General features: G+C 38.6%; 9 protein-coding genes, 2 long non-coding RNA genes and 1 pseudogene across 26 annotated transcripts; 6 read left to right on the top strand and 6 right to left on the bottom strand.

Moving 5' to 3' along the window:
• Positions 1–21,062: 21,062 nt before the first annotated feature.
• Positions 21,063–37,137, bottom strand: LOC137226382 (uncharacterized). 2 transcript variants are annotated; one of them, XR_010944331.1, is made up of 4 exons: positions 36,846–37,137; positions 33,812–33,962; positions 27,856–28,048; positions 21,063–21,319 (listed from the first exon to the last, which is right to left on the bottom strand). It is a non-coding gene; the product is annotated as an uncharacterized lncRNA (long non-coding RNA). The 2 variants fall into 2 exon arrangements; XR_010944332.1 differs by lacking the exon at positions 21,063–21,319 and adding an exon at positions 27,525–27,714.
• Positions 37,138–42,303: 5,166 nt separating this feature from the next.
• SF3B1 (splicing factor 3b subunit 1) lies at positions 42,304–106,171 on the bottom strand. Of its 5 annotated transcripts, XM_067741105.1 has the most exons (25): positions 80,021–80,176; positions 68,511–68,677; positions 67,073–67,177; positions 66,587–66,701; positions 64,670–64,749; positions 63,528–63,698; positions 59,372–59,609; positions 58,029–58,241; positions 57,652–57,773; positions 55,777–55,974; positions 55,583–55,684; positions 53,887–54,066; positions 53,112–53,198; positions 52,482–52,752; positions 52,046–52,191; positions 51,793–51,939; positions 51,526–51,651; positions 50,846–51,067; positions 50,372–50,554; positions 50,173–50,284; positions 48,574–48,694; positions 48,122–48,253; positions 46,654–46,926; positions 45,014–45,230; positions 42,304–44,730 (listed from the first exon to the last, which is right to left on the bottom strand). In XM_067741105.1, exons 1-25 carry the CDS (start codon positions 80,046–80,048, stop codon positions 44,572–44,574), a joined length of 3,915 nt encoding a protein of 1,304 aa, XP_067597206.1. In that variant the 5' UTR covers positions 80,049–80,176; the 3' UTR covers positions 42,304–44,571. The 5 variants fall into 5 exon arrangements, with proteins under 5 accessions (XP_067597206.1, XP_067597207.1, XP_067597208.1 ...); XM_067741106.1 differs by lacking the exons at positions 66,587–66,701; positions 67,073–67,177; positions 68,511–68,677; positions 80,021–80,176 and adding an exon at positions 65,056–66,539; XM_067741107.1 differs by lacking the exons at positions 42,304–44,730; positions 45,014–45,230; positions 46,654–46,926; positions 48,122–48,253 and adding an exon at positions 49,091–49,160 and having other exon boundaries at positions 48,568–48,694; positions 80,021–80,177.
• COQ10B (coenzyme Q10B) lies at positions 105,985–123,302 on the top strand. Of its 4 annotated transcripts, none has more exons than XM_067741131.1 (5): positions 105,985–106,081; positions 111,487–111,636; positions 115,890–116,082; positions 120,683–120,784; positions 122,205–123,302. In XM_067741131.1, the coding sequence occupies exons 2-5, from the start codon at positions 111,512–111,514 to the stop codon at positions 122,370–122,372; spliced, it is 588 nt and encodes a 195-aa protein (XP_067597232.1). In that variant the 5' UTR covers positions 105,985–106,081; positions 111,487–111,511; the 3' UTR covers positions 122,373–123,302. The 4 variants fall into 4 exon arrangements, with proteins under 4 accessions (XP_067597232.1, XP_067597230.1, XP_067597229.1 ...); XM_067741129.1 differs by having other exon boundaries at positions 106,010–106,086; XM_067741128.1 differs by lacking the exon at positions 105,985–106,081 and adding an exon at positions 106,272–106,532.
• A 7,820-nt stretch (positions 123,303–131,122) lies between these two features.
• On the bottom strand, positions 131,123–141,897 carry HSPD1 (heat shock protein family D (Hsp60) member 1). 2 transcript variants are annotated; one of them, XM_067741120.1, is made up of 12 exons: positions 141,757–141,897; positions 140,269–140,444; positions 138,975–139,227; positions 138,265–138,347; positions 137,357–137,452; positions 136,860–136,953; positions 135,595–135,763; positions 133,962–134,061; positions 133,146–133,391; positions 132,583–132,757; positions 132,159–132,337; positions 131,123–131,748 (listed from the first exon to the last, which is right to left on the bottom strand). In XM_067741120.1, the coding sequence occupies exons 2-12, from the start codon at positions 140,440–140,442 to the stop codon at positions 131,596–131,598; spliced, it is 1,722 nt and encodes a 573-aa protein (XP_067597221.1). In that variant the 5' UTR covers positions 140,443–140,444; positions 141,757–141,897; the 3' UTR covers positions 131,123–131,595. The 2 variants fall into 2 exon arrangements, with proteins under 2 accessions (XP_067597221.1, XP_067597220.1); XM_067741119.1 differs by lacking the exon at positions 141,757–141,897 and adding an exon at positions 141,375–141,517.
• Positions 141,898–141,911: 14 nt separating this feature from the next.
• HSPE1 (heat shock protein family E (Hsp10) member 1) lies at positions 141,912–181,642 on the top strand. 4 transcript variants are annotated; one of them, XM_067741126.1, is made up of 9 exons: positions 141,912–142,045; positions 142,640–142,804; positions 159,169–159,231; positions 168,733–168,833; positions 172,341–172,383; positions 172,572–172,658; positions 177,902–177,981; positions 179,337–179,448; positions 179,580–181,642. In XM_067741126.1, exons 1-9 carry the CDS (start codon positions 142,043–142,045, stop codon positions 179,709–179,711), a joined length of 786 nt encoding a protein of 261 aa, XP_067597227.1. In that variant the 5' UTR covers positions 141,912–142,042; the 3' UTR covers positions 179,712–181,642. The 4 variants fall into 4 exon arrangements, with proteins under 4 accessions (XP_067597227.1, XP_067597226.1, XP_067597224.1 ...); XM_067741123.1 differs by lacking the exons at positions 141,912–142,045; positions 142,640–142,804 and adding an exon at positions 155,545–155,701; XM_067741124.1 differs by lacking the exons at positions 141,912–142,045; positions 142,640–142,804; positions 159,169–159,231 and adding an exon at positions 155,568–155,701.
• An 11,658-nt stretch (positions 181,643–193,300) lies between these two features.
• RFTN2 (raftlin family member 2) lies at positions 193,301–254,370 on the bottom strand. The gene is made up of 9 exons (XM_067741122.1): positions 253,683–254,370; positions 240,750–240,933; positions 239,065–239,179; positions 235,079–235,358; positions 231,896–232,099; positions 223,091–223,212; positions 221,425–221,528; positions 207,614–207,692; positions 193,301–194,772 (listed from the first exon to the last, which is right to left on the bottom strand). Exons 1-9 carry the CDS (start codon positions 253,819–253,821, stop codon positions 194,500–194,502), a joined length of 1,500 nt encoding a protein of 499 aa, XP_067597223.1. The 5' UTR covers positions 253,822–254,370; the 3' UTR covers positions 193,301–194,499.
• LOC137226380 (small ribosomal subunit protein eS1-like) lies at positions 195,413–196,402 on the top strand. The gene has a single exon (XM_067741127.1). It carries the CDS (start codon positions 195,554–195,556, stop codon positions 196,346–196,348), a length of 795 nt encoding a protein of 264 aa, XP_067597228.1. The 5' UTR covers positions 195,413–195,553; the 3' UTR covers positions 196,349–196,402.
• A 9,930-nt stretch (positions 254,371–264,300) lies between the features above and the next one.
• On the top strand, positions 264,301–266,595 carry MARS2 (methionyl-tRNA synthetase 2, mitochondrial). Of its 2 annotated transcripts, XM_067741103.1 has the most exons (2): positions 264,301–266,108; positions 266,195–266,595. In XM_067741103.1, the coding sequence occupies exons 1-2, from the start codon at positions 264,348–264,350 to the stop codon at positions 266,216–266,218; spliced, it is 1,785 nt and encodes a 594-aa protein (XP_067597204.1). In that variant the 5' UTR covers positions 264,301–264,347; the 3' UTR covers positions 266,219–266,595. The 2 variants fall into 2 exon arrangements, with proteins under 2 accessions (XP_067597204.1, XP_067597205.1); XM_067741104.1 differs by having other exon boundaries at positions 264,301–266,595.
• Positions 266,596–280,748: 14,153 nt separating this feature from the next.
• LOC137225805 (uncharacterized) lies at positions 280,749–286,193 on the top strand. Its single transcript, XR_010944032.1, has 3 exons — positions 280,749–280,878; positions 285,906–285,970; positions 286,123–286,193. It is a non-coding gene; the product is annotated as an uncharacterized lncRNA (long non-coding RNA).
• Positions 286,194–291,075: 4,882 nt separating this feature from the next.
• BOLL (boule homolog, RNA binding protein) lies at positions 291,076–345,999 on the bottom strand. The gene is made up of 11 exons (XM_067739867.1): positions 345,863–345,999; positions 342,032–342,175; positions 339,402–339,493; positions 337,284–337,338; positions 335,961–336,036; positions 332,311–332,438; positions 325,971–326,042; positions 321,439–321,486; positions 320,515–320,643; positions 315,125–315,223; positions 291,076–291,388 (listed from the first exon to the last, which is right to left on the bottom strand). Exons 1-11 carry the CDS (start codon positions 345,881–345,883, stop codon positions 291,365–291,367), a joined length of 888 nt encoding a protein of 295 aa, XP_067595968.1. The 5' UTR covers positions 345,884–345,999; the 3' UTR covers positions 291,076–291,364.
• A 667-nt stretch (positions 346,000–346,666) lies between these two features.
• Positions 346,667–732,375, top strand: PLCL1 (phospholipase C like 1 (inactive)). Of its 3 annotated transcripts, none has more exons than XM_067741099.1 (8): positions 346,667–346,846; positions 370,009–370,098; positions 377,820–379,124; positions 659,626–662,100; positions 665,173–665,376; positions 685,277–685,352; positions 687,419–687,528; positions 730,671–732,375. In XM_067741099.1, exons 3-8 carry the CDS (start codon positions 377,943–377,945, stop codon positions 730,851–730,853), a joined length of 4,230 nt encoding a protein of 1,409 aa, XP_067597200.1. In that variant the 5' UTR covers positions 346,667–346,846; positions 370,009–370,098; positions 377,820–377,942; the 3' UTR covers positions 730,854–732,375. The 3 variants fall into 3 exon arrangements, with proteins under 3 accessions (XP_067597200.1, XP_067597201.1, XP_067597203.1); XM_067741100.1 differs by lacking the exon at positions 346,667–346,846 and adding an exon at positions 347,068–347,087; XM_067741102.1 differs by lacking the exons at positions 346,667–346,846; positions 370,009–370,098; positions 377,820–379,124 and adding an exon at positions 523,443–523,558.
• On the bottom strand, positions 500,988–501,753 carry LOC137226372 (RNA-binding protein 3 pseudogene; annotated as a pseudogene).
• Positions 732,376–831,505: the final 99,130 nt, after the last annotated feature.

Genomic DNA, 831,505 nt, shown 5'->3' with positions numbered 1-831,505 from the left:
CACAACTATGGTTCCACTGAGGTTGAGGTTGAGATGGTACCTCGGCACTTTGGGCTCCTCATACTATAGAAAAAAATCAGGTGAAGAAGGGGGTGCTGTCCTGGCTGGGGTGATTGGTTCCAATTGCCAAGAGGAAATTGGCTTTGCTGCTTCACAGTGGGGACAGGGAAGACTACGGGGACAAAAGGAGTGCATTCTTGGGCTTCCCTGGTGGCGCAGTGGTTGAGAGTCCGCCTGCCAATGCAGGGGACACAGGTTCGTGCCCCGGTCCGGGAGGATCCCACATGCCGCGGAGCGGCTGGGCCCGTGAGCCATGGCCGCTGAGCCTGCACATCAGGAGCCTGTGCTCCGCAGCGGGAGAGGCCACAACAGTGAGAGGCCCGCGTACCGCAAAAAAAAAAAAGGGTGCATTCTTGATTTTCCGTGATACCTCTTAGCACTTCCGTGTCCTATACTAAAAGTTAATGGAAAGCTACTATAATTTTTTTTAAAAGAGTTTAAAAGTAGATTCACACCCTTCAGGAATGAAGGTGTGAGTCTTGCACACTTTTAGTTCTGGTAACTAAACTTTTCCCTTTGTTCCCCAGCCCAATTGACGCCGCTGCTTCCCTCTTTGCTTTTTCAGTCCTCCAACACCTGTTTCAGCAATTCTCCATATTAAATTATTTCTGTGGTTTGTTTTCCCGACTAGATCCTGTCTGCTACAACAACAGAGGTGCATCCCTGAAATAAAAAAAATCACTGAATATTAAAACCATATAAAACAAAACAAAAATATTATGTTTACATGTAAAGTGGGTTAAGCTCTAGGCTAAGATAATTAAAAACAGATTTTTTTCACCTACATGAATATTCAGTGGGACATTTGAAATTCGACATTGCATGACACCTAGTATCTCTGATCCCCACCAAATAAATGCTTGGAACTTCCCTACTCTTTGTGACAACCAAATACACTCCCTCAAATTTCAAAAATATTCCCTAAGAGGCAACCCTCAGATCTACTGTACTGCAGTGATCACTACCTATGATTTTAATAAATCCACCCAACTTACTATGTCACATTTCACCGTGGTTGTTTTCTTTACTTGATTTATGCTTTTTTTTTTTTTTTGGCCACACCACGTGGCATGTGAGAGCTTAGTTCCCCAACCAGGGATCGAACCGTGCTCCATGCCATGGAAGCATAGTAGTCTTAACCATGGGACCGCCAGGGAAGTCCCCTGACTTATGCATCTTAAACTTGTGTAAATATAAATACACACATAAATATATGCTTGCCTATATGCCCATGTATGTCTATATGAATATATATGCCTGTGAATATACAAAACATATGAATGTATAATATATATCACTGTAGTGGACGCTGTGGTGTGCCACCCAGTTCCTACCTTCAAGACCAAAGCCCTCGCTCCCCCAACTCCGGAGAATGTTGCCTGCTGACAGCCTGCATTTGTCTTCCCCACAAGAACTGGCCTCAGCCCAGTGTAATCGTCTCACCCGAGATTACACCACCTCCCTGGAGGTATTGCTATCCAGTGAATGGAAGGGAACAGAGGCCCAGCCCCCTAACCTCAATGTGGGACACTTTAGCCCCAGAGCTCCCCCGGGATCATCTGAGGCCTATGCTGCAACTTCATAGCAGATCAGCTTCTCCCTCATTCCCCACAGGTGGTGACCCTAAAAACCAATAAATCCCAGCATGCCAATCTCCACCTCAGAGACTGTTCCTGAGAAACCCAACCCAATGTAATCATCTATTTTGACTTGACGCTGGTGGTTTAGAGAGTTGATCTCCTGTTTGTAAAAAAATCAGAGCCACCCTCCCAGCCTAGGTGAAAGCCACAAGCAGAGCTGTGTAAATGCCGAACGAGGATAAATTTTGAATGAGGTTACCTCACTATGTCAGTGTGGAGACTTTTCAGTTTTGAAGCTGGTGTGGTCTTTGATGGAACAGTTAAGCTACAGGAGGTTCCAGGGTATCAGGGCTACAGGTGATCCCCACAGAGCACAACCCGGGGCCTAGCAGTCGAGGCTAAGGAGACTAGAACGTTTTGTCAGTGTATTTTTATACATTTTCATTTATAAGCGCTATTTATTTCTGCACACACCATGCTTCCTGGATTCTGAACAGCCATGGGGTTTATGTTTGTACCAATGGTTTAATAGCACTTTTTCAGGGAGGAGATAAAATATTTCCACCCCATTAAATGATCCATATTAACGAGTCAACACATGTGAAGCACTTAGTACCTTGTACAGAGTCAGTGCAAGATGAATGCTAGCCATGATATCTATTGTTGTAAAATGTGAAAAGATGACAGCTTAGAATTGAAGAAATATAGTAGTTTTTTAAAATAAATATTGTAAAATTATTTTCGGTGTTAATTTATTGGAAGTTATGTTCTTTAGACCAGGGAATGCCTTCCGCAGCTCTTGTTCTTTACTGTCCTTGACCTTCTAGCACACGTGTAATCAGTAGCATTCAGTGTCGTACTTCATTGTTTTATTTGCTATTATTCATCTATTGTATTTAATTGTTTTGTGAGCATCCATTTTCTAATGACTTTTTATATTTTATTTTGTACTTGTTTTGTTTCCCTCATTATGTTAGAAACTTCTAGTGGGCACTGACCATGGCTTATACTTCTTTGGTATCCCCTATAGTGCTGGCTACTAAGTACAAATTCGATAAATAATGGCACACTATCTGATTTTAAAAGCATGAAAGTGGAGGGAATGATAGCTGCAAATGTAGTAATTCTACTCAATATGTACTAAGATTTTTTTCTTTAAATACTTACTCAAAATCCTACTTTCCTACCCAAAGTGTAAAAGTCAGCAACACAAAACACTTTTCAGATGTAGAACAAAGTAGAAAGAGCTAAGTTATTACAGTGATTTAGAAACAAAGTATTTAAAGTTTTCCTGTGAGGGGTTGCTACAATGAATATTGCGTTTGCTCTGGGTTAAGGCTTCCATTGTTTACTGTGGTTTCTAAAATTCCATTTATTTTCAACTTTTTTAGACAGCTGTGTTGGAAAAGCAAATCAAAAACAAGAGAAGATGAGAAAGACTCACCTTAAAATACAAAGGGATGGGCAATAAAGGAGAGAAGAGAAGCTGCAAAGAAATGTCAAAGAGGTGAAGTCGGTGGAGGTATCTCCATTAAAAGAGAAACCCCTCCCTGGTGGCGCAGTGGTTGAGAGTCCGCCTGCCAATGCAGGGGACTCGGGTGCATGCCCCGGTCCGGTCCGGGAAGATTCCCACATGCCGTGCGGAGCGGCTGGGCCCGTGAGCCATGGCCGCTGAGCCTGCGCATCCGGAGCCTGTGCTCCACAGCGGGAGAGGCCACAACAGTGAGAGGCCCGCGTACCGCAAAAAAAAAAAGAGAAACTCCTGATGGGGCATTTTAACATGCAGTGGTGGTCCTTCAGCTTCACTGGGACGCCGTAGAATCCGAGGCACCATTCTCAACCTTCCTCCAGAAAAATGATTATGCAAATTCACAAAATTTGTTAACTGCCACTCTTTCTTCTCCTTCACAGCCAAACTTCTCACAAGGGATGTCTCTTTGTTCTCATCTCCCCTTCCTCACCTCCACATCCCTCTCCAACTCCCCTGAGCCACTCCCCTGAAAACATAGCAGCTCTGACCAGCTCCACTCGGGCACATGCTGACAAACACTTTGTCTTTGGCCCAGAATGCATTTCTGTGTCTCAGGGCAACCGTATTTCTCCTGATTTCCATACCATCCAACTCCTCTCTCGGATGTGGCAAAATCACCTCATACTCGGCATATCCAAAAAGAATTAATAATGTTCCCCTAAACCCATTCCTCCTCCTGTGTCTCCATCTCAGTAAATGACACTACCATGGACCTAGTTTGGTCTAAAAACAAAAGCTTAGGCTCTTCCAGGTCTGATCAATTCTGGTTTTGTCATATCTTTTAAATCTATCACTTATTCTGATCCCAATCTCCAGGACTTCTCTTCAGGACAGTCTCCATGTATACCCACCTTATTGGAGCAGCCTCCTAGCTGGTTTCCCTGGATCTATTCTCCATCCCACAGGCAGTACAATCTTTCTAAACTGCAAGCCTAATCAAGTCACTCTCCTTCAATGGCTTTCCATTACCTTCAGGCTATTGGCAAACACCTTAGCATGCTTGGTTTTCAAAGTCCTGCACTCTCCCCACCCACCCTTCTTCTTGCAGGGAAGCCAGGTTGCTCAATTCTGGAGCCGCCATTTCCATCCTGGTCTATGTGAATGCTGACTGCTGGAGTAGTGCAGTGCACAACCTGTGAGATTAAACATGGCAGCCTCGCCTCTTTCTCACACTTCGTATACTGTGCTAAAAGCAGCTTCCCTGACACATCGTATTTCCCCTCACTCTGAGCCTTTGCATATCGCTGTTTCCCATTTATAATTTCGTCCAACTCCATGTCGTCTTCATCTGGTTAATTGTACTCGTCCTTTAGATCTCAATTTAGATATCCCTTACCAAGAAAGCTCTCCCTTACTCACACTGTCTCCCAGTTTTGGAATAGGAATTTCCCTAAGGCTTATGTTTAGTGCCCTCTGCTTAAATCCTATTTTTGTACTTATCCCTTGATCCTATAATTGTCTGTTTACTTTCTTGACTCCTCTTTTAGAGCAGGGACTGTGTTTTACTCACTTTTGTGTCTCTAGTTCATTGTACAGAGTCTGGCACATGGTAGATACAAAGTAAATACTTTTGAATGAATGCAACTTTGGGTAAATCGTTTAACCTAACTAAACCTTAGTTTATGGCTGGTCAAATAAGGCTAAGAATGTCTGTCCTCAATATTTTACAGAACAATATGACAAAATGTATGTGAAAAATGCTTTGAAAGTGGAAAGAAATAAAGAGATGGGAGAGAGAACAATTGTCATGGCATTACCATAAAGAGAAAGTGACAAGGAAAGGGATGATTCTAAGGAAAGGCATGAGACATACCGTTCCACTCCATCATGTGTAAGACTTTAATGCCTGTGCTGCTGAAGTGAGCACAGATTCTGTGCCTTGTCTTAAATTAGAATGAGCAGCCATAGTGCTTCAAAGAGACAACAAGTGGGAAATGAGGAATGTAGTAAAGAAGCCATCGTATCAGTTCATTAACTGGTCATACGATCTGTGAGATACAAATAATTATTTCTTTCTTGAAGACCAAGCTGTTCATAATGGTGTACCCAGGGTTCAGGAAATCACAGGATAAACTCAGTTCTTCTTCCTGGAACATCACTTTTACTTGGTGATTCAGGAAGTTAAATCATTTACTTGGTAAGTAACCTGAAGCAGTATTTTCATATTTATATAAATAAATGGGTATGTTATAGCTTGGACTGTAGCACTTGCATACATTTTTTAAATAAACCTAAGACTTCAAACATTTTGTACTTCCAGTGGACAACAGTCCCACACTGTCTCCCTTCACTCCCCCTACCAAATCTCCACACTCCCAAACCCTAGGAGTAAGTCTTTACCCAGCTATGCTCTTGGGATGCTTAGGAAAAGTTTAATAAGTACTGCTTTTAGAACTTTGGTAGGCTTCCATACTGCTGAAATGAAACAGAGACAGAAGAATCTTCAGCAACTACGGTCAGTTCATTTACCACAAGTTTATAGTTGAGCATTGATTTGTGTGTCTGTTCTTTGCTCCTTGCTTGCCCATTGCACTGGTCAGCAATTTTGTAAATATTGGTCACGAGTCCCCAGAAGAATCGAAAAAATTTTTAATGCAGCGGAATCCATACTAACTTAACACTAACAAGGAAAGAATTCGAACTCCATATCCCCTTGACATTTGGCCAGTAGAATCATAATTTTTGCATATAAAGGTCAACATATTATATCTAAAGGAAGGGGAAAAGGGAACTAACATTTTCTGAGCCTCTACTATATACCAGGCACAGTGCCAGGTGCTGTACATTCCCTCACCATCATCCCTCATCACCCCAGACACACTTAATCCTGCCTCCCTTTGTATGATTCCTGTACTTTATCTAACCTCTTACTACTTGGTCTAACACTTTAAATATTGATGATTTGTTTGTATCTCACTCTACTGTGAACTCCTTGTGGGCAGGTCCATTTCAAATTCATCTTTTTATCTCAAGCACATTCAGTGCCTGGTCCCATAATATTCACTCAGTCAAATTTTTATTAACTGAACTAAAATTATATCTTCTGATGTATAAGATGTTGTTAAGAAGATAATTCTTTCATACTCCAAAAATTCTTCTCTAAGTCACCTTGAACAGATTCATCAGCCACTAAAGAAATATAGAGCATAGCAGTTATATCAGTTTTTTGCCATTTTCAGGTCCTGGAACATTTCCAAGTCTCCTTCCTGTCCCCCAACAGTAACAACAACAACAAATATATATATATATATATATACACATATATATATATGATTAGCATATAAAATAATAAACCATACACACTTTTTAATTATCTTTGCAAAGCACTCTTTTCAATAATATGTTAAGTAATCTGTGAAATATATCTTAAAAAAAAATCACTAAGTGTAAATGTCCCCTATTTCAGTGGCTTTAACAAATGACAACAAACAGGACCAAATGGTGCAGCCACTATGGAAAACAGTATGAAATATTAAAAACAGAACTGCCATATGATCCAGCAATTCCACTTCTGGGTATTTTTCCAAAGAAAACAAAAATACTCATTGGAAAAGATACATGCACCCCCATGTTCATTGCGGCATTATTTACAATAGCCAAAATATGGAGGCAACCTAAGTGTCCACCAACAGATGAATGGATAAAGAAGTTGTGAGATATATATACATATATATATGTATGTATACACACACACACACACACACACACACACACACACACATATATAAGGAAATACTACTCAGCCATTAAAAAAATGAAATCTTGGACTTCCCTGGCGATCCAGTGGTTCAGAATCCACGCTTGCACTGCAGGGGGCACAAGTTCAATCTCTGGTCGGGGAACTAAGATCTGGCATGCCACGCGGTGGGGCCAAAAATTACAAAAAACAAGAAGGAAATCCTGCCATTTGTGACAACATGGATGGAGCTAGAGGGTATTACGTTAAGTGAAATAAGTCAGACAGAGGAAGACAAATATCATGCTATCTCACTTAAATGTGGAATATAAAAACAAACAAACCAACCAAACAAAATGAATACAGACTCATAGTTACAGAGAACAAACAGGTAGTTGCCAGAGGGGAGAGGGTGTGGGTGTGGGTGAAATAGATGAAGGGGATTAAGAGGTACAAACCTCCCGTTACAAAATAAATAAGCTATGGGGCTGTAATATATGGCATAATAAATATCATCAATAATACTGTAATAACTTGCTATAGGGACGGATGGTTACTAGACCTATCATGGTGATCATTTTATAATGATCAATTGTAGTACACCTGACACTAACATAATATTGTATGTCAACTATATTTCAATTTTAAAAAAAAGAACAGTACTAAAGTCACACCGCTCATAGACGATTAAATATGCATTCTGAATTTCCAAGTCTGAAGCCTCAGGATTGTTTTTCTTGCCTCCCTAAATCCAATGTAATCAAAACAGAGAAATTTCTTCTTCTCATCAGTGCACTTCAGAGTACATATGAAGTAGGCACTGTATAAACAAACATGCGCGCGCGCGCGCGCGCACACACACACACACACACACACACACACACACACAAGCATAAAAGAGGAAAAATAATTAGAAACCAGGGGACTCATCAATGCTCTGATTTAGAACCTGCTCAAGTTTATGAATTCAAATGTTTTGAACCTAATCCGACTTCTCTCAAGTTCAAATTTACTTGACATTTGATATATTGTGACTTTCTGTTTTTGTAAAAGAACAGTTTCAAAAATGGTTCAGTAAGCTCTTTGGGGACTTCCCTGGTGGCGCAGTGGTTAAGAATCTGCCTGTCAATGCAGGGCACATGGGTTTGACCCCTGGTTGAGGAAGATTCCCACATGCCGTGGAGCAACTAAGCCCGTGCACCACAAGTACTGAGCCTGCGCGCCTAGAGCCCGTGCTCCACAACAGGAGAAGCCACCGCAATGAGAAGCCCACGTACTGCAACGAAAAGTAGCTCCCGCTCTCCACAACTAGAGGAAGCCCGCGCACAGCAACGAAGACCCAGCACAGCCATAAATTAATTAATTAATTAATTAATTTAAAAAAATAAGCTCTTTGGACAGTGTCTAACTCCTGCAATGCAGGATTTGGAACAGTTAGCAGTAACTGAATAAGAAACATGCAATACATTTCTTAAAATGTGCACATTTTCAAAAACTCAGGGGGAAAAGTGCTTGACCTCGTCTATCTGTGGTTTCACTGAATATTTGAGAATTAGTTAATGACATTCAGAGACACAAAGATACAGCTGGATTTTCCCATCCAGTGTGCAGAACGCATAGCCGTCAGACAGCGATGGTAGAACCCATAGGAAAGTACCCTCAATTTTTGTAGAAACAGAGAAGAATTAAGATTTAGTGTCTGGCAGTTTGTCAGTTGGATGCATCATTAACAAGGAAATCAAGAACACAGCAAAAGAATCTAAAAATGTGCTTGCATGTTTTACATTTACTATTTCTCTGCAGTGTAATTGCCAGTGCATGGGCCATGGTGAAAAACAAGCTAGCAAATATCAAATCCACCAAATAGTTCACTGACAAGTCTTTGGGAGCCTTAATGAAGGTCTACAATAGCTCTTCTTGTCATACAAAAGCTTTTATCCAAGTAAACAGGCACTTAGAATAGTGCAGGTAGGATTATGGAGCCCCACTTCCTCAGCCCAACAGCCTCAGGTTACCTTAACTTTTAAGCCCAAATGTATTCCTGGCTAAGTGCCCCCTACTTCCAGTCCAGACCCTAAGTGACTCTGGGAAGTCACAAGGATGTTTCACATGCATTCAGGAATGAATCAACACAAATGAGGTGCTTCTACTCTCTCTCAGGGCTTTGCTGGTTATCCACTGAGTCTGCTGAGCTTTGGCAATCTGCTGCCAGCCCCATTGTTTTGCAATGTTCTGCTGAAGCTCACAGGGAAAATATCCTGCCCATAGCACAGACTTCAGTGCTCCCAAACCTGTAAAACCTTCAATGTGCCAAGTGCCTTTGGTTCCTCTTCAGGATGCACCATGCCAACACCATGCTGTGTTCCATGCAGAAATGCAGATACCATACTTCTCTCCAAAAAGTTCACAACTATTGCCTGGGGCTGGGGGGATGGAAGCCAAGTAGTATGCTATCCTCCCACTCCCATCTCTGGCTCTAGGAAACCACCTGTGGTGGAATGTGAATTTATCAATTTACTTAATCTATCTCAGTTTAGATACAGCCAGAAGCATCCATTATAGTTACTACCAAGAGCTTCCTTTTAATTTGATAATTTTGTGTGGTTGTACAGAATTGAGATCTCATTGTTGATGGATAGAAGGAAAAGGAAATTTAAAAACAGGAAGAAAAATACAAATATATTTTATTTGTTCTAAGGATTCCTCATACTATTTATAACACACAATGGTCAAAGAATCAAAAGAAAAGCATGTGATCAATAGGTAATCAATAGATACAAAAAAGCATTTGATAAACTCAGCACCCAATGGTGATCACAAAACAACTCTTAAAGCTAAAAATAAAAAATTAGAAGAGAACTTCCTTATGTGATATTTGATATTTACCAAAAATTAAAAGCAATCCTGTTAATTAATGCAAAGAATTTTCTTTAAAATTAGAAACCAAGCTAGGAGGCCAGTTATCACAGCTTTTATTCAACATTTTTCAAAAGAGTCAAGCTAAAGGAAAAAAAAATATCATTAATCATAGATAATGTGATAGTTTACATAAACAAGGTAAGAGAATTAACCCAAAAATCCTTAGAACTAATAGGAGAGTTCACCTACATGGCTGGACATAAGGTACATATACAAAAATCCATAGTGTTCCTATACATTAGGGGTCAGCAAATTTTTCTATAAAGAGCCAAGTAGTAAATATTTTAGACTTTGAAGGCATGTGGTCTCAATCTTAACTAATCAAATCTGCCATTATAGTGCAAAAGTAGCCACAGACTATATGTAAACAAATGGGCACGGCTGTGTTCTTTACAAAAGAACACTGCAGGCTGGATTTGGTCCACAGGCCATATAGTGTGTAACTCCTGTTACACACCATTGATGAAAAATTAGAAAACATTATTTAAAAGGAAAAGATACTGTTTACTATAGCAACCCAAACTTGAAGGCACTTACGAATAACTCTAACAAAATTTGTACAAAACCTATTTGGAGAAAACTGTAAAACGTTATTGAAAGACAATAAGGATCTCAATAAAGAAAGAGGTACACTATCTTAATGGATGAGAAAAGTCAATGTTTCAGACCTTTCAATAGTCCCAAATTAATCTATTAATTCAATGTAACTCCAACCAAAATACCAACAGGGTTTTTCATGAAACTTGCCAACCTGATTCCAAAATTTATGTGCAAGAATAAAAAGCTAAGAATAATTGAGACAATTATGAAGAACAAGGAAGGGAGACACACCTTAACAGATGTCAAGATTTACTGTAAAATAATAGTAACTAAGGCAATATAGTATTGATAAAGAGACAGATAAATTGATTCACAAAGTAAATAGGGACCCCAGAAATAGACCCATTCATTTATGGAACATGTAATTTGACAGAGGTGGCACTGCAGATCAGTGGGATAAAGATTGGTTATTCAATAAATGGCACTGGAATAATTGGTTATTGTATAGTAAAAAACTGAAGTTATATCCTTTCCTCACACCATACACAAGAAATCAGTTCCAGGTTGATTAAATATCCAAGTAGAAAATCAAAGCTTTAAAACAAATTAGAGAGCAATACAGAAGAATATCTTTAAGACTGTGAGAAAAGGAGAGATTTCTAAAAAAGGCATAAAAAGCCCAAAACACAAAGGTAAAAAATTAAAATACTTAATTACATTAACATAGAAGATTTGCGACAGGGGATTCAAGACGGCGGAAGAGTAAGACGCGGAGATCACCTTCCTCTCCCCAAATACATCAGAAATACATCAAAATGTGGGACAACTCCTACAGAGCACCTACTGAACGCTGGCAGAATACCTCAGACCTCCCAAAAGGCAAGAAACTCCCCACGTACCTGAGTAGGACAAAAGAAAAAAGAAAAAACAGAGAAAAAAGAATAAGGATGAGACGTGCACCACTGGGAGGGAGCTGTGAAGGAGGAAAGGTTCCCACACACCACGAAGCCCCTTCGCAGGCGGAGGCTGCGGGTGGCGGAGGGGGAAAGCTTCGGAGCCGCGGAGGAGAGCACAGCAACAGGGGTGCGGAGGGCAAAGCAGAGAGATTCCCGTACAGAGGATCGGTGCCAATCAGCACTCACCAGCATGAGAGTCTTGTCTGCTCACCCGCCGGGGCGGGCGGGGCTGGGAGCTGAGGCTCGGGCTTCGGTCTGAACGCAGGGAGAGGACTGGGGTCGGCTGCGGGAATACAGCCTGAAGGGGGTTAGTGCACCACGGCTAGGGAGGGAGTCCGGAAAATAGTCTGGACCTGCCGAAGAGGCAAGAGATTTTTTCTTGCTTCTTTGCTTCCTGGTGCGCGAGGAGAGGGGATTAAGAGCGTCGCTTAAAGGAGCTCCAGAGACGGGCGCGAGCCGCGGCTATCAGCGCGGACCCCAGAGACGGGCATGAGATGCTAAGGCTGCTGCTGCCGCCACCAAGAAGCCTGTGTGCAAGCAGAGGTCACTATCCACACCCCCCTTCTGGGGAGCCTGTGCAGCCCTCCACTGCCAGGTTCCCATGATCCAGGGACAACTTCCCAGGGAGAACACACGGTGCGCCTCAGGCTGGTGCAACGTCATGCCGGCCTCTGCTGCCGCAGGCTCGCTGCACACTCCGTAACCCTCCCTCCCCCCGGCCCGAATGAGCCAGAGCCCCCGAATCAGCTGCTCCTTTAACCCTGTCTTGTCTGAGCGAAGGACAGACGTCCTCAGGCGACCTACACACAGAGGCAGGGCCAAATCCAAAGCTGAACCCTGGGAGCTATGCGAACAAAGAGAAAGGGAAATCTCTCCCAGCAGCCTCAGGAGCAGCGGATTAAATCTCCACAATCAACGTGATGTACCCTGCATTTGTGGAATACCTGAAGAGACAGCGAATCTTCCCAAATTGAGGAAGTGGACTTTGGGAGAAACGATATATTTTTTTTTTCCCCTTTTTCTCTTTTTGTGTGTATGTGTATGCTTCTGTGTGTAATTTTGTCTGTATATCTTTGCTTTTACCATTTGTCCTAGGGTTCTGTCAGTCCATATTTTTTGTTTTGTTTTGTTTTTTCTTTTTTTTTAAGCATAGTTGTAGCACTTGTTATCACTGGTGGATTTGTTTTTTGGTTTGGTTGCTCTCTTCTTTCTTTCTTTCTTTTTTATTAATTTTTAAACTATTTTAGTAATTATTTTTTATTTTAATAACTTTATTTTATTTTACGTTTTTCTTTCTTTCTTTCTTTCTTTTTTTCTCCCTTTTATTCTGAGCCGTGTGGCTGACAGGGTCTTGGTGCTCCAGCCGGGTGTCAGGCCTGTACCCCTGAGGTGGGAGAGCCAAATTCAGGACATTGGTCCACCAGAGACCTCCCAGCTCCATGTAATATCAAACAGCGAAAATCTCCCAGAGATCTCCATCTCAATGCCAAGACCCAGCTCCACTCAACGACCAGCAAGTTGCATACAGTGCTGGACACCCTATGCCAAACAACTAGCAAGACAGGGACACAGCCCCATCCATTAGCAGAGAGGCTGCCTAAAATCATAATAAGGTCACAGACACCCCAAAACACACCACCAGATGTGGACCTGCCCACCAGAAAGGCAAGATCCAGCCTCATCCACCAGAACACAGGCACTAGTCCCCTCCACCAGGAAGCCTACACAACCCACTGAACCAACCTTAGCCACTTGGGGCAGACACCAAAAACAACGGGAAATACGAACCTGCAGCCTGTGAAAAGGAGACCCCAAACACAGTAAGTTAAGCAAAATGAGAAGACAGAGAAACACACAGCAGATGAAGGAGCAAGGTGAAAACCCACCAGACCTAACAAATGAAGAGGACATAGGCAGTCTACCTGAAAAAGAATTCAGAATAATGATAGTAAAGATGATCCAAAATCTTGGAAATAGAATGGAGAAAATACAAGAAATGTTTAGCAAGGACCTAGAAAAACTAAAGAGCAAACAAACAATGATGAACAACACAATAAATGAAATTAAAAATTTTCTAAGGGATCAATAGCAGGATAACTGAGGCAGAAGAATGGTTAAGTGACCTGGAAGATAAAATAGTGGAAATAACTACTGCAGAGCAGAATAAAGAAAAAAGAATGAAAAGGTCCCAGACACCTCTGGGACAACATTAAACGTACCAACATTCGAATTATAGGGGTCCCAGAAGAAGAAGAGAAAGAGAAAGGAACTGAGAAAATATTTGAAGAGATTATACTTGAAAACTTCCCTAATATGGGAAAGGAAATAGTTAATCAAGTCTAGGAAGCACAGAGAGTCCCATACAGGATAAATCCAAGGAGAAACAACACGCCAAGACATATATGAATCAAACTATCAAAATTAAATACAAAGAAAAAATATTAAAAGCAGCAAGGGAAAAACAACAAATAACACACAAGGGAATCCCCATAAGGTTAACAGCTGATCTTTCAGCAGAAACTCTGCAAGCCAGAAGGGAGTGGCAGGACATACTTAGAGTGATGAAAGGCAAAAACCTACAAACAAGATTACTCTACCCAGCAACGATCTCATTCAGATTTGACGAAGAAATTAAAACCTTTACAGACAAGCAAAAGCTAAGAGAACTCAGCACCACCAAACCAGCTTTACAACAAATGCTAAAGGAACTTCTCTAGGCAGGAAACACAAGAGAAGGAAAAAACCTACAATAACAAACCCAAAACAATTAAGAAAATGGTAATAGGAACATAGATATCAATAATTACCTTAAATGGAAATGGATTAAATGCTCCAACCAAAAGACACAGACTGGCTGAATGGATACAAAAACAAGACCCATATATATGCTGTCTACAAGAAACCCACTTCAGACCTAGGGACACATACAGACTGAAAGTGAGGGGATGGAAGAAGATATTGCATGCAAATGAAAATCAAAAGAAAGCTGGAGTAGCAATTCTCATATCACACAAAATAGACTTTAAAACAAAGACTATTACAAGAGACAAAGAAGGACACTACATAATGATCAAGGGATCAATCCAAGAAGAAGATATAACAATTGTAAATATTTATGCACCCAACATAGGAGCACCTCAATACATAAAGCAAATACTAACAGCCATAAAAGGGGAAATCGACAGTAACACAATCATAGGAGGGGACTTTAACACCCCACTTTCACCAATGGACAGATCAGCCAAAACGAAAATAAATAAGGACACAAGCTTTAAATGATACATTAAACAAGATGGACTTAATTGATATTTATAGGACATTCCATCCAAAACAACAGAATACACTTTCTTCTGAAGTGCTCATGGAACATTCTCCAGGATAGATCATATCTTGGGTCACAAAACAAGCCTTGGTGAATTTAAGAAAATTGAAATCGTATCAAGTATCTTTTCTGACCACAACGCTATGAGACTAGATATCAATTACAGGAAAAAATCTGTAAAAAATACAAACACATGGAGGTTAAACAATACACTATTTAATAACCAAGAGATCACGGAGGAAATCAAAAAATACCCAGAAACAAATGACAATGAAAACACAGCAATCTGAAACCTATGGGATACAGCAAAAGCAGTTCTAAGAGGAAAGTTTATAGCAATACAATCCTACCTTAAGAAACAAGAAACAGGACTTCCCTGGTGGTGCCGTGGTTAAGAATCCACCTGCCAATGCAGGGGACATGGGTTCAAGCCCTGGTCCGGGAAGATCCCACATGCCGCAGAGCAACTAAGCCCCTGCACCACACCTACTAAAGCCTGTGTGCCTAGAACCCATGCTGCGCAAGAGAAGCCACCTCACTGAGAAGCCCATGCACAGCAACAAAGAGTAGCCTCCTCTCACAACAACTACAGAAAGCCCACCCGCAGCAACAAAGACCCAACGCAACCATAAGTAAATAAACAAACAAGTAAATAAATAAACAAATAAATAAAACCTTCCTCCTTTAAAGAGAAAAAGAAAAGAAATAAGAAACATCTCAAATAAGCAACCTAATCTTACACCTAAAACAATTAGACAAAGAAGAACAAAAAACGCCCAAAGTTAGCAGAAGGAAAGAAATCATAAAGATCAGATCAGAAATAAATGAAAAAGCAATGAAGGAAACAACAGCAAAGATCAATAAAACTGGGGCTTCCCTGGTGGTGCAGTGGTTGAGAGTCCGCCTGCCGATGCAGGGGACATGGGTTCGTGCCCCGGTCCGGGAAGATCCCACATGCCGCAGAGCGGCTGGGCCCGTGAGCCATGGCCGCTGAGCCTGCGCGTCCGGAGCTTATGCTACGGAACGGGAGAGGCCACAACAGTGAGAGGCCCAAGTACAGCAAAAAAAAAAAAAAAAAAAAAAGATCAATAAAACTAAAAGCTGGTTCTTTGAGAAGATAAACAAAATTGATAAACCATTAGCCAGACTCATCAAGAAAAACAGGGAGAAGACCCAAATCAACAGAATTACAAATGAAAAAGGAGAAGTAACAACTGACACTGCAGAAATACAAAGGATCATGAGAGATTACTACAAGCAACTCTATGCCAATAAAATGGACAACCTGGAAGAAATGGACAAATTCTTAGAAATGTACAACCTTCTGAGACTGAAGCAGGAAGAAATAGAAAATATGAACAGACCAATCACAAGTAATGAAATTGAAACTGTGATTAAAAATCTTCCAATAAACAAAAGCCCAGGACCAGATGCCTTCACAGGCAAATTCTATCAAACATTTAGAGAAGAGCTAACACCTATCCTTCTCAAACTCTTCCAAAATATAGCAGAGGGAGGAACACTCCCAAATTCATTCTACAAGGCCACCATCACCCTGATACAAAAACCAGACAAAGATGTCACAAAGAAAGAAAACTACAGGCCAACATCACTGATGAATATAGATGCAAAAATCCTCAACAAAATACTAGCAAACAGAATCCAACAGCACATTAAAAGGATCATACACCATGATCAAGTGGGGTTTATCCCAGGAATGTAAGGATTCTTCAATATACACAAATCAATCAATGTGATACACCATATTAACAAATTGAAGGAGAAAAACCATATGATCATTTCAATAGATGCAGAGAAAGCTTTTGACAAAATTCAACACCCATTTATGATAAAAACCCTCCAGAAGGTAGGCATAGAGGGAACTTACCTCAACATAATAAAGGCCATATATGACAAACCCACAGCCAACATCGTCCTCAATGGTGAAAAACTGAAACCATTTCCACTAAGATCAGGAACAAGACAAGGTTGCCCACTCTCACCACTATTATTCCACATAGTTTTGGAAGTTTTAGCCACAGCAATCAGAGAAGAAAAAGAAATAAAAGGAATCCAAGTCAGAAAAGAAGAAGTAAAGCTGTCACTGTTTGCAGATGACATGATACTATACATAGAGAATCCTAAAGATGCTACCAGAAAACTACAAGAGCTAATCAATGAATTTGGTAAAGTAGCAGGATACAAAATTAATGCACAGAAATGTCTTGCATTCCTATACACTAACGATGAAATCTTCCCAGACCAGGGATCAAACCCATGTCCCCTGCACTGGCAGGCAGATTCTTTTCTTTTTTTTTTTTTTTTGCGGTACGTGGGCCTCTCACTGTTGTGGCCTCTCCTGCTGCAGAGCACAGGCTCCGGACGCGCAGGCTTAGCGGCCATGGCTTATGGGCCTAGCTGCTCCGTGGCATGTGGGATCTTCCCGGACCGGGGCACGAACCCGTGTCCCCTGCATCGGCAGGCGGACTCTCAACCACTGCGCCACCAGGGAAGCCCCCGGAAACTTTTAATGTATAAAAAAAGAGTAGCTAGAGATGGCACGTGACAAACAAAGCTGTAATTTCTAGAGCTGCTGTCTCTGCCCTATCCTCACTAGAGATTTCCTCTCTTCAGGGGTGATGTGCAGAGACTTAATAATCACCATGCTGCCCAAACAGAAGGCCCCCTGAAGCCCCCTCCTGGGCCAGGTGTGGCCCCTCTAGTTGCTGCATGTTTGGGGGGACGGGGCAGGGGTCTCGTAGGAGGGAAGTGGAAGAGCACTGGGGGCAGGGAGGGGCTGATAATAGCAGCTATTTACCAATTAGTATGGAAATATTTTAACATTTAGAAAATCATTGTGGCCACATTGGTGTTTACCAGTTGAATATCAGACCTGCTATGACCCTTTCTTCTACATCTGTCCTTCCCTGTACAATGTGGAAAGACTGTACGATGTGGAAAACATGAGCCAGGCTGTAGTCTGCCATAGGCCTGAATCCCTGCTGGATCACCTTAAGCAAGCCATTAACTTCTCACACTCTCAACGTTTTCATTTATATAAGGCAGAAAACACTTGGTCCTATAGTTTTCTTAGAATTAAATGCAATAAGATGGATAGATGCTTACACATGGGGACCAGCACATCGCAAATTCTTCACAAACGAAAGCTGCCAGTATAGTAATCTGTTTCTTGTGCACAGAAAAAAAAAAAAAAAAAAGACACAATCATCCCTTAGTATCTGTAGGGAATTGGTTCCAGGACCCCCCACAGATAGCAAAATCCTCAAATGCTCAAGTCTCTTATAAAAATGGCATAGTATTTGCATATAACCTATGCACACCTCCCATATACTTTAAATCAGATTACTTATAACTGATTACTAATACAATGTAAATGCTACGAAATAGTTGTTATACTGTATTGTTTAAGGAATATGACAAGAAAATGTCTGTACCTGTTCAATACAGACACAACCATAGTAGGCCTAACCTCACAGTATAAGTCAGCAACAACATTAACATAGTCTATCCCCAACTGCTTGAACCCATGGATGCCGACCGCTGGATACGGAGGGCAATTGTAACTTACCCAGTCATTAGTGGATGACTCACGTTAGCCAGGCCATGTTGAAGATGTGGGTTTTAAGGTTTGACTGCTGATAACCATTAAAATACAACCACAATGAGAACATCTGGTTTCAATAGAAATTCTAGTCCCTGTGTTCTTTGAATCCGTTTAGGGTTTCTTTTTTCCCCCTCCAAAACAACTGAAAGCTTTGTACTAAATTTACCATTTCTGAGTTGAAAACGTTCTTTATTAAAAAACAAATAGGCTCTAGGACTATGGGAGACAGTTATATATTTTGGCAAGTTGCGTTTCCATTAAGTGCATATTACATAGTCACCGTGGTAAAGCAGTTGAGACATTTCTCACTGACCTTTCTGCCCCAATTATCTAATGCTCAGCAAAGCTTTTATGGAAAATATCATCACAATTTATAGCTAATGGGTAAGCCGAACACTGTCTGTGTCTTTAAAATATGCCTCTTCATCCTATATTAATGCTTATTCAGTACTAGTTTTCACTATTATACATACTATTACAGTGAACATGCTTGTAGTTACATCTTTGTGCCTCTATCTAATTATTTCCTTAGAAATTCTTAGAAATAGAATGTCTAGGAAATATGGTATACAGATTTTTTTAACTGAACATATATTGCCTTCCAGAAAGTTTTTATTAATTTATAATTTAAGCAATAGTGTATGAAAGTATCTTTCTTCATAGTCTCATCAACATTTAAATCTTGGGAATTCCCTGGTGGTCCAGTGGTTAGGACTTAACACTTTCCCTGCCAGGGGCCGGGGTTCGATCCCCAGTTGGGGAACTAAGATTCCACAAGCCATGTGACTCAGCCAAAAGATAAATAAATAAATAAATCTTTACCAGTAGCTGAAAATGTCACTTTGTTTTATTTTGCATTTCTTCAGTTCCTCATTAGTTAAGCATCTTTATATTCGCTTATTAACCACATGGTTTACTCACTCTCTTTGAGTCCTTTGCTCATTTTTCTACAGACTTCTGACATTTTTATTATTATAAACTTTAAAAAATATATATAATAAATATAAATAAATGTTACTTATATAAATATAAATACAAATGAAGAACTCATATAATTATGTAGAGTGGGTACTTTAAGATTTTAGCTATTATAATCTTGCCTGGTAAAAAGAAGTTAGAGTCATTCTTCTGTTTTAGTTTCAAATATATTGTTTGGAGTATATTTGAGATAATTTCGTACTGGTTAACAAGACCTAGCCACAATATTTAGATTACTACTTTAGTAATCAAGATAAGCCAATGAGCTATTAGTAATTAATCTTTGCTCCTCTGAGCTGGCCTAAGAGTAAATAAATAGGCCCTGCCCTTCTGGTAACAAACTTGGGGAGGGGAAAAGGGAAATCACCTGTGAAGGGCAGACCTTGCTGGTATTTCTCTGCTCTTGGTTGATGACGCCATAAAAATCAGCAACTATTATTCCCTAGCATGAGATCCTTCAGCACTTGGCAGCAGGAGGCCCAGAGGCACGGTCCACACCTGGCTTTGTGCTGAGGGAGGACTGGTGGGTAAGGCTGGGAGGAGAGAAGATAACAGAAGGCAGGATCCTCTTCAGGGAGTGAGGAGGGCTAAAGATGAGTATCCTACAGGCCAGGCCAGCTTCCTCCAACTGTGCAGTGGGGGGCAGTCAGCCTGTGGGATGGCCGTCCTCACCAGAACCTCAAAGCTTTGGGAGGGCTGGTGGGGCTTCAGTGGTCCTGGTGGGGCCTCTGTTGATTAAGTCACCTCAGGAGTAAATCTGCGTATATGCTAAGATCACGGGTCCTTCTCTGGTTTCTATGCAGTGATGAAATGTATAATTTTGGTACTGTTTTTTATCACTTATTTTTATTTATTTATTTATTTTTGCGGTGTGCGGGCCTCTCACTGCTGTGGCCTCTCCCGTTGCAGAGCACAGGCTCCGGACGCGCAGGCCCAGCGGCCATGGCTCACGGGCCCAGCCGCTCTGCGGCATGTGGGATCCTCCCGGACCGGGGCACGAACCCGTGTCTCCTGCATCGGCAGGCGGACTCTCAACCAGTGCGCCACCAGGGAAGCCCTATCACTTATTATTTTTATTCACCAGTTTATACATGAATCTCCATTTCTTTCCAATTGGGTCATAAACTCCTTGAAGGCAGAATTTCTTTGTAGACTTCTTAATATTTAGCAAAGTTTTAAGTATGCAATAAATACTCAAATCCTTATCTCTACATAGCACACAACCTACTAATAGATAACAGAATTTTTCAACATTAAATAATGCTATATGAAATAAATATTTTATTACTGAACTATTATTTATTTTCCAGATCTGTAAAATGGGAAAGAAGAAGAGAGAACACATAGGAAGGCAAATGGAAAACATGGTATTCTTTCTAGGTCACAGAGTTTTATAATTAGAGGGCGTCACAGACATCATTAATCTAATACATTTATTTTACAGAAGAGGAAAATGAGACTCAGAAGGAAGGAGTAATCTTTTTGTTTGTTTTTCCTTTTAAAAAAATAAGATCATAGATAGCAGCTTTTTTTTTCCCACTTATAAAACATGAACGATTCCCCACGTCATTAGATATTGTCCTATGGCATCTTTTTTTTTTTTTTTTTTTGCGGTACGCGGGCCTCCCACCGCTGCGGCCCCTCCCGTTGCAGAGCAACAGGCTCCAGACGCGCAGGCTCAGCGGCCATGGCTCACGGGCCCAGCCGCTCCGCGGCATGTGGGATCCTCCCGGACCGGGGCACGAACCCACGTCCCCTGCGCTGGCAGGCAGCCTCTCAACCACTGCGCCACCAGGGAAGCCCCTATGGCATCATTTTTAAGAATAAGTATTTTAGTGTAAGACTATGCCACATTTACTTAACCAATCCTGGGAAGGCATTTTAACCTTAATAGAAATATTACCAATTCTCAGTAGTAAAAACAAAAACAAGAAAATGAATAATTTGTTACCTTGGTATGAAGATTTAAAGCTAGGTCCACTGGAATTTTGCTTTGACAGCAGATGGTCAGTATGCAGGAGATGATTATCTGTATATAAAAGGAAACCAGGGGGCTCCCCAGGCTCCCCTTTTTTGCCTTCTCACTTCTCAGTCATTCCACAGTCTCATTCACTCCTATGGCTTGATTTACCCTAAAACAAAAAACAGAAAAAAAAAAAACAAACTAATTCACTGTTATTGGTATTATGTAAGTCCCTTCTTCACCTGGCCAGGCCCACCTCTCACCCTCACCAGTCACCCCACCGTGTCCTGCACTACAGCCCCTCCCCACTTATTCTCCAGGTCACTTTGCATGTGTTGCTCGCTTTGCTAACATGCTTGTCCTCCAAACCTCTTATGCCTGTCTTTCAAAACACAGCTCAGCTATTATTTCACCTGAAGGCCTTCCATGGCATTACACCAGTTGCCACCTGGAGTGGGGCTAACCCCACCCAACTCTCTTCTGCAGTACGTGCAGCCTCTGCTCTCTCTCCAGGACTTATGACGTGGAATTATAATGCTGTTTTCTTGTCATTCTCACCCATTTAATTGTAAATCCTTGAGGGTAAGGGGATCTTCAGCATCTTGAACATGCCTGGTGTGCAGTAAAGTGCTCAGTGAATATCTGGTGAATGAACTAGAAACTGCTCTTTTAAAATTTCTCACATCATTTTATTTTTTGTCTCCCTACTGCACTGATCGCAAACCTCCCTACCTGTTTTCAACATCACAGGGAGTCCACCCAATAATCCTATCCCCCTCCACTCCTGGCGTGCACCTCTCTCAAGTGGACAATCTGCACGACATCTCTGATCCCCACCCTCCTCATTCCCACCTCTACACTCCTCTCCAGCCTGCTTTGTTCTCACAGCCAACAGTCAAGGACAAATACAAGAAGTTCCTCCTACTTAAAGTTGTCCATGATGACTTTTTTCAAGGTGTTTGTTTAGTTATTATAGACTTTTTTTCTAACAGCCTGATTTCAAATACTTACTTAGTAATCTTTGATTTGTGTTCTGATATTTTGTTCGTAAACCATGCTCACTATATTCACCTGGTCACCTCTTACTCTTAATGAGTTTTCCTGACAATTAGCACGTTATTATTGTCTAATTTCACTTGATGTTGTAAATATATAAGAGATAAATAAATATAATTTCTGGTTCTCTTATTGCTTCATGGGGTTATCAGATCTTCCCATATAACCATGTCTTTCCCAGGAGAATGTATTTTCCCTCTATATTCTGTTATTGCTCCATAAAACTCCCAGAATAGTGTCATATACATAATCAACAATAAACTATTACTTTATTAGTTGACTTTAGGTAGTTAAAACATTTTTCCTAGTGTTATAGAAAACACTTCTTATATATTAGAAAATAATATCATAAAATATTATAAAGAAAAAATTCATCCTGCCCCACTAACAGGATTTATACTAATTCTAAATCAGTAAAGGCTTTGGGACTTCCCTGATGGTGCAGTGGTTAAGAATCCACCTGCCAATGCAGGGGACACGGGTTCAAGCCCTGGTCCGAGAAGATCCCACATGCTGTGCAGCAACAAAGCCCGTGCGCCACAACTACTGAGCCTGTGCTCTAGAGCTCACGAGCCACAACTATTGAGCCCGCATGCCTAGAGCCCGTGGTCTGAAACAAGAGAAGCCACAGCTATGAGAAGTCTGCGCACCGCTACGAAGAGTAGCCCTCGCTCGACACAACTAGAGAAAGTCCGTGCACAGCAACAAAGACCCAATGCAGCCATAAATAAATAAATTTATAAAATCAATCAATCAATCAAGGCCAAAATAATGGGGTTTTACTTTATTTCACAGAATCAGAGAGTCTTACAGTGGAAAAGAAACTTCAATACTGCTTATTCCAACACACCCATTCAATAGTCAGATCCCCTCCTGCAGCTCCACAATGAAGCTTTGCAGCAAAGCATACAGTGACAGGGAGAGCCCCACTTTCTGAAGGCAGCTCTGTTAGAAAGGGCTTCCTGATGCTGACACACAAATCTATTTCCCTGCAACTTCCTCCCACTTGTCCTACTCTTACCCTTCTGGAACCAAACAGAACACGTCTAATTCTTCCACATGGCAACTATTCTAGTATTTGGAGATAATTGTGATGGCCTCTCTCATCCTTCCCTGCCTCATATCCTCTAGACTAAATCTCCGAACTTCTCATACCTTGCCATCTGTGTGGTGTGTGTGTGTGTGTGTTTCCTGACTATGATCCACTTTGTCCACATTCCTCAAAGGGTGGGCCCACAGTGCTCTTGATTAGGGGTTGCAAATTCAGACACTCCCAGGGACCAGACCCTACTAAACGTAAATGTGAGGCTATGGCCCAGTGTAAAGACATAAGGAGTGATAGGAGTTGGACTTAACCCCTGACATAAGGCTTTCATATTTAAAACTTGAAACCCATGTGCTGGCCAAATAATATTGGAGCATGTAAGCCATATTTGCCCTTCTGAGCCACCTGTTAGCTGACCAAAGTAAAGCTGACTGTCACCTCCCTTCTACGAAAGAGGCAGCTGGCATTATATTAAACTAGCTATTATATGTGTTTGTGCATATATATATATATACATATGTATATATAATATTATATGTTATAGGAATTATGTTTTTATTTGTTTTGTATAGTTTATAATATTTTCTATATAGTAACTTTATACTATAATTATAATTTGTACATTATGCATTATATAATTTATATATTGTATAAATGTTGAATTTTACCTAAGCCCTGTAACCATGGAAAGCAACCTCCCCTCTTGTGGGAGGGACAAGATAGTAGTATGGGATTAAGAGATACAAACTGATATGTATAAAATAGATAAGAAATAAGGATATGTTGTATGGCACAGGGAATTATAGCACTATTTTGTAATAACTTTAAATGGAGTATAATCTGTAAAAATACTGAATCATTTCATTGTACCGCACACCTGAAACTAATATAATGCTGTAAATCAACTATACTCCAATAAACAATTTTTTGATATATATATATTTTTATGAAAAAGAAAAAAACCTCCCCTCTTTGTGTTCTGAAGAACAGTTTACTGCAAAGAACCACCTTTCCCCAATACGATGTTAATAAGACTCACATATGCCCTCCCTTGTTTACAAGGCCAAACACAGACCCCCAAAATTCCTTTTCTTTGCCTCATAAATGATTAGCTGAACTGCTCTTCCCAAATAAGTTTTGGTTAGGCTTCTCTTTTTCCTCCAGGGCCCCAAACTTTAGCCCTCCTCAACCTGAGCCAGCATACAGCCCCTGCTAAGAAGAGACTGGCCTCAGAACATCCTCTGAACTGCTATCTGATCATGCTACCTCTCTTCTCACTCGTCTACACCTGTTTCTTTGCTTACTTTTCTCTATAAAAGAAAAATCTTTTTGCCTGATTTTTGAGAAGCTTGCAGATCTCATGGTCAAAGCTTTCTCCCTATTGTAATATAGTAATCTCTTTCCCCTCCTGACAATAATCCTTTTCAAATAAAGTGTCTCCTTCCTAAGTCTGGATTTGTTTTTTTATTTGACAATATACATATACCATGTTAAATATTAATAACACAGTAATATGATTATATTTGGTTGTCTAAGCTTGCATTCATTTTAGTGATAACCACAGCACACTACTGAGTCACAGTGATTAAAATTCTAAATCTTTTCCCAATATATTACTGTTAAATCTGAGTTCACCTCTTACAAGTCTTCTTATCAGTTGATTTATTTTCTTTGGTGGGATATCTCATTACTTCTGGCTGGTCAAGACATTTTAGGATCCTAATTCTATAACATCACTGAGGTAAGTAGTTCCCTTTCATTTACTAAATTTGCCAAAGAGCCTTCAGTAGCTTCATTTGTGTCATCAGTAAAACATGTTCATGATATAGAGCCAAAAACTTAGTCCTCAGGAACCTTTCTCCTGGTCCCTTTTATTAATAGTTTATTTAGAGTTAACTCTAATAGGGAAATAAATAGGTAACACATTAAATATGAAAAATCATTGGTACTTCCTTAAAGGAGAGGCACAAAGTAAGTATTTGCTGAGTGAATGGTTCAGGAAGAACCACATTTCAATGTAATATCCTTTGATTTAATTGAGCATTTTTATTAAGTTTTGTATTTGCGCATTAAATAAAATACCAGTGTAGACATGGAAAAAAACCATAACTGCATAACTAGCTCTGACCCACTCATTAGTCTTCTGACTATGTGATAGTAGAACCAGTTTTTTAAAACTTCTATTCATTCATCCGACAAATATTTATTAATATTTATTGCATACCTACTGGTACCAGATACCATTTTAGGCACTGAGGATAAAGAAGTAAACCAAACTGAGTTCCTACCCTTGTTGAGCTCACATTCTAGTAGGGAACACATAATAAATAAGTCAGTCAACCAATAAATATGTAATATAATGTCAGCTTATAATAAGGGCCTTGTAGAAAAATAAAGCAGGTTCGCAGATAGAGAATGATGGAGGGAGGTGATACTTAAGACAGGGTGGTCAAGAGAAAGCTCTCTGAGGTGACATGTGAGCAGAGACCTGAATAGTAGGAGCAAAAATCCACACAAATACCCAAGAAGAGAGAATCCCAGGTCAAAAGAAAGGCAAGGGCAGGGGCCTGAGATGAAACATGGTTGGCTTACTGGGGGGACAAAAAAGAAGGACATTGCAGCCACCCAGAGTGAGAAGGGATAGAAAATATGAGAGACAGGCAGGGCCCAGGTCACACAGAGCCCAGAAAGATATCGTAAGAACTTTGGATTTCGTCAAAGATGATGGGAAGCCACTGGAGGACTGAGACCAGGAGTGTGACATGGCCTACTTTTCCTTTTGCAGGATCACTTCGGCTGTTATGTAGAGAATACACTGAATGTACTGTGAGGCACCAGAGAAGACATGATTTTTTTTTTTTCTTGGTGCCTTTCTTGTATCTCTTTTACAACCCATGTAAGGACATTTTTAGAGTTTTAAAATATTTTAGCACCAGTGAAATGGATGGGATTAGTCAAGCATCCAATCAAAGATGCATGAGCTTTAGAATAGTTGCTTCAAAAGTTATTGTAAATTTCACCCATCCATGAAATACGAAATGCTTAGGTTGAAAATTACTTCCAACTGTTCATGAAGATATATGTACTACTAATGTAGTTCTGCGCATGTCAGAACTCTGGAGGCAAAGCTGGGGTTTGGCTCAACAATGTTTCTTTTAAGAAAGTAGATGCCAAAGGCCACTTCAAAGAAAATTATACGGAAACTATAAGACCATCAAGACAGAGGTAAAGAAGCAAGAGGAAATAATGTAGTAAAACTCTTTGCATTTTAAATATCTTTGTTCGCTATTAACAGTAAAAATTACACTTACAAATGTATTACGTTAGAACTCCAATTTATGATCCTCGCTGCTCGTGATTACTCAAAATCCTCCACCATCCTCCACCTTCTACCTTGCTGACTGAACCCTGATTTGGTTCAGAGAAGCAATGTACCCAGGAGTCTCAGGTGGATCAAAATTGGCCTAAACTAATCATTATAATCTTTTCTTCCTCTTCTACCTTCCTATGCAAGTGGAGGGGCCATATGACCCACTTCCGGCCAATGAGGCATAGGCAGAAATCTGCTTGGGAGCATGGTGTGAGAAAGATTTGGCTTTCTGGATAAAAAAGTTTGGACATAGCTGGGCTCCCCTTTCCCTACTTCTTCCTGCCTTGTATTTAGCCATGCTGACTACTATTTGATGTATTGCAACGATGAGGGAAGGCCAAGAGATTTATCAGGACAGTGGCCACCATCTTTAGCCACCAAAACACCACCAGATGCCTACTTCCAGACTTCCTGTTGAGTAAGAAATTGAAACTCGGAGTTCCCTGGTGGCCTAGTGGTTAGGATTCCGGGCTTTCACTGCTGTGGTCCAGGTTCAATCCCTGGTCATGGAGAACATCCTGCAAACCACACAGCCAAAAAAAAAGAAAAGAAAAGAAAAGAAATTGAAACTCATGTGTTTAAGTCTCTGTAAACTGGGTTTTCTGTTACTTGTGGGCAAATGAATTTTTAACTGAGACACTTTAAGTCACCAATATTCTAGGGAAATAAAATGCCCATTATTATGATGTAATCTAAAATGAACAAAGTATACCAGTCCAAGTTCAGTAATAATTGGGAAATATCGATGATACTATAAATCCCTTCAGGATATCATCAAGGAGCATCTATCCTGATCTTTCAGGTTTCTCTTAGATTTGTTTTGGTTTAATTTTTTTAAGTGTCTTTTGAGAAAGATAGCTAACTATAGGGAGAATCTGAATAGGGAGGGGGTGAGTACCTGGTGTAAAGGGATGGACAAACCCAGAAATGAACTTTCATCTGCTTTGACTAGGTCGCCAAGTTCAAGTCCCAGGACTTTGACAGCAACTAGTCACATACCAGCCCCTCTAGATGCTTGGAATTCCGAGTCTGATTCTAGATTTGTGAAGAAAGAACCTCCAGGACACAGATCTCCACTTTGATTAGCTCGGAACTAGGATGAAGAAGCACAGAAATCTTCTGAATAAAAAACATATGTTACATATAGTCTACTACTGTCACTTGTGCCAAGTGAATAAATACTCAAGAAGGATTCTAGTGGACATGTGGTTTATTAGCATTTGATTCCTTTTACCTGGTTGATGTGGAAAGTGAAGAGGTGTGCCCTGGTTCAAGACTGTCTTTTCCTCTTTTTTTCTTTTCTTTCTTTTTTTTTTTTTTTTTTGGTGGCATCTGTAAAGCATTTCACTTTCTAACTGTGGATCACACAGTGCCTTCATGGCTCATATTACTGCCTTCAACTTTGAGTCCCTCTTTCCACCTCCACTCTTAAAAGAAATAAAAGAAAATGAAAAAGGAAGTCAGTTGGAATTTATTTTCCTCTCTCTGTAGCAGATGTTAAACTCAAACTTTTAAAACGAAGGAATATTAAAAGAGGCCTCTTTTTATCCCAGAGCAACTGCCCCCACATCCTAAGTCCCAGCCTCAGGAGGAAGCCTCGCCAATGTGATTTTTTATCCAGGGTGCAGACAGAGGCCTGGAGCGTGGGCTAGCTCAGCCCCTTTCCTATCGTGGGCCTTGGGTGAGATTTTGAATCTCTCTGGGTCTCAGTTTACTCATCTGAGGGGGGTTGGATGAAAGAATCTCTGAAATTATTCCAACTCCTAAGAGTAATGAATTTTCTCAAAAATTTGAATGTAAAACCACTGACCAGGGCTTCGCTGGTGGCACAGTGGTTAAGAATCACCTGTCAATGCAGGGGACACAGGTTCGGGCCCTGATCTGGGAAGATCCCACATGCTGCAGAACAAAAAGGCCCCTGCGCCACAACTCCTGAGCCTGCGTGCCGCAGCTACTGAGCCCAAGTGCCACAACTACTGAAGCCCACATGCCTAGAGCCCGTGCTCCACAACAAGAGAAGCCACCGCAATGAGAAGCCCGTGCACCGCAACAAAGAGTAGCCCCCGTTCACCACAACTAGAGAAAGCCCACGCAGCAATGAAGACCCAATGCAGCCAAAAATAAAGTGAATTAAATAAATTAAATAAAAAAACAACACTGACCATCCCTATGAGAAAAGTCACTTTCCCTCTTTTTTCCAGTTCCTTTTCTCAATAACCAGGAATCATCTCATTAATTTGATTTTACGAGGGGTTTGTTGCTAATCTCAGTCACGTGGGGTGAAAGCTCTCTATTAAAGTAGATGTTTGAGAAGCTGCCCCTTTAATTCAGAGATGTAGTTTTCATCTGTTTAGAGAGCTTCACATGACAAATATCAGTACTTCTCCTCTGCTTCAGTATTTTTGATGTGAGAGCTATTTTTTGTTCATGCCTGATCATAGCACCTGTATGCTATTAAAATTTTCTCTCTTCCCAGAACCTCTCTTTCTCTCCCCCACCCCCATATACATGCACACATGTGTTATGATCCTTCTAGCTAATTCAGTTTTCCAAACTGAGGTCAAAAATCTTTTGACTTCCGTCCTGCCTAGTAGCTCCATCCGATTCACTAGTATCCATTCTGTTTTCTTTATTCACAGTCTGATAAACATCATTCCCTTGCATCCCTCAGACTATAGATCTTTACAGATGGAAGTTCTTGAGTGTGCCTTTCTAGACAACCTAGCCAGATGCTTCCTATAACAGTGGGGGGGGGGGAAATGATGGGTTAAAAAGAACTTGCTTTGCTCTTTCTCCTTAAAGACTAGAATTGTAAGCGTGAGCTCTTTTGCATACAGTCATGGCCCCCATAGTAGAGGATGGTAAGAAAAAGCAAGATTCATGTTCACACAGTTCCTCTTCTTTTCAACTCAAGGAAATGCCCGAGGCCAATTCACTTAAGACTTATTTAAATTTTATAGCTCGTTTTTACAGCATCCTGAGCCTCTGATTCTGCCCAATTTTGTCATATTTCAACAAATGAAAGGTGATTTTGCTGTTAAGCTGCCTCAAGAACAGAAACCTTTGCTCAAGAGAAATACAAGAAGCCAAGGAACTTAGGCTGGGTTCATACTTCTCATTGTTATCACCCAAGAACATCTAGCATGCTCTTTCTCTTCTTCCCTGTGGGGAAGCTTGAAGCTTCAAGGCCCAACTCAGAGCCACATGGTTTTCATTTCCTGGCCCCCTCCCTCGGGCTCTGCAACATCCGCAGCACACACAAAGGCCCCATCCTCTGTTTGCAGACTCAGGACATCGTCACTTGTACATTTTTCACAGAAGCAAATGAAGCATAAAAAGTCCATACTCTGCATACATATCAGCCCACATAATAAATGGCTGCCTGCCGGCCCCATTCGTTCCCTCGATTTGTACGAACGCTTACGTTTGTTCAGAACTTCACAGCTTACAAAGCACTTTCACATTCATTAATCTCATAGAGTCCTCACCGTAAGCCTGAGAGAAGTGTACACCTTTCTCTTCATGTTACAGATGGCAAATGACTGTGTGAAGAGGTGAGGTGACTGGCCAAGGTCACACAAGTCAGGAGCAGAGCCAGGACTCAAACCCAGCCTCTGACCCTGAGTCCAGAGATCATTTTTCTCCCCAACAGCTATAACCTATGCAATGTTCTCTCTTGTTAGATTGGAGACATACATGAATGAGGGCCTGACTGGGCAATGCTGGGTTCCAGAAAAGGCTGTCTGGAAAATGCAGTATGAAGAGGTGCTAAGAACCCGGGCTGTGGAGCCAAACAGCCTAGGTGTGAGCTCTGCCTTCTAATAATTCCAGGGGGCTTGTTCACATGGTACTTCATGTGAATGGAGTTCCTAGAGGTCTTCAGTGCAGCTATCCTGGGAATTACTTGGCCTCCCTGTGACTCTGTAGTCCCAGCTGACAAATGGGCATAATAATACTTCCAAGGCTGTTGTGGCAATGGAATAAAATAAGGCTTGGCCTGGCCCAACAGAAGACACCCCAAGATCCCCTGTTCCCCTGGAAGAATATTCCCCTGATCAGCATCTCCTTGGGTATGTCTCCACCCATATCCCTTTCTGTGTAAATGTTTGCCTCCAGTAAAAGCCTTCCCCTTGGGCTTCCCTGGTGGCACAATGGTTAAGAATCCGCCCGCCAGTGCAGGGGACATGGGTTCGAGCCCTGGTCCGGGAAGATCCCACATGCTGCGGAGCAACTAAACCCGTACACCACAACTACTGAGCCTGTGCCCTAGAGCCCTTATGCCACAACTACTGAAGCCCGTGTGCCTAGAGCCCATGCTCCACAACAAGAGAAGCCATCGCAATGAGAAGCCCGTGCACTGCAATGAAGACTAGCCCCCACTCACCGCAACTAGAGAAAGCCCGTGCTCAGCAACAAAAGACCCAAAGCAGCCTAAATAAATAAATAATGTAATAATAATAATAAAAAAAAAGCCTTCCCCTTATATCCTCCACACTGTCTACTGTTTCCATGGCTGGGCCACCCCATGATCCCCATCATAGCAGTCTACCATGTACTGAAGACAGCACTGAGCCAGACACTGTGCTAAACCTGAATACACATGCCCTCCCTTAATCCCATGTTTCAGGATCTCCCCTGTCCCATCACTAAACTAGGCCCCACTGATGAATGAGCATGATGAGCTGTTCCAGGGGAGTCTGGATGAGATGATTCTCATCCAGGTTCTGCCAGTAATAATCTAGGTGACCAACAGGGCCAGGATTTCCCCTCTCTGAGTCTCATCTAACTCTTCTAGTAGGAGAGGTTTCCTAATACCTGTCCTGTCCCTTAAGAGAATGGCTGTCTTCTACAAACAGTATGAACCATGAAAGCCAATGTAAGAGCCTCTGAGTTATTATGAAAAGAAATGGCCAGGCAGGCTTCCCTGGTGGCACAGTGGTTGAGAGTCCGCCTGCCGATGCAGGAGACATGGGTTCGTGCCCCGGTCCGGGAAGATCCCACATGCCGCGGAGCGGCTGGGCCCGTGAGCCATGGCCGCTGAGCCTGCGCGTCCGGAGCCTGTGCTCCACAGCGGGAGAGGCCACAACAGTGAGAGGCCCGCATACCGCAAAAAAAAAAAAAAAAAAAAAAAAAGGCCAGGCTCTTATTACTTGCCAAGAGCCCAGCTTTCAAATCTGCCTCCAAGAAGTACAAACAGAACTTAGCAGACAGGGATGGGGAAGAGGTCTAACTACCATCATAATAAAAAATTGGGAAGCTCCAATTAACAAAGGTACTACAGCAATGTTGGAAAGAGGGACATGAGGGAATTAGAGCTGAACTACCCAGGATTTCTAGACTAAAAGGGAGAAGGACAGCAGAGAACCTTAGGGTACACAGCCAATTTCTTTTGTATTCCTAGTTTCAAGCTGACCATGTGGACTGAGCATCAACTTTCTGACAACCAGACCCAGCCCACCTGCATGTTTCTTACCTGTGCACACCCATCTGGCAACCACATGGAATCTCGCTCCTTTTATTTCCCCCACTCTGCTTTTCATGATTTTAAATAACAGAACATTAACAGAGTCCCTGAATTTAGACCTAGGGTGATCACCTTTCTGAATGCCAATTCCTCACCTTGTGTATTTATGGGACAACTAGATGTGAGATACAACTCAGAAACTCCCCTGGAGAACTAACATGTGATCAGGCCAGAGATGCTTGTTCAGTTCCACACGTTTGCTGGGCACCTGCCTGGCCCTGTACTGGGCACTAGACATAAAAAGGCCCTGTACCGGGCACTAGACATAAAAAGTACGTGAGGCATGAGACTGGCCCCCATGCCATGATGGGTGGGGGAGGGATGATTTAGGCTCCGGCTATTTGCTTTAGTTATTACTTCAATTGCTTTCATTGTTTGTTTTCTTCTTTACTTTATGTCTTTTTTTCCCAAGGCAGGGAAAGGGAAGGTAACCCCAGCATCTGGTAATAATTTGCAAATCTTGACACTCTCCCTAAGACCAACTGGAAATATCTCATGCTCTAGCATCATTTTACAAGTCACTAGCAAAAAAATAAGCACCTATCTTTTTAAAGATTTTTGTAATTATGAAATAATAGAAAATAAATATATTGACCTTTGCCCCCAGATCCTGACACAGAATCCTAAATCTCTTGAATTTCCTGGGTGAAAGAAGGCAAAGCTTGGAGGGCTCCTGGATGGGTGATGGTCACCAGAAAAGTCAGCCATGGTTAGAAGCTTGGAAATTTCAGCCGCATCCCTTATCCTCTAGGAATGGGAGAGAGACTAGAAATGCAGTTAATGGTTGATCATGCCCGTGTGATGGAACCTCCATAAAAATCCCAAATGTAAGTGGGGTTCGGGAAGCTTCCAGGCTGGTGACACATGGTGTTAGGAGAGTGGTGCACTCAGAGGGAGCATGGTAGCTCTGCACCTCTTCCACCTGGATGTTCATCTAGATCCTCTATCATACCCTTTTATAACAAACCAGTAAATGTAATTGTTTCCCTGAATTCTGTGAGCCATTCTACCAAATTATCAAATCCAAGGAGGGGGTCATGGGAACAAAAATCTATAGCCAGTCGGTCAGAAATACAGGTGACAACATGAGACTTGAGATTGGCACCTGAAGTTGGGAGCATGGCATCAGTCTTGTGGGGACTGAGCTCTTAACCTGTGAGATTTGATGCTATCTCCAGGTAGACAATGTCAGCATTGAATTTATAGGACACCCAGTTGGTGTCATAGAGAATTGCTTGAGGGCAGGGAAAAAAACCCACACACATTTGGTGACCAAAAGTATCAGAAGTGAAGTGCTCTGTGTGAGTGGTAAAAGGGAAACACATATGAGGAAGAGAGTTTTTCCTACTCAGTAATAAAACGAGGGAGATGATTATTTGCATTAAAAATAAATTATTTTTTCTTTTAAAAAAAAAACCCTGTACGGCTTCCCTGGTGGCGCAGTGGTTGGGAGTCCGCCTGCCGATGCAGGGGACGCGGGTTCGTGCCCCGGTCTGGGAGGATCCCACATGCCGCGGAGCGGCTGGGCCCGTGGGCCATGGCCACTGGGCCTGCGCATCCGGTTGCCGCAGCGGTGAGAGGCCCGCGTACAGCAAAAGAAAAAAAAAAACCTGTAAATTATTTATATTGCCTTCAAGGAATATTATTAATAAAAGCCAGTCTTTACCTTGAAGTCTTTATTCCACAGTGAGGTTTGTCCACTATCATGGGCTAGTTCCTGCTGAAAGTTGTTAAAACGTCTGGCTCCAAAATTTTGTAAGCTACCAGTTGAAGGGCCAGCCTTTGTTTTCATGGTCTCTGCTGCCCCCTGTCAGAAACTAGGGATGTTACAGGAAATAGAATTTTTTGAACAAAGGTTTTCTCAATCACATGATAAAATAGGATATGCCCATGCCTTGTGAATTAAGACCAAAGAATTATTTGCTTTAAAATGCACCTGCTTGCTTTGCTGTCTAGAAGTTCTTTCACAACAGTAATAATAATCACAGCAGTAATAATCTGTCTGAAATAGTTTGGGGTGGTTGTCACTAATGGAGTCCCTCAGCCTGTGGGCACTGAGTAGCAGACAGGTGCTGGGCCCAGTCCACAGGCTCACGCCTTTCACAGACCACTGGGGAAGACACACGAGTGAACGGACAACTTCAACACGGAGTGAGGAGAGGTGTGTGGGTACCAAGTGCTGAAGAAGCACACCGAGGCAGCACCTTAGCCAGTGGGTTCCAAACAAAGTAAAACGACCCATTCTCAAAGAAAGAGCAGGAGCCAGCCAAGAGAAGAAGAAAGCAAAGGGCTTTTCCAGATAGTGGCAACTGTGTCTGCCAGGGCAGGGAAGCCTAGAAGAGGGTGGCAAGTTCAGGCCACAGCGAGAAAGGAACTGAATTATGTGATGAGCTTACTCCCAGCAGCCCAGCTGTCACTCCTCTGCCTGATGACTGCTGGCTGCGAAGCCACTTTATCTCATTGCCTCAGAGCATGGCTGGGTCAGAGCTCAAGACAAAGGAGAGCAAGAGGGATTCCCAAGGAGGTCAGTTGAGCAGGATATCCAACCAGCATCTGCCTTGTGTTCTGCATGCATTTGATTTACATCCACAAGAGGTGAAATATTCTGTTAGCTAGCTAAGGACACTGTCTCAAGACTTGAGTCGGGAAAGGAAGCCATTCAATTGTCAATAAAGACTTGCACATGATCAGAGATACTGTTCGCAAGACAACCGAAAGCAAAACCAAGGGAAAAAAAAAAAAAACAGTGATCATCTATGGGATTTGAAAACAACCTATGGGAGACACTTAAAATTTAATGCTCATTTCCGCTATTTCCTTTCAGTGCTGGGCATATTGCTTCACCTTGTGAAAGCAGTTTTGTCTTTGTCAGAATACACACGTACCAAGGCATTAATCATTTACAGTTTTCCATTATTTATCTCATTTCCATTTAGTGCACCATCTTTCAGTGAGTCATATGTTTTCCCTTTGAGAAGTCTTTTGGCAAAATTTTTCCATTATTCTTTCCTTTTCCTTTAGTTTACTCTCTATCAAATATTAAATATACATTTATTTCTATACTCTTTAATGATGTTTTCCATTCTCCTGGTCTCCTAATGACTTATTTGACTTTATTGGTCCTAAAGGATTTTGGTGAAAAAAATGATACCCTTCCCCCCAAAAAATGTATTTCTCATTAGTCTAGAAGAACAGGGTCAAAAACTAATTTCAATAGTTAAAATCATTAAAAATAACACTGAATGGGAATGTAAAATGTAAAACAGCATGGACGTTTCTAAAAATAGAAATACCATATGACCCCACAATTCCACTCCTGGGTATATATCGGAAAAATAACAAAAACACTAATTCAAAAAGATAAATGCACCACAATGTTCATAGCAGCATTATTTACAATAGCCAAGACATAGAAGCAACCTAGGTGTCCAACAACAAATGAATGGATAAAGATGTGAGATGTACACACACACGCACACGCACACATAAACACACAGTGGAATACTATTCAGCTATAAAAAATAACAAAATTTTGCCATTAGCAGCAACATGGATGGACTTAGAGGGCATTATGCTAAGTGAAGTAAGTCAAACAGAGAAAGACAAATACTGTTTGACATCACTTATATGTGGAATCTAAAAAATACAACAAACTAGTGAATATAACAAAAAAGAAGCAGACTCACAGATATAGAGAACCAACTAGTGGTTACCAGTGGTGGGGGGAGAGAAGCAATATAGGGGTGGGGGAGTGGGAGGTACAAACTATTGGGTGTTAGATAGGCTCAAGGATGTACTGCACAACACGGGGAATACAGCAAATAATTGTATTTAAAATTTTTAAATTAAAAAGAAAACAAACACTGAATACATGCACCAGTGGAGAGAGCACCGGCTTGGGGTCAGACCAGTCATGGTTCAAATGATAGCACTACCACTAAACCTCTCTGACCTTTAATTTTCTCCTCTGAACAACTGGCATAATAAATACCTACTTCATAAGGCTGTTGTGAGAAACAACTGAAGAAACTGATGCTAAAGCACTTTGGAAATTATGAAATATTAATCAAATGTAAGGCTTGTATAATTGTTTATTCAATAAATGCAGGTTTCATAATTTTTCCTTTGAACACCAAGGTTCTAATCATGACAACATTCTTTATTTGCCCATGTCTCACTGTTTTAGGACCTTGCCAAGATCAGGAATGATTTCCTTCTCTCTTCTAGGCCCCAGCTAATTAATTCTTGTTAAAACTAGCACGACAAAAATTTCAGCACATAAGAAAACAGCATTGCATTCAAAAAGAATTTTCCTTCATTTTTTTTTAATCCAAAGTAATATTAAGTAGTAATTACTATCCATCCCTTTTCAGGCCACTTTTTTGTTTTGCAGAAGTCCAAATTGTTTGGGACTCTTTAAGACAGATAACTCTGGTAGGCCATGGCAAACATCCATGGACTAGACTCAGTAACTGCAATAAAGGGATTAAGTAGCTTGATCCCCTTTAATAATATTTCTTGGGCAGAGATGATTGATACCATTAACAGCTAATTACAAACTTATTTTTCTTATTAGAGCAAGAAGAGGCTATTTTTTTCCTCTAAGAAAAATACTAAAAAGTAGGATCCATGTATAATTTCAAGGTGGAGACAGAGAAATATTAAAATTTGCAGAGCATTAACTGCTTCTGTTTCCTTACCCTGTTATGACATGTGTACATGATCTTGTGGGGTGGCTGGCTAGAGCACCTCAGTGCCCCGCTCCAGGAATAACAGTGACAGCTCATCAATCCCAACTCTCCTGTGGAAAATGTCCAGGAAGCCGCTCAACATGCAAGTCAAATTAGCCACAGTCTTTCGGAAGGTTCACTATTAATCCTTTCTGCCTGAAAGATACAGAATATTCTATTTTGTGGTATAAAAAATCATTTTTCTAACACCCTCCAGACCCCTAAAGATTGGACATCTAGAGAAAGTAGCAAGCAAGTAAGCAACTGAAAAACATGAAACCAGCTTGTATCAATTCCTTCCACAACTGGCCAATTTCTTCTGCAGTGGTTGGCTAGCGATGAGACAGCGACCTGCAGGGCCACAGTGTCACAGTAAAGGAGGTGGGAGAAAGGTGTTGGGTGGGGTCTTTGATTTAATCAGTCTAAGTGTCTTCTTTGAACTAACTCTGCCCTGAGAATGTTTCTTGGACAAACTCTTTACATACATCTATGCTATAGATCCAGGAAGTGAACCAGGAATATTGATCTTCCTGCAGCAGAGTTCAAATTTATGCCATTTCCCTACTTGAAAACCTTCAGTAAATATTTGGTGAATAAATGAATGTTGAATAGTCAGTGGTTACCCACTGCCTATAAAGTTTAAAGAACGGCCTTGGAAGTTCTCCCTAAACTGAAATAAAATTCACCTCATTCATTCATCTGTTCAATAAATATGTATTGGGTACCTGGTAAGGAAGGAACTATACTTGGTGCTGCAGACATTATCAGATACTGGCCCAAACCTCTTGGGGCTACATCTGATCTTCCACTATTTCGTATCACTAGAGCCGTCCACTGGCCCACACTTTCTTCAACACAACCCAAACTTCCACTACTTTGTTAAACCTTTTCATCCTTCCTTCCAACACCATATGTGCAATTTTAACTTCTCAAATTTAAGGTCAAGCACTCCTCTCTCTCCCACATGAAGGAAGCTCTGTCCTCTGAACACACTGAGAACTTGATGGGCAGCTTTGTTTTGGCATTATCTTCTCTATTACCATTATGTCAATATTTTCTTCACCATCTTTAAGGGAAGGACCTTTTCAACTATGTTTAAAGCAGCTGGCCTTGTAATAGTTGGCACTTAGTAAATGTTTGTCAAATGAATGAATGAATGAGTGAACTCGTGACTTAAGTTAGATACTTCTTTTACACCGCTGAGAATACATTTCTCAAATCCCCTTAAATCCATGCTTTCATAAACTTAAAAACCAAATAGGTCATTTGTTCAAGGTTATTTAATGCAATGAATATATAAAAATGCCCATCAGAAAATGAAAATGTATTGCATTGCATATCTCATCAGTTAAGTATCTGAGGCAGAAGCATGTCACCGTCTCCAAAGAATTAAAATTTGAGAAGTGGAGTGTGATTCTAACCACTGAGTGACACCAGTTCCTTCTAAAATGATTTGAAGATTTGAACAGTAAACCTATGCTTTCAGGTCTTCAACTGCACTCAGGCCAATACCCTAATCCTCTCGCTTTTTCTGCTGCACCTGAGACCAATCCAACCAAATACCTTCGCCATCCACCTGGGCTGTTGAGCAATGCTAGAGAACATTCTGCAATTCCGTGGGGCTATCAGTTAAATCCTAAAGGTCTCCATTCTCCCTCAAGTGTTCTCCAAAGTCTTCTCCTCAAGATACCTACCAATCTCCATCCCCTCCAATTTGAGCAATGACAAAAGAGGTCTCCTCCCTCATGATAATAAAAATAATAAATTATATCAACAGCTGTTACATTTATTAAGCACTATGCTTAGGCATTTTACCTTAAAGGCATTATCTCAGTTAATTTTCACAAGGTCCACCACTTATTGAACAGGTACTATTATCATCCCCTTTCTACAAATTAGGAAACTGAATTTGGGAAACTGAAGCATAGAGAGGTCAAATAACTTGCCCAAAGTCATAGAGCCACTAAGTATCATATCCAGGTTATAAATCCAAGTCCCAGTATAAACTCCAGAGCCAACTGTAAATCTGTACTATGTTGATTCCCTGTTCTACTTTTCCCATAGAATATGGTAAAGGTAGCAAGAGGATTCTCAACAGGCTGTCTGGCTCTTGTGCCAGTCCAGCTCATATGGGCCTCTAGAGTGAGCCTCCATCTCTTCAGGTCAAGATTCTCCTACAATGTCAACCAGTAAGTAGGAGAAGCAATATGGATATACACCTATTACATTGACCTAACCGGCTTGTCGTAGTCAGTTTATGTCGTTCTAGCAGAATATCATAGACTGGGTGGCTTAAACAACCAACATTTGTTCCTCACAGTTCTAGAGACTAGGAAGTTCAAGATCAAGGTGTGAGCAAGTTTCAGTGTCTGGTGAGGGCATGCCTGCTTCCTAGTTTACAGATAACCATTTTCTCATTGCATCCTGACAAGACAGAGAGAGGGTCAGCTCTCATATCCCTTATTTTTTATTTTTTAAATTTATTTTATTGAAGTAGTTTATTTACAATGTTAATTTCTACCGTACAGCAAAGTGATTCAGATATATATATACCCATACACACATATTCTTTTCCATTACGGTTTATCACAGGATATTGAATATAGTTCCCTGTGCTACACAGTAGGACCTTGTTGTTTACCCATTTTGTATATAATAGTTTGCATCTGCTAAACCCAAACTCCCAATCCATCCCTCCCCACCTCCTCCCGCTTGGCAACAAGTCTGTTGTCTGTGTCTGTAAGTCTGTCTCTGTTTCGTAGATAAGTTCATTTGTGTCATCATATCCCTTCTTATAAGAACACTAATCCCATTAATGAGGGCTCCACCCTCATGACCTATTTACCTCCCAAAGGCCCATCTTCTAATACCATCACATTAGGGATCAGGGTTTTAACACATGAATTTGGGGGGACACATTCAGTCCATAGCACAGCCTTATTAGAAAAAGCAATTCTCTACCATAAAAAACAAACATTTCTCCTCCTTTCATTCCCTCCCTTTTGATTTCACCCACGTTTCAGCAAGGTACCATCGTGGGGTTGTTCTGATCACCTCTTGGCTATCTGTGTCTATAGGCCAACTTGCTTTCATACCTATAATAGGAACTTTCGCCCTTATTTCCATATCATTACCACATCAGGAATGGAGTGGTACCCTAGACTATGGCTTCTCAAACTTTAATGTACATGTAAATCACCTCAGGATCTTACTAAAATGCAGATCCTTTCAGGAGGTCTGGGGTAGAGTCTGTATTTCTAAAAACTCCAAGGGACACTGATACTTCTGATCTCCAGACTACACTTTCAGTAGCAATGACCTAGACATCTGGCATCTGAAGTCTTCCCTTGGTGACCATATTGGAGCTAACTGATTTTCTTCCCAAGTGTGTAGATTATGCTTCGGTGATCAAAAACTATACAGAGCACCCAGTTGCATATTACACAGTGTACACATTATATACTACAGACACCAGTTGTTAAACTTCACCAGGTTTTAAAATTTGGGGGCTTTGAATTTTTTGTAAGTCTGATTTTCCTTACTATGTCTACTTGTTTCTAAAATAGCAGTAAAACTACTTCTAGGGCTTCCCTGGTGGCGCAGTGGTTGAGAGTCCGCCTGCCGATGCAGGGGACGCGGGTTCGTGCCCCGGTCCAGGAAGATCCCACATGCCGCGGAGCAGCTGGGCCCGTGAGCCATGGCCGCCGAGCCTGCGCGTCCGGAGCCTGTGCTCCGCAACAGGAGGGGCCCCAACAGTGAGAGGCCCGCGGACCGCAAAACAAAACAAAACAAAACAAAAACTACTTCTATATTTCGATGCTCTGATACGCCATGGACAAACTTTTCATGCCTACATCCCACCACATCGCTGTCTTCCTTATGGACTCAGGGAAAGATGTTTCTCTTCCTGTCCAAGAAAATTCCTCCATCTGTGCCCTGACTTCCAACTCATCAGAAACTCATTCAGTTACCTGTTTTCTTTTGCTAACCAGCCTCCTTTTTATCTGGTCCCAAATTTCTCTGCAGTAATACTGACAGAAAATTGTTTCATGAAATTACATTATTTAAAAAAGGAGAGCAAATGCAGCAAAATTTTAACTACTCAATTTATGTGGATATACAGGTGTTCATTGTACTATTCTTTCAACTTTTCTCAATATTTGTAAATTTTTAAGCTTGGCGGGGAGTTAGATACAGGAACAATTAACAATTTCTCCTATTTGTTTTTTCCTAGCACAAAGATACTCCACGATAACACAAATTCCCTCCAAAGCCTGTTGCCCGTTAAAAATTTCCTTCCACAAAAAACAAAAAAATTTACTTCCAAAAAAATTTAACAAGTCTATTGTCTAACCTGACATGCAAGCATGTCCTTTTATAATCTTTTTGTATTATAAAATGATAAAACTGTTAAGAATAAATTTTTAAAACTTAGCTTTTCTAGCACGAACACTAGAAACGTCATTGACCTACTCTCTCGCATTTACTAAATCTTCATGACCGCATCGCAAATCTAAATTCACCATGAGTCACCTTACATTCCACAGCTTCCTATCCACATTTTCTTAACAAGAAGAACCAAGGGTCTCCTGCCTGCCCTCCTCCTCCAGCCATACCACACACCCCACCTCTCACAGGTGATAACCAGGGCGCTGAACAACTGCATTCAAAGTAGAGCACCGAGAAGCTGACGCTCCTGCCCCAGTGCTGTGCACCTGGCTCCAACTCGGCCACAAGATGCGCTGAGGACCAGAAAGCAGTCCACGTTTTACATGTTTTCAGCTTCTTGGTCCCAGGTCTGATGCGGAGATTTGCCCAAGGTAGGTGTTTAAGTATTTGTGAAATACTAAATCTAGTTCCTTCCTAGGTAACTGCTGCCGAAAATGAAACACTTTTTACATCATGCTTTGTTGTTTACCAGACATATTTGAGTCCTGCTTAAACAAGTTTCAAAATGGTTTTCAAGCTAGAGAGATTTTGTCCTCCAGAGTACATGAGACAATATCTGGAGGCATTTTGGGTCATCACTACTGGGGTGGGAGTGCTATTAGCATCTACTGGGTAGTCAGGTATGCTACTCAACATCCTACAATGCCCAGGACAGTGACCCACGATGAAGATGTGTCTGGCCCAAAATGTCAATAATGCCAAGGTTGAAAACCCCTGTGACAGCTGTAGTTCCTGCTTTATGTAACCTTGTGGGATTTAAGAAGCATTGAACACCAAAGAACCCAACAACTGAGCCTACATGACTGCAATTGTCTTCTTCAGTTTCTTTTAAAGAAAAAGTTCTTCGGTTTTTCCATACTAAGTTCCCATATTTGGAAAACCACCCAAAGAGCTCAATATTATTAAAATGGCACAACCACAACAGAGTGTAGTACAGGAACAATACAAAGTCAACTAAGATTAAAAACTGCTCTAAGACTTTAGATATAAGAAGTTTTATTCATCTGGTGGTACTTGATGCTCACAGGGCACCATACAACAAATTTAAAAAATACAATAAGAAAAAAATTGAACAGCCAAAGAGATCATTTCCATTAGAGGGCCCACAGAAAAACCAGCAAAAGCCCACAGAAAGACCCACCTACTGTCCCCTTAAGAACATTAATTTCTTCCTGCTTAAGTCTGGCTTTAAGAAACACCAAAGGAAAGTGCGAAAGAAAAAGTCTTTGAAAGATAGTTAAAACTTCACATAGCGTCTTTCACATGAGTACCTCACAAAATGCTTTCCTTATTCAAGTAAGTATGTAAAATAATCCAAACATTTGTGAGCCTCGATTTGGTCCCAACTTTCAAGATCGTAGGCCTCAGTATTTGCCTCACCTCTCTGTCCTCAAATTTGTATCAGTAAAAAGTCACTTACAGGTAAAGCCTCCTTTGCTCCACACTGCCACTACAAAGCACAGATGTTTTACATAAAGAGCAAGGGCCCAAGCAAATTCAAGTTATACAAGTACCTGAAGCGAAAATGTAACTAAATTTCCCCAAGACTGGTTTAAAACCAAATTTTCCCTTTGAAATCCATTGTATTCAATTTTCATGATTAGTAATTACTGAAGGTCATCTGACATCGAATACAGAGAAAAGCAAGATTTAAGGTTGTATGGGGGCTATTATTACAAAAACTTCTAAAAAGATAATTTTGGAAATTTAGTACACATTACCATGTTGTCACAAAGTTATGTCACACAAGAAACGAGTTACAAATTCTGCCTGGAGGGTCAGCTAATGCTCAATATCAATTCTGTACAAGTGAGCCAATTATAAGCTGTTTCTCAAGTAAGCCTCCACAACAGGGAGCCCTAAGTATTAACAGTTCAATCAATAAACCTCCTAGTCTCAGTATATTGGTTTTACTTACTGTGGCAGAGTCATCCTATGCTTAGGCTGCTGCAGAAGCTCATTTCCCATTAGACTGCACAGAAGTATTCAATACTATTACATAAGGAGACAAAATAAAACAGCTATGGGAAGTGAAGGACTAAGAAATTTTTGGCCAGAAAATTAGGGAAAACTGAAGATATACTTTATTATATACAAAAAATTACTGCCTTAATGCTTGGTTCCTCTAGATTTAAATGGCATTTCAGTTTATGCTTGACACCTACAGATCAATTCATTATCTGATTACTAAATGCAAAACTAAGCAAACCTAGACATTTCAGCTGCTACCATTGTATAATATCAGTACATAACTAATCTGTAACTAGATGTCTCCCCTTTTCCATTATACTGCATTTCTTAAGGGCAAGGGGCATGTCAAAAGCACCTTTGCATCCCTACAACTAAGCACACTGGCTGGTATACAGTAGGTGCTTAACAGGTATTTACTAAATATATTGTTGAATAGTGGCTTATGACATGGGAAAAGAGCCCAAAGATTGTCTTATTCTAACTAGCATTACTTAGGTAGTAGCCTCACTCCCAATAGGTACAAGGCAGTTTTAAAGTAAAGACACTTTCCCCACGTTCTACACAGAATCATCAAGAGTTGGATATGACTTGAATCACTTCCCTTAAGCATGTTCATAAAGCATTTTGAGAAATCAAGAGATGAAAGGCGCTATGTAAGTGCAAAATAATATTATTCAAGACAGTTCAGCAAAGATGCTATAGTTTCTATGGTGATGGAAGGGTTGTACTAGTTTGAGGTGAACACCCCCAAAGCTACTCTTCTCAATGTCATTATCAACAGAACAATGGAATTTTGACAAAGATGCCATCACTTTATATCACTTGTATTCTGCTACTTTCTATAAACCAGGTGACAGAAAATGATATAAAGCCACTTATTCTACACAAACCAGTACTTTATCAAAGTTCCGTATTTTACAAGTCATGTTCAAAAAACACACACAAGTTAGCATTTTGTACACAAATGTTTATTTCTCAATTAAACATTCCCTTTAAACACAAGGAATGAATTCTAAATCTTCATAAAGATGAATTAAAAATGAAAGCCCTCCAGAATAGTGTGTGCAATCACTGTGTTCTTGGTCACTACTGGCGTTTACTGTTTAACATCAAAAACAAAGACAGGTTATTTAAAAATCATGCTACTGGATTTCTAGCTCTTCCTCTATGACCAGTTCTATGCTGATCTGCAATGTTTTAAAAGTTTACATCACCAAATCGAAGCAAGTTTAAGGTGTGAAACAGCTGTGCATTAAACACAAAATAAACAATAAAGTTACAAGATATAGTCAAGTTCATAACGAATATAGGTGTTCTTATCATCATTGTAGATTCTTGGATAATGTGCTATGAGAGCATCCTGTGAACCAATGTAGATGGAGTTGTAAATTTTCCAATACACATCTCTGACTTTCCGGGCTGGGTGAAACAAACCCTAGAATAATTAAAAGGCTACATTACTTCAAGAAATACACAACCTTAACACAACTAACAAACCATAAAGATATGGTTGCAAGCATTTCCCTTTGAGAGAGAAAACAAGATGGCAATTGCACAAAACTGCAGAGGGCAAAGACAAAATCTAATCCTCCCTCCCTCCCCTCACAACTGTTCTCCCGTATGGCAAAAACACACCCTACCGATAATTAGGAACAGTGACTTAATTCAACTATAATTACTTTTTTCAATGAGTACTCTTTTAAAAATCTTTGACCTACCTGTAAACAATACTGCAGCATTCTACATGGTCCAATAGCAACTCTCAGACCCTCCAGGGCCCCCATAACTGCCTGAATTACATGGGGAGATGTCTCAAACACATTGGGCCATACATAGTTCAACAAGTGATTCAGTGAATCTTCACAACCAAATCCATAAACCCCAAGTGACATGTGTTGCACCACTGCACTAGCCGTCTGTCTGTGTACAAGGTCCCTGTAACAGAGGGGGAGAAAGCTCTTTGTTAAGATACAGTCTTAGTTTCACAGAAGATACATGCCTGCCCGTTAGAAACTAAATCACAAATTCAGTGCATGGAATGGATGCAGAGTCATCCCCACACCTTATGTATCTGATACAGAATGCTTTTAGAGTGACTAATGATTCTACTTGAGAACTTTGCTTTAACAACTCAAACCTCACTCTGGCTCAAAAATAAACCATATTTTTCTTTGAAAGTAATATAAGCAAGAAAGCCGAGCACAGTGTACATTTTATATGCTACTAAAAATGAGAGAGAACACATGACTCTTACATACGAATGATTAACAGTAATATCTCATTTTAAACTCTGTAAACTTAAAACCTTTGAAAGTAATTCAATACAACAGATAACTAAATTGAGACTAAATCTCTTCCCTTGTCAATTTTTTTTAAAGGTTCATTCAAGAACTCAATTTAGGGAAAGGAAGAGAAGGACCAATAATTTTTTCAAACCCAGAAATAAGAACTCTTATCACCTCCCATGTTTTAAATGAACTTATGTTTATGACAAGTCATTGAGTTATTTATTCCACAATTATTCAACTGACTACAAGCATCAGATAACGGGTCTATGAAGGGCATAAAAACAAGTTCACACTCTTTACCCTCAAAGGCAGGAAGAGTACCTTAAAGGTATAAGAGAAAAAAACATCTGAACTTAGTTACTAGCATCCTTATTTCTCTTATTTATTGTAATAATCTATTAGGCACAGACTGAAGTGAAGCTGTATTCCCCCTTAGTAAATTTCCCAACTAAAGTAATGTTTCTTGGTATCAGGACTCTATCAATCACTTCAAGCAGTACTTTATCAGTGGTCACCACCTGAATAACTGGGGGCCTGCAGTGGGAATAGTGTGGCTCTGGCAGGCTATGTTCAGTAGTTCAAAAGCCTTATAGAAACCTCTGCTTCATCTGCCGTAACAAAAAGCTAAAAAGATCGGGTCTCTTTGCCATACCAATAAGCTCATGCTCAACATTTCCTCTAATTATATTTGACTTTAATTCTTAAAACAAAAGTTGATCAGGAATTCCCTGGTGCTCCAGGGGTTAGGACTCAGCACTTTCACTGCCGGGGCCCAGGTTCAATCCCTGGTCAGGGAACTAAGATCCTGTGAGCTATGTGTGTGGCCAAAAGGCGGGGGGCTATTAAAACAGGGAGGGGGCACTTGGAAAAAAAATTGGGGGAACAACTATAGCATCTATCTTATTTAGAGATAATAGTCCTAATTTATTTATAGTTTCATAAAAATCCAGACTAATAGTCCCTTCTTTAACTACATCACAACAAATAGGTCATATAATAATTACTTCTATAAGTTCTAAAATAAAAGAAGAATTATAACTATTTTCTTGCATTTAGTTCAAGTCACTTACCTATCCATTAAAGCATCTTCAAGGAGTGGTGTTACAGCATAAATGTAGTCCTTTCCCATCTCACCAATATATTCAAACAAGAAGGAAAGTGATTTTAACACTCCATTTTGAACATTCAGTTCAGGAACTCTGTATTCATTCATTAAGGCAGGTAGTACTGTGAAGGGTGAACATGTTTCAGCGACAATAGCTATTGCTACAGTGGTACAAACTCTGTTCTGCCTTTCCTGAACTTTGAGGTTGTTTAAAAGTGTAGCCAATACATCATGAGGGCTGGAAAAAAATAAATGTGTCAGCAAACTGTTAGTTTACAAGTCAAAATTTTTTTTGGAGGGAAGAAAAATAATCAAAGGAATGGAACTTCATGCTAAGTAATTACTGGGAACTTAGTAATTTTATGCTAAAATGCAATACTTTCAAGTCACTGGCATTACGGTTTCTACTTAAGAACTTCATTTAAATTAAAGTGTTCATTTTAATGAAAAAATTCAAATGGCTTTATTTTCAAATATAATTTACAGTCTTTAGTATATTTCCTAAAACAAAAAGAAATTTCATTAAATGTTTAGACTGAATAATTCTTTGAGTGGTCAGAACATGGCCACTAGAGCAGGCAACCTTACAGTAGTATATGAACTGTGGTCTCCAATGCCACAACACACAAAATCTGTTTTCCAAAATCCTCCCTCCCACACACCTTTACCACATTTATTCTCCTTCTTTAAGCATTTATTTTACCACAAATTTAAAGGGACACAGGAACTAAAAAGTTAACAACAGCTATTCATTGCCAACTTCTTAACTACATCACAGATGAAAAAATATTATTGCTACCAAAAGGCATGTGGGGAGACTCTAATTAAATAATCCAACTTTTGTTACATTTTATTGCTTGAAAATATTTAGTTATTAAGCCACATATACATAAGTATCTCATTTTCTACAATGACTGTTTCTTCTAGTTTGGTTCTGGTGGAGCAGAAGCAAATAACCATAGGTTATCTAATAAAATAGCTATCATTCAGTTGTCTGTGGATTAATTTTAGAAAAATATTTTTAAAACACATAAAGCATTAACATGAAAACTGAATTATGTTAATTGTTTTACTAAGAACTGGCCTTAATATTTTAAGCAATATCCTAAAAGGACCAACAAAATTTGAAATTATTCTGAAATGGTACTGTTTCCCTCTTCTGAAAATAGTGAAGTGTGACTAAATGAAATTTTAAACTGTTCCATCTATTTTAATTCAATTTAACATTTAAGAAAACATTTCAAAAACTGAAGGTCAGTGGTTGAAGTCTATTCTAAAAAACATAAATAAAGTCTATTCTAACTGCATTACTCATACCTTGCCTTAAAAGAGAGTCTACAGAAATGGAAACACCTTTTAACACTACAATGGGTCTATTACAAAGTAAAAAAAAAAAAAAAAAAAAAAAATACACAGAAGTAAGTAATACTCACCCAATGGCCTTTGCAATATAACCAAATGTGTTGACTGTGGCTCTACGAATAGCTTTTTTGTGAGCTTTTAAGAGCTCTAAAAGCTCAAAGCAAATCCTCATCCATTCTCTTGCAGACACATATTCAGCTCCCCTAGTTTAAAAAAAAAAAAGTTAAATTTTTTGTAACAATAAGTTTTAAAAGGTAAATCTGCAAATTCAGTTCTCAAAACATGATTACCAATTCATTTTAAGCATTAAATAAAATTATTATTACTGCTCAGAAAGGATGGTTTAGTTTTAAAAATATACTGCCACTCCCTTATTACCATTCAAATTTGAAAATATTACTGAAATATTAGCCTGACCATATATACTTACATTAGAAACAATAAGCAAATTTGCAAAGTGAATAAAAGTGGCTAAATGTGAAACACAATACTGCTTATTAAAATGTTTAGGTAATCTGCTTACCTATCAGCAATACGTCCAACAAGATCAATACAATTCTCTTGTACTTTTTCATGCCTATTCTTTAAGATGGGGGTGAGTCTAGGCAGCAGATCTTTAATTGGTGGAGTCATCTTATGCATACCTATTTAACAGAAGTCAAACACACTATCAATTAACACGTGAACTGCAACCTTTGTTCATTTTACCTTTTATTTAACAATGTAATATACGTGACTAGGCATAAATACAAACTTACAGCTGCCTATGGAAAGAAAAAGCCCCAGCTTCAGATCAAACGCAGAATTTTTAACTTTTTATTAACAACTTCTGATTATGCATAAAAATGAAAGAAATTAGTGAAGTGATTTAAAGAATGATGGATACTCAACAACAAAAAAAAGTTTTATTTGGTTCTGAAATGTATTTGTACACTGACATTTAAATATGGGGACAGCTTATGTTCCGGCCATACACAACAATATAAGCCAGAGGTAGACATGTAAATTAAAGCAAAATTTTCCAGAAAGGGCCCCCTTACCCTTTAACTGCAAAACAAACAGATCTCCAGTCTCCCTGCAATGCAGGGCATACTTGGATGGTATTTACACCTATGAAGAGAGAAAAAAGGAGGCAGCTGGCAGGGGCTCTTGCTCTAACTAGAACTGCTTGCTCTGATTCTCTCTCCATTGCTTTTCCCATGTTTCTCTGACCAACAATATGGTTTACAATTCCCTGCAAACCAGAGCCCCACAAGTGGCCAAGTAACTGATTTTTGGCAAGTATCTCCAAGTAGAGAGAGAGGAAAGGGCTGAACTGGGGATTATATGTAAATGCGATGGTTTAAAGACCTCCTATACTGTATAAAAACCCCTTACTAAAATGAGAAAAATAGTGGCTATCACAGCCAGCTATTTCGACCTCTTGATAGGTTATTTCTGTCCCTCTAAACTCCGTAGAAGTTACTTTTGCAATAGTTACATTCACTTATAATGAAGGATAAAACAGGAGACCATTTGTTTGTTCCATCATAATGCCCTTAAAGAGGAAAAGCTTTGTTCTCCACACCCAAGAGCGTTTGTAATACACCTCTGTTTTAACTTTGGATAAAGAACTGAAAGGACAGTTTAAAAGAATTGGATTTAAATAAAAATGAGGTCACTTGATCAATTCACTTTTCTCTCTGGTTATTGTTCCTTGAACTTAATAGCAAGCAGGAAGACCTACCATAACCATTTACTAATTCAAGGTTGAATAAATATATAAAACTTTAGAGTTCTCTCCACCCACCACCTCCTCTCCCATATATTTCAGGTGACACACAATTTTTTTAGGGCCCTCTATCCCATGACTTCGAAGTTTTTTGAGTTGTGACTACTTCCTCCTCTCTTGCAGGTCCTAAACTTGCCCTCTTTCTCTCTTTTAAAGTAAAATATAAATAGACTTTGGGAGATAAGATTCTTGTGACATCCCAACTTAACTGTAATTTTCAGTGGTTAAAAAAAAAGTATCAGACATTCATTAGTCAACTCCTAAATAGGATTCTCTATTTTACTTTCAAAATACCAAAGGAACTTTAAAATACAAAACAAAAAATTCTTACATGACCAACAAATTCCATACCTATTACATTTACAATGGCCTTCAGTGCTCCAAGAATGCTGCCCAATACTTCAGGGTACTCTTCGCCCAAATACTCATACAAAACAACACCCAAGTGCCCCATCAATTTTTCCTGTAATAAAAAAATGATGATGATGAAATGTTACTGTTTACATTACTCCTTTTGGTGAAGAAATAAGAATCTGATATAAAAGTTTACCTCTTGACAAGTCTTCATGACAACAGCCGTTCGAGAGATCAAGTCAGCTGCCTGTTGCCTAACTTTTGCTGATTTGTTATTTAAACGCCACAAAACTGTACCGCAGATCTGAGGCAAGTACGGTTTGACTCGTTTGCCAAGAGCATTGACCACTGTGCCAAAGCCGTTCAACATTACTGAGTCCTTAAAAAAAAAAAAAAAAAAAAAAGCCAAGTTAAATCTAAAACCTACATTCAATGTGAACAAGAATTCAGTTTGTGACTAAACAGTTGAAATATAATTATATTCCGTTTCCAAAAATCTAACCTAAAAATTTGAGGTAGAAGAGTATTTCTTTGTAGCCAACTGCATGAGAACATGAACATTTAAAAATTATTTCAAATTTAATTACTCTTTGGTGATAATATTTACTTGAAAATATGTTTTACAAATATGAAAGTCAGTGGCAACTTGCCTAATAATTAGTATCATTACCTCTGTAGTCTGTTCTTGAAAAGCATAAAGAATACCATCAATCAGTTGTTCTTCAAGTTTATGATCAATGTCTGCTGCTCCCAAGTTGCCCATAATTTTCTCAATTGTCTCCATCACCATTTTTCTGTACTGTTCAGCTTCATCTTTCAGATCATCCACAATCCTGGATATAATTTCTGCTGCACCTACTTTGTTTGCCAACTCCACAGTAGTATCAACTAACTAAAAAGAGGAGGAAAAATCATTTAATTTACTGCTTTTCCAAGGAAATAAAGAGACATCATGAAAATGGAATATTCTAAAGATACTATTTAGCTAGTAAGCATGCTGAGGACAGATGGCTCCTACTATTAAAACTTTAAGAAAAAGGTGGCCAAAAACATTTAAATATGAGTCTAAGTCAAGGAGATTTAAGGTTACGATTGTATTCATGCTTCACCTAGCCAGATTAAGCAGTTCATTTACTAGACAAAAATGTCAATTTATAGTTGGCTATCTATCCTAGAATACAAAAGCAAAATGGAAGTTAACTGGCTGACTAAAATCCATCTCCTTTCACAATCAAACACAAACAACCTGTGAGTTTCTCAAGGCAAAAAATAACTTATGTAATATGCATTCAAACTGACTAAAGGATCAGTTGAAAGAATTTCTGAAACTATTTTATGATAAAAGCTTACCTGCCGGTAATTTCTTCTATCCAAAGCCATTCTGTGTTGCCAGAAGTGTTTAAAAAAAGGAGGAAGGATCTCTGTTTTAATGTAGTTTGCTTCTACACCATCTGTTCCACAACATTGCTTTACCACCTAAAATGTTAAAAAATAATAATAGTAATCACAGTCCTTGTTTAATACACAAGTTTTTTTAAAATGATATAAAATTCTCTTTGAACCATGAAACACATTTAGATTAACAAATCTGGAACAGCAACAATTTGGAACAATTACCTTCAGCACAATTTTCTTCATTTCTTCATCAGGAGATTGGAATTCTCGAATAAGAATTAACATCACTTCTCTAGTATAGTAGTTGGCATATTCTGCATCCATGAGAGGAATAAGATACCCAATAGCCTTTAAGAAAGCGGCCAGGCCCTATTTTAAAATAAAAAATATATATACTTAGTAAATTAGCTTTAAGTCACTTGAACTTCAATGAGTAGAAATAAAAAGAAAAATGAAATCAAACTGGTAAATCTACCTTTCCTCTGTGTTGGCGGATACCCTTCCATAGAGGCTTTAACACAGAATCAAAAGATTCAATACCATAAGGAGTTGCTGCTTCAGCCAAGGCAGCAATGGCCAAAGCACTAATGGTCCGAACTTTCTGCTGCTCATCCACAAGACCTATAAAAAACCAAACACAGGTTTTAACTAAGCAACATTACCTAACTTCCATAGCATCATGCAGATTCTAGAAACATATCTAGCCATTTAGTCAAATTGCAGAATCTGTTCCCATTAGACAAAATTAGGCAAAAGCCAGTATGAACCACAGCCTATTAGCAGCTAATATTACAAATCCAATCATAAACTATATGGTGTTTGTGTAGTTTACCTTCCATTTCTCTCTCCAAGAATCAGTAGCCTAAATTTCAGGAAACTGTCTTACAAGAGACAGTTATACTACAACTTACCATGTTCAATGATTTCAACTAAACTTCTGAGATGTGGCAAGATGGCACAGCCCATGAGAATAGCTATTTGCTGTACAATTTTTATACCAGTGTGTCTTGCTTGCCAGGACTTCTTGCTTTTGCACACAGCTTTTAAGAAAGGCAATAATGAAGGAATGCCCAGGGCAGAGGCTACAACAGCAAAAGCTCTAGCTGTTGTGTTACGGACATACTCATCCATGTTATCTATATCAGGTCTCATGGTAGAGATCATAGTAGCCAGACCAGCAGCCTGAAAGTTTAAGAAAAAAGCAACAGTCATGAGTTGATAACATTAACCCTCAATCATTCCATTCTAAAATAAAATAATCCGGGCTTCCCTGGTGGCGCAGTGGTTGGGAGTCCGCCTGCCGATGCAGGGGACACAGGTTCGTGCCCCAGTCCAGGAGGATCCCACATGCCGCGGAGCGGCTGGGCCCGTGGGCCATGGCCGCTGGGCCTGAGCATCCGGAGCCTGTGCTCCGCAGCGGGAGAGGCCGCAGCAGTGAGAGGCCCGCGTACCGCAAAAAAAAAAAATAAATTAAAAAAAATAATAAAATCAAATAATCATATCAACATATATAAAACTTTCTTCTCCAGAAACATAAATACCTTTGCCAAATTAGAAATAATCTCTCGGCCTTCCACTCTAGCATAGTAATCCTCATCAATCAACAATGGTTCAATGACCACCAGGATCTGAAAAAGAGAAGGAGCTACATTTTCACAGCAATTACTGATGCAATGCTCAAGTAACAGTACATGTAAGGGAATTTATAATTACCAGGACTTTGTTAATCAAGGGACAAATTAAGAATTTTAATCACACAAGTTGAAACCCCACATAAAGATGAGTATTTGGGAGCACTGTTAACTACACAGACTATAAAATACACACAGTACACACACACACACGCCCATCTGCATTTTACAATACTAAACCATAATTACCATCAGCAAAAAGATGCTTCTTAGTAGTAAATGGCATGGTATAGAAACATACGTTTTCTCATTCTAGTATCAATAAAAGCAAATTTTAAAATATGAATAATATGAACCCACTATATAAGATGGCAAAAAGTTACATCTATTTACCATGTATTTGTGTATGTATGCTTGTGCAAAGAAAAAGGTCTGGGAGGGCATGTAAATTTAACATTGGTTAACTGAATATCTTTAAAGGGGTTGAAATTTCCCTTTTTATTGTGAATGTGTAACATCAGCTGTTACTTTTTTAGAATTTTTAAATTTCACAAATACACCTAATAATAAGCTGGTCAAAAAAATCCACTAACTCCTTTTACTTAAAAAATATCAAACCAAAAAAATAAATAAATAAAATAAATAAATAAAATCAAACCATTAGAAACACAAATTGAGAACAAACCTTGTGCACATATGGTCGAACTAAGTCATCAAGTTTGTATAATATTCTATCAATAACTTTTACAAGTAAATGACGCTCTTGATCCTCAAGTGTAGGCGACATCAGCAGAGGAAGAATTTGATTAAACAAAGGACCAGCTCCAAATTCACGAGCTTTATCAGTAATCTGACGCAATGCAGCCTGGAAGAGAAAAGAGTAATAGGCATATTTCTTTATTATAAGCATGAGCCAATTAATTACTCCACGGTTTTCTGTAACTGAATATTTTAGTGTAAACTTCAGACACCTTACATAGAATAGCATGAGTTCATTCCCATCAAAATTACTCTGAAGTCTGAACTCTTGGGCTAAAGGCTCAATGTTTTCAGTTAATTCAAAAAGGGTAACTGAAAGCTGGAGAGCGTGTGGAGAAAAGAGAAGCCTCCTACACTGTTGGTGGGAATGTAAGTTGGTGCAGCCACTGTGGAAAACAGTATGGAGGTTCCTCAGAAAAGTAAAAATAGAGTTACCACATGATCTAGCAATCCCACTCCTGGGCATATATCTGGACAAAAATATAATTCAAAAAGATACATGCACCCCTCCCCATGTTCATGGCAGAACTATTTACAAGAGCCAAGATATGGAAAACACCTAAATGACCATCGACAGATGAATGGATAAAGAAAATGTGGTGCATATATACAACAGAATACTACTCATCCATAAACAAGAATAAAATACAGTAAGTCCCCTACATACAAACCTTCAAGTTGTGAACTTTCAAAGATGCAAACATGCCTCTGTATGCCAGGTATTGTACTGTACTACTGTACTTTTCAAGGTACTGTACTGTAAGATTAAAACTGCTTTATTTTTTGTTTTTTATGTATTATTTGTGTGAAAAGTATTATAAACCTATCACAGTACAGTACTACATAACTAGCCAATTGTGTTAGTTGGGTTACCTAGGCTAACTTTGTTGGACTTAAGAACAAACTGGACTTATGAATGCACCCTCAGAACGGAACTCATTAGTATGTAGGGGACTTACTGTAATGCCATTTGCAGCAACATGGATGCAACTAGAGATTATCATACTAAGTGAAGTAAGTCAGAAAGAGAAAGACAAATACCATATGATATCACTTGCATGTGGAATCTAAAATATGACACAAATGAACCTATATATGAAACAGAAACAGAATCAGGGACATAGAGAATAGACTAGTGGTTGCCAATGGGGAGAGGGGTGGGAGAGGGTTGAACTGGGAGTCTGGGATTAGCAGATATAAACTGGTATATATAGAGTGGATAAACAACAAGGTCCTACTGTATAGCACAGGGAACTATATTCAATATCCTGTGATAAACCATAACGGAAAAGAATATGAAAAATAATGTATATATATGTATAACTGAGTCACTTTGCTGTACAGCAGTAATTAACACAACATTGTAAGTAAACTATACTTCAATAAAAAATAAATTTTAAAAAAGGGTAATTTAATAGAAAGAGTCACAGAGTATAATATAAAACTCCTTAACTTCTCCTAAAGGATCAACCATCTTCAAGCCACATATGATACTAATACAATACCCCACATAATTCCACTAATTGTATTAGAATCTTCAGCATATTTTAAAGGCTCTGATGATAAAATGGAGAATCTCTAAAATTATAATGAACATGATGATTTAATAAACTGGTACTTACTTTTCTCATTGGAGGTGTTCCATTCTTAATTTTTAAAAGCAACTTCATTATTTTTCTCTCTTTTTGCTCTTCCGGACTAAGTGTTGATTCATCAACATCAACCTAACAGTAAAAAGTAAAAAGTTTAAAGGTTAGTGGAGATACTGTAACTTCTAAATAAAAAGTAATATTTTATTTCTGGTATTATCACTTACCAAAAGTTTATCAAAGTACTGAATATCATCAGGTTTTAAAAATGGAAGATTTCCAGATGGTTGGTCATTAACACTTTTCATAGTTCTATCTTCAGTTTGCATGTGGAAACCTGTCATACCACCCAAAGGTGTTGGAGTTGCTGTCAGCTTTCGAGCTGGAGTTCGAATAGGAACATATCCAGCTGGAGGGGGAAGTACCTAATACAGTTAAAAGACAGTTTAGGATTTTCTTAACTTTACATAGTAAATAATAACAAAAATGAACAATATTTGCAGTTAAGATGCTTTTTGCTTAGAGGCAAGAATTAACAATCCCATTTTTCTATCTTATTTATAAGTTTAAAATACACAAGTATTACTATTTCTCATCAAATTTAAATTAAGTGTATTAGAAGTAGGGGGAAATGAGGATACACAAAGGGGGCTTACAAATTCTGATCACTTTCAAACATTAGTCTATGTAAACATGTTGGTGAACCAATGTCATATAAATTGAAATAAGCTCAAAGTGCACATAATGTATAAAATATTATATTTTAGTAATAAATTAAAAATTCATGTAAATCTCTACAAAAACAAATCTTAATATTTAAGTCGTTCTACAAAAATGAGTGACTGCATAAAAACTACAACCAAAATATTCACCAAAGCCCTGTAAATACACAACATTTGACTAAACCCAAAAAATTCACTCAAGAGTCACAAAGGAGGGCTTCCCTGGTGGCGCAGTGGTTGGGAATCCGCCTGCCACTGCAGGGGACATGGGTTCGAGCCCTGGTCTGGGAAGATCCCACATGTCGCGGAGCAGCTGGGCCCCTGCGCCACGGCTGCTGAGCCTGTGCTCTAGGGCTCGCGAACCACAGCTGCTGAGCCCACGTGCTGCAGCTGCTGAAGCCTGTGTACCTGGGGCCCATGCTCCGCAACAGGAGAAGCCACCGCAGTGAGAGGCCCACGCGCTGCAACGAAGAGTGGCCCCTGCTCCCCGCAACTAGAGAAAGCCCACGCGCAGCAATGAAGACCCAATGCAGCCAAAAATAAATAAATTTTAAAAAGATGTAATGACTATCCTCTTAGAAAAAAAAAGAAAAAACTTGTATTAGAAAAAAAAAGATTCACAAAGGAGGATTTTCCCCCTCCTATTGATAAACCAATCAATGAATGCAATTGTAACAGACACTTAGCCAGTCAATAGTAGGCTGGAGAGTGACTATACCCGCAGCATTACACGGAGGGTACAAGAAGTTATAAAGCAGTAAGTTCATGCATACTTCAAACAAATACTCTAATACAAACCTAATGAGGGGGTAGGGGGAAATACATACATAAAAACTGTTAAAAAAGCAATAGGCATTGGCAGAAAAGGCTCTGTAAAGGCCATCAAATGACTTAGGTTCCAGCCCTGGTTATAACATCAGCTATATGACCACTTTTAGACCAGCAAAAGGTCCTTGAGTAACAGGTACCTAGACGATTTTAAAATGAACTTCAAGTTGCTATGGTAAAGAGAGAACATAACATTCTTCGTGTCCACTGGCAACCCATGAACTAAATACACAAGATTTTGTGAGACACCAAGTAAAATAACCATGATCTAATGTTGGAAATGAAATATACCTGGAAACAGCTAAAGAATGAAACGGCAGTAGTAAATTTGAGCAAGGCCAATGCAAACTTGACCAGTTAGTATTTTCAAAGAATATTTAAAATAAAATCCAGGGAATTCCCTGGCAGTCTAGTGGTTAGGACTCGGAACTTTCACTGCCGGGGCCCAGGTTCGATCCCTGGTTGGTGAACTCAGATCCTGCAAGCCACGCAGCGTGGCCAAAAAAAAATCTCTATCCTAAAAACCACCACACTCATATTCACTGTTTTTACCTTATATCCTTCTGGGAACATAGCATCTAATTCTTCATCAGACAATGGGCGATTTCTCTCATCAATTTCTCTCTCCCACCGCCAAGCCTGAAGCTGTTCAGGAGTCATACTCATTATGTGACCTACCAAAAAAGCAAATTTCTGTAACAATCTATGTAGTGCAAGACTTTTATCATTACACAGATCCTTGGGATATAAGATAGTTAACATCCATTCTAACATTTAATTGTTTATATTATAAACTCAAACCAAGACTTCTTTTTACATCCTGTTATTCTTGCTAAAAATAGGCATTAATGGCACACAGAAAAACCACAAAGAAAAAATTCAAAATACTAACAAGGGGAAAAAATTATTTCCAATGATAAAGTTTCTACCTGGAGTAGGGGTAGCCATGTTCATGGCTGGCGTGCCAATTGGTGTCTTTCCAGGGGTCAGAACAGGAGTGCTTCCACCCATCTGACTAGCTGGTGTTTCATCCCAACGTGACTTTCTTTTACTGGCTCCAGGAGTTGGTGTTTCACCAATGGAATCTCCACCTCGATCTGTTCGAGGAGTCTCAGCCCATCCACTTCCATGTCCAGGAGTATCTTTAAAGAAAAGGAGTGAATAAGCCTAAAATTTTAACCACTGTCAAAAAATGACTATTTTCAGACAACTAATATATTTAAACTGATCAATTTCAGAAACAGGATATTCCTAAAATGGAGACACATTTAAGTTTTAATGTTTCATTTCATATTTATTCTCCTTGACTGTATCTTTTCCACGGATTACAAAAACAATAAATGATAACCATCGAGGAACAGGAAAACAGAGCAAAGGATTTTTTCAACTACCCACAACATACAACCCATAGACAGCCACTTTATGTATCTTGGGCCACTTTTCATTTCTCCATGGAGTGAGATTACTCTGCATGTACAATTCTATACTGCCTCTCTCATCCATTGTATTTTTTTCCGGGTTTTTTTGGGCTGCGCCATGCGGCCTGTGGGATCTTAGTTTTAGTTCCCCGACCAGGGATGGAACCCGGGCCCCTTCAGTGAAAGCACCGAGTCCTAACCACTGGACCACCAGGGAATTCCCTACATTTCATGTTAAGCACTCTGCCCAATCATTAAAAATTCTTTATAAAATTTTAATATAGCAGATGTAATGTTAAATCTTAACTTCCCAACGCTAATATCATAAACAGTTAATGAAATACAGCTTTAGAGAGTTTACACAAAAAACAAGGTATTTAGGCAAATTTACACAGACAGAAAGTAAATGAGAGGTAACCAAAGGCTGGGAGAAGTAAGAATGGAGAGTTATTGCTTAATGGGTACAGTTTTTGTTTGGGATGATGACAAAGTTCTAGAAATGAATAAAGGTAATGGTTGCACAACACTGTGAATATACTTAATGCCACTGAATTGTACACTTATAATGGTTAAAATGATAAATTTTATGTTATATGTATTATACTACAATAAAAAAGAGGTTATGGCATACAAACTTTACTTTCTTCTAATGTTCTTCCTAAAATAAATCTTAAACCTCTTCAAGAAGGGAAAAGAATTAGGTATATCATCTGCTCAGTTCTTTACCTGTCCCAAAAGCATCTGTTTATTTATCTGTCTTCCTAGGACCAGAGAGAACAGATTTTGGCCATAAACATACCACTCATCAAATCAACATTTTACCCAAGCACACACCCAAACTCCACTAGAAGTACCTCTTTCTGTTTTGGGGGTCTCATCCCATCTGTTTTTACGAGCACTGGAAGTTGCACCTCCATGGCCTGGTGTCGCGTGGCCTGGTGTATCGCCCCGTCCAGGGGTAGCAGCGCCCGCAGGTGTGTGACTAGGTGTAGGATCCCATATTTTTGAGCCTGGGGTTGCTCCAGGAGTCTCACTTCCTTTTGCACGACCTGGTGTCTCATCCCATCTTAAGGAAGGGGTATGTCCAGGGGTCTTAATAGAGCAAAAAAAAATTTATTTCATACACCCACATAAAAATTAGAAAACCTGCTAAGCAAACAAAAAAAATTAAATGTTTTAGTTCATGATTAAGAGAATAGATTATCCTTCTGCTTAAAAGATACCTACTTTCTAGCAAATATGTTTATGACAAAAAATAACTTAAAGATTTAATTTGGAGCAATGAAAAAAGCCCTAATTTAAAAAACAATGTATTTTGGTTACGCCACTAATGGCTCCGTAACTTTGGGAAAACATTAAGGTTTCTCTGTCAAGATCTCAAGAATTTCACCTTTAATTATATCAGCACATCTCAAAACTGGGTCTTAGAGACAGAGACTCATGAGTTCCCACTAAGAATATTTTTGTTTTTGTTCAATTTTGTGTGTGTTTAATTAATTTAAGCATGTTTTGGATTACCTGGGTAATTATAACTAGATACTGCGACATTATTTCAAATCCCTGAGAAGAGGTTATATTTAGAATCACATCTATAATACTATTGCTCTGATGCTGGCAAGATTAGAAGTTGACTTAAATGATTGAAGGTTCCATGGTAGTTGAATAGAGACAAGTAGTGAGCAATGTAGGACATCAGACAGTACGAAAGCAAAAGAACCTGCAGAGTGCAGACAATATCATATCAAAAACAGCAGGTGAATTAGTGAAGCAAAACAAAATCTGTATTTAAATAATTCTGTAAGTTTTGTAGTATACTTTTACATATTTCTTTTAAAGTTGGATGTTCTATCCAACCCAAGAGTTCTATTTAGCTTTATGTTTGCAAATAAGACTCAGTATTTCTTCCTTTCAAAAGATTCTGTATAGGGCTTCCTTGGTGGCGCAGTGGTTGAGAGTCTGCCTGCCGATGCAGGGGACACGGGTTCATGCCCCGGTCCGGGAAGATCCCACGTGCCGCAGAGCGGCTGGGCCCATGAGCCATGGCCGCTGAGCCTGCACGTCCAGAGCCTGTGCTCCGCGACGGGAGAGGCCACAACAGTGAGAGGCCCGCGTACCGCAAAAGAAAAAAAAAAAAAAGATTCTATATATTACTCAGGGTTGAGAAATTCTCAATTAGATGAGTAAAGAACATAAATTGTTCAAAAGTCTCATTTTCAGCAACTGCTCTTCCTGCTCAATCAGGTAGGAAAAGATGTTTCCTAGTATCCGCTGTAATTCCCACAATCATAATTAAGATGGAGTTGTGTTAAATGAGAAGTGTGAAAGAAAACATGGTCTGACTCTCTACAGCTTTTATGAGATAGACATCAACTCTTGGGTCTCCTTTTCAGTTAAACAGATACCAAAAGGACAAGTTTCTCTTTCTCTGTTTTTAAAATTTGCACTGAATGTCAGTTTTTAAAATTTGCAGTGAATATCAACCACAGAATTTAAGTTAGTAATAACATATTATACAGAACCAAATCCTCTCATATATCAGCAAGCAAATGGAGACTCCTCAAGATCTAAAACTAAACTGTTTGGAAATTATGTGCTAGGTTTAGTGTACCTCAATTCTGGGTTTGGGAAAACAATGCCATGGCCTGACACATTTTTCCTTATTTGTAAATAAATCTGCAGTAGCCTATGCTAGAGTCAACAGTGACTTAGACTAGGGTGGTGGGGTCATGAAAAGTGGGTAGATCCTGAATATATTTAAAGGTCGGGCCAACAAAATGCATTTGTGGATAGGATGCCAGGGAAGAGAATAAGAGGAGTATAGGATGACCCTGAAATGATTTCTAAGGGTTTGGTTTGAGCCAATAGACATGGGAGCAGGCTGGAGGGAGTGAGTACAGAAAATCAATTTTATTATAAATACTGATTCTGAAAAGCCTATCAAATACATATCAAAATAAATGTGTCAGGTCTGAAGAACAGAGAAGTATGGATGGATTTGTAAATTTGGGAGCTGTCTTATAAATACAGTATGTAAAGATAGGAATGAGAACCTAGGGAGTTAGTTTAGATGCAAAAGAGACCTGAGGACTTAGCATTAGAGTACCCCAAATTTTAGGAAGCTGAGGAAGATCCAGCAAACAAGACTAAAAAGCAGCAGTCACTGAGGTGAGTATTACAAGAATCAAGAAAGACTGAAGCTCAGAGGCTAGGAAAGAAAAGGGTACCAAGGGACTTCCCTGGTGGTCCAGTGGTTAAGACTGTGCTTCCAAAGCAGGGGGCGTGGGTTCAATCCCTGGTTGGGGAACTAAGATCCCACATGCCATGAGGCGCGGCCAATAAATAAATAAGTAAATAAATAATTTTTTTTTTTTTGGTTTAAGAGGGTATCAAAGAATGTCGAATGCTACTGATATGCTGCGTAATATGAGGGTTGAGACTTATCTTTGGATTTAGCAATGAGGAGGTTAAGTCATCTTGACAAAAGAGGATTTGGTGGAGCAGTGCAGGCAAAAGCACCAGAGCACAAGTATAGATACACAACTCATTCAAAGCATTTTGTGGTAAAAAGAGCAAGAAATGGGATGGTAGCTGGAAGGGGAAGTTATGGTCAAGAGAAGATTTCTTGTGGTATTTTGTTTTTTGTTTTTAAAGATGAAGATCAGTAAAATGTGCTTGCTCATGATAATAACCAAGAGTACAGAGAAAAAAACTGATGTTACATGAGAGTCCTTGAGTAATAAGAGATGGGAAATGGCACATAAGCAGATGGGTTAGCTTTAGATGGTCAACCTGTACCAATAGTTCACATTATAAGAGAAGGAAAAGCAAAGACGAGAACATATACAGGCATACCAGTAGATTTCACAGTGGGAATATGTATACTTTTTTCTTTTTAATTGTTCTTATTTGGGGTGAGAGGGAAAGAGAGAGCAAAGTCATAAACTAAAAAAGAAGCAGCTGGGCTTCCCTGGTGGCGTAGTGGTTGAGAGTCCGCCTGCCGATGCAGAGGACACGGGTTTGTGCCCTGGTCCAGGAGGATCCCACATGCCGCGGAGCGGCTGTGCCCGTGAGCCATGGCCGCTGAGCCTGCACGTCCGGAGCCTGTGCTCCACAACAGGAGAGGCCACAACTGTGAGAGGCCCGCGAACCACCCCCCCCCCCAAAAAAGCAGCAGCTAAGGAGGTACTACAGGTTTCACAGAGAAAAGCATAAAAAAGTCATCTGAAGGGGAGGAGGACAGAGTTACTGCTTAATGATCACAGAGTTTCCTTGAAGTGATGAAAAAGTTTTGAAAATAAATCATGGTGGTACTTGACACACACTGTCATCAATACCACCAAATTGTACACTTAAAAATGGTTAAAAATGGTAAATTTTATATACATTTTACCACCAAAAAAAAAGTTTCTAGGAAAATCAACTGATGAAGGAAACGCAGTAGCATTATGTATCTGACACCTGTAGTCAGAGACTTAAATAATCCATCTAAAAAATGAGGAAGACCACTGTTATACTCAACCTCCACATAACGTGACATACTTACATATCTATAATTAATATTCCAAAAGGAACATTCCTTTACCCCATGTTATGAACTAAACTATGTCTCCACCAAAAGTCATGTCGAAGCCCTTATCCTCACTGTAACTATACTTGGAGATTGGACCTTTAGTGAGGTAATGAGGCTAAATGAGGTCACAAGGTTGGACATGAATCTGATAGGACTGGTGTCCTTATAGGAAAAGAGACACCAGAGCTCCCTCGCTCTTTCCACATGTGCAAAGGCCTCTTGAGGACACAGCAAGAAGGCAGATGTGTGCAAGCCGGAGAGAGAGCTCTCACCAGACACTAACCCGGTTGGCACCTTGATCCAGAACTGTGAGAAAATGTCTTCTGTTTAAGCTACCCAGTCTGTGGTTATCTTGTTGTGTCAACAAAAGCAGACTAATATATTCCATGAGAAAAATAAATTTAAAATAGTAATAATAAAAAATAAAAAAAAGAAATTACCTCTGCTTGATCCCAACTTGATAGCTTTTTTGGAGTGGCACCAGGAGTCTGATCAGCTGTTTGATCCCAACGCCGTTTTCGTTTTGAGGGAGGCTGGGATGCTGCTGCTCCATTGACGACTTTTAGTTCTCCAGCTTTAGCTTTTTCTGCTAGCTGTTGCCTAATTTCTCTCTGAAAAATATTTGAATAAACAGTGAGCATCTTTAAAACATTTTCAATATATTCTTATATCATTAGCAGAGTCATTTCTATATAATGCCATTTTATTTTTCACTCATTCTCCTTTCTATGCTACTCGTGGACCCATTCCTTATTTTCCCTCTTTCCTGTATTTTCAAGTTTTATATACTGTCTTTCCGCACAGTATATAAAATGAGCAAATACAGAATTTATTACGTAGAGCGCACTGCTTTATATACACTTAATGAAGTAAAATCTTCAGTCAATGGTAGTGAACCAAAATGCTTCCAATGAAAAACAGTTTTACATAAAACTCATATAAATAGTAATTAAGACTATGTAGTAAGTTAGAAAAGCAATAAAAGTGAAATTTTCAAAATTTTGTTATAACTATGAAATATTATATATAATATAGTCACAAAAAATACACATTTATTTAGCCTATGATCTTAAAGTAGGGTTCCATTACCGCATTTAATTCATCCAACAAACAAATCTATTATATATTTATAATAAAGTTATGAAAATTAACTATTAGAACAAAACACCGCAATCTCTGCAGGCCAGCAGGAATTCGTTAGAATTCTCCACCCATATTCAAACTAAATTTTATGGAAGAATTAGAGGCTTTTCAAAAAATGATTTTACTCTTTGACTTTTCCCTTACACACTGACTTCAGGCACACACCATCAATCCACCCCCAGATATATGCACTGTAAGATATATATGCATATACATGTGGCCAAGGGGCCAGGCCCTAGAAAAGGATAGTATAGAAATATGAAAAGCTTAATTTGGGAGGTGTTAGAATTTTGAATAAGGTTCTTTCTCAACTTAATTTTTATTAATAATGTTAAAATATTACTTGTGCAGCAAATAAAAAGGAAACATGAAAGTCTCTTAATCTCAACTTTCTTTACATTCTTTCAACACCATTAAAATAAAAAGCAGGTTCACAGACCTCTTCTTTAGTTAAATGTTGTTCTCGCATTACATCCATGTAAGTCCTAGCATTCATTTTAGGATCAGGGGTCTTCCCTCCTGCAGAAAAGAACAGCAACAGGACAAGAGTACAATAAATAAAAGATAATTAGGTTCAACTGATTTATCTTCCCTGCTCTAATATTACATTATTCCATAATCATTTAATTTATTTTTTGATGGAAAACTTTAATAATTACACATCTTACTTTTTATTGAGTTTGCTGATCAATTTAACCTGTTTGAACACAAACATATCTACAGCAGTTTAAAACAAATATTTAATGCATATAAAAACAAAATGACAGCACAGTTTAGAGTCTTCAGAAGTGATGGGTTCCTGGGTTGCTAATCCGGAATACGTACACTTTCGTGCCTTTGTCTCCATCAGCAGTTCTGACTTCAAGCAGCAGAATAGAAGCCTAGAAAATTATCTCTTTACCATTAGTAACACTTTGGAAAGATATTTATATTCAAAACATTACCTGTTGCAAGCTGTTAAAATCCTGACTACAAGTAACTATGACTAGATAAGTTCTTCATACAATGTTCTAAAACAGTTATAGTTTAGAAAATCTGATTTTTAAAAATATACCTCTAATCTTATTCTGATGTCATGTTACTAAAAAGGGCTTCATGATTTTTACTTTTTGTTGACCCAGAAACATATTTTTATTTTCTCAGAAAGTATAAATAACAACTGGAAACATATTACTTGAAATATATTACTTCTACCAGTTATTATGATGCATACAGAAAAAAAGTGGTGTACAAAGAGATGTGTTAGTCTCTTGGTTAAAGTTTCAGTATTTGCTTTTCAAACTTCAAAATATCTTAAAGAAGCCCAAACAATATATAACAAGATTCACAGAGGCACACTACGTTTTAGAAATGTGATAATTAGCTATACAAGTAGTATAGCATCACAATTTAGGAAAAACTAATAAAGGTCTAAGACATTTCCTATGCTGAAGATCATGCCCAATTGGTAGTGTCATTCTTTCTGACACTATCTCTGATAAGACTTCCTTTGGAATACTTTTTCACCATAATCTAGAGAGGATGTGTTGAACTGCACCCTTAAGAATGCAGACAGGACTGGCATATAGCAGTACTGCTGTAGGAAAGAAATTAAGGACAGTTAGTATGGGCCTGTGAATTCTGACATACATGTTTAAATCAATTACAATTATGCAAGTAAAAAAAAGAATATCCCTACTAATTCATGCAGGCTGAAAGTCTAATTTGTAAACCTGCAGCAGAATCTAATTTTAAGAAACAGGCACCTAACTTTGATCTTGAAACTCACTCACCTGAGGAAAGCTTCCATCAGGCTCACTATGCCCCTTGTGCTGACCTGCACACTAAAATTAGCAAAACAGACTCCAACTATTAAAAATATCAAAGTCTTTGTATACATACTTTTGTTTTAACTTTAAGTATGCTTAGAGCAAAGTAGGTGCATTTACTAAACTATATTTAGAGCAATATGAGGGGAGCTCTAATGTGGAAACAGTTTCTCAAAAGTAACAATCCTAAAAATCTAAGACTTGGAATGAAAACTTTCAATAATTTGAAAGTATTTTGAGCAGAAAAACACATTTGTTCAAAGTAAAGAAAGCGTACCCAAAACAAAAGTAAAAGAAAAACCTTTAACCCTTTGCGTTTCTATGGCATTGGCTCATTAGTTTCTTGTCCTTCTACCTGGAAAGAAAACTGGCATTATAAAGATGAAGAATATGGCATCTGTGACTTCAACCAAATCTATACAAATCTATAAGGGGGATTTTTAAAAAGAAAAGCAAATTCATAAGCATGCCAAAAAAAATCAAAGGGCTAAAGACAACTTAACACAAATAAATTTCTGAATACTTATAGAAAAGTGGGAAAGAATTACCATCTGCAAAAGGATCAAGACGCTCCGGGGAAATTATCATGGTCCGCCTGTGCTTTTTGTATTCATCTTCCCGATCTGCAATCTTCGGAGGTCGGTGCTCAGCAAATGGATCATACTGAAAAGAGGTATGTCTCACTTAACACTCACTTATTAAATAACCAAAGAGAATGTCACACACAAAAATCAGAACATTATAAAACATGTAAAAATGTTTAATAAATACCTAATATTATGTATCATTTTTCAGATAAATGCTAATGTGAAAAAATAAGGCATATGGAAATGAGACAATTTCCATAGTTCAATCCTTCATGAAATGATCACCTTTTTGAAATAAACTACTATTTCTAATTCTCCCAAATCAACTCTCCTCAGACACTGTAATAACTTGATTCCTAAAATATGTGACTTTCCATTGGAATTAAGACGTTCAGTTTTCTTTAGCTGAATAAACTTTGGTTTTGACTTAAAAAAAAAAAAAATCACCTGTTCTGTTGACTGTGGTATATCATTAAGCAATGCCACAGGGGCATGATATCCTGGCTTCTTCTGACCAAGCAAACTTGTAGATGATGAGTAGTCATCGTCATCCTGCAACGAATGCCCCCAGAAAGCCACAAACAAAAACGTCAGAACTTAAAAACTAGAAAGAACACACAAAGATTCAATATGAAATCAAAAGACAATGTGATGAAACTTGTTAACACTCAGGGTTTTTTTTCAACTCAAAAAGTTAATAAAGAAATTTAGTTCTCTATATTCTTTTAAAAATACTAAACAAGGAATCCTTTCTGTAAATAAAGTAGGTATGGACTAGAAAAACCTGAGCATTTCATCTTCTCACAGAGCGCATGATGAAATTTGTTTTCAAATTTGGAAAATACAAACAGCTTATTTAGAACTCTCCAGTTTCCTTGTCTTTTTAACTTTTTTAAAAAACATGATTTAACCACAGAAACAAGTAAAATGTAATTAATTGTAAATGTATTTATTTCCCTAATAGTACGTTTAAACAGAACAATGTTATATTATTATTTTACTAAGGTAAGAAGTGCAACAATGGATAGATCTCAAGATCTTAACAGCTCATTAATTTTATTCAAAAATGAAATGACAACTTCCCGCTCAGCGTCTGGAACACAGAGCCATCACTGCCTCTTACCATTAAGGTACGATAATGCAAATATAAGACTGATCAGCTTCTAGAAAGTTTGCCTTTGGAACTTTAAAATTTTTCTTAAAAAAAAAGTTCTAACCATAAAATTAAATATGGCTTGAATTTCATAAAAATAACAAGTTTCATAATCTATGTACATAGATTACTGAACCACACGAAAATGATCAGCTATTTCACCAAATTTGGATGTTTGAAAATGGTGTGACAAAGTATAAGCTATGTGGACTATATGAAAACACTTTAAGAGATGTATTTCAAAATGAGAGGCAGTCCCCCTTCAGAGTAACTAAATTAGGCATGAAAAGCCCATTAATATGAGTAACAAGAGTCCACTCATGTTAAGATGCCAAGGGGGGAAAAAACAGCACCAAGTTTTTTGGAAACAAGTCAGAAATCAAAAGTCACAAGCACAGACGGCTGTTTAAAATGAAGTCACTTCTCACTGGGCTACTCTAGATAGAGCTCAGTAGGTAACAATAAGGATTTACTTTACAATGGTTAATGATTTCCAGGTGCTTTGCTGGATAAACAAACTAGTTTTAACATAAAGATTCAGAACTGAGCACTTCCAGAAGTTTCTTAGAAGAGAAGGACGCTTTCAACAGTTTTATCCTCCCAAAGGAAGATCTCCCAATCTCCAAGATGTCTCCCCAGATTAAACCAGATGACTCAAAACAGAAGATTCCTTTATATTTCTTGCTCTCCTTCAAAATAATGCTTGGACTGTTTATATACTTTGTAACTTACATCTTCAAGTTCAGTTGCAGCAATAGATGTCACGTATCCAGCAAACCTGCTGTCACTTCCACCATAAATTTCCTGGTCATAATAACCTGTAGAATCAAGGCCCACTCCTTGAGCTTCATCAAGAGCTGCCTTCTTTCCTTGAATTTCTCGAATCTGTGCTTCAATATCTATAACAAAATTAATAAAATCTTCTTAATCTCATTTTCCAAAGAGCACTGAACACAATGCATTTTTCTACTGAGTATTATCAAAAACTCTTCTAAATACAGAAACTTCAAAATAATCATTCCATAAGGGTTTAGAGTAACTATACAAAGTATTGATTTTTAATAAATTTAATACACCTCCACCCAACAGACAATACTTATGCACACAGAGGAGGTGCTTACTACTTCACCAACTACAAGTTACTCTCACCTTAAGAATGGGTTACCAAAGTTCATTATACTACTGCTGAATTCTAAGCTTTTCCTGCTTGAAAAAATAATACTGTTAATGTTGATTAAGGGACCAAGTACAACACTCAAGATTATTTAAACTCAACACTACCAGAAAGGTAAAAACAGTACTGTGGAGAGTGGTTCGCAAACCTAAATGGGCAACAAATCATCTACACGTTCTGATTTTGTTAGAATGCAGCAGGCCTATATCATATCAGACCCAAGTTTCTGCATTCCTAACAAGCTCCTAGGTGATGTCCTAAACATTTTCAACAGCAAAACAATAAAGGACAAAATCTAAATTCTTAAACACGTAATACAGAGCCCTACACAGTTTGGCTGCAACCACCATCACATTAGATTTATGATTAAGAGTCTGAGCTTTAGACTTAAAATGTATGTCTTCAAAAGCTCTTTCTCTGCTAATTAATACGTTATTTAACCTATGTATCTCAGTTTCCTACAACATAAAGTTTTCTTTTAAGGACTGAAGGACATAATGAACATGAAACACTTAAGCATTCAATGAATGAATTAACTCTTGCCATGTCTCACTCCCCAAACACCATGTCTAGCCATAGGTCTGACATTCAGAAGATGCACATGGTTGACTTCCCTGGTGGCGCAGTGGTTAAGAATCTGCCTGCAATGCAGGGGACACGGGTTCAACCCCTGGTCTGGGAAGATCCCACATGCCGTGGAGCAACTAAGCCCATGAGCCACGACTGCTGAGCCTGAGCTCTGGAGCCCGGGAGCCACAACTACTGAGCCCATGTGCTGCAACTACTGAAGCCCACACGCCTAGAGCCCATGTGCTGCAACGAGAAGCCACCCCAACGAGAAGCCTGCGCACTGCAACAAAGAATAAGCCCCGCTCGACGCAACTAGAGAAAGCCCATGCACAGCAATGAAGACCCAAAGCAGCCAAAAAAAAAAAGATGCAAATGTGGTGAATGAAGTATCAACTCTTTTCAACTGCTTTTTTAATTTTTCAAGACTGAAAAAAATTAAAGCAGTACAATGAACACCCACACTCTTCACTTACATTCATCAACTGTTTATGTATATAAGACATAAAACAAATACGTGTGTGTACATGCAAATTTTCTAAACCATTTAAAACCCCTAATATTTCAGCATGTATTTCCAGATCTAGAACATTCTCCTACATAAGCACAACAGTATTAACATGCTCAAGAAATTAAACCTAGATATGACATCATCTAAAATACAATCCAGTTTCATATCTCCCCAATGGTCCTACTAACATCCTTCATAGATGGTCCCTTCTTTGATCCATGGTCCTATCAAGAACCACACATTGCATTTAGTTGTCATGTCTCTTCAGTCTCCTTTGAATACTGACTAGTCTTCCAACCTTTTTTTAAGTCTTTCCAGACAACAGATAACTTTAAATTACAAACTAACGTTTCATTTTAATAATATGAATAACATATACATGTGTAAAGAGAAAGAGTTTCTACTGCCAGTGATCTGTGGCCTAACAAATAGATGTTTCAATTTGTGCTAGCTTGTGCTAGCTCATTACCTTCAACTGAATTAAGTCATTTAAAAAGCTTTTAAAAGCTCATTTACTAGTTTGCAAGGACCAAAAGGAAAAAATTCAAGTGGCACAAATGGCCAACCCCCTCCCCCAGCTAAGGGAGAAAACCTTCTCTAGTTCCTCAAGATGGGGTGTGGTTTAAAGTAGAAAATGTAATAACATTATCTAGTCTGAGGCACAGCTTGTGGGAGCAAGTCTCAGAAATTCAATATAATGCAATAGGGTTAACACTGAAATTAGCAGTCCCAGTTTGTAAACACATCTCAAAATTTTTATACTGTGTCACAGCACCGCCAGCACCACGCATTTTTCCTGCATTTCTCCCCAAAACTGTTACAGCAGCACAGGCAGCCAGGGGCCTCCACCACGATTAATCACAAACAGAAATATCCTCACTTGAGCTGGCTGATTCATTTTACTATTCTCTCTACTGTTGCTTCTGTTTTAAGTATTTATACATATACATACATACATATATATATATATATATATATATATATATATATATATATATATATATGTAAGTTCTAACCCATATTTGCTCCCTTCCCTCACCCCCTAGAACACTTTTTCCCCTGGTATAATACAAGGAAACCTCTCAGGGATTAGCAGATTGGCTAAAGGGTGAGTGGAGATCTACCCTTCTTTTTTTCCTTTTTTGAGCATTTCCATTTCAGCAATGTTTGAAGCTTTTTTTTTTTTTTCCAACCACTAGGTACATGTATCACTTTTAAGTAAATAGGTTCTTTTAAAGAACCACAAATGCTACCGCCATCAGGATCCAGGCAAGAAACATAAACGGGTCAATCAGGCCAGCCAAATAGTATGCCATCTCCCCTCTACAGCATCAGCGTGGTCTACTGACCACTTACATCGAAATCACCTGGGGCACCTGTTACAAGGACAGACTCCTAAGCCTCAGACACACTAAATCAGAACCTCCAATGTATGAGCCCAGGCTTCCACATTATTAATAAACGCCCCAGGAAACTCATACCTAGCCCGTCATCCCTCCATTTCCAGCCCCAGCCCACTCTCACCAGAATCACCAATTTTATACTTTCTTCTAGGTCACATACAACTAAAAAACCAGGAAGGGGAACTGTTTCACAAAAATTGCATCACACCACACCTATCATTGTGCAGTGTGCTGCCCCACCAACACATCAGTTTTATTTTCCTTCTAAAGAACTTTTCCATTATAAGTTTTCAATAGCTATTATCCTTTTTTGGATAATATATTTATTCAGAACTACTTTCATCTACTGAATTTTACCTACTGATTTTATGTCCTTACTGATTAGGAACAGTTTTCTTACAAAGGTACACAAATATTGAATTAGCATTTGTATAAAGCCTGTATGAACTGTGACTGGATACTTATTGAATCAAATGGGGCTAGGCAGCTGTTCATGGTTAAATTCTGAGGGCGAGGTTCATTACTAAATTTCAACAGGTTATGTATATAGTTCAACCAGTTACTATTTCTGTATCTTTGTCTGTATGGATTAAAGTCCAAAAAGCTAGTGGATTTTGTTTTGCATTGTAAACTGCAGCACATTTACAAAAATCGTGTTATCCACAAAATTACAATAGATTCCACAAAACTCAGCAGTTATACAAGTGACAGAATTAAAAACTAGAAAACCCTGTAATTATTTCTTAATAAAACTTGTGCCAAAATACCAAACATAATACAATCAAATATTTATGAACAAACAAATGTATCAATATGTTCATAAATAAGGTAACTTTGTTTTGTTTCCAAAATAAATAAAATTTGTGGAATACAGCAAAATATTAAGAATTGGTAAAGCTGGGCAATGTGTTACACTGTGTTCATAACACTTTTTCCTACACTTCCCTGTATTATATTTCATAATAAAAATGTAACTTTCAATCTGTAGAAGTCATTAAAAGTAATTTTTCTGGGCTTCCTTGGTGGCGCAGTGGTTGATAGTCCGCCTGCCGATGCAGGGGACATGGGTTCGTGCCCCGGTCCGGGAGGGTCCCACATGCCGTGGAGAGGCTGGACCCATGAGCCATGGCCGCTGAGCCTGTGCGTCCGGAGCACAGCGGCGGGAGGGGCCCCAGCAGTGAGAGGCCCGCGTGCCGCAAAAAAAAAAAAGTAAATTTTCTAACTTTTCTCCCAGCAAGGGTTTATAAAAAACTGGGAAAGAGAAAAAAGTTGTCTTTAACTCCTTACTTTCAAAGCTAACACTAAATTACAGCTACTGATATGCAGGTATTCCTGTACTTTCTTAAAATACGAACTAAAAATAATCAAATAGATAATTTCTGATAGCAAACGATGAACGCATAAGACTTGATACCAAGTATGAAAAAAAAATGAGGTGGAATATATTCAAAAGAATAACCAGAGGTCTAAGATATTAAATAAAAAACTTGGACTTCCCTGGTGGCACAGTGGTTAAGAATCCCCCTGCCAGTGCAAGGGACACGGGTTCGAGCCCTGGTCCGGGAAGATCCCACATGCCACGGAGCAACTAAGCCCGTGCGCCACAACTACTGAGCCTGCGCTCTAAAGCCTACAAGCCACAACTACTGAGCCCAAGTGCCACAACTACTGAAGCTCGAGTGCCTAGAGCCCGTGCTCCACAACAAAGAGAAGCCACCACAACGAAGAGCAGCCCCCACTCGCTGCAACTAGAGAAAGCCCGCACAAAGCAAGAAGATCCAACACAAAGGAAAAAAAAAATTTTTTAATAAAAGACTTGAGGAGGCAAACAAAGAAGGAAATGTTTATGCTAATCTGTCCCCACCTAATCCCTTTCCAATTTAGCATCTCTGTAATTCAAGACATTCAGATGTGAAAATAAAAAAAATGAACACTGTCTGCTAGACACCATAGACTAGGACCGCCTAGTGGCCACACATATGATTGCCAAGAGCTGGCACTCTAATCCACCCAAACCCATAAATATTCCAGCCTTCATGCTGTGCACATCAAGTTTGCGCTTTTTTATTACCAAGTAGCATTCCATTGTACTACAGCGTGTTTACCCATTCTCTATGGGGCATTCAAGTTGTTTGAGTTTGTAGAGGCTGCTGTAAACATCAGTGTACAGGTCTTTGTGTGAACACAGGTTTTAATACCACTTGGGTAAATACCTATGAGCAGGATGGCCGGGTCTTATAACAAGTATTTGTTTCATTTTATCACAAACTCTTGGTTTACTTAAGCAAGTTTAAGGACAGAGGAGAACTGAATTATTCTGTACAACAGAAGAATTTTGAGAAATAAAATGGAGAAAAGGAATTAAGAGAACAAGTAAAATGAAGAAAAGCTGGGGTAAGTAAAATTATAAAATTCCACAGTTTTATGGTGTTAAAGAAAGGGTAACAGAAGGTAGAAACATCTAATATGGATTTCTAAGTTATCTGATTATCTGAATGAAAGCCTCACTTCTGTTCTCCACCCAACCCTACCCCCATCTTCAGTAAAGTCTACTGAGGGGGAAGGAGGCTTCTATAGTAGGACTCTTGGTTACTAATGCTGAACACTTAAAAAGAAAGCAGGGATTCCTTATCTTGACAGCAGATTTGGAATCCTAAAATTAAAATTATGCATAGTCCTTCAAACACCCAGAGTTGGAAGTGGTTAAAAAAAAAAAGCCTTAGACAAGAAATCAAAGTACTAGTTAAGTATTAGACTTTTATTTACCAAAGAGCCTGAAAGAGCCTCACTAAAGGAGGATCCTTGAGGGTAAACAGTCAAGGGGTTTTGACCGGGGTCAAAACGGGGTTTTTCTTAAGTTGGTATTCGTATTTTAAGGCATGTCTATCACTGGGAGTCCAAAAAAAAAAAAAAAATGACACACACACAAAAAACTATTTCAGGTAGTAGTTAAGTTTATTAGAAAATTTTGAGATTATATTCATTGCCATTAAAATTATAATGGGACGGGCACCTGAGTTTGCAAGTCCTTTGTTAGAGCTCCTTGCCATGGCTAGTCCAACCTAAACCTGAAGTATGATTTCAGAACTGTGCTCACTTCAAAACCCAATAATATTCTTGGAGCTTCCCTTGCTTGTGGGCCTACTGACACCTTGACTGCAGCAGTAGTGGTGGGAGAGTCTAAGAGAAAGTTGTGAGTGTTTTTATTGCCATCTTCTCTTTTCCCTCGAGACTGTGGGAAACTCTACAGGACAAAGATACTGCAACAAATTAATGGCAAGAAAAAGAGATGGAGGAACAAAGATTTTAAGATTAATCACAATGTATGAACTTTATTTGGAACTTTATTCCCAACACTGATGGATATTTTATTATATTAATTTTAGGTGCAATAATGGTATTTTTTTTTTCTTATTTGGCCACGCCACACAGCTTGTGGGATCTCAGTTCCCCGACCAGGGACTGAACCCCGGCCACGGCAGTGAAAGCACAGAATTTTAACCACTAGACCACCAGGGAACTCCCAACAATGGTATTTTTTAAAGTTGTTACATTTTAGAGATACACACTGAAAAATGTATGGATAAAAAATGATACATCTTGGATTTGCTTCAAAATAATGGGAAAGGTGGAAAAGACAAGTGAAGAGATTAAACAAAAGTGGCCTTGCCTTTACAACTGTTCAAGCAAGATGATTAGATGATGGGCACAACGTGGGGGTTTATTTTACTCTTCTATTTTTGTATATGTTTTCAATTTTCAATAAAAAGTTAAAATTTTTTAAAAGCATAGTTTTAAGTTTCTCCCTTTTTCCTCATTCTTGGTTCTCCTTTCTTCTAACCCTTTGAAACCACACCCTCTGACCCCATGCAACAGAAAATAAAAGCTCTCTCTTCTCTGAAATGGAGTCCTCTGCTACACATAAACAGAGTTTTTTTTAGTTCTTTTACGTAATAACTTTAATCTTAAAAGTTCCAATTCTTTTTCTTTGTCCTTTTCTTTCTTTTCCAGCCTTACTGATCTTGCAAATGATGGTAACGTAAAATCTTCTAAATGTTAATATATATATTTTAAAAACTAAATTTGCTCCAATGAGCTACAAAAAATAAATGTTATTATTCAATTGAAACCCCTCTTTTTGGGGAGGAATTCTGATCCTAGGAATATTTTCAACTATCAGAGAACAAATCCTTCCCTAGGAGATAAAAATTAATTAAGTGTGAATTAATGAATAAATTTGTGAACTGGCCCATTTGAAATCTCAATTCACTCAATAAATAAATTTCCACTTTTCATTTACTTAAAAATTACTGTATTACTTTTATAATCCAAAAAATGTGATAACTTAAAATTTAAAATTATAGACATTTTTCTGACATAAATACATCAAATGTTTTATCTGGGAACTGAGTTTGACATCAAAAGACAGTACTGCTGGAACTAGGGGTCTTTTAAAAGATGGGCAACATCTAACCTACTGTTTGTATTTTAAACTAAGACCTAAATATCAAACTCTGAGATAAACCACCACTGGTCACATCTGATACACCTGTTTAACTGCTCCCCACCAATTCCATTCTACTGGTTTCCCTTTCTGTGCCTTTTCTTTCTTCTATGTCTCACACATTTGCTAAGTCCAGCTTGCAGCACTTCCTCCTCCTTTATTCCTCCTCATGAGGAATAAAGATAATCTTTATTCCTCATTTTTAATCTGTATTATTTGCAACGTTCTAATTACTGTTCATTATGTGTTACACAGACACAGCCTTTGGATGTTAATCACTCACTGACACCTTTCAGTCTGGCCCATAAGTGACATCTAATCTCCACCAATCAGAAGCAGGTGGTGAGCAAGGATTTCTCAAATATGAGACTTCCAAAAGACATCCAGAAAAATAGAAAGTATATTCTGTATACCAACTCTCAATCTTTTCCTTCAACAAAACCCCACTAGGACAACTAATTATAACGGTAAATTATTTTACTAAACACTACAGATAACAGTTCCTAAATGATTAATTCCTAACTAATATCAATGAAATTAATTCTTAAATAATTCTACAGGAAAAATTTTTTTCAAAATCTTTAAGCAATTTCTTTTCCTTTTTATTTTGACTAGCAACATTCATCCTGAATATCTACAAAACCAAAACAGTAACTATTCTGGACACAGGAAAATAGAAATCTCAGAAGATTCAGAGTAACAAAATGATTATTCCAAGCCATTCTGCAAGCAAGAGACTAAGGGAGAAAACTTTTTCAGCCTTGTGATGCCCCCCAAAATCCATTCAAGGGATAGTGGCAAAACAAGCCAATATATGGGATTTCTGGATAATCCATCTATTTTCCTTTCCAAACAGAAAAGTGTGTATTCTCTCATGGGCCAAAATCACCAACAGCTGAAGAACTGCTGAATGGCAAGATTATGCACATTAATAACTATATACACTTGACACAATTTAACATGCAGAAAGGGATTATATTCAACTTGAATAAGTCCAGCTCTTTTTATATTTCAACACTGGAAAGCATAAGCCACACTGACCCAGGATAAAAAAATAATTGGGTTGGTTAAAGAGGATGTTAAGGCTTGATCTTAACAGAAATATTTGAAAGGAACATGACAACAAGAAAAAAAAGTTACCAGTTTGGTTCAATGATGGGAAGGTACAACAATAACCTACTTCAGTTTAAAGACAATATTACTTACTTCACAAGACTCAATTACAAAGTACTGATGCAGCCATTAATTTAACAATAAATTATAAGGTACAAGAGCAATGTCTTTACCAGCAACATTATTTAGAACAAAAAGATTATATAATCTTTATTTAAAAAGGCAACATGATAGACAACTCTAAGACAAAAATTAAACAAGTATTACACATTGTAAAAAGTTTCTCCAGGGAGTTCTCCGGCAGTCCAGTGGTTAGGACTCGGCACTTTTACTGATGTGGCCCATGTTCAACCCCTGGTGCAGTAACTAAGATCCCGCAAGTTGAGCAGCACAGCCCAAAAAAAAAAAAAAAAAAAAAAAAAAAAGTTGCTCCACTGAGGTTCACATTCAAAACCTCCTCTCAACTGCTTCAATAGCCTAAAAAGTTGCCCTTACTCCCTTTAGGTCATCCTTCACTCTGCAACCAATGACTTTCCTAAATCACAGAAGTAATCTGTTACCTGGGAGAATGAGGAGGGCACTTTATCCTGTAGATATCCGAAGGCCAAAGCGAAACCTAGCTCAGCGTCCAAAGCCTTCCCTAATCTGATGCTAACCTAACATTTCCTCCTCTGAGCTCAGAAGGTTCCCAAAATATAAGTCCTACTTCCCACCTATCTTAGCCAAACAGATGTATTCAAACCTACCCAATCGTTCAAGTTTGTGTCCCCTTTCTGTGACACCCTTAATACTTACGGTATAAATTAATCTCTCAATAAGTGCTGATAAAATATTCAGCACTCATCACGCACAAGGTACTGTCGATACCAAAGTACACTTTCTGTACACAACTTCAAAGTGGAAGAGAAAACCTTAACACAATAGAATATTCTAAGTAATAACGATTTATAGAGTGCTGCAGTAGCAGCACAAAAAACAAACACCAAGAAACTAATTCTGCTCCAGGTTATCAGAGATGGCTTAACAAGTGAAAACAGAGATGGACCTTGAAGGACTAGCGTTCTCCAGGAAAATGTCATGAGGAAGGAGCAAGAAACTACGTAACATTCATCACTAACATTCATCCCACTGTATTATACTCCTAAGTGATGGACAATATCTTGTATACAGACGGTATTCAGATGTGAAACTGAATGCTCCAATACTTTCTTTATGGCCTCAGCTAATTCATATTGATAGGAAGCATAATCCCAAATAAGAGCAATTTTGGTAAATGAATTGCAATCTTCTGTAGACCAAAACTTTCAACTGGGTTTCTAAAACGCAGGAAAACTAATCATAACTTTGATTTTCCTATCCAAAAGTATCTTATGATAAAGATACCAATAAACAAGTAATCAAAGCCACAAAATGCCCCAAATAAATAATCTACTCCTGAATAAACAAGAATAGCCAACATCCTTACTTTTTCTAATTATTTTGCAAAAAGTATGTTTGAGATAGTCTAAAGACAGAAATGCCTAAAAAACACTTCAGGGTTAAAACAGTGTTTAAATCCCAAATACCTAACAAGAATAATAAAAATATTAAAGTTATTGCCACTTCATTAGCCTGTTTCTAAAGTTGCAGAAAGCTAGACTTCAGTTCCCATAGGTGATACAATTATTAATAGCCCCAACCAACATTTCCAGATGCATCTACTTTTTCCCTCCTTGCATTCTCTTTTCCTGCTACAGCCAACCACTCAAACACATCTTTCACGACTCACTGCCTAGGTACAAGATGGTCTCTCAGACTCAAATGTCCTCCCCTAATTTAAAACCGATTGATCCTTTTAGACCAGGGACACCTCACCTCCTCTATGAAACAGCCCTAAGTATAAATTAATTACTCCGTTCGTTACCCAGGTTCCCAGAACATGTTGCTTATACTTTTTTTAAGCATTCATTTGCCTCATACAAAAATGAAGATGTATACGTATCTGTTTCCCCACTAGGCTGTAAAACTTGATGGCCTTAGTCTTCATTACCTCTCACAGACTAACCCCGAGCCAGGAACCTAGAAACGATGTGTGAAATAGTGACTCTTGGAAGCTCGTGTTTGATGAAAATTTCAGATTCCAAGTCAGAAATCAAGGAATGCAGCTCCAACTTCCCATGCCTCATCTTTTCTCAACAGTGACCCTACTTCCTGTCATTTCTGGATACTCCCTGACGGGGGACTCCAGCCTATTCCCAACATTTTCCTAATGCATACTCTGTATTCCACAAAACGACCAACTACTTCAAATGCTTTGGCCATTAACGTGCCTTTCTCTCTTCCACCAATAATATGGTAGGAAGAAAAAGACCTTTGCTTTCTTTGGAGGAAGAAAACGACCCATATTATACTAAAAGTGATCCAGGGAGGGAAAAACTACCAGATTTTGTTCCCAAATCATTTCGAACAACAACAAAAAAAAACCGAGGTAAGTATCTTGGACGCCTGAAGTCATGCAGATTAACCAAGGTTAAGAGTAATGGGCCTCAGTCTGACTAAACTCGACTGAAGGCTGCCCGGAAAGCGGCTGCCGTATTTCAGCGCTTTTCTGGCTCTCCCATGCACAAACTATGCCAACGGCAGTTCCGAGAGGCGAGGAAGACTTTGTTCCCACGCGCTCTTCCCCGCTCCCTTGCCCAAGAATCTTCCTCAGAGAGCCGTTTAACGAGGCCCCCGGGTCAGAGAAAAAAAGCAACGCTGAAGCAGCAGCTCCCGAACACTGAACAAAGCGCCTGTCGGGGGTGTACGAGTAGGACGCCATTACGCGGGGCAGTGGCCTGCGCCGCTGGCGCCGAGCAGACGACGCGGGCCCTGAAGAGCGGGCTCGGGCCCCCAGAAAAGGAACCACAGGAAGAGGCAAAAACCTAGGAAGCCAAAGTCTTAGCAGGTTGGGCAGCGGAGAACCTACGTAACAAGGAAAAGACCGCTTACCTTCGTGGGTTTTCGCGATCTTCGCCATTTTGTCCACTCGAACACACAGACGGAACTGGCGCTCCCAAGAACTTCCGCTCGTCGCCGCTGCCACGGAGAAAAACAGCTGGGGGCCGCTCTCCACGCAAGCGCCAAGCGGGAGCGCGCTCCGTCGATGACACGTGACAGAACAGCCACCTAGATAGAACAGAGAGGTGCATTGTGGGTGGAGGGAGGAGCCAGGGTGGGGTCCGGAGGCGGTTTTCCCGGTAAACCAGAAAAGGGTTAGGTGAGCCTTGGTTCCTTAATGTGAATAACTCTGCCCTGGAGTAAAGTGGATTACACCAGGGTATACCAGGGCAGTTAAAAACAGTCACTGAAAGAAACATTACGGTTTCAGGGCTGGGAGAAGCCTCAGGCCTTCAATCCCCTTCCTCCAAATTCACCGGACCGGCGTTCTGGAGCCAAACAAAAGCTTTCTTTAGCATGTCTCAGATGTTGCAGTGCTTAGTTGCAGAAACAGTTACAACAGTCTCATCCCTCGCGCTGTAATTCAAGGTCATTTTTCTTTTTTTCTAAATACCATTTGGATAGGAGTTTCGTCTACAATATACGTTCCCAAACACTACTGAAATTCACATAAAGTTGGTAAATTGTTGCTAATTCCATAAATCCCATAAAGTGGATAAACTGTGGCTAATCCCATTTAAGAAATGAGAGAAAAAACTAGGGCGGGGGGCATATATAAATTGTGCAATATCACACAGTTATTAAGTTACACAGCAGGAACTCTGCCAGTCTTTTAAAGCCTTTTTAAACTTTCTGAGTTCTTAGAAAAGCCCTGATCGTCAGCATTAACACTAATGAAATGCCTCTCTTAATCCTAAACGTCATTCCTAAATCAGGAATTTTTAAAAGATAAAAATACAGCGGTGGGGTGGATAGGGAAAGTGGGAGGGGGACACAAGAGGGAGGAGATACGGGGATATATGTATATGTATAGCTGATTCACTTTCTTATGAAGCAGAAACTAACACCATTGTAAAGCAATTATACTTCAATAAAGATGTGAAAAATAAATAAATAAAATATATGCTAAAAAAAATACAGTGGTCTTTTTTCTTCTAAGCATCAGCTATATGAGCAGAGCATAAGCTTGTATTGTCACACTGGCCTTGGACTCTGAAGAACAAAAGAACTTAAGAGGGAAGTTGGTACTGGAAGCAGCCTTGTAAAGCAGGTAAGGGTCAAGTTATAGCTATCACAAAGAAAACAGTTTACCTTGCTGTGTGACTGACTCAATACAAATATGTAGTAGAAACTTCAGTAACAAAAAAGTGAGATTTTTTTATTAGCATCAATGAAAAAATCAATTTGATGGGTTAAAGTTTTCATTTGTTTGATTTAATTGTTTTAATTTAGGTTAAACAGTAGCCGGAGGAAGAAGGGGATGAGATAAGAGAGGAACATGTAGATTATGCCTATTGTTGGTAAGTTCTAGTTCTTGGATTGTCAGAGGGTCCACAAACATTCCTTAAATGGTTTATAACCTACACATAGATTACGTATATTCTTTTATAGATACAAAATAGCATATTTTAAAATAATAAAAGAAAATGAATAAGAAATAATGAATTAGAAAAGGGTGTTATATGTCCATCAATAACCAACAAGCTAAAAGAATTCATCCATGTTGGCAAAAAGATTGCAGGTATGTTGCATTTCTTGATTCATGATTTTTTATCTTAAATTCGTTTATACAAGACAATCACAGTCATGTAAAAATATATGAAAAGGAAATTCACCAAAATGTTAATAGTGGATATTTGTGAATGATGGAATTTTGAGTGTTTTTTTCTTTATAATTTTTAGTATTTTCCAGATACTCCGCTATGAGCATGTATTATCTTTATAAACAGAAAAAAATAAATGAAATGAAAAGCATTTGTAACACTATGGTTTGTCACATGTCCTTTGTCTTTCCAAGATAAAAGCTGTGCCTGCTGGCCACTTTGTATTATGTGCATATTTCTCTAGGTTCCTTGGTATTAAGTTACTTTTGTAGGGCAAGGACATATATTGGGTAGTGAGGTATGAGAGACTTTGCCAAAGATCAAGTGAGACTCCCTTCTCTTAATCTTCTAAAAGATGAATTGTCTTTAATAAAAGAATGACTTGGATTTTTACACAGTAAGAAACAAGAGTTTTTTTAATAAGTACCCTTTACTTTCCATTTCCAAAATTAATAAATAATAATCAGATATTATTTAAAATGGATTTCCTACCCTTTTCTGGTAAGGTTTCTTAATTTCAAAAGTCAGAAGGGGTTATCTCCCCTCCCTTTTATAACCTAAACCATTGAGAATGATGACACCCAATTAAAAGGAAAGTCCTTTCCTTTTCTTATCAAGGACACTTGGAGGCTTGCTTTTCCTAATCTCAAAAAACTATTGGACTTCCCTGGTGGCACAGTGGTTAAGGATACACCTGCCGGGCTTCCCTGGTGGCGCAGTAGTTGAGAGTCCGCCTGCCAATGCAGGGGACATGGGTTCGTGCCCCGGTCTAGGAAGATCCCACATGCCGCGAAGTGGCTGGGCCCGTGAGCCATGGCCACTGAGCCTGCGTGTCCGGAGCCTATGCTCCACAACGGAAGAGGCCACAACAGTGAGAGACCCGCGAACCCCCCAAAAAAAAGAATCCACTTGCCAATGCAGGGGACAGGGGTTCAATCCCTGGCCTGGGAAGATCCCACATGCCACGGAGCAACTAAGCCCGTGCACCACAACTACTAAGCCTGGGCTCTAGAGCCCACGAGCCACAACTACTGGAGCCTGCACGTCTACAGCCCCTGCTCCTCAACAAAGAGGAGCCTGCGCACTGCATCGAAGAGTAGCCCCCGCTTGCCACACTAGAGAAAGCCCGCGCACAGCAACAAAGACCCAACACAGCCAAAAATAAATAAATTTATTTTTAAAAAATATTGCAAAGTAGCAAGTATACATAATTTTTCTGGACAAAAACCAAGATATAATAATTTTTCAGAATGTTAAGTGCTAGCTGTAACTGCACAAATTACCTTTGGAGATAAAGCTACAAAGGCCTGGAAGCTCCATGCTATTGGAAAACCAGTGACAATTTATCAAGCCCATCTTTTCAGAGATAAAGGGACTGTCACAGGATAAATGGACCACAATCTTAATGTGTAATGTTGAGCTTTCCAGAAATCTATATCAGAGGGACATCAGACTCTGCCTACCCTAGGCCAAAACTCTACTTCCATCTGCCTTTCAGTTATGTCTAAACTTCCAAAACTATAGTTTTATTTCTGAATATGCCAAGTTCTGAATATACCAGTCAATGTGCCTGTCATGCCTGACTTTCCCTTCTAGCTTCAACTGACCTGACCAAACTCTCTATTTAGGGGAACAGCACTGGGTTGTTCTGGAAGAGATAGGCACCTGGCCAGCTACCTAGAACCTGGCCTGGAATACAGTGTGTACACCCTGTCCATAAACAAAGGAAATTATTGGCTAAGCCAAGATTCCTTCTCCTGGAAATTTTAACATGAAGTATGAAATGAACTTGCTAGTTGCTATTGAAACAGAAAGAATCAGAGGAAATTGTCACTTCCTCTGAAGAATCATGAACTCCTATTTCTTGAGTCCCCACCACTTCCTTGAATCCAGAATCACCTCCAGCTCCAAGCTTCCAAAGGCTCATTCTTTAAATAATACTGCTTTTCTTGAACTAGCTTGGGTGATTTCTCTTCCTTTCAGCTATACCAGGCCTAACTAGAACAGAAGAGCATATATTAATATATGTGTGCCGACCTCCTAGAGAAATGGAAATAAAAACAAAAATAAACAAATGGGACCTAATGAAACTTCAAAGCTTTTGCACAGCAAAGGAAACCATAAACAAGACCAAAAGACAACCCTCAGAATGGGAGAAAATATTTGCAAATGAAGCAACTGACAAAGGATTAATCTCCAAAATTTATAAGCAGCTCATGCAGCTTAATAACAAAAAAACAAACAAACAAATCCAAAAATGGGCAGAAGACCTAAATAGACATTTCTCCAAAGAAGATATACAGACTGCCAACAAACACATGAAAGAATGCTCAACATGGGCTTCCCTGGTGGTGCAGTGGTTGAGAGTCCACCTGCCAATGCAGGCGACACGGGTTCGTGCCCCAGTCCGGGAAGATCCCACATGCCGCGGAGCGGCTGCGCCTGTGGGCCGTGGCCACTGAGCCTGCGCGTCCTGAGCCTGTTGCTCCGCAACGGGAGAGGCCGCAACAGGGAGAGGCCTGCGTACCACAAAAAAAAAAAAGAATGCTCAACATCACTAATCATTAGAGAAATGCAAATCAAAACTACAATGAGATATCATCTCACACCAGTCAGAATGGCCATCATCAAAAAATCTAGAAACAATAAATGCTGGAGAGGGTGTGGAGAAAAGGGAACCCTCTTGCACTGTTGGTGGGAATGTAAATTGATACAGCCACTGTGGAGAACAGTATGGAGGTTCCTTAAAAGACTACAAATAGAACTACCATATGACCCAGCAATCCCACTAATGGGCATATACCCTGAGAAACCCATAATTCAAAAAGAGTCATGTACCAAAATGTTCATTGCAGCTCTATTTACAATAGCCCAGAGATGGAAACAACCTAAGTGTCCATCATCGGATGAATGGGTAAAGAAGATGTGGCACATATATACAGTGGAATATTACTCAGCCATAAAAAGAAACGAAATTGAGCTATTTGTAATGAGGTGGATGGACCTAGAGTCTGTCATACAGAGTGAAGTAAGTCAAAAAGAGAGAGACAAATACCGTATGCTAACACATATATATGGAATTTAAGAAAAAAAAATGTCATGAAGGACCTAGGGGTAAGACAGGAATAAAGACACAGACCTACTAGAGAATGGACTTGAGGATATGGGGAGGGGGAAGGGTAAGCTGTGATAAAGCGAGAGAGAGGCATGGACATATATACACTACCAAATGTAAGGTAGATAGCTAGTGGGAAGCAGCTACATAGCACAGGGAGATCAGCTCGGTTTTTGTGACCGCCTTGAGAGGTGGGATAGGGAGGGTGGGAGGGAGGGAGACGCAAGAGGGAAGAGATATGGGAACATATGTATATGTATAACTGATTCATTTTGTTGTAAAGCAGAAACTAACACACCATTGTAAAGCAATTATACTCCAATAAAAATGTTTAAAAAAATAAAAGCAAAAAAGCCCCCCAAAAATATGTGTGAATTCATTAACTAGCTTCTGTTTCTAGCTAAAAGTCAGCTGAGAGCTGTCTTTGATTCATAGTAGTGAAATACCTAGATTCAGAGCATAAGTCAAGTAGGTGTTCCAGATAGCTAAGAGGATTGTGTCTCAGAAGCATCAGATACCTAGAATGCTGTGATGGTCTTCTAATGTGTCAACTTGACTAAGCTACAGTCCCGTTATTCATACAGATACTAACATTGGTGTTGCTATGAAGGCCTTGTGGATATGCTTTAAGTCCATAATAACTGACTTTAAGTAAAGGAGATTGTCCTAGATAATCTGGGTGGGTCTAATTCAATTGGTTGAAAGGTCTTGAGAGCAGAACTAAGGCTTCCCTGAATAAGAAAATTCCATCCGTGGATGGCAACTTCAGCCTATGCCAGAGAGTTCCAGCCTGCTCTTACTGATGGCCTGCCCTATAGATTTTGGACCTGCTTATTAGCCAGTGCCCACAATCGTGTAAACCAATTCCTTGCAATAAATGTCTTAATATGTATCTCCTACTGGTCTGTTTATCCAGTTGAACCCTCATTAAAACAAATGCTAAAGGTAAATTTCACCATTCATTTATTCAAAAAATATTTGAAGACCTATCAATAAATATTCAGCAAGAACCCATCATATATCAGACATTACTTTAGATGCTGGGAATACAATGTTGAACAAGATACTGTCCTCACTGGGACTTCCCTGGCGCTCCAGTGGTTAAGACTCCACACTTCCAGTGCTTCCACTGTAGAGGGCGCGGGTTCCATCCCTGGTGGGGGACTAGGATCCCACACGCCACACACCACAGCTAAATAAATAAATAAATAAAAAGATACTCTCCTCACGGAGATCAGATTCTTTGAGGGAGAGGGATTAAAAATCTATGTGTGATTATATAATTTCAGATACTATCAAGTGCTATGAAGAAAAATAAGGCAAAGTAAGGGGGGAGTGGGCAGGGTGGCAGGATAGACAGAAAAGGCAAGATGTCTGTGAGGATGACATCAGGGCAGATACCTAAATGAAGTATGGGAATGAGTATGCCAGATGTAGCAAGTGCCAATGTTCCAAGGTGAGAGTGAACTTGGGGTGTTCCAAGAACAGCAAGAAGGCTGGTGTGTCTAGAGTGGAGTAAGGGGGAGAAGAGTAGCATAAGAAGAGGCCAGGTACCTGTGGTACCTGGCAATACAACATTGCTGAATGGTTAAATTAATATTGAATGAAGGAATCTGCCAAACTTTCCTGTTCTGTACTGTCTCTGCTAGCTTACAAAGAGACCTGCCACATAATTTTTGCTACGGGATTCTCAAAGATAGATGTACCAAACAAGAGCAGGAAACACTGTCACTAATGACTCAGCTTAGGATGGCTGTTTTCACTAGCTGAACTAAGAAACTGGCTGAGGTGGGAGGTCAGGACCAGAGAAACAGGATTTGTGAAAGAGGGTAAGGGATGTTGGACAGACTAGGGTCCTTAGGTCAATGACAGGTGATCTGCTGTAGGCAGGCACCAGAGTCAACCTAGATATGTTGGCAGTAATAACAACAATAGTAGTACAAAGCTGGCAGTTTTTGATGTCACCCCAAACCCAAAGAGACCTACTAGGCAGAGTATTCTTTCCTAGTGATGGGAGGTACAAGATGCAATAGCTTGTCCTTTACTTTGGAAGGGATGTCCAGGGATGCCCCAGGCCACTACGCCCCTAACACAGTGGTTCTCAACTGGGAGTGATTTTGTCTTCCAGGGATACTTGTCAATGTCTTCAGATATTTTTGGTTGTCACAACCTAATCCTCTTTTCCTAGAAGGTCCTCCTTCCTATTCCCACCCCCATCTCCTGTACTCTCTTTCACCTGGCTTACTCCTCATCCCATAAAACTGACCCAGTGTCGCCCCACCCAGGAAATCTCACCGGAGGAGTGAGATATAGATAGCATGCTTTGATACTGCCCTCCTCCTTAAATACCACAAACATCTCTAACTACTCTAGCCATTTTGTATTATAATTGTTTCTATGTGTCTTTCTCCCTGAACTGGTTTGTAACACCTAAAGCAAGGTAAAGTGAGCAATTACTGGCATCTAGAGCATAGAATACTGCTCAATATCATAAGTTCCACAGGAAAGCTCCCCACAACAGAAGTTTCTGGCCCAGAATGTCAATAGTGCCACCCTGGGAAATCCTGCCCTAAAAATATCACTAACGAAGCAGACCTTAATTTTCATTGGGTTTATCTCCTACCCTCTGGAATATGTATGTCTTTCCAAGGCCTCCAATGTACCTACCATTTCCTGGTCATTTAGTCTGATTAACATGATTAACACAATGCCATCCATATGATGGACTGATATGACGTTCTGCTGTCCAGGTCCTTTAAGACTATATTATGATAGGGACTTCCCTGGTGGTCCAGTGGTTAAGACTCTGTGCTCCCAATGCAGGGGGCCTAGTTTCGATCCCTGGTCAGGGAACTAGATCCAGCATGCCACAGCTAAAAGATCCCACATGCCGCAACTAAAGATCCCACATGCAGCGACTAAATATCCTGCATGCTGCAACTAAAATCCCACATGCTGCAACTAAAGATCCCGCAATCAACAACTAAATATCTCGCATGTGGCAATGAAGATCCCACGTGCTGCAACTAAGACCCAGCACAGCCAAATAAATAAATTAATATTTTTTAAAAAAGAAAAACTTTAAAAAAGGACTATATTATAATAGAGTTATTATGATAGACCATATTATGGGAGAGTTAAACCAGGAGTAAAACCTAAAATGTATACTCCTGTGCAGTTCAAGAAAATGAATACTGTTATAAATCCTTATTGTTAGGGATGGAAAACAACTCTTTCATCAAATCAGTACCTGCTTACCATGTACTTGAAGTCACATTAATCTGCTCTAGCTACCACCTCTAGCACAGCAACTGCAACTGGGGCTACTACTTGGCTGAAATTGTGATAGTTTACTGTCATCCTCCAGGGTCTGTGCAGCCTTTGTAAGGGTCAGACTTCAGTTTAGACATGATGAGGACCACAGCCCTTGCATTCTTCAGGTCTTTAAGGCACTAATCTCTGCCATACTTCCTAGAGTATGATAATGTTTTCTATCTACCATCATGGCAGAGTGTGAGGGAAGCTGTTCATTAGCCTTCCCTACTATGTTCTTATTCCAGGAACCAATATGACAGTTTAGCCAACTTCTAACTATATTCATTCCAATTAAACATTTGGGAACTTGGGAAATGACACTTGGCACTATGAACCAGACCTGGGCCCAGACTCCATTTATAACCCTAGATTCCCACTCTAACAGGGACTATTACGACTCTTTGGGTATCAATGTCAACTTGTACAGGGTCCACAGCACTCAAAACATTTGGTGATTCCACTTTTCCCAATGAACAGTTACCAGAGCAAATGATAGGTGCCTTTGGAGAAGTACGAGGGGATTCATTAACACATCCTTACCATAGTGTTACATGGTCCTGCTTCCTGGGGACCTAGCTTCTCTTTCAATCAAATGGTCTCAAATCAGAGTTCTACATCTGAAAACTAGCTCAGGCATGGAAACTATTAAAGGATCAGTTTTTGAAAAATTTTTACTGGAATAGCTGCCTTCAGCCTCCTGAACATCCAACCTTGATTTCTCTTGGTTGTATAGATTGAGCAACATCGTTGTAGGCTGCCCATCAATCTTGCCTCTAAGGACACCCTGTTGCATTAACAATCTCTGTATCTTTCCCCAGGTCAGGACCCCCGACGCAGCCATTTCGACCTTGTGCTAATTATAATTGTACCCACCTTGCTTCTGAGGGTGAAGCATCACCACTTGGCCTCTATTTTGGGATCCCATCATCCCCACTCCTTTCATGGAGCCAAGCTATGTAACTTTTTCTGCTACTATCACCTGGGGCCTGTAAAGGACAGTTACCATAAGTAACAGTGCTGTGCTGAGCCATGTTGCAGTCTGAGGCAGAAGGAAAAATCAGTAATATTGATCCTGTCTTTAAAATTTTGACATTTGTTCATCATGCACTTTTCTGCATTAGTATTATTGTTTAAATACCATATTAAAATATTATTTATCTTGGTTACTGAGATTTTTGGCACCCCCTTAAATTCTGAACCTGAGGCCTCAGTCCTGTTCAGTGATGCTGGTGCCTGCCCCTTTCACATTTCTTATTGCTTTAGGGAAAAGAGTATCCTCTGAGCCTTCCCGTGGAGCACAGTCACCTTCTAAGTTTTCCAGCCTTAGTGTAGAATACCTACTCTAGCATACCCACCTCTCTGAGCCTTTTGATCCCTTCTTCCACAATCTTCCACAGTAGTTCTGCCATTTCTACACCACTTAATGTGAGTCATCCCAGTAGAGTGTTAGCACTGCCACCCCTGGTCCTTGTCAGCGTATTCCATATAATGGGATAGTACTCCCATATTGATAAATCCTCCCTATTCATTACCTTCTGCTACCCAGCCCTACCCCTTGATCTGAGACCCTCAAAAGTTAGTTCCTTATGTCATCCTCCAGCTCCTGCTGGTACATATTAGCTAGGTCCTTTGACTCCTTTGAGGTGTCCCTCTCCTCCCTTAGCAGGCCCAGCATTTCCTTGGCTAGGTGATGTGTGACTTAACCGCAGTTATTGGTCTGTTGTCCAGGAAGGAAAATTCTTGAGTGGAGCACCTGTCTTCTAGTAAGTCAAAGGTTTCTGTATCTTCTTCAAGCAAAGAGGGAGCACTAGCTTTTTCACAGAGAGGATTAGGCCACATCTGTAGGCCCAGAGGATTCAGGGGAACCTAGGATTTCAAGTTGCCTGGGTGCACTGACCCAGATGCCCTGATCCTATTTCTCTTGATTGAAATCCTTCCCAATCAGTGCCCTCACTTTGTATAAAAGGAATGCTGAGGCTGAAAATTTTGTCCACATTTGGAGCTCTGCTTTTTTTAAAATTATTATTAGTTTGCAGAAATGGCTGAGTTTTTCTCTTTTTCTTTTAATATTTATTTGGTTGCGCTGGGTCTTACTTGCTGCATGCAGCCTCCTTAGTTGTGGCATGTGAACTCTTAGTTGCAGCATACATGTGGGATCTAGTTCCCTGACCAGGGATTAAACCCGGGCCCCCTGCACTGGGAGCGTGGAGTCTTATCCACTACGCCACCAAGGAAGTTCCTGGAGTTCTGCAACTCTTTTTTTTTTTTTAAATAAATTTATTTATTTTTAAAATTTATTAATTACTTTTGGCTGTGTTGGGTCTTCATTGCTGCATGCAGGCTTTCTCTAGTTGTGGCGAGCGGGAGCTACTCTTCATTGTGGTGCTCGGGCTTCTCATTGCAGTGGCTTCTCTTGTTGAGGAGCACAGGCTCTAGGCACGTGGGCTTCAGTAGTTCCGACACGTGGGCTGCAGTAGTTGTGTCTTGCGGGCTCTAGAGTGCAGGCTCAGTAGTTGTGGCACATGGGCTCAGTTGCTCTGCAGCATGTGGGAATCTTCCCAGACCATGGCTTGAACCCATGTCCCCTGCATTGGTAGGTGGATTCTTAACCACTGCGTCACCAGGGAAGCCCTGCCACTCTTAAGTCCTGGACCTGACCATCAGCCTTTTTTGCTCTCTGGCTGGAGACAGAGACAATGAGACTCTCCTTATATACTACCAATGATGCCCTCCAGCTTTAACACTTAACAATTTCTTAGTGATTAATCACTCTCAGCCTTTCAGTGTCTGTCTCCCAATATCTCAATAGGAGCTATTAGCGCTCCACCTACCACCAGTAAGAGGGTCCTCATTGCCAGCCAGACTGCAGGTGATCCAGATCTAAAAAATCCCATTTTAGAGTCTTCTTTCTTGGATCACAGGTTGGGATCCCTATGAAGCAGACTCTGAGATGGAGATTTGCATCCAGAGGGAATCAGAATCGGGCAGAAGCAGCAGCTGAACTGCCACTCAGTTGCAACAAAGACCTCAATTCTATGGGGAACTCTGTAGATGTTTTGGCCCTTTAGAGTTGTCCCAAATTGGGGCAAGGGAGTTGAGGCTTTATACTCCCATATCAACATGATTTTGGATGTGAGCTTCCCCGGGCAGAGGGCATGACCTTGGGAGAGGCAGCTTTCTTTTAACTACGAGCAATACCCAGAGAGGGATGCATCAGAGGGCTGTCACCCAAAGAACTTCCAACAGCTCTAGTTATGAGAGGAGAGAGAAAGGAATCTGGGCAGCCTATAGCATCCACTACAAGTAAACAAACGTGTCTTCCATGAGATGACAATGATGCAGCCAGATAGAGGATGACACTATCCCCTAAGGATATGAACCTCAAAGAAGATTGGGCTTTCACAAAAAGTGGATAAATAATGGTCTGAAAGCAGTAGTGAGGAGTGATGGACACAAGGGTCCTGCTCTCTTGACCTTGAGGTACACAGGTAGTACACAGGTGGTAGATGGGTTGGCAAATGCCCCTTCCCAAAGTTCTCAAAAACCATTTTCTTTCTTGGAATGGTGATTAATTGAAAATAATTTTTAAAATCATTTTTCTTTCTTCATGGCAATTTATCAAGTTATGCCTCTCCAGGAGTCTCTACATGTGGAAATTGGAGGGGTGAGAACATGCACATGCTCTCAGTTCTGAAACCTTCTTTCTCTCCCACTAATGCAGTGATTCTCAAACTCTAAGAGCACTCAAGTCCCTGAGGAGTTTCTTTTTTAAAAAAATATTTATTTATTTATTTTGGCTGCACTGGGTCTTAGTTGCAGCACACACCATCTCTGTTGGGGCATGCGAGATCTTTAGTTGCAGCACATGGACTTCTTAGTTGCGGCATGTGGACTCTTAGTTAAGGCATGCGGACTTCTTAGTTGGGGCGTGCATGCAGGATCTAGTTCCCTAGTCAAGGATGAAACGCGGCCCCCTTGCATTGGGAGCTTGGAGTCTTACCCACTGGACCACCAGGGAAGTCCCCCTGAGGAGCTTCTTAAAAGTGTAGGTTATAAACCAAAATTCCAGAGAGTGCTTCAGTGAATTTGAGGTGAAGCCCAAGAGTTGATCATCTTTACAGGTGGCCTACTACCATGCATTGAGAAACACTGCATATCAAAGCCTCTTTTCTCATCTATATCTGAATTCTGGGTGAAGGCAGACAGATCTCCCATGTTCCATGGTCAGAAAGAGAAATAAATGTACCCAGTGTTCAGCAGCCACCCACCCCCACCCACTTTTAGATAAAATGTGCCTTTGGGTGAGAAAGAATAAGCAGCATCGATATGAGAGAAAAAGCACAGAAGAGCTTTACAGGGAGCCAAACTTCAGCCAAGGCAATTGTTCTCAACGCCACAGGATGCAACACCTCCTTTATTCTCCTGAAATAAAAATCATAGAGAATATAACCTGATCATTCTGAAATATCAATACCCTAACTGAAATATAAATAAAAGAAAAATGCTTATGATAAAAAGATATATTGAGGAGTAGGAGATTTTATGAATCACAGGTTAAAGTTTCCAGAGGCATAAAGGAAAGGTTTAAGAGTGAAAATCAGGAAAGAGGAAGCACTCAACTGTATAATAATGAGGCTAAAGGAGAGAATGACTATTAGAGGGACTCTTAACTTAGACATTGAGCAAGGATAACAAGCAGAGGTATCTTGCTATTAGGTTGTCAACATAAATGGTCCTGGGAATCCTCAGGTGGGTGGAGCTAAAGCAGGGTTAAACGGACTCTCATGCCACAGTCTTCTATGGCAAGGGACAGCAAACTCTGGCCCATCAGCCATATTTGGCTGCCATCTTTATTTTTATATTTGGTGGTAAAATATGTATAACATAAAAATACCATTTTAATCATTTTTAAGTATACCATTCAGTGCATTAAGTACATTCAATGCATTTCTACATTAAGTACAAACTATTGTACAACTATCACAACTATATATATCCAAACTTTTTTATCACCCCAAGCAGAAACTCTGTAACTATTAAGCAACAATTTCCTATTCCCCCTTCCCCTGAGTCCCTGGCAATGTCTAATCTGTCTATACAAACTTGCCTTTTCAAGATATTTCATGTAAAGTGGAACCATACAATATTTGTCCTTTTGTGTCTGGCTTATTTCACTTAGCATATTTTCAAGGTTCATCCATGTTGCAGCATGTCAGAACTTTTTTTTTAATAGATGGTTATTGGAGTATAATTGCTTCACAATACTGTGTTAGTTTCTGTTGCACAACAAAGTGAATCATCCATACGCATACACCTGTCCCCATACCCTCTCTCTCTTAAGCCTCCCTCCCATCCTCCCTATCCCAGCCCTCTAGGTCATCGCAAAGCACCAAGACGATCTCCCTGTGCTATGTTGCTGCTTCCCACCATCCAACTATTTTACATTTGGTAGTGTGTATATGTTGATGCTACTATCACTTCGCCCCAGCTTCCCCCTCCCACCTCATGTCCTCAAGTCCATTCTCTATGTCTACCTCTTTATTCCTGCCCTGCAACTAGGTTCATCAGTACCTTTTTTTTTTTTTTTTAGATTCCATATATATGCGTTAGCATACGGTATTTGTTTTCCTCCTTCTGACTTACTTCACTCTGTATGACAGACTCTGCCTCACTACAAATAACTCAATTTTGTTTCTTTTTATGGCTGAGTAATATTCCATTGTATATATGTGCCACATCTTCTTTATCCATTCATCTATGGATGGAAATTTAAGTTGGTTCCATGTCTGGCTATTGTAAATAGTGCTGCAATGAACATTGTGGTACATGACTCTTTTTGAATTATGGTTTTCTCAGGGTATATGCCCAGTAGTGGGATTGCTGGGTCATATGGTAGTTCTATTTTTTAGTTTTTTAAGGAACCTCCATACTGTTTTCCATAGTGGTTGTATCAATTTACATTCCCACCAACAGTGCAGGAGGGTTCCCTTTCACCACACCCTTTCCAGTGTTTATCATTTCTAGATTTTTTGATAATGGCCATTCTAACCAGTGTGAGGTGATACCTCACTGTAGTTTTGATTTGCATTTCTCTAATAATTAGTGATGTTGAGCATCTTTTCATGTGCCTCTTGGCCATCTGTATGTCTTCCTTGGTGAAATGTCTATTTAGGTCTTCCATCCATTCTTTAACTGGATTGTTTGTTTTTTTTGATATTGAGCTGTTTGTATATTTTGGAGATTAATCCTTTGTCTGTTGTTTCATTTAAAAATATTTTCTCTCTCTGAGGGTTGTCTTTTTGTCTTGTTTATGGTTTCCTTTGCTGTGCAAAAGCTTTTAATTTTAATTAAGTCCCATTTGTTTATTTTTGTTTTTATTTACATTACTCTAGGAGGTGGGTCAAAAAAGATTTTGCTGTGGTTTATGTCAAAGAGTGTTTTTCCTGTGTTTTCCTCTAAGAGTTTTATAGTGTCTGGTCTTACATTTAAGTCTTTAATCCATTTGGAGTTTATTTTTGTGTATGGTGTTAGGTAGTGTTCCAATTTCATTCTTTTACACATAGGTGTCCAGTTTTCCCCGTACCACTTATTGAAGAGGCTGTCTTTTCTCCATTGTATGTTCTTGCCTCCTTTGTCATAAATTAGGTGCCCATATGTGCGTGGGTTTATCTCTTGGCATTCTATCCTGTACCATCGATCTATATTTCTGTTTTCGTGCCAGTACCATACTATCTTGATTACTGTAGCTTTGTGGTATAGTGTGAAGTTGGGGAGCCTGATTCCTCCAACTCCATTTTTCTTTCTCAAGATTGCTTTGGCTATTCGGGATCTTTTGTGTTTCCATATGAATTGTAAAATTTTTTGTTCTAATTCTGTGAAGAATGCCATTTGTAGTTTGATAGGGATTGCATTGAACCTGTAGATTGCTTTGGGTAGTATAGTCATTTTCACAACATTGATTCTTCCAATCCAAGAACATGGAGAACTTCATTCTTTTTAAGGCTGAGAAATGTTTCATTTTATATATATATAAATGTCACATTTTGTTTATCCATTCTTCTCATTCTTCTATTGATCGACATGGGTTATTTCCACCTTTCGGCTATCATAAATAATGCTGCAGTGAACACTGTTGTACAAATACCTGCTGAGTCTTTGTTTTCAATTCTTTTGGGTGTATATATACCTGGGAATTGAATTGCTGAGTCATAATTCTATGTTTAGTTTTTTGAGGAACTACCAAACTGTTTTCCAAAGCAGCTACACCATTTTACATTCCCACTAGCAATGCATGAAGAATCCAATTTCTCCACATCCTCACCAACACTTTCTTTTCATAGCTATTCTAATAGGTGTGAAGTGGTATTTCATTGCAGTTTTTATTTTTTTTATTTTTTATTTTTTTGCGGTACGCGGGCCTCTCACTGTTGTGGCCTCTCCCGTTGCGGAGCACAGGCTCCGGATGCGCAGGCTCAGCGGCCATGGTTCACTGGCCCAGCCGCTCCGCGGCATGTGGGATCTTCCCGGACCGGGGCACGAACCCTTGTCCCCTGCATTGGCAGGTGGACTCGCAACCACTACGCCACCAGGGAAGCCCCTCATTGTAGTTTTAATTTGCATTTGCCTATTGGCTAAGGATGTTTAGCATCTTTTCATATGTTTATTGGCCATTTGTGTATCTCCTTTGGAGAAATGTCTATTCAAGTCTTTCGCCCATTTATTAATTGAGTTGGGTTTGGGTTTTTTTTGTGTGTGTGGTTATTGTTAACCACAGATACATACATACATATATATATATATATATATAAAATCTGCCTCCAGTTCCTAGCACAGAGCTTCTAAAACCCCTGAGCCCTTGTAAAACCCTGAGTGATAAAAGCACTAGGAGCATCTCCTGTTCAAATATTTGGTCTTTGAGTGTCCTTGAAACAGAACTACTAAAACCTTTAGTGAATTCCTAAGGGAGAAGAGGGCTAGGAGCATCTTTTATTCTATTGAGGCAACTCTGAGTGGGCTCCTGGATGGCTACTAGATTGGGGGTTGTCACCAGAAAGACCAAGTCATAATTAGAAGCTTGGAATTTCCAGTCATCCACTCCTCACTTCTCCAAAGAGGGGGGGCTGGAAATGGAGTAAATAATTGATCATGTCTATGTGATGAAGCCTCCATAAAATTCCAATTGTATGGGGTTCAGAGAGCTTCCAGGTTGGCAAACACATGCATGCCGGGAAGGTGACACACACCAACTCCATGAGGACAGAATCTCCTGCACTCGGGACCCTCCAGGACCTCACCCTATGTATCTCTTCATCTGGCTGTTCATCTGTATCCTTTATCACACCTTTAATAAACTAGTTAACATAAGTGTTTTCCTGAGTTCTGTGAGCCTCTCAAAAAAATTAATCAAACCTGGACTTCCCTGGTGGTCCAGTGGTTAAGACTCCATGCTTCCAATGCAGGGGGCAACGGTTTGCTCCCTGGTCGGGGAAGTTCCACATGCCATGGGATGTGGCCGAAAATAAATAAAATAATTTTTAAAAATTAATTGAACCTGAGTAGAGGGTTATGGGAACCTCTGATTTGTAGCCAAACCAGACAGAAGTTGTGGGTAACCTGGGAACCTACTACTTGTGATTGGCATATGAAGTAGGGCGGGTGCAGTCTTGTGGGACTAAGCCCTTAGCCTGTGAGATCTGACACTATCTCCGGGTAGACAGTGTTAGAATTGAGTTAAACTGTAAGACACCCAGCTGGTGTCAAAGAGAATTACTTGGTGTGGGACAAACCTCCACACATTTGGTGACAAAAAGTGAATTGTTTTGTATGAGTAGCAAAGGAGACACACAGGAGAAATACATAGGTGGGAAACTGAGGTTTTCTAATTCACTACGTGTTGACTTTCACCCTGTTGACAGTGTCTTTTGATTCTCCACGTTTTAATTTTGATGAAGTCCAACTTATCTTTTTTTTTTCTTCTGTTGCTTGAGCATTTGGTGTCATATCCAAGAAATCATTGCCAAATCCAATGTCATGAATAATTTAGTTATGATTCCAAAAAACAATGTATAAATTATTCAAATAGTACCCCCAAAAAATATATAAAATGAAAAGTAAAAGGCTTACTTCACATGTCTCATTCCCCAATGGTTAAGTGTATTTTATGTATTCATTAATTAATGTTATACATATACAAACACATTCAGTATATATATTATTTAATTTTTACACCAGATTCTTAAAAGGAAGACTGTTTAAGAAGGGGGATGTTGGCAGAAATTACATACTATAAAATCACAAATTATTCCAAAAAGGAAGGAGTTCAAACACAAAGATGCTAGTATGAATAAATAAGAAGCATCTTGATAAAATCAGACTTTAAAAAAGGTCAAAAGATGATAGGAGGCCTACATAAGAAAAATAAATCAGTAGCTTCTGGGTCAGTGAATACATGGAGATTGGGGAGAGTGGCACACTCAGAGATGGAAGCTTAGGGCTTCCCTGGTGGCACAGTGGTTAGGAATCCGCCTGCCAATGCAGGGGACATGGGTTCAAGCCCTGGTCCAGGAAGATCCCACATGCCGTGGAGCAACTAAGCCCGTGCGCCACAACTACTGTGCCTGCGCTCTAGAGGCCGCGAGCCACAACTACTGAGCCCATGTACCACAGTTACTGAAGCCCGTGCGCCTAGAGCCCGTGCTCTGCAACAAGAGAAGCCACCACAATGAGAAGCCTGCGCACCGCCAATGAAGAGTAGCCCCTGCTTGCCGCAACTAGATAAAGCCCGTGCGCAGCAACAAAGACCCAATGCAGGCATAAATAAATATATATATATATATAAAAAAAAAACGAGATGGACGCTTCAAGTCCCTTCCCACATAACCTTGCCCTAAGCATTTCTTCCATCTGACTCCATATTCCTGAGTAATATTCTTCTATAATCAACTGGTAATCTAAGGATATACTGAGTAAAGATGCAGGGGAATGTGGAATATGCCTTGAAGACCTGTAGCAGAGAGATACTATAGCACGACTGCCTTGTCTATGCATATATCATAAAGGCTGCATCAGTGAATGGTTTGAAGTACAGTTGATCCTTGAACAACATGAGTTTGAACTGCAAGGGTCTGCTTACAGGGGTTTTTTTCTTTCTTTTTTTTAAAATAAACATTTATTTATTTATGGCTGCTTTGGGTCTTCGCTGCTGCGTGCGGGCTTTCTCTAGTTGCGGTGAGCAGGGGCTACTCTTCATTGGCGGTGCGCAGGCTTCTCATTGTGGTGGCTTCTCTTGTTGCAGAGCACGGGCTCTAGGCGCGCGGGCTTCAGTAACTGTGGTACATGGGCTCAGTAGTTGTGGCTCGCAGGCTCTAGAGCGCAGGCTCAGTAGTCATGGCACATGGGCTTAGTTGCTCCGCGGCATGTGGGATCTTCCCGGACCAGGGCTCGAACCTGTGTCCCCTGCATTGGCAGGCAGATTCTTAACCACTGCGCCACCAGGGAAGCCCTGGGTTTATTTCAATAGTAAATACTACAGTGCTACACAATCCACATCCACAGTTGCTCGAACCTGAGGATGCAGAAGCATGGATATAGAGGAGCCAAGTGTAGGGAGGGCCGACTGTAAGTTATACTCGGAGTTTAGACTATGAGGGTCAGCACTCCTAACCCCCGAGGTGTTCAAGGGTCAAGAGTCAATAGATCTTGGCCTGAGCACCCTTCAGATTAAGCATCAGATTCCTGTCTTATAGGTTTTCTTGTCTTTTGAAGGTGCTTGAAAAACAGAGAGGATGTGAAGATCTGTCTCTGGTAAAACAAAAACAAAAATGAAGACATACTCAGCCAGAAATCTGAGTCCTCTGAGACTCAAGAACATGGAGACAAACAATCATACAGGAAAAAATATATTGCTGAAAAGAGTACAATTACCACAGAACTCAGTGTAACAAACTTGCATATAAAGGACACACAGGGATTTTGAAAATGCTGCATATCTCTTAATAGTCATCTATATAGGTAATACTGATAAACATTTTGCATTCAGATGCCAGAGTTAACTGATTTAAAAGTTGATTTACTATTAAATTCTCAGAGCTGTGCAACTAGTTGTGTTTTTTTAGTTTGGGATCTCTATTTTTCCCAACATGATGTTTCTGCATTCATCTATTCTTAAATTGAAGACTACATAATTTACTTCTTATAAATAAGTCTTAAATGTGAACCAAGAAATGTAATCAAGCAGTAAAACATTCTCTGAATGTATACCATGATCTCAATTCTTCTTTTTTCCCCCCAAGAGTGGAAAATAAACTTCTACATAAGAAAGCTAAAAGATATTAATAGTTTTAAAGTTTTAACAATATCAGGATGCAGTCCAAAGAGTAAATCAAGTGCATAATTACATTTTAATTAATCAAATCTAGGATTGTCTACTGAATTGCAATTTATTAAATCTATTGTGTCCTCTTAAATAAAACTTCTAAACAGTTAATCAACAATGAATCATCGTGTAGCTATGTAACTTTTCTTTTAAGCTATGCACTTTAAAAAAAATACCAATTACCAATTTTAAGTGCTGCTACCTACAGCAACTTTAACAGGTATTTTCATTTGTACTTTTCAAGTAATTATTTTACTGTGCTTTGCATCTCCAGGCAGTTTTCCCATACTTGGGTAAAATGTTTAGCAGGTTATAAACTTAGTAACTTATAAAGATGATAAAATAAAATTTTCTTGAGTGGAAAAAAAAGAAACTAAAAAGTGTCAGAAACCTATAACAGGGCTTCCCTCGTGGTGCAGTGGTTGAGAGTCTGCCTGCCGATGCAGGGGACACCGGTTCGTGCCCGGGTCCGGGAAGATCCCACATGACGCGGAGTGGCTAGGCCCGTGAGCCATGGCCGCTGAGCCTGCGCGTCCGGAGCTTGTGCTCCACAACGGGAGAGGCCACAACAGTGAGAGGCCCGTGTACCACAAAAAAAACAAAAAGAAAAACACCTATAACAATAGTGTAAGAAAGGCTAAAACTCTCAGTGAGCTGAGGCTTATGATGAAATACTAAGATAAATAAAAAAGCTCTTGTTTGGAGCAAGAATAATAAAACCAATTCTGAGGTGGATGGTTCAATCTAACAGAAGACAAAGTGAACTCCCCAATTCATTTGTTTCTTTGTTTTCTATTAAGAAAAATAATCCCAAAACTAAAAGGAAAAAAATATGAGTAAAACAGAAATGGGCTTCATTTAAATGAGGCAAGGTAACAGTAAGAGAGTACCTGACAGCTTTAAGTGAGGGCAGGTGTCCTGGCCTCAACCAACCACATCCCACATCCCAAAAGAACTTCCTGACGTACCAAAAGCACTTTTAAGAGCAATCTCAACAAAATGTATTATTTGTGATGGAGGACACAAGATATGAAAGATCTGAAACCCACATTAAGCAAACTGACTAAAGAAATAATGTTTCACACCAAAAAGAGGAGACAGGAGAATAGACATTATGTCTCAGATTTTTAAAATGGTAATCCTAATATAAAATATTTATTCTATTGGCTTCACGTATTATAGAAACGCCATAGAAACCCCAGTATTTCAGTTGCTTTGTAGTCCAGTGCACATAGACACAATTATAATTCTAACTGTAATTAATTACAATTCTATTAGAAACAATTCTAATACAAAATGGTTAGAGTAGTTAGATACGTTTGTGGTATTTTAGGAGGATAGTACAGAAGTATCAAACCATGCTATCTATAGATGTATCTAATCCCTAAGGTGAGGCTTCCTAGGTGGGCTGACACTGGGTCAGTCTCACAGGATGAAAAGGAGTAAGCCAGATGAAAGGGAATAGAGGAGATGGGGTGGGAATAGGAAGGAGGACCTTTAGGAAAAGAGGGCAGTGTAGGCAAAAAAACACCACCGTGTCTGTAGAGGATCTAGAAGCAGTTCTATGTGGCTAGATGCTACAGTATGTGGCAGGGAGCAGCAAAAGGGGAATTCTAGGGTCAGATCAGAAGGTTGGTCATATAACCAGGAAGAAACTGCTTTCTTGATAAACTCTGAATGCCCTGAACTAAAACTTTCTGGATCTGGAAAGCTGAGAAGAGCCCCTAAACTAGGCTGTCACCCTTTGTGGCCCCCCCGGTTGTCAATTATCCTCTCTTCTCTTGCTCAAATTTCTAGTTTTGACTCAGTCTAATTCACCTGTTTTAAAAAACAGTTCTATGGGAATTCCTTGGCGGTCCAGTGGTTAGGACTCCACACTTCCACTGCAGGAGGCATAGGTTTGACCCTGGTCATGGAACTAAGATCCTGCAACCTGCATGGAGCGACCAAAACAAACAGATCTAAAATTTTAGTATTACAAGGTTGTTGCTACATCTTTCACAACGTCATGCAGGATAAAACAGCTCTCTGACTCAAGTCAAAGACAGGGTTTACTTGCTGGCTATGCTGCTTTCTAGTGTGTGCAAGTTACTTAACATCCCTAAACCTGTTTCCTAAGGTCTTAGTCAATGTGCTGAAGGACTGAATCAAAAAGGCCTCATTGCACCAACACAGATACACCAATATCAACTAGTGCTTCCTCCTCAGAGATCTGAGTCCTAGTTCGTGGGGTTTGGGAGTAGCGGGTGTGTCTCCTTTATGCTTCTTAGGCACTGGCACCAGCCAAGCAGTGCCCTCCCCCTTAGAGATTGGGGTTCCTTCATTTTGGTACCCCTCCACCAAGTTTCTAAGTTCTAATAACACCAACTTCTTCCTTGTTCCCCCAGCCCTAGAGCAGCAAAGAGTCAGGCCTGCCTGCTATCCTTTGAAAGACCTGCCTACAAGGCTGGCCCTTCGCTGGCATTTGGGAACTTGGATTTCAGGTGAGTTTCCAACATTCCCAGAAATGATAAGGCTGTCTCACTGTGCCTAAACTGTGCAAGCAATATGGCTTATGCCAAACAACAGCTTTCCTTGGAGAGTCTGAAATTTAGCACCCAGGTAGGGGGTGCCTATGTGATCAGCCCCCAGTAAAAACCCTGGTACTGCACTGAGTCTTTTTTTTTTAATCTAAGATGGTCTTTTTTTTTTTTTTTTTTTGGCTGCACTCGGTCTTCGTTGCTTGTGTGCAGGCTTTCTCTAGATGCAGTGAACAGGGGCTACTCTTCGTGGCGGTGTGCTGGCTTATTGTGGTGGCTTCTCTTGCTGCACAGCATGGGCTCTAGGCGCACAGGCTTCAGTAGTTGTGGCACACTGGCTCTAGAGCATAGGCACAGTAGTCGTGGCACATGGACTTAGCTGCTCCATGGCATGTGGGATCTTCTGGACCAGGGATCGAACCCGTGTCCCCTGCATTAGCAGGCAGATTCTTAACCACTGTGCCACCAGGGACGTCCCTGCACAGAATCTCTTGATTCTCAGCTTCTCTGGCTGGCAACATTTCACACATGTTGTCAGAACTTGTGTCAGAAGACTTAAGCATGTCACCTTAGTTCTCCAATCACTATTTAACAATGTATTTATATTAAATTTTGTTTAAAATAACTGGTATAATTTCCCTGATTGGTCCCTAACTGACACAGCCAATCAGTAAGGACAAACTGTCTAGTTAATCCCCTTTGATAGCTGATTTTTATTAGAAACTAACCTCTGTAATTACAATAATCTCTCGTAATTCAGTTCCTGATTCAGTCAAGGAAGGTGTTCTTTCAACCAAACACTTCACAAAGGTAATCCCTGTAAGAGATCATTGAGCATGCTGGGAAGATTATTCTATTGATCAAAAAGGTGCCAGTAATGAGATTATGTTAACTTTGAAAGCTTGCTTTATTTCAGGAGAGAAATATAAGTGATGTTTAAAGGTCTTATTCTGTGGTTAAAATTCATCCTATATTTGTTTTGACCAGAGGCTTGATTAAAAACCGTATTAACACAAAGTCATAGCCATCTCTATTTACCTGAAGACTTTCTGGTTCTGTTCAGTTTGTATTCAGGGTTCTGAAGTGAGCAAAAGGTCAAAGTATATTTCTACGTGGAAGTCAATCAGGAAAATTTCATTTGTAATGATCACATGAAAGGCAGAAATTAAATATACACATTAAATATATGTGTATATATACACATAAGATAGAAGAAATATATATATAGATTTCAAACATCCACAAAAATTAGATACAATACTATTATAAACTCCCAATTATCCATATCCAGTTCAGTAATTATCAACAAATGATCAATTTTGTTTCATACACTCTATTCCTCTACCCCCACTGGATCATTTTAAAGTAAATCACAAACATATTTCACCTGTAATCTTCAGTACAAATCTTTACTGAAGTAAAGATTTCAGTTGAATTTCCCAGTCTTGTATATGTCTTTTAATATTTGGTTTGTTCAAAACAAAATCTAAACAATGCCTCCTAAATCTTATAAATCTACAACAATCCCCCCCACCCCCAATCCTCCTTCTCTACTTGACATTTATTTGTTGAAGAAATTGGCTCATTTGTCCTACAGAATTTCCCATATTCTGTATTTGGCAGATTATATCCCCTCGGTGTCATTTAACATGCTCTTCTATCTCCTGTTTAAACTGGCATACCTAAAAGCTTGACTAGATTCAGATTCAATTATTTTGGCAAGAATGTTTAATAGGTGGCATTGTATCAAATATATTTTTGGAGCGTAACTGGTCTGGACTGTAAGGTACTGCTTCCCACAGGTCTCCGCTGAATTTTAATTTACTACCAATCTTTTCCTATTGTATAAACAGATTTTTAGCCCACAATTTATGGAAGCACTGTCATCTACTAAAACTGAACCAGAATTTCTTATCACTTTTAAGCTTCTGACATATTACTCTTTGCTGAGAAGTCCAGTAAGTACCATACATTGTCATCTACTGCAAAGATGCCTTTATCTGCCTTAAAAAAATTTCTTTTAGTGGGGGGGAACTGTTCAATTGGGTGACCCAATTCAGTAGATATTTTCTTATGTCTTGGAAGAGTTCAATAAGAAAATGTTTGGTAAATTTAATAAAAGAAGGCCTTCTATTAAGTTCACAAGTACATCATGTATTGTATTGAATAATATGTTTAACAGGCTTTCTAGTTAACAATACCAATAGTTTGAAATAGAACTTCGTAGGATGTGGAAGTGTAATGCCTATATTTTGTAGGCAACTTGTAACCACTGTGATGTTGAGTGGGGGAGTAATATAGTAAAGATGTGTTTTAAAGGAAGATATTACTGGTAATATTTAAGCTTTAAGGCAAGAAAAGCAGGGATTGTGTATTTGAAGGTAATCTGATATAGAATTGTCTGGATGCAGCTACAGAACGACCTCAATCAACAAGTACATCCTGTGTTGTATTGAAAAGTGCTTTACAGGGTTTCCCTGGTGGTGTAGTCGTTAAGAATCCACCTGCCAATGCAGGGGACACGGGTTCGAGCCCTGGTCCGGGAGGATCCCACATGCCATGAAGCAACTTAGCCCGTGCGCCACAACTACTGAAGCCCGCCCGCCTAGAGCCCGTGCTCCGCAACAAGCCCGTGCACCACAACGGAGAGTAGCCCCTGCTCTCTGCAACTAGAGAAAGCCCGCGCGCAGCAACGAAGACCCAAGGCAGCCAAAAATAAATAAATAAATACATAAATGTATTTAAAAAAAAAAGTGCTTGACGTTCTTTGTAGTTGGTGATTTCAACTCACTCCACAAAGCATCTCGTAAGGGATGACTGCAATGAACAAAGCAAGAGTAGAAAATAATAATCATACATACACACAGAAGCTGGAATATTTATGTAAATGTAAATCAGATCAAGTCACCTCAATGACTTCCCTTCACACATAGAGTAAAATCCAAAGTTGGTACCACGGCCTCCCAAGTACTATGAAAAAGCCCTCACTACCTCTGATCTCATTTCCTACCACTCTCTTCACTCACTGTGATCCAAAGCCCTTGCTCCTCATAAAACAAGGCAAGAATGTTTCTGTCTGGGGCCTTTGCACTTGCTGTTCCCTCCACCTGAAGATACTTTCCCCTCAAACAGTCATATCGTTCACCTCTTCACTTCATTTAGGCCTCTGTTCATTATCACTTCCTCAGAGGCCCATCTGACCACCTTATATAAAACAGCACCCCACCTTACCCCTCTCCATCTCCTTTCCCTGCTTTACTTTTTTCTACAGCATACGATTATCTGACATTGTATTATATTAATTGATTTAATATATTGATTTCCCCCACTCTAGAATATAAGCTCTATGATAGTAAAGACTTTTGGTCACTTATCCAGCACCTAAAACAGCGAACAGTGAGTGCTCCATAAATATCTGTTGACTACATTTAAGCAGCAGAATGCAGAAAGTAGTATTGCTATTCTCACTTTACGGTTTACAGAAAACTATGACATATAAAGATTAAATAAGTACCTGGGAACAAACAAAGGGGAAAAAAATGTCAAGACTTGATGAATGATTCCTGAAATGGGTAAATCGAAGCAAAGTCTGGTTTGTATGGAGGAAGGAAAACCCAAACCATACACGGACACCAATTAAAATGTTGGCCACACAGGAAGAAGGCAAATAGAACCGAGTCTCTTCCCTAAGGCCGTGACCATATGGTGCCCTCACAACAACCTCACAGGGTAAGCACGTCAGGTACAGTCATTAACAGCAAGACTGACGGCCAGACTTCGCAGCCGGCAAGGATGGCGGGTCCCGCCCAGCACTCACCGGTTTGGACAGTTACATAATCAACAGCCAGAACCTCGGGCTTCCTCCCGCCCCTGGGCTGGCATCACGTGGCAGGCCTCGCGACCGGAAGCAGCACCCAAGAGAACCGCGGCAGTTGGCGAATCCGGGGAAGAGTTCCAGCGCGGGAGGTGAGGTGAGAGGTCACGGTGGTTCTTACGTAAGGGGCCAGAGCGCGCGGCGGGAAGTGGAGACCCGCCGGCGGAGAGGGGTGCGTCTAGGCGGCCCTGCGCTCCCTTTGATTGGCCGGCAGGATGACGAACGCATTTACAGTCGGCCCTGCGGTAGAGGGAGCGTGCGTCAGCTTTGCACAATCGGGGAAGGAGAAGGGGCGTGTCTGACCGCTCAGGGGGCCCGCCGATTGGCTGGATGGCGGCGGCGCCGCCGGGTGGCCCGGGCCGCCGGAGGAGGGCGGTGCCGTGGGCCTGGTCCCGGCTTACTGGCGACCGGTTTTAGTCAGATGATGATGGCAGCTCGGACCGGTCAGAGGACCTTGAAAAAGGTGGTCTCGCGATGCCGTCCGAAGTCGGCGGCAGCGGCCGGAGCCCCGGTTCCTGTGCAAGGGCCTGCGCGGAACGTCAGGTAATGAACAACTGGGGCTCAGCGGCGAGGGTAGTTTTCAGCCCAGGCCTGCTGAGCAAGGGGACTGGGGGTATTTAGGGTGGGGCAGACGGACCGGATGCGTTTCCTCGTCTCTGGAGAGAAAGGGTCTCCTGCCTTCTCAGGGCCGCGCGTTTCCCTCCACCCCCTTGGCCGGAGGCTCGCCGGCCTGTCACGGGGGTGATTCGCTGCCCTCGCGAGAGGCGGTGAATCATCCGCTAAGCGACTTTGAAGCAGCTGATAAAGCAACTCGGCGGGGTTGCCTTTGGGCTCTTCCGGCCTCCTCCCCATGGCCTACGGCTGCTGCTCTCGGAAAGTGACAACTTTGCGGCGCAGGAGTTGCGGGTTGATGGGCGTGTGGGAGTTTGTGGCCTGGCAGTAAGGCCCCCTTTGTTCCCCCAGCGTATCCGATGGCCAGACGTGCTTTCCCAGTTTCTGGTAGCGGTCTTTGCCCCCGCCCTTTGGTGCTTGCTAAACTAAACCGAAGCCGGGGACTTGGATTTTTTTCCATGCCATTGTAACTTAGAAGTCCTGTAACCTTGAACCAGAGTCTGCCTTCGATTTTCCTGGTTGGTTCTTTTTCGGTAGGTGATGGAGGTGGAGATACGAAAGATTCTATACTTCTACCACTTAGTCTCCTTTTATTAATGCCATTTTAATAAACTATGCTCGAAAATTAAAGTTAACGTTTAAAATTAATTTAGTTGTAAACTACGGGGTAGAGGGAGAAAGCACAAATCTGGTTGAGCTCCAGGACATTTAGATTCAGTGAAGAATTTTTTAAAATACCAACAACCCAACCAACTCCAAATCCTTTTAGACATTTATTGGTTGAAAAAGTTTTAAGCAGAACATACTGTATCATGCTTTAGATCTGCTTTGTATTATTCTTATAAAATGCTGGCTTGCAAATAAACAAAACTAAAAATTGCTGTAGTGATCAAATTAAGGCTTAAATTCCAGGATAAAATATTTACTGTTTATGATAATGAAGAGGGAGAGAGTTTACGAGTTCATTGCAAGGCTGAAGCATTAACATAGATTCTGGCCTTTATTATAGTAGAGTATTTGGGATGTAGTATTGGAAGATTAGTGACCAAAAAACTGTCCTTCATCTGGTCCAGTTTTCATTTCATGGTTTAACCATATATACGATTGTATGGTTCTCGTATTGCAGTTGAAGACATATTGTTCTTGATAATATGTGAAAATAGATGGGCAGTCCAGGGCATTGTAACCATAGTATGCAGACCGATCAGAAGACGCCTGTTAACTTGCTTTAAACACAGGCATTTCCCTTATGATTATAATCAGATTGTGTGTTTCTTTTTCGGGGGATAGGGGGACCGTATTACATGAACCTGGTACAAAATTCAAAACCATATACAGTGAAAAGTAAGTTTCCAAAACACCCAGTTCACCTCTTCAGAAGCAAGGGTCTTATTATTTTTTTTTAATAAAGGTTTATCTCAGATGCTGCTTTTTCTGGTCTGATTTATCAGAAAATTGTTCATAATTATGCATAGTATCTGCCACGTAATTGGCTTCCAATAATAGATAAGAAGGTATCTATATGAAAAGTGAGCGAAATAGATAAAACTGTTAAAACAGTTAAAGACATCTAAAGAATGTCTTAGAAGGGAAATGGGTGATTAGGCATTTTGAACACCAAGCTTGGTTTTTATAATCTGTGTGGCTACCAGAGATTCTAAATTATATTTTGTGTCCTTTTTTTTTAAGGGGGAAGCTAAATTAACTGCCTAATTATTATTATTAATTTTTAAATTTTATTTATTTTGGGCTGTGTTGGGTCTTCATTGCTGCGCACGGGCTTTCTCTAGTTGTGGCGAGCGGGGGCTACTCATCGTTGTGGTGTGTGGGCTTCTCCTTGTGGTGGCTTCTCTTGTTGTGGAGCACGGGCTCTAGGTGTGCGGACTTCAGTAGTTGTGGCACGTGGGCTCAGTAGTTGTGGCAGTCGGGCTGTAGAGCGCAGGCTCAGTAGTTGTGGCGCACAGGCTTAGTTGCTGCACCGCATGTGGGATCTTCCTGGACCAGGGCTCGAACCAGTGTCCTTTGCACTGGCAGGGGGATTCTTTTTTTTTTTTTTTTTTTTTTGCGGTACGCGGGCCTCTCACTGTTGTGGCCTCTCCCGTTGCGGAGCACAGGCTCAGTGGCCATGGCTTATGGGCCTCGCCGTTCCGCAGCATGTGGGATCTTCCCGAACCAGGGCACGAACCCGTGTCCCCTGCATCGGCAGGCGGACTCTCAAGACACTGCGCCACCAGGGAAGCCCGGCAGGGGGATTCTTAACTACTGCGCCACCAGGGAAGTCCCTGCCTAACTATTTAATTTCCACTGTTCTGCTTCATTCAGCAGAATAACTGTCAGTCACTTTTATTGGCATAATTCCACTTTAAAGCAAACACTATAGCTTTACTCAAAAAAATTACAGTAGGCTTTTAAAAATATTATCACTGCCTTTAAAATTCACATAACATCATATTTTTAAAGATCTTTAGGAACACATGACACCCTTATTCTCTCTAGGAGATGAATCTATCTTAAAAGAGACTTAAGTTCATTCATACAGTTCATATGCTTGAGTCTTTTCCATAGTCATGAAGCATTTAGCTTAACTATTTTCATTGACCTTTCTTTCATTACCTTTGGAATGAGTCTACCCAATTTTTATAAACAGCTTTAATTGTTCAAAAGTTTTTTCTTGTATTTTTGGAGCCATAGTCTCAAGTATCACCTCTTATCTTCTGGCTGAATATTGCCAATTTCTTCAATCATTCTTTAACTTGATTTTCTCTTCCCGCCAAACTGTAGGGTCTCAGTGTCCTTAAAGAAATTTTATTTACATGTAAATCATATCTTATATAAATCAAATTTCATATATGATAACATGAGATTTCACCAGGCCACTCCATTACACTTTTAAAAAATAACTTGAAGATGCAATTTAATGAAATATTGCTCTCTTACTTGGAACACTTCAAGAACATCTCATTGAGAATAAATTCCAAATTGCTTTATCCTCACCAATAATCCCCAGTATGATCCAGCTCCAACCTGTCTCTCTAACATTATTTCATGGTGCTCTCCCCCTGGCTTGCTATACTGCTGTTACACTGTTAGTCTGTTTTAGTGTCTGGATGCTGCCACACTCTTCCCCTAGTACCTGAAATGCTCTGTATCTACCTCTCCTCCCACGTACATACACACATGTATGTGTGAGAGAGATTTTATATATATGTGCACACGCATTTATTATGTACATACATATCTATTAGCATGGCTAATGACTCCATATCCATTATTTCTCAGCTGAAATACAACCTGAGAGGACTTCCTGGACCACCCTGTCTAAAGAAGGTCTTAATTACATCTCCCCACACCCATTTCTATTTTAGTGATTTTTTTTGAATCCCCAACTAGAATGTAATCTTCATGTTTGTTTTATTCACCATTATATCCCTAGTGCCTAGCTCAGAATAGGCGCTCAATAAGTATGTGAACTAATAATGCACGAATAGTAGTGTAAAACAGTTATGCAATAATCTTATTAGAATAAAGGCTGAAAACATTTAGGTGAACAGGAGCATATCAGGCATCTGTATTACAAAGCACCCAAACAGTTAACATTCTAGTTACCTTGACATATGTTTTCACATATATACATGGAAATGGAGATTGGAAGGTAAAAGATAACTGAGCAGCAGGTCTGACAGGGCCGCCAGATATCCAGTGGGAGAGCAAGACCTAATTTCAAATCTCATAGAGTAGATCAGTGGATCCCAGTGGATCCAACTGGGAAAACAAGCTGAGTAGATGAGTTGAAAATTGGATGATGAATATCCTAGAAAGCCTAGGGTAAGAATACGTTGTAAAACATGACTGCAGACTAAAAGCCAACTTCTGGGAGAGATACCTTTTCTGTTAGAAGCTTCTAACCATAACTGTAAGCTGGTATTTTTAGTTTCTTTTTTTAAAATAAAATTTATTTATTTTATTTATTTTTGACTGCGTTGGGTCGTAGTTGCAGCGCGTGGGCTTCCTCTAGTTGCAGCAAGAGGGGGCTACTCTTCGTTGAGGTGTGCAGACTTCTCATGGCGGTGGCTTCTCTTGTTGCGGAGCACAGGCTCTAGGCGCATGGGCTTCAGTAGTTGTGGCATGTGGGCTCAGTAGTTGTAGCTCATGGGCTCTAGAGTGCAGGCTCAGTAGTTGTGGTGCACGGACTTAGTTGCTCCACAGCATGTGGGATCTTCCCGGACCAGGGCTTAAACCCATGTCCCCTGCATTGGCAGGCAGATTCTTTTTTTATTAACATCTTTATTGGAGTATAATTGCTTTACAATGGTGTGTTAGTTTCTGCTGTATAACAGTGAATCAGCTATATGTATACATATGTCCCCATATCCCCTCCCTCTTGCATCTCCCTCCCTCCCACACTCCCTATCCCACCCTTCTAGCTGGTCACAAAGCACTGAGCTGATCTCCCTGTGCTATGCGGCTGCTTCTCACTAGCTATCTATTTTACATTTGGTACTGTATATATATGTCCGTGCCACTCTCTCACTTCGACCCAGCTTACCCTCCCCCTTCCTCCTGTCCTCAAGTCCATTCTCTACTGCATCTTTATTCCTGTCCTGCCCCTAGGTTCTTTAGAACCTTTTTTTTTTTTTAGATTCCATATATATGGCAGGCAGATTCTTAACCACTGCGCCACCAGGGAAGTCCCTTTTTAGTTTCTTTATGGTGCTTTAGAAGCTTGTGTGTGTGTGTGTGTGTGTGTGTGTGTGTGTGTGTGTATTTTTTCAGGACTATTCTAAGGTTGCACAGTCTTCTAAAGTATGATTGTTATTTTACAATCTCTATAGTTTGTGTTTTCTCTTAATTGTCAGTGTTAATCAGGTAATTTTTGTCTTTTTAGGTATTTAGCTTCCTGTGGTATACTGATGAGCAGAACTCTTCCACTACATACCTCAGTTTTGCCTAAGGAGATATATGCAAGAACTTTCTTCAGAATTGCTGCACCATTAATAAACAAAAGAAAAGAATATTCAGAGAGGAGAATTATAGGGTTTGTATAAAATAATAGTTGTACTAAAAGAGCGTGTTCACAAGTTTCTATAGAACATCATGCCTCTTTTTTTCTGGATTCTCTTCTTACAGACTAAGCTCTAATTTTCTAGCCCTTGCCGTTTTATAAATATTTGTTGAATGTAGTCATGTGGTAACTCTATAGGATAGATTTAAATCTTGACATTTAAAGGAAATAATTAAACTGTTTATGACCTGCATTTTTTGTACACTGTTCTTTTTTATAGTGGCAACATTACTGATATGTTGAGCCAGATATGTCTGTATAGCTCCCTCACATACACACATACCTAGGTAAGTACATATAAACATGCTAAGAGGCCCCTACCATCTAGAGCAGAGGTTGGCAAGCTTTTCTGTAAAGGGCCAGTTAGTAAATAGGTTTGTGGACCATACTGTCTCTGTTGCAACTACTCAACTCTGTCACTGTACCCCAAAAATAGCGATAGACAATATGTAATAAATGGGCCTGGCTGTGTTCTAATAAAATTTTATTTACAGAGCCACGCAGCAGGCCAGGTTTGGCCCCTCATCTAGGGGTATATACAGCAGAGAATAGAGAGTCTGCAGATCTGCTAAACCAGAAATCAAGCAGTCCTTCATATGGGAATTTCTACAAGGGGGTCTTAATTCCCAACAGGCCATTAAATATTACATGAATTCTTCTAAAAGTACTTTTCATTCATTTTATTTAGTTGCTTTTTCCCTTCTAATTTTTCTGCAGTAAAGAACTTTGGGCATACTCATAACTTTTGTCACATAATTGACCGTTATTACTGGATAGTCACTGTATTAGTTAAGGTAATGCTAGCAACCATACAGGTAAAACCCAAAAGTTTATTTCTTTCTCATGTAAAGTTGAAGTGGGTATTCCCAATCCATGGGCAGCAATCCTCGAGTAGTGATTCAGGAAGCCAGGCTCCATCCAACTTGTGACTTTTGTAATTCCTTAGTCTTCAGAGTCTCTTAAAAAGATACACGTGGTTCTTAATCATATTGGTCTGGAAGTGACACCCAGTGCTTACGCTCAGATATTATTCTCAAGAACTAGTCATGTTACAGCTATGTAATTGTAGCCTCCAGGTGGCCAGCAATTATGCCACGTAAAGCAAGTGTAAATACTTGGATAGGTAGACATCTTTGCATCAGCTGGTATCTGTTGAAAAGAGACATGGCAACAAAAGGATGAGAAATCAAATAGTGAACTGGTCTGCTTTCCTTTTGAATCAGAAATATAACATCTTCCTTTTACTGTGTACTTGCCATTTGACAGGCACTACTGGGGGCTCTATATTTATTGTTTCATTTAATTCTCACAATAGCCATGTGAACTAGGTATTATTCCCATTTTAGAGATGAGGAAACTGAAGCTCAGAGAGATTATGTTGTGTCATGACTCCTAAGCTTATTTTTCCCACCATATTTACTTATTCTTTCTTGCTTCCTTATTCTTTCTCATGTTAAAATTCTTTTTATTACAAATTGGTCTTATCTAATGATCTTCATCTTCCCCCATATTTGACATAAACACATAATAGCTACCATTTATTAAGTGCCTAGTAAGCATTGTGCATTATGCTAAAACTATTTCACTTAACCCTTAAAAGAACCCTGTAGGGACTTCCCTGGTGGTCCAGTGGTAAATAATCCACCTTCCAATGTAGGGGACGTGGGTTCGATCCCTGGTCAGGGAACTAAGATCCCACATGTGGCAGGGCAATTAAGCCCGCCACCACAACTACTGAGCTCGCGCACCTCAACCACAAACTACAGAGCCCACACACTCTGGAGCCCGTGCCACAACTAGAGAAGAGAAAACCCATATGCCACAAGTAGAGAGAAACCCGCACGCCACAAGGGAGCACCGCAGTGAAAGATCCTGCATGCTGCAATGAAGATTGGACAGCGAAATAAATAAATATTAAAAAAAAAAAACCACCTGTACAGGTATTTTTCAATTATGGATGAAGAAAATGAAGTTGAGAGGTTAAGCAGCCTAGCCAGGGTCACATGACTTACTATGTTTTAGAGTTGATATTTGAACACAGTACTTTCTGACTACAAAGTCCATCCCCTTGACTGCTATGCTATACTGCTTTCTTAGTCAGTGCAGACTACTTTTATGACAATTAGCTTCCAGACTACCAGGTTTCATACTTCATGGGACTTATTTTGGCATTTATTTCCAAATGTCTGAGAACATGGGGAGGGTAGGTTTATTTCCCCCCCTCTGCTGTGGGCCTCATTTCATGATCATAAAGATTAAATATGTATAAACACTCATTCTGTCATATTCCAAAAACACCCTTTTAAACTTTAGAATGTGGTTGTTTACTATATCATTTTGAGGTGAATTATGTTTTAACAGTGTGAGTCTTTATAACCAAGAATTATATGTGTCTGGTTCTCATTCAGTTGTCTTTTACTTGTATCCACAATGTTTTTGTTGTTTGGTTTTTCATTTAAACCCTGATGGTTTTTTGTTGTATTTCTATGTATTTTGCATTTCTATGCTACTGTTTTCTACTTGTTAGTATAGGAACGATATTATTTTTTATATATTTCTCAACAGGCTACATAACTAAATTCTGAATTGATTAGCTTCTGATTTGATAGTCATATCACCTGCCAATTTATAATTTTGCCTAATTCTTTTCCACACATGTGCCTCATATTTCATGCTCTGATTTAATTATTTTGACATACTTTCAGAAAAATGTCAGATAACAATGATGATATACAGCACCTTTGTTTTATTTCTAACTCTAATAGGAATGCTTCTGGTATTTAACTATCTATGGAGGGAATCATATAATGTTTTTGTTTTGACTAATTAATATGGTTATAATAATATAATTCTTAGTATTAAACCATCCAAACATCCTTAAATGAGTTGCATTTGATTGTTGTATTTTTTAAAAAATATATTGCTCTATTATATCTGCTGATATGTAGAAGTTTTGCCACAGGTGATGTGGGTTTATAGATTTTGTTTTTTATGTGCTTTGTGAGGCTTGGGTTCGCAGATGTTATGCTGGCTCATAAAAAGAATGAGAGGTTTCCTTTTTTTGTGGTATAGAATAGATGTTTTTCTTAATTACAAAATCATCACATACTTGTATAAAAACTTAACAATTTAGAAATATGTATACTAAAAGACTTAGTCTATTTTTACTACTACTTCTTTTTCCTGAATTAACAACTGGTAATTGTTTAATCTGTATCCTTGTAGGACTTTTTCAATGTGTTTTCATTACAGACAGTCTATTAACATAATTATTTTCACGAAAAAAATCCCGAATGTTTAAAATTGAGGAAATATAGTATACACTTAAAATATTTCTCAAATAGATAATAGAATCATATATATCCCATCTGCTTTAGTGTGCCTTTTTTCACATAGCAATATATTGTAAACCTCTTTGCTCTAAAGTATACGGTTGACCCTTGAAAAGTGGGGTGTTTAGGGGGTGCAGACCCCCACACAGTAAAAAAAATCTGCATACTGCTATTTCTGTCTCCAAACGAGGAATTGTTAAATGACTCACCCAAAGGCAGGAAGCTGATGAAACAGTTTGGATAAAATCAAGACTCAAAAAATAAAATAAAATAAAATAAAATCAAGACTCAAACCCTAGTTGTTTTGATTCCACATATTGTGATCTCTAATTGAACACAAACTTTCCCTCACATTTAATTTAAAGATCGGTAAAATGAAAATACAGGTACTAATATTACTGAAAAAACTTCGTGTATAAGTGGACCCACACAGTTCAAACCTGTGTTGCTCAAGGGTCAACTGTACATCTGATCTTAATCCCTTTAGATAACTGATAGAGTTCCACAGTATGAGTGTACCATAATTCATCAACCATTTATTATTAAGCAATTATTAATGTTTATCAACCAAATATTTAGGTTGCTTCTAGTTTTTTTCTCTCAAAGTCTCAGTTTTTAAATGCTGGTTACTAATTAAAATTTTAAAAACCATATCTGCAAGCCAGATTCAACCTGTGGTCTGCCACATTGTAAGCTCTGCTATAGACATATGTTTAGCTCCCTTTTATCCTTTTATTTTCTGTGTTTTAAAGACATTCATCCCAGAGTGTGGTTCTATATGTGTGCCAAATGATTTATTGCCTCATACATAGTAAACCTTATTCATATTCAATTTAAAGTGTACATATACCATATAAATAGATGCAGTTAACACCTCTCCTTTTTTTTTTTAAGATATTCTATGCAGGAAATGTATGATGTAGTATCAGGAATGGAGGATTACAAGCATTTTGTTCCTTGGTGCAAAAAATCAGATGTAATATCAAGGAGATCTGGATACTGCAAAACACGATTAGAAATTGGGTTTCCACCTGTATTGGAGCGCTATACATCAGTGGTAACCTTGGTGAAACCACATTTGGTAAAGGTAATGGTTTTGTTTTTTGTTGTTTTTAAATATTCCTCAAATATTATGTTAAATGGGTTAAAGTATAATAGCATTAAGAAGACTTCCCTAAACTAATAGGAGGAGGGAAAAAACAAACTATTTATTATATCTCTTAAATCATGTTATTTTACACAATATTAGCATTATTCTTTCCAAATAGAAATTTAACTAGAACATGGAAATTAGAAGCTTTTTCTTTTGTCCTTCTGTTGAGGACTATTGACCCACAGGAAGGATTTGGCCGCACAAGTGAGAAATGTTTTAATACTTGCACTACTTTTTCTTAAGTTAAGGAAGGGAAAGTGGTGAGAGGATGCAGAAAGGTAGAAAAGATATAAATGTGGAGAACATAAACATTATTGAAGTCATCCTGCCCTGTACCAGGTACTGAAATGCCAAGTGTTGTTGCATGCATGTATTAAGCATCTTACTCTTCTCAGAGGAGGGTACACATTTAGAAAGGGTACCCAGACTTCAACACACAAAAAGGCAGAATTCCATAGAGTAATGCCCATTTCTTTTGAATTTCTAGATGTGATGACCAAAGACTTTCAAAGCTGAATTGTGTTTTGTGCTCACAGGATTTAGTGGTGGTATCATTTCTTGGTAATTGGCCAGAGCTAAATTCCTTCGTCACCTCTTTGTCAGGCATTGAGGAGGAGCAACTCTCATACCAGAAAGAGTATACTGTCCAGTGAAGCTAAGACCTTGGAGTCCACCCTAGTCACAATCTCAAAACTTCAACTCCACTTAAAAGACTGTGCCCCACTGTGGGACTCTGTTGTTATTACGACTGTTTTCACCTGTTTGCCTCATAGTTTTGGAGTTTTCACCTATACTACACTTAAAATAGCTAACATATTGAGCTCTTTATAGTGCTTTACTTGAATTACTCTTCACAACAGCCCTTTGAGATGCAAATTTTATTCTCCATCTTATAGTTGAGTACACTAAGGCCTAGAAGAGTTAGATAAGGTTACACAGCCAAGACTCTAGTCTGTCTGACAGCAGCAAATATCTCTGTAATCTTAAAATTGAGTCCCCTGACCTCAGTCTCTTACCATGCAGACTCTCATAACTTAGATCTTAACATATCCTGCATCTAACTAAAAGAACTCTAAAGTCTCATTTTCTCCTCCTGGCTTTCTTCCCTTTCCTGGCTTCCATGAATGAACCATATAGTGCTTACTCCACAGCCCTGTGCCTTTGCATATTGTTCCCTCTTTTACCTATAATGAAAATTCCTTGCCTGTTAATCTTTCAAATTCCAACCTGCTTTCTCCCTTTCCTTTCATATAGATGACTAGTTCTACCTCGGTGATTCCTCTGGGCTTTGCACGTGCTTTATTTATTTCTCTTATCACTCTGTAGTGTAATTTCTTTCTTCATTTGTATTTCTGCTTGACAAAATCAAGGTACTTGAGAGAATGGAAGATCCTCTTTTTCATCTCTGTATCCTCAGCACCAGTACTACAATGACAGGAGTCATGAGGCCTCTTTGTTTATGAATTTCTCACTACTGTGTTCTTGGGTTATTGTAGATCCACAGATGTTCATAATAATTTCAGTAACTTTTAACACTGCCAAGGAGGGAGGAAACTATTTTTTTAAATTATAATAATATGTATTAGATAGTCATTGCTATCTCAATTTTATGAGGCTTAGGGAAATTAAGAGCCCTACACAAATTCATACTGTGTGTGTCTGATTCCAAAACTATTTTTCCATTAAAATAAGCTGTCTCACTTAGTGTGCTAGTTTATTGTTTAAAGACATATTTGAGAATAACACACAACTCTCTATGTTCAGCTTTCAATTTTCCCTGGGTTCAGGTTCTGGATTTTAATACCTGATACACATATGTGACATATAATAAAAATTATTATAACTGAGGAAGCAGCAGAAGCCATGTGACATTTTCTGTGAATTGTTAGCTGCCCCAAATGTGCCTGTGACTTAACATGTCAGTGATTCTAGTCTACCTGAATCTGTAATGGCCAGAAACCTTCCTATTGTGTTCAGTATCTCTGTTAGGAATGAGATCTTTGGCAGTATTGTCCCTATCAAAACGTACCAATAGTCTGGGAGGATCCCACATGCCGCGGAGCAACTAGGCCCGTGAGCCACAACTGCTGAGCCTGCGCATCTGGAGCCTGTGCTCCGCAACAAGAGAGGCCGCGACAGTGAGAGGCCCGTGCACCGCGATGAAGAGTGGCCCCCGCTTGCCACAACTAGAGAAAGCCCTCACACAGAAACGAAGACCCAACACAGCAAAAATAAATAAATTAACTAATAAACTCCTACCCCCAACATCAAAAAAAACCAGTAAAAATCCATGGGTCCTTGAGCTGGATTATTGATATGAGTATAGCACTGCCACATTTTGTGAAAAAGTGGTCAGAGGAAGGTGCTATATTATAGTGATTATTCCCAACAGCTGTTTCTCCTTCACTATTAAATTTCCTATAAGCTTCTTATGTGGTTGTAAAGAAAGGTGGAATGCATTATCTTAAAGTTGGGTAATTAAAAGTTTAAAAAAATTAAAAATAAAAGTAAACAGGGGCTTCCCTGTTGGTCCAGTGGTTAAGACTCCAGACTTCCACCGCAGGGGGCATGGGTTTGATCCCTGGTTGGGGAACAAGATCTCACAAGCTGTGAGGCATGGCCAAAAACAAAAAAAGTAAATAAACAAAGTTGGATAACTGAAACAATACGGTTTTATTATAGACTTTTGATGGTTTTAAAAATTGGATGGCCATTATTGAACTATATATAAAGCCAAACTCTTTGAAGAAAATTTTTACTTCTCCCCAGTGACTTAGCATATCAGCTATTAAAGTAGTTAGTATTTTAATGACTTATTTTATCGTGTCTAAATAAGTTTTAAAACATTCACTGGTTTCCATATTAAAAATTAAAATAATATGTTCTTTTTATAAATGTGTAACTAGAGCATATTTTTTTAAATGCATTTTAGTATGGATGCAGTTTATAATGATTCTACCGTGTTACCATCTGATAATTAATTCAAAAGGGTTTAGATGAAGAGGAAGTGAGGAATAAACTGCAAATGGATTTTTAGCTCTTTAGCCCCCAGTTTGAACCATCTTTAGAGAGATCCAGATATAGTCAGAAATAATCCTATATTCTGTGTTTAGGTAGGCTATAGCTATGGGAGAAAAAATGACTGTTTACTTTGGGGGAAACAGTTTACCTACGCAGGTCCTTATTTTGCAATATATTTTGTAGTGTGTAGCCTCAGGAGAGGGACAGTCTAAATTCTTGAGGGGGATAACTTATACAAAAGAAAGGGGGTAGAGGGGCTTGATCATTTATCGGCCCCAGGATTTGCCAGAATTGCTGAAAACTTAAGGCTTAATTGAGGAGGGGAGTGTAGACTGAAACAAGAATTTAAAAAAATAGCCTGCTTCTGAGGGAAGGTGATAGATATTCTTGAGGTCAATTGTCTACTAGTATAATAAGGCCCAGATGGCATCTTAGGATAGTAAATAAAGAAACTGAACTTCTTTAAAGTTTTTTTGTTTGTTTGCGGTATGCGGGCCTCTCGCTGTTGTGGCCTCTCCCGTTGCGGAGCACAGGCTCTGGACGCGCAGGCTCAGCGGCCATGGCTCACGGGCCCAACCGCTCCGCGGCGTGTGGGATCTTCCCAGACCGGGGCACGAACCCGTGTCCCCTGCATCGGCAGGCGGACTCTCAACCACTGCGCCACCAGGGAAGCCCTGAAACTGAACTTCATTCAAGGTCATAACATGTCCTAACAATGGACTAGTAACTATGGTTCTGGCCACCATTTTTCACACTGCAGGAGGCAACTCTTTAATGGGTCTCAACCAACATTTTTAAATGATATAGAATGGGAAATGTCAGGATGCACTGCACATAGTATTACTGTGTATTATGTTTCAATGTGTACACACACACATGTAAAATAAACATGAGCACAGAAGAGAGGTCAGAAAGCAGTGGGTCAGGGACAAGGGTCAGGGCCACACTTTCAGGAAAACTGGAACCATAGAGGCCTCTAGAAATAAAGAATAATGAGTTAGGGAAAGACTGAATGTGATTGATAGAAAATCTTTGAGTTGCAAAGAAGAATTATAGAATTGTTCTAGGGATCTGTGCCAAATGCCTTACAAATGTTAAATTTAGCCATCCCGTACTGATGGTATAAGACAGGCATTATACTCATTTTACAGATTAAGGAAATACAGTACAGGGAATTAACTTGTTCAGGATCACTTATAAGTGGCAGAGCTGGAAATAAACTTCCAGGTAGTCACTCCCTGTTTTGTTGTGGGAGGAGAACTCTAAGTAGCCCAGTGGGTGACAGCAGTGGAAGAGAACAAGTGGCAATCTTGGGGATCCCAGGAGAAAGGAAAATGGCTTATATTGGCCAGAGATCACTTCCTAGTACCAAGCTAACAATGAGATGTTTTTGTCACCTGTGGTCTGACCTATAAAAATATTTACTTCTCAAAGAAATCATCTTCAGTTGTAGATTCTGGACACAATCCAAATGGTATTTAACTGTGGTTTTATTTTTTTCATTTTGTTCTAGGCATCCTGTACTGATGGGAAGCTCTTCAATCATTTGGAGACTGTATGGCGTTTTAGCCCAGGTCTTCCTGGCTACCCAAGAACTTGTACTTTGGATTTTTCAGTAAGTCTCTCATAAAGCCCTCTATTTGTTCCAAACATCAGGTGAGGTTGGTAAAGAAGGAGTAATCCATTTTTATTAGAACCCAGATGTCATAATTAATAACCTACGTGCATAGCAATTACTGAAAGACATTTTTTTAAAAATCTCAAATTTCTGAGTATTGAATACCTTTTTCTGCACTTTTTTTTTTTTTTTGCACTAATTTTATAAGAAAAAATGCTAGGGGAATTCCCTAGCAGTCCAGTAGTTAGAACTCTGTGCTTCCACTGCAGGGAACATAGGCTCAATCCCTGGTTGGGGAACTGAGATCCTTCATGCTGTGCGACGCGGCCAAAAAGAAGAAAAGAATGCTAATGACCCTTCCTCTTTTTCTATTTTATTCCTTGAAACCTTGAATAGTCATCCCTTCTCTATTTTCTAATTTTTACAAGTCCATAGATTATAAGACACACGCAACTAAGGGTTCACGTGCCACAACTAACGAGCCTGCAAGCCTCAGCTAACACCCAGTGCAACCAACCAACCAAATAAATAAATATTTTAAGAAGAAATGGTTATAATTTTGAGTAAATTACTGTATGCTATTCTCAGCTCTTAAGTTGCTTTCATTGCAAAATTAGTGGGCATATATGCGACAGTTGGGGAAATTTGAATGAAACCTCTCTAGATTAGATAATAGCATTATTATCTAGTAATATTAACTCCCTCTGTTAATTTCTTGGTTTTAATTGTACTGTGATTATATAAGACATTGAAATAGGGGAATCTGGGTGATGGGTGTATGAGAAATCTTAGTACTGTTTTTGCAACTTTTTTATAAATCAAATTATTTTAAAATTAAAACATTCAGAAGTTAATGGATATTTAAGGTCCTTAAGATATTATTTCTTAAACTGGGTTGCCTTGAATTCTGTCTTGAGGGGATATAAAGTTAGTTCTAAATCATTGTCTACTTTAAGATTGAACCACCTTCACCATCTATTTTGTGGGTTAATCTCATCTTTCTGCTACTACTTCTCATGGGAATACCATATCAGAAGGATCATTTCCCTTATTTACTTTTGGGAGGTAAGGTAGCTCGAAAAGGGGCGTATTAATAAAAAGGCAAAGTGATAAACATGGTATTTAGCAAAGCTTTTTTCCAGGTTTCTTTAACTTAGTAAAAGCAGACTCTTTGCCCCAAAATGAGATTCATTGGCCTTGTTTACTTAAGCTTATTGTTTAGCCGCTGTTGTGCTTGCTGCAGTAAACAAATCTCCCTCTTCTGAGGGATGTTAAAATCTCATCTAGATAGACCCATAGAGCTCTGCCTTAGGTCCTGGGCCAAGTAACACATTCCACAGTGTGAACACCATTACCCTAAGTGGAGATTGAGTAAAAGAAAGATCTTTCTAAAATAATTATTAACATTTTCCTACAGATTTCTTTTGAATTTCGCTCACTTCTACACTCTCAGCTTGCCACATTGTTTTTCGATGAAGTTGTAAAGCAGATGGTAGCTGCCTTTGAAAGAAGAGCATGTAAGCTGTATGGTCCAGAAACAAATATACCTCGGGAATTAATGCTTCATGAAGTTCATCACACGTAAAGAGAAAAAGGAAATGGTCACCTACTTGTAACTAGTTTATTCACTTTTAGGAAGTACTTTCATCATTTGCTTTCAGAAGTCAGAAAGCAGTTGTCAAACCAGCTTTGATTATAAACCCGTACCATTGAAAATTTGCACTTGGAATATGGAACCACGTGTACATAGAATTCAATCAAGTGTAATTCAGAGTAATATGTATATTAGCATATTTACAATAATGGGATGTCATCACTATTGCTAGAATACTGACATCACTCTTCTAAACAGAAATTGAAACTGTAAATTTAAACCTTTTAGTTATCACCTCACCTGAAAGAGGTTGGTTGAGATACTCATGCAGTGTGTATTATATTAACCATATCACTTTTAAGTTATTAAATTCAGACTATTTATAACTTATTGTCTTAGGGTCTGCCTCATGGCTTAGAATATTTGAGTAATCATCAGATGTTTAAAGTAAAAACTTTGACTTAAAAATACTGTTAATGAAGGTTCCGTGGCACTTTTCTTATTTTTAAATTGTTCTTGTGGGTAGTAGTAGATAATTCGCTGTTATACTGAGGTTAGCTTCCAGATAGTGATTTTTCTTTTTTTTTTTTTTGGTGAGTGGTCCAGAGTTTTAAGCTACTTTTCTCATAGTTTGCAGCCCTCTCTCCGGTACTTCAACTGCTCTTTCAAAAATGCTGTTTGCGTGTCAAATTTTGTCTACAGCAGTGGGCAGTACATGAGGATAATAAGTTGGTGTCCAATTTTGTCTACAACAGTGGGCAGTAGATGAAGATAAGTTGGTTGAGATGTCTCCAGCACCATGCATCCTTATTTTCTATTTATTGTGTGTACTCACTTTCAGTAATGCATTTCAAACTGATATTTTTGTAAACAAATCAATGTAAGGATTGAAGTGGTAACTTAATAAAGTTAATTTGTTTATTTTTTGTACAGTTATTTTGGTTATTGAAATGTCTTAAAATACTTTCACAGAAAAAAAATCTGGGCAAAATTCAGTCTTCCTTTAATCAATATTGATTCCCTTCCCTTCCTTCATTCCATACCCAACAACCCTCTGGCATTAATTACCCTTCCCTTGTTTCCTCAGATCAGCAAGGGAACTTACTAGTTCGTTCCCTACACGAATGCGTGTTTGCATCAATTTGTTCAGTAAATCTGTTGTGAGTAGCTGCTCTCTGCCACATGGTGGGTATACAGTGGTGAAGGATTCTTACAGTCTACTCACATGGAGCTTGATTATGCCTTCACACAGGTAAAGTATTTTTCCACGTATAAATGAGGTATCTTCCCAGATCATAAGTAGTTTGTATATAATTATGTACCTTTGGGGACTTCCCTGGCGGTCCAGTGGTTGAGACTCCGCGCTTCCACTGCAAGGGGGCGTGGGTTTGGTCCCCGGTCAGGGAATTAAGATCCCGCGTGCCGAGCGGCACAGCCAAAAAAAGAAAAAAATAAATTATGCACCTTTCAAAAAACAAAGTTTTTTTTTAAGTGGCAAAGATAAGACCCCAGATATTTTCTCTTTTTCCCTGTACAGTATTACTACACTTTTAATGGAAATAAGAACTTGTACTTTACCACTATTCTTAAAGTGCCATAAAGTAGACTTAGGTTTAGAATCTAACTTAGTGGTTGGGTGTAACTGGACTGGTATTATGATAGTATGTACATGGTATTTTGGTTAGGGAACCCAGGAATGCCCAAATATTGCCTTGACCTAGCCATCCCTTTGACCCATGAGGTTCCCCAAGTATTGTCAGAACACAAGTCTTGGTAAGTGGTGGAGACAAACCCATGCATTCTGGCTCAAATATGTATGCTTTTGTGTTTGCTCTGAAGTCTGTGACCTGTGGACTTAAAATTTGGCATCTGTGCTTTCCATATCTTAAGAGGGAAAACACCACCACCTTTATAAACCTCTTGAATTGGCATCTGGTCAGTGAAATCTGAGGGGAAGACTGATGGGATAGGACTTGATAGATAAGATTTTTATCTCTGTGGAAAGAAACTTGGAAGAGAAACTTCTCTTCCTTGGTTTTTGCCTGGTTGCGTGAGGATGTGAAGTTTGCAGCTACATCTGCCATCTTTTCACAAAAAGGGAAGAGGCGATGATTCCAGAAAAGCCAATTCAGAACCCTAACATCAAGGGTTGAATGAACCAACCTTGTAGTGGGCACTTCTGGTTACATGAGAGAACAGACCTTGAGTGTCTAAGTCACTTAGAGTTAGGTATTCAGTTACTTGCAGCCACCCTTTCATCCTGCTCCAATCTGAACTGGTTGCTCTCCACGCTGTTGCTGTTGTGCAAGTGTAATTCCCTAATCATCCTAGGATTTCCCTTCACCTCTCTCTTCTTGGGGTTCCTATTTCCTGGATCTTTGGCTTCCTTTTTATTTTTTAACTCTCAAAATGCTGAGGAAATCCTCTAGTGGCTTCCTAAGAAAGGGCGAATGGGAGCTAAATTTTTAGAATCCCTGAGTATCTGAAGATGTCATTGTTTTATATTCACACTTGATTGAGTATAGAACGCCACATTAAAAATAATCCCTCCCATCCCCCATAATTTGAAAATCTGACTTCATTGTATTCTGGCACCTGGTACTGCTCTTGAGAAGTCTGATGCCATTCTTATAACCAGTACTTCGTTTTAGCATCCTTTTTTTGGTCTCTAGAAGCTTTTAAAATCTACTCTTTAACTTGGGTAGTCTGGAAATGCATGCTGATCGGTCGTGTTGCCCTGTGTTTTATTAATTGTGCAGGGCAACTTACAGATCCTTTCAGTCACAGGCTCATTTCTTTGAGTCCTGGGGAATTTCCTTCAATTATTTGTTTGATAATTTCCTCCTATCCATATTCTCTGGTTCTTTCATTCAGGAATTCCTGAGTATTTAGACATTTTATTTCTTGTATTAAATCCGTATCTTCTTTCCTCCTATTTTCCATCTGTTTTTCTTCTGCCTTTTAGATTTCTTCAATTCTGTCTTTCAGACCTTTCAGTTAATTTTATATTTGCCATAGTTTTAATTTCCAAGATTTTTTTGGTTTGTTTTCTAATTGTTCCTTTATTTCATAGCTTTCTTCTTTTAAGGAAACAAGATCTCATCTTTCTTAAGATACTAAGTTTCCCTTAGGCTCCTTCTGGGTTTTGCTATTCTCACATTGAAGGCTTCCTCGACTGTCTAATGGTTCTTGTTTGTCCGTTAATATTTGAAGGCAAGTTACTATACGGTTTACTGGAATTAAGAGGGGGCATACTGACTGGTGAGTTTCACTGTGAGGTGACCGGGTGAGCCAGCCTTTTCACTGGCAGACTCCCCAAATGGCAGAATCTAGAGGTCTTTTTTCACGGTTTTCCTACATAAGGATTCTATCTCTTGCCCTAGAGAAATATGGGGCTGGGAATAGGAAGAGGGACAGATGGAGTAGAAATAATGCCTGGCTGTTGGCATTCTGAAAGTTTAGTAAGGGACTGAGGGTCTCACAGTTTGGAATGTAGGCTTTCCCTTAATCTTTTAGGTCCCTCTCTTACCCCAGCTCTCTGCTCTTTCTGGTGTCCCAGGCTGAGGTTCATTCCTATTCAATTTCCACAGAGAATTAACTGTAGGCAATAGTTACCTGGTGGTGTGGGAAACGGGAGGAGACCTAGGAGTCCAATATCTCAGTAATCCTTCAGCTAATTTCACCCTCATTTCCACTCCCACACTTGGCCTTACCTGATTCCCTAGACTCCAGTATCCAATGAGTCCAAATGCTAAATCTCTGGGGAAGTTCTGTGGTACTAAGTACCTTGTTTCTTGTATTCCTTCTTCAGGTTCTTAGGTTATAATTATATCAACTCTAAGTCACATCACTTATCCATCAACTTTCTAACTTCCTATAGATCCACTGATATCCCTCATCTACTCCTTCCCCTCAGTTGCCCTGGAATTCCTTACATGTTGGTAAGGACCATTCTTTGAGTTTGTTGTTCTTTTAAATGTCAGAGGGGCTTTGCAGCAAGGGGTAAAATACTTTCATTTGTACCTTGTTTAATGTCTAATTTATTAATCTATGAATTTATTAATGAAATTTCTTTTAAAATTAAATAGCATTTCTCTAGATATTCACATACTGCTTATATAACTGATCAATCTGAGTGTATGAAATTAAAATAAATTTCCCTGAACATTTAAATATTATAGATTCAAAGACTTCTAATTAATTAAAATTGCATTTAATTAAAATTGCAAATTCAATATATCAGATTCTCTTGAATGTCTTAAACGTGTTGAGACAGAAAACCCCACAGTTATAATGATATAATAATAATATTTACACATAAATGATATGAGTGTTACTATTTCAGCTTCTTATATTTATTATTTCTATTTCTCCTGAGGTTGCCTGTTTGAGAGTTTTTTATATCCTTCTGGACATTCAGTATATTAGTTAGACTCAAGAAGACACCATCTTAGACCAGCTGAGGTTGCAGGATGTTGGTAACCGACTGTTAGGTTCTTGGTGGGGATGTGTAACCTGGAAGCACAGGCCAATGTGATTCTGAGCCTTGAACCTTAGGGTGAGTCCCTTCTTTTTTTGTTTTTTGGCTGTGCCACGTGGCTTGTGGGATCTTAGTTCCCCAACCAGGGATGGAACCCTGGCCCTCGGCAGTGAAAGCGAGGTGTCCTAACCACTGGACCACCAGGGAATTCTGTTTGTTTTTTTTTAATTGAAGTATAGTTGATTTACAATGCTGTGTTAATTACTGCTGTACAGCAAAGTGGTTCAGTTATATATATATATATATATATATATATATATATATACACACACACACACACACACATACACATTCTTTTTTTAATGTTCTTTTACATTATGGTTTAATCATAAGATATTGAATATAGTTCTGTGTGCTATACAATAGGACCTTGTTGTTTATCCTTTTTGTATCAAAACTTGTTACATCATGAGGTTCTTACATCCTTTGTGTTTCAGAGATTTTAATGCTTAGAAACTTGGTATCTTTCCTGGAAATGAAGTACTCTTCAAGTTTTGTGTGGTTGTCAGTACCTAACTTGTGTTGTGATATTTTGACCCGATTTGTCAGTATAAATAGAAAATGTCTCACGAATGTATCAACATTCATGAGGTTCTTGAGTTCAGCTCCAATGTTTCATTCTTTGGGAGGTTAACTTCAAATTTTAAATTCTGGGGAATCTGGAAAATTTATTATCTTAAAACCCATTTTTGGATGTTCTTTCATTTGATTATTCATGACCAGTGCTAGTTGGTTACTGGACTCCCCTTCTACTGATTATGATATGAGACTACCAATACTGCTCGTTCTTCCTACCCTTGGTTCAGTTCCTACTTTCTTTCTTTGGTTCTCTCACTATTATTTTACTCCTTCCTGTCTTCACTTGTATAGAAACACAAATATAATCTATACTTTATAACCAGGTACATACTTATATATTCTGGCTTCGTAACATCAGTAGGGCATTAAACATACAATATTCACTAGTTTATATTGGAAGTATCTTTTTCTAGTCTTCACATTCACTTCCTTCTTTTGAATATCATCATGAACTCTTGGCTTTGTTCTAATTCACTATCATTATCTGTTATTACTGACACTCAAAATGTCCTAACTTGGCCAGTGGAAACCCTTTGGGTTAGTTTAAAAACAAACAAAAAAACTGCCCTGGATATTTTTGAAAGTATTCTTGCTGTCAGGCAGCGACAGGGTGTTCCAGATTCATCCTGATTTTTTTTTCTGTCCCAAGGCATGGACTCCACTGCTATTCAAAGAATCCTATTCCCGTTTGGTGGAAACCAGTATTAGAGACAAAAATCAGGTGCTACGGATGTGCCCAGGAATTGGTGATGGGCACCAATGCTGTCAATGATATCGTTAGGCCATTTTTTGGTGACAAAGATAGAGACCTTTTTTCTTTGGCTGCGTGTTGTGGCTTGCAGGATCTTAGTTCCCCGACCAGGAATTGAACCAGGCCCCTGCAGTGAAAGCGCTGAGTCCTAACCACTGGACCACCAGGGAATTCCTCAAAGATAGAGATCTTTGAAGGCTACTAAATTCACAATGATTATCTTCAATTTGGTAGTTAACTATACTCCATTTTTCTTAAAATTTTTGGTTTCATCAACCACTTACTCCAATATAGACAGTCCCTTATATTTAACCCAGTTCGAGAATCATCAGTTCAGAGATGCTCTTGTTTGCAAGGACCAGGGAGATACCTCTAGTCATGTGCCCCAAGACATGTTTTAGGTTTGAGATTCTCTAACACTTAAGCCTACCTGGAACTGCCCAGATTGCAGTAGAAAAAATCTATTTTCTCAACTCTTTTCCTGAAATAGCAGGATCTGACTTCATAGTGGCATTCCTTTTTCCTTGATTACTCCTTTATCCATTTTTAAAGCAGATCCGGCTGTCTTTATAAAAGTTCACCTCCATGGTCAGGGCTAAATATTGGGTGTGTTTGTGTCCCCTCCATGCCCCTTTTCTCTCTCAGGCTCATAGATTTGTAACACACTCCTGCAAAATTTTTGCCTTGAAAAGCCTGTGCTGTTCAAATAAATCCTGCTCGCTTTCACAGCAAGGCAATTGGGGCCTGGACATTATATTGTTATTTTGTGTGGTTTCCCAAGGGATTTCCATGAGTGCAGGTATCCTGAGATCTACCATTCCTGCTTCCTCACCTAGTCACTAGCATCTTTAGTCTTGACCAAATGGTATTTGAAGGAACCATCTTGATCCTTGATACTCTTGGTATAAATACCTTATACCAAGGTATTTCTAGGTACAGGATTTTAGTCTTGACCAAATGGTACCTGAAGGAACCATCTTGATCCTTGATACTCTTGCTCCTCTCTGTCATCTCTCCAAAACTGCCATCACCTTGTGCAGTTATTCTAGTCAAAGGGAAAAGGGAATTGCCCCATTTATCTGTATTGATTTCTCTGGCTGCAGCTTTCGGGTTTTTTAAAATTGCCTAGATCCTGGCTTAGGGGTTCATTCCAGGCTTGTTCTTTGGTTTAAGCTCTTCAATTAAACCCTGGTTCAAATCTGGGGTCTACCACTTAATAGCTCTGAGACTTTGTGTAAATTACTTAACCATTCAGAGCCTCGGTTTACTAACTGTAGCATAGGCTTGATAAGTAATTCCTAATCCAAGTTTGTTCTAAGGGTTAAAATAATCCAAGGACTGGGCTCCCCTGGTGGCGCAGTGGTTTAGAGTCCGCCTGCCGATGCAGGGGACACGGGTTCGTGCCCCGGTACGGGAAGATCCCACATGCCACGGAGCGGCTGGGCCCGTGAGCCATGGCCGCTGAGCCTGCGCGTCCGGAGCCTGTGCTCCACAACAGGAGAGGCCACAACAGTGAGAGGCCCGCGTACCGCAAAAAAAAAAAAAAAAAAAATCCAAGGACTTAGCCCAGGGCCTAGCACATAACACCTAGTAAATTTTCCTCTCCTGTTGATCTCTTTAGGCTCTAGTCATTCTCTCTGATCAAACAGCAACCAGGAAAAAAAAAAAGCACCTAGAAATCTTTCAAGTCCCAGTGTTTCTCATTTCTTACACCTATTCTTCTACTCATTTCGTTTGGCCTTTAAAATACAAACTATATAAAACCATTCCCCATGGTTTCTCTTTTCCTCCAACCCTTGATACTACTAGCTAGGTTGCCTTTTGCCACTTGAATAACCGTAAGTACAGTCTAGACAAGTTTTGTTTAAAATGCCTTTTATTCATTCAGTCAGTCCCCTCTAATCTCTTGTCATTTTTTCTAACCCAACCAAGTTAACAAAGCGAAGGTATTTCTAGGTACAGGATTTCAAGTGATTTTGACTTTTGATCTGTGATGGACTTTATTTTTCCTTCTATTCCTGTCCAAACTATTCATACTAGATAAGGAAAGTAGAAACATTTGCCTCAGTGCCTACCTTATACCAGACCTCTTAGCAGCAACCCCAGGGCCAAACTGAGCAACAGACTGGAGTTCCTTACCACCGAGCAGATCGATTCTATAGCTCCAAGATAAGACTACATTCTTGACACAGGTTAAAGTAAAAAAACTTTATGTTCTTGTTGCATAAGATCTTGTGCTTTAAATTAGAAAGCAACGTTCTTTCTATCTTGCAAATCAGTATCTGTCCCCAACACACACACACACACACACACGGATGCACACACAGCTGTTTTAAAAGGCATACTTCTATACTGTTTTATCTAATAAAGACCAAGTGCATTGAGACTGAAACCCATTTCAAGTTCTTATAAAGGTGATCACACTGGGCTGTGCATTATCAAGTTGTGGATGCCCTTCCCTGCTATTCATTATGCTTGAATGGCACACCTCTCCTTTCCACTGAAGTACACTCATACTGTAAACCCTGCCCTCCTCACTTGTGGGTACCTAGCAGGGAACCCACTGCTTATCTGTGATGCTGAGACTCCGGAACAGTAACCATAACCCTTAAAAGAAACAAGCTCCCCTTTTCTTTATGGCCAAACCTCAACACATACAACATTCAGAGTTGTCACCTTTCAAAATTTCCCCCATTACCAATGTAATAATATAATCCAGTCTGCAGCAAAGATAAACAGAGAAACATAAGGAAACTAACTATAGGGAGAATAACATTTTAACACTTGGGTCAAACCTTACCTTACCCCTCCCTCTTCAATTGGCTTTCTTTCATTCCTCATATCCTCTAGATCACAGAAAGGCTAACACAATTAACTTTAAACAATTTTTATTACACAAAGGTTGTCACATGATTGGATATTGCTCTACTCTGTACACAATTATTCTTACTCTCCACAGAAAGGCTGCTTCTTAACTTCTCATCTGTTGATGGCAATCACTAAAATCCTGATTTTAACAGAATAGTAGTAAAAATGCCTCAGTGATTTAAGTTGAAAGCAGTACATTGGTGCATGGCTCTTATACTCATTTACCAGGAATGTACAAATGTCTTTATTCAAAAATACAAAATAAATTATCTGTAGGCATGGACAATGACAGCAGTAAACCATTCTATGTTGTCAACTGAAACCAGTAACTGATGGTTATAGTGATTTTCTTAAACATCAGCCAGCCTTTTCTTCAGTCATCTCCTGTAACTGACCTCTCAAAGTTATTGGTGAGGAACGCTGCCTTGAGCTTCCTCTCACAGCTCATTAATGATGGTAAAGCCCTATTCTAGGAATTAGAACATGCCACCTCCCATCCCACCACCCATCCCACCCATTCCGCCCATTCCAGGATCCTTCTCTTCTTTAGGAATTTCTGTGACTACAACTTCTGCTGTAGTTAACAGAGAGGCCACTCCAGCAGCATCCAGTAATGCAGTTCTTACAACCTAGGAAAAAAGTTTTGATAAAATATTACTTTTCCTTAGTAAAAAATTAACAAGACTTGGGACTTCCCTGGTGGTCCAGTGGTTAAGAATCTGCCTTGCAAAAAAAAAAAAAGAATCTGCCTTGCAATGCAGGGGACGCAGGTTCGATCCCTGGTCAGGGAACTAAGATCCCACATGCCACAGGGCAACTAAGCCCATGCGCCGCAACTACTGAGCCTGCATGCTCTGGAGCCCATGTGCCACAAGAGAGAAGCCTGTGCTCAACAAAGAGCCTGCGCACTGCACCGCAAGATCCCGTGTGCCAAAACTAAGACCCGACGCAACCAAATAAATTAATTAAAAAGAAATAAATTAACAAGACTTAATGAAGAGTTCTTGAAAGTATTTTTAGACACTGGTGAACTATTTACCTTAGTTGGATCAATGATTCCTTTTTCCACCATATTCACAAAATCTCCAAGCATAGCATCATAACCAATTTCTGAAGAACTTTGCAAAATTTTCTCAACTATCAACGATCCTTCGACACCTGCATTCTTAGCAATGGTCATTGCAGGAATTTTGAGTGCTTTTTTAATAATTTCTATACCTATAAAGAAAATAAATTTTTAGCAAATTTAGTTCTTTCCTTTGTAATTATTATAGCACAATTCTACTTGTGAGAGTACAGATTCCCCCTGAAAGATCTCTGACATCAGTGCTATTCTACTTTTGTTATTCTGGAAATTGCTTTATGACTTCTTATTCCATCTAGTGGCAGCAACAATATAATTCTAACAACAGAAAGACTAAAATCAGGCTACAAGTAAACTCATTACTAAGGTAACTTTTTACCAATTTTTTGATCTTCATTAGCTGGAGTTATTGAATCCAAGGCTGGAAGGCACCGAAGCAGGGCACAGCCCCCTCCCAAAACAATGCCTTCTTCAACAGCAGCTCGTGTAGCATTAAGGGCATCTGTAACTCTGTCTTTCTTTTCATTCACTTCAACATCACTTGTCCCACCAACCTAAAGATTAAAAAAGAATTCCAGTTAGCATGTCTTCTCCCATTCAAGAAGCTGACTGCCAAAAGAGTCATTAAAAAGCACCTAGTTTACTTAAAAAGCAATTTTAAAAAGGTTGCCTATTTGTTACAAGTAACTACGTGATTAAACAGCTAATAGTGTCTCACAAGTCAGACTCTAGACTAATTATTAACAAAACATCTGTTCCCACACAACTCACCCACTACAAGTTCAATTCTGGCTTTAAGGAAGGAATGTTTCAGTAAAGCAATTTTATATAATAAATATCTCCACAAGGAAGTTGATTCCCTAAGTATTTTGGTTACATACCACAGAAACAGTCATCTTGGGCTTAGAACCCAAGAAGCTTATTTATAACAATGCATCTTACCTTTAGCACAGCAACACCATCTGAGAGTTTTGCCAGACGTTCATTCAATTTTTCCTTTTCATATTCACTAGTTGTAATATCTAACTGCTCGATGATTTCTTGAATACGCTTTTCAATTTGAGCCTTGTCACCTTTTCCTTTCAAGAGCATGGCATCGTCTTTGGTCACAATGACCTCTCCAACTTTTCCTAAGTCATGAGGCTGAACATCTTCAAGATTTAGAGTTAGTCCTTCTTCTCCAAATACCTACAAAAACATTTTATAGAATGAACAAATTACAGATTACAGGTTTTTTCATTACACCAAGTTCATTGGTAATATATCCTACAGGTATTTTGATAAAAGAAACATCTTGCAATACTGTGTTTCTTTGAAATGTGAGATTTCGAGACCAAAGCTAGACTAAACAGTCTGAATATAGTCTTTCATGACATTTCCAACTTCTCACTTAATTCTCAATTATTAACTTTGAGAAAACTGTGAACTCAGAAAACTCACCTAAGGCCATACTTTTGGTGCAACCAAAACTAGACCCTAGGCCTAACTCTTAGATCCCATCCATGTCTTTTCTACTACATTCTTGAAAACAGGTTAGTCAGTAAGCCCATTCTTGGGCCAGACTCTTGGCGAGTTAAAAAGGGACCTTATCACTATTTAACCCAATCTCTGCCTCCTAAACATCTAATAAAAACACAGATTAAGTAAACATTTCAGATGGTAGTATCTGACTATGAAAATGTGAATTCTGCCTATAAATTTCAGACCAGGATGTATAAATAACATTCAGTAAACCAACATCACATTTATTTTACTTACTGCACCACCAGTAGCAATAGCCATGTCTTTAAGCTGGTTCTTTCTATTGTCACCAAAACCTGGAGCTTTGACTGCTACAACCTGAAGACCAACTTTCAGCCTGTTAAGAAGTTATTAATAAGATTTAAATTTTATAAAAATGTCTGTCTACTTCAAGTTCTGACAACTAAGGTTACTTAGGAAACTACACTTTAAAAAGATTTTTATTTTTTGCTCCCTAGCAACTTTTGGTCAAGTTGAGACAGGAAAGGGCAATTTTCCATTTATCCATATTTGCCAGTATCTGCTTACCTTCTTAATAAACTGTTAACCTTACATGCTGACCTTTCCAGTTGAAAACATGTAAATAGTGATAACTATTTTATAGTTTGTGAAAATTAGAATTACTATATATTAAATTTGGAGATCATCTAATCAGCATTTACCCTTAACCCATGGGTTCCATTTAGTATTAGATTAAGTTGCTATTAAAGTCAAGATTGAGCAGTTTCTTCTTTTTTATTGAAGTATAGTTGATTTACAATACTATATATTTCACACAGTGACTCAGAATTTTTAAAGTTACATACTCCATTTATAGTTATATAATACTGGCTATATTCCGAGCAAGCAGTATTTTTAATTCAGTTCGTTTATAAATGTAAATATTGCTGGGAGTATCATTAAGCTTACCTACATTTTAATCAGGTAATGAATACTCAGAATATACATTTTAAAAATGCCCATTTGAGACCAGACTGAAATGGAAGGAATGTACAAACTAAGAACTGGTCAATTTTATTAAGGAGCCAAATAAAAATCAGAGGGTTACTTAACCTCTGATGATATGTGAAGTAAACTGGAGATACAACTTTACAGCTACCAGTAAAATGGCTCAATGAAAACTCTTCAGGCCTACTGTTTTTCTATTTCAGCTTCAAATCCCACAATCTCTAGGGCTTTTTCATAATCCCAAAAGCATATCCAGTCTACAAACATTCCAGAATAAGTAAACTCACTTAGGTCAAAGTACTCAATTCTCTAATATATACCTATTTCATTTGTGCATTTCCATTACAATGAAAATTGGAGACTCATTTCTAATGTACCTCAGTTCTAAGATTAGGAATAATATGTATTTTCACAATGCCCTGAAATTCTGTTTATAGCGTTAACACTATCTATCTTAAAGTAAAAAGTAATACATTAAACTATAGATTAAAAAAATTAAAAGAATAGACCTCAACTTACTTTAGGTTGAGTACCAATTTCTCTATTTCAGACTACTCATTAACAAAATTTTCCTTTTAACAGATAGTAGTTGTTTACCTCTTCCCATGAAAAATTGTAATTGTGAAAATATTTTTTTCCAGAAGTCTTTTTGTAAAAAAAAAGAATAAAACTCAAGTCATTTATCTTCAAAACAACTGTAAACACTTAGGCTATCTTACGAGAAAGTTGCACAAAACATTAAGGACTCTGGGACCCCATTCAAAAAAGACAGAATCATAACTGGACTAAGGGTTCATGATTCACACTAATATTATACAAACACAAGTAGTTCAATGTGAAGGTACATAATGGAGATTTCAAACATCAATACAAGTAACTGCCTTCCACACAGAAACGTAAACCAAATACCACTGCCTATTACCTATTCAAAACGAGTGTACTTAGAGCCTCTCCATCCACGTCTTCAGCAATTATGACCAAGGGCTTACGGTGAGCATTGGCAATTTCAAGAGCAGGAACAATGGACTGGACACTAGAAATTTTCTTTTCACTTAACAGAACATAGGCATCTTGGAATTCACATTTCTGACCTGCAAAAGCAAAGAACATTTCTAACCAACTTTAGAACATTATCCTGAAAATGACTGCGATTTAGAAAAACCTCTAAACCAAAGCTCCAGTACACTTTAAAAGTGATTGATGAGTTCATGTTTTTCCTTTCATTTCTCATATACATGAACTTTCTTTTATTTATTTATTCACTGTTATTCATCACTGATTGGGTGCCAGTGCCAGGCACTGTTCTAGACTCTTGAGGTAGATCAGTGGGAAAAAAAGTGAAAATAAAACTCTGCCCTTTAGAAGTTTTCATTCAAGTAGGAGAAGAGAGTAATAAATAAATATATAACTATTATAAATAATACATAAGTGAATTTGCCATTACTGCCCCAGTCCCCTGGTGAGCTCTCAGTCTGCTTCTAAAGGTGTCGGATCACAACCTTTTCCATTGTGTCTGATGATGCTTTCTTCCAATTTGCATTTTTCTCCTCATCCCTGTTCAGATGCAATGGATGTGTGGTGGTCTAGTTTAGGGGCACCAGCTCCTTTCTGCTTAATGGTAAGTTGTTCCAAGTAGATAACTTATTCCAGAATCATCTTGTCATAATTATTCTACATCAAACTTCTATTTCTCTGCTCACCCTCAAAACCTGTCTAACTTCTTGCTCACGCCAGTCCACACTGGTGCAGCCGTGCAGCATTTTCCAGTGTGTTCCATATTACTCTAAGTCCAAGAGAAAAACCATGAGAAAAGTGTTCTGTAATCAAGTAAGTTTAAGAAAATCCACATTCTACATCACCTATTTGGAAACTCACATTATATATGATCATTTTTAAGCCTCTAGAAGTCTCACAGTAAGAAATTGTTTGACTCTGTTCACTCAGCATGTCCAACACTTACTTTACCATAAAATAGAAACTTGCTCACATTCTACAGAACTAGTGTTTCAGAGCTCGACTTTGGGAAAATGCTGAGTGGTCGACAGCATCATAAGCAAGAAATCCATAGAAATGTGAGGAACATATGAATTTACTTTTGAGGTCTGACACTGACTAATGCCCTCAGGTTGTCACATAGCAAACTATGTTAAAAAAAAAAAAAAAACTTAGTTACTGATTTGCTCTTACCTTTTGATGTATTAATAAAGTATGGAGAGATATACCCTCTATCAAACTTCATGCCTTCAATAATTTCTAATTCATCATTCAGTGTTTTTCCATCCTATGAAAAGTCAAAGAATTCGTTATGTGAATTTCATTAAAGAAACAAAAACTGTATAGACCAATTAACAGTCCCCACTTCTCATAAGGAATCCAGATAGGAATATGCAAATGTCCCAGGGCATCCAACTCCACTTCTGCAAGAATACATGTATGCATGTGAACTAATTTTTACAGCTAGAAGGCAGTATCATCTAAGTTAGGACTGATTTACTCCCGAAGGCAAAGGTTAATATTTCACACAGAATACAGAAGGCACTCTATTCTATACAGGTGCCAATATTACACATGAAAGAATTATATGGAATATACTTTTGGAAACACATATAGATCAAATTTTTATATTTATAAAACTCAAGATTATCAGACACCTCATTCCTATGTGTCATTAAAAACGCACTTGCCTTTACTGTGATAACGCCCTTTCTTCCAACCTTTTTCATCGCATCAGAAATGATGCTGCCGATTTCTTTGTCTCCATTTGCAGAAATCGTAGCAACCTGAAACAATCAAATTGAAAGGTAAAGCTACTGTCCGCAATCAACTCCCCTCCCTTTTCTCAGTAACTTCCAAATTGATAGATCCTTGGTGGGAAGCTAGAGGGAGGGTGATGGTGGCAGTGAGAAAGAGGGAGGGGATTTTATGGCATAATAATTGTAATGAAGTATTGATCCTGTTTTCATTTTTTTAAAAAATCCAGTATTTGGCCACATTATTTTTGAAAGATATGAAATAAACACACAATTATTCTTTTAAACAAAAACAGAAAAGAGGAAATTTCTGGTGGTCCTGTGGTTAGGACTTGGAGCTTTCACTGCAGGGACCCGGGTTCAATCCTTGGTCCGGGACTAAGGTCCCACAAGCCACGTGGTGTGGCCAAAAAAACAAAAAACGAAAGAAAAAGAGAAAAGAAGGAAGCTGACCCTGTTACTTTCTTCCCCTTGGCAAACGTGGCAATATTAGAACATGACAAAATTATGCACCTTTGATAAATGGCCAAAGAACATTTTCTACACATACAAATGAGTTTTTACTCAGTCATGTAGAACTAAAATGAGAACTCATTAAGAGCCAAATTATGGGGACTTCCCTGGTGGTCCACTGGTTAAGACTCTGCACTTCCACTAAATGGGACACGGCTTCCATCCCTGGTCGGGGAAATTTCCAAATGCATTAGCAGTAAGAAAAATGCTTCCAATGTTGGTGACTGGGTAATGTTGCTATTCTGATACTGTCGTGTAATTATGGGATAAAATCACGTTACTAAAAAAAAATTCTAACTTTATCATAAAATGTTATAAAAAATCCATACCTGGGCGATCTCTTCCGGGGTTGTCACAGGTTTAGACTGCTTCTTAAGTTCAGCAATTACAGCATCAACAGCTAACATCACACCTGGTTCAAGAATAAATATTATTCTTGAATTATATGCTTATTCTCTCGTGGCTCCACATCAAGTAAAAATTCTGATTCATGTTAAGTGTTTCAATGCCTTAACGCTTATGCACTGCTTCTGTACCAGTACTTTTCCTAATCACATGGGAGTTGGATGGCATGCACTGAAACAGAAACTTTAAAAACTGTTTTAAAAAACCCCATCTGACATCCTGGGTGACTTGGTTCCTCGTTTAGCCCTACTTTCCAAATAACTAAAGTAAAACATCAAAACTGTATCATCTCTCTCTGCTCTAATCCCCATTAAACTTATTACTTTCAAGGTGAATGGTACATGCTGTAACTTCCAATAAACTTGGTTTGTGGGAGAAGCGGACCAGGGGACAAAGACACAGGGATGGATGACTGTGGACAACAGGCAACGTCTTAGTCAGATTTTCCTCTTTGCCACCCAGCACAGTGCCCACCACATAGGAATTCGATCACTACGCAAGTGATTTTTTTTTTTTTTTAAGATTTTAAAAGATTTTTTTTTAGGAGAGAGGAGAAACAAGAAAGAGTCAACTTTCTAATACAATTTAACAGACAGTTCAAAACACTGTGGTGACAATGAAGAGATATTCCTACCTCTCCTGATTTCCACGGGATTAGCACCTTTGCTAATCTTCTCGAAGCCTTCCTTAGCAATGGAGCGTGCCAGTACAGTCGCAGTAGTGGTGCCATCCCCAGCCTCTTCGTTTGTGTTATTGGCAACATCTTGAACAAGTTTCGCGCCAATATTTTTATATTTATCTTTTAAGTCAATGGACTTTGCAACAGTTACACCATCTTTTGTCACTTTGGGACTTCCCCAACTCTGTTCAATAATCACCGTCCTTCCCTATTGCAGAGAAAACAGAGTCACACACTGTAAGTACTATTTAGCCTACAATACAGCAGTTTTCACAATAGGCAATTACTTCAAAGCCTTAATGCAACATCTGACAATTTTTATCAGATCTACAGCATGAATCTAAAGGGCAAGTTCATCAATGTTCTTAGTTCAGACAAAATGACCTTTGTTGCTAAGTGCATAACCTTGGATGATAACAATTTTAGAGACTTAAAAGATGTTTTCTTATACAATGATACAAGATGAACCAATACCACTTTGGTAGATTATAATGAAATTCCAGAGCAGACTTCACAAAATTCATACTTAAGTTTTGTCCAGTACCTGCTGTAATAATACTATGAAAACTTACTTTTAAACTTGTTTTAAAATTTAGTTTCTAAAATACTAACAAGTACAATACACACTTTCAGAGTTGTTCAACATTAAATCTTAAACATGGTGCAAATAGTATTGGCAGCTTTTGAATTTGAACCAAAGCTTCTTGTGAGGCATTCATATGCTATATTTTATATAGTTTGTATCACTCTGATATTTGTACTGGCTTCAACCTGAAATGAAGCATCACTTCACCGTGCACAACCCTCAAAAAGGTCTCCTCAAATTACTTATTACCCCTCACTCATCAATCTCTTGCTAAGTGAGACTTAAAATTTTAAATGTGCTTTGGAACCAAGGGACAGTAGAAAAACATTAGGTTAAACTAGCACCTACCAGCACATACTTAAGGTATTGTGGACGTTGTATTTTTCCCTCTATGCCTGGTACTAACTACTGGGAAAGGATCCAAAATTTAACTCAAACAGGCAAACGAGATTAATTCCACCTCGAGTTTACCAATCCGTCTTGAGCTAGGAGTTACCACTGGATTACACCACACATTGTACAAAATAAAATTCCTTCTGCTTTGGCAGAAGCAGTTTATGAATACCAAAGCACTGTTCAAAAGCTTGCCGTGACTCTCGCCATCAACAAAATGTTACTCCTTTAACAATACTCTAAATTACAACAAAGTAAGAATACTGATACCTTTGGCCCCATAGTAACGGCTACAGCATCAGCTAAAAGGTCTACACCTTGAAGCATTAAGGCTCGGGCATCTGCACCAAATTTTACATCTTTGGCATAAGCCCGAGTGAGATGAGGAGCCAGTACCCTGGACACTGGCCTAATCTGGCGAAGGACTGCGGGCAATCGAAGCATTTCTGAGGGAGAAACAAGCAGATCATCAGTACAATACTAGCGCTACCCCTGGTGTGTTACAACACAAACATAACACCCGTGCATCAGAACAAGAAATGTTAGAAGCGAGCTGGGCTGACCTCTGCCAGCCACTACAGCTGGGCCTCGAAACTCGCCACCGTCCCAAAACACCAGCTGCTAGCGCAAGCCTTAAGTGGCCGCCCCACGCCTGACCTATAGCACTAGCAAAAAGCACACCCTTCTTCCCCACGGCCACCTACCCATGACGCTAAAAACGAGTTAATCTTTCAGCGCTAAAATGGCCTTGGGGGCAAATCAGCTCCAAATGTCCCCTGAAAAACCAAGCCTACAGGAAAGGGACAATTTACAAACCCAAGTGACCAGGAGAATGAAAATATTCCTAACGGTGCAAAAATCCGCTTACTAAAATGTCTTCATGTATCCACTCGAGGCAACTGCATCAGTGCAGCAGGCAAGGCCGCGAAGCTGGGGGCGGCGGCTCTGCCCACTCCGGGCGGCCCCACGCGACTTTCCATCAGGATGCCCCAGCAAGGTCAAGGGTAGATGCGCCGTACCCGATCTGTTCGCGGGGCCAAAAGCCGTTTCCACGCGCTGCGACCACCCCGCCCCCACCCCGCGGCACCCTACACCCGACCAAAGTGGCTTCCATCGGAGGGACCATGTGAATACACTTCCCCGACTCCACACCCCACCCCGGGCAAGCCCTCCCAGCTGCGCCCTGCCCAGGCGAGCGATCCACGCCGCACGTGATGGGCCCCTGCATGCACCCATGGGGCCTGGCTCAGCGAGCCCAGGCCTGCGGCGCCTTGGGGAAGCTCTGGCTCTCGCCGGCCACCCCGCTCAGAGCAGCGGGGGAAGGCCGGCTCCGGGGTCCGAGGCGCATGGATGAGACGGCGCGTGCGGCCGCGTACCTGGGGCAGCGGCACGGCTACTGGGCGACGAGACAGGCCGTCGGTGGCGAGTGAGGGACAGAGCGCAGGTCGCACACAGCAATGAGCCCGTGTCCCCTCCCTCCGCCGCTCCCCCCGCCCCTCCGCAGCGCGCGCGCGCGCAGGCGGCTCCCACCCCCGTCCAGTCCGCCCGGGCCCTGCAATCTGCACGCGCCGCGCGCCAGGCCCGCCCCTCCCCACCGCGCCGTGCCAGGCCAGCTGGCTTAGCCCTCTCCGGCCGGTTTAGGCTAGTTCCCGGGCGGCGCGCCGTTCCAGAACTTTCCGGGAAGCGCCGGGCTCTGTGTGAGTCAAGGGTCAAATCACGTCATTTCCGGGAGGGGAGGTGAAGGGTAAGTACTCTCACCTCGGCTCGCGGCCTAGAAAAGCCTAGAAAAGCCTAGAAAGAGCTCCTCTTTCCTTCCGCCTACCGGTCCGCGCGTCAGTGGCCTGCGCAGAGCCCGGGAAACGAATCGTGGCGCGCACAGGTGCGGCCGCCCCTTTTCTGGGGGAGGGGCCGGGGGCGAGGACGAGCGCGCCTGCGCGCTAGGAGGTCTTTTTTTCGAGTTCACGTGGCAGGGGGGGTCGGACTGCGGATTTCTCCTTTCGGCGGCGGCCAGAGAGCGAGAGTACGAAGTGTTGCAACCCGAGTCATGGTGAGTCCCGCGTGGGCTGGAGGCCGGCGGGCCCGGGTTGGCCTGGGGCGCACGGGGAGTCCGGACGATTCCCTTTGGGCCTGGAGGGAGGGGTAGGGGCCACTCAGAGACCCGCGCCCGCCCGAACCCTGGAGAGGCGAGGGCCCCCCCCGACCCTTTCCACTTCGGAGGGCTCTTTGCACGCGCGTGTGAGGCAGCGTGTGTGTCAGGGGATGGGAATCCGGACGCACGCGCAGTGGCCGACCCACGTCTCTTGCGGGACATTAGTGGGTGTGTAATCGCTTTGAAAAAAGCACGGCTCCAGGCCGAGGGACTTCAATGTTTGCTGACGATTTACAGAAAAATCCGACGAAGGAGAATACTTGACCTTGGGAGATACTAAGGTTGTCCTGGAAGCTCGTCTGGCTGCTGACCAAAGGAGCAACAGTGATCCCTAACACACATAGGAAATGGGATTAAACTCGGAATTTAGAGCTGAACGTTCAGAGGTGTTTCCTTTGAATGAAAAAATCTGAGTTTTGTCGTTAACTTTGAAAGCCATTTGTGGCCTGTTCAGAATACATTGTTTCAAATCTAACATTTTTCTCTCTACAGGCAGGACAGGCATTTAGAAAGTTTCTTCCCCTCTTTGACCGAGTATTAGTTGAAAGAAGTGCAGCCGAAACTGTAACCAAGGGAGGCATTATGCTTCCAGAAAAATCACAAGGAAAAGTATTGCAAGCAACGGTAGTAGCTGTTGGATCAGGCTCTAAAGGAAAGGTAAATGGGGACTGAAATGGAACTAATTTTTTATGTGAAGGGGGGGGGGGAAACACTGGTTATTGTTAAAAGTAGCCTTTTAGGTAGCTTGCTATTTTAAAGATCAGTCCCTAGTGGGTTTCGCACCTAATCTTTCAGCAAAAATGATTTTGAAAAAAAAATCTCTTCTTTTATATGATGGGGAGTTCCACAGTATTAAAATCAGACGGCATAAATTTGAACTCTTGGTCTAACCTCTAACACTGAAATTGCCATAATCCTTTTAATCACTTTCGGCCTTGGTTAGCATATAAAAGGAGCTGGCTGGGCTATTGTAGTCATTCTCCAATTAAGGGTTAGACCTCAGACCTCTGAAAGTGTCAACTAGAATACTCAATAAATGCCCTTGGGGGTCAAATATGTTAATTGCATTGTTCCATTCGCCTCTAAGAAAGGTCTAGCAAGGAGCTATCCTGTAGTTAGGAATAGGAAGGCTTTGGGCACTCTGCCTCAATCCCTCTCCCCAAATCTGCTTTGGAGGAACAGAAGTTGAATCTCAAAAGAAGTGTATGTTCCAAAGTCAGAAAGAAGACTCAAGTTTTTGTGTGTTGAAAGAAGTTAAACATGACCATTGTACATGTAGTTTTAAAAACTGGTTTACTTCGTATACTTGAGAGGTTATGTTAATATTTAACGATCAAAAAGCTTACAGTTAGTTTTTCCAGTATAACTCTTTGAACCTTTACACTGAAATCAGGTTTTAGTTTAAGCTACTGCATGTGCATTATTTCAAAGTGTAACTCTACAGTGATATGTTTGAGTGAAGAACTATGGTTGTATAAATTATATCATTTGGCCACAGAGTCCTTTTTTAACATTTGATTTGAATGAGCACAGTTGATTAATAAAAGTGTAAATATTTGGTCAACTAGATGTCTTTACTAATAAACATCTTTATTTTCTTAAGGGTGGAGAGATTCAACCAGTTAGTGTGAAAGTTGGAGATAAAGTTCTTCTCCCAGAATATGGAGGCACCAAAGTAGTTCTAGATGACAAGGTGTGTAAACTTCATATTATTAAGGAGAGGCTAAGTATTTGCTGTTAGTTTTCCTAACTAACCGTTTCTCTGTTTGCAGGATTATTTCTTATTTAGAGATGGTGACATTCTTGGAAAATACGTCGACTAAAATAAGTCACTATTGAAATGGCATCACGTGAAGCTGCCACTGAAGTTCTGAAATCTTTCATCATGTAAATAATTCCCGTGTTTCTTTTATAATAAAGTAATGATATCCAAACTAATGATATTCAGTGTCTCTGAAATTTAGTTTCTCTGTATTGATTTAAACATTCCCAAATAAAAGTATATAAATGAATGGTTTATCTTTATTTAGTGATTTAAAGATGGTTTTTAGTTTATGGGGCTTTTTTTTTTTTTTTTTTTTTAGAAATAACCTGCAGAGAATTCAGGGAAACAGGTTTTCAGTTTTCAAGCTGGCTTTTTACATATATAGTTGATGCTGATAGAAAGCCATAGATTTACACTTACTTAACATTTTAAGAAGGTAAAGACAAATAGCAACATTCTGACCTCATTTATATCAAACATTTCAGTGTAGTTTGTTTATGAAATCTAGTCTCATGTCTTATTTCTTAAGTTATATTTTGAAAAACTTAACACTTCCAGTTTTTAAAACAACACTACTACATAATTTACTTAGCAAAAATTCGAAGGTAGGGTATAATAGCTCACACTGGCTGGGTGCCTTCTATATGCCAGGCATAGCTAACTTTTTTTTTTTTTCCTTCGGCATGCGGGCCTCTCATCGCTGCGGCCTCTACCGTCACGGAGCACAGGCTACGGACGCGCAGGCTCCGCGGCCATGGCCTCCTTTTTTTGTTTGTTTTAATTATTTTGTCTTTGGCTGCATTGGTTCTTCATTGCTGCGTGCGGGCTTTTCTCTAGTTGAGGTGAGCGGGCTACTCCTTGTGGTGGCTTCTCTTGTGGAGCACGGGCTCTAGGCACACGGGCTTACTTGCTCTGCCGCATGTGGGATCTTCCCGGACCAGGGCTCAAACTCATGTCCCCTGCACTGGCAGGCAGATTCTTAACCACTGCACCACAGGGGAAGTCCCCATAGCTAACTCTTAAGCATTTTCCAGGTACTGGCCTCCATTGTAGGTACTTTCGTATAGCGGATGGTTTAATCTTTTAACAGCATATGAGCCAGGTACTGTTTGTGTCTTGCAGATAAGTAAGGTGGGGCACAGAGGGGTTAAGTAATAACCAGGGACACTGTAGGAAGTGGCAAAGCCAGTATTTGGACATAGGTAGTCCACATTCAGATGCTGTCTAAAACTTCATCCTTTATGGCCTCTGCTACTTTGTCAGCCAATCCTAAGTACTTAATACACGTTTCAGTCCTGGTGATAATGACTATGGAAAAGGGGAGGGGTTATCTAAAAGTGTCTGGCAATTGGTAAGTATCTAGTATACAATTTATTGAGTTTAACAAATGGGAAACTGACAGAACTGGATAAATAGCTTGATTTAGCTATAGCAGCCAGGGAGAATTAAGATTTGAACCCAAACAATCCTACAACGAAGTTGATTACCAACCCCTAAACATGTCTGCCTCTCAGCTACCAGCTCTTTCTGCCTTGCAGTCAAATTTGTTGCCTAGTTTTGGTTGCTTATAAACTAGTCTATGATCATGTCTTTTAAAAGTTGTGTTGCATGTTTTTCTTGTGTAATCAAAGTCTAGATGAAGTTTTAAGTGACATGGAATAATGGTCTCAACTTTTGATCACGTCCCCATCAGTAAAATATTACGTATGTGTATTTACATTAATGTATGCGTTAGTGCCATTTGGTATATAAGGCTTTTGTCATATTTGGGTAAAAAGATTAGAAACTCTTGGTCTTTCCTGGTGGCACAGTGGTTAAGAATCCGCCTACTTTCCTTAAAAACTAAAAATACAGTTACCATATGACCCAGCAATCCCACTACTGGGCATATACCCAGAGAAAACCATAATTCAAAAAAGACACATGCACCCCAATGTTCATTGCAGCACTATTTACAATAGCCAGGTCATGGAAGCAACCGAAATGCCCATCGACAGACAAATGGATAAAGAAGATGTGGTATGTATATACAATAGAATATTAGCCATAAAAAGGAACAAAATTGGGTCATTTGTTGAGACGTGGTGGACCTAGAGACTGTCATACAGAGTGAAATAATTCAAAACCAAATACCGTGTATTAACGCATATATGTGGAATCTAGAAAAATGGTACAGATGAACCGGTCTGCAAGGCAGAAATAGAGACGCAGATGTAGAGAACAAATGTATGGACACCAAGGGGGGAAAGTGGGGGTGGGCAATGGGATGAATTGGGAGATTGGGATTGACATATGTACACTAATATGTATAAAATAGATAACCTGTGTAAAAAATAAATTTTTAAAAAAATAAATTTTAAAAATTATTTTTTAAAAAAATAAATTTTAAAAAAGTTAAAAAAAAAAAGAATCCACCTGCCAGTGTAGGGGACACAGGTTCGAGCCCTGGTCTAGGAAGATCCCACATGCCACGGAGCAACTAAGCCTGTGCACCACAACTACTGAGCCTGCGTGCCATAATTACCGAAGCCCGCGCGCCTAGAGTCCATGCTCCACAATGAGAAGCCACTGCAATGAGAAGCCCACGCACCACAACGAAGAGTAGCCCCCGCTCACCACAACCAGAGAAGAGCCCATGTGAAGCAATGAAGACTCAACGCAGCCATAAATAAACAAATAAAAAGAATCTATTTTTACAGAACCCAAGTGGCTCATCAATTTCCTGCTGTGCCGCAGGCACAGCTAATAGGCTTTGGAGGTCATAACCTTGTAAGCACATATTTCCCTCTGATTTACCAATGAGAAAACTGACGGAGGGGAAGAGGAAACTTGTTCAAGGCCATGTAGCTGGTAAATTGCAATTAGGAATCCAGTCAAAGGCTATGGTTTCCCCATTATTACTGATTTTTTTCCCCAAGACCCAAGCAAATAAGTTTTGAGATCTAAGATGAGTTTCCAAACCTTGGTTCATCCTTCGAGTTACCTGCTATACTTAAATTTTCAGGGCTCCTTCCATAACCTACTAAACCAGAAGGACGGGAAAATTCTTTTTGTACCACGGAAATTGTCCTCGTCTAGCAGAACTGCTAAAGAAATAACTTTAGATTGTGAGATTATATTGGGAATTAATAGGGAAAAGGATTTTGGCATGAGAAATTTGGGCCAAAAATATGGGTATTGGGGACGTGGACCCATGTGTTTTAGAAAAGCATGTTGGGACTTCCCTGGTGGCTCAGTGGTTAAGAATCCACCTGCCAATGCAGGGAACACGGGTTAGATCCCTGGTCCGGGAAGATCCCACATGCCGTGGAGAAACTAAGCCCGTGCGCCACAACTACTGAGCCTGCGCTCTAGAGGCTGCGTGCCACAACTACTGAGCCCATGTGCCACAACTACCAAAGCCCGCATGCCTACAGCCCATGCTCCGCAACAAGAGAAGCCACCGCAATGAGAATCCCACACACTGCAACGAAGAGCAACCCTCACTCGCCACAACCAGAGAAAGCCTGGGCGCAGCAATGAAGACCCAACGCAGCCAAAAACAAATTAAAAAAAAAAAAGCATGCTGTCATTTACCTTTTGTTCAACAGGAAAATATCAATTGTAAGGAGAACGGTAAAGTAGGTAAAATTCTGACTGGAGTTTTCATAACATTACCATTTTTTACCTCTTGCCAGGCACTGTTCTAGGCACTTAACATATAATCTTGCTTACCTGTATAATCATAGCAACTCTGTGAGGCAGATGTTCTTTGCCTCATAGGTGAAGGATGCAGAGAGAGGTAGAGTAACTTGCTCAAGGTGAAATATATTTTAAGTCATAGGCTGGAATTGAACTCAGGTTTGTCTGACTTCAAAGTCTGCCTTCCACAATTCTATACAAAAACAAATGAAAAATTGAGAATAAAATTAAAGTTACCAGGGAGGTATTCTGTTGTGAAAGTATTACCATTATCAAGATTATGATTTTTTTCCTCTATTGCTCCAGAAACTGTATGCTTTACAAAAAGTTCTTATTTTTAAAAATCGGGATTACAAAGTTTTTTTTCATTTTTATTGTGGTAAGAACACTTAGCATGAGATATACCTTCTTAACAGATTTTTAAGTGTACATCATAATATTGTTAACTATAGGCACAATGTTGTACAGTCGATCTCTAGAACTTTTGCATCTTACTTAACTGAAACTTTATGCCTGTTGATTAGCAACTCCCCATTTTCCCCGCCCCCTAGTCCCTGGCAACCACCATTCTACTCTCTGCTTATATGAGTTTGACTATTTTAGATACTTCATGTAAGTGGAATGCAGTATTTTGTCCTTCTATGATTGGCTTATTTGACTTAGCTTAATGTCCTCAAGGTTCATTCCATGTTGTCAAATGTTGCAGAATTGCCTTCTTCTTTAAGGCTGAATAGTATTCCAATATATGTGTATACTACATTTTCTCTATTCATTCATCCAGCAGATGAACATTTAGGCTTCCACATCTTGGCTGTTGTAAATAGTGCTACAGTTAACATGGAAGTGCTAATATCTCTTTGAGATTCTGATTTCAGTTCTTTTAGATAAATACTCAGAAGTGGGATTCCTGAATAGAAGTAGGGTAGTTCTATTTTTAACTTTTTGAGGATCCTCTACACCGTTTCCCATAGTGGCCACACCATTCCGCTTTCCCACCAACATGGATCATAAGGTTTTATATAACAGAGGTGTGAACTTGTCACATTTGTTTCCTAATTTGATGTGCAGTTTTGTTTCTAGCTAGTCAAATCTCATTCTTCTAGTACATTTTTCTTTTGGAAATGTAAGTAATTAATTGATCCATAATTTTAGTGTATAGTATATGTGTCTGACTTTTTTTTTAACCAATGATTATCTTGTCTCAACTTTATTGCATTATCCATTCTTCCCCACCACCACTCCCCTGCCCCCAAATTTGAAATGTGACCTTTATCATACATTAAACTTTTAAATAATATTCCTGGATTTGATAGTCTGTTTCATTGATCTCTCTTTTCCATCACAGTGTTTTCAATATAAATATAAACTGTTATATTTAAGTTTGATATCTGATACAGCAATTTACTCTCAACAATACTTACCTAGCTGTGAGCATTTTTAAGCTTCTCAGCAAGGACTGCCAGATTGTTCTCCAGCATGATACTAAGACATGCCTCATCCAGAAAGCTAATTGCTGTTTTCTCTGCACCCACACAGAAATGGAGTTTTGAGCTTTTTATTTATTTATGTGAAGACTATTTAAATGTTTTCTTTACCCTTAAGCAATCTGTATGAGAGAGCTCATTAAAACCTAGGCTCTGGATCCCGTGTTACTTACATACTAGTTAAGTGACATTTGACAAATCATCTAACCCCTCTTAGTTTAAGAATTAACTGTAAAAGGAGGGCACAAGATGTCCCTTAACATTTTGAGTCAAGCCTGTTATTTTTTGTTTTGTTTTGTTTTTGTTTTTGTTTTGTTTTTTGCGGTACGCGGGCCTGTCACTGTTGTGGCCTCTCCCGTTGCGGAGCACAGGCTCCGGACGCGCAGGCTCAGCGGCCATGGCCCACGGGCCCAGCCACTCCGCGGCACGTGGGATCTTCCCGGACCGGGGCACGAACCCGTGTCCCCTGCATCAGCAGGCGGACTCTCAACCACTGCGCCACCAGGGAAGCCCAAGCCTGTTATTTTTTTTTCCTTAATTTTTTTTAAACTAGATAATATGCATGTAAGAGTCCTTCCCATCCCTGTGCCCTAGCCACAAAGTTCCATTCCTGGAAGCACTAGTGTTACAGTTTATATTCTTCCTGTCAGGGGTGTTTTATGTATACATATGTATATGTGTGTGTATAAACATATGTATCTTGTGCATATGAAATATATATATACATATACATTCATTTTCCTTTTGAAAAATAAAATATTCCATACACACCATTTGGCACCTTGTTTTTTTCTGTATTAACAATTTGTCTTTGGTCTATAAAGTACATAAAAGTTTCATTTTCTTTATAGCTATATGATATTTCATTATTTGGATGGACCAAAATTTATTTAAGCATTTCCTATTGATGGACATTTAAATTCTAAACTTATGCTATTAGAAACAGTTCCGCAAAAAATAAAATTTCTGCATAAATTTCATATCTGTAAGATAAATTGCTAGGCATGTAATTGCTATGTCAAAGGGTATGTGGACTTTAATCATATATATGTACACACACACACACACACCCCTTCAAGTTGCCCTTCACAGAAGTTCTATCAATTAATAGTCCTACCAGCAATGTATGAGACTGCTGATTTCTCCCCACTCTCAATAATACAGGATGTTATAAAGTTTATGTTTTGCCAAACTGATAATTTTAATTTATCATTATGAATGATGGTGAGGATCTCATGTGTTTAAGAGCCATCTCTATTTCCTTTACTGTTAACTGACAGTCCCTATTGACGGTTAATATCTTCTGCTCATTTTTCTACTGGGTGACTGGCCTTTTATGATTTGATATCTTTATCTATCAGGGGAATTGTTTCTTTGTGACAAATTTTTTTTCCTCCAGTTTATCAATTTGGCTTTGATTTTGTTTATGCTTTGAATTTGCAGGAAGTCATTTTGGTATAGTTGAATAAATGTTTTCCATTATAGCTTCTGGTTATTATTTCAAACTCTGAAAAGTCTTCTCCGATATAAGTCTCTTGCATTGGTTTCTTTAGGTATTTTTATAGTTTTTTGTTTTATAGTTTATGGGTGTTTTTTTTTTCAATCTTGGCTTCTATGGAGATTTTCCTGTTATAAGAGATAAGGAATGGATCCAAACCCTCTTTCTTCTTACAGATTAAGCCTAGTTCTTTAAGACATGTTAAAATTTAGCCAAACTCTTACAAAATGCTCTTTCAGTCTCATTTAGCCTGCAGACTTGACTTGGAAAAAACATCAATGGGTACTCACTTATCTGGCTTGTCATTTCAAAAGGTCAGTTTATTATAGTATTTTTAAGTAATTCATTGTTTTTTGAACATGTGTCAGGCACTGTCTTAGGCACTGGAGATACAGGGATGAATAAAATGGGGGAGGCAGAAGTAAACAACTAAAGTAATAGCATAATTTTAGACAGAGATTGCTGTCATCTAGAAAATAAAGGTAGGGACTTCCCTGGTGGTCCAGTGGCTAAGACTCCGTGCTACCAATGCAGGGGTCCAGGTTCGATCCCTGGTCAGGGGACTAGATCCCACATGCCACAACTAAGAGTTCGCATGCTGCAACTAAAGATCCTGCACACAGCAACTAAGACCCAGTGCAGCCAAATAAATGCATAAGTAAGTATTAAGAAAAAAAAAGAAAAGAAAGGTAGAAAATGCCATTAACTTCATGAAAGACATGAGTTCCCCTGTTAAAAAGAGGAAATGATAACAGTCTGTTGTGACTTGTCTCTTCTGATCACATCTTCCTGAAAATTCAGGAACTACTGTATTAGATATCTATTGCTGCATAACAAATCACCCCAAACTTAGTGGCTTAAAACAACAATGAACATCTCACACAGTATCTGTATGTCAGAAATTTGGAAGCAGCTTATTTGGGTGGTCCTAGTTTGGGTCTTTCATGAGGCTGCCATCATCCAAAGGTTTGACTGGAGCTGGAAGTTATACTTCCAAGATGGTCACTTATACTGGCAAGTCGATGCTTGCTTTTGGTGGGAGCTTCAGTTCCACACCATGCAGATCCCTCATAGGCTACTTGAGGGTCCTCACACATGACAGCTTTCTCACCCAGGGCAGGTGAGCTAAGAGAGCAAGGCACAATGTCTTTTATCACCTAACATCAGGAGCCACACAACATCATTTTCACAGAATCTATTGGTTAAACAGGTCAGCCCTATTCAGCGTGAGAGAGAACCACACAAAGGTGTAAATACCAAGAGATAATAATCACTGGGGGCCATCTTGGCATCTGGCTACCACAATCACTAATTGGTCAAATATTCTAGAGAGAAAAATGAAGTGCAGTGGGAGTTCAGTCTCTCACTCATTTGTAGTCAAAGTTGTCTAAGCTTGAACTTTATAAATTAAAAAAATTTTGTCTATAACGATTTTTATAAAGAGAAATTAATTTTCAAATAATACATTGAAAATGTATAAAGCTACATATACAACTAATTTGTTCAGCTATGAACATACATCTCCATACTTCACTGCTGCTTCACCTTTACTTGGTCCACAATGAAATCTCCTGCAACTCCACAGATAAATGTTACTTTATAGCACATTATAACTACTTCATGCATCATTCACTGCATCAGCTTTGCTCTTAGGCTGGCTTCCTTCAAGCCAAGACGGTTGATGCAGCCTCAGACTTAACAAGGTTCACTGGCAGAAAAAAGGGACCATCTCTTTTATTATCTCGTCAAGATTAAGAAAACCCTTCCCTAAAATGCTTCATCAGATATCTTTTCATATCTCTTCAGGCTAAAATGGAGTCACATGCTCACCCTTTAACTAAACATTGGCTTAGTCCAATGAGGATTTATCCCGCAGCTAGAGATGGGTTTACCTTTCTCTGCTCAAATTCGGAGAGATGGATACTGAGCAAGATCAAAGTCTGTTTGCAAAGAACATGAGTGAACGGGTACGGATAGCAAGTAGGCAACCATCAGGGGCTGCTTACCACTTAAGACATATTGCTTTGTAGTATAGTAATTTACATATCCTCCTTTCCCATTCATTTTTAAGCTTTTTGAGGATAGATTATACATCTTATTCATGTTTCTTAGCACTTGCTCAGTGCCTTACACACAATGGGCACTCACTATTTTACTTGGATTTTAAAATTCCCCAAAGAGAATTTCGTATTGGATAGATGGTTTTGAAATTACTTATGATTCTTTGGATTTACAAAATATTTTCTTCTAAAACTTTAAGAGACTTCCAGGAGTATTTACTTTTATACTTTCATACTCTATGAGGCAGAAGGAAAGAACTGCTGTGCACTAGTTTCATTACCAAAAAAAAAGAAAAAACCCAACCCTTTTATTTGATATTTTTCAAAGTCTTACAGTCAACAAGCAAGAGAATTTAGATTTCTTGAATCTCAGTCTAAAGTTATTTTCATTTGTCCATATTGCCTTTAAAAAGACTACTCCTTCTTTAACCAAAATATTCAAGTAACCCATTATTACATGTAACTGTTATGGTACTGATCATGCTTTTTTTTCTTCTTCTTCTTCCCCCATCCCCTAAATTAATCATGGTTATAAAACTTTTTGCTTGGAGGTCATAATCTGCAGACTGATAGAGGAATTAAAATGTGAAGGTTATGAGCTAGAAACATTTCAGCCTTAAAGAAAAAGGTTCTTCCTGTGAACAAGGCCAGAATTGACATCACAATGTAACTTGATTAGACTTTTCAAAGAGATGAATACGTATTTTGTTCCTTAATTTAACATCTACTTATTCACTTTTTCTTTTGTTCTTTTCAGATGGGCTGAAACAGTATTACTTAAGTATTATTAAATCTGGACTTAAGAGAACATTAAGATGAGCCCCTTCAACTATAGGTAACTGATATTTACAGCTCGGGGACTACCACACAATCTGGGAAATGTTAACTGAATCCTTGGAGTAAATGAGGCGAGGTTGTCCAGACCTAAGACTCTGCTCTCTACAGACCCACCCTTATCTCTCTTAGGGAGGCAGTATTTAGGTGCCGCTTGCCTTAGATCCTCACTATATTTAGTAAGAGAATTGGTGATTTGCACGGCTGTCTCCATTGCTAGACTCTAGGCAACTTATGGTTAAGGATGCCGCCTTTTCATACTTTTACCTCAGTGCCAAACACGTACTGGGGCTTAATAAATACTCGTTGAATGAATAAATTTTTTGCTGTCTATGAGGTAGTGATGGAATTGTCCTTGCTCTTGAAAAGTTACCAGTCTTGGGGCTTCCCTGGTGGCGCAGTGGTTAAGAATCCTCCTGAGCTTCCCTGGTGGCGCAGTGGTTGAGAGTCCGCCTGCCGATGCAGGGGGGCACTGGTTCGTGCCCCGGTCCGCGAGGATCTCACGTGCCGCGGTGCGGCTGGGCCCGTGAGCCATGGCCACTGAGCCTGCGCGTCCGGAGCCTGTGCTCCGCAGTGGGAGAGGCCGCAGCAGGGAGAGGCCCGCGTACCCCAAAACAAACAAACAAAAAAAGAATCCTCCTGCCAATGCTGGGGACACGGGTTCAAGCCCTGGTCCGGGAAGATCCCACATGCCGCGGAGCAACTAAGCCCGTGCACCACAACTACTGAGCCTGCGCTCTAGAGCCTGCGAGCCACAAATACTGAGCCCGGGTGCCACAACTACTTAAGCCCGCGCACCCAGAGCCTGTGCTCCGCAACAAGAAAAGCCACTGCAATGAGAAGCCAGCGCACCACAACAAAGAGTAGCCTCTGCTCGCTGCAACTAGAGAAAGCCCGCGCACAGCAATGAAGACCAAACGCAGGCCAAAAAAAAAAAAAAAAGTTACCAGTCTCTACATCTTCCCGATAGAAAGAATCTTACTCCAAGGCAAACAGACTTCCCGTTGTTAAATGCTTTTGAACAAAATTCCAAGTCATGAGTTATTCAGCTTTGCACTCACTCATTTTAACCAACCTGTCCTCCACTCCTCCCTTCCATCTTTGGAGCCTCTGCTACATCTCTCAGCATTCTCAATACACCTTTATGTGTACTTGATGGGATACCTGATGTTTTCCTCTCTTGGAAATCACCCTACTGTATATACACTGTTTACTCTTTTAACGATCTTCGCATCTGGTAACCTATAGCCTCCCTCATCCCAAATCAAAGATTTAAGGTTTCCAAGCAGGAACAAAAAAAAAGTTTGCCAATGCTACTGTGATTTCATGACTTAAGAGAACACTTAAAACTTGCAACAAAGAAAATCTGAAATCCTGTAAGATGCACAACTCCCACTGTCTATCAAGGGGCATTCATTTTCTCCTCCTGCTTCTGACTTGCAAAATTTACAAGCTAATTTTGTTTGCTTGACACACAATACCAGATGTCCACTCTATCTCAGATAATTGGCATCTGGGTCTCTTATCAACACAAACAAACTTGATACTGAAAAGCCCTTGGTTTTGAAGTTAGTGGATAGCGGAAGTATCATTTCACACTCTTAAGCCCGAGTCTGATTTGAAATTGGGTCGATTTCATGCCGGGTCTGTGGAATTCTCCCAGACTGCTGGCCTGTTTCCCACTTTGCACGCCTAGGCAGATTTCGGGACAAAATTACGCTTCTCTAGGTATTTGCTCGCACAAGAGTTTACTGAAACGGTCGCCATCGTGCAAACTCTGTCTTTCCAACGTTAACCAACGTTAAAGTTAAGCCCAAGAAGATGCACCAACGCGTTACGCCGAACTTGCGCATTCCCGCAGCGGCTCTCTGCTTTGGCCTGCGAACTCCCTCGCAGCCACTCCCGGCCTCCGCGGCGTGGTCTTTGCCTCCCGCCACATTGCCGCCATTGAGTCGTCGGATATTCCTTCTCCAGTGCCCCTCCCTCCGCCCGCCGGTCCTTTCCCGGCCTCCTCGGGTTCCTCCCAACCTGCCCCGCGCAGGCTGCGGCTGTGCCGTCAGCCGTCGCCCCTCCCCCTCTCCCGGACCTAGAGCGCCGCTCCGCCCCGCCCCCCGCGCAGGCAGCCGTCCCCTACATCCGGGTACCGACTCCAGCCGCCCAGACTCTGGCACTATGGTCATGGCGGAGGGGACGGCAGTGCTGAGGCGGAACAGGCCGGGCACCAAGGCCCAGGTACTATCTCTGCACCTCTGGTGGAGGGGAGAGGGGACTTTTGGTGCCGAGCTGCGCCGCACCTGGAAGGTGGATGCTTCTGCGAGGAGGTTGGGCCGCGGCGACAGGCGGGCGGGCAGGGGCACTGGTGCCCGGCCTGCTCTTCCGGAGCCTCAGCCCCTCGGTTTGGCTGAGGCGGCGGCGGCCCGCGAGGCCTGCGGAGCTCCGATTGGACGGTGGGCGTGAGGGGCGCGTGGGGGCCGCCGAGGCCCGGGACTGGGAGCCTGTCAGCAGTGACTGCTTGTCCTCGCTTCTCCCCTGATCCCCAGTGACCAGCTTCGGGGAGGGGCGCGGCCGGCCGGGTGGAGACCCCCGGGGTTCCGTGAGGGTCGGGGCTGCCAGGGTGGGAGGGGTAAACAACAGCCTACCTCGTCCTGGTTTCCATTTCCTACCTGGCCTGTGACGTGCCCGACTTCTGCCATCCAGCTTGTCTAGCCGGATCCGGGAGTCGATAATTTACTTTATCCTCCTCCTCCTGCTGTTTGCCATTGACCACTTCTTTCCGTAGCTGTTCTCTGGTCCAGCAAGTTTTCATCATCAGGCTGGGACTTGTTAGATGCCATTCCTTGTGAATTTCCTTGTTACTATATGTGAAGCATAGGGAATGAACTTATTATAATTTTATCACCTTTTAGTAGGGTAGTACTTGGGGTGAATTGGTGCTTATTTCAGTATTGATTCTTGCGATTTGCCAAAGACGGGATGCTTCACATTCTTAAAAAAATCAAGTAGACCTCATCTGATTAATCTGCCAGGTAAAATGCCTTGCGATTGAGTACAGACTCCAAAATCGGAAGAGATGTGTTAAAAATGTAATTTTAAAGAAAAAGAGACGGAGGGGGAGGAAACCAGAAACAACCGTAGAGCTATGACAGTATGCTAGAGAATACATTTTAATATCTTGCACAGAATTTTGGAAGGGGAGTTCTTTCAAAGGGAACTTTTAGATCCAGACAGCTTCCTAGATGCATGTTACGGAAAAGGAAACTGAAGCCCAGAGATTAGACTGCATTTGCTCAAGGTTGCCCAGTCTCCAGATTCGATTCTTAGTTCATTAGTGACCTTTTCTTTTTAACAAGTTGCTTCTAGTACTGAATTTTAGAGTTTAGTTGGGAAGCCTTTTTTTATAAAGTCACATGTGTCAGTTCTACTGGCAATTTTGTGGTCATACTACATGGAATTTATATATTATTTATGCTTTTACTGTTTCTAAACTTTCTTTCTTTATAAATGATCTTTTCTCAGATACCTTTAATTCTTTTTCTGTGGCAGCATTATTTCTGATTCTTTTAAGTGATCAACTTTTATGTTTTTAAATTCAGAAATGGACTTTTGTACTCACATTCTGAGAATCATCCATTTTTACTTATTCAGAAGTTCTTAATTTTGAAAGGTTAGAGAATCATAGATTTTAACTCAATATTGTAACACACCTGTTTGCTGTGTTGTTATGAGTAAGTCACCTATAAGAAAACTCCTTTGCTTTTTTCCAGATGGTCATAGATCAAAGTTGTTAAATAAAATGTATTAGAAAAGGTTAAGATTTTTTAAAAAAAGGACTATTTAAGCAGCATTCTGTCATATCCCGTGTCTATCACACTGATTTCCTTCAGTGAAAGGGGTCTATTCTAAAATGATTTATTTAGAACTATAATAGAGTAGGTAGAGTATCTTCCTCCTTTTTTTTTTTAATTGGTTAGATTGGGTTATAAGCACAAAGTTGGTTTTCAGTAAACGTTTAACTGAATTAGATGAGAATGTTCATTAGGCTGGATTTTTGTCTCCTGTTTTTTGGGGTTTTTTTAGAATATTTATTTATTTATTTGGTTGTGCCAGGTGTTAGTTGTGGCAGGCAAGCTCCTTAGTTGCGGCTCGCTGGCTCCTTAGTTGTGGCATGTGAATTCTTAGTTACGGCATGCATGTGGGATCTAGTTCCCTGACCAGGGATTGAACCCAGGCCCCCTGCACTGGAAGCGTGGAGTCTTAACCAGTGTGCCACCAGGGAAGTCCCTTGGCTCCTCTTTTAAGTGTTTAAAGTATATCACAGTTATGATGAGGCAAAGCATTTAATTTCCAATTAACTTTTTTACATCTTTTCTGTGTACCACTATATGTGTTTTCTAATATTTTAAAAACAAAATATTCTACAAACTATCTTTTCTTTTTTTTTAAACGAAAGAATAGGCAAAACGTATTGATAGAAACAGTTTTCACTACAAATCAGAAAGGAAGAATTTAAAAACTACTTTCTGGTGATACGTAGATGATGTCTAGGAAAAGACATCCTAGAACAATTTCCAGAAAGTTGTTTTTATTTCTTGACATTTTAAAATAAAGTTCATTTTCATTCAGATAAGGCAACTATTTAAAAAAAGATATGAAATGCTTAAGACACTTAAAAAGGTGTACCATACCCATCACCTACTCTAAGAACTAGGACATTACTAATATAGTTAAATCCCTCTGTATTGTGATATTCTGTCTTCTGCCCACTCCCAGCCAGTAATGGTGATTATCATTCCTTTTTTTTCCTTTATACTTTTATTATATATGCATTATATTCATAAGTATGTTTTGCACTTTCTTAAACTTTTATTTATGTGGTATCATGCACTGTATTCTGCAGCTTGCTCCAATTTTTGCTCATGGCCTTTGGAGACTTAATCCATGTTGATCGATACAGGGTTATGGATTGTTGGTTTACTACTACCTTTTCTCAGACATTTATTGAGTACCTACAATGCGTTGGACAATGCGCACCTACAAGGGATATATTTCAGCAGTCAAATGGAAAGGTTCTTAACCACTTAGGGGAATGTCTATGAACTGAACTATCTATAGAGAAATTCAGAACCAGTGCAAAGTGATCCACAGAAATATTCCCCTTAAGAGAAGGTTGTTCTGTTTAGATGACTGCTTTTTGATGGAGCTCATATTTTGATTTAGAAATTTAAAACACCATTTGGAATTGGAATTATAATTTATAATATCTGTCTTAAATAATATTTATGGAGTAGTAACTACTACTAACTCTAGCTATTCTCTTTGGGTAAAAACTGATTCAGTTTTTTACTGCCTGGAGATTGTTTTTTTTCAGTATAACATTTAGAAAAATATTTAACTGTCAAACAAAAAAGTGATAGGCTTATCAATTAAGTAATACATGAGAGGTTTATGGGAGCCATATTTGAGGGATTTGTGACTGAAAAAAGTATAACTTATAGTTCAATTAAATAAAATCTTGGTGTTCATTTAAAACATTGAATAAAATTCCTTTAACTTATTCACTAATAATCACATTGTTTACCGTATGAGGGCTTTTCTTTGGTATAACTTCGGATCTTTATTAAGAATTGAAATTAATCATAATAGTATTGCATCTTCTTTGTAACTTTGTACGTGCTTTAATCATGAAATTTTTTTTATAGGATTTCTATAATTGGCCTGATGAATCCTTTGATGAAATGGACAGTACACTAGCTGTTCAGCAGGTAATAACAATAGCTACTTTTGCAACTCTAATAACCTAAGCATTTTATTTCTTTTGGCATAGTTAAATATTCCTGTAACTTTTAGCACAAACCAGAATCCATGGAATTAATGGGATACCTGTTTGAAACTTTTATCAAACCTCATTTTAAGATGGCATATTAGGGCTTCCCTGGTGGCACAGTGGTTAAGAATCTGCCTGCCAATGCAGGGGACAAGGGTTCAAGTCCTGGTCTGGGAAGATCCCACATGCCGCAGAGCAACTAAGCCTGTGCGCCACAACTGCTGAGCCTGCACTGTACAGCCCGCAAGCCACAACTACTGAAGTCCACATGCCTAGAGCCAGTGCCCCACAACACAAGAAGCCACTGCAATGAGAAGCCTGCGCACTGCATCAAAGAGTAGCCCCCACTCACTGCAACTAGAGGAAGCCCGTGCACAGCAATGAAGACCCAACACAGCCATAAATAAATAAATAAATAAATTTATTTTAAAAAAGAATGTATTGTTCAATCAGCAAATATTTAATGGGCTAGCAAAGAGATAGGCCTTGTGGAGGATACAGAAATATAAACCTGGAGCTCTATGCCTGGAAATTGGCAAAAATTAAGAGGAAAAATGTGCACATATTTTTCCCTTTAAAAGTAGAGTTTTGTCCTGATACTTCGTTGAATTTGTTTATTAGTCCTAACGATTTTTTTGTGTAATCTTTTGGGTTTTCTACATATGAGATTTTTTCATGTGCAAACAACTAAATTTACTTCTCTTCTAGTCTGGATGCCTTTTATTTCTTTTTCTTGCCTAATTGCTCTGGCTGGAATTTGCAGTAGTATTTTGAATAGACATGGCAACAGCAGGCATCCTTATCTTGTGCCTGATCTTAACAGAAAGCTTTCAGTCTTCCATGTTGAGTATGATGTTTGCTGTAGGTTTTTCATATTTGGCCTTTATTATGTTGAGTTAATTTCTTCTTATTTCTGGTTTGTCGAGTGTTTTTATCATAAAAAGGTGTTGAATTTTGTCAAATGCTTTTTCTGTACCAATTGAGATAATTGTGTATTTTTTTTCCCTTCATTCTGTTAACATGGTATATTATATTGATCAATTTTTATATGTTGAACCATCCTTGCATTCTAGGAATAAATCCCATTTGGTCATGGTGTATAATTTTAATTTGCTGCCGAATTTGGTTTGCTAGGATTTTTGCATCAGTGTTCATAAGGGATATTGGTTTCTAGTTTTCTTAGAGTACCTTTGTCTGGCTTTCGTATTAGGAATGCTGCTGTAGTGGAGTTAGGAAGTATTCCCTTCTCTTCAATTTTTTGGAAGAGTTTGAGAAGGATTGATGTTAATTCTTTAAATATTTAGTAAAATTCACCAGTGAAGCCGTCAGGTCCAGGGCTTTTCTTTGGTTGCACAACATTGTGAATGCAAGTAAGCCACAGAACCGTACACTTAAAAATGGTTAAAATGACTAACCTTTCCACGTTGAATGGTTTTGGTACCCTTGTCAAAAATCATTGGACTGTATATGTGAGGGTTTATTTCTAGTTCCTCTATTCAGTTCCATTGGTTTATATGTGTATCCTTATGTCAGTACCACACTGTTTTGTTGTTGTTTTTTGGCCACACAGCGTGGGGGAATCTTAGTTCCCCAAACCAGGAATTGAACCCGTGCCCCCTGCAGTGGAAGCTCAGAGTCCTAACCACTGAACCACCAACGAATTCCCAGTACCACACTATTTCGACTACTATAGCTTTGTAGTAAGTCTTGAAATTGGTAGGTCTGTATCCTCCAACTTATGTTTTCTTCTTTTTTCTTTTAAATTTATTTATTTTTGGCTGCGTTGGGTCTTTGTTGTTGCGCTTGGGCTTTCTCTAGATGCGGTGAGCGGGGGCTACTCTTCCTTGCAGTGCACAGTCTTCTCATTGCAGTGGCTTCTCTTCTTGCAGAGCACGGGCTCTAGGTGCGCAGGCTTCGGTAGTTGTGGCTCCTGGTTCTAGAGTGCAGGCTCAGTAGATGTGGCGCATGCGCTTAGTTGCTCCACGGCATTTGGGATCTTCCCGGACCAGGGATTGAACCCTTGTCCCCTGCATTGGCAGGCCGATTCTCAACCACTGCGCCACCCAGGGAAGCCCCCAACTTGTGTTTTCTTTTCAAGATTATTTTGGCTATTTGGTGCCCGTTGCAATTACATATAAATGTGAGAATCAGCTTTTCCATTTCTACAAAAAAGACTGTTGGAATTTTGATAGAGATTGCACAGAATCTGTAGATTGCTTTAGGTTATGCAAGTTTTGAAGTTTTCAGTATGCAAGTATTTAATCTCCTGATTTAAACTTATTCCTAGGTATTTTATTCTTTCAGATACTGTTGTAGATGGAGTTTCTTTCTTTTTTTTTCTAATTTTTATTATCATTTTTTATTGAAGTAGAGTTGATTTGCAATGTTTCAGGTGTACAGCAAGGTGATTTAGTTATATTTAGATGTAGATATATCAATATATAGGAGTTCCTTTCTTTTTTTTTTTTGGATTAATTTTTTTAAATTCTTTTTTTGTTTTAAACCCCACATTTGTTTATTTATTTATTTTTCTGGCTGTGTTGGGTCTTCGTTTCTGTGCGAGGGCTTTCTCTAGTTGTGGCAAGCGGGGGCCACTCTTCATCGCGGTGCGTGGGCCTCTCACTATTGCGGCCTCTCTTGTTGCGGAGCACAGGCTCCAGACGCGCAGGCTCAGTAGTTGCGGCTCACGGGCACAGTTGCTCCGTGGCATGTGGGATCTTCCCAGACCAGGGCTCGAACCCGTGTCCCCTGCATTGGCAGGCAGATTCTCAACCACTTCGCCACCAGGGAAGCCCAGGAGTTCCTTTCTTAATTTTCTTTTTGAATTGTTCATTGAAGGTGTATAGAAACACAACTGATTTTTGTATTTTGATCTTGTATCCTACTACTTCACTGAATTCATTTCTTTGCTTTATGAGCTTTCCTGTGGATTCTTTGGGATTTCTCTATATAGGATCATGTCATCTGTGCCTTTTATTCATTTATTTACTGTCTAATTGTTCTCGCTGGAATTTAAGTACAGTATTGAATAGCAGTGGTGAAAACAGGCATCCTTGTCTCATTTATGATTTTTTTTTGGCGGGGGGCCATGCTGTGTGGCTTGCAGGATCTTAGTTGCCTGACCAAGGATTGAACCCAGGCCGTTGGCAGTGAAAGCACAGAGTCCTAACCATTGGGCCATCAGGGAATTCCCATATTTCTGATTTTTTTTTTTTTTTTTTTTTTGTGGTACGCGGACCTCTCACTGCTGTGGCCTCTCCCGTTGCGGAGCACAAGCTCCAGACGCGCAGGCTCAGCGGCCATGGCTCACGGGCCCAGCCACTCCACGGCATGTGGGATCTTCCCGGACCGGAGCACGAACCTGTGTCCCCTGCATTGGCAGGCAGACTCTTGACCACTGCGCCACCAGGAAAGCCCCCTTATTTCTGATTTCAGAGGGAAACCTTTCAGTCTTTCACCATTGAGTATGAGTAACATCATACCTGTGGGTTTTTCAAAATGCCCTTCATCATATTGAGGAAGTTCTCTCATATACCTAGTTTTCTGTTTTTGTCATGAAGGGTGTTGGATTTTGTCAGATGACTTCTGCATTAATTGATACGCTTGTGTTTTTTCCTCTGTATATTAATGAAGTGTATTACATTGGTTAATTTTTTTTTTTAAATGTTGAACTACCTTTCATTCCTTGCAGCTTTCTTTTGATTCGTGTTTGTATGGTATATATTTTTTTCCATCCTTTTACTTTTTTTTTTTTTTTCTGATGCAGTTCCTTTATTATCAGGAAACAGTGTCATTATCAAATTTTTCCTTTTACTTTTAACCTACTTATATCATTATATTTGAAGTAAGTTTCTCATAAACAGTATAGTTGGGTCATATTTCTTTGTTCTTTCTGACAGTCCTTGTCTTTTAACTGGTATATTTAGGCCATTTAATGTGAATATGGTTGTTGATAGATATGTTTAGATTTAGAATTACCATTTTATTACTTGTTTTTAGTTTCCTCTTTTTTTTCTATTTCCTTTTTCTGCCTTTTTAAGGGTTATTTGAGCATTTTTAGTATTCTATTTTAATTTATTCTAATTTTTTTAATTTATTCTAATTTTGATTGTATCTCATATAATTTTTTTGATGATTGCTCTAGAGATTACTAAGTTCATGCTTAACTCTTCAGTCTATTTAGAGTCAATATTTTACTGCTTCAATTGAAATGTAGATACTGTCATCATTTGGACCATTTTACTCTCCTCCTTTATGCTTTAGTTATCTATATTACATCTACATACATTGAAGACCCCACCAGACAATATTATATTTTTTGCTTTCATCTGCCAAACATATTTTAAAGATCAAGAGAAGAATGGTCTAATATATATTTATACCCAGATATTAATATAATTGCTGTTGCTCCTGATAGTCTAAGTTTCTTTCTGGTATTATTTTTTTTTTTTTCCTCCTAACTAAAGAACTTCCTTTAGCAGTTCTTTTAGAGCCGTCTGCTGGCTAGGAATTCTCCTTAGCTTTAATTTTTTTTTTAATTTAATTTTATTTATTTTTTTGTACAGCAGATTCTTATTAGTTATCTATTTTATACATATTAGTGTTATATGTCAATCCCAATCTCCCAATTCATCCCACCACAATGAACCCCCCTGCCACTTTCCCCCCTTGGTGTCCATACGTTTGTTCTCTACATCTGTGTCTCTGATTCTGCCCTGCATACTGGTTCATCTGTACCATTTTTCTAGGTTCCACATATATGCGTTAATATACGACATTTGTTTTTCTCTTTCTGATTTACTTCACTCTGTATGACAGTCTCTAGATCCATCCACATCTCTACAAATGACCGAATTTCATTCCTTTTTATGGCTGAGTAATATTCCATTGTATATATGTACCATATCTTCTTTATCCATTTGTCTGTCGATGGGCATTTAGGTTCCTTCCATGACCTGGCTATTGTAAATAGTGCTGCAATGAACATTGGGGTGCATGTGTCTTTGAATTATGGTTTTCTCTGGGTATATCCCAGTAGTGGGATTGCTGGATCATATGATAATTCTGTTTTTAGTTTTTTAAGGACCCTCCATACTGTTCTCCATAGTGGCTGTATCAATTTACATTCCCACCAGCAGTGCAAGAGGGTTCTCTTTTCTCCACACCCTCTGCAGCATTTGTTGTTTGTAGATTTTCTGATGGTGCCCATTCTAACTGGTGTGAGGTGATACCTCATTGTAGCTTTGATTTGTATTTCTCTAATGATTAGTGATGTTGAGCAGCTTTTCATGTGCTTCTTGGCCATCTGCATGTCTTGTTTGGAGAAATGTCTATTTAGGTCTTCTGCCCATTTTTTGATTGGGTTGTTTGTTTTTTTAATGTTGAGCTGCATGAGCTGTTTATATATTTTGGAGATTAATCCTTTGTCCATTGATTCATTTGCAAATATTTTTCCCCCTTCTGAGGGTTGTTTTTTTGTCTTGTTTGTAGTATACTTTGCTTTGCAAAAGCTTTTAAGTTTCATTAGGTCTCATTTTTTTTTTTTTTTGTCTCATTTGTTGTTGTTTTTATTTCCATTACTCTAGGAGGTGGATCAAAAAAGATCTTGCTGTGATATATGTCAGTGTGCTTCCTATGTTTTCCTCTAAGAGTTTTATAGTGTCCGGTCTTAACATTTAGGTTTCTAATCCATTTTGATTTTATTTTTGTGTATGGTGTTAGGGAGTGTTCTAATTTCATTCTTTTACATGTAGCCATCCAGTTTTCCCAGCACCACTTATTGAAGAGGCTGTCTTTTCTCTATTGTATATCCTTGCCTCCTTTGTCATAGATTAGTTGACCATAGGTGCGTGGGTCTGTCTCTGGGCTTTCAATCCTGTTCCATTGATCTATATTTCTGTTTTTGTGCCAGTATCATATTGTCTTGATTACTGTAGCTTTGTAGTATAGTCTGAAGTCACGGAGACTGATACATCCAGCTCGGTTTTTTTCTCTCAAGACCACTTTGGCTATTCGGGGTCTTTTGTGTCTCTATACAAATTTTAAGATTTTATGTTCTAGCTGTGTAAAAAATCCATTGGTAATTTGATAGGGATTGCATTGAATCTGTAGATTGCTTTGGGTAGTATAGTCATTTTCACAATATTGATTCTTCCAGTCCAAGAACATGGTATATCTCTTTGTCTGTTTGTGTCATCTTTGATTTCTTTTGTCAGTGTCTTACAGTTTTCTAAGTACAGGTCTTTTACCTCCTTATGTAGGTTTTATTCCTACATATTGTATTCTTTTTGTTGCAATGGTGAATGGGATTGTTGCCTTAATTTCTCTTTCTGATATTTCATTGTTAGTATATAGGAATGTAAGAGATCTCTGTGTATTAATTTTGTATCCTGCAACTTTACCAAATTCATTGATTAGCTCTAGTAGTTTTCTGGTGGCATCTTTAGGATTCTCTATGTATAGTATCATGTGATCAGCAAACAGTGACAGTTTTACTTCTTCTTTTCCAGCTTGTATTCCTTTTATTTCTTTTAATTCTCTGATTGCCATGGCTTGGACTTCAAAAACTGTGTTGAATAATAGTGGCAAGAGTGGACATCCTTGTCTTGTTCCCAATCGTAGAGGAAATGCTTTCAGTTTTTCACCATTGAGAATGACATTTGCTGTGGGTTTGTCATATGTGGCCTTTATTATGTTGAGGTATGTTCCCTCTATGCCCACTTTCTGGAGAGTTTTTATCATAAATGGGTGTTGAATTTTGTCAAAAGCTTTTTCTGCATCTATTGAGATGATCATATGGTTTTTATTTCATGGTGTATCATACTAATTGATTTGCGTATACTGAAGAATCCTTGCATCCCTGGGATAAATCCCACTCGTGGTGTATGATCCTTTTTAAGTGTTGTTGGATTCTGTTTGCTAGTATTTAGTTGAGGATTTTTGCATCTATATTCATCAGTGATATTGGTCTGTAATTTTCTTTTTTTGTAGTGTCTTTGTCTGGTTTTGGTATCAGGGTGATGATGGCCTCATAGAATGAGTTTGAAAGTTTTTCTTCCTCTGCAATTTTTTGGAAGAGTTTGAGAAGGATGGGTGTTAGCTCTTCTCTAAATGTTTGATAGAGTTCACTGTGAAGCCATCTGGTCCTGGACTTTTGTTTGTTGGAAGATTTTTAAGCACAGTTTCAATTTCATTACTTGTGATTGGTCTGTTTATATTTTCTGTTTCTTCCTGGTTCAGTCTTAGAAGGTTATACCTTTCTAAAAATTTGTCCATTCCTTCCAGGTTGTCCATTTAATTGGCATAGAGTTGCTTGTAGTAGTCTCTTAGGATGCTTTGTATTTCTGTGGTGTCTGTTGTAACTTGTCCTTTTTCATTTCTAATTTTATTGATTTGAGTCCTCTCCCTCTTATTCTTGATGAGTCTTACTAAAGGTTTATCAATTTTGTTTATCATCTCAAGGAACCAGTTTTTAGTTTTATTGATCTTTGCTATTGTTTTCTTTGTTTCTATTTCATTTATTTCTACTCTGATCTTTGTGATTTCTTTCCTTCTACTAACTTCGGGTTTTGTTTGTTCTTCTTTCTCTAGTTCCTTTAGGTGTAAGGTTAGATTGTTTGTTTGAGATGTTTCTTGTTTCTTGAGGTAGGCATGTATTGCTATAAACTTCCCTCTTAGAACTGCTTTTACTGCATCCCATAGGTTTTGGATCGTCGTGTTTTCGTTGTAATTTGTCTCTAGGTATTTTCTGATTTCCTCTTTGATTTGTTCAGTGATCTCTTGGTTATTTAGTAACGTATTGTTTAGCCTCCATGTATTGAGTTTTTTAAGTTTTTTTCCCTGTAATTGATTTCTAATCTCATAGCGTTGTGGTTGGAAAAGATGCTTGATATGATTTGAATTTTCTTAAATTTACCGAGGCTTGATTTGTGACCCAAGATGTGATCTGTCCTGGAGAATGTTCTGTGTGCACTTGACAAGAAAATGTAATCTGCTGTTTTTGGATGGAATGTCCTATAAATATCAGTTAAATCTGGTGTATTGTATCACTTAAAGCTTGTGTTTCCATATTAATTTCCTGTTTGCATGATCTGTCCATTGGTGTAAGTGAGGTGTTAAAGTTCCCAACTATTATAGTGTTACTGTCGATTTCCTCTTTTATAGCTGTTAGCAGTTGCATTATGTATTGAGGTGCTCCTATGTTGGGTGCATATATGTTTATAACTGTTATATCTTCTTCTGAAGTTGATCCCTTGATCATTATGTAGTGTCGTTCCTTGTCTCTTGTAACATTCTTTATTTTAAAGTCTATTTTATCTGATATGAGTATTGCTATTCCAGCTTTGTTTGATTTCTATTTGCATGGAATATCTTTTTCCATCCCTTCACTTTCAGTCTGTATGTGTCCCTAGGTCTGAAGTGAGTCTCTTGTAGACAGCATATATATGGGTCTTTTTTTTGTATCCATTCAGTGAGCCTATGTCTTTTGGTTAGATCATTTAATCCATTCACGTTTAAGGTAATTATCGATATGTATGTTCCTGTACCATTTTCTTAATTGTTATGGGTTTGTTTTTGTAGGTCCTTTTCTTCTCTTGCATTTCCCACTTAGAGAAGTTCCTTTAGCATTTGTTGTAGAGCTGGTTTGTTGGTGCTGAATTCTCTTAACTTTTGCTTGTCTGTAAAGCTTTTCATTTCTCCATCGAATCTGAATGAGATCCTTGCTGGGTAGAGTAATCTTGGTTGTAGTTGCTTCCCTTTCATCACTTTAAATATATCACTTAAATGTATGTAAGCTTCCTAATGGCGGGTACTGGTGGTGGGTAGAGTTGGTTGTTGCTCTGGTGGGCAGAGCTCAGTAAACCTTCGTAGTTTTCTTTCCTCTGAAAATATCTTTATCTTCATTCCTGAAGGGTATTTTTGCTAGATACAGAGGTTGACATTTCTTTTCTTTCAGCACTTTATACGTGTTCTGCCATTTCCTCCTGTCATCTGTGTTTTCTGGTGAGAAAGCTGCACTCATTTGAATCCTTTTTCTATAGGTCATTTGTCTCTTTTTTCGCTGGATTCTTTACACACACACACACACACACACACACACACACACACTCACCCCCACTGGCTTCTTTATCTTTAGTTTTTGTCAGTTTGATTACCTCTGAGCATGGATTTTTTGGATTTTCTTGTTCGGTGTTTACTCTGCTTTTTCTTATTGTGGTAAAAAATATATTACATAAAATTTATCATTTTTGCCACTTTTAAGTGTACGATTCTGTGGCATTAAGTACATTCACATTGTTGTGCAACCATTACCACCTCCATCTCCAGAACTTTTTCATCTTCCCCAGCTGAAACTCTGTACCCATTAAACAATAATAACTCTCATAAGATTTACCATGTAGTATATTTTAATTAACTGTAAGAACTTCTTTGTTTGTAGTATATTCAACAGAACATAAGAGCAGATTGTTCCAATATTGACAAAATTCTTGAACCACCTGAAGGCCAAGATGAAGGTGTATGGAAGTATGAACATTTAAGGTAGGTCTTTATTATATATCAAAATAGTAATAGTACTCCTAGTAGTAAAAAATAACCTTTAATATTAATGATGATTATGAATCATAAATTAGTTAACTACAGACCAAAAAGCAAAGTTCTAAAGCTTTTATGTTTTTACGTTATAAAGTTTTCAACATTGTTATTTACTCATTGTTTTCTATATTTATGGATTTGGGCCTTATTATCTTTTTACGTGGTTTTCCTTAATTACATCATTTAATCACAGATGCATTATTTCCATGTACTTAACTCATTTCTACTACCTACTATTTATCTACTTTATTTCTCTCTAGAGGTCCTAGTCTAGACTTGGTAGCTGACGAGTTACCTGGTAACTACTGTGAACTTCCAGTCTTTTGTTTGGTAAATGGAGATTAATTATAATCCTGAAGTAAGAAGTTTTAGAGCTTTTCATAATATCCTTTGAATGAGAAAATTGATTTCTAATGAATCATGAGTTAACTTTAGAAGCACTTGTATTCTGAAGCTACTAGGTTATTTCTTGAAGTTATAAACTTTCCATTGTAAATTGGAGCTAGGATGAGTTGATACATTAAAAATAGAGGATGTTGTATGAGATATGTGTTGATCAGAGTTTGTTACTGTGAGTTGATTTTTAGATAATAAGGTGGAGTAGAGATATGACTTTTCCTGAATAAATTAGACCATTTCCTGTGATGAGTGCCTCAGTTTGTAGACAAGGTACTTTTTCTGTTGTTTTGTTTTGATGCTATAGGCTTGTCTAGATATTGTTAAGACACTGTCTTGTCATAACCGTTCAGCAGTTTCAGGATGCTGAGACTTCTTTGTAATCTGCCATTTTCTTGGGCAAGTCACTTGACTACTTGATCGAGTTTTTTTTTTTTTTTTAATACATCTCGATGCATGATAATTGAAAGCATGAGTATGTAGATGTTATGCCATTCTTATAAATATAGAGAGCACTTTAGTATAATATATCCTCTTTCTTTTTTTAATCAGCTTTGAAAATAACTACTTCCTTACCTATGGGATTAGTGATGAAAATAAGCAAGTGTGTTTTTTTCACTGTAAGCATAATTCCTAAAAAGTGAGGGTTCGTTTTATTTATTTATGTATTTATTTATTTATTTTTTGCATTACGCGGGCCTCTCGCTGTTGTGGCCTCTCCCGTTGCGGAGCACAGGCTCCGGACGTGCAGACTCAGCAGCCATGGTTCACGGGCCTAGCCACTCCGCGGCATGTGGGATCTTCCCGTACCGGGGCACGAACCCGTGTCACCTGCATCAGCAGGTGGACTCTCAACCACTGCGCCACCAGGGAAGCCCAATTTTAATTTACAAGGTTTTTATTTCAGATCTAAGAAAGACATTTTCCTCCCTATTTAACTTAGACTATGAAATATGCATTATACAAAACTTGTAAAATATTTCTTATTCATATTCCATTTGTCCTGGTGCTATTGTTATTACCTTTGGGGTTTTTTGATATTAACCACTTTTTTGTTTTGTATAATTTATGTATTATATATGACATATATATTCTTTTGTCTCTTTATTATAGTGTATACATCTTTATAGTTGACCAAGAAGAGTTTTAAAAGCAGTTTGATTTTTTTTTTGCATGTGCTTAATGTTACTGATTTGAGGCTTAATACTTGCTGTTACTGATTAATGCAGTTGATTATATTATGATGTTAATGGGAATTGAATCATGACCTCAGTCAAATCTCCCACTACTCCCTACTGAATATTTGTAATTAGGAAAAGCTGCCCCTTCCTCTGAGTGGCTGTAATCCCATGCTAGTATGCATGGCTTAGTGACTAGAGTGTAGACTAGATTTCAGCTCTGGCTTGTCTTCTCAGCTGCATAACTATGTGTGCTAGTCCTATACTGAATTAACTTGAAGCTGTTAGGTTTGCACTATTTGCCTCCGATTGTACCTATAGAACTGCCAAGTCAGTTAGCTTAATTTTCCTGTTGGCCATAAGTAGGTTGGACTAGATGAGAAACGTGTTTATCACCACCTGTCTTTATTACCACTTAGTAGAAAACAACTCAGAAACACATAACATGTGACTTACAGATATGGGGCAGTAGAGGACTATGTGGTGATTCAGAAATAGTGTTATTTGTATAATCTAAGAACAGCATTATTAGGCATCTGGAAAGGAAGTACAGTTATAGACAACTGAAAATTTGACCCTTGTTTTTTAATTTGCCTTCTTCTATTTTAATGTATGTTATAAATAAATAAATAAATAAAGATAGTTTTCCTTTCACATATGTGCAGTGTTTTGGGTTTTTTGTTTTTCTTTTGGAACTCTCTTTTATCTTCTAATTATAGGTTTTAGCATTGCATATTTGCGGAACCAAAGTGTATTCATTTGTTTGATGGGGAAACATAGCGATTAATTTGATAGATTTTTAGAGGGAACACATTCAGTACTTTGACAACATAAAGTATCTTTATGACATAAAGGATTAATTGTCTTTTCATATCAAATAGCAAGTCTGTCTAAAAATGATCTAAATGTCATGTAATTTGCTCTGTTTTTCATTTATTCAAAAATATTTCTTGAGCACTTAACTATTGTAGGAACAATCCAAGCATTATTCTAGGCTTTATAATTCTCAGTTTGACAATTTTAGAGGGAAAGTAAGTCATGAAAAAATGCCCAAGATCTATTAAGTGATGAAAAAGCAAGTTATGAAATTGTGTATGATATGATTCCAATATATTTTAATCTATCTAGAGAAAATCAGATTTGCATGTAAACAATAACTATCTTTTGGGAAGAGGTCATGGAAGTATGGAGGACTTTCCTGTTTTATATTTTGTATTTGGTCCTGTTTGGAGTTTTTAGAAGGAGCATGTTGTTTGTAATCAGAATAAAACCTGTATAATGTATAGGAATATAAAATGTCTAGTCTTTCTTCTGATTATCTGTATACAGATATGTACACACACATGAATTTTTACATAACTGGAATCTTACTGTGAATATAAGTATATATCCTTTGTATGTTTATGTAATACCAACATTTCACTACTCTCCAATTGCTAATCATTTATAATGTTTCAAAGAAATTTTTTATGTATATAGTTTCAGTGAACATCTTTATACATATGTCTGCATTGCAGTTCTGATTATTTCATTAGAATAGATTCTTAGGAGAATGACTTAGTTAAAAATATATATACTTTGTAAGGGTCTTGGTAAATATTTTCAAAGTATTTCTCAGAAAAATTGTACCAATTTCCAGTGTGTAACAGTAATCAACTCACTGAACTCTGATATTGAACATTATTGTTAGGGTTGTTAGTTTTGGGTTTTGTTTACTAATGTGTATGTCTTTGTAAGGAATGTGCCATGTAAGTTCAGGTGGTGTTGATAATGATGATGATGGAGGAAGAATGGTACTGATGGGATTCTGTTTTTACAATTAATATTCTAAAAATAATATGGAGGATAAGACTTTTCATTTATATATTTACATTTTTAGGCAATTCTGTCTTGAGCTAAATGGACTTGCTGTCAAACTTCAGGTAATGTTTTAAGTTAAAGCTATAATTGAAAGTTCTGATTTTTTTTCCTGTTTTTGTAAATTAATGTGCTTAAAAAGACTTACCCAAATTTTTAATTTATTCTAGAATTTTACATGAAATGTAGCAACTCAGATGATAAACTTTTTCATTATTATTTTACATATTAATAAATGTAACTATTTTAACAGAGTGAATGCCATCCAGATACATGCACTCAGATGACAGCAACTGAACAATGGATTTTTCTTTGTGCAGCTCATAAAACACCAAAAGAGGTGAGAATTTATGAAATAGAATGACTAATAAAATCATCATAACCTAAATCTCTTTAAGATGGTGGTAGACAAATTTTTTGAGTTTTTAGGTCACTGTTTATTTTGCCCTTAGAGTTCTTTGCTGCAAGGTCATTGGTACAGTGCTACTTTAGGGTTTCTTGTGATTAGTATCTTTTTAAAAATTTTTAATTGAAATTATCATTGACCTACACTGTGTTAGTTTCAGGTGTATGACATAGTGATTCGATATTTCTGTACATTACAAAATAATCACCGTGATAAGTTTAGTTACCATCTGTCACCATACAAAATTATTACAATAGTATTGAGAGTATTCTTCATGTTGTACATTTCATCCGTGTGACTCATTCATTTTGTAACTGGAAATTTATACCTCTTAATCTTCCTTACCTATTTCACTCCTCCTACCTTCCCCCTGGCAACCACCTTTGTTCTCTATGTCTATGACTCTGCTTCTGTTTTGTTGTTTGTTCATTTGTCTTGTTTTTTAGATTCCACGTATAAGTGAAATCATATGGTATTTGTCTTTCTCTGTCTGACTTATTTCACTTAGCTTAATAGCCTCTAGGTCCATCCATGTTGTCACAAATGGCAAAATTTCATTCTTTTTTATGCTAGTGTGTATACATACCACATATTCCTTATCTTTTCATCTAATCAGTGGACTCTTAAGTTGCTTCCATATCTTGGCTACTGTAAATAATGCTGCAGTGAACATGGGAGTGCATATATCTGTTCGAATTAGTGTTTTTGTTTTCTTTGGAAAAGTACCCAGGAGTGAATTGCTGGCTCATATGGCAGTTCCATTTTTAATGTTTTGAGGAACTGCCATCCTGTTTTCCATAGTGGTATCAATTTACATTCCCTCCAACAGTGCGTGAGGGTTCCCATTTCTCCTCATCAGTACTTATTTGTTGTCTTCTTTTTTTTAAGTCTTTTTTTTTAACTTTTTATTTTATACTGGAGTATAGCCAATTGTGTCTTTTTGATAATAGTCATTTTTTAAAAAAATTATTTATTTATTTTTGGCTGCATTGGGTCTTCGTTGCTGTGCGCGGGCTTTCTCTAGTTGCGGCAAGTGGGGCTACTCTTTGTTGCATTGTGTGGGCTTCTCATTGTGGTGGCTTCTCTTGTTGCAGAGCACGGGCTGTAGGCACACAGGCTTCAGTAGTTGTGGCACATGGGCTCAGTAGTTGTGGCTCACAGGCTCCAGAGTGCAGGCTCAGTAGTTGTGGTGCATGGGCTTAGTTGCTCCACGGCATGCGGGATCTTCCCAGACCAGGGCTGGAACCCATGTCCCCTGCGTTGGCAGGTGGATTCTTAACCACTGCTCCACCAGGGAAGCCTGATAATAGTCTTTTTTTTTAATATTTATTTACTTATTTATTTTTTGGCTGCATCGGGTCTTAGTTGCAGCAAGTAGGATCATTCGTTGTGGCGCATGGGCTCTTTGTTGCTGTGTGTGGGCTTCTCTCTAGTTGTGGTGCACAGGCCCCAGAGTGTGTAGGCTCAGTAGTTGCGGCATGTGGGCTCTCTAGTTGTGGCACGCGGGCTCCAGAGCGCACAAGCTCTGTAGTTGTGGTGTGTGGGCTTCAGAGCACATGGGCTCTGTAGTTGTGGTGGCGGGCTTAGTTGCCCCACGGTATGTGGGATCTTAGCTCCCCAACCAGGGATTGAACCAGCATCCCCTGCATTGCAAGATGGATTCTCAACCACTGGACCACCAGGGAAGTCCCCAATAATAGTCTTTTTGGCAAGTGTGAGTTGATATCTCATTGTGGTTTGATTTGCATTTCCCTGATGATTAGTGATGTTGAGCATCTTTTCCTGTGTCTGTTGGCTATCTGTATGTCTTCTTTGGGAAAATGTCTATTCAGATCTTCTGCCCATTTTTTAATCTGGTTGTCAAAGAGTGTATTGCCTATGTTTTCTTCTAGGAGTTTTATGGTTTCCCACCTCACATTTAAGTCTTAAATACAGTTTGAGTTTAGTTTTGTATATGGTGTGAGAAAGTCATCCAGTTTGACTCTTTTGCATGTAGCTGTCCAGTTTTCCCAGCACCATTTATTGAAGAGGCTCTCTTTTCCCCATTATGTATTGCCTCTTTTGTAATAGATAATTGACCATGTAAGTGTGGGCTCTCTATTCTGTTCCATTGATCTATATGTCTGTTTTTGTGCCTGTACCATAGTGTTTTGATTACTGTAGATTTGTAATATAGATTCAAATCAGGGCACCTGATATCTCCAGCTTTGTTGTTCTTTCTTAAGATCATTTTAGCTATTTGGGGTCTTTTGTGTTTCCATACAAATTTTAACGTTATTTGTTTTAGTTCTGTGAAAAATGCCAAAAGTATTTTGATAAGGATTACATTGAATATGTAGATTGCCTTTGGTAGTACAGTCATTTTAACAGTAATAATTCTTACAATCCATGAACACAGTGTATCTTTCCATTTGTTTGTGTAGTATCATTTTTCATAATTGGACAATTGAATGGGCTAGAACTTATGATTCACTGGCTATGACAGAATAACACCTGTCATATGGTGTGTAATGGATGAGATGCACTAGTTCAGATTTTTGGTTTAGTCTTAATGTCTTTTGATAGGAATAACTGTTGGTGATTACTAGTTGATTCTTAGTCTGTCAAGTAGAAATGTTACTTTTGAACTTTATAGGTCAATATTTTTTCTCTACATTTCATTAATATTTCTTACTACGTATTTGAAACCTACCATAATGATTTTCCTCTCCATAATTGGTCTTACCTTGAAAAACTTATTCATGTTATTTTCTCCTTATTTAGTTTTTGTCAAGGCGAGAGTATAGGAAGTAGCAATTTTTAGAGAACATTTTTTGTTTTAAATAATTCCTTCATGTTATCTAACACCTAGTACACATTCAGTTTTCCTTAGTTGTCTCAAAAATGTCATTTACAACTGGTTTGTTTAAACTATGCATTGCATTTCCTTTGATCTGCATTCCCTTTTAATCTGTAGTAATTAGTTTTTGCTTGACATTGACTCATTGAAAATAGTTAAGTTAGGCCTGTGCTGTAGGATTATAGACCTTTAAGTGATCATTATATTGACAGACCTCTAAGGCTTAAAGACACGTAATTCTCTAGTTGGAAAATCAATATTTTATGTTCTTTTGTTTGAAAAGGCAAATTCTCCAAAATAAGAAGTATCTGATACCTAAGCTAGTAGTACTTATTTTTTAAGACTGACTTCACTCATGGTGTTACTTTTTTTGAGTTAATAAATTGAAGCAGTGTTAAGGTTGTGTATCATTCTACGTCTGGGAAAATCATAGCAGTTTCATTGATAATTCACTGAAATTGGCTACATAGTATAGTAAATGATGTGATAATTCCAATTAGGAAACTGAATCCAAAAAGCTAGTTTCATTTTGGCAAATAGTAAAGATGCATTATTCTCACTTTATTTATTTTTTAATATATTTATTTATTTAATTTATTTTTGGCTGTGTTGGGTCTTCGTTGCTGTGCGCGGGCTTTCTCTAGTTGCAGCGAGCAGGGGCTCCTCTTCATCGCGGTGCACAGGCTTCTCATTGTGGTGGCTTCTCTTGTTGTGGATCGTGGGCTCTAGGCGCGCAGGCTTCAATAGTTGTGGCACTTGGGCTTAGTTGCTCCGTGGCATGTGGGATCTTCCCAGACCTGGGCTCGAACCCATGTCTCCTGCATTGGCAGGCAGATTCTTAACCACTGCGCCACCAGGGAAGTCCCTAGAAATTTTTAAATTAAATATGTAGCTTGCATTATATTTCCATGCTGACTTAAAGGTTGTAAAAGTGTCCCACGGTACACCCAAATGACCAATATGAATGAGAAACACAGTGACTTGGGATATTTGTTTTTGACCAAGTCACCTGTAATCATATATATGGAGAAAGATACTTTTTTCAGTAAATACTGCTCATGTTCCTATTTTAGGCAGTGAGTCTACTAGCTGTAAATTCCTGTGGATGTATAGTTAGAAAAATACTTTTTTTTTTGGTTTAGATAATCTTTATCTATTTGCCATGTACTATACTAAGCCATATTTAGTAGTTACTGCATTTTTAAACACCAGTTTCATTCTCAACAGTTGAAAAATATTCTAATTACTAGGTAGAACTAGAGTCATTTTTATTTCTTTCTCTAGTTTTTTTTTTTCCTTCTTCGTTCCCTGGTTCATTCTCAGTCTTCCTTTCTTTTGATGCTTCTCCCTCTCTGCCTTCAGAAGAACTGAAAGAGGAGAATTACTTTATAGTTTTATTTTTCCTTTAATAGGTTTGCTGATTTGCCATGAGACAAATAGGTTTCATTGTTTCTGATAAATGAAATAGTACTAAGACAGGTTTATTAAAATATAAAGGAACTTCAGATTTTGTATTAAATTGCAAAGGAAGAAAATTTTTGAGAGAGCGGCTAGATTGGTAACGGTACCAGCAACATAATAAGGCATGCTTTTTAAGATGTAAGGAGGCAGTGATCTCTGGAGGTATTTGTGAAGTGAAAGAGGCTGCTGGGCCACTTGGTAAAGTATAAATCAGTGGACTAGGAATCGGTGTATCTGGGTTACGGTTTTTAAGTCCTTCTTCCTAACTGTATCATCTTGCATAAGTCATTGACCAATAGTCAAGGGTAGTCCCCGTTGCTGTGCATCATTCTTCAGGGGTTCTCCCTGTCATGCTTCAGAGTTGGGATATTTGCATGCTTGCTTACTTGAATCTCTTTCGTTACAGAGTCAGCCTCCTCTTAGACAGCATGCCTAAAATGCAGACTTTCCTAAGTTGGACTGCTTGTTTTTTGAAGTATTCCTTACCTTTGCCTATAGACTTTTAAGATCTGGCAAGAAACCTGTGCATATTCTGCAAACTGATCAGCCTCAGTTTCCTCATAGCCAGAGAGTTAGATTAGATAATCAGGTGTTCTTCCCAGCTCTAAGCATTGTTTTCTTCTAGGTACAATATTGAGAGTGAGAAATTGGGGGACTGATTCACTTATTTTCTAGAAGCCAGGTATTATAGTTGAAGGGGATAATAAAGCCTTATTTATTGACATAACATTGAGTTTTACAGTCATTCTGATATTGTAAGGAACTTTTTCTTAGACTATGCTCAGGGTTTTCGGAATAAGATGTGTAAGTAATAAATATACCTAATTTTAGAGGTAGAGCTCTTTGTTGATGCATTTTTATATCCTTTCTTTTATAGTGTCCTGCTATAGACTATACTAGACACACACTTGATGGTGCTGCATGTCTTCTGAATAGCAATAAATATTTTCCCAGCAGGTAAACAAAACTTTTAAACATGGTGCTAAACTTTTTGGATTTAATTTTAAAGATTGCTGTTTTTAAAACTAAAACTAGTTTGCTTGTTAATACATTGTATTCTTTAAACTGTTTTTTTTAACCTATTATATATTTGGCTTGTTCAGAATTATTCAAGTTTTGAAATTAAGATTGTGGTTAAACTAAAGGCATCAGGACTCAGCTCCTGAATCTCACAGGCCAGTTCAGTTCCTGCTTCTGTGCATCATTTTCCAGGGCTCTCCCTTCATGCTTTAGAGTTGGGATTTTTACACACTTGCTTACTTGAATCTCTGTGGTAGAGAGAGGCATCCTCTTAGCATGCCTAAAGAGCAGATTTTCCTAAGTTGGACTGCTTATATATTTTTTTCTATGTATTTCTAGAGTATTTTTTAATTGTATAGTTGATTTACAATGTTGTGTTAATTACTGCTGTACAGCAAAGTGACTCACTTATACATATATATACATTCTTTTTCATATTCTTTTCCATTATGGTTTATCACAGGATATTGAATATAGTTCCCTGTGCTATAGAGTAGGACCTTGTTGTTTATCCATTCCATATATATACCAGTTTGCATCTGCTAATCCCAAACTCCCAATCCATCCCTCTCCTAATCTCCTCCCCCTTGGCAACCACCAGTCTCTTCTCTGTTGGGACTGCTTATTTTTGAAGGAGTCCTTATCCTTGCCTTCAGATTTTTAAGATCTGAGAGGAAGTGTGTGCATACTGTAATATATTATTGGTGAGGTTTGTGACTGGCCTTTTATTCTATTAAGATATTTATTACCAGGTGGATAGATTTGGAGACTTTTCCCCAATATCACTAACTTCAAAGGGCTCATATAAAACAGGTAAAAAATAACAGTTTTTGCCTTGGTATCCTATGTACATTTTTTTAAAAATCAGTAATATGTAGGCAGTTTTTATTTCTCACACACACACGAAAAAGAATTGAATTCTGTAGAATAAAACAATAATTCTTTCAGTAGTTTTAATTAGCTCTAGTGGACAGAGTGTTAATGTCATAAACCTATATTTTAGTAAGTTTTGTTTTGTCAGGATTTGTTTTAATTGCATTAAACTTTAACAAAGTTTCAGAACTATAATACTGAATTTCTTGGGCAGTGTGGTTAGGTAGAAAGAGCACTGCCCCAGGAGTGAAGAACAGGGGTTTTAGTCCTGCCTTTGCCACTTACTAGTGCTGTGACCTGGACTGGTCACTTACTTTCTCTGGTGTCAGTTTCTGCACTTGTGAATTGAGAAGATTGGACTATACTGTTCCTAAGATCTGTCCAGCTCTATAAATCTATGATTTCTTATCTATTTCTAGGGTTAGCATAAAGGAATCATCTGTAGCAAAACTAGGATCAGTATGCCGTAGGATTTACAGAATATTTTCACATGCTTATTTTCATCACCGGCAGATATTTGATGAATATGAAGTAAGTATATTTCACTAATTGTCCTGATACATTCTTATCAGAATGACAATAATAAATGTTGATATTATGTCTCATTTATTTGGTTTTGAGTAGTAAATTGAAATGACATATTTTTTTTCCCCTCCTTACAGAATGAAACATTTTTGTGTCATCGGTTTACTAAATTTGTGATGAAATATAATTTGATGTCCAAGGATAACCTGATTGTACCAATTTTAGAAGAAGAAGTTCAGAATTCAGTTTCTGGGGAAAGTGAAGCATGAAGGGAATCATATAGAAAAAAATGTACTGATCACATAATTAACATTAATTATGTACTGTATATATATCATTTTAGACACATCATTCACGTATCCATATTATAGCTTCTTTGTTTAGTATAGGTTTTTGTATGCTGAGTGTTGCCTTTTAAAATGGGAAATACTTTTTAAGTTATTCATGAGCTGTATATTCACTGGTGTGGCACTCATCGTTTTTAAATAAGATTAGTATTATCTGTTTATAATGCCCGTTAATAAAAGAATTTACAGTTTGGTAAAATTGCTGCTAAACAATCATTGGATCACAATCCTCATCAAATAAACACATCTATGAAAAAGATGAGTGAGCTTGAGGTTTCACACAAGCCATTTACTAAAGAGATAGTAATGTTTTCCTTTGGTTTTATACCTGAGTTTTGATATTCTAGAAAATTCTGTACCACATAGTTCAGTCTTAACTGTTAAGTTTTCCAAAGTGAGATAAAAGTGTTTTTAAATTCTGTTTATACTTTTTGATATATATATATGATTATGTGTATGTCCAAATATAAATGCAAATGAAGCATTAGTAATACTTAAATAATCTTACTATGCTACATAAAGTATATTCTAGACCAGCATACTTGGAAAGGATTTATCTTTCTGTTCAGTGGACTGTTACATACAAGATGATAACGATAAAAGCGTGTAATTGATGTTCCCACTGGAAACCTGCCCTGTCCTTCCCTTCTCTTCATTTCCCTTAACTCTCTCCCCAAAGTACATTAGCTGAGAAGCTTTTCACCAGACTGTGATTTAGTGGTGGCTTATACCTATTTATATTTGTATTAATTGCCTACAGATTATACCTCATATTAGCAGTTACACTACAGGAAAAAATGTACTGGCATAGGCTCATGCTTATCTTTGCTTTGTGAAATTGTTCTAACTACTTGGAGAACAGTCTTTAAAATAGTTTGACTCTTACTATTAGTAATATTAATCTTTTCTTCTAACCATCTAGGCAACACTTAAACAGAGTTGAAAAATATTGTAGTATTTATTTTACACCCCTTCCCCACAAAGTTTATGTTTGAATTATATGCACATGTAAGATTTTTTGCAATAATTCACAGGTTCCAAAGGTATTGCTGAATGCTCATACGTTTTTTGGACTTTGTTATAATTCAGCGTCTTAAGAAGGATTCAACTGTAGATTTTACAGTCTTACCTACTGAATGCAATTTTTTACAAAAGCACTGGAGGTCTTAATCGCTAAACTGGTTGTAACAAGGCACTAAGGGTAAAAAAAAAATTGTACATGTAGTGAAGAATATATTTAAATCCATCTTTTGAACAGAATTAACAAATGAACTTCTTTTTCATTTGAGTGGGTTATTTTCAAATGAAGATTAAAATGTAGTCATCTTGATTTTTTTTTCAAATTGGAGGAAATAATTTATACCATATTATGAGACAAGTATGTACAGCAAAAATGTGGAAAACAGTACCTGAGAGTTTGTATATATATTTATGCCTTCCAATCCTGCCAGTATATTTGGCTTTGAACAATGCTATCCCAGCAGCCAGTCATTATCCCAACCCATAACTAACTTTTAAGAAGTTTTATGTTCACAGTGAAAGGAATATTGACTTTGAAATGATGCATTTATATTAATGTTACTATGAACCAGTGGGAATAGTAATTTTCACACAAACTTGCTAAATATTGGGAGACTAAACTACTAAGTTAATAAATTATATATAGTATAATGTAGCTGTTCTCTCTAGACAAAGTCTCACAATGGATTTCTGTTGCTTGACTATTTTCTTAGTGAACATTTGAACTAAGGCAGTGGCTTGGATTGGTGATCTGGCTAAATACTTTGAAACATATTTTGAATAATATAACTCGGTGTTACTAGGGGAATAAAATATGATTTTTTTCTTACTCATTCCATCTTCCCTGTACTGTGTGTTTGGAATTGATCATAAAAAAAAATCCCCCAAAGAAAACATCAGTTTGTAGTCTTGCTTTTGTATTCATATTGATATCTCATTCATACTCTTGCACTGTAAAGTTGACTCACTTCTTTAGGTAAGACCTAAATGAAAGTTAGTTTTTCCTTAATAGTGATTACAGAATTTTGAAAATATACATGTATGTACTTAGGTGGTATTAAAAAAACTGATTAGCCTGGCAAACCTCTGATTTATGAAGTAAGTGTTCTAAGAAGGGGGGAATAGAAAACTCACAGTTCTGTTCAATAAGGAAGTTAGGCTCCACTTTTTGTTTGGATTACCCAGTATAGATCCAAAAGTTAAAATTTTCTTTTTATAAAATTATTTTGACTCATATAGTTGACTCATTCTTTTTGCCCTATCATATCTGGGAAAGTAGCTGATTTTTAATAATTTATGTTCCCATGGGTATTACAGTTCTTTTGTGTGTGTACATTTTCTTTTCTCTGACTTGAGGTGTTAAATTTGTATTTCTAGAAACAAGTTTCTCAGTTATATATATATATTTGTGGGTTTTTTTGTTTTTTGTTTTTGGCTGTTCCACCCAGCCTGTGAGATCTTAGTTCCCCAACTTGGGACTGAACCCGGGCCCTTGGCAGTGAAAGCGCAGAGTCCCAGCCACTGGACTGTCAGGGAGTTCCCTAAATTTTTAACGAGTTCCCTAAAATTTTAACTTAGTATCAGCATAAAATTTAAAGTCTATGATTAATTGCATTGTTAGCAAGAACTGTATTACGGTCTCAAACACATTTACTGACTGATGTCAAATTCATTGTAATAGAACTAATTAACTTTTCCCTGGGTACTCTGCCCTAGTTTTTCCTACAGGCTTCCTATAATTTTATTGCACAGTTAAATGCTACATTTTGTATACTTCATTTTTTAGCTACTTCTTGAATGTACTAAAGGTTTCTTGGTATAGTTCTTCCATGCTAGGCATGAAAGATTTTCATTTTTTGAATGCAGCTAATTGTTCACTAAGCAGAACTATGGATGTATCGGTACAACGTGTTTAGCAATTTATTTGAGGTTGTCAAAACATCCAAATTTTTTTTCTGAAAAAATATGCATTATTAGTGTAGGGTACACTATAAAACCAGGTAACTACTAAGTGAATTCACTAGCGGGTTAGATTACTCATCTAAAAGGTTTAATTAGGAGCCTCACTCCTAACATTTGGGGATGCATGGATATTTTCTCTGGGCTAAGAATCTAATTACAATACTTCATTTATTTGATTTTTTTCTGCTATTTACATTTCTTTTTATAGTACGCAACGCTTTATATCAAGTATGAGAACCTATTGTAATTAAGCAAAGAGATTACTGAGTTTTCATAATAACCCAAATTTCCAAAAGAGAAATACAACTGACATCCTGAACTTGTATCTATGAAGATAGTATGTCAAATGTTATGTCAGATAGAGTCCATGATTAATTACAGCATCACCATTCAAAAATTAGTAAAATATTTATTCATTTTTAAATGAAATCAGCATTTTATCCTGATCTGGACTTCTGCTATAAACCTTGGTAAAAGTAGTTTATAATTCCATAAATAGTGTATTTGCCACTTTATTTTGAGTGGACCTCATGAAAGCCATCTGTATCTTATATAACAATTGTAAATCTTCACTTAAAAATTGTAGTTTGGGGCTTCCCTGGTGGTGCAGTGGTTGAGAGTCCGCCTGCCGATGCAGGGGACGCGGTTCGTGCCCCGGTCCGGGAGGATCCCACATGCCGCGGAGCGGCTGGGCCCGTGAGCCATGGCCGCTGAGCCTGCACGTCCGGAGCCTGTGCTCGGCAACGGGAGAGGCCACAACAGTGACAGGCCCGCGCACCGCAAAAAAAACAAAACAAAAAAAATTGTAGTTTGTCACAGATAATAGGATTTTCTCTGCCTTTTTTTGTAACAATGTCAAAGAAACATTCTCATTTAATATGGTACTTTATGTAAAAGAATTTTCTACATCTTTGTAAGCATTTGCTGATCGTAATATTTTTGGTTTTATTAGTGTCTAGAAGAAAATGTTAGTTTCTGTAAAAATAACAACAAAAATGCTTTATACCTTGTTCTAAAAGGGGGTAAATGAAGTAGGAATGATAGGATTTTGTGCTCCTAGTTCCCCTACCTCCCTCAGAGATAGATTGAGGGGAGTCCAAGGAACAAGGCAACCCCAGAGAAGAGGAAACATTGGGTATGGTCGTTATTGCACTAGCAATGAGATAGCCCCTTCATCCAATTCCAGAAATTCAAAAGAATCTTTTTTGAGGGTAAATCCTTATTTAACTCCCCTAAAAAATGTCATCATGGGGCTTCCCTGGTGGCGCAGTGGTTGAGAGTACACCTGCCGATGCAGGGGACACGGGTTCGTGCCCCGGTCCGGGAAGATCCCACATGCCACGGAGCGGCTGGGCCCGTGAGCCATGGTCGCTGAGCCTGCGCATCCGGAGCCTGTGCTCCGCAACGGGAGAGGCCACAACAGTGAGGCCCGCGTACCACAAAAAAAAAAAAAAAAAAAAAGTCATCATGTTTTAAAACCTGGTGTATATTTATAGAGAGAAATTGTTCTTGCCTTGATTTCGATTAGTATTTAAATCACTTAAAAAATATTTGGTGCTTTTATATTTTTAATATTTTACAGGGACTTCCCTGCTGGTCCAGCGGTTAAGACTGCACTCCCAATGCAGGGGGCCCGGGTTCGATCCCTGGTCAGGAAACTAGATACCACATGCTGCAATTAAGACCCAGTGCAGACAAATAAATAAATATTTTTTTAAAAAAGAAAAAACACTTTACCAAAAAAATGCAGACCTTGGATTCTGATTATTGAGAACCATATTAGTGATGATATTAGTTTTCAGTGTCTGCTCTAGTAAATTACCACAGACTTAGCGACTTCAAGCAATGCAGCTTTATTCTCTTACAGTTCTTGAGGTCAGAAGCTCAAAATAAGTTTTACTGGGCTAAAATTAAGTTCCCCTCTCTTTCTGGAGGCTCCAGGGGAAATGTGCTCCTTGCCTCTTTTAGTTGCTGGAGGCTGCTGGTATTATTTGACTTGTGGCCCCATCATTCCAGTCTCTACTTCCATAATCTTATTGCCTTCTCTTCTGTAGTGATAGCTCTCTCCACCTCTCTAATTAGGGATGCTTGTGATTGCATCATTATGCCCACCTGGATAATCCAGGCTAATTTCCCCATCTCAAGATCATTTATCAGGGGCTTCCCTGGTGGACCAATGATTAAGACTCCACACTCCCAAAGCAGGGGGGCCGGGTTCTATCCCTGGACAGGGAACTAGATTCCACATGCTGCAACTAAGACCTAGTGCAGCCAAATAAATAAATATTAAAAAAAATAATAAAATCATTAATCATATTTGCAAAGTCCCTTTTGCCATATAAAGTAGCATATTTGTCTTAGGGGGCCTTTATTCAGCCTACCACAGCAGTCTTCTTGAATTCATATTGTTAATGTCAAAAAGTTCTGCATGCTATGGACTTAACTTTTACTCTGATGGTGGTTCTTTTTATTTCCTGCATGTTATCTACTTCTTTATGCCTCCCAGTCACACATGCTTGATTTAAGTCTCTGATTGAAAAAGTTGAACTTGGAATCATTTTTTGTAGCTTACCATTAACTACATCCTTGTATTGATCCATTGATAGCTAAATTTTTGGCATGATCTTTTAGTTGACTCATAGAACTGATCATTCTGTGGTTCAGAAACCTTGCTTACCAGTTTGTGAAAGGCAGAGTAGGAGAGATGGAAGATGAAACATTTTAAGGAGTATGATTTTGGGTGCAAATTAGAAAATAAACTTTAGGTAACAGCTTTCTAGAAGAGCTGTTAGAGCACTGCTTTCTAGAAGCTAGACATGAGACTACTGGAGAAGAAGGAAAATGTGATGTTTGTGACCTTAACAGGAGAGGAATAAGCTTTAAAAAAGTACATCTTTAACTATAGATTTTCAATTTCTTCCTAACTAAATTTGGAATATCTTACAATTTTTAGTTCTTCAATTCTACATTTTAGTGTTAACTTTGTGAAAACTGTCTCTAAAAAGTTAAAAACATTTCACTGGATAACATATAAATTGTGTTTTATAATAATGGCTTATATTAATGTCATATGTAGTTAGAGAAGCTGTTAAGTCTTGGCAACAACATCTGTGAAAACATCCGTTTTGCTTATTCACATTAATAAGTTTTTTTCTAAGCTATATTCACAACCTGTCTATTTAGTAATTAATGAAGGTTTTTGTTTAGTGCTGTATTTATGTGTAGTTATTTTGATTATCTGAACATAGTTAAATGTATTAATACAAAAGGATTTAAAATAACTTCGTGATGATTTGTGGACATTAGGAGGAGAGGGGTTTTTCAAACATTGCTTGGGGCAGGGGAAATGTTATGGTGCATGGCAAAATGAGCTTAGTTGTTGGTGAGAGGATTATGGCTGGAATGAGTGGGGTTTGCTATTTCTGAATAAGATGCCAACTTTTAGGGCAAGGGTAGAGACTAAGTCCTTGTTATTTTAATTAAATGCCAGTTCCCAGATATAGAGCAATCACTATGGGAAGAATCCATCAGTACAGAGTAGAAAGCTCAGATTTAGCAGGATAATACCAATTAAAATGTGACCATATTGATTGGTGTCACATTTCTGGGGTGTTAGGAGAGGCCACAGTCTGTGAAGTGAGGTCTTAAGTGTCAGAAGGAGAGGCCTCTCAAATGTGTCTTTCTGGCTCTCAAAGCCCTCCAAACCCAAGATATCATTTCCTCTGTACTCTTCAGACTCCACTCATGTGTGAGATTCAAGGGTTCATATACTCACTGAGAATTAAAAATCATTACTCGTGTAGAATCAGAATGGAGTGCGAAAAGGGGCCAAGATGTGACCTAGAAAGGCAGTGATGATGGTGAAAGGGAGGCCAGGTGGAGAGCGACAGATAGGATAGATTTCTCCTGATGCAGATGTTCTCTCGACCTACAGAAGAAGAATTTTTCATCTTTGAGTTCCCTATTTCCTACTCTCTCCCAATGCCTGTGACACCCTAGATCTATTGATAAGAGCCCATCTGTACCCCCAATCTCACTCAGGTCCTGGCACACCATGTGCTGCTCTGCAAGGTTTGAGGTTTGAGATGCTTTGCTCCGAGCTTCCCAAGACCTTAAAACCAGACAATTTTCAGACCTTTGTGGGCAGTAGAGTCCACCCCCACATAAGACCAAATATATTAAAATGTATCCCCATTTCACATTAAATATTATTTGTATATTAAAAAATATAAATTTGAACAGCTTTTTGTAATTGATTTTAAGAATTTGTCTCGCCATTGGTCACTTAGTTTACAATTGGCTGTGTTTCTCATCCATCATCACATATGCCTTGGAAGTGAGAAAAGTTAATCTACAAGTTACGTTCAAAGTTAACATTTTTATGAATATGAAAGGAAATAACGTTTTTATATATATTACGTTTATTACAGCTATTTAAATATTTCAGTTTGGCAGTTTTCATATTTTGGAGCCAGTGTATTTTTTATTTTATTTTTTTGTTTGTTTGTCTGTTTGTTTTTTGCGGTACGCGGGCCTCTCACTGTTGTGGCCGCTCCTGTTGCGGAGCACAGGTTCCGGACGCGCAGGCTCAGCGGCCATGGCTCACGGGCCCAGCCGCTCCGCGGCATGTGGGATCTTCCTGGACCGGGGCACAAACCCGTGTCCCCTGCATTGGCAGGCGGACTCTCAACCACTGCGCCACCAAGGAAGCCCCAATGTATTTTTTAACACGTCTCAAATATTTTGGAGCACCCCTGAGAAGTTCATAGGTCCTCAAGTTTAAAATGATCTGCTTATGGGACTTCCCTGGTGGTCCAGTCGGTAGGACTGCACTCCCGATGTGGGGGACCCGGTTCGATCCCTGGTCAGGGAACTAGGTCCTACATGCATGCCGCAACTAAGAAGTCCACATGCCGCAGTGAAGATTCCGCGTGCCAAAACTAAGACCCGGAGCAGCCTAGATAAATAAGTATTTTTTAAAAATTCACTAAAATGATCTGTTTATAATTTTATAACACAAACACAATCTATTACTAGAATATTATTATTTATCAAATATCATTTGCTCAGGGAAGCCTTCCCTGACCTTGAATATATTAGGTTCATCTGTTATATGCCCTCCTAGCAAACTTTGCTTCCTATGAGTATTTACATCAACTATAATTACATAATTATTTCTATTACTGTTCATGCACTATCTTTCTCCTCCGTTAGCCTATTGATTCCATAAGTGCAAGACTGACCAAGAGTTAAGAAATATTTGTTAAAGGAACGAATGGGTGAGAGAGTGAACCTGCATCTTCTCACAGGGAATCTGTTTCAGGAGGAGGGTTTCATCACTGACAAGAGACTGAACGCTGAAAACTAAAAAGCATTCTTAAAATATATCCTCCCTCCTCTGCCTTTTGTTTGGGATATCTGCCTTTAACATGATCTGTACCTGTAGAGGTAGCAGCATGGTCTTCCGCAGACATAATGGCTGCTTAGCGTCCGGTCTTGGGTCTCTGGCTCTTCTGGAGACCCTGTGAACTACCTAATATACTTGGCAAAGTAGTGGTGAATCTTTTGATTTACCACATAGAAATATATTTAAATCTTTAGCTGTTATATTCATATTTAAAAGATGTCCTGTATTTGTTCTGCAGTTTCCCCAAACATAGGATTGTTCACCTCACTAAAAAGAACTTTGCAAACTTAAAACTGGACCTTTTGAAAAAAAATAATGTTTTCAGTTTCTTGAGCACCTAACCAGGTGTCAGGAACTGTGGTACATTTCCCACATAATTGCACTAAATCCTCATACGATTAAATTTGTTTGTTTCTATCCCCACTTTACACATAAGTAAACTGAGCTTCAAAGTAGCTGTTCAGTGTCCACAGGAACAAGTAGCAGGGCCAGGGTCTGCACTCAGTCCTGGCTCCAAAGCTCAGCCTTCTCTGTTTTGATCTGCTATTTCATATGTTTCTGAATATTGCCTGCTACCTATGCTTGGGAGACTTCTTTAATTCTTATGTTGAGTAGGATTGTGTTAGGCAGCATGTGTTGGCATGGAGTGGCTTAACCAAATAAGGTTTTGCTTTTCTTTGTAGCAAGGCCAGAGGTCAGCAGTCCTGGGCTTGTGCAGTGGCTCCAGGGTCCTTCACTGGTGTCCCAGGCTCTTCCTGACTTTCCATCCCACCATCCTTGGGGCATGGCCACCTTCCTCATGGCTATTTCTTGGTTATAAGAAGGCTGCTCTCCTCCGGGCTGCACACACTGGCCCACACTGGGTATTAGCAATCTTTTGAAAACTGCTAACCCAATTTAAAACAAAAAAAGGCATTTTCTTTTTTTGTTGTTTTGCAATTTTTTATTAGTGAGTTTAAACCAGGGCATGTTTATTGGTTGTTTATGTTTCTTTTTAAAATAAACTACTTGGGAATTCCCTGGCGGTCCATTGGTTAGGACTCTGCGCTCTCACTGCTGAGGGCCTGGGTTCAATCCCTGGTTGGGGAACTAAGATCCTGTAAGCCGTGCGGGGTGGCCAAAAAAAAAAAAAAAAGACTTTTAAATAAACTACTTATTTGTGTCATTTGCAGTTTTTTCTACTAGGTTGTACATCTGTTTTTTATTAACATCCTTTGTATACTTAGAATATTAGCCCTTTGTTATTTGATCATTTCTTGATTACAATTTTTTGTTTACTTTTTGATGATGTTAATGGAGTGTTTTTCTGTGTGCAGGTTTTAAATGTGCAGTCTTAGTATTTACACAGTCTTTTCCTTTATGGCTTCTGGGTTTTGAATTATGCTCTAAATATTTGCTCATATATTATTACAGTATTTTTATAGTTTTGTTTTTTATATTTAATTTTTAATTCATCTGTAAGATATTTTGGAATAAGGTATGAATCCCATTCATTTTAACTCAAGTCTGTGGCAGTAGCTCTTTACATGAAGAGGTGGGAAAAAAGGGAGAAACATACATAAAATGTCAGTCTGCAGCTATACCATAAAGCTGGAAGTTTTAAAAAATGGAATCTTAACTAATACTTTTGGAGGGGGTTAGACAAGGAGAAAAATCTTGAGTCACATGGTTTCCCAAAAGAACAAATTCAGAAGAATGACATGTGGCTAAGGAACTAGTGTTTACAGGAAAAAATATTGAAATGTTAAAACCCACTTTTTGTGTGTGCTGTATAAACATTCAACTATGCCTATAGTCTGAGAAAGAATAAAGGAAATGTAAGTAAAATATCCAAATTTGGTGTGTCTCAGTTTTCTATTAATTTACTGAAATTAGAAGACATGCTATATTCTCTTGTGTTAAATAAAAAGTCATTTTACTAACCACATCTACTACAATGATGTGAGTGGTTCTACTTTTGAAACTTTAACATGTTGAAAACGACTGTCCCTGAGGATTAGTATCCCCATTAAGACACAAAGGAGTTGAAATGTGTGTATTTAACAGTTTTTCTGCATAACCAACCAAAGAAATTCTTACATTAGAAAGCCTGGACTTCAGATTTCCCAGGTGTCCGTGTGGGTGGTTCTTGACTAGCCCGCCCAGAGTCAGGTCTCCTGGCAGCTCAGGCACAGCAGTGATTAACTGGGAGGAGAGAGTGAACACTTGATTGAAACATGGAGGGTCAATTCAAACTTTTTTCCATGTAGGCAAATCTTCTAATTCCCCCAGCTGTTTTATTTAGTGATTACATTTTTGATGAGAAGATAAGAATAACTTGATTTCCATTTCTTATTGGTTTGCTTCACTGGCCTTTTATGCCTTAGTGTACACTTTGGAACTTCATTTTCAGCAATTGAGATACTGTTTTGCAGGGAAATGACTCAACAGGTAAAGGAAGTTAAAGAAAAAAAATGTTACCATTTTACCAGAACTGATTTTCCTTTGAAGCTGCTGTCTAGGTATACAACGACGACGGATGGGGGTGAAGTCCAAACTTCTTACATGACCTCCACTAACTCTGTGCGGTGAGGGTGGGGAGCCTCTGACTGGCCCGCGGGGATGAAATCCCCAGTTCCCTACTGTCTTTCTCTGACACCACCCTGGCCGCGGTGTTGGGCCCCTTTGGTATAGCCTTGTGAGGGTGGAAATCTAGGCTTTCCACTCGGTCTGTGCTGGTGTAGGTCCAGGTGAGGTCACAGGTTTTTCTGTGGTGGTGTTTGGCTGGAGTAGAACAGTTATTGTCTAAATATGTGCCATCTTTCTAGGCTTTTCTTAGGGTTTTCTTGGTCTGCAACATTGGCATTTCCTGATTGCTGGTTTCTTCAGCTTCCAAGTCTGAGATACATGAGGCAAAAATAAAACGAAGAAACTCACCACTGGTCATCTTATGTTTATGTATAATCATTTGTCAGAACTGGCTCTATAAACTTTGGGCTATTGCACAAGTAAAACTCACTCTCAAGGTATGATAAATTGCTATAATTAATATTATTTAAATGGTTCTGATGGCTTGCATTTAGCTGGTTTTCCTACATACCCACCAGTGTATTTTGAATTAAAATGCTTAGTTATAGACTCTCCCCATTGCTAGCACCACTCCATTTCAGTGCTCACTTGAAATTTAGTCTTTCCATACAGGCGGCTGCTGGGGCCCTGAGGAGTCGAGAGAAGGAAATCCTTTTTAGTCTTAATGCTGAAAGAGCCACAGTCCTTCTAGCCTAGAGGGAATGGTAGCGAGGAGTTAAGGTAGTGAGGAAAGGCTGGGAAAAGAGACAGTTCCTTAGCTGTTCCAGAATGAAAGAAATGAAAATGCAACTGGTGTATTTATAGTCAAATATACAAACACCTGCTCCTGATAAAACAAATGATTTGAAGATGATAGTTGTGATTCGGACTTACCACAGCCCTGCCTCCTGCTTCTATAGGTGTCTGAAGGCTCCTGGAAGCCCTCAAGTCTCTTAAAAAGAGTGATGTTTCTGTTGTCTTTAAGTGACATTGATAGAGCTGCTCCCCAGCTCAGTGGCAATTTCTCTGGTAATTAGGTGCTAAATGCTGTCCATGGAGATAACAGGTGACATTCAACCCAAATGGGATGGAACTAACAGGTGGTTATGGAAACCTAAGACAAGTGCCATAGATGCTGTACCAAGGGGAATGGCAGAACCTCACACCCACATCTATGATTTGCATATTTTTTCATCATCATAATTTATAGGTATTAAAAATTCACATGCCAGAGCCCCTAAGGAATTACACAGCGTTATGAAAAGAACTGAATGTACAACTGGTAGATAATGATAAGGTTACTCACATTTAACTTCTTAGGCATATAGAGTCCAAGTTTTGTTACTTTTTGTTTTTTAAAAGAGACTCAGTTACTTATATATAATTAAAATGCTCTAGAACCATTTGGTCATTATTTATTCACTATCATACAAATTTGCCACATAACTTAAGGGTAACTGTTGGAGTAACTGTTTATAAAATAGGTTTTAAGGGTATGACCACTAAGTTTATCCTAATAAAAAGACTTTTTTAATAAGAAGAAATAACAGATTAGAAACAAATTGTGAAAAGAAAGTATTCTTATACAAATTTTTAAAAAATTAAAAGAGATTTCTGAGTTTTCCTTTAGTCGATATAAATTTCTTTCTCTGTTTTTTTTTGGGGGGGGGAGGGTACGCGGGCCTCTCACTGCTGTGGCTTCTCCCATTGCGGAGCACAGTCTCCGGATGCGCAGGCCCAGCGGCTCACGGGCCCAGCGGCTCACGGGCCCAGCCGCTCTGCGGCATGTGGGATCCTCCCAGACCGGGGCACGAACCCACGTCCCCTGAATCGGCAGGCGGACTCTCAACCACTGCGCCACCAGGGAAGCCCCTTCTTTCTCTGTTTTTAATACTTCAAATCCCTTCTTTACACTAACAGAATATACCAGAATCTCTGCCTGTTGTAGACCCTGGCATTAGGAAAAACTGTATGATCTTTCTGAGTTCATTACCTGTGTTTCATAACTCATGGCATTTTGTGGGCTCCAGAAGTAGTATTTATTTCTACCAAAAATTCACCAACTCATGAATATGGAACTCAGGTTCATCTAAAAGTCAAAACCAAAAGCACTTCTGCAAATACTGTTGATAGCTATTTCCATAGAATAATACTGAGCAGAATATTCTTCAGTTCCTTTATACCTATAAAGGTAATGCTTCTGCATGGTAGAAGTAGAATAATTCCATGTCAATCTTACCAACAATTCATGGAGATCAACATAGTTTAGTTACACCATACATTTTTTTTTGAAGTATGGTTGATTTACATGTCAACCATATGGTTGATTTACATTTACATAACAGATTTACATAAAAACTTTATTTATTTTTTTGGCCACACTGTGCGGCATGCAGGTTCTTAGTTCTCCAGCCGGGGATTGAACCTGTGCCCCCTGCATCGGGAGTGCAGAGTCTTAACCACTGGACCACCAGGGAAGTCCCTAGTTACACTATATATTTGATAACATGTAATACATATCTGTCATATGTGTAAAACATTATGAGCATTTGTGTTCAATAAAACAATAGCCCAATTACAAATGACATTTTATTATTCAAATGACTTTATAATGTCAACACCAATGCTAATAAAAATATTTAATAGGCTGAACTCATTAATGGCACAGTTGTAATTCATTTGAAGTAAACCACATTTCAAAGTAAGCCTTTCGTAGATAAATGAAAATCCTCTATTTTGTAAAATTTTAATCTTTACCTGTTAAAGGCTGGGCAAGGCAAAGGCATCCCTACTAGCAGAGCAAGAAAAGCAGAGATGGAACAGATAAGTCACTGTACACGTTGCATGTGCTATGAGCACCTTTTTACTCCTGCAGGACTGAAAATTCTGGGTTTCCACATTCTTCATGCTTTAGCAATCAAAATAAAAGCGTAATTCATATCTAGGCTGATAAAAGACTTGTTTCCATTTAAAGTTGATGTTTCCCTTTTCAGACTATTTACAATTTAAAAGAAAGAAAATTAATTCTGTCTATTACGGTTTTTAAATATTGAGATTGTGGGTTCTTCTCATATTGAATTTTAAGGGATGGTGCTTTGCTGTGTTTCTAGGCTATCAGACACAAGAAAGTTTAAGCTCAATGAATTAGTACGAGGTTGGTAACATGGTGACCCTTTAAAACCAAAGACATACAAAAAGGATTTTTTTTCAAAGAATATTTTAACAAATAAGGGTTTGCTTTGTACATACCTGCCATAGTTAAAGACAAAATTTAGATTAATTGTTATATTCAGGAAATAGGTACTTTATTAATTAGCCCTGTGTGTGTGTGTGTGTGTGTGTGTGTGTGTGTGAGAGAGAGAGAGAGAGAGAGAGAGAGAGAGGAAGAATTTTCAGCTTAAGTAAGGCTCTAACCTGAGAATTTTCTAATTAAGTGAAAATACTGGTTGAGATATTTAGTTGTCTTACCAGGAATTGTAAGAAAAGTATACCTTACACATTCATGAGACACTGAAGTATATTGGTTAATAACCTCATAAGACATCTGCTTAAACAGATGTTTTAGTTGAGAAAACTGTAAACATGATTCTAAATTTACAAATATGTTGGTTATTCTTCCTTGCCTGGAAGGTTGAGCCAAAGTTTATGTAGATTAGAGGAAAGCCTGAGTCTGGAAAAATTCAAAGTATTCCATAAATGCAGATAAAGCAATACAATAAAGTAACTTGGCAATTATTTTAATAATTATTTACAAGGCCTCTGTTCCTTCTTTGCTCACATACAAGTGACCTGAGTTACTCCATCTTCCTGGTCAAACTGTCCATCATCTATTTCCCGCAGGACACTGTCACTGTTGCTGAACCCGGAGAAGCTGCTGTGCTGGGCCGGCCTCTTCTCCTTCATCCAGCATTCTCGAGAAGGAGCGAGGAGGCGCGCCTCGGGCGGGCTCCAGCCCTCTGCAGGGTGTGACAGGGCCGTGTCCAATCCGACGCTCCTACTAGTGACTTTGCTCCTGTCTTCACCTTTCACGTGTCGGCCGCCTTTCCTCTGAAACACAAGAGATTGGCAACCAGGAGTTAAAAGAATGGGCGCCGCCTTGTCCCGCTGGTCTAGTTCCCTGCCCGCTTCTCTTCAAGGGCCAGCTCGGGCCGCCCTTCACGTTCCCTCCTCCCCGCCCTCCAAGCGAAGGTGCGCTCCCCTCTCTGTTCACACCACTTGGTGGCTTCCTGGCCCATCGTTCTCCTCATCGGCGGGCGGGCTGTGTGCCCCTGTCTGGGTCCTCAATGACACCTCTGAGGAGAGGGACCTGCTGAGATCTTACTTGGGGGAGCAAAGCAGGTAGAGAGAGATGCTAAAACCTCCATTTTCCTTCTAGGTGTTTGTCGGGATCTGAGCAGCAGAAAAAGTGCCCCAGAGGCTACCTCTCCCCCATTTCTATAGGAATAGACTGCACAGGTGATTCAAACTGAGATCATATTGGAATAAGGGGCACCTTTCTAGGTGGAGCAGACGCCTCTCCTTGTCCTGCTACAAGCCGCTTCTGCCTGACACAATGGGATTGCTCAGCAGCGGGACCAGCTCCTTCTGCAGACTGTCAGAGAAGCTGCGGCTATTTTCACTATGAAATATTGCTGAGGCCTGACCTCATCCTTGCTGCGGTTCGCAGTAGAAAGACGTGGTCTCTGCCAAGGTAACTTAAGTCAAACTAAGATATCTAAGTCAACAGACGGAGAGCTCAGGGAGAGAACTGTGGGTCCTCAGACTCCTGATGAGACTACAGGGGCTTCTTTAATACCGATAACATCCTTTTGGCTCTCGGAGCAGCGCCATGGCGGTCGGAAAGAACAAGCACCTTACGAAAGGCGGTAAAAAGGGAGCCAAGAAGGAAGTGGTTGACCCATTTTCTAAGAAAGATTGGTATGATGTGAAAGCACCAGCTATGTTCAATATAAGAAATATTGGGAAAACACTAGTCACGAGAACTCAAGGAACCAAAATCGCATCTGATGGCCTCAAGGGTCGTGTGTTTGAAGTGAGCCTTGCTGATCTGCAGAATGATGAAGTTGCATTTAGAAAATTCAAGCTTATTACTGAGGATGTTCAGGGCAAAAACTGCCTGACTAATTTCCATGGCGTGGATCTTACCCGTGACAAAATGTGCTTCATGGTCAAAAAATGGCAGACCATGATTGAAGCTCACGTTGATGTCAAGACTACCGATGGTTATTTGCTTCATCTCTTCTGTGTGGGTTTTACTAAAAAACGCAACACTCAGATTCGGAAGACCTCTTATGCCCAGCACCAGCAGGTCCGCCAGATCCGCAAGAAGATGATGGAAATCATGACCCGAGAGGTGCAGACAAATGACTTGAAAGAGGTGGTCAATAAACTGATTCCAGACAGCATTGGAAAAGACATAGAAAAGGCCTGCCAATCTATTTATCCACTCCATGATGTCTTTGTTAGAAAAGCAAAAATGCTGAAGAAGCCCAGGTTTGAATTGGGAAAACTCATGGAGCTACATGGTGAAGGTAGTAGTTCTGGAAAAGCTACTGGGGACGAGACAGGTGCTAAAGTTGAACGAGTTGATGGACATGAGCCACCAGTCCAGGAATCTGTTTAAAAATCAGACTTTTAATGGTGACAAATAAAGACCTCATTTGTGCTAAAAAAAAAATACTGATAACATGACAGATATTAGATCATGATCATATACTCAGGCACAAAAGCTGAGTAAGGATAAATAAGATAAAGATAAAATTTAAAAAACATTAAAAAAGCCCAGTAATTTCCCAGATTACAAAGCGTTTATTTGCTTAAAGCTCATTTATATGTTAGTTGGGAACTAGGATTACATTTTCTCAAATGTGAGAACTAAATTTACTCAAAAAAAAACTCAGAAAAATATATAGAAGTCAGATGCCTAGGCTAGTCTTACGAAAGTTTGTTAATCCATAGGTTTCTTGAACTATAGTGTATAAAATAGAAATGCATGGACTTCCCTGGCGGTCCAGTGGTTAAGACTCCATGCTTCCACTGCAGTGGGCGCGGCTCTGATCTCTGGTCGGGGAGCTAAGATCCCGCATGCCGTGCGGTGGGGCAAAAAATTAAAAAAAAATAAAAGTAAAAGGATTTCATACTGGCTTTCATGGCAAATATACCATGCAAACAGCGGTATTAAACTGAATCTTGCAGGCTACTGTGGAATGTAACCACGGTTGATGGCACTGTTTGTATAGGAAGATGCAGGCCTCAGTGTGTTGCATTGAAAGGAGTGTGTTGGCAGCTCATCTTTTTCTTGGCTGAGTTACTGGAGTCCTTGGACAAGTTGAAAGGAACAAGTCTGCAGTGGGTCCTGCCTCAATAAAGGCCCACTCTTACAGCCCAAGTCAGACATAGCTTGATGGTAGGGACATTTTCATTTGCATTCATCAAGTGCAAGTCTCAGATCTCAAATCTTTTCCCTTTTTATTCCCATTCACCAAATGTACTGAATTTAATACAAGCAGTGGAACCTGACAGACTTACTCTCAGGGTAGAGGATTTGAGAATGTCTCGTTCTCCCTGGCATTGGGACGCTGGTCAGTGAGGATATAGCCTTTTGGCTGCAGGCGGGGCTGACCGGTACTGCTCCTTTCTCAAGCCTAGCTACTGGCTCCTTTCCCACAGGCACAAAGGATGCATTCACTCCTGAATGACCTCTCCTGTTGACTGAATGAAATGGGAAGGAGGGGGAGCCTGGGAGCACTTGGCAGCCTGGATCTTTCCTTTTTCACCAGCCCCAGGGACAAAGGTGAATTTTGCAATAAATTCCTTCTTGTACATCAGCCAATAGAGGCCAGCTCTCACATACTCAATGAGAATTTTCTTAATAAAAATTGGGTATTAAATAAGACAGTGACAGTAATTCACTTTTAAATAAGTATTAATAAGTAAACAGCCACCAAAATTTAAATATTAGAAGATGACAAAATACCTAACTCTATAAAAGATTTGAGAACAAACTCTTTTTTTTTTTACCAAGTGACTTTTAATAAATACATGTTCAGCAGTGATGTCACCTCCCTCACTCTACATGAAATAATAGCTTTTCCAACAAACCAAATTGCAATGTTCTTATAACTTAGAGTGTAGGAGACTGAAACATGACCAAGTCCTTGGAGATCATCTACTTTAATCCCTCATTGTACAGAGGTAAGACCCAGAAGGAAGATGGTATTTGTCCAAGGTCAGGGAGTAGCTGGCTCTGAACTGGAGCCGGAGTGTCTTACCTTATTTTTTTCACATTATCTGCTCTGCAAAAATATGAGTAGATTTGTGGTCAAAGATTTGTATGTTTCTCAAATAAAAGTTTCCAATTACAAAAATAGTACACGCTCAGTGTAGAAAACCAGGCAAAAATAAAGAAAAAAGCAAAACCCACCCACAAACCCATCTCACAGAGATACCACTGTTTAAATTTGGCATGTTTTACTATGTATTTGCATATGCACACATGGATGTGTACAGCTAGCTCACTTTTGCACTTAACACTCACTATATTTTGAGTATTTCACTATGTCAATAAAGAGATTTTTCATGCAACATTGCCAGACTTATTCATATAGGGTCTCACTTTCTTCTGATATTTTCACTGTAGAATGAGAGCAGATTCTACCAAGAGTTGCATGCAGATCTAATGCTACCCTTTGATAAAATCAATCAACTTCTTAGAATCATCCTCATTTACTAAAAATGAATGACCCATTTCAAATACACGAGACTCAGTGACAAACCAGTCTCAGGTAGGCTCTCCTACCAATGTATCTTTCATTTTCCACTGTTGACATCTTAAAAACAAAAGTAAAAGAACAAAGTCAGAATTATACCAGCAATCGTAAGACTTTGCATTGTCTTGGACAGTGTTATGATGGATAGAGTGGAAGAGTAGCTAAAAAATATGGTTTATAAAGTAATAAAAACATGGAGTGGACATTCAAGATTTCTCTTCCTTGTGTGTCTCAGGGTTGAAAGAGGAATAGGAAGCCACTGTAAGACTGTGACTCCAGTACCAGTTAGAAGAGTCCGAGCTTTTGAATCATGCAGAGAAACCCCAACCCTTCTTGCTCACAGAATATGTTCCTGAGTCATCCAAGCTTGGGGCTGTCAAAATCATTCAAACCTGGGAAGGGAAAAAGGTGTCGTGGACAACCATCTTTCCAGCTAGCTTTCCTATCCACCTTCCTCTCTACTGCAGTGTGGGCATGTGACCCAATCAGATCCAATCAGAGTCCTTCCCTGGGATTGCTATATTGACTCTAGGATAAAGAAGTTCTTTCTAAAAATTGAAGTATAATTGATTTACAATATTATATTAGTTTCAGGTGTACAACAGTGATTCAATATTTTTATAGATTATACTCTATTTAAAGTCATTATAAAATATTGGCTATATTCCCTGTGCTGTACAATATATCCTTGTAGCTTATTTATTTTATACATACATACATACATACATATTTTATATATACATTTTATACATAGTAGTTTGTACGTCTTAACCCCCTACCCCTATCCTGCCCCTCCCCCTCCTTTCCTCTCCCCTCTGGTAACCACTGGTTTGTTCTTTATATCTGTGAGTGTGCTTCTTTTTGTTATATTCATTTGTTTGTTTTATTTTTTAGATTCCACATATAAGTGATAACATACAGTATTTGTCTTTCTCTGTCTGAGTTATTTCAAGAAGTTCTTTCTTTTTGATGAGGTGGCCATACTCACCTCATAAGAAGCCCTCTGCACATACATACGTAGAAGCTGAAACAAACAGAACATCCTGGGGCTGTTGAATCTCTGGAATCAGTCCCTGAGGCACTGTTTTTGGTAGCTCTCTTTTTGATATTATGAGCTATGCCAGAATCCTTCCCACCTAGAAGCCAATAAATTCTCTTATGGACAGAGGCTAATCTGAGCAGGGTTTCTGTCCCTTACACCCCAAGGGACACCAATAAGTCATGTGGAAACAAGTGTGGGTGGCCCAGAAGAGGGCTGCTCTCCAGCCTGAACACTGCCCTGTGGCTGCGGTTGAGCCCTCGTCCCTTCTGCCCACACCAGTAAGAAGCCCATTTGCTTTGAGTGAAAAGCATTCCCTAGATGAAGGACTTCATTAATGATAAAAGCAAAATGCTTTCATTTTTATCTATACATGATGTTCTTTGAGGTACCTGACATCTTCTATTTATACTGCCACCAAATTAGATTTCACATAGACTTCAACTGAGGATACTAACAGCTAGTGAATGAAATATGACCCTATGACTTTCCAATAATTTCAAATGACTGGAAAAGTAAGAACAAAGTTTGATTAAATAATTATCTTACCATGCAGTAAGGAAAGAAGTTAATGTATATGTTAAACATTTCTTAGTATTCATGTGATTTTATTTTTTTATTATTATTATTTTAATTTATGAATTTATTTATCTTTGGCTGCGTTGGGTCTTTGTTGCTGCACACAGGCCTTCTCTAACTGTGTCTTGGGGGAGCTACTCTTTGTTGCGGTGAGCGGGCCCCTCACTGCAGTGACTTCTCCTGTTTCAGAGCACAGGTTCTAGGCACACAAGCTTCAGTAGCTGTGGCACATGGGCTCAGTAGTTGTCGCTCGCCGGCTCTAGAGCACAGGCTCAGCAGTTGTGGCGTACGGGCTTAGTTGCTCTGCGGCATGTGGGATCTTCCCGGACCAGGGCTCGAACCCAGGTCCCCTGCATTGGCAGGCAGCCTCTTAACCACTGTGCCACCAGGGAAGTCCCCATGTGATTTTATTTATAGTTACCGTCAAAAGATCTAATTCAGAACATTTATGTGACTGCAGCTCCTTCACTTCTGGGTTTGTATTAGAGAAATGATTCAATAGATGTGCCCAAGAAGTCTTTACCACTTGAAATCATTCGTTTTGAGATACATTTTAAAGATAAGAAAATAATTTGAATGCAAAACTTCTCTAAAGGAGAAAAACAAATGTAAATTGGAACCATTTAAATTTAACTCCTGTCTCCCAGGGTCTATTCTCTCTATCTTTCTTTTAATAACAGAACTCTGCACCCACCTCACCACCAATGCCTTGCAATTTTTAGCTGGGCATGTAGTATTTCACTATGGTACCAGCACATGGTTGCCCCAATTACATTTCCCAGCCTCCCTTGCAGATGCTTGTGGTGACATAAAGTTCAGGCCAATGGGATGTGAGAAGAAATATGTCTGTGACTTGGGGGTCAGTGCCTTAGAAGCATGCCTGGAATTTCCTACTTCTTGCTGGCTGGACACAGCAATGAGTGAAGAAGCAGTCCTGGGTCCAGAGGCAGAAGCCAAATGTTGAGGGTGGCAGAGCTGACCAGTCATGAGGCAGAGCTTTGCCCACCCTGGATTGCCTGCCCATCTTTAGATAATTATGAGAGAGACCCTTCTGTTGTATTTAAATCATTCTAATTGGTCTTTTTGGCATAGCATCTTAGTAACTAATTAGTTACCACTTAGTAACTAACAGAAAAAAATTGTTGGCAACTAATGCTTTTTAGCTTAATTTTTCCCAACTTTCCAATTATGAAAAATTTCAAATATACAGAAAGTTTAAAGGATACTACAATGAACCTACTACCTAGTTCAAAGCTTGTTAATATTTTGCCATATTTGCTTTATATATATATAAATATGAACATATATATATGTTCATGTGTGTTTTTTTGAACGTCAAAAAGCATCAATGCACTACATTCCTACATATTAGCTGAAGGTAATTTTTAGCTGGAGAAAATGGAGGGTCATTAAGAGATTCTGGATTTTTTCTTCAGTTTCTCCATAGAGTTAGTGTTTAATCATCTAGTATTGAAAGAAAAACATTCCTATGAAAACAAAAGCAACATTCCATGTGACCAGGTGCTGTGCCCAGCCCCCTACGTGTTTTCTAACTGAATCCTCCTCCCAACCCTGTGGTAGGTACTAACATTGTCCATTTTACAGATGAGGACACGGAGGCTTGCACAGCCTGGCAGAAGCTGTTTGTACACACACACACACATACACACACAGACACACACACATACATACACACACACACACGCACACACACACCCCCCCCCACACACACACACCCATCCCCTGGAATCCCTTTCATGGTTTGTTGTCTACCCCTAAGAACACCACTGGATGGAAACCCTACTCTGAGTCAGTGGAAACTAAATACTTTTAAATGACCTGTTGTTTCTTATAAATAATTATCAAAGGGAAATCTGAAGAATTTAACTGAAATAAAGATTTTTAGGTAATAGAAAAATCTGATGAGTTTTTTACTTGAGTCTTCAAAGAAACAGAAAAGTTAAGAAAGAAGATCTTGGAAGAAAAATTGAGAACATTTAGTAGATGGAGGTAAAATCCTGGTCAGAGTCTCTTACCCTGCTTAGCGTAGCAATCACTTCCTTCAGTCTATCAAGAGGCCTCCCCCCAAAATAAAGAAAAAAAATTTTTAATAGATAAAAGGAAGAGCAAGATAAAAAGAACCTTGCTTTCGGGGCTTCCGTGGTGGCGCAGTGGTTGAGAGTCCGCCTGCCGATGTAGGAGATGCGGGTTCGTGCCCCGGTCTGGGAAGATCCCACATGCCGCGGAGCAGCTGGGCCCGTGAGCCATGGCCGCTGAGCCTGCGCGTCCGGAGCCTGTGCTCCGCAACAGGAGAGACCACAACAGTGACAGCCCCCCCCCCCAAAAAAAGAAAAAAAGAACCTTGCTTTATTTATACTACAGAGCCTCATGTAGAGGAAATGGAGGTTAACAATCTCATTATACTTCATAAAAATTCCATTATCCAAGGAGAGTTTTTACTGAAGGACAAAGGTATAAAAAATATAGCCTATGTGATTTATAAAGCATGCAATCTTTCATAACATTTTTATTTTATTTTTAAATTAAAACAATAAAATTATAAAGCATACAATCTTTTAAATTTTAAATTTAAAAATATGTAAAAGTGTAAAGTTCTATGAACTTTAATACATGTGTATAAATTTGTGTACAAATCATAATCAGGACACAGAACAGTCCTATTATCCCGCTCAAAACCCCCCATGCTATCCCTTTATCACACCGTTCCCCAAACCCCAAATCCCTGGCAAGCCATGATCTGTTACCCACAGTACAGTTCTGTCTTTTTGAGGATGTCATATAAATAGAATAGCACAGGGACTTCCCTAGTGGTGCAGTGGTTGAGAGTCTGCCTGCCAATACAGGGGACATGGATTCGATCCCTGGTTTTGGAAGACCCCACATGCCTCGGAGCAACTAAGCCCATGCGCCACAATTACTGAGCCTGTTCTCCAGAGCCCGCGAGCCACAACTACTGAGCCCACACACCGCAACTACTGAAGTCCATGCGCTCTAGGGCCCAAGTGCTGCAACTACTGAACCCGCGTGCTGCAACTACTGAAGCCCAAGCTCCTAGAGCCCATGCTCTGCAACAAGAGAAACCACTGCAATGAGAAGCCCACGCACCACAATGAAGAGTAGCCCCTGCTCGCCACACCTAGAGAAAGCCCGCATGCAGCAACAAAGACCCAATGCAGCCAAAAATAAATAACTAAATAAATTAAAAAAAAAAAAAAGAATAGTACAGTCTATAACCTTTGAGACTGGCTTTTTTTTTTGGCTGCGCCATGCAGCTTGCAGGATTTTAGCTCCCCAACCAGGGATTGAACCCAGGCCCCGTCAGTGAAAGTGCCAAGACCTAACCACTGGACCACCAGGGAACTCCCTGAGACTGGCTTCTTTTAATCAGCATGCTTTGTGAGATTAATCCACGCCATTGTGCACATGAGGAGTGCATTTGTTTTTATTTCTGAGTAGTATTTCATTGTATGGAAGTACCACAGCCGTTTATCCATACACCTGCTGAACACATTTGGATTTTTTCCAGTTTTTGGAGATTATGAATAGAACATATAAACATTTATGTGTAGCTTTTTGTGTGAACGAAAATTTTTATTTCTCTAGGGTCAATGCCCAAGAGTGGGATTGGTGGTTGTATGTAAGTGTATGTTTAACCCCATGAGAAGCTGCCAAACTCTTTTCCAGAGCGGGTGCACCATTTTGCATCCCCACCAGCAGCGTTTGATAGTTCTGATTGCTCCTCATCCTTGCTAGTTCTTAGTGTTGTCAATATTTTTTAATCTTAGTCATTCTAGTAGATGTATGGTAGTGCCTCATCATGGTTTTCATTCGCATTTCCCTTAATGACTAATGATTTAAATGTTTTTTTATGTGCTTATTTCTCATCTACATATCCTCATTGGTTAGATGTCCAAGACTTTTAACTATTTTTTACCTGCGTTGTTTATTTATTTTTTAACTTTTGAGAGTTCTTGATACCTTTTGGATACAAGTCCTTTGTCATATACGTGATTTGCAAAATTTTTTTTTCCTCTCAGTCTGTGGCTTTTCTATTATTTTCTTAGTGTTATTCACAGAGCAAAAGTTTTAAATTTTGATAAGGTCTAATTTATCAATTTTTTTTAAATGAATTATGCTTTTGGTGTCATGTCTAAGAACTCTTCGCTTAGCTCCAGTTCAGAAGATTTTCTCCTATTATTTTTTTTCTAAAATTTTTCTATCCTAAAACAAACTATCTTTCAATAGCTTAAAGAAAATTGAGGCAGTAATTAGGAGTATAAATATTTTGAATTGATATTTTCCGTATTTAAAAAAATTCTCAAGCTATCTAGAATATTGTATAAAAACATATTTGTGGACTATAAACAAATTCCAAACGTAAGGGTCTTTATAACTTCAGAAGAAAAAATTCCAACAATATGCTTTCTTCATCATGTGATTCTCAATTCCCTCTCCTATACAGAGGCATGAAATGGCTTTGCTTAACATAAAAGTACTGTTCTATGTTGAGTGCAACTGACTACAAAAAGTCTTATATATCTTGACATTAATCTCAGTAAAAGAGAGAACTCTTTTTTTCAAGGGTTAAACCCTAGATCAGTTTCTACCAGCCCGTGAAATTTATCATTTTACTGAAAACTCATTAACGATCCTAGGGCAATGTTTGTAATTGTCTCAAATTTCCACCAACTGGTTTTTAGAACGAAACACCTTTGGGCTTCCCTGGTGGCACAGTGGTTAGGCATCTGTCTGCCAATGCAGGGGACACGGGTTCGATCCCTGGCCCAGGAAGATCCCACCTTCCGCGGAGCAACTAAGCCCGTGCGCCACAACTACTGAGCCTGCGCTCTAGAGCCCATGAGCCACAACTACTGAAACCTGCATGCCTAGAGCCTGTACTCCGCAACAAGAGAAGCCCCCACTCGCCACAAAGAGAGAAAAGCCTGCGTGCCCAACGCAACCAAAAATAAAATAAAATGATTTATGTTTTTAAAAAAGAACTAGGGACTTCCCTGGTGGCGCAGTGGATAAGACTCCACGCTCCCAATGCAGGGGGCCCGGGTTCGATCCCTGGTCAGGGAACTGGATCCCGCATGCATGCCGCAACTAAGAGTTCAACTAAGGAGCAACTAAGCAGCCCACCTGCCGCATAAGAGCCGGTTCAGCCAAATAAATAAATAAATAAATCTTTAAATAAATAAATAAATAATAAAAAAATAAAAAAGAACTAAACACCTTTGAAATAATTCTTTGAAAACCTTTATAAATGAAGCAATCCCCTTATCAGCCCCTCCCAAACAACAACTGATTTCAAGGTACAAGCAAAGAATAGTGCCATTACAGACCTACAACTACATAAAAATTTTTTTCAAGACACGTTATAAATGTATAACTTTCACAAAATATATATGAGATAGCTAAATTAACTCTATGGCAATACTGATAGTCTACTACCTTCTCGAGATAAAATAACAAATTATTTCCACTAGGGAAAATTAAAAGAATTTACAAATTGGTTTTCTATTATAGCTATTACATACTTCAGCTCCAGACTGAACCACCTACATGTTCTGCCTTGAAATAATCTCAATATCCTGAGATTTCCTGCTAGGAAAATTAAAGATTTATCAAAGGAAGAAATAGTAAATCCGTTTAGAAGTAGAATTCTAAGCTATAAAATATATTACTCCTGGGCTTCTCATTGATGAAAACTGACCATTTATGTACTTCCTTACTATTATATAAATGAGCCAGAAATTTTATATTACAATGGATATAAATATAAAGATTACCCAAAGAAAAGCTACCACTAGACTACTGAATGGTATTTAAAGTTAAACAAAAAAAGCTCAAATATTTTCAGGGAATCAGAGAACTGATATCTAACCCTAAGAAGGGAGACCATGAAGCAGCTGAATTTGGGTCTTACATCTTCACAAACACCAATTCCAGGGCCCTCAGTTAGTCAAAATCCCATGAGGCTGTGAATTCTGTTGATCTTTCTCAAAAATGATGGCTGTTTGCAGAATATTTAAAAAAAAAAAAAAAAAAGAGAAAAGAAAAGGCTGTAGCATGGTGAGAAGTTGCTTTGGGGAAGGAGAAAGAAGAATGAAAACCTTTTCTGGCCATTCTTTACATAGATCCACCTTGCTTCTTCTTAACCGAATATTTCTTAATGAACTCGTGATCTTGAGCTACTCTCACCGGGGTTGGGAGGCCCTGCTCACCTGTGGGCTCTAATTCAGTCTTTCTAAAATCTGTGTACTTGATCACTCTGCTCTCCTCCCATGGGAGGAATATCCTATCCACCTTTCCACCTCTCTACCTGCTTACCTATGGAACCAGCTAGAGTCTTTCCAAAATTAATGTGAGACAACGTAGCATGGCTGCATTACATACACTGTCAGTCTAGCTTTGCTAGTTTAGAAAACTTTAAAGTTTTCTAAAACAATATTTTCTTGATATACAGAAAAAGAATCACTTCAAATAATTTTCTGGTCTATTTGCAAACTTCCTGTTTCGAAGGTTATGCTTTAATTAATTAATGCACAGATTGCTTCATTCAATGATACTATTCTAGGTGTGAATCTGGTAGGGGTCTATTAAGGATAAGGTGACTTGAGGCTCAGTATAGCCCTTCAGCAAAGGGCTGAAAAATTATGACCTTGAGGAGACAATACAAAAGTGCTGTCAGAAGTCAAGATAGACAAGATCACACAGATATCACGCACATTCACTTATAAGGCTTATAACTGTGGAGAGGAAAAAACTTTTCCTCTATCATCTTATGTTCAGTCTCTCAGACCAGCAAATTAAACTAAAAAAAAAGATTAATAGGAGAAAAGGTTTGTTTTGGATGCACATGGGGGCTGCACAGAGAAGTGAAAACCCAAACAGGCAGTTAGACCGGGAGATTATATATCATTTTACAAGGGGTGATAAATTGTGGTGAAGTGACTAGACAAAGGAAAAGGGGTTTGGGCTTCTAGGGACAGTAGATTGTGGGAAGGCAAGTATTTGGGGAAACTAAGGGAAAAGAAGGCTTTAGTAAGGTGATTGTGGGGACTACAGTCTGTGTTGTTTCCAGTGATAAGAGTCATTTCTGGTACAGGAGAGGGGGGCAACTTTACAAATGGAAATTTCTGTCACCTTTTAAAAGGGAAATTTATGCTCTGCTTTTGTCAGAAAGGGAGAGGGTAGAGAGGTCCTCCTGTGTCTGCTGTTTTTTAATTGCCTTTAGCTCAAAATAGTAACCCTTATGCCCAAGTGGCATATTTTAGAGTAATATTCTGATCCCCTTCAGAACTGTCTCACATGCCTGTTTGCTGGCACATTTCCCTTGTTGTATGCTGGTTCAGAAGACTGTTTCCTTATCAACTCCACACTTCCTCATCTGTTCACCATTTAGAATTACAAAGAGAGTTTAAGGTTTAAATGCTTCAGTGTAACATTTAGTTCATAAAGCATCAATTTTACTCACTTCCGGTGTTTGAGTGGCTGAATTCCACATAACTGGTCTCTGAAGGAACACAACCTGCTTTGTAGCCAAATTCCCTTCACTGCAAATTAAAACAATAGCATTAGTATTTGTAAATTAGTAATTCTCTCTATATTTCACACTTGGCTAGAATGTTCCCCATGTGTCCTTTGTAGAATAATCTTCTGATCCAACAATAACTAGGAAATATGATTCTATATAAGTTGCAGCAGATAAAACAGGGGAAAAAAATCCCTAAAAACTAAATATGGTCGTTACAAAAGAAATTTTTTTTTTTTTTTTCCCAGCACGCGGGCCTCTCACTGTTGTGGCCTCTCCCGTTGCGGAGCACAGGCTCCGGACGCGCAGGCTCAGCGCCCCCTGCATCGGCAGGCGGACTCCCAACAACTGCGCCACCAGGGAAGCCCCACAAAAGAAAATTTTAACGTTTAAAACTTGTCATCTCACTGTGCTAACATACTTAGTTTCATCTCTTTGTGTCACCTCCTACTCTTTTATCAACATGTGTATTTCTGCATGTCTATAACTTCTGCGTATTTGCATTCTGTATTCTATGCTTATCCTTTTTCTTGTTTGTACAGTAGGATGATATTCTTAATAGCTGCATGATATCCCAAAGAATTAAGATACCAAAATGTACTAAGCCTTTCCTTTATTATTGTAAAATTAGGCTGTTTCCAGTTTTCTGCTAATTATAAATAATGCTGTTATAAAAATATGTACAGTCTTCCTTATTCTTTATGACTTATTTCCTTGAGATAAATTCTCAGGAGTGGGATTATTAGGCCAAAAGGGTATGATTTAAGCTCCCTGGTATGCACTGTCAAATTTGTCTCATAAAAAGAAGAGACCAGTGTGGGCTGCCACGTGTGAGAAATTTTATATACACTTTCCATTGAGGGACTTCAGCCACAGCTATTTTCATTTTCAGATGCTTCTTTGTAGTCAGCTACTCAATATTCTCCTTATTTAACTACCATCATGGCAAATTACCCCTTGCCAAAGACTACTTGGGGTTTGGATTTCTCTGAAATGCTTTTCACAGAGTCTCCATGGATTTATGGGGAGGAGTGTCTGTAGTTAATGTTGCTCAGTTACGACTTTTATTATGCAAAAAACCCAAACAAAACCTCACTATTAGCTGCATTTTATGCTGAGCTCCTTTTCTGGAAAACAAATGCAACATTGAAACTCTGGCCTTAGTGGTCAACCCCACACCATTTGAAAACCCCAAACTTACTGATACTATTGAATTTTGAGAAACCGCAAATCTTCCCACAAAGTGGTAATGAGAGACTGCTACTTTTTTATCTTTATTTTAAAAAGACTGCGTCTAGTCTAATCTTATTTTAGTTTGACTCAATCTCTGATTAGAAGAAAAGACTTGTTATGAAATATATCCTAACTTTTGGGAACAACTTGAATCATCAGGAGACATCAGTTATGACACAGGTAGGGACTAGCGGTGTATAGAACAGGCTGGTTTATTTGGGAGGCTGGAAGGATACTCGAAAGGCCAGTGGCTTTGGAACCAGATGAGCCCTGGGTTCAAGTCACAACTCTACTGTAAAACAAAGAATGTTGCCCACCACCCAGTTCTACAAGAATCAAGTCATTAGCCACTGCAGCCACTAACCTACAATTCACCGTGAAAGGAATTCCGGTGAAGGCACTCGGTGCTCTGGAAAAACAAGCCCTTACATAGCTAGAAATATTTCAGGAGAAATTTTTTTATGAACCTGGATTCTTACATCTTCCCATACTTAGAAAAGATCTAACGTCATTAACTGAGATACCTGTTCCTCATGACTAACCTTCTACCTGATGTGTGTCTGATTGCACGTGACCCTTCTCCAAAACAACAAATATATACTGACCTGCCCGCCTCACCTCTTGGGAGCAGTTCCTCAGAGCTCTTTGAGAGACTGTATCCTGGGCTAGAGTCCTTAGTAAGTCCCCAAATAAAACTGAAACTCACAGCTCTCATTTCATGTTGGGGTTTTTTTTGCCAGTTGACACTACAATAGCCGACGATACCACCTCATACCTGGTGACTTCGGCAAAGTTTCAAAATTCTCTTACATTTCCTATCAGGGCCTTTGTGATGGTTAAATAAGTCAGTGTGTATGAAGAGCCTCTACCGTGCCTGTCACTGGAAGGAGCACAGCAAATGGGATTTCCCTCCAGTTCCTCCATTCGTTTAATGAAATGTGGGGTGGGTTAAGTGGGAGGAAAATATCTCAGAATTAAGAATATCTTCCAGAGAAAATAGTCAAGGGAAAGGGGACACAAGAATAGAGAAGACAAAAGGCTTCCTAGGTCTTTTTACCTCTGCGAAGCTCATTGACACTCAGTATGAATCTTTTAAGATTTAGCTCTTCCTTCTCCTCCTCACAAAACGTATTACTCAGGCACATCAGCCTATAACAACTCTAGCTTACAGAATTTTATGTTAATTAAAAAAATTAAAATGTCCCATGTTATGCCCAAATTTAAAAACAATTCACTCCTTGCCTCCCCCCATTGCTTCAGTGAAGGGAGAGATTTCTTAAACAATACACCAAAAAGGGTAAAAATTGATATATTTGCATATTTTAAAATTATAAACTTCTGCTAATCGAAAGACATCACAAAGAGTAAAAAGACAAGCCACAGAATCAGAGAGATCATTGCAACACACGTAGCAAATAAATTAAGCCTCATCCAACATCTATTTAAAAACTCCTATAAGTACAATTTTAAATGTGGGCAAAAGATTTAAACAGGTACTTGACAAAAGAAAAATCTCAGTGGTCAATAGACATATGAAAATGCGCTCAATTTTAGTAGCAATTTGGTAAATACAAACTAAAACCACCCTGAGATCATACTATCTATACAGTTACCAGAATGACAAAATTTAAAAGTATGACCAATTTTTTGTTGGAGCAATGGGAACTTTCACATCCTGCTGGCGGGAGAGTAAGCTGCAATATTCAACTTGGAAAGAGTCTGGCATTTATATCTAATAAAGCTAAAGAAGTGCCCTGTGAGCCAGCAATTCCACTTCCTGGTCTACACCCTGGAGAAACTCATACCTACACACAACATGGATAAATCTTACAATGCTTTTCTTTTTAATTGAATTTTTAAAATTTTATTATTTTATTTATTGAAGTATAGTTGATTATATGACAATATTATGTTAGTTTCAGGTGTACAACATAGCAATTCAATATTTTTATAGGTTGTACTCCATTTAAAGTTACTACAAAACAGTGGCTGTATTTCCCTGTGCTGCACAATATATCCTTGTTGCTTATTTATTTTATACATAGTTGTTTGTAATCTTACAATGTTAAGTGAAAGAGGCAACATGTGGAAGAATATATATAATTCCATTTTTAAAAATTCAAAACAGGCAAAACTAAATCGTACTGTTTAGGGATTCAAAGGTGAGTGGTAAGACTATTAGGCAAGATAAGGAAGTGATTATCTTAAACGTTGGGGTAATATTGCCTCTGCATGAAGGGAGTGGGTGTGATAGGGAAACACATGGGGTACTTCTAGGGTGCCAGCAATGTTCTCTGTCTTGCCCGGTGGTAATTACACAAGTGTTTGTAGAATTATAATTATGCACATTTGTGTTTTATGCACTTTCTATATGCATTTTATTAACAGAATTGTTTTAAGAGTATATGTAATGCTGATATGTAGGAGAATGGTTGTGGATTTATACATGATAAAAATTCTCCCTCCCCTTTTACATTTATTGTTTTGGTAAAATCTGTATTGAATTCTACTTTTTTTTAAATTGAGGTATAGTTGATGTACAATATTATGTAAGTTTCAGGTGTACAACATAGTGATTCACAATTTTTAAAGGCTATACTCCATTTATAGTTATTATAAAATAACTTGGCTATATTCCTTGTGCTGTACAATATGTCTTTGCAACTTATTTATTTTATACATCGTAGTTGTACCTCTTAATCCCCTACCTCTATCTTGCCCCTCCCCCTCCCCTTCCCCCTCGCCGTCCCCTCTTCCTACTGGTATCCACTAGTTCTCTGTATCTGTGTGAGTCTGTTTCTTTTTTGTGAGACCTATGAGTTTTAAATTAGGAGAGGTCTTTAAGAATTCATTCACCTGTACCTACTTTTCCTTGAATATATCCTGCACTTTGCTGACTCTGCTATGTGCTTATGGTTGCCAGAAAGAGGAGATACTTTGTGGTATTCATACTTCCACTTTACATCTTCTGTGCTCATAGCAGACATCATTAACTGATCACGTTCTTTTCTGCTGATCCTGGTTTTAGAATCCTTGTTTTTATGGTGTTTAGGCAGCCACTACCCACAGGCTAGTGCTGCTGGTCTATTTATTGTCTGACACCTATTTATTGTTCCTGGTTAGCCCTATCTGCCACCAGAAATATTCTCTCTAAAACTACTTTTGGAAGCTCTATTCTTTCTTAACGGTGCCTGCACCTCAGACTTCTCAGCCTCCACAGACCTCCTCTCCTCTTTCACTAATGTCCTCTACCATATTCACCTGCCTTACACTCAACTTTTTTCATTATTGCTTCCCCAAGGAAACTTTTTATACATTTTCTCCCGAATTCCTTCCCCTTGCCCCATTAAATTTTAATAACAAAGATATGCCACGTATCTGTCTATGTACTGTGACCTTTTGGAGAGGCACAAACCTTTGTAATATCTAAGATTTTTTCACCTCCCCCATAACCAGTTTTCACCCTCTTGTGGTAATGTCACCTCTATTGAGAATATATGCTCTAGACCACTGTTCCACATTCGTTATTTGTGACTGTATTGTCTCTCCAAGTAGATTATGAGTTCCTGGAAGCCAGGGTCTGCCCCTGGAGCAGGTAAAATATTGCCTTATACATACCAGGCACTCAATAAATATTTGAGTTGAACTGAAAGAACTTTGTTTAAAATAAAATGCAAGAATGTGAATCGGTTTGAATACGAACTGATCTGGTTTCAAATGAGTGGCTTATTTGCAAGTGCTTAGTCACTTGTGAAATAAAAATCTTGTAAACAGATTCCTTTATGGCTTCAAAATCCATTAGACTAGAGAAAACAAAATTGTTAGGTTAATTTGTATTTTCTGATTAGTTTTGCATCATCTTATACATTAATTAATTGCCATGGTTTAAAACTGAGTTCCCTTACTGAGTTTATGATTAATTTCTCTACACAAAACTTCATTCGTTTTCTTGTCCCAACCCTGTTCCCCTCAGGATTGAGGCATATCAAGGAAAGGGGCAGGGGGGCTTCCCTGGTGGCACAGTGGTTAAGAATCCTCCTGCCAATGCAGGGGACACAGCTTCGAGCCCTGGTCCGGGAAGATCCCACATGCCACAGAGCAACTAAGCCTGTGCGCCACAACTACTGAGCCTGTGCTCTAGAGCCCGTGAGCCACAACTACTGAAGCCCACGTGCCGCAACTACTGAAGCCCACGCACCTAGAGCCCGTGCTCTGCAACAAGAGAAGCCACCGCAATGAGAAGCCCGTGCACCACAACAAAGAGTAGCCCCCGCTTGCCCCAACTAGGGAAAGTCCATGCCCAGCAATGAAGACCCAACACAGCCAAAAAACAAACAAACAAACAAATAAATAAATAAAATCTGTAAAAAAAAAAGAAAAGGGGGGGTGAAACCAAGCAGGACCCCGTGGGGCCTTTTAGGTACAAAAGCCCCTCTGTGTCCCCTGTTTCTTGTTTGTAGAACAAAAGGCTTTAGTTTTCTAGGTCTTTCCTGAGTTCTAGAGATCAGACACAAGCAGTTAAAGATTAGGACAAGAGGCACAGGACTCTTAGTTCTTCCAGAAGGGATATCTGATGCATATCTTTAAGTTGTTCTGTAGAAATTAAGACCCCCCCCACCCAGGTGGAGGATGGTGGCCACATGCTGACCACAAGCAGGGAGACCCCAAACTGGTTGGAACCAGAAGGTTGAGATTCCCAAAACATCGCCCTGTTACCTCACCACCAACCAATCAGAATGTCCATGAGCTGATCATGCACCCTACAACCCTCTCTCCTAACACTGTCTTTAAAAACCCTTGCCTGTGGGCATCCCTGGTGGCGCAGTTGTTGAGAGTCTGCCTGCCGATGCAGAGGACGCGGGTTCGTGCCCCGGTCCGGGAAGATCCCACATGCCGCAGAGCGGCTGGGCCCGTGAGCCATGGCCACTGAGCCTGCGCGTCCAGAGCCTGTTCTCCGCAACGGGAGAGGCCACAACAGTGAGAGGCCCGGGTACCGCAAAAACAAAACAAAACAAAACCCTTGCCTGAAAGCCATCGGGGAGTTCGGGTCTTTGGAGCATGTTCTCCTTGCTTAGCACCCTGCAAATAAACTCTTACTTTGCTGCAAACATCTGCTGTTAGCTTGGCTTTCTGCACCATGGGCACATGAGCCCTTGGCTCGGTAACACAACTCAGAAATAAATGAGTAAAATCCTGCTTTTAAAATATGAAGTAGGGCTTCCCTGGTGGTGCAGTGGTTAGGAGTCTGCCTGCCACTGCAGGGGACATGGGTTCGAGCCCTGGTCCGGGAAGATCCCACATGCTGCGGAGCAACTAAGCCAGTGTGCCACCAACTACTGAGCCTGTGCTCTGGAGCCCGTGAGCCACAACTACTGAAGCTGATGCACCTAGAGCCCGTGCTCCGCAACAAGAGAGGCCGTGATAGTGAGAAGCCCGCGCACCGCAACGAAGAGTAGCCCCCGCTCGCTGCAACTAGAGAAAGCCCACAAGTAGCAACGAAGACCCAATGCAGCCAAAAATTAAAAATAAATAAATTTATTTTAAAAATATGAAATAAACTTTACTTTTTAAAAGTAGAATTATAAAATTAAATTTTAGCTTGCACCTTTGTAAGCTAGTCCTTAGTCACGAAGTTCCTTTGCCTTATGACCTTCATTTGTTTCTCAGGTATCAGTGCACATGTTAAAGACAAAAAAAGGCACTTCCACAATTTAGCTCCTCCCAACCCCTCCTCCTGACAAAATGTTAGAAATTTAAGTTCAGATAAAGAAGTGTGGTAACTAGAAGTATATGTAATAGACAAATTGACTATTTCTTAAAAAACGTGGGCCTTATAAAAATGCTGCTCACTGCAAGATTGCTACAAGCTTAACTCACAATGGAATTACATAATACTGTGTCCACAGAAGTTAAATCAGAAAGGGAAGAGACTGTCATGAAAATGGACCAAACGTGAAACCCTCGACTCTCCCTCTACTGTATATAAATAAACAATTCCTGCCTTGGCTGCCACTTGGGACTTAGAGGAACTTATTGTGCACTTAAGTGTCTCAAATAACTGCAAAGACTTCTAGTGCTTCTGAGCTGTGGTGACCACAGAGCTGTGGAGCCTTTTCCCTCAGGGGCTGCAGAAAATGGAAGAGGGGGCGGGCGCCTGACACCACAGTGAGCAGAGGATTTTCTCTTTTTGTTGTTCACATCTTGTCCTTTATGACTAGAATTTTTTTTTTTTTTTTTTTTTTTTTTGGCTGTGTTGGGTCTTCATTTCTGTGCGAGGGCTTTCTCTAGTTGCGGCGAGCAGGGGCCACTCTTCATCGCGGTGCGCGGGCCTCTCACTATCACGGCCTCTCTTGTTGCGGAGCACAGGCTCCAGACGCACAGGCTCAGTAGTTGTGCCTCACGGGCCCCGTTGCTCTGCGGCATGTGGGATCCTCCCAGACCAGGGCTCGAACCCGTGTCCCCTGCATTGGCAGGCAGATTCTCAACCACCGCGCCATCAGGGAAGCCCTATGACTAGACTGTTTAATATTCTCTGTACAGTATAACTTGATTTATTGTACCAAAAGCCCTCGCCTTTAAATTCTGTCTTCTGAGAGATAAATGAGGGTGTACACTTTTCTTCTATCTTGTGTTCTAAAATGCTTTCTCTTTCAATGTTAGGTTATAATTCCATATTTCTGCACGTGCATCAGAATCACCTTGTATTCTTGTTAAAATGCACATTCCCCATTCCCTGCCCACCCCAGATTACTACTGGGGAGAGGGGAGCTGATCTGAGGTGACCAAACAGAGGGAACTTTGGCTTCTCCTTCCATTTTCTTCTGGAGATTATTTTAAGGTCAGCAATATTAGCTGCTTGTTCAGCTAATTTGATCCTCTACCAGATTTGCCCTGAAGAATTTAATGTAAATTTTCACCTTGATTTTTTTTGAAAAGGATTGGGCCTATGTGTATAGTTAATTATATAGTGATAAGGATTAAAAAGGGATTCTGGCAAGTTTTCAGGGCTGATAACAATAACCCTTGAATAAGGTAGTGGTATCAGATTACCACATCTTGATGTTTCCATGGTAACACAGCTTTAAACCTCAGTGGTATGATCTTGCCTAAGGTAATGGAGACAACAACCTTAACCTAAAGGACACTCTGGGAAAACAACTTTCTGCAATCTGATAACAGGATGTATTTGTTTGTTTTTATTGAAGTCTAGTTGCTTTATAATACTGTGTTAGTTTCAGGTGTACAGACAGCGATTTAGTGTTTTTGTGGATTACATTCCATTATAGGTTATTACAAAATAATGAGTATGTGAGCAGATAGGGTGGTTGGGGGGGGTCCCCAGAAAAAGAGAACCAGGCACAACTTTCTTGACATAAGAGAGGCCATTTTGTGATCTAAGCCTGGCCGCAATGCTTGCCCTTGAACAGGTCTCAGCAAATAATGACCTTAAGGGAAAAAAGGAATGCAGGAACAAATGAAAAGCAGTCATGAAACAAGAATTCAGCAACAAAACAGTCCTAGGTCCTCCTCAAGGGATGTCCATAACAATCTTATACAGATCTTTGAGTTCTGCAGGAACTAAGGCCCCACCCAGGTGGAGTATGTTAACTACAGGCTATGACCTCAGCCTGGTCAGAACCTAAGGAATGATGACATTGACCTTTTCTGACTCTTGTGACATCAATCAACTAAAGCTTAGACTCTGGTTAACCTTCCCCCCAATTCTATGCAGAATTCTCCTCTGCTCCAGCCCCTTCATGAACACACATGTATCCTTAGCTTGAAACTCCCTTAGTTTTGCTGTTCGGGGGAACAGTGCTTTGGGAAAGATCCCCCATGTTCTCCTTACTTGCTGCAAGTAATAAATCCTTCCTTCTCCTGATCTTGGCTTGGTTGTATATTTTGGCTTGACACCTACCAGGAGGCGAACCCAGTTTTCGGGTAACAGGTATAATTCCCTGTGCTGTACAGTATATCCCTGTTGCTTATCTATTTTAAATGTAACAGTTTGTATCTGTTAATCCCATAAGCCTAATTTGTTCCTCCCTCTTTCCCTCTTCCCTTTGATAACCACAAGTTTGTTTTCTATATCTAACAGGATATATTTGCGTAAGGAAAGAAATGAGAGGAAAATACATTACGTAGAGACCATTCAAGTTTTGGTTTAGGTGATAGAAGAGTAGAAAAAATTGAAATGACTTAAGACATTATTGTTTTATATGAGTCAAAAATATTTAAGGAAGAAAGTTTTCACTGGCAGTAGTTCTAAGTTATGTTTTAAGACATGTGGGCCCAAAAAGAAAGATGATAACATTACTTTCTCTGGGTATGAGCATAACGTGTAAGCATGTATCTTTATAGCGTCATTATTTATTTCTGTCCCTTTTATTGGCTTGTAATACTCAGTGATGATTTTGTATACAGTGAACTACAGTATTGACATTTTCTGAAATATCCTGATTTAGGACAGGCCAAGCCATCATGCTTTTACAATTGGCTTCAACTTCTTAGGGATTCTGGTTCTGCGAAAGGATTAAATCCTGTCTAATAGCTCTAATTTATTAGCCTAGTATGCACAGGCCCTGCATTATCTTGCTTAATCATCAAGATAATCCAGTGAAGTTGATATTGTATCATTTTCCAGATGAGGAAATTGAGACTCAAAGAGGTCCCCAAAATCATATGGCTGGTAAATGGTGAAGGTGTAATTCAAATGAGATCTGCTTAGCTCAAAGCCTGGACCATTCTTCTAGTTTCAGAAACTAAAAACTTTCAGGCAATATCCCCCACCTGGACCAAGATGAACTGCACGTAATTTTTTTTTTTTTTTTTTTTGTGGTACGTGGGCCTCTCACTCTTGTGGCCTCTCCCATTGCGGAGCACAGGCTCCGGACGCGCAGGCTCAGCGGCCATGGCTCACGGGCCCAGCCGCTCCGCGGCATGTGGGATCTTCCCGGACCGGGGCATGAACCCGTGTCCCCTGCATCAGCAGGTGGACTCTCAACCACTGGGCCACCAGGGAAGCCCACACGTAATATTTTTATTTACATTTAAAGATGACCTGGCTCATGAAAGAATGCTGGTTGTGGTCCATGAACTCACAGAAATGATAAACCATCTTTGAGGAAGGAATCAGTCCATCTGAAGAGTGTATTAAAGGGAAAAATAAGACAAATAAAGACATGGAGCTGCAGCAAGGGAACAAAATGGATGAAGATGAAAAAGAGAAGAAAACCATGTCTCAAACCCCAAATTCCGCAGGACAGGACTATGGTGCAAAAAAGGTTTATCAGAAGTTGCCCTCGGTGTTCCTTTTTACCTGATATCATCTGCACGAAAAAGTTGTGGTGGAAAGTATTGTGGTACCTGCCCTATAGCCCTGCATCCTTGAGGGGTCCCCTGGCAGGACTCTTGCAGTTTACCAGAAAAATGTTCCATAGTTCACAGTATCAGGGTCAGTTCTTCTGGATGCTGGCTCTTAAGAATTCACAACCTTCTAGATTAGAAAAGAGTCTGGAAAAATATGTATCAGCCTTTTATCATTGGTTATTTTATAGTTATTATATATAGTGGTATTAAATGTTGAGAAATGTTTACTTCCCATGTTAAAAAAAAAAAAAAGATGACCTGGCTGAAGGTGATTCCTATCCTGTGTGCACTGGAGCAGCTAAGACCAGCATGTGACTGTCATAGGGTCAGCATATTTGGACAAGAATAAAAAGGCCCTGCCTTGTGTGGAGGCTTGTGCCAGACACTGGTGGGTGGGGCTGGGTGACGAGGCTGCTAGCTGCAGGGCCTTGGAGGGTCCTGGTAGCCCCTTTGCTAATTTTTTTTTTCTTTTTTGGCTGTGCCCCGCACGGCTTTTGGGACCCAAGTTCCCTGACCAAGGATTGAACCTGGGCCACCACAGTGAAAGCGCTGAGTCCTAACCACTGGATGGCCAGGGAATTCCTGCCCCTTTGCTATTTTAATTGCACGTAAGATGAACCTTCACAAGGAGGGCCTGAAAGGTCCAGTCTGCCTCCACGGTGTCTTGGTGGATACCAGGGGTACTGAAGAAGCTGGGAATGGTGGTGAGGCAGTGGTGCTACCTCTGCTCCAAGGATAACATACAGCCACTCCTCACTCCAGTGAGCCGCCTAATCACTTGGTCCAGCCTGTGACCTTACGCAGTTTGACACGCAGGACAAGGTGGTCAAGCCAAGCATGGCTCCAGGCTCCACCACCCTTCCCCATCACAGTATACTTGAGACCTCTTCCTTCCCACCTTTGGTCTCAGTCTTGTTCTCATTCCCAAACCAAGCAGGAGATGCTCAAGGAGTGCCAGCCCGTGTTCTATGGCTCAGCATCCAGCCTATTAGTCTTGCCATCTAATCTAGTGCCTAGTGAGTCATTCTCGTCACTTTAGGAAATATTTAGACTCATGGGAACAGAAGCCCTGAGTGAATAGGAGGGAGGAATGAAAAATATATTTTTCATTGGGGAAAAAGGAACATGAAAGGTTCAGAACTCAGAGCACTTTTAGAAACGGTTAACTATAATGGGCCAATGAAACCCTAAATGTACACCTAGGAGAACCACCGAAAAGAGGTGAGGAGGCCAAATACACAAGTTATTCGGAGGGAGGGTAGGGAGTGGGATAGACCAGTGGCTTGGCAGATGGAAGATGAGGGGTGGCAGCGAAGTGGGATTTCTTTCTCTCTCTCCTGCAAAGATCCTCAAATGTTGATGAGCTTCTGAAGCTTGTGAAAATGGAGATTCATGGACCCTACCCTCAAAGCTTCTGACTGTCCCATTGGGATGAGCCTCTGGCATGGGTGTGTTCCTAGGTACTTCAGAGCATTCATATAGCTTGGTCTGAAGACCAGATCTTGAGAATTACTGCTGTACTGTGATCTGACAGGTATGTCACAGATTTTTAAAAGTTGGGTAATAATTCAGAGAGTTGTCACTCACAGTTTGAGAACAGTTACCAATAAATCTCTGAGAAGAAAAGCACATTAATTGCTTTGCTTACTTCTAACCCCTCCTTTTAAAGCTTGAGTGTCTTTACTCTGTATCCATTCTTATCCCTCTCTCCACCTGAAGAAGGTGTGGCTTTATTATAGAGCCATGTCCATCAAATGTTTTTAAAGTCTGTGGGGAGGTAGGGTTACTGGCCAGGGGTAAAGTTGCTAAACTAAAGGGTGGATGAGACTGAGGAAAGGGGAGCTGCTTCCCTTAGCTATACGTGACAATCAATGTTAAACCGTGGTCGACTCTGCTTAAAGGGAAGGCCCTTTATTGTCCTCTACTGTACTGTCCTCTACTATACTGTCCTCTGCAGGTAGTACCAGCCAGGCAGGGCAGCCTTGGCAGTCAGTCATTTTCTGGATGTTGCAGAGGGAACATTGCAGGGATGTTGCAGAGGGATGTTGCAGAGGGCAGAGGGAACATTTCTGAGCCCAAGGCACAGCAAAGCACTTTATACAGAGGGCTTAATTTGTCTCTCTCTCTTTCCAGACAAACAGACAAAAAATAACAACTCAGTCTTTTCCTTTCTCAGGAAAAGGAGAAAAGAAAAAGCCGATATTTGTGAAGTGTTGGCATTTTGGCTCTAATGTAGGTATTTATTTTAGTGGAAATAGCTGACAAGTCCATGCTTCAGGGGAAAGCTAACCCCCCACACTGGAGGGGAGGAATGGAAGCGGAAGCACTGACGCCCCTCCATGCCACGCTCTGGGCCTTGCTGCCTCCCTAACCCCAGCTGCGTGCTGGCCTGAAGACAGTTTCACACAGGCAGGGCAGAAGAGCAGGACAAAGGGTCCTACAGAGGGGGCTGCATTTTCTGTTTGCAGATTCATATCGGCCCAATCTTCACGCTAGGGAAGAATCGGAATCTCAAGTTGGAAAAAAGAAGGTATAGTAGTACAGTCTTTGAGGGGAGAGGCAGCCTTCTGAGTGCTGGAAGCAGCACTGAGTTGGGAGTTGGTCTACCTTGCCCCTGCTCTGGCTCTGTCCTCATGAACTCATATGCCCTTGGGAAGGAGATGCAATTAATAGCTTGTACATACACAGTCAGCCCTCTGTATCTGCAGTTCAGATTCAGCCAACTGCTGATGGAAAATATTTGAGAAAACAGTTCCAGAAAGTTCCAAAAAGCAAAACTTGAATTTTCCAGCAACTATGTACATAGCATTTACATTGTGTAGGTACTATAAGTAATCTAGAGATGATTGAATGTATACGGGAGGATGTGTGCAGGTTCTATGCAAATACTATGCCACTTTATATAAGGGACTTGAGCATCCCGGATTTTGGTATCCATGGGGGTCCTGGAACAGATCCCTCATGAATACTGAGGGATGTATAGAACTCGAGGGCGTTAGATTTGCTGATCTCCAAGGCACATGAAATCAGATTAGAAGTTCAGTGAAACGCTTTTTGTAGGCATTAAATGAGCATCGTTAGGTTGAATTATCTAACAGATGAACTCTATTTGACAAGGAGATGAGAGTGTGTCAGGATACTTTCGGCATTACCTGTCATGTCTCAGTATAGGTGTGGGCAACACGCTTGTCAGGAGCCATCCAAACTCAGCCAGAGTGTGCAGGAGAGGGCCGTAATCCGTTTTGATTTCACAGCCCTGTGTGAATAAGCACAGAGTTCATAGTCTAGTGACAAAGATAACCAGCTACACAAGTGATGACAATGAGGGTGAGAGGTGTTAGGATAAGGGGAGTTCACGCTCCATTAAGTGCAATTTCACCGGCTGCAGTCTTCCTGGGCTTCTTTTCTGCTCCCTCTGCCTTCCAACCATTCAACCAAGTTAGAAACACTGGGGATCGGAGCGGAGAGAGGTTTCCATGTGGTTCTCTAAGGTTGGGGCCTACCTTCCCTCGGTCTTGCTTGGGCATCAAACTTTAATATAGGGGGGGCTCTGGGAATCTGCATTTTAAAAAGCTCCCTGGGTGATTTGGATCCAAGTAGAGTCCATACACTTTCAGAAACACTGGTGTAGGGGCTGGGAGTGAGGACAGGAATAGAGAGTGAGCATTGGGGAGTGAAAGGTGAGAAGAGCAGAGAATCTTCACTGCTTTTTACTCACTTGGAATTGATTCTTATTTGGAGCTTTATCTCTTACCCCAAATCCTTTTTTCCCCTCAACGGGATTTCCAGTTTCTTTTTCTCTTTTTTTTTTAAATTAATTTATTTTATTTTTGGCTCTGTTGGGTCTTCGCTGCTGCGCGCGGGCTTTCTCTGGTTGTGGTGAGCGGGGGCTACTCTTTGTTGCGGTGCGCGGTCTTCTCATTGTGGTGGCTTCTCTTGTTGCGGAGCATGGGCTCTAGGCACGCAGGCTTCAGTAATTGCGGCTTGCGGGCTCTAGAGCTCAGGCTCAGTAGTTGTGGTGCACAGGCTTAGTTGCTCCGTGGCATGTGGGATCTTCCCGGACAAGGGTTTGAACCTGCATCCTCTGCATTGGTAGGCGGATTCTTAACCACTGCACCACCAGGGAACCCCGGATTTCCAATTTCTTTGAAAATGACCTATGTCTCTCTAACCTTTGCAAGGCCAGAAAGGGCAAAAGTGTCCTTGAGAGAGGCTGTCAGTGAGGGCCTCGTGCACACAGCACAATATACCTGAATTCAGTCTGTACACCTCAACGGCAGTCCATTCGGTGACATCTGAATTCAGAGTGCACAACAACAGCAGCAATGTCATCTCTGATTAGGAAGGACAATGCTGTGTGTACATATTTGGCCTGGTGAGAGAAAGAACACCTTTGGATATTTTTGCCTTTGAAAGTCAATTCACATGGTTAAAAAAGTCAGTCATATTGGTTGCTTGGGTATAAAATTGACTGATTTGTTTTTTTTTTTTTTTTCAGTTTCAGCTAGTTGTCACGGCATTGTGTAAAGAGAATCTCAGTGCCAGGGGAATTTGTTTAGGACTAGAATGCTAAATCTTTGGGAATCTACTGTTATTTATGTATAGATAATTATTTTGCTATCTTTTAACAAAGTTGAACATTGAGTAAAACAAACCACCTTTAAACAAATTTGAAAGTTTGTGATGCATTCTGATGAAATTTTGAACATTGAATAAAAATGTGTTTGAAGAATACTGTATGTGTTAGGCAATGAAAACCTTTAACATGTAAAACTAAATGCAATAGTAAAGCCAAATTGTCAGAAAACTTCAGTTTACCTCAATAACTGTCCATTGTTCTACTACGATGGCATCATTTCCTTTCCTGCTGAATCCTGGAACTCCAGAGCCTTCTTCTTCATAGATAAAGAATCCTTCCAAAGATTTCGGCAAATGGTCCCCTGTGAGGAAAAACATACAATTAAGAAGAGTTGTAAATGCTCAGAGTCTCTTGGGATCATCTAAAACCTTAAATAACCCTTGTAGGAAGCTGAAGGAAAAACATATCACCTAATAAACACTTGTTTTAGGGGACTTCCCTGGCGGTCCAATGGCTGGGACTTTGCCTTCCAATGCAGGCAGGGGGTGCGGGTTCAATCCCTGGTCTGGGAGCTGGGATCCCACATGCCTCGCAGCCAAAAAACCGAAACATGAAAAAAACCAGAAGCAATATCGTAACAAATTCAATAAAGACTTTGAAAATTGTCCATATCAAAAAAAAAAAATCTTAAAAAACCCCCCACTTGTTTTAGGTGAATCTATGACGTCTCCCTTGAAGGTAATTTTTTTTCAAAGATCAAGACAGTTTGTTTTTTTAATATTTATTTACTTATTTTATTTTTAGCTGCGTCGGGTCTTAGATGCGGGCTGTCTAGTTGTGGCCTGAGTGCTCAGTAGTTGTGGCAGGTGGGCTTAGTTGCCCCGTGGCATGTGGGATCTTAGCTCTCTGACCAGGGATCAAACCTGCGTCCCCCTGCATTGGAAGGCAGATTCTTAACCACTGGACCACCAAGGAAGTCCCTCAAAGGTCAAGATAGTTTTATACTTAACTGAATTAAAATTAAACTGTAAATATGAAGACTACAATAACAAAAACAAGATAAAATAATATCATACAGTGAGAAGCAAGTGGATTTCCTAAGCTTAAAAAGCATCTGGAAATGACCTTCACCTTGAAATCAAATTTTGGTTTCTGTTCTATATGCTGTATGTGTGTTAATTATACTATTAAGAGAAACAACATCAAAAATCTTAATCCTTGGAATTACAGGTGTGATATTAAAACCAAGGTGACGTAAGATTACTTAAAAAAATATAAACACAGAACAATTCTTTGCTTCAATGATGCTTAAAAAAAAAAAAAAAAAAGAATGGTAACAGGAAGATCCTAAACAGAAGTCATTGTCAAAAGAATTCCTGCTGGGAAGGAAGTTTTAAGGGAGGGCCTCTCTGACATTTTTTTGAATAGCTGACAAAAACCAGCTGGCCAAAACTAAACTGATTTTATGGAAGTTCTTTTGTCTCCTATTTTGCAATAGGAGACAATTTCCCATGGTCATGTGCTGGTTAAGCATTCTAGTTTCATACAGCGTAAGGTCACATCAAAGTTTCCCTTGTTGACAATTATCTAAATAATAACCTACAAAGTTTTCAAAAGATCTATTAAGCTTAAAGATAAAAAAGACAAAAGTAATTTAAATGTAATTTTTAGTTTTCATTTTTATTAATGGGCTATAGGCTTTAAGAGAAAATCACTCTTATTAGTATTTTTACATCAGTTACAGTTAGGGCAGAATATCATGAAGAATTTACATTATTCAGAGCGGTCCCCAACAATCCAGTAAAGTTTAATTGACTTGTTGGAATTGTTTTTCTAATTACAGTATATGTTCCACTTCCTTTAATGTACTTGTCTACTGTCATACCAAAGTGACCGGTGGAACTAAATCTGTTTTAGATTGTAAGTTTAGAGCATCACAAGACCATCTTTAAAATTGTATATTTGGGGCTTCCTTGGTGGTGCAGTGGTTAAGAATCTGCCTGCCAGTGCAGGTTTGATCCCTGGTCCAGGAAGATCCCACATGCTGTGGAGAGCAACTTAGCCCAAGAGCCACAACTACTGAGCCTGCCTGCCACAACTACTGAAGCCCGTGCGCTTTAGGGTCCACGTGCCGCAACTACTGAGCCCACGTGCTGCAACTATTGAAGCCCACAAGCCTAGAGCCCGTGCTCCGCAACAGACAAGCCACTGCAATGAGAAGCCCACGCATCGCAAGGAAGAGTAGCCCCCACTCTTCTGCAACTAAAAGAAAGCCTGTGGGCAGCAATGATGACCCAACGCGGCCAAAAATAAATAAATAAATAAATTTATTTAAAAAAATGTATATTTGCCTCAAGTCCTTTTTTAGAATGGGGGTATAAACTTTAAAAATAATTATATACTGTGATAATTATGTAGTTAATTGTAATCTGCTTCTTATTCACTTTAGGATTATATAATTGGAGAACTATGGGTTTTGTGGCTTTGTGTTTTTCTTGCTCTTGGTATTGAGAGTCCCTAGTACTTCTAAACTTCTTTTGGTTTAAAAGAATAAAAGTATGGTAGACTCATACACTGCAATACTACCAAGAATAAAAAAGAAAGACTCACCGGTATGCAACAACATGGATGAATTTCAGAGATATTATGTTGAGCAAAAGAAGTGAGATGAGAAAGAATACATACTGTATATTTCAACTTACATGAAGTTCAAAAACAGGCAAAATTAATCTATGGTGCTGGAATTCAGAATAATGCTTGTCTCTGTGTGGGAGGGTATTGATTGGGAAGGGCCATGAGGAGGCCTTCTGGGATTTTGGAAATGTGTATCTTTTTTTTTTTTTCTCATTTTTTTCAATTTTTTTGAGATATAATTGACATATAAGGAAATGTTCTTATCTTGAACATTTGTGTTCTATTCTGCGGTACACATAAGATTAATGCACATTACTATATGTATCTTATACTTCAGTTAAAAACAAAAGACCTGCCTTCTCACTTTAGAGCTCCCCAGGTTCCCTGGCTAGCTTTCTTAGGGACCATGCCAGTCCTTAGAGCCACAGAAGAATGATACTTCCACAGGAGAGAGTATTTCTCTCTTGAGAAATTCTCCCTAACAGAAGTGGCAGCTAAGGAGGGTGACAGGCAAGGCCTCATGGGGGCTGGGGGGGGGGGTGACAATTTGGGTGTTTGATGTGTTAAATCTTCCAGGTATTGGGGTGAGGTGATAATTCTGAACAATTACTTAATAACTGTCCAGAACTAAGTCATCTCTTTTTTTTTTTTAAGATTTATTTATTTATATTTGGCTGCGTTGGGTCTCTGTTACTGCGCTGGCTTTCTCTAGTTGCGGCGAGTGGGGGCTTCTCATTGTGGTGGCTTCTCTTGTTGCGGAGAACGGGCTCTAGGCGCACGGGCTTCAGTAGTTGTGGCACTTGGGCTCAGTAGTTGTGGCTCACGGGTTCTAGAGCGCAGGCTTAGTAGTTGTGGCGCATGGGCTTAGTTGCTCCGCGGCATGTGGTATCTTCTCGGACCAGGGCTCAAACCCGTGTCCCCTGCACTGGCAGGTGGATTCTTAACCACTGTGCCACCAGGGAAGTCCCGTGAACTGAGTCATCTCTTAACGTCACTTATCTCAGAGCTTCCCACCTTGTGTGCCTTGGCCCATTGGTGTACTTAGAAGGTGTACAGGTGTGCTAAGGCACAGGGCACCCCCTCCTGCCCAGAGCAGCCTTTCCGCTTGTACCCATGTGCCCTGCAATTTTACCATTTGCTATGTATGCATAATGTGAAAAAGTAACAAAGCATTGGTCTGACCCACTGCTTCTCAAATTTTTTTTTTTTTTTTTTTGGCCAAATACCATCAATAGCAAAGGAAAGTACCCTTGTATCACTGAAGGATGGTCTCCAGGTACAGTTTGAAGTGACTTGGGGCAAAGCATAAGCTTTCTTTAAAGTCTAATGTTATATCTTAAAAACCCATGCAAATTTTGCATTCTATTCAAATATGTTCATATGACGTGAAAAAGCAATATTTCCTCTTCTGCTTTCTCCTACCCCCAATCTTAAAGGAATATTGACACTCTAGGAAGAGGTTTATCCTGTGAAGTTGTGTACTCCCTGGCACATAGCTGCATACCCCTAGGGTACTTTGACCCTGGTTTGCGAAGCACAAGTTTAAAGAATTTCCAAGGAATGGTTTACTTGTCTGGAAATGTGATCTTACACATTCATTTCAGCTAGATGTGACATTGACATTTCTGTAAATGTGAGGAAATGTAACATCCCATTTTAGTATTTGGGGCCAAGTGTCATTTTTGGCATTAAACTGCCCAGAGGGTGGGCCTGGGACCACGTCTGAGAAGTGGAGGGCAGGCACATATGGGAACTCTCATTCTGTATCTCTTTTATGAGCATTCTGTCTCCAGAATGCATCTCAGCCTGTTTACTGCTGCCCATCCACCATCATCTCTCTGGATCACTGCAACAGCCTCTTAGCAGCCTCCCCACTTCCATGCTTGCCCTCCATGATCCGTTTCCAAAAGTGAGGCCAAGTAAGTTATTTTTTAAATGTAGGTCAGGTCATAACTCCCTCCTTAAATCTTCAACAAATGACTTGGAATAAAAATCCTGACAGGATGGCAAGTTGGTTAAGAGCACACACTCCACCTACCTCCTACCCCTTCTAGCTGCTTGAACATGAGCCCATTATTTAAAATCTCTGTGCCTCAGTTTCTTCATCTGTAGAAGGGGAACAATCATACCTACCTCATAGGGTTGCTGCGGGGATTAAATGAGTGAATAACTGTGAAGTGCTTAGAACAATGCTGGCATAGAGTAAGTACAAATATGTGTTAGTGCCTGTTGCATCATTTATATTGTTAAGATCTAGGTGGCGTGGCTACTGCTCACCTCTCCTACATTGTCGGGAGCCATTCTCTCTTGTACACCCTGCACCAGCGACACAGACCCTTTCCCAGTTCCTCTCTCGCATCCTAGGTTTTTTTACATTTGGGGGCGTTTCCTCTGGTTCCTGAACACCAGCCCTCTCTAGGCTTCCAGTCTCAGTGTGATTGTTACCCTGTCAGAAGGGACCTCGTGACCACCCATCTAAGCTGGTTCTTCCCAGTTACTCTCATTACAATATCCTGCTGGGTAACGTCACACACTATTCTCAATTTTGAAATTAGGTATATATGTTTTGATGCCCATTACAGCCTGACGCCATGTGCCTTTTTTTTTTTTGGCCTTGCCCTGCGCTGCCTGCAGGATCTTAGTTCCCCAACCAGGGACCAAACCCATACTCTCTGCAGAGGAAGCGTGGAGTCTTAACCACTGGGCTGCCAGGGAAGTCCCGTGGCTAGCTTTTTGAGAGGAGGGAAGATGTCCATTTTGCTCATCAGTGTAAACCCCTCATGCCTGGCCTAGGACCTGGCATATACATATATGTGAAATGAACACATACATGTTCCAGTTCTAACTGCTCATTCTGATACATCTCCCCCGCCAACTCCACACAAGCATTTTTATAGGAGTGAAGAGATTGAAATGAATATCAATTGAAGTCTGAGAAGAATTCACAAAAAATGAAAAGGTAGCCTTCAGATGTGGGTATACTAAAGGTGGGAAGAGGCTGTGCTCTGAGGGTGATGGGGGCATTGGTAGGCCAGTGAAGTGTGAGAACCTCAAGTGTTGTGTGTGTATGTGTGTGTGTGTGTGTGTTTTGTATCACCTGGCAAAGTTGCTTATCTCATCCCTGTCAGCTGCCCCCCTGGATCTCTATATGTCTGGTAGAATAAAGTGTTTTGTCTCTGTTGGCTCAATTGGGTAAGCCTCTTGTAGCCTCCCTTGGGTTCATTTGGAGCTTTTTGTAAGTGTGCAGAGAATTCAGCTGCAGACCAGTTTGGTGAAGGCTGGGCAGTGCTGGAGAAGGTCAGGAACAGGAGGCCACTGCAGTGAGAACCCTCAGGCCATATGAACAGCAAAAGGGTCCCTGGGTGCCTCTGCCTATGGGACTTTTCAAAGCAGAAAAGTCTTTGAAAGTGGGTGGGAAAGGGCACTGAAGAGGAATTTCACAAACCTTACAACTTTTCCACCATGACTTTCCTGAAGGAGAAAACTTTTAAAAGTTTTTTTCCCCCTCTGTCTCCAGAGAATTTTATAAAGTGAGATTTATAGAATGAGATGTGTGGAGTAATATATTTAAATTTCTGAGCAACGTTTGGTTTTTTACTTCTATTCCTCATGGTGGGCTGACTTCTGACAATATTTTGGAAGAGGATGGAAGCAAGACAAAACAAAATATGCATTGTCCCCTATGTGCTTTAGATGTCAGGCATCAGATATCCCGGAACAAAGCGACCAATTCAGCCCTGCTTCCTCTGACTTGCTTCTCACAGTGACACAGGCATTGGTCACAATTTCCCCTCCACAGCTTCCCTGTGTACTCCCAGGAAAGTCCTGAGTGACACACCCAATTGCCAGACTTTACAGACCGTGGCTCGTGGCTTGTTAGGGCTTGGCAAGGCCTGCAGAACGTCTAATGAGACATTCCAGAGCTGCTGAGAGGGAAAGACTTTCCCCCGGGCTCTCTAAATAGCTTCTGAGGCTTTAAGAACAAAAGCCCTACAGAGCCTCTGGCTGGCAACTGCTGTGGCTAATTTTATTTTCATCATCAGGCAAGGCCCAAGGCAGGGGTGCCTGAAAGACACTGTCAAAGGAGGATTTTTTTGTCTTTCCTTCAGCAGTTAGTCACAATCCAAAATTTGGAATGGATGTTTTTTTTTCTGCGGTGCCTTGAAACTTGTGAGATCCTAATTCCCTTACCAGGGATCGAACCTGGGCCCACGGCAGTGAAAGTGCGGAGTCTTAAGCACTGGACCGCCAGGAAATCACCGCCCCCCCTCTTTGTTTTGAACAGCTCTAACTTAGAGTATTTGGAGTGAAGAGAAAGAGATGGGGCGGGAGGGAATATATGAAGCATAAACTGATCTTTAAAGAGATGATTCATACTAAAAGTAGTGTAGGGACTTCCCTGGTGGCTCAGTGGTTAAGAATCCGCCTGCCAATACAGGGGACACAGGTTCGAACCCTGGTCTGGGAAGATCCCACATGCCTTGGAGCAAATAAGCCCGTGTGCCACAACTACTGTGTGTTGCAACTATTGAAGCCCGCATGCCTAGGGCCTATGCTCCTCAACAAGAGAAGCTGCTGCAATAATAAGTCTGAGCACTGCAACAAAGAGTAGCCCCCGCTCTCTGCAAGTAGAGAAAGCCTGCGTGCAGCAATGAAGACCCAACATAGCCAAAAATAAATTAATTAAAAAAAATGGAAAACCTGCAGAAAAAAAACAAAAAAAGTAGTGTAAGTGCATCTAGCAAGTGGCAGGAGAAAAGATCAACCCCAGAAAATGAACTCTGACAGTGGGCAAGGCACGTGGGAGTTACTTTGTACGTACTATATCTTATTAAGTTCTCACAACAGTTAGTAGGAGTGTTTTTATCCCCCTTTTAGGAAACTGAGACTCAATGAGCTCAACTAACTTCCCCAGGTCACACAGCTCTAAGTAGAGGACACAGGATTTAAACCCTGGTCTGTCTGATGCTGAAGTCCATGCGCTTCATATCAGGTCCGGCTATTTCCATAAAAGATCAACTTGGAAGAAGTTTCCAGTAACCAAAAATACTAATAAATATTTACTGAGCACTTGCTAAGTGCCAAGCACTATGCAAGGTGATGTTTTTTGGGGTGCTCCATGGGGTGCTCCAATGAGCTAGATCCTTACTCTTGGTTGCTACTTAAAGGGACCTATTGGAACACGACTCGATAATTTTAAATAATCATTCAAAGTCTTTAGTTGTATTAGATAAGGTATCACTAGGCTGATTTAATAATAATAGGGTTTATTGAGATCTCATTTTATTTTCTTTTTCATTCCTTCCTCTAACCTCGAGTCATGGTCCCTAACTATCCTGATTTTCATAACCTCCATCCTTCCTAATGCATTTTTCCAGTCTCCTTACTATCTTTGTTCTTTTTTTTTTAGCACTAATCTCTTTTATTTTTTAAAAATAAATTTATTTATTTATTTATTTTTGGCTGCGTTGGGTCTTCCTTGCTGTGCGCAGGCTTTCTCTAGTTGCGGAGAGCAGGGGCTATTGTTCATTGAGGTGTGCGGGCTTCTCATTTCGGTGGCTTCTCTTGTTGCGGAGCACAGGCTCTAGGTACGTGGGCTTCAGTAGTTGTGGCATGCAGGCTCAGTAGTTGTGGCACACAGGCTTAGTTGCTCTGCAGCTTGTGGGATCTTCCCGGACCAGGGCTCGAACCTGTGTCCCCTGCATTGGCAGGTGGATTCTTAACCACTGCGCCACCAGGGAAGCCCCAGCACTAATCTCTTTTAAAAAACACTTTCTTTAGAAATAATTTTTGGAAAGATTTGTTTGTTTTTATGATAGACATGAATGATTACATATCCCATTGTAACTAAAAGAAGAAGGTTAGATAAAGATGAAAGATAAGGGGAAGGCATAAATAAATATAGATCAATATAATTTTCTGAACCAAAGTTTATTTTTCTATACGAATTTTAGAAGAAGTCAGGTTTAGACTGGAGGACATGGTAGGTAGTCTCCAAAATTGGGCTAGTGTAATAAATTTGGATAGTAATTGTCAAATGTCATTGTAACCTCCTGATTGGGCTGCTGTAGTACATCTTACTTGGAAAATCCTACTAACTAATCACACAGGGGTTTGTCCATTTCTGATAGTCACAACCCAACAGCAAATATCACATTATAATAGTACCACATAGGATGGTTAAGCTTCTAAATTAAAGCTACAGAGTTGTGTAATAATTAGAATCTATTTTCTTAGGAATAATATCTGTCCTTTTAACTTGCTGTATAAGAAATAAGTAAATAAAATAAAATTCAAAAAAATAATATCTGTCCTTTTAGCCATTGAACTTGAGAGGCAAAAACATTTCCACCAACTCTGACACAAGGTCAAATTCTTTAGATATCAACATATCATAATATAAAACTTACCTTTAGATGTTTCCCAGCATACAAAAGAATCGATTAAAGACAAGCCTTGTTTATAATAAAATGTAGTTAACTCCAGCCAATCGGCATCAAGTGTACTAACGACAGAGCCTTTTCTCGTTACTTTCATCGACAAGATGCCTTCCTGATAGGTCCAGCAGGTTGATTCATCCTCAAAATCATTGAAGACTGTATACAACTTGTTATCTGAGGATAGGTGTTCAGAAGGAAGAAAAAAGGGGAAAACTATAATTTTATTGAAAAGATTCCTAAAATAGTTTCTTTTTTTTTTTTTTTTTTTTTTTTGCGGTACGCGGGCCTCTCACTGTTGTGGCCTCTCCTGTTGCGGAGCACAGGCTCCGAATGTGCAGGCCCAGCGGCCATGGCTCACGGGCCCAGCCGCTCCGCGGCATGTGGGATCTTCCCGGACCGGGGCACAAACCCGTGTCCCCTGCATTGGCAGGCGGACTCTCAACCGCTGCGTCACCAGGGAAGCCCTAAATTTTTTTTTTTTTTAATTAATCATGAGCTATTTCAAGCACACAAACAAGCATACAGAATAATAAAATTATCCACCATTCAGCTTTATCAAATGTTAACATTGGGCCAGGTTTGCTTCAGATTTTTTTCAAGGAAATGAGACATGGATGTACTTGAGGCTCAAGATGTATCTCCCCTAATCCTATTCTCCAGAAATAGCTACTGTAATGAATTTGGTGTTTATTATTCTCATGCAAGTTCTTTTATTCTTTTAATACACATTTCTTTACACATAAATGATGTTTTGCAGTTTAAAAACAATGTTTTGCAGTTTAAAAAGTTTTTAAAAAATGGTATTATACTGTATGTATCAATCTATAAGTTGATTTTCCTGTTCAACATTATGCTTTTGAAGTGTAATTAATACATATAGATCTTATTCATTTAGTTTAACTGCTATATAGCATTCCCGTTTACTTTTCTCCTGTTGATGGACATATACATTATTTCTGAATTTTTGTTATTACAAACATTATTCATTCCTTGGACACATATGTGAGAGTGACTCTAGAATGCATACTTAGACATGGAACTGCTGGATCCTATACTTTACAAGTTAGCAAATTCTTAACTTGGGGGTCTATGGACCCACATTTATGGTTGTGTTTTAGGAAGTCTAACACTACTTGTGTCACAGAGTATTAGGGGTATGTGTGTTATGTGTGTTTTTCTGGGTGAGTCTCCATGGATTTCACCAGACTCTCCAAGAGGTCTTTTGTTGGTCTCCCCCCAGCCCCCATTGCTATTGCTCTCACTCCTATGTCCCAGCACCAAAAGTTAAGAACCAACCACTGCCATAGAAAAGTTATGAAAAAATACAGGGTTTTAAAATAAATAGAAAGCAGAATCTAAAGACTGATAATTAAATTAAGTAGCATACTGGATTTGAAACTTAAAAAACTTGGAACAGACACCTGATCTAATCAAAGTTAGGATGGGAACCAGCAGGAGTTTATAGGTAGCTGTGGGTGGAATATAGTGGGTAGCTCTCTGGCCACAACTCCAACAACTCTTACATTCCTAAATTTACATTCCTAAATTTTGCACTCTGCAGGAAAATCAGCGTGGTTGTTAGCTAGGGAACTGGTAGAAAAATGGGAGGGTGTTGGTTGTGGTGAGGTGGTGAGATGATGAGTTGGGAAATGCTCTGGGTCCTTTCTTATTTTTTTTGCGGTCCGCGGGCCTCTCACTGTTGTGGCCTCTCCCGTTGCAGAGCACAGGCTCCGGACGCGCAGGCTCAGCAGCCATGGCTCACGGGCCCAGCCGCTCCGTGGCATGTGGGATCTTTCCAGACTGGGGCACGAACCCGTGTCCCCTGCATCGGCAGGCGGACTCTCAACCACCGCGCCACCAGGGAAGCCCTGGGTCCTTTCTTAAGGAGGCTGTGTTGACCGTGGTCCAGTGGGTCTCTGCCATGCACGAATATTGAGCAATCTCACCATAACCCAGAAAGCCGATGCCACCAGTGTGTGTGGCCTTAGCACCAACACTGATCAAAGGATCAGTTAATAGCAGCTAACTTAATAGTCTATTCTGTGCCAGGCACTGGGCTAAGCACTTTGTAGACATCTCATGTCTACTCACAACAACACCCTTTCTATTAAAGACACTGAGGCAGTCTGGCTGCAGACTCTTAACTCTAAGGTGTACATAATCTTTGATTTTCTTTATTAGTGCTTTTTAAAGCGTGTCTGTAAATGTATCAGAAAACTTAGAACAGTCCGAAATACATTAAAAAATACTCTCAACTTCTTGAAAGCCTTGCTAGCTGCAAAGAAGAATAAAACTATTGTTTAAAGTTATTTAAGAATGCAGGCACAGGCTTCCCTGGTGGCACATTGGTTAAGAATCTACCTGTCAATATGGGGGACGTGGGGTTCGAGCCCTGGTCCGGGAGGATCCCATGTGCCGCAGAGCAACTAGGCCCGTGAGCCACAACTACTGAGCCTGTGCTCTAGAGCCCACAAGCCACAACTGCTGAAGCCTGCATGGCTAGAGCCCGTGCTCTGCAACGGGAGAAGCTACTTCCATGAGAGGCCCGCGTGCCGCAGCGAGGAGTGGCCCCTTCTCGCCGCAATTGGAGAAGGCTCCCGTGCAGCAACAAAGACCCAGTGCAGCCAAAATAAATTAAAAAAAAGAAGAATGCAGGCACTATTGTTATATTAGTTGTTTCATCATGATGTGCATTTTAATATTCTAACTGGTGATCAAATAAAGCCAATTAACTTCAAAGGTGAAAAGTGCCCATGAAATGGGAAAGGCCAAAACTAAAATTCTCACACACTGTTTACAGGGAGAAACATAAATCAGAACAGCTTTCTTTACAGAATCACTTTTTTGGTATACATGCACAGCCTCCATTTTACAGAGGAGTTGGCGTATGACTAAATGGGAACCAATTTTCAACACAAAGTTTCGTTATGTGGATGGTGTCGTATGACCATGCTAGGGATAACTGTTCGGAAAACTGCCCTACCTTATTCCAGGTGCAATAATTAAAAAAAATCAAGAAAAGTTTATACTAGTTTTTTCATCTTTATAATCATTAGAGATTTAATTTGCCTCATATTTGTTTAAAAACCCTTAAAAACATATTTGTGCTTAATTTAAACTAATATTTCTATTTCTACTCATCTTGTCTGTTACCTTCTCCCTTTCTTGATTTAGAGAAACTGGGGCTGCCATCTCGTTCCATTTGACACTGTCCACTTTCATGATGTAGTTCTTCCTCAATTCCACTTTCAGATGATTGCCCACTTAATGTTCCTTCATTCCAAATTTTACAGTTTTCCTCTGAACTGTGTCTCACATGTAGTGCTGATTCTGTATCTCCATCCTGGTTGGTTCCATTGCAGAATTTAAGTGGTGGACAGTGCTGTGATATGAATCCAACAAATTTCATTCCTCTTTTAGCACCTCCATTAATCTGAAGTTTAAAAAGACACGGTAGAACAAAATGTAAACTTCATTTGCATTGATTGCTTTATCAATTAACCTTCAGGCTTATTAAGGAAATCCATTAGAAAAGGAGTAAATGGACCAGTAAAGACCCATTCATAAACAAATTAATGACCTCTAATATAGCAAGAATCCTAAAATCCTGTCACACTATGTTGGTGGTTTCTTCAAACAGAACTGATACATTTTAGAAACTGTGAAAACAAGAATTATATTTTCGGGACTTCTCTGGTGGTCCAGTAGTGAAGACTCTGCACTCCCAATGCAGGTTTGATCCCTGGTTGGGGAACTAAGATCCCACATACTGCAGCTAAGCCCGCGCGTGCCGCAACTAGAGAAGCCTGCGCCGCAATGAAGAGCCCGCGTGCCGCAACCAAGACCCAGCACAGCCAAAATAAATAAATAAACAAACAAATAAGTAAATTAATTAATTAATTTTAAAATTATATTTTCTCCAAGAGGTTACTATTTGGGAAGAACTGATAATTCCATAGCATGATATTTGCAGCCCTGTTAACAATGGTTTCTCTAGTTGAAGCAAAATTCAAAACTATCCCAAGAAATCCTCAAAAATAACATTACTGACTGCTTCCTATTCCCCAGGGAGGGGGGCAGAGTTCTTGAGGCGCTAGGCTACTGTGTTCCCTCTTTGCCGGCAAAGAAATAAAGCCACTCTTTCTTCCTCCTCCATTTAAAAAAAAAACAAAACCAAATACATCTTAATAATAAAGAAGAGACATTAATTTAAAAGCAGAAAACATACAGCCTTGTTTGCTTGTGTGTAAAGAAAACTGTTAAAAGACTAATTCTTGACAAATGCATACATATAATGCATAAGCCCAATTCGTACTACCACTCTTAAGAAGTTTCTGATTTGCTTATATCTTGGTACTATTATCTCCTTTCTGGGCCAAATACACATGATTAGATTCAGTCCTATCAGTTAAAGAATAGTGTTCGGAAGCACATGAAATAATGCCAGTGAAATAATTTGAGACCCTAAGAGTGATTATTTTCATGCTCAACACTTTTCTCTTTCTCTGCTTTTTCATCATTTCTTTGTTCTTTTTGTGTCCACGTCTTTCTCCTGTGTTAAGCTGACCATTCTTTTGAGGGCAGGCACTATCTTACTCACTTTTGTGTTGCAATGTTTTGTACCTACAGGTGCTCTATAAGTACTCGTTAAATAAGTTAAAATGAAGAAATAGCAACATCTTTTATACGGCCACTGTTTTAAACATTTTAAATGTTTTAAATTCACCTGGGAGGCGAAGAAAGAGTTATGATGGAGGTTGCAAGTGCAAACGTCTATAGTCAGCAATAAAATGGAATGAAAAAGGCCAGGAAGAAGCAGGGTGAAACCAGACAGCAATGGAGGCTGCTGTAACTTAGCTGAGACGGACAGAGGGTGTGGGTGTATGGAGCTTGGACAAACACTGCTGGCACAATATCATTTACTCCTATAAATTAACACATTAAGACTGTGACACGGCAAGAAGCCTTAAAAATAACCATAAATTGTCCTTTATATCAGGTTTCCCGGGAGAGGAGAAGGAGGTGGTGAGGAGGAAGGTAAAAACCGGTAAATTTAATGTCAGTGCTTTCTCTAGGTCTTATTTGTTGATTTGGGGGGAAAATTGCAGAAGACTTTCTCTATTACTAAAAAGTTTTATCTGGAAAAGGTGGTATGATACAGAGTATTACTGTCTTTTCTGTTTTTTAAGTTGCAAGATTGATGTTTTTCATGTGATTTTTATTTAAAAATCCTGGGGAAAACATTTGTAAATCTAAATTTAAAAAAAGAGCAAACATTGACATAATGTTAAAATGACTTAAAATCTAGCTGTTTAACAATCAACTCTTTATATCAGGCAGCCGTTCAAAAATAATATTTGGCACTCATCTATTGCTCTTGCTCATACACGGGGCAATGTTCAAATATTTCACGTGCTATTTTTCCTGAAGCTTTTCTTTTCATAAAATAACCCCATTACTCTAATTGCTGAAATAACAGTACTTTCCTGTTTAAATAGATCTTTGTGTCCAGGAAGTCAAATACAAAACGAATGCTCTCATGATGATCTATTAAGACTAAATTAGCAGTTAGATTTTTGTTTATGGAGTGAATTCATTCCCAGAAAAAAAAAATTTTTTTTCCCAGAATAGTAGTAGTAAATAGTATGTGTACCTTGTTTATAAAAATCTAGTTTCAAAGGCTGTTCCTGAAAAACCTTATTAAATGGTGACTTTATATCTAAATGGGAGGTATCATTGGCAGCTCTAACTGGCTAAACACAAACCACAGATAATCTTACACACACGGTCATTTAAAGCTTGGGAAAAATAGAAACAGCGAACAAATTTCACAGTTTCTTATTTGACAGGAAATGCCTTAGGTTTTTGGCAGTATTCATTTAAATAAAAGCTAAACCTTACACATATGACAATGCAACTAAAATTTAAAAAAAAACCCAAACTTTCACCATCAAATCCTGTCGTTTAGAATACTTATGAATGTACAATTCTTTTTTTTTTTGGTTTTAATCAATATACATATAGTGTTCAATTTTTCATTTAAGGTTCAATTAAGTTATATTGAATAGACTTTTTTCTCTCAACAGTTAAGATAGTTGTCATGTTCAATGCCCATAAAATAGTCTATCATATTGATAGACCATTGCTTCCTTCTCAGTTTTCCACTTGTTGAGAATTTGGCCCCTATTCACTGTTGATTAAAATATCTTTGTATAAACATGATTTTTCCCTTTTCAATTAATTTCTTGGAATGGATTCCTAAAGAGGAAATCACTGGGTCACAAAATAAAACAAGATTTATGACTTTTATTACCAAACTGGTATTCAGAAACACTGTACTAATTTATTACAATGCCAATTGCATTGTATATGAATGTATATGAATGTTTTCTTAAAGGTCTTTCCAACATTGAATTTAATATTTTCAATTTAATTTCTCAGTTAATACTGGTAAATTGTTACTTCTCAGTTTTTATTTACATTAAAAATTATTAGTTAGGTTGAACCCTTTGCCAAATGTCTCTTTATTATTTGTGTTTCCTTTCTGTCCATGGATTCTGTCTGTCCATTCAAGACTGAATATACTTTCATGCGTTTGTATTCATTTCATATATATTCAGAAAATGAAGCTTCTATAAGACACATTTGCTGCAGATTTCCCCCCGATTCTTTTTTTCCTAGTATATAACTTATATTTATATATTCAAACTCAAATTACTCAATCTATTCATAATTAAATATGTCCACTCTTTCATTTTCTTTCAGATTTTTTGCACTTGAAAAAATTACCTCTTTAACTCTTGTGAAATGTGTGGAGTCTACTTTCTATAGAACAATTGCCCATTTTCCCAGCAGCACTTACGCGGTAATGGTTGTTCCCCCATTTTATTTCATCAGGTTTGTTATGAAACTTCTTATATATGTATAAATCTATTTCTGGCATTTCCATTCTGTTTCACTGGCCTGTATTTCTGTTTTTAACTCTACAATTTGGTACCTGTGCTTCAATTTGTTTTAAATTCTGGTAGACTAAGTCACCTATCATTTTCCTGTTCTTTTTAAAGTAGGAAAGGAAATTGATGAAGAAGAATTATGAAATATTTCTCAATATCCCATGAAAAAATGTATACTTTTAGTACCTTTTCTATCAGTTCTTTTGCTACGTCATTTGTTTGTGTCTCAAAAGTTAGAGGACATTCCTCAATCACAAGCCTTGGGCGTCTTTGTCCACTGGGTGCTGTCGAATGCTTCGTGCTGTAACAGAGAATATGTTTATGGTTGGAAGCCAATTGCTGATTTTCAGTTAATATGCTCATGTGCAAATGAGCGAGTAACTCACAAGTAAGTTCAAGGCAATCCTTTTTCTTTGTTATTTCGACTCTAATGGCTGTCTTCTTACGTAAAAATATTGGAAAAACACAATAACTTCTATTAATTTAGATTTCCTTAATTAAAACCTCTATTAATTTAATTTCTAATTTAACATGAAAGAAAAGCTCCACATCTGTTGTTTTGATAAGTTATGAGAAATGATTTTAGATCACTGTTATACCTCAATAATACCTCATTATTGTACAAAAGCACAAGTAACAATCCTATTTAAGTGCAGATAAATATTGTCCTGTCTTTTTCCTTTTTCTTCTTTTCTGATCTTCACCCCTTGATTATTCTTAGCCCTAGCAGGGCACTGCTAAATCTATTTGAAGTAATGCAAAAAGAGAAAAATAATTTATCCTTGGTTTGTAAGATTTGTAATTAGGACATAAGTGTTGCTATGGTGTGGTAAATGGCATATTTACTTAGTAATGCTTGCACTAGTAAATATCTGATGAGGTGCCCTGTCGTGGTGAAAGCTGCTTGTGTACATGCCCTCTCAGACATGTGTAAGTGGGCAGTTAGTTACTCAGTAGCAGACAGTGTCCCTAAAAAGCACATCTGGGATTTTTTAAAGCCTCTTCTTTTTTTCCCAATTTTCCTGTTTTCTCTTATTTTATTTTCCCCTCTCAGCTTAGCCCTTTCATAGTTAAAGTCGCTATAAAGAGAAAACACAGTTTTTACCCTGGTCTTTGAGATGATTTTGATACAGTTGGAGAGTTGTGTAAAAAAAATTTAATGTATTAATCAAAGACATTGGTCTGGTTATTTCATTCTTCACTGGAAGGAGTAACAGTATTTTGAATATTATGAAACATACAAGCTTGGTTGGCAAAAACGTTTGTAGTATTGTTTGGAAAAACAGCTATTAAAAAAGTTAAAAAAGAACCTAAAATGGATGGCTTTCTGGCTTTCCCATCCTATTTTTTGGAAAAAGCTGATAAGAGATCTATCCAGTTTGTGAGAAGTTGGCATGTAGGCCTTTTTGCTGTAAAAGTTTTGGAAGTTAGAGATAGTTTCTGTTGCCACTATTAATAAAGCAATACAGGACAGTTCAAAAAAAACGCTCAGTGAAAGTGGACTTGTTCAGTCAGCTCTTTTAGCCCAGTGATAGGATATAGCTAATTGATACCCCCTCACCCGCTGAAGTTGCTATATCAGCTTTCAGGTGCTTCTTGAGTCTATTTTCCTTTCCCATTTTTCATTGACATCCTTACCTAGGACCTGTTTGTCTGCAAGGGGCTAAATCTATGAGAAGTTTTAAGGAAGGAGATTTAAGTTTCCTTCTCCCAATCGAGGTTCAACTGCTGGAAAATGTGCCTTAAGCCAAAACCCCGAATTATCCTTTATTCTCCATCACTTCGTTCAAACTTGCTTTGCTTTTAGCCAAAGAAAACTGTCTCTCTCAACAGCTTCTTAGTATGACAGTTTTCTGGAGCGTCAGGCTTACCTTAATTTCAAGCGCGATAGCACCACCCTGTATAGGTAACTTGCAGGCAGGTGTTTTTGCTGCCCAACAGGTTGTATAACAGGATGAATAGCCCCAACAATATATCCTTTAAGATAGTAGTCTTCCACTTTTGTTACTATATCCAGAATTGAATTTATCTTGATTACTTCTGGGTTTGGCGAAGCTGAAATATCAAATGCAAAGAGAGATTTGCACATTCATAAAGTTGAATTACATATTATTTCTATCTACGTATGATAATACTAATGAATAGGAAATGTATCCATATGATTTAATCTCAAATAAAGTTATACTAACAGGTATTATATATTTTCTAATTTAATTTCAGAAAAAGCAAAAGTAATCTTAGCAGCTGTCAGATATTTAGTATTACCAATATGTCTTAAAGTAGAAATACAATGCCCTATATATATTTTTCAAATAAGGCACTTTTATTTTATTTATTTAAAGACACATTTTAATTTTTTTATTATTTAAAAAAAATTTATTTATTTTTGGCTCTGTTGGGTCTTCGTTGCTGCACGATGGGCTTTCTCTAGTTGTGGTGAGCAGGGCTACTTTTCGTTGTAGTGCACAGGCTTCTCATTGTGGTGGCTTCTCTTGCTGCGGAGCACGGGCTCTAGGTGTGTGGGCTTCAGTAGTTGCAGCATGTGGGCTCAGTAGTTGCGGCATGCAGGCTCTAGGGCACGCGGGCTCAGTAGTTGTGGCTCGCAGGCTTAGTTGCTCCGCAGCATGTGGGATCTTCCTGGACCAGGGATTGAACCCATGTCCCCTGCATTGGCAGGTAGATTCTTAACCACTGCGCCACCAAGGAAGTCCCTGTCAAGTGCTTTCTTATTTCTAATTACATTTCAAAAAAATCGTGTTTTAAGTTTCTCTGGGAAACTAAAAATATGGTTTCTTATGGCACTTATATAAATACTTGAGTAAAGAAATTGAAAAAGTAAAGGCAACCAGAAGTTCTTCTTAATAAGTAAGAATTCTAAATACACAGGAAATTTAAACGCAACATTTATATGCAGTTGAAACATTCCTTTGAAGCAGGGCAAATCTGTAGAAACTGTAGAATAGTACAATCTGTATAGTTTTTAGTAAAAGGAAAAGGGTGTGTTATATGGGAAAATGAATGTTCTAGCAGTATTAATTTTAAAAACAACTTCATTTTCTGTGACAATATTTCTCATTTTCTGGAAAACAACCAAGACTTAATAACTAGAAATGGAGCTGCAGTTTGGCTCTCTCTTGAATAACAAAACATATGAAATGAACTCCAGGTAGGGGCAGTGCTGGCTGTTGGCCTTCTGTCAGTGTGGTCAGTGCTGTCCAGAAAATAGCTGCTGTTAATTGCCCAAACACAGGAAGTAGGTTAAGAAGCAGACAAGGAAGAAGGGTCAGAGGAAATCCCTACCTCCTCTTACATTAATATCCCCGTGATGGAACAGAAATCCACCACTTGGATTCACGTGGGTTCATGCCAACTTCTCAAATGAAAATAAAGCACTCAAAGAAAAGTTATATAAACCAGCATGAATCCATTTACTCAAATTTTCATCCTCTTTTGGATTTAAACTAATCTACAATATATTTTCATCATTATGAATAGGAATAAAAACAAAGAGACTGATCCTGGTTTTGGAAGAAACAGCTGGATTTCATTGCAAAATGACCCAGTTCTGCATGGTTGTGTGGCAATCACTCCGTGATTCATTTGGTCTTACTTTTTTAGTATTTTAACTATCAACCCTGATTTCCAAACAAAGGAACTAAAAAACTATAAACTAGAATAAACTGTTAAGACTAAGGAATGAAACATAGCCTAAACTTATTTTTAGAACTATACACTAATCCTACAAAAATTTAAAGAAAATTTCCGTCTTTTAATGGATCTCATTGCTTATTGTAGAAAATGGAAATGCTTAGCATGATACGAAAGAATCTTCATAGTCTGGCCTCTGTCTACTTATTCAGCGTTCACTCTTGTCATCCTTTTCCTTGTACATCTTGCTTTGGCAGGACTGAACTACGGGAGCTCCTGAGCCTGGCACACTCTTTCATGTTGCCAGAACTTCGTTTCCTTTCCTGCTCCCCAGGTTGGGTTAATCATTCCTTCCTCTGTGCTGTGCATTCTACTAGTTCCCTTATCAATCTGTATTATAGATACTTGTTTATGTGTTTGTCTCTGCTGTTAGACTGAGAATTCCTTAAAGGCATAAAACCAGAATCACTTACCCTAAGTAGAAAATTACATACAAATAAATACAACAAAAAGAAAATACGTATCAAATTCTAGCTGGTTACTGTTATCTGCCAAGGACTGAGCCACAGCCCCGCTCTCTCTTTGTTGAAAGGGAGAATTAGCCATTAGAGAGGTGTTAAAGACGTAGTAACTCCAAACCGATTGGAAGGCTTAAAAAGAACTGAAAAGGGCACAGCTTTCCGACTATGAGATTCAATGTTATTAATTCTGTGTTTGTGTGTACAACTTAAAAGCATCTCAGGTCTAGTGCTAAGTCTTTTGGTAGAGGCTTGGAACCCCTATTGGGATAGAAGTAGCAAGGACACAGTGATGGCAGCAAGGGGGACAGATGACATCAGAGGGAATAAAATGAATTATAAAACTAGATAAAAGAACTGTAAAAACTTTACAGCCTGAGGTCTCTTAAAGGACTTTCTACACTTCATTGGCCCGATTGATAATGATAATGAAATCATTCCCTCCTTTCTATTGTTTCAGAATAAGGTTCTCAAAGGCAGAATTTTGTAACACGTTAAATAGAATCACAAGAAGATAGCTATAACAGAAGGACACTGGTGTTTAATGAGGTTCCTGTTCAGGTAGAGAATGTATTTCTAAGGAACACCTTGCTCTCTGGCGATGTCAGAGAAATTTTGTGTCAGTGGAACAAATCCAGCTTTTCTAGTCTAATCTACATCCTCTTGCACTTTCAATAAAGTAAGGTTATTGTCTTGAGTTCAATGCAAAAGAAATGTTAATGCCTGAAACACAAAGACACACACACACAGAAGTTTTGAGAAGAATTACAAACTGAGAAATCCAGTAAAGTTACAAAGGGAGAAAAAAAATTGTACATCAGTACTAATAAGCATATCTTACACATAAGTTTTTGTAAAGATCATGTCATTTTGGGCCCAGTGCTTTACATTAATTATTCAACTGTCTCAAATGTGCATGTTCTTCTATTTGGAGGTCTGTGTCTTTTGATAAATAGCACTCGGCATAGACATGATAATTATGATAAGTGCTTGAAAAACACTTGTTAAAGGACCAACTGAATGAAAAATTGGTTGTAACATTAACATATTCAGTGAACAGAGCTCCAGGTTGCTCATGGAGCAGTAGTTTAGAAAATAGACTCTAGGGGGACTTCCCTGGTGGTCCAGTGGTTGGGACTCCTCGCTTTCACTGCTGAGGGCCGGGGTTCAATCCCGGTGGGGGAACTAAGATCCCACAAGCCAAAAAAAAAAAAGACCTTCGGACCAGACTGCCTGGATGCAAATCTCAGCTCTGCCACTTACTAGCCTGGCAAGGTACTTTGCACCCTTGTGCCTCAGTTTCCTCATCTTCAAGGTAAGAATAATAATAGAGTCTACTCTATAGGGTTGTTAGCATTAAATAAGTTTATATGTGTTCCTAGAAAGTATCTGGCATGTAGCATGTGCTATACAACTATTGAATGCTTTGTTAAATAAAGTCCTCCCCTGTGGAACGAGAGGCAGCACACTACTCTAAGAGCATTAGGATCTGGAAGCAAATCACCTGGGCTCAACTCATGCCATTTACTAGATCTGGAAAAAGTTAATTTGCCTGTCTGAGACAGGGACAAACAATGGTATTAACTTCATAGAGTTGCTTTCATAGTAATTGTAAAACATGATCCCAGGGCCTGGTACAAAGTAAACACTCAAATATCAGTGATGTGCCTGTCTGTTGGTGGCCCAGCTTAGAAAGATAGTTTCGAATGAAGTTGCCCTACGAGATGTCATTGTTGGTTTAAAAAAATCTCCAGGAAGATCATTGTAGAGATCTGGATTTATTCCAAAAGCCCAGCCTGGCTCACCATCTGTAGAATTCTGTATCAGAGGCCCCTAACTCATGCTCTAGATCTCAGGTCCCTAACTCACCCTATAGATTAGGTGTCCCGCCTGCCAACTCACTCCAAATAACAGTCCCTACCTCACGCTGATCTGCTCCATTGAGTCCCAGACCCAAATGTCCAAAGGTATCAGCCTGATAAAACAAGGAAAGGGGCTGTGCTGAAGGAGGGACCTGGGGAAGACTTAATACCTTATCCAAGAGTGCGGCAGCCCTGGCCCAGTGCTGCCATGTGGTCATGTCGGCCCAGTGTTGCTGGATCTTCTATTTTTTTTAAGAAAACCCCCAAATCCAGATTCTTATGTAATATCTCCCAACTTTAAAAAGTGACAGTTAATTCAAATATCTTAACACTATACACACCAAGCGAGACCTGTCTAAAAGCTGAATATGGCCCATGTCTTGTTGGTTTGCAGCTTCTCCTCTGGGTTGCCCCAGGGATTCTGCAGACCAGAGCCTGCCTAGGTCCAGGCCAGGCCACCCGGACCATCTTAGACAGTGTTCAGCATATCCTAGGACACAGAAAGTGATCCAAATCTTCCTCATTAGTGGGGACAGGAGGATGATGGTGATAGGAGGGCTGGGGTTCATTCTGTTAACAAATTGCCCTTCTTATCCTACATTGTGATTTATTTTAAACATGCCAGTGTCATTCAAGAAAGGTAAACCTAGGAGCAAGGAAAGGTGAAATAAATCTGGGAATTTTGTTGAGAACTTCTCTTCAGGTAATCCCCTCGATTCTTAATAATGTTTTAAACTGTGCTGAAAAGAGACTGGCAGCCTGACTCAGCTTAGAGATGTGAGGAAGGGGCAAGCTGTGCACACAGAGTGAGGCATTTTCATCAGTGCTCACCAGAGTGAATAATTATGTCTCCAAGATAGGCTTGGTGTTTGAAGCCAAGCCTTTGATTTGATGTCCTTACACTGGGGCAGTAATATCAGAGACTCTATTACTTTTTAAACACAGGAAATTAGGGGGGAGGTGTGGTTGTTTTGGCTAGAACTGAACAGCACAGGCAGTTAGCAGCAGCTGCAAGCCATCTTGCTCTTCTTAGCTCCTCAACCGCTGCGAGTTCCTTGGGAGAAGGAACAAATGGTGTTGTTGACAGCATTAATGGGTGGGGTTGGTTGCCGTTCAATCAATGCTACACGATTTGTAAAAGCTTTATTACACCTTACAAGGCTATTGTGAAGAACTGGTGAAGGAAAGTATTTTGTAGTTGCTTTGAAATCTATATACATGCAGCGTGGACTTTTCTGATTAAAACTGAAACATGCTGAACGTTAAGCAAGTCTATCATTCATCCTCATAGTTTCCAAAATAAAATATCAGTAGAGTTTTTTATGGTCCTTTGCTTAAAAGCTTCATAGACAAAGATCAAATTTTAAAAATAGAAAAAAGTCACATTCTAGTAAAAAGCTAAGAACTTGTTCAATGTCAAAAGGTTTGCTCTGATGATGTAACTCTATGAAACCAGTCCAAGACATATATATGTTCTTTCCACCAATTTACTTCTGAAGATTGGTATGTATTTTTGAAATATTTATGAAACATTGTTTCCTCAGATAAAAGCACGATGTACAAACACTGGCAAGCAATTTTACCATATTTTCAAAAGGGAACAGACTGTCAAACCCCATATTATATCTAGCAATTATAGTAAAAAATAATAAGTAACATGTACCAAGTACATATTTTGTGCCAGGCACTATGCAAAGTGCTTTACATGCCTAATCTTAATTAGCCCTTACAAAAACTCCACAAGGCAGATATTATCATTATTCTCAGATGACGAAACTCAGGAAGAGAGAGATTTGATAACTTGCCCAAATTATTAGTGAGCGGTAAGGCTGTAATTGAACCAGACAGAATGACTCCAGAGCCAGTACATCCGAGCACCGACAGGAAAGTAAAGCTTCATTGATTTGCATCACTGCTAATTCAGAATTTGTGAAGATTCAGACATGAGCTGAGCTAAAGCTTTTGACTACTATAAATTGTTAATCAATCTAATGTACAGATATTAAAAGGAGTATCCGGTTTACTCTACTTATCAAAATGTTTTAAGTTACTTAGAAAGATAAACTACTATATAAATAACATCCAAATTACATAAAATTTTATGTTTTCAATAAAGGTGCCATCTTTGTAGTCACTCATTAATATATTTAATTGAAGTAATACAACTGTGGTTTTGAAATGCACTCAAACTCCAAGGGACGACAGAGCTCATAATTACAGGTAGATATGCAAAAGATTGCATTATGACCATGAAAACTCCTGCAGCCTTGTGTTTCACCGCTGTCTCCTGCATGTGCTGCACTCTGCCTGTTCGGTTTTACTTGTAGTTCCCAGACAAACCATGAGATTTTCTCTCGTTTCTGAGTCTGTACAGCTTGTCTTTCAGCCTTGTTTGCCTTACCCCCACTTCCTTACTCAGCCTTTTTTTTTAAACTTTAAAAACATCTTGTGTGGGGGTAGAAATGTAACGTACAAACGGGGTGCACAAAACATACTTAAAACTGCCAGCATTTGGTAACCACCATCCATTCGAAAATCAGAAAATGGCGGGCACGCCATAAGCCTCACTTCCTGCCCGTTTCAATCACAACCCCCCTCTCCTGCTCTGTGCTACCTTGACTTTTTTTTTTAACCTTGACTTTTGTGGTCCTCACTCCTTGCTCTTTTTAGTTTACTATGCAAGAATGCAAGCAAACACTACAGTTCAGTTTTGCCAATTTTGTGAGCTTTATATAAATGGAATCATACAGTATTTTGCGTCTATTTTCTTTCACTGAACATTAAGGTCGTGAGATTAATCTTGGGCAGCTTGTGTAGTGGTAGTTTGTTCGTTTTCACTGCAGTGTAGCAGAGGACAGCAAAGTACTGCCTACGGCCTGTTTTGTTGCATGTGGTATGTTGGCACTTCACTGGCCGAGCTGAGTAGCTGTGACAGAGACCACACGGCTCCCAAAGCCTAAAATATTTACTATCTGGCCCTTTTCAGAATACGTTGGCTCACTTCTGTGGTGCAGTGTTGCACTGTATGAGTTTACCACAATTTATTTTTCCAGTCTCTTGTTCGTGGATTTCTGAGTTGTTCACACTTTTGGGGTTATTACAAATAGCACTTCTATCAACATTCTTGTATGTGCTGCAGGGTGCATGCGTGTGCACGCTTCCACTGGGTATATGTATCTTCGCTAACTAGGTAATGACAAAGCATTTTTTGTTTTTCCAAAATGGTTGTACCAATTTACCAACACCTGGTATTAGCTTGACGTTTTAGCCATTTTGGATGATTTGTAGTGGTTTCTCACTGTGGTTTTAACATGAATTTTTCCTGATTACTAATGAGGTTGAGCACGGTTTCATATGTCTATTGACCATTTAGATTTCCTGTTTCATCAGCCACCTGTCCAAGCTCCTTGTCCATTTTTCTATTGGGTTGTCTTTTCCTTTTTTGATATTCAGTTGTATTTTGTATATTCTGGACATAAATCTTTGTCTAAGTCTCACTCATTCTTTAGATCAGATGAGGTGGCACTTCTTTTAAGGAGTCTTTCTGGATCCTACCAATTGGGTGGAGGTGCTCTTCTTTCTGCTTCTGTAACTCTCAGACTTCTAGCAAAGTTTGTATCACAGCATAGAGTGTAAGCACTGTAAACAGATGATTAGTCATCAGGGCTCCTCAGCAGCAAGCTCACTAGGATGCAGGTTCACAGAAGTCAAGGACTAGGCTTTATTCCTCACTTGGAGCTCAGTAGGTGCTCAGTAAGTGTTAGTTCAAAAAATAAATAGACGAATTGGGAGACTGGGATTGACATATATACACTATTGACACTATGTATACGACAGATAACTAATGAGAACCTACTGTATAGCACAGGGAACTCTACTCAATGCTCTGTGCTGACCTAAATGGGAAGGAAATCCAAAAAAAGAGGGGCTATATGTATATGTGTAGCTGATTCACTTTGCTGTACAGTAGAAACTAACACAACATTGTAAAGCAACTATACTCCAATAAAAATTTTAAAAAAGAATAAATAAATGTCCACCCAGATGTAAGAAAAACCCCCAATATAACGTAGATTGCCAGTAGAAATGTATTTTCTCCCAACATCAATATTTATTTAAGTGGGTCAACTGTTTGCTATTTTCAGAGATTCCCTATCCCCCAGGTCAGAATGGGATCTTTCTTTCCCCCAACAGTCCGAAATTGTGAAGCTTTATTATTTGCCACAACTACTGAGCCTGTGCTCTAGAGCCCAAGAGCCACAACTACTGAGTCCATGTGCCACAACTACTGAAGCCTGCTCGCCTAGAGCCCATGCTCTAGAGAAGCCACTGCAATGAGAAGCCCACACACTGCAACTGAAGAGTAGCCTCCGCTTGCCACAACTAGAGAAAGCCCTCATGCAGCAACGAAGACCCAACACAGCCAAAAATAAATAAAATAAATAAATAAATAAAAAATAAAGGAAAGTCCTTATGTGGTTTTTTTTACCTGACAGAGATTATGTTGATGCTTCAGTAAATTTAGTCATCTTTATTATAAATTTCTTTTTACATAGCACTTTACATTTGAAAATCTTTTGACTGCTTGAGGAAATACTCAAGAACTTATTAGATTCAGACAGACATAGAAAATTTAGCTGGACTGACCTTCTTTCCTTCCTTCCCTGGTTTCTGATACTTTATTCATCTCTTGTTGATTTTTAAATGCATTCTCTTCAGTGCTGCATCTTCATTATTCTTGAAAGTTCTCTAGTATTTACGATTACTGACCATTTCTTGCTTTTTGAAACCCTCCTTTTCCTTGTGTTCTCTGGTGCTATACAGTCGCAATTGTCCTCATTCTATTTCATTTTTGTTGAGTTGTCCTAAATATGGCTAAATATGCCTGATGATTCAGCCCAAGACACTTATGCTCTGCCCATATTCTCCTCTTTAAGACTTTATCTACTTCAATTCCTCCTGGAAGTCATCATCTCTGCCGTGCACCTGTAACTCTCTCTGCCAGGATGTTCCACTGCCACCTCACATGCAACGTGCCTGGAATGGAATTGCTGTTTCACCAACTGACTCCCTGTGGGACGCCCCTCCTACTGTAAGAGGCATCATTATTTCCACAGTTACTCAGGCTCAGAACAGGGAAGTCATCTTGGATTCCTCATTCTTTCTGTCCCTTCATATCCAGCCAGCCACAGGCTAAGTCCCTCTTGGTAATGTCTCTTACAGGGACGCCCCCTCACTTCTCCTTTCAATAGCCCTTGAAAGTACCTCAAACTCTTAATCTTTTTCTGATTATATAAACCCTATTTTTTTCTTCAGGTTCAGTTAAAGTCCTAATTTGAATTCCAACTTATCCTATTCAAAATTGATTTTTCCTTTTCCTGATACCTCTTGTATCTCGTATTGCAATTTTTCATTCATTACTTCAACACAACTTATTGGCCACTGGTCATGTGCCAAACACTGTGCAAAACACAGCAGTGCAAAGGTGGATGTGGCATAGTTCCTGACCTTGAGGAGTTCATGAGCTTGTCCAGTTTGACCAATTAGAATATAAAATATTGGAGGGCAGAAACTATGTCTTATTCCTTTTTGTGTTTTCACTACTTATCAGCATCTTCTACAGAATCCATACATCAATGTATTTACTACTGTTACAGTGATGGTAAAAGACAATGAGAGTTTCTTGTTCTCATAATAAGAAAGCAAGCTAGGGGCCAGGAAAATTTTACTCAATGTGTTTTACATGATTCTATTAGAAAGTCAAATAAGGAAGTTACCATCTGTCCTTCTATTGGGTTTTTAATACTGTAGAAATTCCTTTTTAACCATAAAGCTATACATGCTCTAAAAATCCTTAAGGCCATGGTTATTCAGATTGTTTTCTGGGATTGCACAAGAAGGTAAACCAACCCTTCTGGATTATTTGCAGAGTTAATTTAACTTTTCGCCAAGAAACTCGATGATGTACTCATATATATACTGACACACTCTCATACATACACATGTATAGATTACTATACAATAATCCAGAAAATTTATCACAAAAATTGTGCTGAAATCTCGCTAGTGTGGTTAGTAGATCTGGCATAAAGCCAGGAGGGATAGTTAACTTTTATTAAGTGCTTACTAAGTGCCAGGTACCTTTTCAAGGAGATTATTTTGTATAATCTCCTTTAATCTTTAAAATAACTCTATTATGCAAGCACCATCAGAACCCCCATTTTATAGATGAGGAAACTGAGATACAGCAAAATTTATAAACTTGCCAAGTTAATGAGTGAAAGAGCCTAGATTCAGAACCCAGGAACTTGACTCCAGAGCCTTATGCAATTAATGATTAGGCTATTATTTCTCCCATAGAGATATATAAGTAATGGCTCAAAGTACCCCTACCAAAAAAAAAAAAGTGTGGGAAAGGCACAAACACACACACACACACACGCACACATGCACACATGCACACAGAGCATGGAACTAAATGGAAAATCAATAAATTGTTCAAGATAACTATAGCCACCATAACACAGGGCACTGGAAATTTCAAAGGGTCTCCTCTTGCCCCACTGGGACTTGTCCCATGTCCTCTGTTTGGAAAAACAGAGGAAAACAAGGTAAGAGACAGGCTCTTCGTGAGCACACACAGCTGTCACTAGACCAATTTGTTTCCTGGAAGGTTGCTCACTGCACGTGGTCTCTGAGAGGCAGGAGATGCCACTATTTAGTAGTCCTCACAGCAACCACAGGTCAGAATGGCCAGGACTATATGAAGAAGGCTGGCATATTTTAACCCCCATGTGACTCACTTCTCTACACACTGGAGGAATAGGTGGGCGTCAGAGACAACAGAAGAGAGGAAGGTGGTTTGTGGAGCTGGGCTGATACAGAGTCTTGGCTTCTGAGGCAGAGGCAAAGGCAAAGGCAAAGGCAAAGGCAAAGACAAAAACAAAACAGAACAAAAAACATGTGGAAGAATTGTAGAGAAAAGGGACACCAGGAGACTGGGCCCCTGGACCAAATAGGAACCAGGTGCAACTTTAAAATATGTGCCTGCTTACTGAGTTAACATTTGCAAACTATGCCCATACTTACACTTTATAGTGTAATACTCTATTACCTCCTCCACACATCTAGAGTGGAAGGTAGAAATTTTACTCCTTTCACAGAGAGAAGGGCTTCTGATAATAATAAAACCAAAATGACTTCTGAAGAAAGTTGTAGATCCTTCTGATTCAATGATGGCTGCATTTATACAAATTTGTTTGAGATTGCTAACATGGTTGGGTGGAAATAAATCAAAAAAAAAATTCAAGTTACTTTAAAACCTATGGGGGTTGTGCAGCAAATCTTAAAGCACAGATCAAAATGGCTCTGGCCTAAACTTTATGAATAGACAAGGTTTTGAGGTTAAGGAAAATATGTGTTTGCATCCTGTGGATTTACAAAAACTTGTCCTAAAAGATAATTGACAAGGACAATCAATGGAGAAAACATAGGACCACATCACAAATATTTTCTCAAATGATGTTTTTTGAAAAAGTATAGAAAAAATTCATTTGAGTGTTACTTCTCTGATTGTCACCATTATCTTAATCTACTTTTTTTTTTAAATCTACTTTTAACTTTCATAATTAAAAAGAAAATTAAGAATATTGACATTTTCCCCTTTGGTAGCCTTAGCCTTAGGTAAAAATGGAAATGTAAATATGTTAAAAGTATATGTACAGACTTTGTGTATGTCTCTGGAAGGGAGTTTGCTTGCTGGCTAGCTCAGTTTTTGACAAAGAAAAATGGGCTGCTCTTGCTTCTTGCACAAAGATGCACTGTTCACAGAGCAAACCAAAAAAAATGGAGAATTTGTGTTTAAGTTGAAAAGAAATTAATATCCAACATAATCTACTTAGTATAAATTATCTATTAACTGATAAAACGTGTGGCTTATTAGAATTAAAAGCTTAACTTTGTAATAAGAACTTAAAATACTGACATCTGGAAATTCTAACAGCAAGCAGGACACTCAATTTCATTTTTAATACCCTGTAATTAAAGATATAGTTCTGCTTTTTAAAAACTCAGTTTTATCAATGCGATTGTACAGTAAAGTTTCCAAAAGAAGTGAGGTAAAGTATTTGTGAAGTTGAGCAGCCTCTGTTCCTTACACAGGGCTGCCATCTGGGCTTGTTTATTTGTGTTTCCAACTTTCTGGAACAGGGAGTTTCTCTGTTAGGGACAGGGCAAGCAAAGGAAGTATCTTACAGAAGACTATCTTTTTTTCTGTATTTTCAAACTTCAAATTTAGTTTGGTCAAAAATATCAAATGACTACCACAATCACAACATTAACACAGTTGGAAACCTCAGAATTGTCTTAGCAAATACTCTTCCACATGATGCAAGTAATATTTCCTACATGCTACCTTCTTGTGCCTTTCAGATCTTTTTCAAAACACAAACTGTCATTAAGGCTAGACCTATTTGGCTGGAAAGCGAACATTTTTCATGTGTCCTTCTACAAATAAGCATTTGATTTAAAAATGAAAGGACTATTTCCAAGCAGTTTTTCTAATTTTATAAAGTACATATGAACCAAATTTACAAAAACCAAACAGAACAAAAATCTTTCAGAGTGTAATTAAGAAACAAAGCATTATTGTTAGATTGATTGTACAATCTGATTATGAGGAACAGTTTAAAAATCCACAAACCAACACTTAAAAAAACTAGAAGTCCCTTATCTCTGAAATCTTTCATTTAACAAATAAAATAGAAGCAAAAAGTACCTTGTAAAGTAAAATCCAGCAATACATATTCGTAAGCAAATTCTGTCTTTGTTTCCACTTGCGGTCTCTTCAGGGTAGAAAATATTTTTCCAGGGCTGCTATCATCAGGGTCTTCTAGCTTTCTAAGTCCGCACCCCATGGCAAAATCTGTAAGGAATTAAATTGCAGGATAGGGGAGGGAGACCAGCAAATTCTGTTGTTTAAGCTGCAAAAAGAAAGTTACAGACTTAACTGCTTTGAATTTTTCAGCTAAACCATAGATACTCAAAAAGAAAACATTTGAGTCCAAAGAAAGGAGCTGAAGACTTTTTCTATCCATTTTTCTGTAAAGTCGTTGAACCCATGATGATTAAGCTACAGCTCCGGGAGGCTGGGCTTGATCTTAGGAGAAACATGCAAGCTGCTACAACTTAGCGGAGAATTTCCATGCCACGTCAATTTACAGCCAGCCCCCTACCAGAGTTCTGTCGCTCAGGGCACCAACAGTGCTTTGTCTATCCCAGTTAGCTGGATGATAAAGGAGGTGTCCAAAAACGGAAATAAAAAGGCAAAAGTGCAAATCAGATGGAATTATCTACAAGTAGAGGCTATATTCAGACATAGTGGTGTGCAATTCTTTTTCTGTTTTCTCTTTTCCCTTTTTCCTGTGCCCACTGCCCCCCCTTCCTCCCTGCTATTACCAAGAAAGCAAAAGGAGAGAGAGAGACAGAGAGAGAGAGAGAAAATGGAAAAAAAAAAAAAAAAAAAGATTCTCAATATGGTTGGAAACAAAAATCATTTCCAGAAAGGAAGTCAGGAAACTGTTTCTGGAGTCTAAAAGGAGAAAAGTTAAAGTTAAAAAAACAACAACCCACTTTTAGTCTTTAGATAGCATTTTTGAGGATTTCTTTCCAAATGAAGGGTTTTTTTTGGCTGGAAAAATCATGTACTAGTTAAACTGCCGCATATAAAATGTTTATATTTAAATATCATAATAAAAAGACTATTTAATTGCAAAGAAGAGACAGTAATGTGGATAATTAGTTTCCCTAACATTTATAAAGTTTAAAAAACTCTACCATTAGAAGGCTTATGATAATAACTAGTAACATTTCCACAGGTCCCAGAGTATCATTAATTAAAAACAACAACAATAACAACAACAAAACTGACAACTTGATTCACTCAGTCTTATAAATTGCTATTTACCTGAAGTCAAGAACAATTTCTAATGGAACAATTGTAATGAGTGTTTATTGTATTTTACTATTTACGCGTCATGTGGTGTGGTGTACCCATCAAAACTGTGAGCCCTGAAATCATACCGCCTGGGTTCAAATACTGCTTCTAATGCCTACTAGAGACGTGATCTTGGGCAACTTACTGGACCTCTTCAGGTTTCAATTTCCGCCCCTATAAAATGGAGTTAATAATAATACTTACCTCATAGGCTTGTTATGAAGGTTGAATGAGATAATCTTATCTCATATCTTAACATTATGCCTGGCCAATAGCATAAATTTGTTAATGTGCTTACATTATAAAAGTGTTGAGAATAGTAGTAGAAGGGAAGTGATTCTGCCACCATTCCCATTATTTACAAAATAAATCTCACATTTCAGATTTTATAGAACACAAGCCTGGAAAGATTTTTCAATTACATTGAAGAGTGCACATGAAAACTCTCAAAAGGGTATGGATTATTTAGTTTGTATATCACTATGACCTCTTGTCTCTTCCTTCCACCTCCTTGTCTTGAAACAATTTACTTTTCAGAAGTGTTTTTTAACAGAGGAAAATTCCATAGTCCTTCATTCTCAAGGGTGAGCATGGTTGGTGGTAGCAATTTCTGGGTAAATTTGGCTAAAAAGACAGCAGACTCTGACCTAGTGTGACTCATTTGACTATTCCCAGTGCTTCCATGCCTGTCATTTTTCATGTTCTCTTTTGCTGTGAGCTCCTGGATGGCAGAAATAGAATATTTGAAGTTCACTAGTCCCTATTGCAGAGCCTGGAGTATTATTTATGAAATATTCATTATATTTATTAAGCGCCTGCTATATTCCAGGCACTAAATTAGATGCTGTTTGGGTACACAAGTTGACTAAACATGGCCTCTGCCCTAAAGAAACTTAAGGCTTAATGGGGAAGAAGACAGACTTATAAACAGGTAATTTCAATTTGATTTGGTAGCTGCTAAGATAGAAGTATGCATAGGTTGCTATAGAAACCCTAGAAGGGGTCTCTAACTCAGCTTGGAGGATGATATCTGAGCTGTCTTGAAGGATGAATATGCATAAGATAGATAAAGAAATGTGGGAAGCATGTGCCAGGAAAAGGGAAAGGCATGAGCAATGTTATGGAATCATGAAACAGTATGGTATGAACTTGAAGGAACATGAAGCAGTTGAGAATTACTAGAACATAAAGAAGTAACATAATTACTAGAACACATCTAGTAACATAATTACTAGAACACGTCTCTAGTAGTCTTCTTTGAAAGAAGACTAAGCTATGAGGGAGGTAAGAGCCAGTTGTAATGGGTTTTATATGCTGCATAAAAGGAATTTTGACTTTATTTTGTAGGCAGCAAATGAGAATCAAATAATCCAATGGAAAAGTCAAACGAGGAGCTTGAAATAGGCAAGTGACATAAGTTTGTGTTTTTGATGGGTTACTATGGCTGCTTTGAGGAAGATAGTCTTAATAGGAGCAAGAATGGGGGGAGACTAGTCATTCAGGAGAGTATTGCAGTAGTCCAGTTGAGTTGATGACTGAACAAATGAATGAATAGGATGCATTATTATGTCCTTAAAGAATTTCTTTTATCTCTAGTGAAAGGAACTGCACTTCCTTTTGTTCACAACTAAGCCATCACTTAATCATTTTTCTCTCCAAAAATCCAACAAAATAAAATTTTATTTGACCCTTAATGATGTCTCAAAACACATTTCCATGTCCATATGGCACACATTCCCTCTATTTTAACAATTATATGGGATTTCATTGTATTAATATTATGTTTAATAAGCAGCATTTTGGCTATTTTCAAAGTTTCATGGTAAAGAATTTTATAAAGATTACTTTTTTCTCCACATTGGATTATTTCCTAAACACTTAGATTTTACTTCATAAATGGTCAAAGGAAAGAGTTTACATACAAGGAAATCAGTTAGAAAGTAATAAGCAGAGAAAATGTATTCTAATGGGTAAATAATTCATTTACATTACTTACATAAATATGTGGTTGGCCATAAACTGTTTAAGATATTAACCTTATTATTATTATTATTTTTTTTGTCCACACTCTGCAGCAGGTGGGATCTTAGTTCCTTGACCAGGGATTGAACATGTGCTCCCTACACTGGAAGCATGGAGTCTTAATACTGGACCTTCAGGAAAGTCCCAGATTTTTTTTTCCTTTAAAACTGTATTTTGGGCAGTAAGATTTTGTTGGTTATCACATGTATTTGCTCCATGCCTCTTTAATGCTTGTACATTTTTAGACAAATACTTTTAGTCAAAAAATTTTCTGCATCTCCAGAAATATGTACATTTCTTCAATAACATATTTCTCCATTTGAAACAAATGTCTGTTTTCTGTTTTTTTATTTTGTTTTTTAAATAAATAAGCTTGATATTTTAGAATAATATTAGGTTCACAGCAAAATTGAGCAGAAAATACAGAAAGTTCCCACATACCCCCTTATCCCTACTCATGCACAACCTTCCACTAATATCCAGCACCATTGTGGTGCATTTGTTACAATCAATGAACCTTCACTGACACATCATTATTACCCAGAGTCCATAGTTTACATTAGGCTTCATTCCTGGTGTTGTACCATCTATGGGTTTTGACAAACATATATTGACATACACCCACCATTATAGAATCATATAGAATAGTTTTCACTGTCTTAAAAAATCTGTGCTCCACCTATTCATCACACCCTTACTTCTTGCTTAACTCTGATGTATCTGGCAATTGTAGTACACACGGTAAGATGTGGACCTAAGTCTGTTCTCCGCACCCCCGCACACTGATATCCAGCTGTCACAACTACATTTGTTTTCATAGAAAATCTTTTATTAATCGTGTGTCCCCAGGCTTGTCGTATATTGAGTACTTACAGTAATTAGGATAAATTTTTGGAATAAATGTTTTCTAACATTGGTCATTATTTCAGTATTGATTTACATTTGCTGCCAATCGTAGATTTCAGGGACAGCTTTCAGTTCTGTATTGTAAAGGGGGTTTCCCCAAGTGCAGACTCTTATGTGGCTGGATATGATGGAGATATAGTACCAGTTCTTATCTGTGTTCTAGTATGAGCTCACTTAGTCCTTGAATGAATGAATGAACCTTATGAAAACATTCTCCATAACTGGTAGCATATTATTCTCATAGTAACTACTCAAGTTTGGAACACTTGAGTTTACCAAAGTCTTAAAGCTTTTAAGAAATAATATGGGGCTTCCCTGGTGGCGCAGTGGTTGAGAATCTGCCTGCTAATGCAGGAGACACGGGCTCGAGCCCTGGTCTGGGAGGATCCCACATGCCGCAGAGCAACTGGGCCCGTGAGCCACAACTGCTGAGCCTGCGCGTCTGGAGCCTGTGCTCCGCAACAAGAGAGGCCGCGATAGTGGGAGGCCTGCACACCGCGATGAAGAGTGGCCCCTACTTGCCACAACTAGAGAAAGCCCTCGCGCAGAAACGAAGACCCAACACAGTAAAAGTAAGTAAATAAATAAATAAACTCCTACCTCCAATATCTTCTAAAAAAAAAAAAAAGAGAGAGATAATATGTATCATTCAACCCATTCCCTACAGAAAAAAGTTTTTGCATAATAGTAATTTTTGAATCCAATCTGTTTTATGTGGCTCTGATCCAAAAAAATAAATTAAACAGTGTTATGGAGTGCCTACTATATAATAAGGCACTGCATGGACACAAAGATGAAAAAGCCAGTTTATGCTCTCCAGAATTAACAAGCTAGCAAACCAACATTGAGTTTTAACTATTTAAAGTACTATTAGTTTCATAATGTAGTCAAACTTCCTAAGTAATGACTTATTGAAAGCACTACTTATTGAAAGGGCCATTCTTTCTTTAACAATTAGAAATCCTACACTCATCACATATGTAATAGTTATATAGACTAAGAATTATATTTTGACTTTTCATTTTGTTCTATAGTTGGGCTTCTCAGCATTACATATTAAATTTTTTTATGGCTTTATAATCTTTCAATGTCCAGCAGTTGACAATATTATTATTCTTTAAAACATGTTGACTATTTATTCTTCTAGATCAGAAGTTTTGAAACTATGTATGACAGAGCCTTCTGATTCCAAAGAGGTGCCACCTTTGGTGAAGAGAACAGGCTTTGATCACGTGGGGAGGCCAAGCAGGCAGGGCTCTGGGTCCCCCTGCCACTCTTTCTTCAAACAGAATATCTTAAGATTTTTATCAGTTTCATATACCAGTAACAGACAATTAAGGAAATCATAATTTTCAGAAAAGGACACCATTTGCATTATTGATAAACTATGCTGTTTCTAGGAATAAATCTACCAAAATATAAGCCAGACTTGCACTTAGAAAATTATAAAACTATAACAGCATTAAAGGAGTCTTAAGCGTATGGAGCGATATGCATAGTCATTTTTAGGAACACTTAATACTCTAAGTACAGGGCTTCCCTGGTGGCGCAGTGGTTGAGAATCTGCCTGCCAATGCAGGGGACACGGGTTCGTGCCCTGGTCTGGGAGGATCCCACATGCCGCAGAGCAACTGGGCCCGTGAGGCACAACTGCTGAGCCTGTGCGTCTGGAGCCTGTGCTCCGCAACAAGAGAGGCCGCGATAGTGAGAGGCCCGCGCACCGCGATGAAGAGTGGCCCCCGCTTGCCACAACTAGAGAAAGTCCTCGCACAGAAATGAAGACGCAACACAGCAAAAATAAATAAATAAATAAATTAATAAACTCCTACCCCCAACAACAACAACAACAAAAAAATACTGTAAGTATATCTCCCTCTCAGCTCTTAACACCTGTCACTGAGCTATAGCTTTAATACAATGGTGACCTTAACCCCAGAGGCTTTTTTTTTTTGCATGGAATTCGTCAAGTTGATTTTAATATTTATGTGGAAGATAAAAGGGCCAAGAAGGTCCAAGATACTTCTGAAGAAGAATGAGGAGAGGTTAGTTCTCTATATATTAAGACTTATTATAAAGCCATAGTAATTAAAGCTATTTTTAGCAAGGCATAGACAAATTAACCAATCCAACAGCATAAAGAGCCTAGAAACGGGAACATACGTATGTGGAAATTTAACATATGATGGAGGTGGCATGGCAGATGGTGGGGAAATGGTGCTGGGACAATCAGCTATCTATATGGAGGAGAAATTGGATCCCCATCTCATATCATATATAAAAATTTTAATTCTACAGAAACAACTTGAACATCAAAAGCAAAACTGTTATACTTTTATATGAAAATATGAATATTTGACATCAGAGTACTAAGAGTATTTTTAAGGCAAAAAGATAATCATAAAATAGTCCTAAATGATTAATTGTAAGGTGACAACCAGAAGATATATGTTGATAAATTCTATATTAAAATTAAGAACTTCTATTCATTAAGCCTCTTTAATGTGAAAAGACAAGATACAAAATGGTAGATGATATTTGTCAACCATTGAAGGAACAATATCAAGAATATGTAAAGAACTCCTGCAAATAAATAAAAAGACAAGCCAATAGAAAAATAGACACAAAATATAAATAGGCACTTCACCGGCAAAGAAACATATGTAGTTAATAAATATATGAAGAGATGCTCAACTTTACTTCTATTTACGGAAATGCAAATCAAGACCAAAGTGAGATAACATTTTATTGCAGTAAAATTCAAGTAAAAAATTTACCATTTTAACTATTTTAAAGTGTACAGTGAGTTAAGTACAGTTAACCCTTGAACAACATGGGGGTTAGGGACACAGACCCCCCATATGATGGAAAATTCGAGTATAACTTTATAGTCAGCCCTCTGTATCCCCTCTGTATCAGTCGTTCTGCATCTGTGAATTCAGCCAACAGTGGATTGTGTAGTATGTATGTATTTATTTATTTTTTTAAAGATAATTTTTTAAAAATTAATTAATTAATTAATCTTTGGCTACATTGGGCCTTCATTGCTGCGCACGGGCTTTCTCTAGTTGCAGCGAGCGGGGTATACTCTTTGTTGCGGTGCACATGCTTCTCATTGCGGTGGCTTCTCTTGTTGTGGAGCACCAGCTCTAGGTGTGCGGGCTCAGCAGTTGTGGCACTCAGGCTCAGTAGTTGTGGCTCGTGGGTTCTAGAGTGCAGGCTCAGTAGTTGTGGTGCACAGACTTAGCCACACCATGGCATGTGGGATCTTCCTGGACCAGGGCTCGAACCTGTGTCCCCTGTATCGGCAGGCGGATTCTTAACCACTGCGCCACCAGGGAAGTCCCCAGTAGTATGTATTTATTGAAAAAAATCAGCATACAAGTGGATAAACCCATGCTGTTCAAGAGTCAACCATACATTCACAGTGTTGTACAATGATCATCATTATCTAGCTCTAGAACTTTTTTATTACCCCCAAAAGAAAACTCATATCCTTTAAACATTCACTCTCTATTCCAACCTTCCTCCAGCACCTGACAACCACTAATATTCTTTGTGTTTCTGTGCATTTGTCTATTCTGAATATTTCATATAAATGGAATCTAAAACATATGGTCTTTTGTGTCTGGTTATTTTCAAAGATTTATCTAGGGACTTCCCTGGTGGCGCAGTGGTTAAGAATCCACCTGCCAATGCAGGGGACATGGGTTCGAGCTCTGGTCCGGGAAGATCCCACATGCCGCAGAACAACTAAGCCCATGCTCCACAACTACTGAGCCTCCGCTCCAGTGCCCGTGAGCCACAACTACTGAGCCGACGTTCCACAACTACTGAAGCCCACGCGCCTAGAGCCTGTGCTCTGCAACGAGAAGCCACCGCAATGAGAAGCCTGCACGCCACATTGAAGAGTAGCCCTCACTCACCGCAACTACAGAAGGCCCACGCGCAGCAACGCAGCCAAAAATAAAATAAATAAATTAAAAAAATAAAAATTTATCTATGTGGTGGCATTTATCAGTACTTCATTCAGTACTTTGTATGGCTGAATAATATTCCACTGCGTGGTTATATTCAATACCACATTTGTTTATCTAGTCATCAGATGATAGATGTTTGGGTTGTTTCTGTCTTTTGGTTATTGAGACTAGTGTTTCTATGAATATTAGTGAGATAACTCATTTTATACTTAGTTGAGCTGACAAAAAATTAAGAAGTAGATGATATCAAGAATTAGGGAGACCTCTTTAAGGGTATGTCGCTGATGGGAATGTAAATTTGTTTAATCATGTTGGAAAACAGCATTATCTTGTGAAACTGAACTTTCACATCCTCTATGATCAAGCAATAGCACTCCTAGGTATACACCCATGAGAAACTTTAGCATATAAGTACCAGGAGATATATGTAGATAAGAAAGTTAATAGCAGTACGATTTCTAAGAGCAAAAAACTTGAACCACTCAAGTGTGCATTACCAGCCATTTCTTTTAAGAAGCTCTGCTATAAAGGAAAGGAAAGAAATGCAGCAGTAGTGGAGATTGAGAATTTTTTTCTTTTTAAGATGGGAGAAAAAATAGCATGTTTGTACACGGAAGAATTGATTCCATGGACAAGGGTGAAAAAAAGAATTGGGGGAGAAAAAAAATAATTTCTGGAGAAACTGATTTCTCAGATACTTAAACTGGGTTTGTCTCGTAGTTCTGGAGGGTACCGTACATACCCTCCAGTTTTAAGTTTTATCTATCCTTCTCTTGCCCTTCTTAAACTGCTGGATCAAATAGCACATTAACTAAGTAGTCAAAGGATATTTGTTGTATCTATTGTAACTCCTAAAGAGCATTTGATTGGTCTACTTTCTATATCACCAGGGAAATCAGATCCAACTTACCATATGCCTCAATTCATAAATTATTATGCAGCAGTCAAAATGAATTAACTAGTTACAGGCAAAAACATGAATACACTATACGTGGTATGGTATCTTTTTTTGTTTTTTGGCTGTACCGCGTGGCTTCTGCGATCTTAGTTCCCGGACCAGGGATTGAACCCTAGCTACTGCAGCCACTGCCAAGTTCTGACCACTGGACCAACAGGGAATTCCCATGATATCCTTTTTTAGAATGTTTCATACAAGCAAAATTAAACAATATGTTGCTTAGACATACTTTATATGTAATAACATAAATGCAAAAGTACAAAATTCAGGACAATGATGACCTCTGGGAGGAAGACAGGAAGACAAGGAGAAACGGAGCACATAGATCTAAATCACTGGTAATCTCCTAGTTCAGTGGTTCTCAAACTTTGGTGTGCATCAGAATCACCTAGAAAACTCATTAAAACCTAGACTGCTGGGTACCACCCCCAGAGTTTTTGATTCAGGAGGGGAGTGTGGGGCCTAAGAATATGCATTGCTAACAAGGTTTCAGGTGCTGCTAATGCTGTTCTTTTGGGACCACATTTAGAGAACCACTTCTAGTTCTTAGGTTGGCTTGTGGGGTCACAGGCGTTCCATTCCATTTTATTATTAAATTTTATTATTAAATTAATCAAATAAAATTATTTTATTACTAAATTATTATTATTTTAATTATTAAGTTAAATGGGGGAAAAAAAAAGATAGACCAAAGATGAGAGTATGTCAAGAAGCAAGGGTTAATATTAATCCAATTCTGGGCTCCCAAGTCATCCTTTTCGAAAAGAGCTAGGGTTCCCTTACTAAAGCAAACTTGAAAAACACTGCTCTAGAAGAACTTCAAGACATTTAAAAAGAATATTACTAACAACAACATTGAGAAATAAATTTGAAGACTGCTTTTTCCTTAGGTGCAGAGTGACAACGTACTGCATTCCAGCTTTCTGGATCTCAGTAATCTTTGCAAAGACTGGGAACATCACAAGCCTACCTCTTTTGTTGATTCAACAAAAACTGCGTTTAGAGAAAGGATTTCTCTTACTTTTTCAGTTCTTATCCTTCACTCAAGTGCTTTAGGTCATTGGTTTTCTTCCTTCCCATCTCCCCCCTCCCTTCTGGATTTATTGTGCCCATTAGGCTCTGAGAGGAAACGTATATGATATTTCAGATCCCTACGTTTACCAGAGCCTACGTAGAGGGCACACTCCTGCAATGTGCCAGCCACTGGCTGGTGTTTCAGAAATGCCTGAATACAAAATTCTTGCCCACAAGCAACTCAGTCTGGAGAAAAAACCCAGATTCATAAATATAAAATTATAAAGCAGGACACGCAGTATGATATACAAAGATAAAGATTTATCTGCTTCATAACCTCTCCTTCAGCCAGTTCCTCTAAGCTATCATTCTCGCTCGCTCCCACATTTCACAACCGCTGTAACCGAGGCCCACGGAGGGGGGAGCGCGGGCGGAGCGGCGGAGGGCCGGCGCTCGGGGCCGGACTTCATTGGCTCTCTGGACGGAAGCGGCGGTGCGGCTCGGCTGCGCATGCGCCCCTCACACGTGCTTCCAGAACTGCCCCCCGGCCGCTTCATCTCCGCAGGCATCATGCTGCGGATTTCTGCCTTTCGGCTGCTAGGACGCACGGGGGCGAGTAGGCTCTCGCTCCTGGAGGACTTTAGCTTACGCCACTACAGTTCTGACCCTCTCGGTGTCCGGGACGATACCCGAGACGCGCGCGCCTATTTCACCACACCCATCTTCTACGTAAACGCGGCGCCGCACATCGGGCACCTGTACTCGGCGCTACTGGCTGACGCCCTGTGCCGACACCACCGCCTCCGAGTTCCCAGCGCCGCCGCCACGCGATTCTCCACTGGTACCGATGAGCACGGCCTCAAGATTCAGCAGGCAGCAGCCGCTGCGGGCCTGGCTCCGTCCGAGCTGTGCGACAGAGTCTCTGCCCAGTTCCAGCAGCTTTTCCGGGAGGCTGACATCTCCTCCACCGACTTCATCCGCACCACTGAGGCCCGGCATCGGATGGCTGTGCAGCATTTCTGGGGGGTGCTGAAGACTCGGGGTCTTCTCTACAAGGGGCTCTATGAAGGTTGGTATTGCGCCTCGGACGAGTGCTTCCTGCCTGAAGCCAAGGTCACCAGGCAGCCCGGCCCGTCGGGGGATTTGTGTCCTGTATCTCTGGAGAGCGGGCATCCCGTCTCCTGGACCAAGGAAGAAAACTACATTTTCAGGCTTTCCCAGTTCCGGGAGCCGCTCCAGCGGTGGCTGCGGGGCGACCCTCAGGCCATCACCCCGGAGCCATTCCATCACGCAGTCCTTCAGTGGCTGGAAGAGGAGCTGCCTGACCTATCCGTCTCTCGAAGGAGTAGCCACTTGCACTGGGGCATTCCGGTGCCGGGGGACGATTCGCAGACCATCTACGTATGGCTGGATGCCTTGGTCAACTACCTTACTGTAATTGGCTACCCAAACGCTGAGTTCAAATCTTGGTGGCCCACCACCTCTCATATCATAGGCAAGGACATTCTCAAATTCCATGCTATCTATTGGCCTGCTCTCCTCTTAGGGGCCGGCATGAGCCCACCACACCGCATCTATGTTCACTCCCACTGGACGGTCTGTGGTCAAAAGATGTCTAAGAGCTTGGGCAACGTGGTGGATCCCAGGACATGCCTTGACCGCTATACTGTGGATGGCTTCCGCTACTTTCTCCTTCGTCAGGGCGTCCCCAACTGGGACTGTGATTACTATGGTGAAAAGGTGGTTAAGTTGTTGGATTCCGAGCTGGCATTTGCTTTGGGAGGTCTCTTGAACCGATGCACTGCCAACAGAATAAATCCTTCTGGGACCTATCCGGCTTTTTGCACTACCTGTTTTCCCAGTGAGCCAGGGTTGGTGGGGCCATCAGGTCGTGCTCAGGCAGAGGACTATGCTCTGGTGAGCGCAGTGGCCACTTTGCCCAAGCAGGTGGCAGACCACTATGATAACTTTCAGATCTATAAGGCCCTGGAGGCAGTATCCAGCTGTGTCCGGCAAACTAATGGCTTTGTCCAAAGGCATGCACCATGGAAGTTGAACTGGGAGAGCCCAGTGGATGCTCCCTGGCTGGGTACTGTGCTTCATGTGGCCTTGGAATGTTTGCGAGTCTTTGGAACTTTGCTCCAGCCTGTCACCCCAAGCCTAGCTGACAAGCTGCTGTCTAGGTTGGGGGTCTCTGCCACAGAGAGGGGCCTTGGAGAGCTCCATTTCTTGCCTCGATTCTATGGACATCCATGCCCTTTTGAAGGGAGGAGGCTGGGACCTGAAACTGGGGTCTTGTTTCCAAGACTGGACCAGTCCAGGGCCTGGCTGGTAAAAACCCATAAGACCTAGAAACTCAGTTCTTATTAGCTGTGGTAAAAAAGCAAACATCTTATTTTCTTATTTTTCATTTTCAGGAAAGTTATACTAATGCTTTCTGAAGTGTTGCATCAAATGAGCACATAAGTAATGTCCCTGTGAAAAGAGGTTTGTAGCCTTTCAGGAGCCTACTCCCTACTCTTCAGTTCTCTGTGTCCATTAACCACTGTCCTTTGCACCCCAGTGTCTCTAAGATGTCTCCAGGGGAAAGGTGGGTAAGAGACAACTTTGCTGATACTACTCCTTCTCATTGTGCCTCTGTCCAAACCACAGTTATTTGCCCAGACTACCTCTCATGGCTTGTTTGTCACTGGCCTGGCCTCTGCTGGGCAAATTAGTGCGTGTGGGGGTTGGAGGCCCCCTCCCTCAGTTTTTACTTTGTTATATACGTTGGGTCTCCTGTTAAAAAGAGGTTGTTTCATTAAACCTTTAAAAACCAGTGTTCTAGACTAGATGATTTTTGCCTATGTTTATATTCTCAATTCTTAACAACTCCCTGTTAAGACTCCCTGCTTTGCTAGTTAATAATCCAGTAGTTGTGCTTTGTAACATTACACTTTAACCAGTAGGTGGCTCTAGTCTCACACATTTAATTACTTAACATTGAGGTTTCAGAATATTTAGAATAGGTTTTCTGCTTCCTAATTTTGCAAAATTTAAATTTAAAGAAAAAATTTTATTGCTTTCCTTAAAATAAGGATAACTGCAACCACTGCTGTTTTACAGTAAGCAATAGAAAGATCAGAATCCTTAGTTTTTTTCAGACTACTGAAAAAGGACATTTACTTTATTAAATGTTTAGTAAGCTAATAAGTAAAGGTATCACGTTTGTTTGGACTATGATGAATTATAAAGCTCTTTTTTTTTTTTTTTTTTAATGGTACGCGGGCCTCTCACAGTTGCGGCCTCTTCCGTTGCGGAGCACAGGCTCCGGACGCGCAGGCTCAGCGGCCATGGCTCACGGGCCCAGCCGCTCCGCGGCATGTGGGATCTTCCCGATCTGGGGCATGAACCCGTGTCCCCTGCATTGGCAGGCGGACTCTCAACCACTGCACCACCAGGAAAGCCCCTATAAAGCTCTTTTGAGGTACTTGGTATGTTAAACATTTTTTAAACTTTAATAACATTAGGTTTATAGGTATGATTTTAAAAATCTGTAGATAGTTCAAAAGGGCAATATTTTCTTTATATTTCTTGGTCTTAATTTTGTTATCCACATACATAATTTACCTTATATGATTTCTTTTGGTCAATCAGGATCTATAATACAATATAGAAATTGTGGAATAGCTAATATAAATGTTAATACATTTACTTTCAAGTAGTTTTTTCTAATTTCCCTTTGCTCCTTTAACTTATTAAAGTTTAAAAGTTTCTAAGTACCTTATCCAGATCTCTTCTGTTGCATTTGTTGAAGGTGATGGTGAAGGGAGGAAATGATCAATGCTCCAGGAATCTCAAACTGGATTTAGGGATCTCTCCAAGGCTCCATAAGAGAACATCACAGAGAAGATGTTAAGGTATCAACTTATACAATGACTACAACATAGTAAGCCAGCATTATATCTCATAGGTGATTGGACAGCTAGGGCAAAGTTTAAAATGAGAACTTGCCTTGAGATATCCATTCTAAGCATGGTAGCAAGCAGAGAGGGCTCACCATGAAGTAAACTGTGCTGGTAGTTCCCCCAGATTTATTCTGGGTGCTACTGTTCAGCTCCAATTTCTGTTTATTAGTTGGTGTGGCAAAAGATTTCTGGTTACTTGGAAACATTGCTTAGAAAAGAATGCTTGAAGGCATTCTAAAGGTGGAAGGACCATTTCTACCAGTTCCTTTAGATCCTCCTTATTCTTCATAATGGAATCCTGGGCTTTCCATATGACATATTCCAGTTACCTGCTGGGATTACTAGGGTAGATTACTGGGACCTAGGATGGAGTGTAATGTCTCAGCACTGGATAGCAGAGTAGTGAAAGAGATGGGATGTGTTTACATGGATGAAGGAAAACAGACTTGGAAAACCAGCATTGATAACTTCTGCCTTCGAAGTGCCATTATAAGTCTTAGAGTTCCTATCATGAACGGAGGGACAGTGTCTTCCACTTGAATGATCTTACCTATAGCCTAATGCTGGTCAATACACTGGACATTGGCTTGCTGGGTGTTAATAGAATTCCTTTTGTGCAGTCTGTCATTTGTGTAGGCACTTAACTTCTACCAGAGTATTTGTGGTACTGGAGGACGCAGGAAAACAGGGAAACCAAAGAAGAGAGGGCATAATTTTTACAGAAGACAGGATATTTTGAGTGAAGAAGTGTGGTAAGTTGGATATGACTTATTCTGTGGTGATATGGAAGATGAACCAGTTGGATTCTCTGTAGGAGGCAAAACAGGTAAAGCAAATACCCTTTGGGTACCGAGGTGATGTGTTATTTAATCCAGCAGTTTAAGAGTGGCAAGTGGAGGATAGGCGAGACTTAAAACTGGCAGGGATGCACTTCCAAGAGAGGACATCCTAACCACTTGTGGGAGAAGATGATGATAAACTTGTAGACATCTAAGAAGTCCCCTATTCCAGAATTGCTAACACCTTATCTGGCATCTTGTGGGTTCCTTGACCAGAAAGAAAGTTTCTCCCAAGTACTACCCTAAGGCTGTCAACTATTCATTTCCGAGTATTTTTGGAGGCAGTGTTGCATGAGTGATAGAGCACTGTTCAGGTGTTCATGGAATGTCACATTAAAGTAATAATAAGCTGTCAACCCAGTAGACTACAGTCTACTATGAAGTCATGCAAGAAGTTGTGGGCAATGTATATGTGTGGCACCATTGTATATTAGAGGGCTATTCCACAAGTGAACTCATAGATTAGGCACCTCAGAAGTCAGAAGACCTATGGCTATGTGGAGGTCAAGAATAGGCAGGAACAAGAAATAGTTACAGTCTCATTTCATTGAAATCTCACACTTACTCTGGAAGTAGGCCTCATTATTTCTCTTAAGCACCTGTGTGACTCTATAAGGGCTGAGAAGAGCCTGATAAATTGAATTTTAAGTTGATGCGCTCAAGAAGGCATAGGCTGAGACATGGGCTCTGAGGCACAGGCCTTTTTTCTTTTTCCCCTATACCCGTATCTATGATTGGCACATAACTCTTTAGATCTGGGAAGTTCCGAAATTGAAGTAAAGTTGGTCAGGTTGTGGGCCTCCAACTAGGAAGACTTACAATCATGAAGTAGCTTGGGTAGCAGGTGGCAGTACCAACCATTCAACAGATTACTCCTTGGGCATTATGGTAGGGATGGTTTCCTGGATGGCTGTTTCACCCCTAAGTGAGTGTGTAGTTGCAGTGTTGGCCTGCATTAGTGTAACCTTGAGTTACAGTGGGGAAGCAGCCATGCCTCTTGACTAAAACTTGGTCTATAAAGCTGCTGTCTGAGAATCTATAATTGCCTCCTAGAGGCAGTCCCCCGCTATCCATAGTTCTACCAGATGGAGAACAACTGTTCTTGCTGGTAAGGTCTGGGACGCTGTAAACCTTGATGGGTCCTTGCCCTCATCTTTTGCCAGAATGAGTAGTATCAGTGGATCTGAAAAGGTATGGACCTACTGGCAGTCGTGTGTCTATTTTTGCTGAGAAAGTTACCTAGTTCAGAGAGCCTGGGGGGAGCTAGGGCACAGGTCGAGGTAACCAAGAGTACAAGTTAGGGGGTTCAGTTCTAGAACAAAGCCTTGGAGCCCCTTGCAAAACTAAGACAGTATGAAATATGTAATTTCAGCACAACACAGCTGGCCCTGCCCCTTCTTGTAGGAGCTTTGGATAGGACTGGTTAACTTCTATCAATAGGAACACACTAAATTTGGAGGTTAACATTGCTGGAAGGGCCAGAATAGTAACGACCAAGTTAATTAAGGTTAATTAGTGGGGATTTTCGCCTTTCAAGAAGAGGGTCTTATTCTTTTTTGAGATAGAGGATAGGAGAAGCCCAGCCTAAGCTGCTTTCTTCTATCATCAAGAACTACTTTGAGCTGAGAAGAAGGGACTAACCAGTGTTGGCCTGCATTAGTGTAACCTTAGAGGTGAAACTGACTTATTTTTTAGGTAGTCCTGGGTTACCCAGTTATAGATCCTCTGAATTAAGGGGAACCATCTAACGGAATAGTTGACCATATGTAAAATACCTTGCTTAAGATTATATCACATTAATCAGTTTCTACTTAAATTTCCATGATGAGTAAAGGGGATTGGGAAGAGGTACACACCAAGAGGATCTTCCTATGGCCTTGACAACTACAAACAATATCCTCTCTACGGTGCCTCTTCTCATGAATAGCTACTAGCTTCAGCCTTACTTGGAGCTTCACCAAAGTAAGGTGAGACTATATTATAGAAGTTCCATCCTTGGCTATGAACTATTTCATTCCCATTTGGTTTATGACACAGTTTACTCACCATAGATTTTCAAGTCCACACAGCTCCTCACTTAAGAACAGTATGATATGAGATGTCAGAATGTTTCAGGAAACCAAATGTATGATCTGCAAGAAGAAAATAACTCCAAGGAGAGATGAGCTCTGCCTTCAATTCATTAAGGATTTTTGGATGAAACATCTGCAGAGGGCCTGGAAGGCTCACTGGGTAAGCTGGAGGGACAGCTCTAGGAATAACTGTGGGAATGGATGTTGCTAATTTTCTTAGTGTATGGTAGGGGTAAAATGGTACCAGCCTCCCTATGCTACCACTCTTAAGGCCATGCCTTGTACATATACCCCCTCATTGGTTGACAGTCACTGGTTTGTGGGATTGAACAGGAAGATGAACCTTCAAAAACTAGTTTATGGTTGACTGTTACAGATTGGAATCATTGTTCTATTCTCTTAATTCAATACATTCAATAAAAATATGACTCATTACACATTTTTTCCTGATTAAAATACTTTTAAAAGGGTAATAACCTTTACTCTGGAACACATTAAATATGGTAGTTTCAGTAATCTGACTTCCTTTGAACTAATCTAGAAATGTCTACTGGTTAAAAGCCTGTAAATATTAAATATTAAATAATTAAATAATAAATATTGTGTAAATATTACACAATTTAGTTAATCACTAAAATATTACAACTAGAATGTATTTCTTCTTAGCCAGATGAAATGTTTAAAAAACTCAGTCCAACAGAAGACAGGAAGGTGAAAAAAAGGGCAAAGAAAAATGAAAAATATGGTAAAAGAAAACCCATAATAAGATGGCAGAAATGCATATAAATATATCAGTAATTATAATAAAACAAAATATCATAGGATGGACTTTCTGTCAGAAGACAGCAATATTCAAGCTTAAAGTTAGCTATATGTAGTTAAAAGGTATATACTTAAACATAACAAAATAAGACATGAAGAAACACTAGGCATATGTTAACCAAAAGAAAGCTGGTATCATAATATTAATAGTAGACAATCTGTTTTGAGGGGAAAACCATTACTAAAGATGAAGTGAGACTTAATATAAAAGGAATAATGTACCAATAAGTTATAACAATTAAACTTGTATAATCTAACAACAGCCTCAAAATATAAAAAGTTAAAACTGAAAATGACAAGAAGTGTTCAAATTTGGAAAGAAATGAGACTGCCATTTGTGAGTTCAGAGAAACCAGGCAATGAGAAAGTAAAAATTAATAACTTACACTAGACATTAGCATTTCAGTCTTTAATGCTCACTACCCAAGTGTATCATCACTGTTAAGGGTAGAAAAAAATGAAAAATTTATAGCAGGTAAGGTTTTGTGACTCTAAAACCTTATCTTTTCTATGCATGCTTCTGCGAAAATAATAACTTGCTTTTTGAATAGAAATGTCAGCAAATATACTTGTTCAATGAGTCCTCTCTAGATTATTAAAAGGGGAGGATCCCATGGCCATAATTCTGCCAAATTTTCTAATTGAAGAAATCTTCTAATTGAAGATAAATGAAGGTGAAGGAAGAGGACCAACCAGTTCTGTGTTCCTTATTTGTGTTCTCTCATTTACTTTTTCCATCAACCCTATGAAGTATTATTCTAACTCTGTTTAACTGATAGGAAATTGAGACACAGAGACATTAAGTAACTTGGCTAAGGTTATACAGCTTATAAAACAGGAGAGCCTAGACTCAAACTTGTTATAGTGCCAGAGCCTCAGCACCATCCTTAACATCAACACCACGACAATCCCTGAGTGTATACTGAAGGAGCTGTACTGTGGGGAAGAGGAAGCAGTAAAATCAGATCCAAAGATCTGAAGATGAAAAGTCTAAATAAGAACACTTAATTAAAATACATTCAGTGTTTCAAGAAGAGGAATTGGTTCTTGATAGCTAGATTATGAAACATAAGAGTGCCAAAAATGAAACTTAGAAAAAATGCTTACCTTATCATGAAATATATTTCTTTTTTTGCTTTCAATAGTTTCCTTTGTATTTGAAGCCTGCTTATGTGTTCTAGTGTAAATTGTTAAAAATTTAAATAACTCTATAGTCTCTATTTTTCTTTTTCCTTAAGATTATTGTGTTTCTTATTTTCAGAAGTGTTCCAAATTTTTGAATCCAACAGTTCCCTAAGTGAAAGTATGTTGTCATAAATTCATAAATCTAAGTATTTAAAAATAACATTTTACTAATCAATACTTTATATATTTATCTCTAAACATGAAAACATATCAATATTTAAGAGTTTTATTTGAATTAATTATTAAAGTAACAAAGCCAGAGAATTTTATTAGAGGTCACAAACACTGAAATTTTTTCATTTCGTACATACAGTTTTAATACAAATGAACTAATTAAAAGACTCATCTATTTATTGACAATTTAAGTTCTATGAATTTACTGAACATTTCTTACTATATTCTTATGACATCTTTCCTAACAAGCTTGCAGAAACCAGATTAAATGCCCTTGACTCTAGTTATTACCAAAGCAAATACCACCCTGTTAGCTAAAATGCCACATACTGGATAATTCCTGGTAAATTATATCTGATATATGTCATATATGATGGTCAAGACATGTTTTAACTTCCACAGATTAGAGACTTTATTATGAATTGCATAAAGAATACTCTGTCATATTTTACTTTTTAAATGAAATGTAGCTAAAGTTGGACATGGGCTACACCTTGAAGAAGTTCAGGATGAAACCTATGTGTATATAGGTCTCTTAGCTATCATCTGAATTGTATTTTTAAAAATGTATCAAAAGGTGTTAAAGTCCTTGCTAACTTGGAAGCTAAGAACATCTACACCTTTATTTTACGTTTTAAATAATTTCTTCAGAACTCTGTTTAAATTCAAGCTATATAATCCCATAGTCAGCAAGGCATGATGGGTACTTTTCCAGTATTTTTTGCATGGTAGATTATGACTTGCTTATAGAATCAGACTGATGTATTATAAAAAATACCCTACATATAGCATTTTTAAGATTACCTTTAAAAATCACTTGCTGAAGGAATTTATATAGGCATTCCTAAAGCAAAGAACCTTCAATCCTGGTAAACTGAAATTATTGCATTAACTTTTTATATTTAAATTTCTATAAAAATTATTTTATGGAAACTCACTACATTTTTAAAAAGCAAAACTTTTTAGTCCTGAGTTCAGTTTCGTTTTACAGCTCATTACTGGAATGTAATTAAATAAATCAAGTTACAATGTGTAAGAAGCCCATTTTGGTGTTATAGAAGAAGATCATTAAGTACTAAAATAAAATGAATTATTGAAAATATATATAGTTAAGTGCATGAAAGCTGATGGTTGGATTTTCACACCATTTTAAGATTTAGAAGGAGTATTTTTTGCTGAGTATAAAGGAAATATTTTTAACATTCATTATGACATTGACTCAGTTAAAAAAAAACTATTAGTTAATAATCAATCCTCAAAGAATAAAGTTTTTTCTTATTAAAATGTTGTCCACATAAAAATCAGCTTCTAGAAGGTAGTTAATTCCTAACAAATTTTAAATAAAACATTTTTGGATGTAAATAATGTCATAAAATTGGTTTTCTAGCCTAAGGAGAGTATATAGCACTTCTTCCTTTTTCCATAGTTCATGGAGACCATCTAGAAGTGAAGCTATGAGTTATGGGGCACAAAAACCAGTATAAATATATAACTGTGTAGCTAAGTGTAAAAATTAGGAAATCAACCTAATCTCAGACAGAAAAACAAAGGAAAAATAATGAAAACTTACTGCTTAACATCTAATGTAGTGTGAAGGGGGCTAGCCAAGTTCAACTAAGTTATCAAAACCCATCATTGGTAAGTTTGTAGAGGTAGGTGTTTTAAATATTCAATATGTGAAGGCAGGTAAGTCTGAGCTTGAGTTTTAAACAAGTCTTTCTTTAAAGACAGACACACAGCTAGGGCACAGGCATAAAAATGTATTTGGTAAACATAGGATTGTTGCTGAGTTTATTTTCATTTTTCCTTTGTCACAGACATTAGGATATTAAATGTGTTATTTTATTGAGAGCCATTCTCACAAACAATTGGATATTGCCTGAATAAAATAACCCTAAGGTTGACTTTACTAGTCAGTATTTGGGTATGTATAGGGTAGGAAAAATTTACATCTATTAGTATCTTTTAAAAAATAGTTTGCATAATAGATCAGATACTAATAAGGATTTTAGGAAGTTTGCTCTATGTGTTGCTAAAAATATGTAAGTGGATATTGTGTAGCTTTCTTTGCTTTGGTACCAAAGTTAGACATGTTAAAAACAAAAATCCTAAATATGATTAGCAAGAAACACATTGAAAGTATTAAAAATAACCTCAAATTGTTAGTGTATACTTTAAAATTATTATCCTTTAGATGTTTTCTCCAAAATACCAAAGGAAAAAAAAAAGATATGCTTTCTTAGGTAATACTATTTCCTTTATGTACTGTCATTGGTTGTTTCAGAACTATATGAGGCTAAGCATGAGGGTTTAGTTTCCTTATCTTTGTTCATTTTTATATCAGGGCATAATAAAAAGGACCTTGATAATTAAAACCTAAAACGTTGATCTCTTATTAAAGCTGTTTTTGCTATCATGGATATGTTATATTAGCTATAAAATAAGAGGAAAACATCACAATGTAAGCAGAACAGGTTTTTTTGGGTACATTAACTTTCATACTACCTCCATTTTTTCTGTATTTTATATCTGGAGAGAAAAATGAAGTAATATAATCTTTACAGAATTGAATGAATGCACTGTGGAAATACATCAAAACATTTTGGTAAAGAGCACAACTGCCTACAATATATTAGCTAAGAAAAATACCAATGTAAATCTTTTTTTGAAGCAAAATGCAATTATTCTTGGACTCTAGAAATTTATAAAAGTTTTAGAACAAAAATGCCTTGTTATATACTGAATAAGCCTGAATTATAAATATGGGATTAAAATGTATACTGAAAACACCAGACAGGTGGAGTATTATATTGTTTCATGATCTTTTTTTTTTTTTTTTTTTTTGCGGTACGCGGGCCTCACTGTTGTGGCTTCTCCCGTTGCGGAGCGCAGGCTCAGCAGCCATGGCCCACGGGCCCAGCTGCTCCGCGGCATGTGGGATCCTCCCGGACCGGGGCACGAACCCGTGTCCCCTCCATCGGCAGGCGGACTCCCAACCACTGCGCCACCAGGGAAGCCCCTGTTTTATGATCTTTTTGACTAGGGCTCTAATTATAGAACACTGGACCATAACATACAGCATGCTACTTTCAAAATTAATGTAGCAAAATAAAATACTCTCAATAGGTGGACTGGCCTTTGGTTGTACCAGAATATTCTTTATATTATTTATTCTATAACTGTGATATTACATTTTATTCCTCAACATAAATATTTTAGCCCAGAAACATTTTGGTGATATACTCCAAAAATATATACATCAATGGATAGTTCATTATTCTTTATGAGACAGGGTTAAAAAAAATTAACTCAAGTTATAACTGGGTTATCTAATATTGTAAGAAAGTTTTAAAGTATAATTAAAAAAAATAATTCTTATTCTTTCCTAACAGAAGTGCAAACCAGCTCTAGTTCTTTGAGTGGACATGAAATTAAAATAGTGAAAAAAATAAGGCTCCTAGCATTGTGCAATCAAATTTAAATAAATGCTATAATTTCCATGTAGTCAATTTAAATATTGCTTACTTATATAACAATTTTTATTCTTTATTATTAGCCCAACCTTCTATAAAAGGAATATAATGTTTTAGCAGAAGAAAGTTGGGATATATATTAAACAGGTAGCATTTAAAGAAAAGTTGGCATGACCATTTTTTAATTTAAAAAGTTCTACTTAATGTGGCACTTCTTAAAATTATAAACTTTTCCAATTCTGTAAGAGCAGACAATCAAGCTTTGTATTTTGTTTTTTTCAAGTTTTGTATTTAAAAGATGAAAAATAATGTTGTGGTTAAGTTTTATTTAGTCACAGTTAATGTTTTTAAAGTCTAAAGACCTCACAAACTAAGACCTGAATGAAAGATAAAAAGGAATATTGACAGTGTCACTGTGTTAAAGGAAGAAATATATATTGAATCGGACATAATATATGCAGTGAATGCTTATACTTGCTAAGATGCTATAAGAACCCTTATACTTCTAGTATGAATAACAAGAGGGCCAGAAATAAATATGGAGATATCTTTAAGTATATTTAAGAATTGTATCAACTTTGGCCATAGTAATTAATATAAAATAAATGGTCATTATATGACAGATTTCCAGATATTATATATACAAATTATATATATATATTAATATCTGGCAAAATTTCTAATGTAAACCTAGAATATGAAATGTTTTATCAAAAACAATATAAGTAAAATATACACAAACCTAGATATACTGAAAACAAAATACTGTGGAAGCTAGAATCTTCTATATATATTATCTCCCTAATTATCAAAATAGTGTTGTTTTGAATTTACCTTATTACAACAAATGGTTTGTTGCTATGTATATTCTGTATATGCCATGCTGTGTCTAAAAACTATAAAACATCTGGAATAAAACTGTAAAATCCAAACACCAAAGATGTTTTTAACTGGTTGTATATGACATTATCATGTTGATAAGATAGCCAGATGATGACCAAATTTTTCAAACTTTATCAAGATACTTGTTTTATAGATATAACCTTTGTTCTGTTTGTTACAGATTATAAGTCTGTGTTACTTAAGTGTGTGTGAATTAATAAAGGAAACCATGATTTTATCCTGTAACTCCAGTGTTCTGGCTACTAAGATTTGTTTACTTCCCTTAAAAAAGCAAAAACATTTAACCTTAAGTACATTCAAAACCTCATACTTGTTACCAGACCACACATGGGGCTAGTTGTTTTCTATCATTGGATAAAATAGTTATCCAAGACTCTACTTAACAGAATCAGTAGAGGAAGGTGGAGTAAGAATTGAATCCTCTGCTCTGAAATCTTTTCTAGGATGAAAGTGTGGGCTTCGAGAATATCGAGGTTTCAAACCTACAGATGAAGGTTGAGAAAAGCTTCTTCTCACAGAATGTAACCTTGGTTCCTATTAAGAGATTTAAAGAAAATAATGGTTTTAATGCACTTTAAATGGCTCTTATTTTATTATTACCTAAGGGGAAGATTTAAAAAATAATATTAACTGGTCCTGCATTCTGAGGAGAGAAGGTGTACTTTAGGAAATTCCCACTAGGAAGAGTAGGTTACCTTATAACCTACTGCTAGACAGGGAGGCATCTTAGGGCTATAAAAAAGACTCACTACAAAGGATCTGAGAATAGCCACATCAAATGGTATTTCTAAATTATTAGGTTATACTTCCTTCTTTGTGCCAGCCCTGAACTTTGGTAAAGATTTGTTAAAAAAAAAAAAGATTTAGGTACTTAAGTGATATACAAAATTAGAAGGCAGATCCTATGGTTGAGAAAGTGACTAACTAGAGAAAATCAGGTAATTATTAATAAACTTTTGTGTTAATAGAGTGACATCCTACTGTTAAGTAAAACTTCCATGTATAGAATAAGTCCCAACACATGATTTTTATTTCATTCACTGCTGAACATAAGGATTGCTGGAGATACTGCTTTTCTCAATGCACTTGAGAATAGGAAAATGTTAGCTAAGGCATCTCTAATGACTAAATGCCTACTTCAGAGCATCAGTGTTTAGACAAATCCTTTTGTCTAAAAAAAATCTCATCATTTGCTCTGCCTGCTTTAGATGATTTGAGTTTAAATATTGTGATTCAAGAAGAATGTATCAAGGAGCCAAGTTTATCTCATAAAGCTGAATAAAACACTGGAGGTAGCATGTAGGCTAAATCAATTGCCCAGCTTGAATGTGACAACAGATATGGTACAAGTGTTCTAGTAGTTCTTCTAAAAACTAGCAATTTATATTTAGTTCAGGGAAATGAACTAAAGCTTCTAAGATAAGCCCCATTTCTCTAAAGAGGCATGGTTGATTACCTATTGTACTTTCCAGGATTTGGGCATATATGCCATTCTTTTGACTTAAGACTGAGCATGTCTACTAACAATTTAGTAGAAACAATTTACCAATGCTAGAATAGTTAACAGGAGTAAGTCATAAAAACAATGGGTAATATTTTAATGGCATATCAGACCCTAGATGCTTCTAGGGTTTAAAATGTTTTAAATTGTGCAGTTACACAAAGAGTTTACTGTATCACTTAAGGATACTTTGTGAAGGTACAAAATAGTCTCCTAACCAGAAAAGAAACATTTATAAAGTATTGTAAAATAAGTTAAAAGATAGTTACCAAAGTAAGTGTTGTGAGAAAATTCATTTCAGTGACATTAAGCTATATTTAACTGTGGGCACTGTTAGAATTTTTGAGCTAAGGAGACTTCAGTAGGCAATTATGATAGTGACCCATTTGTCTTGGAATCACACATTTTATCAGTATAAAAAGTAGCATGAGTTTGGTACTTGTCATTAGGATGTAAAAAAAGATAACTAAACAAGAATAACCCTTACCCCAAATAGCAAACACTACATGGAGGGTCTGTACAAAGACTGATAAATGCCTATATTGCAGTTACTAGCAAGAAGAATGCAAAGGAAGAAGAAAAGCAACCAAAGGTTCATTTGTTTTTGTTGGTGGACTTTATGTTCTCAAAAACATGTGGAAATGTGCCACGTTCCCAAAATATAGAGTAGATGGCACTACCTATAGGTGGGTATCTTTTGCTCTCAGAGGGATTAAAGTTTTTCTGGTATACTTAGAAGGCTTTTCTCACCTTGTGTTCCTTATGTTTCTCAGAGTGCTGAATTGCACAACACTTTTAAAGAAAAATTTTGACCAACAATCTAAAAAATTAAATTCTAGGGTAATTCTATTACTCCTGTTTTGGTTGGGAAACTGTTCACACTTAGGTTACTTGATAAAAGCATGATTAAACAGTTTCAGGTTTATTACAATTTATTTATTTTAGAGTTGAAATATTTTTTGATCCTGACTCCAAGATGATTAAGGGATTAGAATAGACATCTTATTTGTGTCTTAAGATTTAATTTTAATGATTCAACGATAGATGGTCTATAACTCTTGAATAAGACAAAAATTATTTCTGAAAAATATTGTGTTCTCTAAGGATCTTCTCAGGTCCCCACCCAACCACTTCCCACTTGCCTCCTTACAGGTGACAATTAGTAATCAGAAGTTCGAGGTTCTATCACTTAATAGTAATGTCATCTTTGGCAATTTTCTTAACCTTTCTAAGCCTCACTTCTCTTGTAAAAAGTTGCCTGATTATGTCACAAAAATATTGAGTGGATAAAATGAGATTATGTGAAGTGCTCGTAAATTTTAAGGTGCTATATAAATATGAGGTGTTATTCTTAGAAAAATATAGTAAGCAAAAACGTGGTATTCTAAGCATGATTTTATAGCAGATTATCATCAACATCAACAAAGTTAAGGCAGTTTTTATAAGGAATGTTATCATGGACTTTAAACAATCTTCAGTGACTAAACCGAAGCTTTTCTTTAGAACTACCTAGAAATTATATAGCAAATTTAGTTACACAGGTTAAGTTACCAATATTTTACGACTAACATTGTAAGGCTATTCCACAGTTGTAGACCCTGTAGTCCTTAGGTTATATGATTCTATGATTTCATGTTTATAACACAGGGAAACAGGCTTATTATACCTAAACATAATTCAGTTTATTTATATAGCTGTATCAATGGCTAAGCCAGAAACCATAAAGCTTCAAGGGTTAAAGTAATAGAAGAGTTCACACCTATTCCTTATGGCTTAATGTCTTTCAGACTATATTTTTTGATCCTAGTTTAATATTACCTTAATTTTTTTAATGTATTAATAGGGTTACCTACATTCTGATTTCCTGGGGACAGTCTAGGTTTATGCCTTTTGTAATATTAGAATTTAAGTTTTGAAAAATAGCCTTTGAATAGAATGATTTAATGGATTTATTAATGTGATAAACTTCTTTGTTGGTCAATAAGTACATATTTAAAAAATTATGTAATTTAAATTATTTTTGGTGTCCCCTTTCAAGTGTCCTGATTTGAATGATAAACATATCATTTAGTAAGAACTTGGAGCAGAGATGAGCAAAGTCAAGAACTTTCTGACTACTACAAGGAGCAGAAGTGAAAATGGAACTTGATATGATTGATAAAACATCAGAGGATCTTGTCTATAGGTAAATGGCTTTCATTTGTATAAGATAATCAAATCAAGTCTGTCTGCTGCTCATCAATGAAGGTGGGAGTGAGATTCAAGAGGAAATAAGTGCTAGAGACAAGGACTCATAATTCTGAATCCATATAATCATATTTCAGAGAAGGTTAAGCTGATATTCAAATTGGAACTTGACAAGTTGCTGAGAATGTAATTATCTCTGAGAAAAGATGAAGTTACATTCTTACACCTGACTCTATTCAGACAGACTCTAATGACAAGCTTGTCTTATTAGAACAAACTGTATTTATTAACAATAGAGACAAGAGTCTTGAAACTGCATGACCAGAGATTAAATCATGTCAGTGAATACTATATTGTTGGCTACCTTTACCTAGAGTGTATAAAGATGTTTGGTTTGAAGGATGTTTAATAAAGAAAATAGACCAACTGGATGATTTACATGAAGAGATGATCTTTAGAGTGAATTTTGGATATTTTCCCCAATAATTCATCATTTAGAAGAAGATAAGGGAAGCTGAATTCTCTGTAATGGGTATACAAAATTTAAGCAAAGGTGATGATGATTTAGAAAGTAATTTTCAAGAAGCAAGTGAATGGATTAAAAAGTTTTTAACTTCAAAAGTACAAATCTGGGGCTTCCCTGGTGGCGCAGTGGTTGCGAGTCCGCCTGCCGATGCAGGGGACGCGGGTTCGTGCCCCGGTCCGGGAGGATCCCACATGCCGCAGAGCGGCTGGGCCCGTGAGCCATGGCCGCTCAGCCTGCGCGTCCGGAGCCTGTGCTCCACAATGGGAGAGGCCACAACAGTGAGAGGCCCGCATACCGCAAAAAAAACACAAACAAACAAACAAAAAAACCCAAATCTGTTAAACTACAAAGCAAAATGTCTGTATTTCATTATCTAGGGTTATACTTATGAGATCCATTGAGGAAACAGGACAGCCCATTTGAAATCTAGTAAGATACAGATTTACAAAAAGATGAATATTAACTAACATCCTGTTTTTTTCTTTTTTAAATTTTCTTATTTTTTATACAGAAGGTTCTTATTAGTCATCCATTTTATACACATCAGTGTATACATGTCAATCCCAATCTCCCATTCATCACACCACCACCCCTGCCCGCCGCTGCTTCCCCCCTTGGTGTCCATACGTTTTTTCTCTACTTCTGTGTCTCAATTTCTGCTCTGCAAACTGGTTCATCTGTACCATTTTCTAGGTTCCACACATATGCGTTAATATACAATATTTCTTTCGTTTTGTTTTATTTTGCGGTACGTGGGCCTCTCACTGTTGTGACCTCTCCCGTTGTAGAGCACAGGCTCCGGACGCACAGGCTCAGCGGCCATGGCTGACGGGCCTAGCTGCTCCGCGGCATGTGGGATCTTCCCAGACTGGGGCACGAACCCGTGTCCCCTGCATCAGCAGGCGGACTCTCAACCACTGTGCCACCAGGGAAGCCATGATATTTATATTTCTGTTTCTGACTTAACTTCACTCTGTGTGACAGTCTCTAGATGCATCCACGTCTCTACAAATGACCCAATTTTGTTCCTTTTTATGGCTGAGTAATATTCCATTGTATATATGGTCCACATATTCTTTATCCATTTGTCTGTCAGTGGGCATTTAGGTTGCTTCCATGACCTGGCTATTGTAAATAGTGCTGCAATGAACATTGGGGTGCACGTGTCTTTTTGAATTATGGTTTTCTCTGGGTATATGCCCAGTAGTGGGATTGCTGGGTCATATGGTAATTCTAATTTTAGTTTTTTAAGGAACCTCCGTACTGTTCTCCATAGTGGCTGTATCAATTTTCTTTCCCACCAACACTGCAAGAGGGTTCCCTTCTCTCCACATCCTCTCCAGCATTTGTTGTTTGTAGATTTTCTGATGGTGCCCATTCTAACTGGTATGAGGTGATACCTCATTGTAGTTTTGATTTGCATTTATCTAATAATTAGTGATGTTGAGCAGCTTTTCATGTGCTTCTTGGCCATCTGTATGTCTTCTTTGGAGAAATGTCTATTTAGGTCTTCTGCTCAGTTTTGGATTGGGTTGTTTGTTTTTTGTAATATTGAGATGCATGAGCTGTTTATATATTTTGGAGATTAATCCTTTGTCCACAGATTCATTTGCAAATATTTTCTCCCATTCTGAGGGTTGCTTTTCATCTTGTTTATGGTTTCCTTTGCTGTGCAAAAGCTTTGAAGTTTCATTAGGTCCCATTTGTTTATTTTTGTTTTTATTTCCATTACTCTAGGAGGTGGATCAAAAAAGATCTTGCTGTGATTTATGTCAAAGAGTGTTCTTCCTATGTTTTCCTCTAAGAGTTTTATAGTGCCTGACCTTACATTTAGGTCTCGAATCCATTTTGAGTTTATTTTTCTGTATGGTGTTAGGGAGTGTTTTAATTTCATTCTTTTGCATGTAGCTGTCCAGTTTTCCCAGCACCGCTTATTGAAGAGACTGTCTTTTCTCTATTGTATATCCTTGCCTCCTTTGTCATAGATTAGTTGACCATAGTTGCGTGGGTTTATCTCTGGGCTTTCTATCCTGTTCCATGGATCTATATTTCTGTTTTCGTGCCAGTAGCATATTGGCTTGATTACTGTAGCTTTGTAGTATAGTCTGAAGTTAGGGTGTCTGATTCCTCCAGCTCCGTTTTTTTCCCTCAAGATTGCTTTGGCTATTCGGGGTCTTTTGTGTCTCCATACAAATTTTAAGATTTTGTGTTCCAGTTCTGTAAAAAATGCCATTGGTAATTTAAAAGGGATTGCACTGAATCTGTAGAATGCTTTGGGTAGTAGAGTCATTTTCACAATATTGATTCTTCCAATCCAGGAACATGGTATATCTCTCCATCTGTTGGTATCATCTTTAATTTCTTTCATCAGTGTCTTATAGTTTTCTGCATACAGCTCTTTTGTCTCCCTAGGTAGGTTTATTCCTAGGTATTTTATTCTTTTTGTTGAAGTGGTAAATGGGAGTGTTTCCTTATTTTCTAGTTCAGATTTTTCATCATTAGTGTATTTCTGTGCATTAATTTTGTATCCTGCAACTTTACCAAATTCACTGATTAGCTCTTGTGGATTTCTGGTGGCACTTTTAGGATTCTCTATGTATAATATCATGTCATCTGCAAACAGTGACAGTTTTACTTCTTCTTTTCCAATTTGTATTCCTTTTATTTCTTTTTCTTCTCTGCCGTGGCTAGGACTTCCAAAACTATGTTGAATAGTAGTGGTGAGAGTGGACTTCCTTGTCTTGTCCCTGATCTTAGAGGAAATGCTTTCAGTTTTTCACCATTGAGAATGATGTTTCCTGTGGGTTTGTCATATATGGCCTTTATTATGTTGAAGTAGCTTCCCTCTTTGCCCAGTTTCTGGAGAGTTTTTATTATAAATGGGTGTTGAATTTTGTCAAAAGCTTTTTCTGCATGTATTGAGATGATCATATTTTTTTTTTTTTTTTTTTTTTTTTTTGCGGTACGCGGGCCTCTCACTGTTGTGGCCTCTCCCATTGCGGAGCAACAGGCTCCGGATGCGTAGGCTCAGTGGCCATGGCTCACAGGCCCAGCCGCTCCACGGCATGTGGGATCCTCCCGGACTGGGGCACGAATCCGTGTCCCCTGCATTGGCAGGTGGACTCTCAACCACTGCGCCACCTGGGAAGCCCTTTGCCTCCATTCTTTTTCCAAGGTCCTGGATCATCTTCACTATCATTCTGAATTCTTTTTCTGGAAGATTGCCTATCTCCATTTCGTTTAGTTGTTTTTCTGGTGTTTTATCTTTTTCCTCCATCTGGTACATAGCCCTCTGCCTTTTCATCTTGTCTGTCTTTCTGTGATTGTGGTTTTTGTTCCACAGGCTGCAGGATTGTAGTTCTTCTTGCTTCTGCTGTCTGCCCTCTGGTCAACTATCATCATTTCTAATTTCATCTGATCTTTAGGAATTAGACACAAACATAACTGTGGTTGATCATCATCTTTCAAAGTTTCCTTTTATAATGTTTATAATACATAAAGCAAAAGAAAGAAAAGGATAAAACATTCCACGTTCAAGCAAAAGCTATCCTGGTTCTCTCTTTTTTTTTCATACTTCCAAAGTGCTCACTCTGTTATTATTAGGAAGCATTGTGAACAATATGGAGCTTTAAGAGTACCAATGGGGGGGTGCTTCCCTGGAGGCACAGTGGTTAAGAATCCGCCTGCCAATGCAGGGGACACGGGTTCGAGCCCTGATCCAGGAAGATCCCACATGCCGCAGAGCAACTAAGCCCATGTGCCACAACTACTGAAGCCTGTGTGCCTAGAGATCATGCTCCGGAACAAGGGAAGCCACCGCAATGAGAAGCCCGCGCACCAGAACGAAGAGTAGCCCCTGCTCGCTGCAACTAGAGAAAGCCCGCGTGCAGCAATGAAGACCCAATACAGCTAAAAAAAAAAAAAAAGAAAAAAGGAGTACCAATGGGAGCTTCCCTGGTGGTGCAGCGGTTAAGAATCCTCCTGTCAATGCAGGGGACACGGGTTCGAGCCCTGGTTCAGGAAGATCCCACATGCCGCGGAGCAACTATGCCCGTGTGCCACAACTACTGAACCTGTGCTCTAGAGCTTGTGAGCCACAACTACTGAGCCCGTGTGCCACAACTACTGAAGCTTGTGTGTCTAGAGCCCATGCTCCGAAACAGGAGATGCCACTGCAATGAGAAGCTCGTGCACCACAATGAAGAGTAGCCCTCCCTCGCTGCAACTAGAGAAAGCCCGAGCACAGACATGAAGACCCAATGCAGCCAAAAAAAAGAAAAAAAGAGTACCAAAGGGTTCAGAAATGGAAGAAGGAAGGAAGCTGTGAAAACCAAGAATGACATTCTCTTAAGTATGAATTAGCTACTTGTAAGCTGGATTCCTTAAGCCAAAACATCATTCCCATATTGCTTGAATTTTTTCATGTTACATTATACTGTTGGAAATTCTACTAAATTGGATTGAGTGTTTGCATTAACTAACATTCTCTTTATTCTTAGGGAAGTCAAGGAGGAGAAAGATCCTTTTTTCTCCCTTTCTTTTATTCCGCAAATCTAGAATTCAGGTTAGTATTATTAGATTACGTACTTAGCCCAATATTGACATCTTTTCTGGGACTATCTTGTGAATTTAAATATCATCAGTAATATGGTTGGAATTTGGCAAAACTCTTCCAAAATTAAGTATGCTTGATTGCTTTCTTTTCTTTCATTTTAGAGCCATATTTGAAAATGAAAGCAGAGGTGACAGTGTACATATAATGACTACATAGAAAATATACTTAAGCTCTATCATTTTCAGTCAATGAAAATTAATTGGGGGCTTCCCTGGTGGCGCAGTGGTTAATAATCCACCTGCCAATGCAGGGGACATGGGTTCGAGCCCTGGTCCGGGAAGATCACACATGCTGCGGAGCAACTAAGCCTGTGCACCACAACTACTGAGCCTGTGCTCTAGAGCCTGTGAGCCACAACTACTGAAGCCCACGTGCCTAGAGCCTGTGCTTCGCAACAAGAGGAGCCACCACAATGAGAAGCCTGCTCACCGCAATGAAGAGTTAGCCCCCGTTCGCGGCAACTAGAGAAAGCCTACATGTAGCAATGAAGACCCAACGCAGCCATAAAAAGACAGGAGAGCATGCATTAAAAAAAAATGTTTGTCTGAAAGAAAAAAAAGAAAATTAATTGAATTGGGTGGATAAGAAAAGACTCAGGGTCCCTAAAAATTTGGAGAAATTCTATCCAAAATAGAAAATAGAGGTCCTCAGAATGCTAAGAGCCAGAAGGGGGAAAGCCAGATGGAGGGGGAGGTCTTTCTCATGGCTAGCACACTCAGTTTCTTTTTTTTTTTTTAATTGATTCAAACATCAAGGATATGGTACTTGGCAAACAAGTTGGAAAAGAGATATTCAGGTGAATAGACAGTGAATTGTTTCCAGGTTGAAAGAGTACAACTGGTAGGCTTAGGGAATTCAAGGGACAGGAAGAATATATAGTTGACTATTGAACGACATACAGGTTTGAACTGTGAGGCTCCATTGGTAGGTGGATTTTTTTCAATAAATAACTACAGTACTAATCCACCATAGGTTGAATTTACAGATAAGGAACAAGGGAGGAACCATGGATACAGAATGGTGGATATGGAGGGCCATAATTATGCATTATACTCAGGGGGTGTGTGTGTGTGTGTGTGTCGGTGTCCCTAATCCCCGTGTTGTTTAAGGGTTAATTGTAGTTTGATTTTTCACTTGTAATTTTCCAAAGGGAAAACTGCAAAACACTGAAACCTATTAAAGACAAAGGCCTAGAGAGAATGCAACAAAACCTGTTGATGGTAAGTAATGGGAGGAAAATAAGTGCTAAGAACTTTGAGACATTTCCTTTGAAGCCTTTGTACTTGAGTCACTTTAAATAACAAAATAACACAAAAGAACTACCATTTCCTGAAAAGTGTTATTTTCCCCAGGAAAGAAAAACTCCCAGAGATGTATTTTACCCTCTCTATTCCACAAAAAAAGAAATGAAGAAAAAAGTTACAGTCTAATAAAAAAACCTCTTTTTAGAAATTCTCTCTTTAAGCTTAAGAGCATACTGGAATTTTGTAGGTACATACATCCCAAAGGAGTGTGAGGATCTAGGGTCCCCTCAGTTTCCTCTGATGAGGAACAAAAACCAACAAATAAGAGGGCTGAATTGAGGAAAAGACTCTTAGCAGGGGAGGAAGAGAAGGACTTTAGTCCCTGTGTATAGAGAGGTGGCTTCTTACACCCCTTCTTTCCAAAGGGGAGAAAGTGCACAACGATATTTATGACTTATATCACCTTTAGAGAAGTACTGAATGACCATTACTCATGGGTACACACCTTGACAGAAATGCAAAACTGAGGTTAACATACTAGCTTCACTAAGAAAATTATGCACCAAAATACGAGTAAATAATCAAGTATTGGCTTCTTTTGACTAATAAATACATACCAAATGAGGAAAACTGACAAATCAGTAAATGGAAAATTTTAAAATTACATGTTTTAAAAATAAGTCAGATGTCAATATGGTATCACTCACTAGCCTAAGTAAAATGTCTTAATGACTATTCATACTGTTACTATGTATCTTTACTTTGATAGATTCAGGCTTGTCATTATATTAGTTGATACTATTTTAGGCACCATGCCTAAAAAAGAATGATAAAATGGGAAATCCTTAATCTGTTATTTCACTAGTTTGAAATCTACACCTTCTATTTTGTATCTGTGGATCCTCACAGGTCAGAAAGCAGGTAACATCAAGATAACCATGAATCTTGTATATAGAAAACTGAAGAAGGATTATGTCACATGGAAAGGAGAAATAATGACAATGTTAAATAAATGATCTTGAATGGTACTTGATTTCTGAGAGGAACCAGGAGGATGCAGAAAATATTAGCAAATTTATGCAATACATAAAAGCAGAGAGACAGAAACACACATAGCAGGTCCAACAACAGCAATAACTGTAGCTGTTAATCAGAGAGTAGTACTCAACATGCAAGTACAGAAGCTGATAGCATAGTTTTAGGAATTTATATACAGGAATGAAAATATGGAATAGGGTTGAAAGAAACAGTACCAAAGATGAATATTATATCCATCCTTTGTGTATAATTTGGCTCTTTCCCCCTGAAGTCTATAGGGATTTCATAGTACATTTTAGTCGAAGTATAGGTTCAGGGTCCAGCAATTTACTATTATAACAATAGGGCATGTTGAAGCATGATATCAACGTTGAATTGGATGCCCTCCTAAATTTTTTTCTAGTCCTTTGATTCTATATTTTAATACTATTGAAGCACTACTTCTGGAAAAAATACAAAGAATTTTTGTGTGACCCCGATTCATTATTTTATAGTTAAATATAGCATAAATCCAGGAAACACACTCCTAACATATGGGAGTTATCATGTATAAACGTGTTTGAAAATAATGTCCTGCCATTATTGGCAGAAATTTATAAAGCAATGTTATAAACTAAATCATACATCTTTTTCTAAGCTATCCTGATAACTCAGCTGAGAGGAAGTTAAAGTCTTAATTTTCCAAGATGCTTTATCTTTTGACATGCTACCATCTTTCTATCTCTGATTGTATTAGTGGTTTTAGGAAAATAGGTTGCAAATTTATTACCTTGTGCTTCTGGTACAGGGACTAATAATGTATTACCCATTTCATTCTAAAACAGAGTGAACTGCAGCTGTCTTAAGATTGGCTTTTCAAAATGGGTACTAAGTAAGTAAAAACTTCGTTTCAAATTTACCTATAGGAGATATACTACAGGGAATTCTGCCAGGGAATTAGGACTCGGAGCTTTCACTGTTGTGGCCCAGGTTCGATCCCTGGTAGGGGAAGTAAGATCCCACAAGCCTCACGGCGCTGGCAAAAAAACCCCCCAAAAGACAAAAAAACAAAAAACCTACAGAAAGGAAAAAAATAAAATGAGCTTTATGTAGTATATGTCGGGAGAATTTTCATCCTCCTAATCTGTTTTTAGAAAAACATGTTTGGGCTATCAAGCTAGGCCATGAAGAAGGTTGATGATATCCTCCATATATTTAGGTTTCAATAAATTCTACAGTTTTGATTAGCTTCTCAAAATAAAGCTAAATTCTAAGAAAGTCTATATGTATGAATTATATATGCACGTATATATATAAAATATGTACGTGTGTATGCATATTATGTATATATATTAGATGTGTGCATACATATAATCTATATAGCTCTGTAGAAAAACATGCCTGGGTATGCATAATTATCAAAATTCCTTATCCAGTAATACATCATTAATTTTTATTAACAGTCCAGGATTTGTTTAGCATCATGTTTAACATTTTGAAAATCAAGACATTAATTTTTTTTGTTCTCAAGGATAGTACTATTAAAAGAAGATCTCTAACACTGGTAGTTAATAATTTTTCTTACAGAACAAAAAACTTGAAATTTCATTGTGGGACTTTAGTCTTTTTACATTTCTAAAAACTGAGAGTAATTAATGTACATGGAATCCTCATATGCTAGTATATATTTCATATTCTCCTGCTGTTCTCATGAAACCATTTGACTGGCAAGCACATTCACTACGGTTTCAAAAGAAACTCCCTGTTTGACTCACGAGGAAAAACTTTGGGGTCCAAGTCTTATTATTTCTGTTGCTGAGCATGGAATATATTTGGGGATGGAAAAAGAAAGGAAGGAGATTTATTAGGGTAATGCCAATATTTATGGCTTTTCCCCTTCTTGCCTAAAATTAGGAGGTCAGTGAAAGAACTGCAAATGGATTGAAGAAGGCTTTTTTCATACTACAAATAAATTTTAGTGATAAAAACACTTACGATTTGTTCCGTAACTTTTGAACAACGGCTTCTCCTCCCCACCTATTTTCCAATTGTATAATAAGAATTGGCTTTAGAATCAGAATTTAAAGTTTTTCTTTGGTGTAAGAAATAATTTTGCTTTTTATGGAAATAATTAATTGTCCTTTTAAGAACTGATAACATATATAACTGAATATATTGGTAAAACATAAGGAAAGGTCAAAAGATTAAAACATTAAAAGAACACCAAAATATAGTAAAATATTAGTCAATGTTATGAGATCATGTCAGAGGTGAGCCTTCTTTTATCAAAACACCTCTGCTAGGTGATCCATATTATATAAAATTTGGTACCAAATGGCTTATGTTATAGGAAGGCTGGAGCATTATCTCAAATATTAGAGGAAAAATTTACTATAGTCAAATTAATCACATGAAAAGGCAAGAATACTGATCATGTTGATGGTATTTCCAATGTTTGGAAATGTTATTTAAAAAGGAGTATAAGTACTATTCAAATTCTGAAAACCATGGTAAAAGCAAAATTAAATAAGGAGTAGCAGTAACAAATAAATAAAAAAATAGACAAAAAAATGACAGAATTACAAAGTAGTAGAACTGATTCATTAAGATTAAATATGTGATAAAAGGCATGAAAGTACTAAAAATTCTATTAGAATTAGAAATGACTCTTATCCTAAATATTAAAATAAATATCAAAGAATATGAAACATAACTTCTAAAAGATTGAGAGGAAAAGAAATAACACAAAGCAGAGAAAATGAAAGATAACTCACTATTCCCAATGTGGTTATTATTTATGGAATGGATAAAACATGTTGTAGAAAATGTCACTACAGTTAGATCAACACATTAAAAAACCAACATGCCACATCCACCTAAATAATTTTGTAGAACAGCTGAAAAAGCAAATTTCATCAAATTTAGACAGCTTATAGTGGAATAAATAAGTATGGCGAGGTATTAACTAACCCTAAGTTTCACAACGGGCAGCATCTAGCCGGTTCGTTGAAGCTGGGTCTCGGCCACACAAGGATCATAGGACAAGAAATCAGTTGAGCTAGACTAGAGCTGCCCAGTTGTCTTAATAATGAATGCTCCACACTGTCTGTTAAGTAAAGAGAAAGAAAATATAGATCAGAAAACCTGAATGGGAAAAAAAAGAATAAGTTAGAATAGATGAGTGTAGGACATCCACGAACATTTACTAAATACTTGCAGAACATGTGGTACTAATAGTATTAGAGTGTTAAGAAGTGAGAGGGTAGAGATTAGGAGGGGTCCAGCACTCAGGAAAGGCTTGCTCTCTCTCTGAGAGCTTACAATCTATTTTACACACTTTAGTCTAGTGTTACAGCATAAATGTTCCATATATAAAAATGAGAAATAGGTCAACAGAGAAACAAGTGAGTTACAACATTCCTTCTATTTTGAAAACATTATGAGGTGAGTTTTAAAAACATGTTTCTAAAAAAGGGAGTGGAGATAGGCAGAAGGCTATTTAGAAAGTTGTCTAAAACTCCAAAAGTACTCTTCAAGCTGGCATTGGTAGAACAGGCACTTAGGTACCTATGTCATAGAAAACAGAGTAATTCCATATATCTGTGTTATCCTGAGAATTTTTTTGTGCTAATGCTAGTTTGGGCCAAAGAAACAACCTAGTCCCTACCACCTTTTTGGCACTTTGAGCATAGGTCCATTCCTAATTTAGGGAACCAAGTTGTCCTATGACATATTTTTACATTTTGTATAGGCTCAAAATTTTCCATATTCCAATTACTTTAGAGAAGTACTATCTGACAGAAATTTCTATGTTGATGGAAACGTTCTATATCTACATTGTCAAATATGGTAGTCAGTAGCCACATGGGGCTATTTAGCACTTGAAATGTGGCTTCAACAAGTGGTGCTGGGAAAACTGGACAGCCACATGTAAAACAGTGAGATTAGAATATTCTCTCATATCATATACAAAAATAAACTCAAAATGGTTTAAAGATCTAAATGTAAGACATGAAACCATAAAACTCCTGTAAGAGAACATAGGTGAAACACTCTTTGACATAAATTGTAGCAATATTTTCTTGGATCAGTCTTCCAAGGCAAAAGAAGTAAAAGCAAAAATAAATAAATGGGACTTAATTAAACTGAAAGGCTTCTGCACAGCAAAGGAAACCATAAACAAAACGAAAGGACAACCTACAGGATGGGGAAAAATATTTGTAAACAATGTAACAGATAAGGGGTTAATATCCAAAATATACAAATAGCTCATCCAACTCAATATAAAAAAGAAAATCTAATCAAAAAATGGGCAGAAGACTTGAACAGACATTTTTCCAAAGAAGTCATACAGATGGCTAATAGGTACATGAAAAGATGCTCAGCATTATTAGTTATTAGAGAAATGCAAATCAAAACCACAATGAGGGACCTCTCTGGTGGTGCAGTGGTTAAGAATCCGCCTGCCAATGCAGGGGACACGGCTTTGAGCCCTGGTCCAAGAAGATCCCACATGCCACGTAGCAACTAAGCCTATGTGCCACAACTACTGAGCCTGCGCTCTACTGCCCACGAGCCACAACTGCTGAGTCCACATGCTGCAACTACTGAAGCCTGTGCGCCTAGAGCCCATGCTCTGCAACAATAGAAACCGCTGCAATGAGAAACCTGTGCACTGCAAGGAAGAGTAGCCCCTGCTCGCCACAACTAGAGAAAGCCCGCGCAGCGACAACCCAACGCAGCCAAAAAATAAATAAATAAAATAAAAAAAAATCAAATACTTTCTCATTAGAAAAAACAAAACACAGTGAGGTATTGCCTCACACCTGTCAGAATGGCCTTTATCAAGTCTACAAATAACAAATGTTGGCGAGGATGTGGAGAAAGGGGAACCCTCTTGCACTGTTGGTGGGAATGTAATTGGTGCAACCACTATGGAAAACAGTATGGAGTTTCCTTAAAAAAACTAAAAATAGCAGTACTATATGGTCCAGCAATTCCCCTCCTGGGTATATATCCAGAAAAAAAAAAAAACACTAATTTGAAAAGATACATGCACCCCAATGTTCATAGCAGCACTATTTACAATAGCCAAACAATAATCTAAATGCCCATCAATAGACAACTGGATTAAGAAGATGTGATATATATATATATATATATATATATATCACATTATACACACACACAATGGAGTATTACTCAGCCATAAAAAAGAATGAAATATTGCCAGTTGCAGCAACATGGATGGACCTAGTGAATATTATGCTTAGTGAAGTGAGTCCGACAAAGACAAATACAATATGATAGCTCTTATACGTGGAATCTAAAAAAAAAAAATACAAATGAATGTATATAAAAAACAGAAACAGACTCACAGACATAGAAATCAAATTTGTGGTTACCAAAGGGGTGAGGGAAGGGGGAAGGGACAAATTGGGGGTATGGAATTAACAAACTACTATATATAAAATAGATAAGCAACAAGGATTTATTATACAGCACAGGGAGTTATACCCATTATCTTGTAATAACCTATAATGCAATATTATCTGCAAAAGTATTGAATCAGTATGCTGTATACCTGAAACTAAAACAATACTGTAAATTAACTATACCTCAATTGAAAACAAAATAAATGTGGCTAGTTGCAATTGAGGAACTGAATTTTAAATTTCATTTAATTTTAATTAATTTAAAATTGGAATTAGCCTCATGTGGCTAGTGGTTACCATGTTTTGGGAACAGCATGACTCTAGGGGTTCAAACTTGTCTGGTTTGCTAAACTCTATAGACAGGCCAGGATTTCTCTGGCCTGTTCAATACTGTCTAATACCACTTACTATAATTCACTGCTGTATTCTCAGTGTCTTGAGTACTGACTAGCAAATGGTAGATGCTTGACAAATATTTGGTAAATGAATGAAAGATACTGTGGTAATATATAGCTATTCATGCCTAATCAACTTTTACTTGCAATATGCCCTGGTTCTCTCAGAAAAAAATAAGAGAAGTGAAGTTAAACTCTTCTCTGTATGTGGAATTGCTTGACTGAAGCTCAATAAGCCTAGAGAGAACAGGAGCTAACTTCATTACAGCTCAAAGAAAAAAAATATAAACAGTTGTATATGAATAATTTAGGTCGATAATTATGGGAATATTGAAGGAAGAATATGCAATGGCAAGGAATTTGGCAAGGAAGTATGTGGATAAGAGTTGATGAGAATGATAAGAGGAAAAGAAACTACAGATTAAAAAACTAAGTTCAGATTTTATGCATGACTAAAGGATAGAAACTGAAGATAGAGAAGTCTTGAAGAAATAAATATACAGTAATCTGGTTAGTCCATAATAGAGCTTAGAAAAGGGATTTGGCAGTGGAAAGAGAAATGAGTATATTATTTTTAGCAAGTTAGTGATCTGAAAAAGGACACAAAACTGTACAAATAGACCATGTGGCTTAAAGAAGTCAGAAAAAGTCACTGGTATTGTTTTGATTTCAGGGGATAAGGGAGATGGGCAAACTAAAATAAAATAAAAGAGGTGAGGATTCTGAAAATAAAATGTATGAAATTGTGTATTCATGATTTTCAGTTTGAGGAGGTAGTGACCATCCATCCAGGTGTTGTTGTTTTAGAGTTAAAATAGGGACAGAATCAAAACACTAGGGTCAGAATCACTATTAAACACTACTAAAATTCAGAAGAAAACTGGAAAACTCCCTGAGAAGACAATTTAGAGGACAAAGAGAATCATGCCATGATTAGCTGGTAAAAAAGGAAAAAATATATTTTTTGAAAGAGATACTGAAAGATCAAACAGAGTGCAAGGAGAGTCACATATAAGAATGAATAAAATTTGAGCACAGGTTAGTTGACAGTATTGTATTAAAGAGAATCTAAGAGGACAAGCACTAGGACAAGACCCTTGCGGTTTGGCTAATAATCATCAAATCTTGGCAATAAATCTTAGGTAAGTGCTTTGACTAGATCTCAGTACTGAAAGAACAGTAATTTCATGAGTGAAAAAGATACCCCTATATTCCTCCTTCATGCCTTTCCAAAACAGATAAATTTAAAATATTTTTAGTGAAGTGTGGAATACAAAATCCTATTGCTTATTATCCTGTGTCAAAGTGGGGAAAGATGTTATCCAAAAAAATTCAGGGGGCTTCCTTGGTGGTGCAGTGGTTGAGAGTCCGCCTGCCGGTGCAGGGGACACAGGTTCGTGCCCTGTCCGAGAAGATCCCACATGCCGCGGAGCGGCTGGGCCCGTGAGCCACGGCCGCTGAGCCTGTGCGTCCGGAGCCTGTGCTCCGCAACGGGAGAGGCCACAACAGTGAGAGGCCCGCGTACCGCAAAAAAAAAAAAAAAAATTCAGGAAGCAATTCTGTAAGGTATTAAGGTTTGATGAGTTCAGTCGTGAAAGTAAAATGCTCATCCAAGTAGTATGGGTGCTACGAGGAAAGAAAATAGATTGGGTAAAAGGAGGAAAAATGTTCAAATAGAGGGAATGACAGACTCAGAATGCAAGGGAAGTGAGTGCTAAAACTAAGAATGGGAATACGTAATTGGATTGTGCCACATAATGAGACAGAGTTCCCCCTCTAAACGAAGCACAAAATTTACTCAGAATACTGTGTCAATTAGTACCTATCCTTACACATTAATTAACAAATACCTCGAATTCTCTGGTGGCCTAGTGGTTAGGATTTCGGGTTTTCACTGCTGTGACCCAGGTTAAATTCCTGGTCGGGGAACTGAGATCCTGCAAGCAGTGTGGCCAAAAAACCCCCTAAAACAGAAAAACAACCCCCCCAACCCCCCCAAATATCTCAAATTATCCTTATTCACATTTCCCCCACATTGACTAAGTATTCTGACTGGTAAGAACTTATGGACAATGTGAAATTAAATCAGTCTAGAAGCTAAGGGTCAAATAATCCATGTTAGGTTAAACATAGATCAAAAACAAATAATTAAAAATGGAAATGTAATATAAATATGTATATAATATATGATATATTTTCTATAATATAAAAAAGAATGTACATATGTGTATAACTGAGTCACTTTGCTGTACAGCAAAGACTGGCACAACATTGTAAATCAACTATACGTCAATAAAAAAATGGAAATATAACCAAAGCATTTGTACTACATTTCAGATTACACTTTAAGACGGTACATGAACCTGACAGTGGGTTAACCCAAGGGTTGTAAAACTATAGCCTATAGGCTAAATCTGGCCTATCATCTGTTTTTGTAAATAAAGTTTTACTGGAACATGGTCACAGTCATTGTTTATGTCTTATCTGTGGTTGTTTTCAAGCTACAATTGCAGTGAATAGTTGAGCTAGAGACCATGTGGCCTAAAGAGCTTAAAATATTTACTATTGGACCCTTTACACAAAGTTTGTTGACCACTGGGGTTTAAACTATTCAGTCTGGAAAAAAAATTTCAGGCTGAGAACTTCTGAAAATCTTTGAAAGAAAACATTAATAAGGTGCCTTAAGAGTGTATCTACTCTATTGTGGAAATAAATTATCACTACCCTCAAATATATTGGATTCACCTTAAAAATTAAAGTCAAAATCAGAAATTACAAGTTTAATAGAAACTTAAGAGAAACGAAGAAGCTATTGATACTAATGCTTTTGAGACTACAAAGAACAGGGATTAACTAGGTTATATATTTAGGTATATAAGAAGTACCTAAAGCACTTAAGTATTGGGACTTCCCTGGTGGTCCAGTGGCTAAGACTCCACACACCCAATGGAGGGGGCCCGGGTTCAATCCCTGGTCAGGGAACTAGATCCCACATACCGCAACTAAAAGATCCCACAGGTCGCAACTAAAAGATCCTGCTTGCCTCAACTAAAAGATCCTGCGTGCTGCAACTAAGACCCGGCGCAGCCAAATAAATAAATAAATAAACAAACAAAAAAGGAGATAAATATTAGTGCTCTACTTACCACAGTGTTTAAGTTAAATCTATACAACAGTTATTCTATGTTTTACTGTCAGAAAGTCTTTACAAAAGCACAAAGAGCTTTCTTGTAATATTAAAAAGTTTAATACTTCTTAAGGCCTTGACTTTTTAACGTTGAGACTATTAGTGTTTTTTTAATAGAAAATTACATTTGTTATAATGTTTGTTGTAGAAAGTTGTGTTTACTTAATGTGGTAAACTGTATTTGCAATATTTGGTTGGTATTATTCCTCATCAACCTACTTCCTATGTCACTGCTTATCTCGTTGAATAACCTCAACTAGTATGGAAGACTAAAAAGCTCTCTTAGAATTAGGTGAACATGTAGCTAAAGAAATTCCTCCTGTTAAAATTTATGTTACAAATGAAATAAAGTGACTCTAACACAGAGGTTAACTGTTTTTATTTTTTAAAAATGTTTGTTTTCTATATACTTATTATAGGTACAATAGAGGTCTTCATAAATAGTTAATTGTTTTTGTATATTTGTGCCATGGACTTCTTTGGTAGTCTACTGAGGCCTATGAACCCCTTCTCAGAATCATGTTTTTAAATATCTAAAATAAAATACATAAGATTATAAGGGAAACAAGCTATACTGTAATATACATATCTACAGACTCTTTAGGAGGGGATCTTCGGAGCAGATTAACTTTAAAACTCAGTGCAGAATCTTAGTATCTCTTTTCCTTGAACTCAAAGATTAAATGTAAATGATTGGCATGGTGATTATTCTATAATATCATCAAGAATCAGTATATCACACTTTTTGCTGCAAAGGTACTTAATAACATATAGACCCTCATCTTGCATACTATCATCATTAACATTTCAAGTATAAAAAGTGACATAATATTCAGTTTGGCTCTCTTAAGGCAATCTTAGATTAGATTTTAATATTTCAGGAAAACCAAGGACAACAGTATTCAGGTCTATATATTTTCTTAAGAGCAGCAACTAACTTCTGAACTTAATTAAAAATGTAATTCCCTAATTGTTTTAGAGAATTTGATTGAGCTAGGATATACTACCATTGAAAATGTGTTAATAAGATAAAAAGTAAAGTGTGGTGATATAAATTGCCATTTATGTGGGAAAAAACAAAAACTCTCAACAATTATATAATATTATATATAAATATATAATATATACTGCATATATAGATACATGTAATATACACATATAAGGCATTATATTACCTTTTTTTAAAAAAAATATTTATTTATTTATTTGGCTGCACCAGGTCTTTTTTTTTTTAAACATCTTTATTGGGGTATAATTGCTTTACAATGGTGTGTCAGTTTCTGGTTTATAACAAAGTGAATCAGTTATACATATACATATGTCCCCATATCTCTTCCCTCTTGCCTCTCCCTCCCTCCCACCCTCCCTATCTCACCCCTCTAGGTGGTCACTATATTACCTTTTATTAAAATTAATTTTTATTGGAGTATAGTTGATTTACAATATTGTGTTAGTTTCTGCTGTACAGCAAAGGAATCAGTTATACATATAACACATATCCACTCTTTTTTTAGATTCTATTCCCATATAGGTCATTATAGAGTATTGAGTAGAGTTCCCTGTGCTATACAGTAGGTTATATTACCTTTCTAGAAGACAGGCGTATAAAGAAAAGATTGCCATAATTATTAGCTATGAGGGACTAATGGGAAACGATTATTGACACTATTTCAATGTTTTCTTTCACACTGGGCACATCCACAACTAACTGTAGTACTTAACGTATAAAATTAATAGTTAAAGGTTCTGGGTTGAAACCTGGGTACCTTAATAATTTAAAAAAAAATGGACTTTTTTTTAGAGCTGCTTTAGGTTCACAGTGAAAATTGGGCAGAAAGTAGAGAGTTCCAATAGACTCCCTACCATCATATATGCACAACGTCCTCTATTCACATCTGGTACCAGAATGGTGCATTTGTTACATTTGATGAACCCATCATTATCACCCAAAGTCCATAGTTTACATTAGGGTTCACTCTTGGTGTTAACACATTCTATGGGTTTTGACAAATGTATGATGACATGTATCTATCATTATACTAACAGACAGAATAGTTTCACTGACCTAAAAATCCTCTGGGCTCTGCCTGTTCAACTTTCCCTCCCCACAACACCTGGCAACCACTGATCTTTTTACTGTTTCCAGTTTTGCCTTTTCCAAAATGTCATGTAATTGGAAACATACAGTATGTAGTGTTGTCAGATTATTATTTGTTTTACTTAGCAATATGCATTTAAGTTTCCTCCATGTTTTTCCATGGCTTGAAAGCTCACTTCTTCTTAGTGCTAAATAATATTCCATTGTCTGGATATACTGTTTCTCCATTCACTTACTGAAGGGCATCTTGGTTGCTTCCAAGTTTTGGCAATCATGAATAAGCCTGATATAAACATCTTTGTGCAGGGTTTTGTGTGGACATGTTTTCAGCTCACTTGGGTTAATACCTGAGAGCGCAGTTGCTAGATTCTATTGTATGAGTATAGTTAGTTTTGTAAGAAACCTAAAGTTTTGTAAGAAACTTACAAAAGTTTTGTAAGAAACCTTCTAAAGTGGCTGTACCATTTTGCATTCTACCAGCAATGAATGAGAGTTCCTGTTCTTCCACATCCCTGCTTGCATTCAGTGCTGTCAGTATTGTGGATTTTGGCCATTCTAATGTGGGTGTAGTGTAGTGGTATCTCATTGCAGTTTTAATTTGCAATTTCCTAATGACGTATGATATTAAGCATCTCTTCAAATGCTTCTTTGCCAATTGTGTATCTTCTCTGGTGAGGTGTCCCTTAAGGCCTTTGCCCCATTTTTAAATTGGTTTGTTTTAAATTGTTTTAAAATTTCTTGTTGCGGAGTTTTAAGAATTCTTTGTATATTTTGGATAATATTCTACAAATATTTCCTCTTAGTCTGTGGCTTGTCTTCTCATTCTCTTGACACTGTCTTTCACAGAGCATAAGTTTTTCATTTTAATAAAGCCCCTGTATCAATTATTTCTCTCACGGATTATGGCTTTGGTGTTGTACCTAAAAAGTCATTGTGAAACCCAAGGTCATCTAGATTTTCTCCTATGTCGTCTTCTAGGAGTTTTATATTCTTTTTTACATTTAGGTCTGTGATCAATTTCGAGTTAATTTTTGTGAGGGGTGTAACATCTATGTTTATATTCACTTTTTTGTGTGTGGATATCCACTTGTTCTAGCATCATTTGTTGAAAAGACTACTTTTCTCCATTGTATTATATTTGCTCCTTTGTCAAAGATTAGTTGACTGTCTTTTTGTGGGCGTATATATATTTTATCTGATTTAGTTGTGTGTAGAAAAACTCAAATTCATAGACTCCTATCTTAAGTCTGGGTAATGAAAAAGTAAGCAGAAAATTACTGCTTTAATAAGATATACAAAAGATATGGAAGACATTTCTAAGTGAACCACTGATATACAGCATGGTGACTATAATTAAAATTACCGTATTGTATATTTGAAAGTTGCTAAGAGAGTAGATCTTCCAAGTTCTTATCACAAGAAAAAAATTGTAACTATGTGAGGTTTTGGATGTTTAACTAGACTTATTGTGGTGATCATTTTGCAATATATACATATATTGAATCATTACATTGTCACCTGAACTAATACAATGTTATATATCAATTATATTTCATTATAAAAAATAAACATTTAATGAAGAAAAACAGTGGAACACTGAGATATGTAATTATTTCCACATTACATAAATTTGATATAAAAGTTATCTGTAAACTTTATTTTTAAAAATGTATAAGATTAAAAAAAGGAGAAAAAACTTAAACATGATTGTGAAGTCGAGATAATTCAAAGATGCAAAAAGCTGATGGTTTTATTATTTATTTACAAAACTACTTCTTTTATATATATATATATATATATATATATATATGGAATAGTACATGTGTAAGGAATAGCAAATTTCAGCTGTTTTTTTTTTTTTTTGGTCACTTACAGTGTTGTTCTTCTCAGATGTTCTGGGATTTTTACCTTGAGACAGTTTTCTCCTAAGGGTATTATCATCAGTTAAGATAGTAATACTTACAGGGGTAGAGAAAAATACTTAGAGGGTGGATAGTGGGCCAAACCAGTCCCAGTAGCTTGTGCTGTGGTTTGAGAAGGAGTTGGGGTGTGTCATGTCCAGACACAGAGCACTTGGCACCTTCATCTAGGCTATCTCAACCCATATGTGCCATTTTGCCATTTCAACAGGGTGAAATGAAGGATTAAATGAAGGATCCTGAAGGATGCCTGCCAGGGAGTCAATCTCTCAATAACTCTGAGAGTTAATAACTCTCAAAAATCTCTCAATAACTGTTCCACAATATTCTTCTTTGAATATACTCGTTAATGAGTTACACTCATTAGAGAATATGGCCAGTACAATTTACTGTATTTATAGAGATTTACTTTGTGACTAAAATATTATCAACTTTTAGAAATGTTCTATGGATGCTAGAAAAGAAATAGCCTTCTCATTGCAAGGCACAAAATTCAGTATGTATTATTCATATATAATATTTTTTAGGTCTTATTTATTCAAATCTGAGTTATGATCATCATATTAAAGTCTTCCATCACAGTTACGTTTCTTTCTTCTAGTATTTCTAACAGATTTACTTTATATTTTTGATGTTACATTATTAGACTTACTTATTCATTATAGATTTAAACTTTTATCACAATAAACTGGTCTTGTTTACTTTGTTTTTTTTTATTATTATTTTTGGCTGCATTGGGTCTTTGTTGCTGCACACAGGCTTTCTCTAGTTGCGGCGAGTGGGGGCTACCCTTCGTTGCGGTGCGAGGGCTTCTTATTGCGGTGGCTTCTCTTGTTGTGGAGCACAGGCTCTAGGCGCATGGGCTTCAGTAGTTGTGTCACACGGGCTCAGTAGTTGTGGCTCATGGGCTCAGTAGTTGTGGCTCATGGGCTTAGTTGCTCCACGCCATGTGGGATCTTCTCGGACCAGGGCTTGAACCCATGTCCCCTGCATTGGCAGGCGGATTCTTAACCACTGTGCCACCAGGGAAGCCCACTGCTTTTTACTTTGAAATCTACTTTCTTATATTAATGTCATCCTGTTTTTTTTTTTCCCCTACTGTTGTTCACATTTGCCTGACATGTGTTGGCTGAAAACACTCAATCTGGTGTTCTTTGCACTTTTGAAGTTAATTTTTATCTTTATTAAAGTAATATATAAAAGTTTTGAAAGTCAAAGAGTGGTTAAAGGGTAAGAAACTACCCCTCCCCTGCCACTGCACTCCTATCCTGAAATTTCACCATAATCTTCCTTTTGCAGTAATTGTGCCAAGTAGTTGGTGGACCCTTTTTTTTAGTTTTAATCTGTTTTTTTTTTTTTTTTTACTGATATATAGTTGATTTACAGTATTATATTAGTTTTAGGTTTGTAACATAGTGATTCAATATTTTTATAGAGTATACGCAAGTTGAAGTTATTATAAAACATTGGCTATATTCCCTGTGCTATACAATATATCCTTGTAGCTTATTTTATACATAGTAATTTGTACCTCCTAATCTCCCACTCCTATCTTGCCCCTCCCTTCTCCCATCTTGCCCCTCCCCTCTTCCCTCTCCCCACTGGTAACCACTAGTTTGTTTTCTATAACTGTGAGTCTGTTTTGTTATATTCATTTTTTTATTTTATTAAAAATTGTTTTTATTGGCGTATAGGTGATTTACAGTGTTGTGTTAGTTTCAGGTATACAGCAAAGTGAATCAGTTATACATATATATATATCCACTCTTTTTTTAGATTCTATTCCCATGCAGCCATTACAGAGTATTGAGTAGAGTTCCCTGTGCTATACAGTAGCTTCTTATAAGTTATCTATTTTATATATAGTAGCGTGTATATGTCAGTCCCAATCTCCCAATTTATCTCTCCCCCGTCGCCCCCCGCCCTTAATGCCTGGTAACGATAAGTTTGTTTTCTACATCTGTGACCCTACTTCTGTTCTGTAAATAAGTTCATTTATACCTGTTTTTTTAGATTCCATATATAAGCGATATCATATATTTGTCTTTCTGTGTCTGACTTACTTCACTCAGGATGACAATCTCTAGGTCCATCTATGTTGCTGCAAATGGCATTATTTTGTTCTTTTTTATTGCTGAGTAATATTCCATTGTATATATGTACCACACCTTCTTCATGCATTCCTCTGTTGATGGACATTTAGGTTGCTTCCATGTTCTGGCTATTGTAAATAGTGCTGCAGTGAACATTGTGGTACACGACTCTTTTTGAATTATGGTTTTCTCCGGGTATTTGCCCAGTAGTGGGATTGTTGGATCATATGGTAGTTCTACTTTTAGTTTTTTAAGGAACCTCCATACTGTTATCCATAGTGGCTGTACCAATTTACATTCCCACCAACAGTGTAGGAGGGTTCCCTTTTCTGCATACCCTCTCCAGCATTTATTGTTTGTAGATTTTTCGATGATGGCCATTCTGACTAGTGTGAGGTGACACCTCACTGTAGTTTTGATTTGCATTTCTCTAAAAATTTGTGATGTTAAGCATCTTTTCATGTGCTTTTGGGTCTTTGGAGAAATGTCTCTAGATCTTCCACTCATTTTATGATTGGGTTATTTGCTATTTTGATATTAAGCTGCATGAACTGTTTATATATTTTGGAGATTAATCCCTTGTCAGTTGCTTTGTTTGCAAATATTTTCGCCCATTCTGAGGACTGTCTTTTTGTTTTGTTTATGGTTTCCTTTGCTGCGCAAATGCTTTTAAGTTTAATTAGATCCCATTTGTTTATTTTTGCTTTTATTTTCATTACTCTAGGAGGTGGATCAAAAAAAGATCTTGCTGTGATTTATGTCAAAGAGTGTTCTGTCTGTGTTTTCCTGTATGAGTTTTATAGTGTCTGGCCTTACATTTAGGTCTTTAATCCATTTTGAGTTTATTTTTGTATACGGTGTTAGAGAGTGTTCTAATTTCATTCTTTTTTTTTAAATTTTATTTTTGGCTGCATTGGGTCTTCGTTGCTGTGCATGGGCTTTCTCTAGTTGCGGCGAGTGGGGGCTACTCTTCGTTGTGGTGCATGGGCTTCTCATTGCGGTGGCTTCTCTTGCTGCAGAGCACAGGCTCTAGGCACACGGGCTTCAGTAGTTGTGGAGAGCAGCCTTCAGTAGTTGTGGCTTGCAGGCTCTAGAGCGCAGGCTCAGTAGTTGTGGTGCACAGGCTTAGTTGCTCCGTGGCATGTGGGATCTTCCCGGACCAGGGCTCGAACCCGTGTCGCCTGCATTGGCAGGCGGATTCTTAACCACTGCACCACCAGGGAAGTCCCTAATTTCATTCTTTTACATGTAGCTATACAGTTTTCCCAGCACCATTTATTGAAGAGACTGTCTTTTCTCCATTGTATACTTACATCCTTTGTCATAGATTAGGTGACCATAGGTGTGTGGGTTTATTTCTGGGCTTTCTATCCTGTTCCATTGATCTATATTTCTGGTTTTTTTTGCCAGTACCATACTGTCTTGATTACTGTAGCTTTGTAGTATAGTCTGAAGTCAGAGAGCCTGATTCCTCCACCTCCGTTTTTCTTTCTCAAGATTGCTTTGGCTATTCGGTGTCTTTTGTGCTTCCATACAAACTGTATAATCTTTTGTTCGAGTTCTGTGAGAAATGCCATTGGTATGTTTGTTTTTTTAGACTTGACGTATAAGTGATAACACACAATAATTGTCTTTGTGTGACTTATTTCACTAAGCATAATACCCTCTAGGTCCATCCATGTTATTGCAAATGGCAGAATTTCATTCTTTTTTACGGCTGAGTAATATTCCATTGTGTGTGTAAATATAAATAAATAAATATAAATATATGTAATACACCACATCTTCTTTATCCATTTATCTGTCAATGGACACTTAGGTTGCTTTCATATGTTGGCTACTGTAAATAATGCTACTATGAACAGTGGGGTGCATGTATCTTTCCACATGAGTGTTTTCATTTTCTTCTGGTACATACCTAAGAGTGGAATTGCTGGGTTGTATGGCAGTTTTATTTTTATTTTTTGAGGAACCTCCTTTTGGAAAACATACTGTTCTCCACAGTGGCTGTACCAGTTTACATTCCCACCAGCCGTGCATGAGGGTTCCCTTTTCTCTACATCCTTGCCAACACTTATTTGTTGTCTTTTTTTTTTTTGGCTGCATTGGGTCTTTGTTGCTGCATGTGGGCTTTCTCTAGTTGCAGCAACCGGGGGCTACTCTTCAATGCAGTGCGTGGGCTTCTTATTGTGGTGGCTTCTCTTGTTGTGAAGCATGGGCTGTAGGCACATGGACATCAGTAATTGCAGCACACAGACTCAGTAGTTGCAGTATGTGGGCCCTAGAGTGCATGCGCTTCAGTAGTTGTGGCATGTGGGCTCAGTAGTTGTGGCTTTCAGGCTCAAGAGCACAGGCTCAGTAGTTGTGGCACACGGGCTTAGTTGCTCTGTGGCATGTGAGATCTTCCCGGACCAGGGATTGAACCCATGTCCCCTGCATTGGCAGGTGGATTCTTAACCACTGCACCACCAGGGAAGTCCCTGTTGTCTTTTTGATGATAGCTTTTCTGACAGGCATGAGTTGATATCTCACTGTGGTTTTCATTTGCATGTCTCTGATGATTAGCGATGTTGAGCATATTTCATGTGCCTATTGGCCATCTGTATCTCTTTTTTGGAAAAACGTCTATTCAGGTCTTCTGCCCATTTTTTTTTTAAAAAATAAATTTATTTATTCATTTTTGGCTGTGTTGAGTCTTCGTTGCTGCGCGAGGGCTTTCTCTAGTTGTGGCGAGTGGGGGCTACTCTTTGTTGCCATGTGTGGGCTTCTCATTGTGGTGGCTTCTCTTGTTGCAGATCACGGGCTGTAGGCATGTGGGCTTCTGTAGTTGCAGCAGGCGGGCTCAGTAGTTGTGGTGCGCGGGCTCTGGAACGCTGGTTCAGCAGTTGTGGCACACGGGCTTAGTTGCTCCGTGGCATGTGGGATCTTCCCGGACCAGGGCTCGAACCCCTGTGCCCTGCATTGGCAGGTGGATTCTTATCCACTGCACCACCAGGGAAGTCCCTGCCTATTTTTTAATTGGGTTGTTGGGGTTTGTTTGGTATTAAGTTGTATGACTTATTTATTTTTGATATTAACCCCTTATTGGTCATATCAATTGCAAATATTTTCTCCCATTCAGTGGGTTGTGTTTTGATTTTGTTGATGGTTTCCATTGCTGTGCAAAAGATTTTAAGTTTAATTAGGTCCCATTTGTTTATTTTTGCTTTTATTTCCTTTGCCTTAGGAGACAGACCCAAAAAATATTGCTACAATTTATGTCAAAGAGTGTTCTGCCTATGTTTTCTTCTAGGAGTTTTATGGTTTCTGGTCTTGCATTTAGGTATTTAATCCACTTTGAGTTTATTTTTGTATGTCGTATGAGAAAATATTCTAATTTTTATTTACATGTAGCTGTTCAGTTTTCCCAGCACCATGTATTGAAGAGAGTGTCTTTTCTCCATTGTATGCTCTTGACTCCTTTTTCATAGATTGACCATAAGTGTGTAGGTTTATTTCTGGGCTCTCTATTCTATTCCATTGGTCTATGTGTCTGTTTTTGTGCCAGTACCATATTGTTTTGAATACTGTAGCTTTGTAGTATAAAGTCAGGGAGTGTGATACCTCTAACTTTGTTCTTTTTTCTTAAGACTGCTTTGGCTATTTGGGGTCTTATGTGGTTCCATATAAATTTTAGGATTATTCGTTGTAGTTGATTTAATTCTTTATAGTTTTCAGAGTATAGGTGTTTGACCTCCTTGGTTAGGTTTATTCCTAGGTATTTTATTTTATTTTATTTTAATTAATTAATTTATTTTTATTTTATTTTTTTGTGGTATGCGGGCTTCTCACTGTTGTGGCCTCTCCCATTGCGGAGCACAGGCTCTGGACGCACAGGCTCAGCGGCCATGTAAATGTTTTTACTCCCCTCCTCCATGTTTTGTGTTTTTGATGTCATATTTTACATTTCATGTTTATCATTTCACTGTCTAAGGTAATTATAGTTGGTTTTACAAGTTTTTATCTTTTAATCTTAGGACTAGCTTATTTAAGTGGTTGCTCCACAGTCTTTACTATGTATTTGCCTTTACTAGTGGTATTTTTCCTTTCCTATAGATTCTTACTTTTTGTGGCCTTTTCTTTTTCACTTAGAGAAGACCCTTTAACATTTCTTTTAGGGTAGGTTTAGTATTGCTGAATTCTTTTAGTTTTTGCTTGTCTGAAAAATTCTGTATCTCTCCTTTTATTCTAAATGATAATCTTGCTTGGTAGGGTGTCTTAGGTTGCAGGTTTTTCCCTTTCAGGACTTTGAATATATTACGCCACTCCCTTCTGGCCTGCAAAGTTTCTGCAGAGAAATCAGCTGATAGCCTTATGGGGGTTCCCCTGAACTGACTCTTTGTTTTTCTCTTGCTGCCTTCAGAATCCTCTCATTATCTTTAAATTTTGCCATTTTATTTATGATATGTCTTGGTGTGGGTCTGTTTGGGTTCATCTTGTTTGGGACCCTCTGTGGTTCCTGTAGCTGGATATCTCTTTCCTTCTTTAGGTTTGGTAAGTTTTCAGCCATAATTTCATGAAATACATTTTCAACCCCTTTCTCTCTTCTCCCTATAATGTGAATGTTTTCACAATTGATGTTGTCCTAGAGGTCCCCTAAACTGTTCTCATTTTTTAAATTTGTTTTTCTTTCTGCTGTTCTGATTGGTCTGCTGTTAAGTCCCTCTAGTTTCTTTTCATTTCAGTTATCATATTCTTCTGTACTGATTGATTCTTTTTCATATTTTCTAGTTCTTTGTTACAATTGTCACTGTGTTAATCAATTCTTTTCCCTAATTCAGTTAGCATTCTTATTACTAACACTTGAACTCTTTATCTGGTAAATTATTTATTCTGTTTCATTAGTTGTTTTTTCAGGGTTTTTCTCTTATTCTTTCATTTGAAACAAACTGCTCTCTCTTCTCGTTCTGCTAAAATTTCTCCATTTCTATGAAATTAGCTCAATCAGTTACCTATTGTGGTTTTGAAAGGGTGTCCTTATGTGGGACTGTCCCTACACAGTCTGTTCGTGCCCAGTGGCTTTGGTGGGAAAGCTGGATCTGATGTGATCATGAGTTACGTCTTTCCCCAGGGTATGCTGGCAGCTATCACCTTGATAAGAGGTGGGGCTGGACATGGAGGGGACAGAGCTAGAGCCAGAGCTAGGTGTGAGCCAGGGATTCTCCACTGCTCAGTGGCCAACACTACCCTATTGAAGGAAGGGTCAGGTCCCAAGTTCCTGGAGCAGAAGTCCTGAGGGTCAAGTCAGAGCTGGCTCCCTTCCCTCTAATTGTGTTCTCCCTCCTCCCAGCACTGTCACCCTTGCCCCAATAGGGAGCAGTGCTGGAACAAGAGGGGTTGGAACAGGCTTTTGGCATGGGTTGGGGTGTAGGCTGTGGTGGTCCTGGCAGCAGTCTGCATTCCAGACTGCTCCCAACCCGCTGACTCTGCTGGTGCCAGCAATGGCTGCCCTTGCCCTGTTTAGATGCTGTGTCAGGTCTGAGCCGGCTCTGTTCCCCAAAACTGTGCACTCCCCTTGGCTGCAGTAGTCCTTGCCTGGAATGGAGCTGCACCACAGAGTAGGTGGGGCTGGAGTGCCCAGTGTGGGTCGGGGTGTGGGCTGTGGCAGTCCCAGCACCAGTGAGCGTTCTGGACCACTCCCGACCCACTGCCTCCACTAGTGCCAGAAATGGCCACCCTTGCCCTATTCGGATGCTTTTCTGTGTTTGAGCTGGCTCTGTCCCCCAGAGCTGTGCACTCCCCTTGGCCATGGAAGGCTATGAGCCAGTGTGAAGCTGTACTGCAGAGCAAGTGGGGCTGGAGTTGGTGTTTGTCTCAGGCCGGGGTGCACACCGGGGTGGTGGCAGGAAACTGGCCAGAGTCCCAGGCAGTTTCTATCTGCTTCCTCTGCCTTGTTTTGGTAGTGTGTGTGATCTTCACAAGTGGAGTCTAGGTTTCTTACAGCCCTGCTGTCAGTCCCTCTGGTTTTCAAACCTGCTAAAGCAACTTGTCTCCTCAGTGTCAGACCCCCAGGCTGGGGATACCTGAAACGTGGATTGAACCTCTCACTCCCCAGGGAGTGAGCCTGTGTAATCCCTCTCCTCTTCCCTGTTCCCTCCCGACCTGATCATTTCTCTTCCCTTCCTACCCAATTGCATCTGGATCTTGGATCTTTGTTATGACCTTGGTTGTATAAGAGTCTTTCTGCCAGATGACTTCCAGTTTGTTTTCAGTGAGAATTGCTCCACGTGTAGATATATTTTTGATGTGTTTGTGGTGGGAGGTGAGCTCTACCTGCATCCTCCTACTCCACCATTATGATCTCTCTCTGGGCCCTTTTAATCTAGACACTCCTGTCATTAACTTCCTAGGGAATTTTCTTGTACTAATTTTTCCCTAATTTCCCCCAAATCATTTTCTCTATGTCTTTTTCCAGAATTAATATTTGACTTATTGAATTAATCTTCTGATTTTATCTTTTTCTCTATTATTATTCACCTCTGTCTTTTAAAAATCTATTTTCTAAAATCTTTTGCCTATAATGTCTAACCCTTTCACATGTAATTTATTTCAGATATCACATTAGTGGTAAAACTAGTGAAATCTGAAGAAGGTATATAGTTAAGAGAATTGTATTATTGTTCATTTCCTCTACCAGTGCCCTCCAGTCAAAGAACAGCAGGGTGAAGTATATATAGAAACTATTATTTCTGTGACTTTTCTGTAAATCTGAAATTATTTCAGAATACAAAGCTGAAAAAAATTAAAAGGACTAAGATTTTTTTTTTTTGCGGTATGCGGGCCTCTCACTGTTGTGGCTTCTCCCTTTGTGGAGCACAGGCTCTGGACGCACAGGCTCAGTGGCCATGGCTCACGGGCCTAGCTGCTCCGTGGCATGTGGGATCTTCCCGGACTGGGGCACAAACCCGTGTCCCCTGCATCGGCAGGCGGACTCTCAACCACTGCGCCACCAGGGAAGCCCAGGACTAAGATGTTTGAGAAAAAATAAAGTGTTTTCTGGGATGACTATGCATGGACCACTTCTCATAAATTTTCTCTTATCTCTGAGAGGATATTAATTATAGTTTCTTTGATTTTTTTCTGCTCCCTGAATTATATGTTTCGTCTGAATTTCTTTTTTTATCTGTTTGTTTTGGTCTCTCATTCTGAAAGCTTTCTTCTAATGTGACTGCCCACCCATATTTAATAGGGCAGACTAAAATCCTAATGGGAAGTTCTTTGTGAATGATGGGTTTATCAGTGAGCTTCACTGTAGGTATTTCAGAGGACCAGCCAACTTTTTCTCAGTGGTATCAAGCATGCAGTAAAGACAAATTTAATTCTTTCCATCATATTAATAGTTTCATACAGTGTTTTCTTACACTGGCTAGCAACCATTTTATCTTTCCTCTTTTTTAGTTTGTAATTTCCAGGAACATGGGATATATTTTTGAAAATTAATTTAATTTCCTCTTATATATGTTCTTATACATTATATATATATATGCTATTTATCCTTATCTTCAAGGTACTGCCATATGCAAAAAATTTTTCATGAGACCCATGCAGTGTGTACTTTTCTGTTTATTCATCACTGAATGGAGATCCATGACAATTCTAAAAATTGGTTTCATGAGTCCTTGACTCCCCTTACTGTTCTCTGTCCCCTCTGAGGCGATCTATAGTTAGACCTATGCACAGTCCATGAAAATTTTTACACTCTTGTATGCTCAGAGCTGCAAAGCACAGGTTTTTCCTATTCTTGCCCTCCAGAATGCAATACTTTACAATTGTCCTCCTCTACCCTGAGGATCTGCTGAATATGAAGGAATTTTAATCTCTAAATGCTTTGTAGGAAGTGTTAATGATACTGAAATGAGGAAATGGTTAGGAAGAAGACAGTAGTAGAATTTTTCTGTAAGGTAAGACAGTTGCTAATGTTTAGGTGAACGCACATTATGGGTCTCTGAGCTAAAAAAACAGACAGTGGTAGTAGGTCAAATCCCTTTCCAATTTACTTTTGAATCATTCTGTCTTTCCAACAAGTAAGGTCTAACAGGCCAATAGTTGTGTTTTTCATTCAAGCCCAATCAGTGCCTTAATTAGAAGAAATTCCTCATAGCCTGGCAAGTGGTTAAATATTATCCTTAATATCAAATGTTTTCATGAATAGCTAGTAATACATTGGAGTTAAATAAAAAGAACATTTAACTTAAAGGTTAATTTCAAATTATAATTTACTCACTTTTCAGTATCTCAATTAATCCTCATAAGAATAAACTTATTAGACACTTAAATTAATGCAAAAATGGAAAAACACTGTAAGGAAACATAAATACTTTACAATTCTCCACTTACACCCTTATTACCTAGGGATCTGATATTCATCTTAAAAGCTTCAAATGCCCAAATAGACAAAGATTTTCCTTTTGTTCCTTCCTATAGTCTAGTTCAATGGGATAATTTTAACATTATGTGATTTTGCTTTATTGACTTTAAAATTAATTCTGTATGTGACTCTGCTGAACTAGGGAATGATACCTTAATTAATACCATGTTAACCTAATAAATAGTTTCTATATTGGTCTGATTTACAATGTATTATTTGATTTGACAGAATACAGTAGCCTGTGGCTTACTGTCAGTGAGTAGCTTCTGGCAAACAGTCATTTATAGCAGTTAGACTTGTGCTCTGAACTCTGGATAAGGTCTCTATTTTACTGATTAGATTTGTTGCTTTAAGATAGTTCTGACGTCTGAAATCACTACTTCTGGATATATACAATTAACATCCTTAAAATTATAATAGAGTTTTAAAAATGACTTACACCTTACACTTTTTTATAAAAACAATAGGCTCAAATTCTTCCAAGGAGTATTTCTACAATTGCGGTACGCAGGCCTGTCACTGTTGTGGCCTCTCCCGTTGCGGAGCACAGGCTCCGGACGCGCAGGCCCAGCGGCCATGGCTCACGGGCCCAGCCGCTCTGCGGCATGTGGGATCTTCCTGGACCAGGGCACGAACCCGTGTCCCCTGCATCGGCAGGCAGACTCTCAACCACTGCGCCACCAGGGAAGCCCAACTTTTCTATAATTTTAAGTCACCAAGGTTTTTGGTACACCAGGGAAAATTTACATAGGAAGAAAAAAGGTTAATGTTTCAAATGTCAATATTTTAATATTAGTCTACTTTAATAAATTTTAGGAAACAATCGTCTCCTATTGATTTAGTAACATTTGTGGATTAATATTTCTTTATTATAATACAAATGCACTATAAACAAAAGTAGATAATTTTCTACACAGCAAAATTTGTATAGTAAAGTATGTCTACAAGATTGTATAGTTTTAGAAAACTATAGAATTGGTTTTGGAGTTTCTGTTGCTGAGTGGGGCACCATTTTCTATTGAGTGCCATCAAATCACCTAAAGAAAAATATTTGAGTATAAAATACATGGAACCTTCAACCTTGAAAGATAAAATAGGAAATATAAAACTCTATACAAAAGTCCTGTGTTGCAGTTTTGATTTTGAAGGTTTATTTAATTGAATTTTCTTTGTTTCCCCTCATCTCTAACAAAAGGGGAATTGTGGGGTTTTTTTCTGCCCCTTAACTCAAGCTTCCTACAATCCTGCATATCTAAATTAAAAATAAAACATGCCAGGGACTTCCCTGGTGGTCCAGTGGTTAAGATTCTGTGCTTCCAATGCAGGGGGCATGGGTTCGATCCCTGGTCCGGGAACTAAGTTCCCACATGCTGCACAGCACGGCCAAAAAATATAAATAAATGAATAAAAATAAAACATGCCAAACTTCATTGATTCTGAGATATACATCTTTTCATATTTCAAAAACTCTGAATCAGTATACATTTACAATTGATGGCAAGTTTTTCTTCTTTCATAGTGATACATAAAATAATGGTGTGTTGTATAATCCATGCTAGCTCAGATTCGATGAAATCTAATTACAGTTGTGTGAGACGTGGGCTTTGGAGTAAGCTAGTTAACCACAGTTCATAGCTCTTAAACTCTTCCCTAGTCCTGAAATCTTAACTCTGTCAGGACCAAAATCTTCCCTAGGATGTATCCCATGTGAAAACCAGAATTATTATAAGCCTTAACAAGACAGATTAAATACAAATAGAAACAAGTCAGTGGTTTTGTTAGCCTTTAGCCTGTGGCACAGCAGAGCAAAGATCTGTATCAGGATAGAAAGGGTAAAGTTCCTCTTAGCAGCATTTCTCCAGACAAGCAAGAGGCAGATTTCTGATTCCAGTTTTATGCTTATATGCACAAAGAAAGGTGTCTATTCACACCACTGTTATGACTTATATTCAACATATGTATAATTTTTATATGATAAAGAATAAGATACCAGTTTCTCTGTACAATTTCTGAATTACCTACTCACAGATTTAAGAAAATGTAGAAAAGTGTATACTCTTAAACTAGAAGAATTAAACTTTAAATCAAGGATGTTTAACATTAATATTCTTTGGAAATTTCTCCTATCCAACTACCACTCTATCCTCTATTGGAATTATTTAGAAGTACAACTTCAATCATTTGTGTTTATATATATATATAAAATGTGTGTGTGTATAATATATATATAATCTGCAATTGATTATCTAATATGGCATAGCTATTTCAGCTATTTCTAAAGAAGTGTATCTGGAGAAAGTATTAACATTAGGAGAAGTTTGTTTTAGAAGATTTTGATACTATAACGAGCTCTCTATAAGTAACGTTTACTAACACTTTAGGCTTTGGTATTAGGTCAAAATTATGATTTTAGTCCATGTTTGCAGTACAGTGGCAAGAGCAGTGAAGGAATGCAGTGAAGGGGTGAGGAGATTCGAAAGACTGTGGAGGCTCCTTAAAGTAGACTGTCCTGGTATTGAGTTCCAATATATGGTCTGGGTCAGAAGCAAAAATACGAGTGTGAAATCGCTAACCTCCATCATTTTATTGTAAAGAGTACACTGCAAGCAAGATTCATAGTACCATCATAATAGTTAATCAGTTTGGGTTCTTAGAGATGTAGTCACATTTCCCTAATATATTTATGTATTGAATACACACATGGATCTAACTAGATTACCACTCCTGGCCTGGATCTGATTTAAGGTGCATGAGCACAAAATTCCCAAACTAGAAGAGTAGACCATTAACTGTTTTCATCTCCCCATAAATATTACATGCCATTAACATAATTAAACTCTTAGTATATGAAGTATCTAGGCAAATTCATAGAGACAGACAGTAGATTAGAAGTTACCAGGGACTGCAGAGAGAAGAATATAAAGTTATTGCTTAATGGGTACAGAGTTTCTATTTGGGGTGACGAGAAAGTTTGGAACTAGATAGTGGTGACAGTTGCACAGCAATGTGGATGTAATTAATACCACTTAGCTGTACACTTAAAAATGGAAGATTTTAAGTCATATATATTTTACTACAGTAAATAAAAAGTTTTGACATGTGTGGTTTATAAGTTGTTCAAAACTAATTCATAGAAATTATAGCTAGTTTAGAATTGTATTTCCTTCACATGAAATAATTAACTAATTCTGTACTTCTGATTGCAAATGTGACATAAATATCCAAAGTTGTTTCTTTTCAGAAGAAAAATTTGGAAAACTTGAAATATGACTGAGAATAACAGAAAAAAATCCAAACAAACTTCTTACTTTAATTGGTTCAGGCTGCATCACAGGTGCAGGCATAGCAATGGCACTTGGAGCATAAACCTGGTGATATGTTGCTTGAACTCCATGATCAGAATAAGGCTATAACAAAACAAAGAAAAAAATATTGTTTTTCATTTATTAATTAAAAATATTTATTCAGCATTACAATTTACTAGGCATTTTGCTACACAATGGAGAAACACAGATGAGAAACACATTATCTATCTTTAATTCACTTATAGACTTATCTGAGACAGACTAGTCAAAATTACCCTAAGTCCTATGACACATATATAGGGATCCATGGGAAAGAAAAGAATTACTTGATATAGCTTTAGAAAGTTGGAGAGGGGGTCAGGGGAAGTTTTCTAGTGGAGTTTATGCTTGAATTTGAAGAATTAGGGAGAGAGGGTGGGAACACTACGTGAAAAGGCAGAGAGGCAACTAAGAGCACACCTCATTTGGGAGACCTGTGTGGGTTGTTTGGTACAGCTGGAAGGAAGATTATTCACCGAATGACAGCTGAAAGATGAGGCAGTAGAGTAACAGGCAGGGAACAGATCATGTAAAAGCAGATTTATGGCTTTTCCAGCAGATGGTGGCACCATTCAGTGAAATATGGAATATAAGAAAAGCAAGTTTGATGTTTATGTTATTGTGAGGGGGTTAAAGAGAAGAAGTTAGTTTTGTAACACATAAAAGTTGAGATATTTGTAGGACTTCTAGTAGAGGTATACAGTCAATCAAAAGCTATTGTAGATGTGGCTCTAAAGCAGCACTAATAGAAATAATGTGAACTACATGTTAATTAAAATCAAGACAGTCAAAAGGTACAGACTTCCAGTTATAGGTAAATAAGTACTAGGGCTGTAATGTACCACATGATAAATATAATTAACACTGCTCTACGTTATATAGGAAAGTTGTTAAGAGTAAATCCTAAGAGTTCTCATCACACACAAGTTTTTTCCTATTTCTTTAATTTTCTATCTATATGAGATGATGGATGTTCACCAAACTTGTGATAATCATTTCATGATGTATGTGAATCAAATCATTATGCTGTACATCTTAAACTTACACAGTGCTGTATGTCAATTATATCTCAATAAAACTGAAAGAAAAATTTCCAGTAGCCATGTCAGAAAAGTAAAAAGAAACAAGTAAAATTAATTTCCAGTAATATATTTTATTTAAATAAATATATTAAAAATATACTAAAGTGTATTCAATATAAAATTAGTGATAAATTTTACATTCATTTTTCATACTATGTCATTAAAACTTGGTGTGTATTTTGCACTTACAACACATCTCAATTCAGACCAGCCACACATTTCAAGTGCTCAATAGCCTCATGTGGTAATGGCTATTGTTGTACTGGAGAGTGCAGGTCTAAAATTCAGAAGTGAGGCTGGGGCTAGAGAGACGAGTATGGATGATAACATCAGAGTGTGTATGTAGGGTGAAACAATGTAGAATTGAATACGAAATCACAGGGAGCAAAAATTCAGCTTACAAAGGAAAATGAAAGGAGGTAAAAGGATTGCCAGAAGACAGCAGTATCATGGAAACCAAAGGTAGGAAGAGTTTCAAGGAGTATGTCCAATGTCTCTGACAGGTCAAGAAAGACTGAAAAGAAAGGAAAGTATTTGGCAATTAGGGAATCACTGAGGAACTTTATCAAAGGCAGCTTCAGTGGAAAGGTAATGAAGTAGACTTCAGCAGGTGAGGGGAGGATGGGTAGTGAGGCAGTGGAAATACTAGATGTAGAGTAATTTTTCAAGCTTAGCTTTGAAAGGTAGAAGAGAATTAAGGCATTGGTGGGGGTGTGTCAAAGGATAGTAATTATCTCCTACCAGGTGCTAGGCACTATACAAAGAACTTTCTGTATACAACAACTCTAATCTTTGCATCAATCTTGCAAAATAGATTTTCCGGATGTCTTTATGTTATTAATGTAGATATTACAAAACCAACCCTGTGAAGAGTTAAGTGATTACTCAAAGAAACACACTAGTAAGTGGTGAAGCTATGAACCAATGGAGAGAAAATGTCTTAAAATACATGAGAAAAGAAGGATAATAGTGGAATGAGGTCCCTGAGGAAGAGGGAAGTTATAGTATCCAGAGCAAAGAGGCACAAATAACCTTGGACGAGAAAGGTTACTAAAAAAATATAAGAAGCTAAGGATGGGTTATGAGTCAGGTAAGTTTGTATGTTGGGTACTGGAAGCTGAGTTGGTTTCCACAAAGTAGTTTCTATTTACTTTGCAAAGTAGAAGGCACTATATTCTAAGAGTGAAGGGGGAAATAGCTACTGAAATAAGTGAGAAATAATGTTAATTCATTTTTATATTTTAGGGAATCTAACTATCAAACTCATAAGAACAAGCCCTGTGTTTTTTAATTTTAGGGAAAAAACACTTAAAATATAAACCACCCCACCCTATTTATTAAGTTATATATTAGACTTATATCTTCTACCAGAAACAATATTAAAATAAAAATATGCTTATATCATTTTGTATGGAAATATCATAAAATTAATGGTATAAGTTATAAGCTAATAGAAGCAATATTTCCAGAAAAGTCTTATTAGAGTCCACTAAATAGTGAAATATAACCTGATAAGTTACCTGATGTCAGGAATTAAGAATATGGTTCAGTGCCAAAGTAGATTGTGGCTAAAAACCTAATGTAAAAGCATTCTTACCTCACTGTTCCCCTCCTTGAAAACCAGAAAACAACAAAAAGAACAAAAGATAGATTTTTAAAATGCCATCATCAAGTAAACGAGGAAGTGTCCACGATCCTGAATCACAATGTAGAATGTCTGCCAAATGCTATGCAATTTGGACCAATATAAGGGAGAATTCTGAAGCCTGAGGAAGGTTATAATTTCCCTGAAGGTAAATGTTCTGAAAGGCCTATTCAAAGATTCTTTAGAGTCTCAAGTGTAGGGGTGTGTCAGGCCAAGGCAGAAGGAGGAAAGATCTTCACAGAGATCCAATTTTACTTAATAGCAGGGGAGGCAGAATTGAAGGAGAAATTAGGTTTTCACTATTTTGTGGTCTACTACCTTGCATTATAGCTGAGGAACATTGCTGGAGGTGAAGCAGGGTGCAAGTGGAAAGTGAAGTAACAATTATTACACCCCCATACAGAAAAATCTACAAAAAAAGAGACTTTGCCAGGAGCCAAATGATCTCCAGAATGCTAAAAACTGAGGGAAGAGCATCTCAAGCAGGAGACATAAGCAGACTTGGTGGTAGGCTGTTTAAGACAACAGCATGCTTCTCCTACCCTGTATTTCAAAAAATAGCTGGCATCATTTAAAGACATGTAAAGATATGAAGGAAAAGGAAGCAACCTAAGACTCTTCTCATCCTCTCCAACTCCATCAAGGGAAAAGCAAAAAGGGGGAAAAAAAGAAAAAGATGAGAAATCACTCCAGAAAATAGTAGAAAAGTTCAGATAAATATAATTCTTTAGCTCTTAAAGAAATTATAATAACGTGATCTCTATAAAGAGCTCCAAAAAGATTTTAAGCCAACAGACAACATTTACAGGCAATGATGTAAACAAAGCGTCAGAGTTTGGGATAAAAAAGATAAAAATAAAATAGAGATGAAATCTTCATTAGTCATAATAAAAAGTAGACTAAACACAATGAAAAATATAGTCATAATTGTCTTGAAAAAGCATATAAAACAACATTAAAAACTACTATGATAAATTACCTCAGAGATGACAGATATGAAAGACAAAAAAGAGATCTAACATATACATAAATGGTGTTCCTGAAGAAGAAGAAACACACTGGAATAAAAATTTTTTTTTTCAAAGTTCTAACAGGAAAAAAGAAACTGAAATAAAAACTAGCCTGAGAATCAAAGGAGCAAACTGTGTCCCAGGAAAAATATTATAAAGACTGATAACTTCCAAGACATATCCTGGTGAAGTGATTTCAAGTTAAGACAGACTTTTCAGGCACGCAGGAAGAAAAAGCAAATTACGTATAAGGGGTAAAGTCAGGCTGGTTTCAAACTTCTTTACAGCTATACTGAACATCAGAAAACAGTAGACTAGAAGTTCTAAGAGAAAAAAGTGTTGTTATGGGTTGAATTGTGTTCTCTTAAAACTTATGTGTTGAAGTCCTAACCCCCAGTATGTCAGAGTATGACCTTATTTGGAGAAAGGGTCTTTACAGAGGTGAGCAAATTAAAGTATGGTCATTAGGGTGGAAACTAATACAGTATGACTGGTATCCTTATAAAAATGGGAAACTTGGACCTAGAAACAGGAAAGATAATGTGAAGACACAGGGAGACAGTGGTCATCTACAAGCCAAGAAGAAAGGCCTGGAATAGATCCTTCCCTCACAGTCCTCAGATGGAACCAATTCTTCCAACACCTTGATTTTGGACTTCTAGGCTCCAGAACTGTGAGAAAATACATTTCTATTTTTTAAGCCATCCAGTTCATGTACTTTGTTCCAGCAGCCTTAGCAAACTTATACAAGTATGATGCAGCTATTTTATAGCTAGTCTTAATTTCTTTCAGACTTATAGACAACAAACATGTTGAACAAACAAGGATGTACAAACTCAGAGACTATATAGCACATATAAGCCTTCTTTAACAAAGATTGCTTGCAGATTCAGTCAACCAAGTGATAAATGGAGGGTGAGATGAAGAATGGAGAAATCATAGTAAAAGTATTGATAGTAAACATTAAGATCCAAAATTGTGGAAATTATTGTTCCAGAAAAATTATGTTATAAACCTTAGCAATAATAATAATAATTACAAAAATACACTCAAATTGGGACATGGGTATTAATAGATACCCAATAGGTACCCAATCTTTCACAACATATTTAAAACATACCATGTACAGTTTCTGGCATATAGGTGATGAGGTTATTAGTAATGGTTTGCAAATATAATTTAAACACATGGAAGATAATATTTACAGTTTACAGTTATAAAATAAATTTGATTTACATTTTTGAAGGAAGAATTTTTTAAAGATTATTTTCTTCTTTGACTTCATTTTTATACACTTTTAATTGACAGACTGTTAGTAATAATACAGATTGACAGGCAAACCAGAAGGAAAAGCATTTATCTTACTCTTTCAAGGGGACTGAGTCAGGGAATAGCCTAGTAGAGTGAACAGATTTGAGAAATGGTTCAGCATTAGTGAAGAAGTCTAAGATGAAGTGTTCTTAGATATAAAAAAGGGGAAGAGATGTGAATAAATCAAAGAAAACATAAGATGTTCAACTTCAATGAGGGTCTTGAATAAATATCTTTAGAAAAGAAAAATAAATAAGTGTTAAGAGGAAGTGGTTATAGATAACTTACTTTGAGACTAACACATACCTCTGGAACTGAAGCTTCCATCAGAGACAGCGGAGGAGGAACATATCCACCATCCTGTGCAATTTCCACTGGTTGATAAATAACCTCAGAAGGTTGCAGGTGTAAGAATGGAGCAGAAGAGGCAGGAGACTAAAACACAAAACCATACTTCTAATTAAAATCGGATTGGTTATTTCAATCAAACCAAATGACTTACCCAACACACGAGAGAAATATTGGTTTCACATTTTCCTAAAGTTGTTTTTCAGGGACAGAACAGAAGTATCTTAGCAACAAACCAGGAACTCTGGGTTGTTATAAATTCCAATTGTGTAGATGTTATTAATAACTTTATCACTTACAAGTACTAAAATTTCTTAGCACTTTAGAACCTTATATATAAATTAAGATAATCATTAAGATCACAATTAAAGGTTGTAATAATATAACCTATAGTATTTAAATTGTCATGAACGTCTATTCTCGGCTTTCCGACTTCCCATGGAAGTGGGACGTATCATTAAACAATCTTTTTGATGGTACACTATTTGTTATCAAAAGTTGGGAGATGGAATACTTATTTAGGAGCATAAATAAAACAAGCAAAATCTGAAGTAAAGCTAGAAAAATGCTAAATTTTCTAATAATACTAATAGTAAAAAGAAGTAAATTTTCATTTCAGTTTACATAGCGCTCACTTATTTATAAAATGCTTTCACTTACATGATCTCATTTGACCATCACAAAAATCATGTGAGAAAACTTTCAACAATATAGTATCATTACTTCCACTTTGCAAATGAGGAAGCTGAGAAATAAAGTGATTAAATGAATTGCCAAAGGTATCACAGTTAATAAATACAAGAGGAAGGTCTCAAATCTAGTTCTCCTGACTTAAATATTCAGGCAGTCTTCACAAAAACAAGGAAAAAAATTAATATTTACCTGAGGAACACCCCACTGCCACTGACCTGGTAGACACTGTGCAGGGGCCTAAAATGAAAAAAAAAAAACACCCACCCACATTATAAACAAGGGTTAAAACTGAATATCAACATGCGATAGTATGAAGCTGGACCCCTACACCTCAAACCATATACAAAAATTAACTCAAAATGGAACAAAGATCTAAATGTAAGAGCTAAAACTATAAAACTCTTATAAGAAAACATAGGTGCAAATCTTTGTGACTTTGAACCAGGTAATTAAAAAAATTATGACCTCAAAAGCACAAGCAACAAAAGAAAAAAAGGATAAACTGGATTTCCTCAACCTGAAAAACTTTTGTGCTTCAGAAGACACCATCAAGGAGGTGAAAATAAACCCACAATATTGGAGAAAATATTTACAAATTATAAGAAACTTATAAGATTATAAGAATCTGATAAGAAACTTGTATCTACAATATACAAAGAACCCTTATAACTCAATAGTTAAAGGTAAGTAACCCAATATAAAAACTGGTAAAGGATATGAATAGACATTTTCTCAAAGAAGATATACAAAAATGGCCAATAAGCATATAAAAGATATTCAACATCATTAGCCTTGGGCTGTGGAAATCAAAACTACACTGTGATATCACTTCACATACACAAGGAGGGCTATAATCAAAAAGGTAGATAATAAGTGTTGGCAAGGATGTGGAGAAATTAGAACCCTCATAAACTGCTGGTGGGAGTGTAAAATGGTGCAGCCTTTGGAAAGTATGACACTTCCTTAAAAGGTTAAACACAGAGATACCATATGACTCAGCAATTCTACTCCTAGGTATAAGACCTTAGAGAAATGAAAACGTATGTCCACACAAAAATCTGTACATGAATGTTCATAGCAGCATTATTTGTAAAAGCTGAAAAGTGGAAACAACCCAAATGTCCATCAACGTAAGACGGATACACAAAATGCGGTATATATCCAAATAATGTCCAGAACAGGCAAATCTATAAAGACAGAAAGTATATTACTGGTTGCCTAGGACTGGGAGGAGGGGTAAGGGGAATGCCTACAAATGGGTAAGCTTTTTTTTTTGATGGTATGGTTGCATAGCTCTGTGAATTTAGTAAAAACCACTCTGTTGTACACTTTGAAATGATAAATTGTATGGTATGTGAATTATATCTAAATAAAGCTGTCATTTAAAAAAAAGAGGGTCAAATTACTTAAGGTACTTATTGTAAGATGATAATATAGAACATAGACTTATTATTTCTTAAATTAGTTGTATTATTCCTTAATAATAAATGTTTTACTTTTAACTTATTCTCCACATTTAAAAAGGCTTTTTTTAATTATTAAAGTAAAAAAACAGAAAAAAAGAAGATCCCATGAATCTACCATCTAAACTGTTAATTTCATGCTGACCACATCAATTTCTAATGGATTACATCACTGTGTTATAATGATGACCAAGATAACGTGAGGTCTATGTTCTGTATACCATATTTAAAAAGGCAGGATAATGTATAATCTCTTAAGAAAATATTTTAATAAAAAATCTGAAATAAAATGACATATATGTAGATTTGTTAGATAAATAAAATCACTATCTACTTATGAAGTAAGAAATACAAAGGAGATAAATACTGATTGAACCAGGCATTATCTGATTTGACTAACAAAAATTTCTGTTTTGCTTGCTAAAGGATGCTGCTTATTTATTATTTTTTTGTAAATTTTAAAAATTTTTATCGGGGTATAGTTGTTTTACAATATTGTGTTAGTTTCTCCTGTACAGTGAAGTGAAGCAGAGTTCCCTGTGCTATACAGCAGGTTCTCACTATTTATCTATTTTATATTGACTAACAAAAATTGATAAAACTATCAATCTCAGAATTTGTAGAAAGAAAGAGCAAGGGAAGATATTATCAGAGTGGCAATTCTTAGGGCAGAATGATGATGAATAAATATATAACTGTAAAGAAATATGTGAAGTGAAATTATTTCTTACATTGCAAAATACTATGTTACAAATTGGTACAAAAATCTTTCCCGAGTATATCTAGGTAATATACTTCCAATTTTATAATTTGTGTCAAGTGGAAAACCAGAGCCAAAGTATAAAATTAAATTGTATCAGAGTTCTATTCAGAATACATCTATGTCATGTATGTATATATGTAATCAATTAATGAAGGAGGAGCTGGTCTCCACAAGGTGCAAGCAGAAAGAAAGCAACTTTAGTCTTTCTCATCCCTGGCACTTTAAAAGCATTGTGTTGAAGCTAGTGGTTACCAGTGGTGAGAGGGACAGGGGGAGGGGCAAAATAAAGGTAGGGGGTTAAAAGGTACAGACTACTATGTATAAAATAAATAAGCTATAAGGATATATTGTACAGTACAGGGAATATAGCCAATATTTTATAATAACTATAAATGGAGTATAATCTATAAAAAATTTGACTCACTATGTTGTACACCTGAAGCTAATATAATATTGTAAATCAACTATATTTCAACAAAAATAAACTGAAAAGGGTAAAACAAACAAATAAAAACAAACAAATAAAAACAAATAAAAACAAACAAAAAAATAAAAACCACTGTGTTGAGCTGTTTTTCCTTGCCCCTGGATAAAAATTAGGATAGATCACTGTTTGGCGTGTGGCAGATTGCAAATGCTGACACTCTGGTTAGGTACTTTGTTCCTTTGGTGATCTCCCTGCTGAGAACTTCTGACTGCAATTCTAGACCTTGATTCTAGGACTCTACTTCACACAGATATTTTTCTCTCCTGGGGTCACCTTAAAGTTTTTTGGAAAGAGTCTCTTCTGTGAGGTTCGTATCTTGCTTTTGGGAAACATAAACCTTTGCTTGCTGTGAGACGTGCAGCACATTCCTACCGTAGCCTTCTCTTCCGGCTCTGCCTCCATAGACCACTCCAGCTTCTTCTTCAGGCTTTTTTTTAAGGAGAGGTCACGCCTAAGTGATACTGTCTCACAAATTTCAGGGGACAAATATTAAACTCTCTTAGTCATTCTCTGAAGTCACCTTCACTTGGTTGAGGAGAATGGGAAACGCCATAGCACTCTAACAACTCTCTTGTTAAAAAGCCCTCATTACCAATCTCCCTTTTTAACCTCATCCTTTCACATGCTCCAGGTGGGCAATAAGCTAAGGGTCCCAAAACTGGTTTCACAACTTTTGGCTTGTCATGTTAAATGGCCTGGTACTTAATGTTGTCTTTGAGGCCTCTCAAAAGTTTGAATTAGGAATAGTCACACAACATATATACTTTATTTATTTTTAATTTTGGCTGCGTTGGGCCTTTGTTGCTGCACCCGGGTTTTCTCTCTTTGCGGCAAGCGGGGGCTACTCTTCATTGCAGTGCGCGGGCTTCTCATTGCGGTGACTTTTCTGGTTGCAGAGCACAGGCTCTAGGTGTGCAGGCTTCAGTAGTTGCAGCACACAGGCTCAGTAGTTGTGGTGCGTGGGCTCTGGAGCACAGGCTCAGTAGTTGTGGCACTTGGGCTTAGTTGCTATGCGGCATGTGGGATCTTCCCAGACCAGGGATCGAACCCGTATCCCCTGAATTGGCAGGCAGATTCTCAACCACTGCACCACCAGGGAAGTCCCTACATATATACTTTAAATAAATGCCATTAAGTTACTTTCATTTTTACTAAGTGAATGAAACACTTTAGATAATTTTATATTTAGCATAGTAACAGAATTTAAAAATAAGTGACCTCCCCAAAACCTAGTCTAACACTAAAAATAATTCCAGTAACCGTAACATTTCATGTGGGTCTATTTTAAAAGTCTAAAATGAAAAAAGCCCCCCCAGAAATAAAGTCTCTTCCACTAGTTCAAAGGTATAAAGGAATGCGATATTATTTGTGAATGCTACAGACAAGAAGTTGGCAAACGTTTTCTGTAAAGGGCCAGAGGGTAAATATTTTAAGCTTTGCAGGCCGTATATCTCTGTTGCAACTACTCAACTCTGCCACTGCAGCACAAAAGCAGCCACAGACAATATGTAAACAAATATGGCTGTGTTCCAATTACACTTTATCTATAAAACACCAAAATGGTCTGGCATTAGAGTTCACTTACCCTCAGTCTCCCATAAGAATTAATGAAAAGAGTGTTGGTTAACTAAAAGGGACTGTCATAATATAAACCATAATATATTACTTATTCTAATATATACTTATTAAACTGACATAATGGTCACAGTAGCATTAAACAAATATCAGTTTGTGGTCCAACATCTTTATCTTACTTTGGGAATTACTTCTATGCTAACCAGGGGAGCAAAACTGACCTCATTACATTTGATAAAAGGAAGTAAACAGTCCATCTTCTTGTATGACATTGTTTAGATCCCTCATCAAAAAAGAAGAATGCCACTGTTATCAAGGCTTAACTACCTCTTTTTAATTACGAGAGTATTTGCATGAGAAAGATTAAAATGAAACTTACTCAAAAAAGGACTGAAAGTATCAAAGAAGATCTTCATTGTAATTTAATGTTTACCTGGTAGTGATTTGCAGGTTGCTGATAAACGGGCTGAGCTACCATCACAGTGGAACTAGGTATAGAACGTGACTATAAGAGGAAAGAAAAAGAAAAATTATTTTAGGCAAGATTCTTTAAAATAGTTTATAATGAAATTTATCTCACATTGTTACCTAAACCCAGTCAACTTATGGTTTATGATTGGAAATGTCATTTTTCCACCTCTTATTGATATTATTACAACTCCACTTTAAGTCTATTGAAATTATCACAGTACTTCTACCTCCATGTGGTTTCATTTCCATAGTAATGCTAAAACAACCACCAGAAAAGTTGCTTTTAGTCCAAATATTATGAAAGTATAGTTCTAAGAGAATGTTTAGAGGAAAAATGGCAGCTGGACTTAAGGTGACACTGCCTATTTCCATTGTGGAGACCAGCAGTAGATAATGTTTACATAGCATTTAGAACTGAATGAATAATCATATCTGATTTTGCCACTAATTTCCCACTATTTATGAATAATCAACATCCTATTCCTTTGTTATACATTTAATTAAAGCAAATACATTATTTATTGAAGAATTTGTTAAATTCTATTTTATCATTTTGATATTTAAATGAGATAGTCATCCAATAAATTTACAGGTGATTTATTACGTCTTAAAAAAGTACATGTAACACTTGATTATTCAAATGGCGTAAACCCCAAAATAGGTTATTTATTTATTATTATTATTTAAAAAATTTATTTTTGGCTGCGTTGGGTCTTCGTTGTTGCACGTGGGCTTTCTCTAGTTGCGGCCAGCAGGGGCCACTCTTCGCTGCGGTGAGCGGGCTTCTCATTACAGTGGCTTCTCTTTGTTGCGGAGCATGGGCTCTAGGCACGTGGGCCTCAGTAGGTGTGGCACGTGGGGTCAGTAGTTGTGGCGCACGGGCTTAGATACTCCGCGGCATGTGGTATCTTCCCAGACCACGGCTTGAACCCCTGTCCCCTGCATCGGCAGGCGAATTCTTAACCACTGTGCAACCAGGGAAGTCCCAAAATAGGTTATTTAAAATCAGATCATTAGAAAAACAGGCAAATTGTATTACAAAATAGGTAAAATAACCTTTAATGATAGCAATTAAAATTTAGTTTCTAACATGGGATCTAATTTGCATTGTTTTGTTTTAATGTTCACCCCTCCCCCCCCAAAACTGAAGAAAAGTATCATAGTTTTGCATAATTTTCAGACTATCATGTGCTAATAAAATTGTACCACAGATTAACATTAGAAAATAATAATGTAGGGGGCTTCCCTGGTGGCGCAGTGGTTGGGAGTCCGCCTGCCGATGCAGGGGACACGGGTTCATGCCCCAGTCCGGGAAGATCCCACATGCCGCACAGCGGCTGGGCCCGTGAGCCATGGACGCTGAGCCTGTGCGTCCGGAGCCTGTGCTCTGCAATGGGAGAGGCCACAACAGTGGGAGGCCCGTGTAACGCAAAAAAAAAAAAAAAAAAAAAAAAAAAAGAAAATAATAATGTAATTTATATTAATAGATTAAAGGAGGAAAAAATGATAATCTAAGCAGCTACAGAAATTGCATTGTTAAAATTCAATACCCTTTCATGATAAAAACTCTTAGTAAACAGAATAAAAAGTAACTTCCTTAATTGACTTCGGGCAATAATTCTCAACCAGGTGCGACTCTGCCACCCCCCCACCCAGGAAACATTTGGTAATATTTTGGTTTTCATAAATGTAGGGAGGCTAGGATACTGCTAAAAACCCTGCAATGTACAGCACAGTCTCCCACAAAAAAGAATCAGTTATCTGGCCCAAAATGTCAATAGTGCTGAGGTGGAGAAACCTTGGTTAAGGTTAAGAGTATCTTAACATATATATGTAGGTTTTGGAAGATACTCATATAAAGCTTAATAGTGAGTTACTGAACTTATTTCTTTTTTTAAGAAGAAGTGTCATATAAATACTGTAGCAGAGACATTGCCAGTCAATAACTTGATGAGAAAAAATGAGAAACAGAAGAGCAGAAAGGAACAGAAGTATTCTGAGTCCTAAATGATTGCCTATATGAGAGTTTGGCAGGGTTACTGATAAAATATCAACATTTACAAATCAAAAGCATTACTACACACCAGTCACAATCTATTAGGAAGTGTGATTAAAAAAATACACCATTCATAAAAGCAACAAGAACTACAGAGTACCTAAGAATAAATCAAACAAAAGATATGCCAAACTTTTTTTACAGAGAAAGAAAATTTTATTGATGGATGGAAATTCTAAATCATGTTTATGAATGGGAAAATTCAGTATTATGCCTAAATGTCCCAAGTTAATCTATATATTTAATGCAATTCTAACAAAAACTAAGGCTTTTCACAGAGCTGAACAAGCTGAATTATGAAATTTATATTTATAAAAGCAAAGACTTAAGGATAGATGAGGGACTCTTAAAGAACCGAGTAAGACTATGGCCCTATCAGATTTTAAGACTTATTATAAAGCAACAGGAATTAAAACAGAATTGGGCAGGGCAAACAAATACACCAATGGAACATAACAGAGAGCCCAGAAAGAGACTCCACACACAGAAACTCAGCATTTGACAGAGGATTCATTTCAAAACAGTGGAAGAGGATGGATTAGTCAATATGTAAACTGCAGATTTAAAATCTAGATGTGAAAAACAGCAACAGCATAGTATTTTTTTAAAAAAAACACTAAAAGCTGAAACCATAAAACATTAATACATCTATCAACATTAAAACGAAAAACTTGTGTATCACAAAAAATACCATAAAGTTAATGGACAAGCCACAAATTAAAACATATTTACAACCCATAGAACTCATATAATGAACTCAAGAAAAAGATAACAATCCCAACAGAAAAAATGGGCAAAAGAAATGAAGAGGCAGCTCATAGAAGAAACTGAAATGGCAAATAAATATATGAAAATATGTTTAATCTTACCACTGACTAGGCAAATGAAAGGTAAAACAAGATACCATTTCATAATAATATTGGCTAAAATACAAAAATCTAGTAAATTAAAGGACTGGCAGATTATGGAGAAATTGAAGCTCTCATAAACTGTTATCTAACCTTTATACTGGTACACTTTAGAAAGATATCTGGGAACATTTAGTCAAAGATGTGTATAGTCTATAAAGGTGAAATTCTACTTGTACACGTATGTCATAGCCTAGACCAACGTCAGAGAACACAAAAATCTTCCAGTGGTGCATGAGCATGAATAGGTTTAAGAGTATTAATTTTCAGGTATTTCATATGGTCTCCTTTCTGATTTGATCTGTCTGTGAATGTATCTGTGTACAATGGATTCTTCTTTTCAAAACTCCCCTTTTACAACACTTTTCCCCTTCACTATGAAAGGCACACTCTCACTCATTCTGGATCTTGCTATAATGCTTTGTTCTGGAATGTAAACATTAACAGAGCATCAAACAAACAGACAATTCAAAAAGGCAATGCCCTTCAGAAACAGGAAAGAGCAAAGCAAAAAGAGTTTGTATAAGAAATATTAAGGGGAAGATGGTACCTTATTTCATATCCAGGGAACAAAATAAATTACAACATGGTCACAGGGATACATATTAATTCATTTATTTGAACTTAAAAATAGAGTCAGAAAAAAAAAAGTCAGAATTTTCTAATAGAGAGTAAGTTTTATTTGATTGGTTAATCTTATTTGGTTGACTAGTTTTGTTAACTGAATTATGGAGCAGGCATTTTCCGTTTTTTTTTTCTTTTTTTTATTGCGAGATATTTGACATACGACATTATCCTAGTTTCAGGTGCATAACATAATGACTATATATATATATATATATATATATATATATATATATATATATATATAAAGAATGAAATGATAACCACAATGAGTCTAGTTAACATCCATCACTACATGTAGGCCATTTTCCAGTCTTAAATGAAATCTATAGCTACAGACTTTTATAAAATATATATCTAAAGCAAACCTACAATATATAATATGTCTAAATTATTTAAAATTATGGTAAATTTTAGATTTCAACTTAAAAATGAGAGTATTCATAATTTTTCAAAAAAATTTTAGAGGATATATAAGCAAAAAACTTTGAAGATTACTGTCCTAGACAAACTCTCACACAATACATACAAAATCTAGATGTTCAATTTAGTCTGCTTAAAAAAATTTTATACTCTGTTTATTATTTATTTACTGTTATGCAACTTGCAACTTTTCTAAGTGGGGTAATGTATTATAATAAATAATTGTATTTATTATATTTGTATATTCAATATATTATAATCATAAACAATATATTAATTATATTTATAGAATTATATTCATACATATATATTCTTCACTCTCAGACCTACTAAATGTAGATCAGTAGGGGTTGGTTCTGCCCATTTTTTAAAAAAAATTTTTGAATTTTATTTTTTTATACAGCACTTTCTTATTAGTCATCAATTTTATACACATCAGTGTATACATGTCAATCCCAATTGCCCAATTCAGCACACCACCATCCCCACCCCCCCGTGGCTTTCCCCCCTTGATGTCCATATGTTTGTTCTCTACATCTGTGTCTCAACTTCTGCCCTGCAAACCGGTTCATCTGTACCATTTTTCTAGGTTCCACATACATGCGTTAATATACAATATTTGTTTTTCTCTTTCTGACTTACTTCACTCTGTATGACAGTCTCTAGATCCATCCACGTCTCAACAAATGATTCAATTTTGTTCCTTTTTATGGCTGAGTAATATTCCATTGTATATATGTACGACATCTTCTTTATCCATTCGTCGGTTGATGGGCATTTAGGTTGCTTCCATGACCTGTCTATTGTAAATAGTGCTGCAAGGAACATTGGGGTGCATGTGTCTTTTTGAATTATGGTTTTCTCTGGGTATATTCCCAGTAGCGGGATTGCTGGATCATTTGGTAATTTTATTTTTAGTTTTTTTAAGGAACCTCCATACTGTTCTCCATAGTGGCCATATCAATTTACATTCCCACCAACAGTGCAAGAGGGTTCCGTTTTCTCCACACCCTCTCCAGCATTTGCTGTTTGTAGATTTTCTGATGATGCCCATTCTAACTGGTGTGAGGTGATAGATACCTCATTGTACTTTTGATTTGCATTTCTCTAATAATTAGTGATGTTGAGCAGCTTTCATGTGCTTCTTGGCCATCTGTATGTCTTCTTTGGAGAAATGTCTATTTAGGTCTTCTGCCCATTTTTGTTCAGAAAAAAAACAAAACAAAACTCCACACGTGATTCTCTGAACTTGTGGAATATGACCATAGAATGTACCCCAAGAAAGCTCCAAATGGATTAAAGTATAAAGTAAAATGAAATCATGGAATAACTAGCAGAAAGTAAATCTGAGTAGTTATCAGATCCCTAGTGGGGCAAAATTTTAAGTGATGAAGTAAAATGAAAAAATTAATTGATTCAGTTATAAAACTTTTAAACTCAAAGAATGAAAAAGATTAAATAATACTGTATAAAATTTATACATAAAATAATGAAGTTTTGATTCTACATTGTCATGCAAATTGATTAGAATAAAAAATAGGACCTCGATGGTTAAATTTTAAAAAATCACAAGCAATTTACAAAGAGTACATGCAATATCAAAACTGCATTGAAAATACTTCATCTTACTAAATTTTTTTATTGACGTATAGTTGATTTACAATGTTGTGTTAGTTCCAGGTGTACAGCAAAGTGATTCAGTTATGCAAATATATATAACTGTTTTTTCTGAATCTTTTCCCTTATAGGTTATTACAAAATATTGAGTATAGTTTCCTCAATGTAGTCTTGATTGTAGAAAAAAACTTACAATGTCCATCAATAGGGGAATATACACTCATACAATGGAATATTATAAAAAATTTAAATAAATGAACTAGATATGCTAGGATCAACATGGTTTAATCTCAAAAACATAATGTTGACTAGGAAAACCAGATTATTTATATAGTGTTTAAAAACCGCCTAAAGCAATACTATGTATCTATTGTTTAACAATCTCTACATTTGTCGTAAAAACATATAAAATGGAAAGAAAAGATACTCTGGTTAACCTCTAAGGAGGAAAAGAGGGTAAGATAATTGGGGCAAGGAGACTTTACTTGAATTTGTCATATTTTATTCCCCCTATTAAAAGAACTTAAGTAAATATGGTAAAATGTTAACCTCTATTAAATTTGAGTGGTAGCTACATGGCTGTTATTATTTGTAATTGTCTGTGGTTGAAATATTTCAGAAATAAAAAATTTAATAGTAATAGATGGAAACCCTTCTAAAATGAAATTACTTACAGGCCAAGGTGGTGGGACAGAAGCTACCTCTGGAGTATGAAAATAAGCAACACCATTATGATAAGTGTAAGGATATCCAGTTGAAGTTGTTAGATACATTGTTCCAGCAGCTGGCATTACACTGGGACCTAAAACAAAGTGTAAATAGTAATAATTGAAATGTTCAGTTTGACATTTAAAAATGTAATTTCTGAACAATGGAAGATGTTTATCTTAACACATATATATAGTTACAGTAAAAATTGAATGTTATAAGTTCTTTAAAAAATTCCATATGTTAAAGTATATTTGAAATATATATTTTCAAACTCACTACCTTAGAGCTTTTGTTAGCTTAAGGTAAATGAAAGAAAAAGAAACAAGTTTAATAAGGAATACTAAAAATTCACCAATTCAGATTTTAATACTAGTATAATGAAACACAAAACTTAACAATTGAGATTATTATCAGCAAAGTCATTATTATTACAAATATAAATTACATACAATTTAGAGTTTCCTGAAGACTATAGACACTGTAGTGAAGTTCCTAAGATCTTAGTAAGACTGTCTATTTGTAAAAGGCCAAAGAAAATGGAGGCAGTGAAATTAGACAAAATTCTACTTTCCTCAAGACACTTGTTCCACCTTACAAATTCTTTGGATCTACTATCAGCAAGCACTCACTCATGCTATGACTATATTTTATTCTCTAGTCTCCCTTTGCTACAACTGCTGCTATTACAAACATGACCACAGACCTTTATGTTGCTAATTTTGGGTCCTCATCTCTTTTCCTAGGTGAAAGTTATATATACTCCTCCCCCCAAATTAAAAAAAAAGACTAAAAATTTTATATGCCAAGTTAGATTTAAGTACTTGACCAACAGGTTATATAAATTACTGAACTGGCAATCCTCCTTCCACTATACTAGTGCTTCTCAAAATTTAAAATTCATTATAATAACCTAGACAGCTTATTAAAATACAAATTCCAGTTCTTTCAAGAGATTTTGATTCAGGAGGCCTGGGATAGGGCCTGAGGAACTGCATTTTGACAGATTCCAAGTGAACTGTTGGTGGCTGCAAACCACACTGTAAGCAGCACTGGCCTGCCACTCTAAATAGCAGTACTACTTCTCAGCTTTTATATTTTCACCACATTTTATCTAGTATTGTTATAGCATACTTTAGTGGTTCTTAATCCAATGCTTTTGAGAATCTGATGAAAGCCACAGACCCTTTTCTCAAAAATACATATATTCAAACAAAATTTTGCACGCAATTCAGAAGGTCCATGGATTTCCCTCCAAAGATCATCAAGGAACCACAGGTTTATCTGTTAAATAAATAAATTTTGAGTGTTTACTATTACAAGGCATTGAACTAGGCCCTAGTGATACAGCCAAAAAGAAAAAAGAAAAAAATGAGCATGCCATGGCCTCTATCTTCATAGAAGTTAGGTTCTGGTAAGGAAGATAGTCATTAGCTAATTACACAATTAATTAAATACAATTTTGATGAAGACATGAAGAGGTAGTATAGGGTACAATGGTGAACATTTCAAATATATGTATATATATATATATATATATATGTATATACGTAGCATCTGTGAGGAAATGACATTTGTTTTGGGCTGAGCTTTAAAGAACGAATGGGATGGCAAAGATCACTCTAGGTAAAGAAAATAGTATATCAGGAATATGGTTATGTTCTGAAACTGAGGGAAGGCTAGATGGCTAAAGCATGGAAAGAAAAGAGAAGGACAGCTCGAAATAAGCAGAGAATAACATGATAAGATGTGCACTTCTGAAAGATCACTCTGGCTGCCTTGTGTGTGATAGGTTGGAAGGTAGCATGACTGGATTCAGAGAGACCAGTTAGGAGGCTTTTCTAGAAATTAAGGCAAGAAAAGTGGGTAGCTGGGTCTAGAATATTGGTAATGGAGATGGAAAAGAAGTGATAGATTTGAAAAAAAAAGAGATAAGAATCCCTTATATTTTGTAAATATATCTTTAATACTTATCCTTTCTTTGTAGAAAAGTAAAAATAGCTTTGGAGTCAAACTGTCCTGGATTTGAAGGCTAATGCTACCATTTGGTTAAGTTATTTAACCCCATACTTCTCAAATTTGGGTCTAGCATGGTTATGTCAGGAAATATGAAAAGGCACAGGCTGAACATGGTGATCTTCTTACAGAATCAGTCTTATTCAAACAATTATTTTTAGGAAACATTTTAATAAACAATACAGTGTTATAGAACAGAATCCAAATTGCACATGAAGTTTTATATAAACCATGAGACTTTAAAGACAGTTTAAAGAAAATTAAAGAATTTAAAGAAAATTTATAATTCTGGTATGGTGCCATTGGGTTAAGACCCACAACATGACCAGATTAACTCTCCCCTACATTTAAGATTATTTCAGCAGAAATGTTTCTAAAACAATGACTTTACCTTTATAAGCTGAATTTTCTATTTACAAAAATAGAACTAATAATACCTCACAGATTGCTGTAAAGATTAAATGAAATAAATGAAAACCCATAACATTGACCCTTGCGCTGAATAGTTCTTAAATAACTATACATCTGTTTGAAAGCATTCAGCATACTGCTGATTTATGTTCTATTTTTAGCAACTTGTGGGTCATAATATGAACATTACTAGTTGTTCCTACTGATGGTGATAATGGGCTAAAGAACTGCTATTACATGTTATAGCTTAACTCTTGCATCTAACAACAGTAGTCTGAAAATATTCAGCATTCTGCCATATTTACTGCATTCCATTTTGGAGTATCAACTTACTAAGGACACTTCAGTTATCTTCTGAATTAACAAATACTAAGTCAAAATTAAACTTGATATCTGTTAACTTCTAAGTCAAAAACAGAACAGTCCAAATGAGCACAATCTATTAATTTGTTAACAGATGTACAATATCCACCTAATGTTTTAAACATCCCAGTAGACACTAGGACACAGCTAAGGAAGAATAAAAAATTGAGTTACAAATTTTATGCGAAGTTTCTCCTTCTAGCCAAAGATTCTGTTGGAGATTTTAATAAATATTATAGGTAAAAGTTAACTGTAAAGATGTCTAACTTAATAAATGGGAAGAGTGAGGAAAAAAAGAGTAGAGTCGAAAGCATTACTAAAATTTGAGGAAGGCATCTAACTTAGCCAGTTCCTAAAGCTTTAGGGATTGTTTCCTCTGTTATGATACATGTGGTTGGGTTACAGTATGTACCATACAACCAGAGTTTTTGATATTTGTTCTATATTTTCACTTTCTGTAATTTTACTCTAATTTTAAATTACTTTGTTAATTAGAAAATTTTCTAAATAGTAATTAACTACTTTTAATTTCTTTTGTAATTTTAAACTATATTTTTATCATAAAAGATTTTTCCTTTAAAGATGTAACTATATGGAATATAGTTAAACACCATTGTTTATATAAATTTTGCCTAGTCCCCCCTACCCTGCAAACTAATATATTTTAATTTGTGGTAAGAAATATTCATTTGACCACCAACTTCACTAAATTTACTTTATTAAATGAAAGAAAGCTGATATTTTAATGAAGTTCTATTAACACTCTAATATTTCAAAAAAGAACCATGCAAAAATACTGAAAAATACATTAGTTCTCAATACATACGAGGGATCCCTACTTGTTGTTTTCTTATTGCTGGACCAATGTTCAGTTTCTTGTCCTTGTAATTAAGTTTTTCAGCCTAAAATAAGAAAAAATAAATTATTTTATTATCATTCTTTGAAAGTGGCAAGGCATAGTGGAAAGGGCAAAGTCTTTGGATTTAAATAGATCTGGGTGTGAATCTTGGTTCCAGTGCTCTGGCCCTAATTCCTCATCTGACAATTTACTAGTTATTAGTGTGTGTGAGCAGAGAGGTGAAAAATTTGAGTCTCCTTACACACGTGGTCCCAGCTAAGGTCAAACAGGGTGACACTGTTTTCTTTTTCCATCTTTTATACTGTAAACAATTGTCCTTTTCATGTTCTATTTAGTGTCATGTTTTCCACATTTTTGTGACTTATGTTGGTATTTTTGCTATTTAAAATGGCCCTCAAGTGTAGTGCTGAAGTGCTTGCTAGTGTTCCTAAGTGCAAGAAGACTGTCATGTGACTTAATGGAGAAAAATATGTGCTAGCTGGGTTTAATTCAGGCATGAGTTATAGTGCTGTTGGCCACGAGTTCAGTGTTAATGAATCAAAAATATAAATTAAATATAATATCTTTAAACAGAAGCACACATAAGACAAAGTTACGTATTGATCGGCTGATGAAAATATTGTGAGCAGAAGCTTGTGGGACCCTAGCCCTGTATTCTTCTAGGTGCAGCACTTCAATATTTGCTAATTCAGTGTTCATGGTGATTTTATAGAACACACCACTACAAATAATGAGAATCGACTGCATATGACTTAAATACAATTTAAATAAAATTTTTTCCTAAAAAATTTAAATGTTACAGTTGCCAAATTTAAAGTTATTATATATTGAACTGCAGGCTATAGACTTTTTCTATGAGTGCTCTTAGTTTATATAAAGTTTTTCAGAGGAGGGAAATAATCTCAGATAACCTCACTCTAGGAATCTACATTTGTAGTGTTTTTTAGGAATTCAAAGTGCTATTAACACTTCAGGAAAGATACATCCTTAAATTCTTAGTTTAAGCAAATAAAGTGAAAAATTATATACAAACTTCACAACCATACTTACATAATTATTTGGAATTTGTTTTTCTGTAGATAAAATTTCTCTTTAATCTTTTTTTTTTAATTCATTTTTTTGGAGACCAATGTCAATCTTAAGATGCAAAGAAGATAAAATTTTTTTTTTTTTTTTTTTAGCAATCAATCATTGTACTGGAACCCTACTATTATTAAATTAATACCTTAAAGGATTAGTTTCAGAGAAAGAAGTTCTAAAAATTAAGTTAAATACACCAAAATATCTTACCTCTTGTAAAATTTTTTGTGCATCTTCTTGTGTTTCAAAAGTGACAAAGCCATACCTAAATAAATGCATTAATTATTATCTTAGAACATTACATTGGAATATATTAAGATTAAATTTTTTTTTTTTTTTAAGAATGGGCCATTGCGGGGGACTTCCCTGGCAGTCCAGCGGTTAAGCCTCTGCATTCCCAATGCAGGGGGCATGGGTTCGATCCCTGGTTGGGGAACATCCCACAAGCCTCAAGAAGCAGCCAGAAAAAGAAAAAAAACAAAAAAGAAAGAATGGGCCATGGTAGGAGTGAACATTTTTCCTTGGTGCACCAGTATGCAAAACTTAGGAGAATCATTCACAGCTTAACACTGTCACCTCCTCTTAAAGGGAGGGGCCTAAAAGAAAAAAAAAAACCCTGGGGATCTTGAAACAGTTTCAGACCTGAGCTGTAAGTAAGGCAGGAAAGCATGCAAGATTTGTATTCTGGTTTACAAATTGGAATGCAATAAATTTCAGTCCAGAGCACTAATATCCTTTTAAAATGATAGAAGTTTGGTTTAAATAGAAATCAAAGCAGAAAAAAACCTTTAAAAATTTAGAAGTTTCAACATAATAAAATTTTTTATGTGGGTAAATGAGTATACAAACATATTATTTACTATTATCAGCATATATAAACTGATAATGCAACTATTAGTATATTTCCCAAATAAAATCAATTAAAAATATGTACAACCCAGACTTTATATATGCTTTTTCATATATACTTGTTACCTTCAGAGTATAAATCATGATCAAGACACAAATACACAATGTATGCCATGTCCAAAAAGCCAAAATAGGTAGAAAAAAAGGAATGAAAGAAATAAAAAGTATATCCCCCGAAAATGTAATCTCTATTTGCATAACTTAAGGAAACTCTTCTTTGTAGTGCTAAACTATTATTTTCCTCAATTCATAATTACTATTATATAATTATGTATGGTGTAATTAGTAAACATTTACTGTTTCTTCAATTCATAATTGCTGTATTATATATGAATTTTCTTTTTCAACAAAGGAATTTCTTTTTTTCTATTTGCCCAAACATTAAACAACGGCTAAAGAAATATTTTTACGTTATTATTAGTTTTTTTTTTTTTTGGTAGAACACATATACCACCCAGTGGAAAAAGCATAAAATACAGTCTACATTTCTATGTGTGTTTTTCAATGATTAAAAAATGTATATTACAAATTCTATTAAGCCAAGTAAAAGAGGTGCAATCTCACTTCATCCTAATATTGATTGTCAGTCTCAGGAAATATCTCATTTGTTTAAAAATAACCTCTGCAGGATCTCATCTCTTCCAAAGTGTCCACCTGTCATACTTACATGTAGTTTCCCACTAATATAATTTTCCCTCCACCTTATTGGTCCCTTCTTTTATGCCTATAAGTATGTATATATTGTCTTTTTTTCAAGAAAACAAACATAATCCTTCATCGATTTCTTTAACTTTGCAGTCAAACTTCTTAAGCGAGTACCCTATGCAAACTACCGTTTTCTTCTCTGGTATTTGGCTTTTGAATATACCAATCCACTGAAACAGCTCTAAGGGCACTAGACAGTTCTAGACAAATCCTACTGCTTTTTTCCCTTAATTTTCATTCTCCTTGATTTGGCAATTAAAAATCATTCTCATTAAGAGTTATATTTCTCAGATTAGTCCCCTAATTAGGTCTTTGAGGCACAACCTATGGACGCTCTTTTGTGTCAGCCTTTTTCAGGTAAAGTTCTCTCTAGTCTAAAGCAGGTATACAATTCCAAAAATATCAGATTCCTTTAGCTTCTGGTGCCTTGGCTACTGGACAAGAGCTACTTGACATTAAGTACTTATTACCGAACAATGAATGGTCCCTCAGCCTTTGCAAGAATAACTTTCCAATAGATTAAGGAATATTATAGTGTCACTATTCCTCCAAAATACACAAACACACACACACTGAAATCAAAAGGTAGGAGGAAAGAAGAAGGCATGAAACTCTCTTTTAAAAAATGGAACCAAAGTAAATTAGTATACAAAACCTAGCAATCCAATAAAAATAAAATTGTCAATTCCATGTACTATCCATAGTGATACTAACCCTTTGGGCACTCCAGCTCTGTCATTTACAATCTTCACTTCTTTTACAGACCCATACTGGGAAAAAAATTTTCTTAAATCATTTTCATTTGTCTAATGGTATAAAAAGAAAACACACAAAAACCATTTTAATTGATAAAAGATGAAACAACTCCTATGCTTGGTTTGGAGACACAAAAGGTAACATAAATAACAATATGGATGTAAGAATGCCTCTCATCATAAAAACAGTGCATGAAACCACTAGGTTATTAAAATCAATATGAATACTTTGCTTTATGCAGAGTTGTTAATACTATGTCATAAAATATTACACTGCAATAAAATATTTTAAGCTGAATTTTTAAAAAACTACAAAGAAAGCTCACTATTTAAAGGAATTCTTGTTCTCTAGTTAGCCAGTTTTTAATAAAATGTACTAGGCATGGCTATAACTATACTAAGGGCATACTACTATTGGTTCTTGTGGTTCAGAGAGGCCCACAGTCATAGCAGTGGAACTAGGTTATGCTGGCCTATACCAGTCACTCTATTTTAATCAGCAGAGTCCCCAGGAAAAGTAAGGTCTTAGGAAGGAAATATATTTCCAAAAGTACCTGAACTCAATTTGTGATAACAACAGAGAGGCTACAAGATTTAAAGTTTTTAGATGCTTTATCTGTATTCAATATACATGTCAGCTAAATACAGACATTATGATGATATGCAAAAAAAATTGAGTCATAATTAGACTATCATGTACAAGATGCCTACAAAGATAGTTTGGCATATCTGGTTTTAATTGAAATAGTCTCAAAATAGACCCATATCACCTTTCTCTAGAGTATTCACACTAAATTCATTGCAATTTCATTTTCTGGTTCAGCTATAAGTGTTTGCCCCCAAGAGGTACTTTAAATATCCATAGAAAAATTTTTTCTTTATATATCTAGGAAAAGACATGCCTAACAGCAGAGCAATATTTCTTGAGTTCCACTGCTACCTCACTACTTACTGGTTTTTAGTTGGTAACCTAAAGCCTGCTAAACTGGATGATGACAAATACTGAGTTAATCTGAGAATAACTGACTGCCTCATTTCAATAAACACAAAATGGAATCAACGTCAGAATAAGGTTTCTATTAGAGACTTGAAAACAAATTAATTCAAACTATTCTCTGATAGAAAAATCACTAGCTCAATTTTGCAGCTCCATTTCTTTGCTGAAAAGTAAGGACACAGAAAGTCAAGATGATTAAATATTAAAAGGGATGGGCTGTAGGGTTATAAAAAGAAGAATTTTTAAAAGTTTGAGACTGCTTGCTACTACGGTAAACTATTTCCTTGCTGGAAATTACCTATGGTTTTGCGAAAGGTGTAAGTATGAGGGAGAGAACCCTAGCAGTTATGTTAAAGCTATGACTGTATTGTAACAATGGCCCCCAAAGTTCATATTGTAGCTGATTGGCTTCAATAAAAACCTACACTAACCTAGCCATATAAATTATTACATTTATTATTTATTTAAAAGTATACTGAGCTAATATAATATAAATTCTGAACAAGAATATTCAACTTGAATATTTATGGTCAGCTATTAATATTTGCTACAGAAACTGAAAATTTTTTTTTAAAAATAAGCATTTCATAACAAATTATTTTCCTTAATTTATTTTTAGTGAACCAATCACATACTTGCTTAAGACTCACAGTTTTGACAAATACATTAAGTGTAACATTTATCTTGAGCAGGAAAAAAGTAATTCCATACAAATTGTGAGAGATTGATCATTGGAAGATAGCGAGTATTAAATGTCAAATATCATACCCTAATTGCACAAGTTTTTTTTTTTTATTAAGACAACTCCCCCTGAAATTTCCAGTATGTAATATGGAAGCTTGGAAATCCTTCGATATATCCACTTGGAAGTAAAGGGTGTTCCTAAATTATCCATGCTTGCCTTTCCTGTAGGTGTTTAACTACCACCACCCACATGGGGGTGCTGCATCTCACAAAACCATGCCTCTCTGAAAGAGTGAAATGGCTATTACATTATTTAAACATATTACTGTTAAAATGCTTTATTCTGACTAGGACACAGGCCTTTTTTAGTGACCAAATTCTAAATTAGGTGATAGAAAGCAACCTGCAAAAGACAGAAATCTAGGAAGTTACTCAGGAGCCTAAGATGAAAGTTGGGATAAAGAAACAGGATTTCATAAAACTGCTGTGTTTTTGTTTTTTTTTTCCTTAATTGAGTCTTCTTTTGAAAATTATAGTCACTCATTATTTGGGCTATTAGAGTGTTATGTAAAAAAGTATAATTAGTGTGGTATGGTGAAATAAAGCATGTGGAGATATGAGTCAGAAAAACAGAATTCTAGTTTTCACTTTGTCACTAAGTAGCTAGGAGCTTATAGATATGTCAGTGAGCCTCAATTTCCTTGTATGTGAAATTGGACAATTATATATACTCTATTTAACCTACATTGTTGTTGAAAAGATTCTTTGTATTAAGACAATTTGAAACCTACTAATCATTATGCAAATAGCAAATATGTTATTTTTAAAGTTGCAAGAAGAAATAATTTCTGAGAAATAAAACACTTCTAATACAAAGAATACACTATGTTGCATGCATAATTAGGTACCTTAAGGTCGATTCCTCCTACAAAGATGCGATTAGGGACCACTGTTCCATATCTTGGGGCACTTGTTGGGTTATTCAAAGGCACAGGTGACACAGGATTAGGGGATGGAGATAATGAATCTGTTTGCATCTGATTCGATGTTTGCTGTAAAATAAAATTCTTTTAAACTCTTAGTACTGGGTATAAGTTTTGATGCAGGATGAAAGCATATATCCTTCAAAAAGATAAGTCATTGATAAAATGTAGTATTTCAGACTTTAATTTTATGCTAATATTATGAAGATTATAATTAGAGCTAATAACTTTTGGGGGCAACAAAAATATAAGAAATGTAGAATTCATTCCTCTACAGAGACGATCTTAAATCTTAAATATATTATTTAAACATACATATGTTAGTTATTATTAACTGTACTATTTAAATATTATAAGCATTAAGAAGGAATATTAAACTCAAAAAGAAGTTTGAAAAAGAGAAGAATAACCCTGGACAGCTAGGAGCTGGCCTGGCACAACCAACTAGGCCCTGGTGTTAGGAGTTGGCCGGGAACTCACAGCTAGGCTGTGGTGTTCTCTTGTTAACAGAACACCAACATCGGGCAAGGCTCCTCTGTGATTGTGGTGGATGAAGATAAAAACAAGATCACTCCATAATCGTATCTGTACATTGACAAAAACAAAAGCATTACCCAAACCACAAGAATGACCAAACGTCCTTCTCTCCTGCCTGATAAGACTGCTCCTTTTTTTAACAATCACAGCTTTAGCTTCAATCTATTTTTCTTGTCTCCTAGGTAAGAATTAACATACCCAATTATAGAATTACTCCCACCTCCTGACAACATGTATTTCAGAGTAAAGCTTTCTTCATTAAACCCTCTCTAAAAAGTGCTTAATATAAGCTTAAATCCTATAATAAGTTCTTCTAACACCTTGCTGAGAGGCCACATGGTGTATGTTCTTCTTTGTTGTTAATTCAGAAGATCCAACTTTAATAAACTGCAGGTGTATTTGTGGTAGTCTTTGGCTAAAGGGCATTGACGAGTAAACAGACTCCGACACAAGTTCACGGTTTTTCAACTCTAAAGTCAAATTTTTAAAATGCACTTGGCAATTGGAAAAGTGGACCGATTTAGTAAAAAAAAAAAATAAAAAAATTGTATACCTATAACTCATAGGTATAAATTTTTATACTAAAATTTTTTATACTAATTTTTTCTTTATGCTAAAGAATTGAGTTCATATTCATATGTTCACAATTCTAAGTCGGCAACCTAATTTAGATTCTAATAAATATATATTAACATATACACCTTCGCACAATGGCAAGATAGTAGACTCCTCAGGTACACCTGAAAAAAAACAAGACTTGAGAATAGAATTTTAAAGAGAAACTAATTTAAGAACTTGCTAATTATTCTCCTTCTGGGAACACGAAACAGACTTTTGAGACCCTAAATGAGTGCTTCAAAAAGCTTGGAGTTGATGATTTAAATTCTCTGAAAAACAAATTCATGAAAATGAATTTCCAACTTAGATAATGGAGTTGTTCTTTTTCACATTTGCTCTCCTTTCACTTCATTGGCCAATAAAACCATAATCCCTAAATTAATCTCTGCAAGATGTACAGAGAAATGACTAGGCCAGTAGTGACTATGGGGCTATAGGCTGGACCTTATGGGCTATATTCTCCATCTAGTCTTAAGGGGGAAAAACACTCCCTAGTAAGGGAGTTCATAAAAACATCTCTTAAACCACAGAGTCATCATATTTAATAATTGCTATGTTGTAGTTGCCAATTAAAGAAACTGGGAATCCTAACAGCATCCTCCCTGGGCATCTGGACGTTATTTGTAACTTCAGTCACTTTACTTGTAAGACATAGTGCCCAGACTGGATGATTCTGGGATGCTTAGTTTTACTTTTCAAGTGTGGATTTGTATTGCTAGAGATAATAGAACAGCTCTGGTAGATACAATCTTTTCTCTCTGCCGGGTTACAGAATATAGTCATTACCTATTTGCAAAGTTAAAAAAAAAATCTATCTTCATGAAATTCTCCTCCTAAAAACAAAATGAATTCAATGGATGACCTCTTTTGTTCCAAATTTGTTTAAATAAAAGTCAACTCCATTAGTTTTCATTAAGAGAGGAATGACTTGAATGGAAGAGAACAGAGTGCTTTATTTCCAATCTTGAGAAATCAGTTAAATGATACCGAGGAAGGAAAAACATGAACTTTTTACATATCACTCACTTCATTCTTCATTTTCTAAGACTCCTGTTCTATTGTGGGTTCCAACTGTTTTATTTTTCTCCTTACCACTTACCAACATGTAATACCATGTAATTTATTTATTATGTTTGTTGTCTGTCTCTTTCCACTATAATGTAATGTTCAAGAAGGAAGAGGGTTTTGCCTGTTTTGTTCACCGCAGCATCTAAAGTAGGGACCATATATAGCACATGTTCAATAAATATTTGTTGAACGAATGAATAAATGAGTAATTTCTTCCTGCTCACGATATGCCAACCCTTAGGTTGTGGGCTGAAGACTACAATATGAATAATAGCCTAGAAAATATTTTAATCTTGGTAGTAACAAGGCTCAGGTAGAGACGATCTTTAAGTTCCTCAGAGAAGGTTAGCGATTCACTGAGTTAATTAAGAAAGCCTCAAATTCTACTGGCAATAATTTTGCAAACGTATGAAAAGCACTTAGATTGGTGCTGTTTTGGGGTCAGAAGTAAGGGTCCTTAGTAAAACTTCTAGTACTAGTTTATTTAAAATTTCCTCCAAAGTAATGTGCCCCCACTGCCTCCTCCTCTCTAAAATTAACCTCGAAATCTATCATCTACTTTGCCAACAAAGACAACAGGAAAAGGGCGGGCTAACCGTCGCAGTTACGGCCTCCGTGCTCCTTCCCCTCCGAAGCCAGCAAGCTGAGGCGGTGGGGGAAATGGCTGAGGCGACAACTCCCTTGGGTTCTCTGGGGTCATCATGAACTTGATCACTGTCTCGAGGATCCACCCCCTCCCCACCAAAGTGCGGGAGGGAAAAGAAAGCTAGCCAGCGAGAAATTTTGCCCTGCAAACCCGCCAGCAGCAGTGGCGGGAACCCTCAACGGCACCAACCCCGACGCCGGCCTAGTGTGCAGCCTGCCTTGCGAGCCTCGCATGGCGCTCGCTGATTGGCTGCTGGCGGGCGCCGCGCGGGGCGGGGCGGCACGTTGCCGCAGCCCCTCGGGCCTAAGCGGTCTCCCGCCCCTCCCCAGCCCAGCCCTGTCTGGCTTGGGCGCGCACCTGGTGCTAGAAGTTCTGGTCCAACCTGGGCACAGGTCCCCGCTACCCAGCCCCGCCCCTGCCCCCCGCCAGGTCTCTCGGGCCTTCTGGTCCCCAATGACCAGTCGAGGAGAGGAGGCGTCAGCCGCCAGGGCAACGCCTCAGGGGGGCGGCTGGGCGGAGTCCGGTGGGAGTGGGCGTCAGACGCAGCAAGCCTAATGGCGGGAAAGCTATTTCTCTAGCTTGGGCCCGGCCTGATGCACAGGGCCCAGCCACCCACCGCCTCCCGGTCGCTGCCGAGGTCTCCCAGCCCGTCTACACCCCGTCCAGGCCCGGTGGCCGCACCTTCCCGACCCCACGACACAACCCGACGGGGCCTGCAGGCGGGCCGCTCTTCGTGGCAGTCGATGGGTCTCCCTGACCACGTTACTTCCCGACAAAATCAAAGGCTCTAGACTCGCCCTTCCAGCCCCTCACAGACGGAGTCCACATTTCTCCTTCTCCCCACTACCCCGGGGCCCAGGACTCCGGGCCATGACCGCCGTACTCACCGTCCCGGACTCGGTCTCCATCCTCCTCTCTGTTCTTCAAAAGCCAGGGGCAAAGGAACAGAAACCTAAGGTTTGAAAGCACCTTCACACCCAGGAAGCAGCACCACGTTTCCCGACGGAGACTCTCTCCCACTGGCGGCGACGGCGTTGGTGGCAGTTGCAGGGCCGGAGACTCGGACCCGGGTCCTGAACCTGCCACCCCGGGGGGTGAGGAGGGACAGGCGGCGTCGCCTAGGGCGGTGGACTGCGGTGCGGGCGGGCGCCACAGCCCGGGGAGGGGCGCGGGCGGGCGGGTTTCGGCGGTGGCCCGTGGTCGCCGAGCTGGGCCGTTTCAGGGGCAGAGCGTACAGCAGGTCGGGGCGGGCGTGGAGTGTGCGGAGCGAGGGCTCCCTTCTGGAGCCACTGTCGCCTGTTTTCGGACGGCTGGGGAGGAGAGAGCGAACGGTTATGCAGAGTTCCATGCACCGCACGCCTTTCACGCCTTTCCTTCTCCCCTTTGGAGAAAAGTTGGCCTCTGGGACTGGTGGGTTTCGAGAGGTGGAGGTGACCTCAGGCTTTGCTAAGGTGCAAGAAGCCTGTTGAGGGGCGACTTCGGAAGGCTGGTGCGGGGCGAGGAGGCCAGTTTGCAGAGTCGAAGTGTGACTCCCTGGGGCCTGACGCGCCAAACTCGGAGGCTCCGGAGAAGCCGCGGACGCCGCGCGGCACCGCACCTGTTGTCGCCGTCACTCATCCCAGCCGAGCGGGCGGGGCGGCGCGGGAGGCTTGTCCGGGGCCCGCCGCGCCGCGCAGTCCGGGCCCCGGCGCCCGCCCCAGGCCCGCGCCCGCTGAGCACCGCCTGGCCGCCGCACAGCCTGGGGAGCCGGCCCGCGACAGAGCCACCCGCGCGCTCGAGGGGTGAGGACTGTGCCACTTGGCTGGAGTGGCTCTAGCCGCCTTGGGATCTCCTTTGGAAGAAGACTGCTTCGTAAAATATATTGCCAGAAGGTAGCTGCGATTTATTTACATATCTCGCCGATATCACATATTTTATGTATATAAAATATATAACCAAGTTCTAAATAATTACAACTAGGTTAACTTCTGTAATAATGATGATGATTATGGCTACCATTTATCAAGGCCTCACTTTGGTGCCAGGCGCAGTGCTTTACAATCAGTATCATTTAATCATTTCATTTTTACAGCAACCCTTCAAATAGATGCTCCTGTTATCTTCATATTACAGGTGAGCAAATGGAAATATGGAGGTTAAGTAATTTGGCATAAGCTATAGATGTAACCCGGTGTCTCTCTGACAGCAGGTCATGATCTTAACCATTTTGACATATATTTTTAAAGAATTAACAACAACGACTGTTAAAAGTTACCTCAGTAATAACTTTCGTACTCTCTATTATAAAAGTTTGCTTTTTTTACTTTCAAGATAGTTAAAAATTATTATGTATTTAATTTTTAATCTGTTCAAACATTAGTTCTTCATATTATTTACCACAAATAAAATGGGAAACATAATTATTTTCATTGAATACAGTTCAGCTAAAGCATCCTAATATACATTTGTGCATACAATTTAAGCTCAATTTCTCAGGTTTTAGTTTCTTTGGAAACAGAGACTACAAACCTATTAAAACTAAAACTCATGTTTCAAAGCAGAATAATTTTGCTGTTCAATACCATTAGAACTGATCTTCTTTGGGCATTTTTTTCCAGTAGTAATGATGGGTTTAAGTAGATATTACTGACATCTCTTTTGTCCAAGTCTTTTTTGACTAAAAACACTTATTTTTGAACACTGTATTCACCATACTAGGTGTTCAGTCTGTGACACACAATTTAATCGACACAATTTAGGGAACACTGACTGTATATTTCAAGACCCGTGTTGGGTGCTAGGGGGCTATACTGTATTTGCAGTATGGTAATTCTCTGTTCTCCTTCTAAGTCTTTTAATCCTTAAAGCAAAACGTTTTTTTGTTTTAAAACTTGCATAAAACATGTAGAATTATACAATTCAACGTAGTACACGTTTATAGAGTTCCTATTATGTTCAGTACATAATACTATATGCAGTGAGAGATAAGAAGATGAACAAGATCAAACCTCTGTCCTTGACGTGTTTTTAATCTAAAAAGAGAGAAAAGACTAATTACTCAAAATAATTACATCTAAATTGCTTATAATAAATAGGATACATACAAAATAGGGTAAGTGGTACGTGAACTATGATCAAAGGCCTGTGGAAGTACAGAGAACAGCACTGTGGAGCACAGTGTCCAGGGCTGGGTAAGGGCACCGTCAAAGCTGAAATGCTGGCGTGAGTGGGAAGGTGAGAAAAGAAATTGATCCGCCATGTACCCAGCAGTGGGCAAAGCACATAAATTTTTTTTAAAAAATTTTTAAATTTTATCTTATTTTTTTATACAGCAGGTTCTTATTAGTCATCAATTTTATACACATCAGCGTATACATGTCAATCCCAATCGCCCAATTCATCACACCACCACCACCACCCCACTACTTTCCCCGCTTGGTGTCCATACGTTTGTTCTCTACATCTATGTCTCAATTTCTGCCCTGCAAACCGGTTCATCTGTACCATTTTTTTGGTTCCACATATATGCGTTAATATACGATATTTGTTTTTCTCTTTCTGACTGAATTCACTCTGTATGACAGTCTCTAGATCCATCCATTTCTCAACAAACGACCCAAATTCGTTCCTTTTTATGGCTGAGTAATATTCCATTGTATATATGTACGATATCTTCTTTATCCATTCGTCTGTCGATGGGCATTTAGGTTGCTTCCATGACCTGTCTATTGTAAATAGTGCTGCAAGGAACATTGTGGTGCATGTGTCTTTTTGAATTATGGTTTTTCTGGGTATATGCCCAGTAGTGGGATTGCTGGATCATATGGTAATTTTATTTTTAGTTTTTTTAAGGAACCTCCATACTGTTCTCCATAGTGGCTGTATCAATTTACATTCCCACCAACAGTGCAATAGGGTTCCCTTTTCTCCACACCCTCTCCAGCATTTGTTGTTTCTAGATTTTCTGATGATGCCCATTCTAACTGGAGTGAGGTGATAGATACCTCATTGTACTTTTGATTTCGATTTCTCTAATAATTAGTGATGTTGAGCAGCTTTTCATGTGCCTCTTGGCCATCTGTGTGTCTTCTTTGGAGAAATGTCTATTTAGGTCTTCTGCCCGTTTTTGGATTGGGTTGTTTGTTTTTTTAATATTGAGCTGCATGAGCTGTTTATATATTTTGGAGATTAATCCTTTGTCCATAGATTCATTTGCAAATATTTTCTTCCATTCTGAGGGTTGTCTTTTCATCTTGTTTATGGTTTCCTTTGCTGTGCAAAAGCTTTTGAAGTTTCCTTAGGTCCCATTTGTTTATTTTTGTTTTTATTTCCATTACTCTAGGAGGTGGATCAAAAAAGATCTTGCTGTGATTTATGTCAAAGAGTGTTCTTCCTCTAAGAGTTTTATAGTGTCCAGTCTTACATTTAGGTCTCTAATCCATTTTGAGTTTATTTTTCTGTATGGTGTTAGGGAGTGTTCTAATTTCATTCTTTTACTTGTAGCTGTCCAGTTTCCCAGCACAACTTATTGAAGAGACTGTATTTCTCCATTGTATGTCCTTGCCTCCTTTGTCATAGATTAGTTGACTATAGGTGCATGGGTTTCTCTCTGGGCTTTCTATCTTGTTCCATTGATCTGTATTTCTATTTCTGTGCCAGTACCATACTGTCTTGATTACTGTACTGTACTTTGTACAAAGCTACTGCAGTTTTGTACTATAGTCTGAAGTCCGGGAGCCGGATTTCTCCAGCTCTGTTTTTCTTTCTCAAGATTGCTTTGGCTATTCAGGGTCTTTTGTGTTTCCATACAAATTGTGAAATTTTTGGTTCTAGTTCTGTGAAAAATGCCATTGGTAGTTTGATAGGGATTGCATTGAATTTGTAGATTGCTTTGGGTAGTATAGTCATTTTCACAATGCTGATTCTTCCAATCCAAGAACATCGTATATCTCTCCATCTGTTTGTATCATCTTTAATTTCTTTCATCATTGTCTTATAATTTTCTGCATACAGGTCTTTTGTCTCCTTAGGTAGGTTTATTCCTAGATATTTTATTCTTTTTGTTGCAGTGGTAAATGGGAGTGTTTTCTTGATTTCACTTTCAGATTTTTCATCATTAGTGTATAGGAATGCCAGAGATTTCTGTGCATTAATTTTGTATCCTGCAACTTTACCAAATTCATTGATTAGCTCTAGTAGTTTTCTGGTGGCACCTCTAGGATTCTCTACGTATAGTATCATGTCATCTGCAGTGACAGCTTTACTTCTTCTTTTCCGATTTGAATTCCTTTTATTTCATTTTTTCTCTGATTGCTGTGGCTAAAACTTCCAAAACAATGTTGAATAATAGTGGTGAGAGTGGGCAACCTTGTGTTGTTCCTGATCTTAGTGGAAATGGTGTCAGTTTTTCACCATTGAGGATGATTTTGGCTGTGGGTTTGTCATATATGGCCTTTATTATGTTGAGATAAGTTCCCTGTATGCCTACTTTCTGGAGGGTTTTTATCATAAATGGATGTTGAATTTTGTCAAAAGCTTTCTCTGCATCTATTGAGATGATCGTATGGTTTTTCTTCTTCAGTTTTTTAATATGGTGTATCACATTCATTGATTTGCCTATATTGAAGAATCCTTGCATTCCTGGGATAAGCCCCACTTGATCCTGGTGTATGATCCTTTTAATGTGCTGTTGGATTCTGTTTGCTAGTATTTTGTTGAGGATTTTTGCGTGTATGTTCATCAATGATATTGGCCTGTAGTTTTCTTTCTTTGTTACATCTTTGTCTGGTTGTGGTATCAGGGTGATGATTGCCTTGTAGAATGAGTTTGAGAGTGTTCCTCCCTCTGCTATATTTTGGAAGAGTTTGAGAAGGATAGGTGTTAGCTCTTCTCTAGATGTTTGATAGAATTTGCCTGTGAAGTCATCTGGTCTTGGGCTTTTGTTTGTTAGAAGATTTTTAATCACCATCTCAATTTCAGTGCTTGTGATTGGTCTGTTTATATTTTCTATTTCTTACAGGTTCAATCTCGGAAGGTTGTGCCTTTCTATGAATTTGTCCATTTCTTCTAGGTTGTCCATTTTATTGACATATAATTGCTCATAGTAATCTCTCATGATCCTTTGTATTTCTGCAGTGTCAGTTGTTACTTCTCCTTTTTCATTTCTAATTCTATTGATTTGAGTCTTCTCCCTTTTTTTTCTTGATGAGTCTGGCTAATGGTTTATCAATTTTGTTTATCTTCTCAAAGAACCAGCTTTTAGTTTTATTGATCTTTGCTACTGTTTCCTTTATTTCTTTTTCATTGGTTTCTGATGTGATCTTTATGATTTCTTTCCTCCTGCTAATTTTGGGGGGTTTTTGTTCTTATTTCTCTAATTGCTTTAGGTGTAAGGTTAGGTTGTTTATTTGACATGTTTCTTGTTTCTTAAAGTTAGGATTGTATTGCTATAAACTTCCCTCTTAGAACTGCTTTTGCTGTATCCCATAGGTTTGGGGTCATTGTGTTTCCATTTTCATTTGTTTCTAGGGTGTTTTTGACTTCCTCTTCGATTTCTTAAGTGATCTCTTGGTTATTATGTAGTGTATTGTTTAGCCTCCACGTGTTTGTATTTTTTACAGATTTTTTTCCTGCAATTGATATCTAATCTCATAGCATTGTGGTCGGAAAAGATACTTGATACAATTTCAATTTTGTTAAATTTACCAAGGCTTGATTTGTGACCCAAGATATGATCTATCCTGGAGAATGTTCCATGAGCACTTGAGAAGAAAGTGTATTCTGTTATTTTTGGATGGAATGTTCTATAAATATCAATTAGGTCTGTCTTGTTTAATGTATCATTTAAAGCTTGTGTTTCCTTATTTATTTTCATTTTGGATGACCTGTCCATTGGTGCAAGTGGGATGTTTAAGTCCCCTACTATGATTGTGTTACTGTCGATTTCCCCTTTTATGGCTGTTAGTATTTGCCTTATGTATTGAGGTGCTCCTATGTTGGGTGCATAAATATATATAATTGTGAAATCTTCTTCTTGGATTGATCCCTTGATCATTATGTAGTGCCCTTCTTTGTCTCTTGTAATAGTCTTTGTTTTAAAGTCTATTTTGTCTGATATGAGAATTGCTACTCCAGCTTTCTTTTGATTTCCATTTGCATGGAATATCTTTTTCCATCCCCTTACTTTCAGTCTGTAAGTGTCCCTAGGTCTGAAGTGGGTCTCTTGTAGACAGCATATGTACCGGTCTTGTCTTTGTATTCATTCATCCAGTCTATGTCTTTTGGTTGGAGCATTTGATCCATTTCCATTTAAGGTAATTATCAATACGTATGTTCCTATTACCATTTACTTAATTGTTTGGGGTTTGTTATAGTAGGTCTTTTCCTTCTCTTGTGTTTCCTGCCTGGAGAAGGTCCTTTAGCATTTGTTTTAAAGCTGGTTTGGTGGTGCTGAGTTCTCTTACCTGTTGCTTGGCTGTAAAGGTTTTAATTTCTCCATGAAATCTGAATGAGATCCTTGCTGGGTAGAGTAATCTTTGTTGTAGGTTTTTCCCTTTCATCACTTTAACTATGTTCTACCACTCCCTTCGGGCCTGCAGAGTTTCTGCTGAACGATCAGCTATTAACCTTTTGGGGAATCCCTTGTATATTATTTGTTGTTTTTCCCTTGCTGCTTTTAATATTTTTTATTTGCATTTAGTTTTTGATAGTTTGATAAATATGTGTCTTCGCGTGTTTCCCCTTGGATTTATCCTGTATTGGACTCTCTGTGCTTCCTGGACTTGATTAACTATTTCCTTTCCCATATTAGGGAAATTTTCAACTATAATCTCTTCAAATATTTTCTCAGTCCCTTTCTTTTTCTCTTCTTCTTCTGCGACCCCTATATTTCGAATGTTGGTGTGTTTAATGTTGTCTCACAGGTCTCTGAGACTGTTCTCAATTCTTTTCATTCTTTCTTTATTCTTCTCTGCTGTAGTTATTTCCACTCTTTTATCTTCCGAGTCACTTATCCGTTCTTCAGCCTCAGTTATTCTGCTATTGATTCCTTCTAGAGAATTTTTAATTTCATTTGTTGTCTTGTTCATCATTGTTTGTTTGCTCTTTAGTTCTTCTAGGCCCTTGTTAAACATTTCTTGTATTTTCTCCATTCTATTTTCAAGATTTTGGATCATCTTTACTATCATTACTCTGAATTCTTTTTCAGGTAGACTGCCTATTTCCTCTTCATTTGTGTGGTCTGGTGGGTTTTTACCTTGCTCCTTCATCTGGTGTGTGTTTTTGTGTCTTCTCATTTTGCTTAACCTACTCTGTTTGGGGTCTCCTTTTCGCAGGGTGCAGGTTCGTAGTTCCTGTTGTTTTTGATGTCTGCCCCCAGTGGCTAAGGATGGTTTAGTGGGTTTTGTAAGCTTCCTGTTGTTGGGGACTAGTGCCTGTGTTCTGGTGGATGAGGCTGGATCTTGTCTTTCTGGTGGGCAGGTCTGCATCTGGTGGTGTGTTTTTGGGTGTCCATGACCTTATTATGATTTTAGGCAGCCTCTCTGCTAGTGGGTGCGGTTGTGTTCCTGTCTTGCTAGTTGTTTGACATAGGGTGTCCAGCACTGTAGCTTGCGGGTCACTGAGTGGAGCCGGGTCTTAACGTTGAGATGGATATCTCCTGGAGAGCTTTCACTGTTTGATATTACAAACATCTGAGCTGGGAGGTTTCTGGTAGCCGAATGTCCGGAACTCGGCTCTTCCACCTCAGAGGCAGAGGCCTGACACCCAGCGGGAGCACCAACATCCTTTCATCCACATGGCTCATAATAAAAGGGAGAAAGAGAGAGAGAGAGAGAGAGAGAGAGAGAGAGAGAGAGAGAATAAAGTTATTAAAATTAAAGGTAATTATTAAAAATAAAAAAATTTGAAATGTAATTTAAAAAAAAAGGAGAAAGAAGAGAGCAACCAAACCAAAAAACAAATTCACCAATAAGAAGCACTAAAAACTATACTAAAAAAAAAAAAAAGGGCAGACAGAACCCTAGGACAAATGATAAAAGGAAAGCTATACAAACAAAATTACACACAGAAGCATACACATACACACTCACAAAAAGAGAAAAAGGAAAAAATATATATATATCATTGCTCCTAAAGTCCACCGCCTCAATTTGGGATGATACCTTGTCTATTCAGGTATTCCACAGATGCAGGGTACATCACACTGATTGTGGAGATTTAATCCACTGCTCCAGAGGCTACTGGGAGAGATTTCCCTGTCTCTTCTTTGTTAGCACAGCTCTAGGGGTTTAGCTTTGGATTTGGCCCCATCTCTGTGTGTAGGTCGCCTGAGGGCGTCTGTTCTTCGCTGAGACAGCACGGGGTTAAAGTAGCAGCTGATTCGGGGGGCTCTGGCTCACTCAGGCCGAGGGGAGGGAGGGGTGCGGATGCGGGGGGAGCCTGCGGCGGCAGAGGCCAGCCTGACATTGCAACAGCCTGAGGTGCGCCGTGTGTTCTCCCGAGGAAGTTGTCCCTGGATCACGGGACCCTGACAGTGGCGGGCTGCACAGGCTCCCGGGAGGGGAGGTGTGGATAGTGACCTGTGCTCGCACACAGGCTTCTTGGTGGCGGCAGCAGCAGCTTTATCGTTTCATGCCCATCTCTGGGATCCGCACTGATAGCCGTGGCTCGCGCCCATCTCTGGAGCTCCTTTAAGCGGCGCTCTTAATCCCCTCTCCTCATGCACCCCGAAACAAAGAGGCAAGAAAAAGTCTCTTGCCTCGTAGACAGTTGCAGACCTTTTCCCAGACTCCCTCCCAGCTAACTGTGGCGCACTAGCCCCCTTCAGGCTGTGTTCACGCAGCCAGCCGTAGCCCTCTCCCTGGGATCCAACTGAAGCCCAAGCCTCAGCTCCCAGCCCCCGCCCGCCCCGGCGGGTGAGCAGACAAGCCTCTCGGGCTGGTGAGTGCTGGTCGGCACCGATCCTCTGTGTAGGAGGATTGCTTTGCCCTCTGCACCCCTGTTGCTGCGCTCTCCTCCATAGTCCCAAAGCTTCCCCTGCACCCATCCTCCGTCTCCGCCTGCGAAGGGGCTTCCTAGTGTGTGGAAACCTTTCTTCCTTCACAGCTCCCTCCCAGAGGTGCAGGTCCCGTCCCTATTCTTTTGTCTCTGTTTATTCTTTATTCTTTTGCCCTACCCAGGTATGTGGGGCGTTTCTTGCCTTTTGGGAGGCCTGAGGTCTTCTGCCAGAGTTCAGTAGGTGTTCTGTAGGAGTTGTTCCACATGTAGATGTATTTCTTTTTTTTTTTATTTTTGCGGGCCTCTCACTGTTGTGGCCTCTCCCATTGCGGAGCACAGGCTCCGGACGCGCAGGCTCAGCGGCCATGGCTCACGGGCCCAGCCGCTCCGTGACATGTGGGATCTTCCCGGACCGGGGCACGAACCCGTGTCCCCTGCATCGGCAGGTGGACTCTCAACCACTGCGCCACCAGGGAGGCCCGTAGATGTATTTCTGATGTATTTGTGGGGAGGAGGTGATCTCCACGTCTTACTCTTCCGCCATCTTGAAGGTCTCCTCCTCCATTATTTTATTCTTTTTTAATGGCTGAGTAATATTCCATTTATATATATAACTGGACAATATATTAATATTCCATTTATATATATAAATGGAATATATATATATAGTCATTTATATACATATCAGAGTGTTTCCATGTCTTGGCTATTGTAAATATTGCCGCTGTGTACACTGGGGTGCATGTATCTTTTTGAATTAGAGCTTTTTGTCTTTTCCAGATATATGCCCAAGAGTGGGATTGCTGGATCATATGGCAACTCTATTTTTAGTTTTTTGAGAAACCTGTATACTGTTTTCCATAGTGGCTGCACCAATTTACATTCCCATCAACAGTGTAGGAGAGTTCCCTTTTCTCTGCACCCTTTCTCCAGCATTTATTATTTGTAGACTTTAATGATGGCTATTCTGACCAGTGTGAGGTGATACCTCAATGTAGTTTTGATTTGCATTTCTCTGTTTGCCACATGTATGTCTTCTTTGGAAAAATGTCTATTTAGGTCTTTTGCCCCTTTGTTGATTTTTGTTTATTTGTTTTGTTATTGAGTTGTATGTGTTGTTTGTATATTTTGGACATTAACCTCTTGTCAGTTGCATCATTTGCAAATATTTTCTCCCATTCTGTAGGCTGTGTTTTCATTTTGTTCATGGTTTCCTTTGCTCTTCAAAAGCTTGTAAGTTTGACTAGTTCCCGTTTGTTTATTTTTGCTTTTATTTCTATTGCCTTGGGAGGCTGATCTAAGAAAACATTGCTACTATTTATGTCAGAGAATGTATTGCCTATGTTCTCTTCTAGGAGTTTTATGGTGTCACGTCTTAAGTCTTTAAGCCATTTTGAGCTTATTTTTGTGTATGTTGTTTGGGAGGGTCTTAACTTCATTGATTTACATGAGGCTGTCCAGTTTTCCCAATTCCACTTGCTGAAGAGACTGTCTTTTCTCCATTGCATATTCTTGTGCTCTTTGTCAAAGATTAATTGACTATAGTTGTGTGGGTTTACTTCTGGGCTCCCTATTCTGTTCCGTTTATATGTCTGTTTTTGTTCCAGTACCTCGCTGTTTTGATTACTGTAGTTCTGTAGTATTGTCTGAAGTCTGGAAGGGTTATGCCTCCAGCTTTGTTCTTTTTCCTTAGGTTTGCTTTGTCAATTTTGGGTCTTTTGTGGTTCCGTATAAATTTTAGGATTATTTGTTCTAGTTCTGTGAAAAATGTTATGGGTAATTTGATAGGGATTACATTAAATCTGTAGATTGCTTTGGGTAGTGTGGCCATTTTAACTGTATTAATTCTTCTAATCCAAGGGCATCAGATTTCTTTCCATTTTCTTGAATCACCTTTGATTTCCTTTATCAGTGTTTTATAGTTCTCAGCGTATGTCTTTACCCTCCTTGGCTAGGTTTATTCCTAGGTATTTTATTTCTCTTTGATGCGATTTAAAATGGGAATATCCCATTTTCTTATATTTTGTGCTAGTGTCCCAGTGTCCCTCAACTTTTTCCTTCACACAGTCTGTTAAGAGATTTACCCAAGCTTACCCTCTTTCTTGTTTGCCTTCCCTTACTGGCAGTTCTCCTGTTCCTGCCTCTTAAGTTTGCTACCTTCAGATTCTAATGCCTAATATCTATTTTCGGCAGTCCTCTTCTTGATAACCCTTTGGATGCTTCTCTAGCTTATAGACCTAGATAACCATTTGCTTACCTCCTGTGGACCAGCCTTTAAGGCAGGGGATATGGCAATGATTAAGACCTGGTTCTCGCTCTTCCATAGCCTGTGGTCTAGTGGGAAAAGGAGCTAAGTAAATAGAATGTTTATACACTCAGTGTGCTAAGTGGAAGCATAGAAGAGTTGCGAGGTTCAGAGATACCCCAGACCAGGGAGTGACTTAACTTGGTAGATAGAACAACATGAAAAGACATATTTAAAAGATGCCTCTGCTTCCATTTTATTTATTCCTTGTTCTAAGGTCTATTAACCTATTGTTGTATTTTGGAGGATTATTAGGTGCTTTCTTTTTCTCTGTGCTAGTTGGATATTTGAAATAGGAGAGGTGAGAGACAGGATTGAAAAACAATCTGCCTTAAGGAAGCAAAGAGGTAAGATTTCCTTTTCTTCTACCAGGAACACAATACTTCCATGTAGAGAGAATATTATAGAGATAGTTTAGAGCAATTTCTGATTTATTGGAAAATTCCTTATAAAAATTAATGGGTTTATTTGATTATGCTGTTTACTTTGAGCAATTACTTAGACACAAGAATATACAATGTAGAACCTGTTGTGCAGCATAAGGTAGGAGCTCATAAATATTTATAGAATAAGAGACTAAATTAATAGACAACGCTCACTGCACCCTCCACCTAACTATTTTACTCTTCCTTCTGGACTGAGAGTGAAGAACAGTCAATCATTGCCAGAGAACCTTTTTCTTTTCTTTTCTTTTTCATATCTTTATTGGAGTATAATTGCTTTACAATGTTGTGTTAGTTTCTGTTGTACAACAAAGTGAATCAGCTGTAAGTATACATGTATCCCCATATCCCCTCCCTCTTGAGCCTCCCTCCCACCCTCCCTTTCCCACCCTTCTAGGTGGTCACAAAGCATCACGCTGATCTCCCTGCACTGTGCAGCAGCTTCCCACTAGCCATCCATTTTACATTTGGTAGTGTATATATGTCAATGCTACTCTCTCACTTTGTCCCAGCTTCCCCTTCCCCGCCGTGTCCTCAAGTCCATAGAGAACTTTTTTCTTGATTCATTCACACAAGTATGGTTTGATAATTATACACATGTTTTCAGTTGCTTTTTAGGGAAAGACCTCATGTTTGGAACATCTCACCTGTATAATTCTTTGAACATTCTCAGATAGTTCCTTAAGAGCAAATCATACTACTGTGTACAAAAATAAGACCCACAGGGCTTCCCTGGTGGCGCAGTGGTTAAGAGTCCATCTGCCGATTCAGGGGAAGCGGGTTCGTGCCCCGGTCCAGGAGAATCCCACATGCCGCGGAGTGGCTGGGCCCGTGATCCATGGCCACTGAGCCTGCGCGTTCGGACCCTGTGCTCCGCAACGGGAGGCCACAGCAGTGAGAGGCCCGCATACCACAAAAAAAAAAAAAAAAGACCCACAGCAAGACTTAAGGACAAGAATGATTACCCAGAACATATTGTTCCCTTGTAGACTCAGTCCTACAGTGTTTGCCTCACCTCCTGACCACTAAGTTTGCTGGTTTTTATTCTCTTCCCATTCTTATCTCATTCTTGGATTTGAACTGTAAGGGAGGAAAAAGTTTTCCTCGACCTTCTTAGGGTCCTTGGCTGGGTCTGAAAATTAAACTGACAAAGACAGATTAACAGGAGAAAAGCATACACATTTTATTGAATTTTCACATGTACATGGGAGCCTTCACAAGAGAATGAAGACCTGGAGAAGTGACCAGAACAGGAAGCTTTTTTACCTTTTACACAAAGAAACAATAAATTTGTAAGGAATTGACAAGATGAAAGGGTTTGGGCTAGAGATAGTAAGTGGTGAAGAAGTAACTAGTAAGATAAGGGTTAGTTAAACAAGATTTGTTTGCAGATTCTTCTAGGCTGATAGGAGAATTTGTTTTCTTTCTTTAGGAAGAAAAAGGGGGGCTTTTTCTGCATTTACTGCTTCTTAATTGCTTTCAAATTAAAATAATTAGTATGTCAAAGAGACATATTTTGGGGTGACATATTCTGGTTTCCTTCAAATGCATGCGATATTTTCACAGCTAAAATCATGACACCTCTTAATGAATTTTTCTTACACCCTTAGGCATCTTGGCAATACTCATGTCATGTCTCTAGTGTTCTTCTCTCCTTGACCTTTCAAACATCTGTGTATAAACATTTATTGAATTGAATTGTCACTGGTCTGCTCTCCTCCAGCAACTACATTGTTTGAGTAGCATGCAGTTGTTGCCTTGGTGCACACTGATCTTTTGTACCTAAGGCAGGCCACCATGTACTGTTGTGTAGATTATTCAGTGCGTAAGGGTGTCTGGCCAAAGGAGTGAGTAGGCTGAAATCCAGTCCTTGCTGCTCCACTCACATCACCTTGTAGCCATAGGGCCCCATCCATTCAATGGGAGAGCTTTTTTCTAATTCATAAAAAGGTGCTGAATGGGTCAGTTGCAGCCCTGCCTAAATATAGCTTCTGCACATTATAAGATGGTATCAGGAAACACTGGTTTATATTCATCATATTTTACTATCACATTCTCAGAAATAAGTAACTACTTGACATTTGGAAAAATTTTCATCTGGGTGAGTGTTTCAAGTTGAGTTCCTCAGGAAACAGACTCTGAGATTTGCAGGCAGGAGTTTTTTGCGGACCTGTGCTTGGGAACAGCACCTGAGAAGAGTGAGGGAGACAGAACTGGGCAGAAGAAGTTGAATTGTGATGTTGCAATAAAGTCCTCAGCATGGATGACTTTCAAAGTTGTCCCTAGTGACCAGGATTCCCCCCCCCCCCCCCCTACAGTCTATAGTCACTGAATTCAGCCTTCTCTCAGGGAGTAGACCTGACTTTGGGCATGATGGCTCTCTTCAGCTTATGGCAACTTCTGGAAAGGGGCTGAGCTGAGAACAACCCACACTCCCAACATCGGGTGGAACAAGGGCTCAGTACTGAAGTGGATTTGGGCACACCACAGCATATACTAAAGTAACTTCATAACTATTGAGTGACTTTTTCTCCACAATGGGATTAAGCAAGTTACCACTGCTTGCTTTTGGTTGAAGGAACACATGATAGAAACAATAATTCCAGGAAAAATTCAAACTTTTTTCTTAGAGAGGGCACCTCAGAGATCACAGTGAATACCAGTAGCATAGATCCAGTAACCTAAGATTGTCTGAAAATCCAGGTCGCACATTGTATTTAAGGACTGTAGGCTTGAAAATATCTTTCCGTGAGTTTGTCCTCTGTTGGTTCCATGCTCAAGAAAACATCCATATTGGTTATCGCTGGGGAAACATAATTAAAAAACAAAACCTTCTTGCACCCAGAAAACCTCTCCACAAAAGTGATAGAGACAGAAAACAATTTCATTATTGAATAAGCATGAGACCTGTGGTACCCATGACAGGCAATCCACCCTTAAGAGACTGCAAAGACAGAAAAGAATCTTACCCCCACCCCCTTATATAGCCAAGCATATACAACCCATTACACCACACATAGTCCATCCCAAATTTACCTGGTAACTGGGGTGACCATCTTATTGGCTTTATCCAGAGGAAAAACAAACTTCTCATATCTTTGTAACAGGAAGTAGTTTTGCAAATTAGAGCCAGGCAACCACCTAAATTAAGCTCTTACCTTCTTACTGAAACTGAGAGATAGGGGAGCTATAACTCTTGAAATTTGAATTTCCAAAAGTTGCACTAAAAAATGATGGTTCTTGAGGAAACATTTCTGAGACTGGCAAGAGGCTTATTTAGCCACTATACAGATTTACATACATTTGAAAAGCACAGGGAAAGAAAGTCCGAAAGAAAAAGGAGAAGGGGAGAAGTCTCTTCCCTTATTTTCAGAAGGGAGAATTAAGCCTCTTATTTTTAATTTGTATTTTCCCTTTCACAATATATGTGGATGTGTTTAAGCCTGGGTCTCCTTGAGGCACTGAAAATTTTTAGAGGCAACCAAAATTCAAAGCCATCGTTTAAGCATCTGGAGTAGCTTCATTGACTATCATGTGATGATAAGTTTGGGAGATGTCAAGTTTTGAGGGGGTAGTGTTATAATATAGTGATCCAGTGGTGGTGATGGTGAGGCTTTGGATTCTGACTCTGCTGTGTGCCCTGGAGAGAGTTATATAACCTCTGTTTTCCATCCCCCAAATAAGGATGATAGCATTTACTACTACAGTCTATAGATTAATTGAGATAATGCACATAAAAGTCTTAGCACAAAACCTACATTCAATAGGAGCTCAATGATTGATTGATTGTTGATGTTCTGTTGTTCTGCTGAGCTCTATTTCCCCACAGTAGTAAAAATATGATGAACTTAAGGACTTTCTTTCTTTTTTTAAAAATTTTATTTTATTTTTTATACAGCAGGTTCTTATTAGTTATCTGTTTTATACATATTAGTGTATATATGTCAATCCCAATCTCCCAATTCAAACCACCACCACCACCTCCCCTACCCCCACTTTCCCCCTTTGGTGTCCATACGTTTGTCCTCTACATCTGTGTCTCTATTTCTGCCTTGCAAACCGTTCCATCTGTACCGTTTTTCTAGATTCCAAATATATGCGTTAATATACGATATTTGTTTTTCTCATTCTGACTTACTTCACTCTGTATGACAGTCTCTAGGTCCATCCAGTTCTCTACAAATGACCCAATTTTGTTCCTTTTTATGGCTGAGTAATATTTCTTTGTATATATGTACAACATCTTCTTTATCCATTTGTCTGTCGATGGGCATTTAGGTTGCTTCCATGACCTGGCTATTGTAAATAGTGCTGAAATGAACCTTGTGGTGCATGTGTCTTTTTGAATTATGGTTTTCTCCAGGTATATGCCCAGTAGTGGGATTGCTGGGTCATGTGGTAATTTTATTTTTAATTTTTTAAGGAACCTTCATACTGTTCTCCATAGTGGCTGTATCAATTTACATTCCCATCAGCAGGGCAAGAGGGTACCCTTTTCTCCACACCCTTTCCAGCATTTGTAGATTTTCTGATGATGTCCAATCTAACTGGTATGAAGTGATACCTTATTGTACTTTTGATTTGCATTTCTCTAATAATTAGTGATGTTGAGCAGCTTTTCATGTGCTTCTTGGCCATTTGTATGTCTTCTTTGGAGAAATGTCTATTTAGGTCTTCTGCCCATTTTTTGATTGGTTTTTTAAAAAATATTGAGCTTCATGAGCTGTTTATATGTTTTGGAGATTAATCCTTTGTCTGTTGCTTCATTTGCAAATATTTTCTCCCATTCTGAGGGTTGTCTTTTCATCGTGTTTATAGTTTCCTTTGCTGTGCAAAAGCTTTGAAGTTTCATTACGTCTCTTTTTTTTTTTTTTTTTTTTTTTGCGGTATACGGGCCTCTCACTGCTGTGGCCTCTCCCACCGCGAGCACAGGCTCCGGACGCAGAGGCCCAGCGGCCATGGCTCATGGGCCCAACCGCTCCGTGGCATGTGGGATCCTCCCGGACCGGGGCACGAACCTGCGTCCCCTGCATCGGCAGGCGGACTCTCAACCACTGTGCCACCAGGGAAGCCCCTCATTTTTGTTTTTATTTCCATTACTCTAGGAGGTGGATCAAAAAAGATCTTGCTGTGATTTATGTCTAAGAGTGTTCTTCGTATGTTTTCCTCTAAGAGTTTTATAGAGTCCAGTCTTAGATTTAGGTCTTTAATCCATTTTGAGTTTATTTTTGTGTATGGTGTTAGGGAGTGTTCTAATTTCATTCTTTTTCATGTAGCTGTCCAGTTTTCCCAACTGCTTATTGAAGAGACTGTCTTTTCTTCACTGTATATCCTTGCCTCCTTCATCATAGACTAGTTGACCATAGGTGTGTGGCTTTATCTCTAGGCTTTCTATTCTGTTCCGTTGATCTATATTTCTGTTTTTGTGCTGGTACCATATTGTCTTGATTACTGTAGCTTTGTAGTATAGTCTAAGTCAGGGAGTCTGATTTCTTCAGATCTGTTTTTCTTTTCTCTCAAGATTGCTTTAGCTATTCGGGGTCTTTTGTGTTTCCATACAAATTTTAATATTTTTTGCTCTACTTCTGTAAAAATGCCATTGGTAATTTGATAGGGATTGCATTGAATCTGTAGATTGCTTTGGGTAGTATAGTCATTTTCACAATACTGATTCTTCCAATCCAAGAACATAGTATATCTCTCCATCTGTTTGTGTCATCTTTGATTTCTTTCATCAGTGTCTTATAGTTTTCTGAGTACAGGTCTTTTACCTCATTAGGTAGGTTTATTCCTAGGTATTTTGTTCTTTTTGTTGCAGTGGTAAATGGGAGTGTTTCCTTAATTTCTCTTTCATATTTTTCATCATTAGTGTATAGGAATGCAAGAGATTTCTGTGCATTAATTTTGTATCCTGCTACTTTACCAAATTCATTGATTAGCTCTAGTAGCTTTCTGATGGCACCTTTAGGATTCTCTACGTATAGTATCATGTCATCTGAAAAGAGTGACAGTTTTACTTCTTTTCCAGTTTGTATTCCTTTTATTTCTTCTTCTTCTCTGACTGCTGTGGCTAGGACTTCCAAAACTATGTTGAATAATAGTGGTGAGAGTGGACATCCTTGTCTTTTTCCTGATCTTAGAGGAAATGCTTTCAGTTTTTCACCATTGAGAATGATGTTTGCTGTGGGTTTGTCGTATATGGCCTTTATTATGTTGAGGTAGTTTCTCTCTATGCCCACTTTCTGGAGAGTTTTTACCATAAATGGGTGTTGAATTTTGTCAAAAGCTTTTTCTGCATCTATCGAGATGATCATATGGTTTTTCTTCTTCAATTTTTTAATATGGTGTATCACATTGATTGATTGGCATATATTGAAGAATCCTTGCATCCCTGCGATAAATCCCACTTGAGCATGGTGTATGATCCTTTTAATGTGTTGTTGGATTCTGTTTGCTAGTATTTTGTTGAGGATTTTTCCATCTATATTCATCAGTAATGAATGTAGGTCCTTTTTTTGTATATCCTTTTCTTCTCTTGTGTTTCCCACTTGAGAATTTCCCTTAGCATTTGTTGTAGAGCTGGTTTGGTGGTGCTGAATTCTCGTAGCTTTTGCTTGTCTGTATAGCTTTTGATTTCTCCATCGAATCTGAATGAGATCCTTGCCAGGTAGAGTAATCTTGGCTGTAGGTTCTTCCCTTTCATCACTTTAAGTATATCATGCCACTCCCTTCTGGCTTGTCGGGTTTCTGCTGAGAAATCAGCTGTTAAGCTAACGGGAGTTCCCTTGTATGTTATTTGTTGTTTTTCCCTTGTTGCTTTTAATAATTTTTGTTTGTCTTTAATTTATCTCAGTTTGATTACTATGTGTCTCAGCATGTTTCTCCTTGGGTTTATCCTGCCTGGTACTCTCTGTGCTTCCTGGACTTGGGTGCCTATTTCCTTTCCCATGTTAGGGAAATTTTTGACTATAATCTCTTCAAATATTTTCTCTGGTCATTTCTCTCTCTTCTCCTTCTGGGACCCCAATAATGTGAACATTGGTGCATTTAATGTTGTCCCAGAGGTCTCTTAGGCTGTGTTCATTTCTTTTCATTCTTTTTCTTTATTCTTTTCTGTGGCAGTGAATTCCACCATTTTGTGTTCCAGGTCACTTATCCGTTTTTCTGCCTCAGTTATTCTGCTGTTGATTCCTTCTAGTGTATTTTTCATTTCAGTTATTATATTGTTCATCTCTGTTTCTTTGTTCTTTAATTCTTCTAGGTGTTTTTGTCTTTAGTTCTTCTAGGTCTTTTTTAAACATTTCTTGCATCTTCTCGATCTTAGCCTCCATTCTTTTTCTGAGGTCCTGGATCATCTTCAGTATCATTATTCTGAATTCTTTTTCTAGAAGGTTGCTTGTCTCCACTTCATTTAGTTTTTTTTTCTGGGGTTTTATCTTTATCTTTTATATTCCTTCATCTGGTACATAGCCCTCTGCCTTTTCATTTTGTCTATCTTTCTGTGAATGTGGTTTTCGTTCCACAGGCTGCAGGATTGTAGTTCTTCTTGCTTCTGCTGTCTGCCTCTGGTGGATGACGGTATCTAAGAGTCTTGTGCAAGCTTCCTGATGGGAGAGACTGGTGGTTTGTAGAGTGGGGTGTTGCTCTGGTGGGCAGAGCTCTGTAAAACTTTAATCCTCTTGTCTGCTGATAGGTGGGACTGAGTTCCCTCCCTGTCAGTTGTTTGGCCTGAGGTGACCCAGCACTGGAGCCCACAGGCTCTTTGGTGGGGCTAATGGCTGCCTCTGGGAGGGCTCACGCCAAGGAGTACTCCCCCGAACTTCTGCTGCCAGTGTCCTTGTCCCTGTGGTGAGCCACAGCCATCCCCCCCGCCCCTGCCTCTGCAGGAGACCCTCCAACACTAGCAGATAGGTCTGGTTCTGTCTCCTATGGGGTCACTGCCCCTTTGCCCTGGGTCCTGATGTGCATACTACTTTGTGTGTGCCCTGACAGAAACAGTGGAGGCCACACACAGAGTGGAGTCTCTGTTTCCCCCAGTCCTGTCAAAGTTCTGCAATCAAATCCCGCTAGCCTTCAAAGTCTGATTCTCTGGGAATTCCTCTTCCCAGAGAATTCCTCCCAGATTGGGAAGCCTGACATGTGGCTCAGAACCTTCACTGCTGTGGGTCGACTTCTGTGGTATAATTGTTCTACAGTTTGTGAGTCACCCACCCAGTGGTTATGGGATTTAATTTTATTATAATTGCGCCCCTCCTTACGTCTCCTTGCAGCTTCTCCTTTGTCTTTGGATGTGGGGTATATTTTTTGGTGAGTTCCGGTGTCTTCCTGTCGATGATTGTTCAGCAGTTAGTTGTGATTCTGGTGCTCTCTCAAGAGGGTGTGAGCGTCCGTCTTTCTACTCCGCCATCTTGAACCAATCTCCAAGGACTTTGTTTATAAAACAAATATAGGCACACAAATGCCTCAGTTTAATTTAGGCTTTCTTGTGATACTAGTTACTTTGGCCCACTGAATTTATTAGTTTGGTTTGGGTACAGCTTATTTGATTATGCACTCAAAATGCAAATTTTCCTTTTGCTTGTTCCTTTTTCCTTTTGAGAAAGTGGACTCAAGCAATGGCTGTCTAGTGTAGGGGAATGCCTTGGGAAATACCTTGACAAATTTGAATTGTTCTGATGGCTTGAATGCCTTGACTGCTGTGCTGATTCCTAATGAAATGGACCAGTTCGTCTTCATGAGTTTTTTGCTTTGCTCCTGTTTACTTTCCTAGACTCTCCTTCAAGCTTCCCTTTATGATTCTTCTTTCTACCATTAAGTTCCTTCCCATCCTTTCCCCATGGTAATTCATGGTAAAGGATTTCCTTTCATCCTCAACATGTTTGATGAATACTTCCTCCATCTTCCTGACCTAATAAAACATGAATAGACCCTGAGGACCTCACTCATCTGCAGGGGTCTCCACACTTTAGTTTCACTCTCTTACTGGTTTTTGAGGATATCCATCATTTATATTTATTTATTTATCTATTATATGTATTTTTTTCTTTACTAATATTTATGCACATCATAAAACATACACAAAAGAGTTTTTAAAAAATGAAGCAAATATTTCTTTAAAATGTTTTGTCACTGGTCATGGTTGTTTTCAGAAGTGAATATGTATCTGCATGTCAAAAAGTGAAAAAATTATTTTGGCTGACTTCTTGTCAGATATATGGTCATTGTTTTTTCCTCTTAATATAAGCAATTGTGTCCTTGTATTGAACAGGAGAAGAGTCAGCTCTGCTATTTTGAAATGCTCACTAGAATTATCTTCAATTCAAGATGTTTTCTAGGAATATTTTAAGCCATCCATCCATTTTGGGTTAGTTTAATTTAAACTATACAATATAATTTTAAAATTTATTAACTGGATTTATGTACCAGGTAACGAGTTGGCACTGTCAACTTCTCCAAGTTCTGGAACTCCCAATCATCCCTCAAAATACCTCTTTCACCCCCATAGGGATCAAGTGGTGGTGTCAGTGGAACCTGCATATTAACATGGGCAAAGCTTGATTTACTTCTTATTCAATTTAGATAAGTATAAATATAAGTCCTAATGTTTTCTTCCCACATCCTCAGAGGGGAATGGCCAGAGGACCATTGCTTTAATTTAATAGTTTAAGAAAAATGTATTGAATGCTTTTTTTGTATCATAGGGTCAAGTTCGAAATGTACAAAAATGAATAAGAAATGAATTTTACAGCCTAAAGCAGAAGGCAGACACACTTAAAGAGATGTATCAATGTAGTGTAGTAGGTACCAACATATTAATGGAGGGTAAAGTGTAAGCTGTGGGTTTTGGAAAGGCTTCCTGGAAAAGATGAAGTCTGAACTGAATTTTGCAGAAGGAATAATGGTTAGTTCAGTGAAGAGAGGTGGGAAAGACTTTTCGTGTAACCAAAATGTGACAGCATGAAACAGCATGTGGTATTCAGTGGACTTTAAGTAACCTGATAGTCCTAAAGTATGAACGAAGAGAAGTGGAGTAGTCAGAAAGGAAGCCAGGGATGTAGATAGGAGCCATGGCCACATATGCCAAAGAGCCTGGACCCTATTCAGCTGGCACTGGGAAGCCAATAAAGCTTCATAGTGGGGAGTTGGGTTTTTTTCTTTAGGTAAGTCCCTCTAGCTACAATATGGAGTGAGCATGGGTATAAGAACATACCACAAAGTCACTATAAACAAATTAATATGTATTGGATGGGAATCAGAACAGAAAACTCAGAAGTAGACTGAAGTACATGTAAGAATTTAATATATGACAAGAAGGATAATTCAATTCAGTAAGAAAAGAATAGATTAGTTCATGAAGAAAATAAAAAGTAGACCACCATCTTATTTTTTAAAAATTTACTTAACTTTGTACACACTTATATAGACATACAAACTAAATTTAAAAATAAATTATAGAAAAACCAAATACTTAAATGTTAAAGAAAAGCAATAAAAATCTTACAAAAATGGTAGGAGATTACATGTACAATCTAGGCGTTGGAAAGTGTTTCCTAACCAATGCTGAGAAGAGACATGTTTGATTATATGAAAATTAACATAATGCATATGCAAAAATACCATAGACAAAGTCAATAAACAGTTCTGGAAAAAATGTTACAAAAGCAGATAACGTAATAACTGTTAACATCTATAATATGTTGGTTGGGTTCTTTGAGAAGCATGATGAGTTAGAGGTACAAAAGGTTTATTGGAAAGTAACACAATAGAGGAAAAAGGGAGGGGCAGGATTGGGTAGGAGGAGCCTAGGTACAGACCTGACAAAGTCTCAACCAGCCCAAGGGGCAGCTCTGGAGCAGTGATTGCCTGTTGGAGGAGCCCTGCCACGGTGGAAATGGCCAGGACCCATTGGCTGGAGATTGCCCAGAGAAGAGAAGAGCTTGTCCTCAGCCATCAACGCCTCACTCATTCATTGGCAAGGTGCTTCTTCAAGAAGAATAAGACCATGGGTCAAAAGTTGACGTGGACCCTAAGTTACTGGACAGCTGAAGGCTGCCAGTGAACCATACGCCTTGCAGCTGCAGAGTGAGCCCTTTATTGAAGCAGAATCTGAGTGTGGCATCTCTGTGTTTGACATCTAACTCTCACAAACTGAGAAGAAAAAGGCATTTAATCCAAAGGAAAATTAGGCGAAGCACATGTATAGTTTACTGAAGATTAAGTCTAAATGGCCAAGAAACATTTGAGATGTGCTTAGTAATCTGGAAAGTGCAAATTACAATAATGGAATATAATTTTATACCTATAAGAGGCAGAAATTAATGAGAACTACAACACTCATTGGGATGGAATATGAAGTGTTGTTACTCTTTGGAAAATCTATCTGGCATTATCTAATAAAATAAAAAATACATATACCCTTAGACCCAAAATTCTACTCCTGGGAATCTATCTGATGGAAATGAAATGACTGATTCATAAAGATGTGTGTACAAAAATGATTATTACAACATTGTTTGTAGTGGTAAAAAATTAGACATAAATTGAATACCCCAAATAGAGAAATGCCTGGATGAACTATGATATATCCATACCATGGACTATTATGCATTAATTTAAAAGAATGAATTAGTAGATATTGCGGATGAGGTGGTGGGATCCTTACCGGGTATTGTTGAATGAGAAAAGGAAGTTTCGAAATAGTATGTATAAAAATGTCTCCCCCTGTTTTTTTTGTAAATCAAACAATGACAAAAGCACACTCTATTTATATGTGTATATCTACATATATGAATGTAAACCAAAACTGAAAAGATGCATACTAGGTTGTTAATTTGAGTTATTTTGCAAGGAGGGAGAGGGTTGAGTGGTTTGAGGAGTAGAGAAATGTGCAACACAGGTAAAAGAAGATTAAAAAATTATATGAAAAAATATGCATATGATCATATTTATGCTGTTATTTCTAAATCTCTTAAGAAAGGCAAAACCAGGCTTATACAGCTTGCAGGGAAGAAATAAATGAGAAAAATATGTCACAGAAATGGAAATGATCATACAAAATTTTATTGAATATACAAAAATTTTTTAGTTTTTACTGGTTTAATAGATGCCAAGATTGTTTATTCGCTGCGCAAATCAAACAGTATCTGACCATATGAACCAATAGCATGGTTGTGGAAAGAACAGGGCTTTCGGTAAATTTATGTGTCTGTATCAGGAGAGTTTAGAGACTACTATAGTAACAAATGACCTCCAAATCTGAGGGACTTACCACAAAGGTTGCTGTCTTGCTCATGTTTCATGTTCATTGCAGATTTACTTCAGCTCTGCATCGTGCCATTTTCAAGATCCAGCCTATGTCTGGTGAACAATTAATACTGTGGCAAAGGAAAATGAGATAATGGTAAGTATATACTGGCTCTTAAATCTTCTGTACACAAGGAGTTCTTCCACTCATCTTTCATTGGCCTAAGCAAGCCACATGCCTGTGCCTGCTGTCAATGGGATGAGGATGTATTAACTCTTGCATAGAGAAGCATCAGTGAACATCTCCCAGAGTAGGATGATCTGCTTTACAACAAAGAGTATTAATGAAGTATTTTTATGTGATCATAATAATGAATGTTGTTAATGATTGGTGAGTGAGCAGAATTAATGATGAGAAATAAGAGAAAATATTTTTTATAATTCATTAAGTGCTTGTTTCTCATCCTCTGGGTGTACAGGTAAGAGACACCCCTTTTGATTTTAATTTAGTTTCAGTCACAGATCACAGACTATTCTTGACATTTTCAGAACACAAACTAAAACCATTTTAATCTGTATTTTGCATAGGAAAAATTCAGGTAGATGGAAGGGTAAGATTCTATTGTATCCACATATTTTATTTCTCTGAAGTTTAGAATTAATAGCAGTAGGTTGATGAGAAATGTAACGTTTATCAAAAATCAGAAAAATATTCCTTCCTTTAGAAGTGATAGTCTGGGGACTTCCCTGATGGTGCAGTGGTTAAGAATCCGCCTGCCTATAAAGGGGACATGGGTTTGAGCCCTGGTCCGGGAAGATCCCACATGCCGCAGAGCAACTAAGCCCATGCACCACAACTACTGAGCCTGCACTGTAGAGCCAACGAGCCACAACTGCTGAGCCCACATGCTGCAACTACTGAAGCCCATGCACCTAGAGCCCGTGCTCTGCAAGAAGAGAAAACACCGCAGTGAGAAGCCCGTGCACTACAACAAAGAGTAGCCCCTGCTCACTGCAAGTAGAGAAAGCCCGCATGTAGCAACGAAGACCCAACAGCCAAAAATAAATAAATAAAATTTAAAAAAAAGAGAGAAATGATAGCCTGAAAATAATAGTGTTTGGTACTTTTTGCTTAGAGTTTAAGTATTTGCTCCTAAAGAATCTTCCAAATAAATTCTATCTGCAGTTATCAGTTTAGTTATTGAAAACTCAGTTTGGCTAGCAGAAACTTTAAAGAAAGCTCTGTAACCTCTCATTAAACTAATTATAGTATTGTACTATGTTTGTTGTTTGTTATCTCACTTCACAGTTTCAATTAAATTTTAGTCCTGTGCTTTTGCTCAATATTTCAGATGATTCTTGCAAGATGTTTTTTCCCCTAATCTTTATTTTGTTTGGCTGTGTTGGGTCTTCGTTGCTGTGCGCGGGCTTCCTTTAGTTGCGGTGAGTAGCGTCTACTCTTTGTTGTGGTGCGTGGGCTTCTCATTGCAGTGGCTCCTCTTGTTGTGGAGCATGGGCTGTAGGTGCGCGGGCTTCAGCAGTTGTGGCACGCGGGCTCAGTAGTTGTGGCTCCTGGGCTCTAGAGTGCAGGCTCAGTAGTCGTGGCGCACGGGCTTAGTTGCTCTGCAGCATGTGGGATCTTCCTGGACCAGGGCTCGAACCCGTGTCCCCTGCATTGGCAGGCAGATTCTTAACCACTGCACCACCAGGGAAGTCCCTCCCCTAACCTTTGAAAACAATTGTGACATTATGTGAACAGTTTCACTAGGACATTTTATAAAGAGCAGAGAATGGCAAAATTCCCAAGTGCAGTTCAACAGCTGTTGCTCCTCCACTGTGGGTTAAGGGTAGAGGCACTGTGTCCATGGTGACCTATTTGAGTCAGTGAGGGTGGGAACTGTGAGATTCTCACAGAGGTTAATGACAGAGCAAATGCTAGCAATCCAGTTTTCACTAGACATTTGGCTTCTTAAGGGAAATTTATGTTTTTAAAGAAAGGATCCACGCTCTAATTTCCTCATTTTAATAAAGCAGATAAACTTGTACTAAACCAGAGTTATACACCTGAAAACTTATTTGGAGCCAAGAAGTGCTTATGAAAGAGACCATACTTTACTCTTGTCTTACATTTTAATTTAGAACATGCATTATGATTTTGTGCTTATTTAAATATCTCACTCTGCTTCTTCCAAAAGATTTGAGGTAGGCTACAGCAAAGGCATAATAAGGCTAACAAAATAGGTATAAGAGTAATGCATCATGATCAGGACTTCCCTGGTTGTGCAGTGGTTAAGAATCTGCCTGCCAGCAGTGGTTAAGAATCCACCTGCCAATGCAGGGGACATGGGTTCGAGCCCTGGTCCGGGACGATCCCACATGCCGCGGAGCAACTAAGCCAGTGCGCCACAACTACTGAGCCTGCACTCTAGAGCCCATGAGCCACAACTACTTAGCCCATGAGCCACAACTACTGAAGCCCACTCACCTAGAGCCCGTGCTCTGCAACAAGAGAAGCCACCGCAATGAGAAGTCTCCACACCGCAACGAAGAGTAGCCCCTGCTCGCCGCAACCAGAGAAAAGCCCCTGCGCAGCAACGAAGACCCAATGCAGCCAAAAATAAAGTAAATAAAATAAATAAAAAAAAGAATTTGCCTGCCAATGTAGGGGACACGGGTTCGAGCCCTGGTCCGGGAAGATCCCACATGCTGCGGAGCAACTAAGCCCATGTGCCACGACTACTGAGCCTGCGTTCTAGAGCCTGCGAGCCACAACTACTGAGCCCGCGTGCGCAACTGCTGAAGCCCGTGCGCCTAGAGCCTGTGCTCTGCAACAAGAGGAGCCACTGCGATGAGAAGCCTGTGTACCACAACGAAGAGTAACCCCCTCGCCACAACCAGAGAAAAGCCCGCGAGCAGCAACGAAGACCCAATGCAGCCGAAAATAAAATTAAATAAATAAATAAATAAAAAAATCCGCCTGCCAATGCAGGGGACATGGGTTCGAGCTCTGGTCCGGGAAGATCCCACATGCTGCGGAGCAACTAAGCCCATGCGCCACAACTCCTGAGCCCACGCGCCGCAACTACTGAAGCCTGTGCGCCTAGAACCCGTGCTCCTCAATAAGAGAAGCCACTGCAATGAGAAGCGTGCGCACCGCAACAAAGAGTAGCCCTGCTCGCCACAACTAGAGAAACCCCGCACACAGCAACAAAGACCCAACACAGCCAGAAGTTAAAAAAATAAATAAATTAAAAAAAAGTAATACATCATGATGAAAGGAAAGGAGTGCATTAGAGAAAGAAATATGACTCTATATTTTCTTCTAGTGGGTCCTGTGATACTGACAAGCATTAATGAACTTCATGTCTTGGCAAAATTGGAGGAAGAATCCCCATCACATGCGGATGAATTAGATTTGGGGTTTGTACCTGGGGTGGGGGAAGAGGAGGAGGAGGAACCTGCCCCATATTCACTCCTGTATCACAAGTGTCAGGCATTGGGTGTATGTTTGATTTGAAGAGGTTTATATTATAAAACCATACCTGGAAACAGCTCAAGTTGTTAAATAAAACAAATAAAGAAGAGAAGCAAGTTTTCATAGGGGTATCATTAGTGCCATTCTAGTGGTACTTTTCATAAATGCCTTTGTGGCTTCTGCATCTGTAGGGAACATAACCACGACCTGAGCTCCAACTCCAGGATCTGTGTCAAAGTAAATTAACACATAGAAAATAATTCAACACTGACTCTATTTTTAAAAGACCTTTGCCCTGAACATACAGACTGTTCCCAGACGACTGGCCTGGGGCTCCTGATAGCATATTTTAGCCTCAGGGTCTATGTGGGGTGATTCCTGAGGGGCAGTGGTAATGGACAAACACCTGGCTTTCTGTTCTCATGCAGGTAGTACAGGTTTGCAGCAGCCATCAGACATTGAAGAACATTGTCTGTAATTAGAGATTTCTTAAATATTTATTGTCTTTCAGTACTTGGAAGATTTATTAAACTGATTAACCTAGATCTATCCTAAACAATTAGTAGCTTCTCATTTTTTTTTTTTTTTTTGGCTGTGCTGCGTGGCTTGTGGGATCTCAGTTCCCTAACCAGGGATTGAATCTGGGCCACAGCAGTGAAAGCCCGGAATCCTAAACAGTAAGCCACCAGGGAATTCCCTGTAACTTCTCATTTTTGTAGGACTGTTATCAAGAAGTGGAGTGTCCTACTTAGAAATGAAAGTAGTTGATTTTTATGTTTTAGTTACTGAAATAGAAGGGATGAAGGAATACCTGTTGAGAAAAGGTAATCTTGAATTTTAAGAGGTTGTATTAAGTTTTGCTTATCTTTCATTGACTTAGCATATATTTGCTCTACTATAATACTTATACTATAAATTACCCTGCAAATTGCTTTTTCTTGAACTAGCAAATCAAAATGACTACAATGTGTATTGGGGAGCTCGGTGACTGAATATAAAGATATATGTGGCTCATTTGAAAATACTGTACTCATATTAAATGCATCTTTGAACTGGCTCTTAATATCAAAATATTCTTTCTTACGTATATGTGGATCACAGGATAAATGTGTTTCTTCACACACCGATAAATCAATCAGCCTTATACTCCGTCATGATGAAACAGAGGTAATGCTGGTGTTAAGAGAAGAGGTAGTTGTGCCTAATGTGAGTGGTCCCAGATTTGAAGGAGTGGTTCTTCAGAATAACTGAAGTCTCCAGGACCATCCCGGGACTTGTACCCTATGAGAGCCTTGTGTAGTACAAAGAGCCACAAGCTTCAAAGTCATCATCTGGGACTCAAATCCTGGTTTTGTCACTTGAGCAAGTGAATTGACCCTTTTGATCCTATGTTTCCTTATCTGTAAAGAATTCTTCATAGAGGATTATCTGGTACATAGAAAGCAGTGATAAGTTCTCTTCCCAACTGTGATTTCCTGGTAATGTATGGAAAGTCTTACTATTCTCACTGGATTTTTCTTAGGCCCAGGGTTCTGAAGTGACTAACCTGAGCTGGAAGGACTACATTGACATACCAAGCCTTCAGTTCTGGGCTAGGTATTTTCAGGTTTGCTGCAGCTGGCTAGGTTCCCATCAGTTGTTTTTCAGTCCAATTCTAGATTTCATGTTACTCCAATTTATAAGCATCCTTCTAATTTTGCAACTACTTGCTTTGGGTCTGCTCTGAGTTTTGCCCTAGGATGGAATTCCAGGATCCTTGACGATAAGAAGTCCTCAGTGACAGAGCCCTTTTTCTTTATCAGAAGTGGTTGTTTTATTCAGCTAGAGGACTGCAAAGGTAAAGATTCTGTCCACAAATATTTATTGAGCACCTACTCTGCCAGGCATGGTTTTGGGAGCTGGAGGTACAGCACTGAACAAAATAGACAAGTTTTTTATGCACATGGAGATTACATTCTCCATTTCAGTGGGGCAGAGACAGGAGGTCAGCGTGAAAGACTATATAAGTAAACAATTCCATGGATAGGACAGTTTATTTACAGTGAAAAAATCCTATGAGAAAACAAAACAGAATAATATGAGTGACATGGTATGTGTGTGAGGTTGAAGGGGCAACTTGGGACTTGTGGTCAGAGGAGACCTCTCTGAGGTGGTGACATTTGAATTGACAATTTATGATTCTTACTCACATCCCTTCTCTCCCTCTCCCTCCCATTCCCCCAACTTCCAATTTGCCCATGAAGTGGTTGTCACATTACTTGGTGAATGATTGGGAGACAGGAGTTGTGGGTCATAGTAACTTGGAAAGGGTTTTTTTTTAAATGGAGGGTAGGAGTGTTTATATGGCTGCTGATTTGACCGAGTCTGGCTACACCTTGCTCTCAGTCTTGGGAGTGGGGCCACAGAGTAGAATCTGTGTATGGGTAGGAGCAGGTTCAATGGAGGGTTCTTTATTTTTAAACTGGAAACATGAATATCAAGAGAAGCCTTCTGAGCTTATGCTAGAGGACAACAGTATGAAAGACTTGATAGATGAGGGTCCAACTATATTCTCAAGGCAGAATGAATTAGACAACAGTCTGAACAGATGCTCAGAGCAAAGATGCGTGTGTGTGTGTGTTTGTGTGTGTGTGTGTGTGTGTGTGTGTTTGCCTTCACATGAGGGTGAGAGAGAAGGCTGCTAAGGGAGAAAAGAGATAAGAGAAGATTTCAATTGGCCATCATCTAGTTGAAACACACAAAAAATTTTATACACTGCATGCTATACTTTCTGGTTTATTTTTTTTGAAGACCACTGACTGTAAATGTTAGTAAGGTGACACTAATTTTTCTTTTTTTTTTTTGCGGTACGCGGGCCTCTCACTGTTGTGGCCTCTCCCGTTGCGGAGCACAGGCTCTGGACACGCAGGCTCAGTGGCCATGGCTCACAGGCCTAGCCGCTCCGCGGCATGTGGGATCTTCCCGGACCAGGGCACGAACCCGTGTTCCCTGCATTGGCAGGCGGACTCTCAACCACTGCGCTACCAGGGAAGCCCGTGGTGACACTAATTTTAATATCAAAAAATAATATCAGGATGGTATACACAAACCATTTACATGGGAAATCCCTGTAAATGACATTAATATCATAGAACAAGATGATGAGTGAGATAACCACAGTTTTACATTTCTCAGAGGACAACCCAAGAATGGAATTTTTATGAGGGTAACACAGAAAAATAAAGCTCTGAAAGCAACTGTAGAAGACAGAAATAAAACATAGTAATACCTGAATACCAAAGAAAAAAGTGGTAGGTTAAAATAGGTTATATTTGTGAGTATAGCAAGTAAAAATATTTCTGAAGATGAAGGACATGTATGGCTGTTTTAAGTCTGGGTGACCTTCTACTTCCTCTTGTCTGTGGGTTATAAGGGCAGATCAGTTGAAAGGAAACTGAGTTTCCTCTCCTGTCTTTTACATATGAGAAAGAAAGAAAAAAGCATTTGCTATTATGGATGCAGTTCTCAGAATCTCACTAGAGGGTGGTGTTGGTTCTAAAACCAGAGATTGCTAATCTGGTACATGCATTACCAGGCTGCATTTATATTTAAAGAAAAGGTAAAATCAAGCCTTCTCAGTCTTCCCTAAAAGTTGGTAAATGTCAAGTCTGAAAACTCCCAAGGGCCTCATCCAGTTCTGGCTGCTTGCAGCCCCAGAGGAGCCAGATAAAGTAGTGAAGAGATTACCGGAGGAGTTAAGTGGCAGATTCTAATTTCACCTCTTGCACTAACTAGTAGACAAGAAACTAAAGCTCTGTGGGCCTTCATCTCATCTGTAAAATAAAAGGGTTGCGCTAGATGATCCCTAAATCCCCTTGCATCTCTAAAATTCTGACATTCTAACAAATTCTGGGTCTAAAAGGCTGAAGAATTTCTCATGTTCTTAGTCAAAGGAACAAGTAACATCTCAAATTATAAATAATTAAAATATAATTTAATGTTATAAATAAGGTTTAACAGAGATTCTAATATTAAAAAGCCTTTAAATTAAAATGTCAAATCTTCTGTCCTACTAGGAAACCTCAGAGCCATCCTTTTTTCACCTATCTGAACATTCTGTGGTTAATTTCACTGCCTTAATGCATCATTCAAGGATATCGCTCCTCTTGCTAACTTGCTGGAAATGAGCAAAATATGTTTATGTAGGATTATCTAGAGAAAGGAGGTTGAAGCATTCATTACCAAATAGGGATGTTTTAGGATAGAGATTAAATCCCCTACCTCACCTTGTGCTTAGCCAACATGCATCATATCTACGCTTTGTGAGGAGCCACTCTCCAGAGGATTTAGTTGGTTTGGCTTCCTATTACTCTCACCTCTTTTTATCTGATTCCATTTCCTTGTCATATTTATTCACATTGCAGAGTGAACTGAAGATGTTTACACGGAAACTGAAGCAAATTATCCAACAACAGGGTCCCAGTAAACCCTAATTTATCTCTGCATGGACTTAACTTCTAAAGGTGAGAGCCTGCAATTAACCCCTGATGGTGCGAAGCTGCACTCCGCGTCACGCCAAAGGCTTTGACCTTAATACTCAACACCCCATTTCCTCCAAATTGCTTTGCTTTGCAAACGAAGGTTTCCTTTCCCCCGCCTCTGTCCCATCCCCGGATTTTGTTGCAACTTCAGGTTCGTTTCGGACATCTAAACTTCCCAAAATACACACGGAGCGCCTCCGGGTGCGCACACGCGCGCTCTCACACCCCACTCGAGTACACAAGCCCGTCTGGGTCGGCTCCCGGTTAGAGAACACATTCCATTCTTCGCGCTTGGGCACACCCCTCCCTAGTGGGGATTGGTCGGGCCGACCCCCCCCTCGGCGAGGCGAGACTCCTAAGAGGCCCAGACGCCTGCCAATCCCCACGGGCTGTCAAAACAAGTCCTTCCCTCCCTGTCACAACAGAGCGGAGTGGAGGTCGTCGCCGCCGCCGCCGCCGCCGCCGCCGCCGCCGCTGCCGCAGCCGCCGCACTTCCTGGGGCCACTGCGCCGCCGTCCGCGGGCAGGTGGTTGGTGCGCCGGGCAGCGGTCGCCGGGCTCCAGCCCCTTTCAGGCCGCGCGCGTCCCGGCCTCAGAGGCAGCCCGGCCAGGCGCCCGATGCCTTTTGTCTGGCGCAGAGCGGGCGTTTGCATCACGTTTCGGACACCTCCCTCTCCTTTTCGCCTCTCCTTCTCCCTGCCGCTCACATCTCACTCCCGCCGCGGTCCCCCCAAGGACTGCCGGCCTCCTGGATCAAAGCCCGCGGACGTCTCTACTCGAGCGATGTCTCCTCTCCAGAAAGTTGCCGCCACCGCCGCAGCCACCGGGCGGTGAAACAAAGTCTGGCGCGGTCGCCTCCCGGTGCATGAGCGCACCCGTGCCCAGCGGCTGGACTCCGCTGCCGGGCGTGCCGCCTCCCCCCGGGGAGCCCGAAACGCGCTCGGCTATGGCCGAGGGCGCAGCCAGCAGGGAGGGTCCAGCGCCGACAAACGCGGCCGGGAGCGAAGACGAACCCCGAGTGGGCCCGGACGCCGCCTCCGGGGATGGCGTGGCGGCGGCCCCTGGGGGCCAGTGGAGGGACCGTCGCAGCGGGGTCGCGCTGCCCAGCGCTGCCGGGGCCCCGGCGGACAGCGAGGCCGGCCTCCTGGAGGCTGCGCGGGCGACCCCCCGGCGCAGCAGCATCATCAAGGTAAGCGAGGCCGCGCGACCCCGGGAGCGTGGGTGTGGATGGTGAACCGTGGATGGGTCACGGGCCGGGGCAGGATGTATGGTGTCCGGAGGCCACGCAGGCTTAGCATTGTTTTCTCCCATCCCCTTCATTACCGAACCTTCCTTCCTTGTCCGGAGGTTCCCAGACTCAGTTCTTGACTGTGAGAAGCAGAAGTGACCTTTTTTTTCTTGACAGAGGAGGAAAAGTTCCGCTCTGCGTCTTTGCGTTTTCATGGATGCTTTTCCTCATCTTCTCTGAAAGTTTCGCTAAGCCGTTGATATGCGGAGGAAGGGAGGACTCAATATAAATGCAGACCCGCGGGATGGTTGTGCACTGCTCTCCAACGAGAAGTTAGCTTTTGCCGCACAGTAAAGGAAATGCACAGTTTACCCTCAAGTGAAGCAAAACAAAACAAAACAAAAAACCCCAAACCCTCGAGACTCAAACTGTCCTGAGATCTCACGAAGCGTGAGCTTTCCCCGTAGGCAGGCAGAGTTTTCAGTGGCCCCTGCAGCAAAGTAAAGAGCGATGTTGGAGCCCAGAGTTTCCGCGCTGCAGAGAGCGCAACCGAAAAGCAGCCAATCCACCAAGCAGCACCCCGGGGCCTTGTGGTTACCACCACATGCAGGGAAAACGCTTCTCGACCCCTCAACTACCAGTCAGGGTTTCTCTCCATCCATCTTCCTTCCACTTGGGGCTTGTTTCCTGTTTGAGATTTCATCTTGGTTGCATGACATCGGGTTAAGGTCCCCTGGAAGTCAGAACCCTTCCACAGGCTTTGGAAAAGGGCCTTTTAGCGTAAATGCACGTGGGTAATCTTTGGTACGCGATGTTAAAACCGATCTTGGTAGAACAGTCAGTATGAAACTACTTCCATGTAAAAGTAAGCCAAAGATGATAATGAAGGATGGACTTGGAACTACTTACTATTCAATGTACTTGTGTTAATACATTAAAAACCCTTGCTCAGGTTTAAGCTGTGTATACACCACATAATACGTGTCTCTTTCTCAAGCTCTAAACTGGAGCTCCTAGTGCCTGTGTGGGTAGACTGCTCCCCTAGTCCAGCCAGCCAGCTCCAAGTATAGTCTAGGCTTTTCCCCAGTACTGACACATGGAAGTTTAAAGCCACACAGGGAGATTTCTATATTAAAAGAAGAGTGGGTGGTAGTTACAAATGACTTGTAGTAGTTTCTGTTATTTTGTGACTTTTAGATTATGTGAAAAGAAATGTTCTATTTTGGGTGTGAATTTGGATAAAAAGGAAATGATCACTTTTTTTCCTTTTAACTCACAGGTCAGAAAGCATATTGTTTTGAATCTTAAAAAAGACATCACAATTAGATAGCACACATTTTGGAATCTAAGATATAGACACTACACGTGTTGTGTGAAAACAAGAGCCTCAAGATAGTTTAAAATATACCATCATAAAAAGCAGGGGGCTTTTTTGTTGTGTTGTAAAAAATGAAAGTAACAGAGCGTAAAGGAATATACAAATTCTTGCAGCTAAGTTTGCAGTTTTTAAATTTTAGTTATGTGCTGGTTGATATTCTCAGAAGAGTCCTTGCTGAGTAACGATGCCTCTGTTGTTTTGAAGTTTCTTTTTGTGACAAAAAAGGAGGGAGACAACAGAGTAGCAGCTTGATTCTTTCCCTATTTAATAGTAAAATAAATATTTAATAAATGACCTTTAAAATTAAAGATACCAGAAAATGAAGTGAATTATTATTATTATCTTAAGCTAACTCTTATTGAAAAAGTAATATATGCATATGATAGAAACAAATGTTGCAAAGGAGTTTGAAGGGAAAACTCCCAGCCACTCCACATTCCCACTTACATGGTCCACCCCCATAGCTGTTAACACTTTCTTGTGTATCCTTCCAGTAAAATTCCATGTATATATAAGCATATGTATCTGTACTTATCTGTGGTGAACTACTGATGCTGCTGACTTATGTAATAAAGTTTCGCTAGAGTTTACAGGCCTCATATCTTCAGATTTGCTCCAAACATTTTGATGTCTAGAGGGTTGTCTAAGGTCATTGTGGTGGGTCTGTTAATCTTCAAGGATAACCTGGTAGGTCATTGGTGGGTAGCGGTCCTTGGGGTCTATTCCCAGAGCCCTTCATTATCTTACAGTGGGGAAAGAGGCAGTTGGTGGACTCTGTGCCACTCCCTCTCTGAGATCAAGGACCTTTCTGTTGACATCTTGAATCTGCTGCCCCATGGTTTGTTCATTTCAGCATAGTAAAAATGAGAATTTCTAAAAAAGGTCTAGATCATATAAGAAATAAGTAGCACATGTTCTGTATTGAGAAAAGATTGCATTCTTCATAGTTTTGCCAAGAGTTCTTTTTATTTGGCACTGAAACATACACAAAAAAGAAAGGCTCTAGTACATTTTATATTAATCAAACTATTAAATGCTGTTCCAAACAGCCTTAGTACAGGGATAATTGATATTCATGATCATAACTCTGAGCCACTGAAAGATTGTGGATCATCAAATATCAAATTATTTTCAGCTCAATTTAGGTATTGTTTCTAGTCTAATTGTTTGACTGCTAATTCTCTATAAACATGGATATTAGATAAATCAGAATAGTGCATTCCTCTATCATGCCAGAAAACAGACTGTCTTGTATATTAATAAAAGGAATGTTTTCAGTAAATTTGCCCTCCCTAATTTGCGAAAATATGTGTTTAGTTGAGAAAACAATTTCATTCTGAGCTGAGGAAAACAATAGCATTTATCTTTACACATCTTTGGAAAGTCTTCTTTCTACTATAATTATGTTTCTTCCCTTATATGCCCAGTCCTAAGTTTTAAAGAATTTAATGTGAGGGTTAAACTAGGTTCTCTTTAACCTGTCCATTTTTTCCCTGTGTTTTTCTGTGTGAGCTTTTGGGCAGCATTGACGTTGATAAATGTTGCATGTTTTTTGGTAAGTGCATCGTTATACACCACAGTATTGCAGTAGACTCCATCTTAATTGCTTCTTCATGACTTGTGGTTTAAAATTGCTTCTTCATGACAAGTTAGTTACATGCAAAGTTGATAATATCTAAAAATTATGTACTGTTGTAGGTTCAAATATATTTCTACTTAAGGAATTAGACCATTTAACTATCTGGTACTTGATATCAAATTTATACATTTAAAATATTTAACATTTTAGATTATAGTTTACAGCTCTATAACTCTATAATAGAAATTTTTGGAAACAGAAAGCAGTGTAGCTTATTCCTTATGCCAGATGGCAGGAATTGAGATATAAAAGAGCAGTTGTGGGACTCCCCTGGCCGTCCAGTGGTTAAGACGTTGCACTTCCAATGCAGGGGGCGCGGGTATGATCCCTGGCTGGGGAACTGAGATCCCACATACTGTGCGACCAAAGAAAATAAAAAGCAATTGATTTGTCTCCCACTATATGTAATGTATTGAAGAGTTCTACTTTTTTCCTTTTGATTCTACTTCAGTATGAATTCTTGAGAAGAAATTATCACTTGGATCCCATGGACATAGGTGTGTGGGATGAAGATAGGAGCTGGAAATGAGGTGCTGAGACGTGCACTGAAGCAGCTAGAGTAGTGACTTCCATGTTGTTCATGTCTCTTATTTTATATTATGGCCAGTCTCATTCTGTCATGTTCATTGTGGGGCTGGTGTAGTGAGTTTCTGAGCTGCAGCCTCAAAAATGCACCTTGGGTACCTGTTGACCCATGTAAAAATTATGGCTCTCCTCAAACGGGCAAGGGAAATTTTATTCACTTTTACGAAATGCTGCCTACTATGAGTCAAGTACTAAACTAGGAGCTTTCATACATTGTAATCAATCCTCATAGCAAACTCTCTAACGTAGAGAAGGGAGGCGTGGACAGCTACTGATACAATGTGGAGTCAGGATTCATAACCATGTCTGCTTAACATGCTGATTCTCAGATGCAGAAAGCCCATAATCCATGAATACTTTTTTAGGTTAGAAACAACATGAACATCTAAGAACGTGGCATATTCTTCGGCTCCCAGGCTTGTGGGTAAACTATCTTGTCTCAGCTCCACCTCTCCAATTCAGAACACCTGGAAATGGATGACTCTAGAAAGGGATTGCTGTTGCTTTTGTCTTTGGTCATTTTGTTAGGCCTGTACTGTATTTTAAAAGGTAGAGCAGCTTGGCAGATGTTCTACTTGCTGTCGGTATATGAAAGGTACACCTGTTCTTTTACACCCGGCCCACTTCTCCCCTGCGCATGCACACAATTGAGTTTGTGAAGGACTGTATTCTTTTTTAGACTGATATATGGGGCATAGGAATATGTATTATTCTAGAGGAGTGATGCAATAGGGGGTATTGTGTGGGAGCTGTGAAAACATTCTGAAAACATTTTTTATAGAGACAGTTATGAAGGGAATTAAGTGTGATTGAAAAATAACTCAAAAATTTTAGACACATTATAAGTTAAATAGGCTTCTGTAGATTGGCGTGGGAATCAATCAGAATTTATAGACCCTTTTTCCTGTAGAAATATGTGTTAAAAATTCCAAATAATCGACTTATGGGTGAACTTTGGATAAACAACCTGATTGTACAGCGGGGCTGGCCAGCCTTACTGCGTGAAGTTAGTGTGCCTTGGTTGTTTCAGTCGTGGGTGCTCCTCCTGAGGAATGATTCATAAATAACATTGAATTTCTTGCGTGGATTTGTTTTATTATCCTAGTAACTTCAGTCAGAGTGTTTACTTTTCCTGAAATTGCCATAGAAACATGGTCACATTTCACCTTAGAAGTGGTTGCTTCTCATTGTGGTGTTTTTCTGATGTGATTTTTTATAGCATCTCTCAAGAGAATTCAGAATAAAATTTTGATAGAGAGCCTTGTCATGTTTTGATGAGAGATTTTAGAAGTACCTGTTGATTAGTGCTTGCTACTACTATCAGAATTTACAAGAATTTTTTTCCTTCTTGGAAAATATATTAAGGTTTAAAAGGTAGACATTAATTGCATAGCCACTGAGAGGTCAAACATACATTGCAATTAAGACTGAAGAGTTGTTTTCCCAGCCTTTCCCCTTTTACAGTAGAGAAAAAAGGTAATTAAATTTTGTACAGTAAAATGTCAATTGAACATTTATTACCAAATAACACCTCAGGCACCACAGGGTATTATGAGAAGACATCAGGGACAGCCGACTTTACCTTTGGTGCTACTGAACAAACAATCCATGAATGCTTCTAGGTAATGCCGGAGCAACTGGTCAGGCAGCATGCTGGGGAGTAATTCAAAGAAAGAATTACAGCAGGTTTCCCTGCTCCCCCAGTGACTGCTCAGCTTTAATAACTGTGAGCATTAAACATAATTCCATTTTCAGTAGCAATGTCTAAACTGAGACCTGTATAAGATTGTACATTAAAAAAATTATCCAGCTGAAGATGACTAAATAGAAGTAAGAGGCAAGAGTAAAGTTCCTTTCTGAGTTTCCACTGGGGTCTCAATGCTAGTAAATGAACCATTGTTTATTAGATGGGGAGAGAGAATAATTTGATTACACTTCCAATCTAAACCTAAGGTAATAAATCAGTAAACCTATTACAGTGGAACCTGTGAGTTCTACAAAATCTCATATTTTGATGTTTTCTAATAATGTAAAAAAGGTTTATTTGTAGTATTATCAAATCTTATTTATCTTCGCATCCCCAGTTCATCTCTGTATCCCAGTTCCTATAAAGGTTATGATAGACAGAATTTATTATAATTAATGAGTATACTAAATTGATAAAAACAATTAGAACTGAATAGTCAAGTTCTATAATGACAACATTCTGTTTTGTTTTAATTCTTGGCCAATGTGTTGTGTATTTCAGCTAACATTAGATGGCAACAAAATTATAGTGTGACAAAGTATTGGAATAGTCCTTTGGATTTAAAATTGGATTTGATTTCTAGTTTAATTTGTAACATTTTATGTGGATGTGTTGAAGAGAGATATAATCTAGTTTATTTTCAACAGTACCATTTTAATTTACCTCACTAATAATTAAACTAGCATTATTTTGAGATAAGTAGGATTGTACATTGTGAGTAGAAAAGAATCATATTTATATTATCATTATCACTCCAGGAAGAAGAAAGGCAAGTTAATTTTGAAAACAATATAATCCATCCAAAACAAAACAACATAACAGCTAAACTATTTTAGTAAGTGTGCTTAGTTCCCAAAGATTTCTTAATTTGTATTTGTGAATTTATGATACCTGTTACTGGCAAGGATATTGTGTTTTTCCTTAACCACACAACTTTGTATTCAAAAGTTTAAAATCTTTGAAAGATAATATCTGCTTTCTTTTTTTTTTTAACATCTTTATTGGGGTATAATTGCTTTACAATGGTGTGTTAGTTTCTGCTTTATAAAAAAGTGAATCAGTTATACATATACATATGTTCCCATATCTCTTCCCTCTTGCGTCTCCCTCCCTCCCACCCTCCCTAATATCTGCTTTCTTAACTCTTTCACACTGACTTGTTCAAAAGCCTGTTAACAGGTGCTAAATCTATACTAGACTAAGCTCAGGCAGTATGTATAAGTAGGCACACTTGTATCATTGTATAGTACTATGTAATGGTTAGAAATGATAGATTATACTCAGAACACCTTCCCTGTGAGATGTTGAGGAAGATAAAAGCACAAGGAAGTAAAAAAGAGACAAAAGCCAAACAAACAAAAAAACCCCTTTACTGTTAGCTGGGACCAAGATTACAAGGCAGAACTCTAGAAAGCTGGACCTGATCATGTTGTAGGTACTTTTCTCTGAGGCTCAAGTGATTTCAAACCAAAGCAGGCCAAGTAGCCTGTGTTCTTAAAGCCCATATCTTTCATATCAGATCTGACAGCTGATGATGAGGGTGGGCTGCTCAGGAGCTCACCCCATCGGGCTAGAGAATAAGGAGTCAGCAGGAGGAGAATGTGTTTCCCCTCCAAACCTCCCTTGGCTCAGGCTGGGTTAGGGTCTGGCTCAGGAAAAGGGCAACTGTGTGGGAAGCGTGAGTGTAAACTGCCTTGCTCTGCTCCCCTTCAGGTCAGCACGTTGTTGGGTGAGGGGAGAAAGAGGATACCACGCCATGTGCACTCTGACCTTTATCTCCTTTGAAAACTTCACCTCCACAAAACAGATTCTATCAATGTCCTTGAACTTGCAGTCTTGTAACCATTTATCACGACTAATTTTTGGAGGCGGTAGTAGGGGCAGAAGTGGGAGATGAAGGTTGGCAGAGTCTGTGCTCCCCCTGGAGACTGACATGCAAGATGCAAAGACATCTTCAGCACTTAGTGAACTCCCCTTTTAAAATACTTTGGAATTATTGATTCCATGCTATAATTATTATATATTTAGATATGTTATTAATAATTAAATGCTTTATTTTGATGTTTAATCTAATAGATAAAACACCTAGTACATCTTGCAGAGATTTTCCTGTTGAGAAATTTTCTTATAGCAAATGCTTATATAAGTTGTATGATGAGTCTGGCATTGTTCAGTTAATGTGTATTAATTCATTCAATCCTCACAATAACCATATGAGTTTAGTATTTTTAATTGTTATTTCCCTTTTACAGTTGGCGAGATATGACTTGCCTAAGATCACACAGCTAGTAAATGCAGAGCCAGGAAATGGACCCAAATGGTCTAGCTCCAGAGGTTGCTTTTAATCTTTATGCTGTACATCCTCTTAAATAATATTGATTTAAACCTTAGCTAGTATGCATGAAATAGCAGACATTATATAGCTACCTTAAAAACTAAGTTTAGCTGACAAATCGAAAAGAAACTATTCTGAAAACAACTTCGGGAAACTCTGATAAGGATTCTTTGATTATGTTTTTTTAGCTTCTTAACCTTTCATGTAAAATACCCATGACTTTACAATAATATCGTACACTACTTTCCCTTGAGACGACTGGAAGTCCTCTTAGTACATTTTTACTCTTTTATCAGAATTAGCATCTTTACCATGTAGCAAGAATTTATGATCCAACTTTGCTGTAAATTACACAGGCTAAGGATGGACTGTTACTTAATCAATGCAAACTGATATGATTTATTTTATAGTTTGATAGTTTTGTCTTCCAGCATCAATAAATCAGTAAGGAGTATCTGAGTCTCTAATCCAAGGAAGTTGGAATTTTGATAAGTGGTAGTGGATATGATGCTTTACTATTAATATTTCTTCCCAATTACATTTGAGGTAGGTGAGTTCATCACACATATGAGGAATATCTGAGGAATTCCATTAAACTGAAAGTCTGTTTAATCATTTACTTCCTTTTTTGGGGGGTGGAAATTCCAAAAAAAAAATGGGAAATTTAAATATGTGAGTATGTCATGAAATTACCGTGCTTGTGGCTACTCTATTGTGTTGATGGTAGTGAGTCCATTCTGCTATGCAGAGATACAGTACCATGGCCAAATCGTACCCAGAGGTTTGTCCCCATCACTTGGAGACTGGCCAGGTGTTAAAGGCACAGTCAACTCTCGTGTTGAAACACTCCTCATATGTCAGGTTTAATTACCTATGTGCTGTTATATTAAATTATTGAAAGGACATAGGACTTTGGCTTTTTCTTTCTCTTCTCTCTCTTTTTTTCTATTGCAGCATTTGCACAATAAGGTGTTTAGTCACATTCTCTTAAAGTGGAATTTTTTCTTTTGGAAAAAACAATAAAGCTTTCCCCAAACATCTGAAATTTACAAGAAATATTTTTCCTAATACCTTCTCATATTCAGTTAGTATGGAATCAACCTGGTTTTGTGATAAATGCAGTGGTATGTATGTGTGTACACACTTAATGCTAGACACATTGGAAGTCAGAAGCCTCAACAGCAGGTGACCTTTTTTTCCCCAGCTTTATGTCCTACAGCTGGGATGATGGTCTTTATCCCAAGACATGTTTTTTATGAAAGTAACTGCGTGGGCTATGAGAAGCCACACTCAGAAATGTTAGCCAAACTCAGAAAAGTTTGGTCAGAAGTTGAGATTTTTGTGGTTTGGGGAGAAGAGAAAGAGGATCAATGTGTGCTAAAGAGAATGGAGTTGGATGGGACCATGTTTATAAATGGAAAAAGTAATGCTTCAACAAATAGCTCTCTACCTAGATCATTCTGCCGGAAGTTGTACATTTGGGAATTCAAATTTTGGGGATTTTGATGGCTTTTTGGTTCTTCTGGAGAGTCTTTTAACTAATTAACACCTCACACCTTAACACACCTAATAGTGAATACTCAGCTTAGGGCCCTTTGAGCCTAGAGATTCCTGGGAAGGATCTAAGAAGGACTGGTCTAGTTTGTTGGTGGGAATGCATGGCATTAAAGACAAGTTTTGTCTATTTTTCTGTTTTTCTAGCCCTAGCCCTAAGAAAGTCCAAGGAAATTCTTCATAGTTGCACCCTTAGCATGGCAGGGTCACCAATACAGAGAAATGGCTTCTGGTAAACAAGATATCATAGCAGTTGGTGTAACAGGATGGAAGTAGTTGTGAGTGCTGGAATTAGCCATCACAGCTTAAAACAAAAGACTCTAAGATTCCATAGACTCAGGGGACCGTGAACTGTTGTGTTCAGCCACCATTTCCAGTCTTACAGAGAGGCAGCCTTTACTACTGCTCTTGTCCACCCCTTTTCCCCAGGCTAAATAAGGGGAGGACTTCGAGGGAGGAGGTAACCTTGGAAGAGGGTTATGGTTTCTGAAGAGAGTCTTTTCCTTCCACTTTCCTCATTTTGGGTGGAAGATCTCATGACCCTTTCTGAAGTTGAGAGAGAAAGGACTCAAGAGAATCATGTGTAAAGATTGGGCAGGTAATGGTGGTGGCATGGAACAGTTCCCCTCTCCACCAAGTCTCCCTGTAAGTTGGGACTGATGCTCATCTCTTCTCTGGAAGATACTGAATTACCAGACCATCAGAGCCCTGATGCCATCTTGATTGTGGAGGAAGATGGCCAGGCATCTTGCTGTGCCCCACCCAAAGAACCCATTTGAGCATAGGGACTCTAGTAACAAGAGGCTGGGGCAGGGGCTGGGTAAGTGGTGGGAGGAAGAGGTCAGTGTCCAAGCCAGATCTCTAAAACCAATATGATGAATATGCAGGAAGAAGGGCACTATGGAGAACCATCAACTCCACTCAGAGTCAGCATTTGCATGCCTGCCTCACAGAGAGAACCAACAGTAAGTTCAGTGTTAACCTGAGGAGCAGAGAAAGCCAACCCAGTGGGGCCTTCAACTTCCCTACGATGCCATCTATGGAGAGACTGTGGCCTTTCCTATGCCTCCTCCAGCCCAACCCTAGAAGGGAAGTGTAGGGAGGAAGAGAAAGAGAGAAGCTGGTAGACCTACCCCCAGCCATGGCAACTGCCACCACCATTTTAAGCTTGCTTTGGGGGCTATGGGATGGAAAGAGGACCTTGAATTGAACATGAGATTGAAGTTTTAAAATGAATAGGAAAGAGTTTTTAAGGACTTGAAAGAACCCTTCTAATAACTGAAAGAGACTGAAACACTGTGGAATCTGAGTGAGTTCAGTTATTAGCGGTAACTGGAGTACCCAGGGGCAAGGGGATCTGAGATGGCATAGTTGGGAGGGAGCAGTTGTGGGAAATATAAAACTCACTTGTTTGTACTCCAGCAACTTAAGACTGCTTAATTATCCAATTACATTATCATAGAATGTAATCTATCCCATTCTTCCAGGGAGCCACTAGAGAGATTGTTTATGACACCATGGATAGGTTATGGAGGCTTCTTTTACAATTTCATGGTATAGAATAATAACAGGCACAAACATTGTCAAGATCTTACATTATTTTTAATTCTTACAAGAGTCTGGCAAGACATAGCTATGGTTATCATTTCAACCTTACAGAAAAGGAAGCCAAGGCTCTGTGAGGTAGAGAAACTTGTTCCAGGTCTCACAGATATTAAGTCTGTGTGTCTTTGGTAGGGTAGGGGTGGGGGAGGGCAGAACTTTTTCCTCTCTATTTTCTTTATGCCTTAAACCTGCAACCCCCAGTATCCCAAATTTCCAAAAAACAAACAATGATTTAAGAATACGTTGATCTGGTTGCATGGGGCCAGTGTTAAAACTAAGTTAAGGTGGTTCAACCCTGCATTGTTCTGCAGTGAAAGCAACCACCACATCTCCTGTGCTAGGGACACATATTTCAGTTGAAAGTCAGAAGGATCTAAGAAACAACAGTAGATTTGAGGGGATTGTCTTGGCATACCTTCTAGATGGCAGGTTTAGGTTTCTTACTCTTCAAAACCTACATTTTAGAAACCCTAAATGTTAGTTTTCTATTGTTGCTTTGATAAATTATCATAGTGTCTTCAAACATAAACTTATTATCTTACAGTTCTAGAGGTCTGTAGTCTGAAATGTGTCTCGCTTCGCTAAAATCAAGGTATTGGCAGGGCCATGTTCCTTTTTGGAGGTTCTAGAGGAAAATCCTTTTTATTGCCCCTTTCAGCTTCTAGAATCTGCTGCATTCTTTGGATCACAGCCCCTTCTGTTTTCAAAGTCCAGCAACAGCCAGTGGAGTCTTTCTCGTCTCACACCACCTTTAACTTTTAGTTTTTACCCTGCCCCATTCTAAATCTTCTGTCTCCCTCTTCCATATTTAAGGATCCTTTTGATTAAATTGGGTTCACCCAGATAATCCAAGATAATCTTCCTATTTTAAAGTCAGTTGATTAGTAATCTTAATTCCCCTTTGCCATGGAACCTAACATATTCACCGGTTCTGGGGAATAGGACATAAAGACCTTTGGATACCATTATTCTATCATATCCTGATTTTAGAACTAGGTCATTGTTGTAGCGATGATTTTTTTTCCCATTCCAGATGAATTTTATTAGATTCTTTAAATACAAATATAATTTGTTACCAATATGAACAGTCCACTGGATTAAGATTTAGGATTTTGATAGTAGTGTTAATAAAAAAACAATTAGTTTATGGATTTTATGAACATTTCATTTCTAACTGCATCTGCATTTTTACATGATATACTTTTTATACATTAATATATAGAGCTTTAATAGAAAATTAAACTAAAATATCCTTAGAGTTTACCTCATAATAGTTGAATCTACCTCTTTACAGATTTGGAAACTGAGACTTAGGGGGATTACTGACTTCCACAAATCATAAAGCAAATTGGTGGAGAATTGGTACCAACATCTTTCAACTTTTTATGACCTCAACTTCATAAGATTTAAAAAGAAGGAGATTCAGATTTCTGGATTTTATTCTTAGTATATCCTTCACAAGAACTGAAGAATGACTTTCAGGTTCTCACAACATTCTTGTGCATTTGATTTGGTTCTGAGTAGAAAGTACTTCTGAAAACTCTCTGGGAAAATTGATTCAGCTGATCTGTTTTGGGCAGATATCCTCTACTGTCTTCACCGTTAAAAGTCTAAAACTTTATAAATTATAATTGGAAAGAAGAGATGATGTTCCAGACAGAGGAAGATTTTTTTTGTGGTTAAAGATGTGGGTCTTCCTTTTTTTTTCTTTGAGAGGTATTTTGATGAGTCCTGGTGGCTAGTGTGTAAGATCAATTATTTATTTTACCTGCTTTCAACTTAATTGAATAAGTTTCATTAGAAGAATGCAGCAATGACCGGGGTCATTACCTGTGTTCCTGTATGTATTGTCAGAGGAAAGGAGTTTCCAGCCTGTATGGCAATGCAAGATGTTAAAATAAGAATAAAGCCCACAGTTTCCTCAGTGGTGCATATATTAAAGAGTAATTTCCAGGCAAGCCCACATCATAGAGAATGAACTACTGTCCGGTTTCATGGATAGCAAGACCAGCTTATGGAATATTTTCCATTGTATAAAGCCTGTTAAAAGCCAGAAGAGGGAAATAGCATTCTCCACTGACATTGGGATCAACTGAGGATGGGGTGGGTTTAGTGGCATTAAATAAAATTTAAAAAGTTGGAATCATAATTTTAAAAAATCCTGGATGTGGATATTAGATATTTATTTAGATAAAATGAAAACTTTCCTCCTGATATTTTTGTTGTTCTGAACTTCAAGAAAAGTCTGGAGAAACCAAACTGTGACTTACGTCCTTTAACAACTATGCCTAATATGTTATTTTCTTTGAAAAAAATCTGCTTTCTTACAAGGTACAAAACATTGCTCTGAGGCTTTTTATGGACATAAAAGCTCAACTTTGTGTTTATCTGATTATGTCTTAGATCCTTCTGAACTCTTATTCATGGTTCCAGTTTTGACAGTTGAAAATGACTTGAACATTTTAAAACATTTTTAAACATTTAAAGGATTTAAAGTAGATGACTAAGGTAGATTATTTGTCTTGTTCCTATAAGGATCTTGATACTATGACCCTCGAGGGACTGTCTTTGTAGTTTTCTTCAAGCGCTCTTCTTCTTTTATAATTTGGGTGTTTTCCTTCATAAACTATTCTGTTTCTATCTTCCAGAAGTGTATCATTGGCGGTACAAACAAAAGCATTGTTTGCTTTAGATGGCTGGCTCGACCTACATCAGAATTTTAACTTTCACTATTAAAAGTCTTTATTAAAAGAGGAATTTAGCTGAGAATATTTATACACAAATCTCTGAGGCTTTGGAATGAGGGAGTTCATTCTCCATATTTATAAATACTTGCATTTATTGGGAAGCTAAGTTGCTCTACGAAACATATGTTTTCTTGAACAAGATAGAAGTTTATTTCTCTAATAAGTAACATTCCATAACTAGGCTGTTTCTTCTGAATCAGGTAAGTGGCTCCGATCCATAAAGTAATTCAGGGATACAGTTTCCTTTTGTCTTCCTTTTGGCCATCCTTTAGGATGTTGTTTTGTCCCTTTGATTAAACTGGCCCACTACCACATCCCCCTTCTGTCCCATAGGAAGGGGGAAAAAGATAGTGGGGGGCAAGCAGTTTGCTTTTAAGGAAGTTATCTGTAAGTTGCACATATCACTTCTACTTTTATCCCATTGGCCTGTTAGCGATATAGGTATACCCAGCTGGGAAATGTAGTCTCTATCTAGGTAGTTATGTGCTCAGCTTAAAGTTTAGGAGATTCTTATTAGTAAAATGAAGAAAAAGAGACTGTATGTTTTGTTAAGGTTAAAATAGTCACAGAATATATTCTTAACTGGAGAAGGAATCAAAGTATTTTGTAATCTGAGGGAGTTAAACATGACTCTGATATGTTTTTAGGTTCCCACTGTTTGATCTGGTAAGGGCTACTGATGAGAATATGGCTCATGTGCTATTAGGTCCTATTCCAATACCTGTATGAACCAGTTAACTTCAAAATTATGTTTCACAGGCATGAACCACACTTTGCATCCTGTCTTGCAAATTCATACCATATGTGAAATACAGAGAAACCCCAAACAAGGACAATCCAGGATATCTAGAGTAACTACCGTGTACCATACATGGTGGGAAGGAATCTGATGGACTGTCTTAGGTGAGCATTTGGAGGGTGTCAGGTGCATAACTGCACTAGAATAGGAGCCTCTGTAGATGTGGGGATAGTGGCCTCTAGTCAGCAAGGAGCTCCCTTTCTTACAAGGGAGCCAATTCCATTTTCAGGCTGCTTTTGTTGTTTGAAAAATTCTTATGTTAAGCCCAAATCCAATTCTTCTCTGATGCATTTCCTAGTCAGTCCGATTTCTCCCTCAGGAGCTAGAAAGAGTAAGTGAAATACTCATGTGACAGCTCTTGACATAGTTGAAGGGAGTTATATGGATGTCTCCTCCCACACTCCCACCACAGTAGTGAGCCCTGACATTTATTGAGTGCTTACCATGTGCCAGACACTGTTCTAAGCACTTTACATGTATTAACTAATATAATTCTCACTAGGTTTATGAAGTGGTGGATATCTACCCTATTTTCACAGATGAGGAGATTGAGGGACAGGCAGGTTAAATAACGTGCTCAGATTCACATAGCAAATAAGTGGTATGTCCTGATTTGGCAGTGTTCCGTTTAAAATGTTGTTCCTAGATTACAACATTGGTTACAATACTAGGGGCACTGTGGTCCACTATAGTGGACTGTTTTACCTCCATTTTTCTGGAGGCTGTATTTCTATGAAATAATCATCAGGGGAATTTTCTTTCTGGGGAAAAAAAAACCCCAACATGTTCCATTGACAGCAGTTCAGCAAGTTGTCTTTGTGTTCCAGATGCTGTGCTTCTGAATTTGGGAGGATCTGATGGGTTGAATGGAGCCAGGCTTGATATGGCAGCGGCATTCAGTTTAATATGATATATAAAGGCATTGTATTTTTCTTAAATAGGGGCATAATTGGTAAAAAAAAAAAAATAGTAGTTAAGATTTTCTTAATAGCTGTGTGAAACAATAGAAGTAAATTGGGATTAAGAGAATGACTAGAAGTTTCCAGAATTTGGTGCTAAGTCTAGGAGGTAATATAGCACTGCCATTAAAAGGGTAGGCCCTAGAATTGGACTGCCAGAGTTGGAGTCCCGATTCTCTACTTACTAGCTCTGTGATATCAGGCATGCAGCTTAATCTCTTTGACCCTCCTTCAGCTTCATTATTGTAGTAGAACCCACCTCATAAGGTGGTTGGGAGGATTAAATGAGAGGAGTCATGTAGAGTGCTTAGCTAAGTAAGCTAAGCACATAGTAGGCAGTCAATAAATGTTAGTTATTATAATTTGGAAATGGAAAATATAAAATCTGAGACTAGTATTGAGGTACAAATAGTCAGGACTTTTCAAAGACATAAAGGAATAAAGGAATCATTAAATAAAAATAATTCTTAAGATTTTGGTCACAGAGGACTTTGAAGAGAGTGGTATCTTTGAGTCATGGAGCAAAACCTGTCTTGTGGCTGTTGTGTATAACCTGATTAGGGTTGGGGTGTTCACCTTTCTAAAGTGATGGGAACTCCACTGTCTCTGCTCACGGTCTTTGGAGTTGTAGAGATTGGTTATCATTGTTTTTTCTCTGATTTCTTGCAGCATTACAAAGAAAAATGCACAGAAACTTTGATTTTAATTGATATAGTCAGTTATTAAAAAAGAAAAAACAAACCTGCCCATCCCTACCAAAAAAGTTCTGTAAACCAACCAGCAGTGTTTCTAATTGTTACCCACTTTACTCCTTCTTGACAAGACAATTGCACAGGTTTTGCTAGAGGGTCAAGTTTGTGCAAAGATGGGTTTCAACTTCCTCAAATTCTAGAGTAAAAGAGTGAGCTATATGTGAAAGTTCAACTTAGTTCAGTGAATGATTTTTAAGTACTTACTGTTTATGACACAGTGCTGTGTGCTCGGCTTTGATTATTCTCTTGTCTAAAAATCTCATAATAATGAACTTTTTTCTTGCTAAAAGTTGATTGAAATTTTAGAAAAAGCTCCCATAACCTCCACCTTGGCATTTACTCAGCCTTAAGGGACACTTAAAACTTGATAAAGACGTCCATTAGAAATAGCTTCCTCATTAATTTAGCTAAACCTTTCACATTTCAATTTCCCTTTACAATTCAACTAAATCTTTGCTTTTATTAAACAGAGACCTCTCACAGCTAATTACTTCCGACTCCTTTTTTTCTCCTGGAATTAGGCTCATTTTGGGAAAGTTTGTGAGTATAAACAAAATGTGAATGAAAACTTGGCTCAAAGTATTAAAAAAATCATGTCTGACTCAGACTCAGGTTTACTGTGTGTTTAAATTTGTTTTCCTTGTTAGATTGTAAATTGCTTAAAAGGAAGAACTCATTCAAACCTCTCAGTTTGTGGTCTCTAAAAGAGAGGGTATAATGCTCTGTAAAAATGGAGACCTTGAGCTGTGTGTCACTTCTCCAGTTGCAAACCATTCAGAAGAGGACTTGGAGAAATGGTGGAGCACAAGATGGAAAAAAGCCTTGGTCTCTTAACCACCATGTGGAAGCTTATCTTCTGACACTTAATGATTGGAGATGGGCTGCCTGGCAACTGCTGACCAGGCTTGACATTTAAAACAGACATAGCTGTGTGGCTGACAGGGTCTTGGTGCTCCGGCCTGGTGTCAGGCCTGAGCCTCTGAGGTGGGAGAGCCAAGTTCAGGACATTAGACCACCAGAGACCTCCTGGCCCCATGTAATATCAATTGGCAAGAGCTCTCCCAGAGATCTCCATCTCAATACTAAGACTCAGCTCCACCCAACAGCCAGCAAGCTCCAGTGCTGGATACCCCATGCCAAACAACTGGCAAGACAGGAACAAAAACCCACCCATTAACAGAGAGGCTGCTTAAAATCATAATAAGGTCACAGACACCCCCAAACACATCACTGGAGGTGGCCCTGCCCACCAGAAAGATAAGATCCAGCCCCACCCATCAGAACACAGGCACCACTCCCTGCCACCAGGAAGCCTACACAAGCCACTGAGCCAACCTCACCCACTGGTAGCAGACACCAAAAACAACGGGAACTACAAACCTGCAGGCTGAGAAAGGAGACCCCAAACACATTAAGTTAAACAAAATGAGAAGACAGAAATATGCAGCAGATGAAGGAGCAAGGTAAAAACCCACCAAACCACACAAATGAAGAGGAAATAGGCAGTCTACCTGAAAAAGAATTCAGAGTAATGATAGTAAACATGATCCAAAAGCTTGGAAATAGAATGGAGAAAATACAAGAAACATTTAACAAGGACCTAGAAGAACTAAAGAGCAAACACACAATAAGGAACAATACAATAAATGAAATAAAAAATTCTCTAGAAGGAATCAATAGCACAATAACTGAGGCAGAAGAACAGATAAGTGACCTGGAAGATAAAATAGTGGAAATAACTATTGCAGAGCAGAATAAAGAAAAAAGAATGAAAAGAATTGAGGACAGTCTCAGAGACCTCTGGGACAACATTAAACACAGCAACATTCAAACGTTAAGGGTTCCCAGAATAAGAAGAGAAAAAGGGTCTGAGAAAATATTTGAAGAGATTATAGTTGAAACTTCCCTAACACGGGAAAGGAAATAGTCAATCAAGTCCAGAAAGTGCAGAGTCCTATACAGGATAAATCCAAGGAGAAACACACCAAGACACATATTAATCAAACTATCAAAAATTAAATACAAAGAAAAAATATTAAAAACAGCGAGGGAAAAGCAGCAAATAACATATGAGGGAATCCCCATAAGGACAACAGCTTACCCTTCAGCAGAAACTCTGCAAGCCAGAAAGGAGTGGCAGGATATATTTAAAGTGATGAAAGGGAAAAACCTACAACCAAGATTACCCTCCCCAGCAAGGATCTCATTCACATTCGATGGAGAAATTAAAACCTTTACAGACAAGCAAAAGTTAAGAGCATTCAGCACCACCAAACCAGCTTTACAACAAATGCTAAAGGAGCTTCTCTAGGCAGGAAACATAAGAGAAGCAAAGGCCTACAAAAACAAACCCAAAACAATTAAGAAAATGGTAATAGGAGTATACATATTGATATTACCTTAAATGTAAATGGATTAAATGCTCCAATCAAAAGACATAGACTTGCTGAATGGATACAAAAACAAAACCTGTATATATGTTGTCTACAGAGACCCACTTCAGACCTAGGGACACCTACAGACTGAAAGTGAGGGGATGGAAAAAGATATTCCATGCAAATGGAAATCAAAAGAAAGCTGGAGTAGCAATTCTCATTTTAGACAAAATAGACTTTAACATAAAGACTATTATAAGAGACAAAGAAGGACACTACATAACGATCAAGGGATCAATCCAAGAAGAAGATATGACAATTGTATATATTTATGCATCCAACATAGGAGCACCTCAATACATAAGGCAAATGCTAACAACCATAAAAGGGGAAATCGACAGTAACACGATCATAGTAGGGGACTTTAACACCCCACTTTCACCAATGGACAATCATCCAAAATGAAAATAAATAAGGAAACACAAGCTTTAGATGACACATTAAACAAGATGAACTTAATTGATATTTATAGGATATTCCATCCAAAAACAACAGAATACACTTTCTTCTTATGTGCTCATGGAACACTCCCCAGGATAGATCATATCTTGGGTCACAAATCAAGCCTTGGTAAATTTAAGAAAATTGAGATTGTATCAAGTATCTTTTCCAACAACAGTGCTATGAGACTAGGTATCAATTACAGGAAAAAATATGCAAAAAATACAAACACATGGACGCTAAACAGTACACTACTAAATAACCAAGAGATCACAGAAGAAATCAAAGAGGAAATCAAAAAATACCTAGAAACAAATGACAATGAAAACATGATGACCCAAAACCTATGGGATGCAGCAAAAGCAGTTCTAAGAGGGAAGTTTATAGCAATGAAATCCTACCTCAAGAAACAAGAAAAATCTCAAATAAACAACCTAACCTTACACCTAAAGCAATTAGAGAAAGAAAAACAAAAAGAAAACCCAAAATCAGGAGAAGAAAAGAAATCATAAAGATCAGATCAGAAATAAATGAAAAAGAAATGAAGGAAACAATAGCAAAGATCAAAAAAACTAAAAGCTGGTTCATTGAGAAGATAAACAAAATTGATAAACCATTAGCCAGACTCATCATGAAAAAAGGGAGAAGACTCAAGTCAATAGAATTAGAAATGAAAAAGGAGAAGTAACAACTGACACTGCAGAAATACAAAGGATCATGAGAGATTACTAAAAGAAACTATATGCCAATAAAATGGACAACCTGGAAGAAATAGACAAATTCTTAGAACAGCACAACCTTCCAAGACTGAAACAGTAAGAAATAGACAATATAAACAGACAAATCACAAGCACTGAAATTGAGACTGTGATTAAAAATCTTCCAACAAACAAAAGCCCAGGACCAGATGGCTTCACAGGCAAATTCTATCAAACATTTAGACAAGAGCTAACACCTATCCTTCTCAAACTCTTCCACAGTATAGCAGAGGAACACTTCCAAACTCATTCTATGAGGCCACCATCACCCTGATACCAAAACCAGACAAAGATGTCACAAAAAAAGAAAACTACAGGCCAATATCTCTGATGAACATAGATACAAAAATCCTCAACAAAATACTGGCAAACGGAATCCAACAACACATTAAAAGGATCATAAACCATGATCAAGTGGGATTTATCGCAGGGATGCAAAGATTCTTCAATATATGCAAATCAATCCATGTGATACACCATATTAACAAATTGAAGAAGAAAAACCATATGACCATCTCAGTAGATGCAGAAAAAGCTTTTGACAAAATTCAACACCCATTTATGATAAAAACTCTCCAGGAAGTGGGCATAGAGGGAACCTACCTCAACATAATAAAGACCATATATGACAAACCCACAGCAAGCATCATTCTCAATGGTGAAAAAGTGAAAGCATTTCCACTAAGATCAGGAATAAGACAAGGTTGCCCACTCTCACCACTATTATTCAACGTAGTTTTGGAAGTTTTAGCCATGGCAATCAGAGAAGAAAAAGAAATAAAATAAATCCAAATTGGAAAAGAAGGAAAACTGTCACTGTTTACAGATGACATGGTACTACACATAGAGAATCCTAAAGATGCTACCAGAAAACTACTAGAGCTAATCAATGAATTTGGTAGAGTAGCAGGATACAAAATTAATGCACAGAAGTCTCTTGTATTCCTATACACTAATGATGAAAAATCTGAAAGAGAAATTAAGGAAACACTCCCATTTACCACTACCACAAAAAGAATAAAATACCTAGGAATAAGCCTACCCAAGGAGACAAAAGACCTGTATGCAGAAAACTGTAGGACACTGATGAAAGAAACTAAAGATGATACAACAGATGGAGATATATACCATGTTCTTGGATTGAAAGAATCACTATTGTGAAAATGACTATACTACACAAAGCAATCTACAGATTCAATGCAATCCCTAGCAAACTACCAATGGCATTTTTCACAGAACTAGAACAAAATGTTTCACAATATGTATGGAGGTAAAAAAGATCCCCAATAGCCAAAGCAATCTTGAGAAAGATAAATGGAGCTGGAGGAATCAGGCTCCCTGACTTCAGACTATACTACAAAGCTACAGTAATCAAGACGGTATTTTATGAGACTTCCCTGGTGGCGCAGTGGTTAAGAATCTGGCTGCTAATGCAGGGGATACAGGTTCCCTTCCTGGGCAGGGAAGATCCCACATGGAACAGAGCAGCTAAGCCCATGCACCACAACTACTGAGCCTGCGCTCTAGAGCCCATGAGTCACAGCTACTGAGCACGAGTGCCACAACTACTTAAGCCCACGTGCCTAGAGCCTGTGCTCCGCAACAAGAGAAGCCGCCACAATGAGAAGCCCGTGCACCTCAATGAAGAGTAGACCCCACTTGCTGCAAGTAGGGAAAGCCTGCGTACAGCAATGAAAACCCAACACAGCCAAAAATAAATTAAAAAAAAAAAAAGAAGTATGGTACTGGCACAAAAATAGAAATGTAGATCAATGTAACAGAATAGAAAGCCCAGCGATAAACCCAAGCACATATGGTCACCTTATCTTTGATAGAGGAGGCAAGAATATACAATGGAGAAAAGGCAGCCTCTTCAATAAGTGGGGTTGGGAACACTGGACAGCTACATGTAAAAGAATGAAATTAGAACACTCCCTCTCACCATACACAAAAATAAACTCAAAATGGATTAAAGACCTAAGTGTAAGGCCAGACACTATAAAACGCTCAGAGGAAAACATAGGTAGAACACTCTATGACATAAATTATAGCAAGATCCTTTTTTACCCACCTCCTACAGAAATGGCAATAAAAACAAAAATAAACAAATGGGACCTAAAGAAGCTTAAAAGCTTTTGCACAGCAAAGGAAACCATAAACAAGATGAAAAGACAACCCTCAGAATGGGAGAAAATATTTGCAAATGAATCAACAGACAAAGGATTAATCTCCAAAATTTATAAACAGCTCATGCAGCTCAATATTAAAGAAACAAACAACCCAATCCAGAAATGGGCAGAAGACCTAAATAGACATTTCTCCAAAGAAGATATACAGACTACCAACAAACACATGAAAGGATGCTCAACATCACTAATCATTAGAGAAATGCAATCAAAACTACAATGAGGTATCACCTCACACCAGTTAGAATGGCCATCATCAAAAAATCTACAAATAATAAATGTTGGAGAGGGTGTGGAGAAAAGGGAACCCTCTTGCAATGTTGGTGGGAATGTAAATTGATACAGCCACTGTGGAGAACAGTATGGAAGTTCCTTAAAAAACTAAAAAATAGAACTACCATATGACCCAGCAATCCCACTACTGGGCATATACCCTGAGAAAATCATAATTCAAAAAGACACATGCCCGCAATGTTCATTGAAGTACTATTTACAATAGCCAGGACATGGAAGCAACCTAAATGTCCATCGACAGATGAATGGATAAAGAAGATGTGGCACATATACACAATGGAATATTACTCAGCCATAAAAAGAAATGAAATTGAGTTATTTGTAGTGAGGTGGATGGACCTAGAGTCTGTCATACAGAGTGAAGTAAGTCAGAAAGAGAAAAACAAATACCGTATGCTAACACATATATATGGAATCTAAAAAAAAAATCGTTCTGATGAACCTAAGGGCAGGACAGGAATAAATACGCAGACAGAGAATGGACTTGAGGACATGGAGAGGGGGAAGGGTAAGCTGGGATGAAGTTAGAGTAGCATTGACATATATACACTACCAAATGTAAAATGGATGGCTAGTGGGAAGCTGCTGCACAGTGCAGGGAGATCAGCGTGATGCTTTGTGACCACCTAGAGGGGTGGGATAGGGAGGGTGGGAGGGAGGCTCAAGAGGGAGGGGATATGGGGATACATGTGTACATATAGCTGATTCACTTTGTTATACAGCAGAAGCTAACACAACATTGTAAAGCAATTATACTCCCATAAAGTTGTTAAAAAAAATGGGACCTTAAATAAATAATGACCAATATCAAAATAAATCCTTAAAAGTAAGAAGAGATGTGAACCATAAAATTGGCAGCTATTACTCAATTTGTTGTGAGTAATAGTATGGTTAAGGGGCAATGCTATCTATTTTTTTCTGCAGGCTTTTCTGCTAAGGCTGCTGAGAATCCGAGGAGCATCCCTCTGGTCTTCTTTCTTAGGTATTAAGAAGGGTTCTTATGAGTGAGGTGCAAGTGGATATAAAGGACGTAACATTTTTGGCCTCTCTCTCTCTCTTTTTTTTTTTGCGGTACGCAGGCCTCTCACTGTTGTGGCCTCTCCCGTTGCGGAGCACAGGCTCCGGACACACAGGCTCAGCGGCCATGGCTCACGGGCCTAGCCACTCCATGGCATGTGGGATCTTCCCGGAACGGGGCACGAACCTGTGTCCCCTGCATCGGCAGGCGGACTCTCAACCACTGCGCCACCAGGGAAGCCCTGGCCTGTCTCTTTATACTCCTTAGATTTAAACACAGCCTCCTTTGTTATTATTATTTTTGGTATTACGTTGTTTTGTTTTTAAAATTGAGATATAATTGACACGTAACATTATACTTGTTTCAGGTGTACAGCATAATTCTTTGATATGTGTATATATTGTGAAATGATCACCCAAGAAGTTTAGTTAACATTCATCACCACATATAGTTACAAATTTTCTCTTTCTTATGAGAACTTTTAAGATCTCTTAGCAACTTTGAAATATACAATATTCTTAACTATAGTCACCATTACATCCCCCTGACATTTATTTTATAACTTAAAAGTTTGTGCCTTTGACCACCTTCATCCATTCTCCGCATTCCATATCAGCCCCCCACCCCTGCTCCTACCTCTGGCAACCCCCAGTGTAATCTATTCTCTGTATCCGTGAGTTCAGGTTTTTTGTTTGTTTGTTCTATTCGACATATAAGTGAGATCATATGGTGTTTGTCTTTCTCTGTCTGACTTATTTCACTTAGCATAATACCCTCTAGGTCCATTCATGTTGTAATAAATGACAGGAACACCCTTTTTATGGCTGAATAATATTCTGTGGCATATATACCACAAATTCTCTATCCATTCATCCATTGATGGGCACTTAGGGTGTTTCTATATCTTAGCTACTGTAAATAATGCTGCAATGAACACGAGGGTGTAGATAGCTTTTCGAGTTAGTGTTTTTGGTTCCTTTGGATAAAAATACCCAGATGTGGAATTGCTGGATCTGCAGCTTCCTTTATTAAGGCCTCTGAAAGAATTGGAATTTTGGCTGGAATCCTTGTGCAAACCAATCATGGATTCAATATGAACTGGAGATAATGTATTGCAGCAGCTATGTGGGGGCCCAATCCTAGCCCCCACCCCCAATAAACGTAATTGAGGAGCCAGTGTTCTTGGAAGTTTAAAAGCTGTAAGCCTTTTCAGTAGAACATATAGGCAGTATTCCCTAAGTTTATCAGCTATAACCTTGATTTTGACAAGAAGGAACTAAATTAGAAAATATTCTATAAACACTGGGGGGACTTCCCTGGTGGAACAGTGGTTAAGAATCCACCTGCCGGGCTTCCCTGGTGGCGCAGTGGTTGAGAGTCCGCCTGCTAATGCAGGGGACACGGGTTCGTGCCCCGGTCCGGGAAGATCCCACATGCCGCGGAGCGGCTGGGCCCGTGAGCCATGGCCGCTGAGCCTGTGCATCCAGAGCCCGTGCTCCGCAACAGGAGAGGCCACAACAGTGAGAGGCCCGCATACCGCTAAAAAAAAAAAAAAAAAAAAAAAAAAAAAAAGAATCCACCTGCCAATGCAGAGGACATGGGTTTGATCCCTGGTCCGGGAAGATCCCACGTGCCGTGGAGCACCTAAGCCTGTGCGCCACAACTACTGAGCCTGCGCTCTAGAGCCCGCGAGCTACAACTACTGAGCCCGTGTGCTGCAACTACTGAAGTCCGCGGACCTAGAGCTTGTGCTCTGCAACAAGAGAAGCCACCGCAAGGAGAAGCCCGTGCACTGCAATGAAGAGTGGCCCCCTGCTCACCTCAACTAGAGAAAGCCTGCACGCAGCAATGAAGACCCAACGCAGCAAAAAAATAAAATAAAACAAAACCAGCAAGGAAAGTGTATTTATATATATAACAAAAATTGGGAAATGTTTACATTACCCTTGGTTTATTCTTTTTTAGTCTCATCTCACCAACTCTGAAGAGAGAGACACCACATATTAGACTTTGTGTCCTCTATAGCTCCTACTAAGTGTCAGGCATGTGCTTGATTTATTTCTCTCCTGAGATTGAATCGATGACTTATTTTCTTCCATATTCCTGGAAGGATCCTTTATCTGAGTTAATGCAGTCTACCATTTCTAGGTTCACTTTCCTTAGTAGGAACTTAAATCTTTGGGAGACAGCTTGGGCAGGGAAGGGAACACAGACTTCAGAATTTGATCTGGGATCCTGGAATCTCAGCTTTGCTACTTACTGTGTGATCATGAGCAAATTTTTCTGAGCCTCGGTTTCTTCGTTGGTAAAATGGTATTTATAATGGCTGTTCTGCTAATTTGCTGTAAGGCCTGGAGGTGAGGAATATAATAAATATATCTATAGATATATTTGAGATATATTTTAGGCTGTATGTAAAAAAGAGAGGACTTGGCGATCCATTTCACTAGCAGCTCCTCTAATAAAAATACTGCCTATTGGCCAGTAATGGAAAGTCTATAACTGTACAGAAAATTTTAAGACATGGTTTATATACATTCCCAGTAGCTGTGGTCAGTATTTCCTTCTGAGTGGTTTTTCACGCACCCTCCCAACAGCAGTGTACTAGTGTTTTAAGAAGCAGTCCTATTGGCTGCCACCATCTCTTAATCAAACCATGTAGGACATTCATTCAGTCACATTATCCTTCTGTTATCTGAAGATGCCTTCCCTGCAGTCCCTTAGGTTAATGTGTGTAAATGTGGGCCATGTCTGGCATCTGAGGTCTGTCATCTACCTGTATCTCATTCTGTGAGCTACAACTAAAATAAAAACAATGTTAAATCTTTAGGTAATTATACATAAAGGAATTTCTTAGTTATGACAGATCTTGACTCTTTCATTCAAATACTGAGAAATTGAGTTGTTACATAATAACACATATGCCAGGGCCGGGAAGGATGTGGACCTCGTATCTCATTATTCAATGTTTTATATTATTAATTCATTAGATATATGTTTAATGTCTCTGTCGTGGAGCCAAGGCCATTGAAATTTGACTCTGCTAACAGCCTTTTTGGCAATGTTCATCAAATTTTTTTTCATGCCATAGTACACTTGGCAAACTTACTTTTAATGATTGATTCATTCATCTGTTCATTGATGCTTCTGTTATTGTGCCAAGACTATACTTTGTAATACGGAAATTCAAAAGTGACGCAGACATACTTTATACCCAATGTATTAAAATTATAATCCCAAATAGAAAGTAGTTGCTGTAAAAGGGTATAGATCTGAGCTAGATGCTTAAAAATGCTTATTGAATAAATGAATGCACCCAGGCCTGTATATGTGTTTGCTGGATATTTCTATACCCCCGCCTTTGCTCTCCTCTGTGTTCCCCATCTCATGAATAGCACCACCATTCCCCCAGTTGCCGTTGCTAGCGATCTGGATGTCATCTTTGTCTCCCTCCTTCTCTCTCCCGTCACATGCGATCTATTACCATATTCTCTTTATTCTATCTCCTGAATAGTTGTCACTGCTACTCTGGTTCTGGCTACTTCCGCGTTTAGCTTCTATTACCATGGCACCTTCTTCGCAGGCTGTCTGCCTCCCACCACCTTCTTTTTCCTAATCTATTATCCAGAAAATAGCTAGAGTCATGTTTCTAAAAGGCAAATCTAACTGTATCACGTCCCTCCTTAAAACTCTGTTGACTTCCCAATGCCCCATGAATAAAGTGCAAATCCCTTCAGGTGGCTCAGGAGGCCGGCTACAACATAGACCCCTGCCCCCGCCCTTATCTGTCCAGGTCCATCTCCTACCACTTCCTACTCTCACATTCTGTTCTGTGAGATGATACTATATACAAAGCATAGGGCCCTGCCCATAGCTGCTCTATATACGTTAGCTATTCTTATTCTCGACGTGCCGTCTCTGGAAATGGCACAGCTGGAAGAAAATGTTTTTAGTAGCATTAAACAAGGAGGTTGGAAGGGAGAGAAGTTCATAGTTGACAAGAGGATATAATAAATTTGTGTAGGTGCTGGCAATTTGGATAACGGGTAACATGATAGAGATTAAGAAATTATTAAATCCACTAAACTTTTGAATAACCTTTTTTGGGGGGTTGGTTTTTGAAAAATAAGTCAGTGTAGCATGTGAAAAAGGACTCTGTTGGATCTTAAGTTTGTTTCCTGAGATTATGATCTAGTTTAGAAAAGTTGCCAGATATTCACTTTTTAAGATTTACATTGTTTTCCAAAGTTCCCCAAATGGCCATGGCACTGTTGTTAAGTGTTTGGTTGGCTACAGAATTTCCTTAAATTGTGATTTTTAGTCAATGGAATATGATGACTCACAAGGAATGTAACTGTTTGCTGTTTTAGCTTACTGATCTTTGTGTGGTCAAAAGCCTACATTTCTGTTACTGTCACAGATTATAAAGTGTGTTTGTGTATAAGGGAGGAAATAAAACTTAATTTAGCTAACATTTAACATCTAGCGTGACAAATATTATTAATAACGAGTTTTAATCATTTAGGTCATGCTTTAGAGATGAATAGTGAAAATTTTGTCACTACTGTTTTTCTGTAGCATTGTAATTGGGTTTGAAGATGTTTTTTCATTAGTTTGGAGTAAATAGATCTTTTGAAAATATCAGTATCTCAGTGATATTGCTTTATTTAATGAAACTTTGTGCAAGAGATTGGTTGGTTTATCTGATGTCTGTTGTCGAATTTCTTTGGAATAGTATAAACACTACATAAAGGATTTTCTTATATTGTTGAGATATTTTGATGATCAAAATTACCTTTGAACTCAAAACTTATCAAAACTGACAGTAAAAAAAAAAACAAAACATTTTATTTAATGGCTTTGAATTTTTAAATTGGAATCAAAATTTTAATTTTTGGCTAATTCAACATATATGTTTGATTAAGTAGAATTGTTATCTAGCATAGGATTTAAAAATTCTTATGCCTGGATGATTATGATTTAACAATGAAGTATGGATTTTGGAAAAACGTTTAGTAATGGTAAATAAGATGTTTAGAATAAATCTTTTAAAGCTTCTCACAACTTTACCATGTTAAGCAAACCTTTGTAAAAGTATCCACATGGTGATGTGAAATGCATGTTTATGGGCAGAAAATTGATTGCTCTGATCACTTTTATAATTATGTAAATAAGTCCATAATTGAATATTCTAGTCATTGCCATTTGGGTAAAAGCACATACTGAAAGCTGTTGTGCCCCTTTAGGAAGCATATCAAGAAGAGATGGAAACAGAGTGACTTTAACTGTCTTAAAATAATTCTTTAAATGGTTACCACTTTCTTTCAAAAGTTAGGAATCCTATTGAATACATTATAGTTCTTTACACAGGCTGCCAGCTGATTGTGTAATTACGGGCCATATAGCACAAAGCATGACTTATGATGCTGTTGTTACAGTGTGTTTACTAAATAGAATGAAAAATAGAGAATATAGTATCAGCAGTATTGTAGGTAGGATTGTCAGACAAAATACAGGATGCCCAGTTACATTTGCATTTCAACTAACTCAAAAAGGTATATGCACCCCCCATGTTCATAGCGGCATTATCATACAATAAAATACATTATTTCCAAGACATGGAAACAACCTAAATGTCTATTGATGGGTGAATGGATAAATAAGTTGTGGTATTTTATGTATATCTATATCTATATCTATCTGTATATATTATGGAATATTATTTAGCCATAAAAATGAGGAAATCCTACCATTTGTGACAACATGGATGGAACTTGAAGGCATTATGCTAAGTGAGATAAGTCAGACAGAAAAAGACAAATACTGTATGATCTCACTTACATGTGGAGTCTGAACAAATACCCCTCCCCCCAAACAAACAAACAAACAAAAACTTACCCAAACCAAACTCATAGAAAAAGAGATCAGACTTGTGGTTACCAGAGGTGGAGGGTTGGGGGAGGGGGAATTGGATGAAGGTGGTCAAAAGGTACAAACTGCAGTTACAAGATAATTAAGTACTAGGGATACAATGTACAACATTTATGACTACAGCTAACACTGCTGTATGATATATAGGAAAGTTAAGAGAGTAAATCCTAAGAGTTATTATCACAAATAATTTTTTCCTTATTTTCTTTTTCTTTCTTTTTATTGTATCTATATGAGAAGATGGATGTTAGTTGAACCTATTGTAATTATTTCATAATATATGTAAATCGACCATTATGCTGTACACCTTAAGCTTATACAGTGATGTAGGTCAATTGTTTTTCCATAAAACTGGAAAAAATTTTGCATTTCAGATAAGCAACATATAGTTTTTCACTATAATTATGTCCTATGCAAAAATTATTCATTGTTTATCTGAAATTCAAAATTAACTGGGCATCCTGTATTTTTATTTGTTAAAATTGGCAATCCTAGCTGTAGGTGATTGGGTAAAATATAGGTAACAGTAAAGGAATAGATTTTTCTAATGGAACTGAATCTTTCCATAAAATTTCTCCAGAATCAAATGAAGAATATCTTGGTCACCAAGTTGGTAAGTCAATCTGTAGCTTGGATTTGAACCCAGGGAGTTAGTCTTAAGAGCCATACTCTATCACTACCTCCCACATACTGGTGTTTGTGTTAGTGAAATTAAAAGTAATGTAATTCTAGGGCTTCCCTGGTGGTGCAGTGGTTAAGAATCCGCCTGCCAATGCAGGGGACACAGGTTCGAGCCCTGGTCTGGGAAGATCCCTCATGCCGCAGAGCAACTAAGCCTGTGCACCTCAACTACTGAGCCTGCACTCTAGAGCCCGCGAGCCACAACTACTGAGCCCCCGTGCCACAAGTACTGAAGCCCGCGTGCCTAGAGCCTGTGCTCCGCAACAAAAGAAGCCACAGCAATGAGAAGCCCAGGCACCGCAACAAGGAGTAGACCCTGCTCGCCGCAACTAGAAAAAGCTGTGCACAGCAATGAAGACCCAACACAGCCAAAAAAAAAAAAAAAAAAAGTAATGTAATTCTAGGGAGTTCCCTGGTGGCTTAGTGGTTAGGATTCTGGGCTTTCATTGCCGTGGCCTGGGTTCAACCCCTGGTTGGAGAACTGAGATCCCGTAAGCTGCATGGTATGGCCAAAAAAAAAAGTAATTCTAATATCCTGCATTTTCCATCCTGTAGTATATTGAAGTTTTGCATTATTAGAGTCATTAAAATACATCTTTGATTTTATGCTAAGAATTGAACTCAGTTAATAAATTGAATTTTTTCTTTTCTAGTTAGTTTTTTTTTTTTTTTTTTTTGCGGTATGCAGGCCTCTCACTGTTGTGGCCTCTCCCGTTGCGGAGCACAGGCTCCAGACACGCCGGCTCAGCAGCCATGGCTCACGGGCCCAGCCGCTCTGCGGCATGTGGGATCTTCCCGGACTGGGGCATGAACCCGTGTCCTCTGATCTGCATCAGCAGGTGGACTCTCAACCACTGTGCCAGCAGGGAAACCCTAGTTAGGTATTTTTGACTTGAGAATTTTCAAAAAACATGTAGATTTTTGCTGTTCTATTTTTAAGCGGTGCTTATTAGTTTAACAAATGTTTTTGTTTGCTGCATGATTAATAATACTTTGCTTTAATTTTCTTGTTAAGACTGAATTACTGTGTTTGCACCATGCAACTGGGAAGCAGCCATGATATGGAACTGCACACTCTTCTGCTTGTTTCTTTAGCTTGGCTGGCCTCTGTCTGTTCTGCTGCAGGCATCAATCATCCAGTGATCTTTCCATGCTATAGGACATATTTTTCCCCCCCATGAATGACAGTAGTTGCCCTTTATGACCTAGCCCTCATTAATAATTAGGCAGGTACCACATGTGAGATCTTGCAGTAATCCATGATCTGCATTCATTCATTCATTTATAAATATAAATGCATAAAATCTAACAGTCACAAAAAACTTGAAACTGGTACTATTAAAATATGAAGATGAAAAACATTGCAAGCTATCTTGGTTAAAAATCTCTTGAGAATGGTTCAAATGACTTAGCCTGATATTTTATTTTTTGACATCTTTTTGTCTTTTCTGCTCTAGTGGAACCTTTCTTCATAGGGAAACTTGTTAATAATACCAATTGAGAATATTCAAGAGTAAAGAAGATACTTTGATTAAATAGTAGAAAAACAGACCAGGAACTAGTTAAAAAGATGATAAGGGCTTATTTACTAATTAATTAATTTAATTAAACATACCGATGTTGAACTATATCAATAAATGGACTGTCTTTCAGAGTTTTTTTTCTTAGTTTACATTTTATATTTTAAAAACAAACTCCATGAAAGAATCTAATGAGATTATAATGAGTAGTATAAAAAAGTATCAATTACAGTGATACAATATTTGTATTTAAACATGTTTATCATTATTTCAGTATGCAGCTTCAAATTATCTTGAAATTTCTTAGTATGACAATCATACAACTGAAATATCCATGATTTAAAAGCCTTCTGAACTCTGCATTAAAATTATAGAATTTGTAGGAAACCAACAAAATGGGTATGATGTTGAATGCTACTTTTTTATTGTGGTTAAATATACATAACATAATTCACCATTTTAACCATTTTTAAATGTACAGTTTAATGTCATTAAGTACATTCACATTATTGTGCAGTCATCACCACTGTCCGTCTTCAGAACTTTTCATCATCCCAAACTAAACCTCTTTACCCATTAAACAGTAACTCCCCTTTCTCTTCTCCCCCCAGTGTGGCAACCACCATTCTACCTTCTGTCTTTGTGAAGGCCATTTTCAATATTGCTAAAAATTGATACCCACTAGTAAAAGGACCAACATGAGAAGGTGGGAAAAATCGGGGACTGGAGTCAAACCCTTTCTGTCATTCTCCAGTTAGTAATTTGGACCAAATTGTCTGACTTCTGTGAGTATCAGTCTTCCCACCTCTAAAATGAAACTAGGTATTTACTGTGCTTTTGGGAAGATGAGATAATGTATGTAAAGCATCTGGCTTCAGACTATTATTGCATATATAGAATGTTCTCAAAAAATTTTTTTAACATCTTTATTGGAGTATAATTGCTTTACAGTGTTGTGTTAGTTTCTGCTGTATAACAAAGTGAATCAGGTATATGTACACATATATCCCCATATGCCCTCCCTCTTCCGTCTCCCTCTCACCCTCCCTATCCCACCCCTCTAGGTGTTAACAAAGTACCGAGCTGATCCCCCTGTGCTATGCGGCTGCTTCCCACTAGCTATTTTACATTTGGTAGTGTATATATGTCCATGCCACTCTCTCACTTCATCCTAGCTTACCCTTCCCCCTCCCCATGTCCTCAAGTCCATAGAATGTTCTCAAAATATTAACTCATTTTTTCAGTTAGAAAAATTTTAAATGACTTCTGCAGGAGCCAGTAAAAATTAGCTTAATATTAGGGCACTGTGAATTCAAATCTACCTATTACCCAGAAGGTTTACAGCACGTTACAAATGACATTTTTTTTTTCACCTGGGAAAGTAGAAATTTCAAATTATTGCATTTTACAAACTGAAGTTTTAAACAGTGGTTTCATATATTTACAGAAATATAAAGTTTAGCTTTTGCCAGTAGAGAACTAAATTGTTATTAAACTCATGAATTTTATTTTTGGTTGGTGCTTTTTTTTTTTTTTTTCAATCATTCTCTGGTTCTCCTATTCAAATTATCCTGTTTGTAAACAATCCATGTTCATTTGTCTGACTGACTAATTGTCACTTCCACCTTAGGGCATGTGGAGGAAATAAAAGGAGGTTTAATTTAAGTTTGCCAAAATTTTGTTAACTCTGGTAAGTATTTATAAAGCAAGTCTGTATTATAGGAATCAAGGGATGTGTTAATAACAGCCACCCAAATAATCAAGTTGTGCAAACTTAGCCAAATTTTTAAGTTACCTATTTAACTATTTTTGATATACCCATTGACAAATATTTACTGAGCAGTTTCTTATTGTAAAGTATTAAGGATTAGTTTCTGTGAGGGATTTTAAAAAGTCTAAATTATGGTCTCTTCCCTCCAAAGAGTTTACAGTCAGTCCTCTTGGAAAGGGTTCCATCTTTGCATTAAGTTTAAGGTTATAGTTCAGTAATTTCAGGAGCATGGACTTTGAGAGAAAGATGACAGTTTAAGCTGTAGTCATGTTGCATCTGAGATGAAGATGAAACATCCTAATTTAAATGAGGCCCTGGGCCTCAGAACAAAAGACTGGAGAATTAGCTACATAAAGGGTTTTATACACATTAATCAAAAAAGCAGAATGTTGACACAATTTGTAAACCTTGCTCCCTAAATAGTAAGTATATTTTAAGTGTTCAACAAAAGGATCAAGTTTCATAATAATTATCAGTTGTTATTTCTTTCTGTGGTCTCCACTTGCTTAGCTGTTTTCTCTTCTTAAAGATAGAAGAATCTGTGTTTGAAGGGCATCAGGAATATATTAGGATTGCACCTCAAGCTCAGTCTGCTTCAGGCCACACATCTTCACCACTTCCTCCAGACAGCTGGGTGCCAAAAATCCAATTTGGCTGCACTGAGGGTGGGCATTGAAGGATGCGGGGGTGGAGAGCCAGGATTGAGTGGGGCGAATGGAAAGGCTTCTAGCAATGTCCAGGGGATGAACCAGTGATTCACCTAAGTGAGTGAAGAGTTTCAATACACAAAGTTAGAGAATAACATTGTTAGCTAAAACTAGATTTCTGGAAAAATTTTGGGGACTTTATTCCCAAAGCTGTGCTAGTCCTTAATTATCATAGGAATCATTTGGTCCATAATGAAAGTGGAAGAAACTTTCATCCTAATTAGAATACTATGCAATTTAGCATCACAAGGGAAGGAAAACAGTAGCAGTATTTCTGTTTGAAATTGAGGGCTGCTTCTTCCAATTACATCTTTCAAAGAACAAAAAGTCATTAGTGAGTTGAATCTAGCCATGCATTTAATAATTCTTGTATTCTCCAGTTTGTATGTGATGCTTCAGATTTCTTTCCTCAGTAGCTGAACCTGGCCAGTCAAGTTCAAGATGAAAAATATCCACAAATATGTATAAAATGGATAGATAACTAATGAGAACCTGCTGTATAAAAAAATAAAGAAAATAAAATTCAAAAGAAAAAAAAGATGAAAATACTTAACATTTAAACTGGTCTTAAAGGACCAGCATGTTTCTGAAGAAGCCCACTCCAGGGGCTGTGGATTTGTTTGAGCTCTGTTGCTACTCATGATGCATGGCAAATCATCTTTCAGGGTTTGAGTTACCCTTTGGTTCTCTCAAGAGGTCAAATCTGATAAACTGGCTTTTGTTTTCCTCACTTAAAACGGGAGGGCCCATGTGATTGTACATTTGAAGAGCTTTTAGATGCTCCAAAGAAAAGCACTTAACTAACTGATGAGTCGTAAGAGTCCTAATGCTTTTAATTGTTAATATTTAAAGTTCACTTGGTAGTGGGAGAAAGATCTAGGCAGTGGATATTTCCTCAGTTTTAGTGTTGGGAAAGGATAAAGCTCAGATTTTCAGGAAATGAATGACTCTAATTTGAGAAATATTGGATCAGAAAGAACATGATCATGCTCTCGGTTTCTTTTAGGAAAAAACTCAAGAATAGAAAAAGTCTTTAAAAAGCCTTCTGTTTGTACTAGGTACTTCTTTACCATTAGAACCTAAGTCTGAAGACACTGTTCAAAGGAAATATAAACATGTGCATCACAGAATGATTGAAATTTGACTGTAAGGGGATGAGTTGCAGTGGAGCTTCTGCTAGGTATCCTTCCTATTTTACTTTACAGGGGAGGATGGAAGTTGGCAGCAGAGGAACTGATTTGGTTTTACGTGGCTGTGTCAGTAATGTGAGCCAGAGGTGCCTACATCCTGACCCACAGTAGAACCAGTGGTTCAGTTGTAATTGACCCGTGAATGATTTTCTCCCTGATTCATCTAAAGAGGCCACTTTGAGAATTCTCTTAGGAACCTATTTTGGAAATATGACAACTAGTAAAATTGCAAAGATGAACAATCCACTGTTTTAGTGCGTAGGCATTTAAGTGGAAGACTATCCAATGGGAAAGGTACTGCCTTATATATTCACTCTATTTTTGAATCCCTCTAATGCTGTCAATTTTTATAAAAGAAAACTTTAATACCACATTATTTTTTCTTGTATCTACTTTTGAACAGCAGTTGTTCTCAACACTACTGTAAATACTTAAAAAGAAAAACGTTTCACTAACACAAGATTTATTAATTAATATCTCTCTGTCGACAGTGTACAGGGTAGTTTTATAAAAAACTTTGAAAATGACCTTTAGAAATTGTCTAGACTCATGGTTCATGTCAAACAAACTTATATTCTAAATAATAATTCTAACAAGCCACGTCAATATGAAATGCAAGAATACAGTGCATTACGAAGTAAAATGAAGTTTAAAGAAACAGGTTTTATATTTCATATCTCTAGGGAGTCCTTTAAGCTGGTTAGACTATTCAGAGAAATTACCTATATATGATTAAAAATAATTGCATTAGTATGTTCCAAAGCTGCATTTTCATTTCTTTTGTCGTTTTAACTTTTGGAGAGTATAGCTAGAAATACCTATTAGAGATGAAGTCTAGGAAAATAAATGTAAACAGAAACTCAGGCTGAATTTAGTTTTCTTCTCTACAATAACTCTTTAAAACCTGGCAACAGAAGACTGTTTTCTTATCAGCAAAGTATTATAGCAGAAGATGCAAGATAATCTCTAAATACAAAAGATTAGATTTCTAAGGGAAGAACATATCTTAAGAAAAGTAAATGAAACAGTTAGCTAGAGGGGAGGGAAATTTCCTTATTTCACCCTGAAACTCGGTAGCATTTCTGAAACAGAGCTTGAAACATTGGGAAGAATTAAAGATAGCTTGGATCACCTTCTTTGGCAGCTCTTCTGCACCCAATTTACTTTCCCCGTGTGGGGTCAGTAAGGTACTTCACCTTCAAAGATTTTGCAAAACTTCATTGGTTGATTAAAATGCGAATAGTAACCTTTTGGTGAGAAATTTTCAATTTTGTCAGCTTTGGAGAACTGTCCGCATATGCTTTAGGTGAGATAACATGCTTTCAAATCTGAATTTTTTTTTTTTGCGGTACGCGGGCCTCTCACTGTTGTGGCCTCTCCCGCTGCGGAGCACAGGCTCCTGACGCGCAGGCTCAGCGGCCATGGCTCACGGGCCCAGCCGCTCCGCGGCATGTGGCATCCTCCCGGACCGGGGCACTTATCTGTGTCCTCTGCATCGGCAGGCGGACTCTCAACCACTGCGCCACCAGGGAAGCCCTCAAATCTGAATTTTTATGTAGGCTTGCTTACTAACGTATGTTTGCTAACTGAAATCTACTCTTTCAAGCTTCTTTGCTTTGTGTATTGTGGGGAGACTGAGAGTGAGAAAATAAAAGATTTTGGCAGAGCTCAAGCTGCTCAATTTTATTTCAAACAATTTTATTTCTCCCTGATGAAAAGGGAGAGTCCCACTCTCAGCGCCATCTTCTGTAGAAATAGGATGAATAAACTCTCCTAAAATGTATGCAAAGTAAAGAAGGATAGGATAGAGGCCATGGTCTCTGGGTCCAGAGAGATATATATCTATCTCCAGATTATCTGTCTATCTATCTGTCTATCCATCTATCTCTACAGATCTAGATCTCGCTCTCTCTCTCTGTCTATACAATTCAGCTCAAGGCAGACATTAAGTGGGTGAGTTTTGGTGCTGTGTATATTGGCTACGGTAGACTAATAAGCTATTCAATCTTATTTCTGTGGTTTTAGGTTTGAATCATTTAATAGTTGTAGCACTTCTATAAGATTAAAAAATTAAGATATAGGGGGAAAAATGACACAGGAGCTCTGATTTCCCGCCTTTGAGGAACAACATATAATATTGTCAGGAAAACAACAAATATGAATAAGATGGAATCCCCTAGATCTCAAGAAGCCGACAATTAAATCCAATAAAGAACTTAAGATAGTTGGGATAAAAGATAAAATATTTTGTGATGCATGAGTGCCCAGCAATTTACAAAATAATTATTTTGTAATTATTCCTAATTTAATTTGACATAGGTAAGAAAGAAGTAGTGCAAACATTTAGGGTAAGAAAGAAACGTTGTGCAAATGCAGTGGTTAGATGCTAAATTTGGCAAGGCAGAGCCATATACAGATGAAATACCCTCAAGGATGTTTTATGGGTTTAATATATTGACGATGAAAAATAGGTCTTGTTCTTTAGGGAAGGATCTAGGGAGCTGTGCAGTTGTATTGCTGGTATGAGATTTATGGCTTCTTTTCCACATTTTTAAACTATTAAGTAGTGGGCTGGGTCATTGAGCAAATGTGTGTTCTTTGGTTTGCATGAATGGTATGTACTTTGAATTCTCAAAATAGAACTCCAGTTTATTTTCTCAGTAGTCCCAGTGAGAAAAGCTATATTTCTTAAATATGGTCAGAAAGCACTTGGGGAGGAGTGTTTACTGTAGGAACCTGTGATCATCTGCAGGCACTAGCATAAATATGTTTCCATTCCTGAGCCCAGGGGGTAATCTGATAATTAAACCTGGGGAAAATGTAAGTAGGTTTATTTCTTCAAGCTTGTTTTAGTATTGTAAAAGCAACAAGTGAACATGGAAAAAAGTTCAACAGTGTAATAGAGTACATAATGAAGAGCAAGTCCCAGAGCCCCAGCACCCCAAAGGCAACCACTGTTACCAGTTTCTAGCGGTCTTCCACACAATGGATGTTTTCTTTTTGTAGTGAGAATGGTTTTTATTTTACCTCTGGAAAGCGTAAAGGTAACTATAGTTCCCCAGCAGTGCAGTCAGCAAATGATCTTTTTTTTGTTTTTTTTTTGTTTTTTTTTGCGGTATGCGGGCCTCTCACTGTTGTGGCCTCTCCCGTTGCGGAGCACAGGCTCCGGACGCGCAGGCTCAGCGGCCATGGCTCACGGGCCCAGCCACTCCGCGGCATGTGGGACCTTCCCGGACCGGGGCACGAACCCATGTCCCCTGCATCGGCAGGCGGACTCTCAACCACAGCGCCACCAGGGAAGCCCAGCAAATGATCTTTAACTTCTCTTTCCAAGGCAACTTTGAAACATGAGTTTTGAAGAGTGGGATTAAGCACGCTGACCCAAGAGATATAGATATTCGGATTTTTGTGAAGACGTGTCCCCAATGATACTGACATTTAGAGCTGGAATTGATAGCTTTTCTCCTCCTGCTAAAACATGGAAGTTGAATGGTTTAGCTCTAATTATGCATTTATGTTTTGTTCTGAATGATGCAAGGGAAAATACTCAAACATTTTAGATCATCAAAACACTTTTCCCACTCTCAAGGTTGTCTCTCCGCTGTATGTGTGCTGAAATGACAAGCTGTATTTAAGACAGCAGAAAAGTTGGCAATATTTGCCTTAGAATAAGCTTTCACACGCAGCTTCAAACACCTTTGTGGTTTGGGTTGTATTTTGACAGTTGCTAGGTAGCTTGAATCAGAGAGTACAGCTGTGCAATTTAAGATGATTTTTTTTTTTTCCTATTCTAGCCTCTAAAGAGAGCTCAATGAAATAAAACTATAATCAGACTTCTAAAGTGTTAAACTTGACCAAACTATTTAGAACCCACAAAATAGAACAAAATAGTTGAATCTGGACTGAAACACATATATATTAAAGTATACCAGTGAATTTAAGTCCAATGAAACTAGTTAGGCTCAGTGTAAATAGATGAACTTCTGAAGTTTCTGAACTGTTTTGTTGAAAGGAAAACGTTGGGTTTGGGAGCATGCAGACCTCGGCACAGGTGAGTGTTTGGCACTCATTAACCATTAAATTCCAACATGAGTATGCTGTTTATGATAGAGAGTCAGGGAGAGAGACAAAGATTTCTGAAAGGAAAGGGTAGAAGAAGATGTTGAAATTCCCCTTACCTGGTAAAGTGGGAACACTCAGGATTTGAAACTTAGAAATGGGTTCTTTTAAAAGGAGAAAGGAGTTTTCCTTGTGGGTCTTCCTGGAGACAAGGACTAGACTGAAGGATGTTTGACATACATGTGGACAACCATTTGATACAGACTGTAATGGACTGCTGTAGGAGAGCAGTGTTCACAAAAGAAACAGGGAAGGAAAATTAGCTAAAAACTTGGCAGAAGGCTGTCCAAGGCAGATCTTGGAGAAGGGCCGATTGAAAAGATTAGAACAAATGGTGTTGGAAATAGACAAGGTCATGATTTTTCTGGGTAAGGGGGACAGTCAAGCCAGCTACCCAGTGTTGTGCTGCTGCCTGGTTTGGGCCTGATTCCTGTGATGGTGTCTGGCAATCCAGACATTTACCTGTAGAAATATAGGGCCATGGAGCTGGGAGATGAAGTGCTGCATGCCCTGGGGATAGAGCAGGAAATCAAGAGAAGGAAAATTCCTTTCCTGAAGTAGAGGGAATGGTCCCTGCAGCCAACATGTGTACTTGCAGATCTGTATGTCTTTGTGTTCTGATACATCACAAGGTATTTCTTATGCTCTAGGTGCTTGACTGAGTTGATGCTGAAGATTTGGTACTGAGGGAATTAAGTAAGCGGGGCTCTGTTCCCAAGGCCACAGTCTGCAGAGTGTAATCTGCCTCCCTGCCTCCTTTAATCCCTGGATGATGGTAGCAGGCAAAAGAATAGCAAATGCAGGAGATGGTAGGTTTGCAGTGCCGTTGGCATTCTGCCATAAATGTAATTTAAAGGCCATAAAAGTAATAATGGAGAAGAAATTAGTGTTTTTAAAGGGGGGATCTTTCTTAAGCGTTACCTTGAATTTTCAAGGAACATTTACCCAGCTGTATGATCAAACTAATTAGGAGCTGCCCAGTTAATACAGAGTAATGAAAATTGAAAAATATATCAGTTTTGCCTTTTTTAAATTAAAAAAGTAACACAGACAAAAAGTAAGAAATTTGGAGAAACCTAGAAGTAGATGAGTGGTAGTTTAAAGTAAAATATTCTCTTAGAATATTCAATGGTGGGGTGGGGTGGGATGAGGGGAAGAAACTTCACAAACCTTGAGGCAATCAAAAGGGTTCGAAGAGTTACAAAGGAGAGTGGACACATCTCCTTTAAGATGTGTGGAACTGGCCTTAATTCAATTGGATCAAATGTAGAAATATGTACCAAAGAATGGTCTCTCTGGGGACATCATTAAAATGAGAATAGATTATCATTTGAGAGACTGGTTCAAGTTTACTCAGGTCCTCTTGAAACGGCCCTGACTGTTGAAGCATGTATCTGAAATTGCCTTCTTACCCAAATTTTCATTGCTTCCATTAAACAGAAACGTGGGCGTGTGCTCAGGGAAACACACACACACACACACACACACACACACACACACACACACACACACACACACACACACACACACACACGGCAGCCAGAAAGTCTGGCCACACTTATCAGGTACTGGCAGGCCCTTGGGCAAATAATTTAACCTTTCTGAGGTTTAGCAGGTCCTTCATTATTGACATGACAAGATAGAATCAGATTTTCTCCAAGGTCCTGTTCAGCTCTAACCCTTTTGTTCTAAGGCATTGATATCCTCTCTTTCTGTCTCTGTCTCACTCCACCATTTCCTCTTGCATTCGAGGTAATTAAACTATTGCCGGTTCAGACATTGAGCTAAGTGCTTTTCTGAGCTTATGAACTCAAGGAATGCAGGAATGATATAAGAAAGTGTAAATCCTGCCTGGAATTCTGAAAATGTGATTGCCAAATTGTCTTCATAAATAGAAGCGTGTGTTCGTGTGAGAGAGAAAACATACAGGAGATGGGAACAAATGAGCAAGCTTACAATTTTTAGTAATATTTGGAATGAAAAATTAGGATTGTGCAGTACTTGTTGAGATTATGGGTTTCATAAAGGGAATTAACCTGAAGGACATTACACTTTAGGAGAGTTACTTTATTGCTTATACTTTTATCTCCCTTCTGATCTTAAAGAAGACAGGCCATACTCTATACAACAACTATACTCAGCTACTCAAGATCTTCATTTTCTGTTGCATGTGAATGTAATTTTTGTTACATGGAGATAGGATTTCTGGAAACTTCAGACTTTGGGAGCAGTTCTGTGTCTAGAAGTACATAGAACAAATAAAACAAAAACTCAGTACAGATGTTTTGGGTAATGAAGAGGTTTGTGAATATCAAGCAACGACAAGCCTAGAACCTGAAGATTTTTTCTACGGCACCGTGATGGGAGTATTGATTAGCTAGTTGCAAAGGAAAGCAACTATGCTTGGCCTCAGGGGGTCTTTATTTGAAGAAGCACGTGAGGTAATTGGTGTTTATGAGAAAACGTGGTGCCCGAATCACCATGTTTAGAGCCACTGTTCTGGGAAGTGTTTTCCATGATCCAAATAATACAAGGAAGATTTTCTAATAATACAGAAAACCTGGGTACAAGTGGGAAGAGACAGAAGAGACAAGAATTGGAGGAAGTGGGGAAAAGCAGCAGAGACAGTGGGGGAGAAAAGACAGCAGCTCCAGGGGGAGCGACTTCACTTCTCTCACCCGCACCTGCAGGTCCTGGTGCAGAAAGAGGCATGGCAGAGGAGACCAGGAGGTTGGGAGGGTGCAGTTTTGAACCAAGTTCAAGGGGCTTTAAACCCACACAAGGTGAAAAAGAAGGAGAACTGGCTCCATTCACATGACTCCCTCTCCCCCATGCTCTGATAATTATATATTAAGATGGAGTTTCTGCACTCGTGTGAGCTCACATGAAAAGTAGCTTGCGGCCCGGCATTTGGATTTGCCATTAAGAGTGAAAGGTGAATGTAGAACGATTTCCAGATGACATTCCTCTCGTGTATAAATAAGGATGGCTGGCATTTGATTTTGCTGTGTATTTGAAAACTGCAGCAAATGCAGTGAATGAATTCAATGACAGGCTTTGGCCATGTTTCTGATGTACTGGGTGGTGATAGCTGGAGGTAAGAGGGGCATAACAGCATGTAGAATGAGGGCAAAAATGTCATTCAAGGCAATGTGCCTCTCAGTTCTTGGCAATCCCTGCTGCACAGCTGCAGTGTGGCAGGATGGGGGAGGGGGCAGGGAGGACGGCAGGGAGACGGCACCACTGTAAGCAGCGGCAGCCTGCCCTGAGTCTGTAACCATCCTCTTAAATCGCTTTGCGCTCAGGGTTAATGCATCACATTGCATCTTTTCATTTAAAATGTTTACCTTTGCATTGATTGATTTTTTTCAATATTCAAATACATACAGAGATGTTAATAGGTGCCAGTCATATTATGATTCTAAGGTGGTGGGGTTGTTGGTAGCTTTGGACAAAACTCTTTAAACCTCTCCTATTTCGGTCCTTAATGATGAAACTAATTGTTCTCTCTAGGAAACAGAGCTGGGCTTGAATCCCTATGCAGCCAGTAGGACACATATTAAAAAAAAATTTTTTTTATTGTGGTAAAATATACATAACAAAATTTACCATTTTTAAGTGTACAGTTCTGTGACATTAAGTACATTCACATTGTGGTATAGCCATCACCTCCACCTATCTCCAGAAATTTTTCATCTTCCCCAATTGGACCTCTAAGCAATAGCTAAACAACCTCTAACCAATTGGACACATTAAACAACAGCACTCTATCCCTCCCTCCCCCCAGCTCCTGGCAACCACATTTTATTTTCTGTCTCTATGAATTTAACTACTCTATACCTCATATAAGTAGAATCATACAATATTTGTCCTTTTGTGACTAATTCATTTCACTTAGCATAATGTCTTCAGAGTTCATCCATGAACTCTCACCTATAAGACTTGCCCAGGGGCTGCCTTCTCCCTGCTTCTCCCCAAGCTATGCTACCTTTTATGCTTTTATGGCACGTCCATTACTGCACCTACCATACTGTATGGGGATTATCTCTTCACTCTGTCTCTTGTTTGTAGGTTCATTCAGTACATACATACTGAAATATGTGCTCAGTGCTCAGTGCTGGGGATTCAGTGGTGACACAACACACATAAAATCTATCTGCAGGGAGCTTCATCTGGACCAGTTTCTCAGTGTGTGATGTATAAGACCACCTGTATCAGAATCACTGGGGAGTTTTGATGACCCACTCTGGGCTCAGACATCTGAATTGGTAACATTCACCTTGGGTAGCTCTTGTGCAGGTTGGTCTGTGAGTTAGGAGATTCCATGAGGGTGGGCCCTGTGTCAGTCCAGCATCTCATCCTTAGCCCTGAGCATGATTCCTGGCGCAAATAGCCATGCAGAAAATAGCTGTTGCAGAAGTAGGGTCCTCTGAACTGAAATGAGGTTGGAAGGACATGCTCCTTATGGGTCCTGGGGTAGGCGTGGCCAGCAGTAGTATGAGGTGACGATTAACTCTACATTTTCCCAGCGAGGGAAGTACCAAGTCAGTTCAGGGCTTTAATCATTTATTGACTTTTTTTTTTATGCTAAATGGGGCTTCTCTGCCTCAACTTCATCTCTAGGAGATTTCCTAAAGGAAAAAGATGGGCCATTTTCACCTTAAATTACTTCAGATTCATGCCAATCTTTTTTTAATTATTATTTATTTGTTTATTTATTTTTGGCTGTGTCGGTCTTAGTTGCCACACGTGGGATCTTTCTTTGCGGTGCGTAGGCTCCAGAGCCGGTGGGCTCTGTAGTTGTGGCGCTTGGGCTCAGTAGCCCTGTGGCATGTGGGATCTTAGTTCCCTGACCAGGGATTGAACCCGAGTCCCCTGCATTGGAAGGCAGATTCTTAACCACTGGACCACCAGGGAAGTCCCTCATGCCAATATTTTGAATGTTAATGCTTCTTTAGTTCCTAGGGAAAAATCTTTTTGAATTAGCTTTCATTAAGGATTACAATGGTTGAAAAGGTGTGTCATGCAAAAACTTGAAATTAAGTTCTCTGGATGACATAATTTATACTGACATTTATATATACGTAAATAGTTTATATGTACATAATATAAACTTGTTTGCTAGGATGAAACTCGTCTACTAGGATTTGTAGACTCTGCTTTTTTGCTGAACTGAAGAGATGTTTATTTTTGATTATAAGTGTGAAGGAGAAAACGTAGGTAGATATGAATTATTTAAGGGCCTGATAATTAGTAGCAGTCAGGCTCTACTTGAGTTTATTATGGAGTGGCTCAATTGGATGACATCATTTTTTTGGTATTAATAAAATGCTGTGCTTTCCTCCCTCTTTGGCTTTTTGGTTTAGAACTTAAGTTAAATATCATTCTGAAAATTACTTGTGTTTAAGATAAAGACAGAGTTTTTGCAGCCAGTCCTATGGTCATTGTGAATATTCTTTTGGATAACTGAATTGGTCAGGCACTAGGATAAATACCCCTGTGTTTGCTGAGGCCCTCTTTTAGCTAATATTCTAGAAGCAAATAACTCAATAAACCTCATAACTACTCATGTCAGTAAACTCATTAAGTTTAAGGAAAATGCAGAAGTAATTTTGATAAACTGAGCATTGGACTAAGAGAATAACATCTTTCCTTGCATCAGTGCTTGTGATTAGCACCTAGCATTAGTTTCTTTTCATCTGAAATGCTTACCCTTTCTTTTCTATCCTAACTAAATCCACTCTTCATTTTACCTTTGCCCTCCTTCCCACCACTCTGCTATTTTTTCAGAGCTGAAACCACTTAATCTCCACATGTGGGTTCTGCCCTGTTTTAGGTTTTGGTAACAATCCTGTTCAATAATAGACCTTTTTCTTGTTCTTTGTGACCAAACTTCTCTATTATTACCTTCCACCTTGACTGGTATCCTAGCTATTCCGGGCCTGGGCTCCTACTTGGCTTCTGTAGTCTTCTCTGGAATAGCCTGGTTGGATGGGTTTTAATTTACCTGCTACCACGTCTTCCTAATGCCAAGAGCTTAGTTATTCAGACCTTTATCTAACTCTACTGGTTGTCTACATAGGCTTGCCCACTTGATGTCCTTCACCTGTCTCAAAAAATCTCCCCATTTGGGTATTTTTCATCTTTATGTCCTAGTCTTCCTTAATAGGGCCCATCCTGCTTCAGCTGAGTCCTGATTTGGAGAACCAAAGCCCAATTCAGTGGCTAAATTATCAACATCTGTGCTATTGATCGCTGAAAGATAAATGTCTGGTTAACCCCCATGTCTCAACCAGTTGTTCAAATGTGCCATATGAGCACAATAAAATATGTCGTTTCAGAATGTTACTCAATAAGGGCATCTGTTTTAGCCTGACTGCCTCTTTTTGAGCTAAAACAGAATTCAGCCATATCTAAGCAAGGGTCGTCACCAATTTTCTCCCCACTGCATAAGCCTTACTTTCTAAGGTGATTCTGAACTGACCTTTAAAAGCATAGCAGGCAATTTTGATTTGCTTGTTTAGTTGTGCTTTTCATTGTTTTGATCCTAGAGAAAACACACATATGCAAAATGGTTTGTAAATGAATGCAGGAGCTCATGGACCCCTTATAGGTCCATAGGCCCATAGGCCATAGTAACACTGTGATGGAACTCTGACTGTTCTCTTGTGATGATTATGTAAACCATGTAAAGACAACCTTTAAATGAGACGGAAGTGGATTTTTCTGATTAAAGGTCTCGCTTGGTGAAAAAAATGAATTTGAAATAAAGTCATTATTTTATCATCATAAGTTCTTGGATTTATGTTGTTTGGCTTGCTGTTACTACAGTGATAGTTTTATAAATGTTACTTTTTTTATTATTATTATTATTTTTTGCGGTATGCGGGCCTCTCACTGTTGTGGCCTCTCCCGCTGAGGATCACAGGCTCCGGACGCACAGGCTCAGTGGCCATGGCTCACGGGCCCAGCCGCTCCGCGGCATGTGGGATCTTCCCAGACCGGGGCACGAACCCGTGTCCCCTGCATCGGCAGGCGGACTGTCAACCACTGCGTCACCAGGGAAGCCCATAAATGTTACTTTTAAAAGACAATCTATCAAAAGCTACATATGCATGGAATGAATGTGAAAAATAGCAGAAGTATTTATTTTGAACAGAATGTTATTGTCAAAACCTTTTTTATTTATTGTATGTATACATTCAGTTACAAATGACATAAAAATGAATTTTGACTAGCAACCAAAGAACATATTTTATTTGAATCATTTGGAATTTTATTAAAATTTAAACCTGGCATATTTTAATTGGAAGTTTAAGAATTACAGCTAGTCTAGTGGTTTGTATAATGTATAGGGTAAGAAATCCACTTTAAAGGATATTTCACTGATTTGTTGCCAAGTGTCCATAACCAACGTATAGATAAAGATGAAATGAACCCTTAGTTTGACATTATTTGCAATATTTGTGACTTAGCAGTTATTATCTACATTATTCTGTTGTTTAAACTACTTGTTAAAATACATTTTGATGGGGCTGCTTGAAGTGTTTTTGAAGTGGTCCAACTTTGAGAAGATTGTATATAGTATTGAGGATTCTCATACTTTTAAAAATATTTATGGGGAATTGAACACTTTTAAAAAGATCACTTTGATAAGGATAAAGGAGAAAGTCAGTAGATTTGTAGAATTTTATAGCTGAAGGGACCAGAAAGGTCACCCAGGCCAACTATCTCAGATGGAGGCTCAGAGATGATATGTGGCTAGTTGAGGTCTCTGATCCCTTCTTGCATTTTTTCCACTGTATCCCGCTGCCTGGTATGCTTTTAAATCACCACCAGTACAACCTTTGCAGAGAGCTTTAGGTAGTTTCCCCAGCAACTTAATTTTTTCCCAAGGTTAAACCTTACACAGAAAGTTTGTTCTCTGATAGGAATAGGTAAATTGAATAAACTACTGCAGTACCCCTGTTTAGGACTTATAACCTTGAAACTGAGCTGCAAAACAAATGATCAGCTGATTGGATCAGCTTAGTGAGGTGAAAAGCTAGAAATTCCTTGAACACTAACAGCCTATGAAATGTTAAATGAGAAGAAATCTGGTTTCCATGTAGTAATGATTCACCTGTTTTTTTACTGGAGGTCATTTGAAGGGAGAGGGAACAACAATAAATATAGCTGAACATAGAAGCATTAGAAATTATTAAAATCTGACTTTACTTATTCTATATAGGCAAATTTAGCTATGTGCTTTTAAGAACTTGATGTAAACAGACCAGGCACAAGGAGACCAGGCCAGGGAATAAAAATAGAAAAGTGCCTTGGCAAGGGCATAACAGGTAGGAGAGCAAAATAGCTGTACTCAATGTTTTTGGCATTATATAACTTTATCTATGAGGAGGTTGGCATATGGTAAAAGGGATCTTGAAAGAAAGGAGGCTAAATCCTAATGTTCATTGCACCACTGTATACAATAGCCAAGACATGGAAACAACCTAAATGTCCATTGACAGATGAATGGATAAAGAAAATGTGGTACATATATACAATGGAATACTACTCAGCCATAAAAAGAATGAAATACTGCTATTTGCAGCAACATGAATGGATCTAGAGATTATCATACTAAGTGAAATAAGTCAGAAAGAGAAAGGCAAATACCATATGATATCACTTAAATGTGGAATCTAAAATATGACACAAATTAACTTATCTATGAAACAGAAACAGACTCACCAGACATAGAAAACAGACTTGTGGTTACCAGGGGGGAGGGGTTTGGGGGAGGGATGGATTGGGAGTTTGGGATTAGCAGATGCAAACTATTACATAGAGAATAGATGAACAACAAGGTCCTACTCTATAGCACAGGGAACTATATTCAATATCCTGTGATAAAGCATAATGGAAAAGAATATGAAAAAGAATGTATATATATGTATAACTGAATAACTTTGCTGTACAGTAGAAGTTAACACAACATTGTAAATCAACTATACTTCAATAAAATAAATTTAAGAAAAGAAAGGAGGCTTAAAGGATCCCCGATTTAAGGCACTCAGTCTGCATTTTCTTCATTTAATCAGAGAAATGGACAGGAAGCCACGTCCTCTTGCTCCTGCTTCAGAGGGCTGTTGAGCATACCTAATGACATGAGAAATGCTCAGATGGGCTGTTAGAGAACTCCATTTTCCTGGGGATACATTTGGGGATATTGAAGTAGAGGTGTTTTCAATTAATATAAAACTTGGTGTGGAGCAGGTCACAAGGTAAAAATGAAAACATGAGTAGTACCAAGAGCACATGTTTTGGAAACAAAGGAATCTGAGCTCTGATCCTGGTTCTTTAGCTCACCATCCATGTGCCTTAAAACAAGTGACAGCCACTCAGAGTTGTAGCTCCTCTTTGTAAAAAGGAGTAGTAATGTTAACTGTTGAAGTGAATTTCCTATGACATTAGTGAAGCCTAGTTTATGAAGCCGCCTGGGAAGGACAGTATCCATGTGTTCCCATGCCATATGTTTTAAGTTTTTTTTCCATTCTGTTTCTCCTCTATCACTTCCCCTTGTATGAGGTGGCACTGGAGTGGCCATGGACGTTTTTGGGTTTAGTGTTATATATTTATGCTCTTTGTAATTTTGTATTATTATCTTATTTTTGTATTATGTACACTATTTTTTTCCTAAGGAGAACTCCCCAAATTGTATAAACTTTATGCCTCACAAAACCTGGGTCTGCTCTGATTCACTTCATAAGATTCTTACTATGATGATGTGAAATAACCATGTAAAGCACTGTATTGGTTCTTTATTGCTAAAAACAACGCACCCTCCAAATGTAGTGGCTTAGAACAAGAACTGTTCTATTTCCTCATAATTCTGTTGATCAGCACTTTGGCCTGAGCTCAGCTTGGTGGTTCTTCTGCTGGTCTCCTGGGCTCACTTCAACAGTAGCAGTCAGTTGGAGACTTGGCAGGGACAAGATGGTCTAGGATGGCCTCACTCATATGTATGGCAGCTGTCAGGCTGTCGGTTGAATTACGTTGTTTCTCCTCCCTGGGGCCTTTCCAGTGGGCTAGTTCAGAGCTGATCACATGGCACAGCATTCTGAGAGGGAGAGAGTGAAAGCTGCAAGGCTTACAGCTCCTACAGTGCCACTTGTGCTGCATTCTGCTTGTGAAAGCAAGTTGCAAGTTCAGCCCAGATTTAAGAAATGTAGACATAGGGGCTTCCCTGGTGGTGCAGTGGTTAAGAATCTGCCTGCCAATGCAGGGGACACAGGTTCAAACCCTGGTCCAGGAAGATCCCACATACTGTGGAGAAACTAAGCCCATGTGCCACAACTACTGAGCCTGTGCTCTAGAGCCCGAGAGCCACAACTACTGAGCCCGCCTGCCACAACTGAAGCCCGCACACCTAGAGCCCGTGCTCCACAACAGGAGAAGCCACTGCAATGAGAAGCCCGCGCACTGCACTGAAGAGTAGCCCCCGCCCCCCGCTCACTGTAACTAGACAAAGCCCGCATACAGCAACAAAAACCCAACACAGCCAAACATAAAAAAACAAGAAGCGTCGACATAGACTCCACTCTTTTTTTTTTTTTTTTTGCGTGGTCCTCTCACCGTCGCGGCCTTTCCCGCTGCGGAGCACAGGCTCCAGACGCGCAGGCTCAGCAGCCGTGGCCCACGGGCCCAGCCGCTCCGCAGCATGTAGGATCCTCCCGGAACGCGGCACGAACACGCGTCCCCCTGCACTGGCAGGCGGGCTCCCAACCACTGCGCCACCAGGGAAGTCCCTAGACTCCACTCTTGATAGAAGAAGCTGCAAAGAATTTGTGGCCATTTTTAATCTACCACAAACTCTGTGTCTGAAATAGAAGATGCTTCTTCCTCTTCCCACCTTGCTTCTTATTAAATAAACATGAATTGAAGAGAGGCTTCCACAGAAGAGAAAAATAAATGAGGATTCCACTGGTGAGTCTGATATCTGATTTTGTAAATTCTTTTTCTTTCCAGTTTAATGAGATATAATTGACATACAACACTGTGTAAGTTTAGGGTATGCAGCATAATGATTTGACTTACACGTATTGTGAAATGATTACCACAGTAAGTTTAGTTAACATCAATCATCTCGTATAGACTATATGTATATATTTTTTTCTTTCCTGGTGATGAGAACTCTTAGGATTTGCTTTCATAAATATCATACGGCAGTGTTAACTCTAGTTATCATGTTGTACATTGTATCCCTAGTACTTACTTACCTTATAACTGGAACTTTGTGTTTTTGACCACCTTCATCCAGTTCCTCTCCGTGTAAATTTTTAATCCATCATTTAAATTAGATTGAATTTTTAATCCATTCATACCTTAATAAAAATAAAATACTTAGAAGTTTTATGGTATTTTAATAAAATATTTATATATGCGGCATTAAATCTCTTACCTTTATTCAGTTTATATCAAATAGAGAATTTACTAAAGACAATTTGGATTTGTAATAAAAGTGATTAATAATTTAAAATACAGGAAAAAGATATATTTAGCAGTTTATTAATAATGGCTATGACACTCTACTAGTTTAGTGGAATTGTATACATGGCATTAGGACAATCCAATAAAGCAAACTTCTAGAATTTTCCCCTTTAAGTGATAGTTGTCTGTTTTTTGAGTAATTAAATCAATCAGTCTAATGATAAGTGAGTTACATGCTGTGTTTTATAAAAGCCTGTTAAATGGTTATGAGAGTCACCCAGGTCCTCCTAGTGATGCTATGATTGTAATAATCACATCACAACTGAAAACAATCATTTGGAGAATTAGTTTCAAACACTTGTTTTTTATATAGTTGACAATAATAAATGTTTCTCTTATGAATACTAACTTGACTTTATGACTATTGAAGAGATAATAAGGAGTGAAAAGAGATATGGAAAATAAAAGGACAAGGAAGTACAAGCTGTTAGTTGTCTTTAGTTTCCTTAGTTGCAAAGGACAGAAAATAGAAAAATGGGAAATTACCAGCTCATTTAAAGGGAGAGTCAAGAGGAAGACGTTTAGGTACAGCTGGACTCAGGGGCCCTAGATGGAAGTCAGGACCCAGTTTTTCCCTCTCCATGAGTTGTGTCTCTTTTATATGTGTTGGTGTCAGTCTTAGGCTTGATTTGGGAGCAATTTGGCTGTAGTAGTTTATATCCCTATATCGTTTTAGGCTTAAGCACAGTGAAAAAATGTGGTTGTTTAGGAAAAGCCCCTGAGATTAGCTCTGATTAGTTGTGTGGGGTTTGACATGAGTCATGTGTCTGTCCATCCCCAGATGGTATGACCAGGAAGATAGAATACATTAATTGTCTCAAGCCTCTCTCATGCTTCACATGCTCTTCTTCTGGAGCTAGGTCAGGTACCCTCATTCCAACTCCACTGACTGAGGTTGGGAAAGAGTGGACCCCAAGCAACAATTGGGGGCTGTTGTTGAAATAAGGTGAAGTTATGATGGCAAGTGAAACACAGCTAAGGTCTATTACAAATGTAATGTGCATATTCTTGACATAGAGTAAAAACAATAATACATCTTGAATTAGAGATGGTTATAAACAAAGGATATTTTAGGTACTAATTTTTATGTAGTTATTTTGCTCTCAAACTTCTGCTAAGTAGATACAGATAAGAATTTGCACTTTCTGGTCATTATTTCAAAGCATTTGTTAATGACAATATTCTTTCCGCCTAGTTATTTAGCAGTAATAATGTTCCCATTTTACAGATGGAAGACACTGTATATGATGAAGAGGCTTGATGTTGTTTATAAAATACAATATTGGACAAACTTAAAAGAAAATCTTTCTCCATTAGTAGACTTTGTAAATTGTGTTAAGAAGTACTCAAAGTAGATAGCTGTATATATTTTATTTGCCCCGATCAATTTTTTTTTATTTTTTTAGCGGTACGCAGGCCTCTCACTGCTGTGGCCTCTCTCGTTGTGGAGCACAGGCTCTGGACGTGCAGGCTCAGCGGCCATGGCTCATGGGCCCAGCCGCTCCACGACATGTGGGACCTTCCCGTACCGGGGCACGAACCCGTGTCCCCTGCATCGGCAGGCGGACTCCCAACCACTGCGCCACCAGGGAAGCCCTGCCCCAATCAATTTTTAAAGATAGTCTGTAAATATTAATCTGATATTATTGCATATCTTTGAGAAGCTTGTTATATAATACTATTTGTAGAATTTGGGGACACAATTAATGTATTACTTTAAAAACCAAAAAAAAAAATCTAATTTATTTTACCTGTTGGTAAAATTCAAGTCAGATATGAATTAACTCCTGCCAATTTGGCCTCTTTAAGAAGTTTAGGGGCTTCCCTGGTGGTGCAGTGGTTAAGAATCTGCCTGCCAATGCAGGGGACACGGGTTCGAGCCCTGGTTCGGGAAGATACCACATACCACAGAGCAACTAAGCCTGTGCACCACAACTACTGAGCCTGTGCTCTAGAGACTGCGTGCCACAACTACTGAAGCCTGTGAGCCTAGAGCCCATGCTCCACAACAAGAGAAGCCACCGCAGTGAGAAGCCCTCACACCGCAATGAAGAGTAGCCCCCGCTCACCGCAACTAGAGAAAGCCCGTGTGTAGCAATGAAGACCCAACACAGCCAAAAATAAATAAATTAAAATAAATTAAAAAAAAGAAGCTTAGGGGTTTTATGCCATAAGGTATCATGAAATTGCCTTTTTTTGTCATAGATTATAAACAGATGATCATATAATCAATTGTCCAAACCAGGACATTGCTGTGAAGGAGAGGGGATAATTATAGTGGGAGATCAAGAGTAATCTAGACAAATCAGCACTTATAGTCACCTATATAAACAATATAACCTTTATTAGTTATAAACTTATTAAATTATCTATATGAGGAGCAGCAAGAGACAATGGAACCCCCATAAGACTATCAGCAGATCTCTCAGCAGAAACTTTGCCACCCAGAAGACAGCAGTATGACATATTTAAAGTGCTGAAAGAAAAGAACTGCTGACCAAAATTACTCTACCCAGAAAAGTTATCATTCAGAAGTGAAGGAGAGATAAAGAGTTTTCCAGACAAGGAAAAGCTAAAGGAGTTCATCACCACAAAACCAGCCTTACAAGAAACGTTAAAAGGACTTCTTTAAGCTGAAAAGAAAGGGTACTAATTAGTAACAAGAACACATATAAAATAATAAATCTTCCTGAAAAGGTGAATATACAGTAAAAGTAGTAAATTAATCACTTATAAAGCTAGTATAAAGGTTGAAAGATAAAAGTAGTAAAAATAAATTGATTACAATAATTAGTTAATGGATACACAAGATAAAATATGTAAAATGTGATATCAAAAATATAAAATGTGCAGGGGAGAGTAATAGTATTGAGCTTTATAATGGGATCAAACCTAAGTTGTTATCAACTTAAAATAGACTGTTATAAATATAAGTTGTTATATATAGGCCTCATGGTAACCACAAAGCAAAAACCTGTAGTAAATATTTGAGAGAGAAAGAGAAAGGAATGTAAACATACCACTAAAGAAAGTCATCAAACCACAAAGGAAGAGAGCAAGAGAAGAAGAAAGGAACAGAGAAGAACTACAAAAACAGCAAGAAAACAATGAACAAAATGGCAATAAGCACATACCTAGCAATAATTACTTTAAATGCAAATGGGCTAAATTCTCCAGTCAAAAGACAGAGGGCTGAATGGATAAAAAACCCAAAACTCATATATGTTGCCTACAACAAATTCACTTTAGATCTAAGGACATGCACAGTCTGAAAGTGAAGGAATGGGAAAAGATATTCCATTTAAATAGAAATGAAAAGAAAGCTGGAGTAGCTATCCTTATGTCAGACAAAATATACTTTAAAACAAAGATGGTAATAAGAGACAGAGCAAGGCATTACATAATGATATAGTGGTCAATCTAACCAGAAGATATAACATGTGTAAATATTTATGCACCTAACATAGGAGCACGTAAGTATATAAAGCACATATTAACAGACCTAAAGAGAGAAATAGATAGCAATACAATAATATTAGAGGACTTTAATAGCCCACTTACATCAAAGGCTAGATCATCCAGACAGAAAACCAATAAGAAACCATCGACCTTAAATGACATGTGAGACCAGATGGACTTAACAGATATATATATATATATATATATGTTTCATCCAAAAGCAACAGAATACACATTCTTCTCAAGTGCACATGGAACGTTTTCCAAGATAGATCATATGTTAGGTCACAAAACAAGTCTTAATAAATTTAAGAGGACTGAAATCATATTAAAATATTAAACATCTATTCTGACCACAATGGTATGAAACTAGAAATTAACATCATGAAGAAAACAGAAAAATTCACAAATGTGTACAGATAAAACAACATGCTACCAATGAGTCAAAGAAGAAATCAAAAGAGGAATAAAAAATACCTTAAATATACCTAAATGCCTTTGCTCATGCTGTTTTCCTTTAATTGAAATATATTCTTTTCTCTTTTGTGTTTCCAAACTCTATCCATTCCTAAAAGCCCAGTGAAAGTCTCATATTCTCTCACTTTGAATGAATGTAGCCCATATTGGTCTTATTCTTCTCTGAGTCCCTATTGCTCTTATTGTCATATCCATAGTTTTGTATGTGTTCTCTCCTTGCTTCCCCCACTCTGCCACCTGCTAGATTGTGATATCCTTGAGGGTAGGGGAACTGGGTCTAATACTTCTTTTGTGTCCCTTTTTAAATATCTGGTATAGTGTTGGGAATACATTGGACAGACCATTTGCTATTCTAGATGGGAGCATAGGATCTGTGAATACTTCTTGAGTTTACCCCATTATAAATTTTAAAAACAATTTTGGCTAAAAAAAGTCCAAATATAGATGGAAATGCTAATTAACACATTAAAATAAATGAAACATGTCAATGGAATCCAACTTCATGCTTCAAATGAAGTATTTTAATATTTTAAATATTTAATATGGATTAATATGAGCAGAATTGAATAGCTAGGCAGAAATTTATGATAGCTTTTCTTAGATTAAACACTAAAAATATCTTGAATTTTTGCATTGGTTGAAGCTTCAGTTTTCATTTTTTTTTTTAAAGAATTAGTTATATCTCCTCATACTTTCACATTGAGTTAATTTGTCATTTACTCTAGTAGACAAACAAAAATGAGCTAATTTACCTGAATTGTTGGTATGACAGATGCTGTCAGCACACACTCTTATTCTTGGAACCTTTTACTCTGTTCCAGTGGACTTCCAGCTGTCAGCATCTGCATCTCTGTGTCTGAGGGCTGCCCTCAAAGGCCACTTTGTCCATGGTCAGCTGATTAGCTCTGGAGAATTCATATTCCCCCTTCCCCACCCAGCAGACCTCATCCAATTACTCTCTAGGGCTGGTGTATAAAATACCCCACCCAGCTCCCCTGCCCTCAGATAAGATAATTCTGACACTGTTTTGCACCATTTTCAAAGGTTTCCCCAGAAAATTCAGCTTCAGGCACCCACCCTAGAAGCTTATTTGAGAGATCACCCTTTATTAGATGCTTTCCTTTCCTTGTCTCACTTCCCCACTTTCCTACCATTGTTCTCTGCACCTCCTGAATAAACAGTTTATACTTGAAGCCTTGTCTTGGGGTCTGCTTCTGGCAAATCCAAACCAAATCACTACGTTATGCATTATTTTTATTACATTTCCAAGAACTTCCTAGATGAACTCCAAGAACCTACTAGATTAACTAGATCATGGTTTAGGAGCTCTCAAGTATTTTACATAAAAGGCATTGCTTTTAAAGCTAAAGAAGGCCCTGTGGGATCAACAGTACACGCTAAAGATCTGGAAGCGTTATCTAGCAAGACTGGAGATGCATTAGCAAACACAGGAAATCTGGTCTTTGGCGGAAGCCCCTGACCTGAGCCTGGAGAGTAAGACTCAAGTTAGAGTGATGAGCCTTCCTTATGCTATGTCAACATTGCTTCAGGTTTGCTGCAGAGCTAGTGGTCCAGAGAGGAGGATTTCTATGACTTCTTTCACTCTTACATTTCCTCCCTTGCCTGACTGATGCCGGCAATGATTTCATTTTATTCTTCCTAAATCTCAGCCAGTGCTATGCGCTTAGATACTGAATACTTGTTGATTAATGGGCTGCTATGTGCTAAACACTGTGCTGTCAGGAACTATAGCAAATTTTGTTACGTTGGTTACTCTTAGCATCTACAGGTCTCTTTTGGACCATAAGGCCCCTGGTCTTTGTCACTGTTACTTTATAGAGAATTGTCAAATATTCCATTTTCGCTTCAAGGAGTCCTTGGCAAGATTAGCTTTTAATTATTTATTTTGGAAGACCAGTGATAAAATAGTTGTGAAATAAGTACTACTGCTGACCTTTTGTTTCAACTCTCATTAGTTCTTTGCAAGGTCTTGTAAATGGCAACTTCCACATGCTCAGGAAGTCTTCCAGCCGTCACTGGCGGCACTCTGGCCACCCCACTCTGCACCTTGCTTTTCTGGCTGTGGTTTGCTGGGATCCCCAGGTTAAGTGAAAACTACCAGCCTCTTCTCTACTCTGCTCAGGGGTTTCCTGTGGCTCATCTTCCCCAACTAGATGTCCTTATCAGCAGTTTCTTAGAGGTGTCACTTTGTTACTCTGATCTTACAGAAATACTCATAAAAATTTTTAAGAATTCCTATATGCCATGAATTGCTTTTCTCAATTTGGAATCATACCTCTTTAACTGCTCTTAATCATTTCAGTGACAACTATATGAGTATACTGTGTGCTTTAAACATGACAATGATTGATCCTATAGGTAAAATACAAAATGGTAATTGTAAACAAGGGGCAAGAATTTTTATAATTGAAAAGCCTATCCACCTCATTAATGAATAATGAAACATTATTCATTAAAAATGGGCATAATCTTAGATATTATAACTTCTTCTGGAAGTTCTGTGAACCTTTTGTGTCCAGTCAAAACTGCATACTCTGTATATTCTTATGAATATTGCTTCAAGCTAAACAAATGTCCATACATATTTTTTTCCATTTAAATACATTGCTAGGCATTTACCGGCCAGTGAGCTGACTACAGCAGCATCTTTCTCATCAACTGTTGCTTATCTGGCAACCTAAACTAGGTGGAACCTTGCCAGGAAACAGGTAAAAAGTTGACTTTATCTCATGAGATGACCTGAGATATCCCAGTGTTTCTGTACTGCCTATTCTTGTGTACTTTATTCACTAAAGAGCCCCTTGAAGACCTCCATGCAACATCTGTTCTTTTTTATTTTACATATGATTTTAACAGGTTTGGTTTGGTTATGTGATTTCTTGGTTAGCAGCAAACTATTCAGTAGGAGGGGGAGGAGAATAGACTGCCAGAGAAAACATGAAGAAATTATACTTTATTAATACTTAAACTATGGATTAGACTTGGGTTGGGTAACATTTAACTTCTGAAGGGAAGATTTGAATCAGGTTATTAACCATCACCCCTGGCTGGTTAACCAAAGTTTAACCAGCCAGGGGTGATGATGGCATTAAAAAAATTAAATAAAAATGCCTGATTCTTGGCAATGATTATAATAATTAAAAAATACTTAAACTAGATAAACTTAGTGGAAGAGTGGATTATAGTTACATTTTAATTGAAAACTGATAACAATTATGTTAGAAGGCTTCAAACTGTTTATTCAGTGCTGATTAATTTGTCAAGCAATGAAATGTACTCTTTACAATGTCCTCTCGTCCTTACATCCTGTCTTTGAGATAGACATTAGTATTGCCATTTAAAAAATAAGAAAACTGAGGCTTACATGAATGAAATGATCTGCTCAAAGCTAAGTTGTAAGTGACTGAACTAGAAAGCCTCTGTTGTGGACGAATGGATAAAAAAGATGTGATACACACACACACACACACACACACACACACACACACACACACACACAATGGGATACTACTCAGCCATAAAAAGATGAAATCTTGCCATTTGTGGTAACATGGATGGACTTTGAGGGTACTATGCTAAGGGAAATAAGTCAGATGGAGAAAGACAAATACTCCGTGATTTCACTCATATGTGGAATATTAAATAAAGAAATAACCAAACCAAGTCAAAACAAACAGATAGATAAGTGGTTACCAGAAGGGAAGGAGCAGGGGCAGAGGCGGGGAGGGCAAAATAGGTAAAGGGGATCAACTGTATGGTGACAGATGGAAACTAAGTTTTTGGTGGTTAGCATGCTGTAGGGTATACAAAAGTAGAAATATAATGTGCACATGAAGCTTATAAAACATTATAAACCAATGTTACCTCAATAAAAAATACATTTAAAATTCAATTAAAAAATAAAAGCCCCTGTTATTTCTATCATTCCAAGTTACATCCCTAGAGAACATTGCATAATGTACTTAGTGGAATTATTGTTTTAAGAGTAATACACTCCTTAGAGGGACTTAATAGTAACCTCTTTTGACTCTCCTGAGTTTACATTTTGTCTTTTTTGCTCCTGAAAGGATATGTAGAAATCTTGATTATTTTGGTCTCTATTTATATAAATAACTTTCCCACTTTGTGTCTATCAGTGACTCTAATAGTACTGTTTCTGGCTTCAGGCCTGATGCTGTTTGAATCACTGTCATATATTTGCACTTTGAATGTTTGTGGTGAGGAAATTGTGCAAAGAAGGGACAGCCAGGAAGGCATCAGAACCCCTTTCAAGATAATTGTGGCAACTGCCACCAGTGGTACAGATTGAAAAGAGCAGATAATTATGTAAAAGTAATTTCTTTGCTGAACCATCGCTGACGCAGAGAGCAAAATAATGGGGACAGATGTGACTGATAGAAGTTTTGATGTTATCCTAGTGTTTGGTTTTAATCCCTCCCCAGCCCTTAATACTACTGATTTTTATCTGTCATGTAAAAATAGAGGCAACAACCCGGAGTAGAAGGTGTGCTGTAATAGTAAGTTTCATGGTGAGACTTCTTACATAATTCAGGGATGGCATGAAAGAAAACCACAGCATTATTTTCTGGCTTCTTATCTGATTTAGTAAAATGATTTTGAGAATACCTTTTTTTTTTTAACATCTTTATTGGAGTATAATTGCTTTACAATGGTGTGTTAGTTTCTGCTTTATAACAAAGTGAATCAGCTATACATATACATATATCCCCATATCTCATCCATCTTGTGTCCCCCTCCCACCCTCCCTATCCCACCCCTCTAGGTGGTCACAAAGCACCGAGCTGATCTCCCTGTGCTATGCTGCTGATTCCCATTAGCTGTCTATTTTACATTTGGTAGTGTATATTTGTCCATGCCACTCTCTCACTTTGTCCCAGCTTACCCTTCCCCCTCCCCATGTCCTCAAGTCCATTCTCTAGTAGGTCTGCGTCTTTATTCCTGTCTCACCCCTAGGTTCTTAATGAACTTTTTTTTTCTTAAATTCCATATATATGTGTTAGCATACGGTATTTATCTTTCTCTTTCTGACTTACTTCACTCTGTATGACAGACTCTAGGTCTATCCACCTCATTACAAATAGCTCAATTTAGTTTCCTTTTATGGCTGAGTAATATTCCATTGTATATATGTGCCACATCTTCTTTATCCATTCATCCGATGATGGACACTTAGGTTGTTTCCATCTCTGGGCTATTGTAAATAGAGCTGCAATGAACATTTTGGTACGTGACTCTTTTTGAATTATGGTTTTCTCAGGGTATATGCCCAGTAGTGGGGTTGCTGGGTCATATGGTAGTTCTATTTGTAGTTTTTTAAGGAACCTCCATACTGTTCTCCACAGTGGCTGTATCAATTTACATTTCCACCAAACAGTGCAAGAGGGTTCCCCTTTCTCCACACCCTCTCCAGCATTTATTGTTTCTAGATTTTTTGATGATGGCCATTCTGACTGGTGTGAGATGATATCTCATTGTAGTTTTGATTTGCATTTCTCTAATGATTAATGATGTTGAGCATCTTTCATGTGTTTGTTGGCAGTCTGTATATCTTCTTTGGAGAAATGTCTATTTAGGTCTTCTGCCCATTTTTGGATTGGGTTGTTTGTTTTTTTGTTATTGAGCTGCATGAGCTACTTATAAATTTTGGAGATTAATCCTTTGTCAGTTGCTTCATTTGCAAATATTTTCTCCCATTTTGAGGGTTGTCTTTTGGTCTTGTTTATGGTTTCCTTTGCTGTGTAAAAGCTTTGAAGTTTCATTAGATCCCATTTGTTTGTTTTTATTTTTATTTCCATTTCTTTAGGAGGTGGGTCAAAAAGGATCTTGCTGTGATTTTTGTCATAGAATGTTCTGCCTATGTTTTCCTCTAAGAGTTTGATAGTTTCTGGCCTTACATTTAGGTCTTTAATCCATTTTGAGCTTATTTTTGTGTATGGTGTTAGGGAGTGATCTAATTTCATACTTTTACATGTACCTGTCCAGTTTTCCCAGCACCACTTATTGAAGAGGCTGTCCTTTCTCCACTGTACATTCCTGCCTCCTTTATCAAAGATAAGGAGACCATATGTGAGTGGGTTTATCTCTGGGCTTTCTATCCTGTTCCATTGATCTATCTTTCTGTTTTTGTGCCAGTACCATACTGTCTTGATTACTGTAGCTTTGTAGTATAGTCTGAAGTCAGGGAGCCTGATTCCTCCAGCTCCGTTTTTCGTTCTCAAGATTGCTTTGGCTATTTGGGGTCTTTTGTGTTTCCATACAAATTGTGAAATTTTTTGAGGAACAGTGCCTTTTGCAAAACACTGATGTGTCAGTGTCTCAGGCTGCCCAGGAAGGATTCTTTTGCACTATAAACACTTGAAAGAGCAAATCATTATTAGAATTTTCTGTAATAATAGCTGCCAATTATTGAGCAATGTGCATTAAATTAAATGCTTTAATGTATGATTTCATTTAATATTTACAATACTCTGAGAAAGATATTATGGTCTTATTTTAAAGTGTTAAGAGCTTGCCAGTGTCACATAGTAAGTGGTGGGGATTTGAGCCCAGTTCCCTGGGATAGCCTAACCAGAGGACCATTTTGGTATGCAATCTCCAAACACTTGATTCAGCTCAGGCGTAATCTCCCCAGGAAACTTCTTTGACCACCACCCCTCCCCCACCCAAACCACTACAAAGCAAAAACAACAAAATCTATAACTTAAATAAAGTTAGGTTGTCTCTTTAGTGGCCCCTTCCCCCAGTGCTCTGCATACATTTCTGATCAGTGTGTTTGTAACCGCTCAGCTGGTAAGACATCTGGGTCTGCAATGTAGATGTGCGTCCGACAAGGAAATCTGTGCTTTCCCCTGGGTACCCCATCACCCACCACCCCACAGAGACCCTGAGAAGCTCTTTAGCCAGTCAACCCTGTGACCTTTCTAAGTGACTTGCCTTCAGTAAGTGGGAAGCTGGGACGGGTGCTTAGCTCCTTTGACTTCTGGTTTGCTCAGCTGTACCACAGCTTTATTGCTGTTGATACTAAATTCCAGTCTTGGATTAAAAGATTTTGTGAGCAATTCTTCGACTAATATTTACAATTGCAGGAAGACATAAAATTAAAAAAAAAAGTCAGTTGACCTGAAACAGTTTGTCAGGTTTTTTTCCCCTGGCTTAAGCCAAGAGCTTTCTGCTTAGTTCATCAGGTCCTTCAGTGACCTTCATTTAGTTTTAGGTGGCAGAGTTCCTGCTCCATGTAAGTAGAGGAAGTTCTTTGAGTTAAATATAGCAAAATCAGCACAATACCAATCACCTCTCTATTTGATTCCTTTATACAAATTCTGGAAGGCATTTAAGATTTTGAATCTCTTTGCTGCCTGCTTCTTGCCTCCCACTTCATTTATATCCTCAATCTCTCTCTCTCCATCCCCCTCTCTCCCTCCCCCTCTCTCCCTCCCTCTTCCTCCCTCTGTCTCTCCTACTTCCCCTCCTTCTCCCTCTCCCTCTCCCTCTCTGTTTTACCTCTTTAAACTGTTGGTAGACATCAATGCCCACCAGAGGTTTATACCAAACATATGATCGGTGCCCCTTGCTGGGAAGCATTGTATTCTCATGGTTAAGGGCTATGCTGTAGATCCACATTTGCATTCCAGCTCTACCATTTACTAGCTTGTGACCCTGGCCAACTTATTCAACTTCTCTAAGCTTCGATTTTCCCGTTTGAAAAATGGGGACGATGATGATGATAATGTTGATGATACCTATCTCATAGTATGATTGACAGGATTAGATGAGGGAATCCTTATAAAGTGCTTGGCACATAATAATTTCTCAGTAAGTGTTAGGTACTTCTATGACTAATGTTATTATAATAATTATTATTTTATTATTGTTGCTGTTGTCTAAACTGCTTTGTCTATTCTGTTTTGTTTAAAGTGTATATAAGATGGACTTGAAAAAGAGTTCTCATAATAGAAAAGAAGTCAATGACTACAGGATGATTGGCTGGAATATAATTATTTGATAATAGTGAACATTGATTAGGCTCTTAATAGATGTTAACACCGTTCTAATGTGTTTCACATGCACGATCTCATTGAATCATCATGTATGGTAAGAGCTATCACTGTTACTCCATTTTTTTCTGATGAGAAAACTGAAGCACAGAGAGATTAAGTAACTTGTTCAAAATTTCTGCCATGCACCATATTAGAGTCACTCCACTGGCTTTGACAGAATACTGGAGGGAGCATTTCCAAACTACTTATTTTTGTTATAGAATTATTCAACATGAAGTTTATGCTTATTCAATAAAAATTATCCACTACAAAGTCATTCAAAAAAAACTTTCCTGTTAAAACACACATGTCCTTTGGGGTAAGGGTAAAAAGCCTCAGCATCTGATGGGAGCCTGGAGACACAGAGTGCCCTTTTTCTCTCTGGTAGCTGCCTAGGTCACATAATCAGTGTCAAGTCCAGTGCCTGTGGCCAGTGGAGGAACAGCATGGGCCCTGCAGCAAGATGGTGTCATCAAGGTGTGACGGTCAGTTCCTAAACTTTGTGGCAGAGAGGCTTGGAGAAGCTCTTCTGGGCTCTGGCTGCCCACAACCAGGCTACAATTGGTCTCTGCAAAGTAGCAAGCACGTGGGCTCTGCTACTGCCACCCATGTGGCTGTGAGTTTTATGAATATGCAAGTAATGGAACCCTTACTTGTGGCTATCCCTGGGACTGATGAGTCACAACTCATGCATCCATATGGTTCACAGTGTCACACAACCAGGGGAGGGAGTGAAGGGAAATAGAGCTTTTAGATTCAGGTAGTTGGCCTGTGCTACATCTGTGTCTTGCCACTGTATCAGACCACCTTCCTTGAATAGGAAAGTCTTAAAAAACAAAAAACAAACAAAAACAATAAATAAAAGACCTGAAATTGGTGTCTCAATCTTTGCTAGATTCTTGGCACACCATAATCAGGGCTTAAATTGTGATGCAAAGCACAATATATTATATATTATTAAATATAATAATATTATATTATTATGAAGATATATTTAATTACTTAATTATTATATTTAATAATATTAAATATTATATTAATTTGAAAATATATTAACAGAAAATGAAATTATCTGTTTAAAATAACCTCGAGATATTTTTCAAAAGAGGCCTTAGTCCTACAAATCATTAAGAAAAGTAAAAAAACACCCTCATCTAAAATTTTAAACTGCAAAAAAATTCAAATTAAAAATTAAAGTTATCTTACATAGCTGTTTTAGATGTAGATTAAGTTTATGACTCAATAATTATATTTTTGTATTATGTAGCATAATTTTGTGTTGAGATACAATTTGCAGGATACACTGAGGTTTCTTATGTATTGATAGTATGTAGTATATTTGTGCCTCTTTTAGGGTTTGGAGCATAATTTTATTAGTTTAAATTTATAATAGTAAAAATAACTAAAATGTTCTTTAACAGTAGAATAGATAAAAATGGTTTACATTATTATACGGAATACTACATAGCAATGAATGAGTGAACTACAGCCATGCACAACCACAGGAATAAATCTCACAAGCATAATGTTGTCTGAAAGAAGCCAGACACAAACTAATACATGTACTGTGTGGTTGTGTTTATATAAAGTTCAACAATAAGTATAACTAAGCTATAGTTGGAATGATCAGGATAGTCAGGGTGTAAGGATACTTGTTATTTTTGGGGAGGCGGAAGGGGTTAGTGATTGGAAAGGCAGAGAGAATATCAAAATGATCTACTTGTTCACCTGGGTGGTAGTTATATAGGTTTATTCACTTTTAAAAATAATTCATTGACCTTCATTTGCATTTTGTGTACTCTGTTGTATGTATGATATACTTCAATGTAAAAATGTAAACAATTATTAAAGAAGTCATATTTATTTGATATCTGCTCTTTGCTGGCCACATGACATTCAATCGTCATATCATTTCCTTGAGAAATACTATCTGCTTTCCTGTCATTCATTCATGGTTTCCAAGAAGGCGCTGGGGTTAAATAAAAGGTAGAATTGCTACCATTTTTTTCTCTACTGTGAACAATTTCCAAGTTGTCTAAATATTTTCTAGGTGGCTGATAAATTTTATTCTTGTGCACAGCAGATGTGTGAGACAGGCTGGTATTGCTGTCTCTACTGTTCAGATAAGGAAAATAGACACAAGGAGGTAAATGTTTTGCTGAGCCAGGAATTGGAATGCAGTTCTTTTGACATTCCTCTGTGTTGTCTGATTATAGAGCTCTGCTATAGTCATAGATATCTTAGAATTTCAAAATACCTTGACTCTCCGGGAAAAAAAGATTTCCATGAGCATGAAGAGACTCTAACCATAAAAATATTTTTGTAGATTAAATTTACATTTGTATCTAAGAACTATGGATAAGCACATTGCAGGGGTGGAGAGGGTACTCATGGATGCAAAAAAAATTTCTGAGCACTGGGTATTGTGTCCCTCTTTGGGGAAAGCAGATCCAGGAATATGACTATAATGCAAAATGATAAAGGTTTGCACAGGACTTTGTGGGACCACAGAGGAAGGGCCAGTAACCAGCTTCATACGACAGTAATATTTGGGAGGTCTTCTGAAGGAGGGGATGGCTGAATCTAATCTTAAATATATAAGGTTGTATTTAAAACTAGATAGGTTGGTTAGATTTTCTTCATTTTTTCCCTTGTGATATTTCCACCTCCCAGTTTTAGGAAATTTTAGATTCTCATAGAGCATATAATATTTTTGAATTTGAAGCACCAGATTGAATTTCCAGAGATGATGGCAGGAAGCTCCTTGAAGACAGGGTGTCTTAATAATACGTTCTGGGGCTGATTTTGGAAGGGACTTTTTTTTTTAAAGACAGTTTTTTAGAATGGTTTTAGGTCCATAGTACAATTGAGAGGGAAGTACAGGGATTTCCAATACACTTCCCTCCCTCATGGATACACAGCCTTCCCCTTATAGCATCCCCCACCAGAGCAGTGCATTTGTTACAACTGATGAACCTATGTTGACACATCATAATCATCCAGAGTTGATAGTTTACATTAGGGTTCACTCTTGGTGTTGTATAGTCTATGGATTTGGACAAATGTAGAATGACATATATTCATCATTATGGCATCAGAATATTTTTACTGCCCTAAAATAACTCTGTGCTCTGTAGAAGGGGCTATTTTTGGTAGGAGTAATTTCTTCAGTATATACCACGTTTGCCTTATTTGTCAGCAGATCTAAAGTGTTGAGCTGTTAGGTTCAGTGTTGTTTGGATGTTTTAGTTCGTCCAAACTCTAACACCGTCAAGTCATGCATATCAAATAAATTTGATTGAGCTGTATAGAGCCTTTTGATGGTAATAATTTTAAAAAACAAGTACTATGGATTTCATTTATAGGCCTTTAAATGAGCTTAAGGTTCCCAGGAAGCAAAATCTCATGTACATTACCTACTACCGACATAGGAAACCTCCCAAGGTTGACATTTTCATTTTCAGATCTGATGTCTGCATCATCTTACTCTTTTTATTACTTTCAGTGCGTGATCTCTTGTTTGTAAACAGACCTAACCAAATTTCAGCAATGAGATTCAGTTACAGAAGGAGAATATAATAGCATCAAAACCTTTATTCAGAAGTATTATTTTGCATTTCCCAATAGACATATCCTAGCATGTCTAATGACATTAACTTAGGTGGCTCTCTAAAATATTTTATAATCACTTCTAGAGTAGTTAGATAATAAGTATAATTCCTTAAATCCTGTTTCTTTTTTATAGCAGGAGTACCTTGAAAATTCAAGTGGGAGAGAACAGGGTGTTAGTGATACAGCGAAAGAGGAAACTTGAGGGACCTGTGTTTATTCATGGATTTTGAAAGCTGATCATACCATTTTAAAAAAATAGTAAAATGGAAAATATTGGCCCATCTTACATGGTAGCTGAGGGAAATATCTCTTGAAAGTGAAATTCTCACCCTTTGCCCTTTTTCCAAGTCCCCTAAATATTTGTAACAACCTATTAATGGAAACCATAAAAAGCACTTATGGTCCAGAAATAAAAAAAGGCATATATTTTATTTTTTTTTCAGTTTTTGAATTTTATTTATTTATTTTTATACAGCAGTTTCTTATTAGTTATCTATTTTATATATATTAGTGTATATATGTCAATCCCAATCTCCCAATTCATTCCACCACCACCACCTACCACTTTCCCCCCTTGGTGTTCATATGTTTGTTCTCTACATCTGTGTCTTTTATTTCTGCCCTGCAAACCAATTCATCTGTACCATTTTTCTAGCTTCCACATGTATGTGTTAATATACGATATTTGTTTTTCTCTTTCTGACTGAATTCACTCTGTATGACAGTCTCTAGATCCATTCACGTCTCTACAAATGACCCAATTTCATTCCTTTTTATGGCTGAGTAATATTCCATTGTATATATGTACCACATCTTGTTTATCCATTCGTCTGTCAATGGGCATTTAGGTTTCTTCCGTGACCTGGCTATTGTAAATAGTGCTGCAATGAACATTGGGGTGCATGTGTCTTTTTGAATTATGGTTTTCTCTGGGTATATGCCCAGTAGTGGGATTGCTGGATCATATGGTAATTTTATTTTTAATTTTTTAAGGAACCTCCATACTGTTCTCCATAGTGGCTGTATCAATTTACATTCCCACCAACATTGCAAGAGGATTCCCCAAAAGGCATATATTTTAACAAGTGAATGGTAACCTATTCTTAGCCAATATAGTAGCCTAATTTATCAGCCCAGCACTTACAGGTTTAAAAAAGATTGTGCTCTCAAGTATGAAAGAATATTTAAATGTATGTAAACAAGAAAAGAAATGCATGTAAATATACTACCTTAATCTCTTAGAGCATATCCTGAAAAAAATGTTTTTAGGAGGTTACTATAAATGAAACCAGATGAAATTATAGTGGTTTTGCTATGGTGTTCTTAAATAAGGGCCCTTTGATGAACTTCTTCAGGGGGTTCTTGAACCCCTTAAAATTGTGTACAACATGTGGTAAATCAAAGCATTTCTTCAAGGGCAGGGTGGGTCCTCTACTTTTATCAGGTTCTTAAAAGGGTTAAAAACCATTGACTAAACCAATGTGACCAGTGTGTTTTTATTAGAGAGAGTGGGTAAATAGTTGGAAAGTATAACAAGCCTGTAAAATACGTCCATGTATATGGTGACAAAGATGGACACTTACAGTTCTGGGAGTGCAATAATATAATGCCTATCTTATTAAAATATTTGCATAGAGTACTTTATTCCATTGGTTGTGATGTAAAACTTTAATTTTCCTCTGCGTCATGTTGCCTTGCTCTGGAAACAGTGAGAAATAATATTCGCCATTATCAGAGCTGTGTGTAATTCAGAAGTTGGTACTTTTTTCTGTTTATTCCTCTCCTATTACCAGTTTGCTTGTACCACATCATAGAATGAATGATGGATAAAGCAAGGGCAATCTGGTAGCAGCTAGCATTTGACTTGTCACTGAGGATGAGCTTATTGGATTTTGAATGGGCTACTTCATGCCCCTGAGAACAATATGCAGCTGTTAAGTACATTTTGCTTTTTGTTAAGAGCAAAGAAAAGTGTAATTAAGCGTAGCCTATATTTCGGTATATAAATGTGTTTTAATGGATTTCCATTTTCTTGGTACACACAAACAAGATATCCCTTAACTCCATGATGGAAGTGCTTCAGATTTGTAATCTTGGATCTGTGGAAAGATAAAATGTGTTTGTGTGTGTGTGTGTGTAAAATTCATTGAAAAAAGTATGGTAGAAGAGTAGTGTTTCCCTTAGGACCAAATTGAAGTCTCCAAAGCATCTTTGATCCACCTTTGACTAGACCCCCACAGTGATCTCCAAGGCTGTGAATTACAAGTTGGTGGAGGGAGAGTCAAGGAAATATTTTACTTCTTTCTTTCTTTCTCCATAATTTCCCTGAGATCTCAAACTGGCAGCCAGCTGGCTGAATCTGCCCACAGACATGTTTTATTTGGCCCATGCAGTGTTTTAAAAAATTTTGTGCCAACATTTTAATAGGAAGATTTCACATAGTAATCTACATTTCTGGCTTGTCTTGAGAAATCAGAAGATAGGGGAACACTTGGCTGGAGCTGAGAAGCAGCTGTCCCCCTCCCCCTGGGCCACGGCCTCCTTCTGCAGCTCATTCAAATGCCCCCACCCCACCCCCAATGAATTTATGCACTTATTTACCTGCTGGATTACTGGAGGCATCTGAGTTTGAGACTAATTTAAGGCTGCCTTTCAGACCATCTTAGTTTTCTGATTAACAACCACATTTTGTATGAAAGCCATATTCTTGATCCTCGAGAGCCTTATTATTTGTTATTACATTGACATCTGGCCATCAGATCTAATAATTTTCATGTTCGAAGGATTTAGAATTCCTAATTATTCCTAATTTGGGTCCAGGATGGGAAGGGAGTGCAGATAAAGAGAACATAAATACCTAAAATGCTTATCTTTCCTAATACACATTCAGTTGTTGCTGTCTACCAAAACTGGTCTGAAGCTGTAGCTTTAGTGGTGCTTTTAACTAAATTGTGCTTGCTGGTTTTGGAATTTAATCCTAGAATTGTGTGTGTGTGTTAAGAAAAACAGCTGATTCATTTAACAGGCATTGAAACATGTAGACTCCTAGGACATTATACTTTCTTTATGCTTTGAAGTATAATGGGCAAATCCTGAGGAAAATTTAATAGATTTTGGGTTGTCTCTTTAATTCATGAGGCTGCAACTTTCTAATTTCTAAACTTTCAATTACTTTGGTCAGGATGGAGGGAGAGACAAATTTAGGCAGCCTTTCTTTCCAGTTCTTCCAAATTACTCTTCCTGGTAAAGACAGAGAAATCTTGCCAAAACTCATACTCAACTTGTTGGAGGGCTAGCCTTATCTTGTTATCTAAGGTCTATGCAAACCACTTCTAATCCCAGTAGATTCTGCAGTTTAGACAGAGGGGTTGAAACATGAGGTGTTTAGTAATGTTATGAATCTGAAGGTAATTCTTATCTAACTTTTAAAAGGAAAAAATAAAAACTTTTCAAGTGTGGTAATTTGGAGTAATTATATTTCCTTCAAAACAATTTAGTTTTCGTATATGCTAAGCTAGCAATGCAATGGAAGCATAATAGCACAAAAGCTCAAGGGATTTGAATGTGGGAATGGGTAAATGTTCTATAATGAGTGAGAAAATTCTTGTCCAACTTTAGGAATAAAAGCTCCACAAAATTATGTATGTTTTGGCAATGCTTATTTATGAACAGAGAAGTGATCTAATGATTATGTAATTAGGTTTCTTCATTTTTTTTCTTCTTTTTTTTCTCTTAGAGGCAGCCAAAGGACTTTAAGTAAACCACTTTAACTTGCTAAATTTCCCCCAACAGTGAAATTTTTGGAAATACATTTGAATGTTCTCAGTACAGATTATATTATTTCTGTGATTTTTGAGACTGATCAGAGGAGACACCCATTTTTATGTGAAAAGTAAAAACAAGATACCTTAAGAAAGTTGAAAAATTTTTATTGCTTTTCTACTTTTAAAGTCATATAGTTTTTACTTGTCTTCAGATGTTCCAATATACAATGGAAAACATAAGAAAAAATTTGAATACCTTTCCTTGTCTATTATGGGAAAGGCAATCTACTCCAAAAGAACTAGAGGTAAGAATATGCCTGGTTAAGACTTTATCTAGCACATCTAGGGTTTAGGATGAAAAACATTTATGTATAGATGGAAATTGGAACATTTATAATCTATGCAGTTTGGTCTTGCTTTGTTCCTTCACTCATGAAATATAAGTACATTTAAACTCTGTGCTAGTTTGTCCTAGAAGGACTAAAACATGGACTTTGTCCTTAAGGAGCTTAAATCTCCTTAAAGTCATTCATATTCCTCCCTTATGGGAACATCACTTAGGAAAATATTCAGATTATACGTATCATGGTCAAAAGCAAACATTTACCAGGGCCTGACAGTTTTTGTCTTCTTATAGGAAGTTGCCTTTACCTTATTAGTGCTTGACGATTTACTGGTTAGACTATAACTGTATCTGGTTTATTTGTTTACGCAGATTTATTTCTTTAAAGCCATGCATATCGGAAAATGTCTAAATATGCAGAAGTGTACCTTTTATTTATTTATTTTAAATTTTTATTTATTTATTTATTTTGCGGTACGCGGGCCTCTCCCCGCTGTGGCCTCTCCCGTCTTGGAGCACAGGCTACGGACGCGCAGGCCCAGCGGCCATGGCTCACGGGCCCAGCTGCTCTGCGGCATGTGGGATCTTCCCGGACCGGGGCACGAACCTGTATCCCCTGCATCGGCAGGCGGACTCTCAACCACTGTGCCACCAGGCAAGCCCAGAAGTGTACCTTTTAAAGCAAAGTCAATCTGAATCTAGAGCTGTAATAGGGAATTTAAATTTATTTACTTTATTTATTTATTTTTGTCTGCGTTGGGTCTTCGCTGCTGTGTGCGGGCTTTCTCTAGTTGTGGTGAGCGGGGACTATTCTTCGTTGCGGTGCGCGGGCCTCCCATTGCGGTGGCCTCTTCCGCCATGGAGCACAGGCTCTAGGACCGCGGGCCTCAGTAGTTGTGGCACGTGGACTTGGTAGTTGGGGCTCATGGTCTCTAGACCATAGGCTCAGTAGTTGTGGCACACGGGTTTTGTTGCTCTGCGGCACGTGGGATCCTCCCAGACCAGGGCTCGAACCTGTGTCCCCTGCATTGGCCGGCAGATTCTTAACCACTGCGCCACCAGGGAAGTCCCTGTAATAGGGAATTTAGATTGGAGCACCCTGTGGTTCTCCTTCAGAATTATTTGATTAATAATTTTCTGTCAGCCTGGGAGCCCCCTGAGTGCAGGGACTGTGATCATCTCTGCAGTATCTCCAACTCCTAATACATTTCTTGGTATCCAGTAAATGCTCATGGTACCTTGCCTGACTGACAAATGAGGGGTGATCAGCCACTAGGGTTTCTGTTGCTCAGGTGTGTAGGTCTCAGCACACTGTGAGGAAACTGTGTGACTCTGGGAGAGACAGAGGTTAATGCAACAATCATGCAAATAAACATAAAATTCTTGCCTTACTAATCAGATTTTCTCTCTTTTTTATAAGGAGGACAGCCCTCTTAGTTTTGTGGGCAGAGCACAATTTGTGAAATAGCCCAAGATTTTGCGTTCTAGGTGGTGTCTTCCATCTGAATTCTTGTGCATCTAGTTCAGACTAGCTTCATGGCTTTGCCAAACACCACTTTGCATTGCAGCAGTCTGACTGGAAGAAAGAGCAGTGCCTGTGTGTGTGTGTGTGTGTGTGTGTGTGTGTGTGTGTGAGAGAGAGAGAGAGAGAGAGAGAGAGAGAGAGAGAGAGAGGGAGAGAGACCTAGTTTTCTGTATCACCTCTGCCAGCAACTGTGTGACCTTGGCAAGTCGCTTAACCTCTAGGCCTCAGAGTCACTCCTTTCTAGGTGTTGTCTTGGTTTTACAATGCCAGGGTTGGGATTCTTAACTGCTGTGGCCCCTTTAAATTCCAGTTGGCTATTTGAATGCATATATTAGTTTTTCTATTAGCCTATATGCTCCTGGAGGTCAGACTATCTGACACATTTTGCGTATGTGTGTTTTCAAACTTTTTATTATAGAGAATTTTGAACACACACAAAGCAGACAGATCAGCTTAGTGAAACCCCTAGAATTCATTACCCTGCCCCAACCATCAATCTATGAACACATGGCCAATCTTGTCCCATCACGCCCCATTCTCTTACCCTCCTTTATTTGGAAGCAGATCTTAGGTATGTCATCTAATCTGTAAATATTTTATATTTACATCTTTTTTTTTTTTTTTTTTTTGCCTCTCAGGCATCTAACACAGAACCTTGTACACATTAGATAATAAGAAGATAAATTCTGAATAAATGAAAGAGAGTGGGCTGGGAATGGCACTCCAACACACACCCAAAATTATACACATTTTAAACGTTTAATAAAATTTGTAAAGCTTTAGCTTCTCAGAATGGAGGAGGAGGAGAAGCCAAGGCTTCCAGCTATTGGAATCCTTATGTGGTTGGAATATTAAAGAGTGTCTTTACCTATTACATGTAATCACCCCATCACTAGGGAGCCCAGCGTGCTCCAGGAAGTTAAGGTACATGCCAAAGATTAGCAAAAAGCCATCCAACTTTATGGCTGCATCTTGAGGAACTATCTTAGTGGTAGTAGGGGACACAACCTAAAGACTTTGCAAACTATGAGTTTTTAATTTACTGAGAACTTGAAAATTCATAGGAAGGACTCAGCTACTTCTCTTTATTTTATATTTCCTATTACCTGTTTCCTAAGCTTTCTCTATCGTCTCTAAAACAGCCTTTTTACCCTTCTTTCTTTTCTTCTCATTATTTTTCTGACCATGCTCAGGTCTTCAGGGGAATTTGCTGAGAGCATTGAATTAGGCGGAATACATTTTAGCCAAAGTATGTGCTTGCTTTGGAGGTATTGCTCCCAAATGTATAGGCAATGTAGTTTGTATAACACCATGAATAAAATAGTAAAACAATCCTCTCCCTATCTTAGTAAATGGTACCACCATCCACCAGATAGCTCAGTCTAAGAACTTGGGATTCATTCACCATTCCTTTCTTTTCCTTATACCTCATATCCAAATAAACACCAAGTCCCACAGCTCTGAAATATATCCTTAAATCTGAACCATCTCTCCATCTCCACTATTAAATCCACAATTCAAGTCACCATTATCTCTCATCTGGGTTATTTCAGTTGCCTCCTGACTGGTCTTCTTGTTTCTTGTCTTGCTTCTCTACAGAACACTGCCTGTATAATAAACACAATGATTTTTTCAAAAAATAAGTGAAATCATATCACTTCCCTGCCTAAAACCATCCAATAGCTTCCCATTGCAATAAAAATAAATGCCACCTTCTTATCTGTCCTACAAGGCCTTCCATGGTTTGGCCCCTGTCTCTCTAATCTATCATCCCAGGCCTTCATGCTCCAATCATAGTGGCCATCTTTCTGTCCCTTGAATGTACCAATTATGGGCTACTGTTAGTGAGAGAGTAATAAGGAAGGGGTGGGGTCAAACCAGAGTATGTCATATCTTACAGCAGTAAAATAAAAGGCAATGAGAGAAGTTGTAACATGCACTATAGATAAGCTTAGGTTGAGAACCAGAGCATGAATTTCAGAACCCTTTGTGTTTTCTTTACTGATGATTGGGAGAAAGAGGAACTATGGCCTGCTCCTTCTTTGTGTGGAAGAAGAATAGGTTTCAGTGATTATGATTTTAAAAAGAACAAAGAATGCAGGAACAAATGACTGTTATCAGGCAAGAGAAGTAACCATAGAAAAGATAATAAATCAGTCATAAAGACCTCCAGTTCTGTTTCAAAGGTAAAGATCAGCCTGAAGCACATTCTTGAGCAGTTTTGCAGGATCCAAACCCTTTCTAGCACTCAACCACCGGAGTAACTGGAGCCTACGGAAGGATGATGCTGACCTTTGCTAACCCCCATGACTTCACTCAATAAGGTGCCTGGATTTTGTCAACCTAGAGTGACCTTTGCCTCATTTTAATGCTGAAATCTCCACCCCAAGGGCAGGGATTGCTGCCACTTTTAAACATGCAATGTTTGTTTGAGCCTGTTGTCACACTGCACAAGCACATCTAGAACTCCACTTCTACACGGGAGATTACTCTCGCCCTTTCATGAAAATGCATATGCATCCTTAGCTTAAAACTCCCTGATCTTGCTCTTCAGGGAGTCAGTGCTTTGAGAGCTGTCTCTTTGTCTCCTTACTTGTCACAGGAATAAATGCTTCCACCTTGACTGAAAGTGCTTGGCATGTTCAATGGCTATGTACGTACCCCAAGCAACTGACCCATTGAGTCTGGTAACACTACCTCACACCTTTGCCCTGGAGCAGTATTTCCCATTTTTGTATGGCTAATGCAATATTTGAGTGGCGTCTCAGCTCAAATATCCTTCCCTCAGGTAGGCCTTCACTGACCACCTAGATAAAATAGTTCTTTCTAACCTCATGTCTAAGTTACCCTCTGTCCCACTTTCTAATTATATTTGATTCACTGCTTGACATGTACCTCCACCCAGCTAGAAAAAAAATTTGGCCATGTGCTGAATTGACTACGGTGTGGGAGAAGAAGCACTCTCATACACTATCAGTGCAGAATGCATTAGTTAAAACCTCTCAGAAGGGCAAATTTTCCAGTATCTATTAGAACTAAGAACTATAGCTTTATGAGGGCAAGGGACTGTAGCTGCAGTAGGCGTTCAGGAAGTTATTGAAAGAATGGTGATTCTGAGGATTAAGTCACCAACTGTTTGATCCCAGTTTTTTTTTCCTCCTCCTTTTTTATTCAATGCCCTTTATCTCATATTTAAAGTCTCCTCTGCAAAGATGTTAACACATATCCTTTAAAGTCAAATTTCTCAAATGGGTGTATCTTAGCTCCTTGGGCAAGGCCTCAGGATTAACTTAATTCATCTTCCTGGAATGTAAATTTTATTAGAAGGATTGTGAGAAAAATATTTTTCTACCAAGAAGTTTGGAGATAGTTAAAGTTTGAGGACCATCTAGGTTTCTTGGGGACGGAGATCAGTATCTTTGACATTAGGGACAATTTAGTGGAAAAGTTTGAGAAGCAATGATTAAAGGTATTAGCTCTTAGAAGGATATTTGCATTTTAATACAGAATTCTTCAATTCATCATGAAGTGTCTATTGAGGAATTGTGTTTACCAGTAAGCATAGTTTAGCTTGAAGCAGTAGGTGCTGAGTCTTCCTGAACTGTACATTTGCATATTCTCTTCAGTTTGCAAAATGCTTATATTATTATAACATATATTATTTCATCTATTTGAATTTTTTTAATTGAATTTTTATATCAGCCAAGTTGAGTATAAGCATGGGATCTGCCTGCAGCCCACAAATAATCACTACGTATGCAAAGCATTAAACTTTTCAAATAGTGTTAAATTTTAAAATAACTGAAATGTGGAGATGATTGGTTCAATATGACAGAGTAGAAGGACATGCTCTCACTCCCTCATGCAAGAGCACCAGAATCACAAATAACTGCTGAACAATCTTTGACAGGAAGACCCTGGAACTCACCAAAAAAGATAACCCACATCCAAAGACAAAGGAGAAACCACAATGAGACGATAGGAGGGGTGCAATCACAATAAAATCAAATCCCATAACTGCTGGGTGGGTGACTCACAAAATGGAGAACACTTATACCACAGAAGTCCACCCACTGGAGTGAAGGTTCTGAGCCCCACATCAGGCTTCCCAACCTGGGGGTCCAGCAGTGGGAGAGTTCCTAGAGAATCAGACTTTGAAGGCTACCAGATTTGACTGCAGTATTTCGACAGGACTGGGGAAACAGAGACTCCACTCTTGGAGGGCACACACAAAGTAGTGTGTGCATCAGGACCCAGGGGAAGGATCAGTGACCCCATAGGAGACTGAACCAGACCTAACTGCTAGTGTTGGAGGGTCTCCTGCAGAGGCAGGGGGTTGCTGTGGGTCACCATGAGGACAAGGAAACTAGTAGCAGAAGTCCAGGGAAGTACTCCTTGGCGTGAACCCTCCCAGAGTCTGCCATTAGCCCTACTAAAGAGCCCACGTAGGCTCCAATGTTGGGTCACCTCAGGCCAAACAACCAAAAGGAAGGGAACCCAGCCCCACCCATCAACAGACAAGTGGATTAAAGTTTTATTGATCTCTGCCCACCAGAGCAACACCCAGCTTTACCCACCACCAGTCTCTCCAATCAGGAAACTTGCACAAGAATCTTAGAGAGCCTCATCCACCAGAGGGCAGACAGCAGAAGCAAGAAGAGCTACCATCCTGCAGCCTCTGGAAGGAAAACCACATTCACAGAAAGATAGACAAGATGAAAAGGCAGAGGGCTATGGACCAGGTGAAGGAACAAGATAAAACCCCAGAAAAACAACTAAATGAAGTGGAGATAGGCAATCTTCCAGAAAAAGAATTCAAAATAATGATAGTGAAGGTGATCCAGGACCTCGGAAAAAGAATGGAGGCAAAGATTGGGAAGATGCAAAAATGTTTAACAAAGACCTAGAAGAATTAAAGAACAAACACCTAGAAGAATTAAAGAACAAACAAACAGAGATGAACAATACAATGAAAATACACTAGAAGGAATCAATAGCAGAATAACTGAGGCAGAAGAATGGATAAGTGACTTGGAAAACAGAATGGTGGAATTCACTGCCAAAGAACAGAATAAAGAAAAAAGAATGAAAAGAAATGAAAACAGCCTAAGAGACCTCTGGGACAAATTAAACACAGCAACATTCGCATTATAGGGGTCCCAGAAGGAGAAGAAAGAGAGAAAGGACCTGAGAAAATATTTGAAGAGATTATAGTCAAAAAATTCCTTAACATGGGAAAGGAAATAGCCACCCAAGTCCAGGAAGCACAGAGAGTCCCAGGCAAGATAAACCCAATGAGAAACACACCGAGACACATAGTAATCAAATTGACAAAAATTAAAGACAAAAAAAAAATTATTGAAAACAACAAAGGAAAAATGACAAATAACATACAAGGGAACTCCCATAAGGTTAACAGCTGATTTCTCAGCAGAAACTCTACAAGCCAGAAGGGAGTGGCATGATAAATTTAAAGTGATGAAAGGGCAGAACCTACAACCAAGATTATTCTACACAGCAAGGATCTCATTCAGATTCGGCAGAGAAATCAAAAGCTATACAAACAAGCAAAAGCTACGAGAATTCAGCACCACCAAACCAGCTCTACAACAAATGCTAAGGGAACTTCTCCAAGTGGGAAACACAAGAGAAGAAAAGGACGTACAAAAAAAGGACCTATATTCATTACTGATGAATATAGATGGAAAATCCTCAACAAAATACTAGCAAACAGAATCCAACAACATATTAAAAGGATCATACACCATGATCAAGTGGGATTTATCCCAGGGATGCAAGGATTCTTCAATATATGCAAATCAATCAATGTGATACACCGTATTAACAAATTGAAGAAGAAAAACCATATGATCATCTCAATAGATGCAGAAAAAGCTTTTGACAAAATTCAACACCTATTTATGATAAAAACTCTCCAGAAAGTAGGCATAGAGGGAACCTACCTCAACATAATAAAGGTCATATACAACAAACTCACAGCAAACATCATTCTCAATGGTGAAAAACTGAAAGCATTTCCTCTAAGATCAGGAACAAGACAAGGATGTCCACTCTCACCACTATTATTCAACATAGTTTTGGAAGTCCTAGCCACGGCAATCAGAGAAGAAAAAGAAATAAAAGGAATACAAACTGGAAAAGAAGAAGTAAAACTGTCATTCTTTGCCGATGACATGATACTATACGTAGAGAATCCTAGAGGTGCCACCAGAAAACTACTAGAGCTAATCAATGAATTTGGTAAAGTTGCAGGATACAAAATTAATGCACGAAATCTCTTGCATTCCTATACACTAATGATGAAAATTCTGAAAGAGAAATTAAGGAAACACTCCCATTTACCACTGCAACAAAAGGAATAAAATACCTAGGAATAAACCTACCTAGGGAGACAAAAGACCTGTATGCAGAAAACTATAAGACACTGATGAAAGAAATTATAGATAATACAAACAGATGGAGAGATATACCATGTTCTTGGATTGGAAGAATCAATATTGTGAAAATGACTATAGTACCCAAAGCTATCTACAGATTCAGTGCAATCCCTAGCAAACTACCAATGGCATTTTTTACAGAACTAGAATAAAAAATCTTAAAATTTGTTTGGAGGTAAAAAAGACCCTGAATAGCCAAAGCAGTCTTGAGGGAAAAAAATGGAGCTGGAGGAATCAGACTCCCTGACGTCAGATTATACTAAAAAGCTACAGTAATCAAGACAATATGGTACTGGCACAAAAACAGAAACATAGATCAATGGAACAAGACAGAATGCCCAGAGACAAACCCACACACCTATGGTCAACTAATCTATGACAAAGGAGGCAAGGATATACAATGGAGAAAAGACAGTTTCTTCAATAAGTGGTGCTTGGAAAACTGGACAGCTACATGTAAAAGAATGAAATTAGAACACTCCCTAACACCATACAGAAAAATAAACTCAAAATGGATTAGAGACCTAAATGTAAGGCCAGGCACTATAAAACTCTTAGAGGAAAACATAGGAAGAACACTCTTTGACATAAATCACAGCAAGATCTTTTTTGATCCACCTCCTAGAGTAATGGAAATAAAAACAAAAAAATGGGACCTAATGAAACTTCAAAGCTTTTGCACAGCAAAGAAAACTATAAACAAGATGAAAAGACAACCCTCAGAATGGAAGAAAATATTTGCAAATGAAGCAATGGACAAAGGATTAACCTCCAAAATATATAAACAGCCCATGCAGCTTAATATTAAAAAAAAAAAAACCAATCAAAAAATGGGCCAAAGACCTATATAGACATTTCTCCAAAGAAGAAATACAGATGGCCAAGAAGCACATGAAATGCTGCTCAACATTACTAATTATTAGAGAAATGCAAATCAAAACTACAATGAGGTATCACCTCACACCAGTTAGAATGGGCATCATCAGAAAATCTACAAACAGGGCTTCCCTGGTGGCGCAGTGGTTGAGAGTCTGCCTGCCGATGCGGGGGATGCGGGTTCGTGTCCCGGTCCGGGAGGATCCCGTGTGCCGCGGAGCGTCTGGGCCCGTGGGCCATGGCCACTGGGCTTGCGCATCCGGAGCCTGTGCTCCGCAAAGGGAGAGACCACAACAGTGAGAGGCCCGAGTACCGCAAAAAAAAAAAAAGAAAAAAGAAAATCTGCAAACAACAAATGCTGGAGAGGGTGTGGCGAAAAGGGAACCCACTTGCACTGCTGGTGGGAATGTAAATTGATACAGCCACTATGGAGACCAGTATGGAGGTTCCTTAAAAAACTAAAAATAGAATTACCATGTGACCCAGCAATCCCACTGCTGGGCATATACCCTGAGCAAACCATAATTCAAAAAGAGTCATGTACCACAATATTCATTGCAGCACTATTTGCAATAGCCAGGACATGGAAGCAACCTAAGTGTCCATCGACAGACAAATGGATAAAGAAGATGTGGTACATATGTACAACGGAATATTACTCAGCTATAAAAAGGAACGAAATTGGGCCATTTGTAGAGATGTGGGTGGACCTAGAGACTGTCATACAGAGTGAAGTGAGTCAAAAAGAGAAAAATAGTGCTTCCCTGGTGGCACAGTGGTTGAGAGTCCTCCTGCCAATGCGGGGGACATGGGTTCGTGCCCCGGTCTGGGAGGATCCCACATGCTGTGGAATGGCTGGACCCATGAGCCATGGCTGCTGGGCCTGCGTGTCCAGAGCCTGTGCTCTGCAACGGGAGAGGCCACAACAGTGAGAGGCCCGCATACTGCAAAAAAAAAAAAAAAGAGAGAAAAACTATTATTGTATATTAACTCATATGTGTGGAACCTAGAAAAATGGTACAGATGAACCAGTTTGCAGGGCAGAAATAGAGACACAGATGTAGAGAACAAACGTATGGACACCAAGGGGGGAAAGTGGCGGGTGGCGTGATGGTGGGATGAATCAGGAGATTGGGATTGACATGTATACACTAATAAGAACCTGCTGTATAAAAAAATAAATAAAATTAAATTAAAAAAATAAACAAAAACCAAACTGAAATGTAAGTCCTCCTCCCTAACCAGAATCCTGAGTCCTCAGTTCCCTTGTTTATAGGGGAATTTCTTGGGTATCTTTCCAGAAATATTTTAATATTCTGGCAACTGAGCACTAGCTCCGATCTTAGAGTATGATCTCCTTGCGTTCTTTTTTTCCATTCACAAATGAGGAGTATACAGTAGTATTCTGCTTTTTTTAAAGAAAAAATGTAGAATTTTACATTGGGCTGTTGTATTCTGTTGTATGAGGTACACAAAGTTTATTTACATTATTTCAGATGGGTGTACATTTTCATCGTCTTCAGTATTTTGCTGTAATAACTGATGCTCTCAGGAACATCTTTTACATGATAAGCATTTTTTTCTTTGCCCACATAAATAAAGTAAATAATAACTTTCTAGTAGTAGTATTGCTGTGTGTCAAGGCTGTATGTTTTCAGTTCTGCTACATATGGAAATTTGCCCTTCAGGAAAGCTTTAACCAGTTCATTCTCCATGATGGTGTAGGAGAGTAAATTTTTCCCTAAACCACGGTCGATTCAGCACACAACCAATTTTTAAATTTGTTAATAAGATAGTGAGAAAATGAAGCTTATTTTTACTTGAAGTCATTTAGTTGACTGAGATTAAGCCTTTTTAATTCAAATATTTCAAAGTTATTTACATTGAATTCTTTGTAAACTCTTTGGTTATCTTTCTCTTCTAATTTTCCTGTGAGTTGTTGGTCTTTTTCTTTTTTTTTTATTTGTAAAGACACAAAATATATTAAGATATGAAATTAACCCTCTTCTGTCATATATGTTTTAAATATTTGTTCCTGTTTAAGGTTTTTAGGAGCAACCTTTGACTTTAAATTAGGTGAAAGTGTGCTTCATTTGAAACAAAGATTTATGAACTGATGGAATGTCACAGAGAGAGCAAGAGATTCAGAGGAAAAGTCAGGAGGTTGTCATAAATATGGTGCTTTCTAGCCTTATGAACTTGGGCAATTAATGTCAGGGAGTCTCATTTTCCTCAGCTGTAGCGTGGGGATGGTTACAACATTTCCTCATAGAGTCATGAAGGTTTGGTAAGATCATGCATGTGAAAGTGCTTTATAAATAGTACTAAGTGAATATTAGTTTTTATTACTGATTTGATAAGTGAGCTATTTATTTTTTAAGTGAGCTATCTTTTACATTGAAATATAATGTTTTGGGAAATTAGAATTTCTGCCTTGCTTTTTTGGAAAACAAAACTAATTATCATATCTCAGATATTTTTCTGCCTTTAGTTCATCTCATGATTCCTGCTGATTCAATAGTTAGGAAAGGCAAAGTTTTTTCTAGTCATGAGACTAGAGAAAAGAGAAGCATGGTTTAATAATGCTAATGAGTAATAAAGGATGATACTAATATTTGAGAAGTGAAATAATTATGTTAAAATGGTAGAATTATTATTTTCCTTTTTCAGAATTTTAGTGGAAAAAATCTGCAAAAATGCAGTTCTTTTATTTGTAGCTTTCATATATTATAAAAATATGATATTTTCAGGTTGTATATGTGTGGAGAGAATGTGTAGAATTAGAGCTTAAATTTTTTTTGATTTGGGAAAGAACCTAGAATTCATCTAGCCCAATGCCTGTTTCTACAGGTAAGGGAGTCAGAAATTCTGAGAAGCAAAGTAACTAGCTTGAGTAATGTGGTCACTGCAGAACAAAAGGGAGGAACTCATTCTGTCTCCTCCCTTCTGTTTAGAGTCCCTTTGACCTCCTGTGACATTTTGGAAGCATAGGTTGCATGTCTGCATGTTTCGGGTTTATGACAATAGCTACGTTTCTTCTAAACTTGTCAAATGAGCAGTCATGTTTCTTGAACCTAGGGAATAATAAGTTGTAGTCACATCTTGCCTTTTGGGAGAGATTATTTTGAGCTAGTTTAAAAAAATGGCTTTAAAAATTCTTATATTTCAATTTACTGAATTATAATATTCTAGCAAGCCTTTTAAAGTTTTTTTCCCTCTATTTACTTTATGTTTTAATGTAGTAAGGACATTTTAGGAGAAGCTAAGTAGGAAAAGTGTTCAAGCTATTAATCTATAATAATCCATATTTTTCTGTTGCTATTCTTCAAGCAGAGTATATATTCAAAGCGTTCAAAATTGATCCAAACTGTAGTAAGATCCTACTGGTTATGAATGAAATTATTTCTGTTTTTATCTCTTTGTAAATCTCTTTGAGTTGCTTTTGCTTTAAGTTGAAATTAATGAAAAAAATACCAGATTAATTGACATGTTCTTCCTGTTGTTGGAGGTATAATTTTAAGTTGTTTTAGTTATTTTTCTTCAAATCATCTTTGTTTCATGTAAAATATTAATTGAAATGAAATTTGCTTGAAGGTTTTCCTTATACTAGAATGAAAAAGGCTGGAGGCATCCTTTCATTCTTCTCACCTACCCTTCTCATAGCAGAAGCAATGCCCCAATTTGGTGATAGTAACTGAAAGTCATTGACATGTGCAAGGACATCCATTTTTGGTATCATGCTAAATAAAGTAAAACATAGTATTTAACAAATCATCTTGGACAGTGAACATTATGAAAAGTGAGAGAAGAGCCAACAAGGGAAGTGTGATGAGGTTGGAAGCTGATTTTCACAACTGAAAAAATTGACAACAGGTAATTTCTTTAGGCTGAGGCTAATTGATATTGTCAAAATTGTTTCCACTGAAAGCCACAATTTTTATTAGAAATGTATTAGGTAAGAAGATGTTAAAGGACATTTAAATACTTTTCTAAATCCCAGATAATAAGAGGAACGTTGGTGAGAGCCAGTTGCTAAGGACTACCGATTTCCTACATTCTTCTTTTTAGCAACAACATTGCCGGCCTTTGGATCATTGCCAACATTTGGATCATTGCCAACCTTTGGAAATCCCTGTCCTTGGAAGCTGAATAAGTGAAGCTATCATTTACTATAACGACACTCATTCCATAAGCATTTAAAATAGGAATAGCTTTAAAATGTAAAAAATATTATGCACACTTGTGAAAAATTCAAATAATAGATATAAAGAAGACAATAATGTAATTCACAGTCCCACCAATCAGAGATAACCACTGTTAACGTTTTTGTGTATATTCTTTAAGATCATTTTGTACTATATTTGCAATTTTCTTTTTGTTTTGCTATAGAAAAGGAAAGATTGGGGTATCCTTCCAATCAATATATAATCAACGTCATCATTTTTAATGAATGCATAGCATTCCACTGGATGGTTGTACTGTAGTTAATTTAGGTAGTTCCCAAATGATGGCGCTTAAGCTTGTTTCAGTTTCTTTTCATCCTAGTATGAGCAGTGCTGCAGTAAATCAGCAAATATTGAACACCTACTGTGCCACACAATGTGGTAGATGTTAGGGATACAAGGATACATAGTACACATGTCCCATATTCAGGGACTCAAAGGGGAAACAGCCATGGAAACATGTAACTGTAATACTGTGTGAGGTGGACAACAGACCTCTGTGTGGGGCCAGTGTTAGCACTAAGGATGGAGTGCCCCCCCCTGCTTGGGTGCATCTGGAGGAACTTGACCGAGAATGAGAGACTTATTCCTGAAAGTTTGGGCGATTGTTTCCCAAGAATCACCTGGGAGAGCTGGTTAAGATCACTCCTTGCCAGCTTTATTCCCATAGAGAACGTGATTCAGAGGGTCAAGGGTGAGGCCCCAGGTGGTTCTGTTGCAGGCGGCCTTCCCTTTACACTTTGAGAAATAGGCATAAGGCGGGTGGAACACCACATGATAGTGGACATTGACTATCAAACTAAGGGCTTTAGACTTATGTGGTAGATGATGGGAAGTCACTGAAAATTTTGAGTGTCATTATTAGAACTGTGTTTTAGGTAAACTAATCAGAAGGGCAGACTATTATGGAAGCATTTTCCTAGCTTCTGTACAAAGGTAGTTAGCTCTTCTTTGTTTGCTAGGGATTTTTATCAACAATAAATAGAACTTAATGCTGGTTGGGCAGAGAACAGTGCTTCTCAACTTTTAATGTGCTTATGAATCACCAGGGATCTTGTTAAAATATAGATTCCTACTCAGTAGGTCTGGGCAGATGGGAGAGCTGACCTGCTTTTCTAACAAGCTTCCAGGTGATGTTGATGGCCATGGTCTGTGGGCTACACTGGCATACAAGATGTGCTAGTAGAAGGTTTCAATTAAGTGAGGATTTCCATTTTATTCTTTACATGTGAATGTGCCTTATGGTCTCAGAACTTTGGTAAGCTTATTTTGCAAATCTGTTATACAACAAAGTTATATTTCAATTGACTCCTTTCTGTATGCAATAACATCTGTTTACTTATGATTTACTATGTGAAAGTATAAATGGGGAGCCATCCAATACGTGTATGTAACTTGGAGCCAGTTTTTGAGTTAAATCTTAAGCCTTTTCAAAGAATTGAAAAATGCTCTTGAGTTTTCACAGAATAAGAGGTTTGAATTGGTTAACTGTATTGAGTCACAAAGTTACTATTGGTTATTTCTTGGTATAGTCTTTCCTTCTTTTGTTTGCAAAAAAGTTTATTTGTATCATTATTTTTATTTGTATCATTTTTTTAACATCTTCATTGGAGTATAATTGCTTTACAGTGCTGTGTTAGTTTCTGCTGTATAACAAAGTGAATCAGCTATATGCATATGTATATTCCCATATCCCTTCCCTCTTGCGTCTCCCTCCCACCCTCCCTATCCCACCCCTCTAGGTGGTCACAAGCACCGAGCTGATCTCCCTGTGCCATGCAGCTGATTCCCACTAGCTATCTATTTTACATGAGGTAGTGTATATATGCCAATGCTACTCTCTCACTTCGTCCCACCTTACCCTTCCCCCTCCCCGTGTCCTCAAGTACATTCTCTACATCTGCGTCTTTATTCCTGTCCTGCCCCTAGGTTCTTCAGAACCAATATTTTTTTAGATTCCATATATATGTGTTAGCACATGGTATTTGTTTTTATCTTTCTGACTTACTTCACTCTGTATGACAGACTCTAGGTCCATCTACCTCACTACAAATAACTCAATTTTGTTTCTTTTTATGGCTGAATAATATTCCATTGTATATATGTGCCACATCTTCTTTATCCATTTATCTGTTGATGGACACTTAGGTTGCTTCCATGTCCTGGCTATTGTAAATAGTGCTGCATTGAACATTGTGGTACATGACTCTTTTTGAATTATGGTGTTTACAGGGTATATGCCCAGTAGTGGGATTGCTGGGTCATATGGTAATTCTATTTTTAGTTTTTTAAGGAACCTCCATACTATTCTCCATAGTGGCTGTATCAATTTACATTCCCACCAACAGTGCAAGAGGGTTCCCTTTTCTCCACACCTCTCAGGCATTTATTTGTAGATTTTTTGATGATGGCTATTCTGACCAGTGTGAGATGATATCTCATTGTAGATTTGATTTGCATTTCTCTAATGATTAATGATGTTGAGCATTCTTTCATGTGTTTGTTGGCAATCTGTATATCTTCTTTGGAGAAATGTCTATTTAGGTCTTCTGCCCATTTTCGGATTGGGTTGTTTGTTTTTTTGATATTGACCTTCATGAGCTGCTTGTATATTTTGGAGATTAATCCTTTGTCAGTTGCTTTGTTTGCAAATATTTTCTCCCATTCTGAGGGTCGTTTTTTTGTCTTGTTTATGGTTTCCTTTGCTCTGCAAAAGCTTTTAAGTTTCATTAGGTCTCATTTGTTTATTTTTGTTTTTATTTTCATTTCTCTAGGAGGTGGGTCAAAAAGGATCTTGCTGTGATTTATATCATAGAGTGTTCTGCCTATGTTTTCCTCTAAGAGTTTGATAGTGTCTGACCTTATATTTAGGTCTTTAATCCATTTTGAGTTTATTTTTGTGTATGGTGCTAGGAAGTGTTCTAATTTCATTCTTTTACATGTAGCTGTCCAGTTTTCCCAGCACCACTTATTGAAGAGGCTGTCTTTTCTGCATTGTTATTCTTGGCCTCCTTTATCAAAGATAAGGTGACCATATGTGAGTGGGTTTATCTCTGGCTTTCTGTCCTGTTCCATTGATCTATATTTCTGTTTTTGTGCCATAGTAGTTTTAGTACCATACTATCTTGATTACTGTAGCTTTGTAGTATAGTCTGAAGTCCAGGAGCCTGATTCCTCTAGCTCCGTTTCTCTTTCTCAAGATTGTTTTGGCTATTTGGGGTCCTTTGTGTTTCCATACAGATTGTGAAATTTTGTGTTCTAGTTCTGTGAAAAAGGCCATTGGTGGTTTGATAGGGATTGCGTGGAATCTGTAGATTGCTTTGGGTAGTATAGTCATTTTCACTGTTGATTCTTCCAATCCAAGAACATAGTATATCTCTCCATCTGTTTGTATCATCTTTAATTTCTTTCATCAGTGTCTTACAGTTTTCTGCATACAGGCCTTTTGTCTCCTTAGGTAGGTTTATTCCTAGGTATTTTATTCTTTTGTTGCAATGTTAAATGGGAGTGTTTCCTTAATTTCTCTTTCAGATTTTTCATCATTAGTGTATAGGAATGCAACAGATTTCTGTGCATTAATTTTTGTATCCTGCTACTCTACCAAATTCATTGATTAGCTCTAGTAGTTTTCTGGTACATCTTTGGGATTCTGTATGTATAGTATCATGTCATCTGCAAACAGTGAAAGTTTTACTTCTTTTCCAATTTGGACTCCTTTTATTTCTTTTCTTCTCTGATTGCTGTGGCTAAAACTTTCAAAACTATGTTGAATAATAGTGGCGAGAGTGGGCAACCTTGCCTTGTTCTTGATCTTAGAGGAAATGGTGTCAGTTTTTTACCATTGAGAACAGTGTTGGCTATGGGTTTGTCCTATGTGACCTTTATTACGTTGAGGTAGGTTCCCTCTCTGCCTACTCTCTGGAGAGTTTTTATCTTAAATGGGTGTTGAATTTTGTCAAAAGTTTATTTTGCATCTATTGAAATTATCAAATGGTTTTTATCCTTCAATTTGTTGATATGGTGTATCACATCAGTTGATTTGTGTATATTGAAGAATCCTTGCATTCCTGGGATAAACCCCACTTGATCATGGTGTATGATCCTTTTTATGTCCTGTTGGATTCTGTTTGCTAGTATTTTGTTGAGGAATTTTTGCATCTATGTTCATCAGAGATATTGGTCTGTAGGTTTCTTTTTTTGTGGCATCTTTGTCTGGTTTTGGTATCAGAGTGATGGTGGCCTTGTAGAATGAGTTTGGGAGTGTTCTTCCCTCTGCTATACTGCGGAAGAGTTTGAGAAGGATCGGTGTTAGCTCTTCTCTAAATATTTGATAGAATTCACCTGTGAAGCCATCTGGTCCTGGGCTTTTGTTTGTTGGAAGATTTTTAATCACAGTCTCAATTTCAGTGCTTGTGATTGGTCTGTTTATATTTTCTATTTCTTACTGTTTCAGTCTCGGAAGTTTGCGCTGTTCTAAGAATTTGTCCATTTCTTCCAGGTTGTCCATTTTATTGTCATACAATTACTTTTAGTAATCTCTCATGACCCTTTGTATTTCTGCAATGTCAGTTGTTACTTCTCCTTTTTCATTTCTAATTCTATTGATTTGAGTCTTCTCCCTTTTTTTCCTGTTGAGTCTGGCTGATGGCTTATCAATTTTGTTTATGTTCTCAAAGAACCAGCTTTTCTTTGCTATTGTTACCTTCATTTCTTTTATTTCCGATCTTATCTTTATGATTTCTTTCCTGCTGTCTTTGGGTTTTCTTTTTGTTTTTCTTCCTCTAGTTGCTTTAGGTGTAAGTTTAGGTTGTTTATTTGAGTTGTTTCTTTTTTCTTGAGGTAGGATTTTGTTGCTATAAACTTCCCTCTTAGAACTGCTTTTGCTGCATCCCATAGGTTTGGGGCCGTCGTGTTTCCATTGTCATTTGTTTCTAGGTGTTTTTTGATGTCCTCTTTGATCTCTTCAGTGATCTCTTTGTTATTAAGTAGTGTATTATTTAGCCTCCATGCGTTTGTATTTTTTAGACATTTTTTCCTGTCATTGATATCTAGTCTCATAGCATTGTGGTCGGAAAAGACATTTGACACAATTTCAATTTTCTTAAATTTACCAAGGCTTGATTTGTGACCCAAGATATGATCTGTCCTGGAGAATATTCCGTGAGCACTTGAGAAGAAAGTTTATTCTGTTGTTTTTGGGTGGAATATCCTATAAATATCAATTAAGTCCATCTTGTTTAATGTATCATTTAAAGCTTGTGTTTCCTTATTTATTTTCATTTTGGATGATCTGTCCTTTCTTGAAAGTGGGGTGTTAAAGTCCCCTACTATGATTGTGTTACTGTCAATTTCTCCTTTTATGGCTGTTAGCATTTGCCTTATGTATTGAGGTACTCCTATGTTGGGTGCATAAATATTTACAGTTGTTATATCTTCTTCTTGGATTGATCCCTTGATCATTATGTCGTGTCCTTCTTTGTCTCTTTTAATAGTCTTTATTTTAAAGTCTATTTTGTCTGATATGAGAATTGCTACTCCAGCTTTCTTTTGATTTCCATTTGCATGGAATATCTTTTTTCGTCCCCTCACTCTCAGTCTGTAAGTGTCCCTAGGTCTGAAGTGGGTCTCTGTAGGCAGCATATATACAGGTTTTGTTTTTGTATCCATTCAGCCAGTCTATATCTTTTGATTGGAGCATTTAATCCATTTACATTTAAGGTAATTATCGATATGTATGTTCCTATTCCCATTTTCTTAATTGTTTGGTGTTTGTTATTGTATGTCTTTCCTTCTCTTTTGTTTCCTGCCTAGAGAAGTTCCTTTAGCATTTGTTGTAAAGCTGGTTTGGTGGTGCTGAATTCTCTTAACTTTTGCTTGTCTGTAAAGGTTTTAATTTCTCCATCGAATGCGAATGAGATCCTTGCTGGGGAGGGTAATCTTGGTTGTAGGTTTTTCCCTTTCATCACTTTAAATATGTCCTGCCACTCCCTTCTGGCTTGCTGATTTTCTGCTAAAAAATCAGCTGTTAGCCTTATGGTGACTCCCTTGTATGTTATTTATTGCTTTTCCCTTGCTGCTTTTAATATTTTTTCTTTGTGGTTAATTTTTGATAGTTTGATTAATACGTGTCTTGGTGTGTTTCTCTTTGTGTTTATCCTGTATGGTACTTCTGTGTTTCCTGGACTTGAGTGACTATTTCCTTTCCCATGTTAGGGAAGTTTTTGACTATAATCACTTGAAATATTTTCTCAGACCCTTTCTTTTTCTCTTCTTTTTCTGGTACCTCTATAATTTGAATATTGGTGTGTTTAATGTTGTCCCAGAGGTCTCTGAGACTGTCCTCAATTCTTTTCATTCTTTTTTCTTTATTCTGCCCCCTGGTTGTTATCTCCACCATTTTATCTTCCAGCTCATTTATTCGTTCTTCTGCCTCAGTTATTCTGTTATTGATTCCTTCTAGAGTATTTTTAATTTCAGTAATTGTGTTGTACATCACTGTTTGTGTGCTCTTTAATTCTTCTAGATCCTTGTTAAATGTTTCTTGTATTTTCTCCATTCTGTTTCTACGATTGTGGATTATGTTTACTATCATTACTCTGAATTCTTTTTCAGGTAGGTTGCCTATTTCATTGTCATTTATTTGGTCTTTAAGTTTTTACCCTGCTCCTTCATCTGTAAAATATTTTTTTGTCGTTTCTTTTTTTTTTTTTTTTGATGGGTGGTGCTGTATTCCTGCCTTACTGGTTGTTTGATCTGAGATGTACAGCACTGGCGTTTGTAGGCAGTTGGATAGAACTGGGTCTTGGTGATGAGATGAGGGCCTCTGGGAGGTGTTGCTCTGATTGATATTCACTGGGATCTGAGGTTCTGTGTTAGTCCAGCGGTTTGTACTTGGAGCCCCCACTACAGGGGCTTGTGCCTGACCTCTGGCCTGGGAACAAAGATCCTGCAAGCTTTGTGGTGTGGAAAAAAAGAAAAAGGAAGAAAGAGAGAAAAAAAGAGCAGTACAATATCAAAGAATAAAAAACAAAATAAAATTAGAAAGATAAAAATATATTAGGAAGAATAAAACTATAATTGAAACAACTGCAAGAAGGTAAAATTGTTGTATTTTATTAAAATAATTGTAATTAAAGTAAACAACTATTTTTAATTGTTTTAAGGGGGAGAACAAGCCAGAAGGAGAGAACAATAACAACATGTAAAGAATAAAATAAAATTAGAAAAATAAAAGATTTATTAGGAAAAATAAAAATATAAAAGAATCAACAACAATGAATCAACAAGATAAAACAGAACCTCAATCTAAAAGAGGAAAAAAAAAAAGCCTTGGCTATGGGGCTGGAGTTTAGGCAGGTGTGGTACTTAGGCAGGGGCAGGGTTTAGGGTGGGGTGGGACCTAGGCAGGTGGGGGGTGACGTTTGAGTCTGGAGTGGGGCCTAGGCGGGTTGATGTTCAAGCATGGGGCAGAACCTCTGCTTACGACCTGCGTGGAAGGGGAGAGGCAGCACGTCCAAAGGAGGGCCTCTGGAGTGTGGATTTCCAGAGTTTGGAGGTCGGGTTCTGAGTGAGGGCATGTGGATGGGGTTTAGGCCCAGATCATTGGAGGGGGTCTCTGAGTGTAGAGGTAGGGCCCTGGGTGGGGGTGTAGGGGTGGGATTTGGGTTATGCATGGCAGGAGGGAGGTTCCTAGGGCAGAGAATTAGGCCCAGGAGCCCAACAGGGAAAGCACTGGCCCTGTTCCCTTCTGTTCTTCTGAAACCCCCCCACCATCTCCTCCAGGGTCTCCCCCATCTCTGCTGGACCCGTAACCATGGGTGGGTCCCACTGGGTGTAGGAACTCCTCCTCTCCCCCAGCCACCCCTTGGGGTGCTGGTGCCAGAGATCTGGCCTTTACTTTTGCTCCCCCTTCCCTCCCTCCCACTCCCTCGGGACCTGCACAGCTGGAGGGGGCTTAGGTGGGCAGAGGGTCAGGCCCGGGACCTCAGCAGGTTCCCGGGGGCCCAAATGGGCAGGAGAAACCTGGCCATGTTCCCTTTTGATCCTCTGCCCTCCCAATGGTTCCCCAATTTCCCCCTTTGGGTGTGGGATTCCTTCCCCTCCCCCAGCCGCCCCTCAGGGGCGCCAGACCTGTCCTGCCTCCACTTCTCATCCCCATTCACTCCCCCCTATGCCCCATGTCCTACCACTTGCTGGGGGTTCATCCCATCCCCTTAGGTGTCCGTGGTCCCCCACTAGTGCCTGGTAGCTGCCCTAGTTGTGAGGAGACACAAATTCCACGTCCTTTTAGTACGCCATCTTCGGTATAGTCATTCTTTAATCAAATTTCTTAATCAAGTATGACCAACCAACCAATGAATTAAAAAGTAGGATTTAGAATATCTGTAACTTTAAAGTACCTCTTTTGTTTGCCTTGACTACATTTAACCTGTGTCTCCATTAGATTTGAACCCCTTTGGTGTATAGATTCTGTGTTGGCTAGACAGGTAGCATAAATATCCTATAGGGAAGAACAATTAAAAAACCCATTAAGTAATATCTTTTTAGTGTTCTTCAGTAAACTCAGTGCCATAGTATATTTGCTGTAGGATTTGGGAGTAGGAGAGGTGGCAACTAAACATATACTGTACAAGGAGCATACAACTTTTACATTCAGGATGCACTTTAGGGTTTATTCAGAGTCAGGCCTTTCATTTGACCTCATAACAATCATGTGATATAGGCAGGGCAGGCATCATTATCCCTGTTTTAGAAATGTGAGAAGACTGAGGCTCAGAGAGGTGAAATGATTTGCCTAAGGTCAAAAGCAGTCATTGTCAATACCTGGTTTAGAGTCCAGTGTATTATCCATCTCAGCATGCAAAACTCAAACTCAAAGTGAGTTAGGGGCTTGAATGCTTTAGGCTGGTTAGACTTTAACTGGGTACTTACCACTGACATTGTTTTATCTGTTAGGGAAATGTTTAACTTTAAGTAATAGAAGGCTTGACTTAAAGTGGCTTAAACAAATAGGTGTCTGGTGTTTTCATATAATTAGAAACCTGGAACTAGCAGTTTCTGGTGCTGGATTTGCTGCTCAGTGACCCAGACTCTTTCTGACATTTTGCTCTGCCATTCTTGTACTCTTTGACTTTTGTCCTCATGTTTGCCTCTTCATAGTTGCAAGATGGCTGCGCCAGCTTTGGGCAGAAAAGGATGGAGTGTGTGTGCAGTAGGGGGGATGCAACTTTATCTGTTCCTCTTATCAGGAAAATCAGAAGCTGCCCAGAAATTTCACCAGCTGACTTCTATTTGTCATATTGGCCAGAGACTTGAATCTCCTGTCCCCTTCCCACACCTTATAAAAGAGGCAGGAAAGTCAATACTAGCTTTGTCAGCCTTAAAAGTAGAGGAAGGCAAGGGAGAAAGGTGGTTGGCAATGGGTGTTGAGTAAGCCAGCCTACGGTGTCTGTCACAGTCTTACTGTAATTCCATATGGAGCAAACAGCATTGGATAAACACCAGTTGAACATCCCTGTACATTCTTGCCACTGTGTGAAATTTGTGATTATTTGTTCTGAGTGCTAGGCAGCTTTTTCCTGATCACCTCCTATGAAAGTCAAATTTGAATAACTTCCATATCACTTATTTTGGTGTAATAACATGGGGGGCTGTTATGGGAGGTTGGGTTGTTTGTTTTTTGCTTAGTAGTTCTTTACCAGCATATCTATTTCATGAGATTGTTTGTGAGATAGTTACACAATTACTTTATCATCCTTTGTAAACATTCATTTTCTGCATGCTTATAAATTAGGAATGAGTAGGAATTAAAATGTGTTTGCTGTCTCTAAGAATGGTTGTCTAGACAGGATGAGCAGGACTTGGGTTGTGTGTTTGCCTAGAGCTGAGTGTTTCTGTGGACAAGCACAGGCCTATTCATGAAGCTACTTGTTTAAATTATAGCAAAATGATAACACATGTTCCTTTTCCCAGTTTAGTGGTGTAGGAAGAGAAGTTTTGGAGTCAGACGCACTTGTGTTATAGTCCTGGGTCACCTCCTGAACCACAGTCTCCTTGTTTTTCCTATGAGGATTCATGATGTGACCCATGTGACTGGCCGCACCACAGAGCTGGGGTTAGAGAAGGTACTTGTTGTGTTTTTAGCTCCTTTTTCCCTCTGTAGTTCCTTGCTTCCCCTACAGTACCCTGGCTTGTTGAACTTGGAAGCAGTTTATCTATTTCCCTTGATAAAAAACTTTAGTTTTTGTTTCAGATAAAACAATGTCAGTGGGAAAGGGGAAGTAATTTAGAAATTTTGGCCCAGTGGACTTCCCTTCTGATTAAATACACAGCAATCCTGTGTAATGAAAGAAAGGCAAGTACCCAATTAAATTATCATTATCACTTTGGAGAAAGGATATCTCTACTCAGGTTAAAAGTGCTCCCTCAAAATGAAATCCACTGCTGTCTTTCTCTACCTTCCTTTCCTCTTCGTCCCACCCCAGTAAGCTGTCTTGAGCCAGGGAAAGTATAAAAAATGCCATCATAAGGCCATTTTGAAAGGAAAACTCTAATTTGGATGTGTGAAGCTAAAATAAGAATATGGGTAAATCAAAGATCATTTTAATTTTTCTTTTTGTTGTATATTTTTCATATACATGTAACCAAATTTTTATATATAGAAATTCATGTAATTTTTTTTTTTTTTTTTTTTTTTTGCGGTAAGTGGGCCTCTCACTGTTGTGGCCTCTGCCGTTGCGGAGCACAGGCTCCGGATGCGCAGGCTCAGCGGTCACGGCTCACGGGCCTAGCCGCTCCGCGGCATGTGGGATCTTCCCAGACTGGGGCACAAACCCGTGTCCCCTGCATCGGCAGGCGGACTCTCAACCACTGCGCCACCAGGGAAGCCCCCATGTAATTCTTAATGAAGTCAATAAGGGCTACTTTCTGATACAGATAGTATTGTGATATTTGTAAAGAAGGTTGTAAAATAAAATACTACCACCCTTTTGGTTTGCTAGTTTCAATGAGCAAATTTCATTATGTTTACTTTAAGCAGCATGCCTTGAAAGCATTTTTTTTTTTGCCCAAGTTTGGTCAACAACCAAGAAGCACTTCAGTAATAAGTTGGATCTCACCACACAAATGCCATTTGTATTTAATAGAAGAAAAGTTGGGAACTTTGCAGTTTGGTGCCATAGAATGATCAGGAGAACCAAAATTAATGTATGAAATATGGGCTTTGAATGAGAAGACTTGAAGGAGAACGAAAACATCAATGGAAGTTCTAAGGCATGTGGTTTAAAATCATATTGGAACTATACCTTGCAATTCCTACTGAGATGATCATCTTTTGGTGATACTGTTGCATATAATGAAGTCTTTTATTGGTAATTGCTGTTCTCATTCAAGGATTGTATAGAACCCTTTGTTTTACAGGAAAAAATACATGTTTGAGATGGCTAGCTGACATTAGAATTATAAAGCTGAGGAACAGAAGAAATCAAACTAGGTCTTAAAAAAAATGGAACCCATGACTTTGACCTAGTTGTCCTAGGCTTTCACTGAACTCAGTGAGGTAGATTATAAACTGTGCACGATTTAGTGGAGGCATCTGTATTCTGCTCATGCTGAATTTTAAATTGTTCTCAGAGATTATTTTATTCGGTGTACAAATATATACCAAAATAAACACAGTGTAAAAATACTTTAAACACTCTTAAACAGATTAAAAAAACTTTCATTGTGGGACATGTCAGATTTAAATAAGTAGAATAGTATAAATAAAACATAGAGAACCATATAGTGAGTCCTCCTGTATCCATCCCACAGCTTCAACAATTCACAGCTCATGGCCTGTTCTGTTTCCTCTGCTCCTCCTTCCACTGCCTTCTTTTCCCAACATGGATTGTTCTGAAGCAAATCATATCATTTCATCCACAAATATTTCAGTCTGTGACTCTAAAAGATAAAGACTATACCCAATATTAAACAGTATGAAATGGCTTTTTTATGTAGTAGAAGTGTAAAATGTGTGAAGGACGTTTAACATCAGGCATATTAAATTGCACATCCACATGATTTTCACACATCTGACTACTTCCAAGCTCATTTTCTACAAGCTACCGCTTTTGCTGCTTAATGTTTGGTGGTCTTTGTTTACGTATAATTTAGTGAAAATGTTAGAACAGTTTTGAGTTTGTTTTCCTTTCATTGGTGGTTTTTTCCTAGATGGAATTTTCGTCTCTGCAGAGTAGTTGATCTTGTTTTACATGGAAATATTATCTGGGAGAACTGTTGCACATGTTCTCTGGTGACTCTCCAATAGTGCTCTTCGGTGTTGAAACCACTCCCTGTATTTGACAGCAGATGGAAAGAGGATAAAAATCCCTAAATTTAAGATTTGGTATTTAAGGCACACATGGCCATTTTCATTTGGAAAACTATATACAGTATTGCTTTTAGTATTTTCTGATTAAGCTACAAAGTATAGATGAACATTTTCATAATGATACTTTTGGGGATGAGACAGTGACCTGTTTTTTTGTTTTTTGTTTTGGTTAATCTGTTATATGTAGTATCTGCTTGTGCTAGATTAGAGGATTTGATTCGACATTGGTTGGTTTGCAGATTAATGTATAAGGGCATATATAATAATGAAGTTTTATTTTTGTAGAAGAGAATGGTTGTAATATAGAGTGTTTTTTGTTCAGATTGTGGTTCTGGAGTCAAATTGCCCAAAGGTTTGAGTACCTGCTCCACCAACTAATAGCCATGTGGTCTTGGCCAAGTCACATAACTTCTCCAAATCTCAGTTTCCTTATCTGTAAAATCAGGATAATAAGAGTACTTATCCCTTGTATTTTTAAAAAATATGGATTAAATGAGATGAAAACAAACAAAATTATTACTAATTTTGGCTTAAATTCAATAGAGATATTTGTTACTGAACATTTTTTAAAGATACTCTAATCACTATAGTGACCCAAAACAGAAGGATTGTTGGTTTCTGGATGTCAGGTGAATATGCATTATAAATTGAGAAGTATTAAGAGACACATTTGTTACTCTGAGGTCTGCTAGCTGCTAAATATGTTATATGAAAAGTTTCATACACTTCAGGCCTGTGATCTATTCAGATCTAGTACTGCATATACAATATTGCTTCAAGAAGCATTTGATGGCTGAAACCAATCTTCTTTGTCATTTTAGAAGTGGCTCTAGTTTACCTTAAATCCCATTTAGGTTAAGAAGCTGTTGGTATTTCAGTTTGTGCCATGTGTCGTAGTAATGAGTCCAGCAGGCTCGCCATCTCCATTGTAGAGTAACCAGGCACGTTGGCTGGAGAGGCTTAGGTCCACTTTGAGGAGGTGGAGCGTAGCACAGTGTTCTGGCATCTGCTCCTTGAGGACTAGGCCTGGTTGGGCTCTTACTAGTCCACAGGGCTTGACAGCCTATCCTGAACCCCAAGCCTTTGATCAGGTTGAATTTTAGTTCTTGGTTGGCTTGATGGGTCCTTGGGGGCCTTAGCTGTGCCCTGGGATAGATTACCACATCCAAGGGCCTCAATACATGGGGGACAGTGAGACATGCTGAACAGGGAAACAGTACCAAAATGAAATTGGAGAGACACCTACCTGCTTCATGGAGTTGCCAGATCCCACTCTTGGGTCCTATGAACTTAGAGCTCGTCACTCTCTAAGTATACTTTATTTTTGTCAGGTTGGCATTTCACACCCTAGAGATGCTCAATGTGTCATTTGCAAAATTTGAAACATCAGATTACTCAGTCTCTTCTAGTCCATTTATAAAATGTACAGAGAGGCTGATCTTGGCATCACTCCGAGAACACTCATGCTTGGCCCTTCTTCCATCTGAGAAGTACCTCTTCATCCCTAAATTTGTGCTCCTTTCCTGTTTCATGTTCCTGATCGAACATTTCTCATAATACCTATAATTTATTAAAATGAGATAGTGGGACTTCCCTGGTGGCGCAGTGGTTAAGAATCCACCTGCCAGTGCAGGGGACATGGGTTCAATCCCTGGTCTGGGAAGATTCCACATGCCGCAGAGCAACTAAGCCCATGCACCACAACTACTGAGCCTGCGCGCCACAGCTACTGAAACCTGGGCACCTAGAGCCTGTGCTCTGCAGCTAGAGAAGTGCACCACAATGAAGAGTAGCCCCCGCTCGCCTCAACTAGAGAAAGTCCGCACACAGCAACAAAGACCCAACGCAGCCAAATAAATAAATAAATTTAAAAAAGAGATTGTTTTTGTGTATGTGTGTGTTTCTTTGTTTCCTTCATCTTTGACTCAAACATCCTGGGTTCAAATCTAAGTCCTGGCACTTATAAATTGATTACATTCACCTCTCTCAGCCTCTGTTTCCTCAACTGTAACATGAGGATAATGATAGTACTTACTCCATAAAGTTGTGCACACTGCATATTGCACTGCAGCGCAGTTAGCACAGTGCCTGCCATATCTTAAGGACTCACAAAATATTACTAGTTTTGTTATTGTCATCACCACACCAACATACTTTCTCTTTAACCAAAATAACACTGCATGTTTCTGTCTCCTTTTTGTCATGTTCCTATTTGCCCTTCAACATTTATTGAGTGTCCAGTGGACAGATCAGGTACTGTTTTCTAGGCCCTGGAAATAGAGGGTTGAGCAAAACAGAGTCTCCATTAAAATCAAATTTTTGTTTCTGCTATTTTGGTAAATTGAATTGGCAAAGATCTCCAGTGACCTTTTTGCCAAATCTAAAGAATTCTTTGGTCCTGCTCTTATTTGATGCTTTGTAAAATTTGAAACTGTTAATTATTCCCTTCTTTAAACTCTCTCTTTCCTTGAATGCTCTAGTACTGTACTTTCTTTTGATTCTCTTCCTAACTTTCTGACTTTTCCCCTGACCACTGACCTGATTTCTTCACCTGCCTTTTATTCTTTAGTTTTCTGTTCCTGATCCATTTATTTTTCTTCTCCTACTCTTCTCAGAGATTTTAAACTGGTGACTTGAGAGGAACTGAATTACTAGCACACTATGTCACATCTAGGATGCTTTAGAGCCAAGTTTTGTCCATATGGAACTATCTGAATACCTATGGTTATCAGCAATAATTAATTCAAGGGGACAGTATAGTTTAGATGATTTTGCATTTTACAGGGCCATTTCTATTGAGAAAGTAATTTAAAAAATAGTAGAAAGTTTAGGAACCTTAATTAAATGAAGTCTTCAGCTGGTGTAATCTGATGAGCTGTAGAGTTTTCTAATTATCCATTGTTATTCATTGACCAGATCAAGCAGGCTCCTGCTTCAGGGCCTTGGCAGTTAGGTATTTTTCTCCCAGGAACGTTTTTCTAGATTTTTGTAGGGTTTGTTCCCCCACTGCACCCTTCACCATGCTACTGAAAATAGTGCTCTCCCCCTCGCACTTTCTAGTCATTTACTGCTTCACTTTTCTTTATAGCACTTAATACTTCCTGATGTACGTGTGTCTGTTATCTGTCTCTCCCACTAAAATTAAAATTCGTTCTGGAGAGCAGGAATTTGTGTGGCTTGATCATGGCTATATTCCCAGCATCTAGAATAGTGAATGGCATGTGGTAAGTGGTTAATAAATATTCACTAAGTGACTAAATCAATGCAGAAGAGTTTACTGACTTTGCAGAAGAAATGTTTTAGGATGTATTGAGTAGTACAAATTAAATTCCAAGTTTAGGTGAAACGGAGCTAAAGATCATGATTGCTTTTATAAGAGGAGTAAGGCAAGTAATGATTAACAATAAGTGGAATGGACTCTTGGAGGAAATAAAATAAATCTTAGTTGGGGAAATTAAGAAAAGGATAAGAAAAAAGATTGAGGCAGGCAATTTAATGTTATTCGTTTGAATGCACTGTCCAAGAGTCTAAATATTCAAAAATATTTGAGTGCAAAAAATGCTGTGGCTTCCATGAGTGTGTGAAAGAACAGTCCTTGGACCTTGGTACAAAATCTCTGAAGAATCTGGGCAAGATAAATTGAGTGTTTAGGATTTCCTCTCAGTTTATATTATTATCTCTTAGTCTCCTATTCTTTTACTGGTGTTTTTATTTTCTATTCAATTATTATTTATTGGTTGCTTGCAAAGTGAAAGGTTTACCGTAGATAACTTTTTTTCAAATCAGGAAAAAACTTAATTTCCTATAACCAGTAAAACCTAAGGGCTTTTCTCTTGCTTGAAGGTACAAGAGAAGGTTGGTTGAAGTGGGTATCCTGTCCCCACCCCCAAAGTTTCCACACCTACTGTGATTTTTCTCCAAAGATTGTAAACAGTCTTTTTTTTTTTTTAAACCCTTTGCTGTCAACCTGTCTGTTACTCAACTTTACCACCTTGAATTTTCAAAAAAAGTCTCTGAATTAGACAAAAAGTGGATTAGGTATACATACATATATGTATATGTATACTCAATACCTATACATTGAGAAGTGATGTCTTTTGGGATTGAATCTGTGACTAGTAGGTAATTTGCTCAATAATAAAGATATGTTTTTCTAAAGTGTACCCCTTTCATGGTAGGGACTACAGACAATAGAAGTTAAGATTTTACTAATCAGAATATGGAATCAGTGTATGAGGAGACTTTCAATCTATTTTATTCATCATTACTCGGTACAGATCGAATACTTATTATGTGTCAGACATTATAAAGTATACAAAGTTGAGTGAGAAATAAGTAGTTTATAATCTAGCAGAAAGGATAGGGCAAGTGTACAATCATTGCAATACAGGTGAGCACCATAATAAATGAATAAAATAAAAGCTGATGAGGTGCACCAGACAAAGGCATTGCGGCTAGTCAAGATTCAGAAAAGGCAAGAGGTAGGAAGTAGTGTTTGTGGTGGATCTTGAATAAAATTTTCTGATGAATGGAATGGCAATCCATATGAGCAGAGGCATGGAGGTGGAAAATTATGGGTCATGTTAAAACAACAACAATGTTCCAGAAGACGCAGAAGGGAATGAAGTCGAGAGCTAGGGTGGAAAATTTACCTGTGATAAGAAGGAAGAATACTTCCAATTTAGAGAGAGAAACAAAGACCTATGGGGTGAATATTCAGAGTAATTTGAGGTGTAGGGGTAAAGGAGATAGTTTCATAGCTTCATGTTCATTAGATTAGGGGGCAAGTTAATCTTTTGGGAAGGAAGGGGATAGAAGTTACCTTCAGATCCACTTATTCTAGAATTTTGCTTCAGAGATAGAGGTCTTGAAAGGTTGTGGCCTTGTCCAAGGTGACAGTTTGACACAGGAAACTAGAATCCATATCCTGTGATTTCAACTCCAACTGTTCTTTCTTGGTAAAAGTCAAAATTCCCCAAAGACCTATATACCAAAAATAATTTTCTAAGTTAAGCATTTCTCATCAAATAAGTAACTTTGATCTGTGAACATGATAATTCAGGCTATAAAAGAAATCAGATGAACCCTTATAAACATGTCTTCTTAGAGGGAAAAAAAAGATTTATCGCTTTCAACTGAAATACCACAATAGAAGCACTATCTATGTGTTAAAGCAAGGATAGCATCCTGGCTATGGCCGAGGAGACTGAGTGGGGCCTTTTCTTTACTGCCACACTGTTTTTGTGGGCCTGGTGTCCAGCTATCCTGGTACAACCAAGAAAGAGAACTCTGGGACTGCTGCTCTTGTGGATCTATAGACCCTGAAATGGATAGTTCCAAACAATATCTTATTTTCAGTTAATTTCATGGGTTTTTCATAATTTGAAGTTAGATATTTGAAATGGTTTCTGGTCATTCATGCCACTTGATCATCCAAGGATGGGGTGGCAACATCAGTAATTGTTGGATTTCAGGCAGCATTTGCAAGTTTGGGGTAGGCAGCTATGTCTCAAGTGTGAATGCAGCATTGTATCATGGGCATCACATGAACTTAGAGGAGAACAAGAAGTTAAGGTCATAGAGAAGTTTCGGTAGACAGTATAGCCCTATTTTTTTAAATCTGTGTCAGAGGCAGCTCCCCAGTAGTTTTGTGGGCTCAAGGATTGTTTGCACAGATATAAAAATGAACTTACTGGGATGAAGAGCAGGATGGATTTACCACCCTTGGCATTTAAAAATGGCAAATGCCAGGCTTTTCCATGTGCACACATATGTGTGTTAAGAGACTGAAAATCTTGAGATAATCCTTGTGTCAGCATAGGGGAAACAGTAGATCAAGTCCTAGGAATAAACCTCTCTGATTCTAAGTGAGTTGAGATCCTTCACAAGAGGGTGTTTGAGGTTCTGAGAGTTCTCAACCTGGATTTCAGTTATGAGATTTAGTTTCAGAGGCAGATTTTAGCATCCAGGGCAGGAAATGGATGATTCTGCACTTGTGTTACTGTTGATGTAAGCAGAAGTTACATTTTGCACAAAATTTGTTTCTAAGATCTGTTGACATGGTTCATGAGATTTTATAGGCTGTAGGGTGGTTAACCTAAACAACATTTATGGAAAGCACCAAAAAGAAATTTTGGTCCATTAGTGGGCCAACTGTTGTTAGCATGTTTCAATATGATTCTTTTTTTCTTCATTTCAGTCTTTATTAGGAGAAGTTCTAGCAGTTCTGTAGCTCAGGGTTGGGAGTCTTTCCTCAAATGACCAGATAGCAAGTATTTTAGGATTTACAGGTCATGTAGTCTTTATTGTAGATATTTAAGGCTAGCTACTATTTTAATGCGCAAGGAACCGCAGACAATATGCAAATGAATGGACTTGGTTATGTTTCAATAAATCTTTGTAAAAACAGGCAGTGAGCCATAGTTTGGTGACCTTTGCTCTAGTCCAATGTCTGTATTTTACTAAATCCCAGAAAAGTGTCTGGCTAAAGGTTATACAATGGCAGTCTTGGGACAGAAATCTAGATATCTTCCTTTCTGCTCCATTAAAAAATTTAAAAAGTTTTAATTACTAAATAATTACAAAAGAGCATTCATTAGGTATGTTGAAGGTATAAAAATAACAAAGAATTGAATTTCCATGTAACCATTATAAAGTCAGTTTAAGAAAGAGCACATTATCATTTCCTTTGAAGTTCTGTTTGTGCCTCTCTCCAATCCCTTCTTTTTTTTCTTTCCACTCTAGAGGTATTCACCTGCCTGAATTTTGGTCTCTTTATTCCTTTTTCTTCATGATTTCACCCCATGTATTCCTATTCTTTTAGTAGGGTTTAAAAAGTTATTCTTACATGCTTTTATTTCATTTCTCTAATAGTATTAGAAAGTTTAGAAGGAGATAGCCAAATTTTGCTTAGCGAAGAGTTGCAGATTTCTCTTTTGTTTACTCTTGGCAATATGCTGAGAAGGTCCAGGAAGCCAGAGTAGAGTGCCTACAGTATCTGACTTTTAATTCACCTCATGCCTATTCTTGGGTTTCTCATGCCAGAGCAGGGAACGTCATGAGCTGACAGCTAAGTGTAGGAGGTTAGTGGCTTTCTACTCCCACCCCCATTCCTGAGGAAATTGCTGTGGTAAATTGGGGCCGTTTCTAGGAATGGCAAGTTCTATTAGTCTGACTGTGATTTTATCTTTGAACTAAATGCATATGATAGTACCATACTTTTCCAAATTCTATTAATTGGAGAAAATTTTTTAAAGAAAAATTTTGTTTGTGGCATACAGTAAACAAAAAGGTCAACCTCAGGCATAATATTTGGTCAACAATCAAAAATATAAATAATGCTAATATTCATGAATATTAGATATGTGTATATTAGATATGACTATCTTTTAGACAAATACATTTCCTTACTTTCTTGGTACCCGAAACTTTTTTAAAATATAATTTTTAGGACATGCTTTTGGTGACTCTGTATGAAAAACACTTTGAGATCTACTTACACAAATGCTCCAGTTTTTTTCATACTTCTGTAGATAATTCACCTCGCTCACTGTAGGTTGTTGCCCAGGGATAGTAAAAAGTTTGAGCTGATCCATCTGCATGCCCCACCTGGTCCCCTCTGTGACTGACTGTGACTGGTTGGTAGGTTATATTCTCTGACCATACCTGGTATGAAAAGAACTGGGGTTTTGCCATGAAGTTTGGCACCATGTTCCAATATCTCTCTCAACTGTCTCAAAATATTTTTCAAATTTCTATCCCAACTACACCTCCCTAGAGGGATGCACATAAGATGTTGCCTAGGTTTTGGACTTGTTCAGTGGATGGGATGATGGTCCCGTTTACTGAGATAGCAAAAATAGGCATGATGCTTAGGAGAGAAACTATGATTCAGTTTTGGACTGAGAATTTGAGCAACCCATGGGACATCCATTCAGAGATAAGAAAGAACATCTCAAATATTAGAGCTGGCCAAAATTGGAATAGGAATTTATTCTTTATTGCTAGATATATTAAAGAATACCTGCCAGATGCTTATTGACTTTTGGTTAAATATTTCTAGCAATAGAGAATGAATTACCCATTCTATCTTGGAAGAGCTAAAATAGTTCAAAAGTTCTTCCTTATATTGACCCTGAATCTGTTTTGTTCTATCCAATGATCCTTTCTTTGCCTTTGGAGCTATTCATAACAAGTCTACTTTCTCTTCCATGCCTCAAAAGAAATTTATTCTCAAATATTTTCTTCCTTGGGATCAAGATTACCAGTTCCTCATTTAACATGTTTGTAATACCGATGCTTTCTAAGGTATCTTCTTACCAAGCTATCTAAAACATAAATGTTGATTAAACTTGATTAAGGGAATAAGCACTTCCTGCTCATGTCTTCATCTAATGACATTAAATATCGTTAACTCTTTTAAAAAAAACTCTCTATATGTTTGCAGTATAGAAGAGGTGATATTCTCTGAAATAGATGTTTTTCTTTCTTTATATACTCTGTCATATTTTAAAAAAACAGCTTTAAAAATAGAAAATTGATGTAAAGTACATTACACTTTGTTAAATAAAAGATCACTTATAATTTTCTTAAGAATTTATCTCATTGTAGAAAAGTACTTGACTTCTTTGTTTCAAGAGTGAAGATAATGATTATTTAAAAATCTGTAAAGTTATAGAAGAATATCGTCACACAAAAAAGGCCAAACATGAGACTTTTGCTACTCCTTTGGTGGAAGATTTAATCTTCACAGATTAATGCGGCAATTTCCCATTGCTTCTATTTCAGAAGGTATGCACCCATTTAGTTAACTGATCTCTCATTTCTTCCCTTGGAAACTGTTTTGAGCTTGGAATTTGTTGTTTAGATCATCATTCTTATGTCAGAGAAGAACTGGAGAGTCTCCTTCAGGTACTTGGCCTAGCCAGGACAAGTTTCCATTTATAGCTGGAAAAACCTTTGTCATCCATTCTGGTTTGAGAGAATGCTATTAAAAGTTCATTCCCGAGTTCTTTTTTGCCAAGGAACAGTAGTGGGCACTGAAAATTCATACCCGGAAAAACCACGGTTTGCTCCAACATAGAGGACTGGCTTTGTGTCCCGAGAACCTTTCCAAGGTATCCTCAGTCACTCCCTTTATAGCGCTTACATGTGCATTTGTGGGTGGCTGTTATTGATTCCTTCCTGACCCACTTCCTACTCATGTCCCTGGGAAGCCCCATAAACAGCTTTTGCAGAGATGAATCAAGGCAGTGCCTAATCTCCTGACTCATAGCCAGAGGCTCCTCAGTTACTCTCTGAGGTTGGGATCTGTTTACCTCAGAGTTTGCTCTCTGAGAGGATATTCGGAATTTTGGATGGTGGCCTGGAATTTTGGAGAGTGGAGTTCTCTAGGGAAAAGTTGTGCTAGTAGCAGTCAGCTTGTAAAGTTTATACTGTCTGCCCTTTGATAAGGGTCATATGATGTAGTAAATGTTCTTTGGGAAAATGAAAAATCCAGTAGACCTTCAGTTCTGGCTTTGCACATACTGTGGCCTCCAGGCATCAGTACAGGGAAATGAGAAGGGAGCTCTATCTGTACCTTTCTTTCGATCCCCACCTCTTGCAGTTCTATTCTGCTTTCAAGCTCATCTTCAAGTTAGAGTGAGACAGAACCATGTTTAAATCTTGGTCCTCACTCAAAGTATGAAACTTTGGTCAAGTTAATTTGCTTCTTTGGACTTGTTTTTCTTATCGGTAAAACGGGGTTAATAAGCCTATTGCACAGGGTGTTAGATGGGGACTAAATGAGATTAGACGGGTTAATGTATATAAAGTGGTTAGCAAATCTTCTCAGGAAAACAAGTGTTTTTAGACAAAAGAGCATGAACTTTGGAACCATTCACATATGGGTTCTACCTCGTTCTGTCTGTTCTTTCCCAGCTGCATGATCTTTTTTTTTTTTTTCATGATCTTTAATTAAAGACTCCAAGCATTTATGTTGTGTAATCCTCAGCTTCATCCTATGTAAAAACGTATCTTCCTCAGAGGGCTATTTTAAGATTTAAGTGGACCATCTTGTCCTACTTAGGCATCAATTAGTTGGTGCCCAACAAAAGTTAGCTCCATTTCTCACTTTCCTTCTCCAAAAGCTTTTCCCAGGCCATACCTCTACCGCACCACTCCTCAGAAGCAGTTATTCCTTGTCTTACCCTTTCAGTTGTTTTTTGTTTTTGTTTATAACTTTACCCCATAACTTATTTCATTTTGTTTCTCACTGCATGTCTGTCTCTTCTCCACTTGATGGCAATTACTTGGAAACAGAGTCTTCAGACACAGAGGCCTCAGACACTGAACCACATTTCTTTTCTCCCAGCAACTTGGAAAAACCCCCTTGAAGTCTCTTCAACTTGAACTCCAGGTTAATTAAGAGTTAATTTCTTAATTCTCATCTGCCCAACTCAAATATCCTGCAGTATATTACTAGAGAAGTAAATAACTTTGTGTTCAATGTGATGCGTGTTACATTTGGTACTTACTTCAAAGTTCAATAACTTTGTGTCTTTGCTTTTGCTCTGAAAAGTTGTAAGAGGGAAGCTGGAATCAATAAAGACTATTCAGAAATGAAAGCTTTACACTTTGATGTAAAATTAATGGACATGGCGTTCATTTAAAACAAATTAAGCTTGCGCACATTGTAAAATGAATCCTAATCCAGAAAGTTGATACTCTGGGTACAATGCACTTTATTTAAAAGCCCCAAGTGGGAGCACGTATTTGTGATATCGATTTACTCATCTTTAATAACAGTTTAGTAATTTGGAAAAGAGAAACCTTTGAGGGAATATGCAAAAATCACATTTTCTTCAGGAATAGAAAAAAATCATGTTTCCTTCAGAGATGATAAAGATTTAATACAAATTAGATCTGCGTGGCACAGTATATTTTGCCTTTTGAAGATCATCCATTGCTTGCTGGTATCATGAGCATTAGGTAGGCGGAATTCGGGAGTTCCCAATATTGTTAATCATTCCTCTCTTTTCCTTCTCTTCTTTCTCTAGCATCTTATTTAATTTGTGTGAAATGCATATAACCTGAGTCTCATACCTGAGCACTTTTAGAATATAATGTTGGTTGGAACAACAGATCAAAAATGGTGTTCAGTAAAACATTGGCCATCTGCTCAATGACCTGTAACATAGCCTGTGCTTCTTGTCCCAGGCTCCAGTATCTGCTGCCCCTTAGTCCCTGCCAGAACACACAGAGAAGCATTCCAAGCCCCTGTGGAATGCATTCCTTGCATGCATAGCAATCTCTGGAGTCATGCTTTTGAAGAAAATGGAGAGAGGTGCTACAACTTCATACATCGTAACATGTCCAGGGTTATTTCCTGATACCAGACCCTTTAGGTCTCATTAAAAATAGGTTTGAATTGGGTGCCTTGGACACTGCTACAGGGAATATTGAAGCTATTCACTGCCTTAGCTATCACACAAAGTCATGGTTGAGGAAGTGGGTGCTGACTGTGAACCATTAACTCGGTTTTCTGACTAGGCAAGGAATGTTAAAATCTTTCTCTTTTTTTGCCAGACCTTTAGATTTTGGTTTGGGAAAGGTCCATTGACTTCAACAGTGTAATTGTAATTCAACAATGTAAGCTGAAATACAAAGAGGTAAAATTATGGGAGCAAAGCGGAAACTGCATTTAGCATAAAGGATAGGAAGTAAATAGCTTTCCCTGTGTTGTGACTTCATGGGTGTTCCCCACTCCTTCCTTCTGAAGGCAGAGGTGGCTTTTAGTTACCAGGCAAAAAATGCCTATGTGAAAAGACTTGGAAGGTTTTCATGTATGTGTTAATCATATGTGGTACTCCCAAGTGCCACTTTGCCAAGTTAAGAGTCTCATACCCTAATGAAGTTGCTAATTCTGTTCTCTGTCAATAATATGTTCAGCTGTAGAAAAGCCTGCTTCATAGTGAAGGCTTTCTTAGCATAAGTGCAAATAAAATAAAAGCAGCAAGAGACAGCAACCAGTTTATAGGGGTGTTGCAAACTGACCTAAGCCAATGTGTTATATGGGACTGTTAGTGATAGATAACAGCTGCCAGTAGTTAGGGTAGGCAACGGTTAGCTTCTTTACTACACTCCCCTACCAGGTTACAATGACATTAAGACTTGACCAAATTCCATCACACACACAGACATGTTTCAGATATTTTAAGATGAACATTAATTAGACAACTTGTTCTGTAAACTTAATGAAGCTGCAAGTGGCCAGGGAAGAAATGCTTTGTCCACATATGGCATGGCAGATTCCCTCAAGATAAGACAATATTCTTGGGGCAGGATTCAGTTAGCCCTTTCCCAGAATCCCCCAAACCTATGGCTGGACTCAGGATTGTTTAGCATAGCCTTCAATGCCATCTTGGAGGGTGGAGGCGAAGGGTCTCCTAGGTTCCTATGCCCTTTTCATGCTAGGGTGGGAAATGTCTTGTAATATTTTCTAACCAATTCATGTATCTTGAATATCAATAATTTTGCCAACAACAGTCCATTTTTAACATCCATTGTACCAAATAATAAGCTGTATTTTTTTCTTTGTTTTAAAAGTGAAGTATAGTTGATTTACAATACTATATGAGTTTCAGGCTTACAGCATGGTGATTCAGATTATACTCCATTAAAAGTTATTGAAAGTTAGTGGCTATAATTCCCCATGCTATACTGTATATCCTTGTTGCTTATCTATTTTGTACATAGTAGTTTGTATCTCTTAATCCCATATCCCTAACTTGCCCTTTTCCCCTAACAAGCCATTTAAAACTATGAAAATTCACTTCTAACATTCATTATGCTAATTAGTAAACTCATTTCTAACATTCATTATGCTAATTAGTAAACTCATTTCTAACATTCATTATGCTAATTAGTAAAGCCTCTGGTTATGATCAGAGATAAAGAGATTTGGAGCATTTGTAGTAGCCACTGATAGTATGACCTTTCTTTCTTTCTTTCCTCCTTTCTTTCTTTCTTTCTTTCTTTTATATTACTCTATTTATATTTTATGTTTATTATCTGTTCCCCCACACTAGAATGTAAGCTCTTCAAAGAATTTATCTGTTCTGTTTCACAGAACCCAGTGGTTGTTACATAATAGTTGTTCAATAAATATTTATCATTTGAATAAATGCACTCAACAGAGGATTGTTAAACAATATGGAGGATGAGGTCCTGATAAAAGGAACTGTATACCACATTATCAGATAGTTGTTAAATAATATGAGACTTCAAATTCCTGTATAATATCAAATGGAAGAAAAATTTTGACCAAAAATGTTTAATAAAGATGTCTGTACTAACTAGAATAAAAAGACTGGAAAATATAGGAGCACAGAAAGAAAATTTGGTGACCATCACTATCTGTCACAGGACAGACTGTAAATAATTTTGGTAGAAGGCCCAACTCAGTGGATGTGTAAACTCTGAGATGAATGCATCCCAATGATTATATACCATGCTATTGCAGTAGAGTAGGGTTTAATCAGAGTTTAATCTCTAAACTTTGTGCAGCAAGATGCAGACTCTGGCTCAGAGCTGCTTGAGTGTGAATCCCACCTCTGCCACCAATCAACCGTGTGGCTTTCGGCAAGTTACAGATTCTTGCTGACTCAGTCTTTTCATTTGCAAAAGAGGATAACTATAGTACTTAAATCATAAAGTTGTTGTGAGGATTACATGAATAATATTAATACTCTTGAAGAGCGCCTCACACAATAAATAGTGCTACACAAGTGGTAGCTAAGTATGGCCTTTCTGATGAAATGTTCACTAACTATCCCAGGAGGGTGAGTCCCTGATTAAGGTAACTGAAACCCTTTAGCTTAACTTATTAATTCATACATTCATAATGCTGAAGCATTGGAGAGTAAATTGCAGACACTGTGAAGTGGGATGTAAAGAAAAAGATGAATATCTGATTTATATTTTCATGCAAATGTATAGGTCCTAGTTACTTTGTATTATATTTTTAGGTTGAAACGTGTCCTCAGCACATGAAAGAGATACTGTTAAACAAATTTATCAAATAAGAACCCTGTGTGTCTCAGGGTGATATATTAAGTCAGTTAACTCTATGTTTATTGAGTACCTACTCTGTGCAGGGGATACTGAGATGAAAGGACACAGTTCTTGCTCTCAGCCCACTATGACTGGCATAGATGGGGTCACGACACAAGGCGATGGCTGCCCAACTCCAGGAGGCACCGTTCCTTGCAAGTAAACAGTGGACCAGCTAGTGCCTGGAAAGGAGCAACACAGTGGCTGAGCAACACTTGTTTCCTCCTAAAGTAACCTGGAACATGACTCATCTTGTTGGAATTAAGAGTGGGATAAGGGAGAATTTGTTTAAAACATTGTTAAGGACATGGAACTCTTCCCAAGGAGCCAAAATACCATTTAGAGTTCCAAAGATCCTGGATTCTTGTTTTGGCCTCATTCCTTAGCTTGCAGTTCAGGTTAAGAACAATCCCATCTTCCCAATGAGATTGAAGTGATTAATAAACTTGGAGCTCAGAAGGGGTTTAACCTTCAAATAATCTGCTTTCTTTTTTTTATGTTTGGAAGCAATAATGATTCACATGATTAAAGCTGATCTCAAAGATAATCCATTAGAAGAAGTAATGGCAGCATCAACCATGCAAAATAAAGTAGCAGGATTTGTACTACACAGTCCCATTTTATAGAAAGCCAAGAGGTCCAAATCTTACTTCCTGCCCATATTTAAATGGGGAATGAGTTTAGGAGGGATTTTAAGTGTCAAGTGTGAAAGAAAGAGATGGAATAGAAGACATTCTTTCCAGGAACTCTGTGATAAAGGGAAGTTTTTTCCCAAACTTAACATTTTACTTTTTAGAAGGAGGTTAAAAAGAAAAAAAGTCATGGTGACAGCAGGATATGAAGTTCCCAGTTGAGTGGTGCTAAGACTTAAGCAGAGGAAGGTAGAGCATCTTAACAGCACGTGCTCCTCTCACAGATGTGGCTGGCTAATCCTCAGCGAGGATTTCAGGTGTCCTAACGATGATTTCTAGCCCAGCAGCATTCACTTCCATGAGGCACTGACACCCCATTTGTTTCTGATAAGGGAGTGATTTCCCCTCCATCTTAAAGCTCCAGCTCATGTGGCTGGTGGGACGTGGTGGTGGGGAGGCTGGGAGGCATTGAGGGGTCATTCAAAATTTTGCCAGTGACACTTCCTGAGGTATCTTAGCCGCAGTGCTTTCTAGAATTAGCAGAAGATTTTTCAGAGGACAATGGAAGAAATGGCTAAAGTAGCATCAAACAATACAGCAGATTTAGTTGCTACAGTTGGGGAATCTGATAAGCACAGTTCTGTGCTGCTTGTGGTCATGTAATTTCTATGACTTGGAGACGTTGGAATCTTCCTTTGTCCTAAGCATTACATCCTTGAGGCAAAGACTGTGCCTCTCTGTATCTTACCTCTTCTGTATCTTACTCGGTAGCAGTACATTTCCAGCATTAAGTTTCATTATTTTGACTACTCATCTGTTGTTTGTGGAGACGAGTGGTTGTTCCATTCCTGTTTCATAGGTAATGATGATTTTTTTCATAGTTTCCCAAAATGACTGATTTGGTGTCTCATATGAAGTATTTTTAAAAACTGAGAAAGAATATAAATTGTTTTTAGCTTTTTAACCTTTAGTTTCTAGGCAGCATGAATATTCCATAGTGGTTAAAATCACAGGCTTTGGACTCCCTGGATTCAAACAGTGGTTCAGTTGCTTACTAGCTATAAACACGGGCAAGTTTCTTAATGTTCTCAAAGTCTCAGTTTCCCAATTTATGAAACAGGGATGCCGATAGTACCTAACTTTTAGGGCTGTGAAGGGTAAATGAAATAATCCATGCAATGCGCTCCAAGTATCTGGCACTAGTTAGCACTCAAAGCATATTAACATGATCATCATGGTCATTGTCCTCATAGTCTTATCATCACCAGCTGCAGCAGCTTAGAGGACAGGATGTAGTAGTAATAGTTAACAGGGCAGGCTTTTAGAGAAAGCCAATTCAAATTGCATACCATGTGCTGCCCAAACATTAGAGTGAAGGGAAAATCAAGGATGGATTCTGATACCCAGTGCCCAGGAAAATAACTTACGATAAAGAGTTATCGCTAAACAGACACCTCACTAAAGAAGATGTACAGATAACAAATAAACATATGAAGGAGGCTCAAAATTATGTCATAAGGGAACTTCAAATTAAAACAACAATGTGATATCACTGCACATCTTTTAGAATGGCAAAAATCCAAAAAAAAAAAAAACCTGACAATACTAATTGCTGGCAAGGATGTGGAGCAATAGGAACTCTCATTGATTGTTGGTGAGAGGCTGTCTGGCAGTTTCTTACAAAGCTAAAAATAATCTTACCATACGATCCAACAGTTGCACTCCTGGGCATTTACCAAATTGATGTGAGAACTTATGACCACATAAAAACTTAAATGTGAATGTGTATGGTAGCTTTATTAACAATCACCAAAAACTGGAGTCAACCAAGATGTCCTTCAATTCGTGAATGGGTAAACAAACTGTGGTATATCCATACAATGAAATATTATTCAGTTTTCCATGGGGATATGAGTAAACAATTCTGATGCAGCTATACATGTGAGCTGGAAATGAACAATTAAATAAGTGAGTGGTAGATGGTGGGAGCCAATTTTCCCACTGTAGGTGTGAGAGTTTACAAATAAGCCAGGGGAGGAGTCTAGAATAATCCATGTGGTAATGGATTAGAGTTGGAGACATCAGAATGAACTCATGTTTAGCTTAGTATGGATAAAAATGGATACATATAGAGATATTTATAGATTTGTGTATATACATGGGTTAGTATACACACATATCTCCTTGCTCTGACAGCTGAGAGTACCTAGAAACAATGATATTCTAGTAGCAACAAGCACACTTCTTGTACATATCTTGGTTTCTAATACCATTCTCTAATGAAAGGAACCAGGGCTCCTTAGAGAAATAGATGATTCTCTGGGCAGGACAAGTCATTTTAACCTCTATTGGACAAGACAGAATTTGCAAGTCTATAGACAAAAATTATTTTGCATTGCAGTCAGTTACCTACAATTTACAGTGTTGTAAAATAACATCCATAGAATCAAAATCAGATAACTCAGAGGGGTGTTTTCTAGACAATACATAGTTTTCTACTGAAGCACAATTTTTTTTCCTTTAGGGCATTTATCCCATATACCATTTGCCATGATGATCTTTCAACATAACTAAAAAATATTGAGGTTGTTCTTGGAAGTTCCACCTTCTTGCCAATTCTAATGTTCCTTTTGTCTTTGAAAACCCCATTCATTGACTTCCATTATGGCTGTCATTAGTTCTGTTCTGAAATATTTTGGCTCTCTGCCTTCCTGGCACATAGTAAGATTGCATTTCTCACCTCCTTTGAAGTTTGGCATAGCCACCTGACTTGTGATGACCAATGAAATAGGAGAGGAAATGACTTATGTTTTTTCCTGGAAGAAATTTTAAGAGCTGGTGTGAGATTTGTTACATTCGTTTTTCTTGTCTTGCTGAGTGAGGAAATATGTATCTATCTTCTGTATGCCTTCTGTATGCCTAATTTTCTGAGTGGTTATGAAGAGCTGAACCATTTCCCACCCTTGCCACATGACCTGTGTTGGACTTGTAGTGTGATGAGAAATAAATTTTCATGATGTTAAGGCAGTGGAAGAAAAATCATAACATCTTTAAGTCAGAGTGCTTGAGTTTGAATCTTGGCTACACCATTTCCTAGTTTTGTGATCTTAGGCAAGCCTCTTAACTTCTCTATGTTTTGATTTCCTCATATGTAAAATGAGAATAATAATAATGCCTATGTCATAGGTCATTGTGATGATTGATTAAGATAATATATGACATGCCTCGACACAAAGCTAATAACAACGGGGTCCTTGTTTATCCTTTTGTCTTTTTGGTTCTGTAACTTAAAATTTATCAGTGGTCTCTCAAATTAAACTTTTGAATGTAATATATTAAGCACAATGCTGCCCAGAATAGTATAGCTATTCCTACAGGGTAGTGTCATAGGGACAGCTGTTCCATAGACTGTCTCAGAATGCTCCCTGGGAGGCTCACTTGTATCATCTTTCTCTCTAGTGCTTTTGATGTTGAGTGGCTTGTGAAACATGAGAAAACTGGATACCACACTATAGTATGAGATGCTACATCAGTGACAGGCAGAGCACAGAGCGCTTGAGGAAGACAGATTTCTTTTCTTGGAATTGGAAATTGTTACTATTTTTCTAGCTCCTGAAATGGTATCCTCATCTTTTCTTTATTATTAACCAAATGGTTGCTTCATTTTATTGTAATATTTCTACTAAGTGAAGTTGATGAAATGTTTGCAAAATAGAGCAGTGTATAATAAAATATGTAGAAGTACCTAAGTTTGCTCACATAGTTTAACGTATACCCAAATTATTGTAGTTATTATGGACAGTGTATAGTGTAAAAAGATACACTTGTTATGGTTTTTTGCCCTCTAGAAGGGAAATATATATATATATATGTATATAAACTAAGAATGGAATGAGTTGGCATATTTTCTGTAAATATATTGCAGCTGTTTTCCCAAAGTGGACAAATATCCAGCATTATTTGCAAACCAGTTTGATGTTCATTGGAAACCAAAGCACATAAGCCCTTTGTATTTTGATTTATGAGCAGTTTAATTTCCCAGCTCAATGAAAAAGGATATAGAGATGAAATTGAAGGTATATTTATGCCTTTAGTATCTAGTGATTATATTTCTCTGAAAAGTTGGTTTATATTAAATGATAGCAAGCATTTTAATCCATTTGGGCTGCTATAACAGAACACCATAGACAGGTGGCTTATAAACAACAGAAATTTACTTCTCACAGTTTTGGTGACTGCGAAGTCCAAGATCAAGGCAGTGGCAGATTTGATGTGTGGTGAGAGCCTGCTTCCTGATTCATAGATGGTCATCTTCTTGCTATAACCTCACAACAAGGTGAAAGGGGCAAGCAAGCTTTTTGGGGATTCTTTTATAAGGGCAATAATTCATGAGGACTTTGCGTTCATAACCTAATGGACTCCTAAAGGCCCCACCTACAAATACCATCACATTGGGTGTTAGCTTTCAACATACGAATTTTGCGGGGATACAAATATTCAGAATATAGTAGTAAGCCACTCAGATTATGTAAGGCATGTATCATTTGCTGAGTGTTACTTATAATGTCACAAAACTTATGGGATAGAAAAATAAGAGGCACCTGTATTAATTGGAGTCCTTTTCAAAGTTTGGGGCTGAAAAGTTTTTAGCTGTGGTAAGAATGTATGCCTTGATTATAAATATTGTCATGCAGAAATGTACTCATATTTAATTCTGATGGATGTAAGCTTCTGATAAAGGCAATGTAATTTAATTAAACTGATAAAAGTTGAAAATGTAAATACAATTTTAATAAATAAACAAGCAGTTTTTTAGCTTATGTTTGGAGAAACTCATCTGTACTTACCCTCAAAGATCTCTCTGCTTTGTTGCTTAATTTCTACGCATCTCCACTCTTGTTCCTGCCTGTCTACCTTTGATCACACTGTCTCTCCACATGAAATGCACTTCTTTGAGCTTAAGGTCCAACAGAAATTGTATATCTTTTCCAAAATGTCAGCTGACTTCTCTGGCCCACACTGATTTTTCTCAGAATTTCTACAAATCTTGTGGTTGGTTCTTATAATCTAGCGGCTATGCAATCTTGTGTTATTATCTCTCTGTATTTTGTGTTCCTGTATTTTTTCCCCCTTGCATTTGGGCTGTGTGATTTAAGAAAGCCCCCTATATACAGAGTTCTGGGCACTGATAGAGATATCAAGTGCAGGTTGATGGATGAATTCTTAATTGCTGGGGAATTGAAAGCAGTTATATCACGATACACAAACGTCTTTTCAAGTGACTCTTCCATTGGTATTAACCATGGAGGAAGCTCTGATAGATTCACCTTTAGATTTGAGCTAATTTTAATTGTGGTAAGTTCTAATAACAACAATAATAGTAGTGGCTAAGATTCATATAGTGCTTACTCTGCCATGCATTGTATAGAGTATTTTACACATATCACTCTGTTTAAGCTTCACAACAACCCCATGAGCAATACTGCGATTGTCAACACTTTACAGACAAGGAAACAGAAGCACGGAGGGCTCAAGCTCTTTCCTGAAGGTCCAAAGAGCTGAGGCTGACTCCACAGTCAAGGTCTCAAGCATTAGGCTGACCTGCCTGTCCCCATGGGGCAGATGGCAGCTAAAATATCTTTCTCATTTTGCGGGTCTTCAGTAGAAAATTAAGCATTATATTCTGAGGACTTAAGTGGTTGACTGAAAATTCTGAATAGTGAAGGATTAAACAATTAGGTTTCCATAACAATTGGGGATGGTCTAGAATTGAACATAGAATAAAGTGAAGGGAATATCAATTTCTAGCTCTGGTTTTCCTATCAATTTGTTGAATAAGGGGAGTAGACCATCTTGAGATGCAACAAGAAACGGCTGTTTTGAAGATGGAAAAAGTGGCTTATCACTCAAAGGATTAAGAATTCCTCTTGACTTTTCCTGATGGACTTTTGTGAATAGTGATATAATTATTAATAATCTCCAACTTATGAATGTACTGGCTAGGAAATTATCAACAGCATATACAGTTTCCCACACTGAAAACATTTAAGTATTTAGAAAAATGTTGGGTTTTATTTGGGTGATAAAGTAAAAAGTATAAAATATATTCTTCAGAGATGTGGAGGATTTATTTATACACTAAAACTGTGTTGAGGAAGTCTGAAAAATCAGTTGACTAAAAAAAAATCAGTTAGCTTGAATTTTGGGTGGGGTAGCTCAGTTCTAGCCAGTGGATTGCTTAATCAGTCATCAATGCTCAGCTTCTGGGAAGAAATTTCTTCCCAAGTGAATACAAGTAGACTTTTTTTTTTTCTTTTAACATCTTTATTGGAGTATAATTGCTTTATAATGGTGTGTTAGTTTCTGCTTTATAACAAAGTGAATCAGTTATACATATACATATGTTCCCATATCTCTTCCCTCTTGCGTCTCCCTCCCTCCCACCCTCCCTATCCCACCCCTCTAGTGGTCACAAAGCACCGAGCTGATCTCCCTGTGCTATGCGGCTGCTTCCCACTAGCTATCTGTTTTACGTTTGGTAGTGTATATATGTCCATGCCACTCTCTCACTTTGTCACAGCTTACCCTTCCCCCTCCCCATATCCTCAAGTCCATTCTCTGGTAGGTCTGTGTCTTTATTCCCGTCTTGCCCCTAGGTTCTTAATGAACTTTTTTTTTTTTTCCTTAGATTCCATATATATGTGTTAGCATATGGTATTTGTTTTTCTCTTTCTGACTTACTTCACTCTGTATGACAGACTCTAGGTCCATCCACCTCACTACAAATAACTCAATGTCGTTTCTTTTTATGGCTGAGTAATATTCCATTGTATATATGTGCCACATCTTCTTTATCCATTCATCTGTTGATGGACACTTAGACTGCTTCCATGTCCTGGCTATTGTAAATAGAGCTGCAATGAACATTTTGGTACATGACTCTTTTTGAATTATGGTTTTCTTAGGGTATATGCCCAATAGTGGGATTGCTGGGTCGTATGGTAGTTCTATTTTTAGTTTTTTAAGGAACCTCCATACTGTTCTCCATAGTGGCTGTATCAATTTACATTCCCACCAATGGTGCAAGAGGGTTCCCTTTTCTCCACACCCTCTCCAGCATTTATTGTTTCTAGATTTTTTGATGATGGCCATTCTGACTGGTATGAGATGATATCTCATTGTAGTTTTGATTTGCATTTCTCTAATGATTAATGATGTTGAGCATTCTTTCATGTGTGTGGTGGCAATCTGTATATCTTCTTTGGAGAAATGTCTATTTAGGTCTTCTGCCCATTTTTGGATTGGGTTGTTTGTTTTTTTGATATTGAGCTGCATGAGCTACTTATAAATTTTGGAGATTAATCCTTTGTCAGTTGCTTCATTTGCAAATATTTTCTCCCATTCTGAGGGTTATCTTTTCATCTTATTTATGGTTTCCTTTGCTGTGCAAAGGCTTTTAAGTTTCATTAGGTCCCATTTGTTTATTTTTGTTTTTATTTCCATTTCTTTAGGAGGTGGGTCAAAAAGGATCTTGCTGTGATTTATGTCATAGAGTGTTCTGCCTATGTGTTCCTCTAAGAGTTTGATGGTGTCTGGCCTTACATTTAGGTCTTTAATCCATTTTGAGTTTATTTTTGTGTATGGTATTAGGGAATTTCTAATTTCTACAAGTAGACTCTTAAGCTTTCCCAAATTTAACATTTTCAGTTTCCAGTATTTGGGAATGGACCTTAAGCTCTGCAATGCAGTGCTTTATAATTCTGTCAAATCATAAATATGACTTTGAGAATACAAGGCTGGTTTGTTGGAGCCATTCACAGTCAAGGAGAAAGTCTATACCCATATCTTCTCATGTGTGTATTTTATAGAAGAAATCATATGCTGTTTTTGTAATTACAGAAACCCGAGGACATCCATCACGAATGTTAATGGTCTACTGTTTGTACTTAAATTACAATTGTTTCCATTTACTCACTTATTTACTCGCTCACTCACTCACTGAGACCTCCTCTGTGCCTGCAGAACCTCCTACCAAACGCTTCCCTTACCTTTGTCATTAGCCTCTTCTCATTTTGATCTCTCTTCTGACCAGTGACCTGATTTTTCTACTCACTTTCAAATGCCCCGAGTATCGCATTTAAAGTCACTTCTTTCATAGCACATTTATCTTTTTTTCTTTTGTATTCCAAACACATTCTGAATCAAATTCAATCTTAATTTGAAGGGCACCTGTCATTGTATTCAAACTATGCTGTCTGCCTGTTAATGGCTTTTGGTTTGTCTTTGCTTTCTCTCTCATCTTTATGAATGCTTATTTGCTGCTTTACAACATGTGTGAACTTCCTGTTCACAGCATGTCAGCAAATAACTTGTCAAACTTCAGTGGGCTCTTGGTGATTTCTTTTAACCTCTAAAGAGTATATGGAGGGCTTCCCTGGTGGTGCAGTGGTTGAGAGTCCGCCTGCCAATGCAGGGGACACGGGTTCGTGCCCCGGTTCGGGAAGATCCCACATGCCGCAAAGCGGCTGGGCCCGTGAGCCATGGCCACTGAGCCTGCGCGTCCGGAGCCTGTGCTCCACAACGGGAGAGGCCACAGCAGTGAGAGGCCCGCGTACCGCATTAAAAAAAAAAAAAAAAAGAGTATATGGAGTGAACAGTATCAGGACAGCAATGCTACAGAGCCTCCACACAACCCCTCTGGGAGAGGTCAGTGTTGCCATCAGATCCTACAATGGAAACTCAGGAATATATGGTGACATCTGAACAGAGAACATGAGAACATGTCAAGTATGGACTGAACCTACTTCTTGATTTTCCAACGCCGTTTTACCTCTCCTAAGCAAAATAACAGATTTCTGTTTCCTGATCCCAGTCTGTCCTTTTAGAACCTCTCCATGTTAACATTCTTCTCTTTGTGCAGTGTTTTCCAAATGTCAGCCATTCACATTTTTTGTTATAAGCTTTCAAACTCAAATGATAATTTCCTTGATATTTTAAAAATTTGTCAGCCTAAATATATTCATATGACATTTCTCTTTCTAATCATTACCGTCAATAAAAACCTCACTATCAATTGCCACAAACATAAATAAGATGAAAAGAAAACAGTCTTTTTGTACTTTCTACTATTGGCCTCTGTACTTGCTGAACCTGAGCCTATTCTCTTTATCTTGCAAAGGGAGAGCAGGAAGTGTTCTGGTTATCAGTTGCTGCAAAACAAACCACCCAAATTTGGGGCTTAAAATGACATTTTACGACTATTTCTCACATTTTTGTGGGTTGACTTGGGTCATCTGGTTGTTCTCAGTTGGGGTCTCTCATGTGGTTGCAGTTAGCATCTGGAGCAGGAGTCATCTGAAGGCTCAGCTGGGCTGGATGTCATGATGGCATTCTTATTTATTTATTTATCTATGGCTGCGTTGGGTCTTCGTTGCTGCACGCGGGTTTTCTCTAGCTGTGGCGAGCAGGGGCTACTCTTCGTTGCGGTGCACAGGCTTCTCATCATGATGGCTTCTCTTGTTGTGGAGCACGGCCTCTAGGTGCACATACTTCAGTTGTGGCATGCAGGCTCAGTAGTTGTGGCTCGTGGGCTCTAGAGTGCAGGCTCAATAGTTGTGGCACACAGGCTTTGTTGCTCCGCGGCATGTGGGATCTTCCTGGACTAGGGATTGAACCTGTGTCCCCTGCATTGGCAGGTGGATTCTTAACCACTGCATTGTGATGACTCTCTCTGGTTGGGCAATAGATGCTGGCGGTTTGCTGAGACTTCCCTTAGGATTGTACTGTAGGGCCTACTCATCGCTTCTTCATGTGGCTTGTCCTTCTCACATATAGCAACTGGGATCTAAGAGTAATTGTTCAAAGAGGTCTTGGTGGACCCTACTGGGCTTCTTATGGCCTAGCCTCTGAAGTCTCATAATATCTTAGTCACATTCTATTGGTTAAGAAGTCACTAAGGCTAGTACAGATACAGGGATAGAATGGCAAAGAATTTGTGGTCATCTTTAATCTACCACAGCTTACTGTTAGAGTGGTGTTAAAAACTAGCACCAAACTTAGATGTTCTCTATGTTGCAGTCAGAACTGAACCAAAAAGGGAATGACTTTCTCACTATGTAAATCAATGTTATTTAATTCCATCTCCATTCATCTCCTAAACTCATCTTGGTGCTGGCAGTGAGCACCTCCTTACTGTATTCACCCTCTTCTGTGTCTCTTGCCTTTGATATTTCAAGTATTAATTTGGCTGGTATGTTCTCACATTCTCATTCAGAGGGTTACCTTCTGCCTTTTGCTAATGATAGTATACAAAGAAGAAAGATAGAAAGCCCAGAGAAGCATTGTAATAAACAGAATTAGCTTTTTCAAGGCAAATAGCCAGGTATTATATAAGTCAACTTAGAAGGCATCTTTACAAAAATTCTGGAGATATAGCTACACTGGTTTCCAGATTTAGCAACTTCTCTGGCTCATTAGGAAGGACTATTTGGGAAGAGGGATTCTTAGTAGACATCTTTCTTCATGGGTCAGACTTCTGATTCAAATGTGTGGGTGAGATTTTAACATTTTTCCCAGGAGTTAAATGGTGTGGTTCCATTCCTAAGATGAAATAATTTGAGCATCAATATATGTGTGCATTATGGAAAATTTTAAGATTATGCAGTTTTGGGGAATAATCCAAACAGATACTTATACTTAGCATTAGTGAATTTATGGCAAGTGCATGTGAAAATTGATAAACAAATAGGGTGTATTATTTTTTTTTCTCTTTTAGGAAAAGCACAAAGAAAGACCTATTTTTTTTGTTTTGAAAAATGCACAAACTATTAAACTTAAATTTGAAAACAAAAGTCATTGTTTTTGAAATTTGACGGTATGAAATTTTTTTTTTGTTTTCATCTTTTTAACCAACTCGGTGAAAGACATCCTAAATGCTACATGAAACACAACAGAATATTTTTTTCTTCCAGTATTAAAAAAAAAAATGACACACAAATATTTTTAAGAAACTTCTATATAATCAAGGCAGAGATCTGGAGTAAAAAACACCTCTAAGTAATCATGTTCTTCATTTCTTATAGTTACAGTCAGAAATTGCTTCCTAATCATAATTAAACATTGTGTACCGGTGTTTAAAATGTTCCTAGATGCACATTATTCAAAAAAATCAGTCTGGCCAAACATTTTTTGCCAGAACCAACATTCCTGAGAGCCTGAACTAAAAAACTGGTAAAAAAAGGAAAAGATATCCAGACTCCACAAATGTCTCAGAATTTGTCTTTAAATGGGAGAAAAATTTAAAAAACACACATGGAACTTTCTGAAAGGTCTTTAACAAGCTACCTTGGGAGCTCTACTCAAAAAAAGAAGTTGATGTAACTAAAACAGATGTTTCAGTGCAGTTCCAAAAATCTTTATAAATACAGCTATTTGGAGGGATGGTCCTGGATCAGAAGAAGTTTTATTCCTTGTGTATCTACATTAGGTGTGCATGACTCATCTCAGTTGTCATAATTATCCCTGTAATTTCCTCCTGAGTAGCGGTCATAACCACCCTGGCTTCTGCCACCATAGTCTCTGGACCTTCCATATTCATATCCATATCCTCCAGGTCGGCTGTCATACCTGCCACTTCCATAGCCCTGGTCCCCACCACCTCTAGAGTAGCTGCGACCATGCCCATAGGCCCCAAAGGCACCCCCTCTTGTTCTCCGGGCCAACTTGCCCGCGTGGTCTACACGGATCTGACGACCGTCCAGAGACTCTCCATTCATGGCTCTCATGGCATCTGAGGCATGCTCTGGATTGGTGAAGGTGATGAAGCCAAAACCCCGGGATCGCTGAGTGTCCTGGTCCTTGACGACAACCACCTCAGAAATAGGTCCCAAGCTGCTGAAGTGGTCTTCCAGAGCCTGCTCATCAGTGTTGAAGTTGAGCCCTCCCACGCAGAGCTTCCCTTCTTCAGAGGACATGGTGGTAAATTCAAGTCCTGGAAATTAAGTAAAAGGCCGAAGAGACAGCTACCGCCAAGAAACCGAGAGACTGGCTATGAAATATTTTTGAATTGGTGTATTGCTTTATATTTGCATCTAGTTATCATGTGCATATATTTCAAATAAAGGTATGCAGTTTCAGAACATTCCTTTCATACAAGTGTCAGTGCTTCCTTTAACCTTGCTCAAAACATTGTGTTGTGGATAAACATGCAGCGTGATATAATAGTTCTTCGTTTTGGACAAGCAGTTTCTTCTAATTTACATTATCACTCAATATAAATGGCTTAACTGTCAAGGTTAAATCTCCTTGGCTCTGTACTCAGTGACATTAAGCAAGCAAATGTTGTTTATTTTGTAGTAAGTCCTAACTGTGAAGAGCTATTAGGAGCTTCCAGGCAGTTAGTTATACAAAAATTCTTTCTTGACCCCATTAGATTTTTAAAGAAGCAAGATAGGTACTAGCTAATGCTTGAAATATATCTTAGATAAATATTTGAGATGTTTGTGAATGGAATCCATGCTAACATTATTGTCACTGGCACAGTTTTTAGCTCTGAAGTTTTCTGAAATGGATTATTTTTTGAAAGTGCTGTTAAACATGGTTAGGGACCTGTCTGTCTCTGTCTCTCTGTCTCTCTCTCTTTTAAATTACACTGGATCCCACAATTTAAAAAGTTCTTATGAGAACAGTATGATGAAATGTTAATGATGGAAATATATATTTGAACTTTCTTTTTTTGTGGGTATTAAATCACTAATGGGTCACTCTACTGATGAGTTTCCCTACTTTTGCTTAATTTCAAGATTAAATTCAGTCAAACATATTTATTAAGAGTTGTTAATAACTTAGATGCTACAATAGTAAATGAAATAATAGGATCTCAATTATGTACACATCTGGGCATAACAATGTAAAAATAAATATACCTAGAAAAATATCTGAAGAAAATATACTAGCATGTCAATAATCACTGTCTTAATATGTTTGCATGATATTTTTCCCTTTGGTAATTTTTTCTTTATACCTTTCTTTCATTTTAACTTTCTAAAATGAGAACGTTTTAGCATAGGCATATGTCAAATAACTGAATGAAATCCTGTAATTGCTAATGTTTATGCTTCAGCTGGGTTGTTAGTTTTTAAATTATGTTCATAAATAAATGATTAAAGAAAAGGTATCTAGGCCAGCCATTTTCTAGCTTCATTTGTGCCATAGTGACATTTGTTATACACATCTCGCCCCTATTAGTTTTATACATTTATATTAGTAGTCTTATAAACACTCCAGGTGGAAACAGCTCTGCCTTCTAGGTGATGAGGCAGTATGTTCCTCTACCTATGAATGAAGCTGCTTCCCCTCTTTCACTCTTTGTTCAGTGGCCAAGCAGTCTCCCATTCTTCACTTGGAAGTGACTGCAGCTCTTATTAGCAGACCAGCAGCCTGGCCCATTTCTCTGACTCAAAGTGACTCACTGGGATCCTCAGCAAAATTCCTTTCCCTTGTCTTTTCAGCTTTCAGGAGCCTCAGAAGGTTAGGTAGAAGGGATGTGAGTGATTAAAGGATATTTTATAGGAATAATTGAAAGCTGTGTATTTTATATATTTTGACCTAGGTTAGAAGACAGGAATGCTATGCATTCAGATTCTGGGCATATGTGAATTCTCACGAATAACCATGAAAAAGATAAAAACAGTGCTAGGTAACCAGCAAAGTGAGTGATACAGAAGACTTTGTACTTCTGCCTCTTCTATCTTTGTTTCTCATTCTTCGACTTGTATGATCCCTTATCCTTTCTCTATCAGTGTGAGGTTGTAGAATAATGGAAAAAAAGAGAAAACAATATACTTAATACCAATCCATTTATTTAATCAAATTTGTTGCCTAAAATTGTCCTATTGCATTTATTTTCTCCTGTAATGCACACATGTGTCACTGAGTGAGAGAAGAGGAAGCCATTCCCATGGGGTGAATCTTCATGGAAGAGTGTGCAGTAATTTGTGCAAATGACTACTAGTCATAAGACTTCTGGATTAAGGAAAAAGCCATTACAACTGCTGTGTATAAGTGAACAATCGAAAAGTAATTAATGTGGTTTGAAATGGACTATGTGCCATCTTTTAACCTGATCATACTTTTATAAGAGAAGATAGTGATCTTTTAGCATATAATACTTACCATATATCTCAACCTCCCATTTTAAAGAGGTGCTTTTGAAAATATCAGTTAAGGAGAATCTCCAATTACTACATTGCTTCAAGAAAACATACTATTTTGGTCGTTAGAAACACGACTCCATCAGATCTGCTCTTCACAAAATAGAATACATGCAAATGATGTGACTGAACTCAACCTCAGATGTTTTGCAGTTGAATTATTTGGTGCAGTATCTTGAGAGAAAGATGTTTGGGTTATTTCATATTTGATGACTTTGAATATGTGAAAATTAAGGGGTTAAAAATAAAATGCAATAACTGGATATTTATTTTTCTTCTTAATAGTTTATTGCATAAAGAGACCTCATTTTTCTACTGTGCCTTATTCTTTGATACTATTCATTTCCTTGTAAGTTTAGGAAAAGTGATGTATGTTCTTAGATCTCCAGTTTATTGATTTGTATCAAACCTCTGCTTTTATCAGTGGTCAGGCCTGCTGAGCTACAAAGTATGAACAGTGAAAGGGACTTTGTAATCCAGTAGGTCATCTGCCTCCAGAATTTTCAGAGAACCATTTTGCAACTGCTAGGACAAATCTGGAGGGGGCATGTGTGCAGTTTTATTAATTGCATTTGTAATTCACAGAAGTTCTTACATAAGGAGAAAGATGGACAAAGTGTTTTTTTTTTTTAAAGTTTTTCTTTCTGTCTGGAAAGGGTGTATTTGGTTTATTGTATCTTCTATTATCTCCTTTTCTATAAAAATGTTTTAGTGAATGATGTAGAAGTTATTCTTTATGATACTCATGCTTCATTCTGTATCAAATCTCTGAGTGATCAGGGCTTGTGCACAGCAGAGTTATGAGGGACAGGTTGGCTGGAGGATGGCAGGGAAGGTAAGTGAGGGGTTTGGGCCAAGTCACATTCTATGTTCACTGTCTTAAACTTCTCACGGGTAAATTCCAGCTGGAGTGAAAATAAGGGCCACCTTGACAGGGAAAGGAAAGTGGGAGGTGTCTCAGAAGGGAAGACGTAACCTACGCAGTGTCTATTGCCAGCAGCCAAGCCCGGGATCGCTTTGTCCCTATAAAAGTGTTTAAATCAGGCTGATGGAAGTCATTTTCATTACACACTTTCCTGTTGCCTCACCCACCTCAGAGCAGTGGTCTGGAATTGGTGCTGTAATTTATACTACTCTGAGGATATTTCATTTTTTTTTAAAAGAGGATAAAGTCATTGAACTGGACTAGAATCACATGCAACTCAGCTATTGCTGTAACGGCAAATTATATGGCTGATCTTTAAGTTACTAATTTCTTCATCCAAATTCTGCCCATTCTTTTCTCTTCCATGCAGAAGTTACCAGTACCTTTACACAAGTGGACTTGATGGGGTTTCTGCCTTCCTATCTAGAGACGGCTTTTCTGAGAATGATTTCAGGGACATTAGGATGGACCCTGTGCCCTTCTTCAAACAATCTACCAACCCACGGACCAATCAATCCTTTTACCATGGGACAGAGCCCTTATTCCCAGGTTTAAATTCAGTGTAAAGTATAGAGGACTATGATAAAACTCTTTCTTGAATGTTTTTATTACTACAAGATCAGTTGAACATGAAAGGCGAAATGGAGAGGCTAAAGGTGTTTTGGGAGGTTACTAAACTGGAGGGCTGTGGTCATTCTACACACTATATATGTGTATTCCCGGTTTTGTTTAGGTTGGACCATCAAATATTCTTCATGGATCAGCATCGGGCTATTTTAGAAGAAATTCTCTTGAGTGGTGAATGAGTAAGACATGGTGTCACTGAAAGACCCAAAGAATGATCAGTTTCTCTGTTTTAGGCTTTGGTGGTCCTTCCCACAGTTTTTCTGTTTGGCCATTGCTACTAATATTGCAGAGCCCTCTGCTACTTGGTTATCCGTTCCACAGTCACCGTCTGACATGAGATGGGGCTAGTTTCTGTGCTGATCCTGTGGAAGGAGGTTGTGTTGGGAACTTGGGTTTTTTCTTCAGCTTGTGATGGCTGAGGAATTGCCATCCTAAAACACCTCTTTACTGCACTGGAAACAGTTATTTCCCATTTCCACAGACTTGTGCTTTCTTGAGAACTCAAGATCGTGTGTGTGTGTGTGTGTGTGTGTGTGTATAGAAAGATGATTTCAATTTCGTTTAATTCAAGAGCCATTCCTTAGTCATCTACTATTAGTAAGACACTCTGCAGGTGTTGGAGGGGTTCAAGGTGAGGCAAGGACTGTGGCCTCGAGTTAACATTAAAGTCAGTGGGGACTTGGGGTTCAGAATGGAGAAGAAATAGAAGACAGCATTTTAAGCATTACACTGTAAGTGCTGAAAGGAAAGGGAGATCACATCTAATAGGGAAGACATCCAGATTTGGTCAGGTCTGCTGGTTTGGGCCTTGTTTTCTCCTCTTTTGGTGAGGCTTAGGGTCAATCTATAAAAAGTAAGAAACTAATAAAGGAAATATTTTAAAGTACCTGCTCCTAGAAACAAAGCATGTGTGAGAGGAGCAGTTACTGGCTCTCTGCTTTTCTAAAGGCTTGCCCTTGATGTAAGGCTATGGAAAGAGAACTTGTAAAAATTTCAACGAGTGGGGTGGGCACCATTTCTTAGCCAATTCTTACTTATTCAGGAGCTCATTATCTAGTTGGAGAATTATCTAAGTTGCCCTCTTTTTCTCCTCCTTTTCTTTCTGCCTCTTGTCTGATATTTGTGTCATTTCTATATATTAATTCCTTCATAGCAGGTAGAAAGGAAATGAAAAAGATTAATCGCAAATCTAGAAAGACTGGTTAAGGAAAAGGCTGTGATATTTGGACACAATGAGAGTAGTAGTTGGTAAATTGGCTATTTATTCTGGTTCATCATCATCATTATGGATAATGACTGTGGAAGTCAATGGCACTGGGCCTGTTGAGTGACTTAAGATCAAGGTGTATCTTGGACAAGAGTGGGAGGAAAGTTCTTTATTTTATATATTGTCCTGAACTATGGCCTACATTATATAATGATTTTTTGAAGTCCTTATGCTTTTCTTCTTCTTCTTTTTTTTTTTTTTGATACAGTATTTAAATTTCTGAGCCTAAAATAGACTTCCTGGAAAAGGAAGCTAGGTTAGAAATGGTTATAGCTGCAGAGATACACGCTGTGAGATGCTTCCAGAAATCTGTAAGGCAGATAGATATAAGCGCATTTTGGCTTGATACACTTAACTCTAATGCACCTCATCCAATTAGAATTTATGGCAACTGTCATTCAATATTAGCAGCTATAGTTAAAAAATGAGTACTTTAAAATGAATGTGTTTATGGTCCCTTCTCTTATCTCAGGAAACATGTTGGTTTGCCAGCAAGTGTTTTTTTCTTTTGTTAGGATCCTTTCTAGGTTGTAAATGGATAGGAAGGGATTTCTTTCTTCAGCTCCTTTAAAAGTAGTATGAGCAAGGGATAATATGATAAAGTGCCTAATGTATCCCCAAACCGACTTGCACTGAGTTCATGGAAGTTTATAAACGTGCTGTAGTGAGGGAGTGTTCATTAGAGACGAGAAGGAGATTACTGTTCATACCTTTGACTTCGTGAAGGCAGCATATCCACATTCACAATGCCTTCCCCATAACCATAGCAATCAAGTCAGGATGTTTCTCTCTCTTTTTTCTCTCATATTGAAAAGCATTATTAGAATGTTTAATACTATTTGGATGAGTATATTCAGGTAAGAGAGGCATAAGTTTGAATTCTGACCTCTGGATAAAATTTTCTAAGGTCCATTTCTCTCTTTGTCTCACCTCTCTCAGCAGCTACTTCTACCGATTACATGTGGTCCCAAGTACCCATGATGTTCTCTGCCATACTGGCTTCTCAATATTGTAGAGATTGTTTGGACAAAGACATTTTAGAAATAAATGTTAGACATAGAATTTTGAAAACAAACACAAACTACACACAGTTACAATGAAAGGTTAAATAGAAATCAATCAGATGTTTGATATAAGGATTAAAGAACTTGAATTCATTAATCCCAAAGAGAAAGGCTGAGGGGAAGGTCAAAGGAATTATGAATTTTCCATGTAGAGGAATGACTGACTTAGGACTCCATCCTGTTCTCTAACCATTTAAGATGGTATCTGGCACCTGGGCTTACTCTACGCTTTGTAGTTGGGATGGGTCAGGCAATGATCCCCACGGCTGGTGATGAATAGAGAAGTTACTCCCAAATTACCTTTGGAACAGACTTGTTTAAATTTCAGATTTTCACCTTCGACTCTGATATGACAGCTCCAAGTCTGTGTCTCACAGACATCTCAAGTTTTACATGGTTAAATTTCTTGATCTTCCCCTAGAAATATGCTTCTCTTCTAGCCTTCATGAGTAAATAAATGCCTGTGTCTTCTTAGGACCTTGGGATCCATCTTTGACACATCTCTCTACATTCAGTGCATCATCAATCTGTGTTGATTGTACTTCCAAGTGTACCTTTGCTGCATCAACTTCCCGAGTCCACCTTCACTGCCACTGTGTTAGTCCAAGCCACAAACTTCTACACCTGGATGTCCGCAGTTTTACCTTCTAATTGATCTCATAACCTCCACATTTTCCTTTCTTCAAGCTCTTTTCCATACAATGGTTAGACTATGGAACAAGCTATGCTGCTGTAATCTAGTATCCCTGAAATAATGTGTTTCAGACAAGAAAGACATTTAATTCTCTCTCAAGTAATATCTAAGCTAGGCAAGTGTCTTCAGCTGCTTGGGCTATTCTAATATCCTCAAAACATGATTTCTATTTTGGGCCCTAAACTCCACTTGTTACTCTCTTCCACCAGTGAGTAGAGGGTTAAGGGCCTGGTGAACACATACCCAGTCCTTAAAGAGGACTGCCTAGAAGCTTGGAGAGTTTATATAACTTCCTGAAGGTTACACAGCTATTTGGTAGTAGAGCTGATTGGATCTGAGGTTTGTGTGACTCAAAAGCCCACGAGACCACTTGTAGGGGGAAAGAAAGAAAACATATAGCTGTTGCACTCCAAATTAACATTGAACCTATTAAAATCCATATTTTGCAATAATTATGTAAAATTTTCAATTATGTAGAGATAAAAATGGCATTATTAAGAGTGAAAAGATAGAGAAATAGAAATAAGAACGTTTGAAAACTATATTTGTGAATGATATGAAACAAATATATCACTATCATAAGAAAAAATAATACCTTCCACTGATGGGGGTGGGAATGGAGGCGAGACAGCACTAATGGCACCCTTTTTTTGTGGGAATTCTTCACTAGGTGGAGCAAAATACTCAATAAAATGAAAAACAATTTTCTATCCAACTTCTCGGTTATATCCATTTAAGCTTTCTTTTTTATTATTCAAACAGAAAGTCACAAAAATTATAATCATCCTCATCAGTTCACTCAGTCCCATGTAATTAACTTTTTTTTCCATCTTGATCTTTTGTTAGCATTTTTATGAATTCATCAGTTTTCCATTAGAGCTCTGAAAATGCTTATTCATTCAGTTCAGCAGTATAGTCAGTTACCAGAAACCTGTACTTGTCAGTCTTTTCCATGAATTCCTTGAAGATGAAACCCTTTTATAGGAACATTTTTGCAAAAGCATCAGAGTACACCTAGAACTGTCTGTAAATGACAAAAGACTTAAAAATGACCACGGTTAAAGATTTTTTTTTTTTTTTTTTTTTGCGGTACGCGGGCCTCTCTCTGCTGTGGCCTCTCCCGCTGCGGAGCACAAGCTCCGGACGCGCAGGCCCAGCGGCCATGGCTCACGGGCCCAGCCTCTCCGCGGCATGTGGGATCCTCCCGGGCCGGGGCACAAACCCATGTCCCCTGCATCGGCAGGCGGACTCTCAACCACTGCGCCACCAGGGAAGCCCACGGTTAAAGATTTGATGAAAGTTCATAATAATGCAATTGACAAGGAAATTTAGTTATTTCTGAGATAATACATTTTAAAGTAATAACTAGAATTATGACTTATAACATTATACCAGAACATATAAGATTTTTAGAAATTTCATGTAATGTCTGAAATATTTATATTAACATATTTCCATACAAATAACCCAAAGAAGGTTTAGTATTAGTTGTTTTTTTGGTTTGTTTGTTTTTTTATACTGCAGGTTCTTATTAGTCATCAATTTTATACACATCAGTGTATACATGTCAATCCCAATCGCCCAATTCAGCACACCACCATCCCCACCCCACCCCGGTTTTCCCCCCTTGGTGTCCATACATTTGTTCTCTACATCTGTGTCTCAACTTCTGCCCTGCAAACTGGTTCATCTGTACCATTTTTCTAGGTTCCACATATATGCATTAATATACGGTATTTGTTTTTCTCTTTCTGACTTACTTCACTCTGTATGACAGTCTCTAGATTCATCCACGTCTCAACAAATGACTCAATTTCATTCCTTTTTATGGCTGAGTAATATTCATTTAATAGCTTCAGTAGGGAGATGTTACACAGTGTAACTAGCTGCTCTCAAGTTAACATAAAGTAGAAAACAGGTGAAATCAGACTTCAGGATACCTAAAGCAGTGGCTCTTAATCCTGGACACACGTTGAAATCACCTGAGGTGCATTTAAAGCTTCCTGATCCCAGCTGAAGCCATGTCCATGAAATCAGAATTCTGGGAATAAGACCTGCACTTGTTTGCTAGGGCTGCCATAACAGAGTACCACAGTCTGGGTGACTCGTGATCATTTATTTATTTACTATGATTTATTTTCTCACCACTCTGAAGGCTGGAAGTCCGAGATCAAGGTGTCTGCAGCATTGGTTTCTTCTGAGGCCTCTCTTCTTGGCTTGTGGATGGTGGTTCTTTGCTCCCTGTTGTTCCACATGGTCTTTCCTCTGTACCTGTTTGTGTCCTTATCTCCCCTTCTTGTAAGCACTCCTATTCTTATAAGGATTGGGGCCCATCCTAATAACTTCACTTGACCTCTTTCGAGAACCCATTGTCAAGTACAGTCACATTCTGAGGTACTAGACGTAGGACTTAAACATATGAATATGGTGGGGGTTTGGGGGGCAACTTAGCCACAACAGGACCAAAGGATCGATGTTTTTAACCTCCACCCTCAAGAGATATAACATGCACCCGAATGTGAGTCAGTGCCCTGCTTAGGATTCTCAAACCTGGCTGCATTAGAATCACCAGGCAAGCTTAAGAAAAAGGAGAAAACACCAATGCTTAGGCATCACCCTCAGAAGTTTGATTTCATGTATGTAGAAGGCAGTATTGTTAGTTTCCAAAGGCTCCCAGATGATTTAAATGTGTACCCAGGTTTGATCATTGCTGTCCTAAGATATGTTTAACTGTATAAACGAAAGCATATTTCTTACCTTTCTCTCAGTTTTTTCTTTGAAAATTTGTTAAGAAATACAGCTTCTTTCTATGAAAGATGTATATGTAACAAAGAACAATTCAGGTCTAAAAAAAGAGCTATATACTTCTAAGGTGGTATAGTTTCAAACTATGGGTTTTGATATTATTTTGCATGTGACTTACAGTCTTTTTTTTCTCTGCTTAATGGAGGTAAATCAAAGGAACTAGGGCATATCACTCAGAAAGTAAATGAAGTGAAGCAACTGACATTAAAATGATTAACTAAAATGTCATAACTTTTAGTGAAATTTCTTGATGAAAGAAATGATGTTTTTCAGCTCTCAGAAGGAAGCTAGAAAAAAAAAAAAGGAGGCTAGATTTTCCTTTCCAGATGATATAAATATATGATAGAAACTCATTGATTTAATCAGGCCAATTTCTGTGTTTTGAAGTAAAGCAACTTATCTGGCATTTTTCATTAAGGCTGTATGACAGCTGGCTGCTTCCTAGAATGCAGTACTGTGACAGAGATTATTTTATAAAGCCGTGGATCAGCTGCCCTTGTAATTTGCTTAAATTAATTATATGTATTTCTTCACTCTCTGGGCTTAAAAAAGGCTGCACTTGGTTGAGGAAACAGTACTATTGTTTCATTTACAAAAGACCATTTCTACTGTGCTATGTTACACACGGACACACTGTCTTTCCCATTGTGCCTTAATACTATTTTTGGTTTCATTTTTTTCAGAAAGTTATTTTTAAATAGTATGATTTCATTTTGACTGAATTATGTAGCTTTAATCAGGCAATTTGGAAGGGGTATTCAACATCAGAAAAAGCATCATTTAAACTATAAAAGTATACAGTTCCAGGAGAGTAGTTAATTTTTATTTGTCCTTTCTCTCTGTTGATTTCTGACACAGAGACCTGATGATGTGAGCTTTTATCTTAAAACAAAACTATGATTACATCTCTGCAGTAAGTAATCACTTTCTAAAGTTGTGTGGTACCCATATCTTGCTGAAAGCTCTACAGGAATTCAAAGGGCTGAGATTAAACTGGACTTAAATATACCAGTACATTTAGATATTTTATTTTAAAACACTTAAGAATTCAGCCCTAAGAAGTTCACTAGCAAAGTACCCAAAGGCAAAACCAAATCATATGTTTTCCTTTTATTCAAACTAATGACTGACCTGGGACACAAGTGCCCACATGGACTGAGGTAATGATTTTCTTAGTGACAGGAGCTGCTTTTGGTTAAAAACGGATTGAATGGAAAAGAATGAGAAATGAGGTTTTTTGTTTTGATTTTAGTCATTTTTTTTACCACGGAACCAGAGGTGAGGTTTGGTCACAACTCAATGCCGCTGTAATTCCCAGTTACTGTGTGGATCATAAGCTCTCATAATTCTCCTTTCTCTGTTTCTTCCATTGTTGTGAGAAAATAACAAAACCTCATAGATATGCCTCATGGCAAAGTTTTACATTTTGCCCCTACGAGTGCCTTTAATACTGTTTGGAATTCTTTTATTCGTACCTCGGGGATCCCTATCCAGTGGCTTCCAGATTTAGCTACTCATAGAGATCTCCTGGGGACCCTGTTAAAAATTGATCCCCCCGTTTCATCCTGGACCTGTTGAATGCTCCTGAGGATGGGGCTGGGGAGTCTTTCTGTCTGACTGCCTCCCTGGGTCATTCTTGGTGAGATCAGCCTTTCTCTGGTCCAGGGAATGGTCTTTGGGGACTCCTGGTGGTTCAGTCTAAGAGAATGACTGTTCTTAATTTCTTCCACTCCTGTAAATTCGCATTCCTAATTTCCCCCTAAGGAGATGACTGGGCCTTTCCTTCACTTGAAAACTAAGGCCAGCCAGGAAATAACCCTCATATTCCCTCTGCTTACCTCAGAAACATGTTTCTAGATATCATCTTTCTTTGAATTTCATAGGGAAGGGCTTCCTGGTTGAAAGTAAACTCCTCCATTTTTGCTTCTCAATTCATCCATTTCCATCTTTAGTTTCCCTTCACACCACCATCTAACCTTTAACCTTTTTAAAAAAATTTAATTGCATCGTTTCCCTTTGCCTTTGAACAATCCAGATTTCCCCTGTCTGGAAAATTCTTTCTCCGATGACCCTTGCTACCACTGAAGTAGTTGAATTTCTCAGTCTTTTCCCCGTCAAACTTCCAAAAAGAATGATTTATTTCTTCCTTACCACTAAGTTTTTCAGTTCTTGTTCTTACCACTCTAAACCACCCGCCTCAGTAATTTCCTCTAATTATGAAATCAGTTTTCTTTTCTAGCAGTTAGATCAGTGTTTCAAAGCAGAAAATAAAACTGTGAAGAGAACTATGAAAAGAAAAGGTTTTTCTTCTTCATCTTCTTTAGAAAATGAAATCAGAAATACACAAAGGATGAATGAGTTATCTATTGTGAACATCTGATGAGTAAGTATGGTGGCCCCAGTAAAGGTTCTGGCATCCCCCAAAAGATAAGGTCAGAAGATAAATCTGTCCTGGTTTATCCTTGGCATGGGTTCATCACAGGTTCTCTTGTTTAATGGCCCATAACTAAGACTTTGATAATCGTACTTGGTGATGAATACTCACATATTTTATTGCAAGATGTTTTAACCAGATCTTTCTTGATTTGGAAAAAATTTTTCTGTTGCTACAATGTGGGAATCCCTTTATTATTAGAATATCAGAATAATTTCCACATTCTCTGGGGTTGCCTATAACTTACAAACTATTTTATTTTTCTCTGTATCTAAACTAAGTAAATCAAAACAATTATGATGAAAGTATTTCATGAAAATGATTAAGTCAAATACTTCTGTAAAGCAGACTTAAAACCCCCCAATATTCTTTTCTTCTCCTACTGCCTTGTTCCACTTACTAGACGAACCACTTCAATGTTTTTACCTATTTGTTCTAGTATTTACTTCCTTACTTGAAAAGAATATGCTTCTTGATTAATCAGTTTAATTCCTATTAGGGTATATTAGGATCTTTACTCACTTATACCTCCTCTTCCTTTAAGTTCAAAATCCCATCATGAACAGATAATTTCTAAGCATGCCCTGATCTGAAATGAGTATACTACAAAGCTGCACTGAATCATTTGGTCTATGTAGCAAAGTCAAAAATTTTACTTCTTCCCTATATAATTTATTATGTTTAAATGTTTGGTTAATCTTTTCCCAATATCTTATTATGTCTATGTGAGTGCTTTCCACAGCTGAGTAATCCACAGTGTGACTGCATTTCTTATTTTTGTTGTCATTTTTACCTGGAATAAATAATTGCCTCATTTTTTCCCCTTTGTTTAATTTTCTTTGAATGCTATTTCTTCCAACATCCTATAACAGTTCTGTAAAATATCTCTCACTACAGTGTTCCACGTGCTCAAGCAGTCAGATAATTTACCACTTCCTTTTTTTTTTTTTTTTTTTTTTGCGGTACGTGGGCCTCTCACTCTTGTGGCCTCTCCCGTTGCAGAGCACAGGCTCCGGACGCGCAGGCTCAGCGGCCATGGCTCACGGGCCCAGCCGCTCCGCGGCATGTGGAATCCTCCTGGACCGGGGCACGAACCCATGTCCCCTGCATCGGCAGGCGGACTCTCAACCACTGCGCCACCAGGGAAGCCTCTACCAGTTCCTTTTCTATTCCTGCTTCTTGGAGCCTCTGTCTGCTGCTCCAGTAGGCACTGTCTTCACTAGGCCTGAGGCACAGCTGTTACTCTGGCAGTGCCATTGCCTCTCTCCTGTATTTCCTAAATCCACATCCTCTTCTTCCTTGGTTTTTTCCTTTGTTTTGGTGGGACATATCCTATAGTGGCTTCTTGAGAAAGGTGCTGGGGAAAAGAATTTTTACTCTTTGCATGTCTTACTGGACTAATTCACTGTAGGATGATCAGACATGTTAGCTAGATTTTTCATTGAGACCCACCACCCCTCCCCCCTCCCCGAAAGTATCACTATTTATAAATCTTTTCTCTTGGGCAGTTTACTTTCTCCAGAGAATGCTCAGTGTCCTGCCAGGGGAACGCAGTCTGAAGGTAGATGTTCTCGAGTTGAACAAAACACAGATTTTCATATATTATCCCTGTTTTCAGCACCGTACCTTTCACTTGACCTCTTTTGTGACTTCTGTGCCCCAATCTGAAACCCCCATGGTTCACTTTCTCTGGAGAGTAAACCTCAGATTTCTAGTGGGTGGTAAAGATTAAGACTTGGGAGCTATGGTGTGCTGATAAATGTTTAACAACTAGCTCTCTGAAAAAATCAGAACAAACCAAAATTCTGATTTGTAGAATTTGCCAGTTCCTGTAGTGTAAATATTCCCACTATGGTTGATTTCAAGCTACCAGTGTGAGGTCATTGCAGAGTTGGCTCTTGCAAGCCAGTAAAAACCAGCTGCAGCCCAATGATCGAGAGCCTAAATATGCCTTCATTTTTAGCAACTGCCCTTACTTTCATCTTCACAGTACCCAGTGTCTCCACTTCCTAAGCATGTACAGAGGCAAATTGGTTTGCTGCTTTGTAGTCATTGGCTTGACTTTTCTCCACTCTGCTAAAATGTTTCCTGCATCTGCTTTCCATCTTCAAATGTTAGATTATAGTTACGTCATTTCATTGAAGTTGGAGTTTGTGTTTCCTGTCAACTTTGTGGCTTTAGAATTTTGAGAGAAGAAGGGAGTGAAACTGCCTTTACTTTGCCATCATCAAACTGAAAATTCTATTCATTTTTCTAAATAAAAGCTAGAGTTATGGGACTTCCCTGGTGGCGCAGTTGTTAAGAATCCACCTGCCAATGCAGGGGACACGGGTTTGAGCCCTGGTCTGGGAAGATCCCACATGCTGCGGAGCAACTAAGCCCGTGTGCCACAACTACTGAGTCTGTGTTCTAGAGCCCACAAGCCACAACTACTGAAGCCCCCGTGCCTAAAGCTTGTGCTCCGCAACAAGAGAAGCCACCTCAAGGAGAAGCCTGCGTACCGCAACGAAGGATAGCCCCTGCTCGCTGCAACTAGAGAAAGCCCGTGTGCAGCAACAAAGACCCAACTCAGCCAAAATAAATAAATAAAAACTTAAAAACTAAAAAAGAACTAGATTATAAAATGACACCTGTTGAATATCATATATCATATGTGGAATCTAAAAAGATGATACACATGAACTTATTCACAAAACAGAAATAGACTCACAGACATAGAAAATGAACTTATGGTTACCATAGGGGAAGGGAGGGGGAGGGATAAATTAGGAGTTTGAGATTAACAGATACTACACTACTATATGTAAAATAGATAAACAAGAAGGACCTACTGTATAGCACAGGGAACTATATTCAATATCTTGTGATAACCTATAATGGAAAAGAATCTGAAAAAGAAAAAAAATATATTAAAATGACACCTGTCATTGTTAATAGTATTAATATTTTAAATAATCTTATCTACATCTTTAAAAGTCTAACTTATAGTATAAGATGCTGAGAAATAATTTTTGACTTTGCTACACCAAATTATTCAGTGCAGCTGTGTCATATTAATATTTCAGATCTAGTCATTTTTGGAAATTATAGCAGTTCATGGTGGGATTTTGAACTGAAAAGATGTGAAAGAATGTGGGTTAGTTGAGAAAGATGTCAAAATTTGAGTTACCTTATGTTGGACCCTCATAGGTGCTTTATCAGATATTGCAGTCAAAGGCATTATTGAGTTCTGAGGTAGGTTTTGTTTTGGTGGGGGTGGGAGGAAGTTGGGTGAGGGTGGGTATAGGGACATGTTTATTCAATTTTCAAATTAGAAATACAGAATTAGAATACAAAACGTCCTAATAAAATGTGCACACCTTTTAGATGTTAATAGCACAAACACCCTGTTGCTCTTTCTATTTTGTGGTCAACAATGATCTTTGAGACAAGATAGCATAGTTGTTAAGCCACAGGATCCTCTTTGCTTCTGTCCCAGAATGCGACTCTGCCAGTTGCTAGTCATCAGTCCTTGAGCAAGTTTCTTTATCTCCTGGTGCCTCTGTCTTCTCATCTATAAAATTAAGATAGAATAGAAACTCCTCATAGGCTTGCTTTGAGGATTAAATGAGTTAATCTGTTAGCACTTCTAGTGTGTGAAGCATAAGTGCTCAATAAACAGTAGTTATTATTATTGTTACTCTTGTTGTCATAGTGATCACCAAATTGGTATTGGTTCATACCTGTCTACTTTTCTTATTAAGATGTACATTAACATACATTAATGTCACATTAATGTCACATATGAACACACTTTTTTGGGGCTGTGTTGTTGTGTGTGTTCCATAGCTATTTTGTAGCTTCATCACCCTTCTGATAATTCAATTTAACAGACAGAAATTGAGTGTCAACCATGTATATAATTTTTCTATGCTAAATGCCGAGTTACAGAGTTTCCCAAATGGATTTGTTATTTGGAAAAAAATAATACTAGAAACTTTCCTCAACCTTCACACCAAAATGAACTCCAGATGGATCAAAGATTTAAACCAAAAAAAGAAAGAAAGAAAGAAAGAGCCATAGAAGTACTGGTAGGAGATATGGGTGAATATTTTAATGTATTTGGAGTAGAGGAAGCTTTCCTATTTATTGACATAAAAATAAGAAACCTTAAAGTAAAAGATTGGCACATTTGACAAAATAAAATTTTAAGTTTTGACTTGGGGGAGGAATCAAAACAAAGTCAAGAGTGAAACACAAACTGGGAAAAATATTGACAGCACATATGAAAGATGAATAAACTTAATTGTCAGTCAATTGGAAAATGGCAAACAGCCTAAAAGAAAACTATAGGAACAGGCTATTCACAGAAAAAAAAAAAAGTTACAAATGGTATGTATAGAATTGCAAAGGTCCTTGCTATAATTTAAAGAAACTTAAATGAAATAAAAGATATTTTTCATTTATTGGGAAAAGTGGTATGGGTGGAGGGTGGGAAGAGACCCATGTGAACACATAACCACTGTTTTCAGAGTCAAGGGAGAATAGCCTTTGGGGGTAGGATTATCTTGGCCTCTGACCTGAGTACCAAGCTGCCTCTCTATCTCTGCTTTCAAGATACCCTCTTGAATGCCCTTCCTCTGTATTTTGTTTCCTTGGAAAAATGCCTTGGCAGGTACTTGAAATGTAATGAGGACTTCGAGCTCTGCATTAATCACAGGTAGCAGTTACCTCACATTCATGTGAACTAAGCATGTTCAACATTAAAAAAGGCTCCCTTCTGAAAGAACCAGAGTTGGCTGGTGCATGGCCATTCTGTTGGATTTTGATGTTGTTTTCTGAGAACTTCTCCTGTAGATTCCCGTGCACATCTTCTTTCCTCTCTAGTGGAAAATAAAACAAGACAGAATAAACCCTTAGGGCTTCTGGGGGAGAAAGAGACTACATTGGTTTGTTTGTAGGTTCATTTATTCAATAAATATTTATTGAATACTTATTGTGTGTCAGATACTATTGTAATCATAGAACATATAGGAGTGAACACAAGTTTCCATGGAGCTTGTATTTTGGGGGTAGGGACAGTCAATTAAAAAATTAAACAAGAATTTCAGATGACTCATAGGAAGAAGATAAAATCAGGTAATAAAGAGTAGAGGGAAAATTGATTTGAGGAGGAGCTTCAAGATGGCGGAAGAGTAAGACGCGGAGATCGCCTTCCTCCCCACAGATACATCAGAAATATATCTACACGTGGAACAGCTCCTACAGAACACCTACTGAACGCTGGCAGAAGACCTCAGACCTCCCCAAAGGCAAGAAACCCCCACGTATCTGGGTAGGGAAAAGAAAAAACAGAGACAAAAGTATAGGGACCGGATCTGCACCAGTGGGAGGGAGCTGTGAAGGAGGAAAGGCTTCCACACACTAGAGGCCCCTTCGCGGGCGGAGACTGCGGGTGGCGCAGGGGGGAAGCTTAGGGGCCGCGGAGGAGAGCACAGCAACAGAGGTGCGGAGGGCAAATCAGAGAGATTCCCGCACAGAGGATCGGGGCCGACCGGCACTCACCAGCCCGAGAGGCTGGTCTGCTCACACCCGCTGGGGCGAGCGGGGCTGGGAGCTGAGGCTCGGGCTTCGGTTGGATGCAGGGAGAGGAATGGGGTTGGCGGCGTGAACACAGCCTTCAGGGGGTTAGTGCATCACGGCTAGCCGGGAGGGAGTCCGGGAAAAAGTCTGGAGCTGTCGAAGAGGCAAGAGACTTTTTCTTGCCTCTTTGTTTCCTGGTGCGCGAGGAGAGGGGATTCAGAGCGCCGATTAATGGAGCTCCAGAGACGGGCGCGAGCCGCGCCTAACAGCGCGGATTCCAGAGACGGGCATGAGATGCCAAGGCTGCTGCTGCTGCCACCAAGAAGCCTGTGTGCGAGCACAGGTCACTATCCACACCTCCCCTCCCGGGAGCCTGTGCAGCCCGCCACTGCCAGGGCCCCGTGATCCAGGGACAACTTCCCCGGGAGAACGCACGGAGCGCCTCAGGCTGGTGCAACGTCACGCCGACCTCTGCCGCTGCAGGCTCGCCCCTCACTCCGTACCCCTCCCTCCCCCCGGCCTGAGTGAGCCAAAGTCCCTGAAGCAACTGCTCCTTTAACCCCGTCCTGTCTGAGCGAAGAACAGACGCCCTCAGGCGACCTACACACAGAGGCGGGTCCAAATCCAAAGCTGAACCCCGGGAGCTGTGCGAACAAAGAAGAGAAATGGAAATTTCTCCCAGCAGCCTCAGGAGCAGCAGATTAAATCTCCACAATCACCGTGATGTACCCGGGTACAATTTGGGATGATTCGCACTATAAAACGCTCAGAGGAAAACATAGGCAGAACATTCTATGAAATAAATCACAGCAAGATCCTTTTTGACCCACCTCCTAGAGAAATGAAAATAAAAACAAAAAGAAACAAATGGGACCTAATGAAACTTAAAAGCTTTTGCACAGCAAAGGAAACCACAAACAAGATGAAAAGACAACTCTCAGTATGGGAGAAAATATTTGCAAATGAAGCACCTGACAAAGGATTAATCTCCAGAATTTACAAGCAGCTTATGCAGCTCAATATGAAAAGAACAAACAACCCAATCAAAAAATGGGCAGGAGGACTTCCCTGGTGGCGCAGTGGTTGAGAGTCCGCCTGCCAATGCAGGGGACACTGGTTCGTGCCCCAGTTCGGGAAGATCCCACATGCCGCAGAGCGGCTGGGCCCGTGAGCCACGGACACTGAACCTGCACGTCCGGAGCCTGTGCTCCACAACGGGACAGGCCACAACAGTGAGAGGCCTGCGTACCGCAAAAAAAAAAAAAAAAAAAAACAAAAAAAAAAAAACGGGCAGAAGACCTAAATAGACATTTCTCCAAAGAAGATTTACAGATTGCCAACAAACACATGAAAGAATGCTCAACATCATTAATCATTAGAGAAATGCAAATCAAAACTACAATGAGATATCAGAGCGGTCAGAATGGCCATCGTCAAAAAATCTACAAACAATAAATGCTGGAGCGGGTGTGTAGAAAAGGGAACCCTCTTGCTCTGTTGGTGGGAATGTAAATTGATAGAGCGACTATGGAGAACAGTATGGAGGTTCCTTAAAAAAGTAAAAATAGAACTACCATATGGCCCAGCAATCCCACTACTGGACATATACTCTGAGAAAACCATAATTCAAAAAGAGTCATGTACCACAATGTTCAATGCAGTTCTATTTCCAATAGCCAGGACATGGAAGCCACCAAAGTGTCCATCGACAGATGAATTGATAAAGAAGATGTGGCACATATATACAATGGAATACTACTCAGCCATAAAAAGAAACGAAATTGAGTTATTTGTAGTGCGGTGGTTGGACCTAGTGTCTGTCATACAGAGTGAAGTAAGTCAGAAAGAGAAAAACAAATACCATATGCTAACACATATATATGGAATCTAAAAAAACAAACATAAAAGACATGAAGCACCAGGGGCAAGATGGGAATAAAGGCGCAGACCTACTAGAGTATGGACTTGAGGACATGGGGAGGGGGAAGGATAAGCTGTGAAAAAGTGAGAGAGTGGCATGGACATATATACACTACCATACGTAAAATAGATAGCTAGTGGGAAGCAGCCACATAGCATGGGGAGATCAGCTTGGTACTTTGTGACCACCTAGAGGGGTGGGATAGGGATGGTGGGAGGGAGGGAGATGCAAGAGGGAAGATATATGTATATGTATAACTGATTCACTTTGTTATAAAGCAGAAACTAACACACCATTGTAAAGCAATTATACTCCAATACAGATATTAAAAAAAAATAAGAGTAGAAGGGTGGGGGTAGTCAGATAAATATATATATATATACATATGATACATATGTACACCCATTATGTGTACACACATGTACATACACATGCATAATAGTGCTTCTTAAACTTTAATGTGTACCAGAATCACTTGTAGGACTTATTTAAACAGATTGTTGAGCCCCTCCCTCAGAGTCTCTGATTCAGTAGAGGCCTGGTGTGGGGCCCAGAATTTTACATTTTTAACAAGCTGTTGGGTGCTGTTGTTGCTGCTGCTGTAGAGACCACACTTTGAGACCCACTGGTGTAGGGCACTGAGTGGTCCTAGAAAACTTCCAAAGAGGTGATATTTGGGTAAAGAACTGAATGATGGATGAGAAGGGACCAATGTTGTGAAGACGATCAGTGGTGGAAGAAGAGGGTAGGAATGAAGAAGAGCTTTCCAGATAAAGCAGAGAAACTGTGGATTGAAGGAAGCAAAGAGGCTAGTGAGGCTGCAGAGTAATGACTGGAGGGGAGAATGGCAGCAGCTGAACTAAGAGAGGAAGATAGACAGTGGGCAGGCCATGGAGGACAGGGGTCCTCTATTCTGAAAGCATACTTAAAAAACAAACAATGCCAGAGCCCACCTCCAGAGACTCTGATTTAATTAATCTGGGTGACAGTTATTTTTAAAAGCTCCTTAGGTAATTCTGTAATATCAGATAATTCTGATAAGCAGTCAAGGCTGAGAATAATGGAGACAGGCCCTTTGTAGCTGTGTAAAGTTGAGATTTTATTTCAAATGTGATGAAAAGCCATTGAACTGTAGAGGATGTATTTGGATTTAATTTCCAGCTGCTAGAATGAATTTTGTAAGAGGTTAAGAGTGAATGAGCAGACCAGTTAGAAAATGTTACAGTTGTCCAGGTTGAAAGTGATGTTGGCTTCAGTTTGGTGGTAGTAGCAGGGATGATGAGAAATGGGATGCTGGATAGTAGATGGGATTTGGGGTAGAACAGAAAGGACTTGCTGATGGATCCTTGGATATTGGAAGTGAGAGAGAGAGAGAAGACTCAAATATGACTCCAAGGTCACCTTTCAACTGAGTGAGAGGTGACACCATTAACTGAGAACATTGGGGTAGAAACAGGTTTAGAGAGAAACTAAAAATTTTTAATTTTGGTATATTAACTCTAAGATGCCTCTTAGGAACAGTTAAGAACCAGATTGTTTTAGGGAAAGGGAGTGGAACTGAGGGTGAACTGATGCCTTGCTCTTTTGACAGGCCCATTGTGATCGCTAGCCAGGATAGTATTAATTTTAATGTGGATTTCACATGCATTTTGGAAAGTGTAACCTCTCCTGTAATGTGTAACTTTTTAAATGGGTGGATAGAATCATGCCAGGAGCTTTCAAGAGGCTTAAACCCATGAGCTTAAGCTGGTGGGCCCATGGTAGGCACTCAATATATATTTGTTGAATTAATCAATGAATGAATGGGTGAACTTACTTTTATACATGAAGCCCATTTGTCATTTTGATGGGCAATGTGTCTTCAGATCACATGGTATAAGGGGCACCAGATATCCAGTGGTCAAAGTTTATGTCTCGATTAGATTGTCATAAAGTATTTAACTGGTCAAATGAATCCACGAACTCCAAAAGGGCAGAGGGTTTTTGGTGTAAACAGTGTTGTGTTCCTTGTGTTACTACGATCTCCGAAGATCTGTCTCGTTTCTAGTTCTGTATCTCTGTATTTTTGCTCATTTTCATGAGCTAGTGTTGTCTGTGATTTCAGCAGAATCAGACCAGATTTAGAACATGACTTTACAGAAAGTTCTCCTGCTTCTCTGTATTCCAGGGCCTGCCAGGCACAGTAGGGAGAGGGTTCAGGGGCAAGAGGTCCTATAAGCCAGCTCGGTGCAGTGTGGAATGTGAGATCAGAGCTGACTTACCTGAGATTTCAAAGATGATCAACATCTGCCTGTAAGTATCTCTTCTAATGAACCAAAAGTCAGAATTTGTTTCTGAAAGGGGAAATCAGTTCCAAAACTAGAGAGACCAGAGAAGCTGCTGAGAACTCTTCCCAGACTGTGTTCAGATGCCCAGACTTGTGCATGAACAGGTGGAGCCTCTCCCTAGTCATGCTGCCGTATCCCTAGATTACGGAGTGGAGAGCCACTCAAGCTCATTTCTCCTTATTAGCTGCATTCAGGGACCAATGATTCCACTTCAGCCTTGTGTAATGAGAGTTAGAAGTTAAATCCATGATCTTAACAGTAGTCACCCAAGTTCTTCTGAAGGGAGAAAAACTCTATCTGTGAATGCCTTGATAATCCATGTAGAGGCACAAAACAAAACTGGAGAACACATTGGAGGCTAGACCCAAGGTAGGAGAGGGGAATGGTTAAGCTGACACCTGACCTAAGGAGGGGAGTTTGTTGTGCTCTTTGAAGGAGGTAAATAGAGAAAGGAGGGAGGAAAAAGAAGCTTGCAGTTGCTGCAAAGTTGGGTGAAGAGACCTGTGGAAATAATGAGGTGTTAGGGTGGCCAAAAGATAATTTAAGAGGAGAGATGTTCAGTGTTCTACTTGAAATTGTTTACTTTGCTGTCATGTAAACTCCTTTTACACCTCCCTTTGAATAACTGATAAAGTCTCATATTCATGGAAGCTTTATGTGAGTGGAGAAATGGATGGGGAACTCAAGAAAGCTTGAGCTTCACATTGGGTCTACTGGTGGAGAACAGAGAGGGGGCTGTGCAAGTAGATGAAGAGCTGATTTTGAGAATACAAGTTCTGCCCTCATCCTTACCTTACACACATCTAAGGAATCCTCAGAAATTTTGGGCAGAGCTTTGGTGGGAGACCCAAACTCCAAGTGACACTTGAGTTGTAAGATTTGGGGTAGCAAAAATGATTTCTCTCAAAAAAATTAAGGGTTCTAGCTCTTTTAACGTGATTTGGCCTCACTGGCTCTTCTTCAACTTTACTAGCTCTTTCATTAAACCTGCACTCCCGACTCACAATCTTTGTACTGTTTCTCTAACTGGTGCAGGTTCCTTTGTCTAATCTCTCTTTGGTTTGCATCTGGTTCGCCTTCCCTTGTTCCTGTGGCATTGGGGGAGACCAGTTCTTCCATTTCATACCTAGGGGCCTATTGTACCCAGTCTAGCACCTGAACCCTGGAGACATCTGGTCACCCAAGAAGAGAGGTCAGACATGACTAATATTCTGGGAGATTGTTTTCCTGAGCATGAGTATGGGTGAGGCATTTGTTTTTCAAAGGTCATGTATTATATGGTCACATGGATTTAAACAGTTAAGGATCTATGGCATATCAAGTAATATTAAAAAATCATTTAACTCGAGAGGAAGAAGGCAATAAAAGATTCATTCTCAGCCATTTTGTAAACCCCAGAACCAACACTTTGAAAATACTCTGTGTACTGCAAATGTCAAAGTCAGCATACATGTTTTTGGAGGAAATAATTACAAATGCTAATATGAGGTAATTAAAAATATTTTAATGTTTCTGTTAGGTCTGTTTTGCTACTTCAGAAGTTGCTATATCTAAGTAGGCAGGATTGTAAGATAGGAATATATTTATATGTCGATACTGGCCTTTTGACTTCATTCTTACAGTTGCTTAATATTCTCTTATAATGAAATTGTTTCCAGTAATAAAACTGCATTGCAAAAACTTCTTAGGTTATCTGAGGCCAAAATTAGAAACCTAAAATAATAAAGAAAATAACTCTTGCCTGAGGGCTTCCCTAAACAAGAGAAGCATGGCTGTGCAATCACTGTGAATGTACTCCCTCCTGTAGAAGTTGCTACTTAGGAGGTTTATTGTGTTCCAGCTAAGAGTCTGGAGGTGGGAATGGTGGAAATAGTGAGCTGGGAAGGTCAGGAATACATTAGGTTACCTGACTTGAATGATTATAAAATTTGTGGCCCATGGTTAAGTTTGGTGAAGGTTTATTTACAAAATGAAAGAACATTTATGTTTTCATACCATGCTGATTGTTGAAATAAAAATTGCATGTATTGATATATACCTATAGCGGTCTGCCATTGTTGTTTATACAACCCTCCCCTCAGCCTTTCTTCTGGGAACAACAACCCCTTTCCTTTGGGAATGGCTCAAGCTTCCTGTGGGCACCACCTTGTTCTTTATGTGACCCTGCCCCTTCGCTACTCCCATCTTTTCTCTTACTAGGGCCACAATGGACTGGCCAGGAGTGGACATCTGACTCAAGCTGGTCCTTCCCCTGAAGTTTGCAAGTGAATTGAGAAGGAGTCCGTTCATTTTTTCTGGGAAATTTATAAGATGTGAAACCCAGGAGCTTATAATAGCAGATTTACTGCCCAGAGAAGAAAGCCAGTCTATAGTGAGAGGGTCAGACCGTAGAGAGATACATACTTCCTGCAGTTTAAGTGGTCAATCCTTTAATATCGTAGGATACTTTAGTATGCTCCCTATATATTTTCATGTTGCTTAAACTAATCTAAGCTGGATTTCTGTCACTTAGCAAAAAGCATCCTGATGAACATATAGGCACTGTGCATAGGAAAGATTATTAAAAGCTGAAAGGCTGTGGCATCAAAGTAATCTTGAGGTTTATAACACTCTGAACTGGTTGGTTGTTGGACATGACTGAGGAACATTGACTTGTGTCATAGAAATCTTATTAATTGAGTGACTAATTGTCTTCTGATAAATATTTAATATTCCACAAGGCTAGTCCAGAAACCTAAAGACTAATCAGTCTCTTTTGGTTAGTTAGGACAGTTGTTCAAACTCATTCTCTCTTTGTGATGAGCATTCATGATTAATACACTAGAACTGATAGGACCCTGTTACTCTGTCCCCTAGCAGAGCGAATAGGTCCTTTCTTAAACCTTGGTCAGGATAGCTTTGAGGCCATTTATTGGCATTATAGCTAAGTAGTGAAAGTTTATGTTCTGTCTTAAACCTCTGCCCTGAGTCAGTACTCTTTTGCTGATCAGCGAAAGAATTTGATACTCTACTTTGCTGAAGTGAAATTCATTGATAATGGCTTATTTTGTTGCCTTCTCCAGTTAGTGCTTACCTTTTAACTCACTGGAGTGAGTTAGTTGTGGATTTAAGATACTATAGTAATAAGAAGGGGGAAATGACTTTTTGTGGAAACAGCACACAGTTATCAGCAGTCGAAGCCATTAAATTTATTGATGCTGAAATTCTTCCCAGGGGTGAGTCTCCCATACAGCATAACCATTCTTGGTAAAGAGTGTTTTATATCATACATACATTCTGATGTGGAACCTACATCATTGTTCTTGTATGGATAAATCATACCTCCATATAGTATAATAATAGGTATCATTTGTAGAGAGCTGCCATATTCTAGATACTGCTGGTGCTTTCACACTTTATCTCATTGATTTGATCTTCAGGAAAATGTTATGAAGTAGATATTATCATCATTTTGCAGGAGAGGAAAACTCAGCACAGAGAAGTTAAGCAGATTGGCTAAGGTCCTTTGGCTGATGAGAGAACATAACTCAGAAAACACTCACCAGTGCTGCTTCCTTCAAATTGGACTCCTTGCCTGTATGAGTTACCTCCTTACTTGCCTTTAGGTGGGGAGTAAGGAGTGGTTGCCATGGTTAATCCCAAGGTAGAAAAAGCCTCTGGCATCTGGCCATGATCATAATTTAACCCAGCTGTGGAAGAGTCTTGATATTAACCAAGAATCACTAAATGGTACACACAGACTGGGTGCAGATTGAGTGTCTGCTGTTTTGATCAGAGGCTAATTCCTTGGGAGTATTGGGAATTATTAGGTGATAACCTTATGGTGATTGAGTTACTGATTGAGAACCTGTGGGTCTTTTAATAACTTATTATAATTTTGATTCCTAGAGGCATGTTAGGGATATTCCTTTTTGAAAGTTCTAAATGGATCATAATACTATACTTGCTTGTATATTAATATGTCAACAATCAACATCTCATCATTAACTCCATTTTAGAGGTATCTGCATTAATGTATTGATATTCTCCTAATAACTGAATTAGATCTATAAGGATCAAAATCGTTTCTCAGTGCTTTTATTATCTTTTCAAAGTGTTTTTAACAACACATTGTGTATTCCAGAGTTATTTTTTAAATGTTGTTCTATTTTTCCTAACTTCCTAACTATACACCAATGCCATAGTGGAATAAATCTGCATGAATCTTGCCTGATCCACAACATGGAAATAGTACACATGTCCATGGTGGGGAAAAGCTGGAGCAATCTTGCCCCGTGTGTATATGGCTGGACTTTTACTTTTCTGCCTTGACTGTGATCCAGTATAAAATACTGGGGTTGACACTCCATCATTTGGATATTTAGAACTGAAGGCTTGTAATAGACAATGTAGAGGGCAGTGAAAAGAATCTTAAACTGGCAGTGTGAAGACTTACACTTTGCCATACCAGCTGTGGGACCTTGATCCTCATTTTTCTTGGCCTTGGAAGGACGTAAATGAGAGAAATGATCTGCAGATCAATTTAAACCTTAATGCTGGAATTCTGTAATGCTAGATAATTGGAGCTCTGTTTTCTGGTGTCTGATCACAAACCCTTTTGGAAATAGAAGAAAACACCACAAATTATATTGTTCACTGGGTTGGAATAGAAATTGAAGGCAGGAAGGCCTGCAGAGAGCCTCAGCTTAGTTTCTTCTCAGATAACTTGCCTCCTGTTTCCTTTAAAAGGATGGGGAGAGATTTTAATCTCTATCGATTCAGCATCTGTGGTTTCTTTCATGAGCAAGAATCACGGTGGATGTCAAGAACTATGTGGTAATTTACAATTATTCCACGGCATCATGTAATATGTATTTGAGAATAATTGTTTAGAGTTGCTTTCTTGCTAAAGTATGATTATATTCAGAAAGGAGGAGCTTTGTAAGTGACGCAAACTTCAGAGTTCTATGAATTTCACGTTTAAGCTCATTAACGGGCAGGTGCTAATTTAGGCATTCTGTGATGTGTGCTGTTCTTTGGTCCTTCCTCTACATGGCAGTTGTGGGAAAACCTCTGACAGGAGATAATGGTAAGTTATCTTAATTTAGAGGCTAAAAAGTATGAAAAGAAAATTTCTCTTTGAGAAGAAACATTAGAGGAATGTTTTAAGAATTTGAGGATTGTATGTTGGGAATTACACTGTAATTGGGAAGTTTCTAATTCCAATGAGCATAAACATACATTTTCTTAGCAGTGAATATGCTAATTAATATCAGAACACTCCACATATTAGGATCAGGTACCACTTCTGTTAATCTTTTCCTTCCCATAGCTGTACTCATTACCTTAATTTAGGCATTTACTGGTACTCTGATGGATTATTGTAGGAGTCTCCTAGTTTTCCTCCTGACTCTCATTCTTTTCTAAAAACCACTTTGTACATTCACAGAAAAATAGACAAGATGAAAAGGCAGAGGGCTTTTTACCAGATGAAGGAACAAGATAAAACCCCAGAGAAACAACTAAATGAAGTGGAGATAGGCAACCTTCCAGAAAAAGAATTCAGAAAAATGATAGTGAAGATGATTCAGGACCTCGGAAAAAGAATGGAGTCAAAGATCAAGAAGATGCAAGAAATGTTTAAAAAAGACCTAGAAGCATTAAAGAACAAACAAACAGAGCTGAACAATACAATAACTGAAATGAAAAATATACTAGAGGGAATCAATAACAGAATAACTGAGACAGAAGAACAGAGAAGTGACCTGGAAGACAGAATGGTGGAATTCACTGCTGCAGAACAGAATAAAGAAAAAAAAATGAAAAGAAATGAAGACAGCTAAGAGACCTCTGGGACAACATTAAACACAACAACATTTGCATTATAGGGTCTGAGGAGGAGGCGAGAGAGAGAAAGGACCCGAGAAAATATTTGAAGAGATTATAGTTGAAAACTTCCCTAACATGGGAAAGGAAATAGCCACCCAAGTTCAGGAAGCTCAGAGAGTCCCATACAGGATAAACCCAAGGAGAAACACACCGAGACACATAGTAATCAAACAGCAAAAATTAAAGACAAAGAAAAATTATTGAAAACAGCAAGGGAAAAATGACAAACAACACACAGGGAATGCCCATAAGGTTAACAGCTGATTTGTCAGCAGAAACTCTACAAGCCAGAAGGGAGTGGCATGATATATTTAAAGTGATGAAAGGGAAGAACCTACAACCAAGATTATTCTACCCATCAAGGATCTCATTCAGATTTGATGGAGAAATCAAAACTTTACAGACAAGCAAAAGCTGAGAGAATTCAGCACCACCAAACCAGCCCTACAATGAATGCTAAGGGAAGTTCTCTAAGTAGGAAACACAAGAGAAGAAAAGGACCTACAAAAAACCCCCAAAACAATTAAGAAAATGGTCATAGGAACATACGTATCAATAATTACCTTAAACATAAATGGATTAAATGCTCCAACCAAAAGACACAGGCTTGCTGAATGGATACAAAAACAAGACCCATATATATGCTGTCTACAAGAGACCCATGTCAGACCTAGAGACACATACAGACTGAAAGTGAGGGGATGGAAAAAGATATTCCATGCAAATGGAAATCAAAAGAAAACTGGAGTAGCAATACTCATATCAGATAAAATAGATTTTAAAATAAAGAATGTTACAAGAGACAAGGAAGGACACTACATAATGATCAAGAGATCAATCCAAGAAGAAGATATAACCATTATAAATATATATGCACCCAACATAAGAGCATCTCAATACATAAAGCAACTGCTAACAGCTGTAAAAGAGGAAATCGACAGTAACACAACAATAATGGGGGACTTTAACACCTCACACCAATGGACAGATCATCCAAACAGAAAATTAATAAGGAAACACAAGCTTTAAATAATGCAATAGACCACATAGATTTAATTGATATTTATAGGATATTCCATGCAAAAACAGCAGATTACACTTTCTTCTCAAGTGCGCATGGAACCTTCTCCAGGATAGATCACATCTTGGGTCACAAATCAAGCCTCAGTAAATTTAAGAAACTTGAAATCATATCAAGCATCTTTTCTGACCACAATGCTATGAGATTAGAAATCAATTACGGGGAAAAAACTGTAAAAAACACACACATATGGAGGCTAAACAATACGTTTCTAAATAACCAAGAGATCACTGAAGAAATCAAAGGGAAATCAAAAAATACTGAGAGACAGGGCTTCCCTTATGGCGCAGTGGTTGAGAGTCTGCCTGCCTATGCAGGGGACCCGGGTTCGTGCCCCGGTCCGGGAGGATCCCACATGCCGCGGAGCGGCTGGGCCTGTGAGCCATGGCCGCTGAGCCTGCACGTCTGGAGCCTGTGCTGTGCAGCAGGAGAGGCCACAGCAGTGAGAGGCCTGCGTACCGCAAAAAAAAAAAAAAAAATACTGAGAGACAAATGACAATGAAAACACCATGACCCAAAACCTATGGGATGCAGCAAAAGCAGTACTAAAAGGGAAGTTTATAGCAAGACAATCCTACCTCAAGAAACATCAAACACCTCAAATAAACAATCTAATGTTACACTTAAAGGAACTAGAAAAACAAGAACAAACAAAACCCAAAGTTAGTAGAAGGAAACAAATCATAAAGATCACAGCAGAAATAAATGAAATAGAAACAAAGAAAACAATAGCAAAGATCAATAAAACTAAAAGCTGGTTCTTTGAAAAGGTAAACAAAATTGATAAACCATTAGCCAGACTCATCAAGAAAAAGAGGGAGAGGACTCAAATCAATAAAATTAGAAATGAAAATGGAGAAGTTACAACAGACACCACAGAAATACAAAGCATCCTAAGAGACTACTAAAAGCAACTCTATGCCAATAAAACGGACAACCTGGAAGAAATGGACAAATTCTTAGAAAGGTAGAACCTTCCAAGTGTGAACCAGGAAGAAATAGAAAATATGAGCAGACCAATCACAAGTAATGAAATTGAAACTGTGATTAAAACTCTTCCAACAAACAAAAATCGAGGACCAGATGGCTTCACAGGTGAATTTTATCAAACATTTAGAGAAGAGCTAACACCCATCCTTCTCAAACTCTTCCAAAAAATTGCAGAGGAAGGAACACTCCCAAACTCATTCTATGAGACCACCATCACCCTGATACCAAAACCAGATAAAGATACTATAAAAAAAGGAAAATTACAGGCCAATATCACTAATGAACATACATGCAAATATCCTCAACAAAATACTAGCAAACAGAGTCCAACAACACATTAAAAGGATCAAACACCATGATCAAGTGGGATTTATCCCAGGAGTGCAAAGATTCTTCAATATATGCAAATCAATCAATGTGATGCACCATATTAACAACTTGAAGGAGAAAAACCATATGATCATCTCAATAGATGCAGAAAAAGCTTTTGACAAAATTCAACGCACATTTATAATAAAAACTCTCCAGAAATTGGACATAGAGGGAAAGTACCTCAACCTAATAAAGGCCATATACGACAAACCCACAGCAAACATCATTCTCAATGGTGAAAAACTGAAAGCATTTCCTCTAAGATCAGGAACAAGACAAGGATATCGACTCTCACCACTATTATTCAACATAGTTTTGGAAGTCCTAGCCACGGCAATCAGAGAAGAAAAAGAAATAAAAGGAATACAAATTGGAAAAGAAGAAGTAAAGCTGTCACTGTTTGCAGATGACCTGATACTATATATAGAAACTCCTAAAGATGCCACCAATAAACTACTAGAGCTAATCAATGAATTTGGTAAAGTTGCAGGATACAAAATTAATGCACAGAAATCTCTTGCATTCCTATACACTAATGATGAAAAATCTGAAAGAGAAATTAAGGAAACACTCCCATTTACCATTGCATCAAAAAGAATAAAATACCTAGGAATAAACCTACCTAGGGAGAAAAAAGACCTGTATGCAGAAGACTATGAGACACTGTTGAAAGAAATTAAAGATGAAACAAACAGATGGAGAGATATACCATGTTCTTGGATTGGAAGAATCAATGTTGTGAAAATAACTATAGTACCCAAAGCAATCTACAGATTCAATGCAATCCCTACCAAATTACCAATGGCATTTTTTACAGAACTAGAACAAAAAAACCTTAAAATTTGTGTGGAGAACCAAAAGACCCTGAGTATTGAAAGCGTTCTTGAAGGAAAAAAACGGAGCTGGAGGAATCAGACTCCCTGACTTCAGACTATACTACAAAGCTACAGTAATCAAGACAATATGGTACTGGCACAAAAACAGAAATATAGATGAATGGAACAGGATAGAAAGCCCAGAGATAAACCCACTCTCCTCTGGTCAACTAATCTATGACAAAGGAGGCAAGGATTTATAATGGAGAAAAGACAGTCTCTTCAATAAGTGGTGCTGGGAGAACTGGACAGCTACATGTAAAAGAATGAAATTAGAACACTCCCTAACACCATACAGAAAAATAAACTCAAACTGGATTAGAGACCTAAATGTAATACTGGACACTATAAAACTCTTAGAGGAAAACATAGGAAGAACACTCTTTGACATAAATCACAGCAAGATCTTTTTTGATCCACCTCCTAGAGTAATGGAAATAAAAACAAAAATAAACAAATGGGACCTAATGAAACTTCAAAGTATTTGCACAGCAAAGGAAACTACAAACAAGATGAAAAGACAACCCTCAGAATAGGAGAATATATTTGCAAACGAATCAGTGGACAAGGATTAATCTCCAAAATATATAAACAGCTCATGCAACTGAATATTAAAAAAATAAACAACCCAATCCATAAATGGGCAGAAGACCTAAATAGACATTTCTTCAAAGAAGACATACAGATGGCCAAGAAGCACATGAAAAGCTGCTCAACATCACTAATTATTAGAGAAATGCAAATGAAAACTACAATAAGATATCACCTCACACCAGTTAGAATGGGCATCATCAGAAAATCTAGAAGCAACAAATGCTGGAGAGGGTGTGGAGAAAAGGGAACCCTCTTGCACTGTTGGTGGGTATGTAAATTGATACGGCCACTATGGAGAACAGTATGGAGGTTCCTTAAAAAACTAAAAATAGAATTGCCATATTACCCAGCAATCCCACTATTGGATATAAAGCTAGAGAAAACCATATTTCAAAAAGACACATGCACCCCAATATTCACTGCAGTTTACAATAGCCAGGACATGGAAGCAACCTAAATGCCCATCCACAGACGAATGGATGAAGAAAATGTGGTACATATATACAATGGAATATTACTCAGCCATAAAAAGGAATGAAGTTGGGTCATTTGTAGAGACGTGGATGTATCTAGAGACTGTCATACAGAGTGAAGTAAGTCAGAAAGAGAAAAACAAATACCGTATATTAATGCATATATGTGGAACCTAGAAAATTGGTACAGATGAACCGGTTTGCAGGGCAGAAATATAGACACAAATGCAGAGAACAAACGTATGGACACCAAGTGGGGAAAGTTGTGGCGGGGGGGGGGGGGGCATGTGATGAATTGGGAGATTGGGATTGACATGTATACACTGATGTGTATAAAATTGATGACTAATAAGAACCTGCTGTATAAAAATATAAATAAAATAAAACCCAAAAATAAAATTCAAAAAAAAAAATGGTGTTGGGGGCTTCCCAAAAAAAAAAAAAAAAAATACCAGTTTGTATCTCATCAGATAGACCAAACCCAGCTATGGCCAAGTCAAAGCCTTTAGTAGTTTCCTTCTGCTTAGCAAATAAAACCCAAACACTGTAGCATAGCATTCAAGGTCTGTGACAGTCAGGTGAGATTTCAGCCTTGTCCCCCATAACTCTGCAGCCAGTACTCTAAGTCCCAGTAGATTTGAATACTTGCTTTAGTCGGTTGTTCTCTGTTCTCTCCTTCATAGATATCTGCCTGTGCCACTTCTTTACGTATTGTCCTTCCATATTATAATGAAGTCAAGCCTGACTTTTCAGGTCTTCTCAAAAGCCCTTAACTCCATTCATTATTTCCAATTCACTTCTGTTAGAGAAATCTTTCCTTCCTTTCACTCTGCTAGAATATTGAAATTTACTTTAAGCATTATGATTATTCCTTTGTGTTATTATTGTTTCTTATATGTATGTTCTTTATATTATATCCTTTACCTAGATTATTAGTTTTTGGGGTCGGGGCCGTATCTTTTTGCTATTTTTGTTTTTCCCTTGAACAGTACCTTGCACAGGTTTGGTCTTGATAACTGCTAAGTTCATGCGTGAGTGAATGAAGAGTTTTGTTGAGTCCCCTTCTCCTGTAGCTTCTTTATTCTTGCTTATTTCATTGATTTTGAAATCTCCCACTAATGTGAAGTTGGTAAGTTTTGTGTGATACTGGGCACGCATAGATGTGTTAGTCTTCTGTTAGGCTGATAAGCTGTAACCACTGCTGTCTAGTCCAGAGTCTAGTTTTTGGATTGCTGATTCTCTCACGTATCCTTAGACCATCTCCTCTACAGGGAACAGCCACCCCACTCTTGGTCCATCTGCCTCTGCTCAACCAGGATGTCCCCTCCTGGAGAGCCCCTCATCCTGATTCAAGCTCTAAATGAAATACTGATACTTTTAATGTCCGAAGCCTTATTTTCCCTTATTTTTCCTTGTTTTCATGGGCATATTCCCTCTGTTCCAAGCCAAATCTTATAATTATTTTTGGTCTCCATTATTTTTATTTTTCACCTTCAAGTCCTTAATTGTGCCACATGGGATCTGCAAAATTTTCCGCATGTTTTAAGTTGTCCTAAAGCAGATGTGCTCTGTTAAAAGACTACTTTTAACTATCTCAAATTCAAACGCAAAGAGATCTCAAGTTTATATTTAGAGCTAAATTATCCAAAAGCCTACCATATTTCTGGCCTTACTCAATTTCCTCTCAAGTGGTTTCTGTTTACTGGTGTGTTAGCTCCTGTATTTGTGCAGGTTCAGTTTATTAGCTGATAACTGCTCTCAGGTTAAGAGTTTGGTGGAATGAAAGATTGAAAGATGAGTGAATTGGGCTCTTTTTTGGTGGGAGGAGACAAATATTGCATGTGTCATTATTTCTAACCTCCTTTTGTAACGTCTGTTTGTATATCCTTCTTTAGATATCTTTCTTTAGGTATGTTTTTTTTAGATATCATCATGAGAATTTGTTAGTGAAAGAATGTTGGATCAAAGCCATTATGTCAGTGTGAAAATTTAATTCGACAAATATTTATATTTGAATGCCTGTTGTGGAGGCTGTCTAAGCTAGGGGCTGGAGAGCTAAAACATAAATAAAATATAGCGTCAACCCTTACAGAAATAGAGAAAGAAGAAGAGGTACACTGCAGAAAGACCACACTACCTAAGAAAATCTCTAACTCTTCACACTACGTGGTACACATATACAGCAAACTCTGTTACATGTTATAGTCAGGTGTGGTATTAAGGTTTATCGAATGTTGTAATCTCTAGAAAGTTACCATTGATGTTACACGCAAATTACCAAGTTACAAATAATTTGCATAAAATGAAGCATCTAACTACACTGATCTTTGCTTTAGCAAGTATTTCAAGATCTTAAAGTGCCACTGTGATCTTGCTATAAATATCAATTAGCATGATACTGAAAATGTGCCAGGACACCTGTGATGAGAGAGTTTGGTAATAGCTACCATTAATTAAAGGCTAATTCTGCATAAATGTTTACAACCTTTCCTTGTTCAATCCTCGCACCATCTCTGAGATGTGAGGTGTGAAGTATACTCTACATTGAAGCACAGGGGTTAAGTGACTGGCCCAAGGTCACTCATGTAGCTACTAAGTGATGGAGTTGGGCTTCAAACCCAGGCAATCTGGCTCCAGAGACTGTGCTCTTAACCACTAATCTATTTTACCTCTTAATTACTCCAGCATTCTCAAACTTTGGTGTGCACAGGAACCATCTTGGGGAGCTGCCAAGATGCAGATTCCTGGGCCCCGAACCTAGAAAGCTGGATTCAGTCCTTCTGGAGCTAGACCTAGGAATCTGTATATAAACAGGCCTCTACATGATTCTGTAGTGCTGCAACTACACTCTGAGAAATACGTGTTGTATGTGCTGTCTCCAGGTGTTGTATATACATACACAAAGACATATCTGTAATGCCGTCTTCCACGCCACAAGGACTCCTGCTCCAGTACAGTATACTGGAACATACTCTAGGGAAAGAGAACAATTCATTTAAAAATTTCCCCAAACTAGTTCTGTGACTTTGGCCAAATCAGTTGTATTAGGTTTCTCCAGAAACACAGAATCAATAGAATGTGTATATATTTATTGTAAATAATTGGCTAATACAATTATGGAGGCTGGTGAGTCCAAAATCGGTAGCATGGACCAGCAGGCTTGATACGCAGGAGAGCTGATGGTGCAGATGAAGTCCGAAGGCATTCTTCTGGAGAATTCTCTGTTGTTCAGCAAGGGCACTCTTTTTGTTCCATTCAGGCCTTCACATGAGTGGATGAAGCCCACCCACATTATGGAGAGCAATCTGCTTTACCCCAAATTCACTGATTTAACTGTTAATCTTATCCAAAAATACCCTCCAGACTGATACGTAAAATTAATCGTTATATCACGTATTCCCCCCAGGTTCCATAGTTTAAAATCCCACTGGTAAAAGTATCAGGGATTGGGCTAGGTGATCATAACTATATAATAGAGGCACCAAACAGGTAACCAATGGGACACACCCTGACAACTGATGGCTTTAGTTTGGCTCACCCAGGGTTACCCCATCCAGTGTTTTTAAACATTTGCATTGCTGGTAGTTGCTAACAAATTTCACACGAAAATCTGTATTTTGTGTTTTTAAAAAAATTTATATTGAGGTATAGTTGATTTACAATATTGTGTTAGTTTCAGGTATACAGCAAAGTGAATCTGTTATACATATACATATATCCACTCTTTTTTAGATTCTTTTCCCATTTAGGTCATTACAGAGTACTGAGTAGAGTTCCCTGTGCTATACAGCAGGTCCTTATTAGTTATCTATTTTACATATAGTAGTGTGTATATGTCAATCCCAATCTTCCAGTTTATCCCTCCCCCCTTACCCCCTGGTAACCACAAGTTTATTTTCTACATCTGTAAATCTATTTCTGTTTTGTAGGTAAGTTCATTTGTAGGCTTTTTTAGATTCCACATATAAGCAATATCATATGATATTTGTCTTTCTCTGTCTGACTTACTTCACTCAGTATGACAATCTCTAAGTCCATCCATGTTGCTGCAAATGGCATTATTTCATTCTTTCTTATGGCTGAAGAATATTCCATTGTATATATGGAATATATACAATATGGAACACATCTCTTTATCCATTCCTCTGATGCTGGACCTTTAAGTTGCTTCCATGTCCTGGCTATTGTAAATAGTGCTGCAGTGAACATTGAGGTGCATGTATCTTTTCAAATTATGGTTTTCGTTGGCTATATGCCCAGGAGTGGGATTGCTGGATCAAATGGTAGCTCTATTTTTAGTTTTTTAAAAAACTTGGTAATCTGGCAACAGCGTAGCTGAGTCACAGATGCCACCTGTTGGAGGGTTTTGCTGTCTCCTGGATCTCCACCACTGCCCGTATGTCACTCACTTTGTTCACAACATTTATTTCTGTGAGCTGCTGAGCCCCTGTAGGCATTTGAGTTTTGGACCCTTATCTCACTAGCTACCAAACATCTGTGGCAGCTCCACCTCCCTGATTAAAAATGACAGAGGGAGAAGTAGGATTTCTGACATACGTGAAAGCCTTTTCCTGGTTAGGAAAGAGCTATTTCTTCATTGTGTGCAGTGTGGTTTATCACCCTTCCCAGGGTTGCCCTCTCTGGGCTTCTCAGATCACTACCTTCTCTTGAATTAATAAAAGGGATGCTTTTATATTCCTGCATACTTTTTTTGGTAGGCAATGATAGAAATTGTGAACTGGGTTCTTCAGAGTTACTTAGTGGGGTCACCGATACAAAGATGGAGGAACATTGATGTAAGAAGAGAACCTGCTAATTTTGCATGGAGTTGAATTAGTTCAACAAGCAGTTTCAAATGTGAGAATTATCTTTCCTATAGCCAGGCTGGCTTTATAGGAAAACAGAATGGGCTGTTGTTTAAAGTAAGATTTCCAAGGTAAAATAGTTTTATAACTTCTGCAGTTGTTCTCTGAATGCTAAAATGACTTCAGCCAGGACAAAGCCTTTTATTTTGTAATGGGAAAAAGTTCAGCCTTTTATTGCATCATGGGAAAGAAAGCAGAGACCTCTGAGAGTAGCAACACATGGCCTAAATTGACACAGGAACAAAGTGATGATATTAGATCCATATTGCAAATACATTTTAATAGGGGACTAGGGAAAAGAAAAAACCCAGGGGCCTTGTAGGTCTGAAAATAGTAGAGGGAAAAAGGGAACAGTAAGGGAGAGGCTTAGAGGACGAGGATTTTCTTTACTAATGGCTTAGTATGGCTAAGCCAGCTACATCATTTTTTGCATGTTAACATGACTATGGCCACTTTTTTTGGACAAAATATGTATAAATTTTCTTCAGGACCTTGAAAATTAATTCCATCAGGCATATGCTTTGCAAGCATGCTCTATTTTTCTGTGTTTAAAAAAATGTATTTCAGATGTATGGCATTATTATGGTTTCTCTAGAAGTCAGCCTTCATAAAAGTAATTCAGGAATGTTAGAATCTTTGTCAGTTTCTTGGCAAACAGTGTTCGATTATATATTTACACTCCATAGGACACACAATTTTAGAAGTATTCTGGAATGTTTCCAAACTGTATTTTGGAATTCAACATTTAGTTACTCTTTATTAATCCCAATCAATAATAGTTTATAATAATCATAAATGTGTTAGCTCTAAATAGCTGCTGTATTCCATTTCATCAAGAATGTTTTCCTTTTTCCAGAGTGTATATTTGCATATTAAATTTTGTATGCAGAGTTTTTCCCTTGATACTTGGATTCCTGTGGATAATTTGTATGAAGATCTTCTGGAGAGAGAATGCATAGGTTTTAATGTCTAATGTTGGATTTTCTGCTTGGCAGGCATATGCTTACCTATAGATTTTCCATTTTTAGAACATTTCCTATTACTTTTTCTTTCTATTAATTTTGAACATATTAAGGTCATCATTAACTCTAACCACGTGCTTATTTTCATCTTGATTTGTAGCTTTCTTATTTTTAAATCCACCTAGTAGTTTATTTCTAAATCCCTTTTTCTTTAAATCATAGGAAAAGAAATATTATACTAAGCAAAAGTTTTATGCTTCCTATGCTGTCTTTTGGAGTAATTTTAGTAAATTACTGACTATAGCTCTTGGAAGATTGCTTACTATGCTCTTCTGTTAGGAACTATAGTCTTGTTTGGCTCAGAGACAAAATAAGCTTAGGTCCTAGGGCTTTGGCAGTTAATGTCTTTTCCTTCAATCAGCTAATAGACTATGTGAGAGGTAGTTTTGGAGGTGAAACTTTAGACCTCAGGGGGTTATGTTTGATCTACAAGATAGGTAATAATGGTGCTTTCTATTGGCCCAAAGGCTGAGATACATCCTGTTTCTCCATCAGGTAAAAGTGGAAAGTAACAAGAAATATACTGTTTCAGAAAAATAAATAAATGGACTTGGAGAAAGACTGTATCTGTTTAAAGTAGTAATTCTATTATAATCAGAAACATGAATAATTTGTATTTGAATAATAGAAGTGATTAAACTTGTAAGTTTAATCCTTGGAATTTACATGGCATAGTATAAAGTTTTTATTTTGAAATGAGAGAAAAATAAATTGTAAAAGGCTCTATGTCCTCAGAATAGCTTGCAGATTTTGTTCTTAATGCTTTTATCTTCACTTTTGTCCTCCTTCTCCCTTTAAAGATATATAAACACAAAAGGAAAGATGGTAAACGTATTGATGGGTCATTTAGGATGTCAGTGGAAAGACCACCCCTGAGCAGACTGCTGATGCTTAGGATTGCCATGTGCAGTTTAGGACACTTAAAGAAGAGTAAAACACATGTTTTGACCGTGTTACCATTTGATTTAACCACAGGTGGATTGTCCATGGTGGTTTTAAGTCTCTGTTTAGTTTTTTTCTTTACCTCACAGCTCTTCTGGACCACCTATCTTTGTGTGCCGACTAGTGCCAACTAATTTCTTACATAGCCTTGGCCCTACAGTAGCATCAGAGTCTGAGACAGTAGCAAACCTGGAAAAGGAGGTTGCTGCTCCAGCTTGGAAATTAGAAGGGGTAGTTAGTGAGTTTAGGATTGACACGTATACACTGCTGTATTTAAAATGGATAAACAACAAGGACCTACTGTATACCACAGGGAACTCTGCTCAGTATTATGCAACAACCTAATGGGAAAAGAATTTGAAAAAGAATAGATACGTGTATATGTATAACTGAATCACTTTGCTGTACACCTGAAACTAACACAACATTGTCAATCAACTATACTCCAATGTAAACTAAAAAGTTAAAAAAAATTAAAAAAAAAAGAAGGGCAGGAAGTTGAGCAGGTATTGACACCATGGAACCCCAGGGAGATTTGTCCCTGCAACCTTATGAAAACCTGTTTTTCTATTATGCAGGAGAACACCGTGTTATGTTAGAGGTTTTGTTCCCTTTCTGCTCACTCATTGATAACTGTCCTAAGTTTAGAAGTAACCTGGGTTTCATTAGATAAATACCAGCAATAGGGCCTGTTGCTAATTAGACCTGAAATTATTACCTGCTTAAAGATAGGAAAACCACTTTTCACTTTGTTCATTAATTTATTTTAGGGTTTGTGTGTGTGTGTGTGTGTGTGTGTGTGTGTGTGTGTATGACTCTCTGATGACTTGTATGTATATTCATTATCTACTTGAAAGTTAAAAAGTTGTTCAGAAAAGTTATGTCTCCCTCATGGCCCTAGATGAAAAGGTAAGAAACTCAGAGAAAATAATTACATCTTCTCTCTTGGTTTATTTTTAATATTAGTAAAATGTCAGTGCTCTTTAAATGCTGAACTTTTAAAAAATTTATTTTAATTTTTTGGCTGTGTTGGGTCTTTGTTGCTGTGTGTAGGCTTTCTCTAGTTGTGGCGAGCGGGGGCTACTCTTCCTTGCGGTGCATGGGCTTCTCATTGCGATAGCTTCTCTTGTTGCAGAGCATGGGCTCTAGGCGTGCGGGCTTCAGTAGTTATGGCGCGCACGCTCAGTTGTGCTCACGGGCACTAGAGCACAGACTCAGTAGTTGTGGCACACGGGCTTAGTTGCTCTGAGGCATGTGGGATCTTCCTGGACCAGGGCTCGAACCCATGTCCCCTGCATTGGCAGGCGGATTCTTAACCACTGCATCACCAGGGAAGTCCTAAACGCTGAACTTTGTAATGCACGTGTACTTTGAATTATTTTGTTCAATAGAGAGAAACATGAAAAAAATTCTGTGGTTCCTCATGTGGCTTAAAGTCCTGAGCCATCAAAACTGGAAAAGTTATAGTCATTTTGGGTGACTTTCAGTTTCTCCCTTGTTCTTGTAAGGTCCACTGTCTTCCACACACTAATCTCTAACAGCTTTCCACTGGTAATAATATGTGTCTGGTTGAGTAACTTTTAGTGAACATAGCCATTATTGAGCTTAATTGTATTTCATTTATTATTCCAGTGACATTCTATTACCTCAAGATAACTTACAAGTCTAATTTACCTTTGTGGATATTGCTTTTGTGTATTATATTATGCGCTAAAATTTCAGCACTTTGATTATTTTCTGTTTTCTAAAGGCCCCAAAGTCAAGCTGTCTTCCGTTGTCTCTTTTAATGTTTACAAGTATATTGAATTAAGTTGGATGGACCTCTGGTCTTGGGAGAGCTAAGTTCAAGTGGTCACATAAAATCCAGACTACGGAGGGCCCAAGAGGACAAGCCAGAGGTCCGAATGATAAGGTGAATGCACTGCATAGAATGATCAGGGACCTCCTAATAATGATAATAACAAGAATAGCTATCAGTTTTTGGATACTTATTAGGTTTTGGATTCTTTATATGCATATTATCCTAAAGCAATCAGCTGGGAAGGTAGGAATACAGTTTAAACTCTTTTTCTTTGCATTAAAGTGCTGCCAGCATACCACAGTGGCAACTTAGTTTTCCAGTTTTAGTTTCCGTTCCTCACTATCAAAATTACTGTATCTTGTCAGAATGGTCTGTTTATGGTTGCCTATAAACACACCTTGCATTTTTTTTAAAGAACTGTTTCATTCAGATAAAGTTCACATAACCACACAATTCTCCTATTTAAAGTGTACAGTTCCATGGTTTTAGTGTATTCACAGAGTTGTTCAACCATCACCACAATCAATTTTAGAACATTCTCATTACCCGACCTTCCCACAAAAAGCCACCCTCATTAGCAGTCACTCCCCGTCTCCTCTCCACCCACCCTTCTGCAAGCCACTAATCTACTCTCTATCTCTATAGATTTGCCTATTCTGGACATTTCAAATAAATGGAACCATACTGTATATGGTCTTTTGTGAATAGTTTCTTTCACTTAGCATAAAGTTTTTGAAGTTTATCCATGTTGAACCAAGTGTCAAAATTTCATTTCTTTTTATTGCCAAATAATAGTTTATTGTATGAATATACCATTTTTTTAATCCATCAGTTGATGGACATTTGGGTTTTTTCTAATTTTTGGCTACTGTATATATGCTGCTGTGAACATTCATGTTCAAGTTTTTGTGTGGACACGTGTTTCTATTTCTCTTGGGTATATACCTAGGAGTGGAATTGCTGGGTCATATGGTCCCTCTATGTTTATTCTTTTGAGGAAGTAGTAGACTGTTCTCAAAGGCAGCTGCACCATTTTACACTCTCATCAGCAGCAGTTGCTTAGGGTACTAATTTCTTCACATCCTTGCCATTATTATTATCTTGCCTTCTAATTATCTGTTTTTTGGTTATAGCTATGCTAGTGGAGGTGAAATGGTTTCACATTGTGGTTTTTTTTGTGTGTGTGTGGTACACGGACCTCGCACTCCTGTGGCCTCTCCCGTTGCGGAGCACAGGCTCCGGACACGCAGGCTCAGTGGCCATGGCTCACGGGCCCAGCCGCTCCGTGGCATGTGGGATCTTCCCAGACCGGGGCACGAACCCATGTCCTCTGCATCGGCAGGCGGACTCTCAACCATTGTGCCACCAGGGAAGCCCACATTGTGGTTTTTAAAATAATTTTTATTGGAGTATACTTGCTTTACAATGTTGTGTTAATTTCTACTGTACAGCAACATGAGTCAGCTATATGTATACCTATATCCCCTCTTTTTTGGATTTCCTTCCCATTTAGGTCACCACAGAGCACGGAGTAGAGTTCCCAGTAAGTTTGCATTAGTTATCTATTTTATACATAGTATCAGTAGTGTATATATGTCAATCCCAATCTCCCAGTTCATCTCACCCACCTCCCTTTCCCCCTTGGTATCCATACGTTTGATCTCTACGTCTGTGTCTCTATTTCTGCTTTGTAAATAAGATCGTCTATACCAATTTTTTCAGATTCCACATATATGCATTAATATACAATATTTGTTTTCCTCTTTCTGATTTACTTCACTCTGTATGACAGTCTCCAGGTCCATCCACATCTCTACAAATGACCCAATTTCATTCCTTTTTATGGCTGAGTAATATTCTATTGTATATATCCTACTGGATGTGAAATGGTATCACACTGTGGTTTTGATTTGCATTCCTCTGATGACTAATGATGTTGAGCGTCTTTCCATGAGCTTATTTGTCATTTGTATATCTTCTTTGGAAGAATTTGGAGAAAATTTATTCAGATCCTTTGCCTATGTTTAAAATGGATTACTTGTGTTTATACTGATATGTTGTGAGAGTTCGTTATGTATACAAGATAAACATTCCTTATCACTTATATGAATCAATATTTTCCCTCCTTCTGTGGGTTGCCATTTCACTTCTTAATGGTGAAGTAGAAGAGTTTTTAATTTTAATGAAGTCCAACATCTCTATCTTTTCTTTTGTTGTATGTGATTCTGTTGTTATAATTAAAAAGCCATTGTCAGCAATAGGAACATACACATTGATAATTACCTTAAATGTAAATGGATTAAACGCTCCCACCAAACGACATAGACTGGCTGAATGGATACAAAAACAAGACCATATATATGCTCTCTACAAGAGACCCACTTCAGACCTAGGGACACATACAGACTGAAAGTGAGGGGATGGAGAAAGATATTCCATGCAAACAGAAATCAAAGGAAAGCTGGAGTAGCAATTCACATATCAGACAAAAGGCTATAAAATAAAGACTATTACAAGAGACAAAGAAGGACACTACATAATGATCAAGGGACCAATCCAAGAAGAGATATAACAATTGTAAATATTTATGCACCCAACATAGGAGCACCTCAATACATAAGGCACATACTAACAGCCATAAAAGGGGAAATCGATGGTAACATAATCATAGTAGGGGACTTTAACACCCCACTTTCACTAATGGACACATCATCCAAAAGGAGAATAAATAAGGAAACACCAGCTTTAAATGATACATTAAACAAGGTGGACTTAATTGGTATTTATAGGACATTCCATCCAAAAACAACAGAATACACTTTCTTCTCAAGTGCTCATGGTACATTCTCCAGGATAGATCATACCTTGGGCCACAAATCAAGCCTTGGTAAATTTAAGAAAATTGAAATCGTATCAAGTATCTTTTCTGACCACAATGCTATGAGATTAGATATCAATTACAGGAAAAAAAAACTGTAAAAAATACAAACATATGGAGGCTAAACAATACACTACTTAATAATGAAGTGATCACTGAAGAAATCAAAGAGGACATCAAAATATACCTAGAAACAAATGACAATGAAAACACGATGGCCCAAAACCTATGGGATGCAGCAAAAGCAGTTCTAAGAGGGAAGTTTATAGAAATACAACCCTACCTCAAGAAACAAGAAACATCTCAAATAAACAATATAACATTACACCTAAGGGAACTAGAGAAAGTAGAACAAAGAAAACCCAAAGTTAGCAAAAGGAAAGAAATCATAAAGATTAGAGCAGAAATAAATGAAATAGAAATAAAGAAAAGAATAACAAAGATAAATAATAGTAAAAGCTGGTTCTTTGAGAAGATAAACAAAATTGATAAACCATTAGCCAGACTCATCAGGAAAAAAAGGGAGATTCTTAGAACAGCACACCCTTCCGAGACTGAACCAGGAAGAAATAGAAAATATAAACAAACCAAACACGAGCACTGAAATTGAGACTGTGATTAAAAATCTTCCAACAAACAAAAACCCAGGACCAGATGGCTTCACGGGTGAATTCTATCAAATATTTAGAGAAGGGCTAACACCTATCCTTCTCAAACTCTTCCAAAATATAGCAGAGGGAGGGACACTCCCAAACTCATTCTACAAGGCCACCATCACCCTGATACCAGAACCAGACAAAGATGTCACAAAGAAAGAAAACTACAGGCACATATCACTGATGAACATAGATGCAAAAATCCTCAGCAAAATACTAGCAGAGTCCAACAGCACATTAAAAGGATCTTACACCCTGATCAAGTGGGGTTTATCCCAGGAATGCAAGGATTCTTCAATATACGCAAATCAATCAATGTGATACATTATATTAACAACTTGAAGGAGAAAAACCATATGATCATCTCGATAGATGCAGAAAAAGCTTTCGACAAAATTCAGCACCCATTTATGATAAAAACCCTCCAGAAAGTAGGCAAAGAGGGAACATACCTCAACATAATAAAGGCCATATATGACAAACCCACAGGCAATATCACTCTCAATGGTGAAAAACTGACACCATTTCCTCTAAGATCAGAAACAAGACAAGGTTGTCTGCTCTCACCACTATTATTCAACATAGTTTTGGAAGTTTTAGCCACAGCAATCAGAGAAGAAAAAGAAATAAAAAGAATCAAAATCAGAAAAGAAGTAAAGCTGTCACTGTTTGCAGATGACATGATACTAGACATAGAGAATCCTAAAGATGCTACCAGAAAACTACTAGAGATAATCAATGAATTTGGTAAAGTAGCAGGATACAAAATTAATGCACAGAAATCTCTTGCATTCCTATACACTAATGATGAAAAATCTGAAAGAGACATTAAGGAAACACTCCCATTTACCATTGCAACAAAAAGAATAAAATACCTAAGAATAAACCTACCCAGGGAGACAAAAGGCCTGTATGCAGAAAACTGTAAGACACTGATGAAAGAAATTAAAGGTGATATAAACAGATGGAGAGATATACTATGTTCTTGGATTGGAAGAATCAGCATTGTGAAAATGCCTATACTACCCAAAGCAATCTACATATTCAATGCAATCCCTAGCAAACTACCAATGGCATTTTTCACAGAACTAGAACAAAAAATTTCACAATTTGTATGGAAACACAAAAGACCCCGAATAGCCAAAGCAATCTTGAGAAGGAAAAACAGAGCTGGAGGAATCAGGCTCCTGAACTTCAGACTATACTACAAAGCTACAGTAAGGAGGACAGTATGGTACTGACCCAAAAACAGAAATATAGATCAAGGGAACAGGATAGAAATCCCAGAGATAAACCCACGCACATATGGTCACCTTATTTTTGATAAAGAAGGCAAGAATATACAATGGAGAAAAGACAGTATCTTCAGTAAGTGGTGCTGGGAAGACTGGACAACTACATGTAAAAGAATGTAATTAAAACACTCCCTGACACCATACACAAAATAAACTCAAAATGGATTAAAGACCTAAATGTAAGGCCAGACACCATCAAACTCTTAGAGGAAAATGTAGGCAGAACACTCTATGACATAAATCTCAGCAAGATCCCATTTGGCCCACCTCCTAGAGAAATGGAAATAAAAACAAAAATAAACAAATGGGACCTGATGAAACTTAATAGCTTTTACACAGCAAAGGAAACCATAAACAAGACAAAAGACAACCCTCAGAATGGGAGAAAATATTTGCAAATGTAGCAAATGACAAAGGATTAATCTCCAAAATTTACAAGCTCATGCAGCTCAATATGAAGAAAACAAACAACCCAATCCAAAAATGGGCAGAAGACCTAAATAGGCATTTCTCCAAAGAAGATATACAGATTGCCAACAAACACATGAAAGATGCTCAACATCACTAATCATTGGAGAAATGCAAATCAAAACTACAATGAGGTATCACCTCACACCAGTCACAATGGCCATCATCAAAAAATCTACAAACAATAAATGCTGGAGAGGGTGTGGAGAAAAAGGAACCCTCTTGCACTGTTTGTGGGAATGTAGATTGATACAACCACTATGGAGAACACTATGGGTTTCCTTAGAAAACTAGAAATAGAACTGCCATGTGACCCAGCAATCCCGCTGCTGGGCATGTACCCTGAGAAAACCATAATTCAAAAAGAGTCATGTACCACAATGTTCATTGCAGCACTACTTACAATAGCCAGGACATGGAAGCAACCTAAGTGTCCAACAGATGAATGGATAAAGAAGATGTGGCACATATATACAATGGAATACTACTCAGCCATAAAAAGAAATGAAATTGAGTTATTTGTAGTGAGGTGGATGGACTGTCATTCTGAGTGAAGTAAGTCAGGAAGAGAAAAATAAATACTGTATGCTAACACATATATATGGAATTTAAAAAAAAAGGTTCTGAAGAACCTAGGGGCAGGACAGGAATAAAGATGCAGACATAGAGAATGGACTTGAGGACATGGGGAGGGGGAAGGGTAATCTGGGACAAAGTGAGAGAGTGGCATGGACATATATACACTACTGAATGTAAAATAGATAGCTAGTGGGAAGCAGTCGCATAGCACAGGGAGATCAGCTCGGTGCTTTGTGACCACCTAGATGGTTGGGATAGAGAGGGTGGGAGGGAGACGCAAGAGGGAAGAGATATGGGGATATATGTATATGTATAGCTGATTCACTTTGTTATACAGCAGAAACTAACACACCATTGTAAAGCAATTATACTCCAATAAAGATTTAAAAAATAAAATAAAAAGCCATTGTCTAATCTGAGGTCATAAAGATTTACTCCCCTGTTTTCTTCTAAGAATTTTATAGTTTTAGCTCTTACATTTATGTCTTTTATCCATTTTGAGTTAATTTTTGTAGGGGTTCAACTTCATTCTTTTGCATAGGGATATCCAGTTTTTTCAGCATATACCTTGAATTTTGGGCCTTTTTTTCCTCCCAGAATACTGTTCTCTCTTCTTGGCTGTTGAAATCCTTTGAGTCAGCCCACCTTCTGCTTCCTATGAGATGTCTTGTGAGCACCTTAACTTAAAGCAATTTCTCTCCTTTTAACTTATCTTTCCATGGATATGTACTTTTCCTCTCTGCCGAGCTAAGGGCAGGGAACTATATCTTATACTTACTGTGATCCACAAAGTGCTAACTGATTAGTGTTGCCTTATGCCATTGTCAAAGTCAATGAAAGGCTGGAGGAGCAAGAGGTTTTACTTGGTCCAGTAATTCTGATGTTCTTAATAGTCTCAGATGCGACTATGTTTGAGATGCAAGAAGGAATCAGAGGTGTTATACCTAATTCATGGCAATATTCTGTAGATCCCTTTGACCTTATTGAGAATTATGTTAAGTACACTAAAAATTCTATTATATAGTGTATATTTAAAGAACGATAATATTGACATTTGTTTAAAGCTTTCAGGATTTAGTAAATAATTATTAATATTTGGTTTTTGTGTAGAAAGAATTTGAGAACAAGGTTTCTTCTGGTGAGAAATTCTATGTGTTATTATCTAAAATGCTTTTACCTTAAATGATTGACAGAATGAGATGCATCTTTAGTAACAACATAGGTAAGTGGATATTCTGCAAATTGTTATTTTTTTTCCTGGATTTTAACATTGATGACACTGCCATTTCCAGGGCTAATACAGAATTGTCTGCCATTTGGTTACTATGTGAGGATATGATTTGGGGGATAAGGTTGTATTTGATGAGAAATCCTGTAAGTTATTTCGCATATCAAATATGCTACCTTTAATGATTGACAGAATGGGACATGTCTTATGCAATGCACGGCAAATCAGTAGATATTCTGCAAGATACAATTGTCTTTTTCTGAAGTTTATATTACTGAACCCAGTCACCTAAGCAGACACGTGAAGATAAGTTGTCTCCTATTTTCCATGAGTTATTCCTTGGAAGTTGGCATCCAGCAGTTCTACATTCCTTGATACTTTAAAAAAAAAATTATTTATTTTATTTATTTATATTTGACTGCATTGGGTCTTTGTAGCTGCATGTGGGCTTTCTCTAGTTGCAGCGAGCGGGGGCTACCCTTTGTTGCAGTGCGCGGACTTCTCATTGCGTGGCTTCTTGTTGCGGAGCACAGGCTCTAGGCGTGTGGGCTTCAGTAATTGTAGCACGCCGGCTCAGTAGTTGTGGCGCACGGGCTTAGTTGCCCCGCAGCATGTGGGATCTTCCCGGACCAGGGCTCGAACCCGCATTGGCAGGCGGATTCTTAACCACTGTGCCACCAGGGAAACCCCCTTGATACTTTTTAATTCAATAATCTCACAGCTCTGTAATACAAAATATCTTCCCAGATATATATAGCTAACACCTCTCCAAATAGCCAGGGAAGCCTACAGGGCAAACGAGAAGGTTTCTCAACCAATCTCTCAGTAACTTCACAAGATATTGCTTAGGAAATTGAAATTGTCTTTTTGATACTATGTTCAGTTTTTCTTTGCATTTCTTATTCTGCTGGAGGTTCCCAGAACATGGTGCTATGTTAGTCACTGCAGAGTACTTCCCTCCTTCCCCCTTTTCTGAGATACTAGAGTCGTCTGGGTGATCTGATGACTGGTTCAGAGATGGCTGTTTTATAATTTCGGAGTGAGTGGTTTAAAAGGACAGTTTCCACAGAATTACTCTCAGAGTGCATGTTTGAGTCTAGTATATATTGTACTGTACATTTTCACAGGGTGTTTGCAGCGGCAACTTGTACTCTATGATAGAGATGAGCTATCTGGTTTCTCAAGGCTGGCCTCTGAGCTAATTAGGTGGGACTGTCTTCCAGCTGTGTAAGGTAGTTCCAGGCAAGTACTTACTATTTCTAGCTGCTACTCCATTGGTGCCAGAAGTCACTTTGCTCTCCCCTGAACTCCTTTGGCATTTTATCTGTCCCACGCTGAGTGCTGTCATTACCTTCCACCCCCTGTTGTAGCTTAACTCTAGCTATCTCCCTCTTTATCTCCCTTCTTGCTTTTCATATGTTTTGACTAAGGGTATTTGCCTAAGAGATGTGGTAGTCACTAGTGTTGGGCAGCAAATATTTCAGCTCTCAGCTTTCTGGGCAGGTGATAGGACTGCACTTTCCAGTGCCTCTGGCTACATGTCTCCGTTTGGCACAGAAGTAATGCATGTCATTTTCAGGTGGATGCACTTGATAGCTGGTGCTCAACTCCTGCATTTCATCCTTGTTAACTATGATTGTGTGTTGAGATGGTGCCTAACTCCCCTGCTGACATGCAAAGGACGTGTAGCTTGAGCGAGAAATATATTTTTGGTGCTTTAAGCAGCTGTGTTGTTGGGTGGTTTGTACACAGCATAACATGGCCTGTTCTGACAGGTGCACTAAACCTGTGCTTCCAATACAGTAGCCCTTGAAATATGGCTGGTCCAACTGGAGATGTGCTATAAGTGGAAAACACACACTGGATTTTGAAGACCTGGTACGCAAAAAAAGTATGTAAAATGTCTCATTAGTAATTTTTTAATGTTGTTTACATGTTGAAAAATATTTTGGACATATTGAGTTAAATAAAATATATTATTAAAATTAATTTCACCTGTGTCTTTTTACTTAAAAAATTATACATCTGGCTTGCATTATCTTTTTGTCAGACAATGCTGCACTGGACCATAAGCTTATTGAAGACAGGAGCTCTGTCTGTTTTACCCTTACTTTCCCACAACATTTATGAGTAAACTATTTCCCCATTCATATTTCATTTAACATTAAAAAATAATGCAGGGCTTCCCTGGTGGCGCAGTGGTTGAGAGTCCGCCTGCCAATGCAGGGGACACGGGTTCGTGCCCCGGTCCGGGAAGATCCCACATGCCGTGGAGCGGCTGGGCCCGTGGGCCATGGCCACTGAGCCTGTGCGTCCGGAGCCTGTGCTCCGCAATGGGAGATGCCACAACAGTGAGAGGCCTGCGTACCAAAAAAAAAAAAAAAAAATGCAATCTTCAACATGAATCTTGTTTGTATTTTGTGTTTAATAATCCTCTCTTTTATTTCCCATAGCTAAAGAATAAAATCCTTAATCTCTTTAAGCCATCAGAAAATTAAATATGTTTATGTATGTTTATGTTATTTAAAAAAAGTTGCACAATATAAAAATTTTGGGATTATGATCATTAAATATTTGTCCTGATCAAATTTTTAGCGAGGTCACTCTTTATGTCTAGCGTTTTCTTATCTTTGTAAAAATAACCAAGAAGTCCCTGTTTTTTCAGTCATAATTGTGACCTTTATTTATTTGCAAGTGTCATCCATTTATGTTATTTAATATATAGTCTTGCCCTTTATATGAGGCCTTGTGCTACAAATCAAAAAGAAACAGAAAGGGATAAACAGAGCAGCCCTGAGGACCTTCTGCAGTGTCAGGTGTGGGGGACCCCACCCACGTGAGGAGGCAGGGCTTTCAGTTTCTAGATGAGTGAGATAGATAGCAAAATAGGTGGTGAAAGGGGCCCCTGAAGTAACAACACATCTTTAAAAAATAAAGAGTAGAGGAAACACCAAGTAACAAAGATGATGGAAAATATTTTAAGCATCTTTAAATATAAATTATAATAAATTATAGCTATTGGCATAAAAGTGTATGAACTTGGAGTTATGGAAGGACATATACTATGTTGTTCCATTGGCTAAGGAGGGGTGGGAAGAGGTGGTACAGGGGAAGGGAGGATAGATGGACTATAGAATAAGGATGGACTTATCCACAAACCAACCTATGTATGATTTCATTTGCATAAAATCATATGTTACGTGTATGCATAGAAAGACATACAACATGTCGCTTACCAAAATATTAGTGATTATTCTCTCTCTAGATGGTGGCTGGATTTCAGGTGATTTTTACTCTCTTTGCTATACATTTTGAATTTTTTCCCCAAATTAGCATTTATCATTTGTATAGTCAGTAAATAATTTGAACCAGAATTTTTGCTTTTATGAGTAACATCAGGACAAAGTTTAAGGAACCAACCCAGAGGCTGCCTATATTGTTTGCATTCTGTTGAAATAACGGTCAAATTATTATATATAAAAAGAAATGAGGGAGGAGGTTGGTGAAGGGGAAATTGGTGAAGGAGATTAAGAGGTACACACCTCCCGTTATATAATAGATAAGTCATGGGGATGTAATGTATACCATAAGGGATATGGCCAATAATATTGTAATAACTTTGTATGGGGACAATAGTTAGACTAATTGTGATCATCTCATAATATATGCATATGTAAAATCATTTTGTATTACACCTAAAACTAACATAGTATTGTATGTCATCTATAGTTCAATAAAAAAAGAAAAAATTTAGTAAAAAATGTTGTAAACAGAAAAAAAAATTAAAAAGGGTGGCGAATCAAATATGTACTGAGTGAATGCATTCATTTTGGTAATCAGGGACTTTTTAAATGAGCACATTTGTAAGTGTGGTAGTCTCCTCCCTGAATTATTCTCCAATTGACTTCCTAACTGACAAAGGGATATAGCTGGTTCAGATCATGGAAGCATCTTATCTAAAAGTGAACATTTCTTCAGAAAGAAAGAAAATGTTTTGTAAGATTATAGAGCATTTGGGAATTATGCCATGAGGATACATGCTGAATAATGTCAGTTTTCTAGGCAGGCTGCCAAGTTTTGTCAAAGAAAGGCAAATATGAAGTTTGTTTTGCAATATCTGGAAAACTTGGAACTCTAATTTCTTGGAAAATCTTTCCAAGATAAATTTAGTGTGAAGGCATTCTACTTCAAAAAAATTACACGTAGCAAGAGGAAAGGAAAAACAAAGTGGAACAGACGTAAAAAAAAAGGAGGTTTTTCTTCCCCCCAAGAGATTGTCACCTTGTTGAATTTAATTACATGTCTGACAACCTCAGAAAGCATCCTCCTAAGGTTAATTTTACTGAAACTCCTGAGCAAGGGCAAAATAAAGAAATTATCCTTCACGATCAGTTCACTTTTTTTTTCCATCTTCAAAAATGTGCAAAAGAGGGCTTCCCTGGTGGCGCAGTGGTTGAGAGTCCGCCTGCGGATGCAGGGGACATGGGTTCGTGCCCCAGTCCGGGAGGATCCCACATGCCGCGGAGCGGCTGGGCCCGTGAGCCATGGCCGCTGAGCCTGCGCGTCCGGAGCTTGTGCTCCGCAACGGGAGAGGCCACAACAGTGAAAGGCCCACGTACCGCAAAAAAAAAAAAAAAAAAATGTGTAAAAGATAAGGTGTTATGTATGAAAAGCATTCTGAATTGCTGGGGGATCTTGAGTTATTTAAACTTCCTGGGTTCCATTTTTCTTTTTTATCGAACCTAGAGGACTTGGATTGTAAAACCTAGTATGGTCTTTTCTGGTTTTATTTCATTTTTATTTATTTGTTTAATTGAAGTATAGTTGATTTGCAATGTTGTGTTAGTTTCAGGTATACAGCAAAGTGATTCATTTATATATATATATATATATATATATATATATATATATATATATATATATAAAACTTTTTCAGTTTATTTTCCCTCACAGGTTATTAAAAACTATTGAGTACAGTTCTCTGTGCTATGCAGTAGCTCCATGTTGTTTTTCTATTTTATATATAGTAGTGTGTATCTGTTAATTCCCATCTCCTAATTTATCCCCTCCCTTTGGTAACCATGTTTGTTTTCTATGTCTGTGGGTCTATTTCTGTTTTGTATATAAGTTCATTTGTATCATTTTTTTCTTTTTAGATTCCACATATAAGAAATATCATGTGATATTTGTCTTTGGCTTCCTGGTTTTATTTATTTTTTTAATCTTTTTATTTTTCTGGTTTTATTTTAAAAAGTAAAACAAAATCTATTTTATGATTTGTGACATATTCATATATCATTTGGTATGTATCAGCAAAAATTTTAAAAAAAAGGTCAAATTTTTCTATGGTGTGAAAAGCTTTGTGGGTAACTTTATTGCATTGCCTAGAACTACGACCTTCCTCAAAGTCCCTTCAAGTTGTCAGCACATTTTGAAAGCCTTTGCATGGTTGTCACAAGTGTCACTGTGTTTGACAGGAAGAATCCAACTGATGCTGGTTCTTGTCTGTGTCTACAAGATGGCTGTACAGAGAAGGAGATTCAGCAATATTCCCCATTGCAGGGGCAAACGTCCCTTGCCGTCAAGTCTTCTTGGAGCCCCCCTGCTGCTGGTGACTCTGTCTGCCTGGGGTGGGGGGGTGGTGATGCTGCTCAGGTTCTTCAAGAAACACAGTCTGGGTCTTTGTCAAGAGAGTCCTAGCTGCTCTGAGAGGCTCTTAGCCAGAACAGTGCATGCAGATATGAACTATGAAGCTATACCAGGGTACATTTACTGAGTGGCTACTACATGCCATCTCAGTGACAACAAATATGAAAAAATAAAACAGTATAATTCAATAGAGAAAGACTAGAAGGAGATACCAATTAAGATTGGGAAAGCCTCATTGAGGAGTTAATATCTTCTCCTCCATGAAAAGGAGGAGCCAGCCATGAAAAGGTCTGGTGTTGGGATATTCCAGGCAGAGGAACTAGCAAGGGGAAGGTAAGGATGAGCTCCACATGTTCGAAGAACAGAAGGAAGGCCAGTGTGGCCAGAGAGCAGTGTGTGCGGGGGAGAATGACAGGAGTTGAGGTCAGGGAAGTGGGTAGGCATGAAGTCAGGTGTACCTTGTAGGGAAAAGTTTGGATTTCATTGTAAGAGCAATGAACAATTGGAGGGTGTAAGCAAGAGAATGATACCATCTGATTTGTGCTTTTTATGGTTCCTCTGGCTGTTTGGTGGAGAATGGACAGTGGAAGAGTAGGGAGAGTGGTTAGTGAGTTAGTAATCCAGTAACCCAGGTGAGATGTAATGGTGACTCAGGCAAGATTAGTGGCAATTGAGAAAGAGAGAAGTGTTGTGGTTTTGGGACATATTTTAGGGGGCAGCCCACAGGGCTAGTTAATGGATGCTTGTAGGGCAATAAGAAAAAGTATAAACCAAGGATGACTCCTGTGTTTGGGGCTTGAATAACTAGGTAGATGGTGGTGCCATTTACTGAGGAGGGGGAGGGCTGGGGAGGGACTGGTTGGGAAGCATGCCAAGAGTTCTGCTTTCACCATGCTAAGCTGGAGCTGCCTATTAGCTATTGAAGGCGAAATGTTAGAGAGGTCTCTTGGACCTCATTGGAAAGGTCTGGACAGGAGGTTTAAATTTGGAAATCATTGTCCTGGACCTAGTATGAATTGTGAAAAGCTAAATAAAATTGTAAACCAGTCCCATTGTGTCTGTAAACCAGACACAATCTTGAGTGTGTCCTACTTTCAAAAAAAAAAAATCTCCTTTATGAAATGATACGGTAGTTATTACTCATTACTTAGGCTTTTTGTAGGAGTTGATTATCAGGTAATTAGAGTAAACACTTTTATCTGATAATTAGAATTAATTTACAAGTGCCGTAATAGGCTGACTCACTGAATAAACAAAAGATAAATTTTTTTGCACAAAGTGTGCCTCTGCAACTATGTGTGTGAAGTTCCTCTTCAGGTCTTTTTAGGCTCAGCTGCTGAATTATTGGGAGTTTAATTCAGAATTTTCATTCGTTTCCATTGCTAAACCAATAACTTTTTCCTCCAATGGTACTGTGTACTTTGGGAGGAATGCTGTTGGGGGAGATGCTTATGCCTCCCTCACCCTGAGATGTCCCTTCAGAAGATGTTTGCACTGGCAGGCCTAGCAGCTTGGAAGCTAGCTGTAGTCGTAGAGAAACCCTTCACCTGAGCAAGTGACCACTAAATGTTACATACATTATCTTGAAATTTTATTCAAACCTCTGCAAAGTCCGCAATTTAATTTCCATTGTAACGATGAGGAAACAGAAGCTTGAGGTCACACGGCTAGTAAATAGCGGGGTCAGGACTCAGACCTAGGTCTGCCTAGTTCCAAATTTATTTATGATTTTTATTTTGCAAGGCTGTTAAACTACCAAAATTCCCCTTAGTTCATTCTCCCTGTTCTGTTTTCCCCTATCAACCCTTATGCCAGCCAAATACCCAATTAGAGGCCACCACATTTCTCTCTAAAAACCCTCTCCCGAGGTACACATGGCCACCTCTGATGCTTCTGCTTTCTGTCCATAGATTTCAGCCCCAGCCCCCATGCCATACCTACCTTCCCCTCCCTTGCCCTTCTGCTACACTCTAGTATTCTACTAGTTGAACAAACCTCACATTCTTAACCTTTCCCTTCAACATTTCCCTACAGTCTCGCCAAAACTCAGTCTTGGCTTTATTCTAAGTTATAAGTTTCTGAGCCAAATTCGTCACTAGTGGTCACTTCTTCTACTTTCTCTGACACTCAGAGTGAGGAGTAGGGGTCAGCAAATTTCCTGCTTCCCACTGTCAATGACCAGACTATTGTTTGTTCACTGTCTCTCAAGAACTTGTGGTGGTTTTTTTTTTTTTTTTGCGGTACGCGGGCCTCTCATTGTTGTGGCCTCTCCCGTTGCCGAGCACAGGCTCTGGACGCGCAGGCTCAGCGGCCATGGCTCACGGGCCCATCCGCTCCGTGGCATGTGGGATCTTCCCGGACCGGGGCACGAACCCGCGTCCCCTGCATCGGCAGGCGGACTCTTAACCACTGAGCCACCAGGGAAGGCCCCAAGAACTTGTGTTTTGAGCATCACTCTATCCTTGTATACCACACTTCTTCCATCTTATATTCAACTCACACCTTGTGCTTGCATCTTACACCATTAAGAGTCTGCTTTTGCTCACTTCCTCTCTTTCCTCTGTCATCTTGAGGAACCTGAACACTTATCTGCTATTCCAATCCCTGTCCTCAGAGAGCTTCAGTTTCTGAACCTTAAGCAAGTTTATTTCTATGACACTCTTGCTCCTCGTAGGGACAGACACACTCCTCGTGTGAAATGATCTTCTCAGGCCATGTTGGTTATGGTTCTACCTCTTAATCTTTTCTCCTATTGAATCTTGGCTTTACTCTTCACTGAAACAGCTCCTTGCTCCATCTATTGCCTTGACATGTCACATTGGCCTTCCCTATCCATAAGGACCTTCTGGCCTGACATTTAAATTTTTGGCCTTCAGGCTCTGGTCCCCATGTCCTGTTTTATTTGCTTTGCAAATCTCCAATTCTGAGTAGACTCCACCCTCTGATTTCTCTACTCCTTCTTTGACATTACTGAGTTTTAAAAAAACCAAAAAAGTCAAAAACCCTATTTTTTTTACAATAGAGAAAATTTATTTTAACATTTTAACATGTAGTCCCAAATCCCGTGGTTAGTTAAATCAGTGACTCAATAGCATCATCAAAGACCTGGGATCTTTCATCCTTCCTCCACCCTATTGCTCCTGTTAGGTCAACTTCAGCATGACTAATTGTCTTCCTGATTGCAGGACAGCTGCTGCAGTTCCAGGGGCCATACAGAGATAAGACTCAGCAGAAAAACTGGTCTGATTGATCTTACCACAAGTATCAACCCCTCAGTTAGACCTTCTCTGGCTCCATTGCAATCTCATTGCTAATTAGCTCCCAGTTGATTTCCCTACTGGGACTAATCTGAGTCTTTTTCAATCCCAATCTTGTTAAGCCCCACCTACTTTCTTTCTTTTTTTTTTTTGCCTCAAAATTTTCTCCCATATCTGTTCCTATTGCCCCTCCCCTATTGTCCTACCCATTCACTCCATTTTACCTGCCCTGACAAGTGACTCTTCCTGAAGCATGGTGTTGAGCATGCCACATTTTGTTCAACCCACCTACAGTGGGTCCTTCAAGTTCAGACTCCTTCCTGTGGCATTCAAGGTCCATCATGACCTGGCCCCATCCTACATTTTCAGTCTTAATTTCCATTATTCCTGTTCATGTATCCAATAAGCCAGTCAAACCGGAGATTGGCCATTCCTTCAATGCTACCCAGATTTTCCCACTTCTGTCATTGTTCCCTTTTACTGAAGAGGACTTCCCTTCAGCTCCGCAAATGAAATTACTACACACTTCTGAGTGTAACTCCAGTGCCACTTATTGTAAAAGCTTTTCTGATCTCTCTCATTCCCAGGGGGAAATGGTAGTTTTTCTGAATTTTGAAGTCCATTGTCTTAGGTCATTTTTAATTTTGTATGATTATTTTTATATACCTCCACTATCGATCGCTCTTTAGCCCCAGTTTTCAATATTTCCCACTAATATCATTTGAACAATTTTTCAAGTGCTTGGTGTTTTGTCATTTTAGTTGTTGTTTAGACTTTGTTTCTGGCCTCTGATCCTTCTTAAGCTAAAAGTATCTGTTATGTGCTTAGAGGACATCCGGTTTTGAGGTCCTTTGGGACTGCGCATAATTTTGCCTGGAAAAATCACAAATGCTGTAGTGAAAACTGTTCCCCTGGGTATTTAGTTCTATCGATAGGAGGTTTTTTGTGTCTCTTCAGTTTTAATATAGTGTTTTAGTTAAGAAATAGCAAAAAAGATTTAAACAAGTATAACCAAGTTAATATTGACGTACCATTTTATCTGACGTCCCGCAACTCGATAGATTCTACCTTTATTTTTAATTTTTTTAACATATTTATTGGAGTATAATTGCTTTACAATGTTGTGTTAGTTTCTGTTGTATAACAAAGTGAATCAGCTATATGTATACATATATCCCCATATCTCCTCCCTCTTGCGCCTCCCTCCCAATCCCACCGCTCTAGGTGGTCACAAAGCACCGAGCTGATCTCCCTGTACTATGCAGCTGCTTCCCACTAGCTAGCTATTTTGCATTTGGTAGCATGTATATGCCAATGCTACTCTCTCACTTTCTCCCAGCTTACCCTTTCCCCTCTAGGTGTCCTCAAGTCCATTCTCTACATCTGCGTCTTTATTCCTGTCCTGCCCCTAGGTTCATCAGAACCATTTTTTTTTAGATTCCACATATATGTGTTAGCATAAGTATTTGTTTTTCTCTTTCTGACTTACTTCACTCTGTATGACAGACTCTAGGTCCATCCACCACACTACAAATAACTCAATTTCGTTTCTTTTTATGGCTGAGTAATATTCCATTGTATATATGTGCCACATCTTCTTTATCCATTCATCTGTCGATGGACATTTAGGTTGCTTCCATGTCCTGGCTATTGTAAATAGTGCTGCAATGAACATTGTAGTACATGTGTCTTTTTGAATTATGGTTTTCTCAGGGTATATGCCCAGTAGTGGTATTGCTGGCTCATATGGTAGTTCTATTTTTAGTTTTTTAAGGAACCTCCATACTGTTCTCCAAAGTGGCTGTATCAATTTACATTCCCACCAACGGTGCAAGAGGGTTCCCTTTTCTCCACACCCTCTCCAACATTTATTGTTTGTAGATTTTTTGTTGATGGCCATTCTGACTGGTGTGTGATGATACCTCATTGTAGTTTTGATTTACATTTCTCTAATGATTAGTGATGTTGAGCATTCTTTCATGTGTTTGTGGGCAATCTGTATATCTTCTTTGGAGAAATGTCTATTTAGGTCTTCTGCCCATTTTTGGATTGGGTTGTTTGTTTTTTTGATATTGAGCTCCATGAACTGCTTGTATATTTTGGAGATTAATCCTTTGTCCGTTGCTTCATTTGCAAATATTTTCTCCCATTCTGAGGGTTGTCTTTTTGTCTTGTTTATGGTTTCGTTTGCTGTGCAAAATCTTTTAAGTTTCATTAGGCCCCATCTGTTTATTTTTATTTCCATTTCTCTAGGAGGTGGGTCAAAAAGGATCTTGCTGTGATTTATGTCCTAGAGTGTTCTGCCTATGTTTTCCTCTAAGAGTTTGATAGTGTCTGGCCTTACATTTAGGTCTTTAATCCATTTTAAGTTTATTTTTGTGTATGGTGTTAGGGAGTGTTCTAATTTCATTCTTTTACACGTCGCTGTCCAGTTTTCCCAGCACCACTTACTGAAGAGCCTGTCTTTCCTCCATTGTATGTTCTTGCCTCCAAAGATAGAATCAATTGAGTTGGGTGATGTCAGATAAAATGGTACCTCAATGTTAACTTGGTGATACTTGTCTAAATCTTTTTTGCTATTTCTTAGCTAAAACACTATATTAAAACTGAAAAGACACAAACAACCTCTACCTTTAAAATAACTGTGATATCTATCTCCTTCTCTCCATTCCCACTGCTGGTGCCTCACTTCAGACCCTCACCACCTCTGTCTGCCACCAGTTTCTTCCCACTGCTATCTGTCTCCAGCAGACTTGTCTCCACTGAAAATAAAGTGGTGATGCCACTCCTCTGCTTATACACATTTTTTGATTCTCTGTTCCTTCTAGAAGTTAAATTCACCTGTGGTACCTCAAGTTCCCTTTAGATTCCCAGTTACCTTCCAGGTTCATCTCTAGCCACATGCTCAGCTGTCTCTCCTGTCCCGGCCATGCTGAGAGTTTCACTACTCCAAGAAAAGCCCATGATCTTCTGAAGCCTGAAATATCCTCCTTATTTCTTACCCTGGCCAATTCCCATTGATCATTTAAAACCAGCTCAAATATTGCCTTGTCTGTGAGACCTTTCCTGACATCCTCAGAAGTGGCTTCTTTTCTGTTTTCCTATACCATTCATTCATTCATTCACATATTGAAGTCCAGATGGTGAAAAATGCTGGGTACAATGATATGTAAGTCCTTCTATATGGACTGTAAGAGGCTGTGCAGAGAAATGTACAAGAAAATGACAATACAGAGGGAATGGAAGGGATCAAATTGGAGAGATCTCAATGCACTAGAAAGAAATACTAAGACTTAGTGACTGATTAGATGTGGTGAAATGCACAAAGTGGAAGAGAATAGAATAACCCCCAGATTTCTGCCTTGAGTGATACAAGAGGTATGTGAACATCCATGGAGATAGAAATAAAAGGAAAAAGAAGATCAGATGGGAAGTATGAGTGCAGTTTTGAGGTGCCTCTAGGATATGAGTGGATATGTCCAGCATACAATGGGATATATGGATCAAGAGCTCAGATGAAATATATTTTGGGGAGATTCCAACAAGTAAATGGTAGCTGATGTCTGGGAGACTTCTGAACATACAAGGTACTTGATTTATACCTTTCTTTTGTTTCCATACCATATTGTAACATGATGTGCCTTGTTTCCTGCATAAGGACACAGACTCACTTATTAATTTACCTTGTTTCCTGTCACACTGCTTTGTGCATAAAAATTTCATTTCAGATGAGAGAATGAATGTATGAGTTCACTCAGCTGTGCCTTAATGATGAGTGAGAGAAGAATGTAATAATTTATTTAATAAAAAAATTTATTGAGCACCTTCTATGTACTGGGCAGTGTCCTAGACACTGGAAAGATAGCAGGGAAAATGACAGTGAGGGGATAATAAGAGGTAATGTCTGAGGACTTCCCTGGTGGCGCAGTGGTTAAGAATCCGTCTGCCAATGCAGGGGACATGGGTTCGAGTCCTGGTCCGGGAAGATCCCACATGCCGTGGAACAACTAAGCCCCTGCGGCACAACTACTGAGCCTGCGCTCTAGAGCCCGCTTGCCACAACTATAGAAAACTGGCACGCAGCAACAAAGACCCAACTCAGACAAATATAAAAATAAAACAAATATTTTTTTAAAAAAAGAAATAATGTCTGATAATAGCTAATACTATGGAGACTTAATTATGTGTCAGGCCTTATTAATCCTCATAAAATCCTATAAGATAGGTGGTATTAAATTCTATGAGGGAAATTAAACAGGGTAATATGGTGACAAGTGACTCTATTGGTGGGTTGGTACTTTGGTTAGAATGGTCAGAGAAGGCCTCTGAGGTTATATTTGAGCTGAACTGTGAAGGAGCTAGCCATCAGGGGATCTGGAGGAGGGATGTTCTAGTTTAAGCAAATTAAACATTTTCTTTTAATGCTAAAAGAATAAAGACTTTTCTTAAGCATTGAATTTGCATTTGCTAGCCTTCAAATACACTACATCTCAATCTAACTACAGTTAATCAAACCAGCAGTAGTTCTTCTCGTACGGTGTAAAGGTAGGGCAAAAGACCTTTCAATGTACATTAAGACACCCACTTAGCTCCTCTGGATGGGGATTAGGGAATTACACTAATGTGTAATGAAGATTATCAGGGAAGTTATATGAAAACAAATGTAAAGAAATGATTCTGATTTTAAAGTAGACTGGGTTTGGAAACACTATTGAAAAGAGCAAAATCATAGACGTATGCTAGCTTTGCCTGCTTACCTGCTCAGACTAAATTATTAATGAGAAAGTTCTCAAGAACAAGCAATTATAAGTCATCCCTTTTTAATTCATTTTTGCCCTCTTCTGCATAGGTATTTTGCAAATAAATCATATTGACACATAGCTGTTACTCTGTCAATCATTTAGGGCAACCATGAAGATGAGTAGCTGGAACTGTACCTTTATTTCCCTTCCTATTCTCAGATGGAGTTTTTGATGAGACTGTGATGGCTAAACGGAGACAGGAAGTTCATTAAAGACCTGATATGTCTGTTCTTAAAAGGAGTCTCCACTTTCAACAATGAGTTTATCTATAATAATCAATAAAAGAAATCCTTGTAGAAAGACCTCTCAAACTAGGGGCATGATGAAAAATTAGTACCATACTGCAGGAAAGAAGCTGAATAGGGATCTTCTGATTCAGTTTCCCTAGTTTACAAATGAAGAAAGGCCAAGTGTCTTTCCAAAGTCACAGCCTTGAAGTGATGATATTCTGGGTAGCATTTCTTGGTAGACTAGTGTGTTTGCCTAAACTTTGCATTTATAATCTGATCTGTAGATTTTGATCATTTTAAATTGAAAAAGATAGAATTACAGTTAGTTGTTGTTTTTGCCATTATTGCTAGACCCTGTGTTAGACACTGAAGATAGAAAGAGGATGAAAAGACACTATTTCAAAGGGATCAAAGGCTGGTGAGAGGCCTGGAGGGATGTGGTTAGAATTACCATTGTTCTCTGAGAATAGAATTTTGGCTATTTTGTATGTTGCATTTAAAGCCATCTGCCAGCTTACACTCCAGGTCTGGGTATCTAAGTAATACACAGATCTACAAAATGAACAAAAGATTACGGAAGGATGAATAAAGTGTAATATTTTCATCATGACATACCATTAAATCCCAGCATCTTCTAGTTAAAAAGTTTAACTATGCTTCCCAGGTTTTTTGATTTTATCAGTTGCATCTTTCATATCCCTTCAAGGGAAGCATAACTGGAATACAACTACTAGTTGTATTTATGTTAAACTTCAACTAGTTGGTTATCAAGGCACAAATCTTGCTTTGCTGAAGAACTTTTTAGACTTGTTTTTATTAGTGTAGTGATTAAGCAGATCTGTGGAAAATGGGTACTTTCCAATTTCTTGAAAATGTAAACATGTTTTAATGGTTTGTTTCAACAAGTTTTACTTTCTATGTTTCAGTAATTAAAGGCATATTACTGATTTGAAGACAAAGAAACTCTTAAATTACTTCATTAATTTTAATCTTTTAATGAAGTAAATTTCTTCATTAATTTTAATTTTTTTTATTTGTAATGAGGTGGATAGACCTAGAGTGTGTCATACAGAGTGCAGTAAGTCAGAAAGAGAGAGACAAATACCGTATGCTAACACATATATGTGGAATTTAAGAAAAAAAAAATGTTATGAAGAACCTAGGGGCAAGACGGGAATAAAGACACAGACCTACTAGAGAATGGACTTGAGGATATGCGGAAGGGGAAGGGTAAGCTGTGACAAAGCGAGAGAGAGGCATGGACATATATACACTACCAAACCTAAGGTAGATAGCTAGTGGGAAGCAGCCGCATAGCACAGGGAGATCAGCTCGGTGCTTTGTGACCACCTAGAGGGGTGGGATAGGGAGGGTGGGAGGGAGGGAGACACAAGGGGGAAGAGATATGGGAACATATGTATATATATAAGTGACTCATTTTGTTGTGAAGCTGAAACTAACACACCATTGTAAAGCAATTATACTCCAATTAGAAAAAAATACATTTACTCCTTATGGTAATTTGTAGTTAGAAAAATTTGGTTATCTTGAAAACATTTGAAACTAATTTTTTTAGCAACTAAAGTGGTAATGTTAGAATGTATTACAAAACCTTCAACAGTGACTGGCTCTGATTTTCAAGGAAGTTAAGGTACATTACTTCCTTAGAAATCAGAGCCAGTAGGTTGGAATTTATAAATGAACTAAGATCCATTGACAACATTTTCACTATTAAGAAAATACATTAAAAAACCCATTTAAATATGGTTTATTTACCAGATCCTCAGTAGAAAGAATATCATGTTCATGATTTCTTCCTGCTAAATATTTGAATTGTTTAATAATGGAGTTCTTTCCTTTTAATGATTGTCTCCTGGGTGGTCCATAATATCGACTTTGTTAGGTTTGCAAAATAGATTTCTATTTCAAATTTAAGCACAAGAGAAGGCAAAACATGTTTCTGGTGACATTGTTTGTAGGGAGAGAATAGGAAGTCCTAGTGAAAATTCTAGAAAAATGGTTTATCTTATCTAGAAAAGTCTACTGCATTAGAAATGGGCCTGTGATTAGTTCACTGGCTTCTTCTACAAAAGGGTTTATAAGTAAAATTTTATAGGCTCAATCGAAAACAAAAGGATAGTGAATGGAATTTAGTCTTACTCTTCCTGTTGCATGATTCATTCTAGCTAATTTTTTTTAATAATCACTTTCATTATGAACATTCTTTAATGAAAGTTTAATGAGTATCTATATTTCAGATTAGCTCAGGAATTTTTGGAGGCATTCAGAAATCCCTGAGTATACCACATGGGCAGCTGAATGCTTTGGTGGAAGGGCAAGGTAGGGTCAGAGAAACCTAGGAGGAAATCCTGGCTGTCATCCACTAGCTGTGTAACCGAGCTGGTTTATTAAGCTTGCTACGTCTCAGTTTCCTCACTTGTAAAATGAGGAGCAAAATAACCACCGCATAGGGTTACCTTGACGAGAAAGCAAACTCCATTGTATAGAGCATGTTGCAGTGTTTTGTTAGTTTTACTTGGCATCCTTTTTCATAAAAATAATTCTTCAAAAGTTCAATATCATCTGATATTGACTATAGCTCACAGAATGAAGTGAATAAATAGTCCAAAGCCGGGGTTGGGAAGCTGTGGCCTCCCGCCTTTTTGGTAAATCACAGTTCCATTGCAGCACAGTGTGCTCAGTCATTTAGGTGTAGTCTATGGCTGCTTTCCCACCACCACAGCAACACGTTGCGACAGAGAGCTTGTGGCCCATAAAGCCTGCAATATTTACTATCTGACCTTTTACAGAAATAGTTTGCCAACCCTGATTGCTTAATTGATATTATGGAGTGTCATGGTTTGTACAAATGGGAGGACCCGCGTTAAGTGAGGCACCATGGGAGGGGACCACAGGATTACTTAGCTATTCTCAGGGTTAACCAGAAAAGTCTAAGCATTCTCTGTGATTAGTGGTGGGGTCCCCAGAACAGATGAGAATAACAAATCTAGGACCTATAGAAGGGGACTTGGATAGGACTGAAACGCTTCTTGTGGTTCAGTTTGAGAGCAGGAACTGATATCAGATTCTACTGTATGGCATCCTTTATCAGCCTATGGCTATGGAAATTGTTCAGAGCTCTCATCACACTGTGGATTCTGTCATTATAAACAGGTCCTGTGTATCATTCTAAATCCTGAGTTACAAGATTACCACCAGTCTATCTATCTAGAGACCCTGAACTGAGTAGATTTTGCCTGGTTATTGGAGTGGATGCTTCAGGGACCAGAACAGATTAAACTCTGTGTGTGCGACAAATTACCCGAAGGTTCGACACCACGTTTAACTTAATTTAATAATTTAAAAAATATTTATTTATTTTGGCTGCACTGGGTCTTAGTTGAGGCATGTGGATTTAATAATTTTGATAGATTTAACATCAGAACAATTGTTGGCCTCTGAGAAGTCTCTCTCCTTTTTTACCGTAAGTGATATTCAGCTAATCTCAAAGTCTGTTTTTTCTCCTGAATTGATCTCTGGGGAGTTAGACAATACAATAATCATTCCTGAGAGCTGTTTAGTGCTTTAGAGTTTACAAAGTGCTTCCATTTACACAATTTCATTCAAATATCAGCATCACCGTACAAGGTAGAACAATTGAAATTATCCCTATTTTACTGATGATGAAAACTTCAGTTTCCAAAAAGGTAAGCCACGTGCCTAAAGCCATACAGCTCTAGAGAATGAAACAGAGACTTGAACTGGTTTTCTGACTTCATATCCTGTGTTTTCTCTGCCATGTCATTTTGTCTGATGTTCCCTTTCAGCCAAGTTTCTTGAAACTGGCTGAAATGGGTAAAATATAAAACCTCATTAGTTTATAGAATAATCATACAGAGGGGAACACACAGAGAATTTTATATAAGAAAGTAAGAAAGGAAGCTCGTTTAAACCTGAGGTTGCAAACTGTTCAGCCATAGCTCTCATCTGGCCTGCAGCTGTGTGTGGCTGAGCCTACACAGTATCAGATATACACAGTTTTATTTTAAAAAGACAGGGAATTAGCTGTTAGTTAATATCACAGATGAGTCCTGACTTCCAGCTTCTTTAGATAAGTCAGAAGATCTGGCCATATTGCTCCCACATTCCAACATGGCAATAGGCTAGATTTAAACACTTAAACACTCGTGTCCCTTTTTTTTTTTTTGCGGTACGCGGGCCTCTCACTGTTGTGGCCTCTCCTGTTGCAGAGCACAGGCTCCAGACGTGCAGGCTCAGCAGCCATGGCTCACGGACCCAGCCGCTCCGTGGCATGTGGGATCCTCCCGGACCGGGACACGAACCCGTGTCCCCCACATCAGCAGGCGGACTCTCAACCACTGCACCACCAGGGAAGCCCCACTTGTGTCCTTTGGAGCAGGATTTGCTCTCCACTTTCCATCAGTCTCTACCACTCCCTGTTGTCCTCCTGGCCAAACCCGCTCCAATCGTCTCTGGTAGTTGTCTGGCTCCTCTGGGCATTTGAGTTTGTGACCCCTGATCTAGACTAGAATACTCACTTTGTGAATGAGGAAATGAGATGTGAAGTAGCAAGGTAATTTGGCAGCATCAAGATTAGAACTTGTTTTCCTTAGACAGAGTCCTTTCTCGAGCTCTGGCACCATATCTATATTATTCTTCAATACTGAAGAATAACAACAGCAAGGGCATAGGGATTAGTAAAGAAATGATGCACAGTTTTTAAATAAATTGATAATGTTTTAGTGAGGGCCTGCTATACATTTTATATTTATGCCACATGAGCCATATGTCAAATATTTCATTATCAGACCATGGTTTCAGTTCTTGACAACATGGTCATGTAAACTGAATGAATAGAGTTTATTTTCTATATTGGAGAAGTTGGTTGGAGGGTGTATTTTTGAATGGATTTCAGCACAGATACTGAGTTTCAGTTTTAGGAGCAGAAGTATGTTTTTCTTCTGTAGATAATGGAAGCATCATCAGGCATGTGATAAATGCTTCCTTTGTGGAAGGCCTCCTGTACGCAGTATTTTATGTTAAAGAGGGAAAGAGAGCCTGAGAGATTGGAGAGAGAAGTGTAGGCTGGGGCTGACTGAAACTTTGCCACAAGGAGGAATATGCAGAGGCCGAGTGTGTGTCAGTGGTTTAAAGGAATTGATGGTCGGACCTACTCAGAGATAGGAAAGGGTGTCGGGTATACAAATGGGCTGAGTGAAGCAGAGTGTTTATCACTTATTTTTTCTGAAGTGTAATTTCTAGGATGGATTATATAGTTCAAACCCAAGGGGATAAATTATATCCTATTGAATGAAATAACTAACTGGGGGACTTTCAAAAAATAACTTTAATAAACAAAGACTAGTTGGCATTCTTTTTTGAATGAATCTTTACAATGCATCAAACAAAATGTTAGATGAATACATTTCCAGACAGTTATGATTGCTGTTCTTCTTCTTCTTCTTCATTCAATAATTATTTATGACAGTTTGCTATGTGTAAGATACCATACTAAGCAGTGTGAATACTAAGCCATGGAATATCCAATGGTAGAACCACTAGTCCTTGCCCTTGGATTGCTTTCGACCTAGTTGGGCAGTTAAGACAGGAAGGCTGGGAAATTCTGTACAAGACAAGCCCATGTGAGTCAATGTTTTGGCAGTTTAGCGGAAGAGACAGTACTTCTCCTGGCTTGATCTGGAGAAAGACTTTCTCAGGAATGAGGACTAGGGATTTGCATTAGACCTTGAAGGATGAGTAGGATGTGAAACACCAAAGGAATGGTAGAAGTTTCTTTAGAGAGAGCTAGTGGCAGAACAAAGGCCCCCAGCAGTGAGCTGTAAGGAGACAAATGTGACTGAAGTACACGAACTTCCTGGCAGAGTGGAAGAGAGAGCTGGACCATTGGAGGGTGCCGAATTTTGAAGGGCCTTGACTCCCAGGCTAGAGAATTTGCATTTCAAAGATATGGTTTCTATAGTTATCGAGGGAGCTGGGTGCCAAGATTAAGTGTACACTTAAAAGTGTCTGGGAAAGGATAACTCTTGGTGGAACTTGTAAAATGCCTTTGCTCATAGTTGTAATTTAGAAGCCCATTTGCTCAGGAGAGAACCCAAACCTTCCTAAGTAGAAATAACTCCCTAGACTCTCACTTGGAGTCCACTTGGAGACTCCCCAAGGCATAACATACAATGTGCAGAGACCAGTGTACCACATGAAGGGCAAATGCACAGGGCATTGCCTACCAGGAAAAGAATACAATTGGAGAATTTATTTTGCTGAAGATAGTCTGAGTCTGGAATGTTATTTTATTATCAGTCTCCGTAACTGCCTGTGGGAATCACCTTATATTGGAATCCTGATAAAGTGTCTCATGTTACAGGGCACTCACTCAACTACCTTATTTTGAACAGCAAAGTACTATTTGGGGAAAACCCATTAGACTGAAATGACCTCACTCAGTGCTATTTTTATTTGCTCACAGAGGTGTGCTGACATGATGGGTAAAAAAAGAGGCAAAGCAATTTAATACAATTTCTGTTATTATTCCTGGAGGTATGAGTCTGCAATGGCAGGTACTGCATATAATTTTAAACATGCCTTTTAAAGCAGTACAGTAGGTATTTACATTGTGGATATCACAAATGTATACCTCAGGGCAGAAGAAAAACAGCTCTCTAACCTAACATGACTGGAAAGTCATGACTTGTAAATGTTGTTTCTAACAATTTAGACATATGTGAAGATGTGATTTTTAGAGAGCTGATTTCTTAAAGTTTGAGTAGAAATGGAGAGTCTGGATAAAATTGTTTCATGAAAATTGCAATATTCCAAAATTAATATATAACTCTATAGGATGCATGTTTTAAAAGATGGACAATTAAATTACTCATATAACCACTAGGTTTGAACAAGTATTTATCATGGAGGGTCATCATAAAGCAAATTAATTTTTGTCACCTGCTGTTCGTTTAAATTTATTGTGCTCCTACTTATTCTTCTTGCTCTTGTTTGAAGTTTAGATGTAGCCTCATGACTCTTCCGGTCACTTCCACGTCCTCTGAAAGGTTATGAAACAGTCTCTGTTTAGTAACTCATGTTCTCAGTCCAGGGTATTTACCCCAGACTTCAAATTTTATCCAAGTTACAGCTTCCCCGTCATCCCAGGGCAGGGCTGTTGCAGGCTGGCCGTCTGCAGTGGGAGATATCGGGACTCTTCTCTCTCTCTCACTCAGTGCTTCTGTTTCTTCTCCTCTTCAACCAGCTTGCTAACCTTGAAGCACGGTGGCATGTGTAATCAGAGAGAGGAAAGGTTGGGCAGGAAAGTACTCACTATCTTCCGTGGGTTCTGGAAATCTCTCCATCACTGGGAATTGCTCATCTATAATTTTCTTACGTGGGTGACAGCATTTCTCCTGGCTGGTCCCTCACAATGCTTTGCTGGGCTCCTAGACTTCTGGCCGTACACTTCCAGGTCGTTTAGTTGAGGACTCTTACTTGCTTATCATCATTCTTTTTAAAAAAAATTGTGGTAAAATATATATAACATAAAATTTACCATTTTAACCATTTTAAAGTGTACAGTTCCATGGCATTAAGTACATTCACATTGCGGTTGCGCTGTCACCACCATCCATCTCCAGAAACTTTTAGTCTTTCCAGGCTGACTGTGTGCCCATTAAACACTAACTCCCCATTTCCCCTTCCCCTGGCCCCTGGCAACCACTATTCTACTTTCTGTCTCTATGAATTTGACTACTCTAGGTGCCTCATATCAGAGGAGCCATATACTATTTGTCCTTTCATGACTGACTTATTTCACTTAGCATAATGTCCTCGAGGTTCTTCTATGTTGAAGAGCGTGTCAGAATTTACTCCCTTTTAATATTCCATTGTATGAATGTACCACATTTTGTTTATCCATTCATCTGCTGATGGATACCAGCGTGCTTCCACCTTTTGTCTCTTTGAATAATGCTGCTATGTACATGAGTATACAAATATCTGTTCAAGTCCTTACTTTCAAGGTTTTTTTTTTTTTTCCTTTTTAGTATGTTCAAAAGTAGAATTTCTGGGTCGTATGGTAATTTTATGATTAAGTTTTTGAGAAACTGTCACACTGACTTCCAAAGCAGCTGTACCATGTTGTGTTGTGTACCAGCAAGGCACAAGGGTTCCCCACCAACACTTGTTATTTATTTATTTATTTTTGACAGTAAAAAATCCTAATGGGTGTGAAGTAGTATCACATGGTTGTTTTGATTTTTGGTTCGCATTTTCCTAGTGACTAGTAATGTTGAGCGACGAACGTTTCATGTGCTTATTTGCCACTTTGTATTTCTTCTTTGGAAAAATGTCTATTCAAGTCCTTTGCCCAGTTTTCAATTGGGATGTGTGTTGTTGAGCATCAGAATTCTTGGTTAGAATCTAAGGAGATCTCATGCTGGCCCCTGTGTGCAGTGTCACCTGGGTCTGGGGAGGACACAGATGGCACATTCCAATTGAGGAACTGAGGAGAGTTCGGTGAAGGGACTCTTCATAGACGTGTGGGCAGGGTTAAGGAACACAAATAAGGGATGTGAAACACCTGTTAATGGTGTAGGGCCATTATTGCTCCTGGGCTTGGGGGACAAAGGAAGGAAGTAGATGGAGAGCCTAGAGAGACCTATATCTGCAGGAGAGGACTGTCCAGCAGGAGGGGTGGACTTCCCAAGAGCCTCTGTTAACTTTCAGCCAGTAGGGAGGGAATGGGGGGAATAAACACACCCTCTTCTCTCTCCTCCCTTGCTCGGCTGGTACCCCCCATTGGGTGAACCTAGCTGGAAGCTTGGTAGATACAGTCTATAGAGGTCAGCCTCCAGGACACAGAGCAGGATGGTAAAAGGTAGAAGCTGGATCTGGGTTGGTAAACAAGATTTCCAGCATATATGTGTGGAGTTCCTTTGGGTGCACAGGACCTTCCACCATCATGGGAGTGCAGTTGCTTCTCAAGCCACAGCCACTCCTTTGCTGCCCCAGGCTGCTTCAACCAGCCTCTTGCCCTTTAGAATTTTCGGGTGTGTGAATCAGTTGCCATTCTACCACATCCAGGAAACACAGGTTATTCTAAGTAATTCTGTTGAGGCTCTTCACCTTAGGCTTGAGGTGAGGGGCAAGTCCTTCCCTGGCCCCTCCCTCCTGTGGGGTGGATGAGTCTCACAGCATACCAATAACTTTCTCCAATATTCTCCTTTACTGTCTACCTATGCTTTTATGCCCTCAAGAAAAGTGAGGAGAAGGGGTAAACCCACAAAACTACAGGTCTTGGACAGTGTCTCACACCTCATTCTGGAACGTATCAGCTCTGCTCTAGGGACTTCAGCAGAAACTGGGACTCAATGAGTTCAACTTTCACATCCTGTTACAAACATCATATGCAATCTGTATCCCTAAAAGTTTGTGTATTTGGATTAATGTAACTACACTATTTTTCCAAGTCATCTCAATGGGAAATGGGGAAGATTACTTTATACTTGAGGTCCCTTTATATTTGGGGATATAAGATATGCTTTCTTTGGAAGCTTTTCTGATATAGAAACACAAGTCAATTAGAATAGCTCATGATTCCCATGAAATTTACTCAGGTATTAATTATCTTTAAAAAGCTAAAAGCTAAATTAGGAAAATAGAAATATTTCAAGTTGGTAAGGTGTGCCTAAATTAAAGTTCCTACTAGAAATATTCTTGTTCAATTCTTTGTAAGTTCAATAGAGTATCTTCCTTGGAATAAACAATTTCACATCTGATTTGTTTGTACTTTTAAATTTTTTCTAATCATGAAGACCTAATTTTTGCATTTACTTTAGAATGAGTTTTAAGCCATTTTCTTCTTCACGTGTATGATCACTCCAAGCAAATGTGTTCTAGGAACACATTTCCCTATCTTGTCAGAGTTTCAGTGGAGAAAAGAGGATGCTGTCATCTGCATTCAGAGACAAGGTATTAAGCTGTCATTTCTCAAAGCATTCTCCTAATACTTGTCCCATAATGTTCAGCTTTTAAATGGATTTAGTGGAACTCTGGAGCTTTAACTTGTGACACATACCCATGACTTTAATAAATTACAAATATTAAATTTTGTTCTTTCTGGTGCAGATGTGTTGTCATTTTGCTTTGTTTTCACTTATAACTTACATATCTCTTATAACTCCAGCCTTCTTTCTGTTATTGATGTAGTTTCCTGTAGTACCATTTAAGGTAAAGCCTTTCCTGTTCTCCCTTGTGAATCTCCTAAGAATGAACCCATTTTGAGAACCAGTGGTTCTTGGGGTGTGGGGCGGGGGGAAGGGGCCAGGATGGATAGGTGGAGTACAGAGCATTTTTAGGGCAGTGAAACTGTTCTGTATGATATTGTAATGGTGGATACATGACATTACGCATTTGCCAAAATCTAGAATTATACAACACAAAGAGTGAACCATTATATAAACTATGGATTTTAGTTAATAAATGTGTATCAGTATTGGTTCACATGCCACACATTGATAAATGTTCCACAGTAATGCAAGATGTTAATAACAGGAGAAACTGCAGAGGGGGGAAGGGGAGTATATGGGAACTCGGTGGACTTTCTGCACAACTTTTCTGTAAATCTAAAACTGCTTTAAAAAATAAAGTCTGTTAATTAAAAAAACACTTTTGCTTGTGAAGATCGGTTATGGGCCTAGCAACTTTACCTTTGCAGAATCTCTTTGGTGAGCATACTCTTTTCAGGCTTACATAATACAGTTAAAAAAAAAATAGCACTCCTCTCAAAGAGAAATAATCAGCTGAACAAATCGGTAGTTATCAGAATGCAGACTGTAGCACATCCTGTTTTTCTAACGTCTCTAATTTACTAGTAAAGCAACCCAAATTGCACAGAGGAAAGGAGGACATTGCTTGCTTTTAATGCTGCGTAAATTGTGTTAGGGCCCCATTAGAACACTGGAGGACAGTCTTCAGTACACCAGATTCTAGCATTTTGAAAAGGTCTTGTATGGAGAGCAGGTGGGGCAGGAAGGGGAGAGGGGAGGCAGAGGGCAAGAGGGAAAGAGAGAGAGTCTGTGCTTCCTTCTATTACCTGAAGGAGACTCAACTGTAAAGTAATTTTAGTGTCATTTTTTTGTGCTCACTGAATACCAAGTACCCACTCTGTGCCTGGCCACTCCCACTTCCTCTTTCTGGTCTTGGTGTTGAAGCTCAGTTGGCAGCTGAGTGGTTTCTTCTGGTCTGCTGAGGTCAACCTCTAATCATCAGAAGTGATAGGTGATGACATTCCCTTCTTAACCTGCAACAGAGCTGCGTCCACACACACTGCACTGTTCCAGTTCTAAACAGTGGATAGTAGAAACGGTCCTCTGTTAAAGAAGCTTGCTGTCAGCTCTGGATGACCTTCCTCATTCACACCCAAAAGAGGACTTTTCATGACCCTGCATATGCCAATGTCTGTTTCAGACAGACAACTCCACAGGCTGGGAACTTGAATCTCTTCAGTGCTGTGTGTGAAGGGGCTACCTGGATTCTGAAATTTAACTAGGTTAGATCTAATAGGGTGCATTATAGGTTTGAGGTAGCATGCCGTTCCTGATCTCCATGTCCCATTCCCTCAAAGTGGAGCCATCAGAGAGAAAAAAACAGAAGAAAAGAGGCCTTGCATTAGTCTGACGAAGTTGTGCCCCATGCAGTGAAATTTCAGGAGCTGCAAAAAGGGTCTCTTTAGGGCTTCCCTGGTGGCACAGTGGTTGAGAATCCGCCTGCCAATGCAGGGGACACGGGTTCGATCCCTGGTCTGGGAAGATCCCACAAGCTGTGGAGCAACTAAGCCTGTGAACCACAACTACTGAGCCCGCGTGCCTAAAGCCTGTGCTCTGCAATGAGAAGCCTGCTCACTGCAACGAAGAGTAGACCCCACTCGCCACTACTAGAGAAAGCCCGCATGCAGCAATGAAGACCTGACATAGCCAAAAATAAATAAATAAAATAAATTAATTAATTTTTTTTAAAAAAGGGTCCCTTTGCTCCTGTCCACCCTCCCCTCCCAAAAAGTATACTGAGGGCTGGTTCCTTTAATTCTATAATTAATCATGTGTTTAGTAACACTTGGATCAAGGATGGCCTTATGTTAAAGTATAAATATCTCAAGGGTGTTACTCTTTTCAATCATAGTCTTTATGGTGAATGAGTTGCTGAGCTCAGATATTGATAAGGCAAATAGAGCAGAAAGTCTCATTTGGGTGGGAGTGGTGGAGAGTGATTCTAAGGGACACAGGAAATGAAAAATGAAGTCAATGGAAGAGAAACTGTACTTGTTTATCCAGTTTTACCTGGGAGTTTCGTTGAGAAGAGTTGAGCAGGATGTGTGCGAATTATATGAGTGTGTGTTTGTGTGTGTGAGTCTGCACGTGTGTGAGACGTGTATGTATTAAAGGGTATTGTGGAAGGTTGGGCTAGGAAATGACAGTTGGGAAGAGCCAGACATCTAATGTACTCTTTTTAACTAACATACATCTTCTTGGAATGATGCTAGGTTCCCTGGAGATTTTACGATCATTAGTGCTGAGTCTGTGAGAAGTGTGTGAGTGGTGTGTGTGTGTGTGTGTGTGTGTGTGAGTGGTGTGTGAGTGGTATATGAGCAGGTTGCGTGTGTGAGTGGTGTGTGAGCAGTGTGTGTGTGTGAGCAGTGTGTGAGCAGTGTGTGTGTGTGGGTGGTGTGTGAGCCGTGTGTGTGTGAGTGGTGTGTGACCAGTGTGTGTGTGTGAACGATGTGTGTGTGTGAGTGGTGTGTGAGCAGTGTGTGTGTGAACGGTACGTGAGCAGCGTGTGTGTGTGAGCGGTGTGTGTGTGTGTGAGCGGTATGTGAGCAGTGTGTGTGTGAACAGTATGTGAGCAGCGTGTGTGTGTGTGAGCGGTGTGTGAACAGTGTATCTGTGTGTGTGTGAGCAGTATGTGAGCAGTGTGTGTGTGTGAGCCATGTGTGTGTGAGTGGGGTGTGTGTGTGTGTGAGCGGTGTGTGTTTGTGGTGTGTGTGTGTGTGAGTGGGGTGTGTGTGTGTGTGAGTGGTATGTGATCAGCATGTGTGTGTGTGAGCAGTGTGTGTGTGTGAGTGGTGTGTGTGTTATGTGAGCAGTGTGTTTGTGTGTGTGTGAGCCGTGTGTGTGTGAGCGGTGTGTGTGTGTGAGCAGTGTGTGAGCAGTGTGTGTGTGAGCTGTGTGTGTGTGAGTGGTGTGTGTGTGTGTGAGTGGTGTGTGTGTTATGTGAGCAGTGTGTTTGTGTGTGTGTGTGAGCCGTGTGTGTGTGAGCGGTGTGTGTGTGTGAGCAGTGTGTGTGTGTGAGCTGTGTGTGTGTGAGTGGTGTGTGTGAGTGGTGTGTGAGCGGTGTGTGTGTGAGCTGTGGGTGTGTAAGCAGTGTGTGAGCAGTGTGTGAGTGGTGTGTGTGTCTGTGAGCCGTGTGTGTGTAAGCCGTGTGTGTAAGCAGTGTGTGTGTGAGCAGTGTGTGAGCTGTGTGTGTGTGAGTGGTATGTGAGCAGTGTGTGTGTGTGTGTGAATGGTGTGTGTGTGAGTGGTGTGTGAGCAGTGTGTGTGTGTGAACGGTGTGTGTGTGTGTGAGCGGTATGTGAGCGGTGTGTGTGTGTGTGAGCGGTGTGTGAGCGGTGTGTGTGTGTGTGAGCAGTGTGTGTGTGTGTGAGTGGTGTGTAAGCGGTGTGTGTGTGTGTGTGTGACAGCGGTGTGTGTAGGGAGGCAGGCAGTGCATAGTGATGCTTTCATGGATGTCCAGCACACTACTTCTGTAAAAGCACCATTTGTCTTTGCTTGATCTCTACCTGCTACACAGCAATGTATTTACTGCCCATTCAAACCACTTCCTCCTGTTATGGTAGCCTCCTATTTCTGTGGGAACATAGAAAATCAGGAGTGTGGATGATATTGCATCGGGAAAGCTTTTATCCCCACTTGGTTTAAACCTGACCAAGAAGTTGGCTGTAGAGCACCTCCACAGACAGCTGATCCAGTGACTGAAAATGAACCTGCGCCTATACCCCAACCCTCCACGATTAAGATATGCTCATTCACCCAATCCAAAGTGTACAACTCCTTCACTTCTATTGCCTCACCCTCTTACAACCTTTATCAAACAGATGACACACTCAGAGGGCTAATTGAAGAAGAGTTTACAAAGATGTGGTGGGAAGGGAACCAACAAATGATGGTGAATCACTCAGGGACTAGCCACAGAGGAAACATTGCCACCCTTAAGCCTAAAAGGGCCAGAGGAGAGAGAGTTTGTTCTTGGAACTCTAGGTGAGGGGCCTCCCTACAGGAGTTGTGGTTAGGGGTAGAAGAAACTCAAGCACTTCAAGACCTTGGCCTGTCTGGGAGAGAGAAGGGGAGGAATCAACATCCTCTCTTCAGCTGGTCCCTTCATTGGCAGAACCCCAAGAGCAGCATGAGGACGAGGGCCCGTAGAGGTGGGCTTCCTGGGGCACAGAGCAGTGCAGAGAAAGATGAAGAATGGTTTGGGAGGGATGAGTAGGAAATAGTACCATCTCAGTTTCCCCATCTATAAAATGAAGATGATGTAGACTGCCAGGATTAAATATAATGATCTATATAAGCACTTATTATGCACTTGCAGCATAATAAGTACCCTGTAAATGTAGGCTAGTAGTAGTAATAGTAAGAGTAGGATATTTTTACTACATTTTAGCTGTACCATCCCTAACTGGCTCTACCTGTACCTTAATAACTAACTTCCATTTCATATCCCAACATTATTATGGAATAGACTTAAGTAAGAATTGTTTGTTTTGTCACAGTCATACCTGTAGTTGTGAGTACATAACTACATGCCTTCTTAATTGATGGAAATGTGCAGAGTTGTAATTTACTTAATATTTCAACTGTACAGAATTCTGTAGATTAGACGCATAGGGCATTGCAGCCCTAATGGATATGCATAGGAAGGAATACTCAGTCTGTTCTTTTCTTAATTTATACCACAATGCAGATTTTGGAAAGGAGGGGATGGGCCATGAACTTCAAGTTTAATGGATAGATATGGCTATGAAAGTTATATAGAACCCACTTTCCCTTTTTTCTCCCCTACCTCCTATCTTTGTGTGAGAGTGTATGTATGTGTATATCCACAGAGTGTGTGAGTTTGAGAAAGAAAACAGAGATATAGATGCCTAAGGTAGTGCAGTTACAAATAGCTAGAAGGTCTATTGAATGGTTAATTATATTTTTGTTTGGAGCAAGTTATTACATGCCCAAATTGACATCTGCACTGTTAAATTACCCAAAGTGTTATCTCCAATAACCTTTGACCTCCCAGAGTTGATGATAATTTCATGCAGAATCTTTTTTGTGTATCCATAGTGTATCTTAGATTACCTATAAGAAAGGTGGTGCCAGAATGGTTAAGGGGTGTGTTTTCAGTTTCGTCCCAGTTCAGTAGATTATAATTGCAATGCTTTGCACCCCATAGATACTTAGTGCAGTTATGTCTGCTTAATTTGAAGTTTTTGAAGGAAAAACTGAGATTCAGTTTAACATTAGAGATAGTCCCTTCTCTCCCAGGCCAATTTAGTGAGCTCAGAGTTGACAATGTAATGCTCTAGTAGCATTATGCACTTGTCAAAATTACTTTGACATTTAATATTCATTTGCGGGGTCTTCTGTGTGGTCAGGGAGGCCTAATATAATACACATTGAAGGGATCAGAGAAGTCATATGGTTTAAATCCTCATTTTATGAACTGGGAGACTGATGGCCACAGGGGCTAAGTGAGTTATTCAGGTCACAACGTTGGTAAGCTAGAGAACAACTAGAAATCACTTTACTTACTCAGTTTTTATTTTGGAGACTTTTGTTGAAAAGAATCATTCAAATTTTCTTTTAAGCCTTCTTTTATGAAGACTGTGTCCTAATTTGCTTATTTAATCAAAGATATTTATTAATCTTCTATTATGTGCCTATATGCCAGGCACGATGTTATACAAATGTAAAAGCAAAAACTGAGTGCTGTATACATCCTCTCATTTATTTAATGGTAGGAGAACCCTGTAATAAAGATGCCTCTAACACCAACAAGGGGTGACTGAGATCAGACTCTGCAGGCATGGTGGCTGGTACATGAGTCTGAGCCAATTTTGCTCTCTAAAGACTATTGGACCGAGAGAAGACTAGGGTAATGATAATTTAGCTAGTAAGCCAATTATTAACTTAGTTAAGCTAATTAACTTTTCAGAGCCTTAAGTCTTCTATAGACTCAGCAAACTTTGTTAGTAAAAACCTGGGCTTTGAAGGCAGAAAGGCATGGTGGCTTTTCTGTTTCCTAGCTATGTAACCAACTCACAGAGGAATAATAGCTCTTATATAGGGTTGTTTAGAGGATAAAATGAGGTAACCTGCATTAAAGTATGCGATGTTTATTCCCTTCCTACTACATCTATAATTTGGGGATAATACTGCACAACCTGTCTACCACACAGGATTGTGATTGCCATGGAGACGATAGATGGGAAAGGGCACTGTAAACAATGAAACATTACACTTATAGAGGGATTTAAAAAAAATCCCTCTAGTTATTTTAATATGTTTTTTTTTTGCGGTACGCGGGCCTCTCACTGTTGTGGCCTCTCCCGCTGCGGAGCACAGGCTCCGGACGCGCAGGCTCAGCGGCCATGGCTCACGGGCCCAGCGGCTCCGTGGCATGTGGGATCCTCCCAGACCGGGGCACGACCCCGTGTCCCCTGCATCGGCAGGCGGACTCTCAACCACTGCGCCACCAGGGAAGCCTCAATATGTTTTCTGTTGAAGTTTAATATGTATACAGAAAAGCACACACATCATTAGGGTACAATGCCATGAATTTTCACAAAGTAAATATACTCATGTAACCAGAACCCATATCATAAAATGGAGCATCCTAGAAGGCCCTGTGGCACCCTTTCCCAGTCATTCCCTCACCACAAAGATGATTATCCTGACGTCTAACACCGTAGATTAGTTTTTCCTATTCTGGAAATTTTTATAAATGGAATCATACAAAATGATCTCTTTCATTTCTGGCTTCTTTAGCTCCCATTATGTTTGAGAGGTTGATCCATTTGTTCCACGCAGTTGTAGTTCATTCATTCTCATGGCTTTAGAGTATTCTGTTGTATGAATATACCACAATTTATATATTCATTCTTTAGATGATGGACATGTGAGTTGTTTCTAATTTTTAATAACTTATATGAATAGTCCTGCAATGATCATTCTTATACATGTCTTTTGAGAACATACATGTGCATTTTTGTTGTATATGTATCTTGGAGTGAAATTGCTGGATGACAAGGTGTACATATATTTGATTTTAATAGATACAAACAAATCATTTTCCAAAGTGATTGTACCAATTTACACTTCCATAAATAGAATATTTTTTAACATCAGTAAAATTATGTTAAATCCATAGTAGGATGTTATAGAAATATAGTTTGGATCATGTGAAAAATGGGGATGTGGTTTTCTCTGTTGTTGACATCCTATTTTAGTTTTGCTCTTAAATTGCACGGAATAGAACCTCATTTCTATTAACTTAGCTTGTGGGAAGGGGTTTGCTATTGTAAAGGTTCATTTGCACTTGAAATTAGAAAAAGCTGAACTGTGTAGTTTTAGAAAGGCCATAAAAATTCAGTCTCCATGCTGTGGGATCTTGAGTGTCCTGCTGTTCAGGCTTGCTTCTTCCTGTAAGATATGCTGGTATCCTGAGGCGCAGTCCATCCTCCCTGGGCCCATGTTCAGCAGGCAGTTATCACAAGTACTGCTGTGAGCCAGCATCCATTCTGACTGTTCCAATTGGTTTCTCCCTTGCCATGTGCTTTGTTAAACATTTGATTATCACCTCTACTTAACAGGAGCTATTCTTTGCAATCAATTGTCAGGATTTCCAGCCTTCTATCTGAACTATGTACCATTCCTAACCCAATCAACCACTGGAAGCTACCTGCTCCAGTCAATTCCCAGGGAGCAGATGCATGTACCAGCCAGCCTTCTAGATTCAGGGGTTGAAAGATACCCATTGTTTATGATAGATGCTAGATGAATTACACAGAATCATAAGAAAGTCATATGAAAATTTTAGCAATCATTATTTTGAACTAATAATGAGAATTTTTTTATAATAAACATCTTAATGCAGACCTCTACTAAGACTTGCCAATTTTTTTTTGATCTTTATTGTTGAAAAAACAAGGGGTAGAGCTTGCCATTTTGTGCTAACTTAGACTATGTTGGTTCAACTAGTGTTGAAGTAAGGAATCTATTTATTGTGGGGGTCAAGGAAGACAGGTCTAAACAGTTCTGCACTTAATGGTCAAATGAATGTATAATACAGGTGCTTCTTATGGAACCCAAGCTATGAAACCCATTCCTGAAACTGCCACATCTTGGAGTTACTTTCTGGAATCTTTTGTTGGTTCAACGGGTTTAGTTGTAACGTGGGAAGCAATAGCCAGAAACTTACGCTCTTGCTTCTAGCTTTTAGATTCTCTCCTCAAGATAGAGTACCTACCTATTTCACCTCATCTGCCTTCTGGTATTAGAGATAATTTCTCCTGGGCACCTTCTTGGCCCAACTTATGCTTAATATTTTAAACTAATGCCCACTTTGTCATCATCTAGGTGGTTTGCAGAAGAATATGCAGCCTAGGCAAACAATTTCTTACTTTGCATTCTTTATACAGACCTTTACAAGTATTTCCGCAGCACTTCTGAACTGGAGGTGGAGCCATTACAGTGTTGTGGTTGGACAAAGCTGGGCTTCTGATGAGTCCAGGTTGTTCTTCAAGACCTCTTTCCACCACAGGCACACAACTGAAGATCCTAATTAGAGACTCCATTAGAAAGGACTTGGCCTAGTCTGTAACAATTTATACATGTGATGCCTTTCTGAAAGTGAAGTGATTAATATTAATCAGTGCATGCATAAGACCAGAAAGTCTTGTTCTCATATTATTAAACTAACAGAGTAATTAAAAATTGGAACTAAAATGTCATTTCACTGCTGTATTCCTATAAATTAAATTAAACTTTACACAATATTTAAGGCTTCAATGTAATATATTTAGCATTCTTTTTAAAGCAAGTCTGGAGCTAGGCCTATTTCTATAAATGTTCTGCTCAGCAGCTAGCCTTTTGTGGAAACAGTAGGTTTTAAACACTTGGTTTATTTAAATTACTCCTCTTTTCACTTTCAAGAAAGTTTGAGAAGCGTTACAAGGAAGTTTAGTCATTCAATTTAGTGGATCATTCACAATGTACCAATGCCAGGGAACATTTAACTGATTAAAATATTCTGAATGAATTTGTCATTTGAGAGCACTCTTTGAATGAATGTCCTTGTTATACTGAGTGTATTCTACTGATATTATTTAGGCTTGCTTCCAATATTAATTCATAAGAGGCTTTGGCTGACTTATCCATAGAATGTGTGTCCAGGTTAAGTCCATGATGTATCTGGTTACAGAATTTTTGTGGTTCTTGAGAGAAATACAGGGATTTAATGGTCAGTATTGTTTATAAAATCTAGGGTGGTAATGTTTAAAGGTTAAATTTAGTGGGAAGATTAATTTTACAACTATGTTTAGGTAGCAAACCTTAAATAGTGGAAAAGATAGATTCTGTAAAAAAATCCATAATATTTATAACCCAAGTATTTAAGAATATATGAGTCTCAGTCTTAAATACAAAAAATCTTAACTTCCAGCATTGCTTATCAGCATAAGCACCTCCTGCATTCTTTTGTATAAGAGGTTTCTTAAGAGAGAATAGATTTGCCATGTGAGACTGATTATTTGAAATCTAAGTTCTGTTTCCAATTTCAGATTCTTAAAAAGGTCCGGCTTGGCCAGTGGACACAAAAGTGCTTACTACTAAATTAGCTGTTGCTGGAGAACATGAAAGGAAATCATGAGGCCATTAACACATCTAGAAATAGTCTTTTTCTAGCCTTCAGTTCCTAAAATAGCTTAGTGAAAATAAAATATTCAGATAAGGTAGGGTAGGTAGGTGAGTTTTTAAATTATTTTCTTTTTAAGCTTTCCTCCCTTCCCACCCTCCCTCATTTCCACCACTCCTTTATTTCTCTTTCTCCATGTGTGCTAACTTAAAACTTCACATTTAAGATCTTCCCGGTGCTAAGTGATGGGAACAGTGAAGTACACACATTATTTTTGCATATGCAATGAGTGAAAAAGAAGGGAAATTATAGCAAATTCACCATTAGATTTCAAAGATTAAAATGTCCTTCCTGTACCAGCATTTGATGTGACTTTCAGTGCAACACGCCCACTCTGTTGATGGGGAAGGAAAGTTCTCCTTCAGGGGCTCAAATGGAGACTATGCTTTATTTTCACCCTGAGAGTCCCTCTAGGCCAGTGCTTGACAAAGATCTTTATTTCCTTCATTTGTTTATTTCTTCAATACAGAATATTTATTGACTGCCCACCTATGTTTGGCACTGACTTCGGTTCTGGGGTCCTGCCCACAAGATTGAAGTGTTAAGGAAGAGGAAGATGTTAATTAAAGACACACATAAATATCAACTGACACAATGGGATGAAAACCTATGTGTTGCCATGAGAGTGAGCAACATGAGGGAGGTGGTCAGGGAAGCCTGAGACTGGTTAATTGGGCAAAGGGGGCAGAGAAGGTGGCTCCAGGCACATCTCCTGAGGAGGGGGAGGTTAAGGCTGGTGGCCGGGAGAGTGGACTGTCACACACAGCGATGCCAGAAGATACAGGGGACTGGAGGCTTCTTTTCAGCCAGGCAGATGGTGCACATTTCTTCAACTCAGACTGTCCCTTTTCTAATAAAAAGATGGGAACATCCACATCTGTACAACACAGCCCACGTGTGTGTGTAATAGCGACTTAATAAATACCTACTGAAATAGGAGAGCTGATTAAGGCACTTATGCCCACAGTTGTAGAATGCTTAACACATTCAGAGATGATTCCTGTGTGTCTGGAGAAGAATATTTTAAACACAGAGAAGAGAGAGTCAGTTTAACAGTTTCTTTCCTTCAAAAGAAGCAACATAAAAGGACGGGGGTTGTTAAAAGTAGGAGTGAAATGTTTGATGACAGAAAACATGAGAAAATTACGTTAATGATGTTGTGATTCAGAAGTAAGTTATTGCTGTTGAGAGTGATAATGGCATTGATTTTATGAAGAAGGGCTCTTCTTTTTTCCCACTAAATGTCAGTGTGTGTGTATGTGTGTGTGTACGTGTGTATGTGCATATTTGAGGCCAAATTAAATTTTTGTAAAAGAGGGTAGGGTTGCCAGATTTAGTACATAAAATATAAAATGCCTAAATTTGAAATTCAGGTAAATCAAAGAATAATTTTTCATATATGTAGGTCCCAAATACCCTACAAGAGGGACATTTTCCTCTAAGAACTTCAGGGCTAAGTTGTCCATTTTCCCATATTTTAAACCATTGCTTATACACGGTTTATGTTTGTGTTTATTTATTCTCAGTTCATTCCTGCTGCATATATTTTTAGACTCTGAATTTTCTCAACAGTCTGGAACCTCTGGTGAGTGTGCAGGTACATGATGGAGGACCCCTTTCCTGCTGATTTATAGATGAGGCTCTGCCTCCTTGCTCTGGGCTTCTGTCTCTCCAGTGTTAATATTCTAAGAATGAGACTGGAGCATTTTGCTAACCGTGGTGCCCTTTGGAGCATTGAAACAGAGGGCAGCTTTTGCTACAGAAACCTCGTAGAATGATTGTTGATCTGCCTTCTAAAAACTGAGTTGTACCCCAAAGCCTCTAACCAGTTTCATAAGGCATCTGCTTCTTCTTCATAAGAAGGTCTTTCAGGTGAGCAATGGGAACCCTTGTAGCTTTGCAATGCCAAGTAAACAGCTCACTGTGTGTAGATACCATGAAATAGAAATAGATCTATGAAGATAAAGATTAGAAAGTAATCTATACAAATGAAATTTTTTGCTTTAGGTGGGAGAATTTTAAAATGTTTCTCAATATTGATGATGATGTTGATGAATTAAAAAAATAGAATCAGATTAGGAGACATGAACAAAGCTATAATATAAATAATGGACTTTTTCTAAAGAGGAAAGTAGAAATTTAAAACTGGGATGTTACTATGAAGATTGATGTCAGATGAAACACTGTCCATAAAAATGTTTTGTAAACTATGAAGTATTCATACCCCTGCAATTTAAAGGCAACACATTATTAGAATTAATACATTCCCTAAAATGAGTAAATTTTTGTGCTTTAAATGTTAAGACATTTTGAATGAAAATTGTAGAGCATCAAAGCCGGCAGATGGCATTGAAGATCAGCTGGGCTCTTATTTCGCTGATGTGGCTTAGAAAAGGGCAATGATTTGTCTTAGGGTCATCTGACTGATTAGAACCTGGTAGAGAATCCAGATATCAAGATGAACTCTCTACTGCTCTTCCTATTTCACTTAGCTACGTCAGTTTTGAAATTTCCACTATGGGGCTCAAACCTGTGTTGCTGAAACTTTCGTAGAAGGAACGGGTTATTTGTCATATTTCACACATAGCACAGATTATAGTCCAAAGGGATTTCATGGTGTATTAGTTTCCTGAGGCTGCTATAACAAATTATCACAAACTTGGTGACTTAAAACAACAAAAATTTATTTTTTCAAAGCTCTGAAAGCCAGAAGTCTGAAATAAGATCTCAGCAGGGCTATATTCCCTCCAGAATATCTAGGGGAGAATCTGTTCCTTGCCTCTTCCAGTTTCTGATGGCTGCTGGCATTCCTTGACTTGTGGCTGCATCACTCCAGTCTCTGCCTCTGTCTTCACATTGCCTTCTCCTCTGTGGTCTGTGTATCTTATCCCTTCTGCCTTTCTCTTATAAGGATACATGTGATGGCATTTAGTACCCACCAGGATAATCCAGAATAATCTCCTCATGACAAAATCTTCAATTTATTCACATCTGCAAAAATTACCGTGTAAGGTAATATTCGTAGGTTCTAGGGGACTGGTATCTTTGGGGGTCACCATTCAGCCCACTACACACAGTAAGGAAATAAAATTCCTTAGAAACCTAGAAATTGAACCAAAAATTTTCCTACCCGCCTCATTTGTCTGTATTCTCTTCTGATAACTACTAGCTGTTAATTACAAAGTGGTTTTGGAGGTCAAGAACCCATACAGAATAGCAGAAATTACCAGTCTCAACAGAGACAACTAACATATATGTGTGTGATTCAATACATGTATTAAAAATTACATGTATTGTACCAGCAAAAGAGCCCACGGATGTGAAGTTTCACTGAAATGGTGCAAAGAAAAGATGTTAATTAAATATCACTATTTGTATCAGTGGAATGTTAGCCCTCTCTTTATGAGTCAGTTATGCTGATTTCATCGAAACCTTAAAAGTATAGGTTTAGCACCTAGCTGTACTAAAGATTTCTATAACTGTTTTCATCAGGAAGTTGTTTAAAGTTCCAATTCCACTCCTCATTCTCCACAACCATTGATACATCCTAATTTATTTATAATTTACACCCTGACTACCTCCAAAAAATATAAAGTGGCTTATAAAAAAAGGTATATGCAACTAGGTATAAAATTTCAAACAATGGTTGAGGGAGACGAAAACAAACATGCCTTCCCAAACCTAGGCTAATATATTCATTGAGAATGAGTACTAATACTTACTTCTGAGCTTCCTGGCAGCCAAGGCAAAAGGGGTCTCCAAGAGCAAAATATAATGCTTATTATTTCAGTGTTTACTTTTACTGCTTCCCCCCTTCCCAAGCTGAGATTGTTATAGAAATATTAGTAATCAGGTCCAGTTTTAGTTATTAACTCCAGAAGCAAATTTAAATTTTGATGTTCAATCACAATAAACTCTTCCCAATTTTTATATGCTCTATTACGTTTGCTTGAATAATTCTTTGGTCCTGGTCTTGGATTTTATACAGTGATATTGAAAATCAATCTGTGATGGTAAGTGCTATGACTAAACAAGACGTCATCATCCTTTATCTGTGGGCATTTTATTAAGATGGGTGCTTTTCCCTCAAGGTCGTTTTTTGTTTCCAGCTGAATCCCATTAATTGATTCAAGGTACCCTTTGAATAAATCTTACCTGGAGACTCTAACCATGTCTGTGTACCATCCTTATAACTGTTACACTGGGAGGTGGTTTGCTGTTTTATTCAACCACAGCTTAACTGAAAATCTTTTGACTTTCACTAAGAAAATCTGAGAGAGCATTCCATAGATAGTCAGAACGGAAGGCAAATATGGGCAGTGATTAGACCAGTTATAGATAAGTGGGTAAGGAAGCTGTGAGGATATGCGTCAGATGAATCATTATGAGACACCAGAAAACCAGCACAATTGGGGATTTAGACAACTTTGTGGGCTTAATGCATCATTTTATATAGCTAAACCAAATTAAAATGGTATTTTGTGTGAACATTAAACTTTTCTTTCTTGAGGCTGAATACTGTAGGGGATTTGGCATAATAGATTTACTAATTTTCAGCCCAAGTAGTTCACACCTCTTTTGAGATCTTAAAGTAATTTGTGGCCAGTTGAGCATGTGCAACTGTGAAGCAGTGAACTCTGCTTTCTTCGTGGCCACAGCTTTTGCCCCTAATTCCTCTGGCCTGTTTCACCCTGTGTATTATTGCTTCCAGGCTGAACCAGGAAAAAGAATGTTGAGAACTGGTGTGCTACCTATGAGGACATGCTCTGGTTTAGAGATTCTCCGGCTATCTTAGGTAGAAGAGTCTGGATTAGAAAGAAAAGTGACATGTGTTTCAAAGGAATGGAAATTCTTAGGCTTTAACTATAGTTTATTAATTATGAGCATAGCTCTGACTCAAGTGTCAGACTGCTTGAGCTCAAATTCAGATTGCTCCATTTACCATCTGTGTGACCTCCGTCAAGTTATTTTTCCAATCATGTCTCCTCATCCAAAAAATAGACACAGTGATAGGACCAGAAGTTAGTGGATTCTGGTTAGAATTAAATGTACTAATATGTGTAAAGCAGTGATTAGCACAATGCCTGGCACATGATAAGCTCTCAAAGGTATTAGCTCTTTTTTAAAATTTTTGTTGTTTATGTTATCTTCATTATTATTACGTGGGAAAGTTTGTGCTGAATAATAAATGATACTGGATATTTTTTTTAGAGAGAATATGTGATAGCATCTGTAATGAGTGCATAAACAATTCTTGCATTCCCCCAAGTGCCTCATTTATTTTAAATAAAAGATTCATGACTCAGTTCAAATGTACAAGTAGATTAGCCTTTGCAAATAATCCATTTAATACCAGCTACAATACGTGGCAATTGTTTTAAAGTCCTTGATCACTGGGAGATGTGCAGAGGACATCTGTCTGTGTAAATTGCCTTCTTTTTTATTTCATCAACTCTGAAAACGTAGGTTGATTGCAGGAATTTTTTTTCCCCCAAAGATTTTTGAATCTTATGTAATTTTGTATAGCTGTAGCCAGTGAAGTTATCCTTATTGCTTTCTCTGGCAAAGTCACTGAGTCATTTTTGTCTTAATGTTTCAGAATTTATTGTCTGCTTTACCCTTGGCACTTACATGTTCAGAGGCTCAGAAGAAAATAAAATGAAGGAATTCTTTGATTTCCACCCCACTAGAAACAGGGTGGCCAAAAAAAAAAAAAAAAGTGACAAGATATATATCATGTTTTCCTTTTATTTCATTAAATCTGAAATCTTGGGAAGATTATGGCTACCTGTTGGGCATCTTGCTTCTCTTGTCTCTGTATCTATCTATCTTATCTAATCTATATCATTTGTTTTAGGGACACAAAAGAGTTTAGCAGGATTACAAAAGCAGAGTAAAGTATCATTGGCAGATATATTTACAGGAGTGGGAAATGGTAACTACTTAGCAAAAGAAATCCAAAACATTGTTTCATAAAGTATAATTTTTCACAAATTCTTCACGATTTAAATAATCACTTGAAAAATCAGAAAGCAAAATTTATTTGGCCTAAATCTAGCTGGTTTGTAGAAAATCTTGTTTGTTACGGCGAGCAATTAATTAAGAGCTGTTAAGAAATCACTAAGTAAGAGATATATTGACTGTTTCTTGGTATGGAAATGGTTAATTTCTTCAACAAATATTTACTGAGTGGGTTAGATACTGTTTTAAACACTGGTAATACAAATGGTGAATAAAACGATCTACAGTCCAATGGGGGAGACTGACAGTTCCAAGTTAACAAATAAATAAAAATACAATCACATATGTAATACAGGTAGTGCAAGACAATGAGGGGTGGTCACTGTGATGATGGTGGTGGTGCTAGTAGTAACCTACCTGAACTAGTGTGCTCAGAGTATTGTGCTAGACAAATGAAGTCATTGCAGCATGTTTAAAACGTTGGAGCCAAAATTTTGGGTGTAATTTGTGGCCAGTTGAGCATGTGTAGCCTTATATGACTATCTCTCTGAAGGTAAACTTATCTTACAACTTTATCTGACAAGATCTTTTCAAGATTACAATGGATTTTATCTGTTGGAAAACATTTAGGTGAAATGTACAGTGAGCCTGAGATGTGGATTAAAAACAAATTTTTTTTTTATTACTTTGAAAGTTACTACTGTGGCCTGTATAATACCTTGTAAAATAGTGACATGAATGTCTCGCTCAGTGGGCAGGCAGATGCTGTTGGGAAGGGACAGATGAATGGTTCCAGTTGGTAGCAGCACCTTTGAAGTTCTGGCTGATCAATAGAGTCTTACACTTTTAGGATCAAGGTGGGAACAGCTAATTAACAGGAGAGCAGGCTGGAAAAAGAGTAAAAGATCTACACGTTAATGTTACTTGTGTTGTTCACAAAAAGCAAACCGGTTTTCTGTGAGAAAACTGTTTCCCCCTAACTTGAAAGCGTTAAGAATTTGTTCACCCTTGAGCTGTCTTTGATATGCCTCCCTTCAAGTCCCATATGGCTCTCTCCCTTCTAAGAAAGCCTTTAGAAACTGATGCTCTATGCCTCTGTGTAGGCACCAGAGGCTGTGGCCTAGTGGAAACGGTTTGGGGTCAAAAGTAGTTCTAAATTCAAATCCTGGCTGTGACTCTCTCCTGCTGTGTGATTGGAACAAGTTATTTAACTTCCCTGATTGACAGTCTCCTTGACTCTAAAATGGGCGGTAGAAAACCTCCCTTCTAGGGTTGTGTGAGGATTAGTGAGATGGCCATAGGGAAAGCGGCTTGTACAGTGTCAGGCACTTGGTTCTGCTTAATACTGAAGGCTCAACTCTGAAAGCGTTTGAGGTTACAAAGCTCAGTGTCAGGTTATTTTCATGTCCTTTCATCTGTGAGCCTCGTTTCCTCCACAGTGTGGTGAGAATCTTGAGGGCAGGAAACAAATTTCATGCTTCTTTTCTGTCTTCCATTGCAGAGTCCTCAGAGCCAAGTCAGCACTTAATAAATGTTTATATTGCCACTTCTGGTCTGTGTTTTGAAACGTTTCTTAAAATTAGGGACCGTGAGGGGTGTGGTGCTTTTCACACCGTGCTCCCACGGATTTTGGTGGGGGGTGACGATGGGGGAAAGAAGGTGGCACCATATGAAACTGACTCTCAAAATCATGATGGTGGGCTTCCCTGGTGGCGCAGTGGTTGAGAGTCCGCCTGCCGACGCAGGGGACGCGGGTTCGTGCCCCGGTCCGGGAAGATCCCACATGCCGCGGAGCGGCTTGGCCCGTGCGCCATGGCTGCTGAGCCTGAGCGTCCGGAGCCTGTGCTCCGCAGCGGGAGAGGCCACAACAGTGAGAGGCCCGCACACCGTAAAAAAAAAAAAAAAAAGTCATGATGGTGAGTAGGAAGATAAAGTGTGCCTTATCGCTTGATAATCTCTATGCATAGCCAAAATTGCATAACGTATTACGAGTAAACCACAATGTAACGTGTGATGCCCGTTTAGCCTGCTCCAAAACACAATGGGAATTCACCTTGATAAAGAACAATAGTCAGGGGGCCAAGACCTTGGATTCTTGCCAGTTCTAAACATCTGCTTCCTCCTTAGGCAGTCTGGAATTATGAGATTCAGCCTTAGAACTGGGCTTGGGAGCAGAGGGCCTGGTTTAAATTAAATCTGAGGAGACCTAGGTTGGCTGACCATGTAGGATGGTAATGCCCTTGTCCCACTAAATCTGCGGAGGTTATATTCTGTCCTACAGTGGAATATTTCCAGAATTTCTGTCAGCACTGCAGTTACCTACCACAATAAAGGAACCTAGGAAAAATCTTCCACATAGCAGGCCCTCGATACTTACAATGAAAGGAGAGAAAAAAGAGATGCTCTCTTTGTATATCTCTATATTCTAACACAATATAAAGATTTGGACAGACCCATGTAGTATGTTGTAACGATATTTGGCTTGCTGATTTCTCAGCTCTAAGGAAGTCTTTGCTTCTGGCAATAGGGACAGATAATAGTGTTCTTCTCTTTAATGCTTTGGGAATAACATAGTTGTCCAAAATGCTAAACTTTATTCTGCAAAGTTACAACCTGAAACAGATTTTTTAAGTAATTTTATATGTATTCCCTGAGCAATACTGGTCAAATATTCATTCATTAATCAGTAACTGTTTATTTAAGTGCATACTGTATACTGTTCCAGGTTGTGTGGGAGTTTCAAAGATAAATGAGGTTCTACCTTTGCCACTTAAGACATTACAATTATTTGTTACATAGACACCATAATTTCATACCTTGAAGCAATTACTACAATGAATGGTAAATATTTTTACAATAATATCTCCTTTATGTGACATCATGAGAAATTCTGAATAGATGAATTTCCCTAATTAACTTAATTGCATTATTCCTAGAAACTAACATAATTTCTAATGATAGTACCATAAAAAGCAGGACTACTGAATACAGTTTTCAGGATTTCTTTGTGGTTCTTTTGATTTCCCATTGGGGTGTTAGACAATATTTGGTATTTTAAATTCAACTTCATATACATTTAGTTTCATTTACTTAAGTTTGTTTTTATTTTTAGGGATTGCCTTACTTTTTTCCTTTTAACTTTGTTTTTTAATGATCTAAAACGAGTACATGATTCTGAAATCAAAACTATAAAATATGGGGCTTCCCTTGGTGGCGCAGTGGTTAAGAATCCGCCTGCCAATGCAGGGGACACGGGTTCGAGCTCTGGTCCAGGAAGATCCCACATGCCGCGGAGCAACTGAGCCTGTGCGCCACAACTATTGAGACTGCGCTCTAGAGCCTATGAGCCAGAACTACTGAGCCCGTGTGCCACAACTACTGAAGCCCACATGCCGAGAGCCTGTGCTCCACAACAAGAGAAGCCACCGCAATGAGAAGCCCGCACACTGCAATGAAGAGTAGCTCTTGCTCACCGCAACTAGAGAAAGTCTGCGCACAGCAACGAAGACCCCAAAATAAAATAACTTTATATACAAAAAAACTATAAAATAAGGTACATTTGGAGCAGTCATTCCTGTTCACTCTCTACCCCATATTTAAAAAACTAATTTTTAAAATTAATTTTTAGTCTATCATTTGTTTTTTTTCTTTTTGAAAATATAAACAAATATATACACATACATATAAAAATAAAAGGCAAATATGTGAATATTTATACATATATCTATTCATAAATCCTTTCCCATTCTTACACAAATATGGTATAATAGATACACTCTTTTTGATCTTGCTTTTTCCACCTAACAATAGAACCTGAAGATCACTCTGTTTCTCTTCATAGCAGCACAGTGCCATATTACATGACTACACAATATTTTATTCATTAGGTTGCCTATTGAGAGACATATGGCTTGTCATATCCGACTTTGAATAATATTTCCCAAGTGGGAAAGGAAATGGGCAGATCTGAATGTCTGTCTCGGTGGTGGTGATGTTTCATTGCAGACTAATATTTAATATAAATCAGTGTGTGTGTGTGTGTGTGTGTGTGTGTTTGTGTGTGTGTGTGTGTGTGTGTATGTGAGTTTGAATATCATTTTTTCAGTTATGGCGCAACCCTGAGGAAAACACTGGAGTCCTAGACTTTTGCACCCAGTGCAACTAAAACTGCCAAGACACACTCCCTCTCGAAGGACATATCATGGATGGTCTGGGAAAACTCCTATGTAAATGTTAAGAACCCAGTAAAAGGAGTGTTTGAGGGGTGCTAATTATCACTTAGGACTTTTCTGAAAATCTGAAAAATGTTAGATTGTGAATTTTCAAAGCAGTGATTAATAACCTGCTTAGATGACTGATTTTGGAGCCATTAGACCAAAACTTTTGTTCAGATTGAAAATAAGGTAGGATTGATCATATTTGTGATGGGGTCATTTGTTGTCTGTTTATAGGCTTAGTTTTCAAGGCCGATGTTAGAGTCTTGTAAAAAAAATTCCTGGGGGCTTCCCTGTGGCGTAGTGGTTGAGAGTCCGCCTGCCGATGCAGGGGACGCGGGTTCGTGCCTCGGTCTGGGAAGATCCCACATGCCGCGGAGCGGCTAGGCCCGTGAGCCATGGTCGCTGAGCCTGTGCGTCCGGAGCCTGTGCTCCGCAACGGGAGAGGCCACAACAGTGACAGGCCCGCGTACCGCAAAAAAAAAAAAAAATTCCTGGGCACTGTGTCTGAGATCTTGGTAGAGGTGATCATGTGGGTGGTGGTGTATTTACCGGTTTCATGGACTCATGCAGTATTTACCACAGTGTCCTCTTGGGAACAAAGTGTATGCCTGGGAACGGAGTTCCAGGATCAAATCAATTTGAAAAATTCTGGCTTAGACAAGTTTCTTTACAGTAAGGTTTCTTAGAGCCTTTAATAATTAATATACCCACGACTTCTCAGGACAGGGATGTAAAATGCTACTTTTCCCAGACTTGTTTCTTTATGCAGCCTATTTTTTCGTGGAGCACATTTTAGGAAAGTTGGATGTAATGGTTAAACTTCTTATAGTTATGAATGTGAGAGTGAGTTGGAGGGAGAGCGAGGATGAATTGAACAGGGTACTGTCATTCCTGTGTTACAGGGGCTGAGACTGTGGCCCAGGTGTTAGCGACGTGCCTATTCTGGATTGAAGGCAGATCTTCAGGCTGTACATAATATGGAAAGATTTGAAGATATAAGAGATCTGGAAAGAGTTTAGTAAAAATATCAGTTGCTACATCTAATGCAAGATTTTCCTAGCCTCACTAGGACTTTTCATTTTAAGAATAAAAAATTTTCTAGGCCACGTATAATTTCAGTAGTCACTGCATTTCCCCTTTCTGTACAGAATTTTAGATGAATGTATAGACGTCAGATGGTGGGTCCTTTGCTTCAGATGTCTTGCAATCAAAACCCTGATAGGAGGATTTATTCTGTTTTCAATTTAGCAGAAATAAGGAATTATTTTTATCCTTCAAATAGTTACTTTTTTCACTCTATATTTCCCATTTCCTAATTTTTTTCTCCTGACAAGAATAAAACTAGTTATCCTTCATGTGACAGTGGAAGAGAAGCCACAGTCTTTTTTTGTACAAAAACCTTCTGTACCTCACATCGGTGTTGAACTTTTTCTGTTCAGGGAGAAGGATATTAATTGTCTGCTTTCTCACCAAGTTCCTTAGCTTCTGATGTTCAGAGCTGTTATAAAAGCAAATTTGAAATTTTGTGGAATTATTTTCCTTGATTGAGGTGACAGGGTTTTGGGGTTTTTTTTTGTTTTTTGGCCGTACCATGCAGCATGTGGCATCTTAGTTCCCCGACCAGGGATTGAACCCGTGCCCCCTGCGTTGGAAGCACAGAGTCTTAATCACTGGACTGCCAGGGAAGTCTAGATGACAGGGTTTTAATGTGGCTTCTATCTGGCGTATTCATACAAACTGTTCCATCTTGGAACTTCCTTTTTCTTTTCACAGAACACACATTTTAAGTCTATTTAAAGAGATTTCATTATACATGTATAAATGAATCACTTCGCTGTACAGCAGAAATTAACACAACACTGTAAATCACCTATACTTCAATAAAAATATATATTAAAAAAAGAGATTTCAAACAATGATTTGCGAACATTCTGTAATTAGATACAGTTGGATTCAGATGAATTGAACAAATAAATGAACAACAATTCTTAACTTGGTATATTTACAGCATATCACTGAAGGAATGACTAGATTTACTTTTTTATTTACAGCATGGTCATGAATTTTAGCTGATGTTTGAGAACTCTCTGATGCTGAGACCAAGAGTAATTCATCTTTCTAAAGACTTTCTGTCTTTAGGAAGGTGATAGTTCCTGTCTGGCTTTTCTGATGATTCTCACAACTTAATTATTTTTGGCATGCCCCATTGCTTACTTCATTGTATAGGTACAACACTAAAAAGTCAGAATGATTTTTGTCTTATCAAGCTTAGAAAACATAGTTGTTTTAGAGGGTAATTTAAGGATTTTCACAAACACAGGACAATTTTCTACTAGACGGTGTTATTAGAAATTATATTTTTCTTGTAGTGAGGATGAGACTTGCATTCTGTTTGGGATCTAAATTGCTTTGGTGGCAGGCATTTTTGTGTATTGTCATCACTGTGCCTTTGGGGAACCACCAGAGCACAGGAAAAGCAGTATTTTAGACAACTGATAGAGGGATATACCACGTGGAATGATGGCTACACTTGGCATCACCAAATGGACACCTGAGAACCCTTTGCCGAGTATAGGCTAGTGGAAGCCCTCTGCTGTCAGTGCTGATCGTTCTTCCAGCCGCATCCCTTTCTCACTTGGTTTTGTTGAGCTGGAGAGTGGCAAATTCTGCCTGATGATAGTTCTGTCATTTCACTCTGTCCTTCAAAATTTTGGTCCCCAGAAGTACTAATAACTAAAAGGCTTTCCGCAAATTGAAGGAAGGAAGATGAAAGAAGTTTAGGAAGCCGAGAAGGTGATCATGGAGTTTTTCATAGCCTTTTTTGTGCGGTTATTGAATGTTTATGTACAAATGCAACATACTACAATCATATGATGATAATAATAGTAGTAGTTATCATTATTGGACACTTACCGTGTGCCTGACACAGTGTAACTGCTTTAATTCATTATTGCAGTGAATTTCCTTAACTGTTCCATGAGGTAAGTGCATTGCTACTCTGACTGCAGCTTAGAGAGTTTAGTGGAGCAACTTTGCCAAGTTTACACAGTTAGTGCACCGCAGAGGCAGAATTCTAAACAAAGTATTTTCTATTCCATTTTTGTTCTGCATTGACCCAGGAGGCAGGGTAGGTATCTGTACAAGAACTAGTGAATGTTGTAACGGAGAACATACACTTCCCGTGTTCATAGGGCACATGGATTTGCCAGATTTCCTTTTTTTGCTTCGTTTTACATTTTATTCAAAATTAGTAAGCTTAATTAAAACATCATTTTCTTAATAAGGTGACCCAAAATATTTAAACAAAATCCCATACATCATACCTTAGTTGCTTTAGTCATGTAATGTTAAATAAATATTTTCTGCTTTTTGTGATTGCATAATTATTAAATTTAAAAACATATAATTTGGTTTTACATGGTGAACCAAGAGAGCGATTTTGGGCTTGTCTCATTTCCTGGGTTGGGGTCATCAGAATCTTTTGAGTAAGTGGGTATTTAGTTTAAAACAACATTTTCAGTATTATAATTGGTTGTTTTTAAATTATGATATCTACTTTATTTAGAAATATCAGCAACATAAAAGGAAGGGGTGACCAATGTTCATTGCAGCACTATTTACAATAGCCAGGTCATGGAAGCTACCTAAATGTCCATTGACAGACGAATAGTTAAAGAAGATGTGGTACATATATACAATGGAATATTACTCAGCAATAAAAAAGAATGAAATTGGGTCATTTGTAGAGACGTGGATGGACCTAGAAACTGTCATACAGAGTGAAGTAAGTCAGAAAGAGAAAAACGGATATCGTATATTAACACATATATGTGGAATCTAGAAAAATGGTACAGATGAACTGGTTTGCAAGGCAGAAATAGAGATACAGATGTAGAGAACAAATGTATGGACACCAAGGGGGAAAAGAGGGTGGGTGGGAAGAATTGGGAGCTGGGATTGACATGTATACACTAATATGTATAAAATAGATAACTAATGAGGACCTGCTGTACAGCACAGGGAACTCCATTTCACTGTACAGTAGAAACTAACACAACATTGTAAAACAACTATACCCCAATTAAAAAAATTTTAAAAATTAAAAAAAAGGAAGGGGTGAGGTTTTGCATTTATTAACTATAAGATAACCATCCAGTGGTACTTTTTATCTCTTCTTGCACATCACTTTTGGTTTACATTATTGTTATTCATATGTATGTCTTGTTTCCCCCTATTGAATTGGAGGCTCTTTGAGGTTTGGTTTTGTTTTCATTTCATAGGTCCTTGATAAATATTTGAGTCACAAATGATTGAATATTTAACTTATTATTAATTCTGTGCCTCTCAATATGTTGGGTGACAATCAGAAACTGATAATTATTGTATCAAAAATAATTTGAGAGCACAAATCCCATAGCATTGTTATGCAAGGATGGTACCTATAGACATAGGTTATCTTTCATTCTTTGGGTATGTGGAATGAGTGTAAAATTTAGTGGAATTGAAGCTTATTTCTGCATGTGTATTCAGAGAGATATAAAATATTGATTCTCTTCCTTGGAAAAAAAGAAAAGTTAATGACTAAAAATTTCTTTGTGATCTCTATGACAGTTTTATCACATATGTCTCCAAAAAACTAATCATTTTCTAAGAACAAATCTGTCTGTGTGCTAACAGACTGTGAAAATCTATCAGTCGCTTTTCTTTTCTGCCTTTCTTTAAACCAAAAGCCAAAAGAAGTCAGCCTTTAAATATTTGGAAGTTTTTTCTCTGAGATACGGCTGTACTAGGCAAACACTCTGGCATTAACATTTCTAAAGCAGGCTCAAAGTAAATGAGATATTAAAAAAAACCAAACTCCTTCCAATCCCTATGTTAATTGTCATTTTAATTAAAGCTCCTGTGTGTTATCGGTGGCAGGAGATTGCCCCAGAAAGATAAAGTAGGACCGTGTCTGTCTTTAACTTTCATGAAGGCAAAGGAGTGTGCAGGAAACCAAATAGTCAGATAAGTTTGCTATTACGTTAAAACAAATAATTTGCTAAGCATCAGGTGAATCACATCATTAGTTGATTAACATCCTTTTCTTTAGATTATTGCATTTCCTAATCTAACTTATGGGTGGATTTCCTGGTTTGGGGGCTTAAACTAGTGTGCTAGCCTCTTCCAACACAGGCTGTTTTATGGAGATAAAGGAATCTGGAAACAAAAATCACTTTTTTCAGTGGCTTTTGACTTGAAAATTTATTTATTCAGGTTACTACAAGGTTGTGAGATCAAATAAGAACATACTTGAAAGAGCTTTGTAAAATGTAAAATATTACTCGTTATCATCAATTATTATTATCTGGACAACAAAGTAAATTGCCTGTGTTTATTCAACCCCTCCTTCTGACCTACATCGCTCTATTAGGAAACTGGGAATCATCTTTGGAGTATCTGCTGTACATCAAAGTGACTCAGTTATACCTATATCCATTCTTTTTCATATTCTTTTCCATTACGGTTTATCACAGGATATTGAATATAGTTCCCTGTGCTATACAGTAGGACCTTGTTGTTTATCCATTCTATATATACCAGTTTACATCTGCTAATCCCAAAATCCCAATCCAACCCTCTTCTTTCCCCCTTCCCCTTGGCAACCACCAGTCTATTCTCATGTCCCTGATTATGTTTCTGTTTCATAGACAGGTTCATTTGTGTCATTTTAGAGTCCACCAAAACCTATAACTCTTTATCCAACCTCATCTTGTTTACCTTTGTGCAACATTGAAAATCACACATCTCTCCTCCTGTTTGACACTCTCTTTCTTAACTTTCCTGATTCTCCTTTTACATGATTTATTGCAACTTCTTCTGTCTTTCTAAGTCCCAGTCTCCACCCACTCAAGCTGGCTACTTCCTATGATTCTGTTTCCAGCCCTCTTTTTTATATTTTTTGTCTGGCTGGCCATGCATCAGAATTACCTCTCCACACCCACCCCCTATCCCATAACACTGTGTGTATGGAATATACGTTTCTGAAATGTCCCTTTATATCTCAGTGTCTATTTCTAAAAACAAGAACATTCTCTTATAGAGCCACAATTATCGAAATATAAAAATTAACATTAACAATACTATTATCTAACTTAAAGACTTGGTTAAGATTTTGCCAGTTGTTCCACTAATGCCCCTTATAACAAAGGGAAAAAAACCCAAAATTTTTGTGGTCTAGGAATTCAGTCTAGGATCACAAGTTGCATTTTACTCTAATTTTCTGCAGTCTCTTTTAACTTGGAGCAGTTCTTCAGTCTTTCTTTGTTTTTCATGACCTTGACATTTTTGAAGTGTACAGGCCAGTTATTTTGGGTTCCTCTGATGTTTCCTAATGATTAGATTTAGATTATATATTTTTGACAGAAATACCACAGAAACGATGTTATGCCCTATTTAATGTCTCATATCAGGGGCACAAGATAACTTGTGCGATTATTTGTGGTCACTTAGTGAGGTGTCTGTCATATTTCTGCACTGTAAAATTATTCTTTTCCTCTCATAATTAATAACTATTTTGTTATAGCAAACAAAGGTAGAAAGGTAGAAGCCTAAAATGAAAGGTAGAAACCTAAAATGAACCCATGTGGTATTGGATTGGGATTGGAGATACCAGTATGAACTCATGGTTTTTATATCTATATAGGTATAGATTCTATCTTTATCTATCTATCTATCTATCTATCTATCCATCTACCCATCCTCCTAGCTCTATCCATTTTGAGGATAAAGAAGAAACGATAACGGTAACAATGAGCACAATTACTATCATATCTTGTTTTCTAAACACCATTCTTCAACAAAAATCAATCAAATCTTCCTTGCTGGGGTAGGAAAAGAACAAGATAAGCCTGGAACAGCCTTGTTTTGCCAGAAAATAAGGAAGTGAGCAATGAATGATGGAGATATGTCAAAAGGACTCAAGAACCAGCTTGAAGGGCTAACTTCCCAATGAACATAAAAATAAATGGTAGTAACAGAATAAAATAAGAATCTATGAGTCCATACTCAAATAAATAAGAAGGGGAAATTATTTTTTAGAATAGAATTCCAAAAAATAAATGTAAAAGGAATGATGGAATGAAAACCATCTTTTGTCAGCTACTATAGTAATGGTTGTTTGAGGAAAGAATCATCAATGGATTCTTTTCACTTTAATATTATTAGATTTGCTCTTCCTGATTCTTCCCCACCCTGTCATTCAATCCACAACTTTCAGCACAAAATTATGTCAAATCTGTTCTTAAGCTGGGCTTCCCTCTGCCCATCCTGCCATGTGCCTGAGCATCTAAGATCAGGAAATACCCTGCTTTCCCAGTATTGGATTAATATCTTACCCCACCTATTTAGATTCTTCAGACTTTCTAAGGAAACACTTAGCTTATTTTATATCAGGTTATATCAAGATGAGAGCTAGAGAAATTCCCCAGAAACATCTTTCCCTGTCAGCTCATGTGAGTGCTTTTTTTTTTTTTTTTTATTTGTGGTACTGCGGGCCTCTCACTGTTGTGGTCTCTCCCGTTGCGGAGCACAGGCTCCGGACGCGCAGGCTCAGCGGCCGTGGCTCACGGGCCCAGCCACTCCGCGGCACGTGGGATCTTCCCGGACCGGGGCACGAAACCTTGTCCCCTGCATCGGCAGGCGGACTCTCAACCACTGCGCCACCAGAGAAGCCCGTGAATGCATTTTTAAAATTGCTGTTGGTAAAATCCAGATAGGTAAGAAAGGGCTATCTGTTTGGGAAACAGGTAAAAGGGAATCTGTTGGGGGTTAATAAGACTTTGGGGCCTCCTCTTATATCATAGGATAGATTGGTAGATAATTTCTTCTTCTGCCTTGGAGAAAAGTGTTGAGAATTAGCGTTAAGTTGATGGTCATGCACAGCCTTTAGGTTTTTTTGTTTTGTTTGTTTTGCTGTTTACTTTTTCCCCCCTTGGTTTGTAATTCAGAAGAGATTTGAGGTAAGTGGGTATTATCTACTACTCCCAAATTTGCTACTATATTATAATAAAAGCAAGTCTCTGACTAACTACTGCTGCTCACAGAAACATTTATTAAGTAAACACTTACTAGCAAGCAAGCAAAAAAAAGTTTATATAGCTTGTTTTAGAACTTGTTAGGAAGTCCCAGTTCTATTACCTTGCATAAAGGTTCCTTCAAGGCAGACAGGGCAACATTCAGAGGCTGAATTCTGTTACCCTTTTCACAACTATCAGGCAACTCCAAATCCTTTTAAACTAACAGATAGATTCAGGGCCATTTAGAGATCAAAGGTCAAGTTCACCTCCATGGGGAGAGCCTTTCTGGATTCTTCTATTCCGTTCACACTAGAGGGGAGAGTGTCTCTAAAGTATGTTTGCTATTCCACATATTCTTGACCATTTTTAATTTTACTTATGAGAGCCCATTTCTAACTTCTTCACAGTAATTAGTAAGCCACTAGTTTCACCAATTAAAATACTAGCTAACATTTGTTATACTGACGAGCCAAGTCTTAGGTGTTAATATGGATAATGAAGTACTTATACTGCCATGAAAATAGGGAGAATGGAAGTGGTGGTTGCTTCTGGAGTGTCACCTTTCCGATAAGATATGGGCTGAATGTGGAGTTTTGTTTAGGGCAACCTACTGCCCCTAGAGTTAAAAACTGAACTAAGTAGCATGCACACAATATCACACGGTCCATGCTGAAGTCTTAAAAGTAAATTATAGAAGTTGCAGTGGAATTGGGGGAGGAGGAGATGGTCTTAGCCCCAGGACATAGCCAGGAATTCCAGTTCCAAGAGGTTCTCGATGAAAACAAAGTCCGTGATCAAATGCATTGGGAAAACACTACATTCTATAGGGCCATTTTGGAAACTAAAAAATGCACGTTAGCTATTTAGAGGTCTATGTCCTGCAATAAAGGAACCTGTTTAGCTTTGACCCTGCATTTCCCAAACTTAGTTGACCACAGAGTCCTTTTTTTTCACCTCACTCTTGAAATTAATTTTCCTTCGGCCATACTTTAAAAATCACTTCTTTAGAAATTACAGAAGAAGCTTTCTTAACCAACATCCACTTAACTGACACTCAGCATTCCCTTCCTAAAATTTGGGATTGACAGTCTTTTCTCTAACGTGCTCTTCTATCACTTGAGTTGTATGCTTACAAAGAGTCAATTGAGTTGTTTCCAAAACCTGTTTATTCCATTTGTACTTGTAATTAAAATTGCATAACTTAATTAAATATTACATAATCCTGTGACTTGTGAGTGCAAATATAAGGAGTTATTGTTTCTTTGAAAAATAAATTGAATGCTTTGGAAAGACACAAAGCATTCAATTTATTTGCTGAAAGTGTTGTTAAATTAAATGAGAGCAGGGAAACTATCAAAGATTTGGGAAAAAATAAAGTATTTCATGTGTAGATTGCTTTGCAGGTTTCTTTTATGTTGTTAATGCAATTTAAAGAAACTACAATGTATCATTACTCAAGAAAGATTAACTGTATAACTTGAATTAGTGGATTCATTCTGAAAACCTTACATTTAAACAAAATATCTAAGGTACATATATATCAATTTTTATTATTTCCTGCTTTTCCTGAATTTTTTGATTAAGTGACTAATTACAGGCCCTGTGGGTGTCAGATAAAAGGGCTCATGTTCTAGTGAGAGAGAATTGAAGAGGAGACTTCACCAAGGGAAGTGTATATTCTCTGTGGTATGTTTTTAAATATTCAACACAGATTTTGTCCATGTCTCTTGAGCCAGGATCAGTTGTCTTTAGAACCTTTGCCCCCCTTGCCTTGCTGCCTTCATGCTTTTGGCTTTATTATAAATCCATGGAATAGCTCAGTGCCCATGATGCCATTAAACTTCTAAATTTTCTCTGAGAGGAGTCCATACATATACACATATGCATCCTTCTGAGTCCAGTCCTCTGTTTTTCATTTTGTGGCTGGGAACAAATTTTATTTATTACTAATGTACTCTTTCTATATTATTTTGTAGTAAAAGTTCTTGAAGAATGTACAGTAAATAACATTTGATTTCTATCTGGGTTCTCTTATGCCATGGCTGCCTCTGATTTAAGGTTAATGTTATGTTTGCTATTTAAGAATTTTGGGGATCTGTACGCATATGTGCTGTGTAAACAAAACAACTGTTTTATTGTGGACCAGGTTTTTCTTTTGAAATGAATAATACAACAATCATTTCTCAGGTTTATTTAAGACTGTATTTGTACAGAGATCTGTAGTTTATAAAAGCAGCGAAACAAGGAAATACTTTTGATATGTTCAGAACATAACAAAAAGAGAAAATATTACCTAATCCTTTCATTAAAAAAAAAATGGGACACAGAGAAATTTGGAATTCACTCAATTTTTATCTTTTTTATTTTCACAAATACCAGAAGCAGAGCTATAAGATAGCAATTTGTCAAGCTGCATATTAAGCTGGTATTTGAATATGAAAAGGATATTTCCATCCAGTGCAATATTTCTTTTTTGAAACATTGAAAGCCCTTCTATTAAGGCAGTAACTGAAAGAATGCTTTAAAAAACTCCAGTGTGCTTCATTTTGACAGATCCTTTGTACATTTTTTGGAGGGTAAGCTGGTCAGGATGTAGTGGGACAAAGGGGGAAGGTGGAATTGAATAGGTGCAAAGGCATAGCTTTTCACTCTCAAGGAGGGACTAGTTGGCATGAATGTTTTTGGGATCTGCTTGTAGTTGTTTTAGATTCAACATGAAAAAATTATTCTAAATTCTAGTGACCTATCTGCCCATACTTTATGCTAAGCAGCATGGATTATTTGCTATCAATGCCCATAGACATTTTAGGGAGCTTTCTTGATGTTATGTTGAAATCTTATTCCTCTAGTCAGTGAAGTAACTTTCTATTTTCCCCTTGTGGAATCGATACATAATTACTTCACAGGATTTGTTTATTATAGCAGTGATGGAATCTTTTCTTGTTTCTTGGTATACCTACATGGACTGTTTTGTTTATTTTCTAAGTCTCATGAAGGAGGGATGACCTCTATTTTTGTGCTATTGAGTTGAATTGTTAAATTCAATTGAATTCTTAAACCTTTTTCGTGGGGGGCTTTCATGTTTCTGATCATTTTGTCATGGTTACCTGATTATTTTTTGCTTCTTTAGGGTCAATTTACAGGATTACAATACAGCACTTTCAGAGTGCTATATTGTGGGAGCTTTTATTATGTTAGGAAAAGTAGATTATTTTAAATATGCAATCACATCACTCATTCAGCTAACATCTATGGGTCAGATAACTGCTAAGAACTAGAGATATTAAGATAAATGAGAGAATTTTCTGAAAGTTTGCTCAACTTGTAGTTGCTACTTTCTCGAAAATGTATAGTGTACCATATAAACTTGTGATTGAAATGGAGAACCAAAATTATTTGCTAGAATGAGCAAACATATGTCTTTGTCCAAGTGAAAAACATGGGGGTGACATTGAAATTGGAGTTAGGGAGAGGGAATGGATCAGATATGAACATTGTGTCCTAAATAGGGCAATAAATTGTGTCCTAAATAGTACTCCGTATCCAAATCCAAGAGTAATACTTGCAATAATATTTCTTGCGGGTGTACTTACTTTTTTGAATTTTTTAAAAAAATTGTTTATTTATTTTTGGTTGCATTGGGTCTTCGTTGCTGTGTGCGGGCTTTCTCTAGTTGCGGCGAGCAGGGGCTACTCTTCACTGTGGTGTGCAGGCTTCTCTGCAGTGGCTTCTCTTGTTGCGGAGCACAGGCTCTTGGCGCACAGGTTTCAGTAGTTGCAGCATGCAGGCTCAGTAGTTGCGGCACACGGGCTTAGGTGCTCCATGGCATGTGGGATCTTCCCAGAACCAGGGCTCGAACCCGTGTCCCCTGCATTGGCAGGCGAATTCTCAACCACTGTACCACCAGGGAAGCCCACTTTTTTGAATCATATTTCGTAGTAGAAGTCACAAAACGTGCTGATGTTCCCAGCATTGGGGGCTAGCTGAGGAATTTAGGGACAAATATAGGCAAAATGTGACAGAATTCTTATCAGGTGAGCATAGGCTCACTTGAAAAATTGGCTTTTGGGCTTTGCATTTTGGGCAATCAGCATAGTAGTCCCTTTTAGTGATTATTTCACAGAAGTTAATATTTGCAGCTTTTTCTCTCTTTGAGAATGCAACCATTGTAATACTATCACATGGTGTTGAGAGCAAAGGAAGTAGGGAAAGGAGGCCTCTTTTCAGCTTTGCCCTAAGGCCTATTGTTGGTCTTCCTTGTCCTGGTGGAGACAGAGGAGATACAGAGAGAAACCTAGTACCCGGCAATGGTCCGGCAATGGTGCAGTACATCCGGGCTACAGCTCTCTGGGGGTGGAATTTTAGCTTCTGACAAGGACCTGAGGAGGTTTATGAGCCTTCCTATGACCTGTTTTCTCTTCCCAACTTCTGAGAGGATGTCCCCATTCAGGCCCAAGAAGAATGAGGCAAATGTTGCACAGCTTTCTATTCTGCAGGCTCCATGAGGAGTGGTGAGAAAACATGTCCCCATAGGTTTTAAGTTATCTACGCAGTAAATAGGACAATGAAAAGACAAGAGGCAAATTATAAGGACTGTTTAAAAACCTGGTTAGTATGGGCTTGGGGAATTATGTCTCTTGCCTAAGTTGCTCCCAGTTTGAAATCTTCTTAGTACACTTCGAAAGCTGCTCTGTGGCTGACAGCAGTGTTAGTCGGAGATCTCTTAATCCCCATATAGATCAGCATCTCTGTAAAATAAATCACTTGACTTTTTTTTCTGCCTAAGGGGATGGCTTAGGAGACTAACCCTTAGATCTGAAATGTCTGCAGACTGCTTCTCTACTTGACAATTTGAATTGTACTTAGCTTTGCTGGTCTTTTAAGCTTTCAAAGGAAATAGATTCACCACTGAAATGCAAATATAATCATTGTTATTTTCTTGTCTTGTGGGGTATATTTTCACTGAAATAAGTAGGTAATGTACTGTTTTCAAAGTCCCAACCACAGTGTTTTGTTTTGTTTTTTTTACATTCAGTAATTCATGTATTCTTTCTAGGCAATTATAGAATTTTTCAGTCAGTCAGTAATTTACTAAGCATATTTCCTGTTTTCAGCACTTTGCAAGGAACGCGGGCATAACAAAAGAAATCTGAGGCACAGTTAATGTTTCTGTGTAGGGTATAGTATTTGTAGAGAAATGAAGTCAAGTCAGAGGAAACAAAGAACAAGAATTAAATGTTCAACTGAGTAGTACTCACCATAGGAACCACATGTAAGTAAATACTGAATATGGATGAATGAATGAATAAATGAATGAATAGAAGTGTTCATTCAAGGAAGAAATCATTATGGACTCCATGTGTCATGGAGTAGATGGGATGTGAGCAGAGCCACAAAGGATGAATAGGATTTGGCAAGTAGAGAGAAGTAGAGGAAAAATGTTCCAGATAAAGGGAGCAAAGGTAAAAAGGTGAAGGTGAGCATGCCATGTTTGGGACCCTGAGGGAAGAGACCAGGCTGACCAGAGAACAGGCTTAGTATGCAGGAGGAAAGAAAAAATAAATTTGGGCACCCCCCCTTCTTTGATAAGTGAATCTCAGTTTTGTGCCTGTCCTCAAATGATGGGTCATGAGTGGTCTAATCCACTCATGACAATTCTATTTCCTACTTTCCCAGCCTCCTTTGCAGGTAGAAGAGCCCTATGACCTCATTCTGGCCAAGCTGAAGACAGTTGATGGCATTTATGGAAAAGTTTTTTTTTTAATATGATAACATGTTTATGATAACATGCAGGAACTTCCTTTTCCCCTCTTCCCTGCCTCGAATGAAGATGTAAAGTCTAGAGCCATATGGCAACTTTGCTACCACAAAGAAAAGGCTAAGAGTGTTGTCTCTGACACCACCAAACTGCTATATCTATACCAAGAGATGCCTGCTTCCTGACTTCCTGCTATGTGAGAAAAATCAACCTCTGTTTATGTTATATGTGTTGTATAACACTCCAAGTCATGGTTTTTTTAAGTTATTTGCAGTGTTTTAACATTATTTTAAGAAGCCTAATCTGTAATAGTGGGCAAGGTGAATTGGAAGGGGGTGAAAATTGAGGTGGTTGTCATAGCAACATGGGGCTGGGATGAAGAAGTTCTGGACAAGACTTATGGCAAGGGGAATAGGAGGGAGGCAGACATCTCTGAGAAGAAGCCACATAACTTCAGAGTTTCTAAACAGGAAAATTAGTGGGATAGCCATACTGCTTTGAGAATATGCAAATATCATAAAAATGAATTCACTTTTAAGGCATGTTGAGTTTTGGATGGTGATGGGACATCCAGGTAGAAATGTTCTGTAAACAGTTTAGAAATAGAGCATTTGAATTCAAGGGAGTCTATAGGGTGCCTATGACCTTGGATGTGGACAGAGAGAAAAGCATTAGACAATATCTCCAATTATGAGTTGAGAGGAAGCACAGAGGTCAGTAGTACAAACATGGAGACAGAGAAAGGAGATAATACAGGGTTTGAAGATTAAACATGGTGCAATGCCATCAAAGCAAAGGGCACATAGAAAGGTCAAGAAAGATGAGGACTGAGGAGAGAAGTGAATCTGGTAAAAGCCGGACACCAATCATTTCCAAGAGAGGAGTTTCTGCAGACTTGAGAGCCACGTATCAGCTGCCCAGATCTGAGAAGAAGATGGGGTAGTAAGTGGGAAGGGAAGGGAGTAGAAACGGAAGGCGGTAAAGGAAGAGCATGCATTGAAGGAGTTGGAGATTGAGAAGTGCTGATTCTTAGCACTTAGACTTAGCACAAGATGGTTTTAAAAAGGTTGAAAACCAAGAAGGAAGTAGTTAGGGGAAAGGTCCAAACACACAGCAAAGTAAGGCTATCGGTGATGTTGGAGAAAGATTTTATTTTTAGGGAGGTTCAGATGCTCCTCTGAAGTTGGACACAAGGACGACAAAGGAGCTGTGGAAACTAGTAGCTGGAAGCAAACATACTTGGGTGTGTCTGTCTCCACGGGGTAGGTGAAGTCAGGTGTTAGCAGCTGGGGTGGTGGTGGGGGGAAGTGACGAGGGAGCCTTGGGAGGAATTAACTCTGGAGCAGCTATTGTGAGGATGTGTGTTAATGAGGCATCTGTGCAAAGATCAGCTGGCCTAACCTAGGTGAGATGGCAACAGTCCTTGTCAAGGGCAAGGCTGCGTGATTTTCCATCTTCCTCAGGCAGGTCCTTAGCAGAGAACCAGCAACTGAGAAGGAGACCCAGCATCAGGTGGAGATTTCATGGGGAGTAGCAAAGGTGAGAGAGTGTAGAACAATGTTCCTGGGGAGGGAAGAGGATGAGAAGTCTAGTGTTCCAGGAAGCAGGAAGACCGTCCAGAGGATAGAGAACAGATCTGGAAGGTGTGGTGGGGGAAGTGGCAGAGAAAGGGGTTCTGACCTGAGAAGAATAAATGTAGGTCTTGGATGGAGCAGTACCTTGAGATGGAGAGGCCCAGGCATTACCCGTTAGTACTTGGACACAGTGGCTTGTTATAAACAGAGATTTCCAAAAAAAATTTCTTTTTTGGCAAAAAAACACTTGGGTGAAATTACATGCCATTTACTCAAAGTATACTGGTGTATTATTTACTTAGAAATACAATTTAGGCTGAGTACAACTTAGTCACATATCTAATAAGCTTTATGTCACTTTGGTAAGACTTCCTAAATATGAAATAAAAAGCACTGAAGTACCAGTTCTGGCAGTATTTTACCCTTCCACGCATTCAGCTATAGGCTTGCTGGCTCAGCCTTGGGTTTCTGACAGTGTGGCTGAAACCTGCCATCCATTCACAGTGGCTTCTCCTAGTTAATCTCTGTGAAGGACAATATTTTTAAAAGTCCTTAAAAAGCACACTAATGAGCTAGCAGATGGCGTTTTGCATGAGACCCTAACTGTTCCACACTGTAATTGAACTATATAAGGAACTTTGCTCTCAGCTCAGGAGGAATCCTGTGAAACTCAAGTTTATATTAACTTATGAAGGGGTCGTTTCTGTATATTGGGACTGATTTTCATATATGTGTTATAGCACCAGTTTTAGTGTATAAAAACTATGTATAAATAATAAGGGATAAAAGTGATGCAAATTGTGAGGACCTTAGTAGGTTTTTACACTCTTATTTTCTTCTGATTTGTAAAAGTGAGGCATTATAATGGCAGAAAATTTGAAAAATAGGGAAAAGGAGAAAAGAAGTAAAAATTGCTCCAACTTCCTGCAGAATAGCACTATTTGCTTATTTTTTGGTGGGGTTTTTGTTTTTTGAAACTGGAATCATATTAAACATACCTTTGTTTCCTACTTCAGTAGGTCAATTCACTTCTAATTGTAGTTTCATTTTCTGAAAACTCTCTAAAGTCAGCAAGAAAGGGTTAAGGAAGTAGCACACAACATAAGAGTTAGCAGAAAGCTTAATTTCTGTGGAAATAGAAAGGCTGGCTAATTTGCTACCTCCACTAACTTTCTACTCAGAAAAATGTGGTTGCACTGAGTATAGTCCCCATTGCCTGTGATCTTTAGATGATATGCTTTAACTCTATTATGATTTATACTAAATTCTTTTTAAGATTAACTCTAAGTATAGGTAAAATTTAGTTTTCTACCTTGGTTTTAATTGTTTACTTACAACCCAAAATGTAGGAGTTAATTTTGGGTGATAAGTCCTTTCATGTTGTCAGATTATTTTCCTTTTAACATTTATGTATGGTTTTTTGCATTATGCTTTCTAGTGGAAATAAGATGTCTATTAGAGTAAATCAACTGACTATTCAAGTCAGATTTGCTTTAATTTTCCAGCGTTTATTGAGCTTTATTTAATACTCTAGTTTTTTGAGGGTTATGAATCTTAGGAATGTAGAGAATATGAAACATATTACATTATTTTAGGTGGAAATTTAACCATTTGTAATTTGGATATGTTGTCCTAATTTTTATTACATAGGATACTTTCACTGTTTTTTTAACTGTGGAAATATTTGATGTGTCAGTTCATTTTGCTTTATAGAATTTCCATTTTGAAATTGAGGACAAAAGGAATAATTATTTTGCATTGATTTGTATTTAATACAAGCACTTGAGAAGTAACTAGGAGTGGGAGAGAAGGGGGAAGATATTCATGGATATGCATTCTGGAGTAAAGAATTTTAATTGCCAGAAATCAATAGGGCTGCCAAGGACTCAACTGTTAATTTTTTTTTTTTTTACATCTTTATTGGAGTATAATTGCTTTACAATGGTGTGTTAGTTTCTGCTTTATAATAAAGTGAATCAGTTATACATATACATATGTTCCCATATCTCTTCCCTCTTGCGTCTCCCTCCCTCCCACTCTCCCTATCCACCCCTCCAGGCAGTCACAAAGCACCGAGCTGATCTCCCTGTGCTATGCGGCTGCTTCCCACTAGCTATCTACCTTACGTTTGGTAGTGTATATATGTCCATGCCTCTCTCTCGCTTTGTCACAGCTTACCCTTCCCCTCCCCATATCCTCAAGTCCATTGTCTAGTAGGTCTGTATCTTTATTCCTGTCTTATGCCTAGGTACTTCACGACTTTTTTTTTCTTAAATTTCATATGTATGTGTTAGCATACGGTATTTGTCTTTCTCTTTCTGACTTACTTCACTCTGTATGACAGACTCTAGGTCTATCCACCTCATTACAAATAGCTCAATTTCGTTTCTTTTTATGGCTGAGTAATATTCCATTGTATATATGTGCCACATCTTCTTTATCCATCATCCGATGATGGACACTTAGGTTGTTTCCATCTCCGGGCTATTGTAAATAGAGCTGCAATGAATATTGAGGTACATGACTCTTTTTGAATTATGGTTTTCTCAGGGTACATGCCCAGTAGTGGGATTGCTGGGTCATATAGTAGTTCTATTTGTAGTTTTTAAACCAACCTCCATACTGTTCTCCATAGTGGCTGTATCAATTTACATTCCCACCAACAGGGCAAGAGGGTTCCCTTTTCTCCACATCCTCTCCAGCATTTATTGTTTCTAGATTTTTTGATGATGGCCATTCTGACTGGTGTGAGATGATATCTCATTGTAGTTTTGATTTGCATTTCTCTAATGATTAATGATGTTAAGCATTCTTTCATGTGTTTGTTGGCAGTCTGTATATCTTCTTTGGAGAAATGTCTATTTAGGTCTTCTGCCCATTTTTGGATTGGGTTGTTTGTTTTTTTGTTATTGAGCTGCATGAGCTGCTTATAAATTTTGGAGATTAATCCTTTGTCAGTTGCTTCATTTGCAAATATTTTCTCCCATTCTGAGGGTTGTCTTTTGGTCTTGTTTATGGTTTCCTTTGCTGTGCAAAAGCTTTGAAGTTTCATTAGGTCCCATTTGTTTATTTTTGTTTTTATTTCCATTTCTCTGGGAGGTGGGTCAGAAAGGATCTTGCTGTGATTTACGTCATAGAGTGTTCTCCCTATGTTTTCCTCTAAGAGTTTGATAGTTTCTGGCCTTACATTTAGGTCTTTAATCCATTTTGAGCTTATTTTTGTGTATGGTGTTAGGGAGTGTCATAATCTCATACTTCTACATGTACCTGTCCAGATTTCCCAGCACCACTTATTGAAGAGACTGTCCTTTCTCCACTGTATATTCCTGACTCCTTTATCGAAGATAAGGTAACCATATGTGCGTGGGTTTATCTCTGGGCTTTCTATCCTGTTCCATTGATCTGTCTTTCTGTTTTTGTGCCAGTACCATACTGTCTTGATTACTGTAGCTTTGTAATATAGTCTGAAGTCAGGGAGCCTGATTCCTCCAGCTCCATTTTTCGTTCTCAATAGTGCTTTGGCTATTCAGGGTCTTCTGTGTTTCCATACAAATTGTGAAATTTTTGGTTCTAGTTCTGTGAAAAATACCAGTGGTAGTTTGATAGGGATTGCATTGAATCCATAGATTGCTTTGGGTAGTAGAGTCATTTTCACAATGTTGATTCTTCCAATCCAAGAACATGGTATATCTCTCCATATATTTGTATCATCTTTAATTTCTTTCATCAGTGTCTTATAATTTTCTGCATACAGGTCTTTTGTCTCCTTAGGTAGGTTTATTCCTAGATATTTTATTCTTTTTGTTGCAGTAGTAAATGGGAGTGTTTTCTTGATTTCACTTTCAGATTTCTCATCATTAGTGTATAGGAATGCAAGAGATTTCTGTGCATTAATTTTGTATCCTGCAACTTTACCTAATTCATTTATTAGCTCTCGTAGTTTTCTGGTAGCATCTTTAGGATTCTGTATGTATAGTATCATGTCATATGCAAACAGTGACAGCTTTACTTCTTCTTTTCCGATTTGGATTCCTTTTATTTCCTTTTCTTCTCTGATTGCTGTGGCTAAAAATTCCAAAACTATGTTGAATAATAGTGGTGAGAGTGGGCCACCTTGTCTTGTTCCTGATCTTAGTGGAAATGGTTTCATTTTTCCGCCATTGAGGACGATGTTGGCTGTGGGTTTGTCATATATGGCCTTTATTATGTTGAGGAAAGTTCCCTCTATGCCTACTTTCTGCATGGTTGTTATCATAAATGGGTGTTGAATTTTGTCGAAAGCTTTCTCTGCATCTATTGAGATGATCATATGGTTTTTCTCCTTCAATTTGTTAATATGGTTTATCACACTGATAGATTTGCGTATATTGAAGAATCCTTGCATTCCTGGAATAAACCCCACTTGATCATGGTGTATGATCCTTTTAATGTGCTGTTGGATTCTGTTTGCTAGTATTTTGTTGAGGATTTTTCCATCTATGTTCATCAGTGATACTGGCCTGTAGTTTTCTTTCTTTGTGACATCTTTGTCTGGTTTTGGTATCAGGGTGATGGTGGCCTCGTAGAATGAGTTTGGGAGTGTTCCTCCCTCTGCTATATTTTGGAAAAGTTTGAGAAGGATAGGTGTTAGCTCTTGTCTAAATGTTTGATAGAATTCACCTGTGAAGCCATCTGGTCCTGGGCTTTTATTTGTTGGAAGATTTTTAATCACAGTTTCAATTTCAGTGCTTGTGATTGGTGTGACCATATTTTCTATTTCTTCCTGATTCAGTCTTGGCAGGTTGTGCATTTCTAAGAGTTTGTCCATTTCTTCCAGGTTGTCCATTTTATTGGCATAGAGTTGCTTGTAGTAATCTCTCATGATCTTTTGTATTTCTGCAGTGTCAGTTGTTACTTCTCCTTTTTCATTTCTAATTCTATTGATTTGAGTCTTCTCCCTTTTTTTCTCGATGAGTCTGGCTAATGGTTTATCAATTTTGTTTATCTTCTCAAAGAACCAGCTTTTAGTTTTGTTGATCTTTCCTATCGTTTCCTTCATTTCTTTATCATTTATTTCTGATCTGAATTTTATGATTTCTTTCCTTCTGCTAACTTTGGGGTTTTTTTTGTTTTTCTTTCTCTAATTGCTTTAGGTGCAGGGTTAGGTTGTTTATTCGAGATGTTTCCTGTTTCTTAAGGTAGGATTGTATTGCTGTAAACTTCTGTCTTAGAACTGCTTTTGCTGCATCCCATAGGTTTTGGGTCGTCATTTCTCCATTGTCATTTGTTTCTAGGTATTTTTTTAATTTCCTCTTTGATTTCTTCAGTGATCTCTTGGTTATTAAGTAATGTATTGTTTAGCCTCCATGTGTTTGTATTTTTTACAGATCTTTTCCTGTAATTGATATCTAGTCTCATAGCGTTGTTGTCGGAAAAGATATTTGAAACAATTTCAATTTTCCCAAATTTACCAAGTCTTGACTTCTGACCCAAGATATGATCTGTCCTGGAGAATGTTCCGTGAGCACTTGAGAAAAATGTGTATTCTGTTGTTTTTGGATGGAATGGCCTATAAATATCAATTAAGTCCATCTTGTTTAATGTATCATTTAAAGCTTGTGTTTCCTTATTTATTTTCCTTTTGGATGATGTGTCCATTGGTGAAAGTGGGGTGTTAAAGTCCCCTACTATGATTGTGTTACTGTCGATTTCCCCTTTTATGGCTGTTAGTATTTGCCTTATGTATTGAGGTGCTCCTATGTTGGGTGCATAAATATTTACAATTGTTATATCTTCTTCTTGGATCGATCCCTTGATCATTGTGTAGTGTCCTTCTTTGTCTCTTCTAATAGTCTTTATTTTAAGGTCTATTTTGTCTGATATGAGAATTGCTACTCTAGCTTTCTTTTGGTTTCCATTTCTATGAAATATCTTTTTCTATCCCCTTACTTTCAGTCTGTATGTGTCTCTAGGTCTGAAGTGGGTCTCTTGTAGACAGTAAATCTATGGGTCTTGTTTTTGTATCCATTCAGCCAATCTGGTGGGAGCATTTAGTCCATTTACATTTTAGGTAATTATCAATATGTATGTTCCTATTCCCATTTTCTTAATTGTTTTGGGTTCGTTATTGTAGGTCTTTTCCTTCTCTTGTGTTTCTTGCCTAGAGAAGTTCCTTTAGCAGTTGTTGTAAAGCTGGTTTGGTGGTGCTGAACTCTCTCAGCTTTTGCTTGTCTGTAAAGGTTTTAATTTCTCCATCGAATCTGAGTGAGATCCTTGCTGGGTAGAGTAATCTTGGTTGCAGGTTTTCCTCCTTCATCACTTTAAATATGTCCTGCCAGTCCCTTCTGGCTTGCAGAGTTTCTGCTGAAAGATCAGCTGTTAACCTTATGGGGATTCCATTGTGTGTTATTTGTTGTTTTTCCCTTGCTGCTTTTAATATTTTTTCTTTGTATTTCATTTTGATAGTTTGATTAATATGTGTCTTGGAGTGTTTCTCCTTGGATTTATCCTGTATGGGACTCTCTGTGCTTCCTAGACTTGATTAACTATTTCCTTTCCCATATTAGGGAAGTTTTCAACTATAATCTCTTCAAATATTTTCTCAGTTCCTTTCTCTTTCTCTTCTTCTTCTGGGACCCCTATAATTCGAATGTTGGTGTGTTTAATGTTGTCCCAGAGGTCTCTGAGACTGTCCTCAGTTCTTTTCATTCTTTTTTCTTTATTCTGCTCTCCAGTAGTTATTTCCACTATTTTATCTTCCAGGTCACTTATCCGTTCTTCTGCCTCAGTTATTCTGCTATTGATCTCATCTAGAGTATTTTTAATTTCATTTATTGTGTTGTTCATCACTGTTTGTTTGCTCTTTAGTTCTTCTAGGTCCTTGTTAAATGTTTCTTGCATATTGTCTATTCTATTTCCAAGATTTTGGATCATCTTTACTATCATTATTCTGAATTCTTTTTCAGGTAGACTGCCTATTTCCTCTTCATCTGTTAGGTCTTGTGGGTTTTTATCTTGCTCCTTCATCTGCTGTGTGTTTTTATGTCTTCTCATTTTGCTTATCTTACTGTGTTTGGGGTCTCCTTTTTGCAGGCTGCAGGTTCGTAGTTCCCGTTGTTTTTGGTGTCTGTCCCCAGTGGCTAAGGTTGGTTCAGTGGGTTGTGTAGGCTTCCTGGTGGAGGGGACTAGTGCCTGTGTTCTGGTGGATGAGGCTGGATCTTGTCTTTCTGGTGGGCAGGTCCACGTGTGGTGGTGTGTTTTGGGGTGCCTGTGGACTTATTATGATTTTAGGCAGCCTCTGTGCTAATGGGTGGGGTTGTGTTCCTGTCTTGCTAGTTGTTTGGCATAGGATGTCCAGCACTGTAGCTTGCTGGTCGTTGAGTGAAGCTGGGTGCTGGTGTTGAGATGGAGATCTCTGGGAGATTTTTGCTGTTTGGTATTATGTGGAGCTGGGAGGTCTCTTGTGGACCAGTGTCCTGAAGTTGGGTCTCCTACCTCAGAGGCACAGCACTGACTCCTGGCTGCAGCACCAAGAGCCTTTCATCCACATGGCTCAGAATAAAAGGGAGAAAAAGTAGAAAGGAAGAATTAGTAGAAGTAGAAAGAAAGAAAGAAAGAAAGAAGGAAGGAAAGAAAGAAAGAAAGGAGGGAGGGAGGGAGGAAGGGAGGAAGGAAGGAGGGAAGGAAGGAAAAAAGAAAGAGAGAAGATAAAGTAAAATAAAGTAAGATAAAATATAATAAACTTATTAAAATAATAAAATAATTATTAAGAAAAAAATTAAAAACAAACAAACAGAAAAAACAGACAAATAGAACCCTAGGACAAATGGTGGAAGGAAAGCTATACAGACAAAATATCACACAGAAGCATACACATACACACTCACAAAAAAGGAAAAGGGGAAAAAATCATAAATCTTGCTCTCAAAGTCCACCTCCTCAATTTGGGAAGATTCGTTGTCTATTCAGGTATTCCACAGATGCAGGTACATCAAGCTGATTGTGGAGCTTTAATCCACTGCTTCTGAGGCTGCTGGGAGAGATTTCCCTTTCTCTTCTTTGTTCGCACAGCTCCCAGGGGCTCAGCTTTGGATTTGGCCCAGCCTCTGCGTGTAGGTCGCTGGAGGGCGTCTGTTCTTTGCTCAGACAGGACGGGGTTAAAGGAGCCGCTGATTCGGGGGCTCTGGCTTACTCAGGTCGTGGGGAGGGAGGGGCACGGAGGGCGGGGCGAGCCTGCGGCGGCAGAGGCCGGCGTGACGTTGCACCGGCGTGAGGTGCGCTGTGCGTTCTCCCGGGGGAGTTATCCCTGGATCCCGGGACTCTAGCCGAGGCGGGCTGCACGGGCTCCCCGGAAGGGGGTTGTGGATAGTGACCTGTGCTCGCACACAGGCTTCTTGGTGGTGGCAGCAAGAGCCTTAGCGTCTTATGCCTGTCTCTGGGTTCCGCGCTTTTAGCCGCGGCTCGCGCCCATCTCTGGAGCTCCTTTAAGCAGCGCTCTTAATCCCCTCTCCTCGCGCACCAGGAAACAAAGAGGGAAGAAAAAGTCTCTTGCCTCTTCGGCAGGTCCAGACTTTTCCCCGGACTCCCTCCCGGCTAGCCGTGGCGCACTAACCTCCTGCAGGCTGTGTTCACGCCGCCAACCCCAGTCCTCTCCCAGCGCTCCGACTGAAGCCCAAGCCTCAGCTCCCAGCACGGCCCGCCCCGGCGGGTGAGCAGACAAGCCTCTCAGATTGGTGAGTGCTGGTCGGCACCGATCCTCTGTGTGGGAATCTCTCTGCTTTGCTCTCCGCACCCCTGTTGCTGTGCTCTCCTCCGTGGCTCCGAAGCTTTCCCCCTGCGCCACCCGCAGTCTCCGCCTGCGAAGGGGCTTCCTAGTGTGTGGTAACCTTTCCTCCTCCACAGCTCCCTCCCACTGGTGCAGGTCCCATCCCTATCCTTTTGTCTCTGTTTTTTCTTTTTTCTTTTGCCCTACCCAGGTACGTGGGGAGTTTCTTGCCTTTTGGGAGGTCTGAGGTCTTCTGCCAGCGTTCAGTAGGTGTTCTGTAGGAATTGTTCCACGTGTAGATGTATTTCTGGTGTATCTGTGGGGAGGAAGGTGATCTCCGCGTTTTGCTCTTCCGCCGTCTTCCCGGAAGCCCTCAACTGTTAATTTTTAATGCGTAGGCATTTGCTTAAGAACTGATTTATTTTGACTTAAATGAAACATAAAAACAAATGAAAATTGTCAGTAATAGTACATAAGTGCCTCATTGAGTTTAGCTGCAGTTATCTCTGGAATAAAATACTCAGGGATGAGGTGGGATGTAAAGGGGCACAAAAATCTTGGAAGTGAGCCCTGCCAGGGCACAGGTGTACCTGTGATACAATCAAAAACTTCCTGTGGAGTTGAGTTTGAATTACAGTGTTGACTGGTGGAGTGCTAATATATCATTTGTCTTTTTTGATGTTTTCACAGTTTAAGTTTGAGGTTGACAAACTATGGCCTGTAGGCCTAGTATAACCTGTCACCTGTTTTTATAAATAAAGTTTTATTGGGACACAGCTACATTCATTTATTTACGTATTATTTATGGCTGCTTTCACACTACAATGGCAGAGTTAAGTAGTTTCAACAGAAGCTATATGGACCAAAAGCTTAAAATATTGACTAACTTTTTACTGAAAAAGTTTGTCAGCTCCTAGTTTAAGTCAAACTAGGGCCTTCCCTTCTAGTATTCTTTAAACCTGATAGCATACAATTTCTTTACATCTCAGTATAGAATCAAATTACCAAGATGCTAAGGGAGACAGAAAAGTAGTGAAAAACCTATTCACTTCCTTGCAGAATTCTTCAGACAAGACGTATGTAAATGAAATAATCAGAGACAAATATAACACTTTATAATCAAGGACTAATTGTGTGATAGTAGCAAAAAAAATCTCCTATATTCTGTATCATAAATGTATATGAATTGAAAGTTATTTCAATCTGGTCAGAGCTAGAGTTCTCAAAAGTGCAGTGTGAGGACACTAATATATGAGATACTTTTTTGACTTTATAACTTAGAAATGGGAGCGCCAGCTTTTTGCCACACAGTTATTTGGTGAGATGTAGATTATCCAGAGTTCTTAAGGAGTCTGGGGCTTTTCCAGAAATCGTAGAGTCAGAAAGTATGCTGAACTAGGCTTTGTTGCTTATAGGCTAAGAAAGAGGCAGTTACTTTAGGATAGTTCTGTGATCCATGTATAGGGATGCCCCCACGACTGCTTCTGCAGAAACTAATTTTAATAACACAAGTGGGGAGCCTTGGGCTCAAAACATAGTGAATCTCTATCTTCAAGGACTACATGGAGTTGAGAGAAATAACCTGGCACACAACTGAACGTATGTAGGGAGAAGGGTGAACTTGGAAGGGGCACTAGAAGCAATTATAAAGTGATGTGAAACTACGTGCACACATGAGCAACACAACATGTTGTATCTCTAATTTGTTTCATTTGCATTTATTCTTGTACCTTGACTTTCTTGCGTTATAAAAAAATCAGGTCCTAACTTTAAACAGTGGGGTGTTTCTTCTCTATATTGAAATGGCTGTTACAGGGCATGGAGATGGAATTCAGAGAGTGGAGTGCCCATTCACTTTGCATAAGTCTTCCATGTGCATGATGGCAGATTAAGAACCTTGTAGAGTAGAATCATTTCATCACACTGTACCAAATACCAAATGCCATAAGAATCAAAAGAAAGGAGAGGTCAGTGTGGTGGCCTGGATTAGCTGTGAAAAAGTTCGTGGAGAATATTGCATTTAATCTCAGTTTCTGAGAAGAGTATGAATTTGGTTTGATAGAGGAACAAGATGGTGACTTTAGGAGTTGAACAAGCATGGTTCCTGTGGAAGAAGAGCTTGGATGGAGTGAATGGTTTATGTCTAGAGTTAGAACACTAGCTGAGTAGCAAGAAGCATGGGGAGAGGGAGCAGGTGGGTGGTGGCAGAACATAAAGGAACTAAGGTGCCATTTTGGTGAGCCTGGTTTCTGTGATTCCATTCCATTACAGGGTTGAGTGTTTAGTGCTCAGAAGAATTACCTGAAGTAAAGCAGGGAGCTCAAGGGGTATGAGCACGTCTGCATGGTTTGGGTCACCAGGATTGTTTCGTCTGCTCCTACTTGTGACTGATGACAGATCACATTCCTGGAGGGAAGGAACATCAAGTGCCTCAAATACAACAGCGTAAATCTTTTCTCTTAACCAACAGCCCCTGAAGCTTTCTGGCTCTCTCCTCTAAACCTTTCATAGAAGAATATCTGATGCAAATAGTAAATAAATAAAATTACCTCCTGATTTTATTTCACTATAGAGCTAGTGGGGAATCCTTTGGAGAGCAGTCATAGAGCAAAAGAGAGAAAGCAAAGATAGGACCCTTTCTCTCATTTCCCCAAATGGACTCTCCTGATGAGTGTTGCCTTTTAAAGAAAAGTGGATGGCACAGGAAGCCTTTGAATGCAGTTTAGCCATAAATTCCCCTAAGGGGGAGGGGGTGCTGTCCAACAGCCCGGGACGTGGCAGTAGTGCTGGCAGAGGCTGCAGAAGCAGCAGGGGCTTACAGGTCCAGAATCTCCAGCTCATTAGGATTGCCATAAATCACAGCATCTTTCACGCCTTTTGAGTGAAACTTGGCACCTCCAGTTTACTACTGTGTGGTGGTCACACTGTCCCTGACTTCAACATTATTAATAGATGGTGCCTTCCACTGAACAATGAAAGTGGGTGGGCCTGTGCCAGTAATGATGGACTGGGAGCCTGAAAGATTCTGCTGAGAAGAGAGTAAGAGGGTGCCAAGAAAACCTGTCTTTTTATAACTGAAGACTGGTAGATATGAAGAGTTGCTGGGCACATCTATCACCCACAGTGTCCCTGCATCCTGGAAGAGCTTGTATGAAAACTGTGAGGACGACTTTGACAAGGATGAATGCCCCAGCACCTGGATGAGTGTGGGCCTCACAGGCTGGGCTGGTTAGGGAGGGGTGAGGAGGTGAGGGTTGTGATTTGAAACTTGCCTCCTGTTGTGTTCAGTCTGATATGGAAGGTGTTCTGGCTCACCCTTGCCTGGTAAGGCCGTGGAAATGGCTTCAAGGCCTGTTTTTTCTTCTTCTTCTTCTTTTCTTCATGGTTATTATTGTATGTAGACAATGGTAGGTGAGATGTGGAAGAAATAAGAGACTTGAGGAAAACAGACTTTACCAGAAAAGTAAAAATAACTCTTTCCATTATCCAATAACATGACTAATATGTAGATGCTTTAAAGATCCTTTATCTCTCTTGCATCCCTGGGAAGTGGTGGGTTGTAGGGAGTGGCTGGGGGAGAAGAAAGAAAAGAAAAAAAGGTATCTTTAAGTACATAAAAGGAATATCCAGCAAAGGTACTATTTTGGGAAACTTGGGAGTAATAAAAAGAAAAGAAGAAAACACTTAATAGAACGCTTTTAGTTTAAAGCAGACTGTTAAAAGATTGTTTTGTCTGATGTGTGCTGTGAGAAGGTTTTAAAATATGTCTCATAACATTCCTTTGACTTAGATGGTGGTATTTAAATTAAGGCTTACGTATGTCAGGTATCATTCATTTGGCAATTTGGCTGATATGAAATGATCTGGAATTAAAAATTCCTCTCTGGCCTTCACCCCCAAAAGTCTCTGTCTTATACTATTTTGATCTCCTTGCGTCTTCTTTTCTAATTCTTCCTTTGTTTTCTCTCATATGCTAAAGAACATCTGGAAACTCTCTTTAGAGGCTTCTAGAATCCTAGATGAAGCAGTTTGTTACCCAGTCAACACCTTTGTGGGCTATTTTTGATTTTCTAAAATTGGTTTTCTTCAAGTAGTTACATTTGAAAGTGCTATGCAGTATAATTGTTTGAAGGGGAAACATTTCAACCACAATGTAGAGAAAGTAAGCTAAGTGAGTTCTGTCTCTTTCAAGTTCACATTGCTGGAGTTTCCTGGCTTGAACACAAAATGCAATCAATTTGAGGGATCAGGGATGACAAGAAAGCTTTGAACAATGAACAAAGTCATTGGAAAGGGGACTGAGAAATGGACGACAAGAGGAGCAAACACACCGCTCTTCCATATCGATGGAGACATTAAACATTCAGTGGGTCTTAAAAAATAAACTTTTTATTTTGCAATAATTTTTATAGAAAAATTGTAAAGATAGTATAGGTAGAGCCTGTATACACTTTACCCTGCTCTTGCTAATGTTAACATAGTTTTACATTTTTAATGCTTATGATAAACATGAGTCTGTGGTTTATAGATGTTACTACTTTCTTAATTAGGAAAACTTAGAAATAATGAATTTATTCTAATGTTAAGAAAACTTAACATTCTTGTCTACACTTTGAGACTATACCCTATTATGGTGTAAATATTATAGCTGAAGAGTTACTGGCAAGAGAAAGCAGTGAAGCAGGGGAAAGAAAAAGGAGTTTAGGGTTGGAGAGATCAAGGTTCAAATCTTGGCTGCACCATTTGACCCCAGGTATGTTACTTATCCTCTTGAGACTTAATTTCCTACAATGTAGAATGACAGTATCAGTTATTTATTGTGGGAACTAAATATAATAGAGTATATTTAGCTTATGAGCTAGTTCTTGGCCTTTTTGCTACCAGATTTGTTCCTTGTTTCCCACTCCCCTTCTTTGCATGGCAGAGGGTTCAACCCCTGCTGCCTATTTCCCAGCTCCGATTCTGGCCAATGGGAGGCACTGTTAGGAGATGGGCGAGATTCTGCAGCTGTGTTGTGTTTGCTTTGTGGCTCCAGCTTCTGCAAAACAGGCTCGCTGTGGTTCTAGCTTCTTCCATGACTCTGGCCCTTGGGTACTGGTAACACCACTTCCTCCTTTTGTGGGAATGTAGTAACTACCTACTGTGCTAATCTCTGGGTTACCTCCTTGTTTGCTCTTGGTTTCTCAACTCTTCCAGCACTTGTATATATGAGGCCCTGTGTTAAATTCCCTCTCTCTTGAACACTTGGAGTGGTTTACTTTTTCTCTCAATGGACCTTGATTGATTCAGTCCATTTCGGTAACCTAACTGTGAGCTACAGGGAACTTCAATTAAGCTGAAGAGGCAAAGTTCAGGAGAAATCAGGCAGTTAGGCTAATGGTAACTGTCACTGATGGAGATAGGCCTATGGAAGGGGAGTTGGCTTTGGGGTAAAAGCTATGGGTTTGGTGTAGAGCATGTCAAAGAAGAAACTTCATAATTTTACTGTCTCTGCACCCTTTGCCTTTCCCACTCAAGTGTACTGAAGCTTCAGGAGTGTGAGGGAGAAAGGGTAAGGGGAGAAGCTCAGAGGGAAGAGAGGAAGGCTGTGTGTGGCCCAGAAGGGAAGGCACTCTGGCGCCTCGCTCAGCCTGGAACCTATCCCTCCAACTCCATTGACTCCAGCCCTGTCACTGTAACCTCTCTGGGGAGTAGAAGGGGAGGCTGGCTGCTCAGAACCCATTCTTTGCCCGTTGGGAAGCAGCTCTTCACCAGAGGGACTGAGATGAGCCAGCTGTTCCTCTTGCCAGTGTAGCTTTTGCGAGAAGAGTGCTGTGGGAAGAGATAAAAATTGACTTCCAAATGGCCTGCAGGAATTGAGAGACATTTTTGGGACCAGCTTTTAGGTCCAGACTTAATAAGCAAAACAGCAGATACTTGAAGTTTTAACTTCCTCATGGGTTAAGATAGTTCATGGTGGGGATGGTCACCATTGCTACAGCAGGCTGGAATCCACTTCCTCGGTGTGCCAGAGCATTATGGAAGATGATCTCTGAGGAACAGAAATGAGTTCGCATCTTCAGGAACAATGTCTGGATATATTCAGAAATGACCTCAGATGGAAAACAAACATAAAATCATTCTGGCAAATCAGAGACAGCACATTATATGGCATTCATGTTGTGTTTTATGTGTGTGTGCTGGGAAAGAGGAGAAGAGTCTAGTAAATGAGGACAAACAGGAAGCCCTTCCCAAACTCTCTTCCCAGATACTTTTCAGTCACGTTGTGCAGGTCGAAGGTTCTGGGAAGAAACAGCTAGTGTTCTGACCTGCCTTCTCCAACTATAATGTCTCCTGTTTTATAGGAACTTGGGACTGAAAAATGCACAAACCAATGAATTTAAACTCTTAAACTCATAACATTCACAAACCTCAAGGACTACTAATTGAAGCCTTTCTCTCTCTCTTTTTCTCTCTCCCTGTGCGTGTGTGTGTGTATGTGAGAGAGAGAGATTCCAGATGTCCTTGGAGTGTCACGTTATATCTCACTTCCACATAACCTCCAGTTAATTAAATAATTGATTCAATTGAACTGAATGTTAAATACATCAATATTCTATAGTTTCCCAAATGAACCTTTTGTTTTCTATGGTCTTTTTCAATTCTGAGTGAAAGATTTGGCTGGAGAAAACCATTCATAGTATGTCCTCTAAAAATATGGTGAGATGAGCATGGTTTTCCTTGGATCGATGCTTGTATTAATAAAGCTTTTTATTCACAACAACCTAAATAATACAAAAGTAATATCAACTGCTGACCTCAGGGAACAAGCAGACTTTTTGATAAGGGTTGTATAGCCACTTTTACATTTCTTCCTTTCCTTTTTCATAAATGATGAAAGCTCCAGTGTTGTCATACGATCACATTTATTCATAGAGATAAGAATGAAGCTAATCCTTGTTTCATCGCTCTGATCAGCAGTCACACAAACACAATGGAACCTGACATGCTGGCAGCCTCCGCTCATTACCGCTTTCCAACCAACCTCCAAGCCCACGGCTGGAAGTCAAATGGGATGGGCTGGTTCCAAGTAGGAAAGAAAAATAATTGGCTTTGGAGAGAAAGGGATTATTAGAATTTCCATATGAAATTTCCCCCACTTCTTAGCTTCATATGGAGTGGTAGTTACACTAAGATGCCTCTCCTGCAGTCTTGAAATGAAAAGCATTCAAAGAAATGGAGAAAATTATTACAGACAACACCACTTCAAAAGCCTTTCCCTGTCTTCATGTTGTTTATCTCATTGTTAATTACCTGCTAATTAAAAACAAAATAACTAGAAAAATTCTAGCAACAAATGTTTTCATCAGAGAAGTCTTTTGGTTAAGGCAGTTTTTCCTGTCCTTACAATGTCAAAGTGTTTTCCCACCCCGAAGGGATTAATTAGTTTTTTAAATTTCTGTAGACATCAGGGACAAAGTGTAATACTTTGTATGAAACATCAGAGTGGACAAAGGCAACTTTTCTGGCCATCTGGTTTTTAGAGACAAACACTTTGGAGTCCAACAGACCCAGGCTTAAATGCTCAATAGTCTCTCCTTGGCCTAGGCTTGAATCTTCAGTCATCTTTTCTATGTGATCTTGGGCAGGTAACTTCATCTCTTTAAGCCTCAATTTCTCCACCTGCAAAATAGAGATAAGGAAACCTCCACAAAGATCTGTTGTGAGGGAAAAAGAAAGTGATAGTAAAAAGCTTACATGACAGCCTGGCACACAGTAAGATTCAAACCTTAGAAGCTTTTTTTCTTTTTGCGGTACGCGGGCCTCTCACTGTTGTGGCCTCTCCCGTTGCGGAGCACAGGTTCCAGATGCGCAGGCTCCAGACGCGCAGGCTCAGCGGCCATGGCTCACGGGCCCAGCCGCTCCGCGGCACGTGGGATCTTCCGGGACCGGGGCCCGAACCCGCGTCCCCTGCATTGGCAGGCGGACTCTCAACCACTGTGCCACCAGGGAAGCCCTGTTTTCTTAAGTTATTGTGCTGTCTGTTTGCTTCTGTGACTATTAAGCATTTGACAGTCTGCTTACTCCATTGCTAAATGTTGTCATAGTAGAGTAGCCCCTGAGAGATGGTTGAGGCCTCACAGATTAGATAGAATCATGGAAGTGTTGGGTGTTGCTGACTCTCATTTGGACTTGAGGATACTGCATTCAGCCCTTGTATGGCTTTAGCAGCAATGGCAAAAAATAAGCTCAATTTCACTCTTTGCTACCCAAAATCCTTGATTTTGGCTTTTTGAATGAAAATAGATTTTATGCTTGAGGATATAACAAACTTGGAGCTGCTGAGGGAGACTGCACCTGGCTTCTCTGGGTGCCCTGGTGAAAACCGAGGGCGCTTTGCCTTTCATTATATTTTTAATAATACTTAGCGAGTAGCAGAATTAAACTTACAAGTCATTCTAATGACTACTTTTCTTAATGGAGATGAGCCTCTTTATCTCTTACTGGTTAATACCTTGTGGTTCTAAATTAGGATGCTTGATGTGATTGTATTCCTCCCAAACATTAAGAACTCATTTTACAATGGAGAGGCTCGTAATGCAAACAGTCAGGGGAGCAAGGTGTTCCAGGCTTTTGATGGCCTTAGGTTAAGGGACAGAACGAGCTGATTGGGATATGGCTGGAACGTGCTTCCTAGTGTGGGGAGAGGAGGGGAGGGAACTGTCATTTATTTACTGAGTACTAGAAGCTTTGTATACATAATTTCATTTCATCCTCTCAGTGCATCTTTAAGGCAGGTGTTATCATGCCCAGTTTAGACTCAGAGAGATGATTTGTCCAGGATTACGCAGTGAATAGGAAAGCAGTATTAGAAGGAGAAGAAAATACCAGTTCTGGTTATACAGTGTATTCTGTGAAAATCCAGCAAGATATATATTTAGAATTCATGCACTTTTCTGTGTATATGCTATACTTCAATAAAAGTTACTTATCAAAGCAAATAGGTCTGCCTGGCTCAAAGTATATGCCCTTCTCTCTCTATTGTGCTGCCTCCTAAGAAACATATGATGGATGGAACTCCACGGAATTTCCTCCGTCAGTCACAGCCGGTTGTAGCCAGGAATAGTGCTACTCCTATTAACCAGACCTGGCTTTGAAAGACTTGGGTATTTCCAAGGAAAGATACACTCAGTGGAGTGCAGTTTCCAAAAACTGAGGGTGTATATTTGCATATGAAGAGAATTCTGAAATGTTGTTCTGAAAATGCATTGAGCTTGTTGCAGAGTTGTTCATAATCATGAAAAATCAAGGGGGAAAAACACTGAAATACCCATCCAAGAAGAATTTAAGTAAATAGCGGTTTATAAAACTGCTTATTTTGAATGATCCTTATGTTGTGGAGTGAAAAATGGTTATGGAACCACATATATAGTAGGATGATATTTTTGTAATTTTTTTGTTTACATAACATATGTTTGCATAAATAAGTGTCTGGAAAGATATTTGCTAAAATATTAAGAGTAGCATCTCTGCAATTTGTGATATTGGTTGAATTTTACTTTTTTTCTATGTCTTTCCATATTGTTTGACATTGTTTTTCTATAATTCTATTAACAGGAATTTTGTTTTAATATTTAATAAAAGAATGCCTTTAAGCAAAGGCAGCATCCTGAATTAAGTATATCCCTTCTCAAGTTGTCTACTGTGAAGGAGGAAATACTCATTTTACCGTATGAGTTCTGACACATTGAAACAATATAATATAACCTCATAGTCAAACCACAAGGGAGCATTCAGGAGTAAAAAGAATCATTTTGTAAGCTCAAACACATTCAGTTACCAAACTGGCCTCTTTAAGCATTTAAGAAAATTATTTTAAGGAAATAGTTTAAAATATTAAAAAAATAAAATATTTTAATTATATTCTGTATAAGCAGATGTTCTACATCTCTGTACCAGGTATCATAGCAACCTGAAAAATGGTTGTTTTACTACCCAACTATATTTCTTGTATGGCTCATTTTAAAAAGTTCTCCATCCTCTTTAGATTTTAGTATAATGATTGAGACATATGATTGCTTTATTTTATTTTGTTTTATTCCATTTTATTTCATTCTAGTGACATTCTTCCTTAAATCAGGCTAACTAAAGACAGAATTGAAATCATACCGATTACATATGCATGCAAAAACAGTTAATAGAGCAGGATATGACTTTCTTTTTTTGTCTTTTTCTTGAAGATTTTCAAGGAACTAGCATAACAGAATCCTGAGTATACTAGTATATGCTATTTCATTACTTGTAACCTCCAACACAAATTGTGAGCTCTGGCTAAGTTCCTATAATTTCTACCCCTGAACAATTAGCAGTCTCAACAACATTTTTCCCTTTTGGATTAGCAGGTCCCCCAATTTGGAATGCTGTCCCCCACACTTACTTGAATTTAGCCAGCTCAAGCCAGAAACCAGCTCAAGCCTCTTGGACACAGCAAGGTCTCTTCTTTGAACACATTAACTATGAAAATGGACAATGTGGTCTGACAAAATTCTCTTTCTGTTGTGAATTGATATGTATGAACAGACTTAGAATGTGTAAAAAGAAAACCAAAGGTTTGTATTTAACAAATCTCATTTATTAAAAAGAATGTATGAAATTTGTATGGAAACAAAAAAGACCCCGAATAGCAAAAGCAATCTTGAGAAAGAAAAACAGAGCTGGAGGAATCAGGCTCCTGGTCTTCAGACTATACTACAAAGATACAGTAATCAAGACAGTATGGTACTGGCACAAAAACCAAAACATAGATCAATGGAACAGGATAGAAAGCCCAGAGATAAACCCTCGCACATATGGTCACCTTATTTTTGATAAAGAAGGCAAGAATATACAATGGAGAAAAGAAAGCCTCTTCAATAAGTGGTGCTGGGAAAACTGAACAGCTACATGTAGAAGAATGAAATTAAAACACTCCCTAACACTATATACAAAAATAAACTCAAAATGGGTTAAGACCTAAATGTAAGGCCAGACACTATAAAACTCTTAGAGGAAAACCTAGAACACTCTAGGACATAAATCACAGCAAGATCCTTTTTGACCCACCTCCTAGAGAAATGGAAATAAAACCAAAAATAAACAAATGGGACCTAAAGAAACTTAAAAGCTTTTGCAGAGCAAAGGAAACCATAAACAAGACCAAAAGACAACCCTCAGAATGGGAGAAAATATTTGCAAATGAAGCAACTGACAAAGGATTCATCTCCAAAATATACAAGCAGCTCAATATCAAAAAAACAAACAACCCAATCCAAAAATGGGCAGAAGGCCTAAATAGACATTTCTCCAAAGAAGATATACAGACTGCCAACAAACACGTGAAAGAATGCTCAACATCACTAATCATTAGAGAAATGTAAATCAAAACTACAATGAGGTATCACCACACACCGGTCAGAATGGCCATCATCAAAAAATCTACAAACAATAAATGCTGGAGTGGGCATGGAGAAAAGGGAACCCTCTTGCACTGTTGGTGGGAATGTAAATTGATAGAGCGACTATGGAGGACAGTATGGGGGTTCTTTAAAAAACTAAAAATAGAACTACCATACGATCCAGCGATCCCACTACTGGGCATATACCCTGAGAAAACCATAATTCAAAAAGAGTCATGTACCACAACGTTCATTGCAGCTCTGTTTACAATAGCCAGGACATGGAAGCAACCTAAGTGTCCATTGACAGATGAATGGATAAAGAAGATGTGGCACATATATACAATGGAATATTACTCATAAAAAGAAATGAAATTGAGTTATTTGTAGTGAGGTGGATGGGCCTAGAGTCTGTCATACAGAGTGAAGTAAGTCAGAAAGAGAGAAACAAATACTGTATGCTATCACATATATATGGAATCTAAAAAAAAAAAAATGGTTTTGAAGAACCTCGGGGCAGGACAGGAATAAAGACTCAGACGTAGAGAATGGACTTGAGGACACGGGGAGGGGGAAGGGTAAGCTGGGACGAAGTGAGAGAGTGGCATGGACTTATATATACTACCAAATGTAAAATAGCTAGTGGGAAGCAGCCGCATAGCACAGGGAGATCAGCTCAGTGCTTTGTGACCACCTAGAGGGGTGGGATAGGGAAGGTAGGAGGGAGATGCAAGAGTGAATAGATTTGGGGATATATGTATATGTATAGCTGATTCACTTTGTTATAAAGCAGAAACTAATACACTGTTGTAATGCAATTATACTCCAATAAAGGTGTTAAGAAAAAAAGTACATGGATTAGTCAGTGAGTTGAAGCTGTTTGTGTGCAAGTCACTACAGATGTTAAATTTAGCATATACATATTATTTCCCAAGATTGGAGACTACAGAATATCGTAATATTAAACACACTTCATTGTAATATTAAACACACTTCCACTCAAATGAGCTACGTGTTTAGTTGGTCTCATGCATTTTCCTGCTGAGCTGCAACAGTAGTTATGGATGTGTCAGAGCACTTCAGTTCCACAGTTCACCCTCATGCTGTCAGTTTGTCCATGACGGCTTATGGGAATGCATGAACACATATACATGCTCTGGAAATCTTGATGGAGTCCATCCTTTCCTCCCTACCCACCCCAAGCTTTCATATAGAACTTTTTGATTAATACATTTGATTATTCATTTTAAGTTATGTTTTGAAATAAATGAAATAGGTTAAATTGATCAGAGAGTTCTGCCTTTGTATTACTATTTGTTTTGAAATAACAATGTTGAATTTGTTACAAGGTGAGAGGAAGGGAAGCAAAAAGACCTACAGAAAGAAACACAAAACAACTAAGAAAATGGCAATAGGAACTCACTTATGGATAATTACCTTAAATGTAAATGGATTAAATGCTCCAACCAAAAAACATAAACTGGCAAAAACAAGACCTGTATATATGCTGTCTGCAAGAGACCCACTTGAGACCTAGGGACACATACAGACTGAAAGTGAGGGGATGGAAAAAGGTATTCCATGCAAATGGAGATCAATAGAAAGCTGGAGTAGCAATAAACATATCAGACAAAACAGACTTTAGAATTTGTTACGAGGTAGTGGTAGATTTCATTTCCTGAGGCGACTTGAAAAATGTCTTTCTCATGTCACCTTCCTTTAATGTACCATTAAGTGAAATGAACATAAAGAATGTTAATAGGATTGTTTCAGGATTCGTGCCTGATACTGATGTATCTAAAATTGTGGTTAGTAGCAGAAAGCATTTATCAACACTGTTGGGTATAGAAGACCCAGACCCACTTTTGAAAATATATCAGTAGCTGTATGGAACTTTCTACTTTACTTTCTCCATAAGCTACTTTGGATGTAAACGAGTCCCAATTGGAAGTAAGGACTGCAGATTTGACCCAGTAAGTGTAATGATTAGAATTGGTAATGTTCCATTGTGGAACCCTAGTTCCATCTGCTTATGAAAAACAGATTACGGGTAATTATAATTAGGAATTCAGTGTGCGGCAGTGGATTAGATGTGAAAGGAATGATTGCTTGAAAGCCACTGATAATGGAGGGAGGCAAAAGGAATGTGAAAATTTCATTTGGGACCTGTGAAGCACACTTTGTTAATTAGTGACTCAATCCATTTATATCCTGCAGGTAGAATTTCTATTATTTCTTGAATACTGCAAAATGCTTGGGCTCCAAATAGTGTTTCCCAGTATAATTTGTACTACCCGCAAATAACAAAGAGATGTCACCCATTCCCATCCTCTATAATGACCTCTAACAGTAAAGGATAGTAGAGGTAGCGAGAGGAGCAGCTGCTACTGAAGAGGGGAAAGGGTGAGAAGGGAGCTAAGGGGAATTGGTGAAATATACACTCACTGGTGGATAGTCTGAGTGGGAGACACTGGTTTAGGAATTATCAAACCATTCCTCTCATTCGAATGCATTATTAAGTCAATAGATATGTTGACTCCTAACTTTTTACACTCCATACGTATTGCAGGATACTGAGAGAGATGGCATTTCACTCTTTGTTGCACGACAGTGGTTAGACTTCACTAAATTACAGCTCCTTTCCTCTTCATTTGAGTACATTTAACAGTACTAGTTGTACATGTAAGTAGTTTATATAAGACTGTTGTGATGAATTCTTTTTTTCTTTTTCTTTTATTGAGATATAGTTGATGTACAATACTATGTAAGTTACAGTTGTACAGCATAGTGATTCACAATTTTTAAGGTTTATACTCCGTTTATAGATATTATAAAATATTGGCTTTATTTCCCATGTTGTACAATATATTCTTGTAGCTTATTTATTTTATACATAATAGTTTGTACCTCTTGGTCCCCTACTCCTGTCTTACCCCCCACTTCTTCCCTCTCCTCACTGGTAACCAGTAGTTTGTTCGCTATATCTGTGAGTCTGTTTCCTTTTTTTTTTCCCACATTGGCCACTTTTTAAAAATTGAAGTATAGTTGATTTACAATGTTGTGTTAGTTTCAGGTGTACAGCAAAGTGATTCAGCTATGTATGTGTTACTTGTGTTCATATATATATATTCTTTTCAGGTTCTTTTCCATTATAGGTTATTACAAGATACTGAATATAGTTTCTTGAGCTGTACAGTAGGTCCTTGTTGTTTATCTATTTTATATACAGTAGTTTGTATCTGCTAATCCCAAACTCCTAATTTATCCTTCCCCACACCTTTCCCCTTTGGTGACCATAAGTTGGTTTTCTACATCTGTGAGTCTACTTCTGTTTTGTAAATAAGTTCATTTGTATCATTTTTTTTTTTTAGATTTTCCACATATAAGTGATAGCATATGATACTTGTCTTTCTCTTTCTGACTTACTTCACTTAGTATGATAATGTCTAGGTCCATCCATTTTGCTGCAGATGGCATTATTTCACTCTTTTTTGTGGCTGAGTAATAGTCCATTGTGTGTGTGTGTATGTGTGTGTGCACACACATACACACACAGACACACACATCTTCTTTATCCATTCCTCTGTCAGTGGAAAATTAGGTTGCTACCATGTCTTGGCTATTGTAAATAGTGCTGCTATAAACATTGGTGCTGCATGTATCTTTTTGAATTAGGGTTTTCATCTTTTTTTTTTTTTTTGTGGTACGTGGGCCTCTCACTGTTGTGGCCTCTCCTGTTGTGGAGCACAGGCTCCGGACGCGCAGGCTCAGCGGCCACGGCTTATGGGCCCAGCAGCTCCGTGGCATGCGGGATCTTCCCGGACCAGGGCACAAACCCACGTCCCCTGCATCGGCAGGCAGACTCTCAACCACTGTGCCACCAGGGAAGCCCTAGAGTTTTCATCTTTTTCAGATATATGTGCAGGAGTGGGATTGCTGGGTCATATGGTAACTCTACTTTTAGTTTTTTATGGAACCTCCGTACTGTTCTCTATAGTGGCTGCACCAGTTTACATTCCCACCAACAGTGTGGGAGGGTTTCCTTTTCTCCACACCCAGCACTTGTTATTTGTGTTCTTTTTAATGAAAGCATTCTGACAAGTGTGAGGTGATATCTCATTGTGGTTTAGTGATGTTGAACATCTTTTCACATGCCTTCTCCTTTGTGTGTTTCATGTGTATGTCTTCTTTGTAAAAATGTCTGTTCAGGTCTTCTGCCCATTTTTTAAATTGGGTTGTTTGTTTTTTTTGATGTTGAGTTGTATGAGCTGTTTAAATTTGTTGGATATTAATCCCTAATCGGTCATGTTATTTGCAAATATTTTCTCCCATTTAGTAGGTTGTCTTTTTGTTTAATTGATGGTTTCCTTTGCTGTGCAAAATATTTTAAGTCTAATTAAGTCCCATTTGTTTATTTTTGCTTTTATTTCCTTTGCTTTAGGGGACAGATCCCCCAAAATATTGCTACAATTTATATCAAGGAGTGTTCTGCCTATGTTTTCTTCTAGGAGTTTTATGGTTTCTGGTCTTACAGTTAGGTCTTTAATCCATTTTGAGTTTATTTTTGTATATGGTGTGAGAAAATGTTCTAATTTCATTCTTTTACATGTGGCTGTCCAGTTTTCCCAGCACAACTTATTGAAGAGGCTGTCTTTTTTCCATTGTATATTCTTCCCTCCTTTGTCATAGTTTAACTGACCGTAAGTGTGTGGGTTTATTTCTGGGCTGTTTATTCTGTTCCACTGATACATGTGTCTGTTTTTGTGCCGGTACTGTACTGTAGCCTTTTTGATTACTGTATCTTTGTAGTATAGTCTGAAGTCAGGGCACATGATTCCTCCAGCTCTGTTCTTTTTTATCAAGATTTTTTTGGCTGTTCAGGGTCTTTTCTGTTTCCATACAGATTTAAAAATTGTTTGTTCTAGTTCTGTGAAAAATGCCCTTGCTATTTTGATAGGGATTGCATTGAATCTGTAGACTGCCTTGGGTAGTATGGTCATCTTAACAATGTTAGATGAATCCTTTCTTAAAGCAAGAAGTCCTTTATAACACAAATAGAGACACTTTATTAAGTTCTCTACATTTGAATGGATACTGGGCTTTTCTCAAAGTTGCCTGCAATTATATGTAATTATTAATCTCTGAGAATCTGGAATTATACTAATTCAAGTTAAGGTATTGAAACAATATGGTTTCAATATACAGATATTCTTAACATGGAACTATCACATAATTATATGCGATGTCTACTTTAAAAAGTGTACAAAGTTGAATATCCTGATTTGGTACAGTGTTATTAAATTTCCTTGACCAGAAAAATCACTTGAGGTGGGGGTGGGATATCACTTGTTAAAATTTTGTGTTCCTGGGACCTACCTCAGACCTACTGAATCAAATGGGTAGGACCTGGCAATACATTATTTTAATGAGTGGTCTTAAATGATTTTTTATGGTCAGGGTATGGGGAATTGGATAAAGGTAGTCAAAAGGTACAAACTATTAGAAAAAAAAAAACAACCCAAGTGTCTGAACCCCACCCCAGATTCATTGGGTCTGGAGTGGAGCCTGAAAAATCTGCATTTTTTACAAATTCCCCGGTGATGCTGTTGCTGCTGGTCCAGGCATCACACTTTGGGAACCACTGATGTAGCAGAAAGAATGCAAATTTGAGACCAGATACATCTGGGTTCCAGTCCTGTTTGTTAGCTGGGAAGCTTTAGTGTAGTTACTTAGTAACCCTTAGCTTTCTTCTCTTCTTTCTCTATTTTCAGGTTTCTTGTGTGTACTTAAATAAGTTTTTGCATACATTATGCATATATATGTATATGTATTGTGCTTGCGAAGTTCAGTATAGGCTACCTTGGTTAAATATGGACTACAGATGGATACTGAGAAGGAGAAGACAGAAATGAGTGGAAGAGAGGAGGCTGAAAAGGGGGTGAGGGGGTGGTGAACAGTCAGCAAAGTAATAACTGGGCTGTAATAACCACATCTTAGTAAAACAACATAATCTGAGTTCAACTCAAGTATACAGAGTGAATCTAGTAAAAGTCAAGCTAACTGTTAACTGTGTGAGAAGAGAAGGGTCACTTGACTGTATGAGTTTGATAGCATTGATAAATCTGAATGCTTTGTCTGAATAATTACTGTCAAGATTCTGTAAGTTTAGATACTGAAGAGAAGAAATTAATATTGAAATGGAGAAACCAGTCATCTGAGAGCTGTTTCCCATGTCAGTTGGGGATAAAATCATTGCTACCTGCTCTCCTTACACACATGACTAATGTGATATTTGTACATTTAGTTGAGTTCTAAGAAAGAAATATAGTCCTCACATTCAGGGATCAAACACCATTATTTAAACATGAATACTTTGTTCCATAGTTTCTCATAAAGTCAAACATTTAAGAAGTATTTTTTTTCTCATGATATGAGAAGGAAAAGCCAGTTTGAGTACAAAGGTCCAGTGCTCATATAGAAGCCATATATTATATGGAGATTGTATTCTCATGGAATTGAACTCCTGGAGTAGCTGTCAAGAGAAAGGGCCCAGGAGTCAGATGCCTGGTTCAAATCTTGCTTATATCTCTTAGGCAGGGCCCTTAGCACAGTGCTTGCACTGTAGTAGATGCTCAATAAGCTAATAATAATAATCATCATAGCACACAGCCATGGAATTTCTACAAGCTTTTATTCAATATTTATCGAGTGCCTACAAGGTGCCAGGCATGGTCCTAGGTACTGGGGACATCTACTCTCAAGGAGCTCTGGAAGGTTGGCAATAAACTTGAGAATGAGGAAGGTACTATAATAATACTAGATGCTAAAGATGGAGCAATGATCAAAACAAAACCAAAATCCTTATCTTTGCGAACTTCCATTACAGCACCTTATATTTAAGTTTGTTCACATTATTCTGGCTCATTACAGCTAGCTTATAATTTAGATTTCCTGACTAGAGTTTTCTGCTTTAACCAGGAAACTGATTTCCTTAATTCGATGATTTAGAGGTTAGTTTGCAACTTAAAAATATTGTCCATTTTAATCCTCTTTTAGGCATTAATAGATTTTGTCCATATTACCAGTGCAAATAACTGTGAACTTTCTATGTGTTTACTCTCTATTTGATGACTTATCCACAATTTAAGACTTAACTACAATTAAAATATTGTAACTATAATTTTAAAATTTAGGTTTGCTTTATATCTTAGGAATTCCATTATTTATAATCTAGTAATTTCCATTTTCTTGAGGACAGATTTGACTACAAAATCTAGGAAGCTATTGATTCCTGCCAACCTCATCATTTTCATAGTCTTATGTTTGAAAATTTAAGCAAAATTTGTTTCCTGAGCCAAAGGGAGAGTACTATCTTAGTCTTGACAAAATATACCAAAATTATATTAATTATTATTGGTGACTCATTTAAGACTGTACTTTCTTCTGTAAGATTGCAACTAATTTGAAGCAAAGACTGAATGAAAGTCTTTATTGCTTTGCAGACCAAAGAACACCCATTTGTCCTCAGGCATGTGAATTGTTGGAACAAAAAATTGCAGGGGACTGTCTGGTATGGGGAAGATTATGGAGGCAGAATCATTAATGGGCTGGGCAGATTTCTTTCTGGCCCAGAGACCAACACCAGTTTCTCTATGACACACAGAAGACACTGAAACGTTGTTTCCCCTCTAGTCTACCCACCTGGAGGATATTTGGCATGATCAGTAGCATACTTTAGATGGATAGATTTGCCTATGGACGTGAATTAACAGAGCTCCACAGAAGCCCCCCACATCAGGGGTCAAAACAGCATAGTGACAGCAAGAAAACACAAGACTAGAAACTAGAAATGCAACATAGAAGACCGGAGGGAGGCAGCAAAGATTTCTTCTTTAAGAATGCAGATGCACACGCACATATTATATACACCCTGCACTGTGGAAATAGTGGAATGCTCAAAATCCTCTAAGATTAGAACAGAGAGAAGCACTCTCTCATCATATGAAGTAATGAGGAACAATTCTTAGGACGTAAGACTAGTATAGAGAGAAATTTTGCATCTTCTGTGGTAGTCCTCTCTGGATTGGTTTAGGTATCACCTTGCCAGAAAACCTTTACAGGAAACTTCTTTAGAAAACTTCTTTCTTCAGCTTAGAAAATGACTTTAGTCCGAGCATACTCTCAACCCAGGATTGGTAAGACTAATCACTTTTCCAGTCCACATGAATAAGAAAGTCAGAAAAAGCTATTTCAAATCTTGATAATCTTTTTCTTACAGAATTCTCTCCAATAATTGCTTGATAAATGTCAATTCAGTGAAATGACTTTTATGTTTAGAATCTTGGTAAAAAAAATTTTTTCCATATTCTTCAGATTGGTTTTTTTTAAAAAAACTTCTCCAAATATCTGGCTTGTGAATGACTCATTATCTTGTCACCCTGTTTGTGTTTCCTTTGTCATTCATAAAAGGGTTGTATTGTTTGGCTTTATGCAAGGATGCTGATTGAGCACCTGTGAATGTTTGCTTTATTGGCATTGAGAGAGAAGAGAGAAAATTATTTGTTTCACTGACAATGAATTATTGCATCTGTTTGTGGCTGTTAAATAATTTAATAGAATTTATAGGGCCTGTTTTCTCTTGGTTAAACTGCAGGCAAATATCTGTCTCTGACTCATCTTGGATACAAATGTAGAAGAAAGCCATCCTCTTAATTCATCTTTTTCCAGTTTAGATGTTGTTAAGACACTGAGTGATCTTATGTTACATCCTTTTTACACTTAAGTTGAATGTCTTTATATTTTATTTTATTTTTAAAAATTTTATTTATTTATGACTGTGTTGGGTCTTCATTGCTGCGCGTGAGCTTTCTCTAGCTGTGGTGAGCGGGGGCTACTCTCATTGCAGTGTCTTCTCTTGTTGCGGAGCACGGGCTCTAGTAGTGCGAGGGCTTCAGTAATTGTGGCTCATGGGCTCTAGAGCACAGGCTCAGTAGTTGTGGCACACGGTCTTAGTTGCTCTGCGGCATGTGAGATCTTCCCGGACCAGGGCTCAAACCTGTGTTCCCTGCACTGGCAGGCGGATTCTTAATCATTGCGCCATCAGGGAAGCCCCTGAATGTCTTTAATTTAAACTTTAGACAAGGTAAAGACTGTTACACAATAAAATTAAAAGGAATGTACAGTGATTTCCCATATACCCCTTGCTCCCATACATGTACAGCCTCCTCCATTACCAACATCCCTCACCAGAGTCGTATATATGTCACAATCTATAAACCTACATTGACACATCATTATCACTCAAAGTCCAGAGTTTAAAGTCCAGAGTTTACCTTAGGGTTCACTCTTGGTGTTATACATTCTATGGGTTTGGACAAATGTATAATGACATGTATACACTGTTATAGTATCATACAGAGTATTTTCACTTCCCTAAACGTCTTCTGTGCTCTGTCTATTCATCCCTCCCCCAACCCCAACCCCTGAGAACCACTGATCTTTTTACTGCCTTCATAATTTGCCTTTTCCAGAATGTCATATAGTTGGAATCATACAGTATGGAGTGTTTTCACATTGACTTCTTTCACTTAGTAATATGCATTTCAGGTTCCTCCATGTCTTTTCATGGCCTAATAGCTCATTTCTTTTTAGCACTGAATAATATTCCATTGTCTGCATGTATCACAGTTTATTTATCTATTCACCTACTGAAGGATATCTTGGTTGCTTCCAAACTTGGGCAACTATGAATAAAGCTAATGTAAACATTCATGTGTAGGTTTTTGTTTAGATATAAGTTTTCAGCTCCTTTGGATAAATACCAAGGAGTGTGATTGCTGGATCATATGGTAAGATTATGCTTAGCTTTTTAAGAAGCCACCAAACTGTCTTCCAAAGTACTTGTACCATTTTGCATTCCACCAGCAATGAGTGAGAGTTCCTGTTGCTTCACATCCTTGTCAGCATTTGGTGTTGTCAGTATTCTGCATTTTGGCCATTCTAATTGGTGTGTTGTACTATCTCATTGCTGTTTTAATTTGCATTTTCCTGATGATATATATAATGTGAAACATCTTACTTTTCATCTGTAAATCTTCTTAGATGAGATGTCTGTGAAGGTCTTTGGTCCATTTTTTAATAGGGTTGTTTGTTTTCTTATTGTTGACTTTGAAGTGTTCTTTGTGTATTTTGGATAATAGCCCTATTTCCAATGTGTCTTTTGCAAATATTTTCTCCCACTCTTTAGCTTGCCTTCTCATTCTCTTACATTACTTTTGTTTTTAAAAACTTGTTTATCACATAATAGTAGTGATTATATCAAATTGCTAATTACATTAAATATCAAAGTGCTAGGTATTATGACTGAAAATTTCAAAGAATTTCATTTATCTAGTGGAAATCCTAAGGTTACTGATTTCACCACAAATTCATGACAACTAGAAGCCAAATCGAACCTCAACAACGCCTGACAATCAGTTTTCTAGTAAGTTATTCTCTGACTTGCCACAGGGATTAAAATTACCCAAATCATATACTCATATTCTCTCAAGCAGAGAGGGATATTAGCTCAGATCCTGATGTCTGGGAGTATCTAGCTGAATCCAGAGCAAGAAAAAGTTATCAAGAGCCTTTTTTCTTTCTACCTTTTAGTTCTGTGTTCCTCAGGTTTTCTTCCCAGGAGAGATAAAGTTGGGTGCCAGTAGTTCCAGACTTACATCCCCCCATGTTAGAAGCCCTAGAGGAAAAAGTGTGCTTCTTTCCCCGGGGCTTCTTTTTTCCCAGTGGTTTCATCAAAAGTTCTGCGATGGGTTGAAACAATGATTAATGCAAGAGTGGTGAATGCTTCAGCAGACCTGGGCAAAACCACCCCCAGGATCTAGGTTGAAGGGGGAGGGAGTGGAGCATCAGTTCCATCTCTAGACCATAGACTGTGAGTGGGGAAAGGTGATTCCCTGAGGAATAGGAGGGTGAATGGAAGCTGAGCCAGCAAAAACAACCCAAGACTGTTTCCGCTCCTGTCAGACCTCTGATTTTCCTTACCTCCTTCTCTATCCTCAACAAATGACTTTGCCTTATCCTTTAGAGATAAAATAGAGGCACCAGGTGGGACTTCCTTATTTTACTACCACTCATCCCTCTCATCTAATATTTCTGCACTCATCCTCTTTTTCTTTCCTGCTATAATTTCTATTATTAAAGCTATTTTCTCCACATGAGCCCTGGATCTCTTTCTATCCCTCTTCTCAGTTATCCTCCCCACACCCCATTGTCCTTATCTTCAATTGCTCTCTCTTTCTTTCCCCTTGGTACAATAGCAAAAACAAATTTAAAACCTCTTTGATTCATATCTCTCTCCAGCCGTTGCTCTTTCTCTCACCTCCCTTCCTCAGCCAAACTTTTGTGTTCTCTACACATTAATTCTTCAATCTACTGCTTTCTATTCTCTATATCCTCTGCTTCACCACTCCACTGACACTGCGCATTCTAAGACCACCAATAGCATTCGTGTTATCAAATCTAGTGGACAGCTCTTTTCTTTTCTTTAATGCTTATTTATTTATTTATGGCTGTGTTGGGTCTTCGTTGCTGCACGTGGGCTTTCTCTAGTTGCAGCGAGTGGGGGATACTCTTCATTGCGGTGTGCAGGCTTCTCATTGTGGTGGCTTCTCTTGCTGCAGAGCATGGGCCCTAGGCGTGCAGGTTTCAGTAGTTGTGGCATGTGGGCTCTAGAGCACAGGCTCAGTAGTTGTGGTGCACGGGCTTAGTTGCTCCACGGCATGTGGGGTCTTCCTGGACCAGGGCTCAAACCCGTGTCCCCTGCATTAGCAGGCGGATTCTTAACCACTGCGCCACCAGGGAAGTCCCTGGACATCTCTTTTCATCTTACTAGACTTCTTACTAGCATTCACCACAGCTGACCACCCCTTCCTTCTTGCAATGTTCTATTTTCTTGGCTGTCATGACAACATACTCTTCTGGCTTCCTCCTACTGCTTTGGCTTTCATTATCCATCTCCTTTGTAACTGATCTCAAAATATACTTTCCCAAAGGTCAGTGCTAGATATGCTTCTCTTTTTATTTTGCCTTTTTCCCTTAGGTTATTTCATCCAGTTCTATGGCTTCAGATACCACAACTAACTTGACAGTTCCCAATTCCCAAATTTATGTTGAAACCACATTTCTATACTGAGGTCTGGTTCTCTTTTTGCAACTGCATTCTCAACACCTCCAGAACCACTCACAAATCTGCTCTTTTTTTATTTCTACAAATGGCTCCTCCAGTCCCTCTACTGCTCAAACCAGAGATCTGGGGGTCATTTGTGGTAGTCTCTTCTTCCTTTCCCCATTTCCCATTTCAGTTCCAGTAAGTCCTCAAAAAACCCACTTCTCTCTTATTCCCACCCATTTAGTATGCTTGGATCTCCTGCAATCACCATCTAAGGGATCGCTCCCTTAATCGTTCTGTATCCCCAGATTCGTTATCCAGCAGCTAGAGATGTACGAACTTTCACATTTCTGTCTTAAAATCTCAATGGAATAAACTCCAGATATTTTCAGAAATGCTTTGCCTTCTGCCTACCCTTCCAGCTTCATTTTTTTTCCCCTTCTTCTCTCATTTGCTACACTGGTCTGCATTGCTGTAGTTACCTCAAGATCTTCCCATGTTATTTCTTCTGCATAGAATATTCTTCCCACTCTATTTGCCTGGCAATTTCCCTAGTTTAAATGCCAGTTCCTCAGGGGACTTGTAGGACCCCACTCCAATCTAAGTTAGCCCCTGTACCTAAAATACGTTCTTTCAGAGCATTCCTTATAATTTTTAGCAATATGTTTATAAGATTATTCTTTAACATATCTTTCTACTACAAGTGACATTATGATACACCTATTACCAAGCTGAGTGCCTACCTACTCACCTGGATGAATGCCTGCACTAAATTGGGGCTCCATAAATTTATGTTGAAAGAATTTTAAATATTCCAAAGTTATCTTCCATACTGTATCCTCTTTTTGTGGTCTTTCTTCTTGAGGGGCATTTTTGCCAAGTAAAATGGCACAGTTGGGAGGAGATAACTAGTAAAGTGACAGTCCCCTTTATTCAATATTGGGTGAGAGAAAATAGCTAGAGTTGTAAAACTTGCATTCCTTACCATGGTGAAGGGGTGAGAAAATACGCAGAAAAGTAGAGCAGTAAAATGCAGAGGGAATGTGAGCTTACAGAAAAGAATTCAATCAGGAATAGGACTGTCTGGTTTGGAGTTCAACTCTGCCACTGATTTACATGTTTTTGGCAAGTAATTCAGTCCTTTTGTATCTTGGATTTTCTCACCTTTAAAATGTTGTGGCGATTTCATGAGAAAACAAATGTGGAAGCCCTTTGCAAAGTATAAAACGTCTTAAAAATGTGAGATGCTCTCCTTATTTTGATTTTCATTTATGAATATAAAGTGATTTTACTTGGAGGTGGTTAAACGAATAATGAATTTAGTTAATCTCAGAGTAAGACTAGCTGTCACTCTCTTTCAGTTTATAAAATTACTATTAAGAAACCACCTAGTGATGATAATATGAAAGTAAATGTAGTGAATTCATGATGGATCTACTTTTTAATTCTTTAGAGGCTTTCCTGATAGTACTACTAATTAAATTTAAATATGTTGTGGTGTCAAGTCTCTTTTTCTAAGAGATTAATCGGAGATTAATCAGAGATTAATCTCTAAGCTATTTGTAAATTACTATGCCTTTTCATTATGAAGTGTTTACTAGAATTGCTGCTTTAAGAAAAGGGTTATAGATTATAAATGGTTTCATTAAGTATTTTACTTCTGTCATTCTACCAGTTTTATAGTAATACATGACTTTAATGTTCTTTTACTGACAATAGAAATGAGATCTAAGAGATGAAACATTATTTTGAAACAAGTTTAATTTAACTGACCCAGCATAGCTTGGAAGCCGTGCTGCCCATGATCCTTTTATGATTAAGTACTAAAGAAGAATCCGTAATGTGAATATTTTTCTTTTATTTCTTCACCATGGGATTCACACTCCCTGGGATAAAAATATCTTATCCTTTTCAGAGAACATTAGTAGATGTATTAGAAATTTAGCCTCTCAGGGGTGTGCCAGTCAGTTTCATCAACAAACGGGAATTCAAAGCTTTTTAGTAAAACTAATGACTTTATATAATGACAACAAAAACCCCCACACATTTCAAGTTGTGTTTTAAATATCTTTGTGTTCAGACAAGTTGATAGCCTAGGGATCAGTATGTGTTAATTTATAGTCCTATAAAAGGCTATGATGTTCATCCCATTTTTAAAACTGCTAAGATGAGCAAGTCTATCTCAAATTTCATAAGGTTTTGTAAACTTCTCTCAGTGCCAAGAAAGCAAGCCACCTGGCAGTTTTTTAAAACAGTGAGCCAGTGCTTAGGAATAGGAACCGTAATTGACTGTTAGTATCTCAACTGAATTTGGCTCAGATTTACAAGGGATATGAGAGCATTTTTATTCTAGTGACACTGCTTATTGTTTCTTATGATTATATTCTCATACTGCAGATTATATTCTCATGAGGCAACCATCCTGGTGGTAATTGAGCAGATTTAGTGTATTTTAACGTATTGACAACCATTATTTTTTCCTGAAAGTGTAAAAATGATTCAGAAAAATATTAGCTATTTTAAGCATTAGTTAAATTTCATTAGTTAAATTTCCTAAGATTCACAAGTTAAATGTAGAGAGTTAAGTATATTTGGTAGAAGAGTGTTCTAAGTGGCAAAGGTGGACAAAAACCACTTTGTGAATTGGGATTAGTTGAGTTTAGATAAGAAACCTCTGTTAAGGAAGGGACTCTATAGCTATAATTAAAGCAATAAAGAAATGTGGATTAGGAGACAATGAAAGACACTTTTTGGGCACTACAATATGTTTTCCAAAGAAAAACTTGAGAGTGTGTTGAGGACAGAATACAAAGGCAAATTTGGGATCCATATCTGGACATGAAAATAGAGGATTAGGCCAAGGCTACCAGAGAAGAACTTTTAAGGCTACACTTTTTAGTTAATGAAAACTGTTGAAATTTTGATAATTAGGATGTGTTCTCTGAAAGATTAGAGTTCTTGTAACCTATATGGAATTCTTACTGAATCCAATTTCTCTGAAGCATATTTAAGTCCTAATTTAATGCAGCAGATTTAAATCTCATTATCAGTGGAGTGCATTTAATTGAAATCAAATTGATTTAAACAACTAGGCAGGAAATCTGAGTTTAATCTCCTTTTCTTCCTCTGGGACCATTCATCTGCTTATATCTATTCTCAAAGCTTAGAGGTAGCAAAAGTTTGATTCAAAAGGAGATATACTATACATTTTCATTTAAATTGATTGTTTAAGTACTCATGAGGTTAATTTTACAGATAAACTACAAAATTGAATTGTGCTTTGGACATTCTTTTCACCAAGCTAATTAAAGTCAATAATTCTGAAGTGTAAGAGTCTAAAATAATTTCTAAATCAAAGACTTATGATATTTAGGGGATATTTTGTCATACTGTAATAGAGATGCATTGACCTGTCCCAAGAATAGTAAATATTTAAAGTTTTGTATTTAACTAAAATAACATTGGTTATTTTAATATTTTAAAATATTATTTTAATAAAATAAGCTAATGTACTTCATGCCTCAAGTAAGTCTTCAAAGATATATATTATCTCTATAAACTGCAACTTTCGGATAACTAATGAGGTAATTATGGAACTAATGCCATGGAAATATCTTTAATATGTTTTCTCATAATATATACTAATATATGTTAAGTTTAAGTAATTTGAGCAAAACAGAGAAAACTAATTTCATAATTCTGCTTCTTTTCCCCTAGAAATAACCACTATTACGAGTTGGAATATATCCTTCCAGATTTGTTATATATAAATGATGAGGTCTCATAATATGTAGTCTTTTATATTATCTATTTTTTAAGGACACATATACACACACACATACACACACACAGATTATAAGATTTATAAGATTTAAGATTTATAGATCTATGTCATCCATTATAAGAGCTTCATAGAGTCTTTTTGCATGAATGTACCATAATTTATTTTGCCAGTCCTTACTGGGGATAAGTGTTTAGTTTATTAGTTTATTTCTAATTTTTTTAATATTACTGACAGAGTAGCACTGAACTGCCATGTACTTTTTTTTTTTATGTGGACCATTTTAAAAGTCTTTATTGAATTTGTTACAATATTGCTTTTGTTTTATGTTTTGGTTTTTTGGACGTGAGGCATGTGGGATCTTAGCTCCCCGACCAGGGATCGAACCCATACTGCCTGGCTTGGAAGGCAAAGTCTTAATCACTGGACTGCTAGGGAAGTCCCTGCCATGTACTTATATCTTTGCCCGTTTGTTCAAATATTTCCTTAAGATAAAGTCTCAAAAATGACATTGCTGGATCAAAGTAGACACATCTTTAACATTTTAAAATATATCATCACATTGCCTTCTGAAAAAGTTGTACCATTTTATATTTAACAAAATTCCCATTTCCCCATAACCTCACATTTTTTAACCTTTGATAATTTGATATGCAAAAGTAATAATTTTATTTGTGTGTTTATAGTACCTATAAGTATTTGTGTTTGAGCATCTTTTCATTAATTTTGAAGTGGTTGTATAATTTTGTGAATTTGTCTTTTCCAAAATTAGTTTGCGAACACTTTTTATAAATCAAGAAATATATATCAAATATTTTTCAGTTTGAGATTGTTTTTAAAATTTGGACAAAGTTTTAATGTGCTCATTTCCATCAGTCTTTTCCTCTATGGCTTGTGGCCTTGATTTATTTGTTAAGAAGAGATCTTCCCCACCCCAAAACTATAGAAATATATGGTTACATTTTTTCTAGTACTTCCATGCTTTATTTCATCTTTAATCCATCTAAAATAATTTTTTGGCCTGGCATGAAACAGAAATCTACTTATATTTTTTGTTCAAATGAATAGTGAATTTTTCAACACTAATAATTGAATAATATATTGTTTCCTTCATTATTTGAAATGCCACTTCCACCCCACCCCTTGAAACAATCCCACCAGGCTTTTCATCAGAATTTTATTGTATTTGTCTACCGCTTAGTGGAGAATTTGAGTTTTACCAATATTATCTTTCCAGCAACTTTTATGTTTTCATTTACTTGATCCTTCTTTTTCAACTTTAAATGAAATAAAATTCTATATATAATTTTTGCACATATCTTGTTAAGTTTATTCTTGGCTTGTTTACAATATCTGTTGTTAATTTGAATGTGTTCCTCTCACTTCTACCCATCCCTGCCATTACATTTAGAAGCAGATTATTGTATAAGACAGCTATTAATTTTTTTACATTAATATTTTATTTTGCCACCATCAATTTTATTATTTCTAATAATTTTCAGTTGATCATTTTGAATTTTCTAGGTAAATAATTATCTTCTCTGCAACTAGTCATGATCTTTCACCTTCTTTACAATATTTTATGCTTAATTTCTTATCCTTGCCTTATTGCTTTGGCTTAAGTACCCAGAATTATGTTAAAATATAGAGTAATATAGTAGCCTTTTGTTTCCATTTTTTATTTTAATGAGAATTCTTCTAAATCTTTACCAGTTTGTATGATGTTTCCTCTAGGGTTCTGAAATAGGATTTTGATCATGTGAAGGAAGTTATCTTCTTTTCTCAGTTTAGTGAGAGTTTTCTTTGGAATTAATGTTTATTGCCTTTGAGGAATTTATAGGTAGGATCATATTGTTTTTCTCTTTTAATCTATTTATTTATTGAATTACATTGATGGCTTGCTTAATGTTGATACATTCTTATATCCCTGGAATAAACCTGACTTTTTGAAAAATTGATTACTCTTTTAATATATTGCCATATTTTACTTATATTAATAAATAAGATGGATCTATAATTCACTGTTTTGGAGTTTTATGCTTTTCAAAGTGCTTTAGCATGCTTTATTTCCTTTGATCCTTGAGATAGCTGTATGAATTAGGCAGAAATTATTACATTATTCTGATAAATAAGAACAATAGATATAGACCTTTTTGCCTGTCACAAAGTCATACAGGTAGGTGGTGATCGTGACACTAAAATCCATTAGCCCCCAACCCAAATGCTGTGGGGAGAAGAAATTTAATTATTTCAGTAATTTCTGTAAGTAAGGTGTTTATGGAATTGAGTTTTATTATCTCAAATAAAAACAGTCCTTACCTACTTTCCTTTTACATTTTTCTAAATTCAGACAATAGCTTTAACCAGGGAGCCTTCACCCTAAATGAGGCTCTGTGCTGAGAATACACATTCTCTGAGTTCTGCCATCTGTTTGTTGTACGTGGACAGATGCCGATATTCAGTTAAAGAGAGGTAATACAGTAAGGATTAAAGTGTTAGTTGCTACTAACCCATTCCAGAAGTTATGGATAAAACTTGAAACCTTTAATCAGATTCATCTTGATTTTCAAGTCAAGTTAGCTATTTGAGTCAAAGATTTTACATCTCTATGGTAACAAGTACTGAAGCCACATATTCTATTATTATCATAAGAGAAAAAAAATATTAAGGATGTGTTTTTACATTGCATTGGGTCAGAGAATTGATGTTCTATTTTATATGTGATTCAGGGATCTACCTTATACAAAGTTTAGAGATTGCTCTTAGGGATCTATTACAGAAGAAATATTCAACTGGGAAGCTTAAAATAACTTAAGTATAAATTTTAGAATCTGTAAAACTTAATGCAAATGCAAGAAATGGTCCATTAGTTATGATATACATTTATTTATTAAGTAGTAGACTAGACTTCCCTGAGTGTAGAGAAAAATGGATTTAGACTACAAATGAATTGTATTTTAGGTTTCAATAGAATTATACTTTTATAAAATTGACATTTAATCTTCATGTCCCGAGTCACACACATTTACAAGATGTTTTTATAAAGTAAATTTATTGTTTTTAAATCTCTTGTAAGATTTTTTTCTCTTAATGAGAAACCTAAACATGTTTATTTCTATATAGTACAATGGCACTGATTCTATCTCTAAGAAATACCACTGATAGTTATATATTTTATATTTACTCCAATTGGAATATATAAATGATGTATATAGTCTGAAATCTTGTCCCTAACAAATGTTGCACAGAAAATCATGAATTCCTGGAATTTGACCATTTTTCAAATTCTATTTCATTAATTCATCTTTATGCTCTGTAGCAAGGCTGACTATAACCTTATTTCCACTTAAGCTAATATAACTCTGAATGATTTTCTTTTTTAAAATTGAGATTTAATTGACACATAACATGGTATTTGTTTTAGGTGTACAACATAATGATCTGATATATTTATATATTGTGACATAATTACCAGAATAAGTTTAGTTAACATCTATCACCACACATATTTAAAATTTGTTTTTCTTGTGTTGAGAACTTTTAAGATCTACTCTCCTAGAAACTTTCAAATTCTACATGATTTTATTTTTATAAATCACATCTGTTTCTGAAACTCAGCTCCAATAACACCCTATGATAACAAATGGTAGAACTTACATAGTGTTGAAACATATTGGGCATTTCCTTTTCAGTTTTAAATATGTTTTTTGCAAATCTAGATGACTGGAGAATACGTTTAAATTCCAAAGTGACTGAAATCAATGTAGATAATATGTTGGTGCCTCATATTTGATGGTAAATATTATAAAAATTGAAAAGTCAAAATGAAGCAGAAACTATTCTGTGAACTGGTTATTTAGCACACAAAGGAAAATGCAAACATTTTTCAGGAACATTTTTGACATGAACTATATTTAATAATGTTCCATTCCTATTGATATTTTAATTTTTCAGATAATGTAGTTTAAGTAAATGTGCAACTTAGTTGGAATGAAAAAAAATTATGCATAGGTTTACATGCCTCCCTAATCATATATCAATTTCTGATGGATGCCCTAATTAAGTGTTAATTATACAGTTATACCTATGAAATAATTAGGGCATTCTATTTAATCTCTACAACAATACACTGAAAGAGATGTGTTAGCAAGATAGGTATTAAAAGCATACATTGGGACTTCCCTGACGGTCCAGTGGTTAAGACTTCATCTTCCAATGCATGGGGTGTGGGTTCGATCCTTGGTCGGGGAGCTGAGATCCCACATGCCTCACCGCCAAAAAGCCAAAACATAAAATGGAAGCAATATTGTAACAAATTCAATAAAGACTTTAAAAATGGTCTACATCAAAAAAAAATCTTAAAAAAAATAAAAGCATACATTTACATATTCTTCATTACAGACTTTCTTTTTATAGGGACCATGACATGTTGCCTTCTATAAAGAGCACCTCTGATTAATCCTCACACCAGAAACAACAAAGTAGGCTCTGGCATAAGTTCAGCCAGGATTCCTGAGCCTGCTGTGTAGGGAGTCTTGTGATGAAGGACAGAATCATATCTCAGTCTCCAGGCCCACTTGGTTCTTGGCACCTCTGCTGAGAGTTGCACAGGCTACTGATAAATTTTAAATGTAGTGTTTTTGAGTGTGAGGTGGACATCTGTCTTAGAGGAATAGGATTGATAGCAGCATGTCATTCTTCAGAAGCCACTGAATAATTGTCAGATGACCTTTATTTGTGTCCACTTCATTTTGTTCATATTGGTGCTGCTAAGACACAGTACTGTAACATATTCTCCTGGGACTTACAATAAGCAAAACCATGCATTTCATGTAGCAACTGGATTAGTTGAAAACATCATGTTTTTGACTAGAAAAATGGGAGTGTTGATGTACCTTGTACCACTACTGTATACAAAGTAGTGGACTGTGAAGGATGCAAGAGGAGATTGGTGAGATTTAAGTGAGAAACAAGCCTTTCCCAAAAAGGCAGTTGGCACTATAAAGGAACATCTATGCTCGTGGACTTGCGGGGAAATAAGAGTTGAAAATAGAAAGTCCATCAGTTAGTGAGGTTTCACAATAAACAATAGCAGGGTTTGTGCCCTCATTCTGTGGGCAAAACAGAAACGCAAGAATCAATGGCACAATAGAATGATCGGACGTCTGGAGACACGGGCTTCCAAAGTCAATATCGACCTGGTTTCCTCTGTGGCCAGATCTCCTCACCTATATGGACTCAATTTCTGTACAGGTGAAAAAAATTCCAAACAGGTGAATAGTCTTTGATTTTACCTATGAGCATTGATCTGCAATGAAAGGTCAGAGATTTTTCATTAGGTTTATGATGTTGCCTCTTGAATGAATCACAGGGATGAAGGTATATAGAAAAAAGTTCAAGCAGTGGTAATCCTTCACCTTTAGTCCACTGTTATTGAACAAACATCATAAATAACATTTAAAATATATAAATCAGGATATAGCGTTCCTAAAATTGTGAGCCAGAAAGGATACTTTGGTATGATTTACTGTTATTGTTACCATTCCTTTGAGTTGGTTTCTTCCCAGTTGTGTTAAAAATTTCAAACCAAAGCCTTTTTAGCCTGTGCCACTCATTATGCTCTAGAGAATAAAGAAGCCTCTTGTTGCAAAATGAAACTGATAGAATGTGCCTCTTTAATCTTGATTTTGCTATTCCAGTTATTTTAAGAGGCATTATAAAAACGTTAACCTATTGAAAATCCAGTACTATTGTGGTTAATAATGTGCTTTGCAGTCTATTAGCAGTTACTATGAGAACCTGGCAACAGGACTTTGGTGTGACTAAACCCACTGATGTCATCTTCTGGGTTCCTGCAGCAAACTCTTACTAGCCACACTGTTAGTGGCAAGGTCTTTCTAGAACATCTGGGAATAATGGAGTCACAGGTAGGGCTATGTAATTTAAGATTTTTTCTCATGGCATAAAATTATAGTGTAGCTCCATGTGAAAACCATATTTGTTTTCTTGTTAAGTGGCAATAATTTAAAAATTATTTTAACTAAGACCTTTATAGATTTTGAACATTTCAAAGCTTAATTTTTTTCTTGTCCAATTTTAAGTATCTAGATAAATGCCCTAGTGATAAAGCTGTAACTTAACTGTACTTAATTACCAGTACTCCCTTTTAAATATCACCTCACCAGCTCCTGTGCCCCTTTGTGGTTTTGGTTCTCAAACATCCTCAATGTTATTTAAAGCTGTTTTTATTTATTTAGAAGCATTCGTTATATGCTTTGTTTGATTTATTAAATTTGAAGATTTTGTCATTATTCTACTTACAAATTTCATCGGTTATAAAAACCTGTGTGTGATGGAAAGAAAGCATTTATTCCAGGTGCCATTAGTGTTGGGACTAATAATTTTTAAAGCACTAATCACTGGGATGGTGTCTAGCACATAGTATGTGTTCAGTTAATCTTTGCATAAGTGAATGCTGTCTTTTGAACTAATGCATGGAACATGCATGATGAGAATTATACTTGCAGAAAAACCCTAACTGGGTAGAAACCATACAGCAGAAGAACTTGAGATAACCACTTTTATTTACAGTAATGTCTTAATGAATTCTAATGAGTGAATGATCGCAGTGAGATATAGCACAGCAGAAAGCTTCCTCCGTTAAACAAAACAAATCAAAGGTACTAAGAACCCACGCTGAAATAGACTCTTTCTACATTTTATTCCATCTTTGCCTTTAGAAAATCAACAATTTTTGTTTTCAAGTGAGGAGGGTCATTTAAGAGATGTCATTTAAAAGAATGTTTAGAGGGTCTCTGGCTTCCTATAATTCAGTGAATTTCATAACACAGCCGTGGTATGTACACAGTGGAGTAGGTTTCCTAAGGGGATGGCTTTAGTGCATTTTATTAAATGGATCACCTTTTATAAATTAAATGTAACGTTAAATACAGACATAAAACTTAATTTGGCGAGAGATATGTGCGTGAATAACTTCACACATTGCCTTTAATGAATCCTCTTGAATTATAAGATGGTGTAGAGAATGAACACTTACTTTATGGATAAGAAAATTCAGCTTCTTACCAACTAGGCTTAGTGAGAGCCACCAGGGAGAGCCCGTGGTTCACAGAGCTTGGGTCAGGCTTCAGCCACTTCTCAGCAATGCCCATCAGGACCTCCACCCCCACTGTCCCACACAGTGACATCAGGTGGGTCACATGGTGCTCATCATAAGTAAGTGACATCACCTGTTTGTGACGTTGCATTAAGTAATTTGAGTTTACTGTGAGAGAATAACTTTGGAAATTTCAATGTGAAAAAAACGGTGTAATTCTACAGTTGCAACCTTCCCTTACTTGAAACTTGAAGGCAACAGATGTAGTGACGATACCACCATCCCCAACTCCTGGAGTTTTGTGGGAAGAGTTAGGCCTTGTGTCGGGGGCTGGGTTTTTTCCAGAGTGCCTGACTGCCAGGTACGGTTGTGGATTTGGGCATAGACGCATTGGACACGATACTTTAAATATAGGTATATATGACACACATTATGCACATCTAATGTATACATTAGACTTGGATTCCATTCCTTGAGCTATCACCAATATAAGTCAATAAAGCCAGCATTGTGAGGGTAGCCTTCTCTTGGCCTATCACTCTCAGTCTCTGCCTGTTGTTTCCTTCTCATCTGGGGCCTCTCTACCCCTCACTTATTATACTGTAGTTACCTTGACCATCTTTCCCACCAAAGGACTTTTGTACCTGCTCTTCCGCTTTCCTGGAACCCTTTGCTCTCAACTCTTTTCAGGCTGCAGTTTGGCTGTCACCCCTGTCACCATCCTCACCATTTTGAAGGCAACATAAGACATTCTCTTATTAAAGTTACCAGTAAATATCTTGATGACTGAATCCAATAAGCCACTTTAACATCTTATTTTCTAACACTTGCTCCTTCAAATCTGTTCCTTGGTTCCTGTGAGATTCACACCCCTGGTTCTCTTACCCCTTAGCCTTCTTTTCCCTTTGGGTCTTCTCCTCTGCCCAGCCTCTTCACCTAGGTGGCCCATACTCATCTATAATCCACCATAACCCGAAGTAAACCTACTTCATTTTCAACTTTACCTCTCCTTGTATTTCCTCTCTTTTAGCAATATTTCCATTCACATCTCATTCAAATCAGAAACCTAGGAGTCATCCTAGACTGAATCAAGAACTTCTGATCTTACCTCCAATTTCTTGATACTTCACACTTCTCACCCTTCCTTTTATTAGCTATTTACCTCAGGCCATCACCATCTCTTTCCTTTGATGCTGCTTACCTACTGCACCATCTTCAGTTTTGTCCATATCACATCCTTCTAGTGCGCATCCAAAGTGATCTATTTAAGATAAAAGTCAGACTTTATCAGTTTCTTCAAAACTCTTAAATGTGCTAGTTCTTAGCATGAAGTAGGTACCTATCATTGTTTGTTGAATGAATGAATGAAGAATGGAGACCAAAGGCCTCTCAGCATCCACTGTTGGGGCTCATTTGGGTCCTAGATTATATTGTCTACAATCCTTTGAAGGTTTCATGTATCAACTAAACCTTTTCTGAATTTTGCTTGGAAGTTCATAAAACCAGAATGAATATTATTAGTATAGCGTTATAGTTCACAGGTTGTCTATAAGAAAAAGATAGGCTCCTTATGGTGAAAATAAGATTTATGTGCTATATTTTTGCTTGCCTTTTAGTTATAGTCTATTAAATTTTTATGTGGAGACTTTCTTAAGAGAACTATTCAAAAATAAATGTTTGCCCCCCCCTTTTACTAAAAAAGAAAAGCAAATGTCACTTTAGTGTATCTGCATTTCTGTAGCTGGATTTCTGTATTATGAAATAAGTTTCTTTCTAATCACAGTTTTACACCTGCTGTTTTGATTGCCATTCTAAACGTTTTTGTAAATTTGTTCTGTTTTAACAAAGAATCGTCATTCAGTTAATAACAACTTACCAAAAAAAAAAAAAAAACCATGGAAGGAATACATTATATTACAATTAGATGTTTAAACATGCTTATCAGGTCAGAGGTAGGGAAACGTGGGTATGTTTCCTTTACTCTTAAGGTTTTGTACAGTGCTTCAATATGTTCTTTTTTTGTGGTAAAATAGGCATAACATAAAGTTTACCATTTTAACCATTTTTAAGTGTATAGTTCTATGGCATTGGGTACATTCACATTTTTGTGCTGCTTTAGTACACTTTTTTTGAAATTATTATATTGAAATAATTCATTATTGAGACTCAAAACTGTGCTTTCATTGAATAAGCAGAGTTCTCTCTGGGGCTTATGAGTGTGTTCTGATGAAAAATGATTTCGTTTGCTGAGTTTTGTTAAGAAACTTGCAGCATATCTTATCTTGTTAGGCTCAGAGAGCAAATGCCAATGGGAACTTATGGAAACAGGTTTATTAATTCGATTTATCTGAACATTTTCCCCCAAATTTAGTTTAATAAAACATGTTTAGGGAGCTATAAAGCCTTTACTCTTGTGTGGGAATCTCATGTGATCATGACTGGTACCCTACTCCTAAGAGTGTATAAGCAACAGTATTGTAGAAAATAATGAAAAATTAAAAAAAAACTAGAACAACATTTGACCATTTTCCCCTAATATTTTGAAATTATTCTTAAGATTAGACATCAACCCTTATATCATGAGGTTAGATAGAAATTATCTTTGATATGCATATATTAGAAACAGTGTTCATAGACAAATCAATGTCTTGTACTGTTTTAGTAAAAGACTAAAACATTTGTCTGTTGCTTTGCCAGTTTATGAGACTCTTCTTGATTCTGATGATTAAATCCTTCGTGTAGAGTATTGATTAATTTAAGAAGACAGTAGATCCAAATGTAAGGACTTACCTGGAAATGTTCAGAGAACATATAAACACACTTTGGTTTATTTATTATATAACTTGATTAAATGTGATCCCTTCTTGTGAAATTATAATTTGGAAACTTAAACACAAAACGTTAGGAGATAGAAAAAATGGAGCTCAACGCCTGACGAATTTTTGGACCCCACTAGAATATTAGGCTAAGCTTTAATTTAGGGGATAGAGGCATCACAATGTGCTGTTCATACTTTTTATTTTGTAAGCTGCTCTAAGAAAAAATTTTGGGGGGAGGAGGAATTTGTACTCTAGCCTCTTCTTTTCATTCCAGAGTGAGGAAATTTAGCTTTGAAATAAATGTCAAGTTCTCATACCTTATAATAATCTCCTTATAATAATGACCTTATGGTCATTGGAGTCAATTCAATCATCTCATGAGCTAGAAACTGGCAAGAGCACACCGGAACTAAAAACAAACTTTGGTTTCTCTTGGAAAGTGCCAGAAGTACCTGTCTTCCTAATATATAGATAACTGCAATGGATTTGCTCTTTTTTCATCATCAAATTTTTTTTGGTGTGTTTATCAACAGGAAGATCTATAACCAGTACTTTAATTTTCTTCAGTTGGAGATACCCCCAGTCTGTTTATTAGAATAGTACTCCTTTCCCACCATCAATCTGCTAAGATCATCTTGAGGGAACTACAGAGGGGTGTAGGGCTCAGCAAAGAGGCCTTGGTGGTGAAGAAGCTCAGAAAGAGATTTGGAGTAGCCTGTCATCCCCGTCCACTCTAACACAGTTTCCATCTCCCCTTCTGCCAACTTTTCAGAGCTAATGCATAGCTTCACCATTGAAAGAACAGACGTAGAGAAACATCAGAGTCCTGAAACTTTTCCGGCATATTTTGAATATAAATAATCTTGGCTCTAGTCAACAGCAAACTATTTGTTCATATGTACTATGGCTCTCTCTCTATATTATATATATAAAGTATATATATTTGCTCATTTGGGGGCTTGTAATAACTTTGGATTTTGTCCTTTGTGAGACGACAACCTAAAGATTGTTATCTTTTCCACTGGTTCCGAGTTTTAAAGCATTTTAGGTTAAGTTTTATAATCATGTAAAAGTTGCATGTCAAGGCAAGAAATAAGCATTACAAGGCAGGTGGATTCTTTTGTAGGGTAGATATAAAACATTTATTTCTTGAAGACGTATCTTACTAGGAGAGAAAGTCTTGATATGAGGCAATATCAACACAAAGAAGAGAGGCTTATAAGAGAAAGCTATTCTGACAGCAGTAGTTTTGCTCTCAAAAAATAGTGGCTGAAGTCAAGATTGGCACTTAGACCATGGAGAAGGATGGTATAATACCATGCATAGGGTAGAGGAAATATATACATGCATTCGGAGGAACACTGATTTCCCATTTAAGCTTTGTTATAAACTATTAGAGGTTTTATAATTCTGTTGACAATCATCTTATTTGGAATATGATCTGCTTATATAAAAATAATATTTAATGTGAAAGCTCTCAATACTTAAAAGTCTAGTGAAACAGTAGCTTTAAAAGCTGAGTCACAGTCTAATTTACCATCACAATTTACAGTTTCCTTCAGTATTTTACTTGTTAGATTAATCCCATCTCAGCAATACCTTTAGGTTCTTGCCTTGATGATGTGGAAAAATACACACAAACATCTGATATTTCTGAGCATGTGGGCTGTGACAAATTTAAATGTGTTCTAATAGTGCATCTGCATATACACAGCTGAAGATTTATGGTTGTTTTTTAACTTAAAGATGAGGAAATTGAACACTGTGGGATAATTAAAAATAACAACTCTCTGGGAAAGCAGGGGCTAAGTTCTTAAATGCCAGGGCACCAAGAGACAATATCCTCTAATCTAAATTGAGTAATTTATATCTTTGTCACTTGAAGATCAGACATATATTTGAGTTAATGAATCACCCCACCTACATCCCATAACTAAAGCAAATTTTGTTTCTTTTTCACAGGCAAGGTTTTAGTCAATTGAATAATAAATCATCCTGCCTTTTTCTGAATCATAAGATAGGGAGACTCTTACAGCCAAGACCACAATTAAATGATACCCTAGAAGAGAGATTCTAACCTGTTTTAAAAGAATGCCTGAAGGAAACAGCCTAGATTACTTTGGCTACACTTTTCAGTGTTTAAAATAGTAATATCATATGGCTGTTTTTAAACATTTTCAGTTTTTCACTGAAGATCTGTCTTAAATGCTCATAGGTCAGGAATGAATCAACTTCTGGATAACCCCCAATATCCTGGTCGGTGCCTACTGAAAGCCCTACAGAGACCAGGTGTATGATGAAATGTTCCTCTCCCTTCAAAAAGATTAACCTTACAAAGAATATTCATGAACATTTTCTCTTTTGAGTCTCACAGTAATGCTCTATTATATATAATGATTATTAGTTCCTACTTAAAAGCAGAAATTAAGATTCAGAGAGGCTAAGTAACTTACCCAAGGTCACTAGTGAGTGGAGTAATACCAACTGGAGACTAGTTATTTCTACCCTAAGGACCATGCCCTTTGCTCTCTATACTTTGCTGCCTCTTTGATATGCTTTATAAAATTGGGCACTTTAAACATGCACTAAGGTACTTTTAGGAAATTTGTTCCTGGGAGAATTATCTGAATTGATAATATGATTGGGAGCATTGTTAATTTGAGTCTATGGTCTGAACAGAAGAAAGTGTAAAGAAAAATCCAGTTTTAAGTGGCATTGTTCAGATATTCAGTGCAAATGAATTGGGAGTGAGAGACACAGTGGATGGTCCAGGACTAAGATGAAATACATTGTCTTATGATTATGAGTGTCCAGAGGACTGGACCTGAAATTTAGAAAAGACAATAGGTGAAAAGACCTAGACACACCCAAGACGGAAATAGCCACAAGAAATTCACCTGCTTAAAATACACTAATCTGCGCAGATGAAGTTTGATGCCCTGTTGTTCAGGGAAGGGCTAAGTGGGCTGAGGAAATTGGGACTCTGTGAGACTAAGAATCAAGGACACTTACAGAAATGGGTAAAAGGTAAGATGCAAGTGTTCCCTGTGAAATCTTATGGCAAAAGGCTTTGAAATTTAATTCACATTGGAAGAACCTCAAAAATTAGTTGAGCCATTCATATTTCTGTTTGGTTTTACACAGTGGCTGCTAATAGCATTATACTGAAATGTAGGTGTGAATCTCATAATGTTCATTTATTTTTATTTTTTTATTGAAATATAGTTGATTTACAATGTCTTAGTTTCTGGTGTACAGAAAAGTGATTCAGATATATATTACATATATTATTATATATATATTCTTTTTCATAATGATTTATTACAGGAGATTGAATATAGTTCCCTGTGCTATACAGTAGGACCTTGTTGTTTATCTATTTTGTATATGGTAGTTTGTATCTGTTAATCCCAAACTCTTAATTTATCCCTCTCCCATTCCCTTTCCCCTTTGGTAATCATAAGTTTGTTTTCTACATCTGTGAATCTGTTTCTGTTTTGTAAATAGGTTCATTTGTATCATATTTTAGATTCCACATATAAGGCATATCATATGGTATTTGTCTTTCTCTTTCTGACTTACTTCACTTAGTATGATAATCTCTAGGTCCATCCATGTTGCTACAAATGGCATCATTTCATTCTTTTTTATGGCTGAGTAATATTCCATTGTATACATATCACTTCTTCTGTTTATGGACACTTAGGTTGCTACTGTGTCTTGGCTATTGTAAATAGTGCTGCTATGAACATTGGGGTGCATGTATCTTTTCAAATTAGAGTTTTCATCTTTTGCTGGATCCTATGGCAACTCTATCATAAATGTTCATTTAAATTGTTTACCTGTGTCTGAAAAATTGCTCAGGTGAGAGTCATTTGTCTATTGTTAGCTCTCAATCTGACTTTCAAGTTGCCTTTATTCTTCAAAATAATTTGAGGAAAAAAAGTGATTTTTTTTTTTTTTAGTTAAGCTATATTGTAAGCCCTTTTTGATGTAATGCATGTTAAGGTAAAAATCTTTTATTTGAACTAGTTTTAAGTATAAAAATTAAACTGTTGCAAAGTGTAAATGAGAAAAACATTTTAAAGAAATCCAGCTTTATTTCTTCCATATATCTATAGGGACATGAGCAAGGTTGTCAAAATACCAAGAGGTAGAGGATCTTAGGAAATCTACTTTAATGAACAAATAAGAGTGATTTGTAGTTAACTTAATGCTTGATTTTATTTCAAAGAACACACAGGTGTTGGAAAAATAAGTTTTTTTCCTGAACTTAATAGTATCAATTTTCTTGGCAATTTCTCTTTTCTGAAACAGTGAAAAGGTAAAATTTAGGCTAGCTCCTGTCCAAATAATCGTAATAGCTGAATGGAGTCTGAGGCGCTCATAGAGTGTTATTGAATTTGTCTATTTTCTTAAGGAAATTGACTCATTATTTTCAAATTGCTTTACAGGATCCTGCAAACCAAAAATGTGGTGGAAGAAAGAAAACCGTGTCTTTCAGCAGCATGCCATCAGAAAAGAAAATCAGTAGTGCGAGCGACTGCATCAGCTTCATGCAAGCTGGCTGTGAACTGAAGAAAGTACGGCCAAATTCTCGCATTTACAACCGTTTTTTCACTCTGGACACAGACCTCCAAGCTCTTCGCTGGGAACCTTCCAAGAAAGACCTTGAGAAAGCTAAGCTTGATATTTCTGCCATAAAAGAGATCCAACTGGGGAAGAACACAGAAACATTTAGAAACAATGGCCTTGCTGACCAGATTTGTGAGGACTGTGCATTTTCCATACTCCACGGGGAAAACTACGAGTCTCTGGACCTAGTTGCCAATTCAGCAGATGTAGCAAACATCTGGGTGTCAGGGTTACGGTATCTGGTTTCTCGAAGTAAGCAACCCCTTGATTTTATGGAGGGCAACCAGAACACACCAAGGTTTATGTGGCTGAAAAAGGTGTTTGAAGCAGCAGATATCGATGGGAATGGGATTATGTTGGAAGACACCTCTGTAGAGTTAATAAAACAACTCAACCCTACCCTAAAGGAATCCAAGATCAGGTTGAAGTTTAAAGAAATCCAGAAGAGCAAAGAAAAGCTAACCACCCGAGTGACCGAAGAGGAGTTCTGTGAAGCTTTTTGTGAACTTTGCACCAGGCCAGAAGTGTATTTCTTACTTGTACAGATATCTAAAAACAAAGAGTATTTGGATGCCAATGATCTCATGCTTTTTTTAGAAGCTGAGCAAGGAGTCACCCATATCACCGAGGACATGTGCTTGGACATCATTCGGAGATATGAGCTTTCTGAAGAGGGACGTCAGAAAGGGTTTCTTGCAATTGATGGCTTTACCCAGTATTTGCTGTCACCAGAATGTGACATTTTTGATCCTGAACAAAAAAAGGTTGCCCAAGATATGACCCAGCCATTATCTCACTATTACATCAACGCCTCTCACAACACCTATCTCATAGAAGACCAGTTCAGGGGGCCGGCTGACATTAACGGATATGTTAGAGCTTTGAAAATGGGCTGTCGAAGCATTGAACTTGATGTAAATGATGGTTCAGACAATGAACCAATCCTTTGTAATCGAAATAACATGACAACACACCTTTCCTTTCGAAGCGTCATAGAGGTGATAAATAAATTTGCCTTTGTGGCTTCTGAGTACCCACTCATTCTTTGCTTGGGGAATCACTGCTCCCTACCCCAGCAGAAGGTAATGGTTCAACAGATGAAAAAGGTCTTTGGCAGTAAACTCTATACTGAAGCACCTTTGCCGTCGGAATCCTACCTCCCATCACCAGAAAAATTAAAAAGAATGATCATTGTGAAAGGAAAGAAATTGCCTTCTGATCCAGATGTTTTAGAAGGAGAAGTTACAGACGAAGATGAAGAAGCTGAAATGTCTCGAAGGATGTCAGTAGATTACAACGGTGAGCAGAAACAAATCTTGCTGTGTAGGGAGCTCTCTGACTTGGTGTCTATCTGTAAATCTGTTCAGTACAGGGATTTTGAACTATCTATGAAAAGCCAAAACTATTGGGAGATTTGTTCATTTAGTGAAACAGAGGCCAGCCGAATTGCAAATGAATACCCAGAGGATTTTGTAAATTATAATAAGAAGTTCTTATCACGAATCTATCCAAATGCCATGAGAATCGATTCCAGTAACTTGAATCCACAGGACTTTTGGAATTGTGGCTGTCAGATTGTGGCAATGAATTTCCAGACTCCGGGTCCAATGATGGACCTTCACACAGGCTGGTTTCTTCAAAATGGAGGATGTGGTTATGTTCTAAGGCCATCTATCATGCGAGATGAAGTTTCTTACTTCAGTGCAAATACAAAGGGCATTGTACCTGGGGTGTCTCCTCTAGTGCTTCATATTAAGATCATCAGTGGTCAGAACTTCCCAAAGCCCAAGGGAGCTTGTGCCAAAGGGGATGTCATAGATCCCTACGTGTGTATAGAGATACATGGAATTCCAGCCGACTGTTCAGAACAAAGAACTAAAACTGTACAGCAAAACAGTGATAATCCTATTTTTGATGAGACATTTGAGTTTCAAGTGAACCTGCCTGAGCTGGCCATGATCCGTTTTGTGGTTCTCGATGACGACTACATTGGGGATGAATTTATAGGGCAATATACAATACCGTTTGAATGTTTGCAGCCTGGATATCGGCATGTTCCCCTCCGCTCCTTTGTGGGTGACATCATGGAGCACGTGACTCTTTTTGTCCACATAGCAATAACTAATAGAAGTGGAGGAGGAAAGCCACAGAAGCGCAGCCTTTCAGTGAGAATGGGGAAGAAAGTTCGGGAGTATACCATGCTCAGGAATATCGGTCTTAAAACAATAGACGACATCTTTAAGCTAGCAGTTCATCCCTTACGAGAAGCCATAGATGTGAGAGAAAATATGCAGGTAGGAAAAATCCCATACTGTCCTCCCTTACCCCTGAGTCTTCTGACCCCTCACTCACCAGTGAACAGTGTGTTTTACTAATGATCTGATTCCTCAAAAAATTATCACAGGGCTTCCCTGGTGGCTCAGTGGTTGAGAGTCCGCCTGCCGATGCAGGGGACACAGGTTCGTGCCCCGGTCCGGGAAGATCCCACATGCCGCGGAGCAGCTGGGCCCGCGAGCCATGGCTGCTGAGCCTGCGCGTCCGGAGCCTGTGCTCCGCAATGGGAGAGGCCACAACAGTGAGAGGCCCGCGTACCGCAAAAAAAAAAAAAAAAAAAAAAAAAATTATCACAGAGGATGTGTAACCCCATGTACTGCTGAATTGCCTGTGATAAAACAGATATTTAAAAAATGATTTATTGGGGTATAGTTGATTTACAATGTTGTGTTAGTTTCTGCTGTACAGCAAAGTGAATCTGTTATACATATACATATATCCACTCTTTTTTAGATTCTTTTCCCATACAGGCCATTACAGAGTATTGAGTCGAGTTCCCTGTGCTATACAGTAGTTATTTATTTATTTTTTTATATATAAGTTATTTATTTTATTTTATATATAGTAGTGTGTATGTGTCAATCCCAATTGACACATACAGTTGGGAGTTATTTATTTTATATATAGTAGTGTGTATGTGTCAATAAGTTATTTATTTTATAAGTTATTTATTTTATATATAGTAGTGTGTATGTGTCAATCCCAATCTTCCAATTTATCCCTCCCCCCACCCAGTAACTATAAGTTTATTTTCTACATCTGTAACTTTATTTCTGTAAAACAGATATATTTTATGTTTCTAATGGTGAATGCTATGTTAAATCTGGCCTGAAATCTGGCCTGAACTAAGCCAGCTAATGGAGTATAAATGTAGCAAAATGCTTTATATATCCATTAAATGTTCCTAGTACAAAACTAAATTGATATATGGGAATGTGTATATGAAACAGCGTGAAAAGAATAGAATATAAAATATTATATGTGCATGTAACATACAAAATTTTATATATACAAACACATGCATACTAATTATAAGTATACATGTAAAATATTTGCAGATAAGAACACAGAAGGGTATTTGAAGTCATATAAAACAAATGTAATGCCTATTAGATGATGTCTTAGTTGTTTGTGTACAACAATAATAAATTACCCTCCACGAAACAAAGAAGACTAATAAACAAACACAACATTCAGCACTTGAACTTGTTGAAAACTATTTAGTCTTCTCTTAGAAATGTGCTTTAATTGAAAGGACATGGATTCTGGATTAAACTCTATCCCTGTGTGATCTTGAGCAAATTATTTCAGATATCTGGCCATCAGTTTTCTCCTCATAAGGTAAGAAAAATAGTAATAATTACATCACAGGATTATTATGAGAATTAAATGAGAGTGTATGTAAATTACCCAGCCTTAGCATGTAGGAATTCAGTGTCAGTTTTCTTGCCTTCATTAATGCTTATAATCAGAGATGGCTGCAAACTTTTTTCTTCAAGACTATTTAATATGCTTATTCTAGGCTCATGTTACTAAGAAACAATCAAACGGCAAATGCTTGCTTAGTTCCTGCAATGTGCAAGAAGATGTTGTTTGGCAGAAGCAGTAGGAGTCTATGTATGAGAGCAAAACAGGAGAGGAATATTTTTCAATGTACTTTATCTGTTCCTTTAACTAACATTTTTATAGTAACCTTCACCAAAAATCCCTACATTCAAAATAGAAAACAAGCTTGAAGAGGTTAAGTAATTTTCCCAATATTGCATTTAATAAATAGGAATATTGAGCTTTAAATCCAGAATTAACCACCACCAAAACCCAATGATCATTCATGGTTTTTAGTCATGTGATGCTGAACGCCAAACCATGACTTGGTGAAAACTTTATTTTTACATTATTTCACAGAGGAATCCTGGAATGGGTTTAAAATCAATTTTAAATCACCAAAATGGTAGAAAATACTATATTATATAAACCACATACAAATACTTAGATTGTAAATGTATAACTTGTGGTGGGTTGCCTTGGCTGCTGTTTTAAAATTAGGCTCCAAATGTCAGCATTATCTACCTGACTTTTTCTGACATAATTCTATAACTATTATAAACCCCTATGTTAGATTAGTTATAAGTCATTTCTACACCTGACTTTATATATTTGAAGTAGATTTTATGTAGTTCTATATAATTCTTGGAATATGTCCTTTGCATGTATTACGTGTTTAAAATACATAATAAGGAGAGTTGGCTATAGATAAAATTTTTCCAGTTAGTACTGATAATTTATCTCACCTCAAATTTCTTTTGGTTTGGGATTATTTAGAGCCTAATTACTAGAAAAATGAATACCATCATTGTCACTAAATTCATGAGACACACATTAGGTTAGGTATTGTTCATTGTTAGTAGGCATAATTTCTATTTCAAATGAATCTTTTAAATGCCTGTCACATGGACAAATGTAGCTTTACGTGAAATGTGTTTTATTATGTGTGTCTGTCAGGTGCATTTCTGGTGAGATGACAAAGGAATACCACTGATGGTTATGTGAAAGGAGTATGATGAGTAATAGCAGCCTTCTACCTTGAGGGGAAAAACTCAAAGAAGATGCACTCCAATGAACAACCACTGACATGCTTTTATGATTATCATGATACAAATTTAACAAGATATTCATGATCAGCCAATATTAATTTGTGTGCATTGTCCAGAACATTTCAGATATTCCAGAATATTCCACAGCCCTGCTTTGAAAAGCACTATGTAGCCTTGGGTCATAATCTGCTTTGCTTTGTGGCATATTTGTGGCAGTTGTTAAAAGCTGAGAAAGATGAAGTGTAGCTGTGAATTAGCTCTGCGTGTTATCTCCATGCGTATCTCAACATTTTTGGTTGGTTATAATCCAGTTTGCTTCAAATTTCATATGTATTTAAGGGTATACTTTTAATGATTATACTTTTGTGTAAACCTAGAAATGCTGGGGGGGATGTATCATGTGGTCAGAAGTGTAATTCCATGTTTTCTTCCCCACAGAACGCCATAGTGTCTGTTAAAGAACTGTGCGGACTCCCTCCAATTGCCAGTCTGAAGCAGTGCCTGTTGACCCTGTCCTCTCGGCTCATCACCAGTGACAATACTCCTTCCGTCTCTCTTGTGATGAAAGACAACTTTCCTCATCTGGAGCCTCTGGGGGCAATTCCAGATGTGCAGAAAAAGATGCTGGCTGCCTATGATCTGGTAGGAAATTGTTACTCTCTATTTTTTCTCTGTGTTGGGAGGAAATCATATGGCAGGGGCTCTTTTGTGGAACCCCAGTGAATAACACAGAGTGACTGCCTTTAAAACCTCAACTGGGAGTGGCAGGCAGAGCTGGCCCACTCAGCCCCACCTAAGCCCCAGTGGAGATCTCTGAGGCAATGCTTTGAACCTAGAGCTCCACAGATTAAAACTGGAAAATCTCTGCTTTAGCAAGCAATGAATTATTGATTAAGTCCTCAAAACTATACACAATTTCTCATCATCTAAATGACTTTAGCCTGCAATGTAACCATTTAATTGCATACCTATAGGAAGTAAAATTGTGCCTCAGTACTGCCTTATGATGGTTGAGACAAACTATTTCTCTGGAATTTATATTTCTAAGCTAATACTGTTATCTGATTTTTCTGAATATATAATGGAATTTAAATAGCAAATAAATTTAAGAATAACTGTATTTCTGCATATCCTAATTCCATAAAAAAGTTAGGACCAAATGAAACACTGGAAAATTTGTGACATGTGTGCCAGGTAAAGTGTAAATAACCTTAAAATAGAAAGAGCACTTAAAAATCAATGAGAAAAAAAAATGAGGAAAAAAATCTTAATCTACATCAGTCAGGATTAAGTTCAGCTTCATCAAACTAAAAATGCAAACTAATCATGGCTTAAAAATACAAAGTTTTATTTTCTCACATAAAAATCTGGAAACCAGCCATGCAGGGTGGCACTTACATAAAATTCTTAAGAACCTAGGCTCCCTCTAGCTTTCTGCTCCACCATCTCTAGCACATCCTCATGGTCCAAAGTGGCTGTTGAAGCTCCAACCATAATATCTGCATTCTAACCATCAGGAATGATGAAGAGGAAAAAGAGGGCATTATCCTCTCCCTTTAAGGACGTTTCTCTGAAAAAACATAGATCACATTTGCCTACCTGGAGTTGACACATAGATACACTTAGCTGCAAATGAAAACGGGAAATGTCTTTATTTTAAACGACTATGTGCTCAACTAAAAGTCATGTCTTCTGTTACTAAGAAACAGAGGTAGAGTGGATATTAGGGGACAACAAATAGTCTTTGCTTCAGAGGTGAACAGGCAATTTATATATCTCCTCACCCTAAAAAAAAAATGAAAATGTAAAAACATATTTAACCTTAAAATAAGTTTCAAATTTAAGATGTTAAAGAAATATAATGAGATACTTCCCCTCTTCATCAAACTGGCAATTTTTTTTCTTTTTAAAAACTGTACCTCTGATAAAGAATTTAAGGAAATGGATACTCTTATCCATCTACCTTCAGTGGGAAAATAAATTGATATAATTTGGGGGGGAAATTTGGCAATATAATTTAAAATGTTTATCCCATTTGATCCATGTATTTCATATCCAGGGATTTATTCTAAGCCAATAGATGTGTGCATAAACATTTATGGTTAATAATGTCAGCATAGAGGGATAAGTTAAATAAAATACAGTAAGCCATATTATGGACTCCTTTGAAACCATTAAAATTGTATGTTAGAATACTTAATGATGTGAAGAATTCCTCATAATTTGTATGTTAGAATACTTAATGATGTGAAGAATTCCTCATAATATGTTTGGTGAAAGAGTCTGGTTACAAAAAAATATACACTATAGCATTTAAGTTGTATTTATATGTATACACATCTAAAATGCTAGCAGGATATTAATAGTGATTATTTTTAAATAAGGAGAGTGAGTTTTATTTTCTTGGATATGCTTTTCTATATTTTTTCCGTATTTGCCAAACTATTTACAATGAACCTGACTAATTTTCATAATTAAATAAAAATAAATATTAAGGAAGAAAAGAATAATATTTTATCGTCCAAAAACAACTAGAAGAGAGACGTTGGGGATAAATATCCTACACCTGAAAAGGAAGAAAAGCCCACAGAGTATATTCTGCTTATGAATGATTTTACATCTTACAAACTGTACTTCATGGTTGCTGGGGGATAAGTTTGCTTATAACCTAAATAGCATTTTTCATGAAATCAATTTTTTCATCATAATAGTAGGGACTGAAAGCTATTCAGTGAATAGGTATAGTTGCCATCTAAGAGGTGAAATTAGGATACCTGTTGCCATAGAGACAGACAGTGGAAATCACTTATTGTTCCAATTCTCTTTTAAGCTAAGAAAGAAAAATCACTCACTGAGAGGGGAGCCTGGTCCCCTGGAGCTGGGCCTGTAATAAGCAGAAAAGCACCTGGACTGTGGTTGGCCAATTTCCATTTCACATCCCCAAGCGTCCCATGGTGTTGGTACCACACCTGCTGGCCAAATAGGAACATCAGCCTTTTCTCATTTGTATTTCTAAAATGCAATTTCTAATTGCAGGTACAGCATGGTTTTCCAAAGCTTAAAATAAAAGGCTATAGTGGAAAGCAGAAATACCTCTTTTTATTTAATTTAATTTAATTTTTTGGCCGTGCCACGTGGCTTGTGGGATCTTAGTTCCCCAACCAGGGAGTGAACCTGGGCCCTCGGTAGTGAAAGCGTTGAGTCCTGACCACTGGACTGCCAGGGAATTCCCATGGAAAGCAGAAATACATCTAATGAAGTGTCCATTTATAGTTCCCTATGGAAATGATTTTTCATTTTGGTAAGGAATTAAGTGTAAATATCCCTATACGAAATGGTAAACACAGCAGATTGTGGACATAATCAAAAATACTGTTAATGTCTCAGCTGGTTATTTCTTTTCTGGGGTGCTGCGGATAAGGACCAGATACATGCCAGGATGATCTTGAAACACCATTTTTACTTTAGGATTTGCATTGTATTGCTTAGCATCTTTAGTACTCTTGGTGTATTCACGTTAGTATTTATTTTAAAGATGTCTTTTAAGATACTCTGCAGATCCAAAGTGATCATTTAAAAATGTAAATCAGATCATATCACTTTCCTGCCTCCAATGGCTTCCCATTAAAATAAAACTGAAACTCCTTACTGTGGCTTACAGGGCCAATTATGACCTAGCCTTGCCTACCTATCTCACCTGCTTCCCCATGCACTCTCTCCTGCTCACTCCACCCAGTCATGTGGGCTTTCAGACTCAGCTTGTTCCCATCTCCAGGCTATTTTACTTGGAGTTCCCTCTGCTTGGAGTGTTCTTCTCTTGCATGGATAGTTGCTTCTTATCTCTTAATTCTTAGCTCAAATGTCATATCCTCAGAGAAGCCTTCCCTAACCACTGTCTCCAACTGTCACTCTATCACATAACCCTATTTGATTTCCATTATCTTACTTGGCAGTATTGAAAATACTTGACTTTTTGTTTAATTTCTGTCCTTTTCCTTTACCCTCAATTTGAGTATACACTCCAAGAGGGCAGAGAAGCTGTCTGCCTTGTTTACTATTGTTAACTCTAGCACCTAAAGCACTGCTGACACATAGTATGTTATCAATTAATGTTAGTTGAATAAAATATAGATAGATGCATCTGTATAGTTGGTGAAAATAATGTAGTTCTCATGCTATCTTTGAATGTGCTTTATGGTAAATCTTTAATCCCCTTTGTTTTTTGTTTTTTTTTTCGGTATGCGGGCCTCTCACTGTTGTGGCCTCTCCCGTTGCGGAGCATAGGCTCCGGACGCGCAGGCTCAGTGGCCATGGCTCATGGGCCCAGCCGCTCCACGGCATGTGGGATCTTCCCGGACCGGGGCATGAACCCGTGTCCCCTGCATCGGCAGGCGGACTCTCAACCACTGCACCACCAGGGAAGCCCCAAATCCCCTTTGTTATATCTCTATGACCCTACTCTAGTCAAATTGTTCCCTGTCTTACACGTATAGTTGGTAACCTATAGACTAAGGCAAAACTATGGAGACAGGAAAAAAGATCAGCAGCTGCAAGGGGCTGGGGGCAGGATAGGGTGAGGGAGGGATGAAGAGGTGGAGCACAGGGCATTTTTAGGCCAGTGAAACTATTCTGCATAACAATATAATACATGTCATTATGCATTACCCAAAACCCATGGAATGTACAACACAAAGAGTTAACCCTAATGTGAACTAATGAACTAATGTGAACTAATGTGAGCTATGAACTTTAGCTAATAATAAAGTATCAATATAGGCTCATCAATTGTAGTAAATATACCACACTAATGCAAGATGTTAACAGTGGGGAAAACTGGGGGTGAGGTGGGGTGAGAGGGTACAAGGGAACTTGCTGTACTTTCTGTTCAACTTTTATGCAAACCTAAAACTTCTAAAACTAAAGCCTAAAAAAGGCCCACAGAGACTATTAATAAAAACTTATTTAGGTGACTAAGGCAGAAGACGAATCTAGGGTTTATTGCCTGGTGGTGGTGGGAGGGGACAGGTATTCCCAAACGAGCAGCTTGTGTGCTCGACTTAGGCTCAAGTTGCTTAAAGATTTCTCAAAAATGGTAATGAACTGTATAGATGCCATCCAAGACGAGCTGTTGTAACCACTAAAAAAAGAATACAGATTATGTTTAGAATAAAAAGCAACCTGAAATCATTTCTGAACAGACACACGTTTGGCCTATTTCAGTATCAAAAGAAACAAATTAGGCAACCAGGTAACCTACATTTGTTGAAAGTCAACCTGAGTGCATCAGACTCTACTACTTATCATCAGGAAATAAAATGAAAATATTCTAGAAAACATTGACCTTGAGTTCATCTGCACAGAGTTTTTTTTTTTTCTAAATTTAGCTTTGCCCTAATGACCTGAGATGGTCCTATTCTTTACCAAACACTGGCTAATTTAATATTTGGAAATATTTCCTCTAGAGAGTTTTGGAAATTCAGTCTTAAAAGTCATCTTATACTGAAATTAAAGTTATAGTATCTGTGTTGGTATGAAGGAATCAAAAGCCAAATATATCCTAATAGAGTGGATTTATTTACATGGCATAATTTCAGAAGACACCCCCCCCCACCCCCATTTCGTATCTTATTTAAGACATATATTTTCTATCTGCTTACTGGTACTTGAAATTTCAAAATTATAATAAATTCCTTAGGGTTAAGACATGTAATCTCTTTAAAAATGCAAAAACATCTCCGTAAGTAGTAACACATTGGGTTATCAGTAATTTGTACCTTTGGATGGTTGTAACCTATCCTGTCCTCCAGGCAGTTTTTTACCTGGGGAAAGGAAGAGATGCTAATGACAGAGTGTTCCCCAAGTCTGGGTAAGGTGGGTGTGAAGTTGCTCAAATAATTGCATCCCTGTCTACAATCTCCCTCAATGCTCTGAATAGGGATGTAGCTACGTAAATGCCTGGCTGATATTTAGGGCAACAAAATCAGAGGTGACTTTCCTGATTGATATATCAAATACATGTCACAGCCAGAGGTGGGAAGTGACAGCTTCTGAAATGCACTAAAGCAAACTGGGAACATTATTAATCAGTAACTCAAGCAAGTAGAACAGGCTCTAAACATTGAAGGTGGAATTGATGTCTCCTTCCCAGGCTAAAGACACACGGAGTAGAGCTGTGGTGTTAGACTCCTTGCCGCAGTGTCATTTTGGTGGCTCTGTGGTCATCAGACAGTTTTTCAGAAACTCCCCAAACCTTAATTTAAAATCAGAATGCCACTTCTAAGTGACTTGTCCCTTTATTGCCCCGCGATTGACAGGGGAGGCGGGGGAGGGGGGCGGGGGTGGAGCTCTGGTCTCTGAAAGAGCAAGCCTCACTTCCCCACTCTGGATTTTCACGTTCTCTTAAGAAAATATCCACTAATGTAGGTAATGTAGGTCATAGCGTCACTGCTAAGTCTTTTAAGGCTGTTAAAGTAGTATAATTATGTTTTGCAAATAAAAGGTAAGGTTTTCTTTTTTTGTTTAGGATTAACCTTGGGGTTGTTAAAAATAAAAATTAGTTACTGAAAGAATTGCTTAGTGCTAGAGCCAGGAACAGAGATGTTTAATTTTATAAACATTTACTGAGTTTCTCCCCTGGGCAGCCGTCTGTGTTCATGCAGTGGAAAGTACAGCAGCCCCTGTGCTCCAGTAGCTTACAGTCAGGGCAGGCGACCTGGTAAGGTCCAAACCAGGCTTACACATGGATCATTGGTGATCAACTTATGTTCCTCATCATTGAACACAAGGTTGTAACGGTGGGTGATTACATTGGGAAATACATTGCAATTTCAGTAGAACACTATCAAAATTTCTTTGGCTAGGTTAGACATTTTTCCTTCTACAGTGGTGCTTTTAATGCATGGACACTGTACATTATTTTCAAAACCCATCTCTAGCCTCAGCCCTAAAATTTTACTTTAGTCACACTTCTGCATTTGATTATAGGACATCACCTAGGTGTCTCAAGAACAAACAATAGAAATTTAATAGGTCAAAAACTGGGTTCATATTTTAGTTCCCTAGGTATTCATTTTTCCTTTTCTGACCCCTGCAAAAGATAACAGCAAGCCAATGGTCCTCAATTCCTCCAAGTGATTTTCAAATGTTCTCTCTCTATATATTAACTCCAATGAGGTCTTTTTTAAAGTTTTTGGCCGCACCCCACGGCATGTGGGATCTTAGTTCCCTGATCAGGGATCAAACCCACGCCTCCTGCATTGGAAGGCAGAGTCTTAACCACTGGACCACCAGGGAAGTCCTGAGGTCTTTAAAAAAAAAAAAAAATTATTGAAGTCTAGTTGATTTGCAATGTTGTGTTAATTTCTGCTGTACAGCAAAGTGACTCTGTTATACGTACATACATACATACGTACACACACATATATATTCTTTTCCATTATGGTTTGTCACAGGATATTGAATATAGTTTCCCATGCTGTATAGTAGGACCTTGTTATTTATCCATCCAATATATAAATAGTTTGCCTTTGCTAATCCCTAACTCCCAATCCTTCCCACCCCTAGCTTCTCTCCCCCTTAGCAACCACAAGTCTGTTCTCTATATCTGTGAGTCTGGTTTTGTTTTGTAGATAGGTTCATTTGTGTCATGTTTTAGATTCCACATGTAAGTGATATCATATGGTATTTGTCTTTCTCTTTCTGACTTACTTTGTTTAGTATGATAATCTCTATGTCCATCCATGTTGCTGCAAATGGCATTATTTCATTCTTTTCTATGGCTGGGTAATATTCCATTGTGTGTATGTGTGTGTGTGTGTGTGTGTGTGTGTATGTATATGTCTTGGCTATCCTATAAGGTCTTTTTATTTACAATTCAACATCAATGAGAGCTACTGCTTCTTTCATCACCGTATTTCTCATGTGTATCCATTTCCTTACATTGATACAGCCAAGGTTCTCAACAGGCTCTCTTCTCCTCCCACCTGAATTTTTCAATAGGCTGATTAGTCCTCCATCTAGTCTCTACCTTTTTTTAATTCAACAATGGGAATAATCATCCTCAGATTCTATTTTTGATTTTTAACTAGCCTCGCAAAGCCTTCACCCACCATGCTGCCTGTTTTGCCACCCTCACCTCCAATTTCCTTCTATTTGAACCTTCTCCTTCAGTCAAGCTGATTTATTTGCCACGTACTTTTCATTCTCCATCCTTTGTATTTCTGTTCTATACCACCTCAAATGACTTCCTAGCCTTAATTCCCTCTCCATCAACCTAAGTCCAGCCTTTTGTCCTAACCTCTTGCAAAACTGACTTTAAGAAAAAACTCATTTATTGACTTTATTCACGGCATTCAACTCATACCAACTATAAAGAATTTTAGTAGATTGTGTGCGATACAGAGATGAATAAACAGAGAGAGGTATCAGCACAAATAGCCATAGTGCAAAGCATGACAGCTCTTTCAACCAAGAGAAATGTAAGTAAAATGAGATGGGAGCATGTGTATTTGCTGCTTGTAACACAGCACTTTCTCTTTTGATGTATCATTTTGTATATGTCTTTAGGCTTTTGATTAGTCAATTCAACAAACACATTTTGCACACACGTCACTACTCTGCAAGTTGCTGGAGGAAAGAAATGGTATGAAGAAAAATTTTTGTCCTTGAGGAATGGGAAATGCTGATAGGAAGGCGAGATTTACACTTAAAAAGGGGAAGGACAGAGTCACACAGTGTTCAGACAGTGAACCAGATGATGTTTTATGTCCTGAGCTGGAGTCTAAGGACCTTGAGTCCTTATGGTGGACTTTTCACAGTGACTTGTAATATACTATACCCCCTCCCCGACTTTCACCCTGTCTCACCCAGTGCTCAGCAGAATTTTATTTGCAAATAGTTTTGAAAGAAAAATATTGTCTAAACTTTGTACATTTTTTCTTTAGATACCTGAATTTTTACTTTTCTGTTGTTCTCACCTGTCTAATTTTTCATGCAGAGTCAAGAAGTATTGCCTAACATATTTTGGTCCTTTTAAGTGTTTTAAATTAATGTGAATACTTTTGGGTAGTTAGTGTTTTAAACATAGCAATCAGAGGTGGAATAGTTACAGGGGATTGCAACTGTAAAAAATAAACCCAAAGCATTCTCTGAAGGTGACTGCTGTGCTGAATTATTTAACATTAACATAAAAGTTAAAACTTCGCTATGATATGAGTGACAGATTTTCTGAACATAAAATCAAAGCAACCTAGATAACATGAGTCAAGGGTTATTTAATCTTTTCCTCTGTTGTGTGATTTGGAGAACAGTTGATTATGTTAGCATGACTAGGAATCTACCAAAAAGAGCCAATCAGTATCTTTTATCACTCTTGCAATGGAATCAATACACTGGCCGGTATCACAATTAAGCCAAACATAATGGTTGGATTAAAATACAGTCTCTTCTCTCAGGATGGGAAAAAATTGTCAACAGTCCCCCAATGTAGTTTTACTTATTGAAATAAGTTTAGATTGAAATTAAGTCAAAGGCACTCTCTCTCCATCATTCTCTCTCCTTATGAAGTTTGTGTGAAACTTTATATTAGTTTGCATTTTAAAAAGTACGTTGGGTTGTGTAGTCATGGAACCCGGAAAAAAAAGAAGAGCCCACTGGCATGTGCTCAACCAGAGCTGGTTATTTAAAAACAAAATGTTGTGCATTTAGTGCATTGAAATTTCTTTTACTCTTGGGTGAGACAATGTCTTGTGATACATTTTCTGTATATTGGGGGAAATGTCAGCATCTTGAGAGTTGGCAGCATTTCCACTTGGTACCAGAGTCCCAAGGACACAGAATATCACAGATGCATCAATAAGTAAGTATCTCAGGGGGGCTCCTTTGTGGAATATTGTGCACGCATCCTCAGAGTTTGCTTTGCATTCCTGAATATTCAAGTTCTTGAAACAGTTTTAGTTTAAGGCAGTGTGAGATCGTCAAATTGGCCTGAAAATTCTGGAGAAAGTTCATGAAGTTTAGTCACCTGGTAATTTTATGATTGAACTAAATTTTAATCATAGTGGGATAAAAACAAACGTTTCTAATGATTACTCAAGATATAGCTGACAACTATATTTTGGAAACAGAACAACTGGAGAAAAGAAAAGATAAAATGATCTTTTTATGCAGAAAGCTTCTCATGCAGTAGATCCTATTACTGCTGTGGAGACAGAGGTCCTTTGGCCTGCTCTGTGTGAGTTTCCCTGTCCTGCTCTATTATAAATCAGGCTAGGAAAAGTGATTCAGAGCTGGTTCCAGGACAGAGAATACTTACTTCATCACATACACCAAAGGCAGTGGATTTCCAGTAAGCTTGCAAATGTTCTAACCTTATATGTGTTCCTGTTTTACCAAAAATTAGCAGTCTTATAGGATTGGCTTTGCTTAAAACCAAAAGATACCCATCTATCAAGAGTGCTTTTTAACCATCTGATTTAAAATGTTTAAGTAAATTAAAAATTAAAGGAAATTATCTTCATTCTACTTAGCAAATGTATTTGTAACAACAATCAGATATTAAAATGTACCAAGTTTAATAAAATTCAAGTCTTATTTTAAACAATTTGAAAAGATGAGCCACTATAGAACTAAAAACTAAAACACAGCATTTTGATTAGAAGGAAGATAGAGACAGATTAATTATTTCAGTCTTCTTAATAGGTCTAGAGCAGATTGACTTTTTCTTGACTCACATGTTCTTAAATGATTGCCTTTCCAAATTTGATAACTCCTTCCTGAAAAAACAGTGGACACAAGTAAGTACATTGCTTACTAGGTTTCATAGGAAGAATATCTATACTGGTTCATGTGTGTTGCAAGTTAGACTTGGAGGGGGAAGCAGTCATGGCAAAAATGTTTCATGTTGCTCTACTTGGTCAATTCTAATTTATAAAATGTTATCACCAACCTGCACTTGCAATAGGAATTCTACACTCTAATATAATATTAGCAGCACAGAACAGTTTATAATGTCTGCACCTCAAGAATGCCTGAGTTCTAGTCTAAACTTTTCCACTAACTGGCCATGTGGCTTAAGGTAAGTCAATTGGGCCTGAGTTTTTTCATTTGTAAAATGGGGTTGTCCATGACAGATGGTTGTTAAGGTTACTTCTAGATATAAAGTTCTGTGGTTCTAAGAACTTAGATGTAATTCAGGATAAAATTGGCATCTATGGAAGGTTTCTGAGTCATGATTTGATGAAATCTCATATTTTCAGTACCATTAAATAGTTACATTGACTCTGCAATGATCCTAGGCAATTAGTCAAACTCCCTATTGAGTTGGGAAGACAGTTTTTTTCACACAGGTTAGACAATTTAATCTACCTTCGAGTAAAAGCGTTACTGTCCCCTTCAGTAAAGTTTTTGTTTTAAATAAATGATTTTGATCTTAACTGACAACTTTACACTCCCCGGTTCAGGACACATCTAATGCTTAAAGTAATGCCAACCTTTATCTGGGTAAGTCCTCTATTCTTTTAGATTCAAAGCCGTGGCTAGGAAATAAGATGCATTAGGAGATATTCATGTGACAGAACCAAAGAAAAGCTCTTTGTATTACTATAACAGCAAAGGCAACTGGGAACTCAGGCTGAGACATCAGATATGTAAATCAGGCTGCTGTCAGATTCTATCCACTGAGTCAATCCAGCCTTGGCTGGCTGTCTACTGACTACCCAGCTGGGGGATTATCTGAAGACATGCTTCTCACCTTCTCTCCTTGGCTTTAGCACTTTGTATGTCATTTCCGTCAGGATCTGTAGAGATCTAGGAAGGAGATGAAACTCAAATCAACCATTTTCCCTTCCTAACAACTTAGATAAATTACTTAGCTGGGGGGAAAGGTTGAAGTTGTTGCTTTAAATGTGGTTTGGAATTGTTGGTACATTTCAGCCATCCATCTTATTTGTTTTCTCTATAACTACTAAGAATTGAAAGTTGACTGCAGAAATTAGAATAAAATTATTCTTCTAAATACAATGGAAGCTGTTACCATAGAGAAGAGGATCAAATGCTCTTATGACAAAGGTTTACATGAGCAATGATTTTAAGTTCTGAGAATATTAATTATGAGGTGTTTTAAAGTTATGACTTTTGTTATTAAAGGTTTTAAAGTTATCCTTGGGGATACTCTTCTATGTTGAAGGTTAAATCACACTTGACTATCTCTTTATGAAGTGATCTATTAGACAATGGGAAAAACAAACTTCTTACACTATGGGGTTAACAAATATTTACTTGAAAGATTTTGAAGATAACTTGAATCATAGTGTTTGTTCTATGTTTTGGTCTTGAATTTATTTTGCCTCAAATAAGTAATAAAGTTTTAAAATTTATTTTCTGATACTTGAGTATTATATTTTCCATAGGTATAATCCTACTAAAAGCTGTATGTTTAGTTTTCAGTGCTCAATTTGAAAGGGAATTAAGAACATGTAAGGTGGATAGCCTCATCCACGAGAGGGCAGACAGCAGAAGGAAGAAGAACTACAATCCTGCAGCCTGAAGAACAAAAACCACATTCACAGAAAGATAGACAAGATGAAAAGGCAGAGGGCTATGTACTAGATGAAGGAACAAAATAAAACCCAAGGAAACAAACTAAGTGAAATGGAGATAGGAAATCTTCCAGAAAAAAAATTCAGAATATTGATAGTGAAGATGATCCAGGACCTCGGAAAAAAAATGGAGGCAAAGATCGAGAAGATGCAAGAAATGTTTAACAAAGATCTAGAAGAATTAAAGAACAACAAACAGAGATGAACAATACAATAACTGAAATGAAAACTACACTAGAAGGAATCAATAGCAGAATAACTGAGGCAGAAGAATGGATAAGTGACCTGGAAGACAGAATGGTGGAATTCACTGCTGCAGAACAGAATAAAGAAAAAAGAATGAAAAGAAATGAAGACAGCCTAAGAGACCTCTGGGACAATATTAAACGCAACAACATTCGCATTATAAGGGTCCCAGAAGGAGAAGAAAGAGAAAGGACCCGAGAAAATATTTGAAGAGATTATAGTCGAAAACTTCCCTAGCATGGGAAAGGGAATAGCCACCCAAGTCCAGGAAGCACAGAGAGTCCCATACAGGATAAACCCAAGGAGAAACACTCCGAGACACATAGTAATCAAATTGGCAAAAATTAAAGACAAAGAAAAATTATTGAAAGCAGCAAGGGAAAAATGACAAATAACATACAAGGGAACTTCCATAAGGTTAACAGTTGATTTCTCAGCAGAAACTCTACAAGCCAGAAGGCAGTGGCATGATATACTTAAAGTGATGAAAAGGAAGAATGTACAACCAAGATTACTCTACCCAGCAAGGATCTCATTCAGATTCGATGGAGAAATCAAAAGCTTTACAGACAAGCAAAAGCTAAAAGAATTCAGCACCACCAAACCATCTCTACAACAAATGCTAAAGGAACTTCTCTAAGTGGGAAACACAAGAGGAGAAAAGGACCTACAGAAACAAAGCCCCCAAAATTAAGAAAATTGTAATAGGAACATATATATCAAAAATTACCTTAAGTGTGAATGGATTAAATGCTCCAACCAAAAGACACAGGCTTCCTGAATGGGTACAAAAACAAGACCTATATATATGCTGTCTACAAGAGACCCACTTCAGACCTAGGGACACATTCAGACTGAAAGTGAGGGGATGGAAAAAGATATTCCATGCAAATGGAAATCAAAAGAAAGCTGGAGTGGCAATACTCATATCAGATAAAATAGACTTTAAAGCATGTTACAAGAGACAAGGAAGGACACTATGTAATGATCAAGGGATCAATCCAAGAAGAAGATATAACAATTATAAATATATATGCACCCAACACAGGAGCACCTCAGTACATAAGGCAACTGCTAACAGCTCTAAAAGAGGAAATCGACAGTAACACAATAATAGTGGGGGACTTTAACACCTCACTTACACCAATGGACAGATCATCCAGACAGAAAATTAATAAGGAAACACAAGCTTTAAATGACACAATAGACCACATAGATTTAATTGATACTTATAGGACATTTCATCCAAAAACAGCAGATTACACTTTCTTCTCAAGTGTGCATGGGACATTCTCCAGGATAGATCACACCTTGGGTCACAAATCAAGCCTCAGTAAATTTAAGAAAATTGAAATCATGTCAAGCATCTTTTCTGACCACAACGCTATGAGATTAGAAATCAATTAAATGTAAAAAACACAAACACATGGAAGCTAAACAATACGTTACTAAATAACCAAGAGATCACTGAAGAAATCAAAGAGGAAATCAAAAAATACTTAGAGACAAATGATAATAAAAACACGACAATCCAAAACCTATGGGATGCAGCACAAGCAGTTCTAAGAGGGACGTTGATAGCAATACAATCCTACCTCAAGAAACAAGAAACATCTCAAATAAACAATATAACATTACACCTAAGGGAACTAGAGAAAGAAGAACAAAGAAAACCCAAAGTTAGCAAAAGGAAAGAAATCATAAAGATTAGAGCAGAAATAAATGAAATAGAAATAAAGAAAAGGATAACAAAGATAAATAATAGTAAAAGCTTGTTCTTTGAGAAGATAAACAAAATTGATAAACCATTAGCCAGACTCATCAAGAAAAAGAGGGAGAGGACTCAAATCAATAAAATTAGAAATGAAAAAGGGGAAGTTACAACAGACACCACAGAATTACATAACATCGTAAGAGACTACTACAATCAGCTCTATGCCAATAAAATAGACAACCTGGAAGAAATGGACAAATTCTTAGAAAGGTATAACCTTCCAAGACTGGACCAGGAAGAAACAGAAAGTATGAACAGACCAATCACAAGTAATGAAATTGAAACCATGATTAAAAATCTTCCAACAAACAAAAGTCCAGCACCAGATGGCTTCACAGGTGAATTCTATCAAACATTTAGACAAGAGCTAACACCCATCCTTCTCAAACTCTTCCAAAAATTTGCAGAGGAAGGAAAACTCCCAAACTCATTCTATGAGGCCACCATCACCCTGATACCAAAACCAGATAAAGATACTATATAAAAAAAGAAAATTACAGACCAATATCACTGATGAATATATATGCAAAAATCCTCAGCAAAATACCAGCAAACAGAATCCAACAACACATTGAAAGGATCATACACCATGATCAAGTGGGATTTATCCTAGTGATTCAAGGATTCTTCAATATATGCAAATCAATCAATGTGATACACCATATAAACAAATTGAAGAAGAAAAACTATATGATCATCTCAATAGATGCAGAAAAAGCTTTTGACAAAATTCAACACACATTTATGATAAAAACTCTCTAGAAAGTGGGCATAGAGGGAACCTACTTCAACATAATAAAGGCCATATACGACAAACCCACAGCAAACATCATTCTCAATGGTGAAAAACTGAAATCATTTCCTCTAAGATCAGGAACAAGACAAGGATGTCCACCCTCACCACTATTATTCAACATAGTTTTGGAAGTCCTAGCCACAGCAGTCAGAGAAGAAAAAGAAATAAAAGGAATACAAACTGGAAAAGAAGAAATAAAACTGTCACTGTTTGCAGGTGACATGATACTAAACATAGAGAATCCTAAATATGCCAGCAAAAAACTACTAGAGCTAATAAATGAATTTGGTAGAGTAGCAGGATGCAAAATTAACGCACAGAAATCTCTTGCATTCCTATACACTAATAATGAAAAATCTGAAAGAGAAATTAAGGAAAACCTCCCATTTACCACTGCAACGAAAAGAATAAAATACCTAGGAATAAACCTACCTAGGGAGACAAAAGAGCTGTATGCAGAAAACTATAAGACACTGATGAAAGAAATTAAAGATGATACCAACAGATGGAGAGGTATACCATGTTCTTGGATTAGAAGAATCAATATTGTGAAAATGACTGTACTACCCAAAGCAATCTACAGGTTCAATGCAATCCCTATCAAATTACCAATGGCATTTTTTACAGAACCAGAAGAAAAAAAATCCTAAAATTTCTATGGAGACACAGAAGACCCTCAATAGCCAAAGCAGTCTTGAGGGAAAAAAACGGAGCTGGAGGAATCAGACTCCCTGACTTCAGACTATACTACAAAGCTACAGTAATCAAGACAATATGGTACTGGCACAAAAACAAAAATATAGATCCATGGAACAGGATAGAAAGCCCAGAGATAAACCCATGCACCTATGGTCAACTAATCTACAACAAAGGAGACAAGGATATACAATGGAGAAAAGACAGTCTCTTGAATAAGTGGTGCTAGGATAACGGGACAGCTACATGTAAAAGAATGAAATTAGAACACTCCCTAACACCATACAGAAAAATAAACTCAAACTGGATTGGAGACCTAAATGTAAGACCGGGCACTATAAAGCTCTTAGAGGAAAGCATAGGAAGAACACTCTTTAACATAAATCACAGCAAGATCTTTTTTGATCCACCTCCTAAAGGAAATAAAAACAAATGTAAACAAATTGGACCTAATGAAACTTAAAAGCTTTTGCACAGCAAAGGAAACCAAAAACAAAACGAAAAGACAACCCTCAGAATTGGAGGAAATGTTTGCAAATTAATCATCAGACAAAGGATTAATCTCCAAAATATATAAACAGCTCATGCAGCTCAATATTAAAAAAAAAAAAACAAACCAATCCAAAAATGGGCAGAAGACCTAAATAGACATTTCTCCAAAGAAGACATAGAGATGGCCAAGAAGCACATGAAAAGCCACTCAACATCACTAATTATTAGAGATATGCAAATCAAAACTACAATGAGTATCACCTCACACCAGTTAGAATGGGCATCATCAGAAAATCTACAAGCAACAAATGCTGGAGAGGGTGTGGAGAAAAGGGAACCTTCTTGCACTCTTGGTGGGAATGTAAATTGATGCAGCCACTATGGAGAACAGTATGGAGTTTCCTTAAAGAACTAACAATAAAATTACCGTATGACCCAGCAATCCCACTACTGGGCATATACCCAGAGAAAACCATAATTCAAAAAACACATGCACCCCAATGTTCATTACAGCACTATTTACAATAGCCAGGTCATGGAAGCAACCTAAATGCCCATCGACAGATGAATGAATAAAGAAGAAGTGGTACATATATACAATGGAATATTACTCAGACATAAAAAGGAACGAAATTGGGTCATTTGTAGAGACGTGGATGCATCTAGAGACTGTCATACAGAGTGAAGTAAATCAGAAAGAGAAAAACAAATATCGTATATGAGCATATATATGTGGAACCTAGAAAATGGTACAGATGAACCAGTTTGCAGAGCAGAAATTGAGACACAGATGTACAGAAGAAACGTATGGACACCAAGGGGGGAAAGCGGCGTGCGGTGGGTGTGGTCGTGGGATGAACTGGGAGACTGGGATTGACATGTATTCACTGATGTGTGTAAAATGGATGACTAATAAGAAAATAAACAAGTGAATAAACATTAAAAAAAAAGAACATGTAAGGTTATAGAAAAATGGAGAACCTAGGAAAAAAGACTAGAGACAAAAAGAAAGATTAGATTTCAAAAAAGACAATGTTGGGTTTGAGCAGGGATCTGTTGTGTACATGTGTGGGTTAATTAATACTAGAAAAAATAAGTATCACAAAATAAGATAAGGAAAAGGTGATATCGATGGATAGATATGAAAATGGATAGATGAATCTGGGGATATAAAGTGGGGTCAACTGCTGAGCTGGCAAGAATGAGAAGTGAGAATTGGCCAGGGGGTAGTCTGTGATGAGACCAAACTTTGGGGGGTCGTCAGTGGAGTCCCACAAGAGTCAAAGCAGTGAGCATGGGCTAGTGTTTTAAGGAAAGATTGATGAGGTCAACCACTTGAAGGCCAATAGAGTATTTTGTTATTGTTTTTGTTTGCTTACTTTAAGGTAGGAGATGTTGTATGGAAAAGGGAAAAAGCAAGGGAGAGGTAGAAATTGTAGATGAATAAAGAAGGGGTCATTAGGAATGGGTTCCTGAAGGGAAGAGGGAAAGGTGAGATTGGAAGTCAAGGTAGAAGAGTTAGCTTTGGCGAACAGGACACTTCCTTCTCAGGTTCTCACAAAAAGGCTGTGGCATTTTTGGATGTAGGAAGTACACTTTTGGATGTAGGAAGTACATTTTGTACTCAACACTGAGGAGATATTTAGTAAAATACTGCAAAAACAAAAAAGCTGGCCACAAATCAATAGAGTTTCTTTTCTTTTTTTTTAAATCAGTTAATGGTATCATATGTTCTCCACTGAGTGCAAAACCAAGAGAAATGAATGTCAGTCAAGATATTATCAAAGGAAATTACCAATGCTATCCCTTTTTGGAGTTTTTCTTGAAAAGGACATATTTGAACCTGGCTGAAATAGATTGATTACGGTCATGGCCTCATGTTATTACTGATGGGCTGGGTCAGGTGACTTTGGAAAGCTACATTTCAGGCTCAAAAGACTGAATGTGTGAAGGCATGGCCAGGCTAGACAAAATCAGAGGGTGCTGTTTTTTCATGAAAATAAATGGATTCCAGGAAACCGGGATTTTAATTCCAGTTTGATCACTAATTAGTTCCATTTTTTGGACAAGGATTTTAACTCTTATAAGTCTTAGTTTCCTTTTTCACAAAATTAAGGGTGTGGTCCTGACAGCTAAGATTCTCTTAGCCTTAAAAATAAAATGATTCTAAAATTGTGCAGTATATTGGCTATTTTGCTCATGGTAAAGTCACAGAATGTGTTTGTTCTTTATGAAGGTTTCCCTTGCTTGAATTTTATGAAAACATTTTGTATGCTATCTGACTAATTTGGAACATCTGATAACTTTGAAAGTATTATGAAAACTCAATTGATGCTGCATGGGTAGATGCTAAACTTAGCATCTTTCTAAACTTAGAAAAGACTAAATCAGATTCCCTTCATATTAAATCTTTCTTTGCCTGTAAGTTTCCTTCACTTGGAAGCTGCAGTAACTCAGGCACATAACCATTTGAGAAATTGTTATTCAGAAGCATTCCACTTCCTCTTGGGAGTTGGAAGAGTTAATGCAGTTAAAAAGTTTGACGCAGCTTAGACCTTCTTGGGTGCCTAGTTTTATGGTTTTAATAGTCACTTTAGCCCTCCAAATAAGTCACTTCAAACTATCATTTTAGGTAGAAAATATCAGTAATTGAAGTTTGGTTGAATTAATTATCATGTGTCATTTAATCATTTGAGTAGACTTCCCTACTAGACTATGAACTCCATGGAGATAGAAATGTGTCTGTTTTTGCTCATCCATGTATCATACCCCTTGTAGTTACTACAGTGCTTACACATAGTGCCTGCTGAGTAGATATTTGTTAAATGAATGAATGATTTGATTTTACTTCTATAGAGTTGTTAGGCACTAAATATTCATGATTCAAATATTATTTTCCATTTGAAGATTTGTAGTCATAAACCACTTTATATTTGAAAGTGATTGTATAAAACTACAATCTTGTACAACAGCATTTAATTTTGAAGAATGTCTTACTCAAGACTTTTTATGTTCACTTTGGATTCTGCCTTGAACTCTCTTCAGATTATTGAGCCAGACAGATAAAACATGGAATAGTCAGACTAAAAGGTACAACATTTATTAGGAGTAGAAGAGTGGCTGGAAATTCAGGAAGTGTTTGCCTATTGGTGCCTTTCTTTAGTCATTTCTTCAGAAGGGCCCCAGTCCGTTGTCTTTCTGATCACAACTTCTTTACCTACTCTCATCTTCCCCCTTCTTCACATACAGATTTCTCTTTTCTTCATCTCTCCAACAGCTGTCCTATTTTCCCTACATCACTCAGTATATTAATTACTTCTTGGTCTTTTTTCTTTCTACCCAAATGTGGAGGGCAGGGACACCATTTCAGCATTGTTGCCTACAAGCTCTGTGGAATTGCTGGTGAATATGACCCACAGTTCATTCTTGCCAATGGAGCTGGAGCCCTTCTCAACGAAGGACCAGGACTCCACCATCTTTGCACCACTTAAATCCAATTTGCCGACTTCACCGATGTGTCCTGTAGTTCTTTACCTCATCACTAGGTGATTCCCTGTTCTGATATCTCATTGCTGTTGTTCCAGTACCACTTGCCTTGATGTTGCAGTAACTTTGAGGCGAGGGGATAAAATAAGAGGTGTTCATGAATGTGATCTGGGACTTAAAAAGAGTGTGTATGCATTTATTCAACAGTTATTGATTTGGCACCCATGGTGTGCCAGGCATATTACATAAGTGGAGCAACCATAAGGTAGGTGACTCTAGCTGGTGTTAGAGTGGATGGGGCTTGGAGCAGAGAGCATCCTTCCCTCTTCCACCTCTTGTGGTTATGGCCAGGGTGCCCCATTACTGGCAGTTTCATGTGGGTCTTTATGTTGTCTTTCCAATGTGCCAGTTTAAGGATTTCTGACAACCACCTTTTTAATGCTTATTTTGTGACAGATGATCCAAGAGAGCCGGTTTCTCATAGAAATGGCAGACACAGTCCAGGAAAAGATCGTGCAGTGTCAGAAAGCAGGTAACCTTCCCCCCTTGCCCCCATTTCGTTTAGAAACCATAATGATGATTTTTGGCAGACTTTTAAAGTTTAGCTATACTTTGAGTTACACTGAAGCCTTTGTTTAGTACAGAAGAGATCTACGTGATAGTAGGTAGGTGGTCTGTGTGTATATAGAGGGGGTATCTGAAGATGTCTAGAGAGGTGAGGGTTTCTGAATTTACTTTTGTGATTTGGGAACCGATCAAAGCCTTTTTATTACTGATATGGAAACTGTGGTTTCACATTGCCCCTTAAGAAACACTTTATTTGTACAGTTCGAACCATAATCTTGTTAACCTTCTAGGCTTTTGCCTCATTTACTTGTCCTCAGTTTAGATTTGTTCCTTCTTTAAGGGTGGGATGGGTCACATGTCTCTGATGGCACATTGCTCTGTTTATTTACTTTCACTTCATCCACACCCCAGTACTTTTATCTCTCTTGGATCCATGTTCTCCCTGATCCACACACACACACATTAGTGTGCAATAAGGAAGATGACACTGACAGTTGCTTGCTATGTATGTATCTGATACACTAAGCACATATGCTATGTTATTTTGTCCTCATAACAACTCTGCAGTGTAGTCATCATTATATCCAATCTAGAGATGAGGCATCTGAGATTCTGAGAGATTGAGCGAATTACCCCAAATCCCATATCAACATGTGGTAGAGGTGACCTTTGAACCCAGACCAAACTTTGAAAATGGTGCTCTTCGCTGCTGATCTGGAGGCTTAAATGTTTCCGTTGACAGGAAGCACGAAAATAATAATAATACGAAATACTTATATTATGCTCCTATGTACCATGCACTACTTTGAGAGTTTTGTATGTGTTGACTCATTTAATCTTCACACAGTTCCATGAGGTCAATACTCTTGTTATCACCATTGCACCACTGAGGAGACTTAATGGCAGAGAGTTTCAGGGATTCGCTCATGCTCACGTAGCTAGTCAGTGGTAGAGCCAGAGTGTAAGTCTGGGCTCTGCAGCCATGCTCTTACTATGTACTGGGCTTGTGATGTTAGCATCAGAAAAGTTAATGTGGTTTTAGGCTGCATTAATACAAGCCTAGTCACTAGAACTAGGAAGGTGGTGGTAAAACCCTATGTCATGTGGGCAACCTCAATCCCATTTTGAGAACGATGTTCCTGGATGTCATCCTTAAAGAGAAATTATAATAAGCTGAAACATGTTAGAATGTTTAATCTGGAGAAGGGAAAACTCTAGTAGACTTTATCCAACATCTTTCTTCAAATATTTAAAGGGCTGTACTGTGGAACAGAGATTAGACCTTGTTGTTCTGAGGCTAGCTAGCACCAAGGAGTAGAAGTTTCAGGGAGAGAGACTGGTTTGATATCAGTCACAGCTTTCCAAAGATGGAATGAGCTTTCCAGAAGAAAGTGTGATTCCCATCTCTGAGGTGCTAAGACAAAGGCTTAGGAGAGAAAGATGATGGTGATGTTTTTTTATAGTATTCAAGCTTGGGGGAATGGTTTAGCTAAAAATAACTTTAAGGCCATTCCCAAATCTGACACATTTGGGTGTTTCCAGGAATGCTATTTTAAAAAAGCTTTTTATTTTTACTCAACATTTACTAATTACCATTGTTATCTATGTGGGCTCCAGGCCTACTGTCAAGCCATATGGATGGTTCATAAGGCAAAGTAAGATATGTGCATCCTTCACATATGGTAGCCACTCACACATTACACCATTTTATATAAAAACCAGGCAGAGAACAAACAAGATGGATGCCACCTATTGGAAGAATTTGCTTCTTAACTTCTCATGTCTTTGTCTATGGCCCCTTGCTGTTTAAAATCTAATTTAATCTAATGCATTGATTATTTTTAGTTTCCCTTTAAGGATAGCCATTTGGTGGTGATGAACAGAATGAGAAGGAGAATTCAATTTTGGAATTTAGAGATTATGAGAAGGACAGAAATGGGAAATTATATTTTTACTGATAATATTTTCACAATAAAATGCCTGTTTTTCTGAAATTTATACGAAGAATTCTCTTATGTTCTCTTTTTAAAGGGATGGAGTTCCATGAGGAACTTCATAATCTGGGGGCAAAAGAAGGCTTGAAAGGAAGAAAACTCAACAAAGCAACTGAGAGCTTTGCTTGGAACATTACAGTACTGAAGGTAAATGAAGTACTCAGGTGCCCCTTTGTCTTTATTTTTCTCCTCATCTCTCCAATGTGTAGAGAAGCGTCAGTGGTTAAATACGGTGACTTGAATTTTTAATTAACACTTGACCTAATTAATTTGTGCTCTAAGTGACGGGAGATGCATACGGGGATTAACACACGGTTTGCCATAATAGGATAATGAGTTTTGTGGTGGAGGCAGAAGACAGCACGACCTAATTCTATTACCTGGTGTTTGTGTGTGTGTGGTTTACTCATACTTCTAGTCAAGTCAATATGGCTGTTCTGGTTTGTGGAAAGAATAACACAAAATGTTGCTGGAGAAGGATCCAACACAAGTGACTTGGAAAAGCTTTAAACTACAGAATATCTGGAGCCATTTAGGATTATTTGATTTTAGGAAGAGTCTCTATAAATACATTTATTTTTGCAAAAATTTTGGAAGTCAGTTTTTTGAGATTATGATTTGCTCCACTGAAAATTAATTTTAGGACTTCAAAGTAAAGATGCCACTTTTCATATTTTGTTACATGAATGGACAAATGATTTAGGCAGTTGGAATAGCTTATTCTTAGTAGTGTGATGGAGAAAAACAGCTACAAACAAAATTAATAATTGCTGACATTTAAAGAACGCTGATGCGCCAGGCGCTGTTTTACAAGGTTTATATGAATTAACATTTTAATACTTTCATTAACTCAATACTGTTATTATTCTCATTTTAAAAGTGAGAAAACCAAGGCACTGAAAACTTATGTATATTACCCAAGGTCACTCAGCTAGTAAATGGTGGAGCTGGAGTTTGAACCCAGGCAGTTGGCTCCAGAGGCTGCTCTACAGAGAGCACACGTTTATGTGAAAGTGCTAGGTGAACTGTAATACATATCACAAATGTTTATTAAAAATTCAGTCCACACATATTTGTTAAGCTCCTACTATGTACTGGGCTCTCTGCTATGCACTGGGAACCCATGAAGAACAAAAGCGATACAGACCCTGACCTCGTGAGTTAACAGCCTGGGGGCAGGAGGTGGGGTGGGGGAAAATAGGTGTCATTTGCTTAAGAGGCAGGAACTCTAGTGTTACTATAAAGAGGAGCTTGTTTTATAACACCTGAGTACAACATGGCAGTGTGAGCCCTGATACAGACGCTTTCTGTTCAGCGTGTTTTTATGTGGGCTCATGAATGTGCTGATCACTGAGAAAGGAGCTACAGACACAAATATCAAAAAAGTAATACCTGGGCCTCCAGAACTAGTCTACTAGGGGAGACAGACGTGTGACTAATAGCAGCCATTGATTATTCAACACTTCACATGTGACGAGCACCCATGACTAAGTAGTTCATGTATGTTTCCTCCTTTCCTCTTCACAACAACTGTGTGACATTGCAGCAACTCACGCTGACCCTCTCCATCTCACAGATGAGGAAACTGAGGCTCAGGAAGGTTTTCGTTTCTTACCTTCAGCTAGTAGATGGCAGAACTGAGATGCTATATCATGCCCATCGTTCTAACCACTACCCTGTCCTCCTGCCTCCTGAAAGACTCAATCCATGTGACTGACTCCAGGCAGCCTAGTACAGGGGTGAGGGCACAGGCTCTGGGTGCAGACTGCCTGATAGCTGTGACACTTTGGCCAAGTTATGTAGTCTCTCTGAGGGTGATAATAATACCTACACCCCAGGTTTTATAAGAATGAAATGAGATAATACATATAAAAATATCTAAGTCACAGTGCACAAAACTTGACATTATATCTATACCTATACTATTATTGTATATATATGCTATTACTTTTGCCAGGGTGAGGATGACCATTGGGATAAAAGTCTTTTGGTTTTTCTTAATTTAAATTTAAATTAAAAAATCAACTAATTAATTTTTTTAAATTGAGGTATAATTGTTAGTTTCTTTGTTAACTTCTGACTGAAGCCCATTCACTGTTTTCTGAGGTTTGTTTGTGTGTTTGGTTTAGTGACAGGAACTGATTGCTAGATGGGGCCTAGCAAATGCTGTACAAATCATTCTCAGACAGATCTTTTGAAACAGAATCAATCTTCTATTATTTTAGCTCATGTACCAGCTACTAGTGTTTCAGCTTGAGCACTAGGAACTTAAACAAGAATAGTGAACTTCTCCAAACTTCTATTTCCCTTCTCTCCCCCATTGCGTTTAGTGGACCTGTTAAGCTCTTTCCCCAAGTGCTAAACAAATGACCTCCTTGGAATTTGGATTTTTAGCTGAGGCACAAAGAGACCAGGCTTTTTTGGAGGTTGTGTACTCTAGTGGTGCCTCTCTGAGAAGAACCTCCTCTCTAAGGCTCTTCCTTTATTTCCTGTATCTTGGATCTGAAGTTCTTAGTTCCTTCTTTGTTCTCCAGTCTTCCTATTGATTTTCAATCTCCTAAAAATGCCCTTTTTCTTAAGTTTACTAGAGGCAATTTCCATTGCTTACAACTGGATGAATTAGTAACAACCACATTGGTAAGACATAATCACTGAAATAGTAGGATATGTCAAGGCTCACCTAAAAATTCTGCATTGCTTACTGAAAAGGTTTCCTTACACACAATTTTTACAAGTACTCCTCGATATCTAGGGGAAGAGAATAATGATTGACCAATATTTGTTGAACATGTGCGTTCAAGTAGCTAAAATATTTAATTCCAATGCAATTTCCAACAAGTAAGGGAGGATCTACAAAAAATGAGAAATGTGTCCTCAGGAAAATGGTGGGTGGGCAGCATGGAGCGGTAGAAAGGGACATTGACTTTAAAGGAAATTGAGCTGAGACTAAAAAATAAATTCTTTAGTTTGTGTTTTCTGCAATTCAAAATTACATTGATCTGATATTAATATATGACAGAGAAGCTGGAGAAAAATTTGCAGAGACAAAGATGAATAGCTCTGCAATATAACAAACATGAATTATACTTACAGCGTCCAAATTTTCAAAGCTAGAAATGAGGATTTATAATCCAGCGTTAGCACTATGCATGGGTCCAGAGTAGGGAATTGCTTAGCAGATCTTTTGCATCTCCCCACACTTTTGTCACATGCCAATAGCCAACTATTACAGTCATTTTCCTCCTCTTCCTTTCTTTCTCTTTCACTTCTGAGCATAAAATTGAAGTCTTTAAATAGCTTCTGTGTTCATTTGGGATGATATGATGATGCAGGTCTCAATGACTCAGTCTGCAGTGTCTTTTCCAGATAATCATTGGACAAAGATAGCTCTATCTCATCCCACCCTCACGAATTAACTGTTCCTTCCATCTGTCTTTCTCCATGCTGTCCTTCATAAAAGAGTTTTGTTTGGTTATTAGCATAATATTAAAATCTTACAATGAAAATTTTTCCTGTTCTTTACGTCTTCCAGAAAGAGATACTACAACTTCACCTGCACAGCCAGTTTATTGTAGTAAATTATTATCAACCTTGGAAGTATTTTGCTAATGAGAATTCTGAAGGTCTCTTGGAAAAGAGATATGAATTTATACTATATCACTGATAAAACGTAATGTATCATGAAGTGGAATTTATTTAAAATTTTGGACTCTATCCAGAATGATTTAATTCTTTAAGAACAAAAAGAATTTCATTAAAAGGTGGTCACACTTATAAAACCGAAACTAGTAAGAACCTGAGAGTAACATTTTAGCGAGTTTCCCAATATATATATTTCTAACTTGGCCTGTCGGCTATTTTAAGGAACTAAATTCCATTATCTTAACATTTTCAAAAGTTTGATGAAAAAATCAATTCTCCAAGCTGGAGAAGTGTCAAGTAGAGATATATAAAAAATAATTGAAGAAATATAATTAATAAACATTTTATTATAATGGAAAAGCTATGAAGTAGGTGATCACTAGAGCTTACAAATAAATAAAAGGGTTAAGAAGTGGCTGACTTCTTATTTGTTCATGAATTTCATTGATTACTAGTTGAATGACATGTGTTAAATAAATTATGAATAGACGATTTCTTCATCAATGGACACTTCTATTAATTGATGTGTATCTATACTTTCCCTAGATAGATTTCCAGCTTATAATTTAATGCGTTTCATTGTATGCCACAAAAAACTGGGTCTCTTTTATAGATTTATGTTCAGTAGATATGACTAATCTTTTTCCACCTAACTTTTTGGCTTTCCATCACTGCTTAAGCTTTGCTCCTTCTGTTTTTATCTTGACAACATTTTCATTTTCCTTGGGAAGAGCAGAGTCTAAAGCTCCTTGGGTACTTGTGTTTCTAATTCAGACAGATTCTCTTGCTCAATCCCTAAATTTTAGGCCCTCACATCTCTGGGGAATCTTGCTACATAAGGGAAATTACATGGATGTCAGTAATATGCTTTCTGATAGAGCCTGCAAACACATCTGAAGTCTTTGCTCATTGTTGAGAGGCAGGAAAAGAAGGGAAACAAGATTATGGGCTAATGGGAAAAGAAGTATGAGAAGAGGCATCCATTTCTGAAAGACTGAGTGACAGAAAAAATGGGGTCACCCTCAGCAGAAGGACCGTAGATATTTTAAATCATTCTCTGAGATACTGTGTGTGTTGGGGGGATCCAACCAGGCTCTACTGGTGGCCATAGTGACTATACCCCTGGGGGCTGCTCTGAGGTTATATAAAGAAGGAACATGTCCAGGGTCCTCCATGTCATCCACTGAGAAATTCTCCAATGGTGTTCTGTCAGTTGCTGGCTGTTGTTATAGTAGAGGCCGGAGAAAGGCTAGGTTTCTACCTGAGCCAACTCTTTCAGAAAAGAACAGCTACTTATGAAGTCTAGAAACAGACCTCCACTGACAACAATGCATTAATAATAAACTATTCTTCATGTTGACGTTACTATCAATTATTAAGAAACATAAAGTGGTCAAGAGTACAGACTCTGGAGCCAGATACTTTCTAGCTGTGTGGTCTTGGGAAAATTTCTTTTTGTCTCTACGCTTCTGAATCAATTAGAATATGCCAGATTGTGCTGTGGTAACAAAAATGAAAATCTCAGTGGCTTAAAACAATAGCTTATTTCTTGCTCACGCTGTTTGCCTACCAGGGTCAGCAAGGGTCAGTTAGGAGCTCAGGCTAATGGGCACTCTACCTCAACTAATCCATCTATAATCCTAGAGGTAGGGAAGCACAAATTGGTTTTAAACTTTTCTGCAAAGTAGTGTCACATGTCTCTTCTATTTAAATTTGACTGGCCAAAGTAAGTCAAATGGTCATATCTGACTTCAGTGGAGTTGGGAAAGTATATACTTCCTCAAGGAAGGGAAGCAGATGTTGGTGAATATAATCTAGTAGTGACAGGTTCCTCAGCTATATCCACCTTTAGTCATAGGACTAAATGAATTAATGTCTGTAAAGTGCTATCTGAGATATAAGAAATGCTATGTAAGAGTTTGTAGGCACTCAGTGCTTACAGCGAGCAGTTAAGTGATTTTCACACAACATATTAAGTAATCTTAAGGGTCACCCTGTAAAGTTACTATTATTACACTCATTTTACAGATAGGAGAACTGAGACTTGAGAGGTTAAGTAACCTTCCTGTTGGCATACGGATACTGAGTGACGGAGCAAGGATCTAACTCCAAAGCCCATGCTGTTAGCCCATTATGCTAAGTTGCCAGAGTATATATAGCCCCATAATAATGATGGCTTGTATTAACTGAGTACTCTCTGTGTCTCAAATATTATACTAAGTGCTCTATTATCTTCATCCACGAGGGTGAGTGTCCTGTTCAGCTAACATGAGTATTCCAGCCACCTTGACAGTGTATTCCTACAATGCAGAACAGTACTTTGAGAGAGTGTAGCTTGGGAACATCAGTTCTCCTTGTTCTGACACTACATTCACCAAGCAACTCTGTTCTCAACTTGGCTTCCCAAGCACACTTTTCCAGTGAAGATGGAATGAGTTGATCAAGTGACATAACTAGTCCCATCTGCCTGGCTGTCTCTTTGTAAATGAGTCAGTTAACTTCCTTTTTTTAAATCAGTCCATCTCCTATGAGCTTGGTTAGCGTGAATCAGCTCCCCAGGGCCTGATCACTGCCGAGTGATTGGATGCAACTGAGCCCCTGGACAGATACCACTGAGGTTAAGAAAACAAAACAAAATAACAACAAAAATACAAAAGCAGAAGGCCAGATCCTGGACCCACCTTGAGAACCCAGGGAAAGATGGGGGATAAGTATCTCAGTGAATCATCGAGACAGCCCCCGGTTTCTCTTGGACAGCTCTACTCTTTATTGGCTTTCAGTCTAGCTGTTGCCAGCCTCCGCATCTTGATGAGACAGAGGAAACTTAAGAGCCGTGCTGCCAGCAAAAACTTTGCGAAGACCATACTCCTGTTCATATTCCTTCCTTCGCCCAGCCTCTACAGCCTCAGTTCTTCCTCTCAGGGCCTCCATCTTTCCTGTATCATCTAAGCTGTCAGAGCAGAAGTCCTGGAATCTTCTTCCTTTGAATAACAAACCTGAGTTGATTTAGAAGTGAGGTGAAGTCCCTATAGGTAAATTCCTCAGGTTTCACTAAGAAAGGAGCCTCCTGAGTGGCAAAGCTGAGGAGCCTTTAAGTCACCGATCTTGAGAAGCAAGGTTCAAAGTGTTTAAACAAAGTTTTAAATTCCGTTAAGTCTAAGGAAAATACTTCCTAGTGATACATATAAAATAACAAATTCTTGGGCTGTGAATTCCCGTCTGTGTTACCTTAGCATTATGTAAGGGTTTAGACCTATAGAAAGTTGGACTATGAGTCTAGGAATCTGCAACTGATTAATATAATTTTTAAAAATTATCTTCTCTGGGGCTAGATTTTTCTCACCTAAAAATAAGATGAGACTGTATGACTGCTGGAATCCTTACCCATCTTTACATTTTATGATTGTATGTTATTTTCAGTCTTTTTCTGTGGCTAAACTACATTACATTCTTAAAGACATTGATCCTTTTGTCACTAAACCTATCAATAACATAAATCTTTCTGCTTATATATCGTCTCTGTTATGTCTTGCTCCGACTACTTTTTTTAAAACCCATGACACTATAAAACCCTAATTATACTCAGTTTCTATCCTTACTTCCCACAGTCTCCCACTATTATCCCTCCTACTGTTACCGAACTCAGGATTAGCTGCTCGCTGCTCAAACGCCAGTAATTCGAGAGGCAAGTGTTAATAGAAAGGAAAGGTGCTTTAATCAGAAAAGCCAGCAGTCTGGGGAGAAGGTGGACTGGTGTCCTGAGACCAACTCTGAAGATTTTGCTCTGCCATGATGGTTTTTTAAGGGAAAATGGGGGGAAAGTATCTCAGTGAATCATCGAGAGAGGAGGTTGGGTCATCGTTCTCCACTGTGTGCAGTCCAGCTGACTTTTCAAATGTTATCTTGCCAGAGTGATCTGCCTGCAAGATTGCTTAGGGGGCTTTGGGGTAGAGGGCTAAACATTCTTTAACTACTTAATTTTTCTTTCTTACTTCTTTTTATCTATGAGAAATATCAACAGGTTAGGCAAGTCATGGTGTGCATTCGGGAAAGTATAAGTCAGGAGTTGTTTCAATTGCTTAGTGATCTCATTCCTATAATTAGGTTCTTTTACAGTTAGAAGGGAACAGAAATGGGCAAACAGGAAAGGGGCAAAAGAGATGCTTTTAATTCCCTGCTGTCAAACATCATCCCATTTTTATGGGATTGGGGTGAAGGTCCATCTTCTGTAACTTCTTTGTGCTGACATAGGGTGCTGTATTCTCAGAGTGAAAGATGTCAACATGGGTCTGTAGCATCTCTTTGCTGACAATTTTAGTTGCCTGCTTACATATATGGGCAGAGCAAGCTACAATTATTTTGATGCCCACAAAGATATAGATTATTATGAGGAATAACGTTAATCCCATTCTCTTGAGGCCAGTTCTTGGAATTGTGCTAGCCATAGATTCAGTACTGCTCAAGATAGAGCAGCTTATGTCATGCCTTCTAGTGGCCGTTACGGTATCTGTAAAATGACTCAGGAATTTGCATCAGACACTGAGTCTGTGACTCTATTGTCCTAATCATTAACTATTCAAACCTGCTTTTTTGTGACTCTGGGAGGCCTGGGAGACTTCAGCTTTTCTACCAACAAGAGGCAGAGGACATAGAGGGGCTTTTGTACTTGGTGGGGGTATGGGGAGACTGCAGGGTTCTGCTTGGTTCCACTACTGCTGTCTTCTCCCTTCCTGACTGATTTTTCCAAATAAGATGGTCTCTACCTACCATCTTGTTGGCAATTTTTTTCTGATTTTTTTTTAATTGTGGTAAAATACATAAAACATAAAATTTACCATCTTAAGCATTTTTAAGTTCAGTGGTACTAAATATATTCATAATGTTGTGCAACCGTCATCCCATCCATCTCTAGAACTCTCCTCATCTTGTAAAACTGAAACTCTGTATTCATTAAACAATAACTCCCTGTTACCCCCTCCTCCCCAGCCCCTGGAAACCACCATTCTACTATCTGTCTCTGATTTTTGACTACTCAAAGTACCTAATATAAATTGAGTAATGCCTTTTTAAGGCTGAATAATATTCCATTGTATATAAATACCATATTTTGCTTATCCACTCATCTGTTGATAGACACTTGGACACTTCCATGCTTTAGCTTTTGTGAATAATGCTGCTATGAACGTGGGTGTACAAATATCTCTTTGAGACCCTGATTCCAATACTTATAGATATATACCCAGAAGTGAAATTGTTCGATCATGTGGTAATTCTATGTGTTTTTTTTTTTGAGGAACCACCATACTGTTTTCCACATCAGCTGTTCCATTTTACATTCCTACCAACAGTGCACAAGAATTCTGATTTCTCCAAATTCTCACCAACACTTATTTTCTGTTTTTTTGATAGTAGCCACCCTAATGGGTATAAGGTGGTATATCACTGTAGTTTTGATTTGCATTTTCCTAGTGATTAACGATGTTAAGCATCTTTTCATGTGCTTATTGGCCATTTGTATATCTTCTCTGGAGAAATGTCTATTCAAGTCCTTTGCCCGTTTTTGAATTGGGTTACCTGGGGTTTTTTTGTTATTGAGTTTTCTAAGTTCTCTATGTATTCTGAATATTAATCCTTTATCAGATATATGATTGGCAAATATTTTATCCCATTCTGTGGTTTGCCTTTTTACTCTAATGATACTGTCTTTTAATGCACAAAGTTTAAAATTTTTCATGAAGTCTTATTTGTCTATTTTTTCTTTGTTGCCTGTGCCTTTGGTGTCATATCCAAGAAATCATTACCAAATCCAATGTCATGAAATTTTGGCCTATATTTTCCTCTAAGAGTTTTATAGTTTTAGTTCTTAATTTAAGTCTTTGATCCATTTTGAGTTAATTGTTGTATATATTGTAAGGTAAGGGCCCAAATTCATTCTTTTGCATGTAGATATCCAGTTTTCTCAGCACCATTTGTTGAAAAGAATATTCTTTCCCCGTTGAATGGTCTAGGAACCCTTGTCAAAAATCATTTGATCATATTTATGTAATGGTTTATTTCTGGGTTGTCTATTCTATTCCATTGGTCTATGTGTCTGAGTTTATGCCAGTACCACACTGTTTTGATTACTGTAGCTTTGTAAGTTTTAAAATCATGAAATATGGGTCCTCCAGCTTTGTTATTCTTTTTCAGGATTGTTTTGGCTATTCAGGGTCTCTTGAGATTCCATGTGAATTTTAGGATAGGTTTTTCTATTTCTGCAAGAACGTCATGGGGATTTTGATAGGGATTGCATTGAATATATAGATTGCTTTTGGTAGTATTGACATCTTAACAATATTGTTTTCCTGTTGGGAATTTTTGCAAACAGAGTGATATTTTATTCTTTCTTTTGTTCTTCAAGGCCATCCTGCAGTGAAAATACTCAATAAACAGTATAGAGGTTCTAATAATTAAAGTCAGTTTATAATTCACAGAAGTTCTTCTACTCTGGAATTATAGATTATAGTCTGTTAAACTCCATAGGTTAAGTGCTCTGTAATAAAAAGCAGATTGTACAGAGTGGACCATATAAGTAGTCACTACCTTAACACGTACTTGTCTGTCTGTTCACCTATCCAGCCAGCTAGCTATGTATCTATCTACTCAAAGACTTACCTGTCAACCTAAAGAGTTTTCTACATTGTTAGGTTAAGTGTGCCTAATAGCTAGTGGAAGGAATGTTGTGTATTGACCTAGTATATATCTTCTCTAGGTTACATTTATTTAAAAATTTGTCAGTTTATTTAAAAATGTATTTTAATTATTTGGCCTGTTAAATGTTTTTAAAATAATATTTTAATTTTGGTGAGCAGTTATGGTACTTGTCATGCTGGAAATGTTTGGTAACTGCAACTGGGAAAGGCAAAACAGTGATGATGCCAAAATTGAGGATCTGATTCTAGTGGCAGCCGGTTTAGTCTCACTCAACTTAGCAAGCCTCGACTCACTTGTAATCTCAGCCAGCTGCCTTACAATGCATGTCATTTTATCATCAGGAAGAAGGTGGCAGGTGAGAGAGAATGAATGGATAAGTACTAGAAAAACAACTGTGGTCTCATGTGTCAGTACCATTATCTTTACACACAAAAGAAAATATTATTAGACCTTAAGAAGAGTATGCCTTTAGAAGGCATAGCATCTATTCCAGGGGTTTTATAAGCTAAGTTTGAGGTATTTATACTCAGACTAGGGGTTTGAAAAGGTACTCCTAGACACATTTTTAGAACCTTGTTATTGTTTGGCTTATTAGTACAGAATAAAGATCTTTTATTCCATCGCAAGAAGTTGATTTAATTTATTTCCACTTTAACATTTGTAAATAAGAAGGTGCACAACATAAAAGAGGCCTCTAAGCCATAAATTAGCAAATAGTAATTTTGGGCTTTTTTTGGGTAAAACCACATTCATATATTCAGTAAATACCTATAAGCCCCTATTGGGTTCTGAGTTCTATGCCTAAGAATGTACTCATGAATGAAAAACATTCATGAATGAAAACATGGTCTCATGGGGCCATGAGACCCATAGTTGGGGCTGTCATTAATAATCACACACTGCATATTATATTCGTCACTGTGATGAGTGCTGTGAAGGAGAAGTATGAGAATGTGTAATGGGATTTGACCTAATGGGAGGTCAGGGAAGTCTTCCATGAGGAAGTACCAGTTGAACAGGGAGTAAATATCTTTAGCCTTCCGTGGATTCCAAAACCCTGCCTTATATCTTGATACTTGAGTGTGGTTGCCAAAACAATCTGAAAATAATGGTGAAAAGAAAACAAATCAAAATAAAAATGTGGTAGACATCCTCAACTTGGTCTGTGGAGTTCTAAACTGCCTGCCTCGCTCATTACCACTCATTAGCATCATAGCTAATTTGTTAGTATATCAAATCTGGTCATGAGTCATATAGTTAATTACATGTGAATTTAATCATCTATCTCCTAAAAAATGATCTGCAGCAACATTCTCTGTCCATGTGTATCCATAAAATTCATTTGACAGCTTGTAGTTGTAGAGGAGGATGTTTAAAGGTTGGTTTTTGAGAGATTTCTGTGATTTAAAGCTGAAAAGATGCAGAGAGAGCATTATAGAATACACAGTATGAACTATATTAGTGTTAAAAAAGTAAAGTCTTTTTTTAAAGAGTATAATTAATGCATGTATAATAATAAAAAATCACAAATCTAAACTGTTATTCCAAACAGCCCTTGTCCAACAATATAGGAGGGTTCAGATGGAAAGTTAATGCTTCTTAGCAATAAGCAGGCTGGTTACATGGTGTCTAGATTTCTGCCTGGGGTGGCTGCATCCCAGCTGTGTTGCCTAGGAGTTTAGTATAGATAAAAGCCAGGCTGTTGATATGATTATGGAAGCACAGACCACTTTCCTTTATCTCCAGTAGAACTAAATTTAGTGTCTCTTGGGGTGGTCCATTTTTTTTCGGATGAAAGCTGCACTTCATAATGATTTTGAATAATTCAAAAATGGCAGAATCCAAATGAATAGATGCATTATAGACTTTGCTCCAACTTGTGAGGTTATGGAAGGTCTTGCTTTTCTTGCAGGAAATTTTTTTTTTTTTTTTTTGCGGTACGCAGGCCTCTCACTGCTGTGGCCTCTCCCGTCGCGGAGCACAGGCTCTGGACACGCAGGCTCAGCGGCCATGGCTCATTGGCCCAGCCGCTCCGCGGCATGTGGGATCTTCCCGGACCGGGGCACGAACCTGTGTCCCCTGCATCGGCAGGCGGACTCTCAACCACTGCGCCACCAGGGAAGCCCAGGAAAACTTTTTTTAGAGAAAATATGTTTCTTACACACAGAGTCTTAGTCTAAGGTGAGTTTGATGTCCTTACTCTGTTAACTATTTTCTTCAATTATATGTGGAAAGAAAACATTGGTAGCAAAAGTGCTTCATTCTAACTTCTTATATAGCCCTTTTAGGTTTTTCAGACACAAGCTCCTCTTCTTTCCTTGTTACTCTAGGGAGAAGAAGATGGGATACATCTATCTAATTTCCTCATTCTTAACCCAAATCAGAGCAGCGTGAGCTCACTACTCTGAATGTATATGTAAGTGTGGTGTGTGCATTGTCAGGTAAAGACAAACCCAGACTTAGGTAAAGAGAGATATTATTTAAAAGGATTATTGCAGTATGGGGAAGGGGACCATTGCAGTAAATAGGGAGAATGATCCTTCCATAAAATCTGTAAGCTTCTTAAAGGTCAGACAAAAACAATTTTTCTTTTACTGGAAGGGGCAAACAAGGCTAGAAGAACCAGGTCTGGGGAAGGGGTGGCTGAGTGGTATGATCCTGAGAGGCCGTTAAGAAGGGGCTGAATGCTGACTCAGGCTGGGGAGAGGGTCGAAGATCGAGGCCTGAAGGGAGGAGAGAAGCTTAACTTAAGTTTGGCTCAGTCAGGGAATTGTATTTTGTCCAAATTGGTTAATGTATTTTGTCCAAATTGGTTAATGGGTACAAACAGTTCAGCTAATCATTTCCGAAAGGGAACTTGGAGGATCTGTGTCTGGCATAGGTAAACAAGGAGGGCATCCATGAGTCTTATCTAAGTCACATGGGGAAGGGTGGCTCTGGGCAGTAAGCCATTTCCTGGAACGCAAAATGCTGGGGTTTCTTAACCATCCCTGTTTTCCAAGAACATAGGGCTCGGATAAAGTTTAACATTGTCAACATACACACATACATATAGAAATATGTGTATAAGAAATGTTATAGTGTGTGTGTGTGTGTGTGTGTGTGTGTATGTGTATGTATACACACACACACACATATATATACATATCTGTAAATATTAATGTGTAAAGAACATTTTAGGGTAAGAATAATGAAATTAGATATTACTCTTTTAAAGCCATATTGAAAAGATCATACTTTCCCTCAATCCAGAAGTGATTATCTTCCAGTTTAGTTAGACTTCTCTTATTTTAAGTAGATCTAGTGTGCTCAAATATACAGCATGTATGAGATTACATATTCATGGTAACAGACTGGCGTTGGGGGTGGAGGGATTTTTTTCTCCTTTATTTCCCACTTCTTGTAAAACAATTTTCTATTTTTAAATCACTCCGCATATATTAGTGATACTTTGAGCATCTGTAATAAGTGGAGGTACCTTTTCACTAACACAGAATAATTAGGAACTGAATTTCCCATTTAAGGAAAAATCCATGGCTTTATGAGAAGATTAGTTACAGATTTTTTGAAAAAGAAATATCTTTGGATTTTTAAAACTAAGTTTAGTTTATTTAGGTTCATAAAAAAATCTACACGTAACTGTTCAGAAAAGTATTTGAATAAGAAAGAAACACTTATCATCATCATCATTATCGTTACAATCATCATATTAATGTTTTGAAAGAAGATAATTTTGGAAAGGAAAAGACTCCCTGTCACAGAACTATGACTTAAAATTGAGTCTTAAACTTTTTCATTATCATATGATTTTATGGAAAGGTTATCAAATTATTAGGTAGAAACTGCTTGCTTTCAGAGACAAAAAAGTATAGGTTTCTTTCTAGCTAAAGAGAATCGTTCACTTTACAACAAAATACACTAACCCCTTCTGATTTGGTTTGCAAATCTGCCACGACAAAGCTATGTCTTCTAAAATTAGCCACACTCTTTGAGTGTTTATTTAAGATACTATTCTCAATGGAGTTTTGAGTCAATGGACTCAGGGATGGCAAGTTCTTAAATTACTTCACAATGTATTCCAGGATAAAAAGATTGCCATCCAAATCTCTCAGAGGTACCCTTTAATCAACTAGAATACCCTAGATCTCCCAGTTGTCTGCTACTCAGCAGCTGACATTATGGAAAAACTAGAATTAAATGGGTTTGTAAATCCTGTTGCCTGAGACATATTAATCTTGTGGGCCAAAAAAGAAGTTCCTGATCAATTCCTAACAAATCTAGTTTCAGAAAGTTGAGCTTTTTTCCTCACACATGCATTAAGAGATGTATTTCTCACATACATTTGAAATACACAAGATGCCTTAAAATTATGGCCTGGGTTTCAGCAGCCATTTCTGATTGCTTTGGGTCAGAAATATGGGTTTGTCTCACTGTAATTTTCTACTTCTCCAGATTTAATTGAGCTTCACTTTTTTTTAAAAGCAAAAATATATAGAGAGGGAAGGTTGAAAGTTTTAGAATTACTCGTGCTCTCTGGTGGGTATATTACTGAATCAGTAGTTTATTCCTTCAGACTGCTTTGATGAGTACATTTTGAACATCATGGAAAAGTCATATTGATGTTTGAGAGCTATAGACAGTTTATTTGCTGGTGAAATCATGGCTAGTTGCACATGACTTCCTCATTCCTTTATCTTCCAGATGGTTCTTTACACTTATTAAAAATGTTGGAGGAAACAGACTCTTTTGTTTATTGTGGACTTGATATCAACCAAGAAACTGATACCCCAGCCTGCTAAAAAATGAAGCTGGCATGTAAATTCTTGTGTATGAAAAGTGTGTTTTAATTGTAGCTATGGCTTAATATTAAGTCTGAATAAATGAGACTAAAGATTCTTAACAATGTATATTGTGTATCCTCTGAGTCAGCCTATAGAGTCTTTTTAGGCAATCTGAAACCAGAGAGGGAAAAACCAGCAACTTCCTTCCTCTTCTTTTTTATCTATAACACATTTTTGTCCGGGAGAGGAAGAATACCATTGAAAGAAACAATTATGTGTATATATAGTGTGTGCTGCTGTGTGTGTGTGTGTGTGTGTGTGTGTGTGTGTGTGTGTGTGTATGTGTGTGTTATAACATAGCCCCCTGACAGACACTTATATTAAACAATCCATTTACTAACCTCACTCATTGTAAGCTCTGTAATAATACATGTAGATATAATAATAATATTGGAGAAATGACATCTCTTCTGAGTTTTTGGTTATCTAAAAGTATCCTCAGTTGTTCTTGTGAAAAACATAAAAGTGTATAACAATATGATAATTACAAACATTGCCAGGGTGGAAATTCCATTTCTGAATTTTGGAAAGTACTGTCTTAGCCTACTAAATTACAGTTATATCACTCAGACTGAATCATTTCTGTCATCCTTCACTTACCAACCACCAACGTACAGATTATTGGGTTCGTCTCAGAAACATCTTATTCTTGAACTTCCTCTCTGGTCAGAGGGAAAGGGAGCAAATAGTAAAGTGATTACCACTGTTTTTACTCTTTAAATAACTGCTCCTGGGAAGGTCATTTCCTTTGGCTCCTTTGTCAAGGATACCCAGGAAGAGTTTTCACAGGAGACTCTGAACTACAGCTGGCCTCGATAATTAATCACATGAGACTTTATGAATTTCAGTGAAGTTAAATATCAGTACAACTAAAATTATCTTCCTGGAGCTCTTGACTGCACATTTCTACACCAGCATAGTCTCCTTTTTGCAACCCAAGGTTTAACAATCTGATCCTTGAATGGGGCAGAGCTGCTATGCAGTAATATTACCGTACGAGTTGTGTACTACACAGCTCTAGGGGGCGCCATTCCCTTTGAGCCTATGTGAATGATGCCTTCTGGATTTGTCACATAGCTGCCATGAAATGGTCAATGTAATCATTTTTCTGTCTCTAGACTTCTGTTTCCCATGAAGTTTTGGGGGAGTGTCCTTAAGTATTTATTACTTATATTAATTTTATTTATTGCCTACTACAGTGATTTTTCCTACTAAGATTTACATTTAGGAGAAGTCTTTAGTAATTTCCAAGGATCCATGTGCAGTGTGTGTCTTCTTGTGAACCTGCCACTTAATTTGTCTGTTGAAGCACAGTAGAGAAGCTCAACAATTCAGAGTATTAGATACATCAGGTGAGGAAATTTCATTTGTAGCTTAGCTAGGTCTTAACTTTAATTGGTTTTGACAACCAAACTTGGTTGATTCCATTTGTAACTCCAGATGACAGAAACAAGAGGCATTGGAAAAATAATATCCAATCCTCATTTCAAGTCTAATACAAGCTTGTGAGAGAAAATTTAATTAATATTTTTTTAATCTTCAGGAAAGAATGCTCTAAATTCATTTAAGAGGATTAAAAAACACAAACAAGCTTTTTTTTTTGCGGTACACGGGTCTCTCACTGTTGTGGCCTTTCCCGTTGCGTAGCACAGGCTCCGGATGCGCAGGCTCAGCGACCATGGCTCACGGGCCCAGCCGCTCCGCGGCATGTGGGATCCTCCCGGACCGGGGCACGAACCCGTGTCCCCTGCATTAGCAGGCGGACTCTCAACCACTGCGCCACCAGGGAAGCCCCCAAACAAGCTTTTTTAACAGCCCAAGTAGACTTGAGTGAGAGAAGTGTTTTTTGATGTTTGCCTGTCAGCCATAGGAACGACTTCTAAGTTCTTGGCCTGGTTAGAAGGTCCAGTGTGATGGGGCCTCTGTACAGCTCTGCACCTCCACGTTTCATGCTCCCACTCTCCCACAGTTCTGTGGCTCCTGGACCTACTGGGCAGTTTCAGGACTCTGTGCCTTCGCACATGCTGTTCCTGCCAGTTGTAACGTTCTTTCTGTCCTCGGTCACCTGCCCAGCTCAGCCTCATCACTCAGTCCAGCACAGGGTCATCTATGACTTTTCTACGGAAGCCTTCCCTGCTTTTTGCTCTCCATGCCCCCATTCTTCAACTTCCAACAAAACCACATCATCTTCCTTTTAGAAGTGCTGTATCTGTAGCTGATACACAATCTCACTCTTGTATGGTAAGGATTTGTTCCCATGTCTTTTCTCGTAAGAGGTTGCGCTCCTTCAGGGCTGGGCCTGTGCCTCGCTGTGGTGCTGAGCTTGAGCTGAGAACACAGAGGATTACAGAAGCTAAGCAGCTTGTTCAAGAGAACATAAATGACTAGGAAGCAGCAGAGCTCGATGAGGACCTCCATCTGTGTGACTCCAAAGCTTGTTCTTCACGTCCCCAGTCATGGTGTCCAAGGTCACCACCTGATGCCTGTGTGCCAGTTGGGGAGCTGGGTGTTTCTGCAGTTCTTGGCAGCTCCATTTCCTCATGGGGTTGGCATATTGTCCTCTTGCTTCCTCTTCCTACTGCTGGGGAGTGTCGTTTTCCCTGGCCTGTTCCTCTCCATCTTTTCTGACCAGGGCATTCTGTCTTCACAGAACCAGGGAGGCACCCATGGGCACTCGATTGGTAATTTGGCTTTAGCTTTTTCTCTCAGGAGGCCCACTGCCCACTTTTACTTTTCTCATCCCCCAGGTACTCATGTACTCTCTGTCCGGCAACTAGCGACTATTCTCAGGTTGTTTATAGAGTCCCACAGTTTTCCAGATCACTGCTTCAGCTACTTCCAGCCGTTTTCCTCAGTTCATGCCACGTAAATGAAGTGTGCACACACGTACACAGCTATTCCGAGTACACATTACAGAATCTTTTTGGTGGGCCTATTCTACGTTTTACAACTAGTTCCCCCATTCAGTTTTTTATTATTGCAATAGAAGCAGCGGGTGGTATGTTGTCAAGATGTATTTGCTGAACTGAATTATTTGATTCTAAACCTGAAAAGATATTAAAAATTGCCCTACTACAATAAGACTTTAGACGATTGCCTTTATTTGGTTATAAGAGGATGAAAAAATATACTTTAATTATCTTTGGGTTTTTTGTCTTTTTCCAGCATGGTTCACATATCATTAACAATCCAAGTGATTGGACTTTAGAATTTTTTATATGATCTTTTTTTAAAATCTGGGTAACTTTTATCTTTGAGTTCCTTCCTCCCTTTGTGAATCATCACCATCTTCATCACTGTCACTCTTTAACTATTTATCAAGAGCTCATCAAACACCTAGGGCTATAAATATGTGAAAATGCCTTGAGACTTTATCTCCTTCCTGGATTTCACTTATGCCCCAAACAGGCAGACCTTCTCCCACTGGTCTTTGTTACGCTTGTGGAAAAATCCTCTCATCTTGTGATCATCATTATTTTTATAATAACTTAGAGATTTATTGAAAAACAGCTTGTGTACACCAGAAAGAAATGGGACATTTTAGGGAATATTCACCTTAAAACTGGAATCAACCATATGACTGGTTGAAATTGATGAATATGATTCTCTTAGAAATATTTTTCTTAATACAGAAAGCACTTTAGCAACAACAACAAACAATAATAGCTAACAGTTATAAACTGCTTATCCTCTGCTAGACAGTGTTCCAAATGCTTCATACTTATTAAACCATTCAATTCTAATAACAACCAGATGGTGTAGTACTACTAATATTTATGATTTACAAATGAGAAAACTAAGGGACAGAGAGGTTAGGTGAAAGCTAACCTTTAACAAGGTCAACTAGCTAATGAGTGGCAGAGCCAGAATTGAAACCCAGGCTGTCTGGACCCAGAGTCCTTGTCTATCTTATGACAAGACTGCCCCACTGGTTATGTGTCTATTTCATATATAACATATGAAAAAGCATATTGACAGCAGTAAAGTCATACGTTATAATAATAATTAAATCTTAAACTTAAAATCTATAAATGCAGGGGGGTCTTCAGATGGGCAGAGAAGGGCTCTTGATTCATAGTACAATAGGAAAACTATCCCCAAATTTTAAACATGGGTTTCCAGTGTGTTTGGATATAGATAACATGTTAACTTGAGTCACAGATTGGAGAATTGGGAGAGAGGTCACTGTTATGGGCTGGATTGTGTCCCCCTAAAATTCATATGTTGAAGTCTTAATGCCCATTACCTCACAGTGTGACCTTATTTGGAGGTAGTGTCCTTAACGAGGTAGCTAAGTTAGAATGAGGTCATGGGGAGTGCCCTAATCTGATTGGTGGTCCTTATAGGAAGGGGAGATTAAACATAGACTCCCAGAAGAAAGGCCAGGTGAGGACACAGGGAGAAGGAGGTCATCTATAAGCCAAGGAGAGAGGCCTCAGAAGAAATAACCCTGCCTACACATTGATATCAGAGCTCTAGCCTCCAGAACTGTGAGAAAATACATTTCTGTTGTTTAATCCACCCACCCAGTCTGTGCTTCTTTGCTTTGGTAGCCCTAGGAAACTAATACAGTAACTGTCTTCATCAGTTAGGGCTGCTATTACAAGAATACTATAGACTGGTGGCTTAAACAACAAACATTTATTTCTCACAGTTCTGGAGGCTGGGAAGTCTGAGATCAGAGAGTTAGCAGGTCTATTTCTGGTGAGAACCCTCTTCCTGGTTTCCTCACGTGGTGAAGAGAGAGTGAGCTTAAATCTCTTTACCCTTTTATAGGAGCACCACTCCCATCATGGGGGCTAATTACCTCATCCAAACCTAATTACCTCCCCAAAGTTTCACTTCCAAATACCATCATGTTGGCGATTAAGGCTTCAACAGATGAAAATCCATAGCAGTGACTTAGGAAGAGAAAAATTGTAAGCTAAAGTTTAAGGAATTTTCTAATATAAAACCCATTAGGAAAACACATGCCACAATATTCTATTAATCATTGGCCAAAAATATAATTTACTTAGAATGCATTTTTACATGATGTGGGGTGCCAGTGGTCACATGACTTGGTCTTGATGTGGGCAGATAGGACAGTCTCCTTAGTCGTGTGATTAGAAGGATTCCACTGGTTCACGTCTCCCACGAAATATATCCATTATTACTCCATTGGTTCCTGCCTCCCCAACGAGGTGGAGAGTTATACCTGTTATCACTCCACCTGACCCTGACATTGCTACTGGTATCATGGTCATCCTCCAGAAAATTCTTGTTAAAAAGGTCCTGAGTAAAAGGTAGGGGGCAATAGATTTGTTATAAAAGGATGGGCTAGTTTTTAGGTGAATTGACTATTCCTTGCCAGAATTAAAAAGTTGGGAAATGAGATTTTGCAGGAGGTGGTTGTCAAGGGAATTCTAGGCTGAGGTGATTGTGTAGTCAATGGCACCTAGTTTATTCTTTCACTTGACAGGTGCTTTGGATCTCTGCTTTGGGCAAGGCTCTGTGCCACCTGCTAGGCATACAGCTGTGCCCATGACAAAGGCAGCCACTGCACTTAAGAAGTGTGTGTTCTCGTGAGAGACGCAAATGTTAAAAAGTGCAAGCCATCATCAGTTATTTAGTTGTAACTGTGGCAAGTGCTATGCCAGGAAAGAGGCTGGAGAGAGTGAAAAATAATTTTACTAAACTCACTGTATTGCTGAAGGTTGGCACCGTCTTTTAGCCTGTGTTGTCCAATGTGGACAACACTAGCCACAGGTATCTATTGAAATGGAAATAATTGAAATTAAATAAAATTATATATTCCATCCTCATGGCACTAGTCACATTTCAGTTGCTCAGTAGCCACATGTGCCTATTGTCTGGGCTATAGAGTTATACCAGAATTGCAAAGTAAAGTAAGAGAGTCCTTAACTGTTAATTCCTTAGAGAATAGAAGATATCTATATATCTATGTATCTATATCTGTCTATATATATGGACCAAAATAGTCCACTTTTGGCTGCAGGCCAAGGTACAAATCTCATCTTAGGCTGGCCTTCAAAATGAGGAATGGGCTTGGTTTTAAACTAGAGATAGATTTATTTTTCTTTTAATATTATGAATATTGAGGTTTTGCATTCTTACAGTGTTCATTTTTATATTTATGAGCAGTTTGTCCATAGTAACTAGGGGATCTTTAAGATTTTTCTTTTCCTTTTTATTTAAAACACCTGACTGTACAAAATAAACCTCCTATGGTTTATAGAGATGAGAAATGTTGGAAACTGTTCCCTTGAAATAACATAGCAGACTTTGGACCCTCCACAGCCGAGAAAACTAATCTCGACTTCACTACAGCCAAGCTCCATTTTTCCAAGTACATGGGAAAAAAGAAGAGACAGAAATGTGGGTAGAGAAGAAGGAAATCAGCTGTGATGGTTCAGTACCCTTGAAGTTGACACTAGTGGGAGACTTTATTAAAAATGTGCAACCTGAAACGGAGGATTAAAAAAAATAATATGTTATGGAAGGGGATATGCTTTTGCTGTCACACCTAAAGGTCACCCTTTGAAGGGAGCTGAGGTGGCTGCCAGGACCCATTGATTTCTCTCAGTGCTGAAACATCCTCTGGCAGGTGTCAGCCTGGCTGCTCCAAGACATAAATATGGAAAGTTAAAGGGTAAGTCAGAAAGAGAAAAACAAATATCATATATTAACACGTATATGTGGAATGTAGAAAAATGGTGCAGGTGATGTTTGCAGGGCAGTAATAGAAACACAGACGTAGAGAACGGACGTGTGGACATGGTGGCGGGGGAAGGGGAGGGTGGGATGAATTGGGAGATTAGGTTTGACATAAATACATTATCATGTGTAAAATACATAGCTAGTGGGAACCTGCTGTACAGCACAGGGAGCACAGCTCGGTGCTCTGTGACGACCTAAAGGGGTGGGACGGGAGGTTGGTGGGAGGGAGGTCCAAGAGGGAGGGGATAGATGTAAACATAGAGCTGATACACTTCAAGGTACAGCAGAAACTAACACATCATTGTAAAGTAATTATACTACAATAAAAAAAAAATAAAGGGTAAGGAAGAGTGGCCCAGGGGATCCTGCTAGGAGGTGGTGAGACTGTGTCAGTAGTTGTTCTGAACAGACATGACGTACATTTTTACATAAGCAGCACAACAAACATGCTTCTATGAAACGAACAGGTATTTCCCTTAGAGGAATACAGCTTCTCAAGTCTCTAGGGTAACAAAGTTTTAAGATCCTGTCTGGGTGTATACAGTTCTTTTAATTTGTCTCTGATGAGGTTGTTTTACCTTGTTAAGTAGGTTATTTTCCTTAATGACCTTAATGCTGCATTTATTTTTCTTGTACAGTATTCATCTTCACTTTCCCCCTGTGCTCCAGCCATGGCAATCCCTCTGCAATTCTCCAAATATCCCATGGGCATTCCGGCCTTCTGAGGTGATTTTGCTCAGTGGCTAATGTTTCGGATTTTTTTTCTTCAAGTTTCTCAGAAAATGACGAAAGAGGGATAAATAAGTAGTAACATGATGTGCTGTCCCCAGGGATGGTCATGGGGATTTCCCAAGGGGCCCTGTGGAGGGAGCCACACCTACCTTAGTGCTTCTCTCATTTATTTGGGTTCCAAACCTGAGGTGCTGACGTTCATGCTATACTATTAACAAGTTAAAAATGCTAGAACTGTCTCCTAAAAGATAGGCAAGTGAGGGAAACTGGTTTTAGCTAGTATGGGATGTGTGTGTGTGTGTGTGTGTGTGTGTGTGTGTGTTTAACCCCTTTGTACACTGGTAGTTGTAAAACTAATCTTTTCCCTCCCCTTTCCTGTGTTATTTCTGGTGTTAGTGGGTGTTTCAGGTACAGCAGGATGGGAGAGGGGCAAAGAGAAGTATCTTTGTGGGAGTGGACCTTTCCAACTGCCCTTCAACCCACATAATTTGCTTATTGTGAATATTCATAAATGCATAATGATAACATTTCCTGAATGCTAAATCATGCTAATAACCCCTATCAAGTAGAGGAAAGATCTTTATGTCTTAGAACAATCAACAGATTATTTAAACCTGAGAGCTTTACATCATATTAGATTAAGTTGTGTATGTTAAAATTCTCCAAACAGCAAGTATAAAGATACTGCCTTATACATAAAAGAGGCATTGAGAGCTTCCCTGGTGGCGCAGTGGTTGAGAGTCCGCCTGCCGATGCAGGGAACACGGGTTCGTGACCCGGTCCGGGAGGATCCCACGTGCCGCGGAGCGGCTGGGCCTGTGAGCCATGGCTGCTGAGCCTGAGCTTCCGGAGCCTGTGCTCCGCAACGGGAGAGGCCACAACAGTGACAGGCCCGCGTACCGCAAAAAAAAAAAAAAAAAAAAAAGAGGCATTGATATTTTAACCCATTTATTGTTATGTAAAACAAATTTATTGGACATTTTAGAATTAGTGTTTTTTCCTTTCACCAAATTGAGAAAGCAAGTAGGCAGATTTTTTTTTTTTTGTCTTTGAAGAGGCATGACTATTCAGATTTTGCTGGGAAAGATATTTTCCATCTAAAAATGCTTGCATATACCGGTTGGTGATACATGGATATTTTTTTATGACATAGTAAGTTTTCAGAATTTATTTGAGGTCTCTCTTACATACGTAGAATGATTGAGGTGCAAATCTACGTGGAAGCAGAGGAATTAACCAAATGGTGTTAGGAGGTGGTTTCTAACCATTGGAACACAAGCTTTTTGTGGACAGACCGGAGCTCCCTACCTAAGCCCAAAACAGGGGAGCCACCTGGTGGACAATGTGAGAACTTCATTTTCTGGGGGTAGTTATAAATGCATAGACCATGTGCAATCCCTGCTTTTTTCCTTTTAAGTTTAGGTAGATTTACTTATATATTTAAATTAGTATGCTTTACATGTTTAATTGCTGGGTAACTTTCCCACTTCATACAAATAACAGGCTCTGATATAAGGAGAAGGAACCATGAAGATCAAGTGAGAACAACAATCAGTCCAAGAAGCAGAGGCTTTTATTCCATTTCATGTTTTGTCTTTTTGCTTTCACAATTCATTGTTCAGCTTAACCGTGTTTCCACATAGAAAATGGTTTTTATAAATACTTTCAGCTCCCCTCCAGCTACTTTACTTCCTATCTCTCTCTTCGCCTGCGCTGCCAAACTTCTTAACAAGGTTGTTTACACTTGCTGTGTGTACTTCCTTACCTCCCATGCACCCCTTAGCCAACTTTACTCTGTCTTCTTCCCCTGACACTCCATTAAATTGTTCTCATCAGAGTCACCAGTCACCTTCTCGTCACGAAATCTTGTGGATGTGTTTCAGCTTTTATCTCCCTTGACTACTTGGGAACGTTCTTCATGGCTGATCACTCCCTCCTTCTGGCATCACCGGTTCCCTGGATTTGGGGGACATCCTCTGGCCATTCCTGGCCTTCTTCTTACATCTCTGGCTTTTTCTTCTCAGCGGTTTTTGCAGGTTACCCCTCCTCTACTCTTCTATGAAATTCTGGTGTTTCTTAGGGTTCTAGCCTAGGCTCTCTTCTCTTACTCCATCCTCTCTTTCTGGGTCATCCTGTCCATGCTAATGGTTTCTATTGCCCCTCTATGCTGTTGAATCCCACATGTATATCTTTGGTCCAAGTGTGTCTTCCTATCCCTGAATGACCTCCACTCCCCACACATCCCTCCCAAGGACCCACCCGGCATTGCACTCTGGGGGTCTCTCAGCCACAGCGAGGCCAGCGTGTCTCAAACTGTGCTCATCTCCACCCACATCTCCTGCCTGCCCTCCACGACACCTCTGCTATCCCTACTTGAATGAACGAATGACAACTCAGAGCAATCCAAGCAAGAATCCTGGGGTTATCCTTGATTTTTTCCCCCTAAACCTCCATCTCTAAGCAATTACCAAGTATCGCTGGGTCAGCCTCCTAAATATCTCCCTAAGAGATCTCCATCCCCGTAGCTATGGCCTTAGTTATTTATCCTCTGGTTAGTGAAAAATCTTTCCTTCTCCATATACCCTTGCCCCCCTCTGAAGCACAGCAGCTTGATGACCTTTCTAAACGTAAGTCTGGTCATGACCATTCTGTGCACTTAAAGCCCTTCCAACGTTTCCCATGGCTCGTCCTGCAAACTTCTTAACTTCACCTGTGGAGCCCTTTGTGACCTCCTCCCATCCAGCTTGGCCTCTCATCACCTTCCTCTTTCAGGCACAACCCCAGACACACCGAACTTTTCCCTCAGTGGTACCAGTTAGGCTGCCATGCTGAGCAGTTATGCAGGCCTTCCCTTCTGCTGTCACCCCCGCTCCCCGGGAGGCTTTGTTCACACACTGCATTGGGCACTTCACCGCAGGTGCCAGGCCTTCAGGGTACCTTTTCTGATGTGGAGCCTTCTCCTGTCCCTCCCGCCTTATCAAGGTTAGGATCTTTGCCACGTGTTTTCCACAGCACCCTGTTCTTCCCCTAACATGACACTTTCACTGCTTCTTTGTCTCTTTCCCACGAGACAGTCTCTCTTACTTAAAATAATGAGGTAATGAATTTTAACACAGCCCTTTTAAATCGAGCCCTAATTAATAAATGATAGACATTGGGTATATAAGGTGAACTCAGAGAACATCTCATCCAGTCCTCTTGTTTAATAGAAAAGGAAACAGGAGTTAATGATAGTCCCAAGGTCACACAGCCAATTCATAATTTGTTAATTGTCTTTGCACTGCAGACATCAGCCACAATCCCTGTCCTTTGTATCTATTTGACGGATTCTGGTTTTCTCTACAAGAAGCTTAGAAAGCCTTAGCTGGGAAGAAAGCATGGTTTAAACTCTGTTTTGGTAGACTTTGGTGTTTTTTTTTTTGCCTGAGTTACAGGGAACAGGGACTCATTTAGGCTTTTTTCAGGTGAGACTATAAATGACAACGCAAGCAATGCATCTCCTGGGAAGAAGGGAAGCCACAGACTCACAGAACCTCCGGCTAGAAGATCATGACAGATCAAGGAGGCTTTAAGGCACTGTGTTATCTTTTCCTCTCTCAGGAGCAAGAATTCAGAATTTTCCCTCTAGTGCTGTAGCCTTAGTTCAGCTCTCTGCTCTCTCTTTCTTCCCTCTGTTTCCTAGCATCTCTTTCTGTGAGCAACTAAGGCTTTTCGAATTTCCCAGGCTCACTTTCATCTGATTGGTTTGACTAATTGGTGTCATTGCTGCCTGGAGTCATAGGTCACTGGCCCCCATTGAGTGGCCGCTCTTGGGCCAGTGTGATGCTTGGTTTAACCAGTTGTGGCTGGGGAGATGGGTTTTTAAAGCACAGAGCAAAGCCGTCCCAGCTCAAGGTCAGCCTGACACCGTTTTCTTTAGCAGGGGTCTGTGGACTTGGACAGGGTCATGCAAGGCTTGGCAAATGGTGTTCGTGGGGATAATTTAAAGTTCCTCTAAAAATTTTTGGTTTGCCTAGCTAAGGCCTAAAAAACTACCAGCTACTGAAATATTGGAATTGAAGTTTCTGATAGTCTGGTTTTCACAGTCATCTATTCTGGAAAGAAATCTGAGGCCTGCCTTGGAAGAGCAGCCTGACATTCACAAAATTGAATGGGTTTGGTGAATGTATGGTGAGTTTTTCCAGGCGTATATATTTATAAAGTTGATTTAAAAATAAGAATATAAGAGTGATGGTATTTGACAGTCGGAAGAAATGTTTTGACAAGTGTATGTGATGATTTCGTGGTGCGTATTCCGCTAAGTGTACAGGAGTGAAGCTGAGGTAATAAATGTATGTCTTTCAAGGAAGTGGTACTTATTGCTGTGAACTTGCTGTTGAGTTTTCATGTGCACTCACCTGTCATTCGTGATTTTGCTCTAACCCACATTGCTGGATCATTATTTCCAAAGATGCTAGGAACGTGGGAAACTTGAATGGATTCTGGACTTTTAGAAAAGCTGTAAAAGTTGTTTTGGGACATTTGGGCAATTTAATATGCACCGCAGTCAGATGAAATTACTGAATAAACGTCAGCTTTGTTGGGGGCAATGATAGTAGAGTGGTTACGTAGCATGTCCTTATTTTCATGATATGCCTACTGAGGTATTCAGGATGATGTATACACAGACAGATGGATAGCAGTAGATAAGTTGATTAAGCCAACATGACATAATATGGAAACTTGGATGCTATTATTTTAACTTTTGAGCAGCATAATTTTAAAAACAAACATATAAAGCATGAGGAAAATGTGTGGCTAATAGTTTGGTGTTGTGGATGGCTTGAGTTTGAGATCTGAAACTTGAGCGAGTCTCACATTAGGGAAAGCAGGTCTTGACATTTTCTTGGAGTAACAGTAGTCTAGTCTTTTACCAAATGCCCTACTGGATTTGGGCCACCAACAGTGAGTACCTCATTAATGACTAAATCTCTAAACAGTCACTGTGGAGGGAGCTGAGTTGGCTGCTGCTTGATTTAACTGTTAATAAAAGTAGCCCATTTCATTTAATAGCTGCCTTACCCTCATTAAAAAAAAAAAAAAAAAAAGGTGGAGAGTACAAGGCAGTTGCCCCTTTGACAATGCCTTGCTAATAGCTATTTGGCCATCGCAACCAACACTGAAACTAGAAGTCACGCCAGTGTAAATGGGTGCCTATAGAGCCACTGGGTAGGCTAGTTCTGCACATGCCGTGATGCACTCCTAAAGGGGACAGTTTCAGTCTTTTTAAAAGCATTATAATTTGGCAGAGAATAAAGAATAAATGTCCTTGGTGAAAGGACATGTCGAGACCAGATGCAGTACGTCTGTCTTTGGGCTGCAGGGAATGCTGTGCGCGTAGAAGACAGTGTGAAAGGAGCCCCTGGAGTTGTGCAACACAGGGCCAGATGTCACAAGAAACCACTTGCTTACTGAAAGTCTCAGCGCTGCGGCCATTAAGCAGCTGAAGCCATTTTGTGATCAGTTCACCCTGATGTTGGACCTTTGTTATTGCATCTACACTCTTATTCTGGCATCTTTGCAGATTTATTTTTTGGGTGAATCAAGTAGCCAATAATTTAGGCAATGCAATCAGTAATTTCTTAAAGTGAAACCTTACCAAGTAAATTCCAGAATGGATTTTTTAAAATATCCTTCTAATATTAGTAACGAGTAACTAATATTAGTAACTATCCCTGTAGCCTTTGTCTGCTCTGGGGTTTGAGGCATCCTACATCCTTCAAGCCATTGTAAATAATCTTTTTGAAATGGAAATAGCACAAGTTGGTGAAGCAGAAGTTTTTATAGAAGCTTGTTCTGCATGTGGCTTGTGGCACTCAAGATAGTTGTATGAAGTTGGATTTCAGGGTCATTCATTACACAGGGAAAGTTACTTTGAGATGCTAGAACTTTTAAACAATATATTTTTTGTGATGATGACCATCTACTACCAAAGTTTCATCTGAAGTGCAATTAATTACCGTTGTCACCTTGCTAAAGGTTGATATCACTCTTCTGTCCTTTCTTATTAGATCTGTTGACATAGAGGCAGATGATCACGATAATGGGGAAGGAAAGAGCGGAGAGGGGGGAAATCAACAGGCAGTGACTTATTGTTTTATTGAATGGCTCTTTTGTCAAAATGCCTGCAAGAGAATTCTCAGGATACCAGTATCACCACAAACACCTCAATTCACAAAGCTTTCTGCAGTTGGATCATATTTTTAGAATTTAGCTCGGGGTTTTCTATTATTCAGCTGACTGGTGCTGAAGCAATTTTGTTGACATTTTCTGTAAGTGGATTAGGCTCACAGTCATTTGCCCAAAGCAGATAGATGGCTTCTTAAACAGAGTACCCTGGCAGAAATCTATCTTATGGTATCTTCAGAAATATAACAGTCCTGTCACAAAAGATAATGTTTGTCATGAATTTCTTTGGGTGACAGATGATTTCGGTTCATTTTTAGTTTCTCATCTGGCCTAAATGAAACAGCTGTTTAAAACTTTTTATTCCAATAGTGAGCAATGCTTCTGTGTTTTACACTGAACAGTGTTGTAACTTCTAAATTACAAATAAGAAAGTAGACTTTTGGAGGGGGGAAGATTACACGTTCTGGGGTTTCCCAAGGAAAGTTCCCACATCAATGCAATTGTTACTCTTTTTATTTTAAACATTATGAGATTTTTCATAGGGTTAACGGGTGATCAATCCTGAATTTTATTCTCAGCAATGGTTTATTCCCCCTGACTTTACCAACTTATCTTTTTTAAGCTTCAAAGTGCTTATGTTTCCTCACAATTTAGAAGGTAAAATACAGTAGATATCTATAACATTACTGATATATATATATAATGTTACTGATAGTGAAACACTGCATTTACTGAAAGCTTTAAATTTTCAGTTTATAAAATGATAGTAATAGCTAATAATCATTAGCGTTTACCATGTATGCCAGCCATTGTTCTATATGATTCACACGTATTATCTCTCTTAATCTTGCTTTTAAACCTAGAGATGGGTACAATTATCATAGTCATTTTATAGGTGAGGAAACGGAGGCATTGCATGACCTTGCCCAAGGTCAAAAAGCTAACACTTGGTGGATTTGAACCCAAGTGGTCTGATTGTGCAGGTCATACTATATGTTCACCTGTAGAATAGCAGTATGGTTACAGTTCCAAGCCTCTAGGCCAAATTGTTATTGTATGACAGAAATGTGGAATCCTTAGAATCAGATATATTCCTTCATCACTCCTGGGGTTCTGGTTCTGCTCTCAACTTGTGTGTACCATCCTGGGCAGCCATCTTATGTGGGTGACTTTGAGGGTTCATGAGTACTGCAAGGAGAATCAGTATCCTGGGGATCTGAGAACTAACTGATGAGTTTTTACGTTGTAGCATTCTTCAGAAAGGTTTGACATAAGTACACTACCATGTGTAAAATAGATAGCTAGTGGGAACCTGCTGTATAGCACGGGGAGCTCAGCTTGGTGCTCTGTGATGACCTAAATGGGTGGGATGAGGGGGTGGGAGGGAGGTCCAAGAGGGAGGGGATATATGTATACATATAGCTGCTTCACTTCATTGTACAGCAGAAACTAACACACCATTGTAAAGCAATTATACTCCAAAAAAAAAAAAAAAGTTCAGCTGGTACTTGTAATGGATTGATTCACTTATAATCTTCTTTTTTGGATCTGATCTATAAGCGCTTATGATGAGGTCTTTAAAATGAAAACCAGTCATCTTCTCCACACTTTCCCTAATCATGAATCTTCTATCATTGCTTTTGTATTGCAGTTTTCTGAAAAGTTGGCTCAGATTAAAATTATTAAATTATTCCAAACTCTGTACCCATATTGAAGGCAAAGGTCAGACATCAAAGTATGAGCACAAAAGTAGTATTTATGTGAGTCTATCAAAGCATTTTTGAGGGTCTATCAAAGCATTTTTCTTTTTAAAACCAAGTAAGTCTTAAGCTATTTTTTTCTTCTCTGCATTTCTAAGACCTATTAGATGACATGAGCAATATAGCATGTAATGCACCTAAACACAAAGAAAAATAATGCAGTGAAGAAAAAGCATCTGTTGGTCTCGGAAGCAGGCGTTACTAGTTATTTCCTTCACACTTATTTTCTGTGTGAACTTGAGCAATGTATTTATTTAGCTATCTTGAGTCCATTTCTTCATCTATATATTTATGAAAACATTATAGCTGTACTTCAAAAATTTGAAATAATTACTAAGAACTCTTACTTAGCAGAACAAAATGATACTGTCACTACATTAAACTTTATTGAGTATTTTCCACTTTCAGTGGTTTTTCCCAAGTATAAATTTCAAGGAAACAAAGTAAATTCTAAGTAAATAAAATGTGAGGAAAAATGGGATATATTAGACTATTTTGGTACTATGTCGTAGAGGCAGTATCCTTCCAGAACACTCTCCCATACTCTCTATATCTGTATCTGTAAGACTGTAGAAGGATTGAGGACTCAAGGTGAGCATCAAAAGATCCTTACATCGTATTTCACTGATTGTAAGATGAAGAACCTTCTCCATCTTTCAAATTGTTGTTCAGTTGTCGCTTTTATGAGGAAGTCTTGACTGATCCCCTAGAATACCCATTCTCACAGCATCACAGTCCTTTCCTTTAAGCACACAGCACAACTTGCGATTAGACATAACTTTCTTTTTGTGATTTTTTTTGATTTTTGCCTGTGTCCCTCACTAGACTTACGTTTTATGTGGGCAGGAGGGGATCTGTGCTCACCGTGTTATCCCCAGAGTCTAGCCTGATGGTTCCTAATGGGCACAGTACTGACCCCTAGAGGGTGTTTTGGAACATTGTAGAGGTGACTTGGGGGGATTCTCCTGCCATTTAGTGGGACTGGCCAGGAATGCTGGCCGTCCTGCACTGTGCAGGATGGTGCAACATAATGAAGAACTGCCCTATGTCCTGCAAGACTTTCTCAAGTCCTGCTTGACTACACCCTCTAAAATACAAATCAGAGTACTTTTGTAAATGATGTTTATTTAACAAGAAGTTATGTGAAAGGCCCAGTACATGAGGAAAAGGTAGTTACTGAGAGGGAAGCCTAAATGAATAAAGACATTGTTTCCAAATTATTGAATAATGTATTTCCTCTGGGTATTCTGTCCACCTGATTGTATAATTGCTATACAGTAATACTGGAACAAACTGAAGTGAGATATTCGTTTTAATATGATACTTTATTATTGATAATCCATGATAAGCATCCCACAGTATCCTGCGAAGCAGAAGCTGATATTGTCAACCACAAGGAAAATGCCCTTTGAGCTACTTTTGAAGATTCGGCAAATTTGGTGGGGTGTATGGACTTTACTTACTTCCTCACTTGTGGGATTATCAGACTTTTTCTCCATGGTGAGACTCTGTACTCGTCTTGACATATTATCCCTGTCTTAATTAAGGTTATTTCCTTCCTTCTTTTATTGTATGTAAATAAGTCTGGTCAGTAGCCGTTATTTGTTTTTACACTAGTGTCTTTGTAGTACATCTGCATTGTCATTTTCCTGTATCTTGTGTGTGTGGAAAGGCATCTGATCTTATCTCTGTTTTAAATTTAAATGAATTCATATTAAGTAAGTACAGGCATTTGTCTGCTTCATTATGGTTTCTTGTGTGCCTGCCTGGGCATTTACATATTGAAATACATATTATTTTATTTTAAATGACTATTCTTATTTCTCCTTATATTATAGCTAGGATACTACATTTACTTAATTTTTAATAATGTATATAGCTAGGTTATATTATTTATGACTTTAATTTTAGAATAATAAAGGAAGCCTTACAAAATATTTGTTTTAAAGGATCTTGGTTTTGATAGGGTTGACAACCACAGGTGAAGACAAAGTCTGGCATATGGTAGATGTTTAATAAATATTTGCTTGATGTATTGATAGGTGAATAAGACAAAAATGAAGACCCAAGTCCTAACTGATAGCTAACAAAGACCACCAGTGTTCCTAAATCAAAGAGAAAAAGCAGTTCGTATATCCATAGCTTAGAACAGGATACAGTAGGGACAATAAGTGGGAATTGGAGACATTAAATTCCATACTTCTTTTTTTTTTCTTTTTTCTTTGCGGTACACGGGCCTCTCACTGCTGTGGCCTCTCCCATTGCGGAGCACGGGCTCCGGACGCACAGACCCAGTGGCCATGGCTCACGGGCCCAGCCGCTCCGCAGCACGTGGGATCCTCCCGGACCAGGGCACGAACCCGTGTCCCCTGCATTAGCAGGCGGACTCTCAACCACTGCGCCACCAGGGAAGCCCCTATACTTCTTTTTATGATCTGGTCAACAAAAGCATCTCAATGCAATAGGTTTTATTGATGAATTCAGGTGTTACCCATCAATACTACCTGTCATCAGCACTCTTGTTACTTGATTATTATTAATTTTGTATTATTATTATATTATTATTTTTTCAGCTTTATTGAGATATAATTGACATATAACATTATGTAAACTTAAGGTGTTCAGGGTGATGATTTGATATATGTATATATTATGAGATGGTTACCGCAGTAAGGCTAGTTAACAAATCCATTACCTCATGTAGTTACGTTTTGTTTGATGGTGAGAACTTTTAAGATCTACTCTCTTAGCAACTTTCAAGTATACAAAACAGTATTGTTAACTATAGTCACCATGCTGTATATTAGATCTCCAGAACTTATTCATCTTGTTACTGGAAGCTTGTACCCATTTACCACCTTCACCCATTTCCCCCGACCCCCCAGCCCCTGGCAACTACCAACCTACTCTGTTTCTATTAATTTGGTTTTTTGAGATTCCACATATAGTCTTTCTCTGTGTGCTTGTCTCACTTAGTATAATGCCCTCAAAATTTATCTATGTTGTTGAAAATGGTAGGATTAACTTCTTTCTCATGGCTGAATAATATTCCATTTTACACACACACACACACACATATATATATATATATATAAAATCTCCATATATATATATATTACATCTTCTTTATCCATTCATTAGTTTGGTGGACACTGAGATTATTTCCATGTTTTGGCTATTGTAAATAATGCTGCATTAAACATGGGGGTGCAGGTCTCTCTTTGAGATCCTAATTTCATTTCCTTTGGATATATTCCCAGAAGTGGAATTGCTGGATCATATAGTAGCTCTATTTTTCATTTGGGGGGAACCTCCACACTGTTTTTGTATATGACCGTACCAATTTACTTTACCACCAACAATGTGCAAGGGTTCCCTTTTCTCCACATCATTGCCAATCTTATTACCTCTTGTCTTTTTGGTAAAACCCATTCTAACAGGGGTGAGGTGATATTTCATTGTGGTTTTGATGTTGATATTGAGCACCTTTTCATGTACCTGTTGTCCATTTGTATATCTTCTTTGGAAAAATGTCTATTCATATCTTTGCCAATTTTTTAGTCAGATTGTTTTTTGCTATTGAGCTGTTATATATTTTGAGTTATTACATGCATATTGAGTTCCTTATGTATTTTAGATATTAACCTCTTATCAGATATACGGTTTGCAAATATTTTCTCCAGTTCCATAGGTTGCCTTTTCATCTCCTTCTTTGTTTCTTTTGCTGTGAAGAAGCTTTTTAGTTTGTTGTAGTCCCACTTGTTTATTTTTGCTTTTTTTTTCCTTGTGCTTTTGGTGTTATATTAAAAAAATCATTGCCAAGATCAATGTCAAGTTTTTTTTCCTATTTTTTTGCTAGTAATTTTATTATTTCAGGTCTTACATTTAAGTCTTTAATCCATTTTGAGTTAATTTTTGTGAATGGTGTAATATAAGGCTGCAATTTATTCTTTTGTATGTGAATACCCAGTTTTCCTAGCACCATTTATTGAAAAGACTATCTCTTCCCCATTGAACATTCTTGGCTCCTTTGTCAAATATTAGTTGACCATATGTGTATGTGTTTATTTCTAGTCTCTCAGTTTTGTTCCATTGGTCTACATGTCTGTTTCTACTCCAGTACCATACTGTTTTGATTAGTTTTGTAATATAGTTTGAAATCAGGATGTATGATGCCTCCAACTTTGTTCTTCTCTCTCAGGATTGCTTTGGCAATCTGGGGTCTTTTGTTGTTCCATAAGAATTTTAGGATTGTTTTTCTTTTCTTGTGAAAAATGCCATTGGAGTTTTGATAGGGATTGCACTGAATCTGTGGATGGCTTTGGGTAGTATGAACATCTTAATAATATTAATTCTTCTGATCCATGAACATGGGATATCTTCCCATTTATTTGTGTTTAATTTCTTTCATCAGTGCCTTGTAATTTTCAGTGTACAGATCTCTCACCTCCTATGTTAAATTTATTCCTAAATATTTTATTATTTTTGGTGCTAATATAAATGGGATTGTTTTATTTATTTCTTTTTCTGATAGTTTGTTATTAGTGTATAGAAACACAACTGATTTTTTTTGTATGTTGATTTTTTATCCTACAACTTTACTGAATTCATTTATTAGTTCTAACAGTTTTTTTTGATGGAGTCTTTAGGGTTTTCTATATATAAGATTGGGTCATCATTTTACTTCTTCCTGTCCAGTTTGGATATCTTTTATTTATTTTTCTTGCCTAATTCCTCTGGCTAGGACTTCCAGTACTATGCTGAATAGGAATAGTGAGAATGGGCACTCTTATGGCACTCTTGTCTTGTTCCTGATCTTAGAGGAAAAGCTTTCAGCCTTTCACTGTCGAGTGTGGTGTTACCTGTGGGCTTGTCATATATGTCCTTTTTTATGTTGGGGTACATTCCTTATATACTCACTTTGTTGAGAGTTTTTATCATAAAAAGATGTTGAATTTTGTCAAATGCTTTTTATGCAACTATTGAAATGATCATACAATTTTTATATTTTATTCTGTTAAAGTGATGCAATTATATTATTATTAGTGATTAGTATTTAAATACTATTAAACTACTTTATTTACATATAGTATTATACACACACACACACACAGGGACACAATAATGGTCTCCTCTATATTAAAAACTATTTTTAAAAAACATGGTTAATACAAAGGCTTTCTGCTTAAGATGCAGTTAATTACCATTTTAAAGTAAATAGGGTCCTTCATTCTGTCAACACTCAAGTCAGTCAAGATTTCCTGATGAGAAAGGTATTGTAACAAAGCAGGATGTTATTTGAGAAAGACTTGTGGAAAAAGAAAATCTTATTTGTCAGGTCTTAAAACGTATGCTTTCAAATTTAACTTTCAAACATAATTTTCATTATGTTGAATTTTAATAGAGTATGACTTCATATTTTTTTAGAGCCTTTTGTATGGCTGTGCTTATTAAACATGTCATTCTGCTTTATTCTGTAATGTTGTGTGGTCTTGTTGGCATTGAATTATTCTTAAAATTTCTTTGAAGTATCTTCTACATTTTGTAAATTATTCTTCCTTCAGATCTAGATTCTCAGATATTAAAAATATTTACTTATGTTCTCTTTCCATAATCTTCAGAGATATCTGATTAATTGGAGTTTCTGACCAATACTAAAATGTATCAGTCATAAAACTAACTTAAAAAACTTAACTTTATAAAGGGTATAAAATCTAATGGCTCAGGTAAACATGTCCAATGTAATTCCCTTTTTGTTCCTATAAAAATGAAATAGTTTAATTGCATTATGTGATAAAGATTTGAAAGGTAGTGTCTTTTCCTTTGTTTTGAGTTCAGAGTTTCAGGAGAAGAGTAACATAAGAAGCTCCAATAAGTCAGTACTCTTAGACCAGAACTGCTCTACAACTATTCATCCATATTTCTTGAAAGTTCATAGAGTAAAAATTCAACTTCTTAAGTGGTGAGTAGAATGCAGTTGAAATATTTGGTGGACAAGGTCTTGAAAAATAATAAATCTGAGTTTTAATAACTTTAGGCAATGAGAACTTCTATTTTTGTGCAGTTGAGGTATTTTGTACATAATTTCCCTAATGGCTACATCTTTGTGCCTGTAACTCTTGCTAACATGTTGTATACATTCCCTACAAAACTAGGCTTTCATTCTGGAGAGCAAGGATCCCAGGCCATCTTTGCATAGTTTTACCCAATATTCCAGTAATCTAACATCAAGAGAAATGTATCTGTCATGACATCAACACATTTTTGATTTGCTATTTTAATTTCTCAAATGAAGGACATTGTAATAGTTGTTTCTACCTCTTTGGAGCAAAACATTTACCCCCTTTAGATAATACAGAGATTCCCCAAAAGCATGCTTTTTGAACTGTTAATACGGTGGTAGTACACAGCTCACCACAACATGGTCATGTCCACCAAATGGAGCTGGAACAAATAAAGCGGTGCTAATACCACCATGCTGTCTGTGGCGGACTTTTGTTGCAGTATTATCCAGGGGTGGCTCTAGCTGTGGGTGTGGATGCTCATATGGGACGAATTTCAGGGGAATTAGTCAGCCGTTGAGTGTGTGCTGAAAAATACCCATACACGCCTGCCCGGTGACAGAGTTGCATTTGTTTATATGCGTAGTTGTATATATGTGAGGGCATTTCCATTCCCAGAGTCTCAATTAGCTGCTTTAAATATTTGTGGTGTACTCTGAGACAACCCACACATTTCCTTCACACGTGACAAGGACACTAGTTATGATGTTTGACCACTCTTTCATACACTAATATCACAAGGGATAGGGCAGTTCATGGGAAAAATGGGTATTTTAAGAGCCATGGATGTCAATGCCTTTTGAAAGTTACTCTGACAGATTGTAGCCAACACTATTTTCAAACTATAGAAGGAAACTGCATTTCTTAGTAAGACAGGAATAACACAAATTCTGAATGTCTTTTGATAGATTATAAAATATAGTTATTAAATAACTTACAAATATATAACAAATAGATAACTCACATTTAGAATTCTAGCCCCTTTTATGGTTTTGATATGATGAGATAATATGTGCAAATTGGTTTACATTTAGTATATTAAGTGTTCAAAGTGTTAGCCTCTGTTTAGTGTTGTGATAGCATATTATTGTCAGTAATAATTTATGAGTAATAATAAAAATTGTGGTGGTATGGTATGTATATCAGTCCCATTTACAATCTCATTGCATCAGATATTTCTTGATTTCTAGATGATTTATTTTAATTGCAGTTTAATGACGTTGGAAGGATTTGGTTATGAATGCTTAATGTCTCCTTTTAAAAAAATTCATTAATCATTACTAATTTTTAGGTTCAAAAATCTCTGTAGTGGGCTTCCCCGGTGGTGCAGTGGTTGAGAGTCCGCCTGCCGATGCAGGGGACACGGGTTCGTGCTCCGGTCTGGGAGGATCCCACATGCCGCGGAGCGGCTAGGCCCGTGTTACTTTTTAAATGTGTTGGGATTTCCATGGACTGTGACATTTGGAAGTCAAATAACTGTGGAGGCTGAATTGGTAGTCATTGCTGTTGATACTTTTGATAATCCTGTTGTCCCATCAGCATAAGTCTGCCTGAGATGCTTTCTATTACTCTTACTTTTCTTTGGATTAAAGCAGTCCTTCTCATTTTTTTCCCCCTGAAGCATCCCTAGTACCAGAGGAGAGAAAATAAAAATTCCCATGAGATTGCTAGTATATTGAAATGTTGGCAACAGCTTGACATTTCTTTCAAGTTGAGTATTCAGTGGTCAAATTGTCCATTAATTTTACGTTCCAGGCCGTAACAATCCCAGATTTATTTTCCCAGGAGATGTTACAATTTATATACCACCAAGTAAAATGAATTCTCTTGGGCTTCTCTCCTTTCTGCCTCTCGCCCAAGACCTCTGTTTGAGGAGAATTTCTGAGCATATTCTTTAGAAATGCCCTGTTATATTACTCCTTAAATACATACTACACACCAATACCTTTAAGTGGCTTAGCTGATCTGAGTACCTAATAGGTCTTGTGGGAAATGATACACAGGACAGAGGCGTTTTGAGGGAGGAGATGTGGTATAAGCTGGCTAGGTAGGAGGATTTTGAGAGGGAGTGTAACGGAGTAGAGAGAGGGATGCTAGTTGGTCAGCGGAAATCACTGCAAGCATGGTGGGAAAAAGTCAGCCCGGAAAAAGAATGCCAAGATGGGGTTGTTAACAATAAACTTCACCCTCTTTACAATTTTTGCCTAGAATGAGTCTTTTCTGCTTCTGCTAACTTAATCCATAAGACTCAAGGAGTTTAACCACAGAACAGAAAGATGACCTCTATGCCTCCTTCTTAAAAAAAATATTGAAAACAACATTTTTACATCAGTGTTTCGATGGAAACTCTTCATAATTTAGTCTTTCATTTTTAATTCTTCTGTTAGTTAATAGCTTAATTTCTTTTCCAATTTTTTTTCTGCCTGTATCATGCAGCCAGGGCGTGTTGTCTCCTGGTTATCAGGAGATGATGTCCTTTGTTTTTGTGCACTGGCACAAACTGTCTTCTCCAATTGGCCTTTGTTTTCTAGAGAGACTGACTTCTATTTACCAGAACTGACACAGTCTGACATTTAGGCCTGGATGCCACCTCTCAGAACCGATGAGATGATATTCTGGCTGATTAATTAGATACGTTTTATAACCTGCTGCAGGAAAAGTGACGTGGGAGCATTATTCATTAGTAGTATCAAGCCTGATATTTTTGCATGTTTTACTCCTCTCTTGCAATTAGGGAAGATGCCAATTTTGCTTTTTTTATGCTTTAAGAATGCCTGATGAAAATTTTAACACTAAAAGAAAAGGGAGCACTTAAAAGTAATACTCTGAAAATGAGTGTGGGTATAATCTGTTTATTAATGCAGTATTTTTAAAGGAATCTTTGTGCTTGTAAAAGCAGTAGCAATACACATATCTCTGTAAAAACAGACTCTTGTAGATGCATTTTAAACAAGTTAGTAAAATTTATATTAAAATATGCACACTATCAAGATACTTATTTTAGTAATAGAGTATGTTAATTGCTTTTCATATCACCTTAGAGCATAGTTTACTTGTGATTATTTAAATCACAAATAGCTTTTCTTTCTTTCTTTTTTTGAAAACATCTTTATTGGAGTATAATTGCTTTACAATGGTGTGTTAGTTTCTGCTTTATAACAAAGTGAATCAGTTATACATATACATATGTCCCCATACCTCTTCCCTCCTGTGTCTCTGTCCCTCCCACCCTCCCTATCCCACCCCTCTAGCTGGTCACAAAGGACTGAGCTGATCTCCCTGTGCTATGCGGCTGCTTCCCACTAGCTAGCTATTTTACGTTTGGTAGTGTATATAAGTCCATGCCACTCCCTCACTTTGTCCCAGCTTACCCTTCCCCCTCCCCATATCCTCAAGTCCATTCTCTAGTAGGTCAGTGTCTTTATTCTCGCCCCTACGTTCTTCATGACCATTTTTTATTTTTTTTTTTAGATTCCATATATGTGTGTTAGCATACGGTATTTGTTTTTCTCTTTCTGACTTACTTCACTCTGTATGACACACTCTAGGTCCACCCACCTTACTACAAATAACTCAATTTCATTTCTTTTTATGGCTGAGTAATATTCCACTGTATATATGTGCCACATCTTCTTTAACCATTCATCTGTTGATGGACACTTAGGTTGCTTTCATGTCCTGGCTATTGTAAATAGAGCTGCTATGAACATTTTGGTACATGACTCTTTTTGAATTATGGTTTTCTCAGGGTATATGCCCAGTAGTGGGATTGCTGGGTCATATGGTAGTTCTATTTGTAGTTTTTAAACCAACCTCCATACTGTTCTCCATAGTGGCTGTATCAATTTACATTCCCACCAACAGGGCAAGAGGGTTCCCTTTTCTCCACACCCTCTCCAGCATTTATTGTTTCTAGATTTTTTGATGATGGCCATTCTGACTGGTATGAGATGATATCGCATTGTAGTTTTGATTTGCATTTCTCTAATGATTAGTGATGTTGAGCATTCTTTCATGTGTTTGTTGGCAATCTGTATATCTTCTTTGGAGAAATGTCTATTTAGGTTTTCTGCCCATTTTTGGATTGGGTTGTTTGTTTTTTTGGATATTGAGCTGCATGAGCTGCTTGTAAATTTTGGAGATTAATCCTTTGTCAGTTGCTTCATTTGCAAATATTTTCTCCCATTCTGAGGGTTATCTTTTCATCTTGTTTATGGTTTCCTTTGCTGTGCAAAAGCTTTGAAGTTTCATTAGGTCCCATTTGTTTATTTTTGTTTTTATTTCCAACAGATAGCTTTTCAACATTTTTTGTAATCTTTAAAACTGTGATGAAGACGGAAGAATATTTTCATCATTTTTACAGGAGATAAAATGGCCCAGGGGGAAATTGTTGGAGCTAAAAGCAAAACTAAGATAGTCTGACTTTTGTCTCTGCCAACGAATGTTGGTGCATCTTATCTTCCTGACTCTGTAGATCCCATCTCTGAGTTCTGTCCGACTGTGCCACCTGGTTAATGATTGTCTTTTTATCCGTGTTGTTTCCATGGGTGACAATGACTGGGAGGCTTTACTGTGCTTTGTTGAGAGTTCACAGTTTGCCTTGAAGGGATGCCACATCATGTAGTGGTTAAGACTACAGTTCTGGAGCCAACTCCTGGACTTTATTTCAACCCCAGCTCCATCACTTAGCAGCTGTGTGAGTCTGGGAAGGAGGATCACTCTGGACCTCTGTTTTCATTGTAAACTTAAAGTAAGAAAAGAGCCTATTTTGTGGGGATGTTGTGACAAATAATGAACCTTTGTAAAGTATGAAGAAGAATGCCTGCAGAGAGTGAGCACTTTCTATGCTGTATTATTATCATTATCACTTCAGAATTGCATTTTTCAAAGTCGATGTGAATTTTTTTTTTGCGGTACGCGGGCCTCTCACTGTTGTGGCCTCTCCCGTTGCGGAGCACAGGCTCCGGACGCGCAGGCTCAGCGGCCGTGGCTCACGGGCCCAGCTGCTCCGCGGCATGTGGGATCTTCCCGGACCGGGGCACGAACCCGTGTCCCCTGCATCGGCAGGCGGACTCTCGACCACTGCGCCACCTGGGAAGCCTGGATGTGACTTTTTTTAACGTCCAGAGGGGACTCATTATGCCTATACTCCCCAAGTTCTGCTTGTGTCGTGCATATTTTTCTCTTAGAAAGTCCATCTCTATCTGAAAGAGTGTTCATTCTCTAGTCTCTAGTTTTAGTCTAAATTATAAACATGGTGTGTGGAACAGGGCACTGAACCGAGAGGCAGAAGACCTGGACTTAAGTCCCAGCTCAGTCATTAACCAGCTGTGACCTTGGGTCAGTCATGTCACCTCATCAGGCTCAGCTTCTTTTCTCCTCATGAGAAGGCTAAACTATACAACTTCCAAGTTTACTTCTAAAATCCCAATCCATGATTGAGGTACTTGGAGGTAAGTTCACCTTAACAAAAGTATTAGGCCAAGCTGTACTTATTCATCCCATATATTTAAAGGCTGTTGTTTGAAGGATTTTATGACATAAGATAGAATTGGCAAGTGCTTGTACAGATTTTGAGGAAAGAAATATTCCAAGGCATTTTTAATGCAATGGATTTTTAATTTTAGGGTCCTCATACATCCTAAAGTAAAAGCTTTCATCAAATTAAAGAGATCAAACAGTGTATGATGAAGTACCTTGCATAAAATAGGTGACTTACCTTTTCTCGAAGTCTCTGCTTTGTAGAGGAACTCTCCAGCAGCTCGTGTAACCTCCAGTTTCAAGGTCACACTCTCAGGCATTGTCATGAGAATGGAGAGGAGAGACGGAACTCCTTTCTCTTTTGTCTGTACACACCGGAAACATGTTCTGGCTTCCCCACACTTACTCCTTCAGCCCCTTGGGCTAGTGTCAGCATATACACTTGATAATTATAACAATGACCTAAAATAAGAAAAAAAATAATTGGAAAAGATCTTTCTCAGACTCTGATATAACTGACAACTGATGATTTCCTGTGATCCTCGTTTGCTTTTTTGTTTTGATTGACACACTAAGCCTCTGGAGCCTCTCTCCATCAGCCAGATGGGAACATTGTCCTCAGGATAATAGAAAAGAACATGGGTAAATAGGAACTTATCAAAAGGCAGGCTGTAGCGATGACCCAATATACTACAAACCAGCTTACCAAGCATAAGGGTGTGTGGTTTACTTTACAGAGATTTGCTTTGTAAGCTCTTTTACACTGAGAAGATGATTTAATTTTCAGTTCTTTGAGGAAGAGCTTCTTCCCTTGTTTTCTCCCAAGCCTAGGAATGCTGGGCTGGGTGGGTTAGGAGTTACAGCAGTGTGCAGTCTCGAACCCTGGTGATGGAAGGGCTGATTGTCCTTGGTACATTCAGATAAGGGTCCGCAGACGGTGTTCCCTCCTATAGGAAATCTCCAGAGGCTCCCAGCAACTACAGAGACAATGGGGAAGGCTCAGGTTGAGGTCCTTGACTTAAAGAGCAAAGACCCTCAATAATGCAAGGAAAGGATGTTGGAAAAGTGGGCTCTCCGGTCTGAGTCTGTTTCCTCACTGAGCAACAGCATGAAGGATATAGAGTGATGTCACTTAGGATCTGCCTGGCCCATAACATTCTTCTTTGGTGTCTATTTCTGCCTGTTTGTAGGGCCAAGGAGATCTGTTGAAGAATGCCAAGAATGAAGCTATAGAGAACATGAAGCAGATCCAGCTGGCGTGCTTGTCTTGTGGCCTTAGTAAAGCCCCCAGCAGTGGTGCCGAGGCCAAGAGCAAGCGCAGCCTGGAGGCCATAGAGGAGAAGGAGAGCAGCGAGGACAATGGGAAGCTGTGACCCTGAGTGGCAGCCACGCCTTCACCCAGGCTTCCTGCCAAGGACTCTGGTTTTTCCTTCTGGTTTTCTTTCTTTAAGCTTTTTAGAAGTTCACAGAAAGATGCCCTCTCTGGGGTATTGGACATAAACAGATATTTTCACAATGTCAGTATTTTAACATAGTTAATTTATCTAAGTTAAAATCTTTAGTAGCAGTGTTTTAAAATTCTGAGATGTGTGTACACACTCACGTATGGATGTGGGCGGAAGTGTGTGTGTGTGTGTGTGTGTGTGAGAGAGCAAGCGAGAGACAGAGATAGAGAGAGAGAGACAGAGAGGGACAGAGAGAGAGAGAGAGAGCAAAAGAGAAGGACTGAGAGAGGTGGGGACGGGAGAGAGAGATTGAGATGCTGTTGAAATCTATTCTGTGTTGCATTATTCATTTAGTAACTTATTACTTTATCATTTTGGGACAAATCTGTTCATCTGAAATTCTAAAGAGCACTTCACTATAACCTGTTGCTGTGTTTAATTTTACTTCTCTACCTTTATCATTTAATTTGGAAATCGTAACACAGCTTATAATTGAAGGAAGCCAAATTTATCATGCATAGATGTTTTAATAGATTAAATATAGATTAGACAAATTCCTAAGAATCACAGTAGAAATAAAAGTGAATGAAGGATAAACAACTGATCAGAATTTCTGGGAAGATCAGCAAAGTCTTCAGTTAGTGAACTCTTTAAAATATTTATTAAATAAAATCAATTTTTAGAAAGTTTTCTGTAGTTGTTTACTTTTCAGTGGAAAAGTTGATCTTAAGTGAATTTATACCCACTTATGTGGTACTCTGAAACACCATGAAAACTCTGTTGAAATTAGGATTTTGATGTGACAACGATATTCAGTTATGAAATTTCAAGGTTGTGATTTATAGGAAGGTCTCATTCTTCCTAACTGGGAATCTTAACATTCATTTTCTATTACACACATGGGCAGCTAGGAGGTCTTGACTTTCATTGCATTTAATTGAGCACTAAATTTAAATTTAAAGACATTGTTCAAACAATATCATATCATCACCTTGAGCTGATATAAATTCTGTGGGTCAGATAACACTGTGATGATTTAAGGACTAACCGATTACAAAGTATCTATGATATAATTTTAACACATGCAGAAAAACATACACACAAAAGAAGCAAATGACTAATTAGGGTACATTTATAATTGCATCCAGATCATTTTTACCCTAATATCTTCAGAAAGTACTTGAGTGTAATATGTTTGTTACCTCCAACAGAACTAAATGTTCTATGGTTATGAAAATATATCTATTTAAAACATTGCTTTTATTTTGAAAAGCTTCTTAATTAATTTGGTTAACAAATATGCTAATTTGGGGGAACCTAGGGAAGATCATTGTTGAAATTTTGCAAATATAAACATCTTCTATAGCAACTGTGTTAAGTTATTTCTGACTTCTTAACACTATTATGTTCATGTTGCACATTACTGAGAGAGTAAAGATATGAAACAACACTTTTATTGTTCTCTTTTATTGTGAATTAATTGAAAAAGGAATGATAATGAAAATGAGTTACTATATAAAAAATATCTTACAGGGTATGATATTTCCATGGACCAGATATGATGATATTTCTCCCTAGGTTTAAAACTGGGTGCTTGGGAAGACACATGAGCTCATTTGAAGGTAGGTTTCCAGTGGTACTACAATAGCCTGAAAAAATGTCTTTACCCTCCATTATACTTACCCTTCACAGTGGAAGGAATAGTGGAATGCAGATATCTAAGACCCTTATGATGAAAACGAGGTGATATAGACAGAAACAAAACCCTCCTTGCATTAGCCAGTTGGTTGGTTTCACCTGTGGACCTCTTCACCTCCCTGAGTACCATGTGGAGAAATTCATGTCTTTACAGAGAGGTGGGAAGAGAAGCTAAAGGGTGGCAAACTTTCAAAGAATATTCATTCATGTCTTTACTTGAGGGTCAAATCCAATCCTTGAGAGTGGCTTCTCTAGTTTATTCCATTTGTCCTGGGGCTCCACGCACACTTAGGCTCTAGTACCCAAATATTCTTGAGAACATGATATGATTCCACCTCATCTAATGCTGCTTCTGGTGTCAGCCACTCTCTGCTCCACTGCGCTGGGTATCCTTCGTAGGTAGGGATTGAGGTGTGGGGCAGAGAGGAGCTTTAGATTCTGAGAGTAGAGAAGTTGCCAGGGAAGAGGTCTTACCTCCTGATGGAATAGCAAAAACAAACATACAACCTTTTTTCATTATTATATTCTACAAGTGTCTGGTTTTTTTCCAAACTTGAACTTCTCTAGAAAAAGCCCCCTTCTCTCCACTTAGCTTTTGGTGATGCTAGGAAGGCAGAGTGGTAGATATTCAGTCTATTTTTATTAATTTTTACATTACCCATGGAATTTGAGGCGGTGATGGTAGGTATTATCACTGATATTTTGTAGGTGAGAAAGCCAAAGGCCACTGAAATACTAAGTGGAAGAACTGATTTTGAATTCTGGTCTGTCCAAATTTTGTGCAAGAGTATTTATTCAATGATTTTGATTTTTAATTTAATTCTCAAAACTTTAAACTAAATTATTAACTCTTTCCTTTACAACCACAAATAAAAGAACTTCATCCTATTTTTTTATAATAAAATATTAATGATCAATATAAAAATGCAAAAATAGAAAAATATTTAAAAAATAAAAATATCCCACTATTACATTTAGATTTATACCTCTTAGACCCTGTTTAGCATTTCTTTATACATATAAATGTGCTTTCATTTTTAACAAAAAATGAGATCATATTATATAAACTGCTTTGTAACAGGCTTTTTACAACAATAAAAACAATACATCGTGGAGATCTTTTTATGTCAATAATATATATATGTACACTGGAGCTCTCAGCCTTTGAATTGAATCTAGTCCATAAATGACATATTTTATTTGGTCACTGAGTTTTTTCAAAAAATTCTAAACAATAGACAACTTTTAAACATGAGGAGATTTCACATAAAAACTTCAATTTTCTACTTCTTTTAAAATATTAGGTATAGGGCTTCCCTGGTGGCGCAGTGGTTGAGAGTCCAACTGCTGATGCAGGGGATGTGGGTTCGTGCCCCGGTCTGGGAAGATCCCACATGCTGCGGAGCGGCTGGGCCTGTGAGCCATGGCCGCTGAGCCTGCGCGTCTGGAGCCTGTGCTCCGCAATGGGAGAGGCCACAGCAGTGAGAGGCCCGCGTACAGCAAAAAATAAATAAATAAATAAATAAAATATTAGGTATACTGAAAACACTAGACCCTCCCCCACTTCTTACTTGGCATCAATTGATTTGAGTTGCCCTCTTCAAAAGGCGCATGTGCTATCCAGTTTGCCAAAGAGCCTCTTTACTCATTTATGTTACATCTTGCCCCTGTGGACATCTTAGGTGGTTATCCTTGATCCAAATCATTATTTATAATTTTGACATAGTGTCTTTCTATATGGATTATCATGACATATTTAACCCATCTCCTATTGCTAGACTTATATTTCCTAACTTCTTGTTATATAAGCATTGCAGTGATGAAAATCCACTTTTGCAAAACTTCCATATCCCAAAGTCTTTAGGATGAATTTCTAGAAGTGGAATAATTGGTCAAAGAATAGATATATTTTTTAGGAATTCTGTGATACATTGCCATATAGTCTCTGGAAAACTTGTCCAATTTAATTTCCTACCATAAGTTCATGAAAGTTCTGAAATCTTGGCTAATACTAAATTTAATTTTTTTTTTATTTTCATCTTTGCCAATCTACTAGGTTAAATTTCTTATTTCTCTTTATCTTTATTCTCTAGTGAGATTGAACACATGTTAGTATGTTCATTGACTATAAATAATCTCATAGAGATTGCCTTTGTTTTCTGATCATTTTTGGGTGGGGTGGTAAATTTTTATCTTTTATTATTTATTTTTAAGGGGCATTTACTTAAGAATCTTAACGCTGTGTTTGTCATGTGTGTTGCTAATGTCTTTTGATGTATAGATCCCTAATTTAGTCCAAGTTATTTTTTTTTCCCTTTATGGTTAGTGTTAAGACATCTTTGCCCTGGATGTTCATGAAGATATTCTCTTATATTACCTGCTAGTAGCTTTTTTTTTACTTTTCACATTTAACTTTACAAGTCCCCTAAAATTGATTTTTGTGTATAGCATAAGGTGTAGTCCCAATTCCATCTTTTCCCAGCATGGATAATCAGTTAGCCCAGTCCATTTATTGTAAAGACTGTCCATTGTCCAAGACTCTACAGTGCCACCCTTGTGAAAAATGAAGCACCCATGTATGAGTGTGTGTCTCTTTATGGAATCTCTATTCAGTTCCATTGGTCTATGTCTGTCCTGGCAATATTACTGTACTGTCTTCATTGCTATAGTTTTATAATTATTATTATTTTTTTACATCTTTATTGGAGTATAATTGCTTTACAATGGTGTGTTAGTTTCTGCTTTATAACAAAGTCAGTTATACATATACATATGTTCCCATATCTCTTCCCTCTTGCGTCTCCCTCCCTCCCACGCTCCCTATCCCACTCCACTAGGTAGTCACAAAGCACCGAGCAGATCTCCCTGTGCTATGCGGCTGCTTCCCACTAGCTATTTTATGTTTGGTAGTGTATATATGTCCATGTCACTCTCTCACTTTGTCACAACTTACCCTTACCCCTCCCCATATCCTCAAGTCCATTCTCTAGTAGGTCTGTGTCTTTATTCACGTCTTACCCCTAGATTCTTCATGACATTTTTTTTCTTAGATTCTATATATATGTGTTAGCATATGGTATTTGTCTTTCTCCTTCTGACTTAACTTCGCTCTGTATGCCAGACTCTGGGTCCATCCACCTCACTACAAATAACTCGATTTTGTTTCTTTTTATGGCTGAGTAATGTTCCATTGTACATATGTGCCACATCTTCTTTATCCATTCATCCGATGATGGACACTTAGGTTGTTTCCATCTCCTGGCTATTGTAAATAGAGCTGCAATGAACATTGTGGTACATGACTCTTTTTGAATTACGGTTTTCTCAGGGTATATGCACAGTAGTGAGATTGCTGGGTCATATGGTAGTTCCATTTGTAGTTTTTTAAGGAACCTCCATACTGTTCTCCATAGTGGCTGTACCAATTCACATTCCCACCAGCAGTGCAAGACGTTCCCTTTTCTCCACACCCTCTCCAGCATTTATTGTTTGTAGATTTTTTGATGATGGCCATTATGACCGGTGTGAGATGATATCTCATTGTAGTTTTGATTTGCATTTCTCTAATGATTAATGATGTTGAGCATTCTTTCATGTGTTTGTTGGCAGTCTGTATATCTTCTTTGGAGAAATGTCTATTTAGGTCTTCTGCCCATTTTTGGATTGGGTTGTTTTTTTTTTTTGTTATTGAGCTGCATGAGCTACTTGTAAATTTTGGAGATTAATCCTTTGTCAGTTGCTTCATTTGCAAATATTTTCTCCCATTATGAGGGTTGTCTTTTCATCTTGTTTATGGTTTCCTTTGCTGTGCAAAAGCTTTTAAGTTTTATTAGGTCCTATTTGTTTATTTTTGTTTTTATTCCCATTTCTTTAGGAGGTGGGTCAAAAAGGATCTTGCTCTGATGTATGTCATAGAGTGTTCTGCCTATCTTTTCCTCTAAGAGTTTGATAGTTTCTGGCCTTACATTTAGGTCTTTAATCCATTTGGAGCTTATTTTTGTGTATGGTGTTAGGGAGTGTTCTAATCTCATACTTTTACATGTACCTGTCCAGATTTCCCAGCACCACTTATTAAAGAGGCTGTCCTTTCTTCACTGTACATTCCTGCCTCCTTTATCAAAGATAAGGTGACCATATGTGTGTGGGTTTATCTCTGGGCTTTCTAACCTGTTCCATTGATCTGTATTTCTGTTTTTGTGCCAGTACCATACTGTCTTGATTACTGTAGCTTTGTAGTATAGTCTGCAGTCAGGGAGCCTGATTCCTACAGCTCCGTTTTTCATTCTCAAGATTGCTTTGGCTATTCGGGATCTTTTGTGTTTCCATACAAATTGTGAAATTTTTGTTCTAGTTCTGTGAAAAATGTCATTGGTAGTTTGATAGAGATTGCATTGAATCTGTAGATTGCTTTGAGTAGTATAGTTATTTTCACCATGTTGATTCTTCCAATCCAAGAACATGGTATATCTCTCCATCTATTTGTATCATCTTTAATTTCTTTCATCAGTGTCTTATAATTTTCTGCATACAGGTCTTTTGTCTCCTTAGGTAGGTTTATTCCTAGATATTTTATTCTTTTTGTTGCAATGGTAAATGGGAGTGTTTTCTTGATTTCTCTTTCAGATTTTTCATCATTAGTGTATAGGAATGCCAGAGATTTCTGAGCATTAATTTTTTATCCTGCTACTTTACCAAATTCATTGATAAGCTCTAGTAGTTTTCTGGTAGCATCTTTAGAATTATCTATGTATAGTATCATGTCATCTGCACACAGTCACAGCTTTACTTCTTCTTTTCCGATTTGGATTCCTTTTCTTCTCTGATTGCTGTGGATAAAACTTCCAAAACTATGTTGAATAATAGTGGTGAGAGTGGGCAACCTTGTCTTGTTCCTGATCTTAGTGGAAATGCTTTCAGTTTTTCACCATTGAGGACGATGTTGGCTGTGGGTTTGTCATATATGACCTTGATTATGTTGAGGAAAGTTCCCTCTATGCCTACTTTCTGCAAGGATTTTATCATAAATGGGTGTTGAATTTTGTCAAAAGTTTTCTCTGCATCTATTGAGATGATCATATGGTTTTTCTCCTTCAATTGGTTAATATGGTGTATCACGTTGATTGCTTTGCATATATTGAAGAATCCTTGCATTCCTGGAATACACCCCACTTGATCATGGTGTATGATCCTTTTAATGTGCTGTTGGATTCTGTTTGCTAGTATTTTGTTGAGGATTTTTCCATCTATGTTCATCAGTGATACTGGCCTGTAGTTTTCTTTCTTTGTGACATCTTTGTCTGGTTTTGGTATCAGGGTGATGGTGGCCTCGTAGAATGAGTTTGGGAGTGTTCCTCCCTCTGCTATATTTTGGAAAAGTTTGAGAAGGATAGGTGTTAGCTCTTCTCTAAGTGTTTGATAGAATTCGCCTGTGAAGCCATCTGGTCCTGGGCTTTTATTTGTTGGAAGATTTTTAATCACAGTTTCAATTTCAGTGCTTGTGATTGGTGTGACCATATTTTCTATTTCTTCCTGATTCAGTCTTGGCAGGTTGTGCATTTCTAAGAGTTTGTCCATTTCTTCCAGGTTGTCCATTTTATTGGCATAGAGTTGCTTGTAGTAATCTCTCATGATCTTTTGTATTTCTGCAGTGTCAGTTGTTACTTCTCCTTTTTCATTTCTAATTCTATTGATTTGAGTCTTCTCCCTTTTTTTCTTGATGAGACTGGCTAATGGTTTATCAATTTTGTTTATCTTCTCAAAGAACCAGCGTTTAGTTTTATTGATCTTTGTTATCATTTCCTTCATTTCTTTTTCATTTATTTCTGGTTTGATTCTTATGATTTCTTTCCTTCTGCAAACTTTGGGGTTTTCTTGTTCTTCTTTCTCTAATTGCTTTAGGTGCAAGGTTAGGTTGTTTATTCGAGATGTTTCCTGTTTCTTAAGGTAGGATTGTATTGCTATAAACTTCCCTCTTAGAACTGCTTTTGCTGCATCCCATAGGTTTTGGGTCATTGTGTCTCCATTGTCATTTGTTTCTAGGTATTTTTTTTATTTCCTCTTTGATTTCTTCAGTGATCACTTCGTTATTAAGTAGTGTATTGTTTAGCCTCCATGTGTTTGTATTTTTTACAGATCTTTTCCTGTAATTGATATGTAGTCTCATAGCCTTGTGGTCGGAAAAGATACTTGATACAATTTCAATTTTCTTAAATTTACCAAGGCTTGATTTGTGACCCAAGATATGATCTATCCTGGAGATTGTTCCATGAGCACTTGAGAAAAATGTGTATTCTGTTGTTTTTGGGTGGAATGGCCTATGAATATCAATTAAGACCATCTTGTTAAATGTATCATTTAAAGCTTGTGTTTCCTTATTTATTTTCATTTTGAATGATCTGTCCATTAGTGAAAGTGGGGTGTTAAAGTCCCTTGGAATGAATGTGTTACTGTCGATTTCCCCTCTTATGTCTGTTACTATTTGCCTTATGTATTGAGGTGCTCCTATGTTGGGTGCATAAATATTTACAATTGTTATATCTTCTTCTTGGATCGATCCCTTGATCATTATGTACTGTCCTTCTTTGTCTCTTCTAATAGTCTTTATTTTAAAGTCTATTTTGTCTGATATGAGAATTGCTACTCCAGCTTTCTTTTGGTTTCCATTTGTATGGAATATCTTTTTCAATCCCCTTACTTTCAGTCTGTATGTGTCTCTAGGTCTGAAGTGGGTTTCTTGTAGACAGCATATATATGGGTCTTGTTTTTGTATCCATTTAGCCAGTCTGTCTTTTGGTGGGAGCATTTAGTCCATTTACATCTAAGGTAATTATCGATATGTATGTTCCTATTCCCATTTTCTTAATTGTTTTGGGTTCGTTATTGTAGATCTTTTCCTTTGTTGTGTTTCTTGCCTAGAAAAGTTCCTGTAGCATTTGTTGTAAAGCTGGTTTGGTGGTGCTGAACTCTCTCAGCTTTTGCTTGTCTGTAAAGATTTTAATTTCTCCATCAAATCTGAATGAGATCCTTGCTGGGTAGAGTAATCTTGGTTGCAGGTTTTTCTCCTTCATCACTTTAAATATGTCCTGCCAGTCCCTTCTGGCTTGCAGAGTTTCTGCTGAAAGATCAGCTGTTAACCTTATGAGGATTCCCTTGTGTGTTATTTGTTGTTTTTCCCTTGCTGCTTTTAATATGTTTTCTTTGTATTTAATTTTTGACCGTTTGATTAATATGTCTTGGCGCATTTCTCCTTGGATTTATCCTGTATGGGACTCTCTGTCCTTCCTGGACTTGATTAACTTTACCATATTAGGGAAGTTTTCAACTATAATCTCTTCAAATATTTTCTCAGTCCCTTTCTTTTTCTCTTCTTCTTCTGGAAACCCTATAATTCGAATGTTGGTGCGTTTAATGTTGTCCCAGAGGTCTCTGAGACTGTCCTCCATTCTTTTAATTCTTTTTTCTTTATTCTGCTCTGCAGTAGTTATTTCCACTATTTTATCTTCCAGATCACTTATCCGTTCTTCTGCCTCAGTTATTCTGCTACTGATCCCATCTAGAGTATTTTTAATTTCATTTATTGTGTTGTTCATCGTTGTTTGTTTCATCTTTAGTTCTTCTAGGTCCTTGTTAAATGTTCTTTGCATTTTGTCTATTCTATTTCCAAGATTTTGGATCATCTTTACTATCATTATTCTGAGTTCTTTTTCAGGTAGACTGCCTATTTCCTCTTCATTTGTTAGGTCTGATGGGTTTTTATCTTGCTCCTTCATCTGCTGTGTGTTTTTCTGTCTTCTCATTTTGCTTATCTTACTGTGTTTGGGGTCTCCGTTTTGCAGGCTGCAGGTTCGTAGTTCCCATTGTTTTTGGTGTCTGTCCCCAGTGGCCAAAGGTGGTTCAGTGGGTTGTGTAGGCTTCCTGGTGGAGGGGACTAGTGCCTGTGTTCTGGTGAATGAGGCTGGATCTTGTCTTTCTGGTGGGCAGGTCCACGTGTGGTGGTGTGTTTTGGGGTGCCTGTGGACTTATTATGATTTTAGGCAGCCTCTCTGCTAATGGGTGGGGTTGTGTTCCTGTCTTGCTAGTTGTTTGGCATAAGGTGTCCAGCACTGTAGCTTGCTGGTCGTTGAGTAAAGCTGGGTGCTGGTGTTGAGATGGAGATCTCTGGGAGAATTTTGCTGTTTGATATTATGTGGAGCTGGGAGGTCTCTTGTGGACCAGTGTCCTGGAATTGGCTCTCCCACCTCAGAGGCAGAGCACTGACTCCTGGCTTCAGCACCAAGAACCTTTCATCCACACGGCTCAGAATAAAAGGGAGAAGAAAGAAAGAACAAAACAAAGAAATAAAGAAAGAAAGAAAGAATGGAAGGAAGGAAGGAAGGAAGGAAGAAAGAAAGAAAGACGGAAGGACGGAAGGAAGGGAAGAAAAGAAAGAAAGGAAGGAAGAAAGGAAGAGAAAGAAAGAAAGAAGATAAAATAAAATAAGATAAAATATTAAAATAAAAAATAATAATTAAGAAAAAATAATTATTTTAAAGAAAAAAAACGGACCGATAGAACCCTATGACAAATGGTGGAAGTGAAGCTATACAGACAAAATCTCACAGAGAAACATACACACTCACAAAAAGAGGAAAAGGGGAAAAAATAAATCTTGCTCTCAAAGTCCACCTCCTCAATTTTGGATGATTTGTTGTCTATTCATGTATTCCACAGATGCAGGTACATCAAGTTGATTGTGGAGCTTTAATCCGCTGCTTCTGAGGCTGCTGGGGGAGATTTCCCTTTCTCTTCTTTGTTCTCGCAGCTCCCGGGGCTCAGCTTTGGATTTGGCCCAGCCTCTGCATGTAGGTCGCCAGAGGGCGTCTGTTCTTCGCTTAGACAGGACGGGGTTGAAGGAGCAGGTGCTTTGGGGACTCTGGCTCACTCAGGCCGGGAGGAAGGAGAGGTATGGAGTGCGGGGCGAGCCTGCAGTGGCAGAGGCCGGCATGACGTTGCAGCAGCCTGTGGCGCGCCGTGCGTTCTCCTGGGGAAGTTGTCCCTGGATCCCGGGACCCTGGCAGTGGTGGGCTGCACAGCCTACCTGGAAGGGGGGTGTGCATAGTGACCTGTGCTCGCACACAGGCTTCTTGGTGATGGCAGCAACAGCCTTAGCGTCTGATGCCAGTCTCTGGGGTTCGCGCTGAAAGCCACGGCTCGCACCCATCTCTGGAGCTCCTTTAAGCAGCGCTCTGAATCCCCTCTCCTCGCGCACCAGGAAACAAAGAGGGAAGAAGAAATCTCTTGCCACTTCGGCAGGTCCAGACTTTTCTCCGGACTCCCTCCCGGCTAGCCGTGGTGCGCTAACCCCCTGTAGACTGTGTTCATGCCACCGACCCCAGTCCTCTCCCTGCGCTCTGACCGAAGCCCGGGCCTCAGCTCCCAACCCTGCGCATCCTGGCGGGTGAGCAGACAAGCCTCTCAAGCTGGTGAGTGTCAGTTGGCACTGATCCTCTGTGCGGGAATCTCTCCGCTTTGCCCTCTGTACCCCTGTTGCCATGCTCTCCTCCGCAGCTCCGAAGCTTTCCCCCTCCGCCACCCGCAGTCTATGCCCACGGTGGGGCTTCCTAGTGTGTGGACACCTTTCCTCCTTCACAGCTCCCTCCCACTGGTGCGGGTCCCGTCCCTATCCTTTTGTCTCTATTCTTTTTTCTTTTGCCCTACCCAGGTACGTGGGGTGGGTTTCTTGCCTTTTGGGAGGTCTGAGGTCTTCTGCCAGCGTTCAGTAGGTGTTCTGTAGGAGTTGTTCCATGTGTAGATGTATTTCTGGTGTATCTGTGGGGAGGAAGTTGATCTCCACGTCTTACTTTTCCGCCATCTTCCCCTCGTCCTTCCTATAATGTTTTGATATCAGAGAATGTGGGCTCCCACTCCTCTTCTTCTTCAGAATTTTCTTGGTTATTTTTGGCTCTTTTATTTTTCATATGGATTGTAGCATCAGCTTGTCAATCTCCCTCAGGCACCTCCTGGAATTTTGGTTGGTATTACATTTAAAGTATGTATCATTTTGGGGAGTTCTGATAAATTACACTATTAATTGTTCCAATCCATTCATGTGGTATGTGTCTCCATTTTTAAGACCTTTTTAAATTTCTCTTAATACAATTTTATAGATTTCTGTTTAAAGGTTTTGCACATCTTTCATTATTAGATTTATTCCTAGGTATTTGATGTTTCTCTTGCTGTTAGAAATAGTAACATTTTAAAATTTAAATTTCCAAATTGCTTATTTTTGGTATATAGAAAATGCTATAGATTGTGTTGTGATGGTCATGTATAAAGTAAACTTGCTAAACTCACTTGTTAATTCTAATTACCTCTGTATCATTTTGGATTTTATAGGTACATAATCATGTCATTTGCACATAATGAGGGCTTTTTTTTGTTTGTTTCTGATCCTTATACATTTTATTTATGTATTTTATTTGCTTTTCTTTCTTTGTTGAACTGGCTAAAACCTTCAGTACAATATTCAATAGAAGTGATGTTAGTGAACGTTCTTTCTCATTCCCAATCCATTCCCAATCTCAGGGGAAAGTTTCCAATATTTCATCATTAGTTATGATGCATGCTCTAGATTTTGGTAGATTTTATTGGGGAATTAAAAAAAATTAAATGTAAGTTTTGCCATTTATATAGAGATAAAACTATAATACCCTTAGGAAAAATATAGGAGTAAATTTTGTGATCTTGGGTTAAGGTCATGAATTTTAGGTGTGACACCAAAAAAAAAGAAAAGGACAAAAGAAGAAATAAGATTAGACTTCATCAAAATGAAAACTTCTGTACTTAAAAGGACACCATCAATAAAGTGAAAAGACAATCCACAGAATGTTTGCAAATTACATATCTGATAAAGGCTGGAATCAGAATATAAAAGGAAATACTACAACATAATAAAAAGACAACCCAATTTTAAAAATGGACAAAGGATCTGAATAGACATTTTTTTCAAAGAAGATAGACAAAGATGCTTAGCATCATTAACCGTCAGGAAAATTTAAATAAAAAACCACAGTGGGATACCAGTTTATATCCACTAGGATAGCTATAATAGAAGAGGCAGATAATAACAAGTTTTAGCGAGGACGAAGAGAAGTTAGAACCATCATACACTGCTGGTGGAAATGTAAAATGGTGCAGCTGCTTTGGAAAACAGCCCAGCATTTAATCAGAAGTTTAAACATAGTTACCACAGACCAGCAATTCTATTCCTAGGTATACACCCAAGAGAAATAAAAACATATGTTCACACAAAAACTTGTACACAAATGTTCATAGCAGCATTATTCATAATGGCCAAAAAGTGGAAACAATCCAAATGTCCATCAACTGATGAAAGGATAAAAAAGAATAGTACCTCCATACAATGGATTATTCAACAATAAAAACAAATGAAATACTGATAAATGCTACAACATAAATGATTCTTGAAAACGTTAATGCTAAGTAAAGGAAGCCGGATATAAAGGCCAATTACTGTATGATTCCATTTATGTGAAAGGTCCATAATTGGCAAAGCCATGGAGACAGAAAGTACACTAGTGGTTGGCAGGGTCTGGGGCTGGGTGGAATGGGGAATGACCGCTAGTGGACATGAAGTTTCTTTTTGGGGTGATGAAAATATTCTGGAATTAGATAGTGGTGATGGTTGCACAACTTTGTGAATGTACCAAAAACTACTGTGCAGTTTAAAAGAATGAATTTTATGGTATGTAAATTACTAGTAAAATGGTTATTATAAAAAGAAACATAAAATAGAGAATTTATATACTGAACAAAGCACCAGTAAATAGTGGAATAGGGCTTCCCTGGTGGCGCAGTGGTTGAGAGTCTGCTTGCCGATGCAGGGGACGCGGGTTCGTGCCCCAGTCCGGGAGGATCCCACGTACCGAGGAGTGGCTGGGCCCGTGAGCCATGGTCGCTGGGCCTGCGCGTCCGGAGCCTCTAGGTGGTCACAAAGCACTGAGCTGATCTCCCTGTGCTATGTGGCTGCTTCCCTCTAGCTATCTATTTTATATTTGGTTGTATATATAAGTCCATGCAACTCTCTCACTTTGTCCCAGCTTACCCTTCCCACTCCCTGTGTCCTCAAGTCCATTCTCTACACATCTGTGTCTTTATTCCTGTCCTGCCCCTAGATTCTTCAGAACTTTTTTTTTTTTAGGTTCCATATATGTGTGTTAGCATATGGTATTTGTTTTTCTCTTTCTGACTTCACTCGGTATGACACTCTCTAAGTCCATCCACCTCACTATAAATAACTCAATTTCGTTTCGTTTTATGGTTGAGTAATATTCCATTGTATATATGTGCCACATCTTCTTTATCCGTTCATCTGTCAATGGACACTTAGGTTGCTTCCGTGTCCTGGTTATTGTAAATAGTGCTGCAAATAACATTGTGGTACATGACTCTTTTGGAATTATGGTTTTCTCAGGGTATATGCCCAGTAGTGGGATTGCTGGGTCATATGGTAGTTCTATTTTTAGTTTTTAAACGAACCTCCATACTGTTCTCCATAGTGGCTGTATCAATTTACATTCCCACCAACAGTGCAAGAGGCTTCCCTTTTCTCCACAAACTCTCCAGCATTTACTATTTGTAGATTTTTTGATGATGGCCATTCTGACTGGTGTAAGGTGACCCTCATTGTAGTTTTGATTTGAATTTCTCTAATGATTCATGTGTTTGTTGGAAATCTGTATATCTTCTTTGGTGAAATGTCTATTTAGGTCTTCCGCCCAGTTTTGGATTGGGTTGTTTGTTTTTTTGATACTGAGATGCATGAGCTGCTTGTATATTTTAGAGATTAATCCTTTGTCAGTTGCTTCATTAGCAAATATTTCCTCCCATTCTGAGGGTTGTCTTTTCATCTTGTTTATGGTTTCCTTTGCTGTGCAAAAGCTTTTTAGTTTCATTAGGTCCCATTTGTTTATTTTTGTTTTTATTTCCATTTCTCTAGGAGGTGGGTGAAAAAGGATCTTGCTCTGATGTATGTCATAGAGTGTTCTGCCTATGTTTTCCTCTAAGATTTTGATAGTTTCTGGCCTTACATTTAGGTCCTTAATCCATTTTGAGTTTATTATTGTGTATGGTGTTAGGCAGTGTTCTAACACCATACACAATTTCATTCTTTTACACGTACCTGTCCAGTTTTCCCAGCACCACTTATTGAAGAGGCTGTCTTTTCTCCATTGTATATTCTTGCCTCCTTTATCAAAAATAAAGTGACCATATGTGCGTGCATTTATCTCTGGGCTTTCTATCCTGTTCCATTGACCTATATTTCTGTTTTTGTGCCAGTACCATACTGTCTTGATTACTGTAGCTTTGTAGTATAGTCTGAATTCAGGGAGCCTGATTCGTCCAGCTCCGTTTTTCTTTCTCAAGATTGCTTTGGCTATTCGGGGCTTTTGAGTTTCTATACAAATTGTGAAATTTTTTGTTCTAGTTCTGTGAAAAATGTCATTGGTAGTTTGATAGGGATTGCATTGAATCTGTAGATTGCTTTGGGTAGTAGAGTCATTTTCACAATGTTGATTCTTCCAATCCAAGAACATGGTATATCTTTCCATGTGTTTGTATCATCTTTAATTACTTTCATCAGTGTCTTATAGTTTTCTGCATACAGGTCTTTTGTCTCCTTATATAGGTTTATTTCAAGTATTTTATTCTTTTTGTTGCAATGGTAAATGGGAGTGTTTCCTTAATTTCTCTTTCAGATTTTTTATCATTAGTGTATAGGAATGCAAGAGATTTCTCTGCAATATTTTTGTATCCTGCTACTTTACCCAATTCATTGATTAGCTCTAGTAGTTTTCTGGTAGAGTCTTTAGGATTCTCTATGTATAGTATCATGTCATCTACAAACAGTCACAGCTTTACTTCTTCTTTTACAATTTGGATTCCTTTTATTTTTCTTCTCTGATTGCTGTGGTTAAAACTTCCAAAACTATGTTGAATAATAGTGGTGAGAGTGGGCAACCTTGTCTTGTTCCTGATCTTAGTGGAAATGTTTTCAGTTTTTCACCATTGAGAATGATGTTGGCTGTGGGTTTGTCATATATGACCTTTATTATGTTGAGGTAAGTTCCATCTCTGCCCACTTTCTGAGGGCTTTTATCATAAATGTGTGTGAATTTTGTCAAAAGCTTTTTCTGCATCTATTGAGATGATCATATGGTTTTTCTTTTTCAATTTGTTAATATGGTGTATCACATTGTTTTGCGTATACTGAAGAATCCTTGCATTTCTGCGATAAACCCCACTTGATCATGGTGTATGATCCTTACAATGTGCTGGTGGATTCTGTTTGCTAGTATTTTGTTGAGGATTTTTGTGTCTATGTTCATCAATGATATTGGCCTTTCTATGTGACATCTTTGTCTGGTTTTGGTATCAGGGTGATGGTGGCCTCGTAGAATGAGTTTGGGAGTGTTCCTCCCTCTACTATTTTTGGAAGAGTTTGAGAAGGATAGGTGTTAGCTCTCTCTAAATGTTTGATAGAATTTCCCTGTGAAGCCATCTGGTCCTGGGCTTTTGTCTGTTGGAAGGTTGTTAATCACAGTCTCAATTTCAGTGCTTGTTATTGGTCTGTTTATATTTTCTATTTCTTCCTGGTTCAGTCTGGGAAGGTGGTGCTTTTCAAAGAATATGTCCATTTCTTCCAGGTTATCCAATTTAGTGTCATATAGTTGCTTATAGTAATCTCTCGTGATCCTTTGTATTTCTGCAGTGTCAGTTGTTACTTCTCCTTTTTCATTTCTAATTCTATTGATTTGAGTCTTCTCCCTTTTTTTCTTGATGAGTCTGGCTAATGGTTTATCAGTTTTGTTTATCTTCTCAAAGAACCAGCTTTTAATTTTAGTTGATCTTTGCTATTGTTACCTTCATTTCTTTTTCATTTATTTCTGATCTGACCTTTATGCTTTCTTTCCTTCTGCTAGCCTTGGAGTTTTTTTGTTCTTTATTCTCTAATTGCTTTAGGTGTAAGGTTAGGTTGTTTATTTGAGATGTTTCATGTTTCTTGAGGTAGGATTGTACTGCTATAAACTTCGCTCTTAGAACTGCTTTTGCTGCATCCCATAGGTTTTGGGTCATCCTGTTTTCATTGTCATTTGTTTCTAGGTATTTTTTGATTTCCTCTTTGATTTCTTTAGTGATCTCTTGGTTATTAAGTAGTGTATTTTTTAGCCTCTATGTGTTTGTATTTTTTACAGTTTTTTTCCTGTAACTGATATCTAGTATCATAGCATTCTGGTTGGAAAAGATACTTGATACAACTTCAATTTTCTTAAACTTACCAAGGCTTGATTTGTGACCCAAGATATGATCTATCCTGGAGAATGTTCCATGAGCGCTTGAGAAGAAAATGTATTCTGTTGTTTTTGGGTGGAATGTCCTATAAGTATCAATTAAGACCATCTTGTTTAATGTATCATTTAAAGCTTGTGTTTCCTTATTATTAATTTTTTTTGGATGATGTGTCCATTGGTGAAAGTGAGGTGTTAAAGTCCCCTACTATGATTGTGTTATTGTCGATTTCCTCTTTTATGTCTGTTAGTACTTGCCTTATGTATTGAGGTGCTCCTATGTTGGGTGCATAAATATTTACAATTGTTATATCTTCTTGGATCGATCCCTTGATCATTATGTACTGTCCTTCTTTGTCTCTTCTAATAGTCTTTATTTTAAGGTCTATTTTGTCTGATATGAGAATTGCTACTCCAGCTTTCTTTTGGTTTCCATTTGCATGAAATATCTTTTTCCATCCCCTTACTTTCAGCCTGTATGTGTCTCTAGGTTTGAAGTGGGTTTCTTGTAGACAGCATATATATGGGTCTTGTTTTTGTATCCATTCAGCCAATCTGTGTCTTTTGGTGGGAGCATTTAGTCCATTTACATTTAAAGTAATTATCGCTATGTATGTTCCTATTCCCATTTTCTTGATTGTTTTGGGTTCGTTATTGTAGGCCTTTTCCTTCTCTTGTGTTTCTTGCCTAGAGAAGTTCCTTTAGCAGTTGTTGTAAAGCTGGTTTGGTGGTGCTGAACTCTCTCAGCTTTTGCTTGTCTGTAAAGGTTTTAATTTCTCCATCAAATCTGAATGAGATCCTTGCTGGGTAGAGTAATCTTGGTTGCAGGTTTTTCTCCTTCATCACTTTAAATATGTCCTGCCAGTCCCTTCTGGCTTGCAGAGTTTCTGCTGAAAGATCAGCTGTTAACCTTATGGGGATTCCCTTGTGTGTTATTTGTTGTTTTTCCCTTGCTGCTTTTAATATGTTTTCTTTGTATTTAATTTTTGACAGTTTGATTAATATGTATCTTGGCATATTTCTCCTTGGATTTATCCTGTATGGGACTCTCTGTGCTTCCTGGACTTGATTAACTATTTCCTTTACCATATTAGGGAAGTTTTCAACTATAATCTCTTCAAATATTTTCTCAGTCCCTTTCTTTTTCTCTTCTTCTTCTGGAAACCCTATAATTCGAATGTTGGTGTGTTTAATGTTGTCCCAGAGGTCTCTGAGACTGTCCTCATTTCATTCTTTTTTCTTTATTCTGCTCTGCAGTAGTTATTTCCACTATTTTATCTTCCAGATCACTTATGTGTTCTTCTGCCTCAGTTATTTTGCTATTGATCCCATCTAGAGTATTTTTAATTTCATTTATTGTGTTGTTCATCGTTGTTTGTTTCATCTTTAGTTCTTCTAGGTCCTTGTTAAATGTTTCTTGCATTTTGTCTATTCTATTTCCAAGATTTTGGATCATCTTTACTATCATTATTCTGAATTCTTTTTCAGGTAGACTGCCTATTTTCTCTTCATTTGTTAGGTCTGATGGGTTTTTATCTTGCTCCTTCATCTGCTGTGTGGTTTTCTGTCGTCTCATTTTGCTTATCTTACTGTGTTTGGGGTCTCCGTTTTGCAGGCTGCAGGTTCGTAGTTCCCATTGTTTTTGGTGTCTGTCCCCAGTGGCCAAAGGTGGTTCAGTGGGTTGTGTAGGCTTCCTGGTGGAGGGGACTACTGCCTGTGTTCTGGTGGATGAGGCTGGATCTTGTCTTTCTGGTGGGCAGGTCCATGTCTGGTGGTGTGTTTTGGGGTGTCTGTGGACTTGTTATGATATTAGGCAGCCTCTCTGCTAATGGGTGGGGTTGTGTTCCTGTCTTGCGTTGTTTGGCATAGGATGTCCAGCACTGTAGCTTGCTGGTCCTTGAGTGAAGCTGGGTGCTGGTGTTGAGATGGAGCTCTCCAGGAGATTTTTGCTGTTTGATATTATGTGGAGCTGGGAGGTCTCTTGTTGACCAGTGTCCTGAAGTTGGCTCTCCCCACTCAGAGGCAGAGCACTGACTCCTGGCTGTAGCACCAAGAGTCTTTCATCCACATGGCTCAGAATAAAAGGGAGAAAAAGTAGAAAGAAAGAGTTAGTAGAAGTAAAAAGAAAGAAAGAAAGAAGGAAAGAAAGAAAGAAAGAAAGAAAGAAAGAAAGAAAGAAAGAAAGGAAGGAAGGAAGGAGGGAGGGAGGAAGGGAGGAAGGAAGGAGGGAAGGAAGGAAAAAAGAAAGAAAGAAGATAAAGTGAAATAAAATAAAGTAAGATAAAATATAATAAAGTTATTAAAATAAAAAATAATTATTAAGAAAAAAATAAAAAAACAAAAATAACCGGACAGATAGAACCCTAGGACAAATGGTGGCAGGAAAGCTATACAGACAAAATGTCACACAGAAGCATACACATACACACTCACTAAAAGAGGAAAAGGGGAAAAAAATCATAAATCTTGCTAAGTCCACCTCCTCAATTTGGAATGATTCGTTGTCTATTCATGTATTCCACAGATGCAGGGTACATCAAGTTGATTGTGGAGCTTTAATCCACTGCTTCTGAGGCTGCTGGGAGAGATTTCCCTTTCTCTTCTTTGTTCGCACAGCTCCCAGGGGCTCAGCTTTGGATTTGGCCCAGCCTCTGCATGTAGGTCGCTGGAGGGTGTCTGTTCTTCGCTCAGACAAGAAGGGGTTAAAGGAGCCGCTGATTCGGAGGCTCTGGCTCGCTCAGGCCGGAGGGGAGGGAGGGGCACGGAGGGCGGGGCGAGCCTGCGGCGGCAGAGGCCGGCGTGACGTTGCACCAGCGTGAGACGCGCCGTGCGTTCTTCCGGGTGAGTTGGCCCTGGATCCCGGGCCCCTGGCAGTGGCGGGCTGCACAGCCTACCCAGAAAGGGGGTGTTTATAATGACCTGTGCTCGCACACAGCTTTCTTGGTGGCGGCAGCAACCGCCTTAGCGTCTCATGCCCGTCTCTGGAGCTCCTTTAAGCAGCGCTCTGAATCCCCTCTCCTCGCGCACCAGGAAACAAAAGAGGGAAGAAAAAGTCTCTTGCCTCTTCGGCAGCTCCAGACTTCTCCCCGGACTCCCTCCCGGCTAGCCGTGGCGCACTAACCCCCTGCAGGCTGTGTTCACGCCGCCAACCCCAGTCCTCTCCCGGCGCTCCAACCGAAGCGGAGCCTCAGCTCCCAGCACCGCCGGCCCCGGAGGGTGAGCAGACAAGCCTCTCGAGCTGGTGAGTTCTGGTCGACACCCATCCTCTGTGCGGGAATCTGTCCGCTTTGCCCTCCGCACCCCTGTTGCTGCGCTCTCCTCCACGGCTCCGAAGCTTCCCCCCTCCGCCACCCGCAGTCTGCGCCTGCAAAGGGGCTTTCTAGTGTGTGGAAACTTTTCCTCCTTCACAGCTCCCTCTCACTGGTGCAGGTCCCGTCCCTATCCTTTTGTCTCTGTTTTTTTTTTTCTTTTGCCCTACCCAGGTAAGTGGGGGGTTTCTTGCCTTTTGGGAGGTCTGAGGTCTTCTGCCAGTGTTCAGTAGGTTTTCTGTAGGAGTTGTTCCACGTGCAGATGTATTTCTGGTGTATCTGTGGGGAGGAAGGTGATCTGTGCGTCTTACTCTTCCGCCATCTTCCCGGAAGCCCTCGAAGTAATTCCAAAATAGATGCTTTAGTCTGTTTTTTTTCCCCACGGTAATCAGAATGAATGAAAAAATGTGTATATCTAGTTGTGTGTATGTGCATATGTATATATATGTGTGTGTGTGTGTATGTGTATAATTGTGTCATGCTTCTACTTTAAACCCTCAAACAGCTTCTGATTGCACTTAAACCTCAAACTCCCAGAAATGATCCCCATGACTTATGAGCACTGGCCCCTGTATATTACTGCCAGTTATGGACTGCATGTTTGCGTTCTCTCAGAATTCATACATTGAAACCCTAACCTCCAATGGGATGTATTAGGAGGTGGGTCTTTGGGAGGTAATTAGGTTTAGATGAGGTCGATAGGCTGGAGCCCCCATGATGGGATTGGTGTCCTTATATGAAGAGAAAGAGACTAGAGCTTCTCGTTTCCACCATGTGAGGACACAAGAAGATGTCTGCAAACTAGGAAGAGGGCCTTCACCAGGAAGCAAATAAGTTGGCACCTTGATCTTGGACTTCCCAGGATCCAGAACTGTGAGAAATAAACTGTTGTTTAAGCCACCCAGGCTGTGGTATTTGTTATAGCAGCCCGAGCTAAGACCCTGCCCTTATCTTCTGCCAGTCACTCTGCCACTGTATTCCAACCTCACATCCATCAAGCTTGTTCTTGCATCTGCACTCCATATTTTTTCTTCCAGTGACTGTGGTGTGTGTGTGTGTGTGTGTGTGATTCTGATTTCAAATGTCATCTTTTCAGAGAGACCTTCTTTGACCACACAGTCTGAAGTAGTGTCTCCAAATATTCTCTATCCCATTCCTGTTTTCTTTGGAGCATTGTGTTTATTTGTTGATTTTTTGTTGTTGTTGATTTTTATTATCAGCCTTCTCCAAGTAAAATATAAACACTATAAGAACAGGGATCTCATCTGTCGTATTCACCACGATACTCCTGGCTTCTAGCACAGTGTCTGGCACATAGGATGCACCCTGTAAAAATCTGTTTCATGAATGTTATAAGGCAACTGGCACAACAGTAAAGTAGCTAACTGCATGAGGAAGCTGCATAAGGAAGATTATGTATACTTTGCTTCAGGAAAATCTTTGACTTTTACTAAAGGATTTATTCTGGAGTTCTTTAATCTTCTCTGGGATACTTTTCCAGGTCCCCAAATTCTATATTTTAAAATTTATCTTCCTCCCAAACACATCTGCTGTTACTATGTATCCTATCTCCATGAAAAGAGCACTGATCTCTTATGATCTGAGTTCAGTACATTAGGCTTCCCCTTGTATAGCAAGGGTAGCTGGTGTTTTTCATGTTTATTTAATCATAATGATATAGTCTCCTTTCCCTTTTTTCCAGACTTGGTACCTTGGAATAATGGCTAACATTAGCAAGTTAATTTACTTTACTTGGCTGTAAGAATTAGCTCTGGGCTTCCAGATAACTTGGGCAAAAAGTGTGACAGAGTGAATAATAAAATTCCCATGTAAAGCAAGGACAGATAATAATTCATTGGTAGAGAAAAATTTTCACATCTTTGTACCAAACAAAAGTCTTAATTCAATACCATATTCAATAAATATTAATTGAATAATTATTATGTACTAGATACAGTTATTGAACTCACATTATTGACCAGCTATACTGTACTACTAGGTACTGTATTTCATTGATCTAAGGCACCATGAATTATAAGGTGCACCATTATTTTATGTCCCATTTAGAAATTTTAAAAAATCCTGTTCATTAAACAATAGTATAACATCAACTAAAAGACATTTACTGCTCAAAAAGAAAAAAATATATATATGGGCAAAGATGGGCTTAAAGCGTTTACAGTCAAGTAGAGGAAGCAGAGATATTAGTAAATAAGGCTATAATACAGTTTGATAATGCAATAATAAAAATTAATGCAAAATTCTGTAGTATCACAGAAGAGGAAATGATGAACTCCAGGGTACATGTGTGGAGGGGGTGTATCAGAGAAGCTTTTCTGAAAAGGCTATTGGGTCTCCAATGGATAAGAGTTTTCTAGGTAAAAACTGTAGAAGTAAACATTTCAAGAAATGGTTTATACTATAAAAGAGCTTGATGAGGTCTAAGGTTATAAACGGTTGAGTACTGCTGGAATGTAATGCATGTAGTTTAAGTGAGAAAAAGAAAAGTGTGGAGGGGGTACTGCTAGAGTCAGGCAGAAAGTGGTTGGGAGAGTTCTGCCTTATTTCAATATTTTGAAAAATCATTTGGACTTATTTAATGGAAAGCCACTAGAAGTCTCTAAGCAGAATGGGGCATGATCTGATTATTTGAGTCATTAATTAATACATCAATACAATAATGATTTATTAAGCAACTATGATATAGCAGGCATTGGAATAGGTCTGAAAATTCAGTAGTGAGCAAACTGGAGTTCTTCTATATCCAGTGTATAGTCAGTGGAGAAGAAAGACAGTTGAGTTAAGCCATCATAAATGTTCTTGACACAGTATATTAATACAAAAAAAAGGAAATAGTGTAGTGCAAAGAACACAGGCTCTGGAATTACATTTACTGGGCTCATATCCAAGTGCCTCTGCTTAATAGAAAATGGAGTTTAAACATCTGTAAAATGGGAATAATAGTATACACTTCAATAGCTTGTAGAGAGAATTAAATGGGAATAGGCACATAGTAGGCACTTAATAAAAGTGACTTCTTGTAAGTGTCATGATAGAGGAAGGACAGGATGCCAACAGGGCTCATGGGAACCTCCCAAACTAATCTAGAGGGAGTCTGGGAAGATATCCCACAAGGAGGGAAGCCCAGGTGAAGACAAGGGATGAGACGAAGTGAGTGGGGCTGGTACTTAAGAGTGTTCCAGGCAGAAAGTGTGGGGTTGAAAGAGGAGAAATAACCAATATATAAAGAACTATTACAACTCAACAATAAAAAGATAAGTGGCCCATTTAAAAAGCAGGCAAAAGATCTGAAATAGACATTTTTTCAAAGAAGATATACAAATGGCCAAACAAACACATGAAAGGATGCTCAATATCACTAGCCATCGGGGAAATGTAAATCAAAGCCACAATTAAATACGCAATTATAAAGTTGAAATGTTGGGAATAGGAGGTCACTCAGGAAGAATATGGAGCCTGAGAAGAGTTCCAAATCTGGAATCCTAGGAAACCCAGTTACCAGAGTCCAAGGAGGTGCTGAATGATGTTCTGGGCCAGTGTGCACGATGCGGGTACCTCGTGAATAAGTGCTTCTCTCTCTAGTCCCTCCAGGGGACAATTTTGGGAGTACTTTCTGTGCTGCTCAGGAGATCCTATGAAATCAAGCCTTTGTTGTTCACAGTTACAATATCAATAGCATATATATGTATTTATTTCCCCTTTCTCATTCTTCCTGGTGATTCACTTCTCTTCCCTGGAATCAGCAACTAAATAAACTACTATACAGAAATCTTATCTCAGGCACTGATTTGGGGGGAACCCAAAATAGTTATTTGATATCAGGAATAGCTTTAGAAAGCAGACCTTTAGGATGATATTCCGGAGCAATCATTCACTAGTCGAATAGCAACAAGGACCTATTGCTGATAGTCAGTGGGTGATTCCTGATGATAATCTGTAGCATAGTGAAACATCACAATAAAAAAGACTCACCTGAGGTAGGTTAGGAAGTGGGATAGGTGAAAGGTAAAGTAGTTGCTCTAGCACCTGAGTGGTATGAGGGTATCGATAATTTAAAGGATTGGGCGCCGGCTGCGGAAATCTCCAAGAATGAAAACAACAGGCTCAGTTCAGCCATCTGTCAGTTCAGAGTGAGGCATCAAATCCAAAGGGCCTTCATGGCAGCACTTAAAGAGGTTCTCTTCTTGTGAAGCCACAGGGAAGATTTTCAAGCATGTTGAAAATCATGCTTATGTGATAGAGCTAAAGGGGGACTGAGGTGATAGAGCTAAAGGGAGACTGAGTGCACAGGTGTGACAGGTTTCTTCTGAAAAACAAGGACTCTGATAAGGAAGACCTGGGATGGGAACATTTGGATGGATAAAAGCTTGAACCTCCAGAGTCTTCGGAGTTCTGGGTCTGCAGCAGTCACTTCTTCCCCTTGTCGGAGGGTGGAGGAAAGCAGCCTTGTTTTCCCTGGAGCCTGTTCAAAGACCTGGCCTGAGGAAGATGCCTTGAAAGGAGATGCTTTTTCTTCTGAAGATCCACCCTCACCTTGTCTCATTCCTCCAGACCAGTAAGTAAAATAAGAGGGGAAGTAAGTTCTCCAGGAGAATACAGTTTACTCACTGAAAAAAATTGGCTTGCATATACTGGTGAAACCAGAAGAACCCATGTGGGTTTGGATCTTGAAAGTATTGGGTCAGGGAGAACAGAACATAAGGCTTGACAGGATGGTGTATATTCACATGGGAGAATTTTTGTGTAACACAGGTTCCCTGGAGAGGGTACAGACTTGGAGCTGGTATAATATGCTGATGGGTAGCTCCTTGAAGTTTGGACACATCAATGGTCTGTAGTTTAAAAAAGGTGGAAATTCCTGGTGGAGTCAGATGTCTCAGGGAGTCCTCTGCTTTCTCTTAGTTCAACAAAAGCAGCTTTTCTCCCACTGCTTTATCACTAGGACTTCCACATAAAGTTTCACTTAATAAGAAGCTTCCATTGCTGTAAAAAAAAATTGGAAAAGCACTAGATTAGATGCTCTCCAAGGACCTTTCCAGCTCCAACACCACAGGACCCTGGTCAGTTAAGCTGTGGAGTCTAACTGCCCAAGGTCAAATACAGGTCTCACCTTTTCTGGGCTTTAAGACCTAGGGAAAGATACTCACCAATTGTATCTACCTAATAGAGTTATTGTCTTAAGTGAGAAAAGACACATGGTACTTGGCACAGCATCTAGCACATAGTAAACATTCAAAATTTATTCTAGAAATATAGGAATGTCTAAGAAACAAATTCCTTTAGCTAGATGAGACACAGCATGGAATACGTGATGTAGTTACAGCTATACATATTTAAATAAATTTTAAAACCGTGCAGGATTTTTTTATATTAAAATATTTAATATCTGCATTCTAAGTAGAGCCTTGTAGAATAACAATATTAGGTTGACTAGAAGAACCTGCCATTTTTATAGGTCCAAAAATGGTTGGAGATTGGCAATTTTGTTTCTACATAATATCTGGAAAAGAGCAACATTTTAGAAAAGGATGAACCTTTATTAGGTGCAGGCTGGCCAAGGGGAGTTGGCCAGTGGTGCCCCACTCCTATGAGGAACAAAGCTGTACCTTGGTGATGATCTCTCACACAGTGTCCATGGGCTGCTGAGCAGGCCAACTTTTGTCTTGACTTCCGAACATGGGTTCCATGATAAAGAACAGAGTCATAACAAGTCAGAAGGGCTTCCTGGTCCTGTTTCTGTTGCAGCAGAACCAGTCAGCTAAGTCCTTGGGAGTCTTATTGGAAAGTCAGATGGTGACAAAATGTGCATGAGACAATGGTGTTGCTACACTCTTACCTACAGGTTCCTTGATGGTGTGAACAGCAAAGCTTAGTGTTCCTTGTCTTGGGGTAGAGTCAGAGGCATGAAAATGAGAACTCTATTGTTACCCCACACATTTATACCTCAGGATTTAATGGTGTTAAAATTTAGGTGATCTGTTGTTATTTTCCCTCATTTTGTTTTTTTTGTAGCTTGTGGACCTGTGAAAAATAACATTCCAGATAGCAATCTTGTAATGCTTGAGCCACATACAAAGTACTTATACATACCTTCATCTTGAATTTTCCCTTCCCCAGAGTTTTCCAGGTAAATATATAAACATGGGATTTGTGTCTGAAAGGCATCCTTTCCACTTAGCTCATGTGGTCCTAGGAAATGTCATAGAATCTAGAGTCATTCCCATGGCAACAGGCAACTCTATTACCAAGGATGCTGCTAGCTTTTCTCTTTGAGAAGGTTTGCTCTATATTTGAGATTCAAAGCTATCTTTATTAATATTTATTTTTGGATGCATTTTGAGGCACTGTGCCTACACAAACAACTTATATGGTACATACACTTAAGATGGGAGGGCAATCAATGCCTCTTTTCCAGGGAAGCAAAATATGGATTATGTGAAAGGGCTTTGCAATGCTGTGTGATTGGAAGTTTTTGTATGGTTAGGCTGAGGAGAAGCAAAAGGAATGGGGATAGACAGAAAACAACAAACTATGCACTACTAACTGGAATATACACACATATACACAAACCTACAGGTGTGCTCACACACACAATCAACAACAAAATACAGTAGACACCATGGGATAATAAATAGCTATTCTGTAAACTTAAGAGTAGAAAGGTTTATTTTCAGCCACCTTGACTATGGAATTTGTAATGGAGATGAAAGCCATAATCAGTGCTGGTGTTATTGACCTGGGTCCTTGGACTCTTTAATCAATAGAAATTGATAAGAGGCCAGGTGAGAAATTCAGGCAAGGCTTTATTGGGACTCACGAGGGAGCGAGAACAAGAAACAGGTGCCCTTGCTCACTCTGGGCGAGCTGGTCCCTTTGGGGGGTGGATTGGTGAGTTAGGCCCAAGGGGTGGTTTCAGTGGGCTGCCCACCCCTTTGGTGCTGTGTGCAGGGATCACACAGAAGTACCCTGTTTTTGGTCCTGGCACCTCAGAAGTGACAGTTGGTTTGTGCCTTTTTTGTATCTTATTGTTCATAATTACCTCAACTGTGCCTGCATGCAGTTACTTTAAGTCCCTTATAATAAATTTCTTTGTATTCTGTTGCTTGAGGAGACATTTGTCCAGGTGCAGCCCTCCAGTAAAGGGTCCCAGGTCCCAGCCTGTCTCAGTGTCTTTTCCACTGAGTGTATGTGCTATTAAAATATTAGCAGGGATCACCGTGTGGGGTATGATGGATTTTCTGCGTCTGGACCCTCATTATCTTATTACATTTCCTATGATGTGACATAAGGGAAGCAAATAATTGGAGACATTACTAGATAAACTCTATTGATTCCATTTCATGCTTTATGAATTGGAAACAATGGGAAAGCCTGCACAAAGGAGAGCCTTGTTTTACGAAAACAAAAACCAACCAACCGACAACAACAACAAAAAACCCAATGCCTCTTCCAGCCTCAGAGGCTAGTCTAGGGTGGGACTCAAATTAAAAAAAAAAAAAAAATCTCCAGGTGATGTCAGTGTATGACCAAGACTGATTAGCTTAATTACCTTGGAAATTATTAGCATTTTGTTTGATAAAAAAATGTCTCATTTTGTGTCATATCACCCTAACATATGGGTCTACCTTCCAGTTTTCATCAAGATATACCAGATGTTTTTAAATATTTCAAGGTGTATAAATATATCATTGAATTAAATGCTAGAATTATCTTATTAATAGGGAAGGTACTACTCCCCTTGGACAGAAAAGGAAAGTGAAGCTTCATGCAACTAAATGACTCCAGTCATAGTTTAGACTCACAGCCTGATTCTAAAGCTGATGTTCTTTTACTGTTCCATACCATATTCATCATAAGTCAAGCAGATTATATTCTAGAAACCTGGCAGCAAAAGGTAAAGGGAGGTGGCAAAATGTGAAGGGCAGTTTTGGGCACATTAAGTTTGACTGTGTCTCTGTATATGAGTTTCCCAAGGATGCTGTAACAAGATATCAGTACCACAAACTGGGTGGCTTAAAGCAAATTTATTCTCTGGCAATTATAGAGCTAGAAGTTTAAAGTCAAGGCTTCTGGTCATCTCTGGCATTCCTTGGCTTGAATCTACATCTCTCCAATCTTTGCCTCTGTCTTTATGTGGCTGCTTCTTTGTGCCTCTTCTGTGTCTCTGTTCCAAATTTCCTTGTTTCTCTGATAAAGACACCAGTCATTGGATTTAGGGCCCACTGTAAATATGGTATGATTTCATTTCAAGAGCCTTAACTAATTACATATGTAAAGACCCTATTTCCAAAAAGAGTCACACTCTGAGGTCCCAGGTGAATATTGATTTTGGAGGGACCCTATTCAACCTATTATACTTGGCAGGCGACATTTGGAGACACCACTCATTTCTTGATGAGGAAACTAGTACTCCTGTCTCTTGTGAGAAGATTTGCACAGAATGAAAGGAATAGGTGAGATTGGGTGGCTGAGAGGCGGCTTTTCTGGCAGTCCTGGAAGAGCACAGGCAGGTCCTGAGGAACGTTTCTAGGAAACTTGTAGGATTCCAAGTGAGAAACAGGTTACAGAAATCTTTTGCTCTCAGAGGAATTGACCACTTATGTATTGTAGTATAAGAAGACTTGTCTTTCTGCTGGTGCAAGTTGGTTCTATAGGAATTTACTGGCCATTTGGTTTTTTGCAGGCATTAAACAAGCTTTGGGGGGACATAAAGAAAAAGCTGTGGGCCCTGATCAAAGGAGTTGACCATCTGGAGTTGGAAGTAAATCTGTATTCTGCCACAGGAGCTAAAAAAAAAAAAAAAAGAGGCTTATAGGAATATCAGTTTACGTGTCAGCTAGTGACAAGGGTTTTGGGTATAATAATACATAAAGGAAATGAGCAAAGACTTTCACCAGGCAAAAAGATCCCCGTTGAGGATCTGAGCTTCACAGTTGCAGAAGGTTCCTTCTACAAAGGATGGATTTGGACCACATGGAGAAGTGAAGTCCTTTGCTCTTTGAAATGTAAGAAAGATTCCCAGGTGTTCGTGCGTGGGAAGAAATCTGTTACTATTCGCAGGAGGAGAGGTGTTTGCTGGGAGGTAACGGAGGTAGAGAAGGTGGAATTGCCTTGGCTAGTTGGAAACACTGAGTCTGCCACAGGACTGAAAAATCCACTAAGACTTACAAACCCGACAAGGCATAATTTCACCCATAGGCAACAAGCGTTAGGTAGCTAACTCGAGCAAAGTCTCAGAGGGAGTTCACAGCAGTTTATCAGCTCAGATACGTATCAATTGTGTTTGGGTCCAATGATCTAAAATTCGAAACCTAAAGTTTTTAGAAAGAGAAAATAAATTTAAAATGTAATTTCTTTCAGCAAAAGCTTGTTGGTTGGTTATCCAGAAGTCAGGCAAATGCAGGTTGGTTCTGTGTGTCTCTGATATTCTCATCAGTCTCGAGTCGCTTGTAGTTAAGAAAATACCCAGCCTATCCATGTCTACCATAGTTCCCATGGTATTTCTCTTCACCCTCCCACCCCCTCATATCTCTCTCCTTGGACTGTACCCTGCATCACCTACTCATTTGTATGTGGTTTCATTTGCCTATAGTGGCATCCTGTTTTAAGATCCCTGTTAGAGACTGAGACTAAACTAAATGAAGCAGCAGAAAATAATGGTGTTAGCTCGAGTACAGGTTTTTCCATTAGTGTGTCTAGTTACCATTCAGAGTTGTTGGTGGTTCTATTTTCTTCCTAATTAAAATACATTCAGGACAAGTGACACTGAAAGGATTTGACCAGATTCACTTTGGAAGTTTTCTGTTGAAGACCCTCAAAAGACGTTCTAAATGTTGAGTGTGCAAGGTAGGGGTTCTTTGATCAGTATTTTGTTCCTTTGCCTTGTAGTCCGTTGGAATGCCTATAGTATAGATGTTGGGATGTTTCCCCATGCTTCCTCAGCTTGTGGATACAAATGGGTATCACAGTGAGCACAAGAATACTTTCTGCCTCTTTCCCTCTCAGCTGACATAGGATCTGCAGCCCCAGTTATTTCTGGGAGTCCACAGGGAACTTCACGCATGCTCACAAACTTCTATCTCGTATGGTCTCCCGTTCTAACCCCTCTCCAAGAATTTGTGCTTTGAGAGCACCGTTTAACACCGTTATTGGAACAAACAACAGCATTGTCATGATAGTGCATACAGCAGTGGTTCTGTCAGTTTGTTGTGAGCTTCCTCCTGGAAACCAAAACTTAGTTTGAGTGATATAAGCTATAGTATAAGTGCAGATTTCCTCATCCAAAAGTACTTTGGCTAATTCAAGAAATAAGTGTGATATGTTTTAAGGTGCCAGGTGCATGTATGAATTTCCAGACCTCAGTATTTGATATTTTTACCTTTAAACTATGAAACAAAAACTTATTTGCCTTCTTTAAATTTAAAATAAAAATAATAAGTTCAATATTTTAGATGTTGATTGTATCTGAGGCCAGGTTGAATTTTGTATCAGGAAGAAAGCAGGCTAGCTAAAAGTCACGCTGTTGATTCATGTACCTGTATTTCTCGGCTCTCCTCCTGAAGTTCCATTGATAATATTTTCTTTTATGCTCCTCAAGGTATCTCTAGAACGGTGATGTTAGTATATAATTTATTGCCATGAAGCATTTTATTTACATTTGATCCTTATTATGTTCCTCTGGAATAGAGCCATGGGTGTGGGTGTTGTTTCCTTTTACATTTGAAGATGTTGAGGCTCAGGAAGGCGCTTGGGTGTCCAAGGTCATGTAATTTGCGTGTGGCAAAGCCAGGCTTTGTAGCCAGATCTCCTGGCTTCAGATCTGGCGCTTCTCCCTAGGTGGCCTTTTGTGGTGTGAGAACAAGTGTCCCTTTCCCTTTGTAGTCAGTATCTGGGCATTCTTTCTAGGGGGATGGTGAGATTTGGTTGCTCTCGGCAGGCTGGCATACAAATGAGAGCACATGACAGTCTTAGATATCTGTTCCTGGTTCTCTGATTTGGAAAAAGAAAAATAACTGAGAGCCTACCATGTGCCAAGCTTCAGGCAGTTCTCACAGCTGCCCTGTAAAGTAGATATTCTCACCGATCTTTACAGATGAATTACAGATTCAAAGAGCTTTAAGTAACTTTTCCAAGGTCTCGCCTCGGGAATAGAAAAGTCAGGATTGAGGTCCAGGAATTCTTGTTCTTTCCATGACGTCACAGTTGTCTCTTCCATGTATTTCGAGGACATTTACCAATAAAAGGAGGCAGAAAACAAGTCATGGAAAGAAAATACTGTCTTCAAGATGAGAGGAGATGGGAGGGTCTTCACGTTATATATGAACCTCAGCAAAGGTTAGACCCCGGGCTAGCCTGACTCCAAGGCAGAGAGGTCACTACCTATACTGTGTGACTTGAGAATCCCTGAAGACACCTAAACAACCTTAAAAACGTTTCCCCCACAAACATGCTGAAAACTGTGTTTTGGAGTCCTTTCATTTTTATTTTTTTTTAAATAAATTCATTTATTTTTGGCTGTGTTGGGTCTTTGTTGCTGCGCGTGGGTTTTCTCTGGTTGTGTCGAGCGGGGGCTACTTTTCATTGTGCTGCGCGGGCTTCTCATTGCGGTGGCTTCTCTTGTGGAGCACGGGCTCTAGGCGTGCGGGCTTCAGTAGTTGTGGCTCGCGGGCTCAGCAGTTGTGGCTCGCGGGCTTTAGAGCGCAGGCTCAGTAGTTGTGGTGCACGGGCTTAGTTGCTCTGCGGCATGTGGGATCTTCCCAGAAGAGGGCTCGAACCCGTGTCCCCTGCATTGGCAGGTGGATTCTTAACCACTGCACCACCAGGGGAGCCCTTAGAGTCCTTTTAAAAATCCATATGCTTCTGGAAGGATAATACACATTCAGGTTAATTTGTTTAACCAGAGATTAGTTGAGGCACCCCATGGCTGTCTGCTGGACCTCCATGGAGGTCCTTAGGGATAAAGGACACACAGCTGGTGTGTTGGAAAAGGGCTGGTGACTGGGGGTGATCAGGCAGAGCAGGTAGAGGGGGCCACATGGTGGAAGAGGAGCCGTAGCTGCCAGAGCCCCAAAGCCCCCTCTAGACTGGAAGAGACAAACGGAGGAGAGGAGATCCCAGAGGCCCATTCTTGCCTATTTTACCACTTATTCCACTGCCAGTACTGTTTACACTTGTCCCCTGATTTAATTTCCATGGAAATTCTAGTTTTTCTTCATCATTAAAAGCAATGCATTTTATTTTCATAGACCGGCATTTTAAATGTTCTGTGAATTCTGATTCATTATTTTTCCACACTCTGCAAACGGTATCATCCAACAGCAAAACACTATTACTTGATTAATAAAAGCTCACTTCAGACAGTTCATTTTTGAGAAATACCACCTCACAGTCCCTTGTTTCTGTTCTTGATGTCGTAGCATACTAACTTTTTGTATTGGTATTTGGCAAAATCTTACTACTGCAGCAACTGTTCCCTGAAATTCTCCTGTTGTTAATCACAGAGCTGGCAGCCCACGTTCCTCGTGCTGCTTCTGCCCACACTCGTTTTAAGCTCAGAGCACCATAAATAGGATTCTCAGCCCCTGCTGGCTGCCTCATTATCTTCTTCTAGTTTCTTACTGCATCACACCTCTCTGGCTTCTTACAACCCGTCAAACATACCCATAATAAATGTATAGTTTCTCTTTCTGAATATAACAAGCAGTTTCTTCCTGGTAGGGCAGGTAGGTATGTGGTTTTACTCTTTAATTCTTAGCTGTCTCTTAAATCTGCCACCCAACATCTCACAGTGTGACAAGCCTCAGAAAACTTGGGCAACACGTGAAAGGCACAAAAGATAAACTAGTGAACTAGATCTCTTTGTTACTAATTAGGGGACCCAATTTCTTTTCCCATTCCTTGTGTTTCCTGCTTAGCAAAATGGTGGAAGAGACCATATTTGTATTTTGTATACCGGTATTTTTCATAATAGTCCTTTTCTTAAAAGAAATGAGCATATATAACTATTTTGTCACCCTGACTCTACAAGGGCCAGGTGGTAGGACAGCATCCAGCCATGACCTCCATCAGGGTCAGCCTCATCTGAGGAGAGGGGCTCAGCCAATGTCACACGCTTTCCTGGTCAGCCTGCATCTCGTGACTGAGGCAGGCAGGGGTATAAATTCCCAAGCATCTGGGCCTGACTCAGGACATCTCTGTTGGGCATGGGAGGAACTCCATAGCTCCCCACCAAGTTGGCCAAAGCTTTGCCAAGACTTCTGTTTGATTATCCCTCTGCTCCATCCTGCTTCTTTCCCTCTGCTTTCACAGGTATTGATCCCTAATAAACTTCTTGCATTCCAACTTAGTATCTGCCTCCAGAAACCCCAACCTGTGATAGACACTGTTTATTTTAAATAAATCCACACTCCTCTGGCTTCTTGGAGTCTCAAAACTAGAGATGCTCGGGCCTCTCTCAGGATGTCTATGGGGATCCACCTGAGCTGGGTGAAGCAGTCACTGCCAGATGGGGCAGACTGAAGACAGATGGTGGGGGGGGGCAAGTCCTGCAGGCTCATTCATGGGGAGGCGTGTGGCTCTGGATCTGATGACGGCAGAGGAGTCCTGTGAAGAGGCAATTTGTGTCTTCCTACCACCCCCAGGATTAGAGCAGTGGGGATTAAAGGACCGCAGGCTGCTATTACAGCCTGGTGTTGGAGTTTAGGGCTTTTCATGACTTCCTTTCCGTCATGAGAACGAAGGTAGCACATTGTGGTGAAAAGTGCAGGCACTAAACTGGAGCTGGTCTGGGTTTTTAATAGCTTTATTGAGATATACATACAGTAAACTACACACTTAAAGTGTTTAACTAGATATACACCCATGAAACCACAACAATCAAGATAATGAACATATCCATCATCCCTAAAATTTCATCTTGTCCATTTCTGATTCCTCCTTCCTGCCCTTCCCTGCCCCATCCCCTGTTTCCAGGCCACAACTGATTTACACTTTGTCATTATAGATTGTTTTCTATTTTCTAGAACTTTATGTAATTGGAATCATTTGGTATGTACTCTTTTTTGCCCCCTCTGGCTTCTTTCACTCAGCATAATTAGTTTGAGATTCATTATGCTGTATGTTTCAATTATTCATTTCTTTGTATTGTTGAGTAAAATCCCGTTGTATGAATTTACCAGAGTTTATCCCTTCATATCAAAGGACATTTGAGTTGTTTCCAGTTTTTGTGTGGTTTTTTTGGCAAGGATGAACAAAGCTGCCATGGACATTTGTGGGCTGGTTTTCGTGTGAGCATTTGCACTCATTTTTTAGGGAGAGATCAGCAAACTTTTTTCTGTAAAAGGACAACTAATAAATATTTTAGGTTTTGCTGGCCATATAGTCTGGCATAACTCCTCAGTTCTACCTGTAACGTATGAAAAAGCCATGCTCATTACATAAATAAGGATGGCTGTGTTCCAGTACTCTGTTTACAAAAAATTGTGACACCTGATCTCAGGCAAATATTTAAAAGTGGAATTGATGGGTCAGTCATATGGAAAGTGCATGTTTATAAGAAGCTGCCAGACTGTTTTCAAGAGCGGCTCCACTATTTTGCAGTTTCACTAGGAACGTATGAAAGTTCCAGTTGCTCTGAATCCTTTTTGACACTTCATATGGACAGTTTTTTGTTATATTTAAAAAATTTTAGCCACTCTAATAATATGTTCAGTGGTCTTTCATCGTGGTTTTAATTTACGTTTTCTATTGGCTAATGTTTTATGTGCTCATCAGTATATTTTCTTTGATCACATGTTCAAATATTTGGTCAATGTTTTAAAAATGGGCTGTTTTCTCTTTGAGGTTTGAGAGTCCTTTATTCTGGATACACGTTTGTCAGATATATGATTTACAAATATTGCACTCACTAGCTTGACTTTTAGTTTCTTACCAAATTTTGTAGAGCAAAAATTCTTAATTTTCATGAAGTCTAATTTACCAATTTTTTTCTGTTACAGACTGCTTTTGTTATATCTAAGAATTTTTTTTGCTCAAAGCTCATGAAGATTTTCTATATTAAATATTTTTATAGATTTACATTTCACACTTAGATTTATGATCAACTTTGAATTAATTTTTGTATAAATTGTGAGGTACAGACTGAGGATCCAGCACCATTTGTTGAAAAGTCTACCCTTTCTCCATTGAATTGCCTTTGCGTCTTTGTCTAAAGTCAACTTACCATATTTGTGCAGGCCTATTTCTGGATCTATTCATTGATCTGTGTATCTATTTTTTCATCAATATATTACTGTCTTGATTACTGGAACTGTATACTAAGTCTTAAAATCGGGTAGTGTGAGTCCTTCAACTTTGTTCTTTATCAAAATGGTTTCGGCTGTTGCTTTGCCTCTCAATATATATTTTAGAGTTGGCTTGTCTGTATCTGAAAAAAGCAACTGGGATTTTGATTGGCATTGCATTAAATACATGGATCAACCAGGGTAGAATCAGCAGCTTAACTATGTTGAGTCTCCCGATTCATGAAGAAGTTGTTTCATATTTATTTAGGTCATATTTGATTTCTTTCATCAGCATTTCATAGTTTTCCACATACAGATACTGCACATGACTTATTGGATTTACACTTAAGTGTTTCATTGTTTTGGAGCAAATGTAAATAATATGTCTATATTTTTAAATATCAAGTTGTTCATTGATAGTATATATAGAAATATGATTGGTGTTTGTATGCTGATTTTGTATTTGTGACCTTGCTGCACTTAGTTCTGGGAGTTTAGTTATAGATTCCTTGGGATTTTCTGCATCATAAACAATTGTCATATGTAAACAGAGGCTTCTTTTTCATACCTTATCACACGGCCAAGGACTTGCCATTTTTTGATGCTGAATAAGAGTGAGTAGTGTGGACATTGTGCCTTGTTCCTGGTCATAGAAAGCATTGAGGCCTTGACCATTAAGAGTGATGTTGGCTTTAGAATTTTTTTTGTAGGTACCCCTTTTCAGGTATCCATTCCTAGTTTGTGAGAGTGTTCATTGTTGTTTTAATCATGAATGCATGTTAAATTTTTTCAAATGCTTTTTCTGAATAAATTGGTACTATCATGTGGTTTTTCCTTTTTTTAAATTTAATTTACACTGATTTTTTTTTTTGTAATACTGAATCAGCCTTGAATTTCTGAGATAAACCCCATTTAGTTGTGATATAGTGTTCTTTTTACATTTTGCTGGATTTAATTTGCTAATATTTTGTTAAGGATTCTTGCATCTATGTTAAGGCAGAATGGCCTATAGTCTTTTTTTGTCCATCTTTTGTTTTGGTAATGCTGCTTCATAATATGAATTATTTTCTGGAAAAGATTATATAGAATTGGTGTCATTCGCCTACATTTTTGAAAGATTTTCGCTGGGTAAAGAATTCCAGGTTGCCCTTTTTTCTTTTAGTTCTTTCAAGATGTTTCTGTACTGTTCTCTAGTTTGCACAAGAAATACTCTGTCACTTTTACCTTTGTTCCTCTTTAAATGACCTGTCTTTTAAAATCTGTATACTTTCAGGATTTCTCTTTATCACTGGTTTTGAGAATTTGATTGTGATGTACCTTGTTTTCCTCATGTTTCTTTGCTCAGAATTTGGTGAGTTCCTTGATCTGTGCCGTTATAGTTTTCATCAAATTTGGAAAAAAACTGACCATTATTTCTTAAAATATATTCTGTCCCCTCTGCCACTTTAGGACATGAATTATCCGTATATTTAGCTCCTTGAAGGTATCCTACAGTTCATGGATGCTTTTTTTTTTTTTAGTCTTTTTTCTCTTGGTGTTTCATTTTGGATAGTTTATATTGCTATGTCTTCAAATAATCTTCGTCCTGCAGTGTCTAGCCTGCTACTAATATCATCCAGTGTGTTTTTCGTCTCAGGTACCATTAAATAGTTCAAATCGGGTCATCTTTCTGTCTTCCATGTCTCTAGTTAACATGTTTAATCTTTCCTCTAATTTACTGAAAATATGGAATACAGTTATAGCAACAGTTACAATGATAAAACAATATAATACTGTTTTACTGTGGATCAGTTTTGGTTGATTGATTTTTCTAATTCTTTTTTTTTTTTTCTTTTTTTTGGCCACACTGTGAGGCATGTGAGATCTTAATTCCCAACCAGGGATCGAACCCACACCCCCCTCAGTGGAAGCACAGAGTCTTAATCACTGGTCCCTGATTTTTCTTATTGTTATGGGTTGTACTTTTTTGCTCTTTTACCTGCCTGGCACCTTTCGATTGCATGCCAGACATTGTATATTATACCTTTGTGGATGCTAGATACTTTGTATCCTTTTAAATATTCTGCAATATTTATTCTACAGTATTCTGCAATGCAGGTAAGTTACTTTAAAATGGTTTGATCTTTTTGTGCCTTGCCTTTATTCATTAGAGTGTTTAGTCAAGGGTTACATCTTCCCCACTACTTTAGGCAAGAGACTTAGTTCTCTAAGCAATGTTCCATGAATTATGAGGTTTTTCCACTCTGGCTATTGAGAGCAGGTGCTATTCTTGATTCTGTGTGATCTCTGGGCACCGTTCCCTCCGATCATTTCCATATCTCTGCCATCCCTCCTAGTCTCACCCCTGCCAGACTTCAGGTGGTTTCCTCAAATGCATGTGCTGATCAGTACTCAACAGAATACTTGAGGGAGCCTCTCTGCAGATCCTTGGGGTTTTTCCCTCTGTGTACCTATCACCTTTCCAGTACTCTGTCCTCTGAACTCAAACCACCTTTTGCGCCCTAGATTCCCAACTCTATATCCTCAACGCAGGGAGACCACTGGACTTTGCTTGGGTTCCCCAACCCTGCAGCATGGCCTATAAACTTTCTCTAGGCAGTAAACTCAGGTATTCATAAGGCTTATCTCATTTATTTCCCATCTCTCAGATATCACTGTTTTCTTTTTTGCCTAATATGCAATGTCATGGGAGCCTTTGTTTCATATATTTTGTTTGGTTTTTTAGTTGTTATGTGTAGGAGGATAAATCTGGTCTCTGCTATTTCATATTGGTCAGAGGTACAAGTTGAAGGTCTGGACTCCATTCCTCTCCTATTTCCTTATCTTCTCCAACTCGCAGGTCTTGAATCCTTCCATACTCTTAGATGTGGAATTCAGAGGACTTTGTGGAAACAGCCTCTGGCCCACACCCCCTGAGAACGTGTGTCTGGCTGAATTTGGCAGGTGCCAGCCCTGCTGCAGTTCATACCTTTCTAATTTGGCCTGACACTGTGGGCTCTGACAATAGCTCTGTGGAATGGCTACCGGGCTCTATTCCCATCCAGGGCTGTGTTTCTGTTGCTGACAACCCTGTATGTTAGCAGGTTCCTATTTCGAGCATATTTTATTTTTTATTGGAATGTAAAGCTCTACTTTCTATTTTTGTGTAAATATTTTAATAATGTTTCCTAGTCTGAGTACCTCAAGGATGCCCTGACTTTACTACAGTATGTCTCCAAATTTTGCAAGAGTAAATTTTTTAAAAATTGGCCTATAACATAAAGAGAATTTGAAGTAGAAAATATGCTGGTGCTGCCCCTGGTCTAAGAGAGGGACTCTAGACCCTGTCCCCTTATATGAACATAAGTGACTATGGCCTTCGCTGGGTACCAACCTCAGGTTCTCCTGTAATAGACACTGGCTGTTCCTGTGGCTCTGGGGCCCAGGATGACAACTGTTCTCCTGGAACGTGTCTTTAACTACTGTTTCAGGAGAGCACAGGGTGCCCATGAGCTAAACAGCAATATTTTAATGAGTGCCAAGCTTACTAAAGAACTCTAACAAAATAAAAGTAGAATAATAGAAGAAACAAAGACAGCAGTGTATTATTCTGCTAGTGTTGCCATAATAGAGTACCACAGACTGAGTGACTTGAACAACAGAAACATATTTTCTCACAATTCTGGAGGCTGGTAGTCCAAGATCAAGGTGTTGGCAGGGTCAATTTCCCCTGATTTGCAGGTGGCTGTCTTCTCTCTGTGTTCTCACAAGGTCTTTCTCTGTGTGAGGGAAACCCTGGTGTATTTCCTGTGTTGTAAGCTCTTCTTATACGGACCCCAGTCAGATTAGACTGGTATCCACCCTAGTGAACTTATTTTAACTTAATCGTCTCTTTAAAGGGCCTGTCTCCAAATATATTCACATTCTGAGGTACTGGGGGTTAGGGCTTCAACATATGAATTTTGGGGAGACAATTCAGTTCCTTACAAGCAGAATATTGATTGTGGTTCTGTATGATCAGTACATGGGATTTCATTTTATATTGTATTTTTCTCTACTTTTGTGTTATGTTTGAAAATTTTCCCAATTAATAAAAGTTAAAAGAATTACTAATGAAGGTAAAGGGACTTGAGCTAACCTGGGGAAAAATTCTGCCCAAACAAATATTTCCTTGTATAATACTCTTTGAAAATATTGCTTTCTATTTATTGTCCTCTTGTGAAATCAGCACACATACACACACACACCCCATTGTAACCTTAAGCACTGTAAGTTCTTAGGGCACCATCCTCCTACCCTGTCTAGAGCCATATCTCAACTGTTGCAAAATAACTTTGACAATAATAAGTAACAATGGGAATTAGCACTTGTATAGGGTTTTGAAAAGGCACTGTGCGTATTTTTCATATATTTCTTGAGTCCCCCGAGAGGCAGGCAGTAGGAGTGATACTGTCCCAAGGTAGGAGTGAGGAGAGGAGCTTTGAGTCAGTGACTCACCAGGTCACTCAGGGTGGAGTTTGCAGTACTAGATCAAGTCTGATTCCAGCCTCAGCATCTTCCCCATGGATGTGCTTCCTTTATGATGAAACAAAGAGTTATAGCTCCCCCATTATTTTGCCCTCTCTATATTGCAAGAAACTCTGATTGAATAATGATACCTCTGGAGATGACACTTTTTCATTTGCTGCCAGTTTTTCTCAAATGTTACTGCTTCAGATTGGCACTTTTTTTTTTTTTTTTTTTTTTTGCGGTATGCGGGCCTCTTACTGTTGTGGCCTCTCCTGCTGCGGAGCACAGGCTCTGGACGCGCAGGCTCAGTGGCCATGGCTCACGGGCCTATCCGCTCCGCGGCGTGTGGGATCTTCCCGGACCGGGGCACGAACCCGTGTCCCTTGCATCGGCAGGTGGACTCTCAACCACTGCGCCACCAGGGAAGCCCACAAATTGGCACTTTAATCCATCAATACCAAAACCTACTTTCATGTTTAGCTGATTTCATTTAACTTCTGATGTGCTGAGCCTTAACGATGTTTTTATCTTTTTGGAAAGATTGAATTTATGGAATGGACACACAGGACAGTTTTATGTTTTGTAGTATATTTTGCTTTTTAATGCAATAGGCATTATCGCCTTTTAAGTATCACCTTTGTTAGAATACTGCTTTCTCAGGTCTATTAATTATCCTGATATGAACTGAAATACTGTTCATTTCAAGGGAGGGCTGGGCTATAAATAAGGAAAATCTCTTTCATGAACTTTTTACCTTCAAATCTTCCCTCTGATAAATTCTTTCATCATTTTAGTTCAAGAAACAATTTTATATGTACTGCAAAAATTCAGAATGCTGTTTTCCCCCCATGGACTAAAATACCAATTCTCCTATCTCACATAAATGTGTGCAATAGAATGAACTATTAGACAAAGGAAGATGAAAACTGTATTTCTCCTTTCTGTGGACTCACTATCTCCTCTCACTCCCCATCCCAGCAAGAAGAGACCATCCTTGGTCCCTGGAGGCTGAACTCTGTCCTTTCCCTCTGCTCTTGCCCAACTTGCATGATGGCCAGGCACTGGCTGTGGCACTGGACGCTGAGTGCTGAGGCTCAGCAATGAGGGACTCTATGGCCATGGGACGTGGTGCCTATACATGTACTCAGACAGCACCAGGCACAACACAGCAGTGCTGGGTAGCAGAGGGAATGAGAGCAGTAATGACATCCCCCATGGATGACCAAGTCTCTGTCCATTTATATCATATTCATTCACTCATTTGTTGTCTGTCTCTCTCCCCTGGTAAACGTCTCCTTCAGTATTTGTTTAATGTATAAGTGATTCAATGAGTTTTTCTGGGAGCCATTAAAGCTCCCAGATCCTTAGGTGATACCAGGGAGGGCTCCAAAGCATGTTTAGTTCCAATTTATTGCCACTGTGAGGTTCCTGTTTGTGTCTCAAGCCTCAGCAGCACCCTCTCTCCTGTTGCATCAGTACAGACCCTTTGAGTGGTCCTGGCCCTCTCTCCACTATGCCACCTCAACACATGAATTCTTCAGAAAACACTTGTGTGCAAAGACATTTGTTCACAGCTTCTAGATCTTTGTATCATTTGGAATGTTCTTGGCTGTGTTTTGGTTTTCTATTGCTGCCTAACAGAAAACCAGAAAACTGTTTTAAAACAATTTATCATTATCTCTCATGGTTCTATTAGTTGATGGAGCTCACCTGGGTGGTTCTTAGGCTATTTCATATGGTTGCAGTGAGATGACAGCTTTGGTGGGAGTCATCTGAATGCATGACGACTACAGGAATAGGAAACTAACACAAGAAAGAAGATAAATAATTATAACTAGTTATAACACAAAGTAGAAAAAATTGGTGTAATGTATTTAACATGTAGCTCAAACTTTACATGTAGTTCAAAGTCCTTTCCACTTCTGTTGTCTCATACGTAATATGTTAACTATATTGTGAGTTATAATTAGACAAGTAGACAAATATAGAAGGTGGCTAGTTTAAGAAAGACACTTACAGGAGGGATTATTAGAGCACAGTCTTGAAGGAAGAATATGATTTCCATAAATGTAAAAAGGTGGGAGATAGGAATCTCCACCCTGAGGGAGCAGCATGGCAAGATTCTAGAACATTGACGTGTCTGGTAAGGGGAAAATTATCTAGGAGCTAGAATAAGGGATGAGGGAGATAGTTTATGAAGTGAAACTTTGAGACTTACTGATTGAAGAGAGAAGTAAACTGGAGAAATTTCTTCACAATTACGAAGTCCTGGCTAAATCTGACATGTTCAGAGACACAGATCTGACTACAAACCATGTCTTCATACATGTGCCTTTTATCACATTACTAAGTTGGCAAGTTTACTTCTTATTCAAAATGGCAGCACCTACACCCTGACTGGAAAAGGTTCCTTTTTCTCAGTTCATCAGGAACAGGTCCCTGAGCAATATAACAGTGTCACACATTATTCGTGACCTGGGCTGGATACTAAGCCCAGCACAGAAGGTGAAGATCATGAAGCTTAAACACCCTTTGAAAATCCCTTAGGAAGCTGTCACACTGGAGATCAACAAACCATCTCTTACAGGTCCCGCAAAGCTTTGGAACAGATTTTTGTTTCTGTAATTGAGTACCAGATTAAAAACCTGTGTTTAGATGCCTTACTCTGCAAAAAGTTAAATGTTTGAATGTGGGTACCAAGAGGCTAAGGGAACAGTGGATTCATGTCTCTCACTTGGAGACGCTTAGTTCAAGGAAATGTATGTGGCTATTTCTTCTTCATGAATTCTTGTTCTCTACCCCTCCCCCTCCCCTCCCCCTTTCCTCCCCTCCTCCTTCCCCTTCCCTCCCCTCCCCCTCCCCCTCCCCTTCCCCTCCCCCTCCCCCTCCCCCTCCCCCTCTCCATCTTGCATCTCTTCTAACCACCCCTCCCTACCCTTCAATCCCTGCTCCCTCTTGCTCCCTGTTGTGGAGCAGAAATAGGTGAATGTGTGGAAGTTAAGCATGTGTATGATATTCATCTTGTGATTGTAGGATCCTGCCAGGGTTCCCAGACATCCTTCTTCCCTCTAGAGCCTGGGCTGAGTATGCTCGAGGGAAATCTTGGAAGCCTCCTTATCTCTCCACCTCTTGAGTCTGACAAGCAGCCAGCTTCTCCCTCTCTGTCCTGCTCCACTTCCTCTTAGCTCTCCAGAACCACAAATAACTCACAGACTGAAGGTATCTCTAGCCCCCAAATGGGGCTCCAGCTGCCAAAATGGCCACTAGAGACCCTAAAACAGCTTCCCAGGGTTCTTAAATGGGCTTCCCCACTTGCCAAGCATTTATTGAACTCTTCATGGAGCTAAGCTCTAATAATGTGGCAAGGACACTCTTATAAACAAGGGTTAGTCACGGACCACGACTCCTCTGAAAAGTAAGAGTTTAATCCCATGCCACCAGCTTTAATATCCTATTGTATATCTGATTGTTCTGTGTATCCCTTAAATGCTTATTGTGGATATAGATGATTTGACTACTTTTGTCTCTTAACCTTCCTACTAGTTTCGTGTGTGGATGATTTCCCACCTTTACTGTATGTTGCCTTTATCAGTGAGCTTTTCGTTTTGTAATTTTCTTGTTTCTAGTTGTGTTTTTTTCTTTTTCTTTCAGTTATTGGATTCTTCCTCTGTTTGGTTCTTTATATTTTCTAACTCTCTGTTTAAAAAAAATTCTAACTTCTCTCTCTGTGTGTTCATTCTGCTCCTGAGTTCTTTGATCACCTCGACAATCATTACTCTGTACTTTTTCTCAGGTACTGCCTATCTCCACTTCACTTAGTTCTTCTTCTGGGGTTTTATCTTGTTGCTTTGTTTGCAACATATTCCTCTGCTGCCTTATTTTATCTAAAGTTGCCCTTTGTATTTTTATGTATGTGTTAAGTTGGTTAGGTATCTCGACTTGGAGAAGTGGCCTTCTGTAGGAGACATGCTATGCATCCCAGCAGTGCACTCCCCTCTCATCTCTCAAGCTATATGCTCTATGGGTTCCCCCTAAGAGAGCTGCGTGGGTCCTTCTGTTGTGGTGGGCTGACTATATGGGTGGTCTGGTAGGCTTCGTTTGCCCCTAGTCCGGTTGGTTGCCAGGCCCTGCCTTGTGCAGATGTTGCTGGTTAGCAGGGCCTGGTCATGAGGTGGCTGGCTGCAGACCCCTAGGGGGCCCCGGGGCCAGTGCTGGCTCCCTGGTGGGTGGGATCCAGAAGGCCTGGGTGAAGCCAGGTCCTAAGATTAGTGCCGGACTACTGGCAGGCAGAGCTGGTGTCAGATCGCCGGGGGGGCATAGCGGGGAGTGGTGGTTTGTGACACAGTTGGGTATGCGATCTGGGGTGTCCTGAAGCTTGCATTGGCATGCTAGTGGGCAGGGTCGGGGACCAGCTGGTCCCAGGGTAGGGTCTGGCCTGCTCTGGGGATTGTGGTTTTCTTGTGTCTGGTGTCTGCCCCTTGGTGGGTGAGGTGGTGTCTAGAGGCTCGTGCAGGTTTCCTGTCCGGAAAGGCCTGTGCCTGGCCACTGGTGGGTGGAGCTGGATCTTGGGCCTCTGGTGGGCAGGGCTGTGTCTAGGGGCGCGTCTAGAGGAAGGTCTAGAGGCAGCAGCTGGACTCCGGAAGTCTTTAGGCAGCCTCTTTGCCGAGGGGTGGGCCTGTCCCAGCCCAGTTAGTTGTTTGGCCTGAGGTGTCCTAGCACCGGCCCCTACAGGCTGAGTCTTGGCCTGTAGTGACAGGGGGGAACCCGCGATGGCGCCACCCTCACCAGAAAGCTCCCAAAGGTGGCCGCCGCCAGTGTCTACGTCCTCGGTGTGAGCCGTAGCCAACCCCGTCTCTCCTGGAGACCCTCCGTGACCAGCAAGTAGGTCTGGCCCAGGCTCCTCTCAAATTACTGCTTTTGCCCTGCGTCCAGGTTTGCATGAAGTTTTGTGTGCACCCTTTAAAAGCCAAGTTTTTATTTCCCCAGGGCTCCCAAAATTAGGCCTCGCTGGCCTTCAAAGCCAAACGCTCTGGAGACTCATCTTCCTGGTGCAGAACCCCTAGACGGGCAAGCCTGATGTGAGGTTCAGAGCTCTCATTCCCGTGGCAGAATATCTGCCCTCTAATGATTCTCCAGTCTGTGGGTTGCCCACCCTGAGGGGGTATGGGATTTGATTATATCACGAGCCTGCTTCTCCTACTCCAGTCGCCTGGTGGTTCCTTCTTTGTCTTTAGTTGTAGAAGATCTTTCCTGGTAGCTTCCGGTTTTCTTCATCGATGGTTGTTTGGCAGATCGTGGTGACTTTGGTGTAGTCACAAGAGGAGGTGAACCCAGGGTCTTTCTGCTCCACCGTCTCAGCCGATCTCCCCTCATGCCAGCAGTCTTTGCACCCTAAGACACACATAGAAAAAACATATTTGTATCACACACCTGCAGTGCTATATGGTAGCTTTCTCTAGACTGCTATCCTCCCAACCTCACCAGGACCAACTCTGTGAATTTTAGGGAAGGAGAAAGAAAGAAGATTCATGCCAGCCTCCGTCTCCAGGCTGCGCCTTGTCCTGAAGCCCCGTGTTGCCCATCTCTGTGATGGTCTTTGGCATATGTTTTCATTATAGGTTGTTTACTTTCTGTTCTTTTAATCCTCTAAGAGTAGACACACCCCAGGCCATTTCTCCTGTCTGCATACCACCTTAATCTCTGTCCCCTGCCCTGTTGCAGGGTGTCCACCCTTGCCTATCTCGCGGGACCAATAACCATCATGGGGGGAACACACACATGCTGGTGGGGGATACAACATGGGGAGGCTAATGTCTGTGTAGGTGGGAAGGAATTAGGAGCTGTTGGAATCCATTATCTCCCATTTTCTTCCATGGTGACAGAGACATTGGACACTACCACTGTTTCAAGCTAAGACTACTACAAGGTTTTCGTCCTCCTTTCTTGTAGCACTTGCTTTGGGAAGTGAGAAAATGGTCCACGTTCTCTCTTCAGCCATTCATGCCCATTTCCATTGATGCTGCAGGCCAAGCAATAAATAACTCTCTGCCTTTCTCTTTGTCTGCTTTCTCAATATCCTCTGGCTTTTAGCATGTCTACAATTGCCTCTGGTCTAAGTTACTAAAAAGAGACTTTTTCTCAGCATTCTAGCTCCCCCACAGAGCTTATTCTTATTGTAAAATTACACACCCACTGCTGCTGTTGTAGTTGTTTATCATATTTTGTCATCTGGATTATTGCAATAGTTTTCTAAGTGGTCCTCTATTCTCATTAGCCTCAACTCCCTCTCCCTGTATGAAGCCATCAGCAAAAACTGGCTTTCAGAAAAGGAAATCTGATCAAGTCAGATCCCTGCTTAAAATCTTTCATGAACTTTCGTGGCTTGCAAAATGAAGTCTTCCCTCATTTAAGTCTCTGTGTAAATAAATGCCTTATGAGAGAGGCCTCCCCTTACCAGCCTATCTCAAGTAACTTCCACTCCTGACTCTGTGTCTCCTTACACTCGTTTATTCTCCTTCTTAGTACTTATCACCACGTGCTACATTATATGTTTATTGCCTGTCACCCTCCACTAGGATGTAAGCACCATAAAGAGTGTCTGCCTCTTTTATTCACTGCTATGTGCCGGCATGTACTAGGTATTCAATACATAGTTGTTGAATGAAAATTAAAAATAGTTCTCACAGTCAGTTTACCACCCACACTGAGAATCTCTAGCTCTGCTGCATGCTCCCCCCACCCCCTTACTGCCTTCTGCACACACAGAATATACCATGTACTTTCAGATATCTATAGTTCGGGGCAAATTTTTACCTTTGCCTGGGCTTGTCTTTCCTTCCTCAACATCCCCAATCCAACACTTATGTGGGTTCCCACCATCGAAGGTGAAGCCTGACATCACCTCTTCTCTAAACACCTCTTGCCACCTACACCTCAGTCTCACCTAAACACCCTCACTTCTCCCACCTGGGCAGAATATTACTTCCTTTCTGTTCCTTTGGCACTTGGAACAGAGTTTTCCTTTCCCGTGGAACACTGCAGTTATCTGGTTGTTTGGAAGGCAGCAGAGAATGTTGGTTACGTGTGGGATCTAGACTTGGATTGCTAAGGTTTAAATGATGGCTTCACCGTTTCCTGTGACTTTGGGCTTGTTGTGTAATCTGTTTTTCAGTGTGCTCAATTATTAAAATGAGAACAATAATGGTAACTATATAGCGAGGAAAGTATGGCACCTAGTAAGCGCTCAAGTAATGTTATCAGTGATAATGACGCTGTTATTCTCCTCTATGACTGTGAGGGCATCTTGGGCAAACATTATTTTCTTTCTTCGTGTCTACCAAAATTTCTGTCCTCAAGGAAACTAATCAATACTCTTTCTTTCTCTCTTTTATTTTCTCTCTCTCCTTCTTCCTCCCTGTCTCTCTTGTCTAACACAAACTATTATTATCTACCCTGGTTCAGGAATCATGTTAGATGCTATTTGCATATTCATAAAAAAGAGTTCCATTACAGGCAAAAAGTATGTTAATAGAGGCAGAAACAAAGTTCGGTATTTTGAAAATTGTCTTTGTGGATGAGATACCACATAGATAAGTTTTGAAAGAAAACTAGAATAGAGATTGAAGTCATTTAGAAAGTGAAAACTATTATTTTGTAGCAATAGTTTAAAGGACATATTTAACATGAAGTGACAAAAATATTATAGACAAATACAATTTCATTTTTAATATCTTGGGTCTCTGAAGAAATCTCACATGATTGTAATTTAAGACCTACTGACTCTGAGTATGTGTTGGAATTTATTTTTGATTCTAGTTAAGGCTGATTTCAGACAACATTTCAGCAGCCATTGGATAACATGGAACTTCTGGTTCCCTTTCTTTGTACTTGCGCCCACCTAGCTTTCAACTTAATCTATCCAAGTAGTTTTACGACCTTTAGAAAATGTGTTCTGCAGTGTCTCCTTATTTATTAAAATCTTTAATGATTTGGTCTTTATTTCTCACATCTTTAATGAGTGGGAATACTTTTTAAATCTACTGTAGACTCTTCCTTATAGCTCAGCATCTCGTGTGTGTGTGGTAAAAAAAAAAAAAAAAAAGACGTCGTAATGTCTCTGCTACATACTAGCAACTTGATCTTCGACAAATTCATCAACCTCTCTAAACACTGATTTCCTTATTTGAAAATTGGGGCTAATCATACTTACCTCACAGAATTAGCTTTTTGGAGAAGTAAATCTACTCATAAACATAAAGTGCTTAACACAGTTCCTGACTTGAAATGCAAACAGTTCAAGAAAGCTTGAATCCTCATTGACTGTGGGAAACAGTGTTATGGCTCAGAATGGTGGTATCAACTGTTTATCCTTCATAGATGACTTAGTTTTATTAACTTTCTTATCTAGCCTCATTCCAACCCTCCTTCTTTCCAGCTGGCTTCAGTAACATTGTCAGAAAAAACTAGAGACAGACCTCGAGGGGAGGAGGGAGAGCATGTTCATAAAAAGCCCAAAAGTTCTTTGCATAAGTGATGGGCCCTAATTTTGTTCTGCCCTCATCTATGATGTCGCTTATTTGTAAATTTTTGGAGAATAGGCACCATATCTTATTTGGATTCCTTATTACCTTCACCTCATTTTGCAGCAGGACATATATTAGAATAGTAACTACAATCCGCATCTACACAATGTTGTTTTTTTTGTGTTTTTTTTTTTTTTGCGGTACGCAGGCCTCTCACTGTTGCGGCCTCTCCTGTTGCGGAGCACAGGCTCCGGACGCGCAGGCTCAGCGGCCATGGCTCACGGGCCCAGCTGCTCCGCGGCATGTGGGATTCTCCTGGACTGGGGCACGAACCCGTGTCCCCTGCATCGGCAGGCGGACTCTCAACCATTGCGCCAGCCACCGGGGAAGCCCATACACATAATGTTTTAAGGACCCTGTTGTGATGGGAGTGCACTGATAGGGTATCTCACTAGCATGAGAGTCACTTAAGCCTCTTAGCTTCAGCAGTGTTTTGAAAAGTGGAGGAGTCAGAACTGGAGGGAGGGTAAAGCAATGCCATTGCCGGCTGTCTCCTGTTCCCTTCCTTCCTTGCTTACCAGTAGATTTTAGGAAGAGTGAGAATGAGGAGGAGACAAACCGATAGGTGCCAGCAGAAAAGTTATTCTAGGCATTTCTGTAGATTCAAAAAAGAGTAAATGAGTGAAATGAAATAAAGCTGCTAAGAGGACAGAAACATGTCTTTCTTCCATCTCCAGTCCTGGCTTTATCTCACACACTTGGATACATACCAAAGGCAGGAAGCTTGCTCTTACATGGTGAAATCTCTTTGGTTAAAATAGCCAAAATATTTTAGTGTGTTATTCCCTCTTAGTTAGCTAATTGCTAGAATCACAATTTCTTAATAGTTTTAATCTAACGTCGGTGGTAGAGTGTCAGTGATATTATACAGACTCAGTATATTTAGCAGGGTTATAAATGATAGAAATTTGCAGAAGCAAGTACCAGAGTTTGATCACAAAGCCCATATCATTACTGTAAAAAGAGCAGCTGGGCAAGCAGTGCCAAGGAGATAACCTTGTGTGATCTGTTGTATACATAAGCTGATCTGTATCCAGCAGTGCTTTCAGGTCTTTAGGTATCAGATAAGACTTATTCGGAAGGAGTAAAGTGTACTCTCAGTTCTGTAGTACAGGGAACAAACATGGATAGCCAAAGAACTGAGACCTTTCTCAAAACTGATCATTGCTGTGGTGAAGATGACTAATTATCCACTAAAACGGTTTTTGTTTTTCTACTGAGTATGTGGCTGGACTACATTTCCCATGCTTCCTTGCAGTTGGGTACACCCATGTGATCATCATGGAAAGTGAGTCGAAGTGAATCTGCCCGCTTCACCTGGGACCCAAGGCAGCCGATGATACTCCTCTATGTGCTCTTCTCTTCTCTGTTCCCTTCTCCTCTCTGTTCCCCTCTTCTCTGGAATGGTCAGTTCTATGTGTCAACTTGGCTAGGCTATAGTCCCCGGTTACTCAATAGAACACTAATTTAGGTGTTGCTGTAAAGGTATTTTGTTGATGTGATTAATATGAGTTAACTTTAAAAGAGCTTATGCTCAGGATGGGGCTGATCCAATCAGTTCAAAGGCTTTAAGAGCAGAATTGATATTTCCTTGAGGAAGAAGAAATTCTACCTGGGAACTAACGCTTCAGTTTCTGTCTGAGAATTTCCAGCCCACCCTTTGGGAGAGACTGTGCTATGGATTTTAGACTTGCCTAGCCAGCACCCATAGTCACATAAAACAATTCCTTGCAATAAATTGCCAGATATATATATTACCCTACTGGTGCTGTTTTTCTGGTGGGATCCTGCCTGATACATCCTATATGTCCTTTTCTCCTCTATGCACCTCCTCTCCCATGTTCTCGTCTCCTTTTCCACTGGCTTGAACCTATGGTGATCCAGTTTTGTCCCTGTAGATAATGACACTATCCCCAAGAGTGAAGGAGCACTGTGAAGGGAGGTACTTGGGTCCCTGAATGTCCACATGGAAAAGAACTGCCCTGCCAACCTGGACAACCGACATCAGAACTGTTATATGAGTGGAAAATGAATGTTTTCGTTCTTTAAGCCATTCTCCTTCTGAGTCTCTTTGTTACAGCTCCCTACCTTTCCCCCCAACTAATACGATTACCATTTCAAAAGTACTGTTGCTTTTTGCGTTCCTATTTATGGATATTAACATGGCTGAGACTCTGATATCAGTCTTTACATGGGGAATTTACATAGGTTTTGTCTGTGGTCAAACCAAACTTAGTCTGTCAGACACTCAGCAATGCTTGAGTGCTAACTTACACCAAACAGTCTGGAAATACCCCAGCATAAAAATTAGATGACGTCACTGCCATCACTGAGTCCAAAGCAGTAGCAGATGGAAGCTCAGAGTCCATAACCTGTTGAAGGAACAGGAAGATGTTCAGCATGGTAGAGGACTGAGTACCATACAGGATGGGCCCAGAGAGATATGCAAGAAACAGATCATATAGGGCCTTTTAAGCCATGGGAAGGTATTTGGGCTTTATCTTCAGCATAGGGAGGAGTAACGTGATTCTATTTGCAGTTTTCCAAGATTGATCTGGTGGCACTGTGGAGAATGGATTAGAAAAAAGCAAGAGTGTAAGCAGGGAAAGCAGTTAGGAGGCCATGGCAGTAATCCAGCCAGGGCATAGAGAAAAGTGCTTTGATTCCAGAGATCACTTGATGATTGGCCCTGCCTGAAACAGGAGAGGAAGGACTCAAGATTGGCAGATTTCCCTTTGAGGTAATTAAGCCGATGAGGTAATCACTAAGGGATCAGAGCTGGAGGAGGAGGTGGAGGGGAGGGGGAGGGGAAGAAGAAGATGAGCTTGCTTTGTGTCTGCTTGAGTTTGACAAAGCTATGGAAGCAGTTAGGTAAATGGGTCTATATTAGTTCAGGTAAATACTGTTAGCTGCTGAAACAGATAACCCCTTAGTAGTTTAACACAATACAAGTTTATTTCGCACTCAAAAGTACAATGTGGGTTGGAGTGGCGGGATCTAATCTGCTCCATAAAATAATTCAGACTGTTTCTATCTAGGTCTTTCTTCCAGATACCTGGCATTCTTTCATTTACCTGGCAGAATAAGTACTGCACATGGTGGGGCTGGGGGTTATGGGTTAGCCCTAGGAGTGGAAAATATCACTTCCTCTCATTTCTACTGTCTAGAACCCATCATATAATCACTCTGAACTGCAAAGGCGGCTGAAAAATACATTTTAGCTCTGTGCCCATAAAGAACAGGAGAATTCAGATATTGGTGAACATCAACAGTCTCTGGCAAGGTTTCTGAACCTGAGAACGAATGGGGCAGAAATATACAGTTAACAGTTATTTGGTTAAAAATAGTATTTAAAATAATGAATGCAGAAGAAATTGCCAATGTAAAGTATATAGGAATGGGCAGAGGACTTAGGATAAAAATGTTGAAGAATATTAACCTAAGGAATGGACAAAGAAAGAACTCAAAAAGGACATTGAAAAGCAGAGCCAGAGATGTCAGAGTATAGTGTCACAGAATCTAAGTGAAGAGAATATTTCTAGGAGGAAATGATCATCAATGTCAAAGGATTGTCTGTAAGGTATGGATTAGGGAGGACATTCCTGCCCTTGGCCGGAGGTATTAGGGGTGGAAACTATACTTTAGAAAGTAGTAGAACATTTGGGAGTTTATAAGGCAGAAGCAGTGAAGGCAGCAGATTAGTGAACTCTTTCTAGAAAATAGAAGCAGCAAACACATAGAAAATACTTTTTAAAAAGATACCTGTCATATTGTGATTTATAATAAGAAATATTTATTTGGTCTTTGTTCCTGGCACAGAGCTCCTAAAACCCTTGGAATTTCCTAAGTGGTGAGAGCCAGAAGATGTCTTTTGTTGTGCTAAGGGAGATGACTTTGGGACACCCACCCCCCACCTAAGGATGGGGGCTGGTTGCCAGGAGAACCAGCCATGTGGTTAGAAGATGAGAACTTTCAGTTCCAGCCCCCTGACCTCTGGGGAAGAGACAGCAGCTGGAGGTTGAAATCATGCCTATGTAATGAAGCCTTCAAAAAAACCCCAAAGGAGGGGATTTGGAGAACTTCCAGGTTGGAGAGCATGTGGAGATCTGGGGAGAATGGTGTGTCTGGAGAGACCATGGAAACTCCCCAACATTCCCCACACCTTGCTCTATGCACTTCTTCCATTTAGCTGTTCCTGAGTTTTATCCTTCTATAATACACTGGCAATCTAGTAAATAAAATGTGCTTCTGAGTTCTGTGAGCTGTTCTAGTGAATAAATGGAACTCAAGGAGGGGGTCATTGGAATCTTCAATAGGTGCTGAGTGAGAAGCACAGGTGGCAACCTGGACTTGTGATTGGCATCTGAAGTGCTGGGGGTGAAGAGCACTTGTAGCACTAGCCCTTAACCTGCAGGCTGCTGCTCTGTCCAGATAGAATTGACTTGAAGTGTTGGAGAACTGCTTGGTGTGAGGAAAACAAACCCACATGTTGTAACTGGCGCTCAGTATTGTAGTACCATTTACCGTCGTATTAAATATTTAGCAACAAATCTAACAAAGAATTTGCTCAGCCCTCTCTTTCTATTCTCCATCTGCAGTGTCCCATATGGGTCTAGAGGGTTTTGATTTATAGAAGGGCATGCAAATTAAGTTGGTTCAATCAGAACCAGTATGGAACTTTGGTGGAGTTTTTGGAAAAGAGCAGTTCTTTCTTAGGGGATAGCAGAGACTGTTGGCTGTATGCTTGGGGCTTCATGCCATGAGTGGAGGACTTGTCTTGGAATAAAGTCAAAACAGAGGAAGCTGAGAGATGGGCAGAGACCTGACATTTGAGCTCCTGGGTCCATCCAGTTTAAAAATCTACTCTCAAGCTGTTCAGTTACACAAGTCAATATGTTCCATTTTATTTCCCCTTAAGCTAGTTTGAATTGAACTTATGCTCCTTGCATTAAAAAGATCTTCACTTATAAATGCATCAATAAGATTTGGCTGATATAAACAGGGGACAAAGATGGAAGGGAATATGTTCCTTCCTGAAGAGAATTACAACTTGACTGTCAGACAGCTTTGTGTATTGACAGTGTAGGTTGATTTAAAAGAACAACAAAAATTGCCTTTCATCTTCAACTATCTCGATGCCAGCCCATTTTGGATATATGCCATCCTGTGATTAGGAATTTATTATTTTAAGATAGTCCTTTCCAAGTGTATTTTATTCCTTTATATTTTTATTTCATTTCACTATTTTATTTTGTTAGGTTATATTATTACTTTGGGTTTTCATTTTATTCACTACTTACGTTTTAACAGAAGAAGTGTCTTGAAATTAACCTGCATAGGGTCCCAGTGTATATATTGAAAAATATATGTGATACTTTTTCAAACTGTGATACTTTGGTAACCAAGAGAATGATGAGGCCTAAAACACCTCCATCTAGACCTGGAGCCCATAACATATAGTTTGAAAACCACTGGATTAAGGCTCAGAAGTCTCTTAGGTCTGTTTTTTTCTTATCAGTTAAGCATAAATTTTTGTCTTATAGAATTTAAATATACATAATAAAAGTAAGTTTGGGGCTTCGCTGGTGGCGCAGTGGTTGAGAGTCCGCCTGCCGATGCAGAGGACTCGGGTTCGTGCCCCCGTCTGGGAAGATCCCACATGCCGCGGAGCAGCTGGGCTCGTGAGCCATGGCCGCTGAGCCTGCGCGTCCGGAGCCTGTGCTCCGCAACAGGAGAGGCCACAACAGTGAGAGGCCCGTGTACCGCAAAAAAAAAAAAAAAAAAAAGTAAGTTTGAAGTCAGCTCTTATTACCTTCCCCAGAAGACATTCCTTACCTTACTCATACATGCGCCTGGTCCCACTCCTTGATGAAGAAACCACTTTCAACATTTTTAGCTATTGCTACTGATATTAATTCCACATTTTAAAATGAAATGCTTAAATCGCCACTTCCTTTAGTTCTTAATTATAGACATCTTTTGTTGAATTCTACTAGTGGACAAGAATTTAGCTTCTATATAACCATCACTTCTAATCCTTTTCCACCCATCTTCCCAATATAGTTACAACACAGTAACTTAACAGCTAGTATTTGTTTGAATTATTTTGGCTATTTAATTCTCTGCTGATCAGATACTGTACTCTTATTATATTTTTCATAACTGCTTGCTTTCCCTGGACTTAATAACGGTTTCAGTTTTTTTCCATTTGCTTAGTTTTCAAAATAAATTATGCCTGTTATTAATTAGGCCCCAAATTCAAATAGCTCTGTCAACTCCTGTCAATATAATTTTCCAAATGGTCAACGAACTGGTCATTTCTCCCTCTTTCCCACTCTGCTACCACCCGATCTCTCCCTGCAGAGCCATCTCTTCTCTTTTTCCGGTCTATAGTGGATGCTCTTATGACCTACTGCACAGTTATCTGGGGACTTCTTTCACCATTCTCTTAGAATTTCTCTCTGTTGATTGCCTGTGTGTTGAATCTCCTGTATACTGGATCTCATATTGTTTCTTTTCTAAATTCATTTGATTTGTACATAGCTTCTTGGTAGTTTTCTGTAGGAGGTTCACAGAAATTAATTTAAAATCTGTACATGTTTGACAATGTTTTTATTCTATCTGTTACTCAGTTGATAACTTGTCTGAGTATAGAATTTTAAGTTGAAAATAATTTCCCTCAGTCTTCTGGCATTGCTTCATTGTCTTCTAGCTTCTAAGGTTGGTAATTAAAAGCCTGAATAGACCTGTTTTTTCCTTGTGTAAACATTTAAAATCCTCTCTTTATTTCTGGGTTTTGGGAGACAATTCTCCCTGTGTCTCTTGTATTTCTACATGTCTTGTGAACTGAGGCACTGATAGCCTTTTGTTCTGAATTATCTTTTCAAAGACATTTGTATAGAAAACAGCCTTGGAAGATATAGTGTCTCTGTCTTTAACAGAGGGTGTATTTGGTTGTCATCCAACATATTAAGGCGGTGTTGCCCTCTGTGCAAAGTTTGGGCAGCTTTGCTTGTAGCCTACTATAAAAGAATTGGGTTTCCCAAGCTCAGGGTTTCTCAGCTGTGACATAAACCCACAGCATGTGCAACATCTACCTGGGTTGCTCTGTGTTTCCCCCATGGGACTTATGGAGTGAGGAGAACCCTGTGAATATGAAATGCATCCTGCTTGTTGTATAGTAATAAAGTCTTTTGTCTCTAATCCAGGAGGATCTCTTCTTCTGCCAGAACCTATGAAACTCTGGCAGGCTTATTTGTTTGCTTACAAATTGGATAAAATTTCAGACCCTTCATCGTTATTGACACTGATGATTGGCTATGAGCCTTTTTCATTTATTTTAGGGGCCCTTGGTGAGGTATTTTGTGTTCTCCAGAAATACAGAACCAATAAGGTAAACATATACATATACACGTGTGTGTGTGTGTGTGTGTGTGTAATACAGAATTGGCTCACACTATTATGGGGGCTAAAAAGTCCCAAGATCTGCATTTGGCAAGCTGAAGACCCAGGAGGGCTGATGTATAATTCTAGTCCACTTCAGAAGGCCTGAGAACCAAGATGGTCGATGGTGTATATTCTACATAAAATTAACTGCCAGAAATCCAGCCCTTGTCAACTTGGCACCCAATGCATCTTCTTAAACCATATTAATCCCCAAGTAAAGATAATAACAAGGTCATAATTCCACCTAACATGATACAACTATCCTGCATACAACCAAAATGCACGTACCCCTTTTCCAGAAGAGGAGGAAAAGTCCATGAATGAAGTTTACTCTTTGATGTCCTGTAACTTGAGTACTATGATATAAAGTAAGTACATTTTATTATACTGTACTTTTATGGTACAATATATTACATGATAAGGGAATAAGAAGGAAGAAAACAAAGATTTTGCTTAATATATACACACACATATCTATAACAAAATAAGGAGAAAATACTTATGACAGTTACAGTCCTCATTTCTGTAACTGGTCATGTGGTTGTAGCTGGTATTTATAACTATCTTCTTCTACTATCCATTCTATATTCCTTTACCCTTCAGCAAGCATCTCAGTTGGTTGTCATTCTTTACCTGGTCGGGTAACACAAACCTTCATTCCTGAAGGGTGTGGGCCTAATAGTGGGACACACTATTAGGGGACTAATAGTCCTGCCTAGATTGAGCTATTGTAGTTTTCCATTGACATTAATTAACTCCATTGACATTAAGTTTTCCATTGACATTAATCATAGGGCATAGTGATACTAAGAGATGTCTTTAGTGGTCTCCTGTATTCCAGACATACGCAACGTTACCTCCATTAGGGAGTAGTAGTCTCGGGTCCTCTGTGGTAGTCTGGATCAATCACCCCAGCCAGGATAATAACTCCCTTCTTTGCCTGTTGATTCAGAGACATGAAGAGCCCGAAGTGGCCAGGTAGCAGTCTTAGCTCCCAGTCCAGTGGAATAATTGTGTCTCCTGAAGGGAAGCATCCCTTGTTTTGGAACTGAGACCTCTAAGCCAGCAGAGCATAGAGTCATGGAGACAGGAAGCACAAATTTTGTGGGTCACTAGGGGTAATAGTGAGTGGTACCACTCCCATTTCTACCCCTTGATTCTTAACTATGAGAGAAACAGAATCATTTCTGGATACTGATTTAGAGCATATACAACCTTCTAGAGAACCTTGCACCAGCCCTGCAAGATATTACCTAGCTGGTGCTGTAACCAATTCTTCAAAAGGCTATTCCATGGTTCCATCAGGCCAGCTACTTCAAGATGGTGGGGAATATGGTAAGACCAGTGAATTCCATGAGTGTGGGCTCATGGCTATACTTCTTTTGCTGTGAAGTGAGTTCCTTGATTAGAAGAAATGCTGTGTGGAATACCATAACAGTAAATAGACATTCTGTAAGTCCCTGGATGATAGTTTTGGGTTGCGTGTAGGGAAGGCAAATTCCTATTCACAGTAAATGTATGTCCCAGTAAGAGCAAAGTGCTGCCTCTTCCAGGATGGAAGTGGTGCAGTATAATCAACCTGCCAGCACGTAGCTGACTGATCACTCCAAGCAATAGTGTCATGTTGAGGACTCAGTGTTGGTCTCTGCTGCTGGAAGACTGGTCACTTAGTGGTGGCCATAGCCAGGTAGGACTTGGTGAATAGAAGTCCATGTTGGTGAACCCATGCATACCCTCCACCCTTGCTACCATGGTCACTTTGTTCATGAGCCCACTGGGTGATGACCGGGTGGCTGGGGAAAGAGGCTGACTGGTATCCAAAAAAATGGGCCATCCTAATTTCTTGATTATTAAAATCATCCTCTGCTGATTTCACCCTTTGGTGAACATTTACCAAATGCTTTATGGGACACACATATCTTCATGTCTTCTGTCCGTTCTGAGAGGTCTATCCACACACCTCTTCCCCAGATTTCCTTGTCACCATTTTTTTCCCAATCATATTCCTTTCAAATCCCTGACCATCCAGTCAAACCATTGGCCAAAACCCACAAATTGGTATATATCAATAATTACACATCTGGCCAGTTCCCCTTCCAAGCAAAGTGAGCAATGAGGTGCACTGCCCCAAGTTCTGCCCACTGAGGTGATTTCCCCTTACTACTCTTTTTCAGGGATGTCCTAGAAAGGGGCTGTAGTGCTGCAGCTATTTGCTTTTGAGTGGTACCTGCATATTGTGCATACCTGTAAACCAGGTGCCAGTCTTTTCTTCTGTCAGCTGATCATAGGGAACTGCCCATGAGGCCATAGGTGCAGGCTGGGAGAGAAAAGGCACTGGAGCAGGAGTGTGGACCGTGGGCACTTGGACTATTTCTTTATGTAACTTGTGGCTTCAGGGCCTGCTTGGACCTGATTGGTCCTCCAATTTTTCTTTTAATCTGTTGTATGGTATTCAAATGTCTTTGTCTTTATGTCCTATTTTCTAGGGTTCCTTGAATTGATCTTCCAGTACTTCTTTATTTTCTAAATTAAACTTTTTCTTTTGAGATAATTATAGACTCATATCCAGTTGTAAGAAATAATACAGGGAGATCCTGTCTTTGGCCTCTTGCCTGGCTCTCCATTTAAGATCCCCACATATCATAGGCACAAAAACTAAATATATTAGAGAACACATGATACCTCTCACTCCAGACTTATTACAGAGCCAGTACAGTGGATTACAGCCACAAGCATGCATTCTAAATATCTTGAATAAAAACAAATTTTTGACAATACTCTTGAGAAATGTTTACATTCACTTTAACTTACAAACTTACTTTAACTTACTTTATCCAGTTTTGCAAAACTGTACTACTGTGTCATAACCAGGATACTAAAACAGTCAAGTAGAGATCTTTTCCATCCCTACAAGCATCCCTCATCTAGGCCTTTTAGGTATATATAGCCACACCCACTTGCCTTCCCCACCCCATCCCTAATTCCTCACAACCAGTAATCTGTTCCTCGTTTGTATAACTTTGTCATTTTAAGAGTGCTATAAATGGAATCATACATTATGTAACCTTTTAGAATTGGCTTTTTTCACTTCGCATAATTCCCTCCAGGTTCCTGTAATTTGTTTAGTTTATCAATTGCTGTTCCATATTATAGCTGAGTAGTATTCCACAACATATTTGTCTAATCATTCAACTGTTGAAGGACATCTGGGTTGTTTCCAGTTTTTGGCTATTAAGAATAAAGCAGCTATGGAAATTCATGTACAGATTTTTGTTTGAACGTAACTTTTTCATATTTCTGGGGTAAATGCACAAGAGTGCAGTTGTTGGATTACATGTATGGTAGTTGTATATTTAGTTTTATAAGAAACTATTAAACTGTTTTCCATAATGATGTGTCATTTTACTTTCTCACCAGCACTGTATGAGTGATCTAGTTTTTCTACATCTTCATCGGCATTTGATAGGGTCACTATTTTTTATTTAATGCATTCTGATAGGTATATAGTGGAACCTCATTGTGCCTTTAATTTGTATTTACCTGATGTCACATGATGTTGAATATCTTCTCAGGTGCTTATTTGACATCTGTATGTCCTCTTTGGTGAAACGTTCATTCATATTTTTTGCCCATGCTCTAGTTGAATTGTTTTTTACTGTTGAGTTTTTACCAGTGTGTATTTGTACTTTTAATTTTTGCTTTCTCTATTTCCAAGAGAGCCTTCTTACTGAATTCCAATAATAAAAAACATCCCGATCCATTTTTTAGGAGTACATGGCTTCTTTTATCTTTCTGAGATTACTAATGATTTAAAAATTTTAAAGAGAATTTTGACATCTGCATTGGTTTTTCTTTTCTTTTTTCATTTTTATCCTTGAAATTCCTTTCTTTGACTTGCTTTATACTCTTTCTTCATTTCCCTATTGAGGCTTTCCTCAAATGTTGAGTGCTTCAGGTCTGCTCCTAATATTGTGGGACCCAGCCCAAGACTACAAACGGAAGCCCATATACCATGTATCTAAACGTCTAGAAATTAAAATTCAAGCTAACACACTGTTCAATTTTCCTACATTTACAAGCATACTTTCAAAACAATGACTATAATAATTTTTAAAAAGTATGCAAAGCTGATTTTCTTGTGCCTGGAAATCATTACAACATCAAAGACAATTGAATTTAATTATTACAGCTCATGTCTGAGTCTTCTGTAGAGCTGTAGATGTCTGGACAAGCAATAAAATAGATATAATTTATGAATGTTTAATAACACATTCTCTAAGTTATTTTTCTTGCCTTCATTTCAGCAAACTAATTATGTTATAAGCAAGATTTTTACATGATTTATGTTATTGATAGTAATGATCTACAGAATTAAAAATAGCCATAATTGTATTCAGAGTGTATACAATTTGAACACATTTTCATCAGAAAATGTAAGTTAAAGTGAATGTAAACATTTCTCAAGAGTATTGTCAAAAATTTGTTTTTATTCAAGATATTTAGAATGCATGCTTGTGGCTGTAATCCACTGTACTGGCTCTGTAATAAGTCTGGAGTGAGAGGTATCATGTGTTCTCTAATATATTTAGTTTTTGTGCCTATGATATGTGGGGATCTTAAATGGAGAGCCAGGCAAGAGGCCAAAGACAGGCTCTGCTTGGGTTTTCCATTCATACTTGAGCAGGGCACTAAAAAGACATTTTTCTTTGTTTAGCAGTGGGGCTTGTCAACCTGTATGTTTCTCTCTATGGTGAACAGACATAAATCTGGCCCTTTGTTGGATTCCCAGTTGTCAGTACTTGGACGTTTTCTCTTTGGGTGTGTCATTTTCTCCAGAGGAGAATTCTCCAATCCCCTGTGGCTGCTAGAATTTGCAGGTAGAGTAGGTGAAAGGGTGGGAGTGGGGCTCGGCAGGGTGGGGGTCAGGGAAGGATGGGGTCTCTTACTCAGACTGCCACATAATCCCCCTGAGTTCCACAATTTACATACCCATCCTTCACTAGTTCTGGTTACATTTCTTGCGAGCAAAATCTGGGGAGTCCATGAGGAGACGTGGAGTTTCAATAACTTCACATACAGGCTCTCAACCAATCCTCCTGGTTAGGGCAGTTCTCCACACCCACCCCTTCCCTGGTACTTCTTAGTCCTTGCTTTTGAGGCTGTGGATGGGGAAATCAGCTCACTGCCTCTTGGCATCCCCTCTGCTAGGCTGGTTTCCTGGGCTGTGTCATCATTTGGTCATTTACTCCTCTACCCACATAGTATCTCCTAAATCTCACTGCCATCTCTAGTTCACTGTGGCCTTCTCTCCTATTCCATTCTTTTGTGCATTGGTACTTTTTGAATATTTTTGTTCTGCTATTCTATGGAATTTTTGAAGGAACAGAGATAAATCTACCATGTTTACCTGAAAGTGATATCGTCTTTTCAAATTTTGAATGCCCCTCTAAAAGGTAGCATATTTTAGTTAAGTCATGTTTGCTTGCATGTGCCACAGTCCAATTACAACCCATTTAAGTGAATACTACTATCTAACCAGTAATAGGAAAATTTATTGGAAGGTGTCAGTTAAGGTTACAACAGGAAGTAGAATTCACCCAAATGGTTCAAATGAACATGAATGAAAGGGATGCTTACAGGACATGGTTAAAGAAAGAAACAAGGGGTGGTGAGGTACCTAGAGATCGGCAACAGTGGAAAGCAGGTACCACGTCTAGTGCTAAACACCTCTAGTGTTTCTAGAGCCCGGTGATAGTTGAAACCTTGAGGGAGGGATTGTCTGGGAGGAGTTGTAGTTGGGGCGATTGCAACTACTAGCAGAGAAGGCACTGAAGCATGGAGGAAGGGAGAGGGGAAGAAATACTCTGATGACCTGCAGGTGCTTCCATTGGCCAACTCCAATGGAAGCCAGGCAGCAGGAGACCCAGAGTGATGCAGTGTACTTTGGTGAGCTGCTGGAGCCCAGAGCACGTAAGAGAAGGGAGGGAAGACCTGGGGGAAGAGCTGGTAAGTGAAGTATAACCAGTATGGAAAAAGAATAGAGTATCTTGTAGAATCAGTGAAAGCTACTAGACTTCAGAAAGGGTGGGAACCTGCTCAGTTTCAGGAAATTTAACGATTCATTGAAATCTATTGTTAATATTTTGCATCGATATGATTCAGCTCCCAATACTTAGTCTTTATATGTCTTAGTTCAAATTCTTGACAAATTTTTATTGGCCATCAGACAGCCAGTCTAGTCTCTTTCCCTTGTCAGGTGCCACCAATGATCCAATTAGCTATGTCCAGTGGCTTATGTCATGTGGTATAGAGATGGCTGAAGGTGTTCACTCCCTTGGGTAAGAAAGCATTTTAGAGCGAGGACCATAAATGGGAAGGCACTCCAAAAGGTATCAGCTACTCAGGTATAAGAATAGTTATCCTACACTGCATGAAGTCATTAGCATACTGTCAGAGCTCTGTCCTTAGGACAGAGGTAAGGTGATTAATTTTAGGCACCATAACTAAGGGTCGGGAACAAAAGTACAGAATGTGTGTACAGAGATGGTAGAAATATTGTGTCTACTTCACAACCAGGATTATTGTTAAGGGTAAGCAGGCTGTGCATAATGCAACTCCAGGCACACCATTCTGCAACAATGTGGATGGCACTCCTGGAATTTTGCAAAGTAGCAATCTTGTTCTCAACTTGGCTTAAGGACTTTTTCTACCATGAAATCACTTGTGTGGCATTCATAAATTTTGTACCACAAGGCTAGGGGGATCCTGGAACCAAGTTTTACCTCTTCCCATGTCTACCACCCATGAAAAGTGATGAAGCCAAATAGAGCCTTACATAGCTTAACAGGGATAATGTCTATAAGAAACACCAAAAGGCAATAGAACATAAACAAGAGGATTCAAGACCCAGCCATTTGGGAAGAGCACAGTACTTTTAAAATACCGATTGGGATTGACATATATACACTACTATGTACAAAATAGATAACTAATGAGAACCTAATATATAGCACAGAGAAACTCTGCTCAATAATGTGTGGTGACCTAAATGGGAAGGAAATCTAAAAGAGAGTGGTTAGATGCATAAGTATAACTGATTCACTTTACAGCAGAAACTCACACAACATTGTAAAGCAACTATACCCCAATAAAAATTAATAAAAAAATAAAAAATCAATTGGGAGCTTTCCTATGGTATGATGAAATACTGTTACATTCCTGTCTACTCACTATATACTGTCTCTATAAAAGGAAGAAAATTCACAAAGATTTTTCAATGACTGATAATTTTAGTAAAATTACTTGGGAAGGTTGTTTTAGCTTGTCAAACTCTTATAGTGATAATAGAATTTAAAAAAATACTGTAGAGCAGTGGTCTCTATCTTTTGGTCCCCCGGATCAGTAGCATCAGCATCACCTGGGAACTCAGACATGCAAATTCTCAGGCTGGCAAAAGTTTGAGAACCACTGCATCAGAATCACTTGATGGACTTGTTAAAACACAGCTTCTCCCCAGCCCCCCAGCCCCCCGCATCTCCTCTGCCCCAGAGTTGCTGATTTAGCAGGTCTGGAGTGGGGCTTGGTAATATGCTATTATTGGAGAGAAAGTTTTCTTAAAAAATAGTTTCCACCCAAAGGTTGGTAAATGTATTAGGGAAAGTTTTTTGGACTAGTGAAACAGCACATGTTTCATATAATCCCTAGGAGGATACTTTCTAGACAGTTGGATTGTCTACATCAAAATACAAAGATTTTAATTAGATTTGGCAAGATTCCCCATTTCTAATGTTATTTGCTTTGGGATTGTGAAGTCTTCAGAAATCTTTTATCAAACATTAACACGGAAAAACTTCAAGAGCTCACAGAGTTTGTTTCAAATTTAGAAGAAAAATCAGATAAGACCCTGTATGTTACACGTGTAAATAGTCACTATTAAAATTAACTGAATTTGAAAATTGATTTCTAATGAGTATAAAATAAGCAACCAAGTTCACATTTCAGTGTCATTTGAGAATGTTCTACCAGTATCCTAGAAAAAGAGGAAATTAAAGAATGGTCTGTACACATCTTACAAAATGTAATGGTACGATACTGTTCCTCGGCCCAGCAACTGCTATCTATGTGCATTAGAGGGCTGTGCTTTTACCAACACAGATGCACCAAGCCCGTGCAATGACTTTGGAAGAACAGTGGGTCTTTTGGGACATTGGGTATCACCACAGCATCCATTACTAATCTGCTCTAATATCATAGTAGATAAAAGAGTTATGTTTTGTAGTCATGGAGAACAGCCATGATACACATTTTCCTCCCTTTCATAATTTAATTACTGTCACTGCACATTATTATCAGCCATTACCACAGATTCCAGAATGTGGAAAGTCATTGGAGCTGGAGCAAAGGAGCCAAGTGAAAACACCTGCAAGGGATTTCAAAAGTGATTACAGTTTAGTTGCTGTATCGCGAGTGAAAAATACAGAGGATGAAGCAAAGAAGCATCTGTTCTCCTTTCCTCTGGCTCTGTGCAATACTGTGTCGTGCATTTGCCTTGTGACTTCCATCGGCCCTGCTCCCTCAGAGCACACTGTATTCATTCATACATATGGTCATTCAACAGACACTTGTGCCTGATAAATATTTACTAAAGAAAGAATGATCAATGTCTGTTAGCAACAGTTTTAGGAGCAGATGCTGTTTTTGGAACTTGGTAGTCATCACACGGATGATAAGAGTATAACACATTTCTGTGCTAACGCCTGACAATTGTATGATTTTTCTCAAGTTCTTAAGGAGATTTCTTGCATAATATTTTATGTCAACCTAGCCTCAAGCTTGGGATTGGACCAGAAAGCAATGTTCCCCGTAGTGAAGCAACAGAAGCCTATGCTGAGTGACCTGACCCAGGTCTCAGGGCTAAGCAGTGGGGTGGGCACTCATACATAGGTTTTTCATTCTCAAGTTCAGCAATTAAGTTAAAACAGATAATAAAAGCAGTGCTGTTAGGGTTCACTTTCCCTTTCCAGAAAATCGAGTTAAGCTTTTCCCTTCTTCATTTGGCAAATGAGAACAGATTTTTTTTTTAAACCAATTCCTTTCCCAAGATACAACTGGCTGCAGAATTAAGGACAGAGGTGAGAGGAGTCTAACCTTGGTGCCCAAAGTTCAGGTACCTTCCAGGCGTTGGGGCCCCTGGTGGTAGGTGCAATGGTTAGGGAATTGTAGCCATTCAATGGAGGTTTCCTCCTATTGGCCACTCTGTCCTCTTTTCTAGCCTCAGCTGCTCGGACCCAGGCCCAGGCAACCTACCAGGAATGTGCTATTTTTTTTTTTTTCCGGTACGCGGGCCTCTCACTGTTGTGGCCTCTCCCGTTGCGGAGCACAGGCTCCGGACGTGCAGGCTCAGCGGCCATGGCTCACGGGCCCAGCCGCTACGCGGCATGTGGGATCTTCCCGGACCGGGGCACGAACCCGTGTCCCCTGCATTGGCAGGCGGACTCTCAACCACTGCGCCACCAGGGAAGCCCGGAATGTGCTATTTCTATAAAACAATGTGTGCTTTCGTAAAACTAGCTTTAAATGCTTCTCCTCCTTCTGTACATGTTGAAAATTGCTGTTTCTAGCTGGAAAGAGACTGCATAAAATGCCTTGTAAGAATAGGGGCACGGTATACATCCTATCCAGTGGTACGGCTGTTGGTTTTGTCGCAGGGGAATCCGAAAAGCTTCCTTAAGATTCCTCAGATTCCATAGTTAGTTTCATATAAGCTAAAATAAAGCTAGACAAACAAAGTGTATTCAATTTTAGCTCAGACTATAAAGTAAAACAAAAATAAGCAGAACATGATTCAAGGTTTCCCTTGAGGTGCCTGCAAGTCTTGCACAAAGTATATTGGTATAAATAAAGTTATATTTGTGCCTGGTGATGTAGATAGGTTATATTTCTAAACACTTTGTGTATATAGCTAGTAGGAGATATCATTGCATGTTTATTTTTAAGAAATTTTATTTTTAACATCGTATTTACTGATCACGAAGCATGCTAGACATTAGTTTTGTTTCTAGGAAAAAAAAGAAAAGCAAAAAACTGTTTATTCTGCCGCAGAAATGCAGATTACTCTTCACAGGTCCTGACAAGCTCTGTCTAAGGCATCCCTTTCAAGGTAGATAGTGATGCGGTGTTTTTGGTCAGGGCAGGGAACAGAACTTCTTCTACTTAGTTTAAGCAGAAATGGACTTACTACAGGGCTATACACGGTTTACAGAATTGTTAGGAAGGTTAAAAATTGAGCCTCAAAGAATTGCTTTAAGAGCTTAAAGGCTGACAAGAAACCACAGAACTAGGAAGCTGCTGGGGCCCAAATCAAGTGGCCCTGCCCCAATCAGGAGGCCGCTGCGGTCAGGAAGCCCAGCAGCAGAGCAGGCATCTTCGGGACCCGCTTGCTAACAGAACCAGCTGAAGCAGCAGGATGCCAGCCTCTGCCTCCTTGCTGCCCTCCAAATGTCATGAAAGTCCATCTGACAGAGTAGCCTCAACCAGAGCCAGAGCCCTAGATGCAAGGGAGCCCAGGAAATGGGATGTTTGTTCTTCAGCTTTGCAGCATTGAACTCCATAATGTGCACCCATCACATGTTACCTGTCTGCTTCCCTAGCGTGGGCACTGAGATTGCTTGCTTTCTGCAACCACGAAACTACAATGAAGATTCTTCTGGACTGTGTGATATTTTTTCTGGGATATATATATATATATATATATATACCCAGGGGTTAGGATAGCATGGTTAAAGGGTATATGCACACTATTTTTTGGCTAAGTACTACCAGAATATCACTCTCTAGAATGGTTCTACTAGTCTAACTCCCAAAAGTTTAACATATAAATAACTTTACATTTATACATACTATCATCATGTGAATAGATTCTTTCTACTTCCAAGGAAGAGCCTGTTTATATTTAAAAGCCAGGCAGCAGATTTTTATTAAGTGTTTTGTCTGAAGCAGTATAAATAGAAGATAAATCAGTGGACTAACAGGATAGTTCCTTGAAATTTTATGTTCTTTCATAAAAATGGGCAGTAGAGAGAGCACTGCAGGCTCTTGTGTTCAAAGAATCTTAGAATCTTTGATCAAACCCTGCTTGTGAGACATTAGGCAAGCTCACTAACTCTCTTCAAGACTGATTTCTTTGAATATCAGTAAAATGGTGGTAATGATACTAAGGATGTCGTTGAAGAATTGGAGTTCATGGATAAGAAGCAGTCAAGACAATGGCTGGCACATAGCCGTGGTGCAGGAAGTGTCGGTTATTCCGATGAGCACCCACGGGCTTATCCTTACAATAGCTCATGTACATCTCCCAGGTGAATGAATTTTGTGGTAAACGGAGACCTAGATTGTTGACTACAATACCTGTTTCCTCTGGCTGGGCCCTCCTCGGGGCTGGAAGAGTTACAGAGCTAAAGCTAAAGTGTTCCTTGCTGCTCTCTTGGGGTACTGGGAATGTAAAGGAGATAGAACACACCCCCCCACATGTTGTGCTTTTTCACCTTTACCGGTGACCCGTGACTGTGGAGAAACACCCAGAGGAGAGCGGAGGGTGGCAGCAGCCCTTGAGTGCAGGCTTCAGCTCTCAGAGTGGAGGTTCCAGGTCCATGGTTGCTCCAGCCCTTCTCCAACACTGTTTCATGCACAGGTCTGTTCCTGATAAGATAACTCCCCTCTGGGTTAGGGGCCAACCTCTATCTTCCATAACAACCTACATTCCTTCTCCTTGGAACATAGCTTAGCATTCTATACTGTACTTGTCTTTCGCTTATGAATGACGCTATATTTGTTCAATTATTTGGCCGTGCCCATGCTCGTTCTTCCTTTCTGGAAAGTCCTGAGAACTTCAGGTGACTTTTTTTTGCATGATTTCTGTATCAGTTCAGGTGCAGTCCGCAGGTAGAAATCAGATCAGCTATTTAAACAGAGTAAATTGAATATAGAGAATCATTAACTAGGTATAGTGTATAGTTGTTAACTAGGTAGTGAAAAGGCAGGAAGAGGATGCTGATGTATCTCAGAGGTAACAACTGCAGGAGGCAGCTCTCACCCTTAACTAAAGCTGGAGGTAAAAGGTCAAGGTGGAAATTACTAAAAAGCAGAAGCTCAGAGGAGGGGCCTAAGGAGGTGCCTCTCAGGTCCCTGGAAGGGGGCTGCTCTGGTGCTGCTGGCGTCGGTGCAGTGAGGCTGGCCCTACAGTTGTTAGAAAACCTGCAGGCTGCATTCAGCTGCTGCTATCGTGCTGGGAGGAACTGGTAGGCCGGAGTGACCCTGGAACTCCAAGTACACAGAAGGCAGTGGAGGCCAAGGCTGAGCAAGCTCTACCCTCTCCTCCAGCCAGCGCACTCCCTCTAGTGCCTCCTATCGACAGAGTCCAATGGAGTCGGCCAGCAAAGAATAGACTGGATTTACAGAGACTCAGTCCCATTAGCCTCAAACAGAATATAAGAGGGTGACTTTGGAGCTGAGACACAATAGCACAATAACTGACACGTTTCTTAAAATACTTTATATTACATTTAAAAAATTAGGGGCTTCCCTGGTGGTGCAGTGGTTGAGAGTCCGCCTGCTGATGCAGGGGATGCGGGTTCGTGCCCCGGTCCGGGAAGATCCCACATGCCGTGGAGCGGCTAGGCCCGTGAGCTATGGCCGCTGGGCCTGCGCGTCCGGAGCCTGTGCTCCACAATGGGAGAGGCCACAACAGTGAGAGGCCCGCGTACCGCAAAAAAAAAAAAAAAAAAAAAATTAGGACACATCTGAGTGTCCATCCACAGATGAATGGATAAACAAAATGTGGTATATACATACATTCAGGAGAACATTATTCAGCCTTCAAAAAAAAAGAGAAGGACTTCCCTGGTGGCGCAGTGGATAAGAATCTGCCTGCTAGTGCAGGGGACACGGGTTGAGCCCTGGTCTGGGAAGATCCCACATGCCACAGAGCAACTAAGCCTGTGCGCCTCAACTCCTGAGCCTGCGTGCTGCATCTACTGAAGCCTGCGCACCTAGAACCCGTGCTCTGCCCCAAGAGAAGCTGCCGCAATGAGAAGCCTGCGCACCGCAAGGAAGAGTAGCCCCTGCTCACCACAACTAGAGAAAGCCCGCGGGCAGCAACAAAGACCCAATGCAGCCAAAAATAAAGTTAAAAAAAAAAAAAAAAAAAAGGAAATCCTGCCACATGCTACAACATGAATGAAGCTTGAGGACATTATGCTAAATGAAATGAGCCAGTCACAAGAGGACAAATACTGTGTGATTCCACTTATAAGAAGTATCTAAAGTAGTCAAACAGAGAAACAGACAGAATGGTGGTTGCCAGGGATTGGGGGAGGGGCAAATTGGGAGCTGCTGTTTAATGGGTATAGAGTTTCAGTTTTTACAAAGATGAAAGGTTCTGGAGATCTGTGGCACGATGTGAATACCCTTAACACTACTGAACTGAACACTTAAACATGGTTTAGATGGTTGATTTCCTGTTATCGGTTTTTTTTACCACAAATAATAAATTTTAAATATTATAAAAACATTAGGACTCCTAAGTATTGGCTATTTCTAAGCCATTTTAGGTCTCTTTACTAATTTCTCGGCTTGATTTCCATAGGTTTCTCCACATTGCTTCCTGGAGAATCCTTGATCCTCTTCCCATAGTGCTTTGGGATGATTTTTGATCTCTTCTTCATTGTTACTTTAATAATAATCATAATACAAATGATAAAAGCAACTATTTATGAAATATGGTTGCAAAATAAGACACAGCCATCTTGCAAAAAGACTGCTTCACAACAACTTTTAAGATCTTATGTTAATAGAATGGTCCGAAGTAAAACAAATTGTTTAGGAAACCAGCAAAAACATTTTAATTAGGTTTACAGGACACAATGAAATTTCTTTGTTGAAATCGTGTGTAGTGGAGCCAGGTTTATACTGTTCCATGGGCCACTCTCTGTTAAATTGCCTGCTGGAGCAACCTCTGCCATGCTGCTCATAAACTTTTACAGTAAATATTCCATTATTGGACACTGGGGTGGAGAGTGATGGAGGGGAATGTAATAGTTTTAGCCTTAAATTTAACCTTCCAAATATGTCGTAGACATACAGTGCAAGATGAGCCTGTAAGTCATGAGGGTGTTCACCTCTCTCGAGGCCGGATTGCATTTAAACCACTCCAGACAGATGAGGGAAGTGCCCCTGAGGAGAAGGGAGAAGTGATCCCACAGCCTCCCTTAGTAACTCATCCTTATGTTTGACAAATGTGGCCACCGGGGTCTTTGTAGTCAGCCCATGTCTCATCTGCTGCAATTTCCTCCTCCATCTTCCCCCTTCTGGTTACATCATTAATAGAGATTGGAACCAGCTGGCCCCCTTCTTCTGTAGAAGAGGCTCTTATAGATGTGAAAAGGACTATTCAGTTTCTCTTCAACTACTTTGCTGAACAATACTTTCCTTTAACTTTGCCCCATACATTTTATTTTTCAGATCCTTCAATGATCTTTGTTTTTTTAATAAATTTATTTATTTTATTTATTTATTTTTGGCTGTGTTGGGTCTTCATTGCTGCACGTGGGCTTTCTCTAGTTGTGGCAAGCAGGGGCTAGTCCTCATTGCAGTGCGCGGGCTTCTCACTGCAGTGGCTTCTCTTGCTGCGGAGCATGGGCTCTAGGCACATGGGCTTCAGTAGTTGTGGCACACGGGCTCAGTAGTTGTGGCTCGTGGGCTCTAGAGCGCAGGATCAGTAGTTGTGGCGCACGGGCTTAGCTGCTCTGCAGCATGTGGGATCTTTCTGGACCAGGGCTCAAACCCACGTCCCCTGCGTTGGCAGGCAGGTTCTTAACCACTGCGCCACCAGGGAAGCCCGCTCCTTTAGTGATCTTTTCGATGCTTCTCTGAATCCTTTGTAATTTTACCATACTGCTCTAAAATTGTGGGATTCCAGTTTTCATGAAACTCTAATACATTTCTAAACATTTTTTAAATGAATGGAAGGATTACTCATTCCTGTATAATATTCATTTAAAAATAAATATCATTATTAAATCACCTCCTAAATCTTCATGGTGTTTCTGACAAAAAAGGAAAAAAATTCACTCTCACCACTTTCTGCAAAGCTATAAGCCCTTGTCAAGTCGGATAGAAAATTAGCTTCTCTTTGAGAGATTTTTAATCTATATAAAAAATAAGATAGAGATAATGGAAAATATATAAATATATATTGGTAGAAATGAGGATCAGTTCAGATGAAAATAATTCTGAGAGATTTTGCCCATATCACAAAAATATTTTGTCATTCTCTTCTTAAAAAATATGTATAAAGAAGAAAGTTAAAAACACCTAAAATCACACCATTTTGAGGTATCGGGATTTAACATTTTAGTGATCATCTTTTTGTTTCTCTTTATATTTATTTTCATATATTTATAATTATCTTAAATGTGAGCATGTTATTTTTATTGGTCATATTTTGAAAACATTTTTCTGTGTGTATTCTTATCTTCACGTGATCTCCCTCCTCCCCCCAAATAACTGATGTATTTATTCTTCCATTTCTTTCCATGGATATGTAATCATATTCTAGTGTGTATTTAAAGACTTGTCGTTGTTTTAAAGAAAATGATGGAGTCTTCTTTACATCTTGCTTTTCTCACTAAACAAATATTTATAGAAATTTCTGCCAGGCAACCTTTATAAATTTAACTCATTTATTTTCATGACTGCATAGTGGTATGAATGTAACTCAATTCAGCCAGTCCCCCATGTGTGTTTGTAATATTCGTATTAGGTTAGATCTTCAGAATGTGGTTCTATAGCCATTAATATATCAGAACAGGAGTACAAAAGGCATTAAATAGCTATGGCAATAAAATAAAAGAAAAGAATCATATACCTTACACAAAAATCTAGAGAAAGAGTTACAAAGGAAATAGAGAAACAGAAAGAATAAATTAATAAAGATAAAAATAGAAAATAATGAGTTAGAACACAAAATAAAACAAAAAGAGGGAACTAATGAATAAGTAAAAAAAAAACTTCTTTGGGAAAAAAATCAACAAAATAGAAAAAACACTGGTCAAACTAACAAAGAAAAGAGGAAACTTAGATATACAAAATTAGAAATCATGAGATGGATGTTCAGAAGAGAGAAACCTTTAAAAATTATAAAAGACTGCTTTTCACAACTCTGCAAATAAATTTGAAATAAGTAATTTTCTGGTATAATACAATTCACCAATAGGTATAGAATCTATAAATAGATCAATTAACATAGAAGAAATAGAAAAATCAAACAGCACTCCACTCTAAAGGCCAGATGGTTTCACACAAATGTACTAAAACTGTAAAGATCAGTTAATCCTAATCCTAGTAGTATTTAAACTATTCCAGAGCATGGTTTGAGAAAAGAAAAAACCTTCTGAATTCTTTTTATGAAGTAAATTGATCTCCAAATCTGACAAAATTTGCACCAAAAAAATAAAGCTACCAGTCAATCTCATTATGACCATCAATTAAAATGTTCTAAATAAAATGTTAGGAAAAAGAATCTAACAGCTCATTAATAAAATATTACATTATGACCATATAAAGTTTTCTTGCAATGTAAAGTCTTGACATTAGAAAACCAGCTAATGTAATCTATCATTTTAATAGGAATGAAGATAAAAATCATATGATCAACTCCATATATGCAGAAAAATAATTTGGCAAGATTCAACACTAGTTCATTAAAATAAAAAATGGTGGATACTTTCTAAACAAGAATATATATATATATTTAAAAGAATGTCTTTTATATATGTCTAAAAGAATGTATGTATATATCTCCACCTAAAGCCAGTTTTACCAAATGAGCAAGCATTAGAGAATTTCTTGCTAAAATGGCCAGGAAGGCAAACATTTCCACAACATATTTGTAACAATAGGCAATGAATTTAGACAAGATAAAGTAATTAGAGGTATAAGAATTGAAATGAAGAAGTAAGGGCTTCTCTGGTGGCGCAGTGGTTGAGAGTCCGCCTGCCGATGCAGGGGACGCGCGTTCGTGACCTGGTCCGGGAAGATCCCACATGCCACGGAGCGGCTGGGCCCATGAGCCATGGCCGCTGAGCCTGCGCGTCCGGAGCCTGTGCTCCGCAACGGCAGAGGCCACAACAGTGAGAGGCCCACGTACCGCAAAAAAAAAAAAAAAAAAAAAGTAAAACTACCTTTATTTGTGGATAATATTATTATATAGCTTGATTCCCAAAAGAAATAGTGAAAAACTACTCTAAACAAAAAGAGAATTTAGTAAAGTAGCAGTTTATGAAACCGTCATACAAAAATTAAACAAAATTCAGTTCTACAGGTAAATATATATTCAATGATCAGGAACATTCTTCTTGCCAGTGCTTCTCCAGATTCTAGAAAAGCTTATTTTCTAAAGGAGTTCTCAGGAAGTGCTGATGGGAATAATATCCTATTCTTACATGTTCACAACAGTTTTTTGTGTGTGTGGTGTTTATACTTAAAGGTCAGTTTGAATGGACATAAAATACTTGGCTCACATTTTCTTCTCTTGAGCAACGTAGATATATTACTCAGTTGTCTTCTGGTGTAAAACATTGCTGTTGTAAAGTGTAATATCAATCTGTTTTTTTCCCCTTATAAGTGACTTGGTCTGTTTGCCTGGATCCTCTCCCTTTTCTTTTTAAAATGCTCAGTAGTTTTACTAGGCAATGTTTTGATGTTGACTGCCTGATTTGATTTTTTTCCAAGTATGCAAAATGCCCTTTAAATATGTAGATTCAAGTTTTCTTATATTTCAGAAAGCATCATTGAATTACACATTGTTTGGTGACGCCTATGTATGCGGAAGCCTCTTTGCCTATCTACTATATTGATTGCTTCTCTCAAATCTTTATAATTTTTTTCTTTTCCTTTCGCTTTTAAAGTTTTTCTTCCTTTTAATCTGTCTCTTTTTTTTTTTTTCGGTACACGGGCCTCTCACTGTTGTGGCCTCTCCTGCTGCGGAGCACAGGCTCCGGACGCGCAGGCTCAGCGGCCATGGCTCACGGGCCCAGCCGCTCTGCGGCATGTGGGATCTTCCCGGATCAGAGCACGAATCCGTGTCCCCTGCACTGGCAGGCGGACTCTCAACCACTGCGCCACCAGAGAAGCCCCCTTTTAATCTCTTACTTCTTTTATGGCATTATGATTTGCTCTTGTGTTCTTTCTAGTTTGTCTTAATTCCCGACATGCCTTATTATGAGTTCTAAATTTTCTTTGTCAGCTTTCTTTTGCTCAATCACCTCATTTCTGAGATTTTTAAAATTTTGATTTATGCTGTTCTTTTATTGCTTCTATAATTTTCTTATATTCTTTTAGCTTGCTTTAAATATGGACCTTCCTGGTGGCACAGTGGTTAAGAATCCGCCTGCATGGGCTTCCCTGGTGGCACAGTGGTTGAGAGTCTGCCTGCCGATGCAGGGGACACGGGTTCATGCCCTGGTCCGGGAGGATCCCACATGCCGCGGAGCGGCTGGGCCCGTGAGCCATGGCCGCTGAGCCTGCGCGTCCGGAGCCTGTGCTCCGCAACGGGAGAGGCCACAACAGTGAGAGGCCCGCGTACCGCAAAAAAAACCCCACAAAAAAACAAAAAAAAAGAATCCGCCTGCAATGCATGGGATGCGGGTTCGAGCCCTGATCCGGGAAGATCCCACATGCTGTGGAGCAACTAAGTCCGTGTGCCACAGCTACTGGAGCCCGCGCGCCTAGAGCCCGTGCTCTGCAACAAGAGAAGTCACCACAATGAGAAGCCCGCGCACCGCAACGAAGAGTAGCCCCTGCGAGCCACAACTAGAGAAAGCCTGCGCGCCACAATGAAGACGCGACGCAGCCTAAATAAATAAATAGACATCCACAAATTTCCGAATGTCTTTATTATTTGCAGCAATATTGTTCTGCTCTTTACTCATTTTCCGCTTATCATAACTTTATAGGAAATTCACTTGCAGTTGTCTTTTGTTGCTAGTGTTTAAGGGGGTGTGCTTTCCTGAATTTCTCAGGAGAGGAGGCTGAGGAATCAGTATAGTTTGCCTAGTTTTGTCACTCTGGGGCTCTCTTTTGTTCTTATCATGAAGTGTTTAAAATATTACAGGCTTGTACTTTCAGAGATCTGTCCTCTCTCCTGCCCCTTTTCTTCCCTTTCACCGCTCTGCTCCTGCTGCATCCACTGTTGGAGTGTCCATCTCTAATATAACTCACTCATTCTTTTAGCATGGCCCATAGATGAGGTCTCATCCTGCCAACTCGGACAACCCAGACTCCTGGTGGAGCTGCAGCTTCCTCCAAGATTTAGCTGTGACTCATTTAAACGTCACTTTGGGTGGTCACTTCTCTAGCCCTCTGCTAGCAGGTGACACATTCCCGCTCCACAAGTTGGCCACTGGCACTCTCAGCTCTCTTTAGTGCCTTCCTGCTCCATGCTGTGGGGAACTGAGGAAGACAGGTTGGGGTGGGAGTGGTGTGGGCAATTTCCTTAGGTCCTCTGTCTGTTTATACCTGCCCTCATTGCTCTGGGAGCTCAGTGTTTCTCTTGATGCACCACTCATTCTCCAATATCTGTTTTCACCCTGGTTGGGGTCAGGAATAGAGTTCTTTTAGATAACTCCCCATGTTATCTCTGTATTCTGAGCTTTTTTTCCCTCTGTGTGTGAATACTGTGTGTGTGTGTGTGTGTGTGTGTGTGTGTGTTTTCTATTCTGAATGCTCCAGATTCTCAAACCTTGAGTTGCACACATGTTTGGTCTTTCAAAAGGCCTGGTTCTTGCAATGGAAGGTCTGGCTTTTGTTCTTTAAGTTTCCTGTGATTGCTCCTGCTAGGCATTTAATAATAATATTTAGAAATGTGTCTACCTGATTTTTTCTTGCTGTATCTCGCTTTCCTCAAGAGCAGAGCATATGAAAAACTGTCATTGTTATTGCCTAAATGCTTGGGAAGAGGGTCATGAATATAAATGTGTCCTAGAGGTTGTAAAAGAAAATTGTCCCACATCGGATGTGATCTGGGACAGAACTTTCGTGTGATGTAATTCACAATCTCCTTTCAGGGAGAAAATAGCAATCCTGATAAAATGTTTAAACTAGTTCCTGAGGAACTTTAATGGGATTAAAAATCTGGGAGCCCAGTCACCTACATACCCAGTTGATATCTGTCAAGAATTTAGTAACCTTTAACCAACCACTCTTTTCTTTTTGATTTGAGTCTAACCAATGGTAATCTAACCCCATGCATCTCGATCAGAGGTATTTTTTTCCCCCTAGGGAACATTTGGCAATGTTTTTGGTTGTCACAGCCTGGTGGAGGGAGCGGGGTTTTCTACTGGCATCTAGTGTGTAGAGGCTAGGAATGCTGCTAAACATCTTGTAATGCACTGGGCAAGTCCCCTACCCCGCAAATAAAGAATTATCAGGTCCAAAGTGTCCATAGTACTGAGCATGAGAAACACTGATCTAGCCATTCTCTTCCTGTAAATTCTCTATTGAATCTTTGAATTGGTCTGCTATAGGCTTTTTCCCTTGAAGCAAGATTTATTAAAATTTTTATGTATTCTCATCACTAGTGTGTTTAACAATTTTTGTTTTTTTAAATGTATAAACTTCAGTTACTTCCTAAAATATGATCCCACTACACTGGGTATCAGGCAGCTAAGAACTACTCTGAAGCTCATGAGGGCATAATTCCCAGGTCAGGCAGGAAATCTCCATCTTCCGCTTTAAACAAGGACTTCTGTTGTCAGAGCTGGTAATAACCTGTCCTGACCTGGCTCACCATGCTGATGTTGACTATTGAGACTAAGCCCAACAGTATGATGTTCACTACTATCTCCTAATTCTTAAGTTCCTAATTCAGCTTGGCTCACAACCCATCAACTTGTCTCCTGGTGGCCCAAGTGCTCAAATTTATTTTTTGTTCTCATGCAACTCTCTTTGTTGCATCTCTTTGTCGCCTGTCTTTCGTATCACCAAGGGGTTGCTGCTCTGTGGACACTGCTTTTCTTTCTGACCACATGTTGCACTTGTAGAAACTAGTCTTCTTACCCTCTCCCACCACCAGGAAGGCCAGACAGGAAGATCAGCTGGTGAGATGGGGAGCGGGAAATACAAAGTGCGTTTCCATCCTGCCTGTGGGAGAACACAAGATAGCTTGTGAAAAAGACGATCATCTCTGAGTTTTGCCAAATACCTAGGAGAGGAGTGAATGTACCTGATCTTTATTTTTGAGAGGCAGATGGAGGTATTGGTAGTAACACGTGGGTTCACAAGATAAAGAAGACAAGGAGGAAAAAAAATTCTACAGAATTGTTTGAAAAGAGACTTAGTAGGGTCTTTTTCTTTTATATTTTCATGTGAAAGAAGAAGTTTTTTAAGAGACACGGCTCACCTAGCAGAGACCCTGTGTTTAAAGCAAACCAACAGAGTCTTTCTAAAAGAATGATGAGAAAACAAAAGCCAAATATTCATGCATTCAAGGCTATAGAAAGTTGATGTGGAAGCTGGGAAAGAATATTTTAATAAGAAAATGCTTTTCTTCAAAGTGAAAGGAAAGGTGAGAGCATTTGAAAAAGTATGAGATTCTGAACATATACAACTTATTAGACATCTTCTTCCACAGTATTCTCAACTGAAAAATTAGGTAGATTTCTAGGTATTCGAGATTAGTGCCTTGTACTCTTGGCTCATATCTTGAAGTTTTACTTTTTTTAGAAAATCAGACTGCTGATTTTCTTCCAAGCACTCTCAAACAGCCAAAACTGCATGTAATCATCTAAAAATTCTCCTGTGTCCTGGCCAGCGGGCTCCTCTTCAATTTGCCTCTGATGCCTGTGCTCACTTTTCAACTCACTTCCCCTCACATGTCATATTTCTTTCTAGAAATAAAAACCTTGGTAATTCTTTCTGACACAATTTAAGCTACATTCTTAAATCTTACTCAGTTATCTGTCAGGATTTTTTTTTTTTTAATTATTAGACTTGGCCCAAACCTCCAAGTCAATTCTGAAGGTGTTGTTATATGTGATGACAGTGACATGGCTTTGAAGGAATGCATGTTCCTATCGTGTTCCTTAAGGTGGAATGTGTTTTTGTAAAAGAGAAATTAGGATATTTGACTCCATGCATACCAAAAATGGCATTCACTTGATGAAAATGAAAGAAGAGCTATTATCTCCCCTAAAATGTGATATAGTACCTGGCACTGGGAATACACTGATGAACAAGAGAGCACAGTCTCTGTTCTCAGGGACTTGAGTCTGATGGGCAATCCCAAGCTATTGTAACATGTGTGGAATGGGGTCTGATGGGGAAATAGAGGGGCTGATGGGACTACCGAACAAGGGCTTTAATGTAACTTATGGGGGAACTGGGACTCTTCCTTGGGAGAAGAGACATTTACGTTGAAAACCAAATTGACCTCTCTCAATTTCTCCATTAGTAAAATGAGAGAAGTGATGTAGTTAAGGGCCCATTATTCAAAACAGGACTTGGGCTAAGCCCAGAAGATTTATCTGTGTGTGTGTGTGTGTGTGTGTCTGTGCATGTAAATTTTAATATGGACAAGTCTTATCTGAGAGCTAAAAATTAATAAAGCTACAATATGCCAAAACACCTGTGGAGAAGTGAGTAAATGGTTTACCCTTCTTGAACCCTTCACTCCACTCTGGGATCTTTGGCCCAGGCAGCAGGCTAAGTGGACCTGGGTTCCTTCCATCCTCCTTTGGAAGTGAGGGTGATAGTGAGGCAAATGGCTTTCTGAAAGTGTCTAAAGTTAACAACTGGAAAATTCCATTTAGTTTTTTCCTTAGGGAAGAGAGGCAGAGAACCTGTGGTGTCATTCCCAGTGGGAGATGTATGTATGCTTATTAAGAAGCACTTTCTGAAATAACTTTTGGTAGATCTGTGCCTGGTTTTGAGTTGTGATCCTCAACCCTGGCTGTACCTGACTAGTATTTAGAACTGTGGATGCTCCAGGTCCACACAAGACTCGTCCGCTCACAGTTTCTAGACTTGGGCCCTGGTATTGGCATTTTTAAAGTTTCCCTGTTGATTTTAACAGGCAGCCCAGATCGATGTGCATTGTACCAGGGAGGTAGTATGCCAGGCAAAAATTGACTTTTAGTTCACTCAGTTTCTCAACCTATCTGGAGGCATTTGGGAATGTATTGGGGGTGTTAGTAGTTACTAGTATCTACTGGACAGACAAGCAGATGGCCAGAATCTGCAGACAGTAGGCAGCGTCAAGAGATTATGAAAACTCTGTGAGAATGGCAGAGGAGAGCACTCTGGATTCCACCCCATCTCCCCTCGCACCCTCAGTATCTTGGGGTGTTCCTGGGAATTTGGAAGCTTGGACATGCTGCTGTGTAACTCCCTGTCTGTGTCTTCCTGTGTACTGAGATTTCACCTTTAAGTACATTAAACTTAAAACTTCATCCATCAGCATCTTGCAATTGCTTACTGCCAGCCTTGTGATAATCCTGCAATTAATACTTTACTCTTACAGAGAAAGAAAATATTTGAACCATTAAAACTGGCAGAATGAGATGATCTTCCCTGCAACTACTTCTTTACTTCCGCTCCTCACACCTGGAGGAGATGGGAGCTTTGCTAAGAGTAAGGAGTCCATCTGTGAGGACAATAATATATTCATGTTTTATTCTAAGAGGCAGCTAGTAGCAGCAAAAAGATTTGTTTGTTTTTGTAAATATTCCACTCTAAGGAGTGTGACTATTCCTCATGATGGGTTGTACCTACATGCCCTCTGGACAATGTGGGCATGAGTAACAATATAGATTTTTTGAAAGCAGCAGTGATTTATTGACCAAATGTTTGCAATACAACTTCCCGCTTTAATATTTAATTCCTAAAAATAATTTGTAATCTTAAAAAAATAACTTTAGTAATATATAGTCATTGAAGAAAATCAGAAAATATGAACAATTAAATAGAAAAAAAACTATCATAACCTAGAAAAAAAAGACTAACATTCTTCCATGTAGATGGACTTCTAGAAGCATCCCTGTAAATGTACATTTACCTACATTCACATGTTCATTGGCAGGTTCTCTGTACCAGGCTTAGAACTATTTGCAGTCAGATATCAATACATCACTTCCTATGCTCTATATATAAAGAATGGTATGACCATGGCAAATAGCTTCCCCCATTATCTCATCATCCAGGTTTCATTGAGGTTTGGCCAATGGGTGGCCTTGGTGAGAGACTGGAGGGCAGGAGGAAGGGAGAAGCCAGGGTATTTCCATCTCCCTCTCTCTGCCTTGAGGAGCATCTCCTCCAGCTTCTGTGAGACAGGATGATGGAGGTCTTAGTTTCCATCAGTCGACCTTAGCTTTTGGGCTATACTGTCACCACATTTCCCTTTGTCCCACTAGTCTAGGGTCTGGGTAGTAGCTTCCTGCTCTTGCTAATTTGTCATCTCATCTCCCGATTTCTCAACTCTTTCATCTCCTGTGTATCCAGTTCTCTGATTTCAGTTCCCTCTATTTTAAATGTTAGTGGCTGAATGCTGATGATACAGGTTGATAGTGAAATAAAAATAATTTTACTCTTATCTAGGAGATACCAAAATTGGACACTGCATTTCATCACAAGTGGTCCTAAGTAATCAAGTTGATTAAAGACTATGAACTTTGACCCTTACTGGAACTAATTGAAGATGCTTATTAATGAGCAGTGGGGCTTATTGTTATCAACTGTTTACAGACAGATGGAGTTGTTCCATTATTTCCCAGAGGATAATTTTCAGTGCTTAATAAGTATAAGTACCACTAACACCTACTTTCCCCCCTGAGCAAACTACTCAGTGATTTCCTCACTGGCTTAGGTTTCCTTGTGTGCCAAGATAATGAACATAAGTTTGCTTCTTTTTTTTTTTTTCCTTTTAAAACACTGGTGGTCTTTGCTTTATTTTTTGATTCTAAAATACTATTTTACAACATGCTTCTTCCTCTATATACTATTTCATGAAAATGTTACCATGTCAAATGTATTTATAACATTTCAACAACATAATTTTCTCAATCACTGTTAAACATTGTTTGTTTTCAATTTTTTTGCTTGCTGTGATTAACACCCTAACAGTTGACTATCTGAAACTATTTTCAGTCATTTTCTTTAAGTTGTAAACTTTTTGAGCAACTCTCTACTAAAGGTTTCAGTTGAGATGCAAGCTGCAGAGAAAGAGCTAACAGAAAAGCTAAATAAAAAATAAACAGTAGTGGGTTATCTTCAGTGACCTTTTCCTTATTCATTTTCCCCCTCCTCCATTTTGTTCAGGTGTCCAGCCCTGCCAAGTTCAGTCCACACGTTTTATGGGAAGTTCATCCCACCCAGGTTCCAGGGTGGGCCTATGGTTAAGCATATTCACCTTGCCTGGAGTAGGTTCAAAAATTGTCATATGACCCAATCTGTGCCAATAAACATGAAGCAGAGACTTGCTATGGATTATGGGAAAGTGCCTCCTCCCTCTTCTGGGAGTTTTCTTATCTTCCTCTGGATGCTGTTGTAGGGACCAGAAGTGCTACAGTCATTTCAAATCCAGCCTAAGTAGGAAGCCACACACACCAGAGGGCAGAACAGCAGGGAACCAGAGCCATAGATGATACTAACCCTGAAACCTGCCCAATCCCCTAGATGTATGTCTTATATAAGCCAAGAAACTTACATTTGAAGACAGGTTGAATTAAGTTTTCTGTTACCTCTTGCTCAAAGCATCCTAGTTTGTGCAGCAAATTAGTAAAATAAGTACTCGAGGTAAGTGTTCTAAGTCCTAATATTTAAAAGGAAGAAAGGAAGAAAAGGAAAAGAAGATGAGAAAAAAATCTGATTATATGTCAACCAATTTAAAAACCTTATTTTTACATCTGACCAAAAAATGGAGGCACATTTATTATTTCAGAATAAATACCCATATTTTTTTAAAAGCGTGATTCCAACATAAATATCTGTTGATATTTTTATTTATGTCAGCAAGTAAGATGAAAGTGAAGTAGCTATGATGTACGTTAGGAGTTCATTGGCTTATCAAAGAGATGACAGACTTTTTGCTGAATTGAATGATAGTTTTAGAATACTGGAAGAATATTTTCTCTTTTTTTGTGTGTGCCCTGTACAATTTAATGACTACCTTATGTTATGGCATTCTTTTAAATTTGATGTACATTAACATTTTATCTATCACTTCGTTAAGTGTAGACCATGGGTTGACAAGCTACAGCCTATGGGCCCAGTCTGGCTGCTCCTGTTTTTGTAAATAGTTATGTTGAAACATAGCTGTGTTATTCACTTACATTTTGTCTGTGACCACTTTCTCTCTATCACAGTAGCATTGAGTAGTTGTGGCAGAGAGTGTACGGCCTGCAAAGCCTAAAATACTGCCTGACCTTTTATAGAAAGTGTTTCCCGGATCTCAGTCTGGATGATCAACGAAACAATAAATCAAGCCCTGATTTGTAGCATTTTCTCATTTCTGTGGTGTAAATACTACCATCATGGCTGATTTCAAGCTACCAATGTGATGTTACTGGATTAGAAGCTGGAATACTATTTTATAGTATTTTCACCATGCAGATATCCTAGACCTAACCTCAAGAATATAGGTAATAGTAAAATGTAGTAGAATCATTAAGAAGTGATGAGTTTTGATTATATATACCCATTATTTGTCATATAAGTTATTTAATTGTAAGTTTATTTAATTTTTAATTGTTTCGAAGGCCTCCAAAACCCTAGCAGGACTTGATAGGAGATATTTTCCTCTTGAAGGCAGTTAGTACAAACTGGAGTAGGTACTCTGCTACTTTAAATGCAAAGACAGAAACACAAGACTTCAAGGAACGTGAAAAATCAAGAACACAAGATACCACTAAAAGATGACAGGAATCTTTCAGGAACTGATTCCAAAGACATGGAGATCTGTGATTTACCTGATAAAGAATTCAAAATAGCTATCTTAAGGAAGCTCAATGAGCTACAAGAAAACACAGACAGACAATTCAACAAAATCAGGAAAACAATACATGAATAAAATGATAAGTTTAACAAAGAGAAAATCATAAAAAAGAAACCAGAATTCTGGAGCTAAAGTATAGAATGAAGAAAATGAAAAATGCAGCAGAGGGCATCAGCATCAGAACGGTCAAGCAAAATGAAGAATCTGTGAATTAGAAGACAGGACCTTTGTAATTATCTAATCAGAAGAGAACAAAGGAAAAAGAAAGAGTGAAGAAGGAGGCATGTGATCTATGGGATATCATCAAAACAAAACAAAACAAACAAACAAAAAAACAACCTGTGAATTTGTGGAGCAAAAGAAACAATCTGGAGTTCCAGAAGGGGAAGAGAGGGTAAAGAGGGAAGAAAGCTTATTTAAGGAAATAACGGCTGAGAACTTCCCAAATCTGGGGAGAGATTTGGATATCCAAGTTCATGAAGCTCACAGGTCCCCCTCAAAACTCAAAGAGGTCTTCTCCGGGACACATTAAAGCAAAACTATCAAAAATCAAAGACAGAATTTTAAAAGCAACAAGAGAAAAGCTTAAAAGGGGACCCTCATAGGGTATCAGTGGATTTCTTAGCAGAAACCTTATAGGCCAGGAGAAAGTGGAATAATATATTCAGACTGCTGAAAGAAAAAAAAAAAAAACTGCCAAAAAAGAATATCTGGCAAATTTTGTCTTCCAGAAATGAAGAGAGAGAGACTTTTCAGACAAACAAAAGCTAGGGGAGTTTCCTTACCACTTGAGCTGCCATACAAAAAAATGCTGAAATGAGTTCTTCCAGATGAAATGAAAGGATGCTCGAGACTTGCCCTTAATTATCCCAGTATCTCTCTCCTGCATGTAGTCACCAGGGGCACTTGTTAAAATGCAGATTCCTGGGCCTGAGCCAGGCTCACTGAATCCGAAATTGTAGGCATAGGGCCTGTGAACTTTTAGCAAGTACGTTTGATCAGATATTAAGAAATCAGCGTGACCTTCCATGTGACATTGAACAAAGTCTTTAGGCCTCATTTGTAGAATGAGGGGCTTGAGTTCTATGATTTTATGTAACACATTAAGGTTGGTTGTTTTCTCACAGTACGGGAGACTCCAATGTGAAGGAGGCAATAGCAATAATTATGCCTTTAACTCTGTTGTTTGTTTTAAAATACATGCATGCACCCCTTTGCACCGTAAGCATTGTAAAACATGCTCTTCTCTTGCCATGTGTTTTTGGCAATGACAGGCATTCATGGCAGGACGACTGTTTATACAAAGCCTCTTTGGCATCAAATGGAGCATCATTAAATCCAGACATGTTCTGGATGACAGCGTACATACTGCACCTGCTGCGTTAGCTGATGGAACAGTGGGGAGGCCTCACTGGGCAAGTTAAAGATGAGTGAACTACTTGATGGGTGCTGTAGCAGTGGTTCTCAAGATAGTCACAGTGGACCGGGCAGGTGGCCTGCTTCAACTGAGTGCACCAGGTGTAGACTCTTACCACAGGCTTCTGCTGCCAATGATGTGCCCAATTGACGACATGGGACATAATCTACACCAAGACTCTCACCCAGCTTGTGTTTACCGACACATTTTCATTCTTCTTCTTTTTTTTTTTTTTTTTTTCCTTACAGGAACTTCACAAATTGCTTGGTGGCCAAAAGTTTGGTAATTTCTGTAAACATTTCAAGATCAGAGAGAGTAGAAAGGTACCCACAAATTAATGTGGTAGCTCAGAAGTAAGAATTGGAGTACACAAGGACACAACATTATGTTCCTGTTGTGATATTTCCAAATAGATGAAATTACTTCTTTAATGTCTTTTGTAATAGGATGTGGGTCATCTTGCCAAGCCATCCTTCATGAGGTATTTAATTTTCATGTTTCACTTCTTACTTGTGTAAGACTGTACAACCTTTCCTTCTACTTCTGCTTGTTTACTGGGTGTTTTAGCACAAACACCTTAATTTATAAATAGCAAAACCTCTTTGCCTGCTGCAAGTGGAAAATCAGTTGCCACAGGGAAGACAGATGGTGGAGGCAGGCAGGAAAGGACTTGGACTCCTAGGTTGCTCTTATATTACTGCCAGCTTGCACTCAAACTTTTCCAGACAGAGGCTGTGGAAAAGACTTGATGTGTGTCCTGGCCAATGAAGATTTCACAACATAATCTCCTCGTATCAAGGCTGAATTTCTGCAGATCAAAGCAAAGTCTGGGAACCAATGGGAAATAGGCCATCATCTTTCACTTACATGAATACTTCCCATTGCCCTCTTCACTAAGATTCAGAGAATTTAAGAGGAAGTAAGATTGAGTGAATTCTGAGATCCTTACTAAAAGGAACTTCCAGCTAGAAAGAACTTTCTACAGTAGTGTTAAAATTAGGAACAATTTCTAAATAGGGCTTCCCTGGTGGTGCAGTGGTTGAGAATCCGCCTGCTGATGCAGGGGACACAGGTTCGTGCCCCAGTCCGGGAAGATCCCACATGCCGTGGAGCAGCAGGGCCCGTGAGCCATGGCCACTGAGCCTGCGCGGCCGGAGCCTGTGCTCCGCAACAGGAGAGGCCACAACAGTGAGAGGCCTGTGTACCGCAAATAAATAAATAAAATTAGGAACAATTTGTAAATAATCTCTAAAACAAACTAGGTACATTAGTTTGCTAGTGTTGCCATAGCAAAATACCACAGACTGGGTGGCTTAAACAACAGGAATTCTCTCATAGGTCTGGAGGCCGGAGAGTGCAAGATCAAGGTGTCAGGTTTGGTTTCTCTAAGGCCTCCCTCTTTCCTTGGCTTGCAGATATATGGCTGCCTATTCACTATGTCCTCACATGGTCTTTCCTCTGTGCACACACATCCATGGTGTCTCTCTTTTTGGGTGTCCAATTTCCTCCTCTTATAAGGACAACAGTCAGATTGAATTACAACCTACTCTGCCTCATTTTAACTTAATCACCACTTCAAAGGTCCAATCTCCAAATATAGTCACTTTTTGAGGTACTGGGGTTTAGGGCTTCAACATATGAATTTTGTTTTTTCTTTTTTTTTTTTAACATATTTATTGGAGTATAATTGCTTTACAATGGTGTGTTAGTTTCTGCTGTATAACAAAGTGAATCAGCTATACATACACATATGTTCCCATATCCTCTCCCTCTTGCCTCTCCCTCTCACCCTCCCTATCCCACCACTCTAGGTGGTCACAAAGCACTGAGCTGATCTCCCTGTACTATGTGGCTGCTTCCCACTAGCTATCTATTTTACATTTGGTAGTGTATATATGTCCATGCAACGTATGACTTTTGGGACACAATTCAGCCCATAACACTAAGTAACCCAGATTATTAGCATTCCATGAAGAGATGGAGCACAGGAATGATTTTAATTTTCTATCCAATAATACTTCTGAATTGTATATATATTTTGATTTTGCTAATAAGCAAATGCTACAGGGTTAAAAAAATGAATAGCTAGTTGTTTAACCCCATCTATCTATCTATCTATCTATCTATCTATCTATCTATCTTTCTATCTATCTATCTATCTATCTATCTATCTATCTATCTATCATCTACCTTACTCTGGCTCCGTGGGTTGCATCTGTTGACAAACTTCAACCTTATTCCCTTTATTCAGTGACTTCCCTTTTTCCAATTTCTTAAACAGAACAATTGCAAGTAATTCCCTTGCATCCAATAATTGTTCTTTCATCCCACCTCAGATGTCCTTTCCCATGGTCACACCTCTGACCTCATCCAAAGCATGAATGCACACTTCTGAAATCTTGATTTCTTGCATCCACTAGCCTATTTTAGGTATCCCACTCAGCAATTCTTTGACCTCATTGAGACCTTTAGCCCACTGGTCTTACCACAGTCTAATTATCAATCAGCCCTCCCACTCCACTGTGTCTTCTCTTCTTTTCTTATCCAACTTAGAGTCTAAGATCCATCGCTAGAATTACCTTTTCTCCATTTCTCCCTTCAGGGTTACAATCTTGGTAAAACCAAGCTTTCTACTTCCTCCATTCTTTTTCTGCCTAGCAGCTGTAGAAAAGGAACACTTTCTTGACTGTTCTCACTTCAGAGTCATGGTATGTGGTAGAGAGAATAATGCTCCCCACCAAAGATGTACATATTCTAAACCTTAGAAACTGAATGTGGGACTTTGCCTATGTGATTAAGAATCTTGAAATGAGCACAGAAAGCAAACTTACGGTTACCAAAGGGGAAGTGGGGGAGGGATAAATTAGGTATTTGGGATTAACAGATCCACACTATTATGTCTAAAACAGATAACAAGGTCCTACCATATAGTACAGGGAACTGTATTCAATATCTTACAGTAAGCTACATGAAAAAATATGAAAAGGAATACATATATATATGTGTATATATATATGAAATGGGGATTATTCTGGATTACCTTGTGGGCCCGATGGAATAACAAAGGTCCTTATAAGATGGAGGTTCAGAGAGGGTGATGTGATGACAGAAGCAGAGTCAGAGTAGTAGTTGTGGCAATGGAAACATCAGTCAGAGAGAGGGAGGGACACACACACACACAGATTTTAAAGAGGCTCCACTGCTTCCTTTGAGGATGTGGGAAGAAATCAGAATTAAAATTTTTTATTAAACGCAGGTGGCCTTTAGAAGCTGGAAAATGCAAGGAAACAGGTTTTACCCTAGAGTCTCCAGAGGGACGGCTGACACCTTGATTTTAGCCCAGTGAAACTCATTTCATGTTCTGAGCTCCAGCACTAAGATAATAAATCTGTGCTGTCTTAAGTAACCAAGTCATCTGTAATTCATTACAGCACCAATAAGAAACCAATACATAGAACAAATACCAAATGCCCACTGAACACCATCTGACAATTGTATTATACCTCCTAGTTTACTTGCTTTTCTACTTTCCAAAATGAGTATTTCAAGGCTACCTTCTTCTCAAATCTCCTCTCACAGCTCTTCCCACCCTAGCAGCTAACATTGCCTTACATTTCATTAAGAACCTGGCTCCCATTATAATCGATATATGTACTTACTTGCTCAGCTACCTATATGTAATCAATCTCTCAACCCCATTGCCACCTCATTGATCCTGCCACATCCTTGGCCCCTGGCTGTGCCACTGTTTACAAGAGAAGGGAATGGAAGTGAAGAAGAGGAAGAGAAAAATCAACATCCTACATTTGAATGTTAGCTGAGTATCTGCTTGTGATATAACATTATATATCTGTAGTATGTAAACTAAAGCTTCTTTGTATAGCTATCTAAAGAACCATTCTTTAATTTTTAAAAAGTGTGTTTTATTCTTATACAATTACAGCTACACGTTTACTACAACTGGTGGTTTTGTGTAATAGTATCCCTTTCCAAGCAAAGACATTACTAAAAATAATTGGATGTAACCAAAAACCAATCAGTAACTTGAACTCTTTACCATAATGACCAGTGTAAAACAACATTATAATTCCATCATTAAGAGGAGTGTGAAGAAACACTTTACTTTCCAATTTCTTGACTACACAGAAGTCTATTTGGTTATAGACAAAAAGGTGACTCCATAGTGTTTAGAAGTAGGCCAAAAGAAGGTTACATTCCTGAGACTGATCTTTAGACCAAGGAGTTGATCTCAGGGAAAGAAAGGTAAAGAGAATTAGATGCAGAAAAATAAATACTAAAGGTTTTAGAAAAGAAAGATGGAGAAAAATTGGGAGGCAAGAATTTTATGATTGTCTTACAGAAAAATCATTTAGACAAGTCTTGAAAGTGAATTCAAGAAAGCTCACAAGAGCTATGAGCCCAATGAAAAGAGACTATTTCTGTGTGATCAAATTAAATTTGTTACTATTTCAGTGCAAATTCTGAAATGGGAAACTAGAAAAGCATTTATATTAGAGACATCAAGTCCTGGCAGTGGAAGCTGAACTGGTCTCAAGAGGAGTAACTATAGAAAATCATTCTGAAAAAGTATTTATTTCCTCTGAAAAGGTGTGCTTGAAAGAGAGGATTCTGCCTTTGACCAAGGATAGAAGTAGGGGTAAAGATAGGAAAAGATTCAGGAGATAATTACACTATTTAAATCAAGACCATTATATTTTATTAACTGACAACACACACTGAGCATCTGCCATATGCCAAGCATTATATTAGGTACTAGGATGTATGTATTTAGAATTATTAGACGATTAATTAAGGCACTCACAGTTACTTGAGTATGTATATTGCATTCCCTGGCAGAACTTGCATTCATCCTCAGAGTCAGACATGCCTAGGTATATTTGTAATACTTGTGAGGAGATCTGATCAGGCATAGATTTGCATGAGTGATCAAGTTGCTGATGTTAGCATTGATTGCTTCGCAAGAGTACTGCTTCATGTGTTTATTCAAATAAATAAAACATACATAAAGTACCCTAGATGTGAGCACAGCAGTCATGAAGAAGCAGGGAATTTTCTTTACAGTACTGGATTATCAGAGGGTATGTTATTAGCACATAGTTAGTGTTAGAAAATGTTAAGGAACCCCATCTTCCGTTAAAGGCTTTTGTACCTATACTTCACTAGTGAAATTTAGTTATCTATTTCAGATAGTTCATTAGATCAAACCTCACTGAGCCCTTTCTGGTTACTGTATGGGGGGTCAAGAATACAGAGACCCATGAACCTTGCCATTTCCGGAGGAAATCAGAGTCTAGTAGTGGCAGCAGCCATGTGGGCAGATTAATTACTGTAAAATGTGATAAGTACGTCCAAGAAATAAAAGCAGAAGTGGAACTGCAGAGGGGGGAGTGACCAATTGTCCAGGATATCAGAAAAGGATTTACAGAGGAGGGGGTGTTTTGGTCTTAAAAGATGAGTAGTCTGACTAGGTTAACGGAGTCACTGAGTTAGAAAGAGCATGGCATATCCAAAGAGTCCTGTGGCATGGAGTAGGTGTCAGGGCAGGGGATGAGGCTAGTCTGAAAACACTTGTCCAAGATAATGGGACTGAGGCTGAGCATATCCAGATAGGCAGGTAGACTTTTTTTTTGCATCTTTGCTAAAGATGAGCAAAGTCTATATTCAGAACTTTCAAATAATGAGTATTTTTGAAGTGCATTAGCCTAATTAACTATTAGGAGCTAAAAGTTTGATGTGAATTTTGGAAAATGGTTATAATTAGCTTCTCCTTCCACCTTTCTAGTGAGCTCCCTTGATTCTTACCTGCTGAATACATAAATACATTTTTGGAAAGAATGTGAATTACATTATGGGTATGCTCCTAGCCTTAGAGAGGCAGAATTACATCCACAATTCAACTGAAAATAGTAGAAGGTGCACTTATAAGTCTGCTGCTGGGTTACATTAAAATTTAATAAGTGTTTATTAATTCCCATTGATGTGTAAATATATTCTAAGAAAATTCAGAAATATGCATTTTTAGTTTGGAATAAAAAGTCAGGGCCAAGTTTCAAATCTAAGGTAAGAAGAGCAACGGTGGGAACACAAAGGCAATTATTAGGCCATGAGGTATAAGTAATCTTTTCCTTTTTATTTTGAATCTTACTTATTTTTTTATACAGCAGGTTCTTATCAGTTATCCATTTTATACATATTAGTGTATACATGTCAATCCCAATCTCCCAATTGATCCCACCACCACCACCACCTCACTTTCCTCCTTTGGTGTCTATACGTTTGTTCTCTACATCTGTGTCTCAATTTCTACCCTGCAAACTGGTTCATCTGTACCATTTTTCTAGGTTCTACATATGTGCGTTAATATACCATATTTCTTTTGCTCTTTCTGACTTACTTCACTCTGTATGACAGTCTCTATATCCATCCACATCTCTACAAATAACTCAATTTCGTTTCTTTTTATGGCTGAGCAATATTCCATTGTATATACGTACCACATCTTCTTTATCCATTCGTCTGTCGATGGGCATTTAGGTTGCTTCCATGTCCTGGCTATTGTAAATAGTGCTGCAATGAACATTGGAGTGCGTGTGTCTTTTGAATTATGTTTTTTTCTGGGTATTTGCCCAGTAGTGGGATTGCTGAGTCATATGGTAATTCTACTTTTAGTCTTCTAAGGAACCTCCATACTGTTCTCCATGGTGGCTGTATCAGTTTACATTCCCACCAACAGTGCAAGAGGGTTCCCTTTTCTCCACACCCTCTCCAGCATTCGTTGTTTGTAGATTTTCTGATGATGACCATTCTGACTGGTGTGAGGTGATACCTCATTGTAATTTTGATTTGCATTTCTCTAATGATTAGTGATGTTGAGCAGCTTTTCATGTGCTTCTTGGCCATCTGTGTGTCCTCTTTGGAGAAATGTCTATTTAGTCTTCTGCCCATTTTGGATTGGGTTGTTTTTTTAATATTGAGCTGCATGAGCTGTTTATAAATTTTGGAGGTTAATCCTTTGTCCGTTGATTCATTTGCAAATATTTTCTCCCATTCTGAACGTTGCTTTTAGTCTTGTTTGTAGTTTCCTTTGCTTTGCAAAAGCTTTTAAGTTTCATTAGGTCCTATTTGTTTATTTTTGTTTTTATTTCCATTACTCTAGGAGGTGGATCAAAAAAGATCTTTCTATGATTTATGTCAAACACTGTTCTTCCTATGTTTTCCTCTAAGAGTTTTATAGTGTCTGGTCTTACATTTAGGTCTCTAATCCATTTTGAGTTTATTTTTGTGTATGGTGTTAGGGAGTGTTCTAATTTCCTTCTTTTACATGTAGCGGTCCAGTTTTCCCAGCATCACTTAATGAAGAGACTGTCATTCCTCCACTGTATATCCTTGCCCCTTTGTCATAGATTAGTTGACCATATGTGCATGGGTTTATCTTTGGGCTTTCTATCCTGTTCCACTGATCTGTATTTTTGTTTTTGTGCCAGTACCATATTGTCTTGATTACTGTAGTTTTGTAGTGTAGTCTGAAGTCAGGGAGTCTGATTCCTCCAGCTCCGTTTTTTTCCCTCATGACCGCTTTGGCTATTCAGGGTCTTTTGTGTCTCCATACAAATTTTAAGATTTTTTGTTCTAGTTCTGTAAAAAATGCCATTGGTAATTTGATAGGGATTGCATTGAATCTGTAAATTGTTTTGGGTAGTATAGTCATTTTCACAACATTGATTCTTCCAATCCAAGAACATGGTATACTCTCCATGTGTTTGTATCATCTTTAATATCTTTCATCAGTGTCTTATAGTTTTCTGCATACAGGTCTTTTGTCTCCCTAGATAGGTTTATTCCTAGGTATTTTATTCTTTTTATTGCAATGGTAAATGGGAGTGTTTCCTTAATTTCTCTTTCAGAATATTCATCATTAGTGTATAGGAATGCAAGAGATTTCTGTGCATTAATTTTGTATCCTGCAACTTTACCAAATTCATTGATTAGCTCTAGTAGTTTTCTGGTGCCATCTTTAGGATTCTCTATGTGTAGTATCATGTCATCTGCAAACAGTGACAGTTTTACTTCTTCTTTTCCAATTTGTATTCCTTTTATTTCGTTTTCTTCTCTGATTGCCATGGTTAGGACTTCCAAAACTATGTTGAATAATAGTGGTGAGAATGGACATCCTTGTCTTGTTCCTGATCTTAGTGGAAATGCTTTCAGTTTTTCACCATTGAGAATGATGTTTGCTGTGGGTTTGTCTTATATGGCCTTTATTATGTTGAGGTAGGTTCCCTCTATGCCCACTTTCTGGAGAGTGTTTATCATAAATGTGTGTTGAATTTTGTCAAAAGCTTTTTTTGCATCTGTTGAGATCATATGGTTTTTATTCTTCAATTTGTTAATGTGGTGTATCACATTGATTGATTTGTATATATTGAAGAATCCCTGCATCCCTGGGATAAATCCCACTTGATCATGGTGTATGATGCTTTTATTGTGTTGTTGGATTCTGTTTGCTAGTATCTTGTTGAGGATTTTTGCAACTATATTCATCAGTGATATTGGTCTGTAATTTTCTTTTTCTGTAGTATCTTTGTCTGGCTTTGGTATCAGGGTGATGATGGCCTCATAGAATGAGTTTGGGAGTGTTCCTTCCTCTGCAGTTTTTTGGAAGAGTTTCAGAAGCATTCCTGTTAGCTCCTCTCTAAATGTTTGATAGAATTCACCTCTGAAGCCGTCTGGTGCTGGACTCTTCTTTGTTGGAAGATTTTTAAGCACAGTTTCAATTTCATTACTTGTGATTGGTGTGTTCATATTTTCTATTTCTTCCTGGTTCAGTCTTGGAAGGTTATACCTTTCTACGAATTTGTCCATTTCTTCCAGGTTGTCCATTTTATTGGCATAGAGTTGCTTGTAGTAATCTCTCAGGATGCTTTGTATTTCTGAGGTGTCTGTTGTAACTTCTCCTTTTTTGTTTCTAATTTTATTGATTTGAGTCCTCTCCTTCTTTTTCTTGATGAGTCTGGATAATGGTTTATCAATTTTGTTTATCTTCTCAAAGAACCAGCTTTTAGTTTTATTGATCTTTGCTCTTGTTTTCTTTGTTTCTATTTTATTTCTTTCTGCTCTGATCTTTATGATTTCTTTCCTTCTGCTAACTTTGAGTTTTGTTTGTTCTTCTTTCTCTAGTTCCTTTAGGTGTAAGGTTAGATTGTTTATTTGAGATGTTTCTTGTTTCTTGAGGTAGGTTTGTATTGCTATAAACTTCCCTCTTAGAACTGCTTTTGCTGCATCCCATAGGTTTTGGGTCGTCGTGTTTTCATTGTCATTTGTCTCTAGGTATTTTTTGATTTCCTCTTTGATTTCTTCAGTGATCTCTTGGTTATTTAGTAACGTATTGTTTAGCCTCCATATGTTTCTGTTTTTTACGTTTCTTTCCCTGTAATTGATTTCTAATGTCATGGCATTGTGGTCAGAAAAGGTGCTTGACATGATTTCAATTTTCTTAAATTTACTGAGGCTTGATTTGTGACCCAAGATATGATCTATCCTGGAGAATGTTCCATGTGCACTTGAGAAGAAAGTGTAATCTGCTGTTTTTGGATGGAATGTCCTATAAATATCAATTAAATCTATCTGGTCTATTGTGTCAATTAAAGCTTGTGTTTCCTTATTAATTTTCTGTCTGGATGATATGTCCATTGGTCTAAGTGAGGTATTAAAGTCCCACACTAGTACTGTGTTACTGTCGATTTCCTCTTTTATAGCTGTTAGCATTTGCCTTATGTATTGAGTTGCTCCTATGTTGGGTGAATATATATTTATAATTGTTATATCTTCTTCTTGGATTGATCCCTTGATCATTATGTAGTGTCCTTCCTTGTCTCTTGTAACATTGTTTATTTTAAAGTCTGTTTTGTCTGATATGGGTATTGCTACTCCAGCTTTCTTTTGGTTTCCATTTGCATGTAATATCTTTTTCCATTCTCTAACTTTCAGTCTGTATGTGTCTCTAGGTCTCAATTGGGTCTCTTGTAGACAGCATATATATGGGTCTTGTTTTTGTATCCATTCAGTGAGCCTGTGTCTTTTGGTTGGAGCATTTAATCCATTCACATTTAAGGTAATTATCGATATGTATGTTTCTATGACCATTTTCTTAATTGTTTTGGGTTTGTTTTTATAGGTCCTTTTCTTCTCTTGTGTTTCCCACTTAGAGAAGTTCCTTTAGCATTTGCTGTAGAGATGGTTTGGTGGTGCTGAATTCTCTTAGCTTTTGCTTGTCTGTCAAACTTTTGATTTCTCCATTGAATCTGAATGAGATCTTTGCTGGGTAGAGTAATCTTGGTTTTAGGTTCTTCCCTTTCATCACTTTACATATATCATGCCACTCCCGTCTGGCTTGTAGAGTTTCTACTGAGAAATCAGCTGTTAACCTTATGGGAGTTCCCTCATATGTTATTTGTTGTTTTTCCCTTGCTGCTTTCAGTAAGTTTTCTTTGTCTTTAATTTTTGCCGATTTGATTACTATGTGTCTTGGCGTGTTTCTCCTTGGGTTTGTCCTGTATGGAACTTTCTGCGCTTCCTGGACTTTGGTGGCTATTTCCTTTCCCATGTTAGGGAAGTTTTCATCTATAATCTCTTAAAATATTTTCTCTGGTCCTTTCTCTCTCTCTTTTCCTTCTGGGACCCCTATAATGTGAATGTTGTTGCGTTTAATGTTGTCCCAGAGGTTTCTTAGGCTGTCTTCATTTCTTTTCATTCTTTTTTCTTTATTCTGTTCATCAGCAGTGAATTCCACCATTCTGTCTTCCAGGTCACTTATCTGTTCTTCTGCCTCAGTTATTCTGCTGTTGATTCCTGCTAGAGTATTTTTCATTTATTGTATTATTCATCTCTGTTTGTTCTTTAGTTCTTCTAGGTCTTTGTTAAACATTTCTTGCATTTTTTCGATCTTTGCCTCAATACTTTTTCCGAGGTCCTGGATCATCTTCACTATCATTATTCTGAATTCTTTTTCTGGAAGGTTGCCTATCTCCACTTCATTTAGCTGTTTTTCTGGGTTTTTATCTTGTTCCTTCATCTGGCACATAGACCTTTGCCTTTTCATCTTGTCTTTCTGTGAATGTGGTTTTTGTGCCACAGGCTGCAGGATTGTAGTTCTTCTTGCTTCTGCTCTCTGCCCTCTGGTGGATGAGGCTATCTAAGAGGACTGTGCAAGTTTCCTGATGGGAGGGACTCACCATGAGGTATATATAATCTAAGATGGGTTGGTGTTGGCCGTGAGTTAACTGTCAATTTTTCTCTCAATTTTTGTTTATCTGAGAATGCCTTACTTTTTCCTTCATTTTTGAAGAATAGTTTTGTGCAATATAAATTCTTGGTGGACATGTTTTTTTTCCTCTCAGCAGTCTGAATATATCATTCTACCATCTTCTTGTCTCAGAGGTTTTTGATCAGAACTTAGCTGTTAATCTTACTGAGAATCCCTTGTATATAATGTCACTTTTCACTTTCAAGATTTTCTCTTTGTCTTTTGACAGTTTGAGTATGATGTGTCTAGGTGTGGATCTCTTTCACTTTATTCTACTTGGGTGTTGTTGAGCATCTTGGATGTTTTCATCAAATTTGGGAAGTTTTTGACTATTATTATTATTATTTCTCCAAATATTATTTCTGCCTCTTTCTCCCTCTCTTCTCATTCTGGGCATCCTATTATGCATACATTGATATGTTCTTGGTGTTCCATAGATATTTGAAGCTCTATTCATTCTCCTTTCTCCTTTTTCTTTTTTGTTCCTCAGATTGGATAATCTTAATTAACCTGTCTTGAAGTTTGCTGATTCTTTCTTTTGCCAGTTTAAATGTGCTGTTGATCCATTCTAGTGATTTTTTCATTTCAGCTATTGTACCTTTCAAATTCACAGTTTATATTTGATTTCTTTTCCCTTTATTCTCAATTTGGTGAAATGTTGGTCTTATAATTTCTTTAGTACTTTTGACATGGTTTCCTTTAGTTCTTTGAACATATCTATAATAGCTGATTTAAAGTGTTTGTCCAAATGTTTAAAGGTAAGTCTGATGTCTAGGTCTTATCAGGAAAACTTTCTATTGACTTCTTTATTTCCCCTGTGTATGGGGTATAATTTTCTGGGTTTTATTTGTTGATTTGTTTTGTGTGTGTGCCTTATAATTTTTTGTCCAAAATGGGACATTTTAAATAATGTAATGTCACAACTCTGGAAATCAGATTCTCACCTTCCCCAATGTTTGTTCTTGCTGTTTTCTTGCTCAGTGACTTTCTTGGGCTAATTTTGTACAGTCTCTCTTCCTTGTCACTGTAGCCACTGAAGTCTCTGGTTGGTTTTCTTTGTGGTAAGCTAAGGACTGGACAGAGATTCCCTTTATTGCCTTGAACCAGTAAGTCTCAGCCTTTGCTGAGGAGCTCTGCCTGTGTGTTGGGGCATGGCTTCAATACTTCAGTAGTCAGTTTACAACTCTGCATTAGCCTTCTCTTCCTGCTTGTGCATAGCCTCAAGGTCTGTCAGATGTGAGAAATTAGAGTTGTCTCAAGTCTTTCCTGGGCATACACATCAGCTCCTGAATATGGGTATGGCCTATATTCCCAGGAACATATAAAAGTTTTTCAAAGCTCTGCGGACTTCTCCTTCCCCAGTTTTTCCTTTCATGTTCTGTGGTCAGCCTCTTGTTATCCTCAGCAGGAGCTGTGATATTATATAATTGCTGCTGATGGTTTTCATCAAATACCTTGGGGATAGAGTTGTTCTCACAGAGTGAGCTCTGAGTCAGGTCACATAAAGACCAGCCCTGAGATTAGAGCTTTTCAGGAAGCTGACAGACAAGTCAAATAGTGACAGTTCTCTGGGAGTGGGGCTTTTGAGGCATTCCACACCCATTTTGTTCCCTCCGGTGGCTGCTAGGCTGCTGGTATTTACAGCTACCATAGCTACAAGGCTGTTGTTTTTCAAGGATACCATGGAGCTGGGGAGAGGAGAACATGATTAGGACAAGTTAAAATGCCACACACTCGCTGTTCGTACTGACATTCACCTATTTTTTCTTGAATAAAACTCTTTGCATTGTTGCAAGTCTTTAGTTAATATCTAGGGTTCTGAACAGGTTGATTTTGACAATTTTTCCCGGTGTTCTCTTTGCTTTTAGAAACTAGCAGATTTTCAGAGGTTCTTACTCTACCATTCTGGAAGTCATCCATCAGGCTGCAACCTTTAAACTAGATTTTGTGGTAAGTTTGGAGGTAATCAAAGGGAAGTTTAGCTCAGAAAAACATACAACTGCCGCTGGATGGGATGACTTTCAGGATCCAGACTTCTTGTACTGGGAAGTCTTACCAGTACTTCCATGCTTAGTTATAGTATAGATAGGGTTGTTTCCCAGACTGTTTTCATGTATCTGGCAATGGCTTAATCCTAATCACCAGGAAAGCAACAGAATTTGTCTCTTACTTGTGGGCTTATTACAAATTGCCATGAAGCAAGCAATAGGTAATAAGTTTTTACCCTCACCAAAGTCAAAGGGTTTCCTCTCCTGTTCCTGGGACTATCTCTTTTCAGGTGATTGACAGTGGGACATCCACTGCCTTCAAGGAAAATCTCAACCCTGCATGCAGGGTGTAGGTATGACCTCATACTCTCGCCTTAGTAAGTTAATCACCTGAGAATGTAATGGTACAAAATAGCGTGTTCCTCAAAGTCTGGGTTGTCTCATGTGAAATAGCACAAGGAGAACATTAACAGACTGTTCCTGCTTGAAAGTCATTAGGTTCTGTCGAGTTTCTTTTGACTCCTTTTTCCAATTGGACTAGAAGAAGCCTATATAAATCCTTTTCCCAGGTTTCTTGATTTCAGCTCCTTATCTTGTCTAAGATTTTGTGCTCAAACAGGAATTCAACTTTTTTCACACAAACTAGGGAAAAGTTTTAGGCAGAGTGCACACTGAATTCCAAAGGAAAAAGAAGCATTTTTCTTTGCCCAACAAAACAACAATATCTGCAGAGACTCCATTTAGTTTATATCAGCAACAGAACTGTTAGTTGCTCATTCATAATGACAGTAGAAAGGTTTAGGTGGCTTCAGACTTGTCCCTGTAGAGTGAATTCATATTTGTTTTTAATTTTTATCACTAAGGGTGCTTATTTCAGCAAGACTTGAAATAGCAAGTCTCAGAAAAGAATTAAAGTTACTCTCTTTTGCAAGATGGAATATTTTCGCAGATTTTAAATGTCAATTTTCAGTTATTTTTACAGTTTCTACGCATAAGAATTTCAAAATTCTTTAGGATCTGGTTTTAAAGAGGTCATCCTGCTGCAGGTGCACTATTTTCAAATAATTAATCTAAACACGCACAAACACAAAAAGCAGGGTGACCCTTGGTTGAAAATAAAATACCGAGAAGTTTGTGTTCTGCAAAATCACAGACAACTATTTGTTAGAGAGCGACCTGTCTGGGGAAAAAAAGAAACTACCATCCCTTCTATTTCTATTTGGAGGGAATTTAATTTCCCCACAATTGTAAATTCTAGGTTGAGTGTTTGATTTTATAAGATCTTAAAGACCTGACAGATAGAGACAGAAGTATGAACTACTGCAATACAAGTTGGAGTCTTTGGTATCCAGGCAACAGTCATATAAAATTCCCTTTACAAAGAACAGAGAGAACTTGAAATTAAACTTAGTAGGGGATACTGCAACAATGCATTTAGATGTCTAGTTGAGGGCAGTCAGCTTATGAGCAAACAGGTGACGGTTCCTTTTATAGTAATAAGCAGAGTTGCCAGCACAGATTGAGCACAGTCCTGTCTGCCCTAACTCCATCTTCTGCCTTCCCTGATGACTTAAGCTTTGGGACGTCTTGTCCTGAATGGTTAGAGAGAAGCTCCAACAGAAGCATTTAGTAAAAACACAAAAAACCTAATTTTAGAATTGAGAAAGACCGGTTACATTTTTGCCTTACTCAGTAATCTATTTCACATGAACCGAATGGAAAGTTTTGTTCTGGTTCTATCAAAAGTGATGAAGTGCTTTGATTCTGGACTCATCTTCACAATTCCTGCTTCCTCATCTATCATTTCTGTAAGCAGCACTGTAATTAGTTATGGCATACTAATGTCCTCAACCACAAAGTGGGAATTAATATCTGAGATGCATGTGTCTGAAGAGCAAATGAATAAAACATATGCAAGTCTTATTAAGGGTTGCTTTGTTTTCTGTCACACTTCAGTTGCCTGGCTTAAGGAAATAAAATACATAAATCACAAATGTATTTCTGATCATAGTTGTCATAGTGAAGAGGCCATGGTAAATGCTTAATAAATATCTGTTGAATGAGTAGGTGAAATAAGCATCAAATCATTGCATTTTCTAACTGGAATTGTAATACTCGTAGAATGCTGATATAAAGTCATCTTTCTTAAAAAAAAAAAAAAAAAAAAACCCCACAAAGTAGCCCTGAATCCATCACACAGAAAAACCCTTGTTTTTTTAATGAACCCTGAGAGAGCAATTATCTCCCTTGTTTCCATTATGAAAAGTCGCTGGCAAATGCATCTCTTGAGAAATTTTTTAAAAGTTTACTTTCAGAGCAGTATACTAAATTTTCTAAGATCAATAACACTAGGAATCTTGTGAAGACTGCAACATGGAGTAAACTTGTGGCTAACTTCCCCAACAATTAACTTATCTGCCCTCTACAGGACATACAGGGTGTGTAGGATGTGGTCGTGGGGGGACTTACTGGTGGTAGTTGTTGGCAGAATGGTGTTGACTTACTCCTGCCAGTGAAAACAAGCGATTATCTTATTTTCTGAGCAATGACAACTCCTTTATATACTGTCAGGAGCAGTATATAAAGAACTAAAAAGAATAAAATAGATAAATTTCATTTATGAATGCCAAAAGTATCTTTA

The sequence above is a fragment of the Pseudorca crassidens genome, chromosome 6 (genome assembly GCF_039906515.1).
Source record: "Pseudorca crassidens isolate mPseCra1 chromosome 6, mPseCra1.hap1, whole genome shotgun sequence".
In the NCBI taxonomy this organism is placed as follows: Eukaryota; Metazoa; Chordata; class Mammalia; order Artiodactyla; family Delphinidae; genus Pseudorca; species Pseudorca crassidens.
This window is presented reverse-complemented; position numbering and strand designations above follow the sequence as displayed.

Coding starts and splice junctions, on each gene's coding strand:
- HSPD1 (XM_067741120.1), bottom strand. CDS start 140,442: ATGCTTCGATTGCCCGCAGTCCTTCGCCAGATTAGGCCAGTGTCCAGG. Junction 132,758..133,145: donor ATGGTGTTGCTGTGCTAAAG/GTAAGATGCATT, acceptor TTTAATCTTTAG/GTTGGTGGGACAAGTGATGT. Junction 131,749..132,158: donor GAATCATTGATCCAACTAAG/GTAAATAGTTCA, acceptor CTTTTTTCCTAG/GTTGTAAGAACTGCATTACT.
- RFTN2 (XM_067741122.1), bottom strand. CDS start 253,821: ATGGGGTGCGGACTTAGAAAGCTAGAAGACCCTGATGATAGCAGCCCT. Junction 232,100..235,078: donor TAAATCAAGAAAGGGAGAAG/GTAACAGACAAG, acceptor ACCTATCCTCAG/ATAACAAGTTGTATACAGTC. Junction 194,773..207,613: donor CAGCCACTCAAACACCGGAA/GTGAGTAAAATT, acceptor CTTGTGTTTCAG/AGGAAAGGCGGCCGACACGT.
- HSPE1 (XM_067741126.1), top strand. Junction 159,232..168,732: donor GTACACTAGCTGTTCAGCAG/GTAATAACAATA, acceptor CTTTGTTTGTAG/TATATTCAACAGAACATAAG. Junction 179,449..179,579: donor AGATATTTGATGAATATGAA/GTAAGTATATTT, acceptor CCCTCCTTACAG/AATGAAACATTTTTGTGTCA.
- SF3B1 (XM_067741105.1), bottom strand. CDS start 80,048: ATGGCGAAGATCGCGAAAACCCACGAAG. Junction 58,242..59,371: donor GACCCCCAAAACAGAAAGAG/GTACTTCTAGTG, acceptor TTTTCTTTAAAG/ATACTCCTGGACATGGAAGT. Junction 54,067..55,582: donor GAACACCTCCAATGAGAAAA/GTAAGTACCAGT, acceptor TTTCTCTTCCAG/GCTGCATTGCGTCAGATTAC.
- MARS2 (XM_067741103.1), top strand. CDS start 264,348: ATGCTGCGGATTTCTGCCTTTCGGCTGCTAGGACGCACGGGGGCGAGT. Junction 266,109..266,194: donor ACCAGTCCAGGGCCTGGCTG/GTAAAAACCCAT, acceptor TTTCATTTTCAG/GAAAGTTATACTAATGCTTT.
- COQ10B (XM_067741128.1), top strand. CDS start 106,411: ATGATGATGGCAGCTCGGACCGGTCAGAGGACCTTGAAAAAGGTGGTC. Junction 111,637..115,889: donor TCAGAGAGGAGAATTATAGG/GTTTGTATAAAA, acceptor TTTTTTTTTAAG/ATATTCTATGCAGGAAATGT. Junction 120,785..122,204: donor CTTGTACTTTGGATTTTTCA/GTAAGTCTCTCA, acceptor ATTTTCCTACAG/ATTTCTTTTGAATTTCGCTC.
- LOC137226380 (XM_067741127.1), top strand. CDS start 195,554: ATGGCGGTCGGAAAGAACAAGCACCTTACGAAAGGCGGTAAAAAGGGA.
- BOLL (XM_067739867.1), bottom strand. CDS start 345,883: ATGGAGACCGAGTCCGGGACG. Junction 339,494..342,031: donor TAGGAGGAATCGACCTTAAG/GTACCTAATTAT, acceptor TTATACCATTAG/ACAAATGAAAATGATTTAAG. Junction 291,389..315,124: donor TGCAGCCTGAACCAATTAAA/GTAAGAAGTTTG, acceptor TTTACTTAACAG/ACAGTGTGGAGCATTCATTA.
- PLCL1 (XM_067741099.1), top strand. CDS start 377,943: ATGGTGCGAAGCTGCACTCCGCGTCACGCCAAAGGCTTTGACCTTAAT. Junction 379,125..659,625: donor GGCGCAGCAGCATCATCAAG/GTAAGCGAGGCC, acceptor ATTGCTTTACAG/GATCCTGCAAACCAAAAATG. Junction 662,101..665,172: donor ATGTGAGAGAAAATATGCAG/GTAGGAAAAATC, acceptor TCTTCCCCACAG/AACGCCATAGTGTCTGTTAA.